Below are 989,721 nucleotides of genomic sequence, written 5' to 3'. Positions count from 1 at the left end.
AGTTTTTTTATATTGCACCCACTTAAAATAACTGAACTGAAAGCAGTTGTTAACTATATTTACAAAGTATTAAGTAGACCATGAACGATGTCAATGCTTTAGAATGCTGTTCTTCCATTGACAGCTTTACAACGTGCAAGCAGATAAAGAATATTAAGAAATATTAACAATAATTGCAAAGCACTTCATGTAGGTCATCCTAAGTTAACGATTATCCACTTCACCTCTTGAGAAAAATAAATTAATTTTATTTCATCACACAAGCGTGTTATCAACTTTTGTCCAATAAGACTTTGTTTTTCCGATTTTTTTTTAAATTTTAATTGCAAAGGAATAAATTTGGTTGCGTTTTTACTTAATCGCTATGAAATGATGTAAAGGGTTCCGTTGTGCGCCTAAATGTATACTATATCGATGTGTACATAATGCGATGGACACTGATGCATCTATAGTTTCAACTGGAGTGGGATTATCTATTCTATTTTTTACAACTCAACAGCCGGTCGAACTGTAATCGTTTGAAAGCCATAAAAATCAAGAGCTATTAGTTCAGAATTAACATTTTTCGCCAGCCTTATATTCCATCCCCAACACGTGCTTAATTGCCGGCGCTTGTTAGTTTATCTTATCAACAATTGTTACACCGATTGCTGTGTGAATCTGTGTCATCATAAAACTCGTGGCAATATGACAACACGCGTATCGATTACGGCCAAAGAGCAATGAAAATGATGAGACTCGCCCATTAGTCTTTTGCTCTCGACGAAACATTAATTTTTGGCATTTTGATTATTTCTATGATTCTGTTTGCTTTTTTTAATGGGCTTTCTCTCCTACCACAGGTGATTGTTGAGACTACATATCTATCTTATCAGAACCAGCACCCTTGTAGGACGCCATATAGTTTTTTAAGATTGAACTATAGAATAGACAAGTAAAAGTTATGCATCAGCTAATGTAGAATTGATTAACCCTAAAAATGTGTATGATTAAAACGACCGATGAGTTGAAATGACTGGTTGGTAGTTCTAATGTTAATACCGGTTAATGTGTAATGCCTGCCAAACATCAAATACAGCAGTCTATAGATGTTCTTCTTACACGGAAACGTGTGATAACAATCGAAAGAGCCGATCGTGTTCCGTCCCCCTCTGGAATTGGCTCAGAACAATCTTTAATTTCCTTCGAACTAATATAAAAGCGTCATCGCATTCTGATTGCAGCGTATGAAAATAAAAGTTCGAAAATAAATCGAATATTGGCACGAAGCACAATAGGCCACTAGCACGAGTGTCATTTTTTAGTGCTAGCAGCTTGAGCAGATACACTAGGAATAAATTAAACATCAAACATTTGTCCAAGCCCATAATTAATATTCCCATCTACGTAAACATGTAAATATGGTATTCACCGCATGCCGCAGTTAAACAAGAATGTTGTTTCTAGTGTGGCTTTACAGTGTAGGTCCCAGCGTTATTTGATAGCGTTGGCCCGGGAGTAAAACGGAAAACAGAACCGTGGTCAAACACATCCAATAATTGCCAGCCGTACATAATTGTTGTCTCCATAAGATAAAACCGGTATCACATACTCTTTTGTTGTTCCGACATTCCTTCGACGTCATTTGATCGCATGATTTTTCACATTAGATGTGACGTCTTTTGGTGATCACGAGCACTACACTAGTGTCTTTTCTTTTCGCTCACCATTCGTTAGTTTTATTGTATTGATCAGTTTTGTTGTAGTGACGAAGATGGACAGCAGAATGAGAAGTTTTCCTATAATTTAATGCCATTGCCAACGGATTGTAAATGATTTGTCATTGTTTCGAAATGGAAAACGATTATCTGTAGCGTTAAAAGTGTTTTCAAGCAGATGTTATTATAAAAATTATCCATTCGACTGAGCAACATGATATCATTGCAAACGACGAGCTAACAGATTAATCTTCATTGCGCATGCAATTACTTAACAATTTCCAAGTAATTAAACGTCCTTCTGCAATATTTGAATCCTGAATATATAAAAAAATCATAATGATTTCTACACTGTTCGATTCCATCATATATACACAGTAAATGCAGCTTAATGCGATAAAAGTAATTAAAAGCTCATATTAGTACACGTGTTGAACACCATCGTTACATTATTAGCATCGCAGTAGCAAATTGAGCTGACGAAACGAGATGTGGGACTAATGAATGAGATAAATGCTATTCTATTTACTAGGGGGCTTTGTATTTGGAGGAAAGATAAACAATTCACTCCGGCTTAGGAATGCAGGCGCCCAGATTGCGATAAGGGAATAACAATGCGAATTTCTTTTTTTGTTGTTACTTTGGACTGTACTGTATGTATGATCGACATTGGCTAAGTGAGCAATTTACGCAATTTGTGAGAATGCATGGAGTATGAACGTGCATAAGATTTAAGGATGAAAACATCCAATAGCTTCCTCAGAATCAGCCATGCAGGAATTTAACACGTTTTCAAGGACAACTCATCACAAACAATAGGAATGGAAAGATTTTATTTTCGTTTTACGTAAAATGTACATGTTTGCCCTGAATAATCTGACCCTTATCGCCTAATCCTAGGATATTTTCTCATTCATACATGTTCGAGAAGGCATGAGTGACATAACATTTGAGATTCGATTCTTATTATCGCCAAACTATCTACTAGAGTTGTAAAGATTTCGGCATGTCCGAAATATTTGAGCAAAAGCCGTCATTTGCTCCACGGCAAGGGTCTATGGTGGACCCTATGGTAGACATCCATGTCAAATTTTCTTTTTTGGCAAACAATTATTATATTCAAAAACATCCCAATGTATCATCTGCTTGTGATCTTTGGTCGTTTTGCAGCAGCACAACAAAGCGTTCTAAAATGGAGTAGGCTGAAGTGTATACCATGCGACTATAAATTGTCAGCAGTAATTAAACGACAAACGACGCCAGCTGCCAAACGTGTAGAATAACGACGGACATCGTAAAGTATACGATCGCCATCATTTATTCGAATGCATAGTTGTGCGGATGCCAGCAAAAGCTGTAGATGCTTCGGCGTTTATCATCGTCAGCGGTAATGTATTGTAAATCCTATAGCATGTCTGCACTCATGTCAATTGTAAACAATTGTAGGAAAAAGCGTAGTGCTATCATCCCGAAATTTCGTGTCATGTTTATAAAATAAGAAAAGAACCTCAGCACTCTTTACAACGTATATAAGCATGTATTTGTATGCGTAGTAATGACTGTTTAACAATAGAAAAGTTGTCTACGAATAGAAGGTGGATTATTCGATGTTATCTCACGTGTTTTGAACGGTTGTTTTTGCAAATAGATGCAAATCACGTATTTGGTTGTAGCTGTAGCTAAGTGATTTTTCATCAGAATAGCACAATACATATTAATCAACGTCTTTAGCTTCGCTTCTGTTGAAACAATATATTAGCACATTATGAAAAAATTAAACTAATGTGAAAATTTCACAACCAAGCACGGCATAGCCCGAAACGAAAAAGACATTTATAAAAATAAACGAATTTAATTGTTTCTTATGTCGTTTTATTCTGCTCGTACGTTTTCTTCTTGCTACTTACTGTCGGTTGGATCTAAAAAATAAAACGAAAACATAAACATCGTTGAAATACGATACCTCCCATCTCGTCCCTTGCTATCTCCATTTGATAATTCAATTCTTTGATCGCTCATTTCAATAACGAACTGTGTGTGGCGGTTACCCGCCACAACAGTTACGCAATATTACTTTTCTTGTGGTCATCTATGATGGTTATTTGTGCGTAACTTCAGTGATCTATCCCTGTTAATTAGTGCACGATTTTCACTATTAGGTATTAATAGGACTGGTTTGTTTTATTATTGGGTGTGTGTTTATTGCAAGTAACACATGACTACAAAACTATACAGAAACTTTATGTAGTAAAGGAGAACTGTAGCACGCAGTTAGGTGCTTTGATTAAAAGTACAAGAAACATGATTGCATACATTGAAAAATCAAAACAAGATTTTTCTAAATGTTCTTAATGAGTAAATTAAGCGCTTTAAGGTTAGAAGTAGCATAAAACATGAAAGCAGTTGTCTTATCACTGTTTATGACAACAAAAAAATGGAAACGGTCTTTAATATTTTTGCAACGTAAACTTTTAAGAAGACCTTTGCTTATGGACAAGATATCGTAACAAAATAATATCGAATGCATACTGTATGCTGAATAAAAAAAAAGAAAAGGTAAACAAATTATTTTATTTATTTATAATTAATTATTACGGCTTCGGCCGTATTGTCAGCCTCTGAAGCTGAAGAAGTACATTTTTCACAAGGCATTTCCTCCTTGTATTTTACCTTATCCCGGGCATACTCGGTTGAAAAGGTAAACAAATAATGCTTACAAATTTCTTTGTAAGTAATTTATTTATTCTTGTACAAGACACCTCAATCTTTATACTTTATTCTTCATTGACTTTTTATTATTATTATTATTATTATTATTATTATTATTATTATTTTATTCATGAACAATAAACATGTTTGAGCCCTTGTCACTTTACAGCTCTTTGGATAAATTGATTGATTTACCGTACGCAAGTGAATCTGCATGCGATTTCCAAGGAAAATATAAAATATGTGTAGGATAAACAGCTGCTATGAAGCTCTAATTTATAACGTTGCATCTAAAGCAGCCACCGTTCCCTTCTCGCGTTACTAATAGGGCAAATTTTAAAACAAATAGTTATAAGTAGTTACGCCTTATTACCCTTGGTTACAGATGAAATAAACGATGGTCAAAACATCAATATCGGAAGTCAATATTTACTAGCCAGACAACACGAGCTTGACATCTATGCACACGATCTACGCAGCGAAGTGAGGTGTCTTTTTTATTCGTCATTAATTGGCCAAAGATGCGTTAAAACAAAAGGGTGGTGACTATACATGCGGTTGGTAGTTCGATGGCATCGCAAGTTCAAGATCGAGGTTACACCATTACGTCGAGCATATAAGGTGTAAGGAATGGCGATAGGAGGCTGCCTGCTCGGTGCAGTTAGCAGTGGCGGGTAGTGGTGATGTGACTGCATTATTAATTACAGTGTCTGACATCCTGCCGTGGACGTGTCCGTGCTTTTGAATACATACGGTAGGAAGAAATAACCTGCCGTCTCTCGGAGGAGAGAAATAAATTTATCAAATCTTTACGCTAACGTGATAATACAGCTGCAAGGTGCTTAATGACCGATGGGCATCCAAGGTCGTTTGAAATATGCACATTTTACACAATGGACAATAACGTTATAAATTTAACTAATATTCGTTTGAGCTTTTTGAAAAAAATTGTCGAAATTATCATAAGTACTTTCAACTTTAAAGACATGAACAAGTAAGTAAACCACGAACATGTTTTCAAATTAAATGTTGACATATTTGTACGCAATTACGCTGTGAGTAACTATGTACAAATATGTTGTGAGAAAATGGAATTGATCTAGACGTTTTTTTTATCGGTCATAAATTGGTCCATCCGAATCTTTTCCACATATTCGTTAGATCACACTCCGGAAAATTAAAACCATTCATACGTGTCTTGCCTGCACGAGAACATAAATATTCGTCTATCACTAGCCCAATCTAATGGGACGATATTCCAATTTGTCGGATGGATTCCTACTATGTCGAGCACAGTACCATTTGCCAAATGAGTTCGAGGCGCGCCTAGAATACAATTCGTATTGTACCGATTACGCGCGACAAAGAAAATGTCACCATTTTGTAAAGGCCTTCATTTTCCGACGCAACCGTTCGCCCGAGAAGTCCTTTGCCCTTAAAGCGTCCTTAAGAATTGCAGGAGGTGCATACGGCGAAAGAAAAATGGTATCTGTCTTAGCCCTTCATGTATCGTTGAATGATAATAGTTAATAGCAGGGTTGGTCATCTTCGATCTATTGCTCCATCATAATCTGAATCGAACATCAGAAGTTTTGAGAAGAATGGCCCTTATCACTGCTGCCAATTCTATCGTACCTTATTTATGCTTGGTATGATAAACACAATCGTTACTTCCTTTACAAAACATACTGACACAGAAAGTGTATGTGGTGTGTTGGAGTTAAAATGCGTGTCATATTTTTAACGGTACCGAGTAACGTAATGAGTGGGAAGAATATTGTTCAAAATTCCCGCCCTCGAATATTGATTTGATTGATTGTCGGTTTGTGATCGATAAGACTTTGCCAAAGGGTGGTTATGAACTACCAATTTTGTTTTTTGCTTTGTTTTATTTAGACGACAAGAGACTTTTCTAAAGGGTGGTTATTGGGTAAATCATATTGTAGAATTCAATATCATCGATAATTGCGTCGATGTTGATCGATAAGTGGTTGAAACGGGTGCTTTAAATTTAATTTTCATTATTTGCATTGATATTTTATTTCTCATGATTGTTCGTCGCTTATATCGTCAATGTAGCGCTGATGTGTATATTATTAGAACCAGGATTAGCGATTGACGGATGATGATTTCGTAATCGGGTTGAGACACTTATTAAATCGTACAACATCGCTGACAGCTTTTGTAGTGGCTGATAAGTAGTCTGTAATGGATTTCAAATTATTTTATTCATTCCCAAGTATTTTTTTTAAATAACGTAGTAGAGTACGACTGGAACGAAAAGTGTCATTTGAAAGAGACCACAAGTTAAACAGAGATGCCACCACCCTCAAGGGTACACTGTCTATGTAAGAACTTAACCTAATCCATATATCTCCTTTCATTGAAGTGAATAGCATATTATTCGTGAATATGAATCCCTGTTATCCATTCATTCTCTAATTCATTGCAACGTTTTCAAAATCCCAATTAAACCTCACCGAGAGCACTGTAACGTCGACGAGAAGCTTATGCGTGCGGTGAGCATACGGGCGAGAGAGAACCGTGGTCGTTGCTGTTGTCGGTGCTGCTGCTGTTGCAGGTGCAAATGCTGACTCCGTCCCCTTGGGCGCTCTCTCGCGCAAATAATCTCGCGCCCGCAGAACTGCGTGTATATTTACTTTCGTACGTTACTTTTCAGTTGTCATTTAAACTCTGTCCGTTGCAGGTTGCAGACCGCGTGTTTCCAAACGTGTTCCGTAATAACTTTTCGTCCGGTTTTAATATTTTGAAAATAAAACAAGTGGTGTGATTTTACTCAACAATTACTCAGGTTTGTTGCAATTGTCCCTAGTGTAGTAGGTATCATAACACTTCTAACAGTGCATGCGTTGTCCACTTCGATCCAGTCGCTACTGTTCTCTTCATAAAAGCGTGCCGTTTTAGCTGTTCCGCCTGCCCCATACAGTCTCCACTTACCTGGTTAGTTTTCGTTGGATGTGATTTGACCAGAATCGAATTCCGGCACGTACTCAGCGATACGAATCTGCTACTAATGTTTTGTGAATGAGATCGTGATTTTTGTTATGACGCATAGGGGATATGCACATTCCACTGATAAATACCAACCGACGTTACAGAAAACGACACCCTTCCGGCAAAACGTTTGCCTTGTACGAGTAGAGCATTCTCCTCTTGAAAGATGCCAGCCACTGTCACATAAGATAGTGCGTTATTGCTTGTTCTGTGGCGTAAAAGATTTACGGGGTGCGATATAACTCACCTTATCAGCGGCCGTACAGGAGCCACTGTAAGTCGCGTGGAGTGGTATCTTTGAAAGCAGATTTCTATCAACGACGCTCGAGAAGAAGGTTTTTTTTTGTCGCCAGCAGTGTTTCAGATTTTATAGCAGGCTTGATCAGTCTGGATTTATGAAATTGTGGACGTGCTCTTTTTACACCACAGTAGGCATCACGAATAGCAGAAACGTTTCTAAGTTTTGTCGCGCTGCAAGTGATGAAGTGTATCTTCAGTTCATAATTACGTGAAAAGCAATTGTGTTTATAGTGCTCTTGCCATTGGTACTGGAAATTGGTCTACTGTCGGTAATCAGGTGTTAATGGATAGGCTTGGAAAAAGTGGATTTTAAATATATTACAGAATAGTGATTTAACCGAATACAATATGGTTACAGCCACACATATATCCAACCATTATTGACTCAAAAATGTAATTGGTAATGTGCATCCGATAATGGTGAACTAAATTATTTATTATGTCCAAAAATACCATTGAAGGATGGGATAACATGTGTTTTTAAATAACAGCCTGCCTGTTTAAAGAAAAACGAATGACAGTTGCCGGTTATTCTCACAATTAGCATTTCCTGTCACGGATACTTTTTGCCCTTTTCGACTACATTATACTGGTGCAAAAAACTAAAAAGAAAACTAACCGGACTAGCCTCAAACAGTCCGCCAGCAAGACCAAAACCAGGCCGAGAATGTACTACTTCCGACTGTAATGCAATTCGTGAAGAATTTTCTTCGTGTACAGTGGCGCCCAAGTGTTGGACGGTACAAATGGGAATGTCTTCCGGTTTTGTTGCAGGTTTTTTCTTCTTTGCCGACCTTTGTTATCTTCTTCGAACGGGAGTGTAAGTTATGATAGGGTAAAATGTTGAATGTACGGTTAACTGTACCGTTTTTAAGCAGGTGGAGGTCTCTTCCGTTGCACTCGATGCATTTGAGTATGGCCGGAAATAGTGTACTGGGTTAGTAGGCGCTCATGGAGTTTGTGTGGTTTATGGGCATTTGAATGGGAATGCGGTGTACGATAAATTCTTGGCGTACCCTAAGCCGACACCATCACAGGAAGAGCACACTTCCTTTCTAACGAACAGGCGAATATGGAAATAGGACGGATAAAAATAAATCGCGCGAACGAACGTACGTGTTTCTCGTGTGTATCCTTGACGAGTCCGCTGATGACGATGATCTATAAATGAATTACCAGTAGTAGTATAATACGAGTTTTTTAAGTGTACTGTTAAAAGAAATGTGAAGCAATGTTGATACCAGTGGAACATGCCTATTAGCACACCAGGAAGTACAACCACGCACAAGGAGAGATATAGTATTTGATTTTGACCATTTGCCAAAGCTAAGTCGAATATACGCCGCACGATTGGAAATGTACCGTTTGCTGGCAGAAATCTAGCCCAGCACCATGCATCATTGTTTTGCTCAGGTTCAGGTTTTAGCGCACAGCTCGCGATCATGATCTTGATCTTGAGAAGAGCACAGCAATCATACCGTACCATGCTTTCATACAGGTTTCCGCTCACGCAAACCAGCGTCCATGCGAAGGTGGTAGGGACGTTAAAAAGTAGGTGAGATTGGACCGGATCGTTGGACTACTGCGTTCATGTTTTCAGTCCGGAGAGAAATGAACCCTTTCCATCTAATACTGAACGCAACGATTGAGAGAACGCAGCTCATTGGGAACGATTAGAATGACTCATGTAATATAAAAAAATGAAGCATTTTGAATTTTTTTACGCAAGCAAGATGTGTGCACGATGTTGATTAGTAAGTTTGAAAGGAAACCCTACTTTTCATAAGTAACCTCATGGTACATGCCTCAATGTGCAATTTGAACACGTCTATTATTTTAGCAAACGACCTAACAAAAATGTGTTTAGACCCAAAAAAGGAAATAAAAGGCGTAAAAAAAATCCACGTAAACAGACGAGCTGTTATTGCTAAGCTACAAAAACGATCACATATGTTTAGTTTCCACCCCGTTAAATCGTGACAGATAGACAGAGAGTGTTCTTTATCAAACAAAAGAGTTCAAAAGTACCAACTTCTTTTGGGGTGTAAGAAACGGCACGCGGATCATTATAATACCGATCACTGTCTTCAAATAATTCAATTTGCTATCTATTTTACATGTTTTTTACTCCTCACAGAAATTATCCAACAAAACGTTAAGTTCTGTTACTAGTTTGATGGGCCTGCCCGGATCGCCTGCCCCTGTAAATTAAGTGACTGTGAAAAACACTTGGACAGCACAGTGGTGGTGGTGACTAAATTACAGTGGTTCACGGTTGATTAGCACTGAAAATTGAACCACTAAGACAACTGGAGAAAGCCATTTGGCACGAGCGATAAGCAGCAAATCATCCGAAGCAACCAAAATGACTGAAAGTGCAGGTGAGTGAAGTAAAATTGAATGCATGTACACACGCTGGAAGATGGTAGATGATTAGCTAGTGTGGTGTTTTGTGAGGCACATCAGGGCTATGCACCCGTTAACCGCCTGAACAGTGAATTTGTTATTTTCTTATTGTTTTAGTTTTTAATTTCCGTGAACAAACTTAACATCTGTGCGATTTTCCAATTTATATTATTATAGAAATAGTTGTGTGAGTCTCATTTATGCAATAATTTTGTTTACAATTCCACGTGGTGATTTCAAAAGCGCTTTCAAAAGCTTCATGCCAACGCTTTACCAATTAAATATGACATACACCATTTCCTCCGTGTCAAGTACAACATTGGACCAAAAATGGTGCTTCGATATAGCAGAATCTCCTAAATCCGCACCCCAGCTAGAGTCGTTGTCACCTTAGGGCAGACGAAGAGCCTTCCAATTTCGATTGACACAGTTTCCAGTGTGGTGGGGAGATTGTTTTTTTTTATTTTAACATGAGTTCCACTAGTATAAATCTTTCATGAGGAGAACCATCCCTTCTCCTAACCTAACCTTCTCTTGCTGCTTGTGTGTTGTTTTTACGGATACGATAAATGGCGTAAACAGTTGTCGAAGCTATTATTGTGTACCGGAAGGTCGGGAGGAATCTCTGACCGAATGTTTTTGAGGTTGCAACTGTGAGTGTGCGATATTCGAAGAACCAATTTTCGTAGCGCTTGAAACAATCGTAAAGCACGTGGTAAGCGACGTGGTGATGGGTTCCGGATGAAGTTGATTGTCTAACAATTGAAATTTAATCGAAAAAACAACAAATATATGTTAGGCAGAGGTTATGAACAACTGTTGGTAAAGTTAATGGATGGTGTTAGAAAACGAAAAGCTTTGTTCAATCGAACTATAAAGATCGCCATTACTACTACATATACCAAACGATTGTGTACATAGGTTTTGGGCGTGCCGCACAAAAAAGTGTTTTCCGTTTTTACAATTTGTGTTTATTAACAGCGCGATTGTCCTGTTCTTGAATTGAAATCTTTTGACAGCAAGTAGACATCTGACGAATCACAGTAACGGTGGTGTCAGGATTAATGGATGCATACAAGATTTGTGTGCGAGCTTCTGCGATGCGATATATTCTAAATTGCAACCGTAACCAGCAAAACGTCCCTCTTAAGGTCCTAACACATTGTACCAAAAATACAATGCACCAACTAAAAAATGTACCAATGTAACAATACATTGTACCAACCAAAGAAAAAAAGCTGTGGCTTTCTACTCATACTATGACTATATTGACCGCATGCTCCGATTGAAATCGATTAAAACGTTCAATGTCAAGTGTCATTAATTGTTTTTCTTTCGATGACCTTACACGACGGCTGTCTTACCCCGCAGGGCATTAAATTAGGGGTCGGTATACTAAGAAAAGCAGTAATAAAAAGTCAATACCCAATGGCTTTATGCAGAAGGATTAACGAAATACTGACCCACTTCAACTAGAAATCGTTTGGTTGGGCGGTATACTGCAGGAGGAAGTCGCTGATTTGAATTTCCGATTCCGTGGGAAAGTTCTTGACTTTATCATCGGCAGGTATAGAGGCTTAACCTGCCGACTGGTGTTGGAGGTCAGGCCTTGTTCGTGTCGTACGGACAAACCATTTGTAGTATGCTAATCGGACCGGAATAAAACTAAGGAAACATAATAAAATGATGACTGCGAAAAGCTCCTTCTGCCTAAGCATTGCTTACTTTGTGAGCGATCCAATGCTAATGGACATAGAGAAGGCTGAGGTGAAGGTAATACAGGAACATATACCCTCTGTCCTAGTCTAATGGCGACAGCGGTTCCGTAGCAAATATAAAAATAAACGCTATGTAGTAATAAGCTCAGAGAGTAAAATAAACAAATGCAAATGAAGATGCTTCCGGAGATGTTCGGCTTGAAGGTTGGGCCGGCAAAAAGGTTCCTTGCGTCAAAATCAGATCAATTGCGAATCTATGAACCATATCTGTGCGTTTGAACACTTTTCAGATAAATCTCCACTGCGAAGCGATCGTCTGGAGCGTGGTTGAACACATTCAAATCGATTTGATTTAAATAACATCAGAAATCAAGTTCGAAAAAAGGCGACTTCCTTTTACAGCATCATTGATGGCACTTCTGGCACTTCTTTGACAGTGCGTTAATTTTTCGCATTACACCTTTGGGCCACAAAAGTGAAAGTAGCACAAGGTTGGCGTCTAACAAAGAAGGGGAAGTCTGAAAATAAAAATAAAAAAATGTAATGTAAAACAGGATGGTAATTGGCAAGTTGTCGATTTACAATGGTGTTTAGCTTTTTTGTGTGAATGTTTTCAATGTTGCTGAAAAGCTTGTAAGAAATGGAAGAGCACGCTGTCATTGATGGGCTTTCAGTAAAAAAATATACAATAAGTTCCAAATGCCTTGTGAACCTTCGCTGGCAAAGGTTCTACAAGGCATAGCTTAAACAGGTTTTTTTTTATTATTTTGACTTTCATACGCAAATGACGTCATTTAGTGAAATTTTTGGCAAATTTTGAAAATCGAATAAGTTTTTACGATGAAAACGTTCATCTTGTCTTTTCGTTCGCTCTTGACAGGTTCGGAATCATTGCTAGAAAATTTGAGCATAGCTTTGATAACGAGAAAACATCATTTAAGAACTAACGATGCCTTTTTATAGTTACAGAGGCGCAGGTCGCGCAATTGTTTACGTCATTTAAAGAAAGATCTTTCCCCTACACGAACTTCGTTAAAAGTGTTCGATGATGTTTTACCAACGCCTACCAAACGATCGAGGAGGCGGCAGAAAATCTCGGTTTGGAGATTAACGAGGCAAAAACCAAATTGATGGTGACATTAGCAGTTGCGCTGCTTACAAGACGTATATATAGGTGACCGCACTTTTGAAGTCGTCACCTATCGGGTGGATGGTTCGAAAGTTATTTGATACCCGGTCCTGTCGTGTGAAAACGACGATGTTTATCATATACACCACCGGGCCGCCTAGAAATTTAATTAGAAAGCATATAGCATCGGTCCAGTCTTTCGTTAAATCGTAAACTGGAAAGGAAGAAAGCTATAATTTGAAATGTGTTAAAATTAACGCACCCTTTATACAATTTGTAAACGAAACGAAAAACAATTGTCTGTGAATCCCAAAATATGAACGGCCGATCGTAAAAAGAAGCAGCCTTTACCGTGATATACGAAAGGAAAGGGAAGCATCTTCAAAGTGCTTAAATCCACCTCACAGAGCGATTCAACTCTAACGACCTTGACCTACAGGCAGCACGCGGACAGCGTCCCAGATCGACCGAACGAAGATCGTTCAAAATGGAGGAAAACAAAAACAACTACGCCACCTTTCCTTCTACGTTTTATCTACACCCGCCATTCAAGTATCCGCTAATAGGCTCCAGCAGATATTTTTTCACACTATATTTTTTTACATACCTAGTACGCTGTATTTTCGAGACAGAGTGTAAATACTTTTTGTAGTTTTTTTATGGGTTAGAGGGTTGCAAAATGGGATTGAACATAGCAGATAGCATGGTGAACAAAGAATTAGAAAGAGAAAAAATAGGCAGCATACAAACATATTATATTACTGATTGCGTGGTAGAGGACAAATTGGTAGCCAGTGGAATGGTTTGCGGCAGCATATTTAAATAAAGATGGCTAAAAAAGGAAGCGAACGGTAAAGGTGGTTTCGTACAGGGTCCATTTGGGTACGCAAATGCGTGAAACGGGTAATTTCTTAACGACTGTTTTTGGGGGATAAAGATGAGTGAGCTATACTATGTATGAGCTAATTTGTTGTTGTACACTTAATTTACTCTTTTTCCATTTGTTGAAGTCTCCATTTGATCCAATTAAAACTTTTCTTTTCTTTTTGTTCCAATGAAAATACACTTTTGTGCAACCTAATCTATGCATTCCTGTTGCACTTCAGTTATTTTGAGTCTATTGATTCCTTGGACATAATTTGACTGCCGGAATAGTCCAAAGTTTTAACCGTGTAACTGTTGACAAAAAATATATTTAGTTACTAACTGGAACAGGTATATATAGTACTACAGACTAAGAAAAATATTGTATAGTTAAAGGTTTTAAGTGTACATTAAAATGTTTAATCAAACCAACGTTTTTGCAAACCACTCAAAATATTTAGCATAGAATAACAAATACAGTGATGTCGGTCCGTAATAACGAGTATCGGCGTTGTTAATTACCATAATGTAGGTTTTGTTGTCATCTGGCATTGATAATAACGATGGTGGTTCTTCTTGTTTGGGACAAGTGAAGCTGTTTATAAAAATATATAATAGCAGTTTCTAATAACACATGCCAGGAACAAATGAAACATTTGGTCATGAAAGAATGAATCAGCTAATAAAAATTATATACAGAATATCGTTAGAAAATGCAGTCCTTGTTTTTGTTAATTTCAAGTGATAGATCAACATGAAAAAGGCTCAGTTAAAGCGTGTTATAATGTCTCTAATTTGTCTCGGCGTCGAAATTGCAAATTTCACAACATGAACTTGACACACTGTTGATGTGTGGATTTGGTTGCTACCTTTCTTAGTCCATTAACAACAATCTGCTAGTTCCGTTCCAACAACCAAACTCAACGTAACCTGCAATAACCATCGGTTTCAGTCTCTGAGAGGAAGATATCTCAAGGGCCATGAACACAAGCAGCACCATCGCTTGCTATTAATCCATACCGACAGAATGAAATAAGTTAATCATTCATCGGCATTCCAAAAATGAGCTTACACGTCTTTGAGAAACATATAGCCCAAAAATGGATAATATACTTTCTTCAAGTATGCTTTGAACGAGTGTACGGTAGTACTTTGTATGTTGTTCTTTGGTGTTCAGTTTATTTTGCGACGGTTGTTTTGGCGATATTTTACGAGTGGGTTGCTGTTTTGGTATTTTTTTCGCTTGGTTCCATTTTACATTGCTGCTTTTGGGCAAATAATTGACCAATCCAAATCACATATCTGTGCGCCATTAAATGTGGCACAATTTGGAAAAAGCACTCTTCTAGTGCCTTGCATCACGGCGCTTGCTGTGAATGATGTTGGTTGTGTGTTGTTTTTGTTTTTTGTTTGTTCAATTTCCATCATCCATCATGCGAATTATGAACCAATGTTAGCTGCTCGTGTTTAATAAGATTACTTCGCACCTAATGGGACGTATATGGAGCCAATTATGACAAAAAGGAGCGCGTTATGGTTTGTATCCTTGTGGTTTTTGGGGTGTACGTCGCGTAGTTTGAAGCGTTGCCCTTGCTACAGTTCGAATTAATCTCAATGGCGATGAAGTTGTGCAAAAAGCTTCGTTATATCGATTTAGCAACAAATTCAATTATTTGTTCGTGAAGGAGTATCAAAACTCCATACGTCTTAAGCGGTGTAGGAAAAAATGGTGGTAATTTTTAAGAGAATTCTATAATATTTTCGTGATTGTTACCGAACTCCTTTGAAACGGCTACACCGATTCGTGTGAAGTCGTTCGTTGAACCTTCGTAAGTTACATAGGTTTTTAAATACTTTTCGTTTCGCTAGGTGATCTGTGGCCAACGATGTTCGTTCTTTTCTTCTTTTTCTACGGGGTTTTTGACAGTTAGCATGTCAAATTAGTATCCTGCTACGGGTAAATAAAGTCAAGCAAACCCAGTATTGCCAAGGCTCTTGAAGCTTCAGTGTCGCAAAAGAAGAAAAAGATTGTGAACTATCGGAAACCAGTAACGACAATTGGAAGGAAGATCTCTGGTCAAGATCGCTGAATCAAAGTTTGGCACACGTACTTCAGCAGAATTGTTTCTTTCATTAGAGCCTTTGATGAGTTTTCTTACCTAGACAGATCTTCATTTAAAAGTTTTCCGAAAATCTATTTAAAAAATCATTGAGTGGTCCTAATGAATTCTTCTGTAATAAATGTGAGGAGTTGTTTAATTAAAAGCATGTTTTACAGGCAAAGCTAGGTTTGCGGAGTCAGCTATTTTCCTAACCCACATTAGCACTGATATTTATGTAATTTATTATAATAACTCTGGAGCGGTTTGAAGCATCATATGAAAAGGAAATTTAATAATGTGTTCATCATTTTGTAGTGTGCTGCATTCAGCAATTGACATGAAAGTCATTTGTTGGACTGACATATAACTAGAGACCATAACTTTAGTCTCGTTCCACGATGTTGCGTTTGATGTGCAAGTTATAATTTTCGACAGGTTTAGAGCAGAATGATGAAGTGTACTCCGGAAGTTTGGCATGTATAGAGCCGCCCCAAAAGCCATGCCCTTTGGGTGTTCATGCCTGGTGAAACACAGTGATTAAACTAATTCGCAAACAACGTTAGACACCACTATTGATACTAAAAGCAGCATTTACCAGTCATACATCAACCTAATAAATGACTGATGCAACTGGCACCATACGAGACATCGTCCCGCGGGTTGTCCTCAGGATACAATTCTCGAGAAACAAATGGGTACCATCCATTGACTTAGTGTAGTACATGTAGTACAGTGTAGTGTATATAGGCAGTGTTACTTGCTCGATGCGATGCCATGTGATAAGATGCGCTGTGATGATCAGGTTTTACGCTGGTGATGCTGTTTACTGTTTTGGTCGATAAGAATGCGAAACAATAAAATTGCATTTAAACATGTATTGCGCTCGCGCGTACTTAATAACCATTAATTACCTTACCGGCATGGGTCCCATTAGCTGCCGTGCGCAGTTCCTAAAGCTCAAACATGCTCATTATTCATGGGTAATACCAAACAATTTCTCCAAAACTTCTGAATTTTAACATCTGACATACAAAACACTAACACCATAATTCCTAGGACCAGTGAAGGAAATTATAACGGCTAATTAGAGAGGGTCGCAATATGAAGCAACGTACAGTGTGATTCAGTATCATTGCTAGTAGAAATAATCTTGAAAGCATCATCTTAGCTACCTTGACGGGAAATCTAGATCGTTTTAGAACGAACATTGCTCGGAAGGCACCTTGAAGTGAACGCATCGGACAACTTTTTAAGCTTGTGCCATCTAGAGCTACCGACCATAACGTAGGATTTTAAACAACACGAAAAGCCTGAGATGACGATCCGGTCCATCAGTTCAAAACGAGTTATAAATAAACTTTATATAAAGCTGAGCTTGTTGGACTATGCCAACTCTCATCAGCAACAGTCAATCAATTACACCAGACTTGAACGATAACACATCCCCAACCTGTCAGTTGGTGCTCGTTGGCAACATAAATCCACCAGATAGACAGGAAACTTTGCAATATTTACCTATGGGGATCAGTGATAAATCAGCGCGAAAACATTTTGTCCATTTGTACACGAGATCCGCCCAATGATGCGTATCGTCGATCATTGAGCTTTTCACGAGATATTCATTATGACGGAGGATCTTTGCTGCATGACGAATAGGCACTGCTTCATTGCGAGACAATCGAACTTTCTGAAGCCAACTTTTTCACAGCTAGATCGAGTGAGGTTGAATGGGCCCATAAGATCTATGAATGAATGTCTCTCAAGACGTCGACGAGTGGATCTATTCGAGTGGCTTTCAAACCGTACTGAAGAGAAGCTGAATCATCTACTTCCTACCTGCTTTCGCTGTTCCTTGTCCCATTGATGTTTTGACGATAAACGTCTCTGTTTCTCATACGCGTACCCTTGGGTCGTTGCTGGTAATAACCGGCGCGAAACTAAACTCTGCGTTTGTCCCAAAAACTGCTGGATGTTGAAAGAAGGGAGTGATACACACCTTTACACACAAAAATCGGCCGTCAAATATGATTCGCAATAGATAAAATCAGCATCCAAAGTAGTCCTTCCAAGTTTGCAACGTACACTGTGGTGTTGTCGGCGAACCGGACAGTGTGACATTGGACGTTGTAATGGGCAAAAGTTTAATTAGTTTGTGTTGCACTTTGACAATGATGGTATGACGCGGCCTGGTGTTGAACCACTTCAATTGGCAAACGCGATTGATTGCTTGGGATTGTCCTCAACCTTGGTATTGGTGGTGATGAGTATAACGCTGATGGCTATATTTGCCATAAAAGTGAAGGCACCAACAGGGTGGACTTCCAGGTTCGTCATCCTTAATATGGTCGTACGTGGGTAGTGTTGCTATTTTGGAATTAGAATTTTGGAAATTGTTAAGCGGTGAAGGAATCTTTCAATGTACACAGGATCCTTATCGCACAGATCATCAAATAATACCATTAACTACGGAGTCATCAGCGTGAATGGCACGACAAACGTGAATGGTTAGTATCCTTGAGTAAAACATTTGAATACCATTACGAACATCTGCATGTTTTACCGCAACGAATGAAGTCCAGCCAGGAAGAGGATAGTAACGTATAATTTTTCTTTTCTAACCTCGAACGATATTTTTTAACGATCATGTACGTTTCTGTAGGAGCGATGGTTAACATAGCAAACATAACGTGAATGTCACGTGTAGCGAAACATATTACTGGTGCTTTACAAGTCCAGTAAATGTGTTTTTTTCTTATTCGTATATTTATTTCGACCTAAATCAAGGTCTTCGAATAATTGAGCACATGCAGCACGGTGGGTCATTCACTAATTTCCGATCACGCTAATCATACGCGTAATGAAAAGAGTAATACAAAAAATGACTCATTACAACAAACACTTTATACGTGAAACGATTTGGTTTAAAAGTAATCTAACAAACCTATATTGATGATTATTGCTATGCGCCTGTATCTCGAATGTTATTTGATACTCCATTCATTGCGGAATTATCATTCATATTTTCTTTTTTTTGTATAGCCATACAACGAGTAAAATGCAGTCATATGCTTTAAATGTTATTTCTGTTAACAAATTCTAAGCGGATAAATATAAATTATCTCGATAATAAGACCGATAAATAGCTATCGCAAATTGTTTGGTGTGCGCAGAAGTGCTCGTGCGCAGGCCGGCATGGAGCCGCCACGGCCACAGATCTTGGTATTAGTACTTCCTAGCGCCTGCGAACAGTTGCTTGTGATTCGTACGGCAGTGTGTACTACTGATCATTAGACAAATGATCACGTTGCTCGGCTTCGCGCCAAGTTCCGTTAATGTATTCCTATGCATTCCCATCACATCTGTACACACAGTTTCCACACGCGAGCTCTGTCCGCCACCGGTAAAAACACCGTCGACATTGAGGATGAAAGAAGAAAAAAATCCACTTTACCGTCCTCTGACACGACTAAGCGAAGATGTCCACGGTTAACCTTTGGTGTGGGGTGTAGGTATGGCCATAACCCTGGTCGCCCTAGGAAACCATGATCTATTACCGTCTCATTTTCTGCCATATCTCATTACACCAAAATATTGGTGTACAATTATACAGCGTGTGCTATATGGACTCCTAGTTTTTTTGTGATTTCCTCAAAATTTTAAAGAGAAACACAAAACAATGTTTGTATGTTTTGTGTGAAATGCAAATTTGCGTATTTGGGCAGTTTTTTTTATATTCCGCTAATTTTTTGCATGTACAATAAATATTTTTTTATTCCATTTATTTTTACTCCTAAATCTTTTCACTCTGCCATACCGTTAGTTTTCCTAATGCCTTCAATGCGAGGCAAACCTAGAGCCAATTTGCACGCTTGTCTTGCACGCTACGACAACACAATGATATGCTCTGAATACTATTTCATTAATTTGAGCAGCCGGTTGAAAACAGTTGTTTTTCCCTCGCACACGCCACACGATGGATGCTACTATCTTCCTTCTATCAAGTGCTGATACCATTTAATGATCCCGCTGCTGTGTTAGCGAAGTGATTGAGTGAGTACCGTTTTAGCAAGTGCAATTTTAAGTCTAGCTTCGTAGGGTTTATCCATTGTGCGGGAATGGCATTGATCTATGTTCCTCTCGCTGTACAGTACGAAAGGATGAGGGAATCGATGGAAAGTGGGTAGTTTATATTTGAGCAAATATCGGTTAATACAGTTAATGATGTATGTATTTTTAATTATGTATTTCGAATAGTCAACACTAAGCCAGTGGTAATCCAACACAATCGTAGTAAAACAAATTTAAAAAAACTTAAACAAAACAAAGATGAGGCAAGTCTTATGTTAAATTCCCATGGCGTTGTAATAACTTTTATTATAACTGTAATAACTGTAAAGTAATTTATCGGTCATTCAAAAACCCAGGCGAGGTGAGTTTGTTGGTCGTATCTAAACTCATTTTTATTACGTATTTAGTCATATTACTTGCTATCGCTGGGCTAGTCCTGATGAGGTTCAATCCATGACCTTCGGTGTACTAGACGTAAAGCCAAGGCACATGACCATGGCACAGTCCAATGTTTGGCACAATAAAAATCTAGCAATGCATTTTTCAAGGTGCTGTTTTATTAGATTTTTACGTATAAGATTTTCCTCGAACACTAACCTACTTTTTCTTCTCTTATGTATTGCCCTACTAAGGCAAACCTGCCATTTCTGCCTTACTATTTTTAGCACGAAATCGGATAATCAATCTTTGCTAAAGAGGAACGGTACAGATGAGGTTTTGCACCTTTCCTATCATGCGAATGACCGGCACCACTAGCACCAATCCCACCGGGCTGTTCTACTCTAGTGTATAAACACTAAATACTACATAACGTGATAAGCAATACGGCCAAGCCGTTCCTTGTGAATTAAAAAAAACTACATAACTGACCAAATTGTATTATTTATTTTTTCGTTTGCATCCAAAACATGTTCTTGATGAACACGTTCACGACGCGTTGGAATAAAAAAATTCTATGTACACCAAATGTACTATGTACACTACCGTTGTTTGATAAACGTAGAAAATCAATCTAAGGTCGAATCGATTGAATGCATTCGAGAAAAATATGCAACGAGGCGGTTGTGGTTCAACTGCTAACGACCGTTACATCATTGTGCAGACTTTTTTCTTCGTGTATGGCTGCAAAGCAGCACGACTCGCGTTCGAAGATGTTTGCTAAGTCAATTAGCTCGTTGACAGATGTCTTCAATTAGCGGTCGCATCGGAAGTCCTGCTACTAAATAGTCAATAGAAAGGTTCTGCTTTTCGTGGTACACGGTTACTGTATCGTTTTTACTTTGTAGTTTTATCTGCCAATCCGAGTAAACGGATCGATTGACATGTTGTTCATATTTGCTCACGTATAGCACGTTCCACGACCGATTCTAGTAGATGTTGGTCTTATCTACAACTAAAAGAGTAACATTCCACTATCCACTATGGGAGCGCATTGTGTTCTAATATTGTTTCATTTGTGCTTTCCCATAGCTCCTCACCGATATAAAGTGTTTCGTTGCTGCTTCGTAAACAAACATACATTTTCATTCCAGACACGTTTTATCGTGTAGCGTTTGAAAGAGTGACAGAAGATAAAACAGTACAACATATCGCATTACTTTTCAAACTTGATTTTTGACAATTATATCTTACGCAAACTGTGTCACTCTAATGACTCCTTTTGGGGCTAATGTTTTTGTTTATTCTCAGGACGGTTGGTCATAACGACGAGTCCGATACCACTTAAGTTCGATGCGATAATTTCATCAATGGCTATCTAAATTGAATTTACTACTATTATAACTGATAAGCATTAATTTAAGTAGAAAGGAAGTGTGAACTGTTTGTTGATAAGATGGAGACACATACAACATGTCACGCAATATCGAGTTTCGGCAAAAAAGACAGTAGTGGTTAGATAAGCAATGTTCGTATTTGAATGCCCTGCTGAAAGATGTATGATTGGTGTTTTATACAATTATATTAAGGCTAATTGCTTTAATAAGATTTTAAAGTTGAAAATATGATTAAAAGTAATGTTTTCCATACTATAACTTAGCATATTTTCTAACATCGACTTTGACCACTAGGTGGATTGAAATAGAACCATGTTTTTTGCGCACATGGAGAAGGGCATTCGCGTTGGTTCGCACAAGTACGTGAAAGCGCCAACAAGACCACGCCACGATCGGACCGGATCGTAAGGGGAAGGGAGTCAAATGGTGATTTGCACCTTTTCCGCCACCTCGTGCCTTAGTTTCATGCCGTGCATTTACCGTACACCGTCAAACGCATACCATAGCGATTGTTTTGCTCTCCGGCATTGGATTGGTTTCCCGCGAATCGTTTGTCTCAGTCGATAACTTTCCTTCTTGCAAGCCGGTTCCAACGCAAAACCCTTTGGCGCAATACGAGTATAGCCCACAAACGAAAACGAAGTGGTCGAATGAAAAGTTTTAAAAGTTTTACATGTTTGTTTGCTGCCTGTTGGTGACTTTTAGTTTCATTTATAGTTGTATATAATTTACCAGCTGTTGCATGATGCCGATGCCATCGTAGACGATACAGACTGGAATTAGCCACAATCACCCAACTCACTGGAACTAATCGGGAATTTTGAAGTTATTTATAGTATTCCAACGGCAAAAAACATCGCTAAAACAAGGCCTCTTTGATTTACCACCAATTCAACGATTCCCTTACCCCGGTACCAGACCCTCGGAAGAAAATAAAAACACAGTGCTTACCACGCGATTGGAAAGTTTGATCAATATCAAAAAACGGTTTGATAGTAGCGAGGCGACTCAACTCTATTTGTTTGTTTGTGCTCCCGTTTGCATTCAACACAGCGACATTTTCTAAGCAAATGTAGTGCAGATCAGTTAACCATACTAGGACCTTATAATATTCACGCGGGAAATTAATTAATTCATCTTGATCACCTTAAGCGTACATTTGTGTGTAAGTGTCAGTTTTAAATGGTTCTTAAGCAATATCGGGAGCATTCGAACGGTACAGTACAGTAGTTACAGCAGCAATAGCAGAGAACCGACTCCGGAACCAGAGATGATACCCATCCTCAGCAAGTTTGATCTGAAAGAAGGTAGTGTAGCGTTACAGTGTACTGGTCTCCGTCTATCGTGGTCTCCGGTGCACTAAATGTTCGCGGTCCGATTTCATGTGCGTATTATGAAGGCACAAGAACAGAAAGCAGGTATTATTTTATTGGCGGTTCTGAAGGTAGCTGCCCGATTTCGGAGTATCCCAATTTTCCGTTGTTTGAGTTATGTATGTAGTTATGAGTTCTTTTTCACCTGCACAATCGTTCGAACTGATGCACTATTTCCTGTCGACAGTGTTAAAATGTCAGCCATCTTAACGTACCAACTGGGTTACGTACACATAGAATACGTCCAACTGTACTATAACAGTGTACGGTTTACGTTCATTCTCAACCGATTGTGAACGCATAGTTGGTTGATTTTTTGGCTTAATAATTAATTTATTTTTGAATAAAATATATTTTATTCTTAATTGTGGATAGTGTGCCAATAGAGATACCTACATAATGCAGGTATTCGGCATGTTTGAAAATATTCTTCCAAGTTGTTAAATCATCTTTTGAAGTCATTCCACGTAATATATTCGCCTAGTAGAATAGGTGTTACACAAATGTCAAGCAATTTTAATCACGCAATCTATGTTATTCATCCTTTTATATCGTCTAGGAGTGAAACAGATCGTCGGCGTCTCCGATATCACTGAGAATCGCAACATATGGCGCATGCTGATTGCCGAGTTTCTCGGTACCTTCTTTTTGGTCGCGATTGGCATCGGTAGCACGACGGGCTGGACCGACTACAATCCCACGCTTACGCAGATTGCATTCACCTTCGGCCTGGTGGTCGCGACGCTAGCACAGGTAAGATACAGGACTGAGCCGCAAACGCACACACAACGAGCAGACGGACTAGTTTGTCCACTCTGTCTCCTAACCCGATCCGGTTCGATACCCGACAACGTGTTCGCATCTCATGCGCTCTGACCTTCGAACGGATAACGGATAATAGTGATCCAATGATCAATCCTTTCGCTCGATTTGTGAATGAATCTCACAACAAGACTGGTCACACAAACTCTAAACGGGGTAATACATTGAAGCGGTTGAGCATGCGTCTCAACGTACCACTATATCGCTCTCATCATTAGCTGGACGGTATCCTATGAGATTTAGATGCGTGCGTCTCAACGCACCTCTATATTACTCACGCCTGGAAGGAGATTTAGATGACTTTAGATAATTTCGACAGATTTTGCTTTCGTCTCCTTGCTTACAATCATTGGTTTGGAGGAGATTTTCTGTTGTTTCTCTTCTTTTCTCTTCGGTGATCTCGACGGTGTCCTAAAACCAACAGGCTTCTGCCAACAACTTATACAAGGTGAATGTTAAAATATACCTCTCTTGCGCGCTAGCAAAAACGCACGCGCACACGCAAGGCCTCAAGATCTTGAATCACCACTGTGCCCTAGGGCATGGTCATTACTGGTTCGTTTCGTTCGCACGTTCGCCTGCTTTCCATTTCGTTGCGGGTTTTTCTTTTTACTCACACGTGACTGCACTTTTCCATCAGTACAGTGTTTCGCTACGGAATGGGCTTCGTTCAATCGCTAAGGGGTTCCGCAGAAGGGGGCACTACAATCTAATTCACGTTCATCAGATTTCCCTCAACCTACGTCGCAAAAGTTTTATTGGGAATGCTGTGCGTTCCCATTAGAAACTTTGTTGTCTCTCCTCTCGGGGGGATGAGGAACAAAATGACGTGTGCAGCACATGTTAATAGGACACGGTGTGCGTGTGCACTGTCTGTTCGTTTTGGATTAGGATGTTATAACTAATCATGGTACACGAGCCTATGGTCCGTCCGGTTGAGATTTGATACACGATCCTACCGTTTAGGCCCGGCGTCGTTACCACATACGCCACCGGGACGCCCTGGCCTGAATGAGCGTCAATGAAAAGGAAACTAAGGTCAGTCTGCCACACCTGTGTCAATTCCGATACTAGTTACGAATTACATCATCTGTTTTCTACAGACTACTATGTTAACCCTAATACATTGATAGCGTTAAGGTTATTTTAAAGTATTGATGCTAAAGCATTTCAATTAACTTGCGCTTATTCTATTTTTGCAGATTTTGACCACTTTGACATTCGAATTTTTGATTCTATAGCAAATGCTTTAGCATCAATGCTTTAAAATACCCTGAACGTTAGATGGTCATGGATCTGATGTAGACTTAACGCTTGTCAACATACAAACACGTACCATACACTATTGCCCATTTGGGCTCGGTGGAATGTTGTCTGGTTGTAAGTTCAAACATCCTTTAAGACACAGCAAATTGTAAGTTCACCACAGCTGTACGTTCAAATATGAAACAAATCTAGTAAGAGGATGGGCACACGGTATGATGTTTGTATTTTTACAATTATTATTAATAGCCAGCGATGATGATAATCGTTACAAAACAATAACCAACTATTAGAAAAGATTAGATCGTGTTCGCTGTAGCTGACCCAGTGAATGGGACGATGCAATCCATCATCATTCGTCAGTATGGATCAATCTAATGGCTGGAACAGTTTACGTCTCAGTATTCTACCAAGTGTGCATCTTGAAATATGCGGGGGTGAAGGTTGAGGTTGCTGTCCACTGCACCATGACCCGACTGGTGAAAAGCATGCAAAGGGAAAATCGAAAAGTCGTCATATTGTCAACTTCGGACAGCCTCGCAACACAAACTTTGAGCAGGAAGAATTTTCGTAAACGGCGTCAATTAGCAAGCTTTCTCGAGATTCAGCTTCCATGATATCTTTAATGCATTTGAACGGAAGGACGTAGATGTTTTAACCCAACGATAAAGAATACAGCTAAATGTGCAGGCGATTTTATTACAATCTGTGCAATAAGAAAGGAATAAGGCGAATAAGAAACAGGTTTTCGACTTAAGTTAATCTTTAAATGCAGCACACCATGCCCTATAGCTTTTTATTTTATTCTTAAAGAAGCCGTTTTGATTGGTCCTTAGCTTTTTTGCGGTGTCAATTAAATTCAATGTGAGCTTTCATACAAAATAAATAGCTCTAATACTCGTTGGCTCTTTAGTATCTAGATGTCATTTGAATAGCCCTGCAATGCACCTATTCATCAGACAGATACAACTTTTGTATGTCACTTCACCATATGGTCATCTAGTGATAGATCAACAAATCCTGAGCTATTAAACTGTTGAGGCTGTTTAGAAGATAATTGCCCCTCACGAGTGATCTTAACATGAGTAGCCCTGTAGTAGTTTACCCTAAACCACACATGATGTGGAATATCTTAGGTCACTACTAATTTAGCTACTGATAATGGACACTCAGGCTTATTTTGTAGCTACGATACCACTAGGGATGGTGTTCTAAAATGCCAGGGATGAAAATTTACGATTTAATTATCATGTGACCAGTAGGAAAGGTGAAACATCCGAGCGAGCGGTCTCAGGTAAACAACGACAAAGTACAGCACAGGGCCACCATCATTACCACGCTCTCCAGAGCGTGATTGTGCGCTAGTTTTTGGCTTTGACTGTTAGAAGCCTGTATTTGATTAATGCGAATGATAATTTAAAAGATAACAATACTTGAACACCTGACCACCGATTAAACAGCATCCATGCGAAGTGGCAAAACAAAAGCTGTACCATTACTTCGGGAAGGTGGTGTAGATAAATATTGAAGCTGCTTTTGTCCGTTGTTATCCTCGTGCTCAATATGGCCGCCAAAGCGGTGATCGTTCAAATATTTACACTAGCCGATATATACTCGTGTGGACTTATTGATCTGAAAGCGGCTCATAGGAACCAATGGCAGTTGTGGTTCGTTTGTTTCTTGCGTGTATTACGCTATAACAAACACTGTGCTGTGCATTCGGTGTGATTGTGGGTCTGATTTCGCTTAAGACTCATCTTCCAATGCTTTCAGCCATTTAGATAATAGATCTCGGTTGTAACAATTGCCCAAGAATGGAAAGAGAATGGCGGGGAAGAAGAAAAATGAACAAGGGAAAGTGAAAGGAAGTTATTTAGTAACACATGTGAACAGAAATATATAATCAAACGTGGAACAGATAAGTTCATATGTCACATATGTAAATATTGATGTTTGAATCAATTCTTTAAATGTTTTTAAATGAAATTTCTAGAGCATAGATATATTATTTTCTAATATATCTTCATCTTTTTTTCAAAGAGAAGCTGAAATACTGCATACAGTCCAGTGGCGCATTGCACACGTGGTTCACACGACTAATGATTCGATATAAGATTGATCGTTGTACGCATCGCGATTGTGTGTCTCAACGTGCATTTAGCAATTCTAGTCATTTTCATCATTAAATTGCCGTAAACCCTATACCATCGTTGTTGATCGCGTTTAACGATTTTGCGTTTGGGAAAAAAACAAACGGGACCGACATGACGGTGGCACCGATTATAGAAATTCGCGCTACCGTAGTTCAGCTGAATTAACTTTGATCCTATGTGGTAGCGATTCTCCTGCACGTACTAACTTCAGGGTCAGCGACTGTCACCAGTCACTGGGGTGGGGCAGAGACTGCAGATAAGCAAAAAAACTAACTAACACGCGCCAATCGTATTAAATGGCGCTCATGTGCCAAGTTGTAGCTCCTCTCAAGCATGAAGGGTCAGGATTTACCATGAGGCTATAACCGCTAAGATCTAGATCAACGTGATGACCACATAGTGACGGCAAAGAGAGCCCTAATTAATAATGACTCCCGCTACACAATAATTCGTTCACTCGTTCAACGCTTTGGTAACGATTTCGAACTTTTCTAATTGTTTTGCCATAGAATCACAATGTTCCAAGTCCTGTGTCCCGTAGTCTCGTGTGTCTGAAGATTGGGAAAGAATACGTTTTGTAGTTGAGTTACCTGACGCGAGGCGGTAATTGCTTCCTAGGCACGTTAACCTGTCAAGGCAGGAGTTAAAAAGATGGCTCGTACAGAAGCCGGCTGTAAATTGACAAAATCAAATCACGAACACACACACTCAACTTCAATAAACTTTACATATTTAATGAGAAGTTATGAAAACAGTTGTTTAAACACTTGGTATTTTTTTCCTAATACTTTTGTGTGTCTGGCCCATTTAAGATGGGCTTTCATTATTTTGTGTTTTGTTAAATTAACACATATATAATATAAAAATGCATGGAAAAGATATCTTTTAAGTCTTTATAGAAAAACATTTATGTTTAAATAATATTTGCTAAGCTGAATCATAATCGAAAAACTGTAGCCATAACGGTATAAGCGAATAATAAATGCGAGCGAGTAACTAATGAATTAAATATAAAAAACACAGTGATTCATAGTTCAAGTAATAAACAATTCAAGGTTTTAGAATTCACCACTTCATTTATTAGCGAACGATCCCAGCGAATGGTCTCCAAGACGTATATCTTCCGATATTCATCTGCGGTATCGAAACCCTCAAATAATGACTTATTCTTTTCGGGAAGGGGAGCTCGCATTCGCGCAATACCTCGTTTTACTGTTTTTTTTATTTGTCTCGCTCACGCTTTCTTGAGGTATCGGCAGGACCACCGAGGCTTCACCCATGTTGGTCGTACCGGTATGCGTTCTGCAACTTGTTTAGCGAATACATTGCATAATACCGTTCAATATAACACTGTAACCTTGACATCTCTTTACCCATTCGCTGCAACACCCTACCAGTCCTTTCCCCATCAGATCAGTTTTTTCGTTCACCTGAAGGACTGGTTCGGACTTGCGGTGAAGGCGACCCAGCCGGTATTAAGATCATCGGCAAGATCGAAGAAAGAGTCAAACCTTCTGCATAAAAAATGTAAAACGCCATCTCAAAGAAAAACAAACAAAACAGAACCTTTAAACGAAATGCCGCGTTGCAACGAGATTTTTGCACGCACCGTTCACCGAATAATGGGTACACGTTTGATTTCCTTTTAGAACCCCCGACTCAACGGACACGTGCGCAACAGCCAGGAGAAACAATTATTCATCTCTGATGTTTTTGAGCTTTTCCCATGTTTCATCGCGTAGGCTGCTGTTATGCTTTCACGCTACCATGCCATCTCTTGTATGTGTGTGTTCTTTGATATGGCGTATCTGCGGGCACCTCCCAACAAGCTCTGACGCGAAATAAAAGGCGAAAGTGAATGGTCCTACGTTTGCGCAAAACGAAGTATTAAATCGGCTCCGGCTAGACAAACTGGAACCATGCTGGCTGATCAAATATGACGCCCAAGTCAGACCAGCATTAGGGGAAGAGGAATAACATTTAATCGGTTGCTTGTAGCAAACACAGTGGTTACGAAGAATAAGGAACACAAAAAATCCTTACAACATGACATACCGAAATTAGGCTAATGAAGGACACTCGCGAGCACTTTTGCGTTTGTTATTAAGTACATTATTTTCTTTGTATCTCTTTCATTATAGTCTATTTGATCGAAATTTTGAACGCACAAAGACAAAAGGTGTTTAAAACGTCTAAAGCTTTAATCACATATAAAAGCTTTTTTTCGCCGGAAATTTGCGGAAAAGTGGTTTTCTTTCGCTTTACCATATTTCGCAGCAGTCGATTGCACTTGAAATGATAAAACGGAGAGGGTACTAATTTAACATCGTATCTCTTATTGATGTTATATGTACATTCTGTATCAGAAACACCGGAAGTTGTTCATTTAAAAAGAGAAAGATCAAGTATAATATACTAAGAGTGGAGTATTTAGTGAATTTAGTGACTGCGGTAAAGCAGCATATTTTAAGCAGAATCACTATGTAACAAGGCATTCAAAATGAAATCGGTTCGACACAATGACACATCGATTGGTTATAGCTCGTTAGCAAAAGGTTTCAAACTTGTGATGATTCTTTTCGAGCAAAGATGATTATGTGCAAACCAGGCTGAATCGCATGAAAAAATAAAAATAAAACAGTTCTAATAAATCGATACTATTTGATTAATTTTCTAGGTCTTCACAAAGTGGATGCGTTTCGCCTTATTCAGAATGTCTGCGTAAAAGAAATGAAACTATTTGTTAAATTGCAATTCGTTAAATTGCAACTCTATTTTTCGTCGAATCAATCAACTTTTTGTTGGACCTATGCAGGGAATCGTCTCTGCCAGTGGTTGCAGAATAAGATGGAACGCGAGGAACACACGAAAAACCCCGTGTCGATCATTAAACTACGACACAAACCGCGATCCCATCAGCATGTGACTCGAACCAAACAAACATGTCGCACCACGAAACATTATTTTATCGTCGAACGAAGATCGATCCGCGTCAAGGATGTTGCGCATCTCTCGGTTGTCTTGTGTTTCATGTTTGAATTTTCGTGAACATTCAACAACTATTTCGAAATATTTCGAGAAAAATAATTAGAATGCGGAGCTAAATCGATGGCCTCCGTACACCCGAAATCCCGTGATCGTGATGTATTGTTTAGGGATCATTTTCGACGTTTTTGCATTCCTTTCTGGTGTTTATATCTATCTTGCTATATATGTATCACTGAATCTCGATGACATTGACATTTTGTCATGTCTGCAAAAGTTTACCTTGGTGTTGTGATGCGAGCGACGGTAGAACAAATTCGACAATGAATGTTTTCGATTATTTCCTGTGGTTTCAGTTGGTAGCTTGAATGATTGATTTCGTGTTGGAACAGTTTAGCTGAAAAAGAGATTGTGTAGGGAATCTACCATGACGCATAACACTGATTATTCGCTATGGCAATCATATGAACGATTTACTGTTTTGGCTTATTGAAATTAAAAGTCGATGAATAGTTAGCTGATAATTCAATATAGAGAACATAAGTACCATACGGCCAGGCCGTTCTACCTGAATAAATAAAAACATAAGTACCACATATATTCTTTTTCTTTTGTGGCACTACAAGCTCAAGAGGTCTTGGCCTGTAATTACTGGCTTTCTTTGACTTTATTTACACGTAGGATAGTTAGTCCTGCGTACGGGAGTTTGGCCCGGATTTGATCCCCGGTTTTGTCGTATAGAGATCTATCTTCTCCAGCACCGGACCGCCACATTTCAATCAACATAAATGTCTCCATTCATTCATACAGTGCTCAGAAACAAACATTATATAGTTAACCAGCACGTACACAATACTTTTAAAACACGATAATTTTCAATCATGCGAAGCTTGTTTTGCGCTGACGTCTCGATCAAAAATGAAATGCAGCATGTTGGCAACAAAGGCTCATTGGTCTCACATACAAGAGAGTTCGATTGAGTGCCGCCTCAATACTGCTTACAGTTCACGATTAGCGTATAATGTGAACTAATTATACGCCTCGCCAACACAACACCCGTTGAGGTGTGCTGAAACCTTTTGCATGGCTGACTGGTCTGAGGTCTGAGCCTTGACGCCCGTCCTGGACTAGTGCGCTGGAAATTCTCGACCGCCGTCGACCATTGCCACGTCACGTGCATTTCGCCCACCACGCATGCTTTTGATGCGTTCGATGTGTCGCGATGGGGTCGTCCAACGTAAAACCATGGCTAGACAGCGACTAGTCGGTTTTCTCGGTCGCCTGTTATAGTTTGACCGTCGCGAGCATACTAAACCGGTTTCCATACCTCACAATTCAGTGCTCGATTTTCTATGTACCTGTCAGAGCAAAACCCTTAAAAGCGTTGGGGTCAAATAATGGTAATAATAACAAGAAAATATCTGTGAATGATTAAAGTGTTTTTATTCAAAGAAGTGTCTTGGCTTGTCTATTATACTTAAGCTTCTTTCGTCTCGGTGTTCTCGCCACCTCAACCGCGAATTCTCAACATGATTGTTACATCGAAATGCAATACACACACCATCGTGCCAACAGTTTAATGTGCATTTGTAATTCTGCTCGTGTTAAACAGAATCTCCCACCTGACTTGCATGCATCTGTGACACGGTGAATGTGCGGTCAACGATCCGATCTGATTCGAGTCAAGTTAATCAGTACAAGGGATGAATCAAACGATAGCCAATGCGAATAGCATTAGTTGCGAAACGTATTCGCGTATCACGCGAATTATGCAATTTTAGCGCATACTTCCAATGATGCATAATGCTATATTGACTAAATTAATGAGAAAATACAGCTAGGAGAAACGACTGAGTGATATCAGACAAATGGAACCAAATGGTATCAACCAAAAAACTAAAAAATCTACCCTAATGGTACCAACATATAAATCCTCTCAGGTTTAAACCCATTCGTTTTGTGGAGTCAATTTTATTACAGAGTATTTAAGATTTGCATTCTTCTATCGCCGAAAGCTCTTCGAAATGTACGGTGAGCTCACAATCATGCAGCGAATTAGATTTGTCAGGCTCCGGTTGATCATGTCGATTGAATGGCACCGGGCTTCTTTTTGTTTTTGGCTTAACGACCTTTTATGGTCATGCCAGCCTTTTCTGGCTTACTAGACTTATTTGTACCAAGTAGCCGGATAGTCAGTCGTTCCTTGGGGGAACGGGCCGGATAAGATTTGATATCCAGTCCTGGTGTGTGGAACCGGCGCCGTTAATCACACACACCAGTGGGACGACGCTACATAAAATATATTATAAGTACGTTTTTACAATACTATTTCATTCAATTAATTTATAAAAATCATTTCATGAATACACTGTATCTTGCAGTACTGCTCCTAATTGACGCTTACGGTGAGCCTACATACGGTGATATCGATAGCATTTGTTGACATTCGCATTGGCATTTACTTCGTCGCATGCTTGTTTGTTCTGAGTTCAGAGCTAGTGTAGACGAAGGCACGGTTATGGCAAATCTGAAAAGGCCCTTGATTTATTTGTACATCGCAAATGGTTGTACTTTGACATGATGAGCAAACATGTAATTAATTTCTCATCATAAGCACCTTCAAGACTGAGGCCTCACTAGAACGAGTGCAGGTCGTATGGAAAGTGTACTTATTTAATTACCGCCTCCACGATTATATTTATTTGCGGTTTGGAACACGCTTAATGAATGTTTGATTTGATGTAATTTTAAAATCTCTAACACACGCATATACATCCAACCCGTTTAATGATGAGGAGGCATGTGATATAATAATTATTATTATTTACAACTGAGATTTAAGTTGGATGTATGAAACTTTCTATTCTGAACCATTCTATTCTCTGTTTTACGCTTATTTGTTAAACTTGGAATACCTACACATTGGCTTATTTAATTACAAACTTTTTAAATTAGTGGCTTAGTGGTAGATGATGATGATAAGTCCCACCTCATACCTCAACATAGGTTTGAGAAAGATGAAATTATCTTTAAGATTTAAACTCTAATACATGTTTTTAATATCCTTGTTGAAAAACAAAGTAGCCGATAAGTGATGGCATTATGTCTACCATTACCCGCGTCTGCCTCAAATTATGTGGCCTCGTTCTTATATATTTTTTAATATTACTTATGGAAAAAATATATACTTATCAGCATTAGCGAGATCGCGATGACAACTGCAGTTACATTTAATCGAGTCACATGGGACAACTACAGACAAAAATTACATAGAGCTCACATTACACACTTTGTTTGACATAATCGGTACATCCACGTTTGAATTGGTACAAGTTGCTCGCATCTTTCATTTCTCCTGGCATCCTGCTGTACATTTGGATGCCCTTTGGAAGAGGAAAAGTTCGAACCTTTTGGGAAAAGTTTAATAGTGTATTTTTATTATTCCGGTAGAACGACCTGGCCTATTGATATTTATATATTTTAGTTTTGCTTCAAATTTTAAAACCATCAATATTATTTATATTACTACCAATAATTTTACACACACTCGTATTCCCAACGTGACCGAATGGGGCTTACTCATCTGGTATACCACATTTTTGGTGCACAAGCCCATCGTTACGTTTAGAAAAGGTTTTCTAGAAAGCAGGAGAAAAAAATGCAAACATTAAACAAATGCGCGTGAGAAAATCGGAAAAGAAGCATCAGCATTTCCGTCCGAACAATGTATACATCGTACTTGCGAATACGATGGTAAACAGAGAGGATTTGTATGTGTATGAGCGAAACAAATAAACAAATTCGATCGCAAGCATTCACACGCCCCACAAAAGATGCTCTTTATAGTCCACCAAAGTGTATATGGAGCACGTGTTGCGAATTGCGCATGCGTAATTATCATACCTTTATTGTTCCGTTCTGCGTTCTGACTACTGGTCCAATATTTTCTCACCTAATTTCTATTGTGGATGGTTTTCTATTTTCTCGTTACAGGCTTTTGGACACGTGAGCGGATGCCACATCAATCCCGCCGTTACAATTGGGTTGATGGTAACTGCCGACGTCAGCATACTGAAAGGTGCTTTCTACATTGTTTCACAGTGTATCGGTGCAATTGCAGGAGCAGCCGTTATTAAGGTAATGTGGATTAAACTAATTTCATATTGTAAAAATACTAGCTGAACCCAACAAAACTTGGCTTTGACCTCTAATATATATTTTGTAATTAAAGCTGAAAGTTGTACAAGCTGTAAGTAAACCAATGTTTACTGTGTGGGCATCCCTTGTGTTCATTGCATCCATGAACACTTTCGGATAAGCCGAATATCACGCTTGAAAGCGTGGCAAATGATCGAGTTGATTCGGAGATCTTGACTTCTAATAGTCACTGTTGCTTTATTATAGCTTACAATAACAGGGTTCAAGACTGTATTTCTTTTTCTTCATTTCCCTTTAAGGTTCTAAAACTACAAGAGCCATACCATTTCTGATTTTCCTTAATTTTATTTTTCCGTAACAATATATATAATCGCGTACGAGTTATGGTCCGTTGTGATTTGATACCCGGTCCGTCTGTGTAAGATCGGCGTCACTTGCATATGTAACATTGCGCCGTGAATCGCAAAACACTACTTTTCCATTATACACTCACTTATCTTGCATTTTACTTATCACTATCTTATTGCATAAATCATGAGTACTTTGATTTATTTACTGGTTCCAATTTGTTCGTTTCAGTATAGTGAAACCCTATTCGTTTTGCTAAAATCGATAGGTGAACTTCTGATAAGCTAATGTATATTTGTATTTGTTTATTAAAAATTGACCGCCTGAAAAGGTTTAACAAAATGACTTATAAAATAAAAGGATGACCAAAGCTCAGTTTAACGTGGAAGTGACCAATTGAGTGGATCAGATAGCTGTGACGTGTGGGAATGGAAGGAAACCAAGGAGAGGTGGTGCAGATTGTTGAAGTGTCGAAGAGAGACAAGAAACGGATCATTTGATCCATACGTGGTACGTCTTGAAGGGTCTCAACATAGACATAGACATAGGGGACATAGAATAGGACACGAGAAAGAAGGTAGGGCACATGAGTGGCGTCTAGAAGCAGCCCGCCCATGAAAAAGGCCTGGACACAGTCCCGTCAAACCTCCAACGGTTCCATTATTTTCCTATGGGGGCAACTGTGTTTCATTGGTATTAAATTAGTGTTAAACATTCCGTTGAAAAAGCGGAAAAGAACGAATAGCTTTAGCCACAGCTCATCTAGCGGCACCAAAAGTGCTTATAGAAACTATTCTCATACTTAACGAACATACAGCGAATATTCCATACAAATCGCTGTAGCCTTTTCGAAAGTGTTCGGTAACAAACATTACTACACGAAAATTTTATGTGCATCGAAGATAGAAGATAACGCATAGTAGTGAATGGTCAAGGATACATATATTGTTGTTGAAAAAAAAATATTGTGCTTGAACTGCTTCAAAAAGTTATTCGAATACTCGATGCGTTTATTCCGGCGAGTGCAAATCAGACATAAATTTCCAAACTAATGGTCGTAATTATACGATAATTACTAGATATAGTGATGTAATCGTCATACATTTTTTATTCAGAAGTTAAGAAAATTTCTTCTCTTAGAAATATATTTCGAAATCATTAAATATAACAGATACAATCTCTGAACATTTTTACTAATTCCAAATCATAATAAAAAATGTATATTTAAAATAGAAAAACAAATGCATTATTGCATAAAAATTTCCTCGATTCTAACTTCGGTGGAAAGCTTATAATCGACCGATTTTTCACAATGAAAGAACGCTTTCAACAAATTGCACTCATGTTGCTTGCATGTCTAACAAATCGTGCATATATAGTGCATAGTGCATTCCCCCCTAAAATGACCCATACGATATTCCCTTCTATGGCTGAATTTTAAATGGCGGAAAACTGTGTCAATCGTCCCGTTGCGATGCAATCACTGAGCACACATGATCACGCTCTTTCAAAAGCCTGTCGTTTCTCCCACACCGAAATGCAGCACTTGGCTGTCAACTGTATTCAATCAAACGGAAACAACGCCTTGTCTGTCATGAATGAGTGTCATTAAATAGTAATTGATGAGCTACAAAGAGCACAAAACAGATCCTACAGAACGACGTGCACATGAAAAGTAAAATGCAGACGTCAAAGATGAAATCTTGTTTTCAACTGTCACACACACACACACACACACAAAACCCGATCCCCTAGGGGTGGGGATGTACTGGATTTAAAAGTCACACCGAATGCGCAACAATACTGCGTACTGCGCAAACATAACCTAAATAATCTATCGATGCATTCTGCGCTGGTTGTATTGTTACACATGCACTTGCATTTGAATAGTGACAATAGTGACAGCGGTCTATCTTCCCTTTGCGGACCTTTAGGTACTTCCCTGCGGTTGTTTTAGTTTGCGTTTATCACCGACTCAAACAGCAGTTTTATATGCTCTGTTTTGCATTACAATGCAAATTTGTATAGAACGAACTGTACTAAAGATCGCGCCACGAGTCCTCCCACTTCCCTTTCGGATCTTACACTCCACATAATACACTTTGTATCTTACCCATAGGGTTCGTCGCTTGTATTTTTGTTTCCAGCTCGCTTGTTTCTCGTAAATCGTCTCAGCTCGCTGATTTGCTTGCTGTCAAGTTCGTGTCAATGAAAGCTTAAGTAAACGACTGAACACAACATTGCTCGATCGATCGATCGCATCAACGGATAGATAGCTTGCTGTAATGTGCTTGCAGCATGTGTGAGTGAATTACACACTTATGCCACCTCTCTTCAGGGTGAGCCCATTCTGTGCCAGACAATTGCCTCAAAATGCCAAGGTACGGCCCTTTGCAGAACGAGCATATTGGAAGGTGACAGTGGTTCATGTGGTTCGTGCGTACACTTTGGTAGCAAATGGCAACACAAGTGCACATAAAGCATTTTTTTATCAATCATGCCATTTTCTGGTCCAGTTAAACTCAAACTTAAACATAGCTTAATGGAAACATGAAATGTAAGCATCATGATATTATTTTTTTCTATTATTATTATTATTATGTTTATTAATAATATTTAGTTATTATTATGTTTGTTAGTTTTTAACATAATTCTTTTCTGATTAGGTGTTAATTGTGCTTTGTTCGCTGCTGTAAATCTATTGAAATATTCTACCTACAACTTCATAAAATTTTATTTGATAAATTTGATAAAATGGATATTATTTCTCGTAGGTTTACCGTTACAGCGTTTACTGGCTCATTTTTAATTTTCATTTTAGTAAAGGGTTATTTCAACTACCAAGGAAGGCATCGAAATGAAATATTGTGTTGATAGTTGAAATGAGCCGAAAATCCTGAAAATCAAATCATCCATAAATTAAAGTAAGGGAAAAATCATGAAATATTGATGCAAATAGTTTACTTCCTTGGCTCGAGCGTGTATGTACCGCCGGTTTGGAGGTTAGTTTGCCAGCTTTTAGAACAGCCCACCAACCTTGCATAAACAAGCCATTCCTCTTTGCTTGCCAGCAAACGACATTCTTCCTTCAAGCTATCAATCAAACCGCCGCACGATGCTAGTAACTTCAGTTCGTTGCAAGCAAGTGCGCACGAGATATTCTGTTGCGATCGTGATCGTCTACTACACGTACCGAAATTGTTCAACACACTCGTGCGTAAACCGATAAAGTCACCATCCGTCAGGCGCTAATAATAGTCTGTTTAGGGTCGGCTGTGGAACCCTAATCCAATTTTCGGAAGACATATTCGCGTACACATGCCGATTTTTTTACGTATGCATTCTCAAATCAAAAGCCAAACCAAATTACTAAATCAACGGAACCTATACACTAGTGTGTTTCCCTTGCCCTAAACCTTGACCGAAAGCCGACCACCGTGACTGGTTACTCCAAATCGGGGTCCGGTTTAAGCTCCCCACAACTCAATCCTACTTTTGATTTACCAAAGTATAAAAAAAACTCTTTTGTGAGAGAAGTTAAAAGGTAACGAAAAAAGATAATAAAGAGCACCCCATTAACATTAACTTATCGCCCTCGAGCGTGCCGTAGGAGTGGGAGTGTTATGTTGACATCTGTGTAATGCGCATGTGTTGGCCATTCCATTGGTACAATAGAACGTTGCATTGGTTGTTTATTTAGCGATCTACTTCATATGTGACTTCGATAACCTATTGTGTAAGGTAGTGCTGCCAGCATGCCAAAATATTAGATCTTACAAAATATTGCGATGCTATTCAACGGTAGCTTACAGAGTTGCAATGTTTACGTTCTCTTAATATCGCATAACAGCTCGACGTGACCATCTGATTATTTGTTATCTATTTGAAATACATTATTGTCAACATACCTGATCTCTACATTGCAAATTTAAAGATGAAATAGCTCTTATTTTATAAAGGGTGAGAGCAAAACATGGATAAACCTATTTAAATTCTGTCGTTACGAACTGATTCTTCTGCAATTGAATTTCGGATGTCATAGAACGGTTCTTGATGATCGATTGTTACCTCGTTAATGCCCAGCCTCCGAATCAACTTTATTAACATTAGCTTCGAATAAAACTTTGCTTCTCAAAATATTGATGCTTTCGCATTTGGTTTGTATTTTATGTTCATCATCATGAAGGCTGCACTGAAATTTAGTAAAACATTTCGGTACTAAGCAAATTTACTGACTCATTTTGTTTCGGAGCAATATTTGTTTTTGGCAAAAACCTAAAGTGATGATGAAATAAAACATTGTAAAGAACAGATAGATTATTCTATTGAAATCTGAAAAAAATGTATGCACAATTTGGTTAAATTGCTGAACAGAAGCAATAAACCAGTTCATCACAATGTTCAACATTAACATGTGAACATGTGAATAATTATGTACACGAGAAAATACTTCATAAATCAACCGAAGAAGAAAATCTACATGTGCTATAAATTGTTCGCTTTTTATGATTATTCCTCTAACATGCACAATTTAAACCTATAAATCATAACAACTCAATCGAAACACATTCGTCAACTTTACACCTTCCCCACACATCGTCACAAGGCCGCAATTGATCACGCCCAGCGCGTACCAAATCAGGTTTAAATTAATTGCGAGCTAATGATACGTACCTGCGAGGGTCCATTTCACCGTGCAGCAATGAACTTCTACCACATAAAAAATGTAAACGTGCTCTCCCTGCCATTGGGACGAAGGACACTTAGTTCAAGTTTCCGTTCCGTGTCGAGGGTCATTCCACAACAGTTGATCCCATTTTATTATTTTATTCTCTCCGTTCCATTTTTCACAAAGGCCGCCACACCGTCGGAAGTTGTTGGAGGACTCGGTGTGACCGGTATAGCCCCGGGACTGTCCACTGGGCAGGGTGTCCTGATAGAAGCGCTCATCACCTTCATGCTGGTGTTCGTCGTCCATGGCGTGTGCGATAATCGGCGCACGGACATTAAGGGTTCGGCGCCGCTTGCTATCGGGCTCTCAATCACGGCCGGCCATCTGGCAGCGGTAAGTAAGGCAGATGGCTGTGCAGATAATGGTGAGACGACACATACTTTATTGTTTGTTTGTATTTATCGGAACAGATTAAGTACACTGGCGCCAGCATGAACCCAGCACGTTCATTTGGACCGGCCGTTGTAATGGGTAATTACACGGATCTGTGGGTAAGTTTAAAAAAACTCAACACCTCCGCGCAATAACTCCTCATCTATCGTGCTAATATGCTGCATGGTATCTCCTTTTTATCAAACTCATCCACAGGTGTATTGGGTCGGTCCGATTGTCGGTGGCATCGTCGCTGGTGCCGTCTACCGTCTGTTCTTCAAAGTAAGAAAAGGTGACGAGGAATCAAATTCATACGATTTTTAACAACAATACCCAACAATTGCCACAAAAATCTGTGTATTAATTGCCCTTATACACAATGGAAATGGAAATCGATTCAATTAATCTGGTTTTTGTTTGCCATCAAATTTATCCGTTACAAAATGTTACGTTTTTTATGTGTGACTGTAATTTGTGCGTGTGTTATTTTAGTGTGTGTGTAAAAAAGCATTAGAAGTTTTATATAAATTATATCGAATCTCATTGCAAAAATTTAGCAAACAACCCATTTCCTTTCATTAATTATCATCTCTTCCCAGCTGCATCAATTTGAATACGCTGTGTTTATGAGTATTCCTTCAGGATGCTCTTGATACATAAATCTTAATTGTGTTTTTTTTCTCTCCCGTTTTTCTCATTTTTCCATCATTCGTATAACTTCCGCCCGTGCAGATGAACACTAACAAAGTAGGCCAAGTGACTAACGACGTTCAGTACATTTAGCCCGGAGCGTAATCCACTAGCTCATCTCGATAACTTCTACTACAATTAACCTGACTTTGCATCGTGTGTGAGTGTGTGAGAACGCGACATCACACCTTGGGATTAATCGCAATTATTAAACACATTGACAAACACCTATATAGCCAGGGTCCACATTACCAAGGATCTTAATATAAAACCAAACCAAAAACTAAAATTCAACGGAATAAAGCCGGAATGGAATACGCTTAACCGAATATATGTGAAACAAACGGAATCTGGGATAATTATCCAGCGCCAAAATAGCAGATCGTTTACTGCAAATCGTTAACAACTAAACCACTCATCCACACCATCAGTGCTTAAAACTCCTTAAAAATCATCTGGAGTATGGAAAGCGTCCCAATGAGAACCGATTGGAGCTAGGAAATATGTGCAGCACGTGATAATTCCATCCTTAGTCATTAAACACTAACCAATAAATTAACAGTGTTTTAATAACACGTTCAACGTCACGTCAAAAATTGTAGAAGACGATAACACGAGGCATGACCCATATTTGGGTGATGCACCTATGAATGTGTTAAGGCTGGCTTATGAATTAATTGCAAGAGAACAACATCTAACGTCAATGATATTAGCACTAACTCCACACATAGAGAAGCGTATGATTCTAATGCTTTCAAGTAATAACTAACATCACTAATGTGCTTTGCGTTTCTGTATGGTAATAGAGTAATACTTTCGAATGATATATTTACAGCATTGGTTATTGTACAGAAATATTAGGTTTTAGTATTTTTGTTCCACACCTAAAAAACACTGCAAACACACTTTTGTTCAGTTTTATAACACTTTGGCAAACACGAGGACTTAAGACCTTTGGAGAGTAAAACACAAATTGATTAGAGTGTAGAACCGATTTCGTTACTTTCATGTATAGGGGTTATGTTTATTTCCCTTCTCCTATTTTTCTGTTTTTGTTTTTTTTATGATGGTTTATTGAAACTGTAGGCATCAACTTATCACATACACACACTCGTTCTCTGTAAGATTCTTGTCACACATTATATATTATTTAAATGAAACTTCACAACTATTATTAGGAAAAACTTACGAGTAAGAGAAATAGTGGGTTAGGGGAAGGCCACTTTTCATTTATGTAGCAAGAAATCGTTTGCGTTTGCGAATAGCCGTGGACACAATAGCATGGCGATCTTAACAGGCTACCGAGTGCATTTGAGTTGTCGATGGTAGTTTAAGAAAAGAGTTTTCTTTGTCAATTCAACCATAAAATAAAACAGGATGAATTCGACCCAATTGTTGTTCTGCGGAATGAAATAATTGTGACAAAAAAATCGAGCAAACAAAACACAACTATGAAAAAACATGTCGGAGAATATCATCTATCGGTTACATCGTTTCTCGGCCATAAAGGTTAAGATCGAAGTGTAGTATCCATCGATGAGAGAGATTCGATTCTATCCGTAAGTTCTATTTATGTATCATATACATCGGAATTTACCAAAACAGTGGTGTTGTGACAGAATAAAAGAAACAGAAGAACTTTAAATAAATAAAAACTAATGTTAAAAGTGTGAAAGTGTTTTACTTATTTATTTTTATTTATTTATTTATTTATTTATGTTTCATTATTACGACCGTATTGTCAACCTCAATAGGCTGAAGTGTGTACAATTTTCGCACGGCAATTCGTCCTTGTACTATGCCTTATCCTGGGCATATTCAATTAAATGTGTTTTACTAATAAAGAAAGAAACAATTGATGCTGATTTTATATAGTGGCTTGCTGATTTTATAATGGCTAAAGGGGGATGACGTTATCGTCCTCTTAATGCCGTCCTTAATTGCACCGATCTTGGGATAATATATAGGATATAACGGGGTTTAGCTCCATATACGTGGAGCCCCAATGCAAGAGCCGCTATTATGATGAGCTCTATGAGTCGTACGATGAACACACTTTCGTACAGCGAATCAGACTGGCCAAGCTTCGGTGAGCTGGTCATGTCATTCTAATAGAACCGGAAAAATCAGTCCGTAAATTCCTTCTAAGTCGTTCACATGGACAGGGTAGGTGTAGTAGGCCCAAACTGGGATGGAATGATGGCGTTGATGCGTCCGTCAGAAAGGCAGTGATAATGGATTGGCAGACGACCTCCCTGGACCGTGAGCGGTTTAGAGGACTCCTGCAGAAGGCCAAGACCGGTTGTAGTTGTAGATGTGTGTAGATGTTGTAGAGGTTGTAGTGTAGTGATGGGTAAGGAGTTTTTTTTATGTAGAATTTAATGTTTCTCTTCCTCTTGGCTTAACTATCTTATAGGTCAAGCCGACCATTTCTAGCTTAATAGACCTAGTTCTTGCTACGGCGCCGTTTAACACACACCACCGAGCTGTCCCAATTTAATGTTTCATTTATGATTTTTAAATATCCTCAAAAAAAGAATAAAAAATAATAAAAAATAAAAAAAATTCTAAAAACATGAAAATTTTCCTAAGGCTATAGCCTTAGTTTTTTTGAGTAATTTAAAAAAAATAAATTGATTTATTTTCATGCGAATTGGTTGAAACAAGTTTCTTTTCACTCAAGTAATGCTTTAAATAAAAAAGGAATAAAAAATAATAAAAAATAAAAAAGATCTAAAAACTTTAAAATTTTCTAAGGCCTTAGCTTTTTCTTGAGTAATTTAGCAAAATTTTAAAAACTGATTTATTTTAATGCGAATTGGTTGAAATAAGTTTCTTTTCACTTCAATAATGCTTTAAATAAGAAAAAGAATAAAAGATAATAAAAACATTTTAAAAAAACCCTTCAACGTTGTGGCACAGCAAGGAAAATTAATGAACAAAATTGCAGTTTATTTTCAGAAGAAAATTTTCATGCAAAAAGAACTTAATGACGCTCCTCATAGCTCTTTAATAACAGCGAACCTTTGCCAACTAGTAAGAAGGTTTCTCCCACGAGGATAAGAATCCCATTTCATCTTTTCTGTAAGAAAATGTGCAATCTGACCCTAAACGCATGAATGAATTTTGCGCACGACCGTTAAAATCGCGTCTTTCCACCCGCTACAGCTAGTGAACACAAACATTGCATATGCTCATGCGCAAGAACAATGCTGCGCATTCGGGTGCGTCTGTTACGCCTTGCCTTGCGCAAAGGACAGACGTTGCGGAGCAAAACGAGTTACGCTGGTTACTATTATTAAAACAAAGAACAGCGAATATGAGGTAATTTTATTCATCAGTTAGTTGCCGTGCCTGAAAGATGCAAGTGTTTTAAGTTTGCTATCCAGCACAGAAATGGAGGTCACTACCGAGAAAGGATACTTCCACAAGTACGCTAAAAAGTTCCGTCGTATGATCACACCGGAAGAGTTCGAACAGTTTGCAAGCCTTTCGACCGATCGGGAGCGGTTCGCGTTTGTGAACGATCTGAAGTTGCGCAAAGTAATTGAATTACCTCTCGAACAATCGGTAGATAAGGGTAAATATTTGGAAAAGGCTCTGGAGCATAGGGCGGATGGTGATCGATTACAACGAGATGGAGATTTGTTGGAGGCATTGAAATGTTACAATCAGTGCTATTTGCTTTTGCCGGCAGACAACGGTAAGTACGAGTCCTTCGCGCTAGAAGGAAACAACAGGTGCAACAGGTGCAACTGTAAATTAGATTTTTGGATTGAAAGTATAAAAAGCTTTGGGAAACGTTATAAAAAAAATCTACTGCTGGAAACGAGTCCATTAGTTATCGTAGCTGTGTATATTTCTGAATTTTCTATTGTTCTAAATAATTGATGACGACTAATCAATCTTCGATAACCATTTAAGTACTCGAGAAAGCGCACCTCCTGGATAATCGATCGCAAATACTGTTGCAGCTTGGTAAATTAGATCAATCGTTAGAGGATGCCAATCAAGCAATCGACTATGGATATCCAGAAGAACAACTGGCAACGGTATGGGAACGCAAGGCGCGAATTTTTCAGTGCAAGAAGGATTTCAAAACGGCTGTTGAATGTTTTGACAAAACGATCCATTATTTAACTAAACAATCCAGTCTAACGCCCGAACAACGGGACGAAAGGATTGAGAAACTGAGAAAAATCAGCGATACTGTATACTACCAGTTTAAAAACGTACAGAAGTACCTAGAACCGCCCAAAGAAACTCGACTGTTTCAATCTCACCTGGACAGTAGTGTACAGTACGATAGCACCGAAACAGAGGGTCGATTTGCTACGGCCAAGACAAACCTGCGCCCAAATCAAATGATTCTAAAAGAAAAACCACATGCTGCCACCTTGTTACAAGAATATAGTGAAACGCACTGCAGTGATTGTTTCGAGAGAATCGAAGTATTGTACTGTTGTTCTGACTGTACTAATGTTGTGTTTTGTTCGAGACGATGTGAACAAAATGGATGTACGTATTATCATCGGTATGAGTGTGAATACTTGCGCTCACTGTGGAATTCGGGTGCTACGATTGTGAGTTTGCTGGCGCTAAGAGTTATCACACAGAAGCCTTATGCTTATTTCGACAAATTACGACAAGATTTGACGGGATTGAAGGCAAGCGTTACGGATAAGTATGTAATGGGAGCTGAATGGGAGGTAAAACTTATGGAAATTTTACCCGATTTACTGAAAATCATCTTGTCACAGGCTTCCAGATGATGACTACAGAAAGATATTCAACTTGGTTACACACTCGGATAAACGTAGCACTGAGGATTATATTATTTGGACTTTGATGGCGACCATGCTGAACTCAGTACTGAGGATGACTAGCTACAATAGAGAACAACAAGACGATAAGTAGGTGTATTGTGTAGATGAAGATTATGCTTATTGTGTATGTTAACAATCGCTCTGTCTCAGCTTTTTAGGATATCTGCTTCTACACAATCTGCAAATAATCAATTACAATGCACATGATGTTTCGGAAGTCCAACGCAAACACCCAAACGAAGCGGGAGTATCTGTCGCCGTAGGAGCAGCACTGTATCCGATGTTGGCCCTATTCAACCACTCCTGCGATCCTGGCATTGTACGGTAAAAGCGATTCACTAGCATTATTGTGTATTGAATGATGTAAAAATTGGTTAACCCTTTGCTCTCAGGTACTTCACCGGCACGACAGTGCATGTTAGGACAATTAAGAACATCGCTGCCGGTGCAATAATCGCAGAAAACTATGGACCACTTTACACACGAATGTCCCGCCTGGAGCGTCGCCAATCGTTGGCTACCAATTACATGTTCGAGTGTAACTGTCAGGCTTGTGAAGCAGACTGGCCAACGTGCGCAAACATGACCCACTCGGTAATACAGTTCCGATGCACCGGTACTGAGTGCCAGGAGGCAGTACCGTACAGTCTTCACTCGGATTGCCAAGGAGTACGGTGTAGCGCCTGTGGACACATAATAGACATCGATGAACGGATTAGATTGTTGCGGGTGAGTGGCAACATTCGTTTACCTCGCAGAATGGTAATCATTACTACGTTCTCTAGGAAGCAAACATGATTGGCCGGTTCAACGAGGCAAGCCATCTCTATCAGGTGGGTTTGTTCGAACACGCACTATCCAAGTATGCTGCTATTATGATGATCATGGATCAGGTGCTTGTACCACCCTATCGCGATTATCACTTGTGCCAACAGGGAATGCGCCGCTGTTGTCTTGATCTGGGTAGTTTTTACGTTTCATGTCCAACTCGCGATAAGTAATGGGAGTCCCCTATATTTGAAGCTGAAAGACAAAAACAATGCTAACTTGGTTCGATTATTTACAACGCCCCAAAAACATGTTATTATGGGTAGCATATCTATTTCATACGCAACACTACCGGAACGTTGTGAATTGATCACATGCTTCCAGCTGCTGTTTTTCGCTGTTGCGTAAATAAAACCGGAACAAAAAAAGAATAAAACAAACAAAATAAAACCGGCCTTGGCGCATGCGTCCGAATAATGCGGTTTAAGTTTGATTTTGTAAACAAATGCAATCCATCCGAAAACATCAACCGACACAATCATCGCAATGGGTGATTCTGGCAGACAGGATGATCTGTATACGCGGGTTCTCCGACATCACGAGGCAGTGCGCACGAATGCGCGCATTCTAAAAATATACGGACACCGAAAGCGAACACGCTTCTAGTGCCGTAACGATGTTGAACGTGAGAGATAGGTATGTTTTGTTCGGGCCCACATTCAATGGGTGACGTTTAGTGAAATTGGATTAGGAAAAGTGCTGCCTTTTTCCTGGTCGAACGTTTTTTCTTTACATAGAGTATCATTTTAACGTATCAGAACCCCGGAAAGAATGGAGATTTATCACAAAGACGGAACATTTCCTAGATATTGTGATGCAGTTCGTAAATCGCTTGACGACAATCATTTCAACGAATTTGTCCAACTATCCAATAATGAAGAACGGTTCCGGTTTGTTAGTGGATTACGTTCGATCGTTGACGAGTTGCAACTGAAGCGAGAATTTAATGGAAAGGGAATGCAACAGGCAGTCGCACTAAAAACGCTGGGCAACAAGGCGTTTCAGGCAGAACGATGGAACGAGGCGCTCGTTTTCTACAACAAGTGCTATTTGTCCACGCCGAAGGAAAACGGTAAGTGTGCGAATATTCACTAGGCCACATAACCTCTTTGAAGCCGATGGGTTATATTTGGAATCAATGATTTTTTTTATCTCACTCTCTGTGCCCCGGCTGCAGGTGTGAGGAATTAGAACGGATCAATGATAATGTAACGTTGTTCTACTAATATTCATTAGATTTGTTAAGAATTAGACGGTTCCTTTGGAACAGTTGATGCTCCGAATCTTATCACATAATTTTTCCTTGTGATCATTTTAGTGCAAGAAAAATCCATAATACTGGCCAACAGAAGTGCCGCTTTGTACCATCTGGAAAAGTATGATCTCGCACTGAGGGATATTCAGCGTGCCTTGGCCCATCAGTACCCCTATCAAATGATGTACAAGTTAATGGAACGGAAGGCGCGTTGCTATTTGGCGAAAAAGGATTACGAGACGGCATTAGAATGCTTTAAGTACGTCTTCCATTCTATACACAACAAATATCGCAACTGTAAAAACTTATTACATCCTCAGAGCAACTGTGACAGCACTCGACGATTCTAATCTGCCTCTGGAACGTAGACAAAAGTTGGAATGCGACGCTCAGATCATGATCAATCTGCTATCTAAAAACATCGAGTCGGAAAAGAAGAACAGACAAAAGACCTCTTCCAAAGCGGACCAACAAATAGGGCCACTCGCTAAAGTTCCAGATCATTTCCTTGAGAAAGCAGTGTGGTTCGATGAAACAAAGGACGAAGGTCGTTTTGCTCGTACCAACAGAGATCTGAAACCGAACACGGTTCTGCTGCTAGAGCGGCCCCACGTGTCAGTTTTACTGGAGGACTACAGTTTAGATCATTGTACGCATTGCTTCAAACGTGTCTCAGTACCGATCGCTTGTCCGATGTGTGCTGATGTGGTGTTCTGTTCCGACGAGTGCGAAGCAAAGGCGAACGCTAGCTATCACCGCTACGAGTGCGGTTTTCTCCCAATTCTGTGGGGCTCCGGTGCATCCATCACGTGCCACATGGCACTGCGAATGATCACGCAAAAGTCAGAAGAATATTTCATGAAGCTGAAACCGGAACTAGCGGGATTAACTAATGAGCAGATCGATAAGTAAGTGCCTAACATAACGGGGGAAATTTATACTTTAATGAAATATTTTCTTCTAGGTTGCCGTTTGATGACTATCGCAAGGTATACAAGCTAGTCACCCACGAGTCAACGCGATCACCGGAAGATTTTTTCCAGCGCACGCTTATGGCGACACTTCTGAACGTGTGTCTCACCTTGGGTGGTTACGGGAACTGTCCGCAGGAACAACATTTCATCGGCGGTTTGCTGGTGCACAATCTGCAATTACTGCAATTCAACGCTCATGAGGTGTCCGAAATGATACGCGAAACACCGGATGACATTGGCAAGTCCACCTTTATCGGGGGTGGTCTCTATCCTACGCTCGCACTGTTCAATCATTCTTGTGACCCGGGTGTCACTCGTTATTACCGTGGCAATCAGGTGTGTGTGCGCACGGTGAAAACTATCGCAGCCAACTCGATAGTGGCCGAAAATTATGGTCCACTGTTTACGCAAGTCCGGCGCGATGAACGCAGACATACGCTTCTTAACCAGTACCGATTTACGTGCCAATGTGTGCCGTGCTTGGAGAATTGGCCTCTCTTCAACGAGATGGACCCAAGCGTTATCCGCTTCCGATGCGATGGAGGCAAGATCTGCTCGAACGTGTTGGAAATACCGGGCACCGTAAACGATTTCATGGTAAAGTGTACCGAGTGCGGCGAGCATACGAACATCATGAAGGGGCTGAAATCGTTGCAAGATACTGATATACTTTTCAAATCGGCCACCCGCTTGCACGCATCCGGTGAGTACGAAGCAGCTTTACGTAAGTACGTCGAAATGATGGAAACGATGAGTGTGGTGTTGGTTCCGCCGTATCGAGACTATCATCTCTGCCAGCAGGGGCTGCGTGGTTGCATGTTGGAGTTCGGTAACCGTTACACTAAAACGGTAGCAAAAAAGTGAAGACAAACTGGCACTCGATCCTAACTAAGACAATGTGCTGCACTCATTAATTGTACGTTTTTGACATGTTAGTTTCAATAAAGCATTTCATTAAAAAAGACGAAAAGACCGGCTATCAAAACCCATCCGGACCGTCTCCCGTATGAAGAACTGATTATCCAGCTACGTGGTAAACCTAAGGAAACCAAAAATGGCACGCAAGACCTTAAAGGGCGTTAAACTAATAGAAAGAGAGAGAGAGAGAGAGAGAGAGAGAGAGAGAGAGAGAGAAAGGGAGAGAGATATGATCGGATAACAGCGGAGTGCCGGTTATGGGCCGTGCAAATTGGGACTCAGCCCTTGCCGGATAAGCGAATTTCACGGATAATAGGCACAACTCTTTTTATTGATAAATATTAGTGTTTAGTGTGTAATGGGTAGACTTTTTTTATAATGCTAGATGTTAATTTTTTATTTACACTTTGCAAAGTATATCAGTTCTTTTTTTTCTAATTTGAACAAATTGTATCATTCCCTAATGAAGCTTTTATTTCTTGCCGTCATCGGTTTTGCATTTCATATGTCAAGTCTCCTTCGGAACTGTCATTTGTGAGCTGCACGGATAATGGGACAGCCGGATAAAAGGTACCCGGATAATCAGCGCTCCACTATTTGATTTTATTTACGACCTTGAGATTATTTATTTATGCTAGTTATTTGGAATGGCCTTATAGTCAAAGCTTACATGGATACACTAAATTTTAGAATGATCACAACACAACTTAAAATTAAATTCTGAGGGTGCACAAGGTAAACAAATTTTACGCGCACACTGGTCACTACGACAAGAAAACATATATTCATTTTAAATCCTAATCACTTTCTACTAACTTTAAGAATGATCCTTAATCATATGTTTTAAGTTAACTTTGAGGTTAGCACCTGTTCACTGCAATTGATTGAACATCGAAAATTAAAATAATAAACATAACTCTGTGCACTCTCACCTTACCTGAATCTTCATGCTATACCTTGGTGTGTTGACTGCTTTTTGACACGCATTCAGTTTTTGCCAGCCGATGAAAACAACTTTTGCTTACGCGTAAAAGTATTGGAAAGTGAGGTGGCTTTTCTTCAAAAAATCGTACGCGCAATACTCGGGGCACTTCTCTGTTGCGGTTACGACAGCCACATAGTAAATGTATCTTTTATTTTTATCTCCAACGCAATCCGATATTGTTCGTATCGTTTATTTATCGGTGGAGCGTGTGCGTGTCTGAATGTTCCTCTCCTCTCGTAGGCAAATAGTGCAAAATCCAGTACGTGTCACTCGCTTGCCGTGATAAGAACTACGTAGTACGGCATCGAACATAGTGTGGCATAAAACACGAATCTAAAAAAAAATAGAATAATAACAATTAGAATAATCATAACCAGCACTACACAAAGCCATGGCCGACGTTGTAGAGGAAGTGATCGCACAGATCCAAGAGAACTTGACCGCCACTGGCGTTGATGGAGCCGGCGATGCAGGGGTCGCAACGAACGCAACCGGGAAAATTCCCTCGACCCCGGAGGGCATGGCGCTAGCATATGGTACACTGGTTGTGATGGCCTTACTTCCAATCTTCTTCGGCTCGTTGCGTTCCGTCAAGCATCACAAGGAGCAGTCGACGGCGTTTGCAAAAACGGGCGAAAAGCCGGACACGATGTCGTCGAAGGACGCAATGATGTTCCCCATCATGGCATCATGTGCCCTGTTCGGGCTGTACATGTTCTTCAAGATCTTTTCGAAGGACAACATCAACTATCTGCTGACGGGATATTTTTTCTTCCTGGGTGTGATGGCGCTGTCGCATTTGCTCAGTCCAGTGATTAGTTCACTGATACCAGCCTCCATTCCCAAGATTCCGTACCATCTGTCGTTCGTGCAAGGCCCACAGGAAGGCGGTGAAAAGAAGAGCAAGGAAAAGAAGTACCTCATCGACTACCGGTTCACCACACACGACGTTGTGTGTTTTATTGTTGCACTCATAATCAGCGTGTGGTATTTGGTTCAAAAGCATTGGATTGCCAACAATCTGCTGGGCCTTTCCTTTGCCGTGAACGGCGTGGAGTTGCTACATCTGAACAACATCGCCACTGGCTGTATTCTATTGTGCGGTTTATTTGTGTACGACATCTTCTGGGTATTTGGAACGAATGTAATGGTCACGGTAGCGAAATCGTTTGAAGCGCCCATCAAGATCGTATTTCCCCAGGATCTTATGACGAATGGGCTGTCGGCATCTAACTTCGCCGTGCTCGGTTTGGGTGATATTGTCATTCCAGGAATATTCATCGCATTGCTACTGCGCTTCGACAACAGCTTGAAGCGAAAAAGTAAGACCTACTTCTACGCTACTTTCATCGCGTACTTCATTGGTCTTCTGGCAACGATATTCGTAATGCACGTGTTTAAACATGCACAGCCCGCTCTGTTATACCTAGTGCCTGCATGTTTAGGCACACCGCTTCTGTTGGCAGTACTGAAGGGAGATCTAAAAAAGCTGTTAGCGTAAGTACAGTTCTAAATCTTCGTCAAGATTAGCTTGACTACGAATATTACATGTTTACCTTTTGTTCTTGTAGATACGAAGACCACCCGGAGGAAAAACCATCGAAGGAGAAGGTGCCGAAGAATACTAACGCGAACGCTGAAAAAATCACTACACCCGCGAAAAAGGAAACGAAAAAAAAGGAGGCAAAAAAGGCTAAGTGAAATCGATCTCAATCGCGGCAGCTCAGCAGGTTATTTCCCATTTTTCTCTCTCATCTCTCATCCACGTCCAGGATTGATTGTGACTTTGTTTAGATGCTATTATTATCCCTGTTATAGTGCAAGTGAGAATTAAGACAACAATTCTACAATCAACTTCCAGTTTGTTATCTGATCTTTCGTGTAATATAATAGTAGCAACTTATCAAAACTTATTGGTAGCAGATCGCGTGGGCAAACAATTCTAGCTAGAACGTTATTAAACATTTATTGGGCTTAATTCATTCTGCGCGTTAGGCTATTCTGGGTTGTAAATTCTTACATCCGTATTTATTTTTTGCCTTCTTTTCACTAACCACTTACTGCCCGTTATCTTCCCGACAGCAATAGTTCGTGCAAATCACAATAAAACGCCAATAGCACAAACCTACTAAGTTACTTACGCTAATGCGTTAATTAACAGCGCGGCATGTTTTCCAACACTGGGACTGATTGACTGAAAAACAATATTATTTAACTGAAGTGAGCCGTCGAATTAATATTCACAAATTATGAAAGTACTAATTGAAAATGGAAAATCTGACTATCGATGACACGTTAGGAAAAAAACATTTGATACAGCAGCTGCAGGAAAAGCATGAATTTTGGATTCTGGTGGCTAAACGAACTGCTAGAATCCACAGTGTAGCGTTGGGATGTAAAATACAAAAACGAAAATGGGGATACTTTGAAACTATCCGACAGCGTAATTGTAAATTATTGACGCGATGTATGCAATTTCAATAAAGTATTTTTATGTCTAGGATGCTTTATGAAAGTATGAGTTTATGTTCAACGGAAATAATTCTTAATCTGACAAACTTGTCGACTTTTATGTCATCATCAACATGAAACGCGACACACATACAATTTTATGGTGATCCATTTTATTCCGAATAAATGACAAAAAGTCTTCCCCATAAAGAAGGCCCTCGAGACAAATGTACGCTACGGACGTTTTGTCTCGCCTAAGCAGCGGAAGCTTGCTTCAAGGAATCTGGTGTGATATCGTCAAGGTATTTCACACCATCTTTGTCTATCACGGCCACTTTAAAATTCGGTAGGTTCAAAATCAGACGCTTGTGAATTTCCGTGACACCCTTGCGGAAAATTTCATACGCTTCTTTTTGTGTGATCTTATCGTGATGGTACCGGTCGAAGATACTGTTCACAAACATACCACCATAGCCGTGGGCAGCATGCTTTACCGGCAAAGAGTTCGCCAAATAATCGATATAATGTAGTTGTGGACCATCCACTTCATCGTAACCACCGACAAGTATGTTCACATGATAAGGTGTACGTGACCGCAAATAATCGGCCAGATTCCTTCGTGTGAAATGTGCAGCAGCTAACGGGCCGAGCTCGTATCCATTGCGCATTCTGTACAGCAGAATGTTTTTGCTAATATATTCGGTAAACTGGACACGATCGCCTGGTTCGCCCATGGTGGCCATCATCAAATTATCCGATACCTTTAAGATCTTGTCCTCATCTAAAATACAGCGAACGGGATTTCAGAGGTTAAGAGAATGACTAGCGGAACTGTCTTACTTTGCAGACTTACCATCCTTCAGAACCATGATAGAATGAGCGTGAGTGCAATCCGCAGCAAGCATCACGAAATCCGGACCACGAATTCCCATCAAAGCTTCCATTTTAAAACTGCTTGTGAATTATTTTCTGCACTAAAACCAAGTTTATAAAGTTCTTGTTTCGATGATGCCGATCGAACCATGGGAATGACAAACAAGAAATGTAATGTCATTTATTTGACGTTTCGTTGAGCATGATTATTAACAAGATGCTTGCATGAAAACAGCACAAGGTGTGAGGTAACAACTTGAATAAATTCGTAAAGCCAATTCGTAATATTGCCAGGAGAATTTTCACAACTAGCAAAAAGGTTTATCATATACCAATGCGGTTGCGAATGACTGGAAATAGTTGTAGGTATATAAATTACGGCGATTTTTCAGATATGTTGTAACAAAAATTTACAATCATCACAGCTACAATGATTGTATGCACCTTGATTAATGATGACAAAACCGCCAAAATATTGAAAACAATGAAAGCATCATGTTCTTTCTGTTTTCTATAAATGTTTCTTGTTTCTGTGTTCTCTAAATACGATTTATTTAAATTTGCAAACACCATGTCTCAAGTAAAGTATAGTGTTAAAATAGTTAAAGAGAACGTTACCATCGATAGTCCTGCCACGCACCACGTAAATCGTCGAAGAATAAGCGTTCGATTAAAACGACCGAACCCGTTGTTCGAAATGTGGCTAGAAGAGATGATCGCAAAAGCGGAAGAAAAAAACACAATTGGTAGAATTGCGCTTCAAAAAGCCCTTACATCCTTGCGCAGGTATCCGCTCCCGCTGGCGTCAGGGCGTGACTGTATTGTGTTAATGGATTTTGGTAAAACGATCTGCGAAAATCTCGATCGACGCTTGATGACTTACCTTGCCGACGGTGGACAAGTAATCACCGATCACTATCCCGCTATTGAAGCTATCTTAAACGATGAGCAAGTAGATCATTATCGTGAGCTTACAAATACTGTACGAGCACAGCGTGACAAAGAACCTGATGTAGAAGCAGAAACCCTAGTACCTGTAGAGCAAACAATGCCAAACGATTCATTCAGTGGCAAACACCCTGCCGATACTTTGGCTAGAAACGATTTTGTTCGTATATCGCACCCAAATGCAATTTTACTTGTAGATACAGGCGAAACAATTGGCAAATCCAAGAGCAGTCTCGTTCGGACACTCCAACAATTAGCAGAGCACTGCATTGAGCATGAAGTTCGCCGGTTGAGTGTAGGCGATTTTGCGTGGATAGTAAAAGACGATTCCGGACGAGAATTTCTACTGCCGTATATATTAGAGCGTAAGCGCATCGATGATCTTGCGAGCAGCATTAAGGATGGAAGGTTTCATGAACAAAAGTTTCGCTTGAAGCAGTGCGGTCTACCTAATGTGATCTATTTGATAGAACATTTAGGAAACAATCGGCAGGTCGGTGTGCCAGAAGCAACGCTTACGCAAGCGGCCCTTAATACTTACGTCCAGGGGTTTACAGTAAAGTACACCGAAAACAACCATCATTCCGTATTGTATCTTTCGGTGATGACGAATTTTCTGAACAATTCACTCAAAGTAAGTATAGACAAGTATTTTTTTCTTTGCGTTTCGCGATATAGCATTAACACAGTATTATTGTATATTTTTGCAGAATAAACTATATATAGATATTACTCATCGCGTCTCTCCGGACAATCTTCCTGTTTTTGAGTTTTCCAGCACAACGATTCCTCTACTTTTGTTTGATTACTTTTACAAACAATCGTCGAAAACACGCGATTGCACTGTTCGGGATATCTTCATGAAGCAATTGCTGCAGATCAAGTTGCTAACGATCGAGAAGGTGAACACGATCGTGGAAAAGTATCCTACCCCGCAGTGTCTGTTCCGTGCTTACGAACAGTGTAACAGTGAAACAGAACGACACCGAATGCTAAACCTGCCTTACGGACCGATGAAGCGAATGATAGGAGAAAAGCTTAGCAAAATCGTTTACAACACGTTGATGTGCGAGCGGTACACTTCTTAGGGTATTTGTAACCAGGAGCAGAGGTAAGGTGCATTGCGATTTAATTTTAAAACAACAAATTTTCTATCCACGAAAGATATGGAAAGACGGTAGTATACACTGCCGGTACCCCGGCCAACCCACAGTTTTGCCCGAAAGAGGTAACGCCGATAACGACGTAGGTGCAGTAAACGTTAGCATCGTTGTACACTTGCAGTGGCCCACCGGAATCACCCTGGCAAGTGTCCTTGGTAGAATTGCGTGAACCGGCACACATTTGCGTTGTTGCGTTAAGACCGCTCCGCAGTTTACGCGTAGGTTCAAACAAAGTTTTGCATTCGTCGAAGCCGAACATGTCAAGGGTAACTTTGAGGAGTGCACTGCTTTGTTCTAATCCAAACCCGATCGCACCCCAACCCGTAGCAATGGCACGCTTTTGTGAGATGGTTTCAAGCACTGGCAAACAGATGGGTCGTATGTAGGGGGAGAAAATCACTTTACGTTGCAGCTTGATGAGTGCGATGTCATTGTAGTGTGACGTTTGTTTGTACTCTGGGTGGGGTATCCGTTCAGCGACATCATAATCCTCTGGGAAGGCTTCATCCTTCGACGAACTCAAAGACAGCTCGCCCAACCGTACGATTGTAGCTGATCCACTGAGATTAAAAAAGTTTAAAGAAGAGATCGTAAGAAGGTTGTACTTGAAACTTTCAAGCGATTGAATTAACTGTTGAATGTATATAACTATTCCATATGAAGAATATGATCGTTGCCTTTAGCTATAGCTCCGACACTCAACGAAATTGTTCAAGGTCAGATCGATTAACTGTACATTGGTTTGATGATTTTTGGTTGAATGACTGTTATTCAATCCAATCAATTTATTACAATCGGCAAGAATGAAAAAGAAAATAAAATATTCCTGATTTTGCTGTAACACGTTTTCTATGTTAACATGTTTAATTTGAAAAACAAAATTTGAAAATACTTACAAGTTCGTGGACGTTAGACAATGTCCAGCAGTTAGTACAAACCGATCGGAAACAAGTGATCCTCCACATAGATATCGAATATCAGGCGCCGCCCCAAAACCAATCAGCGCCATGTGTGGAAATTCACGCGCTTTGGCCAGTTCACCGTCCACTATTAACTCCACTGCGGTGTGTCCACACTTATCGATCGTTTGCAATTTCGGTTCATCAGCAGTCAGTGAGTTTACATATTCCTTCGAAAATACCGCCTGTCCATATTCGACACACTCTGTTAAGGCATACGTTCAAAGGGCAAAAACATAACAAAAGGGCATGTGAACAAACGCATCACATGGTATATTCCACAAAAGAAAGCCATTTGTATCTTGTAAGAGCTATAACATACTTTCCATGTTTCGATCACGATTATTCTGTACCGCGGGAGCGTGTGAAGATGATGCTACAGATATGGTACCAGATTGTGGACAGCAAACAATCTGCACACGATCGATAAAACCACACTTGGTAGGATTTCCCCGTCGATTGCGTATGTCATCGATTACAGGCGTGCAGTCGGAAACTGGACGGCAGATGCCAGGTTCATTCGTACGCTGCACTGTGCATCGTTCACCAACTGAAATAAATTGTTTAAGGGAAAACCAGTATTTCATACAAATCATTAAACTTTTGTATGTACCTTCTAAATCTGCGAGTACGATAACTCTAGTTGCAAACAGTAACATTACAATCGAAAGCAGCGTTTGCGATGACGATTCCCGGAAGCACACTTCGATGCGTGAGCCCATCTTTACTGCTCTACTTCACCGATGCGAATACGAACACGCGATCGCGAGACTTCGATATTATATCGTGCACATTGTGCTGTTGCTGTTCTCACGAGGCGAATAATGATTTGTTAGAAACGAACCACCGATCCGCAATTAAAATTCGCCATTTGTGTTGTGCTGAAATAAAGGGTACGTAGATTCGGAACCCATTCGGATGCCAGTGGAAGACATATTCGTGTATTACCAGTTTTTATCAGAGCTCGTACCGAATAAGGAAAGAACAGGTTTTGCATTTGACATGCATATTACCGATGAGGCTTTGTTCTTTAAAGGGGATTTTCTGTTTTTGATTCTTCATATGCCGGTGTGGATACTACCTTAAACATTAGTTTTGGGTGATTCATTTGAACTTGTCTTTGTATTTGTGATGGTTCACAACATTATGTTCTTGTGATGAACATTTTTGGTATCTGTGCCGTGCTTCAACCTTCTAAATAATGGACATTTTTTTAGACGATTCGAATGACGACAGTTGTTGCCATTTCTTACGAAGCTAGTTACAAAAGTGATCGCATCATGTGCAAACCAAACTGCGTCGCATCCAAACCAAGCCAAACCAAGAGTTACTTTTAGCAACTACATATGAATTTATGATAGAAAGTATTCTGAAACAGGATAGTAATTTAGGACTTCCAATAGTTCATTAGCTGATGAAAATATGAATAGTTCGGAAATATGTAACAGATATCCATATTAAGACGTCACGAAATAAGTTAGAAGCATAATGAAATAAATTAATCATGTTTAGTTCACTTTTGATATCGGAGTCATCGGCAATGGCAATTATGCATCCATTCTTCTCGTTATTGTTTATTTAAAAGTAAAACTAGTATAATTGTTTTCGTAAACATAGTACTCTTATATTTAAATTTACTTGTTTTCATTTCTTTCCAGACCTTGAATGAATCGCTGAATTACAATTTTAACAACGTTGACCTTTCATTAGAAGCGGTGCTACTCAAACAAAGGTACGATATGCGCGTAAAATTTCAAACGTTAAATAATTACCTTGATCAAATCCGATTGTACTAAAAAGTTGGTCAATGAAGAAAAACAAGCGCTTGACTGTGAGCAAATGAATGCTCTTGTCTCTTGAGATGTCCGGGAGATGAGAGTTTCATAAATGCTTTAAAAATTTAAAGATTTCTCAGTGTGATCAATATAGTTTTCAATCCGAGACCACTAATCGTATTATAATGTGATATGATGAATGTTTGAATCGTTAGAGTCTAGTCAAAAAAATGGGACAGCGATTGCAGACACTTGATGATAGTAGATTGTTTTACAAAACAGTCGCTACATAAAGTTTATCTCCGCTACGTTTCCTTTTTGTTACGTTGATTCATGGTTCTCTGACCACAGCATAAGCAAAGGACCCTAGTTCGATTTTCTATATTCTTATACCCCAATATTTATATCTTCATACAATCATGATAACTTATGCCATTTTGTTTATTTTTTTGTTCCTTTTGTTTAAGTTTGTTACATTTAATCATTCCGTTGTAGTAACAGAGCAGCACGAACTATTTACAATCATAATCTCCCAATTCTTAATTGATGGTGAAAAGTCCTTTGAACAGGAGATGTTTGTTGTATTAACAAACGAACAGAACAAAAAGTAAGGAAAATCTGTACTCTGTCAACAAGTGGTAAATTGCATTCGTTGGCTAATTGAACTGCAATTGTAAGGGGAGAGATATCCCGACGGGGTAAGATGGACTATCTCCAACAATCGTTATGTGACTACATGGTTGAACGGTCTACTTTTGGCTGCAATCAACAATCTTTTGAGCTTCGGCCTGTCAATAGGTAATTTATAAACGTACGATTGTAACAAATAAAATTTTATGTTACGCTCTTTTTTCACCATCGTTATTATTGCTAATGTCTTACCTGAATCATTCGATAGATGACGAGCAGTGAATCAACCGGCGTTTTGCAAGCGTCCTGTCCGAAGCTGCTGCCGAGTGGATTAATTCCCATTGCGCTTTGCGAACGCTTGCCCCAGGCCGGCGTGAAGGTCAACTGGAATCGTTTTTGATTAGGCATCTTTAAGGTCGTATCTGCAGGGCGCACCTACTCTTACCTGTGCATCGCAGATCAACATCATAGAGGCAAAAATCAGCAGAATGCTAAACAATTTCACGGTGTCCATAATGTTCGAGATCACGGTAGTAGATTAATTAGAGTTTTGTTATATGCTTTTTAATGTTTATCTTCAACCGAACTAGGCGTGCTGCTGTCTCAATGTATAGATGTATTGCAGTAGCTATTCCGATAGGACGAAGGACGAAGCGTGTTTGAATCCTGCACGTTCGTTGTGTGTGGTATTTTATACCTCGCTGCTCTAGCGTCCTTTCGAGAATGTTATATGGTTTCCGAAGCCGATGCAGTGCTTATGCGCTCTTGCGAGTGGAAAAAGGATGTTGAATAAATGAAAAAAAGAAAAGAAAAAGAAAGCGTCTGGCGTCAAACGGAAGTAATTAAAGACCATGGAAGTTGTACGACATCATGAATTAGTTATTCGTTTTTCGTACGAATGCATTGAATCAGAAGCTCTACGTCTTCTACGTCACCAGCTCTAGAATCTACGTTTTTTTATTGGACACCCATCCTGAATGAAAACTCCGATCTGTGTATTCTTCCGCATATAAGAGTCCCTTATTTTAAAATGTGTTTACGTATTCAACGGTAGAACTCATAGAGCTCGTCGTTATAGCGACTCCATGGTCTTTTCACAAATATTGGACCAAAAATCCTTTAGAGCCTCTTTTTCTTGAATGTGACGAAGACAGTTTTGGTCCGTACTGTAATATGTTCATCGGATTTGTATTACAAAACTGGGTAGTTTACAATTCAAAAAAGCTTTTAACAAAATTTTAATATAACCTCAAAATATTACATTATCCTTGGCTATATATACAAACTATTCAAAGAGGAAGCTTTTGCAATCTTTCATATTGAAAGCTTTATTGTGAGCTTATGAAACCTTTTTTAGGGTTTATCTTGAATTTCTCTACTTATCGTTTCCGTATGAATTAACCAATATACCGATATACTTTATAATTATTACTATTCGTATTTAAATTCATTGATGCCTTTTGTAATTGATCATTTAAAAATCATGTTAAGTTATTCATTCAAGTACTTCATCCAAGTGTTTGCAAAGTTTCTTTATTAAATATCGTTATTAATCTGTCGTTAATGCCGGTTCTTCGAACCTTTACACCTACGAAATATTTGCTTTCGTAGATCGTGTCTTCCATACCTCCTCTATTCAGATGGAATACAGGAGTTAAATCCGAATGGATATCTTTATCGTGCCATAAACTATTAGCCTTATTCGTTACACAATCTTTAGGTAATTGTACAATAAAATATACTAAAATACAGGTAGTACACGGGAAACAGAGTACCTCTGATACCGTGAATTCACAGATACAAGAATTTAGACATTTGCAAAGTTGTATAAATTTGAAGAAATAAATAGAAATATGATTGATAATACCATCAATTTATTCAAATAAGTTTATGTTAATTTATGCTTATGTTGTCCTCCAAAATTGCTAAAGTAGCGAAATACATTACAAGCAACACAGGTTCTGTAACTGTTTGGTAATCTTGAAAGGAGCATTTTCGAATGTAACGATAAAAGACCATAACCACGTCCGATTTGTTAGGTGGTTGATATCTTATTACCTCAGTCTTTATTCCTATAAAACTTAAGAAGTATGGTTCGCGAAAAGCACAGTTTATGGTCGCAGATCTTGCATTCTAGGGTTGGAATTTATGTTTACATTAACATTACACGTGCGCTAAAACTCTACATTTGAATTGAAATTGCAGGAAGATCCAATACACGCGTAAATTCGACATACAAAGATTTTTGTGAATCCCATATTGGGTTTTGTTAGAAATGAATAATCATAATAACGCAACTATAGAAAATAATACATTTTATTTAAGGCAACATGTTCACCACACTCAAATACTTTTGCTTATTGCTTAAATATATACACATACACACATTTCACACGTTATAAATGATCAATAAGGTTACCTGATTGAAGTTACATTCCTAAGACACATCATATTCTACATCGATATTCATAAGGCTATCCAATTAAACCTGTGATAATTGCTTTATGCCTTATATTTGTTTCGCAAGAAAACGTTAGGTTTCCTTCTAGCGGTGGTTATGTAATAAATATTGTCGTTGACTATGTTCCGATACCAATTCAACGCAAGTTTGGCTAGCGATCATTTCCAACGAGGATCGTCCAATTCTTCAAGACGCAAGCGTGTTGTAAGTCATGAGATTGATAGTACTATGTTATATTTAGGTGTTGAGGCATTCGTTCGATCTGTTTTATTTCATATGCATTACTGCTTCAGCTCGAACCTGTTAATGTTAATGTGTGTCAATCCAATTGGCTCCCGCAGCTAACGCATACGAATAGACTGCTGACATTAAATAGTGCTTTGAGATGAAAGTGTTCCATTTGTTCACCAATCGGCTGCTAGCATGGGGATAAAACGAACTCGTGTTTAAAAAATCTTAACTACACCTATTCCAAAGCTAGAACAACATGGAATACACACATAGGTCTCTTTGAGAAGAAATACAAAAACACAAGGGTTAATCCCCTACAGTTGACAATGCTCTTATGTTAAGATATTATGGTTTAGCGAATTGCATTTAGCTTACCGGAACCAAATATATAAATTAATTTAACGTTTTCCGATGGATCGAAAGTAGAAAGTTGATAGCTGTAAATGCTGACTTAACCAGAATATACGTACGGATGTACAAATATCGAAACTATGTACAAATTTACATTTAGCGTGGTTGCGCGTTGCCACAATCAATTATTTCTAAATGACCAGTATGAAGAATGTACGAACAACTCGCACAAAATAATGGTAAGCACGCGTCACGCGAATTATTTGTATATTTATACAATTTAACTCTAATTCTGGCTCCATTTACTCTTGCAATTAGTGTTTATACGAAAAGTTGATAAATTGCACCACCAATTGTACCTGACCTGTAGTTTAGAGCACCTTAAGTGTTCTGCATTCGTTGTTCCTATCGCCTAATGAGGTATATGGGTAATAGAGCGGTCGAAGAGACACAAGCTTACATTTAAAATTGATACCGAGCGATTGATGACAGTTCCCTGTTTATCTGGAAGCCACGTTTAGTAATTACTTCTTAAGGTTTTACTATATACTAAGTATCAGTGTATATGGTTTAACGTTAAGTTCTTGGTTTTGACGTCGGTGATAAAGCTTGTGGGTGGTAAGTCCCTGTTTTAAAACGGGTTTGGCCCGTAGCCGATCATATCACTAAACGATGAATGTGGTTGGTGTCGAACACGAAATCACCGCCGCTTGTGGCACTTTGGTTAATCGATATGATATTTCCACTTCCATTTTTCGCTTTACGCGTTAGCTGACGTTTGGGCTAGTGTGAGAGGGTAAAAAGAAAAGCATTGAAAGGTTACTATGCCTTTGGATGGATTGAAAATGCATAAACTTACCTGTCCATTCTTATTAGTCACCTTGCCTTGCTCAATCAGACGCTGCGGCACCAACCATAAGCTGTCAGTCATGGTTATGAGCACATTAGTTAGATGAAAACATTGGGCCGCCATACGTACTTGCGCCCCAATATCATTCTTATTCGGTGGATGAACAAATCTGCAACCAAACATATAGGTTCGGGTTTAAAACTAAAATATTACAGCTGGAATTTGTAAGTTTACCTTGGAGGAAAGAACGAAGGAGCAATGATCGTTGCCACATTTTGTTGAGACATTTTGTTCAGTTCTTGAAATTCCACTACTCGACGGAAGAAATTTAGTAGTTCACGCAATGTGTTGCGATTTTCATGTGGTAATAGCTGGCAGAGTACTGCCAATGCTTTATACTGATCGTGTGGGGGTAAAACTAAAATGAGACAAAACAACCCAATTTAAGTTGTGAACGAATTTGTATCTAGACCGATTTATGCATACCATTCGTTTGATAGAAGAGATGTACCAAATCGTTGGCCAATAACGGTTGAGATAGCTCTCTTAACCAGCGCTTCAACAGCGCGCTGAGATCATGCACAGCTGCCTTCTTGATAAGTGGTTCGATCTTTTCCGGCTTGCAGTAAAAATGATGCTCAATCTCGTTGTACAGAGCTTCGGTCTACTCGAGATGGAATACAATAAATTAATCTTGTTCACTTTCAACCCCATCCACCCCCTACCGTTTCCGTAACCTTGTAACACCTACCTTCTGCTTATGGCCTGGTACTCGTAAAATGCCTTCTTCTCTAGCACCGCGTACTGCCAACTCAGCCAATATGGCCTGCAGTACTAGCGGCACCAAGGTTGTATCCTCACCAGTTATCTGTTGATCACGCCGAACGAGTGCATTCAACGAAACGCCAAACACGTTGCCTTCCTCTTTACGCTTCCGCTTGAATGGTTTCCGCTTGTCGAGTGACACATGATTTTTGTCGAAGAGTGAGGCCAACTCGAGCCACAGTAGCGGTTGCAACCGCTTCTGCTCACCCTCCGATATCTGGTCGATATCGAGGCAGGGTTCGCGGGCACTTTCCGGCTGCTGTTGCCACTGCTCCCCGACCGATGGGGTCGTTTGCTTGATCATACTCTCGAAGCTGACCGGTTCGAACGATGTACGAAGCGGTGAGTTCTCCACTGAGCTGAGCAGACTTTTGCGTGGCGGCGAGCTCGGTGGGCTTTGCTCCGAGGACGAATTGCCTGAGTCGTCGTTATCCCGTCGGACCACGGATGTGCCGTTGTACAGGTTTGTGTGGCTTCGCGTACCTGAAATATGCTGACCAGCGTGGGGTCTAGGAATGCAAACGTAATTAGAGTGTAAGGTTGTGGGAAAAGTATCATCAGGTTTGGATGATTGCTCGTACCCGATCGTACATGATGGATCTGAACCGGATCGAATCCTTGGAATGTGAATCGTTCCCAGTCTTTGGAAGTTAAGCAATTCAATGCCCTCTGCAAATACAACCATGGTTTTGCATTATAAGTATGATATGTTATATAACACCTTAGCTCCACTAAATCTACCATTGTGAATTGGGATGTCGCAGCGAATATGTGATCCACGAAATAGTTCTGCTGAACCACGCAACGGTGCACTGGGCGTGCGGCGGAGATGTTGTTTGCCACGAATAGGGGTCGGACGAACAACACCATTACCATCAAAAACGGATACAAAGCGCGGTATGTGCGGGTGATGTCCGTTGCTTGATGGCGTATTCCAAGCATCGTCCCCCGGTAACGAGTCAAGTGAGTCCGGTGTGGCACTGCGTGACCGGGTACCCGTGCTGGAGGCATCTTGATCCCGAAAAACGTTGCGTATGTCTGGCTTCTTCGTCGAACGGTGGCGCGAGCGACCACGTACCGTGCGGTTGAGCGCATTCACTCGCTGCTTTACTGCTTCCGCATGCGTGCTCGATAGACCAGAGATAACCGGAGCTAGTTCTGTCACCGAAAGCTCGCGACCCTGGTACGGAATACGAAAGAAATATGTAGCAAATGTTTAGACATTGATAAACGTATTTAAATTTGCGAAATCCTAAAAAATTTTGAATATATAAAACAAAATTATAGGATAACACATCAGAATAATGAGCATGGTATTAGCATCATAAATTATTTTAACTGGTTAGTAGCCCGGAGCAAACTCCGAGGACGCAAGCAAATTCCAAGGGCGGATTAATTTCAGCTCGTAGCTATTGCTGATGAATTACCAATTTTATATTTAGCAGTTTCAATGTTTCTAAATGTAGTAGCTGTTGAGCGTATTAACATTTAACATTACACGGAACGAAAACGCATAGGTTATTAGTTAATCGGCCCGACTACAGGGCTACGCAACAGAACTGCTGTGTATGTGCAAACTCCAGAAGTTTGTGCTCAATTAATTTTTCTTCCCATTAGATTACCAATCCTATGGCTTTCGCCCCGTTGCCAGGAAGTGTTTTAATAATTTATACCACATGTGGGAATTTATAACGAACCATTAAGCGACTCGTCCGGTTAAAGAACATTCGCCCAGGATCACAAATGCATTGGACATTCATTCATGCATTGGACCAACCATACAGTAACGCAGCGTTACTCACGGGTATAATTTATTTACACACAAATACGTAAATAATTGAGCTATGTTAAAACTAAAAATCGGTAGTTGTTTGCCAAATACGAAGTTTCGCAAGTAAATCACCAAAATTTATTCTATTTCATCCCGTTCGTGTGGACAGTAGGGATTAATGAATAATAGATCAATGTGTTGTTAGGTTAAATCTTCCGTGAAATTCCATCACATAAGTGTATATTACATCAAAATAGTCGGGCAAGCTTACCTCTTCGAATGCTTTGGTTAGCTGTGGAAATCCTGCCGAATTAAGCCATTCTGCTTCGAGTTCTCCATCTGGAAGCGAACAAAAAACAAAAGAAAAAAGGGAGAAAATATTTACTATTGCTGATAAAACAATTGTGTTTCAACTAAATTACAGTACATACACTTTTGATGGACATGCCCTTAGTGAACTTGCGGTTGAAAGCTTGCGGAGTATAAGAATGTATAAACCGGTAGTGTTTTGGGTACATTTTCTCGCTGCGCATGTATAACGATTTTTATTACAAGTCGGTCTCAGTGCCAATAACAATTAGCCAGAGTATGGGTGAACATAACCCACGTTGCAGATGAGAAACTTCGTGGAAGTTAAGCAACTGCCAACGGTAGAAAATCTCCATTCATTTTGCATATCCTTTCGCGTCTATTGGCTTCACAGTGTAAAGTAAAATCCACGTGTATTTCATAATTTTTCCTGTTTACAAATTGGTCCGCAAAAGTAAAAAAAGGCAAAAAATTGGTCCGTTTTTAAAGGGCGACGTCTGCGACGGTTAGCAAAGCATCTTCTCGTTTAGCCGCTTACTAGAAAGTGACATGCAGTTCCTTTTTTGGTCGGTGTAATCACAAAAGTTAACCGCTGCATAACTTCGGTCACTGCGACACAAGGACGTATGTATGTGAATGTTGCGATCGTGAATAGCGAAAAACAGAGTTCTAGGTTAAAGAAGCGAAAGTGTTTTCCCTTATCAAAACTTTCCCCGTTGGTGGCCAACGGGTGTGTTTATGTGCAAAAAACGTCCCACAAGTGCTTGAAAGTGGCGTGAAATGATTAAAACATTACCGAACAAATTAGCATTACGGCAAAAAAAGATACAAACGTTTGCTTTGTGTTATGTAAGAAAATGTTTGAAGGTTGTTTATATTACGCAGATATGTATGGTTGTTTTGTATGTTTGAGGTTATGTTTGTATATATCCATGGTAGTGAAAAGGGTTTAACGGGTTTAATGATGTCCCAGCTGACAGGAAAAAATAGAATGACACTATGCAGGTTATGCAACTATATGCAACACTATTTTATTTGAGTTGCCCTACTTGTACTTATATTATTGGGTGTATTTTGCAAGGAAACGAAATAATTAGGTCGTAGGAAAATATTCTATTACACATTCGTTTCATTGCAAAAAACACCCAATAATATACATTTTTTTTACATTCAAAATAAAAAACCCTTATAAGCAATTTGTTTTACGCGAATCTTCAATTTCAAAATTAGTCCATTGACGGTCATACCCAGCTCAATACACGCTCCCGACATAAAGCCAAAAAAAATCGGGAACGAGTAACTGCACTGTTCCGAAATTGTGGCTAACATCCTACCCTAAACGTACACGTACTTTCTTCGACGATCCGGATGATTTGATAAACCCGGACATACATAAATCAAAACATATTCGTATAACTTTGGGTGGGCAACGCTGAACAAGATTTGCATACGGTATGGTAGGAATCGAAGCAACGGGTTTCCGTTAGACTTTACAAGCATGTCGGAAGTTACTTTCTCGTACGAGGTTTCAATAACAATTGCATCGATCTTCAAATGCAACCCCTCTTGGAGGGAACGTGTTCGCGAAAACTGATCGAGCTAAAATGGGGAGTAAAAGGAGTAACTGGTGGAACTATGATATAGTTACAAAATTGAAGACCCTGCTGTTTCTTACAATTAGGAGAAGTGGGATGCATATTGAAAAGATTTTGCCGAGCGTTAAAGTCCACTCATTAGCAAAGTAGTGTGAGCGTAGATTGATATATTTATACTTCTTCGCGTACTCATTTTCTATGTGACGTGAAGGTATCATCTAACCAGAGGCAGCCAAAATATGTTTGTGTGACAAACATAACTCATTTTAATCCTTTGTTCGTACGGCAAACCATTGGTCCCTTTATATACAACGTGATTTGCATACCCAACGAGGATAGAAAGGCACCTTTGAGAATAAATGCAACGGCATTACTTTATGCATTCATTGCTTTACGAACTGTGCGCAAAGCTTAACTAGTCGGTAGGGAATAAAAAATAGAAATTACAACATACTGGTTTTCGGAGATGATGCGGAGAAAAAATGTTAAACATGAACAGGGCGTCGTGGAAAATGTTCGGTGCGTGACAAGTGATGTGTTATTTGTTTTGTTTGAACTTTTTCGCATCTCGCCATATCGGGTTGCCGAAGCTGAAACGTTCGTCACGGATCGCAAGAAAAACTATACATTATTCGAGTACATTCAGAAAGGCAGCACGCCCATGTATGTCTTTATCGAAACAAATATGCTAGATGGTACCTAATGGTCTAATGTAGTGGTGTGGGGCGATGTGGCTTCAAGATAGGAATACTTTTTTTACAATATTTTTTTCCGCATCCCAATCGGTGTATCGGTGTATTGATTTTTTATTTCCAGCAAAAGTACGCTGGTAAAGAACAAAACATTTAATGATAAAATCATTTCGATTGAGTCATCTAATGATAAAAGAAAATTAAATAGTGTTTAGTTGCAATTGAAAACATATATTTGTCTATTGCCTGTTTATTTATTTATACTTCATGAAGACGACTACACATTTGCCTATTGAAAATGTTTAGATTTTTAGAAATAAAAATCTAACGTAAATCTTTAAAAAACAAAATCGGATTAGTGCTATATAATAGTCTATTTTTTACACACGTAGAGAGCACGTTTACTCTACAGTGACACTCTTCACGCTTTACGTGATGCATAGACCGTACAGTTATGAAACATGGTCACGTTCAATGGTTAGTTCCTTACAAAGCGAGGATGAGCGCGCAAAGTATAAGAATTAGAATTCATGTATAAGCCAAGTGTGTCAAAGCGGACACGGTCAAGCCCGGACAATCAAGTTGACAATAATCAAAAAATGTAACGCAGCTATACACACGTTGCGTTCGTATCCATCGTTTGTGCTCTAGCTCTCAACTATCTGTCTTCCCTAAAGGAGGGTTGATTGAATCACTCTCAGTACTGTGATGTCGGTTAGATAATCTCGGGTAAAATTTACTATACTGCACTATTCTTCAGCATCATCTGTCCATGTTGGGGGTGATTATCATTATTCAGGAACGATTTTTTCACAAGCCATTGTTCATTAACGGTGTATCCGATGGCTGCGTATAAAAACATGCATGCCCGTACCAGCCTTTCAAGAAACATTGCGAAAATGAACGAGAATCAAAAGAAATACCTTTAATGTTTCATAATTTTAAGTTTTTATCTTCTGCAATACTGCTCGAGGGCAAGATTTTCTTTTACCACCATCAGTACTACCGTGGTGAATCTATCTGTTGATGTCAATCGCTGATTTTAGGTGCTGGTGTAGTCAATCTTTGAATGGTTCGCTGCTTTTTGGACCTTTACGCAACATTTAATAAGCAATACTCATCGCCAGAGAGTGTCGAATAAACCATGAACCACCATAAACCATCGCAAATATTCGAGAGAAGAAAAGTACCAACGAAAGACAGCAAACGACGATCGTCACGTTTGGCGAAAAAACTATGCAAAAACATGTGTACATTCGTTATGTGTGAGTATAGAGTGAGTAGCATGTGGAGAAAGGGGGGGGGGGGGGGGGGGGAAGTTCGGCGGTTGGGTAGGGCGTCTAGAAAGGTTTAGGCACAATCGAAACGATCAACTTACCATTTTTGACCCGATTGAATTCCTTCGTCATCCTCCAGCTATCACAAACTACAGCTCTTTTGATGATAATACATATGCACTTGTGTATAATCAACCGTTCGTTTATATCCACCAAGGGTCGCTTTATGACAGTTCCCTAGAACATTTGCTTTCCCATTTAAATATCTCGACAAGGCAGAACAGTCGATTTTTGTTTTGGGTTGCTCGAGTTGGTATCGTTCTACTTCATAAGGTGGAGGCAGTTTTGTAACACTAACACAATTTGCAATCTTCGATGCAGAACGAAAGCTTTTCCCCCAAGACGATGCAATGTTCGATGACATGTTTATTTAGCAAAACATTTATCTGATCGGAAACTAAGTCGTCTCTTCGACCCATTTCTCTACGCACGGTGTTAACCAGGAGTTTGATTATTAGGTTGTCAGAGTTTTCGTTTTGTTAATTATTCGTTCTTCCACTAAGATCATCAAAATACCGTATGTTTTTTTTTCTAATTGCTTTTTCTTGCAGGGTGTAAACGAACCGCAAGCATTTCAACAAGATAAGTTACCAATTAGTGCGGAGCAGGTGTATCATTTTATTTATTTCTGTCGTTCTCATCAAACCTTGCATTGATGGAAGTTGTATCTTGTATCTTTGGAACAAGCAAAAGGTGTGGTTACACATTGGCTCAGTTGGGATTTCTGTGTACGATTATTCCGTTTGGTTCCTTCTTTTTTTGTTGTAGATATTCCTCATCGCACGAATCGAGAAGATTTGTCTTTTCTTTTTTTCTCTTTCCCTATGTTTCCCACGTTTGTCCTTGCATTTTGGTGAGCCGATAATGGCCTAATAAAAAAAATAAAATAACATAAAGCCCACTTCGATACTGTCGATGGAGTTGCGTCAGTGCTTGGCTAGTGATCGTTGGGACTCGAATATTGGAACTACTGTCGATTCGGTCGTCGAATGTACAAGTTGGTCACATATCGACATCTGACGGCGATACATATTGCCTGCATCATGGTTTCGATCTGTAAACCGATGATGTAATAACGAAGGATCCATTAAAATTTTAACCTCAAAAGCCTTTAAACGATACGATCATCCCTATGATCGTGGTACGTTTACTAGTTATGTGTGGTACGTTTTACTAGTTATTTCGGCCACGTTATAAGCAGCATGAACGTAGCCGACAAGCTTCAAGACTTTGTGAATGGGAAGTGCGGAATTTGCTCGGTGGCAGTTGGCCTCATTTAATGATCCATCGAATCAAGTGCTGATCATTGCTTTTAAACGATATTCACGCATGAGAAGCGGCTAGTGGACGTTATTGCAGATGATCCTTCAGTTGCAGAGTCGCTCAACATCCGAGGTGGTATCTTCATAAATCGCACGTTAAAGTGAGTATAATGGAGAAAATGCCGCACTGACATTGGGGTGCGGAATTGAATGCCTGCGGGGTATAAATTGATCAGTGGATTTCAGTCAATTTATGCCGAGGAGGTTACGGTGTCGTAGCCTTGAAGGTTTCGTGTGCTGCACGCTTGTTTCTGAACTTTCAAGCTTTCTTTTTTGCTGCTATTTTCCCGCGAAAAAAATATTAGATCGATGAACAATCACCCAAAGGAAAAACAATAATGTGCAACAAAAAAATATTGAAAATTTCGGTAAAAACGGGTTTGCTAAACATAACGGACCCTCAATCTTAGTTTTACCAGGTGTTATTAAAGCAAAATCTACCTCAGTTGTTATGAATGCATGAAAAAGTAATTTTTTAATTAACTTTGTGTTGAAAAGGAAGGCGAATAGTATGCAAAACTTCTTCTTCTTCTTGGCTTAACGACCTTACAGGTCACGCCGGCCATTTCTGGCTTACTAGACTTATTTTACCACGTAGCCGGATAGTCAGTCCTTGCTACGGGGGGACGGTCCGGATGGGATTTGAACCCGGTCCGGCCGTGTGGACTGGCGCCGTTTATCACATGCACCACCGAGCCGCCCCAAAGTATGCAAAACTATATTAATTTTAAAAGCTAAATATAACACTGATTATTATTATTGTTATTGCAACAAAAGTTGAAAGTTATTGCAACACCAAATAAATCCATGATTCATTAAGTGTTATATAACGCATTTTTTGCTTTCTGTATTCTTCCTAGTACTAGCACGACAGCATTGCTCAATATTTATGACAAAAGAGATTGCGGTATATTTATTGTCGCCTGGTATCGATTTCAACTGTTTGACTGCGTTCATTAGCAAATGAGTTGCCTCGCAAATGATAGGCTTACCCGGGCGGGTAATGAAAATTTCCTGGTCTAGTGGGTTAATCTTTCCCCAAACAAATTATCATAACCACCCCCCTTTTACGAGATCATTAGTTAATAAACAGAAATTAATGTAAATGGTGGTCTTGTATGATTCAATGCTCCCCTGATGCATCATTGAGTTCGGACTTAGCACTTTTTTAATTTAATTATTTCTAGAAGAACGAAGAATGTATGCATAACGACAAACTTAGGTGATCATCATTGGTAAGGTGGTATAACTTGCAGGAAGATATCGATGATGATCTTATGTGGGAAAACCCAGAAATGTTTTTCTTCCGCAAAACTCAATCGGACCATTTAAACCAGAGTTCATTTCAAACTGCACGGACCGAAAAGGAAAAAGCCCCAAGCAGCAAACATAATAAAAGCAAAATAGAAAACGACCGCAATGCACACGCATCACACGTGCCACAAAGTGGAGTTTTCCAACGAGTTACGACCACACACTGTTATGCTGAAAGGAAACTAATCATAGCCAATCAGAGAAACCCTGCCCTACAGTGCAACATTTTTTAGGACGTTGCAGATTGTTTCATTGCGCTTCATAGTTCAAACATACTGACTTGCAACACAGTTTGAACTACAAAGAATTAGCAACAAGGATAGGAATTACAATATACTGTAAAAGTCACGTTGTGAGTCCACATGTAGTTAATAGACAATTCAGTTTTTTATCAATGCAATCTTTTTCAAGTATTTTGTAAAAAGTATCCTAAAATTGCCTCTTCTAATGAAAGGACGTAATTACTTGATATTGTTCCATATCTAAACCCACGTGATCCATTAGATGTGTTTTTTTTAAATATTGCAGCAATCTTATCAGTTTTTCATTTTGAATGTTGATAAGATTCTTCATCCATTCATCGGATCATGCTTCAAACAGACGTATACCTAGGGTCACTTCAATTTTGCGCAGCGCCACTTCTATGTAATATTTTATAGTTAATTGATCCACCATTCTTGCTTGTGTGAAAATATGCCTCTAAATTGTGGATAGTCAATAGCAAAGTTGGTGATGTTATCTATACTCTTTTGTTTATTTATCTCGAGCATCACGGGTAGGGTTAAATAAAATCAATTGTCGCTACAGTACCACTTGTTGACAATATGGCCCGTTCGTAAAAGATGTCAATCAAAACACGCATCAACAGTTGTAACAAAAGATATAAATAACAAAGGAAGTAATGGGTGATAACATTTAATCAAATTTGATGATAACATCACGATCATTATCACAGCAGATGCTCAATTACTGACGAGTAGGCAAGTTATAGCTTAGGTTTATTGAAATATAAATTAAAGAAATATGCTACAACCAAGTTTCGCGTATGCGAAATTACAACAATGAAACGGCGGCTTGTGTTTCTAATTGTATTCAAGAGTGATATGTTTCTAGATTTGAAGATTGTAGATTGCGATTGTGTACTCGATCTTTCACCCAAGGTCTCAGAAACGAGTGACGCATCAGTTGCATTTCTGTTTGTTGCACTTACCGGCATAATGGGCAATGGGTTCAATAGGCACCTGCAGCTTGTATTCGGACAAATACTCATCCAAATCGTCCACCTCGTGTGGTACTCCATGATGGGTCATAGTTATGGGCGGAGGAGATGGTGGAACCGATGGAGACTGCTGCACCTGATGGCCACCTCCGATGCGCGATAGCATTATCAGCGGGTTCCTTTCGTTTGCGTTCACGTCAGTGCACTTCACTCTTTATAACACAAATATACACACACTCTTCTTCCACCACTGTTGCAAAGTTGCAAATCCTTCTGTGATTTACAACATTGGTGCGGTTTACAAACGATGCCCTTGGAGTTATTATATCTTCTTCTTGCTTTTACTCACTGGACTGCACTACACCACAACGACACAAATTACAATGGCGTTTACACACGATTTCGATGTTTCCGGGATATGTGTTGATTTTTTATCGTATTATTTGTTGCTATATAGAAAAAAGCCAAAATGTAAATAAAATTAAGAGAAACAATTAACACTGCAAATGATTAATAGGAAATAGCAAGCAAGTAGTTTGCTCGAAATCCCACCAGCTCATCTGGATACTACATAGTAAGATAAAGAAAGAGAAAAAAAATAACCCTCATACTGTCTTGTCTCAAATAACACAGTTTTTTTGTTTCTAGATAATTCATAACGCGGTAATGGCATCAAGTCTTGACGGAAAAGTCTAAGCCTCAATCGAATCACATTAGCGTCTGGCGCTGTCTGTGGTTTGTTTACCAGTCGCTCTTTCATCTCTTTTACACTAATTAATTTCACTTCACTTCCTGTTCCGGCATCAGTGTGGATGCAACTATGTAGAAGAAAATGATCCATTCGACCGACGGGAAAAATCTTTTGCTACTGGTTTGGTCTCACATGGTTGTTTGCGTTTTGTTTTGCAAGCATGTTTAATGCTCTTTGGCGGTGATTTGTCGAAAATGGTTATATCGCAGTGAATTGCCAAGGAGCTTTGTTTTAAACCTAAAGCCTCTATTTTCTACTCTCATGGATCACCGACCATCTTGGATGATGATTTTCGTTTGATATATATTTTATATTATATATATGAATATATATTTCTTTTTTTGGTTTGAAATATATATATCGATTATGGAGGTTCATTCTTTTTTAACCCGATTAAGAAGAGAAAAGAGGGAGATGTTTTGTTTATGATCTGCAAATGATAAGTTCCTACAAAATACATCAGGGGTACAGTAACGTAATTGCACATTCTAGCTTTTCAAGTACAGCTCATTTGTCACTTGTCATTTGTGAACCGAAACTCAATGTTTTTTTATTCATGAAGAACGGCCCTGCCCTATTGCTGCTTGTGTTGCCATTGAACTTAAAAATTCAAGACAACACACTACGCACTTCATACTCAACTTCATTTTTGAATGATCAATTTTTGTCCAGGATATGGTGCGTGAAGTTATACGATATTGCGATAGTTAGGTCTGATCGGATGTCTAGCAAAAATGTTTGTTGGTGTGAAAGTGATTGGAACAAGTTCCCATCACGTGAAGACGTTGCCATTGCGATGCACATGCTGGAAACTATTACCCAGAATGACAGGTTTGTATAGATAACCAACTACGGTAAAACACCATCCGTTATGGATAGTGCATGTGTTTGAGCATCTTTGCATTATAGCAAGTAAAAGTGAACCCAAGCATGACCTCTAGGACAACTTTACGCTTACTAGATATAGCTAATGCGCAGGAAAACCAGATGATACGAAGCATGGCACACAACAACCACTCGTGCTTGGTCAGCACGATTAATTTCTTTTATATTCCTAACAGCATCCAAACCCGAAAGAGGAACCTTTCAACCATCTCTGCCACAAAGATTGGTGATTAAATTCTCGTTTTCGATCAAGTTGACCTCTAGTATGAAAGAGAAAGAGACTACCGCAAGTGTGACAGCAGAGACACAAGCCACCTCTAGTGCGACCTCGCAGCGATTGTAAAACCTACGTCTCAAAATGGCTTACAGTTCAAGTCTCCCTCATATCTCGCGAGTCGACGGTGAATACTTCAATATTGTGCCCCTTCCTTCGAACTGAACTCGCTCCCCACGTAAACAGGTTTCATCTTTGGGGCGGATTCAACTTCTCTTTTGAAGTCAACATCAACACAGTTAACGAATCGGAGGTTGTAGCACTTCACCAAACTGTCTTGCCCGGCTCAGAAGAAATATAGTAACAATTTTGAGCTGCAACCTCAGAGTGTGCGAGGCCAAGCGCGAAACACGGATTTGTCGAATTTATCGAGGACACTACATAGATAGCATGGTCTGAATGATGAGTAACAACAGGAGGCTAGGAATTTCATCTCTACAAAGGTTCGTGGTCGCGTCCAATTCCGATTTTATTGCATCGTTCCTTTACTGCGCGTTTTGCGCGAGAAAGAAAGTGAAACTCCCACTGACGTCAGCGAAGATGTGTGCCATGTGCCCCGTTCCCATGGATGTAACACAACTTTCGCTGGAATGCCGAATGTGTCAGTACTTATCATTTAGTTTATCCAGGATCTCTAAAGTCATCATCCAGCGTAGGGGCAGCTTACAGACCTTAAATATAAAGACCTCAGGAAAAGAGTTATAAAAAACTGCGAATAAAATAAGATGTATAATGTGGTTACAATCATGCTTTGCAATGAATTTATGTTTTACTTTACATGAATAGTTTAAGAGAGACCGAGCAATAAGCAATGCGTGGCGGCCCGATCGTGTATGTGATAAACAGAACAGGACCGGAAAAGAAATCCCAAATCCCCAAACATGAACCGCGCTGCCGTAGCAAGGAATAACAATAAAATAAGTCTAGTAAGCCAGAAATGGCAGGCATGAGCTTAGAAGCCGTTAAGCCAAGAAACCTGGCCGTTTTATAGGAATATAAGATAAAAATGTAGTGCAGCACTCGTGTTTCTTACAGGTGATACAAGCCTGTTCAAATCTGTAAACCAACAAAAAAGTAAATACGAAATGTTATGAGCTAGCGTAGTATGCGAATGTATGCGTTATGGCTTGCGTATATGTACATTCATTTATTTTTTGCTAAGCTAGTCAGCTTCATTTAACGACGACTAGCAACGACCGTGCGTTACAGTCGTGAAATCGCCAACACGATTACTGTAAAACTGTGTTTCTTCAGTGTTTCGTGTGGTACGATGGTGAACTAACTCAACATAGCGAAATAATTCCATCGACCACGTTTTAGCTATTTTTGGGGTATGACCTTGAAAGCGAAGAATTGTCGGCAAACGGTCTGGTGACTGTACATGAAAGAGGTAACACTCTTCATCTGCTCAACCGTTACATTGGTCTTCGAAATAATTATAGATGTTAAACAACCAATCATTCTTGCTGAAAATGATATCTGTCAATGAAGTTGGTAGCATTTAGTTTTGCTTTCGAAATTAATCCACTATGAATTCAATAATCAAACATTATTGAACATTATTGACAGTAGTTGGACATTTCCAAGGACACATAATTCGAACATTGATTGAATATCAACAATCATCCGATCAAGACAATATGAAAACCAACATTGACAATGTAAAGAAACAACGATGTAAAACAGTATAACAGTTAGTTGGAATTGCATGAGGTTGTACATGTTTGGAAGAACCTGCAGCCCTGATTTTATTTTAGGGCACTCTATGTTTTGATGGCAATGTTTAATAATTACTTTATCAACCGTTCGTCGCTTAGTTTTTGTCGATTCGGAATTTCATTTTTTAAGTTTGCTGCGTGATTCAAAATAAAACTAAATCCCGCTCCACTAATTGTACTTCTAAAAACTCCAAACACTTGATACACGAAGGCCCATTTTATAACGAATTCATTACTCCGCTTGCGTATGTTACGGGGTAAAAATGTTAACAAGAAAAAATCTGTTTGAAAGCTCGAAATAGGTTTGGAAGTATAAGTTCCAACATTTGGCCATGAGCGACCGTGTTCACATCGCACAGTATAAAGGGTATTTGCCGCGTCACGATCGATTCTCTTTAGTATGTTTAAGAGTGCTTGATTACTTCCGAATCGAATCTGTTTCAAGACAAACTTTTCATTTGCAGTTGCTGCTGACCTTCTCAGGGGAGTCTAGTGGAGCGTTACAGAACATTTTGAGCAATGTTGTCAGGTTGTGAGGACCGGTTGCTAATTTTTTAGTACTATTTCATGTGTTATTCACCACCGCCTTGATTTTTTATTATTTCTACTCATACTTCAAAAAAAAAATTTCAGCGTGAAAGAACACACAGTTACACGGATCACAGATCACCGGCTCTTAAATTGATTTTTAATTTTGTTGTTGTATTGCGCAATTTTTAGAAGTTTAGCTATAAGCATATGTTCAAATGTCTCATAATGATTGAGCAAACAAAAACTATAACTAACCAGCGATTAACTGATAAAGTATAAAATTCACATTTAGAAATGTGCATATATGTAATGTTGAAGCTCGTTCTAAGTGGAATTGAAGAGATGATTAATTTTCAAAAAGTTTACTTCTTATGGTGTTGTAAAAAGATTCGGGCTAGACAAATTCGGACAGACATTCGATGTAAACTCGATATGTCTTCTTTAACATCTGAATTGGCTCTTTATAGGTACACGACTTTCGGCTTATATATTTACTTATGCTTAGTGTGATTTGTTAACGCTCACTTTTCTCCTTTTCGGCTGAATTTCTTTACAACATCAGTGTTGATCGATGCACATTACCTCCGTTCTGAGTGTTGGCATAGGTTGTTTAATGCGGAATTTAATACGGAAAAGTTTATTTACCGAACGTTTCACTACCTAACTACTCGGCCCCCAAAACCCGGGGGCCTCCATTTCCCGCTCGGTTGCGCCCTCCGTTTTTATATGTCTATTTCTGATTCGCACTTTACGACGCAACGGGTTTTCGCCATTCATTTCGCCGATCATTTCCTACCTTTTTTATTGAGAGCAAAATATTTTCTTAAGGCACCGGTCAGGCTTTTCCCCATTATGTGAAGTATGAATGAAACAAGTGGTATTTTAAGGCCGGCATTTCGAGTGAAAATAAAAACAATCGTCGATGCGGCAGGATGAGATCGAAAGTGAAGCGTTTGACTCAGGCCATTCAGTCCCATTTAAGTAATCGATATCAATGAAGGGAAATTTGCTGTTTGAAAAATTAAAAGCGTTGGTTGTGTCAGTTGAACTTTGGTTGGAAAAACGAACGAGACAAGGTCCAATTAACACTTCTTCGAGTAGAACCAATTGAATGAATTTACGATTAATAAGTAACTTAGAACAGAAAAAAATGATCAAACCTTTTCATCGATTGCAGAAAAGTTATCGATTATATTATCAGTGCACTGCAATGCAAACACCTATCTAATGCTTGCAAACACAATCTTCAAACATGTAGTTATCAAAAATCTCAATCACTCAATCGATTAGAAATCTATGCTTAAACTACACAAAACACACAACTTGCTAACACACGAGTTGTTCGCGAGACGTGATGGCGAGTGCCGAAATGAAATTGATTACGAAAACAAGCTGACAAAACATTATTCCACGAGTTAATATCGAATTTAATATTGAATTAACAGTACCAAAAACAATGTACTTTTCCATTCTGATAGACTCTTGTCGTTGCTCTGAAAACCGAAAAAATAATGGGATAATAAATTACTGCCCATTTAACGAAGTGATTCCATGTGAAACAATGGTAAGATGAAGCTCCCGTTTAAAGTTCACCAATGGAGAATAAATGATGTTATCCTGAAAACGACGTTATTTTTTTAAGTTGAACATCACTCGCTGAAGAAATTATTGCAAGTCCATGAGAAACCCCTGAAGAAACTATAAAAAATTTCACACACAACCCGTAATCAAAAACCAGTCTGTGGAAAATGGAAAATAATTTCCTTTCGAGAAACATAATTTTTTCACCGAATATTATTATGCATTATTATGCAAATATTATTTTTAAAAACTTATCAATAAAATTTTTTGGACGTGCAAATCATAGAATGCGTTTCAATACTGTGAAATCGTTAATGCACATAAAAGAAAATCTGCCAAGTAGTCCATTTGGCGCGCCTACAACATCACTTTTTCTTTGCCATTTGCTAGTGCACGCGTCCACCAGATAAAAAGGCTAATTGATGTAGAAAGTTTTGTGGTTTACGAAACGGCTGTGCACACTAACGTAAGTGTACCATACACCGTGTGACACTAATTTCCCGTGGCTGTTTGCGCAACATGCGGACTGTTGCGTGAGTGATTTATCTGATTTATATCGCGCAGTGAATTATATCAAGCAGTGAATTGTATTTACCGGATGGAAAAAGTACAATTTCATTGATTACAGTATATTACTGAAATCAATTCGAGCGAGAATTGATAGCTCGATTTTGCTGGCAATAACAAAATAAACAAATACTAATTCAAAAATAGATAAAAAACAGCATACATACGCACCGAGTTTCACATAATTGGTTAACTACGATTCATCGTATAAATTAATGGCATCACTGAATGTTTGTAGCTCTACGTAGCAGGATAGTCAGTCCTTGCTACAGGGGAACAGTCCGAATGGGATTTGAAACCCGGTCCTGTCGTGTGAACCGGCGCCGTTTATCACGTACATCACCGGGCCGCCTCACATAACTGAATGTTGTTCCCGTAAGATTTTCGATGGAATTGCGAGTATTTGATGAATGAAAGTAACCCATATTAAAACATCTGTGCTGCAGCGCAACCTGCTGGCCAGGTTCATCGACCACCGTATCTATAGATCTCATGCGAGCATGCGAGAAGTGACTCAAATCAAATGGGTTCCTTCCTATTCGAATGCTGTCCTCGTGCCTTATTCAGCGACCTATCTCATTCTCTTCGCCTTCCGGACCATATGGAACCATCGACCGATCATACTGTTCGATCGATTTCTATTGGCCCGAGAAAAATGAAACGCTACTTTCAGAGCGACCTTGTACGGACAAAAATGGCACGCGTTTACATGTGTACGCAGCGTCGAATGCAGTGTCATTATCGATTTTCCTACTCTGTTTTCACCTAGTTTGACGTTTATGCTCGGTATACCTGATTCCAATTCCGGCTCGGTTGCATTGTAAGACGATCGATGGATGGCGTGGCCCCGATCAATCACTTTCAAATCGATCCCCCTAAGTGTACATATGTGTTAGCGAACGTGTGAAGTGAATGTTCGACTGTGTTGTTTCTGCATGATGCATAAGGGTTGTGTTTTGTTTCTGTACGATCCCAAAGGAAGAATCGCTTACTGAGTATTGGATCGACCGATTCATATCTTCAAGATAATGTAATGTAAAGAGAATCATAATTTATGGAATATTTACAGAGCCATTTATACAAAGGACCGAATCACATTTTGATTCTTAATTATTTTCAAAATAACGCAACAAAAATACATTGTTTTGTGTGGTAAAATAAATTAATCTGCAGTGATGTATCATTATCCATTTAAATGATTGAAATTACTTACTGTTTTAAAAGTATCCGGCTAGGTGGTAATAAATCTAGTAAGCTAGAAATGGCCGACATGACCTTAAGGTCTTTAAGCCAAGAAGAAGAGAGCTGAAGAAGAAAGATAATGATGGTACATTAGTTTTACTGTTTTAGATATAAGCAAAACTATGCTCCTCAATATACCACATAATCCATTTCTTCGTAAACTTTCTTTCCTTCTAAACTGATATCTTCAACTCCGTTCCAGTTTATCGACACGAAGCTACAAGCAATCGTCACATTGTAGTGTAGCGCCTAGCACGACGTTTCCTTTAATATGTATTTTCTGTACGGTTTCCAGCGGTACACAGCGTAGTTGCACGCGATTGATTCACGCCATGCCCTAACCATGAGGGTGAGACATGCAATTTCCAAGAAATTCGTAGAAATCTCCTTCTCTCGTTGTTGACAGTAACATAATGCAGTTACGGTTATAGTACGGTCGTTCAAATTTCATTCATAAAACCCTGTACCAAGTGTGTGTATGTGTATCCGAAGGGCACGCAGAGAAACTGTGTCTGTCTGCAGCTGGGTCATCATCCCGGTACCGGTTTACGAGATGCTTTGAAGGATAGAAACCACGCACAGTGCCCTTCCGAACCGGCTTGAACTAGCAAGCGAAATTTACTAGGGTGCTACGGAGCTTCGGTAGCCAGTCTTGGCACCCAAGCACACATGAATGGAATGCATTGACTGATCTAACGCGCGTCAACGTTTTAATGACGCCTTCGTTCAAGTTTGGAGAGAAATAAAAAATAATACTTAAAGGAAGAAAATTGTTGTATGTCTCCTGACCATATTGAAAAATGCTTCATGACGGACACACGACCATCTGAAAACACCCACACAACTCTCCTTTAACTTTAAACATTTGAAATGAGGCAAATGGTTCAAGCAAAAGCTCATCGAGGGTTAGTGTGACAATGGTACAATGGCGTGCGTACAAATTTAAAACTTATAAAAAAACGTATTCAAACTTAAAACTTATAAAAAAACGTATTCAAACTTAAAACATATTCAAACTTATAATTTTATAGTTAATCACCTATTTTAATAATTGGTTGCCATCTATATAAATTTTGCAAAAACAAGTATGAAATCTTGATAAACCATTTGAAGACCCACGTCATTGACATAGATCACCGAACGTTTGACTGCCAATATAACTTTCATAGGAGAAATTAATTTCCGTAAGATCAGATTTCGGTAAGATTAATTCCGTAAGAGATTCAGCACTGACTTAAAACTATACTTTGGCAATTTCATATCTACTTTCATTCCATCTGGAGCATTCGATTTAGAATTCAGAAATTGATAAGCATTTCAGTCTTGTTTATTTTTCGGGATCTTTACATTACAAAAATAAACTCGTTTCTTGTGCCCAAGTTCCATGTGCTATAGTTTTCAGACGGACCTATTAGGCCGCATGTTTCGAATCATTTGCTTAGCAAATGAAAGCAGGTAGCCTGGCGCTTGAGAAATATTGCAATTGTTCGTTGTCACTGAAGCATTGATTGAATTCTCAATACGGCCGGCGTTAAAATTTCGGCTTCGAAATAAAATCACCGAAGAAAACTATTCAGAACTATCCTATTGAGCAGAACTAGTTCCACGATTTCACAGCGTCAAGTTGATGTTTACCCTAAGATAAAACAATAAGACTGGTCTACGAATCTGGTAGCGGAAGTGTGATGCGGTCCCTATACATCTGACAAACAAGTATTGTAGGACCTTTACCAGACGTAACGGTGATCACGTTGCATACTTCAGCCCACGGGTTGCGCTTTTCTGGATCTAGCAACAGTGCAATACAGTTACAGAAGAACTTACATATACTTCTCAAGCAGTGAAACAATAGCCCGCCATTCTTCTTAACGTTATCGAAACTTTATTGGTCAATCATCTACTTAAATATTCGGCTGGAGCTGCGCGATACAGTCAACTCATAAGATAAAGGAGACGTCATACTTTATCATTCAGTAAAGACAAACGAATCGAACTTGTGAAACAGATTAATGGTTGCGGTTTATGATGGACACAATTGCGATGAATGGAAAATCCTCACGGCAGCCATACAGGGTTTTTCTATTCAGTTTAGACTAGCCGCACACTTTTTCCTGCTCTGCGCTTTTGATTTTTGACGCGGGTAGACAGAAAAACATGCTGCTTGCTAAAAATCAAGTGCGCCGAGTAGGAAAAAGTGTGCGGCTAGTCTAAACTGAATAGAAAAACCCTGTAATATATCAGTTGTCCGTGACACATGAGTGTCTTATGCACGACATGTGATGACGCAAAAGAAGCTGTAGATAAATTTCCGAGCTGCAGATAAATTGTTCAATCGCGTTAATATTCCACTAGTACCGGTTTTTATCGAATCTGTGAACAAAACCATTCCTGATTATTTTCTTTAAACATTCTCGATCATTTGGTTTACCTATACCTTCACTTGTGGATTCTTAAGTCTGAATTCACTGTAGGTGTTTTAGTTCTGAACGGACTTCCAACAACCCTCATAGGTGCTCACAGACACACTCTCACAGATGAAACAAAAACCCGAAAGAAATCACAAGCACAAACGAGTTTGACCAGTGTTGTGCTATCACGAGCGACTTAATCGAGCGTCAGGTTTGCTTGACAGTCTAGGGCAGTGGATATATACTGCGACAGGAGGAAGGAATGTGGGAACTTGACTAAAATACGCCTGTGCATTTATATACCGCACACTGCTCCACCTTCCCTTTCCGCCAACACCAATCAAGGCGTCTTAAACAACATCGGTGTCTTCTACACGTGTCTTCTACGCCATATTATGCACCAAACAGAACAACGCGCATGCATATGTTTATAATGTCTGTACGCTTTGCACAACAACTACAAACACCTGCTTCACGCACTTTAAAACTGGCCTCGAACTCGATCGTATCAACCCAACCCTAGGCACTCTTTGAATCGAATATGCCCTCGGGGATTAAACTAAGCGGATGCTAATTATCTCTTTCTTACCTTTACGCCTCAACCATTGGCAGAATAGTAGGACAATCCCTACCAAAGAATTACATATATTGCTTTGGTGACTTTGTTGAAGATCTCGTCTGACACCTTCCCGCTGGAGGACGTAAAACTGCAGTGTAACAACGTATGTAGTGGCATCCGTTGTTTTTGTTTTCTGTGGTAGAAAACAAATGACAATCCAAATGCAATTCTGTTTTGCTACTGGCAACACGTTCGATTGAACCAATCAATTATTGGACAAACATGCGGTGGACGAATGGAAAAGACCTATAATTTTGTTTATATATGTGAAGTAATATTGTATTATCTGCACATTGTAAAACTTTTTGGCTCGTCGTTCTTTATTTTAAGGTATTTCATATGAAAAAATATAAAATCTATTGTATTTAATGCTTCACATTTAATAAACACAATGAAAGACAATTATTCTTCTCAAACAAATCAAAGAGAATGTAGAACGCTAAAAGAGATGCTATACCATATTTGGTCAAATAAAAATATCAACCACAAATACATCATTCAATGCAAATAGAGGGTTTCCTACTTTGAGCTCTAGTTCAAACATCTTTGGGTCTTTGTTCGCAGATTCAGACAGTATTTTTCGTCGATATCGGAACACAATCGTAGATCCAATTTATGGCTCAGGGAATAACAGCCGATTCCACGATTTAATTGACAGATACGAGAGCAAATCGTACAATTAACAAAGTATGGCAGAAACTCTTACGTAGCTCAATCGAGCACTATAGTTCATGCGACATGGGTTTACTCTAAACTTCTAAGTAGGTGTTCAACCTGACAATATAAGCTGACAAAAATGCGCAACTGGAAAGGTGTAGGATGAACAAGAAAGGCAGAAACAGCAATGACGACAAAGACGTCATGGTAGTCGTCTTCAGATTGGAATGTGTCACATTTACATACCGGTTTTCTGGGGAATCGATCGTCTTAAACAAGACAGAAAGAGAACCCACCTTTGAATAGGATCGACGGTCATTCGAAACGGATCACGATGCCGATCACCATCGTCTTGGGCCTCAGCGTGAGGTGAATCTCATTAATTTCTTCAACACTACCACTACAGGCTACATGTGTCAGTGGGGCCTTCAAATTCCCTACAGTCTACTGGTTGGTTGAAGACATCGTACAAAATTTACAACATGTAAGCGTAAAACTCCATTTTTAGAGGCCGTGTATAAAATCAATAGTGTACTTATTCTTTTAAGCATAAAAGCAACAGTCATTGGTGGTGGTAGTTTACTTTTCATGTACCATCCTAACCAGCACCGTCAGTCACGAGCAGTCTTTGGTCGATTCTATCAGCAACACTGAAAATACAATGCATAAAACGGATTAGCAAAACAAAACACGTACTAACATGTGTGATAGTTGTCCACCATTCTTTTATTGTAACTATTCCTAACAAACTTCGTGGCAACATAGGCGACAGTAGAAATCAAACCACTTCTAAAACCATATAAGCGAGTAAGAATCCATCAATCTTATCTGTACGTTTATCTTCATAAGGTTTACCTTAATCATAATAATATCTATAACGGCAAAGATATGCAGATTAGAGTGGTATTATTTTACTCTGTGATTTTTTATGTCTGAAACTAGACGAGCACCTATGGAAATCATCGCTTTTATTTCAAAGCACTTAATAGCCCGGCACATTTTGCATAAAAAATGCGATATCTTATAATATCTTTAACTAAAGAACCAAAAGGTTTACATTTACATTTGGGGCGGCGGTGGAGAAAGTAATGGCGCCGGTCTCTACACGACAGGATCTTGGATCAAATCCCATACATACGCAGGACTTACTATACTGCTACGGGTAAATACAATCAAGGAAAGCCAGTTATGCAGGCTCAAGACCTCTCGAGGTTGTAGTGCTACATAAAAAAATCAAGCTGAAATTCGGCAATACACACTCTACTGTGTACATTCCACATCTATCTAGCGTGTCTAAAAGGGAACCTCATCGATTCGGCGCAATTTTGAAACTCGTTTTACATAAGAAATCAACAAGATCCATCTGAAGGAAGTTGAAATGATGAACGCTTCAATATTTCAAATAGATAGCTTTTGATTTCAACTTCCAACAATAATAAGACCTTGAAATGAGATAGAACAGAACCAGATGCCGTGTAAGAGCTTCGAGGGTTTATGAAGGAAGATCGAGAATGCCATAGAGCGTCAAAGTCAAATGAATGTAACGCGATTATGGTGAAGCTTTCCTGAGCCCTCGGACTTCCTGATTACAGGCGAGGGGGAATTCGATACGGTACTCAATCGACGTTTAAAATTATGATGTTAGGAAATAACAGTCACACTAATAACTGCCTTTCAAACAAACCTTAATCGACAATTATTACTTCACAGTAGCTAAGTTGAAATTTTGCAGGCTATTTCAATAAAGTAGGTATAATACGGAACTGGTGTTCTTCGTTTTACGTATTAGGGTATGCTTGCCATTTCCAGCACTTGTTTTCATCATATATTACCGGATAGTCATTCCTTGGAACGAGATTTTGCTACCATTCCTATCGTGCGATAGATCGGCGTCGTTCTTTCACTAAACCTCCCGGCAAAATACGATAAAATTTATTTGATTAATAATTATAATCTCTAAATACAGATCATTTTATAAGCGACTTTTGTTCTTTTTATTCCAACACCTATAACTATGCGCAAGAGTCTAAACCGCTAAAATAAATTTCAGATTAACCTGTTTGATTTCACTTTCACTCCACAACTTTCCTCTTACTAATCAGCAAGATCCATAATCGATGGGAAGAGGATCTGTAAAAGGAAAACAAAAAGCCCCACACCAAACCATGGCCCACTTATATCCACTAATTGCAGTAGATGAAAGCTCAAGAAAATTCAGTAAACATAAAAAAATCAAGGTTGGCAAGTCACCGACGTACGTCTGCTGGCAATCAAATGATCAAACGTGAAAGAAGGCCGAATTCATTATCACAAAACAGATTAACTGTACAGTTTGGACAGCCGATTTTCACAGAGTTTTTCCATCTGCCCTACTCATCAGTGGATAAGGATCGGATTGTACATCAGAAAAGTTCACTGCTCACACCCGGAACGAATCATTGCGCTGGTGTCCACGACATTTGGACCGTGACAAAAATACATGCATTATCTATCTTCACTCACAACGTACATATAAGAGAAATGATTCTTCTTCTTCTTTGGCTCCTTTTACTGGATGGAAATGGATATTCAAGTAATATCATACTTTGGCGAAAAAGGTCAATTTCCGAATCAGCTGGTTTAAATTATGAGCAACCATCGAGGAGAAATCATCAAGATCAAGTCCAGCTAAAAACCAAGTTGCTGGTTACTGCGATTATCATAACATTGAATAATTCATCAACCCACGATTGCCGAAGAGTTAAGGATGCTTCTGGTAACATAAGTGGAAGTTACCGCACACGGCGCCAGGTTCGCTGGCTGGCAAGGGTGCACAGGTCAAGTCTATTCAATTTCGCTTTTCTTGTTGGACAAAGTTTTCCACCTTTTCTATGTTGTTTTAGGCTCGGCACATGTATTCATTAAAAATTCATTTGCGCTCGACGGAAACGCTTCATTCAAGCAGCACCAGTCGTGATTTAGTTGACTAATACGTTTACTTCCCGCGGTGTGTTGTGAACCAAACTTCAATTTCATCGCCACCGAGGCGGACACCCTTGGCACAAAAGCGAGAAAACTCGAACAACGGTGAACGAACGGAAAAGTGCTTTTCCGACCGGTTGGCAATGTCATATTTTATTTTTATTTGCTGTTGCTTGAATTTGTTTTAATACCAACATCATTTCAAATTCACTTTCGCATCGAGCTTTATAATATGGCTTTAGCGTGATTTCAGTTAACTGTACGGTTGCAATTACACAAAATAGTTAAGAAAACTATGTTTTTAACCGATATTTGTCAACGACGTTTGGTTGAAAAAAAGAGCATTAAATATTCAAAACACACCACTGAAATATAGCGGCTCAAATGTAGATTATAAGTGAAAATGTGTGTACTTAATGTATATAATAGAAATTATAACAAAATAGTAAATAATAAATAACAATTATCAATAGAAACTATCAACGCCAACGCAGTAAAGTATTAAAACAGAAAATGTTATGCTAATTAAATAATATTGGCTACGGAACACATATCTACCTACTTAACATACAAAAAAAAATTTTAAATTTCAAAACGAAATAAATAATATCAATTCGTCTGTTTCAATGTGTTTGTTAATGAACCATAAACAGCAAACCTTAACATTGGATTCGGTTACATACGATCTCTAGTAACATAAAAGACCAAATTTTCCTTAGCGTAAACATGCACCATTTATGGTATCAAATGTTAAATGTTGCGTTTCGCTAAGCATACAAAAAACGCAAACAAAAGAGTTGCGAAAACACACATCCAGTATATGCTCGCACGTGACTCGGGGCCCATTAGTTTGCGGTTCGATTTTTCGGCCAAGAGCTTTCCAAACTTTCACGCTACACCGCCCGCAAGCACGCGCACGAGTATCACTATATTAAAACTTCCTACCCATCCATTGCATCTGAAACAAACGAAAAATAAAACAAAATACGAGCATCATTTGTATTCAGCTACACTTTCTCCTTCACACCCGCCGTACGCGAATGACTACCATCCCGGTGGACCAGGATATGCTCGAAATAGTTTTACGGGCTGACCGCGTTTGGATCGACCTCATCAAGAGATGAACAAATTTATTTTCTGCAATGTAAAAAATCTAAATATCGAATAACCGATTAATGCATCAAGTAAACTATTGAGCAAATCCTAACTACTGAAGGAATCACGGAAAGTCAGTAAAAATGTACTATACTTTAAAAAAAAAGTTTGTACACCATATTTTACAATTCAATCAATCAAATGTGATCATGAAAAACTGAAGAAAAATAATCAATAATACAACACAGCAACATTTAAACTGTCATCTTAAAAAAAATACATCACATACCTCATTCAAATCGAATTAATGCCTAAGTAATACTGCGGCATCTTAATAAGCGAGTAGAAAAATAATTAAAATAATATTTATTCATTTATTTGCACTGCCTTGAAAAAATACACTTTTAAAGTCTCTTAAGAGGTTATAAATTATTAAAGTCAATATACTAACAACACATTATTTACAGAGCGAAACGGAAATGATCAGCTTTTGCATAATCTGGAAATGCACAGGAAAGCTGATGATCTCATTTAGTAAGTATTTATTTTTTGTATTTTTGCAAAAATTTGTTCCACCAAACAGGCCACAAAGAAAGTGATTGCGTGAATGCAATAGCAGCGTGAGCATTGATTTATTTGCCACTATATCGCAGCTCATCGTAATGCACTAATTATTGTGCCTTCAGAGTTGATATCACTGTGCTGGTTTTGTGGTGTTTAATGTCAGCTCGAGATGAATTTTGTTTAGCTAGACCAAAATATTTCTGTTATTTTCCCATATCATAGACGTTGGTGAAAATCACATTTTTGTGTCATTGGATTATATATGCAATATGATCGCTTTTTAATTTGTGAATTTGAGAAATTATATAAGAAAATAAATTAAAAAAAACCTTTTTAATTATTTAAAATTATTTGTGTGTCAACTCTAACTCATCCATCCTGAAATGAACGTGTGAGCGGCAAGCTGAAGTGGGCTACAGAAAGAATGATTTGCTTTAATTTATCCTCTCACCTCAAAATACCTTCAATGTGAAACTTTTACACTATCGATGCTTTGCCGTAATTGCTTAATCAAAAGATTCATTTATATTCATATAAAGATTCATATAAAGGACAAACGAGTCCTTCCATAAGGTGGATCTCCCTCCAAATGGTCAACAGAATGGATCAGTAATGAATGGTGTTGTGCTTATTGAATCTTTTGAAAAAAGTCATTCATATGAATCTTCAGTGAAGCGTCATTCAAATCATGAGCTGGCTCCCAAAATGTTTGTAAATTGCCATAAATTGAAATGAAGCCTTAAAGATTAATGAATCTTTTATTATTTATTTATTATTATTGGAAAGTGGACTTATTACAAAAGTACTCACTCGGGACAGGGACGGACCACCGTATCCCGATCACCCTATCCCGAATAGGGTATAAATAAACTGTTAGGATTTATAATTCAATGTGGTTTCATGAATATTCACAACAAAGATTCAGAATCATTTATTCAGTTCAAAGACTCATTCAGATTCTTGAATATCATGATCATGACAACATGATTTTGACATCTATCCCTTGAGGACAATACCGCCGATAAGTCGATAAGTAACTTAAAAGCGTGTAGAATGGAAGCATTCCATTCCGTTTTCGTAACGCCCTACAATCATAGCAATGTCTTAAGAAATATTTCTCTGCTCTGATCGAATGATTGAAAAGCATACAATATACTATATGTAAATATCTATACATTTTCATAAAGGCGAGAAAAATCTATTTTAAAACTACAACCCAACAAATCTTCACCATGTTTCGGTAGAACGTTGAACACTCAAGACATAACTACCGAAGCGAAACAGGTTATTCGACAACTGGCGTGATGATGATGAAAAAGGGAATGAGAAACCGAACAGGTTGGAGATATTTTTTACTTTCATTCCATTTAGTCAAATTAAATAATCAGTGTTTTCTGTATGTGATTTGCCCTTGCGTGCGAGAAACTTTTAAAAAACTGATGGTAGTGATGGAACAAAATAGGAATGGATATAATGCTGAAAACATATTGCCGACAGACAGAAATTCTACGTGAAATTTCGTCATAAAGCATTGCACACCATACATTCTAACTAAACATAGATGTGCTTATAATTTTAATAATACTTATAATAATGTTGATCCCATCCGAACCGTCCCCCCGTAGCAAGGACTGACAATCCGGCTACGTGGTAAAATAAGTCTAGTAAGCCAGAAATGGCCGGCGTGACCTGTAAGGTCGTTAAGCCAAGAAGAAGAAAAAGAATAATATTGAAGGAAATGACTACGAGAAATGAGATGAAATCTCTGGATTCCTAGACTGGATCTAGACTGAATAATACTTTTTGCAATTTCAAAAATGTATATCCTTTCTATGATGCAGTATTTAAAAATAAACCCTATCCGATTAAATTTTCTTTACATGCTTGCCCTGGTAATATTCTTTAATTTTTATATTATCAAAAAATATCAGACAAGCTTATATGAAAATCCACTCACACACGCCTCCGGCAATACCACTGCGTCATCATCACAATGGCATACCAAATTATGCATATATTGTCATATCAAACAACTCCTACCTAAATGGAAAGAACGAGCTTGACGATGAAATCATTGATAAAATATTTCAGCCGTTTGCGGAATGTGCCACCTGTGTCTGTTGAATGTCGGTTTGTTTGTTTTGTTTTTTTTTTACAAATATATCTCACTTGCAGCTGCCAAATCCTGCTTGGATACACGCATAATTTGGTAGAACCACTAATTATTTATTCTTCATTTATCAAACAAGTGATGTACACTGCCCGGGGAAAAATTAACAACTATTTTCAATTTATTAGGGGCGGCCCGGTGGTGTATGTGATAAACGGCGAAGGCCCACACGCCAGGACTGGGTTTCATATCCCATCCCAAACTATCCTGCTACGTGGTAAAATAAGTCTTGATACGGCTAGGCCGTTCTAACTGAGCAAAAAGAAGATTTTCAATTTATTATCCTTAGCAACGGACTTGACTCCGTCAGAATTACGCAGTTTGACATAGGCAATAATTCTATTACAATCGCCAATGTAGCAATAATCCAAAATTGATAGATGCCTTAGAAAATCCCATTCGACGCGCACTGGGCGTCTCTTCAATCGGGGTACCATGACCGGGTGCTATTGTAGGATTGATCAAGAAAAACGAATATTTTGGGAGCGCATGACATGTATTCCATTTTCTATAACCAATACGGCCAGGCCGTTCTACCTGAATAAAAAAAAAGTAACTCGTTGAATAAAATGTCTAAACAAATTTCCAAATTCCTTACCCCTCACCGCCTACGAGTAAGATCCGTTTACCGGAGTTATTAATGGATGTTTGCATTGTTTTACAAAATTGGCCGTACTCAATGGTTTTAAGTTATGAAGCCTGACAATAATTACATATTCAGCATTCAATTGTGCAATTCAAATTGTGCGGTACTTTTCTTCACTAAAAACTGAGAAGAATTACAATAAAATATTTAAAGGAACAGAAGAATAGTGTGTGGTAGCGGTGCCGGTCATACACGACAGGGCTGGATATCCAAAACCCAACCAGGCCGTGTCACCCTCTGTAGAACTTTCTATCTTGCTATGAGTAAATAAAGTCAAGGAAAGCTCAATGTGGCAGCCACAAAAGAAAAAGAAACAAAAACAACCTTTGTACAAACACAAATTACCCTTAGGGGTTGTACCCGCACTTGTCACTTATTAGGAATGCGTGTATGGTGCACATAACTCCGTACATGGAGAGTGTAAAACCTGATGAGAATACGATTAGTAGTGTTAAGATTAAATATCGATTACTCGTTTCTGTGTTTTTTATTTACTTCAGGTGCGCTTCTGTTGCTACTGAAACAATTCAGTTAAAAGGAGAAATGCAGTCAGCACGCACACGTTGTACTGAACCTAGCTGTATCTAATTTGGAATGTGTAGTCTTTATTGTGAAAATGGTCTTTTACTCTGTCTTATACTCTCAGAGTACATTTCCCCTGAAATACCCGATGGGAGAATTCCGCTAGAATTTTGAAGCCTTTTGTTATCTGATAAGAAATACGAGGAACTTAAATTAAAAAGTGTTAACACGTTAGACTTACTCTCGAAGGATAATCACCGTCTTTTGTTTGAGTATCTCTGTTTTCAGCGTTTCTTCTTCTTTTTCTTCTTCTTTTCGTTGAGTGGGACACTACCCTCTATGGGACTAAGAAGTTACCTCCTCCGCCATATTCAAGGGTACAACCACTCCTGTAGGGCTTTCGACTACTAGAGTCATATGCCTGTTTTCAGCGTTACACTCTTTACATGTACGATTGGTATGATTGTGCACGATGTATTCAATGGTAAAACACAAGCTTACGTCTGGAATCCGTAACCACGCAGCAGATGGATCTTTCCTTCATACCTTCGTAATCAGAACTTAATCGTGAACTCGTTTATATTTTAATTGTAATTGCACTTATCACCTTAATAACGGGTATGAATGTATAGTGAAAAACACAAACACAAAGAGTAACGAAATTTTTTATGCGGCTTTAAAACAAACAACCGTCCAAATCTCATCGCTTGCTGTCAAGCGGAAGTGATCATTTAAAATCTCTCTTTGGGATCTCATAATCGCAAGTCGATTCGCTTTCCATGTTGTGTTTCTCCTTATCCTATTAACCATATGCGGCATGGAACCGATGACTTGGAGATACGGTACTTCTTGGTAGCGTAGCATAAACAAAGGTCATCTATACCTTGGAAGATAGTGGCGGGTCTACTCGCCAAAGTCCAACACTACTAACGCACCGAATTTAAAACAATGCATCACGCTAGGTGAGTTCCATTGATTATATATAAATAAAGTTGAAATCTCTAACAAGGAACCAAATAACGTATATTTTTTTTTTAAATGATGCCTTATTTCTCACAAAAATGTGTCCTTTTCCACTGGAAAATGTAATTCCACCTAATTTATGAAACTGCTCACTTAACTCACAAGACGTTTCCGCTGTTTCAACACTACGACATCTACAACAACATTCCTTTGCTTGAACGAACACTTTCACCAACGAATCCAGCTACACAAATATCGCTTTCCGTTTTATTATGCTTCGTACCCACACACCTGCGATACCTCAAAGCATTTACTATATGCACTATCAATGAAACGCAATGAATTTAACAACGCACATCGTCTATGAAAAAAACTGTGCGTGGTGGTGCAGCCATTCTTTTGAATACGATTGTCACTGATCGCCATCCAGACTTGACTGTGGCTGAAGGCGAAATCACTCAGCCAACACTTCTGCTACGTAATGTTGCGAGCATCGCTCGTTTCGATTCACGCACGAACTCACGACCGACAATGTAGCGTAAGTAAACAATCGCAATCACTTTGTTTTTTAACTATTGCTCATTGTAAAACTTCGAAGATGCCGTATTTTTTCAAGTGATTGACATTTTTCTATACAACCGCTTTGATATCAGATCACGAGTACACGGACGCACCTCTATTATAAAGAGCACATGACAATCAAAATCATCCCCTAACGAATCAAAATACAACTGTGCAAACACAAGTGCATAACACGCGACGAATGCTAGCGAACAAATACATACCTTTCGCTCGGGATAGGCGTGGAGAAAACAAAAAAAAAACACAACCGTAATTATGCGCTTACGATATAACTTTCTGCCACGTTCCTATGAAAGACGCGCGCGCGGAGCAAAAATCGGAATCCGACCAGACCCGACAAACGTTCCAAACTCTTCTGAGAATCGCTTTGCTGAGCGCGAACACTTGACGCACTCCGCGAGTGATGGAAACTTTTTTGTTTGCGTTTGAATACGAGAAACAGTGGGTTGATGGAACTGGACCAATTGGACATAAATCTATTGCCGAATTTAATCGTTTGATACTATCTGCTCTGTTTAGACGACAATACGACAATACGACAACAATTCACATCAACAAACCAAGCCCTTGCAACTCAAAAATATTTTACAAATGGATAATGAATGCAATAATAAAACTAAAATTATGTTTTCGAGCAAACAAGCAACATTTTATCAAATTTAAATCCACTCCATTCTTATCAAATATAAATCCAAATATTATCCACTGATTAAAAACCAGATTTTTGTAGAATTTAGAGCTGCGTCTTTGCATTTGTTTTGCATATTCATTGATACTTCATTGCTCTTTCGCTGATGAAAGCAAATGAAGAAAATTGTCTCGAGATAGCCATTTGCAAAACATTATCAGTGGGACCATTGTCAGTCTCACGAGCATCTATCATATGCGTTCACTGAAAAAGAACATATGATATTTTTACATTCACAATATTTTGTCCTCATTCCGAAGTTGGATACACTGTGCAATAGTGTATAATAGCAGCTGATCGTATTTACCTTGAATGACGTGTGATATCTCACAGATACATTGACAGTCGCATAGACCAGTGGGGGAGATAAACCTCAATGGAATTTTACTTTATGAAAGAGAAAAATTGTACAAAGAAGGAGAGTCCTGCGTTTTCAACTCTACTCTCAGATACCTAACACCCCTACCCTGTGCGGTATATGCTTTGATTATCAAACATGTTCCATTCTCCATCTTTCCTACCTTCTCCACTGCCTCCGTCACTACACACTATTCGATTTTGCTGCGTGTATGGTGCGTAGATGGTTCTTGTTTTTTGTTTTGTTTTCAATATTTCTTCTTCTCTGGTTAGGCTTCTGTGCCTTTTCTTCATTCCTTGGAAACAGTTCTGGTTACGGTCTTAATTCCCTTTCCTACAAAATACCATTCGCATTTCTATAGAGTTTCCAGACGATGCAGAATCTATAATAAAAGGAAGGAAAAACAGAAAAAGGAGACAATTAAAAACGAAGCAGTGAATAGGGTATGCACCTTCAGTGTAATGGTAAGCAACGTAACGGAAGAACAAGACAGACATGACTGCCAGTAAACGCTCTGTAAATGATTTTAATTCTAATGGCCATTGCTGATGGATATTGTAAGAGAGAAACGGATCGTCCCGATAGTGTAGATGGTAGTGACGTCGGTCTTTCCACGACAGGACCGCCTATCAAATCCCATCCGGGTCGTCCGTCCTTACGCAGGACTGAATATTGTACTACGTGTAAACAATATCAAGAAAAAACATCAATTACTACCTGTAATAATTTTATCTTGGAAAGTGTTTGACGATGTTTAAATTAGTTGAGGAAAGAAAGTGCCGTCTCATAAAGCACTCGTTCTCTGTGCCCATTTCGTGGTCAAAAACTCGAAATTTATATTGTTCCACAACCTACGTATTTGTCTGATTTGACGCCGCGCGATTTCTGGCTGTTCACCAAGCTCAAAAGACCTTTGCGGCGACACCGTTGACGATAGAGTAGAGTAGAGGACGAACTGAAAGCCAACTTTGAATTCGGTGTTTTCAATCCTATCAAAGTTTGGAAAATCTATTGGCATAAGTACATCGAGCATCGAGAATGGATTACTTTGAAGGTGATGAAACTGGAAAAATAAACAAATAATTTTCAAAATAGACACAATGCAACCTTTTGTAACACCGCACTATTAACCAGCTTTTTACGATTCAATATATAGAGGAACGGTAGTATGATAAAATATACAATTATGAGGCAAAAAAGATGAACAAACGAGTACAGAGTTAGATGCTGCAAAGAAATTACAACTTGACACTATGGTCATAACTTTTTGTAACATTGCACATTAACTGATCAAAAAGTAAAACAAATCATAGTTTGGTTATTCAATCACCCTTATTATCGTTAAAATGAGATAAAGATGAAACTAGCTACATTAAGCAAAATGTAGTAACATTATTATCTATGTATGTCAATAGAACAACCGACACTTATCTACCATCCATTTTCGACTGCACTAATTGCAATAAGTTGATACACGCTGTGTATGCAATTAGGCAGGTGGAATGCGTGTTGATAAGCTCTAATATTGTCTTTCTTATTTTTTTAATATGCTCAAACAATCTCTGGAATGTCACATTCCACTCGGTTTCAGTTAGAACATATGAGGCAACAATTGAGCAAACTGATAAACACTCAACTGGCATACACGACATACTATCTGTGTTTTAATAAATTCTTAAAAAGTCTGCAGTGGCCAGAATTCCTCTCGGTTGGTTCTTGCCTTTAAAAAGATTCTGTCATTTGTGGTTAATTTACAATCGTCATCAAAAGTTAACTCGCATCTTGACAGAAAAAAACGACAGCCTCTCAAAGTTTAACCTTTTTTGTCCTGGCTGGTTAGTTAAAGATGCTCTGATATATTACGTCTATCCCACAGGTTACTTGTAATTGTCCTCACAAAGTACCGCTAGGCACTTTCACAACTTGTCCAAAGGGAGAAAAATAAGTCACGAGACCGATGAGTAATTTGCCAAAAATAGCACGTTTAATTGGTTATAACTCTTTTTTCTGCAGCCGCCGCTGCGGACTAGCAAGCAACAGTAGTCACAAAAAGTAAAAATGACCCAATATTTTTCATCTCAATTTGTCTATGTTCCGAGGTTTTACTTCCACCTGTAAATGATTATATTTTCAAATCGATTGATAAAGCAAATGGAGATAGCATCGATTTTGACAATGGAACTTGTGCTTCGATCACCAAACTTATCAGCTTACTTGCTCCGAGAGAATTACCCATGTAACCTGTTGAACGTTGTATGAGGACTATGGGAACGTACAATAGAACACGATGGTTTATGTATAGTACTCAGCTTTGGTAACACCGATTCTACCTTATGCACATATACTTTAATTTTCAGAGTAGAAATAAATTGTTCACTATATTCCTTGTTTTTTCTGATGTATCAAAAAAATCATTTGAAAACATTCATTGTGTTTTTGAATATTAAAAAAAACAGTCGAATTAGAATCACTGTAAAGTTAGAAAATTTCCTGTCAATTAACACATTCAAATGTTCGAATTATGTTGAAATTCAACATCTGGATTGTACTCAAATAAAAGTCGAGGAAATCAAATTAAGCAAATGAAAATAGCAATATTCATGACAGTTACAGTGAGTTCGTATTACAGCTGATTACGAGTGGAATATCACATGGACTCATGGACGAGTGGAATGATCTTATGGTTCGAATGAAAAAGGGACATAAAAGTACTTTTGCAGTGAAAATATATTTTTGTTATATAATATTTTTAAACACAAAGCTATGGTTTTTAAAAATGGGTAACGATAGTAGCTGTAAAAAAACATTAAACAACGATAAAAACTCCAAAATAAAAGTTTCATTAAGTCTTACTAAATTTTAATTCACTGCGAATGAATCGACAGACGAATTCTTCATACTTGCCCAACAACCTGTGTGAAGCAAGACCCGACTCGATTTTCTGTTACAAAAATAGGAACAGGAAAGTCAAACGAAGCATCTGACTAAACGAACGGGTCAGTTAATTATAAGCGCATTATATGTGTTTCCATTCCACCCTACCTCTAGGCGGGAAGAGGTTTCGAAGGACCAGTTCATCTTTGGAGGATTTTGACTGAGGGTTGTCGGTCAAATATTTCCGAAAAACAACCTCCATGACCGAACGTGTCTCAGTGGAAGCCTGCCTATCAAAATGGGTCGTTAACGAAGGTACGCCATCAAGCGATATTATGATATCATCACAATCTTCGAATCTCTCCAGATCGACACTGAACACTGAAGGTGGTGACAAACCGAGTGGGTTGAAGATATGAAGAACTTCAATCAATGTCGTACCGATAAGCCAACTTGTGGCGCGTTTGAGGTCGAGTTAAATCAATTAAATACCACATTGTTCGACACTGTTTGTATCTCTTGGTACTCGTTTTACGCGAAGTTGATGACGATTCCTTCGACAAACATAAGACACCAGCAACTTGTTGCTTACGTGTTTACCAACCGTAAAACCTTCGACTGTATTATCTTTCACATAGCCCTTATACCTTATCGGACAGAATGCAGATCGTCCTATGTTCCCCTAAGGCATCAACCATCGTAATCGAATCGTTTTCATAATGACACTCCTGTAGCGGGTACGACCCGTCAGCCGTTCATGGTGTGCAACCGGATGCTACCCGTTTATCGGTGTGGCGAAACCCTTCAGCATTATGCAGGAAGAAGCTTTAACAGCATTTCTGAAGACAGCGTGTCTTTGCGAACAGGAAATCGATCTAGTTTTAACGACGCAACATAAAGACATCGTTAAGATAGTTCGTTTCGGCGTGAAGGAATGTACTTGCTTATAATTTTAAGGTTTACTGTTTGTTAAAGTGTATTAGGTACGTAGTACGTGGAATTCGATGGAAGGCATTTTCTGTGTTTCTTTTTCCAGATTCTTCTATTTTTTTTTATTCGTCCATTTGTCTTTGATGATAAAAAGAGAGATAAAAAGTTCAAAAATATCGAAATGTCTAGCAGAGAAACAAACATTATGTAAGTAAACATTCTTGTGAGACTCTTATTTTGTTTTTGTTCTAATTTAACTGTGTTGCGAGGAATAATTAGTAATACTTGTGCGAAATGATTAGATTTCTAACTCTAAATAAACAAACCGGTTTAAAACTCTAAAAAAACCCAACAGCTGAGCAGTAAAACGAAAACAAACGGTGTTACCACCATAAACGTCGACGAACGAAATCGATTTCCTCCACCTAATCGTTGAGCTAGGCACGTTTCAGGGAGCAGCATAATGCCAGACGGCTTGAATGCGCCAGATCAAATTTCAACCACCACACTATTACCAAGCATGCTGCCTTGGTCTGATAAACAAACCATGTGATCAATGAGTTCGGGAAATGGCTTCGTTTGGTACGAAACCACACTACTGTTAGCTGTCAACTGACCTGCGATATGGGCATGGCATTGGTTACCATAATTGAATAGTTTCTTTCAATCCTTTCTTCTAGCCACGGAATTCTCGCCAAAACGATGGTAACCAAAGCCCTTTTAAAGCGTTTTCCTATTAATCACAACAACAATGCTTTAAGTTATAAAAAAGGGTTTACATGCCTTCATTTTCTGAGAAATAGCGAAGTCCTTTCCTTGAGGATATTATTGCATACATAGAATTATAAGTTTATCAATTCGTGTGTGATGTTAAACAGTGACGATTTTTTTTTTGCACGTGTACTTATTGTTGCCAAAGTAGGTTTGGTTTGTCAGCGTATGCTCTATTGATATTTGTTCATTTCAATCGTATGTAGTGTTTTTAATACACCAAAGCGCATTGAAGTATGTAAGTGAAAGAATATTGCCAATGTGTAAAAGCAAAGGGACCGCGAAAAAGCCGTATTATCTTCCGAAGTAAATGTTTTCCTCTGTGTTATGAAAGTAAAGCGTTCTGCGTATAAACTATCATTTACCCGGGTAAGTTAACTACATTAAATCAGAAATATCGGAAGTAAGATTTTCACTAGAAGCAATTTATAGGACAGTTTCTGGACGCCGTGAGTCTATAACATTAGGCGGCGATGCAAAATCTTGTGTATTTCTTGTAAGACTAAAAATAAATTTGCCTCAAAGCTCAAGGAAATTACCACCCCACGCTTACCATTTAAATCACTTGTTTTCCTTAAAGTCTATGTTCTCCTCTGGGTTGGTGACCGATAACGCACCCGACAAGGAGAACAACCTTACGTAAACTGCCCAGCACGTAAAAAGTGTATAAGAGTTTACAGTTTAAATGTATCAGAGTTTAGTGACACCAAATAAGGCCACTTGTATCACAAGGCAGAAAGCGCTTTCCACTAGGGCCACTAGCGCCGGTTTTAATTCTGGCAGATGATACTAAACATTGGATCACCACATGAAAGCTCTATATGGCAATGCAATAAACTGAAACGGGCCAAGTACGCCTGCTGTTGTTGATGAACGATCAACTGAAAAAAGTTTCCCTATTTCATACAAATGGTTCAGCGGTTTGAGTAATTAGCTTTTTTTGAGTAATTTAGCAAAGTTTTATAAATTGACTAGCTTAACCGGCAAACCCATTTTTGCCCTTAAACATGCCTTTTGTAATTAAAGCAAACATTTTGAGTGTTCAATCTTGATTCGTGTGGTATTATTAGAGTGGCGATATCGTTGATTATTAGAAAATTCTTAAATTCTTGCCATTCTTGCCAATGCAACTGTGGACTGTTGATACCATAATGGATTGTTGATATATGTGACATAGCTTCTAGAACCATCATCTGCAGAGCACAGAGCACAACATAAAAAAAAACATGAAACTCGAAGTCAAACCAAGGCCGAGCCAAGGTCTAGAAAAGGTCTTTAATATTGTTTTTTAAATATCTAATTCAGATCGCTTTCATCTGTTTGTTCGTCAACCAGAACGGAATCGTTGGTTTAGAGTTTGAGAAAGTTAGAAACCCATCATCAACTTAATGTGTTGAAGGTTGGATCGTTAGTATGCTAACCACGACCTAACCCAACTCGACCTTGAACTGGCTGTAAAAATGAAAAAAAATAAGCCTTCAACACACAATCTGCCCCCATCCTAAAGGCTTGTTTCGGATTAGGCACTTTTAGTTCCAGAATAAACGAAACATCTCGGTATGATTGAATCGAAAGCTTTAACTCATATTCTTTCGTTACGCTTTACATCTGCGATCTCGGAGATAGATTAGGGAAAGTGAACGATGTTTGTTAGGTGCAATGAATAGACACATTTTAGGGTAATAAAAATGGGAAATGAAACGGCAATCAAAATCCTGCAAAGTTGTAAGGTTCAACTCATTTTAATACGAATTTTATTTACACTGTCGTAGATGATGCTACAATACATTCTGAAACTCATCACACACCCCGATGAGAACTGATATTGAAAATCCGTAAAAATTTTCTGCTGGAAAACCTCAAAAAATGTACTGGGAAACGCGTCTAAAACGCAGTGTAAAATTCCTTGAACGTCTTCTTCGTGAGAATACAGCTTTCAAGAATACGCCTGCCACTTATATCTTATTTACTTCTAACACAAAAACCATCATTCCAATGGCATTCATTGCCCTATATTGTTCAACATAAACATAATTTAAAGTTTCGTCCACTTACCGTTGTTTCGTCCTAATGTGCTGTGCTCTTGGTTTCTCCTCTAGAACATTTATCGTATTGGATTCAAAGCAAATTCGCACATCACAATCAAACAGTTGGGTAAGCAACAATCGCATGTATTGACTTTGCGTCAATAGACGGTGCCATGACACTGTGTCAAATATGGACTGCGCATAAAGTGCATTATCGTACCATGATTGATGAGAAAATTAAACAGCTTTACAAAAATCCCGCTAAAATTTACTAAAACCAGGACGGAGTTACAAGGAACAATGATTTACACGCATAGCGAAATAGCAAGGTCTAACCGGTGAACACTGTATGTAAGCGAATATGACGACGACGTATATTTTATGGTCGCGTGCCAATTGTTAAATAGATTGAAAAAGCTGCGAAATGCAAGTGCACCTAGGAGAGAAGTTTTCCAAGGGCAACGAGCAGTTGATATCATTCACTTCAGGTGGAATATGGTGGACCTCAAAAAAAACGCCTCAAACGCATTGCTCATGTGATTTGTCATACTTGTTAATATTTGTAACTGGAGCGCAACCTACAAATTGATCTGCAACGATTTGAAGCACCGAGCGTGATTAGTACGTAGCAACAAAAAATTGTACAAAGTGTACAGCCTCTTTGCTGCTTCAATGTTGTTAGTTGGAATAAATTATGATCTAAATGATACGAAATGAAAAACAAACCAACCTTCGAGCAGCGAGCATACTGCGTCGTCATCGGCCAATAAACAATTTTCGCAACAATGACACATTTCCGAATGATTGAAGCAAAACGGGAGCAACCTGTGAAACAATGTGAATAGTTCGTAAAGTAGAACTCGGAGTAACGGATTTTATACTTTTGGAGGCCTTAGCGAAAATGTGGTACACAAGTTATAAAATTTTTTATTAATACAAGTTTATTTATATTCCATTTCTCCTTCTTTCTTCCTTCAAATATGCAAGAAGCCTTAACTGAAAATTCATTATTTGCCAAAAATAATACAAACGCTCATGTTAAACAGTCCGTTAAATTGCTAGCAATTTCCTCATTTGCGTCACGTATGTGACGTTACCATCGAAGCGCACACACTCTACTCAATCATTTGTCGAAAGCCATAAATGCGTAACGAACTTTCTTCAAACACACTTCTTCTACACCTTCATCTTGCTGTGATTGTTTCGCCGTGTGTTCAAACTTTCTTGAAGGAAGCGTCACACACAATCGTTCAAAAAGCGCAGCATTGGGAACTGCAATGGTAACGGTAATACAATTTTCCCCACGGTGAACCATCTTCTAAAGGAAAATAAACTACTGTGATGCGTCTTGCCCAGAGATGATTTAAACGGCAACAACAACGTCAATATCGGCACATTGTTATCACAGAACCGGTTGATAATCATTGTTTCCATTGGTTCGATGCTAACCATAAGGGAAGCATATTGCACACATAATGCATCTCAAACTCCGGGAGTTTACGAACGAAAGCGAACTACAATTTTCTCGAGTTCGATGCACCATTGTACCATCGTCATCGCATCGTGAAAGCTCAAGTTAACCCAGCTAAACGATGTGAACCTTTAAATCCAAAGGGAAAACTGCATCGTTTACTGTCGTAATAATCATGCATCTTAGTATGGCCTACAGATGGGATGGGCACATTGTTTAAACGTTTGGTTTTGCGAAAAGAAATTATGCAACACAACATTTTCTTTGTGGCACTACAACCAGAAGACATCTTGGTCTACCATTTCTGTCTTTCTTCGCTTTTACTCGTAGCAGGATATTTTGTTGTGCGTACTGGGTGACGCTAGCGATGCGACTTGATATCCGGTCCTGTGCAACAACCAATAAACATACTGACACTTATTCACCTCCAATCCATACTTGTTTTGAAGTAGTTTGGGTATTTTTTTCATTCCGCAAAGGGAAGCATTTTCTGTTCCGAATAGAGATAAGAATAACAATTCTTTTTAGTGAGTCAACTCAGAGTAAATTAGTCTGTATTAGGAGTCAGCTCGTTTAACGACTCATTACGGGGTCATAAAAAAATCCGGCATAAACGTATAAGTCATTTATAAGGCTATAACCTTAGTGAAAAATGAAAAGAAAATTAATTTACAAAATTTTCCAAAATTACTCAAAAAAGGTAAGGCCAATATATAGTCTTAAGAAATTTTCAAATTTTTATAATCTTTATTTTTTTATGAATTTTTATTGTTTTTTTTTATTTAAAGCATTATTTGAGTGAAAAGAAACATAGTTCAACCAATTGGCATTAAAATAAATCAATTATATTTTTTTGCAAAATTTCTCAAAAAAAACGTAAGGGGTAAGCCTTATGAAATTTTCGAGTGGAAAATTTTTTTGAAATTTTTTTCTGATTTTTTATTCTTTTTTTAATTTAAAGCATTATTTGAGTGAAAAGAAACTTATTGCAACAAATTCCCATCAAAATATATCACATTTAAAAATTTTGCTGAATTGCAGAAAAATGAGGAACATTTTACATTTTCTCAAACAGGGTAGTGAACTTGGTTCCTCGCATAACTTCTGGCACAGACATCTGAGGGCATGGCCGTCCAAGAAGAAAATGTAGCCATTGATGCCATCTATCGACCATAGGCCAAGATTGGAGATCCGTTAGATACCGACCGAGTTATAGGCAAAATTTGGTGCAAAAATGAAGAAAATTTTACATTTTCTCAAACAGGGTAAGGAACTTGGTTCCTCGCATAACTTCTGGCACAGACATCTGAGGGCATGGCCGTCCAAGAAGAAAATGTAGCCATTGATGCCATCTATCGACCACAGGCAAAGATTGGAGATCCGTTAGATACCGACCGAGTTATAGGCAAAACTTGGTGCGAAAATGAGCCTTAGTGGATTGACAAATTCATAGATTTTTTAAGTTTTTTTCATTATTTTTTACCTTTTTTTAATTTAAAGCATTGTTTGAGTGAAAAGGAAATAATTGCAACAATTTCGCATTAAAATAAAACAAATTTTTAAATTTTGCTAAATTTCTCAAAAAAATGGCAAGGGGTACCCCTTATGAAATTTTCGAGTGGAAATGTTTTTTGAAATTTTTTTCTGATTTTTTATTCTTTTTTTAATTTAAAGCAATATTTGAGTGAAAAGAAACTTATTGCAACAAACTCGCAATAAAATATATCACATTTAAAAATTTTGCTGAATTGCAGAAAAATGAGGAACATTTTACAATTTCTCAAACAAGGTAAGGAACTTGGTTCCTCGAAAAACTTCTGGCACAGACATCTGAGGGCATGGCCGTCCAAGAAGAAAATGTAGCCATTGATGCCATCTATCGACCACAGGCAAAGATTGGAGATCCGTTAGATACCGACCGAGTTATAGGCAAAACTTGGTGCAAAAATGAGGAAAATTATACATTTTCTCAAACAGGGTAAGGAACTTGGTTCCTCGCATAACTTCTGGCACAGACATCTGAGGGCATGGCCGTCCACGAAGAAAATGTAGCCATTGGTGCCATCTATCGACCACAGGCAAAGATTGGAGATCCGTTAGATACCGTCCGAGTTATAGGCAAAACTTGGTGCGAAAATGAGCCTTAGTGGATTGACAAATTCATAGATTTTTTAAGTTTTTTTCATTATTTTTTACCTTTTTTTAATTTAAAGCATTGTTTGAGTGAAAAGGAAATAATTGCAACAATTTCGCATTAAAATAAAACAAATTTTTAAATTTTGCTAAATTTCTCAAAAAAATGGCAAGGGGTACCCCTTATGAAATTTTCGAGTGGAAATGTTTTTTGAAATTTTTTTCGGATTTTTTATTCTTTTTTTAATTTAAAGCAATATTTGAGTGAAAAGAAACTTATTGCAACAAACTCGCAATAAAATATATCACATTTAAAAATTTTGCTGAATTGCGAATTTGCTGAAATGAGGAACATTTTACATTTTCTCAAACAGGGTAAGGAACTTGGTTCCTCGCATAACTTCTGGCACAGACATCTGAGGGCATGGCCGTCCAAGAAGAAAATGTAGCCATTGATGCCATCTATCGACCACAGGCAAAGATTGGAGATCCGTTAGATACCGACCGAGTTATAGGCAAAATTTGGTGCGAAAATGAGGAAAATTTTACATTTTCTCAAACAGGGTAAGGAACTTGGTTCCTCGCATAACTTCTGGCACAGACATCTGAGGGCATGGCCGTCCACGAAGAAAATGTAGCCATTGATGCCATCTATCGACCACAGGCAAAAATTGGAGATCCGTTAGATACCGACCGAGTTATAGGCAAAACTTGGTGCGAAAATGAGCCTTAGTGGATTGACAAATTCATAGATTTTTTCAATTTTTTTCATTATTTTTTACCTTTTTTTAATTTAAAGCATTGTTTGAGTGAAAAGGAACTAATTGCAACAATTTCGCATTAAAATAAAACAAATTTTTAAATTTTGCTAAATTTCTCAAAAAAATGACAAGGGGTACCCCTTATGAAATTTTCGAGTGGAAAATTTTTTTGAAATTTTTTTCTGATTTTTTATTCTTTTTTTAATTTAAAGCATTATTTGAGTGAAAAGAAACTTATTGCAACAAACTCGCAATGAAATATATCACATTTAAAAATTTTGCTGAATTGCAGAAAAATGAGGAACATTTTGCATTTTCTCAAACAGGGTAAGGAACTTGGTTCCTCGCATAACTTCTGGCACAGACATCTGAGGGCATGGCCGTCCAAGAAGAAAATGTAGCCATTGATGCCATCTATCGACCACAGGCAAAGATTGGAGATCCGTTAGATACCGTCCGAGTTATAGGCAAAACTTGGTGCGAAAATGAGCCTTAGTGGATTGACAAATTCATAGATTTTTTCAATTTTTTTCATTATTTTTTACCTTTTTTTAATTTAAAGCATTGTTTGAGTGAAAAGGAACTAATTGCAACAATTTCGCATTAAAATAAAACAAATTTTTAAATTTTGCAAAATTTCTCAAAAAAATGGCAAGGGGTACCCCTTATGAAATTTTCGAGTGGAAAATTTTTTTGAAATTTTTTTCTGATTTTTTATTCTTTTTTTAATTTAAAGCATTATTTGAGTGAAAAGAAACTTATTGCAACAAACTCGCAATGAAATATATCACATTTAAAAATTTTGCTGAATTGCAGAAAAATGAGGAACATTTTACATTTTCTCAAACAGGGTAAGGAACTTGGTTCCTCGCATAACTTCTGGCACAGACATCTGAGGGCATGGCCGTCCAAGAAGAAAATGTAGCCATTGATGCCATCTATCGACCACAGGCAAAGATTGGAGATCCGTTAGATACCGACCGAGTTATAGGCAAAATTTGGTGCGAAAATGAGGAAAATTTTACATTTTCTCAAACAGGGTAAGGAACTTGGTTCCTCGCATAACTTCTGGCACAGACATCTGAGGGCATGGCCGTCCACGAAGAAAATGTAGCCATTGATGCCATCTATCGACCACAGGCAAAGATTGGAGATCCGTTGGATACCGACCGAGTTATAGGCAAAATTTGGTGCGAAAATGAGCCTTAGTGGATTGACAAATTTATAGATTTTTTCAATTTTTTTAATTATTTTTTACCTTTTTTTAATTTAAAGCATTGTTTGAGTGAAAAGAAACTAATTGCAACAATTTCGCATTAAAATAAAACAAATTTTTAAATTTTGCTAAATTTCTCAAAAAAATGGCAAGGGGTACCCCTTATGAAATTTTCGAGTGGAAATTTTTTTTGAAATTTTTTTCTGATTTTTTATTCTTTTTTTAATTTAAAGCATTATTTGAGTGAAAAGAAACTTATTGCAACAAACTCGCAATGAAATATATCACATTTAAAAATTTTGCTGCATTGCAGAAAAATGAGGAACATTTTACATTTTCTCAAACAGGGTAAGGAACTTGGTTCCTCGCATAACTTCTGGCACAGACATCTGAGGGCATGGCCGTCCACGAAGAAAATGTAGCCATTGATGCCATCTATCGACCACAGGCAAAGATTGGAGATCCGTTAGATACCGACCGAGTTATAGGCAAAATTTGGTGCGAAAATGAGCCTTAGTGGATTGACAAATTTATAGATTTTTTCAATTTTTTTCATTATTTTTTACCTTTTTTTAATTTAAAGCATTGTTTGAGTGAAAAGAAACTAATTGCAACAATTTCGCATTAAAATAAAAAAAAAATTTAAATTTTGCAAAATTTCTCAAAAAAATGGCAAGGGGTACCCCTTATGAAATTTTCGAGTGGAAAATTTTTTTGAATTTTTTTTCTGATTTTTTATTCTTTTTTTAATTTAAAGCATTATTTGAGTGAAAAGAAACTTATTGCAACAAACTCGCAATGAAATATATCACATTTAAAAATTTTGCTGAATTGCAGAAAAATGAGGAACATTTTACATTTTCTCAAACAGGGTAAGGAACTTGGTTCCTCGCATAACTTCTGGCACAGACATCTGAGGGCATGGCCGTCCAAGAAGAAAATGTAGCCATTGATGCCATCTATCGACCACAGGCAAAGATTGGAGATCCGTTAGATACCGACCGAGTTATAGGCAAAATTTGGTGCGAAAATGAGGAAAATTTTACATTTTCTCAAACAGGTTAAGGAACTTGGTTCCTCGCATAACTTCTGGCACAGACATCTGAGGGCATGGCCGTCCACGAAGAAAATGTAGCCATTGATGCCATCTATCGACCACAGGCAAAGATTGGAGATCCGTTAGATACCGACCGAGTTATAGGCAAAATTTGGTGCGAAAATGAGCCTTAGTGGATTGACAAATTTATAGATTTTTTCAATTTTTTTCATTATTTTTTACCTTTTTTTAATTTAAAGCATTGTTTGAGTGAAAAGGAAATAATTGCAACAATTTCGCATTAAAATAAAACAAATTTTTAAATTTTGCAAAATTTCTCAAAAAAATGGCAAGGGGTACCCCTTATGAAATTTTCGAGTGGAAATTTTTTTTGAAATTTTTTTCGGATTTTTTATTCTTTTTTTAATTTAAAGCATTATTTGAGTGAAAAGAAACTTATTGCAACAAACTCGCAATGAAATATATCACATTTAAAAATTTTGCTGAATTGCAGAAAAATGAGGAACATTTTACATTTTCTCAAACAGGGTAAGGAACTTGGTTCCTCGCATAACTTCTGGCACAGACATCTGAGGGCATGGCCGTCCACGAAGAAAATGTAGCCATTGATGCCATCTATCGACCACAGGCAAAGATTGGAGATCCGTTAGATACCGACCGAGTTATAGGCAAAACTTGGTGCGAAAATGAGCCTTAGTGGATTGACAAATTCATAGATTTTTTCAATTTTTTTCATTATTTTTTACCTTTTTTTAATTTAAAGCATTGTTTGAGTGAAAAGGAACTAATTGCAACAATTTCGCATTAAAATAAAACAAATTTTTAAATTTTGCTAAATTTCTCAAAAAAATGGCAAGGGGTACCCCTTATGAAATTTTCGAGTGGAAAATTTTTTTGAAATTTTTTTCTGATTTTTTATTCTTTTTTTAATTTAAAGCATTATTTGAGTGAAAAGAAACTTATTGCAACAAACTCGCAATGAAATATATCACATTTAAAAATTTTGCTGAATTGCAGAAAAATGAGGAACATTTTACATTTTCTCAAACAGGGTAAGGAACTTGGTTCCTCGCATAACTTCTGGCACAGACATCTGAGGGCATGGCCGTCCAAGAAGAAAATGTAGCCATTGATGCCATCTATCGACCACAGGCAAAGATTGGAGATCCGTTAGATACCGACCGAGTTATAGGCAAAATTTGGTGCGAAAATGAGGAAAATTTTACATTTTCTCAAACAGGGTAAGGAACTTGGTTCCTCGCATAACTTCTGGCACAGACATCTGAGGGCATGGCCGTCCACGAAGAAAATGTAGCCATTGATGCCATCTATCGACCACAGGCAAAGATTGGAGATCCGTTGGATACCGACCGAGTTATAGGCAAAATTTGGTGCGAAAATGAGCCTTAGTGGATTGACAAATTTATAGATTTTTTCAATTTTTTTAATTATTTTTTACCTTTTTTTAATTTAAAGCATTGTTTGAGTGAAAAGAAACTAATTGCAACAATTTCGCATTAAAATAAAACAAATTTTTAAATTTTGCTAAATTTCTCAAAAAAATGGCAAGGGGTACCCCTTATGAAATTTTCGAGTGGAAATTTTTTTTGAAATTTTTTTCTGATTTTTTATTCTTTTTTTAATTTAAAGCATTATTTGAGTGAAAAGAAACTTATTGCAACAAACTCGCAATGAAATATATCACATTTAAAAATTTTGCTGAATTGCAGAAAAATGAGGAACATTTTACATTTTCTCAAACAGGGTAAGGAACTTGGTTCCTCGCATAACTTCTGGCACAGACATCTGAGGGCATGGCCGTCCACGAAGAAAATGTAGCCATTGATGCCATCTATCGACCACAGGCAAAGATTGGAGATCCGTTAGATACCGACCGAGTTATAGGCAAAATTTGGTGCGAAAATGAGCCTTAGTGGATTGACAAATTTATAGATTTTTTCAATTTTTTTCATTATTTTTTACCTTTTTTTAATTTAAAGCATTGTTTGAGTGAAAAGAAACTAATTGCAACAATTTCGCATTAAAATAAAAAAAAAATTTAAATTTTGCAAAATTTCTCAAAAAAATGGCAAGGGGTACCCCTTATGAAATTTTCGAGTGGAAAATTTTTTTGAAATTTTTTTCTGATTTTTTATTCTTTTTTTAATTTAAAGCATTATTTGAGTGAAAAGAAACTTATTGCAACAAACTCGCAATGAAATATATCACATTTAAAAATTTTGCTGAATTGCAGAAAAATGAGGAACATTTTACATTTTCTCAAACAGGGTAAGGAACTTGGTTCCTCGCATAACTTCTGGCACAGACATCTGAGGGCATGGCCGTCCAAGAAGAAAATGTAGCCATTGATGCCATCTATCGACCACAGGCAAAGATTGGAGATCCGTTAGATACCGACCGAGTTATAGGCAAAATTTGGTGCGAAAATGAGGAAAATTTTACATTTTCTCAAACAGGTTAAGGAACTTGGTTCCTCGCATAACTTCTGGCACAGACATCTGAGGGCATGGCCGTCCACGAAGAAAATGTAGCCATTGATGCCATCTATCGACCACAGGCAAAGATTGGAGATCCGTTAGATACCGACCGAGTTATAGGCAAAATTTGGTGCGAAAATGAGCCTTAGTGGATTGACAAATTTATAGATTTTTTCAATTTTTTTCATTATTTTTTACCTTTTTTTAATTTAAAGCATTGTTTGAGTGAAAAGGAAATAATTGCAACAATTTCGCATTAAAATAAAACAAATTTTTAAATTTTGCAAAATTTCTCAAAAAAATGGCAAGGGGTACCCCTTATGAAATTTTCGAGTGGAAATTTTTTTTGAAATTTTTTTCTGATTTTTTATTCTTTTTTTAATTTAAAGCATTATTTGAGTGAAAAGAAACTTATTGCAACAAACTCGCAATGAAATATATCACATTTAAAAATTTTGCTGAATTGCAGAAAAATGAGGAACATTTTACATTTTCTCAAACAGGGTAAGGAACTTGGTTCCTCGCATAACTTCTGGCACAGACATCTGAGGGCATGGCCGTCCAAGAAGAAAATGTAGCCATTGATGCCATCTATCGACCACAGGCAAAGATTGAAGATCCGTTAGATACCGACCGAGTTATAGGCAAAATTTGGTGCGAAAATGAGCCTTAGTGGATTGACAAATTTATAGATTTTTTCAATTTTTTTCATTATTTTTTACCTTTTTTTAATTTAAAGCATTGTTTGAGTGAAAAGGAACTAATTGCAACAATTTCGCATTAAAATAAAACAAATTTTTAAATTTTGCTAAATTTCTCAAAAAAATGGCAAGGGGTACCCCTTATGAAATTTTCGAGTGGAAATGTTTTTTGAAATTTTTTTCTGATTTTTTATTCTTTTTTTAATTTAAAGCAATATTTGAGTGAAAAGAAACTTATTGCAACAAACTCGCAATAAAATATATCACATTTAAAAATTTTGCTGAATTGCAGAAAAATGAGGAACATTTTACATTTTCTCAAACAGGGTAAGGAACTTGGTTCCTCGCATAACTTCTGGCACAGACATCTGAGGGCATGGCCGTCCAACAAGAAAATGTAGCCATTGATGCCATCTATCGACCACAGGCAAAGATTGGAGATCCGTTAGATACCGACCGAGTTATAGGCAAAATTTGGTGCGAAAATGAGGAAAATTTTACATTTTCTCAAACAGGGTAAGGAACTTGGTTCCTCGCATAACTTCTGGCACAGACATCTGAGGGCATGGCCGTCCACGAAGAAAATGTAGCCATTGATGCCATCTATCGACCACAGGCAAAGATTGGAGATCCGTTGGATACCGACCGAGTTATAGGCAAAACTTGGTGCGAAAATGAGCCTTAGTGGATTGACAAATTCATAGATTTTTTAAGTTTTTTTCATTATTTTTTACCTTTTTTTAATTTAAAGCATTGTTTGAGTGAAAAGGAACTAATTGCAACAATTTCGCATTAAAATAAAACAAATTTTTAAATTTTGCTAAATTTCTCAAAAAAATGGCAAGGGGTACCCCTTATGAAATTTTCGAGTGGAAAATTTTTTTGAAATTTTTTTCTGATTTTTTATTCTTTTTTTAATTTAAAGCATTATTTGAGTGAAAAGAAACTTATTGCAACAAACTCGCAATGAAATATATCACATTTAAAAATTTTGCTGAATTGCAGAAAAATGAGGAACATTTTGCATTTTCTCAAACAGGGTAAGGAACTTGGTTCCTCGCATAACTTCTGGCACAGACATCTGAGGGCATGGCCGTCCAAGAAGAAAATGTAGCCATTGATGCCATCTATCGACCACAGGCAAAGATTGGAGATCCGTTAGATACCGTCCGAGTTATAGGCAAAACTTGGTGCGAAAATGAGCCTTAGTGGATTGACAAATTCATAGATTTTTTCAATTTTTTTCATTATTTTTTACCTTTTTTTAATTTAAAGCATTGTTTGAGTGAAAAGGAACTAATTGCAACAATTTCGCATTAAAATAAAACAAATTTTTAAATTTTGCAAAATTTCTCAAAAAAATGGCAAGGGGTACCCCTTATGAAATTTTCGAGTGGAAAATTTTTTTGAAATTTTTTTCTGATTTTTTATTCTTTTTTTAATTTAAAGCATTATTTGAGTGAAAAGAAACTTATTGCAACAAACTCGCAATGAAATATATCACATTTAAAAATTTTGCTGAATTGCAGAAAAATGAGGAACATTTTACATTTTCTCAAACAGGGTAAGGAACTTGGTTCCTCGCATAACTTCTGGCACAGACATCTGAGGGCATGGCCGTCCAAGAAGAAAATGTAGCCATTGATGCCATCTATCGACCACAGGCAAAGATTGGAGATCCGTTAGATACCGACCGAGTTATAGGCAAAATTTGGTGCGAAAATGAGGAAAATTTTACATTTTCTCAAACAGGGTAAGGAACTTGGTTCCTCGCATAACTTCTGGCACAGACATCTGAGGGCATGGCCGTCCACGAAGAAAATGTAGCCATTGATGCCATCTATCGACCACAGGCAAAGATTGGAGATCCGTTGGATACCGACCGAGTTATAGGCAAAACTTGGTGCGAAAATGAGCCTTAGTGGATTGACAAATTCATAGATTTTTTCAATTTTTTTAATTATTTTTTACCTTTTTTTAATTTAAAGCATTGTTTGAGTGAAAAGGAACTAATTGCAACAATTTCGCATTAAAATAAAACAAATTTTTAAATTTTGCAAAATTTCTCAAAAAAATGACAAGGGGTACCCCTTATGAAATTTTCGAGTGGAAAATTTTTTTGAAATTTTTTTCTGATTTTTTATTCTTTTTTTAATTTAAAGCATTATTTGAGTGAAAAGAAACTTATTGCAACAAACTCGCAATGAAATATATCACATTTAAAAATTTTGCTGAATTGCAGAAAAATGAGGAACATTTTGCATTTTCTCAAACAGGGTAAGGAACTTGGTTCCTCGCATAACTTCTGGCACAGACATCTGAGGGCATGGCCGTCCAAGAAGAAAATGTAGCCATTGATGCCATCTATCGACCACAGGCAAAGATTGGAGATCCGTTAGATACCGTCCGAGTTATAGGCAAAACTTGGTGCGAAAATGAGCCTTAGTGGATTGACAAATTCATAGATTTTTTCAATTTTTTTCATTATTTTTTACCTTTTTTTAATTTAAAGCATTGTTTGAGTGAAAAGGAACTAATTGCAACAATTTCGCATTAAAATAAAACAAATTTTTAAATTTTGCAAAATTTCTCAAAAAAATGGCAAGGGGTACCCCTTATGAAATTTTCGAGTGGAAAATTTTTTTGAAATTTTTTTCTGATTTTTTATTCTTTTTTTAATTTAAAGCATTATTTGAGTGAAAAGAAACTTATTGCAACAAACTCGCAATGAAATATATCACATTTAAAAATTTTGCTGAATTGCGAATTTGCTGAAATGAGGAACATTTTACATTTTCTCAAACAGGGTAAGGAACTTGGTTCCTCGCATAACTTCTGGCACAGACATCTGAGGGCATGGCCGTCCAAGAAGAAAATGTAGCCATTGATGCCATCTATCGACCACAGGCAAAGATTGGAGATCCGTTAGATACCGACCGAGTTATAGGCAAAACTTGGTGCGAAAATGAGCCTTAGTGGATTGACAAATTCATAGATTTTTTCAATTTTTTTCATTATTTTTTACCTTTTTTTAATTTAAAGCATTGTTTGAGTGAAAAGGAACTAATTGCAACAATTTCGCATTAAAATAAAACAAATTTTTAAATTTTGCAAAATTTCTCAAAAAAATGGCAAGGGGTACCCCTTATGAAATTTTCGAGTGGAAAATTTTTTTGAAATTTTTTTCTGATTTTTTATTCTTTTTTTAATTTAAAGCATTATTTGAGTGAAAAGAAACTTATTGCAACAAACTCGCAATGAAATATATCACATTTAAAAATTTTGCTGAATTGCAGAAAAATGAGGAACATTTTGCATTTTCTCAAACAGGGTAAGGAACTTGGTTCCTCGCATAACTTCTGGCACAGACATCTGAGGGCATGGCCGTCCAAGAAGAAAATGTAGCCATTGATGCCATCTATCGACCACAGGCAAAGATTGGAGATCCGTTAGATACCGTCCGAGTTATAGGCAAAACTTGGTGCGAAAATGAGCCTTAGTGGATTGACAAATTCATAGATTTTTTCAATTTTTTTCATTATTTTTTACCTTTTTTTAATTTAAAGCATTGTTTGAGTGAAAAGGAACTAATTGCAACAATTTCGCATTAAAATAAAACAAATTTTTAAATTTTGCAAAATTTCTCAAAAAAATGGCAAGGGGTACCCCTTATGAAATTTTCGAGTGGAAAATTTTTTTGAAATTTTTTTCTGATTTTTTATTCTTTTTTTAATTTAAAGCATTATTTGAGTGAAAAGAAACTTATTACAACAAACTCGCAATGAAATATATCACATTTAAAAATTTTGCTGAATTGCAGAAAAATGAGGAACATTTTACATTTTCTCAAACAGAGTAAGGAACTTGGTTCCTCGCATAACTTCTGGCACAGACATCTGAGGGCATGGCCGTCCAAGAAGAAAATGTAGCCATTGATGCCATCTATCGACCACAGGCAAAGATTGGAGATCCGTTAGATACCGACCGAGTTATAGGCAAAATTTGGTGCGAAAATGAGGAAAATTTTACATTTTCTCAAACAGGGTAAGGAACTTGGTTCCTCGCATAACTTCTGGCACAGACATCTGAGGGCATGGCCGTCCACGAAGAAAATGTAGCCATTGATGCCATCTATCGACCACAGGCAAAGATTGGAGATCCGTTGGATACCGACCGAGTTATAGGCAAAATTTGGTGCGAAAATGAGCCTTAGTGGATTGACAAATTTATAGATTTTTTCAATTTTTTTAATTATTTTTTACCTTTTTTTAATTTAAAGCATTGTTTGAGTGAAAAGAAACTAATTGCAACAATTTCGCATTAAAATAAAACAAATTTTTAAATTTTGCTAAATTTCTCAAAAAAATGGCAAGGGGTACCCCTTATGAAATTTTCGAGTGGAAAATTTTTTTGAAATTTTTTTCTGATTTTTTATTCTTTTTTTAATTTAAAGCATTATTTGAGTGAAAAGAAACTTATTGCAACAAACTCGCAATGAAATATATCACATTTCAAAATTTTGCTGAATTGCAGAAAAATGAGGAACATTTTACATTTTCTCAAACAGGGTAAGGAACTTGGTTCCTCGCATAACTTCTGGCACAGACATCTGAGGGCATGGCCGTCCAAGAAGAAAATGTAGCCATTGATGCCATCTATCGACCACAGGCAAAGATTGGAGCTCCGTTACATACCGACCGAGTTATAGGCAAAATTTGGTGCGAAAATGAGGAAAATTTTACATTTTCTCAAACAGGGTAAGGAACTTGGTTCCTCGCATAACTTCTGGCACAGACATCTGAGGGCATGGCCGTCCACGAAGAAAATGTAGCCATTGATGCCATCTATCGACCACAGGCAAAGATTGGAGATCCGTTAGATACCGACCGAGTTATAGGCAAAATTTGGTGCGAAAATGAGCCTTAGTGGATTGACAAATTCATAGATTTTTTCAATTTTTTTCATTATTTTTTACCTTTTTTTAATTTAAAGCATTGTTTGAGTGAAAAGGAACTAATTGCAACAATTTCGCATTAAAATAAAACAAATTTTTAAATTTTGCTAAATTTTTCAAAAAAATGGCAAGGGGTACCCCTTATGAAATTTTCGAGTGGAAAATTTTTTTGAAATTTTTTTCTGATTTTTTATTCTTTTTTTAATTTAAAGCATTATTTGAGTGAAAAGAAACTTATTGCAACAAACTCGCAATAAAATATATCACATTTAAAAATTTTGCTGAATTGCAGAAAAATGAGGAACATTTTACATTTTCTCAAACAGGGTAAGGAACTTGGTTCCTCGCATAACTTCTGGCACAGACATCTGAGGGCATGGCCGTCCAAGAAGAAAATGTAGCCATTGATGCCATCTATCGACCACAGGCAAAGATTGGAGATCCGTTAGATACCGACCGAGTTATAGGCAAAACTTGGTGCAAAAATGAGGAACATTTTACATTTTCTCAAACAGGGTAAGGAACTTGGTTCCTCGCATAACTTCTGGCACAGACATCTGAGGGCATGGCCGTCCACGAAGAAAAGGTAGCCATTGGTGCCATCTATCGACCACAGGTTAAAGATTGGCGATCCGTTAGATACCGACCGAGTTATAGGCAAAACTTGGTGCGAAAATGAGCCTTAGTGGATTGACAAATTTATAGATTTTTTCAATTTTTTTCATTATTTTTTACCTTTTTTTAATTTAAAGCATTGTTTGAGTGAAAAGGAACTAATTGCAACAATTTCGCATTAAAATAAAACAAATTTTTAAATTTTGCTAAATTTCTCAAAAAAATGGCAAGGGGTACCCCTTATGAAATTTTCGATTGGAAAATTTTTTTGAAATTTTTTTCTGATTTTTTATTCTTTTTTTAATTTAAAGCATTATTTGAGTGAAAAGAAACTTATTGCAACAAACTCGCAATGAAATATATCACATTTAAAAATTTTGCTGAATTGCAGAAAAATGAGGAACATTTTACATTTTCTGAAACAGGGTAAGGAACTTGGTTCCTCGCATAACTTCTGGCACAGACATCTGAGGGCATGGCCGTCCAAGAAGAAAATGTAGCCATTGATGCCATCTATCGACCACAGGCAAAGATTGGAGATCCGTTAGATACCGTCCGAGTTATAGGCAAAACTTGGTGCGAAAATGAGCCTTAGTGGATTGACAAATTTATAGATTTTTTCAATTTTTTTCATTATTTTTTACCTTTTTTTAATTTAAAGCATTGTTTGAGTGAAAAGAAACTAATTGCAACAATTTCGCATTAAAATAAAACAAATTTTTAAATTTTGCTAAATTTCTCAAAAAAATGGCAAGGGGTACCCCTTATGAAATTTTCGAGTGGAAAATTTTTTTGAAATTTTTTTCTGATTTTTTATTCTTTTTTTAATTTAAAGCATTATTTGAGTGAAAAGAAACTTATTGCAACAAACTCGCAATGAAATATATCACATTTAAAAATTTTGCTGAATTGCAGAAAAATGAGGAACATTTTACAATTTCTCAAACAGGGTAAGGAACTTGGTTCCTCGCATAACTTCTGGCACAGACATCTGAGGGCATGGCCGTCCAAGAAGAAAATGTAGCCATTGATGCCATCTATCGACCACAGGCAAAGATTGGAGATCCGTTAGATACCGTCCGAGTTATAGGCAAAACTTGGTGCGAAAATGAGCCTTAGTGGATTGACAAATTTATAGATTTTTTCAATTTTTTTCATTATTTTTTACCTTTTTTTAATTTAAAGCATTGTTTGAGTGAAAAGAAACTAATTGCAACAATTTCGCATTAAAATAAAACAAATTTTTAAATTTTGCAAAATTTCTCAAAAAAATGGCAAGGGGTACCCCTTATGAAATTTTCGAGTGGAAATTTTTTTTGAATTTTTTTTCTGATTTTTTATTCTTTTTTTAATTTAAAGCATTATTTGAGTGAAAAGAAACTTATTGCAACAAACTCGCAATGAAATATATCACATTTAAAAATTTTGCTGAATTGCAGAAAAATGAGGAACATTTTACATTTTCTCAAACAGGGTAAGGAACTTGGTTCCTCGCATAACTTCTGGCACAGACATCTGAGGGCATGGCCGTCCAAGAAGAAAATGTAGCCATTGATGCCATCTATCGACCACAGGCAAAGATTGGAGATCCGTTAGATACCGACCGAGTTATAGGCAAAATTTGGTGCGAAAATGAGCCTTAGTGGATTGACAAATTTATAGATTTTTTCAATTTTTTTCATTATTTTTTACCTTTTTTTAATTTAAAGCATTGTTTGAGTGAAAAGGAAATAATTGCAACAATTTCGCATTAAAATAAAACAAATTTTTAAATTTTGCTAAATTTTTCAAAAAAATGGCAAGGGGTACCCCTTATGAAATTTTCGAGTGGAAAATTTTTTTGAAATTTTTTTCTGATTTTTTATTCTTTTTTTAATTTAAAGCATTATTTGAGTGAAAAGAAACTTATTGCAACAAACTCGCAATAAAATATATCACATTTAAAAATTTTGCTGAATTGCAGAAAAATGAGGAACATTTTACAATTTCTCAAACAGGGTAAGGAACTTGGTTCCTCGCATAACTTCTGGCACAGACATCTGAGGGCATGGCCGTCCAAGAAGAAAATGTAGCCATTGATGCCATCTATCGACCACAGGCAAAGATTGGAGATCCGTTAGATACCGACCGAGTTATAGGCAAAACTTGGTGCAAAAATGAGGAACATTTTACATTTTCTCAAACAGGGTAAGGAACTTGGTTCCTCGCATAACTTCTGGCACAGACATCTGAGGGCATGGCCGTCCACGAAGAAAAGGTAGCCATTGGTGCCATCTATCGACCACAGGCAAAGATTGGCGATCCGTTAGATACCGACCGAGTTATAGGCAAAACTTGGTGCGAAAATGAGCCTTAGTGGATTGACAAATTTATAGATTTTTTCAATTTTTTTCATTATTTTTTACCTTTTTTTAATTTAAAGCATTGTTTGAGTGAAAAGGAACTAATTGCAACAATTTCGCATTAAAATAAAACAAATTTTTAAATTTTGCTAAATTTCTCAAAAAAATGGCAAGGGGTACCCCTTATGAAATTTTCGAGTGGAAAATTTTTTTGAAATTTTTTTCTGATTTTTTATTCTTTTTTTAATTTAAAGCATTATTTGAGTGAAAAGAAACTTATTGCAACAAACTCGCAATGAAATATATCACATTTAAAAATTTTGCTGAATTGCAGAAAAATGAGGAACATTTTACATTTTCTGAAACAGGGTAAGGAACTTGGTTCCTCGCATAACTTCTGGCACAGACATCTGAGGGCATGGCCGTCCAAGAAGAAAATGTAGCCATTGATGCCATCTATCGACCACAGGCAAAGATTGGAGATCCGTTAGATACCGTCCGAGTTATAGGCAAAACTTGGTGCGAAAATGAGCCTTAGTGGATTGACAAATTTATAGATTTTTTCAATTTTTTTCATTATTTTTTACCTTTTTTTAATTTAAAGCATTGTTTGAGTGAAAAGAAACTAATTGCAACAATTTCGCATTAAAATAAAACAAATTTTTAAATTTTGCTAAATTTCTCAAAAAAATGGCAAGGGGTACCCCTTATGAAATTTTCGAGTGGAAAATTTTTTTGAAATTTTTTTCTGATTTTTTATTCTTTTTTTAATTTAAAGCATTATTTGAGTGAAAAGAAACTTATTGCAACAAACTCGCAATGAAATATATCACATTTAAAAATTTTGCTGAATTGCAGAAAAATGAGGAACATTTTACAATTTCTCAAACAGGGTAAGGAACTTGGTTCCTCGCATAACTTCTGGCACAGACATCTGAGGGCATGGCCGTCCAAGAAGAAAATGTAGCCATTGATGCCATCTATCGACCACAGGCAAAGATTGGAGCTCCGTTAGATACCGTCCGAGTTATAGGCAAAACTTGGTGCGAAAATGAGCCTTAGTGGATTGACAAATTTATAGATTTTTTCAATTTTTTTCATTATTTTTTACCTTTTTTTAATTTAAAGCATTGTTTGAGTGAAAAGGAACTAATTGCAACAATTTCGCATTAAAATAAAACAAATTTTTAAATTTTGCTAAATTTCTCAAAAAAATGGCAAGGGGTACCCCTTATGAAATTTTCGAGTGGAAAATTTTTTTGAAATTTTTTTCTGATTTTTTATTCTTTTTTTAATTTAAAGCATTATTTGAGTGAAAAGAAACTTATTGCAACAAACTCGCAATGAAATATATCACATTTAAAAATTTTGCTGAATTGCAGAAAAATGAGGAACATTTTACAATTTCTCAAACAGGGTAAGGAACTTGGTTCCTCGCATAACTTCTGGCACAGACATCTGAGGGCATGGCCGTCCAAGAAGAAAATGTAGCCATTGATGCCATCTATCGACCACAGGCAAAGATTGGAGATCCGTTAGATACCGTCCGAGTTATAGGCAAAACTTGGTGCGAAAATGAGCCTTAGTGGATTGACAAATTTATAGATTTTTTCAATTTTTTTCATTATTTTTTACCTTTTTTTAATTTAAAGCATTGTTTGAGTGAAAAGAAACTAATTGCAACAATTTCGCATTAAAATAAAACAAATTTTTAAATTTTGCAAAATTTCTCAAAAAAATGGCAAGGGGTACCCCTTATGAAATTTTCGAGTGGAAAATTTTTTTGAAATTTTTTTCTGATTTTTTATTCTTTTTTTAATTTAAAGCATTATTTGAGTGAAAAGAAACTTATTGCAACAAACTCGCAATGAAATATATCACATTTAAAAATTTTGCTGAATTGCAGAAAAATGAGGAACATTTTACAATTTCTCAAACAGGGTAAGGAACTTGGTTCCTCGCATAACTTCTGGCACAGACATCTGAGGGCATGGCCGTCCAAGAAGAAAATGTAGCCATTGATGCCATCTATCGACCACAGGCAAAGATTGGAGCTCCGTTAGATACCGTCCGAGTTATAGGCAAAACTTGGTGCGAAAATGAGCCTTAGTGGATTGACAAATTTATAGATTTTTTCAATTTTTTTCATTATTTTTTACCTTTTTTAAATTTAAAGCATTGTTTGAGTGAAAAGGAACTAATTGCAACAATTTCGCATTAAAATAAAACAAATTTTTAAATTTTGCTAAATTTCTCAAAAAAATGGCAAGGGGTACCCCTTATGAAATTTTCGAGTGGAAAATTTTTTTGAAATTTTTTTCTGATTTTTTATTCTTTTTTTAATTTAAAGCATTATTTGAGTGAAAAGAAACTTATTGCAACAAACTCGCAATGAAATATATCACATTTAAAAATTTTGCTGAATTGCAGAAAAATGAGGAACATTTTACATTTTCTCAAACAGGGTAAGGAACTTGGTTCCTCGCATAACTTCTGGCACAGACATCTGAGGGCATGGCCGTCCAAGAAGAAAATGTAGCCATTGATGCCATCTATCGACCACAGGCAAAGATTGGAGATCCGTTAGATACCGTCCGAGTTATAGGCAAAACTTGGTGCGAAAATGAGCCTTAGTGGATTGACAAATTTATAGATTTTTTCAATTTTTTTCATTATTTTTTACCTTTTTTTAATTTAAAGCATTGTTTGAGTGAAAAGAAATTAATTGCAACAATTTCGCATTAAAATAAAACAAATTTTTAAATTTTGCAAAATTTCTCAAAAAAATGGCAAGGGGTACCCCTTATGAAATTTTCGAGTGGAAAATTTTTTTGAAATTTTTTTCTGATTTTTTATTCTTTTTTTAATTTAAAGCATTATTTGAGTGAAAAGAAACTTATTGCAACAAACTCGCAATAAAATATTTCACATTTAAAAATTTTGCTGAATTGCAGAAAAATGAGGAAAATTTTACATTTTCTGAAACAGGGTAAGGAACTTGGTTCCTCGCATAACTTCTGGCACAGACATCTGAGGGCATGGCCGTCTACGAAGAAAAGGTAGCCATTGGTGCCATCTATCGACCACAGGTTAAAGATTGGAGATCTGTTAGATACCGACCGAGTTATAGGCAAAATTTGGTGCGAAAATGAGCCTTAGTGGATTGACAAATTCATAGATTTTTCCATTTTTTTTTTCATTATTTTTTACCTTTTTTTAATTTAAAGCATTGTTTGAGTGAAAAGGAACTAATTGCAACAATTTCGCATTAAAATAAAACAAATTTTTAAATTTTGCAAAATTTCTCAAAAAAATGGCAAGGGGTACCCCTTATGAAATTTTCGAGTGGAAAATTTTTTTGAAATTTTTTTCTGATTTTTTATTCTTTTTTTAATTTAAAGCATTATTTGAGTGAAAAGAAACTTATTGCAACAAACTCGCAATGAAATATATCACATTTAAAAATTTTGCTGAATTGCAGAAAAATGAGGAACATTTTACATTTTCTCAAACAGGGTAAGGAACTTGGTTCCTCGCATAACTTCTGGCACAGACATCTGAGGGCATGGCCGTCCACGAAGAAAATGTAGCCATTGATGCCATCTATCGACCACAGGCAAAGATTGGAGATCCGTTAGATACCGACCGAGTTATAGGCAAAATTTGGTGCGAAAATGAGCCTTAGTGGATTGACAAATTTATAGATTTTTTCAATTTTTTTCATTATTTTTTACCTTTTTTTAATTTAAAGCATTGTTTGAGTGAAAAGGAACTAATTGCAACAATTTCGCATTAAAATAAAACAAATTTTTAAATTTTGCAAAATTTCTCAAAAAAATGGCAAGGGGTACCCCTTATGAAATTTTCGAGTGGAAAATTTTTTTGAAATTTTTTTCTGATTTTTTATTCTTTTTTTAATTTAAAGCATTATTTGAGTGAAAAGAAACTTATTGCAACAAACTCGCAATGAAATATATCACATTTAAAAATTTTGCTGAATTGCAGAAAAATGAGGAACATTTTACATTTTCTCAAACAGGGTAAGGAACTTGGTTCCTCGCATAACTTCTGGCACAGACATCTGAGGGCATGGCCGTCCAAGAAGAAAATGTAGCCATTGATGCCATCTATCGACCACAGGCAAAGATTGGAGATCCGTTAGATACCGACCGAGTTATAGGCAAAATTTGGTGCGAAAATGAGGAAAATTTTACATTTTCTCAAACAGGGTAAGGAACTTGGTTCCTCGCATAACTTCTGGCACAGACATCTGAGGGCATGGCCGTCCACGAAGATAATGTAGCCATTGATGCCATCTATCGACCACAGGCAAAGATTGGAGATCCGTTGGATACCGACCGAGTTATAGGCAAAATTTGGTGCGAAAATGAGCCTTAGTGGATTGACAAATTTATAGATTTTTTCATTTTTTTTCATTATTTTTTACCTTTTTTTAATTTAAAGCATTATTTGAGTGAAAAGAAACTAATTGCAACAATTTCGCATTAAAATAAAACAAATTTTTAAATTTTGCAAAATTTCTCAAAAAAATGGCAAGGGGTACCCCTTATGAAATTTTCGAGTGGAAAATTTTTTTGAAAATTTTTTCTGATTTTTTATTCTTTTTTTAATTTAAAGCATTATTTGAGTGAAAAGAAACTTATTGCAACAAACTCGCAATGAAATATATCACATTTAAAAATTTTGCTAAATTGCAGAAAAATGAGGAACATTTTACATTTTCTCAAACAGGGTAAGGAACTTGGTTCCTCGCATAACTTCTGGCACAGACATCTGAGGGCATGGCCGTCCAAGAAGAAAATGTAGCCATTGATGCCATCTATCGACCACAGGCAAAGATTGGAGATCCGTTAGATACCGACCGAGTTATAGGCAAAACTTGGTGCAAAAATGAGGAACATTTTACATTTTCTCAAACAGGGTAAGGAACTTGGTTCCTCGCATAACTTCTGGCACAGACATCTGAGGGCATGGCCGTCCAAGAAGAAAATGTAGCCATTGATGCCATCTATCGACCACAGGTTAAAGATTGGCGATCCGTTGGATACCGACCGAGTTATAGGCAAAACTTGGTGCGAAAATGAGCCTTAGTGGATTGACAAATTTATAGATTTTTTCAATTTTTTTCATTATTTTTTACCTTTTTTTAATTTAAAGCATTGTTTGAGTGAAAAGGAACTAATTGCAACAATTTCGCATTAAAATAAAACAAATTTTTAAATTTTGCAAAATTTCTCAAAAAAATGGCAAGGGGTACCCCTTATGAAATTTTCGAGTGGAAAATTTTTTTGAAATTTTTTTCTGATTTTTTATTCTTTTTTTAATTTAAAGCATTATTTGAGTGAAAAGAAACTTATTGCAACAAACTCGCAATGAAATATATCACATTTAAAAATTTTGCTGAATTGCAGAAAAATGAGGAACATTTTACATTTTCTCAAACAGGGTAAGGAACTTGGTTCCTCGCATAACTTCTGGCACAGACATCTGAGGGCATGGCCGTCCACGAAGATAATGTAGCCATTGATGCCATCTATCGACCACAGGCAAAGATTGGAGATCCGTTGGATACCGACCGAGTTATAGGCAAAATTTGGTGCGAAAATGAGCCTTAGTGGATTGACAAATTCATAGATTTTTTCAATTTTTTTCATTATTTTTTACCTTTTTTTAATTTAAAGCATTGTTTGAGTGAAAAGGAACTAATTGCAACAATTTCGCATTAAAATAAAACAAATTTTTAAATTTTGCTAAATTTCTCAAAAAAATGGCAAGGGGTACCCCTTATGAAATTTTCGAGTGGAAAATTTTTTTGAAATTTTTTTCTGATTTTTTATTCTTTTTTTAATTTAAAGCATTATTTGAGTGAAAAGAAACTTATTGCAACAAACTCGCAATGAAATATATCACATTTAAAAATTTTGCTGAATTGCAGAAAAATGAGGAACATTTTACATTTTCTCAAACAGGGTAAGGAACTTGGTTCCTCGCATAACTTCTGGCACAGACATCTGAGGGCATGGCCGTCCAAGAAGAAAATGTAGCCATTGATGCCATCTATCGACCACAGGCAAAGATTGGAGATCCGTTAGATACCGACCGAGTTATAGGCAAAATTTGGTGCGAAAATGAGGAAAATTTTACATTTTCTCAAACAGGGTAAGGAACTTGGTTCCTCGCATAACTTCTGGCACAGACATCTGAGGGCATGGCCGTCCACGAAGATAATGTAGCCATTGATGCCATCTATCGACCACAGGCAAAGATTGGAGATCCGTTGGATACCGACCGAGTTATAGGCAAAATTTGGTGCGAAAATGAGCCTTAGTGGATTGACAAATTTATAGATTTTTTCATTTTTTTTCATTATTGTTTACCTTTTTTTAATTTAAAGCATTATTTGAGTGAAAAGAAACTAATTGCAACAATTTCGCATTAAAATAAAACAAATTTTTAAATTTTGCAAAATTTCTCAAAAAAATGGCAAGGGGTACCCCTTATGAAATTTTCGAGTGGAAAATTTTTTTGAAAATTTTTTCTGATTTTTTATTCTTTTTTTAATTTAAAGCATTATTTGAGTGAAAAGAAACTTATTGCAACAAACTCGCAATAAAATATATCACATTTAAAAATTTTGCTAAATTGCAGAAAAATGAGGAACATTTTACATTTTCTCAAACAGGGTAAGGAACTTGGTTCCTCGCATAACTTCTGGCACAGACATCTGAGGGCATGGCCGTCCAAGAAGAAAATGTAGCCATTGATGCCATCTATCGACCACAGGCAAAGATTGGAGATCCGTTAGATACCGACCGAGTTATAGGCAAAACTTGGTGCAAAAATGAGGAACATTTTACATTTTCTCAAACAGGGTAAGGAACTTGGTTCCTCGCATAACTTCTGGCACAGACATCTGAGGGCATGGCCGTCTACGAAGAAAAGGTAGCCATTGATGCCATCTATCGACCACAGGTTAAAGATTGGCGATCCGTTGGATACCGACCGAGTTATAGGCAAAACTTGGTGCGAAAATGAGCCTTAGTGGATTGACAAATTTATAGATTTTTTCAATTTTTTTCATTATTTTTTACCTTTTTTTAATTTAAAGCATTGTTTGAGTGAAAAGGAACTAATTGCAACAATTTCGCATTAAAATAAAACAAATTTTTAAATTTTGCTAAATTTCTCAAAAAAATGGCAAGGGGTACCCCTTATGAAATTTTCGAGTGGAAAATTTTTTTGAAATTTTTTTCTGATTTTTTATTCTTTTTTTAATTTAAAGCATTATTTGAGTGAAAAGAAACTTATTGCAACAAACTCGCAATGAAATATATCACATTTAAAAATTTTGCTGAATTGCAGAAAAATGAGGAACATTTTACATTTTCTCAAACAGGGTAAAGAACTTGGTTCCTCGCATAACTTCTGGCACAGACATCTGAGGGCATGGCCGTCCACGAAGATAATGTAGCCATTGATGCCATCTATCGACCACAGGCAAAGATTGGAGATCCGTTGGATACCGACCGAGTTATAGGCAAAATTTGGTGCGAAAATGAGCCTTAGTGGATTGACAAATTTATAGATTTTTTCAATTTTTTTCATTATTTTTTACCTTTTTTTAATTTAAAGCATTGTTTGAGTGAAAAGGAACTAATTGCAACAATTTCGCATTAAAATAAAACAAATTTTTAAATTTTGCTAAATTTCTCAAAAAAATGGCAAGGGGTACCCCTTATGAAATTTTCGAGTGGAAAATTTTTTTGAAATTTTTTTCTGATTTTTTATTCTTTTTTTAATTTAAAGCATTATTTGAGTGAAAAGAAACTTATTGCAAAAAACTCGCAATGAAATATATCACATTTAAAAATTTTGCTGAATTGCAGAAAAATGAGGAACATTTTACATTTTCTCAAACAGGGTAAGGAACTTGGTTCCTCGCATAACTTCTGGCACAGACATCTGAGGGCATGGCCGTCCAAGAAGAAAATGTAGCCATTGATGCCATCTATCGACCACAGGCAAAGATTGGAGATCCGTTAGATACCGACCGAGTTATAGGCAAAATTTGGTGCGAAAATGAGGAAAATTTTACATTTTCTCAAACAGGGTAAGGAACTTGGTTCCTCGCATAACTTCTGGCACAGACATCTGAGGGCATGGCCGTCCACGAAGAAAATGTAGCCATTGATGCCATCTATCGACCACAGGCAAAGATTGGAGATCCGTTGGATACCGACCGAGTTATAGGCAAAATTTGGTGCGAAAATGAGCCTTAGTGGATTGACAAATTTATAGATTTTTTCAATTTTTTTCATTATTTTTTACCTTTTTTTAATTTAAAGCATTGTTTGAGTGAAAAGGAACTAATTGCAACAATTTCGCATTAAAATAAAACAAATTTTTAAATTTTGCAAAATTTCTCAAAAAAATGGCAAGGGGTACCCCTTATGAAATTTTCGAGTGGAAAATTTTTTTGAAATTTTTTTCTGATTTTTTATTCTTTTTTTAATTTAAAGCATTATTTGAGTGAAAAGAAACTTATTGCAACAAACTCGCAATGAAATATATCACATTTAAAAATTTTGCTGAATTGCAGAAAAATGAGGAACATTTTACATTTTCTCAAACAGGGTAAGGAACTTGGTTCCTCGCATAACTTCTGGCACAGACATCTGAGGGCATGGCCGTCCAAGAAGAAAATGTAGCCATTGATGCCATCTATCGACCACAGGCAAAAATTGGAGATCCGTTAGATACCGACCGAGTTATAGGCAAAATTTGGTGCGAAAATGAGGAAAATTTTACATTTTCTCAAACAGGGTAAGGAACTTGGTTCCTCGCATAACTTCTGGCACAGACATCTGAGGGCATGGCCGTCCACGAAGAAAATGTAGCCATTGATGCCATCTATCGACCACAGGCAAAGATTGGAGATCCGTTGGATACCGACCGAGTTATAGGCAAAATTTGGTGCGAAAATGAGCCTTAGTGGATTGACAAATTTATAGATTTTTTCATTTTTTTCATTATTTTTTACCTTTTTTTAATTTAAAGCATTGTTTGAGTGAAAAGAAACTAATTGCAACAATTTCGCATTAAAATAAAACAAATTTTTAAATTTTGCAAAATTTCTCAAAAAAATGGCAAGGGGTACCCCTTATGAAATTTTCGAGTGGAAAATTTTTTTGAAATTTTTTTCTGATTTTTTATTCTTTTTTTAATTTAAAGCATTATTTGAGTGAAAAGAAACTTATTGCAACAAACTCGCAATGAAATATATCACATTTAAAAATTTTGCTGAATTGCAGAAAAATGAGGAACATTTTACATTTTCTCAAACTGGGTAAGGAACTTGGTTCCTCGCATAACTTCTGGCACAGACATCTGAGGGCATGGCCGTCCAAGAAGAAAATGTAGCCATTGATGCCATCTATCGACCACAGGCAAAGATTGGAGATCCGTTAGATACCGACCGAGTTATAGGCAAAATTTGGTGCGAAAATGAGGAAAATTTTACATTTTCTCAAACAGGGTAAGGAACTTGGTTCCTCGCATAACTTCTGGCACAGACATCTGAGGGCATGGCCGTCCACGAAGAAAATGTAGCCATTGATGCCATCTATCGACCACAGGCAAAGATTGGAGATCCGTTGGATACCGACCGAGTTATAGGCAAAATTTGGTGCGAAAATGAGCCTTAGTGGATTGACAAATTTATAGATTTTTTCAATTTTTTTCATTATTTTTAACCTTTTTTTAATTTAAAGCATTGTTTGAGTGAAAAGAAACTAATTGCAACAATTTCGCATTAAAATAAAACAAATTTTTAAATTTTGCAAAATTTCTCAAAAAAATGGCAAGGGGTACCCCTTATGAAATTTTCGAGTGGAAAATTTTTTTGAAATTTTTTTCTGATTTTTTATTCTTTTTTTAATTTAAAGCATTATTTGAGTGAAAAGAAACTTATTGCAACAAACTCGCAACGAAATATATCACATTTAAAAATTTTGCTGAATTGCAGAAAAATGAGGAACATTTTACATTTTCTCAAACAGGGTAAGGAACTTGGTTCCTCGCATAACTTCTGGCACAGACATCTGAGGGCATGGCCGTCCAAGAAGAAAATGTAGCCATTGATGCCATCTATCGACCACAGACAAAGATTGGAGATCCGTTAGATACCGACCGAGTTATAGGCAAAATTTGGTGCGAAAATGAGGAAAATTTTACATTTTCTCAAACAGGGTAAGGAACTTGGTTCCTCGCATAACTTCTGGCACAGACATCTGAGGGCATGGCCGTCCACGAAGAAAATGTAGCCATTGATGCCATCTATCGACCACAGGCAAAGATTGGAGATCCGTTAGATACCGTCCGAGTTATAGGCAAAATTTGGTGCGAAAATGAGCCTTAGTGGATTGACAAATTTATAGATTTTTTCAATTTTTTTCATTATTTTTTACCTTTTTTTAATTTAAAGCATTGTTTGAGTGAAAAGAAACTAATTGCAACAATTTCGCATTAAAATAAAACAAATTTTTAAATTTTGCTAAATTTCTCAAAAAAATGGCAAGGGGTACCCCTTATGAAATTTTCGAGTGGAAAATTTTTTTGAATTTTTTTTCTGATTTTTTATTCTTTTTTTAATTTAAAGCATTATTTGAGTGAAAAGAAACTTATTGCAACAAACTCGCAATAAAATATATCACATTTAAAAATTTTGCTGAATTGCAGAAAAATGAGGAACATTTTACATTTTCTCAAACAGGGTAAGGAACTTGGTTCCTCGCATAACTTCTGGCACAGACATCTGAGGGCATGGCCGTCCAAGAAGAAAATGTAGCCATTGATGCCATCTATCGACCACAGGCAAAGATTGGAGATCCGTTAGATACCGACCGAGTTATAGGCAAAACTTGGTGCAAAAATGAGGAACATTTTACATTTTCTCAAACAGGGTAAGGAACTTGGTTCCTCGCATAACTTCTGGCACAGACATCTGAGGGCATGGCCGTCTACGAAGAAAAGGTAGCCATTGATGCCATCTATCGACCACAGGTTAAAGATTGGCGATCCGTTAGATACCGACCGAGTTATAGGCAAAATTTGGTGCGAAAATGAGCCTTAGTGGATTGACAAATTTATAGATTTTTTCATTTTTTTCATTATTTTTTACCTTTTTTTAATTTAAAGCATTGTTTGAGTGAAAAGGAACTAATTGCAACAATTTCGCATTAAAATAAAACAAATTTTTAAATTTTGCAAAATTTCTCAAAAAAATGGCAAGGGGTACCCCTTATGAAATTTTCGAGTGGAAAATTTTTTTGAAATTTTTTTCTGATTTTTTATTCTTTTTTTAATTTAAAGCATTATTTGAGTGAAAAGAAACTTATTGCAACAAACTCGCAATGAAATATATCACATTTAAAAATTTTGCTGAATTGCAGAAAAATGAGGAACATTTTACAATTTCTCAAACAGGGTAAGGAACTTGGTTCCTCGCATAACTTCTGGCACAGACATCTGAGGGCATGGCCGTCCAAGAAGAAAATGTAGCCATTGATGCCATCTATCGACCACAGGCAAAGATTGGAGATCCGTTAGATACCGACCGAGTTATAGGCAAAACTTGGTGCGATAATGAGCCTTAGTGGATTGACAAATTCATAGATTTTTTCAATTTTTTTAATTATTTTTTACCTTTTTTTAATCTAAAGCATTGTTTGAGTGAAAAGGAACTAATTGCAACAATTTCGCATTAAAATAAAACAAATTTTTAAATTTTGCTAAATTTCTCAAAAAAATGGCAAGGGGTACCCCTTATGAAATTTTCGAGTGGAAAATTTTTTTGAAATTTTTTTCTGATTTTTTATTCTTTTTTTAATTTAAAGCATTATTTGAGTGAAAAGAAACTTATTGCAACAAACTCGCAATAAAATATATCACATTTAAAAATTTTGCTGAATTGCAGAAAAATGAGGAACATTTTACATTTTCTCAAACAGGGTAAGCAACTTGGTTCCTCGCATAACTTCTGGCACAGACATCTGAGGGCATGGCCGTCTACGAAGAAAAGGTAGCCATTGGTGCCATCTATCGACCACAGGTTAAAGATTGGAGATCCGTTAGATACCGACCGAGTTATAGGCAAAATTTGGTGCGAAAATGAGCCTTAGTGGATTGACAAATTCATAGATTTTTTCAATTTTTTTCATTATTTTTTACCTTTTTTTAATTTAAAGCATTGTTTGAGTGAAAAGGAACTAATTGCAACAATTTCGCATTAAAATAAAACAAATTTTTAAATTTTGCAAAATTTCTCAAAAAAATGGCAAGGGGTACCCCTTATGAAATTTTCGAGTGGAAAATTTTTTTGAAATTTTTTTCTGATTTTTTATTCTTTTTTTAATTTAAAGCATTATTTGAGTGAAAAGAAACTTATTGCAACAAACTCGCAATGAAATATATCACATTTAAAAATTTTGCTGAATTGCAGAAAAATGAGGAACATTTTACAATTTCTCAAACAGGGTAAGGAACTTGGTTCCTCGCATAACTTCTGGCACAGACATCTGAGGGCATGACCGTCCAAGAAGAAAATGTAGCCATTGATGCCATCTATCGACCACAGGCAAAGATTGGAGATCCGTTAGATACCGTCCGAGTTATAGGCAAAACTTGGTGCGAAAATGAGCCTTAGTGGATTGACAAATTTATAGATTTTTTCAATTTTTTTCATTATTTTTTACCTTTTTTTAATTTAAAGCATTGTTTGAGTGAAAAGGAACTAATTGCAACAATTTCGCATTAAAATAAAACAAATTTTTAAATTTTGCTAAATTTCTCAAAAAAATGGCAAGGGGTACCCCTTATGAAATTTTCGAGTGGAAAATTTTTTTGAAATTTTTTTCTGATTTTTTATTCTTTTTTTAATTTAAAGCATTATTTGAGTGAAAAGAAACTTATTGCAACAAACTCGCAATGAAATATATCACATTTAAAAATTTTGCTGAATTGCAGAAAAATGAGGAACATTTTACAATTTCTCAAACAGGGTAAGGAACTTGGTTCCTCGCATAACTTCTGGCACAGACATCTGAGGGCATGGCCGTCCAAGAAGAAAATGTAGCCATTGATGCCATCTATCGACCACAGGCAAAGATTGGAGATCCGTTAGATACCGTCCGAGTTATAGGCAAAACTTGGTGCGAAAATGAGCCTTAGTGGATTGACAAATTTATAGATTTTTTCAATTTTTTTCATTATTTTTTACCTTTTTTTAATTTAAAGCATTGTTTGAGTGAAAAGAAACTAATTGCAACAATTTCGCATTAAAATAAAACAAATTTTTAAATTTTGCAAAATTTCTCAAAAAAATGGCAAGGGGTACCCCTTATGAAATTTTCGAGTGGAAAATTTTTTTGAAATTTTTTTCTGATTTTTTATTCTTTTTTTAATTTAAAGCATTATTTGAGTGAAAAGAAACTTATTGCAACAAACTCGCAATAAAATATATCACATTTAAAAATTTTGCTGAATTGCAGAAAAATGAGGAAAATTTTACATTTTCTCAAACAGGGTAAGGAACTTGGTTCCTCGCATAACTTCTGGCACAGACATCTGAGGGCATGGCCGTCCACGAAGAAAATGTAGCCATTGATGCCATCTATCGACCACAGGCAAAGATTGGAGATCCGTTAGATACCGACCGAGTTATAGGCAAAATTTGGTGCGAAAATGAGCCTTAGTGGATTGACAAATTTATAGATTTTTTCAATTTTTTTCATTATTTTTTACCTTTTTTTAATTTAAAGCATTGTTTGAGTGAAAAGGAACTAATTGCAACAATTTCGCATTAAAATAAAACAAATTTTTAAATTTTGCAAAATTTCTCAAAAAAATGGCAAGGGGTACCCCTTATGAAATTTTCGAGTGGAAAAGTTTTTTGAAATTTTTTTCTGATTTTTTATTCTTTTTTTAATTTAAAGCATTATTTGAGTGAAAAGAAACTTATTGCAACAAACTCGCAATGAAATATATCACATTTAAAAATTTTGCTGAATTGCAGAAAAATGAGGAACATTTTACATTTTCTCAAACAGGGTAAGGAACTTGGTTCCTCGCATAACTTCTGGCACAGACATCTGAGGGCATGGCCGTCCAAGAAGAAAATGTAGCCATTGATGCCATCTATCGACCACAGGCAAAGATTGGAGATCCGTTAGATACCGACCGAGTTATAGGCAAAATTTGGTGCGAAAATGAGGAAAATTTTACATTTTCTCAAACAGGGTAAGGAACTTGGTTCCTCGCATAACTTCTGGCACAGACATCTGAGGGCATGGCCGTCCACGAAGATAATGTAGCCATTGATGCCATCTATCGACCACAGGCAAAGATTGGAGATCCGTTGGATACCGACCGAGTTATAGGCAAAATTTGGTGCGAAAATGAGCCTTAGTGGATTGACAAATTTATAGATTTTTTCATTTTTTTTCATTATTTTTTACCTTTTTTTAATTTAAAGCATTATTTGAGTGAAAAGAAACTAATTGCAACAATTTCGCATTAAAATAAAACAAATTTTTAAATTTTGCAAAATTTCTCAAAAAAATGGCAAGGGGTACCCCTTATGAAATTTTCGAGTGGAAAATTTTTTTGAAATTTTTTTCTGATTTTTTATTCTTTTTTTAATTTAAAGCATTATTTGAGTGAAAAGAAACTTATTGCAACAAACTCGCAATAAAATATATCACATTTAAAAATTTTGCTAAATTGCAGAAAAATGAGGAACATTTTACATTTTCTCAAACAGGGTAAGGAACTTGGTTCCTCGCATAACTTCTGGCACAGACATCTGAGGGCATGGCCGTCCAAGAAGAAAATGTAGCCATTGATGCCATCTATCGACCACAGGCAAAGATTGGAGATCCGTTAGATACCGTCCGAGTTATAGGCAAAACTTGGTGCGAAAATGAGCCTTAGTGGATTGACAAATTCATAGATTTTTTCAATTTTTTTTCATTATTTTTTACCTTTTTTTAATTTAAAGCATTGTTTGAGTGAAAAGGAACTAATTGCAACAATTTCGCATTAAAATAAAACAAATTTTTAAATTTTGCTAAATTTCTCAAAAAAATGGCAAGGGGTACCCCTTATGAAATTTTCGAGTGGAAAATTTTTTTGAAATTTTTTTCTGATTTTTTATTCTTTTTTTAATTTAAAGCATTATTTGAGTGAAAAGAAACTTATTGCAACAAACTCGCAATGAAATATATCACATTTAAAAATTTTGCTGAATTGCAGAAAAATGAGGAACATTTTACATTTTCTCAAACAGGGTAAGGAACTTGGTTCCTCGCATAACTTCTGGCACAGACATCTGAGGGCATGGCCGTCCAAGAAGAAAATGTAGCCATTGATGCCATCTATCGACCACAGGCAAAGATTGGAGATCCGTTAGATACCGACCGAGTTATAGGCAAAATTTGGTGCGAAAATGAGGAAAATTTTACATTTTCTCAAACAGGGTAAGGAACTTGGTTCCTCGCATAACTTCTGGCACAGACATCTGAGGGCATGGCCGTCCACGAAGAAAATGTAGCCATTGATGCCATCTATCGACCACAGACAAAGATTGGAGATCCGTTGGATACCGACCGAGTTATAGGCAAAATTTGGTGCGAAAATGAGCCTTAGTGGATTGACAAATTTATAGATTTTTTCAATTTTTTTCATTATTTTTTACCTTTTTTTAATTTAAAGCATTGTTTGAGTGAAAAGGAACTAATTGCAACAATTTCGCATTAAAATAAAACAAATTTTTAAATTTTGCAAAATTTCTCAAAAAAATGGCAAGGGGTACCCCTTATGAAATTTTCGAGTGGAAAATTTTTTTGAAATTTTTTTCTGATTTTTTATTCTTTTTTTAATTTAAAGCATTATTTGAGTGAAAAGAAACTTATTGCAACAAACTCGCAATGAAATATATCACATTTAAAAATTTTGCTGAATTGCAGAAAAATGAGGAACATTTTACATTTTCTCAAACAGGGTAAGGAACTTGGTTCCTCGCATAACTTCTGGCACAGACATCTGAGGGCATGGCCGTCCAAGAAGAAAATGTAGCCATTGATGCCATCTATCGACCACAGGCAAAGATTGGAGATCCGTTAGATACCGACCGAGTTATAGGCAAAATTTGGTGCGAAAATGAGGAAAATTTTACATTTTCTCAAACAGGGTAAGGAACTTGGTTCCTCGCATAACTTCTGGCACAGACATCTGAGGGCATGGCCGTCCACGAAGAAAATGTAGCCACTGATGCCATCTATCGACCACAGGCAAAGATTGGAGATCCGTTGGATACCGACCGAGTTATAGGCAAAATTTGGTGCGAAAATGAGCCTTAGTGGATTGACAAATTTATAGATTTTTTCATTTTTTTCATTATTTTTTACCTTTTTTTAATTTAAAGCATTGTTTGAGTGAAAAGAAACTAATTGCAACAATTTCGCATTAAAATAAAACAAATTTTTAAATTTTGCAAAATTTCTCAAAAAAATGGCAATGGCCCTTATGAAATTTTCGAGTGGAAAATTTTTTTGAAATTTTTTTCTGATTTTTTATTCTTTTTTTAATTTAAAGCATTATTTGAGTGAAAAGAAACTTATTGCAACAAACTCGCAATGAAATATATCACATTTAAAAATTTTGCTGAATTGCAGAAAAATGAGGAACATTTTACATTTTCTCAAACTGGGTAAGGAACTTGGTTCCTCGCATAACTTCTGGCACAGACATCTGAGGGCATGGCCGTCCAAGAAGAAAATGTAGCCATTGATGCCATCTATCGACCACAGGCAAAGATTGGAGATCCGTTAGATACCGACCGAGTTATAGGCAAAATTTGGTGCGAAAATGAGGAAAATTTTACATTTTCTCAAACAGGGTTAGGAACTTGGTTCCTCGCATAACTTCTGGCACAGACATCTGAGGGCATGGCCGTCCACGAAGAAAATGTAGCCATTGATGCCATCTATCGACCACAGGCAAAGATTGGAGATCCGTTGGATACCGACCGAGTTATAGGCAAAATTTGGTGCGAAAATGAGCCTTAGTGGATTGACAAATTTATAGATTTTTTCAATTTTTTTCATTATTTTTTACCTTTTTTTAATTTAAAGCATTGTTTGAGTGAAAAGAAACTAATTGCAACAATTTCGCATTAAAATAAAACAAATTTTTAAATTTTGCAAAATTTCTCAAAAAAATGGCAAGGGGTACCCCTTATGAAATTTTCGAGTGGAAAATTTTTTTGAAATTTTTTTCTGATTTTTTATTCTTTTTTTAATTTAAAGCATTATTTGAGTGAAAAGAAACTTATTGCAACAAACTCGCAACGAAATATATCACATTTAAAAATTTTGCTGAATTGCAGAAAAATGAGGAACATTTTACATTTTCTCAAACAGGGTAAGGAACTTGGTTCCTCGCATAACTTCTGGCACAGACATCTGAGGGCATGGCCGTCCAAGAAGAAAATGTAGCCATTGATGCCATCTATCGACCACAGGCAAAGATTGGAGATCCGTTAGATACCGACCGAGTTATAGGCAAAATTTGGTGCGAAAATGAGGAAAATTTTACATTTTCTCAAACAGGGTAAGGAACTTGGTTCCTCGCATAACTTCTGGCACAGACATCTGAGGGCATGGCCGTCCACGAAGAAAATGTAGCCATTGATGCCATCTATCGACCACAGGCAAAGATTGGAGATCCGTTGGATACCGACCGAGTTATAGGCAAAATTTGGTGCGAAAATGAGCCTTAGTGGATTGACAAATTTATAGATTTTTTCATTTTTTTTCATTATTTTTTACCTTTTTTTAATTTAAAGCATTGTTTGAGTGAAAAGAAACTAATTGCAACAATTTCGCATTAAAATAAAACAAATTTTTAAATTTTGCTAAATTTCTCAAAAAAATGGCAAGGGGTACCCCTTATGAAATTTTCGAGTGGAAAATTTTTTTGAATTTTTTTTCTGATTTTTTATTCTTTTTTTAATTTAAAGCATTATTTGAGTGAAAAGAAACTTATTGCAACAAACTCGCAATAAAATATATCACATTTAAAAATTTTGCTGAATTGCAGAAAAATGAGGAACATTTTACATTTTCTCAAACAGGGTAAGGAACTTGGTTCCTCGCATAACTTCTGGCACAGACATCTGAGGGCATGGCCGTCCAAGAAGAAAATGTAGCCATTGATGCCATCTATCGACCACAGGCAAAGATTGGAGATCCGTTAGATACCGACCGAGTTATAGGCAAAACTTGGTGCGAAAATGAGGAACATTTTACATTTTCTCAAACAGGGTAAGGAACTTGGTTCCTCGCATAACTTCTGGCACAGACATCTGAGGGCATGGCCGTCTACGAAGAAAAGGTAGCCATTGATGCCATCTATCGACCACAGGTTAAAGATTGGCGATCCGTTAGATACCGACCGAGTTATAGGCAAAATTTGGTGCGAAAATGAGCCTTAGTGGATTGACAAATTTATAGATTTTTTCAATTTTTTTCATTATTTTTTACCTTTTTTTAATTTAAAGCATTGTTTGAGTGAAAAGGAACTAATTGCAACAATTTCGCATTAAAATAAAACAAATTTTTAAATTTTGCAAAATTTCTCAAAAAAATGGCAAGGGGTACCCCTTATGAAATTTTCGAGTGGAAAATTTTTTTGAAATTTTTTTCTGATTTTTTATTCTTTTTTTAATTTAAAGCATTATTTGAGTGAAAAGAAACTTATTGCAACAAACTCGCAATGAAATATATCACATTTAAAAATTTTGCTGAATTGCAGAAAAATGAGGAACATTTTACAATTTCTCAAACAGGGTAAGGAACTTGGTTCCTCGCATAACTTCTGGCACAGACATCTGAGGGCATGGCCGTCCAAAAAGAAAATGTAGCCATTGATGCCATCTATCGACCACAGGCAAAGATTGGAGATCCGTTAGATACCGTCCGAGTTATAGGCAAAACTTGGTGCGATAATGAGCCTTAGTGGATTGACAAATTCATAGATTTTTTCAATTTTTTTCATTATTTTTTACCTTTTTTAATCTAAAGCATTGTTTGAGTGAAAAGGAACTAATTGCAACAATTTCGCATTAAAATAAAACAAATTTTTAAATTTTGCTAAATTTCTCAAAAAAATGGCAAGGGGTACCCCTTATGAAATTTTCGAGTGGAAAATTTTTTTGAAATTTTTTTCTGATTTTTTATTCTTTTTTTAATTTAAAGCATTATTTGAGTGAAAAGAAACTTATTGCAACAAACTCGCAATAAAATATATCACATTTAAAAATTTTGCTGAATTGCAGAAAAATGAGGAACATTTTACATTTTCTCAAACAGGGTAAGGAACTTGGTTCCTCGCATAACTTCTGGCACAGACATCTGAGGGCATGGCCGTCCAAGAAGAAAATGTAGCCATTGATGCCATCTATCGACCACAGGCAAAGATTGGAGATCCGTTAGATACCGACCGAGTTATAGGCAAAATTTGGTGCGAAAATGAGGAAAATTTTACATTTTCTCAAACAGGGTAAGGAACTTGGTTCCTCGCATAACTTCTGGCACAGACATCTGAGGGCATGGCCGTCCACGAAGAAAATGTAGCCATTGATGCCATCTATCGACCACAGGCAAAGATTGGAGATCCGTTGGATACCGACCGAGTTATAGGCAAAATTTGGTGCGAAAATGAGCCTTAGTGGATTGACAAATTTATAGATTTTTTCATTTTTTTTCATTATTTTTTACCTTTTTTTAATTTAAAGCATTGTTTGAGTGAAAAGGAACTAATTGCAACAATTTCGCATTAAAATAAAACAAATTTTTAAATTTTGCAAAATTTCTCAAAAAAATGGCAAGGGGTACCCCTTATAAAATTTTCGAGTGGAAAATTTTTTTGAAATTTTTTTCTGATTTTTTATTCTTTTTTTAATTTAAAGCATTATTTGAGTGAAAAGAAACTTATTGCAACAAACTCGCAATGAAATATATCTCAGACATCTGAGGGCATGGCCGTCCACGAAGAAAATGTAGCCATTGATGCCATCTATCGACCACAGGCAAAGATTGGAGATCCGTTGGATACCGACCGAGTTATAGGCAAAATTTGGTGCGAAAATGAGCCTTAGTGGATTGACAAATTTATAGATTTTTCAATTTTTTTCATTATTTTTTACCTTTTTTTAATTTAAAGCATTGTTTGAGTGAAAAGAAACTAATTGCAACAATTTCGCATTAAAATAAAACAAATTTTTAAATTTTGCAAAATTTCTCAAAAAATGGCAAGGGGTACCCCTTATGAAATTTTCGAGTGGAAAATTTTTTTGAAATTTTTTTCTGATTTTTTATTTTTTTTTAATTTAAAGCATTATTTGAGTGAAAAGAAACTTATTGCAACAAACTCGCAATGAAATATATCACATTTAAAAATTTTGCTGAATTGCAGAAAAATGAGGAACATTTTACAATTTCTCAAACAGGGTAAGGAACTTGGTTCCTCGCATAACTTCTGGCACAGACATCTGAGGGCATGGCCGTCCAAGAAGAAAATGTAGCCATTGATGCCATCTATCGACCACAGGCAAAGATTGGAGATCCGTTAGATACCGTCCGAGTTATAGGCAAAACTTGGTGCGAAAATGAGCCTTAGTGGATTGACAAATTCATAGATTTTTTCAATTTTTTTCATTATTTTTTACCTTTTTTTAATTTAAAGCATTGTTTGAGTGAAAAGGAACTAATTGCAACAATTTCGCATTAAAATAAAACAAATTTTTAAATTTTGCTAAATTTCTCAAAAAAATGGCAAGGGGTACCCCTTATGAAATTTTCGAGTGGAAAATTTTTTTGAAATTTTTTTCTGATTTTTTATTCTTTTTTTAATTTAAAGCATTATTTGAGTGAAAAGAAACTTATTGCAACAAACTCGCAATGAAATATATCACATTTAAAAATTTTGCTGAATTGCAGAAAAATGAGGAACATTTTACATTTTCTCAAACAGGGTAAGGAACTTGGTTCCTCGCATAACTTCTGGCACAGACATCTGAGGGCATGGCCGTCCACGAAGATAATGTAGCCATTGATGCCATCTATCGACCACAGGCAAAGATTGGAGATCCGTTGGATACCGACCGAGTTATAGGCAAAATTTGGTGCGAAAATGAGCTTTAGTGGATTGACAAATTCATAGATTTTTTCAATTTTTTTCATTATTTTTTACCTTTTTTTAATTTAAAGCATTGTTTGAGTGAAAAGGAACTAATTGCAACAATTTCGCATTAAAATAAAACAAATTTTTAAATTTTGCTAAATTTCTCAAAAAAATGGCAAGGGGTACCCCCTATGAAATTTTCGAGTGGAAAATTTTTTTGAAATTTTTTTCTGATTTTTTATTCTTTTTTTGATTTAAAGCATTATTTGAGTGAAAAGAAACTTATTGCAACAAACTCGCAATGAAATATATCACATTTAAAAATTTTGCTGAATTGCAGAAAAATGAGGAACATTTTACATTTTCTCAAACAGGGTAAGGAACTTGGTTCCTCGCATAACTTCTGGCACAGACATCTGAGGGCATGGCCGTCCAAGAAGAAAATGTAGCCATTGATGCCATCTATCGACCACAGGCAAAGATTGGAGATCCGTTAGATACCGACCGAGTTATAGGCAAAATTTGGTGCGAAAATGAGGAAAATTTTACATTTTCTCAAACAGGGTAAGGAACTTGGTTCCTCGCATAACTTCTGGCACAGACATCTGAGGGCATGGCCGTCCACGAAGAAAATGTAGCCATTGATGCCATCTATCGACCACAGGCAAAGATTGGAGATCCGTTGGATACCGACCGAGTTATAGGCAAAATTTGGTGCGAAAATGAGCCTTAGTGGATTGACAAATTTATAGATTTTTTCAATTTTTTTCATTATTTTTTACCTTTTTTTAATTTAAAGCATTGTTTGAGTGAAAAGGAACTAATTGCAACAATTTCGCATTAAAATAAAACAAATTTTTAAATTTTGCAAAATTTCTCAAAAAAATGGCAAGGGGTACCCCTTATGAAATTTTCGAGTGGAAAATTTTTTTGAAATTTTTTTCTGATTTTTTATTCTTTTTTTAATTTAAAGCATTATTTGAGTGAAAAGAAACTTATTGCAACAAACTCGCAATGAAATATATCACATTTAAAAATTTTGCTGAATTGCAGAAAAATGAGGAACATTTTACATTTTCTCAAACAGGGTAAGGAACTTGGTTCCTCGCATAACTTCTGGCACAGACATCTGAGGGCATGGCCGTCCAAGAAGAAAATGTAGCCATTGATGCCATCTATCGACCACAGGCAAAGATTGGAGATCCGTTAGATACCGACCGAGTTATAGGCAAAATTTGGTGATGGCATCAATGGTTACATTTTCTCAAACTGGGTAAGGAACTTGGTTCCTCGCATAACTTCTGGCACAGACATCTGAGGGCATGGCCGTCCACGAAGAAAATGTAGCCATTGATGCCATCTATCGACCACAGGCAAAGATTGGAGATCCGTTGGATACCGACCGAGTTATAGGCAAAATTTGGTGCGAAAATGAGCCTTAGTGGATTGACAAATTTATAGATTTTTTCATTTTTTTTCATTATTTTTTACCTTTTTTTAATTTAAAGCATTGTTTGAGTGAAAAGAAACTAATTGCAACAATTTCGCATTAAAATAAAACAAATTTTTAAATTTTGCAAAATTTCTCAAAAAAATGGCAAGGGGTACCCCTTATGAAATTTTCGAGTGGAAAATTTTTTTGAAATTTTTTTCTGATTTTTTATTCTTTTTTTAATTTAAAGCATTATTTGAGTGAAAAGAAACTTATTGCAACAAACTCGCAATGAAATATATCACATTTAAAAATTTTGCTGAATTGCAGAAAAATGAGGAACATTTTACATTTTCTCAAACTGGGTAAGGAACTTGGTTCCTCGCATAACTTCTGGCACAGACATCTGAGGGCATGGCCGTCCAAGAAGAAAATGTAGCCATTGATGCCATCTATCGACCACAGGCAAAGATTGGAGATCCGTTAGATACCGACCGAGTTATAGGCAAAATTTGGTGCGAAAATGAGGAAAATTTTACATTTTCTCAAACAGGGTAAGGAACTTGGTTCCTCGCATAACTTCTGGCACAGACATCTGAGGGCATGGCCGTCCACGAAGAAAATGTAGCCATTGATGCCATCTATCGACCACAGGCAAAGATTGGAGATCCGTTAGATACCGACCGAGTTATAGGCAAAATTTGGTGCGAAAATGAGCCTTAGTGGATTGACAAATTTATAGATTTTTTCAATTTTTTTCATTATTTTTTACCTTTTTTTAATTTAAAGCATTGTTTGAGTGAAAAGAAACTAATTGCAACAATTTCGCATTAAAATAAAACAAATTTTTAAATTTTGCAAAATTTCTCAAAAAAATGGCAAGGGGTACCCCTTATGAAATTTTCGAGTGGAAAATTTTTTTGAAATTTTTTTCTGATTTTTTATTCTTTTTTTAATTTAAAGCATTATTTGAGTGAAAAGAAACTTATTGCAACAAACTCGCAATGAAATATATCACATTTAAAAATTTTGCTGAATTGCAGAAAAATGAGGAACATTTTACATTTTCTCAAACAGGGTAAGGAACTTGGTTCCTCGCATAACTTCTGGCACAGACATCTGAGGGCATGGCCGTCCAAGAAGAAAATGTAGCCATTGATGCCATCTATCGACCACAGGCAAAGATTGGAGATCCGTTAGATACCGACCGAGTTATAGGCAAAATTTGGTGCGAAAATGAGGAAAATTTTACATTTTCTCAAACAGGGTAAGGAACTTGGTTCCTCGCATAACTTCTGGCACAGACATCTGAGGGCATGGCCGTCCACGAAGAAAATGTAGCCATTGATGCCATCTATCGACCACAGGCAAAGATTGGAGATCCGTTAGATACCGACCGAGTTATAGGCAAAATTTGGTGCGAAAATGAGCCTTAGTGGATTGACAAATTTATAGATTTTTTCAATTTTTTTCATTATTTTTTACCTTTTTCTAATTTAAAGCATTGTTTGAGTGAAAAGAAACTAATTGCAACAATTTCGCATTAAAATAAAACAAACTTTTAAATTTTGCAAAATTTCTCAAAAAAATGGCAAGGGGTACCCCTTATGAAATTTTCGAGTGGAAAATTTTTTTGAAATTTTTTTCTGATTTTTTATTCTTTTTTTAATTTAAAGCATTATTTGAGTGAAAAGAAACTTATTGCAACAAACTCGCAATGAAATATATCACATTTAAAAATTTTGCTGAATTGCAGAAAAATGAGGAACATTTTACATTTTCTCAAACAGGGTAAGGAACTTGGTTCCTCGCATAACTTCTGGCACAGACATCTGAGGGCATGGCCGTCCAAGAAGAAAATGTAGCCATTGATGCCATCTATCGACCACAGGCAAAGATTGGAGATCCGTTAGATACCGACCGAGTTATAGCTAAAACTTGGTGCAAAAATGAGGAACATTTTACATTTTCTCAAACAGGGTAAGGAACTTGGTTCCTCGCATAACTTCTGGCACAGACATCTGAGGGCATGGCCGTCTACGAAGAAAAGGTAGCCATTGATGCCATCTATCGACCACAGGTTAAAGATTGGCGATCCGTTAGATACCGACCGAGTTATAGGCAAAATTTGGTGCGAAAATGAGCCTTAGTGGATTGACAAATTTATAGATTTTTTCAATTTTTTTCATTATTTTTTACCTTTTTTTAATTTAAAGCATTGTTTGAGTGAAAAGGAACTAATTGCAACAATTTCGCATTAAAATAAAACAAATTTTTAAATTTTGCAAAATTTCTCAAAAAAATGGCAAGGGGTACCCCTTATGAAATTTTCGAGTGGAAAATTTTTTTGAAATTTTTTTCTGATTTTTTATTCTTTTTTTAATTTAAAGCATTATTTGAGTGAAAAGAAACTTATTGCAACAAACTCGCAATGAAATATATCACATTTAAAAATTTTGCTGAATTGCAGAAAAATGAGGAACATTTTACATTTTCTCAAACAGGGTAAGGAACTTGGTTCCTCGCATAACTTCTGGCACAGACATCTGAGGGCATGGCCGTCCAAGAAGAAAATGTAGCCATTGATGCCATCTATCGACCACAGGCAAAGATTGGAGATCCGTTAGATACCGTCCGAGTTATAGGCAAAACTTGGTGCGATAATGAGCCTTAGTGGATTGACAAATTCATAGATTTTTTCAATTTTTTTCATTATTTTTTACCTTTTTTTAATCTAAAGCATTGTTTGAGTGAAAAGGAACTAATTGCAACAATTTCGCATTAAAATAAAACAAATTTTTAAATTTTGCAAAATTTCTCAAAAAAATGGCAAGGGGTACCCCTTATGAAATTTTCGAGTGGAAAATTTTTTTGAAATTTTTTTCTGATTTTTTATTCTTTTTTTAATTTAAAGCATTATTTGAGTGAAAAGAAACTTATTGCAACAAACTCGCAATAAAATATATCACATTTAAAAATTTTGCTGAATTGCAGAAAAATGAGGAACATTTTACATTTTCTCAAACAGGGTAAGGAACTTGGTTCCTCGCATAACTTCTGGCACAGACATCTGAGGGCATGGCCGTCCAAGAAGAAAATGTAGCCATTGATGCCATCTATCGACCACAGGCAAAGATTGGAGATCCGTTAGATACCGACCGAGTTATAGGCAAAATTTGGTGCGAAAATGAGGAAAATTTTACATTTTCTCAAACAGGGTAAGGAACTTGGTTCCTCGCATAACTTCTGGCACAGACATCTGAGGGCATGGCCGTCCACGAAGAAAATGTAGCCATTGATGCCATCTATCGACCACAGGCAAAGATTGGAGATCCGTTGGATACCGACCGAGTTATAGGCAAAATTTGGTGCGAAAATGAGCCTTAGTGGATTGACAAATTTATAGATTTTTTCAATTTTTTTCATTATTTTTTACCTTTTTTTAATTTAAAGCATTGTTTGAGTGAAAAGAAACTAATTGCAACAATTTCGCATTAAAATAAAACAAATTTTTAAATTTTGCAAAATTTCTCAAAAAAATGGCAAGGGGTACCCCTTATGAAATTTTCGAGTGGAAAATTTTTATGAAATTTTTTTCTGATTTTTTATTCTTTTTTTAATTTAAAGCATTATTTGAGTGAAAAGAAACTTATTGCAACAAACTCGCAATGAAATATATCACATTTAAAAATTTTGCTGAATTGCAGAAAAATGAGGAACATTTTACATTTTCTCAAACAGGGTAAGGAACTTGGTTCCTCGCATAACTTCTGGCACAGACATCTGAGGGCATGGCCGTCCAAGAAGAAAATGTAGCCATTGATGCCATCTATCGACCACAGGCAAAGATTGGAGATCCGTTAGATACCGACCGAGTTATAGGCAAAATTTGGTGCGAAAATGAGGAACATTTTACATTTTCTCAAACAGGGTAAGGAACTTTGTTCCTCGCATAACTTCTGGCACAAACATCTGAGGGCATGGCCGTCCACGAAGAAAATGTAGCCATTGATGCCATCTATCGACCACAGGCAAAGATTGGAGATCCGTTGGATACCGACCGAGTTATAGGCAAAATTTGGTGCGAAAATGAGCCTTAGTGGATTGACAAATTTATAGATTTTTCAATTTTTTTCATTATTTTTTACCTTTTTTTAATTTAAAGCATTGTTTGAGTGAAAAGAAACTAATTGCAACAATTTCGCATTAAAATAAACCAAATTTTTAAATTTTGCAAAATTTCTCAAAAAAATGGCAAGGGGTACCCCTTATGAAATTTTCGAGTGGAAAATTTTTTTGAAATTTTTTTCTGATTTTTTATTCTTTTTTTAATTTAAAGCATTATTTGAGTGAAAAGAAACTTATTGCAACAAACTCGCAATGAAATATATCACATTTAAAAATTTTGCTGAATTGCAGAAAACTGAGGAACATTTTACATTTTCTCAAACAGGGTAAGGAACTTGGTTCCTCGCATAACTTCTGGCACAGACATCTGAGGGCATGGCCGTCCAAGAAGAAAATGTAGCCATTGATGCCATCTATCGACCACAGGCAAAGATTGGAGATCCGTTAGATACCGACCGAGTTATAGGCAAAATTTGGTGCGAAAATGAGGAAAATTTTACATTTTCTCAAACAGGGTAAGGAACTTGGTTCCTCGCATAACTTCTGGCACAGACATCTGAGGGCATGGCCGTCCACGAAGAAAATGTAGCCATTGATGCCATCTATCGACCACAGGCAAAGATTGGAGATCCGTTGGATACCGTCCGAGTTATAGGCAAAATTTGGTGCGAAAATGAGCCTTAGTGGATTGACAAATTTATAGATTTTTTCATTTTTTTTCATTATTTTTTACCTTTTTTTAATTTAAAGCATTGTTTGAGTGAAAAGAAACTAATTGCAACAATTTCGCATTAAAATAAAACAAATTTTTAAATTTTGCAAAATTTCTCAAAAAAATGGCAAGGGGTACCCCTTATGAAATTTTCGAGTGGAAAATTTTTTTGAAATTTTTTTCTGATTTTTTATTCTTTTTTTAATTTAAAGCATTATTTGAGTGAAAAGAAACTTATTGCAACAAACTCGCAATGAAATATATCACATTTAAAAATTTTGCTGAATTGCAGAAAAATGAGGAACATTTTACATTTTCTCAAACAGGGTAAGGAACTTGGTTCCTCGCATAACTTCTGGCACAGACATCTGAGGGCATGGCCGTCCAAAAAGAAAATGTAGCCATTGATGCCATCTATCGACCACAGGCAAAGATTGGAGATCCGTTAGATACCGACCGAGTTATAGGCAAAATTTGGTGCGAAAATGAGGAAAATTTTACATTTTCTCAAACAGGGTAAGGAACTTGGTTCCTCGCATAACTTCTGGCACAGACATCTGAGGGCATGGCCGTCCACGAAGAAAATGTAGCCATTGATGCCATCTATCGACCACAGGCAAAGATTGGAGATCCGTTGGATACCGACCGAGTTATAGGCAAAATTTGGTGCGAAAATGAGCCTTAGTGGATTGACAAATTTATAGATTTTTCAATTTTTTTCATTATTTTTTACCTTTTTTTAATTTAAAGCATTGTTTGAGTGAAAAGAAACTAATTGCAACAATTTCGCATTAAAATAAACCAAATTTTTAAATTTTGCAAAATTTCTCAAAAAAATGGCAAGGGGTACCCCTTATGAAATTTTCGAGTGGAAAATTTTTTTGAAATTTTTTTCTGATTTTTTATTCTTTTTTTAATTTAAAGCATTATTTGAGTGAAAAGAAACTTATTGCAACAAACTCGCAATGAAATATATCACATTTAAAAATTTTGCTGAATTGCAGAAAACTGAGGAACATTTTACATTTTCTCAAACAGGGTAAGGAACTTGGTTCCTCGCATAACTTCTGGCACAGACATCTGAGGGCATGGCCGTCCAAGAAGAAAATGTAGCCATTGATGCCATCTATCGACCACAGGCAAAGATTGGAGATCCGTTAGATACCGACCGAGTTATAGGCAAAATTTGGTGCGAAAATGAGGAAAATTTTACATTTTCTCAAACAGGGTAAGGAACTTGGTTCCTCGCATAACTTCTGGCACAGACATCTGAGGGCATGGCCGTCCACGAAGAAAATGTAGCCATTGATGCCATCTATCGACCACAGGCAAAGATTGGAGATCCGTTGGATACCGTCCGAGTTATAGGCAAAATTTGGTGCGAAAATGAGCCTTAGTGGATTGACAAATTTATAGATTTTTTCATTTTTTTTCATTATTTTTTACCTTTTTTTAATTTAAAGCATTGTTTGAGTGAAAAGAAACTAATTGCAACAATTTCGCATTAAAATAAAACAAATTTTTAAATTTTGCAAAATTTCTCAAAAAAATGGCAAGGGGTACCCCTTATGAAATTTTCGAGTGGAAAATTTTTTTGAAATTTTTTTCTGATTTTTTATTCTTTTTTTAATTTAAAGCATTATTTGAGTGAAAAGAAACTTATTGCAACAAACTCGCAATGAAATATATCACATTTAAAAATTTTGCTGAATTGCAGAAAAATGAGGAACATTTTACATTTTCTCAAACAGGGTAAGGAACTTGGTTCCTCGCATAACTTCTGGCACAGACATCTGAGGGCATGGCCGTCCAAGAAGAAAATGTAGCCATTGATGCCATCTATCGACCACAGGCAAAGATTGGAGATCCGTTAGATACCGACCGAGTTATAGGCAAAATTTGGTGCGAAAATGAGGAAAATTTTACATTTTCTCAAACAGGGTAAGGAACTTGGTTCCTCGCATAACTTCTGGCACAGACATCTGAGGGCATGGCCGTCCACGAAGAAAATGTAGCCATTGATGCCATCTATCGACCACAGGCAAAGATTGGAGATCCGTTGGATACCGACCGAGTTATAGGCAAAATTTGGTGCGAAAATGAGCCTTAGTGGATTGACAAATTTATAGATTTTTTCAATTTTTTTCATTATTTTTTACCTTTTTTTAATTTAAAGCATTGTTTGAGTGAAAAGGAACTAATTGCAACAATTTCGCATTAAAATAAAACAAATTTTTAAATTTTGCAAAATTTCTCAAAAAAATGGCAAGGGGTACCCCTTATGAAATTTTCGAGTGGAAAATTTTTTTGAAATTTTTTTCTGATTTTTTATTCTTTTTTTAATTTAAAGCATTATTTGAGTGAAAAGAAACTTATTGCAACAAACTCGCAATGAAATATATCACATTTAAAAATTTTGCTGAATTGCAGAAAAATGAGGAACATTTTACATTTTCTCAAACAGGGTAAGGAACTTGGTTCCTCGCATAACTTCTGGCACAGACATCTGAGGGCATGGCCGTCCAAGAAGAAAATGTAGCCATTGATGCCATCTATCGACCACAGGCAAAGATTGGAGATCCGTTAGATACCGACCGAGTTATAGGCAAAATTTGGTGCGAAAATGAGGAAAATTTTACATTTTCTCAAACAGGGTAAGGAACTTGGTTCCTCGCATAACTTCTGGCACAGACATCTGAGGGCATGGCCGTCCACGAAGAAAATGTAGCCATTGATGCCATCTATCGACCACAGGCAAAGATTGGAGATCCGTTGGATACCGACCGAGTTATAGGCAAAATTTGGTGCGAAAATGAGCCTTAGTGGATTGACAAATTTATAGATCTTTTCAATTTTTTTCATTATTTTTTACCTTTTTTTAATTTAAAGCATTGTTTGAGTGAAAAGGAACTAATTGCAACAATTTCGCATTAAAATAAAACAAATTTTTAAATTTTGCAAAATTTCTCAAAAAAATGGCAAGGGGTACCCCTTATGAAATTTTCGAGTGGAAAATTTTTTTGAAATTTTTTTCTGATTTTTTATTCTTTTTTTAATTTAAAGCATTATTTGAGTGAAAAGAAACTTATTGCAACAAACTCGCAATGAAATATATCACATTTAAAAATTTTGCTGAATTGCAGAAAAATGAGGAACATTTTACATTTTCTCAAACAGGGTAAGGAACTTGGTTCCTCGCATAACTTCTGGCACAGACATCTGAGGGCATGGCCGTCCACGAAGAAAATGTAGCCATTGATGCCATCTATCGACCACAGGCAAAGATTGGAGATCCGTTGGATACCGACCGAGTTATAGGCAAAATTTGGTGCGAAAATGAGCCTTAGTGGATTGACAAATTTATAGATTTTTTCAATTTTTTTCATTATTTTTTACCTTTTTTTAATTTAAAGCATTGTTTGAGTGAAAAGAAACTAATTGCAACAATTTCGCATTAAAATAAAACAAATTTTTAAATTTTGCAAAATTTCTCAAAAAAATGGCAAGGGGTACCCCTTATGAAATTTTCGAGTGGAAAATTTTTTTGAAATTTTTTTCTGATTTTTTATTCTTTTTTTAATTTAAAGCATTATTTGAGTGAAAAGAAACTTATTGCAACAAACTCGCAATGAAATATATCACATTTAAAAATTTTGCTGCATTGCAGAAAAATGAGGAACATTTTACATTTTCTCAAACAGGGTAAGGAACTTGGTTCCTCGCATAACTTCTGGCACAGACATCTGAGGGCATGGCCGTCCAAGAAGAAAATGTAGCCATTGATGCCATCTATCGACCACAGGCAAAGATTGGAGATCCGTTAGATACCGACCGAGTTATAGGCAAAATTTGGTGCGAAAATGAGGAAAATTTTACATTTTCTCAAACAGGGTAAGGAACTTGGTTCCTCGCATAACTTCTGGCACAGACATCTGAGGGCATGGCCGTCCACGAAGAAAATGTAGCCATTGATGCCATCTATCGACCACAGGCAAAGATTGGAGATCCGTTGGATACCGACCGAGTTATAGGCAAAATTTGGTGCGAAAATGAGCCTTAGTGGATTGACAAATTTATAGATTTTTTCAATTTTTTTCATTATTTTTTACCTTTTTTTAATTTAAAGCATTGTTTGAGTGAAAAGAAACTAATTGCAACAATTTCGCATTAAAATAAAACAAATTTTTAAATTTTGCAAAATTTCTCAAAAAAATGGCAAGGGGTACCCCTTATGAAATTTTCGAGTGGAAAATTTTTTTGAAATTTTTTTCTGATTTTTTATTCTTTTTTTAATTTAAAGCATTATTTGAGTGAAAAGAAACTTATTGCAACAAACTCGCAATGAAATATATCACATTTAAAAATTTTGCTGAATTGCAGAAAAATGAGGAAAATTTTACATTTTCTCAAACAGGGTAAGGAACTTGGTTCCTCGCATAACTTCTGGCACAGACATCTGAGGGCATGGCCGTCCACGAAGAAAATGTAGCCATTGATGCCATCTATCGACCACAGGCAAAGATTGGAGATCCGTTGGATACCGACCGAGTTATAGGCAAAATTTGGTGCGAAAATGAGCCTTAGTGGATTGACAAATTTATAGATTTTTCAATTTTTTTCATTATTTTTTACCTTTTTTTTAATTTAAAGCATTGTTTGAGTGAAAAGAAACTAATTGCAACAATTTCGCATTAAAATAAAACAAATTTTTAAATTTTGCTAAATTTCTCAAAAAAATGGCAAGGGGTACCCCTTATGAAATTTTCGAGTGGAAAATTTTTTTGAAATTTTTTTCTGATTTTTTATTCTTTTTTTAATTTAAAGCATTATTTGAGTGAAAAGAAACTTATTGCAACAAACTCGCAATAAAATATATCACATTTAAAAATTTTGCTGAATTGCAGAAAAATGAGGAACATTTTACATTTTCTCAAACAGGGTAAGGAACTTGGTTCCTCGCATAACTTCTGGCACAGACATCTGAGGGCATGGCCGTCCAAGAAGAAAATGTAGCCATTGATGCCATCTATCGACCACAGGCAAAGATTGGAGATCCGTTAGATACCGACCGAGTTATAGGCAAAATTTGGTGCGAAAATGAGCCTTAGTGGATTGACAAATTTATAGATTTTTTCAATTTTTTTCATTATTTTTTACCTTTTTTTAATTTAAAGCATTGTTTGAGTGAAAAGAAACTAATTGCAACAATTTCGCATTAAAATAAAACAAATTTTTAAATTTTGCAAAATTTCTCAAAAAAATGGCAAGGGGTACCCCTTATGAAATTTTCGAGTGGAAAATTTTTTTGAAATTTTTTTCTGATTTTTTATTCTTTTTTTAATTTAAAGCATTATTTGAGTGAAAAGAAACTTATTGCAACAAACTCGCAATGAAATATATCACATTTAAAAATTTTGCTGAATTGCAGAAAAATGAGGAACATTTTACATTTTCTCAAACAGGGTAAGGAACTTGGTTCCTCGCATAACTTCTGGCACAGACATCTGAGGGCATGGCCGTCCAAGAAGAAAATGTAGCCATTGATGCCATCTATCGACCACAGGCAAAGATTGGAGATCCGTTAGATACCGACCGAGTTATAGCTAAAACTTGGTGCAAAAATGAGGAACATTTTACATTTTCTCAAACAGGGTAAGGAACTTGGTTCCTCGCATAACTTCTGGCACAGACATCTGAGGGCATGGCCGTCTACGAAGAAAAGGTAGCCATTGATGCCATCTATCGACCACAGGTTAAAGATTGGCGATCCGTTAGATACCGACCGAGTTATAGGCAAAATTTGGTGCGAAAATGAGCCTTAGTGGATTGACAAATTTATAGATTTTTTCAATTTTTTTCATTATTTTTTACCTTTTTTTAATTTAAAGCATTGTTTGAGTGAAAAGGAACTAATTGCAACAATTTCGCATTAAAATAAAACAAATTTTTAAATTTTGCAAAATTTCTCAAAAAAATGGCAAGGGGTACCCCTTATGAAATTTTCGAGTGGAAAATTTTTTTGAAATTTTTTTCTGATTTTTTATTCTTTTTTTAATTTAAAGCATTATTTGAGTGAAAAGAAACTTATTGCAACAAACTCGCAATGAAATATATCACATTTAAAAATTTTGCTGAATTGCAGAAAAATGAGGAACATTTTACATTTTCTCAAACAGGGTAAGGAACTTGGTTCCTCGCATAACTTCTGGCACAGACATCTGAGGGCATGGCCGTCTAAGAAGAAAATGTAGCCATTGATGCCATCTATCGACCACAGGCAAAGATTGGAGATCCGTTAGATACCGTCCGAGTTATAGGCAAAACTTGGTGCGATAATGAGCCTTAGTGGATTGACAAATTCATAGATTTTTTCAATTTTTTTCATTATTTTTTACCTTTTTTTAATTTAAAGCATTGTTTGAGTGAAAAGGAACTAATTGCAACAATTTCGCATTAAAATAAAACAAATTTTTAAATTTTGCAAAATTTCTCAAAAAAATGGCAAGGGGTACCCCTTATGAAATTTTCGAGTGGAAAATTTTTTTGAAATTTTTTTCTGTTTTTTATTCTTTTTTTAATTTAAAGCATTATTTGAGTGAAAAGAAACTTATTGCAACAAACTCGCAATAAAATATATCACATTTAAAAATTTTGCTGAATTGCAGAAAAATGAGGAACATTTTACATTTTCTCAAACAGGGTAAGGAACTTGGTTCCTCGCATAACTTCTGGCACAGACATCTGAGGGCATGGCCGTCCAAGAAGAAAATGTAGCCATTGATGCCATCTATCGACCACAGGCAAAGATTGGAGATCCGTTAGATACCGACCGAGTTATAGGCAAAATTTGGTGCGAAAATGAGGAAAATTTTACATTTTCTCAAACAGGGTAAGGAACTTGGTTCCTCGCATAACTTCTGGCACAGACATCTGAGGGCATGGCCGTCCACGAAGAAAATGTAGCCATTGATGCCATCTATCGACCACAGGCAAAGATTGGAGATCCGTTGGATACCGACCGAGTTATAGGCAAAATTTGGTGCGAAAATGAGCCTTAGTGGATTGACAAATTTATAGATTTTTTCAATTTTTTTCATTATTTTTTACCTTTTTTTAATTTAAAGCATTGTTTGAGTGAAAAGAAACTAATTGCAACAATTTCGCATTAAAATAAAACAAATTTTTAAATTTTGCAAAATTTCTCAAAAAAATGGCAAGGGGTACCCCTTATGAAATTTTCGAGTGGAAAATTTTTTTGAAATTTTTTTCTGATTTTTTATTCTTTTTTTAATTTAAAGCATTATTTGAGTGAAAAGAAACTTATTGCAACAAACTCGCAATGAAATATATCACATTTAAAAATTTTGCTGAATTGCAGAAAAATGAGGAACATTTTACATTTTCTCAAACAGGGTAAGGAACTTGGTTCCTCGCATAACTTCTGGCACAGACATCTGAGGGCATGGCCGTCCAAGAAGAAAATGTAGCCATTGATGCCATCTATCGACCACAGGCAAAGATTGGAGATCCGTTAGATACCGACCGAGTTATAGGCAAAATTTGGTGCGAAAATGAGGAACATTTTACATTTTCTCAAACAGGGTAAGGAACTTGGTTCCTCGCATAACTTCTGGCACAAACATCTGAGGGCATGGCCGTCCACGAAGAAAATGTAGCCATTGATGCCATCTATCGACCACAGGCAAAGATTGGAGATCCGTTGGATACCGACCGAGTTATAGGCAAAATTTGGTGCGAAAATGAGCCTTAGTGGATTGACAAATTTATAGATTTTTCAATTTTTTTCATTATTTTTTACCTTTTTTTAATTTAAAGCATTGTTTGAGTGAAAAGAAACTAATTGCAACAATTTCGCATTAAAATAAACCAAATTTTTAAATTTTGCAAAATTTCTCAAAAAAATGGCAAGGGGTACCCCTTATGAAATTTTCGAGTGGAAAATTTTTTTGAAATTTTTTTCTGATTTTTTATTCTTTTTTTAATTTAAAGCATTATTTGAGTGAAAAGAAACTTATTGCAACAAACTCGCAATGAAATATATCACATTTAAAAATTTTGCTGAATTGCAGAAAACTGAGGAACATTTTACATTTTCTCAAACAGGGTAAGGAACTTGGTTCCTCGCATAACTTCTGGCACAGACATCTGAGGGCATGGCCGTCCAAGAAGAAAATGTAGCCATTGATGCCATCTATCGACCACAGGCAAAGATTGGAGATCCGTTAGATACCGACCGAGTTATAGGCAAAATTTGGTGCGAAAATGAGGAAAATTTTACATTTTCTCAAACAGGGTAAGGAACTTGGTTCCTCGCATAACTTCTGGCACAGACATCTGAGGGCATGGCCGTCCACGAAGAAAATGTAGCCATTGATGCCATCTATCGACCACAGGCAAAGATTGGAGATCCGTTGGATACCGTCCGAGTTATAGGCAAAATTTGGTGCGAAAATGAGCCTTAGTGGATTGACAAATTTATAGATTTTTTCATTTTTTTTTCATTATTTTTTACCTTTTTTTAATTTAAAGCATTGTTTGAGTGAAAAGAAACTAATTGCAACAATTTCGCATTAAAATAAAACAAATTTTTAAATTTTGCAAAATTTCTCAAAAAAATGGCAAGGGGTACCCCTTATGAAATTTTCGAGTGGAAAATTTTTTTGAAATTTTTTTCTGATTTTTTATTCTTTTTTTAATTTAAAGCATTATTTGAGTGAAAAGAAACTTATTGCAACAAACTCGCAATGAAATATATCACATTTAAAAATTTTGCTGAATTGCAGAAAAATGAGGAACATTTTACATTTTCTCAAACAGGGTAAGGAACTTGGTTCCTCGCATAACTTCTGGCACAGACATCTGAGGGCATGGCCGTCCAAGAAGAAAATGTAGCCATTGATGCCATCTATCGACCACAGGCAAAGATTGGAGATCCGTTAGATACCGACCGAGTTATAGGCAAAATTTGGTGCGAAAATGAGGAAAATTTTACATTTTCTCAAACAGGGTAAGGAACTTGGTTCCTCGCATAACTTCTGGCACAGACATCTGAGGGCATGGCCGTCCACGAAGAAAATGTAGCCATTGATGCCATCTATCGACCACAGGCAAAGATTGGAGATCCGTTGGATACCGACCGAGTTATAGGCAAAATTTGGTGCGAAAATGAGCCTTAGTGGATTGACAAATTTATAGATTTTTTCAATTTTTTTCATTATTTTTTACCTTTTTTTAATTTAAAGCATTGTTTGAGTGAAAAGGAACTAATTGCAACAATTTCGCATTAAAATAAAACAAATTTTTAAATTTTGCAAAATTTCTCAAAAAAATGGCAAGGGGTACCCCTTATGAAATTTTCGAGTGGAAAATTTTTTTGAAATTTTTTTCTGATTTTTTATTCTTTTTTTAATTTAAAGCATTATTTGAGTGAAAAGAAACTTATTGCAACAAACTCGCAATGAAATATATCACATTTAAAAATTTTGCTGAATTGCAGAAAAATGAGGAACATTTTACATTTTCTCAAACAGGGTAAGGAACTTGGTTCCTCGCATAACTTCTGGCACAGACATCTGAGGGCATGGCCGTCCAAGAAGAAAATGTAGCCATTGATGCCATCTATCGACCACAGGCAAAGATTGGAGATCCGTTAGATACCGACCGAGTTATAGGCAAAATTTGGTGCGAAAATGAGGAAAATTTTACATTTTCTCAAACAGGGTAAGGAACTTGGTTCCTCGCATAACTTCTGGCACAGACATCTGAGGGCATGGCCGTCCACGAAGAAAATGTAGCCATTGATGCCATCTATCGACCACAGGCAAAGATTGGAGATCCGTTGGATACCGACCGAGTTATAGGCAAAATTTGGTGCGAAAATGAGCCTTAGTGGATTGACAAATTTATAGATCTTTTCAATTTTTTTCATTATTTTTTACCTTTTTTTAATTTAAAGCATTGTTTGAGTGAAAAGGAACTAATTGCAACAATTTCGCATTAAAATAAAACAAATTTTTAAATTTTGCAAAATTTCTCAAAAAAATGGCAAGGGGTACCCCTTATGAAATTTTCGAGTGGAAAATTTTTTTGAAATTTTTTTCTGATTTTTTATTCTTTTTTTAATTTAAAGCATTATTTGAGTGAAAAGAAACTTATTGCAACAAACTCGCAATGAAATATATCACATTTAAAAATTTTGCTGAATTGCAGAAAAATGAGGAACATTTTACATTTTCTCAAACAGGGTAAGGAACTTGGTTCCTCGCATAACTTCTGGCACAGACATCTGAGGGCATGGCCGTCCAAGAAGAAAATGTAGCCATTGATGCCATCTATCGACCACAGGCAAAGATTGGAGATCCGTTAGATACCGACCGAGTAATAGGCAAAATTTGGTGCGAAAATGAGGAAAATTTTACATTTTCTCAAACAGGGTAAGGAACTTGGTTCCTCGCATAACTTCTGGCACAGACATCTGAGGGCATGGCCGTCCACGAAGAAAATGTAGCCATTGATGCCATCTATCGACCACAGGCAAAGATTGGAGATCCGTTGGATACCGACCGAGTTATAGGCAAAATTTGGTGCGAAAATGAGCCTTAGTGGATTGACAAATTTATAGATTTTTTCATTTTTTTTCATTATTTTTTACCTTTTTTTAATTTAAAGCATTGTTTGAGTGAAAAGAAACTAATTGCAACAATTTCGCATTAAAATAAAACAAATTTTTAAATTTTGCAAAATTTCTCAAAAAAATGGCAAGGGGTACCCCTTATGAAATTTTCGAGTGGAAAATTTTTTTGAAATTTTTTTCTGATTTTTTATTCTTTTTTTAATTTAAAGCATTATTTGAGTGAAAAGAAACTTATTGCAACAAACTCGCAATGAAATATATCACATTTAAAAATTTTGCTGAATTGCAGAAAAATGAGGAACATTTTACATTTTCTCAAACAGGGTAAGGAACTTGGTTCCTCGCATAACTTCTGGCACAGACATCTGAGGGCATGGCCGTCCAAGAAGAAAATGTAGCCATTGATGCCATCTATCGACCACAGGCAAAGATTGGAGATCCGTTAGATACCGACCGAGTTATAGGCAAAATTTGGTGCGAAAATGAGGAAAATTTTACATTTTCTCAAACAGGGTAAGGAACTTGGTTCCTCGCATAACTTCTGGCACAGACATCTGAGGGCATGGCCGTCCACGAAGAAAATGTAGCCATTGATGCCATCTATCGACCACAGGCAAAGATTGGAGATCCGTTGGATACCGACCGAGTTATAGGCAAAATTTGGTGCGAAAATGAGCCTTAGTGGATTGACAAATTTATAGATTTTTTCAATTTTTTTCATTATTTTTTACCTTTTTTTAATTTAAAGCATTGTTTGAGTGAAAAGAAACTAATTGCAACAATTTCGCATTAAAATAAAACAAATTTTTAAATTTTGCAAAATTTCTCAAAAAAATGGCAAGGGGTACCCCTTATGAAATTTTCGAGTGGAAAATTTTTTTGAAATTTTTTTCTGATTTTTTATTCTTTTTTTAATTTAAAGCATTATTTGAGTGAAAAGAAACTTATTGCAACAAACTCGCAATGAAATATATCACATTTAAAAATTTTGCTGAATTGCAGAAAAATGAGGAAAATTTTACATTTTCTCAAACAGGGTAAGGAACTTGGTTCCTCGCATAACTTCTGGCACAGACATCTGAGGGCATGGCCGTCCACGAAGAAAATGTAGCCATTGATGCCATCTATCGACCACAGGCAAAGATTGGAGATCCGTTGGATACCGACCGAGTTATAGGCAAAATTTGGTGCGAAAATGAGCCTTAGTGGATTGACAAATTTATAGATTTTTCAATTTTTTTCATTATTTTTTACCTTTTTTTTAATTTAAAGCATTGTTTGAGTGAAAAGAAACTAATTGCAACAATTTCGCATTAAAATAAAACAAATTTTTAAATTTTGCTAAATTTCTCAAAAAAATGGCAAGGGGTACCCCTTATGAAATTTTCGAGTGGAAAATTTTTTTGAAATTTTTTTCTGATTTTTTATTCTTTTTTTAATTTAAAGCATTATTTGAGTGAAAAGAAACTTATTGCAACAAACTCGCAATAAAATATATCACATTTAAAAATTTTGCTGAATTGCAGAAAAATGAGGAACATTTTACATTTTCTCAAACAGGGTAAGGAACTTGGTTCCTCGCATAACTTCTGGCACAGACATCTGAGGGCATGGCCGTCCAAGAAGAAAATGTAGCCATTGATGCCATCTATCGACCACAGGCAAAGATTGGAGATCCGTTAGATACCGACCGAGTTATAGGCAAAACTTGGTGCAAAAATGAGGAACATTTTACATTTTCTCAAACAGGGTAAGGAACTTGGTTCCTCGCATAACTTCTGGCACAGACATCTGAGGGCATGGCCGTCTACGAAGAAAAGGTAGCCATTGATGCCATCTATCGACCACAGGTTAAAGATTGGCGATCCGTTGGATACCGAGCGAGTTATAGGCAAAACTTGGTGCGAAAATGAGCCTTAGTGGATTGACAAATTTATAGATTTTTTCAATTTTTTTCATTATTTTTTACCTTTTTTTAATTTAAAGCATTGTTTGAGTGGAAAGGAACTAATTGCAACAATTTCGCATTAAAATAAAACAAATTTTTAAATTTTGCTAAATTTTTCAAAAAAATGGCAAGGGGTACCCCTTATGAAATTTTCGAGTGGAAAATTTTTTTGAAATTTTTTTCTGATTTTTTATTCTTTTTTTAATTTAAAGCATTATTTGAGTGAAAAGAAACTTATTGCAACAAACTCGCAATGAAATATATCACATTTAAAAATTTTGCTGAATTGCAGAAAAATGAGGAACATTTTACATTTTCTCAAACAGGGTAAGGAACTTGGTTCCTCGCATAACTTCTGGCACAGACATCTGAGGGCATGGCCGTCCAAGAAGAAAATGTAGCCATTGATGCCATCTATCGACCACAGGCAAAGATTGGAGATCCGTTAGATACCGTCCGAGTTATAGGCAAAACTTGGTGCGAAAATGAGCCTTAGTGGATTGACAAATTCATAGATTTTTTCAATTTTTTTCATTATTTTTTACCTTTTTTTAATTTAAAGCATTGTTTGAGTGAAAAGGAACTAATTGCAACAATTTCGCATTAAAATAAAACAAATTTTTAAATTTTGCTAAATTTCTCAAAAAAATGGCAAGGGGTACCCCTTATGAAATTTTCGAGTGGAAAATTTTTTTGAAATTTTTTCTGATTTTTTATTCTTTTTTTAATTTAAAGCATTATTTGAGTGAAAAGAAACTTATTGCAACAAACTCGCAATGAAATATATCACATTTAAAAATTTTGCTGAATTGCAGAAAAATGAGGAACATTTTACATTTTCTCAAACAGGGTAAGGAACTTGGTTCCTCGCATAACTTCTGGCACAGACATCTGAGGGCATGGCCGTTCAAGAAGAAAATGTAGCCATTGATGCCATCTATCGACCACAGGCAAAGATTGGAGATCCGTTAGATACCGACCGAGTTATAGGCAAAATTTGGTGCGAAAATGAGGAAAATTTTACATTTTCTCAAACAGGGTAAGGAACTTGGTTCCTCGCATAACTTCTGGCACAGACATCTGAGGGCATGGCCGTCCACGAAGAAAATGTAGCCATTGATGCCATCTATCGACCACAGGCAAAGATTGGAGATCCGTTAGATACCGACCAAGTTATAGGCAAAATTTGGTGCGAAAATGAGCCTTAGTGGATTGACAAATTTATAGATTTTTTCAATTTTTTTCATTATTTTTTACCTTTTTTTAATTTAAAGCATTGTTTGAGTGAAAAGAAACTAATTGCAACAATTTCGCATTAAAATAAGACAAATTTTTAAATTTTGCAAAATTTCTCAAAAAATGGCAAGGGGTACCCCTTATAAAATTTTCGAGTGGAAAATTTTTTTGAAATTTTTTTCTGATTTTTTATTCTTTTTTTAATTTAAAGCATTATTTGAGTGAAAAGAAACTTATTGCAACAAACTCGCAATGAAATATATCACATTTAAAAATTTTGCTGAATTGCAGAAAAATGAGGAACATTTTACATTTTCTCAAACAGGGTAAGGAACTTGGTTCCTCGCATAACTTCTGGCACAGACATCTGAGGGCATGGCCGTCCAAGAAGAAAATGTAGCCATTGATGCCATCTATCGACCACAGGCAAAGATTGGAGATCCGTTAGATACCGACCGAGTTATAGGCAAAATTTGGTGCGAAAATGAGGAAAATTTTACATTTTCTCAAACAGGGTAAGGAACTTGGTTCCTCGCATAACTTCTGGCACAGACATCTGAGGGCATGGCCGTCCACGAAGAAAATGTAGCCATTGATGCCATCTATCGACCACAGGCAAAGATTGGAGATCCGTTGGATACCGACCGAGTTATAGGCAAAATTTGGTGCGAAAATGAGCCTTAGTGGATTGACAAATTCATAGATTTTTCAATTTTTTTCATTATTTTTTACCTTTTTTTAATTTAAAGCATTGTTTGAGTGAAAAGAAACTAATTGCAACAATTTCGCATTAAAATAAAACAAATTTTTAAATTTTGCAAAATTTCTCAAAACAATGGCAAGGGGTACCCCTTATGAAATTTTCGAGTGGAAAATTTTTTTGAAATTTTTTTCTGATTTTTTATTCTTTTTTTAATTTAAAGCATTATTTGAGTGAAAAGAAACTTATTGCAACAAACTCGCAATGAAATATATCACATTTAAAAATTTTGCTGAATTGCAGAAAACTGAGGAACATTTTACATTTTCTCAAACAGGGTAAGGAACTTGGTTCCTCGCATAACTTCTGGCACAGACATCTGAGGGCATGGCCGTCCAAGAAGAAAATGTAGCCATTGATGCCATCTATCGACCACAGGCAAAGATTGGAGATCCGTTAGATACCGACCGAGTTATAGGCAAAATTTGGTGCGAAAATGAGGAACATTTTACATTTTCTCAAACAGGGTAAGGAACTTGGTTCCTCGCATAACTTCTGGCACAGACATCTGAGGGCATGGCCGTCCACGAAGAAAATGTAGCCATTGATGCCATCTATCGACCACAGGCAAAGATTGGAGATCCGTTGGATACCGACCGAGTTATAGGCAAAATTTGGTGCGAAAATGAGCCTTAGTGGATTGACAAGTTTATAGATTTTTTCAATTTTTTTCATTATTTTTTACCTTTTTTTAATTTAAAGCATTGTTTGAGTGAAAAGAAACTAATTGCAACAATTTCGCATTAAAATAAAAAAATTTTTTTTAATTTTGCAAAATTTCTCAAAAAAATGGCAAGGGGTACCCCTTATGAAATTTTCGAGTGGAAAATTTTTTTGAAATTTTTTTCTGATTTTTTATTCTTTTTTTAATTTAAAGCATTATTTGAGTGAAAAGAAACTTATTGCAACAAACTCGCAATGAAATATATCACATTTAAAAATTTTGCTGAATTGCAGAAAAATGAGGAACATTTTACATTTTCTCAAACAGGGTAAGGAACTTGGTTCCTCGCATAACTTCTGGCACAGACATCTGAGGGCATGGCCGTCCAAGAAGAAAATGTAGCCATTGATGCCATCTATCGACCACAGGCAAAGATTGGAGATCCGTTAGATACCGACCGAGTTATAGGCAAAACTTGGTGCAAAAATGAGGAACATTTTACATTTTCTCAAACAGGGTAAGGAACTTGGTTCCTCGCATAACTTCTGGCACAGACATCTGAGGGCATGGCCGTCCACGAAGAAAATGTAGCCATTGATGCCATCTATCGACCACAGGCAAAGATTGGAGATCCGTTGGATACCGACCGAGTTATAGGCAAAATTTGGTGCGAAAATGAGCCTTAGTGGATTGACAAATTTATAGATTTTTTCAATTTTTTTCATTATTTTTTACCTTTTTTTAATTTAAAGCATTGTTTGAGTGAAAAGAAACTAATTGCAACAATTTCGCATTAAAATAAAAATTTTTTTTTTAATTTTGCAAAATTTCTCAAAAAAATGGCAAGGGGTACCCCTTATGAAATTTTCGAGTGGAAAATTTTTTTGAAATTTTTTTCTGATTTTTTATTCTTTTTTTAATTTAAAGCATTATTTGAGTGAAAAGAAACTTATTGCAACAAACTCGCAATGAAATATATCACATTTAAAAATTTTGCTGAATTGCAGAAAAATGAGGAACATTTTACATTTTCTCAAACAGGGTAAGGAACTTGGTTCCTCGCATAACTTCTGGCACAGACATCTGAGGGCATGGCCGTCCAAGAAGAAAATGTAGCCATTGATGCCATCTATCGACCACAGGCAAAGATTGGAGATCCGTTAGATACCGACCGAGTTATAGGCAAAACTTGGTGCAAAAATGAGGAACATTTTACATTTTCTCAAACAGGGTAAGGAACTTGGTTCCTCGCATAACTTCTGGCACAGACATCTGAGGGCATGGCCGTCCACGAAGAAAATGTAGCCATTGATGCCATCTATCGACCACAGGCAAAGATTGGAGATCCGTTGGATACCGACCGAGTTATAGGCAAAATTTGGTGCGAAAATGAGCCTTAGTGGATTGACAAATTTATAGATTTTTTCAATTTTTTTCATTATTTTTTACCTTTTTTTAATTTAAAGCATTGTTTGAGTGAAAAGAAACTAATTGCAACAATTTCGCATTAAAATAAAACAAATTTTTAAATTTTGCAAAATTTCTCAAAAAAATGGCAAGGGGTACCCCTTATGAAATTTTCGAGTGGAAAATTTTTTTGAAATTTTTTTCTGATTTTTTATTCTTTTTTTAATTTAAAGCATTATTTGAGTGAAAAGAAACTTATTGCAACAAACTCGCAATGAAATATATCACATTTAAAAATTTTGCTGAATTGCAGAAAAATGAGGAAAATTTTACATTTTCTCAAACAGGGTAAGGAACTTGGTTCCTCGCATAACTTCTGGCACAGACATCTGAGGGCATGGCCGTCCACGAAGAAAATGTAGCCATTGATGCCATCTATCGACCACAGGCAAAGATTGGAGATCCGTTGGATACCGACCGAGTTATAGGCAAAATTTGGTGCGAAAATGAGCCTTAGTGGATTGACAAATTTATAGATTTTTCAATTTTTTTCATTATTTTTTACCTTTTTTTTAATTTAAAGCATTGTTTGAGTGAAAAGGAACTAATTGCAACAATTTCGCATTAAAATAAAACAAATTTTTAAATTTTGCTAAATTTCTCAAAAAAATGGCAAGGGGTACCCCTTATGAAATTTTCGAGTGGAAAATTTTTTTGAAATTTTTTTCTGATTTTTTATTCTTTTTTTAATTTAAAGCATTATTTGAGTGAAAAGAAACTTATTGCAACAAACTCGCAATAAAATATATCACATTTAAAAATTTTGCTGAATTGCAGAAAAATGAGGAACATTTTACATTTTCTCAAACAGGGTAAGGAACTTGGTTCCTCGCATAACTTCTGGCACAGACATCTGAGGGCATGGCCGTCCAAGAAGAAAATGTAGCCATTGATGCCATCTATCGACCACAGGCAAAGATTGGAGATCCGTTAGATACCGACCGAGTTATAGGCAAAACTTGGTGCAAAAATGAGGAACATTTTACATTTTCTCAAACAGGGTAAGGAACTTGGTTCCTCGCATAACTTCTGGCACAGACATCTGAGGGCATGGCCGTCTACGAAGAAAAGGTAGCCATTGATGCCATCTATCGACCACAGGTTAAAGATTGGCGATCCGTTGGATACCGAGCGAGTTATAGGCAAAACTTGGTGCGAAAATGAGCCTTAGTGGATTGACAAATTTATAGATTTTTTCAATTTTTTTCATTATTTTTTACCTTTTTTTAATTTTAAGCATTGTTTGAGTGGAAAGGAAATAATTGCAACAATTTCGCATTAAAATAAAACAAATTTTTAAATTTTGCTAAATTTTTCAAAAAAATGGCAAGGGGTACCCCTTATGAAATTTTCGAGTGGAAAATTTTTTTGAAATTTTTTTCTGATTTTTTATTCTTTTTTTAATTTAAAGCATTATTTGAGTGAAAAGAAACTTATTGCAACAAACTCGCAATGAAATATATCACATTTAAAAATTTTGCTGAATTGCAGAAAAATGAGGAACATTTTACATTTTCTCAAACAGGGTAAGGAACTTGGTTCCTCGCATAACTTCTGGCACAGACATCTGAGGGCATGGCCGTCCAAGAAGAAAATGTAGCCATTGATGCCATCTATCGACCACAGGCAAAGATTGGAGATCCGTTAGATACCGTCCGAGTTATAGGCAAAACTTGGTGCGAAAATGAGCCTTAGTGGATTGACAAATTCATAGATTTTTTCAATTTTTTTCATTATTTTTTACCTTTTTTTAATTTAAAGCATTGTTTGAGTGAAAAGGAACTAATTGCAACAATTTCGCATTAAAATAAAACAAATTTTTAAATTTTGCTAAATTTCTCAAAAAAATGGCAAGGGGTACCCCTTATGAAATTTTCGAGTGGAAAATTTTTTTGAAATTTTTTCTGATTTTTTATTCTTTTTTTAATTTAAAGCATTATTTGAGTGAAAAGAAACTTATTGCAACAAACTCGCAATGAAATATATCACATTTAAAAATTTTGCTGAATTGCAGAAAAATGAGGAACATTTTACATTTTCTCAAACAGGGTAAGGAACTTGGTTCCTCGCATAACTTCTGGCACAGACATCTGAGGGCATGGCCGTTCAAGAAGAAAATGTAGCCATTGATGCCATCTATCGACCACAGGCAAAGATTGGAGATCCGTTAGATACCGACCGAGTTATAGGCAAAATTTGGTGCGAAAATGAGGAAAATTTTACATTTTCTCAAACAGGGTAAGGAACTTGGTTCCTCGCATAACTTCTGGCACAGACATCTGAGGGCATGGCCGTCCACGAAGAAAATGTAGCCATTGATGCCATCTATCGACCACAGGCAAAGATTGGAGATCCGTTAGATACCGACCAAGTTATAGGCAAAATTTGGTGCGAAAATGAGCCTTAGTGGATTGACAAATTTATAGATTTTTTCAATTTTTTTCATTATTTTTTACCTTTTTTTAATTTAAAGCATTGTTTGAGTGAAAAGAAACTAATTGCAACAATTTCGCATTAAAATAAGACAAATTTTTAAATTTTGCAAAATTTCTCAAAAAATGGCAAGGGGTACCCCTTATAAAATTTTCGAGTGGAAAATTTTTTTGAAATTTTTTTCTGATTTTTTATTCTTTTTTTAATTTAAAGCATTATTTGAGTGAAAAGAAACTTATTGCAACAAACTCGCAATGAAATATATCACATTTAAAAATTTTGCTGAATTGCAGAAAAATGAGGAACATTTTACATTTTCTCAAACAGGGTAAGGAACTTGGTTCCTCGCATAACTTCTGGCACAGACATCTGAGGGCATGGCCGTCCAAGAAGAAAATGTAGCCATTGATGCCATCTATCGACCACAGGCAAAGATTGGAGATCCGTTAGATACCGACCGAGTTATAGGCAAAATTTGGTGCGAAAATGAGGAAAATTTTACATTTTCTCAAACAGGGTAAGGAACTTGGTTCCTCGCATAACTTCTGGCACAGACATCTGAGGGCATGGCCGTCCACGAAGAAAATGTAGCCATTGATGCCATCTATCGACCACAGGCAAAGATTGGAGATCCGTTGGATACCGACCGAGTTATAGGCAAAATTTGGTGCGAAAATGAGCCTTAGTGGATTGACAAATTCATAGATTTTTCAATTTTTTTCATTATTTTTTACCTTTTTTTAATTTAAAGCATTGTTTGAGTGAAAAGAAACTAATTGCAACAATTTCGCATTAAAATAAAACAAATTTTTAAATTTTGCAAAATTTCTCAAAACAATGGCAAGGGGTACCCCTTATGAAATTTTCGAGTGGAAAATTTTTTTGAAATTTTTTTCTGATTTTTTATTCTTTTTTTAATTTAAAGCATTATTTGAGTGAAAAGAAACTTATTGCAACAAACTCGCAATGAAATATATCACATTTAAAAATTTTGCTGAATTGCAGAAAACTGAGGAACATTTTACATTTTCTCAAACAGGGTAAGGAACTTGGTTCCTCGCATAACTTCTGGCACAGACATCTGAGGGCATGGCCGTCCAAGAAGAAAATGTAGCCATTGATGCCATCTATCGACCACAGGCAAAGATTGGAGATCCGTTAGATACCGACCGAGTTATAGGCAAAATTTGGTGCGAAAATGAGGAACATTTTACATTTTCTCAAACAGGGTAAGGAACTTGGTTCCTCGCATAACTTCTGGCACAGACATCTGAGGGCATGGCCGTCCACGAAGAAAATGTAGCCATTGATGCCATCTATCGACCACAGGCAAAGATTGGAGATCCGTTGGATACCGACCGAGTTATAGGCAAAATTTGGTGCGAAAATGAGCCTTAGTGGATTGACAAATTTATAGATTTTTTCAATTTTTTTCATTATTTTTTACCTTTTTTTAATTTAAAGCATTGTTTGAGTGAAAAGAAACTAATTGCAACAATTTCGCATTAAAATAAAAATTTTTTTTTAAATTTTGCAAAATTTCTCAAAAAAATGGCAAGGGGTACCCCTTATGAAATTTTCGAGTGGAAAATTTTTTTGAAATTTTTTTCTGATTTTTTATTCTTTTTTTAATTTAAAGCATTATTTGAGTGAAAAGAAACTTATTGCAACAAACTCGCAATGAAATATATCACATTTAAAAATTTTGCTGAATTGCAGAAAAATGAGGAACATTTTACATTTTCTCAAACAGGGTAAGGAACTTGGTTCCTCGCATAACTTCTGGCACAGACATCTGAGGGCATGGCCGTCCAAGAAGAAAATGTAGCCATTGATGCCATCTATCGACCACAGGCAAAGATTGGAGATCCGTTAGATACCGACCGAGTTATAGGCAAAACTTGGTGCAAAAATGAGGAACATTTTACATTTTCTCAAACAGGGTAAGGAACTTGGTTCCTCGCATAACTTCTGGCACAGACATCTGAGGGCATGGCCGTCCACGAAGAAAATGTAGCCATTGGTGCCATCTATCGACCACAGGCAAAGATTGGAGATCCGTTAGATACCGTCCGAGTTATAGGCAAAACTTGGTGCGAAAATGAGCCTTAGTGGATTGACAAATTCATAGATTTTTTCAATTTTTTTCATTATTTTTTACCTTTTTTTAATTTAAAGCATTGTTTGAGTGAAAAGAAACTAATTGCAACAATTTCGCATTAAAATAAAACAAATTTTTAAATTTTTCAAAATTTCTCAAAAAAATGGCAAGGGGTACCCCTTATGAAATTTTCGAGTGGAAATTTTTTTTGAAATTTTTTTCTGATTTTTTATTCTTTTTTTAATTTAAAGCATTATTTGAGTGAAAAGAAACTTATTGCAACAAACTCGCAATGAAATATATCACATTTAAAAATTTTGCTGAATTGCAGAAAAATGAGGAACATTTTACATTTTCTCAAACAGGGTAAGGAACTTGGTTCCTCGCATAACTTCTGGCACAGACATCTGAGGGCATGGCCGTCCAAGAAGAAAATGTAGCCATTGATGCCATCTATCGACCACAGGCAAAGATTGGAGATCCGTTGGATACCGACCGAGTTATAGGCAAAATTTGGTGCGAAAATGAGGAAAATTTTACATTTTCTCAAACAGGGTAAGGAACTTGGTTCCTCGCATAACTTCTGGCACAGACATCTGAGGGCATGGCCGTCCACGAAGAAAATGTAGCCATTGGTGCCATGTATCGACCACAGGCAAAGATTGGAGATCCGTTAGATACCGTCCGAGTTATAGGCAAAACTTGGTGCGAAAATGAGCCTTAGTGGATTGACAAATTCATAGATTTTTTCAATTTTTTTCATTATTTTTTACCTTTTTTTAATTTAAAGCATTGTTTGAGTGAAAAGGAACTAATTGCAACAATTTCGCATTAAAATAAAACAAATTTTTAAATTTTGCTAAATTTCTCAAAAAAATGGCAAGGGGTACCCCTTATGAAATTTTCGAGTGGAAATTTTTTTTGAATTTTTTTTCTGATTTTTTATTCTTTTTTTAATTTAAAGCATTATTTGAGTGAAAAGAAACTTATTGCAACAAACTCGCAATGAAATATATCACATTTAAAAATTTTGCTGAATTGCAGAAAAATGAGGAACATTTTACATTTTCTCAAACAGGGTAAGGAACTTGGTTCCTCGCATAACTTCTGGCACAGACATCTGAGGGCATGGCCGTCCAAGAAGAAAATGTAGCCATTGATGCCATCTATCGACCACAGGCAAAGATTGGAGATCTGTTAGATACCGACCGAGTTATAGGCAAAATTTGGTGCGAAAATGAGGAAAATTTTACATTTTCTCAAACAGGGTAAGGAACTTGGTTCCTCGCATAACTTCTGGCACAGACATCTGAGGGCATGGCCGTCCACGAAGAAAATGTAGCCATTGATGCCATCTATCGACCACAGGCAAAGATTGGAGATCCGTTAGATACCGTCCGAGTTATAGGCAAAACTTGGTGCAAAAATGAGCCTTAGTGGATTGACAAATTCATAGATTTTTTCAATTTTTTTCATTATTTTTTACCTTTTTTTAATTTAAAGCATTGTTTGAGTGAAAAGGAACTAATTGCAACAATTTCGCATTAAAATAAAACAAATTTTTAAATTTTGCAAAATTTCTCAAAAAAATGGCAAGGGGTACCCCTTATGAAATTTTCGAGTGGAAATTTTTTTTGAAATTTTTTTCTGATTTTTTATTCTTTTTTTAATTTAAAGCATTATTTGAGTGAAAAGAAACTTATTGCAACAAACTCGCAATGAAATATATCACATTTAAAAATTTTGCTGAATTGCAGAAAAATGAGGAACATTTTACATTTTCTCAAACAGGGTAAGGAACTTGGTTCCTCGCATAACTTCTGGCACAGACATCTGAGGGCATGGCCGTCCAAGAAGAAAATGTAGCCATTGATGCCATCTATCGACCACAGGCAAAGATTGGAGATCCGTTGGATACCGACCGAGTTATAGGCAAAATTTGGTGCGAAAATGAGGAAAATTTTACATTTTCTCAAACAGGGTAAGGAACTTGGTTCCTCGCATAACTTCTGGCACAGACATCTGAGGGCATGGCCGTCCACGAAGAAAATGTAGCCATTGATGCCATCTATCGACCACAGGCAAAGATTGGAGATCCGTTGGATACCGACCGAGTTATAGGCAACATTTGGTGCGAAAATGAGCCTTAGTGGATTGACAAATTTATAGATTTTTTCAATTTTTTTCATTATTTTTTACCTTTTTTTAATTTAAAGCATTGTTTGAGTGAAAAGAAACTAATTGCAACAATTTCGCATTAAAATAAAACAAATTTTTAAATTTTGCAAAATTTCTCAAAAAAATGGCAAGGGGTACCCCTTATGAAATTTTCGAGTGGAAAATTTTTTTGAAATTTTTTTCTGATTTTTTATTCTTTTTTTAATTTAAAGCATTATTTGAGTGAAAAGAAACTTATTGCAACAAACTCGCAATGAAATATATCACATTTAAAAATTTTGCTGAATTGCAGAAAAATGAGGAACATTTTACAATTTCTCAAACAGGGTAAGGAACTTTGTTCCTCGCATAACTTCTGGCACAGACATCTGAGGGCATGGCCGTCCAAGAAGAAAATGTAGCCATTGATGCCATCTATCGACCATAGGCAAAGATTGGAGATCCGTTAGATACCGACCGAGTTATAGGCAAAACTTGGTGCAAAAATGAGGAACATTTTACATTTTCTCAAACAGGGTAAGGAACTTGGTTCCTCGCATAACTTCTGGCACAGACATCTGAGGGCATGGCCGTCCACGAAGAAAATGTAGCCATTGGTGCCATCTATCGACCACAGGCAAAGATTGGAGATCCGTTAGATACCGTCCGAGTTATAGGCAAAACTTGGTGCGAAAATGAGCCATAGTGGATTGACAAATTCATAGATTTTTTCAATTTTTTTCATTATTTTTTACCTTTTTTTAATTTAAAGCATTGTTTGAGTGAAAAGGAACTAAGTGCAACAATTTCGCGTTAAAATAAAACAAATTTTTAAATTTTGCAAAATTTCTCAAAAAAATGGCAAGGGGTACCCCTTATGAAATTTTCGAGTGGAAAATTTTTTTGAAATTTTTTTCTGATTTTTTATTCTTTTTTTAATTTAAAGCATTATTTGAGTGAAAAGAAACTTATTGCAACAAACTCGCAATGAAATATATCACATTTAAAAATTTTGCTGAATTGCAGAAAAATGAGGAACGTTTTACAATTTCTCAAACAGGGTAAGGAACTTGGTTCCTCGCATAACTTCTGGCACAGACATCTGAGGGCATGGCCGTCCAAGAAGAAAATGTAGCCATTGATGCCATCTATCGACCATAGGCAAAGATTGGAGATCCGTTAGATACCGACCGAGTTATAGGCAAAACTTGGTGCAAAAATGAGGAACATTTTACATTTTCTCAAACAGGGTAAGGAACTTGGTTCCTCGCATAACTTCTGGCACAGACATGAGGGCATGGCCGTCCACGAAGAAAATGTAGCCATTGGTGCCATGTATCGACCACAGGCAAAGATTGGAGATCCGTTAGATACCGTCCGAGTTATAGGCAAAACTTGGTGCGAAAATGAGCCTTAGTGGATTGACAAATTCATAGATTTTTTCAATTTTTTTCATTATTTTTTACCTTTTTTTAATTTAAAGCATTGTTTGAGTGAAAAGGAACTAATTGCAACAATTTCGCATTAAAATAAAACAAATTTTTAAATTTTGCAAAATTTCTCAAAAAAATGGCAAGGGGTACCCCTTATGAAATTTTCCAGTGGAAAATTTTTTTGAATTTTTTTTCTGATTTTTTATTCTTTTTTTAATTTAAAGCATTATTTGAGTGAAAAGAAACTTATTGCAACAAACTCGCAATGAAATATATCACATTTAAAAATTTTGCTGAATTGCAGAAAAATGAGGAACATTTTACATTTTCTCAAACAGGGTAAGGAACTTGGTTCCTCGCATAACTTCTGGCACAGACATCTGAGGGCATGGCCGTCCAAGAAGAAAATGTAGCCATTGATGCCATCTATCGACCACAGGCAAAGATTGGAGATCCGTTAGATACCGACCGAGTTATAGGCAAAATTTGGTGCGAAAATGAGGAAAATTTTACATTTTCTCAAACAGGGTAAGGAACTTGGTTCCTCGCATAACTTCTGGCACAGACATCTGAGGGCATGGCCGTCCACGAAGAAAATGTAGCCATTGATGCCATCTATCGACCACAGGCAAAGATTGGAGATCCGTTGGATACCGACCGAGTTATAGGCAAAATTTGGTGCGAAAATGAGCCTTAGTGGATTGACAAATTTATAGATTTTTTCAATTTTTTTCATTATTTTTTACCTTTTTTTAATTTAAAGCATTGTTTGAGTGAAAAGGAACTAATTGCAACAATTTCGCATTAAAATAAAACAAATTTTTAAATTTTGCTAAATTTCTCAAAAAAATGGCAAGGGGTACCCCTTATGAAATTTTCGAGTAGAAAATTTTTTTGAATTTTTTTTCTGATTTTTTATTCTTTTTTTAATTTAAAGCATTATTTGAGTGAAAAGAAACTTATTGCAACAAACTCGCAATGAAATATATCACATTTAAAAATTTTGCTGAATTGCAGAAAACTGAGGAACATTTTACATTTTCTCAAACAGGGTAAGGAACTTGGTTCCTCGCATAACTTCTGGCACAGACATCTGAGGGCATGGCCGTCCAAGAAGAAAATGTAGCCATTGATGCCATCTATCGACCATAGGCAAAGATTGGAGATTCGTTAGATACCGACCGAGTTATAGGCAAAACTTGGTGCAAAAATGAGGAACATTTTACATTTTCTCAAACAGGGTAAAGAACTTGGTTCCTCGCATAACTTCTGGCACAGACATCTGAGGGCATGGCCGTCCACGAATAAAATGTAGCCATTGATGCCATGTATCGACCACAGGCAAAGATTGGAGATCCGTTAGATACCGTCCGAGTTATAGGCAAAACTTGGTGCGAAAATGAGCCTTAGTGGATTGACAAATTCATAGATTTTTTCAATTTTTTTCATTATTTTTTACCTTTTTTTAATTTAAAGCATTGTTTGAGTGAAAAGGAACTAATTGCAACAATTTCGCATTAAAATAAAACAAATTTTTAAATTTTGCAAAATTTCTCAAAAAAATGGCAAGGGGTACCCCTTATGAAATTTTCGAGTGGAAAATTTTTTTGAAATTTTTTTCTGATTTTTTATTCTTTTTTTAATTTAAAGCATTATTTGAGTGAAAAGAAACTTATTGCAACAAACTCGCAATGAAATATATCACATTTAAAAATTTTGCTGAATTGCAGAAAAATGAGGAACATTTTACATTTTCTCAAACAGGGTAAGGAACTTGGTTCCTCGCATAACTTCTGGCACAGACATCTGAGGGCATGGCCGTCCAAGAAGAAAATGTAGCCATTGATGCCATCTATCGACCACAGGCAAAGATTGGAGATCCGTTAGATACCGACCGAGTTATAGGCAAAATTTGGTGCGAAAATGAGGAAAATTTTACATTTTCTCAAACAGGGTAAGGAACTTGGTTCCTCGCATAACTTCTGGCACAGACATCTGAGGGCATGGCCGTCCACGAAGAAAATGTAGCCATTGGTGCCATCTATCGACCACAGGCAAAGATTGGAGATCCGTTAGATACCGTCCGAGTTATAGGCAAAACTTGGTGCGAAAATGAGCCTTAGTGGATTGACAAATTCATAGATTTTTTCAATTTTTTTCATTATTTTTTACCTTTTTTTAATTTAAAGCATTGTTTGAGTGAAAAGGAACTAATTGCAAGAATTTCGCATTAAAATAAAACAAATTTTTAAATTTTGCAAAATTTCTCAAAAAAATGGCAAGGGGTACCCCTTATGAAATTTTCGAGTGGAAAATTTTTTTGAAATTTTTTTCTGATTTTTTATTCTTTTTTTAATTTAAAGCATTATTTGAGTGAAAAGAAACTTATTGCAACAAACTCGCAATGAAATATATCACATTTAAAAATTTTGCTGAATTGCAGAAAATTGAGGAACATTTTACATTTTCTCAAACAGGGTAAGGAACTTGGTTCCTCGCATAACTTCTGGCACAGACATCTGAGGGCATGGCCGTCCACGAAGAAAATGTAGCCATTGATGCCATCTATCGACCACAGGCAAAGATTGGAGATCCGTTGGATACCAACCGAGTTATAGGCAAAATTTGGTGCGAAAATGAGCCTTAGTGGATTGACAAATTCATAGATTTTTTCAATTTTTTTCATTATTTTTTACCTTTTTTTAATTTAAAGCATTGTTTGAGTGAAAAGGAACTAATTGCAACAATTTCGCATTAAAATAAAACAAATTTTTAAATTTTGCAAAATTTCTCAAAAAAATGGCAAGGGGTACCCCTTATGAAATTTTCGAGTGGAAATTTTTTTTGAAATTTTTTTCTGATTTTTTATTCTTTTTTTAATTTAAAGCATTATTTGAGTGAAAAGAAACTTATTGCAACAAACTCGCAATGAAATATATCACATTTAAAAATTTTGCTGAATTGCAGAAAAATGAGGAACATTTTACAATTTCTCAAACAGGGTAAGGAACTTGGTTCCTCGCATAACTTCTGGCACAGACATCTGAGGGCATGGCCGTCCAAGAAGAAAATGTAGCCATTGATGCCATCTATCGACCATAGGCAAAGATTGGAGATCCGTTAGATACCGACCGAGTGATAGGCAAAACTTGGTGCAAAAATGAGGAAAATTTTACATTTTCTCAAACAGGGTAAGGAACTTGGTTCCTCGCATAACTTCTGGCACAGACATCTGAGGGCATGGCCGTCCACGAAGAAAATGTAGCCATTGGTGCCATCTATCGATCACAGGCAAAGATTGGAGATCCGTTAGATACCGTCCGAGTTATAGGCAAAACTTGGTGCGAAAATGAGCCTTAGTGGATTGACAAATTCATAGATTTTTTCAATTTTTTTCATTATTTTTTACCTTTTTTTAATTTTAAGCATTGTTTGAGTGAAAAGGAACTAATTGCAACAATTTCGCATTAAAATAAAACAAATTTTTAAATTTTGCAAAATTTCTCAAAAAAATGGCAAGGGGTACCCCTTATGAAATTTTCGAGTGGAAAAGTTTTTTGAAATTTTTTCTGATTTTTTATTCTTTTTTTAATTTAAAGCATTATTTGAGTGAAAAGAAACTTATTGCAACAAACTCGCAATGAAATATATCACATTTAAAAATTTTGCTGAATTGCAGAAAAATGAGGAACATTTTACAATTTCTCAAACAGGGTAAGGAACTTGGTTCCTCGCATAACTTCTGGCACAGACATCTGAGGGCATGGCCGTCCAAGAAGAAAATGTAGCCATTGATGCCATCTATCGACCATAGGCAAAGATTGGAGATCCGTTAGATACCGACCGAGTTATAGGCAAAACTTGGTGCAAAAATGAGGAACATTTTACATTTTCTCAAACAGGGTAAGGAACTTGGTTCCTCGCATAACTTCTGGCACAGACATCTGAGGGCATGGCCGTCCACGAAGAAAATGTAGCCATTGGTGCCATCTATCGACCACAGGCAAAGATTGGAGATCCGTTGGATACCGTCCGAGTTATAGGCAAAACTTGGTGCGAAAATGAGCCTTAGTGGATTGACAAATTCATAGATTTTTTCAATTTTTTTCATTATTTTTTACCTTTTTTTAATTTTAAAGCATTGTTTGAGTGAAAAAGAAATAATTGCAACAATTTTGCATTAAAATAAAACAAATTTTTAAATTTTGCTAAATTTCTCAAAAAAATGGCAAGGGGTACCCCTTATGAAATTTTCGAGTGGAAAATTTTTTTGAAATTTTTTTCTGATTTTTTATTCTTTTTTTAATTTAAAGCATTATTTGAGTGAAAAGAAACTTATTGCAACAAACTCGCAATGAAATATATCACATTTAAAAATTTTGCTGCATTGCAGAAAAATGAGGAACATTTTACATTTTCTCAAACAGGGTAAGGAACTTGGTTCCTCGCATAACTTCTGGCACAGACATCTGAGGGCATGGCCGTCCAAGAAGAAAATGTAGCCATTGATGCCATCTATCGACCACAGGCAAAGATTGGAGATCCGTTAGATACCGACCGAGTTATAGGCAAAATTTGGTGCGAAAATGAGGAAAATTTTACATTTTCTCAAACAGGGTAAGGAACTTGGTTCCTCGCATAACTTCTGGCACAGACATCTGAGGGCATGGCCGTCCACGAAGAAAATGTAGCCATTGGTGCCATCTATCGACCACAGGCAAAGATTGGAGATCCGTTGGATACCGTCCGAGTTATAGGCAAAACTTGGTGCGAAAATGAGCCTTAGTGGATTGACAAATTTATAGATTTTTTCAATTTTTTTCATTATTTTTTACCTTTTTTAATTTAAAGCATTGTTTGAGTGAAAAGGAACTAATTGCAACAATTTCGCATTAAAATAAAACAAATTTTTAAATTTTGCAAAATTTCTCAAAAAAATGGCAAGGGGTACCCCTTATGAAATTTTCGAGTGGAAAATTTTTTTGAAATTTTTTTCTGATTTTTTATTCTTTTTTTAATTTAAAGCATTATTTGAGTGAAAAGAAACTTATTGCAACAAACTCGCAATGAAATATATTACACTTAAAAATTTTGCTGAATTGCAGAAAAATGAGGAACATTTTACAATTTCTCAAACAGGGTAAGGAACTTGGTTCCTCGCATAACTTCTGGCACAGACATCTGAGGGCATGGCCGTCCAAGAAGAAAATGTAGCCATTGATGCCATCTATCGACCACAGGCAAAGATTGGAGATCCGTTAGATACCGACCGAGTTATAGGCAAAACTTGGTGCAAAAATGAGGAACATTTTACATTTTCTCAAACAGGGTAAGGAACTTGGTTCCTCGCATAACTTCTGCCACAGACATCTGAGGGCATGGCCGTCCACGAAGAAAATGTAGCCATTGGTGCCATCTATCGACCACAGGCAAAGATTGGAGATCCGTTAGATACCGTCCGAGTTATAGGCAAAACTTGGTGCGAAAATGAGCCTTAGTGGATTGACAAATTCATAGATTTTTTCAATTTTTTTCATTATTTTTTACCTTTTTTTAATTTAAAGCATTGTTTGAGTGAAAAGGAACTAATTGCAACAATTTCGCATTAAAATAAAACAAATTTTTAAATTTTGCTAAATTTCTCAAAAAAATGGCAAGGGGTACCCCTTATGAAATTTTCGAGTGGAAAATTTTTTTGAAATTTTTTTCTGATTTTTTATTCTTTTTTTAATTTAAAGCATTATTTGAGTGAAAAGAAACTTATTGCAACAAACTCGCAATGAAATATATCACATTTAAAAATTTTGCTGAATTGCAGAAAAATGAGGAACATTTTACAATTTCTCAAACAGGGTAAGGAACTTGGTTCCTCGCATAACTTCTGGCACAGACATCTGAGGGCATGGCCGTCCAAGAAGAAAATGTAGCCATTGATGCCATCTATCGACCATAGGCAAAGATTGGAGATCCGTTAGATACCGACCGAGTTATAGGCAAAACTTGGTGCAAAAATGAGGAAAATTTTACATTTTCTCAAACAGGGTAAGGAACTTGGTTCCTCGCATAACTTCTGGCACAGACATCTGAGGGCATGGCCGTCCACGAAGAAAATGTAGCCATTGGTGCCATCTATCGATCACAGGCAAAGATTGGAGATCCGTTAGATACCGTCCGAGTTATAGGCAAAACTTGGTGCGAAAATGAGCCTTAGTGGATTGACAAATTCATAGATTTTTTCAATTTTTTTCATTATTTTTTACCTTTTTTTAATTTAAAGCATTGTTTGAGTGAAAAGGAACTAATTGCAACAATTTCGCATTAAAATAAAACAAATTTTTAAATTTTGCAAAATTTCTCAAAAAAATGGCAAGGGGTACCCCTTATGAAATTTTCGAGTGGAAAAGTTTTTTGAAATTTTTTTCTGATTTTTTATTCTTTTTTTAATTTAAAGCATTATTTGAGTGAAAAGAAACTTATTGCAACAAACTCGCAATGAAATATATCACATTTAAAAATTTTGCTGAATTGCAGAAAAATGAGGAACATTTTACAATTTCTCAAACAGGGTAAGGAACTTGGTTCCTCGCATAACTTCTGGCACAGACATCTGAGGGCATGGCCGTCCAAGAAGAAAATGTAGCCATTGATGCCATCTATCGACCATAGGCAAAGATTGGAGATCCGTTAGATACCGACCGAGTTATAGGCAAAACTTGGTGCAAAAATGAGCCTTAGTGGATTGACAAATTCATAGATTTTTTCAATTTTTTTCATTATTTTTTACCTTTTTTTAATTTAAAGCATTGTTTGAGTGAAAAGGAACTAATTGCAACAATTTCGCATTAAAATAAAACAAATTTTTAAATTTTGCAAAATTTCTCAAAAAAATGGCAAGGGGTACCCCTTATGAAATTTTCGAGTGGAAAATTTTTTTGAAATTTTTTTCTGATTTTTTATTCTTTTTTTAATTTAAAGCATTATTTGAGTGAAAAGAAACTTATTGCAACAAACTCGCAATGAAATATATCACATTTAAAAATTTTGCTGAATTGCAGAAAAATGAGGAACATTTTACAATTTCTCAAACAGGGTAAGGAACTTGGTTCCTCGCATAACTTCTGGCACAGACATCTGAGGGCATGGCCGTCCAAGAAGAAAATGTAGCCATTGATGCCATCTATCGACCATAGGCAAAGATTGGAGATCCGTTAGATACCGACCGAGTTATAGGCAAAACTTGGTGCAAAAATGAGGAAAATTTTACATTTTCTCAAACAGGGTAAGGAACTTGGTTCCTCGCATAACTTCTGGCACAGACATCTGAGGGCATGGCCGTCCACGAAGAAAATGTAGCCATTGGTGCCATCTATCGATCACAGGCAAAGATTGGAGATCCGTTAGATACCGTCCGAGTTATAGGCAAAACTTGGTGCGAAAATGAGCCTTAGTGGATTGACAAATTCATAGATTTTTTCAATTTTTTTCATTATTTTTTACCTTTTTTTAATTTAAAGCATTGTTTGAGTGAAAAGGAACTAATTGCAACAATTTCGCATTAAAATAAAACAAATTTTTAAATTTTGCAAAATTTCTCAAAAAAATGGCAAGGGGTACCCCTTATGAAATTTTCGAGTGGAAAAGTTTTTTGAAATTTTTTTCTGATTTTTTATTCTTTTTTTAATTTAAAGCATTATTTGAGTGAAAAGAAACTTATTGCAACAAACTCGCAATGAAATATATCACATTTAAAAATTTTGCTGAATTGCAGAAAAATGAGGAACATTTTACAATTTCTCAAACAGGGTAAGGAACTTGGTTCCTCGCATAACTTCTGGCACAGACATCTGAGGGCATGGCCGTCCACGAAGAAAATGTAGCCATTGGTGCCATCTATCGACCACAGGCAAAGATTGGAGATCCGTTAGATACCGACCGAGTTATAGGCAAAATTTGGTGCGAAAATGAGGAAAATTTTACATTTTCTCAAACAGGGTAAGGAACTTGGTTCCTCGCATAACTTCTGGCACAGACATCTGAGTGCATGGCCGTCCACGAAGAAAATGTAGCCATTGATGCCATCTATCGACCACAGGCAAAGATTGGAGATCCGTTAGATACCGTCCGAGTTATAGGCAAAACTTGGTGCGAAAATGAGCCTTAGTGGATTGACAAATTCATAGATTTTTTCAATTTTTTTCATTATTTTTTACCTTTTTTTAATTTAAAGCATTGTTTGAGTGAAAAAGAAATAATTGCAACAATTTCGCATTAAAATAAAACAAATTTTTAAATTTTGCAAAATTTCTCAAAAAAATGGCAAGGGGTACCCCTTATGAAATTTTCGAGTGGAAAATTTTTTTGAAATTTTTTTCTGATTTTTTATTCTTTTTTTAATTTAAAGCATTATTTGAGTGAAAAGAAACTTATTGCAACAAACTCGCAATGAAATATATCACATTTAAAAATTTTGCTGAATTGCAGAAAAATGAGGAACATTTTACAATTTCTCAAACAGGGTAAGGAACTTGGTTCCTCGCATAACTTCTGGCACAGACATCTGAGGGCATGGCCGTCCAAGAAGAAAATGTAGCCATTGATGCCATCTATCGACCATAGGCAAAGATTGGAGATCCGTTAGATACCGACCGAGTTATAGGCAAAACTTGGTGCAAAAATGAGGAACATTTTACATTTTCTCAAACAGGGTAAGGAACTTGGTTCCTCGCATAACTTCTGGCACAGACATCTGAGGGCATGGCCGTCCACGAAGAAAATGTAGCCATTGGTGCCATCTATCGACCACAGGCAAAGATTGGAGATCCGTTAGATACCGTCCGAGTTATAGGCAAAACTTGGTGCGAAAATGAGCCTTAGTGAATTGACAAATTCATAGATTTTTTCAATTTTTTTCATTATTTTTTACCTTTTTTTAATTTAAAGCATTGTTTGAGTGAAAAGGAACTAATTGCAACAATTTCGCATTAAAATAAAACAAAATTTTTAAATTTTGCAAAATTTCTCAAAAAAATGGCAATGGGTACCCCTTATGAAATTTTCGAGTGGAAAATTTGTTTGAAATTTTTTTCTGATTTTTTATTCTTTTTTTAATTTAAAGCATTATTTGAGTGAAAAGAAACTTATTGCAACAAACTCGCAATGAAATATATCACATTTAAAAATTTTGCTGAATTGCAGAAAAATGAGGAACATTTTACAATTTCTCAAACAGGGTAAGGAACTTGGTTCCTCGCATAACTTCTGGCACAGACATCTGAGGGCATGGCCGTCCAAGAAGAAAATGTAGCCATTGATGCCATCTATCGACCATAGGCAAAGATTGGAGATCCGTTAGATACCGACCGAGTTATAGGCAAAATTTGGTGCAAAAATGAGGAACATTTTACATTTTCTCAAACAGGGTAAGGAACTTGGTTCCTCGCATAACTTCTGGCACAGACATCTGAGGGCATGGCCGTCCACGAAGAAAATGTAGCCATTGGTGCCATCTATCGACCACAGGCAAAGATTGGAGATCCGTTAGATACCGTCCGAGTTATAGGCAAAACTTGGTGCGAAAATGAGCCTTAGTGGATTGACAAATTCATAGATTTTTTCAATTTTTTTCATTATTTTTTACCTTTTTTTAATTTAAAGCATTGTTTGAGTGAAAAGGAACTAATTGCAACAATTTCGCATTAAAATAAAACAAATTTTTAAATTTTGCAAAATTTCTCAAAAAAATGGCAAGGGGTACCCCTTATGAAATTTTCGAGTGGAAAATTTTTTTGAAATTTTTTTCTGATTTTTTATTCTTTTTTTAATTTAAAGCATTATTTGAGTGAAAAGAAACTTATTGCAACAAACTCGCAATGAAATATATCACATTTAAAAATTTTGCTGAATTGCAGAAAAATGAGGAACATTTTACATTTTATCAAACAGGGTAGAGAACTTGGTTCCTCGCATAACTTCTGGCACAGACATCTGAGGGCATGGCCGTCCAAGAAGAAAATGTAGCCATTGATGCCATCTATCGACCATAGGCAAAGATTGGAGATCCGTTAGATACCGACCGAGTTATAGGCAAAACTTGGTGCAAAAATGAGGAACATTTTACATTTTCTCAAACAGGGTAAGGAACTTGGTTCCTCGCATAACTTCTGGCACAGACATCTGAGGGCATGGCCGTCCACGAAGAAAATGTAGCCATTGGTGCCATCTATCGACCACAGGCAAAGATTGGAGATCCGTTAGATACCGTCCGAGTTATAGGCAAAACTTGGTGCGAAAATGAGCCTTAGTGGATTGACAAATTCATAGATTTTTTCAATTTTTTTCATTATTTTTTACCTTTTTTTAATTTAAAGCATTGTTTGAGTGAAAAGGAACTAATTGCAACAATTTCGCATTAAAATAAAACAAATTTTTAAATTTTGCTAAATTTCTCAAAAAAATGGCAAGGGGTACCCCTTATGAAATTTTCGAGTGGAAAATTTTTTTGAAATTTTTTTCTGATTTTTTATTCTTTTTTTAATTTAAAGCATTATTTGAGTGAAAAGAAACTTATTGCAACAAACTCGCAATGAAATATATCACATTTAAAAATTTTGCTGAATTGCAGAAAAATGAGGAACATTTTACATTTTCTCAAACAGGGTAAGGAACTTGGTTCCTCGCATAACTTCTGGCACAGACATCTGAGGGCATGGCCGTCCACGAAGAAAATGTAGCCATTGATGCCATCTATCGACCACAGGCAAAGATTGGAGATCCGTTAGATACCGACCGAGTTATAGGCAAAATTTGGTGCGAAAATGAGGAAAATTTTACATTTTCTCAAACAGGGTAAGGAACTTGGTTCCTCGCATAACTTCTGGCACAGACATCTGAGGGCATGGCCGTCCACGAAGAAAATGTAGCCATTGGTGCCATCTATCGACCACAGGCAAAGATTGGAGATCCGTTGGATACCGACCGAGTTATAGGCAAAATTTGGTGCGAAAATGAGCCTTAGTGGATTGACAAATTTATAGATTTTTTCAATTTTTTTCATTATTTTTTACCTTTTTTTAATTTAAAGCATTGTTTGAGTGAAAAGGAACTAATTGCAACAATTTCGCATTAAAATAAAACAAATTTTTAAATTTTGCAAAATTTCTCAAAAAAATGGCAAGGGGTACCCCTTATGAAATTTTCGAGTGGAAAATTTTTTTGAAATTTTTTTCTGATTTTTTATTCTTTTTTTAATTTAAAGCATTATTTGAGTGAAAAGAAACTTATTGCAACAAACTCGCAATGAAATATATCACATTTAAAAATTTTGCTGAATTGCAGAAAAATGAGGAACATTTTACAATTTCTCAAACAGGGTAAGGAACTTGGTTCCTCGCATAACTTCTGGCACAGACATCTGAGGGCATGGCCGTCCAAGAAGAAAATGTAGCCATTGATGCCATCTATCGACCACAGGCAAAGATTGGAGATCCGTTAGATACCGACCGAGTTATAGGCAAAACTTGGTGCAAAAATGAGGAACATTTTACATTTTCTCAAACAGGGTAAGGAACTTGGTTCCTCGCATAACTTCTGCCACAGACATCTGAGGGCATGGCCGTCCACGAAGAAAATGTAGCCATTGGTGCCATCTATCGACCACAGGCAAAGATTGGAGATCCGTTAGATACCGACCGAGTTATAGGCAAAACTTGGTGCGAAAATGAGCCTTAGTGGATTGACAAATTCATAGATTTTTTCAATTTTTTTCATTATTTTTTACCTTTTTTTAATTTAAAGCATTGTTTGAGTGAAAAGGAGCTAATGTATTAATTGCGCATTAAAATAAAACAAATTTTTAAATTTTGCTACATTTCTCAAAAAAATGGCAAGGGGTACCCCTTATGAAATTTTCGAGTGGAAAATTTTTTTGAAATTTTTTTCTGATTTTTTATTCTTTTTTTAATTTAAAGCATTATTTGAGTGAAAAGAAACTTATTGCAACAAATTCCCATCAAAATATATCACATTTAAAATTTTTGCTGAATTGCAGAAAATTGAGGAAAATTTTACATTTTTTCAAACAGGGTAAGGAACTTGGTTCCTCGAATAACTTCTGGCACAGACATTTGAGGGCATGGTCGTCCAAGAAGAAAATGTAGCCATTGGTGCCATCTATCGACCACAGGTTAAGGATTGGCGATCCAATGGATACCGACCGAGTTATAGCTAAAACTTGGCGCAAATCTGAGCTTTATGAAATTTTCTAATTTTTCTAATTTTTTAAATTTTTTTTATAATTTTTAATTCTTTTTTCTATTTAGAGCATTACTTGAATGAAAAGAAACTTTGTTCAACCAATTCGCATTAAAATACATCAAGTTTTAAATTTTGCTAAATTGCTCAAAAAAAAAGCTAAGGCCTTAGGAGATTGGCAAAGTTATAGAATTTTTTTGTTGGGAAATTTCCACGAGATGGGGCGGCCCAGTGGTGCATGTGAAAAACGGCGCCCGTCCACACGGCAGGGACCGGGTTCAAATCCCATCCGGACCGTCTCCCCGTAGCATGGACTGACTATCCTGCTACGTGGTAAAATAAGTCTTGATACGGCCAGACCCTTCTAACCGAGCAAAAAAAAAAAATTCCACGAGATGAAATTTTTTTTCGAATTAACAGCCATTTTTCTTTTTTAAAAATAGTATTTACATTCACAATAATTGTATACAACACGTACGTAGTTTAAAAAATTATTAGACATTCGATTTGTTTAAACTTTACAATGATTAAAGATACTCAACCGATTTAATTTTATAATTATTATTTGTTTATTTTGTTATAGCCAGCAAAATCGAGCTATCCTAGCCGCCATTACAGAAAACTGGCATGGCATCAAGTCGCGCTTCGAGTAGGTCATATAGGGAAAATACATATTCGCTGAACTATCTTACCTATGATTTGAGCTGAATACATTTTCGTTCAATCTATCTACCTTTCTGTGTTGGTTAAACGTGTACAGTATACTTTGTATTTAGCATTGCAATTACAGACATGTTTTATACTATTTATTTCCTGCAAATATTACTGCTTGTTAGATATTCTACAAAAAAACTGAAAAAAATGAAGCCAAAATTCAGTTTGTATTGCTAGCATGTGGAATGAATAGAAAATAAACAAACGAAGAATTAAAATTTATAACATCAAACAAACATTTGTGTAATAATTTCGTTGCAAATGCGAAAAAAATAGAGTATTTCTGAAATGCAGCAACGTACGGTTAGCAAGAGTTAGATACTTGGATGTTTTTATAACTCAGTTTTAAATGTTCCTTTCGTGTTGAGATCAGCTTATAACTTATTGTTTTAAATGACCATTGACCGACCAGCAAAACATTGCTAAGCGAATATGTTGTCCTGTTTAAATACAATTCCACACTCAATTAACATGATGTACGCTTTTCAAATGATCATTTATGCGCTCTACAAAGAACGGTCTGATGGGCACATGCTGAAGTTGAACACTTTTTCGTTTTTGTTGAATTTCTTCCACATCGCTTGTGGCATGTGCCGTAGTGGATGAATTACTTCGTACTAGCCTGGTTCCACCAGAAGTTCCTCTAGAGGGCCTGCCGCCTGATCGTTTTTTGTTAACTTCGGGGTTTGTTGCGTTACGATTTCCATATGGATCAACAGATCCACCCTTAGCTGTTTCACTGCCCTGCGGTCGTAAGGCTCCAGGTATAGTTTTTTCACGTATCTGAATCACGGAAGTGTTCATCACTTCACAGTCGATCTGCATAAGTGTTATCTTATCTGATCGATTAGTCCCGTTGCCCATCGGCGTACCAGAGGCTGTTATGGTTGGTAACATCAATGACATTCGCGGTCGATTTGTTTTATTGTAAGCCAAAGCAGGCAACAACAAATGCTCCTCGCTAAATGACACTAAATAAAATGTATCATCACGACGACCTATTTCTTCAAAAAATTCTGCATATTTCACGTGTACTCTAGGATAGTACAAATCTAGATCGTGATGGTTAGGTATTTTCCTGTGGTACGACACCATTTCTCGCTGTCCAGTTGCTTTACGTGGCCGATTACGTGCTAATTTTTTTCCGCTTTGGGGTTGCTGTTGCCGACGTTCGTACGTTTTCATATGCATACTTATGTCTTTCATGTGTTGGTATATGGAGTCGATCGTATCCTTCAAACGAAACATTTTATCAAACGTATCGATTGTAACATCCGGTTGACCCTTGCCATCAGTAAGATTTTTGTAACCATTCTCTCCAATCCACCGGCGAAGTTCACTCGCCAAGCGTATGTTTTCCGTTTGATTTACGTAGAGGGGACATTTGGTTACAGATAACATTTCGATTGAATCTTCTTTTATAAGTTCGTCGATCACCGTTAGGTTGACTCGAAAAGGCCGACTCTGTCTGTTGCTAAGATTGCTCGATTCATTCATCCATAGCAGCCCACGAGAATGATACTCCACCACTTTATCGGACATTTGATCCAATTCCATATGATCAGTGTTGGTGAGAAGATTGCTGAAGAAAAAGTGAAATACACAATAGCATTAATTTCAATTTTAATTTTTAGTATACTATCTCATTTTCGACTTACCCAATAGGGTAAAAATTCAGTGAGACCATAAACAACATCGCTAAAACGATTGCTGTATTTTTGCGAGCAGTTGGTATCACTTGTTTGACGGTTAAATTCCCCACTAATAGGTTGTTTTCTGAACAAGTACATCTCATTTTCAACTTTTCCAGAAGGCTTGCATTTTCCTGAAAAAACAGATTACGCGGATCCGTTCATAACTACAGACAAATTGTATATGCTACTGAACATACCACCCTTAGATGTTGATTATCTATTGATAACTGCTCAAGTCGCTCTTCCAATGAGGTGACGTACTCTTTCTTCTTTTGTCTTGACTCGTATGCTGATTGCCGGTTTTTAATCATACGTTGATGTTTTTTGAGAATCTTTTCGTCGATTGTGTGTTCAGAAAGCGTGGTTCCAGCGGCTAGCATCATAGGGATGGTAAGTGGACTAAAGGTCTTTCTAGTAGGTTCCTTTTTTATAGCTGCTGGTGATTTAATTTCATACGTTGTTTCTACCTCCCTTGATTTAACCGTTGGTTTCGGTAAAACCAAAGGCATTTCCTGTTTTAGTAAGCGCGTAGATGTTGGCAATGGTTTCACAACGGATTCAATGGGTAGTGTATTTGTCGGTGTTGCTTTTAAAATAATAGTATTGCTTGGGGTTTGCCGCTGTAAGTTTGCTAATAGAGCGCGGTAATCCTTTGCTGATAGGACGATCGTTTTCTTTGTGATCGTTTTAGTCGCGCCAGATGAGGTACAAAGATTGTTAGGAACGATTTTTAATCGTCGCGGCCCACTATTAGATTTCAATGCATTTGTTTCGTCCTTGGGACTTACCGGTGACTGCGGTGAGATAGGCGGGCTGTCCAAATGCATGGGAACTACGTGGCAACCGTCAAAGCCACCTGCCGAGGGTGCTGAATCGTAACTCTCTTGACTATCGGAAGGTGAGGGTGTATTACGATTAGACAAGGAATTCGATGAATCGCACAAAATATCATTTAGAAAATCGTCGGGATTAATCATTCCACCATAGTTGGCACTGTCCAAATCATCCATTCCGTCACTAACTGTATTCCATTCATTGTTGACTGTATTCCCAATGGATTGGTGTGTTTGAGGCATGAAATTGCTCGGTACAAAATCACTGAGTCCAACACAGTCGGGACTGATATCGAGCATCCCTGGAGAGAGATATTCATCCTCCAATGAGAGGTCGAAAGCATCACGCCCTGAAATAATGCAAATTAGAGTAATGGTTAGGATTGAACACTCATTTGCTAATAGCTGCGCAATGAACCTTCAAATGATGTCTCCATCGTACAGTAGATCAATTTTATAAATTCTATTCTTTTTTATTAACGATGATCATCATCCGGAATTGCAAACTTAAAACAATATACCCAGCACTAAAACAAATCGTCCTATGGAAATTTTCGTCGGCTATTGATGACTTTATTGTTGTTTCCTTAACCCTTTTGCTATCATCACAATTCCAATGTCAAACTTCAAGCTGTTGTAAGGTTCTCATATAAAAACAGATAAAAACAAAATGTAGATGCATGTAGTTACCCTCTGCAAGATAAATAATTGTAGGGAACATATTAGAATAATTTACGCATTTTTAATTTCTAAATACCTAATTCGATTGAATTAATTACATATCTGTAGGTAGTGAACAACATTTTAAATTTGTAATAAACTTCTCGAGCCGTGTCTCTAAACTCTGTCAAACGTCAAACTACGGTGAACATGGTGGTCAATGTTGTTTTTTAGCGGTGGATAACTTGGTATCCCATTTTTTAAGGAAAATTTTAGCTGTAGCTGGTTCATTGATAGTCAACCAAAAGTAAAAGTTTTGCCTAGTTTTGCTGATTTGGAGCATTGCTCGTACCAAAACTATAATGATGGAAAAACATCAACAAACCATGTCTCGAAAGCCTAGTGCTATCTGCTCCGTGTATATGCAAAGAAGAGAGTGAAAATGCGTTAGGACGGTGGTTCGTGCAGTTGCTATCAGTCCAAAAATTGTAACTGGGTTTGTATGCATATGTGTATACTGTTCTACAATCGCTACCATCAATGATCTGCAGTTTACGCACATACACCGCATTTGAAATTTGAAAATGAGAGCACTATGATGGCTAAACTTAGATAATCGCGGAAGACGGTGCGTCACGAATGGGTGCCACAAATGCGTGTTTCACAGCATCCTCATTTGTCATTCTCTGCGTGTTTCAAAAGAAGTGACCAAGCAAACCAATATTGGTTAAACAGGTAGGTTTACAACGGAATACTCCTGACCGTTGATACTGTTTCCTGCTTCGTGAATTCGCACACGATGTAAAATAGGAACGATTGTTTCTCGTATTCCTTTCAGCATGGCGACATACAACAATGCCCACTGGTTGCTGTCGCACATTCGGAACTCTTTCATCTCCACCGATGATACAAGTGTCAGCGAGACAGTGATGGCAATGGAAGACATTCCGCTGCATTTCGCAAAACGGTTTCTAGAAACGCAGGCGCAAGATGCTGTACGGATTCCCAAGCCGGAAGCAACAGTGATAGAAGGAAATAGCGATGCGTCCTACACCGGCCGAATGCAAGATGTACGATTCGGTGTGGATTTTGAATACTTCTTTTCGTATCCTGGCCTGGATGACCCGGATGAGGAAGATGCAGACGCGTTGTCGCAATCCTACGAAATACAAATGAACCAGGAAAGCGGTTTCCATCGGCAGCGATCAAATACGGATCAGAAACTTGAAAAGCTCGAACTTGCTCGGCGTAAATCATCACTTATTAGATGCGTAAAGCTGGACGATAGCTCGGTTCAGCAACAGGAAGAAGACGATGACATCGATCAATTGTTCTATCGTCGGTCCACATCAATGCTGGAACACTTGTCAACATCATTAAAACGGTTAAGTTCAAAGCTAACTGAGCAATTGAGCACACTACCCAATATACCACAAAACCACTTTCTCGAGTACGCCAAATTCGACGGCACGGGTCACATCGAGGTGCCAGTTCGCACGTTTAAAGTGTTTATTCCCGCCCTCTCGGAGGAGCAACGTGCCTTTCCGTTGCCTGTATGTGTACTGGCTACTGCCAAGATTCAAGATTTTATAGGATTATTATGCTACAAATGTACTATAGCGAATCCAGCAGTGGAACTGCGTTCGGTGCGCCATTATGGTCTCTATATGGCGGAGGAAGACGGTGAATTGGATCTAGATTTTCCTCCACTGGATATCAACGAACCATGTTCGAAGTTTCGATTCTCACACCTCGTAATGGCAGAGCGACAGCTCTCGTCAAGCGTAAGCCATCAACCACTTCCAACTACCTCCAGTGGCAATTCACTCCGTTTCGAGGCATTCAGTACGGAACGAAGTAGGAGCCTTACAACACCAACATCCGCCACAATCCCAACTACTACGATAACCCCAATGAAGGCAGTTAAACACTCGCAGGCTATTGAATCGTCAGTGCAACAGCGATCGCAAGGAAGCAAAAGTAGTTCACCGCGCATCAGCAACCAGCAAAAAGAAGATCTTGACCGCATCAAAGGGCATACGTCGAAAATAGAAGCTCCTCTTTACCGAACGTTTCAGGTGCACATTTTACACAAATCACGACTCAAGACAGAAGTTCAGCTAGGCATCTCCGGTGATAGATTCGAAATTGACCCAATACCACACAACCCCAGCAAATTCTGGAACCGTCAAAAACCGGCCTGTCACCCAATGGATTCCGTAGCCGCCTGTAGCATAGTCGAACGGAAACAATCGAGGTCGATACTCCGTTTAGTTTACTGTGCCGCGAACGTTGTGATCGGTGATGCCGACGTTCCGCTGAGTTTTAAACATTACGATATCGAAACAACGCCAGGCGCAGCGGAACAAATCGTGGAAAAAGTAAACAATATTCTCGAGGTGCGGTTAAGCCCGATCCGGCGCGAATACATGCGCCGACGGGGAAAGTTAAAACCACCTTCTAGTGCGTAAACGCTGTAAAAAAACATTAGCTGATAGAAGAATCATATATTATCATTACTGCCATTTTATGTGTGTTTATTCGCAACACGATTCATCTTGCATTTTGCGTTTAGAAACAAAGAACAACAGATAAAGCTATTTATTGAATCCATTTCCATTAGAAACGTTATCTACGTTCGTTAGGGGTTTGATGAATGTGAGTAATGAAGTCATCTCAAATGTCCCAAATTTTAAACCTACGATAAACTTCTGTTTGCTTTACAAGATGCAAAATTTATCCCACGGTTATGTAAGCTTTAATATTTATATTTTTACAAATCTTTTCCGTTAAAGTTTTGTATCGTAAAAAGCAAGTTGGAATGTTACACTGTCGAAATATGATACTGATAAGTTTGTGTTTAATTTCGAACCAAGCATGGTTCAATATTATGTGCTTTGTCCTTTTTCACGATTGAAAAATGCTTGTAACCACACAAATGCACAACCTGCAAAACTCAATAGACTATACTGATACCGATGATAGCCAATTCAAAGAAAACGTGTTAGCAGAACTTGAAACTGAAAGCAAAACATTCACAAAAAGCATTAACATTCAGTTCGATGTGCAAGATGAAACCATACCATCCCAGTGGCATTGGTAATGATAGTGCAATTTAGATTTCCTTTCCTGTTTTCAGACAGATTTTTTTTATCGATATACAATTACTCAGAGATACAATCAGTAGTCAGCGCTACTAAAATAAAAAAAAAATCATAACATCTCAATTGTAAACAAGATTGCTCTTAGGCGGTACATATGTTGCAAATCAAAATCAGGTTAATGTGTTCAGCTAGTCGCGTGTGTTGTCTTTAACCACGCGCATCTATAACCGAACCAATATAGAGCCCTTCGTACGGGCAAAAGGGAGCGGAAAAGGGTCATTAGGCAGTTAAGCAAGGAGTACGGCGGGAACAATAGGCGTGCCGCTTCGTTTATGCATAGTCTTTTAGGATAATATAGCATGAAGGATAGAGATAATATATAAATGTGAAACAATGTGTTCCTTTAGTCGTTAGGCATAGTTACGCAAGGGTAATTTGAACATGAAGCTATAGGATTGTCAGGGAGAGATACGATAGTTGCATATACAAATACACTGTCGGCAAGTCCTATTTATCGATCCTATGTTATACTTAGTAAGCGTGTTTCTAAACTGTCCTGCTCAAGGATAGCCGTGCGCTTTTCACGCTATAATGGTGCTCCAGCATCCGATTTTTATTCACCTTTTTAAGGCAGCGTAATACCTAATACGCTTCAAATGAAATGTGTATTTGCGTTATTTAAGCAAAAAAAAACAGTAGAGTTTCATACGTATTTAGCGTAAAAGTGCTCTCATTATTTCCTCCTAGTGTATATTCACTGCAGCAAGGAACGGAGTAAAGAAATATAGTCGCAGTTGTTCTCAAAAAGCAAAGCAATTCACGGTCCTACTGTAAGGGCTTCGAACCGCAAGATCCTATGGGAAAGTGTTCAAGAATATATTACAATCAGTTCTAAGTATCGAGTAAAATTGTGGAAAGTGTTAAATTTAAATCCTAGTATATATTTTCTTTGCAGTAAGCTTGTGGTGTTGTTTTGCATATGTGTCTGACAATATCCGAATCAGTAAAGCGATATTTAAGTACCGGTAGCTCCGAAGGTATACTATTACATCGGACAGCAAAAACGTATGTATGTTCGAACTCATGTACAATATCGCTTATAGTATGTTGAAGCATGCGCGAGCGCTGTCACCGAACCGTTACACTGTGAAGATTTGAACAAATTAAGTGAAATGAAATTCTGAAATCTGTTTAGGTTTTATCTCAATTTGTTTGAAAAGATTTAAAACAACACGGAGTCAACGTTTGATTTTTTTTAAATGCAGTGAACCGCCGAATATTGTGTCGGATTATCCGTCCAGGTCGGACAGTTGAATGCCAGTTTTAAAGGCGAATTAACGTATTAACTACATAACTAATGATAGCAAGTACTAAAGGCCTCAATTGTGAGTGATACGATTGGCTCAGAGTTTTTTTGCAACGATAAACCACTAACAAGGATAAAATTATGCACTTAAAAGAAACCCCATCACACTTATACACTGATATCTATCAATAAAATGAGATGTGTTATTCACATATCCTGCTAGGGCTGAGTCCTGATGGGCACCTTCCACTTCACATGATTACAGAAAATTAAGAAATAACAAATAATAAATAAAAAGCTTTTACCTTACATTTGCCAGAGGGTTAAAACGTAGTTTTTCAAAGGATTTAAATGAGATTTTGACAAACAAAACATACGTATGGTACAATATGTTCAGCTAGTCATACTATTTTTGCTCATTGTGTGTTGTGTACCACGAATCGAAGTGAGTTGGCCCTTTTATGCTCTCGTATGTACGCACTACGCACAGTGTGACAGTCGAGAAACATCACCCGCTTCAGAAACAATAGTTGAACCGCTGTGACAACCAATACCTATTTAGCCCGGAAAGAAAGTCAAAGTGAAGAAGAATTGTTGCATTGCTCGATGAAGGATGCTGGCTAATCGGTGTATAACCGTGATTGTGAATGGAGCATAAGCATTGTGGTGCGCGTATCTTTTTGCCTCTACAGTTCTGTGTGTGTTTTGTATGATAGTGTGCTTTGTCATTTTTCCACGCCAATATTTCGCGATCCTAATAAAAGAAAGCAGTGGAACGAATTTGATCAACATATCTTCTTATAAATACACCCTCCTCAGAGCTGGTTCTTTCGCACATCGTACGTAGTTGTAGGAGAGGAATTTGCTTCTGCGTGTGTGAGAAAGTGAATTGAATAGGTCTTAATAAAAACGGACATAAAAATTGTATTATTGTGGTTTGAAATTTGTATTGTCTAGAATTTGTAAACAATTAACATCTCCCCCTCTCATCTTCAACCGGGATCAGCGATGGACGCTGACAGTGTGCAATCAATGAGTGTCTTTAAACAACAAGTGGCTGCCGTGCCGAAGTACGGATTAAAGCTCAAGTTCAACCATGTCTTTAGCGAAACCCGTAACCAAAACTTACGTCCATCGATCCGCCAGCTGCTACCCATCGTACCTATGGCTTTGAGGTAACCGTTTCTTGAATGTTTTTGATGGATGAAAAATGGATGAAATCATCCTGGATCGTCTTTTGCATCGGGTGTAGAAAAGCAATCGGGGTTATCGGGACCGTTTTGGTCCGTTCTTTAGATAAGCAAATTGTCAATCGTTTTATTCCTTGTCATACCTTCACGCTAATGCTCATCCACTGCTATACATGCATTTGTCGGCGTACTACAACACCATAAGCATATTTTTAAGGGTGTTCAGTTGCAATGACCTATGAATCAGGTGAAAAAATGTTTTCCGCCTTATGTAGTACTCACTTTTGTCCGGTCATGTTCAATCCTTTTTAGCGATTTGCAACTCTCCCGATTGTCTTCCGTGCGTTCTTGAATGAATTTGGCTCGGTGTGTGTGTTTGCTTTCTTGCGTTGGTTTTGCACAAACAAAGCCCAATATATCGATTTTTTATTCGGGGTACCATGCTTGATATTATGATTAACTTTTTCCATGATAACTGTTAAGGGATATTCATATGTTTACAAGTAACGCTTTACATTAAGGCATGGAAGTAAAATAATGCTTTCGTTTTATTTGCTGTTGCTATTAATGATCTTTCTCGATTATTATGTTGATAAGCAAAGCGAAATGATTGAACTAACCCCCGGTCAGGCATTTTGAAAAAAGTTCTTTAGTATCCTCATCCCTTAAGCTGTTGACCCATTGCCATTGATCATCCCATCTCCGATCATTTGTAGAGTGGAGTCGGTCTAAAAACGGTTAGAAATGTGATCAATGTTTCAATATTTCAACAATGAATTGTTATAAGTTTCCAATATAATTTTTATCATTTATTTTGCTGTTCTTTATCGTGACTTATCTTTATCTACTTCTTGGCTTAACGACCTCTAAATTCATGCCTGCTATTTCTGGCTTACTAGACTTGTTTTACCACGTAGCCTGATACTCAGTCCTTGCTACGGGGCACCGGTCGTGATGGTATTTGATTCCCGGTCCTGCCGTGTGGAACTGGCGCCGTTTAACACATACACCACCGAGCAGCCACTTTATCTAATTTTTATTATATTTCAGACTTTTTTTTTGTAAAACACATTTATTTAAACTGTACAATTTGTAAGAAATGAAAAAAAAACATTTTATTCTTTTATCGTTTCGCTTTTTTAAGAAGAACGTTCAGGCCGTATATTTAAATGAAGAAAACATTATTAGACTGTAAAAGTTAAAGGTTCATATAAAAGTAACAAAGCATGAAAAACGCATCTGCAAATGAAATTAACTTTTTTCATTAAAAAATCAATGCCAATGCATTTCTTTTCCTTTTGCATTCACAGGTACATTCCATACTACTGGAAAGTTTCTCGAGAGGGTCGTCAGGTGCTGATGGACTACTGGTACACGGAGAACGGGAAACAGATCTACGGTGCTCCGCTTGGAGGCATTGGCGCCGGTACAATTGGGCGTGGATTTGCCGGCGAGTTCTGTCGCTTCCAGATGAAGCCGGGCCTGTACGAGTACAACACCGTGCTTGCCAATCAGTTCATTATAACCATTAAGGACGAAGCTGGCGCCACCATATTCCACAGTCTACTGTCGACCTACAGGTGAGTGTGTGCGTTGGTGTACATAAGGGTAATGTTTGGCTGCATGTGTATTATAGAGTTTTTTGCCGTCAATGACGGCAACCCACCATTAGTGCCAGGTTTCACTTTGGCATGTATATAACCTTAACAGCTTTAACATAATCATTGTTTTATTAGTGACCAAGCGAGCTAGCTTCTGGTTTAGCGGGATTTGTTTTTTCCGTCCTATGCGCAACAAACGAAGGGTGTTCGACTTAAAATCATAATTCCCATAATCATAACACACAGTAAAATACTACAGTAAATACAGTAAATACCGTAAATACAGTAAAATACTAGAATCATTGAGATTACAAAATTTCTTTAACGTGTTGGAAAATAAAATGAAGAAAATGATACATACATACATACATACAATACATTTAGCAAGTGGGGGGACAATAATTGTTGGCATGTCTGCTGTGCGAACACGGAAATGGTTCGGAGATGCCTTAGTGGTGACGACGAAAAGCATTTCGCAGTTTTTTTGTTTTTGTTTATGTGTGTTCACCACTCAGAACACTGGCGAAAATCGATTCTACCGTCTAGGAAAGCTTGCAACTTCCGGACTTCTTTTTATTTAACTTACGAATGCCTTCATCATATCTTCGTCATCCATTCATATCAACAACGGCATAACCGTAGGACGCATGCTTATTTTTCCGCTTCCTCTCCAAATAACAATCTAACAGACGAATAAATCATCTAGGTTTGCTTGAGCTTGGAAATCCCTGATTTGTTTTCCTTCATTTTACACTGCTCGTACAGAACTAGCGTCTAAGTGGTGTCACGTGGTGAACCTCAGCATTTGAAGAGTTTTCTTACCAAGACAGATTTTCATCCAAATGTTTTCCATCATTATATACAAAAAACCATTGAGTGTTCCTGATGAATTCTTCTATATAAATGTCAAGAGCTGTTAAGGAAATGTTTGTTATGTGAAGACTAACCATACACTATCTCCACTGTAAAACATTCATTAAAAACACATTTTTAAAGCGACAGCTAGACTCAGCTGCTAATAAATAAAAACATCGCTTGCATTCGTTGAAAACAAAACCCATTACAACCAGTCAACTTTCTACTAGCGACCATACTTCATCTAACGGTGGTTCTGCCAAATCGCATCGTTACAGCCGCCCCAAGAATCCTCTCGGCAGCTGGGAATGTGCGCTGGATGCTTCCAAATGCAGCTACACTGCATTGTATCCACGCGCCTGGTCCGAGTATGACCTGAGCGTTTATGGTATCCGGCTGGTACAGCGACAGATATCTCCTATCATTCCGCACGACTATAAAGAAAGCTCTTTGCCGTGTGGCGTGTTCGTATGGATAGTCGAAAACGTGTGCGACAAGGATCGACAGGTGACGTTGACTTTTACAATGAAGAATGGTACCGGTTCCAAAAAACAGGATGCTGAGGGAGGCAGTGAAACAAGCGCATTTACGCAGGGGAGTGCTCGAGGCGTCTCTATACGGCAAACGATTGCCGATATGCCATGTACATACTGCGTGAGCTGCCGTGGTTCATCCGAAATCAACCTGACTCGTTGTGAACGGTTCGATCCTACCGGCAATGGAGAAAGGCTATGGGACGATCTAAAGGAGCATGGCCATTTGACGGAGCAATCGAACGATGAGACGCTAAAGTGTGAGTTTGTTTGTTTGAATGGTTTTTTAGGCTGTATATTCTAGAATCATATGTTTTCTCGATGATTGCAGCAAAGGACGTCGCTGTTGCTGTAAGTGGACAGATTCTTGTGCAGCCTGGCACCACATCCCAGCTGGAGTTTGCACTTGTGTGGGATATGCCAAGGGTACACTTCCAAAAGCGGGGCAAAGAATATTATCGCTACTATACGAAATACTTCGGAAAGAGTGGCGATGCTGGGCCGATGATTTCGGATTATGCGCTAAACAATTACGCAAAATGGGAGCGTTTAATCGATGAATGGCAACGGCCAATATTGGAGGATGTGTAAGTACGCGCCCACTAGACATTTGATATTTGAATAGAATTTCGATAAACGTTTACTATACAGCGACCTGCCGGATTGGTATAAAAGTGCCATCTTCAACGAGTTGTACTTCATTGCGGACGGTGGTAGCGTGTGGTTTACAATGGACGATCAGACCGACCTGCCGTACGATGATCCTCGATTTGCATATGGGCGTTACTCGTACCTTGAGGGTCATGAGTACCGTATGTACACAACGTATGATGTGCATTTCTATGCATCGCACGCAATAGCAAGTCTGTGGCCAAATCTACAGGTAAGCGATTGATCCACGGTTCAACATGGTTTGGGATATTCTGATAAGCTTTGATTTTTACAGGTTAGCATTCAGTATGACTACAAAGATAGCATAGAGTGTGAAATTAACGAAGGACGGAAGCATCTATATGATGGAAAGGTGATTCCACGGAAGATTAAAAACTCTGTACCGCATGATCTCGGTGACCCTGGTAAGGGAACAACGTTTTGATAGTCACTTGATAAAGGTAAATGGTTTTCAAATGTTTGCATTGTTATTTTTTTTAGCGGAAGAACCGTTTGATCTTATCAACGCTTATCCTATCCATGACGTGTCGGAATGGCGTGACTTAAACATCAAGTTCATTTTGCAGGTGTATCGTGATTACTATACACTCAATCATTACGCACAGCTGAATGCAGAAAATGCAAGCAAATTTAGCTCGATCGAGTTCATCGACAAAGAAAGCATGTACGACACGTACATTCAAGACAATCGAAACAGACCAAATGTGGGCAACTCACCAATCGATAAAAAGTCCGCCAATCAAAAGTCGGCTTCGATGTACATCAACGAAACGAATGGAAAGGTGTATCTGATGGATGCACTTACCTATCTGAAAGCGATGTATCCTGCGTGTCGGTCGGTGCTGGAACGCTCGCTCGAATGGGACAAAGACGACGATGGATTGATTGAGAACAGTAAATCGCCCGATCAAACATACGACACGTGGGTGATGGATGGTCCGAGCGCTTACTGTGGCGGACTGTGGTTAGCCAGCTTGCACTGCATGTCCACTATGGCTAGTTTGCTCGATCAGAGTGAGGACTGCGACCGTTACAAGGCGATCCTCAGTAAAGGTCGTGCATCATTCGAGGAAAAACTTTGGAATGGCACGTATTATCGATTCGACGCTCACAGTGGTTCAAAAAATAGCATCATGTCTGATCAGCTGTGCGGACACTGGTATCTTCGGGCCTGCGGGTTTGACTACGATGTGTTTCCGAAGGAAAACGTTCGGATAACAATGCGCACAATTTACGAGAATAATGTGATGCGGTTTTGTGGTGGAAAGCTCGGTGCTGTCAATGGATACGTACCGAGTGGGCAACCAAACAAAGATGGACGCCCAGATACTTCCACCATCCAGGGTGAGGAGGTGTGGACTGGTGTAACGTATGCTCTTGCTTCGACAATGATTCACGAAGGTATGTTCGAGGAAGCGTTTCAAACGGCAGGCGGACTTTATCAGGCACTTTCAGAGCGGATCGGCATGAACTTTGAAACTCCAGAAGCACTATACGCGGAACGACACTATCGTGCAATAGGTTACATGCGCCCTCTCAGCATATGGTCTATGCAGACGGCATGGGAAATGAAAAAAATGCGTCGCGATTAATTCCTTGTTATGCGTTTGAATGACATGCTTAACAGAGAATTCGCGATAGCTTAACATTGCCAGCTTTTTTTCGCCATTAGCGGTTTAGAGGACTCCTGCAGCAAGCCAGGACGCGAAGGGCTTGTAGCCCCTGATAAGCAAGTAAGGAAGTTCACTTTGTTCGTGTCAACGTTGAATCACAGTGTACAATTTCCTCCCAAGGCGGTGGTCACGATCATCGGTTGTAGCGAATTGTTAGTTTAACTGATCCAAAATAACCATTGATTCTAATTTTTGGCGCCCTTTGAAACGGTAGGCAGTGCTACATAAACCTCTAGTCAGTATTCACGTGTGTAGTTTGTATCAAGGAATCGAAATCGAACTAAATTTAACTGAGTCGGTTCGTGTGAAACCTGTCGTGATGAGCTGCTAGTTTCACTGCACATCAACCGCCGCTGTATGGGCTTGCGTGACTGTGTTATGTTATGTTACTATGTTAGAAAAAGTAACATCTCGTTTTGTTTTCTTATTTAATGTGATCATCCTTACAAAGCATGGAATGATACTAGTACGGTACAAGAAAGAAAATAAAAAAAACACACATGCATTGGTGTCAAAGCGAAACAACCGTTTGTATGTTTCGTCGTGTATCGATGTTTTTGGTGTGGCTAATAAGCCTTTCCCTCATCAAAATGCTTAATGCGTGATCGGTATAAGAATGAATGGATAAGATGCGGTGATAGGTTTTTTGCAACAAAAACACTATTAACCACAATTCCCCTCCCAGTATAGAATCCCACTACTATGAGATAGTGAGATAGCAAAGCAGAAAACTATATTTTTGGTCTTGCGCGCAAAATTATAATCAAATTGTAACATGTTATTGCCAAGCTAGATCTCTTTCACAAATAATTCAAATACAGAAGCGTATATTTAGTGTCGTACAAAATAATATTAACCTGAAAGCTCCACTATGAAACGCACTACAGTTGTGAATGTTGTACAAATTGATCATGATGCTTAAAAAGCCAAGACACACATCAAGATGCCTAATAAATATGAGATGACACATAAATCTGCACGTGATGAATTCAATCATTCCAAGGAAAATAAGCAAAACAATTGGTGCTGTCTAAAAATATGTTGAACATATTTGAAAATGAAGAATCGTCATTATAACCTTATGAAAAAACAGCCCATTACCAACGGTTGCATCCGAATTACCAACAGATTCAGTTGTTATTTTTGTCGGTAGTCTTTAATTAGAGAGAGAAGCACAGTTGCTGGGGTTGGTTGTTTGATTGGGGAACCTTTCAGCATAGGGGACTCGTAATCGGCTCCAGAACCGATGCTAAACCAACAGCGACGAAACAAATCCGGCTCCAACAAAAGACTACGAAGACGGTCCCAACCAAACGTCTCCGGAGAAGGTTCCAATCCAGGGTCTCCAACGTACCAACAGCTCCGCATGTCTGTGGGAACACAGGTGAGTTCGAAAGCGAAGTTTCCTTTGTTTAATCATAAAGATAGGAAATATTTTTTTTCTATTTACTTATTATTAAGGACCAATATTTGCTTGGTTCCCGCTGCTTGGTTTGGTTGGTTGACAGTTGACCATTTTTGTTATTTTTCATCAGTTTCATCAAATGCCAAATTGTGTCAAAATAAACAAACATACTATCCGGTGCGAAGTTTACGAAACTACACAAAAGCCGACATCGTCGAAACCAAATGATATTCAACAGTTCAACGTGTGTTTTAGCTGCACATCAGTCTACTAGGCTATGGTTAAATACGGGATCCAAAATGTTATGTTCGAAAGTAAATCAACGACAAGCCGAGTTGATGGCTAGGAGCTTACCAAAAAGAATGCCGCTACCGGGTGTACAAAACATTGTCGTAGTTTCGTCCGGGAAGGGTGGTGTAGGTAAGACAACAACGGCCGTGAATCTTGCCGTTACACTGGCTCGCCATGGCAAGACAGTGGGATTGTTAGACGGGGACATATTTGGCCCATCCGTTCCCAGAATGATGAACATTAGCGAAGCACCACTGGTAGATGAACAAAACAGAATGATTCCATTGGTCAATTACGGTGTTAAATGGCAAGTGGTAGAGTATAACGTAGGAAAATATATACCTAGTAATACTATTATTTTATTATCTTCTGATAGCTTATCCATGGGTTTACTGGTCGAAACGGGACCCGTGGTTTGGCGTGGTCCACTGGTAATGTCCGCCATTCAGCGGTTACTGAAGGGTGCATTCTGGGGCCAACTCGATATCTTGATCGTTGACACACCGCCCGGAACTGGTGATGTACATCTTTCGCTCAGTCAAAATATACCCATCGATGGAGTAGTGTTGATCAGCTCTCCTCAAGCTGCAGCTCTAGATATTACGAAAAAAGGAGCACAAATGTATCGGACGCTTCAAGTACCGTTGATCGGTTTGGTAGAAAACATGAGCCACGTCGTTTGTGATAACTGTTCGAACCGAATAGAGTTAGCAGAAAATTTGACCGACAAGTATGTAGAGGAACTTTCGATCGAAGTGCTTGCGCGTGTTCCGATCGAAAAGGACGTTATGCAATGCAGCGACGCAGGGACGCCCGTTTGTTTGAAGTTTCCTAACTCCCAACTGGCCAAAGCGTACGATATGATCGCAACGAAAGTGATCGATTTTTTATCTATTAAACAGTAACTACGGTTTACTTTATTTTTTCTTGCTCTTCTTTTTTTCCTTCTTCATCTTCATTATCGCCTTGTTGTAGGCCTTTTTCTTCTGCCTTTCAAGCGATTCTGCGTATTTGCGTTTGTTGATCTTTTGAAACTCTGCATCGGCTAACAGTTCGTCGACAAGGGATTTTGATTTCAGCTTCTTGGTGCCTCGTTCATTGAAGTGGTCCAACGGGGAATCAATAATCTTGCCGATTTCGAAGTATTTGGGCGTTTTTCGTTTATCAACACGCTTGAAGGATTGTTTTGGATCTAATATGGAGCGCATCTTCATCAGCGTTAGTTCGTTCTGTAGTTCCGGGGTAATCTCAGGAGCAGCCAAACCAAACCAATTTTTGCCTTTTGTTTTTTTACGCTGCAGCTGCAATTTGTAAAACGGAAAACATGTTAGTAGTTAAAGTTGATTTTGTAACCGGGTGGTTGATATCATTTTACACAACTTATATCAGATTACTAAAGAAGGCATCAATCCATACAAAGACCTCATAAAAATGTAGCAAGACTCACAGCCTGTTTGCAAACCCCGTTTAAAAGGATTATGTAGGACCATGGTACCAGCACATTGTTATACTCTTTAAACGATGTGTTTTCTGTACCAGATCAGTGCAACACATTCGAAGCAATCGTATCGTTTAAAATGAAACGACCATCTCGAACGTATTACGTTTTCTTTCTCATTGGCCTTACGACGGAAAGCAAAGCTACAGAAACGACGAGTCGCGTTAATTCCGCTAAGATTACAATGAGCGGGTATTGCATTAAAGCGTTTTGAGTCTAGGTAAATTAGTTGAGCATCCATGTAGCGGTTTCAGCTGTCGAATATGTCATCAGACAGGCGCAAGATAAATTTAAGTACCCTCTCCTCGTTAAACATATCTTACCCTGTTCAGCTTTTTAAGAGCATTGTCGGACATGGCTAAGTGGGCAATATCTTCTTTTTTCTCGATGCTTGGTGTTAAAACGGCATTTTTTAGCTCTGCTGCGACGTCCGTGCGACATAAATCATATTGACGTTGCTTTTTCTTTGTCATCAAAAAGGTACTTTTGGCAGATGTTACTGAAGCCGTTTCGTTGTCCGCAAACTGTCGCTTCCATGACACACGATCCATTTCAACGATATCATCTTTATTTAGTATTTTTGAAATACTCTGACCAGGGGGAGGAAGACCTGAAGAAGAAAATTGTTGTAATGCTTTTTCAGTACAAAAAACGTATGGAAGTTTTGTACCTACCTGCATAATCTTCGTCGTCACTATCTGTCGATGCTGTCGTACATTTTGCTTCCTCACAATGTACTGTACCATCGAATGTGTTAATCAATGCACCAGGTAACCGGGGAACGGGTGCAAAAGATGAACCTTCATTTGCTGCAGTGTCTCCGATCGGATCGATTACAAAAAAATCCATTTTGTTGAAGCGTTCTAACCTATTCAAGCACCAAACGCCTGCAGGAAACACCGATGGCAGCTTCGTGTTTGAAGGATGACAGCGATGGCAGGTCCCACGTGCCCTGCTGCAAACTTGGAATATTAACATTTATTACGATAATCTGGGGAGGAAAGCAAATATTTATACAGCCATTTCTCGAGATATGCGAATTTAAAAATTTAACAGTTCATGGAATTTTCATATGAAAAATAAAAGTTATTTTATGCTGCCCGTTTCGGTAATCTTGCTGGCAGCTTTTGACGTTTTAATGCTGGGACTTGTAAACAATGCTGTCAAAATCACACAGCATTAACCTGTCAAACCTCATCATTGAATGATGGCCGGCATGTACCCATTTTCAGGACATATGGCCATCTGCTGTCGGTCCCAACATAAATAGAGGTACTTGTGCACACTGTGTACAATCCTACAGTGTAACAAAGGAAGGCCCAGGAAGCTGGATTCCTTAGTCGTACCGTGGCAAGCCCTCGCTAAAAGAAGAAGAAGAAGTACCCATTTTCGGCAGTTTTTAAAGTGTGAAATAATTTGTTAATCGAACGAAGCGATTGTTCCGATCGAATTTACACTCGATGATCGCGTTAAGGCTGCCGTCCGGACGGCTGAAAACAACCACAATGCAATCATCGATTCGCTCGACATGAGCTACATGAAGTACGAAGGAATAAACAAGAGTGTCTGCAAAAAGTAGCGCATCAGTCCTGATTCGGTAATGCAACTAGGTTTCCAGCTGGCATATTACAAGCAGCATGGCAACTTTGTGGCCACCTGCGAATCGTGCAGTACGGCCGCATTCCGCCATGGATCGTGTACGTTCGATACGAAGGCATTTTGCGAGGAAATGGAAAGGCGTGAAGGAGCGGAGAAAAAAGGTGCCGCCGAATTGCGCGATATGATGAATGAGTGTTCTACCGTACACGGACAATTAACGAGGGATGCCGCAATGGGCCAGGGTTTCGATAGACATTTGTTCGGTTTGCGGCATACGGCACAAAAGAATGGGCTCCCGTTGCCGGCACTCTACCAAGATCCCGCCTATGCGGCCATCAATCATAACATTCTGTCGACTAGTACACTTTCATCGCCGGCTCTCCTGGCCGGTGGATTCGGACCAGTTGTAAAGGATGGATATGGCATCGGATATAATATACAGGACGGTTATTTGGGAAGTGTCGTTACGAGCTACAAATCGCACCGAAATGGGCGTGAATTTGTCGATTGTCTACGGGCGGCTTACGAAGACATCAACAAAGTGCTGACCGCTACGCCTGCCAAAGAGAAATGATGGCAAGTTACAACTAAACTGCACATGGAAGCACTGATTTGCGTGTAAGCTAGCTAAAAGTTTAATACGATTGGCATCGTTTGTTAAAATATGGTTATTTGGGATAATTTTCATTTTTTCTAAATAAACAAATGACAACTCAAAAGATTATGGCGTAAATTAATAGAAAAAGAAAAGGTGAACAAATCATCTCCTTATTAAAACATTTGCTTAACGCATCGTTCAAAATTGTTGCTACCGAAAAACGCGTTTTCGATGCTCAAATTGTTCCAATGTTCAAAAGAAAAATTTGATCCGGGTAACAGGAGAGCATCCAAAGCAGGAGGTAACATTTGTCTGTTGGCCGTTATAAAATATCTACTAGCGACATCTATACGGAACTAAACCGCACTACAATTCAAATCTGACACTTGAGCGCCATCTATTAGTCAATGTATGAAACTTTTCTCCATACTGCTTTTAGCGCCATCTATTAGTCAGATATTAACTTTTATAGCACATTTCGTTTTGCGCCTAAATATATGCAATTAGCGATGCATTTTTATTTTAAATAATCAGCCGAAAGGTATGCAAACGCATACGCACCAGGATTAGTGTTACCTCTTGCCTGGTATGTTCTCTTGGTACCAAAATTCAGAAAAACGTTCGTTTTCATGATAATTGTTTGGGACCAGCTGACGAAGGACCGGCCAAACACTATCGTGTGACCCCTCAATCGACGCGTCTCACCGGGAGGAGCGTGGAAAACAACCTTCCGACCACCCACCACCCCCCTCACGCCCACCAGAGGGGGAAAACTGCAGCGGAAATCGGTTTTTCCGTGTTTTCACCGATTTCTAGCCGAGCTACGGCTTTGGGGTGTTCGGCGGAAATGCGCGGGTGGACGTCCTCCACCTAGTTCCACTCCCACCCGCATCGATTTCCACACCCTCAGGGCACACCAGCCGGAAAAGCGTTTTTGGGGGTATCACATTTTCCGGCCAAACACCATCGTGTTACCCCTCAATCGACGCGTCTCGTCAAGAGGAGCGTGGAAAACAGTTTTCCGACCACCCACCACCCCCCTCACGCCCACCAGAGAGGGAAAACTGCAGCGGAAATCGGTTTTTCCGTGTTTTCACCGATTTCTAGCCGAGTTACGGCTTTGGGGTGTTCGGCGGAAATGCGCGGGTGGACGTCCTCCACCTAGTTCCACTCCCACCCGCATCGATTTCCACACCCTCAGGGCACACCAGCCGGAAAAGCGATTTTGGGGGTACCACATTTTCCCGGCAAACACCATCGTGTGACCCCTCAATCGACGCGTCTCGCCGGGAGGAGCGTGGAAAACACCTCCCCGACCACCCACCACCCCCCTCACGCCCACCAGAGAGGGAAAACTGCAGCGGAAATCGGTTTTTCCGTGTTTTCACCGATTTCTAGCCGAGCTACGGCTTTGGGGTGTTCGGCGGAAATGCGCGGGTGGACGTCCTCCACCTAGTTCCACTCCCACCCGCATCGATTTCCACACCCTCAGGGCACACCAGCCGGAAAAGCGATTTTGGGGGTACCACATTTTCCCGGCAAACACCATCGTGTGACCCCTCAATCGACGCGTCTCGCCGGGAGGAGCGTGGAAAACACCTCCCCGACCACCCACCACCCCCCTCACGCCCACCAGAGAGGGAAAACTGCAGCGGAAATCGGTTTTTCCGTGTTTTCACCGATTTCTAGCCGAGCTACGGCTTTGGGGTGTTCGGCGGAAATGCGCGGGTGGACGTCCTTCACCTAGTTCCACTCCCACCCGCATCGATTTCCACACCCTCAGGGCACACCAGCCGGAAAAGCGATTTTGGGGGTACCACATTTTTCCGGCAAACACCATCGTGTGACCCCTCAATCGACGCGTCTCGCCGGGAGGAGCGTGGAAAACACCTCCCCGACCACCCACCACCCCCCTCACGCCCACCAGAGGGGGAAAACTGCAGCGGAAATCGGTTTTTCCGTGTTTTGACCGATTTCTAGCCGAGCTACGGCTTTGGGGTGTTCGGCGGAAATGCGCGGGTGGACGTCCTTCACCTAGTTCCACTCCCACCCGCATCGATTTCCACACCCTCAGGGCACACCAGCCGGAAAAGCGATTTTGGGGGTACCACATTTTCCCGGCAAACACCATCGTGTGACCCCTCAATCGACGCGTCTCGCCGGGAGGAGCGTGGAAAACACCTCCCCGACCACCCACCACCCCCCTCACGCCCACCAGAGAGGGAAAACTGCAGCGGAAATCGGTTTTTCCGTGTTTTCACCGATTTCTAGCCGAGCTACGGCTTTGGGGTGTTCGGCGGAAATGCGCGGGTGGACGTCCTTCACCTACTTCCACTCCCACCCGCATCGATTTCCACACCTTCAGGGCACACCAGCCGGAAAAGCGTTTTTGGGGGTACCAAATTTTCCGGCCAAACACCATCGTGTGACCCCTCAATCGACGCGTCTCGTCAAGAGGAGCGTGGAAAACAACATTCCGACCTCCCACCACCCCCCTCACGCCCACCAGAGGGGGAAAACTGCAGCGGAAATCGGGTTTTCCGTGTTTTGACCGATTTCTAGCCGAGCTACGGCTTTGGGGTGTTCGGCGGAAATGCGCGGGTGGACGTCCTTCACCTAATTCCACCCCCACCCGCATCGATTTCCACACCCTCAGGACACACCAGCCGGAAAAGCGTTTATGGGGTACCAAATTTTCCGGCCAAAGACCATCGTGTGACCCCTCAATCGACGCATCTCGTCAAGAGGAGCGTGGAAAACACCTTCCGACCACCCACCACCCCCCTCACGCCCACCAGAGGGGGAAAACTGCAGTGCAAATCGGTTTTTCCGTGTTTTGACCGATTTCTAACCGATTCAGAAAGTTTAGTATGTAGATAGTTTACTATGAAATTACTATTGTATTTTCGTTTTGCTTGTACCAGCACTTTTACTGTAAACAAATAGGAAATATGGCATATTTTCTTTCAATGGTTAAATTACGAACGATACTACCCCCAGAGTACACAGAAAACGAATTTATTGTCTCTGAGATTTAAGCCCTAGAAACTATTTCTGATTTCTAATCAGCCGCTGAAAGGAAACTAGTTTGCGTGATTCATACAGCTACAGCTCATACCTATTTAAAACACAAGCGATCACTGCTTCACGATCTCCATGATTTTGAAAGTTAATCTGTGAAACAATAATTGTGTTACTATGCATCTATTCGTGAATTTTGACGGGCATTTTATGTACAAACGTTTAATATGTATATTTTACAGAATCTCAATTGCACAACATTAAGAACAAATCGTAACGCTGGCAGTAACTCCCGTACCCTCTACTAGTGTTACGTAATAGTTGGATGATCATTTGTTAGCTAGCTGGAGACGATAGGCGCTCCATACTCGCAAATTTTACGCAAAGAAAAGAGATGGATCACAAAGGACAAGTCTCTCCATCTACATGACATGGGCGATGCTGTTCTCAATCCTCTACTTGTGGTTCAATTATCTATATGCGTTTATGTTTCTAGTTTTAATGTTTTCTTTTGCGCCCATTTTAAAAATACATTTGTACCCGTCTTCTCTTGTTGCACATCTCTCTCTTGTTGAGTAATGGATAAAATGATAAAATTTGTAAAAATAATTATATAAAACGCTACAACAATTACGTTTGAAAACATTCGTCCCACAAGCGACCTTTAATCCCACGCACCATCATCCACCCCACAGTCAAACACATCGGACACACAACGTTAAAAATTCTCCTGAAGGAACAAAAATACACATGTACGAGATAAAGGCTCTCTACACTGCGGGACGAAAAACAAAACTTTAAAAGAATTTTAGCGCGAAAGATCTTGAAGAATGAAAGATGCGAAGCTTAGAAATCATCATCCCATCCGGACAGATCGTCCGGCGGTGGACCGTCGGGATCGGCCGGATAATCATCGAAGTTAGCCGTATCGACGACGCTCTGTACCTTCGGCAGGATCGGAGGAGGTAGTGAACGATTCCGCAATCCTTCCCAGTAGAAGCCGTCGAACCATCTATTCAAACAGAGAAACGGGAAATTAGTTTTAGGTGTTATTTTTCATTGCTACATTGTGAGGTTTTTACTTGTGCTTTTGGATTTCACTGATGCCACCTCGTTGGTACCCGAGACGTTCGGTTGGATTGTCTCGACATAGTTTCTTGATCAACGCACTGGCATTGCGGGTGATGTTGCGCGGGAACTCGATCGCATCGATACCCTTCAGGATGATGTTGTACGTGCGCATCGGATCTGCACCAGTGAACGGTGGCGTACCTGTGTGGAAAGAACAAATCACGTCAGAAGACCAAAACTAGTGACGAAAAAACACTAAATATACTTACCAGTCAGTAACTCAAACATGAGCACTCCAAGTGACCAGTAGTCAGCGCTGATGTCATGTCCTCGGTTGAGAATTACTTCGGGTGCAACGTACTCCGGTGTCCCACAGAATGTCCATGTTTTTCGACCTAGGTTTGGCAGAGATGCAGATTTTGATGATTGTTCATTCAGACATAGTTTTCATTTAAAAATCCCCTACCTGATTGCAACTTTTTGGCGAATCCAAAATCAACCAGCTTCACATACCCAGATACGTCTAGAAGCAGGTTCTCCGGTTTCAGGTCGCGGTAAATGATGTTGCGCGAGTGCAGATAGTCGAACGCCTCGACCACACAGGCTGTATAAAAGCGCGTGGTACCATCGTCAAAGTGTCCACGGTCGCGTAGAATCGTCCATAGTTCACCACCGAGACAGCTCTCCATTAGCATGTACAGGTACTTCCGATCCTTGAACGTTTTGTACAGCTTTACGATGAAGTCACAGTTTGCCTCGCTCATTATTTCCTTTTCCGACATAATGTGCTGCTGCTGACGTGTCTCTACAATCTGCGCCTTTTTCATCTGCTTCAGTGCGAACGATCTCGATTTATCTTGGGCAAGCTGAACCAGCTCTACACGTCCAAAGCCACCGACACCGAGCGTGGAGATAACGCGGAGATCCGAAAGCTTCACCTCCCGGAACTCTTCGTAGATTCTAAAATGATCATACCGACATTAGCACAAGGTTAACTGCACCATTCAACAAGATAGAGTCATATAAGGTACATACTTTTTCCGCTCGCTAACTCCTTCATCGTTGTAGCGGTTTCGGATTTCATCCAAATTCGAGATCAGCTGATTGAAAGTGTCCCGGTCGATCACCAAACAGGTAACTCCTTCCGGTGAGTCACAGATAATGTTTGCAGTGCGCAGATCATCCCTGTTCATTCAAAGATACGTTTTAGATGAGTGAAATCAGTATTACTATTGCTCATTTATTATGCTAGACAAAACACCTACCCTTGCAGCGCTTTTTCGCCAAAGAAATCGCCTTTCCCAAGAGTGCGGATAAATTTTTCTTCCTGCGTGTCCGGTTGACGTATCGTTACGCGTACCTGACCCTTGGAGATGATGAAGAATGTATCACCACGGGCACCCTGACGGATGATATAATCATCTTTCTGGTAGTAGCACTCTTCCAGCACATCGGATATCTTGCAGAGCGTATCTTCCGGGAGGTTTTTGAAGATCGGTACACTGTAAAACAAGAAGAAATAGGAAATTTTATAGATATAGATATTTGGAATCAAACACGAACAGCATTTGTTGGTTTATCCAGCCGTGTATTTATTCGATGCCGGATAAACGCTGGATCTAACCACAACTAAGGTATATCATTTTTGGACCATTACATTTGGTAGTATAGACACCGAACACCGAATGGTAACAACAGCCATTGTGTACTGGATGTGGTGGCATGTCCAAGTGGACGCATAAAACACCGCAAAAACTACTCACTGGTAGTTTTGTTAGACCATTCCTTGCAAACAATAGACGTTTAGGTTCGTGGTTTTTGGTGGCACCTCGTATGCGGAATAACACGCATCAGTCATACTGGTAGTTACGATTAGTTGTATACGCTCATGGCCATGATCAATGGCGGGTGAGAGAAAAATGTGTACTGTTGGGCATCTGGCTAACTATTGGTCAGTCAAGGCTAATGTCCTAAACCGTGACCACAACCGAGGTTGATGCCACGCAAGGGGATGATGGATTGAGAGATATTTTTTTGCCAAGCACACACAGTGCGGGTGTCATAAACGCATGAATCTTGACGATGAAGGGCAATGATGAATTGATTATGCATATCACATTGCGTTTGCTGGTTTGTGCACTAGTGTAGGTCTGCCAGGTAGGTGGTAAGCTGATGTTTTTTTTGTTATTGCGTTACTCGCAACTTTTTAATTTGCCATCGATGGAGAAGTTGTTTCGGTTGTTGCTTTTGTGGAGAATGTTTTTTTAGGTCACCGTGCCACAAGATGCGAACAGTGTTATTATTGAAGCATGATAAACGAACGGTATGTGTTCTTTTCTTCTTTAACTCAATTTTCAGTAAGCTTAAAGGAAGTGTTAGCTTTTTCTTTTACTGGGATCGTAAGAGAAGGGTGAAATAAAAAAAGCATTCACAAACGAACTGTACACTGTATTTCACGTGCTTTGTAACAACATTTAGCTCCTGACTTTTCTACGATTGAATGCTAGAAATCTTTAAACCGTCACCAAGAAATAGTAATTCGTTTTCCGTTTGTTCACTACCATTACGTTGTGTTTGATGATTGAAGTAGTAAGCATATATTATGTCATCTTCACGACCCATCCATCATAGTCCAACCTTTATTGTGCGACGATCGGATCATACTTGATTCTCTTTGTATCATAAAGCAAGTACTGCGGCTGCTTAAGAGCGCTGGGAGCGGCAATAACTATTAAATCAAGTGCAAAAACTCACAGCGCATCGCATGCAGACCTCTGAGGCGCTCTACCATGCAAAGAACAATTTTTCAACTATCAAGAAAGAAATTATGGGAAGAAACGTACCCAGCATTGCCGTTGCAATAAGAAACGCTAGAAAATCTGTTAACTAATCAATTCGTCTTGAATCGCTTGGTGAATCAAAGATAAAGCTAAACGAATCCATCAACCACGAAGACCGTCCACTGGTGTAGAGAGAAAAGTCAGTAGCGACAAAATAGAATAGCGAAATAATGCGTTAATTACAAACAGCATCGGTATGAACGAATGAGATTTTTCGCACGCTTCGCACGCAAGCAGCGCCGCATCGTTCGCAAATAGAATTCTCTAAGTTTTGTAGGAACGATAATAGAAAACAGAAACAATTGGCCTTCCCACACCCAAGGCAACAAGAAACAAATTAAACAATAAAAGAACGCCACACAAACGTGGTGGTGGTCACCGATATTCTTGGACAACTCGAATAGAATGAAAATCGGAAGCCAAATCTCCGCTAATTCACGTGTTAAACGTGCCTGGCAAGGTGGCAGGTAAATGGTAAAGGATTGGGTGCATTTAGCACCAGCACCAGCACTAGTGTTATGCTCCCCAATCTTTCTCTCCACAGTTTGTGATGCGAAAGGATTGCAATTGGTTTCGCTCGAGGTATAATGAAGGCATTAAAAAACGACACTTCAAGCGACAAAGGAAAACAAATTATGGGAACAATATCTTGACCAGAGTGAAGCGAAATTGTGTTCTTGAAGAATGCGAGTTTCCAGCGAGAACGTATAATGATAAGGTTCTATCAAATGAATTTCAACGTCAATAACGAGCTCGCGATTCATGATACAGTTTTCATACTGTATAGTCATATATTTTTTTTGGTCACTTTATGTATAATTTTTTGTAGGACACGCTGTATCTTGCCTGTTCGTATTTCCTTTGTATCGTAACATTCTTTCTTCCACTATATTATGCAATGCATTGCAATACTTTTTTTCGTTTTCGACGAGCTTCAAATTTCAAAATAGACATAATCAAAATATTTCACGTGTAAAATATTTACCAACTTCTTTCACCCTGCCGTCACATTGATTGTCACACGACCATAGGAAGTGAGAGTATCTCCTTTGTATTTGATCACATGGCACAGTAGTTAATCGACCAATGGACGAAATGCTGCGGGCTAAATGTTTCCGACAAACACATTCATTGCCCACGATTATGACTAAGCTGGTGAGGTGTAAAAATGTGGTTATTCCTTCTAACCACACTGTCAAAAATAACGCATGAATGAAGCAACGTACGTAATGATGGACAAATCCGTTTCATAAAAGGCCCCCGGGGGATGCTTTCGTTTTCTGTTTTCCTTGCACATCACTTCCATGACTATTTTGTACGTATAGTATGAAGCAGACTGCAAGACGGCATTCGCTTCACCGATCCTGTCCGATGGCGTAATGGAAGTAGCGAAAGCGGGAACCCGAAACTGAACATATGAACTGTGATCGGCGCGTAAATCCATCATCATCACACCACCGCTACACCATTTGCAATCGAAGCAGAAACAACTTTCTCTACCCCAAAATGTGGAGTAAATCGGTCGAGGATTTTTTTTTTTGGTTTTCGAAAATCACATACGGCATGGGTGCCTTGATCGAATCCTGCAGAGGACTTTATTATGTCAGGGAAACAGGTTTTGAGTTTATGTCACCGGTATTTTTGTATTTGATTTCTGTTTTGTATGAAACTGTGTTTGTCGCGAAAATAATCCTTGTGCTTGTAGGTAGGTCTTTCATATGCTTTAAGTAACAAAACTGTATGCAAAACAATAAGTTTCATCTTTATGACAGTGATGTGGTGAGCATCGAACAAAGCATACCTTTATGATGGAGTGCTTCCGATGCACAATTAAAAACACATGCTGTAAAATGGGTAATAACATGGCAATCAGTCTTTTCATCTGATCCTTTCACCGATCGGCCATGGGTGCTCGTTAATCAACGGTATGACATATTCCCAAAGTACGTTTACGCAATACAATGCTGACCTCGTGGTACTTCTTCGTAAAAGAGGTTAAAAACTTGTTACATGCAACATACTGCGTAATGTATACAACACGTACCGTACTGGGCTGGGCAGGGTAATATTTATTGGCTGCTGCTTTTTAGGAAAAAGTAAACTTTGTATGGCTGTTTTCGAGAGCCATTTGTCGTTCTGTGCTTATCGTAGCGAACTTTTCTTTGCCCACACAATAAGAAAAATCTATCTAAAACCCAGCTATAAGATCCATTACAATAACTTAAACTTTACCATCCGGCGATGAATAATGGTACGGTGGCGTAAAAATACCGGTTGCAGTTTTTTCAATGTTGCAGTTTTCGTATTTCAATATGCGCAAATATGGTACCACTTTGCCAATATTAGTCAATGTGCGGGTACCTTGAGACAGTGACTTCGACGACCGACCGGCAGGAAACGTAATGTCAGACAAGTAATGCTGATCGCGAAGACAGCCGCTTACAAAACCCCGATTTGATACCGGCATCGAGTCTGGTTGCGACAACTAAAAAAGTGAATGGAATCACACTACGAAATAAGTTGTGCAGTGACTTTTAACCTAAAGCAAAAAACTCGTTATTTTCGATAATAAAACCACGATGTTGGTGGTAGCAAACACGAAAACGGAGTTTAAATGTTGTTGTGTTTATTCAAACGAATGTGCTATGTCCGGAAGATATCTATATATATAAAATTCTCGTGTCGCGGTGTTAGTGTGCAAACTCCTCTTAAACGGCTGAACCGATTTGTTTGAAATTTTCGCTAAACGTTCGTTAGGTATGAGAATAGGTTTACCGCTATTTTTCGTTTCGCTAGGTGGCCTCTGGCCAATATTATGAGTTCTTTTCTGTTTTTTATACGGGAGTAATCAAGTAGGCATAGTCATTTTTCCAACACGAATAACTACTGAAACAAAAAAGTTCTAACGAATAAATAAATCAAAGTAGGTACACATGACGATTTATTTGTGTAATGTTATTCATTGAAGCGTAAAGTGAGTGATAAATAAGTAAAAAGCAAGTGTGCGAATAACTAAAAAAAACCAAAATGCTATTTAGTGATTTGCGGCTAGGTGGTACATGTGGAATCGACGCCTTACACGGAAGGACCAGGTATTAAATCCCAATCGTCAAGGAAAGCCAGAAATTTCTCCTGAAGTAGCAGAAAAGAAGAAGAAGTGCCACAACAGGAGCAGAAGAAATTGTTTTGATTGGGAATATCTTGAGGATTGAGAATGGCAATAATTTAAGAATTTTCAAATAATCAACGATGTTCTCTAATCGTCACTCTAATACTACCACACGAATCAAGATTGAACACTCAAAATGTTTGCTTTCATTACAAAAGGCATGTTTAAGGGCAAAGCTAGGTTTGCCGGGTAAGCTAGTAGTATATAAATTTATTGATGTTCTATTTCTATACAAAATCTTTGTTCATAAACAAATGCAATAACTAGACCCTTAATACATGACATTGTTCCAAACAAGAAAATTGTATGCATAAAAAAAGGTTAAATTCAACTGAACAGTTGCCAGGAAAGGGTACACTGGATAAATCAGAATCATCATTAGCAGTTCGAAAAAAATGTATGTCTAATAATGTATGTAATTTGCTTCAAAAATTACCATTTACAAAGCCATCAGTCAAACGGCACATGGTCTCTCAATGGCATTCCACTAGTTTCCCACGATAAACAGTAATCGGCCGATCAAACAACCAAACGGTATCTCCCATGAGTCGCTCGATCGAGACAAATTGATCAGTTGCTTCCATCACTCTACAAATCCCTTTCTAACAAAATTCAGTGGTCAATTTGACGGATGTGACACCTAAGGTACCAAAGGTAGTGTTTGCAATCTATACCGGGATGTGCTTGGAATTATTAATATTTTTAATAAACTCACCTCTTGAGGAAATCGGAGTACTCGGCCTGCCGTATCAGCCCAGTTCGCATCATGATCGTCTGGAAGCATTGTCGCTCGATAGCCCAGAGTTTGCAGTCGGTCGCGGCTGTGATGGTAGCCGTTCGTTGGCAGTGATAGAGGATGGCTAACTCACCGAGGACCTTAGCACCGGATAGCGTCGACAGGTATTTGCCTTCACGCGACACCTCAACGCGACCCTCTGTGGAAATAGAGTAACAGTAACATTAATATATACGTGTTTATCCATATGAAAGAAGGTAATCACTAATAATATCAAAACGCCACACTGAAGAATCTACAAAGGAATGAAGGAATAGACAAGAAAATTCCTATCCATGGAAGCCGGCCTTCCTATAATAGAGATTTCCGGGACAGGTATTCTTTACGCTACACTGACTCACAGAATCCGCTTAGCTTTGGCTTTCTTCGCAGACTCTTTTGTAAAAAAAATCCTGACCAGTGTAGACCTGTTTTTCCCTTTCATTTCTGACAACTACACACACGGTTGAATGTCAATTACATCCGCAGTTCGAGCGATTGAACACTGCCTAGCCCTCGATCGTTTTAGCCCTTCATTACGCGTGCAATGTAGTATAAAGCAACCAGAGGTTTTCCCACTCTAATGGTGGAGGGGCTAAAATTACTCCATGGGGAAAAGCGGAAATGAGTGAAAATTGTCGTGCCCTTTTCCAGTCGCTAAAAGACAGGTTCCGCTGAGTTGGTCTCTATTGAACGAGTTCTGTGGAATGTGATCGCGAATCGTTGGCATGAGTTAATGGATGATTGAAAATTAAAAAATGGTTGTTTTCAGAAAAATTATATCGCCTTAGATTGTTTAAACGAACGTTTGCACTGATTTATTGGCATGAACATGGCCTCAAAGGTTGGGGTATAATATTTTTGTTCTTCAAATCAGGAAGCATGCCCTATTCCCGCGCTCCCATATAGTTTATGAGTAGTTAATATAGTTTATATGAGTATTTATACTCATATAAACTCCATAGTTAATATGAGTATTGTGTTTTTTTCTCAACTTATTAATACTTAATAATGTCGAGATGATTTCATTAGATACATAACAACACGTTGAAACCATGGAAATTCGGTTAGCTTGTGTTGAATACACTGATGAAGCATTATTTTCAATTTAGTTTGACATAAAGTTATTCCTGTTTTTCAAACGCTCACTCAATCAATAACTCTAATGACCTTTTCATGGATTATTTAAGCACTGTTTAGCCAACAATGTTGCAAAGCCACCAGTGCATTATGCAAAGAGCAAAGAGGAAAAGATCATATTGCAGCCAACTTATTAATAAACAACTCATAAATAATGCGAATGAAAAGAACATCTTACAGACCTTAAAAAAGGCTTCGAACATTGTGAATTACATAGAATAATCGCGACAATTCAAATTCAAAATAGGCACAATTTCCTAATGAATCACACTTTTGCATAAAAACACGGCATTTAGCTTGATTGGCTATATCACGCACCACCGTTTGGCTACAATGACACCTTTTCCGATTCTTAAGTGTGAATTTGTAAGTACCTTTCGTTGCATCAGGCCACGGAAAGGCATGAAATTGCAATCTCGAATCACAGCTCGTAAAACCTACCACAAGACATAGACCACGATTGACGATAGCGTGTGCAAAATTTTACACAGCAACCACATCAAAACGAAATTGAGATCGAACCCCGAAAGGTGTGCAAAACACAGCCGACAAATAGCATATACATACATAAAATTTGGCTTTACGTCAATATGGTGCAAATGTTGCGCGAGGAATAATTATCGTCGCGGGCCGTCGATTCACCTTTCATTGCTATGGAGCTTAAGACGGAGGCACAAAAAACAGTATTCCTTCATCGACACTACATGGAAGGTATGATGGTTGCATCAGGGCACATAAATCATAATACAATGGGTGCGCGTATGCGTAAGATCTATCCTCCCACTGATTGCACCTTAGGCGAAGGTGCGATCTTCCATCGATTGCGGCCCAACTATTTATGTTTGGTTAGTCCATTTTGCTGCGATTTGCTGTTTTGTTTCTTTTTTCGTTACCAACTGATACACATTTAGCAAACATTTGTTCACTTACACGTGCGCCGTAGTTGTCGAAACTAAAGAGCTACAAAATTCTATCGTTCACGTTGGTTTAACTTTGGAAAAATATGTGCGCGCCTGTATTTGCGCATAATGAGCTTTGCTTTATACTTCGTGACCCGAAGGGTTTAGCATAATTGGGCGAGATTTTGTATGTATGTATGTATGTATGTACGTATGGGAAGGCTTTCAGGGTTTAGTGACGCGTAGCTATAAAAAATAAAATAAACCCGCTTACCAAACGGTTGCGTTTCATCAAAGGGCTTCAATGGAGCAACGGGAAGCAATCTTTAATGTGTTTTACTTAAATTCCTAATTAAAAGGGATTATGATGCATTTTGCTGGTGCTATCTTTCCGCAAAGACGGTTTTATTATTATTTTAGTTATTGTAGAGAAGCTGGAAAAGATTATACAATTAAAGCATACCGCTATATAGTGCGGATGTAGCGTTGATATTATTCAACATTATTTTATCGAGGTTAATTATTCTAAAACTGTATGCTTTTACTTCATTAACCATGCCAAACGTTCACTATTTGAACAAGTGCATCTATTAATGCACCATGCATGCCAATGCACGTGTCGGGGCCTTCTGTAGCCTTTACAACCAGTCACTGTCAGTCGAAGCGCTAATGTTGATAGATGATCCGTCCATGTCTTACCACAACGGTCCATCGGGGGGTACGTGCGGTACGACACCAAACAAAGCACAAATCCTTTACTTGTGTATGTCCACCGTGTTGCAACTCGCCGGTTGCATTATAGGTTCCGCTAGTCAACGAGAGAAACTGTCGGAATGTGTCGATTAAATAATTGCCCTTGCACCATGCATGTGACCAGACAAATGATATGCAAATGGCTTTTCGATGTACCATACACTGGAAATCGTTGTTAAGAAACGCTTCACCACGATACCTCTTTCATCTGTACAATTTTGATCGACATGCATAAGCTCATCGACATCCAAGTGCGCGGAATATTAGTGCTACAAACTTTACGTTCGAGAAGTTTTTTTCGAGCATTGCAAACTCGCTAAACCGGAGATAAGCATTGTTTTCTATTTGATATAATGCTGACAAAGCAAACGAAACATTACCAATTGAATCGGCTCCAAATATCAAACTAATTAACTCGCTTTTTTCGACTATTGTTTGCCTGCCATAAAAAATATTATGTCGCTCTAAGAAGAACATACGGAGCGACCCTACTATATCAATCATTAAAAGTTGAACACTTTAGTAATGCCACTTGTTTATTACCTTTGGATTAATCACATTGAGCAAATTGTAAAGTTGTGATGTCCAGTGCAGGAAGATGCAATAACATCGAACGTTTCCCCAGTGAACTAACCCATCTATATAACCGCTTTTTTAATGCCTTTGGAAAACGGAAATCACACCACATTGAGTTAGGGCAGCCATCTCAGCTTGGTGGACATCCTCATACCGATGACGATAGTGTCATTTCTTTCGCATATCTGCACGATGCCGGAAGATGTGACTACATAAGAAGAAAAAAAGAAATCCTTCCAAGTAGCATCACGATCGGTGGACAGCAGTGGACAGCTTTGTGGCTTGAACTTTGTGATTGCGTAAGGCAAGGTTGTAACGATTTGTAACGAACCGTCACATCAGACACTGGTCTGATATGATGTGAAGACGTGTGCCGCACACTGTATGATGATGGATTGCGGAACTGCCAACAGACAACACTGCGCTGAAAACCCTGGCGATGGTACACATAATTTTTAACCAACAATGTGCCTCCTCCAGGTGGGTGTAACAATCTTACAATGGGCCAAAGTGGTGGACGAAAATGCGCAACAACGTTCCGTATGGTCGGTTCTCCTACGACTCGAAATCCGTAACAGATTTTCTACGCTGGTATTGCAATTAACCCACAAAATGTTTGCCATTCGATGGCGTGGAATGTGTTTTTTTTGGTAAATTATTTTGCAGAATTTTATAAGAAAACATTGCCCCCGAACGTGCATCCATTGAAAAGGGGCGGACAAGATGGTTTTATGAAAGATTTTCGGATCCATCTAGCAGAAGATACACATCTGTAGATGCTACTTCTGCAAAATGTAATCTTCCCTTGGAGATCCCTTGGAATGCCTTTTGCATTTGGTGTTTAAACTGAGTTTCGTCTCGGTTCAAACGCTATAATTTTTATATGGTTTGATTATCACCTTACTAAGAGTTCGGGTTGTACACTTCAAAGCTAACGAAGATGAATGTGTTTTTGCATTATTTTGAAGACCATGTTTTTCTTTTTCGTCAATTCAGCATTTGCACAATTGATTGAAGGGCAAAAATGGTTGTACAAGATGGTAAAGGAAAGTTCATTTTGAAGAACAATTCGATTATATTAAAGGAGACGAATGAAGATAAAATAGAAATCTTCGTGAACGAAATCTATGGAAGAAATAATAAAAATTTGAAAATAATAGTAATCTATAATGGCAAAAAAACAAAACCAAGTGTAACTGTAAAATTAAATTGAAAACAAGGAACAAATGCACAATAGAATTGTTTTCTCAACCCTACAGAGTAAGATGTATAACACGCAGTATGGAAATCAGGCTGAGACCTAGACTCCAATGCTCGATGCATTGTGTCAGTATTTTGGAACCGTTTTACTGAGGAAAAACAAATTTCACTCAAATCTTTGTTTGGAAAATGATTCTTCTTCCCTTCTTCTTCTTCTTGGCTTAATGATCGCTATTGCCAAGCCGCACATTTCTGCCTTACTAAACTTATTTTAACAACGAAGCCGGATAGTCAGTCCTTGCTTCGGTGGAACGGTACGGATGGGATTTCAAATCGGCTCAGTCGTGTGGAACTGGCGCCGTTTAGCACATATACAACCGGGCCGCCTCGGTTGGAAAATAATTCATTTGTGTGATTATCCATCGTTAACAAAAAAGTACCACATTACGCGTATGCAAACGAGCAAAATGTGCTGGAAGAGACGGCAAGAAAAACCCGCTTACCACGGTTGGTGGCTACTTCTTTTTCAATACTATTTCTCTTCCGTTGTATGAAACGATGAATGAAATACCGTTTGATTGATTGCTGGCTTTCTTTCGCGGGCGTTGTTTTTCTTTCACTGCGTCCTATCCATTGCCGCATCTTTTCGATTTGTGCGTGAAAATTAATCATAGTTGTAGGCAATGGACGCTGCATTATCTGGATTCTCGATACTATCGATCTGTAGACGATTGGTTCCTGCTGAAGGTGGACTCATCAGCCTGTCCGTCATTTCTCCTGAATGTAAGTGGGTTAAACATTCCGGCATTTATCCATATATGTACATACACACATACACAAGCGTACAACGGAATTGCTAAGTACGGCTTGGAGGTAAATGTACTTTTGGATGCTCATGAAATTATTTAGCACGGATCGCTCACCTTTTCAGAGTGGCCCACTGTGCATCCACCGTGCTACTTAAATTGGTCAATCGAGGAATGCTGTCAAGCGCAATAGACATAGCATCGGTTGGTTCCGTTTGCTTTGGCATCATTCATCCCATTCAGCAAATAAGTTTCGGTGAGTTTTTCGGTCAGCTATTCATATACTGATCATATACTGATCAGCTGTCATATACTGATAACGTTTTTTAGGCCAACGAGATGCACCGTAGTTTGGTGTGTCTAGTTTTTCTTCTGATTAGGGTTGAAATATTAATAAAATGTATGACTCATGTGCGTTCGTCGCACTGTATCAGATTTGTGAAGACTGTAGCATCGTGTGAATGAGGATAGAGTACGATTCCCACTATATTTATGACAAGTTTCGCAGAAGGCAGGAATTAAGAGTAAAATAAAACATATGTAAAGGGACAGGACATTTTTTATTAGAGTTACTTGATTGGGGTCAACATTAACTATTCATGATTAATCAGTCGCTTGAAGAAGTCAGCTAAAAAAATATTCTACCTATGATTTACTAAGTATGACTGACTTATTACTTTTCTGTAATTGTTCTGTTCTGTTTGATCTATTTCATGTTTTATCACCTCTGTACGTGCTACAGCCTTTTTCTGACCTATGAGGGGAAGGGATGAGTCGTACGATTTTTTGTTTGTTTAGCAGAACGGAATTCTTCTGTTATTTAAGTTGCTCTAACAATCAACTACGTCAGCAGTAGTGCAAACTGGAACACTCATATAAAATATGGCTATTGCAAGTATGTGCTAAAACGTGGATGACTAATCGCACAAAATTTCGCTTCCCATTGCTTAAGTGCAGCAACATGCAATTCGGTACAGTGGAAAGAAAATTTTCGGGCATATGTTTACAAAATAGAAACTAACACGATGAATAAGCGCACATAAACACACTCGTTGGATTCCTCGTGCGAATTACCACACCTCACGAGTGTGTGTAAACATAAATTATAAATGCTAACACCGTTCGTTTCTTGATGCCATATCGGTTTGGCAAATAGCAAACTTTGCATAATTTTAACCGTTTATGCATGACGACACACATTTAACCATGATTAAGCAATCATCCAATATTGCATTTGGAGCGCATGGAAAGGTTATTACAAAAATATGAAAGGACTATCTGAATTCTATTAATTTTCATATGCGGTTCAATTAAGGGTGGTATAATATCCGTTTCTCAAACCACATTCTAACTTTTGTTTTATAGTTATTTTTGCTGATTCACACTATGAATCACCTTTGTCATGGTATGATTCATTCGGGTTGTTACGATCACTACCGGTTCTTGGAAATTAGATGGGCGTCGACGGGTAACGTCAAAAACCTTCCCAGAAGAGAAGGTCATGTGACCCACTTTGTCTCAGTCAACCACATCCGTTCGTAAAAAAGGGTAAAAAAGAGACTCTGCGACTCGCTCAATGATAGACATTTAATCCGGGGGATGGTACTATCACGTCCCATCTATGCACGATCAAGGTCGCACAATTATTTTGATAAAAATCGATTTGTTCCTCACTTTCTTAACCCAATACAGAATGGAGGTTAGTCAAACAGGGACTCATGCACAATTTCAACTTCAATGCTACCAATGAAAAGGGATAAACACATCTCCCTGCTTGCAGAAAGCTGGTTTTCAAAACAATCGTAAGATCTTTTCTATTACCTGGCAACTAATTTAACAATTTTCTCTATTTACAACACTCAGCAAGTAGGACAAACCCCAGGTGGTTTGATTATTTTGTACCAGTTGACAGCAAATCGTCGTCACCGTTGGCGTAACACAAATTGTCTCGACCCTGCCGTGGAGTGTACTTTTCATCCCCCAAAATGCTTTGCGGTGTGTGCAATTGCTCAAGCGCAATTATTGGTGCAGGCTGTGTACACTGGCAGCGATCATAGCCTGAGGTCGTTTTTGGGGCCAATGGAACATGAGCGGTGTAGTCTATGTGTTCGTTGATTTCGGAAACTTGTCGTTCGCTTAGCAGATCGATTACTTGAGAAAACTGTTTTAAGTGACCTGGGCTTCTGGCTGCTCGATGCGAAAATACCCTTCAACATAAAGAGAGTGCTTCTACTCAAAACACGAACATTTCGTTATGATGATGCGGTTGTGGTAGTGATTTTTTTTGTTTGTTCGACAAATTTTGGAACTTTGCTTCCGTGATTGAGTCATTATTGTGCAGTGTTGTTTCATTTCCGCGTTCAAACGAAGGATCGGCAACTTAACAGTCTAGAGATTGACTCAGAGATCCATCAGAGAAGTAAGTGTAAAACGTTTAGGAATGATTGGAAGCAGTTTCATAATTGTGTTCATGATCCTACTATACAGCAGATAGTAGCAGATACAGTAAAATTTATCAAGCACGCTCAATAGCAGCAGCGATTTTGTTGGCTGGGTGTCCTATATTCCAAGAAATTCCTTAAAAAACTCTTTTAAAAGAACAATACGAAGTACCAATAAGGCTTTCAACTGGGTGAGTACGCTTAACCAACAACTCCATTCACAAGATTCAGATTTGTTTCATGGTGCATGGTATGGGATTGAAAAAATATATCGGTTAAAGAAAGCTATTTGTTATAATTTTAACAAAATAATAATTTAAAGAGCAATGCTTTGGTTGAAAGTAAAAACTTCTTTAGCCTTTAGCTTGTCCTGATTTAAATGAAAGCCGTATGACGACATGGCTCTCTATAATAATAATTACCCGAAACCGTGCAATCATAATCAGTTCTTTACAGGCCTTTTTAGATAAATTCGAAACGCACTCATTTCGAAACGCACATCTTCGTGTACATCGTACTCCAACATACAACCCTGCTCCATTTGTATCGCATGAAAAAATGCTGCGTGTTGGGAAAAAGCCAAAAACAAAAGTAAAATAGTTTGTTGATAAGATTGACTCAGCGATCCACCAAATTGATGTGAAACTATCACTTTTCGAAACGAATTTTTTGCACACTCACACTTTCGTTCCATTTTATGCTCTTGTACAGGGGTGCATGGTGAGCACGCACCTGCCTTAGGTGTTGCTGTTTTGATGGTGTCCGATTCGATTCCGATGTACTTGAGTGGGTGGCAATGTGTTGCACATTTACAAACTCTTTGGAAACAGTGTTTGAAATTTTGATAAGGCAAATTGGCGCTATAACTGTGGTGAGGTGAGATGAAATTGCAATTCGGCTGCATGGATTTTTTCGTCAAAGCTGAGACGATGTGCAATGCCATTTATCATCGCTCCGTTTTATCCGTTGCAAATTATGCAAACAATTATTTTTATCTTTCAGATCTGATTCAAAATTTTGATAAACAGAAGGAGAAATTTAAAAAAAAGTACCACGCGAAATCGATTTGGTGAAAAGGGATAAAAACGTGCGCTAGATGAAATTAAATCTGTCTGCATTTGTAGGATTGCAGACATAAGCGATTTAAGTGGATAATATGTCTGCGCGAGCGCAAGGTGTGAACGAAATTGAAGTGAACACGGTGGGCCTTGTGAAATTCTGCACTTTGTCGGGAGCAATTCTCTACACACCTCATACATAATAATACTTTCATATGCCGTGGTGTAACAACAGCGATGCACACATACAACAGTACAGCAAAAGATATGCTAATTTCGAATGTGATCTTTTCATTTATTTCGCGCTTTGGTACAATCGATCTTGATATGAGCGAGGCTAAGAGCATCTGAGAGTTTAATAGGTAACAGTTTTTCTTTTCATAATTCATTCGGGGCACGCGTGTGAAGATAAAATTATGCCATAGATGAAATGATGTGGGTGTTTGAAAAAAGATAGCAAAGAGGGCATTTGATGCGACAAGAAAGAAAGACGAAAGAGAAAGTTGTTATAAAGGGCAATTGTATGCAATCAAGCACAGAAAGATGGCATATAAGGCCATCATTAGGAGCGGTATTTAGTGATGCTTTTTTGTGTGTGGAAAAATGGAGATTACAAAAAGGGAAATAGATTATGAAAATGAATTGAAACTTAAATAAATATATAAATATGTAAACAGCAAATGACCATAATCAAGCATCAAGTGATTTTATCTTCAAAAATGAATGAGGGAAATTGTTTTAAGTTTGCTGTTGGCAAACAAAAGACACCGCAATTGTGTGAGCCTGAATAAATGCTCTTAAACGCATGCGTTATGATAGGTCGGTTGATTTGATTAGAGACTGAGTGAGGTTTGTGTTATCGAAAAGCACTTTATATCGCTTGAAAATGGTGAAAAGCATCAGTGCACTTGCAACAATGTCTATCCACAAGGCACAGCCCCAAAAGAATGGATTCATGTGTTGCGTCAAAGATCAATCAATCATTCACTAGCGCTGTTCCATCCGAGTGAATTAGCCGCCGAACCGAGGTGAACACATCCGGTCGGTATGGCCACTGGAAACCTTTTGCTAACCCGAACCGTAACTCTGAAGAAAGTGAATGCGTTGTGGACGAAATGCAGGGCCAGTGTGGGACGGTATCGCGTAAGAAAAACAAACACAGAAATGAGCCGCCACGTTCGTCCGATGGCAACTCGGTGCTCTGTTTAGCATATCGTATACAGCAACAGTAACCGTTGTGTTTCTCGCTGAACCACGACCCGGCCCAGGAGATCCATGGCAGCCGGACGCCGTCAAGTGGAAAACTGTTGTTTCTTCACCTGACTTGGTTGTCTTGCAAACCAGTGGCGCGACTGGGGTGCTACCGATACGATCGATCGTTCGATCTCGATAGAGTTAGAGTTTTCCACCAATCCAGGCGTGAATGGTTTCGGGTGGGTGGATTTTTCATTTCGGCATCGCTTGGCAGAATTGTTTTATTATCGGGTCGATTAACAGGCAGTCGGAGGTTTGTAAAAAATGGGCTGGATATTTGTTATTTGTTGAACTTTGTTTGTGCCGTCTGTATAACCCACTTGCTCGCAAACGAGAACCGATGATTGAATGAATGCTATTTTTTATACGTGGTTTTGATCAAATGAATGCCGCAATCGCTGGCTGTATATGGCGCCAGTGCAGGTTTTCCTTCCTAGCGAAGGAGAAATAATTCAAACAACATTGAACATCGCTTCTAAACATAATTCAATAACTGACGTAATTCATTGTACCATACATACCATACCATGTAACTCAAGTGATAAAAACATCATAAACGTTTTTAAGCAAGGGATTACAGATCGTCAAAGAAAATCTAAACACTCTGAAGCCTTTTGAAAATATAATTTTCGAAAAAGCACACCACTTGTAGATATTATTAATAATCAACTAATGCCCTACAGTAGTAATCGTTCATACCTTGACAGCTTAACAAATAAATTAAGAGCCTCTTCGTATCGTGTAGAACAAACCAGAGAGCGAGAGAGAATGTATTTATATGAAGAAAGATGTGCATAAATCAATCCTTTGGCATGACAACAGATAGACCCTCCAACTTATCAATACTGCATGTCCAAGTGTAGATAAGCAGGGCAGAGACATATAGCGAACAAATCTACACAATTTGTGTATTGCAATAGAATCTCTGTGTCCCACCGAATACACGTCAATGGTAATGGAATTTATGAGCCTTTACGCCCAACAATCGTCACGATCCATCAGTGATCGTGGGATGGGTTGCATAGAATCGTAACAGGTATTATTTCGCGCTGGAAGAGTAGTTCACTTCCTACACGTAACGATTGTGGTTTGTTCGAGCTCATCTATACCTCCAGACCGGCGAATGGTAGCGATGAGGTGAAGTTGAACGAAATCCCAGTCACGATCGTGCCAAATAGAATGCCAATGTTGTTGCGTCGAAAAAATCCAGTCTATGTTATTTCAGTGCAATAGGATGGTTTTATTTGTCGACCGCAAAAAAGGTGGTTGCTGCAAGTTGCTGAATGAGCAAACATTCGCGAACACTACCTGATCAAACCGGAGCACACTCTCCAGTTTACTTTTGGTTTGATCCGAGAGGAAGCTTACTTCCCGGGCTACAGTATACTTGACACTAACATAGCGAGAAGAGAATGGGCACACCGAATAATTATACATAATTGTGGTCGTGAAGCACTTTTTAAAGTTCAACTGCCGCACCGCAACTGTGGGCATTTGCTGTAGGAATCCCTACTCGGAGATGAGGGAACTGGTGCTTAAGTTTAGATGCTGTCCTAGCTTTTGTGATTTCATGTACCAAATATTTAATTTTTGATCGGCTTTGGCATGCCCTTGCTGCCGCTTTTAGGAATCCGATCAGCTGGTTTATGCTTCGATCGAATCGATCCCGCGCGCGAACAATCATAAACTGAAACGTCTCCTAGTTATTCCACTAATCAACTTATGCGACAGTTGGGGATGAAATGTGCGCTAAAGGGAGCTTGAGCGGTAAAACCTTTTAATGATCGTGTCAAACCACTTTCTTCCGAACGATGTAGGGTGCCTGGTGCGTCCCAGTATACCCGAAGCATCGGTTTCTCTGCAAACCGTTTAGTGTTCGTGCGGTCTTTCCAAAACGCAAAAGCGGATGTCCTCCGTTAGATCGATCAGCCCTCGCTGAGCTTTGATCGAAGGGAAACTTCTTTAATCGCTGCTACAGGTAACGGACTGAAGAGGCGGTATGGTTTAATGGCGCATGAAAACGGTTTGTAAATAAATTATGTTCTACACTGGACGCACGGTGGGTCGGTTGCCAGTTTGCGTTAAACATTTTTCTTCTGTCCGGTAGTACAAACATTCTCAATACAAAATAGTGCTCACGATCACCAGAAAGATATGCATGAGATCGTGCGCCTTTAAATAAAGTTGCCTTAACGAGCTTGATTTTTTCTAAGCTTGAAAATTCCAAAGTGGTTATACTAGAGAAGAACATATTATGTCTCTATTTAATAACACTCATTTGTGCAGAGTCTTACCCATTTGTTGTTGTTAATATGTTCTTCACTTATCGCAAACGATGACTTTCAATTAGTCTCGCTGTACTAGAATAAAGCAGTTTGCACTAAATAGTATAACTTTCTTTGCTTGCTGCTTCTTGCGACATAAAGAAATACCATGGAAGTGATCAAGCGATTGTTCCTCCCTGGTCTCTTCTAGGGTTAGGTTAGGAAACGAACAATGTATGTTTACATGACGTCGAACGATCGATCCTTGGTAGAAAAGCAATTGTTATTTGACCACTAAGGGAATAAAGAAAAAAAACTTGTCTGACAAGAAAATTCCTATGCGAAAAAATTACCACCTGATGCAAGTAACGGTGGATGGGGAAGGTATGAGGAGATACTTTCAAAAGCCAGTGTCGATGGAAGAGCATCCGACAGACGCATTCCAGGTAACGAAACCGTGAAGTGTGTTAGAAAAAATAAATAAATAAGTAACAGCAATGCGAGAAAAACAGAAAACCCAGACAGTAAAGAACCTCTAACGTATGTTCATGGCGTCGGCATAAAACAAACCTCTAACATACTCCTTTCTTCGTTCTCCAACCTGGAAAACCGACTTAGGGGAAAATCGATAACCCGATTCCGATTCCAGACCAGGTGCCAATATAAAGTGAAAGGTAATGTAGTTTTGCTTTTGTTTTCGTTTGATTTACGCGTCTTGCACGTGGGAGAATGATGGTTGTATGGCAAGTCTCTTCGTACCTCCTATTCGATGTTTTGGAGGCTATAGAAGCAAAACAGCAGTGCAACAACTCTAAGATGAAGCTGCCCGTCGACAAAAACCGGACTCGGGTATAAACCACGGCCAGGAAAAAGGGCATATCGCACTGGTACAGGTTTTTCCATCACCGTATTATACCGTTCTGGTGATGTAGGGAAGGCCTGTTTTCACTTCCCAGTGTACACCATGTTCGAGAGATATGTATGTTGTTTAGCTCCTCCCTGCTAACTGGAAGGGGTGTGCAAAGGTTGCAGGTTTTTGATTAGGTCTGACAACATTGAATTGTGAACGTGCGCTCTGGTTTTCTTTTCGCTTTAACTTGCCACACGTTGACATTTTGCCGCACCCTGATAATGACATTTAAGTGGCGTAGGAAAACAACGGCCGCATACGCCAGATTGAAGCTGGAGAGGTTCGTTTCGGAATCTTGACGGTGGGTTAAGCAGCTGGCGGGCGAACACGGCCACTCCAGGTATACTGCACGCTTAAAGTAGGCCAACGAAACTGCCCTCGGTACCGATGGGGCCAATTGCAACAGATTGGTCCATTTTGGAGCGTTTAGTTGACCAAAAAGAAAAACCGATTCTCACTTACGCAGATTCCCGGGGAAGGGTTTTCATCTGATTAGGGGTGCTTTCACTCTTACCTGGAACGAGACAAAAGAGAAAAAAAGGAAAATAGGTTTAGTTGGAAATGGTTGCAAATAAACAGGATCAATCAGTACGATCACCATGATACGTAGATGTGAAGGCGAGGTTTATTAATTTCACCGAACAAATAAAATGCGACCGTGAAGAATGCTGAGAAAGGAATTACGTTGAGCAAATAAAAAACGCCATATTGTAATATTATTTTACTATTGAATATGTAACTTTTCTAGCACTATTCAATTTAACATACTTGAGTTTTAGCGCATACCACTCAATCCACGTTTCCCTGCCATTTGTGCATCGCGCTTACAATCGATAAACCCGCACCATGCTCGCATACTGATGATTGCCCCCATCAGTTCGCAGATCTCGAAACATAAAACAAAACAACTATCCAACGAAGCGAACCATTCGGCTAGCACCTGGCATCAGCGTGTGCATTTTACCGAAGGCAACCCTTTTCGGACGCACTTCGATGCTACCGGTGGGGTCGTTGGCTTACCGTTATGGATACAAAATAAGGCGCCAACTCGCGGTAAAACTTCGCCGAACCCGTTAATGGGCAAACGGATCATCGAACGATGTGCTTTTAAGACGAACCTTTCGGCAAAGCCCACGCTAGGCGGAAGAAAACTTCAACCGAAACGCGGGCGCACATGCGAAGTGTTCATTTTATGAGCTACCAAAATGGCTGGCGTTTCTTTCTTCCTGGACCGTGCAGTCTGGTGATTTTGTATCGCATGGAAGATATTTTTTTTGGGTTTCTAGGCTTCGGAAAATTTGAATCACAATAAATAATTCCAACTAGGTTGAAAAGCCTAGCGTACAGTTAGTTTGATAGTTTGTTAGCGTAAATGTGTTTATCTGCCAATGTGTTTATCCAGTATTTCTCCAATAATTTGTGGGAGGTTTGTTTGAAGAAAAACAAAAGAATTATCAATAGTATAACTTTCGGGAGAAGAATAAAAATCATGGAAATTCCAATGCAAATGGGAGTGATTTCACTACCGTAGCAAAGCGATTTCCGTTAGCCAACGAGTGAAAACATGAACAAACGATAACAGCAGGGGAATTCAATAAATATTTTTATTCCAAGATCAAAGCGGAAATGAAAACACACGACCACTATTAGATCTTAAACTCATCTCTCAGTTTCCTTGGATTTTTTCCCCAAACGATTCAAACAATAAGAAAGCATTTGGATACCTGTGTTCTCTTTCTTCTCACTCTTTTCCTACCTCCAAAACCTCTTTATACCTTCAACAACAAAATAACTCTTTTCCTACCAAACGAGACCTACAAAAAAGCGAAAATATCAACGGACCAAAAGCGCAATGAACATTCGCACCAGAAAGCGATACCAAAAGCATTATTTCGAACATTTTCCGGCTGTTTGATTTTGGTGGTTTACGCAGTGACCGTGGAATTGATACATCGGCAGTGGGAAGAAAACACCACCGAACAAAATTGAAAACACTAACCCGTGAGAAGGTTAAGCGACGTGACAACGCGTCATTGAACTCGGCATGGTCACTTTTACTTTTATTCGGTCGTGCGTTAGTGTTTTGCGATTCATAGCGCATCTGTTTGCTTTCTGAGCGCTCCATTAGACAGACCGAGTCCGTGGGATGATTGGTACGATTGCCGGTTCCGAAGATGGCATAAATTAGCAAAAGGAAACGGATCGTAATCGCTGCCCCAAAAGCAGAAATGGAAGATGGATGGATGGCAAATGAATGACGCAGAAATTGACTTTCGCAGACCTTGATTCACCTTTGCTTGGGTTAAAAGAAAACAACAAACAAAGAGATGCACCATGGCCGTAGAAGATCAATTTTCTTTTGCTGCAATTGCAATTATCATCCGTTGGGGACAGCATGTTTCAAATGTTCGATTTTTGGCTGATGCGCTAATGATTTAAGGCGATTGATGTACAGATTCACGGCGCCAGTTCCATACGACAGGACTGAGTATCAAATCCCATCCGGACCCGTCCGCCCGTAGCAAGGACTACGACTTTGTGGAAAAAATATGTCTAATAAGCCAGAAATGGCCGGCGCGACCTTAATGGTCGTTAAGTCCACAAGAGAGAGATGAAGATATAATTCTAAATTATATAGTAGCAAAGAATGCAAAAATTGAAATACTGATTCGTTGACAATGTGTTCTCCAATTGTACAGACGGTATTTTGCATCATTACTCAAATAACATATGCTAAGTATAAGTAGTATAATTCCTACTGTCTAATATAATGTCATAAATCAGTCTTCCGTTCTATTCGGTCTATTCTCTCTCTCTCGATTTATACAGACCTTGGCTATTACACGGTACACGGCTCACTCGGAGTCGGTGTCATAATTTACGACACACTATGCAAGACAAACCGTCCAACGATGGTAATCAGAGCACCACGAAATGGAAGCGGTGTGGAGGTGAAGGTAAAAACCGGCGACGCTTTTAATGACCACCACTTATGCACATTCTGTGAAATATGCAACGAATGAAACCAACTGGTATGTGGAATGTGACCGTGCAGCATAATGGAGTCCCTGGGAAAGGCCGAGATCGAGATCGGCGAGACCTTTCACGGATCATATGCTGGATGCAAATGAAGAAGATATGTGGTCTGATAACATCAAGCTCTAATGATCTGCGGTGTTGTTGCTTGCAGGAGAGATACTACCGTGGCTCACGCTTTAGTTTTCTACCGGAACATAGGAGGACTAGTTTGATTTGACGCTCTAGTGCAGTGTACCGCTATCGATCTCGATTCCATACATTCCATCCCATATATGCGACATTTGAGTGACATTGTGAAGAGTGGCTCATGGTCTTAATTAAGATTGTCTAATGCGTTACATTACGCGAAAGAAGTAGATTTGATCTCTCATAAGAATTAATTGAGCGGTAAGCGGATCAAAACGGCTTTTGATATGATGATCTTTTTAGTGTAATGTGTTTGCTTTGTACTGCGGGGGATCATTTGTTTGTTGTAACATTGTTATAATGGAATGAATGGCATTTGCATGGTTGTAAAGCTATAAACTATGTTGTATAAGTTTAGTAACAGCTGTCAAATAGCGTGGTAATTTTGTATTTTTAGATATTTATTCAGGTATGTGATAAACGGTGATCGGATAAGCGCGCTGGAATATTGGGTTGAATAGCACAAATTTTTTGACGGACAGCTGCTCAAATAGCGATTTATCACCACTGGCAGTGACAGATCGCTTTCATTGCTAATTTTCTACAAACAAATAACATTCACACTTCAACACAAACCAAAATATTATCTAGCATTAACTACCCCGGCACTAGAGGCATATTTAAACAGTAAGGTTTTGTGGTTTTGCTTGTCCATTCCAAAATGTGTCGGGTTATCAGCCTTATACATTCCTGTAGTACGCTGGAAAGTAAAAGGATGCTCGCAAGTATGCATATCGTGTGTCGAGATCTGTGCTTGCTTAAACGTAGCTCACGTTCCGCTCGAAATCAATGGACTCGGCCAAAACACTACTCGATCGCACTATGCACGGTGCATCTTCAGCGTTTTGAACATTTACACACCGCCTCACGTCCATTGGGCACTTGTTTTAAGCTATTTCCAATCCAAACGCAAGGACGGGAAGGGTAGTGCGAAAACTTTTGCAAAAAGAATGTGGCATGGTGCACCGATGTATACTTTCGCCACGGCTGAGCACTACTACGGTTTACGTAATTCAGTTCCATTTTCGGTTAGGTGATCCATGAATGCATGATGCGCTTAGGTTTGGTCTTGCAGGGGGTGTGTGCATCTGTTTTAGTAGAGAGTGAAAGTGACTTCTGTACGATGGCGGTTTACGTGCGGTTTCTTTTGCCTGAGAGTGAAAGATATCAGGAAGATAAGACGATGAATATACATAAATTTCCGTTCTGTTGATGGATGCACAACCACAAACCACACAGCGGAAAATGATCACATAATAGAGCTTCCTTGCCACCGTGACACATTTGCTCTCCGTTTGCCGAGATCTATTTAACTTGCAGTTCAATCAAGCTTAGAAATAACCATATAAATTTGATTGAGAAATTAGACTTGATTTTGCAAGCGTACTTAAAAGTGAGGGAAAAAAGCGCCCCAATATAAAGCAAAGAAAATGAAAAAAAAACACACACAGCCTACCAAAAAATTTCAAGCGCAAAATTGAAACACTAATCAACGCACTGCATAGACTAGTTTGAAGAGAGCAAGCAACAGCATAGCTTTAGCGAGATCTCTAATTCGTTCCGAAGGTAGCAATAATTGCGCTTAAATACCGTAAAATTGTTGTGAGAATAAATTACAACGGTCGTGGCCAATGTTATAGTCGTTTGTCTGCTTTAGACTTTGTTTTGTGCAAGCTGTAGCTGAAGTATGTATGAAACAAGCATCTGGATTAGCAGAACAAAATCGGTTTCGTTATTCAGACATTTATTTTAAGTTAGTTTATAAAACATTTTTCTATCTACCTGGCTTCTTCTACAGCTTTCGACCTATTGACTCGTACTCAAAATAGCAAGAAAATGATATGGCTGGAGGGTGATAGAATTTCTAATTTATTTAAGTATAAGTCAAATGAAAACGTAATCCAAGGACAGGAGTGTAAATGGCTTAGAAAAGAGTGATAACAAACTAAACATGGAATTAACAATTTCCATATACATGCGAAATCAACCGACTACAATCTAAACGACAACAATTCGAAAGTACGTATTTAAATAGACGGTTCAGCTAGGTTTGTCTGTAATTTTCTCATTATCACCATCACACTATGGCTATGTATGCCGTAAGCCTTTACGATACCGATGCGCTATCATCGCTTTCATAACATTCTGCGTTACGTCACGATGCAAGCGATCACATTTCAAACGTGTTAGAATAGGCCTATTTGGCAAAAGCCAGTACATCCACTCGGTGGTTGACGGTCAAGCGCCGGGTAGCACGGTCATCAGCAAAAGCATGATGATCATCGTTGAGGTTTTGGCTAATTACGAAAACTTTCCTCATGAACGAGACGGACGTACGAGGATGCATTCGATTAGATCTTCGACGTCGTAAGAGTGTGAACGACTCTCCGACCGAAACAGCTTTCAGTAGTGAAAGGTTAAAAGGAAGACGCTGCACAGCCTGTAGCCAGGCGATGGTCTAGAGTCGGCCTTTATCGTCTGTCCTGCGCAAACGTAGACGATTCGTTTGGATTCAAATCATCGGTTGATGACACTTCCCGCTTGGAAGACAACGTCCCGCCGATTATCAGGCGGGTCTTGGCGAAAGTACACCAAGCTGGGCGAACACCAGCAAAAAATTTCCCCACATTTTGATGCGTGTTGCGTGGATCTCGACACTAGCAGCATCACTATTTGCGCATACGATGACGTTAGGCGCATCAACGCACCCCAGGCTTCCCCGGGTGCTAAACAAGCTGTTTGTGATGCCGATCCTCGTATTTATATTGACCACTAGAAGTGGAAGAAAGTGAAAGTTATGCTTCGTGTAGTTCCTCCAATCGGTTGACTTTCTTTGCCTTTTTCGGGGATCGTTTTGGAAGATGTCAGGCACGGCATATGTTCATGATGATGCCGTGGATGGTTGCTTTCAGTGCAAGTTCGCACCAAATGCATGTTGCACGAATCATCAATTCTGCAGGAGATCACGACATTTTGATTAGTTCCACAATTCACAAACGTTACAAAATCGTACATGCAACTGCGAGAAAGAAAAAAGACGTTTGGATCAAAAGCTATTTGAAATATTCGTAACGGTCAAATCACATAAATGGGCATGTAAATGGTGTTCCGGTGTACAAACGGAAGCAAGTGAAACCCCCTTAAGGAAAGGTAACATGTTGTTGATTTAGTTTGGTTGTTGGGCAGTTCTTTCGATGTTGAAGTGGATGGTTTCTTCACTGCAGACGATCAAGCGTTTGAGCAACTCCGGGTGCTGATCGTTACTTTCTCGCCTTACATAAAGCGCCATTGGTGTTGCAGCGATCAAAGGTTTTACTCAACCAACATACTTGAGAGAAGTTGGAGAAACATGGAACATATTTGAAAACTTCTGTTGTGCAGCTATAGTCTGTCATAATCCTGTATCCATAGAAATAAGATCTATCCGCAAACGACGGAAACCGTTTTTCGCGCAGCAAGTCCTTTGTGTTAAGTAAATTCTAATGTTTTCCTTAACTTCCTTCTTCACGCTGTACGTGTATCAAGATAAATATAAACCTAAGGCTGGGAACGAAAACCGGACCTCTTCCAAAGGGGCAATTGCTTACATTACTGACTAATGGCCATCTAACCCGTTTCCATCCCGAAGAACCTATGCCTTCGGAATACCGTGGAACACCACGGAAGATACATTACGCAGCGAACGTAGTGGAATCTGTTTTCTTGATCGTCCGCAACAAACAACGATACTTCGTCGGCGATGTAATCGAAGTGAAAAAAGAGCGTACGCGTCGTCATTTATTGTTATCGGTACTACATTTAAAAAAGCACCATTATGAGTTGCCATTTTCTGAGTTTTTTTGCATCTTAACTTCATTTTAATGCCATCGCCTATACGAAGGGCAGGAAAATGCACAGTTGCACAGCAGGATGCCATTCGATGCATCCGGCTGGTTTGTCTAACCGAGTGCAGCGCTAATAGTTATTATGATCGTGACGAAGGGTACATCGTGATGCTGATGATGATGGAGATGAAAGTTTATGAAAAAATGGTATTTGATAGAGCGATTTAGCGATAGCACTGATTGTAAGATGTTTTGCGAAATCTGGTTATTTTTATTCGGTTTTTAATGTAAAAAATGTACACTCTATCCATGTCACCATGGCACACTATCAGGATATATCCGCTTACTAGGAAAATAAAAATACAGACAGTAACAAAAATCCACTCCCACTTTAGGGTGCGGAAAAATGTGACATTTATAACTCACCATCAGGATTGACGTAGATCTCCTCCACGTTGCCGTAGATGGGTTCGTTGGCGATCAAATTTCCTGTGCGTCGCTTCCGTGCGTACGTATGCACGGGAACTAGCGAGGCAAGTTTGCCACTGGCTGGGCCGTGACGCGAGGAAATGATGAACGAATCACCGCATTCATCTCTAAGCTGCGGACGTCGTTGTTGATGCACAGTGACAGAGCTGATACTATTGCTGATGCTACTACTATTGCTGGTACTTCTGCTGCCACCGCTAGTTCCTCCGCCACCAAACAATTTTTTAAAGGATGACGATTTAGAGGATGACGATGGTGGTGATGAGGACGAGGAAGAAGACGCAGAAGAGGACAGCGATGAGAGTGGCGAGTCGTGACATCCGGTCGCACTCTCATTCTCGGACATATCGCCAGCTTCCCTTACACCAGCTCCAAAATGTGACTTGAGCAATGTGCGCGGGAACTTCGTACCAGCCGAAATCGTATTATACAACATCTTGCCGAAACCGACTTTCTTATCGGAACGTTTAGGTTTCTCCGGTTCTAATCGCGGCAACAGATCGGCTGGAATATCTTCTAAAATTGGACGACCCTTGATGGTGCGATTGCGGGAAAGCGTTGCCGATGCACGTGGAATACTTGCCAATGAGCCATTTCGGCTACCCTCCCGGTAGATCTGAGAACAGAGATCGTTGTCCGATCGGTACGATGTCATACGGTCACCGATCGATAGATTACTCTCACTGTCATCGCTACCACGGCGATAGTCGGCTGGGCTGGATTTATCACGATACCGGGCCCTACCGGTACCATTATCACAGATCACGCTAGATCTCAGCTTGCTTTCGATTCCCGGCATCGGGTCCGGATAGTGGCTAACCGGACGGTGAAGATGATCCGAGTACTCGTCCATAGGTTTCTGTTGCCTCACACGTTCCTTTTTCGACTGGTGTTCAGGTGGAGGATGGTATTGATGTTGCTGTTGGTGCATGAACAGTTCCCGTCGATCTAGAGTTCTCTGCTGAGCGGTAGGGATTTTTGCTGCCACCGTATTGGAACGCTTTAAGGTTGAATTACGTGCTGGAACAGCCGGCACACGTTCTTCTGTTGAAAGTAAGTTAGCGTAGTGTCCTGCATCGAACTCGGCCATACTGGAGCCTCGCAAAGCAGGCCGCGGTTTGTGAGTATTTTCAAACATCCGTCCTTTGACGGTATGATATTTGGTAGCGTTTGGATCATCCAGGAAGTCTTTCGGGTCCTTCGACTCGTCCCATTCTGGGTATTGGCGTTGACGCGCACGTCTTATTGTAGCTGGCCGGTATCCATTCAATGCTTTGAGGACACCATTGCCTTCCTGAAAAGAATCGCGCTCCTCTTCATCGGGAAGGCCTTCGTCATCCTCAGAAGAACCGGCAACGGTCGATGTTCGATAGGACTCCAGGTTAACAGGTCTAGACGATGGATGATCTGCCGTTTCATAAGGATTTGTCTCGTGATGACTCTCGATCAACGAGTTCATGCTAGACTGTACTTTATTCCAGTTGGCCTCGTAGAGGGCACCCATTGCACTGCGTTGTTCGAGCGAAAGACTCGCATCAATAGCACGTCCTGGATGGTGTATAATCCGCATGTTTATCTTTTTTATTGCACAAAACGGAACCGTGTACGAAAATTTTTGTTTGCCCCCTTAATGCACTTGAAGAATAAGAGCACTGAAACTGAGCTGCACTATGCTGTATCTTTCATTTTAATGGTTTGAAAGATACTCCAATATTTTGACACTGCACACCGAAACTCTGCTGAATTGAGTGACGATTACACTCAATCACGAACACTAGCAGTATGTAATTCGTTCACTGGTAGCCACATGTAATATGATTATATTATTTGATACGCTTCAGCTACGACTGCCGCATCACAAAGGAACACAAATAACGAGAAAAATAAGCAGCAGTACCTCAATGTCTCAATGAACAAACGTGTGGAGCTCGAAGTACGATTTTGAAAGCAATGAGCGCATCTGTGCGCACGGGTGTGTGCATACCAAGGCACAAGGGTGCTTTTGTGTGGCGTCGGTTTTGAGGTAAACCCAATGATCATCAAGCTATAACTCCAATGGATTTCAGCTGATTATGGATTCTACGTGTGTTGGAGTATATTACGTTAAAATTCCCGAATGAACCGCTGATAACACTGGTTGATCACGAACAACATCCTGATCTACACCGACAATCATTCTATTACTACCCTGAACCTCAAGTGCACAAAAAATAGCCGGAGAGATACAATCATAATAGAGCTTTATTTTTAACTTCATTCTCAGATTATATTTGAACGCTGATGGCCAATGGAGAGTGGTTTTCGAGTGTCGATAAAGATTTGGCGTTAAAATGTCAACATGTTGTTGCTTTTTGAAAGAGGGGCAGTAAGGTTGGCAAAATTTGAAGGAATATCCAAATATTTCAACATACACAACCTTGACAAATGCTCGAGAGATTTAAGCAGACTAACGAAGAGTCTTTGTGGGTTTGGAAACAGCATTTGCTGTGGAATGTATAATTTGTTCTGGTTAAAGCATGCAACTTTATTTATGCAAAGTAGAAATTTGCTTGAAATGAATCGCATCATTAGAAGGTTTACATTTCCAAAGTAAATACAACATTTTTAAAATAAAAAAAGTCTCATGAAAATCACACAACCCTTTCCCTTTTAGAACGTTATTGTTTCCATACGCTCGACCATACCGTGTAAATGTATTCATTGATTTTCAACTCCATAAATTGAGCAGGAAGGGCTCACTAAACTCTACGACATCGTTGCGTAGACAGCGAAATCGACATTTTCCGGTCCAGCGGGAGGTAGTGTGACGCAGGATCCTTGAACCGGTTCGTTCGTCTCGTAGCTGGACTTTCGATCGCATCCTGAATCACGACTGCTTTGTACGGCTTCAACGACGTATTGCTTGGCTGAGCGAGTTTTCAAGGTCCTCAGCTTGCCCATAAAGTGAGTGAATGCGCATGAAGCAAGAAGTTGCGCGAACGTAAAATTGCCTACCAAAAACAAAATAAATCCGCCATGTCAGCCCAAATAGCAACCAATAGTAATCCAGTTTTCGCTATGGGCGATGAGTGTGTTTTTCGGTTTTATTGTCTTTATGGTATCATTTCATATAAAATTTATTTATATATGCGGCTTCTAATAAACATTTCGTTTGCGGGCTGAACGAATTCATGGGAAGGGACCTGCTGAGTATTGGGAATCTAATCTGAAAACTCAAAATCCGTAAGCGAATTAATTACAAGCAAAAATCGATAGGATTTGATTATCATATTGTAACTCCAATTCCACGTGTCTTAAGTTCCACTGCTCAAAAATAGGTTTCTAAACCATTGATTTCCAGGCAACACAATACGTACGTAAAATCGTCGAAAACCACCAAACGTATTAGGCAAAAGGTTAAGGAAGGGGCACAATTAATCGATTTTACGTCTGTCGGTTTTGCATTTCTTGGCCAACGGAGTGCGCGCGTATCAAACCGGGTAAGAGAAATTAGATTCCATTCGTAAGTGTGCTGAGCAAGACTAATTAAAAGCCGAACGTCAACACATCATAGCGTCGTGAGCGATGAAATGAATCTTTCACTCTATCGGATGGGATTAAATTGAACGCATTATCAGTTCTACTCTACATACCACTGTTAAACGGCAAAAAACTAGGGCATCTATTATACGCCAGTTAGTTCAATGAAATCAATTGCAAATTGGATGGCGCATCACATTGGGTACAGTGCGCTCATAAGATTCGTCTTGCGCATCCTTCAATTAGCTAAGAATTAATTGAAAGCCCCTGTCTACGTGTCCAATTACTTCCCGAACAGCCTGTGCATATTCGAGACGCTTGTAAGTATTTGAAGCCTTTCAACGACATCAGAAACACATTCCAGCACGCTAAAAAGGTTGAAGCTACCTTGCCCAGTCACGCGACGATCGTACTGTTCACGTATCAAAAGTGGTATCGTCAAACATCCTTAAAGTTTTGTAGGCTTACAAACGACATTTTGATTTTGCTTGCCGCGATCTTGTAATCAATCGTTGAATATAAGAAGGCGCAAAAGAATTTCACAAGGAGAAGGACCTTCGCATTTGTGTTACGATTTTTACAAGGGTATGTGAGCTCCATAGCGCTAAAATACTGTAAATCATTAGAATACCAATAGCTGTGGCATTTCGAGGATCTTGAAAATTAAATTCAACACACTGAACTTGATGGACATTTGCAAAAGCGTGATCAATAATTATAAATTGGAAGAGGAAGGATCATTGAACATTTTCACTTTTCTAGCAAAACTAACGCTTTATTATGTTTTGTTTTTCAACAATAAGGAAGTGATAGGCATTTGGGATTGTTTGTTTGTCCAATCGGCTCAACGCTTACTATGATGATCGATCATTCGGGATCGATTACTGAATGGCTTTTCAATTTAAACGATAATGTCTTAATTTGAGGCTCTCTGCTAGTTTGAAAGGTGATTCAATTTGGGATCAGTCATTCGTTACTTTTGCTGGCGTTGGCCAGTGTAATCGATGTTAATCCCTTCCATATAATCACCTGAGGAAAAATGAAGGTTTCGATCATTTTTAGCTCTGATTTAAAGTTATGTTATTCACGTAACAAAGGTGACTACCCAATCAACCACATACTCCATTCAGTAACAACTACAACAAAAAAATCAAACTAAACCTCATAGTATAAGTTCACTTCACGTTTGCATATATCTTGCAATCTGTGGATAAACAAACCAGTCCTCGAAATATGCCTTTCTATTCTTTACGGTAGGGGGAGAAAAAACTAAAGAAACAATCACACAAAATGATCTTTTAAGGACACAGGCTTCGTGCGGTTTGGTTAATTATTCACAACGCATAGGGTGGTCATGGCCGTACGGGGTGGTACTGAGCCAACACCCTACCCTAGAACAAACTCTCACAACTTGTAAATGGCTGCAGACTGCAGAAGTACTGTTGGTTGACCATGACGGTTTACCACCACTACATACAATGCCTCACGTATCAGGGAGAACCATACGCGATATATCCGAGATTGCCGATCGGAGTCTCGATACCTTCGACCGTTTCGGAGTGAACGAAAAAAATGTGCCAAAGCCTTTAAAATACAGCACAACACTTAAGGGAAAACCCCCATTGTGCAGAGATCGATCTTCAGATGGCCTTAGGAGAAGGGGTTGTCACCAAAGCGTTTGCCTGCGGCCAGACACACAAACAGTGATTGCTCATTTCACAAGCGTGACATAAGCTTGGGCAAAGAAGAATTGTGCTTTGCTTACTCAGCCAGGCGGACACTCTTCTTCGGGGGAGTTGAGAATGGTGGAATGCTCAGGTCCGCCAACGTCCTTCCCATTACGGACCGATGGCTAAAAGGGGAAATCCGTGAAGTAGAAGAAGGCAAAATTGATTACCACCCACTCTTATACCAACCGGTTATTTATACGATTTGCTTCTTTCTTTGCACGACTGTATCGAAAGACTTCCTTGTCCGAGGCATAGCGTTCCATATAGTTTGACTGATCGTATGGGCAAGAAATTCATCTCACCAGCTATGGCGAGCAATGGCTACTATTTTATGTGGTCGCTAAACACGATCCATGCGGTGAACGCCACGATGACGTGATTGACGCTAAGTAGAGTAGAACATTACACCCTACGGGCGAGTGAAAACACTTAATCGGCTGGATTCGAAAAAAAAATCCGATCTTAACTGCAAAAGCTTAATCATGAAGGTTCCTGAGAGGAAGTTTTCTTGTAGGAAATCTTTTCTGAATTTGCTACGACAGTGATGTGCTCCACCTTCACTTTCCTCTTCGATGTTCACTTTCGATGTGCAGATACACTTTCACGAGCGAAGGTATGGGGTATTCGGGTTCAGAAGATCGTACTACTCGTTTATGAACTATTTCCAACGCTAGCAAGAAGGCACATAAAAATCACATACATAGATCACTTTCCTGCACCCAAACGTAACAGGCTGAATAAACAAAAACTCAACAAGGCCTGGGTGAGACTGGGAGGGCTAAGAACTTGTTTTTGTATATCTCGAGGTTTCGCCTTCACTTCCAACACGTTTGCTCTTAGACATTTAACAGCTTGCCTTGCTGTTGTGGTTGTTGCGGGGCTGTACAATGCTGTTGCAATGCAGGTACTGCATCACAATTCACTCACACCGATCGTCACCTACCGAAGTGTACACAAACAATCGCCACTGAGTGCAGAATACATGAATAAAACCGCACGGTAACGCAGTTTAATAAATCCGCACTACCAAAAGCGCACGTGTGCGTGTGATCGTGGCTGCGATTGATCGTAAACTTTGCATCCGATCCGCGTGCCAATCCACGATACGATCCCGCTGTCCACTTCTTTGTTGTTTTCGATTCCTCTGTTTCGCACGCACGTACAAGGGGCTTGGTGGGTAAATTGACGTACACTTGCGGAACATAAACAAACTAAGACAGGAACGCATGCGAAACCGAACCACGGCGTAAACCGCGCGTGTTGCTTTGCCGTCGGAACGCGAAACGTGACTGAGCCGAACTGTCGTGTCCGAATCGTACGTAAGCTGCGAGAGTGTGTGCCCCTTTTGTGGGTGCTTTTTCTCTTTGTGTTTCGTGCTGTGCGTGCTGTACGATCGGTTTTCACGATCTCTTCGACGCTCCAAGAGACTGATCGTTAAGCTTCGCCGCTTTGGTGGCATTTAAATCGTCTGGTACAACGGAGCAGGCGCGAACACTAATATGCATTTTGGTTAGTTACGCTCTACGAACTCTCTTCCACACTAGAGAGTTCGCATACTGTGAGAGTGTTATAAACAAACATTGGCCAAGGCACCAACAAGGGTGATGTTTTGAAATCGCAAGAGGCCGGTTGTAAGATTAGTTAATATATGGCGACAAAAGAGAATTTTTAGTAAATATTCTAGTGAATACAATATATAATATATTAATAGATATACTAGTCGAAAATATATACACATTAATAAAACATTATTTGATTAACATCAAATGGTAAAAACAAGCAGCTAATAGCTAACGATAAATCAAATTGATAACAAAATATAGCGTACCATTATGTACTGTTGAATATCCAACTCCAAGTTTATAATCTTACATAAACATAAATGATCTTTTTTTTAATTAAATCAGATAACTTCAATGCTACCAATGAACCAAGAATTCAAAACTTCATCGTCAAATAAAATATTTGATACGATATTTGGATTCCGATGTCGGCTCTACCTGGAAAAAGCGCTTACATGGATGCCCTAATTTAATAAAACAATTATCATGGAAAAACATTCAATTAAAATGTTAGAGGGCACGGGTGAACCATTATGCCCAATCATAAAACGATCATCAGCCTACTAAAACGGCCCTAAAACCTCCCCTTTAGTGAAGCACAACAGTCTAGATATTATTCGAAACACTCGCAATCTCGTGAGAACAAATCTATGCCGATTGCCGAATCGACCGTTTGATTGCCACCACCCGACCCAACAATAGCAATCCAATCGGGTGCGTTACTTCTTCATCTTCGAATCCAACTACTTCACATTTACAACCCTGGCATTTGTGGTGCAACATCTTTCGCGTCTGCCTTGACTGGTGACCTGTGAGAGTGAGTATAGTTGAACGGCACAGTACCTCACTCGAAATGTTATTAGGTAGGCCTTATCGCAATGCCATACCGGTGTGTATTGTTCTTTAGCTGACAGGTCTAAATAGACCCTGCGGCAGAACATGATGATGAGTTTAAGACAGATGCTATCGGTGTCGTAAAGTGTCCGATCGAGCAATACAAACAGAGTCGTGGTTCAGTTGGTGTGACAAGAAACGAATGTTATGGCTCCAAACCGGTAAGATTTAGACACATTCCAAGTACAAAGTTAACGTGAATTTGTTATCCAGAATTACTTTCAGCCCGATGTGTACTATTCAATTCAATTGAATTAGTCAATGTCCTTCAGGGCTTTTCAAACCATAGCTCAGGTCTTAGGTGCGAAAGCCATGCTTAGTGAAGTGAAGCCACCGTCATCGCCATCGCCAGTGTAACACCGTCATCGCTGCCTACCAAGGCCTTCGAAAAGCTGTAAACAAATTCTTAACCGCGAAAAAGGCTAAACAGTTAACGAGCAAGTTATTGGTAGCAAATATCACAATCGAACAGCAGGCAACCAGATTTAGAGTGTCCAACCTTCAGGGACTATTTAAAGAAGACCACCTGTCGGTAATATAGTTAACTTATAGATGTAGCACATCTATTTTACAAAAACATCTAGAAGAGGAAGTTTAAATATAGGCGAATCAAATAACAATAGGTTAACCAGACACACAGACATTAAAAATTCACTGAAGTGAATGGTTAAGAACAATCGCTTTACTGCTGTGTTCGTTAAATGGCACGATAAATGTTCAGAACAGGAAGCAAAACGACGACAACAGTTTGTTAATTAACGTCCCAAAAAAGGGTCGAGCGGGTGTTCTATCAAATTCAAACTAAACCAGATGTGGAATGTTTTGACAAAAGACTACGTACAAAATTCTTCCAAAGGTTGATGACATCGTGACAATTGCTACTCGAACCGATCGACGTTTCGGTTTTTCATATTTCAGAAAATCCATTTCACATTGAACAGCACATATATGTTAAAAGCTTTCAAAGGCACATACATAATAGGTATTTTAAGAAACGGAAGTGCCGACACCTGATAATGCTTACGGTCATTTGCTTTGCAACGATGAAATCGTTAGTGGAGCGTTAAATTATGTTGCACATAGAGTGCACGGTGTAGGGGTTTTGTTTCGGAGGCTTGTTTCGACTTGCGTTTCGCACATCCGCCTGGTCCCGCTCGTACCGAACAAGAGACGGCGATTAATTTGTTTGCGATGGTTAGCGAACGCAAGTTGATAGTTTTCATCTGACTTTGTACCATGTTTCGCATATTTTACTGCCATTTTTAACACGCTTCATCATCTAATAGATGCGTTTTTGTTCGTTGAAAGGGACAGCTTGTTGATACCTTTGCTAATCGGGTATAGCTTGTACAAAATAAGACATTCATATCGGTTTGATATGCCTTGTTTCACCATTATCAATAGCTTAATTAAGAGACTATATTCTTTTTAAAATGTAATTCAATGTAGTTGCTCCGGAAAAACAACATTTCGTGGACTACACCATACACTACATAACTTATGTCTATAAACAAATAGTTATCTGTTTATGGTTATTATCTAATAAATTGAAAGATCATCTACCCACAATGGTTGAAAGATGTCGAGCGCTGATGAAAGCAGAAACCTAACCACGGCAATAAATACTTCAATTCATCAACACAATTCTCATCTATCTCTAAACTCTCTTTGGCGAATGGCAAACATTTCTTGCCAATTACTTTCTTCTGGAAATGAGCAAGACGCTTTGCTTAGTGCGTCGTTGGTTAGATAATTCATCGATTGTCATTTGATCTGAAAGCGAAAGCATTTACCGGCCGGGCCATTCGTCTTCATAGCAACCATTCGTCTTCTGCGCTCTGTGGTCGTGTAATATTTTAAGCACGATGCGAAAATACAAAAATCTCTTGCATCGTACAAGTCTGTCGTTGTCAAGGCAGTAGGTACACCAACGCATTCGGAGAAAGTGAAAATGATGGAAAAATATGCTTAAGCGTTAGTGGTATTAATTTTACGCGCGGGAAGCCGTTAGAGACAAGACCTTACGATTACATGGCATTACACCCTATTGCAACGAAAAGGAAGGTTCTTTTTTGTAGACGCGTGCGGATGTTGGACTAACGCATCACTAATTTCCAGCGACTCGTGACTATAACAGCTCAGCAATTTATCTTTTTGTTCACTGTATAAGTCTATTTGTCTATTTTCGGAAAGTCAAATATTTCATATGTTTGTGTAACATAAAAGTTTTGTAGGGGCGGCACTATGGTGCATGTGAAAAACGGCGGTGGACACACGGCAGGAAGAGGTTCAAATCCCATCCGGACCGTCCCCCGGAGCAAGGACTGACTATCCTGCTACGTGGTAAAAAAGTCTCGATACGGCCAGGCCGTTCTAACCGAGCAAAAAATAAAAAATATAAGTTTGAAGATAAAAGAATATAAGATAAGGATGAAATAGAAATAGCACAAATAAAAACTCATTATCTTCTTATATGATTCCATATCGTTTAGCCAATTACTTGTGGCTCCTTATGACATGAACTACAGCCAAATAGTCTTATAGGTACCTCTATCCAAGCGACCCTAGCGAACAGATCAAGTATAGTCACCATTGTTGTCTCACCGACTATGCTATTTGACCAGCTAAGTGTAAATTACATAAACCATTTATAATATCAATCATTTATCATTTATAATATCAATTTAATTCTTCATTTTCTTTAAACATTTCTTCAAAAAAAATCTCTAGAAATATCTGTAGATATGCAATAATGCATAAACACTAACATCGACAAAGTCGACAACCGAGCCAGATTCGTGTTTGCTATACGCCTAAAGGTATGCAATGTACGCAACGAATGAGACCGCCCATTAATGCGCGTCTTGAATGGTTGGCGCGTTTGCCCCATTGTTAGGGAATTTTGCTGTAAGATTATTATTTACTTTTACATATTATTTCACCCCAGCTCGATCACTTGAGCAAAAAAAAAAAATTAACAATTATTGAATTTTTGAAGAGTTACATTACCTTAACAGAACAACTGTTGAGTACAACCTTTAATGTACCATAACTCATGTTTAGAGTTAGTAGTAGCAGTATGTATAAATAAATGTATATCACTGCGATGAAGTCTAATGTATTATAACTAGAGATTCTCTAGAAAATAAATTATATTTTATTTGTAAATAGGGAGCTCACTTACCTTCCATCACATATACAATACTGCCAACATCGCCCTCCTTGATGATAAGACTTCCAGCAGCATATTGTACCGGATACATACAATCAACGATCTCGCGTATCTGTGTAATTTCCAGGTTCTTCATGAAATCATTATCCAGGATGGCCGATTTGATTATTTCACGGGATCTAGAATGAAGAAAAGCACAAATATCACCCCATTAATCATCACAGTCAATTACAACGGTGAGAAAACTCCAGGCTCTGCCCAAATGCGCTCCTTTATTTGCTGCAGCCTGAGCGTCAAGATGATCGATTGGCGATCAAATTGAAGTACGACAGAAATGATCGTAATCGTGTTTCACGGGAAGGTCGTCCGGTAAGACAATTAGCGTCAGTGAGTGCAGATGTCGTTTTTCGCGATTGCAATAATCAATCAAGTGCGCGTTTGCAAGAACAAAATGGCTTCTATGGAATAGATTGCCATCACGTAACAATTAACTTATCGATGTATATAAATAAGACGTTGCACATTTTTGTTGATTTGCTCAATTTCATGCGTAAAAACAGAAAATTGGTTTCTAAAAAAGGGAAATACATATGTTGAGCTGGTTCGTAAATCCTTAATTTGCTTCATTTGTGGGAGTTCAATAACACCGGAATGTAAACTGAATACGGCATTCATAATACTGCATGTTTTGTACAACCGTCCGCCAAAATACATAGAAGCATTTTATCCCACACATTCAAAAAGGTAATGAAAACTGTCACCCGCCCGGTAGCTTAACTGGACAATAAATCTATCACATGGAACACTAATACGTGCTAGTATAATGTTTCACGGTGACATTGGTGTTACACGCAGAAGTTGAAGTTATTATTTTTTACGATTATTGTCGAAAGTAGCGAACGCATTAAACATTTAGCGAAAGATCATAATAGCAATAAAACAAGTGTGGCGAATCGATATAACTGTGGTTGTTGTCTACATGTTAATGAGATGATCGTAGCAAGCACGGACCATGCCGTTCCCAAGTGCAGCCAAGGTATACGGTAGAACGTCAGCTTAAGCGATGGTGGTTAATGAAATTGTCATAGCTATTTTATGGTGACAAGCGATGACTGTTGAAGTTTGTAGCGGGCATAAAATTTAAGACTGCTCCAGAACAAACTTATTAACTGACGAATGAACCATTGCACAGCACGGGTTGACGGAACCAGGTGGGTTGATGGTTGGAACACGGCTCTTGATAATATACGTGGGTATAAGGTTATGAGACCCTACCTGTTGTTAGTTATATACTAAAAGGTAGTTGAGGATATCAAAGCGTCGCGTCGCGTAACGTTTGCTAACTGCATCGTGTATAGCATTTTCCACATGGGCGTACATGGTTCCCATGGAGTGCAAATGTCAGCCATTTCTGGGCGGAATAACATATTCGCGCTACGGTTTGTGTAGGATGCAGACATGCTAGACGGCGAACAAACTAACTGGGTACGGCACGTGCTGAAAGGAATCCTTCTACAATATCTGTAACACCTAAAACACACTCCTTTTTACCGAGCCCTGCAGACCTTGGAAGCCTGTCTGGGAATTTTCTCCTCGAGCCCTCCCCCCTCGAAAACCCTCGATCAGTAAGGTTAACAACCTTCAAGAAACGCTGTTTTTGGGAGTGTGGCCTCCGCTTCGAAAGTGTGTACGCTGTTTGCTGCATGAATTATGACGACCTTTGCGGCACCCGCTAGTGGCGTGAGTAAAATTATTAATGAGGTAATTATTAGCTGATTACTCACACCATTCATAGCAATGACCCATGGTTTAGGGAGTTTTCATCCATATTTTCATTTGACGCTCCATTTTGAACGAAACATGGCATTTGTGATGTTGTGTAGATCTACGACGTTTATGTTTGTATAATTACTTAATAACTTTTCCATTTTAATCATTGTAAATAGCGATATAAACTACTGAAAAAAAGTGTCTAATGTATTTAATGTAATTTATATGTAAAATCTTTCGAATAAACTTTACACCAAACACTTATTCTCCTCTGCGAAACTGATCACTAATCCGTTATCATAAGTGGTGTTCTGTGGCGGGTTGTATTATTTATGATCAGTAGTGAGGTACTAATTTAGATTGAATTAAACCTATATTAGTACTGCGTTCGATGTAGATCGATCGCAATGAAACAGCTTCGCAGTATCGTCGGCATTACCTGCGTACATTAAGTCAAAGTGCGTAGTGTCCAATCGTCGATGCCATATCTACTGCAACCCCTGGGCGGATGTTTAATGCTAGCACCAGTGCATAACAGTTGCGTACTCACTATAGCTCAAATTCACCAGTATAGCGTTGGCCTACAGGCAAGGGCCAGGGAAAAGGTGGTCTAATCAGTGACAGAATTAATGCGGTTTAATTTGCGCGCCGAATACGCCGGAGTCACACGGAAAGGGTGCAATGTAAACATTTTAATTAACTACCACCGGGCACGCAAATGTGGCAAAGAAACGATCAACTATAATACACGGTGTGATTTGATCATTACACGGGTGTTGTGGAAGGCTACATCCCTCAGGGGATCCTTTGAAGATATGCTAAACTCGTTACAATGATTAATTTTATGGAAATATAACGCGAATATTCCGAGCTGAAATGCAGTTTCCTTCAGACTACAAATAACTCCCGATACTATCAACAAGATGTAGTTTCTCACGCAAAAAAACTGTGTACATGTCACCGGAAAAAGCCCACACTTGCTGAGAAAAGGTGTATGTAATGATGCAATCCACTTGACACCATTGGTACATTTTTTTTTTCAAGCTATCCTTCGATTTGTCAGAATCTTGTTCCACGCGGAATTTGGTACAACTTGTTGACTAGTACAACCGTCGGCTATAAAGTAGCGTGTGAATATTTGCCTGCACAGATGGGAGGAACTCAACAGTTACCAATTTCCTGGTGTAGCAAGACTCACCAACACACACCTAAATATTGCACTTACAATGAAGATTTGGGAATCTTGATGAGATCGCCTTGCATTCCAGCTAATGAGGACAAGGGTTCCGCACTGATGGCTTGGCGCTTGATGCGTGGTTCACTGACGGGCAGGACGCGTGTATTCTCCACACCAGGCGACCAATTGTCGAATGTGTCCTCAGAGCAGCGCTTTTCGATCATAGCCTTCGTAATGGGTCGTACCTTAAGGACGGGTGATCAAAATGTCATTGGGTGATCGTATCCAGAGGTCTGACTACCCTACTTACCACTTGACGGAACTTATCGATCTCATTTTGCAACTCGTCTAACCGATCGTCCTTGCTAAGGGATTCCTTTTGAACGAAGATGAGATTATTCGAAAGCCTGATCACCTTCTGATTGAGCTCACGGACCATCACATCTTTCTCTTTCAATTCCTTCTGAAGCTTCTGCAACAGATCATCAACGTTGGCGGCTCCGTTTTCCTTACTAGCGCCTCCATTAAGAGTAAAGTTTGGCGGCACCGATAAGTCACTCTTATTGCTCTGATAGTACTCCTTCAGCTTGCGATACTCATTCTTCAAATAGCGAATGCTAATATCCCGATCACGCACATCCCTTTCCAGATCGACTAGTTTCTCGTTTTGTTCACGTAACGTTTCGTAAACGGTGCGAAGTTCACGGCGCAATGCTACCACAGTATCCTCGATAGTCCGATCGTACTTACAACCGGCCGCACTGAGTCCCGGCATCCCAGAAGCAACTGGACGACCATCAACACTGCTGCCATTGCCTGTGTTGCCATTTTTGCTGCCTTTATTACCGAGCATTCCTGCATGTAGTGCCGACTTCATCGTCGGTGGCTTGGACGATGACATTTTTGACTGGCACAGGAATCCCGATATTTCTCAACACAAAACTTTAGGAATGCGTCCGAAAACGGCACAGGAAGGTGACCACTTAGTCCTAGATAGTATTGCGGCGCACTGAACAGAAATGGACGCAGTCACCACTTTTCACCTGTAGAGTCAAAAACTTTCGAAGGCTTGATGCTGCTGAAACATGTATTGTGTTTTACCTTTATATTTTTTTTCTTTTAATTTACTTTTTACATCACAAAAGGCCTAAAATTCCACAGATGCCACAGAAACTCTGGATGAAGATGTTGCCACTGTTCGAGATACATGCACGCATACGCACACGTTGAAAACTACTGAATAACGCACGGTACAACTATGATCATCGAATGGTGTTGTAGCATTTTGGATCGGGTTCATTCGCAAAAACACTACAGCTGGAGCTGTAATTGGAGTTTGGGATGCCCGTGGAGAGGATTTCAATGAAGTGGCTGTATTTGCAACATTACAACATTGTCTCTTGTTCCAGGAGCTAGTGGACACTGATGAAATCGCACACTTAAACCGAACTCGTAGTTTGATGACACTTTAATGGCGGTCTTGTAATACAGGTACACTCACACGTTTTTCGTTTGTAAACAGTTTTCTTCACATGACACGATACAGAGCAGATTTTATAAGGAAAATAAAAAAAATATAACAATAATCAGATATTACTTTAACGGTGACAAACGCTTACAACTATGCTACGACGCTGTGGATCATTCGCGACTAACTCGTAAGGCAGGATGCTGTTTCGGTCGGTCCTACATGTTTACGTTAAGACAAAACGGGTTACTTTTTTCTATATAAAAAAAAATATATGTGATAATTCTTAACTCAAGCTAATTAATAGGATATGGTACACGATGGCTCGTTAATTTCGACTATAATTGAATTCAAACTTCGAAATCGATATCTCCAGCTCTAGTCCATGATATATAACTGCAAACGTATGACAACATTATTTAATCACTGTAGTCCGAAAATGCTTCTGGTAAACCTGTTGAAATTCATCAACCAAATGTCTTAAACAAATGATGATTCATTTCGCACGTCTACCAACCAATACAACTTCCTCCAGTAGCGAAGCTTTCACTGAGACGTAACCCCTAGTGCAATTACGACCCTTAAGCCAAAAATCGTTACTTGCAGCTTTAGAAACGGGAATTCTTGTATTGAAACCTACACCCGGGCGGCTCAGACCGATTGACAACGGCAAATTTTACTTTCGCCTTTTCGGATGTCAGCTTTGGCACAAAGAGGACATAAAAAATGATATGCCACAAATCAATGGGCTTTAGTGCATACGATTGCGGGGCGAATGGAATTGGATGTGTGAGAGAAGCAATATTAATAACGCAAAAGCAGTTCAAGTGATTTTATTTTCAGTCTTAGTTTGTTCCGAAAAAGGACGTTCTCGTCAAACATTTCTGCTTTGTGATCTCAAAATCATAGGCTCACAAAAACAGTTCACGCCACTTTTGGACACTGCACGAACTCTATATGTATATTGACAAATGGTCAAATCTGCAGTGGGTTGTAATAAATTAGCATCTTATTTGTTCCGATTCCTCTAGAATACATTCAACAGGCCAAGACAACGGATCAATTTTTCATACTACTTTACGATAATTAACTTCCGTCGGTGTCATATAGTCGTATTGGATCGTATGCAAAGAGAAAGGATCGATCAGGTTTGGCAGTAAGGTAATATGGTGCTACAATCCAAAATTGGGTTTGTTTGGAAATGGTCTCTGCTATTGATGAGATGTGCTTGATTGGATTGAAATGAGTATGAGTAATACGGCTCTTGATGGACATAATATAACATGTTACGATTAGAATTCCAACCATAGGCTTTGTTATTTAATTAGTGTTATACTAATTAAAACTTATCTTCATATTAGCATTCGCCACCCAGACTTCTAGACATCCATTTCAACACCCTCCAAAAACACATGACAATCGAAGTCGCTCTTTTCTTTCCCTGCGGCTATTTTTTTCGTGATTCGTGATTCGTGATTCAATCTACCTAATAAAAGTCCTTCGTCGAAGACTTGAGCGAATTACCGATCGTTCAACTGCCAGCTGTCAACAGAAAACAGAGCCAAACACATAGTCCATTCTCTGGTTCGTACAACCGATCGTGGCAAGGCACACTGTTTCCACATTGGTTTCGAGAAGAATCGGTGGCTGGTTTCGAGAAGAATGACAGACATGCGTCAAAACGCAAATGCGAATAATAAATGTTTTTAATCGGTTCATTCCGTTCGATTATTCGAGTAGAGAGACATGAGGCGATCAAGCCATCGATGGCGTCTACCAGTCATCGGTGATCTACATATCAGACATCAGTGTCTGAAATTGTGCCAATCAGATGCAATGTCTTCATTGAGACATATTCCGACTCACTGTTTTGTAGCAGAGTGATTTGGCGGAAGCTTTATTTGCTGATTTAAAACATATTTATTACTTAAGATGATCCTTTTCAATAGTTTTGTTTTCTATTTTGTAATTAAATTAAATTGCTACTTGCTACTAATATAAGGATTGAAATAGGAGGCGCTTCATAAAGTATTAAAAAATCACAATTTGAATTCCGTCACATTGCAAGTGACTGCCAGAAAACATTCGTGAAGCTTGCCTCTCAATTTGATTCTCAATAGTTTCATAGCGAGGGTGCGCATAATGAATTACTCTAATTATGGGCGAAGACAGTTCGCATTTTTCATACCACGTTTGTCGGCCCGCTGGTCGTCTTTTTGATGGTAGCTCTGAAAATTTATTGCTGCAATTAAGCTTATCATGTCGGGCACACCTTATGCAGTAGTAGTTTTATAGTGGCAAGTTGCTCCAGAAACCTAGTATTTCAAGAAATCTACCGAATTATCAACTCCGTCGAAAACAACCCACGATCTCCATTGATGGTCGGAAACATAAATCGTACTACCCCTGTCATCGAGTGTAGCCAAATGAACTCGAATAAAGAACCACAGGAAAGCCGAATGCAAAAAGGAATCCGTTTCACGATTGCAGTTGGTTGACAAAATTTGTCGCATGTCAACGAACACCGCCCGGTTTTCAACTTTCGGAGCTGATTCGAATGCATGGTGCATAGCTGTTGAGTAGATCTGTTGCGGAGATTGCATTTTCGTCAACCTGCAATCCCCTCATGTTCGGGCACATGTTTACCGAATAAATTACGCGACAAACAGCCGTCACAGAACGCGACGATCGGCCAAATTAAATTTAATCATCATCATCTGTTCAGCCTAATTTCAACCTTTTGCTTCATACTACTCATATTGATACACTGGTGGTCACCAGTTGGCCCGCAAAACTTCATCAACATCGCGTTAAATTATTTCGCTGCGTACATCTCAACTTTTAAGAAAAAGAACTGGGTGACCTCTTCTAGACAAGATTTAAAGTTTTTTCCGTAACATACAATGCGCAACGATCGGGAATAAAAAATGTGTGTAAACAAGTTTTGTTTCAAGATTTCCAAATGTAAGAATAAGTTTTAAAGAAAAACCGCAAAGCGAAAAAAAAATCGTTCATAGCTTAGCCACCATGAGCGATCTGCAACGCAGCCGGTCAAAGCGAAATTTTACTTTCTATCGAAACGAAAATAAACATACCAACTTACGTCGGCACGTAAAGGCGCGTACCGTTGGGAGCTAGGTACACCAAAACAACATACGCCGGCCGGTCTACCCGGTGTGATTTTATCACAAGAAAAAAAAGCGACAAGTGGGCCAGGAGTGGGTGAGAGATGGCGTACATATTCGGCTCATAGCGCTCAAAAGGGTAGCGAGTAGATAAAAGCCATCCAAGCATTTGGAAGGGAAAATCTGTACAGATTTATTTATATTTCGTGCGAGCATATTGTGCGGTATGGCGAACGCGTCACGAACGGATTGAAAAATGCGTTTGGTTTCGTGTGGTTCTGCGCCACACCCGGTGAAGAATGATGCTATTGGTGTCTCGATAGATTTTAGAGGTCGATCGATCAGCCGGTTAGTTTTGGTGTTATGAAAACAGACTTAGGCTATCATTTGTTAACACGCCTAGCAGTCGCTATGAAAGGTGTGTTATATGTAAGCAATAATATTTCCCGTGATTTATTCTGATTTCGGTGAGGATTGCTGCTTTAAACAACTACGAAAGTGTGAAACGATCAAAATTAGCATACACTCATATGTTGGCTACGAATAGAGCCCTACAAATATAATGTTTTAAAGAATAAATTTTAATTGATATTAAAACAAATTCATTCGTATTATGGCAAACGAAACTGAAATCTCTTATTTTCCTCAATTATATTCCTCCTCAGCGCTCTCTTTCATTGAAATCAATCACATAATTATGTTCGCCGCTCGAAATACTTGTCGATTGTAGCCTTCAACTTGCCAAACTTATGGCCGAAATCTTTACTCCAATGAAAGACAGCAAACCGATCCGTTCACTACAGCTCGCGTGCGCGCCTCAACGGTTCGGTAGCAAAATATGTCCATTTTTGCATCGAATGCTGTCCATCAAATGTGCGCAAGTGAAGGGAAAACGAACCCTCGCACATGAAACGGCCATTTTTGGAACATTGACTATAGCACCGGAATTCGCACGATGCAAGTACGCACACTACGAGCCCGTTCTTTTCTGCGGCATGTCAAAAGAGGTGTCGAAAAAACGGAAAAATTTTCATTCGTAACGTTGGCTCCGGACAATGCTGACGATCGGCAACACAACGCCGTCAATCAGCTAAGCATGCAAATTTATCCGACAGCGAGTTGGCTCCTGTAGAAGCGCTAAAGGATTATATTCGGTAAGGAAATCCCTTTCCCACCGGCAGCGATCCGATACGTAATGAAGCGTAAGCATGCACTATACCAAATGACTGATTATTTGTTTACATCCACATTAAGCTTGGCAACCATCATCCAACAGACAAGTTATCCTCTTAATCAAAGAGTTTCAAGTTTTTTTTGTCTGAATTTCAGGCTAGAATACAAGGGAATTAATTCATGTTTAGTAAAAAAAAACCAGTCACAGAGTAAGCTGAGATTGTAAGACAAAAATTGAAACAAATAAATAATTGCCAGTTTTGGACCGGTATATTTCATACCGAGCAATTGTCCTTTTCGCGGAGAAGGACGAATGTGCTCAATTGACAGGTTGGAGTCATCTATGACACAGTTCGCAAACACACGCACGCCTATACATGACAAGATAATTTGCAACCTGCAGCAATCACACCGCTTCGGCCACCAAAGACGAGTGACAGACAGGAGGGAAAAAAGTAAACGGGCATAGTTGATTGGAATTAAAATGTAGCTTAAACAACGTCAAACCTCCGCCGTTCCGTGAAAGGACCTCGGAACATGACCCGTTGGTTTTTTTTATTATTTCTATTTGCTGTACGCTCGTTTCGTTTAATGTCGCGCGATGTTTGAAGTGTGTCGTTGACTATGTCATGCGCTTCAGAGTAGATTATAGTTTTTTTTTAAACTTACAATGGTGTTGAAGGCTTTTCTTACGGTGTGTGGTACATTTTATGTCTCTTGTTTGTTTTAGGGTGGAGTTGTGGGTCTAAGTGGAAGTTACGGGTGCATAAATTAACTCGATCCTTTTCCGAACTAATTTTTCTACGTCGTTTGCCACTTTTCGAGCCGATGGTTGAAGGGTTAGTTAAAGTTGCGCAATCCGAAACGGTTGAGTAAATTGAACAAGGAATATGCATTTAAAGCTAGCTTTCGTTTAAACCACAATCATTAATCATACATTGATGAAGTATAGGATTTGAAATGAAATGAAAACTGGTTCATTTTAGATTGGTGATGATAGAATAGCTTAATTGAAAAAACATATTTTAAGTATGAATAAAGCATTGCTAGTTATTTTGATGATTTTCAGTATAATTCGAAAAAAAATTATTCATTTTCTCAACAAACGATTCCATAAACATATCATACACATATTACGCCCGGAACAGGTGCATCCGTTTGTCGATGAAAAGTGTCAGTACCATAACTTTTTTCATAATGTGAACGATTTAAAATGCACCGTTTGTTTGCGAATTTGTGGCAAACGGAAATGTAGGTATATTTTTTCCCCCTGCAATCATGTGCGAGTTTTTTTGTGTGGTGCTATTTATGAACCACTGAACAGCGTATCTTTCCCTATAGGTGATTCTATTTTTATGTTCACTGTATGGGCTCGAATCACGTGTTTGGCATATATTTAATATAATGTAAATTCTTGAATATCGCAACTCATTTATCACCGATAAAAATGCAAAACCTCACAACACGCAACAATAAATATCATGAAAATAACAATTAGTACCATTCAATATAAACTTTCATACCATTCCGTTTTCAATACCTTTGAAAACATGAAACCTTTAAAAAAACTTAAATAACTCACTTTGCCTTATTTCCAGAAGATCTTACAACGTTTAAATGTTTCCACTCTATGGAAGGATGAATAAAAATGCTGCAAAAAACAACAAAAATAGTGAAAGGTTACCCTCCCTTTACACGCAGGATGTGACGAAAATGGACCTGTTCGGCTAATGTTAAACTTTTATTACCACACTGGAGGTGGAATATTTTTATGGTGTGTCATAAAATGAGGCAATACGTTTTTTTCATAATAAATTGTGCAACTCTTTAAAACTGCGTGACCGGTGAGTTCCGTTTACAAAATTATACCCCTGCAGGGCATCTGCTGGGAATACGGTTTATGTTTTCAATAATTTATTTAATTATTGTACGTTTCGGAACGGGTTTCAGTCATTCAAAGTGAAACCAAGAAGCAAAACGAATGCTCCCGCTTGCATTGATACGTTAAAACGATATGTTCTACGTTACTTCTCAATCAGTTGCGAGAGTTCGGTAACGGTTTCGTTCGCGAATCCATCATCACGACGAAGTGTCGTGTGAATTGCGGCGTCGACAAATGAATCCGTTTTACGGCACCTCAAAAGGGAATTTTGCAAAGGCCAACCGCTAGTTGCGTGCCACGCGCAGTCCAGTGACACCAGATAGGCGCAAATCCAATAATTTCTGTCACCTGAAAGCCGCAAGCCGATTGGTAAGTAGTGGATTGCGGGTTACGGTTGCTTTTTGTTACGGAACATTGCAGTGACACTTATCCCCAAAGTGCTTAGCTTCATTGTGGTATGGGATTTAGATGATATGGTTTTTAATTATACATTTAAACATTTGAAGCCTTAGAAATAGTTTCTTCTTTTCTACATAATTTACGATGAATGATCAAATGACCGTTTTTCCCAAATAAATTTATTTCTAATAAATTATTATGTATGACCAGAAGGAAAATCGTTCTCTACGATAAACTACTCACGATTGCAATCTGTTTCTTCCGAAAGACTATTAATTGTGAAATCTAGAACTACAACATTTTAACCTTTTATTGCGCCTATACCAAGTAGACAGCGAGTGTCATTAAATTGGCATGTACACAACAGCATTCGCGAGACGAATTAATGGGTTTGATCGTAAAAAATGCCACATTGACGATAATGATCAGGTTCGTCTGATTCCATAATTCAATCAAAAACTTCTTCTTCTGAAGCCTGGGATTGTTTTTGTATGAAAGATGGAATTGGCGTTGTACCAATAAATCTTCCATAATGTTGAGTTTGATGACGCTTCATACCACCGGAATGGAGTGTGATGCATTGTTGAAGGGCTTAGAATAAATTATTAGTTGGATTTGTTAAGCTAGGCCTTATTACTAAGAGGTACGTCACGTTACCTTAGATTAATCTAATCTAACCCGAGATTGTCTTGACTCTCAGGTCCCAAGAGATCCAACAATACAAATCAAGCAACAGTCATCGGAGACGGTCTATTAGATCTATACAGTTTCTCTCGCAGCCTTGATCGCATAAGGTCATTGAGTCGAGGTTTGCCGGAGACAACGAAATGCGAATTTAATGTCGAAGAGCACCGACCCAGATTTTGCCATCCGGAATTGATGTTTTCGATACGGAATATATCAAATGACTTAATTTTTTTTGGTTATATCAGTGCCATTGGAATCACATTTCAAGCGGATATAATTTAAGCCGATACGGTCCATTTGTAATTTGATAGCGTTTCCGACCTCTATAGCCGAGAGCAGAAGTTTCACTTAAAACCAGTCACATTCTAGCACGAATGTTCAATACAACGGAACTGTTTTAAATTTCGAGATATCACATTCGCATTTGTATGTTAGCAAATCGATTAGTAAATTCAGGGCATTTTATCAGAGTAAAACCTTATGCTTGAATTTGATTGTTCCGTTCGTCGCTGTTTAACCTTAAACATGGATGGAAGGGTAATAAATTATGTCACCAAAATCCTGGCTTTTAACACACAATATTGCCTCAACTGTGTTTACTTCAATCTGAAATGAAGTCAATGACTTCAATGTCAAATGAATTGAAAACTATTAATCATAAGTATTACAGTGAACTGCGAATACTTCTATAAGTACTTTAATACTTTAATAAGTAATATTAAAACAAATTAAAACGATGCTTCGTTGTAACCATTCGATTATCTGGAAGTTGTTAGCAACGTGAAATATTATTGCTAGTGATGAATACTCGATTCACAAGCTGTTCATATTAATTAGACCATTACATACATCGTAGCATGGAAAAACATTCGGAAATGTTGGAGACGACATTTCAACCGACGATCATTCGCACATGATCTTGTAATCAATTTGACAAAAAGTAATTTGTGAAGTAATTTGACACCTCATACCAATTGTGTGTTAGACGTCATCAAAACGGATTTGGCATGCGTTGATAGTTTTGTAAATCAGATTCATTTTCAACAATCTAAGCATGTTGATATTTATTACACAGTAATTATTTAAAGGTAAAATATAGTTGATTTAAATAAGTTATAGTTCTAATGTTCATTCTGGCTGGCTAATACAATATATTAAAAGGATTGACTTGATAAACGCTAGACATCTCACAACGTTCTTCGACTAGGCACACTAGTGCCAATACTATTTCTTTCGACATTCTTCATTTAACCGTTTTATGTCATACCCTAATCATGCTCAGCATTGAAATTCGTTGGGATATAGGTCACTCCATATCAATTTCAATACCGGCAGGAGTGATCGGAAGCTAATAAACTTAAAAGGCAACTCTCAAGACACGTCCGAAAGGTACTCGACGTCCATCAAAACCTGTTGCTTGATTATTTGAACATGTGGCCTAATGGGCTTACGTTATCAGTCGAGATAGATAAACGTGTAGCAACAAACACACTCATGGTTTAGACTAACTTTGGTTCGATGGACAAAACCAGTGCATCGGTCACTGCAACAGAAACTGAAACCAATCCAAATGGTAAAATATGAGACACACAAAAAACTGCAACACCCTCAGTAGAACGCGATCGTGCGCAGGTTGATTGCGTTTTTGAACTTGTCTCTTGTCAATTTGGCATAGACACACACACACGTTTGAACGTGAAAGAAAAATCTATCTTAAAACCAAGTTCATTCAACTCAAAACTGTGCTTGCGTGTATCGGAACATGGTGAACGCGAATGCACGACACCAGGCCACGTTTGAGAGGGAAACAACCTGCATCCGTACCGGTTCGGCTGCCGAGTTTTAAGTTGCCTGTAGACGGCGAGATAGTTTCGCTGAATGTGATGACAGAAGAGACCGAAGAAGACATGTGCCAATGTACACTTTGTTGCACACCAATGTTGATGTCCACCACCACCTTTCAGGCAGGTCGGGTTCGCGAGCATCAAGGACAATCATCATTAATTCTGGCTGTCATCAGTAATGAAAACGTTTGGGACGTGAACTAACGACAAGTATCGTGAAGTCTTCATGAAGTGCGTAAACTGAACTTTTGCTGACCGACGGTCTGGAGCACTACTAATGCTATTACTACTATTTTGGATGTTATTGACACTACTACCCCTGACCGTTCCTGAACAGGTTAATTAATTGAATGATCCACAACGTCATACAAAACAAGCATTGCATTTTCGGACAACGGGAAATTTTAGACGATGAATGCACTCATCTGGACACTTGTCTCGTTCGCACGGGCACGCATTGAGTACATCACGAATTTACGATGGATCACAGATTTACTGTGCTTCCAGTCTCACGCACACGAATCCCGGACAAACACAAACACACGCCACCACCAGCTGTCGATCGCACGTCGGTTGTTCGACTAGCCGTCGTCAACAGCAACCTTGGCCTCAGCAAACTTGTATATGCACTAAGCCAGGTGACTTTCAAGAGATGCTGACGTTGTTTACGTGTTCTAAGGAGAGAAGCACTATTTTGTAGGCAAATTTCATTGTTTTTAAAATTCACAATACAATTCATGATAGAACGCTAACATTCACTTACTTAAGCACGCACACACAAATCTGTTTGATGTCTCAATAAGGAAGACTTCCGTGTGCACTCACTTCGTACGAAACGATCACATCGATCTTGAGCTGTTAGGTGGATCAATAATACTCCAAAATAGAGGTCAAATGTGACCAATGGCTGATTCCATGCATAACAAAAAAATCACAATGTCACACACATAATAAACAAGCTTCCTTAAGCGTCTACCTCACGCAGGGTTGTACAATACGCACTATACGCACATCAGCTCAAACATTGACGATCGCAAATTGGCCAAACAAAACAGCGAATTATTTTGGTTTGAAAGAAGGGAACACTAGTTTGAGTTCGACCAACAAAACTCGCACACCGAACTGACAGCCGCCGAAACTGATCTCGAGTCGGGAGGAAACGTTCCGAACTGTACGGTGTCTTGTTTTCAACTGATCACTCTCTTCATTGGGTCGCGACGGAGAACACTAGCGACTTCTCTTCACAAATCGTGCGTCCGTCGCGAGATAGCTGCGTCTGAAATTAAGAAGCGAAAAACCCCCTCACTTCACCATCTTTTGCCCCACCAACCCCCTTCCACGAGACCAGGCTCCATTCGGTGCATGATTTGGGCGGACGAATGTGCAAAAAAGCCGCACGAAGTTTGTCAAGGACCCGGTGGTAAACGTACCGGGTAGTTGCTCTGTATACGTGTGTTTGAGTTGACTTACTATCCATAGCTTGTGGGGAAACTGTGGGCATTGGGTATCGTAGATTGTGTTGCGTGGTGGGTGCAGAAGGACGAAGAAAGCGAAAAACTTGAATTATGTCATACCCAACGAGCGAAAACGAGAGAAGCTTTTAGACCTCCGATATGCGTCGTTGTTGTTATTGGTAATGGTTCAGCGCAGGGTGATGTTTTGTTCCACACCTCAAGACACCGAGAACGACCCACAGGGTTGCTGCTCGAATTTCACATTGACGAATCAAAACGAAAACATTGAGAGTGACAGTCCCAATGAAGAGATGTTTACCGTTCATGTGGGGGCAATCTTACCAACATGCAGCGAGTACAGGTATATGTGGAAGAAATGTGGATTAATCGACATCGGGTTTAGTAGGTCTTACTAGTTAGACAGCTATATAAATAGGCATGCGTCGAGCAAGCGAAGAAATGACTGGCGTTGGTTATGCGATGATAAGCCGCCGGCGCAGCAGCGTTCAACTTCCATAAGCTGTTATAGTTCTATCCATCTTCTTATGTGTTACCTTTTAAATTGTCCGGAATCAATCAATCAAGAAAATCGTAATGGATTACTCTTTTTTTACAACTATCTTTAACATTTATACAAATCAATATTGTATATATTATTTTTATACCACTCAACCATTTTTTTGTAATTCAGATAAATCCGGCTTGAATTGAACGATACAAGATTTAACTGACCATCGCTAATTAAAGAGAATCAACATTTTCAGCCACATCCCTCTTACCTCCCTAGTGGCCTTAATTCGATTCGTTCATTGAATGAAATGCGTCAGAAATTTACGAGTACGTACTTCGCGAGAGTCAATTGATCGACCAATAAAATCTATTACTATTGATTTTTACAGGGCAGTGCCTGGTGGTATATGTGGTAGTGGTGTCGATCTTACACATCAGGAATGGGTATCGTATCCCATCAGTACCGTATTCCTGTGTGCAGGACTGATTGACAATCCTGCTAAGTGTAAATATAGTCAAGGAAAGCCAAAAATGACAAGCCACAAGATCTCATGAGGTTGCAGTGCGATAAAGGAATAAAAATATGATTAGTTTTTCCAAAAAATATTGGCGTACAAGTGAAGCAAATTGCCAAAGTATGTAACACATACGAAACATGATTGCAACAGAATACACAGTGCGGCACGCGAATAAAACAACATCCTGAAGAAATTTGCTCATAAAACAAGTGATATACAAATATGCTGCACTACACTGTTGAACCGCACACTGTGGTTAACACATGGCACTACACCGTTAGGGCACTACATCGTCAACTATAACTGGGCAATGTTTGCCGTAACCGGTAACAAACAGGCTACCGTGAGTGATTAAACTTCACTTAAGCTACGAGGCTCGCTACACGATCAAGCTAATTGAGTTTCCGGCTTGGCTGCTGTTTCACGCGTTATACGCACGATCGGATGCGGATCGAAGGTGATAATGGCAACGTAGTGGTAGTAGTAATAGTCACCACGTTATTTGGATGTATTGGTACCGGCGCTAAAAGTAGCCCCGTAGTAGCTTTATTAGGACAACGTCTGTAACCATCAAACGTGGTTTCGCGAATGTCAGCCGAAATGATTGATGGCTACATGAAGCGGCTGACTTCCACCAAGCGGAATGCCACCGTATTTCCAGCCGTACACGTGATGATGATGGTGATGGCGATGACTAACCGACGAAAGCCAAACGCGGATCTTTGGTCCATTTCATTTCACCGATCGAGAGTAAACGAGTTACGATGCGAGCGCAAAGGATGAACCATTGTCGATTGTCAATTCGTGAGTACTACGGTTTTTAGCAGCCATAGACAACATTATGCACAATTGATGCTTTTTAGGTCAGATGGTTCGGTTTTGCTTTTATTGTCATACCTTTCCACACGCCTACACATTAATCAGTAATGGGTGAAGGTTTGCATTGTGTTTCGGTGAATGATCTGTTCATGTGCTTGTATTTTGTACGTGGTTTGTTTATTCTGCCCCATTGTAAGCTAATTATTATTTACGCTTAGCTGAGGTACGGTATAACGAGTCTCTTACTTTCAAATATTTACACATCCGTCTACAGGGTCAATAAAGGTGTAATATTTTCAATATAGGACTCATGTTTCTCAGTGTTTCATCCGTCATATATGTATATGCCCAAGGGTACAATGGAACCTCCGAAAACAGTGTGGAGCGTAATACACAACACTGCAGCAATCGTTGTTAGGTTTGTTTAATTTTTAAACGTAAAATTATGCTTGTCGAAAAAGAAATAAGTAAAGCTTTAAACTATACTTGGCTTGATCCGTAAGAAAGCAAGACAGTAAATTCTTTAAATAAACCGTTGGCTATATTACTCAAGGGTTCAAAACCTCCGCCGGGATGCTGATGCAAGTGATGCAAAAAGATCGGTCCCTTTCGGGGGTACGATCGATCTCGATCGAACGACGTTGAAATGTTGAGTGACAGGTGATTTACATTGGCTTTAGGAGTGTGTGGTCCAATTCCGCAGGCTCCATTTCATCATTCCATAATCCGCTATTCGACAGCGAGGGTATCGATCAGCTGTGATCGAAGGTGTTGGGTGTTGGGGAGTTAATTCCACGACATGCAGTTTGCAGGACTGACACGATTGGAACCTTTCACAGCCGTACGCGGCTATGGAAAATCGGATGTTTGCACGGTCCCCGTGGTTTTATCGTTTCACTACAAGCAGTCTACGAAACACGAGGCCAACCACAGACTTTTGGGACCTATGATAGTCGGAACTCTCATGGGAGATAACCTTATCATTATTACCGACTGATGCAGTAAGGTTATCGAATAAAACCATGATCCTTCGTTTGTTTTATTCATCGTTTCGATGCGACGCGTTGTTTTCTTTGTGTGCTCTTCAAACACACACGAACCTGCGAGCGCTCTCGACTTCAAAAAGCCGACAGAAGGGTATTATTTTATTTATTTTCTACCATTCTGTTGACACTTGGGAAATGGATGTTCCGCTGTGCTATCCTCTACGCCGTTTACTCCAGTTTTTCAAATTATTTGTTTTGCACTTTTAATACGTCAGCACGAATGCAACATAATCTCACGACTTGTGTGCACCCTGGTGTACGACGGATATATTTTGGCGTTGGAAATGACGCAAGCGTTGAAAGTAATTAAACGTCGCACACATTATTCTTTGACGTGTCGCGAAAGAGTAATTTCGTGTTTAATCGTGACATTCATCTCGAAGGAATAGGGATTGTGGAATGGATAGAATGAGGTAGAAAATCAGTTACATAAATACAGTCATTTGTGTATTACTTTGACTGTGGAAAGCGTCAGGAAAAAGCATAAATTTAACATTTACAAGGGTATCTTACCAGAAATTTTTAATACAGAAATTGAGTCCATACACATACCTGAAAAAAAAACAAAAACAAAATTTAAAAATTGTTGTAGGCTGACCAATTTATATACGCTATACAACCGCAAACCAAAAACATTATCTTATTTGGTATTGGCGCTGACAGTGAGATTTTTCGTTCTTGAATTTATTACTTTACACGAGCTCTATCAATTCAGAGTACAATTTCTCTTACACGACACAAAAAACCAAGATATATGATCGATAACGAGTGATTAATGTCAAAACCTGCGCAATAACCTAAAGAGTACTCATCAACCAACTCCAATACGGGGAAAAAAGTTAAAAAGGGAAATAATGCACATCGAAGAAAATGTTTCATGTGCAGTGTTTTAATTAACCAACATGAGCAACATCGTATCGACATCAGCAACGAGAATTTTTGCTTCATTCACACGTTTAGGTGATATGAATGATTGTGTGTTTTGTACACACAGTTAAGTACACGCTGTGCATTTTGGTTATCAAATATCAACCGGTTTTCACATGGCAGTTGACAATAAAATGAAGCAAGCAACGGTGTAAAAACAAACCGACGACGTGCACTTGATTAAGGTCTCATTAAGGAAATATGACGAATTACAAACTGTCATACGATCGCTGTTGCATCAATAAATTCAAAACTGATACGACGAGAACGGAAAGAAGGCGAAACGAGTCAAGGTAGTGTGATCATCACACGAGAACCGAGGAATAATGTATTGGAATTGACAATTGTGTTGCGTGAACGGAACATGTTTCTTCGTGGTGAAGGAAAACTCGTTGAAATGCACCGCGTTTTAGTCGGATTGATATGCGGAATGGAATGATCCTTGATAATAATTATCTTTTAACGTTTAATTGCTTCGGAATGAACATGAAATGAAAAAAATCCACGAAGTAAACTGCTTTTACACAAACAACTGAAATAATTTTATAATTAACAAAACATCCACATTATTGCATTGGAAACGTTCTTTTGCTCTGGCTGGATTCAACCAGTTCGTATTATATACTGCATAAATTTGCCTGCATAAAATGTACGGCTTTATGACACCCGACCAAAAACTCATGATCACAATTAATGTGTTTTCGGCAAACGAAAGAAAATCAAAATAAATATTGTGCAGTAACCAATCGAATGTTCTGTTTCACTTTCGTACCATACAATTTATCCGACTCTCATCACATTGCGCACTTTGAACAACTTCAATGCCAATTTAGCGTTCACTTTTTTATGCCGATCGCATTTAACGACTCTTTTGCTGAAATGGACTCGTATTTTATATGGATAATTTTTACTTCCTTCTCAAAATCGATAACAATTTCGTCCGACTAAAGAGCACTTTCAGAGCAGTAACGGTAAAAGTTGCAGTACCGTTTTGTAATAATATTACACGGACATTTTCATTTTGTACTTGAGTTTCTTGTGGTCGTTCTCTTTCCTATTTGTTTGTGTTATAAAAAATTCCACGTATCCCGCGGTTCAAAATAGTACGTAAAATAAAGCTTTTTGATTAAAATCTTTATATTCAATTTAAAACATTCAAAATTTGCATATGACGCCCAAAATTGAAAATCAACGTTCCATTATCGATATCTTTGATTTGTGTTAAAACGCTCACGCGCTCGTTAAAAAACCGAAAGCCAACAAAACATCTTTCCATCGTCTAATACCATTCTTGGTGCGTTGAATATCGTTTTTATCGTGCTCCGTAATCTACACCCCCAATAGGGAAGCACTCGAAAACAATCATATTCAATTTTTCCAATCTCTACCGAAAAGAAATCAACATCGAACACAAATGTCTCAATAAAAATCTTCCACATACTTTTGCACTACAAATTATCTACGTTCATGACATCAGCGAGTGAACAGATAAAGGCATCAAGAAGGAATTACACATTCGGTTTCGCTTGTATTCGGTTAATATTTTACAGCTTCAATAAATTGAGTTTGATGGTGCACCGAGCGATTCATCGCTGACAGACATGAAAACGCAAAACGTAACCGTCAAAATGGACCATCTTTTACCCCCTGGAGTCGATATATCGTACTGTAGCGTCACGTCACTTGTGATCGGACGTTAATTTCGCTTAATGTATGGCAAAAATGCCTTGTTTGTGATTCATAAACATCATTTGATTATTGAAATTAAAGAGTTTTTATCGATTTTCTCTATATTTTTCCCATTTTGTTTGTTCTATTTTCCTTCTTAAATAAATAAATTCGAAAACAACTCGTTCAGGTGTGCAAAAGTGGAATCAAATGACTTGTACACATAAAAGCGAATACGTTTAAAATGTTTCAGAAATAGATAGTGCACAGACCGAATTGGAAACCAAACACAACAAAGTTACAATAAACAGCGGGAAATAGTTTTTTCGAAACGAAAACTAACAACAACAAAATCATCCAAATGAAAGGCGATCGTAAAATCTGCAACGGCAGCTTTCGAGACAGTATTAACCTTACTTTCCCTTACCGGAAGGCGTTCTGTAATCCTTTTTTACACTTTAATTTATGTACTGCGCAGCTTACATATATCCCGTTCCCAAAGGCCGTGAAGTTAAACCACTACTCGGTTAAGATATCATTCGCTACCACCGACTGTTTCGCGATGGCAATTATTATTATCATCTTTCCGAAGGTGCCCTTTCATGTTACCTCGCGCAAAGGCAAAAAGGGCAAAACGGGATTACGTTTCTGACTTCTTTTTACGATGCTGTACATCGGTTTTAGCCCGCCTGCAACAGTTGTCGTGCGGCAAGTGAAAAATACACACTCCGACTGTAAAGAGCCGCTGCGGGAGTTCGATTCGATTGACCCGAAGCGAAAGCACACACTCGAATGATCATCGCTTTGGCGGCAGTTTTATTCGATATTTTATTTCGGGTTTCCGCAAACATTTCGACTGATCCCATTTTCATGGTGCAACATGGTTTGGAGTCCAACAAAGCCGATAATTTATATTGGTTCATTGGATTTTGCGGTATCAGGTGCGTATAAAATTGACAACATTGCTGAAAAAAATGGGTCCCTGCTGCTTGAAGTGATTTAAAGATGTGTGTGCCATTGCAATTCGGTAGGTTGGCTCCAATACTGCTCTTGTTTTTCTGGTTCAGTTAAAGATATTTCTTTAGTCCCTCTAGGCTGGCTGATGAAATATGGTTTCATTTAGAAACGATTGCTGTTTCCGTTGGAAAAAGAAACGTTGAAAGCGACCGATGTTTGCTATTAATTATTGCACCATCTACCAAGCTGGTAAGGATAAAACAGTAAACCTTACAGTACGGCAACTTCAAAGCACGCCGTTTTGTATTTTACTGTAACTCCACGAGCTTGTTTTATTTTTTTAGATCGTAATCTGTCGATTAAGATTGCGCAGCCACTACAAAGCGAGTTTACTCACTTTTTCTCTCGGTTTCACGCCCAAACAGACTACCTAAAACGATCCCAAAATTGTTGGGCCTGAAAGCGATCGTGATAAATACCCTCTCTTTCGATGCATCCGATAGCCTAAAAAAAGTACGACTTTCAATTCTTGATGACTGGCAATAGAGTTGTAGCAAATTGCGGTGCGATTATCGTTAATCGCGTTTTGCTTTGGGTGTGACAGTTTGCTCAGTGCTATTTACTTGCGCGACCCTGAATATTGATGGATTTAAAATGAGAATCTATAATACCTTTGGGCGCCAACAAAAATAGTGCCCAAACCGTTCCGGATATCCTACGTGCAGAAGATAACGGCCCAAAAACAAATGCCAAATTGCCTTCGGCCGTTCGAATATGTACGGTACTTTGTCTAGGCGAGTATACCGAAGAAGGTATGATTCAAATACACTATCAACGGTGACGAGTTTGATTGATAACCGTGTGAAAATGATTCAACCTAGGCATTAAATTACGTAAAATTAAGCACATAATCTATGGTTATATGAAAAAAACCGGCATGTATGTTGGGAGATTGACCCAGTTTAATTGAATTAGTCAGAATTTCTTGAAACGATCCTAGGATGTTTGTGACTTGGTGAGGAAGATCGGTTAATGTGCTCACGGTGCATTTAAAGTGCATTTTCCGCTTTAATATGTTTATATGGCGTCATGCAATTATGCGACTTCAAAGAAATGATATGCATGCAAGAAGCAAGTCATGCATTTGTAATAGCGTCATGGAATAATGCGATTGTTTGTTTAGTTAATTTAAAATATCACACTCTCTCAGCAGGTCAACAATGAGGCCCAGTGTAGTTGACATTTCAAACAAAAAGGTCTTTAATTTTTTAAATTATTTTTGCACACATTTTGCCACAAATATTGCTCTCTTCAGAAGAATTATCATGCAGGTGTATGAAAATGGGTACAACATAAAAAGAAAATCAAACTTTCGATGCAAATAATCGCTTAATCTGAAATGCTCTATCGGAAGTCTATTTCTAAAGTGCTGCAAGTTTTTCAACAATTGTAAACTTGTGTTAAATGATGTTCATACATCTGTTAAATTAATTGCGACAGATCAAAATACGCTCAGCTCAAACAATCAGCTCAAACAATCAAGTCTTCGATTTAAATGATTTGTTTATACGCCAGAAACAATTTGTTTTCCCTTTTGCTTCTGTTCATTTGCGTGAAACGCATCGCCGTACACGATAAGAGGGCAGTTTGCTGCTTTACAACACTCACATATTTAACTACATTAGCGCATTAGCAGTGTGATTAACGCCGCCGACTCAGAACTGTTGGTTCGTTGCCACTTGGAACGATCTGTAAAGTGCTACACTTAAATCGCTCCGAGGGTCTGATCGACGTTCGTCTAGTGCACTTGCAAGTGGTTAGCTCAAGCAAATTAAATTGCACACTTCCAAACGGATCCATCTTGTTTGAAATGCACGTTTCCCACTCCGACCATTGCATCGTTAGTTCAAATGGTGATTGGAACATGACCAAGGGGGTAATTTTTTACAGCTGATCTGTTAGAAATCGTGGCCTATCGAATAAAAATTAATGTATTTTAAACAAATATCAATTGTACTCGTGCGAAATGTGTGATACAATTAACACCTGTAACTGAGTGTTTTGTATAATGCGAGGTGTTGGATTTTTTTTTTAAATTTTATTCGCTATTTATTGTTTGTTTTGGTAAACATTTATTGGTTTAGCAGGTTTGGAAAATCGAGAAATTGGTGAAATAAACTTAACGTATACCTGCAAAAAACTGACTGCTCGACATAATTTCAATAAAATTTGCTTGAATGGTTGTCTGCGCTAGTCGTCACTAGATGGCGCTGAGCCTGTCCTTGTGTTTTGCACAGTGGTTACATTCACTCAATATTGTGAATAGTGTAGATTATTTTTATTGTGAATATTTATGATTTAAGCATCTATTATATTTAAAGTTCTTAAGACGCTTCAAGAGATAAAGCTTTAATATTTTAACAAAGAGAAAAATTAATCCAAGCGCAGAAAATTCATCCTTGGTATATTTAACAACTTTAAACACTTCTTTTATAATTGAATGATATATTCAACATGACAGCACATCAACGGGCCGTCATAATAAAAATAATTGCATAACTTTGAATAAAAAAACTTGTTTTCATTTGTTTCTATTCACATCACAATAATTACCAAATGTTTGTTAGTCGGGACAGTCTAAAAGACAAACATTTTCATCAGCTCGATTCGGTTTTAATTGCGTTTAATATTACACAACCGTATCTAATTACCCCACCACAACCGGTTCAACGAAAGGGTGTTGCTGCTAGTGTTTAACCATTTCTCCACTCATTTCTTTGCAAGTGCACGACACCAAATGCGTCTATATCAGCGCAACTTCAACTAAACTACTTCTTCTCGTACAATTCGCATTTCCGTCCAGTGTAATTCCAACACTGTGTGATTCGTTTGCTTCCAATTAGTCTACCAGGTAGGCAAAGCTGCAAATGTGCGGGATATGCACCACAACCGGTTCACTCTTCGTCTCTAATCGCGTTGCAGTATCATAAAATCAAATATAAGGTGTTAATGATTGCGGCGACGTGCCCGAGATTGTATTTTTGCTTCCTATGCCTGCATTGAGCGGTGTCTTTTTTTCTCCCAAGATCCTGCGAAGAGTTTGGCAGCTTTTCCTAAGATGAATGCGGCCGATGTAATGAATTACAGCCAGCACAAATTTATGACATGTGGTTTTGATGGAATTCAAATTATATTCCATATTATGCTAATTGCTTTGCACCAGCCAATGAAAGGAATATTTTTCAATTAATTGAGCTCGTGATGCAAATTATCCTTTGCAAATGCTCTAGTCAAAAGCTTCAGTTTTCTGACTTTCCCCTCTACTCAGAAATCCACCAAACATTTATCATCCAAACGTGACAGGATCGTATGTTCATGGCTTTATCGATTTGCCGTTATCTAGTTAACAGTTTCGGCAACACGGCACACACGCAACAGCATAAAAAACGTAAAGAAACTGCACCATGTCGTGATCATTTCTAATGTAGATTACATGAACAGTAACGTTTAACCATTCGTCATTTTGGCTGTTGGTGGCCCGAGGATATTGGGGCTTGGTGGAAAAAACTCGGGATTCAGGTTTTGAAGAAGAATACTTTTCCTTTGCTTTAGAGTTTTAAACCAAACACCTTTGGTCGGTGAAAATTATGGACACATTTTGTTTGACAAAAGTAGGACGAAACATTTCGTTTCAATACTTACAAATCCCTGTAAAAACAACTCTGTATAATAAAATATCTCATGCTAATAATAGTTAATTGTTTCTTCCAAAAACATTATTTAAACTGGCCTATCTTGTCCACATTACGAAAATAAAAATAAGGTTCACCCCTTTTTCCGTTCATGTAAAACGTAGTTATAGCTTCATCTTATCTAATTCTAACAATTAAATTGTCAAATTAATAGATTAATCGCAATAAAATACACTCGATTTCCATTCGCTTCTACATCGCCTGAAGACTTGTAGCAAAACTCAAAACGTAAGATTACATAAATTTATCCCTTTTGCACGTTCCCTCTATCCAGTGAGAATTATGGTTCGTGCAGAATGTTTATAAATTAAGTAATCGCTTCAAACATCCAACAGTGGCAGCGATTGGCAACAGCTCTGGGAATGCTTGTCTAGAGGACGCACGCGAACATAAATCGCGGCAAGCGTTCTTACCGCAACTATCGCCACACGTTCATTAACACACGAAGCAGCACCGGCCAAGTTCCTACTGCATGCCAAATTGAGGACCAGACCACCATTAGATGCATACCGACGCACCCAGCGTTCGACGACTCACTCAAACAGGTACCGTTTCGTAAAATTCTACATTCTACTACCGAGCTGCGAGGCCGCCGATTTCCCTGATGCCTTCGGGGCTCTGGGGCTTTACAAGGGTTGTGGCTAATCCAACTAACCTATCAACCGAGTTAACGCTTTCTTTGCTAAGCTGCAAAAGGCATGAAAACAGTAGCTTGAAAGTTGTCTTTATGTTTTTACTGATTTCTTGAACCTATTTGCGGAACGAGTTCGCTGCTCTGGAGTCGTTGATGTCCTTTTTTGGTAGATACAAGTGAAGCTAGCGACGCGTTGTAGGATTTGTTAGCCTGTGCACAGCTCAATGCTCGATTAAGAGACCTCGGCACAGCCAATTGAGAGTGGATTAGTTTGTAAGTTTTATCAAATATTGCCTCTTGGAGAAAACATCAAACAGACGGGAAAATGTTGCTGTACAATTTTCATAAAAACATTCCTAAAAAGGAAATTCGAGGTATAACATATTTCTAGTTAAAAATTTTCACTCTTAAATATTTGGTGGTTTAGATTCACCATTCACCATTTCTTTTCACTAGCTTTAAAAACATATTGCTATTATATTAGTAAATAATTATATTGGTTTAATGAGATTTTCCAAGTTTGAAATTAAGACATTTTGTAATAACCAAAAATGTCTTACACAATTAAATGTATCCACATCCACAAATGCTGTAGAATCAGCTAAACAATGTTTACAACTTGTAACCTCAATCTCAGGGTCAAATCACACCTGTTACTACAAACGATTATACTGAAAGCAATTACGATCATTTCGCTTTAACACATCTGAACCAACTTTTGTCCTACAGGTCCTACAGGTTTCTTAAACTTCAATTAACCACAACACCACACGGTATTATCGCTCTTTGTCCCCTTTTTTATTTTCCACTCTTAATCTCACCAGCATGAAAAGAATTTTAATAAATGAACAAATCTCCAACGATCGCCAACATCCCAATCCTAGGGGGTGGATCGGCGACCTTAAGCCCTCGCGGCAGTTTTCCTGCAATCCAGGCAAGCCACTTCAAAGCCAAGCAAAACATTTGTCACTGGATGACATTTGCAAATGAGATGCACTTTGCAACCCGGTGGGTCATCGAGTGTTATGGATTTGTTTCCAGTTGTTGTTTTGTTCATCGCGTAAGCAGAACGATTTATGCGTTACCGCGCTCTGTAAGTGCCAATCAGCCGTTTACATGTTCAGTGAACAGCAACGGGGCAAGATAAACAAACCACCACTAAATATGATTTATCGATGCGAATGCAAAACACGTGCACGAACACTTTAATTGGTCTGCGTATGGTGTAAGGTATGGCTTAAAAAGAAACCAAGAGTTAATTCCAAACCAGAACAAGCGTAAATTTAGCTGTGCGATTTGTTTTTTATTCAAACCAGATACTGCTTTATTACAATTATGTTGGAGTTAAAATGGTGTGCCTATTTTAATAGGATTATTGCAATCCTAGGTTAAGTTTAATTTTATTTTATTTAAACTATACAAATGTTTAAGTCTCTTTAAATAATTAGCATTTTTACTTTATGTGAAATTTGTCGGTATGATTTATGCTTCAGTTTGAGTTTATTCACAAATCATAATTTCAATACACACTGCCTTCCAGCCTCAATTGCACACAGTCGCATTTCACTGTGATGCAATAAACGCGCAAAGATCCTCAGGGCCAGTTGGGTTGCACTTGCGCCAAACGCAACCAATCAGTGGAAAAATCAATCATATATTTAAAAAGCCGTCCCAGTGTGCTCCAATCATAGATCGACGTGATTTACGGGACCGTGCAGCTTTGTGACTCTGTCCGACATTAATCATTCCATGTGATCCGTCGTGGAAAACTCCCTTTCCATGAGTCCAGTCTGGAACGAGTTTGTAATGTGAACGTTTTCCCGCAGTGACGCTTGCATGTTACCTTCGTGCGTCTCCATTTGCTCAGAAAAATTCATTCCCATCACAGCCTTGCCTTTCTCTTGTTGTAAAAGAAATTTTAACTTTTTGTCGCAGGTTTTTCTTCTCATTTTTTTGTGCAGTACGTGGTGAATATGCCATTATGTGAGAGAAATTTATCGTTACATTCATCTCACGTTTCGTTGACCCGAATGGGGAAAGATCACAACTTCAACAACCACCGGTTTAAGATGGCCAAGCCCAAAAACGGTGCATACACGTTTGTTGAAATTCATTTGCTGTGCAATGTTTTTTTTTGTTGCTGTGTGTTTTTTTTTTTTGCAAGACCAAATTACCTCCCACCGTGATCTGGTAGGTCTGGTGTAAAAAGAGTATGAGCCATACTGAAATGCATCAGCTGCTGCATTCAGATACAGAAAACATGCTTCTCCTTCGCCAAGTGGGACAAACATGGAGCTTCGTGTTTTATGCCGGCGGTTGATGTGACGTGACGTGAGCTGTGGCACAGATGACAGTGCGGTGTGTCACTTCAAAGATCAATTCAAAACATTTCAAAAAAAAGATCACACTACTGGACGAACCCTCCCTGGTGGCGATGGCTGCCGAGCCATGATGTTCCGGAAATGCCATTACACATACTCTATGGACAGCGAGATGTTGCGAATTCATAACAGAACCGTTGCAAGTCGTTGTATAAGTGTGGCGTTGAGGTTTCTGTATCAGGAAATACCCTAACCGACGTACGACGTTTTATTTTATTAATTGTCAATTTTAAAAGTGCTTAAATTATGTGTCATAGAAATAACAATAATACATAATACTAAATACTAATTTATAGATTCAATTTCAACAACATTAAAACGTATTTCTTTCCAATTTGTATCATTGCATTTCACTCATGCCCAAGCATTCTGGCAAATACACTCACGCAACTTATTGACCAGTTGCCATCTTAACCGTGACCGCTTAACGTCTCAATAAGAATCATTTTAATAGCTCCGCAAGCGTATCATTTTCATTCGAGTATATTGTATGGTTGTAGGAAACTCGATCCGATGCCAAGTAGACTGGCGTCCTGTGTGCTCGTGGCATTCCACTTAGGTAAAAACTGTTTAGCGTGACATGGTAGCCCGATGAGTCAGGCACTAATTAACGCGGACAGTTAGTCTCACACGCGGGAGACATTCTACTGCACAGCACACGCGAGAAATACACAGCTGTTGGCATCGGGACAAAAATAAACGTATCATCTGCTGTGCGCCTTCCCCGTGATCGGCACAGTACGCCCGACAATGCTTTCATGACGATTGCCGACCGTCCGTTCGACCTCTGATGCCTCACAGAAGGATGAAAAAAGCCTTATCGTTCGTGTCAAACGTTTGTTCATGTTACGCCCAATGGACATTAAATCTTGTAAAATACATTGAAATGTCACGATCATACAGCATTAAAAAATAGAAACAATTTTTAAGGATCTTCTGCTTTGTGCTATTTTTGCTACTGATTGTACACTAATTTAAGGCTAGGCTTAAAAAGCACGCCGTAAACAAATACAATGAAATCACCAGCTGAGACAACGATGCACAAACAACAGAAGTGACTCGATTTTCGAATTCGAACCCACTACCACTTCGGATTGTCTTGTTCGTTGAATGCGGCCTTACGATGCGCCCCGATCAACCTTCGAGGTGACGTACCAAGGTTTTGGGGAACGCGCATAAATTTTCCCCCCCGTGTTGAGGCATATGATTGTTCAATCGAGGATGTAGTTACCCTTTCCATAGTAAAAAAAAGCAGACAGGCGATAAGCGAAGGAACCCGCACAGACGGAACTTTCACATGCGGGTGTTTTGTAGGGAAATTTTTACGACCAGAAAGAAAATGTATTTAGTCATCGACATACTGATAGTTACCGGTGCTAAAAAAAGTAACCAACCCGCAGACAGTACTGTTGTCTGAAGTAGGAAAATGTGTTGCTTTTAAAATGCATGCTAAATTGCTTAGTTATTGGCAGTTGGGTTTTATGATAACACTATTAAAATATTTAAAATATGTTTAAGAAGCTTAACGTATAAAAACACAAACGCAAAACACGATCATTATACTACGAAGCATCATATCGCCTGCTTTTGGATTGCATTAATAAACTCCTGCTTTCGTGCTTCATAGCCTGTCTCGTTTTATTCGATGACAACATAATAGGTAGTAAATTAAAAGTACAAAATGAACAATCCACCACCGGATTAAGCGACCAGTACAATTTTTGCATAAAGCTCCCGTGCCAAAATGCATAAATGGCACGCGCGACTATATGCAAAACATTTTACCTACACACACGTCCACCATCCAACAGCACATTCACAGTGCGGTCCCTGCGGATTGGACCACCATACGTGCATAGAAAATGTTGCAGACCTGTGTACGATCAACAGAAGGGTTTTGAGAACGAGATCGACCATTACACATATGCTCCACATGCAAAGGAAACACAATTGACGGTGTTCACCTGCCCCGATACTGCTTCTCATTCACCTTAGCTTCTCGAACCCTGATGGACGTCGTTGGGAACCGTTTTGCTATGCGTTCAGTTTGAAACCTAATCTTAGCCACTCGATTTACGCTTCGACAGAAAGGGGTGTCTCGGTTGAGGGGGTTATTAAAATGAAATTAAAATATTAAATGCACGTCCGCGATAAAAATGTGCATGTCGGGTGCTACGGAAAGGTAGACCGTGTAGTGGCAAAACCGTATCAAAAGCTACAGTAATGTACACATTTTTTGTAGCGTTGTGCTTGTTGAAAATCTATTATATAATTTATTGTATTGTGAATTGAAACAATTCATTGAACATTGATTGAAAAAAATACCATAAATAAAATCAATTACAGTTCAAAATATTTTTAAACTAACATACATTTTTATACTGGTATAGCTGATGCTGTACTGTAACGCATAACACTATATTTGATATTAAAGCGGGATAGAATTTTGTTGGCATGAATCGTACCACCGCTGTGTGTACCCACGATCAAATAATTGCCAATCCATTCCCACTTCTAGCTCACATCTTTCCAAGTCGTATGCACCACGGCAGCACACGCGCTGTTCATTTGAATGTCTGCCTGAGCGCATGGGTGCAATTAATCTTTCGTTAGGTGCATTCGAGCGCGGGCGCGTCTCACTGTTCATGGTGGCCCCCGCAACGAAGCATAATTATTGATGACAAATTTGATTGAACTTTGACAGGTTTTGGCTGGCGAGTGGCCAACTGTGACACCAAGAAGGGCGAATACGCTACCAACAAGCGAACGATATAGGATAGAAGGGTGACAAACCGATGAACATTTTGTTGCAATTGAGTAATTGATGATTTGTTTGCGGAAAATTCAAATTTTCATTTTGCTCCCGTGGGACGGTCCGTATGGGATTTGAAACCCGGTATTGTTGTGTGGAACCAACACCGTTTATCACCGGCTGGCTCTGGTCGCCACATATCCGTCAATATAAAGGATCGTATACATTTGCAATTCCCAGTGAAGATCAATCTATCGATATCAGTAAAGTAAATTCTCAAACTAAACATCGCTATCGATGAAAATGGTAACCTTCGACCATCTACGTTCCAATTTCCCAACCGTTGTTTAAACAAACAAAACCACATCATCATAAGATGGTTTCGTTGCAATATTCACCAAACTGTTCTTCAGCTTCACACGTTTTCGTTTTCGTTAAAAATAAAAAATGCACTCAAACTTAAAACAAAATAAACGGTTGCTTCATATAACCGGTTACGCCCTGACGTTGAGCTCGGCCTGGTACGGTAGGGTGGCCGGCCTCCTGGAAAATAAATGCAACGCACATGCATGTGTCAAGCGATCGATGAGTAAGATGCACTGGAATGTGTTCCAGTTTTGTTTCAGCGCGTGCATTAGCTGGCCGATTTTCCGACTGCTGACCGTTTTTGGGAAAGGAACATTTCTACAGCACCTGCAGCTGGTTTGTGAAATACAATTTCATCCAGCATCAAATTGACAAGATTTAGCAGCTAAAGCGAGAGAAAACTAGCGAGGGGTAAACCATCATGAAACAGAAACGCCCCACAGATGCGCGCAAGATCCGTGCATCGTGCTCAGATATAGTGTGATTAAAGATCTTTCGTCGTAATGAAGTAATCTGTCCGTTTGTGGAGTTAGCACACTCAATCAAAACTGCTCCTGCTGTTGCGTTGCCAAGTGCTGGCTGCAAGTGGGTGCGGTTGCAATTTGCGATGCAATTCGCGAGCAGATAAGAATATCTCCGTGATTCACAAAGTTGCAGGAAAGCGACCAACCGTAACACGCAGAACTTAAACGGTTTCGATTGTACCCCATTAAGGGTGACATGCGATCCTTGTATCAGATACGGTGATGGTGACGGTGTTACAACGGATTTACGATGATCGTACACCGGAGTTCAGGCACGATCGCCTCCGATCGACTCTTGTGAACCCTTGAGCGCTTTTCAAGTGCGAAAACATGCGCACATGCTTCTGCTGGTTGCCCATGGTCTCCCAGCGTGGTCATTAGCCTGTGGATAAAATATGCACCACTCGAATCGATAAACTTATGAACACATTTTTGTCGAACATTATGCCGTGAGGTTCGCTTTTATCATTTACCGAAAAATCAATAAATTTGCAAAGAAATCATGGCAAACGCATAAACTAAGCTACATTCATAGTGCAAGGCACTTGCAGTAATTGTGTTCAATTGAAGAGTCTATGATTTCTTGAAGGTAAACTTTGTAGCACAGTAGCACAAACTTGTTTTCTTTCACTTAGTGAGAAAATATTTTAACAAAGTGTCTTAAAAGATAATAATAGCGTCGACAATAATTTAGCGCACAACATGTTTGTCCAGTCGTTTCATAAGCCGTTTGTAGACTCATTATCTGTGGTGGTAAGTGATCTACAAACCCTGAGGATTTTTTGGCGACTTATTTTACGGAGCCACGTTTGCGCCCGGTTGCAAAACCCGGGGGGCAGTAGAAAACCAACCATTTCTAGTGATGCAACATCACCACGCCGATCTTAGCGGAAAAAATGAAGAAGCTGATTGGTTTGGTTTGCTGATTGAACCCTAGAGCTCCAATCGTGCCATTTTTGCAAACAATAAAAATTTCAAACCACTTCCCAAAGCTATGTTCGCAAAATAGTGTCCCAACCCCAACGGGACTGTTTAAGTAAGTTGTTTGAAAAGCCCGCGGGCAACATCGTTGATAATGCAGCAAAATAATATAATGTCGAGGAAAATACATCGTCCACTCACTGGCGATTATCGAGTCGACAATCGTTTCCTTGAGGAAATGGATGGCTTTAATTACATAACGTGTACCGTGGAGAGTAGCTAATTGATATTAGCTTGCAGCGGTACAGGTGCACCGATAGTGGTTGGCAGAGCAAGCCCATGGTTTTGTATAAGAGACAGTGCAGTTTAACATCAATTAGCTTTTTTAACGTTTGTATTGTTAGCTCAATGGTATGATTTTTTTTTTAAATAGCTGATAATGTTTCTGACATATTTTTTTCCTAAGAATAGTACATCGTTTGATCATCATTATCTAAATATAACACATTTTTCATGTTTAATTAAAAAACGTATCTACATATAGCTACAAGCAACAAGCAAACATTAGCTTCCAAGTTACCAATACGGATAAACATTAACTAAATCATGAAGTTTACTCCACACAGAAGAAATCTATTACTTATGTCACAGCAGAACATTAAACGTACAACTAATCATAACATGGCTACATGATCGATCGGCCAAACGTGCCCAATGCGCAGCAATGACCGTTGTCACGCCGTAAAAAATAAGGCCGTGTGATGGTGATGGTGGCGCACACCGTGTTTATCTTAAATTACAGCTTTAATTATCGAAATCACATCGTTATTATTCCTCCATCAGCATTACCATAAATCTTTTTTATTGAAACACATTTATGGCATTCGACAGCTATGGCGCTGGATCGCTAAATGTGTTGATCACAAAGCGGACTGTAGCAGTTTGTTACATTTTTTTTGCTCCTGTTTTAACAGTTAGGAAGTCCGCAGTTATATACCACGTAAACATAGTTTGATACTGCTCAATAGGAATGAAATGTTAATTTTGTTCGTTATTTCGACCAATTTTACAAATATGTTAGTAAAACATTTGGACCATTTATACTTTATCGTGAGCAAAACGAGGTTCCGTGAATTTATTGGATTGCACGCAACTAATCACAGACCACCACAGACTCGATTCATTCGCTTGCAGACACTCGCAAATCCTTCCATCCAGCATGATGAATAAATAAATGCACATTCTCATTTACGCTATCGTTCACCCTGAAGGTTCTACAACGACATGGTGGTTAAACAGGCGTGTTATTGAACTGTAATAATGTCGTGTTCACACAGACCCTAGCAGCAATATGTATGACTATATGGTACTATACGAACATTAGATCATTGCACTGAGTCATCGAAGCACGTGCTTCATCGGTAGATATTTTTTATGCAATGGCAAATATAGCAAAGATTGATTTACGATACTCTTGCTTTGGAAACATTTTAATTACATTTTGAATCATTTTGCCGATAGAAGCAACATGTAGCATAGCGTGCTACATTAGTCTTATGCTTCATGGTCAACACCGAATTAAAATTTCACTCAAGACAGAATGGTATGATACGATAATTCAGCTGACAGATACACATTTTCCTCGCTAGAAAGTATTGAGGGGATTGGCACACTATTCTTCCCCTCTTGCTGCATTGGGTAATAACGATAGAACCTCTTTCCTGTAAAGATTACATTTCGCCATATCCAAGCGTGTGAAGGAACGTTTTGTGGAGTACGATTTATTTACACAAACGCTCGCTTCGGTTGATGGTTTCTTGTGAAAAGTTGCTATTTCAGATACTTCACCAAAGTACTCGAGAACATCCTATATAGTGCGGCTAAGTATTTCAGCACGGAAAGGCCCCAAAAAAATCGACCAGTGATGTCTGCTTTTGATCACATGCCACTGGTGAACGTTTATCGCGCGTGATCTGTAGAAAACATTCGCGTGAAAATTTGTTGCAATTACCAGCCGGTCATCGTTTCTAGGGGAAGGCATTCCATTTGCAAAGCATAGTGGCGTTAATAACATTCTTTTTATCTTGATTGGAGAGACTTTCTTCATACATTCCTTAGTATGTTTGAACTCAACTTAAGAATGTCCTCAGTGATCGTATAATTTTGAAAGCATCCCTAAGTTTTATTACTTTCAGGATCGGATTTCTTACCACATGGTTCATAATTTTCGAATGTTTACAGAACACACAGGTGGAATAAAATGATTTTTATCGCTCCTGTAGCTAGCAACTCACACCGGAGGTAAAACACGCCTAATTAGTTGGCAGCTATTCACGACCGGTGCTAATTCGTGTTAATTTGCAAAGGATAACATACTTGATGCCGACGATCACATTCTGTACTAGAGCTCTGTAAACATTTTTCCGACATCTGCACAACATGAACTCAAGATGACGTAGAACGTCGTTACACGAGCCAACATGCGGACTTCGCGACAAATGCAGGCTTGTAACGACAAGACACAGCGTTGGCGCCGTTGAACGATGTAACAGAAACATACACCCTTCCATCAAGTGGGTCATTTTTCTATCATCAAATGCGCTGAAAAGAGTTTTAACGTTCACGAGGCGAAAAAAAAACAAATCCCTACCGTTCTAGCATTACATTTATATTTCCGATGATTAAAAGCCACCATTGCGATAGAGCATGCGCTCCATTGGTCATAAACGTACATTTTAACACATCGATGGTTCGGTGCAGCTGGATCAGGTTCGTGAAGCATAAAATCGTCACCGAGTGACCACCAACACGGGCTCCGTTGCTGACGGTCAACATGGGCTTTATTTATGTCCATATAAATGTGAGCCCTGCTCAATGCAAAAGTACACTCTCTATCGTTAGAGCGCAAAAAGGTCCATCAAATGCGTCGACTCCATGTGTACGATTGTGCAACACTATGCAATTGTGCCATTTCGTGCACAACGAATGCACAAACCCTCGCCGTGGATTGGTTTTTTTTGTTTAATGCACTCGAAGCATTTTGTATCGAGAGGGTGGAGCCTTTGGGGCGTGATTTTACGAACGGACACGTTTTGGGACAGGGTTGTTCCTTCGCATGCTTTAGACAGTAGAATCTAAATGTTGCTACCACTGCTAGAGTGGGTAAATGGGAGCGTTTTAGGACCGTAAATTTTATCCTAAAAAACTAGTTTTTGCACAGACATTATTATGAAAAACCCTTAGCTACTTTAGCACCGGATCAGCCCGACGGGTGAGGAAATTCGACGCACAATGAAATGATAATGTGATAGAGATAATAATGTACATTAAAGGAGCACTTGAGATAAGTCACATATACTTAATGACAGGCCGATCTGGCTGCCCACCAAGTTGTGGTTCAATATTTAACTGGCCACTGTAATAATCGGTACAGCAGAAATCAATAAATAGATACTGTTTATTATACAGCTATAATTTAGAGTGAAACTTTGGTTATCGTTTCATCATCAATAAATGAATATGTATATACATCTATAAACATATGTGTTCATGTTATAGATCGCAAATAAAATAAATCGGAAGCGATCACATCAGCGATTCATTTATTGCGCCCTTGCGTATCGTGCTACAGGGTCGCTACACCAAAACCAGATCCAGATGCATCGTACAGCGACCGAGTGCTCTAATTGATCGAATGCAAGATAGCTCATATAGATTCAATGCACGTGAAGATCCTTGCCCTACGATACGATAGTTCGCTGTGAAATAAGTTGCACATAACGCAACATGGCCCGTCAGCACGATTCGTCGACGATGCATCTTCTAAGACGACGCTCAACAATTGAGTCGTTTGTAAACGGGTGACGTGTTCCGAATGGTAAAGCAAAAGGGAAAGGGCTGAAGGGTTGAGAATCGAGAACGAGGTCAGTGAGCCTTTGCCACTGTAGGCTACTGGAAACAGACATGCTTCTGATACAGCTAGAATTTGTATGGAAGTAACTTTTAATTCCATTAATGGAAATAGAACAAATTCAAATACTCAAGCAGTTTTCAAAAATGAACGGTTTCTTAGTTATTCTTCAAAAAAATTAAAACATGGTTTTTGCAGAAATTAACTCGAGATAAAAAAAATCCCACTCAACACAATTGTACTAAACCTGCTTCAGATTCAGTAATTTTCAATAGAACACAGAATATTCGTCTATATATTTTTACTTACCTTTCTTCTTTATCATACTTTGGGAACGTGACGTGCATCAGCTCCAGCACGGAGCTCTCGCTCTGCGGTTCGGCCGAAATGCCTTGAGCACGCTGCCTCTGGACACCGCCGTGTGTACCGAGCTTGCGACCACCGGGAGACACTCCCGTCGCACCACCGCTCGTCCGGAATACACTCTGGAACTTGTCCAGATGGCTACGCAACTCCGCCACCTCATCGTGCTTCTGCCGCAACAGATCTTCCAGCTCACGGATGCGAATATCCTTCGCCTGGACGACCTTGAGCAGCTCCTGAACCTGCGGCGACAACCCCAGTGCTTCCCCATCGGAAATGAACAGGTTCTGCAGGATGCCCTGTACCTGTTGGTCGCCTTGCAACTGGGCCAGCTGCTTGTAGCTGTTCACCGTACCCGCGTTCAGATTATTGTTGACGGTATCAGACGCGTTCGTCGGCACCGTGGCCGCCGACGCGATCTGTTCACTCATCTTGCCGTCGTGATCGTTGTGGTCGCGTGGAACACTCGCGGTCGCGGACTGTTCGCACCTATTGCTGCTCCGCCGCTGCAAACGATCTGCACTCGCGAAACCGTGCGCGTTGACTGATGCGGTCGCTGCAACCGACGCGGACGACGCGGCAGTCTTCTTCGCGACCGGGACCGATGTCAGTACGTCGCCGAACCGTGGCGCAGTTGCAACGGGTGGTACGGCGGGGGACGCGAAGTTCGTGTACTTAAGCAGCCGGCCGAGCTGCTGGGCGTCGAGTGCGGTTGCGCCGCACAAGACCGTCTGCGTCTCCTGCTCGACGGCCGGGCGCCGTGACGCGAAGCACAGCCCGTCAAAACACACGCGCATCCACACGATTTTTGCTGCTTGCTGCCGGTGGTGTCATAAAAATAAAATCTATTCGAAAGCAAGAGAGAAATAGAGAGAACCAAAAGGATAACATATGAGCGAGTGAAAGTTATAGTAAAAGATAGGCATTGGCATCGGTAAGGTGGACATTGGAGATTATGAATGGCATTGCCGTTTGTTTTTTATCTACAACAGTAAGGTGCTATAATAATACCAAAAAGATTAACAATGCATGAAACTATATAATACAAATTTTAGCTTTTGTTTCAATATATAAACGTGTCTTATTACTATTTGAACGATTCATTCTGCAAAAAAAAAAAATTGAAAAACAAAGATTTTGTGTATTGACATTCCTTACCATTACTTCCGAAAAATGTAATTTGATTTTTTCATGAAATACGTTACAAATTCAAATTATTGTTAATAATGAAATAATTAGAATTTGTACTTTACAGCAGAGCTAAAAAAACAAATAGCAAGAAACATATCCTTTTACAGTAAGAGACACAAATATCATGTCCCAGAACATGCCCTAGAACAGAAGTGTGAAACCATAGTCGATTGGAATCACGTTTTCAATTTCACTCTCTTCTCCTTCGGCAACACCAGTAGCTATACGATCGAACAGAACACTTCCGGCGCCACCGGTTTATCACCGCAACTGTCTAAAACGGAAATGTATTTCACCACCTAATTAAACATTAACCCATTACGCTTGCTTGCTCGAATCGAACTAAACCGCCAGGTTGCACCAGGTTAACAAATGATCGCAACCATCGATCGGATGCAACGTGTCCTTCTTACTCCTCTGAGATATACTGACGAATAAGTAACGAAGGCAAAATGAAACTCTAACCAACCACCTCAGTACTCGGTTCAACGCTGACGAGAAATGATTTAAGTCCCGCATTGGCAACATCCGACAGCATCCAACACCGATCGTTCGAACCGTGCGTAATAGAAGCATCATGCTATCCATACACGATATCACTAGCTTTTCTATGGTGGAAGCGGGTTTGCTGTTGAGTTGAATGAAAAACGGCAGATTAATTTTTATGACTGCGTTCGTTCTTTCGCATGCCTGCTACACGATCCACCGTTTGCAAACACGTTTCATGCATAAATTTTCAATTGATTACAATTATTAAATAATTGAAAAGAGAAACGTTCTCCCACCCAACGGTACCGCTAAAGGAAACTGGTACACAGCTAGCAAACAACGATGATGGCGGCGACAATCGAGGAAAAATAAATGCAGTAAGCTAGGTAAGCAGTAAAAACGGTCCTACACGAAAAATGCACAACTATAGCATAGCACATAGATATTAATTCTTTCGGAGCACTCGCCAGTTCCGCCCCGAGTTATACGCGATTTGTTGTTTCACCTTTTTTTCCTCTTATCTATTTACTGGCTTCCGAGCATGCGCTTGCACATGCGAGCCACAACCTCGCATGGTTCCGTTTTTTTGTTTTTGTTTTACTTTACACCACGCAGTGCAACGTTCTGCGCCCTCTAATGTTGGGCCGTGCGGATTGCATTGAAAATGTGCATTAAATTAATTGCGATCATTAGAAGGCTGTCGATGAGGCACAAAACCCACCACCGATATCATTTAGTTGTGCTAGTCGTGTTTTTTGTCACTGTTTCTTTGTTCCCTCCTACTTTACATTTTAAAATGTATTCTCCAGGGGTCAAAACATATAGGCCAGCACTGTATGCAGCGTGGAGAGGCTCAGCTGGATCGAGTACATTATTTCCAATGGCTCTGTGCATGATTTATAGTCACCATCATCGAACCGGTCCTAGCCGCCACGCTTCATAGTGATATCATAACGTATGAGTGATGTTTTCCGTTTTCCCGCCACTACATACTAGCGACAGGGTGAAAAGTTAGGTACATGCCGTCAGCTTTGGTTGTTTAATGAAGCCATAAGCGCGGGTTTGCTCGGCGAATGAGCGATAGGGGTAACTGCAACGAACATTTTATAAGCTCATTAGATCAAGTAAAATGGATGAAGAAATTATTCAACTCAACGTCTTATCCAAAGGTGTCAATTGTTTACAATGTATACATTTTACTGTGTGCAAATCAAAATCAATAGATCTAATCTCCAAAACTGCCTGTAGTCTCGAGAAAATAATAGTAAGGAACAGATACAGAAGTTTCTCCTAACAATAATTGCAGTGCGACATTTAGGGATCAAAGCTCGAGAATAAAAATCACCATGTAGGACGAATGCAACATTTCTAATCGAAAGAAGAATAACATCTGAAAAGCGACAACACGTGATAAATGTATGTATTCTACTAGACTGCCCCCCATAAATATTTCTAAACAAATTATATAAAAAAAAACCTTTCACTGGTCCATATAGGTAGGCAGATGAAGTTGTAAATCACTGTGAAACGCATATCACACTGAACCATATTTTCTTATACGATTATCAGTTTCCATTGACGATGAGTGGAGGATCACGAACCACTGCTCCCGATCTAGCACTACCAATCCTCCTCCAAATACAATCAGTCTTCCTTCAGCCTCATACCAATCCACAACGATTATTTCAGTCGAGCTTATCGCTACCGGAACCTACCTACTGGCCACCTTGCTCAAACGCTTGCTGCACGATACAGTGTGGTAATGAAACGCAAACCGACACTAATGGTATACACATGCTTCCCTTCGTTGTAATTCACCATTCCTCCGTTCCGCGTTGGTAAGGTTCACTTCACGCGATGCCACCATGCTCACCGATTTCATGATTTATGTTCTACCGATGTCAGTAGACAGACATGGGAGGGAACGTACTACTACAACACCGAGGCATACGAGCAAGCTAGACACCCGATATGGTTGATGGTGGATGCGCCGACATATGTTAATGCGTGTGGCTACATTGTCCACGCATGCAGGTGCGATCAACAGCGAGAACTAATCTCGCCTAATGGGTTTCAATGCGGTACTGGCTGTTTGCAAACATTTATAGTAAAGCCGTGTTGACACATAGCTTTAATCAGTAAGTAGTCCTAGCGATCATTAGATCTAAACCAATTGTATTTATCATGTGAGGCTGTATCAAACCAACGTGGAGTGTTAGTAGGATGCGCAAGTCTTTTATGAATTCACAGCAGAGGATTGTTATCATTATCTTACTATCGACTATTTTGTACTTTCTACATTCATTATTGGTCAAACCGCTTAAATCTGACAGTAGAACGTTCTTCTACTGAACATTTAACAGCTACCTAAACGAATTGCTGTCACGTTACAAGACTCAACAGCAACTCGTGGGATGTTCGTCGAAACGTATTACGTCACGGCAGGCAATTAGCGGCAGTGTAATGCAAATCTACTTTTTAGAAGTATTATTTGCAATCGAAACCTGAATTAGCCATTTCCATAAATTGGCGAGATTTATTTGAAATTTTATTGCTTGCTATACGAACTGTACGATCAAGATTGTCGTTTTAGTGTACTGTGAAATAGAAGGGTAGAATTTTTCTATAACATTTTAATTATCATCGTACTCAAAAAAAAATAGTTTCAATATACCAAACATTGATAAATTTTGACAAATACCAATCTTAAAGAGGATATGAGTAACACAGGAAAGTTGAAACAAAATTTAACTGACTGCTAAACTGCATTGTTCGACCATTTATTATTGTAAGCTGTAGATATTTCAATCGAGAAATTATATTTAATACAGCTTATGTATGATGAAGTATATGAAGTCATGGCCACTTAAAGTTTCCCCAAAAATTAACCTGGAGACCTCATGAAATCAGGGAACACTCGTGCATCCAAAAACCCAACCTTATCCTTCACCAAAAAATATACGGTATTGACGAAACTGGGTCACAGATACGAAAGGCCGTCGGGTTCGTTTGCTCGGCGTGTTATCAAACTTGAAGAAACCTTGCGAATTTCTACCGACAAACATGCACCCGCGTTTGGGGAAGAGCAAATAAACAAACAAACGACGTGAATAACACGATACTGCAATAAATGTCTAGAAAGGAAAACACTCCCATCATATGTGCGGAATCATAAAGAACACGCCGGCGGAATCTCACTAATGCTTTCCTCACGAACTCTGTCCCACCGTAGAACCGGGAACCTAGGAATCGTATCGGCTACTCCGACCCCGGGTAATGACTGTCAATGTAGGCTTTTTAATAGCAGGCAATTCTGCAAATTGGTTCAATAAAGTGAACCCAATGACGTGGCGCTTGAAGGTCGCGACTGTTGAGTGAAGTTATTACTCATAAATTAGGACATTGGCACCCAGATGTATCGTGAATTGTTGAATGTTTGTGAGACCAGCAAATTAAACGATTGTGAATTTAATGATTCTTGATTTCCCATTCAGTTAGAATATTGTTTGTTTCTCATGTTAAATGCCTTGTATTATGTAAATATCGCATTGAATGAAATACACACCCAGTTATTCATGATCATTGGTGAGTCACATAATATCCACGCTGATGAATGTATGAATTTTTCATTCCATAAACTTTAGAATAACCCTATTAATCTTATTTTTTCATTTTTCTAGAAATACTGCCGGGCTTTTACATTTCCTTTAGCATGCGTCAGATAACATATGCTAAGTATTCCGGAGCTTCTGACCTCTTCATCTTTCGGCCCAGATATCCCAAAACAAAACAAAAATCTATACCAGATCTACAGAAACATTTCATGCAGCATGGTTGTTTGCATGCATAAATCATCGTCCCTTATCTATCTCGTGCAACAACACCACATGGCCTCGAATAGGAGTTCTCACAGTGTAACCGAATGAAGCTGAAAACATACATCCATTGCGGGAAATAATATTTCAAGGCTTCTGGCCTCATCTCAGCAACTAACTAACACCCAAAGTGGCGGAACTGGCCACCCTAAGGTTGAACCGTAGAAAAAATGTGCTATTTTAAGCCCGCACTGCTGTGCTTGTTGATTCTGCTCAATTGATAACCTAATGCTATTGGAGCCCGGAATCAAACAGGGAAGTTTTTCTTTGTACCTCCTATTCACCTACAGAGCACCTTTTGATGATGAGTGGGACAAATAGCACGTGATACGCTGCTACAGCAAGCGGAGCACTTCTCATCAGCCGTAGGAGATATATCTATCCTTGTGAAACTCGACAAATTTGTTCACTATTAACGTTGCTTTGTACGTCAGTGCGAACACACTGATCAATACGTTTGAATTTTTTCGCTGTTGATCCAGACTTTTTTGAGATCTTTTGAAAGGTTCGCGTCATCTATCGCCACCTTGCGATGACCTTGCTTAGTAGGGAACGCGCTACCTGTTTGTCCAAACACTTGGCATGTTTCCAATCCGGTTCTAATCGTAGGATCAATGTGTTTCATGAGAAAGGGCTGTTCCGACTCAACTATAATCGTCATACAGCTACATACAGCGTCCCTTAATAGAGTTTGATTCAAACGATTACACTACTCTGGGATATCATCAACACTACTCAGCTGTTCACTAACTGATCAATTGAAGAGAACATTCATATTGAATAAAATTAACACTTCAGCAACACTTTATGCGCCCACAGGAAAGTTGTTCGCCACCAGCATTCAAATGGTTTCGTAACTTTGCCATCACTGATTGATCGAATATCGAAGCAGAACTAGCCAGATGTTGATCGGTAACCTCACACAGCCACCTTACTAAGCTCGTCATACGGAAAACGATTCTGGCCTCGCACCTACTTCAAAAACCAACGGACCCACCAGAAACCCCATCGCATCACCTTATGCCTGCCGCCTATGATCGAACACACCATATCGACAACTTGGGTACGTACCACTTCCGAAAGGGATCACTGTGTCCTGCGCTGGAGGAGCGTTCGAAACGCACTGAAATTGCTGAAATATCGCGGACTTGTTTTTAACAATGCCCGCGCAAACACAATGCCGCAGCGCTTCGTCGACGAATCGATGTAGCAACGCAACGCAAATCGTCACGGTTGTAGTCGTCGATGTCGTTGAGTGGCCGCCGCCGGCGCGTTATTCGATCGTCGATTGGCGCTTCTCGTTTCTTCTTGAACGCCTGCTCTTTGCTGCGGTGCCACCAACGCGGCGAAGGAACTTCGAATCGATTCGACTTAATTGAGAACTTGGAAGACACACACACACGCGGGCGCGACTATGGACGCGGAGACATTACACTAATAATAAGCTTAAACACTTGATTCAAAATCGGTACACACATAGCACACACTTGTACACTGCACGACACACGCCAGTAAAGCTACTACACTACGCCCGTTGTTAGCTGCTGATAGCACCAATATCACACTCAAGTCTCGCTGAAGACGAGGGGATGGAAACCCACGCGTACACTTTTTTGTAAATATTTTTATTTTAAATCACACACATACACTGTTCCATTCGATGCGATTCGTATGCAAGTTTAAATTAACTGATAGGCATAAGCTGACAGGGAGATAAACAGATCACATTCAATGAAAGGCCTTCTTTTCGCATAACATTTATATAAAAATAAATTAGATCAAACAGTTGATCATTGTTTAAATAAATGTTTTTTTTTTAACATTTATCATTCAGCTCCTTCTAATTGAGAATTAGGATAACAATTACTAAATGTTACAAGACTGCAAAACACTAGAGGTGATCGTCCGATCGACGATCGTGAGAAGATCATAAACAATAATTATTATCATAAATAGGATAGTTTCGTAGTTTTTACTTGATGTTAAAGAATAACAATTTTTCGCGTGATGTAATTAAACTGTGCATTTTTGTTAAAAACCTATTAAAATTAAAACGCTTGCAATACACTAATCCATGAATCACCCTTTACGGTACTTAATTACATTTTCAAACAAATTCTACGAATCGTTTCTACGAAGCACACACAAAAATCACAAAAACACACACACACGAATTGAGAATACTCTTATCGGTTTCTGTTACTGCATGCAAAAAATCTGCATGCAATTGGCTGCATCGTATTGGCGGGGCGACGCACTCGTATTACACGCGATAAAAAAACACCGTTTTTACGGTGCTTTCCACTGCACAATTGGCACAATGCCGGGCAACAACAATACGGCGGGTACAATAAACCGTCTACAAATAAACAGCACATCAAGCAAGAATTGGCATAATCCACCACTAAAAGCGGAGAAACGTTCTCACGAAGGCGAAACAGGGTATATATTTGTTCGATTCTTCAAGCGCCTTGGCAATGACCGCGGTTTCAGTTTATTTTTCGGTGCAAATGATCCCGTTCCGATTATTGCATAAATCTGGAAAGCAACAAAAAAAAAGTTAAAAGAGTTGTAAAGAAAGTTAAGCAAGATATTAGTAATTTGAAAACATAGCAACAAAATAAACATTAATTTTAATTTTTCGTCAATATAAAATTTTATAAGTAATGCTCAAGTCGACACAAATCACGCCACGTTTAAAAATAAAGGTCTCATGCGCTTTTGCGAATCTAAATTTGTCCTACGGATGCTGCCATATGATAAGACGGTTTAAAAATATTTCACAACCGTTTGCGGCCGTCTTCTGTTTTTGTTTGCGAATGTAAATTAACTACATTCTTTAATACGTTTCATAGAATGAAAAATGCACAGAAGACTTGATTCCGAGGTAAACTTTGCATAAAAAAATATGTTCTTTCAGCTTAAGCAAGCAGGCAAACCTGTGTCAGCGGATTTACTGATCACTATCAGTGAACAATATAATAAACGCAATCCACATCCACTCTCCAGCATCTTGGACCCATAAAACCCGAAAAGGTCGATCGAGGAATCTTCGTTAGTAAGAACAGGTTGTGTTTGGTTACGAATGCGGGAAGAATGGAAAACCACGAATCCACCGACTTTATAGAACGGCACAGCGCTTTCCGGTCGTCACACTAGCGACGTGAACCACTGTCGTGCTGAGGACCACAAATAATCCAACCGAAAGGAGCCACTTGCCTTTGAGGAGCAATCGTCCAAAACAACCATCTTCTCATTTAATCTTTTTTTCTTTTATGCTTTTTTGCCATCTTATTCCAACGATGCAGGAGGCGATGTGTTGTTTATCTACATAAATTAGCATAGCCGACGGTCGGCGTGAAGCCAGTTTTGGGAGCATTTCGGTTGCTACTCTTTAACGTCAGCGGAATTCGAAAACGCGACACCCAAACTGGATTCAAGCTGCAGTACTCGACGCGTCTTTTGAATGCAAATTGATGCGTCCTCCAGTGAAGGCTATAAATAGAAAGCAAAGATGACTGTTCCAGAAGCTGGCGTACACTGTTGTTTAGGGTGCATCCGGCACGGTGAAACAGTGCCCGGGTGCATTAGAATAACATCAGCGCGCAGTGTGAAAACAGTCAAATAGTGCGCGGCTATATTTTCTACGCGTTTTCATATGCCGACGAACGGTTGAAGTGGTTTCAAGCTGCTATTTTAATTACGAAATTAAGCATAACAGTTTGCATGTTGATAAATTGTTTCAAAATTGTAATTTCCGCAGGTTTTCTGTTTTTCAACTTTTTCTACGGAACTTTATCGAGCAATTTATAGTCTTTGCTTTTTAAATTACGATCCATTTTTTAAAAGGAATGATAATGAGCTCCTTTTGAAAGCTTATCTATTAGGAGCATTTAAAGCTAAATAGTTACCTTTAGCTTTATGTAGGTAAAACTTAAATTATTGATTTAGGTAAAATTAAACTTTCAAAAATACGCTAAAATACACCTTACGTCATGCATCAACCCCCTAATGTGTCGATTTATTTTTTTATTTTTTGCTTAGTACAAACTTCTTTCATTTGAAGCGAAGCCATTTTCTTCCAAGGAATTTGGGATCTATTCTGATTGAATAGTTAACATAAATCAGGCATCTTGCTAAAGACACATCCACTTAAAACTCCATTACAAAATCATTCCCAGTCCCGATCAGGTATCATACGCTAAAGTAATTCTGTTTAATGTCTGATAAACAACGGTGTATTTAGGCACTTACTTGACCAATGAAATAAGTATTCTTTTCCATCTAAACAATTATACGGAAGAAGCATTCCGCATGAAAACTTGCCTCTGTGAGGATCACTGAATTGACACAAACAGTTTACAAATCGTACTCCTAAACACCGTTTCATTCGCTGTCTCATGCGGAATATAAACAATTTACGTTATTAATCTTTCATAGAACAACGCCAAAATGGACGTAAATTATGGTCATGGTCTATCTCAGCACGATTTCTTGCTGATCTACAATACACTACCAGTAGCATCCTTGGTTCCAAACATACAATACCGCCTAGGGTTATATTACACAAGAGGCTTCTTACCAAATGCGTGGATTGAGAAGACTTTCGCCGTAAGCACGAGAACTCATTATCGTTCTAAAAAATGTTTTCTTCCTTTTAGTAAAGAAATCAATATTGACTACGATTTCTTGTTGGATCTTCATTTGTTGACTACTTTTGCGGTTGCAGATAATTCAGAGTAAATCCACAAACATTCCAATTTCTGGAAGTATTGAAATCAAACATTAATTTTTACTCTTACGCAGCATTAAATGCTTTTTGCCCATTTATACATACGATGCCGACCGATAAGCTCGTTCGTAACCCTAGGAAAAAGATAATATGCGCTGTGGAGGATAACTGACCATAACTGCTCAGCACCTCCGTTGATTAATCTAACAGCTACGATCGGTTCGCGAGGCATCGATAACGTGCTCGATACACGATAAGGATAAAAATAGATACCGACGAAAAAAAAACAGCCACCGCATGAGGGTAACTGAGCAAAAAGGGCTGTCCGTGGGTTTGCACGCGCAGCAGAGCCCAGGTTGTTGAAACATTTATGAAGGAAATTGCTATAATCACTCCGTGCCAATATGAGCGCAAAAGCAAAAGTACATCAGCATCAATGTGCCCATTACATCACCGCAAAACACAAACGATACTTTTAGTGGGAAAAAATGGAAAAAAGTCAACATGTCACATCAGATGCTTGCACACCGCAAATGATTGATCAGAATGTATCATCGTTTACGATGAAATATTTTAGACCGGTCAAACTTTACTCTGCAAAACCGCACTCTGCACAATTAGCACAATTTTTGCTTTGCATATACCTGCTACGGTAGGCGGCGGTCTCGTTGGGCGACACTATTTCGGTAACAAATTGATAAGCAAATTTCCTTTGACCAAGTGGCCGAACAAATCAATCGATCAAACGCCACTGCGGGGGTCATAAAAGCGTGCGAGTGACGTTCGATACGGAACAGAGACGGAATAAGAACGACAGATTTGATGAAATGTCAATGATTGGAATACACTGATACTTTACGAGGAAGAAAATACGCCGTAAACGATAAGACGCTGAAGAGGTCTGATACGGCTGGTGAGAGTTCCAATGACGAGGTGTTATTTTACCGATATTTGCAATTCATTCATACCTGTACTAATTTTAATTTTCTTTTGTAAGTTCATTCCCTATGACCCATTTCGACGGTTAGTGGTAGCAACATTATTGGTGGTTGCTACGTATGTAACAAACTATCAGATAAAGGCGTTTGTAATCTAAGCATGATCTAAAATTTAGAAGCATTTAAATAGTGCTTTAAGCACATAAGTGCTGTAGGTTCAGTTCAAAAGAATTATCCATTCCGTATACTTGACAAATTTTCAGAACTTGGCAGAAATTTTCATGTTCAATCAAACTCTTTTATATTATTGTCTTGGTACTATTCTACCTCGGAAACTTTTTTCTACCTAAACGAACGATCATAACCTCGTTCCGTTCGAAAACTGTGTAATCTGTTCAACGTGCTGCAATCGTTACAAACGTGCACAGCAAACTGATCGTCCATCGGATTTCACAGATCCAAAACCGACATTGTCGACCTGGGCTGTTCACACAGCCTTGCGCTTTTGCGCACCAAGGGTTTTGTCGCCATGTATGTCATTTTGCTGCCATAATCGGCAACGTATTTACGATATGGACGCCTACAGCCAGCATTAGTCAGTCATAAACGTCGCCGGCGTGTTTGGGATAAGACCACAAAATGCACCAAGCAGTAGATAGGGACGTGGAAGAAACAAACAACGAAACTCTTCTGGAAAATGGTATTGGGTTCCGTGTCGTTGAGGTGAAGAATAATTTGACAGAAATTAAACATATTTCGCAAGGACAGAAAAGTGATAATGGATGGATGGCAATAAAAGGATAAGTGTGTCAACGAATGTACCAAGGTAAAGCGAATTGTCAAGGTTCGATACATTTAACGACACTTGTAAGATGTTTTTTCACGCAATTTTTACAAAAATATTTATTAATTACTAAGTTAAAAATAAAGAATAAAAGAATGTATGAATTAAATAGCCAGCAACCTATAAAATAGATCATGCATTATCACATTCCTTATATTTCTTATGTACTCAAGATCCACTTTGCACATTCTGTCTTATCAACCTGGTCAATAGTGGCTCCTTTCTAAGGTTTACGCCGGTACAAATATAGACATTCCAGCAGTACTCTGCTAAGAGCACCAACTAATGCAGCACTGCTCCATCTCCTCACACCCACGTGTTTGAACAATAACATAAACAATAGCTTTATAATAAGTGTACAGTGCAAATTCTGCTGCATTGCTGCGAAAAGTGCATCTGATGTAAACACATTCATTACCAAGCTTTTAAAAAACCACACTAAACTAAACAGTGCGATTTGCTTAACAACGGAACACAGCGGTATGCACGGAGAGCCATGAACAGATTGTAAACAAATCGCTGTCAAATCATCATTGCTCTTAGAATCATCTTTCCTTGATGGGATGCTGGAAAGGGCAGCCTACGTTGCAGTTGGCAAGAGTAGAAGCGAAAAACGATGTGCCTTGATAAAATCATCTGTCATCATAACGATCGGTATGGTTTATCGCGCGTTTAGTACAATTTACATCAATTGTGCAATCTCCCCGCACGATGACGAGCTTACAATGATTTAGGTACACCATACAAATAGAACCACTAAAGTACCACGGAAATGGATCTTCTCCCTACGCACACACAAACACGCACGCAAACACATTTATGTGTTTGTTGTTCTATAAATAAACAGAAACACACTCTATTGCAGCACATCCCGCTCACAGATTTGGCATTTCTTTGGCCGCAACAGACAACCTTCAAACAAAGAAACGACAAACGCCTACGTTGTTGATCATCCGCATCATTTAGAAGACGCGTGGTGGAGATCAAGCCTTGCTTTACTAACATTACTTGGTAACACAACAGCGATGGTTATCGTAGCAATGCGAGGGAAGATTTATTCTAGAGAAACACAATGTCACACGCACACATCACGCACAGAGGGTAAGCGATCGGAAATGATCTGTTTAGCGCTTTACCTCACACTGTTAGGTACATTTTGACTTTAATTTTGAGCTGTTTATGCTTATTTATTTACACTGTATGTCTTGTACAGTCACTTATTCTATTGCTATCGCATACAGGCTGTTGCCACGGTGTAAGGTAATCAAGAAACAATGATACGTACCTTTGAAGGCGAACAGTGATCTGCATCGTGTATCCGGGGCGCCGATAATGGTTGATAAAAGTCCGGTTTACTTCTTTTAGATCCCGGAGGTTGCACACCCGGTTTTACCGTTATGCAGCAAAATGCACACACAGCTCCGCAGTGGACACAAGCGTCCAAGCTCCAAAGACAAACCATACACAACGATCCCGGTGCAAGCGATTTCCGCGCGATCTACGCGAGACTCACCTCTCTGGGGGAGGAAAGCTTCTTCTGTACTGTGAGGCGAAAAGACGCCTCACAGTAACGCAGTGTCAAAGGGAGGGAAAGCAATAAAAAAAAACCCGGCGTACTTTGTCGCACGTTTACATACACACTTGCATGAGCCGCGAAACAGGGGAGAAAAACTACACCGTGTTGCGCGAATGACAACGCGAAGAGGAATGCGTGACGGGAGCACGCGATCAAGCACAGTTTTGTACAGAGGAGCCATAAGCGCGCGCACACACACAATGGTGGATAATGCTTCTGTACGTCGATCTACCAGCTGTGCTGATCGCGGTGGATCGCGAATCATACTTTATGTTCGATGTTTGTGTGTATGTGTGTCACGAGAAGAGTTTTTTTGCTTTTGAAGGTGCTGTCTGCTTTCAGAACTACATTGGCAGTTCTTTCACCGAAATGACAATCTCCATAAAATATGAAACAAGCACAATGATGCGTAGTCTCCAGATCCATATCCAACAAATGTAATTTCAAATAATATTGAAAGGTGTTTGTTGATTTGTTGTGAAAATGTGCACCCATAATAAACAAGGTCTTAAAAACTGAACAGCTACTCACAATCACGAAGAATAACACCGGTCGTGCGCGACCGTGCCCGAACTTCACACCAAACTGAACGAACTAGAAGATGCAGCGTGAGGTAGTAATAATATACGTCGTCTTTTTTGTGTGTTATCAGTGCGGCTCTATGGCACAGCAGGGAGCAAATTCTTTTCCCTCACTCACACGCACTTCTTAAACCACAAAATCAATGATAGACTACTTTCACTTCAACGAAAGGGATGCGATCATACATCCATCGGCACATTAAAAAGGTAAATTCATGTAATGGAACATGCACAAAACTGGCTTGATTATGATCGTAAAAAGTAGTACGAAAACAAAACTGTTTAAACTTTGGCACACGTGAAGATTGGACGCAATAGCAAGCAACAGTAACAACACAACAAAACGCGCAACTTATGACTAAAACACCACAAGCGAACAACGTAAATCACGGTACTCCGATCCGGTGTGGTTTACAGGGTGCTTCAGAAGTAGTTCTAACGTTGTTACAAATATCCCCAAAAACATCCAAAAGGGAATCCTTTAAATTATGTGTAACATGCACTAAAGATAGTTGTCAACAAATCATAATAAAACCTCCCAGATGTTACCACAATTTTATTTAAAGAAAATTAAGGTTTATTGATTGATAAATATCGGTTTACCCTGTAAGCTAAACAGGTCCGATAGCCGCACAACTACGTGCGTGCGTATATAAAGTGGTTTTTGGGGGGATGGATGGATCTTCGGGTTGAGTGAGTGTGCGTACTTTGGACCATACGCATACACTGTCCCCATATGCAATGATGAAAGAGAGAAAGATACAGTGAGTTAAATAGAACGTTGTACAGAGTTATTTAATAATTTATTATACATTCGTTGGTCGTTTTTATCAAATAAAAACACAACATATATAAATGTATGTCCAAGTCATGTAATCCATGACTCAACAACAACGGCGGTTTCGGTGGGGTATGTGATAAACGACGCCGGTTCTACACGACACGACCGGGATTCAAATCCCATCTGGACCATCCATCCCCCTAGCAAGGACTGACTATCTGGTTACTTGGTAAAACAAGTCAAATATGCCAGAAATGGACGGCATGGCCATTGAGGGTCGTTATGCCAACACGAGAGAGACTGAACAACTCAAACGTTATTGATTCTAGTAGACAATGTACTAGTTTTGTATTATATTAACAAAAAAAAATTGTACCTTCTACATGAAGCATGCAGACATGCATGACGCATATAACCTCGTATCGTTTAATGCTTCCTTCCGTTTTATTCTAACATATTACTAAATGTCACAGGGCTCAGGATATCTTGTGGTCATCTTCAATCGAAAATTTTCACTAAATGAGCAGTTCTTCTACTGCAAAGCTGCACAAATCGTAAAACGGAAGACGTGACGGGGGTAGCTTACAGTGAGTGCATGTAATAACGGAGGAGATGGGGTAGTGTAATAGAAGGTAAAGGTTGCAATAAGCCCAATTGACGGCCTCAGATCGACCCGACAGATCGTTTTGCACAATCGCAGATAACGCAAATGATACGCCTGGTGCATAAATGCATCTATGATGCTTATAATGATGCTAATAACAATGTCGATCCGGACTGGATGGTCACATTCCGCCTCTCGTAGACCTCCTGCTCGTCGATTCGTGCAGGTACGCTACCAAAACGAGGCGTTGTTTGGGTTAGTGGGTTGCACATACCACCTTCAATGCACTTTGCATTTCTAATTGACCCGCAGCAATGTAAGTGCTTGTGGCGCTTTGCCGATGAGGCTTCGGGGTTTGTATTCTTTACTCGGGCGAGGTAGTTGCTACGCTGGGGAAGAGTAGATATATCTCATGCAAAACACAATGTTTGTGCAGTACCCGTTTTGGCTAATCGTGAGCGGTTTACATTTCCATTGAGCTCGTTTTTGTGTGCACGAGTGCGTTTTTTTGCATTTTGGATGCATACATTCCATCGTTTCAGCTTGGGTGCAACAGAGTATCGCGTGTACTATGCACATCGCATCGTGTTTTGACCACGGAAAGAACAAAGGGAACGCAATGTTGCATTTTCAATATATTTGCCGACAGCCAGTGCATCCTGTTTGACATGCAAATATGCAACGAAATTATTGTGACATTGATGGGGCAAAATACTGGTGAAGATATTTGAATCAAACAGTTATTATATTATTAGTTCTATTCCGTCATATGTGAGCTTTCATGCTGTTATTTGAAATGATTCTAAACAAATTAGTTCAATGCAACGAATTGGAACTTTAGAAAGGTGGTAAGATAAGGTCCCAACGCCTTGTCAGGAAGGTCTATATCTTGGAACACGTGAACAGAAAACTGAAACAAGGTTTACTGAAAATTTTCTAACAGCATCGAGTTAAATATTCTTTAATTTTAATACTTTAATAAGAAAATATCCATGCAAACCTATTCTATTTTAAAACCAAGGGGAAATGTGAATCCAGCATGGTATGTTTTTTCTTACGATTTCCGTTTGAATGTGCGGGAAGCCAACCACGTGGAAGCTTTCATTTTCGCCCTTTCGTTAGCGACGGCGAAAAATGAGCTTTCATTGCTTGAAGGGTTACTCCTGTCAGTATGCAATTTGTATGCCACATATATCAGCACAGTATGCAATACGATTGATTTTATTCTAAATTAAATGACGTTAATCATGTTGTAATCGCTGTTCATTGCAAATATTTCGAAAAATTAAAATTTTGTAAATAAGCATTGAATTAATATTTTGGGTAGAAAATGATGTTAAACTAACTTGAGAATGTAAGCCATCAATAGTTTCATGATCATTATCAATACAATCTCATCTCATTACAATACAATCAAGAAAATGAATTTGTAATGAAATTATATTACTTCTGGGACTGCCATGATGAATATACTTAACAATGAATATTTAATTTTTCCCAAAATGTTTGGACTATAAGGATTTTGCATTGTTTAGTAGGTACATATTTCCTCCTACCAAAGCTACATTACTTGTAGCCAAAAAAGTGGTTTTATAGTTCAAGACTTGCACCGAAAAGCCTAATCCCAGTTGAGAACTGTGTTTTTAACATTTGATATATTAAACTCACCTTGGTTGAGAGGAAACCTGGTGTCCAATATCTACCTATTCGTAATCCAAACATATGTACGTATATTTCGAACTGAAACGAAAAAAGATAATTTTGAAATTTAAAATCATTTCATTGCACATCACCAAAAAACAAAATAACCCTAACTGGACCTCCGAGACCTTCTCCAAGAGCCCAGTTAGAGTTCCCTTGCCAAGAAAATGAAAGAAAAAAAGCTCATGCAATCCGATTTACGAATATACTGTCCAGAATGGTTTTTGGCTCCCATTTTCGTTAAGTGATTGGATTTCGAGCGGGGCAGCAGCTTACGCCATTCCAATCCGCAACACACAACCAAGAAAGCACATGGGGCACTCGTTGCGAGTCTAGGATGCGAAAGAAAGCAATTGTTTGTTTGTGCCACGTAAGGATTGCCCGTCTGCATTCCAAACAGCGTACGTATTGCAAAGATATAAAGCGTCCCACATTTCTCACATTTCTGTCCTCGCCACCGAAAGGCGAAACAAACCGAAACCGGAACCTTTTACTTCGTTAGTGCTAAAGCATCGGGTGGTTGTGGCGGATGGAAGCTAAAGGGTCCGAAAGGCTACGAGCGTACTTATATCCGAAATAACACACCAACGGCAAAACGGGAGCAACTCAATTCGAGGATATAAATGACCTCTATTATTGGAATTTATCTTAATGGAAAATGGACCATCGTTTCTAGCCGGGCTCCATCCCGTTCGCCAACCCGTTTGCATTGGGTTGTTTGCCCAATTGCTACGAAGGTAATAAATTTTATTGGTTTTCTTGTTATTAGATTTTTCCAGGGTTTTCCAGGGGATGGTATGTGAAAATCCTTCTCGTGCTTTCATATTGCTATTTTAATTTTGTTCATTGGGTTTCTTCTCATATAATAGTTTAGTATCCGGTAGCTTTTCTGATTATCACCTTTTTTAAAAATGTTAAAATATTGAATTATATATATCAAATAAATAAGGCTTTCTATCGTAAAGCTAATCCCTTGCGAACTAGGTTTATCAATGCTAAAGATATTTGTGCACAGCTGTTAGTCAAACCATTGTGGCTCTACGAATTTTATTTTTCTGGATGCATGCTACAAACGGCGTCAATTCCACGCAACAGAACTAGATATCAAATCTCATCCCCGTAGCAAGAACTGACTATCCAGATACGTGGTAAAAATACGTCTAGTGTGCCAGATATGGTCGGCATGGCGTTCAAGTTAATGGTCGTTAAGCCAAGAAGAAGAAGAGATTTAAGGTTGAGTAAAAGCATCATTCAATTTTTTCGCTTTAGAATGCTTGCAGCCTTTTCCATTTAGTTGAAGTATTTATCTTTGCTTGCATCTGATTGCAATCTTACAAAAAGGGTATTTATGTTTTGTGCCGGTATTTACGAATAAGGTCCTATTGCGAACTCACGTCCTAACCTTACCTACCGTTCGTTGCAATTTTTCTGTGCAACTATTCAATTTCCGTGCCAACTTTTATTAATAAAAGCAAAAAACTGAGTCCATCTATATTATAGCACTATGAAGAAAAAATGCACTGTTTGCATCGAATGCTTCTTGTAAAACGTTGCGTTCATCAAATATTCCGATTGAACCCAAGCCTTGAGATGACATTTTTATTTGTTATTTATCTCTCCTTCTTCTTCGAACCATGGTTGTGTCTCGATTTACAACTACGACTTGGGCTTGTACATCAACCAGCACCAGTACACGGTTAGCCGATGAAATGCATTTAAATGCGTCTCAAGTGCAGATGGACATCAAATAGATGATTTCAACTCTCAGATATCCGACCTTCCGTGCTTTCACCCATTTTGCAGTTAGGTTTGGTAATCTTTTTTAAGATTGTGGAGCTTTACCGGGAAGGGTAAAAGAAAAACAAATTATTCATTCTCCATCGCGGTGTGGTATTTTTTTCTGAGGTAGAACAAGTGTATTTGAAATTTGTTTGCTAGAATTATAGGCTCATCTTTGATGTTGTTTGTTGAATGTGTTTCGCTTTCATAAGTAAAAATGTGAAATTTACAGTAGATTGATAACGTATAACGTAGAAACAATAAATGATAATTCCAGGGGATTGAGTGTTTTCATTAATTCCTTGTACACAACTTTGATATAAAATTAAATGTTTTCATATCATAAAATATTCAAAAGCTGTATAAAAATAAAGCGTAACAAAAAATCCATTGAAATAAATCAAATGTTGTCCACGTTGAAACTTAGCAAGAGGTTGAGAACATTCGTCCGTCAATAGTTTAGCCCTGCCAATTACCTCTTTCTTTTGGAACAATCTGTAAAAACTGTACGAGTTAAGTCATTCGACAAGTTCTATTTACTCCTGGTCTAATCGTAATGTAAAAATCATACATTACGATACGATCATTAATCAATAATCTGATACATGGGGACATTGCCATTCCAGATTATTTTTTACAACACATGCGAAACAAACTCCTAGCCCAGGAAGATCCTTTTTGGTTTGAACTGTGTTAGGTGTACGTAAACTCCTGAACGTAAACTCCGTTCATTAGCTGGATCGAAACATTCCAACAATTGTTCAGTAGGTAATCAATCCGATCTCAATGAGTTCCATTCAATGGTCTCCAAAACAATTCATCCGTTTCCATGCTTTCTCGGCGATTATAAGGAAAATGTTCTTCCCCATGTGAAGAACGTACGCAAGCGCCACTACAGTTTCATACAGATACTCATCGCATAGCAAAACATGAGAAAGATTCGTTGGAGGGAGTATTGCATTGAGAGCTTCAGAGTCGTAAGGGGAAAATGAAGACCTTCCCTGTCACACTAGCGATCACACCCTTCTCTCGTCTTATCATTCTGCCACCACGAGTATCATATGTTGATTAAATTCCTGTCCAATTCCACCCCACATCATGCACCTACTGCACACCGCACACATCCTGCCACCTACCACCTAATTTCCCCTTTTTCCACTACTTTTTTCGTAAGAAAGAAACGAACATCAACCAGTGCTACTAAAAAAATGCAAATATTATATTTTTATCGTTTTCATTCAATTGAAAGGCCGGCTCCTGGTCCATCCAACATCAACCCTCCCTGGAAAATGTCCTGCACGAACCGCTCGAGTGCGATGGCGGAGAAATTCGATTACCTATACATGCGCACGTGGGTCGCGTGTGCTGTACGCCATTGCATTTTTGCGTAAGCGCAAACGAGAGCTCGACAGCATCCGCGTGCGTTCCGATTGGAAAACGGGGAGGAAGATCTCATCTACGGCCGCTTTTGCGTTAGATGACTGTGTAGGAAAGAATAGGCAGGCTAGTGCGATGTGCGCGAGTGGGACAAATTGGATAACGACCGTAATAGAACGCGGACCGGGGTGTTGATATCAATCGTGCACCACCCAAAAGCGACAACCCTCGAATAGTACTCGCTCAGTGTGCGTTTGCAAGCTGTACGTGCAAGAAATCGGTGACATTCGTGGAACATGCATGTGAAGAAGTCCTGCTAGACCTCCGCAAACTGTCAGTCGTTCGATGTCAGTCGCGTAAGTGACGCGTGCGGGACAATAAATTTCTGGCGCTTCCTTGCCCAAGCGAACACAACAGTTTCGATTGGACAGCCCAATCGAGTTGGCGCAAATCAAAGGAAATAACGAATTTTCCACAGTACATTGTGCGGTTGTTGTTCGAACTTGTGATTCGGTGTGAAGTAATTTAAATCGTGATATGAGAAAGAAGTGTTGTACAGTGAATCGGAACACAATAAAATAAATAATTATTGAATAAGAGCGTTTTTATCATTCACGGCGTTGTTTATACTGTAAACCAAAGCTATCAAGTAAATTTCAGGATTGAAAAAATACCGTCGGGAAAAGTGATAGCGTGTATTAATATAAACAGTTCTAAAGTCAGTTCTAAACAGTTAGTCTGGTGATTGGTGAAAAATTTATTGAGATTAAAACTGAAATCAGAAATCATTTAAACCTTATATAATTACATAAAACCAAATAGTTTTGTGTGTAAGTGCGATAAAGGGTGTGTAGGAATATTTTACTGATAAAAAGGTACACATCAGTTTGAAAGAAGTTTCAAACAAAACGATACCTGGCACAGCAGGTATACTTTTATCGATTGCGTTCTGCCCGTTGCGGTTGCAGTTTTCCAGGTGGACCAGTTAGCGGGGTCTTGGACCTCGTTTAAAAGAGTCAAGATTTTCACGGACGGGAATAAGGTATGTGATGAAAGCTTGAGACAATATGGGATAATTGCACTAGTTACACGCTAGTTTACACAATGAATGGAATACATAAAGGGATGACGTACAGGGTTTACAAAGAACATTTAAGAATTGTTACATCAATCACAATATAGTTGTTTCCAACAATGTGGATGACGTTATTGCAAATAACGTAGGATAAAAGGATAACAGAGCAAACGTAGGATAAAAGTCCTCTTACTTGAACTAATGTTACTTAAAACAGGTAACAGGAGGGAAAGGAAGTTTATGGAATTGCCCGAAAAGATAAATGCTATTTCTTCCAACAGTATGCTCCAAGGATATGATATCTTTACGCACTTTGCAAATTTGTGCTCCAGGGTCTCTACCTGTGAGCATACTGAGCAGGCCGAAGACGCTGGATACTCATCGCCAAATACTGGATGAATTTCCATTAGTTTTATATGAAGTTTAGCATAATGTCTATTTTTAATAGATACTGAACATTAAAACAGGAATTATAAGGAAAATAATTTATAAATTTTGTATTTATATAAAAGCGATTGATTGATACAAAATCAATCCGATTTATGACATACAAATTAATACAAATTAACAATTAACATACAAATTAAACGAATTATGTTTCACTTTATGAGATTCTTTAACTAAAAACTAATTTCCGTTTTATAATTATTCGATAAATAATTAATTTTGTATTGACATAAAAACGTTTGTATAGAAAAGTCAGGAATAAAACAAAAAATCATTGATATGTTAAGGGTATTCAGCTTTTCTACCGGTTTTATGTAAGCGGCACACACAACGGTTATTATTGCATTATCGCTTAAAATAAACAATGCTTTCAAATGAACAGTTAAATCAATTCGATTGGTGTTGGTCGACTGAAAATTCAATTGAGAGCACGCCGATATCGTTGTGAAATTATTTGTAAAATCTCTGCCCAACTGCTTGATCGAGGAAATCAAATGGTTCCAATCGAATTCATTTCCTTCGCTTCATCTTCCTGCCACAATCACCATCGAGTGTCCTGAACTTGACCGTAGTGCAAATAATGCGTTCTACCCCATCCGTGACACATTTCGTACATACCCAGTGATGCAGTACATATGAAAATTGCCTTTGGGGTTGGTTCATTTTGCAAACTTTACACCCTTAGCCCCCAAAGAACCGATTGTCCTGTCTCTCTTGCACTCTTTGCCTTCATATTGGTATATTGCGAGCACGAAAACAGCAACACCATTGGAATGCAACAGCAAATTGCACAACAGGATCCGCTCACTGAGCCCAGGCAAAACCTCGGCAATGCGATTACGGTTTTGGGGTTGGGGAAATCGGTTTGGATTTTATCTGAAAAATGGCACCACCATTTTGAAACCCCTCCCCCCTTCCCTCCTACCACCTTTCCACAGCGAGGCCTACCATAACGTATAAATCTATGTTGCGGTGCCAAAAAAACACCGGAAAGCGGGCGAGATTAAGCAGAAAAGAGTACATTTTGTCTCGTTCCATAAAGCCGCTGGAAAAGCGGTATCCATTTTCGTCGAACTTAACCGGTCTCCGAAAGGGAAAGCTTTTTCCTACTTCATTCTGCACCGCTTCCCTGTGGGTCAAAGGTTTTACGGTGAGTTTTACCTGCCCGTCCAATGTTGATCAACTTAAATTGCATCCCAAAGTGAATAATTAATTTTTGTTAATTTAATTCGATTTAATCCGCCCTGGCAAGCTGGTGGGATTGGTCAAATGTTTCCATGCTCGTTTTCACTTGAGGGAAGCTGGTATGTTGTTTATAGGATTTTTTCTTGTTGTTTAGATTGTTTTAAAATTCTCTCGTAATATATGAATGAAAATAAATCACAATTCAATATAAATAAATCAATAATTGCAAATGTTATTGTCACAATAAAGCACAGAGATCTTGAAAATAATATTAAAAATTATACAACATCATGGGCATTCCGTAGTAGGTTCTTATCCCCTTCCTTAAAATGTGATATGTTATTTATGAGCTGAGATACCTAAAAACAATAATACACAAACTACAGCAACATTGCTAGTACTCCTTACTCTCTTTTTATTATCTCCCTCCTGCTCTCTAACAAACTCTATACCATTACCCACTCCGAGCATGATTTAATTGGCCACAATTAATGGAATTCAAACCATTGCACTTGCCTCCCACTGTGGCAAACATGCGATCATACTCATATACTTCAGTATACCATGCAACTCCCTTTCCTCTCATTGCACATCGCTTTTCCGGGTTCATCGTCATACATGCATGAGGTACACTGGATGACTTGAAAGCTCCACATTTAGCAAACCGCGGAGGTTCCGGCATACTTTAACTCATGAGTATCTTCCGGTGGTTCTATCGTGTCTATTTTTAGCTAAACATGACAAATACTGTACCTTCCTTTTGCATCTAACCTACGCAATTCGGCATCCTAAAAGGGATTTCTGCGCGGATTCATTGAGGTTGTTTACGAATGAGGAACATTATGTCCAGAGAGAAAGTGTATGGTGAACTTCTTTTCTGCAGTTTAGTGTGAATACACTCGCTTAAGTTCAGGTTAAAATTAATAAATCTTATCGCACTTATAGTGTAGTTAACTGTAGGCGGCTATTGCTAAAAATAGAGACAGTCAACGAGTAAATGAACGGAAGGCGATTGTTAATGTTTGTAAGAAAGAGGCCACTTGATTAATATGCTATTATTAGATTCGAAACAACTCTTTTACACACTTTGACTGTTAGGTAGGATCTTAAACTAGGAATGAAAATATAGCTTCAAAAGAGTTTCACAAATTTGCTCTACTTTTCTTTAGTACATCAAATTTTGTTTTGATTTTAAAATTAAAATCTTTTTTTATACATATCAATCAATCATCAATCAAGGTAACTTATTTTTAAAAATATATCCTAAACATGGTCCTTTTATACTTTATCAAAACTCATCATCACCACGATTGCTTCTTGCTTTGTTTACATAACAAATTCCATTTGCATCATGGGTGCAACTGCACCTAAACCATGTAGCCACACCGCAAAGAACGCAACATAAACGACACCCACCGGTAAAGATTGCAATACTCACACATCTGTTCTAGCTGGTAGGAAAAGTGCTGGTTTCACTTTAAAACCAAAGACAGTACCCCCGTGCGATACAAGCGGATGGCGACAGAGCTTAAAACAAAATATCAACCAACCGTTTATTAAATTAGATTTCATTGAATTAAATTAAATTAATAATTTAAATTTATCTGCATACGTATCGCCGTCATCACGCCCGTCACCATCATAATCATGGTGTATCCGTGTACTGACGAAACAGAAAAATCGTCGTCGTGTCGTTATTGCCGCTGCGTCGTGAATTTCGTGCCAGCATCATTTTGCGCGAGCATCATACTGCAGCACTATCGCAGTATCAGTCGATGGATTGAGTTTGTCTGGCCTGACCACCTCTCGGTACATCGTAGAGGCTCACGCCAGAGCATTATGTCCATGGATCGTGGCCAAATTATCGTGCGCATCGTTACTAGTTTAAATTGCATGGTGTGGTATACAAGTTAGAGTGAAATACGGTTGGTGAAAAATATTTTCAACAGTTTTATGTAAAAGAACTCGTTCCAAGATACTCAAACGTAACGATGTAAGTTTAAAGTATTTTAATAACCTTAAAGAATAAACAAAGACAACAAAAAATTAAAACATATACACACGGAAAGATTTAAAAAAGAGTTTCTACGTTATTAAGTCGTTCTATTAGATGCATGACCTCATAACATACATTTATGAAATACAAACGATTGGAAAGCAAATTTCATTTCCCGGCCGTTTTAGACTTTCGTCACATATTTGCAAAACTCAACTGCTGATCAATCAATCTGTTCGCTTCAGTGAACTGGTGTTGCTGCTACCGGTGCATAAAACATCCCTTTCCGATTCGTGCCGAGCTGTGACGCAATTTTAGTCACTTTCCAGAGCAATCTGTGCACTACTAACTGAACTTCTCTCCTATTTTTATGTGTCCTTTTTTTAGGTATTCTTGTCACTTCTAAATCTGTATGTAGAGTAAGTTCCGCCTGTACTGTATATGGGTACAGAGGTCGATGAATGTTTAATCGAAACAGCCCTATCAACCAGTTTCCGCAAAACTGATGCCAACGGTCAGTTCCGCCAGCTAGACATCCAGTTGAGCGAGGGCGACAAAATGACCAGCTCGACTAAAGTGATGTGCTATGATACTGCAAAACTTTTCAATGACCATCTGCAGCACCCTACCCGAACCGGAGACGCTGGTCGTAAAAAAAACAACAAACCCTCAGCAAGCCAACTATCAAACTCTGCTGCTGTCGCCGGTGTTTGGCTAAATTGTGGACGGTGGCCATTCGCGTCTGGACGGATCGTTCTCGCGTTCCGATGCGTGATGTCCAGTGCTAGCAAATTGTTTTAAATTTATGACGGATGTATTATGTGAATATGATGAGCTATAATAGAATGAAATTTGACTACTAGATGAGGCTGAGCTCGGTGCTCGCCCTCCAGGCCAATCCCAGGCCAAGGTCAGTGCACGGTGCAGCCTAGGTAGATCAGTTTTTTTTCTGGGTGAGAGTTTGACGTGCGACACTTTGCAACGGATCAACCGGAACAGATGTTCGAGCTCAATGATTAGCAGAAAATAAAACGACAGAGTTACTTGACTCTCTGGAAAAAAATTATGTGGAAAAAGTTTAAAAGCATAAATGTGATTCTTTTTTTTACAATACATCTAGTGCGAAAGAAGATCATTAAAACTCTAAATAATCGTTTTCTAATATAATCCTTGCGCAACCATTTCGATTATTCTATTATCGTGTTAATAGTCGCATCTTAATCAATGCCGCATTAGTTTCGTTGATAGTAATGCTGGTCATTGAATGTAACTCGATTGTGTCTATCCTGCATCAATCCGTCGGGAAAATGTTTCGTTAGAGCACGTGCAATTTAATGAAGGCGCCAAATGATCGCTGGAGAATGGCTGCGATTTATGACGCCTCGGTAGTTCTCCATGCACGATATTCGACCAGCATAAGCCATCGTAAGCTCGGCGTTAGAATTGATTGTTACAACCATTTGATGTGGATATCAACAAATTGATCTAGGTTTGATAATATTGAACAACAAATGCATTGTGATTCTGGTATTCAGGGAGAGCAATGAAAATAAAAAGGAAACAAACAAAAATGAACGATAGCACAAAATGCATCTGGAAAGCCTAGAAGGGTTTATCCACCTATGAGTTTAGTAGCTCACACGAATTAAATTAAGTACCGTCAAGCACGGAAGGGGAAGCATACTTTAGTCGACCATCATACGAGTTGTGTGTGGCAGTTTGTATCGGTTTATGTTCAGTGACGTTTACGCACAATTGTACGCAAAACTTGGGCAGCAGCAACCGTCGTACTACGGTGACACTAATTGACGACGCGGATGATGCGGCGGACGATGTACATTTTCATAAATTAAAATTAATTAATTCAATTTGTGTCGATTAGTTCTGTGAGCCACCGGCTTTTTAGGATCATTTTCTTGAACACGATCTGTAGCGTAAGGTTGGTTTTGGGGCAGAAAAAAATGAATCTTTAGATTTAATATCGCTTATTGCTATGGAATTAAATTATGAATATGAATTAGTTTGGGTGATCTGAAATTATTTATTGTGCTCGAGCTTCTTTAAATTCTTCGAGAGTAGCGGCGCCGGTCTGACACGACATGATCGCTACCAAAATTTCATCCGTACCCTACATTTGCACGCTGGATTGGATATTCTGCTGATAAATTAATTCAAGAACAGCAAGAAATGGCAAGCCCTATACGTCACCTTAGGGTGTAGTGCCAGAAACAAAGAAATGGTTTTGAGTTAAATTTAATTTTTTTGCAACTTACTGGCAAATAGAAAATATTTAAAAAAAATTGAAATAAAACATAAAACAATAAAAATTTTCATTGATATTTTATTCATCATATAAACTGCTTTTACTTCTTAATCACCACTTTTCAAAATTGTTGGGATACGTCATAACACTATTGAAGTGTTTCCCTTTGCTCCTTGGCCGCGTGATTGAAGGCACACCATATGTACCCCATTAAAAAGTACACCGCATGCAGATTGAATAACAAAAAGCAAATACACAACAAACCTAAACAAAAATGCGGGCTACAACCATCGGGCTCTTATCAGAAGCACTCGATCATCATGCGCAGTCCTGCTGACGCACATCGCAAGAAGTCCATGACAAATGGAGCGCGCACATGTTTATGTATGTGTAATTTTCCATTTCCGTACGCATAATTGAATGAAGCAAAACATTTTATAGCCTTGCCGAAGCGCAGAGCACACACGATCTTTGAAGATCACGAAAGAACGTAAAGATTTGAAGGAGTGAAGTTTTCGAGTAGCGACCGTTTAAGGACACAAACACGATTCGCGTGATATTTTGCAGAATTTGAGTGTAAATAGTCTTCAAAAGGGGTGCGATAACATCTCGGCCCGAAAACAAAAGCGACCGAAACTGAATTCCGTTCCAAGCCAGAGGTTTGTAGAGGCGTTTTTCAAGAGGCTGCTAAATTCATTTTCCCTATGCCATTAAGTGGTGGTTTAACCAACAACAGTACGCAAATTGGAACAGATGAGCTGGCAGGAATTCAATTAATGCCGTGAAGGTGGGAAAAGTGACGGCATACGGACTTTGAATAGGCTCAAGTGGTTTGTGTTTCGGTATGAAGGTGTAATTTTTTCTAGCGTGTGAATTCCTGCCTCTCATCTTTGCTATCCCACACAATTTATCATGAAATATTTGTCCTGGTTTTGTTTTGTTCCAAGGGAACGAGAAAGGAACTAAAAAAGGTGGTCCGACTGGTGCATTTAAACGCAGCGAGACAGCCATCCATCTTGATTAATTCAATTCCTTTACTATAAGCTAGTTTCCGACAGTTAGATCGTGATGACGAGGCCGGGCCAGTGGAGTTCTATCGCCTCCATGAAGGCAGCGCGCCGAAGCGTGGAAATGAGTTTTTATTACAATTAATTTATGTATAAAATTATTGACAAAATCGTGCCATCGTGCTTTATGGTCAAACAATTCGATCTAAATTGAGCTTAATTGAATTGAATGGTATCAGAGGCATTGAATTGAGTTGACCAGGCCCGGTTCTGCGTTGCAGTGATCTGTACTCTTGGCTTCTGCTAGACTGCTCCTTGTATCGTGCGAAGTAAGTAAATCGAAACTATCGCCGAGCAATGCAAATCGATCGTCAGTGATTGATGTTAATTTGGTAAGTGGCAACGTCTTCAGGACTTGAGGAACAATTAATAGGGCGCCAAGTACTACTAGGAGCAGAAGTACAATTTACAAGAAATTCAACGTTAAATAATGATAATGATAATAATAATAATGAAAAAGGAATTCCGAACGCGTTTAAGTTATAAACAACATCAAAAAGCATGTTTTTAAATAAAATATTTTTTTTAATAACCAATAGGTATTAGAGTCTCGGTCACTGTTTAAAATGCGCGTTTGCAACTACAATACTGTATATGTCGTTACAATTGCCAATTTTACGAACTTGCTAGATCTCACAGGAAAAAGGTGGGTGTTTAACGACGGTACTTTCGAACGTGTTCAACATCCATCCCAGTTGTGGACAGTTTTATCCCGTGACACTATACATCATTCAACCACGAAGATAAAAATACGCTCGCGGAACGTCCGATAACTAACAGGACTCGACAACAAGCCATCCCAATAAATCGTTCAACTACTTGCTCTATGTGGGCAACATCGCTTAGAAAAAGTACATTTCTGATCTTGAGACGAGCTTGAGGGCAGAATATCAATGATTGCCCTTGAGTCCGAAAGTCAAAAGGGACCGAATGAACCGGCCCGACTTGCAACACAAACACAAGAGGAACCATATATCGTGGCATTTTGTGTCACTAATCTACATGCAATTATCGTATCATCCTATTCAATTTACCACTCAATTACACGCTGCCCCGTAAATGGAAACGGGTGCGTGAATCCACGGAAATAGTGCGGAACGGTGTAGCAGCCCTAGAACGGCAGAACGACCGGATCTAGGCAATAGACAACGCTGGCGACACGACGATCGTGGAGGATCGCGCAAAATTGTCATAAATAGATTAAATAATTACATCGCGAAAAACGGATCCACACTCGTTAGAGTAGCCGCTTCTTCTTGCTGGAAGGAAACGAGGATAAAGCACAATGCAGTCAACTGCATGCCGGCTAGAGAATGCACCGAATTGCATCATCCGAGCGTCCGGTAGGGGTTGGTTTTCTATGTACCTGTTCCGGATGTTTAAGCGTGTTGGTGCGGAAATGGAACCGTATCTTGTCGCAAGATCGGGTATGTTACGCTGGGGGGAAGATACACTTTATGCAAAAATGCACTGCAGCTTCGCTTTGCTTTCGCGTGAAATTTTAAAAAAAGTTTTGTTTTTGTAAGCTTGAAGAACGACACGAGCAAAACGATTTAATTTTCGTTCTATAGCATCACGCGCCACTCGCGCTTTGATCGTAGACCGCTGCTTGTAATTTACCCCTCTTTTTTATCTATCCTGCACGTTTACACCAGCAACAAATCGGATGCAGCCGACACGGTTTGCCACGAGACGGTTTGCCGCAAATACATCGTACAAGTTGGCAAAAAAAAACAAAAATAGGCAAACCGGCTTTCGGGGTTAGCGGTCGGCAAATAAAGGAAAAATAAAATTTACATCAATAAATGCATTTGAGCCAATCGGCACTGTTACTAATGCTAGGCTAGTGTAATGCCGGTGGCCATATAGTCCAAGGGGTGCAAGGCAAATGGAAGCCGGTCGGTAAGGCTAGTTGAGACAATTTAGGTCTATCACTATCATTCGACACCAGTCGGGCATTACAGGAACCCATTGTAGAGGAATGAAAATGGGAATGCAATTCATGGATGCAACGAAACGAAGCTGATGTGAAATTAAAATGCACATCAAATGATTCTGAAAAATGTGACTGCTAATATAATCTACGCAAAAAGTACATTTATTAAATTAAATAATTAAATAATTACATAAAATGAAAGAGGGGAGTAAAATATCCATTTTCAAGGTTTTTCAAAAAATCTTATAAACTAATAAAAAAAAATTTAATTACTATAAACATCAGATACATTATAATTCGTAAAACTGTGAGTTAAAATATTTCAACAGGCGGTGCAAAAACATATTAGGGAAAATTATTTATGAAACATAATTAAAAAGAAAATCATGCTACTTCATTTTTATAAATCATTAAATCTAGCCTAACATTTGATTGGGAAATTATAAAAATACCACCAAGCATGTCCTGTCTTATTTGCCACAATAACACTTCATTACTTAATACTTCCCGCAAATGTGATGAAACAAAGGATCATGAGACAAATGGCAACTGGGTTGATTACATTTACTAGATCAGATGATGGTTACAATTGCTAATTATTGTGCGCTCATAACAGCTGGTGCAAACGCAAATTTCACCACAACCTGTGTCTATGGGAAGCATGTCTAATAAATCTTCCATTACCACACAAACGGCATTGTCGTCGCACATGCAAAGGACAAGCTAACCCTTGCTCGCGCACAACCTCATTCATCCTCCGAGAAATGGTCATACTTCTGACAGGCCTCCCATTGGTAGAGAAAGGCTATAAATTATTCAACTAATGAAACAATATTAATAACAATTATACATAAAATACAACTCTCATCCAATAAAATGACGCCAGCAAGTGGACTAGCACAGGAAACGCCACACAACGCTATAAATGTCTAATTCTAGAAGACAAGGATGGGTTTGAAAGGACGAGGCGAAATGTTCCAGGGCTTGAATAGAATCGAACGCATGCTCGTACTGCACAAGAGAGCAACTCCAGCTTTCAAGCGATATCATCTTTATGCATTCGAATAAAACACCATTGGGGTTCGCACTGCGTCAGTGTATTGGTTGGACTCAGATGGTACTAATGGAAGGTATTTCTATCGTACGATTGCTTCCCATAGCTGGGGAATGAAGCCTTTTACAGGTAATGAATTTTCCAGTTATAAATAGCTGAATGGAAAGTTTTATCACCCTTCGGGATTCGGATGATATTTCGAGGATACAAGGAAGAATGGGATCAATGAAAAGTGTCTATTCTGTGCTAGAGTTCGTTGGTATTGCCGAAGCATTTTATAAAGTAGCATTGATTAACAAAAAAGCTATTGTAAACAAAACCATACAAAAACATAAAACACTATTGTAAACAAAACCATACAAAACGGTAAAACTGTGCTGTAATGCCACTACATTTTTAAACAAAAGCTGTTCTAATAAAATTATTATACATATGAGTTTTATAGCAAAGCAATAAAAATGAAAAACTACATATTAAAATCTCAATGATGCAGTATGCTCTTCATTGTGCTACGTTTTAACTACTGTCTAGTTCACAACGTCCGTTCATACGAACTTGATCCCGGATATGTGACACCCTCAAGTCACTACTAACCATCACGATCGTCATCACCATCAATTACGCCTCAATTTCACCAAAGAACAGCGTCATCTAGCCACATTCGCCAACCCATAGTCGTCCGAAAGCTGTTGAGCTTTTTGGTGCGAATTAAATGGTGTCTAATTTTGCCACCAAGTTTTCGGTCCCCGATGAATTCTGGAACTCCGAGTATGTACCGGAACAGCCCAACACACACGACCATCACCGGTGCTCGCGCAGTGGCCAGCGGACGATAAATTTATAATCACAAATCCTTCTCGCAAGCCCGTATAAATAGGAAGCCTCAAATATGAATGTGAACATCTGCTGTACGACCGGATATCCCAAGCTGTTGCTCCAAACGCGATAGCCACTCTTCCGGGCAAGCGTTTGGCACATTGTTGATCCGGATTCTTCTCCCGGCCCAACAATGGCACACCGAGTGTGTGTGAGCAGGTGAAATAATATAATGACAATAATTGGAATAAAAGTTTTCATTATACACATCCCCACCGCGCTACGAAAGTGTAGGAAAACTCGCCGGAAAACTCCTCCAGGACATCAGGTGCGATCTCCTGTCGGGTACTTCTGCTTTCCATTGGGCGGGGGTTTATCTCGTTTTTCTGTACCGGCATTTTCAGACAAAGTGCGCTAGTGGCCGTAATAGTCGGCAGCTCCATTTTGAATTCTGAGTTATGATAATTTTTAATTAATTGTCAAAAGTAATTACCCACAATTGCTTTGCCTTTGCATGGTGAGGTTTTGAGTGACGCTACCAGGCGAAAGGAAGTGTATGAAACCGGCCAGGGCTTGGTAGTCCTTCGATGGTGGTCCCACTGTCGCACACTCTTCATGATGGATGGTGCACAATGAAACATTCATTCTGTGTAATTTATTCGATTGTTGGTGCTGGTGGGGCGCACGAACCAGAGATTACGCCATCCTCGTGGCTAACCGAATCCACTGCAGCATCGGCGAGAAGGTTTTTGTGGGTTTTAATTTTTAATCAACGAATTGAAACCATAAATCAGAATTAAATTTTCACCAGAGATGCAAAATTTTGCAACCGACTTCCCGGCTTTAGCCGTTGTTTGACTGTCAATTCTTTTCGCATTTTTTTTTCTATTGTAAGCAACATCGGTGTATTGTGGATTTTGTAGATTGATTTTATTACTTTTCTACTTCATTACAGCTCGGCTCCGCAACGGCGGGAAGAGGAATGTTTTGTTACCACTGCCCACCGTCACTTCATCCAGCTGGACCACATCCACCTCGGTTACCGACCCTAGAGTATCCTTTCGCGCCAACACATCCGTGTAAGTGAAAATATCGAATGAAAAATTTACAAAATAAAGTTAATAAAAAAAAACTAACAAATGATTGGTTTAATACACAAAACGTTAAAACATAATTGGATTTCTACACTAAAGAACATTAAATAAATAATATCGAATCATGGGATATCTTCCGAAAGGGTAGTACAAACTTTGCGAGTAACATTTGAACCCATTAGTTTAGCCTAGTGCATATTGGTTACCATATTTAAACAACATTAATTTCTGATATCAAGATGAATAAAGAAAACTGCTTGTGATTGTAGAGAAAAAAGAAAATATTATATTTGTGTTAGCATTAACCTTGTTGTTTGCAATGATCGGTTTCGATTGACGTAAATCTCGCTCTTTTTCTGAACCATGACCGCAACCTCAGAGATAATAGGTTTTCCATTCTTTATGGCCAATAAGATTTGTTGTAAATTTTCACTTTCCACCCGAGACTTGAAGCTTGCCCTTTTCTGCCAGTTAGCCTGTTAATGCTGGTTTAAAATAAAACAAAAATCAATTACAATCAACTTTCCAACCCTGCTCTTTTCTTGTTTCTTTTCACTCGGTTTACTTTGACCGTACCGCTATGTAAAGGTGCTTGATCCTTTCGAACCGTAACAGTGGATTTATTTTGGAAATAAAATAAAAATCCTTACTTACAAGAACACAACTATGCTTAGTAAAAACGCAAGGGCGAAAAGTATTGGGTTACAGGTCGATTCCAGTGGGAATTGGTTCGCAGTAGATCTTGTTGGAATGAAAAAGGGCAAAAGCCGTTTCAGAATATTAAAGCATTTTGCAGTTGTGATAAAAATCGGGTCGTAGGTTTTTCTTCCCAAGTTCACCAACAAATTCGTTTTCCCAGGTGGGATGTTTTAATATTGATAATTTTAAATTATTATCATATTACGCTTGTCTTTATAATAGTACGTAATTTAATGCGAGATTTATTCCGGGAATAAAGCTTTCGCGTTTTTTTAAGAAAAGTTTGTTTGTGCTCTCTGCAATTTATAGAAACTCTATCAAACCAAACCACACGCCTTTTTTAACGCATGTTTATTGAAATGTAATTTGAATTGGATGTACCAAAACGAATTCTAAGCTAGTTTCCATTACCTTATTACGCATCCAAATTTTCCGAGCTGTAAAGGTGCCATGCTTACCAGGCATACTGCACACACGTTCGACCAGCAATTTCACTTAATAGTGCGTCCACGATGGCATTCCGATAGCATTTTGATTCCATTACTGTCAACTCTTATCCCGTGCCCCGGTAGCCATGCGAGACATTCTCTCGATGAGTGGTTGCATCTCAAACGCAATGCGAGTACCTAGGTATGGCCGTTGTGTTGAAAGATTTCCCGAACTGATCGATTTCCTGTACTGCGAGAACGAGCGTGAATCCATCGGCAGCGGAATAATTCGATTTCGCTATTTCTGCCATTAATTGAACGGGAATGACTTCTGTCGTCCGGTGAGTGCTGTTGGGTTGTCGAAGGAAAAGCCGACGGTGAACATGTGGAGGAGCAATGGAAAGAAACATCTAATAACGAATAATTCGATGACGACTGACATCGGAGCCGATCATATGCACAAGTCAGCACTCAGCAGCGCCAAGGGACACCGTCTGGCCTACACAAAACGGACGAAACTTTGAAGAATTATCCACCGTCTAACCTTCTATTGGAAGGATCTCGAGCTACTGAAGCCGCACCGAACTTGAGATTTGCCCTAGAACGTATCAATGATTCTATTAGTGATTGTTAATCCAACCTCCAAGGTGCCTTACCCGGTCGGTAACGGTGCTGGCATGCGGTGAGAAAGTTGCTACTACAAGATTTGCCTGTCCTAATCCGGTTCAAGTTTTCTTTCTGCTTCCCGGCCGATATGACCGATACTTCTAATGGCTCTGCTAAATGACGATAATTCTTTCGAAAACCGACACTTCTCGGGAGTGTCTGTACAGCATAAGTGTGCCATGGTGGTGGTCACAAAACTTCTCGAATTACCGAAAACTTTGCGCCCGTTCGTAATCTTTGTGGGGTAACTTCCGGCAGTCGGGAACACCATGGCCCGTTGATAGAAGCTGTGGAATTGATGCACCGTTCCGTTGCTGAGCTCATGATGATGCGACTGATGATCCAAATGAGTAAATTGAAATAACGTATAATGTGGAGAGGACAACGAATGTTTGTGCGTTTCCGTGACTGGTGTACTGGCCTGCGAGGTCATTCTCGTATGGCTCGTGCGATCCGTACGTACGATTTTGATAAGAGTCGGTCGGTACAAATTGAATTATTCGCATTCTGCACTCAAACTCTGCACCATCAGCATCACAGCTCGACGCAGGATAGCCGACGAGCACCGTGGGCACACAAGCCCACTAGCGCATGTCAAAAGTGAAATGTGAGCCAACATGAATCCCCTCTGAAGGAAGCTCGCTGATGATGAGTTTTAATTAATTTACCCTCTAATCAAATATAGAAGCATAATTTGGCGTAAAAATAGGCTGCACTTTTGAGACTTTCTGGAAACATGCGAACACGAGAACATGTGTTAGTGAGCGAGTTGTTGTTGCTTCGCAAGGGTTCTATTTAACAGTGAACAGCGTACAACTGTGGTTGCTGTTGCAGGTCGAAATTAAGTCCGGCAAATGGGAATCCTGGACCATATTCGCCGAGTACAAATTAGCGAGAGAAGTTAATTACTTTGTGTGAATTTCGGTGCAAACTAGCAAAGGACTGCAATCTCATCATTAGGGTTTGAATAGTGACACAATGCAGTCGTTGAACAAGTGTTGATGCATTATGTTCTCATGTTTTGATTATGATTTGCTGGCAACATTTGCATCCAACGTAATAAGATGTGGATTTTGACCACTACGAACTTATTACTTTTTGCTGTATCTAACCATTTTATTTACCTAACCTTGTATCAATATCATTTTTATGTTAGTGAATCGCAAGCGATGTTTTACAAAGACATAAAATAAAATTATATCTTGCACCATCTGGTTCAAATATGCAATCCATTATGTGTGACTAGACAGCAAAAAAGAGCAACGTTCGGTAGCATATGCAAATCACGGTACTATCGCTTTTACCATAATCACTGCACCCGGGTTGATGTCACTAGCTTGAAGATTATCGTTGCTTATCGAGTTTCGATCGATGCTTCGCCATCGAACAGGCAAGATAAATCTTTTTAAAATCAAATAACAAGTGCCACCCTGATGCTTTTCCTCTGCTAAAATGGGAGGCTTGAAAGCAGGACGAAGTGAAAAGCCGTGTGTTTCGTACCATTCGAGATAACAATCGATCATCATGGGCTGATGCAAATTGTATCAGACTGGTAAGGCTAATATGGTTAGGGAAACGATGAGATGTTGCTTGCAGAACGTTTTAAGACTTCACAATTGGGGAGGGCCATGGGTTTCGAAAAGGGGACAACAAAACAAGATGAGAATATTTTCTGGCTAAATGTGAAGGATGAACCATGCTGGACGGGTTTTTTGTGTTTTAGGTACCTTTTAGATGATGCATGATGCATTCTAAATATATTTAGATAATGTTTCTATACAGATTGAAATTAAAAAAAATCAGAAGGAAGTTTAGGAATGTTTTTTAAGCTTAGAAAGTAAGTAAGTATCTAAAAAACTGCAGATACCTTATGATTTGCATCTATTAAAATTCTAACTGTATCTGTTTTTCCACTAATATTTCCATATCATTCAACCACCTCAAAACCGACCAACTGACGATTGTTTTCAATATCAATTACGTCATTTGCATATTTTAAAATTAGATCAGTCTACGTTCGCCCTAATCATCCCTGCCGGTCGCTTTCCCTTGGGGTAAAGAAAATTTGTCACTGCAGTGAGTGAAAGAGCCCAACAAACCGAAATCTGTCTCGCTTTGTCAGCGTTGAAATTCCACATGATCCTTCGTTTGAAGTAGCACAGTAACACCGCTTTCAGGAGGGTGCGTTATGTCGCGATGCGAATCTTCTTTCCGTTTGTCCGCTCTTCAAATTGCCCTAAAACCAAACCGCGACCGGGTCTTCAATTCGCGAACGACCGACCGAAAATGGGAAAATGGGATCAAAAATCATGTCGTTGTAATTCAATTATGAACCATTCGTAATTCACCAGCCGGCCGGTTTGTGTGACGCCGTTCCCTGTCCGCCTGGAGGTGAAAATAAAGCAGTAGAAGAAGGTTTTCTGTTGTGAAACCTGTAAAACAGGGATAGACTCAACTTAACTGGAGGTAAAACCGGAGCGTCCGAAAAGTTTGTATCGATATGAATTTTTGAAAAGTTGATGCTCTTTTTTATGATCTTCTACCCAAATCCCTTTTTTTTAGTGACAATGAGGCCGAGGCAGCTAGGTAACGGTGACCACGTCGGCACTGGGATGGATTAATTTAAAATAACTAAAATTAATCAATTGATGAAGTAATTTCAAACCAAACTCCATATTGCGGGCGGTTAACGATAAGCTATGCAGTGCCTTTTTGTTGTTCCTCGGCCCCATTCCGCTTTACGTGCTGGGGAATTATTTGTGGTTTGCGGATTATCGGTCAATTTCGATCAGTTGTGGATTGGTGCCGATAAAAACTCGTTACATTTATTTTTGATTGCGCTATTTTGTTATAAAGTGGTTTTTGCACTTCCGTATCCATTCACCTGTCAGCGATCAGGAATGGATGTGCAATCAATTAACGAGGCATTTTTTGTGTTCCTTTTTTATATTTTACCAGATTGTATATTATCGTTTCAGTGGGGGCAGTGTTGTTTTTTTGTCCTGTGCATTGTTGGTGAAAATGAAAATTTATACATTTTAATGGTTTTTCATTTGTGGCAAAATGACTGCCTAGACAAAAGGGTACCCGTTGCATTATTCATGAGCAAAAGTGCAATGTATATGAACTTAAAAAAGCACACACACAGAAACATCAACCAATAATTTAACGTAAAAAAGATAAAAAAAACCCAACGAAAATGTAAAATAAGCTTCAGGTCAAAGCAACCCCATCCCTTATATTGTGGAGAGGATTTGATCGGTTAGGAAATTAAAACTGAACCATGACTGAGGCTAAATTACTGTTTTAAAATTATTTCCGGCCAGGCAACCACGGAAATGAGCTTACCCAGTGGTGCTGATTTCACCTGGTCTGTGTATACGATTTATCCAGGCGGTATGTTTCAACTGGATTAAAAGTTTATTTTTGACGCGACTGATTGCAACAGCAGAGTGTATGGTTAGCGCATTAGAAATTTAATAAAAAAATACTGAAAAATATTTCATTTCAATTATTCTGTTCATGTATGCTATGTTTTAAAGTGTTTGTTTTGATAATTTCAATGAGTAATGTTTTGCATGCTTAAACGAAAAAACATAATCAACCATGCAAAATGTAAAACATTATTAAAATAAACCATTTCGAAAAATTATTTAAGCATTTCGTAGGGATAACTTTTCGTCGCTTAATGTGTATTTAATTCTCCATTGTTTTTAACATACGGTTACAAACAACAAGTGAGTACAAGCCACACTTATCCTTAAGCATCAAACGATCAACCACAACGATTGTTCACATCGAAAATCCCTTTTAACCAGCACTGAACAATTGTATTTATTTTCCACAAGATTAACAAACATCAGCTGGATACAAACACGCGTTCGACACGGGCTATATCGTACTAAAGGGCGTTCAAGCATGCAGCTAATGAAGAAACGCATTTTTTCTGCAGCTTCACCACCGTCGCTAGTGGTTCTGTGTGAGTTTTGTTGAGTACTGCTAAACTATCTTTTATCCCGCTGTCTCGTCACTGTACTGTGAAGTAGTTCCTTTTCCCCACAGGACAATCTGTTAGCTCTCGGTTTTGCTTAGGAGTTTGCATTTTTTTTACTTCGTGATATGCACCCTTCTGCGCTTGATTGTTGGTGATTTCAAGGCAAGATAAAAGAAAGGGAATTATAAGGCTACCCTACAGTGTGCGTAACATGCAGAACGTAAACGCTTCTGTTTGGGGTTGAATACATAAGTGTCACTCTAATTGCCCTCACGATAGTTTGCTGATGATGATGTTAATGGTGAAAAGACATCCAACGGAGAAGGGTGCGTAATGTTTGGTATTTCATTATCATGGTACTTTCTTCGTTTGCTCGTTGATAATTGTTACAAACTATTGTCGCTAATTTAGGCGTTATTTTTTGCACATAAGGTATTACTGATTGAAAAGTAATACGAATTTACGAAGGTTTTCGGAGTGGCTAATCTTTTGCACGTAAACCTATACATGCTATTAAACGATGATTAATATATACAAAAGGGTCGACAAAATAATCCACGACCAGCTGTATTTTTGAATGTTGCTTAGCTAAAACACAAATGTGTTTGAATTACCCATCAAAATAGCTAAAACCAAAAAAACCGAACCGATAAACAGTATATAAATTAAACAATAAAACTAAACGTCATTTTTTATATAATTAGAGTTTGTGTTGTTGTTTTAAAAGATAGTTCCCTACTAACACACCAATATGCATAACAATATCATTAATTATTAATCCTTGAAACAAATTAGGCAAAACTTACATAATACAATCAAGCTTTCAGCATCACAGCATTCCACCCAAATGATGCGATCGATGTATAATTAGCGATCAAATCATGCGCCAACAGTACGCGACTCGAATGCATAAATCGTTATACTTCCTTCGGCACGCGAGCCGATGAAAAGCCTTGCGAAAGAAAGTAAATCGTTTCCATCGAACTCATAAAAGTAAAACCCCCATATGGTTTGGCTCCCTTTGCACGTACGTGAATTTTCGTCTCGCTCGTCGCAGAAAAATCCCTCTGTAGAATCGAAACGAATTTTGTGGTTCGATAGATTGTTAGTGTAATTCAATTGTTTCGAACCTCGTGCGCCGCAAAATTCGCACATATGTCGTGTTTTGTCAGATGCCTTCGACCGGCGTGAGTTTCGTATTTGTTTTAACGTTAAAATCAGGAACTCCACTCCCTGTTTTCTCGTTTGTGTGGTATTTACTGTACTGTAACTGGAATGCCTTCACATTTCTTTGCCTGATGTTTCTCCGATTTATGCCGATTGAGGCTAACGGATGGTAAAAATGCAATTATTGGCTATTGACAGAGCACTCGCTTCATCAAACATCGGTAATCATCATCATCGCCATCATAAGCACCGTTGCTATTATGCTTATTAGCTGCCTTCTGCTTTGTGCCGGAGTGTTGCATCCGTACATGGTGGTCTACACGCAGCTTGGGGTTGGATTTCGCGGAACAACTGTGCATTGTTTCGATTTCCAAGAAATCAATTCAAACATTGCAATGTTGGGGCGCCAATACATTTGACACCATCAGGTACAAATTAGGAAGGAATTTTTGGTATGTCGAACAAAATGTATATAGTTTCAGTTGGTGGTAATTTATCTTCTGGAAAATAAATGTTCGGCATAAGTAAAATTGGTTTTGTCTTAAAATTAAAAACAAAAACATAACATTCATTTTTAGAAGTAGCTATAGGCAATATTTTATCGTTTATTTTGATCGAAAATATACAGTAAGGCCAATAACAAATATTGGCATAGTATGATTTGATACCCTTGAAGGCATTTACATACATAAAACATTGAGTATGTCCGGCAGAGCTTTTTACTCATGTCCATCAAGCCGTTTCATAGACGTTAATCCAACCGAATGTTTTAATTCCATCAGTCCATCTTATTAACGGTAAAAATTCAATTTCTCCATTTGCCATCGATTCCGTGTCCCAAATTGGGTGCGAATGGCTCTGGAAATAAATTGTGCACGCTTCATCGCTGATGACCGTTAATTTCGGCCACGTGCCCTCGAACCAGCTAGTCGAATTATCTTGTTCGTGTTGTTGATTTTTGTTTTCATATCTGTCGCTTCAAGTATTTCGCTTCAAGTACGGTATCGGACGATGCAGTGGAAGCTTGTTTCCATTGCTGTCCCTTACCAATGGGGTTCTCTTAATCGAAAAATACAGATCTGGATCAATTCGAACGTCCAGGAATGAGCCACTGAAACGTACCCGATTTAAACGTTCCACATGGGAAACGTGATGCTGGTGAAACGATTTCAGTAATTTGATGTTAATTTTTCATCACGGGAAAACTCGTCATTAATGCGCGCAGGATACTCCAACAGTACACTGGACAGCGGAATCAATCTTTTCTGACAATACAAAAGCAAAACAAAAACCACCACAACTACAGCACACAAACTCATTCAATCTACCACGCCGCGAAAAAAGAAATGAAAAAGAGCAAACAAGAACCGGACGCACAATCTCGGCACGGATTGAATTCGCGTCCGGCACCGGACGATTTAACATGAAACTGGGACTGGAAGGTTGAACAAAAAATCACAGAACCACCGGTGAAACATCCGCTGTTTGAGTGATCCACGAACGGTGCGACTGGGGTTGTGGTTTCGAGTGCTTCATAATACGATGGCAACCGCTTGGGCTCGCGGCTTTCGGCGACCGAAAGCCTTCATTCAGGGAAGGAATATCGTAATGGAAAGATAAAAATTGTGAAAAATTAATTTCCTATTTGCATGAATAAATAATGAAATTAATTATAATTCATATAACTTGCTTTACGGTGATGCTTCGCAGGATTAAACCCCATCCAATTGTGATCGTGAAAATACTGTGGGAAAAAGGGAAAATCTAAATGACTACATTGCTCGGGCAAATTGGTCCAATACTAAACAGTTAGTTCGACTAATGATGTCTCAAAATCGAAATGTTCTTCAAAATGCTGGCATTTGATTGTAAATCGAAATCTAATGTAAAGTTGTTTTGATAAAATTTTCTCCACAGATACCAGCTATTCGTACCATCCGGCCATCCATGATGAAAGTTTCGTCCGACGGAAGCAGCGGCGCAATCGTACCACATTTACACTCCAGCAGGTATGTTCTACAAAAAGAACGATTCCTCTTCATGAAATATAAATATAATTGTCTTAATATTGTTATATTCTCTTCCCATGCAATAGCTAGAAGAGTTGGAAACAGCGTTTGCTCAAACTCACTACCCAGATGTGTTCACGAGAGAGGATCTTGCAATGAAGATCAATCTTACCGAAGCAAGAGTACAGGTAAGCTGAACTTTTAAATAAAACCCATTGAAATTTTAAACATGTACCGTTTAGTTATATATAGTTTAGTATTATGTATAATAATGTTGCTATCCGACTGTGTCCGATCATAGTTGTTCCCTATGAATAAACCCTGTTAATGATTTAACGACATGGGAAATAAAAATATTAAAAACATAACTGACTCCAAATCTTACCACTATTGTGAGAAACAAACGCAAAAAAAAATGCATCTGACAATTTGCATTTGGAGTAATCCAACTCAAATTCGTCTGAAGTGGTAATGCTTTTCCACACTTTTCATCTCATCAAACCCTAATGGAATGAGAATATTTTGTTTATGTTTAATCTAAGTAAAAGCCTACCCCAGATCCTTGGAGCCTAGTTGCTAGCAAAGCTTAAAAATAAAACCACAAACACACATACAGTTAACGAAGTCAGTAATCTATTTTTTTTTATTAACGTAGGTAGATCCGAGAAATAGCCCACTCACTTTCTAACTGACCCTTCCTAAAATGGAAGGTAAAAAAGCCCTCGATCTAAATGCAATTGGCAAACCTTGTTAGCTACACTGGCTGCCCTTTACTTCACTGCAGCAAACACGCAAACACCACTGTTTCTGCGTCAGCATATACACACGCACGCAAGGAAGAAGTATACTCCTCAAACTTCCTTTTAGGTTTTTCTTAACCTATTCTTCCCCGTGGAATTTATTGCAACAACCAAAAAATACTAAAAGGAATGAAATTACCCCAAATTTGTGGCAGCTTGTTTGGTTAAGTAGAGGTTGTCTCAACCTTTCCTTCACAAAACTATCATCATTCGGTTTTTTCACTTTCCGGATGCTGGTCGCGACCAAACATTGGTGATATAGACGAGGAACGAACGATGTTGTGCAATGCGGGCAGTGTGCATACGTTAGCACCATTCACACTGGCAAACCGGAACGGAGATCTTCGTCTCGGTAATTCACTTTGTGTGTCTCACCGTCATGTTCATAGCCGTTGACAGGTCGCTCGGAAGGAATGCGTCCCCAGACGGAAAGGAAACAAGAGCCTTAATCGTATGGATCCAGTCAGCACCGAATGGTGTGGTTTGCATCAGTATTTCCGGTAGCTAGTCGACATTCATCCCACCTGGCGCATGCTAGCAGGGAAAAGTCGAAAGAAAAGATCTTTGCAGGCCAAAAGCATGCTAGTGGGTTGGTAAAACATACGTTAAACCCCAAAGCGGTGCCACCTCACAGTACACCAAGGGGATAGAGGACCGCCGGTATGTCGGAATGGTTATGAAAGTTGCATACGTACACGGCGAAGCATAGATCTGCGAATATGTGCTGCCAGAACATGCTGGGGGTATTTTTTGTGGTTTTGTGGTTCTACTTTTTTTGCATGCCATATTCTTATGGTGTGGATTTTGATGACAGGTCTGTACTTGACTGTTTTAGGATGGGAAGCTTGTTGAAATTTACAAGAAGTATGGAACGCTGCTATGGGAAACGTGTTTCCTCTGTGTTGGACTTGCTCGTAGCACTAGAAACAATCTGTAGTATACGAATGGTACGACCTGGTGCGCTCTGACAGGTACCTCTCCCTGTGAGGTTGCTGGGCGCTGGACGATTCTGGTAAAATTTAATATTGCCTCGTAAATCCCTTAATCCGATAATGTGATGTCGATGCTGCAAAGGTTAGGTTAGTTTGGTTCACGGTGGTCGTTCTGTTGTTCCAACATCTCTACGGAAGCTGCGGTTCTTCTCCATTTTGTACTTACGCCACATCTACCCAACGGACAACACTGGACAGGATTGCGGCACTACTTTCATCCCAACGGTACGGTACCATGCGAAACCTAAACCAAATTAGGTTCCCGCTAGCAGGAATGGTTGAATCGGGTTTCTTTTTACTCTACCCTTTCTCTCGCCGCTTCTCCTACCCTCTTTTTTGGTCCTTGTTTTTCCACCCATGTCGGTTGGTCGGGTGGTAAGATTAAAGTTTAGCATCCCGCACATATGTGACGAGGTCAACCCGATTATGGCGCTCTCCAGAATTGTGGAACCGGATTGTGGTCGGTGTTTTAGGTAGACTTCACTTTTCCCGCATTAACGAGCTGCAATTAGGGGTAGAAGGTTTCACCGATAACGCAGGGAATGTTGTCACTAGCAGTGTTATATTTGTTATATTATACATTTATATTTGTTCTTGTCTTATTTGTTCTATTAAATATCGTTGTAGAATTTCAAACATGGAAAATTTCATTTTAATTTTTGTTCTGAGACGAATGGTCTGACTCCAAATTTTCATATTTTTAATTTTAATTTTATCTTCAGCACAAAACATGAAAATATATCTTCTTTTTCATATTTCCATAATGCAACAAATTTATGCAATCCCTTTACAACTCAATCAAAGCATTCATGCGAGTGTCGACACATCGGATGCTGACAGAACGCAGCAATGTTTTTGAATTTTTAATCATTCCAAAGGGTCAAACGAAGTGAGTGTGTCCTTTTTTTTGCTCCCGTGCTCCTACATACATGACACGATCCCATCTGTCAGGTCACCTAAAACTTAACACCTTTGTCGCTGTTGAAGGACAAGAAAAATTACATGCAAATTCTTTGCTTCTTATACGGCATGCTATAGCCGACCACTTCAGGTACCGTTTCCTTATGGGCGAGAGAATTTTCATTTACAATTCATTTACACTGCCATGAGTGAGTTTTCCCTTTTGCTGTTTATTTAATTTTCTTCCAAACGTGGCACAGGTATCCATTTTTTATGTTTCCCTTACGTTCTTGGGCGCATTTGGACATTTTACCCTTTGTTCTTACTTGATGGACATGATGTTTTTTTATTCCATACCCTTTGTGTGTGTTTTTTTCGTACTATTTGTCCCTTTCCTATCCTTTGTAGTTCGTGAAACAAGTGGCAAAGGCTTTATCTTGGTACCGGGTTGTTCTCTAGCATAAAGCACTTAAAATATCACTCCTGACAAGAAGCAGTTCTCAAGCACAAGCTTCCGCACCGACCCAACTCCTATCGCTTCAGGGATTGTTTTACTCCGGTCGGTGTGCGTCGGGAAGTTCACTTCATTTTCTGATTTGCGACAGTGCCTGACGAGGATTTGAGGCGACGCTTCTAGTGCCATAGGCAGCCTCTGATGAGAAGTAAACTTTGTGCAAATATAATTAAGCAACAATTGAAGGAACAATGATGTCGGCAGCATAGGACCTGCGATGAAGCTCCATAATAGACCTCTAAGGCTTAGTGACAGTGTGCGAACGCGCGTGCAGAAAAGCGTTGAAGTAATTAAAGCTTAAGGTAAACATCAATCAGAGTTTCCATTGTTTCTGGACCGGTTGCAGGCAACCCGAGACAGGGACATACTTTGAGATGCGTGTGTGTACGATGTTATTCGGTTACTAATCTTAAATTAATCAGCTATGTAGCGTAACGGTGAAGGAGTTCCACTTTCACGGTTCAACAACTTTGCAACTTTGTTGCTAATGATGGAAATAATTGATGAAAACAGTTGAATGGTGGACAGGAAGAACGATTTCTTCATCACTCTATTTAGAAAATGCTTGATATTTTCTTGTTCGAGTACTTCCAATTAAAAATTTATTGGTTTATCATACAATTATAATCGATGAATTGTATGTTAGTTACACTTGTTTATAATATATGTACAATGCGAGATTTTTACTTCGAAAATAATTCAAATACTAATATTACAGTTGAAAAAAATACTCCAAATACAAAAAGTAACACCCCTTCTTATTTCTTCCTCAACACTAACTGCGAACAAATGCTTCCGGAGCTCCCAAGAGACTTCCACTTACGCCGGTGTCAAGTTACAAATTGAGCACCGAGAATTAGTTTCGATGCTTGGAACCAACAAAAAAAACTCAGAGAATCTGTGGCACCAGCTTACTACCAGCATCGAAGTCATCGTATCGTGTGCAGTCCACACGTGTCCGAACATTGTCGCAATCCTAATTCGATTACGTTTTGAACCGATTGTAAAGGTGGTTGGTGTTGGTAAAGAAGGAACAAAAAAGAAACTAAACACACGCACACAGAAACTCTACTTGACGTGAAAACTGTTACGCAATTTATGACGGGTTATCATAAGTATCAATGTCTCGGTAGGAAGGATCCAATTTCAAAAAAACCCGTGTTTGGTTTGTCGGTGGGAAAATGTGCCGGATGAAATGAATTTCGTATCGACTTTCTTAAAAAAAACAGCACAGAAAAATTGTTCACAAATTTGATATAAATGACATTTTGTGTTGGGAATTGGAAAAAAAGGAAAGATAAATGAAGGTTTTATTTGACAGCTACATGTTTTATTGGATAATGTGGCTTAAAGTGACAGCGTACACTATCTAACGAGAAACCTTTTGAACAATGAAGCTACGAAATTGACAGCACTTCTATCTGAAAAGAAAATAAGTTTGTTTTATTTTCATGTAGTTCCAGCAACTTGAATTCAAAATCTTTCTGCATTGAAACTCTTGCAATCATACATTGCAACAATTTATACAACTTCATCGCGAGTACCGAATTATGATCTCGTTAGCAACAAACTGTGATAAAAAATTGGTAAATTGTGCTTCCTTCACGAATATCTCCGACCGAAATTAGCTCATCCGGAACAATTGAATTATCATCTGTAACATCTTACGGTGTGTTCTAAATGTAAGGTGCGTTATTCTGAAACACTGGAGAAGAATCAAGTCCACAATACGAGATGCTGTAGCCTCAGCTTGAAGGGATAATTATTATGTATTACTCGATTATTATTTTCATTAGCCTTCTTGGTGTGGAATTCGTCTGTTTCTGTAGGGGACGAGCGTGAGCAAACATGAACCAACAAACGGCCGGGAGGGGTTGTTTGGTCGTGGGCAAACGAACACCAGCTCTTGATTGCTGATTGTAAGTAATAATAGTTATTATTTTCGATTAAGCCCGGTAATGCCCGAAACTGTCGACACCATCGACAAATTGGCTCGAAGTACTGCAAATCTGCCACGGTAGGGTGGTTGAGGACATTCGCTTATAAACACCGGTACGAGTGGTGCAGAGAGCAAACACAATACTCCACACAGCCGAGTGTGCGTAACACCATCCTTCCAGCCTATACAATAGGATTATCGTTTTGATGATTCTCGACGACGACATTCGAGGGGCTGTTATCAACGGGTCTTGTTTTCTCTCCACATAATGGCGCATCCCTCGGTGCGAGGACATTCGCGGTCACTGGCAGATCGCCGACGGGTTGCCGACACACGCACACGCATGGGAGTAAAAAGGGTTCACGTGGAAAAAGTGCACATGTGTGATGTCATGATCCTGCATCCCTCGGGTTTGCCTTAAGCATTGATGGGTTTCGATGTCGAATCGTCTCTCGCTGGTGTTTAGCTGGTGAACTGAACAGGTTGAGAACATTACAACTTGGAAGGGTTTCGGGTGGGTCACGCCATCGGTTGCTTCTTTACCAAAAGGGGTTGAAATCCACATAATCTGTTTATACACCTATTACAGATCGATCCTTCCGTAACCCTGCTTCACGAAAGAGAAGCAGGACCTTTTCACCATGATTTTAGACTTCCGCCAGTAGTCTAAGTACTGAATTATTTTTTATGTTCTAATATTTACCCAGTTTCTTGTGCGGTTAAAAAAAACGCTCCCCTCTTATACTGGTGTTTTGAACATTGACTCACGGGCTCAGGATTTTTATTTTCTGCTAGTCAACCGTTTCGATTTGCATTGATGGGTTTTTGGTTGGTGTTGTGGTTTCGGGCAAAAATATGTTTCCTTAAGCTGACGAGTATACCAACGAGGGGAAGAAAAGTTGTGCCTTATGTGGTTTATTTATGAAATGAAAATATGTGTCCTTTTTAAAATGAAAGTTCTTTAATAAAAGAGGAAAACACGTAATTCAAGCATAGCATTATTAAACAATTAATTGTTAAAGAAAAACATAATTACTATTAATCCTTGTTATAGTTTCATTTCGTTTAACAAACGAACCATCATTATTTGGAATCTAAATCAAACTACGTTTCCCTGTTAGGTGGATCGAACACTTTCGTTTATTTTGTAGTAACATTTGCTTTGTATTACAGTTAACATTTCAAAGCTTAGTTTTATTTAAGATTCATGCTGCACCATTAAAGGATCAACCCAACAAAAAATATGAAAACACCACCCACAGCAAAACAGAAGCCTTGCGTTCGTATCGGAGTGAGGATAGGGTGAATACAGCGCACCAAAATGTGCAATCCAGTCTGAAGAATTAGTTGGATCAAGTGCATTATTACGCCCTTTGATCCTTTGCTGGATGGTTTTTTTTATCTAGCAGGGTTTTCCTTTTATTCTTTCTACTAGCTATGCCTTTTAACCAGCATGGAAACTACCCGCTTCGCATCGCTGCGGATTACCGGCTCGTTAAGGGACTCGTTGATGGGTGATTGAATTAGACACTATTTATTATCGTTTGTCGATGGGATTGCGTTTCGGTTTTTTTTCTTAGCTTTCCTTGGTGCGCCCATCAAAGCGGTATGAAAATCCAAAAATCCACTTCAACGAAATTCCACCAATGGAAATAGATAGAGATAATGGGAAGAGAGAAAAACTAGGAACAAACCCAAAAACAAACACTCCCTACCCGAATTCCGCTGGAAAAAAGGGCCAGAAAATCCACTTCCAAATTGTTATTGATGATTCGTGCTAAAGGCTAAACGAATCCGCACACCCGAAAATCCCTTGTTTGATTATTGAGTAGCGATATCCGACCGCACATTCGCCTCGGAACCTCTTCAGCTCTCCAAGCCTTGACGCTAATCCCGGATGAGGAAGATTCATTTTTCATGGGCAAAAATAAAGCGAAATTAAGTTGAAAGAAATGTAATATCTGGCTGAGCCCGGTACGATGGTTGATCGAATTTTTCGTTATGCAAATCCATATCGCCCCAACCCATGACTGGTTCTTTGGCTCCTTTATGCTGAAGATGGAAATTGAAATTTCCACCCTGAGAAATGCCCGGAAATGTTACTACAATTAATGGTGCAACAATAATTTTGTCGATTTGAAACACAATTAACAGGCCTGGTGGAGCAAGGCATCGAGAAATTGAATTCTTAATTATAATTTCGCCAGAGTTTCGCCAACAGATTGAGTTGATCTCACGGCCACGGGCTCGGAAAGCAAGCAAGAAGAATGGAAGAACCGTAAAGTAGGTTTCGTAATGAAATCGTTTCACGTTTCTGGGGAATAATAATCTTCTTCGAAACGAGATGGAAGCTACCCGTTCCGTGGGCGTGTGTGTTTGAATGTGGCGAAATTTGGCTCACTTGGCATTTCCACTGAACCGTAGAACGAGGCTTACTTCCCTGCCAACTTTATAGCAATGATGATGGTGTGTTGCTGGTTGGATGAAAAGTTATCCACAGGAAACCGACCCAACCGGTTGTCTGTTGTCTAATAAAAGGTACAGTATAAGTGAAAATTCATAACTACATTAATCCTATCCCTTTTGGAAAGGAATGAGAAATTATTATCATTGTACAAATTAGGACCTCGAGGGGATTTGTGGCAATGTGATTCATTTGAATCATTTCATTCCAAATTGTACACCATATCGTAGTAGTATGTTTGAATATTTTCACGTTTTGTTGGGACTGCAGTTTTATTTTTCTCATCTACAAGAAAGACAAAACTGGTTTAATCAATTAAGTGATACATTTTTCAGCAATGGTTAGAAGTTGTGAAATTTATGCTTTACAATAACTTGTTGAACATACCACACATGCTTTTATAGTGTGTTGTTATAGTTATTTACTTTTATGTATATTATTTTCTACTGATTTTGGTTAAAGTTTACTAATATTGTCGAATAACAAATGAAAATTAGTTGACTTGCATTTGTTTAAATAATCGAGTTGTTTGGTAGAAAAGAAACATAATATATGAAAAACTTAGAATAAAATTGACAGAAAAATATAACTACAGTAGCATGTATTAAAAAATATATATTCCGTATTTCCAATACTCAGCAAAAATAGTGCCAAAATTGAAACAAATAATGCTTTCTTTCATTCGAGGTGAACTGAAATTCACCTAACACTCCTTGATAAATGACATCCAAAGTGGATCTTGACACACACGATAAAGAACCATTCTGTGCGCCATCATGGTTCTCGGATGAAGGAAAATTTCATTTTATTGCACTCCATTATCTTGGGCTCCATAGAAAGAAACAACCGATTGTACCGTCGCGCAAGACGAATGTGATTGCATCGTGCGAACGAAAGAAACTAACAACACAAAGGTGCATCAGTGGAACGAGTGAAAAAATAAAAAATTCATCCCCACTATAAGGATGAAGTTTTGGCATTTCTTTTGCAGTGGTTCAAAATTCCAAATACCAAAAGAAGTAAAAAAAATGCACAAAGAATATAATACACGCTCACCACCATTCTAAGACAGATGCCTTAAGGCGCATGTGCGATGAAACAAAATGGAGAAGCGCCACACCAACACCGACAACGAAGTGTTTGAGGGGATGGATTTTTAAGGAATCCTCCCGAGAAGGACTTCTTTCTTTTCCTCCGGGTACCGGAAAGACCCACTAGAAGCGAAACGTAATTTTGGCTACCTTCCTTCCCGGCGTGCCACATTCCCCAATAAGGGAGCAAACCGACGAGCACCGGCCATTGAATGTGTGTATAACATTTCGAATTCAATCAGCCAATTTCGTTCACTTATTGCACGTTTTGGCTCGAGTTGGCTTCGCTCGATCGACGGTGGTTTCGTTGGTTGGCTCATGCAAACCTGCGCGGCACGGACCTATCGGACCGGAGTCCTTCGTAGACTTCATTTAGAACGAAAGTGAATTTGGTTCCTCGACAAAAAGCCGGCAGGCCGGGCAGGAAGTTGAGGAATTCAATTTGGTTCGTTATTTAAGCTTCTGATTTGGTAAAGAGAGCAAACGAATCAAGCGGGAGGAATGTACACATTGGATTTTATTTCGACTACCAGATAAAGTTGATAAGCGAAGGGAAGCACCAAAGGAGCCTTCATCCAAGCTGCCAAACTTTTTACTAACAAGATATATGCTCACAAGACACAGCGAGCGCTGCAACTCTTTCCAGCTATCCCCAAGCCAAGAGTGGGAAAAAGACACACGGAGCATCCAATTTGGCAACAAATCTAATTCCAATTCCGGCGTGTGTTCTCGGCTCTTGATTGCAGGTCTGGTTCCAGAACCGGCGGGCCAAATGGCGCAAAGCGGAACGGTTGAAGGAGGAACAGCGCAAACGGGGTGGTAGCGGTGGGACCGATGGGACCGACTCACAGCTGATGGGTGATAAGGTAAGACGCCCATTGCCAGTGGATTTGTCTTTACAACTTCCGGTGTCGATGGAAATTTCGATAAAGTTTCCAAACTGGTGTACATAAGTCTTGGGTATGCATAAAGCATAAAAGTGTATGTTTCGGTTTCATTTCTTCAGCTCGATACGGACAGCCGAGACTCCAGTCCCGATATTACTGGCGATGCGGACGATGATGATATGCGCAGCTCCAGTGTACCCCCGATGAGTCCCCGGGTTGATTCCGAATCGGAGCGACCCGGATCATCGACACAGCTCAACTCGGCCCACTCATTGTCTCAATCCGCTTCCAACAGTGCCGGAACGCCGTCACCAGGGTTGAAGTGAGTAAACGGCTGACTGTTATTGTATTTTTCTTCATAAATCTTATAAAATGTACAATATGTACAAAGCACGTATTGTATGATTTAACAAAAAAAACAACGTATTTCGTTACAGGTTTGCTCAATATTCCGTGCCAAGCCCAGCACCTTCTGCCTCGGCTGACTCACCGATCGAGGTTGGTGGTCCAATATCTCTCACGACAACTTCCCGCACCTCACCGAATGATTCGCCTAATCAGACCGCCAACTCGATTGGTGGACTTTCCACTGTAACCACAACACCCAGCTTCAGCAGTCACATCTTCGGAAGCTTTGCCGAAACGTAAGTTTCATGGTTTTTTTTAACACTTTCTTCGTAACGGAGCCCTATAAGCCCTATAGCCCTATTCTCTCACGCAAAACGACTTTTAAATTGTTCACGAATAGAACCTGCTTAATGTTGACTAAACAACACTGCAGGATATAAGCAAACCAAATCATGAGAAAATATTCCACCACACGCACAAAAGCATTTCAAAACGCGAATTCACCTTTTCAATGCGTTTATTTGTTTATTCAATCGTTTTGTTTTGCCATCAAGAAATCTTTTGTTCTCCACCCCGACAATGAAGGCTCATTCGTTTATTGAATATTCCGTTTAATGTGACACGTGCCGCTTAGGGAAACATTGTGAAGGACGGAACATCACCGACCGGTTGGTTGTAAATCTTTTTCCACTGCTGCATCGAATCTGTTCTATGCAAAGCAGATCGGATAATTAAGACATCGTCATCAGCATCATCATCAACGCAGTACTTCCTGTGTTCTTTTGCACACTTTGAGAGCTAAAATACGTTACGACACGCGTAATTAAGCTACCAGCTCTCTTATCCCCCGGAACGCCTTCCGGTTGATAATGTAGTGTGTGTATATGTATGCGTACAGTGCTTTTCCATACATCCGTGTGACGCATGCAGCCCTCTTTTCTAATGCAATTAAAGATTTTCGCGCAAACCTGCCACGTGTCGCTGCTGAAAAATGCTGATGCTGCTGAGGCAATATACAACGGCGTCGGAAGTCACCTTCTGGAATCAACCCGCTGGGAGCTTATATGCCTTCTGGTAGGGTGAAAAAAAAACAATCCAGAAAGCACGCCACTACCGCACGGCATGAGATGGGCATAACATTTGTCAAATATTGTCGTTAATTGTCCTGCACACCGCACTCATTCTCTGCGTGGCTAAGTGTAAGGGCGGAAGGATCACAATACTGCAAGATCCTCGACATCGCACAATTGCACCCCGAGGGTGCTGTTGTTCCGGTGACATTTAGACGATACTTTAGGTCAGACAGTGTCCGTTTAGAGAGAGGGGAAAAACGAATGCAAAAGCGAGTAACAATGACACCGAGTAGGGATCAAAGGAACACGCTGTGAACCCGCGGTGACATTGGACATTGACGCATTAAAGGATAAGCAACGAGACTTGCTTGAATCTCTAATTTTGCTGCATGTTCGAGGATGTGAAAAGATCGTTTTACTATGGTACAGCTTGTTTACTATTAATTTTAGTGGTATGTTAATCACGTTCAAATCAGTATTGGCAGAATTTACGATTGGTAAAACATTTTTACCGTAGCCCGGTGGCAGAGATGCTACTGGTGCCGCTCTCTACAAGGACGACAGGACCGGGGATCAAACCCCATCCAGGTCAAGACTCCGTACGCAGGACTAACTATTCTGCTATCGGTAAATACAGGTAAGGAAAGTCAGTAATGACAAGCCAAGACCTCTCAAGTTTGTAGTGCCACAAAAGAAGAAGAAGAAATTATTTAAACAAGTATTTTAGACAATGAAATCATTTAAGTCGTCAACAATCAATTCTCGTTTTATTTATTTATTATCTCTTTTTTATGATTAGCATAAGAAAATTCTCATAAAAAAGGAAAACACTACGCAAAAACCATACGAACCCCGTGTCTGCATCCTGAAAGGCGGAAGCGTACGAGCGCTCCAAGGCTTGCCGCCAAAACAATTATTTACCTTTTCTGAAAAGCAATTTTCCGCAAATTTAATTTCCCCATACACCGAGCAATTAGGGCATAAAATATTGGGCAAATAGGTTTAAAGAATGGAAGTAGCGGCGAGACAGTAGGGAGCCAGGGTACGATCACTCGGGTGAAATAAATAAAACTCGAATGGAAAAGTCGTATCGCACGTCGGTGTGCGAGCCGACACAGGTTCACAGGTTTGGACGATGTTGAGCCATAAGCTCTTTTACGCTCGACATATGTGTTCTCGAGTGCCAGCTCATGGTATAATGGGAGCCAGTGAGAGAGTGAGATTAAAATTTGACAGCAATCCTCGGTGGAAAACTCAATTCAGCACAAATTTTCCAGTTTCTATCGGCAAACGGCAAGGTGCCCTTAGGAGACGTTTCGACGCTAGTTCGTATTGCTTCTCCATAGCTCGGGAAGAAGATGAAAGTAAATAAATTGTACCAATATTAGCTTTGGAGATCGAGCGCAACTAACATAAAACGGCTTCCAACCATTGTGTCGCGAGAATCCGCGAGTGGAAAGATGTCCAAGTGACAGTGTTCGGGTGGCCAGAAATTATAGTGTTGTCTATTAGCGTTAGACTTTTTCCAAACTGGCCTTCCTCTAGTTTTATATGTACAAAGAAGTTTTTGAAGATATACTTGGCCCATTTTATAACGAGATCAATCGTAAATATTTCCAATAAAAATTAACATTATCAAGAAACAACAGCAACCGATCTTCAGAATCCTTTTATCCAAAATAATATGAAAGGTCAAAACTGTTCACGATGTTGCTTGAATTCAATTTGCCAATAAGGCAAATAACCGACGCCAATAACGACGTTCTTCAATTTATTATGTTTTCCCAACTCGACCTAATCCTTTTCGAGTGGCCGGTAGCTTTTAAAAGTTTCCAAGCGACTCGGACCGCAGGTCGCTGCTATCGATTGAATCCTTTACCATCCTTGGGTTTTCCTTGCAAACATCAACGTAAGGTCATAGCAGTGGTCGGGAGACAGTTGAGTCAAGCGCAATTTGATTTAAGTAGATTTTGACAAGCGTAACGTAATATTTCTTCCCCAGTGGGTTCAATATTAGACTCGAAGGTTTTCTCTTTATCCCTAGCAAGAGAATTTCCCACCGGATGGTGAACGATTCCTTTCCTGCCAATGCCAAGAAACTTTTGCATTTTCATATTTTGTTCACTTTTTTCTTCTCCTCCGATTTTTTTTCTTCTTCTCCGAAATAAGAGCCATTTCGGAGCCAGAGCAGCAAAGACATGAAAGAAAGACATAGAAGAAACAAAATCTAGTGAAATGGGTTTTAAACTTCCATAAAATTTAGCTGACGCTCACCACGAACGAGCGAGCTTTGCTTGCCATCGTGCATTTGCAATTGTTTCTCTGTTCTATTCCTTTTCGCCAACGGCCCTTTTTTCTACCTATGTTCAGCTCAATTCCACCCGAATGCTAATGTCTGTAGTGATTGGATGGGTGTGTATGTATGGTCGAGAACGAGCAGCAAGATTATTTTTCATATTTTCTTTCATTCGAAGTATGACATTCTTTATGGTGTAAGGTCAAAGACTTTATAGAGGATGAAAGAAGAATGAAATTCTTTGAGTGAGCAAAACAAAAGGTACCGTTACGGTACACTGTTCAGGGGAATTTGATCTTGAAGGGTAATTCGGTAGAAATTAAGTTAGACGAAGCTTTAAAATCGCGATCTTATTTTGTTCATTGTTTAATAGCGTAATATATTTTAGGTAAAACAATAACATTTTATTATGTGTATTGAAAAATTTATCAAACTTATGAAAGAGACCATCTTTCGTTAAAAATAAATCAATGAAAAATACATCAACAAAATCATTTGTTAAACCTCACCTAATCACTTTAACAACAGGATTACGGTTACACATCCTGATGTCTTTTGTCCATACGTGTGAGATGGAAAGCGATTCCGATTGAGAAGCAACGTTTCTCTATTCTTTCCCTACCAGTTCCTGAATGTTTTCTCAGTTCCTGGTATCAATTTTACCTAACTGCCAAAGCTTGCAGTATCGGAAACAGGAAGCAAGGTTTGGGTTCTTGAAAAGAAATCCCTCGGCAAAAGAAGTGAACAAGGCCAACCGGTCTAATGACATCAGCAGTTCTGGCACAGGCTGCAAAGAAAATCAATCCCCTGTTTGGCAAATGGTTGGTGTTGATTTCGCTTCATTTTCCCCTCAAGGCTATGCGGGATGGTGGAAGGTTTGTGGGAAGTTTGGTGAAAAGTCATCGTAAGAGCGAAAACAAAAAATCATTGCTTCAGACAACCGAGCAATCAGGGCTGACTAACAGATTTTTGCTTTCGTTTATCCTCCTTTTGCCAGGATGGGAGACTAAATGGTCACAATCGAAATTAGCATTTAGCATGCTGTTTGAGGACACTTTACTGGCAAACTGTTCAACAACGTTTGAGGATGCGCTAAACGTAAGTGCATTCGATTTAACAATTTGACCAAAGCAAAAAGGAACCAGTGTCACACCCTTAGATATTACCCTAATGAACTTCTCGTACTCTTCGACTATCGTACACGCTCCCCCGATGACTTCCGGACATCCGAGTACTCGAGCGCACCATTAGAACGCTCCATTTATTGTGACCAGTATTGCATACACTTTATCACTTGCCACAGTGTGCGTTTGAAGGTTGTTTGACCCCACTGAAGAGAACCTAATCTTTGCAGGTTGTGTATTTTTTTGTCTGCTAAGCACATTAATCATTCATGTTTATTTTTTACGGCTTACTATGTTACTGCTTTTGCGTGTTACTTTGCGATTGTCCAACAATCGTTACAACTTTTTTATCCATTTATGTTATGTCTTCAATGCCGACGAAGCATACAACATTAGCGGCAAAATTAAAATAACAAATGAAAACTCCACCCCGGGGGCGGTGCATCCGGAGGAAAACAAATGCGTCCCTCAAATCCACTCTGCGATTTAGCCAACATGCTCGCAAAACCCATAAATCGCTGCTCGTGAAAAGAAACTCCCGCAGTTTCGGAAGTCATTAAATACACTTTCGGTATAATCGATACCGAAAACGAGCTGGCAGAAGGTGACACTGTTGGCCAGAATGGGTGAAGAATTTCTTTTTTTCCACATGTTGCCCTCAGGCTATCGTGGTCGGTGGTAATCGGTGGTTTATAATTCCCCTTCCCGATAACTAACAGCTTTACGCCACTAGATTCCATTCCGTGCCACTGATTTGCTCTCATGTAACCGATGTAACGGACTATTTATTTACATGATTAACATTTAACTGGCTCATATCGCATGGTTAAGATGCCGACGGCAATCATCCGGCAAACCACCGCAAACTGCGTACACAGTGGGTTTCACACGAATAACCTCGGGTGATTTAACCCAGTAACTGCGTTCATTCGTATTGTGCTTTGGTTGTTTCTTTCTTGTAGCAAAGGGTTAATAATGGTTCAATATGTCACATCTTGATGAGACGTTGTTTTCTCATATTAAGGTTTATTCAAATGGTACAGAAGAATTATTTTATTTGTAACTATGTTCTTTAGAGGTAAAGAACCCCAGCAGCTACTTGGTAGGCGATACACCCAACAATCAGTTAATCAGTTTTCTAGCTAAGATCAACCGAATACATTGGAGTTCCTTTCACACCAAGTCCAGTCACAGCAAACAATGCACCTGCCGGAGCTGGTTGTGGTGTTTTAAACTCCTTTGCTGCCGTGGTCACATACAGGATGTCCAAGTTAGGTCCTCCGAATGCAGCTGAAGTAACCTGTTCGCAAGGCAGCTTGATCTCCAGCTCAACCTTGCCCGTTCTGCAGTTGATAGAGGCAGAGAAACAAAAGATTGTAAACACCGGTTGTGTCTCGTAAACAACCCCACTTGTTCGCGAAGGTCATACTAAACGATCATACGTACTTTGAGTTCACCTTGTAAACGGTGGATCCACCAAAGGTAGCAACGTACAGTGAACCGTTCGCATCGATGGTCATACCGTCCGGTACGAACGAAGGTTTCTCGCCATTAACACGGAAGTCAATAACAACGCGTTCACCGGCTAAATTGCAGCGAAGATAACAAGCGAAGATGGTTAGCTAGGCCGCAAAATAGTTCACTCAAACAGAGGAAATCCAAAAGCCACTTACAAAGATCTCCATTTTCATCCACCCGGTACTCTTTTACGTCCAGATCACAGGAATCGATATAGTAGAACAAGTTTCCGGCCTCATTCCAACATAATCCATTCGAGACACCGATTTGCTTCTTCAACGTCACAAAATCGCCTCGCTTAGCGTCGAACCGATAGAATGTACCGAGGCGCATCTCAAAGATGTCACCCTTAGCCTCGAGACGCATCGTACCTCCATAGAAGCGACCCTTGCTGTCCACCTTCGCATCATTGAATCGGTTATCCTTCATGGTCGATTCAACTTCGCCAACCGTACGGACAAAGGTTGCCTTCTCCGAACGTCCATCCCAGTCCACAAGTGTCACTTTCCGATCTGTGCCGATGATGAAGTGTCGATCGTTACCCTTGACAGGGACGATAAACGAGATTACTGGGAAACCATCTAAAGGGAAGAGGTCCGAAAATAAATTCTTTGAGTATTTCACTATTCTAGACACAGTTTTTCTACAGCTGATTACACAACCAGAACCTTCATGTATGTAACCTTTTGACATTGAGAGTTTTATATAAAGCGTTACATAACAAAAACTCCTCATTAGTGGACCTAATGGCGCCATGATTTTTTTGCGAGCTAGAAATCTTTTACGAACAACTTACCGATAGTTGCGTTGTAGGTCTTATTCTCAGCATAATCGTATCGATGAATCGATCCTCCGTAGATATCATTGTAGTACAAACTCTGCCGTTCCACGTCCCAATGAGGTCCTGTTTTAAAAAAAGTACGTATCACACTTATTAAACCACATGAGATTTTCTTCACTCAACACTCAAACACACCTTCTCCAAGCACGGACAACGGTGACGGCAACTGCTCAACTTTGTACGAGGCCATTTTCTTCGGTAATGGATTCGTGGTAGATTGTACTGCCTTCCAACGGTTGCTACGATCGAATGAAACATCAACCGGCGTCGAGTGCATACTTTTATACCGCTCGCTGACCGCTCCAACACGTTACCTTCTTCGAAAATCGTTACAATACGTTATATACGCTGTTTTTCGATTCTCTGCGGTAGCGTACCGAAATTACTATTATCAGTAACGCGCCCAACATTCGGTTATGGTTTCTTATCATACCGGCTGCTGTCCAACCGGCACTTTAGGGAACTCATTAAAGGATGCGTCTTATCGATGATGACGTGTAGCTAAAGCATCAAGTTGCCTGGGAACTGTTACTCTCGGTCGTTGCTTCGAAAACAGATAGGAACGTGGCCGTGTTTGAAATTTGAAGCCATAGTTTTTTTACACATCTTTCACGGTTTGACCGTCAATAGATAGCTCACTTCTATCAACATGATAGGATTATGTTGTCTGGAAAAATTTGTTTTCTTTCTACTTTAACTTCCAAATTATTCATTCTGATCTCTTATGGCACAGCTAAGGGTCGTACACCGATAAGATGATGCATAAGCCAACGTAACTTATCGATGCGCTGCAGCTTGGATCGTATCTCTTCCGTTGTCGTTGCACATTAAATCTTGTTTAGTGCAATTCTTTCCATTGTAAGCGATTCCAAGACGCGTGTGATATGAAGCAATTAATGTTATTCCATTATCGCTGGCAGTGGGGTAATGTTTTTTGTTGTTGTTTTAGCGGCATTTGTTGGTCAAGTTCAAGGTCTAGTGGTGCAGTATTAGCGGGTGATTATTACTCGGTTTGGGGATATGCATTTTTCTCTCTGTTTTGCTCACTGTTTCACATTAAAAAGCACTTTTTAAACACTTGCACCACTTGCAGTAACTTGAACCACTTTCGATATTCGTTAAAACACGGTATTACATTACACACGTAATCATGGCGGGGTCACCAATTGTTGGGATTTGTTCTACCAACTTTTCTTATTATTCGTTCTCCTCAACCGCCCGGACCCTAAGAGCCGCCTATCGGATGCCAGTTCAACGTTGATAGCGAATGCCGAGGCACAGTGAGGACCACAAAAACGTAGCGCCTCCTTACGTTTCACAATCGGATTGTGGTTTAACACCAGAGATGCAAGGAAAAATGATGAACTTAAACGCGTTTTTAATACATAACGGAAACATTCAATATAGTTCCGTCGAAGATAGTGACATATTACAATTGTAACATTTTGGGGGTGAACGGCTCCAGCCCCACAAGACAGGAACAGGTATCAAATCCTAACCGAGCCGTCCCCCGTAGCAAGGATTAAATATCTGACTACGTAGTAAAAATAAGTCTAGTAAGCCAGAAATGGCCGGCATGACCTGTAAGGTCGTTAAGTCAAGAACAAGAAGATCCCTACCATCTCTCAACCCCTTATCATTTTTTTAAGAATGATTCTCTGTTTCTATCAACATCATTTATAATATTCCTAACAGTTCATGCATTCTTTCTGTTGGTAATGGTATCAGATTATTTCTAACTTCTTTGCCAGCTTTGCAAACTGATTAATATGTGTTCGAATAACTTGAAAACATGTACAAAATCTTTTTGTTTCGAAATTCTTTACCATTTTACTTCCATTTCTTTACACGAAACGGTTGCATCTTTTATGAAAGCTTATTTTCCATCACCGCTCCAGCTGACAATCCATTAGCCGTAATCAGCGTGTATAATCGTTACAACTATCCAAACATTACCATACCCTACTGTATCGCCTTCGTCCAAAACTTTTGGCCACCTCATACCATACTGAATACCACAGCGCCTAGCAAATCACATCATCGTACCGAGGACCGTTTGATGTTTAACTGATAATTGATTCCCTTTTTGCCTGCAAAAAGTAATCTGCGTTATGCATAATCCATAAGCCGGGTACCTTCATTACAGAAAATCACGTTTGCCAGGCCGGCAATCCGTTTGAGTAAAGTGGTTCGGATTCAATTATCGGGGCCGAGCTGCCGGATGCCTGGCCGAGGACATCGGATGAAAATTATGTTTTCAAACATACTCATACTGGCACACAAAAACACACAAACGTACAAAAAAAACGGATCCTCTACCACGGCCGCACCTTGATTAAAGTGTACACATACATGGCGGGTTAACTTGCTACCCCAAAATGCAATAATTGCCCTCATCGGTATGCTAATTTATGCTTCCACACATACAAACACACACATCTCGTCCCGTTGTAAGCGTGCCTCTATGGGATGTTCATTTTTTAAAAATAAAACTCCTCTCACGCTCGCAGGCACTACTCATATCGACTGCTTTATCTGATAACTTTGCATCCTACTTATTTGATTGCGCCACTCTCAGCTCCCCTAAGAACACGACGCTTTCGGAACGTGGTATGGAGCAAATAACATGCAAAAACTTGTGGTTTCCATTTTTAGGTTTTTCCACCGCATAGCCCAATCCCAGGAGTGAGCAAAATAAGAAGGATTAAAATGAAAGAAGAACTCTGCGGAGTGGAGTTTTTCACGACTTCCAATTTCCACACCACAATTTCATACTGTTGCCCCGCATTACGTACGTGTGGTATTGGTGTAAAAAGTGGAAATGAATAACGAAGCCATTTTCTTTATTTTATTTGCGAGGCTTCCCCATCTCCCTCGTTTTCGGCTGTGTCTTCCACACTGGAGCGCGTTTTGATGAAATAAAATTTTATCATCATCATATTTTATGAGGTATAATTTGCATTTTTCCTGCCCAAAGCACTTCCTTCGGCTGCTGTTGCTTTAGCTGCCATCGTAAGGAATTATCGTGTCATGCAATGTGGGCCACCTTGCTTCTAGGCTCTGCGGTCCGTGGAATGTGAGATGACTGACATTAAGCTGGGCCGATATCAAAAGGCATCCACCGAGTGGTACACGCGTGTGTGTTGAACGTTGCCTGTTCTCGAGCCGTCAGTCGGGCTTCAGTCCTACAATACCTACAATTCTCACCGGTATATATTCTTATTCTGGTTTCGTTTCGTTTCTCGTTCCGGTTCTCGTCTGCTGGATGGAAGGATGCAAAACATTTTCCCCCCTGCATAATATTCCCGGGCCCGCGAAGCGACTGCGGTGGAAACTCACGAGTGTCACAAACATCACTCTCGCGTCGTGAATTAGTAAATTGCGAAACATTTCACCGGCTATGGTTCTTTTCTTTACTTTGCGCTTCATATTTGCTACCATTCCATTTTTCTGAAACGCTACAGGAATCCATCCAAGAACAAGATGCTTTGAGTGCTGCGTGAACGCCACCGGTGGCCCGATGACGATGCGCTCGACAATCATGCATTTTTGATTACCGAAATGAAATAAAATTCAGTTTAGCCCATTTTAATGCACTTCACGATGGGACGCACGGGCTTCGTGGCTTTACGCTTACGGTGGGAAGTTAATTTTTCTTTCCACCACAGGAGGTGGTAAAAGCAGCTACGGAAGAAGGTGAGAGCGAAAGCGGAGAGGGGTGAAATTATGACTGGAGAAACATTTCGAAGCTAAGTGGATTTCGGCCAATAAAAGCTGGTAATCTAAGTCACAGTGCGCGGAAGATAGTAGTATCGTTTTTTTTTATTTGATCTCATCACGTTTTGAGACACGAAGCAGTTTTGGGACGTGAATTCTCGGGTGGTTACGGTTAATGCATATTCAAACATCTTGTACGAGACGTCGAGAATGGTATAATTTAAGAACTTTCCTGTTCCGGCTTTCCATATCCTCAGGAATGCTAGACTTTTCAAGAAAATAATTTGTTTCAAAACAATAAATATGCTTTCCATTTGTTTAATGTTTTAGGTATTGTTTGTTTTTTTAATTGAAATGAAATAGTTTTTATTCGCTTGTGGATATTGGTACTGTACAAACAAGTTTTATATTTTTTTCGCTGCAAAGATAGTTAACATATACAATAACTTCACATACACATTTCCAGGTATGAAATATTTGAAAATTGAAAACAACTGTATTTCGTATTTTTTACAGCTGAACAGCACTATTCAGTCACACAATAATGTGACAAGAACAAGCTTTCCTTGGAAAATCTAATGCAATTCAAAATCAGAATAAAACATTAAAATTTCAAGCCTTGCTTCTTCTTTACTGTTGCAACAAAAACAACACTAACACACGTAAATACGAACGCAAAAGCAAAACACCGAATAAGGCCATGAATAAGAAATTAAATCATATTTTTTGCATCGAAACCAGAGGGTGATATCCGTACCAAGCGTAAAGTACAAAAATCGAATCACAAAACGTAACGAACAAAGGGCGTTGAATGGTATTGTAGAAAACCGACAAACCAACGAACGAACAGCATTGCAGCAAATATCACTCTGCAGTTTGTACGTTTTGTCACCGACCTTCTGTCTCCATTTGTGATTCCGTTTCCAGCGTAAGTGGGAAAATATAAATATTAGGCACACTAACAGTACGCCATCGTGGAAAACGCGTGGAAATAGGAACCGGGGAAAACCACCCCGAAACGAAGTGGGCGGAGTTGATTGTGCTCGATTCTGTCGCGTAAGGGGAAAAAAGGATACTCTTGTTGTATACATCCTTCGGTACAGCAGGCATCCGCTATTCAAAGAAAAAGGGTGCTGAAGGAAGAACAGACGAGATCTCCACAATAAAAAAATCGTGTGTGTGTCTGTGTGCTGCATAAATGGTTAAGAATTCGCACGAGAAGCTAAAATAACAAATTGTGCCTAGAGCCCACAAAAAAAAACAAGAAAGCGAATAAGCGACTGGTGGAAGATCCGAACTAACCTTTTCCTCCAGATTGTCTCATAAATGTTGCAGTGAAGTAGCGAAAGCGTCACGGGCCAAGAAAAACAAGCGGGCGGAATAAAATTATAATCCGAATGAATACATTTTTATCATTTTCTGATTACCTTCTTGTGTTTTACTTTGCCCATGGTTTCCTCTTCATCGGCACAAACATTGACACAAAGAGAAACATTTCTTTCTCTAGCAGCAAGACATAAATACATAATTCGCTCTCAACCTCCTCTAGAGGCAAGTCATAGGAGCGGTGTCAAAACCTATTTACGATTCAAAAAAAGAGAGAAAAAAAAGAAAGAAGGTCCGGAAAAGACGGGAGCAGATTAAGAAGGTTTAAAATGAAATAAAATCGAGAAGCAGACTTATACAGAAGGAAAACGGTCCCGACCGAAACTGAACATTTTTTCTCTTAAATATTGCATCAAGCATAATTTGCTAAAACGATATTCAAACGAACCACGTACAATATCTCAAGACGGTTCTAAAACTGAAAGGGCCACAAAAAAGCAGCAAAGATGTAGAACCGAATTATGATTTCGTTTCTCTTTGAATCCGTGAGCGTGCGGAAGAATATTTGGCACAATTTTTATCGATACCGAAATGAGGAAATCTACTAGCTGGCAAATATGGAATAAAGAACGAAACAAATAATGAAAAAAAAACGAATTATAAAAAGATTTTTTTTCAATATTAGTCCGTAAAAATAGAGTAAAGATTTTCTTGAAGAAAGGTTTAAAATAACAATCAAGATCAAATCGAAACGGAAAGAAGCTAAATAATTTGAATTATTCAAATTAAACATGATCTCTTCTCCGTCTCCGTTGGCAAAGTGTTTTAAATTATTAGTAACTTTATATTCATTTTTGTCAAAGCGTATGCGTGTGTTGGCGTTTTGTTCCTTTTTCCAAGTTTCATGCTCTAACAATTTTCTAACGATTTGATCAATATTATTTATAGATTTATTTCCCCCCAATTGCAGCTTAATTCTAAAATGAGACTCGATAAAAACATAGTTTGGAGCTAAATAAATCATTATTTTATTTACCATTGTTGTGAACAAAGGGGTAAACAGCACGCAAAATTGTTTGTTACCTTTGGCGTCAATACATTTTTTCACTTGCTTTATCACTGCAGGATTGGCAGTGCTTCAATGTTTCGGTATGTATGACTAAAGACCTTCAAATACGTTGAAAAATAATAAGTTTCGTGCGATTCTACCAAAATATGCATTTCTAGCGTTTTGTTCTGTCGCGCACAGCCCCTTTTGAGTGAAAAAGTGCCCATTTCAAGTGAAAGTGATCCCAACAATATGAACCTTATCCCATTTCGGCAGCATTAGATCCCAAATCCACTTCGCAAAATACCAAATCGCTTGATCGTGATTCCAGTTCAACGGACGTTGATGCCAACCAGCCAGCTCGAGAAACGGTGCATAACGATTATGATTGTATTTTTTGTATGTGTTTATTGTCTTTTTCAAGCTAAGAAGCAATCGATTTAATGATCAGTGAAATGTTGTAGATTAAGATAAATCATATTCACAATGCAGGCCATATAATGGTTCCTCGATTGAAAAATAATTCCATTTGATTGATATCGTATGATCGATCATTCATTCACCTCTTTTACCAGCTGAATAAAATAAGTCAAGGGTATACAATTTTCCACTCGAGCATCTAACAGCCATCGTTCTCGTGTATCGGGGATGATTTTCAATAAAATGATCCACTTTTTGACACGAAAACACTCGCAAAGACAATTCAGACACGACGCCTCGTTAAAAGGACGTATCACGTCATGGATTTCTGAACAGTTCTGTACCCGGCACAAAAACCCACCAACGCAGTACGACTGATTATTCCAAGTGATTCGTAAATTAAATTGTATACACATTTATTCAAATCAATTCGATAGCAACGATGGAGAAGGAAGGGTTCTCCACTTCCCTCTTCAAAACCCCGTCATATCAAAACCCAAGTGTCACGCATCAAAAGTGGTTTGCGTACGTTTGCCTGAATGCGTTCGTGTTCTTGATGTGCTGCTACTTGTGCTGATTGGCTCAAGAAGTGTTGTTCCATTTCGGTGCTACGGTGCCATCGAACAACGGCTAAAGTTGGACACTCAGTCTCGGGCGCGAATGGTTTTGAATGCATTAATTAATCTTAATTATGACTAATAAAATTTGTTCATCATCCGAATTAGACGATACAGAACACAGCCCTCCTTGGTTTCCCTCACCCTGAGCGCGGGAGGCGATCTAAACGAGCCTTCAGTTTGAATATAGTCACCTAATGCACCGTATTTGGTGGGGAAGTCCTTTCGGGAAGAACTCTACAGCAGATCGAACAATCGAAACGTTGACGGATGTGAATGAGCGATTCGCGAGGTTGGGTCTAACATGGCCGTGAGTAAAACAGCACCAATTGAGCGATTCGTGGGTTGACAGATCAATTAGCAAGCATGGCGAAGCTGCTGGGTCCGAGGTATTAATTGGCGTTAATTAATTTATTTTCATCTGCGTTTGTTTTGCATAAGTGCTCAATTCGATTGACTCGCGCTCGGTTGGGAGTTGTCGTCAAGAGGCAAGCCGCGCTGGTGTTGCATAAATACAGCAAAGGCAACTTTTATCTTCTCATCAATATTGTGTGGAAAAAAAGCATTTAACACTCACATTAAAACTCCCTCATGAAAAGGAGTTTTATTAATAAAGCTCTGTTCAATTTAACCGAATGAAAGCCGAACGACTGAAGCTATATTGAAATGGATCCTACACTCTTAAAATGTCGCCGCGTCAAGATCAACCACTGAAAATACAAACTTATCTAAAATTGAAAACGTAGAAGTTTACTCCAACAACTTTCAACGAATTAAAAATAATTGACTTCTTCTCACTCAATTACACCTTCTGACAAAGATCAACGCTTAACACATACCCGAAACTCAATCATCACTCGTCACAGGCACCTTCTAAAACATCGTAGCTTATTTTCTTAAATCCTTTTAGAAGAAAAATCTCTGAAACAAAAGTGGGAAAGGTTTACTGCCTTATTTGATTAATTATTTAACGGATTATGAGCGTTTGATGTGTTCAACAAACACATACGGCTCAACATCTAAACCAGGCCACCGACCTAACTCGTATTACTGTTTGCAAACTGCTGTCTGAATTTCCTCTCCCAAAGCCCTCACATATCGCGATCCGAATCAATCGACCATTTCGCATGTGCTCTTTCCGTAATGAAAATCGTGCTGCTTACCTTGAGACCTAGATGCACAAAGACGGCACAAACATGGAGTGGGTGTTTGTGTCTATGTGCTAGCTTTATTGAATTAATAATTTTCCTGCACGAAAACACAAGAAAGTTATGGTTTGATTTTCCGTTTGATTATTTACATGGTAGGATCTGTGCATGGAAAGGGTCTGCCTATGTTTGAATAGAACGAGAACGATTCAGAGAAATATCGAGATTTTCCTACAAACTCACCAAGGTCGCCGTCGGATTACGAAGCTAAAACACGGTCAAGTGGAGCAGGACGAGCTCCATTTACAAACCGTACCGCAGCACATGAGTTTCCGGGCAGCTCTTATGCTAAAACATGTTTTAGCTAATTTGATTTCCCTTCCTGTCCTTCTCTTTTACGAGACCAATCTCTTTGCAGACTGACCGAACAAATGGAATTCGGGAATGCGGAAAATCGGATCCAACACTTCCAATACAAGCCTTCCATTTACACCTCCGTACAACATTCTCACCGTACATCGTCGGTCCACAATCTGCAAAGATGAACTTATCCCTCTTGATTACACAAACCCATTAGGAGAGTGTACATTTTCTTCGCACGTTCGAAGATCCGACTTTCAAGTCATCCGACCACCTCGCATCCCAGGCAAACCGCACTGCACTAGATGTGGAATGGGGATTTAAAATGCAATTAACCAAATCACCGAGAGCTGACCAGGATTACTGAAATATTGATGAGTTCGGGTTTGCTTCGGGCACGCCTGTCCGATCAGACACTTTGACCGTTCGAACGCTCGAGATAGATTCCGTCAGCACGACTGGACATTGCGGCAATCGTACCATCGTTCGATAAATCGTATTTAGCAGGTGATGAAATTAGCACCTCGGGAAGGGCGTCAGCAGTAGTGTGTTATACCATTTAATTAAGGATTGCTTCTGCACATGCTAATTTGATTTCAACTTTGTGTTTGATAATGAAGAGCCCGGTTTTTTTCACAGTTGCTCTCAAAGGCGCTGCATAACTGTTCCTTTAAAAAAAAGGTGAGACTATATTACAAAAACTGGTAATTCATAAAATGTTCTATCAACATAGCAACAAAGCGTTTCAATTGAAATGCAATTAAAAAATCATTTTCTTCACTACGCTTCCTGCTCCAACAGAATAATCAGCCACACGTCATAATATGCTCATCCTTACCCGCGTTTTTTCAGTACACCCATCCTGTTTGAGATAAGAATTAGCAAATTAAACAGCGTAAATTACATCAAAAAGCTTGAGCAGCGCTTCAAAAGCTTCACTTGCCGGTCGCAGCCACGACCCGTACGAACGAGATGAACCATTTTTGCCCTTTGCTTCCAAACGGACGCCTCTGCTGGATGATTCCTTTTGAACCAGCACCAGCAAAATCACGAAACCAAACACTAATATTTCCACAGAAGATTAAACCCCTCCTCGCTATGCTACAAACCACGGTACCTTCCCTGTGTGTGTGTGGTTCATTTAATTTGAATTTGAATTTCAAAAGAATATCAAACGCTCCGGCTTTTCCCCTTTTCTCTGGCACAAACGAACAGCAGCCACGTTTGTAACCTTTGCTCACGGTTATCAGATCATCACGGTGCGGAGAGTGGTCCGCCAGAAAAGGAGAATTTCATTCGAACCTCTTGAGCGTGCGTATGTCTGAGTGTATGTGTATCTTAATGCCAGAACCGAAGTTGATTACAAATTCTTGGAAATAATCTTCAACCGAGCAGTTCACACCGGGCGCAAGATTGAAGGATGTTCTGCTCATCAGACAGATCATTTCCATTTCCATCAGGTACCTTTCGCCTATGATGTTTTGGAAGCAAAAGTTCGATCCAGCCAGTCGGAAAGGTAACGAAATAAACGTCAGTGAAACGGTGTGTTTCTTATGAAAGAAGTTAATTCGATAATTGAAGATAGATTAACACTAATGAAATATGATCCAGCAAAAGCGGTAACCGAAATGGCCTATGTTTAAAGATCGTAAAGGTGTTCTTTATCAGGAATCAACCTGCAATACTACTCCTTGACTGTATATACCTTCTTAGTAATTGTTTTTACCTGTTAAAAATAATTTCCTAATCAATACTTTTCCAAGTAAAGCATCATTTTATGTGTTGTTTCATTTCAGCAATGGAGGTTTTCGACCGGTACTGGATAATGGACAGCCAAGGACTACGCCTCCGTTGTTCTTGCCGCCACATCTAGCGTCACTTAGTTCCCAGTTCACACCACCGTTGTTTCCCAGCTTGAAAGGTAGACAAATTTAGTTACATTTATACTCACATCGTTTCTAGGATATATCGATACTTTTATTATGAAATAAAAGCTTTCTTAACATAATGTTTTTCAAGGTTGAACGTATTAAACAAACGTCGAAATAATTGTTTATAAAAAAATACTCAATTACTGTAAATAATTACTGGAGACAGATATCTACAGAAAGATCTATAATTGCTCTTAACATATAAGATTTTTATATAAAAAAACAGTACTACATAAGCTTTTCGGGGAGCAAATTTACACTAATAAAGTTAAGTTTCTCATTACCCAAAGTTTCATTTCATAATCCTAATGAATCTGCCCAGAAAGCTCTTAGCGATATGCCAAGTGCAGGCGAGAGACAGGAGCATCTTGCCATAATAACCTACGCGTTGGTACCACCAGCAACCGACAGCTCCCACAGCAGAAAAGACGGTCTCTCACCTCACGATAGTAATGTTCCCTAACCGTTACAGAGCGGTGCCGTTCCAAAGTGATGCTAATTAATTATTCACTTGTGCACAATATTGATAATTTAAACAGCATCAAATTACACTTTAACGGCATGATTATGTCTCGCCTCCCACCCCAAACTTTAACTCCCCTAAAGACGGCAGAGAAGGAATCCCTTTTTTACCACCACTTCCACCTATCATCCTCTACTCCGAATAAGGGGACGCCCGAATACGATGGAAAATTTAATAAACGAAAAGCGAAGGGCTGCACCTGCTGATCACAGGAGAACTGCTTGTATTTTCGGTGCCTTTTTCGGTACGGACATTAAGGTGTTGCAGGAAAAGCCACAAGACGTTCCGTTCTGCACTTGTTTGCAAACTCTTGGTTCGGCTTGGAGATGGTTCTGTCGTCTGCGGGGTTGATGGAGTTGAGCTTCGCTACCGACACGATAGTACTAATAGTTCAAAGAAACAGGCTGCAATGGACTTGGGGGCAAACGCGATGCGGTTTTCTTGCCCATTTTTGGAATGTTCTTGCCCCGGAGTCGGTACACCAGTCGGGGATAGTAGCTTGAGCTAAGAAGATTAGTAAGCGCCACACCACTCCGGCAGATGAAAACCTGCTTGATTGAAGTGCATCGGAACAAACTTCCGACCGAAGCAAAGGCACGTAATACGGAAGCACTATTTTGCTGGATAACTCTTACACCCATAGCTCACGGACGCCTTGTAGGGGATGAATTATTCATCCAGAACGCAACGTAGCACCTTGTCTTATTGGCCGGATCGTTGCGATACTTTGCGCTTGATACGAGCGCAAGGAACGGAACTATTTGAGACTGAAGGAACGGCAAAATATCGTTCTCCTAACGATACCGTGACGAGCGGAAGATGGTTGACAAGGGACAACATGTTCCTTACAAAAGGATGCTTTCCTCACCGAAGTCAAGTGAGCGCCCTATCATTCCATCAACTTTCACCACAACCATGTCGTGCAACTGATGAAGATGATGTAAAACAATTTTCTCTGTACATTAAAATATAATTCTGATTTACCGCGGAAAAGATTTATGCTAGCGATACTTGAATTAGTCAGCTGGAGTGAAATCAAGGAACGAACGAGTGCTGGGTTTCGTTGGTGCGTTTTGCATGCGTTTCTTGGAAATGATCCAATGCATGTACTCTTTTGATGAAAATCTATAAATATTGATTAAATATTCTTCACAATCAGGTTTCACCCGTAATCATAATACTAACATGTTATGCTACAATATATTTGATAAACGTAACACATGTGACGTAGATACTTATACTTTTAGAAACAAATTTGGTTTCAAAAACTTTTCTGCAATTATTTTGCCATATAATTGCCAATAAATTCAAAAAAAAAGTTACTATTTTAAGTTGTTATATTTGTTAAATAGTAAAATCTAATATTTAATTAAACGATACATGTTCCACGCGCAATTCCCGGCTAATGCCTACAAAGCTACGCAAATTAAAGCTACGAAAACAAGCTTACTTTAAGCAGCACCATTATCAGGACCAAACATTTTCGATTCATGAAAGATTTACTTCCATAACAACTTTGTCAAATGATGCTCACACTGTAACGACAGGGTTCTTTCACCCTTAAACCGCTATTATCAACAACCAGACACCTAGTCTCGGCTGTTGTCTCCCGAACCGCAAGCATCCTCTAAAGTCTCACGTTCATGGTTATTTACTTGTCCTTTACCTAACCATGCCATCCGACCGCAAACAAAGCCGGATACACATCCGGATCTTACACGGGCCACGACAACGAAACAACGATGGCGCACCGTTTTCGCTCACCCAGAATCGCCTTTTAATTCGTTTACCAGCGTCAATATCAAGTTAAAACACCCGTAAAAATAAATTTAAATTTCATTACATCCCGGATGGCAGGAAGCCGGGTGTGCGCGGCGACAGAAAATAAAAACTCCACCCAAATGCGCCCCTAGCCTAAGATGTCGCCGTTTGCTTGCCGGTAAAGGTGAAGAGCGAGCGGGAAACATTTTTACGGCGTAAAGTTTTATAAAATTCCTACCACACTCATACATGCATAAGCTCCCGTTAACTCAATATACGCTTACGTTTTTGTCAAATTGAAACGAGGTGCCAAATTTTTCTTTCCCAAAGCATCAGAGTCGCTGGTTAGTAAATGGTAAAAAAAACGCTCAACACCTGTGCTTCTGCCACCGTTTAGCTTACAAGGGATATAGCATACCATTTCGTTTTGGTTTAATTTTACAACTCGTGGTGCCAGCGGCTATTCAATTTAAACTACACTACTGCAATCCAGCGCAACATGTTTCATTAATGGAGACGCATGGTGGATCGAAAAAAGTAATGGAGACGCCCAGTCTGTGGTATGCTCTTGTTTTCCGCCACGACACAAACCATTATTCTTACAACACAACGATTTGCATAGATCGTACCACAAAAAAATTGAAACCAATTCTCTTTCCTTTGCTTTTTCATCCTTGTTGTATTAAATTATAATTTAATGAGATGAGCACAAGATTCCCTCAGGGCGATTGTTTGGACAAATTGAGTTAAACATAATTAAGCAGATTAAACCTCACCGGAGGTCCGAGGTCCATGATTGTATGTTGCCGATAATATGTAAAAATGGCTAAACAAAAATAGGGCATGCGGGACGATTGTCGAATGGCTTATAAAGTCTAATATAAATAGAACTGGTACGCCCCATATTCCATAGATAACAAATTAACAGTATTTTGGAGTATTTTTAACAACAACATAATTTTATAAATACACAGGGACTAACCCAAACGCTTTTCCGTTTGATTGCACTTTCAGCTGCATTCCCTGGGCTATGTTCTTGCTGTCCGGTAAAAGCTCCCACAACGACCGGCTCATCCTCATCACCCACGTGCAGTTCTTCTTCCCCACCCTCCACCAGCTCCCTTACCGGCTCGGTAGTTGGATCATCAGCTTCAGGACTCTCATCAATCACCAATTCGGTTGTAAACAGTGGACTACCGGATCCTCGATCGTCCTCCGTCGCTGAGCTACGTCGCAAGGCACAGGAACATTCAGCCGCCCTGCTACATTCATTGCAAGCAGCCGCTGCTGCCGGACTCGCCTTTCCTGGGTTCCATTTGCCACCGCTCACGCTACACTCAGCGCTCAGCAGTGCAGGACGAAAGCCGTCTGACTTCATCAACGATCTTTCGATGCATCATCACCATCACCACCACCATTTGGCGGCAGCAGCAGCGGCGTCGGCTGGTGCGCATCATCTAGCCGGAGCAGGTCATCTGGCAAGCATGCATCACATTCCAAACAATAATAACAATAGTAACAATACAACCAACAACAATAACACGCCAGGTAGCAATAGCGGAAGTCCATCGGAAAACAGAACCATCGTGTCACATGCAGACTCACCCCGATCCCCAAGATCACTCGCCAGCTCTGGTAACGAAAAGCTTGACTCTAACGAATAAAGGAGTTTGCATTCTACAATATGAACATTAAATTCCACAATAACTCACGAGGAAATATTCATAACATAACCCTGACTAACAGGTGAACTGAATCTAAAATAATACTCGATTCTAAAACGTTCATCTATTGCTTAGTTAAGTGAAAGCATTTCGCTTTACAGATTTGACACCGATTATCGGCAAGATTGAATTCTTCGAATTCTGCAATAAAAAGCATTGTTCAAAAGACAAATAAGGTACGTTAAAGGAATAAATTTAAATGTTAGTAAAAACAACAAAAAATAAGAAAATAGCACTGTCTGAGGTAGAACTTTGATAAATTGTACATTGTAAAATAAACATTTCTTTTAACACGTAACTTCAAATACCATTTTGGAAAATAAAACATGGCTTAGAACAACGCGGGAAGTTCCATCAAAGGGCAAGCAAAGAACAATGAACATCTACATGTAGATTATAATAACATACTAAATGCACACGTTTAATGCTAGTGATTAAATAAGAATCAAAATGCCAACACACGCACACCTTTGTACAAAAAAAGATTCTGCGCAGTATTCATTAGCAATAACTAAACGTTTGATATACCACATAAAAGAGAGGAAGAAAAAAAACAGACAGATTTCACCATATTTCTTTCAGTGCCGTCTCTTTAGGCTGAACATATAAAGACACATACTTGTATTACTCTATAAACACATGCAACTAACAAGAAAAAATTCCATGTAAACCCGTCGATTAAATAGAAGCATCGTAGATAATTATTACAGAAATAAGCATGCGGAAAACAAATAGTTCGAAATGTGCCAGCAATATTATTATGTATTATGAAGCTAGAAACAAACAAAAATGCACACCCATAGGAATCGTAAGGATATATTTTCCCCCAGTGCAACAAATAAAGTTCAATAGATTAGAGGGCAACACCAGCAAACAAAAGCGTACAGTTACATGCATACTTTTAAACATGTATATTAATGAATATTATAAAAGTACGGTAGAGGTCGCTGTAAATCGATAGAATACATTTCGTTTTTCTAGTTCATCATGAACATGAAATAAACAATAAAATGCAATTAAAATGTTCTTAAACCGTCATCGTTATTTACCTGCCTTGATTTACGTATGGACGTATTAGTGATATCTCACATGATTTAATTTCTTAGAACTAGGATATGTTCACCATAAGACCAAAGTTTTTGGGTATACAGATATTTAATTTCATTATAAATTAATTCATAAATCGCTAAATATTCAAATAATAAAAACAAAATATTATTTTAAATATTCATCAAATATTCTTCAAAGACTTGTAATTCACACAACCCAAGCATATTCATACCAAACCCAAAAGTGGTGCAATAAAACTCCACTATTCGGGACAATTTTTTTTAAACATGCGGTATTATAACTCGCTTTGATTATGTATAAATGGTTTGATTAGTGTTAACATATTTTCTTCACATTAAGTCTTTTAATGTAACATCTTTACGTACTGCGTTGTTGTATCCTTCTTTGTACCGGTACCAAATCGGACTTTTCACTATGGCATCAGTTCCACCTGGAAAAAAACAAAAAAAAAACAAATAACTTGTTAATGGGTTTATGGGACCCTTTATGTGAGATAGGAAAACTATTCAAGGTATTCAAAAATAATACATATAGTGAACGAGTGAAATTCTTTGCACTAAAGCTAGATTTTGCATTATGGCGTCTATTTATTCTTCTTGTGCTGAAGACCTTAATCTTGAGGATGGCCATATGATTTGCTGCTGTTATTGTGAAGCTGCGTTTCATTTCAGCTGTGTGAAAGTCTGAGAAGAGTTGCTGCAGAAAATCATCGTGTATCAAGAATTACATTACAGCTGTCCGAGGTGCTAATAACCAACCCTAACCAACCCGTAATGTAATAATCAACCCTCGCAGCACAAGGCGAGAGCAGATAACATCTCCCCGCAGCTTTTGAAGCGATGAGACTTAATGTCATAATGAGCGCTTGCCAAGGAAATGCGGGTTTGGTTTCTCATTATCAAAATCGACAAACGGATGGCACCCGAGGTTGGCCTGGTTCGATTTTTACCGCTCGTTAATCGCTCACAGGACGTCATCGGATTTGATTTACTTCGTAAAGTTGTGAATCCGGAGACCATGGATTCTCTCTCTTTCAAAGTAAGATCCCTGCATCTTTCCTTGAGTTGGCTCTCAAACTGGCACATCGGGCTGAGGTTGCACGAAATCATAAACCTCGACCGTGCAACTACTAATTTGCAAACACCAACGGTTCCTGTCCCACAACATCAACCAAACAAGAAACCCTAATCACACAAACTCCTTGATTATTATCCCCGACTGTGACTGGCCAACAAAAGGAATATTCAGCTATCCTGGCTAATCGTAACTTTCGCAATAGCGATACGCAACAAGCACACAGCTCATGAAGATCACAATATCAAACGCGATTTGACGATCATTTATCCCACACACACACTACGAGCAACCAACTGCTCGTTAATGCAACAATTAACCGGCGCTACTTACCTAGCCTCACGCTGCATGTTACCGCTCAAGCCAGGCCTTCCCAACCAAACACAAGAATTGCACACTACGATCTTCCGTTTCACTACCAAAACTACCATAAGAGGGTTTCGCACTAAATACACGCACTACATACACAACGCACTACACGTAACCGATTAAGAATACGCACTCACTAAGACACGGTTATGCAATTCCATCCTGTCGTCCTCGCTATGTGGACCCGAATGCGTGGGCTGTCGATGCGACCGAAACACGAGCGAGAAATCGTATACACATGCAAGCCGGAGGTGTACTAATTGCTTGTTCATCGGTGTTTGTGTCGCAGAAACTTAGCTTACTTGACACCTCGCTTGAACAGCTTTGGATAATTCATATATTCACTCAGATACACATATTCATCGGTGCCATTTACATTGTGCCAAACCGACCTAAAGATCATAATATCTTCACAACTTTGATCATTAGATTAGTATGTTAATAAACCATGCAAAATCTTCACAAAGGTGTGAACCATAGATTCGCTCTCTTTCAAATTAAGAATCGTCGCATCTTTTCTTGAATTGGCTCTAACACCGGCCACGTGGCCCATCGCACTGGGGGTTCGCGAAATCATAAACACACTACACACACGCACTATATACACTGATTTTGCAATACACGTCACCGATACAAATTATAATATAATTGCACTCACTGAAACACGATTACGCAATTCCAACCTACCGTGCCCGCTATTTGGACCCGAATGAGACCACGCATTCACCGATGCCCACCGAAACGATCGTAACTGGAGCAACAGTAAACACATGCGAGGCGGAGGTGTACTAATAGCTTGTTCATCAGTGTTTGTGACACAGGCTTACCTGACACCTCGCTTGATCAGCTCTGATAACGGTAAAATCATGGACTAGCCCTGTACACATGTTCATCGGTGCCGTTTATATTCTGTCAAATCGAACTAAAGATCCTAATACCTTCACAACTCTGATCAATAGCATTACTAGAATAATAACTCGTGCAATATCCAATGACATGATTATTTTGTTTGTAGATGACCCAATAATTCGTTTAGACCCACACCACCCAGCCTGATAACGATGTTGATATAACGATGCAAATGCCAGAAATCTTTTATAAACGAGCCATAGTGCAGCACAATAGCTTGAAAAACCCCTTTTTACAAAGCTGGGAACGTTAGAAACGTAGACTTGATGAACTGATAATCAATTTTGACAACCACTATCATACTGACCTGTATAACTCAATTGACAAAGCATTGTCTGCTTTTACGAGCTTACAATCGTGCACCTCAAATATATAAAACGAACTAAAGCCTATCATCTAAGGCAATGGTTTTTAAGGAAATCTGCAATCTATTTGACTTCCTTGTCCCATTAAAATCATTCAAATGCCTTCTTAAAACAAAGCAAAAATAGATAATATATATAAAGTTTAGGGATAAGACAATTTTAGAACCATTGTTATCCGCTGAATGATTAAATGGATAAATAAATAATCTTCTGATATCATCAGAAAGAAAATCTTTCAAAACTAGCTAACGTTAGCCGTCCGGGAACTTTCTATCTAGCAGCCTAACGATCTCCAGCACATAAGCAATTTGATTTGTGACACGTTAAACTTACCTTCCTTCACCGATAGTACTGTTTCCTTCGTATATATCCGACCGAAAAAGTCCTTCGAAACCTGTAAAAGGCACAACAAATAAAGGGAAAGGGATTAAATATTTTTTCGGAGTGTATAGTAGAGGTCAACGTTTTACGAAAGCTAGCTGTGGCACGCAACAAGATGCCCGTATAAACAGTTTATATTTTTAACGAAAAATAAAGTTGGACAACATGGGGATTTCGTCCATACCCTTTATATCCAAGAAACGAACAAACTAACAACTAACAATGATCATGGGCCGGTGGATTCTCAACCTAAATACAGGTTCTATTACGATGCCATTTTTCTCTGGGGTATTAAACAAAGTTGTCGCGAATTGACATATAATTTGAACTTACATAATATAAATGGTACCAACCGGAAAATGATATTTACGTGCAATTATTTCCTTTTCGTGACTTCATGTGGTTTAGAGTGGAAACTTCTTATAACAATACTTCGGAATCGTAAAGTTACGTATAGTGTAGGAATTTGGACTTGCCGTAGCAAGGACTGACTATCCGGCTACGTGGTAAAATAAGTCTAGTAAGCCAGAAATGGCCGGCGTGACCTGTAAGGTCGTTAAGCCAAGAAGAAGAAGAAGTGTAGGAATTTGGAGAAATATTTTCCCCATTTGCCATTTATATAACAATGCACCAGGATAAATGCACACAAGTGCAGTAAAATTTTTACCGAAGCAAATTTTTATATTTGTATAAAAAAATCTTTCAAACAGGGAGAAACCTTTGCTCAGCATGAAATATAACTTCCATTGCATAAGATCATTCGCAGTGCACTAAATAAAGCGAGAAACCGATACACCATTTATCCCAAAAGTTCCATTCATTCTAACGTTTTTGGATTGTATGCTTCCCTGGCTTTCCTGGCTACCCATCATCTACCACTTACGTCTATATATCCCGATCGTCCCGACAGTACCCGGGGCATCTACATCGTTAAGATGCAATAAAAATAAATCAACTGAATTTCCCTTCGTTTGGGTTTCCGTTACTTGGAAAATTGTTTAACACACTGAATTACGTTCGAGCGAATTTTTCGGCTTCAGTTGCGGTTCGTGTTCGGTTGGGTTGTTATGTTTCTCACTACTGCTGAAGCAATTGGCTAGATTTGGGCTAACCTTCTCGTTTATGTTGCATCACCACTCTTCTATCGACCTTTCCGCACATGTGCTCACATGTTGCGTGATTTGAGCGAACCGTGTTCCTACTTATGTTTGTTCCTTTCTCGTACAAAGCAAGGCATCCAATTCCGGTAGGCTAGTGGATATTGAAGCTAACAAAAACAAAATCTCACAAAGAAGCACTAAGGACCTTCTTTCCCAGAAGCCGGTCTCGCTAAGATACTCAAATAAAACGAGAACAAGCGTAAACGTAACCCTGATAAACGGAAGTCCAGCAAGCAAGCAGGGATGATTACTTTTATTGCCTCTTTATGGTTCACCCCGCTACTGTCCGGGAGCATCTTTTTTCGATCCGAAGTCACTGGATGATACCAGTGAAGATTTGAACCACCATCAAGGATAGGAAAAATTGCCTTTCCCACCTCCATAATCAACCGCACAGCTTTTGCTCTAATGCATCTTCGCTGCTCATAACGACTGGTAAGCGATCGATTAAGTTGATGTTTATCTTTTGATTTCATAGCTTAAAATAAAAATAAAAACAATCTACCACCTTGCCAAAGAACGAAATTTTTAAGATGTTCAGAATAAGAAAAAATTTCAGCAGAGAAGTAAGAAATGAGCACAAATAGAGGAAAATAATAATCGATTCAAATCTTTTCAAAAATTGATTATTGAATTGATTTTACAAGTTAATGCTGTAGAATTAACGAAAAATAAGTAGAAATCAATATATTGAAGATTCAGCACAGTGATAGCTTTAAATAAAATCAGTGCCATTCTCTCGTTGCTAACGCGTTCAAAATGATCCCGTACGAACGAGTTTCCGTTTATGTAATTACACGTATAAAGACATCCTTAACGATCCTGACACCATCCATAAATGGAACCTGACCACTCAACCGGCCCGCACACTTCCGGTCCAAAGCAAACACATTCGCATTCAAAGCTAGCCAGAATAAGGCGAAAAATCCCCCCCATCCCAATGTGGACAGTACAAGATTTACGTCCTACGGACGTTGGTTCTTCTATTGCATCGGTTTTTCCTTTTCCTTTCACTTTGTTCACCATCTTGGACCCATACTCCGAGCGGGCGGAATGATGATGCTTGGATCACGAAAGTAGTAAGTGCTACGCAAACTCACCGGGTGGGCCGTAGAATCCTTGACCAGTTCCATTCACCAACGAGCGGAAAAACACGATGCACGAAGGAATGAAAACAGACGGCAGGTCTAAGTTACAGGGGAATAATATAATATTCTCTATCTTCACGGAACAACGATTACGTTTGCGACCCGTTGGCGCGACCCATACACTGTCCATCCTTTTCGAAAACGGGGTGTTACCAAAAGAGAAATTTGTTTCCCCTATGTCTAACCGTACGTTGCCCTACTCGGGAGAAAAGATCTTATTTTTATTAAGCATTCAACTAACGCAAATGTGCTTTTTTTCGTAACACTCACAAAAAACGAACACACACATCAATTCTTCGGTTTGTAAGTCAGCGTGAACGGAAAGGAAAAACACCCGAACTCACAGATTGGGTCACTGGCAAATAATAAATCCTCTAATGGTATCCGGTTCGGTTGCCCCGCTGAGTATACTGACATCGCATGCAAACGAAGCACATTTCAAAGGGTAGTGGTAGGTGATTGAAGATGATAGTACCGCCATGCTGGGCAGTAAATGATTTTATGCATTAGCCTTTACTAGTGGCCATGCTTCTGATGCTGCTACTCGTCGATTAGGAAATGATAGTTGATTAGGAAAAAACGTACGAACGAGAAATGTTACACCGCTTCCATCGATAAATGATGGAATAAGTAGAAAATGAATGATAATCAATCTTTTCACATACCCTAAACGATCAATTACAATTGTGCTGATAAAGACATGTGATCAATAACACACCATCGAGTGTAGAATCCAAGTGGAGTTGCATTTATAAGCTTATTATTGTTTCATCATACAATTAAAAACAACAACAAAAATTATGATTATGTATATTATGTAAGCTACAAAAAATGATCATAATTTATAGAAAACCCAACACTAACTCTTATAATAACAAATTATCCAATGAACAAAAGGAAGAAATCAACTAGTGTAATGGCAGAATAAATGTAACCACATTTTAGACTAAAGTAAATAAAATTTCAATAAAAAATTCTGTACAAAATAGGTGAAAAAACACTATCGGGAAACCTATCCATGATAAAGCGTTATCGAGTACGCATGAACGAAAAAAGGGTAGCACCGATCCAAAACGCCGGAATGTATCCAATCAATCTGAATAATAAAAAAATACATCTTAAATTGATCCTTGATGGCATAACTCTAAATTACCCTGTCTATCCGCTTCTCTTCTTTTGCTTCACTGTCTTCACCATAAGAGTAGTTTTTGGTTTTACCCTGTCAGAAGTGGAATAAAAACACGACTAACGAGAAGAAGAAACGATAGCTGGATCTGCTTACAAATTTTTGCTCGGATCTTTCTTTGTGTGACCATCCAAACTCAGCAACAACCCTTCCGAAACTTATCATCCAACCGGGCAGCAGCCCAAAATGGAAGACCAGACAAGGAGGTGGCAAACGTATCGAAAATTGTGTACAATTTTTCATTTCACCCTTCCTCCAGTGCAGAATGTGCCTTTGGAGGCGCCATATTTCTATGTTCGCTTACGTAGGAACGCGGATGACGGAACGCAATTTCTACCCTACTATGTTTCTTTTCCCTTCCATTGCGGCAGCTTAAGAAATCGGGCACCAACAAGAACGGTGGATCCAAACCGTTCTCATTCATGCACCATCTCGAACGCAATGCATGTGACGATAAGGGAAGCTTGCAGTACATGGGAAAGGTATTATATTGAATGCTTTATTTTATTTATTTTGCTGCATCACACCCACATTCCCCTGTGTCCACAAACAGCCACACACACATATATACTTGGCATGGGTGAATGGTTCGTTTTTATTTTATGTTGCCCCGACTTCAGCAGCCTCGGTGACGGCATGGTATGGAACATCGAATGTTACCAGGAGAATTTTTTCATGCTTCCACTGATTCTGGATGAATAATTTTTTTGGGCACACCTTCTTATCTTGGCATGCGCATCCAAGGATATTGATGCAAAATTCGTAGGAAAAATCGGTCACAAATTATAGAAGGAAGACAGACTCGAAGAAATAGGCTAAAGAAAATGCCGAATATGAAAATTTGCAAGGTAATAAGAATTCAATCCCCGTTTTTACTATAACTTGTCAAACTATCATGTTAAAATTTTCTAATTTTTACAAGGAATCCATTCCATCTTTCAATATGTAGCACAAACAAATACGAATATAAAACTTAGATATTGTTCATGCAATGATGGATATCTTGTTCCAATCATCCGAAAAAACACACACCAACAAACAGCACGATACATCAGTGCTTTAAAATGAGAAAGAATAATCAATCAATGTATGGAATACGATACGTAAAACACGTGTTACGTACGCAATCACAAGAAAGCTGCAATTATGGGGTGTAGAGCAGTCCTTTTCTTTTCGACTTCCAACGTACTAAAAGCATGTTTGCACTCCTTCACGAATAAACATAATGGGTAAAAAAATTTGTTCCTAACTAGAAGCCTTGTGCAGCACATTTTATTGAACGATTTATATAACAAGGAGTTAAAAAAACATATTTATTTAACCGTTATACTGAACATGCCTCGAGCTAGTACGGGGCTTCTTTCGAACTCATCAAATTCATGATTCGAAAGTATATAAATTATTCCATTCAACTATGAAGCTCATCAAACTTCCTTAAACAATCACGATAAGAAATTGTTCTACTCTACACCAAACAAATTGCGCAAACGGCTTGATTTCAATTTCATTGTACTCGATCCAACAGTCTACAAGCACCGATTCACCGGGAAACATTTGGCAATACGTACCAACGCTCAAAGATTGATTGCACTCAATTTCCAATCATCTTTTCCATATAAATTGAACCAGGTAATAGATTTTATAGCGTTTTCTTTTGTTTGCACCTTTCGGAAAACACCACCGAAAGTATCATCGTCTTGTAGAGTGGCTCTACTACTACCAGGGTACCACAGGCGTGCGAGACATTTGAATGGTAATGCAACGAAATGGAGTTTCACTTACCACTTGCTTCGTTTTCTGTACAATTTCCTTCGGCTTCAGTGTGCGCAGATGATTTGGCAGATCAGGCGATGACTTTGAAGCTTCTTGGATCTTCCCCGACGCTGGTACCCCATACTCTTTGTGGCTACCATTCGACGCACCTTTGAAGGTGCTTACTTTCGTTCTGGACGAGCTTGTGCCAGCGACAGTGCGACCGTTCTTTTCGTTTTCCAACAGTTTCGGTTGGGCTCGGCGCATTTGCTCCAGCTCGACTTCACGTGCCACAATCTGCTTGCCAAAGTAGGTGGAGCTTTGACCGGCAGTTCCCCCGAATGTGCACAACTGATCAAGATCCGGATTTAGCTGATACTGGTACGTTCCTTCGGGCGTTTTCAGTTGGATGTAGTTCAGCCCAAAATCTGCCATCACTTTCACCGTGTGCGTGAGGTCGGATTTTTCCCTACAAATAAATATGGAAAAGAAATCAGTAATAAATTCGCAAGCAATCGTGGGGATTTGTTTTCTCGAAGCTAATTCACTTACTTTTGAGATAACAATTGCAGAGAAACCGATCGCAGTGAGGGATTGATGACACGCTTCAACATCGGTATCGTATCGATTAGCACTGTTGCACCTTCGCCGATACCTTTTAAATGAGCGGACAGTCCTTTCCTCAGTCCTGTTAGTATAAGCTTCGTGCTGGCTAGTTTTTGCGAGTGCTGAAAATATATCAAATTATAAATATTAGGAGCATGAGAAACGAATTTCCAGCAATGTACTAGAAAAGCAACAACACCAAAATCTCCAAAAACTCACTCAAGTTTGCAACCAAAGTAAACATAATTCATAACTCAAGATGAAATCCATCTGGACCCAAAAAAAGCATCCGACAACTCCAAAATATGATCAAAATGAAAAACAAAAAAAGGAAAATTACATAAATTTTCCAACACAATTTCGCTCAAGCCTCTCGCAAATACACCCCTCACGATAGGAAACGAATCCGATCGTTCCCTTTTGTGCTGATAAGCCTAATAGAGGAACAAAAGCATACGAATAAAAGCGGAAATCTGTGAGAAAACAGTTCATCCCTTCAGGGCTTATTTTTGGTCTTGTCTTGCGCCACTCAGCTCGGTTCAGCAAGTCATGAACTTTTTTTTCTCTCATTGTTGCATCGAACGAAGCACGATTCGAGAAAACACAAAAAAATTAAAGGGTAAATTAATATTGAATAATTAATAGAATCATTTCATGAAAAAACACTCGCAAAAAACTTCATCCGCGAAAGGGTCTCTCTGTCTCTGGTCAGAGGCTCGGTATGTTTGTTTCCTTCATTTTGGGGCTTCTGCACGTGCATAAGCGGACAAATAGGTTTCTTTTATTCCCGTCCGTATATTGAGGTCAGGTCGCGTTCTTTTTTGTGTGTATGCGCGTATATTGGCCTCTTCATCTACGCTACTAATTTATCCGCACCCTGGCCGTTAACGTTCTGTAAAGTACGCACCATGGTAGCCCTGATTCGAGTGGTAATTAATTTCCTTTTCATTCTGAATAAAAAAAACACAAAAAATTTAAACCGAAAAACAAAAACAGCTACAACAAACCATGAACAAAATACCAATTCTTCACAGTGATGGTGGCAAAGATGTGTATCCTTTTCTTTTTTTATCAGTCTCGAGGCTACGGTTGGCTCATTTCCGTAAATAATTTTTAAAAAAAGTCGACCATGATAAAGTACTCGGTTGGTGTGTAAGGCACACGACACTTTTCAATACTCAAAGCACAATCTTGTCTTGTTGACACCATCTTGTCTTATGGAGCACGCTTCCAAAAGCAGTCTCATTAGTGTAACAGGTTCTCCAAAAAAGTGGTAACACTGTGCCGCTAAACCCCTAAATACGCTTAATATAAGCAGGCCCAACGGAATAGCAATAAAGAAGGCTAAAAGGCGTTTGATGGATTTTTTTTCGGAAGAAATGTACATTCTTTTTACACGCTTGCGACGAATTTAAAAGCTCAATTAAAAACGTGGGAGATAATAGCTAAAGGAACGTTTTCCGGTCCTTTCTTCTTATGGACACACAGCCATGGCACGTTTATCTCCAAAGGAAGGTAGATAAACGTGGCTAGAGTACAGTGAGCGGAAAACCGCATTACAACCGTTATTTACTTATCCACGTACGAAGGCTCAGGTTCTGGTTTTCTAATTATCTCTTCAACGGGAAAATCCTCACCACAACGCCACTGTCCAATGGGTTTCAATGCATTGCATATGCACATAACGAAGCCAAGGGGTAAAATGATTCTACTAAACATTCACTAACACAGAGAACATGCCACTGCCGCTCTTGTAGCTATTCTGCCGTGTCAACATCGTCGCTTTTAAGGAAGAGTCTCTTCATCACACCATCCACTTTCTACTCCCCTACCCGGAGTATGCAACAAGCAAAACTCGGCGGTAGTAAGCAAGTACAAAAAGAATTATTTAAAATGGTGTAAATTATGTTTAAACTGTGTGTATTCTATTAACCAGCATGTGCGGTTCTCCCTATAGCCGAACTTTGGTTGCTTTCAACCTATGTGTTTTATTCCTTTTAGTGGTCCTGCCCAGCTCAGGGAGTTCGTGACGACGCACAACTCTTCTCGTTCTCTTCTAGGCTCGAGGCCATGCTTCTTGTAAACGTGACGATGATGTGTGCACTCGAAATGAAAAGCTCAATCACACCGTGACCGTAATAACGTCGATAGTACGTTAGACGGGTTTTTCTTCCTTTGCTGTTAGGTCAGCAGACGGTTAGAGCAATTCTTCAATTGACACCGTGACATTATCCTGCGCTAAAGCATGTATCCTGAAGAAAGAACGTGTTTTTCCACAAACCCTGGATTGTTGCTCGTTAACGTTTAACCAAGTAAGTGGTTGTCGGGTACACCGTTCCAAAAGCAAATAAAGGAGAGGTCAAAATATGTATAAATGTTTACTTTTTTAAAAGCAATATTTTTAAAAATGAATGTTGACATCAATGACATCAAAAATGTTGTGGTAATCTTATTTTGTTTGATACAATGTCGTTAATATATTTGCAAATCATTTTGATATTTTGACGAAAAACGAGTGCAATTTGTCGTGAGTTAATCATATCCCACTGCACGTTTCTTTCTACATATTGTTGCCATACGGAATTAGAGATTCCTATTTAGATTGCATCCATGGAATAGGATCATGTTCTCACTATTATACAAAACCGATGGAAAACAGAAATTAATAAAACACCAGAACGTTTTGTCTCCCACGTGCTATGAAAACGTGAAGTGGAAAGAGAAGCAAGCAGCTATTTTTAGAGAAACTTTTCAGGCGGAAACCACACAGCGATGAAAAATGCTATCTGCCATTATATCAAAGGCACCCTTTTCATCCGTCAAGGGAAACGATGTAATAGAAAGCATAATTTTATCTTGCGCCATATTCCATCAGGTGCATCACACTGCAACACACTCATGGAATGGATACATAATGAGAGTCCTTCAGAAGCAGCGTCCTTAGCACTTAATCTTACGTCAACGTTTACTCGTAACATGTTTCTACCACCACTTACCTCATAGCCTTTGCTGGGAAAATTGATTTTGGGCCAGGCTAGCGTTGCAAACAGATAGTGCCACATAACGAACGCATACGCCAAATACGGATAAATGGCGTAGTTCTGCAGCTGGTTTAGCGTGCGCTGTAGCCGGTCATTGAAGCTAAACCATTCCATTGCTTCGGCCACACCGCACATATCTCCGTCGGGCATTTTTTGGTGTAGATAATTTTCGAACACACCCTGCATTAAGCGCTCATAGTCACCGGCCATTGTGACCACCTGGAGCACGGTGGACATTCGTGTTGAGGCTGACATATCGGTAAGTGTAACCATTTCCGTTACAGTCGCATTAGGGTCGACAGTGATCGTTTTCTGCGGACGTTTTATCTAAAAATAAAGAGAAATAAAATTTATGAGCCATACATAAATAATATTATTGATAATTTCCTGCTTGAATTCGATGATATGGACAATTGAATCGAAGTTATTTTTCACATTCCTTCAACCGTTTCCGTGACGAATGAAAATTTGGATAAACATAAAAAGGGATAATAAATTTTGTGTAATCAATTATAATGACATAAATAAACCGAAATGATTATTTGCCACATTTTTTCATTTGTTTGTCGTGCTAAAGGGCCGCTAAAGGAATTCGCACCAAACGGACAACTTCCGTGAAAACCCTCGAATCAAGCCGTGCCATTCCATTCCATTACGCTTTCTCCACTGATCGATATGCTACTTGAACGGTGAAGTACTTGTTGTACTTCTTATTAACTAGGGCATGGGTTTTATTGACATATGCATCGGTTAACGACCTGCGACCACGTCACGCAACAGTCGAACATTAGCATTCCATTCGATATTATTAGTCTGTCAGCTGTTTTGAAACACATACCCGAACGGTATAAGTTGACGGTGCTCATGCTCATAGTAAACAATATTCCATAGCAACGCCTAGCGACTTAGCAACGATGGAATATACATATCATCATAACCATGCATAATTCCTTCGAAACCCCTAACCTTGGCTACCGATAAAACATTTGCTTCAGTGTCGAAAGTTCTGCAGGTCCGGCAACAGCACGGAACAGCCTTCGTAGTAGTGTCCAATTTCAGATTTGCTACCTTTCAATAACTTAAAAATGTCTGTAATAACCAACGCACCTAGAGTGCGCCTGTTGGACCCGAATGCAGCCCTATCGCCTTTGCTGCAGGAAATCCTACGAAACTGTGAGCGTCGAAACATTCGATATGATCGTCCGCTGGTCCACTTCGTCATGAATCTGCTGAGCATGGATCCACAGTACGAGCTGTTCATGGAAACGCTCAGTGCTGATCGGCGGAATCATGATGATTTCATTGAAGCTTGCTGCAATCTACTAGCGGACGATCGGTCACCAACGCTGATCACTCTCCGGATGCAGTGCTTTTTCCTCGATAACTTCTTCGACAAGGACGAAATTGTGGAGAAACATGCGCGCAATCTGCAAGCCAAAACTTTCGCCCTGACGAAGGAGATCATTGATAATGATGTCATCACGAAGGATGAACAGGACGAAGTGTTCAATAAGGTAATATTGGACATTGTCATGAATATGGGTTTGGGTAATCCGGACTGTAAGGACGTTATGGCCGAAACGATGCGTGCACTCAACTCGGTGATGTCGCGCAGTGATAAAGCGAAGTTTGTTACACTCGATCGGAAAGATCGTTTGATGGCGTTGAAGGACATTCGGGAGATTGTAGCCGGCATTCGTATCTTCAACAAACACTCTGGTAATACTGCCAACGGAATGGCCGATTGTGAGTAAAGCGAACTGTAAAGTGTGTTGAATTGTGTCATCCTATAGCAATGCCATTCATTTTTAGTGCCAAAGATAATTGACCAATCACACGAATCAACAAAATCGATTCTTCAAATAACACTGTGCGAAATCATGGACAAAGTGAATCTTCTGACAAGCGCTTTGAATGCAGCGATAGCTTATGATTTACGCAATCGGTCCATAATAACGCTTCTACCAGAAAATATAACCCCAGACGACTTCGAAGCCATCAAGGACTTGCTCGCCATGTACCGTCAGCATGAGGTATACACACGAAAGCTTATAGACGAGTTGGCCACCATCAAGATAAGCATTGATAGCTGCAAGCAGGAGTACGAGGCGAAACTGTTGCGTATCCATGAAGCCGTTCAATATCGTACAGCCATTCCGACGGATCGGGTTTTTGTAAGTTGTTTACGATCACAATATTTGAAGTAGAATTTTAATAAAAATCGGTTTCATTTCAGCCTAAATTTTCTGAACTAACACGCGTTTGGTTACAGTTTCAAAATTTTATATTTCTCCTTTCGGAAATGAACCAAATTAGCAACACGCTGACAAGCCTTACGGAGCGGTGCACTAGTTTTGATGATCTTGCCTATCGGTTGCTAGGTGAAAGCCAGATACAAACTGATGTGGATCGGCTAAATAAAGTCAGCTCCAAGCGATTCGTTCTACTCGATCCAAAGAACTGTGAAATTGTGCCGTACGAGGAAATCATGCAGGTAAGTGAACACGAGAGCTTTTCGCTGTACAGTATTGAACTTTTTGTTTGCAGATCCAACTGCTCAAGTTCTGCTTATGGCATTTGGCCGAAGGCAAGGGCTTGCTCATGCCCGGAAGCACCGAACTCGGGGTGTGTCGAGTGCAAAAGGAACATTACCTCTTTAATATTCCCGAACCGGTAACATTTTTTGACGAGGATCCTAATAAGTATAGTTCTACACATTACGATAACTATATTACGGTTGTGACACGCAATCCTTTATCTTTCACAGATATTTCTTCAAAATAGTTGAAACAGCAAGGAAGAAAATTCAACTCATTTGTTTGTTGAACATATATGACAAGGTACAATCCTCATACAACGCGCCACGCAGCGAGGGCTTTCAAATGAAGATAACGACCACCTGCGATCAGGAAGTACAAACTGATCTCCATCCAGTACCATCCAATATTGACCGCGAGTATCGTTGGAACGTTTGGGATTATCGCCGTGAAGCTATCCGCTTAGCGAATATTCGCACCAAACGGACAACTTCCGTGCAAACCCTCGAGTCAAGTCGTGCCATTCCAAAGTCAACTCAAATCTATCTCGCTAAGCCGCAGACTACACAAACTCGCGTCAGTCGTAGTACGGAAACGGAACAACGGCGTCTAACGGGCCTGAAGGTGATTGAACCAACGGCACCGTCTCCTTTGAAGGTGTACGCACTTACATTAGCCCAGACAAGTCGGTCCGCTTTTAACAAGAATGGAGAGCGTTAGGAGCGAGACCCAGCTAACCTTACAAACCTTTAAACCTTACAAATTACCCAATAGTAGAGAGGCATTTTAGAGCTTAAATCATTAACCAAATCAATAGCATACCTGAAATACAGATGACCATATGCTAAACAGTCCCTTGTGGCGATCCTTCTGACCAACGTTACACTTAAGAACGTCCGTGAGTCGGATCGGCTTTTTCGCACAAGCAAAGAACTGCAACATCGCAAGACACGCCCGTACATCGTTTCCAGTTTTTTCTGCCAGCGCCAGCATCGAAGTAAGGTCCGTTGTGATGTGTTCCTTCTTTGCGATTACGAGTAACCTACGGCAAAACAAATACACATCTAATTCAAATATCTAAATAAAGGCTTTTTTTGCCAGGTTTTTTTGCATACCGTTCCGCAAGACGAACACCTTCTGTTGGTGGAAAATTTACCACATATGCTACCTGTCGCAGCTGTCGCAGTGCTGGTACATACATATCGTTACAAATGCAGATGATTGGTCGCTTCAGCAAAACTTTATCACGCCCCGCTTTGTTTGCTTTCTTAAGACCACTGGCTTTCTGTGTCCCAGTATTGCCGGCGATAAATCGAAGCAGAAACTCAATCGCTGCCACCGGTGCACCGTCGATTTCATCGAGCACAATACAGTTTGGTCGGTTTTCTTCGTTCAGCACAGATTTCATCTGTGTGCCATTCTCAAGCACCAACCGGAATGCATCCGGGCTGCGATCATCAGACGCATTTACCTCTCTGATGGTATATCCCGCGTGGCGTGCGATTGTGTGTGCAAGCGTGGTCTTTCCTAACCCAGGAGGGCCACAAAGTAAAGCCACCTTCTGAACCGGATAACCATGCTCATCCAACTCCGTATTAAGTGTTGAGCGAACTTTACGGGCCCCTTTTACCCACCCTCCGTTTGATTCGAAACGGCCCGTTTTTTTGTTGAAACTGCTGAGCTCTGTTTTGGTGTCTTTCACCTTTTTCACCGGCTCTCGATTAAACACCATTTTATCCCAAAGTTTAAGCCACTGTAGGAGATTTCGGTTCGTAGTTTCGTCGGACAGCAGATCAATATACCGCCTGGGACGATATTTTTCTACCCAGAGTACATTGCTTTCGCTTGGTATAATGATTTCCTCTATCTCAGGCGGTTGCGATGCAATAGCATTTGCTGGTTCGGTTAAACGTTTGGCGACCTTCAATAAAAGCAATATAGACACATCAATTACGTGGGATGAACGAAATACAATCAAAATCAATACATACTATCTCATTTGCTTCCCTCCATATTCGTTCCTTTTCAGCTCCTAGCAAACTATTAAAACCGGACCTTGCACAATTGATCTCATCAATTTGATTCTTTTCAAAATCCTCTGAATGAAAGCGAACGTACACGCATGTTTTATCATCCCTTTTTACCGTCATTGATGGCCACCTAGAATGGAAAACGGTTATTAATATTTTGTTTTACTCAACATCTTATTAAAAACGAACGTACTTCGGTGGTTCGAGTGAAATATTATCCATCTTAAATCGATGTAACGCTTCGGCACGCGATAGAATTGACGGTTTAGACGGATTTGCCACAGCATTGTATCGTTGGCGTGCTTCCAGAATTCGTTCAATAAGCTCCATGTCCTGCTCTTCTTCTGTCTTCGTCTTTTTCTGCGAAGAATACACGTACTGCTCGTTCGATTCCTCCTCGATATCACGAATATCGCCAAACAGAGCTTCAAGCCGACGTTTGCGAGGATTAGTGTCCATTTGTTGCAATGTTTGAAGTGCATTTGCATTGGTCGTTGATCCAGGAAAGGGTGTTGATGCAGCAAGGCCATATTTACCAATGCCGTTAACAGCTGTACGTGATGACGGGTCAGGAGTATCAAACAGCCGTTTATGAGCGGTACTACTGCCACGAGTGATAATGGACAACGCTGGACTAGCTAGGGGACTTTCATCGATAGTTGCCAATTGACCCGGGGTACGATAGTTTGAGCAGGAGCTTGAAGCTCTTGGACCAATCCTTGCATTTCCATTGGAAGGCGTACTTGGCACTGACGGACCATTTCGCATCCCCGATGATGGTTCAGCGTCCACTTCGTCCATGGCTTCGAGATCATCTCCGTAAACCAACTCGAACTCTTCCTCCACCGTAGAGTATTGATCCATCTTAAGACCACAAACAATTATACTTGGTTTAAACACAACATAAAGCTCACCGTTCACACAGAAGCTCACCGTTCACAAAATAGAATGTAATTAAACAGTTTGGTTTGACGTTTATTTTTGGCGCCCTCGCACAATGGGATATCCATTTGTATTACCGTTTTGGCATATGAGCAAATATTTTTTGTTGTAAGTTTTCCTTTATTATAAATCAACAAATTAAATAGAATCATTCTAGAACAAAACGTTATGGATCGTTTTATAACAATCGATTGTTTAATTTCTACTTTTCGGTTGGATAGATACATAATCATTAAAAATAAACCAAAACCTTTTTACATTCCATGCGATGTTTTGCACCTCGAACGCTGTGTAGTAGCGCCATCTTGTGGCAAAATAATGAAGTAAACGTTCCAATTTTGTGCCATAGGTACCCGGAGAAAATTCGTTGAAAATATTTTAAACAGAATTTATAATCATTTGAAACTTATGCGAATAATGAATATAAATCCGTAAATAAGGCTTCATCGAAAATATATTGAATGCTTGGAAAACTTCTAAAGCCGTTGCAGAATCATAATGATTATCAGCACAGCTAAGTTATCCGCAAAAAATAAAAGAAATGCACAGCTAAATTTATTTAGTCCAACAAGATATCCATTTCAAATTAAGCTCAAACACACGATAGCTTTCATACATTTTTATTATGCTAGTAAGTTTCTTAATCTTACGTATCGTACACATGCCACATCTTGCTCCAATTTATCAACGAATTAGTATGATTGCGAACTCTACAAGCTATCGTTGTACAGGCACAGAGTACGTTTGCGTTTCTAACACTGTAAGCAATTTATTAACTTTATTCAGTACTGTTGTCGACACACTCCAAAGCATTTTTTGCATTTTGTGTCAATTTTACTGGGTGCTATGTTAACCAAGCTAGGAAGATAAGCTACATTGGAGTTTGAGACTGGAGTGCGGTACCCGCGGGATCCTTTCATTTTTACGAACAAAATCGCAATGGCACAAGGGCACCAAGCATTGTCCCGGCGTGGGGACAATACTAAGCGCGGAAAGCCTTACAGCTACACGAAACAATGAAAAACAAAGTGATTCCGTATATTCAACTATTGCTAATAAATATTTCAATCTCGTTACGAGACGACACCACTTTTGCATGGGCGTTTGTATAATTTGCCAAACACGAACATACTCTTTACACAATCCTTATTTATAATTATTTGTTTTGACGAAATGAGAAAAATTTACGTTTTGTGGCATTTTTTTACAGTTTTGGACACATTCTTAGTAAAGTAGTTTCATCTTATTCATTGATTGTTAAACGACATCTTACGAGATAACTTCCCTGCATAACCTCTCCTACGTGATGAATTCTGGCTGTAAACTTGGCTTAACTTTTTTAGTCTTTTTAAGTACATTTGAATACAAAGAAAAAAAAACACAAGAACATTTCACTTCACTGGTTATGCTCATAGCCACACATTATCATCAGGCTGTTCGTTATCGAAAATGACCACTGGAAATTGATTTTTCTTCTCTTCTCTTTTATCTGCAACCGTAAAAAAAACACCAGCACACTTTCGTATGCATTTCCTCTGGTCGCACTTCCGATCGATCCTCAGTTTGGAGCTATCTTGTTTTCTCTGGTTTCTTGTTCTTATTCCCAATTGGTGTAGGTATTCACGAACGCTAAATGTACTTTGCTAAAACATTTTTTAAGCTTAAAGAGGTACAGGTAGTTTCTGTTGAAAACCAAAAACAAAAAAAAACAAACTAACGACTTCACCACAATTCAGCACCTCGTAAAGAACAGTTTTCACGATCATGTTACAGTCACTGTGGTGATCGAATTGCTTCCAAACAAATGGTTTCTCGTTTTATGTTGTTATTTTTTTAACAACCCATCTCCAACATGCAGGCACACATTGCAGTGCAAGCACATCAAGAAAACTGGATTCTTGTTTAAGGTTGCATAGATCTGAAACATGGGGCAACAACGATTGTTTGTCTGTGGTGTTCGTAGAATCTTCCACCCAAAGGTTTGGATATAGCATAAGTGGAGAAAAAATCCAATCAAAAATCGATAGCATTTTTGCGAGCTAACCATCATCAGCGCACGAACTTTTACCAACCGCGTACATGGTAACAACGCAAAATGCCTTCCTACAATCGTACCTGAAATCATCATCGTATGATCGACGATGTTGACGCCACAATCGCGACGAAGAGAAAATTGCCGCCAAACGCTAAATTATTGTCGCTTGCACTTGTTGTTTTCCTTTACGCCACGGGCCACGACACGCACCGTACGGAAATCACAAAGGGCGAAGGAAGAAAAATAAAGAAAAACGACACACACAGACACGGGTTTGCTCGCGTACACAAAACTTGTTTTGCATTTTGCCATCGTTCAGGTGGCATGCTATTTCCCGAGGGCATCATATTTTGGCGAACCATTAACCAAAACGACACCGGTATGGAAGATGGTACCTGGATTCGAGTGTTACAACTGCTTGTATTCTTTTTTGAAGCCATAAAGATGTGCAACTTGATTGTCTTGCGTCTTGTGTGGAAAAGTTACCTACAAACGACGAACCCCTAAGTGTTGCACATTTCAACTATCTGTTCATTTCATGAACATTAAAATAAACAACGAATTCAAAATGACTTTGAGGAATGGTACGGAGAGATCCCATCGTTAAAGTCCTTTAAAATTATAGCAGACAAAAGAAAACAACCCGGAAGTTTTAACATGCTCGTTACATGATCGTAAGGTGGTATGATCGATATGCAAACATCGACAAGATCATCGTTTGCAATGTTTGTTCTTTTTGGTGTGCGCTCTTGAATGCATCATGCATCTGCATTAAAAGAAATAAACAACGAAACGTCAAATGTTTCTCATTTCGCAAAAAAATATACTAAATTAAACTCATTGATCGTTTCCGCTTGTTTGTGCAATTCTATACATTAGTTGCTATGTTTTTTAAGTAATTTCAAGCAGATGATTTTGATTCATAAACTACTTGTTAACGTTTTTCGCTAGCGTCTTCGTCTCTCTTTGACGTTTTTTTTACATTTATCCTTTAACTGTTTCATGTACTCGTTCAAAACCAAATCCCCTACTGATCTGTTTGCATCGGAGAGATGATGGTTTACGCTTTTAATAATTTAAACTTTTAATATTAATATCACAACTTTACACGCCCTTGTTCTTTAATTGTTTGTCTCAAGGCGTTTTTATAAAGGGTTTTTTTCTCCGGTCTCTACCACTTTCACGCTGCCTCACAGTACCGTCTCGTTGCCGGTAAGACTGATCGTTTGCGTCGACATTTTGTAGCTGCGCGGTTTTCGGTTGATATGCGAATGTGAAGGATACTTTCGTGCGTGCCGTACCGATGGTAACTTTCCTATCGAAACCGATACGAGCGAGTTCTGGGGACAAACTGTCTGGTACGATGCCGTTGAGTAAGTGGAAGGTGCTCCTGCAAATCCACCCAGCTTAGGACCGACTGGTTGCTTGTACACAGATCCGGCCGACAGTTTACCCGTACCACCCCGTCCACCGACACCCATACCACCGCCGACACCACCACTTGCACCACCATCACCACCCCGACACAGTCCGACAATCCGTGGTCCTACGGCCCAGGCCGAGGCGAGCACTCCCACCAGCAGCTCAATAAATGCACGCAACAGGAACGGCCACAGTGGTGCACGGGAGGGTAGTACCGAATCCTGGGACGGATGTGGCAGATGCAACCAGTTTTCCCGACACGCGTACTCGTAGAACATCAGCATAAGCAGGGCCGCGCTCGGGACGGCGTAGATAAACAGGAACTTGCCCATACCGTGTATGTGAACGGGCAGATTATGTACGAGCGGTGGTGCGGCCGAACGCTTCCGCAGGTAGGCGGTAAAGAGGTACCCCGAACCAATGACCCAGCTTGACAGCAGTGGTACAATCACGAACGTTAGCAGCGCTTTGTCGGATTGGTTTCCGATGAAACAGGATCCTGAAATAGAATGAAGGGGAAATGAAAAAATTAAACCTTTCTTCGGGAAAAGCTTCACTAATGGATAGCAATATAATATACTGAACATTTTACTTTAAGCTTCTTCATTTCGCAATCAATACTGCCCTTACCAGCGGCCAATAAATAAATAAAAATGTGGTCTATCTCCTGTCATCGCCTTGCTTAATTAGGATGGTAGTTTTCCCTCGGCAGTTTTTCACCCTCTTACATATTCTGTGATTTAAACGATTTACCGCACCACACCTAAAGACCATGCGTCCAGCGGAACTACGGTTTGCAATCGTAGATTTATACTTGTTAATTCGTGCAACATTTAGAGATAAATACCACGCCCCGTTGAGCGAAAACTCCCCCATCGTGAAGCATATTTAGTAACGTTTACCTTCCAGTGTTCGCCGAATGAGGAAAAATTTTACCCATCGATTAGCGAAGTGAGAGAAAAGTGGCACAGATCTACCACGAGAAAGCCTAATACGAGCGAAGGAAAGGAAATGCCGAAAATGCTTAGCTCATGTCTGCCGCCGTGAATTAATTATCCAAACAAAATCAAACAATAAATTACGGAATAATAAATAAACATCAGGTCACGGCTCTGCCGATGCATGAGATGAAATGCTACATCTTATGTGAGTTGAATTTTTACCGTCGAGATATTTTGTTTTTGTTATACGTGAATTGAGAAGGAGAGTGAAAATGCCAGAACACTAGGAATCACGAGAGAAAAGTCTCGTGGAAATTGTGGAAATTAAAAATCGCAACATTTTCTTTCTATGTAATGATGTCGACTGTGGCTGTGTTTCATGAAAAAGTCTGTAAGAATCGCACACATCGTTCGTACACAAACATCTCCTGGCTGTTTGATTAAAGAATAAAATCATCTGTCAGCTCTGGCTGGATTCTATCGTGGCGGCTGATCAAGACCCTTCCAACGCTCGTTAACTACCGCCACTACCTTTCCCATTTACGTCGGGGGCGGTTACAAATTCGTTCCTCTTGCCACCTAATCCGATCCCGAAGTGTCGGGCAAAGGTTGGAAATCGTTCCTTCACACATCGACGTAATCGATGGATTACGTGCGTGCTTGCGCAGTAGCAGAAAGAGGAAGCAAACAGATCATCAAACACACGTGGTTCACGCGGCAGACGGCCATCGATCTCGATCACGGGAACGGGAACGAGTAAATCCTGGTGCGATGCCGTTAATTTCTTCGAACTGTTTATTGTAATTTATTTAAAAGAACAAACACATCGAACACCCTTTAAGAGCCCTGATTCGGGATCCGAAGCGGCAAACAAGAAGTCATGTATCGGTGTTATCAGCTGGTTAGGGAAAGTTAGAAACGTTATGCATTCTCGTACAACAGGCAGGTGCATTCCATCGCAATTGGAGATGGCGATCAACTATGGGCATGCAGCAGAAATGTTATAGCGATGTCTGGAAGACTAATGGATTCGCTTTTTCTGATTTGAGATCGATGAAAGATGCAAGCTGCAATGTTGTTTAATTTTCTTTAGATCAAGAACGGAGTTACGTTGTTTTGTTCTGAATTCAGTCTAAAATAGTTCCTGTTCAGAAACACAAAAATCAACTCAATACATGTACATTTTTACTCACTTTTGCGATCACTTCATTTTAACGCACAGGGTTTGCACGTGGCCCTGCGCATACGAAGGAAAAATAACCTCCACCTTACTGAAGTGCAAACCATTTCTGGCTTAAGAGGTGTGAAGGGTCAATATTGCATGGCCAGTTAACCACGTCAATCCAGAGGGTTGATCTTCGGGTTAAGAAATAAGTTTAAAAAGTGCGTGCCAAAGCTGGTGACTAACAAGAAGCCTCGCAAAATCTCACCTTCCATCGATGGTCAAATAAAATTAAAAGAAATCTTACAGCAATTTCAAAATTGCAGCAAAGGGGCAACCAAAAGCAAATGGAAGCATTGCAAATCTTAACACGCATTTAACAAAGCGAACCAGGAGCAAGGGGGAAAAAACATTTGAATGCACTTTACTTGAGTGACGCACATGTATATGCAAGGGTACCGGTATGTGCAGCAAACGTTCGCACTACTGGAGAACAAATAGCACCTGGAGGAATGCACTTTCAAGATGCAGTCGGAGCCGCGTCTCGGTCCAAACCATTTCGCACTTTGTTGAGTGGCACACATGGAAAGAAATGAAACTGTATTGCAGCAAGGGTAGGTAAGGGGCTCTGTGCGTACTGTATTGCTGCACGGGTACGTAGAGGATTTTCTTTGCGCCATCAGCCTTACCGGTTGCGCTCCGGATACGGTGCAGAAGTCGAGCTTGTGTGTGCAATATTGCAGTGTTGACGTATTTCAACATGGTTTACCTTTTCCTTTTTTATGCACAGTACTCTTGGTAGCACAACCTGGGCTCGTCGTTATTTCAGGCAGGTGTGGTACATTAAGTACATGCTTTCAGAAAGGTAAAGTTTCGGTTGGTGTGTTACAAAATTATCAAAATATTTACACAGGGATATGTTATCACGAAAAAAGAAAGAGATAGAGAGAGAGAGAGAGAGAGAGAGAGAGAGAGAGAGAGAGTCAAAATTTCAAATTCGTTTGTTCTTCATATGCACTTAGAACCGAACACATGACGGCAGAGTTGCTTTACATTTGACCATCTAGGTTTGGCCGAGTATTTCTGATTGTGGAGCATGTCTTTTCAGTTCAGTTTAAATATTCAGCAGCTTGAAGAAAACCTGAACACTACACAGCACACAGTGACTGTAAAACGACAGTAGTGCGCGCTTCTGCATTGCTGAACTACCATTGTTCCCAATTCAATGTTTTTCGCTCTGCTTGTACTATCTCTTTTTCTCCGAATGTGATTTGGTTTACATGTGGGAAACAAACAGCATCAGCGAAGCGAAATGCCACGACCTCCCGACCACTGGAACCTATATCTCATGTTTACAATTTAAATAAATTACTAGCACAAATACGCCCGCAGGAAAAATCCTTTTACAGCGACAGTAGCCATAGTCGAACGAACCATTTATTTCACCTTTAATTGAATGCATTCCCAAACATCCCGGTGTATCAGAATGCTTATAAGGGGACAGCACACAAACAATTCACCTTTCCAACAAGTTTGCATTTGTTCTTTTCGCTTCTCTCTCGTTTGATTGGAGCACGATCCCGTGCCTTATTCCTTCATTTATGTTTCGAAGAAAACAAACCCTCTTGAACCAGAATCTAAAAGACCTCGACGTACCGCAAAGACAAAGCCGATCTTTCGCAGTGCGTTCGGTCAGCCTCGGAACCCGGAGGCCTCGAAAAAAGGGCCCCCGAAACCTTTGTATTGAAAAACAGGGAAAGAAAATGTGAGCATAACTGAGCATAAACCGGTGGCGTGGAGCAAAGAATGTCCAGGCCAGTTTCGGTTTGAATGGTTCCATTGTTTTCCTCTTGCGGGCAGACCTGTGGCAGGGGTTGACGCTGCGGATGCTGGTTAAGATTGGGAATGATTTATGCGCTTCGTTCGTATAATTTGTGGCTTTGTTTTATGCTCGTTGTACTCGATCGTTGCTAAGGATCGTTCGATAATGCGGAACATAACCCTTGAGAGTACACACATCACAACAGTTTCTCGATTAGTTCGTGATCAATAATTTCAATACTTCTACGCACAAAGCCAAAGCTTTTGTTCAATTACGCGATAATATTTTAATGATTCTATGATTATGAATATTTTCAAAATGTGTCAAGTCTAGCAAATTTTATGGAAGATCTGTATAGAAATCTTCACAAATTAGCATTATTTATCCGTTCAATAACAGCAACAAACGGAGAGTTGTTCGATGCCTTTCCTTATTATTATGCCTTTATCTGTGTTCCAATACAATGATCACAATGTTCAACTACCTAGCGTGGGAAGACAATTGTCGTTCCTTTGCCACAAGCAGCCACTAACAAGCACCATCCGCTTGTGTCACTGTGCAGTTCACGACACGAACAATCCTTTCGGAGGGTAGCTTGCAAACAGGAGATCCTTATTTTATTGTTCACCAACGCTCAAAATATCTTCCATCTTTCTTTCTTCACACCATTATGAGCTACCGGTAAGATGTTTCGCCGGTATGCGTACTTCAAACATTACCGACGTGATGGAAAATGGTGTGAATTCCTTACTATCCTGGACGAATAAAGCATACAATCAAACTACGATCACAAGCAAGATTCGTTCAATGTTTAATTATATTACTAACCGACGCTAACACGTCTTTCTTTTGTAACATGAGCTATGCCCGCTGCTTCCTTGTTTTTTTTTATTATAAAATTATAAACAAAACCATGCATTGCGAAACACGCCAATCGGATATGCAATTTGAGTGCACTAACCAAAAGTGTTCCGGTCTACAGAAGCGTGTGAATTTTGACAGTTTGTGGTGTAATAGGATACGCGCGTTAAGGCAAAAATAACAGACGATGGCAGTTCAAATAAGCTAAAGTGAGAATAGAATTGCATCGTACCCTATTGTGTCTTTGAAGAATGGTGAACAAGGAAATTGTTTGAGTGCAAATATTTTTTTAACGACCAGCATAAATATGATCTACGAGCAGTACATGATATAAAGCCTCCTCATGAAATATTTAGAAAAGAGTATGAAACATATGGGCCTATCAAATAGCACGTCCTTAAGGCACAACACACCAATAGCGCAGTATTAAGCTCAGTTGTTTATTGGATCTGGAACTCTTTGTACTGAAAAATAATCAAAGGAAATAAGTGGTGATATTTCTATCCGAAACTTGCTTATTGCTTTATCAGGCGCTACATCGATAATAAGAAAGTAAGTAAGTTTTAGGTACAGTCGAATACGATGTGCAATGTTCATAGTACAACTCATAGAGCTCGTCAGTAAAATAGCTTCTCTGTAGACCCTATACACATACCGGACCAAAAATCCTTCTGAGTACCTTGCTCTCGTACGCAACTAAGAAGTTTTCGCCACTTTTGAACAATGTCTGTATCTCAGAGCACTGCAGTTTCAATCATCGCGACATGTGTTTTGAGTGGACAAGTGTATAAAGACCGGTTGGCAGCCAGCCCTTTAGTGCATATCACAACATCAATGTTGTTGTCGGTGCTGACTGAAATATCTTGGTTAACTGGAGTTGTTTTTTTAAACAATTTGTACACCAACTATCTGACTTTTTTCTATTGAAACATTGAAACATTCTGACAGGGCCGAATAAAGCAATAAAATGACAAGCCGTTATCGCTCGTTCGTAACCTTTCAAACACCTACCAAACAAGCTCCGATCGGACTCATAAACCACTCGATCAACCGTTTCGAGCACCAGGAAAAAAAAGGTACCATTTCCACAATAACCTACCCAACGCATCCGGTCAATCGCTTGTAGCGGTAGCCCTAATCAATTTCTGTCGACGATAAATCAATCAATTCACTGCCTTTTTTTCGTCCGAATCCTCACCTTCGTTTGCGAGCTGCTCTACATTTAGCAATTCACATACTTTTAAACATATCTTATCATTCCTCCCCAAAGGAAGGGGGTTGTGCCTGGTGGAGCCCAAAAAGTTGTCATTGATTTACAACCGTGTACGATATTTTTTTTACGCTTAGTACCCTTTTCCATATTAAAAAGCTAAAAAAAATATAAAAAAAAACAATCGATTCAATTTGGGCCTATCAAACAATGAACCTATATTCAAACGTGACCGCGGGCGGCGTTATTAGTTGGGTGGCGGTGCTATAAAAAAGTAACCTCGGACAAACAAAACATCGGAAAGTGATTAAATCCGTTCCTTAATAAGCTTATTAATTTGTTATAATGTTTGCCCTTTTCGTGGTGACTCGTTTCGAAGCGAAAAACTCGTTTCGAAGCGTAAATTGAAGTGAAAAGCACTATACACAGTTGGTTTAAAATAACTCCCCAATATCGATCAGCATCGATAGAGAATAATGTAGGTTTATTGAAGAAATAGCATTTGATTTCTTCCAAATGACAACACTTCCAAATGCCACCAACTGTCAGAAGTTATGAACGATTGCTTCATCTCTTTGGCGATGTGGTGCACCATACCGTTCCGTTTGATTGGTACTAATTAATCAGCCACTTGAGACAACAAGCCGCCATTTCGCCAAAGCACCCCTGAAACATTCCCTGACTAGGTTATAGCATGCGTACCTCTGCACCACCACCGTAAATTGGCGGCAAACAATAAAAAAAATCACCGGCGAAAAATAATAATACCGCACGGGACAGAACAGAAAAAAACCCACACCGACAAGCTTCCGTTTGTTTGCTAGGACCGGTAAAGGCAATCAATCAACGCGAGTACGCAACTGACCACAACGAGCGCGTCTAGATTGCACGGAACATCGGCGGTACACGGAACATCGATCGCATGATCAATCTAGGCTGATGCGGTTGTTGCTGTTGCTGCTACTTCTGCTGCCAACGTTTCATCATGTGTGTCTGTCACGCGCTGTTAGACGAAGGATGGCACAAGGTAAGGAGTGTGGCAACGAGAACTCTCGACAGTACAACTCAAAAGGGACAGTTTTCTAGTTGAGGTATAGTTGAAACATTTCAAATGTCCTCCAATGTGTGTCAGCGATGGAAAGCTGACACGAAATAATCGAACACACTAAACTGGGGGTTTCCTTATCAGTGGAATATTGGAAGCTATCGTAGCACACTGTCACTGCCACAGAGCATACAAGTAAAACTCCGAACCAGTTGATCAGACCCTATAATTTTTTTGATGGATCTTCTTTCCAAAGTAAACTTGTCAGATGTAAGTAGATGGCTGCACTGTATGTCATTTTCGTCTTCAAATTTCCTTGATTAGAAAATTTTCACTTTATTATGCATCTCGGCAAGTGCTGAAGAGGTAAAGTAATTAGACTAAGTCAGTAAGTTATTAGAGAGATCCGAGCAGAAGAGGTTACTTTACCTCTCATTCATATAATGATAACGTTTTCTTCAAATTAACACACATTTTTTATTCAAAATGTAACGGTTAAAACATACTTTCAAACATACAACAATTTCAATAATAACACAGACTGGTTCACAAACATGTCAAGCATTCGAATGCGTCTCAAAGACCGGTTTCGAACACGTTCCTTCATTTTGCATCAAGTTATGGTTCGCGAGATCTGCAAAAATTCATGTATATTCAACAGCATTCCAGATTTATATAGCATTAAAAAAAATCTGAGGATTTTTATGGCCATCGAAACTTGGTGCATTCTTTCCCATCCTGTTGATTGTTTTCATCAAGAATCTTTTCCATTCTTGGTAAGGAGTTATTTATGGAGAACGATGCACGTTTGGAAAAGGATAGGAACTTTCAAATTTTGAATACCAGCAGCATTGCATAATTTTTACAATGCACATGCAAGGTGTATGTATATTTTTCAAGAAATATTCGCAAGATAAAAGATGAAATGTCAAACATGTCAAACAATGTATTTCATCAAATTCACAAATATGTAGAAAGTAATTAAAATCCTATGGTATAACAACTTAAATTTTATAAACACACAAATAACTAACATATGCTCTGTAAGTTTGCTTCGGTAACAATCTTACACGTGCGTCATCACTTGGAAAGGGACTAAAAACCATAAACTGCCAGAGTTGGGCGGCCATGGCCTGCTTGACGCTGGTGATAGTAAATCCCTCCCGGCAAGCTGTAGACCATTTATGGATGTAGCTGCATTGCCCGGTCTGTCGACACCGCGTGTCACTACGGAGTCGTGATTTTATGTCGCACTACCGTTCTTGCTTGGTAAACTGCTAACAAGCTTCCAGTGAACTACAGTTGCTTTTTTTCTAAATAAAATCACCCTAGCTCTCTCTCACTCGCTCTGTCTGGTTCATTTCTTATTTTACTTTGTGCTTTGATCTGCTTCGCATCGCCTGCAACAAGAAAATGGAAACCTTCATTTTTTCCATTGCAAACTATGTATATTCGCATAGGCAACCTTAGTAGAAACAGCACGAAAGGATAATGATTGGCCGAATGATCGATCGTTAGCGATTCTGCGCCGTCCGTACACCGGTAAGATTGGAATGACCGTAGACAGAACATACAGCTGCACCATTGTTTTCGGTACCATTTTGGTACGGCAAGCATGCATGATAAGGAAAGCCTTCAGCACAACGAAGGAAGGCATCCTGAATAAGGGTGAAATATGCTTCACTGACGAAGGCCAGTTCAAGCACCATCATTCATAAGCAAGACCAACACGAACCTTGGACCTTGTTCTGCGCGCGATGCCGTGGCTACGCACGGAGGGAACATACCAAGAGGAGCAAGGTGTTGATCGTGTGCAGACCGTTTCTTCTCCTTCCTGCCACTCGCAATGCAATGGGTTCGTAATGCATACGAGCGCGAAGGTGTTGAACTGAATGCAATTCCTTTGCCTCGGTTCCGTCCGAGAGGTGTACACCGTTGCACACATTCATAACAACGTTAATTCGCTCCTCGTTCCCGGATTGATTTATTTCCTATTATTACGGCTTGTGCAGCAGTTTTCCTCGCGTACACCAGTGTATGTACCCACCTTTCGCATTGAGAGAATATTTTCTCCTGCTCTTTATCATCTTCGGCCACCGGTTCAGCAGGAAAGTCGTGCAAAAATCGAACAGAAACACATAAATAATACACCTCAACGTGTATAAGATTGCAAAACTTGTACACCTCTGCCAAAGAGAGAATGCGGGCCAATGATGCATACGATCCTGGATGCATCCGAACAGAAGCATGGTAATACGATTCGCTTTGCCACCTACCACCAGCTCCATCGTGTGATGATGTGCTGTGGCATGGTTGCTGTCTGCCGTTCGGAACAAACTCGATGAACCGGTTTCAATCGACACTTCTCGCTTTGCAATGTTGAAGAGATGAGTAAGTTTTCGTGACACTAAGAAATTGTTTAATTTTTTTTTATTGTTCATTTTACATACACTAAGACGATCGACGATCGAGTACTGTTTGTATTTTCGAGATTGGGAAACAAGAACTTTTATCAAATTTCACAAATAATTCCAAAATTTTAAACAAGAACTGTGTTAAATCAATTTTCAACTCAGCTTCTTATTCATTCGAACGTCTATCAACAATCTTCATAAACACAATAGAAAGAATATTGAAATTACTTTATCTTAATCACCGCTGCTTTAAGCTTTGGTTTGATGTCATATCTATGAGATAAAGTCAGATAACTAAAGAAGTAAACGCTTCTACAACAAAGGAAAGATTCTTCCTATCAGAAGCAGAAAGGAACTTATTTAATTTTATCCAACAACAACAAACAAACAGTTCCCTCGAGCACGGGGAAAATCGTGTGCTCTTGCAATTGAGAAACTCGGTATGACGTACACCAGTATGTCCTCCTTAGACATGGTGCACTGTTAAAGGTAGTGCCGCCAAAAATGTTTTGATGATGTACATATTTCGCCGATAAACGAAACTTACGCACAAGCATGGGATTGCGCATCAGAACTGTCAAAAACCAAACCAACACGCGATCGTTGGTAGATAAGCACTGGGGACATCTTCACTGTATATGCATGGTGTACCAGGGGGGTGCTTTTTTATCTAAATAACAACAGGGCACATTGTTACCTGTCAGGAAGGAAGGTAGCATGGTGATAATGGAAACCTAACACGGGAAAGTGGAATCCCGTGGGTACCAGCCGGTTATGATGCGATGCGGCAGTTCCAGGTTAAGTGAGTTGCCGGCTGAAGATAAGCAGCCTCTTGTTAATAATTTTATTTGCTCGGGTTTTTCGGTGCACCTTTAGGTAAATATTTGTCAGCTGATAAAAGTACAAAACCAACCATATAATTTATATGTCGCGGTTCAATATCAATTTTGGAAAAAAAGGTACATGAGTTGACTATATTATCCACGGGAGGAAGAATCGCTCATGAACTGAAAAAAACCTCCAAGGAGCCGCCCAACAATATCCAACGAGGTGTCATAAACAGGGGCAAATGTGACTACCAGAAGAAACAACAGTCACTATGCGGGACCGAGCCCCTACTTCTGTCGCAAGCAAAAGAACTCATCTCACCACCCGACAGGAAGTGGTATCTCGTTAAACAAAATCATAAAAACAAGGAAAAACAAACACCAACTAAACTTACCGAAAAGTTCATCTGCGTCCACGAGTCGTGCCACCAGCACGATTACGGTGAGGATGGCCGGTATGCCCCATGCTGCCAGCTGGAACAGTGTGTCGTGGGACGAGTTCGGTTTCTCCGCGTGAATATCGGAGGGTGACCCAAGATCGGTACCCAGCAGTCGGCGGACGGACTTACTCCAACGCAAACATAGGATCGCCCACCTGCAAGTATAGAGAAGAGCAAATATATGATGTGAGTTATATTGGATGTGTCAATGGATTCGCTGGAATGAAAGCGAGCAGACTTTTGTGGCTATTTTGAAAGGTCTTCCTCTAAATTGATCACAGAGTGATCACTATTTAACAAAAGATTCTTAATTCGTCTATGGAGTTTAAACGATGACGTCTCTTATCTTCATAGAATACAAAGGGATTGATTAAAAAAATAATATTGCTTCCTGCAGAATTAATAACAGTTAAATCAGTATGGTTTCAGCAACCAACCAAACCCAACTCTTATGGTTGGTTCTGAACAACCAAACCCAATGACCACCTACATATGAGAGCTTGCAAAGCCGAATACACGACACAAAAACAACAACAAAATAATTCAATAAAATAAAACCAGTAGCTGGTTGAATCCTTTCCATGTGGCTCATTTCCTTCGGATAACCATAACAACTGAAACCTCCAGGCCAACTCCGGCACGGAAGAGAGCATAAAAATCCTCCACGCCAGTTACGGAAGCGGTCGCACTGAAGCAAAACGCAAAGAAAAATCTAATTAGTTAAGTCTATTTTTACATGAAACATTTACCGTGCCCGATTAGATAAACGGTTTGTGTGCGCGCGATCGACCAATGTTCGCCTCGTTCGCCAGCATGGAAAAGGGGCAAAGAAGCGTTGGTCGATTTAATTCGGCTTTCTTGGGTCGTGTTTTTTTGCTGCTTTCGTTCTCCCATCTTGTATACACCGCCGTTACCACCTTTCCTCTATTTCAAATGAGAAGTTCGACGCATGGAGCCGTTTGTCATTTGGTTTCCACTCCTCCGGCCAAGGGAATGGCGGGGAGACGAAATAAAAAAGCGATACACATAAACTACGTCAACCCGCGTTTGCCAGTGGTTCCGACCGGGTGATGGCCGTACGACAGAGAGATTTAATTAAAATATGCCAGATAAAATGGTGCGATTAACGACACGCCGCAACGGATTATGACAGGCTGGTGGTGTGTTGACGATGTTTGCGGTCGACGTATTTTGCTTATTTTGCTTGGTGTTTGACCTTTTGTTGATCGCTGGTGTGCGATGATGATTGGCAATATTAAATTTTGCTTAAAAATTATCTGTTTTGTCTATTTTCTGAGCAATTTAAATTGAAAAGGTCGATAAGAAACGATCGCCGAGAATTTGTTTTGCATTAGTTCACTAACTTAGTGAACAAACAGTCAATAATGATAAGATGGAACTTAAGGGATTGTTTTACTATTGTCTTAAAGAACGGTCATGATGTATTGCTATGGATAGTAAGTTAAAAAATTTCAACGTATAAAAGAGGCTTTCTATCACATGCACCTAAAAAAAGTAGTTCACACCAACTCTATCGAAGTTGTTCACTCAGTAATTAAGCTACAGTTTTTGCGCCTCAAGCGTAATTTCTCCTTCCGCCGACTGTCAAATTGCATGCCTCAATTTGTTTCATTACTTATCCAGACGATTCCAAACTAATGATTAGTCGATTTTTTTTGCCAAAGTATATGACCAACCTCCGAACATCTCTCTTTCATTTCATCACCACTTGCGGTTTGATTGGTTTGCTTATAAATTATTTCCCACTGGTTCCATCGGTTCAATGTGCCTGCTCGAAAGGTCATTATTTATTAGCTGATTAATTTTTAACATCACAAGCACGAACATGCGGCGAATTCAACGAGTTTCTCCTCTTTTGCTGGTAACGAATTTATTATAACGATGTGTCAATCGCACCGTTTTTATCGGAGGCCGCAAGATAGATCGCTGGAGCTTAATTAAAATGAGCGGTACGAAATGGATGGTTTAGTTTAAATGCGGTTGCTATCAAATAATTACATCAGTTTCAAACATACATAGTTCAGGGTAAACCTTGACAGCGATTAAACGGTCGGTTTGATGTAACATTCCGAACGTGCATTAGCTAGTTGCAGGGGTTTTATAAACGAGGCATGATTTCGATGAAGCCTTTAATATTATGATCGAAACGCTACTAATCGCTTGCATGAGAAAAGCTATCATGAGTATCCTACAATGGTGCAATATTTTTGCAATTTTAGTCAGTACCATCGCCACACTTTAATACAAAGGATCATTATATAAAGAATATTCCAAACATTAAAAGAAAGGGAACAATGTCTTCACGAATAATAATAGAAATATTCGAAAGATGAAAATATATTGCTTTGCTATGAAAAACTGGACACAAAACTACCGCTTGCAACAGATGGGAAGACTCAATTTTGACAGTTTCCGTGAGGAGATGGAGAGATCCCGAAAACGATTCAAACGAGTCCGTTTGACCGCTCGCAAAAGCGAACTGCACAAACAGGAACGAGATCGTCGACAGCACCGAACGTATCAGATTGAAATGATAAATGGTGCCTAGGTCGCGTTGATTGCATCTAGCCGATATGCTATCGTACGAGATGGAGTAAAGGATAGAGTCGACTGAAAATATCCCGCCTTACCATTAAGAGTTAGATATTTTAGACTTCGTTTGTCAAAAAGTTGAAAGCAATGATTAATACTCTTGTTTTCCTCCCTCCTTTTCCTACATCCCTGCTACATTCCGCCGAACAGTGATCGCATATTCTTTTACCATTCTAGTGATTAGATGAAGAACTTCAACGAAATCTCAACAACGAGAACGATTAAGAGAATGACGTGTGCGCACACCTTCGGCCAGAAGGAAAATTCGCTGTACACGATTGAGCTCAAACGATACTGCTTCTATCGAGAGGGTCAATTAACCTTCTTCGCGCATCGATTGACCATGGTACCATGGCTTTACTTGTACTTGATTCCCTCTCCTTGTACAACCATGTTGCTGGGCAGACTCCGGTTGTCCGGATGTCGGCTGAAAAAACCGCGGCTATTTTTCTTCCCATCTTTGGGGTGGCTCGATGACGAGACATCATTTATCAACATGGTTGATTGGTTTGGAGTGTGTTTATATACACGTGTATGTACGTGAGCGCGAGTGTATGTGTCGATGGGTGATCGACGAAGCTGAAGGAGTTCACCATCTTGGACACTTTGTAAACTCCATCCAACTCCATCGTCTAGCCTCGACGGACATTGACGTACCCAGCAGTTGGCGTGTTGCTTATTTACACTGATCGATTGTGGAATGGATTGAGAGACACACGTCCTGTCGGCGGCTAGATTATTCAAACTGGACAGCTGTACTGCCAACACCTATCCTATCTATCGATCGTTTTTTACTTCTACACAGTGACCGGGGTCATCCAACGCGGCGGAGCAAGTTCTAAAACTTGCTCATTCTTTTTTTAAGTGACTACCATCGATTCAAACTATCTTACCCATGTTTTTTCCTTCCCACCCAATCTGTTTGAAAGTTGTTAACTTCCACGATCGCAACAACCAAACCACCGTATCGGTTCGCCGGCTGTCAAAGATGACAAATTGTTGCCTGATAAAGTGGAAATTAAATTCCCTACACACTTCTGTTGCACCGAATATGTGTGTGTATATTTTTACCGCTTCACGTACGACGTTGTTGAGAATGGTTGGGGCTTGTTATTACTTCCCTCTATAACGCTTCTGAGAGGTTCGTAAATTTGTGTTTCATTTTTCACGTTTAACAGTCACGGTTTTGCTACACCAAATTTATGAGACACTCAGCTAAATCGAAACAAATCCAGTTTGTTCCACTATATCGTGCTAGAAGTTTTAGTGAGTTTTGTAAGAAAGCTCACAGAAACTCGTTTCCTTGCACTGTTATTAAGTTATTTCATCGCCCAGATTAACTTGTCGCCTCTCAACGCGCTTCCTGAACTATAATCGCTACTCAGACCTGATAACGTCCGGTGCCAGCTCGATACCGGACAGCACTGTCGGAAGATTAACGTGTTGATCCGAGAGGTTGCTATGTTAGGCTTTTAGAGCACCAAACCAAACGCTGTGAAAGAGCTAAATGTGCAGGGAAAGCTACTATCTCACCCAGATTGGCCCAAAAATATTCTCTGTGTGTATGTTTTTAAACGATAATTTATGTTTACTTGCATTGTGCGTATTATATAACAGGTATTTATAAGGACTCTTATTTTAATATTATTATTAGGGCTTGTTGAGAATTCCTGCATTCATCTTGATATTAAAATAGTCGAATAGTTAAAATAGGTTTTTGTATTTGCCTTTAGTTAAAAACCTATCCCCATTCGGTAATTTAATTTTTGTTTCACCAAGCTCGCTGAATTCCAAAGCTAAAGGCGAAGTAACTCCACAAATAGAGAGACACAAATATGACAAGAGAACCACAAAATCATTGAGTTACGCCCAACGAAATAAGTTGATCTTTAAAATCCAACCAAAATAGGACTTCTTAATCGTATCAATCTTCGATCATTGTAGTATTTCGTGCAAAAGCTCCCCCGAAGGCACAATGGCAGTTATGTTTTTTTTAAATTCCAAATTGGATCTCGTCATGAACCATTCGACTTTATTATACCCCTTGAAGCAAAATTGGGAAGATCTTCCGTCCGTTAGCCGTTTATTGATTTCGACTCGAAATTTAAAAGAGGAAAGAAAGATAGAAAAAACAACAACTAAACAATACGATCAACACCATTCACTACCAATCGAAACGATTGCTATCCCTCTCGTTGCATTATTCAATCAAAACACCTCCACAAAGGCCATCCGGGCCCATCTCCGCCGCAGGCGAAATTTCAGCAGCCGTAAACCATCAGCCAATCGATCTGATCATTCTCGAATCCGGACCGAGCGAAAGCATCAAATCAATAATAGTGGTCAACATCGAAGCTAAAAAAATGCAGATCCCATTCCTCAGCATCATCCTCAAACCGCTGATCATTTGGGCCACCACACCTCGGGCCAGGGGAAATCGTTCAAAATCTTAATCGCTTTATTTTGTAGATTTTATTCCACATTTATTTTTATTAATTAAAATTTATGACCCCATCGTGGATCAATTTATAGTTCGCCGAGGGTACGGGAAGGCAGTAACAGGAAAGCTTCGAAGGAATGGACGAATTCGAATTGCTTTTTGAGTATTCCATCTCCCGATTCCACACCCGCCCAAACTGGTCCAAGTCATTTAATGCTATCTACTTTAGATCGAGGAAAGGTGAACGACGTTGTCTTTCTTGTCTCAATAAGAAAACGAAAAGCAAAAAACGCGCGAGATACTACACTGAAAAAAGCTTCCTAGCTAACTAATCCACCATCAACCTCACCATTCTATGATGATGGTGGTTTCGGACGAAAAAACGCTGGACAAAGGAGCAAAGAAACAACAGGCGCAAATCAACGAAAGATACTCATCCTATGCGCGCAGAATTCGTTTGCGTGTAGGACGGAAAACTGTTGCCAAACTGTTGTCCCCCGTTCTTTTTATCGATCTGCGACGACCTCCCCGGAATACGGTCCGATTGACGGAACTGGAGAAAAAAAAGCTGTCAAAATATTTCGCTTTTGAACGGATCGCTTATCTGATGGCAGAGTGCGGCTGAAATGTAGTTTGTGCTTGTTAGACAGGCTGGTCCTCGTTGGACGCGAGGATGAGATGGATATTTCGTAGTTTATAATGTCAAGCTTTGCTATTCAGTTGATAGTGTTGTTATTTAAAAATTAGTCTCTAAGTTTATTAGTCTCCGATGCATTCATTTAACAGTTTGTTTATTTTAAAATATGATACATTTTAAAGAACTCAATGTATGTGATTATTTTTTTATGCAATATGTTGAACATTACAGATTCAAGCAATTTGACAAACATTTTTTTGAAATTTTGCAGTTTTAAATATTGTATTTTTTTCGATATGACGGTATACAAAATATACAAACCACAAATGATAATCAAACCCACCTGGACATCCTTTCTAATGGACTCTTTCCGAGAATAACGATCAACACATTTCCTGCGCACCAAAACTCGTTCCCTTGCTTCTTGTTGATGTACCAAATAAAAGTGGTTCAAAATCGATAAACCCTCGATCGCGCTCGATCGTGAAATGTAAATCTTCCCACAATCAGCACCCTTCACCCAACCCGACATCTTCCTTCCGTTCCCTTCCTCGTGTTCATGCGTTCCGCAAACAATCGTACCAGATCCGTGGCAGTGCGCCTGCTGTGTAAACGAATGAAACGAAACGAAGACACCGGCGAAAAAACGACGCGATTGGAAATTATCATACACGGGGACGGGAGGAATAATTTTCCTATAAAAGCAATCTCCAGCGACCGAATAAAGGCACTCGTGACTTCAGCCCAAACGGACAGCTCGTTACGAAGCAATAGGGACGTGCTCCAACCGAAAGGGGCGTTACCTGTTGATGTCTGTTGTTCGTTCCAGAATAATAATGGATGCTGTGAGCCGGCCATCTTGCGCCGCAGTCGTTCTTCGGCCGGAGCAGCAAAGCGGACTGGGATGGAGTAGCGGACTTGGAATGTAATTATTCTCAACAAGCCTTTCGACATTTCTACCTACGTCTTGTTCGTTCGTCTTCTCAGACAGACGTTCTTCGTGCGCCTTCCTTTCTCCACCCTTCAGATTGCACCTTCATTCGACGAATTCTACCGCCCAGGTTGAAGGTGGAAAGCGGTCCTGGTTCGAGTTGCTTAGCGTGCCTGAAATCCAATCTGACACCCCAAGCAAATCATCCCTTTACCAACCCCATCGACCCTTCGGCATGCGTCAACATTAAGGTGTACAACCTATATTTTTATCTCCCCACAGCGTACAACGTTTCCCCATCCCTGCTAGAGATATTCTTGTCGTTTCGCTTGTTTTCGCTTTACCACACCATGCCCCAAAGGTGTCGACCGAAAGCGCTACGAAATTCGCCCATAAAGATTACGCCAAACGGGCTGATGGAGACGGACTCGAAGCTGATGGCAAAATGCAGTCGAAAGAGAGCCACTAAACCGCAAGCCAAAAATCTACCCACAAAAAAACAGGATACAGACGTAAGAGTTACGTGCCAAAAGAAAATAATGAAACAAAAAACATCATCAACAAAAATTAAAGTACGTTTTCCAATCTGTACTGGGGGAGCGCATGCCCACACACTCATACTGAGCTGTACAAAAGGAAGGTGAATTTTTGACACATTTTCGAAAGTGTTAAAACCAACAACAGCCGGATTATTTCCACCTGAATGCATTCCCGGGAAGAGGAGAATAAAAGGACAGAAAGGACACGGTTGCTGCAGACATTTTTCACCATCCCATTACCATCTTCGACATTCTTGCGAACGTTTTTGGCAGACATTATACCATCTTTATGCACCTTTTCTGGAATAAAAATACGAATCGATCGAATACGCAAGGCGCAAGGAATCGAACGGATTGCGATCTTCTCGTCTTACTGGTCGAATGCATCCCAAAACTGATGCAAAGTGAGAGTGCGTGCAGCTACACAGAATGATGCGAAAATGGCAAGCAGTTTATTTTAAAGCTGCCGTCAGTTAGCAGTAGGATTTGGCTGACACTGACACACAGCCGGTCGTTCCAAGTAGGTTTAGGATTAATATTTTATCCGCTCCGCTTCACATATGATGTGTTTTGCTAATGTACTTTTTTGAGTAAAAATTGCATTGAAATATGCTTCTTAGCGTAACTCTTTAGCGTAATACCTTGAAGGTAAAACGTAGTTTAAAGCAATCTTTATTGAATAAGCATGATTATAGCATCTTTATTGCATCTTTATTGAATAAGACAATAAGCATCTTTATTGAATAAGCACGAATTATGATTTAACCTAAACGAAAAAGCTTTACGAAATGTTGCTTCGTCTAACTATTTATACAAAATTTTACACAAATCTCTCCAATAAAAACGGTAGAGCTAACAAAATCGTACACGAGCAGTTTGCTCCGAAATCTGTTCTTTGAAAAGAAGCACCATAAGGCTAGCTTTCCGTCCTGGTTGATTTATGGTACCGTCTATTTCTGTACACACACCATAAATCGCACGATGCATTAAACATGCATTACATTCTTTCGGACTGCAAAATTGTATATTATATACAATAGCATTCAACGCACAGCGAACAGAGCATAGATCAATCAAACATGCAAATTGGTACATTCCAGACGCAACGCAATGAGTACAATGTCCAACCGGCATGTCACTTCCATTGACGATCGAATGTAAAATCGAAAGGTTTGCCAATTTCCCCAACGCTTCCCTTGCTCGTATACGCTCCCTTCGACGGAGTTTGACAAGTTGATGCGTTGTTTACAACGGATCGTGTAACAGAAAGAAACGATAGATGGGCGTTGATGTTTACCGTGGGCATCGGATTATAAGCTTTTCCGCATACAGAGCCATGAAAGTATACGCACGCTAAATCTTTGTCCACCCTTGACTTTGCTCGGTAGGAGTTGGGTGTTTCTGCTACTGTCCTGTATGGATAAACAGTGAGATGATGCTCAAAATAGATGTGTTCGAATGTTGGAAGGCCTTCGAAGATTTTTTTTCCGAAAAGAAAGATCATTTATTGTTCTGCAGATTTTATACCAGTCTCTTCTAAAAATCTTTCTTTTCCTCTATCTCTTCCTTTATTTAGTCCAGTTTCCTTGCAATTGTTACCAGCTTCAGCTCATTTCGATCACAAAGCAAAAGCGTGCATGGATGGAACGACCATGGTACGTGGTACAAACGAAGCCATCGGCGTGAAAAAAAGATGGAAAGAAACTCAGACACCGAGCAGTTGAGAAGCATGGTACAGAAAACTCAACGATACGAAACACAACGTATTTCAACGCCGGCCATGTTTGACTGTCCCGGTTGATATTTATGTTTTCCTTCTTCCCTTTCGGCTCGTTAGGCTACTTTATCTTGGCCGGCCTTTTCTCGTTCCCGCTGCTAACAGGGCAAGGGCGAAGAAAGACACCAGCAGCGTGTGGTAGTGCAATACGAGCCACGAGCATGCACCACTTGTTTTTTTTCCTTACTGCCCTGCCAATATATAAACTCGGGATCAGTATTTGGCTCGGTTCAATGTGAAGGAATTTATTTTTTCACCCGTTTCGCTGACAGTTCCTGGTGTGTTTTTCTCTCATTCAAGAAAAACATATTCCAAAAATGGATCCGCGAACCAACGAACGAACATTACCGAAATTGTATCTTATCTTTTTTGCCAGAAGGCGGAAGCGCGCGTGTACCCGCGTATTTACGTTTTCCTGTTTCGGTTAGGATCCTTTTTTGGTACCGTGCCTCCTTACACTCTATTCCATTGGCACAACAATATTTTCCTGATTGGGGTTAGTCCTTTTTTTGAGGAAGGTTTCAATATTTGGGCATAGAATTTCTAGCGGTCTCTCGGTTCTTTGATGGTCTATCATGAAAGGAAGAAAAAAAGCACACAAAACCCTGAAAAGTCAAACCGTTTGGACAGTGGGAACGCGATAAGAGCGAATTGCTTTCCTTCCACGAACCGCTCATCCTATCTTATGACACTTTGCTTGCATTGTTGGCTCGGGTCACTAAAACAAACTAATGGGTATGTCCTGCAAGATGCAGAAAATGTTCAAAGAGCCGTGCTTTTGTGTTTTGCCTCTCTGTTTTTTTTTGTTTTTTGCTAACTACCTGCATAGCTCTATGGAGTTATTTTTGAACGATTCTCGAACATAAAAGAAACGAACCTGCTGTGTCCATTCTTCATCTCTTGTCCTTCCGATCTGCCGCACCATGCACAATTAGACACTCTGGGTGGATTAGGTTCACCCGACAAAAAAGAAGAAGCCGAGCAGTTCAAACAGCCTGGACGGATATGTGTCGTGCTTTACCCTCTTACCCTTAATCCGAACAAATCGTTCGACGCGTAAACACACTCACACACACACGCACATGGACCAGCTAACTCCCGTCCGAAGCCGGAGATATGATAGACTGCTCTTTGAAGCCTACCCTGCATACCGGAACCTAACACCGGAGCTTAAGACTGCCGACATCACGTCGCCACACGGGAACACAACCGGCTTCCCACCATATTGCGTCACGAGGAAGAAGCCACCCAGTACCCGAGGTGTCAACGGCAGCTTGCAACCAGACAGTGGATTGTCCGGTGTCCAGTGTCAGTTGTTTCGCCTCACTCGGAAAAGGGTAAGCAAGCGTGCACAAGGTTTATAACACCCGCTCGATAAGGTTTCCTGCAAGGCACACAGCACGACATACTATTTAATACTATCGACATGTATGCAAACGAGAAAAACAGCCATGAAACTGTGTGTATTTTTTTAAGACGATATCGGCACAATGCTGGCAGTATAGTTACAGCACCTTCGGATAGTTTTAAATCGACCAGGAATCGACCAACCCGGTTTCGAAACGTACTCTTCATCGCAGTTATCCCCAGCGAACGAAGGTAAGGAACTTGGCAAATTTTTACACGTTAACAAGTACGGTACTTATACGTACCTTGCCCTCGGGATGGTAAGAGGTACACTTAAAATACGCAATATCCCGCCAACTCTGGTCCACTCAGCCCAAACTCTGCTTACAGGGAGAAATATGATACCAACCTTACCAGGGTATACGTTCAAGTACCGGGGTTTCGTGAATAGTACGAGATGCAAAGAAGCAAAAAGGAACAGTAAATCTTGTCCATCCAATCGGCAGCAGTAACACCTAGGTCTCGCTGTCTTATACCAACGCTTCTACACGAAACACGACATGGAGAATCTGCAAACAGGACGCCAAGAAGAAGCAACTACCACCGCGATCCCAGCTCGTCGATACTCTGGGCACCATTCCCGGGACGGTTACAACCTTGGCACATTATTTCCAGCCTGTTTGCCGATCGGCTACGATTACTCTCGTTCATGCATAACGAGAGTCATCCGTCAAACTACTCCACGGCACTTGGGCGACTGGATATGAAAACTCTTTCGGGTTCGGTCGTTCGAAAGGTGCAAGTTTTTGCGCTACACCATACCGCTTGGAACTGCTCGATCACTGCTGATAGTTGTCGATCAAGGCAATCATCATCACCATCATCATTTCTCTTCGCCTTTCAGCATATTTTGCTGCGGCAAGAGAGAACAAGTTATCAGATACTCTTTTGCGATGTGCCTGGTTTTAGTCTTTATTACCGAGTTACTGTGTCGACGACCCTCCTCAACCATGCCACTGGACAGCGACACGAGTTCCTTGCTAGGTGCAATTAGCGAAGTCACGCTAGTGTGTATGTGTGTCTTTTCGAACACAAGACTCCAAATAGCGAAACTCCCTTCGCACTTCTCAACCCAAGGCTAAGTTGTAAAAACATCTACCCTCATCCATTTGCTACTCCGATTAAAAATAGAGAAGCGCACGGAAACGAGCCCGTAACGGCTCCCTGACGATGGCTATGGTCCGGAACAGGCCGTCGTTTATTACCTCCCATTCGCCGGCTCACCACGTAAGACCTTTTTCGAAGGTTTTATGATCTGCATCGTACAATGATTGAATTTGGTGCAGTAAACGGGTGTTGCGAATAGTATGGTTGGGCCCGTGCGGCCCTGTCAGTGAGTCGCACAAGTTTCACTTGAACGGACTCTACCTTTGATCGCTACTGACATGCTATGACTCGCTAGTTTTTTGTTTTTGCTGCTGTGATATTTCGCTTTAGCTAACTAGCAATTAACGAGTCACTTTTGGATGGAAGATGATTTATCATGTTGCTAGTATGAAGGTATTAGTTAACCGGTAAAATATTACACGCAAAGGTTCTTAAATACTGATGTTTTCTTTCCATTTCAAACGATGGTTAGAAAGGAATGGTTTTAGTTTAAATCTCAAATAGAAATTATGTTCATCTTACACCTAAACAGTTTTCTTTAAAGACTGGAATGGTTTACAGAACTGTTTTCTAGCGTCACTTCTTGTTTCCTATCAAACACGATTTACATGACGGTAAACCATGTCGAACGGGCTTAATGCGAAGAAGAGAGCGAGTTTTGTTACCATACTTTTCCCGCCCTTTTTACGCAACGGTATGTGGACACGGCTTTTTGCTGTGACACCTTAACACAATACAAACGATTTAAACGACAAGCGACAAACCGCTTCACGCAATCCGTACCCGTATCCGCAAACAGAAGAAGGTAGTAACACCATTACATCGTAAGCTGGAAGATGAATTCGAACAAGAAAACCGTCACAAGTACCCCATTATCGGTACAGTCGCGGTCCAGCCATGCTATAACCAGGTAAGGTACATATTTGACCAATTACTCAAATATTGATCAGTACCGTCGACAGCAGCAGTAACGAACGCATCCGGTTGAACCAACACTAGCCCAGTAGCGCTTTCGCTGCGTACTCAGGATAAAAGTAACCCAATGTTTCTCTGTCCATATATGCGTACATAATAGCCTTTCCCGTCCCGTATACCCCACACTTTTCAGCACCCATTACAAGATGGGATGGGCACAGGAAAAGGGAACCTCGGTGGCCAACGGCTTGTTTGCACAGAAATCGAATTCTGCATCTATGTCAATAGGCAGCTACACAACAACACCCGTGTACCGTGTCCGTCCGCGTAACAAAACCACCGGAAGATCGGAGCCAGCAACAACAGCGTCAAATAAACAGCTTCCCAGCAGGCCGAGTTTAAACATCATCTTCTCAAACTCAGTAAACAAAAGCGATGGGAGCGAGTGCAGGGAAATTTTAAATAAGATAGCTTTTCACAAATACACTTTTCAGCGGCCCACTAGCCACACAAACGAGCTTGCAAGTATTGACCGGCCAGTGCTCTCAACAACACGATCCGGTTTGTCCGAGATCTTCAAAATCTCGCAATACGCTCCACTGGGGAATGATCTGACATGAAAATACGACTGCCGCTAGCTAATTATGATCGCAATGATTATGCTCTGTCCGAAGCGCGTAAGGCGGCATAACGCTACGCAGAAAGTTGATAATGATCAAGTGCGAGCGGATTCAAACATTGAAGTGTACAATGAGTGGTACTGTAAACTAGTTTACGTCATGATGCTTGTTTAGGCTTCAGTAGAATACAGCAAAGAGTTAATAACCATACACATTGACAGAAGCATAACTATTTCATTAACTAAGATATACGAGGAAAAATAAATCTTATTGACATGCTCTTGAATAGTGATTCAATTAGTTCTAACTTACAGATCATATTGAAATTCAGGGATTTGTTTTCGAGGAGTTTAATTATACTTTCCGAGAGTTCAGGAAAATTCTTGGTTAATATTTCTACTACAAAATTGCACATGAAATAGATAATTTCGTAGCTCACTGTAAAGCTCCATAACACCAAATGTTGTGAGCCCGATCGCCTCCGGTTCACTACGTGCCATCAAATAACATCAAACCGTACTGAATGAGAGCGATTGATTGGCTTGCTTTCGCCGTTTTCGTTCAATACCTTCCGTATCCATTCCTTCAAATTCCCCTTCATAACAATACAGACATCTAAGTCATGAACCAACTCTGTGCTTCCGATCTTCCGATCACCATTACGGACCAACTTCACCTGGGCAGCAATTGAACACTCGGGATCTGGCGCTTTTCTCTCAAGTTGCGGCACGCCATCCATCATGACCGCAACTCGATGAGGCCGGGCATCGAAATAGCTGTGCCGGAGCTTGCCGCTTCTCGTCAGTCTCGTAACGAGTTGGCAATTATGGTGTGGTTGTTTTCGTAATGATTCAAATTTCACCCACCCCCGGGGATAAGCAGGACGAATAAACACATTCCGTCTCACCGTACAGGGATTGTGCTGCGCTCGTTAGCGAACGTTAGACGTCTACCGGTTGCTTTACCGTGGCAGGCGTTCCATTCCGTAGCGAGTGTGCAAGCCATTTACTCTGTACGAAACGCATCTTTTTGGCAAATCGGTGCTTACTTTCCACTCTACGTACGTACTGCGTACGTACATTGAACTATAATTGGGGAGCAAGCGAGTACGCTGGCAGTTGAAAGCAGATGAAGAAAGCGCCACAAGAGCGATCCTATTAGATGGTTATATACTGCACGCACTAGAAGATTAGCCACTGTGAACGGTAACCCTAGTGAGAAAGCAAATGTCTTCTCTTACTAATAAGCCCTACTGAGCTGAGTGCGATTCATCAACCGAAGCTTTGCTAGTGTGCATGTCTGTGTCCACAAAGGGATCCACAAAGTAACGAAATCTATTGGAAACAAATATGCGCCCAATGGTACTGTCACCTCTTTGATTAACACGAAACAGTTAAAAGCATTTGAATTGCACTTTTTTCAACGTTCATATACGTTTGCGGGACACAACTCCATCTCCCAGAGACGAATAATAATCATGTTGCGCGATGATAGGAAGATATAACGTCGGGCTTATTTTCCCAATCCAACACTTGATCCTTATCGCGTTCCATTGCGGTGACAGTGAAGCGTGAAGCGCACCCGGCAGGCACACCCGACGGCAAACCCTGCTGTTCTGCTATCGACAATCAAAATTCTCACTTCATTTAAGTTAATTTAAGCCCCCAACAAGGGAAAGCTTGGTGGTTGGAGTCGAAGTCGCAGCACATGTGAAGTGATTATTTATGCCAACTTCCAAGGAGCCGAATGGCATCCGGTTTCCGGGGAAACGAATGATTGCTCCGTCGAAACGTTACCGTACCGACGAGACAACCGAACTTGATCACACTTGAGGTACACCAAGCCCCGGAGGGCTATTAAACGAAGGACTCGTCGGGGCAAAAACGTAAAAGTATCGAATTTCCTTTCCGAAGAAAACGATGGACGATGGAGAGGAAGGGAAAGACGACCAGCAAAGAAAAAAAAGCCATATGAACAAATTATACTTTATTTATTCTAATTTAAAAACCTCATCATACGGCGACGCTGCGGGAAACGCGTTCTGCATCTGAGACCTCAGTCGGCTTCAATATTTGCCCAACGGTAAAAAGGAACATCTAAATGTAGGAACAGCAAGGAAACAGATTGTAGGATAAACAAAACAAACCCACAAGCGAGAAATGAGTTAGGAACGATAGCCCGTAAGAATGGGAAACAAAGAAAAACGTAAAATGTAAAAGAGCGGTTTTTCTTCCTGCACATGTCGGTTAATTTCGTCGTCTTGGAAGAAAAAAGGACTGACGATGCGTATATTTAATTGGTAAAAGACACTAAACAGGCTGGCAAACCAACCAAAATATGTTTTTTGGCAGATGCTTTTGGGTAATGACAACTTGAGGATCGTCTTCTGTAACATGGAACGTTGCTTTCCGCTACACACTGAAAAGCTAATAAACGATTATGGTGTTAGCGGAACCCATAATCATGTCAGTGGTTTTATAACGTTTTAACTAGTGAATCGTAAGCCATTTTGTGTGTTTAATGTAAGAAATAGCTCATTTCATTATAGAATTGGAACAGAAATGGAAAGAATAAATTTAAATTACAATCAATAATGCAAAGAAGCAACAGTGCGATATTCAATTAATTCAATATTTTTCATTAAGCACCATTCCAATAATTAACGAGCAAAAACAAACAATCAACTGCAAGACATTTCGTTTCCTAAACTCAAAAGCTGATCACGTGCGATCAGCTATCGTGTTTGTTCTGACCGATCAAACGGGCGGATCGACTGATCATTCACGTTTCAAATGTCATTCTTAATCGAATGTCGACGCAACCTGTCCATGGCGCAGGAGAATGCCGGAATACAAAAAAAAAACACCGAACACCACAAATGGTGCCGCTAAATGTTCATAAATCTATCAAATAAATTATTTCCTTCGCGATTACCAGCGGGAAATCCGCAGCAACTATCCCCAACACCTACCGCATCAGATGAAAAAAGTACGAGTGACAACCATTTTGAAAGAAAGGCATGTTTCGGGCGGATGACTCCTCTGAGCTGGGGAACGATGCGGTGTGATTGTGATGACACTTTATTTACGCGTTTTATGGGACTTTGATTTTCGGGAATTGATGAAACCTGACACCGATTACCACTCATACCGACGGCCGATGGACCGTATATCCGTGAGTTGGTTTCGTCACCGGAACTCCGCCTTGTTTGCCGTTCCATCAACGGGCTGGGAATGGCATTTGCCAAAAAAAAAAAGAAAACTCCGAACGAATAACTAATGATCGTTAAAAGTGGTGACATACAATTTTCCTCACGTCGTGATTTACAGTCCACCCTGTCAAGGGAGATGTTCTGTAAAGGAGAATGTCACCCTGAGGAACCAAATACTTCATCTCTTCTCTAGCTGCGCAAACCGGTCAAGCAACTGGAATGTCCGAAAGTAAATAGTCACCGGTCGAAAGGAAGATACCCGAGTCGTTCCTTCCTGCTGCGTCGGACAGGAACGATGAACGTAAATTAACATAATTTATCGACCGTTCTAGGCGCATAATTTCGTGTCGCCAGGCGTTTTTTTTCCTCGGTCTCATTTATAGGCCGCTTAATTACGAGTACGTGTAACCGGGGGGAAACCGTGGTGTGGAAATAAACTAAAGAAAAGAGTCGTAAAAAGCGAACAAAAAACAGAAAGGTTTAAAAAACAATCCCCAACCCTGGAACGATGATGCTGATCGTTAGGAAGTAAATGATCATCTTGTCTTTTACGAGTGTGTGCCGCCTGTGTTTGGTAGTGGAAATTAATCACATCGGTTGCCCCACCGGATGAACAGATTTTCGGCCATTCTGTTCATTATTCAAACAGTACTTGGTAGATCTAAAACTAGTATAACTTTTAATACCATTTATTCTTTATGGTACACAAAGCTGCAGTAATATGGCGGGCTCAAATCCCAACATAGGTTGGCGTCTTTTGTTTCATTACGATTTCATAACATCGCCGCAAAACTACTTGTCAAACAGAAAGCGAATCTTGTTCGAATGACGATCGATTGAGCATTCCTAATGTTGCCGCCACGAAGCTTTACACAGCTGAACAGCATACCTTCTGTGTTCGATTATTCGCATCGATCGGTTACATGAAAGGCGCATGAAAAACCATTGCCCAACAGGACAACTATTTACCCAGGCTCTTCACATCGCCCGAAAAGGCGGAAAAGAAATCACATCACGCACGCGTTCACCGTCCGGTGTTTTGGGGCACTCCGATCAACCTGGCTTGTTGGTTGTGGGTTTCTTCATCCTGTTCACCATACAATCTGATTGAACCATCCGTATGGTCGATTATTAGTATTCCCGACAGGTTCACGCACTCACCAAGGTGTGGACGTTTCACAAGAAAGAGCTCGAAAAAAGCGGTTCCAATTGAAACAGATCTGTAGCTTTTAGGATCTCAAAATACAAAAAACCCTCATGCCAAGCACGCTACAGCAAACGAACGCAGAACGAGCCTTTTGATGAGAAGATGATTATCGCAGAGAAATTGGGAATGTGTCCATGTTGTATGTATTTGTGTACCATGATCATACCGATATATGCCATACGATCGAGAAAACCCCGTCAAAAAGGAAACGCAGACTAGGAGGAAACAACACCCCTCTCTTACCTCCTAACCGTTCTGTAGAACCTCACGACGGCCACCATCAGCGAACGGACAGAACCCAAATGCCGACCCCAATCGAACTACAAGCTTGTTAGAAAGCTCGATTAATGGAGCCTACATCATCGAGGCACAGAGAACCTCGTTTGCTCATGGCTCGCGCTTGAACCTCCTAATGAGAAGCTCGCCTCATAGAAGGGTCTATCAATTACGCTCAGCCTCATCGATCCCACATCCAATCCAGTTCGTACCGGCACTAAAATTCTGCCGTGTAGCGTTTTTTCTCCATAACTTTAGAATTCAGCATCGATCAGTTTGTTTATGAGGAAGTGTACAATTATCTCTTCTGGACCTCACGGCCTCCCGCACATCTGTGTGAAGCCCACCGAAGACTAGTCTACCCAATTCTGAGTCTCACAGTCATCGACCAATTTTGTGTTTGTTTGAACAACAAATTATTCTCGGGTTCCTACTACCCAACAGCAGCTCACTTTTCATAAGGCAAATTGCATAGAGCTACGGTAGCAACACCGCAGGAATCTCTCCAATTCCTTCTTCGTTCTTCATTTTTAGTTGGATCCCGTGTGATCGATTTCCTTTCTCCAGCATCCAACAAATCAAAAGCAATCGATCGATGGGCCCGTCCAGCCATGGAGCCATGGATCATACGATCACCGCACGTAATCAGACGTTAAAATTCATCTCCTAATGAGACCGGTTCCACCCTCACCAATTCGACCGAAAGCACTGAAATCGACCGAAATTAGCGCAATCGTTTCTCCCTTCTTCCACGTTGTAATAACAATGTAATTGAGCACCTTTTCCGCAAGCAATGCGCAACCAGCGCCCACAGCAAACACAAATCGGATGTATTTAGCACACAGGTTGAGACGACAGAGAGGATATGGAAGGTTGAAGATTCCTCCAATCAACACGGTTTGCGATTGATTGCCGCTGTTTGATTGCGTATTTAATTGGGTTTGTTGATCATTTGTGGCCCGTAGATCGGTGGGTTTGAGAAAATTCATCCGGATGGATTATGCTGATTATATCCGTTGAACTGGTGCTGGTAATTTGCCAGAAGATTAGACACATTTTCAGAGCAATAGCTAGCAAAAGGAAGGAAAATAAAAAAATGCTCCCAATTTTGTACAAATGCTGCACATTAACATCAGTGTACTGTATCATACACGGAGTTGATCACAGAGCACAAATTCTTAATTTCCTTTTACGGTATGTTTCCAAGGTTTTTAATTCTTGTTTCTTCCTCACATCATCTCTAATAACACGAGTAAATACTGAAAACCAAGAATTCAGGAGCTAAACCTTTTAAACCCCAGGAGTCATAAAATCGAACGTTTACCCATAGATTCCAGTAGCTGGTCTACCAATGACCATGAAGTTCAGCACAGGTAGACCGCTTGAGAGAGAAACTTTGTCTGCGTCCAAACCACCAGAAGGTGACGGATTCCTGGAAACATCTGAATGGATGATACCTTCCATGCCGTCGTGCCCAACTTTGGAAGTCTGTAAGAGATGCACATCTTCCAAGAACTGGTGTATATCGGGGTCGGCAATGATTTTTTTCCGAGTGTTATTACCTACAACTGACAGTCCAATTTGGGAGATAATGTTTCCCATCCCCCGAGGACACCTTCCAAATTGAAGAGAGGTTACGAACCCGCGCAAATTCATAATTGGCTGCAAGCGTACGTACTCCGTTAGCTCTAGAATGTGTGGCGACACGGGACACCTTGCAAAAAGGGTTGTACCGGCACCGGCCACAAACGGACGCTTCGGGGCATAATCTTGTCTGGTTAGTCCACTTTTGCCCTCGGCCAACCAACCAAACCAAACACATAATTGCCTCCAATTCCCTTTCCGGTTTCGTGGTATAATTGTAAACAGTTTCTTGCACTTACCAAACAGCTGCCGACAGGCCGAAGTAGTACCGCAACAGGAACGTGGCCGCACACGGAGCTGTCGACAGGCCGTCCGTGAGCAGCAGTGCAACGCCCGGAAGTTGCGGATCGTATCCACAGGCCGTAGCATTGCGCCCTGCCAACCATCGTACAGCCCAACCAACCGTCACCAAGCAGTGGCTAATGACTAGCGGCATCAGGCTCTTGTCCCACCGTTTGGTGGACAGGATAAGGCACAGGGTGGCCACGATCGCGGTTCCCAGCGCGGCTACACTCCACGAGGTTAGCCATACCTCGGCAAAGTGTTTTTCATTCTGCTCGAACATGATGTCCGCTTCGCACAGTGGCGCGCATCGTCCGGATCGGTTCAGCTGAACGTACAGGTTGGATCGCTGCAAGCCTTGGCAGGATGGACGGTCCGACACAAGCACTTCGCCTTCGGCCGGTTCACCCGGTCCTTGCATGCACATGTGCTCGTGGTTGTTCTCCTCAGGGAACCGATTACAGTCCAGTGCCGATGGCCAGGGAAATCCGAACCCCTGCAGGATTGGGTGACACCGATTCTTCACCGTATTGCAGAGACTCCGGCACGGTCCTATAGGCATCGATACCTTGGGCGTACACATGGGCACATAGGTGGCACACAGAAAGAATTTTAGCTGCTTGCTGCAACCGAACTGGATCAGCGGAAAGAATGTCTGAAGCGTGAAGTTAGCATCCGATTGGAGCTCATGGCCCACGATGTTAGGCAGAGAGGTTTCATTGTAGCCAATGCCCCGACATAGCTCAATCCGGATCGGTTCGCAGGTCCGTTGACTTGAGAAATCAGTGTTCGTGCTTAACGCAGGCAACACTGCCAACACTAGATAGCTTACAACCACTAAACACACTTTGGGCAACACTGCCATTTTGAACCTTTTGTTTTCTTCTCCTTTTCGTAACACTTCCGTAAAACTCCTTTAGTTTGCACTTTGCGTGTTGCTCACTATGTCGATAGATATTTCACGAACTTTCCTACCAACCACTGCTCCACTGCTAATTGCATTTCCGAAACGCTGTACTTCACCCAAACAGCTCCATAATGACGTAGTACCACCTTAACGTTAGCTTTCCGCTAGATGGTTCCCTAGCATGGTAACGATCTGCGGAGATGGGTCAGTCTGGATCCCGCAAACCTTTCAAGGGGCTCGTTAGTGTCGTTGGGGCGCTGCCTTATGTGCTGGAGTCTTTCTTGTGTCGGGCACAGTTATTTCCAAAAACTCCCGAGGTCGGCCGACGAAACTTTTTTCTTCTTTCTTTCTTTCCTTTCCCCTATTCGTCTGGAGTCAGGATGTTTTATGATGTTCTTCTCTTTCTTCTCGTTACCAAATCATCATCCCGCGTGACCACTTTTAACAACAGCAAGAAAATAAAAAAAACAGAACGCAGTCTGAACGTGTTTCTTCAATTTTTCTGAACCCGTTTACTTTCGGACCCTTGTGTTTGTTCCACACCGCGTTCTTGGAGTGAGTTTCACGTTCTTCTGTTTACACTTTGTTTCGCGCTTCTCGTACCTCACTCATACTTATTCTCATCTCACGCGATCTCACTTCTCACTGGCAAAAGATCCTCTGGAGTGTTGTTTTTATTTCTATGCGTGCGGTTTTTTTTTTAATTTGTACACATTTTTAGCATGGAATCATTTTGCCGGAATTGAGCCACCTGTTTTGCTTTATTCCAGATTAAGCGTTGTATCAATGTTCGATTGTGAACTTTTTCGCACAATAACAGCAAACGCAGATATCTGTAAATAATAAAGATTTGGGCATTAGGAAATATAAGGCAGAAGACAGAAGATCACTAAACCAGGATGGAGGTTAGAATCATTTACAACTATTAGAACTAACATCTGTACAACTAACAACACACGTTCTATAAAAATACACATACACATAATCATTTCTTTAAACACACGTAATTCCACAGCACACATCTCGTGCCATATTCGCGCGTCTAATTAAAAATAAATCATCACTCAACACTGGCCTGATTTTTCCGATTTTCTTCTATCCTCTTTTTAGTGCAGAATATGTTTCTCCATCTCGTATAACGTGCGCCAGCACAACAGCGTTTGTGGCGTAGGTGGCTGCGTACGGTGGAAAAATACATAACACACATATGTGTAGGCCCATCGAACCGGTCTCATGTTTATTTTTGCACCGCACACGTACATCTGTACCCGTACTACACAGCGCCGCAATCACTCGGAAATGATGGGGCGCGCGTGAAAACCAGTCTCGGAGGAGTGTTTTACTTCTCATATTTTCGTGTTGAATGAGTAAACTCACACGAACCAAACATAACGGATACGAAAACTACACCGAAAAAACAAAATTATCTCAAACCGTGCTTGTTCACTTTGGCGCAAAGTCGGTATGGCGCAAAAATCAACCATCTGATTTTAATTTCCAGCATCCAGCAAGACGACGTCGAACAGATTCATTGCTGTCTCACGCTCACCATCTTTCTTGCGTACTAGTGCCATATATTTGTGAGCGAGAGAGAAAGAGATGGAAGCGAGTGAGTTGTGAACAAAATCTCGATCCTATTTCGATTGCGTTTTGAGATGAAAAAAAAACACAACGAATATAAAACATATGGATGTGTACCGATGTGAACGAAACAAAACCAACATAAACAATGTACTGCACGTCTGTTTGTGCCGTTACCCTGAATGGCGGCAGGAGTAACAAATAAGTAAATAGTGCTGAAACCATCTGCCGACACCGCAGGCGGGAGTGGGGCGGCAGAAGGCATTCCGTCACCGTCACGGCAAATGCGGCAAAGTACGCTACGCACTACTGAAACCCGGTACATTACTGGTTTGTATTGGTTCAAATCGCTGACGTTCCACTATTGTTCCACAGCGCACACAAAAACACACTAACACGCAGAAAGGTGACATGAGACCGTGAAGTGTTCTGAATCCAAATCATCATTGACATCTGATAAGAACGATAACAACCCGCAAGGTGTTGAAGCCATTGCTGTTGGGTCTTCCCTTCCATATCACCCAAGCACTGTTCTGCCCGTGTTCCATGCCTTGCCTGCACACGATTCAGGAACATCAGTGTCAGATATTCCTCTGGCCCCCATTTTAATGACACTGCACAAATTCACACCTTTTGTTTCGCACAGATCTGTGAACTGTTTTGTTTTGTAGTGTGTGGCGAACACGAATTGCTCGTGGCACGTAAGCGCTAGATCGAAGGAGAAAACTGCTACACTTTATTCCATTGAACCTCGTTGCTACAATTACGTATCAAGCGCATTAGGTTTTACGTTCGTCGTCAGTAGACATTCCAGTATCAGTTACCGTAGATAACCACCCACTAGGGCAAGATATGGATTGTCATTCGAGTATGCATCACTTTATTAATCCACCACAACCACCAACCAGTGCGTAGTTCGCCAATAGTGAAACTCTTTGTGGTGTGTTGCGCAGCATGGTTTTACACAAACCTTTTGATTGAAACCGTTACTGACGCACTCTGCCGGGTGTTTACTATAAAAATACTTACAAATTGCAACACAACACTCAACCGCTTGTAAGTAAGACGACAGAATATTACCGCGCACCGAATTCGAAGGCAAGACCGGCGCCACAGAACTCCCTCCGACACGCAAGTCTTTCGTAAAAAAACTGAGAAAATTTATCTCGGACTGAAGACGTTGAACCTTTTCGGCTCTCGCGTTTTTAAGAATTGAGCAGCATTCCAACGCTGTTCCCTCTGACTACATGCCTCGGAGAGAGTAGGAATATTGAGCGCACTATGGGAAAAATGATCTGAAAATATTATCATTAAAAGTTACAGATATGCAATTGTTTGATAAGTTAAGTTTAACTTTAAGATGAATAATTAGTATTATTTTATTTATGGTTAGAAAAGTTTGGTCAGTATTAAAGTACACAATAACTAAATAAGGTTTAACAGTTTGTTACGAAATGCAGAGTTGTGTATCACACCCATTGTGTAAAAAAATGCGTACATATCATCCTCTCTACTTCTCTCTTTATCTCTCTCTGTCTTCAAAGCATCTTCTCTCGTGTTCAAGCAAAGGCAATCGTATGTGCTCTCTTAAACATAGCATTATGCTTTACAAACAAGACACCTACTTAGCATAAGAAAAATGTTTATAATTGCTATACTAGCGTATACTTTCGCGCAAATTCGTTGTACATGTAGTTTCTCTTGCCTTCTTGTAGGATAACAAGGAGAGAAGGAAGATCATCTCCGAATACTTCAACTCTCCTGCTCGATCTAATCGATCCTCACTATGCGTCCGATCGAAACGCGTTGAGAAATGAACTGCTTAAGATTCTTTCCAGAACACAATCAACACAACCCTGTTTCTTTGCAGCATTCGAAATCGATTCTCGATCATATTAAACAACAAACCGCGCTCTCTCACGTGCGCAACTTGGAAGCGAAATCCACTAACAAAAGGGGGCACGATCGCAAAGCGGAGAGATATTCAACATAGAGCATTGGTCACTCACCCACAAACAACTTTACCTTTCTTCATACACATGAACTACCCGCCGTTCGAGCGACCGCAAAAGAGGTACCACATCATGCTCGATCGATTATTATCGATGATGGAGCTTCTTCGTCGTTTGGCCGCCGGTTCGTTACGTGCGGGAATGGGGTGCAAATGGAACCGATTCCAGGCATAGACGGAAAGACCGCGCAAAGCAAAGAATGAAATAAAACTAGTGTCAATTGGAATGGGGTCGTAAAACTTCATCCACCACGATCCACGGACAGTTAGATAGGCTACAGAACAGATGCCAAGGGCAATAAATCATAACGCAAAGCAAATAGCAAATAACAATGCTTCGCGTTCAGCGTACGAGCCACCGCTAAGCCGAATATTTACCGCTTAATAATCGGGTGGAAGCTGCCTGTTATAATTCCGGTGTGCAAATACTAATACTAGAACTCAAGAATAAAATGTAAATAATTCATTAGATTCATAAACCTCAAATAAGTTTAATGTTTCTCATATATTATAGATCAAACACTGCCAGTAAAATGTTTCACCAAACAAAACACAATAAAACAAACAAGGGTCTAACACTATCCACATCTCCTTATGTCTCAACCGAAACGAAACAGCAACGAAGCGAGGAGCATGAGGCGGTGGAGTACCAACAGGTGGGGGATTGAGTATAATTATACTAAACAACCAGTGCCACGCAGCACCATTTCTGGCTCCAGCAACATTTTGGGCATGCATGGAAATGTTGGCTCCTTATTATGCTGCCGTCCATTTCCGTTGGATCCACCGAACCCAACACAGCCCCATGAGCAGCTGCCTCGTACGATTACGCATTTCGATGGATCTCATTATTCACTCCTCCCGATCATGATCATGCTGAAAGGTACAGGCGAAAGCTCTTGGTAAGATGTTTAGAGAATGTATTGCGCTTCGTTCGGAAATCGGTTCGTTATTAAAATATCAGCTCACCTTCACTGGTCCACGCTTGCTGTAGCTCAGCTCAGCGCCCGGAGTTGTCAAATCAAACGATCGATCGATTGATCGCCGTATCGCGCTCGCCGATCCCTGGCTGGTGGAGCACAAAATGCAAAAACGCAAATTTCTTTTCACACAAAAACGCAAAACAACCAACTCTGTATGCAACAGGGCACAGGGTGATTATTTCCATTTTTTCCCCCAAAGATATTGTTGTTATTTTTTCGCTTCTTCCTTCGTTTATCTTTTTGCTTTTCCGTACCACCAAATCGTTCGCTCTCTTAACGAATACCGCTTTTGCTGGCGTTTCTTTTCTTCGTTCACCACCGTTCCATGCACGATGACTCGATCATTTTTCGGGATCTTCCTTTATTAACGAGGTTCGCTGCTAAGAAACAAGTCATAAAACTTCACAGACATCAGACAAATGACCGCGTCAGGGAGCAGAGAAGGGAACGAAAAGCCACGTACGGGTTTAAATGTCTGTGTGTTGGCCGCAAGACATCGGGGGCTCATTCGCGAGAAGGTTGGCGTGGGTTTTCAGCGGTGGGTTAAAATATCCACCACGCATCTAAAAGACGGAAAAATTATTGGGCAAAGGAAAAAAATCGAAGTGCCGATGCTGTTTATGCTGCGGCTGCTACCACGCATGTTGCGCCTCGTTATCAGTTTTCTTAACTCCCATTTCCAGAATTTTTGTCTCCCTATGCACAGTCTGCGCGAGAGAGAGAGAGAATGAGAAGCAGCCTGAAGGGTTTCAATTTTCTTATGTTTTATTCTGTTTTTTTTTTTCAAACGCTTTACCCAGGCCATACAAACCGGCCATGTAACTCTTATCTTGTTGAAACTGTTCAAACTGTCCTACTGTCGGGATGTGTTAAATGTGGTGCAGCATCACTTCGAACGGTGTACTTAAGTACCTCGGCACGGAGGATGGAAGCTAAGGAGCGGGTTTATTTTAGGTCGTTTAGATAGAGCCTGTTGTAAGGAAGTAGGTAATTAAATGTTTTATATTTTAATCATTTGCAATTGATACTATTTACTATAGAAGGTATGATTAGTATTGATTTTCAACAAAACATATGATTAAAGTATACGTTTTAATTGCTACATTTCAATACAAAAATGGTGCATTATATTGTAATGTTCAGTTATTTTAAATACATCTAATCAACTTAATTCAATTTTTAAATTAATAAAAATACTTCTGGTTCCGAACTGGGTTGAAGTTCGTATCTTTTTGTGTAATATTACTTTATAATAAAAAGAGAACCTTGTGTTACATTCTCGTGTTCAACATACAACATTTCCAGCCAGTGTAAACTAAAGAACACTTCTACCGATTGCACGTCTGGTTTAGAGGTGTGCAAAGTGAATAATAGTGAGATAGTGAGTTGAAACGTTGTATTGAACGAGTTTCGTTCACTCACTACGAGGAGTTTCAGCGACTCTTTTTTCACTTACTCACTCATGAGTGTAAGCATGTAGCCGTGGTGAGTCGAGTTGCAAAAGGAGTAAATACGTGAGTTGAATCGAAAATGTGCGTATGATTTGAACCAAAAATGAGTTAAAACGCAACGCAACTAAACTCATTAGTGAGTAAAATGACCGAACCTAAACTTATACGCTTATGCTGGTTTTTTATAACTCCGAAATGAATCGTTAAACGAGCTGCCTCCTTTCTCATCATTCACTCTGAGTTGATTCACTAAAAAGAGTTGTTATTCTCATTTCTAGTCTGGTTAGTGTAGAGAGAATGAGAAACAAGAAACGAAAAGGACATGGCACGGAAAGAAAAGCGCACCCCGCTCGTAGACAGGTACCACTTAGCAAGATATATTGGAGCATGGACAATCCAGATTATAGCCCTGTCCCGTGATGCAATTGATGTAACCTTGAGCTGGATTACCGGCGCTAAATATGTACACTGGCGTATACACGATTTATCCTGGGGCAGCTTTGAACAAATTGTTTTCTTTTATATAACTTATTTTCCGAATGATGCTCACTAACTGTTAAATGTATTAATATGTTCTCTTATTAAGCCTAAATTTTAGTAAACATTTATTTTAAAAATGTTTTCAAAAGAAAAACCATAATTTTACATCCATTTCGGTAATTGTCATTAAAGGCTCATTGTTTTTTTGTTTCCTTTACATGTTTTACACCAATTTCGTAAGATCGTTGGAAGAAGTTGAATTTTAGAACTAACAGATAAGTATTTATTACACATAAACCATAAAATTTCGTTTGTTCAACAATCTTTTTCAATAATATAAAACAAACATACACACTTCCACAACATGCTTTGTTTGTTTCAACGATTATGCTTGGCAGTATCATCTGCATACTACCGACATGCTTGCTCATCCTTCTTACTTAAGCCAGCCGCAAACATTATAAAACAGAAACGAGTTCCAGCTAACTTTTCACGCTTATATCAAATGGACCCAAGTAAGAAAAGACAGCTTGTAACCTCGAGGGTGCCCTCAACAACGAATCGTACCAAAGTATTTCGAACTGCTCTGCAAGGGATGATGGGGAGCTAAAGTTGGAACGCTGCTCAGGCCGCGTACAGGTATCAGTTCTCGTTAATCAGGTACGAGTTCGTTTTATGTTGTTACTTACTTATTTTTTCTCCAGCAATTCTGTATGTGTTCCTATTTGCGCGCTTTCCCATCCACTTTTGTTGTGATTCTCCACTGCGCTCGTTACTCTTTTCACAGTGTGCCCAGATACGTGTGCAACCTAAAAGAAAGTGAAAAATACACTTTTATGCACTACGCTTATCGGGACCGCATAGCGGAAGCGTAAAAGAAAAATCCGTTCCAACGTTGCCGTGCGTCTACCGCCAGCAGGCGTGGAGATCACGTACGAGCCGTTTACAGATGTTTTCTAATACGGCAATGTTCCTTAGCAACGCTCATTAGCAACAGCACTGTTTTTTTTTTTATTCTTTGGAGCGAAGCAGGCGGGCAATCGGACGTCGTTAATGGCAATTGCCCGCGTGTTAACGATGCAAAATAGAACAACATTCTTCTGGCGCTGTAGTGTACGCACGTACGGATGCTTATGTTTTATGCTTCCCTGCTGATTAAACCATTCACTGCAGAATGTTTGCCTGTGATCGATACACGTTCCGTCAATTTATGTGTTTGTTTAACATGCGATAAAACATAAAAGCAGTGCGGTTAGTTGCAGCTTACCTTACAATGCAACAAGTAAGATAAGCTTATGATCGCAAAAAGTTCACATTTGCAATCTCACAGGTGTTTAACACATAAACTTTTTTTCAGTTTCGGTTTGTTGAAAATTTCCATAAATAAATAATTCTTCTAAATGACAAAAAAACTTAAGTGAGAGGCTTTTCCACGTTCTGAGCTCGACTGTAGATCATAAAATGTGCTAATTTCTTCCATTTGCCACAAAGATGCTTCTTTCCCTTTTTGCCTAACTCACACATGTTCAACCTTTGTGAGATTGCAGAATAATCTATCTTGTTAAAATAACGATAGCTTGTTGAACGAACGGATGGGCACGGAACGGAAACGCCACCATATCCGCGTGAAGAAGCTTGACGCACTTTTCTCCCAGCGTAACGTCGATTCGCATGCTTCCTCGCGGTCGAGCTTCTGAGCCGCCGATTTGCCCAGCCGATGGTTTGCTTCAGTATTCTCGCGCCTTATACACTGTGTCGATACAGCAAAAGCGATACTGAATAACGAGCGTAGAAGGGAAACAAGTACATGTATTTAATTTTTCAAACCATACCCCGCTACCTATCGTATCTGTCTGTTCTCATTAGGCATTCGGTCCAAACCACCATCCCCGTTGATGGTGAAGAAACCAGCCGAGAATAAATGCAAAGAGTAACATGGCAAACGCGTCTGCTGGAGTTTAAATCACGATAAAAAATGGCCCATCGGTTCTGCTCTTTACGCCGGCCAGCAGCGTGTTGTATGTTCACGCGAAACTTTACGCAAATGGTGATGTGGGAACCGTAAGGAATAGAGGTAAGAAAGAAAGAAAGAAAGGGAACGAAAGAACAGTTCATCTCTAGAACGTAGTGGAATCATTCTTGTCGACCAAATGTATTCCTCCCATTTGGGTTCCTCGCTTGATGTTGCATCGAAGTCTCTTGTTTTATTTTCATTCGCTTTCGTCGCACACCCAACCGTCGTCGCTCTTTTGCATGTCCATTTTTCTCGTATACGTACCGTTTTTCGCTCTTGCGCATGTTCTCTTACTTCTCCACCTTTAGTTTCATCTCAGCCATACCATTGGTTAAAAAAAATGGTGAAACAAAAGTGTATAAACCAAAATATCGTTAATCACCACAAACGCAGCAGATATTTCAACAATGTTGCCCCAACCACCACCCAAACCACTTTGCTTGTTGTTGCCATATGGAACCCACCCTTGGGGTAGGTGCAGCTTTCTTAACAATGCAACAAGGGATAAAAGAAGAAATAAAGCACACACTGTTGCGATGTGCTACAGGTCCGGTTCCGTGCGGCATGTTGCCGGATTTTCGCGGTCATAAATAAGCATAAAGCAGTTGTTGCGTTCCCGCAATTTTTGGCATTTTCGAACATTTTTCGCATTCGGTTGATCGCATGTGGCAAACGAATAAGTTTTTGGCGGCCCTTCGGGTTCGGTTGCATCAATGGGGAAATTAATTCTCTTCCCGTTTCATCGACATTGTACTTTCAGATAGAGTCGCTGTTTTAATTTGCATGTTGATGGAGCACATCCTCAGCGTTATGTTCCGAGTTTCTCCGACTAAGGAAATGTATGATAAAATCATACTTTTTACAATCACAGTTGCACAAAAGCAATTGAAAATAAAACAAGAGACTTCGATGCAACCTCAAGCGAGGAACCCAAATGATATACATTTAGTGGTAAAATGTTATCTATTTATGTATTTATATTTAATTATTACGGCATTTAGTCATGTTGTCAGCCTCTAAAGGCTGAAGTATACAATTTTCACAAGGCATTTCCTCCTTGTACTTTGCCTTATCCCGGGCATACTCGGTTAAATGTTATTGAATGAGAAAACGGATATTTTTTCGAAGTGATATAGTTATGTTATAGCATAAAAAACCAAGCTTTTAAGAAAGACGTACAATTGCATTTCACACCAAACATATGAACATTTCATTTTTGTGTTTTTTCTTTAAAATTTTGAGAAAACCGTAAAAAACTAAGTGTGCATATAGACATATATTAATTATCCGCACCTCATGTTAATTTAAAGCACACACTATAATTTGCAGCCTATTTATGAAGTTCATTTTCATATGGTAAAAAAGGAATAACACTCCCATTAAAACATCTCATTTATACGGTCCACATGCGTCCCTGCAGCTTGGTGTGTACTGTTTTCTACCAACTATAAATTATTACCACTTTGCCTTCGCTCGGGCCACTCTCGCATGGTCACGCTTTTCGGATAGAATGCGTACATAATAATCACTATTTCTACACAAACAGCATATTGCTGCTTCTGTTACTTCTTTGCGTGGCATTTTTCTTAAGCAGATGAAATGCAAATATCCGGGGAAAGTAATTGAGTAATAAAAATCGTTAAAAATGAGGTGAAAACTTGTACTTTCGGTGCACGATCTGCATGCTGGTTCCACGTTTATTGCTACGCCAGAGGACATCAGGTAGAGGCCAATTAGTTGAAACAATAGTTTCGTTCATTTTCCTTTTGCGATGATGCGATAAAATCTTTTGAACGTATGCTGATCAGCTGGTAGCGTGTAGCGATCGTGTGCATCGAAACTACAACGCTACATTCTTGATAACATGCTGCATGTTAAGTATAGGAAAACAACGGAAGTACCCCTGAAGCTCGTGTATCTGGTGCGCATGAGTGCGTTTGCACGTGAATGTTTTTAACAGGGTGTTTCGGTGTGCTGTATTGAACTATTATTAAAATAAAGATGCAAACCAAAAAGAAACTATTATATTTAACAAGTGCAAAATTATTAAAACGCTTTGCAAGGATATTATTTCAAACTTCTTATGAGCGGCAAAACGCACAAACTGCACATTGGATCACCCTGTTCAACTGTTGCATTAAGCCTAGAAAACGGAAGTCCTTAGCAACTGTGCAACTGTTTGTGTGTTTATTTTCCCATAGCAACCAAAACAAACACCATAAATAAAGTGTTTATTAGAGCCATGTGTTAGTTTTTCAATATAAGAAAATTATTTCTTACTGTTTACGTTGTAGCTTTAACATTCTAAGTCTTTAGACTGGTTACGTTGTGGCTTTTAGACTTCTCTGCTCTTAGAGAAAAAGTTCGGGTAAAATGTTTCGTAACGAGTACAATCTTGCAATGGAGCGAGACTCGGGAAGCGTTTCGTCTGTGTCCTCCTTCCAGGTGGACGATCTAATGGAGAAACTGAAGCTGCTGAACTACGAGCGACTTTTGCTGAAGGAGATGAAAATGAAGCAGATTAATCGCTACTACTTTCTGCGCTCGTTCAATCCTGGTGAACAATTTTTCATGTTCACCTCCATATGTGCCTGGCTGATACGCAAGATTGGTAAAACATTCGACCAACCGCAAGAGTTCGATGATCCAAACATTGTTATATCGCGCATCATAAAAGTTTTGCAGGAAATGGTATGTTTTCGAGAATTTCGATCGCAAACAAAACGCTTCTAAATATGTTTCATTCATTGTAGGATGTTCCTACCGACTTCCAAACGAATCGACTCATTCAAGGTGCTGGTCCCATCTGTGTCTACATCATGGATTGCCTGGCTACGCAAGCACTCAAGCTAACGAAGTTCCAGATGAAACGTCCGGAATGTCGCAAAGAGGACGATCCAATGGTCGACCTGATAGAAAACGATTCTGAAATTATTCTCGAAAAGGTAGAAGAGGAACAAATGGCAGGTGGCAGTGACGACAGCGATGACGAACGAAATGGTCTGTTTGACCTTAGCTTTTCCGATCCGGCCCGGTCAGCTGTCAACACGCGTAAAGAAATGCGGGAATACAAGGTCGACTCACTTTCAGACAGCGAAGCATGGCGGCTGGAGCTGGAACGCGTGCTACCACAGCTAAAGGTCGTAGTAAAGACAGACCCTCGGGACTGGCGTGCACATCTTGAACAGATGAGAAGTTTGCGAAGTAATATCGATACGGTAAGAGGGTGTGACACAATTTGTGTCCAACGTGCGCAATTAATGCATTTGTTCTTATTTTCTAGGCCACCGAGGAAACGGACAGTCAGCTCGCCAAGCTTCAATCAGACATTAGCTATGTGATGGAAAAAATCGAAAGCCGCGAGAAGCATCTCAACAACGACCTGAAGGACTTGATTGCGCAGTACAAACAGATCCTGATCGAGCATAACCAGGCGACGGGACAGATACGGCAGGGCGAACAGGAGAAAACGGAACATGAGCATGAACTATCGAAGATCACTAACGAGCTGGAAAATGTTAAAATCCAGATGGAGCAGCGTGGCAACTCAATGACTGATGGCAGTAAGTAGTTGAGGTGGATTTTCCCAAACTACATACAATTACCCATCGATGCCATTTGTCTAACGTTTCAGGTCCACTGATCAACATCAAGAAGGCTATCTTTCGCATCAAGGAGGAACTGTGCGAAATGGACATCAAGATCGGTGTGATGGAACATTCGCTCAATTCGGAAATTGTCCGACAGGGTTCGCAGTATGCGGAACTAGACTCGCTCGTAATGGCTGCTCATTAGAATTAGTGACGGATCATGCCCCTTGGAGACCCTATCTCCCCAAAACTGCTGACCAGGAGAGGTGGGGGTAATTTGCTTTAGCTATGAGGCACACTTCTTTCAGTCTTACACGAAATAAACTACATTCTGCATGGCATCCTAATGTTATAAATTCACGACTGCCAGAAACTGGCTCTTTTATCAATTGATTCTAGTAAAAATCTTACTTTCGATATTTCTGATTGAATGTTGTTAACTTACCCGGGTAAATGATAGTATATAGGCAGAACACTTTTACACAGTGGCATTTTTCTTTCACTTACACACTTCAATGCGCCTTGGCACATATAAAACACCACACTACGGCCTACGGCGAGGCGATTCATGCACAAATAACACAAAATTCGTTTGCAAAATACACTACACAACAAATGCGTCGCAATTGCAAGCTTAGTACACACACTGAGACTTTTGCACAGATGATACAAAAAGTTAAAATTCGACGCCAAGCTGATCAATGTTCGGTGTGTTGCTCTACAAAGGAGCATCCTTTTTTCTCAACGGGCAATAAATTATTTTCGATGAAACGATATGTTTAACGTTTCATCACAACCTTCTCTTCGCTTATTTACGCACCCGAGCGATTTGTAGCACGATCGATAATAAGCCCGAACGTAAAATCACACAAAAGCACGCTAACATCACGAGTGCCTCTCAGCATAACCTTTGCTTAATTGCATCTCCCCAGATCGCTTTTAAACTTGATGTAAACATTCGTATAAGAAAAAGAGAAAACCCAAACACTCCGTTGATCTACCTAGCGTCCGAGGGTGCTGATGCAGACATGCAGATGCGAACTCGAAACCCCTAATCAGGTTGTTTGTATTACATTGGGACAGTCACACGGAGTTTTTTTTATCAACAATGAGAGAGGAAAAAACATGATACGAGGTTAACTATAACAAACACGGTCGTGATCTCGTTAGCAGATTAAATCGTGCAGGCTTGTTTAATGTTGTAATTTTCTGCAACAACAAAAAACATGCTTATCCGTCCGGCAGCAACGATTATCACTGTCCCGAATGCCGAAAATGCAGGCCTTTTGTTTGTTTAACGGAGTATTTTATGGCGCATAATTATTACCAAAGCTGATCGCAACTAAATACAAGATCGTTTCAGATGAAATCCAGATTAAACCATACATGATCTCATTTTATCGTTAAATTTTCTTTTTACTTTGTCTATTAATTTCTTGCTCATTATCTTTACATACTCCCACGGTTTCTTCTGCCTCTTCTATATCACATCCGACAAAACAGGTAGCGCTGTTTTAATCGCTACGAACAGTTGCAACAGTGCTTACAGTAATTATTAACCGATAGTAGCAAACACTAGCAGTGTGACAAACCTTGAAACTAACCAAACAATAATCAATTTATCGACACAGTTCGTTTACAAAGCGTTCAATTTCTGCAAGCGATCAGCTTCAACACGGTACAATTTTATAATGTGATTTTTCGTTTTTCATTTTCTTTCGTCAAAAACCAGCTGATACGGTTAAGAGGCGGACAAACATGGTTGCGCCATTACTATAGTCTTGTGTCAGATAGAAAATTGGACTCCAAAAATTATGCTTTCCCTACAATTGTTACTGTTCTTTTAAATCCTGCTGTTGGTCTGGTGTCGTTAAGCCCATTAAATACGTTCACTATCGTCTTCTTGTCTCTCCACACGTGGTAATGTTACACCTTTGTATTCTTAGCTCGAATGTAGAGCGTCCTTGTTTTCTCATTGGCAGCCACGAAATTTACGGCACGCAAACACTTTTCATCATCACTTTTTCGCATTAACTGCCCGCACTGACTAACCAATAACGCATTTCAGGTCCCCTGCAGTCATCGAACGTAAGCGTAACAGCTGAAATGTACTAAGTTTGCTTCCTTTTTTATGTTCTTACGTCCTACTGCCTTCATTGACATAGCCACTTCGCACACGATCGCCAAACACATTGGTACTTATACTATCAAAGCTTTCTATCATACGTGTTACCGAGATATCTTTTTAGTCAGGATTTTGTCTACCGGCTACTTATACTATTTATAACAATTCTTTACACTTCCTGCTCACATCGCATGTACCATTGCTTGCATCGAAGCAATCTCCATGTACCACAGCGTATTGAACATCTGAATCTACTCCATATCGTCGTCCTTTAGCGCTCGTGATTGTTTGGTAGATAAGGAATTCGTATTCGTAAAAAAGCAGAGTTTATGTTAGCAAAACACTAGAAGGAGATATTTTACAGTTCCTTAGAGAGCTGGGCATACCGATCCGGGTTGGTTCACGCTCTTCATCTATCACGTATTACACCGACCGTAGGTGAATGTGTAGTTTTTTCCCTTCAGAAATGTAGCCCTTCCATAACCACGTAAACATGGGCAAAGATGTGTAAATTGCAGATTGTTCTGCTGTGTTTGGCAATGGATTTTGTGTAATTGATGCAAACAAGAATGATGTAAATTATCCTTTGCTGTGCGCTGTGCTAAATATAAGCACCGGCCCAAAACAACAATAACTTATGAATGAAGCGCAGAGTTAGTAATGAAGTTAAAATAAAAGCACGCACAGTAATAAAAAAAAGATGTTCAACTAATTTTTAAGATGTTCAAATTCGGTTATTGTTCACTTAAAGCAAAACAGGATGAAATCAAACTCACGTAGATATTACATATGGTATGACACACATGCAGACAAACCAAACCCGAGAACCCACATAAGCAGTTGCACAATGTATAATTATTGCAGTGCATACGCTCAACATTATGATTCTTTTTAGTTTTGGAAACTCACACGGCCATTTCTCATACTTCTGCAAATAGCGAAGCTTTACATTGTGTAACTTAAAATCAGTGCACTTAATGGTCGCTACAGTCGTCTAGTATTCTAGGCAGTGGAGCCGCTGCACTACCACTGTCATCCAGATCGTTGCCCTCAAGCGACCGATACTCGGAGTCGGCCGAATCGCTAACATCGTCAGCGATTGAACCGTAGGCGACACCGCCGCTTCCGATCGACAGCAGCGACTGTACCGGCTGGGAGTCATTGTTGGCGGAAAGCGGATGAGTGTTGCTGGCAGTGGATGCCTCACTGTTGTTACCACTATCGGCGGTGATGGTTGGTGCGGACGTTGCTGTGACGAGCGGTGAACCTCGCATCGGAGAGTCCATCATGGTCAGCAGCACAGGCGTGCGAATGGCAACGATTGAAGTGGCGCTTGTGTAGCAAGAAGGATAATTCTGTACCATTTTAGACGCAATGTGTGTAGTTAGAAAACAGGGATGGAAAGAAAAAGAAAAAAAAAACGTTGCATAGATTGTGTTATTTCATGATCGAGCAATAGCTAGGTGATAGAGTTTGCTTACTGGTTAGCTTGCGACTGGTGAAGATGATGGTGAATGATGCTGTTGAGCTAGCTGTTAGTATGCGTATGCGCGTTATGTAAGTATGAGGATGTCCACGTCCGTAAGACCGAAGGAGTCGGTATGCGAAAGGAATCGGTATGATTTTTGTTTTGCCGGTTGATTCAGCAAGTTAAAAGAAAAACTTCGAGAAAGTGCAAAAAGCGGCATAGCTCATCTTTACCAAGCAGATGGGAAATATTGAATGCATAGTAGCGTCAGTAGCAGAAAGGAAGCAAACGATCACATCGTGCAGGTTCAATGTGCTCGAATAGACTAACTAACTTTAAGCATTCGAAGAGTTAAAACAAAGCCAGCGATATAAGGAAAAGATATAAACCCAAACGGCTACGGAATTGTTAACATTCCGACCCAAAAGAAGCTCAAAAGAGCGGTATTTCAATATTTCTACATTATCTTTCTAACTCTGAAAGTAGTTTATACAATTTTTTATTTTAAATTTTCATTAGAATAATTTCATTGTTTTATTTATTCTATGTTTTTCGTCTGTTCCGTTTTTCGTGTAGGATCCTTTCTTACGGCACGGCACGTTTCGCTTCTACTGCTGCAACCCACGCAACACATTTGTTTCTGTTCTGGGGCTGTGCGATTACCCTTCCAGTCTCACTTTACTTTACTTATATGTTTCAGCATATCTGAATTCCTTCTAGTTTTCTAATTTCTGTTTGCAAAACTTTGTACACATAGTGTCGGCCCTGCAAAATTGTCCCTCATCAACTGTCCTGCTGTTTTTGATGCTTTCTATTCTAACATTAAAACCCCATCACGGTATGTTGCTTTTTTGATTTTGTTTATCCTCTCCTTGTACACCACGGATTCTGTCCTTCTCACCGATCCTGAGAATGTTCAATGAGAGCAATATGTATGAATGTTAAATATTCGATGTTGATACAGCTTCCCTTAAAACAAACACCCTTTAAAAACCCCATTCTTTACTGCCGCTCTGGTGGTTTATCATGCACACAAAACTATGTATGTATAGTATGAATTAGTTTCTATTTTGTTTTTTTTTGTTTGCTTCATTTCTTTTTACCCTAACTTTGCCAAAAGTTATTTAACGACAGCGCATGGGCAATGTTCTGATATTACAACCCCTGGATTCTATCACTGTAATTACATCACCGACTGAATTCATCATTTTCATCACAATCGTTCTGATCTTCATCATCTATCGATCTTCATCATTCCTCGTCGCCGTTGAGAAGTAGAAAAGCTTTAAGCAGCATCAACTGGAGAAAACCGAAGGAGGATCAACAATCAATACAACAAAACAAAAACAAAAGGTATGTGGAGCAGGTGGTTTGTGGATATGCGGATGCAACACATTAGCAAGCGCAATAAAATCATACTCCATTTGTTAGGAAAGGTAGGAACCGCGCATGAGCTTGAGCCGCGGATATGATTATATTATATCAAGCTAACTACGCATAGACAGAAAGAAAAAAACAAGCAGAACTAATGCGTGAAACCCAAAATGTTGCTGTGCTCCATATTGGCAGTACCACAACCTCGCATAAACAATGTGAAAGCATGATACAATATACTTGTTATTCATATGTGATGATAAGTATTTCCAATGTGATAAACCATGCAAAAGTAAAAACATATTGTTCACTTTTAGCTTTGTAACAGAAGTCTAGCAAGCGTTAGAAGCAGCACAGGACTGCAGAATGATTGTAGTTATACTATCACACTGCTACGGATAATGAAAGAATTTAATACAGCACGTTACAGTACGTTTATTAATTGAATGCAATCAATTAAATATTGAATGCAGATGAAAAAAAATGTAAGAATAAAATTAATTCAAAAACTTCACCACGTCGCATTTCTTTAAAAACTAAACACGTGAAAGATCAAATGAACCAAATGATGCCACATGAAGATGAAGAAAGTTCTGAAGAAAAATTACTGAACTTAGATTTGAAATATGTACAAGTTTTAAATGAGCGCAGCTGTAAACAACGTATATCATGATACATGAACAGTGATGAAATGATAAAGATTGCACCAAGTAAAGATAACATAACTCTTCCAAAAAATTCTATTACGACACAAATACCGATGATATTCTGTTTAAGTGCCCGTCGGTGTGAACATATGAACATATGCGTGCGTAATATGTAAAACCCCTTAACGGCAGGATATAGCAGCGAAACCAACCAACAGCGAAGGAAGTACGTACAACAACAAAAAAAACCGAAACTAAAGAGAAAACTATCACAAGTAGAAATTTACCGTCGCACTGCTACCGCCAGTGCTTTCCGGAAGGCCACCGTCCGTATCATCTTCACCGACTGGATCTTCCTCCTCACACACGCTCTGATAGCTGCCAGTCGATCCGATCCCAACCACCAAATCGTCCTCATCCGTGATGCTAATGTTGCGTTCACGATAGCTGCTGCGCTGTTGCTCAACTACACCAGAGTCGATCATGTCCCGACTAGTACCTGTTGGCGATTTACTACCGTCGCCGATCGATGTCCCGATCAGCATCGCCTCGGTCAGTGCCGTGGTCGAAGATGGCGTCGGTTGTTCTGTTTGTGCGAAAGAATCTATCAACCTACCAACGGCACTAGTACTAATCGGTGCCGTATTGCTGCTGGATTGCATTTCGATCGTCACTACAGCAGTGGGAGGTTGTTGATATGACATGGAAATATCTTCAACTAAACCACTACCTCTGCTCGACGATGGGCGACCTTTCAGGAAGAAAGAATATCATCAGATTACCGTTCAACTATATTCGCGACTTAATTCATGGCGTACCTTTGCTCTTCTTCGTAACACTGGCTGCCTTTAGCTTCACGCGATAGAATTGGGTACCACGTGAAACACCGTACCGGTTATCATCCTTACGTGCATGGCAAAAGTCCTTGCGCATGACCGTGCCGAAACCGAACAAAATTGTTGGTAGCTCACTCTTTGTTGGTGGCATTATGCCTAGTTCTTTATAGCTGCTTTCGTGCATGAAGTAAATAAAATCTGACGCCTAAAATGAACACACAATGTTATTAACAGTACTAGCTCATAAACGTTCATAAACGTGAACAGTATTATGTTCATAAACGATCATCTGGCGTTTCTGATCACAAACCTGCACTATGGTGTACTGCGCATAGTTGGGATTCCACACAAACGTTACGGTATCACCTTCGGAACATGTCAACAACTGCGCCGTGTCTTTCCGATGTTTTTCAAGCTCACGTGCCATCCTGCCTTTTTCCTGGTCGAGCATTTTTATGCTCTCGTGCAGTTTCACGAGCTCTTCTGACATCTGTTGCCGATCTGTTTCCAGTGCTTCTAGCTGTTCGCGACAGCTATGGTCGTTCAATGGACTCAACTCAGGATCAGTAAGAGACTGAATCGTTTCCCGCATACGCATTACCTCTCGCGCTAGCTGCGCTTCCTTATCGCGCAGTTCGTCCAATTGGCGATCCTTTTCATCCAGGATGCGTTTGTACACGTCCTGACTGCCACCGCCAGGTGAACCAGCCACTCCATACGAGCGGTGCAACCGTCCCGCACTGCCAGCACTACCAATGGCTACCCCACCACTGCCGATTGCATTTGCTTCCCACCGTTGTCGTTCTTCCTCGACCGCCGCTCGTATTGCCCGTTCTTTATCCCGTTGAAAATCGTCACGCATCTGCGCCAGCATTTGCTCGTGTGTCCCAATGTCGATCATGTCCGGCTTCTCGATCTTCTCAAGACTCGTGTCGGACGGAGATCGATCCATACTGGATGCCATTAGCTTAAACCGACAACGTAACGATTCGATTTCGGTTCGATGCTTGTGTTCTAACTGCTCAACTGCCTCCTGAATTGCCTGCTTACGATCTATCTCTGAATTCGCTAGCTGACACTCCAGCCGATCGATAACCGTTCGCATTTGGGCAATCTGTTCGTTCAGTTCTTTCTTTTCCTGCTCATAGCTCGATACTGTTTCGATGTGGCTCGCCTTCATCGTGCTATTGTCTGATCGTAGCGATTGAATTTCATCGTCCATCTGATGAACGCTCTTGCGCAAGTCGTTCATTTCCAGCTCGTGATCGACCGTTAGCTGCTGGATCGTTTCTCGTTCACGATTGCGTGCCAACTGCTGAATATCATTCCACGCCCGATTCATTGCACCCAATTCTGATTGAAACTGCGTGCGATTGTTTTCGGCCTCGGTACGCACTAGTGCCAACTGATCCCTCAACATCATAATCGAATCCTGCGAAAGCTGGTGAACACTACTGAATAAACCTTTCAGCCTTTCTACTTCAAGGCGCGTTGTGCCGAGATTATCCTACAGAAAACAGATAAACCATTTTTTAAAACATTAGTGAGCGATTTACTAATAGTGTTTAAATGTAAAGTGCATTATTAGGTCGTCCTTAGTGTTGAGTCATTCCTTCCAGTCAACGGTGCATCGTTAATCAACCAATTAAAATCAACACAAAAACATGATAGGAGAACGTATTACCGTAATTGCAATTATCGCATAATAAACCGCAAAAAACATATGGTAAACAAATAATATAGCTAAACATATACATGCATAACGATTCGTTTAATTAAAACAAACAAAAATCATTGGAAACAAAGGATGGCTTATATGAAACAAAAAATCATATCATATATGAAATAATATTTGTTTTCGTGCATTTTTCCTTCCAGTTCGTTCCATCCGTATATGTTTCTAGGTCGCTCTGTACCTGCAGAAGCAAAATGACGGTTCCCTCGTCATAGCTGCTTCGACCGCGGGCCAGCAAACAATCGGCGAACGAGTGCCGAATATCTTGCGTATAATACGGCTGCTGCTGTTGCTGTTGTTGCTGCTGCTCCAGCTGTTGACGTCGCTCGACACTAGCCGCACTTGACGGCAGCGATTCGTCGATGTAAAATTCGCTATTAATAAACTCTCCATCCTCGCCGGGCGACCTTAGCACTACATTGCCCGGGCTCGGTTCCATTAGTGCCAGTAATAGCAGCTCCTGCGAGCTACTAGAGCGCTCCGATGAGGAGGTGCGTGTGAAAATTCCTTTACGCAGTCTGCGTCCACCCTCGAGTGAGCTCGGAACGTACAAAGGGCAGCGACCATCAAGGTTCGCCGTACAAACATCGACCCCAGATGAAGCATTTTCTTCTGGTATGGCCGGATGATAACCCGACAACGGGGGTTGCTGTTCCACGAGTTCGGTCGCTACAGCTTTTACACCATTCTCACCGTGGGCATTCATCATACCAACATTGTTGGTGGAAGCGATATTAGTAGAAGTCAAAATGTTAGTAACCATGCAATTAGCTGTGTTAGTAGTAGTGTTCGTCCCTGTGATCGCTGTGCGTTCAGTAGCGTTCGGAGGAATTATGTCGTCAAATCGCACCTCTGTTAGTGTCTCCGCACAAACCGTCTCTACCGGTTCGGTACAGGTGGCTACGGTGCACATCACCGCAACAGTCATTTTCGGTGTATCCTCTTGCCTGGAGCATCCGTCGAGGGGACTTTGGTTCTGAACCTTTTCATAATCTTCGGTGTCTGTCTCCGATTCCGCTCCAATCCTACTTATAGCAAAGATAATCAAACCGTTATTAAATGATCCTGCCAGCGATGAAAATTCATGTAACGCGTTCGTACTTATCACTTTCTTTAACACCCGGTTGCTGATCGACCACATTCGAAGATTCCACGTTTTCGTTACTGGATGCTGTTGCGTTGTCTTTGCTTTGAACTGAGGTATCGTCTTTCTCAGCCTTACTACCTTCATTTTGTTGCAGTTGCTGCTGCTCTACCGATCGAGTTTGAAAAAAATCTATCACAGAAGCTATGTTCGGTAGCGGAATCTTTTCCGTCAGTTCAGGCAGGTAGCGGGACAGCTCCTCAAGGTCTACATAACGCAGGTCGTGAAGAAATATGTATTCATCAGCAAACGATCATAACGAATCGTACATTACTCGCGCCCTCTACATACCCTGCTTGTCCAACGCTGGTAGACTAGAATCGAACACCGATGGTGCCTGTATGGCGTAGGACGGGGGCATATCGTTCATGCCCGGAAACAGCGTGCTAAGGAAGTGACCCTCGAATAGGGAGGTAAAATCCTGTCGTCTGGCTACCTCATCGTTGTGTATCGCCATTAGGCGGCATGCCAAGTCGGAAGCCCACTGCAAACGGGAGAAAACCGAACTCAAAATAATTATCGTCGCTTCGATAATACCTTCTATCGAAAAGAAAACGCTTACCCTTAAAAATGCGCTAGAAAACATGCGCCGACGGACCACTTCCGTTACAGCGCTCACATAGATGCATGGCACCATATGGATTTGCTCAATGATGCTCAGATGCTTCTGCAAGCGCTGCAGCGACGTGTGGTAAAGTTGCAGGGTACTATCCAGCTCATGCACTCTTGTTTCCACGTTCATAATGTACCTGTGTATGAAAGGACATTAAGTTTCCGACTAGCATACCAGCGCACGAGAATTTAAAGCACTCACTTTATTCTTTTGGTTAGGTTAAAACCAAGCTCATCCTTTGCAACAGTACAACGGCGCCGATACTCAAGCAGGTCGGCATGGTTACCTTTCATCACTTGAAGCGTGTTCTGATGCATCGAACAGAGATCAGGAAGAACTGACACATCGCCGATTTTGGTCGCACGTTCCTGATTTTTCAAAATACCTTGCGCCCTTTTGTTTTGATCATCGAGAAGCTTTTTTGCGTTCGCTAGCAACTCATCCAGCCCCCGCAATCGTTCCTCCAAACCCTTTACGACCTTTATTTCGAGCTGCAAATAATAAATACGAAACAAAAAATATTGTGCATGCTCTTAACAGTCGCTCGGTGTCATACTCACACTTTGCGATTGTTTGACCGCTTTGTCAATACGCTCGTTTAAGTTGATCAATTGTGCTCGGTTGAATTTGTCGATGTTGAGCCGACATTCCTCGGCCATGCGTTTTAGCGTCAGCTGACCCTCCATCGCGGATATCCAGTCGAGCAGCGATATGCCTTTCGCTCGTTCTAGCTCCGTCAGTCCGATCTCATCCGTTGCACCTTGTGCCGTTGTTGTTGCTTCACCTATATCTATCACGTCTGGTTTTTGAAGCTCGGATGAATGAGCCGACTGGGTAGCCGGTTCGTCACTTATGTTCCCATCCATCTGTGGTTGATTCGTAGATTCGGAGCCCACATGCTCCGACTGCTCGTTGTTACTAGCCGTTCTGCTTGCTCCACTGTTTGTCGTTACACTTGGGTTAAAAACCTCATCAAACACACCATAGGGACGTGATTCAGCATTTTCCATCAGTGACGAAAGAATTGGAATGTCTGCCAGCTGTTGTAGGCTTTTGTCAAAACTGTAACGTAAAAGATAAATCACATTTTTACGTGCGAAACATTTACCCAACCATTATAGTATGCACAGAGAATGAAAAGTGAACTCACTTATGCAAAATATCCATCTGTTCCTCGTGCATTCGCAACTGCTCCTCGTAATAGCGATTAAAATATTCACACCTTTCCTGAAATTCTTTGATTGTGTCCTCCATGTTTGCAACAACTGCCGCCCAGCCTTGCTGTTGCAGATGTTGCTCATGTACGAGCGCTTCACAACGCCGCAGCTCCTCCCGACCCATTTCGTAGATCTTTTGAGCTAACTGTGCACGTGCGGCAAGCGTTGGAAAGGAAATGGGAAGCTCCAGACTTTTTCTCACGAGGCCTTCTAGATCGACCTCAGCTTTTAGTACAAACAGATAGGACAATATTGATTAAACAAAGAATGTTCCATAATATCATTCGAAATGCATATCATTATACGTACTCTCTTTAATAGGTCCGGGTGATAGTAGTGGCGATTCTCCGACCGTTTTGCAAAACATATAGATCGGATTAGTGTCGGTGCCGGTTGCATAGTGACATGCGCGACTATCGTCCTCCAGCAGCTCGCCACCACTGACTAAAAGAACGATGCTCCTAGCCGGTATTGCGTGGTTCCTCTCTATCATCTCCTTCAGCCTCCGAATGCTACAAAGTAAACGAAATATATGCTTCAATTTGTAAAAAATCACACACTAACGAGCCAGCGCACTTACTCATCAAACATGCACTCCATCTTAAAGGTCAGCATTCGACCTTGATCCACGTGAAATACGAACATCATGATGCCGGGTTGCCGATATTCCGTATTTCTATCGTATTCTACGATAATCGTCCACCAGGCTTACCTCTCCTTTCCGTTCCCTTCGTGCGCTTTATTTCCTGCCTCCACGCGCGTTTCACCACGCCTGCCAGCGGTACACTAGACGTACCGCACCACCTCATTCGTTTGTTCAGTCTCGCCAACGCTTTCGATATCCTTTACAATCCTTTAACTTAGCTGCATTCCTTATCTGGCAGACAAGTGATTACAGTTCCAAAGGTTAATGTACACTCGGAAGAGCTAATCGGTGCGTATAATTAATGTACCCAGATCCTTCAAACCCTAGCTGCGTTTGACTATTCCAGCAACATTCCCTTCGTCCCTCCGTGATGTTGGGATGTTTATTATAGCTCAGTACATTGCACGCTTGTGCAAGCCACACTCCAAAAACACTTTCGTTCGGAACCGTTACAGCGGTGACAATCCTATCGCGACGCCACTGGTATGGCGCATCACTAATACAACGCCGCTACACGTGTGCTCCGTGTCTTCGATTTTAGATTCTTTCTCCAAACACGCTGTCTTGCGGATTTGCACCTTATTATTTCTGCGTACACTAGCTGCGCACTGTAATGAAGGTGATCGATTTCGTTCACTCTGTCGTGTTCGCCATTAGGCCGTATCTCTGGCGTAGTGTTTCTGCAATTTCTACACGCTACAGTGTTGCCGCCTGCCGGTCTGCACTGCTCCACTGCGCATATTATAGGAGCATATGGGAATGTGGCGCCGCCTGCACCAACAACCACAAGTCACTGTGACGCTGCGGCGTGCTCTCGATGATCGCGATTGCGATCTACCGCTGTTGTTGCCGTCTCGTTGCAAACGCGTGCTTTCGCGTTTCTTCACACCACTTAGCCCGTGTGATCTCCTCGTCCGTTCTAAGTGAATCAAATATTGCGCTAAACTTGTGCTCTGCCGGGCTGATCCGTTGTCTCTGTGTCAGTAAGCTTGTGTTGCCGCTGCCGTCCTTACTTTCTGCCGCACGTTGTAGTGTTGCTTTAAATGTATACAAACTTTGTGTGCTGTGAAAGTAAACAAAACGAAAACAGACCAAATTAGACAAAATGTTGCAGCATCAAAACTGAAACAACAAAATGTTAACGCTAAACAGTGAGCAGATTATACAATCTCTGTGGTGGATTTTACAATGAATTCTTTCCATGTTGGAAAGTATAGTTTTTGCAAGCACAGACCCACCGTTTCAAGCCATCGCCGTCCGATGGCACATGTTATACACGGATATTGGAAGGAGGAATGCGGCACACGTTTAGTTCATTGCACCAGCCCTTTCGTGCTGCAATAGTGTGCATTACCGAAACCACCAAGCATTTGCTGTCGTCTTCTGCAAACAACGCTGAACAAGCCTCTGTACCAACGCTAACACGTGTGTGTTGCGATGTTTCTTGTATTCAATTAGTGCAACTCACACTCAACCACGACTTCGTTAATCAAAAACCTACTTAGATAGATGCAGTACACACGTTTACACGCATGAAATCTTTCGCTAAATGTTGCGGCGTTTCTTGCCCCACAAATAATCGTGTGCCGATAATCGTTTGCAAAAAAAAATCGCCATACGCGCGCGTTCGTCCTAATGCATACACCCATTGATAATGGCGATCACTTCGGTATTGCGGGTGATACTTTCCTATTGATAATAAACCACCCACCAGACGAATCACGGTTTCCGAAGCATGGGTCCATGGTGCAGTTGGACCGGTAAGGTGAAATTACGTCTTAAGTAAAAGGTGACGATGATGATGCCGCGTGTGTTTTCTTCATTCATCTTACCTATCGGCCTACCAAAACGACAAAAACAACTTATCATCGTGTACCGGGGGATGAAGGACTGAACACGAAGGGGCCATTCGGCAAAATGGGCTAGGGATGGGAAATCCTACCCCAACGAAAATACAATCTCCCACTGACCTAATTACGGTCGTATCTGTCAAACGGCGCTCATGGCGTGGTGCATTTGCCGGGAACACAGGCGACATTGGGGCGAGAAAGAAGAACCCTCACAATAATGAGGATCAGTAAATGGAAGCAGACATACACATCGAGGGTCTCACATCGTACGCATACACTCGTATCGCTAGCAAATAAATGGGTAAACAAACATTACAACCTCCGCGAGTTAAGCACAGAGACTATTTACGCCGTCAAATATGCCTATTCGAGCGAGAAAGCGATCCACCGAGCGTTTCCGCGCAATGATAACGTTCGTTAATTATAACTGAGAGGTGTAGAAGGTGGACTGTGATTTGAACAGGACAGTAGCTTTATTTATGTTCCAAATTCAGTTCACAAATGATAGACGGGAAAATCTCCAAACGAATGCACATCGAGCATAAGGTTATTTTTAATCTAGGACAAAAGACAAAAACATGTATCAACCGAAAAGGAAGAGATCGCGAATGATCGCAAAATGAATGGTTTTTAAACTTCGTAAAACTTGCCACTGTAATGTTATATGTAAATTGTTAGAGTGATTTTTTTTACCTTCTACAGCACTTCGTCCTTCTGAACATTTTTTTTAACTGACATACAACAACTCCATTGCCAGATATAGACAAATCATTTACTACCCCTTCCAAACCAACTCAACCATTAGACCAATGGTTTCATACATTGGCACGTGCAAGAATACAACGTACCACGATGCATTGATGTTGCTATTGTGCCAAATTTCATTCCACACGATGTTTAGCATGAAGGTTTTACCATCCGCTGGTATTTTTCCTTTTCCGCGTGTGTTGAGAAATCGTCTACATCAGACGGAAGTATCTTCACGACCTTAAGTTATTAGATACCAACAGGAGATTGCTTCCGACGTACAGTTTTCCACCACAATGTACGTTACTCATTGCGGAAGTTGGTACGCAAATGAAAAAAAGAATTGTTTGCATTCTGGCTGTCGGTATGATGTGGAAAAAAAATACAACTTCACGTCCTTTATGGTTTTTGTACCACAGTTTGCAACTATTAAAAGATTAGTAATTATTAATAAGAGAATTAATGGATAGAGTCAATGTACTCAAACACTAAACAGCGATACAAATCATCATAAAGACAACAAAACCCGATGATCCGTAGGATATCACCTGCCAAGCGCTCGTCACATGCCTCATTCGTACGATCGCCAGACATACTAATTGCGCATGTTTATTATCATTATTTTGTTGTCATACCTGTTTGCCTTTTCTCGCACAGTGACATTGCACTAATCCATTGCGTGTGCTCAACCATACGATCAATGCAACCCCTTACGATCGTACGACTACTACTACTTCTTCTTCAACTTAAATAATATGTTGTCGCCAGTCTATGCCGTGCACGTTCATTTCACTACTTTATGTAGCACCACGGTGCCAGCCAGCAGAAACATCTGATCCGCAACTGTGAATGTGTGCGTGATCGCACCTTGAAAATGATCGGCCGTTGGTGGATTGGTTTCAGAGACCCGCGAAACAGCGAAACGCTGTATTAAGATACGCACACCAAACCTGATGCGACGTCAGAAGACATACGACGCACTGAAGTCGAACTTGAAATCCTACGCACGAGCCCGTCATGCGTGTGGAAGTTATACCCCTTTTACTATCAGCTCATTGCCCTTGAATGTTAGAATTGAGATTTGGAACAACTGCTACGAAATCGTTTCTAAAATTATGAGTTGGAAAAAGCGCGATCTTTTACCGATTGCAGTATTAAAATATTCGCTATTTTTATTGAATAAATGAGAGCCGTTCCATAACTCAATCATAAAGGTACTCATATAGTTAATTGTACTACTAATTCTTCATCTAAATCCAAGCCGCCCTTGCAAATGAGGTGATCATTCCTTCCGTTCTATTATCTGCGAAAACAACTCTTCTCGAATTGGTCGAGGTGCACCACACCTTGAACTCTTTGTTCTTTCGGCTCTGTCTAAACAATTCTCACAACGTGTGCTACCTGTCACCCTCAGTTAAGTGGACATGCTTCCGCAAACATGAATCATAACAAGGAGACAAATGAATTTTACAGTGGTGTTGTTATCAAAACACGCTCTCGCAAACCAGCATTCAACTATATCGCACAAGCTGATTAGAAACTTCCCCCTTTTAACTCTTTTAGCAAACGATAACAGTTCACCTCCTTCCCTATCGCCATTAGCATCGTAATTGAACACAGCTGACAGAACGGGTGATATTGGAAACGATTTCTAATGTGCCCACTGACGTGTCTTTCTTTCCGGGTTAATCGGTCAATCGGATCCTTCTGGTGGTGGTGGTGTACGATTGTTTTCTTTTACTTCGTTTCTGGTACACTGTTTCGATACGCATTTTTGTCCCAGCACAGAAAGGGAACCATTACACAACATAATGCAATGTGCGCTAACTTCTACAGCAAGGAATGCATATTTCATGACCCTCCCGATTGCGTCAATGAAAGTGAAGTGACACACACCGTCCGACTAAAACAATGGCAGTCAGTGATATACAGTAAGAAAGACAGTATAGGAAAAGTATTTCCTGTATAATGTTTAAAATGTCACGAAAATGAACACTTTACCATAAATTCAATTGTTTTGTATAGTTGTTTCCTCACAATTAGATCAATGGATCAGATTACAAATCCACTAACATGACATGAAATTGTTGCAGAAGTAGTAGAAAGATAGCGATCAAGTGTTGGCTGGTTTAATCCATCACTTTTCCGTGGTTATCTTGATGCGACCCACTGCTTGTGTAGCAGAACTGTCTGATAAGGCTGTTGAAATTCTTACAAACTAGACAAAAGTACGTCAGAAAACCCAAAAGGAAGGTTCTTTCCAATGTTCATAATAGCTATTTCATTACTGTCCAGCACAGGATTCTTTTCCCGCATGAAATACGCTCCTAGGTTATTGCACTTGCACGTGAGCGATCAGCAGTGCACTGCATGTTTTTTTAAATTTGCTGTTTATCAGTTGGCTAACCAGGCCACCACTTTGCGCTGCTGCTGGGGCCAGGACAACGCAAACAATAACAAGAAATCGATTTCAATATTATCGACCCATTACATCAGTTAAAGCGTGCATGCAAGCAGACGGCACCGGCAGTGTACGGGCAACCGTGCATCTCAGCGCACTAGACAAAAACAAGCTCATCTGGCCCGTTTATGTATTTTTTCCTACCGTCAATACTCTCCATCGCGATTAACGATGGGGTGTTCGAAGTCGCTGTGCGGCAGGATGCGCAGGGATGTTTAACTCCAACTACTAGAGTCCCTGCTACGTGATGCAGCACGTGCAATGTAATGCGCAACCCGGACAAACGGTGATAGACTGGTGCACGCGTAAACAGGCGATATTAGCGACATAGGAGAGGTTGTTCGGCACTGTGTCTGGTCGCCGTCTGACCTCGAAAACCTGACCATTGAAGTGGCAAATGATCCTTCGGGCAGACGGACGCGGGGATTAAGCAGTTTTTCGCTGGCTTAAATAGCAACAATAAGAATGCGCCGTGTATAATGGAAATAGGGATAGGTTTTTTTTCACAAAAAAAAATTTTTTGTCCCTTGTTATCCTTGCTTGACGAAAAATAAGACCATTTTCCTGTATGCACTTCAGTACGCTGATTCATACACAGTCTGGTCAAACATGAATGAACGCGGCTACGACACATACGCACATGGTATTATCTGTTTTTGTGCCGCTTACTTGCCGTGCTTTACGTCTTCTTTTCGTATGCTATTTTAAGGCCATTTTTCGTGACAGATTCCGTCTCAGAACAATTAAAACAAAAGCGTGGAAATAGAAACTCATGCAAATATGTGCGAACTGTGTGTCTTTGGGGAGAGCCGTGTAACCATTACGCAGCACATGCAGGCGATTGAACTCCGTCCCGATGGTGCTCTTTGTTTGGACGATCCCGTGTGGTTCCGTTTGCGATGCATCGCGACTATAGAATGCAATGCAATGGGTGTCATCGCCGGACTCGCGTATGCGCGCACACACAAAGGAATAGGTGGCGTACAGGTTCGGAGTATGCAAAATTCGAAATGAAAACATGTGGAAAATCTGGCTTCGATTGGAATGATGCGAATCCAGGCAAACGCATGTCACATAATACTCTTGTAAGATGCACGTGCAATATCATTGTAGCTTGTAGAGATAATTTATCTTGAAAGCTTACTCGCTTACTACGAAAGACACGCAGCTTCAAAACACAATGTCTGCACGCATTCGAAGGAAAAACTTGAACAAGTATCGAGGGTGTTATTTGTAAACATTGGTTCATACTACACACACTGACAGTCGTCAACACCGTTCGTGACGGCACATTGTTGATGATGAGCATGATGATGATGATGGTGATAGCAAAAAAAAAGAACACAATGATTGCTCTGCTTCAAACAGCAAAACTGATTGAGGCCGAATGGAACAATCTGACACGTTCGGTCACTACGTACATTCTTTACCATGAGTTCTAACAAATCATCGCAACAAAACTCACGCACCATAGCAAATGGCGTTTATTCAACACACTTAGGGAAGCTTTCCTTGAGCAGAACGCATTTTGTAGGACGCATTTTGTTTGCTTATATACACACACACACGCTTTATCCATCATCGTGCACGCACGTTAAAACGACGTCATCCGTAGAAAACGTTGTTTTGTTCCATTGCGTTGTATTGCGTACGGTTTTTCTTCTTCTCTTTGCCAGCTTCCTGCACGGTTTAGGGTGGGGATCGAATTGCAAATTTGATTTCGCTTTTTTGGAAAAAGGGATTATTTTATAATAACAACAACTACCATGCACATACGCACACATGCATACACAGTGTGCACGAATTTTCACCGTGAAAATTAAGGTATGTTATTCAGCGTTATGAGATGTGAAAAGCAGTTCTGACTGTTCGAGATCTTTGTTTGAATGTTATCGAACATTTGACCAAAACGAATCAACATACACAGCTAGCAAAGAATCACTCATGTAGATGTGTATCAACACAGGCCAGCAAGAGAGCAGATAACCTTCAGGCAGCAGAGACTTTAGAGCAAAAAAAAAACAATAAACACTACACAGCACCACAAATTCACCCCTCCGTTTACGTCACTTCCGACCGAAAAGAGACATTAGAAAGACAAGCTCCGCGCTATAAAGCAGCGAGCAAGATGGTCAATTTGTTGGCGAATTGTTGCTATTGCTTCCGATTCCTCCACACTGCTGATTCACCCCACTGATTGCATTTCGATTTCTGCTGATTAGCTCTGCTTTACGCAGTTCGATAATTAACCCACACGAAAAAAGGCCCCCCGGATGAAGCGCCACCAAACATAACAAAGCAACCCTCGCTGCTGTGTTGGTGCTGTTGCACGGGAGGCCCGCACACAAAGCTTTGCGTCTGGAACTGTCCCGACCGGGGCAAGGACCGGAAGGGCAAACTAGCCCATTTCGATTGTTCCGTATGTCGTGAAACAAAACGGGAACATTTTGGGATCCCTTGCTACATCCAACAGGAGAAAAATAGAAACGACGTTCGCACATACACACATTCACCAATGTACACTCGCGACACTTGCCCTCCCGCGTGTGGTTTTGCCCGTGCTCAGCACACTTACGATTGGGGGTTGTGTATTTTCGCCACCCTTCCTTTGAGGTCGTATGTTTGTTTGATGCTACACTGCACACTCTACTGTAGTGTCTAATTTACCGTATTGAAAGTTTGCTTTTTTCGAACGTCGCTCGCAACTTCAACAACGATCGACACGAACATACACACACGCACCACCTGGAGCACTGTTTCGCGTAACAGTAAATCGCGCACCAGCCGCTCTTATTGTTCGCGAGAAGTTTCTGAACAACAGCAGCGAATGGGGCCAGCAAAAAACTTTTGCTTTTCAAAATGGGCAGAGAAAATAAAGCTGTACACAACGATACGCATACACACACGCACACACGCTGACAGCTGATTTCGAGACAGCTGTCAAATAGTGTTTCGCGTTCAAATCCTTTGAATCATTTGGTACTTGGACTAGAATAAATCATTTGAAAAAATTGAATTAAATTAGGTATACCTAGTATTTTACTAAACTGTTGAGTTAAATAATGATTTAGGTATAAAATTCGATTTCCGAGTACCGAGTTTTTGAATGAAATCTTCAACTTACGCTCGTACACATGTAATCCAGAGGTGTCGAACTTTTGCACAAACCTTTTAAACCGTTTTCAATTACGATCGTTTCTCTACACTACACCTTTTAGGTACTCATATTTTCAACATTTTACGTGATTTACACTCTTGGGCTACTTTCATCTGTTTATCCTAATCATCTAACAAACATTTATTCGTGTACTTTTTCGCCAACAAGCACCAACTCTGCACGACCTCCTAACCATATTGGTGAATCTTTTTCTTCCGTTCCTTCGAAGCTATCCATTCCTTTACGAACATATCATACTGACGCTGGCTTTTGCAAACGATAATCAATGATTTTGGCCGACATCCGATTTCCTTCAGCTGTGCCATACGCTTTTTCGTGGTCTGCAAACTATGCATCAGGATGCGTGGGTTTAGCGCAATATCATTTGGTTTGTAGTCCAGCTCATCTAGCAGATAGTCAATCACTTTTTTCACCTTTGTAATGCGCACATTCCGGACTGACGGAGTTTTTATGATGATCGAATTGGCTACCTCACGATCGAACCCTAGCCGCTTACAGAAATACTCGACAATTGTTTCATTCTCGCCAAGCAAAGCACCGCTATCCTTCGTCAGCTGTAACGATTTCTCTAGAACAACGTCCGGACACCGGACCATCCATGGCATCAGCTTCTTGCCGCGCACTTCTTTCGCCCGAGCGATGCGCTCGGCCACTACACCAGGAGAATACTTGAACGCCCACAGATCCGCTAAAATATCTTCCCGGTTCATGTGCTCCAGAAATAGCTTCAGGTTGGCGAGAAAGCTATCCTTCGGTACGCGAAACATGAACGTCCGGCGTGCAAATTGTTCCGCCACTTCGCTCGGTTTAAATCCGATATTTTCGGAGAAGTAATATATTCGGTTCGTGTTGATTGAACCGAGCTGCTCGTTGTTCAGATTGTTTACAATCTTCTTCAGCTGATATGTCTTCAGCACGCACAACGGTATAACGTCGTTTAAATTCCTCAAACACTGCAACGTCCCTAGTGTGTTTATCTTTTGCTGAAGATCTTCCCGCTTTGTCATTAATATGGTCGCCTGTTTTGTAATCGTCTCGGCCAGCACTCCCTTATCCAGCAGGAATTCAATATTATCGACTAAGTAGACTGAACCATTGCACTTTTCATATATCTCTCGACTTGTTTCCTCCGAACAACCGAGCAGTGACTCCACACGCTTAAGAACGTACGTTTCAAACCATGTGCTTGTTACGCTATCTTTAAACACCGGCTGCCTACCTTTCTCGATGACTGCCTCAAACGATTTGCCGAGAGCAATGTCTGGTACGCGCACCATCCATGGTTTAATCTTTTCCAATGGGGAATTTTCTAACGCTTGCAACCGTTCTTTTATCGAAGCTGGTGCGTAGGCTAACACCGATAGGTGTCGCATAACATGGGCAGGTTCGAAGTGCTCCAGACAAATGTTTAAATTGGATATGAATTTGTCCAGTGTGATACGATACACGCGTATGTTGGTGGCGAAGAATTTGATCACCATAGGAACTTCAGTGCCGGTTCGTTCACTGATATAATTGATGCGATTTCCACCAGGTATCGTCTCTTGCTTCGCCACATCAACCATACGCTGGATAGATTTGAGGGAGGCTTTCAGGAAAGGTGAAAGCATTTTGCAATCCTCCACCGCAGGAAGCTCTTGTAATAATTTCAATTTCGTAGCAAGCTCGCCTGAAAATAAGAAAGGAAATCAGCAAGTGTAAGTATTCATAACCTTTGATTTTGTTTCGTACCTGTAGGGGTCGAAAGTACACGCGGATTTTCGTAAATAAACTTATCCTCAATGCCATTCGCTCGCAGTAACTCGATGTTATCTGTAAGTAGCTTTGGTGCAAAGATACGCAACGCCTTTCTGTTTGCTTTGTACAATTTTTCCGTCTGCTCGTGACTACAGTTTAGCAGACTTTTGAGACGCAAAAGTAGCTCCTCCTTTCTCCATAATGCCGTCGCTGCCGAGATCGAATCGTCGAGCAGTGGCAGATCATCTTTGTTGGCATCTTCCGTACGAAATGCGTGACGCAAAAGCCCGCCATCAATCGCACCGATGTAGAAGTTTCTTGTAGCAAATACAATGTATGTCTTCGGTACAAATTGAAGCCACTTGAGCATCTTCTACTTTGCATCAAAGCATTAAACTAGCTTAAAAGTAGCACTTCTTTAGATATCACGTTGCGAACAAAAAGGGTGTTTGATAACCAACCGGTGTGTTCAGAATTGTCAAAAAATTTGCGTTATAAACAATCCCCTCTGTGCCTATCTCCACTAGGCAACAAATTGAACGAGCGACGCAATTTTTCACTGAAACTTTAAAAGCTTGGCATTCATTTTTGGAAAAACTAGAATATCGACTGAGTTTCAACGAAATTTTGAATGTTTTACCTATTCAATTTAATGAAAGAACTACAATCCTTTACGAAAGCTTTGTTGTGGATCTTTGACGGCGCATAAACTTTGAGTGACGTTTCTAGTATTGACACTTTGCCAGCAAATCACTTTTTCTTGTTCGATGTAAACAACCGCAAACATTCAATTATATTTAGTTTAAATTTGCTAATTGTAGCCGCAAAAATGATGAAACTGAGCGCATTTATAGAAGAGAGTGATATCGCAACCGCAGAGGGTATAGAAGAAGTATGTCAACGAATAATGGATAAAGAGGTATGTGCTAAACATGTCGTGTGAGGGTCGATCAACAAACCTATGAACGATCACACAAATAACCAATGCTTCATGGGTTTACAGCAACAAATCGATACCCGTTTGGAGGATATCCTTTCGCAACAGTGTCAACTGGAGGCTAAAATGCGTAACATAGGAGTAGCGTTGAGTGGACTAAACGTGGTGTCGGAAAAGAGCCGACAGCTTTCTGAAATGATCAATCATACGGCCACACTTGCCGAAAGTGTAAGTGCCAAAGTGAGAAGATTGGATGAAGCAAGGGTATGTGTAAAATGAAATGAAAAGATACGCCATCAAGTTTGTGTAACACTACATAAAAATCCCTTTCGGCATTGCAGAGTCGCGTTTCGGAATGTCAGCAACGAGTACATGATCTAATTGATCTTCAACTCTGCAGCCAGGGCGTAATGAGTGCGATTCGTGAGGAAGACTTCGAGCAAGGAGCCGGACACGTTAATCGCTTCCTGTCGATGGACAAAACGCTACTTCAGAAGACGGCGGACGATGTAAGCGGTTCAATAACGTCGGTCAGCCAAGCGGTATCGACGCTAGAGCAGGCAACTGTGCAAATCCAGCAAATGGTGAACCAAAAATTCGACGAAGCGGTTAAACGAGATGATCTTGCATCGTTAGAACGGTTTTTCAAAATATTCCCCCTGCTCGGTATGCACGATGAAGGGTTGGAAAAGTTCATGACCTACATCTGTGGTAAGCTGCAAATTAAAGCGGGCAAAGAGCTGCGTTCTTCGATGGATATTGCAAAAGCGGAAAAGCGTACAGCCGTTGCATACGCCGACACACTGACGATTCTGTTGGAAAATATCGCTCGTATTATCGAAGTCAATCAGGCAATCATTGAGAGTTGCTATGGACCCGGACGATTGGTGCAAATTTGTCGCATACTGCAACGGGAGTGTGACGACGAGGTGACCAAATGTGTACAGGAATTCAATCGTAACCGACAGACGGGAAGGAGAATTGCGCAGATAAATGATTACATAAAAAATGCAGGTGGTAATTTAACCATGGGTCACTACCGAAAACCATCCGGTGGTGGGTCGATGGACAAACTGAACGCAAAAGATATCGACAGTTTGATAGGAGAAATCACGATCATGCATTCGAGAGCAGAATTGTACGTAAAGTTCATCAAACGGAGGTGTGCCGTAAGTTGTCGCTGTGCTACCATTACCGTACTTCATTTACTAATGTGATCATTTGTATGTATCTCGTTTAAGAATGATTTGGAGAAAAGCTCCCTTTCTGCTGATGTAAAGCAAGAACGGCTAACCGAACTACAAGCGCTGTTAGCAAAGTCACGCCTTAATACACAAATGCAGGAACTGCTCAGCACTTATTTGCTGTTCGAACGTTATTTTATGGAGGAAAGTGTTCTAAAGGCGATCGGACTGGATAAGCTAGAGGAAGGCCAACAGTGTTCCAGCATGCTGGATGATGTTTTCTTCATTGTACGCAAATGCATTCGTCGCTCGAATGGTACACAATCACTCGATGGGGTATGCGCAGTGATAAACAATGCGGCCAGCTGCCTAGAGGAAGATTATCTGAAAGCCCTCAAAGCGCCCCTAAAAGCGGGATATCCTACCGGTTACATTGATTTAGCGCAGGCGTACAATGCATTCCAAAGTTCCATCCAACAGGGTCGCTTACAAACGAGCGATTCGGATCAGGCACGCGGGCGATTCGTCGCTGCTCTCAATAACGCCGATATGTCGACAGAGTTCATCGAAACACTGTGGAAGATGATGACTGAAGAAACCGAAATCACATTCCCAACGATGAGTACGCGGGAGAAGGAAAAGTTGGACAGTTGTTTGGGTGGTTTAAAATCTGTTGCAGATTCGCTGAAAGCGCTAGTTGATTTCGGTTTCCAGCAGCTTCGATCATCCGCTATCAAACCCCGGCTGCATCCATGGGTCGATCAGTTTTTAACCCACAACCACAACCTTACGGAAGAGGAACTGGCCACGTACGAGGCAAGTGAAACATTTGTGCAGTTTCTAATCGTACAGATTGATGGGCTGCTGAATTCATTCAAGGTGGCGCTAACGCCTCGCAATTACGATGCGCTTGTTAGTATCGTGACGACGGAAATAACGGCCCGCATGGAACGGGCTATTAAGAAAACGACCTTCAATCGGTTGGGAGGGCTGGTGCTCGATCAGGAAATTCGTGCCCTTGCCTCCTTCCTGACCGGTGCAACTTCCTGGTCGGTTAGGGATAAACTAGCAAAACTGCTGCAAATGGGAACGATACTGAATCTGGAGAGTGTGTCCGAGTTGCCAGAGTATTGGGAATCGTCGTCCGCCAGCTGGCGTTTGACGGCGAACGAAGCCCGTTCGATTTTGGCACTGAGGTGAGCATTGCTTTTAATTAAACTAGTCCATATCCAACGGAACTGTATTACAGTATTCTTCCGTTCTCTTTTGCTCACTCCGCAGGATCGACTTTAAAATGGAGGACATCAAAAAGATTAAATTGTAACCATTAATAAAATACTAGCAACCAATGCGCATATTATATTCTTGATATTTAGAGCGAAATTTTCTCCTTTACAAATGCGTTGCTTGTGTTGAAGTAGATGTACAGTACGGCCGCTGATATTCGAGCTTGCGAATCTAAACGCTGTACGTCATGAGCCCACTCTACTTTACCCCAGTGGCCCTGCTGAAATTCCTCCTCCAGCCGTGCGAGCTGGACAGCCTTCTCGATCGGAATGTATCGATCGACACAGGCCATAGTGAGTATGATTGATTTTATCGTGTCCACAGCAAATACAAACCCGTGCAGGGCAGCAGTATTGTAAGATGAAAAATAACGACTCAGATTCATTGCCATGCCTGGTTCAAACGTTGGTACAACGAGGGAATCTGTGGAGGCTAGATTAATTTCGTACCGTTTGTTGCACCACTCCACAATCGGAGTCCATTCTTGAATTTGTATCTTCTTCAGTTCCAGCTCATCCTGAAAGGAAAAACAAGCGAAGCTATGTAAATTATACCAAAAATAACTGATCAATGAGTACGGTTAACTATACGTACACTCGAGTGGAACAAAACAGTATCGGTATTGATGTAATTTACCAAATAGTTTACCATATCGTGTTTCTGCAGACTGTTTGGGTTATCAATCACTGTACTGCTTAGCGCTGTCTACATTTAGTATGAGTAAAAGTCTCTTTTAGATAAATATTCTGGTACTAAATAAAATGTTGTATTCCCTACCAGATGCATTGAAGATCGGTCAATCACTTCCTTCTGTGCGTCCCACTCCGTAGCGATCGCTATGGCAAGCGGTTCACTTTCTACGTAAAACGGTAATCCTCTCGGTGTTTTCAGCTTACGACTATCGAGCGTAATTTCGTACCGACCGTTGCTCGAAACAACACCCGTGTTCTTGTAGAATCTTTTCGGCGGAGCAGCTGGAATATTTCATGACGTTAATGTAGCAATCAATGTTACGTTGGACAATAGCTTAATACGTACCATAATGTCTTATGCTTATTTGAAGTGACGAACGTTGGATTCTTGCAAGATTGGAAAGACATGAACGCAGCATTTTATTTCTCAATTCTGATGCAAAATGCAACTTACATAAATATATGCAATGCTGCTCAAATTACAACGGCATGGTTTGTATGTTACGAAAATGAATGCAAAGCAAACTGACTAAACTGACAACTCATGTGACAGGTACGTGATATTGGCCCTATTTTACCACCAAATAGGTACGGTCGTTTTTCGAAGAAATATTAATTTCTTCTCCAAAGTTCTACAACTTACCAACCAATAATACCTAATACATTTTTAAACAGAAAAATACGAGTTCTCAAGATGGCTATAAAAATAATTCATAAATATCAACGTTGTTTGGTGCGTGAGCGTTTCCCTCACAAACTACGAGTATGACAACAGACAGTTTGTTTTGTTTCCGCGCGTTTAATTTGCCATTCGCCGAAGCAGCTTGGCAGACAATTCGGTGCGGTTAGTTTCGCCACATTTGAACCATATCAGCATATATTAATGAACACAGTGCGTGTGAAATCTTTTCAGCTTGTTATCTTGCTTTTATTCGCGCTAAAGTTATTTTGTGCCATTCCCTCCATGTGCCATGATGTCCCAGTACAGGAATTTCAACCCAAACAGATGCAACGTATGCTTCCAGAATTCTCCCACCGAGCCAAACGAGAAAAACAAACCGAAGTTCTGCGCGAAGTGCAAACTCATAAAATATTGCGGCAAGGATCATCAGAGAATAGACTTACCTATTCATCGAAAGTTTTGTTCTGCCGTACATTCGGTGCTTACGAAAAGTAATACCGATCATATACTGCGCTGCGCTGAACCATTTCTTGAAACGCCTTTTCACGCCGAACCAGAGAATAAGCTCATTCTCATGAATCACATCAACTGTTGCAGTTTGTTGTTATCGAAAATTTTAAACCGTCCCCTGTATAATCATGAGCAGCTGCTGATCAACTTTGCTTCTTTATGCAACGTCTGTATGGAGTACCAATCGCAAAAGCTTTTCCTCTGTGAAGAATGCCAACAGGTAGCTTATTGTAGCAAGGAACACCAACAAAGCGACCGAGACAATCATTCCAAGTGGTGCGATGGACTGCGTATCAACTTTTATTATGATGGTAAGGCTGTTTGCGTTAAAATATTAAATTAAGCACTGCTACATCGTGACGTTCTTTCCCATTGCAGGTAGCCCGCTTCGCTTTCCTGAAATCATGTGCTCCGTGTTTTCTTTTGCCGATTGTGAAAAGTTTCACAGCCAATTTCCAAAGGATACGTTCGAGCTGGCAAGCGCAATGTTGCTGAAAGTAATCAAAACTTCCGACACACAACCGGTAAAAGAGCTGGCACAACAGATAGAAGACATAAAAATGGCAGGAATGTATTCATCGGTAGGTACAATTCTGTATATTCTACGCAAAGTTCATTTGTACGAGGAAATAGGAAACGAACTCAACCTGTTCGTGCTGGGTGCGGAAAAGGATCATTTGTTATTTAACACGGTTACTGAAGCGGCCATTTTCTCCTATTTGCCAAAGTTACGACGTCTTCGACTGTTCTTTATTGGGCCCAACCTAGATGAAGCGGAAAGTAGCGTTAAGCATTTTACAGAGAATCGCACGGTTGAGATCGAAAAGTACCGTTGCCTGTATCATGAATTACCCGAGAATTCAAACCTTCCCAAGCCACATCTCGCAATTGCTTTCAATTGCGGTTTTACCGAGTTTATCGGTACATCAAAACAGACTTGGGACAAAACAATTCGCAACATTCTAACCATTCCGAATCTTCCATTCGCTTTTACGTCATACACGCAAAGAGAATCCTTCGATGATGCTAGTATCGTAGAAAGTATTGCAAACAAAGTTAATGAAACAAACGGAGAAATCGTATATGTGGTTCGAAACGCAGTAAACCCATTCCGCCACCCGGTACCACTGCGCAATCCTAACCTGGATGATACAAATCACGTATTATATCACGAAAATGGATACCTTTCTGTTTGTGTGATGCACTAAGGATAATGTCGTTTACATTCTTTATATACACATGTTTTTCTTTTGTTTTGAATTACTTTATACACGCCATGAGAAAGCACAAATCTATATAGGAAAACGAAAACACAAACGATCTTGTAAGCGGAAGCTTACTGTTCCATTTCCTTTATACACTATGTACAACGGGATATTATCCCCTTTTTACGCATATATTTTATAAGACATATTGATGTACCTATTCACGAATTTATAAAACATCACTTCAATAAAGTACAACGATTAGGATAAAGTAAAGTACGCAACTTTCATGTCATGTTTATCATAGTCGATGATCGTATTTATTGTCATTCAGGTAAAACGGGATGGTAAACGTAAGTTAATGATAATTGTCCGGTTGAGTAAAAACAAAACAGACTGCCTTCTGATGGAAATCAGTTAGGTCTCCTAATACTGCTTCCCTTCAGCCTGGTAGATCACCGGGACCACCGTAGCTCAGCGTATCTTCAGATAAGTGCTTAGTTCACCTTCAGAAAATCGGACGTGTGCTTCACCCAGAAGACACCTCCATTGAGTGCGATCGTACAGTAGACACGTGCCTGCTCGCTCAGTCCCTTCGGTGCGATCCAGTTGAAGGTAATAGCGTTTGGTGGGTTTTCGATCTTCTTATGTGTAATGGCCGACTGCAAAGGGTAAAAAAACATTGAACGTACAATTAGAGCGTATGGTGATCATATTATCAGTATCAATTGATATCGAACTAGTCAAATGTAACATATGTTAATAATGGGCTGGTTGCTATACTCCCATGCTCTCCCAAGCCAGCAAAGTAAGTTGACAACTCATGTAACCAGTTACAACAACGAGCCCCTTTCGCGCCTAATTAATATCCATTAGATATCTCTCGCCTGGTTACGGTACACGATCACGATCATGTGGTTGTTGCAATTTTGCCACGACTCTACGTCGTTTCCGCCGTTAGAATGCAAACTGAACGACACTGACACCTCCGGATGGTGCAAACGCTCACACACTTACCGCTTTGGAATTGCCGCAGTCCAATTTCTGGATATAGTTGTTATTTGGTGGCACATCGAATGCACCAACCGGTGTCTCTCCTACGCGCGTCTGGCAGAGAAGTCCCTTGATCGTGTCCTTGGCGCTGTTACCTGGCGTTAGTAAGATGCAGGTGAAAGGATAAAGATTGGTGTGAGTATCATTTTGCATTGGTTCGTTTCTCATGTTTATTTGATTCCGATTGGCAACCAGTTTGTTTCCTTTTCCATACCCATACCTTGTACAGTGATCGTGACACCTTCACCCGCATTTATCTGCTTCTTCGAAAGGATGATCTGGTAAGGTGCAGCCGATTTCTGCGGGTCGGTGTGATGCTGCGGCACCATATCACCACAGGCACCGTTCGGGGCACCGGCAGAAAAGCTCAGTGCAGGAACGGCACAGAGGGCCACGGTCAGTAGAACACACGCGAAACGGTAAGCCATGTTGAGTGGTACAGCTGTAGGTAATGAACATATATATATTATGCAGTTATAGCGGCCGGTATATGGTAATTGTTGCTTATGGCGTGATTAATGTCATGAAAGTAGTAATTAAATGTATTTCAGAACGTTTTCGTTGGTGTGTTTCTAAACTAGAGGAATCGCCACTTTAGCATAGTCATTTCATACAATCATAAAATATCGGTTATTGAAGCTTTCCATAGCTTACGTTATTTTTTAATTATTTCATGCCCGTCTGAACAAAACTAATGTGTTTCATACTAGTGAGCAAATTACGCCATTAGTCACACACTTACATAGTAAAAGAAATAATAAACTTAATTTAGTAGAACCATGGATCGGCTTCTCGTTCAAGTAACGATCTAATAGCCAAATCATTAAACTGTGTAAGGTCGTATCGATCTTCTTTTACCATTGCAATCACAGCACATGTGCACTTGTCCGGTAACGCAATGTGAGTGAAGTTTTCTTTGCCACATCCATGCGGATATACCTTCGCCGGCCTTGTACGTATAGAGGAAGCTGATTATACATTGATTCATTTTGTTACCGCGTGATTTGATGTAGGTATCTATTGATCGTGTTATGGATAATATACGTTCTTCTGCCAATTCACCTCTCACTATCGTATCGACATTGCGGGAAATAAATGAAGCGGCAAGAAATAATCGAAAGTTACGTACTAAGGTGGGCTAGCCGTATCGTAGCCTCAAGTGCTTAACTTACCATATCAACACTATCTACACCCCTTTGGGGGCTGTGAACTTGTCAACCGGTTAAGTCGGTAATTATGTGGGACGTACAAATTAACATAATGGCGACGAAGTCAGCGGGTGGTACGGTCTGCAACTGGCCCGAACGGACGGCATCTCAACTGGTTGTGACTTTTGGGTCAATGCTGTTAAAGTCTGACTGCATAATAAAGCTTCAGAGCCGCGAAAGCATAGTGCGCGGTGGCTGGGTCATATTGTGCTGCTTTTTTAAAAGATTGACCCTCTACGGTCTTGAACATTTCCGTTCTCAGCACAGACGCCAATGCACAGCCTCATCAATTGAGAACTAGAAATCAATCAAATCCAGACCTAGCTACGCGTTTTTTTACACGATCGTTGTATATGTGTTTAAGATGGCGCCAGTCGGCAAGACGTAGCAATTTTGGAAGGCCTTGAAACGGGCTGTACTTGTAACGTTCGTTCTACGCACGGGTCATTCACCATTTCTGTGTACTGGGAGCTTGGGTATGCTGCCGAAGACAAATGATGGCTGAGTGCGAATATGCTAAGACCTGTGCTAAGAGCAAACACACAAAAAATCAACACAATCAAAACGGGCTCAAGTGAAACAGGTTTTGAGTTTTAGGCACGGACGAAACTGAGAGTTAAAAACGTTAATATAATTTTACTACGATCGTGATTACAGAGCCTGGAACTTGTCAGACATTTGAGCATATTGATGATGAATATGAAACGAACTTTCTGGAATGGACGCTTTTAAAAGCCAGTAACACGTCCTATGTACCATCCTTTCGTTCCAGTCCATCAACCGTTTGCAAAACTTGTCCATTCTCCTGTTTCCTCTTACACCAGCCATTAACTTAGACTTTGGCCATTTTGAATGTAAAATACATCCAGCTAGTTGCCACGTGTTGGAGATAACAGAAGAGCAAGGTTTCCTTTAACGTTTGCAGTGACACTGAAGAAGAAAGCTAACATTTTTATGGGCAGCATCCTTCAAAGCGGAAATCCTTCAAATTATGTATAACCTACCATGGGGACGCTGCCATACGAACAAAGCAAACATTGGCACCTTTGTCAACGATCGACAGGTCGGGCCTCCGTGCTATAAAGCCCTGTTCACACTCGTGTGTGTCCAAGAGTATTGGAAATAAAAAGATCACCTTCCAGATTGGTATAAACCTTTTTTTGTAGGATGTGGTACGAAGGTTAACTGCTTTGAATCTAATCTCCTGCTGTCAGACACTACTCTGCATAAACCTGTACAGTCATTGCCCGCAAATAAAATGGAGGTTCATTGCGTGGCTTTAGCCTTGTATGATCCTGCATTGGGGCTAGGAAGTAGATGCTTTTTGGTATTGATATTTTACAAGTTTAATGCAAATCGAATCCAAATACATTTCCTGAATTGTGAAGCTAATTTGATGAAGGACAATTTGTTATATTGTTGAGGGGAGCTAACAGTAGTAGATACAGTGCTGTTTGCCAATTTCGCTGCAATACAATATTCAAGAATGTTGTTGTGTAACGAAGCTTCTACTTATGTTCTCGAATTTAAAAGAAATACTACTCGTCCATCAGTGGAACTATCAATTTCCGCTTGTGAATCGACATTCTACCATTCTCGCCCCTAACCATAGGGGCTTGTTTCCTTCCGATGAATAGAGCGATAAGAGATTTACTCAGCATCTAGTCGAGCTTCGTTAGAAGTAAATCGTTGTAAGATCACGAATCACCGGTACGCAAATCCAGTTACAAGCGTACGATTATAGTTAGAACACAGTCAAATGCAACGATAGATCACATTGCAATGCAAAAAAAAAAACACATTTCGTAGCCAAGGAACATGTAACAGTCCCTCTAAAAAAAGGTTTGGAAAATGGTTTCCCTATCCTTGTACATATACACATCTACGCAAGTCGTTAGGTAAAGACATATGTTTTCGTACGGTTGCAAATAAAATGCCTCATTAACTACAACTGATCCGAGGCCACCGTATACCGCACTTCACTTTTCCATTGTCATCTTTCTAATTTGGGCGGAAGGTTTTTTACGCGACATTACACGCTCGATCTAAGTATGTTTCACTACAGTTCCACTAAGCTTCACTGAACCGCGTGTGTTTCTTCCGGCAGACTTACCTGGGTCGATGGATATCCGGTGTAATTAAAACTTTGGCGAAGGTGATCACAAAAACGCCACTGGACACTGTTTGAATTGATCCTCTCGAATCGAACTCAAAACGCTTATTGAAACGATTGCCCGTGCGTTTCGATGCTTTTGTTCGCAACCGACGGCAAACGCCCCTCCCCACGTAGACGTGCCTTGGTGTTTCTATGTGTTTGAGAAGCAAGATCGTTACCGGCCGAATCTGTTTTTTGTCTTGGCTAGCAGGGCACAGCATGTGAGACCGATTGTCACGACTCCCTCCAGATGCGTCTGACGTAATGGATATGCGTACGGGAGCTTTTTGCATCGCCGCACCAATGATGGATGCACCGATAAGGTAATTAGCCCGCTAGTCTCACCGCATACATCAACGGCTTTTTAACACCACTTAACTGTTTTGCCGTATTGAGTTTATCGATTGGACAGACTATGCATCAGAACTGCCTCTTATCGAAAGAAAGAGTGGGGCACGTGGAAAATGAGAAGAAATAATGCCAATGACGAATTTTTCGTTAAATATTTTATGTACAGAACATTAGATATGGCTAACCATGGGATTCGTCACATAATTTATAACAACCTTCTTTACAGCAACAGCAGGTAAAACAACCTTCTTTACAGCAACAGCAATATTCTCTTGTGTTTTAAATTCGAATTAAATTCGTTAAATATTAAAAAAAAATCAATCTAACATCAAAATAATCTACAACACAATTCAAACAAAATAGCACTTATTTTATTAGTAATTAGTTGCTGATCAACGTGCAATATAATTTAAATACTTACGTATTTGAATTCTTGTCATCTTTTAACATAAGTACTTTTCATTCCACCTCATTGGCAGCGAACAATACTACAGCTACGGCATGTGAGAGAGGCCGAAGAGAAAATTTACACTAAAACGACCGCTTTCCAGCTTCACCCAAAACATACTCATGAAATTAATTGATAGATAGCAGATTTAATAGTTGATATAATTGTAAATAGTTCTAATTTTCTTACAATATTTAAAACTAAAAAAACGATGCCTAATGTATGGCAAAAATGGTATAGTATAAAAAAATCTTTGTGCTCTTCTGTTCATATAGTTTTTCGATTCGATCTCGCACAATGATCTCCGGTGATCGGAGATCGATCGCAAGATTGACACTTTTCAAGCAGAACTTTTCCGTTTTATTCATATATTTCATATGGTTTTCTGTTCATATTATCCTATGCTTCCTATTTATCTACAACTGTTCCTGTTAGCTCTCGCCTGATCCGCCCGATTAGGAATTATCCATCTTTGATACCAAACACATCTGTTTTTCGCCTCACAAAATTAACCTGATATGGAAGTTGCTACATTTGGTTTTTGTTTGTGCAAGTGTTTTTCCTTTCTCCCTACAATCCCTACAACAACGACTACCGGAGATTGAACTGGCGTCTGTAGGGAAACATTGATTACAACTTGTTTCTCTATAGTAAACAGTTTCCCTAAGAAAATCAATACGCATACTTTTACTTAAATTAACCCATAAAAATTTAGTTCGTATTCCACCAAGCAGTTTACAGCTGGCGCGTGTCTACGTCGTCGTTACCATGGCAATGCCATATGATCACCAAACGTGTCCAAATGTTTGTAATGGCACAAACCGAACCACGAAATGTACGCCATCGTTAAATGCAGTCATGTGCCGCGATAGGTAGTCGTGTACAGTCCGGCATCCGATTCGGTCGGTTTCGAAGGAAGGAACGGTTTTTGTCCCGTACTCCACGTCGCCCTGCAGCAGCGCTCCGCTAGTCCGATACGCGTTGTGACGCTGGACGCTGGTAAGTAGTGTGAAGAGTAGTTAATATTTGGAGCATTCAGTTGCCACACGACACGGCGTACAATGTTACGGATTCAGCATTTTCAGCACAAGCATACCACATGTTGTAGCATGTCAGAAGCTATATTTACATAGTCAGCAGGCCGGGGTGGAGGGCACGCACTGGCTTTTTTTTAGAAACTGTTAGTGTAGTTGTGCTTGCTTATGTTGTTCGGTTGCGCGAAAAAGTTATCGACCGCCAATAACCGTGTGAATCGATTCTCCTTTCTGTGCAGGCTCATGCTCGAACCAAAAACGTGGTTGTATTTCGTCCTTATCTCTGTGTAAAGCTGTGCGTTCATCGCTAGGAAGCCGCAAGGGCTGTAACACTGGCTGGAAAGAAAACGCCGGTAGCGGATCAGTGTTATCAAAATAGAACAAAGCAAATTCGTGGCCAATACGGGTGTGTGAGCAGCGTATCATTTTACACCCTAGCCAGTTTACCGCAGCTTGCCGCAATCGGCCGTGGAAATTCCCTTCAAGACGGTTAAAGTGTTCTAACAGATGGTATACGAGTAATTTCGTACCAGTGTCAGTTTGTGTGCTTAAGCGATATATGAGTGAAAGTTAAATTAGAAAATGGCCGGTATACTTTTTGTGGTGCACATTCCATCAGCTCGTTATGAGCGGGAGCTACGTCGCAAGGAGCAAGAACAGCTTGCCAAAACGACAACTGCCACCACGGAAGATGAGAAGGACAGTGAGCGACCGTCTAGCAAGTTGGAGGAGATGGAACCCTTCGTAACACCACAGCCCAAAAAAGCACCATCAAAGGTAAGAAAGGCACTGGGAATGGTAAAACGGCGTCAACGTTACGCATGCCAAGGTTACACCTATGGCAGGCGCCGAAACTGCTATGGCAGCTATCATGGTGGTCATCGGAATCGATCGCATTTTGTTTGTATTATCTGCTACACCTATCAGCAATTTGCATCCTGGCCAGATACGAACACTGGTGTGCGTTATCAAAGTTAATCTTAGTAGGTATTTTGAAGCACTTTGCTTTGCTACGGACGATAGGGCATGATCATGATCGCCGCGTATGTCCAGTTGAGACGAAATACAAGCACACACATCGTAGCCGGGTTGAGCAGTTTGCTGAATAGCAAACACAAGTTCAAACGATGGCGTCTTCCGTTTTGAGTAATCAAGCATGGCAGAAATGGCGCTAAAGCCACATGCGGGATTGCCGACAAAGTAATCGGCAATAAGTCGGCATTAAGTCTGAATGGAATGAAGGGTAGTTTAGTTTGCAATTTAAAGACACAATCGAAGAGTGATACTCGACGCACTCCGAAACCAAACGGCGAAAGCAAACGTAAAGTAAATTATGGCTTTATATGATGGCACCCTCTCTTTCACCGATCATGGTGGATGATAAAATGTTCCATACGAAAAATCCACGCCACATACGTTTCCTAACTATTGATTGAGTAGGACTGATTTTCTCCTCGTGCTAAAACTGGTCACAGTTTTTCTTGCTAATCGTAAAGGTACTTTAGATCCACCATCCCATTTCCGTTTCATATGGCATAAATCGACCACGTTAGCTGGCGTGTGAGTGTGTGTATTTGTGTTTTATTTTAGTTCAATATTCGTTTTCCTGACCTAGAGCGATTATTTGAACAAGTGAAACGACAAAATGAATGCATTGCACCATAAAATGTGAAAAACAAAACCAAGTGATGTACTATAGTGGCTTACTTTCGAACAGGCGGCTGATATGATGGTGTAAATTGTTCAGTTTATGTTAATTTGGTTGATTCCTTTTAAAATGCTGCAGTTGGAAAGAGGCTTGTTTGTTGATCTTTTATTCTATAGCCATCAGCATGTGAAATGTGTTTCTATTTTTAAATGCTGTTATCCGCATAAGCTGCCGAGTTAAAGTAACTAATCATAATAATTCTGGAAAAAATAACATTGTTATTCACATAATTACACCGAAAAGTGCTTTAATCATTCACAACGCAGCGACACGATCAAGCCGACACCAGGGATGAGTGTTAAGTGTTTGCTTTTAGATTAGAGTGTTGCTTTCCGTTGGTTACTGCACCTCAGCGCATGTTTGATGGGACAAATACAGTGAAGAGATAATTTATTTGATAAGCAGCACCACTATTCGCATGCGATGCATTGGAAAGCAGTATCTGTCTTCAAATGTGAATGCAATACGAGACGAATTTGGCCGAACATTTCCCATTCAGACACTATCTCATTTTGCCAACATAAAGCTATAGGAAATGAATCGTTCATGGTTTGAAATTTATTTTGTTTTTGTTTTGAATAGCTTGTCGGTTGTTGGATTTAATCCAAGCGGTGCTTTAAATCAATTTGCACTTGAGGTCTTGCATATGGACAGGCATTCATCATCGAATCAGCGTGAGAGGATGGTGATAAAAATCATTCACACTATTTAAAGAACCCGACTTCATTGCGGCGTAGCGTTGTCTCACGTGTTACTTTCTTTTCACAACTTCTCTAAGTCACGGTTAGAGCACGGGGAAACGTGTTCATAAAAATATATGTGTTTGTGTTTAAAAATAACTTTACGAAACTGCGCTCCATATTCCATTCGGAAGTGGGAGAATTTGTAGACGACGGGTGTCACGGTTGTTTTGTAAACGAAGCGATCATTTACTGTGACTCGCTCGTAAGATGCTACGTCGTTCTAAATAAACACAGCGAGCAGTGTGTGTTTGTTTCTTCCATGTTCAGTTAGACGTAGGGAGAATTCTTAGGTTGTGGTTTGAAATTTAAAAAACAATTTCGAATGTATTTTCGCTGACGCGTTCCGAACGCTTATCACTTGTTTGGTCTAAAGTTGGTTCGATTCTCGTCAGATTCCGAAATCCAGCAATGTCATCAAACCGTCTGATGATGACAATAAGAAACCGGACCCGATTGGACCACCGGCGATCAAGTTTATCGATCAGGATGGTGAGGAGATAGCTTCGCAGCCGGTTGATGCTAAGGATGACGATGCCGACGAAGGAGAAAAGGGAAAAGATAAAAAGTCCAACTTCCTGGCGGAACCGTTCGATAGGGCGTCAGCACTACGCAAGTCCTGGGATGGGTTTAAGGATCTCATCGGATCGGCCCGTAAAGAGAAAACGGCTCGTGAGGAAGCAGCAGAAAAGTTAACCCTTACCGGTGACTCGTCGATGGAAGAGGTGCTGAAAACAATCATCGCTGAGAAGCGCATTCACACTGCGGCCTGGATCGAAACTGATAAGGGCAATGGATTTCACGTAAGTTTGATCAAAGGACGAAAACTTCGTCCTAAGAAAAAATGCTACCAGTTGTGAAGTTTTGCTTTTTCACAGATTATGTTTTCGATCGAATCGGGTCCCATGGGTGACGATATCATCTACATGCTTAGCTCGTGGGGCGTTGGCCAACGGTTCAATTCGACCATCTCGATCACGTCATGCACGCTGTACAGTCAACCGCCGGAACCGGTTGCCGAAGAAGCGGAAGAGTAAGTAGTAGTGCAGGGGAAAGCAAACGTCGGAAGAAAGCGATACTGATCGATGCACTTACTAATTAGGGGAGCGGCTGGCGAACCAAATAAAAACAACGATGGAGGCGCGTGGAACACCTTCCTTTCGACCGTCCGGGCTCGGCTAAACGTTGCGCAGATCGTGGAGGAAGTGAAGCATGATGCACAAGTGTCATTTGATTTCGTGTCTATGCTTGCAGTCGCCAGGTAAGAAATAAAAGTGTCGATTCGCATGATTTACACTTGGCATAACCGTCCTCTTCTTCACTTTTCGTTCCATTCAAAAGTATTTTAGCTGCGTTCGGTTTGGTTGAGGATAGCTCCGTGTTTCTCATCGCCAGTATGCTGATTTCGCCGCTAATGGTAAGTGCGCTCTTGACGGGTAGATGGCGCTTTATTCGTAGAGATGAGTTTGACACCTAGAGGGCGTTAAAAGCAATTACATATCCTCTCCTAGTGGAATTTGAATTCCATCAACAATAACGCAATATTATCTTTTTAAAATAATCTCTACACTCATTCTAGGGTCCCATTATTGCGGTTATTTTCGGGACAGTTGTCAAGGAACGTACTCTACAGTTGATTGGTCTTAAGAATGAAATTATCGGCATTATGCTAACCGTCACCGTGGGTTTTATCTTCGGCTTGATCGTATGCAGCATAGACGAACGGTACAGTGTTGGCGAGGGTATTACGCATGAAATGTTGGCCCGTTGCGAAACGCACTCGCTCCTAGTCGGTATTGCCATTGCGCTGCCATCCGGGGCAGCCGTTGCCATTGCGATCCTGGGTGAAAACATTGGGTCACTCGTCGGTGTTGCCATTTCGGCTTCGTTGCTCCCGCCGGCAGTTAATGCGGTAAGAATCGTTACAAAAAGGTGTTTGTTTATGTGTGATATGACTATTTATTTAGTGTTCTTTTCTTTTCGCAGGGTGTACTGTGGGCTTTATCGTGCCTGTACTTCCTATTTGGATCAGAAGAATCTCGATATGGAACGCTCATAAAAACGCAAATCTATTCCGAAAACCAGGGGCTCGAACTGTTCACTCTCGGATGTATGAGCATGTCTTTGACTTTGCTCAACATTTTCTGCATTTATCTGGCTGGCGTAGTGTTCTTAATCGTAAGTACTGCTCCATGCGTTAAACACTATAAGAAAATGTATCCGATACTATATTCTTGCAATACGCTCCGACAGATCAAAGAGGTGGCACCGGTGGTACCTAAAGATCAGAAGCAGTTCTGGAAACACGATATCAAGATTGCGCGTGACTACAACCGTACGCTGCACACCAACGATGGTCACTCGATGAGCAAAAATCTCATGCAAGAGTTAACAACGCTGCACCACAACAATGACACAACTGGTGGGCTCCGTGGTGACTACCTACTGAATTCTGCCTCTAAAGGTAATCAGAATACCTGGTCGCCGCGACATAACTATCACCAGCGAGATCACAGGCCCACGATCCAGGAGCTTGAAGCGCTTTATCTTAGCTTATCGGCTAATACAACAGAAAACCAGTTCCACTACTCATCACACCATGCCGGACCGCATTTTGCACACTTTGAACGACTCGTAAGTGTACATATGTACGCTTAGAAGCCTTTGGTTATGTGTTGACTTACTTTGTGTGTTCCATTTCTTCCAATAGTCAACCTCACCCACACAACACCGACGCATGAATCCTTCGAATCCGATCAACATTCACGGTGGAATCTCACGCCACAGCCGGTTCTCGGAGTCACTGCGTGGAGCATCCGCACCATTGTCAAAGATACTGGAAGACGTTGCCGCTGGTACGTCCGGCGCAAAGGGTGAAACTAGTCACGGTGGACATCATGGTGAACGTGCTGGCAAGTCGACGAGAAGCTACGGTTTGCCGGGATTCAAGCGCAGCTCCAAAAAGTTCACCGTTACCCCGGCTTACGATCCGATACAAAAAGAGTAAAAACTCCCGGGCAGAGGAAACGGGGATCTTTATCGGATTTATAAAATGGCTGTTTTATGTGAAAGCTGCTGAAAGGTGCGCGTCCAAGTTCGGGCCGAGTTGCAGCGGCGGCAGTTTTGGTATTTTCTAGTTCTTATTGTTTCGATTTCTCGATTGTGAGTGTTTGTTGTTATTGTTTAAGTTTCACTTTTCTTTTCGTCATCGTGTTTGTTTGTATTGTGTCTCCACCGTCCACTAGCAACAGCACAAGTTTGTAAATAGTCATATCGTGTAAGATCGTGTAGTTCTTAAGCGAGCAGTAGTAAGAAGGGCAACATTTGCCTGGTGGGTAGTCTGCAGAAAGTAAACGTGATTAGGCAACTTGTTTGAGTCTACCAGCCCCATATGCAAATATGAAGGTACTGTACTTAATCCGTTCAATTGTAAGTGAATGAGAAAGATGCTTCCAAGCGCCATCCAAAGCGATATGCTTATCGTTGTATACTGATTGTAATAAAAAAAAACATGTGAGAGTGATGAAGATTACAATCATTCATGAAGATAGAATTTATTCAATAGCTCAATTGCCAAAATGCCGAAAATACTCGAATGTACTCAGGAAGTACACCTCCATCAAACTCAATTATTTCAAAAGTATGTCTATTCGCTTTTCTAAAACCTTTAGAAATCTTAGTTTCGTTGAAGAAGAATCTTTTATACTTTGCTCAAAACTGGCTTTTTTGTGGTTTATGATGTTTTATTTACTCGATTTCCTCAAAACTACTTCCAGCCATTGGCACAGTCGTATCATGCGTCAAATGTTAATAGGTTTCTTTCACTCGTTCTCATACCTGCACCTGTTCTATTGTCCTTCGGTCTCATCGCCGACAACGTCCTCTGGCATCCTCCAGATGACCTTTTCGCGAAGCGTTTTCGGTCCGTTCGATCCTGCAACTAGTCGCACCATGTCTAGCCGAATCGGTTTCGTCTCAACGAACCGGTCTGAGGATTCGGTTGCATTCCGGGTCGTATTGTTGGATTGGTGGTTCTCCTTACTAACTGTCTCCAGGGCACTACCATCCATCGGCAATGGTCCCACCTGATGGCGCTTCTTACTAATAGTGATCGTTTGATTTCTTACATTACTCGTATTTTCCAACCGCTCGATCTTGATCTCTTCCGTTGCGAAGAGCGGTTCCGAGGGTTGCTGGGACGATGGGTGATTTTGTTGCTGTTGTAAGCGATGCAGCTGTTGTTCCAGCTGCTGTTGCTCCAACTGTTGCTGTTGGTTATGGTTGCTTTCGACACGCATATCATCCACCGCGTCATTATCATTTGTATTCATGAGAAAGTCGCTAATCTCGAGAAAGAATTTTGCCGGTAGATTGTTACCGTTTACTTGTAACATTGAGGCACTAATATCGGGAAGTGTTTGGGCCAAATTCTCGATCGGTTGTTTTTCCGTCGTCGTTGGTTGTTGTACGGTGGGACGTCGTGAGAAAGCTTCCTCTTCCGAGGGCCTGGTCTCGACCTCTATTCCCAGCAAACGAAGTACGGAATTTCGAACTAACTGTGCCATGTTTGACTTTTGGAAGAGCTTCAACTGCGATTCTGGTAGCTGCAGTCGAAAGTTCTTAATACTCAGACGTATGTTGGTTTCGCCATTGACCTGACGCTGGTCATAGATAACCTTCTCGGAAGAATCAATCCTGTCATCATTGTCGCCGTCTTCTACGACTCGTTCATCAATTACACTTTCACGTTTCACTTTCCCGGCCAGCTGGAATGGTCGCACACTCGAGCCGACTGATCCATACCGTTTTGCATTTATCGTTAGCGTCAAATGGAGCACCAAAGTCACGATCAAAAAAGCGTCACACAGCCTCACCTTAGACATTTCACTGCGTTACTTCCAAACGGTTAAGCCAGGGCGTCATTCGCCTTAAACACAACGGAAACAAATCACATTCACTATCGGTTGCAGCTCGCTTATCGATGCACGCAAATAAGCTAGACACGCGTGCTCGACTATGGCAAGAAGTAATGTCCGTTCCGTTCGGCAGCACTTCGACGGATGATGATCAGTTCCGAAGGAATCGCGTGCGCTGTACCATTGTGGCGAAGATGACAACGGTTCAAAACCTCTCTTGACCCCTCTTGAAAATTGGGAACGATGGAGCATAGAAGACAAAAAACAGCAACAACAGAAACAAACACTTTCGGATCCTGCAAAGAAGAGAAAAAAGTCCACATTTTGTACACGGTGTGCTGATATATTAGTGCAGTGCATAATTTGCCTTCAAAAATCATTCACTATTACTTTCATTCAAACCTAAAAATTGAAAGATTTCACTCAAATAGTGAAATTCCTTCCTGAAAGTTAAATTCCTTAACCTTGTTGGAGACGTCCATTGTTTTTAGTAACATATGAAAACCACGGAGCGAATCATATTTATATTAGGACACATACAGTCCCTTCTTGGCTTAATGACCTTTAAGGCCACGTAGACCATTTGTGGCTTACTAGAGAAATGGCCTAGACTTGTTTTACCACATACTCGCATAGTCAGTCAGTCCTTGCTACGGGGGACACGGTCCGGATAGGATTTGATACCCGGTCCTGTCGTGTGGAACTGGTGCCATTGAACACATACACCATCGAGCCAGTGTTCTACCACTGGGTCAATGTAAAATAAAAAAATTCTAATTAATCATCTAAAATCTATAGAGCATGATTAAAAAAAAGTACGCGATTGTCTGGTTAATATTTTTTATTGTCTTTACTACACTACACTCATAAATACACTCAACACTGTATTTGATCGATTGATCCATTGAAATACCATTTGAAATACGTGACCGGTGCGTAGAAACGTGGAGAAACTGGGAAGCATCCGCAAACAAACATACGACACCTATACACACACGAATAATAAAACAAAACCATTCAACCAACAGCAGACACAAAGAAATGCCATCCGTGGAAGGGAAACCATGGAAAGAGAAACCCAAAACAGGTGATTCGAATGATGCGTGACACGCGAACCTTTGCCACAGACCAAACCGCATTGCACTAGCGATCGGTTATGCGGATCGGATCGTAAACCTCCCGAATGTGCCGTGTTCGGTTTTATGGGTAAGAAAATGGTATGTCCTTCCTCTATTGTGTTGCGACATACAAACAAAAAAGTCTACCAAAGAACGTAGTTCCCGCGGTGAATCGATTAAGCTGTTAATGGACGTTAATTTTATGGTAAATTAAATGATGCCAATATTCACTTATATCATTGGCCTCGTAAACGGTTTCGTGTGCGATGCGATTGCTGATTAATTGAATGTTAGAATAGGAGTTTTTGCTGCTAATAACAGTGTAAACTGTGAAAAAATAAATTCAAACGCATCTTTGAATGAATTTTGATTAATTTCTAGTTAAATAAGCGATTGGCTATGCCACAAACAATCATTTAGTGTAAGATCTGCTCACGTATGGTGATCGATTGCATATTTACTAACAGGTCGTGTCGTAAATATAAATCAGACAAGAATAGTCATCTTTTCCTTGTTTTACTAAACAGTATATAGGAAATGAAATGAAATTCAACAACTCTGTAAACTCTCACTCAACGACACTCAGAATAATTTTCTTCTTAGCTTCATAAAGTGAACAACAAAGTCAACAGTCAACATAACTATAGTCATTGAGCAACGATCTGCAAAATTAAACTTGACCTACTTTATTTTTTTTATTTTTGTTTCAGCGGGTTATTGGTTCAAATATTGTATGCTTTTTTTAATTTCTCATTATAGCTAAAGAAGAAGTGTTAACAAACAGAAATGTGTTAAAAGCAAGCCTAAAACAGGTTCCTCGTCTGTTTATGTATGGCGCGTCGTAGTAGAACAACGGGATATTTGGAGTAATCCAATTCAGTTTTCTGTTCAAAGACCATGTTTTCAATTAATATTTTTAATCACATTACATTTATCTTAAAAATAGTTGTTTTATTTTCAGCGTTTCCATAAGCTAAACAGAAAATAGTGGTTATAATAAATGCATATTTCTTATTTCGCTACACGTTAGTTGAGCATTGGGAAACTTTTCTTTTCCGGTAAAGTGTCCTTCACAATCCTTCTGCCATTTTCACACTACATCTCAGTTTTAGGTTTTCAGTCATAAAATTTTCCCTTTACCATCTTCTTATCACAACAGAAACTTTCAAAGAAGAGAGAGTTCACTGAACTAGAATAGTACGCTTCAGCAACGGTCTCAGCAAGTTGGCGACGCGCACCTTGTACCTGTGAAGAAGAAAAGTAGCACGATTCCATTTACCAAAATGTGGCTTCATCTGATATCCTGTAGAGGGAACAATAATTACTTCCGCTTATGCTTACGCTTCTTCTTTCCGGCTTGTTGTTTGGGCGTTTGTTGAGGTGCCGGCGCTGCCAGCTCACGACTATCTTCGTTCGATTCCGCCGAATCGGGATCTCGTGTTGCTGGAGCTTTGTCCATCTTAGTGATGAGTAGGGGAATTGTCTGTTTTGTAGACCCCTGTGCCGTATTAAGGTGGAATGGAATTTCGGCATGCTTCGGGTTGAAAAAGAACGATAGGCCCTGGCCCAGTAGACTGGCTGGCAGGTTGGCGGGTAAGCCTTGATAAGGGAAGTCACTGGCGATCAATGCATCGGATGCTGGAGCCACTGTCGTCGTGCTGGTGGTTGAAGAGGTAGACGAACTTGCTCCAGCTGCAGTAGAAGATGTTCCCGAGATGCTACCGTACGATTCCTCCGAACTCTCGTATTCCGATTCTCCGCCTGCAGCAAGTTGGGAGGCAAATAGGTCCAACAGTGTCGCTCCTGCAAGTGATGCGGACGGGGGCATTTCGGGACCCGGAATCGCAAGCATTACACCATCCACCGATACGTGCACGTTGGCCGTTCCGTTCTGACGCTGATCGAACACTAGATCGTACTCATTCTCGAAACTATCATCATAGTCACTGTCGTCATCGAGGAAGCTCGATACGGGTAGTGAATCGATTCGTACCACTGTTAGCACAAGTAAAAGCAAAAGGGTCACCGAACGACCACCCCGATATGTATCCATGGTTGATGAAGGGCTTACTGCGAAAGTACAATGAACTAACGGACACAGGTTCAGGATCGCTACCAACACCCAGTCCGAGATGTTGCTCCGATCGCAGGCTGATTTAGAGTGAAGGTTCTAGCGCTGGACCACAAGCATCCAACCCGTTTGGTTGCAGAATTGGTTGTTTTTCCCGTTCTCTGGAACGTCTGCAGGAAGATCGCCACCGTATCCTACTCACTCTCTCGTGAAAGTATTTTCTTCGTGGCGCAACTTTCTTGAACAGAGCCAAACACAAGCAGCAATCGTCATAATATCATCATTCTCTCGTGCAATTCTGTGGAATACCCCAGACAGGGTTTCCTCCACGGGGGATATTCTGCTTTGCTTATTATGTACAGTGGAACTCGTGTTGGTTTCTATGTACAGTGTGAGACGATTGTAGTCTACATGGGGAACTTTTGAAGTTAGCGCTTTATTAACTAAAAATACTATTCGAAAATTTTTTAATAGAAAGTGGTCCTTACAGCAACTTTTGATATCATGTTTCGATAAGAAGATATGCTAAAAGATGTACAAACAATAGAAATATATCAACAATCTGTTGCAAAATTGTCATGCAATTAGTTCGATACTCACTGTCCCACAACATCCTACGACTTTCACAACGTGTTCTATACTTTTAGGCCCGGCTTACATCAGTTTGGTCCAGCCAAAACGTCTCGCCGAAGGGGTCAATCAGAGACGAAAGGCTTAAGAAAATGATGAAACCATCAGTACCACTTGCTAGAAACCTCATCGTGGATACTGTACGATCGAGAGAAAGCATAACCCATTACACATGTCCAAGCTTCCACCACGGAAGAGACAGAGAAGCAAAGAACCACATCCTCCAGATATCCAATCCGAGCAGGTTACCCCGAGCGTTCCAGGAGCGTTGTTCAACTCCCCTCTTGAAGAGGGTGGCCTCAGACTATCTATACCTGCACTAAACATAGCAATCGGACGGAGAGCTTTCGTCCCCGCCCCAAGCTTCCTTGGGGTCAACGAAACTAACCGTTTCTTTGCCGTTTTTCTTCAGTTCGAGTTTGTTTTAGCGCTGTGTGAAAGCTCGAACATCGGTTGTGATGTTTCTAGGCTAGATGATTGGATAGGTTCCGTGTGTAAGGAGAACATGATCAGTTTGTGGATGTTGTTTTTTTTTGTTTGTCCAAACTATGACATCCGCTGGGGGTGAAATTCGGAATCGCTAGACGATACGATAATTGACAGTATCCGGAGACTTTTGGGGTTGATGTGTCGTTTTTTATAAGCATAAAAGCTTTTTTGATCTCTTTTCAAATCTTGTGTGTGGACCATTCGTTCAACAGGAAACATAACCTATGGCGCACTCGAATGAAAATATCGTATTGGACTAAAGGTGACCTTCGCCGGAAGCTGTCACGAGCTCAAAATCGAAGCGTTTTGTATTGCACTGCCCAAGGGATGAAACGGTACTTCGGGTGGTTTCTAGTGAGTGTTTCTTTTCTACTTGGTGGCTATTCCAACAGCTTCTGATTCTGTACCTATTGATGCCAGTAAGCATGGGGGTCGAATGCAAATACGGATTGCGTGCGTTCCTATGGAGTTCGGAACCGCACAAAGAAGTAAATAAGCGTAATTAAGCAAAATTTTTAGTGCATTTAACAAGTACAGGACGTACAACTCACTACCACAACGTGTACAATATGTAACTATCTTGATAAGCATCAACCTATTTTTGGAAACGTATCTAGGTGATCTAGATTATTGTCAGGCGCTTGTAAAGATTATCAAGCCAACCAATCTCTTCTCCGAAATATTCCTGGAATGGACCCTTAAGAAAAAGAGTAAGAAAACAAACAACTTCACCCCAAAAAAGCGGTGCGAATCACCTTCAACGTGCAGAGTAAACATTCAAAATCACTCGCTTAGTTTGTGTTCTTCGTCGTCACCTCCCGCCTTCTCGATCGTACACGTAGTCAGTCCCGCTGCGTATCAAATGCGACATGTGCTCGATAACGACATTCACCGGAAAGTAGGTCGCGGAATATAACGGAATCGTCGGCGATCACCGGTCTTTCCTGTGTGTGTATTTTTTTTGTTTCCTTATTCTTTCTCCGATGCAATGTCTCATTCTCTTTTCCCAGCATTTTCTTCGGTCCAAGATCACTCTTCTGTAGCATTCGTATTACATTTCACACAAATGCTGGTTTTGTGATTAATCATCCAAAAGTGGCCAATTCTGCACGATGACGCTCCGTGCCTTCATGGCCTGGTTCATTACAATCACGATCGTACCAGAGAGAAAGTCGTCCAGCCACTCGTCCAACTACCGATTCTAGAGCAGGCAAATGCTTCAGACAGACGTATCAGAGATTATTCTTAAAATACTCATCTATGTATGTACACACTCATCACCGACGTTCTTCCAGATCCTCTCCCGGGAAGTCCTCCCGTACCTTCTACGACGTCATTAGATTAGATCTTGCACTTGACCGTTCAGTATACGGGTCCTGAGCTTCTCCCTATCAGATTCGGTTGCTCATGGAAAATTGTATTATTTCTTGGAGTTCCCCAATTCCCAAAAGCAAACCCCCTCACCGAGATCGAGTAGAATATAGCTTTTATTTGGCACGATGGCATCAATAAATAAAACAGCATTAGAAGGCAGTTTCTTTTAGCGCAAAAGCACCCCGGCAAAGCTCGCGAATCGCACGAGCTGCGGGAGATCATCCGTCCTAGCACACTTAACATACGAGCTTATCACTAACAAAAAAAATCTGCTACGCAGAACCGGGGCTGCGCGGTTCATGGTTGCACAAACTGACATACGCCATAGCTGTCCCGCTTCCGGTCCGGACCGCACTGTTCCTGTGCGCCGAGTAGTCGCAGCTCGTCCCAGTCCCCGTCCAGTGTGTCGGCATCGTTCTGCTCTAGATCGTCGTAGCGGAATTCGTTGTCCGACTGTAGCTGGAGCTGCGTCATGTCGACGTCGGAGCGCAACGGCTCAAACTCTAGGCTGTCGAAGGAGGAAGGTGGATGGTGAGAATGGTACACGACCAACCCGTTGTCCCCGGCGATACCGTCACGTTCCGGTTCGGCCACGTTTCCGGCGTCGTCGCTCCGGCGAAGCAGTAGCAGGGAGGTGGTTCCGTCACGTTGTGGGTTGTCCCCGTCACCAGGAAGGAGGTGATTGTTAGTGTCACTACTACTACCAGCGGCTACTACCAGGGTGTTAGTGTTAGGATACCCGCCTACCCGCAGGGCCCGCCCGTTGCCATGCCCATCGACCGAGAAAGCCCGGGCGGTATGCGGATGGGGATAGTTACCTGACGAGGCAGGGAACCGAATCAAACGGCTCGATGACGCCGGTTCCACACTGAACGTAAACGACGGTTTACGGTCCGACGAATTCGGTCCAGCATCCGTGTCGGCTCCATCAACGCTACGCGCACTGCTGGACAGGTCCACCTTGTATGGTGTACGGCCCTCGATGAACTCTTCCGTCTCGAGCTGACCCGACCGTTGGTGGTTCTCGTCCAGTACAATTACTTCCGGTGTTACCTGGGAGATCTTCTTCTGCACACCGTGGGCTTTGTTGTTCTTGCGTTTGTGGGATGTTTTGCGTGTTTGGTGATGTGCATCCTTCTTATGTGCCGAACGGGTCAGCAAATCGAGCAACGATGCACCGGACGAAGAGCCAGATGGGACAACCACGATTACAAAGTTTTCCAAATCGGCGCGAATGTTGTATTTGCCTTCTTGGCGTTGATCGAAGGTGATCGTTTTACGCGGAGGCTTAATCGTTGGTGCAGTCGGCACTCCGCTGACTGGGGGTTTTGTCGTGGTAGATAGTGTCGTCGACACTGTTGTTGGTTTGCTCGTCGACGATGTCACTGTTGTGGACAACGCTGCCGTTGTTGATTCGGTTCCCGTTGTTTGCATTGCACTAGCAACGGTGCTCGTGGCATTGCTCGATTGTTCATCATTACTGACCTGGAGCTTGGAACCTGGAGTTGAAGCGCTTTCGCCCACCGGAGGTTCGTCAGTTGCCGGTGGTTTCGCTTCTGGCACCGCGGTGGATGTTGTAATGGCGTTGGCCGCATCATCCTTTCTTACCGTTGGCCCGGCAGAAACAATTGCGACCATTGCTACGAACAGCAACAGCGTGACTCGTAGCATCTTAGTTGATGTTTAACTCACAGTTTTGCAAATCGATCGTTACCTTCCGAAGGTGCTTGCTGGATGTTGTAGCTCTTTTCTGGTTCAAGTTCAACGCGCGACTGCTCAACATAATTCTCATCCTAAGCTAAAGCAGTGTCGACCCATGGCGATGGGTAAGTCTTGTTCCATCGGGAGAGGTTTTCATTATAGGGGATGAAAAATGGAGGATAAGCCCGCGAGAGTTTTTTCCACGAAAGCAGAGAATACGAGCGGAATCAAGAGAAATCATTGAAGACATCCGCGATCGCGAGCGATCGTCAAAAAGAGCAGGAGAATTCCCAAGAAAGAAGAGTTTAGTAATAAACAAATAGCAAATGGTACGAGAAGGGGATGAAAATTCAATCGAGATTGAGAGGACTACCCCTATTTGATGTTCATTCAGCATTACACATTGCTAAGTTTGTTGCACTCTTATCAGTTTATTAAACAACTATGTCTAAAATTAATATTTGTGCAAAATTGTAAGCTAACATACTTGGTACTCGAAACAAAACTTTTAAAAATACATTGTTTTTGTTGTTATATGTGTAAAAGCATGGTAGCTATGTAATATAATATTTCAAATAATCATTCATATAGGCTGAAATATTCTATTTTAAATCACCGATTAGCATATCACTTTCTCAGGACAAGTTTTTCATTCTATGTATATACAAGGAATGGCAGCTACCCATATTCCGGAGTTCTGAACAAGGTTGCACCGGTGAACGGGAATTGGCAGAATCGCTCTAGAACAACATAACGGCATCGGTTGATCGTTAAATGAGCTTTGAAGCTACGGGACAAACTGGTTGCAAAGTGGTCGGTCGGATCAGAAAGTATTATCATTAATTACCTGTGAGGACCGAAACTTTCGTACTAAAGCAATTTTTTATGCTCTCAAAACAAGATTGAATACTGAAAAGTAATGCAATATGATATTTACTTAGCTAATAGATGTTCCATTTGTTAACACTTTTATCACGACATTGGGAAGTACAAGAGAATTCTACGCAACCAACACCAGATTTGACAAATATATATCAAGGATTTTGATTGCAAGCTAATTAACAACAATTCGTTTAAACCTTCAGAAATATTCGCCACCCTCTGCTAAATAGCCTCGACGTAAACATTCGAAATAGAGGTTTTTTTTTAAATAATGATTGACTTTTATTGACTTTCAATATCGGAAACTTGGAACAATGAACACACAGAACTGATACAAAATTTGCCTGCCTTTTACATGGGTAGGTTATAGCACCTTAACAAAGGCAGCTGGAATACAAATTGTGATGTAATTTGAAGCCAGTTTAAGTTCTTTTGCTTTGCATTCTGCGTATATCTGCACTGTAGTTGTAGCATGGGTTTACGAAATAATTAACTTCTGTTTGTGACATATAGCTGGCATGTTGTGCTGATTTGTCCCTTTCGCACGCTTGAAAATCAATCTATATTAATAATGTTTAGCGTACATCATTGTATGTTTACACTCTTTCACCAATTTATTCCATTCTCTTAACACTGGATATTGTTCCACCTTTGCCGTAGCGTTTGTTTTCGCAATTCTCTGAGTTGCCCCATTTGTTCGTACAAGGAAGCTAACAAAAAACTAATTTATTCAGAACTAAAGTAGTTAATAATTAATATTTAGGATTTCACACATAATTGTGCACACGTGTCGTAGTATTCCAATTAAAATAGGCATTTGAAAAGGATATTGTTTTGTGATGAACTCATTGAATTATAAATAAATGATATTATATGGCACTGTGATAGAGAGAAATAGAGGGATCATGGTGCAGTAAAAATAAGGTGTATAATGGTAATAACTTATCATTCACAGACATTGAAAAATCGTGCTCGTTACATACAGCGCTATATTTTAATGTCAATTCACGAATCCTTGTTTATTATCAACGCACGTGGGAGCATACTGGAGAACTGAACAATCTTTATGGCTTTCTAACAGACACCAAATCGATAATTTAATATTTAATATCAACATAACAAGAGACTGTGGGGCAGGAAACGTTTCAATCTAACACACCACACGATAGAAACTATTTCTGTCTACTCGTTATTGTCGTTATTTTTCCTTCCGGAAACTGTTAACATGTGTACAACGAGATCGTTAGTTACTCTGTCGCTAAGGAGTTGCTGCTTGCAGGCACCGCTGCAATCTGTTTCTTGTGTTTGGTTGTAACAAACCACCATCGAAACAATTCCTATTCAATCTTGCCTGGCTACATTTTTATCCATGTATTCTTACTGTTTTCCTGAATGAATTGTCACGATTATAAAATGCAAAAATCGCGTCTGTGATGCAAAATACACTATACAAATATGTTACGGCACAAAATTACGTTAATCATTCTGCAGTAGCGGTGCATATCTGACCGTAACGCGACCACCACGGTAAACCACGGCATAGCGCTTAATTCTTTGATTCGTCGCGATATGGCGAAATAGGTAGCTTCCACGACAGGAAATACCTGCGCGGGAAGGCCGTGGAACACACACAAGTCGTCTTGACTTTAATTTGTTAATATAATTGTTACTTACAACGAGCACTATATACAGAGAAACGTATTGTAGCTACCGATTAGGATAATATAAAATGTAGTTAGTACTGTCAAATACTAAGGACGAAACGGAGCTTGCACAAGGAAGAGCGAAGCGTAGGTTAGACGTTAAATTACTTCTTTGGATGTATATTATGCTAATGTTTATGAAGTCACCAGTTCCGGGGTCAGGTTGCTGATGTATGTGATGTCGAGACAAATGTTGAAGTACCAGAAGCACAGTGTGTGGTATGTGTTTAGCGTCCTTTACAGTTTATATGTAACTAGTAAATTGTGAGGTATGTAGATGGGAGATAAATACCATCATGATATATCATGGTATTTTAAGATGCTTTTTTTCATACCACTTCTTCCCTATTCATAATTCGATATGATTGACCGTTTGGCGCTACGCGAGTCGTTTGGTCAAAGTACTGATTGATTCAAAGGACTCACTCTCGCTAGCTTCTTTGTAGGATCAAAATAAAATATTAGTTCCGATGGATTGCCTTCCTAGGCGTTACAATTCCATAAAAATAAGCTAAACGAACCACTGCACATATTACATTGTGCATCGTTCGATTGTTAAAGCATTTTACTTGTGATGGCGTTCTAGCTACTTTCACATCAAGCATGAAATATTATTTAAAAGCGTATTTGGTTCAAACCCATTGTGATGCTCTCTGTTAATATATAAGACAGATTGCCTCACCATGTAAGCAAGGAGGAAACAACCACTAAATGAAGTAACCAAAGCCATAGTGTTTCGGTTAAGGTTCGAAACCAGTTGCCTCAACAGCTTTCAGGTATGTCCATAATTTGCGTAGTACTGTCGGACACTGGAAGCTAGACAGCATAGAGCAGTGCCTCCTATTCTTTGGATTCGTCCGGTTTTGTCACCATAAAGCAGCGTCGATTGAAGTGTTTGCACATTTGTTGGACCTGTAATTGTTTAGCCATATGTTCATATTGATTGCACATCGATCCTTCTTTATTGTTAGACCGGATACTTACAACACCGGAACCATAGTGCCAATGAGCTAGGGAAGATCCGATTACGAGCAAATACAGTAACGGTCGTTCGAGCAATGGCATAGTAAGGCTCATTACAACGGCCCCGCATAAAACGCCTGTCATCCAGTTGAACGTTTCCGCTGTAGTGTTGGACATTTGCGATACAATTAACCGGCACTGAAAAAGAGAGAACAATAGTTTTAACCACATTCTCTGCACTAGAGTAACAAATGCATCGTACTTACGCTAATGTTACTAAAAACTGTTCCCGTCATGATGTAGACGGCCCGCGGATCTCGGTTCATAATATCGCTCGGCGACACAAACACCCAAAGCAAACAAACGAACATAAAACTACCGTACGTAAATAGTGGACGCATCGCTTCCTTCATAGTGCGCATTTTGCCTGTACGATCTTTATACGATCGGTACATATTGAAAACCACCATCGGTAGGTTGGACATGGCGCTAATGTGAAGGCAAAGTTCCATCAATTGACCAGCCGATAGATCCCACGGCAGCGTCACTTTCCACAGCTGATAGCCAAACATCCACGTGGCTAGGTACATCAATACGGAACCCTGCGGAGATAGTATATGGTTTTCTATCGTGCTATCATGCCAGCAACCGCCATCATATTACTCACCCACATGCCGAGATCGTATCCCCACGGTAAATACAGCACACCCGTATTGTACTTTTCCCAGTGTGATAGATAAAAGCTGAAGAATATCGTCCACATGATGTAGTACATGCGTATCGGTGGTACCGACGTTGGGCCACGACCGAATATGCTGTACAGACAAGCCGGAATGAAAAACGCCGAGTACGAATCGAGCCCATGATCGAATAGCTCGCCAAGCGGCCCGGAAAGCTTAATTCTTCGTGCCTGCTTACCATCGATGCCGTCCAGCGTGTAGGCGAGAAATATATTTACAGCCGCCAGTGCCCAGAACCAGTTCGGTACCGGTGTTGTGTTTTCCAGCTCCGTACTCGCCCAGAATCCCCAGTCGTACCAAGATAGCATCACAAAATTGGCCACGGTGAACAGAAAGCCGGCAAAAGTCATCAGGTTCGGTGCAATCCATTTTGGGAAATACTGAAATGGATGAAACGGACAAAGAAAAATGTATGATTATCGAGATGATATTGTTTTACGTTCATGACTGTAATTTCGGCAACGTGTTTCTTCCTTCCAAGTCTTATCAGTGCACCATGGCCGACGAGCGGGGAAGGTGAACAGAGCAAAAGTATGGTTTTATATATGATGCAATCAACAATTACGGATCGTTTTTTTACTTATCGGAAGCGACATTTTTGGCACTTTTCTTAAGTGTTGTCTATCGTTCCAAAGAAAACGATAAGACACCGACATACCGGTCATGCGTTATCAGTGATAAGACGCCGTTACGGAGCTTACGCTTTATCCATAGACTCATCCGCAACTGAACCGTAATATTTATGTTTCAATGGATGTAGTAAATCTGGTTGGCGTTAGGAAACAAGTTGACCCATGAATAGCCTCTAGCAAAATACCAACTTACCTCTACGAGCCAATTCCAAAACGGATGCATAACATAAATACTGAGTGGCGATGTGTCCTTAGCATTGTACTGAAATCAGAAGGAAGTAGGCATTAAGTTTTGTACACTGACCAAAATAGAAAAGTTTTAATATAAATAAACTGAATCCTTTGAAAAGAAAATACAACTATGTAGCTATTTACAGTCACTGCTAGAGTGGTAAATGAAACACGAATTATTGACTAAAAATAGATTCATAGAAAACATAAAAGTACATGCTATGGAGGGACAATATTTGGTCGATATTGTTGATGGAACACGCTTCTTTTAAACTGCACTGCATGTTTCGTTTGGTACGCAATAACATATCGATTGTCCAAAACACAACCAACACCGGCATATTGTTTGCGGCACGCAAGCTCTAGTACGTTTTCCGTATCCTGCAGGACTCCCATTTCCAAACAGTGCGCTTCATACTTATGTAACAGGCAAAGGGTCCTCACCTTATAATTATCAAATCCAGCCAGATGCTCCTTGGTCAAATAGGCTTCACTCATGGTAAGCTAGTAGCACGCAGCACGTTAAGTTCGCGGGATGTTAATTAGGAAGTCGTGCTTCACAATCCACCACTTGCTTGTTCGCCAATTGCCCTGCTGCTTCACTGCATTGACTAGCGAAAACTCGATTTTACTCGCACGGATGCCCTTAATGCTGCTAACGTTGAACAATCGATTATGACTTCGAAATCACTCTTCGATCACAGCGATTCTGTGTGGAATGTGTGGCCGCGAGGTGCAAAATAATCGCTGCTGGTCAGCCCGTCTACAGTTTTACCGGCTGAACGCGCCGCGGTGATCGATACACACGCTGCACACGCTTACGGTTCAACGTAGCTTTCGTCCCGGCAAGCTCATCGCAACCCGTTGCGCTTCGGATGGATTAGGACCGCTGGACGGGAACGGGAACACGCCACGATGTGCGTAGGCGAAAAACCACACAGCATGCAAATTGTTCGATTTTTCCTCGATCCACCGAGATGGATTTCTATTGCACTTTCCACACTGCTTTGCGTTGTTTGGGGGCGGCTAGGACTGTTCTGACAGCTGCCAAACCGACGATGTGTAGTAGTGTGCGTGTATACCAAGAATACAATTTATTCTAATTTTCATGAAAAAACAGTTAAATTAATTAACTAACAATTTCAAAGCACCACAGCTAAATTGGAACACCAGCAATTGGTGTTAAAAAATATTAAATTGAAAAATTATTCGTAAATATCACAATGGTCGCCGATTTTTATTCACCGCCGAAAAACGTCGCCGCTTTATTTACGAAGCAAACTGTCAACGCAGAAAACACGCGTGCGGCAATTGCAGCACATTTTGCAAAATAAACACACTATCAATGTTTCAACAATAAATATTCTGGTACAACAATCGAAAAAGCAAGTAGGTATTAACAATGGTCAGCAAGACTGCATTTTCGCCGCTCTTAGTGAAGAAGAAGCTGGGATTGAAATCGTATGTGAATAAGTTCCGCAAGTATACAAAGCATCCGGAAAATTACCTTAAGTAAGTTATCATTCGCAGGCAGTTTCTGTCTTTGTAAAAGAAGTTTACCCTTTTTATTGGCATATTCTAGACTACAGAAACCATTGGCTAAAAAGTTAAAGTTGTTCGTCAAAGAAATATATGACCATGGCACGAAGAGTCCAACTGTGGCCAACCGGAAACCGCTGCCGTATCTGAATGAACTCGTTACAGAGCAAATGGATGAAGAGCAAATTTGGCAGCAACTAGAGCTCAAGAATGATCATTTCATCGAGCAGGATTTGAAGAATTTCTTAAATGTTGTATCGAAGAATGAAAAAAGTTTGCAGCTTTCGTTTAGCACGAAACCCATTTCCGAGGATGGATCGGACGAAGGTTCGTCCGCTAAAGAAATGCACGAATCGGATGAAGATAATGGGATCGATGGAGATGATATCGATTCAGGGGAAGAAAACGAGGCAAACGGGAAAGTCATGGACTTGCAAGAGGAAACAGCATTGAAGCGATCGAAGAAACTAAAGAAAAAGGAAAGGAAGCAATCCAATGGGAAGAAATCGGTTGTAGATGATCGTTTCTTCAAGCTGGATGACATGGCAAGGTTCTTGGACGAAGAAGATGATCGTGAGAGACGAAAGCAAAATGGGTTGAAGGAGAAAAACCCTCTCATTGAGATTGATTATTTTGATGATCATACTGGAGAGGTATGTATACGGATGCGGATGTTACATATTGAATATCTAAACTGGGATTTATCTGTTTAAGGACGATGACGATGGAGCTGATTTGAAATATGCAGATTTCTTCGAAGATGAAGATGATAACGAAGACGGTGAGGATGAAGAAACGGAAGACGAGAACATTGAAGACGAAGCTGACGAAAAGGAGGATGAAAATGGCGTTGAACAAGAACAGGAAGAAGAATTATCCGATGAAGCCGAAGTTGAACGCAATCGGAAGCTGCGGTACGAAATATATAAAGGTGGTTTATCTTTACCAGATGAAATTCCTCCCAAGAAGGTGGTAGTTGATCAACCGGAGTCCAGTGACAGTGGAAGTGAGGACGAGAAAAGCCAAGACAAACACGATGGCCCAAAGTCTTCTTACGAACTTCGGCAGGAAAAGCTCAATGAAAAGATAACACTAATGGAATCAAAGCTGCTGAAAGATAAACCGTGGCAACTAAAGGGAGAAATCTCTGCCGAAACACGACCCAAAAACTCTTTGCTCGAAGAGGTCTTAGAATACGAGCATACAACCCGCCCTGCGCCCGTTATAACGGAGGAAACGACAATGCGACTGGAAGACATCATAAAGCAGCGGATCAGAAATAAAGCATATGACGATGTGGAGAGAAAGGTACGCCCACCGGACAATCCACGCGAGTATCGGAAGCAGTTAGTGCTGGATGGAGAGAAGAGTAAGGAGTCTCTGGCCAAGGTGTACGAGCAGGATTATTTGAAACAACTAGAGAAAGCTAACCCCGACGCTGATGGTAAGTCCAAAGAGGATGATTTGTTTCAATAATATTCCGTATCGAATGTTATATGTATCATTTTCTGTTAGTTCAAGCAAACGAAGAGGAAGAACCTAAGGAACACAAGGAAATTCGACACATGATGAAAGTGGTGCTAGCACAGTTAGATGCACTGTCGAACTTCCACTACACGCCACGTCCAGCTGCCCCTGAGTTGAAGATTCTTACGAATACGCCTGCCATCAGCATGGAGGAGGTTGCTCCGGTTGCAACAAGTGATGCCACTTTGCTGGCTCCTGAGGAAGTCCATAGACGACCGAAGGGAGACGTCATGTCAAAGGAGGAGCGTACCAAAACGGACCAGAACCGCGAACGGCGGTTGAAGAAGCGTTTCCAGCAAGAGAAGTACCGTCGCGAGGCGGAACGGGAACAAAAACAACTCGAGAAGGCGGCAGGACAAAGCAGTTCAAAACAAAACCGAGCGCTGCAGACGTCTCTGCTGAAGAAGGTAACGAAAGCGAAAAATGTGCAGCAGATGCTGGAAACTTCGTCCGGTCCGGCCAAATCGTCTAGCGCATTCTTCTCGCAGCTGCAGGATGAGGTTCGCTCCCAAGCTAAATCGAAAGCAGAAGGAACGGTGAAAAAGAAGAAGAAAAACACTGAAAATTTAATAGCCAGTAACTTCAAGCTGTAATAAATGTGTACAGGAGCAATTATGGATACAAAAAAAGATTTCGTTAATAAACAATGCTTCCTATTTCAATAGTTAGCAATAGCCGATTATATTCTCTTATCATATCACTCGCGAATATGATCACATTCCACTACAGCTACATCATAATATTATAACTTTTTACGACCGACTTTCAAATGTCTGCCTGCATTTGCGTATCGGTGAGCAAGATTTTCTCGCCTGGCTTGAATGCCGGCATGCCCAAGTAAGGACATGTGGCACAACGGAAAGCATCTCCCAAGTAGCACTGTAAATAAATCGTGCAAAAAACAGCAATTTATATAATTACGTTTCGGAACAAATCACATCGTTCAGACTTACACTTCCGCAAGAAGATTTCGTTGTAGTGTTGACAAGTGTGTTGCCTGTTGCCTCCGCATCCAGTTCTTCTGCTAGCCCACAGGAGCAATCTTTGCACGCCTTTCTCTTGCCGGTCGTTCCACAAACTAGAATAAAAGCAATTTATTTGAGTATTTGACTGACGGCCTAGTGCACGACAGGACCAGGCATCAATTCTCATCCGGACCGTCCCCTCGTAGCACGGACTGACTATCCGGCCACGAGGTAAAATAAGACTAATAAACCAGAAATGCCCGGCATAAACTCTTAGACCGTTAAGCCAAGAAGAATAAGAGATTGTATTTGATCTGATTACCAGAAATCATTTAAATACGTCCAGGCTTACCTCGCAGAGATTCGGCTGATGGTTTGGCTTTATCATCCTCATCCAGGAGTTCTTCGTCATCAATGCGTTCTTCCTCATCATTATCGTCCAGCTTCCATACGGCAGCTACTTTCGATTTGTTGGTAAACGACAGTTTCGATTTTGAACCCACTTCGTAATCTGGTTTTTCACCGACGTACACTGAGGTTAAAAGGAGTCACGCATAAAACCACATTAAAACCATTTGGTAGTGGAAGTGGTAACGACCTCCCCTTTTAAACTGAAGAAGATATCGTTTACCATTATTGTCCGATGCCACAATGTTGATAAATCCCGACAGCAACAGATTAGAACGTGCCTGCTCAATGCTTTCAGCTGAATCATCCCTGAACACAACTTTTCCTTTCGGCTTCAGCAACTTCACCAGCAACGTAACAAGAGTTGTGTTGGCTGTCGAAACTTTTGCCAAAATTACATCAAATTTTGATTTTCCGTATTCGGCTGGAAGTGGGATTAAAGATCAATCAAGTAGTAATAAAAGAAAGGTTTACGGCCAAACATGTAGGACCAATTTCCAGAACTTACCAAGCTGAAGACGCTCAACATTTTCCACATTGACCTGCACGTTTGGAATGGATTTGATTTCGTTCACTTCTTTCTCGATTTCGGGCCCAACTGCACCGCCCCAAAGGTAAAGAACGTGATTATTTTGCTGAACAAAATTCATCTTTTGGATCTTTAAAAAATGCAATACTGCTCAAAAGAAAACAACAAATTGCTGTACGATGCCTTTGACGTTTGTTACACATATCTACCTACTATCGACCAAAGCTTTTTCATCGAGTTTGAAAGATTTTAAATTTTCTACATCGTTTCAATATCTCACAATAAGCCATATAGCCATACTTATAATTTTAAATATAATTATACATTCAATTTTAATGGTTTGTGTAGTCTTTTGTTCACAATTTGTATCGGAAATAATGGGTTTTAAATTTTCCCACAGCTCATACACGTTTCATCGACATCAACCCTGTTTGACAGCAGCATTTTCACGTGCGGTAACTTTTTCTTTACGTCGATCAATAGCAAAACAGTGACCGGGGCATTCGCGAACGATGGATTTCTAGGTGCAAAAGCACCGTCCATCCGAACGAATTTGTCGCTAAAAGCAGCATAAAATGCTCCCAGTGTTATTCAGCGTGGTGTAATGCATAAATTTCTCGCAAACGGGCGAATATGGTGCGACCTCGTTCGTCAAACCGGGCCCAAACTCAGCGGTCGTCCTCCGTTTGCCTTCTGCACTCGGTTGGTAAGTATGGGGCAGTGCGTGATGTTGTTTTGATTGTGTAATCAATCGAAGGGCCCTTCGTGTGACGAAATTACCTTGAAAAAGGTTTTGATTCTATTCTTGGCTTGTAACGTTTTTGTTTTCTATATCCGTTATAAAAAAAGGACACTACTGGCACATCATCGTGTGCGGTGCATCTGTACGCTATCAGGAAACGGCATAGCGGAAGTAATGAAACCGACTCGACACAGTTTAGCAGAGATGCATCACAAACATCTCCTGTGCATCGACCGGCGGCCGTTCCTTTGGGTCTCCCATTGTCTGTAATACCGCCGGTAGTGGACGCCAAAGCGTTAGTTAGTGAAATTAGTAAATCCGTAGGACTACCGGCGGGAAGCACGCTTAGCAAAAAATCATCAGTGAAATTCATCAGTGAAGATGGAACGAAGGAACCCGTGGTTGCCTCCGTGACGTCACTTCCTGGCTTAAGCAGGTTGATTTATCACTATCTGATGTTATCAAAGATCCGATTAACTTGTAAGTGTACATTGTACAGGATTAGTTTATGTAAATGAAATGTAGATTTGATGTTTCTTTTTCCATTTCAGCTCTTGTGGTAATGACCTCGATGGCCGGATATGCGATGGCACCAGGATCGTTCGATATAGGAACATTTCTTCTTTGTTCCGCCGGCACCACGCTTGTTTCGGGTGCGGCAAACTCCATCAATCAGGTTATTGAAACTTCGTTCGATGCACAAATGGCCCGCACGCGCAATCGTGTGCTCGTAAAAGGATATCTTTCGTAAGTTTGTAATGTTTTGTAATGAATGTGCTGTATAATAAGATGGTATTTGCTTCTTTTCAGGCGATTGCATGCAGTCGGATTTGCACTCGGTGCTAGCACAGTCGGATGCAGTATGCTGTACTTCGGTGTGAACGAAATGACAGCCGCACTGGGTGCTGCAAACCTAATCCTTTACACCAGCATCTACACCCCAATGAAACGCTACAGTATTTTAAACACTTGGGTTGGGTCGGTAGTCGGTGCCATTCCACCTCTGATGGGATGGGCGGCTTGTACTGGTGGGGATCTTGGGGCCGGTGCTTGGATCCTGGCCGGCTTGCTATACTGTTGGCAGTTTCCCCATTTCAATGCGCTGTCGTGGAATATTCGGCCAGAATACCTGAAGGCTGGGTATAAAATGATGGCGAATTCCCATCCGGCCCTCTGTACACGTGTTTCACTTCGTCATACCGGTTTTATTACGGGCCTTTCACTATTGGCTCCAGTACTGGACGTGACGAATGTTTGGTTTGCTTTGGAAACACTTCCACTGAATGCATATTTTGCTTACCTTGCCTGGGAATTCCATCAGAAAGCGGATAGCAAAAGCTCCCGGAAGTTGTTCCGCTTTTCGTTGCTACATTTGCCACTGCTAATGGCACTGTTTCTGTTGAACAAAAAGCATTGGCTGTTTAGGGAGGATAACAAGAGCGATGTGGTAGAATTGGAAGGCGGTATAGCGAAAGGTGCCATGGCAACGGGTGTGTTTGTGAGTAGTGGAGAGACGAAAGATAATGGAAGTGAATACCTTGTACCAAATATTGTGGCAGACATTGGGGCTCCGGCACCATATCCTGCAAGCATCAAGGCGATGGAAGATAGTCTGCTATCGAATGTGGCCACTGTACTTCCTACGGCAGGCAAGCAGAAGCTTTGAACAGATGAATGTTACAACAGGTGTAATTGTACAAAGGCAATAGATTTACGAAGTGATATAGAATCAATGATCAATAAAATGGCCCCTGAAACAAAATACTATCTTGTGTGCTCGGAATTATTCCTTGGACGAAGACAAAATATCAAAATTGTCGTCCATGCGACTAATGCATGTATCGAAATTGATCCGAATGAAATCAACTAGGTAGCAGGACAGGATAAAATTAAACTCCTTATTTTTTGTGATTTGTGTATTATGCTTCGAATTAGAAGCATAAATAAACCTAAAGAAGAACATAAACAGGAAGCGACGAAAAATTGCTCTATGCAACAAACATAAACAATTCACAAATAAATATCGGCCTCAGATCAGCTTTGACAACTAGCATCAGCTACCAATTGATTTATGTTCTTATTCCATTTCATATTTTTATGATAAACCACGGTTTTAATTCCATGATTTAAAGCACTTAAATGCTGAAATCTGTATTTCCAACCATAGGTAAAAAGACAAAAATTATTTATTTTATAAAATGCCTTTTTGACTAAAACAAACATGTCCAAGGACCGCCCGCTATCCTCATGTTGCCGAAAATGAAAACGTCAAAGCAAACGCCATTGGCAGAATAATAGAAGCGTAGTGCGTTTATTTCTTTTTACAGAAAGTGCTAAATAAGTTGTAGATTTATTGGTTGTGTTAATTAACCATAGTTCCGGGGCACACGTGCCGTTCTTACAGTAGTCTCAAATATTCGAAGGAGTGGTACCGTGTAAAACAGGTTATTCACTGCCGGCTAGAATTTGTGCTAGCCTTGTATTACCCCAAGCGAGTGTAATTCCTAGCCATGGCCGATCCGCTGAGTTTGCTGCGTCAATACAATATCAACAAGAAAGAAATAATCGAACGCGATGGTCAAATTATATTTGGAGAGTTTAGCTGGCCGAAAAACGTGAAAACCAACTATCTAAAATATGGGTAAGAGAGGGATTGATAGACACCTGGCCCGGAACTGTGACTTCCCCGCTTGACGCTCTTTATATCGGATGGCTTGTTTGTTTACAGTTCTGGAAAGAAGGGCGCACCGAAGGAGTACTACACTCTCGAGTGTTTGTTGTACATTCTTAAAAATGTGGGCCTTCAGCATTCGGTGTATGTCCGACAGGCCGCTGCCGAGGACATACCGGCGGTCAATCGTCCGGATCGAAAGGAGCTGCTGCAATATCTCAACGGTGAAACGAATACTTGTGCTAGTATCGATAAAAGTGCCCCGTTGGAAATTCCGACGCAAATCAAGCGTCCCGCCGAATCGGATGGATTAGACAGCTTGGCTAAAAAGGCCCGGTACGAGGATACACAGGTGCAGAAGGTGAAGGAACAGCTAGCGGCTCGGTTAGATGTGAACAAGAAGGAAGCATCGGTGAACATAGATAACATTAAGTAGGTGCTTTGGTGCGGCTTTCTAGTTGGATTTTTTTTATACTGACAATTTCTTGAACAATTGCAGGTCTCTTTCGGAAACCATGTCGGTGGAGAAGATTGCTGCTATTAAAGCGAAACGTTTGGCAAACAAGAAGGTCACAATCAAACGTACGGACAACGACGATGCAATGGGCGTGGGACCGGATTTGCGAGTCATTCTCGACTTCGACGTCGACTCTACGAAAGATATCGTGAGCCGTGAGCGGCAGTGGCGCACGAGAACTACCATCCTGCAAAGTAACGGTAAAATATTTGCTAAAAACATTTTTGCCATACTGCAGAGCATCAAAAACCGGGAAGAAGGACGTGGTCGTCCTCAAGCTCAACCGGTCAAGCTTCCCGAACCGCCCCGAGTCATCCGACCGCAGCCGCAACCGACCCAGTACAATCGTTACGATCAGGAACGGTTCAACAGACAAAAGGAGGAAACGGAGGGTTTCAAGATCGACACCATGGGTACGTACCACGGCATGTCGCTAAAGCTGGTAACGCAAGGTTCGGCCGGTCAGAACAAGGCCCAGCAGAACAGTCTGAACAACAACAACAGTAGCAGCAACAATAACCTATCGGGCAACATGCCTCCGGGCCGGCCGAAGGAACTGATCCCAACGGCACAGGCACGGCTGTTGGCACAGAACGCGGCCAACAAGCGGACATCGCGTACACCGATCATTATCATACCGGCCGCGACAACCAGCTTGATTACGATGTACAATGCCCGGGATGTGCTGCAAGATCTGAAGTAAGTTTAGAAGTGAAACGTGTAAATGCTCGGGTGATCGTGTTAAAATACGCTGACATTAATTTTAGGTTCGTCACAACGGACGAAAAGAAGCGTGGCGGAAGCTCGCGTGAAAACGAAGTGCTCATCCAGCGACAGAAGGCGGGTAATTTGACCGTACCGTATCGGGTGATAGACAACCCATCGAAACTGACTGCGCACGATTGGAACCGTGTAGTGGCCGTATTCGTGATGGGACCGGCATGGCAGTTCAAGGGCTGGCCGTGGGATGGAAACCCGGTGGAGATTTTCGCGAAAAGTAAGAAGTGGATCTCTCTTTCTCTAGAGTTTGAATACTTTACACTTATTCATTTGATTTCGTATCTTTTTCAGTCGCTGCCTTTCATCTACGGTACGACGATCTCAAGCTGGATGCGAATGTGGCTAAATGGGCTGTGACGGTGCTGAACATCTCGCGAACGAAGCGCCATCTGGACAAAGCATGCCTGATGGCATTCTGGGAGAAGCTGGACCTCTACATGACCAAGTACAAACCGGACCTTCGATTCTGAATGATCATCTACAGGAGCGATGCATCGCACCAGCGCATGAAAGAGGTTGCACCTTTAATTGCACTTCACTTCAGTCGATGGCGCGCAACGTAATAAACACAATAGGCATTATTTTAAAAAAAGCTCATCCGGTGCGTCATTCGAACTCTGTTTGTTGTGGCTGAAAGAATTACGCTAATAGCGATAATTTACATTTCCAATCATATCCACTATATTATTGCTTATCTTGAAAGGACCTGAAATTTCTACAAACTGGTAATTGATAGGCGCTAAAGAAGCCTCCAAAGGTCTATGCTTGAGGCAAGAATGAAATATGACAAATTGATCGCAAATAATTTCACCACTGAGTTGTCCCGATAAACTAAAGGCTGAACCAAATCTGATGGGATTAAAGCAAAGGTGATTAAGATATCGGCAGGACGACGCACAATAGCAAAGTACAGATAAAGCGCTCGATACGGAACCTTCTTGCGAGCGTTTGGCCCTAGCCTGTGGAATTATCTTTTCCTTCGCAATTTGCGCTGGCCCGCTTTAATGAGAACAGACATAGCTCCAGTGTGGCGCATCGAGAAAAGGTGATAGTGCTAGTGTTTATGTCTAAAAGTGATAGGAAAATGTATTACGAAAACTTTATAACGAACGGGATTTTTGGTTTTAATTGCAGACATTAGTGCGGCAGAAAGAAACGATTTAAATGCTTCAAAATGCATACCTCTCGCAAGGCGCTCAACATGATCAAGTATCTAATCTTGATGCTAACGTTTATGTGTGTTGTAAGTGGCTGCTACTAGAATGCAAATTTTATCAAAAACATTGCTTTTCCTAATGTATGTCGTTCTCTTTCGATTCCCCAAAGGTTATTGAAATCATTCAAATCGTAGTTGGTGCGGTCTTACATCGGCTTTTCGCGACCTATACCGTGTTCATTGACAATGACTTTGTGCGTGCGACTCACTTCCTGATAGCAGTCGGTATCGTGCTAGTGTTTTTATCCATTTTCGGCTTTGCTGCTATAATTTTCGAAAATGTGATAATGATATTTTTGGTATGTATCCTCAAATAAAATGTGATATCCACGTTTAACGGTTTTATCTCTTCGACAGTACGCCGGTATGTTTAGTTTGGTCGTTATTCTCGAAATCATTCTTGCATCGGCCGCTTTTTCGATGTACAACCGTGTGGATAGCATGCTTACCCGTCGGATGAATGTCGTAATACAGCAGTTCCATACCGATCGTTTCATGCGTGTCAGCTTCAACCATATGCAAAATTCGGTTGGTTACAATATTAGAAAGTTACAATGGTGTGATCGTAATAATATTATTTTATTTTCTCTACATAGATGAACTGCTGTGGTATTCAGTCTTATGTCGATTGGACCAACTTCCATCCTGACAGAGAGCTACCCAGTTCCTGCTGCCGTCGTTATGAGGAAGGATGTATGCCACATGAACGCGGATGCCATGCACCAATGTCAGACTTTATGGGCTCACGCATCCACATGATTGCTACCGGTACAACGATTATTGTCGTGTTCCAGGTTGTCTGTATCATTACAGCCATAATCATGGGAGCCCGTTTGTCGTTGTATAAGCGACGACTTAGGGAAACCGGCATGAGCTCCGGCATAGCAACTGCACCCGAGCCTATTCTAACCGAGAAACCGAAATATTAGGTTTCAGGTAAAAGGTTGTGGATATACGAGAGTAATGGGAAAAAGAAAGAGAATCAAAAGAAACTGTTACAATACAACTACTAGAATTGATAACAAATCATAGGACCAGCACTATCGGAAGGAATTGATTAACGAAAGCACGAGTTATAATAACAATGCAAAATAAAGTTAAATAAGTCTCGTAGCATTCAAAACGTTCCACAACGATGGTATGATGTGCCGTTTAGGGAGTTGGCACATCATATTATTTTCCTATAAAGGTGTACGCTATTGTTCTGTTAAATGTATTGTATTGTTATTTTGGGAAGTTTTTAAGAAACCAAAAAATATAACTTATCAGGAAATTAAATAAAATAAACCGATTAATTTAAATAAAAAACATCAACAAATCAGCTGTCTATTTGACACTAGCGAAAAGAGATCTCACTCACACTTCTGCAGAATATGCTGTCAGCATACTACAGGCTTATCAAAATAGAAAAAAGAACTAATTTCTGTTTGTTCATAAATACGTCATCCTGCTGGTCCGAAAAGAAAGCAAAATCATTGGTGTTTTAAGCCATTGGAGGCCTGGAGTCTGCAACACGACATAACTAGAATCAAATTCAAAGGTCTATTATTTGCTGTTACCGTATCGAAAAAGCAGTATGTTTCGTACATCCCTTTTCGACAAAAGTCTAGGTAGGTAACGAGTACCAACATGGAACAAGACAGAATGGGTGTGAAAATGTTTTTTTATCATCCCTCCACAAAATTAGAAAATGCTACCAGCAATCTAAACCTGGAGCCCGACTGGCAGGCGATACTGGTCATTTGTGACACAATCCGGCAGGGCGATGTAAAGTGAGTAAAGCGCCAGGATTCATGTTAACTCCTGTTCTATGCGAATGCTGATTTCCGTCTCTATTTTTAGCGCGAAATATGCTGTCCAGGCCCTGAAAAAGAAGATGCAGTCGCCAAACCCAATCACGGCCATGTATGCACTGTTGGCGCTGGAAAGCATCGTGAAGAATTGCGGTACGCCCGTGCACGACGAGATAGCGAACAAGGCGAACTGCGAGATGTTCCAGAGTTTGGTCAACACTACAAAGCACGAGGAAGTGAGGGCGAAGATGCTCGAGCTTATTCAAGCTTGGGCGTACGCGTTCCGATCGACCATAAAGTATCGTTCGATAAAGGTAAGGGCTCCACTTTTATGTACGCGCATAATACCCGAGTTGACAGTCGTTTACCACCGTTGAAAGCGAACGGAACAGGCCTTCATACGCTGCTCGTATTTCGCAACGGTCCTGTGTTGGTGCTCAGTGTAATTGGATTAGTGTACGAGTGAAAAGTTGAGTCACCAGCTAGGTTGAAAATGACGGTATGATTTAAATGAAAATTATGTGTTTCATACAAACTACTGAACTTTTCTATGTTCTCTTGAAGTTTGATATTTCAATGCCGTATAATTTCCGATCGATATTAGGAGATGCAACTCTGGCACAAAGAATGTGAAAACCGTTAAGTGCAGTGATTTATAAACAGTGATAGGAAAATTTGCTTGACTTTTAGCGATCCAAAACTAATGTTACAGAACATTATCGCACCATTGTGTGAATTATGCGATTTTTGATAATTCGACCTTTCTTTGTCTCGATGAACAAACATTGTCGTGTTGACGTCACGAGGAATATAATAACTACATGCTTCAGTTAAGTCTTATTTTAACTATTTTTTTTCTTTATTTTTACTCCCTCTCCCTAATAGGATACGATGAACATTTTGAAAACGGAAGGCCATAAGTTCCCGGAGCTGAAGGAAGCGGACGCAATGTTTTCTTCGGACATTGCACCCGATTGGGTAGATGGAGAAGTTTGCCATCGATGCCGTTCGCAGTTTACGTTCACCGTGCGTAAACATCATTGTCGCAACTGTGGTCAAGTCTTTTGTGCTCAATGCTCGTCGAAGAACAGCACGCTGCCAAAGTTTGGCATTGAGAAGGAAGTACGCGTGTGTGATGGATGCTACGCTCAACTTCAGCGACCAACGTCAACCCTGACGAAGAAACCTACCGAGGAAGAAGATCTGCCGGCGGAATATCTGAGTAGTTCGCTTGCCCAGCAGGCACAGGGACCAGCACGCAAGACGGACGAGGAGCTGCGCGAAGAGGAAGAGTTGCAGTTAGCCTTGGCATTGAGTCAATCGGAGGCCGAAACGAAGCAGCAGACTCAGACGCGACGTGTTACCGCGTTTCATAAGGCGCCGGAGTCACCGGAACCGCAAACTCCCCAAGCGCAGGTCAAACGAAGCCCGTCGCCTGTTGAGGAACCGCCAGCCGACCCGGAATTGGCCCGGTATCTGAATCGCAACTATTGGGAGCAACGGCAGGTAATGGATTCACCTGCGTCTCCGTCGGCGCCAAGCCCGATGCCGAGTCCAATGCCATCGATGCAGCCAAGCCTCCTGACAAAGAGCGCACCGGAAGACGCAGAGATTGATGAGTTTTCCAACATGATGAAAACGCAGGTGGAAATTTTTGTGAATCGCATGAAGTCGAACTCAAGCCGTGGTCGGAGCATTTCGTGCGACAGCTCTGTTCAGACGCTTTTCATGAACTTGACCTCGCTGCACGCCCGCTTGCTTACGTTCATTAAGGACATGGACGACAAGCGTATGTGGTACGAGCAGCTGCAGGACAAGCTGACGCAGATAAAGGATTCGCGCGCTGCGCTGGATGTATTGCGGCAGGAGCATCAAGAGAAGCTGCAGCGCATTGCCGAGGAACAGGAACGCCAGCGGCAATTACAGATGGCACAGAAGCTGGAGATCATGCGCAAGAAGAAACAGGAATATCTGCAGTATCAGCGACAGGTGGCTCTCCAACGCATTCAAGAACAGGAACGTGAGATGCAGATGCGCCAGGAACAGCAAAAGGCACAGTATCGTATGGGAACGGCATTTCCGTTCATGGCGCCTGGTCCTGCGCCGGGTCAGGGACCTCAAGGATCTCCGGTGCATGTTGGTGGTGTTCCCGGTGGATATCCTGGTCCGGGGTATGGACCGTACGGTCCAATGCCTCAAACGAACGGTACACTTCCACACTATCAGCAGCAGCCACCGCCACAAATGTTTTCGCCTCAACACACTGGTCAATATGGAATGCCAGGTGCTACTGCGCCGGGAGCTGATGGACAGGTTCCAATGCAGCAGGGTCCAATGCAGCCACCATCCGGCGGAGCTGGGATCATTCCCCCAGGGATGAATGTTATGCCTGGGCAGGTACCACCGCCGGGTACTATGAATATGCCCGGTGCAGGGCACATACCGGGAGCGCCGATGATGGGTCCTCCACAGCCATCTCAAACTCAGCAGCAGCAACAGCAACCACCCCAGCAGCAACAACAGCAACCACAGCAATTACCATCCCAACAGACGGGTTTAATGGGAGGGAATCCAATGCAACCACAGAACGATCTTCAGCAACAACAGGGACAGGTTCATCCCCCAGTTGCAATGCCTCCAGTAGTTCAGATTCCACCCGCCCCGATGGTTTCTGCACCAGATGTGGCACCCGTTGCTGCCGTTGCTCCACCTCCACAACAAGCAGCCCCAGCAGCCCCAAATCCTGAACCAGCTACAGCTGAACTAATTAGTTTTGATTAAAGGAAGGGCCAAATGCTAGATGAAATGCCCTAGAAGCAATCCTGTATTTAACGCTGGGCTGTCTATTTAGTCGTTTTCCGTTTTGTATTTTCTTTACTCATCATGTAGAGCATTCTTTATTATCAAAATGCTGCGCGAAAGCGTAATATAAATGTGTACCGCCACACGATATATTGCTAATAAATCTTACTACAAAAGGTTACGTATTGGAAATCATGTTGCTCCATGCTTTGAATTTTTAGCTGCTTGTAAACAACTTTGCCAATCAATCCGTGAGTAAACATTGTGAAACTGTGTCTCATCAATTCCCGACAAATCCGTTCGAAATTATTAACCCCACTGAGAATGCAAAGGTTCGTCGCTTAAATCAAATCTTTCTACATTTTTTAAATTATGAGATATATAATATTCAGTTCACTGTTTCAAAGTAAAAAAAAAGCTAAAAACATAATTATGAATGTATGTAAATGATATCAAAGGTTCATATGTGCATTTAAGCCGTAACCATATCGAATAAAATAAAATTTACGGTAGGATTTGCATTTCTATACTGTTTCTTTATTTTTTGTTGAAAACTTTGGCTTAATGTTGGCCTTCCGAAATGCCAAGCATGTATAAATGTGTGCAATTTGCAAAAAATAAAATTATCTTACTAAGATCTGATAAGGTTCTTCTCAATAGCTTGTTATAAGGGTAAAACGGTCAACTAGACGCAAATAAGCACGCACAACCAACTACCGTGCAGTAATTAAACTTACTTTCATTGTTACGCTTGGTCTAACGATTCCGTTTCTCGTGATCACGGAAGCAAGATTGGCATCTTGGTTAGATTTTTACGGAGAATAAAACAAAACCACCCCCACAGTTGCACTCGACGGACGCGACATCCTGATGCACGTTGACCGCCCGTCCAATCCACCATTGTGTCATATTTTTTGTTATTTGTTTTCGAAATCGCTTATCTCGACCGATCACGCCTAAAGCCGTCGGCGGTGCAGGTCGCGTGAGTTATCAGTCATTCGCATCACGAGCCCTATAACTTTCACGCGGACCAAACCGTGGATCGTGCCCGGACGTGCTCGGTTACTACCAGATTGTCTTACAATAATGATGGCGATGGCGATGGAGTGGTGGTGTGGCAGATCGTCTTAGTCTGCCTTAGCAAGATTGTGCGGTGAATGGTGTATCTTTGTCGTACCGGAACGGTACGAACATCCTTGAGTCTGTGTCTTAGGCCATTGACAGCAGGTGCGAATTCTCCAGTTGGAAAGCATCTTGCATTAACAGAATAAAGGAACGAAGAAACTGGATAAATCTTCAATGCATGATTATAAAAGCTCCTATAAACCATTTAGTTACGCTGGCCATGCTGCCATAGGTGGTAGCGATCGACTGGCGTACTGGCGCGAACAGGAAAAACTGCATACGCGCTCGTGCTTCCTTTTATTTGAGCTGAATAATCTAGAATGAATTATTACAATTTCTTATTTCCTGATTACACTTATTTCCTTTGGTTAGTGTTAAAGAACATCGTCGGTCGGGTCGGGTTCGGGTCGACAAAAACAGAATGGATTAGTTGGTAGATTAATGCCTTTCGTTTTCGCTACAACAAGTAGGAGAATATTTGTGAATATTTTGCGCGATGAAATGAGTAAGACAATATGCACCGAAGGCATTTAAAATGGAAGGCTATCATCTTACGCGCCAGAATGATTCAAACGTCGGTTTCAAGCTGATAGGGATTTATTTTGCAGAAGCTCATCCAACATTGACCTATTTTCACACAAGGTAGTTTAAACGGTGAAGGACACCCAAATTGATAGCATTAAGTCACCGCCATGGTAATCACAACACACTTGATCGTGAGTGGAAAGTGTGGTCGTGTGTGATTTTGTGTACTTTTAAAATGTATACAAAATACATACAAAATAAGAATCTGTTTTTTTTTCTTTGAGAGATTTTTACTTTTGTGATTGTTTCAAAGAGTAAAGAGTATTACTATGAAAAATATCATCCCATCTTTGTGAAACCAGAAGCTTGTTCCGTCATAAACCGTGATGCTGCATTCCATTGAATGATCGACACACCGCCAGCCATTCAGAAATATTGTCGCTTCGCTTGGAGTTCGCTTTTTGGAGTTGGCAGACAAGCACGCTGTAAATCAATTGCAATCGCTGTAACCCGATCACTAGTGGCTCCCTATGTAGTCGGCACATCGTACAAGGGACGTAAAATTGGGCAATCGGCTAACCGCAGTGGGATGTAGTAGAGTTTCCCTCTCTATGTGCTGGGGTCTGCCAGTCGTGTTAGGTTTGGCACCAGTCGAAACGTTCAACGAGCCTCCAACGTTTGGTATTTCGCGCCTACCAATCGCGCACCCAGCCCGAAACATGTCGCCTTCTGCGTGTAACGAACTCCTATGGAATGCTAGAACGTGGAAGTGAGATTCTGCTGCTACTTGCATCTCACCAACAGCAACCACTATCCGTACTTCAGCACTATGGGCAAGATGTCCTAACCTGTACAAAAGTAAATGGAAACCCGAGCGCGAATGCGGTTTTTCCTGTTCCCGCCAGTACACTGGATGGCGCACCTGCAAGTATCGATCGCTATCAACTATGTCGGCATGGCCAGTGCGGCCAGATGGTTCAGAGGAGCATATACAATCGTAACCCACGAGCACGACACGGCACACGAGCGCGTTTGGATAAGACATATTGCGATGTTTCGGAGGTTCCACGCAGACTCCCGGACAGTGCTCTCGAAGGCGTAGCGCGTAATGCGCGTACGAGCGGGAGTTGAACAGTGTCAACGTGTCGTTTGTAAAACGGAACGCATCATCGGCTAAGCACCCGTTCCACACCAGCCTTCGCCGGTGTGTTGTGCAAGATGGTAACCGTGTCTGCATCCCTCCACTAAGGGATGAAAATGGAAAGTAGTTTTTCGTCGGCATTTTCCCCTCCTCGGATCGCCGTTAGAAAAGTAGGTTGCTGAGTGCTGGTGGCCGGTTCTGTTCGTGTGCACGTTGTGCAATGGTTTGAGGTTTTGGGACCCTACACCTGTACGTGATCGTATTCGGTGATCGCTTCCTAATTGAATCGGTTTGCTTACCGATCGTTAAGGGTTAGTAGATTTGTAATGGTATGACGGTAAGGCGGTAAAGCGCTATGTGATAATAAATTATTTGCTTCATACACTGCAACTGCATTCGAATAGAAAGGAGCAACTATCCGGACATCCCGGATAACTAAGTAAATCGTTGTGCCAAATCATAATAGATCCATTATTTACGATGAGTAATATTCTATGAGATAAAAATATGTGTCAAGGGACAGCCTCTAATGATTCCACTAGAAGTCACATTATAAGAATCCTGTTGGACTGCTGGCTTATCGATTCCATCGCTTAATAGTCGATCGTTATCGTTACTAGCCACTTAGTAATTCTAGTAGAAATGCTGCAGGTAACACTACTTTTTATTATACATTTATTAAAGGCCTTTTAGACTAATTGTAATCGACCAAGACGGTTGCAATCATTCTGGATTAAATGATGCGTTATTAGAATAAATAGTTTTGTGTTTTGTCATTCTCCCTGTCAGTTGCTGCATTCACCCTCTGTACCTCCGCTTATAGAAAACGGACCATATCAAAACAATTATCCCCCATTTGAAAGATTTATTACATCCTTTGCAACCCTTTGATTCGTACCAAATCAATCGCCGATGTTTGCAGCTGTGCGTGTACATACGCCCTTCTGCTGAGGCTAATAATAAATGTCATGGAACTTGATCTAAGACGACATTCTCGGCGCCCGATTAGCTAGCGATCGGTAGCGGAAGGTCATTGTTGTTTTAATGCGTCTTGCCGTTTGCCCCGTCCGATTAAAGCAAGTATAGAAGAAAGAAGAGGAGGAGCAGAAAAAAAACTTTAGACATATAACAACAAAAAAACATTTTCATTCATTTCCCCTTGCAATTGTCCTTCCCACTAGCGCCAACGACCCAGCTTTGATTGGATATCTTGCCAACATTGATAAACGAGCAACGTGTTTTAAGGTGGAGCCCATCATAATGGGACACGTGGTTTGGGTTGGTTGATTCTCGTCTTTCCTCTCGTCCAGCGGAAGGTAGCAACAGATCTGTTTGGGTGCGTAAGTCATTATCGTTAGCCGGCGGATGTTAATTAAAATGTACTCTAGATCGGTTGGAGGCTCTCGAAGAAAAACACAATCGCACGTGTTCCAGACGCCCGATAGTCGCAATTTTTTCGTCCATTGTCCATAGCAATAGCGCACTTTTAAGGATGTAAGTGTAAAAGAACGTGCAAAATTTGTTGATCACGTTGTACAGCCGTTATATCGCGACCTAATGGTACACAGCGCCGCCAAAGTCTACGGCTAAGCTGTTCGCTAATTGCAAGGCCATTAATTAAACACCTTAAATCTGTAGGTATTGGACCAAGTGGCAAGTGGCAGATTTTCGTGCATAATTTATCATAACTTAGCCGGGCACCGTTCTTCCCCGTTCGGTGTCGTAGCTTGTAGTTTCCATATTACTCGGTTTCGTCGCGGAGTTTTTAGGGTCAAAGGTAGGTTTGTTCTTGCCATGCGTACCGTTCAAAGTGCAGCGTGCGATCGCAATGGATTGTAAGGGAGAGATTGTATTAGATCAGGGAACCATTAACGATCGGGAGGTAATTTGATGATTGTGCACAGTTTCCAATTGCGTGCGAACTGGCAAATGCGAGAACTCGCTTCGATTGGATACCTTTACAAAACAGGCGGAAACTTGGGGCACTGTGGACGGTAAGGTAAGCCGTACAACTACGACATCTGCTTCTCGGAAAAGCTCGATTAAAGTACTGTAATTGTTTCATGGCTCATGCGTGTGTCGCAAACTTAGAATCTATTGTCGTCTGGACCGATTGCTAGCTCTTTGTGTTTTGCGTGCACCGGTGAGCCGTTTTTCTTGTTCCTTTCAGTTTGCTTTGCTTCCGCTGTGAGCAGAAGTGAAAGGGAACCCGGGACGTATGGTTCCTGTATTTCACGAACATTCAAGTCCAGGGCCGTTCATGGTCATGGTCAGGTTCTTCTGTGCGTTTTCTGGATCGGTTTAGCTCGAAATCCAGCCTTCCTGGTAAAGAGCAAAACAACAGCGAAACAACATCTGAGTAACACTCTCAGTTGCGCTTCATTTCAAGATGTTCTTTTCCAGTACGTTTGCCTGCTATTTCAAACATAAAAAGATCATTCGAGAAGATTTCATTGTGCAGATGTGAAGACGATTTATAGATTAAATGTTTTATAGAAATCAGTATTTTAGCTCATGAAATGAAATAAAATGAATCATAAATATTTTTTTTATTGAACTGTGAATCATAATTTCGACATTCATGCGTAATTATTTGCCGTGTTCATACGACATTCTTACATGTTTTGTTTCATTAGAGCCTTCAGGTGCTAATTTTTGTGTAGTGCGTTGTAAAGTATCATTCTTATGTGTGAAACATCTATTTGCAGACATGTTAACAAATATAAAAATTTAAACCATAATGACAAGGCATACACAAAGAATGTCTCTTACATAAAAAATCTACAATAACCCAGTTATTCAACAAACGGAAAGAATGTTTGATGGCTTCATTGATTACATATCTTACACATAAAAGTAATACTTTCAAAGATCACAATAACTATAAATTAATAAACGTATCTGTTTACCTTTTGTAAAATCTAATTGAAATATATGCTTTGATAAAAGTTGTAGGACAACATTTCTCCATTCTTTCAAGAAAACACATTCTCCCGCAAACTTGCTTATACGTACGCTGCTTGAACAATTACATCGATTACCTTTTCGTAAACGTCTTCTTCACTTAACCGTTACGAAAATATTTAGAATGTGCCAGATTGACGTCTCTCTGAACAGGAGTAACAAACATCGCCACCCAATGGCCTGGCCGAAAAAGTTCACCTTCCAAAAAAATAAACATTTTTCGCAAACATACCAGCGATAAACTCAACCAGATATACCGGTTTTAGGAGTTTCGGCGACGGTGAAACAAGTCGCTCGCTAAAGGAAATGGCACAATTGTTGCACATTTTTCGCACTAGCTTCGCCTAACACATGGATACAAAACAGGAAGCTGTGAGAAGGCAAAATGGTGTGGGATTTAAACATTGACTATTAATACATATTGCAATATGATAGTAACGCGGGAATTGTTGAAATTTCAAACTCGTGGATATGTTTTTTTCAGCAAAGTCATCATTTTTGTTATTGTTGACGTATGATGGATCGTTTTATTGTGACTTGCGTAAAACAGAGCAAGATCCAAAAGAATAGGGACAGACACATGAAGGCTTTGAAGAATATATGCACGGTTCTAAAGCGTTTGGTCAAGTGTTTACATTAGGTTGAATTTAACATAAAATTTCCAACTCCATGTTCTTTTTCAAAAGGTACCTCAAAACGCGTTTAGCATCGAGTAATAAAGCAAAAGAAGGAACGAAAGGGAACACGCGGTGATGGCGATACTGGGCACGACATCTTTGCGTCGATCGAGTCAATCCATCAAGCGATGCGAAAACACACGACGCGCTGCCCAAGTTCTCGGCGAGTAGCACCGTGTGCTAAAGGCGTTCGCCCGCGCGCGCAACGGTCTGAGAAATCGCGCACACGGTACAGGTCAGCTGTCGATCGGAACTGGCGCGGTTGCTCAGTTCTCGCGTAAACTCAAACCGGACGAGACGTCCGTTGCAAGACCTCGTGGTCCGGTCGTCTTCGCCGTGTTACCACCGGCGTTATTGTCGTACACATTTGTGAGAAGTGAAAACAAGGCAACAGAATCGTAGCTATACATATTTCAGCAGAGAAGGTAATGCATCGCAGATGCACTTGTGGCAAATCTCAGGCGATGCACCGTGTCGATCGTACGCTGCAGCCGATGTAGCGAAAAATGTGTCGTATTTTTAGTGCAGGTAATCGTGCACAATTCCAAACGGTTGTCACACGGTATGCTGGTCGTAAGAGTCATTTCTCAAACCGGTGCTCAATTCGGTGATTGCTAGTAACTGGGGAGCGATCTTCTCGGTACCGCGTCGTTTAACGTGTTGATCGTGGACCTCGGGGAACAGAGAGCGAAAGAACAATTTTGCCTAATTGAATTAAGAGCGACGCTTAAAGGTTGCGACACGCGATATCACATCGCGACATAAGTGATGAAGAGGTAACATCACGAGGACCAGATCGAGCGGTTCTCGTACTTATTTCTTCCAGCAAGCGGCATCGTGCTCTTGCCGAACTGGAGCTTGGAGTGTGATCGTACGACTGATGATTCAATGTTGTTTTAGTTCAACTATTTTGGGTCTCTGAGTCTATTCTCGTTCGACAGTGTTTTGTAGTGCGAATTTTTAAAAATAAATGCAAGACAATTCTGGTGCCCTACACTGATAGCGTCAAACAAAACCCGAACAAAACCGGCACACGAGTGCATCTTGTATGATGAAGTACCTTCTAGTCCACTTCGGGATAACGCAGTCGTGAACAGTCCACAGCTGTTTCTGGTTCCACACACGTTATCAATCGATGGCGGAAGACCGCATCCTTTTTCCTGGCGCACAACCCCAGCTTCAGCGTCTTACGCCACTGTTCGCCCACTTGCCCTTATGGACTCCTTTTCTTGGGAACTTACGAGAATGACAGTGAATAATTAATTAGAGCGGTAGTGCTGGTGTGTCGTGTTGGTTGGTTCACATCGGTGCTGATATTGATTGCCAACTCGCGCTGTGGAGTAAAACCAATATTGCCAGAAGAAAGCGTACGTTGTGACCTCGTTCTGAGAACATGTCTACCCGCCGAGGCGATAGTCGGGCATTAACGATAACGCGATGCGTTCTTATGTGATTTCTGTGACCTACCCCAACACGGGGCCGCCTTGTTAGACTTCGGCCGTTATCATGCATGGTGGAGCAGCCCAAGACGGTGGAGCAGTACATTCATCTACGCTGGATTTTTCGTGCCGGAAGTTCTAGCCGTGCATTCTAGCAAAGACTCGCAACATCTACAACCTTCTCGAGGGTTTTTTTGCTTCGGCTCAGTTGTGTCCTTATCGCATACGCAGTTGGATGCGCATCCGGCAGTGACCTTGCGGGAAATGATAGCTAGGATCCCTTGGGACTGCGCCTTATGGCCACAATCAAATCTGACGTATAATAATTGCAATGGGTGTGGAGTTGGGCATAAACTTTAAGCTTTCCCCTGAGAGCCAAAACGAACGTTCTGACCTAGAAGTGGCAGTGTTGTTAATTAGATTAGACCAGGTTTCGAGACCGAGTGTCGAAAATTTCGGTACACATTCGCGGCCTCGAGGGCGTCGCAGTGATTCACGCTTCGCTAGAGCGGCAGATTTTCGACTACAGACAAGGCTGATCGTTGCTTTGGTACGGAGCTGATGTCGATTTGTGGTAGTCATAGTTTGATAGTTGGTATTACAGTTGATGTAATGGTGAAAATGACTAACTGGTTAGGTATAGGAAAGGGCAACAAAAACAAATCTTCGATTGAAACAGTTCTACCGAGCGTAGGGTGAAGTATTTGTGTGATGCGTGTGTTATGACTAACAATTTTCTCAGAACTGTAATGTGGAAGTCATTGTTGGATAAGATTAATACCATCGAGAAGTAAACAAACCAATTACATGCTCAACGATATTATCTAGCAGATTATTTAGCAAAAGCTGTAAACTTGCAAACGACAGTGCAGTGCGGTGTATTTTATGTGTCGCTACTATTCGTCATTTGCTTGACAAAGGGCAGACCCGCGTGGAAGCAGTTGTCATCAGATTTAATCAATGCAACGTTAAACGATAGGCTCGAGGAAGATCACACTCATCGTGGAAAAAGATCACCTTCGATCTACAATCTATCTAAGCGGAGCCAATTAATCAGTAAGGTCCTAGTGTTCCGTATGCGATCCCTTCGTACAGCCACGGTCGGCACATAACGATTACCTTGGATTCGTCTGTCTTGGATTTGGAGAGGCCTACTCAAACTAGATTATGCGGCGTCTGCCACATTGTCTGTTGGCTGGTGCTTCCTGTTTATTCGTCTAAGCTGCTGCAACTACTGTTGCCTGGCGACTGTTCTTGGGGGTACCATAGAGAACAGGTTGTGCGTGATAGTGAACGAGCGCTGGTTGATGCTAGGTTCAAATGATATCTCGCTCGAACCTTTGGAATGGTTCTGCTTTAGAAATGATTTCCGCATTCGTTTGTTTTATAAAGCAGCAGTAAGAATTTCAGCTAATCGCAAATGAAGCGTACATTAGGAAGCTTACTGTTATAAGACTCTAATTGATGCAGCATGCCTTTTCTATTTTATTTATAAAATGGTCTTAAAGGAGCTCATAAAGCATTAAAAAATAGTTTAGATAGATTGTTCGTCCACTACGAGACCCTTCGTGAGACACCATCTCGAGACTTAGCTACTAAGATATTAGTGCGCAATTCGTTCGAGGGAAATTTACTAACGGTAGCGACAGTCCGCACCCGGTAACGAACCGATTTGATCGACTCCTTCGCTCTTTCGTCCCAGCTTGTAGGGATGATGGTTAGCCGTTTACGTAAAAGTCGTTTCCACCTGATCATAGATTGTTGCTGAACGCGCGGCTTGGCTTGCAGTCTGAATTAGTAGAACCAGTTCCACTGGGTTCGCTTCGACAGAGATTGCAAGTGTTCTCGGGTAATAGATTCAGCCTGTTTGACGTTTAGTTTACTTGCTACTGTGTCGCCTGATATTCGCCCGGTACCCAGCAGGTAATCTAATCTGGAGCCTGCTTGTTAGCTGTCTTAGTGTGACGTATTTGTTGATAGACGGTGAGCAACATGTACCGCGGTTAATTTGAATTACAGGAATCGTCCAGGTTCGCTGTGGTGATTTGAGTATACGTTATGCAACAGCTGTTTAGAACTTTCCAACAGTTAATGGAGATTTTTATTATTTCAGCATTTTCAGTATTCGTAATGAACATTCCGTCCAAACGTTAAGACTTGTGTATTTGTTGCAGTTTTATAGACTCTACAGTGAATACCATACAAATCGAGTGATAGTTGTATATCAGTGATAAATTATAAACATTCCGAAAGCAAAACAAGTGCTGCATACTTCAAGTTGATCAACCACTGCGTTCACGCTGAAATCGATCGTTGCTGTTCTGAAAGTCCATATACGTCCCAACCTAACAGCCAGACCTTCGTCGTAATGGATGTCACCTTTGACAACATTACCTATACGGTATCTACTGGTAAACGGGGTAAGTTTTTCTACGTTTAATTGAGGACAGTTCGGGTTGATGTATGGTTCTTGTGAAGTATTTGATGCTTTTTTTTTGTGTCACCATTTTTTGTTTGCACTTTTGGTGAGGTTCGGTTAAGTTCGTCGATGAATGTGCTTTTTTGCCATTTGCACAGTCATTTGGTTGTGTCTTTTAGCGTTCTTTGAACCTATGCCTCTATCGTTTTCAGCACACAACCGAAAACAAACCACGCGGATGGGAGCAATTAATTAACTTAAGTGGTTCTAAAGGAGTTTGAGGTCAACGTGATCGTATTTTGAGGCAAATGTTGTGTCGGCAAGCATTGAAAGCACAAAACGTTGTCTAAAACTATTGGAATGAGGAAAAAAGGTACCAGATAGGTTTCTGCTTATCAGATGCCATTCATGAGGTTGTTGTAAAAATGTGATGTGAGGATGTGGTTTTGTATTTTTTTTTGTGTGTGGTGAAGATAAAGGCTGACTCTTCGCACATCTAGTTGGCATTCAGTGAATAAGGTCAGTACGTGTTTTGAGTGATCGCAAAACAGTAACGGATGTGATCGTTAGGACGAATGTGTGGAGAGGAAAGTACAACCTGAATAGAAGCCACAAATTTAAAGATTCTTAAGGAAGTCTTCAAAGCAGTTTGGCTACAATCAAAGCAAAAAGAAGTATGCTAATCTAACTTAAGAAACAGACCGACTAGTATAACACTCTTGAAAATAAAACTTTTTTAAACTGACAAAGCGTTTCTTTCTGTAAGAAAAACGTCGAAAACACCATTCGGAATGAACATTAACCACGAACTCGTTGTAAATCATTCCAACCGTTCGAGTGCCTTGTCTCTTTGACGTCGTCTTGCGAGTGTGATGAATTGATGTTTTCAAGAAATGCTTCAAGCTGGCAAGGAATTTATCTAAAGTGCCTAAAATTCAGACTTGTAAACAATCCGCCATTTCGCAAAATTTTCGATTTCCAGCGGATGTTCCTTCATCTCAGGGTTTTTTTTAACGATCAAGCTTTCCTATCTACACCGGGCATTAACATTTAAAAAAAATCTTCGCTGTTTTCTCCTTGATGTGTAGCGAAGCAAATCTAAGTAGCTTTAAAATGACCTTGAGCATGATACGCGAACTCGAGAGAAGAATCTGATGATCCGATCAAAGGAAACCGGTGGGTTGTGCATCATTCGCACTATGTGTACCATTGAACAAGCTTTACGTGATGGAAGCTTAAAGCTCAGTTGCTAATTTTTACTGTACCTAGATCGATGATCGTTTGAAATCAGTGCAATTCGGCAGTGTTGCGTTGTGAGTCAGTGATCAGTGTGTGCCAACTTGAACTTGAAACCAGGCAGAATTACGAAAGCGTCGAAAAGAAAAGAAAACAAAAAACCACCCTACTCTCCATTTCTCTCCCACTTTTCCATCACGCATTCTACGCAAACATAAACATCGTTCGCAGATGGCGTTCAGTGCCGTTATTCGACCAGCCATGCCTAAGGGGGTAACTTCAGACACGACTGAAGACATGCTTGTGTGCGTCAGTGTCAGTACTGCAAGCGATCGCCACCCGTTTAGTAGCATGCCCGACAAGGCCTCGTGCGCGATTTCAAAGTCAAGGTAACAACCATGGACAACTAGCCGCATGCCGCTTTGGAATCGGATTTGCTGCACTGCCATGGTGAAGTTTGACAGGTTGGTGACTTTCGAAGAGGCTAATGACTGCCGTGAAGCCAATAGGGGTTGGTTTCGTCTCTCGACTGTCGCTGGTAACGGGTTCCCGTTTGCAAGGGAAGGGATGAATCTTGCTGGTGGTTTTTCTCATTGTGATCTTTCCGGCGAACCTGTTGCGAGTTTGCGATTTTTATAAAACCCGGTGGAATGTGTTTAACAGTTTATTTGACAACAATACATACAAATGTACTATTATTAGTGTATATGGATCATGCACTTCAAATAGTAATTAGCAGTATATTGCATAAGTACGATTTGTTTTAGAAACAGGTGCAGTTATTATGTCTCTTTCAATATCACTCACCTTCTCAGTATTTGCCACACTAGCAGTAAAATCAATTCTAGGTCGCATTTAATTGGAACGCTTCTAGCTTTTGAACGCCCCGATTACGTAGTGAGGTAAGCAGGTTAAGGATGCATTCATTCTCGTATCCGTTTGGCACTACCCTAGAAAGCTAGCCCTGGTCCAGTACATTTGCTGCATCGCTCTGCGCGGGTCGTCGAAGCCGAATCGAATTAATCTCGTACGGTCGATCGAGAGGTGCGTTCGCTTCACAAAAGTGTCGAAGGAATTGCTGCAATTCTTATGCGCGATTGGAATGCATGAGTCAACTGATTCGTGGGGTTGTCGGGCACGTGGCGTAGGCATGGAGGAAGGGTCATTTCTTGGTCACATACTGTTGTCGTTGTTGGGCTAGGTGCTTCGACTAATTCACTTAGACTTGACCAAACAGAGCAAACGCATGTGGCATGATTTTCACCGATCCAATTGGCAACCATGCTGACCTCAGGTCAAGGTGGTCTGTCGACTGATAGAATGCTGACAGATTGGGTTGTTCATTTAGCAATGGTGCCAAACATTGCATTGGAACCCGATTCGAGGAGCAATTATGACAAAATGGATCAGTTAAGAGGTGAGCATTTTATCTGCCTATACTATACGATATCTGTAAGGTCAGCGGATTTGATTTGCTATAGCGAATTCCATTTACTAAGTTAAAAGTAAGGCTAAACCATATGCTTTGAAAAGCTTTCGTAGTAAGTCGGAAGGCGAATAAAGTAGTCAGATTAGAAGCACAAACTCCAAAACCACAAGGTAATTTGGCTGACACCTAAAGGTGACACAGTTGTTGATAGGTAGTGGCTAACACCTCTACCTAATTTGAACTTAGGCATCAAAACACGCTCTTTTGTGTAAACAAAGAAAAAATACCTACAACAGTAAGCTTTAGAAGAATCAGCTGAATAATTGATCGAGTAGGCCACAATTTATTATCAAACAGGTGCTGATTGAAACCGGTCCAGCATACTCTTCCGGGTGGTGGTAGCTAACGAGACACGCCGAGCACGGAGATGTTTCTGTTTGGGATGTTTTGTCCAAAAGTGTAAATACGATGTGCGAGCGTCAACCTGCTGTAAATAGCTGCAGAAGTAACACCGCAATACCAACATTCACATTGAACAACAGTAAAGACGCATCAATGTGGTGCTACCGAAATCATCCACAGCCAGGCACATCAATTTTTATGCGATGACACACACGCGCCTACCGCGAGTGACGCAAAAGCCGATGAGTTTTATGTTTACAGAGGCCGTTCCAAAACCGGCATTTCTTCTGATGGCAGATGGGAAGATTTCGAAGCGTGCAGAGCACGGGCCAGAATGATAGGGTAAATATTTGTTTTAAAGATATGTGGTTTTTTGGGGATGTATGTATGTTTTTTTTTGCACACATTCTTACCAATTTTCTGCATGCACATCGACCAACAGACATTTCAATGTATGAACGCTACTCTGGAAGATTCTCCCGGTAGTGGGACCAAACTCTTCTGCCGAGACTATTTGAAGTTCGAATATTTGTTTACGGGTTGTTTTTGGTTTTTTGCATTTATGGTGAAGGAAAGACAAACATCCAGGAATGTGTTTCGGGATTTTCTTTGATTTTTTGGTTTGCGATATCCCGTGGCATGTGTTAAGGTCACTATTACAATCTCGAAGAACTAGCAGCATTGGGAAAGGCTGATTTTGAAAAGAAAAATAAAACAACAATTCCGCACGCATATTGGTAAACATGCGCCGTTGTGCATAACGATAAGCGACTTCTTGATGTAGGAAGTCCCCAAAATATTCGTCCAACAATATCGCAAACATGAGCAATAGCGGCCTAGTGAGTCAAATGCGATTCACATCTTCGGTGTGGCCGGGTCAATATTTGTCAATCATTCGGTGACATTTGTCGTCGATGTTAACAACGGTGTAGAGCGAAAGCCCGACCACGTTGGTACATTGTTTGATGCATGAGAAGGGGGATTTTATTTTAAAGCTTGGAGCTTTTTTGTGATCTTTACCGGATCGTGTTAATCGATGTGCTACTGAGCGACGTATACTTTCGATCCTAGCAAACAGGAAGAAAGAAAGCTTGCCGAAGATTTCATTCGAAATCGTTCACAATTTTCAATTACGAGCGCAAGTGTTCTTATGCGACAAGTGGTGAACCAGTCGTAGTTCCGTTTGCTAGGAAAGATAATTGATGGACTGTTTGCTCGTTGAACCATCGATTATAATGCAATTAACTATTCGATTAAGAGCTATTTTAAGACAAGTTGTTTGACTACTCTCAACACAAATCAGTGCGCCAAACAAACTTGAAGATAATTATTCGCGCCGGGACAGTATAATGGCCTCACCAGTGTGGTACGAAGCTTAGCTTCTTTCATGATGTTATCTACCTTATTGATTTTTTCCTATTACAGATTTTTGTTATCGAGTTGCAGATAGTTGGTCGTGGCCCTTTTGATGCGCGATGGCATTTCAAATTACGTTAACACGAAGCAAATTCTCAACCTACGCTGTTTTTGGAACAGTTGGCATGCTACTACTCATTTGTCGGTACGCTGACGTGTAGGTGAAATTGAGGGAATTTATCGATGTTATTGACATCTTCAGAGCGTCTTGTACTTACAAACCTGAACAAGAGAGAGAAGAAAAAAACAAGCGTGAAGAACATTCCCGTTCAAGTATTGGTATTTTGGATGCGTGACGGGAATTCCTGAGCAACAACATACCGTCCCAAACCATGGAACCGTTCGTCTAAGCCAGTTTACCTTGACATATTTACAACGAAACGGCCGTGCAACGCATCGCGTGCTATACGCATCAAACGTGACGAATAATAATTTACTTCCCCAAAACTGTACCAGCAAACGGATACGATTTGGCGGCACCGTCCTAGCAGGGAATGATTTTAATAACCAAACACTAACATTACAAATGTTAATTAAGTAACTTTGTGATGCTGCAAACTTTAATCCCAAATAGCGAAGCTTCACAAGCAGTTTGAAAGCTACACACCTTCATTCATTAAGTGTCTAAGGGTGTTGTCTACATTGTTGTTCAAAATTAATAATAATGAATAATCGCTCGTAAAAATGCCATTCATTACACGTGGACCAAAGCTATCTGATGTTTAAAGTTATAAGAAATATTTTTGCACAAAAAAAAATTCCGAACCATTCTACCGATTATGGTCACGTTTTCGCACAGTTTCTCATTTCATGGTTAATAGCTACCCTTTTTCCGTTAGCTCAGCAGCACTTATTAAAATCGTTCCCAAACTCGTGGCTCTAAAAGCTTTCATCGTGTCAAATCGACCCGTTTAGAACAGGTGCCATAGATCGATCAGAATGTGCAAGTACCGGACTCATCCAGTGCCATAATTAAACTGACCCACTGAGGCCACCCTCTATGAAACGTTGCAGGGAAGCAGGTGATATGGCCCTCCCGACACGGTATCAGTGTTGATGTGCAAATGATGGTAGATTCGCGATGTGTCGTGCTCATGGTACCGGACACCGGAACACCGAAAGTACCCCGATAGTAAACCGCGATACAAGTGGGTAGTTTAATAATTTGCCCAGTACGCGATGTTTCTCGCGACCGGATATTAGCAACATGTGCTGTCGGGGAACATTCCGAGATGATCGGGACGTATAAATAGCAAATATTCACGGTATGCTGTACGACATTCGTTCCACTGGGCTTTGGTGCAACTGTGCTGTGGAAGTACGGCACCACTGATTTGGGTGCACAACTTAGTACGTTGTGACACTTGATGAGTACGAACGGGTGTTAGTAAGTAGTTCAGTGTTGCCAGTGAGAGTTAAAATATGAAGTGCGTATTGCGTGGTGTATTGCTTACCAGCGCTACTTTGCTGCTGCTGGGTCAAGTGAGTGCATGAAGAGCGATTTTTGTTTCTGTTTGCTTATTCCAAATTTAAACCCTTCCGTTCCGTCCGTTTAGGTTGCGTGCGGTCTTTCCCTAAGACCTCGCCGTGACCTTGTGGAGACGGGTAAGGCAATAGTGCTCCAGGGTGTCTCCAAGCTGAAGGAAGCGCTTGACCACGGTGTCAACATGAAATCGGAGGGAAAACGTTCTATAGGTCAGTGTGAACAAATACATGTTACAACACCACAATGAGCGGTATGAGTGATAAGCTTCCCCCTTCTCAACTCTTCTCATGTGTGTTTACTTGGTTAGATCTGTTTGGATTTAAATTCGGTGGCGGGTCAAGCGTAAACACCGGTTTCGGTGATGCTGCAAATGAAGAAGCTTCGGAAAATGAGGACGACCTAGTGCGCCGTCGACGGAGTATAGATGTGTTGAAAGCTGCCTATGCCGTTAGTCTACTACCGCAGTCACCTTCTGGCACGAATGTCAACATCGTAAAGGTTAGCTCGGTGTCGAATGTCAATAATTTTGGGGAATTGCCGGTAGCTGAACCGGGAACAACGGCTGCTCCACCAGTAGCCGAAAGACGTCGCCGTTCCCCCGATATGGTACAGATGGCCGGTTTCGAAAAGCAAACGTACTCGGTAGACAGTGATATCCGAGCTAATCAGAAAGTAAAAACGCACGAAACGCTGGAAACAGTACGTGCTGGTAGCCGTACGTTAGTAAGGGAAAATTCAGTTCGAAACAAGAGGACTCCTCAGTCAGAGGGAGAAGAATCTGAAGATCCTCCGCGTGGTCCGCCACCAAAGGGTCCACATGGACGGGGTCCACCACCATGTCGTAGAGGTCCGCCACCAGATAAGGAGGAAGACACAACCATGACCACAGCCACAGTAGAGCGACGTAAACGAGAAACGATCGCGCAGCTGGACATCGAACACCGCAGAAAACGATCACCGAAGGGACCTCCGGAAGGTATGAAGCGTGCTTCGTGCCGTGGTGGAGGTGGGCAAAATACAACTCCTCGTACTGAAGAAGTGCGTAGGAAGCGTGATACGTCTGACCAAAGCAGTGACTACAGTGAGCACAGCGGATCGGAATCGGCGGAATCGCAAGAACAAGGAAAGGGAAGCTCGCTTAAAATGCAGCGCAATCGGCGCCAGGCATTCGGAGGTGGTAGTGAAATGTCCGGTAAGGTAGGTAGCTGGTTCGAGCAGCTTGCCGGTGTGTTTGTCGATACGGTCAAGAAGGTGGTTGATGTGACGAAGAAGACTTTTAACAGGGGACAAACTGAACCTTAATCGGTTTCTGAACTGAACTTAACGTATGCAGTCTCGTTCCCGGTTGTCGTCTCTGCGTTGCGATGGTGTGATTTGAAATGGAATCAAACGTATTGTTCCTATGTTATATGCTAAAATGTTGTTTAATAAAGTTAAAGAAGTAAAACAGTATAACATTCAAATAGGTTTTTGGTTCTTAAAGTATTTCAAGATTTTGTTTTACATAACAATGTTCTTGGTTAGCACGTTGGCGTTCCACCATCATGAGGCCAGTCACATATGTTAAGGTTTGTTACTTGTATAGAATTGACATTCAAAGAATCGATCTTTACACAATAAAACCGGTTTCACATCCATGCAAGACTGACTTTAGAGTTGCTTTTTATAAATCTTGATGTTTTTATTCTATAATCCATCCATAAATTTGTTATCATCGTTACTTACTGTGGATGCCAGTGTGAAAAAGGATATATGAAACAGTTGCCATGAAGCCATCTGTGGCATTAGTGGGTGCATGATCATTATTAGTTGCTCAAGCTTATTTTATATTAAAACCCCTTTCCATTAAAGTAGTCTCCGTTTGCTGTACATACCAGTTCTATGCCAACCGAATATAAATGTGGAAATGAAAATGAACAAGCTAAAACGAGATAAATAAAGTCTACAAACGCAACATGATATATGATGTGATCGTTGGCCGAAATGTAGTGCTAGATTGGAACAAATGTACATTAATGAACAAACAAAACAGGAAGCAATAAGCTTGCTAATAAATTAAATCATGAAGTATCTGTGTATAACCTACAATCGACACATTTTTATTACTTACAATAAGTTATACAAGAAGATAAGAGATGCAGAAAAAATATGACTGGGATAATGAACTTATTTTGTTTCTCAATCAAATTTTAATGTTTAATAAGTTGTTTTAACGATAGTTTCCTGTAAGATACGACAAGTCAAATTATTTTATTTTAAAATTCGTAAAAAATAGAAAAAGTGTTACTGTCATTGCCGTAAGACACAGATTAGCATTTCTGTTTATTGAGATACAATAACCTCAAGTAATCTATTTATATCTGCACCCTCTTAAATCGCAGAATCTCTACTGATTACAGCAGAATGGGGATTTTCGTTTGCAAAGATTTAATTATTCCATGAATAATAATGAATGGTTTTTTGTACCATCCGTACTGACCGAGCAAACGAGTTGGCGTGTTGATTTGTCATGAAAATAAAGATTCGTGTCAAAAAGTGGAAACATTACAACCCAATTATGACCAACTTTGTGTACAAGTTAGAAGGTTAATCATTCGGCTGGACATGTCCCCCGGAAGGTGCAATGAGAACGACAGGATAATCGATGAGGTTTTACCATACCATTTGGAGCTGCTTGATTTAAATGCTTGATTTAATTATCTGTCCCGTGTGAAAAAGGTGTCGTGCAAATCGTCAAGTGCTCTCGGTTACCCCTGGATCCGACCCGGCGACGGCAGCGGTTTGGAATTCTTCACTCTGAAGTGATTTTATTACACGCGACAGAATGAAGCCTCAACCCGCAGGAAGACAGCAGTTATCATTTAGTTACTGCACGCAAATGCATTGCTGCATTGTGCGTCGTCAGCACTGAACCCCCCCGGCAAGGGGCCATGTTCGAGTGCCCTAGAGCCGGGTTTCGACCTTTCTGCCCTGCCATTCCTTTTCAGCCATTCTACTGGCCGTGCGTTTGCCTCGAGGTGGCCACCGTTCCGTTCTTCCGGGAGCGAGCCCTTTTTTGCGCTAATGAGATGAAACCACTTACCACCACGAGCCGAGGTAGGAGACATGATGCAAAAGGTATGGGAGATGGAGATGAGAACGGGGTATAAGTGATTCAGTGCTGGAATCACTTTTTGCCAAGTGGCCGCGTGGGTAATTGTGGGAGAAATGCAAACAAGAAACAGCATTGCCTAGATACACTCGTACGCGTACGCGTCATCACTTCGGCACTGCTATGGGGGATGTTTTCCTTGTACGGTGAGCACGTTTCTAGTTATGCTTGTACACGAAAAAGAACCGTCCGTACCGGGGCTCATTAGCACTATTGCTCATTGCTTATTAATATGGTACCCGGGTGCTAGAACCAATTAAAGCGATAATCTCATTGTAATGATGATATTTCAAGCATTTTCATAACTGATTGACCGTTTGGTTGTTTCTTTGTTGGTTTGTTTGTTTGTTTGTCGATACATTCCGTCAGTATCCGTCGGTATTGTATCGAAAGGCGATAGTAATTGTATGTATGATTAAGTGATCTATTCTCGGCCGTGTTGTTTCACAGCATTGCAGCTCGTTTAAACAGGATGGGAGTAATTCTTTTATTCGTTTCGAGACAATGTTTTACTGAATGGGTACATGTACGAAATAGAACTAATTAAAGGCATTTCTTTTACAACTAGTCGTGTTATTTATACGTCTACAAATACGCTTACTTTCAAACCAAAATTATCTATTTCGTTTAATAGTAGATTTTTTTTGCAAACAATTTCAGTATTCCTTTTCTATTTTCCACAAGGACATTCTAACGGGTAAACTTAGCTGGTAATAAGTTGGTAAATTAATGTCCATCTGTTTTTCTTTGTGTGAACCATGAATATGCGTGTAGAAGATGTTGAAGAAATTGCTTCCATCAAACCTTTCCTGCCTCGGCAAATGTCAAACCATCACGCCATAGCGGCTACCGCATGATTAACGATTACATTCATTATCTAGTTTTCAGTGTCTAGTTGCATTGCCCGCATGCTGTGAGGGACAGAGAATACCGACAACCGCGACGTTCGATTGCACACTTTATACAGATTGCTCCACGTGGCGTATAAAGTTTATCATTTGAATAATCCCGCCAACTGTCAGTACTGTTGCCCTTACGACCTGCGACTTGCAGCTTGATTCTACGCGGAAATGTGAACCGTGTGTGTGTGTGTGTGGTTTGTCGCAACTGCGGGGGTAAAAATAAAATATTAATTTTCATTTGTCTGCTTGCACACCGTTTGCGTTTGCGGTACACAAGAAATGAAGCACACGCCAGGGTGTAATGGTCACCCGCCGGATCAAGGATCACTGCTAGAGACGGACATCAAACGTAAGCTGAACCAGTTAGTATTTTGTTTCACCGCATGCTGCTGCAAAATCGATAGGATGTTTGTAAATCAAATGAACTGCACCTTCCAGTAGAACTTACAATCCGGACAAAGGGGTGTTTGTTTGTTTTAGAGGTAAGAAGGACCTAGAGTGAGGGATAGCAGGCAGTATGATTGATGAGCCAAGCTCTCGTGGAATATTGGAACGGTAATTCAATTATATTCGCCATGCTCTAAACACAAGCGCACAACTTATGCATATACGTCGATGGATATTTTGCACTCCTGCACACAAAATGCAGCTCACCAGTGTGTTGCAAGGGCTTTTGCGCTGTTGCTGAACGTGATGGAGATGCATCAGCAGAAAAACTCCATTGTGCATCAGCAAAAATGCTTCATCCCCTCTCTTCCTAGCCGTTCATATCTTTCGTCAGTTCAAGGACGATCGCCACATACACCAAACTGTAGCAAACGTTGCAAGCAACCACATTTGTGATGGTGTTTAATAGTGCTGATGATGATACTTCCCCAACCGGAAGGACAAGTAAATCCGGAGTGTTCAATCGCTTCCCGGTTTCCAGCACTATGCTGCATAGGTTGGTTAAGGGTGTGTAAAATTCTCATCACATTCGAGACGAGATGAGGAGACTAAGTGGGTGTCTTCTGGTGCTGTCTAACGCTTGTTGCTGCTGTAGCAGAGTGCAGCTACTGAGTGGTTTGGTCAAGATCGTTCGAGTGCAAAAACTGCTGGCCGAACAGGGAAAGGACTCGTTACTCAGTAAAGATTCGTCAAAAATCGGAAGCCAATTTTAAGGAGGAAAGTGTTGCTGATGAACGTTTACCAAGGCACGCAGCAGATGAGCGGATCCATTTTCCAAGAGCTAGTTAGTGACTGTGTTCACAGCAATTTCGGTATCATCGTTCTATGCTGCGGTGTAGCATATCGCACGATTAGCCTCGGAACTGGTCGAACAGTGATGTGTATATGTAACACTAATTCTTCAGTACGTGGCCTGAATGATTCGTACCCGTTGGGTTTTTATTGAACGGTTATCCATTATCTTATGCAGGAAAGCTGTTGTAAATCGATGCTTTATCACGCAATCATTGCAATTATAGTTGGTCAATGAATCTAAGAAGCGTGTGCAGCACAGCTAATGGGATTATTTTCATCTCTACCTGTAACATTTGCCGTACACTGTACCTCGACTCGTATAATGCTCGTTGCAGTTTGGATCCTGCAAGTGGCGCTTGCAACGCAGGATGGCTTCGTTGGTGTGAAATGAAGCCTGTTAAGTATCGGTCGAGTGCTATTGCGGTGCTATGAGTGTAATTGTCGAGAGTAGTGCCCACCGCATGCATCCTTGTCGTAAGATTCATTAAGTAGACCACCCCAACGCACACATATGCACACAAGTATGCGGAAGGTTCTATATGGTGGTAAGATTATAGATAGGAATAAGTGATCTTGCCACTCGGTATTATCAAGTGCAAGTTATAGTGTTAATTGCAATTTTAAGATGCTTTGCATATGCATTTTTTATACACATTATAGGGTAATTTATCATCCCACTATGCTAGCGATAGGAGAACGTTGAGTGATTTCTTTTTGACACTGTTGGTAGCAACTTCAAATTATGCTCTTTGTGCAACTTATATTACTCTACCATGCTTCATTTCATTTTAAGTGTTTTATTATCCGTACATCATGTAAATTTAGCTTAATGAAATAAAAACATCTCGTCTAATTATGTAACCATTTTTTATTCTTATTTTTCAGAAAAGAAAACCGTCCTCAATGGTGTATCGGGACGGTTTCAGTCGGGTGAGCTGACCGCTATCATGGGTCCGTCCGGTGCAGGCAAATCTTCACTATTAAACATCCTTACCGGTTACACGTGAGTGTTGCTCGGCGCTAATCACCCCGTCCTTTAGCCCGACTGCCGTAACGTTTGATCCAACAAATGTTCGCATCTCTCATTGCAGAACACAGGGCGTTAAGGGAACACTCGCTTTTGGTAGCAGTGGAAACACAAATCGCAAGCTGTGCAGCTACATACTGCAGGAAGACTATCTTCAGCCACTCTTTACCGTGCATGAGATAATGCTGATGGCGTGCGATCTGAAGGTTTCGTCCGACAGTCTTAACCGCAGCGAAAAGCTTCGGCTGGTAAGCTTCGCAAGCCCTTTGTACACTGAGGTTTTCATTGGGCGGCAGACCTATCCATCGATTTCTTCTTTGTGTGCATTCTTATGCAACTTTTTTGTGTGCTTTTCTTTTGCACCGCAGGTTGACAAAATTCTCGACACGTTACAGTTGAGCTACTGCAAGCAGACACGCTGTGGCAGCCTGTCCGGCGGTCAACGGAAGCGTCTATCAATCGCACTGGAGCTTATCGATAATCCACCGATCCTATTTCTGGACGAACCGACTACGTAAGTATCGTTGACCTAGTGGGCGATGGGATCACTGCTTTTGTTCCTCGGATCGAATTGGATTGAGAATTTCTATTATTTTTTTGTTCAAAAGTTCTGGTTAAAGTGTCGGTAGCAATCAGTTATGCAATGTTCAAGTTGGTGCAATTGATGTTTGAAAGAAAAAAAACTACCTTGGAGAGAGCTTAAAATTGCAATAAAGTTTCGAGTGGAATGGGAAAGATTACGAGATCTGGACCAAGTTCTAGCATTTTCTTCCTTAAACAATTTTTCTTACAAAATTTGCTTTGGGATAGTTTAGGACAGAGAGGGAGAGAGTTCCAAGAGAATTGCAGGGAAATGTTATTTCAGTGACGGTTTCATTGTCAAAATATAGCAGCTTAGAAAACTTCACTTTGTTTGCCAGTTGAAACACCGTTGTAGTCGAAATCACCTCTCAGTTGCTTCAACATCATACGCTACAACATATAGCGCAATTACATTAGTTTAATGAGCTCACCAGCTTTCGGCATCATCATCAGGTCTAGTGTCACGTGATCACGATCATTTCTCACTGTGTCATTATTTTTTTCCTTTTTTTGTTTTGCTCATTTAAACTTCATCCTTTGGCTGCCGGGTATGGACGCGGATGGTCGCCTGACATGGTGCTTTTCTTCCTCCGGGATTTTGCAACAATTGTGTCGCATTTCAATCGTATCACAACGACAAAATGCTACCGGCCGCTATGCCAACTTTCGCGATGACTGTGGGTGTCTATGGTAACGACGATGAAATCAACGTTTTGGCACCCGTGTCCTTGTCGGGGTCGGACAACCGTCATCCAACAGTGGTCTGGATAGCTCATCATCGCTGTACACCATCAAACTCTTGCAGGGTTTGGCGCGCGAAGGGCGTACCATCGTGTGCACGATCCATCAGCCATCTGCAACGGTTTTCGAAATGTTTGACCACGTGTACGTGCTGGCTGAGGGCCACTGCGTCTACCAGGGCTCGGCCCTGAACACGGTACCGTACTTGAGCTCGGTCGGGCTCCACTGTCCGGCGTATCACAATGCGGCCGATTACTGTAAGTTTCCGCTCGCTGTATCGCGATGATTCGCCACTAACCGTACCGTGCACCGTGTACGTTCGTTTCTTGCGCAGTGCTAGAGGTCACCAATAAGGAGTACGGTAACTTCACCAAAGCGCTTGCAAAGGCTGCAACCAATTCAAGCTGGCGACTGAGCCCACTGGTACCGGTGGTGGATCGGCTGGGCAGTGGGGTGCCAGTCGCGGCGGCACTGGTCTGCCCGCCGGCCTATGACAGCAATCACAACGACGCCATCTATCAGGGACATCGGAAGGAAGTGGAACCGTTGACCGTAACGGTGGAGCAGCTGCCGGCAAAGATGGACCAGAAGCACCAACAACACCGGCCGTCCGAGTTTGCCAAACTGTTGATCCTGATGAAGCGTTCCAACATTCAGCTGTACCGTGACTGGGTAGGTGTGGCCGTACTAGCATACTCTATGCAATGAAAATGGCAATGAAAAATCAAACCAGTACTAAAAAGCGAACAAATTCCTCCTGTACGTTTGCAGACGGTGACACATCTGAAGCTGTTTGTTCACATCGTGTGTGCCATCGTGATTGGATTGCTGTTCGGCGATTCGGGAATTAACGCAACGAAATCGATCTCGAACGTGGCTTCGTTTATGGTGCACGTACTGTACCTATGGTACACGACACTCATGCCTGGTGTACTGAAGTGTATGTATCGGGGAAAGAGGGACGATATAATTAATTGCAGTTTCTAACCGTTTTCCTACCAAACTGAACGATTGCAGATCCGTACGAAATGAATATCTTGAAGAAGGAATCCTTTAACCGATGGTACAAAATACGAACGTACTTCGTAGCATCCATGCTGACATCGTTACCAGTGCAGGTAAGACTAATGATATTAAATGGCGATAAATGAAGAATATTAGGTACATTTTCAAATCACTTTTGCTAATAACATCTTGAGAATAAGTCGCTTACATGATATGTTCTACTAAAGTATTCAACAATAAGGCTCAAAACTCTTAAGTAATTGAAAAAACAATCCCTTCATTTATTGTTACATCCTCATTATAACACTACTCAAGGATTGGCAATAAATTTTAGCTCCAAACTCCAAGTTGTAAATGTACATAGTGACTCGGCTTTCCATCAGCAAAAAGAAGAGGAAAAGATCGGTTGAGGTTATTTTGAACCACTCGGAAGCTTTTATTCAATTACCTCCGAATGCACTGGAGCACATGACATGGACTGACAGATGTTTATTAGTAAAAGCTCTACTAACATTTGCTTACTTCTTCTCCTGTCGACTAACCACTTTGACAGATCTTCTTTTCGATTGTTTACGCCTCGATTGTCTACGCGATGACGTACCAACCGTGCGAGCTGGAGCGATATCTCATGTTTACGGCCGTGCTGGTGCTCAACACCATCGTTGCCGATGGTTTCGGACTGTTTCTGGGCACGTTCCTGAACGAAATCGTAAGTTGGCAAACGGAGGTCGCCTTCGAGTCAGTCTCATTAGCCGGCCCCAAACTCCAAACGGCGATGGACGGTTGGCTTTGAGGATTTGGCTTCGAGCAGGTTCACTCCCGCTGCTGTTTGTGTTTGTTGGTTTCTAGTGAGCGGATTGTCTTAACGGTTTTACTGTTTACGTATGTTTGCTTCTTTGCCTCGGTTTTGCCTGCAAATCTCATATCCGGGGTGTGCCTGTACATGACCATCAGAACGGAACGTTCATCGGTGCCATCATGACCTGCTTCATGTTTGTGTTCTGCGGTTTTCTCATCATGTTCAGCCACATGTCGGATGCGATGCGGGGCATCAGCTACCTTTCGTCGCACCGCTACAGCTTTGAGGCCCTGGTGTTGACCGCCTACGATGACAGCAGGACCGATCTGGTGTGCCCGAAGGACCAGATGTACTGTCACTACGTGTAAGTAGCGTCTTCCGGATGGCCCTCGCACCGAACACCTCCAAGACGGACACGTGTGCCGGGTCAGAATGGCTTTACCTTTTCTTCCCGTGCCACAATAAATCATGGCAATCACGGTTTTGATTCCCCGTGTTTCTTCTCCATTTCCACAGGAAAGCTAACACGATACTCCGGGAGCTTGGTGTAGTGTCCGGCAACTATCTGTTCAACGTGGTAACGCTGGTCGTGCATTTCGTTGCAATTAAGGTGGTTGGATTCTGGACGCTCAAGCGCAAGCTGAGGATGGGCTAAACTAGAAAATGGGCGACATAGACAACTACAAATAAATGCATGGTGACATACAGTAAATAAATACACACACACATACACACACACGACTTAAGCACGGGTAGTAAGTCATACCGGTGTGCCGGACTAGGCTCACTGGCGGATGGTACAGGAGTAGCACTAGCAAACCCTTAAATGGAATGGATTGTGATTAATATTTCGTTGTACATGTTTGGTACTTTAACGTTTTACTAGGCTTGATACATGGATGATGTGTATACTGAGCCATCAAAAACGTTATATTTTAATTTCACAGCTCATGAAAAGATTCAGAGCAAACGCATTAAAAAGGTACAAATGTAAATGTTCAAATGCCCCCTTGCGTTATTTTTCTATTGAAAAATATGAGAAACATAAACTATTAATCAATAAAAAACTATGTATTTGTTGAGTTCTTATTTTTATAAGGTAAGGGGAGGTATTTAAAAACAATGCAATAAAAGGAAAAATATGATTGTAAAGTTTAACATAAATTCAAAAATAAAATAAAAAGAATTTAACATCAAACATCGTCCCAAGTATTGCTTTTTTATTCGCCATGTTTCTGGATAGCTTTTTTATCTAAACTTTCATTAAATTGTTCAGCAGTTTTATTGTGAATCGAACGATGGTTTCACGATGGTTCCTAATTAATTAATTGCCCAATGATCAAACCAACGCACCTTTAAAGCATTTCGCTACTAATCACAACAACAATGTTTTATGTTATTAAAAAGCCTGTGCCTTCTATATGCGTATATTTTCCGCGCCAAAAATGTAAGAACGGATTTGATCGAGAGCAGCGAAGAGTTTTTGCATGGCTTTTTTTACGAGGCTCTCTCAAACGAGATGCTATGGCGAGATCAAGCAAGAGAGAAGTGTGTGCGAAAGATATGATCGCGAAACCGCTTCGGCAATTATAATTGTGTAGGTGTGTCGTGATAACGAAGCAGGAGAGATGATCACGAGATAAGGAGAAATTGCGATCAGTAGCGATCGGACCGCAGTGCGTTTAAGTTGCGAAAAAAACGCTCTTGGTGCGTAGAACATTTTGAAAAAGTTATTTTATTAAAAGTTATTTAAGTTATTAAGTTTATTGGTGTCTAAAATGAGATATCCATGCCTCGAGGATCATATTCCATGAAAAGAATGGTTAATTTATTCATTCTTGCTGTTAAACAGTGAAATTTTGTTTGGCACGTGTAGAGATTGTTGCCGGCGTCGGCTTAGGTTATGTCAGCGTATGTTCTCGTGGTGTTTGTAAGCAAGTGTAAGTGAAAGAAGAATACGATTATGTAGAAGTAAATCGGGTCAAAAATCACGAACGATATTGCCTACCCAAAGGAAAAATGTAAAAGTTTCATCGCTTATTGCATTTAAAAGCCATCTGGTGCTTCTTTTGTAAGGAAAGGATTGTACTAAGCTAGAAAAAACGACGCACCAAGGTGATAGCCTCTATGTGTAGGTGTATAGCGGCAGTGCGTTTGCCTCCGTATTAACTCTTTTGACATATCACAGGTCATCAAATCTAACGGTATCGTGTTGAGCGTGGACACGAGATAAAACGACCTGCGCAGGCAAAGTACGTTCTTACTCCAACGCTAAAGTTATTATTGTGTGTGAGACTGAGAACATTTAGGATCAGTGCGTGTACTAAACATGCAAATCATTTGTATTGGTGTTGCCAAGGAGTTTTATCATAAACTATGGCATAAAAGTGTGATGTTTGATTTTATCATATCTCTGTGCTATCTTGGGCTAAATTATAAAATTTGGATGCACGTGTGTTGGTACGGCTCCCTTCCTTTGTGCAAAGAAAAAAAGTGTTGTTTTTTGGTGAAAAAAGTGTGTTTCAATTATAGAATATTGAGTGTAATCGTGTATTATCGTGTATTATTATACGTGCCTTGGTTGTTTTTGGTTCTGTTTCGTCGAAAAAGAGTGATGTCCATTTTACAATGAGCTTAATGCTTATTGAGTGAAATCGTGTTTTAAAAAAATGCGGCCATTGTAGGCAAGTGAAGTGTTTTTAATGTGCCATAGTGCACTAAAGTGCGTATGTGTCTTTGTGTTGGTGTTGGTTCTTTTTTATGAAAAAAGTTACGTCCAATTTTCAATGAGCTTCTTGCTTATTGAGTGAAATTGTGTATTGGAAAATATGGCAATTTTTATTCGAGTGTGGTGATTTAAATGTGCCAAAGTGCATTGAAGTGCGTATGTGTCCGTATGCATAGAAAAAAAAATATGCAAGTGTTTGTTTTTTTTATGAAAAAAGTGATGTCCATTTTACAATGGGCCTATTGCTTATTGAGTGAATCCGTGTATTATAAAATGTTGCTATTTTAGGCGTGTTTTAAATATGCCAAAGTGCATTGAAGTGTGTAAAGTGCCAATGTGTAAAATCAAAGGTGCCGCGAAGAAGGAGTTTTGTATTCCTTAGTAAATGCTTCACTGTGGTTTATGGAAGTGAAGTATTCTGCGTTTAAACTATCATTAAGCTATCGCCCAGGTAAGTAAACCACATTAAATTAGAAATTGTACAGTCTCTGGCAGCCGTAAGTTTATAACATTATGCGGCGATATAAAATGTCGTGTATTTTGTGTAAGGCCGCCATGTGAATTCTACTTTAAAAAGTGTATGCAATTTGTCTACATTTAGGCGTTCAACATTTCAAAAATTTAAAAAACCTAAACCGAAAACAAGACTCAAATTTGTTAGTTATGCGTTCTGATTCTTATAGAATAACAACATTAGTAATAGTAAATTTACGTTTGGTCGTTATATTGAGCAACGTATTCCACAGATTGTTTAGGTAATGTCAACAGCAACATGCTAACATCTCCTAAATTTTCCATCATCCATGCACCACTCCACCATTTAGTCGAGCTAAGGGGTAGATAAAATTGTGCTCGTTCCTGGTTCCTCTGGAAAAAAAACCGTCCTGCCACGAAACCACCGTCAACATTTGCCGGTGCAGGAAGGTGTGCATAATGCACGTATCGTGCAATGGCCTTTCGCAACGCTTCCGGCGACCAAATGGAACCAATCCGTAGCATATCTAAGCATATTCCATTAAAATATTGTAAATGCTTTTACTGATATTGCGCGAGATATGCATATTTGCACTGATACGCTGACGAAGCACGGGGATGTTGCACTTTGGCAGATGCCTCGGCATGTCCGGTGCCTTGAGCGAGCTCGAAAATAGCATGATTCTCGTCCGGGCCATGTCCTGGCTTGCTCGCTGGCCTGGGTGATGAAATGCTTGTTAACTTGTACACTGCTACCTGATCCCGATATCCGTTGCCCTCTCGTCAGGCCGAAGGTGCATCTGCCTTCCGTCTGATGTATGGTCATCGGACAAGAGTGTGCGACCGCATCCCGGCTCCATCCTGGCGTGCATTATATAAGCTCTCTCTCTTGGCCTACAAATATACACACTGAAACACACACACACACATTGACGAAAATACGTACGCATACAGCAACGTTCGTTCACGCGTATTTCGCATTCTCGTCGCCGGTGAAGCGTTGAACATGACCGCGGCCTTACCCTTTCCCTTGAACAGGTCGGGGAAAGCTATCCCAAATCTGTGCATATCAAAACATGCACAAACAGACGAACAGGTGTATGCACGTAGCAGTGCCGTGTGATGGTGTCAGCCGCAGGCGGCATTGACCAGGCGTCGGATGTTTAAAATCGGGTCGATGGTTTCCGTCAGCTTATCATATTTTTCCCACTAGAGTAGCAGCGGGCCAGGGAACGGCTATCCTTTCCACTTCATGCTTCAAAGCCGAAGCAGAAAATGATGTCCGTGGCAGGCATCGAAAGAGTGCTGCAAATTCCCGGATAGACCTATTCCTTCATCAGCGTTGGCATGTTGTGGTTCCGTACTGTCGAACTGCTTTATGCCGAGTTCTGATGTAAATGTTCCATTTCCGTGCCTGAGTGCGTTTGCAGAGCGTATGTATTTAAAGTTTACTATGAAAGCCTCACATTTTGTTAGAATCAGGCTGGAAATTTGATCATGTTCATAATTATATTGGAAAAGGAATAATACTATTGGAACAGTAAGCATACTAAATTCATTATTCATCTAGTAAAGAAGAAAGATTTTCGAACAATTGTAATAATTACTGAGAAAAATGTACGAGAAAATCCTTACAGCTGTCTTGTGTAAAATTTTACATACCTAATACCAACCACAGCATTTAGCAAGGGTTTATGTCGCATTCATATCCTCCAACACTAAAACGTTACTCACACGCTTTTCCGTATCGTTCGTTGTTCATAACACAACAACAGTGAAGCTGGTAGAAAAGCTGACAAGCTTCTCGCTAAACGAAATAGTTGAAAAATTCATCACCCATTCGTTTTTGGTCTTGCTTTTTGCTGGGATTTTGTGGAACTCTGTTTCTCATCGTGCTCTGTCACGGTTACTTATGGTGTGTCCATGGGGCCTTGCTGTGTGATACAGCTTTTTAAGGATTTAACTCACGCCCAAGACACCGATGGACGATGGCAAGAGCTCGCAAAGGGATGGCAAAAGCGCACGAAGCTGGACGTTAGGAAAAATAAGGGCGCTGCTTATGAATAATTTCGTCTTCGGGAGCGTCAAGGTGTCTTGCACGGTTCCTCACAGTGAACCATGAAACATTCAGACACGTCCATTTCACACGAATAACGAACGATTCCGTCCGGGCTCATGACAAGGATACACGAAAAAGAACCTTACAAAAGGAACTTTGGACGCAAGGTATGAAAATACGTTTCCTATCAGTACCGATCATTGTATAACGATTGTTCGAATGAGCTCTTATGAGAAGTTCACTATGAAGGCTGATAATGAACTTCAGTCTTGGCGTTGGTGGGAGATGAATTTCTCATGGAAAGTTTCCTATTTTAATTTAGGATTTTTGTCCTTTCTTTCTAAAAGTCTAACGAACAGCGCTTTTCAATTCAACCCCTTTTTCGTTCCGGGAGGTTCGTCGGTGTTAGCATGCAAAGGTAGCGCCTTGCATGGCACATGCATAATATCGTTGCAGCTTGGCACACCAGCCATTGGCGTTGGATTGACGACGGGACGCGTCCAGGAATTAATTCTGCCAACATTTGGATACGAACAGCACCGAGGCAGGTGCGTGGATTGGGAGGTTTTTGGGGTGGTTGCTGGCAGTGCTTAAAATTTATAGCCTTCGCTCGTGAGTGTGACAGTAATTTTAAGTTATTTCTGACATATTGGCACCGCACGAATCTGCGCTCCGTCATCCGGTTTCGGGTAAGCCGATTTTGCCGTAGCGTTGTGCGGGAAATCCTTTTCTTATCCTTTTGAACGGATACCGAACAAGTGCTGGTTGTCGGTTGTTCCAAACAGGAGGAAAAGTTTGAGACAGTCGTTCCGGGTCGTTTTGGTAGTAGAAAGAACCCCCCTTCTAACATGCCCAACACCCAACCGGCTGTGATCCCGTGTCCCGGAACCGGAGGTGGTTGTTTCGCATGTTTCGGGAATAATTTCTGCTGTCGACAGCTTCCAGTACCCGGGCGAAGCTGTTAAGAACCACCTTTCCGTATCCGCTTTAGAAGCACTGAAAGAACACACACATATGTACGTACTTTCGAGATGCATTCGAGGAGTTGCGGTTGATTTATACGTCATGCCAGTACCCCGATACAGCTTGGCGTTAGACGTGGTTGAAGCTGCATTGGTCACGAGACAGGACACGGGTAGGTGCAAAATATTGCGGCCAAGTTTTTCAATCTTGCTGCGTGTGTAAGGTTCTCCCCACCAGACAGAGCGTTTAGGTTCGAATGGAATTATGCACATATGCACCAGTGTTAGCAGCCAGCGACCGTACGACGAACAGCGCCAGGATGATGAGTGCTGTTCGTTCGAAACACAAATGTAAATGGCCGCAAGATGTACTGACAACTTTACCAATTTCACCAACAACCGCTCGACACTAAATCGAAGAGTACGGTTGGCATTTGCTTCTTTGCGCGTTGTAAAGATGGGGTGCATTTTAATATCAACTGGGTAAGGTAGCGTAGATTTTACAAACTCATTTGAGAGAACTTTCCGTAATCTATTACTGGTTTGTTTAGGTAAAGTTCGCGATTAGGCTAGATTGGAACAGAACATCATAGTTAAATGCAAATGTGAGACAAATGACTGTATGTAAATTTTAAACGGAATCTAACGTATAGAAGCGTTAACTAATGCTATGAATAAAATATCAATACCGTCCTCGGTTTGGAATAAATGGTAATACGCGTGAAATGTATATCCAATGCTCAAAAAAAGGCAAATATCTATGAAAATATTTAACTATCGATTCACTTACCTTAATTCAAAACTCGCATTGTTTATGATAAATTTGTTGCATGACTATAAATTGATTACTTCATATTTTTTACACGTAACTGTAATTTTTATTCTGTTTACTTGTATTTTTTATTTTTTTATAATTTTTATATTTTATAGTATCGGACGAAAGTAATTTTTATTCTGAACTTTGTTACTAGAACAACTGTTAAACCATTTTATTAATCAATGTTTAGTTTTATGTTATCGTTATTCGTGTCAGTTATTTAAACCACTTTTGTGAAATAGGAATCAAATGAACTACAGGATCCCTTGAAAAAACGTTCCGTGAATTCTAAAACAATAGTGTTCTATTTTCATTTAATCATAAAATTAGTTTATTTTTCATCTCACTGATTTCCCATAGCCGATCAATCCTACCGAAATTGCGGATGAATTGCAAACCGTTCGGTGAGAGCAACAATAACCAATTCAGCATCCCAATGTGCGCCTCCTTTGCCAATCTGCATACTGCATAATGCAGTGCAACTATGTGGCACAACTTCAAGGTGTTCTTTATTATTCAGCAACACGCCACGTTCGCTCTTAAATTCGATTACACTTCCATTAACGCTTTCCACCACCACTTTGGAGTCCACAAAAGCTTGCGAAGGAAAAGTACACGCGTGATGAAATCGAACCTTTTGCATCGTTCGAACGCAATCACAGAAAGAAAATTCATCGTTTTTGGGCCGCAAGGGTGTAACGGGCACGAGAATTAGGGTAACGCAATCGAGAACGCATCAAGGCACGTTACACCCGTCAGCCAGGGGACATCCGTCAAAGGAATGATACTGTTCACGTGTTTCTTTTTCTGATATTTATTTATTCCTACAGTATCTGGATCAGGTTGAAGGGCACGATTAGTTAAATTGGGGAAGCGGAATCTCAGCTCTACTCTATCAGCTTATCGGAGCTATGAATAACGGGTATGGGGATAGTAAGGAAACCTGAAAATCGTGCGCTTGAAAATCAAAGTGTACAAGGAACGGTGAGGACGCTTTCCAACGCACGGGATAGATTTTTTGTGTAAAAATGGTAAATTTGTGCTCGAAAATTCTGCTCACGATTCTTGTAAAACTGTGCAAACTATACATAGCCCACTCGCCCCAATAGCCGAACTGGCGATGCGGATGGTGTGTTTGTGCTGGTGTGTTGTTCAGACGATGGAAACTATTTCCGGATGCGGTTGTAAAACAGGATTTGACAGTATGGAAAAGATGGGAGCAAGGGTGGCTTTTGGAAGGATATGAAATTGTCCCTTCCGCTAACCCACCAGACACTCCCACATCTCTCGGCAAGAAGTTGGTGCTGCTGTCGATGTCCAAATCCTACGCTGTCTTCCGGAAGGCACCCAAAGGCGAGCATGCGATTGGCACGGAGAGAATGGGTAGCAAAAAAAAGGACATTTACGATGGCACTTAGGTGAAGGTGAAGATGGAGCATGGAGGAAAGGGAGAGTAAGAGGAGGGGAGGAAGGGGAAGTTGCCTGTGTCTTTTATGTTGGTTGGGAGAGCTCGATTTTCAATGCTTATCTCGATTCAATTTATGTGAATAGAAAGGGAGACTAGATGGAACGATGTGATACGTTGGTGGTTGCCGTCTTTCGGGCGTTCTCATGTCGCCCCTCCCAGCTATCTTCAGTCCCATTCCGGTGACAATGTTCAGAGTGGTTCCCAGTGGCATCATGCTGGTAAATCGGGGAACGCTGCAGGATCAATCGCTCCAATCTTCACATCCAGGCACTGATTGAATGATGAATGTGTGCCATTCGTACGGTCGTTTGTGCACTGGCGGCTCCACCGAATCGGCGATATCTTGGGGACTCCATCTGGTGGAAGAACTTCCCGGCTTCCGGAAACATGATGTGCCTTCCCACCAAGAAACGCACCGTGTGGCTGGGGCATCCATACGAACATGGAACACATGGCGTTTGATTCGGTGGAAAAACTTGAAATTAATATTTCCAATCGGTGCTACCTATTTTTGGTTTTGGACGATAGTACCCGCTTGTTTTGTCCACCGATCAGCAAACGGATGGGATTGGGAAGCTAGCGAATACGGATCACTCGGGCGAGGAGCAGAGGATTATTATGTTTGCGTTCATGGCAAATCGTTGGTGATTGTGACGAGAGCAGCAGTGTAGTTTCACATCGCGAACCAGTAATCGGCGCGAAAGTGTAGCGCAAGAGTTAGAATCCCTGGGACGATCCCTTGCCGAACGCGAACTAACGGGATTATAATCTCTGATTGAATCGAATCATGCTTCCCGTCACCGCGTGGAAAAGCGGATTACAAAACCAGCTCCGGGAGGGCTTCAATTGTGCCTTTTCGTGCCGGAGATGCTACTCATCACTGTTTGGATGCAATCTTGCAGTTGGTCGGGACCTGGCAATTTACGAAGGTGAGCGAAGGCTGTCAGTCAATGGCCGCCAGGTTGTTGGACGATTGGGACGACGGTGCGTGCTGATCGGCTGATTAGGTTTCGGTTGGAAAGTTCATCGTCGGTTCGCCGGTTTCTCGATGAATCCTGCGGGTTTAATTATGTTTCGTTCGAAAAGAGGTTACAAGATGTGCATGCTTTCAATTTGCTTGGGAATGGAGCACGGGAGTTTTTGGAGAGTGGGTAAGGGGTTATTTCTTGTGGTTAAAGGCACCGTAATACTTTGTTTTCGCAGTCCCGTTTCAATCATTGCTTAGGGATGAAGTTAAATTATCTCTTTGGGGCTTTTGCCCAAAAGGGAATTGGATTCGTCTGTGAAGATTGCTATGTGTTCTTTCCACGCAGACTGACGTCGAATGTGTCTTTTCGAACACAAATGACCTCATCACTAGATCTTACAGTCAGATTATTACGAATCTTTGTTCTTATAGAGAATACCTATCGTAACTGATAGCTCTTTAATCTCGAACTGTATTAGTTCGTTACTGAACTGAAATATAGCATGTCTTTATTTTACTAAAGGTCATACTAGACATTATATTTTACGGTGGTATTAACATTATTTCTTTCATTCAAATACTTAAATATAACACTAAACACCTACACAAAATCTTGCTTTATCCATATTCTTAACAGGTTGTTATCCCTAATCTTTTCCGTATCCTTTTAACCAGCAAACAATCTACCGAATAAATGTGAAAGAATAACCAAACAAAAAAGAATTGGTGAAAAACCCGCTTCACATCATTTATCAAGCTGGCTAAACATTAGAGCCATAATTTAAGGTTTCAACTGGGCTGAAAATAGATCTGAATGCCCCTCTGCGGGACGTGGTTAGATGACTTTTGTTACCAGCGTCTGGTAATATTTATATCACACCCATTTCCTTTCTTTTCGTGTTTCGCACTGTCTCACGCCATGCAGGATCGCGCGAATCCTTTCCGTGACGGTACACCTGAAAGGAAACCAGTCTGCGGTCCATCATCAACCCTGTCACGAGTAGTCCCAAAAAATGACCTCCAGGTTTACCAGGTGGACGTGGGAAACGTGCTCTGTGCGGTGAATTTATTGGTGAATTTATTGAGTAACTTTTCAAATCTCACTTTCACGGTAACCGAGCGTGCTGGAACCGTTTGGTGTAGGACGAACTGTATGTGTGGCTCGCTTGTACGGGTTCAAGTACGGGTGCACGGATCAGAGAAGATATAATTTCGCATAAGCTGAAAAGGTGCAAACGAAAGATGGTAAAAAAAACACGAGTGTTCCTAACATAAAACGACTGAGAAGAGTGTGTGCACTTTGCCGTAAGCCGCTTTCGGTTCCGCTCGTTTCGTTATTTGAATAGATAAATCAAGGTTGTGCACTTCCTCCGATGTTACGCGAAAGAATGCAGAAGTTTTCAGGTGCGCCGGAAAAAACTTACGGCATAACGTATTTCGGACACTTGAGATCGTTTAATGAAGAAAAATGAAGATTGATGCCGCGGTGGAATATGAACGACTGTCGCAAAGGGATGTGTGAATCCTTTGCCGGTACGATCCTAATCCACCGCTAGAGCTTTGTACGCGTGCAGTCAAGGTAAAATGCTCATAAATAATTGCACAAGCATAAAAGAATTCACACTTTAAAGCGGAACTACGCTACGTTTTAGGTTGAAATTGCTTGATACATTTGAGTTGATATTTTATTTTAACGTGCATTTGCATTTGTTTTTCTTGCTTACATTCTACTGAATTTATATTCGATAAAATGCAATAAGATGGCGAATATAAAAACTCACGATCACGATCATTGCATAAAGTGTTACAAACAGACCGCGGGATGCAGAAAATACAACGCAATCGTGACAAATACACACTTTGTCAGACGGTGCATCGGAACGAATCCAAATGAATGGAGAGAAAACGACGCGATACATTTTTCATCTCGCAAAACGACTGTTTGTGTGGAAGAATGTTGATAACACTTTCCCTGTCACCGACATGCGAATAACGTTCAGGTTTGAAACCAATTTCAATGAACCTTTCATCGTCGTTGTTCTTCTTTATCCAGCAATCCCACCCATGCCATTGCCGTTGCGTTTCCTTGCTGCTGACAATATCACGCAGTTGAATCAAGAGCATACCATAAAATTTGAAAACTTTCCCTGCGAATGCATACGCCCCCGGTAGGGATGGCAGAAAGCAGCAGTGAACTTTTTGGTTTTCTGATTGAACATTCTTTGTCGGTTGGTTGCGCATCGAAGGTACTCATTGGGGGGAGTTTCCACCGAGCAATCGAAGACTGGAGGGAACGAAGAGGAACATGTGTTTGGGAAAAATGGAGGGAAACGGTTAACAACGATGTAAAATCTGACTCATAACTTGCATTGCTTAATGAAGTTGAAATGTGTTAATTTGGAAAGTTTGTCCCATGGCTCGGTGCCTCGGTGCAATCGATTGCTTGTGGGAAATCGGAACCGATGATGCTTCTGCTCTGTTTAAAAGGGCACGGCATAACAATCCCCTTTGTATGGATCATGAGCTTTGGGGGGATATCGGGGACAAGCGGAGAAACGGTAGGTAGAGGGCCGGCTTGTACAGCTTGTAGTATCATGTACTCATGGCAAGTGCGTGCCGTTCATAATTTTGGTGGTTCATTTCGATGCAGCATTTGGTCCTAACCGAATGACGCATTCGGGTGGAAAACATTGGAATGTGAAGCACAAAAATTACGCGACCGAAAGTTTTCTGTGTCTGTGATTAGAATTTTCAATTTTAAATTCTTAATGTTGCTTTTGCCACTGTTTGCACGACGCTCGATGAAACGGTATTACGCGGCTGAGGTGTCTTCTTCACTTTCATCTACCGTCACTTTGTTGGGTTTATTGAAAGAACAGGGAATGGTTTCCTTGTGGCGACATTCCATTGGCTGCGTCCGTACGCAGCCAACTGTGTTGTATCCGCTACCAGGCGACTCCATCCAGCCGAACAGCAGCAGCTTTAGCTTGTTTGTTTCACTATATCTGTATGTGTCTGTGAGTGTGAATGTATTTGTGTTGCGGAAAGTTTTCCAATGAAATGTTTAACTCTAACTGCAATAAGTTACTTGGTTTCATTGACCAAAATTGATACATTCTCTGTGGATGAGATGAGCAGCGAAAATGTGAAGAAGTTGTGCAAAGCTTATTGCACTCTACCGCGGTTGTATATGTTTGTTGTTTGTGTTTGTGAAGAGCACTGTTCGTTGCAGTGAAAATTCTTCATTGAAAGTTCGTACGGTACATGTTTTCATAATGCTGTCTTTAGTATTAGTTGGATAGAATCGATTGGATGTTAAAATTGCGATGCGGACAGTACTTCACTCACGAAAGAATTTCAATTTGTATTAGGTTTTGCTGACAGTCATTAGATAGTTTGTTTGATTTTTATCATTTTTGCACTTACAAATTAAAATAAATGTTGCTTTGGGTAATTATAAGATTCAAATCAAATAAATAATATTTTTTACAATATTCACTAATTTCATTGTACTTGTGACGCCTTATTTGAAGCCCATACTTACTCTTACTTGCTTCCATCCTTGAACAGCAAACTTTTACATATACTCTGTCGAACGTTACACACCCTTGACACAGCATCTCTCTGTATGTTATGTATCAGTCCGATCAGAAGGTGCCGCAAGTGATTGGCAATGTTACGGCGCGCCCACTGTTGTAGCACAGCGTACCGTAGCAAAAGGTGCTCATAAAATATAATTGGATTGTAAAACAAATTTGTCCTAGAATATGGTGGGATAGCTTTTAATTAAAAATCAATAAGTTAATTAAAGGGCCACCATTCGGTTCGCTCACCTGTGTGCGACCGGGTGGGCTGGGCTTTCTTTGCACTGTGACTTTTTTTCCCATGATGATGCTATTCCCGTCATCGCGAGCTAATGCTCGACTGGTTCGTTCGTTCGTTTTTTTTTTTAATTGTACACGAAGGATCGTTGTTGCCATGGATCCTCGTTTGTACGTGTTTCGCCTCCCTGCTTTGCCCTTTGCTAACTAAGCTGTTCTGTTATAAGTGGAAAAAATAACGTTTTCCAGATGAAAGCAGGATAGCAGGAACATTCCACTGGCTTAATTCCCGTATCGAGTTTGTGGTGCATTTACAACAGTGTGATCAGATGATCCTTCGCCGCTGGAGGGTAGAAGTACTCGGTATTGATGGGAAGGGATGCTTTAGAGCTTCAGTTCGATTTCAAACGATGGAACTTTCCTTGCTACAAAACCTTCCCTCGAGGCAAAGCACGGTAAACGTAAGAAGCCAACGGAAAGGCTTTTCTTGGCCGATCAGACGGGTGGGCGGATACTTGGGAAACGGATCTGACACCGGTTGGCGAGGTGTTTGGAGTGATATTAAATTTAATGATGCCGACGACCGGCAACGAACGCGGGACCGAACCGGAAGTGGGCACGAAATGAAGCGTTTTCGTTTTAATGATGGTGTGCGCTTTTGATGGGATTAAAAAGTCGTAAAATTTAATATTCCAATTGAAAGCCTGAAACTATTCCAGGAAGTCGAAGAGTTGGGCGATCTAACAGTGGGAATGTGGCGTCCGGACAACCGGAATCGGAATCGGACTAGAACGATTCTCTTTTTTTCCTAGAATGTTCTTTCCGACCGGCCAGCCAAGGATTATAATTAATCCATTGGGGGAAGAATCACCCGGTGTGGCATCGAACATCGGGCGCTGACCGGGCGCTTTTGTAAAATAGCGCAATGATAAGTGTTCCATTCGATTTGATGGGAGTAAGGGTGAAAATGTTCAATTGGTTTGTGCGAGTTTTTTTTACGTTGATTTTTTTTATCCTAGAGCCAAAGATGAGATGTCTTATCCGCCCGAAGCAAGCTCATTAAATTACGAATAATGATCATTAAAATATTATTTCTTCTAGGTCAGTGATTGTGATGAGCGTGGAAGGCTGCATGGAGTGATGGTTGTACACTTGTATAGCAAGATTTTTGGCTTGATACAAAAGGTTAATTATTATTGAATTTGTAAAAGTAATTTAATAATATGATCAAATCATTTTGCATGTGATTTGTGAAGTTTCTGAAACTCCTATAAGTTACCTGATTAAAAAGGGAAATTTTCTCAAGAGCTTTGTTTTAATGCATTTCAACATAAGAAATCTTAACATGAGCCCTAAGTTGGAGAAAATAAATACTCAATTGTTCTATAAGTTTGCGGCTGAATTGATTTTCTTTTTGCTGCGGAAAATGTAAACAGTTCAGATAGCATGTCTGTCTTTTCGAGCATCTTTTTGCACATGTTTCTATTTTGAATATCTAAACCCTCTTCACGTATTTTATTTTATTTGACTTATTCTGACTTATTTCTCCTTGCTAATATCTGAATGGGATTCGATGCACGGTCCTGTCGTGTAGGATCGCCGCTGCTACCGCTCATACCACAGCATTAAAGTCGCGTAAGTGAATAGAATTTCAGTGTAGAAAGTACTTTATGCGACGTATTATTTTGTTTTTACTCGATCATGCTAACAAAAAACCATGAAAAGCAGAGCACGAATGCAAAGCGTGCCGAAAAGGAACCGAAAGCGGGTCACTCATGGCAAGGAGTATGAGGCAGAGATTTATTTCCAAACTTCCGGTCTTTTGGATGTGAAATTCATTCAAGTTGAAAATTAAATTCAACACGCCAGAAAACTTAATTCTTCGCTGTGACGCGGAATCGAACGTACAGAAGAGTTCGTGTGCATACATACAGGGGGGTGGCGTATGTGTGATCAAGCGACGTACACACATGCAGAATACACGCGGGACTAATATGTGGTGCGTTAATCCACCGTTGAGAATAGGCATTACTCTCTTGATTTCACTTGTTTATCACTGTTCGCTTAAACGATGTCTTTGCTAGATGTTATCCATACTCATGGCGATGTTTTGTTTTATTCTGCATAGCACGTTCAACATATTTCAAATATTTTTATGTTAAACGACACATATTTTCTACATGAGCACATATTTTCTATTACGATAAAAACAATGCGATGAACAAAAAGTCATACAAAATGTACGATATCAGGATCATTTCATTGTTAAAGAATTGTCACATTGCGATAAAGTTATTTTACAAAAGCTTACCATTCAGGTTAAACAACAAAGGTAAGTTTAAACGCTTTTCTTACATCTCTAAAGTGTACTTGATCTCATAAACGTATTTCTATTTCGCGACACAAGTTTTAACCTATACGAAGAAATTTGGTGGACTTTTCCACCTTCACCGCAACGGCCGCAAGGGCTTAATATCCCGTGGTGCGAGAGTGAATGCGCTTCCGTTCCAACTGCTTTTTGTGTTTGTTCAATTGCCGTTGCTGTGCCCAAACCGTCCAGGTGGTCGCCGTTGACTCCAGCTGTGCTAGTGGAATAGTAAACAGCCGAAAGTGGATGAATCGAGAAGCAGCACACAAATCCACAAAGAACACATGCGAATGCACACATACACATGAAAAAGGGAATTTGATCGTCGGGTTTCGAGTTCTGCAAGGATACAGCTTCATAATGGAAAAATTCGGAAGCAAAAAGAGAAATTATTCTCTGTTAATCTTATTTATGCTGGTGGGATCTCCATAAATACGACGGCTGCCCCCTTTCCAGTTTGGGATGGATGATAAGACTCGAAACTTACTGCTGTCATACGCTGGACGACAGACGGATTCCGAACGTAGAAGAATGTCCTTGTTATTTTGAGCTTAAATCCGTTGACTGGTTTATTTGTTTTTCCGGTCTATCAGTGTATGCGCGTGTATGTGTTGGATTGTAAAGGACTTCTTATATGTGACAACGAATCGGTTACCATGGGTTGGCCCGGTTCGAACGCCCAGCTGGCCAATGAGATGACCCGTACCGGACGTTTCCGGTCTGCGTCATTGCATATTTTCCCGGAGGTGAAACTTTCTACCCCGCCGGGTATCTTCTTGTGTCCGATTCCAGCGCATCCCGACGAAGTCTTCCGGTTGATGTGAATTCTCTTTTAAACTTCTTGTGTCATCGTGCTGGTGGTAGGCGGCAGGACACGCGACGTACGATGAAGAGTTCAGTTAAAAAAAACTTGTGCTTCATTCTATTTAGCTGATGGTTGAAGGCGCTTGTATGATCCGTTTTTTGTTGTTGCAATTTCCCAACTATACTTTGTTTTTTTGCGCCATGCCACTCGCACCCATTACAGATGGGTGGGTGGATGTTCCGATGTAGTTCTATGCCCACTTGGTTACGGGGCAGGAACAAAGTTTGCGCGCCAAAGTTTTACCGGCCTTCAGACGCAGCGTGTGGTCAGGAGAGCGACGAAGAAGAAATGGTTTTAGTGATGTTGTTTGGCTGCATTGTGAGTTTTTGTGAGCGCTTGCCAACAACGGCATCCGTCTGCACATGACACCGGAAGCGGGGAATAGGACACTGATGTACGCTTTTGTGTGCATTTGGAAAATTCATGCGCTTACTTGAAGATTTTGTTGATCTGTAAAGAAGCATTACGTTGCTTGCACACTAATCTGCACTTCATTTTCAATGGGTTGTTATGAATTAAAGTAAAAAACAAAGCACAGAACACAGAAAGGGTATTGTTTTACAATGCAAAAGGATGTTCAAATTCCACATTAACATAGATTTTGGTCTTGATTGCACTTGAAATAAAAAAAAACCCATGCGCGATCAAATTGTCACTACAACTTCAGGAAAAAGTCTTGGTAGCATTTGTAGCACGATAGGAATTTATGTGAACTGGTGAAGGTCTGTATAGGATTTGATGCTGGTCCTGAAGTGTTAAAAACCGGTGCTGCTATTGCTGAAGTATAAGGTCTTAATGCTATTGAATGCGTTATCGATTCCTTTACTTACTCATATAGAGCAATTTATTTAAATATTTATTTATTTATTTATTTATTTATTTATTTATTTAAATATTTCACCAAATAATGAAAACGAGTAAATAGTATAATGAAAATTGATCTCCATAACTTGACGATGGTACGATAAAAATTAAAACAGTAGACACAACGTTCAAGTCGAAATCTTCCACATACTAAATGACAGCATTGCATCTGCATTGTTGCTCCTGGTCGATCTTTTTCCCTTTATGTTAAGAACCGAAAATCATAAATAAAAATTTGATAGCTCAGTAGTTAATATTTATCATTTTGCTTTGTTTTCAAACGGATCGCTCGGAGCTTCTTTGTTTCGACGGCTGTGATTGCAACCATCGATTTTTATTACCGTCCTCTCAATACATTCCCCACGCGAACTGTCGGCATCTAGCAACGGGCAAACTTCTGTAGTTCAGCGCGTTCCAAAGCATTGTGAGTCTGACACTATCGCTAAGGCCTGAGAGCAATAAATTCTAATAAACGAACGATGGCAAACGAATTCCCGCGAGTGGACAATTGAAAACGCAGCCAATCCACCGAAGGGAACGCTGGAATCCATTCGCGTACCGTACCGATTGCAAAATGTCCTGCAGAGGCAGCCAGAGCGAGCAAAACAAAAAAAGCTTTCTCTACGCCCGATCACCACCCTTCGCCTGGATCCGAAAGCCCAAGGATAACATTCCCGCAGTAGGTTGAGAGTGGCGTACGAACAAAAAGAAAGCTCACACACAAGCGAAAACATCACGCCAGGCAATAAATCAATTTTTTCCCTCTACTTGACACCTTCGGCTAGGTGATTGTCAGCATGGGAAGAAAGGGAAAAAAAACCTCGCACTGCTTGTGGAGCCGACACCCGGGTGGTAATCCATCCCCATCGGACCAATTCGTGGCCGTGGTCGGTGGGGTGTGAGTGCCTACGGAAGAAGTATGTACATCCGTGAGCGGGACGCGTACGGCATTGATGAAGACGATAATAAATGGACAGTGTCAGTTGATCCTGGTCTTTCGATTCTACCGCCCTGCCTGAGCGTACCCCGATTGGCCCCCTCCATGCTGGTTGTGCTTCGTTTCGGTTGGCTTCCTTGGATGTCTATGTCACGCGGCTGTTCGCCACATTTTTCGTGGCACGTGGACACCGCATCGGGACAGTAAATTACCGAGCCTTGTCATCTTTCCGACAGTGAATCTGGACCACCGCTTTCCAAGGGACAGCAATGTGATGTACCAATGGACGGAGTTGCCATAGCGCACCTGTCCTGAGAAGATCGTGATTATGACCAAAAGTAGAAGAAAAAAACCGAAATCAAAAAAATAGTCCCATTTCAGCAGCATTCGATTCTCTCTCGTTGTGAATGATTTATTGAATATTTATGACTGACGAGTCACTTCTCAGAATGGTTACAAAATTGAAGCTTTGCGAAGGTGCGAATAGTTATTTAATGCTGAAAACATTTAAGATTGAACTAGAAAACACAACCTTAGAATTTAAAAATACTCGTTGATGAGTATATACAGGTTCATGAGATATCTAAATCAAGAAACTTGTAATCAATTGAACTTTTGAGTGGCTCAAACCATTCACTTCCATTCGGGTAAAGATGTGACTGTAAACAACCTATTTCACTTCAATGCTTTTCAATAATCATGAACCCTGACATCTTCAAACAGTGGGCAATGAAAGAAAACACCTTTTAGAAGGTAGCACATATTCATACACCTACAACACCAGCCCAGTGGACGATATCGAATATATATCAACCTTTTTAAGTACATGCTTTAGACCCTTTCATATTGGTTAGCACAAGTGTTTCATTTATATGCGAATGGATGAGTTTATATCATTTTATTCTCCCTAGCCTTTCCAAAGTCTTACTACATTGCTTGTTTGTCTGTCATTTCAGATATTCAAGCTTACAACTTTATTTCTTTGAAACTGATATATCATAACTATATACATGAATATTATCCTTAAATCTGGATCATGCTCAAGCTTATTAATAATAAATCTAGCTAATAAAAAATTTGTTTAAATAAAATGTAATTCAATAAGCATACAAATGCAAGGGAAAATGAAATCAATGATAAGAGATACGTTTTAATTTAAATTGAAGCTTTACTGGATCTAATGCTATTAATTGAGTAAACTGTTTAAAAATAAGTTTAAAATTTTCTCTTTAAATTGCAAATTTTTAACTTCCTAGTATTGGAACCATTTACCATGCGATGCGTACCGATTCTTTACGTTTCCATGCATTCGCTTCGTTGACTACTAAATGATGCATCGAACAAAACGCGCTACATTAACGAACGATTTTACAATTTACATTATTCTTGTCCCTGGTTATGTCAATTAGGTAGAACGGAAAAAGAAAAACTACAACAGTATCGATTTGATTGCAATCATCCTCCGGGGGTTGAAAGCGTAAAAACTCAACAGTAATCGATTGATTTTTGCTTCCTGTTTTATCGCTAAAGGTACCTGGTTTTTGTTCGAAAATGGCATTTTTTTCCTTTTAATTTCTTTCTCTGTAATAGTCGGTTTTTGTGTGTTTTTGTTTTATTAAGCCAATCGACAATTCACCAGGTAAAAAGAAAATTAATCGTGCATTTTTTACACACCAATCCCAGCGCTGGAAAGTGATTTTGATTCGAAACGCGTGGAAAGTTTTCACTAGCGTCCATCGTTGTACGTCCCATCCCGGGCAGGTTTGGTTTGGCGTGATGAAATCTAAATCTCGTCATAAGGCAATGCACGTGGACCAGAATATTCCTGATTGGAAATTAGTGCTGCTCCAATAAGTACGGTTGCATTTTGCGCAACCGATGCGACGCCAATTCGAACGTCCACCTGCGTCCAACCAGTTGCATGTTGCGCTCCGGTCGGGAGGTTCTTTTTAATTTACGATAAACCTCAGCCCTCACTTGTTGGTCTCTGATTGGCGTACCTAGCCGATTCAGGATATCGAAAATAACTTCCAGCACTTGGGCTGCTTCTCATTTGGTGACGGGGCAAAAGTAATCTAGCTTTACTTCAATATTGAATATAGGACTGTGGGTTGGAATTTAATTTTCCTCGCTAGCGAAAATTGTTCGGCGGTACAACATGGAGCCGCGCGCTTACTTCGACATTTGCGGTCGGTCAAACATTCACTAATGCTGCCGCGGGTATTGTACGGAACACAATCATTATTAGTGCACCGGGAATCGAATGATTGACCGAAATCGCGATGGAAGATGAAAAAGGGATGTATAATTCTGCTATCGCTCAATGGATGATGGTTTACATGCATGTGACCTCGAAGAGTGGTGCACAATGAGACTGAGAGTGCTAGAAATAATAATTTTGACATTTCTCAAAAGTATGTTTTTTAGAGAGCTCTACTTTTATATTCAATAATGTAGTAGTGAATTGTATAGAAATTTTATCTTTAATTTATCATGACATTTTTTAAATTGCATTTATTTTCAGTTGAAACCTACCATTGTGTGCGAACACAAAAAAACCGAACATGGAAATAGTCACAAGCCAATATGGATGGGTGAAGGATTCTCTCATACCAACATTCCTTGATCCATAAAACCGCAACACAAGCGCATCGGAATTGAGTACGAATGTTTGTTACTATGGTAAAAACTAAAAAGCACATCCCAAAGCATGCTTTATGCTACAAGGCTTTACCAAAAACTCACTAAAGGTATGGTACATGTACGCTGGATTACCGGACCCGGTTGTATGAACATTTTCGTCTACGCTACCATTAAAAGCTGTCGTGAAAATGAAAATTTGTCGAGCTTTTAGCACCAATCGAACCTCAAATACGTTGGTGGAAGGCTGCCCGGAAGACGCGCACTGGCTAGTGACCGAACCGCACTGGAACAATCCACTGTGCTTGTAGGGATTAGATTTCGAATGTGCACGTATGGGATGGGTGAGCATTCTTTTCCCTTGGCCCTGGCTATATCCCACCACCAGGCCGATAATTATCGATTGCAGTAGTTTTGAAAGGGGTTTACCGATATGCTTAGGTTGGCCGTAATCGGTTTCGATTCGACCGAACAGAAGGAGATTAAATGCAGGGTTGCATCAAGAATCCACTTTCGGTGTTCATAGTTTGCCATTGATATTTGATACTGCTAAAGGCCGGTGAATCGAAAAAGCGTCTCGAGTTCCCTTTTTGCTTCTATGCATCTCGTGCACACCGAGTAGTTGCATGTGGGGTGTAATTATTTGAGGTTAAAAATGGAAGCACACTTTAGCAAGGAAAACAATTTCTACGCCCCGTACGGATGCGGTTCGAGGTAGGTTTTTACCGGAACAGAAATATAACCCCTGTGCCGTTTGGACATATGTTTTGCCAGATGGTAAACTTGCAAATGTACCCACCGAACCGTTGCACTCTGCGCCCGTACGCAAACGAAACCCCGCATGCGTATCGGAATGATCGAAACTACATTATGCAGCTACCAAATCGGCACCGAACCGTATGTGGCTGCCGGGCTGCCGAAAAACGAATATGGTCACCCAATAACGATTAACATATATTGATATTGGGGTCATCATCATCCCACGGGCATTGCTGGGAATTTTAGCGTTAAATTAAGTTATAGTTTATTGCAGAAAATTATGCTAATTTCAATAACAATAACGATTGATACTGGCCGCACGGTAGCGCAATGGTTCGTGCGGGGACGTGCGATAGTATTTATGAATAAGCGGGTTTAATTAGGAGCAATATTTGAGTTAAGTGGCCACCGGACTTCCATGTGGCAACCGTGTGCGGATGAAATTTATCTCGACCGAGGGTGAAAACTTAATCGACCAGAGAAAATGAAGATGTGTGCGTGCGTAGCCGTATAGAGATAACATCAAGTAGCGCCAGCAAGATGAGGCTTTTTGCATAATGGTCACAATTTAGCTAACCGCACGATTTGACAAAACCCGTGCCAAGAATTAAATGGCAAAGTAGTTCCCGTAATGGCGTACTATACGTCCGGTGGAATTGAAATGATCCGTCATGAACCGGCAGCATTTCGGTTATGATTGACGACGTAGTGTCTTCCCTGGACTCTGATAATGTTTATAGAAACGATCTTAATCGTTTAGAGGCGTCCGAGTTTTATGGATATTGGCACTGCTGATGAAAATAGCAAAAGCATTTTGAGTTTTATGACAGTTCAAATTAAAACGAACACTAAACCAATATTTATGTAACCCATAATTTTAGTGCCTCCCATTTATAAGGGCCAATTGTATTTTATAGCATTTTGAAATACGCAACAAATTCCTACTCCATTTCATGTTAAATTCAACTAAAATTATTTACCTGAAAAATTTCAGTATCAACTACCCCATCTACAAAAGCGTTGGATTCAAACTATTAAAGAAAATTTCGAAACTCGTAACGTTTGGTTGGTGCCTGTTCGTATTTCTGGTAGCAGAAATAGAACAATGTTTAATTAAATTCCTAAAAACATTGGCCACCAAGAGGCTCTTAGCAATTGTCCAGTAAGTCGGTCGAGCTGCTGTTCTTTCGTACATGCTTGAGGCAGTCCGAAGGAAACTCGAAAAAGCACAACCAACAATCAGTCGAGGGAAATATGGTATACAGTAAAGTGTGTATCAACAGCGACAGAACAGCTTCTAGCATGTCCTAATTTCCCCTCACCTTCTGTTTATGTTGCCCAACAGTGTTCAGTGTTACGCCATCGATGGTTCGGTAGATTTAATTACCGACAGAGAAGAAATTAGGTTTCGAAGCCGTGAGCATGAACACTTCCGTTTGAAGTTTGATCGGCCCGTTTATCGGATTACTTAGATCGCGGATCGGTGAGTTGTTCCGGTTTGAGGCGCAACGGAAGAAAATTGAGCGCCAAATCGTCGACAAGGTGTGGGAGTGTGCCACAAGACGTACTACTTCGGTTGAACCAAAGCCCGGCAGGATGCAGTTGCCTCCCCGAGGGTATCGTGCGTGTGCGAGTTAATTAGCACTTTGCGTAATGAATTCGCACTCGCATTTCGTTGGCGGGGTAGGAGTCGCGGCAATGGCTAGGAGAAAAGTATGGTTGAGTGACGAAACAATATTTGCACTCACAACGATGAGGTACTTGAACTTGAAGAGACTAATTTGCTGTGTGCATAGACCATTGCAATGGTTACCATTTTTCATCGAGCGACGCCCAACAGATCCGGTATTTTACTATACACAAACTAAATAAGCAACGATTAACTACTTAACAAATGCTCCAGACAAGAAGTAGGTATGTAATGCAACAATTACCGCGCACTAGACAGTCCGTTTGTTGCTATGCTTTTTTTATTGTAGTAAGTTAAACAAATAACAATAACAATCCAACATGGATGAAATGACAGCACGAACCGGTTGAAATAACCGGTTCATCGACACTTAAACTTTCGTCGCCATGGCCACTAGGCTTTGCTTGGGGCTTTTCTTCACCCGATTGACGTTGCTTTTCTGGTGCTGCATCTTCTGCTTCACAAAGATCGGTTTCTTTATGTACACCGGGTAGGGTTTCGGGACGTGAACCGGATATGGTTTTGGCACTTCCACAGCGACCTTGTGGAATATGGGAACTTCGACGGGCAGTGCATACGGTACGGGACGATCCACCTGTACCGGTATCGGTTTTTCCACGTACACCGGGATCTTGCGCTCGACCACGATCGGTATCTTGTTATGGATTGCAATTGGGATCGGGATCTTCACTGGAACGGCTACATGTCGCTCAACCTTGATTGGATACGGTACTGGTACGTTTTTGGTAATGGTGATCTCTTTAAACTGCTTGTTTCCCCATGGTTCCGGGTTCTTGGTGTCAAACGTGTGTGCCGAAATCACGTGTTCCGTAGTTCCCAGTGGAATGATCCGTTTCGTAGGAGCCGCGCGTTGAGATGCTATTTCCGCCGAACATCTGTACGTCACTAGCACCAGAAGAGTTAACACAATGCTCTAGGAAGGACAAGTACATGATTTTTATTTCTTGAGTACACTAGAAATATTACCTGCTACTTACTTTCATCCTGTCCTTCCGATCGTTCCAATGTTGCACACTACAATGATTGAGGATCCACCCACTGCTGGCATATTTATACTTGTTGCGCTTCACTTCGATGCGCGTGCCACGGCCGGCGCCGATTAAAGCGAGTGGTAGTCGGTGGCTTACTCGGAATCACTCTAAATCCTCATTAGGGCTTGGAAGCAAGTGCAAGCGATACTTGTTATAAGTTAAAGCGGCATGAACTCTAGGTGCCGCAATGCTAATTACGGTATTGATGATTTTTTCTACACAATTAGTATTATATTGTAAAGTAAAGGGCAACAAAACTTCAACAATATATCTGGCAAGGAATGTGGTATTTGGTTGTACCGAGTTTCGTTTGACATGCTAAATGTAGCTGTTGGAACACAGACTGCTTCCAATGCTTTCGACGTGTTGCTTTCCGCTATGGTCGAAATGTTGTACATATCATTGGAAGTACGGATCGGTAAAGAGGAAAACACCATTCCATGACGAGCTATGCGAGTTGTCCGATAAACTCACTGTCGTCAGCTTTCGGTTTATCATCTTATTATAATAAAATCAAACAATTCAGCATCTCTCGTCTTGGCTAAACGACCTTTAAGGCCAAGTCGCTTCCACTAGAAAGAAAGTTGTTAGCTAAGAAGTTTGGAGTTCACATAATATTAAAAAATTAGTTTTTTTAGCTATACGGGATGTCTGTGTGACCTCCTGGTGTCGAACAATCATTTCTGAATGTTTTAACCGGACGACATTTCACCCATGCATAAAAAATTCAGAACTTTAGAATTAGCTTATTTTATATTTGTAACAGAAATTTGAACTCCCGCCTCTCCCCTATGTGTATCAAATCCTAAAGCTGGCAGTAACCCCCTCCCTCCTCGCCCCTCCTATTCCATTGTTACGTAATAGTTGAATGATCCCTTATCGCAACATGTACCACGAAATGCAGCGATTAATTCGATGCACAAGAAAATTTATTACCTTCTCCACAGTTCCTGCGCCAAATCCCAACTCCGAACCAATCAACATCGTCTCCCATCCCTGACCTGTGGTAAAAGTGATTGCGACCCTTTACGCGCCCTTTCTGGTCACGTAGTGCTTCTTTGTCATCGATACCACGGATACAGCGCAGAAATTCGCTGTCGGTAAACAAACCATAAAGATATATCATCGATAAATGGTTCCATTGCATTTATCCGATCCTGAAGATCCCGGACTAGTGCTTGAAGGCCGGTTTCGAAAGCGGGTCGAAACCATGGACGTGGCCCTAATTCATTACGCCCTAATTGGAATGCCTTGCCCACTGTTTGCGTCGGCTACGACGGTGGTTTCCTGTTCTCGGTGCTTTGGAAACTATCGCCCAGGTTCAGGTGAAAAACGTGCGCACCGGTACATCCCCACAGCAGACAGCAGAGCGCTTTGCCAAGCACATTCAATGAAGTCATTGTTTCCAACGACCCTGCTTCTGGTGCACCTTCTTGAGGACCGTTCTCTGACCACTCAGACACCCTTCTCCGTGAAGGTGCGTACAAACGTTCCCGTCTGTATGAATCGTGCCGCAGGCCCGTTTACTGTGTCCCTTTTCGGTGGGGATAGTTTTGCCAATGGTTAGATTAGGCGAGACAGCAAATGGTGTCCTTGCGAAGAGATATCCAGCAAGGATATCGAGTATCTCCCGTTCGGTGTTACCAGTCACCCAAGCTGGCCCTTACGCCCTTTCAGCTCACCGTTCCTAATCAAATTCGCTTCGATCCGGCTTTGCAGCTGGTTCGACTGCGTTCACTCAAGGACCCGGCCGCAGATCGAAACCATTGTTTTTGCGGGCACTGTAGGGCAAATTGCTTCCATATACAAAACCATGCCGTTATTGTGTGCTGCACACAATGGAAATTAATAATCCACAAAGCGCCGCGGTGCCATCCTACTCACAGCGTTCGTAGGCACTCGGTACGAATAATGGCATGTACTTACATCGATGAAGCGTCTCCGGAATTTCTAGCCAAGAAGCTACCCATTGCATTCGGCTTCTTCAAACTCTTCGCACCCACTTATCGTACCCGACCAATCTCGAATGAATCGAACAACGGCTCACCAGTTTCAACGGTGAAGAAAATGAGCTTATTTCTAATTTCGAACGTGAATTAAAATAACGAGCTGCGGAAAGGAATCGAAAGCACTATTTCAACGCGCTTATCTGATGCCGATATGCTAATGCCTCACTCGCTGGAAGCCACACGTCACCGAAAATACTCCCGTACCAAGGTGTGGGCGAGTGTGGAGATGGTAGATGCTTTACATGCTTCGCCCGTGAAACGTGTTCAAGTGCTGGCTCTAGTGAACCGAACTTCGTGAACCTGCTCTTCGTCGAGACAAGTCCTGCGAAGACGCGGCAAGGCAACCGCGCTGCGAAAACTTTCCCACGCGAACGGTTCACGATGAAATACGTGCAGTTGGCATGAAAATCCGTGTTTACAGTTCAGCTTCGTTCGTATGCCGCCTGGAAATAGATGAGTTGTTAGTTACGATTTTTTTCCCCCGCGCGATCGGAGGAAGGTTTACATAGATCCTGTCGAAATGGCACGAGTGGTTCGATGGAGATACGCTCTGGATATATGGGAGAAGGCGACGGGACAATTAGATAACGTTAATGAAAAATGGAGCGTACAGTAATTTTTGCATGGAGTTCCTGGAAACGCCTGATGTGTGTTTTGTTAAAAAGATTCTGCTGGAACGTTAGCAAGTAGCTTATGGACGAAAAAGCAAAATGTCAGAAGAGAGTTCAGTATCGAAGTCGATAAATGTAACTCATAACCGTATCAGACCATCTGTGCGAACAAGCACGTAGAAGCTTCTGCAGCATAGAAACTCGAAGGAGGTGTTGATGACATACTAACTTTGGTTACTTTTTCATTACTAGGCAGCCGATGGTGTTTTTTCGGCGTAGATTTTGTGGAAATCCTGGACCTGTAAATTGGGACACCTAGTTATAAGTAGCACATAGGTAGAAGGAACAGGCAATACATACAATTTGATCTTAACCTTTAGACAGAGAAGCGAAGAGCAGGCAATACATAATTTTAATACTTTTATTTGATGAGATGTTTTGATAGAACCTAGGTACTTTCAATTATTGTGAAATAACTTTATAAACACAAAATTATACTCATTGGCAGGTGACGGTTAGTTGATTGTTTTAAATCTATCTGTAGTATTTACATTAGTTGTCTATTATTAAGCTATTCAATCATATCAGAAGCAAAATTAAAAGTTGTCTACAAAAAAAAAACATAACACCTCTAGTAAATGCATTGAATGTACAGCCGATAATAAATGCTTACAGTCGCATTTAATATATCGCGACCAGCTAACAAACGTTCAATTTTATTATTATTATTAAACTATCGATTTAATCGGATGAGCTAGAACCACCATGAAAGGTAACTAGCAAAGAATTGTGTCTCCGTATCGGAAGTACCCTTCGTCAGGCGATCTCAAACCTCAAAAGCACCCGAAAGGTTCGGCAAGCATTCAGTCGCTACCGAACTGCACACTCGTTACTGAAGCTTCAAAGTTATTGCAGCCGTTTATTGAATTGCGCCGTACGAATGCCCGATGGCACAACGCTAAGGTTACCTCTAACAACCGGTAATTTATCCATAAACATTATCTGGTCACCTCTAGGAGTGGAACCATTACGGGCATATGTCGGGTTTACCCGCTTTGCTCGAATAGATTTACCATAAAGTGTCGGTACCCGGTATACGATGCACATGGTAGTTGCATTTCGAGATAGTCGGGGACTACCGGGCCGCATCAGGTGAACTTCCAACCGTGGAAACGGGAATCCGAGACAAATGCAGCTGAAATATGCACACCCGAGACACCCGAGGCATTCGACAGTTTGGCTCCATAAATAATAATATTGGCAGGTGGAGACCGAAACCATATTGAAGAAGTCTGTCTACGACTACGACTGTTCTTTCGCTGCACCAGGGAGAACAAGTAAAAAGAAGGAAATTGGTAGAATGGCAAAGTAGAAATAAAGAAAAAAATCATCGAGATCCTTCGCGGCGACCATAAAACTAGCTAAACTCAATAAGCGCACCGTTAGTGGAACATAAATGCACCAATTCATGGTACAGCATGGCGCTACCCAAAAAAAAACAAAAAAACAAAGCGACACCGCAGTTTAAGCGAATGGGCTCCAGCCGCTAGATACGGAATATGTTTTAAAGGGGTGGAAAAATTTATTGTATCCCCGCACTGACGGTGTTGGCTCGTTTGTCTGTCACTAAAAATCTAGCACCGGTCGGATGGTTCGGCGTCAGTGGATTTCATATTCTCATATTCACTTAACGTGCCACAGTCAAACCGATGCACTCGAACAAGAAAAATGTGGAAACGTGGAAAACACTCGGCTCAGATTGAAAATAAAAATAAACTGGCTCCATTCGCTCAAGCTCTATTCCTGCTTTTTTTTTTGCTAGCTGTAGGATAAAGTTTTTGAAAGAGCAAAAAAAATCGTAACACTAAAACTCATACGTAGAATCCCCCGAAGATGCACCGGGTCGGTAGGGAAACCGTTCCGAAAGGAGCTTCCTTCGTATGCCCACGTGAACAAATGGTCACGTGAGAATAAACTTCCGTACAGCACAACAGACCATGGGACAGGGACAAAAACGTAGTGAAACAAACTGTAAAATAAAACGCAGCTCGTTATACGGTACGGTATAACCGTACCGAGGAGAGGTCCTGTAAAAAACCCCTCGGTGCCATAAAACAAGTGCATCGTTCCGGTTGATTGAAATAATACCGCCAAAGAATTAGTTTCCCAAAGCGAGATTCATGCCACACGGAGAGTCTATACGTTCTGGCTTGTATCCGTCACGGATTGGACAGAGGGAAATGACAGAACACGTGAGACGTGGATCGTACCCGATCCCATCGACCCTAAGCTGCTTGTTTATCCTTGTGTTCCTTCTGATGCTGCAGTTCGATTCCAGTCGTGTGGTGATGGGTAGAACCATTCCTGGAAGCTTAACACAGGGAACATACATTTCACAGCATTCTCGCAAGCACTTATCTCATTGCCATTCACTGTGCTATTGCTGTTGGGTGCGACTCATTTGAGGGACATTTTACTAAAGTAGACAGCTTTTTGTGGAAATATTGGAAGGTACGGTGTCGTCGCTGCTTTGTTCTTTCGACGAAGCGATCGGTTTTTTTGTTGTTGATTTTCTTCTCCCTTTTCCGATTAAAAGGAAAACATGAATGCACTTTCTTTATCAACCGGATGTAAGGGAACACCTGATGATAATTTATTTATTGGTTCCCTTCGGTTCCTTCGGCTTCCTAGTATCTCCGATCAACTCGTCTTTATCGCAGCTCCTTCACAGTGCTAGAACAGTACGAAAGAAGCTATGGAATGTGGAACAGCTGCTTACCGTATCGTACCGATGTGTGACACTTCTTCCTTCGCGTTCTTCTGCACGGTTCCGCATTTTAAATGTTGCGAAAAGAAGCATCGCAGGGGAGCTTTTGTGTTTTGCACCGTCGGCCATCGATGTATCACGGGAACCGCTCCTCTGCGCTTCAACTTTCCATCGTTCGATGTGCAGTTTGCACAACGCAATGACACAGCTGTCCCCAATGAAGTGGATGGACAAGCAGCATTTCCAACGCTTCCACACTTCCATTCCTGGGTGCTTTCGCATGTGAATGCTAGCTTGATATGGCAACTGTTTGCAAAAACACTTACGGCATTAAGGACTTCCAGTGCATTTGATGGCATTATCAGCACGGTACAGCTGTATTGCCAGCACACATTCCGGCCCGGTAGTGTTTGAGAATGTTTTAAAACAGTCGAGTGGTTTCTTAAAATCCATCCAGCTAAACGAAAACAATGTTACACTGCTGTTGCGTCAACGTCAACTTATGCAGCAACAACGGGTCACACAACGTTTTGTTTGGCAGGATGCAGCCGGTTTTGTGAAATAGGTCGCTTTCAATGTTTTTTGAAGCAATCTGTATCGATCGAGCATGGATAAAGCGAACGGAAAACATGTTCATTGGATGGATTTTCATTGGTTAGCAGTGAAGAAACGTACACGGGTTTGTTTTGTGACGCATTCCCTATTATAAGGTCGCAAATTTCGTGGAACATGTTACCAGCATTTCTATCGGACTGAAAATAGACTTACAGATCATGTTAAAGGTTACTGACAGGGACTGATGTTGATGTAATTGCATGGAGTTTCCAAAATCTGGGGAGTGACGGATGTCAATAAACAGAAGGATTTGTTTCATGTGTGCAGCAAATCGATTAATGCTTTCAGATGGCTGCACGTCGAATAAACATTCGTTGAATATAATGGTCGATATCTCTCTCTCCTTTATTGGCTTAATGATTTAACTTTGGTCATGCCGGCCATTTCAGGATTACTAATCTTATTTTTAAGGATAGTCAGTCCGGAGGCGGTCAAACATAATCAAATTTACAATAAATCCAACCGGAGCACGCAACACTGCTTCATTGTATCACAAGCAGCAATAAAGCTCACTATTCGCTATCATCGAAAAATTAACTTAGCAGCTTGCGCAATTACAAAGTAAATCATCGATCAATCGTGCTCGAAATTAATCCTCTCCTACCTATCAGAAAGTAGTGTTCGGTCGATCAAACTCAGCATGCCAACAAATTTCACAGCATTCGAGTCGGAGCATTTGAGGTGAATGGAAATTGGCAGGGTGTTGAAAAAAAGCGAAACTCCAGCTGTGTCATTTTCGGCACAAGAAATTAACGCCTTCCACTCTAATTAAACCATTGCAGGCAAACCTCCGTGCAGAGAGCGAGATACATATATGCATAGAGAGAGAAAGTTTGTGTGTGTGTGAGAGAGCGGGGGTTGGAGGTTTCGGTAGTCACATTTGATTAAAATGTCCTGTTTTCCATCGTCCGTGCGCCTTTCAACGCGTTTCCCTAATTGACGCCCTTTGCAGAGGGTGACCCACCCGGTGCCATAGTGCATTGAAGTCGATGCCTTTTCGAGGTGAACGCTGTTATAATTTGATGCAGTTGCAGTGATTTGCTCTGGGAAATGGTGAAGGAAACGGATGGATTGTTGGTCATAATACCCCACAAGCCACAGCTGCTACCAGCGGGAGAAATGCATCCAAGGGTTGCAATTCGTCAATGTGAGTTTTTTGTATTGTATTTAAACTCGCACCCACAAACTCACACACGCACCGTCACAGGCCGAACAAGCGCACATAAAGGGAGGTCATGCTTGGGTTTAGTTGGAAAAAAGGGAAAGCAACTGGCCCGTTGGTGGTACCCGGCAGGAGGCACACTTTTAATTACGAATGCATTCATAAAATCACTCTAATTTCGAATTGCTGCCGTGCGTTTGGCCGATGGGATCCAAACGTTCTGTGTGCCGGAGCCCTTCATGTAGTGGAAAACAATATTTGCAATAATTCCCTTCCGGCCGGCGTAGCTGGGAAACGGAAAGCAACCACTGCAGGGCCCGGTGCGGTACGGTGATGGGAAAATAAATTATCAGATTATCAAACTGACTGGTGTGCGGATGATTGATTTCGATATCAGAAACTAAAGCGGGATACTTTGAATGTATAATTTCCATAAGGTCCCGCAGGGCACCAATACGTTGTAGTGCACTTGTAGCACAAAGATTGAATTATTTTAATTCATATCGACTGCAGACGACTGGAACGCTATTGAATGGAATGGAAGCGATGAAGAAATGCGACCGTGTTCTACATGCAATTGCAATTTGGGGTATTTATTTGTCGCTTGCAACATTTGCTACATTTGAGCATTTATTGAACTGGTCGGTGTAGTGCTTGATAAATGTAATAATGTTGCAATATTTGTGCATAATGAAATATTATTCATTTAAAAATATAATTTTCAATTATGCTACATAAAAGCATAATGTTGTGTCACACACTAATTAGTCACAATTACAAACAACTTAAGAGCAATGCTAAATGCTCAGAAATAATTAAAGAGCATTAATGTTATTTAAGTGAATTATTTTCTATTTGCAATGTAGATTATACGATAATGCACTTTCACTGCATATTTATTATATTTATTCACCGCTCCACTTTGTAGGCGTCTAAATTTTCATTTGATCTCGCAGTTCGCACTCTCATGATCGTGTTAAAGAGATGATGATGTGCTTAACCCCTCGTGGAAGTTGTATTTTATAATATCTTTAACATCATAACCATCTTCGGGTTAACGGCAAAAGGCAAAAGGCTTTCTTAAAGCTCTCTAACTCAGCTTCAAACAACCACTGACCTCGATTGTTGTCTTTTCCCTTTCCGCTCCATTCGGTCCTTTATCGGTGCTCTAAAGCATGAATAATTTATTGTGATAATTGTAGCGCTTACCACCACGGTGCAATCGTAACCTTCGTGTTCAAATAATATTGATGCTCCAGCCATAAATCCGCACCAATAGACCTCCGGCGAATGTCTGTCATTCAATGAGTCTGGCGCGTCGTCACAAACGGTACCGGGACGGTGATGATGTAACATCGTAACACACAGTGTACGCAATGCTACAAAGCATCAAAGCGCACAGCAGTCAGCACTGGCAAGCGCGCTGAGAAAGTTCATCTGCGCGATGCGCTTTGGCTGGTCATCGACTGTAGAAGAAGGGTAAATTGTTTTGGGGGTGTGGATGATGAAACGTGCGCAATATGCCGTATGATTTGAAGCAGTGTGTGCGAGATGCAAATGTTAGCCACACGTCTCCGGAGCATAATGTTGCCATCTGTCTCCCTCCATCGGGTGTGTGTGTGGGATAGTGGAGAGATATGCTTCCGACGTTGAAGATGACCTGGGACGCATAGAGACGTAATGGAGCTGTTTGTCTGTATCCGGTCGTACCAAGACGCTTGGCAGAGGTTATAAAAGTATCCAAACGGAAGATGCACGTTGTCAGTGGTGTATGATCGGTTCCGGTGGCTAGACGTCCGCGGTGGGTGAAACAAGCCCTTTTGAAAGTTCGAACATGGAAGTAAGTACCTGATGAAGAGAGATATTGAAGACACAGGATTCGATCGTACTCAGCAATTTATCTTTCACTTCATATTATTTTGAAACGTTGATCGTTGTGGTAGATCTGTTCATCACTTTTAGTCGAAACGCTCACAATAATGGGCTTTGGAGGAACTTCTCAACGAAGGCGGAGATTTGGACGAGACACACTGTTAGGACATTGCTGTTTGTTGATGCTGTTGATATACTGCTGGCAGCAGTCACCTGTACATGGAGCGTCCTGGAGAAGTAAGGCGAAATTGTACAAGTCCGATGATGATTATTACGAATCGAGTGAAGGTTACGATACGGACGAAGATGACAAACACCACGAAACAGGTGAGATAAATTTCGGCTCCTCGAACCTGCATGACGATAACGAATCCGTGGAAATTGAATATGAAGAGCACGATCACCATCATCATAATCTTCCCAATGGAGTGTTCGAGTCTAACGAATCGACCGAAGATCAACCCGATTCCTTCAACAACTCCGAGCTGTTGGCGCAGCTAGGTCTCCAACACAAAACAGCACGGGGAAAGAAAAAGAGCAGAAAGTATGCAGCGCCACCAGTCACAATCGCTGTTCCGTATCCTGTACACGTGGAGCGCAAGGTTCCCGTGTTCATCGAGAAAAAGGTTCCGGTGATCGTGGAGAAGAAGGTGGAGGTACCGATAGATCGGCCCTACGAAGTGCCTGTTCCGGTGAAAGTGCCCGTACACGAAAAGGAAGTGATACACGTGCCCAAACCGATCGTCTTTAACGTCGATCGGCCTTACCCGGTGTTTGTGCAACGGACTGTATTCGTGGAGAAGTACCGACCGTTCAAGGTGTTGATCAAATCGAGAACACGCTACTAAACGCACAGAGCTGCTGTGACAGATTCACGTGTGACAGTGTCCAAATGCACCTCCGTCGTCCACTAGACGAAGTGAAATGGGAGGTCGATGAAAGTGGCCAATGCGTTGGCAGCGCGATCGCAATGTACAAGAAACCATCGGGAAAAACAAACGTCAATGAACTGTGGGCATTTAAAGACGGAGAGTTTTGTGTGGGCCGTTTGGTCACTGCGTCTAATCCGTTCGCCAATTTTTCGGGGAAATCAACCTTAGGTAACGGTCCATGGGTATATCCGCACCACTTTCTTAGGGTTGGTGGGAGACGAATAAATCAGTGAAACGCACTAACTACCCCAAAACACTCCGTATGCTGCACCGCTCTGTCTTCTTCGCGTGGCTCTTCACGTAACCTCAAAGAAGTGGAGAAGAAAAAAAGCAACACGAGCCTTTTGTCCGTTTGGGGTTTACCGCAGCGATTGCCAATGCTTCTACTGCGCCTATTATGCTTATACACGCTCGTTTCGTTTCGTGTTCGGTACGGTTGACGGATCGGTGTGTAAGTGATGTTGGTGATTTTTTGTGCCCCTTTGCTTTCATTCGTTTGTAGCTACAAATTTGGAACTGTTGCCACGGATTCCAACATCCAACAATAATCCATGCAAATTAATCGCCCACTTGTAAAAAGGTGGTACTTATTAGTCATCAGTGTTAGCTTCGATGAGTTGTTATCTCATCGTGGCACGCGAAACTGCCCTCTCTTTCGTTGTTTCTCTGGCTCGCTAGCTGCTATTATCACGGAAGTTTGTTTAGAAAATTAAGCGAAGAAGCTGACGAGTGTGAATGATTATAATAAACAAGTATGTAAAGGTGCGATAAAACGTGATGAAACGCATGATTGACCGTTTGGAAAGTGTCAATGCCTCATAAGGGTTGGACAGTGTATGAAACAAATTACATAACTTTACAAAGCTTAAGCGTACCATACGAGTTGTCTATTACAGTAAGAACGATAAACTGTTGCGTATAAACTAGGCCAAAACCTTCTAGAAACATAAACAAATTCGAATAAGAATCATACTTTAGTTATAAAACCAATCAATAAATTACATCGTGGCAGGCACATTTACTAATTTAAACAACGCATTTCAACAATCATTTTTCTAATTGCTTGAACTGTATAATAAATTAAAGTAATAAAATAATTAAAACAATTAGACATTGCTACATACAATACCCTCATAGTAATATAGAATCAGGAAACGTCAATTTATCTTAGTAGAGTAGAAAATCCCTCAGCTTATGAAATCACGATGCATTAAGTTCTTCAATGATTGATAGAGAAAAATCTCTTAAGAAAAAGTAAATTTTGTAATGAATTTTTCTGATATCCCATGAATAACTCTTAAGCTATATATAAGGGGTTGGCCTTGGCTATCCATTTATATTGTCAATGCAAGATATTGTCACAATTTTGGGATAAGCAATACTATTTCTGAGGCGCTACCAATTTTAAACGTCATTAACTTGTTATCCTCATTCACTTCTAAAAACGCTCTTGAATTATTTGTCACAAAAAAAGCATTTTCCTACTAGCTGCTAGTGTAATATTAGCTCCTTTCCCACATTCTAAACTGTTGTCAAATGCGTTTGATTGACAATCAAACATGTGGTCCAGAATTCCGAAAAGCTCTTAGGCATGGACATACTTTAAGATAATTGTAACATCGATTACTTTTCACAAGTTGTGTCACACACTTACAACGCTTCCCTACAAACCTCGCCTCTAATTCGGCATGAAATTTAAATTTCTCTAATGCCCTTGCGTTGCATCGCTTGTAACTCACAAACGCCATTAAAAGAACAAGGCTACCGACCCCGAACGAAATCCAAATAAATTGACTACATCGATGCACACCATGTACGTTTTTTAGGTACGTCGATTGTGGTTCATATTTCTTCTTCCGGTTAGCCTACGGTCCAGAACCTTGGTCGACCATTGTTCCATTTTGGTTGGCATCCTTTTGTGCGGTTAGCCTGCCTGGCAAAGTGATCGGGCTGGGGGTTTTTTTTGTGTGGAATGGGGACGGAAAACCAGAAGCATAAGCCCCCACTCCACGTGAATCGGTCCAGTCCATCGGTACACAATGGACTCAATCCTGCCGATGGCCTGTCTAAACTGTTATGATTTGCAGCAGAAGCACCAGTAACTGCCCTCTGCTGCACGTGCAGCACGCAGTCCGTACCTTCATTTCATACATTAGATAAAGTGCATCTAATGGGTGAGGTAACGGACACATAGGGACAGTGGCGCACATACAGGGGAACACCGTAACGAACATGCAATTTGAAGATGAAACCATAACCTGAAACGGCCAAGTGGTAAGAAGAGAAAAAAGAACGACCGGACCATAGCATCGCCAGCGCAAAGATAGTGCAACCCGGCGGGCATCGAGATGGCCAATGTGCAGCGCGGCAGGAATAAAGTGGATGGCTAGAAACAAAACTATGAAGGAAAGAAAAGTATACCAACAAAAAATGGACCAAACTTCTTCCGACCCCAATGGAACACACAAATCTCGTAACCGTTTGTTGACGATATTATCGCTTAGTGAGGGCGCGCATGATGCTGAGATGTCGGACATATCGGGATCGTTTTATGGGGATCGAAGGACGCCTCTACGTCGCTCACCCGTTATGCCCGGAAGGTTCGTGCGCGCTGGTAAATGCTAAAGCCCTCCTTCAGTGCATACGAATAAAGGGAAAGATGTAATGGAGACCGTTTGAGCGCTTTTCGCAACGTGTTTCCTTCCTTCTCACCACGGCCAATGGGGATCATGCAATCTACACATGGTATCTATAAACATGGAACTATGATGAGTTTATGATTCGCTCCGGGGTGATGGTGATGCTTTCGTGAAGCGTTACAAAAAATTGCTGTCGTTTGCAGCAGGACGACGATGCGCTGGTTGTTTTGTACGCTGATGGGGATATCTCGCTGTATCTGGTTACGGTATCCGATGACGGTCGAAGGATATGCTAGTGTCGTAGCAAACGTAAATGCAACAAGAACGCAAATCGAAGGAAACAGATTCAATTTGTTGTGATTCCGTTGTGGAGTGTGCGGTTCACATCTAGCTTTTTGTTGTTATTCAGCTAAAGGTAGGGTATTTCTGGGGAAATTATAAATGGAACCATTAGAACGAATGAAATTAAATTAAGTAATTTAATATGGCAATCATTATATTTTCCGTTTGCGCAAAGGTTTTCTTCAGTTTGATCTCATTACCAGGTTTATTGGATTATTGTGCGCTATAATGTTCTCTGGTTTATCACATGATAGAAGGTTAGTATTGTAATGATTTAACAAATTCATATCACAAATAATAGCATCTAAAAACGTTTAATAAATCAATATTTTACAACCGTCTCTTTACACAACCCTGTAATTTTAAGCTGTGTGCACGTTAAAATAGAATGCATCAGGACGATTGGTTCTTTCCGAGAATAACGCAGCACCATGTAGGGTAAAACGAGCGCGTACCAAGCAATCACTGCATCGATGCACTCTTGAATGCTGTCGTGCTGTCGGTGGGCCAACTTGTAACGAAGATAAAAAAGGATTTCTAAAAACTTCTATCCTTCTGCGGGTGTGGTGTAAAGTTTCCTAACGCAACAAACACACGATCGAATCGAAGGATGGATGCTTCACGGCCGCCTGGGTTGGTTTTTTCGGGTAAGGTGTCAAAATTCAATTTAAAACAACAGCCTCCAGCGTTCAGAACTGACGACGGCCACCTAGAGTGAGTATCGCGCTTATGAATGTTGACGTCGTTTTTTGGGGGAGGTGTATCGATGAAGGAACTGTATGGGAACGTTACTAGTAAGCCAATGTTGTTTCACTATGTCGTTAAACTTTTTAAACGAAAGTAGTGCTTCTACGAACTGACAGTTCGTGGTCCGGAGCAGCACATTTCATGCGTAACGCTAATCGTAAGTGATCGAAGTGAACGCCTGTGGAAACTTTTCAACCAAACATCTCTAGTTCTTGTGATGCTCGTGTGTCTTTTCCACTTGGTCTACACGAGTTGGACAAGTGCGGAAAAGACCACGAAGATTGGTTGTCGCTGATGATGAGCATGAGATGTTTCTTCTGTTGGATGATATAACCATCGACCTTAATGCTGTCATTGAACCACGGGAACACAATAGTACGGTGAAGTGACTTCGCTGTCTCCCGCCATCTCTCGGGGCCATGGGAGGGAACTTAAATCGACAATAGCAACTACAATGGTACGGTGACGCCTAGGAAAAAGAGTGCACCATTCGCTTGTTTCTCTTTTATGTGCAGGATTTGTGGTGGTCTTGTGTGTCATGAACGAAAGGAGTTCTTAGATCATTGCCAGATTACGTGCAATATTAAATTGACGCAGGAACCCTTGCGGGAAGCGGTTGCAAATGGACATAAGGGACGCGTTGGATGCTGTGTAAAGCTAACATTTGCCGTAATATCGGTAACTATTGCTTAACGGAGCCACATTGGACATTCATCTCCCATAACCGCAAAAGAATGGTAGCAGACGAAGGTTGGGGAAATACCTTTTTTTGTTGAAAATAAACCCAGGCTTCATCTAAATGAAGTGCTTTTCCTCAACGGATCATTCCTTTCTTCCCTGCTCATCCCGTTATGATTGCCACAGGATCTACTCAGATTATTACTGCTGTTGTGAAGCACAACGGGATGGTTCTCTCCCTAACCAGTGGCTAACCGTCCTGCAGAGAAGACTACCCGAAGATTTCGTGTACATGCACTAACCAGGAAGTGCTTCAGACGGAACCAGAAAAACCAGATGGGCCCGGAATGTTTGCGTTATTAAATTGCCCATCTTCATTACCGAAATTTGCAATCACGCGTCACCGCGTGCCTGTCTTTCACCCGGACGCCTTCAGCACCGTACACTGTGCACGCTTGGCACACGGAAGATAAAGAACTTTGTCCGAGAATTCGATTGCCACTACGCCAAGTTGGCAGCACCACCTTCCATGAAGTTTTGCAAACCTCCGTGAGTGGAATTGGAAAGAGTTTGGGAAAAGGCGGTGATGGCATAAAAGTCGAATCCATCACCATGATTGATCGATGAGTTTTATGGTTTTTGACGAGTGCCGATCGAGGAGTGGCAGGATTTCTGAGGCAGACCGGAAGTGTCTGCCGGGTACGACCGGGTACACGGATTGTTGCTCCGTTTGGCAATGTATCGTGCATGGCACGGTAGCACACTTTTGCTACTGCTTGCACCAATCATTCTCAGACTATTATTCTAGGCTTGTTTCGAGTGTGGTTCAGAGTTGTGTTGTTTTTTTTTCGGGTCAGCAAAAGGTACGCCATACGAACCGTCCGTTGTGAAACATGTGTTCGCTTTGATGATGTGTCTATACTGCTGTACGGAAAATTGCTACCAGCTTTCGAATGCCATGTTGACAGGAGCCAGATTTTTCGGATGGGATAATCAATAGCCATTTGCTTTTTGTGTAATGAAATACGCTCGAATCGGGTTCGGTGCGGTACCGAAATTGCAATGCAATGTAAGTCTACCGGTTGATGTGTCAATCCAGTGACGAGAGGTCAGTACTGCTAATGGAGTGCACTGGAATTGAAATCAAAAACCATCATCTGCAAACCGGACCTGAGAAGAAAAGGAAAATAGTGGACAGGATTAAGGGGAAACACCTGTACGCCCAAACAGACTACTCAATGTGATGAAAGCTTTATCCATTTTCTCGTTTCATTTTTGATTTTTTTACTTTCATAAGCGTGTAGTTAAGTTAAACGTTTTTTTTGCTGTTTATGTTTTGAATCAAAGTTAATTATTTTAAGCGTAAGTAAAGCGTTACGATTTAACATTAGTTTTCCTTCTAACTTTGTTTTCATAACTACAAATTTTGTATTTTAAAGCATAATTATAATAATTAACTTAAGGAACCATACAATCTAGAGGAAGGGTGTTAAAGTAAAACATGAAATATAGCTTCTTCTTCTCTTGTGACACTACATCCTCAAGAGGTCTTTGTGTGTCATTACTGGCTTTCCCTGGGAGGTTTGGCACGGATGGGATTTGATCCTCGGTCCTGTCGTGTAGAGACCAGAGCTGATACCTACTGACTAATTGCCCGAAATATAGCTTCCCTTTGTATTCTTCCATTGTTACAAGAAATCAAAAATATTGCATTGTTTCTTTCCTGTTTAAGACGTTCCAGTAAACGAATTTCTTTAGAGCTTCCTTAAACGTAAAATAGGTAACACTTTGCTGCATTTGATACTACCAATCAAATGCTCTAACAGGCTCTTACAATAGTCTTGCAAATACAGCTTAATCAGCGAGCATGATCTGCAACAACGTTATCACCCAATCCTGTATATTCATTTCAGCATAAACTCAACAACAAACTCGATCGCTTTCGTCTTCATCACGCGTGAAAATGCATCCACGCGTCCAAGAGTTACGCAAACGTTAGGGATCATTCAACTATTACGTAACACTGGAAAAAGGGGTGGGGGGTGGGGTTACTTCTAGTGTTAGGATTTATTACACGTGGGACGATGGGGTTCAAATTTGTGTTACTTAACATATAATGAGGTATTCTAAAATTCTGGATTTTTAATGCATTCGTGAAAAATACCACCCATGGAATACACGATCAATACTGTGAGTAAGTAGGATGAAGTAAAGCGTTGTAAATTTCCTCATAATCGTACGGTAAGAACCTCCACAAACGATTCTTCGACACCAAGAGAACATCCACAGAGAAAGTAACACTTACTTCTATCCTCTAGTCGCCGTTTTAGTATATCTTTAGTTGTTTTTTTTTCTCATGTTATCATTGTTCATAATTCGAGATGCTTTACTACAGGTTATCGATAATATTAGTATATCCCACGAAGGGGAAATAATCCTTCACCTTCTTCAATTCATTCGATCATTAGTAAAAGATCTAGAAGCTAAAATATTTTGTATGTAACAGAGCGGGGTTTACCTAGAGGCAGGGAGGGTGTCAAAAATCCACTATTTTTGCGTTACGTTATATTTGAATCATCCCTTAGCTTATTTTTCTATGCCACCGAACAACATGCAGTCGGTATGCCAGCGTAACGGATGGACGGTCACAAGGAACATCACAACCTCACACCCACACGTGGATCGCTTGATAAGCCCAATTGCAGGTGTCGAGCCATCTTACCAACGCCAGCCGTGCGTTAGATTGCGCCCAATGTGTAGGCCGGTGATCAGTTTCGATGATGATTGCTAATAAGATTTAATCACAACCTCACCATCGGATAACGCTTAATTGGTGCGGATTTGGCATTGGTTGGGTTTAGGATTATCGAGAAGCAACAGCAACGAGAGGGTTTCTGCTCGTCTCTTGTGCTGACTCGTTCCATTTTCCGGCGGGTGTTTTCGCGAACCGTGTATCGTACATGAAATGGGAAACCAATGGATGGGTTAAAGGTGGGTATTGCTGCAACTCATGAGTTGGAAGTGTTGGTTTGATTTAATTTCGCGCAACTTTCACACTGAACCATCGTAAGCAAGCCGTTTATGAATGAGTTGGTCCACGAAGAGTTGGTCATGTAAGATACAAGGTATTTAAAGGCTGAATTAATGATGAAATTTTTATAGTGGCTTTTTATGTACTGTTATAAATGAGGCTTTTAAAAATTCATTCGAAAAGTAGCACTTGTGCTTATTAAAAAATTGCGATAGTATACTAATTGATTGCGTGTGATTGGGTATTGAGAAAATTAAAATCTTACTATTGATGTTAAAACTATTTCTTTAATTTTCTTGCTAATGTTTTTCCAATTTCCTGGTCAGATTTGTAAACGAATGGTTCATCAACATTCAGCCATTTGAATCGATAACCAATTCTAAACCATCTTTCACTGGAATTTCACGAATTTATTTTGGTTTCTTGTTGGTCTGTTTCGTGGTCTTTCGTTATACCACGTTCATCTATATTTTCGGTAGACCTCAGTATGCGTATGAGCTACAACCGTAGCAGGAACAGCTGATACCACAGGCACAACTGGCACCACCGGCACTACCGGTACTACGGGAACAGTTCCTCTGCGACGGTGCTGTCCAATGTCTACGCGCGTATGCAGCTGATCGACGGCCTGCATCGGTCGGCGTGTTGGAAAGTGAAGCACGTGTGTCGGCACTGTCGGTTTCGTCTTTCCATGCTGCAGGAGCTGATTTTGAATGTGAACCGAACCAACCGGAATGAGCGGTACCTTTTGTACGCTCGCAATCTGATCCGTTCGATATTGGTAGGCATAAGCCACGTTCTGTCGGTAGCGGAGATCCCGACGATCCCTGAGCTGCCCTTCGGAAAGGCAGACTATCGCTAGTACGATAAGTAGCCAAAACTCAAACTCGAAGTACTGGAACGGGAGAAAGATAAGAGAAAGCATAATTAAATCAAAACAAATAATATTGAGTGTGAATTAGGTAGGGCTAGAATTTTTTCGGTGGGAAGCTCTGATATGCAGTGAGATCGGATTTACCTTCATGGTGTCGCTAAGCGTCGATTGCCGTTGATGCGCTGTGAAGAAGTGACCATTCGGGCAATGGGTGACAGGTTTTATACCAAATTGTGGTTAACTAAAAACGCTTTGCGGTCACAATGCATGCCTTCTTCCAGACCACCGCTTGTTGACTACACCGGCAATCGGTTTATTGATGGGGTTTTTATTGATTTTATTGTGCGCATTAGGACATTTCCTTCGTGCGTCTAAAATACAGTCGAGTAATGCAATCTATAACCGTTGAACAATCCATTTTGCACAATTCCATCGAAGTCTGTTTTTGGCAAATGCTTCTAAATGATTTTTTTCTTGTTAGGAAATTTTCTTCTTACTATGCGATTGAACTAAAATAATTTGATTTCAATCATAATAAAAGTATTATTCTTCCTCTTCACTACAGAAAATAGTATTGATTTCTCTAATCATATGTGCTAATATCCTTGGTATTTTCACTACTTTGGTTGCCACCGTCGTTTGGTTTCCATTGATTAACAAGTATCGTCTGTGTGTTGATGCCACACCATTTACAAGCTCGTACCATCGCCAACCGTCTTCGATACTAAGCCATTTACAATTTATCGAAACTGTGCGAAGAGATTTCGCCTGTAAATAACTGCAAAAGCCAAGCAAAATGGATCGAACCAAGCGGCGACGAACGCTCCACGTGCCGTTTATTACAACAAACGGTTACTTTGGTAGTCGTTTTTCTTCGACACCGCCACACCTTTAAACTAGGCAGAGCAGCCCAAGTACTAGTCGCAACGTATCACCGGATACCCTTCTCGTTAGTGGAAGAGATGGATGGTGTCGCTGTAAACATGGTGCGCTCCAAACTGTTTGCTCTGGATACGGACGATGCTGCAACTTTCTTGCTGTAGAAAGCTCCAGCACGGGATGATGGCCCACCAAACCCGGGCCACGGCTGTAAATTGCGTTATCAAGACGTATAAATTTAGGATGTTTTGTAATTATTTAATGTGGTTTTCTCCATATCCTAATTTATGTGCGATATTAACTTTAATTGGTGTCTCCCGAGCCGTGATAATAATGGATGTACTGCTAATGTTTTCGCTTCTCGTGTTCGTGTTCGGGCCATATTCGCACCGGCGTCGGTCGATTCTGTGGTGAGCACGGACAGGACAGCCTGCTACCGTCTTCCAGACGAGGAACTCCTATTGCAGTTATTGTACCGTGTTGCAAACGGAACCTTTCTGGTGTTGGTTGGCGCTGGTTTGCAATGGCCGTAGTTTGCGGTTTGACTTCATGAGGTTATGTTTCCTCGTCCCATCTTCGCTTTATCTTCCATTCGGTGTCATTTCATATTCTTACCATGATGTTACGCTACCAACCAATTATTTCTTCCTTTGTGTTCTTACCTACTATTTTGCTTCTTGTTAACCTACCGTTTGATTCGTTTTCACTTGTAAAACCATCCTTTCCAGGTGAGTGTTGGAAAATTAAATGCATTTAAGCACTTTGCCTCTCTTCTGTCGGGGACCAACTCTTCTTTTACAATGAACCTTACAAAATTTCAACTCTTAGCCATAACTCATTTAGATTGCTCAATAATGCGTTACTTTTACATAGATACTGCTTGGCTGTCTAAATGTTGTACATGGGCTTACAATGCTGACAATACTTTCAACTATGAATTTTGAGACTAAAATAGCAATACATTCAAACATAAAAAAGAGTATCCCCTTTATAATTGTCCACTTTCCACACAGGTTTGATTCTATCTGTGTGCATTTATTCATCGTTTAATCTTCTGTTTTGCCATTGGCAATAATTTAATACACATTGTCAGTGATTGCACACAATGAATGCTCTTATTTGTCCATCTTTCCTGCCATTCTAGTTACATTATATACCTGCCATTCTAGTAACAATTTCAAACCAGATTGAAAGTAACCGGTTGGTGGATAGAAACATTTTTTAGAACAAAAAAAATAGAATAGATAGAAAACAAAAAAAATCCGCTTCACGAATAGAGAAAAAGAAACAAACTGAAACAAAAAAAAGCTAGAGAAAAAGAAACAAACTAAAACAAAAGAGTGCATATAACAAACGGTATTTTCACATCAGTATGACAATATAGAACAAAACAAAAGCAGGAAAATATTCTAGGGAAAAGCTGCAGCAAAGAACGGCCAATTAAACTGTTGGAAACCAACAAAAAACTCGGACCAAACATGCAGCAAATCCGGACTGTAAAATGTTCTTCGACGAACTCGCCCCATGTCATCGCCACATTCCTTCCGTTTGCCTGTTTCGTAGCCAGTGGTTGAACAAAACGGACAACATAGAATAAAATAGAAATGCATGCAGTATGAATCGTTCGCTTGTTACTTGCAACGGTACACTGGTTATCGCTTCGGGAAAGACAGACAAAGATCTTCCAGGAATCGTTTTACGTGCAGTGTAGGATAAAGTTTGCAAATAGAACAAAACCTGCTTAACAGAAATTGACAAAAAAAGGTACTAAAAATGAAACTATCGACACTCATCTCGTCGTCGTAAATTCAGCGTGTCCTAGCCATGTGGGAACAAATACTTTGCAAACTGGTATAACAATCACATCTCCGCGCTTTCGTATCTGTCTCGTGTGCAAGTGAGCTGGGAAAAATAACGCAGAAAAAATTGACAACCCGGAATGATCTTGCTTTTGCTCACAACTTGTAACGAACTGGGTGGAAACAATGGAAACATTAAAATACACCAACACACCACAACCAAAAACGCCTCTAAACAACATCAACATGCAAAGCGACATGGTCCACCAACACTCGCACGCCTCGACGAACCTCCGATACTTACTTCCGCCAAAAAGCACGAAGCAAAAAAAGGAACAACTCAAGCGCCATCAATTTCGCGTTGTAATAAATTCATGAGAAAATTGGAAAAACTGCATGAAAAATGGACTAATAATAATTGCCAACCACGCTAGCACAGGTTTGGTTTTTTTTAAGTTTCCCCCAACGAGTTAAGGGGCAGGAGAAATGGTTGGAACTGTTAAAAATGAAACGCGACCTGCTATGAAAATGGCGAAGGATGTGGTTCGCGCAACAGAACAATGCGAATGCGGGAAGGGATTGAAAATGGGTGACACGGCAACAAAAAACAATAGCACTAGAAAATCCTTGTCCAGAAACACAAACATTCAAGATTTAGCAGCCTCGCGGCTGTAACATGCAACATGCTGTGTTCGGGCAATGGAACCAGAGACCCCGAAGCGACACCAACTCGCGTTTGGCAAGGACCAGCACCATGTGGATGAATTGTGGTCAGTCGCATTGCTAGAGAATGGTAATAATAGTTTGTCGTTTTTCCCATCACACATAAACACACACACACACGTACCTAGAGATAGCCACACGTTGCACGTTTCAGTGCGGATCAGCGTCATCTGTGCGAAATGTTTCTTCTAACTGCGGTACTGCTACTTCTGTGCGCTTTGTGGCATCCTTTGGCAGAGGGAACTGCCTAGAAAGTGACCACACGCTGGAAACGCTTGGATTTGCATGTCGGATTGGTTTTTTGTTTTTCGCTTTTCATTTAGATATTTCTTTTTTGGTGACGGTTAAATTGCCCCATTGCACCGACAAATGAAAGGAAAGTTAAGCGTACTGCTGGCTAATTGTTTTTTTTAAGTAAAAGACATTCAAAGGTACAGGAAAACCGTTCTGTGTTCTTCCATAGTCAAAATTAGTTTAGCATTAAGTGGAAGAATACAAAAAAAAGGTTGTAATTTTAGTCACAAAGCGGTTACAGCTTTTTGCCGTACTTTGTTTAACGCAATCAAACTATAATTGCATATTCTTCGTACAAAGAATATTTGATTTTAATTTCTTTTTCTCCATGAATATTTTAAGTTTATTTCTAAATTAAGGATGTCTGTTATGACTCTTCCTAATTTATACTGCAACCTTTACCTTTGCCTTTACTTTGTTAGTCTCTAATGGTTGTGTTCGTTGATTCGAATTTTCAGATTCAACAAAATTCTCAGGCGTTGCGCCTGAGGAATCATAACATCGGCAACAGCCATCTTTATAAAGTTAGACATAAAGTACCAGTAAATATCTTGATTTCGTAATTGAAACTCGTAATAGTTTCTTCGTATAAAAAAACAGTCATAGGCCTCCAAAACCAAGGGATAACGTTGACATCTACATTCTGACAGTTGATATCGTATAGCCTTAAACGCGATATAAGAAATCTATTCTTTCATTGAACTATGCTCCTAGTAGTACATTAGTGAACGGTTAACCTTTACCATGTAGACGGAGCTTTTGTTCAGCATGTTATATGAGCTTTAAAGCTCGTCGACCATGTCTTTGATGCTAATAGTAAACGTCACTATCAATAGTCAGCCGTGTTAGTAGCTGATGGCGATGATTCCTCCTTCCTGCCCAGGTTTTTATTGTACCAGTGGGCTATTCTTCGTATGCGAATAGCAATGATTTGCGATTCCGGGTTTACAGAATTGGCCTTCAGAACAGTGTTCTAAAGGATGTTTTTTTCTGATAATGGTGTTCTCGTTCGCACGGTTGCTCGTTGACAGGGTTTTTGTAAAGATTTTTTACGACACGTTTTGCATGTAGTTATAATCACGAGCCCAATGTCTGCCCATGTTTGTATGTTAGTGCTCGCGCACTATGCGCAGCCTTATCCAAAACGATCTTGCATTCCCCAGGGAAAGTATCCATCCAGGCAAATGAACGTGTGCCGGGCATTGTTTCTATGTTTTGTGTGGAACAATTTTTATGCTCACACTCCTCACAGATTTCAGGACTCTGCTCCACTACACAAACCCATACAGGCACGGGCACACCCACACTCGCCTAACAAGGAATACGGCCAGCAGAACGGGTTCTTTGTTTTGTGGTTGCGTTATTAGATTTTACCAGCTCTTCAGCTTCAGCTTACGTACATGCTTCCCCGATCGCATAGATCGGCTTCATTCCCCTTTGTAATATTGCCTTCCCAGGATGCATTCCACTGTTCCGTGCTCGTCTTGCACCCACCATTCATTCGTGTATAAATTATGGATGCATTGTTCGTGCGAAAAATAAAACAGCGAAGGGAAGAGAATTTTCGCGCGCTCATAAATATGAGCACCGTGAGGGATGTGGAGGGTTTTTGGGGAGAAAAGTGGACCCAAACTACGGGAAAAGAAGGATTCGTTTCCAGCAAAAAACGCCAACTGCATGGTATGCAACCTGGCAGCGTGGAGAAAGAAGCATGAAAGGTGCAATGGGATCTGACACCCAAAAGAAAAAGGGGTAGCCTTTTTTTGGAAAGAAAAGCGCAAATACCGACCAAAAGCTACGGCCAAAGCTCACTCACAACAATACACAAAAACGGGCTCCATCTCTCCCCCTCCCTCCCATCAGACGGCACACCCCTCCCCGTTCCATAAATACCACCAACGCCAACGCTCTTCAACCGCCGTTTCTTCGAGACTTGAGATTTTTATTGTTACACTTTTGCATTCATCGCTGCAACAACGGACGACCCTTTGCAGTGGAGAGATATTTCATGAAACATGAAACGAACGCGTCCGAAAACAAAACACACCAGCGTAAAAATGGCAGCGGAAAACAAGACTCGCAACGCGCGTGCAGCATGATTTGAAATTTGAATTTATGGGTCGCGCACAAGAACCCCGGGCACAAATATTCAATGAAACGATCCGCACCCATAGCAAAACGAAAGAAAGACCAAACGAAAAGAAAAAAACTCGGTTGTGCTCTTAATTTTTGTTTACCTCACGGTTGTACCCGTTCCCGTAGAATTTTTTGTTTTGCTGCACTATCGCCCAAACCGAACGCAACGTAAGAAAATGTCAACTTTTGAGTTTAAATTTAATATAACCCGGAAGGCAACACTGAATGGAAAACCATTTTCCTGCCACCGTTTGTTTTCTCTGCACTTGCCGGTGTGTATCTGTGTGCGTGTGAGGGTTTCTTTTCATTTAATTCTTTTATCAAATGCAGCAGCAGAAAGAATGTACTCATTACCTGGCAAGATAGATGTAAAAGCTGCAAGAAATGCAATAAATTACTCTCTGTCAGCTACAGAAACAATCTATTAGCGTACCCGGTAGATGGCGCTGTGTCTGCCGTCTAAAGAGGTCAACGTGGTTCGCTTAATGGAGGCGCCTGGTGCTTGGAGACAAGCGTTTCAAACAGGAACACGGCAAACGTGTTTGTTTTTTTTTCGAAGGAGTGTTTAGTAGAAAATGGTTAAATTGTACTTTTTGAATTGTTTTTCACACATTCACACAACATAATAATCAAACGAAAAACGCAAAGTCGTCAAAATTGTTGAACTAGTGAATTCCTTTTCCTTTTCGGATTATAAATAAACAAATAAAATAGTTACTTAATATGTTTTCACAACGCTTGAGCCGTGTTTGACTATTTGGTGCTTTGTCATGCACCGAGATTTATTTCTTTTCGCCTTCACATCACAACAACTACCGATCGCTTTACACCAAAAAACGGTGTCATCCCAATCGGTTCCTCAGACCCGCTCTCAGTGATGATGCTTCTTCACTTTCTTGATGTGCACACTGACCGGGACTGCCTTCTCGATGTAGACTGGCTTCTTCACGTACACTGGGTACGGTTTCTCCACATGCACTGGGTATGGCTTTGGCACCTCAACGTACTCCTTGTGCACAACCGGCACCTCATACGGAACCTTCACCTCCACCGGCACGGGACGATCAACGTGGACTGGCACCTTCTTCTCAACGTAAACCGGAACCTTCTTCTCAATGATGACCGGGACCTTCTTCTCCACGTGCACCGGGTACGGGATCTTCACCGGAACGGGCACATGTTTCTCCACCTCGACCGGGTATGGCACCGGGACCTTCTTCGTAATGGTAACATGCTTCACATGGTGATGATCCGATCGGCTTTCGATCTCACTCAGACCACGCTTCTCGATCGTTTTCTCACCCGACTCGATCGCTGCTCCGGCCACCATTGCCACCGCAATCGAAAGCACAATAAACGTCTACAGGGAGGATAAAGAAATGAAAACAGGGAACCGGATAAGAAACGGACGATCGTACGACACTTTCACTTTCCATCTGCATTACCTTCATCGTTGAACGTCGATTGTTTGTGTGCCGGTGTGAGCTAAAATGGAGCTTGTAACACTTGGTGTAGCTTACCACTGAACAGATCGCAACTAACTGATGTCTTTACCGGTAGCCCGCCCGTACTTTATATACGTCTGCGTACATTGTTCGACACGTTCAGACCGCCACAAACCAAGTTGGTGCTAAAGCAAGCCTAATGAGTGCGCCAAATCGCCTCTATAAGCCCCAAACCGACCCGCCACAATTCAAATCGGCCTCGTTCACGGTTAAGGCTCAACGGGGCAACCCGTGCCTACCAGCGAAACACGTATGACACACGCACCGCCCAATCCCTTCGCCCAACCTGGCCGTGCGATCGTTAGCAGTGCGAGAAATGCGCCCGACCTAATGCCGATTGCGTCATCATCACCGGCTAAAATAAAACCACCAATACCACCAACAGTCGAATGTTGCCATTTGTTCTGTTTTTTTCGGGTTTGTCCATCTTTTGAAGGTAGGTTTTGATTGCATTTTCATGCAGTTCAACGCTCCACTTACACTGCAGGTCGCCTCAGTTTGCCAATGGTTCACCGAGTATTTAGTGCGCTTTTAGCAGTGACCACCATTGTGGCCTTTTTTTTTGTTCAGTGTGAGGTGCTTTTCTTCGGGTTATCGTAAAGGATAACCACCCACGCGAAGCAACACATACAATCACTCCTTGCGACACTACTAACCGCCTCACTGATAACAGCTTTTGCTTTGCTTCAATTGTTGTGACCTCGGGTCCAGTAAAAGGGAGAGTGGGAGTCCGTTGTAGACGCTTAACCGAGCAAAAAGATCCGACTAATGTCAAATGCGTTAAAGCGGTTAGTGATTTAGTGCAATCTACCACGTTCACCTGCGACATCGCACGGGTCGTTGCGTCTTGTAGTTTTGTTGTTTGTTGCGATTCAAGCACTTCTTTTCAGCAATCGGTAAAGGCTGGGTTTGCATCATGTATCATGAAAGTGAAATGTAGCGGAATGCCGCGCTGGTCGGGAAATGGTACCAACGGAAAATTGCCGGCCGGAACGCAGGAAGTGTTCGTGAAATCTTTTACGGCATGTTTGTTCATCGCAGCATCCATGTTCGATGCAGATGGATTTAATTAGTACCAGTGAGTGGCTTATGGTTTTTAATATGTGTGTGTTTTCATCATCTACTTCCACCAGTTTACAATGTGTGCGATGTCATCATATAATAAATGAAATGATCTTCTACGCATGTGGATTTTGAAATCAAACCTAGAAGATTTTTGTATGTGAAAACAAGTATTATGGTGCAATTGCTTACTTTTTATTGGGAAAGTGTTGAAGTTAGATATTGAAAGATTTGTGTTTGATAACCATACATCTAAAATAACAAAGCATACGATCGTATGTACCTTTATTGTTTATTAAAACACAAAAAGGCATCATTCGACATAATAATGATACACGGCAAATACATTATAAAGCGCACAACTTTATCAAACATATCGTACATCATGAAACAAGGACCAGACTGCGAAAAAAAAATTCAATCAGCCAAACCGAACGTCTAGGCCCTTAATTGACCCTTGACCCTCGTCACTCATCAGCCAATATTCCCGGCAGGCCAACAAAAACCTGCCGTCGATTGACAGCACAAACCTTCGCAGCAACTAGAAGCGCCATCCGGGCAAACAAAAAAAACCCCGACAGCGAATGGAAGGAGATGAATATGCAAAGCGCCTGATGTTCGAAACCACCTGTGATGTTTTTTTGTTTTATCCATTCTTTTCAAAAGTATATTGCCGTTTTAGTTGCTACTGTTGTTTTTTAGAATTGCTTACTGCACAGCAAAGAAAAGCGACTTGTTTCAGCAAAACCCGGCACGACGGAAGCGGCCCACTTCTTAGCAGGCAATTATAATAAATGGGGTCCCGAGATGGAATTGAAATTCCGGACCAGATATCGTTCTTTTCATCCTTCAACCTTCAAGGATCCTTCAGCTGTACACCTCTTTTAGAACGTCTTTCCAGCGATCGCGTTCAATTTCACCTTATCAAAGTACCGAGCCTTACCTGAAGGGAAGGATATACTGTATCCTCTGAGAAACACCTTTTTCTATTTTCGCTTTTCTCGAGTGTACTTCAGCCGTACCCCGCCGATGAGTGCGGGAGGGTTTTCCACGGTTGGGATCATCCAACGGTTGTTTGCGCTTATTATGTTTGTGTTCGTACCGGGAAAACCCCCTTACACCGCACTTCAGCTAATCGAACAGAATTTATTTACGTTTACACTGAATCAATCGCAAGAATTTTGAAGATCTGTTTTACTCGAGGGAAGAAGCGATAAGTTTACACCTTCTAATGCTTTCATTTTCCGATTTAATTCCGAATTGATTATCTATTGTTTTTGTTTTCTAGAACAAGAAACAAGGAAACCTTTACGATCCACGAAATTTTACATAACACCCCAAATTGGACGATTGTGTCCTACCGAAAGAGAAATACTAAGCTGTGACATGATAGAGGTAAAAAAATGAACTTGATTAGTCTAATCTGCGGCATCGCTTACTTCAAGTGGTGATGCAATCAATTCATCGGTTTAAATTGTCATGCAACCGTAACCAAACGGTCATGGTCTCGCGTAGATGCTACCTTTCCTTACTGTCCGTCCGGCTGCAGACAAGATCAAACGGTCGGTCGTCCGCGGTGATATGGTTTTTGATAAATAATTAACCATCCCAGGAGGGATTGGGCACCGGTGATTTGAGTACGTTGTTTGCATTATTCATTACAAAACGTTAAATCACGTGAAGCACGGGTGTTTGCGGAGAGTGTTGGTGCACCGGTTCTGATAAAATTAAGAAATGCAAATACGACGCATTTCGGTTGTGGCAGTAGAAATGAACTGAAAGGCTTTTAATAAGCTCTCAATTTTCATAGGCGAATCAGATGGTCGTCTGATTTAATTCCACATATTTGTGCTGGTGATTCATTAAAAAAAATTTGTATATTTTAACTACAGGTTAGAGTAATGGTTTTTGCTATTCCTCCGTATCGGCTGCGAGACATTTCAACTGTCAAACCGATGCAACATTCAAAACGTTAATTGATCCAGTTTCAAGTAAAGATTGTAAAAAAAAGAAGAAAAAAGATTATAAAACACTTACGTAGATTTACGTTAAAAATAGAGTTGATTTATTCTACAATTATAATCAATTTTTTTAGTTTTGTTTTATAGAACTTCATTTTTATTAGAATAGTGCACTTTCAACAAAAACAAAACACTTACTTAAAATGTCCACCAGTTGAAATTCTTATGCAAAATAACCATTTCACTAACGAGAAAGCCTAACGGCTGAAAACCACTTACCGAGCATCATCGAAACATCATCGACGTCCCTGTAATGGGATATTGTTTTATGAGCACCATAAATTATCGCTAACGTACATTCAATTATTTCCGGATGTCAGTCTTTTCGGCATTAGCTGCAACAGCATCTTCCTAACGCCTCTATCTCTCCTTCGCTCTGTCTTTCATCCTCTCTACCACCTTCACACTTCCCCTATGTCGGTTCGCTTGACCAGTCAACCTTTTGCATACTGGTCAGTTTATCGCTTCATCTTCACCACGGATACCGATCGCAAAACGACACTGTGAAACCGATGGTAGAAGACCGGTTCCGGATCGTTGCCATCGGGGCCGAAAATTGTGTTTCCTCTCGCAATTTATTGCACCTGAACGGATATCCTGTCTTCGGAATACCTCATTTGCTTCGGCAAATGACAGATATACGAAAGGTGTCGGGACGTTTCCCTGCGGTTGCGGCTAGCATCTTGAACTGGTCATGCGGCAAACGATGGCTACGAATTACTCATCCAGTAGCAAATGTTTTAAAGTGCTTCGAATCATTCATTACGATCTTTAAGTGTGCTCATACCCGAAATCAAATCGGGTGCTCTAATTAGATAGTGTTTGGCGTTTAATTGAATGTATTTCGATCTGAATTGCTGACTATACCGAATTAAACATCTCCTAAAAAGGATCGCATTCAACAAATCAAACAAATTACTTCAAAACAAACAAAACTGCAACATAACTTAATCGAACCTTAAATCGAACCTTACATTTCCAGTGATAATAGGATAATGAATTATTAGGTTGGAATAAAACTCATACAATAATTGTGCATTCTAACCTAAGCTGTTGTATTGAATGAAGCTGCATTCATAAAAAAGGACAACGGTTCTTTGATGTAAATCCTTCGCCATGTGTTGCCTATTAAGTTAGGGTAATACATAACTATTATTTATCTCACTCCTAGAGCGAGCGTAATTTTATTTGATCTCTGACAAATAACTGCATCCAATCAGTTATGCATGAATCGCCACCGTGATAGTTCCATTCGTTTTTTTTCTCTCCATGTCCATCATTCAGTAAAGTCAATTGCTTTAACAGTATTCAGCTCATTCACCCGTACCCGATCAGCTGCATTAATCCGCATTAGTTGTGCAAAATAAATGCTGCATAATGCGATTGACACACATTTATTGTGCACAAACGTTCCATTTATCTACCTTTATCTGCCAAAAGCTGCAGAACGCCAACAGCGCTCACACGCGTTCGTTCATTACATTTCGTAACCAACTCACTATCGCCAAAGAAAAAAAAAGGGCCAATTGGTATTGGGGGGCCATTTTTATGACATCCCAAAATCACCGTTTATCATCTTTCACGTGAGAGACGGACCACCTTTATTGGGCCAATCAGCGTCCCATGCCACAGTGCAGCGCTATTTTTGCGCATCGAAAAACAATTTTCCCTGCCCGGGTCATCCTATCGCTGTACACAATCGCGGTCCGGCTGATTGCAACTTCTTCGGTCACAAAACTATCGAAAAGCGAAATTTTGAACGCACCAATCGAATTCAATCGACCGATCACCGATAGATATGACGTTTCGTTATACTGAAGTGGCATACAGCAGAAGCCCATCATTTGAAGGCACAATTAAGAGCTTCATGTGGCGAGGTTTTGCTTTTATCAACAGCTTAAAGGCCCAAGGTGTGACGCTAACTCGCGGTGCACATCTTCGTAACCGTTTGCCAAACAATAATTGACTAATCTCGACATTACTGCCAAATGGATGGCTTATTTTTTGCCCTCTTTCGTCAATCTTCCTTTCGATAACCAATGGGTGTGACAAGCCTTTCCGTTCCTAGGGTATGAGGATGTGTGTCGAAAGCAGCAGCACATCATTTCCATTCCGGTCCCTCAGATACCTCGACTTTTGGAGCTTTTCGCTCACACAGTTGCTTTAATAATCGATGAAAAATACATCACTTTTCGGGTCACAACGTTATCGTGCTGGAAGTTGGTAAAATGACGGTAAAAAAAAAACAAAACACATTTCATGTCCTCCATTGCACTAATCTGTTGTCATGTTTTGCTTCTGCCGTGATATGCGAGCATTTTCATCATCAACCATCGCTCGTGGTGATCGTGTTAGGCACGTGTGTAAGGCTGTATCCGGATGGGACAGAAAGAGTCGCACAGAGACCGATCCAAAGGAGAATGAATGAGCGAGATGCCACGAAAACAACGCATACAATCGGTCGAGACGCGGTCTCGTCTCGAAGTGGAAAACTCTTGTGCGTCGATGGAAAATTCGGGCGCGGTATAAATTGATTACGATCCACGGTGGGAAGCATCATTCGCTAGCGATCGTTCGTACCATCCCAATCGTGTGAACGTTTCAAATTGAGTTTTCGCAATTTTTCGACATTCAACTGTGCAGTGTACTTCCATATTGGCATATCCAACTTAACAAAGCAGAAGGTTGCAATTGAACCTAATTATGAAGGTGCGTTTGAGTGTGTATGTGATTAAGGTGTGATTAAGGACATTGAGAGATGTGTGATATAATATAGTGCTGTTAAAATAATCTTCAAACATTTGTTATTTGTTTAAGTGATCTTTGATATAAGTGATCTTCAATTTGCTTACGTTCACATTTTTTTGTGAACTTTTTTAGAAGAAGAGCTCAGCGCGTTTGTGACGTGTGTCTAATATGATATGTTTGTGTTTTTTCACCTACCATCCCATCTCTTGCAGACGTTCATTGTGTTGAGTCTGACGGTGGCACTGGTGGTCGGTGCCAGCCTGGACAAGTCCTCGGCCAAGGAAGCACAGGATCGTAAACTGGACGAACAGTCCAAGAACCACGGCAAGCGTGGATTACTTGATTACGGTTACGGTTATGCCAAGCAACCAGAACTGCAGGGTGGTTTCAAGCCTTCCTTCGGATACGATATCACCGTGAACGAGCATCATGTTCCACAGTTTAAAACCTATGCTGCTCCAGACTACCAGCAGAACCAGTACGCTCCGTTCCATAAGGAACCTTCCGTCTACAACTGGAAGGAGGAGAAGCACACCATCATCACGAAGAAAGTCCCCGTTCCGTACCCGGTGAATGTGGAGAAGCAGGTGGTCATCGAGAAGAAGGTCCCGGTGCATGTGCCGGTTAAGGTGCACGTGCCGTATCGCGTGGAGGTGGAGAAGAAGGTACCGGTGTACGTCGAGAAAAAGGTCCATGTCGATCGTCCTGTGCCGTATCCGGTTAAGGTGAAGGTCCCGGTGTACCATAAGGTGGAAGTCGAAGTACCCAAACCATACCCGGTGCACATTCCCAAACCATACCCGGTGTACATCGAAAAGGAGGTCCACGTCCCGGTCGTACATCGGGTGGAGGTTGAGAAGCCGTACCCGGTGTATGTGGAGAAACCTGTGCTGGTGGAGCAGGTTGAAGCGCTTGAGCATGAACACAGCCATGAACATGAGCAGAGCCACGAGCTACACAGCCACGAGCTGCAGAGTCATGAGCATAGCCACGAGCATAGTCATGAGCATAGCCATGAGCATAGCCATGAACAGGAACATACCGTACACCACAACATTCGCCCAGTTGGGATCAAGTCGACCGATTTCATCTCCGAACCTATCCATGTCCCGGAACACGAACATCAGTACGGTGAGGAGTCGCAGAAGATCGAGCGCAAGGTGGAGAGCAATCAGAAGTCAACCACTGATGCTGCCAGCGAACAATCGAAAGAGACGGAAAAGCCCACCGATAAGGAATCCTCTCAATAATCCGTTGTTAGTTTAGTCATCTAGTATCACATTCATTTTCTGCGCAACAACAAAAACCATTCCCATTCTTAGTATCATGCAGGGGTTGCTGACTTGGCAATCGTATCACTTAAGCCTCTTAAACACATGGAGAAGATTTTGTTTTATAGCTAAGAATTTATAACCACCAACTCTCTAGTCTCAAACCATACACTTTCTCGCCAGGGAAAATGTGTGTTTGCTCCAGTTACAAGTGAAGCTTACGGATCAAAACAAATCATTCCCTTCCTTCAATATAAGCATGAAACGAAATAAGTAAATAAACAAACAAAAATGACAAAATGAAAAACAGAGTGTACAACGCGTTTTCCGATCAGTGTACGTACCGATGGCGATTATTTTCCTCTCGATGTGGTACGCAAACCGTTTGGGGTGACCCAGATTTCCATCATTTTCTCTCTCGATGGTGATGATCGATGATACAACCACCGCCCGACGTTTGAGCTTATTGCTCAATAACTTACACTTTTACCCTCGTTACATGGGCCGTTGCTTTCGCTTAGACGACGCACGCATGCCCACCAGCGTCGCTCGATCGCGATCGCTCATTCGATATGGCTCCCGGTGGAAATCCAGCCAAAAGCCAATGCACCGTCACCCTCCTCTCAGTTGTACGGTACGCGGCTTTCTTCCGCTAAACTTAATTTCGTCTCGATTCGTCGCACACAAGCGCCCGGGAGCCCGGTAACTCCGTCCACTGAACGGTGAGATGATTTGCAACGGGATTCGTGAAGATCTTCACGATCGACTCTCTTGCTGACGTCGGGCAGTCATCGTGGGTATTAAGTAATACGTTGACTTGAGTTGCTTTGGTGGAACAAGTCAGCTTGAAAGGAAGCGACGTAAAACCACAGAATCGGCACAAGAAAATCAAATCAACGTAAACCCTCTCCACTCGAAAAAAATGTGGCCAAGACAAAACAGATGTAACTGAAACCGATCCGAGATTATAATGCGTATCGTTTTCGTACGCCGTGGGCCATGAAACGTGGCTCGAACATAATTTCGAATTATTATAAGTAAATACTGCAACGAACCGGTGGAAGGTAACGAAGGGCCTGATTATGCTGGGCTTGATGAGTTTATTTCAATGCTGAGATTGCAGTGACCTACATTTGCTTTCTGAGTTTACCTTAAGCTATTATCAAACAATTATTGAAGCGAAATTTATTTGATTAATTAGTCGAAAACAAAAGAGCGGCTGGAAAGCACTGTAGGTAATGTGTTTTGTTGAAATAAAATATTTCTTCCATTTCGTTTCCAAGTTTGCCAAAGGATGAGAAAAAGCTTCGATATCTTATTTCCATTCAATGAGAAATAATTTCAATTTCGTTGTAGTGATCATTAACTTTTTATTTCAAATAATTTGTTGGTTAATAATGCCCTTCTAATGAGACTGCCCTTGATTAGGTCATCGTTTGATGGTATGGCACCAGCGGTGTGTTACGTATTATCAGTATTTGTTTCGTTTGTCTCACCATTAAATTTTTTCCTGAGTTGTCCTCGAACTAACGCTGTCGTATGGCTTTCAGTTATCCAAACCTCACTGACAAAATCCAAAAATATTTTTTTAATATAAATGCATATGGTTGAATGAGTACAAAAGGCATTTCTTTTATACACCAAACCATTCAAATACATGTTTTACTTCAAATGAAAAGTTATCTATCACTCTATCTAAGTTTCTCCACATGTATTGATGACTTTCGAAGAGCAGTACACTATATGCTGTATAAAGGCAATATATCTTTAAATGGATTTATCAACATAAATTTGTTTCGAAAGGTTTTTAACAGTTTTTTTTCTATTCTTTTCTTAGGTTGGTTGGCCTGGTTAATGGGTTTTAGCTTTCAAAGGTAAGTGGTTTGAACGAAAATATATCATAAACAGTCAAATGACTACATATTTTCTATCTGCGAATCTACAGTTTTGTACTGCAGATGATGTTGTATAACAAAATAGTTTCTGTTGTGTTGGTTTTTTAAAAAAATGTATCCCTTGATTGCATATTCAAACTTCAATGTTATGTGCTAATCCTTTTACTTAGACATGTACTAACGATCAACATCGTTTGGCAAAGCTGATTAAACATTGAAAAACTGTTTCAGATAGCGACTAAATGTTTGCTAAATTCTTCTCGAAGTTTTATATCTCTATTTCTGTGCCATAACAAACAAATAAGATTATAAAGTTCTACGGCGTTCGCACCAACATTTGCCTCCCGTTCCAACACTGGCACACGGTTTGCATCGGACTTTACCAATTTAAACCTCACTAATAAACCACCCCAGCTAGGTAAATGAAAAGTTGTAAAGGAGAAATAAAACACAACCAACTACAAAATACAGGGTGATACGTCAGCCAGCACGACGCCTGTTATGGTCGAGCAAATTGCTGCAAATTGAAATTTATTGAAACAGAAAAAGCCGTCACAATGGTGGGACAAGATGGGGTCGAGCATAGCAAAAAAAGCAGCCACAGGGCAGTTTTATATCGCTTCATTTTTGTTTGTTTTAGCATTTGCGTTATTATTATTATTTTTCCTAATACTGGTCTCGATAAATTCTCCACTATTTAGACCTGGTATGGCCCACGCTGGCTGTCAATTGCATTGTTTTTGCTGTCAAACTATTTAGTTTTATTTGAGTGATTTTTTAATCGTTTTTCGCTTTAAACACAACTCTTCATACACACATACACACGCACACCCTCGACTACGTAAGCTCGCCAGTACGCGGATCAGGTTGGAGTCTGTCAATACCTAATGGACCCAGTTTTCGGGAAAAACGTGGTTTTTGTGAACATGTTTGGCGCACGCTGATTGATTTTTATTTCCCATTGCGTTGCATTTGGTTTTATTTTATGCTGAATGATTTTCCCGATTTTTTTTGTTCAATGTGAGTTTTTGCTCGATAGCCAATACTTCCATCCTGTTGGCGTTGGTTAGAGCTTTTTCCCGAACTTACCCTTCCTTCATGAATTTTCTACCACGGGGATGAGAGTGTTTTTATTTGGTTGATGGAATGTTCGGAAAGTTCTAATCGTTTCCCCGCACTGTATCACGCGCGGCAAAAGTTCAATCAAACGGAACATTTTGCTTTAATGGCATTTCTAACGTTTGCATAGGGCGCGAACAGGCTTTTTCCGTTTCAGTCTAGACCGTAGATGGAACTGTGTATGAGTGCGTGTATCAGTGGGTGGGTGTTGTGGATTTTATTTTACTTTTATTTATACCCCCAACCTGAAACCTGCTACACGGACGATGAACTTTGATGTGTTAAAGATCTAGGAAAGCATGCCGCACGTGCTGCACCGAGGCTTGTAGATTTGGTGGTTTGATTTATTTGATCTATGCTTCACTAATGCACTTTGCCTACGCGGGATGCTGGTTGATTGTTTTTGAAGTGCATGTTGGATCGTAGAAAAAAATTGTCGTTTGTTTGCAATTCGCTAATGCGCGATGCCTTGCATGAATTGTCATAAAAGTAGTTTACTAAAGTCATTATTGACTGGCATATAGTCGTTTATAAAACACTCTTTTAATTATTCTTCTGCTTGGTTTAACAAAGCCTATGATCATTTCGGCCATATCTGACTTACTAGACATATTTTTATCACGTAACAGGATAGTAAGTCCTTGCTACGAGGGGACGATCCGGATTGGATCTGATACCGGCCCTACTGGCATGGAATCGGCGCCGTTTATCACATACACCACCAGGCCGCCCCCGCTTTCAAACTAGTATTGTATATTTTCTCCATAATTATCAAATATATAAAGGAGTTCTTATTTCAGCACAACTTTGCTATTTGCTACTGAAGCGCCGTCTTTTTGATAAATTTGCTAGGGACGCTTAACAGTATAAGTGTACGGCTGAAACTGGATAAACGCCTAAAGGTATGCAATTTGTTCGTCTGAATACATTCAACGAAATTTGCTTTCGAGACATTCAACTCATGTCTGTCTGCTGCAATCTTGAAGAATATCGAAAATATTAATACAACTAGTAATTGCATATACAGTATGATAGTATATTATGAAAGTTACAAATGTTATATAAATGCACGATAATGAAGTAGTAACGAAAAGAAAAATTAAATTTATCCCTATACATACGCTTTGTCATTAGTTACACAAACTTTTAAACTTTCAATATGTTTTAATGACTATTTGTTCTTACCTTTGATCTAGAAGACATTTTCCCAAGCCCTAATGTTGATCTTTAAATTGATATAAAGAATAAGTCTACTGCCCATCTTTATGGAAGAGATCCTTTTTTGCATAACCAATACTATTAGCTACTTTGTCCTTTTTAACAATCTCGTTACTCGAAAACAGCCTAATTGCCATCAAGCAAGGGAGATGATAATGACGCCCAAAAGCTAAACACCCTTCCGTGAAACATTCTTTAAGCTAACGTCGCTTATCGCCAAGTTTTGCGTCACTCATTTAGAGGTATACCCCATTCGTGGGCAATTGTAGCAAGTTAAGCATTAAAACCAACGCAACACCATCTATCCAAAGTAAACGAACATTTTGAGTGCTAAAGTACCTCCCGGTTATCAACATAGGCTGTGCCTATCGAAAAAGTGGGCCGGATAATTGGGGCTGCTCTTTCCGGGAGAAAAAACACAACTACCCCAAGGACAGTCCCAATCGGACGGCAAACGATTAGCAACTTGTTGGGCATACTTGAGCGTCCTAGGGCCGTGACCTACCGTTGCCCGGAAGCGAACCCTTCCACGTAGCTATGCCGCAAAAATCCACACTTTATGGTGAGAAATTTGTGGACACCAATTACCATTCCTAATTTTTCCAAACCATCTCTTAATTACAATTACGCTGAACTTCTTTTAGATTTTTTTTGTTGATGCAAGGGTGAGATGGATCCGTGAGCACAAGCAGCCCCGTACCCTTCGGATGAGCGATTACCGAGGAATGAAAATTGTTCTGTAGAAAAGGGCAAATAAAGACAAGCAAACAAAACAAAATGCTAAACGTAACAAAAAAAAAAACACAGTCACGGTGCAAATCTCAGGTGAGCAGATGGTTCTCGTTTGCTTAGGACACCTGCACGGTACTTGTGGCAAAGTGTGGCCAAGTTAGCACGTGAACGTGGAAGCAGCTCTGTGGACGGTTTTTCACGCTTTGTAATTTTTGAGCAAAATTTCCGTTCCGCTTGGTTTGGGTGGCAAAGGAAAACGAAACGAAACCGAAACAAACTCTCACCTCGCAAAGGTAAAATAGCCGTAGGAGGGCCTATTTCCGCGCATTGAGGCGACAAAAAAAAACCTTCCTCGGTCCAAACATTGTATCTCGTTTTAGTGCTAAAGTACAGGAAAAACAAACCGAAAAACCATTGCGATCGAAATGACTAAGCGAACGAGAAGCAACGAGACAATACACCGGTATTAAATTGAATTAATATCCTCGTTCGAAAGGAACACTACCACGGGTGCTAGTAGGAAAAGCGGTAATGGTGAAAATTCCTTCCCTGCCTTTCCATTCCACTATATGTCAGTGGATCCAGACTCCGGAGAAAGAGAATTGAATGTGGAATGTCTACATTTAATGGGTGCGTCAAGGGTCACCATTTTTAAAGCCTTCTGTACGTTGATGTAGGGTGTTGAATTTATTGAGATTTCCTACATTTCATCACATCCCACACTTGGTTCGGGTGAAATGTATATGCATACTTACACCGGAACCAACGCACCCTTTAATGCCTTCCGAAGCAAATGGTTTACCCCGGTTACGGTGTTGTTGCGGATTAGAAACATCACCAACGGAATGGTAGCAAATGATGTGCTTTGTACTGAGTGGTGAAAACCATCCCCCAACTCGAACACGTAGATGGGTCGTTTCAATCGAGGGAAGCCCCTGGGGTCACCCGGCAAAAGGAAGGGTTACATCTTTAATAAAGGATTTTAATTGCGCTCATCACGAGTACGAGTGTGGACAACGGAAGCAGTTTGGGCATGTTTATTACCGTCTTTTTACCTTTCTTCCTTTTTTTTGTTTCGTTCTGCTTTGTTTCTGGGCAACGTAAAACTTGACTCTGGAACTTATATTCCGACACTGGACATCGACCGACCGGGATGATGATAAGCCGACGGATGAAAACGAAACCCAAAGTGTCACGATAGAGTGCACTTTGTGAAACCGAAAGGTACGAAGATATCATCCGTTACGTATTTAGTGGCGATAAAAACAGCTCGTTTTGAGTGAAAAACAACGTCCTCCCGATAACCGATGCGGAGTAGTGAACACAAAAAACGCTTCCCGTCCGCAAAGGACACACCGCGCACATTTTGTGTGGTGAGGAGAAATGAACATTGTTAACGGTCAGGGCGTGAACAATTCAAAATTCGAGATTTTCAAACATTTCCTACTGAAACTGAAACATTTCCTATTTTATAGCAAATGAAAAGTTCATTTGAAGGAGAAAATTGTTTTCCCTCTAAACGGGGAAAATTGGATGATTTTTCTGGAGGAGAATAAGAAGTCATTTTCCCCACGGTATTTTGTCGTGTTAGGATGTTTCAAAATGTTTCAAGCTGGGGAAAATCTGAGAACTGGTTGCAGCAGGAATACGACACGTTCTTCGGTTGCTCAGACTCAGAGACTCAGACGTTTTTAAATATTTATTTATGATTTACTGTTCTAGCAGCAGAAATTTATTTACATTGCAAAGCTGTCGAACTTCCCATTTAAATTATAAATTGTAAAATATTATATAGAATACAGACTACATATAAACAATTGTTGAGTGTCACATTAGCACGTTTCTGTTACATTAAAACAGAAATAATATGCGACAATTTTCCCCCTTATAGAATTGTTGCAGGGGTTGATGAATGGTCTTACAAAATGTCACTGGGGAAATTGGGTTCAATTCGACAACGTTGCAGGAGAAAATCATGCAACTTGTTTTTCCACAAGCTTAACGGGGAAAATACGATACATGAGGGGAAATATGATGCAGATACGAAAATACAAAGGAAATGACTAACGACATGAATCTGTTTGTTGTACTCAACAGAATGAGGTAATTCATCCCATAACAGTCTTCCACGTTCACTATTGAAATTCAGTTGAGTTCAGTTCAATTGAAATTCAGTGGGAAGATGTTTCATCTTCCTTCTTTTTACAATCATGTCCTTTCAAACACAAACGAGATTTTTTTACTTTGAAGTGATCCATTAAATTAATACGACCATTAAAAAATGTACTATGTTCTAAACGGATATGAACGCCAACCATTAGAGACTTGCTTAAACAAGGCAATACTTACTGAATTAAAATAAATATCACAACACATTTATAGTAGCATTATTTATATTAAAAGTCCTCATAACCCCAAATATGATTAAATGACTCTACATTTTTATATAATGAAATTATCATTAGTGTACTATTATAAGTTTTTATTGCTATTTTTTTGTTATGCTTCAGTTACAAAACTACGCAGCATTTTCACAACACACCAAGCATGAATACAGAGAATTTACCGTTTCTTCCCCTCTGTTGGTTCATTCTATTAACCGGTACAAAATTGCAAAGGGTGGCGTTTCATTTAGATGCATTCATAACGAAGGGTGGAAAACTATTTACCTCATCCATTTTCTCCAGAGTCAATATTTTAGGGTGCTAAGGTCTCAGAACGATATTTAACTGAAAATTGTCTTAAGCAATCACATTTTGTAATCTCTATATTACCCTATGTTAATAAAATCAGTTTAAAAGTTTCGATTTAACATGGAAAACGTTTTCATTTTTACACACTATTATTGGTAGCTAGCGTGACTAATGAGAACACTCAATCGATACAAAACATTTCTGTATCATTCATTTCAAAGGGGAATTTCCTATAATTCCTTTGTTATAATATTATGGCAAAATTCAATTGGAATTTTACTTTAAATCATCAATTACAAAGGTTAAATTCCACATAACCCTTTGCCACAGATAAAAAAATGGCCCTTCGGTTGTAACAATAACAAAATTATGTTAAATAACCTAAAAACTAACAACTATTTAGCCCAAAAACCAATCCGCAGTGATGCTATAAAACAAGAACTTCATACAAAAAGAAACTCGTGTGGAAACACATTCAACATTCACAGTTTCGCACAAGTTTCGTCGTAAGCCTCCTGCATGTGTTTATATCAAAGATCCTGTTTCAACTTCATAAATAACCCGTGATGCTTGCAATAGTTGATTAATGAGTTGTACATCATAATCACGTGCACATGGCTGAAACCTCGAGAGAACTTTCATGTTTCGGACGTTTTAAAACAATGCTTTATTGAATATTTTGCTAATTAACTAACAGCTACAACGCTTCAAAACGCTTACTGACATTAATTTAACCTCTTGTTCTTAGAAAGTGTTTCTCTGTAGTTGCACGCTTCAAGTCGTGATTGATTTCCCCGGCGAAGAGACACGTGGAACATGTTTGGAAATACAAATAGGCTTATTGCATGCCTCTAACGTCAGCTGTATTAACTCACGACCGAAGGAATAACGAAGTGTGCAAGAAAATATTAACATAAACAATCAGGAATCAATGAAAGTATCAAGAAAACTGCATCGTTAGCTTAGCGTGAATCACTTTCAATTTCGTTTGCAGTCATTGTTGATCCGGTGCCAAACCGGTGTTTGTGGTGCCGTATCCCAATGAGCTTCCAGCCCGGAATATCCCATTACAAGTGGCTGGGATGATTCGTGAGTTGATGCTTCTATTAATATGATAATTGCACAGATTGTTCTAACGTTCTAGCATGTCTGAAGCTTGCTGGGTGTGCCTTGATCGCGTATAAAAACAGGCGAGCACAGCTGCACTTGCTCAATTTGTCTTTCGATATTGATGCAGTTGGATTGTTTCAGTGAAATAGTGAAAGAAGTGAAATACAGAAAACTATTAAAATGAAGTGTTTCTTGGTGAGTCGACAACTGTGTGAAGATTGAAATAGATTAAAAATCATAAAACCATAATGCAATCAGCTAGGGAACAAATCAAAACGGTATGAAATTTGAACAACATATCTCCAGTGCAGTGATCGGTTAATCTGTGCCTTTAATTGAGTTGGTGATATTTTTCGTACGAAACATTACTAATCATCAAACTGTTAATTTGAAACCTTTGCGCAAACCATTGCTTTTCGTACACTACAAACCAAGAAATAAGTGTCTTTTGCGCTACAAGAAATATATTTTCTGAAAATGGTTTGGTTCGAATTCATGAAGCGTTTCATAAAAACGCTTCACACGGGCATGCGCAGAACAGTGGTAGCTCTAAAGGCCATGGAAGCGGATATTTTTCATTTTAGTATTCGGTTTTATGTTTGTGCGTTTTTTTTGGTTCTTAAAATCCTATCTAAGATTATGTGATTAAATTTTTTGTTCATTTTATTACAGCTTGTTTCACTTCTCACACTTTCGCTTGCAAACGCACATTTATGGAAGAAAAAGCTCATCCTCAGCTCCGAATCGGAGGGTGGACATAGTGGTGGTGGCGGAGGTAGTTTTTCCCTGGGTGGCGGAAGTTTTGGACTTTCGTTTGGTGGTGGACTACATGGAGCAGGAGTGGGAGTAGGCAGTGGTCATGGAGGCTCTGTTGGAGGAGGATACGGAGGAGCGTCCACTGGACCGGGATATTCAAACGGAGGAAATGCTGGAGGTTACGGCGGTGGTGCCCCAAGTCATTCGGGTACTGGTGGAGGTGGTGGACATCAAATAGCTGGAAGCAATGCTTATGCAAGTGCAAGTGCAAGTGCAAGTGCAGGAAGTGGATCCTCGGTACACGCCGGACAAGGTGATCATTCTGGTTATGCTCCAGCACATGGAGGATCGGGCGGATACGGACACAATGGCGGTAATGTAGGTGGACCAGCGGTGCATGCTCCCTCGGATCATCTTACTCCTCCGGTGGGAACAGGTAGTTACCAAGGATCTGGCGGAGCCTCTCACAGCTATGCGAACAGTTTCGCTGCTGCCGGAGCTAGTGCAGGAGGACACAATAGTGTGCCTCAGGGATCCGCTGGGGGTTCTTATCATGGAGGATCTCCGCAACAGTCTCACGCCGTGGCCGGTCCAGCTCCTTCAAACGGACACGGTGGACATAGTGGGCATGGTTTTACTAAGCAAATCACAATCACCAAACACGTCGATCACAATCCTCCGCCCCGACCGATCGTTATCGAAAAGCCCGTTCCAGTACCGGTCGATCGACCCTATCCAGTGTATATCGAGAAAGAGGTACCTGTCACGGTAGTGAAGGAGGTCCCTGTTCCCTCAGGAGGCAACTACGGAAGTGGTGCAGGGCATGCTGCAGCCAGTGCAAGTGCTAGCGCAAGTGCACACGCGGGAGCAAGTGCCGGTGGATTCGGTGGTAATTATGGTGGTTCTAACGGAGGCGGCTACGGTGGTGGTAGTGGAAATATTGGTGGAGGCTATGGAGGCGGAAATGGTGGCACTGTTGGAGGAGGTGGTTACGGTGGAGGTGGCCATGGTGGAGGTCATGGTGGCGCATCATTCACTAAGACGATTACGTTCGAGAAAACCTTCAACAAGCATAAACACCATCTTCATCATCACGGATGGTAAAGAGTGTAAGAATTCCTCTAATTTGATTGTAAGTTTGAATATTCTCTCCTTTCACGATAACCAGAAAAGCTTTACTGATGTATTAGTCTCATTTGCGACGAGTATGTGCAGCTCATGATTAATAAATAACCGTTGGTTTTAAAAGAAATCAAATTAAATTTGTTTGTTATTTTCTCACCATGTGCTAAACATTACTTTTATTACTTTTATAGTATTGAAAGAGATTTTCAACGAGATTTAACAATGTATTCTAAATAAAGTTTAAATACTGCATGTTGGTTGTAGTGTATTTAGAAAGCCAAATCATTACAGATTAAATACACGCAAATAAAAACCCAAACCAAAGTAAAAAAAAATCCTAAAATTAGCACATTGATCACCAACCCAAAACACGCCGCGATCGAGCCGTGATCGTTGTTGAGTGGTTTGGATAGCTTCGAAGAAAGACTCGATACAGCAAAGCACTTTCATGTGACCCCGGATGCGAAAACCAGTCGTTGCGCCAAACTTATGAATGAATTCGTCGACGGCAACGAATGGCAAGGTGTTTCCGGTACAATTTCAATTCAGTAGCACACCATTTCCTTCGTCGCTCGTAAGCTTACCCTCCGTCACGGTTATACAAAAAACACCACATCATATACATTCTTCAACAAGCTTGCCCCAGGCGTCCAGACGACGTTGCCATCACATGTTGTCCATGTTTTGGGCATAATCCATGGGAAATGGGTTAAGAGGCAAAGGACGATAACTAGCCGGACGCCAGAGCTCATGGTTATGAAAGTGAGAATACATAGCCGATGGGGAAAAAAGGGGATTGGTAGGATTTTTTTCACTAGACGCAACTCAACGATGACCATCGATAACGATGATGGCTATGAGTATATGCGATTGCATGCCGCGTGATTTGGATCGTGACATAGTGATCGTGCAAAACGTGCATGCGCGTGCCGCACAGAATTGTTTATGTATTACAAGAGCGTCATTTTATTATGAGCTCGTAAATAACAAAGCTTAACAGAGATAGTCATAAAAAGAGTTAATTAACTAGACAGACAATTAATATGACTTTCTGCATCTAACTGATGATAGCAACATGTTTCTATGAAAAAAAAACCTCAACTTTTTCGCACTCATTTTAAGCAACTGTTTTACTCTCCGCTTTTTGACATAATCATTATGTTTCATTGTTGATCGTATGCTAACAATCGTGAATTAAGACATCAATCTACTACAACGATTAACCTTTTATGGATACCTCCGTAACCGTCGGTCCCAATCACGCGACTATTTATGGACGTCACTGTTCCAAAATGCTACCACTATACGTTCGGAGCTGTTTGCTGCTGATAAAATATTCGTGATCATTAAACGCCGTGTTTGTTTTTTCGTACCATCGATTTTTTTCACCCTTCGTGTGTAAAGCGAAAAAGCGATATAAACACAAATCTACTACCGAATCTGCATGTAGAAGACGATGGTCTTCTCTTCTTCTGCTGTGCAAAACCTTACTACATAACTTCCTACGCACCTTCTTCCTCTTTCGCCCTGGCGTGAACTTGATGGATTGGTCAAAGCGGACGATACATCATAATAATAGGTGTGTAAATTAGGTGAAGATCAACACACCGATCACCGGGGAATCCAATCGGTTAGACCGCTTCATGCAAGCCTTTTCATTGGTTTTCCAACCAAATGACTCTTCTTTTTAGCTCGCTGCTTCAAACGAAGCCTTGAAAAAAACGGAAAATGAAAACGATTGATTTGATGCGGCGTTTGACTACACCAGAAAGGAAACAAAAAACACCCTTTCCCGAATACAGTGAAAAGGAAAGTAAGACGAAACGGGAAGGAAAATGAACAAGAAAATAACTGCCATCAAAAGGTCTAAGGCACCGCACTAGGTGAAGGGCGTGCTCTTTATGATCTGACACAATTAATTAAGCGAATCGAACGAAAGACTTTAAGCGACGAACCCGATTCAAACAGGAAACCCTCCTAAAAAACTACCATTGACAGCCATCCGGCGCAGCGTAAAAGCCTGTTCGGTAGATTATGTAAGTTGTTGAAAGTGGCCCAAAAAGTGGTCTAGGTAGTCAACGATACAGAAGAAAAATAGGGTGAGGAAACTAACCTTAAACCAGATGATTTTATCCACACGGAAGGGAGGTATGGTTTCGGCCGGGAAAGAAACAATACCCATTGTTTCACTAGTGCTTGAAATTTATGACCTAAGGGCAACAAACAACATTACAGCTAGGTTAGTTATATTGATCTAAATATAATTAACTTCATCACTTGGATAAATATGAGCAAAACGATTTAAATGTTGTCAGAAACACTCACAGCACTCCTGCAATATCTTGACCAACTTACGCATCGCATTTTTAGTGCTGGAAGCCAACTGCATAGCCAATTGCAATCAGCACCCATATGAAGTCGTGCCACTTTGCACACGAAGAGGAGTTCCATTTTTATGACACTTGTCTGGAAGCGCCATGCAATACACTTTTGGGTCAACGAGCGCGAGACCAGCCTCCCAAGCCCTGCGCCATACATTCATAGGTTATTATTTATCTGTGAAAAACGGCGCTGTCAAGAGTTTGTTTGAGTTTTCGCGTTAGATAATCATGGTTTGATAGTTGTTACTGTTGTTTGTTCAGACCCGATACCCTCTAGTTGCCAAATCGCGATTCCATCCGAACGCCGGTAATATCGGTGGGGTTTTCCTTTGTTTCTTCACCGGCCGTTCAATAAAGAAATAGGTTGACCGGTTTTTTAACTGAAGTCTTTACAAAAGTCCAATGAAACAACCAGTTGACGGTGGGATTAAACTCACTCCGAATGGATAAGCGAAACAATAGAATCTGATGATGATAATAGAGTCATGATTGAAATGGTGACAAGTTTGCAAAATCATCATGCAAAACCATCGAGTGGAAATACAGTCCCAAGTTTATCACGGTTTAAAGTAGTGTCGGTGAATTTGCAGATAGAGTAAAGATTTTAAAGTATTTTCCGATAAAAAATACTTAGTCTAAGACTTAGTCTTAGAATAAAAATTAAGCTTACTTCACAGAAAACAAATTGCTACTGACAGCAATATCGAACCCTCCTTTTCATACAATTCTCACCGTTAATCATCTTACCACATGTTTCATTCATTTCACAACGGCTTTTAATGCACAGGACGAGGGTTCCGCCGTCTGACAGGTGAAACGGGAAAAGGCGCCCGGGTGAAAGACTTGCCAAACTATTACCTGTCTGATAAACTCCTCCACTAGTAACCAGTAGATTCATCGCAACGATGGTTGCGAGGACACTGTGACAGATACGAGTACGATGTGCCTGGAATTGCGCACAGCATAAGTACGCATTTAATGTTCCCGGTCGAATTTTCTTCGCGACCAGAACACCTACTCCTTTCCGCACCGGGCATCTATACTCCCGCCTATGGGTTATTTCAGTCGGTCAGTGTGTTATGTAAATTAATTATTGCAATTCCTCCAATTTGCCCGTTCAGCTGCTGCGCCGAAACAGGCGGACAGCATGTTTGGATGCGGTTCTCGCACTGCATACCAAATGTCAGCGGCCTTGCAAGTGTACGAGGATTGCAATGCGGTAAAGTTTAGCTCATAGATGACACATTCTCTCGCTGCCGCTACCGGTGTTGCAATTTGGAGAGCCTCCTCTCGCATCAGTTCCCCGAAGCTTCCTTTCGATCCGACGAGAAACTGCGCAGTACTGACATCGATTGATTGCAGCGATGGATGCAAACGGGTAATGAAAATAAAATTATAAATGAATTTTCTCAACACCGCTACATAGGACGGTATGACGAACATCGCAACAAAAATACATTCATACAAAAAAAACCCCCGGACACACTCATAGCATTTCAGCTGAAGCTGATAGAGTGAGGGACAACATTGCTGCAACATGAGAGCCGTTGTGAAGCTAGCGGAAGATACATCATGCAGATTGAGTGGATGATTCATCGTCATAATTGTTGCCAACGGTCGGTGCTAATGCTGCTAGGGCGATGCCTTTCTCACGAGCAAAACGGCGTACAGAAATATGTGAGAAATGAAACAAAATATGCACCAGGAAAAGTGTCCAATTTATTAATATTTTGCTTAAATTTGTCGCTTGTGCTGAACGCTATGGAAAGGGTAATGAAACGATAAGTTTCTAAAATAAAGGCCTCTCTTTTTCGTCCAAATAACAAAAATAATCTCTAAGTTATTCTAACTTCTTTAAAATTGAAGATTCATAGTTTTTAACTAGTTTCTGTACAAAAGAAACAACAATAAGAATTAATAATTATATAGAAAATACCTGAAACTTTTCGTTCAACACTGATCATTACCAACTCGAGAGAGAGAGAGGGTTCGTCGCTTATCGTAACGTTTAATTTTATTTGCGTTTCAGTTTGGTGACGCTCCGGTTTTACCTTCCACTTGGGTACACCCCAGTCTAGTCGGCGTTAAAATCGTAGCGTTTTTTGCGAACCTTCTCATTATCCGTCTCTTCCATCTTTGATGCCACGATAATCAACATCAAGTGCTATTGTTCACGATGCGCATTGCGTTAAATTCGCCTGCATCGTCTACGACAATCGGTAGGTGGCAGGAACGCGGAGGTAACTGTGAAAAGTTACGGGGACACTATTTGCAATCGAAAGCAATTTCGTCAGTATCACACCTTAAGCAAGCATGATTAAATCAGCCAATGGATTAACGCCATCAAGTTGGCTACTTCGCTAAGTAAAAATTAGCGCAAACTACTCGTAAATAAAGTATGATGTCTCATTTTGCATATTTTGACATATTTGCTTTTACAATAGGTTCACTGAATCAGCGAAATCAATTTCAATAGATAATTGTTGCGAAAACATTCCCCGCACAAAGAAGTGCTTTTAGCAAGCTAGATCTCCATGCTTGTGCAAGCATTCAGTTAGGAGAAATGACATATCCTCATCTAGCGCTGAAGCGGTATACATACAGATGAATTGCTACCGGTTTTTACACGTCTCATTAAGCAAGTGGAAGTGTTGTTGCAATGCCGGTTATAAATTCATTCATGTTTTACAAACAGTGTTGTACGATTGCTACGTACGAGCATTAGCATACTCGTACCTAACGGTGATCATGTTAATGTTGTTTCTGAAGGTAGCACCGTGCGTTAAGCTACGCAGTTAACACAGAAACCTTGTACAGGCTGCTTAATCCACTGGAATGTCTCTCAACAGCACATTCAATTCATTATCTACAAGTCGAAATACATCGTATACTAGCTCAGTTCATGTTGTTTGAGCGCAATATTTTAATTAATCCAATTTAAACAAGATTTATTAGTCATTTGTATTAAAGATGTTAGATTGTTCAACTGAAGAATCTTCGAATGAATGCTATGAATGCTAGTTAAACACAAATTTCGTACAATAAATGATTTGGTTGATATTAGTTATATTAATTATAACAAAAAGTTAAAATAGCAAAATTTTGGAAAAAGTAAAGTATTTGTAATATTAATTAAGACACATATGCTTTTTGTACAATAATTATATTATTACCTAACCTCGCATATTATTTATATTCAGCTAAACATGGCATTCACCATGCTTGTATTAATGCTTCAAATTGTTGTTTCCTATTTGTTAATGCTGCTATTATTTTTATAACTATTATCTACTCATCCAAATGACGGGGTTCACCGGTACAACCACAATCCTGAAACGTCTCCACATTGCCGGCACATAAATGTAACCCAATTTCGTTTCTAAACTCTCAAGTACGCAAACCCCTACTGCACTCTGCTTGCCCTGTTTAATTCGGAACGTTTTTCTATTCCACTGTAGGGTCCACTGAGAGGTCAATCTATTTCAGTGCACTGCTTTAGCTTGTGTTTATTTCTGCTGCTTCATCTCCATTCCTCCATGTAGCGTCTAATGATTTCACTCCACTTCATAGGTCGTGCGTACAGCGGAATATCTGACCGGTCAGCTGCTAGGCTTCCGTCGGATGTAAATTATATGTTTTCCGCCGCCACAGCCACCGACTTCATGTGGTGATTGTGGTGCTGATGTTGATGGTCCGGAGACAGAAAGGAAAAAGACGGTGAAGGGAAGGTCGGCTCAGTGTTGCGCCACCGAACAGTCCGAGAGTGGCGCCTCTCGGGACCAGCGACCTTGACAGCCGACGTTACATACTGACCTAGAGAAGTTATGTCCAATTATTTCAGCCGTGACTAGGCAAGCTCTTGGTATGGAGCTACGGTACATTCTGGTCCAAGATTTTGAGACCATTCATTCAAAAGGAGCAAATATTGTAATGCTTTATTTAAAATAGCATAACGTAAATTTTACAAAAAAAAAACTATCAATAACTACAGTTTTTTTTAGATACTTTTTGCTCTACATATCTACCCTTGCCAATTGCCCTTGCTGCTAAATATTCAATAATATCACATCAATTTAATGGTAATGATGAGAACTTCCAGCACCTGATAGCCGGAAATGAAAAATTCTACCGGAAACGAACAAAACGCACTAAAAGCATTTTCCACAAGGTCGCACAACACTGTTTCCTACCAACCCATAAGCTTTTCCAACTCTTTACATCCAAAAGAGTGCAACAAAATGTTGATGGCGGGGTGAGAACAAGCAGCAAAGAAGAATCATAAACTTGTGTACGTTACGGTCCGACGATGCCACCAGTACGCGGGCCATTTGAAATCTAAACATGGTGGTCGTTTGCAAATGAAATTCTACGCGACGACTCGAATGCAGCGTGAAACAAATGAGTTACATTAGCCAGCCGACGGGTTGGGGGTTCTGATCGCTGATCACGACTAATTCTCTCCTCGAGTAAAAGCTTCTTTGGGGGGATTCTCCACCGACGATCATTAGATCCGTGATGATGTAAAACTGCTGCTAATGAAGGACTGTATGAGATCTTGGGTTAAGCGGTTGTCGGTTCTGAATGCAACGGTATGATTGATAGGGAACGGTTCAACTTATTTAGCGTTGGCTAATCGAATCGAAAGCAGTTTAGCTCAGTTGTAGTATTTACGCAATAGCAGGTAATTTTGAATCATATTAGCTTTTAAACCCAACTTATGGATTGGTTTATTTGCATGCTTTGAAAGCATGATAAAAGTCCCTAAGAGAAAGAAAGATTGGATAGAGTTTTGGATATGTAATTAAAGCGTTTAATAATTATCCTAAGACAACACATTTAATGGTCCTTGCCCATTGTCCCTCCCCGTTGCGATAACTCTCAAACTCCATCGTGATGAAATGAAACACTATCAACACGATCGATCTGAATGAGCAAATAAAGGGGGAACCTCGAAACCTTGCACCAATTACTAGCACCCATGACCCGCAGCATAAACCGTTCCACTAGCCACAAAAAGCCATCATCAAAATTAATAAACCATTCACTGAACCCCTCGACAAACGACAGCAAGTCGCCCAATTGGGAGGGATTTTCTCGACGATTATTAGATTCCAATTAACGATGCTTTCGCTATCGGCTTTTCAGTACAGCGGATGTAGCCCATCAACAGTGACCACCTTTACGAAAATCATCATCCTAGCAGACCTTTCCTTCCCTACTGTTGATACTAAAAGCGCACAGAAGAGGATTGTTTTTTGTGCCTCCGTCTTCAATCAATGTCGGCCTCCGCCGGGGAGTCCGTGACGAGTGTTGAACCAGTGGGTCCACTGGTCGCACAGGTTCCCAGTTCATTCGCTTTGACTCCCAATAGCATCTGCTGCAACGATGCAGCTGTCTATGACATGTGTGAAGGTATAGAAATATTGACCATCCCATCCATTCCCAAAAACGTTGCGAGACTAAACGACGCATATAGAATGGCATTTATGGTTGAACCTTAAGGTACAAGAGCGAGATAAATAGACGGCAAAAAAAGCATAAAATCATAAAACTTCCATTTCATCGCTTGTTGTACAAAATCGATCTCCCATGGCAAGACAGTTTGCTGATCGTGGTGGTGTGCGATCTTGGAAGCTGAACCAGCGAAGCGTAAAAATTACCCAAGTTATCATAAAACCTCGTGTGTTGCCGATGGTGCAATGGAATCCGGTGCTCAGAAATTAACCCGAACACGATCGTGCGACTTACAGCCAGCTGAACATCGGTAGTTAGCTTGGAGAGCGAGGGTTGGTGGGGGCGCACCGTGTAGCCTTCATGTTCGAAAAGATGACTTCTATCGGTGAGTTTGGTAGCTGGGGGTAACTTTGCATATGACATGCACAAAAACTTAATACTTGAACCGTTTGCTAGCATTGCGCAAAGACATCATTTTCCAAAGAATTCCTTCAGCTGAGCCACTGGTTGAAACCCGGCAAGATGTTGTAAAAAAAACCCCTTCACTGACGCGATGCGTACAGGGAAGTATTGGTTTTGTTTATTAGTTCGAAAACGTTTTTCGTTTTATGCAACAGATGGGAAAGTTATAATAAAATTTTAATTTATCCTGACTATCAACTTCAGTCCCGATGTACGCTGGCCCAGAACTGGTCCAAGAGCCGTAAAGTAGCTAGTTAGCACAGGGATTATGTAAATGGAAGGAAAACAGCTGGTTACAACCGGTGAACAGCACGTTTCCAGTTTCAATTAATTTGGACTGTTTGGAAACGTGACGAAAACGAAAGTGAATCTGATTTTGTACCTCGCTGTGATGGGGAAGGTGTTTGATCACTGATCATTCTAAAAAAATAGCTCATTTCTTCGAAATTACTACGGAATGAACGCAAATGTACGCAATATGGTTAATTTTAGTCAAAGGATATGTAAATGAAACAATTATGTACACACTTAATAGCTCTTAGCATCGAATTACTATTCGATGTCGGGTTTTTTGGCTTGACGATGATACGATTATTGCCTTTCAAAGGCTTACTAGACACATTTTTACTACAAAGCCGAAAAGTCCTTGCTGTTTGCCAGTCGAAAAACTTTTACGCATAAAAATGTGCAAATGCTGTAAAGGGAACTCGGAAGGACAACCATGCCCACCCCAACAAGGATGCTGCTCAAATTACCCAACCTCTTTCGAAGGGGTAATTGACTTTACCAATGCGCTCGGTTTACGTTATCTCGAATGTCATCTCGCCATCATCACAAACTCTCAACCATTCATTCGTTCAACTTCGTTTAACGACAAGGTCACCAGCGGAGGAAAACTGTTTCGCATTCAAACCGAAACAGCTCTCAAATGTCTTCATCGCCCTTTCGTTGGCCTCAGGTCGATCCCGTGAGATTTTCAATTGCTACTACCAGTGCTAATAGTAAACGCGCGAACCACTTACCCTTCCGGCGGTTGTTCCGCGGACTATGAGGAGTGCGGCAGCGTGTGACAATAAACGGTATCAATCGGGCATTTTCCCAGCACGTTGCGCATGGTCGTCCGCTTTAGTTGTGCATTTAATAAACTGCAGCGCCAGATTGTGGGTTATTGTTTTGTGGCTGTACGACCGTCGGCAAACACTTGACAAACCCAACAATCGGTATGATGTGACACAAGCCATCATTAAAGTAAATGTGCTAAATGTGCTACCCAAACGATGTGCACGAAACAGTTCTTTGGTTGGTGGAAGGTACGGTTCGCGCATCGTAATTAATTTTGGACGTTAATTTAGATGTTAAAATGCAATTTACACGCGCCGTCAAGGGTTGCTGGCTTGTACACCGGCGGAGAGGATGTTCGCATGCGTGCAACACCAGTAAACAGTATGCACCGATTCCAATAACTAGCCGTTAACACCATGAAAAACGAGCCTTATGTCTTTTAATAGTATTTTAAACGTTTCTTGCTGTGCTTTGCGGCTGGTCAAAGATCGATCAGAACCCGTTTGTGATGGACTTCCATGGCGCGCGATGGCCCGATTCGATGCAGTTAAATTTTTGTTTTGAATGACACTTTATGTAACATTCCCAGGTGAGTTTCCCTAAGCAAAGCTGTCGAATTTGAAGCATACATTTAATATGCCCAAGTGGGATTTGATACATATCAACTTATCAATCATTTGAAGCCACCCCAAAAACGAACCGTATTATGTAGCAAGCCGGTTTTGCATCTAAAGAGACGACTGATGGAGTTATGTTAGGAGTTGCAACATATCAACAATACACATCCTGAAGAATAAAAATCAATCCTTTTCGCGAGCAAAATAAATATATAAAACAATAAATTTCTTTTACTCTATCTGACAAACTGATAAACGTTTTATGACATTTTTGGCAAAGGACCGGATCATCAACTTTATCTATAAAATCAAACTCAAACCGATTTTTTCAATTATTATTCATCACATTTTCTTGCGCAAACGGTGCAAGATTTTTATGATAAACTACACGTTCTAACATAAAACAAAACAGTTCCCGACGTACAAAACAAACCGCCCAGCCTGACAAACCAATCGATTAAAACACAATTGAACCCTGGTGTTGCAATGCAACGAATTAAACCTCATTACCATTCGCGTACGAGGACGAGATAAAACCGTTTATGCAAAAACCAACCACACAACCGGTACCGACAGCGTTGGCCACGCACTGTTACCCATACGGAAAACTCAGATCAACTGATTCCGCGCCAATCCGCACGTTGTCGATGTACGCTTCGCATCCCGAAACAACCCAAGAACCAGTCGCATGAAAGCGAAACTGCAAAACGATCGAAACAAACGGCAACGACCAGGAGGGGTCCCACTCGTCCACAACACGGTCACATACAACGAGTGGCCTAATTTTACTACTGCGGGATTTATTTTCGCATTCACAGCAACTGTATGTTTGTCTGGCGTGCGTCAACTCACACCCCGCGAGGTTTACCACCGTAGAGGGTTAGAAACTTCTTCACCCTTCGCCTGGAACCGGATTGCGAGAATTGAAAAGTGAAAACATGATCGAGAGGAATACGATGGCATCCCCAGAGCACTAAATTTAAGCTCTCAATCAGCTGTTCCAGCGATGTCCAACGAGCGCACAATACTCATCAATGGGGATAATGTGTTGCAGTAAGTTGTGATACACAGAGGATATGTATTTCAGGGGTCCTCTAGAGACGCCCCACTTTTCGCCGTCGAGGATCAATGTTATGGAGTGGCGCCTGATTAAATATCCACATGCACTGCGGCGTTGTTTGGATGTTAGGGTATCGAATGCGCGCCAAAAACTCGATCGGGACCCACAATCGGTTTACACACTGTGTTACTGTCGCGACACTCACACGTACACTCTTGGAGTGAGCCTGCAGACATGTTGTAAGAGGGAGATGAATGCGTTCTAGCGAATGCCCACGAAGTTCCCCAACATGGCACGGTGGGGCGAAGTGCAAGTGATCTTTGGTGGAATAATTTGACGACACGCTGCCACATTTCGCCCTCTCCTTTCTACGCACAGCGTAATACGGAGGGAAGGAGCGAGATGGGACCATTATAGTGAGCATTGTTTTTTTTTTCGATGGCATCGAGGTGTGGGATCTGGCCCAACGACACGGTGCCAGTATAAATATGGCCAGTTAGTTTTGGGAAATCATCATTCGGTCTTCGCACCAGTTCAGAGTCTACCAGTTTTACGTGATAAAAGCAGCTGAAAATGAAGGTGTGTTGTTTGCTATTTCGCAATCTTGGTGTTTCTTGTCCAGAAGTGAAGATCTTCCAGTGCCAGTGATTGTTGGGGACGATTTGGAGAGATATTTGTGTGTGGTGATGATAAACTAACCATTTCTTTGTGTGCCTTTTACTTCCAATTCCATCCGTAGGGATTTGTAGTGTTTGCGATGGCAATTGCCTTGGTGGCGAGTGCTGCCGTTGAGAAAAAGGATGCTGAGACGGCTGCTCAGCCGGAAGGTGAAAAGAAACAGGAAAAGCGTGGTCTGTGGGATCTTGGCTACGGTTATGAGTCGCACGGATGGGATTCGCACAAGCACGGCTGGGACGAGCCGCATGTAACCACGATCACCAAGAAGGTTCACGTTCCGTACCCGGTCGAGGTGGAGAAGCATGTTCCGTACCCGGTGAAGGTGCCGTACCCGGTCACCGTCGAGAAACACGTCCCGGTTGTGGTGGAGAAGAAGGTCCCAGTGTACGTCGAGAAGCATGTTCCGGTGCACGTTGATCGTCCAGTCCCCTACCCAGTCAAGGTCCCGGTCAAGGTGGTGCACAAGGAGTACGTCGAGGTGCCAAAGCCCTACCCGGTGCACGTGGAGAAGCATGTCCCGGTTGTCGTGAAGAAGCCAGTGTACGTCGAGAAGCATGTCCCCGTCGTCGTCAAGTCGCACGGATGGGAACCTCATTCCCACTCGTACTCTGAGTTCCACTCGTGGTAAAAGTCGAGTAGCTGAGCTATCGCTATCCACCGGGTAGGATGCTTTTATCAGATGGTGATAGGTGTGCCTCCAGTATACTATTCACTGATAAAAACATGTACTACATCGTCATACACACGGATACATTACACACAGCAACACTCACACCAGTACCGTTTGATTGTGATCCTCGGTTTGGCAACAACGTTCCTCGCTGTGATGACTCTGCACTGCATCCATCTAACATTTCTTTGAAGATCTCCCGTCAACCATTCTACAGCGCTCTACCTTCTCTGCGATCTAACGATCATTTTACAAACGTTACCTCAAACTCACCATCTAGCTGATCTCCTTTCCACGCCTCAACTGCACGTCGCATACTCTCTGTACACCAAAGCAAATCAGAGTTGGTTTTCCGATACCAAGCGGAAGCCAAATGGAACCGCATATTCCCCACCATTTTCAGCGTGTTGTCAACTGTACATAAATTATTTTACCCTGTCTTACACGTTTGTAAGCACACATGTAAAAAAAACGCAGGAACAGATGAGACATGAAAAAATGTAATAAAAAACATAAAAAATATTAAACCGAAGTATTTCTTGTTGCATTCATACCAAAAGAAGAATTGATCCCGTATGCATAGTCAGTCCTAATTGGTGATGAGTGACTCAGCTCACAAGTTGCCAATCATCAGGCAAGGTCACAGGCCAAGACCGACCATCATTGGAGAATCAAATGAGAAGAATGTTTCGTAAGAACTTCATTTTAGTCTTTGTCTCTATATTTGCTTATTCTTCACCAAGTTTTCTCATCTGAATTACATCTCCTGCCAGTTTATTAACCATTCTTTCTAGATACATCGTATTATGCTAATTATGCGCTCTGATCAAATAGTTGACCTACTTTAACTTGGCCCAACTGGTCATCGGATGACCCTTGACCGTTAGCTTAGAAGCGAAACTTAAAGGTGAAAAACGATGGCAAATCGACAGCACAATGCAAAAACCGACCTTCTCCCATAGAAACCCATCAACTGGAGCAGCTGATGGATGTCTTCCGATGGCCATCGGTTTTTGATGTTCATATGCGCCATCGCGTAAGCCTGGCCCCGCTTGCCCAACAATGCTGGGAAACCATTGGGCCAGCGTGCCGAGGTCAAGGTACGCGACGGATGATGGATTTTGAAAGTGTAAAGCGAAGATCTTTGCATCAATTATGGCAGTGCCACCGTTTGTTTGGGACGTTCGCACAAGAGCGACGTAGTGCGATGCAATTTATGCTGTTTTGAAGGGCTCTCTAGTACGGTTACAGCACAGCAGGAGCATCCTGATGGGTGATTTTGTACCGTATGATGGACGGTGGGTGTTGTGGGTGATTGAGAATAGAAGCTTAAGTACAAGTAGAAGGTTGGAATTTTGAAATGGATGTTTGAAATGTTTAGCCTAAGGCATCCAACTATTGACAATACAGTTATGACATTTATGCATTTACAACGTAACTTTTAACATGGTTTAAGATCTTTTCAAGCATGCGTATTATAACTACAACAACAATTAAAATATAGACAATCGCCTCGCTGCAAGGTTGAACATTATTTCCTTAAATAATGTTTTAGTTTAAACAAAAAAAAAACAATCCAAACAATAATTTTTCGACCACATTTGCAACACAACATCCCTCCCTTGAAACGCATTTCTTGCGCCATAAATAATTTATAGCATCGGTAGACATCCAATTGCAGACATTTAGGGGTATACCGTAATTGGATAGCGTGGAAAACCACGTGTGTATATCCATTGATACTCAATGGAAAATGGCAAATGGGAAAGTTTTAGTTTTTTTATCGTTATTGGGTAATTCAAATCAAATATGTAAAACCTGAAGCTGTACTACTCATGAGAAAATCCCGTCAAATGAGTTTTTCACAACCGTAAACATTCTAAAAGCATGACGAGTGTTCTCTCAACAATACTGTATGATTCATAATGTGATTTCAATGTTCATGCTTAATAAAAATCTACATCTACAAAAATCTACATTTTTAAACGAAACACTATCATTAAATGGAATCGACATATATGTACTAATAATTATAACTTAACGTTTGCTCTAGGCGTCCTATGGACTAACACTTATCCTCAAATCGCTGCTCTTTAAAATCAGATAAAATGTTTCATACATCCTACTAGCCATAGTGATTACCAGCGCCTGACGGTATAGATCTTAACTGATAACTTGTAATTAGTGCGCTCAAATGCTTGTACGATCTATTGCGTCAATCGTGAATTAAAAAAATGCGGTGTCTGACTGAAGACTGAAGCGTTGCACCTTCAACATAAGATTTTTAATTAAGCTATTTGTAAGTAGTTACCATATCAATTACAGTAAAGTAGATTATCATTTGGATCATCTATCTACTAGCTATAGCGTGTAGTTAATGTATATAATGATTTAAATGCAATTTATCGAATCAGATTTTAAACAGATGCGCTATGTTAAACAAATTTAAAAAAAATAAAATATGTTTTGCATCAAATTTACATCTACATTTCTCTCTCTCCTTGGCTTATCGACCTGTAACGTCTTGCCGGCCATTTCTAGCTTACTAGACTTATTTTTACTTTTACTGATACTAACCTAAACTCTTATTAGATTTTGTATGTATTCATATGACAAGTGCAATTATCAATCTCAGCTTGGCCTCTCGTACTTCTAAGATATTAGTTTTATAAATCCACGCATCTACTTTTGATTTGGAAAAGAAATTAAAACGGCTTTTATCTATGACAAACTTACAACTGCCTTTACATCGATCAATTGATATATAGCAAAACTAATAAGATAACAAATTACATACAACGTTCTTTCTGTTTTCTGTGCCGAGCAAACACCATCCGAATCATGCAATCAAAAATAACTTTGTCACACGATGAATATTGCATAATTGAAAATTATTTCCATCAAACCGGTCTGTTAAAAGCAGATCTCGGATCCTTCACCACAATTCCATACAACCGCCTAGGAGATTACCATGCGGAAGTACTTTACCAGCAAATAAAACTCTTTCACCAGCAGCTCATACCCGAGACAGGTTTGAACATGATGAAGCGAACATCCTTTGATCTTCCATCAACACTTTGTACGTGCGTGAAGCCCACCAGTTATTATTCGATCGAATATGCACGAAGAAAGGCAGTAGGGAAACGATTAGGGCATGGCCATATCATATGCATCGGGTGATACACTTTCGAACCGGTTCACATGATATCTCAGGTGCGTACGAAGTGTAATTAAGTTTAAGGCGTTGCTGCTAGACTCCAGAGCACTACATCAGCACACTTACACACCGATTGTGCTGACCTCCGATGGTGGTCAACACAATGCGAGGTAAAGGAATTGGTAATCGGAAAATCACTCGAGTTCACCACCTATCAAGTGTTTCCTCCTTAGGGTTGTGTGATATAAGTCGTGCCGAGCATGCTCGAAGCATACCGGGCAAAGCCGGTAGAAAAGTTTTCCAAAACCCCCCTTCCAGCGGTACCACACGCAAGGTGGTACTCTCGTAATGTTGGCAAGCGCCAAAAGACCACGGGGCATCCATCGTAAAGGAGGAAGTTTTTCCTTATTCACTTTTCTGCATTTCCCTGCCCGACTAGCCTAACGTGCAAGTGGCCCAGATTTGTTCGATTCCCACTCTCGTTTTGCTGTGTGTCTTCAGGATTTGTTTAGTGGCAGAAAGCAACACATACGCACCGACGCCTACGCCTCCGATAGCATGATGATTTTTTTTTATTTTATAGGGGCTTTGGGCATATTGGCTGATAGCATGAGGATTGCCCTTAGGTGCGGTATTCATGCGGCAAAAGGAAGGATGCATTTTGTGCGTTGTGCGTTCGAGTGTGTCGGCTGTCGGAATCGCACGGCATTAACGAACTGTCTCGTTCGCATACACGTTTCTACTGCTACGAGCAAATGTGATTAAATTGGTGGAAAAAGTGTTTTATTTGATGAGCAATATCAAAATTTCACAGCTTAGTGGGAATAGTATAAATGCAGCTAGGTAGTTAATGGCAATTCTTATAATGATTTGGAAAACAATGGAAAAATCTTCAACGTTAGCGTTTAAGTCGTTGTTCAGCTTTAGAGGACGCTCTTCAGTGACTTTAAACCTTGGTGTTAGGTTATCCCGGGAAATGCGGGATGAACGGTCCAGACTCCAGAGACTTTTACTCCTGACGCCACAACCAAATTTCATGAGTCACTAAGCAAAATTTCCTACCACAAAGAATTGTGGAGCCAAATAAGCATGCTTCTGAAATTGATTGAAATGAGAAATTGATAAAAATCTTGAACCGGAGCACAACTACCTTATCAAAGGTTTGCACCATACAAACCAACAATCACCTCGCAAGAACCATCCTGAAAACAGAGCAATAAATAACCATTTTCCGATTCGATTCGAGTACCGCAAATTGCGGTAGAAAATGGAATTGATATCAGCTTAATTCCGACGGCGTTGATCGATGTTGGACCATTGTTTTCGGCATCGATCAGACTCAACCATCAAACTTATGCGCGTGCCACAGGACCACAGTTCCGCGTAAAATCCCTCGTTCCATTGCGTAATTCGGACAATTTCCAGTTCGCTTCAATACGCTCGCAATTGCACGTCGAAAACTACGGCTGGCACTTTGTCCGTTGGCCTTTCGCTGCTGCTCCAGCGGTTTCCTTTCGGTTTCAGGGTGCGGTGGCCATCGGTGGACGAGGTTTTTCAGTTTCGCTGCAACATTTTCGCTCTAACCCCTACGCCTGCCGTACGGGTAGGAGGACGAACGGTGGCGTGTCTTCACCCCGGAGGCTTCCGTTGCATTCTTCCTTCCTTTGCATTGCCAGCGCGCCGCCAACAGGGCTTAGCGTGTTTGTTAGGCTATGTGCGAACGCAATGCGCTCTACACGCTTACGCTTCCTGGCCCTTTTTGTCGGTAAACAGTTGTTCCTTTTTTTTCATTCGCTAACTTTGTTACCATTTGGTGGCGAAGGGACGACCAACCCTTTCGGCTTTGAGATGAGATACGGTGGAAAATGGGGGAAAACAGGGGCATTGTTTGAGTATTGCGCAAATAGTATAAAAGAAAGTAGTAGCACCCGGCCATTAGACAGTGTGCAGTGCGATATCCGTTCGAGCAGGTCCTATTGTCTTGACCGAAGCTCGTGCAGTGTGTGAAATCGTTGAAACTGAGTGTTTTCCGTTCTCAGGGAAAATTTGGCTCAAATAAAGTGACAGCTTCCGTGTAGTGAAAGTGACAGCATTTCTTAATTGCACTTTGAACTCTAGAGAGTTGCTAGTAGCTCCATGAACTGACCGAAGACGCCAGTTACCCAGAACAGCAAGCAGCCAACCCGATCTCCAACTCGGTGACGTGATTTGGGCGGGTTTTGTTTAACAAGCAGTTCCACGTCAGAACCGCTAAACACAAAATGAATAAGCTTGTAAGTTGCCCAGTTGTTCGTTACTGCGTTTGTAACAGTGCGATTGAGTTTGAGTGCTTTTTTCCCCCAATTGTGATCAGTGACAATCAATTGACATGCAGTTTTTTTTCTAATTTTTGTCTCTCTTTCCGTTTTTGTTTAATGCTTTTGTTAATGCTCGATCGCCTCTACCAACCCATTTGCGGGAGTATAGGTGTTCGTGGTACTGTGTGCGCTGCTGGTTGGCGGGGCGCTGGGTGAAGCGGCGCTCGGCAACTATTACAAGGATGTCGTGCGGGAGCAGCACAAACTAATCAATGAGATGAATCAAAACTTTACCGAGCTGGAGAAGGCCAGCGAAAAGCTAATCGATTTGGGTTTCTACGTCGGCAAACACAAACTGCCACCGAAGACGGTCAAGATCACCAAAACGGTGGCTGTGAAGGTGCCCGTACCGTTCCCGGTGAAGGTACCGGAACCGGTTCCGGTCCCGGTACCGGTGAGCAAACCCGTCCCGGTACCCGTTCCGACGCTGGTCGCTATACCGGTCGAGAGTACTGCCGCCACCGTTGCAGCAGTTACTTTGGCCGGTAGTGCCAGCGACCCAAGTCCGTCGTCGTTGCCCGCGGATGCTGACCCAGCGTCGTCACAGGCGCACGCGAGCACGGTGCAGGTCCAAGAGTACGTACAATCGTTTCCAATACACTCTGTATACGACGCTGGCGACGATTACAATCCCATGGAAGGAAACCGTCTTGCACTAGCGGAACACACTGCATCCCCTACTGAGAGCACGTTCAGTAAACCAAGTCCTTCTTCACTTCAACAGTTGGAAGAATATCAGCACCAGTACGCCCACAACCAGCGCCACACCGAGCAGCATTCGCAGCAGCAGAAGCATCATCAACATCAAAAGCCAGCGCAAACGGGATCGCATACGGGCACGGAACACTACTACCGGGGACACGGGGGCAGCGGGGCCAGCGGGGGGCACCGACAGTACTATGTCGGTGGTGCTCAAGTTCAAGCCGGTGCGAATTCGCCTGCAAAGTTCCGACCTGAGTCTCATGCGCTCCAATCGGCGGCCGAGTCGTATGACTTCGGGGACGGCACAAGCCAATACCACACGACCTCGTTCACCCGTGCCACGGATACGCCCTATTCCACTGCGTCAGTCGTCTCCGGAGGCAAATCTGCACCGTCTGCGTCGTCGGCCATCAGTGAAGGCTACCGCTTTGCCAGTGAGCAGCAGCAGCAGCAGCAGTTCCAGCGAGGACAGCACGGAGGATCTATCTTCGAGTCTCAGCAATACGGTAGAGGAGGAAGAGGAGGAGAAGGAGGAGGAAACGGAGGACGAGGTGGAACAGGAGAATCGAGCGGCGGAAGAATTCTTGGATCAGACATCGGAGGAGTCGGAGGAACAGGAAGTGACACGGAAACCGGTGCGCACTCGTACGTCAAGTTCAGCGAAGCTACGGGAATTCAAGAAGATAACCAAGCGTCCACGGTACCGCGATTCCAAAGTGAAGGCGAAACGAGACTCCAAGCGGGATTCGAAGCGGGATTCCAAGAAGGACTACAAACGACACACCAAGCGGGACTCGAAGCGGGACTCGAAGCGGGATTCCAAGCGGGACTCCAAGCGGACCAAGGTGCCGAAAAAAGTGCGCACCGTCATGGAGCCGGTTCCAAAACGAAAGAAATTAACGATCTCACCCCACGCCCGTTCCAAACTGTTCGCGAATCGTACCCGCGGTATGAGAAGCCCGATTTTGGTCGCTACCACACCCATTCCAGTGATTACCACCAGCGCCATCACCACGGTCATGACCACCAGGATACCGGTCGCCAACAGCAAGGCAGTATTGTCGGTGGAGGAAGTGGCAGCGTCCTCACCGAAGGCTACGATCACCCGGCTTTCGCCAAGTCGAACCGACCTGGTGCCGCCCCCGCATCAGACACCGGAGCTGTACCAACCGCCGCAACACACAGTTACACGGTATCGGGGGAGCGGACCCTTTACCCGAAGGTATCCTCCGCGAGCTACCATCATTCGCATCCATATTCAACGGACCTTCCGGGGGAAGCGCATAAAGATCTTCATCATCAAACCGACACCACCGGGGAGCCCTTCCCTTTCTACCACGCCACCAAGCACGATCCCCATCTTGCTCGGTCAGCCCTCAAATCGTATCATTCAGACGCTACTGCCAGCGGACCATCCTATCAGCTACGGCAACAGTACGGCGAACACAAGGAGTCCCAGGCGCGCGGTACATCCGCGCAAACCGTACACGAGTTCCATCACGCCGGTGGGTACAACACCTTCACCGAGCACCACCAGCAGCATGACCAGTTTGGCCAGAAGCACAAGGGAAGCTACGGAACCTCCGCCAAGCCCACCGTCTACAGTGTCCCCAGTGACGCACACCTCTACCCTAGCTACAACAACCACGACCATCACCACGGAAGCGGCAACAACGGCGCATCCCACAGCCACGACCACACCGGAACAGCCGGAAAGTTCCACTACCACTTCCACAATGTCCACCCAGTCGGAGGTGGTACCGGAAACGGTAACGACCATCACCACCAGTCAGCTGCCAGCGAACATCAGTACGCCGTCCACACCGAGCTCGGCCAGTACGGTGGTGTTGCCGGACCGGACGGAAGTCTCGTAACCTCGTACGATCCACCTGCCAGCGGCAACACCTTCCAACTGCACGACGACGGTACGGGTGACATGCTTGCCGGCGCTTCTACCGTGCAAGAACAACAACACCGTGAACCGTACGAGGAATCTTCCCCGTACGGACACACGCAATGATCTCCGCAACGAAAGCTTCTATGCTTCCACAACCACACGGAAACCTTGATTGATAGTTTTCCGGACGCATGCTGTAGTACGATCGCGCTAACAGCGGATGATTCCTGGAGTTATTTATATTTTCTTCCTTTTTGACCAAAAAAAAGAAGTTCCTCGTACATACTAGGTACTATTTTCGACACTAATTACTATGCACTCGCTATTCGTGCTCAGTGATGCATGGTTGCGTATGCATGTTTTACATTTTCCCATTCCTCATTCCCCTTCGCTCTTCCGTCCGCTGGTCTTTTCGTAACGCGATCAAATATTTTGCGACTTATTACCATCTTACAACAGTGCTACCATTTTTCGGAGAGTATCTTCCTGGCTTGCACAGGAAAACCGCCATCATCACCGCCTATGGCATGCCTGATATGAATGTAAGCAGTGGAAAAAAAGTTTAATCGAAAGCTGCGATCGGGTGAATCATATGTTTTCCGCATGTGTGTGTGTGTGTGTGCGTATGTGTGGAACCATCGATAATTAACGTTGTATTTCCATCGTGTTTTGTTTGTTACAATTTGTGTTTCTCATTTTGTTATGTTTTTACATTTCCATCCCAAAAAGGAAGCCCGTTACCGCCGTCCGTGTCGTACCGTGTTTTGTGTTGTTGATTAGTGGTTTAAGAATGTACGTTCACATAGCTTGTGGGTTGGCCTGGCAACGCCTGCGAGCTTCCTCTTCACTAGTTCGCGTTTTTTGCGCTACGTTTATACCTTTAATACATAAGGTAGCACGCACCAGGGTTGTTGAAAATCCGGGCGCTGTACCATCTGAATAAATTAGTAAGTTGAAACATAAGTACAAGCTGTGTTTGCGTTTTGTTTGATCGGTTTTCGTACTGTAAATAAAAAGATGACATGTTATTGAACCACTTTCGAACGAATTTCTCTACAAGAAGACACCATTTTTAGCATTAAGATAACAAAAATTTGAAGCAAATCGTTACATAATGGAAGTGATATTATTTGTAACAAATTACTTTATTTATTGAAAACTGTTCTATATACTAACTGCTGTGACAGACTTGTGCGAGTTATTAAAACATTCGAAGTTGAAAACTCCTGAGCATTAGGCTTATTTAGAGCATTAAACGAATTATAACTACATTGTGCCATATGCGAGAGCTGGCTGAAGGTATTTTACTAATGGTTGCACAGGACTCCAGCGCTTAGATGGCCCGAATAGTGACCAGCACCGGCTCCATAGTGCGCACCATAATGTCCCAATCCACCGTACGCCGCGGTACCATAGTGAGCTCCGGATAACCCTGCACTTCCGTAGTGATGCCCTCCAAAATGGCCGCTGGAACCATAGTGCTGACCGGTACTGCCCGTGTACAGACCAGCCGTACCGGAAGTGTACGCCTTGTATGCTCCACTGCCCGCCGCATAATGACTGTGTGAATGGTGCGTCTGGTGTAAGCCATGATCGCTGACGGAAATGTGCCCGGCACTGGTAACAATCGGCGTGCTGACAATTGGCGTGCTGACGATCGGTGTACTCACGATCGGTGTACTGACTATAGCGGGTGAGCTTACTAGCGGCGAGTAAGCGACTACGGGCTTGGTTACGACCACCGGTGTCGGTACCTTCACCGGAACGGGATGCGGAACGGACACCGGATAAGGCTGTGGGACGGGTACGGGCACGTGCTTCGTGATCGGTACTGGTACTGGGTGTGATACAACAATCGGAACCGGAACCGTTTTCTTCACTATCACCGGATATGGTACCGGCTTGTGGATCGGTACCGGCACTGGGACGGTTTTCTTCACAAACACTGGAAACGGTTTCGGAATGGCGATGGGGATGTGTTCCTTAATGGTGGCAGTTACGATCGGCTTCGAATAGTGTGCATGGAATCCGTGGAATCCATCCGCTCCGTATCCACCGTAACCAGAACCATAACTAGCACCGTAACCAGAACCATAGCTAGCACCATAACCGCCGTAACCTGCATAACCGCGGAATCTACCTCCATAGCCTGCACCATAACCATAGCTTCCGTACCCTGTACCATAACCATCATAGCCGATGCCCGATCCATAGCCCAGCCCAACACCCGAACCGTAGCCTACGCCAACGCCCGATCCGTATCCAGCACCGGCCGAAAATCCAACGCCTCCACCATACCCATGTCCAAAGCCGAACGAAAGATGGCGCTTAGCATTCTTCTTGTCACCACCCTGTGCACCAACTACAACTGCATCCGATGAAGACGAAGAACTAGGCTCGATCGATTGCTGACCGACTGGTGAGGTTACACCTGATACATTCTCGCCTTGTCCTACGACATTCTCCTCCCCATCAATCACGGCAATGCAGCCAAAGACGAGCAGGGCCAAAAATATCTGCGATTAGAAAAGAACACAAGTTTCGTGTCACTTTCGCAATTGATTCCTCACGAGAACAATACGCCACACAAGAACTGTTCGCTCTTTACCCTCAGGTAGCTCATTTCGACCATTTTGCACATGCACAAACTTCTCACAACAAAAAACTAGCTGCTAGTCACTGCTCTTATCACTGGCTAGAGACAAACTGATGGCCAAACGTTGGTAGATCGCTTACTTTATACATTCCACATTCGATGCCACCCATCATCCCGTCAGCATTTGGTGCCACACTATCCGGCATGCTGCATGGTGGAGTAACTGCCAACGCCCGCTGGCCCCTTGCATGTAGTATCGAGTAATGTGTGTAGTACACCAAGGAAGGCCGCATTTGACGAGTTTTGACAGATTTGCATATAATTGCATCGATTTAATCGACCCACCCATCCAACCCCGGACGCACGCTTCGGCCTGCAAGATACGAACCACGGACGAAAAACGGTGCGTGTCTGTCAAAGGTCTCTCCCCAGCGGCATTAGGAAGATGGCAGAAAACGGCCGAGACGCGGGAATGTCTAGCGGATTTGCAGACAAACGATACCTCCCGCGAGGAGGCGATCTCGAGGAGACGAGATCGGTACGTCAGCCAGTTGCAATCTGCCCTTCTCCCATCGTATAGCTAATCACTTGCACTTTCAATGAGGGATGTCGGCAGTTGTCCGTCCCTTTTCAACCAGTTTAGCGAACTCGCCTCTGTAGCCTGTTTGCAAGTACGCACTATTTACCTACTAAGCTGCAAAAATAGGTGACATACGCGTTTTGTAGTTGACTGATTGCTTGGGGATTCCTAGTGACAGCCTCAGGGGCCTAACGTCTCCTGGGCGTGGATGTAATCCAGACTAGGCCAGCCGACTAACCGGCAAGTGAGTAACGCTTTTCTCCATCGTGCATAAATGCCTCTATATTTGCATTAAGAAACATCAGGAAGCGTATGCAATGTTCAACGCTTGGTTTTATATTTTTATTAAACTATTTTGTTTTACTATATGCAATGTTTAACGCTTGATTTTATGTGTTTATTAAACTATCCCTTTCTCGATGAGGTACATTATGGAACGCTAATTTGTTGTGGTTTGAATCATTATCCATGCAGACCTGTCCTGTCGTTGCATTACATAAGTGATAAGCGTGACCTGGAACAGGATCCCGCATGGTATCGTTCGTTTGAGACACGGAGAGCAACAATAAGCGTGATTTGTAAGTGGTCGTAATAAATTAATTCATCTGGTAAAATGCTAATTTTACGTTACGCAGGTGTAGGGCACGCGCACTCGCCGGGTGATAGTTAGATGAAAGTTGTCATACAGTGCCACTATAGCATGAAACAGCATGATCCATCGAAACAACCGGAAAACTATCGCACAGCGAAAATATTACACGTTTGATTATCAAAACAAAATCATCCTGGGCCTTTATGTTCAGTCGTGTAAGAAGGTTTGTTATAATCCGTTACTGTTAAAGACATCTTGCATGCATTTCGTGCCCACGTTTTTACTAGAGATGAGAATAACAAGTCGTTTTAGTGAATCAACTCAGAGTGAATGAGTCGGTATTAGGAGTCAGCTCGTTTAACGACTCACTCACGCATGAGTGTAAGTATGTAGCCGTGGTGAGTCGAGTCGCAAAAAGAGTAAATACCTGAGTTGAAACGAAAATGTGCGAGTGAGTTGAAACAAAAATGAGTTGAAACGAAACGGAATACTCAAACTAGCCAAATGAATGTACTGCTCGCTCTGTATAGAAAAAAATCCTAAAAATTTGAAAATTTTCGAAGGCTATAGCCTTAGTTTTTTTTGAGCAATTTAGCAAAATTTATAAATGTGAAATATTTTAATGCGAATTTGTTGCAAAAAGTTTCTTTTCACTCAAATGATGCTTTAAATTAAAAAAAGAATGAAAAATCAGAAAAAAATAAAAAAAATATTTTCAACTCGAAAATTTCATAAGGCTTACCCCTTAAGTTTTTTTTGAGAAATTTTGAAAAAAATGAAATTGATTTATTTTAATGCCAATTGGTTAAACTAAGTTTGTTTTCACTCAAATAATGCTTTAAATAAAAAAAGAGTGAAAAATAATATAAAATTCAAAAAATTCAAAAAAAATGAAAATTTCCTAAGGCTCATTTTTGCACCAAACTTTGCCTATAACTCAGTCGGTATCCAACGGATCACCAATCTTTATCCTGTGGTCGATAGATGGCACCAATGGCTACATTTTCTTCTTGGACGGTCATGCCCTCAGGTGTCCGTGCCAGAAGTTATTCGAAGAAACAAGTTCCATACCCTGTTTGGGAAAACGTAAAATTTTCCTCATTTTTGAGCAATGTAGCAAAATTTTTAAATGTGATATATTTTAATGGGAATTTGTTGCAATGTCTTTCTTTTCACTCAAATAATGCTTTAAGCTAAAAAAAGAATAAAAAATCTGAAAAAAATTTTAAAAAATTTTAAACCCGAAAATTTCATAAGGCTTAAGGCCCTTACGTTTTTTTTGGAAAATTTTACAAAAAAAAATGAAATTGATTTATTTTAATGCCAGTTGGTTGCAATGAGTTTCTTTTCACTCATATAATGCTTTAAATAAAAAAAGAGTGAAAAATAGTAAAAAAAAATGCTATAAATTTGCCAATTTCATAAGCAGAGGCGGATCCCGTTTCATGTCCTTGCCGATCAGACTAGCCCGCTTGTTCGCTTATATAGGTGTAATAGTTAGGCAGAGCGAGAAGTATATTCATTTGGCTAGTTTTGGGTATTGTTCACATGTATTCCGTTGAAACTCATGTGTATGAAACGTTTCGTTTCAACTCATTTTTGTTTCTACTCACGTATTTACTCCTTTTGCAACTCGACTCACCATGGCTACATGCTTACACTCGTGAGTGAGTAAGTGAAAAAAGAGTCGCTAAAACTCCTCGTGGTGAGTGAACGAAACTCGTTCAATACAACGTTTCAACTCACTATCTCACTCTTACTCACTTTGCACATCTCTAGTTTTTACTACTATGCTATTAACGACCTCTACTACTAAAATCATGCAGGCCATTTCTATCACTCTTCTTACTACCAGTGGCAGTTTTAACGGTAAACCGGGCCCCATGGTCGTAAGTGGATATAATAAGAACTATTTTCCCAATCGATTCATTTTACAGGGGCCTTATTCGCTTTCCCGCTTAGGGCCCAACACGTTCGCCTTGGGTTTCCAGAGGACTTAATCCACCAATGCTTACTAGACTCCCACGTGGCCGGCTAGATGGGATTTGATACCCGGCCTTGTGGCGTGGAACCGGCGCCATTTATCACATACACCACCAGGCTGCTTCCGGAGGTTGCTACTAGAACAAACTATTCTACGAAATGATTCACCATTGAAAGCATTAAATGAATTATATAAACATATTTTAAATGAGAAATCATAATTCAAAAGTATTTTAAATCACTAATGCTCAGTCGTGTGCAAAATCATACTCTTGGCCTTTCTAATCAATGCTCTGTTCATTTGAAAGGCCTAAAGAGGCTTTACGGGCTGGATCGACCGATCGATTCAACAAACTCGTTAGCGATCTTGTATTGTAGCAGAGCCAACATTGTCCTACTCGTGCCGGACTACAAGAAATTCCTAGCTGTGAACGTGGTGGTTGAGCAGTCGATAATTTCAGGAAGTAGACCAGCGCTAAACAAACCCAGTGAAGATCAAGAAGTCCAAGGATGTTGGCTACCAGGTGACCAAGGATGTAGGCGTATAGCGCGACGGGAGAGTCTGCGTTGAACGCTGTTTAATCTATCCGTTGCTCACTGATTGATTGGCATCCAGACTGCAGAAGGCTATTTAGTTTCAAGAGTTAACAGCATACAAAAAACATATTTTTTATAAAAAAGCAATGAATGAAATCTCGTTCATAATCTCGCGCAGTGTAAATATATCTTCATCAACATTTGCCGCTTGGGTCGGCAGCTGTCAACGTTGTGTTGACGTTTTGTCGGTGAAAGAAAACTATTGCTTGATTCATCATCTTTTGGGTGTGTGAGCGAATTTAGTTTGTTTACTTTTTACAATTTGCAAATATAAATAGTGAAAAACGAAAACTTACTGAGCTTATAATACTGTCCTGTTGCAGAAGAAGGCATTGCCATGGCTAAAAATACGTCCAGCTCTGCGTTCCGAAAAATCGATGTCGACCAGTACAATGAGGACAACTTCAAGGAAGATGACGCGGATCAGGCTTCCAGTGGGATGATAGTGCCGGATGAAGCGGAAATCAACTCACTTCTGAATCAATATCCTTTTCAAAGAGAACCGTTAAACAAAGTGCATTTACGAGATGTAGCTTTAGTCTGTTTTTCCCAGAACTGCAACTACCGTGCTTTCTTTTTTATACTGCACAACTTTCCTTAACTGACACTATTTTTTCTTCCGCACGGGTCGCAATATAGATGCCCTGAAAACCGTCCTTCAAAATGCACCGCTGATGTGCAAAAACCAGCAAGTGAAGGATAATGCGCTAAGCCTCACGTTGCGTGTGCTACTATCCATTAAATCGTCCCAAATCGATGCCGCCATCGAAGCACTGGATGATCCGGAATTGTGCGACGTGCTCATGAAGTACATTTATCGCGGATTCGAAATTCCCTCCGAAGGATCAAGTGGCCATCTGCTAACCTGGCACGAAAAGGTGTTCGCTAAAGGTGGCGTAGGAAGTATCGTGCGAGTGTTATCGGATAGTGCCCGAGCGTAAATCGCCATTAGCCATTCGGGCATCGTACCAGAAAAACAAGTCATTTGTCATCTTTTCGACAGTCCTTACTTCCTTTAGATAGCACAGATTTAGCTATGTTGCTGTCGCTAAATATGCGAACTTTTTCAGTACATTCTTTCCTCAACCTGCCGGCCAGATATGGTAGCCGTTTGTGGATGAGGTTTATTTTGAATTTGTTAAATAAATAGGCGATATACTAACAGATAATGAAATTAATTTTTTACATGCATTATAAGCATGTAATCGAGTATTGATGAGAAATTATTAATATAAGAAGCTATTTGAAGCACAATTTATCATGCTGCTCATGAAACACTTTTCTCAAAGAGACGCAATTTATTTTAATGCAACAAGCCTAGGGATTAAATTATTTATTACAATCTGGTGTGCTTGAAGTAAAATTTAATCTAAACGTTTAATTCAGAAACAGCGTTGGACTTTTTCCGTTCAAGGGGTAAAACTCATCACGCAATTAATTATTCTCAATATTGTATATGTAAAACATTAAACAACAAAACTGAATCATCTTACCGCTTGACTCGACGTAGGTTTTGTTCGGATTAATCAACGTTTGTTGTTTTTATTTATGCTTCAGCTCCATGTTCTTTCCTTGTCAAGTGAATAGAAAGATAACGGCTAGAAAGTGTACAATATTTTGGTTTTGTATTATTCCAGCAAACCAGCAAACTGTCTTTTAATGTCCTCCTAATCTCTTTCTACAGAGTTTAAACAAAAAATGCACAATCACAATGAAAAGGCGTCAATTATAGCACCACACGAGTGCAGTTTTAACAATACAGACAAAAAACATACATTATTCATATCAGAAATGCAGCTCCCAGACTTGTGGTGGACCGTTTTCTACCGTGTACCGATATTTTGCTAACTAGAATTTTCGATTGTGCTGACCCCCGGAAAACTCACAAAGTACGAAAGCAACTGAGATTTGAGTGCGTTTCTAGTGCGAATAACGGTTTAAAATTTCGAGGCGATTTACCTTTCTGTCCATAATTTCAATTTTTCGAATCGAGAGAGCGACATTTTCGGAGGAAACCGAAGTAGGAATGGTCCAGAACTTGAACTGGACGGGATAGGAATGGAATCTGTTTCACTGAACCGTGCTTCGGCACACACTAAATAGCATCCGGATGGTATATTTGAACTAGCAAAAGCATTTCCGTCATTCGTTCGCAAAACTGCAGCAAGTTATGCGTCGAGTTCGCTTTCCATTCTTCTACACTGCAATACATTATTTGAGTAATATTAAGACATAGAGGAAGAGAGAAACGGGAAGCGAATGGTATTGGGAAAAACCATTTGAAATATGCTTCTCCTTTGCTAGGAGATGATGTATCTAATGCTCTCAAATTATTCTACAGATTGTGTCATCCTTAAAAATCAATGTATGATGATGCGTATGGGTACAATTTCTCTTATCTTCTGTCGAGGTCCCACTTTTAATTTGCGGGGGGACACGATCGTATTGTATATTATTATTTAGCAAATATTGAATAGTTTAACATTTCATGTGAAGAATGAAGAATTTTCCATTGATTAATTTCCATACTGGTCTAACACAAGCTGTTCCATTCAATCGTGTACCGAACAGAAAGGTAATGCTGTCCGTTCGTATGGCGTGCGTAAATGTGTATGTTCTACTGGGGTCAAAATGTTCGACACACTAATGTAATTTTGAGATGCTTGCAAGCGAAACGTATTCGGGCGTTTTTAGAATGTACGCGTGCTGGTACTGCTGCATCTTTCAAGCTGAACGTTTCCATCTCCCAAGCTTAACGTAATTAACGGGTATCACTCCTTTTCCAGCACCGGAAACATCGACCAGCTACCATTTATGGTACTGGTACGTACTGTTATGTATTTGGTGTGCGAGAATAAATAGTTTAAACGACGCTTACCACATGTGTGTTTCTCGGATTTCACTGATGATGTGATTGGCACGTGTTAATGCCTGAAACAGAAAGATAAGAGGAATGTTCATGCTCATTACATATCGTTCGTGACGCATAAGGCATTTGCGTGAAGGGTTTGTATTTACCTTCAACATATCGCTTGCTTCCTTGCGCCGGATCGAGATGTGATCCGACTCGTTCAACAGTTCGTTGGCTGAGTCGGATTTGTACAGATGCGTCACCAGCTCAGACTGCAAGTTGTCCTTGACGAAGTTGACTAAGAAATGCATAATGGCCTTCGGTACGGAATCTTGAATCGATTTCCGCACAATGTAAAAGTACGATTTGATCAAGCGTTCTGAAATAAAAAGGTCATAGGCGTAACAGAATACGATTAAGTGATGGCCATAAATGGTATGTTTACAATGTTTTACGTTGACGTGTAGAAGTAACAATTTTTTATGGTTTGTTATTAAAAAGCATTTGCTAGCATATGTGGATTCGACTATAATGTGTGCCTCGTACAAAGTGACGGTTAAAGTTCCTCGGAGGCGAACTTTTTTCCTAAGCGGAATGTTTGTTTCTTGTCTTCTGAAGTCGCTGTGGACTGGTTTTTTTTTCGGGGGCTAACGTTGCATGGTAAGCGAGCAAGCACTCCAACCATAGCTTAATCGGCCACAGCTCGTACACTTTCTAATTCCCTTTCAAAACAATAAAGCCATGCATCATAAATGTATAAGTGAAATATCGCTTCTCTTGCATCCAAGCATGCACTGGACCGTAAAAGGAAGAGCACGTGTAATCTTTTTTACTGTTTGCTTACAACATGATGATGCTGCCATGATATACAATATGATCTCTATGCTTCTGCAACACTTACCGATAACATCACAATCCTTCTGTTCCTTATCGGTCAGTTTGCGGGACGAATGGTTCATCGGAACGTCCGGCAACAGATTGACCGGTTTAGTTGGGCTAAGTATACCATGGGTCGGAGTGTTGCTGGCTGTGCTGTTGCCACTTTCACTGCCCGGTCCGCTAATCTGCCCACCTGCACCGATTATGGCTTCCATATTCGGCGGCAAAATGCTTCCCAGCCATCCATGTTGCTCTGCCACATGGTTTTGCAGCTGTTGCTGTTGGTGGGCCGTTTGTTGTTGATTTGCATCATGATTTAAGTTCAGCATGCCTGTTTTATCAACCAGAGCTACCTGTCTATTCGATCCGGGACGCCGACTCGGTGGATTGCCCGTCTGATGGCCTGCCCACTGATCTTGCGAGTCGGTTTTGATCAGGCTCGGTACCAGTGCCGCATCCTTGTGAAAGTCAGGATGCTTGGTGTTAATGTACGCCAGCTCAATCTGTACCAGGTTCTCCACCATGCAATTAGTAGTGGGCAACCGTCGGCGCAACAGCTGCGTCACCACATCTACTATTTTCTCGTGCAGCTTCGGGAAACGTAACATCTCCTGCTGCACTTCCGTACCGCAGTGCTGTATGATGCGTTGCATCTCCTCGTGAATTAGCTCCACGCACCGGAGCGATGGATCTTCGAGACGACGAATTTGACGTTTCACCAACAGTTCGAAGCTTACCTCCGGCACGAACAAAGCCGGCCGTGGACCAGTCGCATTGCGGATGGCGGTCAAAATGTCCATCTTGGTCAACCCCGTCAGCGGATGGATGGAGTCGAGCGTTTTGCCAAACGTTTCGTGAAAAATGTAACAAATCCGTGCACCTCCGCACAGCTCGGTCGTTTCAATGTTGCGCGACGTGCCCTCAATCGTGGAACAGTAGGCCGATGCAAACTTTGTTATGATCTGCAGCAAGCACTGACTTTTATCGGTAACGTCTTCACCGTACGAATTCAGCAGCGACTGGAACTGAGATGCCATCACGTTAACGCGCGTCTTCAGATCGGGCAGACAGTCGCGGATGTGGTGCATCAGCAGACGGTTAAGCGTTTTGGCTAGGTAAGGTGTACCGTTGCGCGTCGCGAGCGTCGGATATTTCCGCTGCAAATACGCGGCCTCATCACGCAACTGATCTTCGATCGCTTTCTTATCGAGAATGTCCTGTTGGGAACGATTCATCACACCGATAATACCTAACTTCACCGGAATGACACGTCCGCACAGAATATCAATCGCATCCGTGCCGGCATCCATCAAGTCGAGCTTCGTTAGCACCGCAAGCGTACGACGACCATCCGGATCGACGTCTTTGGCCATCTTGAGCGCCTCACTCGTTGCCATGTCGGTGTTGGCTGCTGTCACAGCCAATATAATCGAGTTCGGATTTTCGATGTACTTCAACACCAAATCCTTAATCTGTGCTTCAATATCTTCCGGCTGATCACCGACCGGTACCTTCGTAATACCGGGCAAATCAACCAATGTCAGATTGACGACCTTGGTCGAGTAAATCTTCAGATTGATCGGTTCCGGGCAGATGCCCTTATTTGCTCCCGCCATTCGGTCTGTCTCGTTCTCAATCTCTTCGCGAATTTCGTTAAAATCGGTAAAAACCTTGTTTTTAATATGCAGGAAACGACCCCATTCCTCCGCGGTCACCGTGCCATGTTCAGCCGAGCGATGCTCACGGTCATCGAGTGGTGTGTAGACGAGCTGCAGGACCAAAGGACGACGCGTTACAATGCCGGTTCCACGCGGAAGGAATGTTCGACCGACCAGGCTTTCTATGACCGAACTTTTACCGGAACTCTGTTGAGTAGGAAACAAGAAAGGTTGTCAGTGTGCTGCTTCGTTTGCTTTACATCATCGCCGTTATTCATCATCCAATGACGGTGTCAGCGCGAGAAACAACCAGCAAACCTTCCAAATTTCGCGCGTTACATAATTTCTCCAATCAAATCCGATAAAAAAAAACAAACTTCGGACAGAAAACTAATGCAAACGATTGAGTTTAAAAATATTCGCATCAACCGCAATGGCTCGTAGACATGGAGTCAAAGTCCCTTACCTGGCTGCCAAGGACGACAATCTGTGGCAACTGTATAGCATCCGACCCTACGGTGTTGAAAACATCCTGCAACTTATTGACCACCGGAATGAGGGCTTCCATCGTATTGTAAGGGGTACGCTTATTGCTGCCTAATGTACCACAGTTCTCTTCGTTTACACACGGTACAAACGTGCGGATGTTTTTCGCACCGCTAAACACCGTTGCACTTTTGGCTTCAATCTGAGAAAAGCTGTAGGTTTTATCACAAAACTTCGTCACTTTCGCGTCGAGCAGAAAAAGATGATTTGCTTGCTTTTCCCCTTCGTTTCCTACCGTTGCTTTTAATCAATCCTACTTGACAGATAAACGATCAGTTACGAATTAAGCTACATCTACACTACGTGGACGGTAGTGGAGAGAAAACTAGAAGAATGTTGTGTTGCCAGAAAATTAAAAGTATGAATAAAATATAGTAATGGTATCGCAAAGTTACATTACTTCAGGGAATGCTGGTTGTATCAGTAGTTTGTTCATGTTTGTCCTACAGTTGCTGCTATACGCACAATTGTTCAATGTGTGGTCTAGTCGAGCGATAACTTTTTACCGCTTTACCGTCAAACGTCAATGCAGTCACACATTCACGTGAAGGAAACCTCGCTGTTTCATTCAATACAGTTCAAGTGATAAAACCGCCGCAACGCGTTGCAAATACAAAGTTGTTTGTTACATTAGTTCGTATTGTGAATTGTGTGTACCATAATTAATCATTGTGCTAGTTCAAGTGTAGTTGGTGTATCGAAATTTATCAAACAGACGCTACCTACTTTTGAAGAGAACAGCATTTCCGCCACCATAACCTTAATTTTCAACACGAGCACCACTCCAAGCTGTCGACGCATAACCTAACACCGACACCATGAGAAAGCGGTCCCTTTCGGTCGCATACGACCGCCCTCAACAATTGGACCGTTTATCGAAAAAATTTGAAGGAGGTATTGCTTATTTCCGCTATAACAGGGCTATGTAACTTTTTTTTTTAATTATCGGAACAATTTGTTTACAGTTCCTTCCGAACACGAGAATGAAAGTGAAACGGAAGAAGAAAACGATGAGGTTAAGGAAAATGTCGATTCCGATTGGACGAAAACCGATTACAAAGCGCTGATGGATCAACTTCGATCGGTTGTGCCGAAAAAGGACACCAAACAATGGAAAGGAACACTTAAAAAAATCGATTGGGCACATGTGGCATTTGAAGGCCGTACCCCTGATGAGGTAAAGGCAGTTACAGAAGAATTAATGCGTAAAATTCGAAAATATCGCACCTTAAGCGAGATGATCGACGATATACCCTTGCACGCAAACAAAAACTGCGAAATGAGAAAACCGAAAAATCCTCCTTCAGCATACAATTTCTTCGTTAAGGAGAAATATACAAAATTTAAAAATAAAAACCCTGATTTGTCAAGCGTAAGTATAGATTGAATGTTTTCCAACGGTTCTTTGATGATTTGTTTACTTTTATTGGTTCATTGTAGCAAGCAATTTTTAAATTGGTCTTACAAGGGTACGGCAATTTGTCAGAGAAAAAGAAACGAAAGTACGAGGCAATGGCCGCAGAGGCTAGGGAAGTTTACAAACAGCAGTTGGAGCAATACTAGTTAGTATACAACTTAGAACCAAGTTAAGTTTACCTCTAACTTTTCCACGTTTTCCTTTTAGCTTGGACAACCCAGAAGCAGTAAGAACAAAATCGAATTCAAAATCAAGAAATCCAAAGACACCGTTCGGGTTTTTCCAAAAACATAAGCGAATGGAAAACCCAGGTTTAACTTCAGGAGAATTACGCTCACAGTGGCATAGTCTGGAAGTAAAGCAGAAATTGAAATACATTCAACAAGCATTTAAGTCCCAACCCCCAGACACAGCAAAACCGCTCAAGCTAACAAAAAATGAGCAGTGTTTGTTGGAACAAGCACAGGGCAAACCAGCACCGATCCCTCGGTCAACGAGTGAATATTATTTGCAACATTATACCGATAAAAATGCGAGTTCGGGTTCGATGTCCACATGGCGCAAGGAAAAGTTAATCGATTTCAAAAAACTGCCAAAGGTACGAAAGTTAGAGCTGGAGATAGAGTACCGTAATGCAAAACTAGAGTACGTTAACAAGTATGAGAACTACATTGCGAATATAACCGATCAAAAGGCACAACAAGCAGAAATCGATCTGTTAAAATCCTTCATCGAGAAAAAAATGGATAAAGAAGACCGAATACAGTTGCCGGACGATAATCGTCCATTTAGTTCATTGGTACAAATGACATTGCTTGAAAATGAATTGGATGTACTGCCTATTGCCGAGTCGACAATTTTACCGAAAAACAAGAAAAAGCCCAAGAATGCCACACCGCAGAACGGTTCCATCAGCGCAGGCAACCCAAAACAAAAGCCTCTTAAATCTATTCTGAAAAGTCCTACCAAGACGTCTACGGTTGCGAAAAACGATAAACATACATTTGTTGAACCAGCTGTTCCTTCGAAGAGTAAAAGGAAACATTCATTAAACGAAAATGACTCTGACAGGTAAGTGAAGGCTGGTGATCGCTGATCGCTGCTAGTGTTGCTTGTACTTCAATGCAAAAACGTATATAAATTTCTGTTTGCAGTAGCTTCGAAAAGAAGAGCAAACGTTCAATAGTTCCGGTACCGATCATTGAGCCTGATATGAAGACAAACATTTCTAAAGGAAATGGTACTATTAATGCTACTGCTGCGGTAAAGCTAAAAGAACCTGTGCGTCCGCCCAAGTAAGTGTCTATTATGTTATCTGTACAACGGTTATATGCATTCTAAAATGTGTTTATTTGCCTTTTCATTGCAGCAACATTCTTGAATATTACAAACAAAACTACTACCTTGGAAAGGCAGAAAATTGCACAGAATCGTACAAAAAATTGTCCACAAACCGCAAAGAAAATCTGAGAGAGGAAATGCGTGCGGCGCAAAAAAAATACTTTAAAGAATTGCAAAAATACCTCAAAACCGTAGACCCACAACATATTAAAGGCTATCTCAAAAAACTGAAGCAAGCCCAGATTGATTTTAACATCAGAGAGGAAACGGTTTACGAATCTGATTCGGTTGAGAATTCGGAACGAATGACTAAAAAAACTCCTAAGCAGGAACCTCAATCGAGTAGTGGCGAAAGCAGCGAGGAGAGCAGCGAAGATGAAAACAATCAGAACGGTCAAAACAATAGTACAGATGATAACGCAACCAGCGACGATGAATGAGGAACTGCACTCGATCGTTAATGCAGTTCTGCGGTACAGATGGTTTGGTTCGTTTTTTTTACGCGGGTTTCTCTATCATTTTGTAGTTTGCACACCGAGTTATGATAGAGCACTGGGTTAGCAATGTTTTGCTATGTGTAGTTTTCTTAAGCTTAAGCATTTTTTCTTTCTAGATACTGTTATAGGCTGTTAAGGTAAGCAGAACCGCGCAGTGTGTACGTGTAAAATGTCGTATTTCTGATTGCCATTTCTGAAAGTTCTATTAAAACATTGGACTACCGTAGCAATTTATTACAACATAACTATAGTTATGCTTTCTATTCTGAAATAGTGCACGAGAACGAATCATGCGTGTAGTGTGAATTTTAAAATATGTAAATGAGTACAGATGAAAATTACCGTGTTAATTTACTTTGATTACAACTTCGATTTGAATAAAGTTGAAAATTACCGTAAGTACATAATCTTGTAGTTGTTTTTTTAGCGTAGCATAAACGTATTTATGCAAGGAGTGATGATATAAATTGCATCTACCTGTTGGATTGCACTACATCAGAAAGCAGCTGTCAAAAACGTCAAAGTCATCTTCGGTGCGTGTATTGAGCAGATGTGCATTAGCCTCCATTTTTCTGTTGTATCTGCTCGGTATTAGAAGTTCATTACGTTTTTAAAAGGCAACTCAAAAGTGCACAGTAAAATGCAATCTCTACGCAAAACTACTGCATGGATGATTCCCAGTGGATTGAGGTAAATAATGTTTTTTTCAGTTACTTGCTTGTAGACTAGTGTGACCCTATCGTAGAAGAAACAAAAAGCTTCAACCATGAAGGGTCCGAAAACCAACGCACTGGCTGGGTGTACCCCTGGGGCGCTGATCCAAAGCTGTTATCGGTTTTCAATGTCCAACCCGTGTTGAAGCGTTCTTGCTTATCATTGTGGTGCGAATCACGATAAAGCGGTTCTGTTCTTTTTAAAACATTATGTTATTACCTTCCAGAGTCGCACGCATGAGCGCCGGTGAGATGGGTAGTGGTGCCGGTAAGGGTGGCGGTGGTGGCGGATCGATTCGTGATGCCGGTGGTTCTTTCGGCAAAATGGAGGTCGCTCACGAGGAAGAGTACTTCTACAAACAGGTACACCAAAATAGCATCAGAATGTGAACGTTAAGTGCGTGATGAATCAATTATTAACTTGAAATATTCATCTTTTATTTTTAGCGCCAGGAACAGCTCGCTAAGCTTAAAAAGCAAGCCATTAATCAGGAAGATTTCCACTCGGAATCGATCAAGCACCATGAAGAAGCCATCGCACGCCATAAGAAAGCCATGGAGCAGCTGAAGAAAAAATAAAAGCACCTGCCGTAAGCGATCGCTCGATAGAGAGCATCAGATCAATGTGCATCACGGATCCAGCACGGGTACTTAATGTTTGTATGTGCACTTGTATGTGATTGAAGCAGAGTATTATCCCCGTGTCCGTTTTCCCGGTGGTGGTGGGTTGAAGTATTTTCGGATATGTTAGAATAAATTATAGAATTCAATTCACATACTAACATCGCGCGTCCGTCCTAAAATGTATCGTGAAAGAAAACTCAAACGGAGGACGGGAATCTATTTTTGTCCGTTTTGTGCTATCTTGCTGAATTATTGAAACTGTCGTACAACTGGGTCTTACGTTCTATTGAGATTAACAGCTGCTTAATTTGGTGTTTACACATAGACGGCAGCTCTAAAAATAAGCACTATTCGATGTAATTGCATAAAAGATCGATTTATTTGTATAAATGATTCTATTCTAAACTAGTGCTTCTGATTGGAAAAAGAATAGCACACTGAATGCAAAATTTGACTAATAGTCACTTATTCACTTTGCTTATGCTTAGAATAATGCCTTTTCAACACAAATGAATTTAAAATTATATTATAATATAAAAGGTATATTGTTATCAATACGGCCAGGCCGTTCTATCTGAATAAAAAAAAGAAAGGTATATAGTTCTCGAACCGCGAACTACTTCTCCTGACACAATAATTAACACGTTGAGCATAGTTATGGTAGTTGACACCACCAACTACTTATTATCGTTTAGGCCAAAGTCAATCCAAACTGAAGCTACCGAAGTTCACGGTTGAATTAATTACTGCCAAAAACTACGATAACTCCCGTCCCCATGGGTGAGTCTCAACCAGGACCGTACGCGGACTAGCCTCGCATTTGATAACATATTGTAAACCGCTGTTATGATGAGGTAATTGTTTCAGTTCCAAATGTCCAAATGTCATGGAATTAATTAAAACCATAGTAAAGAAACCCCCACTGTTCTAAATCCCACCTGCTGTTAATTTTTGTCCAGCTTTTATCACATTTAATAGGTTTATAGGTATAGGGGCGGCCCGATTGTGCATGTGATAAACGGCGCCAGTCCACACGGCCGGACCGGGTTCAAATCCCATCCGGACCGTCCCCTCGTAGCAAGGACTGACTATCCGGCTACGCGGTAAAATTAGTCTAGTAAGCCAGAAATGGCCGGCGTGACCTGTAAGGTCGTTAAAAGCCAAGAAGAAAGAGAGAGAGAGGTTTTTGGTTGCTTATTTTATAACATTTCTGTTTTAATAGAATTTCAGATATGCTAGAAGCAGTATAACTGTGGCAACGATTTCAACAGAAGAACAACTATCGCTGTGTTTGTTGGACTACGTGTGGGTATAATTTGCCCCCTCCTGACACACCATAATAGTAAAACGGTATCTATATTTCACCCCGAAAACACTTCATAATATGCATTTGCGCAGCAATCTTCTTATTGGTCTCCGTATTGGCTTACGCGATTCCATTATTTTTCTTTCATCTATTGCAATGCTGTCCCCGTATCAAACGCATCAAACATGGGAGGCGGCAGGAGAGGGAGACCGTATAGAATGTGAAAACGTCCTTTCTTAGTGGGATAAAGTACAGCGCCACAATAGGGGAAAAAAGGATAAAAGTGTAGTATCCCTTACTTGCTGTAAAGACTTCGATGGGATGGACTGACTTGCTGTCCTTAGAACTACTTTTCCAGTTCTTATCCTTCGGCAGGGACATTTGAGCATGTGAGGAAATTATGTCAAGTATGTGATGGTATTTAAATAATGCCCGCTTACTATTGCCAGGGCATCTTGCTGTCCATCCACACTTTACCAACCAGCAGTGAACATTTCTCGATCGATGCTTACACACGGAGCTTAAGACGTTCGCAGGAACAGGAAACAGTTTATCCGTAATGTTTTTTTGCTAAATGTACAAAACTTTCGCATTGTTGGAAGATTATTGTAATAAACCAAATGGCCAAATCATTTGCCTCGCTTATGCTCCATAAAATGTTCATTATTTAGCTATTCGAACAGAACTTTTTGTCGGATGGTTCGATGCTGATTAATTGTATATCTCGGCTACACCGGCAAAATGACGGAAACCCCATACTCAGTAAAAGGACCAGTTTCATCAACTTTGTCGATGTAAAACAAATTAAGTAATCGACCAACACGTTTCACGTTATAAGCTATAAGCGAGGGTTGGAATATATGTATGGTGTAAGGTTTGGGAATTTGCTACCCTCGATTTTTGGAAGGTTCAGATACATAAATTGCATGCGTGTAGAATACGTGCCCTTGTTGCTGCCCAAATACTCACAGTTTTCAGCTCATAACGGTGATTATTTGTTCCTACGTTGCTTATAATTTTATTCCTTTCACTCACACGCTTGTTGGGCAATAAAGCTTAATAGAAATACGAGAAACTCGTCCACTTTTTTGTATGCACCTTCTGTTGTATCTCTGCAGTACTCGAGGACACTCTTGGCACGTGCAAGAGTTCATTCAACAATGTACAAATAGAGCCATCAGCTTTATTGGTGACTAAACGTGATCGGGAATTCATCGTGGTCACGAGCCGTTAGCTGTGCAGCCAAGGTTTTCGAAAACCGAACTTGGTTGGACCGGTGCAGCACAGCAATCGGCATTGGATTACTTTTTACAATAAAATCAATTAATGAAAAGAATGATGTTTGGAATGCGTGTTGCTTACTACTCCTTTCATCTTTCAAACAAAAATTAAAATATTAACCACAATCCATTTAACGGTACCTTCCTATTCGTTACCCAACTTCCCATACTTCTCTCCCTTCTAGTGCAACACGTTATTGCATGTTTGTCTGGCCGTCGTTTTGGTAGCCCGTAATTTAATAACGTATTGTGTAAAAAATGGCCCAAACTCGCATGTGATTAAATTGACGGATGGCACCTCCCTTGGAAATGTAAATTTCCCAGACATGAGCATAAACTTATCTAGCAAGGGTAGGGCGCGTCCGTTCAGTAGGGCGGCTGTAATAAACCTACAAACACATACATGCTCTCTCCTTCGGAATTACGTCATAATTGTCCCAAAATGTGTGGTGATCCTTATTATGTTTGTCCACACACACAAACCCGAAGGATGGCTTCGTTAATGTTCTGTTTTATACTGTCATTTTTCTCTCCTTCTGTGATTTACCCCCGAAAGCTGATACGCGACTTACCCTTATCAGTTTGTTCGCCGCTTTCGTTTTTACTCTTTGTACAATTTTGAATGTTGATATTTTTAAATAATTTTTGTCTATAATCACTTTTCTATTTCCCTTTTCTCTATTCAGCTTTTTCCACGTACAGCTCGATAAGAAGGTCCTTTAATTGATAAGGTCATTTTTATCAGTATCTATCTGCATTTTTGGTTTATACCGCCGGTTCATCGTAACAAGATTTTTCAAGCATGAAACATTGAAAAAATAGGCGTGGAAAAACCATTACAAGGTGAGTAAATCTGACACTATTTCGAAGCGTTGACCTAATTCGATGGAACACGAGACACGGGACAAATGATAAAAAAAAGAAATTTACTACACCTAGGCACCCCCTACACGGCAGTGGAAAAGCGTGCTGTAGGAATGTTTTCCCGAGCCTGAAAAGATTTTTTCTTCCAACTACCCTTCTACAACTAGTTGATTACGCGCACCCTCATAGGGTTTTGTGGAACACATACGCATGAGGCCATCAATTTGACAAATAAGGCTAAAATGCATCTGTGTTGAACATTCACATCATTTTGTTTGCTTTTGATTGTCCTTTTTGTATTCGGGCGCCCATCCTAATCAAATCGATGAACCCTTGCAGGCATGATTGATCGGTTTTGTGGAGGGTAACCCACAAAACAACCCCTTTTTCCAGTAATTCGATGTCAATAGTAATTTAATCGTAAATTTATTACAAACGACAGGGAATTGCTCAGGTTTCGCGCCTCGTCCGCCAATTGTCTGCGAATGGGTTGCTGTGCATGGGGCACTTTTAACAAACCAAAGAACCGTATAGAATAATGGGCCGGCATTTATTAAAAAGTCACCCCACGAGTCATTGGGTGGGAGTTCGTACGGTACCATATCGCCATAGACCAGTCGTTTCAACTATCGCTCATTGACGTTGGGTTTAATTTTATTATTTCTTTTTCTTTTTTACTATCCCCAATTAAGTCCACGCCTTCGAGAACCCTAAAGGACCTGTGTCCCAAAAGAATAGGTGAGCTTTCTTCCCTATCCGTACGATCGGCGCTTCGGCTAGACTGGCTGATGAATGGCAAAATCGGGACGCACGCTCGACCGGTTGGGTTCGTTGACCGCTTTTCGTGTGCTGGCAGTCGGTCCTGGCGCAAGGATCTGGATCACCTCGTAGTCGTAGCAGTACGATACATTATAAGAACTGGTCGCCCATTTAAACGGTGTCTGTTCATTGTTTCGTGCGATTTCATACGCCTAACCGGTGGGGCTGGTGCCGGGTTTCCGTCCTCGATGAGAGGTTTGACGTTGGAAGAACCTAGCCGGACATCATCTTGAGCGGGAAGTGGCAATTCATGGCAAGGAAAATGGCAACAAGGTGCCAAGGAATGACCGCGAACTACAGCAACACTGTCGATTCCCGCCGATGATAGATGGATGCACTAGCGGACGTAATTTCTGTACACTTCCTTTCTGGCGGCAGTTCTTAGACCTCGTTGCATGCGTTTTAACTACTGCATTCCACGAGGAAGTAGCTGCAATAAGGATAGTGGGATATTGCGTTGAAGTAAAAGGTTTAAAGAATTTAAAGAAAGGTTTAAAGAAACTCCTTGATATTAGACTATCGGTCGCTTCGCTAATTATGAATCTTATCATACTAAGCTGTGATCAATTTTGTTTGGCTTGGGTGGAGAATTATTTGTAGTTTATATCATTAATGTCACTCGAGGTAAAAAGAGATATCGTTGTATATTATGTTCGAAATCGTACATTCCCTAATTGCTATTTTAACCTGCATTTCTTACCCATTGTGTTGTATCCCGAACCAAAACCACGATACATAAGCAGGTCTTATGTATTATTTTGTCGTTCACACCATAGACAATTCTCTTTGGTTTCCCTTCACTTACCACGCTAGCCCATTTACGCTAGCCTTTTAATCTCATTCCACCGGCAATAACTCGGTGCAATTATAAAATGGTGAGCAACACTGGCACCACTATTTGCCTTTCTATACTCGTACCCTTTGGCAGGAGTCCTGTTGAAGCTCGGCCACGTGCTCTTCACTTTTAAATGCACTCCACCAAAAGAGTGGATTCCATTCCGAGAGGAAGAGCATCCGCGTTCACAATTGTCCCACAGGAGAAGACCACCTTCTAGTCAGTGATGCTCGCTATCTTCATTCCATTTGCACCGTCATTTTCAGTTCTTTTTCGTTTGGTTTTTTTTTTCCAACCCGAAGGCTCGCTACAGAAGTGGTTGCTTTTTATGCGGTGGTTCTACATTGTCCATCCGCTATAGATGGATTGGAAAATTGTTGGAATGACATATTGGTTTTTGTACCGAGGTCATTTAGATTCGCGCCGCGTACCTGGTACCGCATTATTTGTGCGCACCTGCAGTTTAAATGATGTCCGCTAGAAGTGATATCCTGTCACACAGTTTATTGCGGCCACATCCCGTCCGTTCTATTGTTTGTGCAGCTCACTGCTAACATATTGCCATCAATCCCGGCGAGGAAGTTCACTTAACTGTCCCATCGCAATGTAGTCCACATCGTATTGTGTTGCCTCACAAAAGGATAACGAAGACGGTTCTCGTCCGCCACGGCAAACGATGGCGCATACTTCCTTTCAAACACCTTGCAACACGATTGAGGATGCTGCTGGGTGGCCTTCTACGGCACGAGAGAAAGAGAGCCAGGGAAATAGAGTCCCCCTCACTAGTACACCCATGTACGTACGGCAGGATAAAAGGATGATAATATCCGGTGGCAAGTTCTAACCGCACGGAACGTACCGTGCATAATTATATGGGTATGAATATTAAATATGAGAATTGTTGGCATTTCTCAGAGTTTGCTGTGTGGCACGCGTCGATGGAAATGCCATTTTGTGCGCTTGTGGGCATCGGCTTGGTACAAAGCGCACAGGAATTTCTCCACAGAAATACCCACCGGAGCGGGTTTGTGTGATAAGAAAGGGATAAGAAAGTATCACCAAAGTGAGCCACAGCATCTTACCGTTGGTTTTTCGATTCCTTCCACTTCCATTCCTCCACCAAACAATCGGTTAACCTAAAGAGAAAGAGACATAGAGCAGTTCTTTGGCGATGATTTGGAGCAAAACGATGGTATGAAAATATCGAAATAACTTCGCCCAAAGAATTCCGGTCGGTGTACGCCGTTCGAATGATGGATGGCAGATGACCGATCTTTTATGTGGTTCTACCTCATATATGCCATTTGCATAATCTTCCTGTCCGCAATGTCTCTCGAGAACAAACAGTCCCTGCATCGTTAGGAAGGTAATCATTATCTCGGTTTATTACTTCACCGTATTAGCACAGTTAGTGAAGATATCGATTGGTTTTGCGTTTTCTGCGTTTTCTGGGAAGTGCCATCATGAAGAAGTTGTGCTACCGTCGACACGCTGGTAATTCGATACGTAACAACATCTTCAATATAATTAAATCGATTTCTTGCAGATTTGTACAATTAACTCATACTGATACGTTGTCCATCGTGGTTTCGTGCATTCATGTTCGGGCTTCTCATTTTTTCGCTGCAGCATGAAGGGAAAATAGTTTTCTTTCTAAGTAAAATTTCTTACAAGGAAATGGGAAGATATTTTCTTACCGTGACACATAAAGAACTCTACAGCTTACCATTCCAAATGAAACTGAGCCATTTGCTGACTACTTTATTGCATCGTCCAATTGTTACTCCGAGATACTTAAAGGGGCTTTACAACTTCCGGTCACAATTTCATTGAATACACTTTCCGGGATTCTTCTTGAACGAATGATGAAGAACAAACGTAAATCTTGTCCCCTTTTTTTTGCTAATGGCTTACGAAAAGGTTGCGAGTTCTCGAAGGGCAGACACTTCAAAGCATTATTTGAATGTCACTAGGACACGGGTCAATGGAAAGAAAAAGATTCTAGAAGACAAGCTTGTGACATCAAAGAACACGATGTGGTGGCAGTTGGATGACGTACTTTCTTTCCAATTGAACAGAGAAAAAATCCCGGTCAGGGAGAACTACAACCTGGTTGATATGCTTAATGGTTCGATGGTAATTATTTACAACAAACGATCGGGTTTTGCGTTATGGCGTGTAGTCCTGTTGTCTTACAGCACATAAGGATAGTACGAAGCGTATGGCGCAGCGGTGTACGCAGTCGCAAAGGGAGCACTGTATGCAGCGGCCACTGGAGCCGTAGTATAGGCAGCAGCGACTGGCGAGCTGTAGGCGGTATAAGCAGCGGCAACTGGAGCGCTATAGGATGCGGCAACCGGGGCAGTATATGCAGCAGCCACCGGAGCAGTATAAGCGGCCGAGACAACAGCCGGTGCGGTGTATGCAGCGGCTAAACCATTGTAGTTTCTGGCAATGACCTGCGAGCTCTGGGCAGTTACCACGCCCGGAGCGGCAACGACAGCTGCCGTCAGCGGCTTACCGGAGGCACAGGCAACGGCGATGGCCACGAAGATGATCACTTTGGCGAACATGTTGAGATTGTTTTGTTGAGAAGTTTGGTAAGAAACTTAATGCTGATCGTTTGCTGGATGTGAACTGTGTGTCGTTTGTTGGACGCGGCAGCCCCATTTATACTTGATCGTATAGTAACCGCGGTGTAAAATGAAGTGCTAAGACCCGAAATATTGTACCAAACGGTGGTAAGGGAACCGAACGTATGTATCGCGGTCATCGAACGTCATTGAAGGTCCTCCCCTTGGGCAGTGCACTACTAGCAGTGCGTAGTGCGTTTGATTAAGCATTCCAACCCGATCACGTCGCGTCAACATTTTGATCGGTGTTGAACGTGCTGCGGTGGTGGCCAGGTCACACCGGACACCAGGAGGACATTGAGCCATCGTTTGGACGGGGTGTAGCCGTGATGTTCGTCTTGTCATGCAGTAGCCAATGCCGGTATTACACAATGTGTCGTAGAGTCTGGGGTCGGTGATATTGACTATACAGTTGGGTAATGTCACTGTCATGCACGTAAACTAGGTATGTATGTTATAAAATGCATTTATTGGAATCTTGGAGGTAAGTGAGACCAATCAGGAACTTGGTAAGTTGCAATTTTATTCTTAAATACCTCATAAAGCATTGGTTTGATTGGTTGTAATATCCCGCCACTGCTAGACACCAAAATGCTGCTAAAAACGTTTCGTTTGAAAAGCATCAACATCTTACATCAAGCCGTTGTCTCTGAAACTATAAATTATAAACTTTTCATCAAAGTTCATTAGTTTTAACTTCTATTTATAAGTTATTCGTATAAGTTTCTTTCTGATCTCCAAAAAATACTATAGACCTCACAGTTGTATAAAGCAAATAACAGGAAGTCCTCCAATCGAATCGGGTAAGGACATTGAAATAATGTATCTCAAAATATAGAAAATACCTCTATTGCTTCTCAATAAGAAGCTCAATTAAAGCTTCGTTTTGACACAAATGTGATAATATTTTATAAATAAAATAAACAAAACACCAAACCAGTGTGCCCTTTTGCCCTGTTTTCCCTTATACGCATGTACCCGGCATTGTTCGACGGCAAGCATCGTTTTGTGTTCTGTTGTGATCGCATTTTCTCTTCTATCCTCTCGCTCCCTCCTTCTTTCCACGTCAAATCGAACCATGCAAGAACACACACACACCTATTCATCTTGTTCTGCTGTTTTCATTACCTGGAGAGAGTATCACCACCAGCAACCAAACGAGAGCACTGTAGTGCGAAAGAGACAACGCTACCTTAGCGAGAGAGCGATTTCTTTAGCAGAGACATCGCGTCGACCACGATGGCTTCACAGTACACGCACACAGCAGAATCAGAGCACAATAGTTTTATCACTGATAGCGCACGGATGTGCTTTGAACGTAATTTTCTAGGATTCGCGCGCGAGGCTACATCGAACTGTTTTTCCAAATGGTTGAACATTTCTATCTAAGTGCAGCAGTCGTCGTGTCGTGTGAACGCGTTTCAATGTGGTGCTAGCAAAAACGGAGGACAAATATGGTGATAAAGTGATATCTGCGAAATAAAACTTATTTAATCCACTTCTGAATTAACGCAATACGATTATTGCTTCCATTGTCTGTAGTGTTATTGGAGTGTCAAAAGATTTGTTTTGTTCCTAGCAATGTAGTGCGGTATGTTAACATGTGAAAGATTGGTTTGCGAAAAAAAAATTCCTAATAAGTTGACGAAAATTTGAAAACCAAAACCAATCGTAACCGCCAAGAAATAGTGGCGTACTCCAAGCAAAAAGGCAACGCATCCAGTTTCTGTGCATAACCGTGGTCTGAATACGACGCGTTCTTATGGTAAAATTTAATTTATTGTATTTCACTTTGTAGTGTATTCAGTGGTTGGTGTGTGTGTGAAAATATAATACGTTTGTTACCAGAAGGATGAAATATTGAAGCGAAAACCAATCCCCACGCTGTTCCGTGCTCCTTTGACAGTTTTAATAACAAAAGAAAAAACGCCAAGGAAGAAGCATGGTGGGTGAGAGAAAAGAAACAACAAGAAATTTGCCAACGACGCTCCATTAAAATTCGGCCATTTGGTAACCATGTACAGTAAAGACGTAGAATCCGGTGCTGAAACGTTTGTGCACCGTGCACAAATGTGATGTGTTGTAAAACGGTGGCGTGTGTTTACGGAAGTCCTTTTCCAGATGCTTCATGCGTTAGTATGCGTAGAATTTATTTTTGAATGAATCTTAAAAGGAAGGTGTAGAACGTGGGGTGTTCCGGGTAGGTTTGTGGTAATTTCATTGAGTGATTTAGCGGAACACTTGGCGTAAAAAGTCACATCAAAGAACGCTGGTAAGTGTGAAGAGGATGTTAATGCAAATTGGTTGAACCTTATTACTCTGCCAAAGGCATGGTTACGAGAGTTTTTACATCACTAATACTAACACTAATAGATTCAGTTTTGTGCTAAGTAAAAGTTTGGATGCTTTATTTTTGTTCGTTTGTAATTTTTTTTAAGCTAAATAACATAATCTTCTTGTCCATCATTTGAAGAAAATGAAATGTGTACAGACAATGCTTGAAATCTCTGCCTACGCCATCGGGTAGTATAGTAGTGATAAGTGTATTTCTCACCCAAGTTGATATGGTATTACTTTCGTCATGCTTTCCATTCACTCTAGAAGCTGTTTGGGACAAAGGTCAATACCACCTGATTTTTGCTAACAAACCTACTTAACCGCGTCGTTTCCTTATCTATCCGAAGGGTTCCCTTCGTTTCCGCTTGCCAATGAATGGATGTGATAGAGAGGCAGGGAAGCAAATGAGGAAAAAAGAGAACGATGCAATGTTTCCAGAATGGATGATAACATGCGATTTAAGTTCTTCATGCGTTCGTTGGTTTTGTCTTCGGCAGACGTCACTGACGTCATAAATTAATCGGCTAGTCGAGCCCATGGCACTGGATATCCCTTCGCTTATCACATCACCTGTGCTGCTGAATCCATCCTTTTCGGTGTGTTTGGCACTTTATTGTCAATGTTTTTTTTTGCGATGGTTTATCTTAACTCCTACGGGCAAGTTGTACCCATCTCACCGAGGGAGGTCCCATCGGGCAACCGGCCGAATTGTTGCCAGTGCGAAGATCACTTGGATCGCAAGCAAGACAGTATGATAACGCGTCGAGGCAAGTGCAAAAATAAGGCTTAAGAAATGAGTCTTATGTTTTGTATGACTCACTGTGGGTGATGTGGACGATTCGATTTGAAAAATAAACAAGGAAATGTATAAACATACAATAATGAAATTTGAGAGAGAAAAACATGTTTAGGGTATAACAGGGATAATATTTATAAACACACTTCAATGAGTTGTAGATATCATTCTTTTAATGTTTGCAATTAGTACAACAAAACGTTTCGAATTTCACTTCAACTTCAAGAAAGTATCATTGTCCAAATGTATCACTTATGTGAAAAAGCTCTACCAAGTCCTGAAAGATGGGACATGCCTGGTAGAATGCCATTATGTATCAATTTTCAATCATTTCTTTTTAATTATGTCGAAAATAGAAGTCAACAATCGAATCGTTTCTCGTTATAGTTTGTCGCCAACATAAATCCAATCGTCCTCTCTGCTACATGACCAATCTCAAGTTCAAGAGCCGAGAAATCATAAATTGATAGGAAAGTGACGACATTGATGATGAGATGGTCTTGAAATTGAAGCAACTGGGAATGTCACTCAATCTTCACGTTCGCTCCTTCAAGCATTGTGTGTGTGTGTGTGCGCTTTAAATTGCTTTCGTCGGTTCCCTGATTCCGTACCGAATACTCGAAGAAGACATCACCGACTATCTTCGACCATCTTCAGCACTGTGCAAATAGCTTCGAATAAATTTAACAAACAACCAAATCTCCGCTTATCATTGCAGGTCCCACGGTCCCCCAGCATCATCAACATCATCATCATTCAACGATAACGAACGACGATCCGGCAAGAGAAAGCACCAAAGTGAGGCGCCAGTTGGATGAATTATCTCCCACACCAGTACCGACCAGCGGTCAGTAAAGACGTTAAGACAAACACGGCAAGAACTGAACGCGCAACAGGCAGTGCCGTTTGTAAGTTCGATGCAATTGCTTTGGCCAGTTCGGGCGGTAGGACCAAGATCTGTCAGTTTGAATGGGTTTTAAATTGGACAGAATCAGACCGACCAAAGCACAGCAAAGAAGCGAGAAGACAAGAGCAACATTAGTCTCCAGCACGTTAATGTCACGAACCAAGAAGTCATCATCGCGATTTAATCGTATCAGCTCATTCGATATTTGTCCCATGCCACAAGTAATCAATTTGAGTTGCATTTGCAGTCAATGAATACTGCTTTCGTAGCGTTATTTTCGTAGATAAAAAGAGTTCCTTTCGATCTATTTGTGTGCAAGGATTTAGTGTAGATATTGCAGAACTACAAATACCAGAAGGGTAATAACGCTCTACATTTTATCCGTTTTGTGCGAGTCCGATAAGTGTTACGGGGATATCTATCTAGCAGGAAGGCCAGTAGTTGGAACCAGTGCGGATGCATCGTAAAAGTATGACGTGTGCGACCATAATTGCTTGATGATTTCCTGTCCCGAAGCGAACATCCGGAATGAGACATTCTTACCACACCGATGTCATGGTACTCCGGTACAACCACTATTCGCCTTGGCACTGTGCAGGAAGCTGGGAGTGAACCTTGAAGGAACATTATCATCATCTAGAACATATAAACATACCAAACTCGGTGTTAAATTATATAGACTACCACGTACCATCTTGGGCAAGCAGGACGAGTGCAGGGGACTCGAATAAAACGACATCCCGGCGAGAAAGTTGAACGTGGTGTTAGTTATAGGTAGTGACTGTGTCGGCGGAGTTGAGTCGGTCTCGAACCCGCATGAACAATTCTATCGGTGGAAGGAAAAACGCATCCTAACACATCCGGCTATCATCATCATCATGCTGCCGTTACTAAGATATTTCATCCTTGCCGAAGCCCGTGAGCAGGATAACGGTTTCTTTCGTCGGAAACAATTGCCGACAGCTCAGCGGTCTTTCCGAAGACACCGTCAGCTGCCGGGAGATTCGTTGTCGAAGATGATACCAACGTTTACACTGCTGGCAGTCCTTTGCGGTACGATGTGCTTACTTCCAACGACACTCGGTGAGTAATGACACATTCTTCCTACTCTATTTGCATTGGTTTAGATGGTTTCTTTTGAGTGGCGTGACACCTTTATGAATTTGTAATAGCTAATTGGGCGGTTTACATAATACTGAAGAGCTTTATAATAGTCTTACGGCTATGAGCTTTTCGGTTCTATTTTGGTGGATTTTCGGCTATGTGAAAATAAATATTGTTGCAATTTTAAACCATTGAGGAGCACAGTAAATTTGATATTTGATATTTTCTATTGAAATTAGCTTCTTTTTGGGATTTTTTTTAAATTTTTTATAATACAAGTACTGTTTTAATTTTGCGGTGCTGATAATACGGCAAAAACCGTCATAAAATAATATAAATAAATACTGTCTTAATTTTAAAACGAATATTCAAATACAAATTAAGCAGTGATCTTCTGTAGCAGCTAAACCTCTACAATAATATTTTCACTATGAATCACCAACCCTTGGTTACGAAATGATTTGATTATTGTCGAACCATTGAATTGGATTACGATGATACTGATTCAATCAATTGAATGTGAAACAATAAACCAAACTCGTCAAATTGTTCCCCACCACAGGATTATGGGCCGGATTCTATCGTTTCTAGAAAAGGCACATTTGGTATACAAACCTTAGTTGGTAAATTTTGCACGTACACACAAAAAAGGAAATCGAAACTAAAACCGGAACTGGATTCTTCCGATGTAGGAATAATTCTTTTAACTACTTTCCATCCTATCGCGTTGCACAGAAAAGATTAGAAACGCATTTTATCGGACAAAGTTTTTCACCCTTTAAGTAGCATCACTACTTATCGTCCTGTTTTCTTGCTCTCATGAAAGTAAGATCTTTCCAGCAAGAGATTTTTGCTGCTCTTGTTTGAGTTGAGGTACGAGTAAAAAATGTAAACTTTTTCCGATCGAAAAAAAACCGCCTGGCAAATGGAAAAGGGAGTGTTGCATCGGTGAGGAAGAAAACCCGGATCAAATTCGTATCGAAACGAATCGAAAAGTAAAATTAAAGCTAAAACTTTCTTTCGCTAACCTCGTCCAGCGTGATGGACCCCCACCAATGTCCAACACATTTTAGCACACTGTGAAATGGGTGTCCTTTTTTATAAGCTTTTCCACAAGTTGAATTGAGTTGCTGTTGATGGTAGTGCTGTTCGGTTTTCTTTTTGAGGAATGTCGATATGGAAGAAGCGCCTGATAGAATGTGGCACCACCAAATGGCTATGACCTTTTCCCGTTTTCCCAACAAATAATAGATTATCGTGGTTGTACTGATGGAGTTGAACCTAGACAACTGTTTGATTGTCCCACCAAACGATGGGAAACGATCAAATTGTGGTGAAAGGGATTTGAGAAAATGCTTTCGGGGTTTTCCTTCATTTGTCATGTATTTAATGGATAAAACTATGCTGAAGGTAAAGTAAGTGGGTCATCATTTTCGCATAAGGAGTTAAAGCACAATTAAAGTTAAAGTCAAACGCTTTTATAAAATATGGATTAGGGGTTTTGCCTTAAAACCTTATTGTACAATGTCATCTCTTTTAAACCTTTTTTGATCTCTCTTCAGTGTGTATTTAGGACACTGGTTGCTTTCCGGCAAAGGTGCATAAATTGCTTTTCGAAGTTGATTGAACCTGATCCTAGATATTTTTTTCTTATTTTTTGCGCACGGAACACACGGACGATTCACGGTTTCTGCATCCGGTGATGAGTCAGATTTAGTCAGTTTTGTCGCAACACGCTTGCTAAAGGGAAATACGCTTACCCATTTTGGCTCACGTCCAGCATTGTTTGCATTCTGTCGAGGGTTTCGTTGCACGGAAGATGACGCAGCCAGCTTTCGGGGATCTCTCTGTAAGTTATTTTTTTTTGCTTCTATATGCACAAAAGGATTATATCTTTGTTGCTTACCGTTTTAAGCAAAGAAATGCGTTTGATTAAATGCGTCTTTTCGCTAGTCGCAGCCACTAGTCCGGTCTAGCCCGACGGCGTCAGTTTCATACACTAAAGCAATCTCAACTGTGTGTGCTTCATTCGATTAGTGTAAGAAAAACGTTCCCCAAACATCCGACCGAAGAAAAAACAGGAGATGATGCTAGTCCATATTTGGGTGCGCTTTGTCTGCTGTGACGGGTTTTCCTGCAACCATGACCCTTGTCAGAGTATGTCGGAAAATTTCGTCGGCTGTCGGGACGCCACATTCCCGAGAAGGCGAAAACAGCCGTAAGTTTCTTGATATCTTCGTTCGTGGAATCAAGGGGGCCACACACCATTGTTGAGATACTTCGGGAAACCTCTGTTCCAGTCCGCCCAATTGAAGCTAAGGATTCATTCAACAAACTAATTCGCAACAAAGGTACAGTAAGACTATTCCTACGGCTGACGATTTTCTCAATGCTGTGGTTGTCAATGTTCTTGAGAAAAAATAAATCCCAAGCGTGTGGTAAGTTTTTTATTTATTGATTCATGAGGGGTCTACGTCGGGACGACCTTCCTGGAAAGCGGAAGTACTTTTGTAATGTAGGGCATCATCAATCTTCTGGACGAAGTAGCAAAGAGGCCATTAGAAACCTAATAACATTCATTTCATCACGAAGTAGCATTAAAATTATTTTATACGTAAAAGTTAAATATGTGGATAATTTAACATATCATTCGTTACGGTAATGCAAACACAAACATAAATTAGATAAAGTAAACTCGAATTTATAATATCGATTGACTGATTGCGTTTGGCTCTTTGAATACCTAACTAAACTACATCCAATTTATCCAAATAATTAATCTCATTTTAATCATTACGCATGTTGTATCAGATACTTTTTTTCGTTTTTACAATATTTCTACGACCAACAAGTCCTAACTAAGAAATCTGGTCCGAAACATCTTATTTATTAAATGCAATTTCCGCTTTTTGTTGCTTAAAACGATTAGCGCAGTTTAGTAAAACCTCTCCGCAGGCACAAGCGGACAAGAAGACGAAAAACATTTCAGAGGAAAAGTGGTCTTTCCCGTACACTCCCTCAGTACCATTCGCCTCGTAATAAGTTACCGAGCTTAAGTGTATCAACCGCACTCAGGATTTGAATGTGCGCTCTTAATCTGTTTTGAATGAAAAAGCCCACCAACAGTTTGCCGTTGCTGGTTTGCAAAAAGGGCGCTCGAAAAAAGCAAAAAAAAAAACAATTACCACGCCTGAGAGCAAAATCAATTCCACGAAATCCGTCATCGCACGCTCTTAGTGATGAGTGCGCGATAAACGGGCATGAGAAGTTCGATGAGTAAACAAAAATCTGATGGTGGTAAACGGGGACGGTTTGGCATATAAATCACATCAATTTTGCCCACCCATTTCCGTTTTTCCTGTTCGATCAGGGTCGTGTGGACAGTATCTTTCGCGAAGGACACACTTTAGTTGCTGCAGACGCGTACCCAAAACATACGTACGCAGACAAACATCCTTTGGAACACACAGCAAGTTGCGGTGTAGTGTCCCTTTGAAAGGAAATTCCCTTTTGAAGGTGAATTTATTTTTCCCTTCCGTGATACGTGTGGGGTACGGTATCGAAGCGAATACGGGGGATGCTGTCAAGTACTTCCCGTTGCTTTCATCTCCCCTCCCAAAACATGGGATGATGTTATTGACGACGTGGGTGGTGGTTCGGTCTGGTTGCTGTCGGAACCTCTCAAAAGCTTTCGCTCTCGGTTACATCCTCTTCGCTTACCCATAAGGGTTCCCTCAGTCGTGACGCTCTGTGGCTGTGTTTACACGAGGCAGTTACTAACCAATCATCATCCAACGACCACTTCAGCATTTTCAACGCGATCATCCTGCGATGTGCGATTACATACTGGCCCCAAGCGGGAAAAGAGGATAAACGTGGAGCGGGATGGTAGATCCCGGGAGGGCTGAGATTGTGATTATTAACATCGACAACGATTTCGTCTCAATTTCACGCACCAAGTGACAAAATCAAACAAAAATATGTGGTTTTGGGCCGTGCCATGTAACGGGTCCGGGAGTTTACTTGCAAACATAAGCAATGCAACAAGCCGAGCTACGGCGACGGCGTCGAAGTTTATAGGGTGAAACTCAGACCCGTAGCATGTGGCTGTTGGGGTGGCGTTTGTTTAACTAATTAATGGAGATGAATTTTAATCTTTTCGTAAATCGTGCGAATGGTACGGTGAAGGGATTTTTTTGCCTTTTCTTGTAATCATCAATTTGTAGTCGCTGTTATGCCATTGCCCCGCCAATCAATTTGTGTGAAACGACCCTGAAATTCATTACCATCGAAGGATTTAGCATCGTTGGCAATTTTTGACGATTTATGTCTGTTCTTTTGCTTTCACATGGTGGAAGGTTTGCTTTTGCTGGTTTCGCTCCGGCTGCCCGCTTGATTGTTTGGTATCATTGATGAATGTTTACCCTGATTTTAACATATGCATCGTTGACAAATTGTAAAATGCTAAACAACGCATAAACGGGTATGCATAAGATGACTGAATTTTAAATGAAGCAGACAAAATACCGCTTTCATAGATTAGCTAATCGGAACGGATTAATATATTGTTTATGATTCTTTTGTTTCTCTGAAATACATCAATGTTCTTTTAAAATGTTGGCGTACGATAGGCATTTTTTGTACTAATATCTTGCATTTTGATTTTGGACACCACTTTTGAACAAAAACTCTAAAGTTATGGTCCAGAAATTCTAGTTGACACATACTCCGGAATGAGGGAGTATTCGGTACAAAACCGTAACAAATTAAGTCACAGAACATAAAAGCGTGGACAACTTTAAACGGATTTCTTTATCATCTCAACTGTAAAAAAATCCGTCGCCGATCATCGCCTGACTGAGATAGAAGTCGACTTGATCGAGCTTTCTGTCGTTACAAGCTTTTGACTCTACGAAGGATACGTTGTTCCGTGTAAAAAAAAACTTTTACTGACCCTCTGTTGCGTCTACATGAAATGTTTGACAAATCGTCAACAAATTATTCTGCTCTTCAATTTTCTACAAAAACGTCTGCCTACCGTTATTTAATGCAAATTGTTTATTCCTCCCTCTGCGAGAAACTTTTAGACTTATGACTTCTTTCGTTTCTTATTGTCCATGTAACGAAGAAATCAAATTGGTTTGGAATGAAAAGCGTATCCACTACCAGAGAAAGAATATCACAGTTTTTACCAAATTGACTGAACGATGGGAAACAAAACAACAAATTGGAATAAATATTCATATCTTATTTGAGGTTTCGGTATGTTGCCCTTCTTCCACTTCCGAGCAAAATATATACCAAAAATAAATGGGAGTACAGGGAATGATGAAAACTTGGAGGTCATCCTCACGGAAATAGAATCCACTACGTTTTGTTTTATCACATTTTCCACAACACATTTCCGTTTGAAATTCGCATTTTCTGAAGATAAACGAATAAAGCGAATTTGATACATACGTTTGATGTTTAAATCAATCAAAACAAAAAGATCGTAAGATCGCCAAGAGACTTTTTTCACTTCTAAATGCCTTTATTTTGTGTTCCATTTAGGCGTGAAGCTGGATGGATGCGATTTGTTTTCCATTTCCTGTAAATACAAGTTTATGCGTAGGCTAGGTCAAAGTTTTAAGATATTATCTCGCACAAGAAGCGAATTGTGATGAGCAAACAATTTTCATTGAAAATAGAATAGACATTACAGCTATTCCCTAGGACTCTGCTTGTTTCGTCCAATTTTATGCTGTTAAAGCTGTTTAAATTCTACCTAAAAGCTGTTGTAAAATGCCTCCGCGGAATGCAAAACGTTATACCAAGAGAATTACGTCTTTGATGGCTGCTTATGAATGAATTATGCTTTCGATTTTTTTTTTCTTTGTGCTCACTTACAAATCAAACATCGTAAGATTGTTGATACTCTTTTTCGGTTGTTCTACTTTAAAAAAAGGAGCTTGCTATAAACTTGCTTCCATTTAATAGGCGCGTTCGTTAGGCTTAGATTTGCAAGAAAAACAGTCTTAATGGTTTCATTGTAAATACCCATGGTTAGAAGCGAAAAATGGAATACTTTTTCCCATTCTCTAAACACATCTTACCTGGAATTGGCTATGTACAACAATGTTGAAAAATACATAAACGCTTTGGATGGTTGTATGTTTGTTAAGAAAAAATCTTTGAAGAAAATCTATTCAGCATCCACGTGCACGTGCAAACATTGTTGTTTGAGCGAATAAAAGTTTTTTTGGACTGTATTTCGAGGAAAATACGCGCTTGCATTATTCGGCCCCAAACTTGTTGCGATTTAATGTTCATGTTTGCTTTTCCAAGCACTTGACTTTATTCTTTCTTTCGAAATATCATACACAACGCCTTGCGTTCGCTTCAGTTCACCCACCACAAGTATAGCAGCTGGAAGCAGTGACGCAAACGAACTAAAAAATGAAATTCCCACGAAACGATAAATCGTGACAAGCAACAGCCCCGAATGTGCGTTTATAAAGTTTGACGGTAAAGTGTAGAACCGTGTCAACAATAAAAAAGAGTAAAAGAACGACAAAAAAACAGAGATATGCAGCTTCATCAACATTAGCCCGATGGCGGCGAGTGTATGTTGCTCTTTATATTTCTTTGCGTCAGCATTTGGTTACTGAAACCGCAAAACGCGGTACACAGCGATAAGACAATTATCGTTATCATCAATAAATATATTATCGAATTACCATACGACGCGTTGGTGTCGTCGCGGATCTGTTGCCTGCGGGCGCGTGTCCAAAACAAACAAACATGGGGAGCAGTAGCATTGGGGATAGAGTAGTGTGATTGATGGCCATATATTATTCCTTCCTATCATTGCTCATCATACCCCTAACGATAATCGATCGATGGCTGGGGCTGTTGCACTTGATGTGCAATCGGTACGAATCGATTTGCCGGTTGGTGATGCGTCTTTTTTGGGTTACCCTTTGAACAACGTCATATGGTAAGATTGATGTCATATGTACTATTTAAGGTGAGATGGTAATTACCGTGACAAGCATCGGCAACGGTGAGCTTATATTTGGTTGGTGGTGATGATGTGAAACACTGTTGCACTTTTTCATATCCAGAACTGGATGAAATATCAGTAACTTCGAATAATATACCTCGTAATGATGTTTATGATACCAAAAATAAAGATCTTTGAATAAATGGAAATACTGGAAACAGATGATTATATTATAAATTGCAACAATCTCGTAGGTAAGTTAAACTAGTAAGACTACAATGTAAATTGGAAACAAAACATCTCATCAACATATTCCATCCACACACGTGTCCTTTTGTTGTTCCTAACTCACACTTCCGAGAACAGAGGAAATCCCGATGCAAATTAAATTAAAAATTTTCTGAATGAGTTGTTTGGTTTTTTTTTATTTGATCGCATATTTTCCAACACGAATCTGTATGTAAATAAGTGTAAAGTAAAAGCTTTTGAAACATGATACGAGAGCGGTTCTATTTGCCTCCTACACGCCTCTCTATATAACTGAAATATTCAATCAGCCGCTTGTTATGTGATTGATTCGTATCAAAATAGGACTAAGGCATAAAAAACCGCCGGGAAAACTCTTTCCGTCTGTTCAGGCAGTTCTGGGAAAAAGCTTATGTCGCAGCAAAAATGGCATGGACACGCGTATTGACATTCCGTGGTGTAGTGGTGCTGGTGTAACCTGGATATGCGTTTTTTAATCACCTCCCGGTGGAAATATTCCACTTCAGGTGTTGGAAACAAAAAGCTAAAACACAAAAATTTGCACCACAGCGCTGAAGAGGAGTGTTTCATGCGCGTTAGGTGCTAGGGACACACACACGTAAGCCCCAAGGGGAAGCAACAAAAGCAAAACTGTAGGCGCGAAAGGATATCTAACTCCCAAATTACGAACCAACTTTTCACGCGAAATGAAACCGCAAGGACACACCACGATGGGTTGTCAACGGGAGTGTGATATTTCATTCGAATCCCATAAATGGAGGCGCAAAGTTACGTTCGAGGAATGAATTTATCGTTATTCCGTTCGATTAGTTGTTCTTGAAGCTGGTGGTATGTTTTATGATTGTTTGTTTTTTTCGCTATGTTGTCGTGTGGATAGAAATTGCACATTAACACTGACGTTCTTTTTATCTTGGATGTAAATGCGTGAAAGGATCAATACGTTCGGTATGCGTCCGTATTCAATTTCACAGTATGTATGTGCTTTTGTTCACTTTTCACCTCTTTTTGTTGCGCACCATTTTTCTCTTTCGGAACGTTAGAAATCTTATACCCGCTAATATCACCACCCGGTTGTCTCTACGTCAGTGATGTTATATTGACGTGTCTGTCGTATTGTTTGCCAATGGAGAAAAGCAGGACAGTACCGAGAGAGGCTAAATATGGCGTGCAACTAAAGGGTAGCAAAACGCTAATTGATATTTCCATCAAACTCCTCACCCATGTTGGAAGAGCGTTTGAAGAGAAAAAAGTATAAACCATCCTTAGTACCTCCTAGAGGCAGAGTGTGTATTGCCTTCCTCCGAAAGGTTCATTTGTGGTTAGAACAATGCAGCAGCTTTTTCCACGTTTTGTTACTACACAGTGCTCTTATCCAGTCTTTACACGAACCTTCGGTAAACTCTCATTACGGGACCCCATCGTAAATGGCTAATCTAATATAATGAGTTTCTAATCAGGTCGTAACGTACACAGGGCAACCCATAGCTATTGGAAAGCGAATGGTAAACCTGGTCGTGGGCGATAGTCAGCTTCCCGTCATTAGCGTGACGATGGAAAACATAATTTCTAACCTAACCTAAACGCTACTATATCCCCAGTGTACGAACGATGTTGATGGAGGTGTTGATTAGAGCAGGTTTTCCATCATCTTTACCAACAGCGTTCACCTTCTTTTATCATGTCATATTATAGACAAATTCTCAGTAAATTTTCCGTTAAAGAAAGCTCTCTTATAGATGAGATAAAACATTTGCTGTTTGGTGATCAGGTTTCAAACTCCCTTGGGAAAGGATGGAAGAAGTTCATCAAAGCAATTAAATACATTTCAAATGCTAGAAACTAGGTAAACGATATGAAAATACACATTGCTTTTGAAGACTAATTGCTACGCTTTACACCCTCCGTCGCACTTACTAATTAATAGTAAGTTTTGTAAGTTTACTTTTTCGGTTGTTTTTGGGTTGCCTTAAAAGGCCGTAAAATGTTTGTATTTGAAAATTTGTTGGATGCGTTCCAACATGGGCTAAATAAACATGAAAAATTCGTCCCTTTAAAGGAATCTGTGTCCAAGCTAGTGAAGTTTGGTACGTTTTCTCGGGAAATTCTAATGCTTTCAACTGGGGCAAATCAATATATAAAACCTTTCATCTCTCGTGTAATAAGCAGGGAGCGAACGTACAATTTAAAGCAGAAAGGAACGAATGAACTGGATCCAAATTACAAGAAATTTTTTTACGTTAAATGATGTGCTTCTTCCTCATATTTCATCGAACCCACCTTATCCTGAGTAGGGTGGGAATCGCTTCAATTCATTCATGATCTATTTTTTATTTTGTTTTTGCAGCATCTTCCCCTAACGGTGTTTATTTTTCCATCTCGAAGCTCCGCATGACGCTACCTATCTCGAAGGAATCCTACATCATCTTACGCAACGAACCGATCGTCCAGTTGCAGCTGCTATCTTCGGGAAGCGAACTGAGAACGAACGCCATCGACCAGCAGCACGGTTATAGCTATGCGATTGAAAGTCCACCTGATACCAAGTACCTTAAGGTGGACTCAAGCACGGGCGCTTTGTGGATAACGTCACAGATCTACACCATGTCGAACGTCACCGAGTTCGTAATCGTTGCAGTGAACTCAAGCGTTAGTTCACCATTTGCCCACGGTGTAATGCCAGCTGCCCGGCTCACACTCACCATTGACCCTGTGCTGGTGGCTGAAGATACGCTCGACAGCTTCTGCGAACATCATCCGGAGCGTGCATGTTTCTGGGACACGGCACAGTACCGCGTGGCGGAAAATGGTCCCCTGGGATGGACGATCGGTGCTGTGGGGCCCACATTTTATCGTCGTCTGTGCCCACAACATTTACCGAAGTATGAAATATTTGTTGCAACACCCGGCAACATGAACGGTAGTAATGAGTATCTACTGCTGGATCCCAACGATGGAACACTACGAACGAAAGTATCGTTCGATCATGATACACATGCACCAGGCCCAACGTTGCAAGCTAGCGTACGATGCACGCTTCAACAGTTTAGCACGGATGTCGATGTAAAATCTATCAAATCTGAGTCTCAAACCGTTGATCGCACGATCACTGTGAATGTGCTTGATCGAAACGATAATCTTCCTCGTTTGGAGCAATTAAATCGAACGGATAGCTCAAATCATCACGAAGAACAGGATGATGTCTCCAGTTATCAAGTGTACGTGGATGATCCACATGTTAATCAGGTGAGTAATCGAAATATATACCTAGTAAACAATATTTTTACATAGATAATATCAATTTGGTTGCGGCGATTTATTCGAAAATGTTTGACAATGACTAATGATTTCAAATCATACGTTTAGGAATAGTTCATAACAAGACATAGTTCATAGCAGTCGCGTTAGAAACAATAGGTATCTATGCAATTTGCTTGGTCCTTTGTCTGGTTTTTACCTACACGGCATCCAGGATACATTGAATATCCATGTTGAATGGATCTGGGTTTTCCCAACAAAGAAAACTAAATTTGTTTTTTTTATTATTATCGGAAGAAAAACGGAAACTATGTGCTGGTTGTGCAATCTGGTACGTCCTTTCCATTTGCGTAATTGAATCGTATTACCGGAAGATTGTGTTCTCGTATTGCAACGCAGTGGTGTATAGCAATGATGCGATTTAGTTTATTATATTTGCTTGGACAACATTAAAATTTCATTCTAAACGTATAACTAGCGTTACAGTCAGCTCCATAAAATTAATCCTCCATAATCTCATTCTTGTTATTGGACGGTTATACAGTAGACAACAATCTGTCGTTGCTCTTTATACGGATTTAAGATTCAACGCTAAAGTTAAAAGGAATCCATCCTGATACTGTTGCGCGCTGGTACAGGCAAATCCTGTAGAAAGTTAACCATCCACCGGAACGCCTGCAGGATAACATAATTAAGAATGTGTCGAATTCTTGTCATTCTCTGCTCCCCTAAAGAAAACATAACAAAAACACATCAAGGACGACGGAGCATCATAAAATAGATGAAATTCGAATGGATCAACAACAACAAAAACATAGTAATCCCTAAGGTTTTCGTTTAGGTTGCGGTAAAGAGTGATGCTCTCCCTTCAGGAGGTAGTTTACCACCGACGACCAACAGCAACGAAACAAAACCCCGCTGTGGGGCACCGTATTCAATTAGCTGAGTTGACCCCAAAACAGTGCTCCTTTGCGCGGCATATCGCCGGTAAGGAGCTAGACACGGAGATAGATTCAGCGTAAAAAGAGAGCAATCGAGCTGAGCGTAAAAACGGGGAAAAGATTGGTCGGTCAGGAGTAGGTGATTAGCGCTCGAGGAACGATGAAAATTTAATGACTTCATCAAACACAAATGGTAGTGGAGTGTGGTGAACCTGGAAAACGGATGTCATTCTCTGCAATGGAACAAATCGTTAACCGGTCTTAAATAGCTGACCTCTATTGGGCGCTAAGGAGGGTTTGGGATGAAAATGGTCAATGTTAGGGGTAGGATTTATTTGTTGGGTGAAGTTGTTGATGTGCTGATGAAGCTTGCCTTTGTGGAAAGTGTCATCCCTGAACAAACAGTGAGTAAAATGCCACATGATATAAAAACGCTAAAGATGCCATAGGTCGTATTAATGTAAACATCGCGCTCCGCTGTTTTATTGAAGGGTGGGTGGCCACAGTTAATTGACCACACCTGCTAGAAGCATTTTTACTTTACATTCAACAGTTTGTGTTTCGTTACCTTTTTACGTTGTCCAATGTATGTATGAATGAATGTTTTCCATTGCCGTTTGAAACAAATGGTTAAATATTCTAGAAAAAAAACAAACAATTTCTTCATTAATGATTGTTGATTTTCTCAAAATGTTTGGTACCTGTCTCCATTGACTCCTTTACACAGAATGAATATTAAGAAATGAAAACATTGTGCCTTTTTCAATCTAGGTACTACTAACCAGCAATCATAAATACTCAAAACTCATGAAAAAAAGCTAACGTGATGAAAATGGCATAATATTTTTCACCTTCACGTCCTGATAGGATTCGATACGTTACACCTACAATCTGATGTTCCTTTTAAAGGCCATTTTCTGTTTCGTTTGCTTGATTTGAATCACCCACGCGAAACGTGATAACATTTTTTATATTAACGTAAGTCCTGAAAAAGCTTCCAAATGTAAGGACAACCGGTAGCACAAACTTGGTCGACTAACTGCACGAAAATAAAAAATCGCCTCTTCAAAATCTACACACACACAGGCGCACTGATAACTCACCGGCCATACCCATCATATGGGGCACGAGAAGGCCAGGATACGGATTGAATTTCTTGGTGGCATGCTGTTTGACTGTTGACAAATGGGAACGAAGAACGATCATTCAGGAAGTGGGTGTGTTTGTCTGAACGGGGGTTGCTTTTTGGCCGGTTTTTATGAAAAAATGTTGAAGAAGAATGAATCGATCCTTTTGCACTGGGCTCCCATGTACGTAAGTTACGAAGGAAAGATTTCTATGAATTGTGCTTGATGTTGGTTGTATCAATATTAGCATAAAAATTGTTTGCAATCGTAAGGAACGTAACCAAAGTGCCATGAAATGACCATTCTATGTTGGGGCATTTTAAAAAAGGTTCGTTAAGCATTCAATGGAATGTAAATCATCGAGAATTGCGTTCTTACTGTAAATAGAATGCATGTTTTGTTTAGATAAAAGTTGTTATTTGTTATTTGTTATTTATTATTAGATGGCACCAATGGCTACATTTTCTTCTTGGACGGTCATGCCCTCAAAAGTCTGTATGTCTGTATAGTTGTCTCAGATGTTTCTATAAATATGCCAATCTCCTAAGGCTATAGACTTAGGCTTTATTATAGTAATTTCGCAAAATTTAAAAATTGATATTTTTAAAGCGAATTTGTTGCAATAAGTTTCTTTTCACTCAAATAATGTTTTAAATTAAAAAAAGAATAAAAAATCAGAAAAAAAAATTTAAACAAATTTCAACTCGAAAATTTCATAAGGCTTACCCCTTACGTTTTTTTTGGGAAATTTTGCAAAAAAAATGAAATTGATTTATTTTAATGCCAATTGGTTGCAATGTGTTTCTTTTCACTCAAGTAATGCTTTAAATAAAAAAAGAGTGAAAAATAATAAAAAAAATCAAAAAATTCAAAAAATTGAAAATTTACTAAGGCTCATTTTTGCACCAAGTTTTGGCTATAACTCGGTCGGTATCCAACGGATCGCCAATCTTGAACCTGTGGTCGATAGATGGCACCAATGGCTACATTTTCTTCTTGGACGGCCATGCTCTCAGGTGTCCGTGGTCGAAGTTATTCGAGGACCAAGTTCCTTACCCTGTTTGAGAAAATGTAAAATTTTCCCCATTTTTGAGCAATGTAGCAAAATTTTTAAATGTGATATATTTTAATGGGAATTTGTTGCAATGTGTTTCTTTTCACTCAAATAATGCTATAAATTAAAAAAATAATAAAAAATCAGAAAAAAATTTTAAAAAAATTTTCAACTCGAAAATTTCATAAGGCTTACTACCCCTTACGTTTTTTTTGGGAAATTTTGCAAAAAAATGAAATTGATTTATTTTAATGCCAATTGGTTGCAATGTGTTTCTTTTCACTCAAGTAATGCTTTAAATAAAAAAAGAGTGAAAAATAATAAAAAAAATCAAAAAATTCAAAAAATTGAAAATTTACTAAGGCTCATTTCTGCACCAAGTTTTGGCTATAACTCGGTCGGTATCCAACGGATCGCCAATCTTTAACCTGTGGTCGATAGATGGCACCAATGGCTACATTTTCTTCTTGGACGGCCATGCCCTCAGATGTCCGTGCCGGAAGTTATTCGAGAACCAAGTTCCTTACCCTGTTTGAGAAAATGTAAAATTTTCCTCATTTTTGCACCAAGTTTTGGCTATAACTCGGTCGGTATCCAACGGATCGCCAATCTTTAACCTGTGGTCGATAGATGGCACCAATGGCTTCATTTTCATCTTGGACGGCCATGCCCTCAGATGTCTGTGCCAGAAGGCGTCTGATGAGGCGTTAAACGAGCTGACTCCTAATAACGACTCATTCAAGTTATCGGTTAAAGAACAGAATCAGTCTATTCTATGTATAAAAACATATTTTTCTCAACTCATTCTGTATGCCTACAGCTCCGTCGTGTAAGTTGACTTTGACCGTGAAACTCGTGAAACAGTAATCATTCATGTACACCCTTTTTAAGCCGGCTTTACTCGACTGACCATCATTACCATTGTCATCATTAGTCAAAAAGAACATCACATGTACACAACAGGCTGATCGTTTGGTCCGAGATTTACCCATTTAATGTTGATCCTTTTTCCGAGTGGTTAGAGTGGTTGCACATCGGGCGGAAGAAAACCCACTCAAGTGCTACAAGTCGCCCCGAGGCTTAGGCGTGTTTGGATACGCAGAATGTGATGAAAACAATCACCGGAACCTAGCACCTACCGGGTGGGCGGATGAACGAACGGTGGATTTGATGGGCGAAACAACTACTACTGGGGTGAGAGCGGCAGGATGGATAGCCTTTTCCCCCTCTCCACCTGGAACTCTCTATGATGTTGTCTCCGCGGCGGGACTTTCTCGTCTCATTCGTACGGCCAGACATTGCGTTTCACTGTTGTTTACCCATCACGCTGATTAATGCAAGCTAATCACGCTACGGTAAAAGATATAGCTACGAGGCCCTGGCGTGCAAAGAAGACCGATAGAGCAGTACATTTGCTACATAGGATAAGCGAACTATCCGGCAATGACCCTAGGAAAAAGTGGTCCCTTTACAGACAGGGAAAGTGCTAGTGTGCTGTGTCCTTGCTCTATCTGGTCACATTTCAACAGCTACAGGGAGGAACACATGCGCTGGTTTGGGTGTGAATTGAATCCGAAAAATCATACAGCAATCCTCTCCCTTCCAACGACACATTGTGCCTTGTTGGAGTTATTTCAGTTCAGTATGTGAAACTCCTCCTCGTAGGTTGGTCGAGCTATGCAGTTGATTAATTCCCGAGAAACTGACCACGAACACTCCAGCGAGGCCGTTAAGTTCGATGACTTTGAACATTATGTGTCGTTTTGGTGAAGGTTCTCATCGTTCGTTCATCGTTCTCGAAGGAGAAAGAGAGTGAGACTATCCAGACGATGCAATGGTCATGCAAAATTTTCCCGTCTCGAATAAATCCCTTCAAAAACAAAGATCATCTTCAGTGCAATGCAGCTAATATTTGGTAGGCGAAGCTGCTGAAGAGAATCGACACTTTCGTCGGAGGAAAACCTGATTCTTTTTCGACCAATACCGTCTGATGTCATGGCATCGTCAGGAAATTACCACGCGCCAGCTTAAAGGGATGTACGTTTGAACGATGATGTTAGCGCACAGTCAGACGTTCGACATGTTTGGATTGAGCAAATGAATTTGCATATTTCCCGACCGAAACACACATGCAAAACAAACCTTTTTGTTTCCGCGACAGACTGGCTGACCGGACTGGGGGATTGGATAATTCGGGAGGAAACAGTTAAATTTGTCGCAAGAAAACATCATCCGCTAGAAACAAAGAACCCATAAAAACTAACATCTTCGAACTATCCTGTTTCTGAAAAAGAAAGGGATGATAGGAGGGTTATAAAGTGAACTCATTTGTTATACGACCGTTATATGCGATTTCTTTTGCTCTTGCCCCGATACTGTTGATGTTAAGTTTTGCCCTCAAAAAGGAGCTACTGATTTGCTTGTTAGGGATCGTTCTCCTCGCCACAATTTTGGTACTATTGGAACAAGAGTGGGGTCACATAAAAACTGAAATATTATTTCGTTAAATGAAAGAGGACATTCTGCCATCGAACAAATGCTCTCAAGAAAAGTTTGAAAGTTCATTCGTCCAAGAAGACATACATGTGCGTGGAAAAGTTATGAAAAGCTCCATCTTGTGAATAATTCGTCGCGAAAAAATCGCTAATCATTCTGCTGAATAACATTGAAGCTGGAATTTTATCATTTTTGTCCGTTTCAATACAAATCTTCATTTTTGTAATGAAAGACGATCCCGTAAATAGTGTGAATATGTTTACAAAAAGCCAGCACTGTTCCATTATTCAACTTCAAGGTGAAATGTTCACATGCATTGTGTATCATAAAAAGTTCCCGCAGCTGTACGACAATGTTAATCGTTGTAGGTGGCTAAATTGGAAAATAAATTTCTAACAATGAAACCTGGGAAGAGACGTCTGAGCGTTGGAAATATGCTGCAAGCGAAACCTTTCCAGTGATATTGTTGTAAAAGCATTGGCAAAATTAATTTATTTTCCCGGCGGGAAGACACACCAACAGAAAAGGCTAGACGACAACACTGCCCGCGGGGATACCCCGATGATGTTGCAAGTTCCGGCAAGTTCTGTCGAATGTCAAATTTTGGAGCTTAATTTTACAACCTCATGCATCGATCATTATTTTTTACACTAACACGCCTATTGAGGAGCGCATAATTTAACACGTAGTAAAAAGCTCTCTATTGTGCTGTTGGTGGTTGAATACCATTAAATCTAATAAAACGATGAATTACGAATTTTCTATTCTTGTTTCACGCTTGCTCACTCACTAAAAGTGTTCCCTCAATACAGCTAGATAATTTCGAAACGTTTTATTATAGAATCAATAATATGACCGAACTCTACACTACTACGGTAATGAAAAAGTTTCACTATTATAATACAAACAATTTATCAATGTTGTGTTATACATTCTGGTAGTTGCTCTTTAATTCATGAGCTAAAAGAAATTGCCATGAACTTCCAGAGGCAACGCTAGTTGAATTTGGCTGAAACCATCATCGATGGGTGTTTATTATGAAAGTTTTCTTTCGTAGAATAACACCAAATTTAAGACTAAAACGTTTTGTGGAGCTTATTGGAAGTTTAATGGCATTGTATTGAGAGGTAGCAGTAAAATGTATGAATAATAAAAATAATTTCTACAAAAATGTTTCAGGTATCGTACACTCTCTCAAAATAAATAATCCATTTGTTCATTAGTATGAATTCTTCGGAATACAAGGCATTTAGCTTTAAAAATGTATCTGTTGTGTTTTAATTAATTCCTCTTTTTGTTTTTCATTTGGCAGGGTGATACTGTAGGCTATTTCCGGATCATGTTTACTGACGACGACTCTATACCAGTAAATACTCGTGTCCATTACAAACTGCACGGTGACGTTATGGAGCTGTTTCATCCAGATTGTGCAATGTACGAAAATGAGCACAATGGTGGCCTTAAGCAGACGGTCTTCGGATGCAGTAAGTATTTCTTCCCCTTTAAGACACCCAAATATAGCTAATTATTTCCACTGGATGATCATTATTTTCGCCTCGCAGAGCTAATTTTCGCCCGTTCCGGAATTTTGCGAAAAAGTCCCTACTGTGTCACGCTGCAGGCGGTAGACCAAACGGTGGAATTGTCTCCGTATGACACAGTCCAACCAGCTGCACTATTTGCTAATGCGTCCATATGTCTCACAACGAATCTGAACCGCATTCATGAGTACGATATGCCCCGTCCGGAGGCACTAACGAGCAGTGGCATCGTTCATGCGACATCCTACGGGGAAGGTAGTGGTTTCCGTGGAGAACAAAAGCCGGGTAGAAAGAAAAGCAAAAAGGAAGCTAACCCAGCGAAGATTGTATACCCGAAGGAAGCGATAGTGTATGACACCTCGCGCAAGTACGCCCGAATTGCGGAACCCAAATCATTTAAGCAGCTAATCCAGGAGAACAGTGCGGATCAAAATTTTCGCCTTACGAGCAACCCACTAAATGCGTTTGGAATAACGAAAATTGCGGGTATTATCTATCTTAAGAACGAAACCGCCTTCCAGAACAAACCAGAAAGCCGGCACGAAATAACCGTAGCGTGGAAGAATTACACCGTTAGCGTTCTGGTTCGACTGCGAAAGAATCCCAATGTGCACTGCTCTCCGGCTCCGATCGAGCATGCAGCGGAAGACTTTTGTGCAGCCCACCCGAACCGCACCTCCTGTGAAAGTGCGTGCGGGTTGGGAAGTTTGATGGGCCCGTGTGAATATCGTGCACCTGGTACATCAGTGTTCGATGAACCGAAGCCTGTCGCATGGACCGAGGACTATCCGACCTGTTCATCGGGTTTATCACACTGTCCGGACGGTATTTGTGATCCACTGGAGGAGATGGGACATCGGGAAAAGATACACATCTGTCCGCAAGATTGCGTGTTCAAGCAGGACATTTTCGGTGTGCATCATTCGGATAAACCGCGTGGAATTCAAACCGCATCCGGGCATTGCAGTTGTCGTGCGTCTGGACACTGTAGTTGCATCGACACATTGCGCATTCCATCCTCGTACAAAAGAAATAAAACAATTACTACTACATCCAGTTCGACGTCGACCACCACTACAACACCGGCGAACATTGCGGGGGTTTCTGGAAGCGATGTGGAATTAGTACCGATTTTTGGGAAAAACCACAGTGAAGGAAAGTTGATCGAAAGTGGCGGAACTCGTCGAGATCCGAGCGATCGCACAGGAGATGCACCACCGGCAGCGGTACGCGATGGAAACTTTTATGAATCAGGATTCATAAAAGGTCCGCATGCATCAATCTATCTGATCGCGATCGTCCTGATACCGATGATTGTGGCAGTGATGATTGTATTATATTGCTTTAGCCGCAAGTTGACGGTGAAGAACAAACTGCTGAATGGGAGTGGCGGCAATGGAACTAGCGGTGGAATGAACAGCATCAGCATGAATCTCGTTAGCAATGATACGGAGATTTTTAACGTTGAGCTACCGCTGACATCGCGATTGAATGAGTTCAACTTCAAGATTGACGTAAGTGCCATTTTGTTCATTTATCAGTACCCATTTTCTCCTCTCTTCAAAACTTTCTTTGAAAGGCTATAGTAGTATGAATGTTTGAATAACTAATCAACAAATAATAATCTTGCTATTGCCTTGCATATATCAATATAAATCTGTTAGTTGTAAATTTGTCAAAGATCAGGCGCCTCCATTGCGTTTTTTTCACTACAAAAGAATTTATTTTATTGAATTATTTTTTCAATTTTTTTATCCCTTGAATCAAACACTAACCTTTTACCGGTGCTTACGTTTCCTTCCAGTACGACTCCAAGTGGGAATTTCCACGCTCTAGTCTCATGCTCGATGCAACACTTGGTGAGGGAGAATTCGGAAAAGTGCTAAAAGGTTTTGCGACGGACCTTCCGGAGAAACCAGGCATTACAACCGTTGCGGTAAAGATGCTCAAAACTGGTGCAAATTCGGTAGAATTGCTTGCCCTGTTGTCCGAGTATCAGCTGCTACAGGAAGTGAATCATCCCAACGTGATCCGTCTTTTAGGAGCGTGTACGAAGGGAGACACTCCGCTGCTTATCATTGAGTACTGTCAGTATGGATCGTTGAAGTAAGTTTGCTTGTATTGTAGTGAAGAGATTTAAACATTAAACACGTATTATTTTTGACTTTCATTTCTCTTTCTGTGTAGAAACTATCTTCGTTTAAGCCGTAAGCTGGAGGTCCTAAATGCGGACTACGAAAACGCTGTCGAACCGATCACGGTAAAGGACATACTTTCGTTCGCATGGCAGATCAGCAAAGGAATGGCTTATCTAACCGACATAAAGCTGGTACATCGAGATTTGGCCGCACGTAATGTACTGCTGGCGGAGGGCAAGGTGTGCAAAATCTCAGACTTTGGACTAACGCGTGACGTGTATGAAGATGATGCGTATCTAAAGAAAAGCAAGGATCGAGTACCGGTCAAGTGGATGGCACCAGAATCGCTAGCAGATCACATCTACACCACCAAAAGCGATGTGTGGGCATTTGGTGTACTGTGCTGGGAGCTAATAACGCTCGGTGCATCGCCTTATCCTGGTATTCCGCCACAGAATCTTTACAATCTGCTAAAACAAGGATACCGGATGGAGTGTCCGAAAAATTGTTCTGAAGAAATGTAAGTGTGCAAGGAAGAGGTAAATGTTCTCAACTAACGAATTTTGTTCTTATTTAAGATACGGCATAGTTCGTTCGTGTTGGGCCGATGATCCCAAACAACGTCCCAGCTTTAAGCATCTCGCTGGCCAGTTCGAACATCTGCTGGGACGCAGTGCGAAGTACATCGATATGGAAAAGAATTCTATTTCCAATCCGGTGTACTGTGTTAACGTCGATGGTAAGTTGTTATAATTGTTGATTGAATAGAACAAAAACTGATCTTTGCTCGCTTCCGAATTCTCTTTTATACAGAAGTCGACTGCGCAAAGTTGACCATTTGCAAGGAGGAACAAGACCGGCTGGAAAGTCTTTGGACGCCACCGCAATACGAAACGATGGACACCATGAGTGCTGAACATACCGGACGTTATCAGACACCCTCGGCAATGGCCGTAACTGCAGTGATAGCGGAGTTGACCGAAGACAAGAAGCAGTTACTCTTACAGAGCTATGACACACCGCGTCCACTCATCGAAACGACCACGATCGAACAGAAGCTTCGTTACGAAAACGATGTACGCTTGAGGCCGAAAAAGCTGAGTAATGCTAGCGGTTCGTCCTCAAGTTCCAACGAGGAAGAAAGCCACCACCACCACGTCCACCGTTCGTGTGGCGGTGCCGTACGATCTTCCTCCATCAGTCCACCTCGCTGCTTACGAAACCATTTTGAGGAAACATCGTTTATAACGAGCACTCCAATCCAAGGGGACCGAGATACGGCCAGTAGCAGTAGTTTCAGCAACGGTAACAGTGAGTACGATTCACCTAGCCGACAGCCACGGCGGGTCGTTTCGTACGTCGACATGAACAAAAACAATCGCCATCTAAACGCGAACCTTGAGATCAATAACATGATCGACAAAAAACAGTCCAAAGATATTGCCTTACGATTTTCGAACGTCGATAACGAGCTGCAGATGATACTGGTGGATCCGATCTCTGGCTTAACGTCCATCCAGAGCTGTCCAAAGAGTGTTTCGATAGAATCGCAGCTAGCCATCTCGAATGAAGTGCTGTTAGAGGAACATAAAATAACGAACAACAGTAACGCTGAGGTTCCAGTCGAGTACGCGGCAGTGATGAAAAAACATGCTACCAATGGAAAGGAACCGGTAGGGCTTACACTAACCTCAACAGTTTAATCGATTCCTGGAGAAATGAGGAAATAATGTTGTTTAAGAAGGATCATATTTTTTTACAACTTTACACATATGTAATAGAAACGAGTTTGGTCGCAGGTTTGTTCGTTATATGTTAGTGCAAATGAATTGCATTTGATTACCTTTGTGGAATATCGCCTTTAGGATGGATGCTATCTACGACCAAGAATATTCAATGCCACGTTCCATGTTACTATTTATTTGAAGTTAGTAAAACATACTAATGAAATTTAGTTATTTAAATGCTCTTGCAAAATAGATAGAGAACGTCAAGCTGAACAGAATTCTGACCTTAATTCTGAACTATCAGACTTTGAACTTTACTTTTGTTGTACGGTAACCGTATATTTTTCCTTTTGTCTTACGTTTGCCCTTCATACATGTATACGTTTATTTAATTTGGTTTGTTGTTTCGTTTGTTCTTCTTTTTCCATGTATATGATAAGGTAACAATTTATTCCAAGAATGAATTATTAATTCCATTACGATTAACATTTGCCTTTCGGATGAAATTCGGTCTTCGAAATGATAGAATTTAACAAATAAAACGCGTAACATACCAACAGGGGTCGCCAAAGAGAATTGTTTTGGACTCGTTAATCTATCGCCGTACCGCTGTGTTGATTAATTAATTTATTACTATTTCCTTACCATTGTCATTCCAAAGTTTTAGTCAAGTAAAAATGATCGCGCCAAAGGAAATCAGGTCACTGAAGATAATACGATTGAGTGCCATTTGAGGATGCAGCTTTTTCTCGTTAGTATGGCACGCGAACCTATCCCCAAAGGAAGGGAATGCATCGATAACTAATAATATATATTATGAACGGATAATGTGCTATTAAATATTCATAAATCATTCTAGCGATAAATATATGGACACAAGCAAAGGAAGACATGGAAAAGAATCGTCAGTACTTACATTTAGCCCGAAATGATGATTAGGTGTAGCAAAATGTTGTATTAAAATTATTTTTTAACTAGTTTCTAATGTTGATTCTATTTCCCTCCCGGTTCGGTGGTGTATGTTATAAACGGCGCCGGTACACACGGCAGGACTGGGGTTCAAATCCCATCCGGACCGTCTCCCCATAGCGTAAAATAAGTCTTGATACGGCCAGGCCGTTATAACCCACCAAAAAAAATCAATTTATATTTCCCTCCGATAATAGGCCGAAAGGTTCGTGTCTTGGATACGCATGTAGAACACCTGATGGCTTACACAGTGGGTTCGATCCACATATGGTCATAATTTTCGGCATTTTTGTGTGGAGCAGATCTAAAAATGGTACAAAAATGGATATTATTAAAATTTAAAACAAACTTCGCTGTTTCTAGTTGAAAATAACATTTGTTTAAAACAGATGTTATATTGAATCCATCGTCGCTTAGACCTCGATTGTAGTTCTGTGAACTATCTGACTTGAAAAACGTGAAGTGAATAGATAAAGTTTGGTGTATGGTAAGCCCATGCCACATTGTGATACCTACATACTATTTGATTAACGTGTACTGTGTATTTACCTTCTATAATATTTGACTACGCACCTTTTCAGTTGCTGTTGCTTATACAAGCAAATAATTTACCAAATTTGCGGTAAATGAACCAAACAGAATTGTCATCGCGAGAATAGGCTGCAATTACAGATGATTTAACTATGACGTAACGCAAAAATAGTACATTTGTGACCCCGTCCCCCTCTCGTAACTTAAAGTAACACTGGAAGTATACCCCATCTATTATGTAAGTAACAGCTTGGTGACCTTCAGTCGCAAAAATTAAAGAATGATATTTTGAACTAATCTTATATCTTCAATAATTCCTTCAATTGTAACAAAGAATATCGCCGTGTATACTCTAAGAGCAATGGCAGACGTTTAGCGTTGTCTTTTTTGTTCTTACATTGATTACACCGTTTACGTTTACATTTACATTTACAGCGATGCTGATCAATGCTGAATTTTATCATTTGTGTTATTATTTACAATGTTCTCGTCTCATCAGTTTCACCCCATCACTACATGCTGAGCAATTGTTGCGAACGCAACAAAAGTAGCTCAATTGTCCAAAATAATTTTGCGATTAGCCTTAGGAGATTAACAAATTCATAGCATTTTTTGAATTTGTTATTATTTTTCACTCTTTTTTTTTATTTAAAGCATTATATGAGTGAAAAGAAACTCATTGCAACCAATTGGCATTAAAATAAATCAATTTCATTTTTTTTTGCAAAATTTTCCAAAAAAAATGTAAGGGGTAAGCCTTATGAAATTTTCGAGTTGAAAATATTTTTTTTATTTTTTTATGATTTTTTATTATTTTTTTAATTTAAAGCATTATTTGAGTGAAAAGAAACACATTGCAACAAATTCCCATTAAAATATATCACATTTAAAAATTTTGCTACATTGCTCAAAAATGAGGAAAATTTTACATTTTCTCAAACAGGGTAAGGAACTTGGTTCCTCGAATAACTTCTGGCACAGACATCTGAGGGCATGGCCGTCCAAGAAGAAAATTTAGCCATTGATGCCATCTATCGACCACAGGTTAAAGATTGGCGATCCGTTGGATACCGATCGAGTTATAGGCAAAACTTGGTGCAAAAATGAGGAAAATTTTACATTTTCTCAAACAGGGTAAGAAACTTGGTTCCTCGAATAACTTCTGGCACGGACATCTGAGGGCATGGCCGTCCAAGAAGAAAATGTAGCCATTGGTGCCATCTATCGACCACAGGTTAAAGATTGGCGATCCGTTGGATACCGACCGAGTTATAGGCAAATCTTGGTGCAAAAATGAGCCTTAGTAAATTTTCAATTTTTTGAATTTTTTGATTTTTTTTATTATTTTTCACTCTTTTTTTATTTAAAGCATTATATGAGTGAAAAGAAACTCATTGCAACCAATTGGCATTAAAATAAATCAATTTCATTTTTTTTGCAAAATTTTCCAAAAAAAATGTAAGGGGTAAGCCTTATGAAATTTTCGAGTTGAAAATATTTTTTTTATTTTTTTATGATTTTTTATTATTTTTTTAATTTAAAGCATTATTTGAGTGAAAAGAAACACATTGCAACAAATTCCCATTAAAATATATCACATTTAAAAATTTTGCTACATTGCTCAAAAATGAGGAAAATTTTACATTTTCTCAAACAGGGTAAGGAACTTGGTTCCTCGAATAACTTCTGGCACAGACATCTGAGGGCATGGCCGTCCAAGAAGAAAATTTAGCCATTGATGCCATCTATCGACCACAGGTTAAAGATTGGCGATCCGTTGGATACCGATCGAGTTATAGGCAAAACTTGGTGCAAAAATGAGGAAAATTTTACATTTTCTCAAACAGGGTAAGAAACTTGGTTCCTCGAATAACTTCTGGCACGGACATCTGAGGGCATGGCCGTCCAAGAAGAAAATGTAGCCATTGGTGCCATCTATCGACCACAGGTTAAAGATTGGCGATCCGTTGGATACCGACCGAGTTATAGGCAAATCTTGGTGCAAAAATGAGCCTTAGTAAATTTTCAATTTTTTGAATTTTTTGATTTTTTTTATTATTTTTCACTCTTTTTTTATTTAAAGCATTACTTGAGTGAAAAGAAACACATTGCAACCAATTGGCATTAAAATAAATCAATTTCATTTTTTTTGCAAAATTTCCCAAAAAAAACGTAAGGGGTAAGCCTTATGAAATTTTCGAGTTGAAAATTTTTTTCTGATTTTTTATTATTTTTTTAATTTAAAGCATTATTTGAGTGAAAAGAAACACATTGCAACAATTTCCCATTAAAATATATCACATTTAAAAATTTTGCTACATTGCTCAAAAATGAGGAAAATTTTACATTTTCTCAAACAGGGTAAGGAACTTGGTTCCTCGAATAACTTCCGGCACAGACATCTGAGGGCATGACCGTCCAGGAAGAAAATGTAGCCATTGATGCCATCTATCGACCACAGGTTAAAGATTGGCGATCCGTTGGATACCGATCGAGTTATAGGCAAAACTTGGTGCAAAAATGAGGAAAATTTTACATTTTCTCAAACAGGGTAAGGAACTTGGTTCCTCAAATAACTTCTGGCACAGACATCTGAGGGCATGGCCGTCCAAGAAGAAAATGTAGCCATTGGTGCCATCTATCGACCACAGGTTAAAGATTGGCGATCCGTTGGATACCGACCGAGTTATAGGCAAATCTTGGTGCAAAAATGAGCCTTAGTAAATTTTCAATTTTTTGAATTTTTTGATTTTTTTTATTATTTTTCACTCTTTTTTTATTTACAGCATTACTTGAGTGAAAAGAAACACATTGCAACCAATTGGCATTAAAATAAATCAATTTCATTTTTTTTGAAAAATTTTCCAAAAAAAACGTAAGGGGTAAGCCTTATGAAATTTTCGAGTTGAAAATTTTTTTAAAATTTTTTTCTGATTTTTTATTATTTTTTTAATTTAAAGCATTATTTGAGTGATCAAAATATATCACATTTAAAAATTTTGCTACATTGCTCAAAAATGAGGAAAATTTTACATTTTCTCAAACAGGGTAAGGAACTTGGTTCCTCGAATAACTTCCGGCACAGACATCTGAGGGCATGGCCGTCCAGGAAGAAAATGTAGCCATTGATGCCATCTATCGACCACAGGTTAAAGATTGGCGATCCGTTGGATACCGATCGAGTTATAGGCAAAACTTGGTGCAAAAATGAGGAAAATTTTACATTTTCTCAAACAGGGTAAGGAACTTGGTTCCTCGAATAACTTCTGGCACGGACATCTGAGGGCATGGCCGTCCAAGAAGAAAATGTAGCCATTGGTGCCATCTATCGACCACAGGTTAAAGATTGGCGATCCGTTGGATACCGACCGAGTTATAGGCAAATCTTGGTGCAAAAATGAGCCTTTTCAATTTTTTGAATTTTTTGATTTTTTTTATTATTTTTCACTCTTTTTTTATTTAAAGCATTATATGAGTGAAAAGAAACTCATTGCAACCAATTGGCATTAAAATAAATCAATTTCATTTTTTTTGCAAAATTTTCCAAAAAAAACGTAAGGGGTAAGCCTTATGAAATTTTCGAGTTGAAAATTTTTTTAAATTTTTTTTCTGATTTTTTATTATTTTTTTAATTTAAAGCATTATTTAAGTGAAAAGAAACACATTGCAACAAATTCCCATTAAAATATATCACATTTAAAAATTTTGCTACATTGCTCAAAAATGAGGAAAATTTTACATTTTCTCAAACAGGGTAAGGAACTTGGTTCCTCGAATAACTTCCGGCACAGACATCTGAGGGCATGGCCGTCCAAGAAGAAAATGTAGCCATTGATGCCATCTATCGACCACAGGTTAAAGATTGGCGATCCGTTGGATACCGATCGAGTTATAGGCAAAACTTGGTGCAAAAATGAGGAAAATTTTACATTTTCTCAAACAGGGTAAGGAACTTGGTTCCTCGAATAACTTCTGGCACAGACATCTGAGGGCATGGCCGTCCAAGACGAAAATGTAGCCATTGATGCCATCTTTCGACCACAGGTTAAAGATTGGCGATCCGTTGGATACCGACTGAGTTATAGGCAAATCTTGGTGCAAAAATGAGCCTTAGTAAATTTTCAATTTTTTGAATTTTTTGATTTTTTTTATTATTTTTCACTCATTTTTTATTTAAAGCATTACTTGAGTGAAAAGAAACACATTGCAACCAATTGGCATTAAAATAAATCAATTTCATTTTTTTTGCAAAATTTTCCAAAAAAAACGTAAGGGGTAAGCCTTATGAAATTTTCGAGTTGAAAATTTTTTTAAAATTTTTTTCTGATTTTTTATTATTTTTTTAATTTAAAGCATTATTTGAGTGAAAAGAAACACATTGCAACAATTTCCCATTAAAATATATCACATTTAAAAATTTTGCTACATTGCTCAAAAATGAGGAAAATTTTACATTTTCTCAAACAGGGTAAGGAACTTGGTTCCTCGAATAACTTCCGGCACAGACATCTGAGGGCATGGCCGTCCAAGAAGAAAATGTAGCCATTGATGCCATCTATCGACCACAGGTTAAAGATTGGCGATCCGTTGGATACCGATCGAGTTATAGGCAAAACTTGGTGCAAAAATGAGGAAAATTTTACATTTTCTCAAACAGGGTAAGGAACTTGGTTCCTCGAATAACTTCTGGCACAGACATCTGAGGGCATGGCCGTCCAAGAAGAAAATGTAGCCATTGGTGCCATCTATCGACCACAGGTTAAAGATTGGCGATCCGTTGGATACCGACCGAGTTATAGGCAAATCTTGGTGCAAAAATGAGCCTTAGTAAATTTTCAATTTTTTGAATTTTTTGATTTTTTTTATTATTTTTCACTCTTTTTTTATTTGCAGCATTACTTGAGTGAAAAGAAACACATTGCAACCAATTGGCATTAAAATAAATCAATTTCATTTTTTTTGCAAAATTTTCCAAAAAAAACGTAAGGGGTAAGCCTTATGAAATTTTCAAGTTGAAAATTTTTTTAATTTTTTTTTCTGATTTTTTATTATTTTTTTAATTTAAAGCATTATTTGAGTGAAAAGAAACACATTGCAACAAATTCCCATTAAAATATATCACATTTAAAAATTTTGCTACATTGCTCAAAAATGAGGAAAATTTTACATTTTCTCAAACAGGGTAAGGAACTTGGTTCCTCGAATAACTTCCGGCACAGACATCTGAGGGCATGGCCGTCCAAGAAGAAAATGTAGCCATTGATGCCATCTATCGACCACTGGTTAAAGATTGGCGATCCGTTGGATACCGATCGAGTTATAGGCAAAACTTGGTGCAAAAATGAGGAAAATTTTACATTTTCTCAAACAGGGTAAGGAACTTGGTTCCTCGAATAACTTCTGGCACAGACATCTGAGGGCATGGCCGTCCAAGAAGAAAATGAAGCCATTGATGCCATCTTTCGACCACAGGTTAAAGATTGGCGATCCGTTGGATACCGACCGAGTTATAGGCAAAACTTGGTGCAAAAATGAGCCTTAGTAAATTTTCAATTTTTTGAATTTTTTGATTTTTTTTATTATTTTTCCCTCTTTTTTTATTTAAAGCATTACTTGAGTGAAAAGAAACACATTGCAACCAATTGGCATTAAAATAAATCAATTTCATTTTTTCTGCAAAATTTCCCAAAAAAAACGTAAGGGGTAAGCCTTATGAAATTTTCGAGTTAAAAATTTTTTTAAAATTTTTTTCTGATTTTTTATTATTTTTTTAATTTAAAGCATTATTTGAGTGAAAAGAAACACATTGCAACAAATTCCCATTAAAATATATCACATTTAAAAATTTTGCTACATTGCTCAAAAATGAGGAAAATTTTACATTTTCTCAAACAGGGTAAGGAACTTGGTTCCTCGAATAACTTCCGGCACAGACATCTGAGGGCATGGCCGTCCAAGAAGAAAATGTAGCCATTGATGCCATCTATCGACCACAGGTTAAAGATTGGCGATCCGTTGGATACCGATCGAGTTATAGGCAAAACTTGGTGCAAAAATGAGGAAAATTTTATATTTTCTCAAACAGGGTAAGGAACTTGGTTCCTCGAATAACTTCTGGCACAGACATCTGAGGGCATGGCCGTCCAAGAATAAAATGTAGCCATTGGTGCCATCTATCGACCACAGGTTAAAGATTGGCGATCCGTTGGATACCGACCGAGTTATAGGCAAATCTTGGTGCAAAAATGAGCCTTAGTAAATTTTCAATTTTTTGAATTTTTTGATTTTTTTTATTATTTTTCACTCTTTTTTTATTTACAGCATTACTTGAGTGAAAAGAAACACATTGCAACCAATTGGCATTAAAATAAATCAATTTCATTTTTTTTGAAAAATTTTCCAAAAAAATCGTAAGGGGTAAGCCTTATGAAATTTTCGAGTTGAAAATTTTTTTAAAATTTTTTTCTGATTTTTTATTATTTTTTTAATTTAAAGCATTATTTGAGTGAAAAGAAACACATTGCAACAATTTCCCATTAAAATATATCACATTTAAAAATTTGCTACATTGCTCAAAAATGAGGAAAATTTTACATTTTCTCAAACAGGGTAAGGAACTTGGTTCCTCGAATAACTTAAGGCACAGACATCTGAGGGCATGGCCGTCCAGGAAGAAAATGTAGCCATTGATGCCATCTATCGACCACAGGTTAAAGATTGGCGATCCGTTGGATACCGATCGAGTTATAGGCAAAACTTGGTGCAAAAATGAGGAAAATTTTACATTTTCTCAAACAGGGTAAGGAACTTGGTTCCTCGAATAACTTCTGGCACGGACATCTGAGGGCATGGCCGTCCAAGAAGAAAATGTAGCCATTGGTGCCATCTATCGACCACAGGTTAAAGATTGGCGATCCGTTGGATACCGACCGAGTTATAGGCAAATCTTGGTGCAAAAATGAGCCTTTGTAAATTTTCAATTTTTTGAATTTTTTGATTTTTTTTATTATTTTTCACTCTTTTTTTATTTAAAGCATTACTTGAGTGAAAAGAAACACATTGCAACCAATTGGCATTAAAATAAATCAATTTCATTTTTTTTGCAAAATTTTCCAAAAAAAACGTAAGGGGTAAGCCTTATGAAATTTTCGAGTTGAAAATTTTTTTAAAATTTTTTTTTGATTTTTTATTATTTTTTTAATTTAAAGCATTATTTGAGTGAAAAGAAACACATTGCAACAATTTCCCATTAAAATATATCACATTAAAAATTTTGCTACATTGCTCAAAAATGAGGAAAATTTTACATTTTCTCAAACAGGGTAAGGAACTTGGTTCCTCGAATAACTTCCGGCACAGACATCTGAGGGCATGGCCGTCCAAGAAGAAAATGTAGCCATTGATGCCATCTATCGACCACAGGTTATAGATTGGCGATCCGTTGGATACCGATCGAGTTATAGGCAAAACTTGGTGCAAAAATGAGGAAAATTTTACATTTTCTCAAACAGGGTAAGGAACTTGGTTCCTCGAGTAACTTCTGGCACAGACATCTGAGGGCATGGCCGTCCAAGAAGAAAATGTAGCCATTGGTGCCATCTATCGACCACAGGTTAAAGATTGGCGATCCGTTGGATACCGACCGAGTTATAGGCAAATCTTGGTGCAAAAATGAGCCTTAGTAAATTTTTAATTTTTTGAATTTTTTGATTTTTTTTATTATTTTTCACTCTTTTTTTATTTAAAGCATTACTTGAGTGAAAAGAAACACATTGCAACCAATTGGCATTAAAATAAATCAATTTCATTTTTTTTGAAAAATTTTCCAAAAAAATCGTAAGGGGTAAGCCTTATGAAATTTTCGAGTTGAAAATTTTTTTAAAATTTTTTTCTGATTTTTTATTATTTTTTTAATTTAAAGCATTATTTGAGTGAAAAGAAACACATTGCAACAATTTCCCATTAAAATATATCACATTTAAAAATTTTGCTACATTGCTCAAAAATGAGGAAAATTTTACATTTTCTCAAACAGGGTAAGGAACTTGGTTCCTCGAATAACTTCCGGCACAGACATCTGAGGGCATGGCCGTCCAAGAAGAAAATGTAGCCATTGATGCCATCTATCGACCACAGGTTAAAGATTGGCGATCCGTTGGATACCGATCGAGTTATAGGCAAAACTTGGTGCAAAAATGAGGAAAATTTTACATTTTCTCAAACAGGGTAAGGAACTTGGTTCCTCGAATAACTTCTGGCACAGACATCTGAGGGCATGGCCGTCCAAGAAGAAAATGTAGCCATTGGTGCCATCTATCGACCACAGGTTAAAGATTGGCGATACGTTGGATACCGACCGAGTTATAGGCAAATCTTGGTGCAAAAATGAGCCTTTGTAAATATTCAATTTTTTGAATTTTTTGATTTTTTTTATTATTTTTCACTCTTTTTTTATTTAAAGCATTACTTGAGTGAAAAGAAACTCATTGCAACCAATTGGCATTAAAATAAATCAATTTCATTTTTTTTGCAAAATTTTCCAAAAAAAACGTAAGGGGTAAGCCTTATGAAATTTTCGAGTTGAAAATTTTTTTAAAATTTTTTTTTGATTTTTTATTATTTTTTTAATTTAAAGCATTATTTGAGTGAAAAGAAACACATTGCAACAATTTCCCATTAAAATATATCACATTTAAAAATTTTGCTACATTGCTCAAAAATGAGGAAAATTTTACATTTTCTCAAACAGGGTAAGGAACTTGGTTCCTCGAATAACTTCCGGCACAGACATCTGAGGGCATGGCCGTCCAAGAAGAAAATGTAGCCATTGATGCCATCTATCGACCACAGGTTAAAGATTGGCGATCCGTTGGATACCGATCGAGTTATAGGCAAAACTTGGTGCAAAAATGAGGAAAATTTTACATTTTCTCAAACAGGGTAAGGAACTTGGTTCCTCGAATAACTTCTGGCACAGACATCTGAGGGCATGGCCGTCCAAGAATAAAATGTAGCCATTGGTGCCATCTATCGACCACAGGTTAAAGATTGGCGATCCGTTGGATACCGACCGAGTTATAGGCAAATCTTGGTGCAAAAATGAGCCTTAGTAAATTTTCAATTTTTTGAATTTTTTGATTTTTTTTATTATTTTTCACTCTTTTTTTATTTAAAGCATTACTTGAGTGAAAAGAAACACATTGCAACCAATTGGCATTAAAATAAATCAATTTCATTTTTTTTGAAAAATTTTCCAAAAAAATCGTAAGGGGTAAGCCTTATGAAATTTTCGAGTTGAAAATTTTTTTAAAATTTTTTTCTGATTTTTTATTATTTTTTTAATTTAAAGCATTATTTGAGTGAAAAGAAACACATTGCAACAATTTCCCATTAAAATATATCACATTTAAAAATTTTGCTACATTGCTCAAAAATGAGGAAAATTTTACATTTTCTCAAACAGGGTAAGGAACTTGGTTCCTAGAATAACTTCCGGCACAGACATCTGAGGGCATGGCCGTCCAAGAAGAAAATGTAGCCATTGATGCCATCTATCGACCACAGGTTATAGATTGGCGATCCGTTGGATACCGATCGAGTTATAGGCAAAACTTGGTGCAAAAATGAGGAAAATTTTACATTTTCTCAAACAGGGTAAGGAACTTGGTTCCTCGAATAACTTCTGGCACAGACATCTGAGGGCATGGCCGTCCAAGAAGAAAATGTAGCCATTGGTGCCATCTATCGACCACAGGTTAAAGATTGGCGATCCGTTGGATACCGACCGAGTTATAGGCAAATCTTGGTGCAAAAATGAGCCTTAGTAAATTTTCAATTTTTTGAATTTTTTGATTTTTTTTATTATTTTTCACTCTTTTTTTATTTAAAGCATTACTTGAGTGAAAAGAAACACATTGCAACCAATTGGCATTAAAATAAATCAATTTCATTTTTTTTGCAAAATTTTCCAAAAAAATCGTAAGGGGTAAGCCTTATGAAATTTTCGAGTTGAAAATTTTTTTAAAATTTTTTTCTGATTTTTTATTATTTTTTTAATTTAAAGCATTATTTGAGTGAAAAGAAACACATTGCAACAATTTCCCATTAAAATATATCACATTTAAAAATTTTGCTACATTGCTCAAAAATGAGGAAAATTTTACATTTTCTCAAACAGGGTAAGGAACTTGGTTCCTCGAATAACTTCCGGCACAGACATCTGAGGGCATGGCCGTCCAAGAAGAAAATGTAGCCATTGATGCCATCTATCGACCACAGGTTAAAGATTGGCGATCCGTTGGATACCGATCGAGTTATAGGCAAAACTTGGTGCAAAAATGAGGAAAATTTTACATTTTCTCAAACAGGGTAAGGAACTTGGTTCCTCGAATAACTTCTGGCACAGACATCTGAGGGCATGGCCGTCCAAGAAGAAAATGTAGCCATTGGTGCCATCTATCGACCACAGGTTAAAGATTGGCGATACGTTGGATACCGACCGAGTTATAGGCAAATCTTGGTGCAAAAATGAGCCTTTGTAAATTTTCAATTTTTTGAATTTTTTGATTTTTTTTATTATTTTTCACTCTTTTTTTATTTAAAGCATTACTTGAGTGAAAAGAAACACATTGCAACCAATTGGCATTAAAATAAATCAATTTCATTTTTTTTGCAAAATTTTCCAAAAAAAACGTAAGGGGTAAGCCTTATGAAATTTTCGAGTTGAAAATTTTTTTAAAATTTTTTTTTGATTTTTTATTATTTTTTTAATTTAAAGCATTATTTGAGTGAAAAGAAACACATTGCAACAATTTCCCATTAAAATATATCACATTTAAAAATTTTGCTACATTGCTCAAAAATGAGGAAAATTTTACATTTTCTCAAACAGGGTAAGGAACTTGGTTCCTCGAATAACTTCCGGCACAGACATCTGAGGGCATGGCCGTCCAAGAAGAAAATGTAGCCATTGATGCCATCTATCGACCACAGGTTAAAGATTGGCGATCCGTTGGATACCGATCGAGTTATAGGCAAAACTTGGTGCAAAAATGAGGAAAATTTTACATTTTCTCAAACAGGGTAAGGAACTTGGTTCCTCGAATAACTTCTGGCACAGACATCTGAGGGCATGGCCGTCCAAGAAGAAAATGTAGCCATTGGTGCCATCTATCGACCACAGGTTAAAGATTGGCGATCCGTTGGATACCGACCGAGTTATAGGCAAATCTTGGTGCAAAAATGAGCCTTAGTAAATTTTCAATTTTTTGAATTTTTTGATTTTTTTTATTATTTTTCACTCTTTTTTTATTTAAAGCATTACTTGAGTGAAAAGAAACACATTGCAACCAATTGGCATTAAAATAAATCAATTTCATTTTTTTTGCAAAATTTTCCAAAAAAAACGTAAGGGGTAAGCCTTATGAAATTTTCGAGTTGAAAATTTTTTTAAAATTTTTTTCTGATTTTTTATTATTTTTTTAATTTAAAGCATTATTTGAGTGAAAAGAAACACATTGCAACAATTTCCCATTAAAATATATCACATTTAAAAATTTTGCTACATTGCTCAAAAATGAGGAAAATTTTACATTTTCTCAAACAGGGTAAGGAACTTGGTTCCTCGAATAACTTCCGGCACATACATCTGAGGGCATGGCCGTCCAAGAAGAAAATGTAGCCATTGATGCCATCTATCGACCACAGGTTAAAGATTGGCGATCCGTTGGATACCGATCGAGTTATAGGCAAAACTTGGTGCAAAAATGAGGAAAATTTTACATTTTCTCAAACAGGGTAAGGAACTTGGTTCCTCGAATAACTTCTGGCACAGACATCTGAGGGCATGGCCGTCCAAGAAGAAAATGTAGCCATTGGTGCCATCTATCGACCACAGGTTAAAGATTGGCGATACGTTGGATACCGACCGAGTTATAGGCAAATCTTGGTGCAAAAATGAGCCTTTGTAAATTTTCAATTTTTTGAATTTTTTGATTTTTTTTATTATTTTTCACTCTTTTTTTATTTAAAGCATTACTTGAGTGAAAAGAAACACATTGCAACCAATTGGCATTAAAATAAATCAATTTCATTTTTTTTGCAAAATTTTCCAAAAAAAACGTAAGGGGTAAGCCTTATGAAATTTTCGAGTTGAAAATTTTTTTAAAATTTTTTTTTGATTTTTTATTATTTTTTTAATTTAAAGCATTATTTGAGTGAAAAGAAACACATTGCAACAATTTCCCATTAAAATATATCACATTTAAAAATTTTGCTACATTGCTCAAAAATGAGGAAAATTTTACATTTTCTCAAACAGGGTAAGGAACTTGATTCCTCGAATAACTTCCGGCACAGACATCTGAGGGCATGGCCGTCCAAGAAGAAAATGTAGCCATTGATGCCATCTATCGACCACAGGTTAAAGATTGGCGATCCGTTGGATACCGATCGAGTTATAGGCAAAACTTGGTGCAAAAATGAGGAAAATTTTACATTTTCTCAAACAGGGTAAGGAACTTGGTTCCTCGAATAACTTCTGGCACAGACATCTGAGGGCATGGCCGTCCAAGAAGAAAATGTAGCCATTGGTGCCATCTATCGACCACAGGTTAAAGATTGGCGATCCGTTGGATACCGACCGAGTTATAGGCAAATCTTGGTGCAAAAATGAGCCTTAGTAAATTTTCAATTTTTTGAATTTTTTGATTTTTTTTATTATTTTTCACTCTTTTTTTATTTAAAGCATTACTTGAGTGAAAAGAAACACATTGCAACCAATTGGCATTAAAATAAATCAATTTCATTTTTTTTGAAAAATTTTCCAAAAAAATCGTAAGGGGTAAGCCTTATGAAATTTTCGAGTTGAAAAATTTTTTAAAATTTTTTTCTGATTTTTTATTATTTTTTTAATTTAAAGCATTATTTGAGTGAAAAGAAACACATTGCAACAATTTCCCATTAAAATATATCACATTTAAAAATTTTGCTACATTGCTCAAAAATGAGGAAAATTTTACATTTTCTCAGACAGGGTAAGGAACTTGGTTCCTCGAATAACTTCCGGCACAGACATCTGAGGGCATGGCCGTCCAAGAAGAAAATGTAGCCATTGATGCCATCTATCGACCACAGGTTAAAGATTGGCGATCCGTTGGATACCGATCGAGTTATAGGCAAAACTTGGTGCAAAAATGAGGAAAATTTTACATTTTCTCAAACAGGGTAAGGAACTTGGTTCCTCGAATAACTTCTGGCACAGACATCTGAGGGCATGGCCGTCCAAGAAGAAAATGTAGCCATTGGTGCCATCTATCGACCACAGGTTAAAGATTGGCGATCCGTTGGATACCGACCGAGTTAAAGGCAAATCTTGGTGCAAAAATGAGCCTTAGTAAATTTTCAATTTTTTGAATTTTTTGATTTTTTTTATTATTTTTCACTCTTTTTTTATTTAAAGCATTACTTGAGTGAAAAGAAACACATTGCAACCAATTGGCATTAAAATAAATCAATTTCATTTTTTTTGAAAAATTTTCCAAAAAAATCGTAAGGGGTAAGCCTTATGAAATTTTCGAGTTGAAAATTTTTTTAAAATTTTTTTCTGATTTTTTATTATTTTTTTAATTTAAAGCATTATTTGAGTGAAAAGAAACACATTGCAACAATTTCCCATTAAAATATATCACATTTAAAAATTTTGCTACATTGCTCAAAAATGAGGAAAATTTTACATTTTCTCAAACAGGGTAAGGAACTTGGTTCCTCGAATAACTTCCGGCACAGACATCTGAGGGCATGGCCGTCCAAGAAGAAAATGTAGCCATTGATGCCATCTATCGACCACAGGTTAAAGATTGGCGATCCGTTGGATACCGATCGAGTTATAGGCAAAACTTGGTGCAAAAATGAGGAAAATTTTACATTTTCTCAAACAGGGTAAGGAACTTGGTTCCTCGAATAACTTCTGGCACGGACATCTGAGGGCATGGCCGTCCAAGAAGAAAATGTAGCCATTGGTGCCATCTATCGACCACAGGTTAAAGATTGGCGATCCGTTGGATACCGACCGAGTTATAGGCAAATCTTGGTGCAAAAATGAGCCTTTGTAAATTTTCAATTTTTTGAATTTTTTGATTTTTTTTATTATTTTTCACTCTTTTTTTATTTAAAGCATTACTTGAGTGAAAAGAAACACATTGCAACCAATTGGCATTAAAATAAATCAATTTCATTTTTTTTGCAAAATTTTCCAAAAAAAACGTAAGGGGTAAGCCTTATGAAATTTTCGAGTTGAAAATTTTTTTAAAATTTTTTTCTGATTTTTTATTATTTTTTTAATTTAAAGCATTATTTGAGTGAAAAGAAACACATTGCAACAATTTCCCATTAAAATATATCACATTTAAAAATTTTGCTACATTGCTCAAAAATGAGGAAAATTTTACATTTTCTCAAACAGGGTAAGGAACTTGGTTCCTCGAATAACTTCCGGCACAGACATCTGAGGGCATGGCCGTCCAAGAAGAAAATGTAGCCATTGATGCCATCTATCGACCACAGGTTAAAGATTGGCGATCCGTTGGATACCGATCGAGTTATAGGCAAAACTTGGTGCAAAAATGAGGAAAATTTTACATTTTCTCAAACAGGGTAAGGAACTTGGTTCCTCGAATAACTTCCGGCACAGACATCTGAGGGCATGGCCGTCCAAGAAGAAAATGTAGCCATTGATGCCATCTATCGACCACAGGTTAAAGATTGGCGATCCGTTGGATACCGATCGAGTTATAGGCAAAACTTGGTGCAAAAATGAGGAAAATTTTACATTTTCTCAAACAGGGTAAGGAACTTGGTTCCTCGAATAACTTCTGGCACAGACATCTGAGGGCATGGCCGTCCAAGAAGAAAATGTAGCCATTGGTGCCATCTATCGACCACAGGTTAAAGATTGGCGATCCGTTGGATACCGACCGAGTTATAGGCAAATCTTGGTGCAAAAATGAGCCTTAGTAAATTTTCAATTTTTTGAATTTTTTGATTTTTTTTATTATTTTTCACTCTTTTTTTATTTAAAGCATTACTTGAGTGAAAAGAAACACATTGCAACCAATTGGCATTAAAATAAATCAATTTCATTTTTTTTGAAAAATTTTCCAAAAAAATCGTAAGGGGTAAGCCTTATGAAATTTTCGAGTTGAAAATTTTTTTAAAATTTTTTTCTGATTTTTTATTATTTTTTTAATTTAAAGCATTATTTGAGTGAAAAGAAACACATTGCAACAATTTCCCATTAAAATATATCACATTTAAAAATTTTGCTACATTACTCAAAAATGAGGAAAATTTTACATTTTCTCAAACAGGGTAAGGAACTTGGTTCCTCGAATAACTTCCGGCACAGACATCTGAGGGCATGGCCGTCCAAGAAGAAAATGTAGCCATTGATGCCATCTATCGACCACAGGTTAAAGATTGGCGATCCGTTGGATACCGATCGAGTTATAGGCAAAACTTGGTGCAAAAATGAGGAAAATTTTACATTTTCTCAAACAGGGTAAGGAACTTGGTTCCTCGAATAACTTCTGGCACAGACATCTGAGGGCATGGCCGTCCAAGAAGAAAATGTAGCCATTGGTGCCATCTATCGACCACAGGTTAAAGATTGGCGATCCGTTGGATACCGACCGAGTTATAGGCAAATCTTGGTGCAAAAATGAGCCTTAGTAAATTTTCAATTTTTTGAATTTTTTGATTTTTTTTATTATTTTTCACTCTTTTTTTATTTGCAGCATTACTTGAGTGAAAAGAAACACATTGCAACCAATTGGCATTAAAATAAATCAATTTCATTTTTTTTGAAAAATTTTCCAAAAAAATCGTAAGGGGTAAGCCTTATGAAATTTTCGAGTTGAAAATTTTTTTAAAATTTTTTTCTGATTTTTTATTATTTTTTTAATTTAAAGCATTATTTGAGTGAAAAGAAACACATTGCAACAATTTCCCATTAAAATATATCACATTTAAAAATTTTGCTACATTGCTCAAAAATGAGGAAAATTTTACATTTTCTCAAACAGGGTAAGGAACTTGGTTCCTCGAATAACTTCCGGCACAGACATCTGAGGGCATGGCCGTCCAAGAAGAAAATGTAGCCATTGATGCCATCTATCGACCACAGGTTAAAGATTGGCGATCCGTTGGATACCGATCGAGTTATAGGCAAAACTTGGTGCAAAAATGAGGAAAATTTTACATTTTCTCAAACAGGGTAAGGAACTTGGTTCCTCGAATAACTTCTGGCACAGACATCTGAGGGCATGGCCGTCCAAGAAGAAAATGTAGCCATTGGTGCCATCTATCGACCACAGGTTAAAGATTGGCGATACGTTGGATACCGACCGAGTTATAGGCAAATCTTGGTGCAAAAATGAGCCTTTGTAAATTTTCAATTTTTTGAATTTTTTGATTTTTTTTATTATTTTTCACTCTTTTTTTATTTAAAGCATTACTTGAGTGAAAAGAAACACATTGCAACCAATTGGCATTAAAATAAATCAATTTCATTTTTTTTGCAAAATTTTCCAAAAAAAACGTAAGGGGTAAGCCTTATGAAATTTTCGAGTTGAAAATTTTTTTAAAATTTTTTTTTGATTTTTTATTATTTTTTTATATTAAAGCATTATTTGAGTGAAAAGAAACACATTGCAACAATTTCCCATTAAAATATATCACATTTAAAAATTTTGCTACATTGCTCAAAAATGAGGAAAATTTTACATTTTCTCAAACAGGGTAAGGAACTTGGTTCCTCGAATAACTTCCGGCACAGACATCTGAGGGCATGGCCGTCCAAGAAGAAAATGTAGCCATTGATGCCATCTATCGACCACAGGTTAAAGATTGGCGATCCGTTGGATACCGATCGAGTTATAGGCAAAACTTGGTGCAAAAATGAGGAAAATTTTACATTTTCTCAAACAGGGTAAGGAACTTGGTTCCTCGAATAACTTCTGGCACAGACATCTGAGGGCATGGCCGTCCAAGAAGAAAATGTAGCCATTGGTGCCATCTATCGACCACAGGTTAAAGATTGGCGATCCGTTGGATACCGACCGAGTTATAGGCAAATCTTGGTGCAAAAATGAGCCTTAGTAAATTTTCAATTTTTTGAATTTTTTGATTTTTTTTATTATTTTTCACTCTTTTTTTATTTAAAGCATTACTTGAGTGAAAAGAAACACATTGCAACCAATTGGCATTAAAATAAATCAATTTCATTTTTTTTGAAAAATTTTCCAAAAAAATCGTAAGGGGTAAGCCTTATGAAATTTTCGAGTTGAAAATTTTTTTAAAATTTTTTTCTGATTTTTTATTATTTTTTTAATTTAAAGCATTATTTGAGTGAAAAGAAACACATTGCAACAATTTCCCATTAAAATATATCACATTTAAAAATTTTGCTACATTGCTCAAAAATGAGGAAAATTTTACATTTTCTCAAACAGGGTAAGGAACTTGGTTCCTCGAATAACTTCCGGCACAGACATCTGAGGGCACGGCCGTCCAAGAAGAAAATGTAGCCATTGATGCCATCTATCGACCACAGGTTAAAGATTGGCGATCCGTTGGATACCGATCGAGTTATAGGCAAAACTTGGTGCAAAAATGAGGAAAATTTTACATTTTCTCAAACAGGGTAAGGAACTTGGTTCCTCGAATAACTTCTGGCACAGACATCTGAGGGCATGGCCGTCCAAGAAGAAAATGTAGCCATTGGTGCCATCTATCGACCACAGGTTAAAGATTGGCGATCCGTTGGATACCGACCGAGTTATAGGCAAATCTTGGTGCAAAAATGAGCCTTAGTAAATTTTAAATTTTTTGAATTTTTTGATTTTTTTTATTATTTTTCACTCTTTTTTTATTTAAAGCATTACTTGAGTGAAAAGAAACACATTGCAACCAATTGGCATTAAAATAAATCAATTTCATTTTTTTTGAAAAATTTTCCAAAAAAATCGTAAGGGGTAAGCCTTATGAAATTTTCGAGTTGAAAATTTTTTTCTGATTTTTTATTATTTTTTTAATTTAAAGCATTATTTGAGTGAAAAGAAACACATTGCAACAATTTCCCATTAAAATATATCACATTTAAAAATTTTGCTACATTGCTCAAAAATGAGGAAAATTTTACATTTTCTCAAACAGGGTAAGGAACTTGGTTCCTCGAATAACTTCCGGCACAGACATCTGAGGGCATGGCCGTCCAAGAAGAAAATGTAGCCATTGATGCCATCTATCGACCACAGGTTAAAGATTGGCGATCCGTTGGATACCGATCGAGTTATAGGCAAAACTTGGTGCAAAAATGAGGAAAATTTTACATTTTCTCAAACAGGGTAAGGAACTTGGTTCCTCGAATAACTTCTGGCACAGACATCTGAGGGCATGGCCGTCCAAGAAGAAAATGTAGCCATTGGTGCCATCTATCGACCACAGGTTAAAGATTGGCGATCCGTTGGATACCGACCGAGTTATAGGCAAATCTTGGTGCAAAAATGAGCCTTAGTAAATTTTCAATTTTTTGAATTTTTTGATTTTTTTTATTATTTTTCACTCTTTTTTTATTTGCAGCATTACTTGAGTGAAAAGAAACACATTGCAACCAATTGGCATTAAAATAAATCAATTTCATTTTTTTTGAAAAATTTTCCAAAAAAATCGTAAGGGGTAAGCCTTATGAAATTTTCGAGTTGAAAATTTTTTTAAAATTTTTTTCTGATTTTTTATTATTTTTTTAATTTAAAGCATTATTTGAGTGAAAAGAAACACATTGCAACAATTTCCCATTAAAATATATCACATTTAAAAATTTTGCTACATTGCTCAAAAATGAGGAAAATTTTACATTTTCTCAAACAGGGTAAGGAACTTGGTTCCTCGAATAACTTCCGGCACAGACATCTGAGGGCATGGCCGTCCAAGAAGAAAATGTAGCCATTGATGCCATCTATCGACCACAGGTTAAAGATTGGCGATCCGTTGGATACCGATCGAGTTATAGGCAAAACTTGGTGCAAAAATGAGGAAAATTTTACATTTTCTCAAACAGGGTAAGGAACTTGGTTCCTCGAATAACTTCTGGCACAGACATCTGAGGGCATGGCCGTCCAAGAAGAAAATGTAGCCATTGGTGCCATCTATCGACCACAGGTTAAAGATTGGCGATACGTTGGATACCGACCGAGTTATAGGCAAATCTTGGTGCAAAAATGAGCCTTTGTAAATTTTCAATTTTTTGAATTTTTTGATTTTTTTTATTATTTTTCACTCTTTTTTTATTTAAAGCATTACTTGAGTGAAAAGAAACACATTGCAACCAATTGGCATTAAAATAAATCAATTTCATTTTTTTTGCAAAATTTTCCAAAAAAAACGTAAGGGGTAAGCCTTATGAAATTTTCGAGTTGAAAATTTTTTTAAAATTTTTTTTTGATTTTTTATTATTTTTTTAATTTAAAGCATTATTTGAGTGAAAAGAAACACATTGCAACAATTTCCCATTAAAATATATCACATTTAAAAATTTTGCTACATTGCTCAAAAATGAGGAAAATTTTACATTTTCTCAAACAGGGTAAGGAACTTGGTTCCTCGAATAACTTCCGGCACAGACATCTGAGGGCATGGCCGTCCAAGAAGAAAATGTAGCCATTGATGCCATCTATCGACCACAGGTTAAAGATTGGCGATCCGTTGGATACCGATCGAGTTATAGGCAAAACTTGGTGCAAAAATGAGGAAAATTTTACATTTTCTCAAACAGGGTAAGGAACTTGGTTCCTCGAATAACTTCTGGCACAGACATCTGAGGGCATGGCCGTCCAAGAAGAAAATGTAGCCATTGGTGCCATCTATCGACCACAGGTTAAAGATTGGCGATCCGTTGGATACCGACCGAGTTATAGGCAAATCTTGGTGCAAAAATGAGCCTTAGTAAATTTTCAATTTTTTGAATTTTTTGATTTTTTTTATTATTTTTCACTCTTTTTTTATTTAAAGCATTACTTGAGTGAAAAGAAACACATTGCAACCAATTGGCATTAAAATAAATCAATTTCATTTTTTTTGAAAAATTTTCCAAAAAAATCGTAAGGGGTAAGCCTTATGAAATTTTCGAGTTGAAAATTTTTTTAAAATTTTTTTCTGATTTTTTATTATTTTTTTAATTTAAAGCATTATTTGAGTGAAAAGAAACACATTGCAACAATTTCCCATTAAAATATATCACATTTAAAAATTTTGCTACATTGCTCAAAAATGAGGAAAATTTTACATTTTCTCAAACAGGGTAAGGAACTTGGTTCCTCGAATAACTTCCGGCACAGACATCTGAGGGCACGGCCGTCCAAGAAGAAAATGTAGCCATTGATGCCATCTATCGACCACAGGTTAAAGATTGGCGATCCGTTGGATACCGATCGAGTTATAGGCAAAACTTGGTGCAAAAATGAGGAAAATTTTACATTTTCTCAAACAGGGTAAGGAACTTGGTTCCTCGAATAACTTCTGGCACAGACATCTGAGGGCATGGCCGTCCAAGAAGAAAATGTAGCCATTGGTGCCATCTATCGACCACAGGTTAAAGATTGGCGATCCGTTGGATACCGACCGAGTTATAGGCAAATCTTGGTGCAAAAATGAGCCTTAGTAAATTTTAAATTTTTTGAATTTTTTGATTTTTTTTATTATTTTTCACTCTTTTTTTATTTAAAGCATTACTTGAGTGAAAAGAAACACATTGCAACCAATTGGCATTAAAATAAATCAATTTCATTTTTTTTGAAAAATTTTCCAAAAAAATCGTAAGGGGTAAGCCTTATGAAATTTTCGAGTTGAAAATTTTTTTCTGATTTTTTATTATTTTTTTAATTTAAAGCATTATTTGAGTGAAAAGAAACACATTGCAACAATTTCCCATTAAAATATATCACATTTAAAAATTTTGCTACATTGCTCAAAAATGAGGAAAATTTTACATTTTCTCAAACAGGGTAAGGAACTTGGTTCCTCGAATAACTTCCGGCACAGACATCTGAGGGCATGGCCGTCCAAGAAGAAAATGTAGCCATTGATGCCATCTATCGACCACAGGTTAAAGATTGGCGATCCGTTGGATACCGATCGAGTTATAGGCAAAACTTGGTGCAAAAATGAGGAAAATTTTACATTTTCTCAAACAGGGTAAGGAACTTGGTTCCTCGAATAACTTCTGGCACAGACATCTGAGGGCATGGCCGTCCAAGAAGAAAATGTAGCCATTGGTGCCATCTATCGACCACAGGTTAAAGATTGGCGATCCGTTGGATACCGACCGAGTTATAGGCAAATCTTGGTGCAAAAATGAGCCTTAGTAAATTTTAAATTTTTTGAATTTTTTGATTTTTTTTATTATTTTTCACTCTTTTTTTATTTAAAGCATTACTTGAGTGAAAAGAAACACATTGCAACCAATTGGCATTAAAATAAATCAATTTCATTTTTTTTGAAAAATTTTCCAAAAAAATCGTAAGGGGTAAGCCTTATGAAATTTTCGAGTTGAAAATTTTTTTAAATTTTTTTTTCTGATTTTTTATTATTTTTTTAATTTAAAGCATTATTTGAGTGAAAAGAAACACATTGCAACAATTTCCCATTAAAATATATCACATTTAAAAATTTTGCTACATTGCTCAAAAATGAGGAAAATTTTACATTTTCTCAAACAGGGTAAGGAACTTGGTTCCTCGAATAACTTCCGGCACAGACATCTGAGGGCATGGCCGTCCAAGAAGAAAATGTAGCCATTGATGCCATCTATCGACCACAGGTTAAAGATTGGCGATCCGTTGGATACCGATCTAGTTATAGGCAAAACTTGGTGCAAAAATGAGGAAAATTTTACATTTTCTCAAACAGGGTAAGGAACTTGGTTCCTCGAATAACTTCTGGCACGGACATCTGAGGGCATGGCCGTCCAAGAAGAAAATGTAGCCATTGGTGCCATCTATCGACCACAGGTTAAAGATTGGCGATCCGTTGGATACCGACCGAGTTATAGGCAAATCTTGGTGCAAAAATGAGCCTTTGTAAATTTTCAATTTTTTGAATTTTTTGATTTTTTTTTATTATTTTTCACTCTTTTTTTATTTAAAGCATTACTTGAGTGAAAAGAAACACATTGCAACCAATTGGCATTAAAATAAATCAATTTCATTTTTTTTGCAAAATTTTCCAAAAAAAACGTAAGGGGTAAGCCTTATGAAATTTTCGAGTTGAAAATTTTTTTAAAATTTTTTTCTGATTTTTTATTATTTTTTTAATTTAAAGCATTATTTGAGTGAAAAGAAACACATTGCAACAATTTCCCATTAAAATATATCACATTTAAAAATTTTGCTACATTGCTCAAAAATGAGGAAAATTTTACATTTTCTCAAACAGGGTAAGGAACTTGGTTCCTCGAATAACTTCCGGCACAGACATCTGAGGGCATGGCCGTCCAAGAAGAAAATGTAGCCATTGATGCCATCTATCGACCACAGGTTAAAGATTGGCGATCCGTTGGATACCGATCGAGTTATAGGCAAAACTTGGTGCAAAAATGAGGAAAATTTTACATTTTCTCAAACAGGGTAAGGAACTTGGTTCCTCGAATAACTTCTGGCACAGACATCTGAGGGCATGGCCGTCCAAGAAGAAAATGTAGCCATTGGTGCCATCTATCGACCACAGGTTAAAGATTGGCGATCCGTTGGATACCGACCGAGTTATAGGCAAATCTTGGTGCAAAAATGAGCCTTAGTAAATTTTCAATTTTTTGAATTTTTTGATTTTTTTTATTATTTTTCACTCTTTTTTTATTTGCAGCATTACTTGAGTGAAAAGAAACACATTGCAACCAATTGGCATTAAAATAAATCAATTTCATTTTTTTTGCAAAATTTTCCAAAAAAAACGTAAGGGGTAAGCCTTATGAAATTTTCAAGTTGAAAATTTTTTTAATTTTTTTTCTGATTTTTTATTATTTTTTTAATTTAAAGCATTATTTGAGTGAAAAGAAACACATTGCAACAATTTCCCATTAAAATATATCACATTTAAAAATTTTGCTACATTGCTCAAAAATGAGGAAAATTTTACATTTTCTCAAACAGGGTAAGGAACTTGGTTCCTCGAATAACTTCCGGCACAGACATCTGAGGGCATGGCCGTCCAAGAAGAAAATGTAGCCATTGATGCCATCTATCGACCACAGGTTAAAGATTGGCGATCCGTTGGATACCGATCGAGTTATAGGCAAAACTTGGTGCAAAAATGAGGAAAATTTTACATTTTCTCAAACAGGGTAAGGAACTTGGTTCCTCGAATAACTTCTGGCACAGACATCTGAGGGCATGGCCGTCCAAGAAGAAAATGTAGCCATTGGTGCCATCTATCGACCACAGGTTAAAGATTGGCGATCCGTTGGATACCGACCGAGTTATAGGCAAATCTTGGTGCAAAAATGAGCCTTAGTAAATTTTCAATTTTTTGAATTTTTTGATTTTTTTTATTATTTTTCACTCTTTTTTTATTTAAAGCATTACTTGAGTGAAAAGAAACACATTGCAACCAATTGGCATTAAAATAAATCAATTTCATTTTTTTTGAAAAATTTTCCAAAAAAATCGTAAGGGGTAAGCCTTATGAAATTTTCGAGTTGAAAATTTTTTTAAAATTTTTTTCTGATTTTTTATTATTTTTTTAATTTAAAGCATTATTTGAGTGAAAAGAAACACATTGCAACAATTTCCCATTAAAATATATCACATTTAAAAATTTTGCTACATTACTCAAAAATGAGGAAAATTTTACATTTTCTCAAACAGGGTAAGGAACTTGGTTCCTCGAATAACTTCCGGCACAGACATCTGAGGGCATGGCCGTCCAAGAAGAAAATGTAGCCATTGATGCCATCTATCGACCACAGGTTAAAGATTGGCGATCCGTTGGATACCGACCGAGTTATAGGCAAATCTTGGTGCAAAAATGAGCCTTAGTAAATTTTCAATTTTTTGAATTTTTTGATTTTTTTTATTATTTTTCACTCTTTTTTTATTTGCAGCATTACTTGAGTGAAAAGAAACACATTGCAACCAATTGGCATTAAAATAAATCAATTTCATTTTTTTTGCAAAATTTTCCAAAAAAAACGTAAGGGGTAAGCCTTATGAAATTTTCAAGTTGAAAATTTTTTTAATTTTTTTTTCTGATTTTTTATTATTTTTTTAATTTAAAGCATTATTTGAGTGAAAAGAAACACATTGCAACGATTTCCCATTAAAATATATCACATTTAAAAATTTTGCTACATTGCTCAAAAATGAGGAAAATTTTACATTTTCTCAAACAGGGTAAGGAACTTGGTTCCTCGAATAACTTCCGGCACAGACATCTGAGGGCATGGCCGTCCAAGAAGAAAATGTAGCCATTGATGCCATCTATCGACCACAGGTTAAAGATTGGCGATCCGTTGGATACCGATCGAGTTATAGGCAAAACTTGGTGCAAAAATGAGGAAAATTTTACATTTTCTCAAACAGGGTAAGGAACTTGGTTCCTCGAATAACTTCTGGCACAGACATCTGAGGGCATGGCCGTCCAAGAAGAAAATGTAGCCATTGGTGCCATCTATCGACCACAGGTTAAAGATTGGCGATCCGTTGGATACCGACCGAGTTATAGGCAAATCTTGGTGCAAAAATGAGCCTTAGTAAATTTTCAATTTTTTGAATTTTTTGATTTTTTTTATTATTTTTCACTCTTTTTTTATTTAAAGCATTACTTGAGTGAAAAGAAACACATTGCAACCAATTGGCATTAAAATAAATCAATTTCATTTTTTTTGAAAAATTTTCCAAAAAAATCGTAAGGGGTAAGCCTTATGAAATTTTCGAGTTGAAAATTTTTTTAAAATTTTTTTCTGATTTTTTATTATTTTTTTAATTTAAAGCATTATTTGAGTGAAAAGAAACACATTGCAACAATTTCCCATTAAAATATATCACATTTAAAAATTTTGCTACATTGCTCAAAAATGAGGAAAATTTTACATTTTCTCAAACAGGGTAAGGAACTTGGTTCCTCGAATAACTTCCGGCACAGACATCTGAGGGCATGGCCGTCCAAGAAGAAAATGTAGCCATTGATGCCATCTATCGACCACAGGTTAAAGATTGGCGATCCGTTGGATACCGATCGAGTTATAGGCAAAACTTGGTGCAAAAATGAGGAAAATTTTACATTTTCTCAAACAGGGTAAGGAACTTGGTTCCTCGAATAACTTCTGGCACGGACATCTGAGGGCATGGCCGTCCAAGAAGAAAATGTAGCCATTGGTGCCATCTATCGACCACAGGTTAAAGATTGGCGATCCGTTGGATACCGACCGAGTTATAGGCAAATCTTGGTGCAAAAATGAGCCTTTGTAAATTTTCAATTTTTGGAATTTTTTGATTTTTTTTATTATTTTTCACTCTTTTTTTATTTAAAGCATTACTTGAGTGAAAAGAAACACATTGCAACCAATTGGCATTAAAATAAATCAATTTCATTTTTTTTGCAAAATTTTCCAAAAAAAACGTAAGGGGTAAGCCTTATGAAATTTTCGAGTTGAAAATTTTTTTAAAATTTTTTTTTGATTTTTTATTATTTTTTTAATTTAAAGCATTATTTGAGTGAAAAGAAACACATTGCAACAATTTCCCATTAAAATATATCACATTTAAAAATTTTGCTACATTGCTCAAAAATGAGGAAAATTTTACATTTTCTCAAACAGGGTAAGGAACTTGGTTCCTCGAATAACTTCCGGCACAGACATCTGAGGGCATGGCCGTCCAAGAAGAAAATGTAGCCATTGATGCCATCTATCGACCACAGGTTAAAGATTGGCGATCCGTTGGATACCGATCGAGTTATAGGCAAAACTTGGTGCAAAAATGAGGAAAATTTTACATTTTCTCAAACAGGGTAAGGAACTTGGTTCCTCGAATAACTTCTGGCACAGACATCTGAGGGCATGGCCGTCCAAGAAGAAAATGTAGCCATTGGTGCCATCTATCGACCACAGGTTAAAGATTGGCGATCCGTTGGATACCGACCGAGTTATAGGCAAATCTTGGTGCAAAAATGAGCCTTAGTAAATTTTCAATTTTTTGAATTTTTTGATTTTTTTTATTATTTTTCACTCTTTTTTTATTTGCAGCATTACTTGAGTGAAAAGAAACACATTGCAACCAATTGGCATTAAAATAAATCAATTTCATTTTTTTTGCAAAATTTTCCAAAAAAAACGTAAGGGGTAAGCCTTATGAAATTTTCAAGTTGAAAATTTTTTTAATTTTTTTTTCTGATTTTTTATTATTTTTTTAATTTAAAGCATTATTTGAGTGAAAAGAAACACATTGCAACAAATTCCCATTAAAATATATCACATTTAAAAATTTTGCTACATTGCTCAAAAATGAGGAAAATTTTACATTTTCTCAAACAGGGTAAGGAACTTGGTTCCTCGAATAACTTCCGGCACAGACATCTGAGGGCATGGCCGTCCAAGAAGAAAATGTAGCCATTGATGCCATCTATCGACCACTGGTTAAAGATTGGCGATCCGTTGGATACCGATCGAGTTATAGGCAAAACTTGGTGCAAAAATGAGGAAAATTTTACATTTTCTCAAACAGGGTAAGGAACTTGGTTCCTCGAATAACTTCTGGCACAGACATCTGAGGGCATGGCCGTCCAAGAAGAAAATGTAGCCATTGATGCCATCTTTCGACCACAGGTTAAAGATTGGCGATCCGTTGGATACCGACCGAGTTATAGGCAAAACTTGGTGCAAAAATGAGCCTTAGTAAATTTTCAATTTTTTGATTTTTTTGATTTTTTTTATTATTTTTCCCTCTTTTTTTATTTAAAGCATTACTTGAGTGAAAAGAAACACATTGCAACCAATTGGCATTAAAATAAATCAATTTCATTTTTTTTGAAAAATTTTCCAAAAAAATCGTAAGGGGTAAGCCTTATGAAATTTTCGAGTTGAAAATTTTTTTAAAATTTTTTTCTGATTTTTTATTATTTTTTTAATTTAAAGCATTATTTGAGTGAAAAGAAACACATTGCAACAATTTCCCATTAAAATATATCACATTTAAAAATTTGCTACATTGCTCAAAAATGAGGAAAATTTTACATTTTCTCAAACAGGGTAAGGAACTTGGTTCCTCGAATAACTTCCGGCACAGACATCTGAGGGCATGGCCGTCCAGGAAGAAAATGTAGCCATTGATGCCATCTATCGACCACAGGTTAAAGATTGGCGATCCGTTGGATACCGATCGAGTTATAGGCAAAACTTGGTGCAAAAATGAGGAAAATTTTACATTTTCTCAAACAGGGTAAGGAACTTGGTTCCTCGAATAACTTCTGGCACGGACATCTGAGGGCATGGCCGTCCAAGAAGAAAATGTAGCCATTGGTGCCATCTATCGACCACAGGTTAAAGATTGGCGATCCGTTGGATACCGACCGAGTTATAGGCAAATCTTGGTGCAAAAATGAGCCTTTGTAAATTTTCAATTTTTTGAATTTTTTGATTTTTTTTATTATTTTTCACTCTTTTTTTATTTAAAGCATTACTTGAGTGAAAAGAAACACATTGCAACCAATTGGCATTAAAATAAATCAATTTCATTTTTTTTGCAAAATTTTCCAAAAAAAACGTAAGGGGTAAGCCTTATGAAATTTTCGAGTTAAAAATTTTTTTAAAATTTTTTTTTGATTTTTTATTATTTTTTTAATTTAAAGCATTATTTGAGTGAAAAGAAACACATTGCAACAATTTCCCATTAAAATATATCACATTTAAAAATTTTGCTACATTGCTCAAAAATGAGGAAAATTTTACATTTTCTCAAACAGGGTAAGGAACTTGGTTCCTCGAATAACTTCCGGCACAGACATCTGAGGGCATGGCCGTCCAAGAAGAAAATGTAGCCATTGATGCCATCTATCGACCACTGGTTAAAGATTGGCGATCCGTTGGATACCGATCGAGTTATAGGCAAAACTTGGTGCAAAAATGAGGAAAATTTTACATTTTCTCAAACAGGGTAAGGAACTTGGTTCCTCGAATAACTTCTGGCACAGACATCTGAGGGCATGGCCGTCCAAGAAGAAAATGTAGCCATTGGTGCCATCTATCGACCACAGGTTAAAGATTGGCGATCCGTTGGATACCGACCGAGTTATAGGCAAATCTTGGTGCAAAAATGAGCCTTAGTAAATTTTCAATTTTTTGAATTTTTTGATTTTTTTTATTATTTTTCACTCTTTTTTTATTTGCAGCATTACTTGAGTGAAAAGAAACACATTGCAACCAAATGGCATTAAAATAAATCAATTTCATTTTTTTTGAAAAATTTTCCAAAAAAATCGTAAGGGGTAAGCCTTATGAAATTTTCGAGTTGAAAATTTTTTTAAAATTTTTTTCTGATTTTTTATTATTTTTTTAATTTAAAGCATTATTTGAGTGAAAAGAAACACATTGCAACAATTTCCCATTAAAATATATCACATTTAAAAATTTGCTACATTGCTCAAAAATGAGGAAAATTTTACATTTTCTCAAACAGGGTAAGGAACTTGGTTCCTCGAATAACTTCCGGCACAGACATCTGAGGGCATGGCCGTCCAGGAAGAAAATGTAGCCATTGATGCCATCTATCGACCACAGGTTAAAGATTGGCGATCCGTTGGATACCGATCGAGTTATAGGCAAAACTTGGTGCAAAAATGAGGAAAATTTTACATTTTCTCAAACAGGGTAAGGAACTTGGTTCCTCGAATAACTTCTGGCACGGACATCTGAGGGCATGGCCGTCCAAGAAGAAAATGTAGCCATTGGTGCCATCTATCGACCACAGGTTAAAGATTGGCGATCCGTTGGATACCGACCGAGTTATAGGCAAATCTTGGTGCAAAAATGAGCCTTAGTAAATTTTCAATTTTTTGAATATTTTGATTTTTTTTATTATTTTTCACTCTTTTTTTATTTAAAGCATTACTTGAGTGAAAAGAAACACATTGCAACCAATTGGCATTAAAATAAATCAATTTCATTTTTTTTGCAAAATTTTCCAAAAAAAACGTAAGGGGTAAGCCTTATGAAATTTTCGAGTTAAAAATTTTTTTAAAATTTTTTTTTTATTTTTTATTATTTTTTTAATTTAAAGCATTATTTGAGTGAAAAGAAACACATTGCAACAATTTCCCATTAAAATATATCACATTTAAAAATTTTGCTACATTGCTCAAAAATGAGGAAAATTTTACATTTTCTCAAACAGGGTAAGGAACTTGGTTCCTCGAATAACTTCCGGCACAGACATCTGAGGGCATGGCCGTCCAAGAAGAAAATGTAGCCATTGATGCCATCTATCGACCACAGGTTATAGATTGGCGATCCGTTGGATACCGATCGAGTTATAGGCAAAACTTGGTGCAAAAATGAGGAAAATTTTACATTTTCTCAAACAGGGTAAGGAACTTGGTTCCTCGAATAACTTCTGGCACAGACATCTGAGGGCATGGCCGTCCAAGAAGAAAATGTAGCCATTGGTGCCATCTATCGACCACAGGTTAAAGATTGGCGATCCGTTGGATACCGACCGAGTTATAGGCAAATCTTGGTGCAAAAATGAGCCTTAGTAAATTTTTAATTTTTTGAATTTTTTGATTTTTTTTATTATTTTTCACTCTTTTTTTATTTAAAGCATTACTTGAGTGAAAAGAAACACATTGCAACCAATTGGCATTAAAATAAATCAATTTCATTTTTTTTGAAAAATTTTCCAAAAAAATCGTAAGGGGTAAGCCTTATGAAATTTTCGAGTTGAAAATTTTTTTAAAATTTTTTTCTGATTTTTTATTATTTTTTTAATTTAAAGCATTATTTGAGTGAAAAGAAACACATTGCAACAATTTCCCATTAAAATATATCACATTTAAAAATTTTGCTACATTACTCAAAAATGAGGAAAATTTTACATTTTCTCAAACAGGGTAAGGAACTTGGTTCCTCGAATAACTTCCGGCACAGACATCTGAGGGCATGGCCGTCCAAGAAGAAAATGTAGCCATTGATGCCATCTATCGACCACAGGTTAAAGATTGGCGATCCGTTGGATACCGACCGAGTTATAGGCAAATCTTGGTGCAAAAATGAGCCTTAGTAAATTTTCAATTTTTTGAATTTTTTGATTTTTTTTATTATTTTTCACTCTTTTTTTATTTGCAGCATTACTTGAGTGAAAAGAAACACATTGCAACCAATTGGCATTAAAATAAATCAATTTCATTTTTTTTGCAAAATTTTCCAAAAAAAACGTAAGGGGTAAGCCTTATGAAATTTTCAAGTTGAAAATTTTTTTAATTTTTTTTTCTGATTTTTTATTATTTTTTTAATTTAAAGCATTATTTGAGTGAAAAGAAACACATTGCAACGATTTCCCATTAAAATATATCACATTTAAAAATTTTGCTACATTGCTCAAAAATGAGGAAAATTTTACATTTTCTCAAACAGGGTAAGGAACTTGGTTCCTCGAATAACTTCCGGCACAGACATCTGAGGGCATGGCCGTCCAAGAAGAAAATGTAGCCATTGATGCCATCTATCGACCACAGGTTAAAGATTGGCGATCCGTTGGATACCGATCGAGTTATAGGCAAAACTTGGTGCAAAAATGAGGAAAATTTTACATTTTCTCAAACAGGGTAAGGAACTTGGTTCCTCGAATAACTTCTGGCACAGACATCTGAGGGCATGGCCGTCCAAGAAGAAAATGTAGCCATTGGTGCCATCTATCGACCACAGGTTAAAGATTGGCGATCCGTTGGATACCGACCGAGTTATAGGCAAATCTTGGTGCAAAAATGAGCCTTAGTAAATTTTCAATTTTTTGAATTTTTTGATTTTTTTTATTATTTTTCACTCTTTTTTTATTTAAAGCATTACTTGAGTGAAAAGAAACACATTGCAACCAATTGGCATTAAAATAAATCAATTTCATTTTTTTTGAAAAATTTTCCAAAAAAATCGTAAGGGGTAAGCCTTATGAAATTTTCGAGTTGAAAATTTTTTTAAAATTTTTTTCTGATTTTTTATTATTTTTTTAATTTAAAGCATTATTTGAGTGAAAAGAAACACATTGCAACAATTTCCCATTAAAATATATCACATTTAAAAATTTTGCTACATTGCTCAAAAATGAGGAAAATTTTACATTTTCTCAAACAGGGTAAGGAACTTGGTTCCTCGAATAACTTCCGGCACAGACATCTGAGGGCATGGCCGTCCAAGAAGAAAATGTAGCCATTGATGCCATCTATCGACCACAGGTTAAAGATTGGCGATCCGTTGGATACCGATCGAGTTATAGGCAAAACTTGGTGCAAAAATGAGGAAAATTTTACATTTTCTCAAACAGGGTAAGGAACTTGGTTCCTCGAATAACTTCTGGCACGGACATCTGAGGGCATGGCCGTCCAAGAAGAAAATGTAGCCATTGGTGCCATCTATCGACCACAGGTTAAAGATTGGCGATCCGTTGGATACCGACCGAGTTATAGGCAAATCTTGGTGCAAAAATGAGCCTTTGTAAATTTTCAATTTTTGGAATTTTTTGATTTTTTTTATTATTTTTCACTCTTTTTTTATTTAAAGCATTACTTGAGTGAAAAGAAACACATTGCAACCAATTGGCATTAAAATAAATCAATTTCATTTTTTTTGCAAAATTTTCCAAAAAAAACGTAAGGGGTAAGCCTTATGAAATTTTCGAGTTGAAAATTTTTTTAAAATTTTTTTTTGATTTTTTATTATTTTTTTAATTTAAAGCATTATTTGAGTGAAAAGAAACACATTGCAACAATTTCCCATTAAAATATATCACATTTAAAAATTTTGCTACATTGCTCAAAAATGAGGAAAATTTTACATTTTCTCAAACAGGGTAAGGAACTTGGTTCCTCGAATAACTTCCGGCACAGACATCTGAGGGCATGGCCGTCCAAGAAGAAAATGTAGCCATTGATGCCATCTATCGACCACAGGTTAAAGATTGGCGATCCGTTGGATACCGATCGAGTTATAGGCAAAACTTGGTGCAAAAATGAGGAAAATTTTACATTTTCTCAAACAGGGTAAGGAACTTGGTTCCTCGAATAACTTCTGGCACAGACATCTGAGGGCATGGCCGTCCAAGAAGAAAATGTAGCCATTGGTGCCATCTATCGACCACAGGTTAAAGATTGGCGATCCGTTGGATACCGACCGAGTTATAGGCAAATCTTGGTGCAAAAATGAGCCTTAGTAAATTTTCAATTTTTTGAATTTTTTGATTTTTTTATTATTTTTCACTCTTTTTTTATTTGCAGCATTACTTGAGTGAAAAGAAACACATTGCAACCAATTGGCATTAAAATAAATCAATTTCATTTTTTTTGCAAAATTTTCCAAAAAAAACGTAAGGGGTAAGCCTTATGAAATTTTCAAGTTGAAAATTTTTTTAATTTTTTTTTCTGATTTTTTATTATTTTTTTAATTTAAAGCATTATTTGAGTGAAAAGAAACACATTGCAACAATTTCCCATTAAAATATATCACATTTAAAAATTTTGCTACATTGCTCAAAAATGAGGAAAATTTTACATTTTCTCAAACAGGGTAAGGAACTTGGTTCCTCGAATAACTTCCGGCACAGACATCTGAGGGCATGGCCGTCCAAGAAGAAAATGTAGCCATTGATGCCATCTATCGACCACAGGTTAAAGATTGGCGATCCGTTGGATACCGATCGAGTTATAGGCAAAACTTGGTGCAAAAATGAGGAAAATTTTACATTTTCTCAAACAGGGTAAGGAACTTGGTTCCTCGAATAACTTCTGGCACAGACATCTGAGGGCATGGCCGTCCAAGAAGAAAATGTAGCCATTGGTGCCATCTATCGACCACAGGTTAAAGATTGGCGATCCGTTGGATACCGACCGAGTTATAGGCAAATCTTGGTGCAAAAATGAGCCTTAGTAAATTTTCAATTTTTTGAATTTTTTGATTTTTTTTATTATTTTTCACTCTTTTTTTATTTAAAGCATTACTTGAGTGAAAAGAAACACATTGCAACCAATTGGCATTAAAATAAATCAATTTCATTTTTTTTGAAAAATTTTCCAAAAAAATCGTAAGGGGTAAGCCTTATGAAATTTTCGAGTTGAAAATTTTTTTAAAATTTTTTTCTGATTTTTTATTATTTTTTTAATTTAAAGCATTATTTGAGTGAAAAGAAACACATTGCAACAATTTCCCATTAAAATATATCACATTTAAAAATTTTGCTACATTACTCAAAAATGAGGAAAATTTTACATTTTCTCAAACAGGGTAAGGAACTTGGTTCCTCGAATAACTTCCGGCACAGACATCTGAGGGCATGGCCGTCCAAGAAGAAAATGTAGCCATTGATGCCATCTATCGACCACAGGTTAAAGATTGGCGATCCGTTGGATACCGACCGAGTTATAGGCAAATCTTGGTGCAAAAATGAGCCTTAGTAAATTTTCAATTTTTTGAATTTTTTGATTTTTTTTATTATTTTTCACTCTTTTTTTATTTGCAGCATTACTTGAGTGAAAAGAAACACATTGCAACCAATTGGCATTAAAATAAATCAATTTCATTTTTTTTGCAAAATTTTCCAAAAAAAACGTAAGGGGTAAGCCTTATGAAATTTTCAAGTTGAAAATTTTTTTAATTTTTTTTTCTGATTTTTTATTATTTTTTTAATTTAAAGCATTATTTGAGTGAAAAGAAACACATTGCAACGATTTCCCATTAAAATATATCACATTTAAAAATTTTGCTACATTGCTCAAAAATGAGGAAAATTTTACATTTTCTCAAACAGGGTAAGGAACTTGGTTCCTCGAATAACTTCCGGCACAGACATCTGAGGGCATGGCCGTCCAAGAAGAAAATGTAGCCATTGATGCCATCTATCGACCACAGGTTAAAGATTGGCGATCCGTTGGATACCGATCGAGTTATAGGCAAAACTTGGTGCAAAAATGAGGAAAATTTTACATTTTCTCAAACAGGGTAAGGAACTTGGTTCCTCGAATAACTTCTGGCACAGACATCTGAGGGCATGGCCGTCCAAGAAGAAAATGTAGCCATTGGTGCCATCTATCGACCACAGGTTAAAGATTGGCGATCCGTTGGATACCGACCGAGTTATAGGCAAATCTTGGTGCAAAAATGAGCCTTAGTAAATTTTCAATTTTTTGAATTTTTTGATTTTTTTTATTATTTTTCACTCTTTTTTTATTTAAAGCATTACTTGAGTGAAAAGAAACACATTGCAACCAATTGGCATTAAAATAAATCAATTTCATTTTTTTTGAAAAATTTTCCAAAAAAATCGTAAGGGGTAAGCCTTATGAAATTTTCGAGTTGAAAATTTTTTTAAAATTTTTTTCTGATTTTTTATTATTTTTTTAATTTAAAGCATTATTTGAGTGAAAAGAAACACATTGCAACAATTTCCCATTAAAATATATCACATTTAAAAATTTTGCTACATTGCTCAAAAATGAGGAAAATTTTACATTTTCTCAAACAGGGTAAGGAACTTGGTTCCTCGAATAACTTCCGGCACAGACATCTGAGGGCATGGCCGTCCAAGAAGAAAATGTAGCCATTGATGCCATCTATCGACCACAGGTTAAAGATTGGCGATCCGTTGGATACCGATCGAGTTATAGGCAAAACTTGGTGCAAAAATGAGGAAAATTTTACATTTTCTCAAACAGGGTAAGGAACTTGGTTCCTCGAATAACTTCTGGCACGGACATCTGAGGGCATGGCCGTCCAAGAAGAAAATGTAGCCATTGGTGCCATCTATCGACCACAGGTTAAAGATTGGCGATCCGTTGGATACCGACCGAGTTATAGGCAAATCTTGGTGCAAAAATGAGCCTTTGTAAATTTTCAATTTTTGGAATTTTTTGATTTTTTTTATTATTTTTCACTCTTTTTTTATTTAAAGCATTACTTGAGTGAAAAGAAACACATTGCAACCAATTGGCATTAAAATAAATCAATTTCATTTTTTTTGCAAAATTTTCCAAAAAAAACGTAAGGGGTAAGCCTTATGAAATTTTCGAGTTGAAAATTTTTTTAAAATTTTTTTTTGATTTTTTATTATTTTTTTAATTTAAAGCATTATTTGAGTGAAAAGAAACACATTGCAACAATTTCCCATTAAAATATATCACATTTAAAAATTTTGCTACATTGCTCAAAAATGAGGAAAATTTTACATTTTCTCAAACAGGGTAAGGAACTTGGTTCCTCGAATAACTTCCGGCACAGACATCTGAGGGCATGGCCGTCCAAGAAGAAAATGTAGCCATTGATGCCATCTATCGACCACAGGTTAAAGATTGGCGATCCGTTGGATACCGATCGAGTTATAGGCAAAACTTGGTGCAAAAATGAGGAAAATTTTACATTTTCTCAAACAGGGTAAGGAACTTGGTTCCTCGAATAACTTCTGGCACAGACATCTGAGGGCATGGCCGTCCAAGAAGAAAATGTAGCCATTGGTGCCATCTATCGACCACAGGTTAAAGATTGGCGATCCGTTGGATACCGACCGAGTTATAGGCAAATCTTGGTGCAAAAATGAGCCTTAGTAAATTTTCAATTTTTTGAATTTTTTGATTTTTTTTATTATTTTTCACTCTTTTTTTATTTGCAGCATTACTTGAGTGAAAAGAAACACATTGCAACCAATTGGCATTAAAATAAATCAATTTCATTTTTTTTGCAAAATTTTCCAAAAAAAACGTAAGGGGTAAGCCTTATGAAATTTTCAAGTTGAAAATTTTTTTAATTTTTTTTTCTGATTTTTTATTATTTTTTTAATTTAAAGCATTATTTGAGTGAAAAGAAACACATTGCAACAAATTCCCATTAAAATATATCACATTTAAAAATTTTGCTACATTGCTCAAAAATGAGGAAAATTTTACATTTTCTCAAACAGGGTAAGGAACTTGGTTCCTCGAATAACTTCCGGCACAGACATCTGAGGGCATGGCCGTCCAAGAAGAAAATGTAGCCATTGATGCCATCTATCGACCACTGGTTAAAGATTGGCGATCCGTTGGATACCGATCGAGTTATAGGCAAAACTTGGTGCAAAAATGAGGAAAATTTTACATTTTCTCAAACAGGGTAAGGAACTTGGTTCCTCGAATAACTTCTGGCACAGACATCTGAGGGCATGGCCGTCCAAGAAGAAAATGTAGCCATTGATGCCATCTTTCGACCACAGGTTAAAGATTGGCGATCCGTTGGATACCGACCGAGTTATAGGCAAAACTTGGTGCAAAAATGAGCCTTAGTAAATTTTCAATTTTTTGATTTTTTTGATTTTTTTTATTATTTTTCCCTCTTTTTTTATTTAAAGCATTACTTGAGTGAAAAGAAACACATTGCAACCAATTGGCATTAAAATAAATCAATTTCATTTTTTTTGAAAAATTTTCCAAAAAAATCGTAAGGGGTAAGCCTTATGAAATTTTCGAGTTGAAAATTTTTTTAAAATTTTTTTCTGATTTTTTATTATTTTTTTAATTTAAAGCATTATTTGAGTGAAAAGAAACACATTGCAACAATTTCCCATTAAAATATATCACATTTAAAAATTTGCTACATTGCTCAAAAATGAGGAAAATTTTACATTTTCTCAAACAGGGTAAGGAACTTGGTTCCTCGAATAACTTCCGGCACAGACATCTGAGGGCATGGCCGTCCAGGAAGAAAATGTAGCCATTGATGCCATCTATCGACCACAGGTTAAAGATTGGCGATCCGTTGGATACCGATCGAGTTATAGGCAAAACTTGGTGCAAAAATGAGGAAAATTTTACATTTTCTCAAACAGGGTAAGGAACTTGGTTCCTCGAATAACTTCTGGCACGGACATCTGAGGGCATGGCCGTCCAAGAAGAAAATGTAGCCATTGGTGCCATCTATCGACCACAGGTTAAAGATTGGCGATCCGTTGGATACCGACCGAGTTATAGGCAAATCTTGGTGCAAAAATGAGCCTTTGTAAATTTTCAATTTTTTGAATTTTTTGATTTTTTTTATTATTTTTCACTCTTTTTTTATTTAAAGCATTACTTGAGTGAAAAGAAACACATTGCAACCAATTGGCATTAAAATAAATCAATTTCATTTTTTTTGCAAAATTTTCCAAAAAAAACGTAAGGGGTAAGCCTTATGAAATTTTCGAGTTAAAAATTTTTTTAAAATTTTTTTTTGATTTTTTATTATTTTTTTAATTTAAAGCATTATTTGAGTGAAAAGAAACACATTGCAACAATTTCCCATTAAAATATATCACATTTAAAAATTTTGCTACATTGCTCAAAAATGAGGAAAATTTTACATTTTCTCAAACAGGGTAAGGAACTTGGTTCCTCGAATAACTTCCGGCACAGACATCTGAGGGCATGGCCGTCCAAGAAGAAAATGTAGCCATTGATGCCATCTATCGACCACTGGTTAAAGATTGGCGATCCGTTGGATACCGATCGAGTTATAGGCAAAACTTGGTGCAAAAATGAGGAAAATTTTACATTTTCTCAAACAGGGTAAGGAACTTGGTTCCTCGAATAACTTCTGGCACAGACATCTGAGGGCATGGCCGTCCAAGAAGAAAATGTAGCCATTGGTGCCATCTATCGACCACAGGTTAAAGATTGGCGATCCGTTGGATACCGACCGAGTTATAGGCAAATCTTGGTGCAAAAATGAGCCTTAGTAAATTTTCAATTTTTTGAATTTTTTGATTTTTTTTATTATTTTTCACTCTTTTTTTATTTGCAGCATTACTTGAGTGAAAAGAAACACATTGCAACCAAATGGCATTAAAATAAATCAATTTCATTTTTTTTGAAAAATTTTCCAAAAAAATCGTAAGGGGTAAGCCTTATGAAATTTTCGAGTTGAAAATTTTTTTAAAATTTTTTTCTGATTTTTTATTATTTTTTTAATTTAAAGCATTATTTGAGTGAAAAGAAACACATTGCAACAATTTCCCATTAAAATATATCACATTTAAAAATTTGCTACATTGCTCAAAAATGAGGAAAATTTTACATTTTCTCAAACAGGGTAAGGAACTTGGTTCCTCGAATAACTTCCGGCACAGACATCTGAGGGCATGGCCGTCCAGGAAGAAAATGTAGCCATTGATGCCATCTATCGACCACAGGTTAAAGATTGGCGATCCGTTGGATACCGATCGAGTTATAGGCAAAACTTGGTGCAAAAATGAGGAAAATTTTACATTTTCTCAAACAGGGTAAGGAACTTGGTTCCTCGAATAACTTCTGGCACGGACATCTGAGGGCATGGCCGTCCAAGAAGAAAATGTAGCCATTGGTGCCATCTATCGACCACAGGTTAAAGATTGGCGATCCGTTGGATACCGACCGAGTTATAGGCAAATCTTGGTGCAAAAATGAGCCTTAGTAAATTTTCAATTTTTTGAATATTTTGATTTTTTTTATTATTTTTCACTCTTTTTTTATTTAAAGCATTACTTGAGTGAAAAGAAACACATTGCAACCAATTGGCATTAAAATAAATCAATTTCATTTTTTTTGCAAAATTTTCCAAAAAAAACGTAAGGGGTAAGCCTTATGAAATTTTCGAGTTAAAAATTTTTTTAAAATTTTTTTTTTATTTTTTATTATTTTTTTAATTTAAAGCATTATTTGAGTGAAAAGAAACACATTGCAACAATTTCCCATTAAAATATATCACATTTAAAAATTTTGCTACATTGCTCAAAAATGAGGAAAATTTTACATTTTCTCAAACAGGGTAAGGAACTTGGTTCCTCGAATAACTTCCGGCACAGACATCTGAGGGCATGGCCGTCCAAGAAGAAAATGTAGCCATTGATGCCATCTATCGACCACAGGTTAAAGATTGGCGATCCGTTGGATACCGACCGAGTTATAGGCAAATCTTGGTGCAAAAATGAGCCTTAGTAAATTTTCAATTTTTTGAATTTTTTGATTTTTTTTATTATTTTTCACTCTTTTTTTATTTGCAGCATTACTTGAGTGAAAAGAAACACATTGCAACCAATTGGCATTAAAATAAATCAATTTCATTTTTTTTGCAAAATTTTCCAAAAAAAACGTAAGGGGTAAGCCTTATGAAATTTTCAAGTTGAAAATTTTTTTAATTTTTTTTTCTGATTTTTTATTATTTTTTTAATTTAAAGCATTATTTGAGTGAAAAGAAACACATTGCAACGATTTCCCATTAAAATATATCACATTTAAAAATTTTGCTACATTGCTCAAAAATGAGGAAAATTTTACATTTTCTCAAACAGGGTAAGGAACTTGGTTCCTCGAATAACTTCCGGCACAGACATCTGAGGGCATGGCCGTCCAAGAAGAAAATGTAGCCATTGATGCCATCTATCGACCACAGGTTAAAGATTGGCGATCCGTTGGATACCGATCGAGTTATAGGCAAAACTTGGTGCAAAAATGAGGAAAATTTTACATTTTCTCAAACAGGGTAAGGAACTTGGTTCCTCGAATAACTTCTGGCACAGACATCTGAGGGCATGGCCGTCCAAGAAGAAAATGTAGCCATTGGTGCCATCTATCGACCACAGGTTAAAGATTGGCGATCCGTTGGATACCGACCGAGTTATAGGCAAATCTTGGTGCAAAAATGAGCCTTAGTAAATTTTCAATTTTTTGAATTTTTTGATTTTTTTTATTATTTTTCACTCTTTTTTTATTTAAAGCATTACTTGAGTGAAAAGAAACACATTGCAACCAATTGGCATTAAAATAAATCAATTTCATTTTTTTTGAAAAATTTTCCAAAAAAATCGTAAGGGGTAAGCCTTATGAAATTTTCGAGTTGAAAATTTTTTTAAAATTTTTTTCTGATTTTTTATTATTTTTTTAATTTAAAGCATTATTTGAGTGAAAAGAAACACATTGCAACAATTTCCCATTAAAATATATCACATTTAAAAATTTTGCTACATTGCTCAAAAATGAGGAAAATTTTACATTTTCTCAAACAGGGTAAGGAACTTGGTTCCTCGAATAACTTCCGGCACAGACATCTGAGGGCATGGCCGTCCAAGAAGAAAATGTAGCCATTGATGCCATCTATCGACCACAGGTTAAAGATTGGCGATCCGTTGGATACCGATCGAGTTATAGGCAAAACTTGGTGCAAAAATGAGGAAAATTTTACATTTTCTCAAACAGGGTAAGGAACTTGGTTCCTCGAATAACTTCTGGCACGGACATCTGAGGGCATGGCCGTCCAAGAAGAAAATGTAGCCATTGGTGCCATCTATCGACCACAGGTTAAAGATTGGCGATCCGTTGGATACCGACCGAGTTATAGGCAAATCTTGGTGCAAAAATGAGCCTTTGTAAATTTTCAATTTTTGGAATTTTTTGATTTTTTTTATTATTTTTCACTCTTTTTTTATTTAAAGCATTACTTGAGTGAAAAGAAACACATTGCAACCAATTGGCATTAAAATAAATCAATTTCATTTTTTTTGCAAAATTTTCCAAAAAAAACGTAAGGGGTAAGCCTTATGAAATTTTCGAGTTGAAAATTTTTTTAAAATTTTTTTTTGATTTTTTATTATTTTTTTAATTTAAAGCATTATTTGAGTGAAAAGAAACACATTGCAACAATTTCCCATTAAAATATATCACATTTAAAAATTTTGCTACATTGCTCAAAAATGAGGAAAATTTTACATTTTCTCAAACAGGGTAAGGAACTTGGTTCCTCGAATAACTTCCGGCACAGACATCTGAGGGCATGGCCGTCCAAGAAGAAAATGTAGCCATTGATGCCATCTATCGACCACAGGTTAAAGATTGGCGATCCGTTGGATACCGATCGAGTTATAGGCAAAACTTGGTGCAAAAATGAGGAAAATTTTACATTTTCTCAAACAGGGTAAGGAACTTGGTTCCTCGAATAACTTCTGGCACAGACATCTGAGGGCATGGCCGTCCAAGAAGAAAATGTAGCCATTGGTGCCATCTATCGACCACAGGTTAAAGATTGGCGATACGTTGGATACCGACCGAGTTATAGGCAAATCTTGGTGCAAAAATGAGCCTTTGTAAATTTATAATTTTTTGAATTTTTTGATTTTTTTTATTATTTTTCACTCTTTTTTTATTTAAAGCATTACTTGAGTGAAAAGAAACACATTGCAACCAATTGGCATTAAAATAAATCAATTTCATTTTTTTTTGCAAAATTTTCCAAAAAAAACGTAAGGGGTAAGCCTTATGAAATTTTCGAGTTGAAAATTTTTTTAAAATTTTTTTTTGATTTTTTATTATTTTTTTAATTTAAAGCATTATTTGAGTGAAAAGAAACACATTGCAACAATTTCCCATTAAAATATATCACATTTAAAAATTTTGCTACATTGCTCAAAAATGAGGAAAATTTTACATTTTCTCAAACAGGGTAAGGAACTTGGTTCCTCGAATAACTTCCGGCACAGACATCTGAGGGCATGGCCGTCCAAGAAGAAAATGTAGCCATTGATGCCATCTATCGACCACAGGTTAAAGATTGGCGATCTGTTGGATACCGATCGAGTTATAGGCAAAACTTGGTGCAAAAATGAGGAAAATTTTACATTTTCTCAAACAGGGTAAGGAACTTGGTTCCTCGAATAACTTCTGGCACAGACATCTGAGGGCATGGCCGTCCAAGAAGAAAATGTAGCCATTGGTGCCATCTATCGACCACAGGTTAAAGATTGGCGATCCGTTGGATACCGACCGAGTTATAGGCAAATCTTGGTGCAAAAATGAGCCTTAGTAAATTTTCAATTTTTTGAATTTTTTGATTTTTTTTATTATTTTTCACTCTTTTTTTATTTAAAGCATTACTTGAGTGAAAAGAAACACATTGCAACCAATTGGCATTAAAATAAATCAATTTCATTTTTTTTGAAAAATTTTCCAAAAAAATCGTAAGGGGTAAACCTTATGAAATTTTCGAGTTGAAAATTTTTTTAAAATTTTTTTCTGATTTTTTATTATTTTTTTAATTTAAAGCATTATTTGAGTGAAAAGAAACACATTGCAACAATTTCCCATTAAAATATATCACATTTAAAAATTTTGCTACATTGCTCAAAAATGAGGAAAATTTTACATTTTCTCAAACAGGGTAAGGAACTTGGTTCCTCGAATAACTTCCGGCACAGACATCTGAGGGCATGGCCGTCCAAGAAGAAAATGTAGCCATTGATGCCATCTATCGACCACAGGTTAAAGATTGGCGATCCGTTGGATACCGATCGAGTTATAGGCAAAACTTGGTGCAAAAATGAGGAAAATTTTACATTTTCTCAAACAGGGTAAGGAACTTGGTTCCTCGAATAACTTCTGGCACGGACATCTGAGGGCATGGCCGTCCAAGAAGAAAATGTAGCCATTGGTGCCATCTATCGACCACAGGTTAAAGATTGGCGATCCGTTGGATACCGACCGAGTTATAGGCAAATCTTGGTGCAAAAATGAGCCTTTGTAAATTTTCAATTTTTTGAATTTTTTGATTTTTTTTATTATTTTTCACTCTTTTTTTATTTAAAGCATTACTTGAGTGAAAAGCAACACATTGCAACCAATTGGCATTAAAATAAATCAATTTCATTTTTTTTGCAAAATTTTCCAAAAAAAACGTAAGGGGTAAGCCTTATGAAATTTTCGAGTTGAAAATTTTTTTAAAATTTTTTTCTGATTTTTTATTATTTTTTTAATTTAAAGCATTATTTGAGTGAAAAGAAACACATTGCAACAATTTCCCATTAAAATATATCACATTTAAAAATTTTGCTACATTGCTCAAAAATGAGGAAAATTTTACATTTTCTCAAACAGGGTAAGGAACTTGGTTCCTCGAATAACTTCCGGCACAGACATCTGAGGGCATGGCCGTCCAAGAAGAAAATGTAGCCATTGATGCCATCTATCGACCACAGGTTAAAGATTGGCGATCCGTTGGATACCGATCGAGTTATAGGCAAAACTTGGTGCAAAAATGAGGAAAATTTTACATTTTCTCAAACAGGGTAAGAAACTTGGTTCCTCGAATAACTTCTGGCACGGACATCTGAGGGCATGGCCGTCCAAGAAGAAAATGTAGCCATTGGTGCCATCTATCGACCACAGGTTAAAGATTGGCGATCCGTTGGATACCGACCGAGTTATAGGCAAATCTTGGTGCAGAAATGAGCCTTAGTAAATTTTCAATTTTTTGAATTTTTTGATTTTTTTTATTATTTTTCACTCTTTTTTTATTTAAAGCATTACTTGAGTGAAAAGAAACACATTGCAACCAATTGGCATTAAAATAAATCAATTTCATTATTTTTGCAAAATTTCCCAAAAAAAACGTAAGGGGTAAGCCTTATGAAATTTTCGAGTTGAAAATTTTTTTAAAATTTTTTTCTGATTTTTTATTATTTTTTTAATTTAAAGCATTATTTGAGTGAAAAGAAACACATTGCAACAATTTCCCATTAAAATATATCACATTTAAAAATTTTGCTACATTGCTCAAAAATGAGGAAAATTTTACATTTTCTCAAACAGGGTAAGGAACTTGGTTCCTCGAATAACTTCCGGCACAGACATCTGAGGGCATGGCCGTCCAAGAAGAAAATGTAGCCATTGATGCCATCTATCGACCACAGGTTAAAGATTGGCGATCCGTTGGATACCGATCGAGTTATAGGCAAAACTTGGTGCAAAAATGAGGAAAATTTTACATTTTCTCAAACAGGGTAAGGAACTTGGTTCCTCGAATAACTTCTGGCACAGACATCTGAGGGCATGGCCGTCCAAGAAGAAAATGTAGCCATTGGTGCCATCTATCGACCACAGGTTAAAGATTGGCGATCCGTTGGATACCGACCGAGTTATAGGCAAATCTTGGTGCAAAAATGAGCCTTAGTAAATTTTCAATTTTTTGAATTTTTTGATTTTTTTTATTATTTTTCACTCTTTTTTTATTTACAGCATTACTTGAGTGAAAAGAAACACATTGCAACCAATTGGCATTAAAATAAATCAATTTCATTTTTTTTGCAAAATTTTCCAAAAAAAACGTAAGGGGTAAGCCTTATGAAATTTTCGAGTTGAAAATTTTTTTAAAATTTTTTTTTGATTTTTTATTATTTTTTTAATTTAAAGCATTATTTGAGTGAAAAGAAACACATTGCAACAATTTCCCATTAAAATATATCACATTTAAAAATTTTGCTACATTGCTCAAAAATGAGGAAAATTTTACATTTTCTCAAACAGGGTAAGGAACTTGGTTCCTCGAATAACTTCCGGCACAGACATCTGAGGGCATGGCCGTCCAAGAAGAAAATGTAGCCATTGATGCCATCTATCGACCACAGGTTAAAGATTGGCGATCTGTTGGATACCGATCGAGTTATAGGCAAAACTTGGTGCAAAAATGAGGAAAATTTTACATTTTCTCAAACAGGGTAAGGAACTTGGTTCCTCGAATAACTTCTGGCACAGACATCTGAGGGCATGGCCGTCCAAGAAGAAAATGTAGCCATTGGTGCCATCTATCGACCACAGGTTAAAGATTGGCGATCCGTTGGATACCGACCGAGTTATAGGCAAATCTTGGTGCAAAAATGAGCCTTAGTAAATTTTCAATTTTTTGAATTTTTTGATTTTTTTTATTATTTTTCACTCTTTTTTTATTTAAAGCATTACTTGAGTGAAAAGAAACACATTGCAACCAATTGGCATTAAAATAAATCAATTTCATTTTTTTTGAAAAATTTTCCAAAAAAATCGTAAGGGGTAAACCTTATGAAATTTTCGAGTTGAAAATTTTTTTAAAATTTTTTTCTGATTTTTTATTATTTTTTTAATTTAAAGCATTATTTGAGTGAAAAGAAACACATTGCAACAATTTCCCATTAAAATATATCACATTTAAAAATTTTGCTACATTGCTCAAAAATGAGGAAAATTTTACATTTTCTCAAACAGGGTAAGGAACTTGGTTCCTCGAATAACTTCCGGCACAGACATCTGAGGGCATGGCCGTCCAAGAAGAAAATGTAGCCATTGATGCCATCTATCGACCACAGGTTAAAGATTGGCGATCCGTTGGATACCGATCGAGTTATAGGCAAAACTTGGTGCAAAAATGAGGAAAATTTTACATTTTCTCAAACAGGGTAAGGAACTTGGTTCCTCGAATAACTTCTGGCACGGACATCTGAGGTCATGGCCGTCCAAGAAGAAAATGTAGCCATTGGTGCCATCTATCGACCACAGGTTAAAGATTGGCGATCCGTTGGATACCGACCGAGTTATAGGCAAATCTTGGTGCAAAAATGAGCCTTTGTAAATTTTCAATTTTTTGAATTTTTTGATTTTTTTTATTATTTTTCACTCTTTTTTTATTTAAAGCATTACTTGAGTGAAAAGAAACACATTGCAACCAATTGGCATTAAAATAAATCAATTTCATTTTTTTTGCAAAATTTTCCAAAAAAAACGTAAGGGGTAAGCCTTATGAAATTTTCGAGTTGAAAATTTTTTTAAAATTTTTTTCTGATTTTTTATTATTTTTTTAATTTAAAGCATTATTTGAGTGAAAAGAAACACATTGCAACAATTTCCCATTAAAATATATCACATTTAAAAATTTTGCTACATTGCTCAAAAATGAGGAAAATTTTACATTTTCTCAAACAGGGTAAGGAACTTGGTTCCTCGAATAACTTCCGGCACAGACATCTGAGGGCATGGCCGTCCAAGAAGAAAATGTAGCCATTGATGCCATCTATCGACCACAGGTTAAAGATTGGCGATCCGTTGGATACCGATCGAGTTATAGGCAAAACTTGGTGCAAAAATGAGGAAAATTTTACATTTTCTCAAACAGGGTAAGAAACTTGGTTCCTCGAATAACTTCTGGCACGGACATCTGAGGGCATGGCCGTCCAAGAAGAAAATGTAGCCATTGGTGCCATCTATCGACCACAGGTTAAAGATTGGCGATCCGTTGGATACCGACCGAGTTATAGGCAAATCTTGGTGCAGAAATGAGCCTTAGTAAATTTTCAATTTTTTGAATTTTTTGATTTTTTTTATTATTTTTCACTCTTTTTTTATTTAAAGCATTACTTGAGTGAAAAGAAACACATTGCAACCAATTGGCATTAAAATAAATCAATTTCATTATTTTTGCAAAATTTCCCAAAAAAAACGTAAGGGGTAAGCCTTATGAAATTTTCGAGTTGAAAATTTTTTTAAAATTTTTTTCTGATTTTTTATTATTTTTTTAATTTAAAGCATTATTTGAGTGAAAAGAAACACATTGCAACAATTTCCCATTAAAATATATCACATTTAAAAATTTTGCTACATTGCTCAAAAATGAGGAAAATTTTACATTTTCTCAAACAGGGTAAGGAACTTGGTTCCTCGAATAACTTCCGGCACAGACATCTGAGGGCATGGCCGTCCAAGAAGAAAATGTAGCCATTGATGCCATCTATCGACCACAGGTTAAAGATTGGCGATCCGTTGGATACCGATCGAGTTATAGGCAAAACTTGGTGCAAAAATGAGGAAAATTTTACATTTTCTCAAACAGGGTAAGGAACTTGGTTCCTCGAATAACTTCTGGCACAGACATCTGAGGGCATGGCCGTCCAAGAAGAAAATGTAGCCATTGGTGCCATCTATCGACCACAGGTTAAAGATTGGCGATCCGTTGGATACCGACCGAGTTATAGGCAAATCTTGGTGCAAAAATGAGCCTTAGTAAATTTTCAATTTTTTGAATTTTTTGATTTTTTTTATTATTTTTCACTCTTTTTTTATTTACAGCATTACTTGAGTGAAAAGAAACACATTGCAACCAATTGGCATTAAAATAAATCAATTTCATTTTTTTTGAAAAATTTTCCAAAAAAATCGTAAGGGGTAAGCCTTATGAAATTTTCGAGTTGAAAATTTTTTTAATTTTTTTTTCTGATTTTTTATTATTTTTTTAATTTAAAGCATTATTTGAGTGAAAAGAAACACATTGCAACAATTTCCCATTAAAATATATCACATTTAAAAATTTTGCTACATTGCTCAAAAATGAGGAAAATTTTACATTTTCTCAAACAGGGTAAGGAACTTGGTTCCTCGAATAACTTCCGGCACAGACATCTGAGGGCATGGCCGTCCAGGAAGAAAATGTAGCCATTGATGCCATCTATCGACCACAGGTTAAAGATTGGCGATCCGTTGGATACCGATCGAGTTATAGGCAAAACTTGGTGCAAAAATGAGGAAAATTTTACATTTTCTCAAACAGGGTAAGGAACTTGGTTCCTCGAATAACTTCTGGCACGGACATCTGAGGTCATGGCCGTCCAAGAAGAAAATGTAGCCATTGGTGCCATCTATCGACCACAGGTTAAAGATTGGCGATCCGTTGGATACCGACCGAGTTATAGGCAAATCTTGGTGCAAAAATGAGCCTTTGTAAATTTTCAATTTTTTGAATTTTTTGATTTTTTTTATTATTTTTCACTCTTTTTTTATTTACAGCATTACTTGAGTGAAAAGAAACACATTGCAACCAATTGGCATTAAAATAAATCAATTTCATTTTTTTTGAAAAATTTTCCAAAAAAATCGTAAGGGGTAAGCCTTATGAAATTTTCGAGTTGAAAATTTTTTTAAAATTTTTTTCTGATTTTTTATTATTTTTTTAATTTAAAGCATTATTTGAGTGAAAAGAAACACATTGCAACAATTTCCCATTAAAATATATCACATTTAAAAATTTTGCTACATTGCTCAAAAATGAGGAAAATTTTACATTTTCTCAAACAGGGTAAGGAACTTGGTTCCTCGAATAACTTCCGGCACAGACATCTGAGGGCATGGCCGTCCAGGAAGAAAATGTAGCCATTGATGCCATCTATCGACCACAGGTTAAAGATTGGCGATCCGTTGGATACCGATCGAGTTATAGGCAAAACTTGGTGCAAAAATGAGGAAAATTTTACATTTTCTCAAACAGGGTAAGGAACTTGGTTCCTCGAATAACTTCTGGCACGGACATCTGAGGTCATGGCCGTCCAAGAAGAAAATGTAGCCATTGGTGCCATCTATCGACCACAGGTTAAAGATTGGCGATCCGTTGGATACCGACCGAGTTATAGGCAAATCTTGGTGCAAAAATGAGCCTTTGTAAATTTTCAATTTTTTGAATTTTTTGATTTTTTTTATTATTTTTCACTCTTTTTTTATTTAAAGCTTTACTTGAGTGAAAAGAAACACATTGCAACCAATTGGCATTAAAATAAATCAATTTCATTTTTTTTGCAAAATTTTCCAAAAAAAACGTAAGGGGTAAGCCTTATGAAATTTTCGAGTTGAAAATTTTTTTAAAATTTCTTTCTGATTTTTTATTATTTTTTTAATTTAAAGCATTATTTGAGTGAAAAGAAACACATTGCAACAATTTCCCATTAAAATATATCATATTTAAAAATTTTGCTACATTGCTCAAAAATGAGGAAAATTTTACATTTTCTCAAACAGGGTAAGGAACTTGGTTCCTCGAATAACTTCCGGCACAGACATCTGAGGGCATGGCCGTCCAAGAAGAAAATGTAGCCATTGATGCCATCTATCGACCACAGGTTAAAGATTGGCGATCCGTTGGATACCGATCGAGTTATAGGCAAAACTTGGTGCAAAAATGAGGAAAATTTTACATTTTCTCAAACAGGGTAAGGAACTTGGTTCCTCGAATAACTTCTGGCACAGACATCTGAGGGCATGGCCGTCCAAGAAGAAAATGTAGCCATTGGTGCCATCTATCGACCACAGGTTAAAGATTGGCGATCCGTTGGATACCGACCGAGTTATAGGCAAATCTTGGTGCAAAAATGAGCCTTAGTAAATTTTCAATTTTTTGAATTTTTTGATTTTTTTAATTATTTTTCACTCTTTTTTTATTTGCAGCATTACTTGAGTGAAAAGAAACACATTGCAACCAATTGGCATTAAAATAAATCAATTTCATTTTTTTTTGAAAAATTTTCCAAAAAAATCGTAAGGGGTAAGCCTTATGAAATTTTCGAGTTGAAAATTTTTTTAAAATTTTTTTCTGATTTTTTATTATTTTTTTAATTTAAAGCATTATTTGAGTGAAAAGAAACACATTGCAACAATTTCCCATTAAAATATATCACATTTAAAAATTTTGCTACATTGCTCAAAAATGAGGAAAATTTTACATTTTCTCAAACAGGGTAAGGAACTTGGTTCCTCGAATAACTTCCGGCACAGACATCTGAGGGCATGGCCGTCCAGGAAGAAAATGTAGCCATTGATGCCATCTATCGACCACAGGTTAAAGATTGGCGATCCGTTGGATACCGATCGAGTTATAGGCAAAACTTGGTGCAAAAATGAGCCTTAGTAAATTTTCAATTTTTTGAATTTTTTGATTTTTTTTATTATTTTTCCCTCTTTTTTTATTTAAAGCATTACTTGAGTGAAAAGAAACACATTGCAACCAATTGGCATTAAAATAAATCAATTTCATTTTTTTTGCAAAATTTCCCAAAAAAAACGTAAGGGGTAAGCCTTATGAAATTTTCGAGTTAAAAATTTTTTTAAAATTTTTTTCTGATTTTTTATTATTTTTTTAATTTAAAGCATTATTTGAGTGAAAAGAAACACATTGCAACAATTTCCCATTAAAATATATCACATTTAAAAATTTTGCTACATTGCTCAAAAATGAGGAAAATTTTACATTTTCTCAAACAGGGTAAGGAACTTGGTTCCTCGAATAACTTCCGGCACAGACATCTGAGGGCATGGCCGTCCAGGAAGAAAATGTAGCCATTGATGCCATCTATCGACCACAGGTTAAAGATTGGCGATCCGTTGGATACCGATCGAGTTATAGGCAAAACTTGGTGCAAAAATGAGCCTTAGTAAATTTTCAATTTTTTGAATTTTTTGATTTTTTTTATTATTTTTCCCTCTTTTTTTATTTAAAGCATTACTTGAGTGAAAAGAAACACATTGCAACCAATTGGCATTAAAATAAATCAATTTCATTTTTTTTGCAAAATTTTCCAAAAAAAACGTAAGGGGTAAGCCTTATGAAATTTTCGAGTTGAAAATTGTTTTTAAATTTTTTTTTGATTTTTTATTATTTTTTTAATTTAAAGCATTATTTGAGTGAAAAGAAACACATTGCAACAATTTCCCATTAAAATATATCACATTTAAAAATTTTGCTACATTGCTCAAAAATGAGGAAAATTTTACATTTTCTCAAACAGGGTAAGGAACTTGGTTCCTCGAATAACTTCCGGCACAGACATCTGAGGGCATGGCCGTCCAAGAAGAAAATGTAGCCATTGATGCCATCTATCGACCACAGGTTAAAGATTGGCGATCCGTTGGATACCGATCGAGTTATAGGCAAAACTTGGTGCAAAAATGAGGAAAATTTTACATTTTCTCAAACAGGGTAAGGAACTTGGTTCCTCGAATAACTTCTGGCACAGACATCTGAGGGCATGGCCGTCCAAGAAGAAAATGTAGCCATTGGTGCCATCTATCGACCACAGGTTAAAGATTGGCGATCCGTTGGATACCGACCGAGTTATAGGCAAAACTTGGTGCAAAAATGAGCCTTAGTAAATTTTCAATTTTTTGAATTTTTTGATTTTTTTTATTATTTTTCACTCTTTTTTTATTTAAAGCATTACTTGAGTGAAAAGAAACACATTGCAACCAATTGGCATTAAAATAAATCAATTTCATTTTTTTTGCAAAATTTTCCAAAAAAAACGTAAGGGGTAAGCCTTATGAAATTTTCAAGTTGAAAATTGTTTTAAAATTTTTTTCTGATTTTTTATTATTTTTTTAATTTAAAGCATTATTTGAGTGAAAAGAAACACATTGCAACAAATTCCCATTAAAATATATCACATTTAAAAATTTTGCTACATTGCTCAAAAATGAGGAAAATTTTACATTTTCTCAAACAGGGTAAGGAACTTGGTTCCTCGAATAACTTCTGGCACAGACATCTGTGGGCATGACCGTCCATTAAAGCATTATATGAGTAAGCCTGTAGCCAAAGGTATTCATCTAACTTCCTCTTATAAAGAAGCTAACCCAAAACATACGCCACAAGATGCGCATATAGCGTACGCAAGGCTGTAGATTCGAGACGGAAAAAGACACATTTACACTGCCATCAGGTCAATTATGACAAAGCAAGTTAGACAGGCGCGCGCAGGAAGCGATAAACGGTCATTTCTACAATACGCATGCAAATTTTGCCTCCTCCATCATTCTAACGCATGATTTGCGCATCTAGCGATCGATGGAACGCAAGTTAATTCGTGTATGCATGCGTGTTGTTTGCATATTGACTGCTATCATTTCGTGCAGTGTGTGGGCATAGCGTAAAATAAACATATCACCGGTAACGTGAGTTATGTTTCTTCCGCTACTCTACTCATTTACCGTAACATGCGCCACCTATCAGCTGATCTTTACGCACACACATTGTTTATGGCGATGTGCCTCTATCTGAACCGTTGAGAACGTGCTGTCGAATGACATGACGCCGTTGCAAATTTGTTATTAATTAAACATGGGCCATACTCTACTGCATACACTTCGCCTGCCGTCCGTCTTTGTCCCTTGAATGTAATCAGCCTAATCAAGACTACATAAAGACGGATCAAACGGAACAACACTTAACTTGAACCGGTTAGCGGAACCAGTTCGAGTAACCGAAAGTGTTTTTTCTCCGCGACGGGAAGGTCAACTGGTAAAGTGTTCTAGCGGTAACGCACTTCCGAAAAAAAAGCTTCGATGATACATTCCCTTTCATGAATGGAGTAGAAGGAAGGAAAACAAAACATGTCCAGCATAACCAATCAGTCAGACCAATAACCCTCCTATCGATCAAGTAGTGAAGATACTGTTTGTTGGTTGTTTATATGAACGCCATTTTTGAAACCCTTCCGGAAGAGGCCAGTTCTTGTTTGGACGCCATGGTGTAGCGGTTTGCGGTTGCATCGGTCTTGCAAGGTCACATAACGCCCGAGGTGCTTTATGCCGGTTCGAACGCCGGGGTACTTAATACGTCACGCTTTTTATAGCACGCTACGAAACGTACGTTGATTAAATTCAAGCAAACGCGCACCGCTACACCTACATTTACTGCCAATTCATGTCTCTGCGCGACCCGTTGGCGCAATTACCAGCTGGAAGGATGTCATCATTGTCGATGGCGTGGTTCACGTACCATTCTTTCCAACCTGCGTTAGGTAAAGGAACGTCGCAATACCGAACGGCAACGCTAATCTTTCTTTCAATGGTCCAATCAACGCACACAATGCCACGAAACCAGCCAATTTAGGGGACAATCCTTCGAAGGACTTCGAATACGGGTGTGATGCGGTTTTATTTTGAAATTTCAGTGTCTCGGTCAAACGATGCACCGACGAGGGTAGCTGTGGTTTCGATTAGTAAAGCGGCTAATTACAGGTTGGCTCCGAGGCCCTTCAGTAATAAGGTGCGTACAATTGTTAAGAAGGAGTATCTTAGACCCCACGACCTACTAACCCGTTTATGGTTGATATCAGCTTCAGTGAGAATGGCAATAGTAATTGGCAATTGTAAGTAGAACAACAATTACATTCCCAGATAGGTGTCAAATGGCAATTGAGATTAACTTTACTAAGTATTCAGGCGATTTACGTTTTTTGATCTCTTCTTGAGGTCCAATTTTTATTATTTTAGCACACTGGGACATTCAATGGACGCAAAAGTTCTTTCCATTGCCCTCGCCCTTTAACCCATCCGCATTCCTCGCCAATTCGTTAGAGAAGTACGGACCATTCCTGTTATTTTGTTGCTGCTGCTGCTGCTGTTGCTGTTTGTGTTACTGCAAGCACAAGTCTGATGTTACAGCAAATTTTGATGATGTCAACTCCCTCGATACCGCGTCTGCTTCATCCTGCATCTTTACTGGTTGATGCGTTTGTTACCGGATTTTTTTCTTATTCATAAAGAACGGCCTGACCGTATTGCTATGTTCCCGGATTTGTTGCGCGGCGAATTTTGTCTGGAACGCATCACATAGCAAACCTTGTTGTCCATTCCCGAGCCAGCGTATCGTACATTTTTCGATCGGTTTTATACACTTTGGCGATTTCTGGCACCAGCGGGTCGTCGGGATTGGGGTCACACAGCAGGGAGCAGATGGACAGCAACAGCTTCGCAATTGTCAGAGCGGGAGACCATTGAGATTTCAAAATGTTCAGACAGATCGCCCCTTTGCTGTTTATGTTTGGATGGTATATACGTGTCGTAAAAGCCACATTTGGTGGTTTGAATGGGTAGTCGATGGGCAGACGTATTGTTAAGGAAAAGAGACCTCCTTGGTAGGGACTCTCTGGCGGGCCCATGATAGTTGCTCTCCAGTGGAACAAATCATCACCGACAGGAGCGGCTGAACATTGTGATGGTGGGTCCTTGCGCAAATCTTCTAATTCCTTTTTAATTCTTTTATTTGCCATCATATGCTCTTATCCACTCCACGTACACACACAAAGGCCCACGTGCCAATTTGTTGATTCCTAGTTGTCGCTCTTTTTCTCTGGCGGTCTATTGTCCTATGACTCCCCGAACACTATTTCACACCGGAAAACGAACTTGGCTCAACCACACGCAATCTTCCTTCGTTTCCAATCTCACCGGATATGCTTTCCGTTGGGCTTTTGCAACAGACTGTTCTGTGGCAATTACCAAATGAAATTTCCAGCATCTCGTGTTGCTGTGTGCAGAGTTTCTTCACCACCTCAATGAATTCACTTAAAATGGTCGTTTTCGCAGCAGTACCAGTAGTCCTGTCAATCTTCTCCTGTCTCGTGACGTTTTGGATTACTATTTTTTTTAAATTGCATTGAATTGTTTATGTTTTCCGTAGATACGATACGATACATACGTAGATACATCGATCGGCATGCTGACTTTGTTGTGTATGTAAAATTTTGAAAACAATATACACACACGGTCCCGATAATTCATCGCAGGCGACACTATTCAATCAACAAATATTCACTCATTAAAATTAATAATGCTCACCGTTGCAAACACTAAACGCTAGAAGCTGTTAAGAACGCTGTGTAAAAATAAGTAAAAAGCTATTCGCGTTCGTTTCATCCGCCAACAATCGCGCTTCACACTCCATGGCACACTGGTAAGCGTTTTTATATAAGCTTCTAATATGATAATTGGCGTCTATGGCTGCTATTTGCGTACTGCTGGTATGAATTGCTTTCAATTTGTTCTATTCAAATGTTCTTCAAACGGTTTCGCTTTTTGTTGCCCTCTCCCTGCTCGTGCATTGTTTTGGAAGGGTATATACTCCCTTACGGTACGGTATGTTTCATATCGGTTGCAGCAGCGTCTGACGGTCAGAATTTGGCAAAAGGTTAACCTTGGCAAAATAGACCGTAAGAAGGGGATAATACTTGAAGGCACTGAATGATCGTGTCCTTCAAATACAAACACATCTTGTTTGCGGTAACGCCAATTTACATCACACTTCCGTACACACCGATCCGAGAAGGAACTAAGTGGCCATTAGATGAAATCTACGTCACAAACCTTTGTGGCCGACTGATACGCAAAGTGTGGAATAAGTGGTGTCTTATTTAAATGTATCCATATACCTATATATGTATGTACATATCCCACAATTGTGTCGTTTAGTTAATACTTCTTTCACTTGCCAGATCACTGGAGGAGCCACAAACGCAGGTACTTTGCACGGTCAAGCACGGCCATTGGCCCTTCTACGCAAACGGAGAGATCTAAGCGTAACTACACACATTCAACGGCTCCCTTAACCTTCTGCGGGGCCAGTAAGATTTCCCATAGAGTTCAGCGGCCGGCTGATAAACACGCCGTGCGCTACTAAATCTCGTTATATCCAGATGTCACATCATCAACACCCTCCCGTTCTACCGGGGTTTGCCCTTTCCTTTGCAGACAAATAAGGAGAATCACTATCAGGGAGATGATAGTGCAGTGGTAGGGGATCAATCTTCCGAATCACACACACACACGTCTTAAACACGCTGCATTGATGAGCGGTGATAGCGTCCACCATCAAATAAGCGGCATCAATCGGAATTCATACCGCTGGCCCGGGGTGGAGGTGTTACGCTACCGCGTCCGTACACAAAAACACTGCCACAGGTGTGAGGCGCGAGGAGGAGGACGGAAGTAGTCACACGCAGAGAATAGCATACTAGCTGGACGCGGCGCTACAAATCGCATTCGCCGTCAGTCTTCCAAACGAGCAACAGCCACCTCTGTCCTACGAAGCGGTTCCACTTTTTCCTGCCCTGTTTCTTGCCGATGTGTTATTTGCGGTGCACTGAGTGTATAATAGTGAACGCGATCCCGCTCAAAAGGTGGCGCTGTTGATCGATCGTTAAGGAAAAGTTTGCTGGCGTGCGGATCATCGAAAGCACGTGTTTTGGGAAGGAAAATTAAAATTCACGTGTTTGGGGTTGCGAAAAAGTTTACCAAAAACAGAAACTCAGTGTGTGTGTGTGTGTGTGTTTTTGTTTTTTTTTTTTAATTAAATAGCCAGTGTTGTGCTTTCAAATAGGACTTCAACATGACGGCCGAAAAGCAATCGACAGTCGGATCCGGCACGATTAAACCAGACCGGAAGATAGTCAAGCTTTATTTGGCCGCGATCGCGGGTAATTATCGTTGCGTTGGTTTTGGAATGTACCAGACACTAGCTATTAGTTTATCCAAATTCGACGTTACGTGTATTTGAAACAAACAAAAACAACAAACAACACTAAAACCCTACCGGTGTCCATGCTTGTTTGTGTGCGTGTCTCTGTGTGAAGATTATCAATTTCGTCTGAATGTTCCAAGTTCAATGTTGACGTACACCTTGCCCGTCCCTCGTAGCGACGACTGCAATACAATCGACGGTTAAATCTATAATAATAGTATAGAACTTACCTTACCTACCGGAACCTCATCACACCGCAAACGCAACGCACGCGTGTGCCACGTGCACGTATTCATCCACTTTTTCTCACACCCTGAAAATTCTGCTCATCTTCTCACAATGGCGCTCGCGATCGCGATCGTTTCCCATCCGTGTGTTGGCGATGATCTTCAGTAGCTGTAGCTGCCGTTGGTAGTATCACTGGCAAACAATGGAGCGCATGAAAACAAACGTTCATCGCCTAAAACCGCACAGTTAGAACTAATGCAAAGCATTACTAGCGAACAGGATGCCGGTTGAGAGTATTTGAAGAAGTGTGGCGGATTAAAAGCTGACTCTATTTGCAGTGTCTGTGGGACATCTTGTTTGGCTTTCGTAAGCCCAAATTCCCAGTACGATGAGTACTGTTTCGGTTGGTTGCGGAACCTTGCGTTTGGAAAATTCCGTTTCTCTTCCAACACAACCGATATCCTTGTCGCAAGGAAGGTCACACACGGGGGGAGTGTCTCGGTGCATCGTCATCACCGGCCAGGTGATAGTATGAATCAATACCACCACAACAATCCGTACCGTACCAATTCATGCCTATTTTCATCAGCAACCGTACAATGAGATCCATTTTGTTTGGTTTGTTGTTAATCCTCTGTTTGGTTACGGGGACTTTACAGAACGTTGTACGTTTTCTTTTTGCCTTCTCTTTTGCCTTACCTTTATTTACTCATGTGCTGTTATGAAGCACGCATCCAGCTTCTTTAGCTCCAATGGTGAAATGTATGGACTAGCAACCTACCGTCCCTAGCAACCGAGTCAGTCAGTCACCTTCGGAAGCTGCAGTTTGCAGGTCCCGCCCAGAAGATAACACAACAAGAAACAACCCCCTGGTGAAGTTCTGTTTGCATCGGGATATAGCGAAGATTCGCGACGTCAGTGCTGGGAACGATGCGTGCCATGTTATCGGGCTTCCGGAACCGATTTTTATCGAAGCTAGAGCATAAGGCTTGTGCCGGTAGGGAATCACTTTGGAGAAGCCTTCTGAATACTCTGCTTTATGTAAAACGATTAATACAACATGGGACGATCAGGACAGTTCGTTCAAGACACGGTGTGACTAATAGTGATCAATAGCGCAATGTCTTGCAGCTAAAATACGTAACAATGAGTCACTCACTGCAAACCGGCCAAAAACAATATGCAGTGAAAAGTGCAGTTTCTAAACGCCAACACAGTAAACAAATGTAGTATTTATTAACCAGCATTAAGTGGTAACACAATGCTACAGCATTCAATGCACCATTTTTTGGAAGCTTCCGTTTGATATCCGATAGATTGTTCGATGTGTAATTTTTCATGTTTTATAGGTGTTTATGTCTGTGTGTGTGTTTTGTTACCGTAATACAAAACGAATTGTATCCCCTACCCCTCTGTATTTGGTGGAAGTCTGTCAGATATTTCGTATGAAGCAGCATCCGTTTATGCGTATCCATTAGAGTGATAGTGATCACAAGTAGACAAGACAAGTTGTCGATTGTCACTCCACGTCGATAAGATATGGAAAATGTGGAGAAGACTTAACACATACTACACGGTACCGTATGAGTCATATTACTTTGCTGGTAAAATATTCTAATGCTCCGGGCGATATGATCTTTGTGATCGTAATTAGTTTGAGATCATCTCTTTATCCACCTCCGAGCTGCACTGCGTTCAAGCTCGCATTGTACTTGAAAACGGGGCCCCCAATACGATTGATAGTACGCACATACTTCAATTCATCCATATCAAACTAAACACCGTTGTTTACCGAGCAATCCTAACCTCCAATCGGTTCAATACGGACCGCTTGCCGTGTGGGAATTATCTTGAAGATCAAATCGAAGGACGTGCGCCACAACCACTTCACCTCCAGCTACGGTTATATCCCGAAACGAATCAGACGGGTGTGGGCAGTGTATGGTCTACCTTCAGTGATAATTTGTGACCTTAGCTGGCGGCTAGATAAATAGTCACATCGAGTGTGATTAACCGCAGCTACACGCTCCCTGAACCGGAACGACCAATCAGTCGAACCATTAGATTACGATCGCACCAGAAGTTGCTGCCACGTTCGGACAGAGAATGTTGTGTTGTTTTTGCTCAGCCCGAATCCGTTGGCAAGTGGAACTCTAGCTGCATTTGAAACACATACCGTCACTAACCGTTGGAAAGGGCAAGTGCATGAATGTTATTTTTAACACTAGCTCTTCCAAGAGCAGCCGGTTAGTTGCAGAGATAAACATTCATTTCGTCACCAGGTGTTGTCTGAGTGATAATCGCTGAGGATGGACTCGGTGAAGGTTTCCATTAACAGTGCCCATTGTTTATCATCGCGATGAACGCCCGCCGACTTATCTTACCGGTCTGATGCATTTACCTTTCGCCTAATCGCTTTCGTTCCAACAGCCAACATCATCTCGCTGTCGCTGGGCACGACCATCGGTTGGTTGTCCCCGTTTCTACCCTTGCTGATTTCGGCCGACTCACCGCTGGAACATGGCCCCGTTACGGATGTCCAGGCGACCTGGATTGCATCGCTACTTTGCATCGGTGCATTCGGTGGAACTTTTCTGTTTGGCTGGACTGCGGAGAAGTTCGGCCGTAAGGCGTCACTGCTGGCGACAGCGATGCCACTGGTCGGTTTCTGGGCATGTGTCGCGTTCGGTACCACGGTGGAAGTGTTGTACGTAGCTCGACTTCTGGCAGGACTTGCTGCAGCTGGCGTGTTTTTACTCGTGCCCATGTACATTACCGAGATTGCTGAAGATAGGTAAGGTTGAATGCGGACCGAAACAAAAAAAGGAAACACTAAACCTTTACCGATTGTACCAACAGGATACGCGGTACGCTTGGATCTTTGTTCATTCTCTTCCTCAACATTGGTACGCTGGTATCATTCGTAATGGGCAGCTACCTTTCCTACCACCTGACGGCGTACATTCTGTTCTCGCTGCCAATCGTCTTTTTGGCGCTCTTTGTACAGTTCCCCGAAACGCCACAGTACCTTATTCGTCGCAACCGTGTGAGAGATGCGGAAAGCTCGCTGAAATACCTGCGTGGTTACACCTCCACGCCCGATCATCTGGAGATGCTGCGATCGGAGATGGATGGCCTTTTGGTACAGGTATCCGGTGAGAAGGACAGTACGGAACAGAGCAGCATTTCCTTGGCTGATTTCGGTAAGCGAACCTGAGCGTTTGCTTAATGCGAGTAATTCTCAAGCATTCTCAAACACGACCCATCCTTCTCTTCATCCCAACAGCCCCACAATCAGCACGTAAAGCCCTTTTAATTGGATTGGTGTTGGTGTCGTTGAATCAGCTTTCCGGATGCTTCGCCCTGATCAACTATACTGCCCAGATTTTCGCCGACTCGGGCTCCGATCTTGATCCCAACATGGCCGCCATCGTGGTGGGCGCCATACAGATTATCGGCTCGTACGGATCGACCATTATCGTTGATCGTTGCCAGAGGAAGGTAATTCACGTCGATGGGAGAAAAAAATAACGCAAACTGTGGTTGTGACTCACATTTGCATAAACTTTACTTTCAGCATGTGTACATCGCAACGAGCTTTTTTGCTGCGATCGGGCTATTTGCGATGGGTACGCATGGTTATCTGAAGAGTCAGCACGTGGACGTCAGTGCGATCAACTGGATACCGGTCGCTAGTCTATCGTTTGTCATATTCATCGCATCCGTCGGTCTGCTACCGCTAACATTTGTTATTCTATCCGAGATTCTGCCACCGAAGGTAGGACAAAAGCTTCGACCGGTTTGGTAAACTTTAAATAAAACAAAACAATCTCGTCCACAGGTGCGTAGTCTCGGAGGATCACTCTGTACGGCGTTCCTATGGACAATCAGCTTCCTTGTGGTGAAATATTTCCCAGTAATGGTCGAACTGATTGGGCTGCACGGTTGCATGTGGGTGTTCAGTGCCGTCTGCCTATCGGCCGGTCTCTTCAATGCCATCTTTATACCGGAAACGCGCGGACGCAGCATAGAACAGATCATACACGCAATGGAGAACAACATTAAGAGCTAAAGGAGGATCCCTCCCCTCGGCTGAGTCAAGTATGCACGTTTGATGTGTTTGGGACAATGCAAACCGTGTTGTATATATAGTATTTACATATCCCAAACGTTATTATTTATAGAAATACCGTATGCTGTACATATTTTTCAGAAGCATTTGTTAGGTAAATTTGCTCTATATACACATAGACACACACACTAGTGAGAGAAACATAGAAAACTAAAAATTATAAATCCCGATGCGGGGAATTGTTTTATTCAGCGATTTAATAATAAAACAGTAATGGTACCATTGCAAAATATATTGCCCATTTTCTCTGCAATTATGTAACGTTCGGCAACGTCTGTAGCGGGAAGAAGTTACTTCCTAACCTAACGACCTGCTAGGCCATGCGTGCAATAACTGGCTTACTACTCTTATTTTTACCTCCAAGCCTAGATAGTTGGTCTTTGTTACGAGGAACGGTCCGCATGGAAATTGGTATCGGTCGGTAAAGACCTACACGATCTGGGCTCCCCTGGAAGATGAAGCAATGGGCTGAACATATCCGACTAACTCGAATTTACAGTTCGATACCGTGTGATCGCTTCAGATGCACCTCTAGTGCGCTCTTGTAGTCGTACTGCTTGGAACAACGATCGCACGCGAATGCGCGTACCGTTTCGTGAGATTTTAAATGCCGCTTAAAATTGCCCTTGGTCGAGAACACCTTCGCGCATACCTCGCACGTATACGATTCCGGTTCACGCGGTGCATGCGTCCTCGAGTGGTTGTACAGTTCCCGCTTGTCCGTAAACTCCTCCCGACAGTGATAGCAGTAGAACGGTACACGGGACGTATGGTAATGGAAGTGGTTCTGAAATTGCTCGAAAGTTGGCAATTGACGGTGGCAAATGTTGCATACCGTTTCACGCGTGTCATCACTAGCATCGTACGTACTGCGCGTAAGATCGAACTCATCGCTATGCGCTGGTCCACACTTGGTACAGTCAGGGTACGAGCAAAGGTGCGTTTTGTGGTGATCGCGCAATGTGTGTTGATCCTCGAAACGCTTAAAGCATAACGGGCACCGAAAACCACCATCGACCTGCCCGTTGGCAGGATTTTCCGACTGTTCCAGTTCCCTCATATTCTGCAGGAAGTCGGTCGTCCCGGCGGCAACGTGTTTGGCTTCATGTGTCTGCAGCGAATCCTCCTCGGTGAACGTTTCCGGACAGTAGTTGCACGAAAAGTACAGCACGTTTACGTCCAGCGAAGCGTCATGTACACCCATATGCACTTCCAGTGCACGTTTGTAATAAAACCGACGGTCACATACGTTGCATTTGAACTTGTTCCTTCCCTGATTGCCATTCCCAGTGCTTGAGCTTGTCCCGCCGCCACCACCACCAACACCACTATCCTCAACACCACCCGTTCTGTCATCACTCGCCTGTTCCTTCTTCAGTTCCTTTTTCGGACGTGGAAAATGTACCTTAAACATGTGCTCCTTGTGGCTGGCCTTGTAACAGAATACCTTCTCACAGTGGGCGCACGCGATCGTATGCTCCTCCTGCAGCTTCTCATGGTACTGCAGCTGGCACTTTTGATTGAACGTCTTATGGCACCGTTCGCACTTGAACGAGTTGGCCGCTATGTGTGCCGCCTTTTCGTGCGTACTGACCGTACTTTTGTGATTGAAACGCTTATCACAGTACGAACATTTGTACGGCTTTTCACCCGTATGCAACCGCATATGGATGGCCAAACGCTCCTCATTATCCAGCACCTTACTGCAACGAGCACATTTGAGCGCTTTCTTTACCTTCTCGTGAATGCGCGAGTGTACGATCAAGTTGGATTGATGGTTAAAGTGCTTGAGGCACACCTTGCACTGATAAGGCTTTTCTCCCGTGTGTAAACGGCGGTGAACTTGCAGCTTTTCGGCAGTCGCAAACACTTTGCCGCACTCCACACACGAAAAGGTGTTATCCACTCCGTTCTCACCGTGCACCTTTTCGTGACAGATCAGTGTACTTCTGGTGCGAAAGGTTTTTTCACACATCCGGCATTTGAAATCCTGTTGGCCACCGTTCGACAGATGTGTTTTGTTGTGCTTTTCTAGCTTCACCATTGTGTCGAACGTTTTCGGACAGCTTTCACATTTAAAGCAGGCCGGTTCGGGTGCTTCACCAATATCGTACGGTGATCGTGCCTCGGCTGGGGCTGCGGAAAACGAGGTAGAAAGCATCGACGACGGCGTTTCCGTGTTCAACATCGATACGGCGGGCTTTTGCAGAACGTAAGCATATGGTTCCATTGAGGAAGGATCCGATTGATCAAAATACTCGTGGAAGTTTGTTGGATGTTGCTGTCGTTGCACATGCTCTGTTACAATTAGCTGTGGCGAATGCATATCGGATGACACTGTCGGAGCAGGTGGTGGAAGATGTTGTTGCTGTTGGTGTTGCACGTGCGTCACATGATGGTGGTTAGGGTGTGAAACAATGTGTGGAAGCGAATGTTGGGCAAATTGCTGCGGATGAGGTTGCATGTACGGATTCGACAGGTAAGGCATGTCGAACGGTTTCCGATAGAATAGGGGTTTCTCCACATCAACCGTTTCACCATACTCGGTCGCGTAGTGCTGATTCTGGCTGTAGTTTACGGGCGGTGTGACGGTACCACCAACGATCATCGTCTCACTGCCCACTGTACCCGACTCCTGCTTGATGTACGGTGGGTTGGGTACTTTAAGGAACGTCGATGCCGTATCATTTCCCGGGAAGAAACCAGAGCCGCCGGAGGGCGGAATAGGCTGAGAAATGACGCCACAGCTAAAATTGGAAGACGATAAGCTAAAGCATCGTCTTGCACACATCTTCACGCTGCATACCAACGGTCAGGATTTTACTTACTACGGTTTGTTGTAGCTATTGTTGTATTCCATCGCAGTGGAAGACGCCAGTGCCGGTGTTTGTTTATATTTTCCGTACCCTACACTAAGCTTCGCGTCCTAGCTACGCATCGTGAGGATGATTCCGTTCTCTGGCAGGACCGGAGTACTGAGAAGGACCAGATGGTGACATACGGACCAAAAAGAACTACGAAATCATTGATAATTTGGTAAACTAATAACGAAGAGCTCTACAATTTTGTTGACAACAAATAATTTGGAAATCGTTGACGTTATAAAGCCGTGGTCATACGAAACGACTACCCAAGCAACGAGCCATCGAGTGAACTCGCAAAGGTCATGAGAGATTGGAATGAGACTGTGACAAAATGGTAATATAACACAGAATCTGACTCTAAACCAATATAACGTTAACGAAAAAAAAAAATATAAAATCAACGACAACGAAAAGCAAAATACCTACCGATTATTATACGAGACATACGGCGTGAGAGGCGGAATGGTGGGCCATGAAACTATAGGAATATCTCTATTTGTAAGTGTCGAAAAACGGAATGCATAAGCAAATATCTACTGGCATCATCTCGCAATAACTGTTTCGTGGTTCTCTAAATACCAAAAAGGGCGGGTGAATCGCCCAACACTAATTCACGCTGATGAGCGAGACTTTCTCACCAATCAACATGTTACTCACTTGAACAGTTCGCCATAGTGAGACTATATACAAACTCACTTGTGCAAGCGGCAACTGAGATATTCGTCTCAGTATTGAAATTTGAAGCTGTCATCAAAACCGCTATAATGGGGAACTGTCATACTATAAATTCAGCCAACATGGGGAAAATGCGGAGTGCTTGCAATTGCAATTTACCCGGTTTGTTTTAAATTTAGCTATGTTTTATCAAAAGCACAAAAACTTGTTATTTGTTAACAAAACAATGTTTAAAGTTAAATAACCTTTCTCGAATGCACATCTCCAGAAGGTATGCTCCATGGTGCACATGGTACCCACTGCAAGCAGAGCGCCAAATGAAATGTGATCGAACATTCTTTCACTACCGTTGTTGCAAGGATCTTTCGAAGCGGTGTTTACAGTAACAGTGCCCCTCATTATCGCACAAATGCAAAAAATATATTACTGGAGAGCATGCACCGACCAGTATTCCCAAACGCAGTGCGTCCTAAACGAATTGACAGATTTGATGTTTTGTCACAAGAGATGCAAATGCATCTTTCCTTCTGATGCATATTTCGAATGCTCTTTTAGATGCAACAATAGTCCGCAAGTGATTTCCTTTTCCTCAGGAGAATGTGACTGGAATGGTACGCTTAAAACGTTTATGCAATAAATGTGGACAACCTAGGCATATTATTCTGAGATCGAATGACAGACCCAAAACGCGCATAGGATTGTGAATGAATATTTTCATCCAAGCACAGGTATTAAGCGCTTTTGGCATAATTTAAAACGATTAAGCTCGAATAGCTCTAGCTCTAGCGTCCCCTTTTCTTTCCTTGTTGAAACAGCGCTCGTAAAATAAGCTTCGGATCAGAAAACAGATTTTGTGTAGAAGCCAGAGTTCTTAAAATGCACCTACATATGATTTATTCATGTAAACGAAATAATAATTTTATTAACTTCCGCATTAGAGGACTCACACAGTTGGCCATCATCGTGTCTCGGTACCACGATCGGCGATTGCTGCATTCCCATTCAAGAAGGTAGCAAATATAAATAATAATTAAACTAATCCATCCGTGATTCAATGCTGTAATAACCAGCCGAAAGCAAACGGATTGTGCCCCACTCATTCAGCCAATCGTCTTCGACTGACCCGTGGCTTCCTATGACCCATAGGGCGGGGAAATTCTACAGTCAGGCGTCGGTGTAGTGGACGAGGAAGAGGAGGAGGAAGAAGAGGGAGACGACGATGATGAAGGTTCCTGCTGTTCTTGGTGCTGTAGTTGCTGCTGCCGTTGCTCCTGGTGTTGTTGCTGATCCCGTACCCGCTTCCGTTTGGCTAGCCGTTTCTTTGCAATCGACAAGTACTGCATGATTTCGCGCTTGGTAGTTTCGGCCGCCTCATCAGTCATGCGGCTTAACACCAGCTCAAGATCGTCGAAGAATTCGGCATTTTCCGAGCGGAACTTAATGTCCTGCGTTAGCTTTTCTGCCATTGTCGTCAGGCAGTGGTACAGGATCATTTTTACTGTGCCGATCATCTGGGGCCGCGTGTACATATCCTGAATCATTCGCTTGAGATAACTCTTGCCGCGTAGCTGTGGTTCTGTATCGTCTTCTTCTGGGTGGAAATATAAAGGGCAATTCAAATGAGTTATGTGAATGCAGCAGCTGCAGCAAGGATCAAACAAACCTTCATCGTCGGATATAATATCCAGCATGGACTGGCCGTCCGTCTCCTGGAGGAAGCATATCATCGCCTCGTCCGGACAGGTCGCGAGACAAAGCTTATCGATGAGCGTTTGAATCTGCGCCAACCGCACAGTCGTTTCCCAGATCTGGAATGTGTTTGTCGAGATGGTGTTGCGTTCGTACGCTTCACCAGCGATCGGCCGATTGTTGGGCTCCATTATTTGTTCACTAAACGCACTTGTTATCTCCTCAAATTAACGCCAAACAAACATTCACTATACACGATAGCAGCAGGCAAAGTGCTAGGATTGGTTTATAAATTTAGTTCGCCAAGTTTGACAGCTTTCATACGAGTTATTTCTTTTTCCTCATTACAACAGATCACAGCTATCAACACTCTGCCTGTGCGTAAGTTCTTTATCAACCAGCGACATTTTGAATGAAATATTCTTAATAAATTGCCACTACTGTGTCCTCTAGCACTAGATACATGTTCTTAGCACGTTTGCAAGGTGAAACACGCTCGGGATTAGCATATAAACGAATGTTGCGATTAACTTTGCTCTGCTGCACTTCAACCAACCGAGCCAAACTTACTGCACACTTTTGACAGTCTGCGTCTACGATTTGTAAACAATCTCTCACTTTCAACCCCTATGTTTTCTCTTCCTTCTCTCTTTCTCTTATTCGGGTGAAAATTTGCTGCCGTGGAAATTCGAAACAAAAACTTTGAGTTTTACATTATTTATGCTAACATCCTCACCATATTGTATCTATATTATCGTTACTGATGTCCTGCAATGAATCAATTGATAGGAGTGATAGACAATGCGATTTCCCTAAACAATATTCCAACATTGCCTTGTAATTGATCTTTTTATAAGCAGTCTGAATACTTTGAAGATTTAGTTTAACATCTAAGATTCTTTTTAATTGTACTGATTACTTTTCTTTCATAGGGTCAAAAAATTTCATTTCACAGTGCGGATTCTGTCGTGAACAGGTTGGTAATATTACGACAAAATAACCCCAACATACTCGGAATATTCTCCAATACCCAAAGATTGAAACGACGAAAAGAAATGCCATCACTAATTACAACAAAGGGGTATAATTGCAGCAAATGCAAACAAATGGCGAGCCTTGCCAGTATTTTTTGTGATATCATGACGCGGCAATGCAAAGAACATATTATTTTTAAACTAATTTTTTTATTTATTCAAATTCATACAAATACAGCTATTGTGGAATCCACAACGAAGGGATTTTGAATTGACCCATTAAAATCAGGATAAAAATCCTTTCCCTGGTGCCGGTAACGAATACTTGCAAGCTGGATGACGAAAACTTACATCTTTTACAGCGCGAAACATATTATCTAGCAGTATTTTTTATATTATAATATATATATATATACACACATATCAACAATGCAACAAAACGAATACGGATCGAAGTTGATTGGGATCACTTCGGCCGCCATCAACTGGCTCTTGTACTAAGTGGAGCAATAGAAAACAGTTTAACAGTATTATACGGAACATACGCAGAATGAGTTGATGTTGTGTTGTTCGTGGTTCCACGTGATGTTCGATGGTGCGATGATAACGCCGATTACTGCAACGATATGTTATTGTGCATATCTCAATGGAAGAATGTTTCCCCTTATTTGCGCCGATGATCCTGTGATGTACACAACGATGCTTTCACGTCGACGAAGTCTATGAAGGACTGGTTGCTTCATCTACTCGGTCAACTGATAGTCATAACGTCAGCATAGTCTTATGGATGGGATGTATCGTGGGAAGGGATCGTCTCGAACAATCGAGAAAGACGGGATGTTTTCTAGAGTTGCTGGACAGGAGTAACATATAAGGGTTATAAGGAAAACACCCAGGATGGATTGTTTGGATAAAGGACATTTTCCCCCATAATCGGTGGTTATTCGCCACCATGCATGTTTATGCAGATCTTCGGATGCGGTAGGTGCGATCTTTCGTATGGTGTGCTTTTGGAAATCTTCCATTCGTTTCTTCGGAATTGGCAATAACCTGAAAATATTTCCTTCTTGCACCTCGCACCAAATCAGCAGCGATCAATTCGTAATACGCAGAAACACACTAAATGTGGACACGTCCTTGCTCCGTAATGACTAAGGTTGGTAATTCCGTTTGCGATATGTTAATCACCAATTTTCCAGTTCTTTGTTTCGACATGTTCCGCGCATCAGAATAGAAACGCGATTTTCTTGTTGTCGCCAATATAACTTTTCCATATCGCATGATCTTACTGCACTAATCGTCACAGAGTTTTCTTCTCGCACTTCACAGAGAGGCGCATTTTAAAACGAAACGGAAGAAAAATAAACAATAAAGGTTCCTTCGGCACACACTGTCGTATTAGAAACGCTCCATTCACTAAGAGTACACTTTTAAGACTGAAGGTGATGGTGTTTGTTTTTTTTTTTTGATAGAGACTTTGTGTCTTACGTCCGAGCTTCGTTTAAATTCAGGGTGTTTTCCGCCCAGCTCACAATGAGATATGCGAGATATGTTAGTACAGCGCTAATTATGGAATGTAGTGTTGACGAATTTGCGCGACCATATGCTTCAAGAGTAATCGCTGCCGGCATATAATAGAGGATATCGGATTCCGGATTCCACATAGTGACAGTAGCTTAACGTACATCGTCAAGCTATTAATTGTAGCAATAGCGAGCTTACTGTAGCTTCGTGATGATTGCTTCTGGTTATTGCAATCTATTGCAATTCTGGAATGTGCCATTACTACCGCATTGCAACAAACGTAATTTCACCAGGCATAATGGCAACAAAATGGGACGATTTCGGCAAACCACTTTCAAATCCACGATGATTTCTACTTATCAATCAGAGTACGTCCGTTTCAGGATCACTGGAACCACCGTTATTGCTAATTCATCACTCACACAGAGCCTCGAAGCACTGTACTCACATATTATACGCACTACACACTGGTCCACATCAAGGCAGGTTAATGTTGAGATGGGTTTTCATCCAATGTTTCTGCTATTGTGCGACATCGAAAGGAGAAAAATTCTAAAACAAATTTTCCTCCTTCCTTGGTTTCACTTTCTGCGATGTGTAACGCTCTGAACGAGCAAAACTATGCCACAGAGCGGGAGCCACGAGAATCTGCTGTTCAGCACGACTCAAGGAAGACGATGAAGAACGGAGAGGCAGGCAATTGTAGACAAGTGCCTTGGGTATGTTTTGCTCGTACTTTGGAAAACCATACTATCTATCACGTCGCCTGTCGGGACCTTGTGCGGTCGAGTAACGAAATCAACTCGTTGGCATGTATAAATGGAACGGAGCGTAGAATGACTTCCGAATTCCAGTAAATAGAACGCGTTTGTTCCGCTTGCTTAGAGAGCGTTACTAGAAATTGGCCAGCACGTTCATGCATAGCTTGCAGTCGATCACTTGTCTCATAGCACTGGATACACTTTTACAGTCCGCAGCAGCAGCAGCACAACCGCTCGAGTTTAACTCTGCCGTCGGTTCCGTAGATCCCTCCGCCGGTGCTGATTTGGCCGCTAGCACAGGTACAGTTGCCATGATAATTTCTAACGACTCTAACCACTCGCAACATTTTTCCTCGCTGTCGAAAGCCAGTGTTTGGCTGACCATTTCCACCGGTATATTGGGACGATAACTAAACACAATTGAAATTGTTAAATGAATTATTTGGCTAAAGACTTTTACGAAAGAAAAATAAAGCTAAAAGGATTAAGAGAAATGTTATGAAGTAGTACAGATGATCGTTCCACAACTTCCACAGAAGGACCACCCGTTTCCCGCTCTGTCCATTGCGCCTACATTGTCAAATGCTGATTCTCACAAAATGATGTACACAGCAGTCCAGAAATTCCATCAAGCAAGGCAAAATATAACGCACCGTCGCAGCACCTGTAAACCTGGCCCAATATGTTTTCCTACCCTATTTCCCACCCAAAACATCCCCGGGATTCCCATTTTGCATACGTACGCTTTAATTATAGATTTGAGTGCTAGTTTGCGTTCACGCTCGATGAACCAATCGATTAAATAACCTGCCATCAATGGTGCTTCTCGGTAGAGCTTGAAGAAAGTGCTATAATTACTCAAAGCCCAGGCAGATCGAAGTCGGAGCGCGAACCCAACTATATCACTCTCCTTATCCACTGCCGTCAAAGATTTGAGAATGGTGGTCAAATCTGAAGGTAAATGAAATAAGAAAGCATTATGTCTTGGATCGATTAATACTGCCTTCAACTTCGACATGATATGAATTACCTAAAGTGTTTTTGGTGAAGATGTAGTACAGGACACGGTACGCGGTAAACTCAAGATGATTTTCTCCACCCACATCGGTGTACAGCATTTTGAGTTGTGTCTGACACTGATTAAATTCTTCATGGTCACCTTTCTCCATCGCGATTCGGGCATGAGTTTCGTATACCTGCACAGTGAATGCATCTCGGATACCTTGTACCTATAAAGGATCGAATAACAGGTAATCGACAATCAGATAAACGATTCCTCCGACCCTTTACCAATCGCACGCAATGCTTACCGTTAAATCCTGCCTGATGGATTTTAGCTGATCGCAGGCATAAAAATAGTCCTGCTTTTCGACCCATCTCTTCTTGACGTTCTGCAGCGAATGGCGCAATACTTCTACCGGGCGCACTTCGGACGAGGCTGGTGCCTTCGTTAAGCGTAGAAAACTCTTTTCCAAATCTCTACATGTACCGACGATATGTAGATCAAATAGATCTACCTCATCATCCTCGTTATCGCGATCGCCTGCATCTTCAATGAAAATGCGAGACGCCGTTGGCATAGTTAGCCTACGATCCTTTTTGCCACCGCCATTGAAAGGTGACACAATATTAGAGGCAACGACCGGCGGTACTTTCTTGCCACCCTGACTGTTGAACCGAGCGGCACGCTTTTTTAACTGCTCCAAATCACCCTCCACCGCACCACCCATTTGGCCGTGTTCAGAGTAAAAACCACCGTGCGACTTACTGTTTCGTTGGTTTTGCTGGTTTTTGTTGTTCTGATTTTTCTGGTTTTTATGTTTTTGTTGCTGCTGCTGTTGCTTGTTATTACTCTTGCCAGAGGATTTGCTCGAGTAAGTCGTACGGATGTCGTTATCGCTGCTGCTCGATGATCGGCGATTCTTACGGCGCGGTGATCGTGAATCATCGCTAGATGACCGGCTGCGACGATTACGACTGCCGCTACTACTGTAGCGACTTGGCGATCGGGACCGCGAACGCGAGGGACGATTTTTTCTTGTCGCAGAAGTTCCCGGCTTCACACCAAGCCTCGTACCGAGCGATGGCGATAGACCAGCGTTTGGTGATTGCTTTTTCCCACCAAATGGCTGCTGCAGTTGCTGGCCACCGCCCTTAACGTTACCTAACGGGCTCTGGTATGGGGTGATGCCACCAATTTTGCCTTTGTTGGAAGACATTCCAAGTACGCTGCTGTTCATGTTCGGCAACAGTACCTGCTGGTTGCGCTCGCTGTGCACACTCGGTACTGGCTCGTTATCCCAGTCTTTGGTCCACAATTCACCTTTGTTAGCCGCGGCCGTAATTCGGCCCTTTAGACAGATATCGATCTGATCTTTATCGAAATCGGTCTTACATTTAGCGTAGCATCTTGCTACAAAATTGTTCAAACTTTGCGGCCAATCATCGGTTGGATTGTGGAAAGGATCTGGCTTTTTCGTAGTACCAACAACCGGTGGCGTTGGGGCCTGCGGTTGGGGCAAAAGCGAAATTCCACCGGGAATCGCAGGCACAGACGGAAGCGGTGGAGGAGGTTTGCTTAGATCGGGAGGCGGCGTTGAAAAGTTCGCGGTTGCATTACCCGGCGATACCGGAAGTGACCCGGCTGGCATTAGTGGTGGAATATTGGTCGTAGAACCAATACCATTCATGAAAATAGTACCAGAATTTGCATTGCCATGCTGCTGATTGTTCATACCATTATTTTTATTTTTCTTACGCTTCTTCTTACCACCAGGGCCGCCGCTCTGATTCTGAAAAGCGGCCATCATTTGCTGATGCTGTTGCTGTTGGATATGTTGCTGCTGCTGCTGCGCGTGTATTTGGCTGGCTTGTGCGAGCGGATTATTTGCAACTATCGGACTTACTCTTTGAGGGTGTTTATTTATATTAAAACGGATTGGACCGAACTGACTCGGAGCCTGCTTATTAAAACTCATTGAGTCGTTACCAGGTTGTTGTTGTTGCTGAGGAGAGCTAAAAAACTTGTTGCCTGTCATACCGATGCCAGGCGATCCCATACCTCCGCCGCCGTTGCCATTATCCGACATTGGATTAGCAGAAAATCCCGACGATGAATTGTTCATGTTTCCAACGACATTGTTACCGCCCTTGTTACTATTTGCTGCACCAAAAGCAGATGGTCCCATAGGGCCCTGCATGCCACCACCGGAATTGTTGTACTGCAACTGTTGGTACAGCGCATAAAACTGGGCATATTGTTGTTGTTGTTGTTGTTGCTGTTGTTGCTGCTGCTGTTGTTGCTGTTGCTGTTGTTGATTCATTCCGTACGCTCCCGAGTATCCCCCACCTACAGCAGTCTGCTGTTGGACTGCCTGGGCAGCTGCCATCCAAGCAGCTTGCTGGCTCAATGATTGATCTTGCGAGTTCATAATCCTACTTACGACTGTTTCTCCTACATGCATCGCACGGGTACGATGATGCTACCGACACGTTGTCACCTGGGTTATTCCGCTTTAGGGGACGATTCGAAAACTTCCAAAAGTATCTCAAATACGCTTGCCTAAATAAGGGATACACACAGAAGCGAAAAATGAAAATCCAAGATGGCGACTTTGAGAACGTTTCTGGCTCATCTTAATTTCACCTTTATTCAATATATATTCTACACTAATGTTCTACAGCTTACCGTTAATAGCATGGAAAAAGTATTAGCATTGGTTAAAAACACTTTTTTTATAATTTCTTCACCGTTATACCACTGAAATTAAACCTTTTCTTCATAAGCTAGTTTCACACACCACCGTTTAATGAAGATATAATTTGTAGTGATGGCTCGAACCGAATATGAACCATGACTCCGGGACAGGAACGGATCCAAGAACGCAATCGTTCCAATTCAAATTACTGAAACTTCAGAAAGAAAACCGTTGGCAATATTTCTGCATCGCCAATTAATTAAATAAACATTTAGGATTATTGATAAGTTTTTATTAAACATCAAATATTATTGCCAATCATAATAATATTAAAACATTGTCGTACTGCGATGCATTTTTAAACCTCTATAGAAATTTAAAAAAATATATATCTAGGAAGAATTTGGAAAAATGGGAATTGTAAAGTTAGTAAATATGTAAAATCATTGGGAAACTCTTCGGTAGGTTCAATAATTAAATCATAACTGAACATAACGCGCCTGGAAATAAATAAGGGATTTATATATGTATGTCATCCAAGCATTTGTATTTCAACACCATATTCCCTTTTCTCAAAACCTTTCACACGTGCCTTGACATGCTCCTTAATCGCTGAACGGTGAACTAAATTTTAAGTGCTCTAATTGGTTTCTGTAGAATCAAGACTAAATGCGTAATTTTTGTGCACAGTCCATTCTATTTTTTTTTCAACTTACCCTTTCTCCGATGAATTAGTTAATCAAAAAATAACTTAAATTCGCAATGTTAATAAGGATGCTTCAATTGAATAATTACACGTTTTGCGACGAATAATGGAAGCAGCATCTGCGTAACATTCATTTACCGGTTTACGCAACCTTCGTGTGCAAAAACCAAAGGTTCTACAATTTTTATCAATCAAAGATTTTGCGTGCGCGTGCTCGATAAGGAGGAAATAACGTATTTTTCCGATCCATACACGCTTAGTACAGCTGGGCGTGCTTAAGTTCAAGGCAGTGCAAAACAGCATCGGTATGCGTTAATAATGTTTTTCTGCTTAACCTGTAAACAATATGGTTAATATGACACGGAGGATAAACCACATCTATAACCTCCCTCCATTCAACATAGCAGCAGGCCAGGGTGATCGTTTAGCATAATTTTTTGCAAACGCACACGCGCGGCTCGTCATCCATATCGAGGAAATGCTCTGTCAAGGACTTCTCCAAATAATATACTATCAGTGAATAGAAGCGTCGGAATGATTAAGAAACATCTGTAATTATTCGGATGCTTCTGAGCACAGGAACATTTTAAAGCTTGCATAATCGACCGATGCAATAGCTTTTCAATTTTACATCAGATAGCAATGAAAAGCTTTTAAGTAGTTTAATTTAGTGAACAAGCGCCCTTTGTCGAATATAAGCGGTTCCAGGACAACAAACATTGAATGGCATTACTGGTTAAAAATTATTTTTCAGTAGCATGTTTTTGCTCTACATCTTTTAGCAGCAACAGAATGGTTTCCAAACATTTGGTGCGTTTTTATCAATCGATTGTTTCGTTACTACTACCGCCTTCCTTATAAAAACGTCTTTACGCATATTTGATCGATTCATTCAATTTTTTGCCTCTCCATTTAATTACCTCCCTTTCCGCACTCTGACAGGCGATCATCACACGAATTGTGAACACGGCAGCGTGGTGTACCGCATCAAACAACTCACAGCGACACGTTCCGGTAGTGCGGTATGGCGCGTGCCGGGTACAAAGGCGGTTTCGCGCATCCCCGACCGATCAACGAGAGCACACGTGTGAGTGCTTGCGAACCATTTTCCGTCGCCTGCATATTCTACGAGCGAACGAACCGATCACGATCGTGGGGTTGATCTTGAATGGAGGCGCAAACACACGGAGCGAATCGTTTGAATTCTCACCCTGGTATTGGCGGATCGGCCACCGTAAACGTGTAGTTGCATTCGTTTTGCGATCGCATCACACGGGGGAACCCGTCAGTGATTGCCTGTGTTAACGCTAGTGCTGGTTCATATATAAGAGCGCGTGTCGGTGGTCAAAGGAGTTTAGTTTGAGCCTGATCGCTTGAAACGTTGCGCAGCAAGCAGTGCATGTGGTCTACCTTTTCTTGTGCTTCGTGCCGGTAAAAGTTCCAGAGCAAGGAAGCACTCCATCCTAAGAGGTGACCGAGATCCTATCCTGATCCAACTGCCGCGTGATTTTTGGAGTTTTCAAGTGAAACATTTGCAAAGTGCCGTAAAGTGGTCCGCAAGCTTTTGGATAGCATCAGCAGGTTGATTCAATCATCAGTGCTACGTTACCACACGATAAAAGGCTTGGACAGATACGACAAAGCTAAGAATGCCTGCGAACGGAGTGTGTAGTGTCGGTTTGGAGGTGATCGAAGATACGGCCACCTATGCCAGCGGCTCGGATAGTGCAGGTGTCTCGGAGGACGAAGATGTGCAGCAACTGTTCGTGAACGGTACGCATCGTGTTACGAGTGTGTCCCTGCCCAAGAAGTCGGATGCGCGTGCCAAGCTGTCGCAGCAATCGGATGATGGAAAAGTAATGTCGGAAAAGCGTTACGCGAGTCTGCCGAACCGTGAACAACACCAGCAGTTCTTGACGGAGTTCCTAACGGAGGTGCTCAATTCTGCCGTCTTCAATGCTACCGATCGTTCGAACAAAGTGCTCAACTGGGTCGATCCGGAGGAGCTGAAGCGAACGCTCGATCTGGCCATCAAGGACGAACCGGATACGCATGAAAAGCTGCTGGAGTTGACTCGGGCCACTATTAGACATTCGGTTAAGACGGGTCATCCCTACTTCATGAACCAGCTGTTCTCTTCTGTCGATCCGTACGGCTTCGCCGGCCAAGTACTGACCGATGCACTTAACCCAAGCGTTTACACGTTCGAGGTGTCGCCAGTGTTTGTGCTGATGGAGGAGGTTGTTCTGCGCGAAATGCGATCTATCGTGGGCTACCCGAATGGAGACGGTGATGGAATATTCGCACCCGGCGGTTCGATGGCCAACGGGTACGCAATTAGCTGCGCTCGCCACAAGTTCATGCCTGACATTAAGGTAGGTGCCATTAGAAAGGGGGCTGTGTAAACTATGGGGACAATTTTCTTCCGTGTAGTGTACAGAAGTTCATGAGTGTAATTAAATCCCTCCAATTATTGAAACAATGATTCTTCTAACAACATATACATCTGTACAAATTAAACTACCAATTTTCCCAAGGCATGAACATTTCCGTACAGTTAGTTCTTAACCATCGGTAACTCTTTTCTTCGCTTTCGCACGTGTGCACAAGCAGAAAATCACCTAAGCGATATGGTTTCCCAGAACATTCCTTTTCAACACCGCTAGACACGATCACTGTTCTGTGAGGAGAACGGCATCGTCCATTCGCAGCGTAAAAGATTGACACGGGTAATTCTGTGAGTAAATTGGCCGTGATGATTTAAATATAATACCTGTTTGGTGTGTTGCGATTACTTAGCACCATCTTAGCTAAAGTGAAAGGGATATTTTTGTGGTTCCACATGCGGAAAATCTGATGCCACCACAATTACAGAAACTGAACAGTGTAAAGGGATCCGAATGTAGAACCAATTGCAAGCTTCCTCAGGGGAACCATTGTTGAAGTCCTATAAATAGTTACCGGTGGTCGTGCATCCACCCATATCCCAGCTATAATTGATGGCAAGCCAATGAAACAATCATAAAAGCTGTAAAAAAGGCTCCCGTGCATAGATCCCCAAATAGCATTGCCAGCACAAGGGAAGGTCGCACGGAACTCAGATCAGAACAGAACTTTACGCTATCTGAAGCTGCCATCACTTTTTCGTTTGCGATCAAAAATGGTATAGGCCACCGGACAGGGACGTCCGTGAAAGGCGCTAGCTGTGCCAGAAGGCATACCTATCCGCTCACTTACCCGCCCAATCAACCGTTAAACAGGGGAAGTGTTACTTCCTCTCGCTGCCGTCGTCGATCACCATCATCACATCCTCATGTGTGGCGTGTATGTTTTTACGTTTGCTGCTCTTGGGCCGGAAAGGCTCTTGGCCCGTAACAACATGATGACTTTGGCCCTGAACATGACGATCGAGCGCCCGTGAATGTACTCGCGTTGTCAGACTTCGCAAAAAAGGCAACGAGCACAGAACGGATTTAAGACAACAAAGCCTCGCGCGCTCACGAAATTCTGCCACGCGCGATTCTTGGTGCCGGCGAACGCGCGAAAAGGCAGGTTTCGGCGACACGCGCCAGTTCCATCGATCAGTGAACTGGTACAAATTGCTAACCGGTGTATGACATTGAAAAGCTAGCGGTGTTAAGATGCACAATTTGACCTCTCCTTCCGTTCCTCTTTCCGCGGGATGGTGTATCGAACCAAAAAAAAACTACCTCGAATTTGCAATTCAGTTACAGGTAAACTGGTTTCAGCGGGTTTCAAATTGTTTCCTTAACTCATAAATCAATGACACAAACAAGGCGGATAGACGCGGTGATATCGTAAGCATATCACGAACCACCAAAATCTCACATGTTTACACAACAAAAGGAGCCAAACAGGTTTCTGGTGTTGGACTTCAATGATATTAAGCCTAAGTGAGGTGCCGTTACAATCACGTACCTTGGACGTGAGCTGTTTTTTGTTACGTACTCTGTTTATTTACATCTTTTTTCAGGATATCAATCACAACTTAGCACTATAGGCATAGAATTAGGAAGTGCGATCTTTGAAACCATTCTTAGCTATCATTTGCTACATACAATGTTACATTTGCAACCAGTAGTTCAATCTTTGTTAAAGGAATATCGCTATTAAATCAACTTCCATTCACTTGGATTGGAAATTCCTTCTCAATGGAATTACCCAGATGTGGATGGAAAAGACCTTAGTTTAAGCAAAACCCTCCACTGCAGTTGACTACAAAGCGCTCAATGTAGTCTTGCTTGCACGTCTTGCTTCTAGACATGCTGACTACTTACAAGGTGTAGAAACACGCTATTAGTAGGCTAATTATCGCTACTACTACTACTACTTCCATATCAGCGCGACTGTAATCGCGATTAATTCATCACATCGCACGCTACGATCAGGAATCGACAGCATGATCATCTGTTGAGTTTGGTTCAGAAAATCGCTTTGTGAACTTACCGACAGAAGGCAAGATCATTAACGGTGGGAATTCTAGCAATGTACGTCACGGCGGATAGAGCTGTTACGAGAACGATTAGCAGGCCTTGAATGATGCTTGATCGTCGCTTTCTTCCGCTGCTTCGTTGCGATCGTTGTATCTGGATTAGAATCTGGATTAGATGGATCCAGATAGATTAGCAAACTTTACGAACCAGATTACAAAAGCGGTTGAAACTGAAATGCACTTATCGATTTGTACAACAACAAAAAAACGGCCAAACATTAGCTTAGACATTATAGTATTTATACCACCGTCTAGACGAAGTGATCTTAATCTCAACGGACAACCATTGATGCTATTTTTTAACATAGACAATTGCAATTTCAGTTGTAGCTTCCTTCATGTTACAACATCATATACGAATGATTTCAATGCTAATAATCAAATACATTCTTGTTTTACAGACAACAGGATTGCATGCTCTTCCACGACTGGTTATCTTCACCTCGGAAGACGCCCATTATTCCGTGAAGAAGTTGGCATCGTTTATGGGTATCGGTTCCGACAACGTTTATGCCATCAAGACCGACAACATTGGCAAAATTCGTACCGATCATTTGGGTATGTTGTAAACAAATCCCATCTCAAAGGAAACAAAAGAATAATATTTTCAATCTTTCACGGTTTTCTGGGTTCTTTTTCCTTTGCAGAAAGTGAAATCTTGCGTGCCAAATCTGAGGGAGCCCTACCGTTCATGGTATCGGCCACCGCTGGAACGACCGTAATTGGAGCGTTCGATCCGTTGGAACAGATAGCTGATCTGTGCGCTAAGTACAATCTCTGGATGCACGTCGATGCGGCTTGGGGTGGTGGTGCTCTGATGTCCAAGAAGTACCGAACCCTACTGAAGGGAATCGAAAGGTAAGCTACTCTATATGATGGAACCGGAACAGTGATGTGTTTGGTTTTGGATTGTGGACGAATGTTCTGTTCAGGATAAAGTGGTACTGGTTTGGTCGCTCCAGCTTATTCTTTTTTTTTTGAGTAATGTAGAACAGGTTCCGTCGCCGGCTAGAATAGAACGATTCTTTCAGGTCCAGTTCTTTGGTGGTAGTTTCGATCGATGATGGACAACATAGAGTTGTGCGACGTTTCTCTCCGACGCATTGTCTATTTCAACGAGTTTCCGTGTTGCGGAAATGAATGTATCACGATCGTATGGAATGCTACCGTACGCTGCTTTAAAAGTGAACACGTGCCCCGTAACCTTGCGATGCGAGCAAAATGTTCTCCTTCATCTTTGTATGAATTCTACACGGTATTGTAACAATGCATGCGAGTGCGGACTGGCAGCATCATATCCGTCCTATTCGTTAAAGCTAGGGGACCGGCGACCAATAAAAGTTTCTTTGGCCTTTACTTTCCAACGGTAGCGGCAAACTTCAAGCTACTCCACTGACCTTTGCGGTAGCTTAACGTGACGTGATCAATTCGATCGATACACTAGTCTATCTTTATGATCTAGCACGGCTAATCGATCGATCACACCCGGTTAATGTTCAACATCATTAAACTTTCATATCATTACTGAGTAACGATGGTTTTCAATTGCGAATTGGAGGCCTGATTTATGCGACCATTTCTATGCGGCCTGTAGAAGTACTACTCATGTACAATTGAGTTCAGTTATAGCACCCTGTTACAGAATTTTCGATTACTTGGAGATTCATTTCCGGTCCACTCTGCTCCACTTCTCTCTAACGCCAACAAATAAAATGGCAACTTGATACAAATGCATGCAATTATTGGCGGAGAGTGATTAACGCTCTGCACTACACAGCTACTTCAGGTGCAGGTTACGGTTGAATCGCACAACAGTCAATTTTCCGGAGAACTGGAAATAATTCGCACCGTCACTCGCATTATTGACGGCGGCCGGTTTTGATGGCCTGCATGTATGCACACGCCACCCGGTAACGACATTGGCCCAAAAGATCTACCGGCTTGTGGGTCGTTTGGTAGCGGATTGGTAATAATAAGGCCTTGCCAACTTTACCAAGTTACACGAATAAAGTTGACTACTATTTCTTTGTAGTGGGCCGTGCTGCAATGGAGTGCGCTATGCCGCGCCATGCTGCTGCACAGTAAGGTCAATGTCAATGGCGCCACAGTGAAAATGGTAAGATCCTTGATCTGTGAGCACATTGGCACATTGGCCGATAGAACAAAAAAGTGGAACCGACTAACCGTAACGCGACTATGGTCATTAAGGCGTATAGACAGAAGAAAAAAAAACATTTTAATCATTTTAAAAAGGCTGTGCTGCAAAATACCGACACTCAGTCTGCATTTCTAATTGTTCCTACATTATCATGGTTTTCATTTGCAACTATTCAACTGATTTCCGGCATTTGCAGGTCTGATTCGGTCACCTGGAATCCACATAAGCTACTGGCCGCTCCACAGCAATGCTCCACTCTGCTTACACGCCACCGGAACATCTTATCTGAGTGCCACTCCACGAATGCCACGTACTTGTTCCAGAAGGACAAATTCTACGACACACGATACGATACCGGTGACAAACACATCCAGTGTGGCCGGCGGGCCGATGTGCTCAAGTTTTGGTTCATGTGGCGTGCCAAGGGATCTGCCGGATTCGAACAGCATATCGACAAGGTATTCGAAAATGCGGAACACTTTACCAACAGTATTAAAGCCCGGCCTGGTTTCGAGATGGTTATCGAAAATCCCGAGTGTACAAACGTGTGCTTCTGGTACGTGCCGCCAGGTTTGCGCAGTGTACCGCGCGATTCAGCCGAATTCCGGGAGCGGTTGCACAAGGTGGCACCAAGGGTGAAGGAACGCATGATGAAGGAGGGTTCGATGATGATCACCTACCAGCCTATCCACGATAAGCCGAACTTCTTCCGGCTAGTGCTGCAAAACTCGTCGCTGGACAAGTCGGACATGAACTACATTATTGACGAAATTGAGCGATTGGGCAAGGATCTGTAACGCGGAACTCGACAGTACAGTTCTTTGTTTCTTCCTGTTGCTTAACTTATTCTCCTGCTTTATCACGTACAGATGTATTTATTGAAAGCATTCGTTACTAGCACCTAAATTGACAAAAAGAAATAAAACAAAAAAAGACTTGTGTCGTACTTTTCAGAGATAGAAGAGCAAAAGAATGCATCCTATGCGCGCTATAACGCTCTATAGATGAGGGCAATAGTGTTAATAAGAAACCGTGAATAAGTGAAATAGCATTCATATCCATAGTGGGTGTAATGTTGATCACTTAAGAATACTTATTTGTGCTATATTGTAAGCATGTTTCAATATATACCAATTTTTTAATCAACAAGCTGTTATCATGAACTTACCGACAATTATTGTATCACATGAATCGCGTTTGAACGTTTATTTTTGGTATTCAATAATAATAAATTCCGATTACAAGAATAACGTTTCAATACTCGTAAACATGGTAAATCATTTTCAAGCCTGATCTATTGTACGCCTGATTATATCATCATATCACTAATGATCTATCACATACCATTAGTAGTACCAATCCCTTAGGTATAAGCATGGTTATTGGTATAAATGATTCAAAAACATTCCATTTGCATTTCCTTTCCATTTGCTTCAAAACTGCACTCCACAGTTCGTACAGCGACGATTACGTAGTGCCAAGCACGCCAGTATGCCGAGTGGAAAGAAGAAAATGGCGCAAAATATTCCCAAACAAGAATAGTCATCTTCCAGCATACCGATCCGGCAAACTGGACAACCGTTCACGACAATTATCTGCTGGGTTATTATTTCGGGACGCGGAGCTGTTCCGGTTTGTATGGTAACTTGCGGTATAATCGGTACAGCTGCTTTGTTTCCATCCATGGTCCCGTAGTAAGGCACTGTTCCAGCAACAGGGGTTACATACGTGTGGGCAGTAGCGATTGGCTGCTGTTGAGGGTACTCCTGCCTTGGATAGGATGCCGATGGTGCTGCCGCGGCTGACGTGATTATGGTCGGTGCTGAAGGATGCGGTTCTGAGGTGTTACCATTTGTGACGACTAAAAAAATAGCACAAGAGTATGAGTAATGTTTTTGGTTTTGGCTTTCTCATACTTTGCGTATTTGCACGTACCGTATTGTGAAGCGTAATTCTCGGCTATTACTTGGTCGTACGACGGAGGCTCGTTGGAATTCTTTTGTGAAGCCATTTTAAGGAAACAATATACTCTTAAATGCTTGTAAAAACAATTCACCGAACTGAGTTTGTGTGTACTTTGGTGTTTACAAGAAAATGATAAAATTGCTGTCAAATGATGGAGCGAGACGAGAACTGTATGTTCCAGGCACTTGGTGCACCAGCCGGATCGAATCCTGGATCAAATTGTGTGCATCGGATTTCAATTCGTAGAGGATCGCTTTTGTATTGCATACAAAGTAAAAATATATGCTTTTTATTGTATGTTGCAATTCGTTATACAAACTCTTCAATGAAGAATGAAACAATTTGTAAACTTCATTTGCAATCCAACATGCCCATCACTACTCATCCGTCGGAATGTTAGCACAAACAGTGCTGTACTAAAATCCGTACTGTCAACATGACGTGCCAAATAATCAAAAAATATAGAGAAAAAAGTTTGTGAAAAATTGCCACCGTAATCGAGTACGACCGAATTACAAATTGCCACGAAATTGTACGATTTTGGTGTGTTGTTGTAGGTGCTACGTAGAAGAGAGTGTGCGAGGTTGATTTCATTGGGTGTTTGCACAAATTTGAGCTGTATAAACAAAGAAAAGTTGGTGAAAAGCTTGGCACGAAAACTGATGCAGACGTGTTGAGTTGCACTCAGGTCACTCCCTTTATTCCCCATTGCACCCGACCGAATTGTAGCCTCGATTCGGATCGGATTTCCTACTCATTGTGGCTGTCCGCCTGGAAACATCCGTCCAAAAATTTAGTACGTATGTCGGATGCACTTTAACGGTGAACGGTACAGGTATCCTTCGGGTCGTGTCGAAAAACACTTTAAGCAAACACTTTCAATAACAATGATTCCAAATGGTGTGATACGTTTCCGGTTGACTATTTCCTCTTGCTAAGACGAACATTGCGATCTGAAAACTGATCGTAGAATGGAATTCGCGTGAACCTTAACCGTAATACCTGGATAGTTTGGTGGAAAACAGATCTAAAAAAAGGAAAAGTTGCATCCGGTGAGTTGATGCATTCAATTCGTTCGATGCCAACGAGTGTGAGGACGCAATCGAAAAAACGAAGAAAACTATGCAAACTGCGACCGTCAGCGTAGGAAAAACGAGCACCAAAAGTAGCGGAGGAAGCATTAGCAATACGTCAAAAGGCACGGGAACGACGGCCACTGGCAGCAATATTAGCGGAGCGACAACGGTAACGACAAAAACGAAAGAAATGTTTATCCTACGAGCGCTCGAGAAGATCCTGAGCGATAAAGATATCAAACGGTCCCATCACCTTCAGCTAAAACGTGCATGCGATGTGGCACTTGGTAAGCAATTTGCTAGATGCTTAATATTTCCCAAAAAATAATATTTTGTCCCCCACCCGTATATCGTACACCACTTAACCGTTCGTTACTTCATTGATAAGGCAGAGAAGTAACCCTAATCGGGTCGAGTACGTCTCATTCGGTTGAAAATGGATTGTGGATTGCCCTTAAGAAAAGGAGCTTACTATTGATTATATGCCTTTCTTATACTGTTCCAAATTTGTTGTTAAAATTTGTCTCATTCCCATTAACTTATACAGGAAAATTACTGTGTACATGTGTGGAAGTTTTTAGGGAAAGGCTTTAAAACAGCCATCACTGCTGAAAAGAATTACAGCGAAGGTCACTTACTAAAGTGCGTTCCTTGTCCAACTTCACGCCTCGTACGGTAGTAGGTATAATCGCTAAAAGAAAGCGTGTCGTAGTAGTAACCGTAGGTAAAGGAAGGGCGAAAAATGGAACAAATGTGTAAAATGAGAAAAAATCAATAACACTTAAGTAACCCACTTGAAAGGGGCCTGTATTCTTCTGAGGCTACGTACTATAGTGTTGGCTTGAAGCACATGTAACGCACGATTTGTAATTGTTGCCTAGTCTGTCCTTATAAGTGATCTTGCGACGGGATGAATAGTTTTTGATTCAATTAATTACGTGTCAACCAAATTCGATTGATTTGGTTTTATTGTAACTCGCGTTTGTGTCTTGAATTATTATTTTATGTATAATGTATTTTTGTCCAGCGTGATTAATTTATGTAATTGTTCATTTTTGTTTTTCCGGTACAAAAATAACAATATTGCATAATACGTTCAGGAGACTTTCCACAGAATATACATAATTTCTCATATTCAGTTATAACTTATTTACACTGAGCAGTAACGAATTAGGATGTTCAAAATCAACACTATTTACATCAATTTGTAAAATGTGTTTAACATATGTTTGAGCTGAATGAGCTATTAGTGACACCATATGTTTCCATCGAATTGAATTAGATTGAAAATTTTACTTTGACATTGCTTAGTGACAATTTGATTATTTTCATTTTGTTAGCTCAAAAAATATTCTGTTTCTGCTTTTTTTTTCTTTTAAATGTTAACGCTTCAGTATTAATTTCATTATATACAACATAAGAAACACTGGTTTGTGAGCGAGTGTACCAATACCTTCAAGTGCACCTGTCCCATAATCTATGTCCAGGGTGACAAACATTGTTAAACTCTTCACAAATGCAGGTAAAGAAGGGCTTTATTTAAGCGATGATAACGTTCCGTACGCCGCATTGTGCAACCGGGGAATTGGTTACAATATGCGACTCTGGAAGGCATACGCAGGGAAGCCGCCTCGTGCCGACATGAGCACTGCCGACACATTATTCTACCAGCACAGATACTGATACGTTTTTTAGCTACAAATTTACGCGACCTAATGATAAGTGGTCGTATTTTAGTCATCACTCAATCGTCGCTGATAGCAGATCGACGATTCGATTCAGCCAATCTCTTCACTTTGTTTCTCTGTTGGTGAATGGAATGGATGAAGTTTTTCTCAATGTGTTTAAACGAATAGAAGATTATTGGGGATTTGCAGCGAAAGGTGTTTTTGATACTACTTGTGTTTTTACGCAACGTTTAATACAATTTCTGTTTTCCTTCTTATATTTGTAGAGGACATTAAGGAAGAATTGAAGCAGGCGGGACACACAGAAACTAATGGCGAAACACCAGTTCCATCGGCAGCGTTACCGTTGCCGAAGAATGATTCTGGCAACATTATCAATGCGGAAAAGTACTTCCTTCCGTTTGAGCTTGCTTGCCAAAGCCGAACACCCCGCATCGTCGTGACGGCACTGGATTGTCTGCAGAAGCTAATCGCTTATGGTCATCTGACCGGGAACATTCCAGACTCGTCGAATCCGGGCAAGTTTCTGATCGATCGAATCGTCACCACGATATGTAACTGCTTCATGGGTCCGCAGACCGACGAAGGTGTACAACTGCAGATCATCAAGGCATTGCTAACGGTTGTCACCTCACAACATGTCGAGGTACATGAAGGTACGGTACTGCAAGGTGTGCGAACCTGTTACGATATTTATCTGTCGAGCAAAAACCTTATCAACCAAACAACGGCCCGGGCCACCCTGACTCAGATGCTGAATGTGATTTTCACGCGCATGGAAAATCAAGCTTTCGAAGCAGTTGCGACCGCTGGAACGGCAAATTCTGTTGCAACGAGTAGTAGTGGCTCGACTTTACAAAGCACTTCACCCAACAATAGCGCCGTTGCCGGAACGGACGAATCTCCCACGCAGCCTAGCTCGGTAGTGAAACCGATGGAAGAGAAACATCCCGATTATGATACGGTCCGGGCAATCGTAGAAGAAATTGTCGACAATGTGATAGCACAGGCTGCTTCTAACGTTGAGAGTATTGAGGGTGTACTTTCGGGAAGTGTAAGCGAACCTGCAATTAGCATCAATGAAACGAGTGAAACGGCCAGCATCGGCGGAATATCGATTGGTGGTGGTACCGATTCAACATCGATCGCACGGGTACCATCGCAGGAAAGCATGGAAGTGACGAGCGAAAATGATAGCATCGTGACGGCCAAATTTACCCACATCCTGCAGAAAGATGCCTTTCTGGTGTTTCGTGCGTTGTGCAAACTTTCGATGAAACCACTTCCAGAAGGTCATCCGGATCCCAAGTCGCACGAGTTGAGGTCGAAAATTCTTTCGCTGCATCTACTGCTATCCATCCTGCAGAACGCCGGACCCGTGTTTCGTTCAAACGAAATGTTCATTATGGCAATCAAGCAGTACCTGTGTGTGGCTCTCTCCAAGAATGGTGGGAGTGCTGTACCGGAAGTGTTCGAACTGTCGCTCTCGATATTCGTGGCACTCCTGTCCAACTTTAAGATTCATCTCAAAAAACAAATTGAAGTGTTTTTTAAGGAAATTTTTTTGAACATTCTCGAGGCACCCAGTTCATCCTTCGAGCACAAATGGATGGTCATTCAGGCATTGACACGAATCTGTGCGGACGCGCAAAGTGTGGTAGATATTTACGTCAATTACGACTGTGACTTTTCGGCCGCGAATCTGTTCGAGCGTTTGGTTAACGATCTTTCAAAAATTGGACAAGGTAGGCAGGCCCTTGAGCTGGGTACGTCGGTAAATCAAGAGAAATCGATGCGCATCCGGGGACTGGAATGTTTGGTGTCGATCTTGAAGTGTATGGTTGAATGGAGCAAAGATCTGTATGTGAATCCAAATTCACAGACTACGCTCGGTGATCCACCGTTGTCTGCAGGTGCTGGAGGTGCGGTGGTCGAACGAAAGAGCAGTTCGCTGAATGTAAGTGGTGGATCTCCAGTAGATGATCCGGTTCATGAGATGGCGTTGAAATCACATGGCGGCTCAAGCGTTAGCATTAATTCGCTGGGAAGCACCAACACCTCCGGAGGTAATCGGGAGGTGCTCGATCTACCCGAGGAGCTGGAAGAGCGAAAGCAACGCAAAGAAGTGATGGAAACGGGAATCGACATGTTTAATCGAAAACCGAAAAAAGGTATCGCTTTCCTCCAGGAGCGTGGGCTGCTCGGAACGACGGTGGAAGACGTGGCACGATGGCTGCACGAGGATGAACGGCTGGACAAAACGCAGATAGGAGACTATCTGGGAGAGAACGATGAGCAAAGCAAAACCGTCATGTGTGCGTACATCGACGCGATGAACTTTGCTGAACTAGACATTGTTGCCGCGCTACGCTATTTTCTCGAGGGTTTCCGGTTACCGGGTGAAGCGCAAAAAATTGACCGGTTGATGGAGAAGTTTGCGTCGCGCTATTGCGACTGCAATCCGAACAATACGCTGTTTGCTAGTGCCGACACCGTGTACGTGCTGGCATTTTCTGTGATAATGCTGACGACGGATCTTCATTCGCCACAGGTGAAGCACAAGATGACCAAGGAGCAGTATATCAAGATGAACCGGGGCATCAGCGACAATAAAGATTTGCCGGAGGAGTATCTGTCGCAGATCTATGACGAAATTTCGGGGCATGAGATCAAAATGAAGAATACGGTTGCAAACAAACCGGCTGGTAAGCAAATTATTGTGAACGAAAAAAAGCGCAAGCTGTTGTGGAATCTTGAGATGGAGGCACTCTCGACGACGGCCAAAAATCTGATGGAATCGGTGTCGCACGTGAAAGCCTCGTTTACCTCCGCAAAGCATCTGGAGCACGTTCGACCGATGTTCAAAATGGCTTGGACATCCTTCTTGGCAGCATTTTCCGTTGGGCTGCAAGATTGTGACGATCCGGAAATAGCGTCCCTGTGCCTAGATGGGATTAGGTGTGCGGTGCGCATTGCTTGTATCTTTCATATGAGCTTGGAGCGTGATGCGTACGTGCAAGCATTGGCACGATTCACACTCCTTACGGCGAACTCACCGATCAATGAAATGAAGGCCAAAAATATAGACACCATCAAAACGCTTATAATGGTGGCACACACGGACGGGAACTATCTTGGTTCGAGCTGGTTGGACATTGTAAAATGCATCTCCCATCTCGAGTTGGCACAGCTTATTGGAACCGGCGTGCGACCTGAATTCCTGTCCGGTCCAGCATCGCACCGAGATACACTGGATCCATCGGCTAAAGAACATATTGGAGAAACGAGCTCGCAAAGTATTGTCGTTGCAGTTGATCGTATCTTTACCGGCTCGGTCCGGCTGGATGGAGATGCTATTGTAGATTTCGTAAAAGCTCTCTGTCAGGTATCATTGGATGAGTTGACGCGTCCGCAGCCGCGGATGTTCTCGCTACAAAAGATTGTCGAGATTTCGTACTACAACATGGGACGTATTAGGTTGCAGTGGTCCCGCATCTGGCAAATCTTGGGCGAACATTTCAATGCGGTCGGTTGTAATACGAACGAGGAGATTGCTTTCTTTGCGCTCGACTCACTGCGCCAGCTATCGATGAAGTTTATCGAAAAGGGTGAGTTTACGAACTTCCGGTTTCAGAAAGATTTCCTGCGACCGTTCGAACACATTATGAAGAAAAATAATTCGCCAGCAATTCGCGATATGGTAGTGCGGTGCGTGGCACAGATGGTGAACTCGCAGGCGCACAACATCAAATCAGGCTGGAAGAACATCTTCTCTGTGTTCCATCTAGCAGCGGGCGATCACGATGAGGCGATCGTGGAGCTTGCGTTCTTGACAACCGGTAAAATCATTACCGATCTTTACCAGACACAGTTCCACATCATGATCGATTCGTTCCAGGATGCAGTAAAGTGCCTATCGGAGTTTGCGTGTAATGCGCGTTTCCCGGACACGAGTATGGAAGCGATTAGACTCGTGCGGACATGCGCAATTTGTGTAAACGATTCGCCAAACCTGTTTGCTGAGCATGCGGGCATGGAAAATGACGTGTCCGTACCGGAGGAAGATCGGGTGTGGGTACGGGGCTGGTTCCCGATGCTATTCTCACTCTCCTGTGTTGTGAATCGGTGTAAGCTTGACGTACGAACGCGCGGGTTAACCGTCCTATTCGAGATCGTCAAAACGCACGGCGATGCTTTCCGGGCGAATTGGTGGCGCGATCTGTTCAATGTGCTGTTCCGTATCTTCGACAACATGAAGCTACCAGAACACCAGACGGAAAAAGCGGAATGGATGACAACAACGTGCAATCACGCACTGTACGCGATCATAGACGTATTTACACAGTATTTTGATGTGCTTGGACCGATGCTATTGGCCGATCTGTACTGTCAGCTGCATTGGTGCGTGCAGCAAAACAACGAACAGTTGGCACGATCCGGAACAAATTGTCTCGAGAATTTGGTCATCTCAAACGGGCTTAAATTCAGCGAAGACACTTGGAGCAAAACGTGCCAGTGTATGCTAGACATATTCAATAGTACGCTACCGAATGAGCTGCTTACGTGGAAACCGGACCCATTGCCACAATCGATCGTTGGTACCGGTGCGGCAACAAATGTTACACGTGTGCACGAGAATGGAGATCTGCCGCGACACGGAATTCTTAAACGCTCTGGATCACAACACTCGATGCATGGATTGCAGGATTCTCACGCAGGTGATCAAACTGTAACAAATCTAGCCTCCAACGGTGGCAACATAGTCGCGAACACATCGGTACTATTCTCCAATCTGCTTATTAAATGCGTTGTTCAGCTCGAGCTGATACAGACGATTGACAATATAGTGTTCTTTCCGGCGACGTCACGCAAAGAGGACGCAGAAACGCTCGCACAGGCAACGGCGGAGCTTAGCGCCATTAATCACCACGCATCGTCCTATCCTTCATCCCTTTCCGGCGAGGAGTGCCAGCGGGAAGAGCAGGGAATGTACAGCTATCTGAACACACCTCATCTTCTGCAGCTGGTGGACTGTTTAATGCAGAGTCATCGGTTTGCGAAACAGTTCAATTCGAACAATGACCAGCGGACAGTGTTGTGGAAGGCCGGATTTAAGGGTTCACTGAAGCCAAATCTGCTGAAGCAGGAAACGCAATCGCTTGCGTGCGTGTTGCGAATACTGTTCAAAATGTACAGCGATGAGAACCGGCGGCGTGACTGGCAGGACATCGAGAAGCGACTGATCGGTGTATGTACGGAAGCGTTGGACTATTTCCTCTCACTACCGAGTGAACCGCATCGGGATGCATGGACTTCACTGTTGTTGCTAGTAATGACTCGATTGCTGAAAATGTCCGATGCTAGGGTATGTGAAAAGAATTGATTTTTCGTTTTAGGTTTCTTAATTTTTCGTTTATTTTCCAGTTTGCAGCACACATTGGCAGCTATTACGTGTTTCTGTGCGATCTAACCTGCGTGGATCTGAAGCCGGAACTGCGAACAGTGTTGCGACGAGTTTTCTTGCGTATCAGCCCAGTGTTTGGAATCTCGAGTGCCACTGCTGGAGCGTCCAATACTGTTCCTATGGCAGCTACCTAGTATCAGCGGCACGGCTTCATCTCTCGTATTACTAACAACGACAACAGTAACAGGTGGCATCCACAGTACCACCACGGTCCGTGGCAGTATGTGCCACATATAACGATGTACCGTCATGCTTATTCCACGCCACATCACCCACAAGCAATGCGTTCCTCCTTAGCATCCACTACTGGCTGTCAGTGTCATCGTTGGCGTGCGCTAGCGCTCAGTGACCCGAACGGCTTCCGTTCCTTCCCGTCCTCACCGGAGCGGCATCGTAGCCGACTGATGCACCAAAGACGTGCTTCATCGACCGGGGTTTTGGGTGCTTTTAGCATGGGCAGCTCCAGAACAGATCATTCGGTAGGGGCGATGCGCAATAACAGCAGAAGCAACAATAGTAGCATAAAAAATATCATTACCACTACCTCTAGTAATAATGATAGCCTTAGTACACGTCGCTCTTCAACTGTTGCAGCACCTACAGCACCACGTTTTTCGTCGTTTGTTTCTTCTTTCGTACGCCGACCCACTTCCTCCACTTCCTCGGCCTTTTATCCGATGGGCACATTTTATTCCGCTAGCAATCGTGTAGCCGTTCCCGGTAGGTCGAGTGGTGGTTGCAAAAACAATTCCTCGTGGATGAAAAATCGTATATTGTAGTCATGTGTGATGTGTGTGGTTGAGGACAGAACGGAGCACTTAGTGCACCATTTTTACTATTAAATCTTTGCGAACGCCACAAAACAAAATTCCAAAATCTAAACATTATTTTATTAACTTTTAAATCCAAAGAAAATTAAGATCCGATGCAGTAAGATCATAAGACACTTGTCAAAATTAAGATAGTTATCTTATTTGCACCTGTCTTCAAGTTATCGTTTACCCGCATTTTATGTTCACGATAGTCTTTACAACTCATAAGCCGGAATAAACGATCCTTCTAGAGATAAGCAAAATCCATTGTTGCAAAGAAGGTGTATGATGTTTGTTGTAAATAGTAAAATAGATGCTTGAAATGAGTTGAATTAACACAACCATTAGATGCTGCTTGGCTTGAGAATAATTCACCTATGCTAGTTGCAGGCATGCCGATACAGAGACACCTTTGACGGTGTTGTGAGAAAGTTTGATAGCTTGTTTCAAGCTAGAAAAGTGCGTGGCAACCCGGAATAACATGGACTAGTGACAGTGTAAGGTAACAATGTTTAACCATGAAACTATCAACCATAACAAGAGGAATGCACAGGACGCGAAGCATATATAAAATGAAAGACAAACTCAAACACAACCCAGAGAGAGAGAGATGGTTGTGTGGTAATGATTAAAAGCAAAATCACATTGAATTAGCTAATCGCTTTGTATACATAAGTGTAATGGATGAGAGATTTCAAGTAGTGTATGTGTGTCTCAAGTGGTAATCGCATGTTTCTAAAAAAAAAACAAATCAAATCATAATGGTCCGATAGAAACGACCAGCACACAAGCAAAAGCGTGTTATTAGGACTGACACATCTGTTTTGGATCTGTTTGGTAAATATGTTGAGTACGGCGTAAATTGTGTTACATTTTGGCATTTCACTTCTCGGCACGAAGACGGCTATATAGTTATGTTGACGGGATCCAGTCCAGCAATAGAGAAAAGAAGGAAAGAATGGAACCGTTTTAGCATATACTCTGTGATCGATGCCGAGCGAATCGTACGTGCGTAAGAAGGTGATAAATTAACAATTTATTTGTTATATAAAATGATTAACGAAAGAGAATATACAGTATATATATAGTATAATATATACTAATATGCATACGATTAAAAATACACCAGTTGTAACTTTAGTGGAATTTAAAGTACGAGTTGTAAAAGAAAGACTGCTGATGGCAGAATAATTCCGAAAAGTACATAGGGTAACTGATCCAGTTTTTGGCAGGTGTGTAATTAAAGCCAATTTCTTCACAGATTCGTTATAAAATGAGGTCAAACGCTATTTTGCAAAATTACTCAAAAAAAGGTAAGGCTATAAGCCTTAGGAAATTTTCATATTTTTAGATTTTTTTTTTATTATTTTTGATTCTGTTATTTATTTAAAGCATTATTTAAGTGAATAGAAACTTATTGCAACAAATTCCCATTAAAATATATCACATTTAAAAATTTTGCTACATTGCTCAAAAATGAGGAAAATTTTACATTTTCTCAAACAGGGTATGGGACTTGGTTCCTCGAATAACTTCTGCCACAGACATCTGAGCGCATGGCCGTCCAAGAAGAAAATGTAGCCATTGATGCCATCTATCGACCACAGGTTAAAGATTGGCGATCCGTTGGATACCGATCGAGTTATAGGCAAAACTTGGCGCAAAAATGAGGAAAATTTTACATTTTCTCAAACAGGGTAAGGAAATTGGTCCTCGAATAACTTCCGGCACGGACACCTGAGAGCATGGCCGCCCAAGAAGAAAATGTAGCCATTGATGCCATCTATCGACCACAGGTTAAAGATTGGCGATCCGTTGGATACCGACCGAGTTATAGGCAAAACTTGGCGCAAAAATGAGGAAAATTTTACATTTTCTCAAACAGGGTAAGGAACTTGGTCCTCGAATAACTTCCGGCACGGACACCTGAGAGCATGGCCGTCCAAGAAGAAAATGTAGCCATTGATGCCATCTATCGACCACAGGTTAAAGATTGGCGATCCGTTGGATACCGATCGAGTTATAGGCAAAACTTGGTGGAAAAATGAGGAAAATTTTACATTTTCTCAAACAGGGTAAGGAACTTGGTCCTCGAATAACTTCCGGCACGGACACCTGAGAGCATGGCCGTCCAAGAAGAAAATGTAGCCATTGATGCCATCTATCGACCACAGGTTAAAGATTGGCGATCCGTTGGATACCGACCGAGTTATAGGCAAAACTTGGTGCAAAAATGAGCCTTAGTAAATTTTCAATTTTTTGAATTTTTTGATTTTTTTTATTATTTTTCACTCTTTTTTTTATTTAAAGCATTACTTGAGTGAAAAGAAACACATTGCAACCAATTGGCATTAAAATAAATCAATTTCATTTTTTTTGCAAAATTTCCCAAAAAAAACGTAAGGGGTAAGCCTTATGAAATTTTCGAGTTGAAAATTTTTTTAAAATTTTTTTCTGATTTTTTACTATTTTTTTAATTTAAAGCATTATTTGAGTGAAAAGAAACACATTGCAACAAATTCCCATTGAAATATATCACATTTAAAAATTTTGCTACATTGCTCAAAAATGAGGAAAATTTTACATTTTCTCAAACAGGGTAAGGAACTTGGTTCCTCGAATAACTTCTGGCACAGACGTCTGAGGGCATGGCCGTCCAAGAAGAAAATGTAGCCATTGATGCCATCTATCGACCACAGGTTAAAGATTGGCGATCCGTTGGATACCGATCGAGTTATAGGCAAAACTTGGTGGAAAAATGAGGAAAATTTTACATTTTCTCAAACAGGGTAAGGAACTTGGTCCTCGAATAACTTCCGGCACGGACACCTGAGAGCAAGGCCGTCCAAGAAGAAAATGTAGCCATTGATGCCATCTATCGACCACAGGTTAAAGATTGGCGATCCGTTGGATACCGACCGAGTTATAGGCAAAACTTGGTGCAAAAATGAGCCTTAGTAAATTTTCAATTTTTTGAATTTTTTGATTTTTTTTATTATTTTTCACTCTTTTTTTTATTTAAAGCATTACTTGAGTGAAAAGAAACAAATTGCAACCAATTGGCATTAAAATAAATCAATTTCATTTTTTTTGCAAAATTTCCCAAAAAAAACGTAAGGGGTAAGCCTTATGAAATTTTCGAGTTGAAAATTTTTTAAAAATTTTTTTCTGATTTTTTACTATTTTTTTAATTTAAAGCATTATTTGAGTGAAAAGAAACACATTGCAACAAATTCCCATTAAAATATATCACATTTAAAAAATTTGCTACATTGCTCAAAAATGAGGAAAATTTTACATTTTCTCAAACAGGGTAAGGAACTTGGTCCTCGAATAACTTCCGGCACGGACACCTGAGAGCATGGCCGTCCAAGAAGAAAATGTAGCCATTGATGCCATCTATCGACCACAGGTTAAAGATTGGCGATCCGTTGGATACCGATCGAGTTATAGGCAAAACTTGGTGGAAAAATGAGGAAAATTTTACATTTTCTCAAACAGGGTAAGGAACTTGGTCCTCGAATAACTTCCGGCACGGACACCTGAGAGCATGGCCGTCCAAGAAGAAAATGTAGCCATTGATGCCATCTATCGACCACAGGTTAAAGATTGGCGATCCGTTGGATACCGACCGAGTTATAGGCAAAACTTGGTGCAAAAATGAGCCTTAGTAAATTTTCAATTTTTTGAATTTTTTGATTTTTTTTATTATTTTTCACTCTTTTTTTTATTTAAAGCATTACTTGAGTGAAAAGAAACACATTGCAACCAATTGGCATTAAAATAAATCAATTTCATTTTTTTTGCAAAATTTCCCAAAAAAAACGTAAGGGGTAAGCCTTATGAAATTTTCGAGTTGAAAATTTTTTTAAAATTTTTTTCTGATTTTTTACTATTTTTTTAATTTAAAGCATTATTTGAGTGAAAAGAAACACATTGCAACAAATTCCCATTAAAATATATCACATTTAAAAATGTTGCTACATTGCTCAAAAATGAGGAAAGTTTTACATTTTCTCAAACAGGGTAAGGAACTTGGTTCCTCGAATAACTTCTGGCACAGACATCTGAGGGCATGGCCGTCCAAGAAGAAAATGTAGCCATTGATGCCATCTATCGACCACAGGTTAAAGATTGGCGATCCGTTGGATACCGATCGAGTTATAGGCAAAACTTGGCGCAAAAATGAGGAAAATTTTACATTTTCTCAAACAGGGTAAGGAAATTGGTCCTCGAATAACTTCCGGCACGGACACCTGAGAGCATGGCCGTCCAAGAAGAAAATGTAGCCATTGATGCCATCTATCGACCACAGGTTAAAGATTGGCGATCCGTTGGATACCGACCGAGTTATAGGCAAAACTTGGTGCAATAATGAGCCTTAGTAAATTTTCAATTTTTTGAATTTTTTGATTTTTTTTATTATTTTTCACTCTTTTTTTTATTTAAAGCATTACTTGAGTGAAAAGAAACACATTGCAACCAATTGGCATTAAAATAAATCAATTTCATTTTTTTTGCAAAATTTCCCAAAAAAAACGTAAGGGGTAAGCCTTATGAAATTTTCGAGTTGAAAATTTTTTTAAAAATTTTTTCTGATTTTTTATTATTTTTTTAATTTAAAGCATTATTTGAGTGAAAAGAAACACATTGCAACAAATTCCCATTGAAATATATCACATTTAAAAATTTTGCTACATTGCTCAAAAATGAGGAAAATTTTACATTTTCTCAAACAGGGTAAGGAACTTGGTTCCTCGAATAACTTCTGGCACAGACGTCTGAGGGCATGGCCGTCCAAGAAGAAAATGTAGCCATTGATGCCATCTATCGACCACAGGTTAAAGATTGGCGATCCGTTGGATACCGATCGAGTTATAGGCAAAACTTGGTGGAAAAATGAGGAAAATTTTACATTTTCTCAAACAGGGTAAGGAACTTGGTCCTCGAATAACTTCCGGCACGGACACCTGAGAGCAAGGCCGTCCAAGAAGAAAATGTAGCCATTGATGCCATCTATCGACCACAGGTTAAAGATTGGCGATCCGTTGGATACCGACCGAGTTATAGGCAAAACTTGGTGCAAAAATGAGCCTTAGTAAATTTTCAATTTTTTGAATTTTTTGATTTTTTTTATTATTTTTCACTCTTTTTTTTATTTAAAGCATTACTTGAGTGAAAAGAAACAAATTGCAACCAATTGGCATTAAAATAAATCAATTTCATTTTTTTTGCAAAATTTCCCAAAAAAAACGTAAGGGGTAAGCCTTATGAAATTTTCGAGTTGAAAATTTTTTAAAAATTTTTTTCTGATTTTTTACTATTTTTTTAATTTAAAGCATTATTTGAGTGAAAAGAAACACATTGCAACAAATTCCCATTAAAATATATCACATTTAAAAAATTTGCTACATTGCTCAAAAATGAGGAAAATTTTACATTTTCTCAAACAGGGTAAGGAACTTGGTTCCTCGAATAACTTCTGGCACAGACGTCTGAGGGCATGGCCGTCCAAGAAGAAAATGTAGCCATTGATGCCATCTATCGACCACAGGTTAAAGATTGGCGATCCGTTGGATACCGATCGAGTTATAGGCAAAACTTGGTGGAAAAATGAGGAAAATTTTACATTTTCTCAAACAGGGTAAGGAACTTGGTCCTCGAATAACTTCCGGCACGGACACCTGAGAGCAAGGCCGTCCAAGAAGAAAATGTAGCCATTGATGCCATCTATCGACCACAGGTTAAAGATTGGCGATCCGTTGGATACCGACCGAGTTATAGGCAAAACTTGGTGCAAAAATGAGCCTTAGTAAATTTTCAATTTTTTGAATTTTTTGATTTTTTTTATTATTTTTCACTCTTTTTTTTATTTAAAGCATTACTTGAGTGAAAAGAAACAAATTGCAACCAATTGGCATTAAAATAAATCAATTTCATTTTTTTTGCAAAATTTCCCAAAAAAAACGTAAGGGGTAAGCCTTATGAAATTTTCGAGTTGAAAATTTTTTTAAAATTTTTTTCTGATTTTTTACTATTTTTTTAATTTAAAGCATTATTTGAGTGAAAAGAAACACATTGCAACAAATTCCCATTAAAATATATCACATTTAAAAATGTTGCTACATTGCTCAAAAATGAGGAAAATTTTACATTTTCTCAAACAGGGTAAGGAACTTGGTTCCTCGAATAACTTCTGGCACAGACGTCTGAGGGCATGGCCGTCCAAGAAGAAAATGTAGCCATTGATGCCATCTATCGACCACAGGTTAAAGATTGGCGATCTGTTGGATACCGATCGAGTTATAGGCAAAACTTGGTGGAAAAATGAGGAAAATTTTACATTTTCTCAAACAGGGTAAGGAACTTGGTCCTCGAATAACTTCCGGCACGGACACCTGAGAGCAAGGCCGTCCAAGAAGAAAATGTAGCCATTGATGCCATCTATCGACCACAGGTTAAAGATTGGCGATCCGTTGGATACCGACCGAGTTATAGGCAAAACTTGGTGCAAAAATGAGCCTTAGTAAATTTTCAATTTTTTGAATTTTTTGATTTTTTTTATTATTTTTCACTCTTTTTTTTATTTAAAGCATTACTTGAGTGAAAAGAAACAAATTGCAACCAATTGGCATTAAAATAAATCAATTTCATTTTTTTTGCAAAATTTCCCAAAAAAAACGTAAGGGGTAAGCCTTATGAAATTTTCGAGTTGAAAATTTTTTTAAAATTTTTTTCTGATTTTTTATTATTTTTTTTATTTAAAGCATTATTTGATTGAAAAGAAACACATTGCAACAAATTCCCATTAAAATATATCACATTTAAAAATTTTGCTATATTGCTCAAAAATGAGGAAAATTTCACATTTTCTCAAACAGCATAAGGAACTTGGTTCCTCGAATAACTTCTGGCACAGACATCTGAGGGCATGGCCGTCCAAGAAGAAAATGTAGCCATTGATGCCATCTATCGACCACAGGTTAAAGATTGACGATCCGTTGGATACCGATCGAGTTATAGGCAAAACTTGGTGCAAAAATTAGCCTTAGTAAATTTTCAATTTTTTGATTTTTTTTTTAATTAAAAGCATTATATGAGTGAAAAGAAACTCATTGCAACCAATTGGCATTAAAATAAATCTATTTAAATTTTTTACAAAAGAGTTGTTATTCTCTTCTTTGTCCCAAAGCCGTATATCGGCTAGAAATCGGTGAAAACACGGAAAAACCGTTATGCACTGCAGTTTCCCCCCTCTGGGTGGCGGATGAGGGGTGGTAGAAGTTCGGGGAGGTGTTTTCCACGCTTCTCTTGACGAGACGCGTCGATTGAAGGTTTACACAATCGTTACTTTTCCGGCTGGTGTGCCCTGAGGGTGTGGAAATCGGTGCGGATGGAAGAGGAACTAGGTTGAGGACCTCCACCCGCGCATTTCCGCCGCACACCCCAAAGCCGTAGCTCGGTTAGAAATCGGTGAAAACACGGAAAAACCGATTTCCGCTGCAGTTTTCCCCCTCTGGTGGGCGTGAGGGGGGTGGTGGGTGGTCGGGAAGTTGTTTTCCACGCTCCTCTCGACGAGACGCATCGATTGAGGGGTCACACGATGGTGTTTTCCCGGAAAATGTGGTACCCCCAAAAACGCTTTTCCGGCTGGTGTGCCCTGAGGGTGTGGAAATCGGTGCGGGTGGGGTCAGAACTAGGTGAAGGACGTCCACCTGCGCATTTCCGCCGAGCACCCCAAAGCCGTAGCTCGGCTAGAAATCGGTGAAAACACGGAAAAACCGATTTCCGCTGCAGTTTTCCCCCTCTGGTGGGCGTGAGGAGGGTGGTGGGTGGTCGGGGAGGTGTTTTCCACGCTCCTCTCGACGAGACGCATCGATTGAGGGGTCACACGATGGTGTTTTCCCGGAAAATGTGGTACCCCCAAAAATGCTTTTCTGGCTGGTGTGCCCTGAGGGTGTGGAAATCGGTGCGAGTGAGGTCGGAACTAGGTGGAGGACCTTCACCCGCGCATTTCCGCCGAACACCCCAAAGCCGTAGCTCGGCTAGAAATCGGTGAAAACACGGAAAAACCGATTTCCGCTGCAGTTTTCCCCCTCTGGTGGGCGTGAGGGGGGTGGTGGGTGGTCGGGGAGATGTTTTCCACGCTCCTCTCGACGAGACGCATCGATTGAGGGGACACACGATGGTGTTTTCCCGGAAAATGTGGTACCCCCAAAAACGCTTTTCCGGCTGGTGTGCCCTGTGGGTGTGGAAATCGGTGCGGGTGAGGTCGGAACTAGGTGGAGGACCTTCACCCGCGCATTTCCGCCGAACACCCCAAAGCCGTAGCTCGGCTAGAAATCGGTGAAAACACGGAAAAACCGATTTCCGCTGCAGTTTTCCCCCTCTGGTGGGCGTGAGGGGGGTGGTGGGTGGTCGGGGAGGTGTTTTCCACGCTCCTCTCGACGAGACGCATCGATTGAGGGGTAACACGATGGTGTTTTCCCGGAAAATGTGGTACCCCCAAAAACGCTTTTCCGGCTGGTGTGCCCTGAGGGTGTGGAAATCGGTGCGGGTGAGGTCGGAACTAGGTGGAGGACCTTCACCCGCGCATTTCCGCCGAACACCCCAAAGCCGTAGCTCGGCTAGAAATCGGTGAAAACACGGAAAAAACCGATTTCCGCTGCAGTTTTCCCCCTCTGGTGGGCGTGAGGGGGGTGGTGGGTGGTCGGGGAGGTGTTTTCCACGCTCCTCTCGACGAGACGCGTCGATTGAGGGGTAACACGATGGTGTTTTCCCGGAAAATGTGGTACCCCCAAAAACGCTTTTCCGGCTGGTGTGCCCTGTGGGTGTGGAAATCGGTGCGGGTGGAAGTGGAACTAGGTGGAGGACGTCCACCCGCGCATTTCCGCCGAACACCCCAAAGCCGTAGCTCGGCTAGAAATCGGTGAAAACACGGAAAAACCGATTTCCGCTGCAGTTTTCCCCCTCTGGTGGGCGTGAGGGGGGTGGTGGGTGGTCGGGAAGTTGTTTTCCACGCTCCTCTCGGCGAGACGCGTCGATTGAGGGGTAACACGATGGTGTTTTCCCGGAAAATGTGGTACCCCCAAAAACGCTTTTCCGGCTGGTGTGCCCTGTGGGTGTGGAAATCGGTGCGGGTGGAAGTGGAACTAGGTGGAGGACGTCCACCCGCGCATTTCCGCCGAACACCCCAAAGCCGTAGCTCGGCTAGAAATCGGTAAAAACACGGAAAAACCGATTTCCGCTGCAGTTTTCCCCTTCTGGTGGGCGTGAGGGGGGTGGTGGGTGGTCGGGTAGGTGTTTTCCACGCTCCTCCCGGTGAGACGCGTCGATTGAGGGGTCACACGATAGTGTTTGGCCGGTCCTTCGTCAGCTGGTCCCAAACGATTATCATGAAAACGAACGTTTTTCTGAATTTTGGTACCAAGAGAACATACCAGGCAAGAGGTAACACTAATCCTGGTGCGTATGCGTTTGCATACCTTTCGGCTGATTATTTAAAATAAAAATGCATCGCTAATTGCATATATTTAGGCGCAAAACGAAATGTGCTATAAAAGTTAATATCTGACTAATAGATGGCGCTAAAAGCAGTATGGAGAAAAGTTTCAAATATTGATTAATAGATGGCGCTCAAGTGTCAGATTTGAATTGTAGTGCGTTTTAGTTCCGTATAGATGTCGCTAGTAGATGTTTTATAACGGCCAACAGACAAATGTTACCTTCTGCATTGGATGCTCTCCTGTTACCCGGATCAAATTTTTCTTTTGAACATTGGTGTCGAAAACGCGTTTTTCGGTAGCAACAATTTTGAACGATGCGTTAAGCAAATGTTTTCAAAAGGAGATGATTTGTTCACCTTTTCTTGTTCTATTAATTTACACCATAATCTTTTGAGTTGTCATTTGTTTATTTAGAAAACATTAAAATTATCCCAAATAACCATATTTTAACAAACGATACCAATCGTATTCAACTTTTAGCTAGCTTACACGCAAATCAGTGCTTCCATGTGCAGTTTAGTTGTAACTTGCAATCATTTCTCTTTGGCAGGCGGTCCTGTAGCGGTCAGCACTTTGTTGATGTCTTCGTAAGCCGCCCGTAGACAATCGACAAATTCACGCCCATTTCGGTGCGATTTGTAGCTCGTAACGACACTTCCCAAATAACCGTCCTGTATATTATATCCGATGCCATATCCATCCTTTACAACTGGTCCGAATCCACCGGCCAGGAGAGCCGGCGATGAAAGTGTACTAGTCGACAGAATGTTATGATTGATGGCCGCATAGGCGGGATCTTGGTAGAGTGCCGGCAACGGGAGCCCATTCTTTTGTGCCGTATGCCGCAAACCGAACAAATGTCTATCGAAACCCTGGCCCATTGCGGCATCCCTCGTTAGTTGTCCGTGTACGGTAGAACACTCATTCATCATATCGCGCAATTCGGCGGCACCTTTCTTCTTCGGTCCTTCGCGCCTTTCCATTTCCTCACAAAATGCCTTCGTAGCGAGCGTACACGGTCGCATCGTTTCGGTGCGTCCATGGCGGAATGCAGCCGTACTGCACGATTCGTAGGTGGCCACAAAGTTGCCATGTTGCTTGTAATACGCCAGCTGGAAACCTAGTTGCATTACCGAATCAGGACTGATGCGCTGCTTTTTGCAGACACTCTTGTTTATTCCTTCGTACTTCATGTAGCTCATGTCGAGCGAATCGATGATTGCATTGTGGTTGTTTTCAGCCGTCCGGACGGCAGTCTTAACGCGATCATCGAGTGTAAATTCGATCGGAACAATCGCTTCGTTCGATTGATTGTCGAAACCCTGCAGGCCGACGTCGGCAAAGGGCGCCTTGGTAGTTTCTTTGAAAATCTCCTGAAAATAACGCAGTACGGCAACACCATCGCCCCAGGAATGTTCGAAGTTTATGCCCGCCGTACCATCCTTGGCAACGATCAATGAAAACGATTTGTCGAACCATCGGTTCGTGCCATCGCCGAACAGAAACTCACGTATGGCAGGAATCGGATTGTCAGGATTGAGGGTTGAATCGTCCAGACAGAGACAAAACAGGGCTGAATCGACTAGTTCCAGAGATTTAGTATTGTTGCCCAGCTGGGCAAGATGTGCTCTAGCCGTTGCCCAAGTGTCACGATTTTCCGTCGTCAACAGTCCTAGCGGATCGGCTGCCGGAAGTTTCGTGTCGTTGAAAATCCGCTCAAATCGTGCAAGTAACGTAGCAGGTTGTTCGATGTTCCCTGAAATGATTGCCATTAAACATATTCAGGCACTTTAGCATTTGTTTTTTTTTCAGCTTAATAACTATTTCCTCTCACCTTGCGCATCTAGCACATCTACTGCATACATGTTTCCTTTACGCAAGACGAGCACGTGACGGGAGGAATCGTTACGATAAATTCGATCTTTGCCTAGCTCCGGAATACGTGTACCACCAAACAGACCCTGATACTGACTCATATCGAGGGGGTATGCCTTGAAAGTGTACGCCACGTAGGTGGATATGATCGACGGCATCAACGAAGTGACCGTGCGGAACATGTGCGTATCACTTTTCGCTGGATTCAGATGAAAAACTTCCGGCTCAAGCGTTTTAGATCGCAGCGATTTCATGAAGCGCAACGAGCTGATTACCAGATTGGTCGTACGCAACACCGGATCGTTGAACGCTGGTCGTGGATCCGGATTCATCATCAGCAGCGGATTGTAGTTAAGCGGCAGTGGGGCTCGGTCCCGAAGGTACATATCGAACCAAGGTTCCGAGATATAGCTCGTGTGTTTGTTCTTTGCATCGAACTCTTTGAGCAATGTTTGCAGCTTCGGTCCATCTTCTTGCGAGAATTGTTTCACCGCTTCCTTCGTGCGTTCGAAAGCATCCGGAGTAAGCAACGGTTGTTGTGCGGCCAAATAACGGGCACAGGTTTTCTCCAGCTCCGGAATAGGCAGTCTTGGCAGTGATGGTTGAAAGTGCAGCATCGGTATCTTAGAACGTTGTAGATACTGGTACTCATCTCCTGTTGTTCGCCGAGCCGAGGTAGATTGGCATCGTGTAGCACTCGCCAACGATGCTACCCATTGGGTTTTCGGAATACGTAGCATGATTGGTTTGTAAATCTTTAAGTTCTCCGCAAGCAAACTAGAAGGCACAACAACAGCCCAGTCGATCGGCTCGCAACTCACGTATATTAGTTGGTGAAATTAATTTTCTGTGCCAGGTTCAAAGTTCACTCGCGTTATGATTTCACTTGTCCGAAGAGGAACAATACATCAGGTTGAGCCATCCATGGGTTTCGGTGTAATCTTATCAGTCGGAAAAGGAAGAGTATTAACTAAAAGCATAGGTTTGTGGAAAGATTAACTCAAAACTAGGCAATTGCATAAATTCGAATACGGACATACAGATAGGTAAACGCAAACTGTGATGATGCGAGCATTTTTACCTTGTCACCTCGGGAATAACAAAAGACAACAACAAGAACACGAAATAAACAATACCGTGCATGAATACAATATCCAAATCATGTATCGTAACCACGCGTGGCGTGGAAAAACCTATGAATAGAGCGATACAATCGATCTGATCTAAGTAAAGCTAAAGATTGCACTCGATATTTGATAACTACACGGCCAATAATAATAAAAATCTGTTTAAAAATAAAACCCAATTCCTGCAATGGTTTGGCAGCACGGCCATCTCACAGCGTGTGACAGCATAAACGGTCAGCTGTCAAAACATTCGTGAGCTTTTTTCCGTGAATCATTGTCATATGTGTGTGCGTGGGTAGAATTTGCTGCGGTTGTCGGATTCCTCCGGTTTTTACGGATAAAATTCGTGTAGACGGACCAGAGTCCGCGAATTTTATCATCTTTTCCAGCCTCGGTGTAATTTCCTTGTTCCAAAGTTCGCTCTACAGTTGAAGTTTTTGCTTCATAGTAGAGGAAACCAACAGTTCCGTGCAATAAACCAACTCTACACTGGGCGTTTCCTCGTTGGGCCTACTTTGGGGTGATTTACATTACGATCTCAACCGTAAATCGTATTAATTTAGCTACCATGACGGAACGTCATACGTTCGGTGGGACGGTCAACCCAATTACTTGCCATGCTTGGAACAAGGATCGTTCCCGTAAGTAAGCACCTTCGCCCCAGGAGGAGAAAGGTTCAATTCAGTCCGGGGGTACCTGGTCTGGGATTAGTCACTCATCGTTTTCTTTTTACCCCGATTACAGAAATTGCTATCTCGCCCAACAATAATGAGGTGCATATCTATAAGCGCGAAGGTTCCGAATGGAAGCTGACCGATGTGCTGAATCAGCACGATCTGCGCGTAATGGGCATCGATTGGGCGCCCAACACCAACCGCATCGTAACCTGTGCCGTCGATCGGAATGCCTACGTGTGGACGCAGGGTGATGATCGCAAGTGGAAACCAACCTTAGTATTGCTGCGTATTAACCGAGCGGCCACCTGCGTTCGCTGGTCACCATTGGAGAATAAGTTTGCCGTCGGTTCGGGTGCCCGATTGATCTCGGTTTGCTACTTCGAGTCGGAGAACGATTGGTGGGTTTCGAAGCACATTAAAAAACCGATCCGCTCAACGGTTACGTCGCTCGATTGGCATCCGAACAATATGCTTCTGGTGGCTGGTTCCACCGACTACAAGGTGCGTGTATTTTCCGCCTTCATCAAGGACATCGAGCAGCATCCGGAACCAACGGCCTGGGGACCGAAGAAACCGCTCGGGCAGATACTGGCAGAGTTTAAGAACTCGACCAGTGGTGGCGGCTGGGTGCACAGCGTAAGCTTCTCGGCCGATGGCAATCGGATATGTTGGGTGGGTCACGATAGCGCGATAAACATCGGTATGGCGAATGGGGGAAATGTTGGCATCAAGCAGAAAACGGAGTACTTACCGTTTTTGTGCTGTGAGTGGATCTCGCCCCATTCCATTTTGGTTGCGGGGCATAGCTGCGTGCCGTTGATTTACACGGTTGCCGATGGTGGTAAGATCGTGCTGGCCGCCAAACTCGATCAATCAACGAAGAAAGAACAGAGTGGCATTTCGGCAATGCGCATCTTTCAGTCATTGGACCGCAATCTGCGTACGGAAAACTCCGATACCAACTTGGAATCGATTCACCAGAATGCGATTGCGAGCGTTTGCGTTTACAGTGGTGAGAAGGGCAATGTGCAGCGTGTCAGTACGTCCGGACTGGATGGTCAACTGGTTATCTGGGACATCGATACACTTACACGGTCCATGCAGGGATTGAAGCTTTAAATACGGACGCATCGAGACGCGGTGACACGCCTGGGAAAAGTATGTTCTCTTCTCTCTTAGAATCATTTAATGCATTTTTAAATGTGCATCTTAACTGTTCTTTTTTCCTGAACGAGAAGCGTTAGAAATAAATACTTCATTCCAGATATATTTCTTTCTTTCGGCGTTAAAATTACTATACTACCAACAAAATCGTTCCATCTGTTTTATCTCTCGACAATGACGCAACTTTCTGACGAGACTTTCTGAGCATAGGTTTATCAGTGTTGTTTATTTTTATTCTTGTTGTATTTTTCTTTTCGATCATTCAGGTCTTGCTTCTAGCAATTTCTGTCGCTTGAATGAAAATTGTTTCCAACAGGCATATTAAGTGCAATACGGTACACGGTTTCAGTAGGCGATGCTATTGCTGCTACCCTTCAATTAAGCCAATTTAGCTTGGCTCCTATTGGGAACGGGACCATTTTATGCACCCAGCTGCTTGTACAGTTCCGGCACATAATCGTCGTATTCGGCCTGATATAAGTTTCCTGCAACCGGGTTGCCTAGCTTGTACTTCTCAGCAAACTTACGGATGGCAAATCCACCGCGATTGTCCGCGCTAGTATTGGTCAGCCGTGGCTCATCAAAGGTTAGTTTGCCATTTTGTTTGTACACCAGAAATACGTAACGATGGAGACCGGTTCCCTGAGGCGGACCTGATCCAACATACGCCGAGAGAGTTTCCCCCTTCGAGACGTCGGCGCCGGGAATGTTTCCAACTAGCCAATGATGCCATTCGCGGTATGTCGGTTCCTTGCGGCTCGGTGCATCCGGATCGGTCATGCATAGCGTATACATGGCGCTACTTTCTGCATTCCATTCCACCTTCGGTACATCCTTTACCTGGGTTGGGGTGAGTACGTTTCCCTCGCTCACGACCGCCCCGCTCGGGTACGTTACCTTGGCCACTTCGGTCGGGGCAACCGGTACCACATCTGGCACTACTTCGTGTTTATCCATACTTTTCGCAATTGCGGAACTAAACAAGCGGATCGATGTGGTAAAAATGGAGGACGCACGAGTTTGCAGCCGGCAGATTGACATTACTCCGTTGGATGTTATCTCGAAACTGAGCCATCATTCGATTCCACGACGGAAAACTTACAAAGGACTCCTGTGATGTCATTATTGCGAAAACAGGATACATTTTCGCATTTTTATTGCTTCACAAACCAATTCGAAATCCTTTAATTATCTCTACAAAGCAATAAAATGCCAGATTTCAGCCACAAAATCGCAAAAAATAGGAATTTGAACTGCATTTGATTTCCTATGTCACCCACCCTGTGCTGTCAATTCCTCTCAAAACGTCAAGGTAGGCGGCAAACTTTGTTTTGGTTTAACTTCGCATAGCATCTTCATCACGATACACGGATTTGGTGGACGCGCAAAAAGAAAAGGCCCTAGCATGTTGTTTCCTGAGGACGAAAACTTTTCCAACCGTACGACCGGAAGTGCATACGAGCGGTTAGCAGTGCCCTACGCTTACAAATCAGAATGTTTCCATTTCGTGAAGAAAGATTTCTCGAAACAGTTTGCTTTCATATACGCGTCCCGTTTGGAGGAAATGTTGAAGCTGTTGGAAGATAGTGTGCAGAAAAAATGGGGCACCGAAATGCCGATTAAAAGGTTGGCCGATCTGCGTGAGGACTGTCCCCAGAAATGTGTCATCATCGGAACACTATTTAAGCATCAGGTAGGTCACAAATCCGGAAAGGTCATCAGAACATCTTAACATTCGTTCGCATACTTTTAGGAACTGAAGCCGAGCATTTTGCGGGAAATTTCGGAGGAAAATCAGCTGGCCCCACAGCCACCACGCTCGCACTACACGAACGATAATGATATTCTGATTTTGGAGGACGCGTTGCAACGCATCAAGCTTGTGGGCAAAATGGACGTACACTCGGTTGTAACGGGAGTGGTCTGTGCCGTCTTGGGTGAGTTTTATCTGATTCCAATGCCTACCTTGAGAATAATCGATTGAAAAGAATCTGAATATCGTCAAACTACTGTTCAAATGTTAATTCCATGTTCTACTCGTTCTATGCTATCGAAACAATTGAAACAAATGTCCTATCTGAACCCTTCACCTCCATAAGGCCAAGACAGTAAGTGAATGAAAAACCGATTCAGATCTAGCTTCACTGTTTAACGCCTGTTTGTGTGTGGTTGCAAACTAAATGATCGTTATATTATTTATCCGCACGGCTTTTCTCGTTGTAATCTTTTATTTGATATGTTATTCACACAAATGTACCCATTTTATGTAAATATTGCAATCAAATGTTTTTGAAAATCATAACTTGGACACTCATGCTGTACATTAAACCGGGATAACTTATTTTATTAATCTTAACATAGTTTTAGCGTTCAACTACATTTGTTTTTTTTTCAATATTTGTTAGCTTCCTATAGATTTTTAAAAGTTTCTTGCTCTTTCAATCGAATGTATTGCGTTTTAGGGTATGAAGAAAGTGATGGTCGATTTTTTGTGGAGGATCACATTTTCTATCAGGGAGGCGTTCAGAGACCATTGCCACCTTTACAAAGCTCTCCGTTGCTCGTTCTAATGTCCGGATTGAATCAGGTAATTTTATTTGCAATAACATTGTTAGAAGATTTTACTTTAACATCACTTGCATTATAGACTGCTGCCAATGATTTTTCACCTTCGTTGGAACTGCTGCAGCAATGGGTTTTTGGAAATTTGGAAGGTCTTGTCGAAGGACACGATTCAGAAGCAGCCAGTATTGTTCGTATTATTATCGCTGGCAATTCGGTTAAGGCAAGCGTTAAACCTAAAAATCATCTACAATCGAAAGTAACGACCGAAACGGATGCACTTCTTGGAGCAATAAAGTCGGTCGACTCACTGATACACAATCTCTCCCAATCGGTCCCGGTCGATCTGATGCCAGGTGAGTTCGATCCGGCAAATCACATGCTGCCTCAGCAAGCAATGCACCACTGTCTGTTTCCGCGTTCTGTGGAGTTCAGTTCGTTCAAGGGTGTACCCAATCCGTACGCCTTTGATCTAGCCAATCGGTACGTTATCGGGACGTCTGGACAGAATGTCTTCGATGTGATGCGTTACTCCAGGATAGACAGCCCGTTGGAAGCTTTAAAGGCAACGTTACGCTGGAGCCATCTAATTCCGACTGCGCCGGACACGCTTCCGTGCTATCCGTACTATCAGAAGGATCCATTCATCATCCGTGAATGTCCGCACGTGTACTTTGCTGGGAATGTGGGCAAATTTAAGACGGAAATGTATACTGGACCCAATGATCACAGGACACGGCTCGTTTGCGTGCCATCTTTCTCGGAAAGTCAAAGCATTGCAGTCATAAATCTACGCACAATGGAGTGTCGTAAAATCAGCTTTAAAATGGATGAATTTGAAGGAGGCGAAGAGTGATGCTGTGGTGTAATTTATTTCTCATCAATGGGTCTAATACATATCCATAATTATATTTGGCAAAAATATGTCTATCAACTTACATTTAACGATTGAGAAATTGGAAATTACTTACCCAGAGACAAAGAAAAAATGCTTTAATTTATCTCGTCAACGAAACTTAAAGAAAAAGGTTAAACATTTTGAATGTGTTTTTATTTTCACAACGCACACTTACGGTGGCGAATCTAGTTTTGCTTAATTTTGGCCATATTTTGATCATTTTCATTCTACAAACATTCACAGGATACACAGATTAGGATTTGTAGACGTAAGATTGAAGATGCTAGACGTGGAAACAAAAGTTTAATGCAATAGTTCGCTGATTCACATACATATGCGCATTCGAATGGAAGGAAAGCGTGAGGTGGAAAGGTATTATTTATTCGAACGATATGGCGGCAGGATAAAACGGTGGTATGTGCAACGATTGGATAGTGGCGATAAAAATGAGTTCGTTCTGTAAGGAAGAAGGCGAGAAATGTAACTCATTTTGCCCATTCTAATGCTTCTTATAATTATAATGCTTATGAGCTACTACTGCAACGCCATGTGTTGCTACAGATTTAAAAGCGAGTCAGTGTTTCTTATCAGATAGTTAGCTTAATGTATATTTACTACTAATAACAAAGCTTCCATTACCATGTGATGAAACGCTTTTCATACCCTAAATGGGCTTAATAGTTAACAAATAAATGGTAGCTGCTTTTATGGAAGGACATGGATTTACAAACAAAAAAGTTTTCCTCCAGTGTGTTGCTTTCCCAGTTTCGATGATGCATCTTTCTAGGCTCTAGATTAATTATGTTATTAAATTTTAGCGCAAACATCAATTACTGCTACTTTTTTTCTCCTTTTGCTAACTGATTTTGTCACACCTGAATGCAAGCTTGCGTATATGTCGGCACATAACGCCTTTCTTTTCAGAGAGATACGCGTGGTGGCTGCTGGCAAGCTTTTAATGCAAGAAATTTACATATACTGAAGTAGTAACGATCTTATAATTAATCAACTCTTTCTTTCACAATTTACTTAGATTTGCTCATTGTTCCAACTTATTCTTTAGGTTCTTTGTTATGATTTATCTGTTTTATGAACTCGACACATCAACGGTATCGACGGTAGCATATTTAGAAATAGTATAATTTGGCATTCAGTTTTCAAATTTGTCATTGTATCCATTTGTACTTATTTGTGTTGGTACCATCTAGCATTGTTACGTTATTTATGTTTGTGTTCACTACTCTGCATCTTTAATATTTAACTATTTACATATTGTTTTGGACAGCTTGCGTTACCTTGGGAATGTAGGTAAATGGGTACCAGTTACGAAGTCTAGTACTGATTTACAAAGTAAATCATAGCTCCGTACTCAATTTTCTAGGTGATACTAAACTAAAGCAAGAATAAAACCTTAACGAACAACAATAAAGTTCAGCACGGTGCTATGCTGTATTTGCCTAGCGGGTCGTAGCTCTTATTGTTGAATTATTTATTTGCACAGCTTCGTGTTAGATTTATGTAACGAATTTTATCTTTAAATGTAGAATGTAATAATTAACGCGCTTCACTTTTACCTTAACACCGTAACTCCCGTTTGTCTACTCGTCGACGTTCTCCGTCCCCGTGTGAGCAACGGACGGTACCAAACCTGAGCTGCAATGAGCCATGGCCATATGATTAGAACTCGTTGTTTTATTTACTATTATTTCACCTGCTAAATGTAGTGTTTTATTAGGAGGATTACTTTACCTTTCATCCTTGTTTGTTATCGACTGAAACGTGTAGAGTAGTTTATTATTATTCAAATAAATTGTTTACTTAACATTTAAAGCTTCTAATTTATTTATACAAGTTTGAATGGTCGCACATTGATACGATCTTTTGCGTCACGTCTATCAATGAGCGGTGATTTAAATGCTTGACTAAACAGTACAACAACGATGTTATTGCCGGAAGCATGAACACAACTAGTTAGAAACATCTCTCCAAGACGAATTGCGGATTGATAAACGTAACATACTCAAAGGCTAACAGCACTGTTTTGTGCAACTTTGTTTCGGAGTTTTGAACCGATCGTGAACCGGGTGACAATAATGAGCAAATTATTATGGCGGTATTTCAGTGGGAAATCGTCTCGTTAAGGATCCTCGATTTGTGGTGTTTTTTTTGTTGGGCATGGCAATTTTCACCGCAGCGGAATGTGGAAAACATTCCCTATAAACTGCGATGTTTGGAAGAATTTGTTCAATGCATTGTTGGGTAGTTGGGTGGTGTTGAGAAACGGAGTGAATAATTGCATTATACAGGACCATTAGGACCTGTCGGTGTTTCCCTCTACTGTTCTGTTTGCTGCTGCCATGTTAACACTACACGTGGTTTTATGTATTACACTCCTTAGCGATTATCGTTTGAACAGGAAAATATTATTGCATTTGCGGAAACTATGGAATAATGCCATCCGGTCACTAACCGAACTATGTCCTAGGGTCCGGTAAACGTGAGCACGGATTAGTAACAACATTTATCAGTTCTGCACTTTCCATTGCATGCTGGTTTTCGCTCTTTGCCTTGATGGTGAAAATGTAAACCAATTCTCATAAAAAAAACCTTGCCTGGTCAAAAATTGGTATAGACCAACATAGGTATGAACATGAAATCATTTGCAGAACGCTTTATGGAAAAAAATATTTAAATCATTTTTTTTAATATTTTGATCTTGTTCTAATATTAGGACACGCTTTTTCGATGCCTGTTCTGTAAATATTTTGATACCACTAATAATTACCTCATAGCTAAGTCGCTAGGCTCTAGGTTACTATTTAAGGACTGGATAATCCGTCAAACCAAAACAACCCTCACTGTCTCCTCCGTGCCAGTGAATTATTCACTCGGTGCTAGGCAGATCATCCTAGGCAAAACAAGCCTTTCCTTGGATAAACAAACTCTTCCTGCCCTTCGTTTCCTGATGTTTCGTTTGAACGGAATGTTGAGACAAGCTCGGTGACTAAAATCTCTCCCCTTTAGTATTTTGAAAGCGTCTTCAGTGCCGCCTCAACCATTCTATGGCACATCAACCTGCTTTTCCACCCAAAGCGCTTGGTGACACTGTTTGCCATAGGGATTGCAGCGGAAGTGCGTGGTTGATACCAGGAAATCGGTATGTCAAATTTGATTAACATAAATATCTTTCCGCTATTTCCGCCCAGCAATCATCGGTGAGAGCGCGCGACACTCGTCGCAAAATATCATCGGCGGGACACACACTCAAAGACGCAAAGACGAAACGGATAGCTGAAAAGGAGCTCACGCAAACGGTCCTTATGTCGTCAGCAGACCACCGGTCTGACAAGCGCTTGTGTAGGGTTGAAACTGAAGAGATCGTGATGTCTTGGTGAAATTGTACACAGAAAGATGATTTTGATTTGGCTAGGACGGGCCACAAAATGTAGCACTCGATCCCAATGCAAAAGAAACATGTTAGCGCAAAGTGTGGCCGCAAACATCCTTGTCTGAAGTTATTACTTACCGTCCCACCCATCCTCTAGAATATGGACGGAATGAAAAAAAGGGGTTGACAACAGAAAACAGCCTCAGCCCTCACAAAATGTTTGAATGGGACAAACAAAAAACCGAGAAATGGAATAACAAATTCGTTGACGCGTTGAACTGACGAAAATCCTGATAAATCGTCCAATCCGGTAGACCACGGGCAGAGAATGGGGGAGCATATTTTACTTCCAGTTTCTTCTACGTTATGGCACTTTAGTGATGAATGATACGACTGAAATGTAGGAAAAAAGGAGAGCAAAATGGTGACCGAAAACAGGGACAAAAGAAATATACGAAAATGTTGTGCGATGTGTGTTTGTGTCGCTTTTTCTGGTGAATTCTTCCCACAGAGAATAAGCTTACAAGCCCATCCCACGAATGGTGGCCTTTCTTGCATCGTGAATACAGCATCTACTATTTCAAGCACATTTTTTTTCGCCATCCAACTGTGGAGTGTTTTAAGGATTTTTTCCTTCCCAATTCCCTATTGGGGTTATCGGGTGTGAAGAAATATCGATGGTAGAAAAATGCCCTAAACGTATGATGCCATAGACTTTTTTTTGTTAATGGTGTTTCACACCTTCACGATTGTGTGGAACATGGGAGCTGTTACGTTTATTTTTCAACAGGTGTTTTGAGTGTGAGCGGGGTGATGCGAACACTAAAACTCGTCCTGTCTCCTCGGTGGTTGGATGGAAAAGAGGCCGATCGCTTGACGCAGCGCACGCACATTTCATTAACCGGATGCGTGTCCTGACGTTTTATCATCCAACGCACGTTTACAGGCGTAGGTGCAAGCGTTAGCGCCAACACACCCCCTCCCGTGAACTCGCTTATCAATGAACACAATTTTAATGTATAACGCAGTTCACTTATACTAACTCGCCTACGCCGCCTTTAAGTTATTTAATCTTTTAATTTCTAACTATTCAATTCAATATTTTGATTTTCCCTTTTTGTGAGTTCATGTTCAATGTGATTCCATTTACGCTTAGGAACGTATATCAATCTTCGCTAATTTAGATATTGCTCTCCTAAATGTTCCTTCCTTCGTATAGACTAGGGCCTGACGTATTCTACCATCGTATCCTTGGCAAACATCCACCACCTTCCCTCGCAACCACTTGTTTTTTCTTTTTTCATCTACAATGAAAACTAGATCACCCTCTTGGACCGGTTCCGTTTCTTCGAACCATTTAGTACGACGAGTTATTACGGGAAGATATTCTACTATCCACCTTCTCCAGAACATACTAATTTTCTTCTGAGTGAGTTCATAATTTTCCTTCATTTTGAACGCGGATGTAATGCAGTCTATTGGTGGTTGCTTTGCTCCCGATGATGATCCGAGCAAAAAATGGTTTGGCGTTAAAGCCTCTGCCTCTTCTGAGTCTATAGGAAGATAAGTCAACGGTCTCGAGTTAACTAAAAATTCTGCTTCAACTATCAGGGTGCTTAAACCTTCATCATTGAGTTTTCTTAGATCATCAAAGGCTACACTCTTCATTGCTACTTTTACTGATCTGACCATTCTTTCCCAGGCTCCACCCATGTGTGGTGTTCCTGGTGGAATACAATGCCATTGTGTATTAGTGTTCGTGAAGGTTCGACACAATTCACCGTTTATATTATTTAGCTCTTGTTGCAAAATAGCCTTAGCGCCCTGAAAATTAGTGCCATTGTCACTATAAATTTCCAAAGGTGCGCCTCTCCTGCCAATAAACCTCCTAATGCCTGCAATGCAAGATTCCGTGGTCAAGCTGTGCACGACCTCTAGATGGATAGCTCTTATCGTGAGGCACGTAAATAAGGCTACCCATCGTTTTACGTTGCTTCTACCAATTTTGACTAAAATTGGCCCGAAATAATCCAGACCGACGTAAGTAAATGGCCTATGTGAAACTGCTAGACGAGCCGGTGGCAAAGGTGCCATCCTAGGTGTATGTGGAATTGCCTTACGAATCCTACAATACTGGCAATTTCTAATCACTTTTTTCACTTCTGTCCTCATCCTAGAGATGTGGAATTTTTGACGAAGTTCATTTACTATAGTTTCCTGGTGAGCATGTTTCATATTATGATGATAATATAGGATAAGTAGTTCAACTACTCTATGCTTGCGAGGTAGTATGATAGGATGTTTCACATCGAATGCTAAATCATCCATCATCTCGATCCTACCTTCACAACGTAGAATTCCCTTTTCATCCATAAAGGGGGATAACTGCTGCAGCGCACTATCCTTGGGAATACATCTTTGATTTTCCGTACTGGACTTAAGAATTCTTACTTCAATGGGATAGATTTCCTTCTGAACAATTTTCCAAATTGTTTCCTCTGCTAACGCTAATTCCTCTCTGGTTAAATGTGAGTGTTTGCTGTCGTGCTTGTGCAATCTAGCACGACTAATAAATCGGTGAATCCAACCAAAGGTTCGATGAAGTCTACTAAAATTACTAAACCTGTCAAATTCAATTATATTTGAAGGTGCGCTTGACACATGTAAGTGTTGTTGACTTTTAAGTTCTTCTACGGAAGCTAAAGTATTAGTCTTTAGCTGTGGCCACTCATTTTCAGGGTTGTACAAGAAATCAGGCCCCTGAAACCATCTGGATCCAAAGTCCATATTCGGTTCTTTGCCCCATTTTGTGCCGTCATCAGCAACATTTTCCTTCGAAGGCACATAGCGCCATTCAGTTGGATTGGTCGTACTGAGTATCTCACCCACACGACAGGCTACAAAAGCACTATATTTTCTATGATCCGCAAAAATCCATGAAAGAACCGTGTTGGAGTCGCTCCAGAAATATCGCTTCGTTATAGGTATGGTATGATGAGTTTGTACGAACTCGGCTAGCCTTGTTCCAAGCACAGCTCCCAACAACTCTAACCTCGGTATTGATAAGGTTTTCAAAGGTGCTACCTTTGCTTTCGCGGAAACTAATGTGCATTGCACTTTTCCTCGCCCTTCCACGCGAAAGTATACTGCACTACAGTATGCTTCTTCGCTAGCATCAACAAATACGTGCATCTGTAAAGAATTATACAATTGGCTAGATGCACCTACAAAATAACACCTAGGTATTCTCAATATATACAATTTATCAAATAGTTTTGTCCACCTTTTCCATGTAGAGTAATGTTCTTCACCTATTTCATCATCCCATTCAAGTTTTTTGCGCCAAATATTTTGCATTAATATCTTTCCTTGTATTGTATAATGGCTAATCATGCCCAATGGATCAAAAATACTCATAACACATCTCAATACTTGTCTTTTGGTTGGCCTACTCTTGAGCTTAATGAAATTCTTTATATCATCACTAATTGCTGTCGAAAAGGCAAGAGTGTCACTGAAGGGGAGCCATAACATACCTAACACCCTTTCACTCCACTGATCTCCTTGCACGCCTAAAGTTTTTCCATCAACTTGCTTCGATTCCTTTAAATGAGATAATATTTCATTATTATTGGAAATCCAATTCCTCATATCAAATCCTCCTTGCGCATGTATATACCTAACTTGTAGGGCAACCTCTTTGGCCTCATCAACAGTTTCAAAACTGCCTACAAAATCATCTACAAAATGTTCTTTGACTATCGCTTCGTATGCTCTAGGATATTCCTTTTCATATGTTTGTGCATTTAGATCCTTCACATATCTGGCCGACGCTGGAGAGCAAGTAGAACCAAAGGTTGCTACATCCAATATATAAATGTCGGGTTCTTTATCCGGATCTGACTGCCACAGGAATCGTTGAGCATTTTTATCCTCTGCTCTGATTCGGATTTGGTGAAACATTTCTCGAATGTCACCACTAACAGCATACAAATACTGCCTGAACCTAAAATATATAGAAGGTAGGATTGTAACGATCAGTTCTTCAGGCCCCTTCATAAGCATACTATTTAATGATACATCACCTACTGTCGCAGCCGCATCCCATACAATCCGAACTTTGTTCGGCTTCTTAGGATTGGTTACGACACCTATCGGGAGGTACCATACTTTTCTCTCCTCAACAGAGGTCAGTTCTTCTTCACTGGCTACGTGCGCATACTGTTTCTGTACATATTCCTGCAGTTGGTTAGTTATGTTTTCTCTAATGATAGGATTTTTCAAAAGTTTCCGTTCCAATTGTTTATGTCGTTTGTACGCCATACAATAGCTATCAGGTAATTCAACTTCATCGAATTTCCATAATAAACCTGTTTCGTATCTTCCTCCTACTTTCCTAGTAGTTTCATGAAGGATTTTTCGACTTCTTTCTTCTTCTTTTGATACAGGCAATGGCACTGGTTTAGTTCCCAAATCTTCACCCGCGAAATACATTCTTAGCTGTGTATTGATGTTGGTATCGAATGTTCCATGTACATGAAAACTTGGATAATCTTCGGTTGCAAAAGCTTTACCACCATAGACGCACCATCCTAATCGCGTTTTTGTCGCTATTGGCTGCAAATCCTCGCCTTCTCTGATTTTTAATGGCGCAGCAATTTTCAGATGATCTATACCTATCAACATTTTTGGGACTTGTTCGTAATAGGGTTCGATAGGTATTCCTTCAAAATGCTTAAATTTCGACAAAAATTGTTTGCTTAAGGTTTGTTCAAACAAGCTAAGATTTTCTACCGTTCTCACATTGTTTAATGGATAGCATTTAGATTTGTTCTTTCCAGAAATTTCCATCGAAACTATTTCCGAATTTTCCTCAACGCGTGTAACGTCACCGGTCCATTTTAGGTAAAGTGGTTCCCTAGTACCTGTTATTCCTAAAGTGGTTGCGATTGATTGGTCTATGAGTGTCAAGGATGAACCTTCATCTATGAATGCATACGTATCTACGCGTTTGTCTTTGTTGTACAATGTAACAGGAATTACTCTAAAAAGTAACTGTAACGGATCCGCATGATAAGTATTATGAATAGCGTTAGTAATTGGTGGAGCGTGTAGTAGAGGATGGTGATCCCTCGAACAATTTTCTAACCTACATTTTACAGGAAATTTGCACGGTCTTCTTCCATGTGGTTTCAAACATTTTCTGCACAAACCCGTTTGCCTGACCACATCCCATTTTTTAACTAGCTCCAACGATTCAAATTCTTTACATTTCCTCAACTCATGTCCGTCTTTTTTACACATTGCACAATGTACTATTTTCGCCTGATTTTCCGCATCATGTAGTTGTACGCGACCATGCACCCTTTTGGTTTCAACTTTCGGCTGTACTACATCCGTACGAGTTTTCAAACTACTAGCAGCAGCGACAAGATTCTGGATAAAACGATTAAACTCCCTTATTGATACTTCTTTACCTGTTTCCATTGTGTAACATTGGCTTGACAATGCCCAATCTAATTGCAAATGTCCTGGTAATCTATCAACCAGCTCTTCTAGTAGTATAGGATTACACAAATGGCTTTCCATTTCTGCTGCCGTTAGATAGTCACACGCATTTCCGACAGCTACTCCAAAATTCATTAGAGTTTCAATCCTATCCGTTCTTATTGGGGGTGTCGCTTTAATTTTGTTCAATAACACATTAACTACTACCTGCGGCCTTCCAAAATGGAATTTAAGTATTTCTATTGCACGTGGTACCGATGCAGGCAATATTAATTGACCTTTCACTATTTCTAATGCTTTGCCTTTTAAACATCGCGTTAATCGGATTAGGTTCTCTTCGTTATTATAACCGCACACTTTGTTACTTCGTCTGTAGCTACTTATAAAGAGTGGCCAATCGTCCGGCGCTCCGGAAAAGGACGGTAAATCACGAGGCATTGTCTTTCTTGCTTCTTTTTGCTCACTCGTTGGCTCTGCTTCACGTGATCTTACCTGATCATCCTTGCACGTGGTTGGTACACGATCTAACGTCAGATCGCACACCATTCCACGGTCTAACGCCGTGCTGGACAGCGTTGGAACACTCGTTTCAGCTTCCGTTGCCCGGTTTGCTGATCTGCTCATGGTTGTATCGGTTGCCGGATTCATCGTAGCGCCTAATACCAGATCGGTTGTAAGGTCAAACACCTTGCCGCGTTCAAACGCCGTGCTGGATAGCTTCGGTTCCCCCGATGATACGGCTGCCGTTGATGAACTTGCTGCACCTCCGATGCTAATCGATGTACTACGGATTGCTTTTGTATGTGTTGCAATCGCCGCCGATACCATTGTAGACGGCGTGTCTGATGATAGTTGCGTATCATCCCGTTGTTCACCTTCCACGTGCTCGTTCTCCAATTGTAACATTTCGAGCTCGATCTCGAGGAGCTTTTTTTTGATCGCCAGCTCCTTTTTTCTCTTTAACACCTCATCTGCCGTGCGCTGCTCATACTTTGCACTCACTTGATCGTCATCGCTGCTGTCAGACAGAGCAAGCGATATCGCCGATCCGTATTTGCCCACGTGGGGCTTCGCTTCCTTCCTCTGTGGTTCATCAATCGCCAGGATAGCACGAGGCGTCGAGATTCCACTACTTTTTTGATGATCGATCGCCAAGTTAGCAGTAGGCGTCGATACTTCTTTATGCTCACTTTCCATTACACTTAATTTCACACGAGATTTGCACTAGAAACGTTGCTAGAGTTTTAGCTTTGTTACGTTTATTTTTCAACAGGTGTTTTGAGTGTGAGCGGGGTGATGCGAACACTAAAACTCGTCCTGTCTCCTCGGTGGTTGGATGGAAAAGAGGCCGATCGCTTGACGCAGCGCACGCACATTTCATTAACCGGATGCGTGTCCTGACGTTTTATCATCCAACGCACGTTTACAGGCGTAGGTGCAAGCGTTAGCGCCAACAGGAGCTATTGGGAGGTTCTCTTTTGTAGATGCGTAAATCTGCGTGTAATGTTATTATAAACGGTTCCTTAAAGGATTCCCTTTTGCCATCCAGGGTCGGGTACAATGCAGCGAGCGTTGCCATCCGATAGGAGAGAGAAACGAATTCTCGGAAGGATCTCCCACACCCGGCACAAATCACGGTACAGATTCGGTACCGTTGTACCGAACCGAGTTGGGGTTGAAGAACCGTTCGCTTTGTTTTTCCCATCGCTAAAACCCACCGCCCCGGGCGATGTTTTGGGGTTGAAGTCTGCCCACTGTCAAGAAGCTAGTGAGCGCACACGGTTCACGCAACAGACGCGCGTATGTATGCAGAAGAATCGTTTGATAGAATTAGATGTACATAAATACGTATTTATCTTCTTTGCGCCTTACGACACCAAACAACGGTATGTTCTGCCGATTGTGAAGCAACATGTGGCAAAAGGAAGGTTCAAAGGTTTTAGCGACGCGTGCCTACACTTGAATGAACGAATAAGGCGACTATTAGATTGGGTAGGTTGAGAATCATGGAGTGGCAATGGCAATAATTGAGCCCAAGAATGATTGCCGCTTGATTGCCGTTATAAGGGAATGTTGTTGATGTGATAATAAAATATAATAACACAACAACAGTAAAAGAGAACAGACCGAAAGGAATTTATTGTCAATGGTGGAGAGAAGGTGCAATATGGTGTATGGTGTATCGTAGGTACGCTGTTGTAGGTATTATATTCAGTTTTAGAATATCAAGTATTTTTTGTTTTTATGTAAAACTTTTATACATCATGGAATTTATATTAATCAGTAACAGAAAAAGATAAAATTCTAACACAGCAGATACCATCATAAGATGGTAACGTAACCCCGATGGAGACGCCTGGTCCTTTGTGTTTCAGCATCAGCCCAGCTTCTCCGAAAAGGTAAGAAGAAAACAGAAAATTATGATTGATGGATTCAGATTCTTTCTTCAATCGTACCAAGCAACCCCACCATGATATCATCGTGCTCATTCATCCCATCGCTCCGGGTCGCACAATGGTCAAATTATCCTATTCGATTGGGCTAGAATAAAATTAGTTCGAACTGGATAGCCATTCACAATCATATCGAGGGGCTAAGGTTAAATAGAAAAGACTTCATGCACACACACACGTACATCCGAAAGTCGTCATTGGAGATAACGATTTCGTAAGCATTTCCCTTGGAAGTGACAATGCTGTTGGGCTATAAATGCGAGGAACGCGGAAGGAAAAAGGGTTAATGTTCGTCGGCAAACACGGCAGCCATAACGAAATGCTGGTAGGCGAACTTATCCGCTACATTCTAAATCGTTTTACTGCTTCGAATTCTTTCGAAACAGAATCATTCCGTAGTCTATAAAGCTGTGTGCTTCTGGAGAGGAATGAGAAGCGCATAATGGTTGTTTGTGGAAAATGTTGTGCTACGAAAGTTTTATTTTTTATTTTTGAATTTGCTTATTTTATTACCACCATTGCAATTTTCCTCTTGCTTTGCATTAAACACTACAAGGTCATTGTAGAAGTCCAAGGTTTGAATAGCTAAGTTCAAGAACTGGGTCGCTTTATTTGAGGAAGCTGAGTTAAAGGAAAAAGAAGCCTATTTAAAAAAGGATATTCAAAATGAAGTGTATTTATTTCCCCTGGCAGGTGAGACAGACAAGAATGAATGATAAGAATGGATCTTTCTAACCTATCCAGATGAGATAGATGTAGATCCTAAACGACGTAGGCGACTATGCGCTGAAGGATCAGGCGGGTAGTAAGGGGGAAAAAATTCGATAAATTTATTATCTGCTGCCTTTGACGAAGATACATTTATTCGAAGACGAACGATAACGAGATGGCATACCGCGCCGTGACAGAGCTTTAACCAAGGATAGTAAGGGTCGTCCGAGGGTGCTTTTATGTTGAAGGCACCCGTATCGATGTGACACGTTTTTTTTCTTCTACTCCGTCAATCCAGCAACTGCTTCCAACCAGTGAAGGTGGAAGCAGTTCAATTTTTGCGAAGGACGAAAGGACATCCAATGTACACGTTATATGGAAAGAACATCTTCGCGAATCCGGGTTCTATACCGGTAAAAACTCGTTGATTCGTTTAGCGACTTTGTTTTTGCGCTACACCGTTAATGCTTTCGGTATTGCGCCAAGGGGCAGGTGTATGCAAGCAGTGACGAGGGACGCGCATAAAGGCATTCCAAAAAGTGTGAGGCCATTTTACACCCGAAGCACCCGAACCGATACGGTGTCCGTAGCGATGGAATGGTAATTGGATTTCAAAAGCTTAGAAAAAGTTGACTGATTTTGGGGGCGAACAGATTTGAAATACATTTAGATATAATACATCTTAACCGAAAGCACGTGCACATACAGTTTGGTGGGAAATATCAATTTTAGTATTTTTTGTATAATCTTGGAATAGTAGAAAATATTTGTATAACGTATTGAGGATAAAGAAAATTCATTGTTTTGAAACATAGTTTGGATCTAACGTTTGGCGCCGTATAAAAAGGCCTGCAATTACTTATCAATAGTGCCGAAACAAACATGTGATGAATTGGTTTCATTCATCAATAGTCTTGATCTGTTGTCCCTTTATGAACGAGGAATGTAATCCAACCGAATTAAGGGACAGAATCAACGATATTCAGAATGTTTTCTACTCTAATATTCGAATTTTCTTATTCGTGGGTGAATAGATTAGTGATGTTCAGATGGAGAGAAGTGTGGAATAACCACGCATAGATCAGACAACAACAAACAATCACAACCGTATAAATTTTAGTGACCATTCTGTGCAATCCTACTAATTGTGATGCTATCCAGTACAATGGCTTACTTAAAATCCATTCTCTAGAATGTACACTTGATAGGGACTGCAAATTTTCTTATTGTGTTGCAAACCATATGACGATTGTGTCTATTCTGCTTTCTATGGAAACAACAATACCAAAGTGTATTTGTATGGTGTATGGTAAGATTAGAAGAAATCTGGAGCATTAAATCATCCACTGTTATTGCTCAACAACACAACAAAAAGGTTGTAAAAACCCATCCAGAAGATTTCATAGCCGTGGGAGGCCTTATACGCCTCACATACCATTTTCCATGTCATGCTCCATATGGTCCATATTCTTAATATGAGAAAATGAAAAGAATTCACCATTTGCAGCAGCTGATTGTTGTAGCAGAACTCAAGGACGGCCTTACGACGATTGCCGTGTTTTGGGGTGGAAACACGGAAGAGTAGAATTTGTGCCCGCACGTGGAATACTAATAAATCACCAACCGGACAAAACTGAGGTGAATAAATAAAACAAAAATCTGTCCTTAAGCAAAGTGCACACAACCACACAAAACGCTTCCAACGGTGGACAATCTTGCGATGTTGGCCACGTTCTCTTGGTACGGATGTATCTCCAACCTTCGCTAGGTAAAATTACCTTAGCCGAGTGGCCTACATGGAAGTAGGATGGTCTATAAAGGCCAGCGTGAAGGGTGTTGGTCACCTGGTGAAGAATGAAGTTCGAGGACAACGGTGGATCCCTTGAAAAGTGGATACGTGCATCAGGTATAAGTCTTGAGATTTTAGAAGCAGACCGTTCTCAGTCGTACCGTATGTCTGATGGAAGGAATGGGGACGCAGGGACATAAAATTAAATAAAAACAAAACAAACCACTCGGAATGCTCCGTAGTAGCAAAAACCTTGTTGTTAGCCCAGTTATCATTTTTGTTCTAGTGCTTTGCATAAGCGTCACCATCCTAAATATTTTTACTTACCATTTTCTTCAGCTATTTCTGTTCCCTTAAAAAAAGCCTTGGTGCCAGAACGGAGATTACGCAAAACAATAGATCAACAGAGCAGGTTGGAAGTGATTCTTCTCGATGTCCTCTCCACATAGAAGATGTTTCCATTCTTTCCGTTTTCTGTTTCGCAGAATGTGTCTGCTGTAAGCTAACGAAAACATTTTCCTGGACATTTTCCAGACCTAAGGATGGAATGCCTTCTGTTTGCGAGAGGAATGGACCGGTTCGGTTCTCGAATGGGGATTACATCATTTGAAATGGATCCTCGTAGAAGCTGTTTTCGATATCTATACTGCTAGCGCTATTGTTATTGAAATGGTGGGTATTAAGGTGATTGTTGTTTATGCTACCGTGGTGTTGATGGTGGCCATTCGCAGTCGTCACGACGGACACGTCAATGATGCTGCCGGTGGTGTTGGTTATGCTGGCGTTGCTACCGTTGTTGTTGTTGTTGTTGCTGGTACCGCTGCTGCTATTGCCATTGCTGCTGGTTGTGCTGCCATTGCTGCTATTGCTACTGCTGCTTCCATCCTGCACCTGATGGTGATGCTGCTGCTGCTGCTGGGGATGATGATGCTGATGGGGAGGAAGTGTGAGATGATGCTGCAGTACGACACGCTCATGGCAGTCGAGTGCTGTGCCGACGGATGCGGAGATTATGTCGAGCGAGGAAGAAATGGGATCCACATCGGTTGCATGACATGGACCCACGACTTCCGGTTGCGTTTTAGCCTGTATCGCTGCGAGACAGTTGGTCTGCATCGCTAAGGTGGCCACCGTTCCGACATCGGTAATCGGTAGGGTGGTGGCACAATTATGCGGTAGGGTACCGTTGGCGGCAGCTGCCGCCTCACCTTCACCGCGCATCACTATGATAACATCGGTTAACGCGGTGATATAGTTCTTAGCTAGCGTGAGTGTCTCGATCTTCGACAGGCGCCTTTCCTTCTTGACGTGCGGAATGACTTCCCGCAGAGACTGGACAAACAAAGACATTAAGGTTACACCGGCGAGGAGAGGGTCAAGTATGTTGGATTGGAAGTTTGTTTGAAGGTCCGAAGCATATCCCATTGCAATCGATGTTTTAACCAGTAAGTTGGTGAACATGGAAAAAACAAAGCATAACACAAACGTAAAGGTAAGGAAAGTTGAAGAACAGCGTACATTTTCTCAAGGACATGATATTTGAGTCGGGAGAGGGATAAAGTAATAGTACACAGACAGAGCAGCAAATACCGACTGGAGGAAATCTCACCTGAAACGCATCGTTTAAGCTGTGCATTCGCATTCGTTCGCGTTCATTCGACTCCAGGCGTCGTAAATTCCGTTCCTTGGCGTTCATCGCACCTTTACGACGACGGGCAGCGCTGCTACTGCTGCTCCCATTACCAGCAGCTCCTTGACCGGAGCGGCCACCATTACTACCCCGGCTGCCCGTGCGGCTGCTGCCACAGCTCGTATCATCACTCTGTGAGCTTGAGTCCGTCATGTCCGGATCGATTGTAGCTTCCTGCAAATGGGAGTTTATGACATGAAATAAGGCAACTTGCAACTTATTGTGGATGCAGTTTGCTTTTGCCACGTATGGAGCAATAAGTTCCGAACTGAAGGGAAGCTTGCTTTTAGTGGCGACTGTAACAGATTATTAATTTGATTAATGATTTGAAACGGAATTTGGAAATTTATTATGTTGTGTGTCGCACGGTGCAATGCTTCTGAAATTTATTGTATCGATTAATAAAAGCCTATTTAATTCATGTTTAATTTGGCATCTATCTTTTGCGTGGGCTTTTCCACCAAGGGCCCATCCACACCATGCATGATCGATTGCAAATCCAGCTTGTGCTGTAATAGCATCATAAACTGAAGACGACTCCTTCGCTTTCGGTACAAAATTCATTTGGTTTTCGCTTTCTTTTTTAGTCTTCTAACCTTTTACGACTTTCACTTTCCACTTTCACGAGGAAGGCAAAGGAAATAGTGAAAAACAAAACCATCAAATCATATAGACCACCTTTGCCACTCCACGGTGGGTGTAAATGATCGGCCAGCAAAGTCACATTACATCACAAGAATGGATGCAGGTGAGAGACCCGACGCACTAGTGAAATGTTCCTGTTTTCCGTCCAGTCCGGCGTCCGAAACTACCCCCAGATGCCAATATTCGTGAACCGGATTCCAGGCACGATTATCATTATGACAGAGTAAACAAACCGTTTAATATCCGCACCGGAACACGATACCAGTCCACCTCTGGGTGTGGAGTAGGAGGAAAATTGCGGACCAAATAAAAAAAATTTGTCGCCCTTTCGGCCAGTCAGTCGGAGGGGTTCTCTACACGCTGCAGAGTGTGCTTGCTTTCGATAACTTCGGGTTCAGTTGATTGAATTTTCGCATTCGCGGATGCGCTCAAGTTTCGTTCACCTTGTTACTGGAGAGATTGGGAAAACGGCACTGGTTCCCGTGTCTACAAGCCATGTTACGACGCCTCCCGGGTGGCGCACACAGTACCTGTCCGATGTCGGTACTTTTGTGGAGCGATATCGATTTCAGTAATTAGAGTCGTAAAAAATGCGGACTATCAGCTTATTTTTATCGCAAAATAAAAACCCCATCATGGGTGTTTTGCGAGAGAAAGTGAGCCTTGTAGTGGGGGGCGCAAGCACGAATGAAGGAGGTTCGCCACGAAGTGTGGACGAGAACAAGCAGTGTGAGAAAGTAGATTAAACAAACTGGTGAAAAGCTGGTTAGTTCACTAGAAAGAACTGCGTCAATGGAACGCGAAGTACTTTTCGGTTTCAACAAATATCTTCCCAAAAACTATAGCGAAAATATCCCAAAAAGGTTTCATTTGCCTTAAACCATTATCAGTAGGTCAGCGTAAATCGATAAAAACTCACCATTTGCATGCGTCTGGTGGCCCTTTTCGGTCGTGAGGTAGCCCTCAGGGTAATGCCACCGGTCGCATGAGTCGTAAGGGATTCACTTTGCAGCATATTTGCATTCTTATCCTGCTGCAGCTCCTGCTGATGCGGCTGGGTATGGCCAGTATGATGGTTGTTTGGATGATGATGCTGGTGATGATGCGGATGATGCTGCGTATGGTGCTGGTGTTGATGGTGGTGATGATGGTGATGCGAATGGTTTCCACTTCCATTGATGATACCATTCGTGGTACCGTTCGAGGCTAGCTCGTAGAATCCGCTCGTATCGGATGATTCTGCTATTTCGGCTGCGGCCAACTGCACACTGTGCTTGTCGTCGGAAAGATCGGAACGCATCGCGATCGGCTGGTAGAATATTTTGTAGTATTTAAATAGGGCGATATTTTTTTTTACTGAATTAAGAATATCTTTTCCATGCGCTTCACAAGCTGTTTGTTGTTAATTAACTAATGCGACGTACATCTGGGATCCTGGGAAAGAAAATGTCCCACCCATGAGACAATAGAAGAAAACAAAACTTAAATATGAGAACATTACAATCTATTTTCGTGTTAAAATTAAATGAAATTGCCATTGGCTACGAGTGGTAAGCACGAAGAACACGGCATGATGAAGTGATACCGATCCATCCAACCAAAAGGATAAAAGAAAAATGCTTGTCTGATGGATAGGAATGGTATGCAATCCTGGCGAAAGGTAGGCCACAGATTATAAAACACTTCCGGACCAATTTAGTCCGCAATCTATTTTTATTTCAAGATTAATTTGAAGACATGGCGCGACACACGCCACCGAGAACGTCCGTAGCGACCGCAGGCGAATAGAACGCAATTGTGTTGGCAACCGTGTGCGCCATGATTAGATGGTCGGATGATGGTTGAGCAGAGAATGCCCATGCCGGTGCAAGCTCAGCATTCTTCAGCACAGCGGCGTAGGTTCGGCGAAGGACTCGAATAACCTTTTTCTTTTACTTCCCTCCACGACTCGGGCAAACCGGTTGAAGGTTCTGCCATGACGAGATTGTTCTACGACCGGCACGTTTGTAATAACCGTGAGCTGCGTGGTGGTCGATGCAGCCACACAGATTATCACCAGGCGTGAAATGTTCCCGCTAGATGACGGGACGGGATTAGCAAGTCTTGCTCCGGTAAGGATCTGGCCGGGCAAAGAACGTGTTCTTCGTAAACGTTTACCGGGACGATAGAAGAACAAAAAAAAATCCTCATCTTTCCAGCCGGATAGAGGATGGTGTTCCGGTGGCTAAATCAAATCGTCTGCTACAAGATTAATGTTGAAAAGTTTTGCGGAAAATCTGAGAAGGATTACGGGAGGTACAAGAGAAGGCGCACGGGTTTGACGCTGTTTATGGTAGCAAACTCGATCACAGATTCTGATTAGCGTGTCTCAAGCGCAATGGGGGGAAGGGTTTTAGAACGAAAGCTTCGTCTTTGGTGTATCCTTCGGAGAAGTGAGGTCACATACAGGATTCGTCGTAACTCTTTCGTTGTCCATTTATATAATGCGGGCAAAAACAACCACTTATTTTGGCTGATATTCGAAAAAAACAGGATGACCATTTGATAATCCTTAAGCTAAAAACGTGGTTTTTCCGTTGCAATAATGATTCAATTGAGAATCGACAAAACATATTTTGTTTTAAGTTTTCTTTTTAACCCGAAAGTGACTACCACATACGGTTGGCAGCTTTTCCGTCGGTAATGAAACAATCCGGCAGAAATGGACAGTTGCGTAATTTCGGTTACTACCGGATCATCCACCGGAAGGGATGGCGCCCTTCTCTATTCGTCTTACTACTTATAGCAGTCTCTTTTTCGCATGTGTAATGAGTGGGAAGTATCAAACGTGTCGACCGCTACCAAAGTCGAACTGGAATAGTAATAATATACCATGTACGTTTGAACTAGATCTGACGACCTCCCACATCTAATTTCAGCATTGACAAATCGTAAAACAGGGGCTTCCTTCGGTGAACAAAAGTTGGGCGTTTGTGTCCTTTGGCAGAGAAAAAAAACACGCACGTAGCCGAGAAATAGACCCGCTAAGTGGTAGGCTGAATCGACACGGCCAATGGCTAGACGGTGGTCAAAGTTAACGGCAAAGTGACGAATTGGTAACAGCATTCCTTCGGTTGCTGCTGCTAATTAAGGACATACGTAATTAAATTAGACCAACTATCCTTTACCAATCCTTGCCCACGACAGTGTCCCTGTTCCGAAGCAAACCTATTAGGGTGCATGATTTCGGTGAACCGTTTGCAAACAGGAGGAGTTAGAGAAAACCGTTCTATTTCCAATTTCATCAAAAATTTATCACTTGCGGGACTGTAAGCCGAACTCTGTTTCATTCTTCTACCCACACACACACACGCACACACGGGGTCTATTGGTACCATTATCATCAGTACGACGTTACCACGTCGGACCACCACCGTTAGATCGTCACTGTCAGGGGACTTTTCCCGGTCGTGAAACAGTTCCGTCACAACCACCTCGTACAGGTTCCGTCCGTCCGTGCTCGCAGTCGGGGTTGTGTGCGAGGAAAATTAACCCCGGGGCCGGCTATGAAAATACAAACACACCCGGATGTGCGCGGTATCGAACCGTGGAAGTTGTTGATGAAAACAAATTGAATCATATCCCGCTGAGATTATATTCTTCTAATTTAGCCAATCTTCTCTTCTCCGGGGAGAATCGAACGGTGTGGGTCAATCGAGATGCGAGTTCGTCGGGAAGTTTTCCGATACATTTCAGCGTCATTTTTTTCATCGGTTGGTCAATTGTTCCCGCATCGAACGATGGTGTCCTTTCTTTCAGGGTTAATCCAGGGGTGTGTGTGTGACTGGTCATGAAATTGTATCGTCAGGAGGATCAAATACCATGTGGAAATAAGAAAATGTCGCTTGGCCACCATCATCGTGATTTTTCGTGGAAGTTCTTGCAGTCGTCCTTCGGAGAACAACGATAAAGATGATATTTAAGGACAGTAAGGGTTGATAAATGGAATATAAATTCTAATGAACTAATAGAGTTTATCAAATTCTATTAGAGCGCGTGTGATCGCGGTTTAGTTACACGACAGTCAAGTGAACTATCATAAAGAATTGAATGACCGAAATAAGATGTTTAAAGGTGCATTATGTTTCGTGACTCCAATGCCAGGTGGCGCGAAGGAGACTCGAAACTATCGGGAAACATGGTTCTAGCATATCATGCTGATCCTGCGCTCCCGCACGATTAACCTGCATAAGTCTATGCAACTATCTAGAATATACGGATCAACGAACGAAATGTGATATCATTAATCATGTTCTGTCGAAGGGACACACAATCACTCCTGTGTGGTGTGTGGTTAGTGATTTTCCATATTATTTTATTGATCAAATGTAAATGGAACAACAAGTTTATACAATACAATTCAATGGGATGAGAGAAAAAGTATAAGAAAATGTGGGATTAACGATATGGGTAATTTAAGTATCTAGTATCTAAGCCCGTTTCCCTCATTGTCGCGTTGTTCAATCTTTCGACGTTTTTTTATAAGGTGGTGTCGCATAATACTTTCTATCTTTGCGTGGTCGGCGTAAAATCGGCGTTTCCATACGCCGTTCCTTCTCTAGCGCTTGCGTCATAAAATCGCCCAAACCGCGCCTCGGAGTAGGTGCAGCACCCTTTCTGTTGCCCTCCTCGCTCCAACCGCTGGTGACTGGCTGTATGAACTGGCTCCAGTAGTCGGTGGGAATGTGCAGCATGGCCTGCACGATGCTAAATTGCACGTACGTTTCCGCACACATCTCGTTCATGTCGAGATCGGCACGCGTGTAACCGACGACGGTTGGTGCGAACACACGAGCCAAATTATCGATCGGCATCTTGGCCGATTCCGATTGTGCAACGCGCTGGAAATGTAACATCAGGAACGCGAGCGTATCGCGGTTCGGTGCTGGAAGCCTCTCGATAAGCTGACACAGCTGCTCACATCTCCGTTGGTTACTATTCGGGCTGGAACCGCCTGACACCGCGCTGGAGAACTCAGCGAGAAGAGCGCTCGGGATGAGTGGTTCGCGCAGGGTGCGCAGAAAATCCTTTATGCAGCTACACAGCACGTTCACGTCGATTTGACCAAGGGTGGGAACGGTTTTACCGCGCAAGAATTTCTCCTTCAGGGCGCGCACTTCCCGGTCGGATCCGGACAATCGGTACAGGCCGACCTCGGTAAGGCCACGGTTCTCTATCTCACTTACGCAATGCACGATCAGCGCTGGGATACGAGGGCTCGACGAAGGACAGTAGTCATCGAGGCTGCTAATGGCACCCGGAACCTGTGCAGTTTGTGTACCACCACCGATGGTGGTCGTCGTGCTGGCCGTTCCGCGACGACCGTTCTTGGTTTGTGATTGCGGTACACACGGGACAGATATCTTTTCCCGACAGTAGCCGTGAAATACGGCTCTGCATTCGCGACATCGTACGCCGCTGCAACCGAAACGAATTCGTTCCTGACATTGGTTGCACGTGTCCCCGCTAATGAACGTTCGACCAACCAAATCGTGCTGACGTTGGATAACCGTTTTCTTAAGTTCCTGCTTTTCGGGCGCCAGTGCGGTCGGTACGTTTACCACGGTGGCCGCGGTAGAGTTGGACGATGCGCAGCTCGAAACGACCGCTGGCAGTTTTTGCGGCGCCATGGTGCGGAAGGTGGACTCGGCTTGAATGGGTCCACCGTCTGGTCCGGTCGGGACGGTTATCTTGGCGTGTGCAATGATTTCACCTTCGGTGCGTGGTTCCATCACGTTGGCTGTGGAATTAATTTCCATCACGCGTTTCGGCGGCTCCTGTGGCAGTTTAAAGCTTGAATTATTGTTGTACGATGGACGAAGCTTCTTCCACGACTTTCGTTTGGTTTGCAATTTGAGCGAATCCAGGAAATCGTCTTCCGATTGCGTTAGGGACAGGTCTACCAGGAACGATCCGGTCGAATTGATGTCGTTGTCCATACCGCCGGCCATTTCACGGTATGCTCCGTCGGCACCGTTGCCGTTCCGAGATTTGCGCCTCGGTTCCGTCGCAAACACTGCCAACTGTTCACGCGTCTCGTCCGGGAGCGTCTGTTCGTTGCGCACTATCTCACAGACGGCCATCATCTTGCGTTCCATCGAATCACGCTCAACTTCTGCATGCCGGCGCGCCTTCGTTTCCGTCTCGAGCAATTTGCGGGCGTGAAACAGCTTTGATTCTAGATTCGTAATAATGCGCAGTGCATTGTCCAACTCATGCTGCAGGCGCTTGGCTTCTTCGATCGACTTCAACCACTGCATCCGGCACTCGTCCTGCAGCTGGACAAAGCGCAAAAACTCCACCTCGGCCGCACCGTCGCGTAACACATCACACGACCGCCGTAGATCGTCGAATTGAGCCACCAGAGACAACTCCATCACTTTTACCATCGGTACACCATTCGGTGCTTGAATTCCGTAACGAGTACACAACGCGTCCTCTTGTAGGAGATGGGAAGGTACACAGAACAAACGTAAGCTGTAATTTCGAAACTAAACTGCCATCGACCGTTACAGGGTTGCATTGACAGTTACGGCTGCTGTCAAACGGCACGATCCAGCTGTCATTTGACAGGGGTAGAAATGTCGATCCCGTATGAATGGTTGGAAATCGACATTCCTACCCCTTTCTGATCAATTTAAATTATTCGTTATTTCAGTTTTAAAATTCATTATTTCATTGTACGATCGTGTCTTCGTCCTTCTCGTTCGCATGTTTTCATCCCCCTTTATTTCAATGTAGGCAAGTCCGCTTGAAAGGTAATCGTGCTGCAAAGTTAAATACAACCAACATTTATTGCAAAACATTTTTTTTCAAAGCTGTTCCTCTCAACATTAAGTGAATGTCATAGCTTGTTAGTTCTCCGAAGAGTAGTACTACTGCACGTTTACCTTGCAGTGCAACAAAATGCTAGAACGCACGAACAGACGTGAACAAAAAAAACTATTTGCAAAAAATGCACTCACCCACGACGGGGACGGGTAACTTGTTGTAAGTGAAAGTTCTCGACCCGATAGGAAAAAACTACTATCATCGACACATCGTAAAATAGAAAAACCCGTAAAGCACTTATCCAATGATGGCGAGTCGTAAAAAATGGAGATCCAAGCAGAAGGGTGAAAAAGGGCAGATAGTTTTACGACCGTTTGCTTTCAAACAAGCTTGACACACATGTAGAGACTTTGCTTTTCTATGTACGGAAAGTGATATAATAGAGATTACATCCGCTGTTCGAGCCATGTTACCATGAGAAGTTGGAAAATGTTGCTATAAAATTTTTATGATACACTTTGAATAGTTTTAGGCTTTAGATATATTTATGCTGGTAGTACTCTTTCTTTTAGAAAAAGGTCGCATAATCGTTTCTTGTTTCTTATAAGAAAACAGCACTTTTATGGTTTCACTTTTTTATGAATTTATTAGCCAGAAAATCATGAGCAATCTGTATACAGTACCGAACAAGGAAGGATATTAATAGCATAATTATATTCTGCCCTTCTGCTACTGTTTGTAATAAGTGCCTTAATCCGTCATGGGGACAGTTGGCTTCATTAGGCACAATTAATCGTGCCGCAAAAAACGTGCCTGGAAGCCGGATTTGAAGTTGTGGTCTTGACGATGGTCATCTTCATGGCTAGCCAACATTCATTTTTTTGTTGTAGTTCGTACGACAAATACGATTCGAAGGTGAGGAGAATTTCTTTTTTTAAGAAAAAGTTTCTCCACCTTAGCGCTGTGGAATAACTTAAGATGAAGTTCTGTATGGTCAGAAGGTACTTAGGGAGGCAAAATGGCAAAAAATGATTCTTATTTTTCAACCAGAACTTGGCATTAGCGTGGAAATGGTGAGGTACGTATAACAAACGATGCTATTTGATGAATTAAGAGAAGCAAGTACTAGAAGACTACGGAGCATAACGATGGTTTGCTATCTGATTAAATGAGCTACAAGTTACAACATTGTTTAAAAAATATTACCATGTATTACATTCATCTTACGCTGAAGGTTTCCCAGTTTAAACAACCAGAACCAAAGAACCAAATGACGAAATAAAATATATAAATATTGCTGTAAAAATGTAAATCGACAATAAAAAAAGGGAAATCGTTCAATTTGCTTTTCTATAACGTCGCGTAGTTGAACCTTTTCGTTTGTGATTGATGTTCGATTTGATTACGCTCTTAACATTTGGAGATACGCCTTACGTTTATACCCATTGAGTATTCCAAGTGTTAGAAAGGTATTCGTTTAAGGTCGTTTTCGTTGCGTATGATGGAATTAAACAGAGCAGGGGTTCAATTTATTGCAATGCTAAGGATATTCTTACCTGCGGAAATGTATGTGGGTCTTGAGACAAAACATCAAAAACAAGATGTACCTTTCATGGTGGAGAAGAAATAAAAGAACACTTACATTTGTTAAAAATATTGCAATTGAAAACTCTCCTATATGGTACGATTCGTGACAAAAATGTCAACAAATACTGCAGCTTTAACGACTAACGGTTTAATAAAAAAAACCGTTTAAAGTGCAATAAAATGTAACATTAAAGTGTTCCCAATCATTTTTTAACCAACAAGCGTACAACCCTTACGTAGAAAAGAGCTAAAAGTTTTTCAAGCCTTTTCCAATTAAATGTCTTGCTATTCATCGCGGGTCGAAGGTAAAAGTTTTGTGGCACTCTACCAGAGGACAGTTTACAACCTGCATAGGTTTCAACCGTCGCAGAGTGCACAACAGCAAGATTCAACGATGCGATTAAGGGTCATGGGTAAGGAGCACAAATCGTTACCCTTGGGGACCTTGACACACATAACGCTACGCTGGCAATGGTGTGACCAGGAAAGGCATCCAGGTAATGCATTTTAATAGGCGAATCTCCATCGAACAGACTTTAATGTGGTTGGTATGGAGGGTAAGGGATTTAACACTATTTTACCTAGTGTCTAGTGTTGTCTAGCTATGAACGATACGTTCATATATAGTGTTATACATTAATCAGTGTTCATCCAAAAATTCGCATCTCAAAAATAATATTTTCTTACAGTCGCAAAACCATTAAAACTTTAGCTTTAATAATGCAATCTGTCTTGAAATTATGCGACTGTTGTAGAAGACCTACTAGCACAATTCAAATTGGATTAATTAAGTGTGGATTGTACTAAGTGATATACTCTCTTGCTAGCTGCTCATTCATCGGAACAGGATGCAGATATTTTGGCTAAAAAGACAATAGGAATGTACATACAAAGTGTTACAAGATTATGCGACAAACAAAACGGGCTTTTCGGATTGCATTCGTTGAGCTGTTTAACGTACAATGTTCCATTATTAACTTTGTGTTATTTGGTTTAGGAATTGTGTCTTTGTGTTTTTACGAGCATGAAGGGATAAGCTTACACCTGTACTAACAGTGGAGTGTGTTACCGGCACATGAATCGCTCGGGACAATTTTAACTTAAAAACAGTAATATTTTGTGATTTTGTAGAAACATGTCCCAGTTTTGGCTTTTAAATTAAACTGTGTGGAATAGAAAAAAGTTTATTAAGTTTTTAAAAACTAAGTACAACATATTTGCCAGATTAAAAGTAATGTCCAATAACATTAACGGCATGGGTGCATAGTGCATCACGCGGTTCCAAGCTACATGCAACGGCATTGTTCTCATTCTCGTTCTCATTTTGCGATCGTTGTCGTCCGGCACGGCCACACATTCACCAACGGTTCTCGCAGCATTGCACGTGGGCGTGGGAAAAACGGATTCACCATTGCTCCGTTACCCACATACCGACGGTTTCCTTCCACCGCCAGTCTTTCGGAACTCATGTTTTCACATTCCATTCAGCACCTTCTGCATCCGGTGCTCTTTCGTCACGGAACCGGACACCGAACTCCAATGTCGTGCCACCCACGCATACTCTTTAAACTCACTAGGTGTGTATGTGTGTGCGAGCTGGCCTTGTTGGTACCGGATCCGGTCGCATAAATCATGACACTGCCGCATAAACGTGAGCCAAGCCAAAGGTCAACAGAGATCGTGGCTTTTCCAATGGTAAAGGCAACATCGAGCAAAACCCGTTCGACACGTCCTGGTTTCATTGAGAGCGGCGTACACGAGCAAATTTGTGCGGTACGGCTATGCTTGTGTTGCTGCACTTTACCGTGGTACAGGATTAAGGTTACCGTCACACGAACGAATGAAGTTCTAGCTTTGCCATCGCGCAACAGACCGCAAGATTCGGGATCAGGATATGATCATTTGGCAGGAAGCGCAGCGTAAATTATTTCCATAAAACTTTCCAACAATCTCGCGTACGCGTGCCAACCTTCCCGCCCGTGGCATTACGCCAGTATCAAATAATTGCCTTTCGGATGGTAATGAAGATAATGGTGTGACCCTTTGCAGTGATTAGGTTGATTCCCCGCACACGGCTCGTCGGTTCGTTCGTGTGTACGACTCCAGAAGGGCAGTAGTGCACGAGCTCGATGATAATGGCTAATGTTCCCCACCATTTTGTTGCTTCCGGGTCGGTTTGCCAAACTATGTTCGGGGTACGAGCAGAAGAAGATGGACGGGCAAATCATCCAAAAATGAAGACCGGTCGCAAACAGTGCGCGGTACATTGGTTTGTTCTTACTTTGTGGGAGTCGACCAACTCCATGGGGAGAAGTGTGCCTTGTTAGTGGCGGAGTTTATCATAATCGCAATCGTCGCTTTATGCAGCTGATGATTTTGCTACCGTCGCTAGGTCTGTGTCTCATTGCATATTCATCGATGTGCCGTGGGTTTTAGATTGTTTTTAAGAAATTCTATGGTAGTTGTAGTTTGTTGTTCGCTGCCAATCATAACCCTTTTTTGTTATGATGTTATCGGGTAGATCCCGATAACGAGGAAACGCTCCGGCATTGTACCAGAAAAAAAGATGAACAATTTAGATGCGTCCTGTGCCGGGTTTGCTAACACAAGGTTCCGTTGTACTAACACCTGTACGCGAGATCACTACTCACTGACAGCATCCCACTGACAGCATGGTTGCTGCCCAGCCAGCAAACCAATTTGCTACCGCCTGATTGCAACAACCGGTCGGCTAAAGCCGTCGCTATCATTATGCTGATGGCGTTTGCTCATCGTTTCGGCTAACGTTTCCGGCGGCTCAGACTCTCGGGAATCGTTGTCCTTGTCCTTACCTTTCACTGCGTCACAAAACCGGGAAGCTTTTGAATAGGAATTCTTCACCAATGCTTCCGCGTCACATCGACAGTTACGCAGGGGTTGCTTGCTGGACTTGTATGTGTATTGTTTTCTTTTACACTTTTTGTCCTGCCTTGTACGCTAAGGAACCTCCGGCTAAAACGTTATATCTTCCGGATTCTTTTCCTTCCTCCTTCTCTCTCTTTCTTTCTCTCTCTCTCTTTCGCTCTCTCTCTCTCTCTCTCGAACAAACCAGTCCCGACTCAAGGACGAAAAACAAGTCACCAAAAGTTGTTGGCTCGTTGGTGCTGAACCCTCGGGTAAGAAAAACGCAAACACAGCGCTAAGAAAAGCACAAACAAACGAGTGTCAGACGGCGCGCATAAAATGAATTAATTTGAATGAATTTTTCACACTCCATCCTCATTTTCTGCAAAACATCCAGCTCTGTCCTGCGGCGAACATTGGCCCGTACTGTTCGCTTTCGTTCACGTTCGAACAGTATATATGTGTGTGTGTGTGTGTGTGTGTGTGTTGTGGAAAAATGAAACACCAAACTGCAAGGATTTGTTTTTTGTTGTTCTTTCGATGTTCATTTTTGCTTTTCAATTGTTGTAGGTTGTTGCATTTGTGTTCCTGTTTATCTGTTGGTGACCTGCTTCCGGTTAGTTGGTCTCGTTATTGCACAAAAGTGCATCAACTTCACTTGAGTATCAAGGTCAGTGCTTGTAATGTTGGCAAGATTGTCTGTGGCATGAAAACTTTGTCTTCAACGGCGGATGGTTCTTATCAACGGTTGTAACAGCTTTTTTTCCTAATAATAACAAGTACCTATTCCCCAACGAAAAGCAACAAGTATGAAAGTCTTTATTGTAGGTCTTCTAGTACTAGTGCTTTGTTTGATGGATATTTATGAATTCAAATAATTTTTTCACAACACTTAGAAATTTTTGTTTTAATATTTTATTGAAACATCATTTCATCCACAAATCTTTTAATCATCATAAGTTAAATAAGCGATCATTTTGTCAATTAATTAACGTTTGCTAAAAAGTTTAACATGGCCGTAGATAAAAAAAAAATAAAAATAATTAGTCTATTAAATATTTCATATTTTTATACGAATTTTTTACACCCTTCCATATCTTCCTTCCCAAGGCTTCCAGAGCTTCCCAAGAATTCCCACTAATACATACGTATTATCAGGTCGTTTGTTTTATTTTTTGTTGTTTCAAGTAAAAGTCACGTTTGCTCGTACCGTACAAGAACAATAAAACATGATTTCATTGTACAGTCAAACCAAGGCACGTGAAATTCTCGATAAATCCTACAACAACGGAATCGCAGCCATTTGATATCCTTTCGGGGGTTGATTTTGTTGTTGTTTTTTTTCGATTCATCGCAGACGTTACGCGAAAAATCTCATAAACATTTTTCATTTCTTCCCTCGCACCCTCTCACTAGCAACTCGAAATCTCCCCGAATATCATTGTCGGAGAATGATTGGTGTCTCAGGCTTCTGAGTAGCGAACACATGGCCATATAGGTTGCATTCTAAAAATTTCTACTCTGCTCCTTCTCAATCTACAGTCCCCCGACATGCGCAAGAAACAATTGCGTGTAGACCATTTAAATTCCATGCAGGAGAAGCCATTTATTCGGGCTTTGTTTCGCATGATGCCCTCTAGGAAATGATTATTCGGTTTTGTTTTGTGGGTAGATTTGATTCCACAACTCAGTTTTGTGTACAAACTAGAGATGGGAATAACAACTCTTTTTAGTGAATCAACTCAGAGTGAAAGAGCCGTTATTAGGAGTCAGCTCCAAAATAAAAAAATAAAATAATTCTAAAAATTTGAAAATTTCCTAAGGCTCATTTTTGCGCCAAGCTTTGGCTATAACTCGGTCGGTATCCAACGGATCGCCAATCTTTAACCTGTGGTCGATAGATGGCATCAATGGCTACATTTTCTTCTTGGACGGCCATGCCCTCAGATGTCCGTGCCAGAAGTTATTCGAGGAACCAAGTTCCATACCCTGTTTGAGAAAATGTAAAATTTTCCTCATTTTTGCGCCAAGTTTTGCCTATAACTCGGTCGGTATCCAACGGATCGCCAATCTTTAACCTGTGGTCAATAGATGGCATCAATGGCTACATTTTCTTCTTGGACGGCCATGCTCTCAGGTGTCTGTGCCAGAAGTTATTCGAGGAACCAAGTTCCTTACCCTGTTTGAGAAAATGTAAAATTTTCCTCATTTTTGAGCAATGTAGCAAAATTTTTAAATGTGATATATTTTAATGGGAATTTGTTGCAATGTGTTTCTTTTCACTCAAATAATGCTTTAAATTAAAAAAATAATAAAAAATCAGAAAAAAATTTTAAACAAAATTTCAACTCGAAAATTTCATAAGGCTTACCCCTTACGTTTTTTTTGGGAAATTTTGCAAAAAAAATGAAATTGATTTATTTTAATGCCAATTGGTTGCAATGAGTTTCTTTTCACTTATATAATGCTTTAAATAAAAAAAGAGTGAAAAATAACAAAAAATTCAAAAAATCAGAAAAAAATTTTAAAATTTCCTATAGCTATATAGGCTTACCCTTTTTTTGAGCAATTTTAAAAAAAATTTAAATTGATTTATTTTAATACGAATTGGTTGAAATACGTTTCTTTTCTATAATGCTATAAATTTGCCAAGATCCTAAGCAGAGGCGAATCCCGTTTCATGTCCTTGCTGATCAGACTAGCCCGCTTGTTTGCTTATACAGGTTTGATAGTTAGGCAGAGCAAGAAGTCATTTGGCTAGTTTGGGTATTGTAAACATGTATTCCGTTTAAACTCATGTGTATCAAACGTTTCGTTTCAACTCATTTTTGTTTCAACTCACTCGCACATTTTTGTTTCAACTCACATATTTACTCTTTTTGCAACTCGACTCACCACGGCTACATGCTTACACTCATGAGTGAGTAAGTGATAAAAGAGTCGCTAAAACTCTAAAACGCTAAGAGTCGCTAGTACAAACCATGCATTAAGTTGCTAAGAAATGAAAATATAATACACGTAATTTAAGTCACTTTTTCAGGGTGATTTGAACAGAACTGAATTTTTATGTCCTTGGACAGGAGCCTAGAGATGGGATAGAAATCGAGATTCCTACAAACAAATCTCGCAGAATATAGCCTTAGCCTAAACCTATAGTCTTAGCCAAAAACAAACCCTAAAATAGAAAAATAGCAAAGTGTAGAAAAAAGAGGAAAAACAACGGGAAAATGACTCCATTCATATAACCACGTTCAATGCGGTTCAATTTCAAGCTTCCTTTCCCTACACTTGACTTGATTCTTTGGCTTTATTGCAGAAAAGTCGAAAGTTTTCAGTGACTTGACAAATCGGGTTTCGGTTTGGCCGGTTCCTCTTCGGTGCTTCGTATGTCTCCGGCAGGCAGTTTCAGTTGACGGAACAAGAACAAACCCGCAGAGTGCGAGTGCGCACCGTGGAAAACAAAAGGGGCCTAAAAATGAAATAAAGAACCGGATGTGAAGGAAAAGTGCGAAAGTTCTATACAAAAGTCTTCTTGGGTTAGCTATTGCATTTTTTTCTGTTTGTGTTCGATTTGGTTGTGACACTTTTATGAAGGGAAGAAAGGGGGCACGTGTTGGGAATGCTTACGAACTCATTTTCAATTTCGAAGAATTTTGTCGAACAGTTTGAAGTGGAAGGAAGCGAAAACAAAACGAAAACTTTTACAAAACAAGAAACGCACGCAGCAAATTTAAAAAAAAAGTTAAGGCGATGTGAAAAAAAACAGTGGAACATGTGTGAAAACGAGCATTAAAGTATAACAAAAAGCAATTACTGCTTAAAGTTAGATAAATAAACAAATAGCAAAAAATGGGAAAGAAAAAATCGAAAACTTTCAAGAGTTGGTTGAAATATTTCAACAACAGGCAACGAACCCTTTAAATGATAATTGCAGTAAAACTGGTCCTTCCTTCTCCTTTAAATCTCCTTCACCCTTCCATTTACAACCATGGGTTGTAAATATTCATTCTGCACCGTTTATGATATCAGCATTCCCGACTGGGAAGGGCTTCCGGTTTCACATATGCATGTATCCGGTTGAATGCATTGTAAACTTTTGATTACATTTGAGATTAGCAATAAACTTACGGTAGCAGTTCTTATGGCTACCCGGAAGCCTGGCAGAAGTAATTAAGTCGATCGTAGACGATGCTGATGACACTAAGATGGTCGACGTCGGCACAAGCGTTCAGCAGATGTTTGCCGGAAATGGTTCCTCGAAAAGGACTGCACCTCGGTGACATATCACCCCGAAGCCTCCGGAACCGTTACCGATAGCGGGATGAGTGTAATTAGAGCTGTAAATCTTAAAACATTTAACGCTCTCCGGTGGTGGTGCATTCCTTCCATTTTTCCACTAGGTGTGTTCTTGTATCATGTTCACTAAAGTGTCCTTCAGGACAGACAAACCCGGATAGCTCCCCAAGGATGAAAAGACGACGGGAAGGCTGTCCATCTCGTTTCTGTTTTCGGCTTAACATTTACCACAACCGCATCAAGCTATTGGGGCAGTTAGGAAGAATCGGATTGCCTCTAACGTTTTCCTTCGATACAAATGGCCCGTATTCTTTTCTCGGTCTCAGAACATTCGCTTTCCGTAAAATGACGAGGAGTGCTGAGGATTGGTGGAAAGGTTTGACGTCCTAGAAACGACTGCGAGACAACTCAAGTCAAGCCGCTACCAAACTGAACCGTAAATATTGACATTACAGTGGATCGGAAAATCAGCATCGATGCCAAAGTTTGTACCGTGTCGTTTGGGACCGGGATACGGTAGAGCAAGGGACAAATCTTCCACCGAGAATTCCCAAAGCTATTCTGCAAATATTTTAATTTGTCTTACCGGTCTATCTCTGTGTTGCTGCTCTGACCGGAGGGCCTTTTAGGGAGCGTAATACTGAGAGCGTTTTGGGCTGTGTCGATGTTGTTGATATTATTCGGTTCTGTCTGCCCCCGGAATGGACAGGAGGATGATCCTGGTCGATGTGGTGGTGTGGGATGATGAAAACGTTCGTGTTTATTACACGGTAGTTGTATTTCTTCAAACTGATGCTTCTCAGCCCTTCAACCCCGAGGGAGAGTTCAATTGAGTCACTGTGCAGAGGTGATATAATTTTACAATTCCTTGGCAGTTGGTGAACTGCTCGAGGGTGGATCAGTAGCAGTTGCTATGATTAACTCTTAAACGTAAACGGAACAATTCGCTTATTAGGTGGAAATTCTTAAAGATCGCACTTTACTAGGTATCAATAACAGAATGCTTTAATATGAGCTTCGTGAACCATTTCTCCTGGCAGCTAGGATGATTTTAATAAACTAGTGTATCATTTCTGCTTAATATAAATTATTATTCATCTCCTACTTTATACATTCATATTTGCAAAAATCATCTTACTGAATCCTTTACAAGATTGATGATTAAATAAATTTTTGCAAAAGGAAAACCAAAAAGAAAATTTGTTTCTTCGGTGCTTCTTCCTACGAGCTTTTGTCCGATATAAATGAAAAAAAAAAACAAAACCTAAAGCTGACCATTAACGGACGCATAAGACTTATTATCCGGGCATCCAGCAGTAGTGGTGTCACTTCGCTTTCGGCGACATTCTCGGTCGCAAATGTCCTTCAAGCTTCGGGCCGAGTGTCTATTGCTCGTTCTGTTTGCCAACGTAGCACTTTGCCGTCGGGCGAAATGTGGGCACTTGGTCTGCAGTTAAACTGCGTTGCCGACAGGAAATGGGTGGGAATATTCAAATAAAGTTAAAGTTTTATTTACCTTTCACTGAGCGGCGTCTTATGCTTAGGTACCAGAACGGCTGTACCACTCGAACGCAACACGGACTCTAGTGCATTAAGCGGTCGGGTAGAAATGGTTCGGTTGTAAATGAGGTGTTAGCATTCGCGTCAACTTCTGAAAAAAACATCCACAACCCTCTAAACACGCATCCCTGTGAGGTGAAAGTAACGTGAAGAAGGAAAAACGGTTGAAATCTGGCAGAATAACCTTTGGCAGAAGAGAAACCGGGCTACCAATGACTCATTATGGTGGTGGAAAATGAAGAAGAGAAGTATGAATGCCAGGGAATACGAGTCCTTGCTGCTGGGTGAGGTTGTATCCCGTCGGTTCGCGATGCTTAATTTGGAGCATAGTGGTGTGGAATTACGAAGCCCGAGTGACTGGGTATGGTCATCGGTATGGTTACTAATTACAAATGGGGGAGCTGTTGATCATGGAACCGTCCAGTAAACAGTGCAACTGTAATTGTTCTTTCGCCGGTCTGTGTTAGCGTAAAGCACTGTAGCGTTTCTCCTGTTTTGTAATCCTTTGTTCATGGACTAAGATTTGCTTTAATATCATGAATGTAGAACTCGGTAGAAGAATGCACACATTTTTGGAAGGTTTTCGTTTCCAGCACAGTGATTGTAATATTGTTTGAGACATTTAAGGCGCTAAATAAGTATCATATTTGATACTTTTTCGATGTAATTTATATTACACCAGGCGCCTCCATGAAACGTTCTAGAATGGAAATAAAATTATATGACTGAAAGACCAGGCGCCTCCTTCGAATGACCGAAATGTTTCAGAACGTATTTAAAATTAAACGACAATTTCATCGAATTTGGTAAATGCAACTGAAATTCACCAGCTGGCTACCGGTGTTATCGATTTTACTTTGCATCACAGTTTTTGCCTCGATTTGACCGGAATTTAATCAAGCAAAATGAAGATGTCAAAAAATCATTTGGCCATTTAATTAACTCTGGCGATTAAAGCTTCAATCATGGAGAATAGTCGGCTTCATTCTTAGCGTAAACGGCGGCATAACTCGGCATCAAACGTCCTCCGTTCGTTCTTTCGTCCATCACCGGCGTCATGGTTTTTCCGTTAATGAACCTATTCCTAGGAGTTTTTCTCTCCCTTGCCATTGAACCATTTGTCCTCGAACGGGAAGCGCAAAGAATCTTTTGGAAATGAGAGCAAACTGAGGGCAACAAAAACTTTTTCTTGGCAATAAATACGGTACGTTCGGTAGGGTTTTCGTGACACTTTTCTTCCCCTACAATCTGCAACGCTACATTGGATACACTTTCCTTTCCGAGGTTATAAAGGTCAGAGAAAAGAAATTATGGTCAGAAATTCTACCGTAAAACAAGAAATAGTTGAATAAAAATCAACTTAAACTTCGTTGTTGTATTTCGGCCACATTTTCGAATTTTTCCCACTTATTACCCGTATTTAGTATTGTGAGGATATTAAACATTTTCGGTTTATTTTCGTATGTAAGCAAATAGGTTTTTAGGCAGATATAAAGCACACCGAACGGAAGTGACATTGATTCCAATTACAGCTACAACTTACGGTCCGACCTTTCGCCGTCCAGTTTAATCGAATCGTTGTGATCCGCGATACTTAGAACGTCGCCCATCGTTGTGTGGAATAATAATTGTGTAGCACAACTCTCTGGCTTGGAATTTGGCTATCGACGTCATCATCTGGGTAGCGTGTACGGGAATGGGAAATTATCGCTATAATCTCACGCCAAACGTCGTCAATATTTTGATCACCGTTAGTAACACCGTCGTCACCGGCAGCACGAGCAGGGGGTTAATCGAGTGGGACCGGGAACCGTAGGAAGAAGCTGAGAAATGTCTTAATGAAACATAATTCACGCATCAGGCCGTTGGCTGGCAGTTGCTGGTAGCGAGCACATTTTCCGCTTCGGATAAAAGCAGCAACCAGGCTACGCACACTCCCCGTTCGCCGGTTGACAGAATATTGATAAAGTCAACAGCAATCTGTTGTTTATACATGCGACTTTCGTACTAACTAGCCGAGCCGGCTCGTCATTCCCAGTTAGTATAGGTTGATGGGAGGTGATGGCAGAAAGAACGCCCGTCCATTAAGCATGCAGGCTCATTCGGCGGGCGGCATATTGGATACAACCAAACACTGCCAAATGAGCTACAGCTTCTTGTGGATGTGTGTATGTGTGCGTGCTCCAACAACAACAACCCAAACGGGGACGAAATAAATGAACACTTTTCCTGACGTTCTGGATGCTTGTTGCTATGGTGGCGACACTTCGACGGCTTGCTGAGATTTATTTTCGTTCATCAGGTTAAATCGACTCCGTCTTTTATTCCATGTGCTCAGGATGGGAGGGAGAGAAAAAATATTATCACCCAAGAGCTATTGGATCGATCGGAACGCAGCCGAGAATTTGCTTCAGAATGGTTGGAAATTGGATGAAACACGAGACGCCGATAGAAAGACAGGGAGAAACGAACAACGTTGACATTGACGTCCGTTACTATCCATTCCTTTCGGCCCGATGATTCGTGCCCGTGTATTTCGTGTTGGGGGTTTGCATTTCTAATCTTATCCACTGTAGGGACTCTACGCCTGTAGCGCCAAGCCTAATGTATGCAAATTGTTTTCTCACTCATGGCGACAATCCAATCAGGAGCATCTCATTTAGAGCGCGTTAAGGATCAACCTCGAACGTTTTAACATGTTCTTGCGTACGCAGCATCGGGCGCAACAATAATTATTGATAGCTTGCTAAAAATTGTAACACAGAGCTGTTGCTATTTTTATCGTCTGTTAAAATAGTGCTTTTAAAAAAACGTTTTCGTTCTTTTCACATATCCTACTCTGATTGTAACTGGTAAAAACAATTTTTAAGAAGTTATATTAAAATAATTACCATAACAGCATCACATTCACTACGGTTTACACCTTATTTATAGTAATAAGGCATTTAATGAATAATAGTAAAAGTCTTACTTACATTTCGGAAAAGATATCATGAAACTGTTACCATCCATTTGAGTTTAGTAAATTTGAAATGTCTCTAACTGTCATTTAATTTTACAATTTTTTTTTTGCATTTTTTTTCTTCAACATAACTCACTTGAAAGACTCGCTATGTACGACCGCTAACCAACGGAATGTGGTTACGCAAATTTCCTAATTAAATTCTTTTCCGAGAAACCATAAGAATTGCTTTCTATTTTTCCCATACCTACTAAAAGTTCAATCAATTTATTTATAAATCAAATAAATGAGAATGTTTTCCATCAAACAAACAAAAAATCATTCCACATTCGCCAACGAGCTCACCGTTCAGTAAAGAATGTCATCACGAAGGTAGTGACGAGTGAGACGAAAATCCATTTTATGAATAATTAATACAAATGGGCCGTAAAGAGTAAGAAATAAACTGGGTTTCAACACGTTTTGCTGCCTGGATTGATTTTCTGGTGTTTTTTTTTTGCGAATAAACTTCTAGTTGCAATCTTCACCTTCGGTGTTCATTTTTTATATTCACCGAACGGAAGAGGTTGAACAATTTGAAACGAAAATGCGAGACCCGATAGCAACTGGAATTCGGTACAAACCCAGCATTGCAAAAGGAAACATTGGCCAAAGTTAATTTTACTTTTACGTCTTCATGAACTTCCATTCCCTTGGCCTTTCGTTTGATTTTCGATAAATGAAAAGGAACATACCCGTTGATTAAATGATGAAATTTGCGATCAGCAATAAATGGAAAATAAGGATAAATGAACAGCCAAAACAAGAGTTTGTTGAGAAAAAAGGATAACAGCGGGCACCTTTTTCCACGCGTAAAGTAATGGGTTTTTGTTGATGTTATATTTAGTTTTAACTCCGATGACACTTCAGCAAATGTCACGCGTGCATTTGGGCGTGTAATTTGGTGGACACATCTTTGTTGCTTCCACAGTTGACACGAGACACAATAATTTCATGCATCTTCGATGAAGCTATTTTAACAATTCCTCGAACAATTCTACTGCAATCGGGATGAACATTACCGTTGGGATATCTTGGAAAATTAAATTCAAGATTATGAAAATAATGTTAAAGCTAATGAATATAGATGAGTGTTTATGACTAGCTCGCAATCAGCCCAGAAGAAAAAGAATTACATCGTAACATTCTTCCTTCACCGCAACCGCAACGGAAAGTGCCTTAAGAAAAGAATTGCAAAACGAACGCATTCATTCTGTGTGTCGCTGAGACAGATTTCATTTGGCACAACACGTCCGATCGTTCCAGTTTGGATTAAATTGTGTTTTACCATTAATCATGCTGCGAGCCAGAAAATCGGGAACGTTGGCCTGAACGAAACACCAATGCAAATAGCGATTCTCGCTAGCTGCCCTTCGTCCGCTAATCCGCTGGCGCCTGCCGGAAGTGTCATTTTACCCCACGGGCTTTATTCGACGATGGGTGGAAGTTCATCGAACGCAAGAACGTGGTGTGTAATGCATTCGCCCAGCTGGGGACATTGGTATGGTACGGTCAGACGCATTTTTGCGAACTCACCAATACGGACGTATCCAAACACGTTCGGGGCTGCTGCTTGCGACATTTTTTGACATTGACGGTCACCCATCTTTTCCAGTGCCAATCGTCCATCGACTTCGGGACGGAAGGAAAAGACTGAATCTGTCAAATAACACACGAACCACCTCGCAAACCATCGTTTCTACCCTGCTTTAGGATTACCGTGTTGTTCTTTGAAATGATTGGGCGTGTAAAGACATTTTAGCGGCTTTGCGTTTGTGGTCGTTCTAGCGGAAAAGTGAGAAAACTGTGTCGGCACAGCCCCTAATCGATATCATTTATCATTTTGTTGCTTGTGTTGGAGATTTTTTTATCTCCCTATCGCCTAAGTGCGTGATTCGGCGAAGGAAGTTCAAGTGCGAAAAATGTGCAGCCTAACTTTTACTAAGCGGAATTGAGTACAGTTTTAAGAATTGTTCTCCTTTGTCAAAATAGACAGTAGCATTAAATGTAACCTCAGAAAATCAAATTAATTGGAACTTGAAATAAAACACTCTTGCAATCGACGGAAAGCTGTAAACAGAAAAATTCAAGCACAATAATCGGTTTCAATTTTTTCAAACAAAACCAAATTACATTGCTTCAATGGCCCCGAATTGTTTTCAGCACGGAATAAACCTTCTAGTAATGCAATCAGCGAAAAAAACAGAAGAACCACAACGTCAATACAAAACTACTTGTTGAATGTTTGCCCACTGCCAATGCGAAGTTACGAAGGAAATAAAACCAATTCTGCATCAGTCGACACCGACCGACCGTTCTCGGGCTCTGAACGATTACTACTGTGTTCCGTATCGTAACCCCGAACGCCGACTACTTTTTTATGTCGCTCCACGGCAGACACATGCAACAGGTGGCCAATGATGATGAAGTTCTACTAGCATCGATCTACTCAGGCTGACTTTCTGTGCTTCCTTGCGGTGAATGCTGGGCAAGTGGAAGAAGAAAATAGACCAGAAAAGCGAAAGCGGAACGAAAATCCCCCATAATTGTTCCGATGTGCTTTGCGAAGAATCGTAATCGTTTTTCACTCAATCTGGAGAAAACATTTAACCCTTGCATGGTCAAACAATCCGGGTTTTCAGATGATAGTTAATAAAACTGTAGTGGAAAGTAAGTTACACAAAATAACAACTGGAAAATCACATATTTTTGTTAACTCCAGCTAATTTTCATGCATGCTAGTCAAATTGTACTGGAAACGTACAACATTGTTTTACTGTGTCGTACAACGCAAAAAAAGCTCGTAACATTCAAGGGATGGAGAAAAAACATTATCTTTTATAGCGTAAGGGACAAGCGAAAGCTATTCAAAGTATGAGTCAAGTTCCCGTATGCACAAGCAGTGAGGCAAATTCGCAATCTCGACGAAGAATGTGTCCGTACACCGTGTTTGCTATCGTGTCCTGGCTTGTGCGAACGAATCGAAGCTTGTAAGGAATCTGCTAGAACATAATGGGAGAATTAAGAATACTTAGGATGCCACAACGAAGCTCAATCCGATTGTGGGACGCTCTGACGGTTAGAGGCACAAAAACAGAAACGACAAAAACATGTGTGAGATTTAAAAAACGGAGAATTGAATCATGCATGAAGAAGAAGAAGCAAAAGCTTAGACAAAACATATTTGGAGGATTTTTCAATTGTTTTTTATTATTGCAGTATTATTTTTTTTGCTCAAAATTAAAGTTACTTTAATGAAGCTAATGGTTTAGGGGTAAGTTGAATGAAAATATAAAATATAATTTTATATACATATATAAGTTTAAAGCGTCTTTTTTCTTTTAGAAAGCAATAGAAAAAGATGGGACAAAACGAATTCAGTGTATAAAAAACAGTTATAACATAGAAAATTGAAACAAACGAATGATAGCACCAACTAGAATTAACATCTAATGAAGAGCACTCACAATGACAAAAGTAAGTGATATTACGCATCAACAGCAACACTCATGCTACCATATCAATTTAATCTAGTGCCCAAAAATCCATTGCCAGCCAATTGGCCACGAGAGGCATCTCCCATTTGAGTTGGCGGGAAGAATCTCTAAGATGCTTCAATAAATCTAGTACCACTTTAGCGACTAACTGAATGTAATTTAAAATGATTTTCGGCCAATTTGTACCGTTCGGTGAAGCGAACCAACTTTTCAAAGAATCTTTTCCCCGTATACTGTACGTAATCTATTCCCATCCAGCAAGGGTCTTTATCTCGATACGGCCACCCAACAGGATCTTGACTTCTGTGTTTGCCGCTTTTTATTATCGGCTCCGGTACGCCCGAAATGTTTCCTTCACCCCGACAATAACCATCGTTTTTCCTTTACCCACCTCTAAGCTTTTCGGTCGTTTCTTTTTCTCTCTAGGCAGCCACTCTAAACAGGGCCGTTGATTGGCCGAGGAGGTTCAGCTGGTGACAAAATCCATTACACTCTACGGTAAAATGTGTATCCGTTACAGAGCCTTTTTAGTCGCCGTAGCCGTTCCTTCAAATCAGCGGGTGGTGTTCGAAATACACAACATGATATTCTTTTCTTGAGCTGTTATTTTTTTTACCCAACCTTTGCCCACAGGATCGGTGGTCGAGGGTGGGTGGCACGGTGGAAGAAGATTATCGACAGGATGGTGGAAAAATCGGCTTCGTTCCGGTGGCCGAAGATTCCGAATGAAGAGAAGAATGAAAGCGAGGAAAAAAAAACACCCCCAAGATCGTGTAGAACGGAGCAAAAAAAAAGCGACACATTTCTTTAAGGACGCCATAAAAGGAAGCATATCGTGCCTGCCCACGCACGGTCCCGTCTCGCTTGTTGGAGAGCGAGAAAAACAACCAACGCATTTGTCCCGCCATCTGCAGCCATATTCCTCTAACCTGCAACCTCAACATTGCTGCGAAGGCTTCGGGAAGAATCCTGGCGTACGGTATTGACACTTTAGAGTAGGACGGCTCAAGATGAGAACGATACCGAGAGATGGCGCCCGTTTAGGGAACGACCGGTGGGTGAAGTGACGGCCCCGGGGACCGACAGCGAATGAGCTGTAAATGGATTGGAAAATATGTTATTATTTTTATTATTATTTGATTATCGTTTCAGTTGCAGGCATCAACCCTGGAAGCGCTCGGGAAAATTGTGATCCTCACACTGTGCAAAGCGCTGGCGAGGTAGAGTTGTCTGCAGGCGAGGTAGGAGTGGCACACTGACTTCGCTATTGTCACGACGGGTAATTCTTGAAAGACTGACTGACACCGCCGAACAATGACGCTAGTTATCGATGGGAAGAGGAGAATGAAAATGGCTCCAACTGTTGCCGAGGGGGACCGAGAACGGAAGCAGAACGCACCGCGGTTGATGAAACACTTCCCTTCTAGTCGACACCATTAGTGGTCGCGTTTCGTACAATGGCAAACTGAGTGAAAACTGTTACTATCATGTGCTGGAAGTTGACCATATTCTATGGAATGTTATCGTGCCGCACTGGAGACTTGTCAAAATGGACGAGAATGGTTGTAGCGGCATTGTCAAATGGATGGTTGTTTGGATGTGTTACCAATGTTCATAAGATAAGAGTAATATTTATTATCACACGATACAATGGTGTAGCAATTAGATCTATAAAGTCTAATAAGCAGTAAAACAATAAAATGAAAAAGTGCACAACAAAACCCATAGCTCAAAAACCCGATATTTTCCATCCATCTTTTTGGGAGCTCCAAGAAACGTAAATTGTGACCATTTTTGCACCAGTAGTCAGCCTGGCTACTTAATGTAAACTTTCTGGCAAATGGAATAAAACCCTAGCTGTACGCTTCTCAATTACAACATCCGGACAATCATTGCTTCCGGTGTGACTTCAAAGAACAACTGACCTTTCAAACTGGGTACTCATTATACGATTGTTAACTGAATGGTCCTTTTCATCCTTCAGATGACGAGAGTTTGACTAGACTAGGATTCGGAAAGGGAAAGACAGTTTGGCTAAAGTCAACAACTGTGCACGGTGAACAGTCAAGTTTGCCCAAATCCTACCCAAACTGCACGCACCTCACAATCTATAATAGCTTAAGAGCGAGAGAGAGAGATAAAGATACACAAAGTGAGAAATATAAATAGAGATCGTGTTAGCACGACCAAGGAAACGCACTCGAAAAGGTGTTAATTATACACCTGTCAAACTGAACCACAACCGAACCAAGTCTGCCAGTAGCTACGAAGGGTGAACTCGGTTCTATGGAGATACGTTTCCTAACGTATGATGAAGAAGGAGGTTCTGATGAAGCCATGTTACCTTCTCACCTGAAAAAGGGCAATCTTTCTAGTACATGATACTGCGGTGAAGTAGAGAACCCTGGCAAAGGGATGTGCCGGGAAACCCAACCCGACGTCCACAACGATGACGACCGGGTGTTGGTACAAAAACGCCACATACAATCTAAGGCAACGAGCGTTCTGCTTCTCACGTGTGCAGGTCGCAACCTTTTTCTTCTAGCTGAAGGACTCTCCTTTTTGGGAAACAATCCCAAATCCTTAGCCGAAAACTGCGATAATGAAATGGGATCCTGTGGCAACCCGGCCACACCAGTTCCGATTCACCTTCTACCGTCTTCAACGGCCATCATCGTCGAATAATGGGACCGCCGTACAGAAAGGGTCCTCGAATGGAAGCAAAACAAACACACACACACACACACACACACACATACATGTGTTGGTAGTGGAAGACAAACTGGTCTGAAGAAGAACGAGCAACAGGCAAAAAAAAACAACGAAATGGACCGCTTTCACTTCATTCTGGCCGAAAGAATAAATCATTTCACGCCAACTGAACCGTTGGCCCAAATTAGGGTTCTTCACCGTGCCCGACGATACTCTGTTGAGGTAGGATAACAATCGCTTATCGGGGAAAGGCACCCTAAGGATCGGAGGACGACACGTGCCGTCTGTCGTGGGGAATCCGAGCGTTTGGTTTACGGAATGAAATTGTTTCCTTTCCATAGTTCCCAGAGCAAAGGTACGGATAAGCTACAACCAGTTCTTTGCCAATGCTGTAGCTCACGGTCCGATGAAGATTTCATAACTCCAAAGCACACATACATTTTTGATAGAAGATCGTTGACCGGTAGGGTGGGAAAAGCTCAAATTAAGGATCCGAAAACGATGCAACACGTAACGGACAGACCGAAGCATTTGTGTGGCTGGGAAGATATTTCGTAGCCGGCAGTAATGCAACAGGTTGAGAGGTCAATTCGCAATCATTCGTACCGCATCATTGCATGGTTTTAACGAAAGCTGATTCTTTTGTACGATCGAGATTGATTAAGAGAATGCTATTGTTGGAAATTATTTGATCGTGGATGAGCTAAAGGGGTTCGTTTGATTAATCACGAGGCAGCTTATATTGATCATTTCAAACAGGCTTTTGTTTGCGAGTACATCATGCATTTAGTAACCTTTTGTTACATGCTTTCAAAGTACATGCAGTACTCAAATGTTAATGTAAAACATATGTTCCTACCACCTCACCACCATGAACTGACACGGTCTTATGATTTGGGCATAACATAACATCAGAACAACGTAACATAACTTCCTTATTTTAGTTAGTTTGTTAAATTTTATCATTTTTATTGTTATCCATGTTCTTTAATCCACAATTCCGTGATTTAACATGGGCAAAGATCACAAAGCCATTTCATGTTTCTGTCTTGCTAAACATTTTGCGGTTATTCACTTACAGATGACGACAAAAAAGCAGGAAAGAAGCCTCTCCAAAAGACGTATAAAGTGCCAACGTTTGACGAGCATGAAACATATCATGGCCCACCACCATTACCAGGATCCATGACTCGGCACATCCCACGTATCGGTGCGAATTCCCGGTTGACGGAAACCCAGACGTTCGATACATTGTATCTTTCGATCGCCAAAGTTTGTGGAAAGATTGCCCAAACCCAAGAACGCAACGTGCTCTGATTCGGCATAAATCAATTACCGCATCAGGAGGCGTCACTTGCGTGTGGTATGGTATGTGCCTAAGACGTCGTAAAAGTGTGTATCGACCGAAGTACCAAGACGCTGGGGGATGCCAAGTGTGTGTCGGATATGATGAATATCCCTTAATCGACGCCCGGATCGATCCTTGCCACCGAGCGTACACGCGTGGTGGTGTTATGCGATTGAGGCTAAGGCGTGTTTGACTGTTCTGATTGTGGAAAACAAGAAAATAGAAAAATAATCCACCTCCACAACAACGAACCACCTGTCGATACATCGTTACATATTCGTTGCAATTTCACCCGGAGGCAATTGCTTGGTACGGAGACAAGGTTCGCAATCGCAAAGCGTCCCCTCAGACGTCGGTGATGACTGAATCGGTGACTGCAGTAAGTCTGTCGATCTCGAGTTCTAGAGTTCATCAGGTCTGTTGTCATTTTTCTTCGCCAGGATGCCCCAGCAGGAGAGATACAGACAATTCCGAGAATGACTCGAAAAACGCCAACGACAACATTTCCTCGTCATCTTTCCCTACGTTTCTGTTCACACGCCCAAAAATCCACAGTTCTGGCACTTGTTCGTGGTATTGCTGACGTACGCACACAAAAGTGTCCTTGCTTTAGTTGGGAAACGATGTTTCGGTTTGTATGCTCTTGTCGCGCAAAATGTATGGCCACGTAGAGGAGTGAAGCAAACGTGTGTTGGATGTGTATGTTTTATGAAAATCATATCAACATGATTTGATATTTCCTACTTCTTTCGGTCGCAGAAGAATTTCTTGATCGATTCCGAATAAACTGTGTTTCCCTGCAGGAAACAAAATAACACGAAATGGGGTTGAGGTCGATATCAATAGATATTTGTAATCATTTTTACATCTGCGAAAGACGAGAATGTGTTAAGCAATGAGATCGTGCAATGCTATTATAGATTTCCTGAACTCAAATTACCTATTCCTAGTAATTTCTTTACTAATTACTTGATTGTTTGCAAATTGATAATGAATTACAACAAAAATACAAATATACTTTTTTTAAATAAAATTTTTTAATGCCACTTAAATGTTGACACATGACGTATATTACAGATGTATAACTGTCAAATTCCATACTCCATATCCAGCTAAGAATGTCATATCTCACAGGTACAGATCGATAAATCATGAAATATTTCGTTAGAACATCCTTCCTATTCATCGGAACCCTTTTGTACCTAGTACCGTTATTGAAAAGCTACAAAATGATAAGCTATCAACAGGATGACGTAAATTCCGTAAACATCCTTCTCCGGTACAGTTTACACGATCCCCGAAGTTCAAGGCGTTAGGAAAAATTCTTAACCAACTCACCCCAACGCAACCTTGATAGACGAAGGCACACGGGCTGACAAAGTTCCAGCACGGATATCAGCTTGCTAAACGTGTTAACTCCGCATGAGTACATAGCTTCTGATACTGCACCATCATCATCGCCATCATCATCACCATAATCATCTGCGTATCTTTTGTCAGAATGTCTCCTTAGCGTTCTGGTGAATGTGTCCCTTGAAGATGTCACACGGAAGGACGCACACAATGGCCTCACTCAATCAGGCTCCCTTCCGGCGATGTGAGAGACCCTTACCTTACCGCACGCGGGATAGTGAGAGAAATTGGTTGGCAAGCATGGAACGCCACCTCGCAACTCGAACGCAAATGAGAACATATGGGCACATGGTGTGGCGGCTTCTCTCCTTTCTCGCACACCTACCTACCCACATCACCTTCCTAAAGTGAAGGAGATTGTCGTCTACGTTTTCTAACCTTCGTTCCCTGGCCACTCGGTCTACCGTGTCGTTGATGGAGTAATGATACAAATTTGAAAATATGACTCAATTTATCTTATTCCTCTTTCTTCTGGGCATCCGAAGCTTCTAGCTTTATCGTATCCACCGCTTCTGCTCCGGCTTCTCCGGTTTAGAATAGCCACGGCTTCACTTTGATTGTACCTTCGTGAACCCCGACAGAAAAGAAATACCATAGTCCGAACGGTGAATCAGTCTTGACGCATCAGGCTAAAGAGAAGATGTGGCTTTTCATGCCTCATACCAGTCTGTTGCAAGTTGAGGACATTTCTTGTCACTCCCTAAAACAAACCTTCTTTCCATCTTGTCGCGGTATGTGACCAGGTCGGCTCAAAGATCTCAAAAGTGTATCTGTATATATATATTATGTTATTCTTTCTCTTCCTCTACCTCCGTTTTGTAATTCCTTCCTTCCAGATGCACACATTTTTACAACTTGAAAAAGTTTTTGCTGAAGAACCATTTCCATCTTCCGGACAGCTTTTGTTGGTCTGGTTTTTGAGAGGTTTTCCTGATGGGCAAAAGTTTTCGCTCTAGCTCTATTTTATTTCCCCATTCAAACTGTTTTATTTCACACTTCTTTTCGTGCTGGTTACATTTGTGCGATGTAGGAAGCAGTAAGAGGGAGGTGGAAAGTAATACAAGGAATGTTTAATGCAGTACAAATCCTTAAGATTTCGATATGCTTAATATAGGAAAACTCAAATAAAAGATAATTTTTGTATAAGTGTAGAAAACAAACCTTTTTAATAACTTTTTTGATGTATTTTTATAAAATGTATTGTTATTCTAACGTGTTTTTCGAATCAACTGGATCAGTCATTAAGATCATGCACCTAAAATGTTAATGAGAACACGATATACTATTGCAGTGTCATGAGGTACAGCAAAAACGAAAAAGTGGTCCACTGTTTTACCGAAACCGCTCGACTCGAGCAGCACTTAATTAACTTTTCCGTTCTGACAGAATAACAAATGAATGGTTAACGTCCCGAAGAAGGACGCTCATGTCCTGCCACCTGAATGTGTGTGTTTGTGGGTAAAAATGGTTACACAGCGTGAGAATATCCTTTCAAAATCTTCAGCAGTAGCAATAGCGAGATATTCTACGTCACGACCCGCACAGGACAGACAAACGGGACAAAACTCCTAAATGCAAAGACGATGACTCAGGCAGAGGCAGAACGGCCAAAAATGACGATGTTCCACGCGTTTGGCACATAAAAACAAACTCAACCAGAGTGAAGGGTGCCAGTATGGCATGTCGAAGAATACTAATTATAGGATGATGCTAATGATGGGCCACAATCGTACCCGTTGCTGGCCGTATGCAATTATTTAGCGTTCTCTCGCTAATAGGGAGAAAAATTAATTTAAGAGACACTCGTCCAGAAGACTTGGAAAAAGAATTATTTATCATGCTGCTGAGGTATGTCTTCATCTTCATCAGCGCAGAAATGAGTTTAATTTGATGATATTGCTGTTAACAATTGATAAGGAGGTTGCAATTAGATACATGATGTGTGGAAAAATGTCTATCTATGGGGCGTATTTTTAGCATTAATCACACACAACACTAATCGGAATCAAATATTAATGTATGAAACATTAAGAGGATAAAAATATTTACTTGAAGACGAGCACGAAGCCATAAATGCATAACAAGAAATATACGATCACAGATAATCTTTTTTACATCCAGTAAATAAAAATATATTTTGAGATGCTTAAATTGTAAATATTTACCACTCGGTATCGAATATACTCAATCTATGGTCTGCATTCTGATGGTAAGCACGTGCCATTTGGAATGGATGGAAACTTTGCTTTTATCACAATCTGCTATCGAGAATTAAATCTGCTGCAGATGAGCAATTCAATCTGCAAGCGAATCACCGGGCAGCTGTAACTTCAGAACGAAGTGTTTCTCAATCGGCAACCGAAACGCTTCAGTCTGCCGGTTGCACGATGTGGCGAATTAATTATTATTTATACAGACACCTTTACCTTCCCGTCGAAAAAGGAAGGCGAAAGTTCTTACACCAAACTATTACGTGCAGCAGCTCAAAATATAGCAAAAAAAAATCAGAATTTTCTTTGTTGCATTCAAGCCCGAGCACGTACCATAGAAGAACCAAATTAAGCATAACTGCACCTGGTTTATCCGGAGTTTCGTCTGAGAAAGAGCGTGGAAGATGTTTCGAAAATCGCGATAAGGCAAGCTACCTGCCACAGTTTGTTTCGTGACCATTTTCCAAACAACATTGCCGTTGCCTTTGCCGCGTGTGACGGTGCGCTAGTGTTTATTGGAAAGTTCTGGTCAAAGTAAATTGCTTTCAGTTAAATTGCATTCCTTCCAGGCCGGTTCCCATTACCGTACGGTGCAGCTGCGCCCATCCGAATATATCGTTCAGGTCAGACCATAAAGCAAACGGTGCTTCGGTGCGACATCTTAGGTTAAGCGAATAAGAGGCTCTTATGTCACCTGGTGTTAAGATATTCGCTTTCCCAGCATCCCACACAGACTGAGCTGGCAAGATGAGGGGAAAGCTAGCACACTCACACAAAGTACACAGTAAACTATAAAAGCACCATTTTGGAGCAAGATGCACGGACAATGGGGAAAGTCGGAAACCAAAAAAGAAACTAAAAAATGTATCCTCTATATCCTACCTCTGTGTTGCTACCACACTGATGGCATCTTCACGCTGTGCTCCGTTGTGCAGCGTTGAATCTCCGTGTGCAGGAGAAGGACGACGTACCACCACTTTTGTCACCACCGTTAAGGTGGAAGGAAATTATCTAATTAGCAGTTTAATTTATTAATGGAAAACTCTCGCTGCCACTTCACTAAACACCTGCACTGTGAGGCCTGTCTGGCGATAGTTGGTAAGTGGTTGGGCAAAGGCAAACTGAAACCACCTCTGACACTCTGGATTGCAATCTCGGCTGGCGTGAGTCTTGTGAGGATAGTAAGTTTGGAGGTGCTCTTTCACTAGTATGCGGCACAATTGAGTGAAACAGTATCACGCGCACTCACAGACGTAGAAGAACGATGAAACTGCGTGCATATAGGGCGCCGTGTAGAGCACGTTCTAATTGGCATCGAGGTACATGCAGCAGTTTGTCTGAGTGTCAAAGTTCTACACAGTCCTATAATTGCACGGCACGTGTACCATCCAGGCAACTGCTTCGGCGAAGAATCACTTCGCAAAGTCTTCGAAAACTATACCGGAAACTTCACCATTTGCCACTGCACTGCAACATCACTGGCCAGGAATTGATTTAGAACTCAGCAGCAACCTGTCGGATCACGCACAAAGTTAGCAACAGGTAGTAGTAGACACTTGTTTGCATACGTTAACAACACTGCACTAGAAAGCTTTCCATTCCCAACGTCCATCATAATCGAGTAATCGGACACACGATAGATCTCCTATCGGATAAGCCGAACCGCTGAAATTCCGAAATTGTCCAATAATTCAATCAACACACGAAACACTTTCTCACCGACTTGGTGGTACCGAACGTTGAACCGGATGTTCGGATCGAGATGTGCAACAGGCAACTGTTGGACGCATACTGAACCGAACGGTACGTTCACAGAAGCAACACGTAGCCATCCCTTCGTCGTTTAGTTCTGTTTACCTTCCACTTGCCAACTTTCCGCTTGTACGCCAGCACCATGGGGTGATAGCAATCCTAAACAACAATCCGAATGAACTGGCACGAGCAGCGTGTTTTCCATTCCACCCTAAGGGTTTGTTCTACGTTACGTCCATTGGGTTCGGTCGCAACAGGTTCTCGAGCAATGTTTCCTTCGCGAACATCCTTCCCCGTAGCCTGTGCCTGTGCTTTCCGTTCTCGTTTTGGAGAGATTGTATCGTTGGGACGACAACACATTCGCTCCCCTATTTCTTCTTCGACGATACAATGCGCGTCAATGAAAAACCGCGAACCGACGGCACGACCAGTAACCGAACTTGTTGCCTTTCCGGTTTCGGGCTTACTTCGGGTTGTGTTTCGTATTTGTTGGAAATGTACCAAACGAGCTAAAAAGTGCGTTCTTTCCAGCAACATTGCCTTGTCCCATCGAGCATTGCTTTGCACAACACTGTATCGAATGAAAGGGAGATAGACATGTGTTCGGTGCTCACGCTCATCGCACCGGTGACTTGGTTTGTTAGAGAGAGTGCACACTGTTGTCACAACAGCTTTTAAGCTACAAAATGCTACTTGATACGAGAATGCTATTCAGAAATCGTGTGCTCCACGTTTGACGCGATAGCGAAGGACAACTCCGCGGTCCACCCACGGTCACATGCTAGCCAGCATAAACGCTTATGTGGTGGCTTATGCGTGGGAATAGCTGCGGTATTTTTGGCGGTCTGTATAGGACAGTCGTACTGAACCGCGGGATTACTTCGCGGTTGCTGTACGAGCCACCATGCGCCTCCACCATACGCAAGGAAGGCAAATGCGTTTTACGTAACGAAAAAAAATGGAACTACGATACATTGGATCAACGTGCAGAGATTCGTCTGTCTTTGATTGTATTCAAACATACTTTTTTGTTAGTTTTTTAGAGATAGTTTTGAAAGGGCGCACACATTAATCATCATTTTCGTAGTTTATTTTTTTCTCCAAAGCAACGTTAGAAGTTAGCATTTGGATAAGTAGCGATAAAGGATGATGTTATCATTTGTTACTGTGGAAACAATGCAATATGAAGCTTAAATTTAACCAGTTAAAATTTAGACAAATCTATAATTTACCATGTTGTTTCTTTGTTGAAATAATAAATAGTATTTGAAGATGTACAAACGTATGTGAGGTACAATATGTAATGATTTCAACTGTAAATTACATGAATATTTTTGCATACAATCATTGTTTCGGACAATCATTCCATTCAGTGAAGCATCATATAAGCAATAACATTCCTTTCACTTAGCATCTTCAACGGCCAGATTCAAATCAACACTCGATCAGAATCCTTCCTACACGTTCTCAAACAGCAATTGAATTCTAGCTTTCTTCCAAACGAACGTCCTTCTCATAGCGCTTGAATTTGGGGCCTATCGTCTTACAACCCACGCTAGTGCCGATGCTGATCGAAGTCGCACACGTCGAACGTAAGCCACCAAGCGCCTCCTTCTGAATGTTCTGAAGGGTGTCTGCCTGCCGTGTGCTCCCTTACACTCCACGGTTCTCGGTTGCCACCGTCGAGCGGGTGGGAGGACCGCCTTGGTACCATGCATGCTAACGCCAACGCAACAGGCGCGAACCTGAACAATTCTCTGACGGCAGGCAACCGATACACGAACCCGGTGGAAGGCACAATTCGTATTTTTCCCCTTCGTACGACGACTGACCCACTATGGGGAAATTCAGCACCCGAACGAAAGTGACCCGAATCAAACCCTTGAAGAGGAAATGCTGACACAAAATATTCGACAGTCTAGCATTGGCTGCTGCGCGCGTATGGAATGCGGTTTTGTGTTCGAATTGAATCGATGAAGCGTTCGTTCGTTGCAAAAGCCCCGAGATGTAGGCAATAAGTGACGTAGCGTCCGATGCAACAAGTATAGAACATCGAAAGGACATTCTTTGCTTGTGGAATGTTTTTTTTTCATCCTCTTTTGTGTATTCGAGAACGAGGTTATGCTGGAGCAGCTAGACCGACGTGGCATAATAACGATAATGTGACACGAGAATGTAATAAAATCTTATCGAACTTTTTGCTTGTTTTTACACGCCTCTCGCCATTCTGTGGTTCTACTTTCGATATTATTTTTTTTTTCCTTTCATTTGCTATCAACGCTATTTTGATAAGGGTGTTTTTCTGAATCGTTCCCGGCTCCTTGCTGTGACCGGGTTATAATTTTATCTACCCTAACCAGAAAGGAAAGTAAAGGAGAAGAGAATGATAACGAATAATAAAAGTATTTTTCTTTACTGAGCTTGAAGGGAATATTTATTTCAAGCATATAGAACATTGGTAACGAAATAATCTATACTTTGAATATGGATGGTATTTCACAAGTAAGAGTTTAATGTACTAAGTCTTTTGGAACAGCTTTTTTTAAAAGGAATAAATTATTTTAATAATACAAGAGTTTAAATATTCCTTTTATGTATGTTTACGAAACAGTTTGTCAAATAAATCCTTAACTTAAAATCTATATACGTTTATCTACAAATGCTTTCATAGACACGGTGTCTTTTTCTTAACATAAAAAATAAAACACATTACTTTTCATAGATCTTGCTTGCAGCAGAAATGTACCAATAATAAAAAATCCGTCTCATCCGTACGCTGGATCACCACAAATAGCCATGCAGTGCTACTAGGTCGTGGGATTCTTCACGACCGTTCGGTCGTACGGTCCTTTCCCGAAAAACCCTACACGGAAGCTGCCCAGAACAGAGAAACAACATTAAAATTAGAAACGTTTACTCAGCAGGTGTCCTTTGCTCCTTTTTTGTTCGATCCGATCCGGTCGCCCAACAGTGGTGCTGCTGGCCGGTGGACAGGAAGTCATGCCGTGAGTTTCATCATGGGAATGACGAAGGTTCTTCACCGCGTGCATTTCACTGCAAATGCTTCCCAATGCGCCACGGATAGCTGGAAGCTGATGGAATGGCACCGAAGAACACGGCATAACACGGCCACTCACCATATTGACAAGCTGTTTGCGTTTGGTGGTGGAGTAGCAATTGAAATAGCTACCGGCGTACCGGACGGTTGAGCGATATACGTCAGACTGGGTCAGTCGGTGTGTCATGTCGCGTGTTTAAAGTGTACGATTGTAACGTTGTTTAGCATCGTATGGCCCTCGTTCTAGGATGAATGGGATAAGTGCGAGAGGTCAATGCACGAACAATGCAGTTTATATGCAGTGTGGAAACAAGATTAAAATACTCTATTTTGTCTTATTTTACATCATACTTACGTTTTAAAAAAAGATGTCATTAAAAGGATTAAAAGTTTTATATCTGACCATATAGGCTAAAACTGTAATGGAAGACTTCAAAGAATTACTATTTAACCTGGACAGCAAGTCAATGCAAATATTTAAAGTCTAATATTGAACGATAAAAACTTATTACACAGTGAGTGTAGAGAAAGATTTCACAGGTGTGTGCAACCCACCTCGGCATTCAGTTCCTTCAGCTTCTGTCAATATGGATTTGCACTTAATCCATGCTAGATCTACACCAACGGATACCAAATGTGAACTGACAGCATTACCGAACCGATGGTAAACATGGCACCCTCGACAGCCATCGAAACGATGAGAAAACGATGATGATGATGATTAAACTTTTCGTTACTGGTGCTTGTATCTACGACCAGGTAAGGCGTACATCGAAAGGGAATAGAAATTGGCATTTAACATACGTCTGTAAAATAAGAAAGGGAGGTGAAACGGAAATGCACTAAATGCAAATAAGCTAATGCCGGTCGTCGGTGTCGATTATAAGGGTTGCTGTATTAGCTGCAGCAGTAACAAAAAAAACACACACAAACAAACTTACATGCAGAAAGGGTGCGAAAGTTCATTGGCCTCTTGCATGAGCGTTTTGAATGGTAGTTCCTATAGTTCCTGCTAGAAATGCAAATCGACTTCACATACAACTATCAACACATAAAAAACTCTCGTAAACGGATTAAACAACCTGGCTGATGAAAGTGGAATCAGGTTGTTCGCTCGGACTCGTATTTAAATACGATAGTACCAGTATGTTTACCTTCAGTCGCTTTCCCTACGGTTTGGAAAAATTGTAAAAAACAAACTAAAAAATCATAAAGCATTCAACGACTTGTGATGTACCTGAATCGTATTATGAGGAAAAGATACAAACGCACACAAATGGAAACTATTCGTGTTGATTTCAATCAAGCAAAAACATTAAACCATCGGTTATGTTGAATATGGGAAGAAAATTAATTGCTACTACCGGAACATTGTTTGCGCGAATGCAAATCGATGAATCTTTATCGCGACTGCATAAGAAGAGAAGAAAAAAACAGTAAAGCAAAACATAAGCGACAAACCCATACAACATGCTCAATGCCCGAACGAAACAGCGTGCGCGATATATCGATGGCAATAAATTGATGCTAACTGTATGGGGCAAACCAGCGATAACCGTTCACCAGTGGCCGATGATTGCTGATAGGCGAAATGATAGATATGGTCGTATTTTCCACTGCTACCAAAAACCACACACTTTCCTCTGCGATGGCTCACGGTGTCGCGGTACCATTTTCCCAGACATTTCTCAGGTGTTTTCATTTGGCAGGTTGCGAACATCGCGTACCACGGCATTATTTGCAGGTGCAATCTCATGCGAAGGTAAACACACTCGGTACAGCCACAGCGAGGGTTGCGTTGTGGCTTATCGGTTTTACGTTTACGTCATTTATAGATAAGCGTGTTAGAATGTGTGATGCGAGGTAACAAATTGCGATCGATTGTGCTTCGGTAGAACAAGTGGCAGATGGTCAACGAATAGAAAGGCTTTTTTATTTATAATCTTTTTTACCTATACCCTGCTCAATTGTAATCAATTTTAAAATAAAATGTTTCACACAAAAGTGTTTTTTTTATGATGAAAGATGGTTGAACAATTGAGCACGTTTTATCAATACGTTTGGTTAACTTTCAGTTCACCCTGAAAAGACTTTTAGCATTGTTGAGGGTAACGTTCCATTCCACACGTGTATTCAAATTATCCCATTCCTTCAACTTTTACCTCGATACGGTGGCCAGCGATAACCCTACTGACGACCAATACCATACAACTAACAAAAGTGCCCAGGATAGTGTTACTTTGCGAAACTGATTTGCATCTTTTAAGGTTGGAAAACTTATCCAAAAAACCTCAAAGTAACCGATAGCCCAATCCAACACACAGTAACAGTCCGGCATCGGGGGAGATGGGTTGTACGGGACGAAACGATTGGGAAAATTAAATTGAACCAAAACTGGGAAAGTTACTTTGAAAATCTCAACCAGCGACAATTCTTCGTTTCGATTCGTTCGTTTGCATTTACCTTCGGGCGAGCCAAAATTGGTTGAAGCAGATAAAGTGACATAGTTTTTCCGAGCAAACGCGTCGACCATCGTATGGAATATCTAGCAAACACACAACAACAGAAGCTAACAATTTACTAGAAGAGAGAAGCTGTGCCGGTGCTTCACCAGAAATCCAATAAACAATCGTAGTATGAAGCTTTGAGGAAAAACCTTGTTCGTTTTTTAAGGGAAGGGAGCTTTCAACCAAATTAGGACACACTGACGATTCAATTCCCATCTGGTGAAATCTGCTAAATTGCTACGCTAATTTGATGATAAGTGGAAACGCGTTTTCGTGCTCAGTGAAGAGTTTCTATTTTTTGTTTTGTGTACCTTTAGAGGAATCGTACAAAATACAACCTTACGAAATAGGTAAAAAAATAGTTAAAAGAACACTTTTACATTTAACATATTTCAATACAATTTTAGTAAAGAAATTAACAGCATTTCTAGTCTGCTGTAGTGATTGTGTTGAATGCTCCTTTCAACAAATATGTTACTCTGTGGCAAGTGTTTTAGTTATCGATTTGCTAATCAATTGCCAACCCCGTTTCAAAGGGACAAATGTACCTCACTCGAATCACGCATCGATTGCACCCTTGAGCGTCGGATAATCCAAGACGCAGAGCCCTATTATCCGTTCTTCGTGCCAAGCTTCTATTCGCATGCTGTTGCATAAAACTGTTGCTTGTTATACATCCACCAGCCTGTGCAGGTGTTAAATACTGGGTCTTCTAATCGAAACACAGCACAAGCGGGAGCGGGTCGATGTAGCGAACCATCTCAACCATCCTTACCATCCATCGGACGCTGGTGTAGGGACTGACTAATTTCCCACCCGCTTTAACGGGAAACGGAAAACAATAGTTCTGTAACACCGTTACGCTCGGCACGTACAGTGACTGTACGTTGACGGTGTGGGCTTTTGTTTCGTGTGATGCGCCGCAAGTGCATGGCAGGTGAATATGTAAATTTTCCCACCTCTATTCCATCCACTGCGGAAATCGTGACGAATCATCGGATCAAACCGAGTCGGCAGTTAAGCAACGACGACGCGGTAAATAATGTAAGCATCGCAACATGAGCTGTTACAAATGTAAAACGCATGCAAACACACCCTTTGGCACTGCTTCGTCTGGGGCCTACCCTTCTGGAGGTGGACGTGAGCTGAGCATCGGATATCGGAAGACATAGATTAAAAGCACAAATCACTTAATAAAATGTACAACCAATTGCACAATTTCCCGCATGACACTTTTACTTATGCGTTATGGAAAGTGAGTGGTGGAGGAGGTGGAGGAATGGGGCAGGGTAGAAGGGAAGACAAATTGTGGCACGGAGTTGCACATTTTTGGAAGGTAATATGTGAGGATTTATGCTTCACGAGCTTCAAGTTAGAGTATATTGAATCGTATTTTTATGTGCGTCACGTTGACTGAAGCAGGTTCTAGGTGGTGGCATTCAGGATGTGAATAGCACAAAGTTTGTAAAAACATAATCACACACTGTATACAGCGTTTAATTATATTTGATTCAACTTTTTCTATTACAGATATATATATATTGTTTATTATTTTAAATTGATAATTTTACATTAATTATGGAATTGGTGTTTGTCCAACAAATGTTGATAGTCAAACTTATTTACTGAATATATATTAGCAGAGTATAGTAAGTTAACTTTTTTGCTACCTTTTGTTCAGAAGATTTTGTAGAAATAACCTGCACATAACCGACGGTACAATTATGCTGCGTCCAAGGGCACAAAACCAAGCATTACAAGCGCCACATCACGACCAAAGGCAAGCGGGAAAGTGTTAACGGAAAATTAGAGCAACGATCGGTCAGGCGCCAACGAGCCAGACACCGGACAAGTGATTTAATTCATCTCCCAACTCCATCCCATCACGCCCCATAAACTACTAAACCTTTCCTACAGCTCGTAAACCGTGACAGCCCTTTTGCAATGGCGCTAGAGCTCGATAGCTAGGAGCAGGAGAAGTTCCTGAACGCTGTCCCTATTCTGTGTACATGAGTACCCTTCTGTTGCGACTGAAAAACTAAATACCAATAACAGGCAACCAACGAATGTGAGGCAAGAACAAAATGAAGCAATGTAAAAGGAATACTTTTTTCGCCCTGTTTCTGCGCCACAACTATAATAAATCAGCTTAAAAATTGTCTCCACCCCGTCGAAAGACAGACAACCGCGAACGAATGTGTGCAAACTATCCTTTAACCACTAATCTCAATATCGTTCACCGGGAGGGTTTTCCGGCAACGCCACACGGTCACAAAACTGAAAACTAACACAACGAACTATGATCCTTCATGATCGGAAAATGCAATTCCTTCGGCCTGCTCGTGTCACGCAAAGCTAATAATCGTCATTATTTACCGAACGATTTTTATTCGAAAACTTTGCCGTTCTCTTACCGCGGCTCTGTAGATTGTACCATTCGCTCATCGTTCTGCTGCAGAGATTTGTTGCTTATCACACTCATACCCGTGGTGCGATGGTTTGATAGGGAAAAGTTTTCCCATTGCCGATAAGGCTTCCGGTAATGTGCACTTCGGTGAGATGTCCCATCATGTGTCAATCATTAGTGAGAATGTGCACACACACAAAAAAAATGAGCACACGTACCACGTACCACGTGGTGTACTTGGGAGTTGAATGGTAAGGGAAAGTTTGAACTTTGTCAACCAACAGGAATACTAATGTTGACTGGAATACGAACATTGAAGATAGTTTGAGCTGGAAGCTTTATTGAACTTTTCTCGCGGTAAGGAGATTATCTATATTGTAAGGAGATATCATTTGAGATACGATTTCTGTACTGTAAACTAGGGATGAGAATAACAACTCTTTTTAGTGAATCAACTCAGACTGAATGAGTCGTTACTAGGAGTCAGCTCGTTTAACGACTCATTTCGGAGTCGTAAAAAAAACCCGGCCATACATTTCCTAAGGCCTTCGATTTTTTTTTGGGAAATTTAACAATATTTTATAAATTGATATATTTTAATGGGAATTTGTTGCAATAAGTTTCTTTTCCCTCAATTAGTGCTTTAAACTAAAAAAAGAATAAAAAATCATAAAAAAAATTTAAAAAAATTTTAACTCGAAAATTTCATAAGGCTCATTTTTGCACCAAGTTTTGCCTATAACTCGGTCGGTATCCAACGAATCGTCAATCTTCAACCTGTGGTCGATAGATGGCACCAATGGCTACATTTTCTTCTTGGACGGCCATGCCCTCAGATGTCTGTGCCAGAAGTTATTCGAAGAACCAAGTTCCATACCCTGTTTGAGAAAATGTAAAATTTTCCTCATTTTTGAGCAATGTAGCAAAATTTTTAAATGTGATATATTTTAATGGGAATTTATTGGAATAAGTTTCTTTTCACTTAAGTAGTGCTTTAAATTAAAAAAAAGAATAAAAAATCAGAAAAAAATTTTAAAAATATTTTCAACTCGAAAATTTCATAAGGCTTACCCCTTACGTTTTTTTTGAGAAATTTTGCAAAAAAAATGAAATTGATTTATTTTAATGCCAATTGGTTGCAATGAGTTTCTTTTCACTCAAATAATCTATATATATAAAATTCTCGTGTCGCGGTGTTAGTGTGCAAACTCCTCTTAAACGGCTGAACCGATTTGTTTGAAATTTTCGCTAAACGTTCGTTAGGTATGAGAATAGGTTTACCGCTATTTTTCGTTTCGCTAGGTGGCCTCTGGCCAATATTATGAGTTCTTTTCTGTTTTTCCTAGCCATTTTTTCAACACGAATAATGTTGAACACTAGGTACTGAAAAAAAAGTTCTAACAAATATATCAATCAAAGTAGGTACACATGACGATTTATTTGTGCAATTGTATTCATTAAAGCGTAAAGTGAGTGATAAATAAGTAAAAAGCAAGTGTTGGAATAATTATAAAATGCAATTTAGTTATTTGCGGCTCAGTGGTGCATGTGGATCGGCGCCTTACACGGAAGGACATGGTATGAAATCTCAATCGTCAAAGAAAGCCTGAAATGGCTTCTGAAGTAGCATAAAAGAAGAAGAAAAGCCACAAAAAAGAAGAAAAATTGCTTTGATTGGGAATATGAATTGGATTAAGAATGCCAATTATTTAAGAATTTTCAATCAATCAACGATATTCTCTAATCGCCACTCTAATAATACCACACGAATCAAGGTTGAACACTCAAAATGTTTGCTTTAATTGCAAAACGCATGTTAAAGGGCAAAGCTAGGTTTGCCGGGTAAGCTAGTGCTTTAAATAAAAAACAGAATCAAAAATAATAAAAAAATAAAAATATTCTAAAAATTTAAAAATATCATTATCAGAGGCAGATCCCGTTTCAAGTCCTTGCCGATCAGACTAGCCCGCTTGTTCGCTTATGAGTGAGTAAGTGAAAAAAGAGTCGCTAAAACTCCTCGTGGTGAGTGAACGAAACTCGTTCAACACAACGTTTCAACTCACTATGTCACTCTTACACATTTTGCACATCTCTATTCTAAACCTATTTCAAACATTTTATATATCCAATATAAATAATTGAAAGAGTGTTGGTGCTCTGTGATTTTATTTTATCCCGTTTATGCCGTTGGTTTTTAGTTATGTATATGCTCGAATAGTATATATTTGATTTACTTAACTCATTGGTAAGTCATCACTAAATTGTCAAACAATGTTTAAAGTGAAAACTGGACAACAATTTTGCGTGCTTGTTGCATATTCAAATCTTAAGAAAGATCAAACGATAATAACCAAATTTTATTTGCCTTTCCCGCGTCTATTGTCGTTGCTTTACGAAAGAATCAACCAGCCTGAACGGAGTAAAATACGATGGGTAGATAAAACGAAGATATCCGATGTTTTCTCTGCCCCACCCCAGCATAAGGTCACGAACGTACCAAAAACCTACCTCTTTCGTTACAAGCCGCTGTTGATGTGTAGCTGGAAGCGATATTCCTGTGGTTGAACGCAGCGATATGTTCCTAGGTGTGCGATATATTTATGAAACCTGCGAGCCAGATGTGACGTGTCAGACGAGGGTGAGACGATACCACGGAAATGAATAAGATAAACAAATAAAGATATTGATTACATCAATAAACACCTCACGAACGTTGACGAGCGATGACGAAACGTTTGGCGCAAAAAGGGGTTGTCTTGGAAGCGGTACAAAGCTCGAAAGGATTGAAGGACATACGTTTACATCGAAACGATCAATGGGACATCAATGAGACTCCAAGAGGAGGGCGGCGGTAGCGGACGAAGGAGCGATCGGGAGTGCAAGGGAAAGGCAGGGAAAATGTTTTCCCGACCAATCACACACCATGAAGGGTTCTGCATCGCGTCGGGAAAGCGACGGATAAGCATCAACCTACGCAGAGAGGAAAATGGAAAACTTGGGACCAAACCGTCACCATCGAGTGTCTCCAGGACGGTCCGGCGAGTGTGTGCTAGCATCTTAATATGGTGTGTCTATTTGTGCGGTAATATGTTTACCATCACGCACCGGTCCTCAAGGTTCGACTGAATTCGAGGAAATGTGTCAAAGAGTGAAGGTGTTTCACACCTGCTTACGTATACACACGCATAGGTGTACGCTTTGTACAGTACAGAATATGTTAAATAAGGTGAAGTAAATTGGAAATTTATCAGTAGTGCACACGAAATGAATAATTCGAGATACGATAATATTACTAAAAAGATGCTGCTGAGGATAATAACTAAGAAAGATCTGTAAAAAAGGATACAATGTATTTATTAAGGGTTTTCACAACCTTCTTAACAATATAAAACCTATTTTAGGCTATTTTGGTACTTAATTAGTGAATGTATTATTAAAGTTGAATGCATTTCAAACATCAATTGAATTTAAAATGACTCAAAAAATCAATTTAAAAACTGTACAAAACCACCTTCAGCTTCCAATATTCCAGCCAGTGCGTTTACTACGTCTGATACCATTACATGTGTACCGAACGGATCAACAAGCGCTGGACAACGGTCACGAACCGGAAAAAAGGGCTGATTAAGTACTTCGTACCTTGGTCACCATAATACCCACCATCAGAGAGAGACCAGAGCGTACCGATCAACCGTGTATTGTATTGTGCTTTTTTTCACGTACACTGTCGCTGTTCCCCTTTTCTTTCCCTCGACAGCCACAGCAAGGAATTAAGCTACCCACCTGTATCGCGCAAAGAACAAATCCGGTGTAGCGTCATCAGCTGCAGGGCACGAGCGAGACGAGATCACCGAGATGATATTAAAAACTTGTGCAACAAATCGTGCGGTAAATATTGACGACCGTTGACGGTTGCGTGGCCATCAATGAAGGTTTGATTTTCACCCGAGAGGCGACACTAAGCCTACACGCAGCAGACCATACCGAAGCATTTAACACGCTCGATAAAGTCGCCCGATGTAGATACTTATTGTTGCGTTTATTCTGTACCGGTTGCGTGTGTAACCGTGGTGAGGTGTGCGTTACTGTGCACAAGTCGTCGTAATCATTTCAAGGATTATTTTTTAGTACCTTAGCCCCCACCTCTCGCTGCATTGGGTAGAGAAACGAAGATAAAAGATCTAGGACACTCTATACTTGTCCCTACGTACAGGGGCAACAATCATGGTGGAAGTCTATTTCCGGTAACGCACTTCATCTGAGTGAGTTCGTCGCCAGGCAGTGAAGGCACCGGATAGTGCCCTGCCTGTCAACGATGGGTCATTTTCCGGTGGTGGATTTAATTCAAAAATATCTCACAAGTAATAACGTTTCTGCATCTCCTCTCACACGATTGAAATATCGTGAGTATCAGTATTATCCGACTGATGACGTTAGTAAGTGAGGACAAAGCAATTCAAATATAAACATATCCACACCTAATCGCAACCGTTCCCCAAAGTTATCCACGCGCTACGTGGTTTCGTTGACAAATTATCCTTATTTGCCCAACAATACGAATCGGTCATATGAAGCATTCCCAAAATCCCCCAACGGACGGTACTCCATGTTGGTGTACGTTGACAAACCGTGAAATAGGCTCCCATATGCACCGAAGGAGCGTTGAAGAAGCATCCGGAAACGTACAACATCATCATCTGTTTCTCGTTCAATTTTCGAACTGTCACCAAAGTCACCGAGTGCACCGTCGGCAATTGGGGAGGGAAGCTACAAAGTACTCTAACCTTAAAAGCGCGCACAATGCCCACGACCATTGTCCCGTCACGTATCCGACCTTCTTGCTACCCCGTGTACAAACCATCGGTTGCATGTACATTTTTATCACCAAGCTATAATTTATTATGATTACAGTTTGAATGTTTCAAATTAATCTTACTTCCCTTTACGTACGGAAGCTGTGAGACCAATCTTTGCCACGTTTTCGCTTCAATGCGGCCAACATGGCAATGGACGGTCGGCAGATAATAGCGAGAACTGGATTGGTGACGTTTCTGGGAGGGCATGTGCTTTGAAATGTGTATATTTTTGTTGTCATTCGTATGATAATGAAGGAAGGTCGAGCGGATCATGTCAGACATGTCTGTGGCAGACAGGCGGCTTTTCGAAGTCCTGATATCAGCCTCGTTCGGGTTTATTAAGCAAAAGAAGTGATCGTAATAATAAACATTACTTTAAAATATTTCGACGATACAACTTTTTCTTACTACACGATCTGTTTTCACACGTACAGCTTCCGTACACCGAGAAGTAAACAATAAATATGCAACAGGTTACAGTTCATCATCAGAGGTGTTATTTTTTCTTTTCCTTCACCTTACGGAATGTCTTACTTGTTTACCGTACTATCAATTGGAAACTGCCATTCCGGTCACGTTTTGCGTAGACAGCATTTTGCTGATATTGCCGTTAGATCGCGGGTGGAAAGATTTTCGAACAAAACAATTTACTAAGGCGCCTTCAGTAAGCAGGGCGCAGGGCCACTACTGTTGAATGGAGAAAGAAAAATCTGTCAAACAAAGTTTTCACACCGATCGCAAAGTAAAACCAGTGCCAATGGGTAGGGTCGGGAAAAATTCAGTGCCAGATCCTGTAACAACATGGTGACAAATATGGAAAGATAAATATTCCTATCCTAGTCAAATCACGCATGCACACATTTTATACGATTCACTTGCTTTACTCGATTAAATGAGAATGAAAATTGATAATGTGCGGGCGTGGGATACTTTTCTACATGCGAACGAATGGCGTGATTGAAATGCAAATCGAATTGTCTTGCGAACCTTTCCGTCAATCTTTCGTGTCAAATCGAGGACGAAAATAATCAAGAAAAGACGGAAAACGGAATATCGATGGAATCCGATGTGTGTCGGGGATATGGGTTTGGTCCATTTTTGTTCATTAATTTTAATATGTTTGAAAGTTGTTACAAAACTAATGAATAACTAACAAACGATGGCAAACAATGTTTGCCTATGTCTATGTTGTTGGCCCTCCGGGAATACATAAGAAAGGCTGATTGTTTTGAAGGTTTTGTAAAGTGTTGAAGGCATACAAACTTTAGTGAAAGATGCACCGTAGTCATACCCAAAAATAGAAGCACCCACCAATGGGTTATATCACATCACATTAATATACTGCGATTGTTTCTGACTTCGACACCAGTGTTTGTGACAATCGCTCAGCTTCTTTCCTCTCAGTGGGTTTATAAGTTGCTATTCCTATTATCAACCTGTTCATTACAACGCGCCACAGCATGGTGCATCGTCTTTACAATTGTAGCGCATTCCAAGACGAAGACGTTGCCGTACAATGTCAACCCGGCTTGTCGAACATCAGCAAACCATCTTGAAGGCTTAATGCCCGCATCCAAATGCTTGTACAGCACTCGAAAGTGCGTCAAATGTGCTAAAGGTTTTCTTTTTTTCTGCTCAGCTTTCGTTGCCATTCGCATCGAATGAAGTTCCCCCGTTTCGGCAACAACACCCGGTGGGGAATCTTGCAGAAATAATAATGCAAGCAAAGGGGTAAGACATCCTTCCTTCGCAATACGCTGACATCATTACATAATTGAGGTATTAAATGAACTGAGAGTGCTATTGACGTTTTCATTATTGTCGTTATAAAGTATTATTGTTTCCTCGCAGATGCGTCCATAGCACACACGGAAGTGAAGTGAAAGTATGAAAGAAAATTAAAAATGAAAACAAGAGAAAAGAAAACTCTTCGCTTGTGGATGGAGAGAATGTTGTGGAAGTCAAATAAATGAAAATAATCAAAGATTGTTCTGCAAAGCAACTTGTGAAAGTTGTGAGTTAAAAACAAAGAGAAACTTCACTTCACTACTACAAAGTAAAGGATGTTTGATGTGTAATAGCTTTAGTCGACAAGTGATTGTTAGTTGCAACAACAGACAGCAGACGTTTGGTAATGAAGAAATTACGCTAAACAAATACGGAAATGGAAACTATCAAGCGCAGGCAATGGCGGATAGACGATAAAAAAAGGGAAAACGCAAGAACCTAACGTAAGAACCTAAGAAAAACTGCTACAGATCGTAAGGTAAGCTTCTAAATGCTGTTACCTTTAACACTTACCTTCCTGCTACATGGAACCGAATCAAAACAGCTCCCGGAGCGGTCCGAAATGTTTTTTTCCCCTAATCATTAACAAAGTCATTTCGGTTTAATTGATTTATACTAATGGCATTCAGAATGTTGAACCAATGTCAACTCATCAGGCCCATACAACGTTCTCTCCGTCTCAAAAAGTGGCGCATACACACACAGACAAACACATTTCACCAAAACTGTTCGGGGCAAATAATTATGGCTAAAAATGGGACACCAGGATCGACAGCGTCCGTATCAACAGCACGACGCAAAAAAATTAATCCAATTAAGCCAAGCGCCCAACGCTTAGTGCGAGCACATAAAGTCCGGAGGGTAATAAATGGAAACGGGCTCGTAGCACGATTTATAGGTCCAGTGAAGGTTGATGGCTTGTAATCCTTCGGTTTTCGGTGGCGTAGAGGTGCCGTTGTGTGTGTATGTGTGTGTTTGTGTGTCTTCCGAGTACGCTCGTTTCCTTCATCCTCCCGGGCACTCTAGTAGTTACAGGCCGGGTATGCGATGATTGCGATGAGCTGTGGCCGTGAGATTTGAAGTTGTTTTAGATGCTGTGAAGGTGTTTTCCCTGCCCGAAAATCAAGGGCATTCAAGTGTTTTGGATGTGTCGGGTCAAATCTTTCTCTTTAATGCGCATGGATTAACTGCCCATGGTGCGATTGGAAGTGGTAAAGTTGATGCTTTATTTACAACATACCTTAATCATTTAGCTTTATTTGGGTGTGGCTGGAAAATTTAGGCGGAACGTATCGCATCGTGAGATGAAAGTCCGAATATGTTTCAAGTTTAATCAGCCGCACACGCTAGGAGTTCATCAGATCATTTTTACTATTTGCGATTCTTCCATTAATGATAATTTGTGAAATTTTGACATCAAAATTTGTTCTATGAAAATTTTTCATTGAAAATAGATTGCAAATAGATTGTATTAACTTCATTCTTCTCAGTTTCCATTTCGAAAACATAACATAGGTTTTGTTGCACTTTGAATTATCGTTTCCCAACCTAATATTTTACCAATTGCTACACCCAAAAGAAGAGAAAAAACAATGACACCCTTAACACTGGCGGTTCAATATCTTCATTCTTCGCCTTTTGTCGAGCTTGATCGACTGGAAACCGCTTAACCACTACACTGAAAACGATATTTTCTTCCATAAGCTAGTGCAAATATTGTTCTGCCCTGCAGGTGCCTTGTATCCGCAAATCCACTTCCACACGGCACAATTGCACAGAGCCAAGCCAAGAACATCTTCCCACGTAGCATTCTGCTGCGTGAAGTCTGGGGTTGCAGTGCAAAGGAAGTGAATTTTGTTGTTTTTCCTCCTCTCCTCTTCTCTTTCTCTCTCTCCCCCTCGTACCTACTTACCGCACGGTTTAATAGTTCGATCATCTAAAGTTCGCCCGCATCTTCCGTCTGTTGACTTTGGGATGTTGCAATATTCCCTGCAGCAATCGGGTCGCGCGTACCCCAGCGTTCGATTAAGGAAGCCTGCAAAGTTTCAACTCCAAGCCAGTTCGATACGATGAAACTTCGCACAACTCTGTTGTAGGCAGCTACGGTTGCGTTCGAATCACTCGGGAAGCAGCACAAGTTCATCGCCAATTTGTCGCAGGCGAGTGCACTTCCGTTCTGTTGTCGTGTGGTACGTGGCCCAATGCACAACCGCAACCAGAACGAAATCGTGTACCGTTAAGGGATGGGAAAATTGTACTCGCGAATTCTAGTTGATCGGATGCAATGTGCTCGACTCGTGGAATAGCACACCAATTGTTTGCTCGTGGAAAATTGATAAAAAATGTGTAACTAAATGAAAACAATCCGGCTATAAAGGCGAAACTAGATCGGATCAAGCTATTTATGCTACGGTAGATTATTAAAAGCTACGACAGAAATTACAAAAAAGATGGTTGAGCAGTCTTGTGCATGTCTAAAAACGATCTTTTTTGGTTTATTGATAGATACAAAAACATGCACAAACATTGCAAGGAACGAACCCAACTACTACCAGACATCTCCATTGGGGTACAAGGTGTCTCCATTGGGGTACTAGGCGTCTCCATTGGGGTACTAGGCGTCTCCATTGAGAAGCATTTTTTTATGTTATTTTAATTTATATTGATTTTTGAATGATAATCTAATTTCTCTAACTTATTCGGTAAGAAAATTAAATTTCCCTATCAAAAAATACACAGTTTACGATTCATCATCCAAATGTCCATAGTGCGTGTGGAAAAAGTAGTCATAATATCATCTCACGATTATTAAAAACACTTCACTTACAAATGGTACTAAAACCCTTAAGCGCCAAAAGCCTATTGCATTCTTTCGTCGGTGTAATGAGTCCGAAACTCATTCGCAACTACCATGCACAGCAGCGGGACGAATCTTCATCGTCCACGACACGCCCGACATCAAAATGCTAAAATGAAATAATTTCCCAAATTTAACGAACCGAACCGGTCCATCAACGCTGCTTTCCACCAGTGGTGTTCAACGCACTGTTGGCTGTTTTAGAAGCAAGCACACACAAACGAGAAAAATCTCCCCATACCAGCAAGAAGCCCTCCGGAAGCATGAACCATGAGCACTTTACACCCGCAATTGTCGATATCCATGTCAATGGAAAGTGTGTGTGCGCGTGTGTGTATGTGTGACACCTCCTGGTTGGCGCCTGGCTGGCGATTCATTATCTCCGATGATGCTGAATTATAATTTGTAACCATTTTCCTCGCCTATAAAAATAGCTGTGGAAAGTGTTGCCTTTCGCTTTCTCACTATTACACTCGTCGCCTTGCCTCTGTCCGGGACACTCTCGCACGGGACATTTTCAGGACATGCACACACTTCCTGTCCAACCTTGTACACATGAACACGTCCAGAACCATACACGCCTTAGCCCTTGGAGATGTGGTACCGTACGGTGAATGCGACTCGCATGAATGCACCTAGTGAAAGTGTGCCATTTGTGTGCCAATCCACACCACAAAGAACCTGGAAGCAGTTCGTTCGAGAGGCTTCGGTGGAGGCACAATGCGTACAAAAAAAGAACGGAGAAAACCTAGAAATCCTTCCGAGATCATGATGACATCTTGCATGAGTGTGGTGAGCGTGTGCTGTTGTTATTGTTGATAATGTGGGCTACGAATACGGTTCGACTGTTGCCGCCAAACTGGAGACAAACGTTCCTCTACTGAAACGCCCCCTTTTACACTAATAAACCACTTTCAAGTAGAAGGGTTGTCCAAGTTTCTAGAGCATCGGTTTTGTTGTAATGTAGGTGCAGATTGAAGCAGTTCTCCCGGGTGGGGCAGTCTGTGTAACACTGGGAGATTTTGTTGTTTTTTGTTGAAGTGAATTTGTTTGAAAAAGACGATTTTGTTAACACATGATTCATTGTGAAAATTACTCACGCAAGTAAGTACTGATATCGTTCTTATCTATCCCCTCTAATACTTGTATGCAATCGTGGGTTTAATTTTTTGAAGGATATTGGGCATACATTTCCTCAATTAGCAAAGCCTTGTAACGTGTAATAAACAGTCGTTAAGAGCCATAGATACATTAATGACATCATTGACCACTTCTTCGAAGCTATAAAGCGATCAAATAAAAATGCATTCCTTCATACTGAAGTCTAGTTTCTCGTCGTACAAAGTCGTTACTGGCGAATGGAAACCGTTATTATGTAATTTAATGTTATTTTCACGCTTTCCTACAATGTAACGGTTCGAGCTGGAACAGCAATGTTTAGCTGCTTGCTGGAAACTGCTGAGGCCCTTACAAACACTACACGTGGCGCTTGTGATCAGCCAATTGATTAAGCCATTGATTGTCCGTTGATGAAGGGCTAGTTAGAAACTTAATTCCGTTTTCTCGATTGTCTGCTTTATTTTCAATTTCTTTTAATCAATTGACATTTGATCATGCCCGTGTTGTTGTAGTCACACGTTTACAATCGTAACTGACCGTGCCGTAATGTGCCGTAAGTCATTTTGCAGACGTAATTAAATCGAGAACAATTAATTAACTGCAGAAGTACAGTCGGATGTTAGTGAAAAATATAGTAAATAGTAATTGAATTTTATTCTGCTTTGTTTCTGCTTCGTTTTATATAGGATATGGTTTATATATTTGTCCTATAGTTTATCAGCCAATCCGCAATTTAAACTAAACTGAATCAAATTGTCTCTTTGACACACCGGATGTACATACTTAAATCATCCTCATCCAATAATCATGCGCTAGGGACAAGGGGATTACTGCCTTGGGAGCTAATTTTCTTCGGCGTAGAGGCGTGAAATGTGAATTTGAGCGACAGCAATCGACTGTACGCAGGTTCATTTGCATTTTCTAACTTGTAAATGCCTACGGATTTTCAACAAGTGGTAAACGATCAATGCTACGATTAACGAATTGCAAAAAAGGTCTAATATTTAAATTAATCAATTAATCACTTTAAACGGATGCGTTCGTACATTCGTGTCTCGGATTCGTATAGTCCTTTTGGAATAAAAAATCTTACCGTTTCGTGTGCCTAACGAAATTGATAAAAAAACAGAAATCACATTCACATGTCCCGAGTAAAGCACACTTAATACTTAAACCATCACTAAAGTAGGAATGTAGGCAAAAACCGCTCACAGAAACCCCGGCGTGATTGCCTAAGCTTGAATCGTTTATCAGTTTGCTCCAGACATGCAACAGGTTGACTTCCGTGTGGGAACTTATTCAATGCGTATTTTTAATTGCTTCAAAACATAAAAAGCTGGGTGGTAAACAAAGTATTGCTTCTGTCCTCTGGAGTTACATGGAAATTAGATTTATTTTTTTATTTTTGCATAAAATGAATTTTTATAACACTAGCTAGTGCATTGACGAATGAAACAGAAAAATTGTATACATACTAATATACTAATGATTCAGTAAGAAAAATTTAACATGAATAGTCTTCATTTCAAACCGATGTGTAATTTTTTCTACGACCCAACATAACCCCTATCGGGGAATCGTTGCCAAAACAGTAAATCGTCTATTGTTTGACGTCATTCGAAATCTCAACTGGAAAGACACCACCCACACACGTCACGCTACTTACATCGTAATGGCGGCGTAACTTTCATAGCTTAAGCAGGCCTACACAAACAACAAGCGACAAAGCGTTTGTCTGCATTTGGGGCGCATACCATAGGGTGAACATGTTAAAAGCACAAACCGCGCACATAAAAATATGGTTCGTTATCCTTTTGAGCAAAATATCCTTTTCTTTTCTTTCACTTTTTTAAAGTATGCCTCGATGGGGTGAAAACTCGAGAATGGAATATTGGCATCACTTTCGTTCAAAGCTTTTATGAGATGTGCAGTGTGTTTTGCTATTTATCGTCCCTACTCGTATGTGTGTCTTTTCATGTGCATGCACTTACAGTCGATGCTTGAAATCTCATTATGAACTTTTCAAAACAATTTTGTTTCGCTTCCATATATTCCTTTTTTGTAGGGGTTTATTTTGTTCTCACCTTGTATTATTTTATTTAACACCTTTTTTATGAACAGTTTTCCAGTTGTATTAAAAGTCATTCGAATCGATGAATATTTTCTCACCTCCTTGATCCTTCATACTCTTTGCCATTGATGGGGTTGCAAATGATTAAAGCGAACACACGAAACCGCCTCCCAATGGTAGAGTGGAAAATGCGGATCAAGTTTTCCTGTTTTCTATTCATAGCATTTTTTTTTTTCTTTTCTTCCTTCGAAGCTTTTCTCGCTCAATGCGTTATTATTGTCCAGCGACGGGGGAATATCCTTTCGCGCAAGTAAACCGAACCAACGCAACGAACCCTGCACTTCAGCTCCAATTTCCAGCCGGACTTCATTTTCACCGCCTGGTACAGGCAGCTTAGCGGTTTTCTTGGTGGAAATCGTTCGATCCGACCGGAAGGAGACGTTCCGGATGGTGGGTAATAAAATCAAAGAAACATAAAAAATAACTAACAGTCCTCGTCGTGGTGGAAAGAAATTAGAAACTTCATAAATCTGCACATGAAAAGTGAGACTCCCGCTTCGGTAAAACTTGCTCAACAGGGCAACGCAGAGTTCGTTCGCTGCTTTGGTGCAGGCGATGCAGCGTTTCTTAGTGTTAGAGGGTGCTTACGGTGTTTGTAAGAAGTTGAAAAGGACTGATGTATTATGAGATTAGTTTGCGTGAGTGAAATGCTGAACAGCAACAAGGGGAGTCTTTGATGGTTTATATATTTGACGGAAAGTATTAAAAATTCGACACTCAATTACTGGTAAATGTAAGTGGGAAAAAGATTGTAAGTTGGAATTGCAACTGCCCACTAGAGCTTATGATGAGCTCGAATAAGAAATGTTGATTCGTAATAAGGTTTTCCTCTTATATTTCTGTAGCATATAACGCCATGTGTTAGTTATAAAACAAAAACCACAGCACAACTGTACAGCAATGATTGTAGACATTGTGTTAAAAGGTTTATTTATATTCAAAATTAATACAATTGATACAAAGATCTATTGTAAAATATAAATTACATCTTAATGATGCCGACTGTTTTCAATAAAACAATCTTAACAGAATCAAAAGCGATCGATTAACTCTGCACCATTCAATACTATTTACATTGACAAAACAATTCCACCAAAACGAAACGAGTGGGTTATTATTCACTACAAAAAGGCATTTCCCAGGGCGAAGATTTTCATCCTTCAGCGTTCCCTAAGGAGGGACATCAAACAGTTAGCGGGTCAAACCGCTGTTTGTGCTGTTGTTTAACACGAAGGGTGTAATCATGAAATACACTGGGTGGATAATTTTCGTACGATTGTCATCAATCATGCATCCTGCCGTGAACTTCCTTTAACGCTTTTCCACCCTGTACGTTCCACCCCGTTCACAGCTTACCAACACCATAATCAATTAGCAGTGGAACCATGGCAAAACGCACCAAAACGGACACTGGATCGCTAATTAGCATCGAACAATGAAGTTTCAATTTCACAATAATCGACTTAGCAGGGATTCAATTTCATTGCCACACGGTCCACGCCGCAGAAGATGAAGCCCCGTCTTTTTGGTGCTCTGCCACAAGCGGGGTGGGGTGGGTAGAACATTCCAACACGGTTTTCCCCCCTTTTTAACCATCTCAAATCTAAGGGTGGCATACTGAGGATTGGAGCTGTGGCAGCAAAACAACCTCACTGTCGATCGAGTCCTTTGGCGCCATGATTTGTTGGAATTTTCGGGAGGTATTGAATACATCAGGCAAACAACGGCTGCTAACTATTGCGTTAAGATGTAAGGATTCACCATTACTAGTTGAATAAATAGAACCACTTGTGGTATGAGGTATTGTATACAAGGAAATCATTTATTAAATCTTTTTTGTTTATCTCACTGCAAGAATTAGAAACAAGTATGTACCTCTCTGGATATTATAATGTATAATGCATTCAGTACTTTCTCTTACACTCTTTGTTTGGTTTGGGCAATTCCAGTTGGCTATTTATTCGTTTTCTTTATATTTTCATTTACTATAACTTTTGGCATCTAAACTAAATATTACATTGATCTTGATTACAACTACAAACCTTATCAGCACGCATCAACATGCTGACGGACTGCAATGAACGATCTTGTTCGCCACCCACCACAAAAGGATGTGTTTCGTGTGGAAGTATTTGTTCGTATTCGACTGTTTTTGTTTTAGCTACAACACTCACTTCCTTTGAACGTGAACGAAACACATGCAAACGAACGTATTGCAAGAGCAACAAGAGAACCAATTGCTCTTTATGGCTTCCTTTCGTGTCGAGTCGTGTACATGTGTGAAAAGCTAATAAACGCGTCGTTCATTTGAAACATTTTATCAAGTTTCCTTTTGTAACTAAAAATAGTATAGTAGTATATATATAGTTTTACTAATATATTTTACAGCTAAATTTCTTTGCTTCAGCTCCTGTCACAGTAAACCTCTAGGCATCCACTATTCAACTGCTAAAGATGGTCATTTTATAGGCAATCAAATAATTGCACTAAATCGATAAACGATACTGTTATCGGCACTTTTTTTGGAATCACTTGGGAAAACAAATGGGAAAACGATGTCAATCGGCTACATAACCTCATGGTTGACGGAACAAAATGACGCCGTTCCTTTGTCGTTTGCGATGCAGAATAATAGACTCATTAGCACTTGCTACCGAATGCTTTCGTTTTGTGCTGTAGTTTGGCAAGTTAATACCCACCCCATCGTGTCCGCTTCCAGCCAACGTGGCTCCAGTGTAACGGGTAAACCCTGTTACGGTATGACCGGTTTCATCTTTTAATTGCGTTAGTTTTTCAATTTCCATCCAGCCCATCAACCGGCCTGTTGGATACAATATTGAATTGTACATCCAGCACCTGATGCTTCGAATGCGACCAGCGGATGCAGCAGCATAACAACACCACAATGGACGCGTTTTGTTGAGTGATGAAGATGCATCGCGGAGGTTTCGAAAGCTGACGAAACCCGGATGCCGTGAAGAAGGCGAGAACCCAAAACCAAAAGGATGATACAGATTTGCAAATGCGTTTTATGACGCAGTTGCATTCTTTTGCAGACTCGTTCGTTTCTTGTGCAACATGGTGCTGGCTGGAAGCCGATGTTCGGTATGGAATGTCTGTCAAAACAGCTTTTGAAGTGCCAACGGCAATTGGAATTTCATTTTTCCCTGCTTGTTACATTTACTTTCACAAGCGTACAAAACATTCGGCACGAAGCTGTTTTACTTTAAGGTGCAGCTGGTAAGATCGATTTAAATTGTGTTTGTGTGCGAAAAAAGAGTTCCAAATGTTTTTAATGTGCTTTAGATTGAAGCTAAACAATCTAACCATTCTTTATATGGAATAAGATCCTTGAGTAAAGGATATCACTTTTTGGGCACCAAAAAAACAATTCTTGCAAAGTTTTCTATGTGCCAGGAGCTTTCTTTCACAACTCTGCTGTCCGTATTGCTGTTCGTTCGCTACTGATCACAATTTCTCCTTTTCCTATGCTTAGTTAGATCCGCTACTGCTAATAAGAACCAAAACGATACAACGGAGATTCTTTTCTAACAAATTTGTGCTTGGGTTTTGCGCACATGTTCGCAACACAAAGCCTAATTCTAATGCAAGGTTATACAACATTTTAGATTGTGACACTTCTAGATGGTGTGGCAGACCACCTGATAACACAACATGAAGCCCTGAGTAACACAGCTAAACAAACAATCTGCAGTATACTACGATAGCATCCAGGAATGGTTGTACGAAATGTGTACGGGTGTGTTATTTAAAAAAAAAGCAACGTGATCAGCGCTGTCCAGTTGAACGACCTAAAACGACTTAACATGCTGCGACACGTGTCCATTTATTCGAATGGATAGTTGTTCTGGCGATCAGGTGTTTCCACTTTAGGGGGAGACATTCAATGCTTCTAGAAGTTTTGTGGGTGTCTAACCGGAAATGTACCTCCTCCGGTTTCGAAAAACTTACAAATTGATTTATTTTAATGCGAATTGATTGAAGTAAGTTTTTTTTCACTCACATATTGCTTTTTAATAAAAAAAAGAGTGAAAAATAATAAAAAAATCAAAAAATTCTAAAAATTTAAAAATTTTCTAAGGCTCATTTTTGCACCTAGTTTTGCCTACAACTCGATCGGTATCCAACGGATCGCCAATCTTTAACCTGTGATCGATAGATGGCATCAATGGCTACATTTTCTTCTTGGACGACCATGCTCGCAGGTGTCCGTGCCGGAAGTTATTCGAGGAACCAAGTTCCTTACCCTGTTTGAGAAAATGTAAAATTTTCCTCATTTTTGAGCAATGTAGCAAAATTTTTAAATGTGATATATTTTAATGGGAATTTGTTGCAATGTGTTTCTTTTCACTCAAATAATGCTTTAAATTAAAAAAATAATAAAAAATCAGAAAAAAAAATTTAAAAAATTTTCAACTCGAAAATTTCATAAGGCTTACCCCTTACGGTTTTTTTGGGAAATTTTGCAAAAAAAAATGAAATTGATTTATTTTAATGCCAATTGGTTGCAATGAGTTTCTTTTCACTCATATAATGCTTTAAATAAAAAAAAGAGTGAAAAATAATAAAAAATTCAAAAAAATCTAAAAAATGAAAATTTCCTAAGGCTCATTTTTGCACCAAGTTTTGGCTATAACTCGGTCGGTATCCAACGGATCGCCAATCTTTAACCTGTGATCGATAGATGGCATCAATGGCTACATTTTCTTCTTGGACGGCCATGTTCTCAGGTGTTCGTGCCGGAAGTTATTCGAGGAACCAAGTTCCTTACCCTGTTTGAGAAAATGTAAAATTTTCCTCATTTTTGCACCAAGTTTTGCCTATAACTCGATCGGTATCCAACGGATCGCCAATCTTTAACCTGTGGTCGATAGATGGCATCAATGGCTACATTTTCTTCTTGGACGGCCATGCCCTCAAATGTCTGTGCCAGAAGTTATTCGAGGAACCAAGTTCCTTACCCTGTTTGAGAAAATGTAAAATTTTCCTCATTTTTGAGCAATGTAGCAAAATTTTTAAATGTGATATATTTTAATGGGAATTTGTTGCAATGTGTTTCTTTTCACTCAAATAATGCTTTAAATTAAAAAAATAATAAAAAATCAGAAAAAAAATTTTAAAAAATTTTCAACTCGAAAATTTCATAAGACTTACCCCTTACGTTTTTTTTGGGAAATTTTGCAAAAATAATGAAATTGATTTATTTTAATGCCAATTGGTTGCAATGAGTTTCTTTTCACTCATATAATGCTTTAAATAAAAAAAAGAGTGAAAAATATTAAAAAATTCAAAAAAATCAAAAAAATGAAAATTTCCTAAGGCTCATTTTTGCACCAAGTTTTGGCTATAACTCGGACGGTATCCAACGGATCGCCAATCTTTAACCTATGGTCGATAGATGGCATCAATGGCTACATTTTCTTCTTGGACGGCCAAGCCCTCAGATGCCTGTGCCAGAAGTTATTCGAGGAACCAAGTTCCTTACCCTGTTTGAGAAAATGTAAAATTTTCCTCATTTTTGCACCAAGTTTTGCCTATAACTCGATCGGTATCCAACGGATCGCCAATCTTTAACCTGTGATCGATAGATGGCATCAATGGCTACATTTTCTTCTTGGACGGCCATGCCCTCAGATGTCTGTGCTAGAAGTTATTCGAGGAACCAAGTTCCTTACCCTGTTTGAGAAAATGTAAAATTTTCCTCATTTTTGCACCAAGTTTTGCCTATAACTCGATCGGTATCCAACGGATCACCAATCTTTAACCTGTGGTCGATAGATGGCATCAATGGCTACATTTTCTTCTTGGACGGCCATGCCCTCAGATGTCTGTGCCAGAAGTTATTCGAGGAACCAAGTTCCTTACCCTGTTTGAGAAAATGTAAAATTTTCCTCATTTTTGAGCAATGTAGCAAAATTTTTAAATGTGATATATTTTAATGGGAATTTGTTGCAATGTGTTTCTTTTCACTCAAATAATGCTTTAAATTAAAAAAAATATAAAAAATCAGAAAAAAAATTTTTTAAAAATTTTCAACTCGAAAATTTCATAAGGCTTACCCCTTACGTTTTTTTTGGGAAATTTTGCAAAAAAAATGAAATTGATTTATTTTAATGCCAATTGGTTGCAATGAGTTTCTTTTCACTCATATAATGCTTTAAATAAAAAAAAGAATGAAAAATATTAAAAAATTCAAAAAAATCAAAAAAATGAAAATTTCCTAAGGCTCATTTTTGCACCAAGTTTTGCCTATAACTCGATCGGTATCCAACGGATCGCCAATCTTTAACCTGTGGTCGATAGATGGCATCAATGGCTACATATTCTTCTTGGACGGCCATGCCCTCAGATGTTTGTGCCAGAAGTTATTCGAGGAACCAAGTTCCTTACCCTGTTTGAGAAAATGTAAAATTTTCCTCATTTTTGAGCAATGTAGCAAAATTTTTAAATGTGATATATTTTAATGGGAATTTGTTGCAATGTGTTTCTTTTCACTCAAATAATGCTTTAAATTAACATAATAATAAAAAATCAGAAAAAAAATTTAAAAAAATTTTCAACTCGAAAATTTCATAAGGCTTACTCCTTACGTTTTTTTCGAGAAATTTTGCAAAAAAAATGAAATTGATTTATTTTAATGCCAATTGGCTGCAATGAGTTTCTTTTCACTCAAGTAATGCTTTAAATAAAAAAAAGAGTGAAAAATATTAAAAAATTCAAAAAAATCAAAAAAATGAAAATTTCCTAAGGCTCATTTTTGCACCAAGTTTTGGCTATAACTCGGTCGGTATCCAACGGATCGCCAATCTTTAACCTGTGATCGATAGATGGCATCAATGGCTACATTTTTTTCTTGGACGGCCATGTTCTCAGGTGTCCGTGCCGGAAGTAATTCGAGGACCATGTTCCTTACCCTGTTTGAGAAAATGTAAAATTTTCCTCATTTTTGCACCAAGTTTTGCCTATAACTCGATTGGTATCCAACGGATCGCCAATCTTTAACCTGTGGTCGATAGATGGCATCAATGGCTACATATTCTTCTTGGACGGCCATGCCCTCAGATGTCTGTGCCAGAAGTTATTCGAGGAACCAAGTTCCTTACCCTGTTTGAGAAAATGTAAAATTTTCCTCATTTTTGAGCAATGTAGCAAAATTTTTAAATGTGATATATTTTAATGGGAATTTGTTGCAATGTGTTTCTTTTCACTCAAATAATGCTTTAAATTAAAAAAATAATAAAATATCAGAAAAAAAAATTTTAAAAAATTTTCAACTCGAAAATTTCGTAAGGCTTACCCCTTACGTTTTTTTTGGGAAATTTTGCAAAAAAAATGAAATTGATTTATTTTAATGCCAATTGGTTGCAATGAGTTTCTTTTCACTCATATAATGCTTTAAATAAAAAAAAGAATGAAAAATATTAAAAAATTCAAAAAAATCAAAAAAATGAAAATTTCCTAAGGCTCATTTTTGCACCAAGTTTTGCCTATAACTCGGTCGGTATCCAACGGATCGCCAATCTTTAACCTGTGATCGATAGATGGCATCAATGGCTACATTTTCTTCTTGGACGGCCATGTTCTCAGGTGTCCGTGCCGGAATTTATTCGAGGAACCAAGTTCCTTACCCTGTTTGAGAAAATGTAAAATTTTCCTCATTTTTGCACCAAGTTTTGCCTATAACTCGATCGGTATCCAACGGATCGCCAATCTTTAACCTGTGGTCGATAGATGGCATCAATGGCTACATATTCTTCTTGGACGGCCATGCCCTCAGATGTCTGTGCCAGAAGTTATTCGAGGAACCAAGTTCCTTACCCTGTTTGAGAAAATGTAAAATTTTCCTCATTCTTGAGCAATGTAGCAAAATTTTTAAATGTGATATATTTTAATGGGAATTTGTTGCAATGTGTTTCTTTTCACTCAAATAATGCTTTAAATTAAAAAAATAATAAAATATCAGAAAAAAAAATTTTAAAAAATTTTCAACTCGAAAATTTCATAAGGCTTACCCCTTACGTTTTTTTTGGGAAATTTTGCAAAAAAAATGAAATTGATTTATTTTAATGCCAATTGGTTGCAATGAGTTTCTTTTCACTCATATAATGCTTTAAATAAAAAAAAGAATGAAAAATATTAAAAAATTCAAAAAAATCAAAAAAATGAAAATTTCCTAAGGCTCATTTTTGCACCAAGTTTTGCCTATAACTCGGTCGGTATCCAACGGATCGCCAATCTTTAACCTGTGGTCGATAGATGGCATCAATGGCTACATATTCTTCTTGGACGGCCATGCCCTCAGATGTCTGTGCCAGAAGTTATTCGAGGAACCAAGTTCCTTACCCTGTTTGAGAAAATGTAAAATTTTCCTCATTTTTGAGCAATGTAGCAAAATTTTTAAATGTGATATATTTTAATGGGAATTTGTTGCAATGTGTTTCTTTTCACTCAAATAATGCTTTAAATTAAAAAAATATAAAAAATCAGAAAAAAAAATTTTTAAAAATTTTCAACTCGAAAATTTCATAAGGCTTACCCCTTACGTTTTTTTTGGGAAATTTTGCAAAAAAAATGAAATTGATTTATTTTAATGCCAATTGGTTGCAATGAGTTTCTTTTCACTCAAATAATGCTCTAAAAAACCAGGATCAAAAATAATAAAAAAATTTAAAAAATCTAAAAATTTGAAAATTTTCTAAGGCTATACCTTCTTTTTTAAGTAATTTTGAAAAATTTTATAAATTGATTTATGTCAATGCGAATTTTTTGAAATACGTTTCTTTTCACTCAAATACTGCTTTAAATTAAAAACAAGAATAAAAAATAATAAATAGTCCCAACCTTCTATAGTTATTGCTGATACCGATGATCTATCTCATAGTTTAGTGTTTTGAGCTGGACCAACAAAAAAGACACTAAAAATTCGTTTTGCGTTGAAAGTTTCAGTAGCGTTTACAATTTTAGGGGTTTTCTGGGACAAGGGGCAGGGGATGTTTATAGGGATAATTGTTGATAGTCATACGGACCATACGATCAACTCGATTTAAAGTTTTGCTAATGTTGCGTTTATTTTTCAATCATACTGATATTTATTTACCTTCTTGTGCTTGAAGGTTACCATCAATCACGCCTTTTATAAACTTGGCAGCCATTTGTACCACTAACCACCAGAATCGACCATTCGGGTTCGCCGTAAGCTCAGCTAGCAACTGATCGTCAGAGTTTTCGTCCGCCTTTGCCTCTTCGTCTGGGGATGCGATTGCTTCTTCAGCGGGCCGTGGGTAGGCATGGCAGATACATAGAACTGCGAACAAGGCAACCAGGAATACGAATGCGAACTTCATGTTGGCTTTTGTGTAAAGATACTGATGATGTATCCGAATGTGTTCCACAGCTCTTATAGTAAAATTTTGATAGCAAATGACCTCGTCATTTTCGTTAGCACAGCAAATCAAACAATGACACAGAAAACCGCATGTATTACGGTTTGTACAGCAGGTACATCATCTGGTGCTCGTCACAAGTTTGAGAATTGAACGTTTCCGCCCAACGAGGCGTCTTGCTGGTATCTCGCTGGTAGCAAGCTGGTATTTTTCTTGCTGGAAAATCTTCTGTACCGATTGAATTTCATCAAATATGTAAATAGATAAATAAATACTAAACATCCACATATTCTAGCCATTTAACTTGCGGCCTCGGTGTCATATGGCAACTTTCAGAACACGATAGAATGTATGACGACTCTCTTATTTTTGGCCATTTAGTTAAAAAACTTGAAAATTAATTCCCTAATTACACTTACATCATTATGATGTAATTAATTTCCTAATTAATTATTTGGGAATTAATTCCCTAATTACACTTATATCATTACAATCATTAAAACTTGCGGGATAGACACCCTAATATTTCTCTCTGATTGGCTTAATGACTTAGTAAGTAATGTTTTTCTTATATTTTCCACAACTTTGTACAGCTGCACTTATTGTACAACTTTTTGTTCCAGTTGTTTCAGCGCCATGCGCTTCTCAACGATATTCTGCAGTTAACCGTAGAGTTGGCAACCAAATTTACACACGTAAGTTGGCAACCGGCATACCCGGGTATTCCATACGTTTTGACGCATACAATTAATGGTTTTTTTAATTATATTATATAAATTATATACTATATACTATACTATACTATAATATAATATAATAATAATAATATAATGATAATTAAATATTATCATTTATTATATTTCTTTAGATACGATAATACTAACGATCCATTTGAAATTCTAAATCCGTAAAGAAGAAGAAGAGAAACGTCATTCTCCATACAAAATGTATGGAATACCCGGGTATGCTGGTTGCCAACTTACGTGGTAAAGTTTAAAATAAATCAGAATAAAATACTTACAGCTTGTTGCAAACTACAATGTATGCTCTTAAAAATCGGAAATTAAAAGTTGGGAGGCTACTGAAAATTTCAGGTCAATACAAGCAATGAATCAAAAGTTATTGCAGTTCAAAGTTGAAAAAAATACCCGGGTATCCGGTTGCCTACTTGAAGGTTAATACATATAATCCAGCTCCCAGTAAGAACGCGTCATATGATTCCGACAGGCTAACCCTGCTCCAACCCTGTCAAGTAAAACCCTAACAAACATCGGATCATATGATTGCGTTAACGTAAACAAGACGTCCATGTTCACTCCGTCAAAATTGGCTGGCCGTCTCAGTTTGTTCGTACAGTGTTTCGTTCCGCCATGAAATGGAGCTGCTCGCTTTGGACGAGGATTCGCTGATGGAAATATTTTCCTACTTCTGCTTCAACGAATTGCTAGTGCTGTCTTCCGTCTGCAAAGGCTTTCTGCATCTTTGCCAACGACATCTACGGAAAATACGTCACTTCGAGCTCGACTACCGTAGTGTGGCGGGGCGCGAAAATTATCCAGAGTATCTGCGCAACGTGTTTACCAGTCTTGGACCAACGTTGGAAGCGTTCCGCTTTTCCGGGGGATACATCATGGACGAAACGCTGAAACAGCTCATTGTGGATGGTGTGGCGGCACACTGTACGAACTTGCGCCACCTAACCATTAACTATACGATCCTTAACGAGCAGCAGCTGCGATCGTTGGCGGTGCTGTTGGAAACGCTCGTTCATCTTGATCTTGGCCGCTGTGATCTAACGGACGATAGCCTGGGCGAGTTGCTGCGATCGCGACCACTGAAACTACAAACATTAGCCATACCGGGTAACACGAATTTGTTAGGTGTATTTTTCAAAGATTGGACCACGGCGTACGACCTGGAGCAGCTAGATTTAAGCTACTGCTTTTCGTTGAACGTGCAAGAGATGGATGAATTTTTAAAGCACCATGCCACGCGTCTGCGGGCGGTCGATGTAACCGGAAGTCTTTGGTTGCAGCGCAACAAGGATATTTTTCGAAAGGATGGACGGTCAATTTCGATGGGAACGAGTTTGCCAGTGTTGGAGTATTACAAAGCAGGATAATTTGAAGAAGGATTTGCTTCCAAAAGTTTCATTCCGAAGACAAGGAAACCCAGTTATTTGATTGCAATTGTTGAAAGTAATTAAATGCAATATATATTCCAATAATTCTTACGTTAGAGAATGTTTCAAAACGACTAGCCGTGTCAAATCTAAAAATCGTTGATGATGGATTTCTACTGGATCTGTAAAGAACACTTTCCTTTCCTATTTAATCATCTCTCAATCAACAACTGTCACTCCCTATCGTTGATGATCTAATTTCATGGATGAAGAAAAGTTGGGGAAAAAACTCGCACACTTTTACTCACCTGTTTCGGTATATCTTCACGATGGCCGACCCTCAATATAAAGAAAACAAAAACAACTAACAACACGAAACCATTTTCTTTCCCCGTAGATAAGGGTATTTGGTTAAAAAAAAACTTACGGGGTTATATTTTCTGTGATCTTCATTTTTCCTTTCTGTGTTTACACATCGTATTGAATTTAGCTTGCCAAATTTGTGCCTTATAGTTAAAACAAAGTATATAAAATACAATCTATGTATGTAAAGTGGTGTGTGAAATGTAGGTTGATGCTTTTCACGTTATATTTTTGCCTTTTTGTTTTGATTTTATCCGAAATAACACAGTGGGTTTTTTTATTTCTTAATTTGTCAGCATGTTTCTTTTTCACTTACAAATGCAAAACCAAAATTCAATACGATTTCATGCCACAACATGCAGACACAACGAGAACCACAGTTAGTTCTGCAGAGCTTCAGCACAGCGATACACTGCACGTCATACACAGAAACCCACTGGCCAGTTCCCGCTGTATCTTCAAGTGGCAAAGAAGTACGGTTAAAATTTGTTTTTAAAAACAAAAAGACAAATGGTTACCGCGAAGGTGTGTGTGTTGTTAACGGCTAAAACAATGTCCACTAGCGACGGTATGCTATTCCGAACCTGTTTAATCATTCGCTCGACTTTCCTACGATTAACTGCAATGATAATGATCGATCGATAGAACTACATCGAAAGCAAAACGGTTGCATTACATTACACCCAGCGATGGTAGTGGGCACACCTGAAACAGAACAACCGCCATTCACCTGCCGGGCTAATGAATGCTAGCGTTACCGTTCGTTACCTACAACTAAGATTCTTCGACTTCTCACGACAGTTCCTTTTAACACTGAGTCTCACGCTTCTTTCCAGCACGGAGAGGCATAGGCTGAGGATTTTGTTGATGTTGCCGTCGAGAAAGGAATGAAGATATGATATTGTTTTAAAAACTAATTATCCTAATCTGTCCCTTCTACCAATGGTGTAAAACTCGTGATAAATTCAACAGCACAAAAATAGTTGGGATGATTGGGATCGACAGGACATACGAATTAACGACGATTACTAAACTGTCTCTATTAGAAGGTACGTGAATGTAATAAGTATTTTAACTGTTGTTTGTTACGCAAATTTTCTCTACTGTATTCTGCTGAATGTTTCATCCAGATGTTATATTGCTTTTCTACTGTTAATTATAATATTACCGGTAAGAGAGAGAGATACAATTGTAATTTTGTTTCAAAAGATGACGTCGAATTTAGATCTTAGATTTTAGAAGTTCGCGCAACAAATTCTTAATGCATCGTATATCGCGTCCGAGTTCCTTCGATTCGCTCTTCAGCTTGTCGTTCCTTTCGCGCAGAATTTCCTCAACATTGAGAATCTCTTCGATCTCTGCCTTCTTCTTCTGGCGATAGCGCGTAGCAGCATTCTTATTCTGTTCCTTTTTACGCGATTTTTTCTCCTCGATGCCACGGCCACGGGAGCTAGTACTGCTGCTGGTGCCATTCGGTCCGGTACGCTTCTTCGAAACAGTGCCGCCGTTACGTCCGTTCAACTTCTTTACCTTCAATGGGCTCCAGTCCTCATCGTCAGCATCGTTGCGGTTACCACCGTAGTAAGCGGAAGATTCTGCCGAATCGCTGTAAGCTGGCGATTGCGCAACCACGGACGATGCCAACCACGCAGGCGACAACGAACCACCATTCTCGCTGGATCCGCCCTCGGAAAAATCGCACGACTCGTCATCGTCTCCACCGTGGTACGTTTCGCGCTGCAAGCTAAGCAAGATTTTTTCCATCTCGCTCATCTGCTGTGGTGTGTAGTTTTCGCCAAAGTTGAACAGAGTGGTCTCAATGTCCGCGGGTACTTGTTGCATCGGTTCCATCGTTATGGCTTGTTGTTGCACACCGCCATTTTCGGCTTGTGACGACACGGTGGAGAATTCACCCATGATATAGTAACCGTTTAGGTTGGTGTCGTTAATACCCTGGAAGGATACCTGCGGTTCCTGCTGCAGCAATCCTTGCACATTGGACTGGGGAGCAAACAACGGTTGGAAATGTTCCTGCGGCTGCGATATCGTCACAGTGTTCATCGGCGTCGGAATCGGAAGGACGCAACCAACGACACCACCAAATGACGACGATTGGGGCGGCGTTTGAGGCGGCGTCAGATGGTTCATCAGCTCCATATTGCCGGACACACATTCGAACTCCATCAGCACTTCGGGTCCAACAGTACAGCCGGGCTTTACTTCCGGTTGCTGCGGGAAGTCGTAAAATTCATCTTCCCCACCCGTCGACAGCGAACCATAGTTAGTTTGCTGCACGGACTCGTTCGACGATATCAGCTTGTCATCGTAGCGTAGATCTAAAAGAAGAAGTAAAGATAACATATATTAATTCGTATAATACACATTTAATGTTTATTACAGAATGTATCGTTCTAGAAAGAAAAGACAAAGCGATCACGATTGCAGTGGATGATGATAAACAAAAAAGTTTCCATTCAAATAACAAATCCCGATGTGTTATAAATAACATAAACACGACGCAAGTTTCCAGATACGGTAAGGTAGAAACAAGAAAAGAGATAAGGTGGGTTCCAGTTTAAACCAGATTGTCAAAATTTCGTCCGTTCATCAAACCGGCTATTACTTCCACAATCGCCACCGTTGACCGTTTACAACCCTCGTGTGCTCTTTTATCATTAGACGGCAATGCAACAATAGCAACACCCTCTATGATCTGTCTATGATTTTACAAGACACAAAGCCATAAATTAAATTTAAAAAAACAGAAGTGGAAGAAATGAAATCTTGTTCTTAGAGCAACATTTAGTGATTTATCGTCACAAGTCAACCAACAAGTTAAGAATCTGGAAGATGCAAGTGAAAGGGAAAGGAAACTGGGCATGTGCTCATATGTGTATGAATCACACAATCTCCATAGAATGCAAGCAGCTTAGTTTTGTTGGTTTTGGACACGGAACAATCATACCAACACAACCGTAATCATTCGCAATAACGAGTGTGTAGTTTGATTTACTTCCACTGAGAGAGCAAGATAACACCGATAAGATACTGTTCCGTTCGACAGTTTGATTTTTAAGATATGATAGGGTGGCCCACCTCCATTCGGTACGAATCAATACACCCCTTAGCAACAACGTTGCTAAGCCATACTCGAACGTTTATGCTGCATATATGTATATATGCTGAGTGATCATAAGATAAGCCGCTTGGGTGCAATCTTGTGCTATCGGATGCAATGCTATAATCCTCTCCATGCAATGCTATGTTAGGGAATTTTATCAACAATATAATGCTCTCTACCATAGCATTCCGTTGATCGTGAAAAAAACCTAAAATCGATTCATTTCTCATAGCATTACTTTCACTCCCTCACCATCATTATCCGGAATTCAAAACACAGCATCGTACGACCGACGGAAATCGCATCGTATCATTCCTTGCATTGGCCTACCTTCGCGGGGAAAGTGATAGTTAAACATTTCCGCTCGTTATGTGCAGCGTCAGGCTTTTGCGTTGCTCGCGCGATTCGGCACGAGGGATCTGATGCAGACCGCCGGGGGCACCGCCTGCACAGTAGCAACAGCAGCAACAGCGACAATCCCGGGACACCGTACAGCAATGTACCAACCCGTCACAAACCGGACGGAACGATGATGTCGATGACGATGACAACGATGACGACGTGGATGAGAACGGCGTTCCAACACCCGGCAAACAACCGTGCTGTGGTTCGTAAGCGTTTATCTTCATTGACACAAGCGGGCGTCTGTTGTCTGCGCTTCTCAACGATAGCTGAAGTTTGGACGCGATGCAACAGACCACCGCTTCACGTATATCCTTTTTTTCCGGTGATAATCACCACTTAACTTCAATATTGGATTGCTTCCCAAGAAAAAAACTCTCCTCAATAATAAAACAAAAGTTTTCAATATTTTCAGCACTGCTTAGTTACGAAAGATCTTCACAATCATGTTATAACTGTCAAACGTTTCGTTAATCCGGCGGATGAACCAGTAGTACCGCTGCCTTTCGCCCATTGAAATCTTTCTCTCGCGCACACTACAACAGCGCACACTAGCGGTCGGATGTGAACTAACGGTTCCTTGTAAGCGAATCTGGTGCACGATTCCTCGATTGTTCACCAAGAGGTTCACTGTGAAGCGGATCCCACCATCCGACATCATCATTGCTTATCGGTGGTTCCAACCCCAACGATGATAAGGAAGGACGGTGGCGCGGTAGTGCACGATCTTGAACCATCCTCGGCCAGGGGTTAGACAATAAATAGGAGATTTGCCAATGGCACAACACATGCAAACGATGGGAGGTTTAGTTTTTATTTTTTTGTAACAAAGCCCCGAGAGTAGAATTCTCTCTTATACTGCAGGAATTTTTGTACTCTTTGACGCAAAGTCCATCATCTTTTTCGCTTCTTCGAAGATGCGTGCAAAAATAAAATGCAAAAAACGCACTCCCATGTTGGTACTGGGAGCCATTATCAGAAGAATGCATCAATTTCGGGGACAATGGTCTTCCATTCCGACCGTATGGTGGCATCGACATCCTTTCGCTCGTAGGTTCATGGTTAGCAGGTCATGCAACAATGTCGGTTTGATGCTTTTCGTCACCGATTATCTTTTAATCCAGCAGCATAATCATAGCCCTTTCGCATAAATACGCTACTCGCTTCATGTTTTTCAATCAAATCCTAAACTGAAAACGAAAGAACTAAGCTTTGTGTAGTTCGCGAATCGTCTTCCCCAGGGATCAACATGATCTAGTCAATGACCCGTTCAAGGATCGTACAATAGCGCAATACACATTTCCGCATGCTGCCATTCTGTGCAAGGTCTTCTTGGGTCACAGGTCGAAACATTCTGCAAATGGGAACGTTTTTTTTTGCTTTCCTCTATCACGAACAACACACGTGAAGCTTTGTTTTCGTTTTACATAAACCCGTGTTGTGTTTGAATGGCTTGTTTGTTACCTCAATTAGACAAATATCTAGTGGTGTGAATGCATTATTTCATCGATCTCCCTTCCCAATCGATCAATCAATCTATGAGATCTGTGCAGCAGATGAGATAGACTAATGATATGCTAATGTAGTAGTTTCTGCATGTCAGAACCACGGTTATTAGGCGCTGGACGTAATTCACTTTTTATTATAAATCTTAGCCTTAACTAAAGATCTTGTATTAGAACCCTTTGGTAGAAGTAGTAGTAAATTTAATTCTCCCGCTATCTTTCTCTCTCTATCTCTTTCTCTTCTTTCTTTATTTCTTTCTCATGAACTCATTTAAAATATGTACTGACCTACATTTGGAACACAGAAGCCCTCAATTCGCTCAGAATCAAAACATTGAAGAAATAGAAAGGCAAGGCCAGCAGGTCAATTCATTGATAACTTGCACCCATACAGCATGCACGCGCATACACCTCATTTGGAAAATTTGTGCTTTAAAGCAGTGCGTGATCAAGGGTTATTGGCTTATGTGTTTTTTTGCGGTGTCCGATGGTTCCAAGGTAATGCCACTCACACTTCCTAATTCTAAAGGAAGACATTCTGTAGCTTAGTGTGAAAATTCTACCAGGTTCAAGAAATCCAAACCATTACACAGACACGTCGTTTGCTGTCTTTTGCTCTTCAAACATACCTTCTCGTGAATGGTTATAAAATGCAGTAAAACGGCAACACAACTGCGTACTTGACTTGACGCAGATTATCGATAAATAAATATTCATTGGTAGCGAATCGAACCTAAACCTTCAAGCTGTTCTGCCCCGCCCCGATCGACCTCATCCGCAACTCTCACTCTACGGAGGCCACCAACTAGGTGAGACGGTTCTAGAGAGCCAATTGCAAACTTCAACCCTCCCTTACAGAACAAACGCGCCCCTGGCTCATAGGGCTGGCGATTTTATGGAAAACCTGTTCCTCGGCAAACGACAATACCTGATATACTATGGCAACGAAACGACAACCAATACGCTAAACAATCCTTCTTACACCACAGGTGTAATACAGCCGTATGGCTTTTAAAGATTGCAATTCCAGCGACAGCAATTCGCTTTTTACGCAGATGTCGGGAACCCGGGATAAGCAGAACCGGTTAAATGCAGTTTCATGCACATATTCAGATTACCGTCGCAACTCATTTAGACCAACGCGGTTCGTGCTTTGGGGTGAAAAAAAATGTCACCTCCACCCAGGAGCCAGTGCAACTAACGCACGCGGAACACATTTCAATCGCAGTCGATGCGTCGCGTCTGAGGTTTGTAAAATATAGACCAGTTTACGGTCACCGTTTATCCATCCCGTGCGTAGAAGGGGACCTCCCTCAGAGCAACTCATTCGCTTTACTGACCCGCACCTGAAGCAAACCACCTACAACAACACCGTCGAAGCTAGGTGCAGAAATTTGCATTGATAATGGCGTTTCGTGGCAACTGAACTTCCTTACCAGTGGGGCTTGGGGAAATCCACCCAATTCTCCCCTTCTTCTTCGCTTTCCGGGGGATGTTTGTAACAATTCTCGTTTATAAATCGATCAAGGGTACACGCCTGCTAGAACAGCAGCAACGCCATCTCAATTGCAACGCTGCCCAGCGCCTCATCATGTTCTTTTTGGTGGGAAAATCACCACTATTCAATAATAATAAAACACGGGAGCGTACGTGCGCATGTGGCTTAAACGTACGAATGCACGCTTTCCATTCATGCACATCCATTCATGTTCGTGAAGGTTTAGGTTCCCATGTTCTGGACAGGTGAGCTAGAGGAAGCAAACGCAAAATTATGGATATATATGCATTAGTGACGCATATTTTACGCAATACTATTTTAAAACCAATGCACGTACAAAAAAGGAGATGAGTTTTAGAGATAACAATCTGCTGCGAAGGGTCCATAATATTGAAATTTTGCGCATATACTACTTCTAAATATTGCAGATATTTCGGGATAGCTCAGTAGTTTAATCGTAAAGATCACTGGCGTTCGAACGACAGGTGTTAGGGGAAATTGTTTTAAAATACAGAAAAAAGGGGTTCAAGAATTCCTGAATGTAGGTAGGGACTTAAATAGAAAAAGAGTAATTGTTTGATAATTTACCGGTTCGGAAGTTTCCAGAGCCTCAATATATTCCTTTATTAATGAAAGAACGCTAAGTCGATTGACAGTCGACGATGCTTCACATCGCTACTCGATCAACGTCCACAAAGAGTGCGCCCTCTATCGGTAACCTAATTTTGGGTGAAATCTAATCTATTCGATGGCCCCAACATAAGCCTATACTACTAATCATTTGCGCAGTTCTGGTTAGTGCGTTTACCCACTAAGTCATTCGTTCAGGGGAATGTCAATCAATAAATTAAGGCCATGCATATGTGCGGTGCCGGCATACGGGTCGTATTGGATGTGCAGCATTAACTGGATCATTCTTGTACCAGCCAAACCATCGGAAAATGTTTTCCATTATCAGCCACAAGATTCGGACAGCCCAACTCACAACAAAGGCCAGAGAAGCTTGTTGCATATTCTTGTTTTTCTTCTTCTTTTGATACATTAATCACCGAACCGTGTCTTCGCTATACACTCCAATAACAAGGCATCGAAAAACTCATAGCGCCTATATGCTTCTCCTTGGCAAACCATTACGAAAATACGGTAAAAAGAAACAACAGCAAGCTGATAACCGGACGCAACTGATAATGTGTGCCTTTGCTCAATTTGCATTTGCAGACGGTCAACTCATAAGGACATGTTTAAAATGGCTGAAAAAGAATCTTTCCGTCTCGCTGAAGACATCTTCCATGTTTCATACTAACCGTAGACATTCATTGTTAAGACGAATGCTGGTACAGATTTCTTGGTGGTTGATTTGTTGAAGCTTTGCTGCTGCCGCTGACTTGACTGTATGCCTAACTCTTAGAGCTTGTCTGGGATTTTTTTAAATGGCAATTGTTACACCTATGTTCTACAATGCCTAAAGTTTCCTTTCACCTGATACGAGTGAAGGTGATTTTGTCGACGTTTGGCAGTTGATCGTCTGCCGATGTCTAGACCCTGGGCTCGAGTGGTTCCTTGAAAGTATGAGCTGTAAGAGCTTTAATTGTTTGCTTGATTGTTTCCTGTCCACTCTCCACTTATAATGAATATTGTTGCAGTTCAGAGAACAATGGCAATCGACAAATCAGCTTATGCGTAACGCTACTACTACCTAAAATAAATCTCGTACAACCGTAACGTACACGGTTAAATGTAACTTCTAGTTACTAAATTACTACCAAAGACTAAAATATATCCACCTGGGATTCAAAAATATGGGCACAACGAAATTTCACAATGGACTGCAGGAAAACTATTTCCCGGAAAGAGACTAACAACAAGGGAAATTGTTTGGCTTACTGACCACTTCCTTTTCCACTAGTTTAAAATAATGCGTACAAGAATAAGAATTAAGGAGCCGTTCGTCAAAACCCTTACTTAGGACCGTTTCGGGACTGTTTATACCCCCACTTGAAGGGAATTCAATACCCGGTGTTTAATTATCGAGATATTTGTTTTTACGTTGTTTCAACACACTTACAATGTACTAAATTTAATTCGACCGCTATCGCACGCTAAACAAGAGAAAACAAGCAAACAAACTATTCAAAGAATTATTTATAAAACAAAAAAAATACACACAGCAATTTTCGATCACAGATATTGTTTGCGTACCAAAAGAGAACCAAACTGGCGTATTGCACTTGCTCGTTTAGCGTTGAGTATATATGAGTGGTTCGTTTATAAAATTTGGCAAACGATTTGGCAAGTCCTTTCGGCGCAAGAGCTTTGCAACCCCCTTTCGTATCCTTCTTTTTCTTCTTCTACTTGTGCCCCTGTTCCGGAGGGAGGGAGAGATAGATCAGGGATCATCCAATGCGTAATGATCTCGCTAACTTAAAAATAAATGCCCTATATGAACTGCAAAGAGAGCGTCAAGTATTTGTGGTATTTCCGTATTCCCAAGCAAGCTTTTATCTTATTAACAGTATATTTTTTGCGCGTATGTTGACTATCTGGATCCTCAATATCGATAATTGGCCCCTGTTTCTAACGCACAAAGGATTCAGACGGCAGCAGCAGTAAGCATGGGGCAGCGGCACACCACCAGTCGTCTCTTCACCAGCTTCTGGGAGTTGAACACGATCTCGCGATTCCAAGTGTATCGATAGGCCACCGCAACGACGGCCACGACGCTCATGCTCACAGGTGGTAACGGTAGCTGTGTGGGCCGAATTTTGCCAGCTCCGTTAATGCGGACCGTACGAAATGGTAGTGACGTTTACATTAAACTTCCGGGTCCGCTGATGTGGCTCCACCGGATAACACTAGACACCGTACAGCTATCTTCCTCATGCACTAGCAGCGACCGCGTGTGGACCACACCAAGGTACGCAAAACGTTTCACTTTTGCTGTTGTCGCTTTGTGTTCGGTGTTGTATCATAAACAACAAGCGGCGAACAACCGTATAGCCGTAGCTTAATAGAGCACCACGTCGTTAAGGCGCCGGAAGAAACTTCCTCATAAAAGCACACACTCAAAGCGATAATAAGAAGAATGCCACGATCAAGAACAACGCAGATAGAGCTTAACGCAGGCGCAAGCAACCACGCGGACGCGACTCAAACGACAGACTGAGTAAAACTGATTCGTGACTGCGTGGTGAGAGCAACACCGTTCGTATTGGTGTTGGTGGGGTGCTTCTAAAGGTGAATCGACAATCACTCCGGTTCGATTTTTCATCCCCTAAACGCGTCGCTGGCGCTGTTGTTCGGGGTTGGTACGCGGGTTGCTACACGTAACAAACACAACACAATCGCATCGGAAAGAGTGTGCGTCATCGCACTGGGATCTGCTCGACCACCATCAAAATGGCCACTCGCCTGTCAGCTCGGAGGGAGGGAGAACGTTCAGTGTACTAGTGTACCAACCAGTGAGCCTACAGGGAGAGCAAATCGCATTGAGAACGAAACAAACCCTCTACCGAATACTATCAGCATTTAATCGGCAATCTCTGAAACGACACCAATGACAACGGTCCGTCAACCCTTAATCCTACCAACACCACCTTCAGACGCATGTTTGGCTAACCCATACGCACACATCAAGGGGGTGAGAGTTAATGAAAGCTAAGTTGCTGCCGTTGTCTCATAATCGACAGCCGACCAGCAGGTATTGTAATGTATTGGTAGGTTGCGCCTTGTTGCGTATCTCGATAAGCAAAACTTCCAAATCTCTCATGACAAACAGCCCGAACCGTTTGAGCCAAAAGTCAGCGGTTTGTGTTATGCCGTTCACTTTAGTTTTATGTAAACCCTTAACCATATCTCCAACAAAGGGTCTTCCAAAATGTGCCTCTGTTCGTCGAATCGAATAACGACGACAATGGACAATACAAAAACCTGAACCTGTTCCACGACTTCCCGGGCGAGCAAGTCTCGAAAACCCTTTACCGGGTTCCTTTCTGTCGCCTTCTTCCATTATGAAGGCTAATGGTGCTGCTACGTTTTGCAAGAGATGTTCACTGTATAACAGGTACTACCAATAACACCATAAGGCTTTAAATTGACGCCGAATCGAGAGTAGCTCTTTTTCGACCTGCGATAAGCAGCTGGTACCGGTTTCCAGTGTGCGAGTAAAAGAAAGAAACCAAAGCGAATCACCATATCGTTCACAACAACGCTGGAGGATAACAACATAGAGACCGGGGGCCTGGAATAACTTAACCGGTGCACTACTCTATAGTGAAAGTCCGTCGAGTAGTGAGAAGGGGATGGATCACCTGTTTGCCGTGGGCTTTACTGGAACTGTTAACATTATTCGAGGTTATCAAATTAATGCTTTTGGACTTTGGGATCCACACATATGAAAGGAGGATCGCGGATACTTGAGATTCTTCGGCGCGAGAGGAAGATTTGGACACTGTTTCTTATGCAATGAACTTCGTGTTGACGCTTACAATACCAATAACCAATACAGAATATCTAATATCGATAACCAATAAGAGTATATTCGCACTACACATTACAGTTTAACTAAAATAAAGACAATTGTAGGGAATATTTGTTGTTGGTAATAATAAAACAGAATGTTAACAGTATTTAATTGCATCAACGCAATTCTCCGATTATCATGCAACTGCAACAAAAGAGCCCACATACCGGTGCAATGGCAAACAATAACTGCAATAGGTCGAATGCGATAGCAGACCGGACTTTAATGCCTTCTACCCATCAAGCTGCTCCTGGATTCTGCGGTGCGCGGTGTGGTAAGATCATGTTGTATTCTACTTTCCAGAAGACGAAAACATCCCTCATCCAACAGGAGGTCATCGCGAGTGCAACACACATTTAGTTAGCTCTATCTCTACCTTATCACACCCGGGTGGCGAGATGGCGCACACATAGCACATCGGACTTTCTTCCTTTTCCGGTAAACGCTAACTTACAAGATCCAGACGACTTCTACTGTTCACATTCCTTTCTGCGTTTTAAAAAGAGTCGATATTACTTGCGCTAGCATGCAACAAGCAGAACCTCCACTTAAAAACAAATTATTTGCATCAACAACATTCAGTAGAGTTGTCACCCCACCCCCAATTGAGAATGGTTGTGTGGCTCAGGCATCCATGTGACAGCGACGCAAATCCCCAATCACTAGCGTTCAATTAAATCGTTTAAATTATTTATCATTTACCAATGTAACGCACATCGACAACCGTGCTCGGGTGTTGTTTGCTACTTGCTGCCAGGGGTGTATGCAAATTGAGACATCATGTTATACTATTGGCTCCCGTGATATTGAGACAAATCACTTCAAAAAGCAAAGTGACTGCTAGTGTGAGAGTGCGGACGGCGACAAAATCAAACGTGCTGGATTGCGAGCGGATTGCGCCTGATTGACGTCCAACCAACATAACAGAAAAAAAAACCGTTTCTCTCTCCCATCTCTGGTTGACCGTTTCAAATCTTTCAAAGGGATTTCCGAACGATTGGAAAAAGCAACAATTGTACGTAAAGGGTTTCCCAAACCTTACACAGTAGACGAGCAAAGGTGAGTTTGGGCTGAACCGGTTTTTGGATGGAATTGTTTTATTTTCAAGTCTAAACAAATAACAACCCAGGCTTCCTGCAGCACGCAAAAGGCATTTTACTTCAATAAGGTTTGTATTGTCACCCCAGACGAGCAAGGGACATCGTTTGCCACTATCAGCATCTACAAAGCATGTTTTTATAGCAAAATTTAGACCCTTCAAGGTAATCGTTCGCGTATACTCAATACAGGAAGCTAACACGTCAAGGTTAGATTTTCCCAAGCTTGTGTTGCCCAAGCTGCGAGTACGACTACTACCCCTATTAACATCGCTCTTTCAATCTTCAGATCAAACCGCGCCTTATAAGTTGCTTAGTAAATTTACATTTAAATTCTTTTAAGTTTAGTGTTTTACTATCATTAATGTGTACTTCCACTACTTATTGTTAGGATTGCTTCAACGAGTTATTTGAGTAACCAGATAGATTTTTAACGGACAACCAGATCAAACCAGGTACCCATTACTAAGCTTGTATGATAAACGTTCCATCACTTTGTCTAATTCGTGACCAATCATAGAAAGAACCGGTTGCAAACGAGCCGTGCATTCTAGCCGTGTAATCATGATTGATTAAGTGCTAATGTATTAGCATATTGCACCTTCCATTACGAAATCGCAATTGCTGTGTGTTTGCTGCAATTTTTGTAGCATACCCGCACATATTTGTCATACCACCCATGAACGATTTACCAAATATGGGCAACAAAGTACATCATGGCTGGCTGTCAATTTTAACTGGATCGTTTTTCATATTCGATTACATTAAAATATCGATTCGAGTAAACTTTCAGAACTGTGTACTAAATCGTGATTTATATAATGGTTTGATCATATACAGCTTATTCTTTGGCCACTTTGAATACATTCAAACTAAATGCTGTCCTTCGTAGTCAGAGATAACCCACACGCAGCACTTGTAGGATTCATTGAAGAACGTTAGGTTTATTTATTTCATATTATTATTTGCTTTAGTTCTGCAACATACACGCGGAAAACGTGCGTACTTTTCAGTGTTTTGCTTTTCCTAAGAACGGAACATTAAATAAACACAACTTAAATAACATCTAACCAGTAAACTTAAACGACCCCCGTTGGAGTGGGGAGCACGTTTACTTCCTTTCTATACGTGATCATGTAGCAGTCGCGTGATCGCTCGAAGGAGCCGCAAAAGCCAACACGTACCCACATACACACAAAGCTAATTGCTACGCTTAGTAATATGCGTGCAGTGATAGCCACAACGATTAACAACAGAGGTGATTTGGCTTGCGTCAAAAAATAAATTTAAACGAAAACCAACTCCAACGAAGCCACATTCACTGCCTATAAGACACACAGCAACGCGGAGAATCGTGTATGGGAACCAAATTAAATCCCATCGTAAAGCAGGCACGTTAAACTTGCGCGAAGCAGCAGGTTTTTGTTATTGATGAAAGCGCTTAACTTGATCGCTTATTTCCTTCGCGCTGCTTGGGAAGTTTTTTTGTAAAACCTTTATGGGTAGATACATGTTCGTACAATGATTTTATTAAAGCATTTTTGTCCAACGTTTCGTATTACTTTATATCTAAGGTTTAATTTCTTATTTATTGGATACAGTGCTCTTATTTACTTATTAGTTTATGAAATTTCAGTATCCTTTTTGCAGGACTTCATTACAATCTAATAGTATACAAAAAAACGTTTTGGGCGAAAAAAAACAATAAGCATACATGTGACATAAAAATATTCTATTTTTAACACCCACAATTCCATGATTATTGGATGAAGGATACACCAATTTCATTAAACATCATTGTCAATGCACATGAAGTTGATGAATTTGAATTTTCTGAACTAGCCGGCAATTCAGGTAGATTTTATCTTTAAATTCGAACCCTACGTCGAATCCATCCCTCGAAGTTATAAGAAGCGCATAGCATTTTCTTATGGCATCGACATTGTCAGGACGATACACATCATATTGATTGATTTATTCATTTCTGTATTTGTGTTTGCTGTGCTCTTTAGCTATTTCCATTTTGCTATAATTTCTTCAATATCCAGACATACATTTGTCTTCACAAGCCATCTGCTAACATACAACGATGTCAAAGATAAACGTGTCTTCTTAAAAAGGTGTAAATTTTCTTACTTGCTACTATAAAAAGGTGATATGTGCCCCTACCTTCAGACAGTTCAGACAGTGTAACGGGAACTTCTAATATTGATAGCATGGATGGGTCGGGTTTCATATCTTCTTCTAAATCGTAGACTTCATTGTTGAAAAGAGGTTCTAAAATTAAAAAAAAAAAGAAAACATTCAGTTCAGTTAATTGAGTCTGCCTTTCTAGATGGACTGTACAAATTCTGTTACACACCTGTGCAGTAATCGTAGGAATCGTCGAAAATCTCCTCAGCAAAGTCGTGCTGGGAATCCAATGGAGACGACGGCTCCATCTTGCCCTCCCAATTGATGTTCAATGGGAAGGTTGTGGGCGTCGTCAGCATCTCCATTATTGATGCGGATTGCATTGGTACGGATAGATTGCGAAGATGGTGATGGTGATCCGCTAAATTGCTCCTGGGCAATGTTAAATGATGTTAAAGATTGTTCTTGTACGAAATCGGTGGCATCCGTCGCAGGGGACCTCATTTTGATGGTTTGGGGTGCCATGATGGCTCTACGAAACAAACAAACAATAAATAGAAAGAAGATGTTGAATTAAACACTAAATAAAGATGCTTAGAACTTGGTAGTATGTACTAACGGCGCAAAAATATCCCCTAATTGTTACGCTATCAAGTTGTGCGATCATAAAGTGGAATTTAGAAGAAAAAAAACAATATACAAACACTATAACATCTGGCATATCTCTTATCACTTGCCTCATCGCACTCGACAGTAAACAACCGCATTCGGTTTCGATAAGACTTCACACCAAATCATTTACAAGAGTTCGATGTCTAGAAAATTGATTTCGCATTTCGTATTCTCGCGTCTTCCCCTCATACTACCATGATGAAGATGAGTCATTCGAGCTAGCGATCATGAAAATATGTATGCCTCGACGATGTGTTGTACGCGAGTATGCTAAATGCGTTGATGTGTTTATTAGGGAGAACAAGCATAAAAAGTGCTTCGTCATTCGCATAGCATTAGTGACGCTAATAACAGCATCACGTCACCCACTTCATACACGGATGCCGGTAAACCGTTTTTGCGAAATAGTTGTGAAATAAATTATTTGCTGCTGATTTTTTTTTCGAGAAGAAATTCAAAACATGCTCTGAGTGTGAAATAAGGTAAAAGTAGGTCAACAAAAGATCGAACAACTGCTGGAGGGATAGAGAAAGGAAACTTCAGTTGTTGTACAAGTGCAAATTTCCCCACCGATTTTCAAATGACCAGTCCGAAGAACTGTTGGCCGTAAACCAGTTTTATCCACTCTCTACCCCCTTTTTCGCCACATCTGGTACACTGGCCTCTAACATTCAAGTCAACATGAATTGCACGCGCGCGCAAAGGGCATTACATCATTTTATTCAAAAATAAATTTCCCTCGCTTTTCCCTAATTTCCGGCACCGTTAAATAAATGCATTGTTTCCCTTTCGTTTGACACCCGTTTGGGGCTGTTTCAACAACGCTAAGGGTTTAAAATCTTGCATTACTTTGAATGCAATTGACACACCTCCCGTTCCCACTCCAGTCCCCATCTTTTCCATGTTCCACGCTGGGCAGTGGGAATGTATGTTGCGTAGCAATTTTTTTTCCACCACCCTGCGTCAGGCCCTTCGCTGATACACACACACAAGCGCAGCAACATTTTAGCTTTCAAATGTTCAAAATTTGGTTGAAAAATCGCTATTACAATACTTACAACTCGTTTAAGTTCATAATGGTTGGGTGTACTTTGGGCACCGGAGTGCGCTTGCTTTTCAGCTCGTCAATTAATCCATTTTTCACCTTTTAATAAGCACAACACAAAATTTCAATACGTTCGTTCTTTGTGGCTGCATTTGGGAAACTGAATCCGATCTACCTGTGTAAACTACAAGCGACACAGATGACGCAAGCACGCTTCGGACAGAAGGTTCGCTCATGACATTCCGCCAGACGCCATGTTTGTTTGCTCGCGACGATAATTGTGGTGAATATCTAGATTCAACTTTCCAGTAGCGTACGTTAATTTTACGAATTGCAGAAACATTCACACAATCTAATTTGAAACAAAAGTTACATATTTTTACTTTGGACTCACGAAATATTCTGTTTTCTTCAAAGCTAAATCTCCTGCAAGCCAGACATCACACCAGAACGCTTACGAAATTAACTTCCAAGAACATTTTAAACATTTTTTGATGCATTCTATTATGTTCATAGATCAAACAAGTAGAACACTAAAACATATTCGAACATGATACAAAAACATGTGTAGAAAATATAAAAAAATATAAAAATAAAGTTTTGACCGCACAGGTGTGTCATGGTTACACTGTGTTATTGACAAGTTATTTTACAGCTGATCGAGTATTGATGATCTTGTCTGACGGTACTGAGAAACATGTAAACAAGTTAAAGTGAAAAGCGCCTTCTGATAAATATTTAAATTATAAAAAACAGTATCCTTCGGTGTGAATACCGTAACAATAAGTGCAACTACAACAATAGTTTACGTTCGATATTTAAATATTTAAAGAGTTTATCACTGTTAGTCCTTTATGAACGTTTGTTTGAAGTTATAGGAATTACATCCGGTAAGTGTACGAACCATTGATTACATTTCTATAGAAAAGCTTCGAAGAGAAACAAATTAAATGTGACTAAAATCGTAAACGTTATGTTTATCTTCCACATGGTGCATAATGTGAATCATTTAGAAAGCTAACTTAGTAAAGTCATTTGTTCAACTGTTGGTGAAGGGACATTCCTATTTTGTAGAACCACGTGATTTAAAGAAATATACGCACGAATGATATTACGATTACGATACCGAGTCGATGTTTAGTTTTATTCATCGTATTCCTCGATACAATAATTCCACTACTCATAACTAAGCTCCTATCGCAAATCCGTAATCCATAATTATATAATCAACTTTTTCGTTTGATCATTAATAAAAAGAAAGAAGCACTTGTGATGACATCATCAATCGTCATCATTTATCGTGACGTACGCCATACATTAACGGCCCATTACTAATAGGTGAGAACAAGATAAAGGTTTACAGATTGATATGTTTCCAGCAACTCCCAAAAGAGAAAATTGTATCAACACAATCCTATTCTAGATTGGGCCTCGTGAATGGAAGCCCTATCGCGAATAAAACAAACGCATCGTCTAATCAAATTCCGCCAATCGATCCGTTCGCGCATCACCCTTGTCAATGAGATAATTAATATGCTGTCTCCCAAACAATTATTTTTGATTGTGTCGCTAGATCGCACGCTTAGAGAGTACTTTTTTTTGCTCTCCACTATTGACCCACGTCGGTAAGCGTACCGCTACGCTAGTACACACGGCTTCGAAGTACACGACACACCCGCGATCCTCCACACGAGACCGACCGCCAGCTGGTACGTTGGGTGTGTTGGTATCGCTTTAATGGGTGCCAATGCTACGCTATGGCCCGCGGCCGTACTCGGGCCGAGTATATTAGGAGGTTCATATCGCTGGGCTGCTGCTATCAGTCGGTTCAGTACAGGTTCGGCAGTGGTGCACTAGAGATGTGGTTTTACTACGGAGTGATCGATTTTTTTACGTGTTTCAAGTGAGACAAAGACCTTCCCAACAATTTGAGGCAACGTTGTGGATTGGGGAAATTGATACTTACATCTAACCAAACGCTCGTGCATTTTGTGTAATTGAACATCGAACACGAACAGCCGGTGATACGATTCCAGTTGTGATTTAATTGTGGATTTGATTATAGATTAAAAGGAAAACAGTTGTGATTTTGCGTTCTTTAAGTATTAATTGATCATCCTAACTTACTTCAGTTTAGGCGCGTTCTTCAGAGTGAAAAATGATGTAAGTTCTTGCAAACGTAAATTAACTCACGCAAAATATAATGCACACTGTAACAGCTATGCCAAGCACCTGAGCAAAGAATGTGGGTCGATCGATCGTCCACCGATTAACAGCTATGCTATTGTGTGGTTTCATCCCTTGCACTCCTATCGCTAGGGATCGTTCTGGGGCGAACATTCTCCTGACGATTGAAGTAATGTGACTTTTTCCTGGCACAGTTCTACATACGACACAACACATTCATCAAGGCACTACACCAGCACTTATCCATGCGGAATACTTTCATTTCGTTATTAGAGTATAATTGTCGCGATCATATCACGATCACACAATGCAGGTCATTCTTAATGATCTATGGAGCATGCTAACTTGATAGAAGAACCCCAGTACTTTAGAGCAAGCAGCTAATCCTGCCATCAATTCGTAAGAGTTATGCGTCTCGATGGAACGTATCAACGAAGATCAGCGCACATGTTCCTTACGATCGAATCTCATTGAACAGCAAGCACTCCATCATAACAGTTCAGCGCAAACAAAGTTTGCAAGTTGTTCGACAACACCGCGACTAAACATCCTGTCATCTGTATTGAACAAGTATTTGACATTATCTGAGGGGCCTTTGCAATTTTACAACGCACCGATAACCGCCCAACGTGGAAAAATAACCGGTGATGAGGTCTAAGTTTTTGAACACTTGAAGCGTAGATAAGGTACGCGAAGTCTATTGTATTCTTTTTTTTCTATCTAAAAAGGGGCAATTATGACGACATTTAATCCCGATTAGTAGTGGGGAAAAAATCGTGGATGATGATTTGCCCTTTTCCATTGTTTATTGCAGGAACTGTTTCGCACGTGGCCACAGAAACTTAAATTTTCGATTAATCTTCCGCGTTAAACCATGTAAAGTAAAGGGAATAACCTCTTTTTTTATAAATTAAGATATTTCTCTCTCTCTCTCTCTCTCTCTCTTGTTTGTTCTATTTTTCAAACAAATTATAAACGAAAATTCTTCTGATTATGTGACCTATCCGAGTGGTTTGCTTTTGACTGAATGAATTGTCTGCTTAATCAATTTGCAAAATGGCACACTACTAGCTGAAGTGATTTTACATTCCTATATTACGGGAGAATATCTATTCAATTCAGTGCGTTCTTTTTCGCGATAAAACACGATCACACACCGAGGAATGAGTTACTACCTCCCGCAGAACCTTACCGCAACGATGAATACATTATAGGTAATGATGGCCACCAGTCTATCCGCTTAGTTGGGCGGTTATTTGAATGGGAATAATAGAATTGTTGTAAAAAAATACACACACAATTATTGTTTGTATCGTTCATGCATGTGTATGTTATAAAACCGATTGCAATCGGCCTTGAATGTCTGCGAGATGGGGAACCATGCCGTCCATGGGTTTGGATCGTGGCGAATCAGTCTCCACACAATGGGTCAATCTAAAACCAATTGCAATGCAGGGTAGCAGCACAAACCATGCTAGGGCATGCGATCCAAAGTCAGCGTGGAGAAAGCAAAACTCAAGCTCCTCTACTTAGCGTAAAGCACTCAGCTGACTTATGCAATCTATTTGGCTCATTTTGCTTTTATTCTCATCTATGGTTGCCCCGTCCATATAAGTAGTATAGCGCCATGACTGATTGCTACAAGTGTGTCCCGTGCATATCTGTCATGTACGGCTGGGATGGATGGCAACAAGGATCGGTAGCAGCGGGGATCCTTTCTCTATTTAAATGGCGAATTGTCGAAATAGGAGATAATTGGAAAACAGACGCTACATAAAGGTTTCGTGTCCCATTCTAACCAAACCAAGGAGTTCAGTGACGACAAAAGACTGACCGAAAATAGCAAACAAACCATTTGTCGCTCAATTTGGCGCGCTAACCATTTCCTGACCAACACAATATTGCGGATGTTCTAATCGTTTGGAAATTAATAAAACTAAATAAGCAACAAACGGACCGTACCAATGTTTATTCTCTATCCGACACACATCAAAACATTACTGTTGCATCCTGTCGCAATCAATCACGTCCCATAAATATTCACGTTCGCGGGGTCGTTTGATTTTGATTAATTGAAGAACACGAAAATGGCAACATGAGGAAAGGATCAATGATGGAACAAACTAGGACTAGTTCAATCAATCAGCGCACAATTTCGTGCAATTGGCCTACATATTCCGGTTGATGAGAAACAGACGAGTTGGCGAATTTTGTTTTCCAGAAATAGGACAATCGGTAGCCTCGAGCAAAATCATGAAAGAGAAAAGGCACATGGCCGGAAAATTGTGTTCAAATGTCAATTTGTTTGTAGGTTCACTTGCTTAACAAGATATTGTTTTATCAATCACGCAAGCCCTTCACTGAACGTGTCAATTCAAAATGCCAATGCGGATCATTTCGTGTTCCGAAGTACTCCTATCACCTTCTCGATCTCGATATTTAACGATAAAAATTGTTTTCACCTGCTCCCATTTTAACGCAAGGGCTAGCTAGTAAGAGAACGTTCAAGGTCATGTTCCTTAAACCCTTCGAGGGGTGCTTTCTGTCCCATAGTATGTTTCTGTCTCCCGTCGTCGGGTTTGTTTGTCTTTGGCCGATAATTACCGCTCCAGATCAATTTTTAGCATAAGTGCAAGCTCCAATTTAGGGTATCACCTTCAACGAAAACGAAAAAAAACCGTCTCGTACAATGCAAATGGTAGGCAAATTTATATTTTCTGTTTTTACCCCGTTCGTTCCATAATTGCGAACCGACCTACTAATTACCGTGGGGCAAACGTGGACCAGCGTTGGACCAACAATTAGCAACAGTAGTTTGGTTTTATTGTTATACAATTGTCTCACGTACATACAAGCGTATGGTCGCAACGGGCGGGAGAAGTCAGAAGCACGTGGCGTACTTTTGCATTACCCTGCTTAACACAATCACATTTACCACACATCATTCCATCCTCGTAAGGCATTAGCAGTTGTTTTGGCGCCTTTTCAGTGTTTAAGCCACTCGTTACAAGTCGTTGTCAAGTTTGAGCTGTTCGCTGACTTCTAAACGTCCCGAAAGTGAGGTTTCTAACTGTCTTCAGACGATGCTATTTGCTTTGTCACTTCGAGGCTAGATTAGGCTAGATCGTAGCGTGTACAAACTGCACCTTCCAAATGTGTTCTTTAGACCCACATGATATCGCACGGCTCTAGCCCCGTAATTGTCTACCAGGCCGGCTATCTTCGCTATCGTTCTCGTTGCCATAAGGTGAAGAGTTATCAGTTATGATCACATTTATTGCCGTGTTGTTTGACGCAAAGATTCTGTCCGTCTCCTCTAACTCCAGGAGGTACCCATTAAGTGCAAGCTGTTGGTGTTCTCCCTCCTTGAGAAGGTTATCATACAGGATTGCCGTGAATTATCTGAAGTAACTCGAAATGACGGATATGTTTCCTAGGAATGTAAAGGATTGCCCACCGTTCCATACGTCACAGCACTTCCAGGGTTTAACAAGTGGATTGACAAGAGCATTTCTCAAATATGAGTGGCTTTTAAGTCCAAGTTCCAAGATTATCCACTCTGAAATTACACGTTACTTCAATTGCTACGTTATGGGGTTTTTGATCTTGTCCTGGATAACGATCTTCAAGTCTCAGCATCTTCATTCATCTACGTATATTGCGTCCAATTTCCCATTTTTCGATCGATCTCATCACTCTTCCAAACAAAAATTGTTCGTCCAATCGTTAACTGCTCTCAACAGCGTAAGCCTTTGATCTGGTGTCACATTGCAGATTGAATATCAATAAGAAAAGGCTTTTACTGCTCTCGATCCCAGCGGCACTGGTGATCGTTGCTCTCGTGGTTGGTCTAACGGTTGGTCTACGATCTCGAGAAGATGGCTATAAAACCCATGCACGTCTTACCGGCGGAGCCGTCACAGCCAACGGCATCGAGTGTGCCGGCATCGGTGAAGACATACTGCGTCGCAATGGTTCAGCAGTTGATGCCGCTATTGCCACCTTGTTCTGTGAGGGTGTCACCTGTCCGCAAAGTATGGGCATCGGAGGTGGTTTCCTTGCCACGATCTACTTTCGTGAAACTAACACCGCCCAAGCACTGGTTGCCCGCGAAGTTGCACCAGCCGCAGCCACAGAGGATATGTACGTGAACCAGTCGTCAGTGTCCGGCGGTCTAGCTGTTGCCGTTCCTGGCGAAGTGAAAGGTTACTGGACACTGCACCAGAAATATGGACGACTTGAGTGGAAGGATCTCGTTGAACCTACGATTCGACTGTGCCGTGAAGGTCATCTGGTTACTGGATACCTGGAGCGTATACTAAAAGGCCGCGAGGAGCGTATCCGAAATGAACCAACGCTGCGGGAAGTGTTTATCAATCCGGACACGCAACAAACCTGGCGTGAAGGAGATAGAATCAAGCGTCCCACGTTGGCTAATACGCTGGAAGTGATCGCGGTCGAAGGTGCAGACGCTTTGTACAGTCGTAATGGAACGCTTTTGCCGAAGCTGATGCGCGATCTCAAACAGTTCGGAAGCATCATCACCGAGGACGATTTTTACAACTATGAGTATGTATGAGTGGAGTATGAACTCCATTCCAGTAGCGTCGTAATCGAATGATTCTTGTGCATTGATTAGAAACGTAATTCTGGACGATTATTTGCACTGTAGTGGAGTTCATGCTTTGGTGCTCAGTACATAGAGCTATCCTTTTAATTCCTAACTCTCTTGCGTGCCTTGTCGGTGCTTTGCAGACCACGGTGGGTAGCTCCGGTACAAACCAGTATTAGAAAATCTAGTCAAGTGTACTCGATCCCACTGCCGGGCAGTGGGGCTATATTGAACTACATGCTAAACATCCTAGACAACTACGATGACTTGCGGCAAGGCGATCCTGTCTCATGGCACCGAATAGTGGAAAGTTTCAAGCACGGCTACGGCATGCGCACACGTCTCGGTGATCCAGCGTTCGTTCCCGGTATCGAAGACAATCTGGACAAGTTGTCCAGCAAAACCTACGCCCGATACATTGTCGAAACGATCAAAGACGATCAGACGCACTCCGAATATGCACACTATGGTGCCGAATTTTCCAACGAGCGAGATCAAGGAACGGCGCATGTGTCCGTCCTTGCCCCCAACGGTGATGCCGTGTCGATCACAAGCACCATCAACAATATGTAAGTTAAGGCTGACAGTGTGACAATTCAGCTATCGTTCTGCTTTCCCTCGTTATCACAACGCCATCGTTATCGTTTCTACAGCTTGGGTGCTATGGTTCGTTCCACCTCGACCGGAATCGTGCTGAATGATGAGATGGATGATTTTGCCACGCCTGGACTGATCAATTCATACGGTTTGCCTGCATCGCCCGCCAACTTCATCGTACCAGGCAAGCGGCCACTCTCCTCGATGACACCGACGATCATTACGGACGAAACGGGCGACGTGCGGATTGTGGCCGGCAGTGCGGGTGGATCGCGTATTACCACCGCCACGATGCAGCTGATCGTGCGACACATGATGTTTGGCGAAACGCTCGACACTATCATTAATACGCCCCGGATGCATCATCAGCTTGCACCGATGTCGATTGAGTATGAGAAAGGGTTCGATCCGGTCGTGATCGCCGGTCTGCAAGCTCGTGGTCACGTGTGCATTGAGGCTGCATCAGACGGTGGGTTTGCCGCGCTGACAGCAATCGTACGCCATGCCGACAATCTCATCGAAGCCACGTACGACCCACGACGGTCCGGAAGTATCTCCGTTTTGAAGGATTAGGCTATGCCCATTGATTGGTGAAGTAGCGGGTCATATTTTACGCGCTAAGTGCGATTAGGAAGTAGAACCCCCCTGTAGGAGACTGAGTGGATCCTTTCAAGGTCACGGAAGTGAAACACCATTGTGTTCCTATCGATAGCTTGCCTTGTATTAACGATATTTCATGTATATGTATCTATAGTTACCAATTTTGTAAGAATAAAATGAAATTCAAAGAGCAAACGGTCTTAACAACTACAAACAATTATGCAGCTAGCTAGTCATCTGTCTCATGACTCAAGACACCCTAACTAATCATCGCTTTTTAACGGGAAACAAATTCGGTTTTTGTTTCATTAAACGATGGCATATAGGAACCGGCAAAACGGAGGGTCATTGGAGGTTATGTGCATGTTCTTATCAACATTATGAAATTGTAACACCTACTTACACACTCTAGCACGAACCTCTAGAACGAGGAGTAGAACTAACTCGTAGAAATTAATCAAATAACTTAGTATAGCTTAGATTGTTGTACGGAGTGGGTACAAACTAACAACTCTTGCCTCCCTGTGTACGTTGTAACTCGTGTGAATAATTCTTGCGAATAGCTTGAGATGCATTATTACACTATTCAACAACTGTTTGACGCATTGCATTTTTTTGCTTAAAAGATATTGTTGAGATTCTCCGTTGAAAGAATCAGCACAATGAAACGCAGAACTATTCTCACCCTGCTGATCGCGGCGATCATTCTGACGATCTTTACGGTCGTGTTTGTGCTCGCCACGCAGGGCAACATATCAACGCAACAGGTGGAAAACACTGTCCAACACCAGCGTACCGGTGCCGTCGTTGCGAACGGTGCAGAATGTGCTGCGATCGGTGCACAAATCTTTCGTTTAAATGGTACCGCTGCGGATGCCGCCATTGCAACACTGTTCTGCGAAGGTGTCACGTGTCCGCAAAGTATGGGGCTCGGTGGCGGTTTCCTGTTGACGATCTACGATCGAAAGAACGGTACGATTGAAACGTTGAACGCACGGGAAACGGCTCCGGCCGCTTCGGAGCGGAACATGCTTCGAGTTGCGAAGGAACGCGGTCAGGACACGAGAGGACTAACCGTTGCGGTGCCGGGCGAGCTGAAGGGATACTGGGAGCTGCATCAGCGGTACGGTCGGCTTGAATGGGCCACACTCGTGCAGCCAACGATCGAGCTGTGTGAACGTGGACATCTAGTGACACCATACCTGAGTCGAATTTTGCAACGCGTGGAATCTCAACTGTACGCAGAACCTTCCATGAGGGAAGTGTTCATAAACCCGGTGACAAACCGAACGTGGCAGGAGGGGGATACGATAAAAAGGTTAAAGCTGGCGGAGAGTTTGCGTATTGTGGCAAAGGAAGGCGTCGATAGCATGTACAGTAGGAACGGAACGCTGCTAAATATGTTGATGAAAGACCTGCGATCGTTTGGCAGTATTATAGACGAGGAAGACTTCTTGAGCTACAGGTAAATAAAGCAAACTTTTGAAAGCTTGTAAGTAAGATCGTCTAACACATTTACGTCCCCATTTTGCAGGCCACGCTGGGAATCTGCCGATTCGGTGACACTAAAAACCGGTGAACAGGTCCACTCTATCGGTGTACCGGGCAGTGGAACAGTGCAGAACTTTATGCTCCGTATTCTGGATGGATATGCGGACATGAACCCGAAAGATACCCTCACTTGGCACCGCATTGTGGAGAGCATGAAGTTTGCGTACGGTTTACGCACACGCATCGGTGATCCTGTCTTTACGCCGGAAGCGGTTGCAACCATTCGCAACTTAACGGATCCACAGTTCGCAAAGCACATCCGGGAAAAGATGATTAGCGACGAAAGAACGTACGACGATTATGTACACTATGGGGCCGAGTTTGCCGACGTGGAGGATAAGGGAACGGCTCACATCTGCGTCTTGGCCCCCAACGGTGATGCGGTATCGGCAACGAGCACCATAAACTATTTGTACGTATATCGTCGAATGTTCGTTACAAGTCTAACTCAGATCTCATTCTAACTACTCCTTATCGTTCTTTGATCCCTTACATTTTAGACTTGGAGCTAAAATACGATCCCAATCGACGGGCATCATTCTGAATGATGAAATGGACGACTTTTCCACACCGCGGACAGTTAACACGTACGGATTGCCGGCATCACCCGCTAATTTCATTGCGCCGGGAAAAATTCCTCTCTCCTCCATGACGCCCTCGATCGTCACCGATCGGAGTGGTTCGGTACGGATGGTTCTAGGTGGTGCGGGTGGTTCACGCATTACCAGTGCTACGGCTGTCATGATCTATCGGCACCTGGTGTTTGGAGATGATCTCGACACAATCATGAACGAAAAGCGCCTACACCATCAACTGGCACCGATGTGGGTAGATTATGAGGCCGGATTTCCACAGTCCATACTGGATGGACTTTCTGCCAAAGGGCACCAGGTGAAGGAGAAAACTCCAGATGCCGGATTTGCCGCTGCAACGGGAATTGTGCAGGACTCTAAAGAACATACGGTACGGGCGGCGTTCGATCCGCGACGCGGTGGAAGTGTAGAGATTGTACAAATGTAGTGCAACACTCTACAAATGTGGAAATACTGATCGTTACTTTAAGGTTAATTCCCTTTATATAAAGTATTCCTTGACAATAAAAGTGACACGTTATTGTACTTTTGTCTTGTACCATTACTTTGGATTAGAAGTCTTTGAAACCGTATGTTAGTATGTTTTATGTACATATTTTGATTTTCATGCAGTTTTATTGAGAACTATCTTCATTGCTATTTGTGTTTGGTTGTTTATAGTTGTTAATCCGGAATAAATGAGGTAGGCTTAGTATACTTTCAGAACGGTTAACATCGCTTTCGTATCGCTCCCACAAGCCTGTTGTAAAGTTGTCTAAATAATTAAATTCGAAGATTATGTTTTTTTACAATATTTTGGCACAAGAAAAATTGAATAATATTACAATAATAAATACAGAAACATATTCTAATCATGATTTAAGGAATCAAAATATTTTAAAATGTGTTTAGATAAGAAGAATGCCCATGAAAGCTGTTTTTGCAACAAACGGAAATGGTATGTAACGTCTTTTCGTATTTAAATATGCCAAGATATATCGTTTCTAGTAACCCTGGCCGTTTGCCGCACAGCAGGAAATTCACCATTTCGCCCCAGATTCGCCGCTGTCAAATTTCACTGCTGCCAACTGATGACAACTTCCTACTTTTTCGGTCTTTTCGACGTACAACGTGCTGAAGGTAGGAACGGTGCATTGTTTTCCTCCAAAATAATTGGCCGCAAACAGTGTAAATTCCGTGCTGACCGTACATTTCCCATCCCAACAGATGGCTGATAAGGCTAAGAGTGCCCCCGCGGCCGTGAAAAAGCCGGCAGATGCCAAACCCGCTGCTAAGAAGGAAGTGAAACCGAAGGTTGCCGGCGATGCCAAGAAAGCAACGAAGAAGCGGTTGCCCGTGGTACCGGAATCGTGGCTGAAAATCGGCAAGGGTAAGAAGGGACAGCGCCCGAATGTGTTGCTGCATCGTCGCAAGATCCGTGCCATGCGATTGTTGCGTCGCAAGCAGAATCTGCTCCGTGCGCTCAACTACGAGAAGACGTACTTGAAGACGGAGCGTGCTGTCGTGGAGCAGGCACGTATTGCCAAGGCGAAGGGCAACATCTACATCCCGGCCGAGCCGAAGGTAGCATTTGTCATTCGTATTCGTGGGTAAGTGAGGACAGTGATGTGTACTATGTGTTCCCATATTTGGTGCATTCAGGTATGGAACCTTTAATTTGATGCCATTTTTTTGTATCCCGGCAGTATCAACAAGGTTGCCCCGAAGGTGCGTAAGGTGCTGCAGCTGTTCCGTTTGCGTCAGATCAACAATGGTACGTTCATCAAGCTGAACAAGGCCACTAAGAACATGTTGCGCATTGCGGAGCCCTACATTACCTACGGCTATCCGACACTGAAGTCCGTTCGTCATCTTATCTACAAGCGTGGCTTCGTTAAGGTGTGTTTTACGCTGCCCAGCAAATGTGATACTATTCGTGGTGCCAACTAACCTATGTGTGCCTCTTACCGTTTTCCTCTCCATAGCACCGACATAGTCGCATTCCGATCACCGACAACTTCGTGATCGAGCGTAAGCTCCGTGGACACCGCCTGCAGTGTGTGGAGGATATGGTTTATCACATCTATACCGGTGGTGCATCCTTCAAGAAGGTGAGCAACTTCCTGTGGCCGTTTAAGCTGAACACACCGACCGGCGGCTGGCGCAAGAAGAACAACCACTTCGTCGAGGGTGGTGATTTTGGTAATCGCGAGGACAAGATCAACGAACTGATCCAGCGAATGGTTTAAGTTTCGGAAACAACCGCGTCTTCTGCCTGGCGGAGAACAGCTACTGCCCCGAAATGAAAGCAGAATTGTGGCAAGTTTTTTTTCTGTGTGTGCTGATAAGTGGAATAAACGTGAAGAGAAAAGCCTGAACCATAAAGGTGAAAAATCTAAGCTGCGTGTTCACAACGATTGTGTTTTCTGCTTTTGTTGCGGCTGTGGATGGGTGATTGCTGAGATTAGTGCAGAAGCATACGTAGGCAGAAAGTAGTGCATACAGCGTACGTACGGTTGCTATGACAATTGAGCATAATGAATGGTGGTTGTATGTGTACGCGTTCTACTGTGACGTTGGATTGTTTGGTTTTGTGAGTGATTGGATATGGAGTTAACATTTCGACTATTTTTTACCGATTCCTTCTAAATGTTCGCTTCTATATGCTATCGTAGTGTGATAGTGATCTGTATTGATTGTGGTTTTGTTTTGGGTATAATTGCAATTGATATCAGTTGAATCAATCCATGTAATTTGTCGTTAAAAGCCTGTTGAACAAGTTCCTACTTGCACCTGTAAAACGATTTCATGCCCGAAGATTTGAAGCTACACTTTTACGGAATTGTTCGTACAAATTATCTGTATAAATGTTTGCTTTTGTTATTGTTATACTATTAATCAAACATCTGCAATCAGCGGAAGAAGTTCTTGTTAGTTACGAATACGAACAAGCTTTCGAATGAGTGAATTTTCGTTACATTCAAGTACGATGTGGAAAATGTTTTCCAATGTTTGATGTACAAATTGGATTTATTGTTCGTATACGTTTATACTGACTATAATATTCATACAAAGGGGAATAAAAATAGCACATTTGTTTGAATGAGTTTAGGTTATTCTGTTAAATTCCAATTCGGCGCTGGTCAACTCAAGTAATGACTTGACGGAGTACATTTGCTCACAAATTTCTCCAACACCGATCCAACAGATCATCGGCAGATTCCGTCACGCTATATCCAAACCGTCGTTTCCGTTTGATTTTCATCGCAGTCAATATTGTTTTACTAGTTGGTCGGTGTGCCTCTGGTTCTCGATAACATTACTCCGCGGTAGCAACTTTTCCTATGAGTTTTGGGTTTGCAGATGGTTCTTACTCTTTCTCCATCGTCAAAGGTAGTTGATATCACACTCTCTTCCAGAATAGTCACATTGTTGATGTTCTTTGACGAGTTTCTTCTAGCAAATCGCGAAGATTTGGCCAGGTGACGGCACATTGAAGCACTGATTTGCGTGTAAGCTAGCTAAAAGTTTAATACGATTGGTATCGTTTGTTAAAGTATTGGTTTTTTGGGATAATTTTAATGTTTTCCAAAATAAACAAATGATAATTCAAAATATTATGACGTAATTTAATAAAAAAAGAAAAGATAAACAAATTATTTTTATTAAACACACATCTTTTGAAAACATTTGCTTAACGCATCGTTCAAAATTGCTGCTACCGAAAAACGCGTTTTCGATACCAATGTTCAAAAGAAAAATTTGATCCGGGTAACAGGAGAGCATCCAATGCAGGAGGTAACATTTGTCTGTTGGCCGTTATAAAATATCTACTAGCGACATCTATACGGAACTAAAACGCACTACAATTCAAATCTGACACTTGAGCGCCATCTATTAGTCAATATCTGAAACTTTCCTCCATACTGCTTTTAGCGCCATCTATTAGTCACATTTTATAGCACATTTTGTTTTGCGCCTAAATATATGCAATTAGCGATGCATTTTTATTTTAAATAATCAGCCGAAAGGTATGCAAACGCATACGCACCAGGATTAGTGTTACCTCTTGCCTGGTATGTTCTCTTGGTAAAAAAAATCAGAAAAACGTTCGTTTTCATGATAATCGTTTGGGACCAGCTGACGAAGGACCGGCCAAACACTATCGTGTGACCCCTCAATCGACGCGTCTCACCGGGAGCAGCGTGGAAAACCATATTCCGACCACCCACCACCCCCCTCACGCCCACCAGAGAGGGAAAACTGCAGCGGAAATCGGTTTTTCCGTGTTTTCACCGATTTCTAGCCGAGCTACGGCTTTGGGGTGTTCGGCGGAAATGCGCGGGTGGACGTCCTTCACCTAGTTCCACCCCCACCCGCACCGATTTCCACACCCTCAGGGCACACCAGCCGGAAAAGCGTTTTTGGGGGTACCACATTTTCCGGGAAAACACCATCGTGTGACCCCTCAATCGACGCATCTCGTCGAGAGGAGCGTGGAAAACACCTCCCCGACCACCCACCACCCTCCTCACGCCCACCAGAGAGGGAAAACTGCAGCGGAAATCGGTTTTTCCGTGTTTTCATCGATTTCTAGCCGAGCTACGGCTTTGGGGTGTTCGGCGGAAATGCGCGGGTGGAGGTCCTCCACCTAGTTCCACTCCTACCCGCACCAATTTCCACACCCTCAGGGCACACCAGCCGGAAAAGCGTTTTTGGAGGTACCACATTTTCCGGCCAAACACCATCGTGTGACCCCTCAATCGACGCGTCTCGTCGAGAGGAGCGTGGAAAACACCTCCCCGACCACCCACCACCCCCCTCACGCCCACCAGAGGGGGAAAACTGCAGCGGAAATCGGTTTTTCCGTGTTTTCACCGATTTCTAGCCGAGCTACGGCTTTGGGGTGTTCCGCGGAAATGCGCGGGTAGACGTCCTCCACCTAGTTCCACTCCCACCCGCACCAATTTCCACACCCTCAGGGCACACCAGCCGGAAAAGCGTTTTTGGGGGTACCACATTTTCCGGCCAAACACCATCGTGTTACCCCTCAATCGACGCGTCTCGTCGAGAGGAGCGTGGAAAACAGTTTTCCGACCACCCACCACCCCCCTCACGCCCACCAGAGAGGGAAAACTGCAGTGGAAATCGGTTTTTTCCGTGTTTTCACCGATTTCTAGCCGAGCTACGGCTCTGGGGTGTTCGGCGGAAATGCGCGGGTGGAGGTCCTCCACCTAGTTCCACTCCCACCCGCACCAATTTCCACACCCTCAGGGCACACCAGCCGGAAAAGCGTTTTTGGGGGTACCACATTTTCCGGGAAAACACCATCGTGTGACCCCTCAATCGACGCGTCTCGCCGGGAGGAGCGTGGAAAACACCTCCCCGACCACCCACCACCCCTCTCACGCCCACCAGAGAGGGAAAACTGCAGCGGAAATCGGTTTTTCCGTGTTTTCACCGATTTCTAGCCGAGCTACGGCTTTGGGGTGTTCGGCGGAAATGCGCGGGTGGAGGTCCTCCACCTAGTTCCACTTCCACCCGCACCGATTTCCACACCCTCAGGGCACACCAGCCGGAAAAGCGTTTTTGGGGGTACCACATTTTCCGGGAAAACACCATCGTGTGACCCCTCAATCGACGCGTCTCGTCGAGAGGAGCGTGGAAAACACCTCCCCGACCACCCACCACCCCTCTCACGCCCACCAGAGAGGGAAAACTGCAGCGGAAATCGGGTTTTCCGTGTTTTCACCGATTTCTAGCCGAGCTACGGCTTTGGGGTGTTCGGCGGAAATGCGCGGGTGGAGGTCCTCCACCTAGTTCCACTCCCACCCGCATCAATTTCCACACCCTCAGGGCACACCAGCCGAAAAGCGTTTTTGGGGGTACCACATTTTCCGGGAAAACACCATCGTGTGACCCCTCAATCGACGCGTCTCGTCGAGAGGAGCGTGGAAAACACCTCCCCGACCACCCACCACCCCCCTCACGCCCACCAGAGAGGGAAAACTGCAGCGGAAAGCGGTTTTTCCGTGTTTTCACCGATTTCTAGCCGATCTGCGGCTTTTGAGGTAGAGATGAGAAACTTCTTCTTCTTACCTGGCCTGCTCACGGTCGAGCACGTCGCGTAGACATGGCCTGGTCGCCAATCTATTTCCAGGAAACTCGATCCGGGGCTGCAGTCCTCCATCCACGGCTGCATCTCCGACAGGTTTGACTTCAGCTGATCCAGCCAACGAGTCATTAAATTGAACGAATTGAACGCCATGTAAATATATACAAAGTATCTACAGTATTTATTTTGTGTAATTGAGTAGAAACAGAAAAATCGAACAGGACGTATCGAAGGATGAAACAGCAAATGGTTAATCACATACAAAAATGTTTTGTTCAGATCATTCTGATAGTAGACCGATAATAAACCATGCTATTAAACATGATCCTTTCATTACATTCTCTCTTTTATGCTGTGACAGTAAGTGGGACAGATGTGTGATCCTGATGCTACATAGTTATTTATGCTCTTACGGTAATGTATTGTTTAAATGTCTAGAGTAAAGTACTACAAATTCTCGCTCAACGCTCGATCGTTGCACGCCCTAACCACTATTGCATCCACGAAGCAAAACACACCTTTTCTCCTTTTCAGCTATTAGTAGTGTCATATATTTTGCTTCCTAATTTGCATTCAATCATTCCATTGGATATATTTGTTATCTTCATTTGTGAGTTGATACCGTTTGCCTGTTACAATCCTATTTACTGTAACCGATCGCCGAGCTTTGCCGGAGTCGTGTAGCAGGAAAAAGCTCACGCGGGAGCTGCGATTGTGCGTTGTGGGTTGATATTACTTAAAAAAACTAACAGAAATCGAATGAATTTAAGTGCCACTCGTTCTAGTGTTCTGTTGCTTACTCCTTATCCTGCTAAGTCTGTCAATCTAGAGATACATTATATACGATACACAGAGAACACGCCAAATTCGCACCTCCAAGCTTCTTTTCGCTTTAATACTTCTACCATGTGATATAACTCAAATACAGTACTACGTTTCCACCTGGAGCTGTGTAGGTTGATGCTGGTTATAACTATTTCATTATTGTTGCTCCATAATTTCTTTTGCTCTGCTCGATCCGTGTAACTATTTCGTGTAGATTTGTTTTTAAATTAAAATATAAACTTGTCAACGCTCTGTTACTGAACAAATTAATTCTACAAATTCTCCTGCCTTGCTTCCAAGTTATTTTCCCGTAAAAATAATGCTCACTGTTTAATAGTCCGAATCATCGTCGTCATCCATCGGAGGAGAATCTTCGTCCTCCGAGCTGTCCACGACCTTTCTCGGTTTCTAATAAAGATAAGCAAATGTTAATTAAACGCTTCAACATTTGAGACATACTTTAATTGAAAAGTAGTGTATCCTTACCTTAACAGCTTTACCCGCTTCGCTACTGCTGTCCGCGATCTTCCTACTACGCTTAGCACCCGTTGCCTTTGTTTCGGTCATTTTCGGGCCAAGGGTACGCTTTTTCACTGGTCCCGGTTTCTTAATCGGGGACAAATCGTTGTCCTCGAGATCGATCACATTGGAACCGGCTGCTGCCTGCACTTCCTCCACATCGCTGTCACCGGCAGCAGCATTCGGACGAGTTACCGGATTATTGTCGAACATTTCGTCATCCGAATCGTTGAACTTTTCATCATCGACTTCCTCACCGTCGTTCATCAGCGAGTAGTTGACCTTCTGTAATGTTTGGGGTAAAAACCACGAAATGAAAATAAAGATAACACCGTACCATATTTTATGAGAGTAATTTCTTATAAACCAAAAATACGTTGTGTTCAAAGCAAAAAACTGAACTAAAGTTAAATCTAGGGCCTAAGATGTAGTATATTGGCCAAAAGCCAAAAACGTTTCTGTAAAAGGAAGCAATTTTTTACCTTGGACGCTGCTGCACGACGTCCAGTTTTTTCACGCGTCGGAACTTTCAGCGTTGAGGTGAAGTCATCGTCACTCACGTCGGAGTTAAAAGCACCTTCTTCATCCGACGATGCAACCTTCTTTTTCTGAAAACAATTTGATAAAGAAAAGATCGTAACCATTTGCCAATTTATACTTTTCACATTTCCATCTTACCCGTCCACCTTTTTTCGGAACCTTGTCACCCGGCGATCCCTTCTCCTTCTTTACCCGTGGCGCTCTCGGTGCTTTTGGAGCTTTCGGTTCCTTCGGTTCCTTCGGTTCCTTCGGTTCCTTCTTGACGCGCGGTTTTGGCTTTGGTTTATCACCAGCAACAGCACCACCACCTTCCACCAGTGCATCGAACTCATCAATCTCACCCTCGCCGCCATCGTCCCCGTTTTCGCCCGGTTCCTTTTTCTCCTTCTTCACCTTGCCGGCGGTCGCCTTCTCGAACTTTTTTATCATATCCTCCGATAAGCGGAACTTCACCTCTTCCGCCTCATTGCTTGGTTTTGTGTCGTCGATAGCTACTTTCCGGCCCACGCTCATTTTGCGTCCTCCGGAGGTGGTGCCCTTGCTTACCGCACCCTTCAGTTTCTTTTCTGTGCTGAGAGCATCGAGACGTTCCTTCTCTTCAAACTCGTCTAGCTTGCGGCTAAGCACATCCAGATCATCGATCCACAACACCTCGGGTGTCTTCGCCTCGAGCGACTTCAGTTCAGCCAGTTTCAGATCGCGCTGCTTGAGAATTTCGTTCTTACGTTCTTCCGTCAGCATCCACATGGACATGCCGAGTAGATAGTTGAACTTCTTCACATCGGTTAGCTTCTGGAAGGCTTTCTCCGGATCGACCGGTCCCTTCGCACCCTTGGCTGACGATTTGCCCGGCTTCACATCTTCCTGCTCTTCTTCCTCCTCACCCTCGCCTTCCTCCTCCTGGTCCTCATCATTCGTTTTTACGCGACGTTTCCACTCCTGGATCGGATCGGCCCGGTAGCCACGCTTGATCAGTTCATCGATCAATGCCTTGCGCTTCTTGTTTTCCACCACCAGCGTTCCGTTACACTTCTCCATAATGAACCGTGCCTTATCCGAGAGACTGTCCGCCTCAGCTTGCAGCATACCGAGCAGATACGTTCGACGCTTGCCATAGTACTCCAGCCGGATTGTGTAGAACTCCATGAAGATTTCGTTCGCATGAGCATACCGCTTAAGATAGGTTTTATCGTCGAATGCGTTCATCGTGGAAGTGGAGATGGAGCTGGTCAGCTTGAACACCCGATGGAAACCTCCTTCCTCTCCATAGAGATTCGCGTACTCGCCCGGCAGGAACGAGACGACGAACCGCACCGTAGTGTCCGTGTTGTACTCTTTGTAATCCGAAATGATTGCCTTCTGCTTGTCGGAACCGTGCAGCAGTGGTTCCAGCACGTTCTCCTTGTACGTTTGTGTCCATGTACCAATAGGAAGTTCTGAAATTTCAATCTTCTGATTATCCAGCAGCCCAACATTGCCGGCAGTGATGTACCTCTGTGGACCGGCCGCTTCGATGACACCGCGGAAATTTTTGTACCACGGTGTCAGCAGTTTCGGCTCTTGACCGTTCAATATTCGGCGAATGTTAGCAATTACGTCGCGCGGATTATGGTTCGGAATTTTCGTGGCCCATCCGGTACCAATACCATCTGCACCGTTGATCAACAGCATCGGTATTATCGGCAGATACCACAAAGGTTCAATGCGCTGATTGTCGTCGAGCTGATAATCCAACAGAGGATCGTCGAGCGGATGGAAAATGCAGCGCGTCAGCGACGACAACATCGTGAAGATATACCTGGGGCTGGCGCTATCCTTTCCGCCCGTCAAGCGCGTACCAAACTGACCGCCAGGATAGAGCAGATTGATGTTATTGCTTCCGACGTAGTTCTGTGCCAAATTTACGATCGTCGAGCAAAGCGATTGCTCACCATGATGGTAAGCGGATTTCTCCGCGACCGAACCTGCCAACTGCGCCACCTTCACCTCACGCTTGTCGTCACGCTTGAAGCAGGTGAATAGCACCTTCCGTTGACCAGGTTTCAAACCGTCCAGCATGCACGGAATCGAACGAACATTGTCCGAGTTAGAGAACAGGACCAGCTCGAGATTGACAAAGTCCTTGTAGCTGATCTGTTTCGTCGATTTAGTGTAGAGATAGCGCTCCTGCAACCCGACCTGCTTGCGATGGCGGCACTCTTCCATATGTGCCGTCAGCCAATCTTTACGTTGCTCGATTGCCTTCTTGGAGAAGGCCAACAGAATCGCTTCGTCGTCTCCGGTATCTTCGTAGCGGAACAGAATCCGATGACGCTCCATGTTTTGGAAGTACTCCTTTGCCTCCTTCGAGGTAGACGTACCCAAACCCTTGTAGTACTTGATGTTGTACGTGTGCGAGTTATTCGTTTCCGCTTTCCATTCTTCAAACTCGGGCAGCGAGAAGAAGGACAGCTCTTCGCCATTCTTCTTCGTTGCCTTTACGATGGGCGTAATGAACTCCTCGAGGAACGGTAAGCGCAACAGCTCTGGCCAGTTGGTGTGTATAAAGTTAATCAACAAACCCTTAATGTGAGAACCGTCCTGATCCTGATCTGTCATAATCATCACCTTTCCGTAGCGTAGCGTCTTCAAATCGTCAGTCGTAAGATACTTCTTCTTGTACTGCAGGCCAAGAATCTTGATCAGATTGTTAATTTCAGCATTCTCCAAAATCTGCTTGTGAGTGGCCTCGCGTACATTTAACAGTTTACCGCGCAGCGGAAACACTCCGTACGTATCACGACCTACCACCCCCAAACCGGAAACGGCCAACGTTTTGGCCGAATCTCCCTCGGTAAGAATGAGTGTACAGTTTAGCGAATTGCGCGTACCAGCATCGTTAGCGTCTTCCAGCTTCGGGACGCCCTTTATCTTGGACTTTTTCGAACCGGAAGTTTTGGCCAGATCAGTCTGCGCCTTGAATTTGGCCCACTGCAGCACGGACTCGACGATTCCACTCTTTGATACCGCGGTTATAAACTTCTCCGACAGCGCACACTTCGATCCAAAGCTCTTCGACTGTAGTGTCATGTTTTCTTTGGTCTGCGAGTCGAACGTAGGATTCACGATCAGGCAGTTGATGAAGACCCACATGTGGTTCTTCACCTGGAATGGTTTGATCGTTACGCCGCCCTTGTTCTTCTTCTTCAGCACCTCCGTCAGCTGCTTCACGACCATGTCCGCAACGTAGTCCACATGCCGTCCACCCTTTGTCGTGGCAATCGAATTGACGAACGATACTTGTTGGAAACCTCGCTCCGAAATCGCTACCGCTACCTCCCAGCGATCATTGACGGATTCGTAGCAAACCTTAACCTGCCCGCCCATTTCGTCAGTTGCATCCTTCAGGAACAGATCGACGTAGTCCTTGAACGTTTTAACAGGCACACGCTGGCCGTTCAGGAAAACCGTAACGCCGCGAGTCGAAGCAGCCACGTCGTAGGCACGGCGCGACAACAAACCGACGACATCGTCATCCAGCTTTTCCATCTTAAACTTGGTCAGATCGGGTGAGAAGGTAATCTTCGTGTAGTCATCGCCGAAGAAGTCTTCCTTAATTTTCGGCTCCGTAGCTTTCGACATGTTGTCGGCCCAGGACTGTTTGAAGCATTTCTTGTACTGCTTCGAAGCCGTCTCGACCGTGAACTTGGTGCTGAAAATGTTGCACAGCTTAGCTCCGTACCCGTTACGGCCACCGGTAACCTTTTCCTCCTCATCGTTGTAATTCGAGGACGTCAGCAGATGGCCAAAGATCATCGTCGGTACGAACATTTTCTCCTCCTTGTGCATCACCACCGGGATGCCGTGGCCATCGTTCCAAATCGAGATCGTATTCGTTTCCTGATTGATCTCCACCTTGATGGTGCTCATCTTCGGATCGCGCTGTTTGTTGTCAGCCGCGTTCACAAGAATCTCGTCAAAGATCTTGTACAAACCCGGCACGTACGTGATCTCACGCTGAACCATCTTCTTCTCCTCCTTGTCGAACACCCACATCGGTTCCTTAACCATCTCGACCGAACCGATGTACGTGTCCGGCCGTAGCAGGATATGTTCCAATTGCGATTTTTTCTGGTAAATCTTTTCGATAGATTTACCACCGATTTTCGGGCTCGCCGTAACCGGTGCGCCATTTTGCTGTTTAGCAAATGCTGCCTAAAATTACAAACAACAAAAATAAGAAAAAAATAGGGTTTATGCACATAAACACACATCATGATTCTACAAAAGTGCGTAATAATATAGAATATTGTTATAATAGAATTGATGAAACAAAAACCATCTTAAATAATGCTGAAAAACATTTTAGTTTTCCGCGTCGGTGGAACGCCAGGCAAACAGAAATTTAACAAGCCGCCTCAAACCATCAGTTGGTATTGTGTTTTTTTTTGCACCGTTACATCGTGCCACCTCGCTTTCACTGCTTTTGATTCACCGTGTGCTAGAACAGGATAGCAATACGCACTCCATCATTATTCCGCGTCAAACACAAAAATGGCGGCTAAGGCAAATTCCACCGCAAAACCGAACCGACTCACCGCGTATCGTTTGCGATTATTTTGTTATGCTTTCTGCTTTGTACAGTTCAAGTCTAAATGTGCATTATAGAGACACGCGCCACATAATTCACAAACGAAGAATGCACTTTTTTAGCTATTACGCCTCTAGCAAAGGCAAAGTTATATCGAATTAAGCAAGCTCCTACAAGTTGCAGCTACGTATATGACCGCTTTGCCGGTAAATCGGCATTTCACTATACTAATCGTTGAAAGATGCACTTTTGTTAGGGAGTTTCAATCATCTATTTTACTTACCCTTATATCAGCCATGGTTTTTGCGTTTCTTCCAAGCAGCAAATGCGATAATTTTCTTCGCGTTACCAGGAAGAATATTGTTGTCTACACGGTAGGCTTCGAAGCGTAGGGGTTCGAAGCGTGCGAAACGGCTTCACTGTGTTGTTATGAGATGATGCGTTGTCGGAATTATCCAGAACAGAATTATATACGACACAAACAGAAATCTTTCTCACTTCTATTCACTGGAAAACTCTACGCGGTCAAATGCCACACACGTTTTTGCTATCGGAAGACACAAAAAACACTGCAATTAATATGATGCCAGAGACAGAGGCCGTGAACTAGCAAATGCAAAGTTGTATGGAGTGTTCCGGATCTTTACTTTCAGCAAGAACCAATTGTAGCTGTACAATGTTCCCTCTGGTTGGAGTGTCATCCGGCAGATTGAACCAGCACTGAAATGTAACCTTTTCCGGCTTTTACACCCTCATCCGAGAACTTTTCTTTACCAGACGCTTGCAAGTATCCCTACCTTCAAGGTCTAGTGTGCGAATGAGAAGAATTTGCTGAGTTGAATGGGCACATACAACAGCTGCACTTTCGTTTGCGTTGATGCCGATGGTGCGAGAGAGCGCGCGAAAGACTTTGTTTCTACCTGTCAAACAGCGGTATCCGACGATTCGGGCGTGTGTTTATTGTTCGAAATGGTCTCGTAATACCTCATTTTTCCTTGTAATTATTCTCTATCGATAACTATCCGGCGCTATAATACGAAAATATTTATTCAAAGCTAAAGATCATCTGAATTTGTAGATGCGAATGAAATACCGTTCTAGAAAGAAGCGTTGTTTTGAAATTTATTTGAATATAGACATGTCAAAACGAAAGAACCCAAGCAGCAAAATTTTAGTACGAAACGTCACTTTCTTTGAGAAAAGGCCTTTTGAGAAATCTGATTCTGCAAATATTCTCTAGCGACAAAAATAAACTTAAACTTCATCCAAAACTATGATTTTGAAATAGGTAAAGTATATTCCCATTTATATCTCTCTTGATGATGTCCCTCTCTTCCTTATATCCTACCCTACCATACTTTGCGTGGAAGGATTTGAGGTGTTTCCGTTGAATTGTGGAGGGTGTTATGTTACGTTATGATAGATGTTACGAAAACATATTCTGTAAAGAAACATACTAATACTAATTCATACGTGAAATGTTACTTCTTTTATACGCTTTTCTCATCTCTCATACATATATCTGCGATGCTTATTTTATTTACTGGGCAACATTACGAGCGTTCCTAAAGGGAGGTTAGCCAACAGCTGTCAAAAGCTACGAAGAAACAGAAAGAAAAAAAACAACAAAACATACGCAAAGTGAGATGATTCTCCAGTCCGACCAGCAATCTTTCGTTATTTTTATTTAATTCGTTCTACTGTTCGGATATACCACGTTTCGATCCTTTCACCGGAGCGGCCTCTGACGACATGAAGCGTACGAGTACGTGCTGATCCAGAAGCGAAGAGAGAGAGAGTAAGAGAGGGTTATTGTTTTCATTCCTCGCTTAAGAAACCTTCCCCTCATCGACACATCCATCCTCGGAGTGTCGAAATTCTAACCATTGTGTGTACGGTATAATATCCCCCCAACACATCCGGAGTTACCCTATCTACTGTCCGCAAGAGAACGTTGGAAACACTTCCACATTTCAAAAGCCAGCACAGCGTGAAGCTGGGTGCATATCTTAGCATCGGTATGGACAGCAACCTAGAAGGCGATGAGGTGGAGCTTCGCAAACATGCCAAGTACTTTATTCGATTCCTGCACACACTGCCTGGGCGGTTAGCGTCGCACGATTCTACCAGGTACGTACGTGGTTTGTTCCCGGCGAGCGTGTAAACCGGTTGTGCGATGAATGAATTCATTCCTTTCACAGAGTCACCATAGCCTTTTTCGCTGTCAGTGGACTGGATGTGTTAAATTCGCTGGATATGCTAACCGACACTTTCCAGCAGGACATTATCAACTGGATTTACAAGCTGCAGGTCGTCCCGAAAGCGGGTGAACGTGCATACGGTGGCATACAAGGGTCCAGCACGTTCGATGTGCTCGATGCGCCGGGAAACTGTGGCCTGGATCTCTATCGATGGGGGCATCTGGCAATCACGTACACGGGGATTGCCGTACTTGTAGCGCTCGGGGATGATCTGTCCCGGTTAAATCGGAGAGCCATAATCGAGGGTGTTGCGGCGGTGCAGCGGGACGATGGTAGCTTCAGTGCCACGATCGAGGGAAGCGAACAGGATATGCGGTTTGTGTACTGTGCTGCAGCAATCTGCGCCATGCTCAACGATTGGGGCCGGGTGGATCGTAAAAAGATGGCCGACTATATCCTCAAGAGTGTGGTAAGTTGCCGATGGAAGGTATTGGAAAGGAACGGTCATGGGTTTAATGTCGTTGTAATCAATTCCAGCGCTACGATTACGGTATCAGCCAGCACTATGAGATGGAATCGCACGGTGGTACTACGTTCTGTGCCATTGCCGCCCTGGAGCTTAGCGGACAGCTACACTTACTCACACAGAGCACACGGGAAAAGATCGTCCGATGGCTAATATTTCGCCAGCAGGACGGTTTCCAAGGACGTCCAAACAAACCGGTCGACACGTGTTACTCGTTCTGGATTGTGGCTACACTCAAGATACTGGACGCGTTTGAGCTGACCAGCTTCAAGGACAATCGAGATTACGTCCTCTCGACCCAGGATGTAACAGTGGGTGGATTTTCCAAGTGGCCCCAAGCGTATACCGATCCGTTCCATTCCTACTTCGGGCTGTGCGGGCTAAGCTTTCTGAACGAGCCAGGTCTGCAGGAGGTGATGCCCAGCTTAAACATATCGATGCGTGCCTACAGACGGTTGCAGGAACTGCAGCGTGACTGGAGCCTGCTAGAAGAAGGGCTTGCGTCCAGCAATGGAGAGGTAACCGTGCATATAGAGTAGAAGTAGAAGGCTTCCTCGGGAGGGAAAACGATACCTACTATCCGCAGACGCTGTTAGTGGCCACAAAACGAAACATAGCTTGCGCACACACCACCATCACTGCCCACTTAAGAAGTGGGAGGAGGAAGAGAGAATGGTAGGTTTATTTTTGGTTAGAATTTGTTTTCGATTGTTTTTAGATGCATTTTTATGGGGAGAAACTATGGGGAAAATATTTATTTTCGTTATTCAAATATATTACACGCTATATAAAGAAAATCAATGCTATTAGGCATTGCATCGTGTTAGAGAAAGGGGATAATTAGTTGGTTTCGCTTTTATGTAGCTTTAGTTAGGCCTTTTACACCACAACATTCAAAATTCAATGCAATGCCGATTGTGGAGAGACAATTTATCGCATCCCTTCATCACTTAGAACGGTCCAAAACGTTTATGCGACGGCGATTTCATTTAGCTAGTACGACGGCAGTCTAGTAGCATGTCACTTCGATAGTCGCTTTCTTATCATGCACTTTTGTTATCTACCGTTTGAAATGAGCGTGCGACTGTTTGGGAAACAGTTCTTTGGTTCGAGATAGAGCAAAACCAACAAAGGCACAACTAGGTTAAATATTCGTCCGATCATTCGAAATGTCGAGTGTGTGTAGTGGAAAGGCTAAAGGTAAATCGAAGCAAATCGTAGTGCTTAAGAGAAGTGTAATTAGCAGACTCGAGAGGTGGAAAATAAAGTAAAATATTTTAGTGACAAAAAACATACATTCTGTGCTGTTTTTATGATTCAGTTTGGCAGACTATAACGGTTTTTATGATTCAGTCTGGCAGACACACACGGAGTGTTTTCAACTGCTTAAATAAACAATCCCAGTAGATGAGCAACAAAAGCTCACGTCTGCGCTTAATTACTTTAACGGTTTAAACAAAATCTCACCCTAAAGCTATGAGTGGTTTCTCTTACTATCTATAAACTTGATAGGAACTCACTACTTACCCCAGTGGCTTCATTATATGACTTAGATAAGCATTCTACACAGACCATAGAGATGTAAACTATATCTACTACGTTTATGAGTCACGTACTGGTCGCAGAATTCTCGATCGTAAAGTTTGCTGTTGAGCGGGCTGAAACAGCTGTAATTAGAGAGCTTACCGGTGAATCTTGAACCGGTTATGGCGGCATGTTACAATACTGTTTAAAAGCGTGTTATCACGTCCACTGACGACTGTCATCATTTTTGCCCGTCAAGCATTATTCCTTGTGGGTTTGTCAGATGGCAAATTCAGGATCTTCAGGGATTACAATCGCTTGGTCATCCTAACATGCTGTAAGAGTCCTTATAGTCGCTTTAGGTTAAACGCCTTTGTCTGCCAACATCGTATATGCCATCTACTCAGCGCGCTGAACAACGAGGACATGAGGACAGGAAAGAGGAATTTGCGATCATCCAACAGCTTTCGGATCGAACGGGGTATGGAACGGGGCAGAAAGATACGATTACATTTATGATCTTCGTCTTATTTCTTTATTATCCGTTTCATTCTTATCATTTGCCAACGATGGCAGCGGAATATTCCTCATCTAGATTCACACATTTTCCTTACTCTCTTCGTCTGTAGCTTAGTTCGGGTGTCGTAATACATTACATTTCCATCGGTTAGTTGGTTTGTGTAAATTATTGGCCTTCATACATCTATGCACCAAACCCCATCAACTGTGGTAAGAAAATGGCTCACATTATATTGTATCACACTGTGTAATTCCTGCTGTCCAACTGTTCAACAAACTCTTGATAGTCGCAATCAGGCGGGCACGTGTCCGGAGGTGTTTATTTTTGCTGTATTTAGTTACTGAGAGAGGTCCATTGGTTGTGTAAGTAAAGACGACGCGACGCTAGCTAAGGCACCTTAACAATTTGTATCATTTAGTTTCTGTTTCTCGAAAAAAATGGGTTATTCCCTCTAGCACTATTTCCGCCTTTCGATTTCTTCTTTCAAGCACAGCTGCTCAATGAATAATTCAACCTTCTTTGCATTTCTTTTAATAACAAAATTCTTTTACTAGCACAAACAAATCATCTTTCTATGATTTCCTTAGCTTTCTCGCTATATAACGTAACGCATGTAAATATAAAAGTTCGTACAAAGAAAAAAAAACCTAAAGTAAGTAAATTAAAAAAGAACACCGCGAAATGATATAAAAATTGACCAGATTCAAAATGGACGGCCTTGCTTCGAAGAAACGGGAGACGGAAAAGAACAAAGCCAGATGAAACAATTCGTTCGGCTTCACCCTTATCCTATTCCCACTTCTTTTTTCTTAAGTTGTGTATCTTAAATTTATGTTGCTGTAAAACGAAACGAGATTCAAGGCAAATAAGATTGATTCTAAAGCGTAAGAAGGAAGCTAATTGCATGTGTTTGATATTCATTTACTTAGCTTCTTCGCTTCGTTTCTTTACACAGGGCGCTTACGTTCTAGTCTTTGTTGTAAATTGCTTATTTCGTTTGCATTCCAGAAGGGATAAAAAGAAATACAAAAACGGCATTCTACACATTTCTTATGCTTCTCTAAAAAAAATGTCCTTCATGAGGCAGCCGATAAAACAGTTTCGCCTTCAATTCTCTCACTCAAGAGCTTCACATTTGTTGCATGGCGCGCACGTGATGGTGGTTAAGAGTTAAAGCCTTATCGATACCTTAGAAAAGTTTGCTACAACTAGAAAGAAAAAAAACGGACGCAACAATGTTGATATAAGGATCCAAGAGAAGTTGATCAATACTTCTCCTTTTGCGTATTTCCTTTCGCTATTAGTTTAGTTATTATTGGTGAATCATCTTCAGAGGGAACACTACAATACGCTGAAGCAAGTTGGTTTTATATTTACACTTTTACGCATTCTTTCGTTCAGCGCCTCACATACCATCACCTGCAATCAATTTCTATCTCTTCCGCTTGCTTATAAATTATATTGCCTCCATTCTGTTGAAAAAAAAATGGGTGAAAACGATTCGAATGTCGTGCTTACATTTTCATAAAAGTAATTCGGTCGGTTATCAAAACCTGTTACACAAAAAAAGGAAATAATGGATTTAATGGTTTGTGGATTAATCGTTCAGGAAAATCCACCCGTTTGGATTCACTATTCGATAGTGGCGCGCAACGAGCAATATTCCGGTGAATAGCATCAGAATGATCGAACCCGGGAAACGGACGGCAAGATTGTAGATCGAACAGTACGGACACTGGGAGCTACCGCACACCTCACAGATGTTGAGCAGATATGTTTGCAGCGAATCGAAGATAGTCTCATTGAACCGTTCTGCAAAAAAGTTAGAATGTAAAGATACCCATTAAGATATAAAAAAAAGCCCACAAATGTGTCTGGAAATTAAATACATACCTGGTGCGTAGTAATCATAGACACGGATCGGTAAGTAGCGGGACATGTTGGCTACCGGCATCCATCTTTCCAGCGTAAAGTTCACACAAACGTACTCGTTGTCCAGCTGAAAGAAGTAAAACATTTACATTAATTACTGGAACCTCACATTTTGCCGAGAAGAGGACACCACTTACATAATCGAAATAGAAGAGCACCTTCCGTTCCTGGAAGCGAGCGCGCTGTAGATTGCGAACGCGCTGACTAAGAATGTAAGAATCCAGCTTCTGCTGCTGAATCATGTAACCGGTGGGAACGGCCACATCAAGCACCGCCATACCCGAACGGATCGATTCTTCCGTATAGGTCCATCTGTTGAGAAAGGAAAAATTAGTCACCAATGACTAGATTTTCCCAATGACTAGCTTCCGTGCACTTACCGTTGACAGATGACATAGCTGATGTGAGACTGATTCCTGCCGTGGAAGATCGTACGTGTGGTCAGATCGAATGCCGGGACGGGTGGTTGCGTTTGGAACTTGTACGTATCTACCGAGTACTGGACGTGCATCTGTAAGATGGCATAACCGACACCGGTTGCTTCCACTCGTACTGTACCCCAAGCATTTGGTACCTATAGAAGGGAAATAGAAATAAGGATCAAATGAAGAGCTAACTCCACTCCACAAATCGCATCGAAACTTACATCCAAAAACTGCTGCTGTGCCAAACTTTTCCTTGTGATGTACAATTGTTTCGTTTCGCCGGGCAGGGATGTTGCCTCCACCTTGATCGCTAGCTGTGTTACGTTCGAAACTCGATTACGAGTACTGTACTCCGTTAAGGCTTTCATTGCAAGTCCGGTATCCTGACTCGATGCCCATCCACCGTCCGTTAAGCGCTGGGCGTTAAGCCAAGCTACGATCGGATCGACATGCAGCTCCTGGCGCGATACGTACGTCAGCAAAGCATAGGCGGTCGTTTGGATGTTAAGCGAGTCGTACTTATATGGCAAACGTGGTAAAGAGAAGTAACGCTGGTTTTCCAATTTGGTCGGCGGTAGCGGTACCTCGTCATTACCCCAGTAGTTAAATTCACCTGTTCGAATTATATAGCATTAAAAACTTATAGTTGGATAGTGAGGTTTACTTGTAAAATGTAAAGAATTCTTACCGATTGATCGCATCTTCGCGGAGAGCATCGTGAATGCTGCTTCCGCTTTCGGTGCCTTTGCCACCATAAGCGCATACGCTACGATCGCTACCTCGTACGTCGAACCGGAATCCTTTATAGTGGCCAAATTTCGCTGTAAATATTGTAACGCTCTTTGCTGTGCTAAAGCTACCCGTGCCGCTAATCTCTACAGAAGAAAAAATAAGATAAATTTCGTTAGTTTTAAGCGTTTCTTCAAAATTAACACATTGGTACACTTACGCCAGCAGGTAAATTAACCGTCGTTAGCGTAATGAGCACGTGTGCCGTTAGCGTAATGTTCTTCTCGCGTACGACATCGTTGCGCAAGAAAAAGCCGGAATGGTTCGCCTTACGGTCGGGCAGCCATGTTTCCTCCCAGAAGGAACCGTCCTCCTTTTGGTGACGCAGCAACCAGTGCATATTCTTCTGTATCATGTACGGATCGATGAAGATGAAGTTTTCGTACTCGTACAGACCGGCCATCTCGCCGAATACCTGCGCACAGTACGCCGTCAACCAGACGGACGGTGCGGATTGATTCCAGTCGGCACGGAACAACGAAAAACCGCCGTCCTCCAACAGGTAGCTAAGCTGCCGTTGGTACAGGGTGTTCATGAAGTGGAATGCCTGCCGCTCAGTCTTTTTGTCACGCAGCGTACTGGCACGCATGTACTTGATGGTGTAGAAGTTGGCCGCGAAGCTGAACATGTTCTGTTCGGCCGCATCCATCGGCAGATCCAGCAGGGAGGTAGTGTTGATTGGCATCGTGGGAAAGATGGCACCGACTACATCACCCACAACGGAGATGCGAGCCCGATTCGAACCGAACACATAGTAACGATCGATTTCGTACGGAATGATGGGCGTTTCGGTAACGTTCACGTGCATGAACTGTACCAGATAGGCACGGTTACGCAAATCCAGCAGGATGGACTGATGCCGGTACTGTGGCAAACCGTCCGCTTCAACCGTGATCTTGCGACTGATCTGATGTGCACCGAGAAGCGTTGATGCGTGGATCGTTACTTCGATTTCACCGAGGCGAGTTGGCACAATCGGTAGGTAAACGTTGGTTGAGTCCTGTGCGTTCAGGTAGATGTAAAACTGATGCTCACCGTAAGAGGTGCGCGGGTTGTACGATCGTACGATACCGTCCTCTTCTACGTGCACGAACTGATAGTCCGGTGAGCTGTGAAGCACGACCGTCGCCTCGATATCCACCGTCTGGTAGTTGAACACCGCCACACGAATACCCACTTGTTCGCCCTGATGACAGACGGTAGGCATTTCCACGTTAATGAAGAACGGTTGTATGCCAACGTATTCGATCGGTTTCCGCACCATTCCGTAGCCACGCACACCGCTTATACCGAACGCGGAAACTGTCCACAGTGCCGGTACTTGTGGCACTTCCAGATTGAAGATGTATCGGCCATGTGGTCCAATGTTCACGTCCTTCCACAGCCACACATTCTGGTAGTGGCGCAAGATACGGTTAAAGCGGAACTTGCGGAACTCCGCCAGTAACGTTTCGTTTCGTGCACTACAACCCGCCTCATCCGTGCCATCCTCACAGTCCATGTAACCATCGCACCGTTTGTCCGTTCGGTAGCAACGACCGTTCAAGCATTCGCTGTAGTTAAGGGCCGGGTCACAGATCGATGGTCGCATTGGTATAACACCGTCCGTGAATACTACTAACCCGGCGAAATCGAATGTCCGGTTCGCATCGATACCGAACGATGAAGCGGGATAGTAGACGAGCTCATCTGGATCACCGTCGTGCGACATCCAGGTCTTCTTGTGCGTACCATTCGTGTGCTCATCGAACGATAGCATCTTCGTGATGACGTTTGCGTACGTTAGCTCGTTGCCGGCCTGCATCGTGTAGAACGCATTGTCTATGCCAGACAGACCAACGTACGAACCGGGTTCACCATAAATGGCCACCTCTACCTTCTCACCGGTGCGTGCCTTTCGGTTGTTAATGAACACGGTGAAATTGTTTCGCGAGATACCATTCACCGGGAAGGTGAGACTGTCTGCCAGCAGCTTTCCGTAGCGTCCTATGTGCCAGACGACGATCGTAGCCGCAGGTGCCATCTCGGCGCTGAGCGTAATTGCCATCGTCTTAACGCCGCCCTTCATGTTCTCGTGTCCAGTCACCAGAATGATGCCCTTCGACATGACCAGATAGTCAAAGTCCTTGATGTAGAAGTTGCTCTGCACGTGCAGAGTGATGTACTCGCCCACCTTAGCATCGGCTGTGCTAGTGTACACCTTAATGTTGTGGTTGTTCGGCGAGAAGTGTGCCAGTAGTAGTAGCTCAGTTGACGCCCGCTCACCAAACGGATCGATGTAGTTGGCCGTCAGACGCATCGATTGGATTTCGTTAAGGAATTCGGTCGTCTGCTTCGTGTTTTCCAGATTAAGATCATGGCGGATATCTAGCTTTAGCTCCCACACGCCTGCCTTCTGCGACATATGAAGTACACGCGTATCGAAGGTGTTGCGACCACCGGAAGCACGGCTATCGATCGTGCCGGACACCTCCATTCGACCGGCGTTAAACTCATCCAGTGGCAATGGCGATCCATCATGGTACTCCGCGATGAGGTACACAGTAAACGGCATCGATGGTTTAAATACCTGAAAACAAAGGAACGATCGTTACTATATCCTGTCTGGCAGAGATCTAATATTACTGGAATCACAACTTACCTGTGGAGAATCGCCTAGGAAAGCGATACGAATAGACGAGTTGTAAACGCGTGTCAGTGAATAGCCCTCCACGATCTCGTTGTAAAATCGCTCGCCAACGCGTGCCGTAAACAGGATCTCCATACCGGACAGATTTGGTACCAGCTGAGCCAGTTCGCTCATCGGGAACCGAAAATCATACGTGCCATTAAAGAACCGCAAAAAGGGTAAACTTTCTCGGTATGTATTTGACCACGAGTCCCACTGTGCGTCGGTTTCTACCGGTTTCTTGATCCAGAATGGCCACTCCTCGTCAAAGTTAAGGTGGCGCTCGATCACGTACGAATCCTGGAAGTTGTTGGATGACGACGAGTAACGCCCATCGTAGTTCTGTCCCACACCATCGTAGCTGTTTTGATCGCGTCCAATCTGACTGGTGAAGGTATTCTGTGGATTGTTGTACAGTAGCTCGGGGTTCGATTTTTGCAAATAGTACGGCACATTCTGGTTGGTGTTTGTTAATCGTCCCAAGTTGCCGACACGGTTCATCTGATTGATCGCTTCCGGATTGAAGAAACCGATCGGTCGGATCGTTGCCTTTAGTGTCAGATTACCTTTCACCGGAGTACCGTTCGTGAAGTTAGCCATGATGCGTCCGTAGACATAGCGATCCGTGTTGAAGAAGAAGGCCGGCATCGTTACGTTCACCTCGAACCGTGTCTGGTAGTACTCCTCCACGTTGAAGCGTGCCTCCTCGATCTGGCCCTGTGCTTCAATACGGATCTTCCACTCGCCAAATACCGGCTGGTCGGATAGTTGGTACTGCAAGCTTACCGAACCCAGGTTCGACTGGCGTGACAACCAACGGCGCATAATATGTCCCGCCGGATCCAGCATATAAACGTTCATCTCCTGGTCGAATCCTTTCAGTTCAGTCGTGATCGGGATCGCCCGGAAGCGTACCGTTTCACCCTGCATGTACACCGGTTTGTCCGTCTGCACGAAAATCGTCATCGAGCGCTGGGAGAAGATCAGCTTCGTCTCGTTCGCAAACACGTATCCGCCAAAGTTCCTGTCGTACGAACCCTCCACACGCAGCTTGTACTCGCCCATCACGCTCGTCGGTGGGACTCGCATCAACATCGACTCCGGTACGCCCACCGTAATCGGTTTCGTCTCACTGCTTAGCTCCACTCCATCGCGCGAAATACTGCACCGGACATTAAGCGGCAGGCGTGATTCCAGCACCGATACTGCCACCTTATACACCTGCCCGGGTCGTATCATTTTGGACGCGACAATGAAGTAGGTAATACCTTGCGAGAAAGAATTTCCTGCCGCATAATCGTTTGCAAAGGGATTCCGATTGAAGCTGGTACGGGACGATGGTGTCGTTTGACGATTAAAATAATCCCGCGGTGTCGTTGACTGGAAGATCACGTTTCGGTTATCCTGACCGAACCGATTATTATCGATGCTGTTCGAGTCTTGACTGTTTGCGTTGTTGTTACCGTAGTAGTCGCGCTGATAGTTTGTACCGGAAGACGGCGATGGTAGACCCTGGTTTGTACGGGAATTCGGATCGTATTGAGTGTTTGGATACTGTGGATTGTACTGCGGTCGGACAAACGGATCCGATTGACTGTAGCGATTGACGTCGTTCGTTTGTGGCTGAGACTGTTGTGCCCGGATGAAGATCAAGGTTTGGACGAACAGTAGACAGAGAAAGAGTGTCCTTGCATCCGACCCGTAGCCGGTCGGATGCTTATTAGCCTTCATGGTGTTTTATACGTGTAGCGATTCCTATTGTATCCTAAAAAGAAATCAGAGAATGACACAACAGGGTTAGAAAGATTGACACAATGAGAGGATAAAGTGTGATCGGTAATGTGTAACAGATGCACAAGTGTACATTAAAATGGTCCTTTAATCTAACCCATAAAAGAGAGACGTTTCTTTCAAACTGTTAATGTGATGAATCCAAACATTATCTAAATGGCTCCTGTAGACTATATACCTTCTTTTACCCTGTGGAAACCTTTCACACATCAAAGTACCGCAGATGTAACAGGAGATGTACAGTCCCTATGCTCTGTACCCCTTAAGTAGGGAGAGGCACTAGTGGGCGCGCGAAGAGATTATGCCATAAAATTAATATCATTTAAGATCGATAATGACAGTCACACATGTTGCGTTCACGTCTAACTGTTTGAGCCACCATTTCAAAGAGACAGCGAATAAATGACCATGCGAAACAGGGGTGATGCATTGTGCATCTTGATGGTGGCACCGGATATATCATGCCTGTCTGTGTTCTAATGCCCTTTAGGTTAAAACATAGTGGGTTGAAGCAATTTATAAATAGGGTAGTAGTCGTGGGACAAACAGCTCATCATTTCACGCAACCAGTTTAGGAGCTCAGAATAGACAGTTCTGACATCATGTAGAGTGGAAGCACAACTTCTTTAGAGCTAGATTGTGTTACACATTGGTAGCAGACATGTTCCTTTACTCGAGAAATCAGAATACTATCCAAGACCTCAAGGTACTATTCCAAAATATGAATAATTTTCCTAGAATAAGAGATGACTAGAGCAACTACAAAATTCTACACACGAATTATGTCTCACCCTTGAGAAGTAACATCATTTGTCATTTTTAATAAACTCCTTATGTGTTTTCATCGTGAACGACAACCATCGAGAATTAATCAATCATGTCTCATACCAAGAAGTATGTACATCAAGGACTTGATTGGAAGAAAGTGATTATCATCCATAGACCGTGCGACTTTGGAAAGTATCACACTCTCCTTCAAGCATGACAATACAAGCCAGAGTAGTATTACAAACTTTTATTCATAAAAAAAACATTTAAGTGAACCCTTTACATTCCGTCAAACGCTAGTCGATTTTTTGCTTATCTTTCGACCGTTATTGCGCACTGCGCGGATCATTAATCTTTGGGCGCGTCCGCGAATGAGGCATAAATTAGATTGAGAAAAAGTGTTACACCAAACAAGATGATGAACCTTTGCAGGGAGACAGGCACTAGTAGCAACATCGCATAATAATATCTTCATCTCGGGCAGCATTAATATAGATCGTTTATCATGGCGCCAAACATAAACGATGTTCTCCGCTGATCCGGCGCCTTTAAATATGCGGTTGGAAGTAAAATTGGGTACATTGTGTGAGGAAAAGTTTAACCGAAATTCATGAGTGCGTACACACTTTAGACTCTTTTCAAACACCGCACAGCATAAACAGAAATGAACACTTTAATTTAAATCGGTCATTAACTCGGTGGAAACTTACCACCCGTCCATTTCAATTGCCGAAGTATGCCCACAATTTTCAAAGGCACAGTCAGTGCACCATTTGCCGTGATTTGAACCGTATCGAAAAGAACGATCTAATTGTTGAACTAATAGAATTTCTCTTTCATTCTCGCCTTGCAACATCACCGTCGGTATGTGAATTTCCTCCATAAAAAATGAAAGCCGGCCGGTCGGCTTCTGGATGAAAGAATCGATAAAATTCCTTATACAATGGCATCATTGAAGGTCAAACAGATTCACGCAAGAAGCGAATGGTAAAAGGGGATTATAAAGGTTGAGATGGTTTTACACAGTGAATGATGGTGTGCCACTTTATTGGGGAAAGTGATTGGAACTGTCATCCACGTTACACGTAACAGAAAGGCGACACATTATTTCACGCTGTGTTTCAATTTGTTAGGGAAACAAAAGGGTAAGCTTAAGGGATGTATAGTTCAACTTACATTAACTTTCTTCCCTGTGACACTTGTCGTGTCCTTTGAAGGAATAATGTCCAAATGACGGATTATCAATAGCATTTAAACCTAAAAACGGAGAATATATCTGAGATCCTTTCCTTTTATTGTCCTAATAAAACTGTTTAACATGTCTGAAACATATTTTTAAATACTCGTGTATCTTTGTGCCATTTTGAATAACACTTTTCCCGTCATTCTGAATGCCTTTTGTTCAGCAACAATTTAACCGTCCATGACCGTGAACTACATGCGATTTCAGCGACCAAACAATGATTCATGTAGACCACAATTTCGTGATCTCATGTCAATGCTTGTACTCTTTTCTGTACGTTTCACTCATATTCCACCACCCTATGTCAGCCTTTGAATGGAGGGCTCAAACAATTAAATGTTGCCGCTGTCGCAGTAGCCCCATTGCGACCACGTGCACAACGCAGCGCCGCTATTCATTTCTATCATATATTTTTCAGGGGGTGAATACGATGGGATATATGACCACAAAACTAATCGCCGCATTAAAACTCGGAAACGGGAAAAAACGAAAAATGAATATCAATGATTGAATGGAGTAGCTCGCGTGTTGTGTATGGAGAATGATTTCTTGACATTGAATAGTTGGCGCTCTAATTTCCTCATCACACATGACATACATGCGTTGCGATCACTGATATGAAGCTTTATAATTTATAATTAAGTTTATCCAAAACTATTTATTCCTTTGAGTTAATAATAATCACACAGGAAACAGAAATATTATCCACCACACGCGTTTGTCCCTTACAGGGTGGTCTTATTTCTAGCTTTCTCTTGATCCCATCGATCGACTCTTCTTATCCAATTACAATAAGATCACAGTTTTGCGGTTGTTGTTGTGTAACATAATCTGCCTGTCTGGAGCGCAAGTACTTGAACCGCGAGTGGCGAAAGAATTTTTGTTTGCTCCTATATTCTTTAAGCTTGAAGAAGAAACGGAGCAAGAAAAATGAAGATAGATTGGAAGGAAAATGTGTACATTGGATTTGGAAAATATTCTACTTGAAACTGATCGCCGTTGAACGAAAAATTCGAAACAGCATTTCTCGTGCCTTGTGTCGATGACTGACAGAAGAAATAAGAATCTTTCAAGTCTGAAGGAAACATAAGCACTTTTTCTGATTTCTCTATTGAATCTTTGTTCGGTTTGAAATGAAAGTAGTAGAAACACTTCCACTCAAGTCTACAATATCATGACGTTGTCCAGAACCCTTAGTTCACTGCCTTCGAATTGCTCCATATTTACCACTTTCATTAGAGTAAACATATAACAACACGTGCCCACAGGCTATTTTGAAAGAAGATCAGTACTGTGCTTTGAAAAATCATAGTTTAAGGAGTTTGCCTTCAAATGATGATAGGAATTATTCGCAAGCAACTTAGATTATTTCTCACATGACTTTTGGAAAAAAAATATGTTCTGCAATATCTTTCTCATCTTCATATTCCTGTAAGACTAGCGCAACATACCGGGAACTATGCATCTGTAAACACTTCCAGCTGCAACGGAAGAGTTAAGTAATTTTCTCGAGCAGATGTGTTTGTGTTAAGCCGTTTTTTGAACCCAACAATCTTCACCACTCGCTTCAAATATTAGTCAAAACATGAGGCAATCACGTGAAGGAATCTGGCAAGGGAAAATTTTAACCACGCGCCACACACAACGTGCATCTGGAGATGGATGAGTAGATGGCGATACCCACACGCGCGTTGGGGTCATATTGTTGCAATAAATATTAGCTTTGTTTTCTGGGCGAAATATTTCAACTTCTCGCAGTTGGAGTACGAATCTCAATGTATCGGTGTACATTCCCATCCCAAATGAGGAACATGATCGTTTCCGATCGCAAGAGGAACCCACGGGCATTCCAACAGCTGCACCACTAGCATCATCCGTCAAAAAAAAACGGTGGCAACAATCTTGCACTTATCCATATCCTCTGCCATGTGCCTTGTGTTTGATGAATTCGAGTGAAAAATGGACAGGAAAAATTTATCACCCAGACAGGCAGAAAGGCACGTGCCGATGACCACAAGAAGTTGGAAAAACCGAGTGGTATCTCGCTGGAAAACGAACAACCAAACGGAAAAGATATCTCTAATGTTCTTCTAAAAATAAGAACTGCATATTCCTCAACCCATCTGCAAGAAAGATTCGTTCCCTTCTTCTGGAGGAAAAAGAAACTGAGACCAACCGTCGATCCCTCGACATTTCCATCCAACCACTAGCGGCTGCAACCGCGGGAGTGGTTTTAAAGGAAAATAATTTACAACGATAACATAAACACAACCGGACCAACTAACCGACCAACTTGCCTGCTATTGGGTTGGAAGCCTAGAGAAAGATTGATCTCTGATGAACCCTTTTTAGTCTTCCTCTTTTCCTATTCTTTCCTAGTTTCGTCGAGAGTGGAGATCACACTTTGCTTTATATACTCAAGATCGGAAATTGGTTCCTTCTTTTTTCTGATGTCCATCAACGATGCACTTTTACACATCAACCTACAGCTTTTCTCTAACAGTTTTCATTGCTTACATCTTTTGACATGATTTGGATCGTTATTTATCAACTAGAGGTGGTGTAATATGTTGTTTCTTCAAAGCGGAAAAAGAAAGAGATGTTCCCAGGCTGCTTTAGGTGTGAAATTTATCTACCATTAGGGAAACTTCGGTCTATTAAGAAGCTTAATAAAATAATCCAATAGTGCGCTTGATTGTTGACGATCTTATATATGATTAATTAAAAAAATGTTTATGTGACTTTTAAGCGTATAGATTAATGTAGTAAAGAATATATAAAGAAACCAAACAATTTTCCATTAAAATTATATCCATCCAGCTGCTACACTTAGCCTATTCCTGGCATTTTGAACTATTTATTTTCCCGGGAACCTATAATAAATCATACTACCACAAAAAACAAATACTTTTTGCCCCATAAAAATATCGCTCATGACCTACAAAACAACAGAAAGGGCAACCAGGCTGGTGGGGGAAACACTTGAACTGCTACTTGTGACCCGCATATGAAACAGAAAGAGTTTTCGTTTCTTTCCCTTTACCAATATCAAGAACAGATCTACACCAAATTTGGGGTAGAATGCGTGGTTGCGTCTAGAGAAGTACGTGAAAAGTCATCTTGGGATTTTCACGATTGCCTGTTTCAGATGATATAAATCATTACTCGGTATCCTTGTATACAGAAGCGTGAAGAAGCGAGGCGACGAGAAGTCAGTTCAATGTCCTTTCATTTTGTCCCTGTTGTTGTGTTTAGACAAATTCTTTAACAAACAAAAACGGCAATGAAAATCATTTTCCTTCACTAACTTCTCCATACTTCTCCTGCAATAACGACCCTCTCACGACAAAAAATTCTGTTTGAAGTTCCCGTTATCTTCATCACCGTAGGAACGTGACTACTTTTCAAAGATGGAAAAACCGATCTTGCCGATAGAGATAGAGAGAAAGAGAGAAAAACGAACCGATAAAGGCGGAAAGTGGTTTATGTTTTCCTAGTTCGTAGACCGAGGGTTTAAATGAACATTTCCTCCACTTGTTTTCAACTTACAATTGGCGCGCTTCTGCCATTCGCAGTTAGTATGCTACCATGCTACCACCGTAAAATTTAATTAAAACGCTATTCCCTGTCCCTAGAACGGACAAGTTTAACCTGAAAGAAGCAGTTAAGCTTCAGTTTGACGCGGTTGGCGTAAAAATCGATTGGAGAAAAACACACTCAATTAGTTTGGGGCTTTGGGAAGAGATTTTTGCACCAAATCAGTGGCAAAAATATGGGAGAGAATGTTAAGGAGGGAATTTAATGAAAATATTCATGTTTAATGACTAAAAACACGAAGGCCGGCTCAATAATGAATGTGGTGAACGGCGCCGGTTCCACACGACAGGACCAGGTTTCAAATCCTATGCAAAGACTTACTATTCTGCTACGTGGTAAAAATAAATCAAGTAAGTCTGCAATGGCCACCTGATAAGAAGTAATGCTGCGTTAAACTGTGTTAAAGCCGACCAAAAACGTTCTCTTTTCCTTAATATTCCAATGGGATTAGGGAGATGTGTTAAAAGTGTTTTATATTTTACCCTCCCCCGTAATGAACCGGCATTTCAATATGGTTGTGGCAGCAAAAAATGCCGCCAGCCGGGAGCAAACTAAAAAAAAAATGTTGAGCACGCTCTTGAAATTGCAAAGTCAATTTTCTAACCATTTTTGAAGCAGCTACTTCAACCTTAAACCATCAAAATATCGACCCAGGAAAATGAGCGTAAGGTGGAAAAACACTCCAATCGACCGTCATTACATTTTAGCAATATTTCCTTGACGCCTTTCGGGCCTTCATAATTAATGGTGGCCTGCTGTTGCAAATTTATCTACCACCATCAGCGTGTGTGTTGTATGAATATGAACAATCTTCTCCCTATTTTCAATTTCAAAGGCACACCACAACGGCGACAGATCTCCTTGAAGGCACATAGTGCCAACGAGGGTGATATGTTTTAAATCGGCCTAAAACGAAAGGGAAAATGTGAATTAACGTTTTTCGGGCAACAAATTAACATTAAGGGAGGAAACTTTCTCCGCTAAATCTCCGCTTTACAAACACCGGCGTTTTCAGTGAGAGAGCTTAAAGATCGCATGCGTTTGGTGACTTTTCTCTGCCCTGCATCACGCTACACAAAAGCGTGTGTCTTCCTGTGATTAAATAGCCGATACGCATCCCTCCTTCTTTGACCGGCATTTTCTGACGTAAGGAATTTTCATCAAACAATACATCTCCTTTCGTCCACTTTTCCACAGTTGTTACAGTAGCAGTAGTGTAGTGGTGATTCCCTTTATCACGCCCTTTCCCCTGCTTTCCAGCAACAAATCTAATCATCACTCGCACAAATCGTGGAAATTAGATTATAAGCCAGAATGCGTCGAAGGGAAATATTGGCAAAAACAGAGGGTAAAGATGTTGAATTTTCCTTCCCCTTTTTCAGGGTTCGCTGAATCTACTTTCCCCTAGGTAAGGTTCGGTTGTCGGGTGTCCTGCGAAATTGCGGTTCCAATCGTTCTCACTTCGCCGGCAGCAGCAGGAGATTGCCGCACACCATAAGAGCACTACCACAGAGGGATGGTTTTTGACACACTTTCTGATTATAGGAGAAATTGTGGCCTAAAGCGATGTATAAAACACATAGCATGATGGAATCGTAAAGAGTACTTGAAACTGTACTTCTTTTCTGTTGCACAAGCAGGACATGAACCATCTGACACAATCGCAAGTGAATGTGTGTTGGGAGCAATTTAAACCTGCAGTAGAAATAATGTGTGTAAACGTAGAGAAAGACACATGTTTTTCCAAAATTTTCCAAAAAAAAACAAAGGCTATAGCCTTAGGAAATTTTCAAGTTTTTAGAATTTTTTTTATTTTTTTATTATTTTTTATTATTTTTTTTATTAAAGCATTATTTAAGTGAAAAGAAACCTATTTAAACCAATTGGCGTTAAAATAAATCAATTTCATTTTTTTTACAAAATTGCCCAAAAAAACCTAAGGGGTAAGCCTTATGAAATTTTCAAGTGGAAATTTTTTTTGAAATTTTTTTCTGATTTTTTATTCTTTTTTTAATTTAAAGCATTATTTGAGTGAAAAGAAACACATTGCAACAAATTCCCATCAAAATATATCACATTTAAAAATTTTGCTACATTGCTCAAAAATGAGGAAAATTTTACATTTTCTCAAACAGGGTATGGAACTTGGTTCCTCGAATAACTTCTGGCACGGACATCTGAGGGCATGGCCGTCCAAGAAAAAAATGTAGCCATTGATGCCATCTATCGACCACAGGTTAAAGATTGGCGATCCGTTGGATACCGATCGAGTTATAGGCAAAAGTTGGTGCAAAAATGAGGAAAATTTTACATTTTCTCAAACAGCGTAAGGAACTTGGTTTCTCGAATAACTCCTGGCACAGTCATCTGAGGGCATGGCCGTCCACGAAGAAAATGTAGCCATTGGTGCCATCTATCGACCACAGGTTAAAGATTGGCGATCCGTTGGATACCGACCGAGTTATAGGCAAAACTTGGTGCAAAAATGAGCATTATGAAATTTTCAAATTTTTAAATTTTTTTTTATTCTTTTATTATTTTTTATTTTTTTATTTAAAGCATTATTTGAGTGAAAACAAACGTATTTCAACCAATTCTACAACCGACGAAAGAAAATAAGTAAAGTATGACAATATTATAAGACATGCATATTGAACTCTACAAGCGCCCAACATTTCGGGGCCCCCCGTGGCCGCTTAGTTTGCGTAGTGGATGATCACATCTCTAGTTTTTACGCAAAGCCACACAAAATAAACAGTATTTCCTGTTTAGAAGAAGAATGCAAGGAAATGAAACATTATAAATTTACACATGATTGATGACAAAAATCACAAATTGATGATCAACCTATGCGTGTTGAGCCGCATTCTGCAGGTTCATTCGCTATTTGATTCAAAAATTTCGACTATGTCTAAACGCTGCCTAATTCATCCATCCGTGAACACGACAACTACAACAATTAGCAATTTTACGTAATTATTCTAGTGCTGGATAAAATCAAACATGTACGATACCGCACCCAACAAGTTCACATGTTGAAAAGCATATTCTCACAAACGGTACAGCCACCACAAACCAACCATGTTTGAAAAAGAACGAACTGATACAGTGTCTCCGGGGTCGGGAGAATAGACACGCTAATTACTGGAGAACCTCCTATTCCCTTATCGTTATGTACCCGATATTATGCTGCACACACGTTTTACAGGAACAACGATCGTAATGTGTTTAAATAATGGATGCTAAATGAACCGTACCACTCGCAGCGGTGGTGTAGGTTTTTATTTTCTTCAAACCACGACTCATAATTCATAACGCTCTCTTCCTTTCTCTTCGCAGCTACATACCGACAAAAACATGTGGGGGGTTATTGTTTTATTGGACCGTTGGAAAAATATGATCGTTAATTTTATAGGCAAACCTCCATCAGTTGCGTTACGGAACCTGTTCCCTATTCCCTTCGAAACAAGTAAACCTCCTGGCAGTGGGAAAATGAAAGATTATAGGCAAGTTCTATCAAAAGCCAACTAGCCAACGGAGATGAATCCGATACTATTCGTTTTTCCTATCGGAAAAGTGATCCTTTCTAAACCACATGTGTGTGTAGATTTTTTTTCAGCACATCCGGAAAGGAAATGAAATATTTTACGATCGAAGCATTTCTATTTCTCGGGGTGCAGCGATGAGTACATCCAATTGCCAACTGTCGCGTATTGTTCCTTTCCATTGATGAAACAGTTGGACTTGCATCAGGGATCATTTACACCATCATGAAGAAGGCACAAGTGAAATAGAATATACACTAAAGAGCTACAAAAATATTGCTTGGTAAGCACGGGTTCACGCTCAAATTTAATTACAAGTCAAAATGGAACCCCATTTTTATGTATCATGAAAGGGAAATAAATTTTCACATGCATGATGGAGGCGCTTGCTGCCCTAGAAGTCTTTAGTTTATTCATGTTCGTCCATTTCCCTAGAAGGAAAAAAGACCAATTTGGAAAACTGCGGTGAATTACTGTCAAAAGTGGCGGATTTGAAAAAAATTTGAAATGTTTTGAAGAGTAGAAGAAGAAATGGAATTAAAGTTTAAAAATAATTAAAATTTATAGAAAATATGAAGGTGGATCAAATGATCATTATCGTCGTTCAGATGAGTTGATATTCCAACAGAAGTTTTAAATCCCAAAGATCTTGCCGAAAAAGGTAAAGAGAAAAGTCAGGGACGTAGTGTCAGGAAAATTGTAGACCCAAAAAGAAATAAATTTAGGGTACATAGAGACAAAACGATTTGTCGCACGCGTCCTTTTCCAATTCAACTTTTTTGTGTCCTCAATTTTCCACCCCGTCCATTCGTCTGTCGTCGTGTTCATTAGTGTTTTCCTCATTGAGATAAATATACACACAATCTTCTCAGAGCAGATACACAACACGACATTACACCCGGTCCCGCCACCCGGAAGACGTATCTTCTTTCCATTCCCCGGGCTTCTAACCACAATAATGCCGATGGTGGTGGTTTGTTTGTTTTGACGTTTTTTCTATGTTCCTAAAATTACTTTACCCATGTCCTATCGTGCGCTGCACAAATGCATTCAATGCACCAGAGCTGTGCGATGACAATGTGCATCGGGAAACATTTTCTTCTCCACCGAAGTGGACCACCCTCTCTCCGCGCACGTGCCCCTATATTCTAGGGGTTTCGAACACGAAAGAATTTGTTGACAGCATGTACAGACGTAGCAACGTCCTTCTATTTCCTACCCCGCGATAACCGCCATCGTAAACTGTCCGGAATTATTCCAGGGTACAATGCCGACAGCACACTTCTACCACTCGTCAATAGATAGACGACGCCTCCGCCGCCACGTACTGCAGAGGAACATATTAAATTACCATTAGGAAAAACGCATCTTTGGAAAGGTCGAAAGGAAAAGGTTTACTTTGTGACCGCAGAGAGCACATATACAACACACAATGGACCGCCGCTTGTGGTCTTCTTGCACCGCTATCCACAACATCCAAACGCACCTTTTGTTGGGGGCTTTCAAACCTTGCGCAGAAAGATGTACGAACTGTGTGACGACATTGGTAAGCGAAACACGAGGAAAAAAAGGAATATAAATCGAATAGTAAGTGGATCGACTTTAGTATGGCTGAAGGAAAAGCGATCTCTTAACAAACAAAAACGTAAACGGTTGACAGATCTGTGTTCTAAGAAGTAATGAGCATAAAACCAAATGCAACCAACGAGGTACGGGTTTGAAAAATGTCATCGTCTACCCGTTCGTTTCGGTCATTAAATACAAATTTGTTAGGTAATTTGTCAAAATGGTTCTACAAGCAAACTGCGCAGATTGTCCACGGATTGTGGACAGCTTCCAACATTTGAGACATTGTTTTGTTCCTAATTTGAGAAATGAAAATAGAGTTTTAATGTCAACACTACTCAACTCAACTTAATTGGAAAGCAATATTTTATGAGTTACAAAACAATATAAGAGATCAATCGTTGTTCGAGAGTTCCAGATAGTTTAGAAAATAAGAAGCTGGAACACTCAAGATGGGACACGTGCCATCTAGCAGTACTTATCCCTTGCTTTGAGATAGGTCCCTCTTCAAAGACAATTCCAACACCACAATGATCATCAACAAGACAATTCGATTACGGAACATTTGTCTTGAGTAGCTAATAAATTGTATTCATTACCTGTCCCAATTACTTCCGGCGTACAACAAGAAGCAACATTCGATCAGCAATGTTAACTTGCGTCCTATTTGTTCTTCACAGTTTCTTCCCTTTCTCTAGCGTAGACAAACAACTGAACATGAAACAGGAGCATCATCGCTAACCTTCTCTACAAACAGTTTTTTCCTATCCTTCCTGCTACGGGAAATTCATCTCTTATCGTAATTCGGCACGGCCAGATCCCAGTAGTTCACTGTGTTATTTTTTTTCATACGTGTCTGTTTGCCAATCACAAACAACTCAACCGGTTTATGCTTCCCTTTCCTGAATGAAAACCAGGGAACGATAAAAAAACGCATCTCTGTAACCCCTTTTTCTTTACCAATCATTTCCGGGGACAAACGTTTGTTGTGTTTGCTCGTTTTCCTTCTCTCTTCCCACACGGATGTTAGTGGCGCGGCAGGATCAATCCGAAATGCAAACATAAAGAACCAACCTCACCACCAGCCGCACTCTAGTCAGCTTGGTCTGTATGTTTGTAATAGTGATGGTACCACGTTGTTTGTGAGGAATTTTGTCGCTCCTGTGTCACGTGTGTCCTTTTGTAAAGCCGGCCGCCAAATGGATAAAGCAAATAAAGTGCAGTTTTATAGGTCCCTTCGCTTCGTACGCAAAAGAGATGCTTCCATGCTCGTTGACACACTTGAGGGATTTAAGCATTGCGAAGTTATTGGTTAGAGAGGATATGTTGGTCGTCAGCGTAGATCACTCTTTAAGATAAAGCAATCTTTAAGCAATCTTAACGAACAATCTTTAGTGAAGGAGCATGTTGTTAACTGAATTACTTTGTCATAAGAATTGCATAACTTAAAGCTTTGACTTTAAAAAAAGCGATCTTTTTAAAGCGATCCCATCCGGACCGTCCCCCCGTAGCAAGGACTGACTATCCGGCTACGTGGTAAAAATAAGTCTAGTAAGCCAGAAATGGCCGGCGTGACCTGTAAGGTCGTTAAGCCAAGAAGAAGAAAGCTTTGACTCGTTTTTTATCTAAAATAAAGCATGTATATCCTGTCTAAAATATATTACAAAAAGTTTATTTTCTTAATTTATTTTACTTTAAAAATCCCCAATAAAAACCGTTAAATGTACATTATTGGTTCGAAGCTGTTGCTATTTAAAAATAACTGACCCAGCACCACTAAAGGAAGCGTTTTTTAAAAAGACCCCTTCGAGTAAGTATTTAAAGGTACAAATTCGACTCCTGTTACACTGACGGACAAGGGCAACATAAAAGCAGTAAGTCCGACATCAACCCTTGTGCTGCTCGATAGAGGAAGATAGATTGGGAGAAGGGCATAACCCATCTTTTTTTTTGCTATTAGCGGAGACACATATACACACAGCACACATTCCTCGTTTTCCACGCTACCATAAATCACTTGAAAACAATTGGATAAAAACATACATTTCAATCGCTTTCCAGCACCATCACCGTCGTACACTTCCCGTTGTACACATGTGATGAGATGAAAATGGAATGCCGGAAGGATTTTACGGTTAAAACCAGAGGATGGAAAAGTTTGGTTGAAAGTGAACAGAGCGGAAATCGAACCCATAAGGATCACACCCTCCCGGAGGTTTTCCATGCACTTCGGCAAGATACTGATTTATCGGGAATAGAACTTGAATTTCTACTCGCAATTGCGATCGGTTCCATATTGTGCGTGCGCCATGTGCAAAGAACCCTTCGCAATGTATGCGCACGCACCTTGGCTGATGTGTGTGTGTGTGTATCTCTCCACAAATGATTCCTTCATTTAGGGGGAAATAAAAACTGCTACAACTGGGGTGATCAGTGTACCGGATCTGATCGGAATAGAGGAAGAAAAAAAAAATGGAAAGTGCACACAGGACACCACTACAGGAGAGTGAAAAGCAAACTACACTTTATACAAATACAGAACACACGTGTGTTTTTTGTGTCCTTCACACAAATTTCCAAAGGAACCTAAAGGGATAAGTAGTTGTAAATGCAGCTCGACTCGAGTAGGGTGTTGCAGTTGGTGCAGTTAGATCGGAGTGGAATGATAAAGGTGAAACATAAAATTGCCCAAGGGAGGGAGAGTGGCACATACAGCTGCAACTATAAAGGGACCGGCCATTGCAGAATTTGTCGGTTGCAACGCCAGAAAGGACGAAACAGGACAACAATGCATAAACAGTATGGCGAACTATTTTGTTTTTGCAAAAGCAAAATAAACCCAATGAAGAAATTGCTCAAATTAGGCGAGAGAAAACAAATAAGAGAATACGCTACTTAACACATATTAGAGCTACTGCTTGACAGTTTGATTTTTAGAAGGGTGAAGAATGGTAGATGGAGCACTTATCGTTTATGTAAAAATAACTAAAACAAATATAATGTTTTTGATTATTGAACCATTCACAGCTTTTTTGGGATAATATTCTGGGACTTTTCTGATTGTTCTTTATTATGTCATACAAATAAAAAAAAACATGTATTCTTTCACGTGACACCTCGTTCCATTTTCCACGTGTATGCGGCAGCCGGCAACGTATCAAATTTCACTTCAGGTCGTTATAATTCAGTTATCAATCAAACACATCAACCGGGATACGCGTCAACTTACGCGTGTACACAGGACGAAGGCATGAGAAGGATGAAATGGAATATACATATAAAATTTAAAGAAAAGCCAGAATAAGCCATCTGGAACGAACTGGTCCAACATCTGCAAAAAGGATCATGGTGGAACATTGTCGAATTTTTATTCCGTTTTCATCTCCATCCTCAGCAGCAGGCAACGAGGGAATTTAGAAGCATGTGCCGGACACGTGCAATTTTGTGTTTTGAGGGTGGTGGTGGTGGTGGTTGTGTGAAAATCAAATCCTCCTGTACACATTAGCCTTACTCCTCACCACGAGGACAATGATCGGGGATGAGATGATGATGATGAAAATGGCATGAATAATCATTCGCATCAGCTGCTTCCGGCTAAGCCACCTCCTCGTTCTCTCGTTTTTACTATTTTTTTTCTCTTGGAATTAAAACTGTTTCAGATTGCAACGCGTGTACGTTGAGGTTCAAAGGGATCGGTTGAAATGGCGCAAAAATCTTTCCATTGCACACACGTGTTCTGATTTCTGATTTCCTTTCTGAAATCAGTGTAACAGAAGTCCACCGGACTTGAGTGTGTTCTGACCCAAATATTCCCCCCTGTGTTTCGTTTCACATATACCCTTACCCTGGGAATTGTTACACTTCTTTACCGAGGGATTAACGGAAGAAAAGTCAACCATCGATAAACCTTCACATCCTCTTCTGCAACGACTGGTGTTGCTTCACTTTCTGTTGCCCAATAATCTTTGCTTCCTGCTTTAGTACCTTCCACCCTATTTCCCCTAGGTAGGAGAACCATTAAATGCACCATAATGCGATTCCGATAATCTCCGTTTTGTGCAATCAGGCATGCAGAAGTTGTAGCAGCACCAGCGTCATGCATTCTTTATACTTATTTTTTGTTATTTTCCTACGTTCTGGTTCATATGTTTCGACGAAGCGATGGGATGCAGTATTGTGTCAACATAAGCTAACGATGTGTGTGTATTCTTCTTCTTTATTATCAGATTTATAGCATTAGAGCGCATTTGTTTATTTGCTCAACTGATTAACGGAAAAAAATACATTATCGAGAGAGATCCAAACAAGTAGCGGTGCTTTGTGCCTGATATATACCTCTAGTTTAATGTCACACATGTTATAACTTTTCCCCCAGTGTATAATTTTAGCATACATACACCTATAGAAAGCAACATATTAATAAATTGACTTTTCAAGTTAAGAATTTGTAACCAGTTCTTCGGTATTTTGCTTTGAAGTGGTTAAGCGCTATCATAAAAACAGCAACAACAGCGAGCACAACTGAAAACTAAGTAAACAAAATCTCATTACTCAAACAAGAACGTGAAAAAGGTAAATGAAAACACAAATAATTTCCCACGTCTGCTAAACAGAATAAGTAAACAGAGGAAACGTATGGTGGTTAAGTATGGTAATGAAATCCTTTTGAAGTGAAAATTTCATACGTGTATTTCGTTCTTTCATGATCACTCATACGATCGGTTGCAAAGTGCCAAACAATAAGAGGCACATAAAAAGCATAACCCAAAAAAACGTAATTAACGACAACCTCCAAGTGTGTGTATGTAAAAATAATAAACACCACTGAACTCAAAGGCTTTTAATGCAATCGCTTGCTAATGATAGTGTTTTATGACTAATCCCTCACACCAAATATGCTTCCAGCTTTGATCCTTGGCCACGCAAAACAATTGTGCTGAAGTCGATTCAATTACACAATTCCCCTTCAATAGGTTGTGAGCAATAAAAGTTTCAAATCACCATGCGGAACTATTATTTTAGAGGGTGGGTGAGTAAGACATTTCCCGTACCTGCTTCTTACGGTAGACCAAGCTAAAAGGTAAATAATGATTAAAATATCGAATGACCACAGGAGGTGTAGTTTTGGGCAGTTATGTTTAGCATAAAAAATCACCAATTCGTCTTCAAGGGACAGATAGAGAAAAAAAGGGTTCTGGTCCCCCGTTCTGTGGGCAAGTTTATATCGCACGCTTCAGCATGGTAGGTGACCACACAGTAACACATACGGTGTAAGATATGTATGTGTTTTCGTAAAAAAAGGATATGATTAGCGGAAAATGTTCAAACCAATTGCATAGCTTCAGGCGTTTTGTATTATAAATGTGAAAAATTGCACGTTGCAACAATTTTGTAAGCAAATTTCCCACCATTAGTTAGAAAAAAAAATTATCGTAACCTTGTTAACAGTTGATTTCGATCCTTAAATGATACAGCAGTGTATGCAGAAGAAAAATGAAGTAAAAAGCAAAAGTGTAGGTCCCTTTTACGATACAATTTGCAGCATAACGGCACGAAAAAAAAGGAATAATTGGTGGTCTTTCACAGACATGTGAGTTCATTGCATATTCTAGTGGGCTAATTTTTAAAAATAATACACTTTTCCCAGGTGCCTTTTTATAATGCTTCTATGTTTTTTGTTAGTTTTCGCTTCGTCATTAAACTAAAATACAACCACCTCTTACATCGTATGCAAAATAAAAGGCAAGGGCATTGTTCTACAGGAATTAAGGGGGAGGAAAATATATTTCTATACCTACGTCACCCTTTGACGAAAAAAAAACACAACTCCGGAGTACCACAAAAAGAGAAACAGCAAAAAGATAACCGTCAACTGCAGGCCCTTCACCTCTCTATCTGGCAATGAATGACGAGGCGTCTCGTCTGTGTGGACTGTCGCTGCACATAACTTCCCAATAAAATTATGTAGCATGCAATGGGGTGTAGCGCAAAAAAAGAATAGGATATCGCCAACAGACTTATCATTATTTGCCTAAAATCGTTCTGAATGTGGCGTTCCTTTATATCTCGTCAAATCTGTTTGTCTGACAGGTTCCCAGCGGCTAGAACGATCAGTCACGTTGCCTCCTTCTGCAATGGACTATTCCGACATTTAAATAGTACCTTCACCTGTATTCTTCACCTCATCCAATCCTCATCCCTATAGGGTTCAGTGGATGGGGCCATTGGCCATTGCCAATCGATTTTTTACTACCCACGTTTCGTGGGTGCGCTATGCCGCCACTGCCAGAAGGCGGCTAATCCCCTTATAATTCTTTGGCTTCCAACTATCGCTCTCCTGGTGGTGGGTGACGAGTGGCCGTCTTTTCCCGATCAGTTCCGGAAGTTATAACCTCTCCCTACACTTTTCAAAATCGACCAATTACCCAACGTTCGAGTCATGTGTGCACTATGTCGTCATAGTCTCCTCATGAATGTCTCAATCCGTGAGTCCTATGACCCCCCCCCCCCCCCCTACAGTCGAAACGGCAAGTCCTCTGCTACAGCTGCTGTCTCAGACAATGGGGGAACGGTGGGATTAACTCCACAGGGCCATCAGCATAAGGTAGAAGAGCGTTCTGAGACTAATCCCATTTTCGTTACTCGACAGCACATTTTTCTGGCCTATGATGCCATCGGTGTTGCACCTTCTAAAACAATGCATCGGAATATATATTCCTGCGGCAGAAAAGAATCGATGAGATCAATAACACGCATGATAGATCGCCCACTTTACAGTCAATTTAATATTCTCACCATGCGGTCTAACATACAGAAATCCGCCCCCTTTGGCAATAATGCTCATCAAAAAGGGGTTTGTTTCATGTGTTCTACCCCGTTCCGTAGAAACTCAATAGAGCAATAGAGCATGTTTTATTGGTTACGATACGCTCCAGTTTCTACTTCCAGTTGAAAAAAAAACCTTAATGCATATTTGAACTCTAACCCAAATGTAATACAGGGGAATATATTTGATCGCAGCAAAAAAAATAATTTGACATCTTTGAAAAATGAATTTGCACCTTTTGCAGGTATTCTTACTAATCTTAGGATAATCGACAAGCTCGTAAGGACAGCACATAACCTAAAATGGCAATGAAGCAGAAGAGTAACTTCAGGCTTCTGGTTCCGGTTGCATCGTATTTCTTTACTTGAACCAAGGATTCGTCTTTCTTGGAACACACTTAAACACAATAGAGACGATGGCTTTATTGGAAGCTCGTCCGTCTCTAATGGAGATAGTAATTAGGCAGTTGTAATTGTACACCACTCCAAATGTAATGCCCTTTCTTTAAGGTAACCTGGTGTAAAGCACGAGAAAATGGAAGGTAATTTTTTGTTCCATTTTTGAGTTTTTGAATTGTGCCTTGCTTCAAGAAGCCACTCAGGACGCATAACTCAGGTAAATATGTCTACAAGGTAGACTGTAGACGGTAGATTGTGGATTATGCTAAGTTGAATAAGCTGTTTGAGTTAAAGCTATCATTTATTTACAACTGTCACACCATTTTTTGATTTTTTTTCTTAGATCTTTTACTAACTTCAGAATCTCAAACTTGCCACACATATAGGATAGTTAATTGTTGATTCGAGGGTTCAAATGAGATTTGATCTACGACCTTCGAGGTGGTGTTAGACCGTATGCTATTTAAAGCACGATTCTTTGAATAGCTTAATTGACGAAACAGCATACTAAAACGTTTGGAATTTTATACAACGCAACCTCTCAGATCCGTCATTTGACCGCCACCACACATAATTTACTAAAACTTTCTCTTCCGTTGTAAAAAGGGAAAACATTCATTTGCGTGTAAGAAACACATTTGACTTGACCCTCGGTCAATACGGAAACACAAAAAAAATCAGTCTGACGTTGAAGACTCTTATCGGTTCATTATATCCTGTGTCCACCGACACGACGAACGGCCGAACCAGCATTATAGTATTTCCTATGCTCTTCGCTATTATGCATTTTGTTTATTTGATTAAAACTGAACTCCAGCGAGATCAAACCGTGATAAGTACAATTAGCGAACGTTGGTTTTATGAAGTGAAAAATGACAAACAGTGGGGGTAATGGGAATGGTGGTTTTGAATTCTATTTGTACGATAAATAACTGCCTTTAACCATACCACATCCTTTGTTGCATATCCGATTTTTAAAGGAAGTTTTCTATGAAAAAATATGTCCCTTGTCATGATCCTTCCTTACAAAATCGCATGATATGACTCATAAATTAAATCTTTACGTTAAAAATTGTCTTTTTCCTTGCGTTACTTTTTGCGGTTTCCTTTAATGTGTTTTGTCATTCGTGATGTGTGATCAACGGTCATTTCTTACTAGGAAATGTTGTATTGTTAATGGAGAAAAAAAATCTCACACACATGCATTTTGCTAATGAGGCTATCGCTACCATAATTCGATGTAATCTATTCAATCCTGTCTAGAAACCGCATGACATACAATGATAGTGATGAGAATAAACGGTGCAATATTCTGCCTTGGGATAAGTTTGGATTCAATGGGGGTACTATCATAATTATAATGCACGAATCTCATTCCCTCTGTAAGGGACATTCGGCGATGATCACACAAACATCAAAAGGACCCTCTCTCGAAGGTGAGTTATGAGAATACGAAGAGAACCCAACACAAATAAAGCGTGGCGGCACTTTTGTTTCCGCATTAAAAACCATTGCGTTTGCATTTTTATTCAATTTCATTCGTCTCTAATAATTCTACATAAGCAGGAAAAGGAAGGCGAAAGGAAAAACATAATTGTCATCCTATTTCCGGCAGAACTGGTAACGCATAAATTGTCTGAATGCCAGGATAACAAATGAAAAAAATGCCCACAAATTTCCTTTCTTCCCCACACGCGTCTCTAACGGACATCACGCTGTAAGGATCTAATCAGTAGGAAGCAGACACGCTTGGCAGGACGAATTGGCTAAGTGTTAGTGGATAGGGTAAGGATTCTCTCGTTGGACACATAGCCTTGGTGTACCCCTGACCACACGGATACAACAGACGATAGTTGATATGTAGGTAGAAGAGAAAAGATATCCATAACGAAAACATCATCATCATACCTTTTGACCAGACTAATTGATTTTGTGTTAGAAACTATGCTAATAAATAAGCGAAAAAGAATTTATTTCTATTTTGAGAATAATTTATTAAGCTACACAAACGTCAATGTGGAACTTATATTCTTTAATAGGCACGGAATTATTCTCGTTTCTCGTCTTCTCAACATAACAGCCCCGAATTATATTGTATACATAAATCAAATCAAATCATGCTTCGCCACAAAAAATAAATCGATTCTATTTTTACATAATATGGTAGCATTAAATGTGCGTGTGCCCGCCTCCACAGGTGCTAATTTGTGTTCTCATTTTCATTTTCATGCCGCATTTTCATTTGAAGCACATTATTCCACATTCCACTTGTAGTATGGAAAATGTAAAATATTCAGTGAAATTTAAGGAGAAAAAAGACCCTTTAATTGTTTTCGTTCATTTATTAATTAAAAGTTTTTAAACCCATAGTTTTGCGCTAGCAAGTGTCTCAAAAACCTTGCGTGCCAAAGATGAAATAGTTATTAATGAAATACATTGTTGAATGGAAATTAACAATTATTGTTTTGCTCTCTCTTCAAGGCTAAAGTTTTCCCCGTTTAATGACACCCCAAAAATCGAAGACATAGCTGTCAAAAACGCCGGTTACCATGGTACCGGTGTGACTGTAAACAAGTGAACCGGCAAACGCAGCGAACGATTGCAGAGAAAAGCAATATGAACTCATTTTCCACGTGTTTGCTGTTGCGGAGTCTCTTATAAACTATTTCCCTTGTCAGTATAAAATGTACTTAACTATGTAAATAAGCAGTCGAATTTTATATTACTTTCTACTAAAACATTCTACAGACTTGAGGAAAGAAATTAAATTCCAACAAAATTCTTTAACCGCTAGGGGAAACGGTTTCTCCTGCTGGTGTTTCGCACCGCAACGGCAGGAGAGAACGATATTGAAAGATACAGTTGTGAAGATTTTTAATTTAAAGCATATTTGTCTTTCCTTTTGTAACATTTTTGCGTAACCGAAACTTTACGGTAGGAACATTGGTTGTGGATTGTAAACAGTTTCGCTACGCTACAATTAAATTCCTAATCGAGGGGAAAAACAAACATTTTCCCAGTGCTGTCGACCATCATGTACAGTCGTCACTTTTCAGCGGGGGGTTTTCTTTTAAATAATATTACATTGTGGAAATTTTACATGCCGGCCATTTCTGGCTTACTAGATTGATTTCTACCACGTTGCCGGATAGGCAGTCCTTGCTACGGGGCGACGGACTTGTCTAAGAAGTAATCTGTTGACAGGGCTATTCGAGTCACGTTCATAACTTTTCAAGCGACCCATATTATCATCATCCATTCCAACAAGAAATTCAATTCAATACAATACAAAGTGGTTGAGATACGTGATTAAATAAAAAAACGGGGTGCGTCGTGTTATTATTGTTTCAAATGACAGCATAAGATACTAACACTCATTAACCGGGTAAGCATAAACCCGGTCAACGCTATACACACACCTTGCAACGAGCGTGAGGTGCAGATCATGCTGTTTTACGCACAGCATCGTCGTGGATGTAGCTGTGTGAGTACGTCAAACACGGTTCGTCACTTGTATCGCATTGCGAACACCTTTCGCGCTTATGTATACGTGAAGTGAAGATCGCGATCACGAAACCCTTGATGTAGCGAATGAATCATAATTCGAAAATGCCTTTTGTCTTTATGATTGTTTAGTTTCGTTCAACATCGATCACAAACGATCAAGAATGTAACAAGGTAAGATGAAATCAGTTCTTCAAGTGATCGTTTTCAGACGAGACAACGATCAAAAACATCGCTTCTTCAGAAGTGTAACGCACACCAGCATAAAAGCAAACGGCGATCCACGCCCTTTTGGTGGTTTGGAGCGCGCAGCATAAATTTTTTGAATGCACGCTTTGGGATGATCTGTCGGCCATCAGCAACAGGTGTGTTGGTGCGAGAAGGAATGTACGCCAAGAGTGATGGAAAGATGACAGTATGAAAGAACAAGCGAAGAACGATCGGTATTTGTGAGAGTTACAAAATTTGAAATGGTAACGACAACTGTAAGTCGGGTTCGTTGCTTTTCGCTCAAATTTACAGGTGTAGTTCTTTGATAAGCCACCTCTTCTTTCGCACAACGGACACAGATAGGGTTGTTTGTGTTGGTTGGCGACAGTTCGTACAACATAACCACACTCTTTTTTATGCAAATTGTTTCTCGTGCATTATACGACTCTCTTAAGCTACGATAATAAAAATTACTAAATAAATATAAATTACTCCAGCGATCTCCACCGAAGAGCATACAACCTGAAACACCCCAGCGCACACACGCACACACTGAAAGCTTGAATTCTTCCCTTACCTGTTTCTCGATGTGGCTATAACGACGTTCGCGCCCACCCCGTGCAGGCTGCGAAAGGTACACCGTTCCGCGAACTTACACCAATACACAGAGCCAAACGCTTCCACACGACGCGATCGCCACGAGACCGTAATGGAGACAAGCGGCAACACCCAACTTTTTCCCAGCAATTGTGAAACTTTGCCACACTTCGGGACGAATAGATACGGCGTTATTTCACGTGAAGAGCGTGCAAAAACACTGCATATTGTGTGGCTATGCGCTTGTATCACTCCACTCGGATTAGGCGAAATTAGGTGAATAAACACTTTTTAGATTACACTGAAACTACTGCTTGTTAGACAGTGGGGCACACAAAATTAACTACCCTAATGGCGATGGACGGAAGAGAACAGCACACGAATGCTGCTCTTAATACAATTATCCAAGCGGTCAAAAGATCACGGCGCGCGTCATGGATGGTCACTTATTTCTGCTTTTGGGGCGTCGTCGCGTACACTCGGACATACTTACACTACGATACACATTGACACCCTTCTCCGAAATGGGTTAGATTTCACGAAAAGGACACTCCACGCTAACTTCGCATACAGCAAAACAGGTGCGAGTGTATATCCCAGAATAAAAGGCAATTTGTGGTGCAACCTATACACCACTCCACCCAACACTCACATACACTTCTCACTTACGTCCCGTCATAACGTTGCAAACAAGAAACACTTTAAACTCAGCTAAAAGAAAACCACGATCATCCTGTAGCAAACCCGTTCAAAGGACTCAGGAGCATGGATTAGCACACGTCCTGGTTGTACGGTAGCGCACCCTTGTTATGACAGCAACATACGTACATACGCACCGCTCAAAGGGTGAATCACGAATAGCACGATTCTCTGCAGCATAGATTGAAGAGAATTGGTTTCAACGGAAAAAGAGAGAGGAAAACATGAAGTCAGGGGTGAGCAACCGACTGGAGCTATACTGTTCCGTGTTGTTTACCAAATGAATTTTAATTATAAAATATTTTGTGTATTATCGTAGTTTCGGATTGTTTTATGCTTGTGATGCAGAATGTGTTTGTATTAATGAAACCAAACAGTAAACATTTTAAAATTAATATTGTACAAAAACCTTTTAGTTGTACACTTCTCCTCAAAAACAGGTCTCTCCTTGGAGAGAGTTTCGTTAAGTTAAGAACACTGAGCGAAAAATTCTAAATTCTCTCGCATTTGCGGCGGTTACGAAGTTAAGGGTCATCTACACGATTGCTGCTAATGTCTTTGATAAACGAAATTAACCAGTTGATAAAATTAATATACAACAATAAAAATTAATGTTCAAAATTTAGAAAGAAAGTGTTTAAACGTTTAAATATAATATAGGTTGAATGTCATCATGTTCATAGCGTTTGTTTGCTGCTTCAAACCGTTCATATTTTTAAAGGGGAAAAAACTAAGGAAACAAACGCATCGTTTGATTTATTTGTTCGCTAATTTTAGTAGTTTTACTTAGAAATAGTTTAACATTACCGTATTTACGATGTTATTAAAAAAATGCCCCAGAAAAGAGCGTGCGGTGTGTCACATTGCAGTTTTAATAAAGAACATTTGCTTGCCTTTTATTTTATTCCTCATCGTTATTTGCTTATCAAGTTCTGCTTTTTCACTGATTTGTTCACCAGGGGGAAGCGTTAACTATCCCCCGGAATAGAATTTCAGAAAGTTAATTTGGATTGATTTGAGTACCGACGTTTAAACAAACATATGCAAAAAGTATGTGTTCCCGCGCGTTTAGGTGGATGAATGTTTTTTTTTTTATATTCTTGTTACCTTCTGTTGTGACACAGCATTAACGATAATGTTTTAAGTAAAAGGTAAGTACTAATATAACCAAACTTGAAACGATAATTTAACTTTTTTGATTAAGTGTTATCGAAACTAATAAAAACGATTGAAAAAGTACAATTTTGAAAAAAAAGCTTACACTCCAAATCAGTGTGAAATGGAAAGGAAACAAAACCATCTGGATGGAAGTGTTCAACATGAACTGCTTGCGTGAATTAACGTGTTTCACTGTTACACTATCGTCTGGTTTTCTTTTCTTTTATTTGCTTGCTACACTATCTACTTATAAGAAATCGAGGTCTTTATGTAGATAATTTGCTAGAAAACGAATGCAGTTGAAGTTAAAAGTGGAGTAGAGATGATACTCTTGAAAAAAGTGTTGTGTATTCCTTTCTATGTTTCATTCTAAACTTTGTTCGATAAACTATTAGCTGTCTAAACGATTTTTAAGATCAACGATACTACAGTGCATTTATTGTTCCAACAGTATAGCATATTTGTTCCGATACGTTCACGCCATGCTTGTTTCAGCTAATGCCTTTAAAACGTTTTATCATTATAGCACACTATTTGTCAATTAAAGTGAAAGAGTTCACACTAGCAATTTGTAATGAAAATAGAAATCTAAAAAAGTGGACAAAACATACAAAATATATCTCCATTTGAAATAACAGCATTGATCGTGTGGCATAATAATTTTCTTTGTTAATTAAAAGAAAAGAAATTAAGTACGTTTTTCACAAACGAGCGGATAGTTGATATGCTGTCACCCTTCTTACTTGCAGCACTTCGGGGTAAGCGAGGAAGGTTGGTGGAGTTGGTCGTTGCAGGTCACGTGACATGCGAATGAAATTTTGCTTCTTTTTATTTGGGTGGTTTTTAGCTTATGTACAGTTTTATGTGGTCCAGGTATCGTTTCCCAGTGGTGAGCATCACTTCTTTAGTTTTTCCCTGCAATAACAAAGATGCGAAAAGTAACAGAAAGAAAGGAAAAACAAAACATTATGTATTAAAAACGTAAAGGATAAATGATAAATGAGAAATGATAAAAGTAAAATAATAACCGAGATTATAAGAGCAGTAAAACAAACAAATTATAATGGTAAAGAAAATCACAGATCCAAACATAATAGTAAAACAGTAGAACATGAAAAAAGACCAGTATAAAATCAGCGATCAGGATTGCCGTTTTATACACAACATTCAAAGCATCTAACAGTAGTTTCACTCACACAAAACACAATCACACATACGTACACACACTCGCACACTTACACAACAAACACACACATTAGCGCAGGCAACACGGTACACGGTACTTATTTTAAATCAACTGGTTTTTGTTTTATTGGTCAAACATTATACATAATAACAATATCTGGTAGTTTCTTCTTCTCCTTTTTCTTCTGCTTCTTCTTCCTTTCTTTCACAGGGTTTCACCCTCGCTGCTTTCTTTCCCTTCTTTCAATGGATTCATCCACAATACATCCAATGTTCCACTAGTCTCGTTTACTATTTTGCGTCTCTTGTTGTTCTTTCTTGCTTGTTTGTTTGTTTGTTTGTTTGTTGGTTTCATTTTCTTTTTATCTTTAAATTTATTATTTCATGTTTCTTCCATTTTCCAGTGTCAGTGTGTCTGTGTATGTTTGCGTGTTTTGATGCTTGTATTCCATTTTGTTAATTGTTAATGTTTTCCTACAGTTTTGTTTTTTATTTTGTGTTAATCTCCTGTGTGTATTTTTTTAAATTTTATTCTTTAGCTATTCATACCGTTCTCTGGTACGTGCAGCAATCGTGCTTTACCAGTGAGGGAGTGGGTGTGTGTGCGTGAGTCGTTTATTTATAATTTTAGGTTCTTTTTCGCTTTGTTTCTTTTTGTTCGTTCTTTTGTTCTCGCATTTCCATCTTTTGCACGCACACACACACACACGCATGCTTCTAACCCACTTGCAGACACTTTTTTTCGATTTGTTTATTTTTTTTGTATGCATCCATATTGCACCCTTAAATCGTGTTCCATTCTAAGAGGGATGAATTACTTTCTTTTACCTTGCTTTGTTTCTTGGTTGCTTGTTGTATAATGTTTACGTTTAATGCCTAATGTTGGTGTGCTTATGCGCTGAAGAGAGCAGCTTTTGTGAGGGGGTTAGGGTGGGAGGGATGGTAGTGTATAGGATGATTTTCATTTATGAGTGATTTTTACGATGTACAACAAATCGGTTTTATCTTTTTGAGTTTCAAATTTGCACGATAGATTTGGAGCTATGTCATACAAGTTCACTGTCGCTTTCGGCCCTTCATTTCGCATATAGCATGGCGCATATTGCAAAATGGCGCTATCGGTATATCTGTTATTTTGTTGGCAAATCAAATCAGTTCACCTTCATCTGCACGGTTATTGCATGTTGAATGTAGTGCTAGTTAAAACACAACTCTGTCCGTTTGGTAATGCTTGAAATGAACAAGTGTCTAATGCATCGTACGGAACACAATCAATACTTCCATAAAACACCACAGAGCTGTCGTTTTATCGCAATTGTTAAATCTGATCGTCTACATAACCATTTTAATCATAGTTTAATAGCTTAAGTGATAATCAACAATGGGTTAGTGATATAAATAAACAGTGCAATGCATCGTATCGTGAAATGGTGGGGGTAAAGTATAGCCATTTTTGTTTATAATAATAACGCTTAGATTGACAATAAACCGAAACGACCATTGGTACAAAGTCGATCCTGTGTAACAATTAAACATGCTTCAATAATTCAACACACTACACGAAACGAATATCTTCTTTGTAACGAGAGTTCTTACGTTTGTTCTGTTTGTTATGCGGCACAACACAACAAAACTTGCTTATGATTTCGTCCTTTACGTTTCTGAGCTAGAATTTAATTGTATCAGTACACACTTTGCGCAACTTGCAGTACCTCGCCAGCAGCAGGTCAAAGGTGTTTCCGTTCAACATAACTACAGAGCTTTTCTTTAGTCCTATCGTGCATTACTCAAAATCATACCGCGGAACATACACTACCGGGAGGAGAGTTCATTAATGCTGAACTTAATGATTTGCGTAACATTTGAGAGAGATTATTATTTGTTTGTAGGTTTTCTTTTCCGCACAGTAAAATTAGCCTGTTCTCTATACATGTTTGAAACACTGATCTCGGTGTTATATGTTTCTGGTTGCATGTGGGGCGTCTTGGTGAAGGTTTCAGTTTCAAAAACATGCTCATTCATTGTTTGCGATTTCTTTTTTATCTACGTTAAGAAGTTATCATGAAGTTATATGGTGCAGCTGAACTTGAATGTGTGTAGTACGTGTTTTGCATATGTACGAAAGCGTGAGCCACCGTTGACAAATGATTGTAACGATCGAAATCCGTGCACAATCCACAAGATGCAACATGGGAAGAAGGGTGATACAAAACGAACGTTTGCGTTTCCAAAAACAACCCTCAGTCTCTGTGGGGTGAGGATCTAATGTAAAATTTCCATTTTGTCCCTTTCCTTTTGTTTGGTTTATTTGAATTACAAGTTTACACTTGAGGTGATAAGAAGTATTGCAAAAATCAATACCTTATCTTACTGTACGATTTTCATTTTCTCCTGTATGGATTTGCTTTTTTCCCTTCCATGCATCCATCTTTCAAAGAGGAACATTCGAGGAGCATGTTTTGGATTTCATTTTCTCACTTGCTTTTGCACATTTTTTCGCATCATTTCACTGAGACACCTTCTTCGCTCGATTTAGTTTAATTGTGTATGTTTGATTTAGACTTTCGAACGAAATTTGGAGCTTTTGGGAGGAGTTTCAATTTTCTGTTTAGCATTATTTTAGGTGGTTGGTGTACTCGCGGTTGTATGAAATAAATTTTTTTACACACATACTTCGTTTTACTTTTTGTTGGGCTTTCGTGTTTCACTTACTCATTACAACCGGTGCCATTTATGTTCTTTTAAAAGAGCGGCACCCATATGCTTGGTGTCTAATGTATGCGTGTGTAAATGTGAGAGAGCGAAAATTTAGTTTTATTTCACGATTGTGCAAATGTGATGAGAATGTATTTTTTTTTTGAAATATGAAGTAAACGGTGCGTGAAACGTGATAAAGATGTGTGTGTGTGTCTGAAGTTTATGTGTATCGCAAAATTTTATTGTAAATCAACTGGAGGTAAATCAAAATTGAATCGATTAAATTACAAAGGCCCTGCAATCTAATCAACTAAACCCAGCAACACCGATAACGAATTAAAAATATTGTTTTCTTTTCTTCTCATTGAACACACATACACATTGAAAGTTCGCACTAGGAAAGATGGACGAAAGAAAGCAACTGAATATATCTGAATTTTTCTAACGTCGTAAATTTCGTATGTCTTTTTGCTTTTAAAACGGGTATGTGCTATTTTAACTATCGGGTAATCCTGATCCTTTTTATATGTTCGTGTTTTGGTATGTGTGAACTGCGTATGTATCAATGTGTTTTTTCGTCTGTAGTTTTATTTCATTTTCCTTTCGCCGGCTGCCTTAATAAGTACAATAAACGTATTCCTTCTGGCCCATTCGCCATTTTTTTAATGCATAATAATGCGTATTTTTGCAAATATTTTATTTAAGATATCTACAGTTCTGTGATCGTACGTTGCATATCTCACACAATTTGGTGATATTTTGTTTGTTGTCTCTCTCTGTCTTTCTCTCATCTGCTCAAACATACAATTAAACTGTTTTAATTAAAATTATTAATGCATTCTAAGGAACTAACACACATCTGCTTGGTTGACTGCGTGTTGCAAAACTATGGTAGACAGAAAACGAAATGAATGTTTTTTCTGGTAGCACAGGCCACTTATCTGCGGTAGACGAAACTGCAGAATAATTCGGACATTGAAAACAAGTAACAAGTTGGCTTAAGCGACGTTACACCGTACCACAAACGTACAGATCTCGACGAAATCGGGAACGAAATAACGAGTAAAAGTTTTAATATATCTTTATCCCTTCATCTACTATTATTGCAATACGAAAGGCTATGAACACGAAGTCTCCATTCACTTCTTTTGATAATTGCGCAAAACTGTAACGGACATCCGCCATTAGTCGAACGCACTGTTCTATTTCGTTTCTCCATTCGATCTTCGCTAATGGATTACACCTGTTGCCATGTTTCAACCGTTTCTTTCCATTTTAGTGTCTCTGTTTTTTAATTTATCTTCTTACATTTCGTACCCTTCATTCGATCACCCTATCAAGTAAAAAGAAATGTGGGTTTGCGCTCTTATATGTATATATATATTTTTTTGTTTTTTTGTTTTGTTTTTAGTTTTGCAATGTATTCTCTTCTTTCATGTTCATGTTTGCTTTTGTCTACTTACAGCAGCGAATGCAGCGATTGGCGATGCATTTTTTTTTCGAAATGTAATTTTAAATCTAGAAGATATCTCTTGTCTTAGCATTTACGTTGTGTACATTACAAGTTTATTTTCATTCATATCTTTACTCATTTTGATAAGGCGACTAGTAAACAAATTCTTACTGTTTTTTCCCGCACCACACTTTACTCGGGAGGGTGGGGGGAACGGGCAGGAGGTTTGGTAGAACGTGTGGATTGCCGTTTCGATTTATACTTTAATTTCATACTTTCACTTGGGTTGAAAAATAAAACAAAACTAGAAGTTGAAAAACCAACGTGAAACGTGTTTCCTACTTTAAAAAGAAAATAATACCGATTTTAAATAAGGCAAGTCTACTTCACTACCTGTTTTTATACTTTTAAAGAAAAGAAGGAAACAAAACAACAGAATGGATCAATATGGCAACCAAACATTATTCTTGAACTCATAAATTTGTCGAATGTTTTGCATAATTAGTACTCACGGTTATTCATAACTAGATCGTTTTAGTATTTGTTTTGTGTGTGTTTAGTTTTCCTTGCCTAAAATATCGATTATTTAGATTTGTTAGAAAAATAAATCCACTGCCAAGTAGTTGTCAAATTCCTTTCCTACCTCTCTACTTCTATTACTACTGCGCTCATACAAATGTGCTTCGAAGTTTACAATTAAGCTGCTGAATATGGTTGGTTGAACTGTCTGTGTTACTTCGAGCAAAGATGTGTTTTAGTTCTTCAGCTTGTAATTCATTTGTTAGGTTCATGCTTATCTGTTCTGTATATCCTTAGTAGGTTCTACCAGTTTTGCACTATACTACGCTCTATAACCCGGTGGCTACCCGCTTCTTTCAGCTACGACGAAGAAAGATCCAAAACCTCTTTAGATGATAGCGAACCGATAAAGAACACTAAGAGGGTAAACGCAAATTTTGACACAAACCAACCACACCATGCTACGAAATAATTATAATTTGCGTTTTCGACGTACGTGTTGTTACATCGCCTATGCAATCGTCGATAGCTTGGGTTTTGGGTTGATTGCGCTTGAAAGTATGCAATCATAGTTTAAAAGTGACGGGTTGAACACTATTTGGCCCGTTTTGAGCACTCACTTAGCCTCGTAGAATGGTTGTTGATTGAAAGAATGTGTTACACACCTCTAGGCGCACACATTCAATACAAAACCTAGCCGTTGGAGTCGTTGAGAGAAGTTGCGTTGCGTTTTCTACTAACTCACATGTTTGGTTTGAACGCCTGCATTATGCTAGAGTTCCTCACATTTTTAATCTCACCATTGCTTTTTGGTTCAGATTTCTCTTTCGTGCTGTATCGTGTGTCCCAATTATGTCTATTAAATCTCTACAGAGTTTTCTTCCGCTCTAGCTTTTATTCGAATAGTTGATTTATTTTCTCTCTCGCTGTCTACCTTCTGCGTCTTTCTCTACATGGATCATTTATAATAATTGTCTAATTTACTCTGCGTTCCATTCTATTTCGCTTCTTATTTCCCAGTTTGTCTCCCCACTTGCTGATTTTATTTTACAATATGTACAATAGTGCAAAAGCATGTAGACGTACCGCTGCAGGCTGACGTTTTTGCTAAATACCGAGTCAACTAATAACCTTAATTCGCTATAACATCTTCCTGTCCATGACAAGGGCTGTTTGTTTATCGAGATTATCGTTTCAAATGGCTGCAAACCACGTGCACATCGTTACAAACTCCATCACGTACGTACCTCGTCTAATGTATTGTTTGTGACTTCAACGCTCGTATCTTTTGTTTTTGCTTTCATAACCATCCACCTGTTCAATTAACCCCAGCAAATTGTGGTTAACGAAAACAATAAGTACAAAATATTTGCATTATCGATTGATTTGTGTATGTGTGTTCTTGCTAGTTTTCCATTACGCAAGGAAAAAATTGCTCTCGTTATCCTTTCATTCGGTTTTTTTTTTCATTTTAAATCGTAGCATTATTTATATGTGTTCCGTTAGTACGGGAAATACTGGAGCCTTGGTGTGATCGTGCGCCGACTCGATTTTTTTTTGTATTTTAAATATGCTTTTTAAAATGCTTTTCGCTACAGTAATCGTTCTACGTGAATTTGCTCTTTTATTGTATAACTATATTACAAATGGTGAGGGGAGATGAAGGGTTACGAAACTTGAAAATAATCTTTTAAGAAGAAGAGACAGCGATAACTTCATGATATTTTGATGATAATAATCAACGAAGGTACTTCGAACGAATGGAACGATAAATAAATAAAAATATATACACCTCTACATGAGAAAATCAATAGCAACTTGCTATAAAAGGATAGAACATAAGCAAAGGAATAAAATTAGTTTCCCTGTTCACCGACGGATGGAAAAAGCGTAGTCTTCTCTCATTACTAGTTGTGTTAAAGCATGGCCTTTCATTATACTTATCATTTCAATCATTTCAGTTATCTAAATATAGTTGAAATAGTAGTAATAGTAGTTAGAGTTATAGTTTGTTTTTGTAGAATATTGATAGCAGTAGCAGTAGAATTAGCCTATATGCCACTGCTATGAAGGACAAGTGATGTAAAGCTATCGATTTCATCTTTTTTTTTGTTTCGACTTGGAGATAGGAAAGATTTAAACGGGAGCGTGAAAGAAGGAGGATTGGCCAATTGGTAGACAGGGCAGGTGTTGAGGGAAAAGAGTGATTCGTGTGGCAACCGTATCTAGGCCTCTTTAGTGGTCTTAACGACAAATTTTCGAGACATTTTTTTTCTAGCTTTTCTTTCCTTTTACCAATCCTTTCGCATTTTTAGATTGACTAACGTGCGAGAAAAAAAATATGCTTGTCACGAAGCATTCACGTACACATACATCAATCAAGAATGGGAAAATGTGGATGATAATGATGTATGAATCGTTTTTCATTCGATAAACGCTTTCTTGTTGTAAAACGGTGTTCCATAATCGTTCGAACAATTCGTTAACGAACTAGCGGGCAATCTCGTAGCTCGCTCATTATCGGTTTACTTAGGTGTAGAAAGTGGTGGCATTAACCGGATTTCATACGTCAGAAAAGCGTGTCAATATATCACTCAAAAAACGGTAAAATTTACTCCCATTTCTAAAGTGTATATTCTGTTAGTTTCGATCAATTTCAACAGATTGCGGATAATCTATTCATTTGCGAACATATTCCCCCCTTCGGATCTGACGGTTAATATACATAATGCAGGGGAATGTTAGGATACATTTAGAAGTAGCAGTAAATTTTAAACTTTCAGAAGCGAAATATTGACATTTAGTTCTAAACTGTTTAAACCCCGTAAAATCTACGGTTCTAGAGCCTGTTTGTGAACAATCTGCATCTTCGTTTGTAAAGCACAGTGCAGCTTGTTCGGGGTTCTATTTATTATTTGCTTTTATTCTCGCGAGCTGCAAACGTTTGCTCGCCGTACGTGAAAGAGAAAATTGCATCCGGAAACAAAAATAATGCCAAAACTTTCGTGTGTTTGTTTTTCAACATTATTCATTTCCATGATTAACTGGTATCGCGATCTATCTTTTCGCTTCGTGTTGATCGTTTTTTTTTCAATCTGTTTACAGTAGATTACACAATAAGCCTTATGGTTCTCTGTATTTCCTGTCAGTTGTTAGTAGGTTTGCATGCTTTTTTGTGGATGTGGTAAGGATAAGTAACGCTACAACTCCATGTCTCTCTCTCTTTGTGGTGGGATTCAATATAAACTTCATTTGTTCATCAAATGTACTAGGTTCGAAATCCATTACATTCACCGGATCATCGTATCTCACATACTCTTGGCAGCATGGTCAAACATCCTTCCGGATGTGTGAAGAGTGTTGGTGTTGGAGGACAGCAACGCTGTACGGTAGCGGTGCAGCACCGAGATTGTCCTCCGAAATTCCTGCCGGATACGCGCAGGAACCAATTGTTGTTGATGGCGATAGCCGTGGGTTTAAGACTCTCATCGTAAATTATACACTACACACTATGCACCGTAATTAAATTTCTAGTTCGAACCATGTCCCTTTTCGGGCTGTTCCGATTTGCTGCCGTTCATTGCGTAATAGCATCGATTTGTTTTATTTTGTGTTACCTTTTTTTTTCACCTCACCTGATTGTGATGTGTGCTTTCTTTCTTCTGTTTTCTAAATTTGAATTCGTTTCTATATAGCAGCGTCAGTGTATGATTTTCTTCTTTTTGTTTACTACATCCCGTTTCATCGCAACGGATTTATTTTACTCTATTCTCAAAAGTACCGGTATCTATCCGCTGAATTGTTTGGTTGTGACTTGAGTGTTGAAAGTAAATACGTGTGATTTTGTGTTGTATGTTTTGTTAAGCTGTAGATGCTGTTTTAGCCTTAACATGATCGCTTGCATAATCATCTGGCTGTGGTTCTTCAATCACAGCACAATCGACCGTGTCGCAATCATTCGACTTGAAGTATCCTTAAATACTGAGCCCCTTATATACTCGTCAACAAATCATTATTTTTATGATTCCGATCAGCTCGATCGTCTTACAGAACTAGACTTATTATTAGTTGTAATTTCGGGAAGTTTTTCGCCTTCTCCTGTGAGTGTGTGTTTTTTCGTGAAGAAAACCAATGTTTTACATCACCATACAGATGCATACGGACAGTTTTTTACATGACATAAACATCACATTACACAAACGTACACGAAAAAAGTACAATAAAATAAAAGACATATGGACAGTTGAGTTGAGGTTTTTGTTTTTATAATCCCCCGCGGTGGGACGTAGGCATCACGCACATACGTGGATCGTTCGTTCACAGCCATATGTGTATGTGTGTTGTTTGTACGTTGAGCACAGAGAGTAGGTTAGAAGAATATCGGAAAGAATTAAAAACCATAACCGAGAATACATCATCGTGATTGCGATCGAAAACGGGAAGAGAGAAGAGAGAAAATGCGTAAATTTTCAATCATTAGGGAGACATTTAATTCATATAAAAAAACGAGAGCAAGAAGGGAACGATCTATCTAAATGCATGCTACCGAAAGGATGGCTGTTGCTTAACTCAAATCATAGATTTACTGAAGAAGTAAGGCATGTGGCTATATATGAAATGTTATTTTCTATTGTCTTACTTAAAAACATAAATCCCCAGGGGAAAATTGTAACGTGTTGAACAAGGGTGGTGTCAAAGAAAGAGGAGATGTAATGCGAAAATGCTGACTGTTGCTGGCAGTAAACAAAAACACGATCGTACATAACTATGCTTTCGAGCGATCATGCATATGAGAATTGTGTGTTCGTTTCAAGGGTGGATATGATAATAATGCTAAGTGTGTGCGGTCGGAATGTACGAGGAACGCTTTTCTTTCCACAATAACTGTTCTTGCCTATATTGGTTGGAGGATAATGCAAATCATACCACACGCAACAAGAAAAATAGCTAATAATGTTAGCTGTAGTAGCGGTGCTTGTTTAGCTAGAAGAAGATCAAACATACTTAGTGAACACAAAGTTAGGCACTTCAGAACTGGACGGCATTTTTCTTTTCAATGTGTTCGTTTATTCGCGTGATCTCCATCAGCCCTAACTCCTTAGTCGTTTCGTGGATGCAAGCATAATAAAACATAACGTCGCTTTCAAGATAATGTTAGAAGAAAACATATGTTTTTATTTGAGATTCTAATCGTTACTACATACAGCTCGGTGCGTTTGTTCGTACCCTTTGTAGTTCTCTGCTGTGTTTTTTTTGCTGTGCTTCGCGATATTTTAAATACTGATATTATTAACAAATTTCAACAACAGGTTCTGCAACAATTGCACGGTCGTATGATCGACGAGGCTAACTACTTTCTTCGTCTAATGCTTACTATGAAGGAAAGTAGATAAACAAAACATACGAGGAAAGAGAATGAGAAAAAAATAACGCCTGTACTAAACTATAAAAATATTTCCGCGATCTTGATATCGATTAATCTATCGGAGGAACGTTATCCTTTTTCATTTGCTTGCGCAATCTAATTGTTGTTATTTATTCCTGTCCAAAGCTTGACATCTTTTCAGCTATTGTTTTGCGATAAAACGAATTCAATAAGTTCAAAGCACATGCATAATGGCATGAACCATCGCACTCAAAGAAAAACCAACAAAGAAGGCTGGCGACGGCTTTAAATAAGGAAATGATTAGAAACGTTTACTGTTTGGACAGCATTGGCAACACTAGAGGCGCACAAGGTGGTAGGTGAGGAAGCCAAGCGCGGAAAGTAACAGGTAGCCTACACAAAATCTAACTCGGTGTACGCACGGAGGGGAAAATTGAAACTGCTGCGGCTGCGGCACGATGTGCGAATGCTTATGTAAAGGTTAATCGTGTTTCTTTGCGTTTGGTTACGGTTATCACGCGTGACAAAAATGTTTTAAAAGAAAAAATATTATATCGACGAAAATAAGGAAGGCAATCTGCGTTCCCGGATTGTAAACGGTACCAAAACAACCCAACACGAATGGGGATGTTACGCTTTTAGGATAAAAAAAACATGCGCGATATGTACACGCACGCACGCGTAGGCTACCTTATGCTCTTGGCTTTACTTTCTTTGGCGTAGCTCGGATTCATTACCGTGGTAGCCGTTCTTGTTTCTGCAAAGCGGAAAATAGAAGAGAGAAAGAAAGAAAAAAAGAATGTTGCTTCGGTTAGGCAAGAATCGTTACTTGACGGGGACGACATCAAAAGAGGTAAAATTTGCAATTACAACGGTTTGCATGATGCAGAGACGTTAATAGCGGTAATAGCGTAGACGTTGGTTTTGTTCCTAAGTTAGTAGTTGGTTAATTGTACCGATCACTATGCACACGTTTGTTATTGCAAACGAGTGTAAAACAAATTAGTCGATTAATATCACACAATCAATTGTTTAGTTTATACAAATGAGTTGCCGATAAGATTAAGTTCAATTCGTATTATGAGCCATATAATACCGACTATACTCTAAAACCTTGGTACATGTGAATGATTTTTTAAACAAAAAGCAATTTTTTAAACATATCTATCATTAAATTAACTAAATAGTTCATTTTAAAGTTGCGCCATAGATGTACACGGATACTGTTATGCTGAATTGTGAATTTGTGATCGTGTAGTGGTGGTGATTGTGAATGTGATGTAATTATGATATACGACAATTGTACTACATACTTAAACCTACATACAGTATAAGTTACAAATTGCTAATGGTTCTAAACGAAACAATAAAATCAAACACACAATATATAAGCTAAAGCCACTACCTAAGCCGACAAAATACAGGGACACAACTGGAACAAAATCAACTGAAAACAAAATAAAGCAACATCGAACATTTAATCAGACACACTGCTAGCATACACTAGGCCAGTGTGGCTGTAATGTTTGACGATAAACTATAACACCGCAAGAGGCGTAATGGAGAAACGGGGGGTTTTGAGAAACGCAAACCGTGAGAAGCAAATGTATACTTACTGGTCGGGACTCTGGTCGGTATCACTTTCCTCGATCTCTGTCTTGTTACGTCTTTTTTCGCATATTAAAATAATCGCACACAGTAAAACAACTTCCACAATAATACCCAAGAAAACGTAAAGTGCGGCATATTTTCCTAAAATCATACGAAAGCAAACGTTATTGGAGTGTTGCGCATATGCTAGGGGGGCCGTGGAATCGGGCTATTACCTCTAACTCTAACAGTAATCATAACCTGTGCCGGTTTGCCGGTGAAGTCGGAGGCATTATTCCGTGCCTCACAGGTGTAATCTGCATAGTCGTTTAGCGTTATGCTATCGATGATAAGCTTCGCATTCTCAACGCCCCTTTCGTCCTCTTCCAGCACGATGTGATCTGTCGACGCGTTGTAAGTATTGTTGCCTACAAAGAGAAGGGTAGATAAACGTTATTCTGTGTGTTATTTCTTACAGACATTAGTACTAAGAGCTTATTAACAAATCACGATAAACTAAGTTAAAAACTGTCTCAAGAAAAGTAATAGCTTTCGGATGATCTAAGATTTCCTCGCTCTTCCATTTCTTCATCCCAACACGCAGATAACAATAAGTTTTAAATTGAACAAATACTAAAACGCTACAAGCAAACGGTTAAAAATACATGAATTCATTCTTCATTCACATTGTCACTACAGTGACGTATGTTAGGTGGTGGTGATGGTGGTTCTGGAATTTCACCCATATTGTGTTACGTCTTCAAACAAGACGCACCTCGAACGGCACACCATCCACCAGAGGTGGGCTGTCGAGTCGCAGAGGGATAATGGAAAGATTGCACACTTGTCTAGCTGCTAGTCACGAAATGCTGGAATCACACGAGTGAACGAGTGTGACACGGACGACAAGAAGTGGTCCTAGGCAAGCGCCCGAGGGCCGAGCGATTTACTCGCGAGTCACTACGAGTGCAACACTTTTGCGCTCGATGGCTTTCGACGCTGGTGGAACACGAGAGCGATGAACGTTCGGTGGTACACGGCTGCTCGCCGTCGCCGAAGTTTCTTCCACTCGCAAGGCCACGGAACGGCGACCGGAAAGAGAAACAAAAGTCCATTAGAGCTCTTGGCCTTCTGATGGCAGAGAAGTAGTGCGGAGGCGTGTGGGAAGGGAGCACCAGGAAAGTTTGTTCATTGCCTGTCTGAGCCCATAACCACGCCAACGCACAGTTGTCCATTTCGGCTAGAACTTCATTCCCAAGAAGTTTGTGTCGGCAAAATAATGTCTTTTCGTTGATTTGATACATTACTTGCCCAATTTCACAACATACAAATTTAAAACTAATACTATCATAATTTCAATACACTGCTGACCTCCTGCTTGTGGTGTGCAATTGCCTAAAACTACCCTCGACAATTTTAAGTTTCGAAAATAGCTAATATATGTTTTATTCAATAGTACATAATAATCATAAGAAAAAAATTGTAGCTCAACTAAGGACTGAGAGACTGTGTGAAAATTTTGGACTTTTATTTTTAGCATATGCCCAACGTGCCTAACTTGGTGGCCGTGGGCGCATGGATGGAAAAATGTTATCGTCCGGAAAAAGGTGTGCTGAAGTGTTTGCAGCAGTATAACAAGACCAGCGCCTTGGCATTACAAGGAAAAACGACTGAAAAGAGTCCCGAGACGTTTTGATAAAGGAGCGTTCGATCGATTCGCTCTTACATGGGCACGATTGAGCTGGGCGACTTTGGAAAGTGGAGTGAAACATCGAAGCCTTAGGCTTAGCTTAATATTCTCTCCACAGGGAATCACCATCATAGGGAGTCTAGCGAGAAAGGTAGAAAGGCACTACTAGTTTCTGGCGGAAACCATTTCAAAACAAATGTCATGAAGAATCGGTCAAGATACCTAAACATAAGTAATAATAGTATAGCCAGGCTCCTCGGAGACCTATCTTGTTGAGATTATTCAAAGCTTCATTCCGTTACATATCGAACATCCGCTGTACAAACGGTACTGGGTTAACCATTTAATTTATGCCTAAACAATTGCGTGATACCGTAAAAGTGCTCGGAGTGTTAGTGTAGTTGTCGGTCTTAAATCACGCAACTGCTTCCTCCTTTCACACTCATTTTCCCCAGCTTAGGGTAGGTAACACAACCGTTACCGACAGCTCAACCGACGTTACTAAGAAATTACGTTAATTTTATTTCTTGTACCCATTACTGCTATTGACGATATTGTTACAATTGTTGCTCAACAAACAATGCCCGAACGATATAAATAGTATTAACGCGATATAAACCACAATGCGTAGCTTACAATCCTATTGGTTGATATTGCCAAACGTTGTACATGTCAACACTTTACGCCCGGACAGGTTCATAATAAATATTTATTCCAAAACAAACGGTGAACGCAGTGTACATATAAATGTTTACATTCAACCGAAACGTAGCTCTACGGTACGGGGAGTTTGCAGATCTATTTAAAATTAACGTTTCCTATAAACAAAACTGCATTCTGGTTGGTTTGTGGTTGATTAAATTTTCCTTGTAGTTCAGTTCCAACCTGCTAGCATGATTTTCTTTTGAATAGAACACTAGTGCACATATTGGGTTTGGTCAAGGCAGTGACCACAAACCTTGTGGCTATCATGTCGAAGATGACGATTTCGAATTTATAGCAACATTAAACAAATGCTGATGTGATCGATCCCGGGTTCGGGTAACGTGTGAATGTACTGCATGTGCGCACGTCCATCATCTTAAGTCGTTCATGACAGTAGAACAAACACGTTCAAGATTACGGCCTCGGCTTATTGAACAGTCGTAACAAATTTGTTTGTTTACTCAATTGATTAATGTTAATCGAATCTGTCCGTTTGAGGATCCCATATTCTACTACCACACGGAATTATTATTTCAAATTTTGGGTTCAATACATTAAAAATTGTTTATGTGACGGCTGGTTTCAATTTATGGATAGAACCCAATCTTTATTCGATTCAGATCACCGAACAATAATGCACTTATAACCCCATTTAATTTACGGAAAACCGGAAACAATGATTCAAGGCCAGGAGACAATCATTTGCCCCATTTGCAACTAGATAATGGAGGACAAGGGGAGGGGTAGGGGTTTAGGAGCCGGGGCTAGTGTAGACTATGCAAATGTAGAACACTAAAGTATGCGAAAGGAAGGTATCAAAATAAAAAAAAACACTACCCACTACCACAGACAATCCACAAATCTCTATAGGGTGACGCTACGGACACGGACGAATGGGTATTAAAAATAAATTTTTAAATTAAGCTGATAATACTTATGAACGGGGCAGATATATTGTTCCTCACTATAAATAGATACGTCGGGATATTTTCGTACTGTGGCTCTCTTTTTCCTCCGCTTCACCTCCGCTTCACCTCGCTTCACCTCGCTTTGCCGACCGATTCTGACCGATATTGTTGCCAAAGAACGATGAGGACGCTTTCTTCTCCACTACATACTATCATCACCACAACAACAATAACGAATGAATCCAAAGCATACGTTTAAATGCAGAAAAGGAGCTGCGTCGTCCTCCCTTGAATGTAGGTAAAAAGGGACACTTTTTTGTCGTTTTTCTCCAGCATAAAAATAGCGACAATATCATGCTTTCAAGGTGAAACTAAAAGAACGGGCTTCTCGTGTGCATTTTTTTTTTAATAGGACCCTCCTACAGTTGTTTGAGAAAGAGGAACATTTTCATTCCAATAACGCCCGCGCAAAGCTTGGTTAGCTTTTCTGCCCCGGTCGTCACATGCTGGTTGATTGGTACCGACTGTTACTCAGTGGAACAGGCGTTCCTTGCAGACTACTGAATGAAGAACACTTCTAATAGACTGCTTTCCTATTATGCGCTGGTTACAGCTTTCCCTTGTTTCTATCACTTTTTGCTAATCGATAAATCACTTAGCTCTTTGACCAGTATAAATTTAATTGAAATACGGCCCTACGGACCAATAATACTTACCAACTATCCAAGAAATTTTGGGATCCGTTCCGAAAGCTATGCAGTGGAGTGTCAATCGTTCTCCTTCCACTATGTTAGTTTTGCCTATTTCTGTGCTTTCAAATTTAACAACAACATTAGCTGCGAAAAGAGATAAATATGTAATAGTAAATTAATTGCCATCATAACTGCTTGTAATTGATTTCAAAAGCGAAACGATGCTTACCAACTACGTTAAAATTTTTAGATACACCCAATTGTGGTACGCTACACGTGTACTGTCCGGCATCGGTTTCCAACGCCCGACTGATGATGAGCTTTCGCTCCGCCGGCAGTAGCTTAAAGCGATCTTTTAGCGATTCGACCTCACTTACATTCTTACCGTCTTTTGCCCTAAAGAGGAAAAAAAGGAAAGGAATATTAGCAATTGGTATTAAGGGATGAAGAATTGTTCCCGATCTGGTCCGGTGTTGTCAACAATCGATGGGAAATAGAAGAAACTTTTTTATTTCTTCTGTGCGAAAGCAAGCCACATCTCGTGTGACCCTCTACGTCAATCCAGCTTGTTTACCGGTTCGTTGTTTTTTTCTGTTTTCTATAAAAGTTACAAAAGTACGTCATCGTTGGGTGTCTTAGCAACCTCAGTCAGCAACGACAGTACTTATCCCATGTTCTTATTGCCACCGAAATTATCATCACAAGTCTTCCAGTTCGCGCAACTACCCAGTTTTGTCAACTTTGCCGTCTAACGTATCGACTTTTGTTTTATGCCCCATATACTGAAGCGCGAAGGCAACTAACTAGCCCATTCTTATGAAAGTATCGAACAATTATAAGCACGAAACTCGACAAAACGCGTGTCTCACAAGCGTAGAGAAACACATGAAACGAGCACTCGTATAATGCGTCATCGTGTCTCGTATTTCCCATCGCATAAACAATGGTAGTGTTGGCAGTATTTAGGTCAAAAGTTGTTCTTACAACCGTTTTGGGAGTACCGCCCTCTCTCCAAGTCTTACTCTGACTCAAGTCACCCACCCGCCTCCTAAAGTCCTGAGAACGCAGCATAATGTCAGAAGCCATTCGTGCGAAGAAAAATCATTCATCCTTTAAGCGGTTGAGTTTTCTCGTTTCTTCCCTTCTCATGTTTTTATCTCTGCATATCCTTTCCCACCACACCACTGACGTAAGCGCTTTTTTCTGCACTGTGTAGCGGAGTGTTAATGAGATGTTTATTTTGCAGAGTATTGTTTTTCGTTGTCTTCAATGCGAGGGGTTTGTGTTTTATATGGGGGTTTGTATTGCTCGGTTTGTGTTTTTGAGAATACCAAAAACATAACTGTAAATTTGTACAAAAATATACAATAGCATGTGATACAATTAATTTACTCAAGCATGCAAAGCTTAATGGAGGCGCCCAGTAGTTGATGTACTTTATGAAAATATACCATGGGAAGTAACTTATTGAAGTTTTACAATGTTATACCACTAATTTACTAAACAGTGGAAAGCTTAATGGGAAGTAAGTTGTTGGAGTTTAGTAACGAAATAAAAATAATTTACTAAACAGTGTAAAGTTTATGATGGAGGCGCCCAGTAGTTGAAGCGCTTTATGAAAATATACAATTTTGGTAAAATGTTATGACCAAATGTTTATAACATATCAAAATCATATTCCAAAAATTTTAAAACTGTGCTGCAAATTGCTACACACCGCACCCAATCGTCACAGCAAGGTCGCCCTTTTTCTGTTCTTAGGCGGAGATTTGTGCAAGAATCATCCGTTTTTCATGGCATGGAAGCCGAACAACGAGAGCGTATCCTTTCGGAATGAAAAATCGATAATTTGACAAAACGAAACGAATGGCAGGATGAAGAACAAAATGTAGACAGAAACGACAAATGAGGGTACCCACAGTGTATCGGACAGAGCATGAAAGCGACGGAGCACACAAAAAAACTCTCGTTTTCCTTTTTACTCTTAAACGATGGGCAGAAAAAAGCAAGAAAGGTTTGTGATAAATATTAATGGTTAAGGTTTCTTCTCTCCGAAACAAAAGGTTCCAATGACCTCGAAAAGAGATCAGATATAATATAAGGGATTATAAATGTGCCGAAATATGGGACGGGAAGGGAGATTTTCATTTTTCTGGGGTAACATAAGTAGTTTCAACAAACAAACAAAGCAAAAAACTACCAATCCGCGGTAAAGGATTATGGTTTCATAAATGATTCGTCAACATCGTGAATTAATCGCCACTCATGCAAAAGAAAGAAGAAAAAACAAACGCAAACCGTTTGATTATTTTTATACCGATCGATATAAACACTTTCGACATCGTCTATAAAAATGAATATTCGCTGGAAAATTATATCGAGCTAAAGGAGAGAGAGAGAGAAAGAATCATTCAATTCGCGCTCATGTGATGGCAATTCATTTCGTGAAAGGAAGTACATTCGATTGAGATTTGGGTCAATTTAATTGATAAAAAAACGAAATTATAAAGCAAATAAAATGTACAAATTCGTTTGGTTCAATATACATAAACACTCACACAGATACGGTCGTGATAGAGAACACATCACACCGTGGAAAACTTACCAACTTAAATCAAAATTTCCTTCCTGTGTAATGTTACAACCGAGCGTAACTGATTTTGCAATATCGAATATTTTTAAACTAGTGCTGGCTTGGTCGTAGTTAGGCAGCAGAACATCTGTAAAAAGGAAAGAGAAACGGACGGAAGGATAAAATGAAAGTTATTAACCATTGCATAATCAATTCAGCTGCGCTAGTTTACGGACAAGCATTAAAGGGGTTTGTTCTCGCCGGACAGCGTGAACAGAAACGAGCACGAGAAGTGGAAAAGGAAAAGCGATAACAGAGTAAAAGTAAGTTCAGTGCTCCAACAGGAAACAGGTTGTAACGGTAAGAGTAAAGTTGTTTAAGTGAATGGAAAAAAGAGATACAGCGGAAAAGAAGTATATATATGAGATAAAAAGAAGAACGAGTTGGAAAAAAACGGCATCGAGAACTATTGATAAAGAATTGTGAATATGAGAAAAAAAATATCAAGTTCGAAATGAAAAGGAAAGGAAGGATAACATAAATACCAAAAAAGCAAAGCTGCTGGTCATAAGTTGTACATCATAAAAACGGAGAAGGAAGAAAATAACCAGCAACATCGAGAAAAAAATATTTTTCAGGCGAACTAATTTAAATTTCCTTAGAGTCTAGAGAAATAATTAAAGCTAAAGATAAATAATTGATTTTGAATAATTTGTTTCCAAACTGATTTGATCGAGCGTACTAAATTGTCTAACTCTAGCTATATAATATACGTTTGTACGCTACTCCAAATCCTCCTTTTAGATGATCTTTTATTTCCCTTCCCCTTGCGAGTTCCATACCAAATATCACCCAACGCTTTAAAGAGATCAACCAGTAAGGCAAGATAATAATATCTGTTGAGGGTGAAATTCTCGCTCACTCCGAATTAAGTCGTCAAAATTTTGTACGCTTACATCATGAGAGAGAGAGAGAGAGAAGGCGGGTGGAAGTTCGAAGAAGGGGTGGAATGGAAAGGAGAGAACGGGAGAGGTCCATTATGGAGGAAAACGCAGCCGGTGTCGCATGCCAAAAAGCATCGAGCGCGCCCGAGATGTAGAAGCACTTGGATGAGTGTAAAAGGTTTCCCTACTGTCTTGAATGTTTGGAATCAACCCCCGCTTCAAAGGAGGTTGGCACCCCTTGGGTGGTTGAGGGGATAGGGATATATTTGGAGATGCTAGAGCAAACTAAGCGCGCACCTGTTCCATTTCATCTTCGTTATATGACTGATCCACCGTTCTTGGATGAGTTAACCTGTCCTCCTTTCTCACTAGATATTGGCGGCATCATTGCGCTCCGACTGCGCTCGTTGTGTGGAAAAGTGGACAATAAAAAAAAACACAACACAGTATCTCTCCACCCTTAAGGTTAGTTTAGTACACTACTAACATTCACCATAAACAACCAGGAATGTTTCGCATGGGGAAAGCAGAGAAGTGGAAACAGAATGAGATAGAGCCATGACATAGCTTAGCTTAGCTATAACAGAGTGTTCGACACAACAACCACAGAGCTATCTCCTTCCGGTTCATCATTCTCCTCTCCCTGGCCACTGCTAGGGGTTAAGGAGGAGGTATTGGACAACAGACTGACGGGGAGAGGGGTTGTTGGTGAAAACCAGAAATGCCATGATTATTTAATGAAAACCGCAGTCATCTGGCTTTTAATTTCATGCGCCGCGCGTCGAAAGATACCGGACGGTTCTATCTATCCAATGAGTTACCCGGGACCTGCTGCTTCCCTGGGCCTAGTCAATAACCGAACAGGCGGTACACATACACACACACACAATGCCGAATGAGCGGGGGAATCTCAAACCCACCTATGGATGGTGCAGGTTGTGTGCCAGATGAAACGAGTGTGCTGGCTCTGGCTGTCTGATATTTATAAAATTAATAAATATTTAATTTGCCGTTGTTTACACTCACTAGCCGTGCGCGAAGCTGTAGAGATATGAAGGGAAGAGGCGAAGCGAGGGAGCAAAAGAAGGTGGTGGGTGATGTTGAATTTTGGCTTGATTTTCATCGGCACTAAAAACCGGAGAATCCGTGTGAATTGCGGACCGAAACCATAGGGAAGCAACTACACGGGTTAAGGTGTGTTACGTTTCGGCTATTGCACGGCATTTCGCCTTCAACACAGCAGCATTAGCCCGTACATCCTTCTATATAAAAAAATGAAAAGGTGAAATTTTTATGGTGTAGAACAACTTTTATAATCTCATAACGAAAATTTCCCTCAGTTTTGGAGTTAGGAGCCCAACCGAGTTGTTCCTTCCTTTCCTTCAGCTTCAGGGGATTATCCTTCAGGAAGGACCTGAACGAAAGGGGAAGGTACTGTTTAACCAAATTTGACCAAACTGTTGGGTGCGTTATGTACGTGTGTGTGTGTACACCTAACGGAAATTGCAAATAATCGTACAACTAAAGGCCTTTAATGATCAGCATCGTGCGCTCTGGAGAACAAGAACAGATGCACGTAGTGTTACGGTGCACTGCCTAATAAAAACGAACTGTTTCATAAATTCCCTCACACGATAACGAATTGCAAGAGGTAACGACGTATCCGATAGGGCTAATGGTAAATATTTGCATTGTATCATGGGACGACATGGTTCTCGTTGGACGTTCTAGGCAGGATCGCTTGTCATTTCGACGGTGCAATCCTCTATGGACGTTGTAACAACCGATAGCGGCTAAAATGAAAGGTGACAAGTTTACACTGTATCTCGAGGACATTCAGCGATGTTCTGATGGATGGACGTCTGTACTCTACGCCCTCCAGCAGCAGGTGAGTGTAACTTTACAAATCAAACAATTAAAAGCGGATATCGGTTACGCTGCGTTGGTGTTTACTATACACCATTACGGATGTTGTCCGATATACTGTGACAATCGGAATGTGTCAGGGTAGTGGAAAAAGTGCTTTTAATTACACGAAACAGCCCAAAAAAAAAGTTTGTCGTAACAACCGCCTACAGGTATGCAATTCACGTTGCAAAATAATGTTTTAAGATTTGCAGTACAAGATTTACATTAAGTTCTAAATCCTAATTGAGTTGTTTTTATGTCATAAACAACATTCAAAAATCGTGTTTCGTTACTAATTTTATACCTTGGCTGTGAAACAAATTTTTTAATAGAAATTTCCACTCCTTTCATAACTATCGATCGCTTCATACGATACTAACAACCTTGAAGGAATGTTTTACAAAATAATTTTACCAACGCTATCAACTGAAAGTCGTAGCTAAAGATCGTGTTACCCCACCTTGCTATGTCATGCTTTTCCTTCTTCTCATCAAACATCTCATTTCTTCTTGCCAAAACTTCAAAGAAAACCAAACAGTACCAACTGGTTCGTCCTACGCCTGACTTACTGTACACACACACCAACATACACACATGTTAGTACTGACCGTTTCAAACAGTGCCAGATGTTGCGGTTCGAAACAGTGTAAAAGTGAAAAATTGTTTCGTCGAACTCTCGAGCTATTTACCGGTAAAGTTAGGTGTAGCGTTGTGGGTGTGCATGTGTGTTTATTTGTGAGCCCGCGTGGGTGAAGATCGGTACCGCATCGTTTATGTTCCGCATGATGCACATCAGCCAAAAACGGTCGTTTACTAGTGGGTGCCTTTTGTAACACCCACCCCAAAAGCAGGGGGATGAAAAGAGAAGTAGTCAAATTTGACCTCCATTGTACTAGGTATGGAAGGAGGGGGTGAGAGGGAGGGAGGTGGTAAATTCTTGACTTCCAACGTTTTTGGGCCGGGGTTGTACACTATACGTTTTGATGTTTTTTTTCTTTGCATTCTTTGTCTACGTTGGCTCATTTCGGATTGTTTTTCACACATTGCGATGGTATTTCTATGAGACTATTTTGCGTGAAATTGCTTTCGGTAGGGGTGTACTTGTGTGGTGTTAAAAATCAATCATCAGAAAGACGTGTATGCTATAATGGTTCGTTACTTAAACGTAGCATTACTTCCACCAAATGACCCCAAGCACCTTGAATGGATCATTCAAATGTATTCCTATTCTGTAACTGCAACAGGGTAGTTTCATAAATTATCATATTTCCCAAGGAAAAACAATCTATTCAGATTGTTACAGTGTGATACACGTTCACAAACGATCACGTTCTACACTTCATCGATCACTTTGACACGTTCTGAGGTGATGTCCAAAAGTGCAACACACTAGTAGGCTTAATTAAATCGCCGGAAAGGAACTAATGTAACCATAGGGGCAGGCATGCCCACACACACAGACACACACTTTCACCACCGGAGAGAAGCAAGTTGTGAGCTACCGACACGCTAGACCCTTTTCTTAAACGGGTTATAATATGCTCGAGCTTTTTAAAGTGCGTGCATTCGCCCTTCATGTCGGTTCGTTTATATTTTCTTCCCCAACCGGAAGACGCGTGTTGAATAAAAAGCGAGTTATATGCATACCCAGTCCAATAATTATGAGTCTCTGAGGCAGCAAAGCTTTGAACGTTCACTTCACCCGTACCGAAGCGACATCAACTCGCTGCTCGGTGTTGTGATCGTTCTGACTTTGGCGTGTTCCAGGGAGCGTGTGCTGACCTAATTATGCTAATGTTTCACGCGGGCGCAAACGTACGAAGGCACACCAGTTTTGCAAAAGGAAGCACCGTTCAGGAATAAGGATTGCCTGACAGTGCATTGATTTTTCCGTTTTTCGATTCAACAGGTACGAAGGAGACCGTGGCTCGTGTGGTTGGGGATGCAAACGAAGGGTAGCCTCTGGGAACGGATTGGATGGAACGGTGCGTGTATTGTGTGTGCTGACACTTTCCCATACGCGCGCGTTATCCTTCGCATTTGTCACCTCTTGTTCAGTGTAGTGTCTTCTGCAACCCCCCGCCCCAAGAGGGTTGTTTATGGTGGAACAGAGAAAAGACCCCGTGTGCCAGAACCACGGTACCACAACGTACTATATCCCGGGACAACAAGTAATCGAGCGCACGTAGCTCGCGCTGCAAACAGGTAGGGAGTATGTTGCCGCAACAAGGAACCCGCCATGATGTGCGCCTGTCTGTGTGTGTTTTGATAGTGCTGTATGCTAATGAACACGCAAATTGATTCACGGGCCGGAAAATTCTCATTTTCCGGAACCTGATGAATGTGTCCCCGAAAGCATGCATACCTTAAGCCGAGGCTTTCTCCCTAATGATTTGCGATCCGGGATGCTTCTCGCTAAGCGGTACAACGGTTTTGGGACAATTTCGTTACACAATATTAACCAAATAAAAGGCTAGCGTAAATAAGTTACGGGAAACGTACAAACTGTAAGCATTGGAAGTTATCGGGTAAAAACGAAGGGAAAAGAAAACAGATATGACAACAAAGTGAAAGAAGGTAGCTGGAAATAAATATTGTTTGTATTTTTGTTTTTCTCAACCAAAAAGATAAACAATCATGGGAAAAAATAGGAGAAAGTAAATAGAGTTTATTTCGTTTCGGTAACTTTAATAAGCTAAACACATACGTTACTAGCCTGAATACAATTGGTTCGCTATTTAGCAGTGCGTGGGTGTGCGCATATTATTATGCTAAATACGCAAGCAGCAGCTTAGAGTACAAGAATTATCTCAATTGTTAAGGGAAATTTCATACCATCCTGTCGAAATTATGAGAAACGGTAAAAAAGTTCTTAAACCTGCTAAATATTACTTTAAGTACACTATTTTAAATACAAGAAAAGCAAAGCATAAACAAACACATAAAAGACAAACAAAACAAGGTCGAAATGGTTGAGATAAATAAGTTAGCTAAAATGGTAACATTAGTTTAAATGAAAATGGACTATAGAGATATAAACCACTAATTAAAATAAAACCCGCGTTTGACAACAAATTAAGCTGAATACAGTCCCGTGATTTTAGCCGCTGAAAAGGGATTTGCTTTCCTTTCAGCCGTCTTTTTGAGAATTGGTTTAATGAAATGGTTCGGAGCGGGAAAATGAAAACAGTAATGTTACTGAAAGTCCTCGAAAAGCAATAATAAAAATTAGGATAGCTTGCAATGAATACAAATTAACCACGTTTCCAGCTCGTTATGTACACCGGAGGTTCATCTTCTGGCCCCATTAAGAAGCGCCTTTGAATGATTGCGGACCATCCTTTGGAGAAATGTGTGTTTGTCTTTTCAACGTTTCGGCAATGGGTTTTTTCGGGAGAGGCGAGGCATAAAAACCAACAACAGTAACAACAGAAAAGCTTTTAAAGATCATTCCAAGCGAATAAAACGGGGGAAAAGCCGAATAAAACCACTCCCATAAGAACATCATCGTCATGAAACGCACACAGAATAGCAGAGCGAAGCTATTCAGAACTCGTACAGCAGCACAACAAAATTTAAATAAACTATATATAAAAAAGAAACATTTCAACGAAACAGATGATATTTTGATTAAATAAAAAGCGAAAGCAATCAATGGACATGATTTTTTGGTTAGAAGTTATTACAATTTTTAAATGTCTACCGTACCACCTACGTAACATTGAGACTGGGATGGGGATTAACTATGGATAACTATTGTAACAAACCATATGATTAAACTAAACAATCACTTGCTAGAGACCGAACGAAACAGGAACAGTGAACAAATTTTTGCTCAAGCATAACACGCGGCGTAACACGACAAAAGGGTGCAGATTAATGGAAAAGGGATCCCACAACAACAGGGCAGCGCAAGTAGGTATGAAACGTGAACTGATCAACTTGATGTTTGCTTCTTTTCTTTTCTCTTATCGGTTTCCTACAGCATAATGTGAGTGGATGAAAGTAAATACAAAAAAATAACCAAGGCAAGCAATCATGGCAGCGCACGTAAAAGGAACCGTAGCATAGCAAAAGAACTTTTTTTGTTGTTGCTAGCACGCACTATTACCAACGTACAAATGCTCTATACATTCGTAAACGGGAACCATTTTTGAACGACTCGGCATGTTTTTTTTTTGGTGGTTCAATTTGTTTCCAATTTTTCTCTTTTCTTTTAAAAATGGTTCGTTTGTCCCCCAAATGAAAACAATAATTTTTTGGAGCGATAAATTCTTGTATCCTCACCGGCAGCTGTGGTAGTGAGTAGTGTTGCCACCGTCGCTGTTGTGGTAGTGATGCTAGTGGTAGAAGTCTTAGTGGTAGTAGTAGCTGTTGTTGGAGTGGTTGTCACTTTTGCTGTAGTTGTAGTAGTGTGATGTTCGTGATGATGGTGATGATGATGGTGAACCGTATTATCCTGTTCACCCCCAACGACCACCTGTGGTGGAGGTGCAACGGTAGTGGTGGTGTGGTTCATAGTGAGGATAATAATGTTCTCCTCCTTTGCCTGTTGGATACCAGTGGAGCCTGCCATCGATGCAATGGTGCTGTCGATAGCGGCCACTGAAAAACCTTGGAAACTGCTGGAGACATTGCTGGTGGTTCGCATTAAAGAACCGACAGTAGGATGCACGGGTATGATAAGAGCAGTGCTATCCTCGTTGGGCGGCTTCTTGTGTGAAGCTAACTCCTCCAAGCTGTCCACCAGAATGATACCGTTAATATCGCTCTTGTTCTGGATCAACCTATCGATGTTATCATCCTCCAGCGAGATCGCTTTGCTTTCGATAACTATTTCGGTATCCGGTTCAACAAGGTCCTCAATGTTTTCTGCACCGACCGACGTATCAAGATTAATTATGTCCTGTGTATCCGCTTCCCGAACACCGTCAGGCGATGATTCTTCGTCCTCATCGTCACGCGTTTCCATCAGTGGAGGTGGTTGTTGCATTCTACCGGTACTGGAATGCTTCGCTTTACCCAGCGACAAAGACTTATCCGTATGCATCACCGGGGCATAATCTTCCAAATCTTCCACAGTTTGTTCGAGCACCTCCTCGGGCAGGAGTGAGTCCTGTTCTCCCGTAGTTTTTTGGCTCACGAAACGTTTGGAGTCATCTTTGCCCGGAGAAACGGCGTGCTGCTGAGGAGCTAGTTTCTTCTCGGCTGAACTACCTGTATGGTGTCGATGACCTACGCCCGTCTGCTGTCGATGATGATGCGGACCGTGGGCGGAAGATTTGGACGACTCCCGTTCCCGTTCGTGCTCACGCTCTAAGGATCCGCCGGGAAACTCTTCGTCTATAATGGCGGGACCTGGAGCTAATGCTACGGCCGTCGTAAAATGGTGATGCTCAACGGATAGTGGAGCAATCAGAGTTGACTTAACTGTGCTCAACATAACCTGCATATTGTCGTCATGATGCTTTTCGACATTGCGTGATGATCCTGTGCCTGCCGCTGAAGATGTACCGCTATGGCCAAGTAGCGTTCCGTTCCGGTACACGTACAGTTGATGGTAGTTTTTGTACAGTGCGTTACACTGGTACTTGCCCTGATGCTTTGGTAGTGCTCGTTGGACGCTGATCGATGCTTCTATTTTGTCTCGATTTCCTACCGTTCAGTACGTTGCGTTGCGGCCAAGGTGATATGCAAGAGAGAAATGCTCGATCAAATTTATTTGACCTTTTGGTTTTTAATGTACACCTTCTGCGGAGTAAATGGCAGTGCTAAGGTATGGAGTGGCGGCACAACTCATGGGCGATACACTAGCGCGTGAAAAGTATCCTAACCTTTTGTTTCTGTGCTACACAAGCAAGTATGATGAGTAATAAGAAACTTTTTTCGGAACATGATATATCTACGCTATGTTCTAATTGACTAACAGTTTGAAGAGAAAATTTCTACTGTAGAAGTAAATTTTCTTAGAGCTATTTTGCATCTTTCTTCATCAGAAGAATGGATATTTCTAGCATGCAAGCTACGATGTCGTGTTTTTATACACATGTTTTACTTCTCAAACAACGTGCGTCTAATGTCTTCCCGCAAAAAAAAAAAACAGTGGACGCGTGTCACCCTGAGCTAAATGCTTCTAGCTGTCTTTTAACTTAAATTCTTGATGAATATTTCATGTAGTAAAATAAACTAATGCCACGTGGCAACATAAACAGCCTCTTTTAACCACGTTAAGCCGTTCAACACAGAGCTAAGGTACTCTGTCTCATCTTCGGAACGTGTGAATGGAGACGCCTGGTCAGTTTCGACGCATTCATCAACACATTTTCATTTTTTTTCTTTGACAGCTAGACATAGACGATAGCAACAGTACTATCATCAACATCTTTACCGCTGTGTAGCATCGTATTCGGTATGCGTCAGCGTGTGAGATGAAAGCGATTTTTTGTTTGTTTTTGTACGGAGACATTTTACTGTCGATATCCATCACACACGTTCCGTTGACACCGGTATAACGGATATGTTCAATTAGTGGTTATAGTTTGGCTATGGTAGAGGTTTCATGTTTTCTAACCGCTTGGATTGTGGTGTATATAGAATATAACTTTACAAAAATCACCAATTGACTCGTTCGAACTGATGAAAAAATGTGAAAAGTGCCGATCTACAAGCGATTACGATTTACATTACAGATGGTTTTGGCAATAATTCCGAATTCCTATTCGTCCTATATACAACCTATATTGTGAAAATTTATCATCCTTTGCCTATATGTTCTTGTTGGACAAATTTTTAGCCAGAACACTACAATGGCCGTTCGTAGCGATGAATCTGAGATGCATTGTGTATTTGTGTGTGTGTGGTTGTTACGTATCCCATTACCTGCGATGCCCATCTCACTTTCGATGTAACTATGCTCATCCTTGCCGTGACGGATGTTGCTATGCTTCCGGATCGGTTCACCGTCCTTGTGCCACTCGACCGAATTGGCGATGCTGATGATGCACGAGATCGAGAATGGTTTGCCGACCTCGACCTGCGAGTCACCGTAATAGATCACTTGGTACAGATTGTTCAGATCCCGCTTGTGTGCACCTTTTGCTGTTGGTGTTATCGTTTCAGTCCCATTTGTTTATCGTTTGTTTTGTTTATTTATTTATATCCACATGGTGAGTGTGCGACAGAGAAGGATCGTAGGTGACAGTAGGAACCACGATGGAAGCAGCCATTGGTAAAAGTAGGAAAATAAGTAATCACAGGCTTGAGATAGGGTACGCACATTATACAAAATGGATTGTGGTTTACAAAAGTTTGGAAAAATCACCGGTAAGACAAAATATTAAAAATATAATTTTCATGATCCATTCTAAATCTTCAAATGCCAAAGTGAAAAATGGCCTACCCATTTCAGAGAAATAATAAATACAATATGAGCTATTTAATAATCCGTTTCGTTGAAGAAAGAACCAATAAATAAGGTAAAACAAAACGTGAGAATAAGTTGATCGATTAGTGCATTTATGAATGAAATATTTCTAGCAGAAGGTACGATTGTACCGTTAGCGTGAGGTGACGTTAATGACGCATGAGGTTATGGCACGAAACATAGGATGAATTTGGAGTACATTTCCCCCTCCATCAATGAATCGGAATATCAACAACCCTAGCGCCCTATGGGGTAAGTTTGAACTGTACCTACTACTTTAATGAATACATTTCGAAACAAGAATACGCGACATGATTCGTACATTTCGCAACCACATGAAATCGCGTTTCATTAAAAATCGATTTTACTAATTACCATTCAAAGCAGGAGCAAGCAAGCCTAGATGACGGGAAAAGCGAATTTGGGAACTTATATATTGCGTTGTTTTATAGTGATAGCGGTGTGAGGCAATCTTAGAAAGCAAAGTAATCTGTGTGATGGGCCATGATTAAAGATCTCAACCAGAGTTCGAACCATGATGCATTGCATCCTCAAAATGCTACATACACGATACCATTTAGTTACCACACCACAAAGAAAATGGTTCTCGGTAAAAGTGTTATTCAATTGTATTGTAAGCGCGCTGTTCTCTTTGCAACAGGATACCATTACACGACTCTTCCAGAGACATGCCGCAGGAGAGGGCACAAGTTAGCAAAATTATGTAACCAACACACAGCTATAACCCACCATTCGAAGAGATTCTTCCGTACCAGTCGTTCCGTTTGGTAAGTTAAGGATAGTTTTCGATCCCTACAGCTGTATGTAGAGATTCGTATAGACAGTACCAGTTTTCTGGCACAAAACCACTTCGTCTACCGACAAAAGCATTCTTCGTTCCGTAGCCTCCAACAAACTTTTATCGCACCTGATGACTTTCCTTTCTTTCCGGCTTCAATATCTCCCCTTCACCTTTAAAGCAGTGTTCAGACTAAAGTGTTGCTTAGCCCTTTCTTTCTTTATGTTTCTTTTTTATCCGGTGAAATGTAACGGAGTTCGAAAAGTCAGGAAAAAGGGCATCCGGTGAAACAGTAGCTACATCCACATGCACATTTCCACAGATCGGTACGGAATTCATATCTTAAGCCTTTTTGTGTTGCTCTTTCTCGCTCACTGGTTGTTGGTGGAAAATTGCGAGGCAAAAGACGCGCCGCAACCATCTCGAAACAGTGGGCAGAAAGTTTTAACTAACTCTACACGAAGCGAAAGACAAAAAACAGTTCACATAACAGCAAAATCACACGCCGTAGTGGGTGTGTTGGGAGTATGCTTTTCGGTCGGTTCGAAGCGCTGATTGTACCAGGCCTGAAACCAGAAACCTGTATACCCTTGTTTCGAACAGAGACCTCTCTTCACCTCGTCGAAGTAGGAAAAACATGAGCAGCCGGAATGGTACGATGTAATAAATGTGAAGCTGTCAGAAACTGTTTCTTTTGTCGGTGTGTCTGAATGTGACCATATACATGAGTGAGGTTGAATCTGTAGCTTTGTGTGTTGACATATTCACGAGTCACTAATGTCATGCGGCGAATGCAACAAACCACGAAAGAAAATTTGCCACGCGGCATTGGTACAAACTTACAAGTAGGAAAATAAAATCAGCTTTCTTCTCCACCTATGGTAGAGGCCGAATATGCAACCGATGCAAACAATGTTTAGCACAAAGTTTTCCATTCGCTTTTTAGTGTCTGCTTAGTGTAGTTTTTTTTGTTGCTTTTTTGTGCTCCCCAGCAGCTCATCATCTTACACTCAAGTGAAAACCGAAGGACACACAACATAACCATTAGCAAGCAGTTCTATGATAATAGGATAACCCGATCAAGTGTGAGCATTGGGTACGCGATGAGGAGCAACCCCCGGCAGTCCTTTATGTTGTGGGTAATGTTATTCATGTTGCTAAAGTGAAAGACCGGGCGTCTCCATCGAAGGGCAAAATCTTTACTTGGTGGTGGGCGCCTCCATTGTTTTCACGATGACATGATGCTGATCTGGCAAGGTTGCCGAGGACGCTTTTAGGCCAAAACGATAGAAGGGGTAGCAGAATTCAGCCTTAGAACTAACACATTTTCCGGCCGCTGTTCTAACGTTTGTATCACAGTCAAACAAAGTTGTCGACGGGACTGGTTAGGCCGGGTTTTGAGCGCAGTAAAGGGACACAAAGAGAACAGAAATATTGTAGCGGACTAACACGAAACTATTCAATTGTTGGAGGAAAGGTAGCAATTGTAGCAAGGGAAAAGTTTATCATCGAAACCGACATATCGAAGAACCGAGAAGAGACAAAGAAATTGGAGTTTACTTTATCGAAATGTGAGCATCAATATGCAACAGTAAACCAAAGGTAAAGAGCACGAAAAATTGATTGATTATCATCCACGGAACGAAATTATGACTCGGCCAGAATTTGTCAGAGCTAAACTTTTTCACAGCACTAACAGAAACAGGAAATAAACTTTTTCTTAAAACTCGTTGGCGTGTGTGTGTATCTACTTATTAATTTAGCAAAGAAAGTAGATTTTTGCTCATTCTTCCACGCATCTGTCTAAGAGCGTTTAGTTGACGGACACGTGGTGGTTTATTCTTTCTTCGGTGGAGTTATTTTCTTCATATTTTTTGAAAGATTGAATTTTGTGATAGAACACGTTTTGAAGCGGCTCTCTTCGTGCTTCGTGCTCGTGATTATGGGCAGTAAAGAGAAAATTATTCCATTTTTTTTTAAATCCCATTTTATACAACACCTTAATTTTCTTCCTCTATCACAACACGGACCGCTATAAGGAAGCAAGCATCTACGGAACACGCAAACGCAGCGATGAATGGTGTAGAAAAGTTGCTTAATTTGAATTTTAAATTTTCAATCCATTCATCGGATGGATGTGTGTGGTTGATTTGACTACCTTCCGTTCGAAGGAAGGTGAAAGAAAGGAAGAGGGAATATAAATGACCCTCCACTTTCAACCTTCACGTCCTTCGTCGGGTTATGCCTGCCACAGCTGTTAGATTTAAGATTGAGCTAATTGTGTTCCATTGAGTGATGTTGCATCGTCAGCTGGATGTCAAGTCTGTACTTTTGTACGTATTGGCAGGGGTTGTCAGGCAAATAAGCGTGACACACATTAAATCAACAGTAAACCAAAGGACAACTAGGTAGAAATATGGTAATGATAGACAAAAATATTATAATTCAGAATTATTTTGGCACGATAAAAACTGCAATAAAAGAATGAACTAAGAGATCGATATTATAAACCTTGTGCAGGAATTTATTCTCTTCATATAGAAATATGAAAACTTTCACAAATTCAACACACAACATAAAACAAAAATGGCAAATTCTGTATATATTATACATTAATATACATAATACAATATTATACACATCATATTATGTATATTAAGATAGTGTGCACGTGTATGTTTACGTGCGTCTGTGCCTGTGTGTGTAATAGAGATTGTGTTGTCGTTTTGAAATGTATTCGATCGGTTTGCTTACTACTCCATCTGCCACTAACCACTACCGTTGCTTTCATCGATAATTGTTTTATAAACACTGCATTCGCACAAGCGCCAACAAAATAAATATAGCTCAAGTTTCCATCTTCAGCCCGTAACGGGTGCCGGATGCGAAAGACGATTCGGTTTCGTCTGGTTAATTGGCAGATGGATCTGGTTGGACTGTGCGGCCTCGATTGCATTTGGGGGTTTGTTTTTTAATGCGTGTTTTATTCCAACCCATCATTCGCGGCGATTATTGACCTGCCACCCACCCTGGTCGGCTGGAAACGATTCTCTTTTTTTTAAGATTTTATTTTACCTTCAGCGACCCGTTCCTTCAAACTTAGGTTGTTCACGATCATTGAACGTGCGAAAATTCGTTCCGATCGGTTGATTTTACATAAAGAATTGGCAGACACTACATCCAAGAGGTTCGCTTTTGGTCGGTTCGAAGGGAAATGTTAGCGAGCCAAGGAAGAAAGCCGATCTCAACAGTGCACAATTCCAATGCTTTATAGAAACTGCCTCTTCCCGTTACTTTTCTCTTCTGATTGCAAGAATCGGTCGAGCCCCAGTGAATAACGCTACATAATCGATCGAAACAAAATGCCAGATGGCCCTGGGCGATAAATGGACCGGCGGATTCGTTGTTCGTCTCACGTTTTTTTCCTTCTCCTCGCTCGATTTTCCTGCATTTCAGCAACGCAAAGTGAGTGCCACTGATTGCTGAACGTAATTTCCCACAATTTCCCACCCACACAAACACACACTAGACCCATGGAACTTCGTTGAGAGCAAAAAAAGAAAACAAAACAAAAAAGATGAACACAGTTGTACGGAATGGTCATTCGATCGTTCTTTATCTTCCCATAAAGACTTCGGGTTTTTTATTTGTTCTCTCTCACTCCATCCTCCTTTTTAGAGCGATTGCTGCATATTATTGCGCTGTCCACTAGACAAAGCAGCGGTTGAGTGAAACGAAAATAAACTCTTTCACCCGCGCACCATGCAAAACGCCGGATCGTTACTGTTACATAATTTCCTTTTCGACGATCTACTTACGATGGCATCCGCCTAGCGACTGGTAAAATTTTCTTTTTTAATAGTCCGGTACTTTTCTTTTGAGGATTTCGGTTTACAAAAAAAAACCGGGAATTCGAATCTTTGTGATAAAATTGTGATAAGGAAGGTTATCTTTTTTTTTTGCATGCTGTACACCGACAAAGAACTCATGTTGTTTTATTTATTTTTTTTGGTGAAAGGAAAAGCAGCTCATTTAGATAAGAACAAAAGAATCGCAACCATACCCGTTTGGGTTTCGAATCCCGCCTTTTGACCTACACGATACTAACAGCTCAACAATGGTAACAATTTCATTAAAATTCCAACATTATGTCATACCAATTCCATTTTCCATCCCTTCGCAACAGAATCCATGCAATTCGGGTACACACGCTTGAGCATAATATTTTCGCCCGTCACACCTCGCTCTTCATCTGCGCAATGGCTAATGGTGGAAAATCATGTTAACCCACTGTTCCTCCTGGCGTTCAGAAACCTCGCACAAATCGATACAATTGCGTGCAGGCTATCACCGTGCATTTACGTGTGTGTTTGCATGATGTGAGTGTGTGTGCGCGTGAGCTTCAAGTCAGCAACAAAAGGTTCCCTTCAGGTTTCCTCTTCTCGGTAAATAAGGATAAAGCAGCAGGACTCCGTCGATACTTGGATATTGATTGACCTCTGGCTCCAACAAACGTTGCGGGCAATTGGTTCCCGGCGTATTCTGTACGAACGAAGGACTGTTTGTGTGTGTGTGTGTTTTTGTATTCGGTTCCATGTTGGAAACACCGAGGAACTCCGATGTAGCCTGGCAGAACGCAAAGGAGAATGTGTTCAAACTGCACACAATTTAATTATAGCAGTAATTAATTGCAGTCTCCGTAATATAAGGGAAAGTTACACCAGCACACCTTACCAGCAGGAACATATACATAACCTGCGTTGGAACAGAGTGCTGTATCTTTGACCATCGGGATTCAATTTTAGTGAGGTTGGTTTCTGTACCCTAGAAATCTGATAATTATCAGGGAAATAAATTAAATGTTACAGAAAGATACACAAAGTTCGCATAACATATTAATTTTCCAAAAAATGCATAATTTACTTAGAATATTCAAAAATTCTGTAGCTTTTCATAATAGTTGGTGACCGCATGACAGTTACGAACAACTCATTAACATGGAGCAACGAATTTTCCAACAATTTTCCTTTAGCCAATATAATTTTTCAGAAAAGGTAGATCTTTTACATCAACTCTAAAAGACTCTTCTTGAAAACCACATATCATACAGAATAAAAATAGCTTTGTTGTTGTTACGCTGAAATCTCCGTCTTTACGAATCGTAATACTTGACAGTTGCATTTGATTAATCGCATGAATACAGTCTGCGTGGTGGTCTACCACCACCTACGGATCCCATTGGTCAGAAAATACAATTCCTAAACCAATGCTTGAACGTTGGACGAATGTGACCCCATCATCAGGGAGCGAACCAGACGTATGGCCGAACCGACAAACCGACAAATCCGAGACAAACCTAAGCGAACTTATATCACAGTTATAAATATATTCGACAAACGTACTTTGAAGCATACCGTCCTCTGTGGTGTTGTTGTCCTCTTATGCTTCAGTTGTTGTGGTGCGAGCAGGCACGCAACAACATTGGCGATTTTTGTTAGAGAGTCTCTACCGAATGGTAACCGATGTCGACTGGTGACAAGAACGCAGCGGTGCAATATCTAGGAATATTTAGAGCATAGGTTTTGGGAACGAAAAGATGAAAAACGTAAAAAGATTCGCCCGCTCACGGGACAACAGGACAAAAGGCAAGCAACAGACAAAGTCGCTGTCTCCGTCCACCGTCTGGGATATTGAGTAGCTGAGCCGAACGAAACCCGTTCTAAGTCGGTCAATCACCGGATCTGAGAAAATGAAACGGTAGTAGAAGGGGAACCGCTTATGTGGGTGGTGTGCAAGATTTGAAACAGCGTTGGAAAAGTAATCCAATGCCAATACACTAACTGTCGCTAGAGCACATATTAGTGCGACACCCCCGTAGGCGATATTTCCCCTGTCTGGACGTTGTGAATTCAACATCACTTTCCCATTCCAAGATATTGTGGAATTTTCCCACCGAGGTGAGGATCTGTATGTGTGAGCGCACCAAACATCACTGTCACATGACAGGTGAGTTTCGTCAGTGATCGCGCGCAACACACAACGAAAGCATGGGTTTCCCCGTGTCACGGGAAACAGGCCCGTGATGATTTTCCCTGTCTGTCTTCCACACAGCCAGTCTGTCTGGGTTCACTAGATGTCCGGGTTGGAAAAAGAGTTTTCCTGCGGTCGCTCAAGCACGGCGATCGTCGTTTGCATGGGAGCAGTGAGTGCCACATATAGGACAGCCTCTCCCAGAGTACGCTGTGTGATCTGTTACATCATCCGGGGCTGATACCTGTGGTGAAGCGAATTGTACCAGCTGCTGTTAGTAGAGAGTCCTTAACACCGGTTCATTCGGAATCCAATTTGAGTGGTCGCTCACATTCTCGTTCTCGGCGCTCTAGCTTAAACACAACACACAGAGAAGGAAGAGATTCCGGCACTTCGTTTGAAACGTTTGAAAAGCACGAGATAGAAAAGGAAAACTTCCTCCGTACGGCAGCAAGGGCGCTTGCGCTTCTCTTTTTCTCAGATCTCATTTTCCCACGCTATCGCTATTTGCTCTGTTTTACGCGCGCACATTCACAGCTACAGAAACAGCGTGTGTGTGCTTTTCCGTCCTCACTAGGAACATTTGTACAGTCGTTCACATACGCTCTCTGATTCGAACTGTGGTGCATGTCCCTGGGGGTGACTGTGTGAGAAGTGACAGCAACGCGAGCACGCGATAGGGCTTACAATGGGCACCCATTGCTCTACATAGCCTCGTAGAATCGTAGTCGTAGTGACACAGAAATGTCCACCCTCATTCTCCCTCCTCACACACACACACACACAACACCAGTGACGTCATCGTTGAGGGAAAAGGAAAACCGTGCCTCTAGTGGGAATCGTTGAAACGTCCCCAAAACCCTGCATAGAGCGAGCCCCTTTTCTGATAGTAGTAAAACGATTCACCATCCTAGCTTTAATCACAATCTCCCATTTAATGCTTTTGCAGCGAAGGAAGGACCTTTTGCCTCTATGCGCGCAATACGTACCACATACATTTATAGCGCAACCGGAAGTGGGAAGATCTTTTTGTTCGCTTTCTGTTTGCGCTCTATGCTAGAGATTGTTCGATTGTACGTCGAGATCCACCGTCATCGTCACCGTTGACCTCGAACGCGTTGCACAGTGTCGGGTGTGGAGCCACATGGCCGTAAGGATCCTGCCAACCCTTCAGCTGATGTTTCGAATGTCACACGCCAGCCACAATTCGGCTGACACATACACACATACATACAGCCACGTTGAGGGAGAAAGCAAAATGTATTGTTCAGCAGCAGATGGTGAAATGAATGGAGGAGAAAGCACGCGTAAAGCGTGGCGGCATTAATGCTGAAATAGAACAAGCTCACGTGTATTTCAATCGTATTTTTAGCGCTGCACCTCATCTGAACCTTCATTTTCATAATTGTCGTGCTTAGATAATCGCATTCCGCACATTATGTTTGCGTATGTTTAGCTTCAAAAGTAATCAAACGTAGCAAAGTGTAGCTTTACGTCATCAGTTTGGGTCTAGTATATGCTGTACGTTTAGTCACGTCGCTTCGGCTCGTTTGACGATGTGACACACAAGCGCTCGGAGACTCAATTTACGAACGCAATTAGAGCAACAGAAAGGAAACAGAACGAGATTAATAGGTTCCGCGTGTGTGTTCTGGAATGTAGACTCTAAAGAATTCGGGTCAACGGTGGTAAGAAAAATGAGCTCAAAATACACCACAAGAGATTTGGGAGAAAAATAAATAAAAACATTTCAAATGCCTTGGACGGTTACATGTAAGCCAGTTTGTTTCTGGACGACACAAAAAAACAATCCATAGTGAAGTGTTTGGTGTTCCAACGTTGGTTGGAAAGCACAATAACAACAGCTCGAGCAAACGCCGTTGCTTAGCAGAGGAAAAATAATATCTTCAGTCCGGTGTCAGCTGACGTGATGTTCATCGTTGCCAATCGGCCATGTTGCACATAGACATGACCACAACCTGTGCCGACGATTGCAACCAGCAGCACAAACTGTTCATCCACTGCTTTCACGCAAATCGACCTGCACAACGTCATAAAAGCGATGCCAGACCAGACGAACAGGCGTCGTCTCTAGGGTATAACACATTGCAATAGCTAACAGGAAAAGTGGCGCAATCTAAACGTTGAGAGTTTCGGACTTTGCGACAAGACAAAAAAAAATGGATAGATTGAAAAATGGCCAATCCGAAAAGGTAAATGTTGTGTCCCCTCTTTCTGATAGTATGAAAACAAACACCTTTTGGAAGGTTCTCTCGTTGTCGCTGTAGCAGTTGCCTCACACAAATACCTGTATTAATACAAACACACGCTAGACTCTGTGTAGGGGAAAAAAATCATCCCCTTCGTTGGTAAATTGAGCAATTTTGACCAAATTCCGCCCTTGCTGGTACGGTGTCACCAGGCGCACAAATCAATAGACCACAAACGTTATAATAATAAGGACACACGCCAAATGGTACGAAACAATCTTGTTCAAAGTGTGCCATTTCTGCGGCACGACCAACATTTTCCCGCGCTCGGAAGGAAAGAATGGTGAACTGGATTGGTGTGGGTTGCACATCGCACGGACGAAGGACTAAATCCACGCTTTTATCAAGCCGATGCGGAAAATTGCATCCGCATGATGCGCAACATTTGAACTGCAGATGCATCCGTATACACAGGCAATCGCAGACCCATATGCGACGGTGGTCTTCTCCCATGGGCAACATAACCGTAGCAGTTTGAGAAAAAAATTCAACAAACTTTCGTCAATAAAACCTCTCACGACAAACTCATTGCCGATGTCACATTTCATTCCACCAAAGGAGCCAAAAGAAACGAACATCACCATTCAAGTCATATTTAGTTCGATTCGTGTCGATATAGTCGGCACTGGATGGTCGGAGACAAGGCGATATAATCCAATCGATAGAATTAGATAATTCAATCACGACCCGGTCCTATAAATGGATGTTTAAAATTGGCATTCTGTTTTTATTCTTTTTTCTTCACATTTACAAAATTGAAAAGCCAAAACGAAACTTGTGAGAGGTTTAGTTTCGTAGAATGAATATTTCAAATAATATAAATAAGCATGGTAAATCCTTGAACATGATGAAGAAGAAGATTTCTTGCCCGTAGTAAACGAGATTCCTACCAAATAATTGTTCATCAAAAATCCAATGTAATAGACGAGTACTAAATTACACATTTTTCTATTTAAATTGTTATAAAATGTTTAACAACAAAAAAACTAGCCCAGATATCCTTATTTCATAACACAATAGACTTATAATACAGGATGTCAAGCTAGTTCAATCGCATTTTTTTCATTTAACATCACCATCAGCTCAAATACATTTGCCAATGCTAACAAAACCGCTACTATAACCTTGTTCCGATTTATATTGCATCATGCAATGCAGTACAAGGAAAGCTCGATTGATCGCACATAATGCAAGTCTTGTTTGATTGGATGCACTTTGCGCGCTGCATTAATGATGATGAGTACATCTGCATTTCACGATGACGCGCTCTGACCACTTACGTATATGTCTTCGCCGCACTCCCTTGAGCACTGCTTCTTCTACCCGCAATAGAGTTGTTTCAATTTTGTTTGCATAATATTTTACAGCGATCGTTAAATGTTACTTCTTTTCGCCAGTTCGATCGGCGCCGGTAGCACATATCCAGGAGGGGGAAGAGCGGGGTGAACCGTTGTCTTGCTGCTGATGTATGCTGATGTTTACAAGAATTATGTACATATATTTTCCCCGATGTTTATGCCAAAGTACCACAGTACGTTACGATCTTACGGGCTGGAATGCGGGTGGCGGAAAGAGCAGTAAAGCGCGTTTGAATCTTGTTGTTTGCTGGTTTTAGATACCAAAAATCCACGAAATAACACCGTGAAAGTGAGACGGGAATAGATTCGCTCTCAACATGCAGCATGTGGTGAGAACTTGTTTTCGCTAGTCGAAAGAATATTCGTACAAAAGCTGAAATCTGTTTAAAATCTCACAAAAGAAGAAGAAAAAAACCGATCTCGAAGAAACGGTTAATCCCAGCGGGTAGGTATGTTTAGTGGAGGGGGCCCATTTTAACGGCAGGATCGTGCGTAATGATAATCACTGTGGGAGCTCCACCTCCGGTAAAATGCCGGGAAATGGGGGGGGGGGGGGGGCACCTAGTGCTCCGGAGAGTCAATAAACGTGTCACGTCGGCACGCTAACTGACAATTTGATTACCGTGGGGGTAAATTTTTCAACCGAACCTTGAAATTTTTCCGGCACATTTTCATCGCTCACGGCTCCTTTCACCCCCATCATTGCACACCACACACCTGACATAAACACGTACACGTGTGCAACAAAACACAAACCCCCCCCCCCCCCCCACCAATTTGGTGGCCAGCGTTTCATCTGCTTAGCATCAACGGTGTGAGATTCAATCATTGAAGGCCCAATGGTCATGAAAACATGGGCTGTGTTTTTCCTTTCTTTAGCAAGTTTTCCATGCGGGATACCATTTTCCAAGAAGATTGAACCTTGCCAATGGTAAAACATCCGTTCGTGTACTCGCGCGTTTTAACCATGTGTGTAACGGGTGGCGCGATTTTTACACATCTTGAACGAAAACGCTCAGGTGTTCACACCTTCCAGTGTGCGTGTGTGTGCATATTTTTCTCTCTTCAAGTCCGCAATACGATCCACTACGTGATTTTCTAAAGCACCCAGCGGGATAAATCGATCTAAGCCGAAGATTGAAATGGACATACGAAATCCCGAACATTATTGACGTCCCGTCCTGTCCAAATGGAAATGAACCACGAACGTTGTACGCTAAATGAAATCCCAGAAGATGCTGTTTGGTATTCTGCAAGTGCAAGATTTTAGCTGCAGTTTGGCAAATGCATCTCATCTCAATCGTAACGAAACCAACAGTACCCAATGACTGCAGTGAGAAAAATAGCACGAAAATGTTCTCCCCAAACATTGGACGATGTGTCTCGTGTTGGTGCTATTTCTGATAGACGGTACACAACGAATAATTAATCGTGCCACCCTTTCCCTTTCCCTTTTTCGAGACGGCGATCAACTCAGAGATCAGATCTTCCTGGTGCCAAATGTGACGTCAATCTCGACCCGGTTCGATCCCGCTTTATCGTAATTTATGCACCACTCCGCTCTATGCGCGATGGACAGTACACTAGGTTCGGTTCACTTGCAAAACATATGAAATGAGCCCCCGATGTTCTGATTAATTGATTCGGCAAAGGAAGACAGTGACAGAAGAACCGATAAGCTAAGTTTGCCGTGCTTGACGTGCGATTAATAATAAGCACCTCTCCAAATACCGTACCGTTTCAGTTCCTGTCAAACGTAGATGGCCAGTCCGCATCTAGCGCAGTTCCCGGTGGTGTGCGTCCGAGACCAATTTTGCGAAAAGTTTTGCACAAAAAACTTGAGCTAAGCTGTAAAAGTCTAATCCCTTTTTAAAGTGCCCCTGCTCTTCGCTACCAAACCAGACAGCTGACATGACCGAAATTGGCGCAATCGGAAGGCGCAAACTCTCCAACAAATCAAGTCTTTCAGCAGTGCCCAGATACCGCACGTCCGTTTCGCCGCGAATGCGCCACCGAATCCGAACCGTCGAGATGGCGACGACGAGGTCGACCAAACTTTGCGATAATAATGGACGATAAAACGGCACCAAGTAGAATGGAGCAACTTTTGGGCGACACAGCGGTGAAATTCGCCGTGCCCGTGATGATGCTTGACAGGAGAGAATGATTTTGGCGACAATGAGATCGAGATGGTCACACTCTTGTGGACGGAAGGGGAAAGGGGAAGGTATAGGGGTCCGAATGGCGGTACTTTCGCCTGTCCTTTCCGGACCGTCGGACGGTTCGTAAACGTCGGATTAATGTGCTTAATTATTAATTCACAGAAATGAGGTGCAAATGAAGCCAAGCGGCTGGCAATTTCTTTGTAGAAAGAAGTTTTCGGTTTTATGAATTGTTCATTGTAAAATTTTAAATACAATTATTTTTGGGGATAGATGAGAAGTCATTCTCTTTGGCGATAATGCCAAATTGTGTAGTTAAAAGATACTTAAGAGCACACTTTTATCAGTTTTAATAACAAAGATGCGCTAAGAAGATCTTTAGATGGTGATGCTTTCACTTAAACCGTTATTGTTTTATCATTTAATTTTCCAAAGGGAAGCAGATTCTCCTTAAAAATATTTTAAATATTATACGATTGATGAAAACATTCCAAATTAATCTAATCAAATCACAATCATTTGCCATTTGGAATTTGCACAAATATACTCACCAAAACCTTCTCGGTCAAACATACATATGCCTTAGCTTCATAACATCTCCCGGTGGTGATTTCAACAAAAAAATCTTTTCCTCTTGTTATTGAATTTCTCCCAAAATACATTTTCGTTTGCTTAATAAAAACAAACGCACACACAAAAGCTACGTGTTTTGCGACGGAAGTTTTCGACGTAAACAAAGGTTTTGGTAGATAGTAACTATTGTTCAACAGCATTATGTGATTCTTAGAGAGGTGATAGTTTTCGTACAACAAAACATAATCGAAAGTAGAGGAACACAGTACAAACTGACAAAACCAGACTCTGTCCGGTACACTGATTGGGTGCAGTATCATCCCTCTGCGCATCACATAATACTTCCATACCTATTCCCTGCTTGGCTAGCTTAAAACTACGCAAACCATTGTATATGACGCTGAGGGCAGTACTGTAATCGTTTCGTCAGTTTAAAATATCACGAAGACCCAAAGTACACCCACGTTCCATGCGCGATGTATGTCTACAGCAAACCGAGCACAGGAGAACAATCCCGTTCCTGTGTGCTCCAGTTTTTTTCGATTTAGTTTTTCTCTTGTTTGTGTGTTGTTGTAAAAGTTTCGGTGTAGGTAGGTGCTTTGTGGTTTGTGGGTTTTCCGCTGCCTTGAAGCTGACCGGTAATATTACACTGAATCTCGGCAGCTGCTGCTGCTGCTAGGAGACAGATAAAACGATCCGAGCTTATAAATAGACCAAGCCCTTTCATCCTGCTGCTTGTTTTTCCACACACAACTGATCCCCTCTTTCGGGAATGTTCGGGCGAGTCGGAGAAAAATTAAGATACTAAACGCGTAGGGTAGGTGACTATATGGATGGTGCGCTGGAGAGGTAGTTAGTTATTTCAGGAGACGTACTGACCACCGGTGGCGACAGCATTGCCTATCTCCGTATTCCGACAGAACAGCAAAACTCTTAAAGCCTAACGGGGGTTAGTGATGCACAGATGCAGGTACTGCACTGTTGCATTGAATCGCCCCAATTCAATGGTTGAGCATGTGAAACGTTCTATTTGAAAATGTCTTACATACCTTCACTCTGAAGAGTGCCCTCGTGCATTCGTAGGCGTCTGTACGGCTCGGTTTCTTTTATTCTTGCACATTGATTATCTGGCTTCATCATGGTTAAATGAAAAAATAAATGAAATGAAATAAATGAAAACTATCTACAAACCAAGGGACATCGTTCGGACGGCTGCGAAAAATCCTTTTGATGTCTCACCCTGATCACCAGATGGGCAATGTTCTTCAACAATTCGCCCTCGTACTAGAGCACGACTGAAACGCGTTACCAATGGAGAGTATGCAATAAAATTTTGTTCATAAAAATCTAAAACAACATGCTACAGCGCGTTTCGTGTCCTTCTGCCTACCAGGAGGTCTCATTCTGATGAGACGTATTATTTTCGGTTTTGGTACATGCGGATAACCCGAATGCTGGTGCTGGTAGAACTGTTGAGTCACTGCCAAAAGCCCTTCTTTATGCCATTGGAAGAGTTTTATCATACGCGACATCTTGCTCTTCAACGCTCTAAATCTGGTATTCGACATGTACATATAGTGGTCTTATGTTGTACCATACGGTACACCTCAACCGGTCGTTGGATTCCCTATCCCCTCTCAAGCTCTTAATCTATCACGTCGAATGAACGAATGCCAAGCATTATACGTATGCATACAAATCCACTATTTGGTCCTGGGAGCAACCTGGAGCTGCTGGGATTGGTAGAAATCAGTTGTTAGAAAATCAATTTGTCCAATCCGATCTTCTCTCTCTTTCGTTTTGTGTGATCGATTCTAACGAGCGCTTGTGCAAAAAAGGCTGCATACGTCACTGGCAATAATTTGGTTGATTCCATGCCAAGAAATGATGCCTTTATAATTGACAGAGGCGAAAAAGGCAGACAGAGTCTTTTGTGGTGGTTGGGATACACGAGCAGACGTATGCGTATAGACTTTCTAAGCTGCTCAGTGATATATGCTTCTTTGGGTTTGCTTTGATATGTTACCATCGGGTAGTCGGCAAGACGAACCCAAGGAACCGGGAGCGCGCTGGTTGTATCAACGTTTGTCACAACCGAGTCTCAAGCATCTCGGGTTATTAGGTATGATCCAAAAAGATATTTGATTGGATATGGAGATACCAATTGAATAAGAAACAGATTTGAATTGCTAAAGATATTGAAACTGCCGGCGTGTGTTTGAGTTTTTCTCTTTTTTTGGGGTTTGTTTCCATGCAGCATTCAAATGCCTAGCACATAACAGATCAGTGTGCAGTAGCAAATTAGGGTTATTGAAATTCGAGTTGTGATTTTTTATTCGTATATATTTTTATGATGTAAAAACAATGTTGTTAAAAATAAAAAGATTTTTGTACAGCTTGTTTGTGAACTTTTGTTTGTACATATTTAGAATTCATTATTCTTACAGTTAAATACAAGTAAAACAATAATTTCTACACTTGATTTCAGTCACAAGTCCTGTAGTTTCTACTATTGGAAATGTTGGAACAAAAAAGGAATTCTACAGCGTGAGTCTACCATTGTTTTTCCATTTGTTTGGTGTGTTCCAAGCGCGGAAGACCAAAGGTTAAGACTATTGAAACAGATGAGGATATCCGTTGATCAAGATTAATGAGAATCGTTTTTGTTTTCCACAAAACCATGACTTTAACTCTGTATCATACTGAGCAGCAACAAAAAAAACTTGGCATTGTGAAGGATAGATAAGTTTCCGGTGTAAACATACTTCTTAAATATATTTCTGTTGGTCATTCATTCTGTTCCTTGTACAACGGAAGAAAAGGATTACTGTACTTTGGCTAGAGTGCACTTAGTTTCCAGCTGACATGTTGCCCATACAAATGACATTTAGGTTTTTGGCAGATGGATCCTACGTCCTTTTTTGTTTTTCGTGTTCGTAAGTTGATAATGCATGTACAATTCCAATGTTTTATCTCATTGTGCGTTCACCAATTTTCGCAACCAGTATTCGATCTTTATACGCTTCATGATGTGCCGGTGAGCGGCAGGACAGAGGATGCCCAACAAAAGCATGTGCATAGGGGATGCTTCACTCCCATCATGGTAATAAAGAACAACAGAGATTTGCATTTAGATTCTTAGCTGCAACGGCAAAAGTTTGAATGGAATTTACAGCACGTACGCTACGATGGACGGCTCCCACAAAGCTAAAGTAGTTTGTTATGTCGTGTATCCTACACGTACGAACACGTCTCGTGTTTTTGGTCCTCTCATACGCGGCGTATACACGTTGAATCCCACCGGATTTGGTGTCTATGTATGTTCTAGAAATAACCCCACGAGACACTTTAATCTTCTTTACAAACACACATACACACCACCCAAAATGAGATCGTAGAAATTCCAGACATAATCGTGGACCAACGTGGTTGCTACCGTATAGTTAGGATAAGTCAACCGGAACGTATTGCACGACCCTTAAGACCATTTTCTTCTCGTGTGCTGTATGCACAATTTATGAAACTCGCGCGATTCGATTCTTTATGGCTAAAAATATGCACACCCTGACGAAAACATTAACATCGTACTAGGATAGGTAGCCACCAGTTGAACAGGGAGAAAAGAAAATGTTAGACACTGGTGCAACCCGTGAATTGGATGCATTCACATGATAACCCTTTATATTCAATTCAAGGTGTGTTCAGGAAGGGGTCTTAAACATTTGTTTCAAAGGAACAAGTGGAAATGATTATAGAAGGGATATTTCTTACCACACCTTAAAGTATTCGTAAGAATGCCGTCTTTCTGTTGCAATTTGGAATGAGCAAAAATATCCTACAAGATTTTATTGTATACATCTTGGTTAGAACAAAAAAGATAGTTCACCCTTATGAAAGCAACAACATAATCGTTTTGCATAATTAGCAATAATAAAAATGTGAAGAAGCAACAACACCGAGTAAGAAGCTGCTGGAATCTGGATTCTAGACTCGATCCTTCACCACCTTCGAGGGCCACTAACTCCACTCGCGAGTGACTACATAGTCCGTAAGCACATCTTCACTATTGTTTAATTTATTCCAAGTTTCAGACGAACCAACCGCAACCGACCATCGTCGTCTGGTTACTTAAGCATAATTAGCATAAGTATTAATTTCCCCAGAGAACTTTACAGGTTTCCTACCGATTCCTCAACTTCTTGCCTTTCGTAATGGCGTCAGCGGCAAAAACACTTGCTACTGTAGGCCATTTTTTTCAGTATCAACACCACAGTGGTCGTTTTGTTTTTTTTTCTAGAGCTAATAATTTTTCCTTCATCACAAAGCTCCTGCGAGTCTCGCCATCTTTTGCCGGTGACTTGAATTCAGCTGCCGTAGCATGGGCTCACGGACAAGATACAATATGTTGTCGTGCCGAAGCCAATTTCGGGCGTTGGTAGAAGGCAAAGAGGCGAGTAAGCCGCTTAGAGGGAATGCAAATCGGAGCAGATACTATTTTCGATTACAACGGCGTCGCTGGGATCGACAATGAGCCGGCAAGGTTTTGCACTTGCTACGATTTCAATCATTGAAGGCTAGCAAGGTGTAAGTTATAACAATCAAAATACACAGCATGGGTAGGTTTGAGGTAATGGTATGCAAAAATAAATAAAATATCTTTTGGATTTGAGAAAATTTCCTTAAAATGATATTTTTAATTAAGTATTTTCCTTGTCGGATCGGATTTATTTTTACTAACTCCAACACACAAAAAGGATTTACATCATTGTCTTCCCACTCAGATGAACTAGTTTGCGAAGAAATATCAACGTTCCGTAACATCAAAGAGACGGTACGATTAGCATGAACAGAAATATTTACTGTGGAAATGCAAATTTACAACACTCTGCATCGACTGTTGCAAAGCATTCCAGGGCACGTGCATCATTCGCTCGTTCTTGCATCATTCGATTTCTCTTTGCATTATTTAAGGTTTAATTACTGACCGCAGGGGTGATTGGAAATTGAAGGATGAAAACCAGGTAAAAACACCACACCACATGAAAGTCGAAAGCAATGGGAGCGTTGAGAGGGCAGAAAGGAGGCTGAAGGGATAGTAAAACCAACGCTACCATTGCTGGAAGAAGCGACAAAAATCAATTCGACCTAAAAATAAACATTCATGCCCCTGCCAGCAGCTTTTCAAAGGGAAAAATCAAAGCACATGAACGAATATCGAACGGAAAAAACAAGGCCCAGGTTTTTTGCTAACGGTGAAGACGCCACCACACAGGAAAATCCCCGCTAGAGCAGGAGAAAGATATTAATGTGTGTTGGTAGCAGTGGGAAAAGAACGACAGTGAATGTCATACGGCATTTTGCGAAAGGATATGCTTTTCCTGTTTTGTTGCTCTAATCAATGAGGAAAAAGGGAAATCGTTCACCAAACCAACCCTAACCCACCAAGCCCTATCGGTAGCGTAATCAGGTGCTTCGTTGAAACATATTTCACAGACTGTTCCGAACGTTCGGAGACACGAACACAAACACACACACTCTTCTGTTTACCGGTACAAATATTTTGCAATATAAAGGCAACCTTCCAACAACGTGATTTTCCTTCTTCACACGGGACACATTTGGTTGCTTTCGGTACACGAAAGACCGATTTTCACAGTCAACCTAACCTTCCTAACGAAAATATCATTTTTCCACCTTCCAGCCGCCTCGCAACCGCCTTTCTCGTTCCACTCGCTCATTCACATTTGCTCCATTACTAAAGTTTTGTGTGAGTGTGTATGGAACACGAATGTGGCGTACCCGAGAACATAACCGATAACGTCGATAATGTTTAATAAAACATAAATCGATATCCGTGAAGGTAAGGCCACACGTACACAAAACGGTGGCATAGAGTCGGAAGCTACGGAATCGCCTGTTAGCCTTCAAAAAATATTCCTGCCCTTTCATCATTTTCCGGTTATGTTTAACGTTTCATTTCCGGTCAGTTCCATCATCGTGCGCTCTCGTTCGGGCGGTAACGATTGTTGATTGCAGTAAAAAAAGGACTATCTGTGCAGGAACATAACATTATCTTCGGTTGTTCGATACAATCGCGAAATAATTACGACTAGCTAGCCATTGTGTGCATCCTTCCATCCCTTCTCCCCCGCTCGTTCCGTTATCGGCTGTCAATAGTGGCGGTGTTAAGGTAAATGTTGACCTTTTTTTCTAAGCGTTTCATGTTTGTTTAATGTTGCTGCTGCACTACCCGTGATGCCGCACCACTTGTCAAGTTGGTGCAAATGCAGCAAATAAAACCAGCTGTACACACCCAGCAATATAGAAAGGTGCATCGAAACAGTTAGGTCAGCCGTTGCAATCTGCTCAAGTACATCCTCAAGCGAAACAATGTAAACGAGATTTAATGGTTCGTTTAAAGGCTTCGATACATATGCAACCATCGATTGCCATTCAATCAAATCGAACGATAAGATAGAAAAATATCTAATCTTCTGGCCTTTTGCATTATTTCAACAAACCAGAGGGTAATCAATTAAACGGCTTGCATAGAGATTCATCTTTTTCTGCATGTTTCTTGTTTGATAGCTGCAAGGTAAGATTTTGGCCATCCATCAATTTGATAATTAGGTAACATCAAAACGATAACCACAGTTTTACGACACTTTCGAACAATTGATGTGCAACTAAGATAACTGCACATCAATCAACTACAAGCGAAAATGTCGTTATTTGCCGGACAATGGTCTACACATTTTTTTTGAAACAGATAAACAAATATTGTGATCGACATGATTTTGGAGTGTGTTTTGCATACCAATATGGCTACATTTTGGAGAACTTGATTGAGGTTTAGCGACTGTGAAATGATAGTATAAACTTGAGTACTAATGAAACAGTAACTTGTGTACAGTTTCATAATTGTTCGCCTTATTGTCGCTCCAATAAAAACAAATTGAAGGTCAGAGATACTTTATCATTATACGCACGAACGAAACGCCATAAAAACCATAGCGATACTACACAAACGTGTCTTGGTTCATTGCATCGGTACTTCAACAAGATCTTAGGGACGGATTCCATTTATTGGAAGCATGCTGAATCGACAGAAAACAATTCATTCATTGTCCCTAGATATAATTGTAATTAGAAATATTCTGATCACAAAGAGAGATAGAGAGAAGTAAATACAGGAGAGGTAACGTCAGTTTTGCACCGTGGATGCCGGTAAGCTCTCTCTAGGCGAACATTTATGGCTACTAATCCTTGACCCTAGCGAGAAGAATCGTAAGCCTGGGAGATTTGGTATATTTTTGAGGATTGATACGGGTGTTTTTTTGTCGTTCGAAAGATCCTCGATGGGATGGAAAGATAGAGAACAAGTGGTGGGTGCAAGTTTTCTGGCGCCCGTTTGACAAGATATGCAGGACGCATGCGTATACGAGGCAGGCTCCAGTGAGGAAAAGGAATAGTAGTTGCAGGGTCAGTGGAATCAAGGAGCTCTATTTACTTTACTTCTTTTCTTCCCTTTGCAACCTCAAAGCACATCAGACACAGGATCTTAGACGAAGGAGCATAACACGGCTAGAATTCGTCTAGTGTGTGGTTATGCTGCAGTGAATAACTTTGAATTTGGGCAATGTTGTCCTGTGAGCTTTTCAAGCTTTACATGCGTATGATTAACAATTCCCATGCCGTGCATGTTCGCATCAATGTTTCTATTAATTTAATTAGTTAAGTGTTAAAGTTGGTTTTGTTTTTCGATTTGAATAACAGCACAACTTTGGCCACAGCCTCATCTCTTTTTATCAGCCAAGAACATTAACGTGGAAGGTTTAAACAATAATTCTACCCAATAAAACCAACAAAACATTATCTTCTAAATGTATTGGATTGTGCGAAACTTTACTTTCACTTCCAAACCAATCCTCAGACAACTTTCGTTGCGTTGGGAAAGATGAGAAACTTTCGTTTTTTTTCACGAAACATGTTCAACTAAATGCTGACCTCCAACCAGTATAACTTTGCCACACCGGAACAGTCCACCAAGAGGCACACACGGGGGGTTGGGAAGAACATCCATTATAATTGGAGAACATTCGTCCAAAAACCGGCCGATTCAAAGCGAGATGTAACATTTTATCGTACACATTGTGTACTGTTGCCTAAGGCCGAAGACATCGATCAACCGACCACTTTGGCGATTAGCTTCGAACCGATCCGACAAGTGGTAGAACTTATTACTTTTGTTAGTGGGCAGTCGGCCATTTGCTTGCAACAGTTGTCAATTGTTTCTTGCTGGTTTTTGGGAAGATGGAGTAAGTAGAATTTAATCGATTGAGCACAGTTTATATGCCATCAAGATGGAACAATATGATTCTTTAAAGGAAGTACAAATCAACTACACAGTGTGATGCCGAGTATGCCATTTGAGGTGGTAAATTGTTCAATTCTCGATGCTAACAAAACAGATGTAAGGCAACCGTAGTTTTGGTAGATTTCCACATTTCAATTTCGCGCATAAATAATTGCAAAACATAAAAATAACATCAGTTGTCTGGCTTTGCTTCTGCTAGGTGAGGCATACTTCTGATACAAAACAAATCCAATATTAGGTACATTTTAACACCGTGCGTATCTTTTGCACCTTTTCAGTTATGCGTAAATCGAAACGGTTGTTGTGCTATTTCTATCGACTCCATTCTTCCTCACAGGTGCGGATAGATGAGCGATTTGGGTTCGTAAATCGATCGAACAGCATGACTTTGCTGCACCAGCAAACGATCGGTTTTCCTTTTTTTTGCAAAATAATGGGAACTATGCGTGCCAGAAGCAAATGGCTGAGAACAGACCTGATCCCCCGGCGTGTCGAAAGACTATTGTCAGTTATTTTAAGAATGCTCAAGGTATGGGCAGAATGGCGATTGGCCCCATACAAACTCCTACCCATGGTCTTCGACGGCTAGATTAGATGATCTACGTGTGTCCGGTGAATTTACGATACCCGCAGCTTCATTGTCGTGACGAGCCGGACGTTCGGTTGGCGTCACCTACCAGGGGACCTGTTTATCTCGTTCGCAGGAAAAACGATTTACCAGCACAAACATCCTCCATTTGTGTGGTTGATAAGGCGCGAGCTTTATCATGGGCAATTTGTTGACCCAACGATATGACATCTGCAGCGAGGTACCCAAGTGTACAATGATCACGTGTTGGCAGTGCAACCAAAATGCGCAATACAGTCAGCACTGTGGCCGTGGGCACCAAAAAAAAAAAAAGATGACAATTATCTTCGACCATCATCATCCTTTTGGGCGTCCTCTCGGGTTCCATATTTGCTCGGTCAAAAAGCACAATAAACGTGAAAATCTCGGTGCGAATTAAATATGCCTGCAGCGAACGCTAACAGTGTCATCACGCTTAATGGGATCAAATAATGACACGAGGTGGCCGGTGCCGAGGTGCTAAGTGAGTTGTTAAACCACTTGGTGCCTGTTGCAGAGGGCACTGCTGGGTTTTAATTTGTAAGCTACCAAGACATACCACACCACATCGCCTTGCAAATGGTACGAAGATGGCATTACAGAATTGCCTATTAGCACTTGGTACGTCAAACGGGCGGCAAAGACGAGACTGTTGGCATGGAATCTGTGTGTGAATGATGATTGCGTTCTGCTGCAGGAAAATGAGCATCTGGTTTTAAAGTAATTTACGACTGTTTCTAACGCAATTAGAAATCAAACAGATCAAGATGGCCACAGTGGAGGTGTCTAAGGTTAGTTTGATTCACTGTAAGGAAGAGTCTATTTGTTGATAGTTAGCCACCAAGGGACATATGATTATCGATTATATTAGCTTCAAAAGCCATTATATTAGCTTGATATATTTCATTAGTACCTTCTTCCTAACATAAGTGCTATCGGCTTAGCGAAACATAAGACGGTCAGTTTTGGATGAACACATTTTGTGCCTTAGCTTTCTAATTAATTTATTTCGTAGGCAAGCCATCGTGAGCCATAGGTTAGCAACTCCTCGTGAGTTTTTTCTGTGAATAATTTTTCGCACATTACCACAATTCACAACACAAAAATAGAAACCTAATTAAATCTCAGTTAATGCTAATAAATAATCCTACGTCAATGCGGAAAGATGAGTAAATCGAACCCGTTAGATAAAAAAACAACTACATTGTTATACAACATTAAATTAAAGTAAACCAATAAAGAAGAACTTAACAAACTAACTTAACATAGGTTAGCACACTGGACAGTACACCATCAACGTTTATCCGCTTAAACCGAGCAGTGGCGACCTAACCCAAAATAGCTCACCAACTACATAAAGGTGTACAAAAGCAGAGTGGTAGTGTGGTTCTGCTAGTAGCAGTGAAATCAATTTAGTACACCTACACGCACCGAACCCGAGATGACAACGGCGCTGATGGCGACGTCAAAAGCTGATGTCGCATCGAATTCTGATGAACGATATCCGCACATTCGATTTCAATTAAGTCACGCCAAATCCATCCAACAGGGGCAATGTTTTACATGTATGAGGTGAAAAAATGGCGACCATACGCGTGCATTGCGAGCTGACTCAAGCGTATTCTTTCCAGTTGCGTCAGTGGACACGTATCACGCAATCACAAGGTTCCAAAGCCAAACCAGTTCCGTCTGACGAGCGACTGCATTCGAGTGACGTGATGCGTGTGTGTCTGTGTAGTGGAAGTATTGATAGGTGTAAAAATGCTACGAAGGTTGAAGTACGTGAAGCGTCACACACGTCAAGCATGATTTAATTATTTCACTTTTCAGACTAGGCATCGGCACCAGTTAGGCGGAATTTTAAGTTTTGCGCGACAAATGTCAAACGAATAACAACGAACCGTTTGGTTTGAAAGGATCCAGGGCACAGGTGATGATAATATGGTTCAGCCAGCGACGAGTGGTTCGATGTTGATAAGAGAGTTCTCGGCCGTTGTGTGACATGGCAATGTAAATTCGTAGAGAAATACCTTTTTGCAATTAATTGCAACCCTAGCTATCGCTGTCAAATGATGACAGACAGGACGGAACGGTCCGTAGAGTTCAATTTCTTGGTAAGCGTTGTGATACAATTTTAATATATTGTTGCGCTAACGATTTAGTTGATTAATTCGATACATCACTTTGCATTTAGTATTCCTGGTACCTACTGTATGTCTCAAGCACACCGTCGTCTCGGGTGTTGCATAATAGGGATATCTTGTAGCGCCGGCTGAAAGGCTTTTCATCGCCTTAAATCGATCTTTTACCCCGCGTTTAGCTCCATTTCGATTCGTTCCAATGTTCCGTAATTGGAAAGACAGGGAATGTGTTTGCCCGCGTTACGTAATGGCGCAACATGCTATCCACCAGCTTATGTGTCGCCTGCGGATTGACATGCGAATCATCAACCAACGATACCACCTTGGTGTACGCAAAACTTGACAACAAGATCGTGCGAGCGAAAAGGCACAAACACACACACGTGCGTAAGAAAGGCGAAGCATGCTCGGGACGAGCAAAGGATTTACCCCCCTTCGCAGGTAGCAAAGTTAAAGGAAAATACCTTTTTTGGTACCCACCTTACGTGGGAGAACAGTATTAGCGGTTTCGTTGCTCCACGTACACACGAATGGCAAATCTTTTTCACCATTTTGCCTTGTAGCGGTCGCGGCATCTAAAAGGGTTCTGGCACTGTTAAAAGGACAAAACCACCAGGTGAAGAATGGTTTTCTGTCGGAACAGCAAGGTACACTACTACTACCGCGAGGGGAAAAGCTTATTTTAAAGTCCCATCCTAGAGCCATATGCTGTGGAGCTTCCATTAGGCAATGTAGGGGCATGCAACGAGTTTCTGCTTGATTCTCTCCCAACCATTCGTCTTAATAGTATACTGGCATCTGCTCAACGTTTCAAGCGCCCATATACCTTTCCTGTTTAAACATTCTTACAAGGATGTCTCTTTATGGAAGATTTGGAAAGAGATTTTTCCAACACTTTCAAACCTTGCCTCTCGGAAACGGATGGCAGAGAGCGTTACTTGCAATTAGAAATACCCGTGTCCTTTACACAAATCCCAACAAACTCATGATTCACTTTAACAGTTCACATTTTCCCACGAGCCCGTATCGTTAGTACCGTGTGAGAAAATGAAATGCGTAAGGCGGGAAAAGGATGCGCAGTACTGTAAAGTACCAAAAGGGAACCTTTTCCTTGCTCGTTTAGGATCGCGTTAGCACAAACAGACGTGGAGCATGTATGAGGCGAGGGAAATAAATGATAAAAAGAAGGAAAAAAAAACGAAATCAACATTCTAACGATGATGATGTGTTTCAGAGTATCGAGATGCGCTGAATGGTTGCCGTAAAATTGCGAGCTGAAGGAGAAGCAAATATAACGAGCAATAAGGATCGGGAAGAAGTATGCTAGACACACAACTGGCTGCGGAGGCCCCACGTAAATATATTCTCTGACAAAAGGACAATAAAATAAAGTATAAACATTACACTTTTACAGATCTCGAGCATCTTGGCATTTTATGTATCACCCACCCCACATGCTTAATGAGTATGGACAATGCGGGTTTTACAATTTTATGGAACGAAGAGTTTTTGGATGACAAAATAAAACCATTCCTATTCCTAAACGGGTTGATGTGCTTGGATGCGAGTGATACGCGTCTGAAGGAACATGAAATATTTTCTACGAGTCACAAATCATGTGGAGTAGAGGAGGTATGATAACAAAAAGAAAACCTTTCCAAACTTTTATTATCCTACTACGTGTGTGTAGGAAATTATAAGTAGTTCCAGAGATACGTGATGTAAGAGCTTAGAATTTTAGATAAAAATAAAAAAGTAAGTTTTTAATCAACAAATATTTTTTGCATTTATCTTATAACATTCTTGAGTTTTTGAGTGAGTCAAAAATTAAATGAATTTTGTACAACAAATTCATGGTGCAGTTAAATTCCACGTATCTCAAGCACTACTTGCTATATGCTATATAAATATATCTGACCGATGATTAGGATGATCCGTGATTTGTTCTGCTATACGAAAAAGAATAAATATAAAAAGAAAACACAACACAGTTTTCGTACGTTGGATAATTTTTACTACCCCTTTAAAACACTTCCAGACATCCTGTGAAACACTCAAACCTGTAATTTATATTAATCGGCCGGAAAAGAAAACCCGTAAATCATTGAGCGAAACAAATGAAAATGAAAACATAACAGAAAACTATTCGATAAGAGAGGCGACAATAGGAAAATAAAACTTCAATTAACTCGAAACATAAGTTGAAAATTAAAATCTTTGACAGCTTTGAAGGGATGTTTATCAAACATTTACCAATAAAGGTTCATTCGCTTCGGTGGATTAGTAGTAACTCGGTGAAGGTAGAACATTTTGTGTGTTCGGAAGTAATAGTAGTAGAAACAGTAGTAATAGTAGTGGAAGAAGAAATGGTGATAAGAAATGGTATTGATAAAAGTATGGTGAGAGTATGTTTTAAACAAAACAAAAAAAGGATAGAAAGCAAGTTCAAATACCTGAGCTTTGTGCATATACTAGGGTGACTGAAACTAGCACGACTAGTGCCGAGCAGCGCAAAATCCGTTTGCAATCCATCCTGTTGTTGGTTGGTTTTTGTTTCGTTTCGGGTTGTTTCTGCTTGTCCTCGCTTAGCAGCTCCTCTATCAGCACTCCGCACTTCGCAAACAGCCCTCTGGAAGATTGTGATTGTGAAACGGTCTGTGGTCGTCGTTTTCCGCGTTCGCGTCCTCTCGTGCCGTCTGCTCCTTCGTCCGGAAGGATTGGGATCGTGCGAATCGAAGGAGGTTGTGCAGGAAGCCTTATTCCTGCTACCGTCGTCCTCGCGGGCCTTGCAAGCGTTGGCGCAGGGGAACCGTACGTACACCCGGTGCTTCCGTGATGATGGCGGATGCTAACCGTTACAACGACACACGATTTTCCGCAGGTCTGCTGGCTGATCGTTACCACACTTTCTTCCCCTTGCGTGACGATGCTGACCGTCGTCGTGTGTAAATGCGCGGGCACACACACACATACACTATTGAATATACTTTGCGAACAATATTTACAGCACGAATGGGCTATTTTGCATCACAATCTACCAGCACCGGCCAAACGATCCGCTAGCCCTTATTTTTGCTTTGTTATCACTGCTTTTGTACAACAACCGATCCACGATCCACGAACAAACCACGAAATTACAGCAGGAAAAACAAACGAAAACAAAACAAAAAACCAAAACGCACTCTAAATACACCCTTCACGCACACCCAAAATCGCGCACCGCACACACCACTCGGTCACAATCTACTCCAACGCACCGCACCAGGATGGGGGTGTCGCCAATAAAGCTGAAGATGATGTCGTAGAAGACGGTGTCTTCTTTCTATGCGTTACACTCTCGCTTCCGCTTTCCCGCCTACATACAACACTTATGCACCGCTCGTCGCACGCACGCACACACGATCACACATCAAAGATTCCGCCGCTGCCGTCGTTGGTGGTACGTGTTTGCGTGTGTATGTGTGTGTATGTGTGTTTCGTACAGCTTCCGCCAGGAAAGGCCTCCGGACGATCAACGGATTCGGAAACTAAAACAAAATGTGAACGGCGAAAAAAGAACATAAAATTAGCCAACAATTAAACAAGACGATGTGGTCGAAGAGTAAACGAATTTAATTGAAACGCTGAGATAAATAAAGGACGTTGTTTTTTGAGTTTACAAGTGGTGCACGTGTGTAGTAAACCTTAACACAGAGTTCGGTAGTTGTTGCTTTCAAAAACGATTTATCTCGCGTGCTTAATGGGTTTATTGGGCGCCAGTTTGGTGGTAAATCACCAAATGCTGTTCTCTTGGCAATTCTGCTAAGGGAAAACCAAATCACGAAAAGCCAGAACTGGGAAATCCTCTAAAGTTCACAGACCACAGTTTCAAGTTTAAAGGTGTACTGTGTGTGTGTGTATCTTCTTCTCCTTTAAGAGCACCGGATGCTTCATGTACTACGAATAGCTCATTTTTCACTTGGACTCGTTATGCAATGGTAGGTGATGTCATGAAAAGGATACCGGACGACCAAACGACTACATATCTTTTAGACCTTTTAGTCAATTTTACTCCACCGTGCTTCACAGAACTTTTAAAAGCTGTAGTGTTTGATAAGTCTTCCTTGCCATAACGACCAACACTAGGACAAGCAAGTGGTAGAAAGTGGCTCCAGATGTCCTTGGAACATTAAAAATTAGAAACAAACATTTGTTACACAAAACCGCGAATAACACTCCAACCATTACTCAAGTATCAACGGGCCATTCTCATTCTTCAGCAGAAACACTTGATACTGCCAAAACTTTGCTTTGCGTAAGGACGAGAAATAAAACTCCATGTTGACACGAAAGCGGTCGCCACTCTGCGCGCACGTGTATTGGACCCTGGCAAAGGTGTGGAGTGTGTGGGCAACATTGGGTTATGTTTTTTTTCTTACTCGCCCACTCGACCACACGGCGAAGCCCAGAACGGTGGGAGGGTATATCGAAAACACAGGACGAAATGGTGCTTTTTCGGTACGGATGCCCGCGTGTATTTGTAAGGGAAGTTTGTGTAATTAATTAGCCGCTGAAGGTGACGTTTGCATGGGAAGGCGACAACCACATACACACAACAGCTCCATTACAGAACAGAGGGTGGTCATGATCCGTCGTTTTGAGGTTTTTTGTCCTCTGCTGGACTGTTTGATTCTTCGTACAGTTTTCCACCTTTCTCAAAAGGGAGTGTTATTTGCTTTTCCTATATTTCGGGCAGGTGCCACACGTATGGATTACGTGAGTCAAAAGTGTCAGGTGTCGCTGTTGCTGTCGGTAGGAAATTCGGAATCGAAAGAAAACATTCACCCGGCTATCTCTAGCGACGGGTACGAGGACGATCGTAGCTACACATGTTGTCAATAAGTCCTTTTTTCGCGAATGTTTTGTATGATGTGGGTGACGCAGGGCGAAGAGATGATTTGCATTTCAATTCTTCGTTAAGCCGAATGGAAGATGCAGAGTTTTAAATTGACTTTTCATGCAAACCATTTTGCTGTTCGCCAGAAGTTAACAAATTCCGACAGGCTTAAGCAGTGTGGAACAAATGGGACAGTTTGTTGTTCGAATGAGGATTCCCGAAAAAACACCTGTCCCTTACGCATTACACTGGAACGGTGCCACGTTGTGTAACATCAAGCAGCTGTAACGGCTTCTTCGATCGGTTTCGATTTGTGCTTTCCGTTTTTTTTATTCCAGCTGCTAGATTGGCTCTACACTTGGCCAGGATTTTGGAGCCGTTACATCAGCAACTTTGCGCTTTCGTCGAGGCACGTTTGTGAATTCGTTGGGAAGAGTGGAAGTGTCGTGCACTGCACGGAAAAGAAGAAAACAAATTATGCTAAGAGCCTTTTGTTTTAAAGTGACAATGCAAACAACAAAACTGCATGCATTTTAGTTCACCACAAAACGAACAGCCAAGTGAAAATTCCCTTTTTCGCCCTACACTGTAGGAGCTGTCAAAAGCGGTCTGGCGCTCACATGGGAGCACCGTCACTCGGAGAGAAGTATTACAAGCTCGCGAGCTGCTGTCACGTGAGAGGGTTTGGTGTGACGTACACAATACCAGAACTCGCATGGTGACAAATAATGGTCATGATTCATGTAATTCCTCTTTTGGTTTGCTCTTAATCTAAGGGCGTTTGTGTAGTTTATAGTAAACTAGGATTAATTAGTATTCTTTTTTTTCAATTTTAATCTGACATTCCGAGGCACAACAGTGAGAGACGAAATACAACACACACGATAAGTGAGATTCAGAGAAAGAGAAACATTGCTTTAGCATAGCAAGAGTACACGATCCGTTTTGGGTTTCTTTGCGTTTCCTCGCGTCCCTGCAACCTTCGCGCACGTACACTTTAATACACACACACACACCACGAATACGTGGGCACGCACGTCGAACACATCCATACATACAACCACAAACACACACACACAAACAAGCGCGCGCGAGCAAAAAGGCCCTCAAGTATTGATTTTGGACGGACGGGTGGCCCACAATCCAACGGGGACAGAAAAATGAATAGTGAATAAACTTAAAGGAGAGGCACATACAGAAACGCACAAGCACAAAATTTACACGTCCCATTCACTGGCAAAGTAGTGATTCCCACTTTTGTACCAAACTTCCGATGGCGTTGTGTGTGGCAACAGAAAAATTCACTATGGCAAAACGCGACAAAACGGGCTAGCAAAGATGACGAATCTTCGTTTTGTTCTGCTGACTATATATGCTCACAGCTAGTGCCGTTGGGAACACTTACTACACCGCCGAAGCACAGAAGCACACCACAGCAGAGCGTACCGAAAAAACGAAAAACACGCGACAGCGCACTTCCACCGCCAGCGAACGAATGCTCCGAGAGGAAAGCGCGTAGTGAACCGTTTGTTCTACTACTACACCGTGGATGTCGACTGCTTCGATCGAGCGGGAGTGGGTGAGGATGATGTTCACGAACTGTGCGGGAGGTGAAGGATGTGCGAAGCAACCCCTGGCTACTAGCGGAGAGCGTGTGTTATGTGCTGTGGCCGCTGGTTGCTATTATTATTGGCTTTTTACAACCACCCTCGGTAAACTATAAACTCGTCTAACCGCATCACTCCTCCACCACAGGGATCGTCTTCTTTCCTTCCGTAGACAACGGATCGTTAATTACCATCGCACCGTAATGGCCATGCCATTTGCGGCCGATTTCTTTTTCTGAGCGGACAACTCACGCAAGACGCGGGGACATCTGATAAGCGATAAGACGAACTACGTGCAGTGTTGTTACTGCGTCCGTGCTTTGCCTTTGTTCCTACTGGATGGGGTTTGTCCGTTTCGTCGTATTATGTTCGTGCACCCTGCAATGCAGAGCTCTCAGTGGACGATGTTACGGTTCCGCAATGTTTGAATAGCAGCAAGATTAGAACCGTGTTGAGGATGCTGTATATCACTGATAAATCCTGGCTTTTCCAGGAGATTGTTACCCCGCTGCTCAACACTAGCAGCAGCAGCAGCAGCAGCAGCAGCAAATTTTGCTACACCTGCCTACACAAATAGGGGTAGATTCCACAGGGTAGGCCTTCGTAGTGCCGTTGTCTAGCCCCAAACACACGCACCTACATACATACACCAAACTGCAGCAAATAATCCGTGGTTTCCTTGTTTCCACCCGTGGGTAGGATTATAAGTAGTACAAGAATTATAATTTGTTTTCAGCCATTGTAGCTTTTGTATATTTTCAAGCGCAACCCACCACAAGACTGCTCTCGGCTTGGATACCCTCACTGCGAGGAAGGTTTTAATTCAACACGCGAAACAACTGGTGAATCTGCTGTCGGACCGAACCACGCCAAATTGGCAAACATTAAATCGTTTAACGCTTTGCAATTAACCTATCAATCCTACTAACACTGGCCACTCGACTGTATTTTAGAGGAGCAATTTTACCTTATCAATAAGAGAGCTGATCAAATAGTCGAATGTCTATGTTTTATGGTCACTATTGACGTTTTGCACAGGCAGCCATATTGAATGTTATGTTGACAGTGTCATTATGCGCTTCAAGGACAAAACGGATATCCCTCGTTTCGTTTATCTATATTAAATTAAAATTTGTTTGAAAAATACTGCAAATTATTTAATATCGTATAGAGGAAACTTCATTCTATTGTTATTAAAACAAACTTAACCTAAAGACCGAAGCAATGATAGTCAATTGTCAAAAGATCACGTGCCATGATGCGACCGTCTTTTATGCGCTGTTCCAATGTCGCAAGAAATATATATTTAACGAAACTTTTCTTTACACATTTGTATGATAAAAATGCTTAATTCCGCTTGAATTTATTAAATTATCGTGTGAAAAATAATGCAACACATATAAAACAGCACACAACTTACAATTTTATCAACATAATTATTTGTTTAATGGCGTATATTGAGAGTTTCTTGTAATGATTTAACGAAATATATGTCTTTCTACACTAGATTTAACGAAACGTCAGAAATATTGAACGAATGTAATGTTTACAATTATTCTGGCACGGATAATACAACAGGTCAAATTCCGTTTGAAATCGTGTTTAGAAATTTTGTAAATTTTATGTAAAAACGTTAAAATAATTATTAGTCATAATGCCTGTTACAATTTTTTTTCTATTGAAGTATTTTGAACCCAGGTTGGTTATTTTGAACCCAGTTTTCTAGCTCTGTGAACCGTTTGTTAAGCTTTTTTCTGTTTAGTTTTAAGCGTTTTGAAACTCAATTATCTCTTTTCTTGGCTTAACGACCTCTAAGGTCCTGCCTAGTTTTCCTAGTTCCTAGTCTTACCCATAGTTGTACGAATGGACTGTAGTTACGCTATCCTATACTCATCACGAGAGCGCTAGTGTCCATTCTAAATGGTTGCCGGAAAAGGATACATGAACGTAGTGTAACAAAATACAATATAAGTTTGTTCGTCATAGTACTGATAACGGTACAACGTTTCATTTAGTGGCATAAATAGAGATAAACAAAGTATGATGGTTAAATGTTACGAAAGGGGTAACCATGTTTCATGTGATTGACCTTATCCGCTTCATATTTCATACTACACATTTGACTTGATTTGAATGTGTATTTGATGTGGTTTTCACAAACTGTGGTGAGCTAGGCTAGGTTCGCATTAACCTCCGCGAACACGCCAACAATCCGTCGACAATTGTAGTAAGAACAACACAGGTTTGCCTATTGTCCCACCCTATGGCGCACAGACGAACGCTGAGTGTCTTTGATACCTGGTGCGGTTTTGAATAGACGGTGGCGCTTCCATTTACAACACTTCAGGGGCAACGTGCTGACATGGCTGGGTGGCTCTCTACGCGTCCATCGCGTATGGAGCGGAAACAGCTCGTCTTCAGCAAAAGGTTATCTCATCCAACGCGAAACCATGCGCTCGCAGCGTTGTTTCACACAAAACATCGTTTCCATCGTCTGGCGAGTGTAGAAAATGGTGCCTTTTCAATGTATGTTAAGTGAAATGGTCTCAAGATTGTTTTGCTTACACATGGTGTTATATGCAAGTGCCGGTAGAAGTAGCAAGGTATGCGCTTTTATGTGCCTGATAGCAATAACCTGAAGAGTGTTTCAGGACGCGTTTGTTAAACGCTGAAAGTGTGAAAATAAGTAATTTTACCATTTGCAATTTGATAAATGCATTACCAAGCCCGTAATTTTCAATCGCGATTTCGTGAATTGATCCAAAAAGATGTAAGCGATGGTTATCGATAATGACATATTTTCTTTACCATTGTTGCAATGATGTGGTGTTTCATTTGCATAAACTCTTCTCTTCTTCGGGACAATAGGCAAACCAAACCTTTTCATTTGTTGAGAATACTTCGTTTTCCGAGAATGTTGTTAAGAGTTAGGGTATTCAGTAATTGATATGAACTTGTAAAACCATATTACACTGCTTCCACGTTCTGTGTATTTACAGTATGCACCTTTCTTGTCCGAGACTGGCAAAAGGCTAAGTAATATGTTATGTGGTAAATGTTAAGGCTTATGACATCATGCAATCAGTCATTTAAGGCGTTGTAAAGAGTGACTGTAAAGGGTCAGAGCGTACAACAGCCCACTCCTGTCTATTATGAATGATGATCAAATAAATTAGCAGCACATGTTTCTCGTCCCTTAAATGACGATTCTATTAAGAACATTTTGTAATATCCTTAAATTTGTGATAGACTATTTATGCTTAATATTCTATAAAAATCAAAAAGAAAGCGCTATATAGAAACGTTATAATTGTCTACATTAGGGCACAAAACGCCTGAAGGTATGCAAAGTTATTACAAAATAAA

At 40.4% G+C, this 989,721-nt stretch overlaps 72 protein-coding genes and 2 long non-coding RNA genes across 137 annotated transcripts; 37 read left to right on the top strand and 37 right to left on the bottom strand.

The window, feature by feature from the left end:
• The first annotated feature begins 7,073 nt into the window (after positions 1 to 7,073).
• Positions 7,074 to 42,354, top strand: LOC125763011 (aquaporin AQPAn.G). 5 transcript variants are annotated; one of them, XM_049425703.1, is made up of 8 exons: positions 7,074 to 7,218; positions 9,859 to 10,102; positions 23,716 to 23,909; positions 34,373 to 34,516; positions 39,741 to 39,950; positions 40,028 to 40,108; positions 40,206 to 40,271; positions 40,722 to 42,354. In XM_049425703.1, the coding sequence occupies exons 2-8, from the start codon at positions 10,087 to 10,089 to the stop codon at positions 40,770 to 40,772; spliced, it is 762 nt and encodes a 253-aa protein (XP_049281660.1). In that variant the 5' UTR covers positions 7,074 to 7,218; positions 9,859 to 10,086; the 3' UTR covers positions 40,773 to 42,354. The 5 variants fall into 5 exon arrangements, with proteins under 5 accessions (XP_049281660.1, XP_049281656.1, XP_049281657.1 ...); XM_049425699.1 differs by lacking the exons at positions 7,074 to 7,218; positions 9,859 to 10,102 and adding exons at positions 20,674 to 22,473; positions 22,936 to 23,090; XM_049425700.1 differs by lacking the exons at positions 7,074 to 7,218; positions 9,859 to 10,102 and adding exons at positions 20,674 to 22,473; positions 22,936 to 23,090 and having other exon boundaries at positions 40,206 to 40,281.
• A 1,424-nt stretch (positions 42,355 to 43,778) lies between these two features.
• Positions 43,779 to 46,750, top strand: LOC125763004 (SET and MYND domain-containing protein 4-like). The gene is made up of 6 exons (XM_049425690.1): positions 43,779 to 44,382; positions 44,604 to 45,363; positions 45,440 to 45,592; positions 45,656 to 45,829; positions 45,898 to 46,234; positions 46,291 to 46,750. The coding sequence occupies exons 1-6, from the start codon at positions 44,076 to 44,078 to the stop codon at positions 46,504 to 46,506; spliced, it is 1,947 nt and encodes a 648-aa protein (XP_049281647.1). The 5' UTR covers positions 43,779 to 44,075; the 3' UTR covers positions 46,507 to 46,750.
• A 119-nt stretch (positions 46,751 to 46,869) lies between these two features.
• On the top strand, positions 46,870 to 49,532 carry LOC125763003 (SET and MYND domain-containing protein 4). Its single transcript, XM_049425689.1, has 4 exons — positions 46,870 to 47,405; positions 47,652 to 47,847; positions 47,909 to 48,496; positions 48,553 to 49,532. The coding sequence occupies exons 1-4, from the start codon at positions 47,105 to 47,107 to the stop codon at positions 49,424 to 49,426; spliced, it is 1,959 nt and encodes a 652-aa protein (XP_049281646.1). The 5' UTR covers positions 46,870 to 47,104; the 3' UTR covers positions 49,427 to 49,532.
• Positions 49,533 to 50,425: 893 nt separating this feature from the next.
• On the top strand, positions 50,426 to 52,980 carry LOC125763008 (minor histocompatibility antigen H13). The gene is made up of 3 exons (XM_049425697.1): positions 50,426 to 51,962; positions 52,037 to 52,195; positions 52,548 to 52,980. The coding sequence occupies exons 1-2, from the start codon at positions 50,857 to 50,859 to the stop codon at positions 52,164 to 52,166; spliced, it is 1,236 nt and encodes a 411-aa protein (XP_049281654.1). The 5' UTR covers positions 50,426 to 50,856; the 3' UTR covers positions 52,167 to 52,195; positions 52,548 to 52,980.
• Positions 52,981 to 53,072: 92 nt separating this feature from the next.
• Positions 53,073 to 53,969, bottom strand: LOC125763013 (proteasome subunit beta type-2-like). The gene is made up of 2 exons (XM_049425706.1): positions 53,770 to 53,969; positions 53,073 to 53,697 (listed from the first exon to the last, which is right to left on the bottom strand). Exons 1-2 carry the CDS (start codon positions 53,858 to 53,860, stop codon positions 53,171 to 53,173), a joined length of 618 nt encoding a protein of 205 aa, XP_049281663.1. The 5' UTR covers positions 53,861 to 53,969; the 3' UTR covers positions 53,073 to 53,170.
• A 300-nt stretch (positions 53,970 to 54,269) lies between these two features.
• On the top strand, positions 54,270 to 59,240 carry LOC125763006 (crossover junction endonuclease MUS81). Its single transcript, XM_049425694.1, has 4 exons — positions 54,270 to 55,371; positions 55,448 to 55,848; positions 58,518 to 58,591; positions 59,102 to 59,240. Exons 1-2 carry the CDS (start codon positions 54,307 to 54,309, stop codon positions 55,823 to 55,825), a joined length of 1,443 nt encoding a protein of 480 aa, XP_049281651.1. The 5' UTR covers positions 54,270 to 54,306; the 3' UTR covers positions 55,826 to 55,848; positions 58,518 to 58,591; positions 59,102 to 59,240.
• On the bottom strand, positions 55,872 to 57,907 carry LOC125763007 (venom protease-like). 2 transcript variants are annotated; one of them, XM_049425696.1, is made up of 4 exons: positions 57,473 to 57,905; positions 57,182 to 57,409; positions 56,797 to 57,064; positions 55,872 to 56,460 (listed from the first exon to the last, which is right to left on the bottom strand). In XM_049425696.1, the coding sequence occupies exons 1-4, from the start codon at positions 57,579 to 57,581 to the stop codon at positions 55,872 to 55,874; spliced, it is 1,194 nt and encodes a 397-aa protein (XP_049281653.1). In that variant the 5' UTR covers positions 57,582 to 57,905. The 2 variants fall into 2 exon arrangements, with proteins under 2 accessions (XP_049281653.1, XP_049281652.1); XM_049425695.1 differs by having other exon boundaries at positions 57,182 to 57,907.
• LOC125763014 (hypertrehalosaemic prohormone) lies at positions 58,882 to 60,116 on the bottom strand. The gene is made up of 3 exons (XM_049425707.1): positions 59,710 to 60,116; positions 59,517 to 59,648; positions 58,882 to 59,422 (listed from the first exon to the last, which is right to left on the bottom strand). The coding sequence occupies exons 1-3, from the start codon at positions 59,776 to 59,778 to the stop codon at positions 59,384 to 59,386; spliced, it is 240 nt and encodes a 79-aa protein (XP_049281664.1). The 5' UTR covers positions 59,779 to 60,116; the 3' UTR covers positions 58,882 to 59,383.
• Positions 60,117 to 61,295: 1,179 nt separating this feature from the next.
• Positions 61,296 to 94,744, bottom strand: LOC125763002 (rho GTPase-activating protein conundrum). 9 transcript variants are annotated; one of them, XM_049425683.1, is made up of 11 exons: positions 94,481 to 94,744; positions 92,974 to 93,339; positions 81,062 to 81,153; positions 73,533 to 73,990; positions 66,025 to 66,092; positions 64,724 to 65,162; positions 63,909 to 64,651; positions 63,644 to 63,821; positions 63,392 to 63,575; positions 63,167 to 63,326; positions 61,296 to 63,090 (listed from the first exon to the last, which is right to left on the bottom strand). In XM_049425683.1, the coding sequence occupies exons 4-11, from the start codon at positions 73,705 to 73,707 to the stop codon at positions 62,965 to 62,967; spliced, it is 2,073 nt and encodes a 690-aa protein (XP_049281640.1). In that variant the 5' UTR covers positions 73,708 to 73,990; positions 81,062 to 81,153; positions 92,974 to 93,339; positions 94,481 to 94,744; the 3' UTR covers positions 61,296 to 62,964. The 9 variants fall into 9 exon arrangements, with proteins under 9 accessions (XP_049281640.1, XP_049281645.1, XP_049281636.1 ...); XM_049425688.1 differs by lacking the exon at positions 81,062 to 81,153 and having other exon boundaries at positions 63,909 to 64,491; positions 64,564 to 64,651; positions 94,481 to 94,741; XM_049425679.1 differs by lacking the exon at positions 81,062 to 81,153.
• Positions 94,745 to 117,742: 22,998 nt separating this feature from the next.
• LOC125763015 (uncharacterized) lies at positions 117,743 to 165,151 on the bottom strand. The gene is made up of 3 exons (XR_007418296.1): positions 164,441 to 165,151; positions 119,024 to 120,260; positions 117,743 to 117,975 (listed from the first exon to the last, which is right to left on the bottom strand). It is a non-coding gene; the product is annotated as an uncharacterized LOC125763015 (long non-coding RNA).
• A 19,702-nt stretch (positions 165,152 to 184,853) lies between these two features.
• Positions 184,854 to 188,152, bottom strand: LOC125763001 (cyclic AMP-dependent transcription factor ATF-6 alpha). The gene is made up of 4 exons (XM_049425678.1): positions 187,968 to 188,152; positions 186,914 to 187,899; positions 186,681 to 186,847; positions 184,854 to 186,604 (listed from the first exon to the last, which is right to left on the bottom strand). Exons 1-4 carry the CDS (start codon positions 187,984 to 187,986, stop codon positions 185,485 to 185,487), a joined length of 2,292 nt encoding a protein of 763 aa, XP_049281635.1. The 5' UTR covers positions 187,987 to 188,152; the 3' UTR covers positions 184,854 to 185,484.
• A 228-nt stretch (positions 188,153 to 188,380) lies between these two features.
• Positions 188,381 to 191,668, top strand: LOC125763005 (stress-activated map kinase-interacting protein 1). Of its 2 annotated transcripts, none has more exons than XM_049425692.1 (2): positions 188,381 to 188,944; positions 189,048 to 191,668. In XM_049425692.1, the coding sequence occupies exons 1-2, from the start codon at positions 188,862 to 188,864 to the stop codon at positions 190,678 to 190,680; spliced, it is 1,716 nt and encodes a 571-aa protein (XP_049281649.1). In that variant the 5' UTR covers positions 188,381 to 188,861; the 3' UTR covers positions 190,681 to 191,668. The 2 variants fall into 2 exon arrangements, with proteins under 2 accessions (XP_049281649.1, XP_049281650.1); XM_049425693.1 differs by having other exon boundaries at positions 189,020 to 191,668.
• A 1,434-nt stretch (positions 191,669 to 193,102) lies between these two features.
• On the top strand, positions 193,103 to 200,116 carry LOC125763000 (non-lysosomal glucosylceramidase). Its single transcript, XM_049425677.1, has 7 exons — positions 193,103 to 193,794; positions 195,120 to 195,389; positions 196,544 to 197,058; positions 197,130 to 197,385; positions 197,450 to 197,681; positions 197,745 to 197,874; positions 197,951 to 200,116. The coding sequence occupies exons 1-7, from the start codon at positions 193,628 to 193,630 to the stop codon at positions 199,060 to 199,062; spliced, it is 2,682 nt and encodes an 893-aa protein (XP_049281634.1). The 5' UTR covers positions 193,103 to 193,627; the 3' UTR covers positions 199,063 to 200,116.
• Positions 200,117 to 200,662: 546 nt separating this feature from the next.
• Positions 200,663 to 201,759, top strand: LOC125763012 (iron-sulfur protein NUBPL). The gene is made up of 2 exons (XM_049425705.1): positions 200,663 to 201,146; positions 201,216 to 201,759. Exons 1-2 carry the CDS (start codon positions 200,773 to 200,775, stop codon positions 201,742 to 201,744), a joined length of 903 nt encoding a protein of 300 aa, XP_049281662.1. The 5' UTR covers positions 200,663 to 200,772; the 3' UTR covers positions 201,745 to 201,759.
• On the bottom strand, positions 201,723 to 203,448 carry LOC125763009 (uncharacterized). The gene is made up of 3 exons (XM_049425698.1): positions 203,012 to 203,448; positions 202,661 to 202,947; positions 201,723 to 202,140 (listed from the first exon to the last, which is right to left on the bottom strand). Exons 1-3 carry the CDS (start codon positions 203,313 to 203,315, stop codon positions 201,757 to 201,759), a joined length of 975 nt encoding a protein of 324 aa, XP_049281655.1. The 5' UTR covers positions 203,316 to 203,448; the 3' UTR covers positions 201,723 to 201,756.
• Positions 203,449 to 207,536: 4,088 nt separating this feature from the next.
• Positions 207,537 to 284,950, bottom strand: LOC125762127 (cGMP-dependent protein kinase, isozyme 2 forms cD4/T1/T3A/T3B). 4 transcript variants are annotated; one of them, XM_049423920.1, is made up of 10 exons: positions 250,384 to 252,182; positions 250,122 to 250,318; positions 247,139 to 247,305; positions 215,351 to 215,570; positions 209,892 to 210,128; positions 209,662 to 209,811; positions 209,093 to 209,586; positions 208,896 to 209,021; positions 208,638 to 208,827; positions 207,537 to 208,567 (listed from the first exon to the last, which is right to left on the bottom strand). In XM_049423920.1, the coding sequence occupies exons 1-10, from the start codon at positions 250,972 to 250,974 to the stop codon at positions 208,402 to 208,404; spliced, it is 2,538 nt and encodes an 845-aa protein (XP_049279877.1). In that variant the 5' UTR covers positions 250,975 to 252,182; the 3' UTR covers positions 207,537 to 208,401. The 4 variants fall into 4 exon arrangements, with proteins under 4 accessions (XP_049279877.1, XP_049279875.1, XP_049279874.1 ...); XM_049423918.1 differs by lacking the exons at positions 250,122 to 250,318; positions 250,384 to 252,182 and adding an exon at positions 284,100 to 284,950; XM_049423917.1 differs by lacking the exons at positions 247,139 to 247,305; positions 250,122 to 250,318; positions 250,384 to 252,182 and adding exons at positions 236,187 to 238,096; positions 242,442 to 243,278.
• Positions 284,887 to 376,938, bottom strand: LOC125762128 (chromosome transmission fidelity protein 18 homolog). Of its 7 annotated transcripts, none has more exons than XR_007418167.1 (12): positions 375,702 to 376,938; positions 375,470 to 375,638; positions 374,594 to 375,399; positions 374,301 to 374,520; positions 370,897 to 371,268; positions 367,847 to 368,022; positions 367,325 to 367,763; positions 362,001 to 362,061; positions 359,316 to 359,380; positions 301,433 to 301,504; positions 291,812 to 292,246; positions 291,305 to 291,410 (listed from the first exon to the last, which is right to left on the bottom strand). XR_007418167.1 is itself a non-coding variant. In XM_049423921.1 (11 exons), exons 1-11 carry the CDS (start codon positions 376,370 to 376,372, stop codon positions 284,984 to 284,986), a joined length of 3,066 nt encoding a protein of 1,021 aa, XP_049279878.1. In that variant the 5' UTR covers positions 376,373 to 376,938; the 3' UTR covers positions 284,887 to 284,983. The 7 variants fall into 7 exon arrangements, 4 of the variants coding, with proteins under 4 accessions (XP_049279878.1, XP_049279881.1, XP_049279880.1 ...); XR_007418168.1 differs by having other exon boundaries at positions 291,311 to 291,410; positions 291,893 to 292,246; XM_049423921.1 differs by lacking the exons at positions 291,305 to 291,410; positions 291,812 to 292,246 and adding an exon at positions 284,887 to 284,998.
• LOC125762133 (diencephalon/mesencephalon homeobox protein 1-like) lies at positions 302,451 to 358,915 on the top strand. Of its 2 annotated transcripts, XM_049423936.1 has the most exons (10): positions 302,451 to 305,663; positions 317,416 to 317,539; positions 326,426 to 326,517; positions 326,604 to 326,705; positions 335,964 to 336,083; positions 336,224 to 336,426; positions 336,542 to 336,748; positions 349,473 to 349,496; positions 353,737 to 353,861; positions 357,170 to 358,915. In XM_049423936.1, the coding sequence occupies exons 2-10, from the start codon at positions 317,443 to 317,445 to the stop codon at positions 357,817 to 357,819; spliced, it is 1,620 nt and encodes a 539-aa protein (XP_049279893.1). In that variant the 5' UTR covers positions 302,451 to 305,663; positions 317,416 to 317,442; the 3' UTR covers positions 357,820 to 358,915. The 2 variants fall into 2 exon arrangements, with proteins under 2 accessions (XP_049279893.1, XP_049279894.1); XM_049423937.1 differs by lacking the exon at positions 349,473 to 349,496.
• Positions 341,937 to 348,059, bottom strand: LOC125762137 (regucalcin-like). The gene is made up of 5 exons (XM_049423945.1): positions 343,440 to 348,059; positions 343,260 to 343,367; positions 342,619 to 343,044; positions 342,392 to 342,530; positions 341,937 to 342,288 (listed from the first exon to the last, which is right to left on the bottom strand). Exons 1-5 carry the CDS (start codon positions 343,579 to 343,581, stop codon positions 342,084 to 342,086), a joined length of 1,020 nt encoding a protein of 339 aa, XP_049279902.1. The 5' UTR covers positions 343,582 to 348,059; the 3' UTR covers positions 341,937 to 342,083.
• Positions 371,469 to 374,304, top strand: LOC125762131 (cilia- and flagella-associated protein 206). The gene is made up of 5 exons (XM_049423928.1): positions 371,469 to 372,687; positions 372,754 to 373,115; positions 373,178 to 373,435; positions 373,489 to 373,643; positions 373,709 to 374,304. Exons 1-5 carry the CDS (start codon positions 372,027 to 372,029, stop codon positions 374,196 to 374,198), a joined length of 1,926 nt encoding a protein of 641 aa, XP_049279885.1. The 5' UTR covers positions 371,469 to 372,026; the 3' UTR covers positions 374,199 to 374,304.
• Positions 376,939 to 377,054: 116 nt separating the features above from the next.
• On the bottom strand, positions 377,055 to 420,749 carry LOC125762132 (frizzled-4). Of its 6 annotated transcripts, none has more exons than XM_049423929.1 (6): positions 420,655 to 420,749; positions 418,338 to 418,830; positions 413,753 to 418,268; positions 410,193 to 411,975; positions 390,585 to 390,784; positions 377,055 to 380,406 (listed from the first exon to the last, which is right to left on the bottom strand). In XM_049423929.1, exons 4-6 carry the CDS (start codon positions 411,098 to 411,100, stop codon positions 379,676 to 379,678), a joined length of 1,839 nt encoding a protein of 612 aa, XP_049279886.1. In that variant the 5' UTR covers positions 411,101 to 411,975; positions 413,753 to 418,268; positions 418,338 to 418,830; positions 420,655 to 420,749; the 3' UTR covers positions 377,055 to 379,675. The 6 variants fall into 6 exon arrangements, with proteins under 6 accessions (XP_049279886.1, XP_049279887.1, XP_049279890.1 ...); XM_049423930.1 differs by lacking the exon at positions 420,655 to 420,749 and having other exon boundaries at positions 413,753 to 415,610; positions 415,704 to 418,268; positions 418,338 to 420,624; XM_049423933.1 differs by lacking the exons at positions 413,753 to 418,268; positions 420,655 to 420,749 and having other exon boundaries at positions 418,338 to 420,624.
• A 184-nt stretch (positions 420,750 to 420,933) lies between these two features.
• On the top strand, positions 420,934 to 424,966 carry LOC125762136 (intraflagellar transport protein 57 homolog). Its single transcript, XM_049423944.1, has 4 exons — positions 420,934 to 422,353; positions 422,416 to 422,880; positions 422,946 to 423,225; positions 423,297 to 424,966. The coding sequence occupies exons 1-4, from the start codon at positions 422,036 to 422,038 to the stop codon at positions 423,455 to 423,457; spliced, it is 1,224 nt and encodes a 407-aa protein (XP_049279901.1). The 5' UTR covers positions 420,934 to 422,035; the 3' UTR covers positions 423,458 to 424,966.
• On the bottom strand, positions 424,648 to 442,986 carry LOC125762126 (RB1-inducible coiled-coil protein 1). 6 transcript variants are annotated; one of them, XM_049423911.1, is made up of 15 exons: positions 442,691 to 442,986; positions 435,365 to 436,120; positions 434,992 to 435,288; positions 434,721 to 434,923; positions 434,345 to 434,636; positions 433,755 to 434,256; positions 433,396 to 433,685; positions 433,144 to 433,330; positions 432,873 to 433,065; positions 432,539 to 432,788; positions 432,288 to 432,462; positions 430,013 to 431,209; positions 429,685 to 429,907; positions 429,154 to 429,617; positions 424,648 to 426,732 (listed from the first exon to the last, which is right to left on the bottom strand). In XM_049423911.1, exons 3-15 carry the CDS (start codon positions 435,057 to 435,059, stop codon positions 426,352 to 426,354), a joined length of 4,425 nt encoding a protein of 1,474 aa, XP_049279868.1. In that variant the 5' UTR covers positions 435,060 to 435,288; positions 435,365 to 436,120; positions 442,691 to 442,986; the 3' UTR covers positions 424,648 to 426,351. The 6 variants fall into 6 exon arrangements, with proteins under 6 accessions (XP_049279868.1, XP_049279867.1, XP_049279869.1 ...); XM_049423910.1 differs by having other exon boundaries at positions 434,992 to 436,120; XM_049423912.1 differs by lacking the exon at positions 442,691 to 442,986 and adding an exon at positions 436,890 to 437,065 and having other exon boundaries at positions 434,992 to 436,120.
• A 114-nt stretch (positions 442,987 to 443,100) lies between these two features.
• LOC125775021 (transcription termination factor, mitochondrial) lies at positions 443,101 to 445,400 on the bottom strand. Its single transcript, XM_049445401.1, has 2 exons — positions 445,025 to 445,400; positions 443,101 to 444,962 (listed from the first exon to the last, which is right to left on the bottom strand). Exons 1-2 carry the CDS (start codon positions 445,398 to 445,400, stop codon positions 443,461 to 443,463), a joined length of 1,878 nt encoding a protein of 625 aa, XP_049301358.1. The 3' UTR covers positions 443,101 to 443,460.
• A 331-nt stretch (positions 445,401 to 445,731) lies between these two features.
• Positions 445,732 to 448,511, top strand: LOC125762129 (conserved oligomeric Golgi complex subunit 4). The gene is made up of 5 exons (XM_049423925.1): positions 445,732 to 445,949; positions 446,034 to 446,231; positions 446,309 to 447,136; positions 447,209 to 448,347; positions 448,433 to 448,511. The coding sequence occupies exons 1-5, from the start codon at positions 445,860 to 445,862 to the stop codon at positions 448,473 to 448,475; spliced, it is 2,298 nt and encodes a 765-aa protein (XP_049279882.1). The 5' UTR covers positions 445,732 to 445,859; the 3' UTR covers positions 448,476 to 448,511.
• Positions 448,483 to 449,659, bottom strand: LOC125762138 (ATP synthase mitochondrial F1 complex assembly factor 2). Its single transcript, XM_049423947.1, has 4 exons — positions 449,477 to 449,659; positions 449,216 to 449,412; positions 449,033 to 449,143; positions 448,483 to 448,955 (listed from the first exon to the last, which is right to left on the bottom strand). The coding sequence occupies exons 1-4, from the start codon at positions 449,547 to 449,549 to the stop codon at positions 448,524 to 448,526; spliced, it is 813 nt and encodes a 270-aa protein (XP_049279904.1). The 5' UTR covers positions 449,550 to 449,659; the 3' UTR covers positions 448,483 to 448,523.
• A 92-nt stretch (positions 449,660 to 449,751) lies between these two features.
• LOC125762135 (uncharacterized) lies at positions 449,752 to 451,811 on the top strand. 2 transcript variants are annotated; one of them, XM_049423942.1, is made up of 3 exons: positions 449,752 to 449,974; positions 450,044 to 450,633; positions 450,701 to 451,811. In XM_049423942.1, the coding sequence occupies exons 2-3, from the start codon at positions 450,102 to 450,104 to the stop codon at positions 451,528 to 451,530; spliced, it is 1,362 nt and encodes a 453-aa protein (XP_049279899.1). In that variant the 5' UTR covers positions 449,752 to 449,974; positions 450,044 to 450,101; the 3' UTR covers positions 451,531 to 451,811. The 2 variants fall into 2 exon arrangements, with proteins under 2 accessions (XP_049279899.1, XP_049279900.1); XM_049423943.1 differs by having other exon boundaries at positions 450,024 to 450,633.
• A 13-nt stretch (positions 451,812 to 451,824) lies between these two features.
• Positions 451,825 to 456,057, bottom strand: LOC125762140 (putative defense protein Hdd11-like). The gene is made up of 4 exons (XM_049423949.1): positions 455,902 to 456,057; positions 452,801 to 453,022; positions 452,545 to 452,675; positions 451,825 to 452,189 (listed from the first exon to the last, which is right to left on the bottom strand). The coding sequence occupies exons 2-4, from the start codon at positions 453,006 to 453,008 to the stop codon at positions 452,025 to 452,027; spliced, it is 504 nt and encodes a 167-aa protein (XP_049279906.1). The 5' UTR covers positions 453,009 to 453,022; positions 455,902 to 456,057; the 3' UTR covers positions 451,825 to 452,024.
• Positions 456,058 to 457,607: 1,550 nt separating this feature from the next.
• Positions 457,608 to 463,777, top strand: LOC125762130 (uncharacterized). Its single transcript, XM_049423926.1, has 10 exons — positions 457,608 to 457,741; positions 458,016 to 458,553; positions 460,620 to 461,027; positions 461,103 to 461,257; positions 461,327 to 461,485; positions 461,566 to 461,641; positions 461,804 to 462,136; positions 462,211 to 462,402; positions 462,478 to 462,858; positions 462,935 to 463,777. Exons 2-10 carry the CDS (start codon positions 458,359 to 458,361, stop codon positions 463,229 to 463,231), a joined length of 2,196 nt encoding a protein of 731 aa, XP_049279883.1. The 5' UTR covers positions 457,608 to 457,741; positions 458,016 to 458,358; the 3' UTR covers positions 463,232 to 463,777.
• Positions 463,778 to 465,967: 2,190 nt separating this feature from the next.
• Positions 465,968 to 468,615, bottom strand: LOC125762139 (trinucleotide repeat-containing gene 18 protein-like). Its single transcript, XM_049423948.1, has 2 exons — positions 467,584 to 468,615; positions 465,968 to 467,503 (listed from the first exon to the last, which is right to left on the bottom strand). The coding sequence occupies exons 1-2, from the start codon at positions 468,309 to 468,311 to the stop codon at positions 467,440 to 467,442; spliced, it is 792 nt and encodes a 263-aa protein (XP_049279905.1). The 5' UTR covers positions 468,312 to 468,615; the 3' UTR covers positions 465,968 to 467,439.
• A 2,302-nt stretch (positions 468,616 to 470,917) lies between these two features.
• LOC125762134 (uncharacterized) lies at positions 470,918 to 472,843 on the bottom strand. 3 transcript variants are annotated; one of them, XM_049423940.1, is made up of 2 exons: positions 472,537 to 472,843; positions 470,918 to 472,462 (listed from the first exon to the last, which is right to left on the bottom strand). In XM_049423940.1, the coding sequence occupies exon 2, from the start codon at positions 472,458 to 472,460 to the stop codon at positions 471,120 to 471,122; it is 1,341 nt and encodes a 446-aa protein (XP_049279897.1). In that variant the 5' UTR covers positions 472,461 to 472,462; positions 472,537 to 472,843; the 3' UTR covers positions 470,918 to 471,119. The 3 variants fall into 3 exon arrangements, with proteins under 3 accessions (XP_049279897.1, XP_049279896.1, XP_049279898.1); XM_049423941.1 differs by having other exon boundaries at positions 471,241 to 471,330; positions 471,641 to 472,843; XM_049423939.1 differs by having other exon boundaries at positions 470,918 to 472,843.
• A 1,273-nt stretch (positions 472,844 to 474,116) lies between these two features.
• LOC125762123 (ethanolaminephosphotransferase 1) lies at positions 474,117 to 478,805 on the bottom strand. The gene is made up of 6 exons (XM_049423906.1): positions 478,119 to 478,805; positions 477,637 to 477,705; positions 476,739 to 477,191; positions 476,338 to 476,673; positions 476,093 to 476,269; positions 474,117 to 476,020 (listed from the first exon to the last, which is right to left on the bottom strand). The coding sequence occupies exons 1-6, from the start codon at positions 478,170 to 478,172 to the stop codon at positions 475,949 to 475,951; spliced, it is 1,161 nt and encodes a 386-aa protein (XP_049279863.1). The 5' UTR covers positions 478,173 to 478,805; the 3' UTR covers positions 474,117 to 475,948.
• Positions 478,806 to 478,963: 158 nt separating this feature from the next.
• LOC125762120 (U3 small nucleolar ribonucleoprotein protein MPP10) lies at positions 478,964 to 481,414 on the top strand. Of its 2 annotated transcripts, none has more exons than XM_049423903.1 (4): positions 478,964 to 479,186; positions 479,257 to 479,866; positions 479,928 to 480,657; positions 480,735 to 481,414. In XM_049423903.1, exons 1-4 carry the CDS (start codon positions 479,077 to 479,079, stop codon positions 481,331 to 481,333), a joined length of 2,049 nt encoding a protein of 682 aa, XP_049279860.1. In that variant the 5' UTR covers positions 478,964 to 479,076; the 3' UTR covers positions 481,334 to 481,414. The 2 variants fall into 2 exon arrangements, with proteins under 2 accessions (XP_049279860.1, XP_049279859.1); XM_049423902.1 differs by having other exon boundaries at positions 480,729 to 481,414.
• Positions 481,372 to 482,845, bottom strand: LOC125762124 (anamorsin homolog). The gene is made up of 5 exons (XM_049423907.1): positions 482,622 to 482,845; positions 482,337 to 482,537; positions 482,058 to 482,237; positions 481,694 to 481,818; positions 481,372 to 481,619 (listed from the first exon to the last, which is right to left on the bottom strand). The coding sequence occupies exons 1-5, from the start codon at positions 482,761 to 482,763 to the stop codon at positions 481,506 to 481,508; spliced, it is 762 nt and encodes a 253-aa protein (XP_049279864.1). The 5' UTR covers positions 482,764 to 482,845; the 3' UTR covers positions 481,372 to 481,505.
• Positions 482,846 to 483,099: 254 nt separating this feature from the next.
• Positions 483,100 to 485,148, top strand: LOC125762122 (protoheme IX farnesyltransferase, mitochondrial). Its single transcript, XM_049423905.1, has 4 exons — positions 483,100 to 483,348; positions 483,492 to 483,864; positions 483,936 to 484,131; positions 484,195 to 485,148. Exons 1-4 carry the CDS (start codon positions 483,247 to 483,249, stop codon positions 485,048 to 485,050), a joined length of 1,527 nt encoding a protein of 508 aa, XP_049279862.1. The 5' UTR covers positions 483,100 to 483,246; the 3' UTR covers positions 485,051 to 485,148.
• A 491-nt stretch (positions 485,149 to 485,639) lies between these two features.
• Positions 485,640 to 487,949, top strand: LOC125762121 (parafibromin). The gene is made up of 5 exons (XM_049423904.1): positions 485,640 to 486,025; positions 486,113 to 486,487; positions 486,555 to 487,271; positions 487,340 to 487,569; positions 487,644 to 487,949. The coding sequence occupies exons 1-5, from the start codon at positions 485,895 to 485,897 to the stop codon at positions 487,820 to 487,822; spliced, it is 1,632 nt and encodes a 543-aa protein (XP_049279861.1). The 5' UTR covers positions 485,640 to 485,894; the 3' UTR covers positions 487,823 to 487,949.
• Positions 487,950 to 488,071: 122 nt separating this feature from the next.
• LOC125762125 (tetraspanin-7-like) lies at positions 488,072 to 489,894 on the top strand. Its single transcript, XM_049423908.1, has 5 exons — positions 488,072 to 488,397; positions 488,487 to 488,595; positions 488,679 to 488,867; positions 488,926 to 489,096; positions 489,165 to 489,894. The coding sequence occupies exons 2-5, from the start codon at positions 488,527 to 488,529 to the stop codon at positions 489,495 to 489,497; spliced, it is 762 nt and encodes a 253-aa protein (XP_049279865.1). The 5' UTR covers positions 488,072 to 488,397; positions 488,487 to 488,526; the 3' UTR covers positions 489,498 to 489,894.
• Positions 489,895 to 490,006: 112 nt separating this feature from the next.
• Positions 490,007 to 493,355, top strand: LOC125762119 (hepatocyte growth factor-regulated tyrosine kinase substrate). Of its 3 annotated transcripts, XM_049423898.1 has the most exons (4): positions 490,007 to 490,178; positions 490,256 to 490,340; positions 490,411 to 490,675; positions 491,247 to 493,355. In XM_049423898.1, the coding sequence occupies exons 1-4, from the start codon at positions 490,145 to 490,147 to the stop codon at positions 493,140 to 493,142; spliced, it is 2,280 nt and encodes a 759-aa protein (XP_049279855.1). In that variant the 5' UTR covers positions 490,007 to 490,144; the 3' UTR covers positions 493,143 to 493,355. The 3 variants fall into 3 exon arrangements, with proteins under 3 accessions (XP_049279855.1, XP_049279856.1, XP_049279857.1); XM_049423899.1 differs by lacking the exons at positions 490,007 to 490,178; positions 490,256 to 490,340; positions 490,411 to 490,675 and adding an exon at positions 490,704 to 490,860; XM_049423900.1 differs by lacking the exons at positions 490,007 to 490,178; positions 490,256 to 490,340; positions 490,411 to 490,675 and adding an exon at positions 490,882 to 490,999.
• Positions 493,356 to 499,849: 6,494 nt separating this feature from the next.
• On the top strand, positions 499,850 to 519,874 carry LOC125761780 (ATP-binding cassette sub-family G member 1). 4 transcript variants are annotated; one of them, XM_049423242.1, is made up of 12 exons: positions 499,850 to 500,020; positions 503,209 to 503,454; positions 515,603 to 515,720; positions 515,809 to 515,992; positions 516,113 to 516,258; positions 517,086 to 517,324; positions 517,402 to 517,739; positions 517,839 to 518,007; positions 518,085 to 518,185; positions 518,626 to 518,781; positions 519,027 to 519,235; positions 519,388 to 519,874. In XM_049423242.1, the coding sequence occupies exons 2-12, from the start codon at positions 503,403 to 503,405 to the stop codon at positions 519,524 to 519,526; spliced, it is 1,851 nt and encodes a 616-aa protein (XP_049279199.1). In that variant the 5' UTR covers positions 499,850 to 500,020; positions 503,209 to 503,402; the 3' UTR covers positions 519,527 to 519,874. The 4 variants fall into 4 exon arrangements, with proteins under 4 accessions (XP_049279199.1, XP_049279198.1, XP_049279200.1 ...); XM_049423241.1 differs by having other exon boundaries at positions 503,148 to 503,454; XM_049423243.1 differs by having other exon boundaries at positions 499,879 to 499,964; positions 503,148 to 503,454.
• LOC125761782 (uncharacterized) lies at positions 508,253 to 510,885 on the top strand. The gene is made up of 3 exons (XM_049423245.1): positions 508,253 to 509,418; positions 509,493 to 509,631; positions 509,730 to 510,885. Exons 1-3 carry the CDS (start codon positions 509,359 to 509,361, stop codon positions 510,722 to 510,724), a joined length of 1,194 nt encoding a protein of 397 aa, XP_049279202.1. The 5' UTR covers positions 508,253 to 509,358; the 3' UTR covers positions 510,725 to 510,885.
• Positions 519,875 to 521,445: 1,571 nt separating the features above from the next.
• LOC125761750 (uncharacterized) lies at positions 521,446 to 659,374 on the top strand. Of its 5 annotated transcripts, XM_049423204.1 has the most exons (11): positions 632,536 to 633,272; positions 633,358 to 633,406; positions 633,614 to 634,087; positions 635,667 to 636,938; positions 646,556 to 647,454; positions 654,397 to 654,568; positions 654,647 to 656,139; positions 656,430 to 656,731; positions 656,813 to 657,283; positions 657,342 to 657,502; positions 657,577 to 659,374. In XM_049423204.1, the coding sequence occupies exons 4-11, from the start codon at positions 636,734 to 636,736 to the stop codon at positions 658,464 to 658,466; spliced, it is 4,593 nt and encodes a 1,530-aa protein (XP_049279161.1). In that variant the 5' UTR covers positions 632,536 to 633,272; positions 633,358 to 633,406; positions 633,614 to 634,087; positions 635,667 to 636,733; the 3' UTR covers positions 658,467 to 659,374. The 5 variants fall into 5 exon arrangements, with proteins under 5 accessions (XP_049279162.1, XP_049279161.1, XP_049279158.1 ...); XM_049423205.1 differs by lacking the exons at positions 632,536 to 633,272; positions 633,358 to 633,406; positions 633,614 to 634,087 and adding exons at positions 521,446 to 522,050; positions 577,897 to 577,933; XM_049423201.1 differs by having other exon boundaries at positions 632,536 to 633,406.
• LOC125761772 (MAGE-like protein 2) lies at positions 540,727 to 543,965 on the bottom strand. Its single transcript, XM_049423233.1, has 2 exons — positions 543,289 to 543,965; positions 540,727 to 543,224 (listed from the first exon to the last, which is right to left on the bottom strand). Exons 1-2 carry the CDS (start codon positions 543,292 to 543,294, stop codon positions 542,661 to 542,663), a joined length of 570 nt encoding a protein of 189 aa, XP_049279190.1. The 5' UTR covers positions 543,295 to 543,965; the 3' UTR covers positions 540,727 to 542,660.
• On the top strand, positions 548,944 to 557,192 carry LOC125761768 (uncharacterized). The gene is made up of 2 exons (XM_049423227.1): positions 548,944 to 552,346; positions 552,450 to 557,192. Exons 1-2 carry the CDS (start codon positions 552,341 to 552,343, stop codon positions 553,224 to 553,226), a joined length of 783 nt encoding a protein of 260 aa, XP_049279184.1. The 5' UTR covers positions 548,944 to 552,340; the 3' UTR covers positions 553,227 to 557,192.
• LOC125761774 (zinc finger protein 512B-like) lies at positions 568,180 to 569,614 on the bottom strand. The gene is made up of 2 exons (XM_049423235.1): positions 568,898 to 569,614; positions 568,180 to 568,812 (listed from the first exon to the last, which is right to left on the bottom strand). The coding sequence occupies exons 1-2, from the start codon at positions 568,901 to 568,903 to the stop codon at positions 568,324 to 568,326; spliced, it is 495 nt and encodes a 164-aa protein (XP_049279192.1). The 5' UTR covers positions 568,904 to 569,614; the 3' UTR covers positions 568,180 to 568,323.
• LOC125761765 (LIM domain-containing protein A-like) lies at positions 573,094 to 576,094 on the top strand. Its single transcript, XM_049423225.1, has 2 exons — positions 573,094 to 574,749; positions 575,001 to 576,094. Exons 1-2 carry the CDS (start codon positions 574,744 to 574,746, stop codon positions 576,036 to 576,038), a joined length of 1,044 nt encoding a protein of 347 aa, XP_049279182.1. The 5' UTR covers positions 573,094 to 574,743; the 3' UTR covers positions 576,039 to 576,094.
• LOC125775020 (loricrin-like) lies at positions 584,882 to 599,618 on the top strand. The gene is made up of 3 exons (XM_049445400.1): positions 584,882 to 585,021; positions 585,499 to 586,683; positions 598,483 to 599,618. The coding sequence occupies exons 1-3, from the start codon at positions 585,007 to 585,009 to the stop codon at positions 599,047 to 599,049; spliced, it is 1,767 nt and encodes a 588-aa protein (XP_049301357.1). The 5' UTR covers positions 584,882 to 585,006; the 3' UTR covers positions 599,050 to 599,618.
• Positions 603,894 to 608,328, top strand: LOC125761752 (uncharacterized). Of its 2 annotated transcripts, XM_049423208.1 has the most exons (3): positions 603,894 to 604,521; positions 604,715 to 605,181; positions 605,330 to 607,269. In XM_049423208.1, the coding sequence occupies exons 1-3, from the start codon at positions 604,510 to 604,512 to the stop codon at positions 607,179 to 607,181; spliced, it is 2,331 nt and encodes a 776-aa protein (XP_049279165.1). In that variant the 5' UTR covers positions 603,894 to 604,509; the 3' UTR covers positions 607,182 to 607,269. The 2 variants fall into 2 exon arrangements, with proteins under 2 accessions (XP_049279165.1, XP_049279163.1); XM_049423206.1 differs by having other exon boundaries at positions 604,715 to 608,328.
• Positions 608,329 to 610,159, bottom strand: LOC125761763 (uncharacterized). Its single transcript, XM_049423223.1, has 2 exons — positions 609,813 to 610,159; positions 608,329 to 609,720 (listed from the first exon to the last, which is right to left on the bottom strand). The coding sequence occupies exons 1-2, from the start codon at positions 609,843 to 609,845 to the stop codon at positions 608,512 to 608,514; spliced, it is 1,242 nt and encodes a 413-aa protein (XP_049279180.1). The 5' UTR covers positions 609,846 to 610,159; the 3' UTR covers positions 608,329 to 608,511.
• LOC125761771 (actin-related protein 2/3 complex subunit 5-C) lies at positions 613,683 to 615,792 on the top strand. Its single transcript, XM_049423232.1, has 3 exons — positions 613,683 to 613,777; positions 613,876 to 614,035; positions 614,178 to 615,792. The coding sequence occupies exons 2-3, from the start codon at positions 613,890 to 613,892 to the stop codon at positions 614,491 to 614,493; spliced, it is 462 nt and encodes a 153-aa protein (XP_049279189.1). The 5' UTR covers positions 613,683 to 613,777; positions 613,876 to 613,889; the 3' UTR covers positions 614,494 to 615,792.
• On the bottom strand, positions 615,152 to 619,764 carry LOC125761753 (dynamin-1-like protein). The gene is made up of 4 exons (XM_049423209.1): positions 619,407 to 619,764; positions 617,305 to 619,147; positions 616,571 to 616,782; positions 615,152 to 616,483 (listed from the first exon to the last, which is right to left on the bottom strand). Exons 1-4 carry the CDS (start codon positions 619,506 to 619,508, stop codon positions 616,427 to 616,429), a joined length of 2,214 nt encoding a protein of 737 aa, XP_049279166.1. The 5' UTR covers positions 619,509 to 619,764; the 3' UTR covers positions 615,152 to 616,426.
• Positions 620,017 to 623,140, top strand: LOC125761754 (nucleolar transcription factor 1-like). Of its 2 annotated transcripts, none has more exons than XM_049423211.1 (6): positions 620,017 to 620,380; positions 620,452 to 620,858; positions 620,927 to 621,048; positions 621,111 to 621,974; positions 622,061 to 622,198; positions 622,273 to 623,140. In XM_049423211.1, the coding sequence occupies exons 1-6, from the start codon at positions 620,305 to 620,307 to the stop codon at positions 622,682 to 622,684; spliced, it is 2,019 nt and encodes a 672-aa protein (XP_049279168.1). In that variant the 5' UTR covers positions 620,017 to 620,304; the 3' UTR covers positions 622,685 to 623,140. The 2 variants fall into 2 exon arrangements, with proteins under 2 accessions (XP_049279168.1, XP_049279167.1); XM_049423210.1 differs by having other exon boundaries at positions 620,019 to 620,380; positions 622,058 to 622,198.
• On the top strand, positions 623,252 to 624,236 carry LOC125761777 (ATPase inhibitor mai-2, mitochondrial-like). The gene is made up of 3 exons (XM_049423239.1): positions 623,252 to 623,431; positions 623,682 to 623,817; positions 623,902 to 624,236. The coding sequence occupies exons 1-3, from the start codon at positions 623,382 to 623,384 to the stop codon at positions 624,031 to 624,033; spliced, it is 318 nt and encodes a 105-aa protein (XP_049279196.1). The 5' UTR covers positions 623,252 to 623,381; the 3' UTR covers positions 624,034 to 624,236.
• Positions 630,905 to 631,840, bottom strand: LOC125761776 (vitelline membrane protein Vm26Ab-like). Its single transcript, XM_049423237.1, has one exon. It carries the CDS (start codon positions 631,753 to 631,755, stop codon positions 631,375 to 631,377), a length of 381 nt encoding a protein of 126 aa, XP_049279194.1. The 5' UTR covers positions 631,756 to 631,840; the 3' UTR covers positions 630,905 to 631,374.
• A 53,669-nt stretch (positions 659,375 to 713,043) lies between the features above and the next one.
• Positions 713,044 to 715,316, bottom strand: LOC125761775 (ubiquitin-conjugating enzyme E2 2-like). The gene has a single exon (XM_049423236.1). It carries the CDS (start codon positions 713,870 to 713,872, stop codon positions 713,426 to 713,428), a length of 447 nt encoding a protein of 148 aa, XP_049279193.1. The 5' UTR covers positions 713,873 to 715,316; the 3' UTR covers positions 713,044 to 713,425.
• Positions 715,317 to 715,623: 307 nt separating this feature from the next.
• LOC125761759 (facilitated trehalose transporter Tret1-like) lies at positions 715,624 to 720,705 on the top strand. Its single transcript, XM_049423217.1, has 6 exons — positions 715,624 to 716,071; positions 718,774 to 719,137; positions 719,203 to 719,546; positions 719,630 to 719,844; positions 719,921 to 720,121; positions 720,185 to 720,705. The coding sequence occupies exons 1-6, from the start codon at positions 715,984 to 715,986 to the stop codon at positions 720,413 to 720,415; spliced, it is 1,443 nt and encodes a 480-aa protein (XP_049279174.1). The 5' UTR covers positions 715,624 to 715,983; the 3' UTR covers positions 720,416 to 720,705.
• LOC125775019 (uncharacterized) lies at positions 720,633 to 732,808 on the bottom strand. Its single transcript, XM_049445399.1, has 8 exons — positions 732,651 to 732,808; positions 730,273 to 732,524; positions 729,993 to 730,191; positions 729,706 to 729,913; positions 729,114 to 729,372; positions 725,678 to 725,822; positions 725,155 to 725,605; positions 720,633 to 723,222 (listed from the first exon to the last, which is right to left on the bottom strand). Exons 2-8 carry the CDS (start codon positions 732,424 to 732,426, stop codon positions 720,969 to 720,971), a joined length of 5,670 nt encoding a protein of 1,889 aa, XP_049301356.1. The 5' UTR covers positions 732,427 to 732,524; positions 732,651 to 732,808; the 3' UTR covers positions 720,633 to 720,968.
• Positions 724,883 to 729,095, bottom strand: LOC125761769 (uncharacterized). 2 transcript variants are annotated; one of them, XM_049423228.1, is made up of 2 exons: positions 725,678 to 729,095; positions 724,883 to 725,605 (listed from the first exon to the last, which is right to left on the bottom strand). In XM_049423228.1, the coding sequence occupies exons 1-2, from the start codon at positions 725,892 to 725,894 to the stop codon at positions 725,148 to 725,150; spliced, it is 675 nt and encodes a 224-aa protein (XP_049279185.1). In that variant the 5' UTR covers positions 725,895 to 729,095; the 3' UTR covers positions 724,883 to 725,147. The 2 variants fall into 2 exon arrangements, with proteins under 2 accessions (XP_049279185.1, XP_049279186.1); XM_049423229.1 differs by having other exon boundaries at positions 724,883 to 725,602.
• A 1,887-nt stretch (positions 732,809 to 734,695) lies between the features above and the next one.
• LOC125761758 (cysteine sulfinic acid decarboxylase) lies at positions 734,696 to 741,186 on the top strand. Its single transcript, XM_049423216.1, has 4 exons — positions 734,696 to 735,741; positions 738,281 to 738,437; positions 738,527 to 738,737; positions 740,234 to 741,186. The coding sequence occupies exons 1-4, from the start codon at positions 735,016 to 735,018 to the stop codon at positions 740,832 to 740,834; spliced, it is 1,695 nt and encodes a 564-aa protein (XP_049279173.1). The 5' UTR covers positions 734,696 to 735,015; the 3' UTR covers positions 740,835 to 741,186.
• A 42-nt stretch (positions 741,187 to 741,228) lies between these two features.
• LOC125761773 (brain protein I3) lies at positions 741,229 to 742,332 on the bottom strand. Its single transcript, XM_049423234.1, has 2 exons — positions 741,973 to 742,332; positions 741,229 to 741,898 (listed from the first exon to the last, which is right to left on the bottom strand). The coding sequence occupies exons 1-2, from the start codon at positions 742,046 to 742,048 to the stop codon at positions 741,471 to 741,473; spliced, it is 504 nt and encodes a 167-aa protein (XP_049279191.1). The 5' UTR covers positions 742,049 to 742,332; the 3' UTR covers positions 741,229 to 741,470.
• A 109-nt stretch (positions 742,333 to 742,441) lies between these two features.
• Positions 742,442 to 752,194, top strand: LOC125761749 (brefeldin A-inhibited guanine nucleotide-exchange protein 2). Of its 2 annotated transcripts, none has more exons than XM_049423199.1 (3): positions 742,442 to 743,365; positions 745,033 to 750,131; positions 750,191 to 752,194. In XM_049423199.1, the coding sequence occupies exons 1-3, from the start codon at positions 743,125 to 743,127 to the stop codon at positions 750,362 to 750,364; spliced, it is 5,514 nt and encodes a 1,837-aa protein (XP_049279156.1). In that variant the 5' UTR covers positions 742,442 to 743,124; the 3' UTR covers positions 750,365 to 752,194. The 2 variants fall into 2 exon arrangements, with proteins under 2 accessions (XP_049279156.1, XP_049279157.1); XM_049423200.1 differs by lacking the exon at positions 742,442 to 743,365 and adding an exon at positions 743,417 to 744,961.
• An 8,742-nt stretch (positions 752,195 to 760,936) lies between these two features.
• On the bottom strand, positions 760,937 to 763,689 carry LOC125761755 (carnitine O-palmitoyltransferase 2, mitochondrial). 3 transcript variants are annotated; one of them, XM_049423213.1, is made up of 3 exons: positions 763,464 to 763,689; positions 762,383 to 763,393; positions 760,937 to 762,304 (listed from the first exon to the last, which is right to left on the bottom strand). In XM_049423213.1, the coding sequence occupies exons 2-3, from the start codon at positions 763,161 to 763,163 to the stop codon at positions 761,082 to 761,084; spliced, it is 2,004 nt and encodes a 667-aa protein (XP_049279170.1). In that variant the 5' UTR covers positions 763,164 to 763,393; positions 763,464 to 763,689; the 3' UTR covers positions 760,937 to 761,081. The 3 variants fall into 3 exon arrangements, with proteins under 3 accessions (XP_049279170.1, XP_049279169.1, XP_049279171.1); XM_049423212.1 differs by having other exon boundaries at positions 763,505 to 763,689; XM_049423214.1 differs by having other exon boundaries at positions 762,383 to 763,364; positions 763,505 to 763,689.
• A 151-nt stretch (positions 763,690 to 763,840) lies between these two features.
• LOC125761764 (actin-related protein 2/3 complex subunit 1A-B) lies at positions 763,841 to 765,496 on the top strand. The gene is made up of 2 exons (XM_049423224.1): positions 763,841 to 764,191; positions 764,295 to 765,496. The coding sequence occupies exons 1-2, from the start codon at positions 764,119 to 764,121 to the stop codon at positions 765,344 to 765,346; spliced, it is 1,125 nt and encodes a 374-aa protein (XP_049279181.1). The 5' UTR covers positions 763,841 to 764,118; the 3' UTR covers positions 765,347 to 765,496.
• Positions 765,497 to 765,598: 102 nt separating this feature from the next.
• Positions 765,599 to 766,476, bottom strand: LOC125761770 (protein D2-like). Its single transcript, XM_049423230.1, has one exon. The coding sequence runs from the start codon at positions 766,430 to 766,432 to the stop codon at positions 765,812 to 765,814; it is 621 nt and encodes a 206-aa protein (XP_049279187.1). The 5' UTR covers positions 766,433 to 766,476; the 3' UTR covers positions 765,599 to 765,811.
• A 71-nt stretch (positions 766,477 to 766,547) lies between these two features.
• On the top strand, positions 766,548 to 770,608 carry LOC125761762 (DNA polymerase delta subunit 2). The gene is made up of 4 exons (XM_049423222.1): positions 766,548 to 767,084; positions 767,145 to 767,328; positions 767,854 to 767,978; positions 768,039 to 770,608. The coding sequence occupies exons 1-4, from the start codon at positions 766,797 to 766,799 to the stop codon at positions 768,807 to 768,809; spliced, it is 1,368 nt and encodes a 455-aa protein (XP_049279179.1). The 5' UTR covers positions 766,548 to 766,796; the 3' UTR covers positions 768,810 to 770,608.
• Positions 770,609 to 779,209: 8,601 nt separating this feature from the next.
• On the bottom strand, positions 779,210 to 819,141 carry LOC125761761 (protein dimmed). The gene is made up of 4 exons (XM_049423221.1): positions 817,235 to 819,141; positions 785,955 to 786,469; positions 784,310 to 784,564; positions 779,210 to 784,032 (listed from the first exon to the last, which is right to left on the bottom strand). Exons 2-4 carry the CDS (start codon positions 786,333 to 786,335, stop codon positions 783,298 to 783,300), a joined length of 1,371 nt encoding a protein of 456 aa, XP_049279178.1. The 5' UTR covers positions 786,336 to 786,469; positions 817,235 to 819,141; the 3' UTR covers positions 779,210 to 783,297.
• Positions 789,364 to 791,605, bottom strand: LOC125761756 (rac GTPase-activating protein 1). The gene has a single exon (XM_049423215.1). It carries the CDS (start codon positions 791,461 to 791,463, stop codon positions 789,535 to 789,537), a length of 1,929 nt encoding a protein of 642 aa, XP_049279172.1. The 5' UTR covers positions 791,464 to 791,605; the 3' UTR covers positions 789,364 to 789,534.
• A 24,384-nt stretch (positions 819,142 to 843,525) lies between the features above and the next one.
• Positions 843,526 to 847,474, bottom strand: LOC125761779 (uncharacterized). Its single transcript, XR_007418139.1, has 4 exons — positions 846,377 to 847,474; positions 845,139 to 845,662; positions 844,234 to 844,423; positions 843,526 to 843,709 (listed from the first exon to the last, which is right to left on the bottom strand). It is a non-coding gene; the product is annotated as an uncharacterized LOC125761779 (long non-coding RNA).
• Positions 847,475 to 850,784: 3,310 nt separating this feature from the next.
• On the bottom strand, positions 850,785 to 866,883 carry LOC125761760 (uncharacterized). 2 transcript variants are annotated; one of them, XM_049423218.1, is made up of 4 exons: positions 866,722 to 866,883; positions 865,221 to 865,523; positions 865,028 to 865,135; positions 850,785 to 853,052 (listed from the first exon to the last, which is right to left on the bottom strand). In XM_049423218.1, exons 2-4 carry the CDS (start codon positions 865,372 to 865,374, stop codon positions 851,938 to 851,940), a joined length of 1,377 nt encoding a protein of 458 aa, XP_049279175.1. In that variant the 5' UTR covers positions 865,375 to 865,523; positions 866,722 to 866,883; the 3' UTR covers positions 850,785 to 851,937. The 2 variants fall into 2 exon arrangements, with proteins under 2 accessions (XP_049279175.1, XP_049279177.1); XM_049423220.1 differs by lacking the exons at positions 865,028 to 865,135; positions 865,221 to 865,523; positions 866,722 to 866,883 and adding an exon at positions 858,547 to 860,403.
• A 1,536-nt stretch (positions 866,884 to 868,419) lies between these two features.
• Positions 868,420 to 877,373, top strand: LOC125761778 (scoloptoxin SSD14). The gene is made up of 6 exons (XM_049423240.1): positions 868,420 to 868,871; positions 872,670 to 873,464; positions 873,651 to 874,076; positions 875,363 to 876,169; positions 876,239 to 876,667; positions 876,756 to 877,373. The coding sequence occupies exons 1-6, from the start codon at positions 868,867 to 868,869 to the stop codon at positions 877,273 to 877,275; spliced, it is 2,982 nt and encodes a 993-aa protein (XP_049279197.1). The 5' UTR covers positions 868,420 to 868,866; the 3' UTR covers positions 877,276 to 877,373.
• A 502-nt stretch (positions 877,374 to 877,875) lies between these two features.
• Positions 877,876 to 879,226, top strand: LOC125761766 (60S ribosomal protein L7). Its single transcript, XM_049423226.1, has 4 exons — positions 877,876 to 877,967; positions 878,055 to 878,437; positions 878,534 to 878,726; positions 878,813 to 879,226. The coding sequence occupies exons 2-4, from the start codon at positions 878,055 to 878,057 to the stop codon at positions 879,074 to 879,076; spliced, it is 840 nt and encodes a 279-aa protein (XP_049279183.1). The 5' UTR covers positions 877,876 to 877,967; the 3' UTR covers positions 879,077 to 879,226.
• Positions 879,227 to 883,096: 3,870 nt separating this feature from the next.
• Positions 883,097 to 890,305, bottom strand: LOC125762341 (DNA topoisomerase 2). Of its 2 annotated transcripts, none has more exons than XM_049424299.1 (6): positions 890,194 to 890,305; positions 889,680 to 889,943; positions 884,965 to 889,020; positions 884,769 to 884,894; positions 884,254 to 884,571; positions 883,097 to 884,175 (listed from the first exon to the last, which is right to left on the bottom strand). In XM_049424299.1, the coding sequence occupies exons 2-6, from the start codon at positions 889,692 to 889,694 to the stop codon at positions 884,098 to 884,100; spliced, it is 4,593 nt and encodes a 1,530-aa protein (XP_049280256.1). In that variant the 5' UTR covers positions 889,695 to 889,943; positions 890,194 to 890,305; the 3' UTR covers positions 883,097 to 884,097. The 2 variants fall into 2 exon arrangements, with proteins under 2 accessions (XP_049280256.1, XP_049280255.1); XM_049424298.1 differs by having other exon boundaries at positions 890,044 to 890,247.
• A 649-nt stretch (positions 890,306 to 890,954) lies between these two features.
• Positions 890,955 to 893,414, top strand: LOC125762347 (geranylgeranyl transferase type-1 subunit beta). The gene is made up of 3 exons (XM_049424313.1): positions 890,955 to 891,526; positions 891,598 to 892,066; positions 892,135 to 893,414. The coding sequence occupies exons 1-3, from the start codon at positions 891,417 to 891,419 to the stop codon at positions 892,660 to 892,662; spliced, it is 1,107 nt and encodes a 368-aa protein (XP_049280270.1). The 5' UTR covers positions 890,955 to 891,416; the 3' UTR covers positions 892,663 to 893,414.
• A 745-nt stretch (positions 893,415 to 894,159) lies between these two features.
• Positions 894,160 to 925,388, bottom strand: LOC125762340 (CD109 antigen). The gene is made up of 9 exons (XM_049424296.1): positions 924,007 to 925,388; positions 899,955 to 901,746; positions 897,474 to 899,882; positions 897,213 to 897,399; positions 896,746 to 897,137; positions 896,480 to 896,673; positions 896,237 to 896,411; positions 896,061 to 896,166; positions 894,160 to 895,979 (listed from the first exon to the last, which is right to left on the bottom strand). The coding sequence occupies exons 2-9, from the start codon at positions 901,710 to 901,712 to the stop codon at positions 895,765 to 895,767; spliced, it is 5,436 nt and encodes a 1,811-aa protein (XP_049280253.1). The 5' UTR covers positions 901,713 to 901,746; positions 924,007 to 925,388; the 3' UTR covers positions 894,160 to 895,764.
• Positions 925,389 to 925,456: 68 nt separating this feature from the next.
• Positions 925,457 to 987,428, bottom strand: LOC125762342 (uncharacterized). Of its 9 annotated transcripts, none has more exons than XM_049424307.1 (10): positions 987,129 to 987,316; positions 982,326 to 983,399; positions 955,012 to 955,230; positions 952,420 to 953,787; positions 945,314 to 945,428; positions 942,938 to 943,104; positions 942,733 to 942,852; positions 938,950 to 939,141; positions 938,740 to 938,875; positions 925,457 to 926,798 (listed from the first exon to the last, which is right to left on the bottom strand). In XM_049424307.1, exons 2-10 carry the CDS (start codon positions 982,402 to 982,404, stop codon positions 926,780 to 926,782), a joined length of 2,415 nt encoding a protein of 804 aa, XP_049280264.1. In that variant the 5' UTR covers positions 982,405 to 983,399; positions 987,129 to 987,316; the 3' UTR covers positions 925,457 to 926,779. The 9 variants fall into 9 exon arrangements, with proteins under 9 accessions (XP_049280264.1, XP_049280263.1, XP_049280259.1 ...); XM_049424306.1 differs by lacking the exon at positions 925,457 to 926,798 and adding an exon at positions 927,167 to 935,835; XM_049424302.1 differs by lacking the exons at positions 925,457 to 926,798; positions 987,129 to 987,316 and adding exons at positions 936,887 to 937,880; positions 987,323 to 987,428.
• Positions 987,429 to 989,721: the final 2,293 nt, after the last annotated feature.

This window comes from Anopheles funestus, chromosome 2RL (genome assembly GCF_943734845.2).
Source record: "Anopheles funestus chromosome 2RL, idAnoFuneDA-416_04, whole genome shotgun sequence".
Classification (NCBI taxonomy): Eukaryota; Metazoa; Arthropoda; class Insecta; order Diptera; family Culicidae; genus Anopheles; species Anopheles funestus.
Note: the sequence above shows the minus strand (reverse complement) of the source record. Positions and strands in the feature narration are given on the sequence as shown.

Bases quoted from the DNA above. Each gene is read 5' to 3' on its own strand.
- LOC125762130 (XM_049423926.1), top strand. From the start codon at position 458,359: ATGGCCGGTATACTTTTTGTGGTGCACATTCCATCAGCTCGTTATGAG. The intron at 461,028-461,102 runs GTAAGTTTGATC...GCTTTTTCACAG, and splicing joins ATAAGGGCAATGGATTTCAC to ATTATGTTTTCGATCGAATC. The intron at 461,258-461,326 runs GTAAGTAGTAGT...CTTACTAATTAG, and splicing joins GTTGCCGAAGAAGCGGAAGA to GGGAGCGGCTGGCGAACCAA.
- LOC125762125 (XM_049423908.1), top strand. From the start codon at position 488,527: ATGCATACCTCTCGCAAGGCGCTCAACATGATCAAGTATCTAATCTTG. The intron at 488,596-488,678 runs GTAAGTGGCTGC...GATTCCCCAAAG, and splicing joins TGCTAACGTTTATGTGTGTT to GTTATTGAAATCATTCAAAT. The intron at 489,097-489,164 runs GTTGGTTACAAT...TTCTCTACATAG, and splicing joins TCAACCATATGCAAAATTCG to ATGAACTGCTGTGGTATTCA.
- LOC125762123 (XM_049423906.1), bottom strand. From the start codon at position 478,172: ATGAGTGAAGCCTATTTGACCAAGGAGCATCTGGCTGGATTTGATAAT. The intron at 477,192-477,636 runs GTAAGTTGGTAT...CATCCATTTCAG, and splicing joins TTTGGAATTGGCTCGTAGAG to TATTTCCCAAAATGGATTGC. The intron at 476,674-476,738 runs GTGAGTAATATG...CTATCTCCGCAG, and splicing joins GATACGATCTCGGCATGTGG to GGTTCCGTATTGATGTACCT.
- LOC125761780 (XM_049423242.1), top strand. From the start codon at position 503,403: ATGGATGTCACCTTTGACAACATTACCTATACGGTATCTACTGGTAAA. The intron at 517,325-517,401 runs GTAAGTTTCCGC...TTTCTTGCGCAG, and splicing joins TCACAATGCGGCCGATTACT to TGCTAGAGGTCACCAATAAG. The intron at 518,782-519,026 runs GTAAGTTGGCAA...CATGACCATCAG, and splicing joins GCACGTTCCTGAACGAAATC to AACGGAACGTTCATCGGTGC.
- LOC125761782 (XM_049423245.1), top strand. From the start codon at position 509,359: ATGAAGTGCGTATTGCGTGGTGTATTGCTTACCAGCGCTACTTTGCTG. The intron at 509,419-509,492 runs GTGAGTGCATGA...CCGTCCGTTTAG, and splicing joins CTTTGCTGCTGCTGGGTCAA to GTTGCGTGCGGTCTTTCCCT. The intron at 509,632-509,729 runs GTCAGTGTGAAC...TTACTTGGTTAG, and splicing joins GGAGGGAAAACGTTCTATAG to ATCTGTTTGGATTTAAATTC.
- LOC125761761 (XM_049423221.1), bottom strand. From the start codon at position 786,335: ATGCGTTCCGATCTTTCCGACGACAAGCACAGTGTGCAGTTGGCCGCA. The intron at 784,565-785,954 runs GTGAGTTTTTAT...TCCCATTTGCAG, and splicing joins CCACCAGACGCATGCAAATG to GAAGCTACAATCGATCCGGA. The intron at 784,033-784,309 runs GTGAGATTTCCT...TTGTTTGTCCAG, and splicing joins GCTTAAACGATGCGTTTCAG to TCTCTGCGGGAAGTCATTCC.
- LOC125761758 (XM_049423216.1), top strand. From the start codon at position 735,016: ATGCCTGCGAACGGAGTGTGTAGTGTCGGTTTGGAGGTGATCGAAGAT. The intron at 735,742-738,280 runs GTAGGTGCCATT...CTTGTTTTACAG, and splicing joins AGTTCATGCCTGACATTAAG to ACAACAGGATTGCATGCTCT. The intron at 738,438-738,526 runs GTATGTTGTAAA...TTTCCTTTGCAG, and splicing joins AATTCGTACCGATCATTTGG to AAAGTGAAATCTTGCGTGCC.
- LOC125761763 (XM_049423223.1), bottom strand. From the start codon at position 609,845: ATGTGCAAAATGGTCGAAATGAGCTACCTGAGG. The intron at 609,721-609,812 runs GTAAAGAGCGAA...TTCTAATCGCAG, and splicing joins TCGAAATGAGCTACCTGAGG to ATATTTTTGGCCCTGCTCGT.
- LOC125775021 (XM_049445401.1), bottom strand. From the start codon at position 445,400: ATGCTCAAGTGGCTTCAATTTGTACCGAAGACATACATTGTATTTGCT. The intron at 444,963-445,024 runs GTACGAAACAAA...TCTTATTTTCAG, and splicing joins TGTACTTTCGACCCCTACAG to GCGAGCTTGCTACGAAATTG.
- LOC125762138 (XM_049423947.1), bottom strand. From the start codon at position 449,549: ATGCTGCGTTCATGTCTTTCCAATCTTGCAAGAATCCAACGTTCGTCA. The intron at 449,144-449,215 runs GTAGGGAATACA...TACTAAATGTAG, and splicing joins ACCGATCTTCAATGCATCTG to ACAGCGCTAAGCAGTACAGT. The intron at 448,956-449,032 runs GTACGTATAGTT...TTTTCCTTTCAG, and splicing joins CTGTTTTGTTCCACTCGAGT to GATGAGCTGGAACTGAAGAA.
- LOC125763011 (XM_049425699.1), top strand. The intron at 39,951-40,027 runs GTAAGTAAGGCA...TTATCGGAACAG, and splicing joins CGGCCGGCCATCTGGCAGCG to ATTAAGTACACTGGCGCCAG. The intron at 40,272-40,721 runs GTAAGAAAAGGT...CCGCCCGTGCAG, and splicing joins TCTACCGTCTGTTCTTCAAA to ATGAACACTAACAAAGTAGG.
- LOC125761775 (XM_049423236.1), bottom strand. From the start codon at position 713,872: ATGATGGCAAATAAAAGAATTAAAAAGGAATTAGAAGATTTGCGCAAG.
- LOC125763000 (XM_049425677.1), top strand. From the start codon at position 193,628: ATGGACGCTGACAGTGTGCAATCAATGAGTGTCTTTAAACAACAAGTG. The intron at 195,390-196,543 runs GTGAGTGTGTGC...GCATCGTTACAG, and splicing joins AGTCTACTGTCGACCTACAG to CCGCCCCAAGAATCCTCTCG. The intron at 197,875-197,950 runs GTAAGGGAACAA...TATTTTTTTTAG, and splicing joins GCATGATCTCGGTGACCCTG to CGGAAGAACCGTTTGATCTT.
- LOC125762122 (XM_049423905.1), top strand. From the start codon at position 483,247: ATGCATAAATTTCTCGCAAACGGGCGAATATGGTGCGACCTCGTTCGT. The intron at 483,349-483,491 runs GTAAGTATGGGG...TTATAAAAAAAG, and splicing joins TTGCCTTCTGCACTCGGTTG to GACACTACTGGCACATCATC. The intron at 483,865-483,935 runs GTAAGTGTACAT...TTTCCATTTCAG, and splicing joins ATCAAAGATCCGATTAACTT to CTCTTGTGGTAATGACCTCG.
- LOC125762133 (XM_049423936.1), top strand. From the start codon at position 317,443: ATGTTTTGTTACCACTGCCCACCGTCACTTCATCCAGCTGGACCACAT. The intron at 326,518-326,603 runs GTATGTTCTACA...CCCATGCAATAG, and splicing joins CCACATTTACACTCCAGCAG to CTAGAAGAGTTGGAAACAGC. The intron at 336,084-336,223 runs GTAAGACGCCCA...TCATTTCTTCAG, and splicing joins CACAGCTGATGGGTGATAAG to CTCGATACGGACAGCCGAGA.
- LOC125762135 (XM_049423942.1), top strand. From the start codon at position 450,102: ATGATGTCCCAGTACAGGAATTTCAACCCAAACAGATGCAACGTATGC. The intron at 450,634-450,700 runs GTAAGGCTGTTT...TTCCCATTGCAG, and splicing joins TATCAACTTTTATTATGATG to GTAGCCCGCTTCGCTTTCCT.
- LOC125763009 (XM_049425698.1), bottom strand. From the start codon at position 203,315: ATGTTAATATTCCAAGTTTGCAGCAGGGCACGTGGGACCTGCCATCGC. The intron at 202,948-203,011 runs GTAGGTACAAAA...TTTCTTCTTCAG, and splicing joins TGACGACGAAGATTATGCAG to GTCTTCCTCCCCCTGGTCAG. The intron at 202,141-202,660 runs GTAAGATATGTT...TACAAATTGCAG, and splicing joins CTCTTAAAAAGCTGAACAGG to CTGCAGCGTAAAAAAACAAA.
- LOC125761750 (XM_049423205.1), top strand. From the start codon at position 636,734: ATGCTGCCGTTACTAAGATATTTCATCCTTGCCGAAGCCCGTGAGCAG. The intron at 654,569-654,646 runs GTAAGTATTTCT...TTCGCCTCGCAG, and splicing joins GCAGACGGTCTTCGGATGCA to AGCTAATTTTCGCCCGTTCC. The intron at 656,732-656,812 runs GTAAGTTTGCTT...CTTTCTGTGTAG, and splicing joins TGTCAGTATGGATCGTTGAA to AAACTATCTTCGTTTAAGCC.
- LOC125763012 (XM_049425705.1), top strand. From the start codon at position 200,773: ATGATATTCAACAGTTCAACGTGTGTTTTAGCTGCACATCAGTCTACT. The intron at 201,147-201,215 runs GCAAGTGGTAGA...ATCTTCTGATAG, and splicing joins GTCAATTACGGTGTTAAATG to CTTATCCATGGGTTTACTGG.
- LOC125762129 (XM_049423925.1), top strand. From the start codon at position 445,860: ATGATGAAACTGAGCGCATTTATAGAAGAGAGTGATATCGCAACCGCA. The intron at 445,950-446,033 runs GTATGTGCTAAA...ATGGGTTTACAG, and splicing joins AACGAATAATGGATAAAGAG to CAACAAATCGATACCCGTTT. The intron at 446,232-446,308 runs GTATGTGTAAAA...TCGGCATTGCAG, and splicing joins GAAGATTGGATGAAGCAAGG to AGTCGCGTTTCGGAATGTCA.
- LOC125763001 (XM_049425678.1), bottom strand. The intron at 186,848-186,913 runs GTATGTTCAGTA...CTGTTTTTTCAG, and splicing joins ATAATCAACATCTAAGGGTG to GAAAATGCAAGCCTTCTGGA. The intron at 186,605-186,680 runs GTAAGTCGAAAA...CTTTTTCTTCAG, and splicing joins CTGAATTTTTACCCTATTGG to CAATCTTCTCACCAACACTG.
- LOC125763002 (XM_049425685.1), bottom strand. From the start codon at position 73,707: ATGCTATCGCGCATCGGAGGTGGCCATCAGGTGCAGCAGTCTCCATCG. The intron at 65,163-66,024 runs GTAAGCTTGCCC...ATTCCGTACCAG, and splicing joins TAACCAAAGCATTCGAAGAG to GGTCGCGAGCTTTCGGTGAC. The intron at 63,091-63,166 runs GTAAGTTTATGC...CTCTCACACTAG, and splicing joins TGACTAATAAGAATGGACAG to CCCAAACGTCAGCTAACGCG.
- LOC125775020 (XM_049445400.1), top strand. The intron at 586,684-598,482 runs TAAAGAGTGTAA...TTCCATCCGTAG, and splicing joins ATCTTCATCATCACGGATGG to GGATTTGTAGTGTTTGCGAT.
- LOC125762140 (XM_049423949.1), bottom strand. From the start codon at position 453,008: ATGGCTTACCGTTTCGCGTGTGTTCTACTGACCGTGGCCCTCTGTGCC. The intron at 452,676-452,800 runs GTATGGGTATGG...TACTAACGCCAG, and splicing joins TGTCACGATCACTGTACAAG to GTAACAGCGCCAAGGACACG. The intron at 452,190-452,544 runs GTAAGTGTGTGA...TACCCTTTGCAG, and splicing joins ACTGCGGCAATTCCAAAGCG to TCGGCCATTACACATAAGAA.
- LOC125761773 (XM_049423234.1), bottom strand. From the start codon at position 742,048: ATGGCTTCACAAAAGAATTCCAACGAGCCTCCGTCGTACGACCAAGTA. The intron at 741,899-741,972 runs GTACGTGCAAAT...CTATTTTTTTAG, and splicing joins GAATTACGCTTCACAATACG to TCGTCACAAATGGTAACACC.
- LOC125762136 (XM_049423944.1), top strand. From the start codon at position 422,036: ATGTTTCGTAACGAGTACAATCTTGCAATGGAGCGAGACTCGGGAAGC. The intron at 422,354-422,415 runs GTATGTTTTCGA...CATTCATTGTAG, and splicing joins TAAAAGTTTTGCAGGAAATG to GATGTTCCTACCGACTTCCA. The intron at 423,226-423,296 runs GTAAGTAGTTGA...CTAACGTTTCAG, and splicing joins CAACTCAATGACTGATGGCA to GTCCACTGATCAACATCAAG.
- LOC125761749 (XM_049423199.1), top strand. From the start codon at position 743,125: ATGCAAACTGCGACCGTCAGCGTAGGAAAAACGAGCACCAAAAGTAGC. The intron at 743,366-745,032 runs GTAAGCAATTTG...TTATATTTGTAG, and splicing joins TGCATGCGATGTGGCACTTG to AGGACATTAAGGAAGAATTG. The intron at 750,132-750,190 runs GTATGTGAAAAG...TTTATTTTCCAG, and splicing joins TGAAAATGTCCGATGCTAGG to TTTGCAGCACACATTGGCAG.
- LOC125761755 (XM_049423213.1), bottom strand. From the start codon at position 763,163: ATGCTACGTATTCCGAAAACCCAATGGGTAGCATCGTTGGCGAGTGCT. The intron at 762,305-762,382 runs GTGAGAGGAAAT...CAATCATTTCAG, and splicing joins AGATGTGCTAGATGCGCAAG to GGAACATCGAACAACCTGCT.
- LOC125762124 (XM_049423907.1), bottom strand. From the start codon at position 482,763: ATGAATTTTGTTCAGCAAAATAATCACGTTCTTTACCTTTGGGGCGGT. The intron at 482,238-482,336 runs GTAAACGATATC...TTTTAACCTCAG, and splicing joins TGTGGCATCGGACAATAATG to TGTACGTCGGTGAAAAACCA. The intron at 481,819-482,057 runs GTAAGCCTGGAC...CTTTTATTCTAG, and splicing joins ATCAGCCGAATCTCTGCGAG to TTTGTGGAACGACCGGCAAG.
- LOC125763004 (XM_049425690.1), top strand. From the start codon at position 44,076: ATGGAGGTCACTACCGAGAAAGGATACTTCCACAAGTACGCTAAAAAG. The intron at 45,364-45,439 runs GTATGTAATGGG...ATCTTGTCACAG, and splicing joins AAGGCAAGCGTTACGGATAA to GCTTCCAGATGATGACTACA. The intron at 45,830-45,897 runs GTAAAAGCGATT...CTTTGCTCTCAG, and splicing joins TGCGATCCTGGCATTGTACG to GTACTTCACCGGCACGACAG.
- LOC125763013 (XM_049425706.1), bottom strand. From the start codon at position 53,860: ATGGAAGCTTTGATGGGAATTCGTGGTCCGGATTTCGTGATGCTTGCT. The intron at 53,698-53,769 runs GTAAGTCTGCAA...GCTGTATTTTAG, and splicing joins TATCATGGTTCTGAAGGATG to ATGAGGACAAGATCTTAAAG.
- LOC125762139 (XM_049423948.1), bottom strand. From the start codon at position 468,311: ATGGATACATATCGGGGTGGTCGTTCGGTGACCCTTTTGCTTTTACTT. The intron at 467,504-467,583 runs GTAATTATTGTT...TCTTCTTCACAG, and splicing joins AAGCGTAAGCATAAGCGGAA to GTACAAGGTGCGCGTCGCCA.
- LOC125761770 (XM_049423230.1), bottom strand. From the start codon at position 766,432: ATGTCAATCTGCCGGCTGCAAACTCGTGCGTCCTCCATTTTTACCACA.
- LOC125762126 (XM_049423910.1), bottom strand. From the start codon at position 435,059: ATGATGTTCGTATTTCACGTGGATCAAGGTCGAATGCTGACCTTTAAG. The intron at 432,463-432,538 runs GTACGAACGCGT...TGCTATAAGTAG, and splicing joins GGTGTTAAAGAAAGTGATAA to GATTGGAGCGGAATCGGAGA. The intron at 426,733-429,153 runs GTAAATTTCTAC...AAAATGGTACAG, and splicing joins CTGGCGGTAGCAGTGCGACG to AATTATCCTTCTTGCTACAC.
- LOC125761756 (XM_049423215.1), bottom strand. From the start codon at position 791,463: ATGGTAAAAGTGATGGAGTTGTCTCTGGTGGCTCAATTCGACGATCTA.
- LOC125761776 (XM_049423237.1), bottom strand. From the start codon at position 631,755: ATGTTCGCCAAAGTGATCATCTTCGTGGCCATCGCCGTTGCCTGTGCC.
- LOC125761753 (XM_049423209.1), bottom strand. From the start codon at position 619,508: ATGGAAGCCCTCATTCCGGTGGTCAATAAGTTGCAGGATGTTTTCAAC. The intron at 619,148-619,406 runs GTAAGGGACTTT...CCTACTCAACAG, and splicing joins TTGTCGTCCTTGGCAGCCAG to AGTTCCGGTAAAAGTTCGGT. The intron at 616,783-617,304 runs GTAAGTGTTGCA...TTTTTATTTCAG, and splicing joins GAAGGATTGTGATGTTATCG to AACGCTTGATCAAATCGTAC.
- LOC125762134 (XM_049423939.1), bottom strand. From the start codon at position 472,493: ATGCTACGAGTCACGCTGTTGCTGTTCGTAGCAATGGTCGCAATTGTT.
- LOC125763014 (XM_049425707.1), bottom strand. From the start codon at position 59,778: ATGGACACCGTGAAATTGTTTAGCATTCTGCTGATTTTTGCCTCTATG. The intron at 59,649-59,709 runs GTAAGAGTAGGT...AAACGATTCCAG, and splicing joins TGTTGATCTGCGATGCACAG to TTGACCTTCACGCCGGCCTG. The intron at 59,423-59,516 runs GTAAGACATTAG...ACCTATTGACAG, and splicing joins TCATCTATCGAATGATTCAG to GCCGAAGCTCAAAAGATTGT.
- LOC125762137 (XM_049423945.1), bottom strand. From the start codon at position 343,581: ATGCACTCGACGCCGGTTGATGTTTCATTCGATCGTAGCAACCGTTGG. The intron at 343,368-343,439 runs GTGTGTTTGAGT...TTTTTAAAACAG, and splicing joins GTTGTCCGTGCTTGGAGAAG to GACCTCATTGGGACGTGGAA. The intron at 342,531-342,618 runs GTAAGTGGCTTT...GCTGCAATTTAG, and splicing joins GGATGAAAATGGAGATCTTT to CCGGTGAACGCGTTGTTATT.
- LOC125762128 (XM_049423921.1), bottom strand. From the start codon at position 376,372: ATGGATCAATACTCTACGGTGGAGGAAGAGTTCGAGTTGGTTTACGGA. The intron at 375,639-375,701 runs GTACGTTCGTTT...TTTCCATTCTAG, and splicing joins ATTTCACTCGAACCACCGAA to GTGGCCATCAATGACGGTAA. The intron at 368,023-370,896 runs GTAAGTGGTGGT...ATATATTTTCAG, and splicing joins TTCCCAGCAAAGGCTATGAG to CACTCGCAAAAACTAGCCAG.
- LOC125761760 (XM_049423218.1), bottom strand. From the start codon at position 865,374: ATGCAATCCGCATCAATAATGGAGATGCTGACGACGCCCACAACCTTC. The intron at 865,136-865,220 runs GTGTGTAACAGA...TTTTAATTTTAG, and splicing joins TTCCTACGATTACTGCACAG to AACCTCTTTTCAACAATGAA. The intron at 853,053-865,027 runs GTAGGGGCACAT...TTCTTCTTTTAG, and splicing joins ACTGTCTGAACTGTCTGAAG to ATCTACGCTACGATGACAAG.
- LOC125775019 (XM_049445399.1), bottom strand. From the start codon at position 732,426: ATGCATGTAGGAGAAACAGTCGTAAGTAGGATTATGAACTCGCAAGAT. The intron at 730,192-730,272 runs GTAAGCATTGCG...GATCCTTTATAG, and splicing joins CCATCAGGCAGGATTTAACG to GTACAAGGTATCCGAGATGC. The intron at 723,223-725,154 runs GTCATAGGAAGC...TTCCAATTTTAG, and splicing joins AGAATTTCCCCGCCCTATGG to CTGTGGCGTCATTTCTCAGC.
- LOC125763005 (XM_049425692.1), top strand. From the start codon at position 188,862: ATGCGTGTTTCACAGCATCCTCATTTGTCATTCTCTGCGTGTTTCAAA. The intron at 188,945-189,047 runs GTAGGTTTACAA...TATTCCTTTCAG, and splicing joins AACCAATATTGGTTAAACAG to CATGGCGACATACAACAATG.
- LOC125761754 (XM_049423210.1), top strand. From the start codon at position 620,305: ATGAGAAAGCGGTCCCTTTCGGTCGCATACGACCGCCCTCAACAATTG. The intron at 620,859-620,926 runs GTAAGTATAGAT...GGTTCATTGTAG, and splicing joins AAAACCCTGATTTGTCAAGC to CAAGCAATTTTTAAATTGGT. The intron at 622,199-622,272 runs GTAAGTGTCTAT...TTTTCATTGCAG, and splicing joins GAACCTGTGCGTCCGCCCAA to CAACATTCTTGAATATTACA.
- LOC125762131 (XM_049423928.1), top strand. From the start codon at position 372,027: ATGTCTGTAATAACCAACGCACCTAGAGTGCGCCTGTTGGACCCGAAT. The intron at 372,688-372,753 runs GTGAGTAAAGCG...ATTCATTTTTAG, and splicing joins TGCCAACGGAATGGCCGATT to TGCCAAAGATAATTGACCAA. The intron at 373,436-373,488 runs GTAAGTGAACAC...TTTTGTTTGCAG, and splicing joins CGTACGAGGAAATCATGCAG to ATCCAACTGCTCAAGTTCTG.
- LOC125762119 (XM_049423898.1), top strand. From the start codon at position 490,145: ATGTTTCGTACATCCCTTTTCGACAAAAGTCTAG. The intron at 490,341-490,410 runs GTGAGTAAAGCG...CTCTATTTTTAG, and splicing joins ATCCGGCAGGGCGATGTAAA to CGCGAAATATGCTGTCCAGG. The intron at 490,676-491,246 runs GTAAGGGCTCCA...TCTCCCTAATAG, and splicing joins TAAAGTATCGTTCGATAAAG to GATACGATGAACATTTTGAA.
- LOC125763007 (XM_049425695.1), bottom strand. From the start codon at position 57,581: ATGGGCTCACGCATCGAAGTGTGCTTCCGGGAATCGTCATCGCAAACG. The intron at 57,065-57,181 runs GTATGTTATAGC...ATGCCTTAACAG, and splicing joins TCGTGATCGAAACATGGAAA to AGTGTGTCGAATATGGACAG. The intron at 56,461-56,796 runs GTAAGTATTTTC...TTTTAATCTCAG, and splicing joins TGTCTAACGTCCACGAACTT to TGGATCAGCTACAATCGTAC.
- LOC125763006 (XM_049425694.1), top strand. From the start codon at position 54,307: ATGTTTCTTGTTTCTGTGTTCTCTAAATACGATTTATTTAAATTTGCA. The intron at 55,372-55,447 runs GTAAGTATAGAC...ATATTTTTGCAG, and splicing joins TTCTGAACAATTCACTCAAA to AATAAACTATATATAGATAT.
- LOC125763008 (XM_049425697.1), top strand. From the start codon at position 50,857: ATGGCCGACGTTGTAGAGGAAGTGATCGCACAGATCCAAGAGAACTTG. The intron at 51,963-52,036 runs GTAAGTACAGTT...TTGTTCTTGTAG, and splicing joins GATCTAAAAAAGCTGTTAGC to ATACGAAGACCACCCGGAGG.
- LOC125762132 (XM_049423929.1), bottom strand. From the start codon at position 411,100: ATGGCAGTGTTGCCCAAAGTGTGTTTAGTGGTTGTAAGCTATCTAGTG. The intron at 390,785-410,192 runs GTAAGTGCAAGA...CTATACTTGCAG, and splicing joins GGCCTGTCGGCAGCTGTTTG to GTGGGCGATCCTATGTTTGC. The intron at 380,407-390,584 runs GTAAGTTTAGTT...ATTCTATTTCAG, and splicing joins GGACGCAGATGAACTTTTCG to GATCCTGTTTCATCGGAAAC.
- LOC125761778 (XM_049423240.1), top strand. The intron at 874,077-875,362 runs GTAAGTTAAGGC...TGAAAGAATCAG, and splicing joins ACAAGCACCATCAACAATAT to CACAATGAAACGCAGAACTA. The intron at 876,170-876,238 runs GTAAATAAAGCA...CCCATTTTGCAG, and splicing joins GAAGACTTCTTGAGCTACAG to GCCACGCTGGGAATCTGCCG.
- LOC125762121 (XM_049423904.1), top strand. From the start codon at position 485,895: ATGGCCGATCCGCTGAGTTTGCTGCGTCAATACAATATCAACAAGAAA. The intron at 486,488-486,554 runs GTAGGTGCTTTG...GAACAATTGCAG, and splicing joins GTGAACATAGATAACATTAA to GTCTCTTTCGGAAACCATGT. The intron at 487,570-487,643 runs GTAAGAAGTGGA...TATCTTTTTCAG, and splicing joins GGTGGAGATTTTCGCGAAAA to TCGCTGCCTTTCATCTACGG.
- LOC125762340 (XM_049424296.1), bottom strand. From the start codon at position 901,712: ATGAAGGCTAATAAGCATCCGACCGGCTACGGGTCGGATGCAAGGACA. The intron at 896,167-896,236 runs GTAAGTGGTGTC...TACTTCTTTCAG, and splicing joins TGCTCTTCTATTTCGATTAT to CTGGACAACGAGTACGTTTG. The intron at 895,980-896,060 runs GTATGTATTTAA...ACTTTTTTGCAG, and splicing joins CTATGATTACTACGCACCAG to AACGGTTCAATGAGACTATC.
- LOC125761777 (XM_049423239.1), top strand. From the start codon at position 623,382: ATGCAATCTCTACGCAAAACTACTGCATGGATGATTCCCAGTGGATTG. The intron at 623,432-623,681 runs GTAAATAATGTT...ATTACCTTCCAG, and splicing joins ATGATTCCCAGTGGATTGAG to AGTCGCACGCATGAGCGCCG. The intron at 623,818-623,901 runs GTACACCAAAAT...TTTTATTTTTAG, and splicing joins AAGAGTACTTCTACAAACAG to CGCCAGGAACAGCTCGCTAA.
- LOC125762127 (XM_049423916.1), bottom strand. From the start codon at position 237,819: ATGCGGATTATACACCATCCAGGACGTGCTATTGATGCGAGTCTTTCG. The intron at 209,587-209,661 runs GTATGTACCTTA...TGATCATTTTAG, and splicing joins GGAGTTAGCGAGCGGAAAAA to AATCTACGAAGAGTTCCGGG. The intron at 208,568-208,637 runs GTAAAAACCTCA...CTGTTTGAATAG, and splicing joins AGTGAAATCCAAAAGCACAA to ATGGTTCGACGGCTTCTACT.
- LOC125762347 (XM_049424313.1), top strand. From the start codon at position 891,417: ATGGACAGCAACCTAGAAGGCGATGAGGTGGAGCTTCGCAAACATGCC. The intron at 891,527-891,597 runs GTACGTACGTGG...TTCCTTTCACAG, and splicing joins GCGTCGCACGATTCTACCAG to AGTCACCATAGCCTTTTTCG. The intron at 892,067-892,134 runs GTAAGTTGCCGA...AATCAATTCCAG, and splicing joins ACTATATCCTCAAGAGTGTG to CGCTACGATTACGGTATCAG.
- LOC125761764 (XM_049423224.1), top strand. From the start codon at position 764,119: ATGACGGAACGTCATACGTTCGGTGGGACGGTCAACCCAATTACTTGC. The intron at 764,192-764,294 runs GTAAGTAAGCAC...CCCCGATTACAG, and splicing joins TTGGAACAAGGATCGTTCCC to AAATTGCTATCTCGCCCAAC.
- LOC125761769 (XM_049423228.1), bottom strand. From the start codon at position 725,894: ATGGAGCCCAACAATCGGCCGATCGCTGGTGAAGCGTACGAACGCAAC. The intron at 725,606-725,677 runs GTTTGTTTGATC...ATTTCCACCCAG, and splicing joins TATTATATCCGACGATGAAG to AAGAAGACGATACAGAACCA.
- LOC125762120 (XM_049423902.1), top strand. From the start codon at position 479,077: ATGGTCAGCAAGACTGCATTTTCGCCGCTCTTAGTGAAGAAGAAGCTG. The intron at 479,867-479,927 runs GTATGTATACGG...TATCTGTTTAAG, and splicing joins TTGATGATCATACTGGAGAG to GACGATGACGATGGAGCTGA. The intron at 480,658-480,728 runs GTAAGTCCAAAG...ATTTTCTGTTAG, and splicing joins AGCTAACCCCGACGCTGATG to TTCAAGCAAACGAAGAGGAA.
- LOC125763003 (XM_049425689.1), top strand. From the start codon at position 47,105: ATGGAGATTTATCACAAAGACGGAACATTTCCTAGATATTGTGATGCA. The intron at 47,848-47,908 runs GTACGTCTTCCA...TTACATCCTCAG, and splicing joins ACGGCATTAGAATGCTTTAA to AGCAACTGTGACAGCACTCG. The intron at 48,497-48,552 runs GTAAGTGCCTAA...ATTTTCTTCTAG, and splicing joins ACTAATGAGCAGATCGATAA to GTTGCCGTTTGATGACTATC.
- LOC125762342 (XM_049424302.1), bottom strand. From the start codon at position 982,404: ATGGATTGCAAACGGATTTTGCGCTGCTCGGCACTAGTCGTGCTAGTT. The intron at 953,788-955,011 runs GTAATGGGATAC...ACTGAACGGTAG, and splicing joins AAGTGAGATGGGCATCGCAG to GAAATCGAGACAAAATAGAA. The intron at 943,105-945,313 runs GTAAGTTTTCCA...TTTCCTCTTTAG, and splicing joins GGAAATTTTGATTTAAGTTG to GGCAAAAGACGGTAAGAATG.
- LOC125762341 (XM_049424299.1), bottom strand. The intron at 884,572-884,768 runs GTAAAAAATTGC...CAAACATTACAG, and splicing joins GTCGTGCAGCAGCGTCCAAG to AAGGTCAACTACTCGCTGAT. The intron at 884,176-884,253 runs GTAAGGATACAC...TATCTTTATTAG, and splicing joins AAGCGGGTAAAGCTGTTAAG to AAACCGAGAAAGGTCGTGGA.
- LOC125761759 (XM_049423217.1), top strand. From the start codon at position 715,984: ATGACGGCCGAAAAGCAATCGACAGTCGGATCCGGCACGATTAAACCA. The intron at 719,845-719,920 runs GTAATTCACGTC...CTTTACTTTCAG, and splicing joins TTGATCGTTGCCAGAGGAAG to CATGTGTACATCGCAACGAG. The intron at 720,122-720,184 runs GTAGGACAAAAG...TCTCGTCCACAG, and splicing joins CCGAGATTCTGCCACCGAAG to GTGCGTAGTCTCGGAGGATC.
- LOC125761766 (XM_049423226.1), top strand. From the start codon at position 878,055: ATGGCTGATAAGGCTAAGAGTGCCCCCGCGGCCGTGAAAAAGCCGGCA. The intron at 878,438-878,533 runs GTAAGTGAGGAC...GTATCCCGGCAG, and splicing joins TTTGTCATTCGTATTCGTGG to TATCAACAAGGTTGCCCCGA. The intron at 878,727-878,812 runs GTGTGTTTTACG...TCCTCTCCATAG, and splicing joins ACAAGCGTGGCTTCGTTAAG to CACCGACATAGTCGCATTCC.
- LOC125761762 (XM_049423222.1), top strand. From the start codon at position 766,797: ATGTTGTTTCCTGAGGACGAAAACTTTTCCAACCGTACGACCGGAAGT. The intron at 767,329-767,853 runs GTGAGTTTTATC...ATTGCGTTTTAG, and splicing joins AGTGGTCTGTGCCGTCTTGG to GGTATGAAGAAAGTGATGGT. The intron at 767,979-768,038 runs GTAATTTTATTT...CTTGCATTATAG, and splicing joins TAATGTCCGGATTGAATCAG to ACTGCTGCCAATGATTTTTC.
- LOC125761771 (XM_049423232.1), top strand. From the start codon at position 613,890: ATGGCTAAAAATACGTCCAGCTCTGCGTTCCGAAAAATCGATGTCGAC. The intron at 614,036-614,177 runs ATATCCTTTTCA...TTTCTTCCGCAC, and splicing joins ATCAACTCACTTCTGAATCA to GGGTCGCAATATAGATGCCC.